Source organism: Chelonia mydas, chromosome 7 (genome assembly GCF_015237465.2).
Source record: "Chelonia mydas isolate rCheMyd1 chromosome 7, rCheMyd1.pri.v2, whole genome shotgun sequence".
In the NCBI taxonomy this organism is placed as follows: domain Eukaryota; kingdom Metazoa; phylum Chordata; order Testudines; family Cheloniidae; genus Chelonia; species Chelonia mydas.
Window position 1 is genome coordinate 26,529,789 of NC_057853.1, and position 973,668 is coordinate 27,503,456.

At 40.1% G+C, this 973,668-nt stretch overlaps 5 protein-coding genes, 2 long non-coding RNA genes and 1 pseudogene across 27 annotated transcripts; 6 read left to right on the forward strand and 2 right to left on the reverse strand.

The window, feature by feature from the left end:
* Nucleotides 1-22,113: 22,113 nt before the first annotated feature.
* On the reverse strand, nt 22,114-724,338 carry CACNA2D3 (calcium voltage-gated channel auxiliary subunit alpha2delta 3). 11 transcript variants are annotated; one of them, XM_043551412.1, is made up of 39 exons: nt 723,914-724,338; nt 723,056-723,268; nt 722,334-722,415; nt 567,782-567,898; nt 505,767-505,826; nt 452,898-453,060; nt 424,808-424,939; nt 420,152-420,212; nt 419,919-420,069; nt 402,760-402,834; nt 374,569-374,658; nt 361,335-361,448; nt 264,141-264,219; nt 254,732-254,865; nt 214,541-214,558; nt 199,660-199,731; nt 198,731-198,811; nt 193,794-193,868; nt 175,472-175,555; nt 168,231-168,302; nt 167,919-167,980; nt 166,488-166,555; nt 163,811-163,856; nt 163,557-163,654; nt 162,219-162,312; nt 159,507-159,602; nt 155,439-155,560; nt 154,989-155,069; nt 89,269-89,330; nt 87,816-87,860; nt 79,359-79,421; nt 76,372-76,442; nt 62,830-62,905; nt 58,431-58,483; nt 56,750-56,805; nt 51,330-51,441; nt 26,361-26,473; nt 25,103-25,185; nt 22,114-22,527 (listed from the first exon to the last, which is right to left on the reverse strand). In XM_043551412.1, exons 2-39 carry the CDS (start codon nt 723,166-723,168, stop codon nt 22,435-22,437), a joined length of 3,267 nt encoding a protein of 1,088 aa, XP_043407347.1. In that variant the 5' UTR covers nt 723,169-723,268; nt 723,914-724,338; the 3' UTR covers nt 22,114-22,434. The 11 variants fall into 11 exon arrangements, 10 of the variants coding, with proteins under 10 accessions (XP_043407347.1, XP_037760824.1, XP_037760822.1 ...); XM_037904896.2 differs by lacking the exon at nt 723,914-724,338 and having other exon boundaries at nt 199,660-199,716; nt 723,056-723,782; XM_037904894.2 differs by lacking the exon at nt 723,914-724,338 and having other exon boundaries at nt 723,056-723,782.
* On the forward strand, nt 500,723-506,863 carry LOC119566818. The gene is made up of 3 exons (XR_005226215.2): nt 500,723-500,754; nt 502,816-502,890; nt 506,810-506,863. It is a non-coding gene; the product is annotated as an uncharacterized LOC119566818 (long non-coding RNA).
* LOC122466591 lies at nt 544,102-550,722 on the forward strand. Its single transcript, XR_006292227.1, has 3 exons — nt 544,102-544,240; nt 547,968-548,110; nt 550,608-550,722. It is a non-coding gene; the product is annotated as an uncharacterized LOC122466591 (long non-coding RNA).
* A 123,009-nt stretch (nt 724,339-847,347) lies between the features above and the next one.
* LOC122466540 lies at nt 847,348-856,666 on the forward strand (annotated as a pseudogene).
* A 17,653-nt stretch (nt 856,667-874,319) lies between these two features.
* SELENOK (selenoprotein K) lies at nt 874,320-883,639 on the forward strand. 3 transcript variants are annotated; one of them, XM_043550458.1, is made up of 5 exons: nt 874,320-874,465; nt 877,862-877,952; nt 878,935-879,015; nt 879,862-879,954; nt 883,331-883,639. In XM_043550458.1, exons 1-5 carry the CDS (start codon nt 874,447-874,449, stop codon nt 883,332-883,334), a joined length of 288 nt encoding a protein of 95 aa, XP_043406393.1. In that variant the 5' UTR covers nt 874,320-874,446; the 3' UTR covers nt 883,335-883,639. The 3 variants fall into 3 exon arrangements, with proteins under 3 accessions (XP_043406393.1, XP_007068265.3, XP_037761040.1); XM_007068203.4 differs by lacking the exon at nt 883,331-883,639 and having other exon boundaries at nt 874,328-874,465; nt 879,862-879,958; XM_037905112.2 differs by lacking the exon at nt 883,331-883,639 and having other exon boundaries at nt 874,328-874,465; nt 879,862-879,949.
* A 4,646-nt stretch (nt 883,640-888,285) lies between these two features.
* Nucleotides 888,286-913,715, forward strand: ACTR8 (actin related protein 8). Of its 2 annotated transcripts, XM_037903914.2 has the most exons (14): nt 888,286-888,915; nt 890,022-890,192; nt 891,243-891,353; nt 891,589-891,693; nt 892,580-892,753; nt 893,527-893,620; nt 897,682-897,814; nt 898,200-898,353; nt 899,771-899,866; nt 901,316-901,456; nt 903,132-903,396; nt 903,786-903,949; nt 904,677-904,816; nt 911,843-913,715. In XM_037903914.2, exons 1-14 carry the CDS (start codon nt 888,793-888,795, stop codon nt 911,934-911,936), a joined length of 1,965 nt encoding a protein of 654 aa, XP_037759842.1. In that variant the 5' UTR covers nt 888,286-888,792; the 3' UTR covers nt 911,937-913,715. The 2 variants fall into 2 exon arrangements, with proteins under 2 accessions (XP_037759842.1, XP_037759843.1); XM_037903915.2 differs by lacking the exon at nt 911,843-913,715 and having other exon boundaries at nt 888,296-888,915; nt 904,677-906,724.
* Nucleotides 906,484-944,200, reverse strand: IL17RB (interleukin 17 receptor B). 6 transcript variants are annotated; one of them, XM_043550456.1, is made up of 12 exons: nt 944,104-944,200; nt 943,107-943,170; nt 927,058-927,082; nt 923,916-924,056; nt 920,028-920,155; nt 918,858-918,984; nt 917,009-917,056; nt 915,731-915,882; nt 913,648-913,713; nt 912,206-912,290; nt 911,058-911,162; nt 906,484-908,221 (listed from the first exon to the last, which is right to left on the reverse strand). In XM_043550456.1, exons 4-12 carry the CDS (start codon nt 923,920-923,922, stop codon nt 907,608-907,610), a joined length of 1,332 nt encoding a protein of 443 aa, XP_043406391.1. In that variant the 5' UTR covers nt 923,923-924,056; nt 927,058-927,082; nt 943,107-943,170; nt 944,104-944,200; the 3' UTR covers nt 906,484-907,607. The 6 variants fall into 6 exon arrangements, with proteins under 6 accessions (XP_043406391.1, XP_043406390.1, XP_027686184.2 ...); XM_043550455.1 differs by lacking the exon at nt 944,104-944,200 and adding an exon at nt 943,293-943,420; XM_027830383.3 differs by lacking the exons at nt 943,107-943,170; nt 944,104-944,200 and adding an exon at nt 929,101-929,296.
* CHDH (choline dehydrogenase) lies at nt 943,335-967,915 on the forward strand. Of its 3 annotated transcripts, XM_043550453.1 has the most exons (9): nt 943,335-943,459; nt 944,106-944,107; nt 947,340-948,169; nt 948,505-948,656; nt 955,927-956,056; nt 961,915-962,049; nt 963,437-963,579; nt 964,291-964,393; nt 965,083-967,915. In XM_043550453.1, the coding sequence occupies exons 3-9, from the start codon at nt 947,410-947,412 to the stop codon at nt 965,499-965,501; spliced, it is 1,842 nt and encodes a 613-aa protein (XP_043406388.1). In that variant the 5' UTR covers nt 943,335-943,459; nt 944,106-944,107; nt 947,340-947,409; the 3' UTR covers nt 965,502-967,915. The 3 variants fall into 3 exon arrangements, with proteins under 3 accessions (XP_043406388.1, XP_037761494.1, XP_043406387.1); XM_037905566.2 differs by lacking the exons at nt 943,335-943,459; nt 944,106-944,107 and adding an exon at nt 943,564-943,697; XM_043550452.1 differs by lacking the exon at nt 943,335-943,459 and having other exon boundaries at nt 943,863-944,164.
* Nucleotides 967,916-973,668: the final 5,753 nt, after the last annotated feature.

The following is a 973,668-nucleotide window of genomic DNA, read 5'->3' on the forward strand; positions in this document are numbered from 1 at the left end:
GTGACACAAAGGTGTATTCTTTCATTAGTTCTAGTCCTCTAGCACTGTGTTTCTCAATGACCAGTCCATGGACTGGCACCACACCCTGAGATCTCCCTGACACAGTTGAGGAAGGCAACAAGCCGGTCCCTGGTATCAAAAAGATTGAGAAACTCTACTGTAGCAAATAGCATTTACGCCGCCTCCTTTGTAGATTATTAATTTACTACACAGTGTTCTAACTATAGCCTCCAGGTCCTGCATAAAAATTAAAGATGAAAACTGAGCAACCATTCTCAGCCTCTATAGCGGACACCATAATTTAAGCACAGGAGGTTTTTACCCAAACTGCTAGGATGCTGCCATAGATTTTATTGCAGATTCACTTATAGGTGAAGTTCATAAGGTGTTGGCATTTTAGCTCCATAGTTTGGGTCCTGTGTGCGTAGAGGCTTTTGTTTAAACCTGTCATTTGAAATCAGCTGGGTATATGATCAGCTGGGGTATATGATAACACGTTTGTCTTGTGGGTGAAGGCAGCATGCTCCTTAAACAGAGTCCTCAACTCTGGAACTTGATCCCCTATTTGATCCAACAGAGGCCAAGTTTTTTTTGCATGGCTCATGCATTTCCTCAGGCATTTGGTGAGAGGATTATTTAAGGGGGAGAGGTCCTAGGGCTTCTTGGTTTGATGGGGGACTTCGTTTGTTTACACTGGCTAACATGGGGTGAGCAGATGTTTAAAGCTGATGTATTAATGTAATTTATTGTGGGTCTGCCTAGATAGTGTTCAGTTACACACATGAAAAAATAAATAAAACTACATCAGTAAATGCTTGTTACTGTCTCAGGCCAGTTATTATGTCATGTCATGCCTTTTTGGTTTATTTTTTTAATTGAGGATGATCAGGCTTTTAATAACTTTAATGTAGGAGGAGGGTTTCTCACTTGGCTCATACTCATGTTTATTTGCATTCAAATCCACATTTTGGAACAAAAAAATCCAAAATGAACACACATTTCATAACAAATAATATATTCATCACTGAGCACAGCTCTAGAGCACATTGTGTACATAATTCCTGTAAAACTTGGTTTGTAAAGCACTGTGCTTATAGGGAACAAACTCCCTTGGGAAGCTGGGTCCTGATCCAACAATGTGTTTATGTACATGCTTAACTTTTAGCATATTAGTGGTTTCACTGACATTAACCGGACTACTCATTCAGAGTTAACCATGTTCTTTAGCGTTTGTTGGATCAGGGCCTGAACCACATTGACTTTTGGAAATTGTGAGAATCCTGCAGTGCTAAGGACTGGATTTATGCGGGTGGTGGCTGATTATTTTGAATTAGTGAAATAACAGGCATCTGGATCAGTAAATTTGTTGGGACAACCTGTCATTCTTTTGTATTTTTCTGTTTTTAATTCTCTGGTATATGTGACTTACATCACTTTGCTCAAACACACCAATCTCTTATTACCAGTAGAGCTGGTCAAAAAACCATTCCCCCCTCCCCCCCCCCACCCCCGGTGAGGGTTGAGTTCTACAGCTTCTCAGTGGTTATGAAGAGAAAGAAGAAAGGAAAATCTGGAAGGTATGAAAAGGAGAATTCACCTTGGTGAGAAACAATTTCAGAATTCTTAGTACCACCGTATCATCACAGAACACGCAGTAAGGTTCCTGCATAGAGAAGGGTGCCAGCTTTAAAACTTGCATAGTAATCACGAGGGTGACCAGAAAACAGGTTTTGATGGAGAGATAAAATGCTGACATAGATGAGTGGTTAGAGTCTTCAACACCAGTAGTAGGTCCCATTTTAGGGAAGACTGGTCTGGCTGCCAGTCTGACTGCTCTAAAGTAATTGGCTATCTGGGGATTCTGTGCCAAAGATCCCAAGCATCCTGCAAACAGAACGCTACTAATGGCAGATACCTCATGTGTTATGTGCTGGGCTGAAGACCTTTATTCACACCTTCTCGAAGAAAGTCCAAGATAGCTAGACTTCCAGGATCTCTTGAATTAGAATTGTGCTCCTGGTACTAAAGGCTGAACTTGGTCCAGACAGAGGGATAGGCTTCTATTGAAAAAACTCTCCTGGTCACAAGCAAGACTCTCCTGATCACTTCATATGAGAGGCATAGTGCTCTTAATACTCCTCTTTCAATAACCCGACTGTCAAACAGATGGAGAAAAGGGCGTTGGGAAAGAATGTCTGATCTGTGTGGCAGTTGTAATGGTGATTCCAGTTTCAGCTCCTTGATCAGTATGGAGTAATCACAATCACCTTTGCTTGTTCCCATTTTATCATTTGGATTTCTTTCCCAATGAAAGGGAAAGGTGGGAACACATATAGCAGAACTTGCAGCCACCTGTACAATAGGACATCTGTTCTGATAGACTTGAAATCCACATCTCTGGCGAACTATTTCACCCATTTGGTATTTTTGCAACTTGCAAACAGATCGAGTGATGGGATACTTTACGTCTTTGGGATCAAATTGAAGACTTCCTGGTTCAGATACCATTCCAGGTTGTTAACTGTGCATCTTCTGAGCCAGTCTACTTTCGGAGTCAGCTCCTTTTTTATGTATATCACCTTTAGGAAAGGAAGGGTCATTTCTGCCCATTTCATTACCTCCATTGCTTCTGCATGTAGAGCTATGCTCCTTGTTTGTGTATGTATGCAACTGTGGTTGCATTGTTTGACTGGACCAGGACATGATTGCCCTGTAGATAGCTCTGTGATCCCCCGAGATCCAGCTTGACGGTACCAAGAAACTGATGATGTGTTTCCTCTCCTTGAGGCTCCAGGTGCCCCACACTGTACTGGATCCCAGGTGTGTTCCCCAACAGACTGTGAGAACCAGAGGGTCTGGAAGGTATGTGGGAAGGCCGCTGTGGACATTCCCAGGGACTCTCCACCATGCTAGAGAAGCAAGTACCTGACTCAGGATCATAACCTGATCTTTCATGTTTTCCAGGGAGTGATCCCCTACTTAGAAAAGGAAACCCTGGAGACCCCGATGTGGGATCTTGCCCATGGGGTGACTCCTACATACGATACCAGGAGGCCAAGTAGCTAAAGGCATGGAGCATTTGCACAAGATGGAGATCCTGGGTCTTCTTGAGCCTGTTGAGTGATGGGTAAATCCCAAGTGGGGATGTCCACTCCCAAGTGGGGTAGCCTTGTAGAGGAGATTAAGGAACTTTTCTTGATATTTATCACAAAGCCAGGGGCTTCCAGGAGGTGCAGAGTTTGCATTGTGTCATTGAGTGTCACAGGCTGGGTTGGAGCTCTGCTTAGAACCTCATCTAGAAAGAGGTATAGGTGAGTCCTCTGTAACGTGATCCTGGCTATGACCACCACCAGTTTCTTCACAAAGACACCTCAGGCCAAAGAGAGACTGAATGGGAGAGTTTGCTACTGGTAGTGCTCTGTGCCATAAGGAAATCTCAAACGGAATGGGCAGATGGTGATGTGGAGATATGCATCAGCCAAGTCCAATGAGGTTAGGAGACCCACTTGACACAGAGAGGGCACCATAGAAACTAGGATCTCTATCCAGATTTTTTTTCTTCATCCACATGTTGAGCCTTTTGAGAACTAGCATGGCTCTGACTCCCTGTGTATGCTTCTGTGAAAGAAGAAGATGGAGTTGAATCCTGAGAACTTTTCTTCTGAGGGAACTCTTTCTATAGCTCCTATGTCAGGAGATGGGAGATTTTGTTCTGGATCAGTTTGTGTTGGTGGGATTGGTGGAGAGCAGGGGTGGGATTGGATGAAGAAGGGATGGAGTGGAGCCAGTAGCTCAAGGAAGTATCCCTGATTTGGTATCTGGTGTGTGGTCTATATAAACCATTCTTCTGAGAAGTGGTAAATTCTGCCTCCTAGACTCATTTCTGGGCAGGGACCTATCTGTTTGTTGTCAGAATGGGCTCTTGAGGGCTGCAGAACCACCTCTTTTGAGTGTCATGACTGAGATGAAAACCTCAATGAACCCATTGAAGCATCTGCCACAAATGCTGTTGCCAGGGAAGTCTGTGTGATCCTATCCTTCAGGGCCCTGAGGTCTTCCGCTCAGGATATGAAAGCAGTCACAAAGCATGTAGCTGTGAGATACTCTGAGAATGGCTAAGGATGCCTCAAAGTTCATTGTAAGGGTGGCCTCCTCTATTCTGTCTGGGGAATCCTTAGGAAAGGATTCCCCTTTAGACAGAATGACAATATCCCTTGCTAAGGATGCTACTGCAGCATCCAAATTTGGAACCTCCATAACAGAACTTTTTGGCTCTTGCACTAGATAAAATCTAAGGTCATGTCTATTAATATGCTGGATTTTCCACGTGTTTCTAATCATGTCCTCAAAGGAGGGTTGAAGGGGAATTGCAGCCTGCAGACAGGAATTTGAGGGAAGGTATTTACACTGAGGCTTGTCCTCAGGAGCCTGCTCAGGTTAGATCTGAGTCATGAACACAACCCTTTTGCACATGACCTCAAACTTCTTAGGGGGAAATTGTTTTGGTACATTTTCCCAGAGTCCTGCTCAGCCTCAGAGCCCAAGAGCTGTTCTCAGCAGAGGAGGAGGATACTGAGTCAGAGCTCAAGTGCCTTCTGGATTTTTTTTTAATTTTTTTTTTGCACTTTTCCTTTTCCTTTTTGTTCTTTCTGGGCTTTTTTGACTTTTTGGCATACTTTGTGGTCGAGGCTACTGAGAATGCATCTCTTGTGGCTTGCTTTACGCAAAACCTAGAGAACTCTACAGAGTTCTTGCTCTGAGTCTTCCTCATTGGAGTCCCACTTACCCCAGGTGTGGGGATGGGTTCCCATTACTGGAGTTCACTGATCCAGATTGGTAGGGAAGGGGGCTCTTTATGATCCTGACATTTCTTCCCATGGAATCTAGGACCCAGTTCAAGACTTGTGGGAGGAATAGCATCTTCTCTTTGCAGTCCTGTTTTATCCGAGGACTTACCCCTTGTATAGGCTGGATGAAGTCCTCCTTGTCCTTACAGCCTCTGTCTGTTCTGTTCTCTCTCTCCTGGTTAGGTTTCTCTTTGGTGGAGTTGTAGCTCTTTGGGTGGGTAAAAGACCCAGTACGCCTGTCTGACTCAAAGCCCTGTGCCCTAGCAGAGTTAGGGTCATCTGTTTTGAAGCAGGCTGATCATAATTCATCTTCTGCCAAGCCTGAGACAGCTGCCTCACATATAGAGCACCTTCTGGATTTTGCCCTGTGCAGGTGCAGCTGCTCTGCCATGCCTGAGAAGGGGTAGAGGAGTCCAGAGCGGAGGTGCTGCAGTAGCGACTCTGGGTGGCTATTACCACTGTATGCTCACACCCTGGACCAGGAGGAGGCAAGGATGCTTGAAGCAAAACAAAATGCTCAAACTACCTGAAAAATGGCCAACACGATAAAGTTAAAAGAAAATGGATGGGAGCAAAGTAAGCCACCACTGTATGCTGCCCTGGAGGGAAGGAGGGAGAAGGGGCATGACCAACAGGAGCAGTGCTGTAAGCTCTGAACAATCTCTGGATGCTGCAGAGAGGAAAGCAGCCACAGGCATAGCAGAATTGTGGGAGACACTGGGCTGCATATGGGTTAAACTAAAGTTGTATTAAAACTTTCTGCACAACAATTTTGACTACCACCTAACTCTAACACGCTCTAACTACCACCTCTACCATGCTGTTAATTGTCATGCAACACCTGGCAATATTATTTGTGTTCTAAGCACTCCACTTCCATCAAACTTCATTTTGTAATTTTTTTAAATTTATAACATGCACAAATAACTAGTTTTTTAGAAGGCCCAAAGATAATTGCAAAAATGCAAACACATTGAATAAGCACTGACATTGAAAAAAGGTTACAATAGCTTCTCCGTAATGTACTGTAACTGTTTTTCAGAATTAAACAGGGAATAAAAAATTCAACTATCCAGTGTATTATAGTCCATTGGCAAGTCATCAGAATCACCAAATAAATTCAGGAATCAGTTAATGTACTAAACAGAACTAAGGAAGTGGGCATAAATTAACTAAGCTTCTGTATTTTGCTTTCACTTCAGACCATATTACTAGAGCTGCAAGAGCTTGGGGAAAAAACGCATGGCAATCCACATTTCCCCTAAAAGCTCTCCAAGCTCAAGAGCCTGGGGATAGCTTAATTAAAGTGACTTGCTATTGCTTTCACATATGCCTCAATTTTGGTTCAACAAGTTTTGTCTCAATGACGTGTCAAAAGCTTGAGCAGGCATATTTTAAACCGCTCTAAATATAATAATTGAAATTTATATAGCACCTCTCTTCCCAAAGGAACCTGGAACACTACAAACTATTGCACTGATTGTGCTATGGCCTTACTCAGGCAAAAATCCTGTTATCTTCAATGGGAGTTTTGCCCAATTGAATTGACTGTAGGGATTAGACCATAGATACCCATAAAGAAAGATAAAAGTGTGACAAAATTAGAAGTAACTGACAATGGTGCTTTAGAAAAAAATGTCTTCATTAGATGCATTGCTTCTGCCTTAATGAAAATAGTGTGGTTATGCCCAGTTGCAATAGTAGTGAAATAAATGAAATTATACTCAAAAGTGCTCATCAACTACAAGTCATAGAGGTTTTCAGGTTAGAAACAGAGAGAGAGAGAGAGAGAGAGAGAGAGAGAGAGAGAAGGGGGAGAAATTAAAACAGTAGCATCCATCTCTATATTCAGCAAGACTGATCTGTGTTTGTCACTTCTTTGAATTGAAGAAAAGCAGCTAAAAGATTAAGCCTAGATTTATCAACTCCATATAATGTCAGCCAGCTTTATTAATTACTGTTCTAATCTGATTCATCCAATTCATTAATTATTGAATCTGCCAGCTGAGATTTGATTACAAGACTCTCTTTTTTTAATGTGTTTAACGATTTGAAGGTTCATTAATTCCAGGTGTTTTTTCTGGGAGTTGCAAAGCTCCATTTATCATCTCTTTGTTCTGTTGGTGTTACTATTCTTTTCACTACTGCTTAGGTGCTGAAGACTAACATTAGAAAGGCAGAGGTGGAGATTTACAAATACACATGTCATCTAGCATCTTTTCCACATACAATACTTAGTCCTGAATATTGATTGGTTGTGATAATGAAACACTTTTTCAAAATTCAAAAGTATAACAACCTTTACTCATAACAGCCAGACCCACAAGTGCATTGCAGTCTCTGTATACACTTGATTAGACTATTTCACACACGACCGGGGAATACAATCGCTTCTGAGATACAATGATGCCAGTGCCACTAACAGTATACAATGGTTTATTTATCTATTTATATAAATGTCTATAATAATCATAGAATCAAAGGACTGGAAGGACCTCAAGAGGTCATCTAGTAATCTAAAATAGGCACATATCCAACAGCACCAGTTACAAAAAAAAAAAAAAAGCAAATTTAAACAGCAAGTTCCTGATAACAAAATAAACACTTTTCAAAACCTCAAGCACAAAACTCCCAACCCCCATGCAGCTCTAAACCCCATCAAACCCCATTATCTGCAGCAGGCCTGGAACCAGATATGCCTAGCAACATGTCCTGAAGATCAGCATACCAAGGCTATTTTGGACCATGGGTCGCGGAGCTTGAACCGCCTCTCTTTTAAATAAAGGGGGGATCCACCTTCAGCACCCTTTTGAGTGTAACTGTGACATTATGGCGCAGGAGAGACAGTCTCTAAATTTGGAAGGTCCGAAGTTGTTTTAGGGCTATACAGGTCAAAAACAACATCTCGAAACCAATAAGCACGGACCACGGAGCACTGGGGTTACTTACTAAACAGGCTGCAGCATCTTGCACCACTTTAAACTTCTGGATTGACTTAAGGTGTAACCCAATGATGAGTGCAATGCAGCAGTCTGGTCTCAAAGTAACAAAGGGTCATGATCTGGATCTGAAAGAAAGCGTCAATCTCCAGGCACAGATGATGTAAAAGGATTCCAGGACATCGCTGGTACAGAAACATCCACAAGCACCTGGGGATCCAATACAACACAAACCCCAGATTGTGCACACAAGTAACAAATGGGGAGCAAACACTCTCCGTCAAAGATAGAGAGATTAACCTTGCCATATCTTTTGGTGCTTCCCTCCACCTGCTACGACTGTTTTAGTCATAACTAGTCTGAGTGTCTCCCAGCAAGCTCTCATCCATGCCTCAAACGTCTCCAGACTCTGGGGTAGGCATGAAACAGCACTGGCTGATAAATGATAATTTAGAGGTGCATGGCACCAGCATACTGAAAACCTTGCAGTCCATACCTCCAAACTAAGGGCAGTCTATGTGGGGAAATTTACTAGAATAGCTTTATAAGTGCCAGTATAACTCTCCAGGTGGACACGCTTCTGAGTGCTTTTTTTCCTGGTTTAATTTATGTCACTTTGAAAGCAGTATAAACTAAGTCCTGGTTTACATTTAAAATTTAATTGACCTAGTCGATCAGGGAGTTGAAAAATTCACACTCCCAGGCACTGTATTTAAGCTGACTACTCCCCAGTGTAGACACAGCTAGGACCATGGAAGAATTCTTCTGTCAGCCTAGCTACCGCCACTGGTGGAGGTGGATTACCTACACTGGTGGAAAATCCCCTTCTGTCAATGTAGAAAGCGTCTACACCATGGTGCTGCAGCAGTACCACTGTATTGTAGCAATGGCCTAAAGCAAAAAAAGGCACTCTCATTCTGGGGTAAGAGTGTTCTCATGAGGAGTTATACCTGCATAGCTAAGATGATATACTTATACAATTATGGCTATTCTGGTGAATTCCCCCTGTAGACAAGCCTTCCTAGCAGCCCTGTACACATGTTGAACAGGGTAGGAGACCAAATGTAATCTCTGTGGCATTCTACACCACAGTGTCCTGAGGGAGAAGAGGGAGCAACTGTCCCACACAACTCTCTGGGAATACTCAGCAAAGGACAGGGAGTGAAGAAAAATGTATCTGCTTGAAATGACATGGGAAATCTAGGTATGGCAGCAGCAACTCACTTTCTGGGCTAGAATTTAGCCTTCAGACACCAAAGCTAACAATGGCCCTTATGCTTGTGACAAGCGCCATCACCCAATGACCACATGTGATCAAGACCTCACTGTTACTACTTATCCAAATTAGAACATCTCCAAGGATCATAGTGGGGACATTATTTCTCTACTTATAATAGGAGACTTAAAGATAAGTGTTCCATCTATCATTCAACTGCAATGTTTCTTGAAGCATCTATATTTTCATTTAGGTCTTCATCCCATAACTGACCAAACCAAGCTTGTTTAGGGACAAGAGCTATTTATATAAGCCAAGGAGATACAACAAGCTAGTTATTTTCGGAAGTTAAAAATTACCTGAGTAACTTCACCACTGATGTTGCTGTTTCTTTCATTTTTATTGAAGTTAATGAAATGTCATATTCTCTTTGTATGCATGCTGATACGGTCCTTTAAGTGCTGTGATCCTGGGATAGAGGAATCTCTTCCTTGTTTGTTCCAATTCACAGATGGCACATCTATTTTTAAAGCAAGGTTTTAAATGTTTTTGTCTTGTGGCTATCCTAGTTCAAATGATTTTTGGTTTTGGTTTTGCTTTAGGGGGATTTTTATGTTGATGACTGCATAAAGGGCACTATATAGAAAAGCAGATTATACTGGAAGACAGACTCAAACAGTTAACTTTTTTTTTTAATTGATGACAGAGCTACATACAAATTGGGCCTTTTTTAGAGCTGGTTGAATATTAAAAATGTTTAATTTAAAATTTCAGATGAATATTCACTAATTTATTAGACAGTCCCTTTTGTATTCCTCTCTACATCTTCCCTCCCCCGCCAGATATTATACTGGACAGATTTACTGTCGGGAATGTTTGTGGTAGCTGATTTTTAAGTGAATATTGAAGAATACTGAAGTAAATACAACTAAACTAAGAGTAAAAACTAATACCTATTGAACAACAAATACAAGCAAGAACATTGTAAGCTGTTCACAATTTGCAAAATGAAACACATGAAATTAATCTGTGATTTGCTGTGAATTATTTACTTAGCTGTAGTTATTGATGTTTCTCTTTATTCCTTCAGACCAAGTAGAACTCATTTGATAGGTGAGATCTATACAAAAAGATTTCCCAAACTTTGTTTAGTCAGCATTACAGTTGGTTGGTTTGAAAGACTTCAACAGTTGTGTTCAAAACCTTTTGCTGATATTTTCACCCTTTCTGTTGACTTTGATTGTTAAAATTTAAGAACTCAGAGTTAAAGCAAATGGTGTTCTACCAGGCACAAACCAGTTCCACATGGAATGAGGATAGAGAATCTATAGTATGGGTGAAGATAGAATGACATACTGCTAACAGTGGAAATCCAGGACCTCATCTCCTGAAAACTCAGAAAGATTTACGCCTTTCTAATCCAATCATAATTCACTCCTACAAAACACAGAATGAAGTCCACAGAGGAACATCCAAGGGAAATTTTTGGAGCAGATATATGTGGAAATTCCTTAGTTAAGGTAAAAGGTCAAATATTATCTTGGGACAACTGAATAAAAAAAACAGAAGACGAATCAGATTCTCAGACCTTTGTGATTATGGTAATTTTATTAGATTTGCAGAGTTGCAAGGAAGAAAAAAAAAATAAGCAGTATCCAGGGATGCATAAATAATATTTCTAGCACTATTGTTATAGCTAATGGGCTAAAATCACTGAAGTCCATGGAGTTAACACATGGAGGAGATTGGCCCAATGTATTCAAATTTTAAAAAGCAGCAGATTTTCAAGAGATGTTTCCAAGTAAAACATAGGTCTAAACTACACACAACCTTGAAAATACTAAGGGCCCATCCCTGCATTCTATGGCCACCAAATACTCCTGCTAATTTCAATTGAATGCAGGATCAGGCCCATACATTCCTTCTAAATGCTATAGTTTCTCAAATTACCAGACATTGATCCTTTCCAAGGCAGGTTACACCAAAGCCAGAGGAAACAGGAGAAAAAAAGAATGCTTATGTTTTGTTCAAATCTTTGCAAAACCAGGCCCTACTAGAGACTAAATACGGTTACTTCGTAGATGATCTCTTTTGGTACTGAACCCAAAGGATAAGATAAATCATGACGGTATCCCTCTCAGTGGATTTAAAACCATAATTCTAAACTGCACCATGAAAAGTAAATTGTTTATAGTGTTCATGCCAAGGTACTTCAGGTGAGACACAGTCAATTGCAATATTAAACAGTACAATAATTAGAATATATAATTAAAATACATGGGAACAAAGGATGGAGTTTCCAAAGGAATCTAAGGGGGTTAGGGGCCCAAATTATTTTGTAAATCAATGGTATTTTGTGTGCCCAACTCCTTTGAAAATCTCAGTCAAAAATAAACATAACTGAAAAAATGTCTCCCCTAAAGATGGATCTTTGCTAACTCCCTCCCCACCCCCGCCCCCCAAAAAATTCTTTAAACATTTTAGAAGAGGCCTAACTATTTATTTAGGAAGAACAGATGTAACAATGTGTGGGAAAACCTGTCCTAAAGGGTGTGGAAAACTGCCCTATATTTAAAATTCACATGGGATGGAAAGGAGATTAGGATTTACATTCTCAGTTGAAGACTGGACCAGGAGATTGTGAAAGAGTTATATTGCCACGGGAGAGGCCAGTTTGTAATATACATGGCCCCTAATATTCCATAAATTATTGCACCAAAGTGCATATGTATAGACTAGGGTCAAGAGGCTGTAATCAGAACCAGAAAGTAAGGACGTTCGAGGATGACATTCTGCTTATCATGAACAAAATGACTAAATGACGAACCCTAAAACATCAGTTCTTCTGAATTAAAAACTAACCCCCTAGACATGTGAAACTGATCTTTTTAGGTCTAATGGTAGCTAATGTTAAGACAATGTAAAGATTCACTGAGGCCATTATTATCTTAGACCTTGATGCTAGTTAGTTTTTGAAAATTTATGGAAAAAGAGCTAGAAAGCAAAATGGAGGAATTTAAAAGGATATGGAGTCCTATAAGCTTTATCAGAAAAGAGTCATCATGATAAAACTGTGGAGGAGAAACAGATGTGGGCCATGGAAGTCTCTGAGCAATAGAACAAAAGAATATGTCATCTTTTCATCCATTTTCTTGCTCTCTTTCTCCTCTTTAGTGTTGTGCTTGTATTTTCCTCAATGTCTGTATACAGTAAGAAACAGAAGGGGTTTATACCCATGAAGATATTTTAATCTTTCAAAAAATAATTTAAAAGACAAGATAAGAACGGGTCTATTGATATTTCAAAGGAATTGACTCATTATGGAGCACCTGTTTAGTCTTTTGTGTCAGATGCAAATTTCTAACAGAATAAAATATAGACAATAGAAATGATCATGTTTCTCCCAGTCTCAGAGATAAACATGCCAAGAAGACTGGACAATATATTGCAACTGAGGCTTTTAATGCAATTTAAAGTTCCCTTTATCTATGAAGCAAATTTTTCGGCTTCATACTTCAATACTTCAAGGCTTACAAGGCTTACAAGGCAACTTTCAAGATGTCACTTTTCAAGAGTCATGGCAAAAAACTGAAGGGTCTGGTAAGCATGTCCCACATTCAACATGTTAAAACCTCAGGACTCCAACCAGCCTTTTATCACAAAGTTGGTCTCAAAAATAACTGTTATCCTAGATAAAGGACACAGACTTCATCTTATACAGCCCAAGCTAAAGCACACTGAATTCATCCCCTTGACTTCGATGGGAAATGGATCCGGCCTGTATTTGTGACAGATAGGAGATCCTATTCCCATCTTTGTCTCATATACATCTTATGCAGTTTGTCATAGTCAGTTTGCCATGCAGCATGGCAGCATAGCTCAGCAGGCGGAGCAGAGGGACTGGGAGGTAACAATTCACAAGGCCAGATCATCACATCAGTTGTGCACACAACTTTCATTAACTTCATTGTGAGTTGCCTGTGCACGACTGATGGGGTGACGAGGTCATTGCGTTGTAATTTCTGCCATGGACCCATTTAGCACCTTTGGGCAATTTATTTAGAGATCAACTTTGCAAAGTTTTGAACACCCTCAACTACCCGCGATTTGAATGGCAGTTGAGGGGACTCAGTACTTCAGAGGACTGACATCTTAACTTCTCTGTACCTCTGTTTCCGCAGGGGATAATACCGAGGAATTCTATCAGTTGGGATCCTCTGGTGGACTAGTTCTGAATCCTAGTTCAGCAAGTTCACTCAGTTTTCTTAATCTCATGTCACTTTTTCCTCTCTTTCCTTCTTAATTTTTTAATGTACCTTTATATCAACTCCCCAGCTGGTTGCATCTATGTCTATACTAAAGAACCCATTCTTGGATAGTAATGGATTCCTCTCACAAGCTGTGTTCCTTGTTGTAAATTAAACTGTGTTCCCAGTTCTCTTTTCATCTAGGTGAGTCTATCATACTGCACATGTAATATTGATTTGTATCCCTGATCTTGAAAGTTGTTTTTAAACAGAAACCATGAAAATGATATTCAGGCACAAATATTTTTTCCTCTCGCTCTTTCTATCACCTAGAAAAATGGGATCTTACGCCTTTTCATTTCCTCTGCATGGGCATGGGAGAGTTTTTCCAGGGAGGTCTACATCAAAGAACTCTGGTGAGGGGATAAGTTCCAAGAATATGACACCCATATTTCTACGACTGTTGCCGCAGAAAGAAAAGAAAAATGTGATGTCATTCTTCCCTTTCGAGAGGCCATGTTCCTTCCTTTCCAACCCTGCTGTGTTACAAGGTAGTCCACTTCCTGCATATAACATTGAAAGTCAGTGGGAGAGAGGGTGGTTTTCCTTTTCCTCGTGCAGCACTTTAATCTTTCCGTAGGGGATCCTGTCTATACTAATCTTAAATCTGTCAGGTCCTAACAAAGAGAGGGTTGCGATATTTGGAGAGGAATAGGCAGGACAACTTTCCAACTTTTCTGCCATGAAGGATAAAACCTTCCTCTCTCAAGTGAAACACAGTGAAGAAATTCATGCTTTATCCTAATCTGAAACAGTATCGCCTAGAGGTCCCAAATGCAGAGCTGAAAATATGAGACAGTCTTTAGTGCATTAGGAATTGTAGCTCATTTACATGCTTGGTGAGGCTGTTTAAGATCGTTGTTTAAGTAGTCCTCAAATGATTATTGCTAGATATGTTAAATGTAAGGCTTCTAAATACTTTCCTTTTGTAAAAAAAATCTTTCAAGATAGATGCAAAGACATAATGATTGCCGTATGTCAGAAGGATTTCAGGGTTAAAAAATGGACTTGAACAATGGCTTTCTAAGTTCCTATAAAACAAACACTTTTATATGTTCCTGAGGTTTTTCTTGCCAGAGAAGGTTTTATCAGTGGAAACTGATGATTCTTGACCTTCCTGTATCTCACAGAATTTTTATCTTGGTAAAGAGATCTCTAGGTGTAGCACTACTAATGGACCTAGAGGATATTAACTGAACAGGCGTTAAGGTATCTATACTCAAATACAGTTAAATGTATTATATTAGCTTTAGGTTTTATATTTAACTCAGAATATTCTCTCTTAACACTTTGCCAGAGGGTAGATTTCCTGGGTGTTCTTGTAAAATTCTGGACTCAGACTTTTAAAGATTCCAGAACAAAAGGAAGAGGAATCCTTAACATAAAACATCTTTCTGAAAACCACAAAGATCCTACCACGGGAACTCACAAGTCTCCATTAGGGTCGTTATCAGTAGTCTTCGTGTACTGCTTTTTAAAGTCTGTTATAGATGATAAAATTACAAATTAATTGTGGCTCTGTCTAGGTTTTGTCCCAGTTGATACTTGGAAACAGTGTAAACAGAGTTTTTTGTTTTTTATTTCACTCACATCTGCAGATATGGAGACGGATGCATCTAAAACAGCTTCATTAACTACAACCGATAATAAAATATTGACAGGAACTTGGGGTCCTATCCTAACTGTAGTAGTGATCACATTCATGTCTCAGAGGTGGCGTTAGAAGATCCAGAGCTCCAGCTGTCTGCTTATAAATAGTAAAATCACTTTATTTTATCATTTTTTCTTGTGACATACTGTGCAAATGAAAAATAACATCTTTTTTAAAAAAAATTTCAGTCAAACCTAATCTGACCATTGCCAATATACCACTAAAGAGAAGAAATGAAACCAGCATTTCCTTGTATCTAGGAGTTATCTGCATATTTGCCAAAAGCATTCTTCATTACTTCAACTATTCCAACTAGTTATTTTCTATTAACCAGTTAACTCTCTCTGCAAGAGGTTTAAATAGCTGAATTCAGAACATTTCTTGCTGTTCATTGAAACCTGACCTTCCTTTTCTCATTTAGGTGATAGACCTATCATTTTAAAGCTGCAAACTAAATCCAAACATAGTCAAACAAATGCTGCATTAGCCACTTGATCTCCTGGTGTTAAGGTTCAGTCTGACTCAAAATCGTCAAGTGTAACTCTTCTTAAATGGCTGCTTTTAGCATACGTAAGTGCAGTTCAAGACCACATCTGGAAGGAAAGATTCAGCTTTTGAGTTTGATCTTAAGGAGGCCATGCTAGCTGTCAACTCCTCATATCCCTTTGATAAATAATTCAGTAACAGATAACTAAGGCTTATAAGCAAACTGGATTTAACCTCCATATCTAGGGCCCTGAATTCTGCGGCACTCTCCTGTGACAGACTGGAAATTCTGAGTCACCTTCATTTAAAGCAAAAAAAATGAGTCTTTAATTAAATATGTTAAGGAATAGCACAGTTAATACAGTCACCTTTGTGTTGTTTATCTTCCTAGTAAATTTAATATTTGTGACAGGAAGGGTTCTCTCATCACGGTAGTTAATCCCCTTCCCCGAGAGGCAGGAGCTAGGTTGACAGAAGAATTCTTCCGTTGACCTAGTACCGTCTACATTGGGGTTAGGTCAGCTTAACTACATCGCTCAGGGGTATGGCTTTTTCACACCCCTGAGAGATATAGCTGGACAGACCTAACTTTTTGGTGTCGACCTGGCCTGTGCCTATACTATGGAGATATACCAGTATAACTATGCCAGCATAACTCAGTAGTGTAGGCACCTCTTACACCAAAAGAAAGGGGTTTTTCTATCTGGAAGGAACATCACCTCTACCAATGGCATTAGCTATGTTGATGGAAGCACTCGTCAGTTGACATACAGGCACCTACACAGGGGGTTATGGCAGCATAGCTAGGGTGGTTGGGGTGTGGTTTTTTCACACCCCCACCGATATACCTATGCTGATATAACTTTCAAGTGTAGACCAAGTCTCAACATTTTCAAAATTCAACTACCAACCTCTTAAACAATTCTGTTAACCTGCTTACTGAACAACATCTTTCTTAAATTAAAAACAGTAAGCGAAACCTCAGTAGTTTAACATTTAGCATGCATCGTAAGGAAAGAACTTTAGGGTATCACTATAATATAATGCCATTTTCCCCCTCACTTTAGTTTCAAGCAGCACTAATATTGTAGAGAACACTTACAAATCTTTAAAGCTGATAATCTGATTAATCCTTTCGAATCTAACTACCACTGTTTAGGGTCTAATTTTTACTGTTAATGTTTCTGAGAAATACTGCCAACAATAACTGTTTCCTGACCTGTAATATAGCTATCAGTTATTTTCCTTAACATGGATCTCTAGAACTGAAACCATTACTGGGGAAATTTTCAAAAGTGGTTACAGACCTAAATCTACTTCTCCATTAAAGTCAGTGGGAGATTTACCATTACTTTAAATGGAAGCTAGGCCAGTGCTGAGTGCTTTCAAAAATCCCAGCCAAAAATTCCAGATAAAGTAATGCCACTTTTGATAAAAGGCAAACTGCTCAAATTTATTCTAAACTCAAAATCGCATGTATTTATCAATGAAGGCTGTCAGTTAGTTCCATCCTACATGCAACTGATGCTTTAAATGTGTTGTCCTCAGTAACAGTGCTGTGACGCTCTCCTCTGGGAACCCAACACTAAGCCATCCGATGAAGTGAGCTGTAGCTCACGAAAGCTTATGCTCAAATAAATTGGTTAGTCTCTAAGGTGCCACAAGTACTCCTTTTCTTTTTGCGAATACAGACTAACACGGCTGTTACTCTGAAACCTGTAAGCCACTATGTTACCTCTCTGCCCTAGTAAGACAGAGCTTTGCTGGAGCTTAGATTGTGAGCAAGCTCCATGCCACACCAGTCTATCTGCTTCACCAGCAAACGCCTCAAAACTCTGACAGTCTTAACCTCGCTTTGCAGGTAACAGTCAGTGAACCCCAGTTCCTGAGTACCTCAGAGATGTCTCTCTGCAGTGTCCAGAACTTTCACTAGTCACTCACAGAAATTATTAAGACCACTGTCCCCAGAGAGCCAGAATACACACCAGCCTGTTAGCTCACCGAGGACACACTTTTTACCTCAATACACAGCACTGAAATGGTTTATAGGAAAACAAAGAATAAGTGTACTAATAAAAGAACACAGATTTAAGGAATACCGTGCAAGAATAAAAGCAATCAAAGGATTACAAAAATAGCACACTCTCTATTGCCTAAAACTTAATTCTAGCAAGTTATGTCTTTGCCTAACATGGTTTCTCACTTACATCAAGCCACCAGCATCTCCACCCCTCCAGGCAAGAGGTCCAATGTTTACAGAATCAGAAGGTACTGTTCCATTTGTCACCCCTTCTTTTCGTAGTCCAGTAAACTGTTGAAAAGGGATTCTTCTGAAACGTATCCCCAGATAAAGTTTTCTCCCCTTCTGTATGGAGTTCAGATCCCCAGCATGATTGTCACAAATGCCCTTTTTAGATTCCTCTAAGTAGACTTGATTTGAGAAAAGACAGGATCCCAGTGTCTCATTCATAAAAAATACAGGGGAGTTGGGCTTGTTGGGGAGAGAGAGCCTTTGTGGACAATTTAGATATAGCTCAGATAGGTATATGAATTTTCGGGTATTTATCTGTACCACCTGAATTTTGAACCATTGAAGAGGGGTGCCTAGTTGTAACTTTGCTATTCAGCTGCATGGATATTTGACTTGTCAGCAATTTTCTGGGTATTAGAAAATCCCAGTATCTTCCACAGATGAAAGTTCAATTAATTTTCACCTAAGAAAAATATTCATTTCCACCAGAATAAGCTAATGTCACTGCCCCAAAATAACAAGTACAAGCATAGCAAAGAATGAGCAGCTAAAGGTCAAAGAATAATTCCCAATTTGTGACCTGAATTTTACCAGCACGGCCAGGAACAGTCAGACCCATTGGTAAAAACTAGGACAAAGGTGGTGCTCAATCAGGTGTCTTGGAAGGAAGGTTTAGGAAACAGTGTAATTAAGCAGGAAAACTTAAGGTCAACCACCTAATATTTTTACAGAGTTGGGGGCCGGGGGGAGTTCTTTGTAATTTTTTTTCTGGGGAAAGCTTTCAAATAGTTGTTTTGTATGTGTCTTTCTTAATGGAGAATGAGTGGACAATGGAGACAAGGCTCATACAATTCTCATGGTTCCCATTTCTAAGGGACAGAAAAGGGCAAAGTATAAATGGCCTAGGGAGACCCTAAAGGACTTAAGAGAGAAAGGGAAACAACTAGAACTGCTTCCACCGAAGCCCTCTAACACAAGCTTCCACCTTGTCTTCTGAAACCAAAGGGCTCAAAAGGCCAGTGCCTTGTTCTAGGGATTTCACTACCAGCCGAATACAGAAATGTCCCTTGTAGCCACTTACACAATGAAACAATCATTGCAGCCTTTAATATCTTCCTGCCCTAGGCAACCACCTGTTTTGCCTAACATATATATTGCAGAATTGGTCCTGGCAGTGGGTTGGGCTGTCTCAGTGTCACAGAAACAACAAGAGGAGATGGCACAGCTGCAGAATCCCCCTCGGGCTATGGCTTATACGGTTTAAAGGAGTGTTTGCAGGAGTGACAACTATAAGCAGACTATTTTCCCACACAAACTATTAGAAAATGGTGCATTCAAGTCTGGTCCTGAGCACCAAAGTAGTTTTCTCTGTATCAAGATTAAAGGGAAAATAGGCAGCTGGGGTTAATAAGTCTGAAATCAATGCCATTACCAAGAAAAATAGCAACAGAATCCTGCAGCGATGCCTGTTACTGTGTAGAAACATATAGTGATATTATCATGGTTGTATTTGGATCTAGCCTCAGGTTTCAGGATGATAAAAATGTAGATTTATATCTGTGTTTCCAGTTTATTAAATATATATACAGTTTCTCAGTTTGCATCTGTATATATTAATGGACATACACATATTTCTATTGACTTAGCTGGGGGTTGGATCAGGTCTTGTATGATTTTTCAGGTACTGCAAGTTGCATGAAGATCAGTGTTCTCCCACTGGATTTTATCCATCCAGTTGTTCATACAGCATCCATCATCATAATATCACAGTGTCTTTTAGAAGATGGCATACTATTTTCTAGTGTTTATCCCATTGACAGCAATAGGGCATGCTGAGACTGGTACTGCTAAAGGATTGACCATTTTATTCAGCATAGGTGAAATTTACTCCTTCACAAGGCCGACGTGGGGGGCAGTAACAATGGACTGGTGGGGAGATGGAATTACTTTATCCTTTGTCACCTGCAACATGTTATCGGTTTGCAGTCCAGCTCCTCTTCAGCATCTCTGAATGTCAACTCAGGGTCTTTGGGCTAGTGGCTTCATGCAGTTAAGGACCACACAATATATTACCAATCTGCCCCTCAGCTGTGCTATGTTCCCATGAATGATGCCTAGAATATAGAATAAGTTCCTATAGAGCATTTTATAAATCTAAATTTCAGTTGAATATAAGGAATATAATCAGTTAGGGAACCTTAAGTCTGAAGACAGAAATGAGAAACTGCACTGCCAAACCAGTAGACAGTAGAACTAGATAAACCCAACACCGGAAAACAACCAAGTTCTAAAGGAACTTACCCAACACTTTAAAAATGTCGTCACTGGCAGCCCTCTTGGATGAAACATCACATTACAGGCAGCAGTTCTTTTCTTTGGATTATGCTGTTCTGCATAGTATTTGGTTTGATACACATTAATGAACTAGATCTTTATAATTTTCACTAACTCAATAGAGAAATAAAATGAGCTGTCTCATTCTTCTGAGCAATATTCATTTAACATGCCCATATTTTAATCTTTCTTATTCCTTCAGTGCTTTCCTGAATATGAAACTAGTCTGCTACTTTCCATAATTAACAATGAATTATTATTAGGAGTGTTCACCTTGGTTCAGCAGGAAATCAATTCGCTCATTTAGTTCTTTTCTTAAGATCCTTTCTTTGTAAAAGCAATAGCCATTTCTAGCATCAGCTAGGATTACATTCAAAATAATTAATTAGAAAGATTCCAGCTTCCCTTTCCACTTACAGGAAAACTGTCTGAACTGGGGATGTTTTCATACCCATACTCTAAATTTCATTTTAGTTCTTAACACATTCATAGTAACTAACCACAACCACCAAGAAAAAGTTTTGTTTTACGAGCCTTTGTCTTGGTTGTATCATTTGAGAGACAACCCTTTTCTAGCACACACACAGCCTCTCTGTTCTTATCATGAGAGACAGACATTACATTCAGTATTTGTTCAAAGGGAAGATGATTTTCTTTTACTTCCTAGTGGGAAAATTCTCTCACCAAATTTAGAACCATAGTATTTAATCATAAAGCTAATATAGTGTATTTTTACTGGTAAAGTTTTAATGATGTCATTTCCTTGATAAGATTCCTTGCATTTATACAGAACGCTCCAAAGACCAATCATGCTTTGGATTCCTGTTCTTGTCTTTCCAAGATCAAGCTCCTCAGCCATCATATTTACAATCAAAACATTACTAGTAAATTGAAAGGGGCAAGGTGCCATTACTTCAGGGATTTATAAGCATCTCTTTTTGTCTAGAAAAAACTCTAAGCCTTTTTTTAAATTGTACTTACTGTCAGCCTCCCTGTGCTACCAAATGATACAATTTTTTAATATGTTAAATTGTGGTCTCATCATATTAGGCAGCATTTACTCTGGGATCCAGCTCCTGAATGAAATATTGTAACTATTCAGATTGATTCGTTTCCAGGGCTGGATTTACATCTTATGCGCCCCTAGGCACAGCATCTTCAGCACACAGCCACACACATCTGCCTACAGCTGACCTTCGTGCCGTACAGTTTTAGAGAGGTAAGGCCACCCTAAGTATGTGCCTACTGTGCCTCACTGGAAATCCGGCCCTGTACGTTTCTAAGTAAGGCATGCAAAGATATCTAAGTCTTGGGTAACTTTTTTTTTCTCAATCTGATTTCCAGTTATAGGTGTGAGGTAGTGTGATCCTGACTGAGGCATAAACAAGGCATTAGGACAAAGGAATCCTGACTCCTTGCTGCCCCTGACTCACCCTGTGACTTGGGCACGTCACAACTTCTCTGTCTCTCCATTTCACCACAGGGAACTTGACCTAAGTATCCCACAGTTAATATATGTAAAAAAGCATTTTGAAGCTGAGGAGCAGAATGTAAGTGCTAATGTATTACCATCATCACCTCCTCTTTTAAGTCAATTACATTTGTAAATGCGAGACATCTCCATATCTTTTAAAAAGTGTTAACTATTGAATTCTGCCACTTGTGATACATATTACTAAAGAACCAGATTCAAAACCTGTGGACGTTAATAGAAAGACTTCAATGGGCTTCGGCTCACACTCCTAATGTCGTAGGATTTTCTTTATATCTGTGTTAAAAAAGCTCCAGTTTCACTGCAAATCATCAGAGAATGTTATCTGTGTCCCAGGTGAGCAAAATAACTGAACCACATGCGCAATTTGAAGGACGTGCTTACGTTCCATTGACTTGGTTAATAATATAAGTCACTCAGCCTTTATTATAAAAAATTAGGTATGTGTTATCCTCTAGTTTCCCATTATCTCAGAAATAGTTTAACAAAGCCTACACACGTGAAATATCCCCTTACCTGTTTTATTATGTTCCAATTACTAGTTCAGGGAAAATGTTTAGTTGCTATATTTAAAAAAATACACAATGAAATTATGATTTTAATATACTTTATTTAAAAAGTACACAGTTTTAAATTGGTTTCAATGGGACAAAGCAGAAAGTAATGGGCACCTGTGTATATCTGTTAAAGTCCTTTTTTGATGAATTGTGACTATCGTATGGCAAATTCACATTTGCATGACTTGCAAAGTAAAAAGATAAACCTTTTTCAACATATCTTTATCTCATCAACAGTTTAAAATCATGAAATGCTGATGTTTTGACTATATTTCTTGTCTTCTATGTTGCACCATTTCTCAGTTCACAGTTTATCCATGTATTTAGCATGCCAAGTGAACACATCAGTCAACGTCACCTTGAGAAAATTGCCAAAAGCAGTGGAAGAAGAACAAGAGTAGGTTTAGCACTAAGGCCTAGAACACCCCCACATTCTCTTGCATTCTCCTAAAGAAAAGAACAAAGAAGAATTAAGACAAAAACATTAAGATTCATGACAGGTTTCAGAGTAGCAGCCGTGTTAGTCTGTATCTGCAAAAAGAACAGGAGTACTTGTGGCACCTTAGAGACTAACAAATTTATTTGAGCATAAGCTTTCATGGGCTAAAACTCACTTCATTGGATGCATGCAGTGGAAAATACAGTAGGAAGATTTTATATACACAGAGAACATGAAAGAATGGGTGTTACCATACACACTGTAACGAGAGTGATCAGTTAAGGTGAGCTATTACCAGCAAAAGAGAAAAAAAACCTTTTATAGCGATAATCAAGATGGGCCATTTCCAGCAGTTGAAAAGAACATGTGAGGAACGGGGGAATAAACATGGGGAAATAGTTTTACTTTGTGTAATGACACATTCACTCCCAGTCTTTATTCAAGCCTAATTTAATGGTGTCCAGTTTGCAAATTAATTCCAACTCACAAGTCTCTCACTGGAGTCTACTTGCGCTACATTGATGACATCTTCATCATCTGGACCCATGGAAAAGAAGCCCTTGAGGAATTCCACCATGATTTCAACAATTTCCATCCCACCATCAACCTCAGCCTGGACCAGTCCACACAAGAGATCCACTTCCTGGACACTACAGTGGTAATAAGTGATGGTCACATAAACACCACCCTATACCAGAAACCTACTGACCGCTATACTTACCTACATGCCTCCAGCTTTCATCCAGACCACACCACACGATCCATTGTCTGCAGCCAAGCTCTACGATACAACCGCATTTGCTCCAACCCCTCAGACAGAGACAAACACCTACAAGATCTCTATCAAGCATTCTTACAACTACAATACACACCTGCTGAAGTGAAGAAACAGAGTGACAGAGCCAGATGAGTACCCAGAAGTCACCTACTACAGGACAGGCCCAACAAAGAAAATAACAGAACGCCACTAGCCGTCATCTTCAGCCCCCAACTAAAACCTCTCCAACGCATCATCAAGGATCTACAACTTATCCTGAAGGACGACCCATCACTCTCACAGATCTTGGGAGACAGGCCAGTCCTTGCTTACAGGCAGCCCCCCAACCTGAAGCAAATACTCATCAGCAACCACACACCACACAACAAAAACACTAACCCAGGAACCTATCCTTGCAACAAAGCCCGTTGCCAACTGTGTCCACATACCTATTCAGGGGACACCATCATAGGGCCTAATCACATCAGCCACACTATCAGAGGCTTGTTCATCTGCACATCTACCAATGCGATAGATGCCATCATGTGCCAACAATGCCCCTCTGCCATGTACATTGGCCAAACTGGACAGTCTCTACGTAAAAGAATAAATGGACACGAATTAGACCACAAGAATTATAACATTCAAAAACCAGTTGGAGAACACTTCAATCTCTCTGGTCACTTGATTACAGACCTAAAAGTCACAATATTACAACAACAAAACTTCAAAAACAGACTCCAATGAGAGACTGCTGAATTGGAATTAATTTGTAAATTGGACACCATTTAATTAGGCTTGAATAAAGACTGGGAGTGGATGTTTCATTACACAAAGTAAAATTATTTCCCCATGTTTATTTTCCCCCCCTACTTTTACTCACACGTTCTTGTCAATTGCTGAAAATTGCCCATCTTGATTATCACTACAAAAGGTTTTTTTTTCTCTTTTGCTGGTAATAGCTCATCTTAACTGATCACTCTCGTTACAGTGTGTATGGTAACACCCATTCTTTCATGTTCTCTGTGTATATAAAATCTTCCTACTGTATTTTCCACTGCATGCATCCGATGAAGTGGGTTTTAGCCCACAAAAGCTTATGCTCAAATAAATTTGTTAGTCTCTAAGGTGCTACAAGTACTCCTGTTCTTATTAAGATTCATGGCGAAGAATGGATATTTATTAAAGCAGTAGATGGCAGATTTTGTGTAATCAAAATTTGTGTAATCAAAGCACAGAAAAATAAAGATGAGCAGAAAGCTACTCTTGGCTTTGGGTGACCTTGGGCAAGTCACTTCCTTTCTGTGCCTTTCCAGAGTGGATATTTGAGCTCATAAAGTATGTAGCACTTGTGTAGCACCTTAAAAGCATTGTGTCGGAGTCCCAGATAAACAAATCAACAAATCACAAAATTACCAGTATGACAATTGAAATGCTGACGTTATTTACTCATGTAGAGATCAAATCCTGTCCCATGGCCAAGTGGCTTGGTTTCAGAAAGGAACACATGGAAGGAATCTTGCGGTCAGTGTTAGACCCAGAATAAGATCTCAGAAGTTCCTGGATGCCAATTCTGCACTCAGATCATGCCTCTGCCTCTTACATGATGTGCCGTGATGTGCAAACACAGCACTTAATTGTGAAATGGAGTACAAGCTCACTAGACAATTTCCGCATTGCTTGCAATCATGTAGAAACTTCCCTTTACTACTACGTTCAGAATGTCCAGAATATTTAGTTGCTTTTCACACTAGAAGACAGTTGTCTAATACCTACTCTAGAAAAAATATTTACCATAGAGGGGAAAAAAAATTATAAAAACTTACTTCAGGATGAAATCCATGACAAGATTCTGGACGTCTTCTAATCTTCTGAGATTTTAAACGTTCACATTTAAGGGATTCATTATGTTCACAGTAGTTAAGGAAAGATCTTATGATCATTGCATTTAAATATTCAAAGTTTGTTTGAATGGATTTGAAATGAAGTCCTTCCATCCATCCCTTCCTCCTCCCACTCCTCCAAAATCCAACCAATCAACAAAAGAAGTAGGTCATAATTCTATTGTTGTTCTTCCCAGTGTTGTTCCCATTGGCACTTAACATGACCAAATGGTCCTTTGACAGTTCTATCACTCAGCAACAAAAATATACTGCAGATTCTTTTTGGTGAATTCCTATTTATGAGAAGAAACAAACCCCAAACTCTAGTGTGGCAATAAAACAAGATGGTGTTTAGACTACAAATTAAGTTGCCAATTTACTTTGTTACAGAATCTATTTTTTATATTTTCAGAACACAAAGTGATACCTTTCAGCGTAGCAATACAGCCCTAAAATACAAAGTTAAGGAAAATATTATATATTACATTATAATACAGGAGATATCCATGTTTAAACTGTTTTCTTTGGCAATATGGGTACAATTTTCAAAAGCACCAAAGATTTAGGAGGCTATGTCCTATTTTCAGAAGTGACTTAAGCACTTAAGGCCAATTTTACAGAGACGTTTATGTGCCTAAATATGCAGGTAGGCCTTACAAAGCACTTAAGTGAGTTAGATGCACAACTCTCATTGACTTTCAATGGGACTTAGGCTCTTAAATGCATAAGTCACTTTGGAAAATGAGAGTTAAAGTATGTCTATACTACCCGCCGGATCAGCAGGCAGCTATTGATCCAGTGGGGGTCGATTTATCAGTCTAGTCTAGACACGATAAATCGACCCCTGAGCACTCTCCCGTCAACTCCTGTACTCCACCACTGTGAGAGGCGCAGGCAGAGTTGATGGGGGAGCAGCAGCAGTCGACTCACCGCAGCGAAGACACCGCAGTGAGTAGGTCTAAGTACATCAACTTCAGCTACGTTATTCATGTAGCTGAAGTTGCGTAACTTAGATCGATCCCTCCTTTCCCCCCCGTGTAGACCAGGCCTAAGGAGTAGATCCTCAGCTGCCTTGCCTTCAATGGGCCATGACAGTTTACAACAGCTGAGGATCTCTCTGTTAGGCTCATAAATCACACAGGGTAAAATTCAATATTTGCACTTTGAGTCTCCCTCTTACAATCTTCAAAATAAAGGATATACCTTATTTCTATGGGTTCCATGGTAATTGGCAAGATAGACTCACAGTTGCATTCATTATCTACTACCACCATGAAGAGATTGCTGCTTGGGATTTGCTGGATGACAAAGGACCTGTAAATTTAAGAGTCAGTAATGAATGGTAACATTTTCTATTGTACATGATCACATTTCTTAGCAACAGGCTTTTGGTAAGGGCATTTTAATATGTCAATAAAACAAAAAAATATTTAACAATAATAATAATAATAATAATAATAATAATAACGATAATAATAAACTAGACACAACATGTGCAGATCAATAAATATAGCTTTTACTGAAAGTCATTCACAGACAGAGAAGCCTGTGCAAGGCTCTCCTCACCTTATAAACTCTGTGGTGCCCTTCTAAGGTATGAACATTGAGGGGAGCAGCTGCATAGAAGGTCCCCTACACAGAGCTTAATTTGTGCCAGGGCTGAGCCCTGGCACCTCTAGGCTTGGAGGTTCATAGCCCCAGCACCTCAGGGCTTCCTGCATGAGTTATGAATGTAAAAAAATTGTTTGAGTCCTGGCACCTAATTGCTTGAGCCCGAGCACGTCTTTCATTACAAATTGATCACTGCCCCTACGTAGGGGGCTCTGCCTCAGTTATGAATAGGCTGGTACAAAATGGATCAGTAGGGATGGCCTGAGATTACAGCAATTGGATTTCTGCTCATGCCCATCTCCTACCCGTAGGGTCTCAGGAGTCAAGTGTATTTCGATATAATTTGTGGATTTATTTTATGTTCTTGAATTTTTGCTCCACATTGAATCCCGGCTTATATATTTACTATTAGGATACTTCAAGTAGATACTAACTGCCCAGGATTCTGCATAATTACTGTGCTAAGCAAAGTCTGCCAATATACATTCAAAGTCAGGGACTGCACGGTCATCAAATTATGGGTGGTTTTATTCACCACTGATCTTGCATTAAACAGCATGAATTAAGGAATAGGATCCTAGCTAGCAGACATCTTGTCCTGCTGAGAGTCATTATATTGCCAAGCCAGTGGAACCAAGATTATGCCTCAAATATTTATGAGTCAGGAGGTGTATTTTGTAATCAACTAGAAAACTTACTGTATATGCAGCACCTCAGTTAAATTATGACAACAAGATGTACATGAAATTCAGACATGAGAACAAAGCAACACTGCTAATAAATATAAGAAACACTACACTCAAGTGCAGTGCATGTTCCTTCTCAGCATGAGTAAACTCCCACTGAAGCCAAAAATGAGTCTGATTTCAGTGGGAATTGGACTTGACCCTCCGTGCATCTCCACAGGGGGAGGGGAGACGGGGAGAAGCCAGAGCCTGTGGTTTACAGGATGGAACAAATTGCACACGGCAAGACAATCTGAGGCAACAGGGGTGGGGCTGCATCAGAATGACCCTACTCAAGACTGTGCCTAGTGCGCACAATTCACCCCCTATTCTGAAATTTAGGACACAAGACAAGACCTTTATAGTTTGGACCCGGATTTATTTATACATCAAGTCAATGTAACAACATCTTGTGACATGTAACATCTTTGAAAGTTGGCACATCTAGACATGAGGTTTTTCGGCATGGTGAACTGGTGAGCATGCATGAAGGTAATGAGGGCTTGGACATGAGTAGATGTGGACAGAAGCATATTTTCACTCAGACGTCTCTATTTAAAATACATATTGTCTTACTAAAAAAACCTCTCTGCTTTTCCAAAAATCACAGAAGATGAAATACAAGGGGGGAAAAAATCTTTGAACCTAGCTTGAGAAAAGAATAATTGGAAAACCTGCTATAAAAATATTGCCAACGGAAAGATTAAACACTTTTCAATATTTTTAAAACTCACTGAACCTCCATTAAAGTTACACTTAGAGAGATCTGCAATATGTTAGCTTTATGTTTATACACGAAATATACATTTATGGCATAATGTACAGGACTGAACTTTATAAATGCACCTAAACAGCTGGAGCATGTAGCAAGGCTGACATCATTGTAATGGAGCATCTGTGGCTTTGTGTGTGAAAGAAATGGGGCCAATAAAAGGAAAGGAGGAAAATTCTTTCACAGAAAATAACAGCAAAATTTTATATGCATGAATAGCTCAGAAAGTTATAAATAAATGCAATCCCAAAGGAGGGAAAATGCAATTTCCCAGTTTATCCATCCCAGGAACTGAAACAACCCAGTCCTATGTTTTCTGGAAACAATATTTATATTTACTATATCTGTAAAATTGCCTCAAAAAAATCTGAAAGCAGGTACTCAAAAGTGTTGATATCATTACTGTTCATTTGAATAACTCTATTTTGGCGGGAAGGGGGCGTCACTGCTTTGTCCAACTTGAGTTCTCCTTCTGAATCTCAAATTTCTTTTGTGGATTGCCCCCATTTTGAAGCCCTCCCAGGGACTCTTAGACCTGTAGGAAAACATGCATCTTATGTCCAGGGCAGTTGGGGCTTACAGTTGACATTTCATGAAAGGTGGACATATTTGCCATTTATTTCTTCCTCCTCTGGGGTGTTATAATGACTGTGCAATAGAGAATATTGCTTGTTTTAAAAAAATTCCTGAACTTTTCCTGTAACTTCACCTAGTAGAAATAAAGCAGGAAGAGCTTTAAGGCAAAAGTGAGCCTACAGCTGGTAGCCATGGTCCTGAGTAGATTTCTACATGAGTTGCTTCTCTAAAAAGTCAGACGCTGTAAAGACTGTTAGGAACGAAAGACACTTAAGAATGGAGCTGGTTGGGAATTTTTTTGACATTAATACTTTTTGTTGGAAAATGCCAAGTTGCTGAAACTGAAATGTTTCACAAGAACATGCCAGTTTTGTCTAAACTTTTGTTGAGAAAAGTTTCTTGGGTCTAGGATGGAATTTTCTGGTCAAAACCAGAGAGCCAGGCCAGATGGTTAATAGCCTGGTGGTTAGGGAACCCACCTGGGAGAACCAGATTCAAGTCCCTGCTCTGAATCAGGCAGAGTGGGGACTTGAACCTCACTCTCCCATCCCTAACCACCAGGCTATTGGCTATTCTGGTGTGCGTGTATATGTGTCTAGTCTGTCTGTCCTCCACTCCCTCCCCCCCACCCCCCAAAAAAAAACAACTTTGACAAGTCCTGATTTTGTCCCAGTGTAGAATGGGAAAATGTTTTGAAAACTCAAACATTTTTGTGGATGAGAAACACATTTCCCCCTTAGCTTTACTTAGGAATACTGTTGGACCTGGTAATTTGGGGTATTCATGTATATGTCTGAACTGAAAGAAACTCTATGCAATATATTTACAAGGTGCCCAGTATTAGGTTAATCTGAAACGTTATATATTAATATATATTATATCTTTACAAGGTATCGAGTATTAAGGTTAGTCTGTCACCAGTGGGGGATTAATGATTTTGCCGCCCCCTGGCCCTGAAATAATTGCCGCCCCCGGCCCCATATGAACTTGTTTTAGTTTTTGTACAAATTCGTTTGAATCCACTGGTAGCTGTTTCCTGAGGCAAGCCTAGGCGAAATGGGGAGAAGCCGAGCGGTGGCGCGCCAAGGGGAGGAGGCGGCAGTGGAGTGGAGGTGAGCTGGGGCGGGGAGCGGTTCCTCTGCCCCCGCCCCGGGTTACTTGCTGCGGCCCTCCCCGTGCCCCCAGCTCACCTCCGCTCTGCCTCCTCCCGACTGCACTGCTGCTCCGCTTCTCCTCCCTCCCAGCGCTTTCGTGCGGCAAGCCTGGGAGGAAGGGGGAAGGAGGAGAAATGCGGCGCGCCTGCGTGAGCAGGTGGGGCCAGGGATTTGGGGAAGGGTTTGGAATGGGGGGCGGGGAAGGTGTGGAGTTGGGGAAGGGGGGGCGCGAGCACCCACCAGCGCCGGGTAAAGTCAGCTGCTATGGCTATTATAAATTTGCCACCCCTGCACATTTGCCGCCCTAGGCCTAGGCCTTGTCGGCCTAGGGAATAATACGCCGCTGTCTGTCCCACTGACAACATATTGATCTGGTTCCCTTCTCAGTCCAGCACCAGCTCTCAACAGTGAATGATGTGATAATTCCATAGTATAAATAGGATGCACGTCTGTCTATCTTAGGTGTTTTTAAGTGTTTGGCACTGTGGCACCTAACTCCGAAGATGTATCTATCCTCCTCCAAAGGGGGTAAGCCCATGCGAAGGTTAAACCTCTTTGCCTATTGCTGCACCTCACAGCCCAACTAGTCTGTTCCACAGCAACTGGTGAGTGACAAACACCTTGCAAGATGGCACAGCTGGACTATTCGCATCACTCTACGGGTGCATTCAAATTAACCTTTGCTTCTTCAGCATGGCCCTGATTCAGGAAAGCCCTTGAACAGATCCTTAAATCCATTCCTGTTCAGAATAGTATTGAAGCACGTGTGAACTGAACTTTAAATATGTGCTTACGTCCTAATTACTTCAATGTTCTGAATCTGAATGCTTTTTTCAAATGGGGCATATTTGAATTCAAGCTTCCTATGATAAAAACAGCTAATGCAATGCTTATGCATGCACTCCTGAAGCTACTAAGATATTTTTTCCTTGAGGAAACTTAATACATGTTGTCTATCACAGGCAGTAAATTCATCCAATATAGACTTGTAGAAAATGAAGATAGAAGTTTTCGATTTAGTGGGATAACCTTTAATTTATCTTTCTTTACCCATTTGTTTTTGTGTGTGTGCTTCAAACAAAATTTTCTCCCCCACAATTCTCAAACCTAATCCTGAAATGAAGCTGCAATGCTGAATGTGTGTCTTTACCAGCCATAAACAAATTATTAGAATGTGATCATCAGATCCAGGTGAGGAACGTAGGTTGAGTAAAGCTGAGTGAGTAATTTGGGAATAATAATTTGTTTGATCAATTTAGCCTGCTTTTCTATGTGTGGAACATTCACCAACAGATGACTTTTTTTTTCAATTGATGCTATTCAAAACCATCTCATGGATTTTGGGGGTCTTTTAACCTTACGGGATTGACCTCAAACAAATTTTCTGCGGGTATTCACTATTCAAGCTGCACTGATTAGCAAGTCATGTGGTATCATTTCCACCCTCAAACCGGATAAGCATGCAAGCACTCCCAGAATTAATACTTGCATCTAAGTTTAAAATTCAGTTTCCATGGTTATATGCTCATGTGACTTTGAAATTCACTTTGAACGTTCATGCCAGTGACTCTCAATAGCTTGACCAGAGAATACAAAAAGGTGCATGAACACAATCAGAGTAAAGTCATTTAAAAACTGAAATAGTCAACCAAAATGTTTTGCAGTGTATGCCAGGCTCTAGGAAAGATATGTATAGGATATATATAAGATATATGTAGGAAAGATATCAGGAGGGCCAAATCGCACCTGGAGCTGCAGCTAGCAAGAGATGTCAAGAGTAACAAGAAGGGTTTCTTCAGGTATGTTGGCAACAAGAAGGAAGCCAAGGAAAGTGTGGGCCCCTTACTGAATGAGGGAGGCAACCTAGTGACAGAGGATGTGGAAAAAGCTAATGTACTCAATGCTTTTTTTGCCTCTGTTTTCACTAACAAGGTCAGCTCCCAGACTGCTGCGCTGGGCATCACAAAATGGGGAAGAGATGGCCAGCCCTCTGTAGAGATAGAGGTGGTTAGGGACTATTTAGAAAAGCTGGACGTGCACAAGTCCATGGGGCCGGACGAATTGCATCCGAGAGTGCTGAAGGAATTGGCGGCTGTGATTGCAGAGCCCTTGGCCATTATCTTTGAAAACTCGTGGCGAACGGGGGAAGTCCCGGATGACTGGAAAAAGGCTAATGTAGTGCCCATCTTTAAAAAAGGGAAGAAGGAGGATCCTGGGAACTACAGGCCAGTCAGCCTCACCTCAGTCCCTGGAAAAATCATGGAGCAGGTCCTCAAAGAATCAATCCTGAAGCACTTAGAGGAGAGGAAAGTGATCAGGAACAGTCAGCATGGATTCACCAAGGGAAGGTCATGCCTGACTAATCTAATCGCCTTTTATGATGAGATTACTGGTTCTGTGGATGAAGGGAAAGCAGTGGATGTATTGTTTCTTGACTTTAGCAAAGCTTTTGACACGGTCTCCCACAGCATTCTTGTCAGCAAGTTAAGGAAGTATGGGCTGGATGAATGCACTATAAGGTGGGTAGAAAGCTGGCTAGATTGTCGGGCTCAACGGGTAGTGATCAATGGCTCCATATCTAGTTGGCAGCCGGTGTCAAGTGGAGTGCCCCAGGGGTCGGTCCTGGGGCCGGTTTTGTTCAATATCTTCATAAATGATCTGGAGGATGGTGTGGATTGCACTCTCAGCAAATTTGCGGATGATACTAAACTGGGAGGAGTGGTAGATACGCTGGAGGGGAGGGATAGGATACAGAAGGACCTAGACAAATTGGAGGATTGGGCCAAAAGAAATCTGATGAGGTTCAATAAGGATAAGTGCAGGGTCCTGCACTTAGGACGGAAGAACCCAATGCACCGCTACAGACTAGGGACCGAATGGCTAGGCAGCAGTTCTGCGGAAAAGGACCTAGGGGTGACAGTGGACGAGAAGCTGGATATGAGTCAGCAGTGTGCCCTTGTTGCCAAGAAGGCCAATGGCATTTTGGGATGTATAAGTAGGGGCATAGCGAGCAGATCGAGGGACGTGATCGTTCCCCTCTATTCGACACTGGTGAGGCCTCATCTGGAGTACTGTGTCCAGTTTTGGGCCCCACACTACAAGAAGGATGTGGATAAATTGGAAAGAGTCCAGCGAAGGGCAACAAAAATGATTAGGGGTCTAGAGCACATGACTTATGAGGAGAGGCTGAGGGAGCTGGGATTGTTTAGTCTGCAGAAGAGAAGAATGAGGGGGGATTTGATAGCTGCTTTCAACTACCTGAAAGGGGGTTCCAAAGAGGATGGCTCTAGACTGTTCTCAATGGTAGCAGATGACAGAACGAGGAGTAATGGTCTCAAGTTGCAATGGGGGAGGTTTAGATTGGATATTAGGAAAAACTTTTTCACTAAGAGGGTGGTGAAACACTGGAATGCGTTACCTAGGGAGGTGGTAGAATCTCCTTCCTTACAGGTTTTTAAGGTCAGGCTTGACAAAGCCCTGGCTGGGATGATTTAACTGGGACTTGGTCCTGCTTTGAGCAGGGGGTTGGACTAGATGACCTTCTGGGGTCCCTTCCAACCCTGATATTCTATGATTCTATGATTCTATGATTCTAGTTGTGAGGGAGAAAAAACTCCAACAAAAATATCTCCAATGAGCTGTAGAGGAAAATACAGAAAGTTGCTGACAAAGTAACAAAAATGGTGCCAGCTGTCAAGTGGGCTCCTCAGAGAGTCTCCAAAGTCTAGATTTCAAAGAGTATTTCTGAGTCACCTGCTGGGTTAGGCTGTCATTTGTGTCACCAGCAATATGGGAGCCAAATATCAGTGATGGATTACAGGTTTTATTGAATTTTTTTTACTGGTTTAACAATCAAAAAGATTATCTCTGTTTAATATTTATGGTGAATGTTTCATGTTTAAAGAGGAAAGGCTCTTTTCAAGTTAAGTAATGTAAATCTTTTAGTTGGAGACTTTTGCTTTACAACAGTATCATCATCCTCAATTGCCATCCACGACAAGCGAATATTAGTTTTGATAGTGTTAGCACACAGAGAGCCTTACACGCTTCTTCATGCATAAAACATCATGAACTCCCTTGTTATACTGAAGCCACATTGAGTCAATAGAAACCTTAGTAATCATTCTACCCATCTTTCATCCACTGTGGAACTGGTTTGGTTTATTTACACTGTAGATCCAGAGGCTCAATACAGCCTTGTAGAGGAAGTGTATCTTCACTCTGCTTTTACAAGGAAAGGTGGGGAAAGAAGACGTTAAGCACTTGAAAAGGAAATGGGGGGAGAGCAAGAGAAAAGAAAATCTAAACTATTTTCTTGCTCTAGCCAAAGAGGAAATAGGGCTCAAAGGCAGAATGGCATGAAATTCACTATTTTGATTCACAGAATCATGCACCGATTTTTTTCACACTCTAAGTTTTTCTTTTTTAAGCGATTTTGGCAACAGAAAAAGAGGGTGTTTTTTACTAAAAAAAAAAATTGGACCCACATTTTGCTTGGAAATAGGTAATTTTTGCTCACAAAATGCACTTTGGTAAAAGTTTCCATGAAAATGAACCCATTTTCAAGAATGGAATGAGACTAAAAAAAAAAAAAATCTATTTTCAAGCAGTTTTGCATCTTTAATGATATTTTATGAATTGCTGCTTTGAGGGGCATCTTAATAAGACACAGTTTTAATAAGTTAGTAATTTTACTTCATTCTTTGAAGTTTCAATATGGTGTGTGTGTTGCTATGGAGCTGTGGCAGACATCTGAACTACTACATTGGGTCTGTTAATGGTTGAATTTCAAGACTTTCAAGTGATATGCTAGAATTTAAATCTGAATTTCTTACTTTCAGGCATACATAATTTTTTAATCATGTTGTTTACCACTACTAAATATCTATGTACAATCCTAATTTATGGACATAATTTCTAAATGGAAATGTACCCATTGCTGAAGAAAATTTGCACATTGTAGAGATGGTGGCTACTTGGAATCACCATAAATGTCACAGGGTGCTTTACAAAATATAAAATAAGGTTCATGTCCTGTCCCAAACAGCTTAATGTGCACAAAAATTTGCCTCTATTACATCCATGAACATTCCACTCAGGAAATGGGCACATGTGTAACAAGGCAGAATTTGGCCCTTTTTCTTTTGCAGCACCCTTAGATATGCGGCTGCTATGTCTTGCAAAGTGATGATTAAGGGCTAGGTCCTTGGGAATGGCAAACATGCAGTGTGCACCAGTCAAGGGCTCACCTGATTCTGCTGTTGGTCACTGCTTATCATTGCCTTATGATGATTTACTGAAGTCACAAGGGGCCGAAACGTAGCTCATGATCATTGTGGGCTGTTTTTTTTTAAAGTGATTCAATACTACTAGAAGGCTTCAGCTTTCCTTTCCCAAAATACGTGGACCACAAGAGATACTACTGAGCTCATTAGAAATCAAATATGAAAGAGAAGTGTGTTCAGTCCAGCTAAGCTAATTGAACCTTTAAGTTATTTACTTTCTAATGTTTAAGTAAAACATCTCCTGCTAAAGGGAAATCAATATTATTATTAAACAGTTTGTATTTACATGCCGGCAAGATAATCCATTTCAGTTTGTTCCTTTATAGCATCTTATGTATAATGCATATTAAGCTCATAGGCCCCAAGTTCTCCTACCATTTAAAAAGCCACTGGAGAGGAACACATACCTACAAACAAATCCAGGTGGTTAAGGAAACTACATGTTCAATGCAGCATACTTTGTATGGGAGTGAAAATGGGCCAGACATCAGTATGAACAGAGGACAGGGCCAGAATAGACCACACGGGCCCAGGATTCACAGGAATCCCTGGTCCCATACCCCATGGATTCCTGGTCAACTGCACATAAATAAAAACAACGAGGAGTACTTGTGGCACTTTAGAGACTAACAAATTTATTTGGGCATAAGCTTTCGTGGGCTAAAACCCACTTCATCAGATGCATGAAGTGGAAAATACAGTAGGCAGAATATATATACACAGTATATGAAAAGATGGCAGTTGCCTTACCAAGTGGGGGGTCAGTCCTAATGAGACAGACTGACCCCGCCACTCGGTAAGACAACTCTCATCTTTTCATGTACTGTGTATATATATTCTGCCTACTGTATTTTTCACTTCATGCATCTGATGAAGTGGGTTTTAACCCACGAAAGCTTATGCCCAAATAAATTTGTTAGTCTCTAAGGTGCCACAAGTACTCCTCGTTGTTTTTACAGACTAACACAGCTACCACTCTGAAACCTGCACATAAATACTTTCTCTCCTCATTCTTTTTAGGCATCTGATGGCTTTTTACAGCCATGCTGCCATTTGCTGGTGGACAGTACCAGTGCTATATGACCCTTCTCCACCAATGAGGTCCATAAATCATATAGGAGAGGTAATACAACACCAAACAGCTTTAAAAAAAATCCCTGTCTTTTACATAGTTCTCTTAGGAGAAGGAACATACAAATATAGAGCAGCTGTCCTGCTGCTCCCAGAGCCCCCTCTCCCTCCCACCTTTAGGGGGGTGTATGGAGGCTACAAAGTATTTAAGGAACCTAGCTGAATGATGAATATGGGTCTCTGAGGACACTTATGGAACAGGACAATATTTGCAGAACATGTGTGAATTTACAGATAGCTGTATCCCTCCTCTAGTCCACCTTCTGGAGTGGAAGATATTTTTCTGTGTCATTCTGGGGGCACCTGAGCATACAACTAGCTTTGGAATCAATTAGACTCATTTAAATAAAAATTCTGTATACCTACTGCCCATAAGTAAAGTGAATTCTCTTCTTGTGCAACACAGGAATATTGCTGTTTCATGCATTGCTTTTCAGATCACACTGGCTTTTTAGGGGCATTTTACAAGCAACTGTTACCTTCTAGAACTTTTTAAAAGTGGATATCATTATGTTATTCTGTGCTAATGATAACAGATGCTATACAGTAGAGTATGTGGTAACAATGAACACATGGGTTATATGGGGTTTGAATTCCATTAATATTTGAAATGTCTGCACAGATTTGTATTTAATCTCATGTTCCTGGACATTTAGTTTGATTTAAGAAAAAACTAATTTCCAGATACCTGTTTTTCATTTTGTCTCCATCTATAATCATTGTAGGAAATGTCTGACACTAGTGCTCAGTGCTACAATGATGATAGGGGTGTATACACCCAGGGGTCTTGGAACTAGGGGTGCTGCCACATCCCCTGGCTTGAAGTAGTTTTCACTACATACAGGGGTTATAGTGCAATGGCTTTCAGCATCCCCACTATAAAAATTGTTCCAATGCTACTGCATATACCTAGATCCAAGTTTTGACTGTGTGGATGTATACCTCCCAACACACATGCATTCACATAAGTCACCATTCTCCTAGCAATCAGTACTCATACCATTTTTGTTCTGGGTCATGTATACAAGCTCTGCTGGATGGATTAGCTATGCTATCACGGGGAATAATATAATGTGTAAAGAGTAAAGGGGTAAGTGGATCCACACTGAAAAAAATATTTAAACTTGTTTAACTGATATTAGCAACTGAAATGCATATTAGGGCACCTTAAAAAGTGGCCTGAATTTCAGAGGTGCTGAGCACCAGTAGCTCTCATTTGCTTCATTGAGAGTTTTGATTCTTCAGCACCTCTGAAAAGTCAGGCTATTTTTTCCAGGCACTTAAATGTGGATTTACATTGCTAACTTCAAGCACCCAGGGCATAAGATTTTTAGTTATTACTTTGGGATTTCATTTCATATCTGTCAGGTTTTGATCTTTCCTATTTTTGTTTTAAGTAAAATAAAATAAAATAATAAAAAAAACCCCACACACATACATCAGGGTACAGTAAATGGAAAATGTTGTACAATCTACACTCAAATAGCTGTTACTCACAACATAACTGACAGTTGCATATATCCAACTTTAATGGTCTGGAACAAACTATACCCATTCAACTGAACTGTAGATATCCGTTGTTCTGGTTTCCAAATCACATCATGTGTTTTCCAGGCTGCCGGCTATCTTTCCAACCCACATTTCTCTCACTTATCCATTTTTAAATGAATGAAATGTCTATACTGCAAGCATAAATTAGGTTGTTTAGGATTTTTAAATAAAATATGAAATAGAGAACGGAATATTTTTATAATACATGTGCCAACATCATCATTTTGGAGTGCTTGAACTTTTAAACTAGATGAAAAAAACCTGTGGTTCTTTGACACAAAAAGACAGTTCTGAGGCCTGATCCTGCAGCGTGAACCAGACAGGCGAACTCCTGCTACAGCAGGGCTCTGCATGGGTATAAGCATTCACCCATTCAGACCAGACTGCAGGATTAGGTCCTTAAATGAATGAGACAGATATCACTGAGAAATGTTACCCACCCATTTCAACAGGTGGCGGAATCGGATGGGGCCGGCAGTGAAAGAGGATAGCCCCAGCAATGAGGGAGGGAGACACTCACTGAGGGACAACAGGTGGCCCCTCCACACCTTGGAGTCTTTGGCACCCATTAGTCAGTTGGGGGAAAGGCCAGCATCCCCCAGCTCCAGCGATTTAACCTGGAGCAGGAGCCAGGTGGAGCCTCTTTTGTCTCTGTTCCAGCAGGCAATGTCTATACAGCAATGGATAAATATAGGAAGACTTGCCCATAGGAGAGATTTCTTCCGAACTATCGGGTGTCACTTTTGAAATGCAGGAGGCAGGATAATTCCCTCTAACCTCTTCCATGCTGCAGAAAGACATTTTCTTTGTAATGAGGAAAATAACCACCGAAGGCAGTTGAGGAATTTTATAGACAAATGATAAAAGTACAATTGAGTGACCTTGTGTCTACTGATGATGTTGTCCTGCTCAGTTCAACACAATGCTTAATGGAAGAAAAGACCCAGTTTTTGGCAGACACAGGAAAACAAGTTGGTTTGTTCATCAACCATGGGAAGACAAAATATATGGCTACCAATGTTTCAAAAGCAATCATCTGAGTTGACAGGGAAACATTAGAAGAAATAAATCCTACTTGTCTGGGGAGCAAGATGTGCTACGATGGTGGCACCATGCCAGATGTCAAACATTGAATATCAAAAAGGGCAAACAACTTTCAGAAATTGGAAAAGAATTGGAAAAGTAGCATGAATGGCACTGATACAAAAATATATTTTTTTAACAATGACATCATGTCTGACCTCTATGGAGCAGAGTCATGCAAATCCACAACAACAATTGATAAGAAGTTAAACTCATTCCAAAGCAATGCCTATTGAAGATTTTCAGAGTCCACTGGAAAGAGTTTATGACAATATCAGAAACTGTAAATGGAGCACACCAGCTTCAAGCTTCAAACGTGGCAAGAAGACATATTTAGGACACAATTTAAGGAAGCCACCAACATGACTCCCACATCAAGTGATAACACAGACACCAGCTGGAGAGAGAAAAAGAGGGCCACCTAGAGAAACATTACATAGAACAATAGAGAAAGAAGCTAAATCCATCAGCATGACATTCAGAAGCCTGACCAGACCAAAATTGCTGGATGACCTATGCCCCTGAGGGTGTTGAAGAAAGAATTAAAGAAAGATCACATGCCTGAGATTAACAAGAATATTGTATATCATATTGTATCCAGACAAACCTATAGTTTCTTTTAGTTTACAAAATAATTTGCCCTGCACAACTGTGAAGTTTAAGGATGAACTTGTTTTCCTTAGTTAAAGGCTACTAACTGTTTATAAAACTCACAGCCTTTATTATGCAGAAATGATGAAAACCCAGATGCATAGGTCACATTTGCATTAAATCAATCAGACTGCACTAATTCAGTGCAATGATTTATTATTAACTGAAATAAATCTCTTCATAACTCTAAGGATTGTTCATAACAATGGCTGACTTTAAAAGTTCACTGGAACATTTTCTAGTTTTAATCAATGTTCTTAATCCAAATATTTTATTTGTCAAAAGAATTCAATATAATCATACCAGTTTCAATTATTTTGGTAATTTATTTCATAATACCTATCAGCAAGTATGTCTCTAACAATATGGACAACAAAAAAGTTTTCCCCAGGAGTAGAGAGTTAAAGAAACCCCTACGACAATGCAGTTCCTGTTTCTCTGTTATGCTTTTGTTGGGTGCCTCAGTCTGGATGTGTCACACATGCCAGCTGGGCACATCTTGGGGGAAAACTCTGTCCCGCTGGTCTCCGACACATACCTCTGTCTCCCCCTGCTCTCCACCCCCAACCTCAAGCCCAGGGATTCAGAGGGAGAAACAGCTTGATGCTGGGTCCTGGGTCTGTACAGAGTTTCCTGCATGATGTCTCATTTCTTCAGGACGTACTGGGAACTGCAGCTGCCAGGAACCCTCCAGCTTCCTCTTCCTCTCCCGCACAGCAGTGTCCTGTATTTGTGAGCTGGAGAGTTCGACTCTGCTGGATCCAGCAGCCCCTAGTGGTGGCCAACAGCTCTGCAGCACCAATTCTGCCTGGGAAAATGAAATTCTGCGCAGAACATTAATTCTGTGCAAATTATGCAGGGGGAAGCTTGTCCCCCACGCAACAAAATGTGAAGCCTGTTCACAATTGCAGATCCTCTATGTCTCTAGTGTCCCAGCACCCACATCCCTCTTCCTTAGGAACATGGTTGTATACATCCAACCCATTTAAACTCCTAACCATGTACCTTTGACTTTTGTGGGATATGTGAGTACATATTATTCCTGCAAATAAGTGAACAGGCAATCAGTATTTCAGACACAACAGACACATTTACTTCATCATTAAAGAGAAACACATTAGGGCTTTGTTACTGAAAAGTTAATGAGCAATGTGCTTAGTTTTTAAGCATGTAAGGAACCTACACCTAGAGTCCGTGTTATACGTGGGGAGTCAGTCCACATGTTCTAAACTGCAGAATTAAAAGGTGTTTGTTCAATTAATATTATTGCTGAGGTATTTCCATTTAAATGTCTTTCACATCTCTGTACTGTAATATAAGACCAGATGTAGGACACCTTCTATGCTGCAAGTTGGTAACCTTGACAATGCACAAGAGGTGTTTAGACACATGCTAATAAGAAAAATTTCCCAGTCACAAAAAGAAATAGGGCATTAAGAAAGGAATTTCCTTCTTAAGTTCACAAAATGCCCTTTGAAATAGATTGTCATGGTCAGACATTTTATTTAGATATTAAGTATACAATGTTTCAAGCAGTTTCTATTTGACCCACAGTGCTCATTTAATTCACTGACTTTCGAAGCTAAGCAAATGGAAGGAGAATCACAGTTAACAAACATAGATTTGTATGGCTTTGACAGTTCAATAGGCAGCCTCAGATATATTATCTGAACAAGTGACAAAGAGATGTCTTGGCAGGACTCAGATGCCTCTTGGCAGGATGTGACCAAGGACACAAACGTGAACTGAGAAAAGAATACAAAAATATAATGAAAATCAAATACTATCTTTAAGGTAATAGGTTGTAAATAAGCAGCTACTATGATACTGAATCCCATGAACAAATAAAAAAGTTCCAAAATGTTTTATGTTGAAATCTTTCATCTGTTTTTAAAAATACAGGTTGGAAACTGTCCAAGGGATTGTGAGGCTAATAACTGACAAGTAGACACCTGTCTGCTAATTTATATATGTGCTGCCTTCTTATTTCATATTACTATTTTCTTTTCAAAACATAGCAACTTACTTCATTTCCTGCACTAGCCATTCAAAATATAATGTTATCAAAGGGTAAAGATAAAATTAGCTACACATTAACTTTAAGTTCCACCTGCATGACAAAGGTTATCATCTCTGTTGCATTTGGAAAGAAGAGGAAGTTATCTCACTTTACAATTGGAGGAAACTTGGCTAATACTCAGTAGAGGAATGTACAGTATGTACAGTAAATACAAAGCCTTGGCATAAACAGACTTTGCAGTTTAGATTGGATAATTTGATCCATTTTATAAGGAGAGAAGAAGAAAAAATTTCTGTATGGAATCAGCTACAAGTTTCATTTTTGGCTGCCTTAATAATGATCTTGGAAATATTATATTTTTATTGGTCAGTGTCGGTAAACATCGATTTCACCGCATACACACACACAAACCAACAAAAAAAATATTTCCATTGACATAATCAAAATTTACAGCGAGGCTAAGAAAGAAAAATGGTGCTTGAGAACTTACTAGTTTGATTTAGGGATATTTACTTTGTATATTTTCATATGAGATGTTGACAACTTGTGTTTTAACAATTATTAAGCTTTAACTTTTTGAATCTCAAAGTCTACAGTAATTTAATATTTACTGTCTGACTCCCCCATAGTCATTCCCACAACTCTAAAAATTTAAATGGATAAAAACGTTCAAAAACCTTAAAAATAAACTAACATTATCCATTAAAGTTTTTTAAAAATTAAATAAATTCAGTTAAGCCTACTTAAGAACCTTCTTATTATCCTGCAGTTGCTCTACCTACAATACATCCCCTGACATCTATGAGGGTTCTGCGTGAGCAATGACTGTAAAATCAGGCAGATTTGATTCTGGAAACCATTGTGCCAGAGGACAGCATTCCTATATCTTCTTTAGGGTCTGAAACACAGATCTTTCCTACTGGAGAGAGTTTTTGGTCAGTGAGCCTTTATTTATGGCTCCCTGGATAAAATCCTGTGATTCACTGATATACAGATAAGAAAATAGTCATTATATTTTCATCTTTAGCAATTTTTAAAGATATCACTGAGATACAGATATCATCCTGTACCTACAGTTTGTAAAAATAAACATTTAATGAAATTATAAAAAAAAAAAATCAACTAATCCAAAACCGTAACAACTACAAAGGATAAAGTAACCTTAAGAGTCATTAGTTCCATTTTACAAACAGAATTTTTCACCCCATAACTTGGTATTAGTATAGCTCTAATTTATATATTATTACTTCAGTTTGCAATAGGGTGACCAGACAGCAAGTGTGAAAAATCAGGACAGGGGGTGTGGGGTAATAAGAGCCTATATAAGAAAAAGACTCAAAAATCGGGACTGTCCCTATAAAATTGGGACATCTGGTCACCATAGTTTGCAAGTTAAAAAATAAACAAACAAAAGAACTATGCACAAACCCATTAGCAAGCCATTGAACCCCCTTTTTAAAGGACCTCAGGTCAGATTCTCATTTACACTAAGGCCACTTTACACTGTTCTGACGGCCAGGTCAGTGTCAAGGGGGTCTAATGTAAATGAAATCTTACCCCTTGATCTCCACAATGAATTCCTGTTGAAGTGTGCAAAATGCTGAGCTTATCCTGCAAAGCCAATGCTCATTCAAGTCAATGTAAGTTAAAGGTGATTAGCCCTTTTTTTTATCATTTCCACCACCAGTGAGAAATGTAGGTATGACACATCTGCTGCTCAGCTTGAACACAGGTCAAAACCATTCATTTGTCTGTCAGATATTACCCACACGCTAGAGTATACTTGGCATGGCTGCTGAAAAAGCAACTACATAAAACATACAATGTAACATCAACTATAAGGAATAGTTGCTTTTGCCCATGGGCCTTTAAGATGAATATGGTAAAATGAATAACAACCAAAACTACTTCTGAAGGAGTGATTGTATTTTACCGCCCAACCCACTCCTGGAATCCATGGGGAGATCCTGATATATGAACAGGGAAGAAATTGGGCCTTGGTGTTTTGCTTGTTTTATGTGGCAAGCTGATTTGTTTAGAAGTAAACTAACTCCATCTGAAAAGGCAAATTATTATTTATTCTATGGAAAATTGAATTGCATATTTATTTACACATTTGAAGCAAGATTAAGTACAGCAGTTTAGTAAGCCTCTGCCAAACAACAAACAACAAATGCAGAAGTGTTTTAGCAAATTATGTTAGATCTCAAAATTGAATGGTTTTAAAATACCATTATATTTTTAATACAATCTGAATCTAAGTTGTGTTATTTATCTGATCACTGCTGAATAAGCACATTCTATGGACAAATCTTAAATTTGCTATTAAAAAGCTGCACAAAGAGCTGTGTGATCTCCAAATTAACTAGAATTCCAATCTCATTTACCTGTTTCTATGTGTAAAAAGCAGCAAAAAACACTATCCCTTAAAAACAGCAACAACAACAACTTGCCTTGGTTGGCTCCCTGGTGATTTGCAAGTTGGATAGCTGTGTATTTCTTCCCTTATGACATGGAACATATTGGTGTACATCAGGGGCTTAGGCAGGGTTTAGTTTATTCACATTTTAGGTGGCCATGTATACAATATGGCTGTTATTCAATGCAGTAACTCCTATGAATGTAAACAGTAATTGTGCTTGCAGTATATGAACACTTGTGCTTAAGTCCTACTGAAGTCACACACATACTTAACTGCTTTCCTGAATTGAGATGGGTACAGGCACGTTTACATGGTTTCCTGGTGGAAAATAGCAAAAATAGCAGGGCTGTCGATTAATCGCTGTTAACTCATATGATTAACTCAAAAAAATTAATCTCGATTAATCACAATTTTAATCGCACTCTTAAACAATAGAATACCAATTGAAATTGAACAACTATTTTTGGATGTTTTTCTATATTTTCAAATATATTGATTTAAATTACCACACAGAATACAAAGTGTACAGAGCTCACTTTATGCTATTATTTTTATTACAAATATTTGCATTGTAAAAATGATAAAAAAATAGTATTTTTCAATTCACCTCATTCAAGTACCACAATGCAATCTCTTTATCGTGAAAGTGCAACTTACAAATGTAGATTTTTTTTGTTACATAAGTGCACTCAAAAACAAAACAATGTAAAACTTTAGCGCCTACAAGTCCACTCAGTCCTACTTCTTATTCAGCCAATTGCTAAGACAAACAAGTTTGTTTACATTTAGGGGAGATAATGCTGCTGGCTTCTTATTTACAATGTCACTTGAAAGTGAGAACAGGCGTTAACATGGCACTTTTGTAGCTGGCACTGCAAGGTATTTACATGTCAGATATGCTAAACGTCCATATGCCCCTTCATGCTTCAGCTACCATTCCAGAGGACATGCTTCCATGCTGATGATGCTCATTAAAAAAATGTTTAATTATATTTTGACTGAACTCCTTGGGGGGAGAATAGTATGTCCCCTGTTCTGTTTTACCTGCATTCTGCCATGTATTTAATATTATAGCAGTCTCGGATGATGACGCAGCACATGTTGTTCATTTTAAGAACATTTTAAGAACATTTTAAGAAATCCATGCAGATTTGACAAAATGCAAAGAAGGTACCAATGTGAGATTTCCAAAGATAGCTACAACACTCAACCCAAGGTTTAAGAATCTGAAGTGCCTTCCATAATCTGCGAGGGATGAGGTGTGGAACATGCTTTCAGAAGTCTTAAAAGAGCAACACTCTGATGCAGAAACTATAGAACTGGAACAATCGAAAAAGAAAATCAACCTTCTGCTGGTGGCATCTGACTCAGATGATGAAAGTGAACATGTATTGGTCTGCACTGCTTTGGATTATCAAGCAGAACCCGTCATCAGCATGGATGGATGTCCTCTGTAATGGTGGTTGAAGATGAAGGGACATATGAATCTTTAGCGCATCTGACCCGTATATATCTTACAACACCGGCTACAACAGTGCCATGCAAACATCTGTTCTCATTTTCAGGTGACATTGTAAACAAGAAGCAGGCAGCATTATCTCCTGCAAACTTGTTTGTCTGAGAGAGTGGCTGAACAAGAAGTAGGACTGAGTGGACTTCTAGGGTCTAAAGTTTTACACTGTTTTATTTTTGAATGCGGGGTTTTTTTGTACATAATTCTACATTTGTAAGTTCAACTTTCATGATAAAGATATTGCATTATTGTACTTGAATGAGGTGAACTGAAAAATACTATTTCTTTTATCATTTTTAGAGTGCAAATATTTGTAATCAAAAATATACCATATATAAAGTGAGCACTGTACACTTTGTATTCTGTGTTGTAATTGAAATCAATATATTTGAAAATGTAGAAAGCATCCAAAATATTTAAATAAATGGTATTCTATTATTGTTTAACATGATTAATCACAATTAATTTTTTTAATCGCGTGATTAATCACGATTAATTTTTTTAATTGCTTGACAGCCCTAAAAATAGCGTTTTTTCTATTTACATTTCTCTTTATTTTGTACCTTAACACTATGCACAAGAAATCCAAATGGAGATGAGAATATTTCCTCAGGATTTTGTCACCGTGCAGTTGGTCTCTTAAACCCAGTCTCTTAAACCCAAATGCTGCAATTGAAACTGATGGGAGTTCTGCCTTTCAAGTCAATAGGAGCAGGCCCAGGCCCTTGACTTGTAGCCAAGTCCAGTGTGTCATAACTGTACCTGAACAAAGTAGGAAAAGAGCCTATTTTTCAAATTAGCATGTATGTGATGTCTGCCTAATTTGCGCACACAATTTACCACAATTGCATGTGCAAATCTGGTAGCTATGCGTTCAGATGGTTCCATTTGTCTAGTCACTAACAGTAACTGTATGCATGCAATTTTGAAAATACAAGGCATAAATCTACTACCCACGTAATAATCAGAGAAGGTATTTGCTACACATACTAGAATAGGCGATCTCTCCCTGTTCATAAGTCCCTGAATTTATACCAAAATGAATGGTATATCTCTAAGTGAACCTAACAAAATTAGCAGAATTTTAATACAAAATGCCTACAACTGTGGAAAAAATAATTAGATTAGAAAGGAACATTTTATCAGCAGGGATATACTGCAAAGGTTTGATACTGGCATGTTTATCAAATTCTAGCACCGTAAATGTTATCTTCCTCTCTAAGTTATAATAATAAACACTTTGCACTTCTAAGAGACCTTTCATCCAAGTAGTTCAAAGCACTTTATAAACATTAATTAAGCCTCACAATCCCCATGTGAGGTAGGCAAAGAACATAGCAGAAGCTAGAAAATAATACTGTAGTCAACTGAAATTGAGGTAGAATTGAGGTGGACAGAATTACCTGCATTAGGATTTGGTTAAGTGATTGGGGTAACACCCTATATTTGTGAATAGGGCTGTGAATTACTTAGTAAGCCCTAAATTTAATGTCTAATCTAAAAGACATCACCTCCAAACAGCATAGTGTCCCTTAAAAACCACGTTGAGGGCTTTGGGCACTGTGCAGTATTGACTCAGAGGGAAGAGTGTTGCTTACCATTGATAAATCATTATCTCTTTTAAGCAACTATTTCCAATACTGCAGCTGCTTCTTATTCAGTGGAACATTTAACAGTCTGTCATTTGAGTTTAAAACACAACACTGTGTGCGTGTATGTGTGTGTGTACAAGAAAGAAACAGCTTACTGGAAAATATGAAAACGTTTTATGTAAAAAACCAACATATTCAGTTTTGTACTCTTGTTGACAATCTCAAATGCCCCAAAAATATGGGCTGACTTGTTTTTGATTTCTGTTACAATAACAGATTAATTTAATAATCAGTGGGATATTGAATGACAAAAAATTATTGGTTGAGGCAGCCAAACCCTGACCCTAATGACATTCTTATGTTAATTCTTGTTTTCTTTTAGGCTCCTACTTTCTTAATAAAACCTATATTTTAAAAACATTTTAAACACTGCAAATTGTCCTGAAGAACTATTTCTTTCTTTATAGCAAGTTTACACATACAAGATTATATTATATACATATGCACACATTTAGCGCCTGATCCAAAGCCCACTGAAGTCAGTAGGCATCTTTCTGTTGACTTAAATGGGCTTTCAAACAAGCCCATAGAGTTATTTATGAGTGAACAATGTATATATTTGATGTAGTCCCTTATAATATTTGTGATTTATTCACCAGTACTTTGATTTTAATTCACATACCTAATATTCAAATTTATTTTAAAGCTTTATGCAAAGAAATTACAGCCTTTAAATTGAATCCTATCACTCAAGGTCCTGAAGTCCCTTGTGAGTCAATAAGAGTTGACAGCAAGCTATATCATGCAGGATTAGTCATTTGATTCTTGCTTTGCGTATGCTCTATTCACAATCAATATTTGTGCTGAATGACTGTTTTTGTAAGTCAAATAATATTGCTTCATTTCACTAACTGGTTGACCAAAACTTTTACAAAACCGGAAAAAGGCTTGAATGAGTCACTTGTGGTACAAACTTTCTTGCAGTGGAAGAGTGCAATATTTCCAGATTGAATACTTGCGTAAATATCTACGACATTTTCACTTTCCCTAAATGTTCTTGAAAGCAAAAATTGTTCATATGAATGCATGTGAAAATTAAACAAAGGAGTTGGGAATACCACGGGAGTAAATTTGTGATATATATTCAGCTGAATATTTGCAAATACCTTTTTCCAGTAGCCACCCTGCTCTATTTGTATAAATGTGTAAAATAAATACACTCATTTATGGCCTGATCCATCTCACATTAGAATCAAAGGAAAGACTCCCACTGACTCTATGGGAGCTGGATTGAAACCCTTAGCATCCAATCACGTGAAGCACTGAGCACCCTCAAGTCCCACTGAAGGCAGTGGAAGTTGAGGGCACGCAGCACCCTGTGATACTGGACCCTTACTTGCAGCAAATGAGACACCACTCTTAAATTAAGAATATTGAGCAATATGCTTCCTTGTAAAAATATTTACTGTACTGAAGCCATGAAATTGAAAAATGGGTCATTAGATGTAGGTCCACAGAAGGCTCTGGGTCAAATTCCTTAGCTATTCTGTGGGAAAGCTGCTTGGGTTATAGCAAAACATTTGGTAACCAGTGCAGAGTACAATCTTAGATGCACTTTGTAGATTGTTAATGACAGTCAGTGGGTAAACTGCATAACGAAGAGTGTTCCCATGAGAATCTAACAGTTCTTCGGGATTATTTCTCTATGGTTTGCCATTGCTTGTGGAGAAAAATAATGGGTGGCTTGAGAACAGTTGGTAACTAACGTAGATTTGGTTGTGGTGGTTTTTTGTTTTGTTTTGTTTTTTGTTCCACTGTGGAACATAAAATGTTTTTCTATGAAAATCATCTTAGCACATTATTTTTAAAATACTATAATTTTCACTAAACTCAGTTTCCAACTCGTTGCTTTCCAAGTTTTGCAGAATTATGTTATTTTTTGAAAGTTATTTCCTTTGCCCTGAAATTACCTACACAGCCTGAAAATCTGGTCCCGTTAAATCAATCTCTTTTTAATGGAATCAAGCCTTTTTGCAACGTTAAACAAAATGTATGTGATAAAGTAATTTGCTGTGCATGCTCTCACTAATCCTCTGAGCAATGATGATAAAGCCACACTGTTTTATTTCTACATTGTTGACATCAAGCATAATATAGTAATATAACAATAAGTGGTGATTGCTATGTGGGAACATAATGGCTTGATTTTCTTGAGTTTGTACTTTTCATGCAGTAGGACCTATTGTTACAATGAAAGTGTTCTGCAGGATTAGTTTATAAAATAAGACTACTTCTGTCACCAAAAGCCTTATAAAAAGAGTTGCTCTGACATGACTGCAATAGTTTCTTCATAACTAAATGATAACCAGAAATGAACTAGAAGTGAATACTCATTTCCAGCACGTCTTAAGTCTTCAAAAAGCTATGGGGTAATCAAAATGCACCCCTCAGCCCCAAGTTCTACAATATGGTTTGTAGCAGTTCTCATCCTTAATACAAAGGTGTAGCCCACAGGCTACAGGTTCCAGCATGAGATGATATGTCTTGATCCAAGTGGTCTGTGCTCAGATCAATATAGAATATTAAATTCTGAGACTTGCAATTTCCAACTTTGTAGTAAAGTTGAGTGATGTTGCAATCTTTTGTACTTTATAAAAATTAAAAAGATCTCTTAGGCTTCTGACATGTTATTAATTTGTCCCTAAGTATGTTAAAGGGTGGATGCCTCTGGCATACCGTCTGGCTGACCCCCCCACAATAAGTGTGTGAACCAAACACTTGACATTTCACTTGCTAGCTCCAACATAACATTGGCCATATTGCTGTGCTTCACCCTTTACAGTAAGAAAAATACATTTTTCAGATTCAGAAGTTTGTTCACTGTAACTAAACTGCCTTCACAAATGATCACTTTATAAATTATACCTCAGGGATTCACTCACTTTTTTTTTTTAAGATGTTCAGGTTATTACAAAGCATGTGTGTTGAAATGGGTTGAAATGAAAGTTTAGAGTGAAATCCTGCAAAACACCCATTGACTTCAATTGGGCCAGGATTTCACCCTTAGGTACTAACTGCATATTGGTTTAGGATGGAGGAAGAAGGTAATAACAATTTCTGTCCGAACCAAATAAATCAAAGGTGGTAGGAATTTTGATTGTACTAGTTCTTCTTGGTATTTCTGTGATAGAAAGGATACTACTGCAAATATTAATGTGTTTTGTGACAATGATCTCTCAGCATACCGAAAGTTAAATTAAACAACAGAAACCATCACTAAGTATACAAAATTAATATAATCATTTGCATAAACTATACTTCTGTTCAGGAACTGAGCGACATTCTAATGATAATATACTGTTAAGTGACATTTCTTATTATCGATTTAGAGAGACACTAATGCAATGAGCAAGCATATTGCTTTTGGGGGGGAAAGTTGGGACGAATTAATTTTCTTTGAAGTTCTTCTTTTAACCCTGGGAAGGACTCGTCTACTATCGTAATAGTACAAGCAACCAAGGGATGTCTAATGTGTGCCAGACTTGTCCATTGTCAGCTCAGCTTCCCAGCGCGAAAGCTTGGGAAAAGATCTTTACTCCTCTCCCATGCTTTTCAGCTTAACAACTCCAATATGGGGAGAGTGTTGGAGAGTCAAACAGAACAAACAGATACCACTGCACCAAAAGCCAGTGGAATTCCTACGTTGTTTTGCTTATAGGACAACTAACTGCCTTGACCTTTCATTTGTATGTAAATCAGTAAATAATTCTCCCTTTTTTAGGATATTGCACAAGTCTGGTCTCCAGTCGTTGACCTAAAACTTGTACCACTGCAAAGAACTTCTTCATTCACTAGAAGCCTGGACCAACCCAGCATTTTCTGGTACAGTATAATATCCCTTGCTTTAATTGCAGAACATTAACCCTTTATATGACTCCTACACTACTGATAGAAATGGCATCCAGTCATTGATGGATAAGACACACTGTAAAAGCTAGAACTGCATATACTTCAACATAAACTTAAAAATCTCAGTTTATCTGGTTTGTCACAATCCGTTGTATAAAAAATTGAAAGGGCTTACTTGAAACAGTCATCACAAGCAATGTTTCCCGTGGTCTCCTTTATCGTGCGTTCAGAAACAAATGCTGGATATTCAGTATCACAAGGCTCTAGGGTTTGTTTCAATCTCTGTGCTATAGGCATATAAAAATATCTTAATGTTACTTGGGAAGAACAGGCACACAAAAACTCTCAACAATGTGAGCTACTGTACCAAACAGCTTACAGTGAATGGAAATGTTACTCAGCTTCTGCCACCCTGTGATATTTCCTAGGCAGTGCAAAATGCTTTTTTTTAATTAACAAAAAACGCTTTTAGCTGGGGGATGTAATTTTGTAAGACATACACCTTATCATAGTTATTTGCGATTTACCCTTAGCCAAGCTAGTTTTTATTTATGGACAAGATCTTGTTTTCACACTATGGATAGACTCAAGCGAAACTAGCTGCTGCTTTTATGTTTCAAGTGTACACATCTACTTTCTAATTCTTCTTAATAATTGTATTTAAATGTATTTGCTGGAGTACCCCTAATTAAGGTACTGTACATTCAATTGAAGTCAGCATATCATTTCTGTGGAGGGTGACCCTCGAGACTTTGCATTGTCTCAAAACTCACAAAGAAAGGACATAGGGGACAAAAAAAAAAAAGATCTCACCAAGAAGTGATGCTCAGGTTTTCGGTGTCTTTTATCTCTGGCTTTTTCCCTCCCTAACATAATAATACTTAATTTTCCATAGCACTTTTCATCCATAGATCCCTCAAAGTGCTTTACATGGGAGAGTAAGTATCACTATTCCCATTTTACAGTTGGGAAAACTGAGGCACACAGCAGTGACATGACTTGTTCCTAGTCAAACCACAGGACAATGACAGAGCTGAGAATGACATGCAGGTCTCCTTACCCCCACTCTAGTGACTTATTCACTGGATCATATTTTACTCCTTATATGTGCAAACACAACTTCTAGACGTATCTTCAACTAATTGCTTTCTGGGGAAACTGGCTATCAATTATGTAAGGATAGATTACACTGAACAGGCTCATGGACTCCACAGTTTCTCCACTCAAGATCGTTTTAGAGCCAATGGTAAGCCTACTGCAGATCAGTCAGGGAATTATTGTAAAGTTGGGTTTGTAAGTCAAAGAAGACAGTAGGATATATCTCTCTGAACTATATTATTTTTTACATGCCAAACAAAAACAAATTTTCTCATATGCATCAAACTTAGGCGGGGTATTGTTGGAGGGAGATGAGAAGACAGGAAGAGGGGGAGATTAATATGATATGTCTCATCTTTTTTTATACAGGCACTTAGGCTCCTAAGTCGTGTTAGTGGTTTTGAAAACTTTACCTCTGGCCTGGACTACACTACAGAGTTAGGTCGATTGAAAGGCAGCTTATGCAGGGGTGCTGGAGGAATTTTTATAGTAGGGGTGTAGAGAGCTATTGAACCAAACTGTAAACCCTGTGTATAATGGAAACCACTTCAAGCCTGGGGGTATCGCAGCACCCCCAGTTCCAGCACCTATGAGCTTACGTCGACCTAACTATGTAAGTGTCCATACTACAATGGTGCTCCCGCCCATGTAAATTGCCCACTACGTCAACCTAATAACCCCACCTCCATGAGAGGAATAGCACTTAAGTGGGTGTAGTTCGGGTGATGCAGTGTTTATGTTACTTACATCACCTGTTGATGAGGGATTTGGGGGGGGGGGAAGAGAGCCCAAGGCTGGCTACCTTGAGGGACTGAGGGCGGGGAGGAGAGCCCAAGCCTGTCTGACTCCTGGCAAGGCATTAAGTGTGGGAGGAAATCCCTCACTGGGAGGCAGCAAGGCTCAGGCTCTCCTCACCTCCCCCAGTCCCTTACCAGGAGGTGGCCACAGTCCAGGCTGCCAGCCCTGGCACTGAGGCTCCCACCACCAGGGTGGGGGCTAGGGTGTCTCCAGCTGTCAACTCTGGGGTGGGGAGGTTCTGGCTGTCAGTGCCCCACTTCAGTCGGTGGAAGCGCTCCAGGTGAGGACACGTTCCGCTGACAGAAGGAGCTAGTGTGGATATGAGAAACCACAATAATGATTGCGGGGCTGTACATCAACCTAACTTAGGTCAACTTAATTTTGGAATGTAGAAAAGGCCTCTGTGTCTTGCACCGATGGAATCTGACTCTGTTTTACAGAGTGGGAAATATTTATCCACAGAAACCTGTGCATCATGCTTCATGAGTAAGATTTACATTTAAATAATTAAGGAGATTTGAGAATTACATTCATTTTACACTAGTCAGGAATTTATGATGGAAAAAATCTTTATAATCAAATATATGAAAACTAGAGGAGTGGGGGAATCACCTGACACTGTAGGGTTCTGCCTCTGTTAGGGACCACTTTATTGGGTCTGGCCACCTAGCTGAGGTTAACTGGCAAGGATCTGCACCATCCCCCCTTTCCTTCCTGTTCTCTCCATTTGGGATGGTGAATACCTGCTGCACCAGAGTGGTTGGTGTGATCCCCACCTATGATTCTGGAGCCCTACTCCGTCATGTCTCAACAGACCTAGGTAACAAAGAGGCTGCCAGAGATTGGAAAGTTTCAGATTTCTCTGGTCCCTTGATTGTGAGGCCCAAGGTTGAGGAAGCCACCTCCCGTTCACAATTCACAAGTGTGAGAGAGGTTACGGGGCTCCGTGATGCAGGTAGAAATATTTCTCCTACCATGAAGTTGATGAGCTGGCAGGTGTTTGGAGCAGGTTTTGTGTCAATAATAATGCACAAAATATACTTGTCATATTTTGGGCAGCAAGGAATTTTACCCTTGGAGGGACTGAAAATCACTATGATCTATGAGGTATTGTTAAGAAAGGCAAAGGAATTTGTTGCTACTGCGTGAGTTCTTTGGTTTTAATTGAGTGAGGTATATACATGTTCACTGTAACTCTCAATAGTACTAATGGGAGCAATGCTGTGGCATCTAAATAAGATCATACCTCAACATTTGCTTTTCGGAATACTTTTCCTTTCATTTGTCTTGGGTAATGGAAGCCAATTTCCAAATGACTGCCAGATCACCAAATTCTAATTAGATAAGCTAGTTATATAAAAGTGATAGCTTTCCAGTGAGCAGGAGCCCTATTCATTAAGGAAATGGAGCAGGTGAAGTGTATAATAACATGCAACATTTTTAGCTAAAATAGTCCCTCATTCACACTGTTGTTATTCAGTAAAGTAATGGTAAATTTTTGGTTGTGGGGGGGAAAATAAAATGGCAAGTTAATAATATTGGTGGTGTTTGGTATCTAGAACATACCTACAAACCAAAGCAGGTGTTTACCTACATAGACATTTAACAAAGAGAGGTACTAATTATAAAGTCATCTCTTCAAATGTGATGCATGCACCATTTGGATGGGCTGCATCAGGACTAGAGGTGGTAGGGTGACCAGACAGCAATGTGAAAAATCAGGACAGGGGGTGAGGGGTAAAAGTAACCTATATAAAAAAAGCCCCAAAAATCGGGACTGTCCCTATAAAATCAGGACATCTGGTCATGCTAAGAGGTGGGCAAATAACTGATTTTTTGGTTTTCTGGAAGTTCCAGAAAAATGGAAAAAAATCAGTTCAAACCAAACCAAAAATGAAAATTCAGAGTTTTTGGTAAATCAAAAACCAGACAGACACAAATTTTGTTTTGGGACAAAAGAAATATTTGGTTTCTGAGCATTTTAAGCCTTTTTTTAAAATAAAAACAAAGAGCTAGATTCACAAAACCAAAGCAGGGGATGGTGGTCCCCTTAACACAAATGGTTAGGGTACTCGCTTGGGATGTTTGAGACCCAGGTTTGAATCCCTGCTCCAGAACTAGTATTTGAATTCTTCCCCCATTCCAGGATGGCACCCTTACCACCAAGCTAGGGTATTCTGGGTCTCCCAGTGTCACATGCTGAAGCTGTTCAATTTCGTATAAAATACGTGATTAGTCATTGGGCCAGAGAGAACAAAGCGCTACAATCTGATAATTAGGCCACCCAGCTAGGATGATGGAGATCCAAGATCAAGTCCCTGTGCTAATGACCATTTAATTATTTATACAATGGAACAGCTTCAATAGGTGAGACTGAGAGAGATCCACCACAGAATACCCTCTAGTCTGGTGGTAAGGGCACTCACCTGGAATGTGGGAGACTCAGGTCTGAATCCCTGCTCCAGAGAAGGGAACTGAACCCATGTCTTCCCCTGTCCTAGGAGAATGCCTGAGCTACTAGGAGGAGGAGGAGGCAACAGAATCAAACCAGGATCAAAGGAATGCAAAAGATAAATGAAAGGTTACGTGTGCACCCCTTGCTCCTAAACTATGCTATCAGCAACTCAGGATCTGGGCCTTGAAATGGAGAATGTTTTAATTGTTATAGTGGCAAATGACAACCTAGTGTAATGATACCTAGTGTAATAAACAGTTTAATAACGCTATTCTTACTAATTATCATACAGCAATTCTGAAGTATCCAAAAGGATTAAAAAAAAATATAAGAGATGATCAAAACTAGAAATTTTCAGTCTGCAGGAAATTCTGACATTCTGATATTTGTTTTCATTCCAAATCAGAAAAAAATAAATGGCAAGTTCCCATGAAACAAAAAAGTTGACTTTTATTTTTTTTTAAAAACTGATTCCATAAAATCTAAACATTCGTTCCAGTTTCAACTTTGTTAGCACTTTTATAATCTATCATAATTTATAATAGACTATAAAATAAAATAAATTTTAAAATAAAGTCATTTTTAAACAACAAAAAATCAAAGCACTCTGTTCTGACAAGGTCAAAATGGAATATTTAGACCTTATCAAAATGTGGTTTTTTTTCAAGTTTTTTTCCTAAATGAAATTGTTAAATTAACATATTCCCACAGAATGTTTTGATTTTGATAAAACAGCATTTTCCAATAGAAAATAAATTCCATCAGAAAAATTTTGACCAGCTCTATACAATATGTGCTATAAACAGAATGAGGCTAATGGTGATACATTAAGCAGGAAGATTTTTTTGTTTTTAATTTAGAAAAGAAAAAAATATTAGAACAGGAAAAGTGCATCTTCTTTTATTGTATTCTGTTTTTTGTTTAAAATCACCTTCACAAAATCATCCTTAATATTATTTATATGTCACATGCATTTTAAGTTCTGCTTTTATGCTAATACATTGTAATTTCACTGCAGTATTAAAAATACACATAAGCACACACACACAGAGATATGGAAAATAACTGAGTCCTAAGCCATCATAATGAGGGCTGAAAGAGAATATAATATTGATGACAGACAAAAATTTACCATTAACAATATTAATATAGTAAATACAACACTTAATGTATGTTTTAATATTAAAAGTGCAATTAAATCTAGAATATTTTTCATTAGGGCCATAAGAACAGTTTACACTTACCTTTTGCTGTTAAATCTGAGTGCCACCAACTGCACAAATTAAATTCCACCAAGAACCTAAAGCAATGATCAAAATGTTTCATATTATTACATAGAACGTTTTCAAAATATTAGCTCTTTGTTCCGTCTTTAAAATGTCGGTAGGGTGATACCATTCATCCCATTTTAAAAAACAAACAAACAAGAAACTGATGTTCAAGCTGCTAGCATAACTCCTGAGTTATCTTTTGCTATTGTTATATTTTCTCTAGGCTTTATCTTGCCAGTGAAAACTTATTCTGAAATTAACACTATCGAGATATTGTAGCTACATCATTTTACAATCAAGAGCTTTTACATGAGAAAGCTCATTAAAATTCCCAGTGCATGGCAGCCCACAGCAATTTTACAGTTGACCATTATTTATAGTTATTCTTCATCATACAGAATATTTTGATTCTCTAGTAAAAAGCCATATGGTTAGAACTTTCCTGGCCATGATACAGAAATACAAATAAAATACTTTCTTATGCTTATTCAAGGATCCTAAATAATAAAATATTATTTTACTTCTAGCGGTAGAACAGACTTGATTAACCAGTGGCTAACTAGTTTTGGGGGGTTTTTTGGTCTATCTATCTATCGAGAAAATACACTAGCCCATGAAAATACACTGAAGGTCAACTGAAATGTATCAGCTTTTATTATAATGTGAAACCAACATTCAAAGTTAACCTTAATGACAAGATACTACAAATTTTCAAATTCAGAAGGGGAGAAGTGTGTTTCTTGCAATTTTTGATGTTGTTACAACCAGCAAGAAAATCTCATTTGTAATGTGATTTTTTTCTGATATTTACTTTGAGAGATGCATTTCAATTCTGCAGAGTGTTAATGGCCAATTAATTACAGTTTCCAAGATCATACTTCAAACTGTCTTTTCAAAAGCTCATAATACTTTTCAATTAAAACAAAATAGTTACGAGAAAAGATTGCTTCCTATTTACGGAGAGATTACATTTAAGCCTGAAATTGAGCTGTCTGAAAAGTACAATAATAAAACACACAGCTTAGAATATTCTAAGTGATTTGTTTACATAATAACACAAAACAGATTTTTTTAAAGCTCTCCTTCCTTTTGTGTGATTCTTCCCTGTGCTTTTTTAGGCAATAGGTCCAATTTCTTTCAAAAGTCCATGCCCACTAATGCATCATCTATGTTCGTTTAAAACATTGTGGGGATTAGATAAAGTCAACAATTAAATAACATGTGATAAGCACACCTTTATCTGGCGTAAGTTTTAAAGGGTCCAACTTATAGAATACTTTATGAAATCACAAAATAACACAATGAATCACTAAGACAGCGTGTTCTATTGACTACAGCCCACCCAAGCAGCACTAAAAACAGCCAGACATTCATGTTAAATTTAACAGTAACCACAATAATAAATTTGGTTTGCGTATTGCAAGCTGCTAGACTGCTAAGCAAAGACATAAGGATATAAGTGACAACCATGAATAACTTATTAAAAGCTGCAATTATACATTCCTATATTATATATTTTCTAAGACTTTTACACCAGAGATTTAATAATAAAGAAAAATGTTACTGAATTAATAACAATTTTTTTTAAAAATAATTCAGTATGTAGGACAAAAAAGTTAAAATATTCTTTAAATTCTTGACAAAATTTACTTACACGGCAAGTTCAGTCATTATCCATTTTACTGCGGCAAAGAAGGCATTATAAGGCTGAAGAGAAGCAATTCATTTAATAAAAAGGTAAAACATACAGTATTTGTACTGTAACTGAAGGCTTTATATAAAGACAATGGTATTTGAAACATATGGGTATCATGTCAAAAAGTAGCAGAGCTTTATCTAGGAGATTAAAAAGTAGATACAGTATCTCAATGGCAACATTTTAAAACATTCAAACTACACAGTCATGAAATGTGCTTTACAAGTAAAACAAACGTGATCCAGTGCAGGAGTTATCATTGAGAAACATGGAATTTCTGCAAATGATACTTAAATATTTTACCTCTAGGGGCTACTATTTCCTAGGCTAATGTGGAGGGAGTAGTACTGATAGATCACTTAAGTGTTTTCAATTGTAATTCACAGAGTTGCCTCTCTGCAATGTAAATCTCTATTCCTCACCTCACTGCCCTTCATTGTAATTGGGAGAGGAAAACTGACACAGCTTGAATTTACTTTTTGTATGTGAAGTCATCTGTGCCTTTCTGAAAGCCCAGCACTCGGGAATATTCAGAGTGTTAAAATATTTATTAATTTTCCCTATATTTTGTGGGAAATTAATTAAACTAATAATTCAATTATTTTTAAATGGAAGTAAATTGATAATTTTGATTTTTATTGTGTTTTATACATTTTAAATATTTTTCAAATAAAGTGTCAATAGGAATATTCATTTTGGGGGTAACCCATGCAGAATAATTAGTTTCCTGAAATCTGAAATACAGAAGTCCATCCTCTCACATATTTGTGCATAGATCTTTCAGCTCTGTAAGATGTTTTGAGTTCTTCTTGTGGATGCAAGAGCATCAAGGCATAACTTTGAGCATATGCATAGTCCCACTGACTATAATGGAACTACTCAAACGCTTGAAGTCATGCATATGCTTAAGAACCTTGCTGAATCAGCACCTTAATAAGGTCCCCATTGCAGTAACATCTGGAATACCTAGGCACAATGGAAAAAAGAATGGAATGTCAGCTTAAACTGTTTTATTTCTGATTTCTGGCAGGTGAGGAGGATGTTTAACTAAACAATGCCTTTTTTAAGAGCTTGGGGTCATGTTCTCCCCTAGGTGTATGCTGTGCAGAGAGAAACAGAACAACCCTCATCACACAGAGGATGCTATATACAGCATTTCCTCTCTTAGGGAAGGGGAATTTAAGATACAATTTACATGAGTTATTGTAGCTTTGAGCAGCAGCAACTTCCCAACTGAAGCTTTCAGAGACCACAGAGGGGGTTTTGCTACATGGCTGGTCAACCCACAGCCAACTGCAGTATAGTGTATGTGCCATCATGGCTAGAATGGGATGCTGAAGTGGTGCATATAACCTGAGACCAACAAGATCTTGACCTATGAAGGGCTGATTTATAGGGAAAAAAAATGAACTAAAGAGCTAAGTGATGACTAAAGGGGATAAGATAACCCTCTACCAGAGCTGGTCAGAAAATGAAATTTCCATTCAGTGGGAAATTCAGACAGTGCAAAAATTGTTTTAATTGGAAAATTCCATAGTTTCACACACAAAAAATAATCTGAAAATCCTTTATTCTGAAAAAATTGATTTTCCCTCATAATGTCGAATCACTTCATGTTGATAATGTCAAAACAATATAAAAATAAATACAATATTTTAACATAATATCAAAGAAAAACATGAATTAAGATGTTCTAACATTATCAAAACAATGTTTCAAAAGTTCTGAATTGAAATATTTTGATGCTGTTGAAATTTTGCCATATCATCAAAATGAAACAAGAAAAGTAAAATGTTATTCATTTAGATGTTTTCCTGGTGAAAATGTCATGGCAATTGACACTTTCCCATGAAATGTTTGATTTTGACTAAGCTGCATTTTCTGATGGAAAACTTGTTCTGACATTTTTTTAAACCAGCTGTACTGACTGCTGATATATATATGAAAGATCCTAACACCAAAGAGGGAGAGAAATCATTTAATGTCATGATCTTGCAAAGGGATCCACCTGGGTGGCCTTTATCCTTGCACAGGTCCCTTGTTAACACTGGTTTATTGGTTTGGCTCATGGAGGTATAATTTGAAGTTAGTGGGTGAAATTAAGATAAGGAAAAATCAGGCTGAATATCAGGAAAAAAACTTCTTTATTATGAGACCTATTTGGCTGTGGAATAATCCCATAAAGGAAGGGCCAAAAATCCCGTCACACTTGGGACTTTTAAAACTAACCATACTGTACAGAACAATCCTACACTGACAATGAGATAGACTGGGATGATCTATAGGTCTCTTGTCCATTTCTAACCTCTATTATTTTAATCCCATGGTCTACAGGCATATTCTACAAATCCTGACTGTGCGCCATCTCCTGCTTTGCACAGTCACTCCTCCTGAGTGGATGATATGGTGGAACGCTGTCTCTTTAAGACTTGTGCACAGTTCTAAACTTTCAACAGGGCCTCAAGACCAGCCTTACTTGTGCCTGCAATTGTACATATGTAATTCTGAGGTGGGAATATAGCACATATGTGAACATGAACAGTATTTGTCTGTGCAAATTGTATGGTAAGGTGCCTAACAGGCGATTTACATGTGCAAAGCTGTGGGCCAAGACACAAATGAGCTGCTTTTTAAAATCTGGCCTTAACGTCTCAGCCTGCATTTTCTTTACACTGTCACTGCCGTCATGATACTCGGAGATGGGTGAACCAGCAGAGATAAAATAAACTCCAAGTGAAGCTTTGCCCAGCCTTCAAAGTGAAACTGAAGTAAATCTCTTTTGGGAGTCCAAAAAAAAAATGGTTATCTTTGATAGAAAATGTTCACCACATGTCTCAGTATATGCCACAATTTTCCAGGAAAGGCTTTTCTTCCAATATTCCCAGTGTGACCAGAAATAGGGAGTAATGACTATCTCTTGCAAAAATGTCTGCTTTTGAGATATAATTTTTGCATACCAAAGAGGTTAGGATAGTACAGCTCCACATTCTGGGATGCTGATCCAGACTGAACTGACACCCTGCCTCCCCCCCCCCCAAAAACCTTTTTGATGTTTTTCCATTGCTGTTACTTTAAAGACATTTTATATCTCTCCTGCAAATCTGATTCAGAATATTCCATATCATTTAGCTGACATCTTACAACTTGATCCTGAAAACACTTACTGCTTTGCATAGTGCTATATAGTCCCAATATGATAGTAAGCGTCTCTAAGCTCAGGCCTTTGCTTGGAAATGTTGTATTCCATATCTTCAGGTATTTAAAAATATGTGGGCTCATGCAAATACATACATGCAAATGTTGTAAAATGCATATGATTATTCAACAAGGCATAAAAGTTATACATAGATATTTGGAAATCACCATAATATTTAAATATTTACCTAGCAGTGTAAGTAATTATGCTGACAGAACTATTAGGTTTAGCTTGTATATCTGTACTCAGGTACATTTAAAAAAAATCTGTGTAATAACTTTTTCTAGAGTCTATTATATCAGTGAATAGGGTCCTTCAGTTTTGCAATTACTTTGTGGCAGCCTTTATAGACACATTTTTTATGCTAAATACTAATAAATTTGGTTAAAAACAATTCATTTTGTAATATAAAAGAGATAATTCAACTATATACATCCAATCTAATGGTCCATTCTGGCTTTTAAAAAAAACTATGAATATTTTGTATTATAAAACACCCTAAAATTATTAACTGCAGCTCTGATCCTTTAATGACCAGAGGTCTGCTCACGTGGAACACATTTGACTTCACTCGGGTTCTGAGAAGGCACAGGAGTCTATATGCAGATCTAGGTTTAAGTGGTCAGTGAAATTCCACTTTAGAAAAATCAGTCTGTTGTTCAGTTTACTGCAGAAGTGCAAAACAAGGTGCAGAAAATATTAACTTGAAGGCTTTAACAAATCCAACCACCCTGTAATTAAAACCTCCCAAACCTTTTTTTTTTAACAAATTATATATTTTAAAATTCCAGATCTTTGCCTAAAGCAAATGTTTATAGTTAATTTAGAAAGTTATGAGAGTAGGTGTTCAAAATGGGACAAATAACATGCTGACAGACCCTTAGCATTAGTAGTGCTAGTGGAAAAAGCTACCGTACAAGAGTTTGGTCCTGCAAATACTTAAACACAGTGGATTTATGGATATAGAACCATTGTTCATATGGGATGGGATGGTACGATAAATGTAAGAGCTTTAATAGTTCAAATAGCAATAATAGGCTTGTGATAACTACAATCAAAATATTACATCATATATATAATTTGCAACAATTTTATATATATATTTGCAACAATTTTCTGGTGATTTTGTGGAAGGGTGCTCATAATGTTAACTATACTTACGTCCAGTAAGCTATGGGCACTGTCGCTACTCTCTTTGTTTGTTCTACACATGGCCTGGTAGTCATAAAGTGTAATTCTACAGAGAAGAACAGAAAACTGCTTGACTAAGAAGAAAACACACCAGTATAAAATGGTGAAATACAACAGGGTCTGCCCACAAAGTAGGCAGCAAAATAAAATTTAAAAGGGGGAGGGAAGGGGAGGGAGGGTCATTAAAATACATTCCAGACAAAGGAGCATAAAGGCAAGAAACACTGTAAAACTTCGTAAGGATTTTATCAGGCTGTGGGACAAAACGACGGCATAGTTGGGAGAAGAGAAAATAGGGAAGGGTACACATACAGTATAACAGATGGTGGGGTAAACTATGCAAGGAAAAGGAGACTATACATTCAACAGGATGCTTAAACAATTAGATTTTGATTCTGGACTGAGATCTGCACATTTAGCCCCAGAAAGCGAAACAACCTATGCATTTGAGGGGCTACTTGTACCACAACACTCTCTGTACCCTCAAAGGTGAAGTAAGACATCTCCACACATCTAGAGAGTCCACATACCAGTTATCCCCTCCAAGGGTTGTGGCTTCCCAAGAAGTGGGAGGTTGAAGCTCAGCGTATTCGCTATTTCGATATTCCAACCAGCATGAGTGTAACTGTGCTACTTTTTATGAGCGCAAAATATTCAATATGTATAGTGCTTGCTGTAATAAACAATTTATAGGAACCTCCTCAGATGCATAGTCAAAAGGGAGCTCTCTGCCATCTTTGACATAACTGAGAGATTTTGTGTAAAATCCAGCACTTAGAGACACGTGGAATTGTGACAATCTCTAAGAATGTGTCCACAGAACAATGAGTCAATTACACCCATCCACATAGATCGCTTTTAACATCTGTGACAGATGAAATATTGATTTTAATCATCATTTAATAAGTCATTACAAGTATGAATTAACAAACGTTACTCATGTAAATTAAACATTCATTTAATGGTTTCATCATCATAAGTATGAGAGAACACAAGTGGATGTGAATGGCTTATAAAAATGTGAAAGGGGACTGCAGTGTTCTCTAACATTTGGCATGCCTCTAAGTGAAATGAAAAGCACATCACACTCTAGGGTTAGGCCATAGGATGCCACAGTGGCATGTCAAAGCCAAAGAGCCAGCTAATGACACATTTTAACGTCACTCAGAAGCATTCTATACCATATACGTGAAATGTTGGCAATCCAAAGTGCAAATTGTTGCAGTCCATATTGTTAGGTAACTATATATAATCTAAATTTGTGACTGAAACTGTCACTAAGAGGTTCTGAGAATCATTCAAATGTTAGGTTTCAGAGTAGCAGCTGTGTTAGTCTGTATTCGCAAAAAGAAAAGGAGTACTTGGGGCACCTTAGAGACTAACAAATTTATTTGAGCATAAGCTTTCGTGAGCTACAGCTCACTTCATCGGATGCATTCAGTGGAAAATACAGTGGGGAGATTTATATACATAGAGAACATGAAACAATGAGTGTTACCATACACACTGTAAGGAAAGTGATCACTTAAGATGAGCTATTACCAGCAGGAGAGCCAGGGGAGGGGGAGGGGGGAGGGCGGAGAGAAAACCTTTTGTAGTGATAATCAAGGTGGGCCACTTCCAGCAGTTGACAAGAACGTCTGAGGAACAGTGATGTCACGGCAAACCTGGTGGCTGAACTTTGTCCTCACCCATAACTATTTCACATTTGGGGACAATGTATACCTTCAAATCAGCGGCACTGCTATGGGTACCCGCATGGCCCCACAGTATGCCAACATTTTTATGGCTGACTTAGAACAATGCTTCCTCAGCTCTCGTCCCCTAATGCCCCTACTCTACTTGCGCTACATTGATAACATCTTCATCATCTGGACCCATAGAAAAGAAGCCCTTGAGGAATTCCACCATGATTTCAACAATTTCCACCCCACCATCAACCTCAGCCTGGACCAGTCCACACAAGAGATCCACTTCCTGGACACTATGGTGCTAATAAGCGATGGTCACATAAACCCCACCCTATACCGGAAACATACTGACCACTATTCCTACCTACATGCCTCCAGCTTTCACCCAGACCACACAACACAATCCATTGTCTACAGCCAAGCTGTACGATACAACCACATTTCCTCCAACCCCTCAGACAGAGACAAACACCTACAAGATCTCTGTCAAGCATTCTTACAACTACAATACCCACCTGCTGAAGTGAAGAAACAGATTGAGAGAGCCAGAAGAGTACTCAGAAGTCACCTTCTGCAGGACAGGCCCAACAAAGAAAATAACAGAACGTCACTAGCCATCACCTTCAGCCCTCAACTAAAACCTCTCCAATGCATCATCAAGGATCTACAACCTATCCTGAAGGACGACCCATCACTCTCACAGATCTTGGGAGACAGGCCAGTCCTTGCTTTCAGACAGCCCCCCAACCTGAAGCAAATACTCACCAGCAACCACATACCACACAACAGAACCACTAACCCAGGAACCTACCCTTGCAATAAAGCCCGTTGCCAACTGTGTCCACATATCTATTCAGGGGACACCATCATAGGGCCTAATCACATCAGCCACACTATCAGAGGCTCGTTCACCTGCACATCTACCAATGTGATATATGCCATCATGTGCCAGCAGTGCCCCTCTGCCATGTACATTGGCCAAACTGGACAGTCTCTACGTAAAAGAATAAATGGACACAAATCAGACGTCAAGAATTATAACATTCAAAAACCAGTTGGAGAACACTTCAATCTCTCTGGTCACTCGATTACAGACCTAAAAGTGGCAATTCTTCAACAAAAAAATTTCAAAAACAGACTCCAACGAGAGACCGCTGAATTGGAATTAATTTGCAAACTCGATACAATTAACTTAGGCTTGAATAGAGACTGGGAGTGGATGGGTCATTACACAAAGTAAAACTATTTCCCCATGTTTATTCCCCCCCCCCCCCCGTTTCTCAGATGTTCTTGTCACTAGTGGAAATGGCCCACCTTGATTATCACTGCAAAAGGTTTTCTCCCCACCCCCCGCTTTCCTGCTGGTAATAGCTCATCTTAAGTGATCACTCTCCTTACAGTGTGTATGGTAACATCCATTGTTTCATGTTCTCTGTGTATATAAATCTCCACACTGTATTTTCCACTGAATGCATCCGACGAAGTGAGCTGTAGCTCATGAAAGCTTATGCTCAAATAAATTTGTTAGTCTCTAAGGTGCCACAAGTACTCCTTTTATTCAAATGTTATATATTAGTTACACAGTATATTTCTTTCTGGCTCAGATACATTTTGACTAAGTGGTTTGGATCCTGCAGTTTCAGCTAAACATTTGGTATGTGTCACATAATGCTTTCTCACTTACTATATCTTATGTCCAGTAAAAAAAATGGCGAGGAAGCCAGAGCTGTATCGGCCTGGCAGAAAGAGGCAAATGGTAGACAAAACGGATAACTAGAGACCTATACATGGGTGTAGGTTAAACACTGACCATATTTGGCAGAATCACGCCCACAGCCAGATCCACGCACACAGATCTGCCAAGACAAACAGAGCAGTACATGGTGTAAGTTGTGCTGCCCTTATGGCATGCAGAAATACACCACTTCTTCTAGCTTTCCCCCTTCTCCCCGCTAACCAGGGTTACACTTTCCAAGCCTCTCCATCTCCAGTCGTGGCTCCTGTGTTTCACTCCTCTGTATCTAAGAACCATGCACTGCTCTTATCCGTGCATGGAACCACTGATGTCAGCATGTGTTAAGCACACAAAGAAGAGCAGTTTACAGGCTTTAATTGTTCTATGAAGAATTGCCAAAGAAGACTACTTCACTGAAATGCCCCCACTCTCCTATGCCTCGTTGTCTGTTCTTAGAGTAGTGTTCAGTTTTCACTCCTTTCATGGTATGTTTAATATAATGAATAAAAGTACTGCAAACGTGGTATTTGAAAAGTGCAATCATATCATCTAATGTCAGCTTCATCTGCTATAAGAGGTTTGTTAATCTGAAGATTGCTTTATCCTGCCTAGAAGTTTTAATGAAATTATATTACTGTGTACCACTTAGAACATCTGTTATAATTATCATTTAGACTCCAGTCTTAAATATTGGAAGATGTCTTTAAATATTTTTTTCAATATTAATGCTTGTAAATACTATGATTGTATAAGTGAAATGTTGCGTGTAATTTCTTTACTAAACATTCAATGATAAAGGTTAATAAAATATTGCAGTATGAATTCAAACAAGTAATTTTAAATACAAAATTTAACCGATAAACCTGGTTATATAGGCTGATGGTTAAGGATGGTATTGTTTTGGAAAAATCTAAGATTGCTCTTATTATTTATAACACCTAGGTTAAAACGTGGTGAAACAGAATTTCACTTTGCTGTAAGGCAAGAAGTAAGCCTTAGCTTTAAGGCACACGGAGAGAGTTATAACAGAGAGCCTTACAATCAAGGTGAGCATATAGCATAATAGCTATTGCTGGGCTGGAGTGCCACAAACCCATGTGTGTATGATACTGCAATGTGTTTATAGTCTTTTCTAAATATATTAAAGTGTTTCCAGAGAGAAGATTCCGGTTACAGGCGGAAAGTATAGGAAAGTCGCTTTCAAAACAGAGACAATGTATCCAGGTGGAAAAAAAAATTGAACAAATCTTAAGGAAAGCTGCAGGACAGATACAGTTTTCCCAATAAAGGCCTGGAATAAATTCTGCTTTTCTGAAGGAAGTACTGATGTTGTTACAACATGTGCTATTTAACAATGGCTATTAAATCCTACCATACTGAGTAAAATAAGTGTTATGCTGTTTTTCAAAGGGTCAGCTTCAATGCTACTGAAAACCTGCATCTTTCCAAAGACAATTCAAACAACAACATCAACAAAGGATGTGCAGATCACATTAGCAAAAGTATGACTGTAGGCATCTTCATAAGGTCTAATTCTTCACCAATGGAAGCCAGTGGGAAGATTGCAGTAACCAGGAATGGCCACAGGATGATGCCCATAATGAGGCTGAAATTTGAACACTACAACATGTTGAAACAATTCAGGACTTTCATTCAATGTCACTATTAATAGATATTAAAGATCAATACAAATGGGTTCTACAGCATTCACAAATTCAAATGCCAGCTTTCCTGTATTCTTGAAAATGTGTTACAGCTCTAAGATTTCCTGTACATCAAAATGGTAAAAGACTTCTAGTGCTAATACTTGCAAACACTACTGTAGCATGAATAGCAAAAGTAGTGATCCAAGATTCTGAAGTGCTTCTGTGTAAAGAGTTCATTTCTACAGTATTATATTAATGCTAATGTCATTCTAAGATGTTATAAAATAATTTTTTCCTCAATATTTAGACAGGTTTAACTAAATGTTGCAAAAAGAAAGATTTCTAGATTATTTAGCCTTTCTGAAGTGATTGTGATGCTGTTTGAAAAGTTTGTGGCTACCTGTGTCCTGTTCAGCTGTTTATAGTTAAAGAACATGATAATTGCCAGCTTTCCCTCTGATCTAAATTTAAACCCATCTAGTTATGCCCAACCCAAGCCTGATGTGTTCTTAGAATCAGTAGATTATTCTTGCCAGAGAGAACATGCCTGAGTCTTTATGACATCACTGTACTGTTAACTGCCCACATTTCCATACTTTATCATCGTCACTGAAGTCCACAGAACAGTTGCTTTCAAAATCTGATATATGATAGACACAGACTATATATAAAACTTTAAGTAATGGAAAACAAATTTTCAACAGCTAACTATGCACCTCTGTTTTAGATAAACTTGGGGGACATATCCATTTTGGTGAAACCCTTTTATAGTCAGTTTCCTGATACAGTAAATTCAGTGTTGCACTTTACAATGTACTTGCAGCTGAGTAAAAATCTGGTTCAAGAAAATTAAACATCTAACCCAAAATCACTGGGTAGGCCAGAGTGGGGACCATGCTTGACAGTATTTTTCCCATGCAGCTTCCTACTGTGAACTGTATCTCACTTGTGGGATATAGGCCTACATTGCTGTGCATGCATTAGAGGTAGAAGATTTCTCCCAGGTTATCTCTGGGTCCTGCTAGTTGTCCTCAGATCAGCATTTGGCTGCACCTCAACGCTATTAGGGCTGTCACCTCTACCCCGTTGATCCACACAGGGATTAGATTCTTGGCCAGGCCTCTTTTTCTAACCCAGGTGTCTGGCATCCATGCCTGCCCATCGGGGCAATTCATGAAGGAGCAGTCACAGCAGAAATGACCTGTTGCTAGCACAAAAAAGCAAGTGTGAGTTGAGGTTTTTTTTCCACCCCTGACTGCACAGGGGAGGTGGGACTTGTGTGGTGGGTCTTTCTTTGGGACTGGTCCGTCCTCTCACTCTTTCCTCCCCTTGGAACCAGTCTTCTAGGGCTTTGTTATAGCCATGGACTGGCTGGGGGCACCAGACCTGGCATGCAGTTCCCCAATGGGTTGCCCCCCTCAGCAGGCCAGAAGGTCTGCTGTCACTGGTCAGCTGGGGTGAGCATCTTTGGTCTTGAGTGGCGCCACCGTCAGGTCTGCAGCTGCTAAATTGTTCCAGCACCACTTGTTTGGCCACCTGTCCCCCTGTCCGTTTCTTGGGCTGCAGCCACTGCCAAGAGTATTCCTTACGCCTCTTGGTCACTGCTCATAACTGGGTCCCCAGGGGACATCTTTCCCAACATAAGCACTATTGGTGGGTTTCTGCCATGATACGGAAGGTGTCCAAGATGGCCCCTTGACCTTAGCATAATCTTGGGCTTCCATGGCATCAAAGTTCCAGTACACAGCTTGAGCAAGTCCAGTAAGATATGGTGCCAGCAAAACAGTCCTGTATTCGGATGGCCATCAAGCTGCTGTGATGACCCTCTTGAAAGTGACTCAGAAAGCTTTGGAGTCATCTTCTGGCCCTGTTTTTGTGAGTCTTACAGGAGGTTCGTAATTGTGGTGGGGCTCAAGGTACCAGTCACCATGTTTGCGTTTGCTCCGGGGGGTTGTAAAATGACCATCACCTGTTGAAGCAGGCTTTGTTGCTGTTCCTGCTGTTGTCGCCTGCTCCTGGATAAGCTGTTATTGCTGTTGTTGGGCAGTCATATGTTGGAACACCTGGTTCTGCTGCTGTTGGCTGACCATCAGCCACTTCAAAAATTTGTCAAAGTCCATTTTTCTTCTCATTCTCTCTCTCTCTCTCCCCTCTTTTTCTTCCCTTCCAGTTCTTCTTCTCAAAGTCTTACAGCAGACCCAGGGTGAATGCTCACATTCTCCACCAAGTTGGGATGTTGTCACTTGATGGAAGCATCACCCAGTGGTTAGGGGGTGAGTTCCTCCTTAGTGCAGAGGGTGGTTGGTAGGAGAGCCCGGGCTCTCCCCTCTACTGGGCTCTACCCAGGGCCCTGCGAGGGTTACCAAGGGCGCCTTACAGTTGCCCTATCTGGGCCACTTCCTATCCCCCATTCTATAGTCCATGCTTTTCCATCTATAACAACAGATGCTGAAGAAAACGTATAAACTGCACCTTTAGTCTGTCTAGGCCCACCAGATAGACCCCCCTTTTTCTAGAAGAGCTGCTGCAGCATCCCTTCTTAGGCGCTCCCAAGGCATATCTTTCTTCCTGCCTTGTCTTTCCCTTTCTGAGTGGTCTGGCTTCCTTATAAGTTCCATCTGGAGCATGCTCTGGGCAGGGTTGTCTGGGCCCAGATCTACCCTTTAACCCCTTCAGTCCTAGTGCTGGGTTTATACACCCCATCACAACCAGCAGCACAGGTTATACTAACTTATGTATTACTTTCAGCTAGATCTTCAGCATGTGTTTTACTTTCTACCTATCCACGTCAAACATTCTTATTTACAAATATACTAGCAAAGATATGCAACTGAATAAAAAAGAGTAATTTTCTCACCAATTCAAGATATTATGGCATATATGTAATTTATATGAATAACAAGCCTTATATGATTCTGTCTTGTAACTTATGCAAGCTGCAATTCTATAAGAAAGGAGGAAATGCACACAAAGGGAAGCAGGGAAATTGTCAATGGGAGTAGCCCTGTGCCAAAGTGAGTAATTAACACAATCTTCTTCCAAAATTTAGCAAACCAAAAAATTCTGACCCTGAGTCATCTTAGCTTAATATATGTGCCTGAGAGCAACTGTTAGATTCATCTCCAGTGCTCCTTTTAATACCACCTAATCATGATCCCATAACGAATGCATGTACTGCCTACTAAGATTCCCAAGTGTCAGCGGACAATACTATGGTATTTTACAACAAACTATTTTTCAGCTATGTGATGAAACATGCACAGTACATTGCAAGTAAATGTTGTGAAATTTTTACGGTTAGGGGACTGGGTGACTCAGGTGACCGGTAGGGGACATGAAATTTAACCTCTAGGCTGTGAGTTGAAATCCCACCCAGGTAGGCAGTGACTGAATAGCTACTATATGAAGCTACTACATAGCTATTTCACTCAGTGGCCTGTGTGAAATGAATTGGTGGGTTTCAGTCCAGTTCTAATGGACAGATGTCCACCTCCTCAAACACAGTTGGCATCCTTGCTTGAATTCTCAGCAGAAGGGCAAGATTTAATGAGCATGGAGAGTGAACTAGCCTCTCAGGCTTAGAGGTGGCCCTGTAGGTCACTGGCTGAACAGTGTAAGGATAGACAAACAGATTATTATAGTCTCCAGGGCTGTCAATCCAGCACCTTTCATCACTACTAAATTCAGTTAAAAAAAATAAAAATAAATTATGCCTTTGACAAAAATAACTTGTCAGCGCATGTCTTTGGCTGTGCTTAGGAGAAGAGCTGAACTAGTTTTTAACTGCTTCTAATTGCCAAGATACTGCAAAGCATAACATTTATAAAGCTACAACTCGACGTTTATTTCTAGCATGCAGAACAAGGACCCTTTTACACAGCACACATGGTTGGGGCCTTATAGTTGGGTAAAGATATTCCTGTATATCTTAATACACTGAAAGTGGTAGTAAAATTCACTCAGACCTAAAGTCTAAACCCAAATTCAGTTATGAGCCCGTGAATCTTAGATGTCGGATGGGCCAAGAGCATACCACAGAGCCATGAAAAAGTGACAAGAGCACAGGTCAAGAAATACAGCTGGCAAATTTGAACAGTCAGAACAGGGCTCCTCTTTCTGGCAACGTCATTAGGTAAGATGGGGAGACCGATCTATCTTTAATGCCTAGAGATTGTGTGCAGGTTACAAATGAGGCCTATTGTGCAGGGCATTTTTGTTAACCAAACCCCCCCCCCCCCCAAATCCAAATAACCCCCCCAAAACCCCAAACCAAAAACAGCAACAACCCTCCCCTCCCACAACCCTGCACCTGACTGTATTAATTTTGTCATATTTTATGACATACTTTTGGGGTATATGTTGGGTCTGATCCTGCTCAAAGTCAATGCAAGATTTTCATTGACTTCTTCAGTGGGAGCAGAAACAGGCCCTGGGGACTGCAGCAATTAAATACATCAGAAATAGAGACTGTTTTCCTCTGGACCAGCGAAATAATGTTCAAATTTGTACAGGTGAATACAGCTACATTAAGCCCCTCTTGACTGCCCCTTCATTCTCAGCACTAGTCTCCTCCAAAGTGCACATTTCATAAACAAATTGCAGATAAAAAGGTCATTGCATTTTTAAATGGTTTTGAATACCACCAAATAAATAAATCAGTCCAGTAGGAAGCTAAGCACTAAATTAAAGAAAACAAGACTTGCAAATATAACATTTATCTTTTAAAATGTTCCCAGCGCATTTAATTAAAAGTCATGTCACAGTCAAGGAGCTTACATGTTAAAATGTCCCATGGTGCACAGGTGAACATGCTTCTTTAGAAGGCTGTTATGTCTGAAAGGGAGTGGCGTGACCCACTAAGTTATTCTTTTTCCAGTATTTGGCTTCAAAAATGCTTTGCAGTTTTGCATGTAGTTAGGATTATAACCAAAAAGCAAAACATTTCTAAGATTTGGCAAACTTTCACTAAACTTAATTTATAAGCTAATCAAAAGATAGAATGTGTGTGCATGCATGTGTGTGTGTGTGTGTGTGTGTGTGTGTGTGTGTGAGAGAGAGAGAGAGAGAGAGAGAGAGAGAGAACGGTAAGAGGTTTGGAATGTACCGTACTTTGAAAGCACAGAGAGCATGCATTATTCACTAGGAAGCACATAAAGAAAGATAAATGAAAGAAGCAGGGGAAGGCGAGCAGCAAGAGGAGCCCTCAGAGCAACAAGAAATTGTTAGTGAGCCTTAGCATCTGGGAAAGCTGGAATCCAGGTGTCCACCAGTTTGGTCTTATGTTCTGACAACATGATTAAATACCGAAGTAGAGGTCCTTCTGCAGGGGCCAGGAGAATGCCTGATGGAAACAGAACTGTCAAGAGGAGAGGATATTGTGTCATATTTGCCTTTAAAATGTACTCATTTTTAGATCCTACTGAAGAATTTTGGGGGGACTTTTTGGTAGACTAGACCTTCGGCTTTCTCTTCCATTTTTACTCAGTTTATCCCTTTTATAAACACATTTATTCATAGATCTCTGATTTTGTAGGCTTTTCCACATTATACACTTTTCTTTCAGCAAACAAATAGCATTTCACACTATTCCCATGAACTGTGTGGTGTGATTCTTGCAAAAAGCTAAAGTATATTGGTTTTGTAGCAAATCTTTTTAATTGAGAAGAAGTTTTTCATGATAAGTTTCAGTACCTATAAAAGCTGCAGCTTTTTGGTTTATATCAATTCAGTTCCTTCCCTATGTACATCTTAATTTAATTGGTAATGCATTTAAATGACATTTTAATACCGGACTGTGTGCATTATACAGAATGGACAGTAGACAATGATTCGATAACTAAGGACTTAACAGTCAACAGGCCATGTGACTACAGAGGTAATTTGCTAAGAAAAAGACTATATATTTTCCTGAACATAAAGTTCAAATTAAGAAGATCAACAAAAGTGCACTACTCAGTCTAAGAAAAAGACTTTTTAGTTCTGCTTGCAGTTTCACATTAAAATACAAACAGCCAATGTATGGATGGATTTGTGAATACCCAGGTACATGATGAAAACAAATGTGGACTTAGGGAAACAACCCCCTTTTGCCCAATGCTTCCAGCCTGATTGTGAGAAGTACTGAGTGCTCTCTTACCCAATAGAAGTTGAGGGAACTCAGAATATCACAAGAGGTCATCTGATCCCTTTGCAGGATCGGGCCCTTAGTTTGTGTGATAATTAGCATGATTGTGATGTAATGGAATCTCTTTGTATTGCCACTCGGGATAGGTAGGTTCAAGAGGAACTTTAGGACTCCCATTTCGCAGGGTGTGTCAATAAATGCCTTTTGTGTTTTATGGTGTTGGTCCAGGTATCATGGAAGCCTACACTCTGCCAGCTAAGCCACTGAGGAGCACAAACAACTCAGATGACACTTTTTATAGCACACACATCTGCTGGAAAGTAGACAACATATAGGCAGCAAACTGGAATAAAGGATGGCTCTGGAAATCATCAGAGAAAAACTTCAAAGAATATAGAGACCGATTAGAGCCTGCTCTCTAATCTGATCTCCATAATAACCATAATAATAGGAAATATGATGTACATAATATTTATGGCAACTGCTCTGTTGTGCTCACACAGCATCAGTGCCCAGAATGCAGAGATCCCCTCCAAACCCTTACATGCTTTTTCCCCCTGATTTGAAATAAAAATAAAGAAATACATTAAGGTAAAGTAAAAAGAAAACAATAACCTTTAAACAAGGAACATGTCTGATTAATGTTCATTACAAACCCAGGAAAGGTTCCCATTCCATGTTGGTGGGAGGATTCTTTTTAAAAGCCTTGTATACCCCAGACGAAAGAGACTTTACTTTCTGTTGCACTGGGCTATCTGCTGTACCACAGAAAGAGCAGGTGGCTCATTTAGTGCAATTATACCAGTTTGATTCTAACCCATTTTTTAAATTCACTGGCAACGACCAGCTAATTCTGTTTAAATAATCCACTCACTGTGTTTAAATTTTGCTTTCAGCGTGTGGTTCAGTCACTCTCTGTTAGTGGATTCGATGTTGGCTTCATTCTTTCTAGCTACCTCATAGCTAAACATGAACCGATTAGCCATTCCAAGTTGGCTATTGCTGCACATGAGATGGATCCTTCACTTCATTTATGTTAGTCATGGAGCTCAGCCCCACTGAATTTCTGGTTGAACATCTATTTAAAATGCCAATATTCTGCTGGGTAGGAGAAAAGCAAAGGTATGGAGGCAAAGCATTATCCTTTGCATTTAATGCCGATTTTTAGCTTGGATTAAATAAAATGGCTTGCTTCTTGCCCTTCCGTCCTAGAACCCATTTAGTAAATAGGAATTAGTTCACTTCATTTCATAATAACTATTAAAAATGTAACAGTAAACAAATAACAGTTCCTTTGCCAGCAGAATGAAGGTTGCCACCATCAGAAAACTAGGATTTGGGACTATTCACTGAGTGCTAGATCTTCTCATTTTGGGAGAGCTCTTTATTGTGTGTGATGAACCACTGTACAGCCCAACAGGAGCATAGGAAGCATAAGGCTTCTAAGGATATGACTACACTAAAATCAGGAGGTGTGACTTAGCTTTAAAACCAAAGCTAGCTTGAGTACAACAGCAGTAACAGCACAGCAGCAGGGGTGGCTAAATGCAAGGACTACAGTTCTTCACAGCTCTTATATGGGGCATACAACGGTGAAGGGATGGAGGCTATTTAGAGCTGTGTAAAAACCAGGCAGAATCTAGTACTGAGTTGGGAGATAAGGTTAACATATCCTTGCAAAATTCTACTTGCCCACTTCCCTGAAGTGAGTAATTTATTTTGATGGGCACATAAAAAAATTCATTTGTTTTTCATTACAATGTTGGTAAGGCCCAGCAAGTAGATTTTTGCCTGGCCTGGTCAATTTTCATGACAATTTTGTGAGGCTGAGATAGTAAATGTGAGTGAAAATATATCAATGAGAAGTAATTCCTTCCTTTTTATCTCTGGGACACTTTTGTCTTTTCTGGTTTGTCTTTTCTAAAGAGGACAATCTCCAGGATTATATAGGTTACATTGTTTTCTATTTCCTCTGTGACTTGCTTTAAAAATCTGTTTAAGCTGCACTGCAGTATATAGGACCCAATTCTGCTGCCATTGAAGTCAATGGGAACAGGATTGGACTCAGATTCTTACTTCAGTATCATATTCCAATAAGCTATACTGTGTTAACAGGAAACTCATTGTAGGCCAAATCTCCAAGACTTGTAACAGTCCATGTATGTGGCATCAAATTACGAAGATCACCTGGAACATGAGCACAAGCAGAATCCAGCCACTCAGTCAACTTTGGGCTTGTTTTATTTGACCTTGGTTTTATTTTACTTTATTTATACAAACCTTTTTTTAAGGGAGAGAAGGTTGTAAAATTCTTACCTTTTAAAGGAGCCCATTGTTAGCAATTTGTTCATCACAGCCCCCTCGATCTCACCAAAAAAGTTCCCAGTCTGAGGGGGAAGAACATACATGACCAGAAGTGGAGATAAATACAAAAAAAGAGTGGATACAATTTAAACTGGCATATCCTAGGATCTGACAAGAGTGGAGCTGACAGTTACATAGATAGATTTTCAGGGCTACTGCTACATAAAAAATTGAAAAGGACTTAACAGTCATGACAAGTTATGGGGATTACAGAGTAAACCCTTGAGCAGATGGATGAGTTTATACAATAGATTGAGGTACATTGCATAACATCTAATGTCAGAAATAAAAACCACCCAAATCTCAAGCTTGTAAAGAAAATGCAACTAATCTGATCACAAACCCTTGTGATTAAAATGCTACTCCATAAAGATATAAACTGGTTTTGAAAGGATTTCCTAAATGGTCATAAAAAAGCATTGTTTATAATTCCTGCATGACCTGTTTATGGAGCTGGAACATTACATTTCACCAATCCTATAAATTTTCACCCCATTCAGAGTCATTTCCTGCTTAAAACCACTCATCTCGATGAATGATCCATTTTGCCTTTGTTCAGTAAATGAAAAGATATGGAATAATGAAGACAAATTTCTGATGAGAAAACAAACATTCCTGTTATGAATTTGATATACAATCTGGAAGAAACCCCATTACCCATTAGGCCTGGTCCTGACAGCTAGGCAAATGGAGCTGTAAAGAATCATGCATGTGCACAACAGTGTCTTTTTCCAGTGTAGGGATGGCATTTTTAATTCAGGACCTCAATTCACAGAACAATTGGACATGATCTTTGCACTGTTTTAAAGGGGAAAATCCCAGAATTTAGGGGAAGCGGGAGGAAAGGGCATGAATAACTAAACCCTAGTTTTCATTACAAGTAACTTACTTGACCTCAACTATACACCTGGGAGTTTGCAGACAGAAGTTACAGACCTAGCCAAGAGGCATTCCTCTGTCTAAAGAGCAAGTATTGCCTTTTTCACTGAGGGGAAACCTGGGACATTTTTCAAAACACATGAATGTGTAAAGCCTGCTAGGGGCAAGGAGAACATTTTTATTTTATGTGACTAAATGCACCAATTTCAATAGCACTAGCTGATTAATGATGAAGAAGAATTATCCTAATTGCAAGACAGGAAATCAGACAGCGTCAAATGAGCCCGGACCAGGAAAGGCTGGTATAATATTAGATAGCAAATCTGATTTATCAAGTCATGAGTCAGTTGTATTCAGGCATTTAAAGGACAGCTCTCACTCAGAACACTCTTTTTACAGTTTTAAACATTAGCTTCTCCTCAGAAATCAGTAACCTTTACACAGTTTGTGGGTTTTTGAGAACATTTGAACTGCTCAGTTTAGATCAAGTAAAGAAATGGATTGTCCAGGTGTAGGGCAGGGCTCTTAGAGCTGCTCTAGTTACTTCTGAAGCAGGAGTCCTCCAACTAACAGCAGAAAAGGAGAATCCCAGATATTAGGGTAACTGATAGTGCCCCTCCTCCTCACGCACAAAGGAGATAGCTTTGTGTGGTGCGTGGCAAAGGAGTATGGAAAGACAGAGTCTTATTGCCAGGGCCCTACTATATTCAGGGTCCATTTTGGTCAATTTCACAGTCATAGGATTTTAAAAATCGTAAATTTCATGATTTCAGCTATTTAAATCTGAAATTTCACAGTGTTGTAATTGTAGGGGTCCTGACCAAAAAGGAGTTTGAGGTGGGGTTTGCAAGGTTATTGTAGTGGGGGGTTGTGATATTGCTATTCTTACCTCTGCACTGCTGCTGGCGGCGGCACTGCCTTCAGAGCTGGGCAGTTGGAGATGGTATTGCCTCCTTTGTCGGGGAGGGTCAAAGTCAATTTCTGACTCTGTGCCCTTGATACTGCCATGAGACTGCCTGCTTGTGATGCAGTCAGAGTAGGCTTTGAAACTGAGCTGGTTGGAAGGTTTTCAACCAAACATTTTTCCACCGGAAAACACTGATCCGTCACAAGTGAAAAATTTCACAGAAACTTGTTGACTTTGATGAACCTAATATAACACAGGCAGGTTTCAAAATCTGCCTGCCAGGCAGGTTTCACAAGGAAACCTAGCTAATTTCCTGCCATCTCACCTGCCTGGCTCCTTGGCAGCCCTCCTGAATGATTGTCCCGGAGTTGGGACCCCAGGGCTTCCAGGGTCCCAGCTCTTTGGCAGCCCCACCATGTGGACTGCTTCAGACTTGGGGGCCCCAGGGCTTCCAGACTGGTAGGCCAGCTGGCTTCACACAGCTTGGAGAGCCTGCTGGCACAGGAGTGTGGAAGCCCTGGGGTCTCCGACTCTGAGACAGTCATCATAAAGAGGTTGATATGGCGCCAAGGGTGCTGGAAGCTGCTGACTGAATTAACATGATTCTTGTCAGTTTCACTGCTGCCCACTATTGAATTGCACTGGTGAAAGTGACCAGTCTGGTCAGACAAAATATGATTCTTTTTTGTTGGAGCAAGGGTCAGGGTGAGGGAAGATGTCTCTGAAAGAATGTAAGGTTCTACATCCCAATAAACCTATCTAATCATATCAAACTTAATTCAGCTGAGATCTAGCCAGAAATATGGGAATTTCAGATCACAACTGAATGAGGTAAAAACTCCACATGGAACCCTCTTCCTCAAGGTAAAAATTCTAAAAGGGGAACAGATACCTCTGTAGCAAAGAGTTCTATAATTTATGAGTTTAGAGCGGACCTACCCTACTGTGAGTAGAAATTCTTTGAGGCCCTCTGAGAGGCAAATTACATTCTTTGAGGGAGGGATCTTTTTAATCTCATGCTACTTATTCCTTAAATGTGGATCATTGTCTTAATGCTTCAACACTGAAGACCATGTTTAATAAACAAAATCAAACAAACTAAACATTTTCTAATATCTGATATGGGACTGGTTAAAAAAAGCCTGCCACTTACCTGTCTGTAGTCTTCAGATACTAAAATAAATCCATTATTATCTATGAGGTAGCAGTTAATTGCCTACAAAATAATAAAGCCACAATTTCAAGTCTTGTTTTTAAAGTATGTCACTGATTTCATTAAGTAATCTATTTCAATCCCACGTGTCCTCTAAACGGATAAACATTTGGCCCTTATATAATTGTAAATGCCCAAATAAATTGTAAGTGAACCATCTTCGCAATTGAGAGCAATGATTAAGGTATCTTAAGTGATTACTTCACACACAAATGCCCCAAACCAAGGGGTTATCAAACAGAACCAAAAATATTTTTAAAGAAATTCAACATTTTAATAATGCGTTTTTAAAAATATTTCCCTGTAACAAAGAATGCAAAGGCATACAGGCCTGGTGCTACTCATGGCTTATGCTCTATTTAGAGAACAACATCAGCACAATGTCATTACCCTAATGATGTATTAATGAAAACATAGTGTCAGCTTGGAGGACCAACAGGGGACCAGGTAATATTTTTTTAATTTGTTCATAGAATGAGAGGGGGTAAAGGCTTCTGTAAAAGAGGCCCCATAGGTCTCCTAAAGGTTTTCAAACTGTGTTTTTAATTGGGACCTGGAATCAGGGATAGGAATGTTAGCTTTAGGTAGGTCATACTTATAAATTGCATAAAGCAAGGTAAACTCAAATCAGTGCTTCCCCCACACTATTTTAACCTCAAGTGAATGATTTGCTACAGGCTAAGTTTTAATTACTGCTCTGCAGAATTTAAATTCAAGGTTTAGTTCAAACCTTGGTATAACTCAGTTCCTCTTTATTATTACTTCAGATACCTGCCCCAACACTATATTTGTAACATATCTTTACTCTAGGCCTAACTCAGCAAAATATTGTTCCTTACACATTGTGAAATTTACATTAAAAAGTTCAGGATCGCTCCCAACACAGTACATTTCATGGATTAGCTCTTATTCCAAAGTCTTCTCTTCTTACCATAAATAGGCAGGATGCAGCCATGAATAAAAGGTACCCTGTGTTGCACAACAGCAACCCAAGACAATGTTCCTACAATTTGGTAATTGAAAGTAGCTAAATACAGAGTCTGATCCTGGAGTCCTATCTTCAGTGGGAGTTTTGCCTGGGTAAGAACTACATGATCAGGCCCATAGCCTTCTTCACAACATGTATGCTGTGACCATTGATTCATATCTTGACTTTTGGTTGAGAGTTGTTAAATTACTACAGAAGAAGCAGCCCTTGCCCTTGACTACCAGGAAGATAAAGTTCACTGAGTAATAATACATGCTCACTCACTATGTTTGGAGGTTCAGTTCAGATACGCGAATGCTTAGACACATATTTAAAGATTATCTAAATTGCTTTAGCCTTCTGTATTGGACTGGAAATACAAAAAGATTTCTAATATTTACTCGTCTGGTCCAGGCTGGAAATATTGTGACAATGTTATGCAGTCTTTCAGGTTGAATTTTGATACTTCAGATTCTGGTCAAATACTGGCAGTGAACCCCTGCCCCCAAAACTCAACTTTGCAGAAATGTCTGTTTCCAGTTTGTTTTTAACAAATGGGCAAAAGTTTGGTGAGCTTATTGCTCCAACCAGTTTTGCTCATCCACAACACAGATACTGGACGTTTGCTTTGACACTGGAGCTGGAGCTCATGTAGAGCCTCTTGCAGCTCTGTTTCAGAAGCCCCACCCTATTCACCCACAATTAGGATGGGAATCCAGCCTGGCAGACGCTGCAGGTCTAGCTGATGGCTTGTTTGGCAGGTAGGGAGTTGTTAAGTTGCTGCAACTTGTGGATGGTTGCAAGTGCGAGTAAAAGGATGAGACTCCTATTAACTTTACTGGAAGCTAAGTTAAGCCAACATGGAATACTTTCAAAAATTCCACAGTAAAGCTACTCTCTGCTGGCGCAACCATCAAGGGAGGGTAGCAGCACAGAGGACGCACATTCAGCCCTGATGCATACAGGGGTGAATCAACAGGCCACCCACGCACCTCAACGGGTGGGGGAAGTTGATTAGGCTGGTGGTGAAGAGGGACAGCCCCAACAGCAAGAGAAGGAGACACTTGATGAAGGCCATTGGGTAGCTCTTCCCCTGCTTGGAATCTTTGCTACCCATTGGCCAGTTAGGGTGCAGAGTTGTTGATTGGCCTGCATCTCCCAGCTCGAGGGATTTAACCTGGAACACAAGCCATGTTGAGCCTCTTGTGGCTCCACTGCAGCAGTGTTACTCACTGATGCAGCAGTAGAAGCAGTCAGAATGCAGAGGAAGACAGTGGGTATCCCAAACATACTCAATATTTGGACTTGCAGACAATCTACAAAGCATTGGACCCACACAAAAGCAGCCAGGACAGCAGATAGATTCCAGCCGGGTTTCAGGGCTGACACCATTTGCATCCAGTGTTTCAGCAAAAGAGGCCTGCAGAGGCATCAGGTCATTGACAAACAACGTGGTCCTGCCTCATGTTCTGGTTATTCACCTCAAGGAAAATGATCTCAGGGGCTGCATGGGAGTTGATTTCAGGGATAGAATCCAGAGGGTTGTTGGCTCGATTAGGCAATCCTGGCTGGAGTTAGGGTTAATATGATCATTAGTGCTTGCAAGGTGGGTTGGTGAGGTGCTCCAAACCCACCCAAAGTGGACAAGGCTAGGTAGAAAGTGAATTGGGATGTCACCAGGATACCTGTGGAGACAAGGGAGTTGGTGGTACTGCATAGGGTCACCTGTTACAATAGGCCTTAATTTTTCAGGGATGATGATGTACCTTTGTCATATGGAGGTACTTACATATGGCTATGGAATGTGAGGGAATGGGATGGGACAGGAGCTGTGATACCAGGCACTGTCACTGCGGGGAGGAGTGACCTAGCTAGTCGCTAATGCCTCTGTGGCTGGTTTCCTATGTGGTTAAAAGGATAAAATGAACAGTTCTCAAAGGTAAAAGACCTGGGATTTTGCTGATGGGCCCTGGGCTCATGGGATAGGGTGAGGCCTTGTGCCCTTGTGGGCTGAGTCCCCACCCTTCTGCCTCCTCTTCCTCCTCACAGGAGGTGGAGTGGTAGGACTCACAGCAAACTGATTCTTGGGGTAGGTTGAGGAGAGTCTACCCTGAGTTATGGGTTATATGATAGGAGCCCTGTAACCCCCCACACTGGAACCACTTAAATGCCTGGTATAGAGGAGTATTGCTGATGGGTAGGTAGCTCCCCTCCCTTGTGTTTAACTTAATAAAAGTTGTGGCCTTCTACTTAAAATCCATCCACACGTGTCCTCATTTTGCCGCTATATCCGGATCAAATGCCACTCACCCATCTCAATGGGGTGGCCGGATCAACTGTAGTTTTTAGCAGCCACACAAACAGTTACATAGAGAGTGGTTGTCCAAAGCTCAGAAATAAATAAAAACAGTCACACGGAACAAGACAAAGTCTGGCTTCATTCGCTATTCTTTCTCAGTCAAGCAACCTGCAGAAGGGAACAAAATGCCTGGATTCCAAATGAGAAGCCATATCTTGTTTCTCTTAGCCATAGCCACTTGTTAGCGTTGTTCAGGTTTTAGAAGGTGATGAGTGGCCTAATTCATAGATTCATAGGTGAGAAAGGACCACTGTGATCTAGTCTGACTTCCTGTATAACACAGGCCATAGCACTTCCCCGAAATAATTCCTAGAACAAATCTATTAGAAAAATATCCAATCTGGATTTAAAAATGGTCAGTGATGGAGAATCTACCATAACCCTTGGTAAATTTTTCCAAAGATTAATTACTCTCCCCATTAAAGATGTACATCTTATTTCTAGTCTGAATTTGTCTAGCTTAAATTTCCAGCTAGTGGATTGTGTTATACCTTTCCCTGCTAGACTGAAGAGCCTATTATTAAATATTTGTTCCACATGTAATTTGTTCCTCATGTTCCACTAATAAAGTCATCCTTAATCTTCCCTTTGTTAAATAAATTGAGCTCTCTTCATCTATCATTGTAAGCAATGTTCTCTAATCCTCTAATCATTCTCATGGCTCTTCTATGAACCCTCGTTGACTTATCAGCATCCTTCTTGTATTACGGGTACCAGGACTGGGCACCGGATTCCAGCCCGAGTTGCACCAGTGCCCACAATATAGAGTTAAAATAACCTCTCTGCCAATACTCAAGGTTTCCCTGTGTATGCATCCCAGGATTGCACTAGTGGAATACTCCCTAGGATTAGGTGTTCAGCTACTTATCCACCAAGACCCCCACATCTTTTCAGTGTCTTTGGTTCCCAGGATAGAGTCCCCCAGCTGGTAAGTATGGCCTACATTCTTTGTTCCTAGATGTATGTATTTACATTTAGTTGTATTAAAACACATATTGTTTGCTTGCACCCAGTTTATCAAGAGTCAAATCACTCTGTCCTCTTCATTATTTACCAATCCCTCAAATGTGTGTGTCAAGTGGGATTTATGTGCCTAAGCACCTTTGTGTGTCTGGACCTAACTGACTTGTGCAAGGTCACACAGAAAGTCTGTGGAGAAACAGGAAATTAGACCCAGGTCTCCTGAGGCGCAGGCTAATGCCCTAACCACTAGCCCATTCTTCCTGTGTGCTAATAACACTACTGGAGATAGGGAAATGGATCTATGTGGTGAGAGGGTTTATGTTGTTCATTTCTTGGGCTCATCCAAATATTCCATGGGGGATAATGCACCACATGCAGGAGTGCATTCACTCATCTTTCACTTGCCATAAATAAAAATAGCCTTCTCCATATAGCAAGAAATCCAGGAAAGATTATTTAAATTAAAAAAAGCATTGGCAAAGGACAGTTGGAGGCATTTACTCATCCAGCGCATAAGCATGAAATTCTTAATTATGAGATTAGTTCAGGAGATAATATTATTCAGACACAGTAGGCTCATGTGAACCCTGTAGGATTTGATTCACAACAATAACCAAGTGTGAACCATACACTTCAGGTTTGCTTGAAGGCTCAAGTTCAATGAACTGCAGACTTCAGGGGAACATTCCATATGCAGACAGTCCTTAGGCTTGTAAAAAGGAGCAGGCATGACGTCCAGAATAAACTTGGCAAAAATGTGGGCTGAGTTCTGAGAATGCAACTGACCTTGCACCTAAAACTAGATTACTCTGGAGTGGGTTCAAGGTCTGAGTATTTTGCATAGCTCCAGTGTACAATTATATTAACAATCATGGAACGTAATATGAATTAAAACACATCCCACCTCAACACATTTGTGAAAATAACAAATTAACAAATTCATAGTCCCCCCCTCAAAGAAACTGAAATTTCTGTTTAACTGCATGAGTGGCATGTCATCACTATTCAGTGCCATTAAAAGCAAGGTTCAAAACTTACCAACTTGTTCAGCTTATGCCCACTGTGCAACTGGATGACAGACAAGGTCTCCCCTATTAGTTGGGTTTTAGCTGCTGTTCACCAGTAAGTAAAAACCGTTTACCAGATGTCTGCTTGCCGTTGAGAGCAGGACAGTAAGGGCCATTGAGAGAGATTGTGACTTTTGACATTTGATAGGATGTAAGAAGGGAAATGTTTGTTTGTTTGTTTTTTTACAAATCTGCTTCCCTTCTCCAGTATAGCAACTGATGGCATATTTTGTGATTTATTAAAAGTCTTGATTTGACAAAAAAAGTCACATATCATCACAGCTGTTTATATAAGAAAATATGTACCATTACTATTCAGTCACTAGGACAGCCACAAGGAAGGGAATCACCTCCACCCATCTGGATATTCCACTGGCTGACGGCTTGAGCTAAATGGTGAGGAGATTTCATATAGCACTCTAACCCTACCCAGATTGCCTGAGGTTATACTCAGCTCAGTAAGCTGGTTGGATATAACTGGGAACCCATTGATACAAGTATTTAAAGGCTGTTGGAGGGGATCCAAGGTAAAGTTTGTCCATTAAGTCCACAGCAGGCAGGCACAAAACTAACTTTAGGAGCAAGACTGGGAACGTGAAATTAACAATTCTACAGAGCTTATGTTTTGTATTGGGAGCCTGATCACATTTTAGGGGAAGAGGCTGTGAGCTCACCGAGCCCTAATTAAAATGGACTGAAATGTAAATGACGGCATGGAAATGGAGGTATAAAAGAGGATGGAAATGGCTGCCTTAGCATGAAATCAAGGATTCTGGGGAGAGGGTGTATTTTTAAATTGGCAGTTGAAAAGAAGAACCTTTTTTCAAAGGTTAAAAAATTAAAAAAAGAGGCTGCAAGCTTCAAAGGAAGGAGACGTAGGTCTCTAAAGAGAGAGACAGAAAAGGCACATTAGAGACCATCCACATTGACAGGGCACAGGATAATCACTGGCCTTTCCACAGTTGACTGCTAGAGTAATAGTGGAGACTGCTTGTATTAGCAGCTATTTAATGGATGGGGAACACAGATTAACTTCAGAGATTTGGCTGACTGCTAATACTTATTTTTCTTTAGTGCTGCCTCTTAAGCCTCTATCATCTAGTGAATTCACTATTTAATGGAGCTAGTTGGAACATTTTCAACAAAATGAAATTTCATCAAAATATGTTGTCTACTCAATGTTAAAAGGTTTTGCAGAGACATAGTGGCTCCAACGAAGTTGTCAAGTGTAAAGGTGGAGGATGGGAGAGAGACTTTCTTATACTCTACAACCTGGTGGTTAGAGTGCTGTCCTGGAATGTTGGAGACCCAGGTTCATCACTCCTCTGCCCGCTTCAGAGTGGGATAAAAAACTTTCTGAATCAGACACTTGATGCTGGGACTCCCACATCCCAGGTCAGTGCCCTACTCACCAAGACACACACCGTCCTGCATTGAAAAGCTCAGGTTTTAATCTGAAAATGGACTTTTCAACACAATTCCATTTTTGCAAAAACATTCCAAAGGTTTTGGTTTCAATCCAATGCAGAACAAAACTAAATGCAGAAACCATGACAGCTGCCATGAAATTGAATTGTCGTTTTCCAGTCGGCTCTACTATTTAGTTCTTGGAAATGCATTGTAGTTTGCTATAATGAGTTACTAATTTGATATGTTGAAGAAGTTGCCATGCTCCATTCTTACAATGTTGGAATTTTAAATTCTGTTTCCAGAATGTTTTGTGTGTTTTCAATCCCCTGTGGAACTGTCACACATTTAAAAAGTGGTATCACTCTACCTGGGTCTTGGCTGTGTTTTTTCAATAAAACGTCTGTTCAAAATGCTCTGAATGTCAAACTAGGTTGGGAATGCGGGGTAGAATCCCAGAAATTGGCTTGCCAGAGTTATTGTCAGACATCGTAAACTGTTTGGAAGTTAATTTAAAGAAAAGTCTAGTACAAAATGAAAATAATTTTTTTCCACAAGCCTGAATTGAATGTCCATCTTAATACTTGCATATGTTTCAAAACACTGTTAAAACACACCTGATGGCCCTTTTTGGATAACTTACACTCTTCTTGGGAAGGGGGTGAGGTTTGAATTGACTGTTCCCAGTGAAGCCCCAACTTAATTTTATACCACAGGAAATACTGTGGAATACTTACTTTAACTATTATTGTTAATTATTTATACAGTGCTGTAATAAACTGACGACCTCCCCAGCTCGCAGATGACCCACTGCCACATGCAGAGTCTCTTTCCAGAAGTTTTTTTTTTTTCAAACTTTGGCAAAAGGTAACAAAAACTCAGCCCTCCCTGGGCTACAGCTCCCAAGGATTTTCCCCCCGTTTCCTGCTGGAAGGATGGAGAGATATCTTCCATGTTCTGTTCACTGAGCACCACCACTCAAGGGCTTCTCTTTGGAGGCCCTCTTTCCCTAGCAGGTTTCCACTGCCTCCCCGTCCCAGGGAACTTCCTGTTGCTTCTTCCCACACTTTAGCACTCCCTCTCCCTGGTTTTCTCTCTCTAGTCCCAGGTATCCTATTTTAAACCTAATTGGGGTCAGCAGACCCGTCACAGGTTCACTTGCCCTGCTCCCTCTTAAAGGGGCCAGCCACCCTGTGACAAGCACGATGACTGAGATTGGTGATATACAAAACATAACATAATCCAAGAAATTTTATGTCTAACAGACAAACAGTTCTAACAGGGCAACAGTTCCAATGTAGCTTTGTGCTTAATGAATCTTTCCAATTATAATTTCCAGTTTTAATATGTAAAAATATTATCAAGTGGGTAATCTTCACATAATAAGGAATAGTTATTTATTATGTAAAAATGTTCCTTTAATGAAAGGTACATTAACTTCTTATTCTATGGTATGTATCAGGGACGTGTCTGTATTTTAAGATGAACAGTACATGGGTATAATAGTATCCCTGAACAGCTTTTTACCATTTCCAAACTGACTTCAGAAAGTGCACTGCCTTACCTCAGATGAAGTTGCCATACTAAAAACTAAATGGAGATATAAAATGAGAAAAAGTCTATAAAATACTTACTTCATCATCACAGCTTATAGAACATCTTCCATCAAGAGATGGACACTGCAGGGGACACCAATAGGATATATATTTTACACCAATTTTTAAAAAAAAAATTATTCTGGTGGTTGTCTGAACTGATATTTTAAAAACGGTAAGTAAAAATTTAATCAAGAACAGTAGTTAATCTAGAAAAGACCACAAAAGTAGGACTATATTACATTAATTCCGCATTCCTGTTGTGACAGCATCTGCTTCAAGGGGTTAATTCATGCTGTGCCAATTTCATTTGCTTATTCCAATCTTTGCTGCCTATCTATAATGATACAGGGCCTTACAAGGAATTAAAATGATAGGCAAGGCTCCATTGGGACTTCAGTACGGGTATTGTGTGAGCCAATATTTCACAGAATACTTTAGAGATGATTATTCTCAGAAATAGTACAATCTCAATGTATTCTCAAATCGGTCATGTAAACTCTTGATCCTTTTAAAACTGGAAGAGATTATTTTGTTAAATAAATACACATTTTATTATTTATTAAAAACAAACTAGCCAAAAATGATTCACTGAATACAGTTAGTCGCTAGATCATTATGTCAGGTCACTTAAAGCTAGATAGCAGATATACCGTAAACCCTGAAAAAGGGACATAACTGTGCCACGCAAGAGAGACCAGGAGCCAAATTGTGACTCAGTCACACAATCTGGTCCTTGGTTTCCCCTTTCCTCCAGGAGGGACTTTATCTATGCCAGCCCTTTACCTGACACAGTTTACTTCTCCCCCTGCACCAACTGTGCGAGCTGGTCCATTTTAGGGACAGTGGACTCAAAGCTCCATCCATTCCTTGCCTACCTGCAGTGGAATGGGAGTAGCAGCCCCATGGAGGCTGCTCCCCAGGTTGAACTGTAACCCATGGTTACATGCCCTACCCCTTCCTTAATTCCCTGCATAGGCATGATGGGACAGCACAGTCTTGTCCTTAGTAATAGCAATGCACTGGAAGAAACGAGGGGAAAAAAAGGTCATTTGAAACCATATACAAAAATTTTGAGTGAAATCAGGTTTGTACTAAGTATATTTATTCTTACTGTTATCAAAATGCACTGATCAACCCAAGAGATACTTGAATACTGACAAGGTCATTCATATTTTTCATGTCATTGTTGCATTTTTTAATGTAATGTACCCTTAGGATAACTGTTCATGGATCTGTAGGTTATACTTGGGAGACTGGATTTGGGGAGCCTCTCCATTCATGACAATGAGTGTTGGATCAGTCCCATGTGTTTAGCCTCATGATCACACTTTTGTGTTATAATGAATTGAAAAGTAAATTAGAATAGCTTACAAACATTCATAGGAAATCTAGAACTGCCTTGGCTAAACATATATAGAACATCATCACCTGTACAGGAAGAGAGTTGCTGTGGTCTCATTTGCATAAGTAGCATCTAATTGGAACATACCTGTCTACTGGCAGTCCAAAACTTCCTCTGGAAAAATTCAAGTTTCATCTGGATACCTACAGCTGGTAGAAATTATAAATAAAACCAAGGTATTAAAATATTTTACATGGTTATTTCAAAAGATTCATGGCGGGATATACTGGTGAAACCTACTTGGAAAAAAAATATCACAGTGGTTAAATTTAAGAGATCGTCATGGTCACACATTAAACAAGATTTATCTTTTGCTTAAGAAATCAAGATACTGAGGACACAATATAGTAGGAACTCATAAATCAGGACTTATTAAAATTGTATGCCCTTTACAGTTAAAATAAAGGAACTGAAAAGTGAGCACCAAAGCTATGGCAATTCTTTTTTTCTAGACTGGTCCCATATCTCAATAATCCAACTCTGTTGTATGCTGGAAAAAACATAACTATTCACTACTGACAGGCTAGGAGGATAAGTAAAATTTAGCTGCTGTGGAATTCTGCACTACAGCGGAACCCCACTGTGGGCTGAAGTCTTAAGTTGTCCAAAATGAGTGAAAGATGGCAGAAAGGCCATCTATAGATCTTTGACCTTCAGATATTTGTGTCAATTTTGTGAAAGTAAGCCCAAGGTGGAATAAAAGGAATGAGGTAAAATGAATGAGTGTGTCTAATTTAAAATATTGTTGGTTAAAGGGTTTCAAGACTCCTGATGAGGTTACCAATGGTAACACATTATGAACAATTTTAAAAATGGTTTACTAAAACATTATAATTAAAAGCTTATATGCTTTTGGAAACATATTATTAATATCTTCATTTTTTAAAAGTTACGATTTTGAAGAAAATGGCAGGAATTACAGGACAGAAAGATTTAGGGATGCCTTATGTTGCATGGCTACTTCAATTGCTCCTGTTGGCCATTGCAGGGAGGCAGATCTGCCCTGATATCTGGCCCCTTCTGCTCCATCCTAGAGCACTCCTTTCTACTAGTGGGGTCTTCCCTATGGCTCCTTTATGCTAATCTGGCCGAAGCACAAGGACCAATGCAAGAACGAACTGGCACCTCACTGGGCATGGTCTATCCTCAAATCCAATATAAAATTTCCCTGTACAGATCTTCCTGCAGGTCCTCCATAGGAGCTGCAGTTCTTGGAGCTTTGGTGACCAGACAAGGATTCCAGCAACTTCACTGTCATTCATTATCGAAAAAACTCCCACCAAAATCCAAATTGTTTTGGAAACTCTAAGGAAACTTCATTCATTCAATCTTTCGCTAAGACCTATGTTATGGACTGCTTTTAATATATTTCCATTCTTCCATAATATCTTATTCAGACTGGCAGTTGGTATTTGTTTTCACAAATACGCTGAAGATGAAATCATGAGCACATTTCATACTATATTACCAAATATAAAAATGTATGTGATATGGAACTCAAAATATACTGCTACAATGGGATGTAAAATTAACAACAGAGGAACATTTTCATATTGTATTGGTGTAGAAAAAGTTTTGTCCCTGCTGTGCATCACATGCAATACTCCATGGTGCTCTCAGGGAAATCAGCACCCCTACAATGTCCCATTAGGCATAAAAATGCATCTTTAGGTGCCTAAATACCTCTGAAAATCTGGCCCTGAGCCCTTTATATTTAGTAATAAATTTAATAGCCTATTTAACAGTTATTAAAGAGCACCTTTCATCAAAGGATCTCAAAGCACTTCACAAAAGTGGTTAAGAATATCCTCATTTTACTGATGGGAAAAATGAGACAAGTAAGATGAATGAAAGAATTCACACAGTCAGTGGCAGAATTCAGAATAGAACATAGGTCTCCTGACTCCAAGATGCTTGCTCTAACCATTAGATGACAATGCTGCCTTTCCTAAAAGAATGCAGATATAAATATAAAGTAGCTTGGGGCTCAAATATTTCATTATGAAGTTCTGAAAGGCTAAAGGTCTGTGGATAGCCCAGAAAAAATGTATTGGTTCGAAAATCTTTTTCAAGTATATTTGATTGGTCTTAGGGCATAAAATAATCTGACCAAAACAATATCCTGTGCTTGTCTCAGTGCTCTTGAAAAGCACAGGGAATATATATTTCCTCACATGAAGCCTGCAAAAATGCTTTAGTATTACCTCAGGGGTTGAAACTAAAATTATTACTCCATTCACAAGCATTGTTAATTCTTCTGAACATGAGTTCAGTCAAATAATTATAATCTGAAATGTAGGAAACATTCGTAATTGCCATTTATTATACTTTACATACAGATGACTGTTCAAAGCACTGCATGTCAGGAAAAATGAATTCTAAGGAGTTATTCACTCAAAAAAGCATATAAAACACTATGTAGACTTCCTAATGACATTGCACAAACCAGTATATAAACAATAAAAAAGGATAGGATTAAAATGTCATATTAGGATATACTCTCTTCAAAGAAAACTCCTGGTGCTGCTTTCACCATAAAGTGTTAATGGGAGCTGTGTTTTCTCTTCTTGTCTTTCACCATAGAAATATATCATGTAGCACTTTGTTATTTAAAAACAAGTATAAGAAGGATTACAAAGCTTTCCTTGGGGGAATACTTCACAAGGGAAGTATGTAACCTGTTAGGCGTGATATTTAAAACTTTGCCACTTTTGACATCCTATAACCTCGAACAGCGCAGACTAAAATATGTTACATTTCTGTTTTACTTTCTTAAATAATATTGTACCTTAGAGATTAATGTTGCAGCCCTACTAATAGCCAAATAGCTAAATGATCTGAACAGTGTTTAAAAAAGGATAGAAGAACACTGGCAGAGTTGGTAAAGCCCAACCCTGAAGACTTCACACAAGTGAAACTCCCACTGAAAATCATGGGAGTTTTACATGATTGAGAGCAGGCCCAGCATTTCTGTCTGCTTTTTCCCCCCTCCTGGTCTGTCCAAGAATACACTGAAATTCACAGAGCTGACACCAATAAAAACAAAACTGCAGCTGCCTGCCTTCTCTCATCTTCATAAAGAGAGCATGTTCTAAGTTTTGCAGAAATTAGTCCCAGGATTTCAATTGTCTTTATATTCCAACATTACTTTGTGCAGTTCATTAAAATGTGCACATGAAATGTTTTACAGATGAGCTATGTCATAATTATCTCATTACAGTTTCAAATTCTCTCTCATGTGGTAAGTAATTTATACTGGGCATTAGGATATGTTCAGTATAAATTCATCTTTGATTTAAACAAGGTTATAGGTTGCATATTTAACACTTGTCTACAAAGGTTTATTATGGAACTTGGGTGTTTGTAAAATGTTATCAAAGAGGAACAATATTATGGTATATTATGAATTGCTCTTATATGTTGATTACGCTTACATTAAAATGGTTTACGAGAATCAAAATGACTTTTAAACAAATGTTGTTTTTCTAGGTACTAGGTATGAATGCCCAAATATATTTTTATGATCATTTTCTGATGCTTTACAATTTGGATATCAGATAAGTTGAAGAAATATCTTTCTTGTACTTAGGCTCTAATTCAGGAAAGCACTTAAGCACATGCTTAAAGTTAAGCATGTGAGTTATCCTGCTGAATTCAATGGCTACTCTTTTGCTGGATTGGGACCTCAGCTCTGAAAGGGGCAAGGTAATGGTCATCCTTTTATCTTGTGAGAGTGAGTTCCACAGTTCCCATGAAAGCTCTCTCTTCCACACTCCCCCTAATAGTTGGCAGTTTCATTGCTTCTCTCTCCATGACTATGGAACAATCTCTTAAGCAGCCATGGCCTGTCCCATGGAGGGCTTTGAATGTCAGGGCAGAAACCTTGAACTTGTCTTTCCAGTATAGAGCTCTGGGGTGATGTGTTCACAGTGACCTGCATTGCTAAGCAGACAGGCTGCCCTACTTTTAAATCATAGAATATCAGGGTTGGAAGGGACCTTAGGGGGTCATCTAGTCCAACCCCCTGCTCAAAGCAGGACCAATCCCCAACTAAATCATCCCAGCCAGGGCTTTGTCAAGCCTGACCTTAACCTCAAAGGAAGGAGATTCCACCACCTCCCTAGGTAACGCATTCCAGTGCTTCACCACCCTCCTAGTGAAAAAGTTTTTTCCTAACATCCAATCTAAACCTCCCCCACTGCAACTTGAGACCATTACTCCTTGTTCTGTCATCTGCTACGACTGAGAACAGTCTAGATCCATCCTCTTTGGAATGCCCTTTCAGGTAGTTGACAGCAACTATCAAATCCCCCCCTCATTCTTCTCTTCTGCAGACTAAACAATCCCAGTTCCCTCAGCCTCTCCTCATAAGTCATGTGTTCCAGTCCCCTAATAATTTTTGTTGCCCTCCACTGGACGCTTTCCAATTTTTCCACATCCTTCTTGTAGTGTGGGGCCCAAAACTGGACCCAGAGGAGAATGATCACGTCCCTCGATCTGCTGGCAATGCCCCTACTTATACATTCCAAAATGCCATTGGCCTTCTTGGCAACAAGGGCACACTGTTGACTCATATCCACCTTCTTGTCCACTGTAACCCCTAGGTCCTTTTCTGCAGAACTGCTGCTGAGCCATTTGGTCCCTAGTAGCAGTGGATGGGATTCTTCCATCTGAAGTGCAGGACTCTGCACTTGTCTGTGTTGAACCTCATCAGATTTCTTTTGGCCCAATCCTCTAATTTGTCTAGGTCCCTCTGTATCCTATCCCTACCCTCCAGCGTACCTACCACTCTTCCCAGTTTAGTGTAATTTGCAAACTTGCTGAGGGTGCAGTCCACGCCATCCTCCAGATCATTAATGAAGATATTGAACCAAACCGGGCTCAGGACTGACCCCTGGGGCACTCTACTTTATACCGGCTGCCAACTAGACATGGAGCCATTGATCACTACCTGTTGAGCCCGATGACCTAGCCAGCTTTCTATCCACCTTATAGTCCATTCATCCAATCCATACTTCAACTTGCTGGCAAGAATACTGTGGGAGACTGTATCAAAAGCTTTGCTAAAGTCAAGGAATAACATGTCCACTGCTTTCCCCTCATCCACAGAGCCAGTTATCTCGTCATAGAAGGCAATTCGATTAGTCAGGCATGACTTGCCCTTGGTGAATCCATGCTGACTGCTCCTGATCACTTTCCTCTCCTCTAAGTGCTTCAGAATTGATTCCTTGAGGACCTGCTCCATGATTTTTCCAGGGACTGAGGTGAGGCTGACTGACCCGTAGCTCCCCAGATCCTCCTTCTTCCCTTTTTGAAAGATGGGCAAATTTTCATTGGGAGAATTTTCAGGGCACCTGGTTTCCTCTCTAGATATAATTAATTGCAATGATCAAGTCTGGAGATCAAGAATGTCTGAATCATCTTAGCTAGGTGTGTGTCCAATACGCGGAGAGACAATCTTCTGGCCAGACATAGATGAAGTTGGCACTTTTTGCTATCATGACTATTTGGGCACTGAGGAGTCCAAAAGGGCTTATTTAACAATCTACAGGCAGAGGTCTTCAATAGTGGGGCATATTATAAAGAAAAAGGGCTTATTATAAAGGAAATAACCTCTTCTGCTAATATCTCTAACATCTTGCCTGGGTTCAGCCTTAGCCAGCTGCTCTGCATCTAGATGCTGCCTAGGTCTTCAGAAAGCTAGGAGACTTGACACTTAGGAGATGTAGCACTGGGCACTGACTATGGTACTCCAGCCCATGTATCTCATGATGCAATCCCACCTCACACCCTACTACCATTGTCTGCTTATCGATAACAAAGTTGAGACTTGGCCTTCAAAATATGAGAAAAGGCTTAAAATCAAGACAAGTTAAAAACTAATTCAGTGCTGTGAGTTTCCCCCTCATAACAATCTCTTTAGACTAATCAAGAAAATCTATATTAGGGGAGTGCAGCTGTTCCTCAAGTCAGGTCAATGTTTTCAAATGAAATGCTACTGAGGGTACATTATTATGAAAGCTGTGGCTACAGCACTGAAACAGTTGACTAATAGGAGAGATGAGATTGAGTCCTGCTTTCCCTTTTGTACTATATGCACTATTAAAAGATAGCAGGAGCTAAAGAAGCTACATTGGTACAGGGTAGCACTCCCTGTGGGGTTCATTACACTCCTGTCCAAACTATGTGCACTATACGTTACTTGAGAAAAGTAATGAACAGAATCTGTTAGCCACTAAGCAAAGGTGGCTTTGGCTACGAGTTCTTAAGAGCCCAACTGAACATTGTTTTGTGGCCCCAATACACCACATAGGATGGAACAGAGAGGAATGCTGAGGTGTAAGTGCCACGTTGATGACATTATGTGATGCCATCCTGCTACAATAGTGTGTTAATGTGATGATGCTGGGTCCCTACACAACCGCTGGTATCACAGGCCATGCCAGGATGGCTCTGGTCAGTGATGAAGTGACTCTCCAGATGTTGAAGGTTGAATACTTCTCTATATGATTCATTTGGCAGAGTACAGCATTAAAAGAGATTCATGGCATCAGCAGTTACAATAACAAGTGAAGTTAAAACTGAAGGGGTAGTTTGAAATTTGAGGCATATCCATACTATGAATATTTGTACTGGACCAGGCAAATCCCTAGTGCAGTTGTGCTGCACTGAGGTAAAACAGGGCTTGCCGTGATGTAGTTTACTGTAATTTATGCCAGTCAAGCAAAACTACATTTCTAGTTTTCACAAATCTATATTGTGCATCACATTACAGGAGTACAGGGCGCCCAATTAATGAGTATACACAGGACTATAGGGGGCCCAATTAATCATTGCTCTGTGTCTTGTTTTGTTTTTTTTACTTATTTACTAGCACTCTAGTCTAGTAGCATTTTACATTTACGTTGCACAAGGTGGAGGACTCAGCAAAATCAGACCCAGTAAGTTACATGGAAAAATTTTCACCTGAAGTGAGTTACTCTCGTTACCACTTGTGAGTGATGAGGTCATTCTACAGTGTCCCACAAATACAAAGTCTGAGTTTCAGCACAGCAATACTGTGCTGAATTTTAATAATCCAAACATTTGATACCATATGAAATAATAATTACTACTACTAGCAAGGCAACAAATAGCCTTTGAAAGCAACTAAGGACAATAGGCAACATTAACTCCATGGAAATATTTTTTTTTCTTTTGACAAAGCTGCCCATATTCCTCAGCACACAGGCTATGAAATAACAGATGGCAGGGACCTAGAGCTTGAAACTCAGTTTCAAGAAGGCAGTTGCTATTCTGACTTTTCAACTGTGTATCATAATCTAGTCAGTCATTTTAAAGCACAAATATGAGAACATAAGGGCTAATGTGCTTGTTTAAAGGACCAAAATGCAAAATACTAGACATGATTAATCACTCAGGACTCATTTAGGCTGCTCAGTCCAAATACTTAGTTACTGGCCATTTGCAATGCAATTGCATGCAAAATTTTCCTTCACTTCATTTGCTAATGGTTTCACTTGTATGTGTATATTTGCCAGTTCAGGTACATTATATTTAAATAATAGATGGTTACAGGAATCACTGAGGGAATAATTCTACTGAAAGGTGAGGGTGGATGGTTTATAACAGGGGTCTCAAACACGTGTCCTGCAGGCCGCAAAGTTACTTGCTGCAGCCTGCCGCCCCGGAGTTATTTCCTGCGGCCACCAAGCTCCCTTCCCCCGCTGCCTCCCCTTGTTCCCCCAGTGCGCCGCATCCCCTCTCCTCTGCCTACCTCCAGGCACTTCCCACTGCCAAACAGCTGTTTGGCAGCACTTAGCGCTTTCCAGGAGGGATGGGGGAGGAGCGGGGAGCGGCACGCTCAGGGGAGGAGGCAGAGAAGAGGTGGGGCAGGGGCAGGGATTTGGGGAAGGGGTTGGAATAGGGGCAGGAAGGGGGCAGAGTTGGCGTGGGGACTTTGGGGAAGGGGTTGGAATGGGGGCGGGGAAGGGGTGGAAAGAGGCGAGGCCTCATGGAAGGGGTGGAGTGGGGGGTTCTTTTGTATCTTTATATGAAAACATGTCAGTGATTCAGCCCTTGGGCCAATGTACTAGTCCTCATGTGGCCCCTGTGGTGATTTGAGTTTGAGACCCCTGGTTTATAATATCACCAGAAAGCTCAAATCATCACTGTAGCCCTTTGGATCCTTTCCTTTTTCAATTATATTGGAACTCCACACGGCTTTTAAGTTTCAAAACATATATATAGGGTGACCAGATAACAAGTGTGAAAAATTGGGACAGCTAATAATCTTATAAATTAGGTATATTACAGAATGGTTTGGTTGATAAGACACTGAACTGACACTTCAAGACTTGGTTCAATTCCTGGTTCAGTCACAGACTTCCTGTGTAACCATGGACAAGTCAATTCATCTACCCCGTGCCTCAGTTTCCCATCTGGGGATACAACTTCCCTATCTCACAGGGGTGTTGTGAGGATAAAATACTACAGTGATGAGGCACATATGTATCTAGAAAGACAGAGAGAAAACAAATAACTCCTCAGAATGGACCAGCATTTCTCACACTATATGGGTAAAACCTATGGTTGAAAACATGATCAGCAAACACAGAAAGCAAATTTGTAGCCAGACAAGGAAAATGTTGTCGCTCTGTAACACTTTCATCAACAAATAACCTCTTCTCTATGCACTGGTGTATGCTGAAAGTACAGGAGTTCCCACACTGAAAATATAGGGCCTGCTTCCTCCTGTAAAACAAGTGATGGCGGCCAGACCGGGCAGTTCTATGAGGGGGAAAAGTGGTGGCATCGTAACACCTTCTACAAGCCAGCTGGGGTTCTGTAGGTTTTTTGAGGGCAAGCTTGGGGCAAAAGTGGCAAAGCCAAAAATCTTCTTCACTCTCTGGGCTATCCAAACGGGAGTGAATGGTACTTTGAAGTTAAAGATGCACTGACTGCCACAGTGCATCCTCTACAGTTCTACTGTGAGGGAAGGCATCCAACGGGAGGGCCAGAGTCTGTCCACAAAACATCATGGAAGAGCCAGCCACTCACATGGAGGCTCTGGGACCAGTAGAGATGGAAGCAGAGTTCCACACAGCAGCCAGGGTTCAACAAATGTGGAGACCCATGTCTCTTGCCCTACTCCCGACTCTTCCCCCTTAAAAATATCATTAGAAGATGAATGTTGTGGAATATCCAGGACCCTGTCTCTCCTCTTTCCACAGAGGATACAGTATGGCCCATGATTAGTGATCTTTTCATGCCTGATTCCTTTTATTTAGCAAATAACTTTTATGACAGACTGAGGAGTAGTTTAGTTGTCTAATCCACAGGTGCAGGAACTAGGGTGCTGGGGGTGCTGCTGCACCCCCGGCTTAAAGTGGTTTCCATTATATACAGTTTGGTTCAATGGCTCTCACACCCCCACTATAAAAATGGTTCCAGCACCCTTGGCCTAATCTGGAGTTTAGAAGATTCACAGCTTTTTAGGGTAGTTTTATATTGATGTTCAGGACCTCATATCTCTTCCTCTGCGAACAATTACTTTAAATTACTTTAAATTAAATTTACGCTACTCCAAAGTCAGAAATATTGGAGTCATATCTTAACCAGAACTTAGTTTTCCACCCTCCTTTCCCTTTCCTATAAGCCTGCCCATTATTCTTACTAAGACCTTGTTTCTGATGTAATCCTTATCCACGATTTTACCCTTTCTGTCTTGACTACTCCAATTCTCTCCATTACAATCTTCCCAAATCACTAGTGTGTAAATGTGAACTATTCCAGAATACTGTAATTATGCTACTGTCTCTGCAAACAAGGAAATAGCACATCACAGGCTACAACAAGAGCTATCTTGGATTAGGTTCAAAGCTGTTCTCTTAAGTACCCTGGGTTTTCAGATTAGCCAAGGACCAAATAGCCAGAGAAACTGAACAACCTCCTCACACCAGAGATCATTTCCGAGGTATATTGTGAAGCAGCATGCTCTGTAACTGCCTACAGTGTGTCTGCATTGTAGATTAAAAGAGTACTTCCATCTCCAGAGCTGAAAGTCTAACACTTTTCACAAGTGCTAAATTCACCTCAAAACATGTATTTGACATATCCTGTAATGAGGACTTAAAGAGGATCGTACACCCGAAAGTCTCTTAATTCCAATAACTTTTAACCAACAAATATATATTTCAGTCACATCATTATGTAACATAAGCATGTTCGAGTATCCTCTCATGTAGCTATCTCCTGAGATAAAGTAATTCTTTCATCACCAAAGGAAGAATTAAAAATTATGAGTTAGGACTGATATACTATTAATTGTTAAATTTATAACTACTGAATGATAAAAAAAGGAATACGGCCAATGACTGTACCAAACTATATACTCCTTTCGTGTCTGAAGTACTTGTATGCACCTTTCTTAGAGCACAATGCAATACCTTCCCCTGTAAGAATAAAAAACTATCATTTATTAATTTGGACAGGGTGTCAGAGGTATAGGTAAACCCTGTCTTCCAAAATGCGCTATTTTTTGTATTCAGTGCAGATTTTTAATATATTTTCTGATACCTTCTCCAACATGAAGATTTTTTTAAATGGAGCGTTTTAATTACAAATGTCAGCACTGACGTTATTCCACTGGAGAGGTCACAATTACACAGGACAAGTTAATACCAAAAGCAGCGGGCGAAGAAGGGGAAGTAGCTTTCTCTGCAAAAAGCACCTATGTACTAGCTGCATCTGCACATTATAATAAGAATCTCCTAGAGTTAAAATGATATCTACAATCAATTGGTCCTTTACCATGTTCAGAGTTTAAGGAATATTATAAAACATTGTTTCACCATGTTGAAGTATGCCATATCCAAACTAAGCAAGGAAGCTACCTAGACTATACAGGATCATGCCATTGTTTCCAAGTTTTGTCATGTTTATTCCTATTTGCTTCTCCGAGTTAAACAGTGTAATGTTTGCTTGTTTGTTTGTGGTTTCTTTCTTGGTAAAATGAAAGAATGTTAAACTACACTGATTCATAATTGAAGGGACACTATCAACCTGGTGTAGGTCCCCAAAAGTATTTCTTTTATAAGAGGAAAGTATACATCAGAGATATATACTCCCATATCTAAATTTATATCTATGTCTGAAACATAACTAAATATCAAATCAATATTGTATCTGTATGCATACACATACACACATCTCCTGCCTCAACCTGAACTATGGAATCGCTATCAGTGCTTATTTTGTCCATAAAATAACCTATTGTTAATCTATAAACAAACTTAAAATAAAAACATTTTTATAAATATTAAATTACATGCAGATGCATACACACATTGAAATGGTTTCTGGTTAAAATGTTTTTGGGTTCTCAATGGTATTAAAAATTGTTCCAGGTATTATTGATACCTTGATTTAACTGTTATAGGCACAAACATCTGGCAATGTTGCACACACATCTAAGGTTGCAAATATAATTAATGATGCCACCACAGCTCGGTAGGGTGCTCAAGCATAGTTTGCTAAAGACCAAGATGTCACAAGACAGCTCCCCTGTTGGAGCTATGGGGATGCCAGGTATAAATGAGTGAATGCTCATGAGTGGCGATAGTGGAGAGCTGAAGTATCTGTACAATGCTCTAAGTGAAACTTGAAGCTGCTGCCCCTCCTCCCAGAAGTTTTTTGGAATTAGTGGTGGGGTCAGTTGTTCTGGCTGGGGGACTCCAAAGATAGAAGGGAGGCTGTGCCAACTGGCATCTCCTGGAGGCCAAAGGAAAGCAGAAAGAAAGGCGAGCATGGGCGCTTGATGGGAGGCAGCACAGAAAGGGGAACAGAATGATGATCCTTGGAGACCTAAGTTAATTGAAACTCAAACCATCAGGGAAAGCTGAAAGGGCTTGGTTTGCAGCCAAGCCTTGACAAGCTGAATTGTGGAGCTCAGTCTGTGAACACCACCGCTAACCAGACCCTCTTTGACTCCCTGACACACGTCTTCCTTCTGGAGGACTAATGAAGCAGCCGCAGGAGGAAACATGAAAAGGAAATAAATTGAGTGAATACATGAAAATATATAGATGCTGCTGACTGAAAATACATTGTATTTCAAGCAGGTTTCAGTGAGATGCTTGGAAGAAAACAGGTATCTGTGAATTACCATTTTGACAGTTAGACTATATTTCAAACTTTACAAGGTAGCAGTTGATATGCTGCCAATATTTTAACAAAAGGCTCCCACAAAAAAATGTTCTCCTTTACCCTGTGATAAGCCTTGTGTACGAGGGGTGGGACTCAGGGGAGGCACTCGAAAATCCATGTGTTGTTTTCCCATTTCAGCATAAAAAAGCTCTCTCATAACCAAGGAGGAGGGTAACCAGATGTCCCGATTTTATAGGGACAGCCCCGATTTTTGGGTCTTCTTTTTTATATAGGCTCCTATGACCCCCCACACCCTGACCCAGTTTTTCACATTTGCTGTCTGGTCACCCCACCACTTGGCAAACTTACTTCACTGGAAAGATAAACAGCTTGTTCCCGAAAAATAAAATAGATTTTTAGAAAACACCTGCCACCTAATGCAATCTGGTCCATTTCATTGCCAAAAAGATGTCCTTTGGTAGTATTTTTATGAGTCTCAGGAATGATATACAGGTATCCAGAGAGGGGGCAAACTCCATCTGAGGCAAGAAAACTGTTCTGGCGGCAGAATTTTTACAAGGAATTCCTATAAGCCTTTGGGAGCCCTCCCTCCAGCACCTCCCTAGAAGGTAGCTATTCTGAAGGATATTTCTTAATTTTGATGATCGAGGAAATACGTAAAGACGGAAATCTGACTGTACTATGACTAAAATAAAGAAAATTTTATTTTAATAAATCTCTAACCATTTTATAGTGTTTGCTCATTCACTTTTTGGCAATATTCAAACACATCCCATGACTGGAACAAAAGAATAATACATTTATAAATCTTAAGGGAGGCGTCATGAAATGTCATGTATTTTAAAAAAAAAAACATTAACTCTACTTGTTACAATTAAGGTTTTAATCTTACTAGTTGTTAGTGTGGCTTAGTTGGTATTCCTTTCACCTCTGGGCCAAAGGCTTGTGGTTTCAAGTTTCTAATTAGTGAACCTCAAGAGGCTCAGAGTTCCAATAAACAGCCACAAGTTGTGATCCTTATCTGAACCCTTTGAGTCTGTGACTCCACTCTCCCATGAGACTCTTCCACAGTTAGTCTCGACTGAAATGCAGCAAGAACAATCCTTCTTTCAACAGTTCCCTTCCTCTAGTTCCAGTCCTGATCACCAACTGGGTTCAAAATCACTGATCTACACATTCCATAATCTCAAGGAAGACTGATTACAGAAACAGGTGCAGCTTCTCTGGTTCTTATTTCCAAATAGGTTGATCCATTCCCTAATTCAAGTTTTAATGCTAGAACGGTGGCTCATGCCCAATCCTGACACAACAGTGCAGTGCTGGGCAGGTCCTGTACTGTTAGGGATGGCATTTTTTAAAGTTTAGATGAGGAAAAGATCTCTCTCTTCCTGGTGACGAACAGTTATAGATTCCTTATAGATCTGTGCTAGGTTTTGTGGAGCCCTACATGAAATAACTTTTGGGTCTACATCCAGTTTCTCCCATATGTGACTAAGTCCCTCCCCTCTCCCTCGCTTCTCCTTACCCATGGAACACAACCTGACTGCCTCCTTCTTCTTGACCTGCAACTTCCCTGTGGTTCGATGACCTCATCCCTCTCATCTGTTTGTGTGATACATCCATAGATTGGGAAGCAAGGAGGTGGGGCAGAAGAGTGGGATTCTAAGCAGGGAAGGAGTGAGAACAGTTAGGGAATTCAATTTCTGCTGCACCCTGATGGTTTCAGAGTTATACTGTACCACAGACTGGTAACAATACTCCATCTAGCATGATGGGTGTATGCATCTAGTGCCAGGTCCTTGGAAGCATGAGACCCTATTGGTCCAACAGGCCTAAGACCAACACTAGAGAAAAGTGTGTCCAGGTCAAAATTCCTTTATTCATCATCACTTGAAACCAACACTCAAAAGCATATGTTTGATCTATTACTGAACAGATAATAGTTACCATGTTCCTCTACACATTCCCTGTGCTATCCCACTACACTATAAATTGCTTCAGGTTACCATGAATATAAGTGGTAGTATATAAAGTCAAGTACTATTCTATTGTATTTTCTACATGAGAAGTATCTGATTGCATGAGCATAACTTGCTAAATTTTCAGTAGTATGTATCTCTCTGCTAAATATTTTTGAAGTAAAATAGCTATTTGCTATAAGGACCAAGAATAGCTTCCGGTTTTTTTGTTTTTGTTTTTGTTTTTTTGACAACATGAATTAGTTTAAGCACATTGTGGTAATCTACAGATTTAGGAGCTCTTTTTAGAAGTGTGTATGCAGAAAAGAGCTGGTGCTTCCCTTGGGGATTTTGTGGGTACTCGTACCTTTGTGTGCGTGCAACTCTGATTTGCATGGTCACTTGAGGCACTCTGTGTATGCAACTCCGGAACAAGCAAAAGTGTGCATGCATTTAAAAAAAAAATCTGTGCCTTAATTTCTGTACCTCTTAACTATTTTTAGTAGGAGAGAATAAATGCAAAAAACATGGACAGTAATGGGTAGTCTCCATGAATGGCATTTGCTCTAAAAGCAGCTTTACCTGCCTGTTATCAACTCCTTTGTTTCCTGTTAGCACAGAAAATGCAGTTTTCTTTAGTCTGTACATGTAAAGAACAGAGTAACATGTTTGTTCAATGTAAGCATAAGGTACTTACTACCTTGGCTAAGAGCCAGCTATCCTGAAGTACCCCCTGAACTGTAGGTTTAAGCCATGTTGAAACAAGAAGTCATTAAACAAATACTGGATTTTACTGTACTGAAATGCAGGAATTTTCCTGTTCATTATCCTCCCTCTCATTTTATCTACTTAAAAGAAAAACAGGGATTCTTTCAAAAAAGATTAGTAGTTTTGTGTGTTTATTGTTTCTCAGTATATCAATTACAGGCATGCCTGGTGAGAATTTGAATGGGTGTCCAAAATGTATTTCAGAAGACTGATTAATATTAATTATACCTCCGTTTCCATATTTTAAGTTGTTTAGCCTCATTCCATGAGAACACTTTTCCATTAGCATTTTGAAATCTAATCATGAAGGGCAAAATTAAACTTGGGGCCAAATGCTGTATCTGGATGCTCACGCAATCCTTACTGATTTAACTGGGACTTACCTATATATTTGCGAAAAGAATTTAACCCTTGACCCCCCTCTCTTATACCAAAAAAGCCAAATGTGCGAATTAGTGGACTAATCTGGACAGGTACTGAGCACTTTACAGATAGGGTGCTTGGGACGGAGGGACAGCCTTCATTTTGATTTTGCTATCTTGCATTATTTCATCTTCCAGTTGGAATGCTATTCAAATGTAGAGCTGAGCAGAAACAAACTGTTTTTTTCAGTTCACTGGCAGAGCCGGAAAAAGGATTTTGATTTGGGGCAACCAAAAATTTCACCAAACCAAAAAAGTAAAAACTGTTTGGGGTCAAACAAAACTTTCAGTTTGAACCAAACTAAATTTCTCATTTAATTTTCAACTTTTAACCCTTTTAATTTTTTTAAAATGAAACTGAAGTAAATTTTGACTGGAAAAGCTGATTTGAATAAAAAAAATTCATTCTGAAAATGTCAGAATGAAACATTCTGATTTTTTTCCTGAATTTTGGAGGGGTTTTTGACTGATACAATTTGACATGAATTTACAAAATGTTTCAGTCAATTCCTGTCTACATTTTTCAATGAAAAAATTGCATGTAAAAATTTCAACCCGTTTTACTCAAATGTTGTTCTTTGTTTTTTGGTAGCCTTTCAGGTCCTTATGCACTAAGGCATAATTTTGTTTTATGACTTGCATATTAGTGTATCTAAATAATTAAAAAATTACAACTTTTAAAAAAAACAGACTACAGAATAAAAACAGTAAAAAATAATAGTACTGATATTTAACAAATGGTTTAACATGTTCAGTGTGCTGTATAAACATTAACTAATCCTCACTACCCCTTGTGAGGTTGGTAAGCACTATGGCTTAGATCTGAAAATGCACTTAAGCATATGCCTAATTTTGAGCATATTACTCGTCCCAGGAAAGTCAATGGAACTATTCACATGCTTCAAGAGAGGCATGTGCTTAAATGCTTTGCTAGATTGGTGTCTAAATTCTTTCTCCCAGAATATAGAGAACAAACTTTAACCCTGAGATAAGGGTGAACCTAAAGGGTCCACACAGGGAGATGCCAAGGAAAGAAGCAGCAACTAATTGAATTGGGAAACATGTGGCAGCTGGGGCTAGTGAGGGCAGACAGACTGTTGATTTATTGGACTCTTTAATACAATCCCGAAGACGTTCATTTGGACTTTGTGACATGGCTGGAGGGCCAAATCACTGAAGACCCAACAAAGTCAATTGGCAGCTGATCGGGGATACAGGGGGCAAGAAAGGGCACAACCCGCTGCTTGAAGGTGCTCCAGAGGTGAGTGTCCCATTACAGTAACATTTTCAAAAATGTCTTAGTGATTTAGGAGCTTAAGTCCCATTAAAAAAATTATGTAGGCACTTAGGGGACTAAATGCTATTGACTTTCAATGATATTTAGGTTTCTAAGGGCCAGATTTTTTAAAAGGTAGTTAGGTCCCTAAAGATGAAGACAGATTCTCAGTGAGATTTTCAAAAGCACATAGGTGCCTAACCCATCCTGAAACTGATGGGATTAAGGTGATTAAGACCCAGATATTTAAAGGTATTTAGGCATTGCTGCACTTAGTGTTTCAATGCCTAATTGAATTAGGAGCCTAAATCTCATTTTCAAAGGGATTCAGGCATTTAGGCACCTAATTCCCTTTGAAAATCTGGACCTAAGTGCTTTTCCACTAAGTGCTTATCCATATCTTTAGGCACCTAAATATTTTGAAATATTTGGCCCTAAGTGCCTAAATACTTGGAAAATGGTATTTAGGTTCCTAAATTACTTAGGTGCTTTTGAAAAATGTCCCCATTTTCCCCACACTTTTGCATTATTTTATAAAATGTTCAGTTTATTAACATTCCCATACAGTATCTTTAATTAATCATAATAATGAATAAGGAGAACACTTTTCATTTCTTGTTACCTTTCAAACATAGATGTCAGAGTGCTTTACCAATATTAACTAAACTCCACATCACATCTCTGAGGTAAGTATGTTTTTTTTCTCCCTAATAACTAGAACTTCTTAGCACCAGAAAAAATGAATAGAAACTAAGCTGTAAACCACTGAACACTAGTTTTCTTCTTTTTCATTAGAAACAAAGGAAATACAATAAAACAAGCACAATAAAGATACAATAAAGTATTAACTGACTTCAGTAAAACATTTTTAAGGGATTTAATTTTATTCTGGTCTTAAATCATTTTTATAATAAAAAATTGGTAAAATGAGAGTAGATGGAAAAATAGGAGGATTACATACAAAGCTCTTTGCTTGAGCCAGCAAAGGAGTTAGAAAATGGTGTCTATAAGGAGCTCTGCTTCGAAGACACGATTTCTGCCTATGTAAGGATATGCTTATAGGGTGTTGACTTCATAGCTGAGATTCTTTTTCATTTAATTCACTTATATTAGATTATGGTACTGATTATGATCATATCCACAAATCAGTATTTTAACAGAGTTTCCATGGGAACATTATATGCCCCTGTTTTTTAACTTTGTAGACAAGGCAATGCCTGTTTAACAAGTTGAACTAGTTTGATGAGGACAACATGTTTTGTTTAAGTTACATTAACTGAGGCCAATATTTCCTAATTGCATTACCAGGAGAAACATTTACAGAAGTTCTTTTTTGTGGAAAACCTTCCGTAGTCCAGAGTTTGAGTCATTTTAATCACTGAAGAACAGGAAACATCAGCACTGCCATTTCTTATCAAACTGAAAATGTGTTAACTGTTCTTAAATCCATAAAATTTAATCCTTTATCAAATGACAAAATTAGTCTTGTTTTCTACTCTTCATATGTAAGAATACTATCCCATAGCATCTGGATTTCTGAGAAATTCCTAGCAGAGAACACATGCTTATAAAGCCAGGGTGGTCCGAGGTTAAAATAGTGGACTGGGCATCAGGAGACATGGTTTTCATTCCTGGCTCTTCCCCTTATCTTATCTCTTCCCCCTTAACTTTGAGCAAGTCTCTTTGCCTCATCATTATCCTCATTTCACAAATGGGGAAACTATTTCACTTGCTTTGCAAAGGGCTTTGAGGTCTATGAATGAAAGTGCAAAAAAAGGCAAGCATTATTAACAATATGTTGTTACACAGTACATTAGCACCCAATCTTGGAACACTTATTCAACCTCCAGTCAATCGGATAACTTACCCATCTGAGAAAAATATGGCTGGAGCGAGCCTTTAAAATTCAAGACATAGCATGGATTGTCCCCGCAGACTTCAACAGAAGCAAGTCTTCCGAAAATATTGAGATAATTTTCTTTTAAAATACATAAATACTGTTTATAAAATAAGAATTTCAACAAAGCATACACCCATCAACTTTTGACTTACACAGTCTACAACTAAGAGAAGTAATCTATAGCAAGATTTTTTTAAAATACTGAACTTTATAAAATCACAGGGTGGGGATTTTACTGGCTGTAGTAGATGTTCCCCCTGCCAGCATAAAAAAAATATGGCCAAAAGAACGATGAGATATCTATAAATCTGAAATGCTAATAAAAGCTTAATAAAAAAAATCAGCAAGGAATAGTTTAACAACATTAGTATATGGCAGTAATTTGAGTGAAGCGAGCTGTGTTTTAATTCACTAAAGCAGTGGTTCCCAAACTTGTTCCACTGCTTGTGCAGGGAAAGGCCCTGGCGGGCTGGGCCAGTTTGTTTACCTGCTGCATCTGCAGGTTTGGCCAATCGCAGCTCCCAGTGGCTGCGGTTCGCTGCTCCAGGCCAACGGGAAGCGGCGCGGGCCGAGGGACGTACTGGCCGCCGCTTCCAGCAGCTCCCATTGGCCTGGAGCAGCGAACTGTGGCCAGTGGGAGCCGCACTCGGCCGAACCTGCAGACGCGGCAGGTAAACAAACTGGCCCGGCCCGCCAGGGGCTTTCCCTGCACGAACGGCGGAACAAGTTTGGGAACCACTGGACTAAAGTATACCGTACTTCAGGGAAGCAGGCTACATTTGTTTAAAGACAGTCTCTACCCACACTTCCTATTTTTCAGAAGTCCTCTATTGAGAATAGTGATAAAACACAGGATATATTTGAATGACCCCATCAGGATGCCTTAAAGATAGTTGTCATTTTGATGTGCTCAGTACATTTAATGTAATCTTATATTTCACAAAACAGTATTTTCTCGTTGATCCTCTTTGGAAAGAAAATATTTTTACATTTAAATTAGCAGGAAAAATGGCTTTCAGTCAATACTCAGAATAAAGAAAATGGAGTGTGATAATCAAATTACAGAACAGAGTCAAACAACAGAAACACAGAAAACCTGAGCGACCCCCCGCAAACTTTACAGAAACTACTGCCCCACCAAAGAACTTATATTTAGGGTCAGTTGCATGGTCTGATTGATCAGGACACATTGTAGAATGGAGAAAGATAAGTGAATGTTGCAGCATGCCGCAATTTTTATTAACTTGAATATTAAAGGGCTTTGAGGCTGATCATTCCCCCACAAACTCTAAGGCATTAACTAAGTCTAGGCTGGTGTTCAATGCTATACAACTAAGGAATGAGAGTTAGGTCTGTCAGCCAAACCCCAGTACTGAATTCATGATTCAAACTACTGCTGAATCCCACTGGTTTCTCCCCTCTCCCTACTGAGATTTTATCATGAGCACTGTGATAATTGGTGGGTTTTTTAAAGCCCCATTTCCTGGAATCGTTATTTCATGAGAATCTCAGTTTTCATTTAAATGAGGCCGGGGAAAAAAGGTAAGTTCCCAGCTCTCATGACTGCAGGCAAAAGCTTGAAAAAGTGAACCATAAAGGCTCAAAACATTTTAAGCCAATCATGATTTCTGGGGCCTGATTCATGATTTTTAATGCTTGGGCTTGGCAGTACTGGGTGTAGTTCAGTCTGAGAAGATTTTCCTTACTGCACAGGCTAACAGTGTCCACCCAGCCCCTCTGGGGCTTGTATCCAGCAATACCCAAGAATCTGGCCCTGAAATCTCTTTTAGCATTGGGTACTGGCCACAAATAATTTTAACATTTAAACGATTTATTTATTGACATTTATTACCCGCCTCACATCTTTTGTGTGTGTTTGCTACCCCTTATTCTTATGATCAGGCATTCAGGATGCTCCGAGGAAAGTGAAAAACCCACTGGGCACCTTGCCAATGTTAACACAGTGGGCAAAATTCCTTCCTGACCCCAAAAGGTGAACTGGTCACACCCAGAACAAGCCCAGACACTGAGGTCTGACAATTGTACTATCTGTAGGGCATGGCAGCTTTCAGAAGCAAGAATGATTGTTGCATGCCCAGGAATGCTTAAACACAGAGGATTTGAGGTGGGGGGGGGAAAGGGAGCCAGTCAACTTCCTCTACTCTTCAGTTGGACAGTGGGTACCTGGGGGAGGTTGGGACATTGCTACACCCTGCCCCTGCTTACACATGATTAATACATGTGCTTGCAGGAGGTGAAAAAGGAGGCCCTGGTGTCAGTAAGCAGACCCTCCCTCCAACCAGGGCCTCAGGGGTGGCCATCCCTCTGCTGGCCCAATTCATAGGGTTGCCAGATGTCCAGTTTTCGATCGGAATGCCCTGTCGAAAGGGACCATGGCGGCTCTGGTCACCAGGCCGTTAAAAGTCCGGTCAGCAGCACAGTGGGGCTAAGGCAGGCTCCCTGCCTGCCATGGCTCCCAGCAGCTCTCGGAAGCAGTGGCATGTCTCCCCTCCGGCTCCTACATGTAGGCGCATTCAGGGGGCTCTGCACACTACCCCTGCCCCAAGTGCCAGCCCTGAAGCTCCCATTGTCCAGGAACTGCGGCCAATGGGAGCTGCGGGGATGGTGCCTGCAGACGGGGTAGCATGCAGAGCCACCTGGCTGCAACTCCATTTAGGAACCAGAGGGGGAATATGCAGCTGCTTCCACGAGCTGCTTGTGGTAAGTACCGCTGAAGCCTGCACCCGACCCCTTTTCATGCCCCAACCCCTGGCCCAGTCCTGATCCCTCTCCCGCCTGCCGAACCCCTTGGTCCCAGCCCAGAGCACCTTCCTGCACCCCAAACACCTCATCCGCAGCCCCATCCCAGATCCCGCATGCCCAGCCGGAGCCCTCACACCACCCTGTGCCCCAACCCACTGCCCCAGCCCTGATCCCCCTCCAACACCCCAAACCTCTCATCCCCAGCCCCATTCCAGAGCCCGCACCCCCAGCTGGAGCCCTCAGACCTCCCCTCCCACGTGTCCCAACCCCCTGCCCCAGCCCTGATCCCCCTCCCACACTCCAAACCCCTCGATTCCAACCTGGAGCACCCTCCTACACCCCAAACCCCTCATCCCCAGCTCCACCCCAGAGTCTGTACCCCCAACCAGAGCCCTCACACACTTCCGCACCCCAATTCAGAGCCCCCTCCCGCACTCCAAACTCCTCAGCCCCAGCCTGGAGCCTCTCCTGCACCCCAAATCCCTCATCCCCGGCCCACACCAGAGCCCACACCCCCAGCTGGAGCCCTCACCCTGCCCCCTGCACCCCAACTCCCTACCCCCTACCCCTGGTGAAAATGAGCAACTGAGGGTGGAGAGAGTGAGCGACAGAGGGAGGTGGGGCTTCAGGGAAGGGGCGGGACTTTGGAGATGGGGCGGGGCTTTGGAGATGGGGCGGGGCAGGGGTGTTCGGTTTTGTGCGAGTAGAAAGTTGGCAGCAACCCTACCCATCCAGCATCTCTAAGATGGGCAGAAGCATTCTCACTAAGAGTCACAATTCTTACTCAAGGCCCAATTACTGAAATCTTTGCCTGCTCTGTTTTGCTCACCATTTCTTAGTATAGTTTTCAGCAAATCAGAGGGGCAACACATTTGCAATGAGAAATTATACAAATGTAATTAAAGAGTACAAACTGTACACTTTATCCTGTTTCTGCTGAATTCAATGGGAGCTTGCCTAATTATTTCACTGGGAGCAGAATCAGGCCCATTATCTTCACTGAGTGTATTTAAGGTTGTAAAGTACTTTTAAGTAACCACGCTCAGGCACTACAGTGATTAGGGCCATATACTGTAAGTACATGGATTTTGTTTTTACTTTCTAAACCTGGACTGCAGTGATGTGCCTGAAAAGTTGTGCAGAACAATTGTTTTCAGCTAAACTACATAATGTAACATTACACTGTAGAAATTAACTCTATTTACCTGGAACACTTTGGAGTCTACCTAGCAGCAATAACTGCCTTGGAGAAGAATTAATGAGGGCTTAATTAAAGAAAGACTGTCGGACTGCTCTCCCAAAGTGGATATCTGTTAGTTCCTAAATTGAGAGCAATGCTATGTGAAAGTCTGAATGTTTTAAGGCACATCATAGGGCAGTATAGAGGTTTCGTTTCCATTTCCTTTCCTGCCTGCGCTGCTCTTTTAAGTTGAACCAAATATTAATATAAATTAAACTGCCTACAGTCTATCACAGTGTCATCAGCTACAAGGATACCAACGAAAGGGACAGCTCTCTGCTCTTCCTTCTTACTCAGGGGTTTAAAGAAAGGAAACTTCTGAACTCAAGTAGTAACTAATGAAAACCTACTTAAGTTCTTATTGATGCTACAAATAGTGTCATAGAAATCATTAGTGCAATAAGTTTAGGCTTGGCAGAATTCAATTTAAAAAAAATTTTGACAAATAATATTGATGTTTGGTTTTAAGCAATTTTTTCTATTTTTATCCATTTAAATTTTCCCAGTTGCAGGAAATTATGGAGGGCAATAATGACATTATTTAATGACAGCAGTTGTGATTCAGAAAGTTGAAGCTTTATAGTTGTTAAACACAAATTGTCAACATCACGTCAAAACATACAAGGCCAATATCCTGAAATCAAACTCTGCTAAGCAGCATTTTTCTTACTTTCCCTATCTGTAAATTTCATTTATTATCAATGGAAATATTTTTTCGCTGGTTTGTGTGTGTATGGTGAAATCAACCTACCGACATTTACCAATAAATCCATCCAGGTAATAATTTGCAGATATTGCATAACTTCTCAAACTCTAAAAGCAGTAGCTTCCTTTCACCCCATATTTTCAGCATCATGGAAGCCTGTAATATGGTCCTTAGAAAATACCTTTTCTAATTCTGATGAAACTATAAGATGGGAAAAGATGAACACTGAGCCACGGACCGCCATTTTGGAAACTGAATGGGATGGAAAGGTCTTGGAGAAAATAGAAATCACACAGGTCAGCCCTTTCATTACATTTGAAAATTACATACTACAGGAGGGAGTAAAAGCAAATAAAGCAGATAAAATGTTGGCCAAGAGTGCTATAGATAGGTGGCTAGAAGAGGCCCTACTATGTCAGGAGCCTTTGAGGACATGCCCAAAATTAACGAGCATTAAAATAGAAGTGATAAAATACAAAGGGGCACTCAACTGCTACCTGATAGAATAAACTGATATATTTTACCTGTATGTGTTAGTATCAGGCACTGCTAATGAAGTAGAAGTCAGGTATAAATACTGAGAAAGGATGTGATCAATACTGATGTGTCTTTTCAATTTCAGGGGAAAAGCAAGAGGAAAATAATCTACTTTATGCAGATTTTTTCTTTATGCTTGCCTACAGGCACTCAAAGTGCTGTCATAAGTTTGCTATCCTCTCAACTAATGCATCTGCCTGAACCAGAAAGTTCATCCTTCAAATACACTAACAGCATCTGTGTGGACAGCATAATAGAACCTACAGTAAAAGCTTGCAGACAACTTATGACAGAACAAACAACTACTAAGGGCATCTCAGTATCATGACAGTTAGGAAGCATTATCCTCATTTAAATTGAACACTGAAATGTATTCCCAGAAGTTGTTATGCTCTTATTTCTCTTTTCTTTTTGCAATCACAGAAAACATTTCACCCACCACAGAAGGAAATCTTGACTCTTGATGAGACTTAGAAGTAAAATACAGCTAGCTGCTGACATGGTATGTAAATTGTGATTCTGGACACTGTACAAATACATAGAAAGAGATGATTCCTTATTCTGACAATCTTGCAGTCTAATTACACAAGACAAAGAGTAACAGCTACATCACATAGAAAAAATATACAAAATACTTTAAAAAAAAATTGATTTCCTCCACTTCCCATTTCACTGACCCAGCACCTCAGCCAATGTGTTCGTTCCTCCATTGCTGACCCAATCAGCCCACCCCACAGAAACACACTGTTATCTACCTTTTGCATAAATTTTCCTCCCAGGGTCACTCCAATTCTGACTCAACACTCAGTTCTTCCATCCCCACTCCTTCTACTTCTACAGTCTGGTTAAATTAAATTGCTATACCTGTTAAAGGACTGTAACTACCTATCTATTATTATAACTATCCACACTATTATTTGTAAGTCCTCTTAGTGGCCTATTTTGGAGATACTCAGCAGCAACATCAACTGTGTTTCCCAAGCATTTATCATTTCTGACAACAGCACAACTGAGGCACATGTGGTAAAGGGGGAGGAGATCACCTATATACCTTTGCTTTACTCTCCAGCTTCGTATAAAAGGTTTCTGTGGGAGAAAAAGAATTTTAAAGACATGGCGGGGGTTAGAAAATCTGCTTGCCATTAAGAAAAATACCAAGAGATCCCTAAGACGCTGTAGTAGTATAATTCTCTCAGTGCCTGCTGCTACATCATTTTTAAAAAGGCACTGCAGCTATCCTATTTTCAGCATGCTAGCTCGTTCAGAGCTAGGACAGGTATGGTTCAAAGGGCTAGCTACGTTCAAAGGGGGCAGGTGACAAAAGCCCACAGGTAAGCATAAACAAAGTAACCAGGGGGACAGTTATTTTAGACTTGATTCTGATCAACAGGGAGGACTTTGTAGTGAATCCAAAGGTGAAAGGCAGTTTGGATGAAAATGATCCTGAAATGAGTTTTCATGATTCTAAGGTAGAAAACAAAGAGTTTCAAAGGGAGAAGAACAGAGACACGGGGACAGCAACATGCCATGTACCTCCTTGTAAAACAAATCTGCTATTGAAATAGAGAGCAGCAGCAGCAAGCACAGGTATCAATCTCATTCTTGTTCATTGGAATCATATGGAAAGAAAGTATTTGCAATATCCCTATTCCATTTGTGAAATGGTACAATCACGAATCAACAGTGATGTTCCAGTTTCTATCCAGCTATTATACTGACATATGCTTGCTGGTGATGACTGCAGCATAATGCATATAAAACAACACTGAAGAGGATTACTGTCTCGCATTATCCAGTACATGTTACAATGTAGTTTATTGTGCTATTATACACCTTCAATACCTTTTAGAATTACTGATTCAAAATGACAGGTTTCAGAGTAGCAGCCGTGCTAGTCTGTATTCGCAAAAAGAAAAGGAGTGCCTGTGGCACCTTAGAGACAAATAAATTTATTTGAGCATAAGCTTTCATGAGCTACAGCTCACTTCATCAGATGCATTCCTTTGGAAAGGAAGATGATGTCTGTCTGTATCTGTACGAGTTTTTTCATGAAGTTGATAGATTTCCACTCCATACGGCTAAATTCAGTGCCTGGCATAATGACAGGTTTCAGAGTAGCAGCCGTGTTAATCTGTATTCACAAAAAGAAAAGGAGTACTTGTGGCACCTTAGAGACTAACAAATTTATTTGAGCATAAGCTTTCGTGAGCTACAGCTCACTTCATCGGATGCATCCGATGATAAGGCTTTGATTATCATACGCATTGTGAAGACAGTGGTCACTTTGGATGGGTTATTACCAGCAAGAGAGTGAGTTTGTTTGTGGGAGGGCGGAGGGTGAGAAAACCTGGATTTGTGCTGGAAATGGCCCAACTTGATGATCACTTTAGATAAGCTATTACCAGCAGGAGAGTGGGGTGGGAGGAGGTATTGTTTCATGGTGTCTGTGTATATAATGTCTTCTGCGATTTCCACAGTATGCATCCGATGAAGTGAGCTGTAGCTCACGAAAGCTCATGCTCAAATAAATTGGTTAGTCTCTAAGGTGCCACAAGTCCTCCTTTTCTTTTTGCGAATACAGACTAACACGGCTGTTACTCTGAAATCTGACTTTTGAATATCTCTACTACTGAGCAATCTGTTCCTGATGCAACCGAGTATTGAAGCATATGATCAAACAAGTGTTCAAGTGCTCTCCTGGATTAGGGCCAGAATGCTTAGAACCTTGCCTAAATCAATGGGAAGACTGCCACTGATTTTAATGGAAATTTCCTAAAACCAGAAATTCAGCAGTTAAAAAACTAACAATTTTATATCTGAATTAAATTGAGATTAATTCTAGCATTATGCCCCATGAAATCCCATTAACGTCCACACACTCTGTTGTTCATGTAACTATTTCATTTACACAGGTATTAAGTTAATGAGAGAAATCCCTATTATGAATCCACAGAACCTGTAGTTTCAAACATTCATTTATCAATTTAACTAAACTGTTCATACAAACACTTTGCCACAAAAATGGTTGTGATAAATGCTATTTTGTAGTAGAATTAGAGATCTGCAGCTAAAGAGACAAAGTATGTGTTTTATTTTACTATCTCATTATAGACCAAACGTGTTTTAAATACCACTAAAGAAACCATCTTTAGCAAAACCTCTTCCAATTTTGATAACAGATTATGTATTAAAATAGACATATAAAACTCACAGAAAATTAAATTTCTATGGTATTAGAAAATACAATGTCCCTAAATTTGTCTTAGAAGTAACATCATGGTCACCTGTGACTGAAAAATGAAATTTCTTATTAAATAGTGCTACATAAAACAACCAAAATGCACCAAGAAAAAGCTGACAAAAGAACTTGTTCTTTGGTGTAATAGGAGTAAATCAAGAATGATAATGAAATTGATCCCAATTTATACTTTTCAAGCTGGGACAAAAATGGTCTAAAATATCTAAATAAAACAACATGTAAATCCTATACTTTATCTCAGACATGCTTTTCCAATTCCCATTTTCTTTATCCTTTTGTTTCTATTACTTTTATGTCAAGTAACATCTGTTTCTATTTACTGTAGCAGCAACATGAACTCACTAATTAACTTTAATCATACTTATCTGACATACATTTTATCTATATCTGCAAAGATGTACAGCACACACAACAGCTTATTATTATAAGTTGGGAATTGATTGAAAATTGAAGCCTATTTTACCGCTGCTACTTGTGACGGCACCAATAAGTATGCAGACACATGAAATTTGATTTAAAGGCCTCTGGCTGCAACTTTATCTAACTTGTAATTAAGTGTAAGGTAACCCAGCATCGCTATTCCCTGCGGTCATTCTTGACTCCAAAGACCTTGCATCCCCTAAACCAAACCTTCGATCAAAAAGACTGGGCTCACTGTAGAGGGGGTGCTTGCAACTGAGCCAGACCAGAAAGCCTGTCCCGCGAGCCCGCTCCGCACCTACATGACTCAGACCCTGCTTATTCCAAACCCCTGCTGGAGTTTTGGGGAAAGGGGCTATCACAAACCAACCTCACAAAAGGCTCTCAGCCAAAGTTGTCACATACAAACAATACATAAACTGAGTCTCCTACTGGATTCATATCCTCACCTCATCTAGCTGAAAAAGAAAACTGAAAACTTCCAGGACAAATAACTGACCCAACAGGCAAATGACTGTTCCTATCTCAGACACTCGCTACTCCCAGATGCATCAGTGGAAGGTGAAAAAAACCCTGCAAAAACAGTAATTATGGAATACATTGCTCATAGTGGAAGTTTCTCCATAATTCATGTCATTAGTGGTTAGTTAATGGCCCAAAGTGGGAGGATTTAGATCCCTTCTAAACATTTTTTATTCTATCCAATGTATTGTACCTATGGATGCTCTCATTAGCCATATAAATTTCCAAATCTTATTTGAACAAGAACCAAAGGAAGGCAAAATAAGCCAAAAGGCAAGACCAAAATGCTGCTCCTGCCCCAAAAATCAGTTTTCCAAATGGAAAGACCATAACTTCCATCCCCAGATTTGCTCTCCAGCATCTGACTGAAAAGCTTTTGCTTTACTCCGTTGAAGGGTTAAAGCTGAACAAATTGTAACTGCCACCAAGAGGAGGTAAGAGTAGTCTCTTAAACAGCATTTTATATCATCTCCCTTAAGCTATGCAGTAACCAAGCAGGGGCACTGGCAAAGTTTGACATTCTCAATCCCTAGCTGGTATCACTCTAGTCATCCCCCAGCCCAGTCAATCAGGAGCTTCCACCTCTGTAGCCAGCCTGGGCAGAGACACATAAAGGAGCTTGGTAAATACACCTGGTTAGCAGTTTCTGAGTAAACTGTGCCTCATGCATAGTTGTGATGCTTCTCAGGGGAACCCATGGTCGTGGCGCATCTCACTACCAGCTGCTCTTAGCATGAGGAAGTCTCATCTGTGCCCCCCACAGGCAGGGGTGGCGAGTTGTGTGTGCGAGTTGTATGGGCTCCAGCAATATTCAGGGCCTGGGGACCCAGCTCCACCAATGTTTGGAGCCGGGTCTCTCCCCCGACCCCGCCTGCCACCCCCACGCACCTCCCCCGAGTGTCCCTCGACCCCCACTTGCTGCCCCTGCCCGCCTCCCCGGGGTCCAGAGCAGAGCATCCCTGACTCTCCCCTGCAGCTCCATGCTGCCTCCCTGCATCAACTGCTGCCGCAGGGTCCTAGTGCCCCCTATCCATTACTGCCCCTCATCCATCCTTCCCCCTCAGACCCTTTCATTTTCCAGTGGGACGCTCCACCAGCACAGGGCCCCCCACCCCCACCTGCAGTCACCGTGTCACACCTCAATGGCCCCCCCTCCCTCAGGGAATCTCCAGGGAAGGCAGATCAGCATTGTATGTGGCTAACGCTCTTGCAAGCATCACAAAGCATTTTAGGGAGGGTCAAAGATGTGTGAGTGGAGAGTGGAAGTTTCCTTTACAGGGTACGAGAGGCCGAGAAGGGGGAGAAGAAAAAGAGAGCAGAGAACGACTAATGGGAATTTCAGCTAGCTCAGTCGGAAGATAAGATACTGGCCCCAGCAGCCCAAGGACACTGCTCACAGCCGAAACTTGGCTGACAGCAGAGAAAGACAGGGGCTTCAGGCTTTTCTGGGCAAAAGTGAGAAAGAAAAATCCAACTGCCCAGACATGCAAGACAGCAAGGTCAGCCTGATCGAAAAAACAGTCCAGGGCTGCAGAAAGTAAAAACACCGACGAGATGACCTGTGTCCCTGGGAACGGTGAAGAGACCACAGAACGCAGGTTTGGACTGGCACAAAGAGCACTAGGAGCAGAGATACACCCCCAGAGGAGCCCAGGACTTAAAACCCTCCTGAGAGCCAGAGCAACTTGGAGAGCACAACAGATCCTTGGACTGCCTGGGCCCAGGACAGCACTCCCGTCTACCTCCCTCCTCCCCTTTCTTCTGACGTTACACCCAGACTTGGCCAGTCTGGGTCGTGCATGTGTGAGTATGAAAGTGGGTTAGGGCTTGGGTCATTAACGCTTTCTTTCTTCCCCTGAGTGACGTGGGGAGCGTTCCCAATACTCTCTGCTGTTATTTTATTATTTTATCAGTAAAGCTTTAAAATTTCGACAGGTGGTGTGTTACGTCATCTCCTCCCTTAACGATCCTGTGGCCTCAGACTGATCACCTGACGCTTCAGGCACACTGGTAACAGAAATCTGTCACAACCGCTCCTGCCCCGCGCTGGACAAGGGGAAGCCCCACCCCCAGTGAGGCTACAGTGAGGGGCAGCAGCAGGAGAGGAGGAGCACATGTGATGGCAGCCCCCCCCACGGCACCCATCACAGAGGAGGTGAGGCGGCTTCCTGTACTTGAGAGGGGCCCTAGGAGCACGTGCAGTGACAGTGGTGCAAGGTGAGTGTGGTGCAGGGGGGGCCCTCCCCAGAGCTCGCTGCTGCCTGCGGAGAGAGGGCTGGGGGGGGGATCCTCCTCTCTGGCCCTTGCCCCAGGGCCCAAACCCCTCATCCCCAGCCCTGTCCCACTCCAGAGCCCATACCCCCAGCCAGAGCCGTCACCCCCTGCACCACAACCTTCTGCCCCACCCCGAGCCCCTCCCAAACCCCTCATCCCCAGCTCCACCCCACCCCAGAGCCCTCACCCCCGCACCCCAACCCTCTGCCCCACCCTGAGCCCCTCCCACACCCCTGCACCCCTCATCCCCAGCCCTCACCCCTGCACCCCAGCCCTCTGCCTGAGCAGTAACTCCTCACTTAACATTGTTATGATATGTTCCTGGAAAATGCTACTTTAAGTGAAACGATGTTAAGCAAATCCAATTTCCCCATAAGAATTATTGTAAATAGGGGGGTTAGGTTCCAGGGAATTTTTTTTTTCCAGGCAAAAGACTATTTTACATATACACACAGTATAAGTTCTAAACAAACAATTTAATACCGGTACACAGTGATGATGATTGTGAAGCTTGGTTGAGGTGGTGGAGTCAGAGGATGGGATATTTCCCAGGGGATGCCCTACTGCTAAATGATGAACTAGCACTCGGCTGAGCCCTCAAGGGTTAACACATTGTTGGTAATGCTGCCTCACACTCTATAAGGCAGCAGGAATGGAAGGGCGGGGTGGGGGGGGTGGGGGGGGGAGACAGCATGGCAGAGAGAGACACACACCCTGTGTGAGAGAGAGACTTTGAGACAGCAGCTGCTGCCAGCAAGCTCCCTCCATTCTGAGCCCTGTTGTGTCCCCCGCTGCTCTGTGGAGATGGGTGGGGGCAGGAATGGGGGAGGGGGACACCCTGACATGAGCACCCCTCTTCCCCTTCCCACCCTGCACAGCAAGCAGGAGGCTCCCAGAGCAGCTCCAAGGCAGAGGGCAGGAGCAGCACAGGTAAGTGTGGGGGGAGGACACTTGAACTGCCCAGCAATTGATAGTCTGCTGGGCAGCAGTCGCACAGGGAACTTAGGGGAGCTGGTAGGGGGGCTGCCGGCCCACCCTGGTTCCAAGCCCCCACCACTAGCGCTCCAATGGGCTGCTCTTTCTGCAAGCTGTGGACAAAGCAGGCGGCTGCCAAACAACACTAAAAGGGAGCATTGTGCAACTTTAAACGAGCATGTTCCCTAATTTAGAGGTTCTCAAACTGTGGTCCATTCAGGTGGTCTGCGGAGAGTTCCCTCTAAGGTGCACTCCTGGGTGGCCGCACATGAGAGAATGAAGGGCCATCCACCTAATTATTGGAGCCGCGTAGGCTTGGGGAGAGAGGGAGAGAGCCCCTCATCCTTCCCAGCCCCAGCTTGGGGGCTGCTGCGCTGGGGGAGAGGGCACATCCATCACATTAGAAAGGTTACGACTACTGATTAAAATATGAGTTGTGTGCTTTTATGTGTAGAAGAAAAAAAGTTGTTTATTATTAAGGGGTTTTTTTATATAGCAATTTTATCCAAAACGTTTTACAATAGTTAGCTAATGTTACAAACAATATTTGGAAAGATCATTAAGCGGTCCACCAAGACCCTCAGCAATTTTCAAGTGGTCCGTGGAAAAAAGTTTGAGAGCCACTGCTCTAATTGATCAGCAACGGAACAATAAAACAACGTTAACTGGACGACTTTAAGTGAGAAGTTACTGTATATTGGCTTACAAGGCAGGTGTGTGTGTGTGTCGGGGGGGGGGGGAACTTGGACCTGTTCTGGGCACCACCAAAAATGATACAAACCTGCCGCCCCTGCCCACAGGTCGGCTCCCTGACACTACCAGCCACAAGCAGCACAAGCACTTCCTTCTCAGCCCGCTGGACTCTGCTGTCCTCTGCAGGTTAGCGATAGGGACACACAAACCCCCAAGTCCACCAATCATTTCCCTGGAGTGCCCAGCCCCTGATCCACTGGACACTCACAGAATTCCAGATTCTCTGTTCCCAAATGAACAGTACACCACAGTTTACCAGTTTCACTGTAGAATACACCTCCGCTTAACACACGGCACTTAGATTGGTTCACAGAGAAAGCAAGTATAATTTTATTTAAGAACAGAGATTCAAATGATAGCAAGCAGAAATACTAGGAACAAAGGGTTACATATAAAATAAAATCCTAACATGCACTCTAGAGCTTAAACTTAACTAACAGCACATTATTATGTCACGAGAGCAAAAGCTAACCCAAAATCCTTCCAGCGTCTTACAGCCAGGCTTGGCTGTCATCTTCCAATCATGAAGCAAACCCACTGCCAGCTTATTTCATAGGTGAATGACACAAAGGTATTCCTTTGCAACCCCAGATATATCAAAACAGTCCTTTGACCTTTATTCATAAACAGGACACCCTCCTACTTTGTATTTCTTTCTGAAGATTTTGCCATCTCTTGTTAATTACTTTATCTTGATGAGTTGGGGGCTTACTATGCAGAAGGGTATTCATTGTTAAGTATACAATGTTCAGTTTTGAGAAGGAATACTGAACAAGTTTGGTGGAGTCCTCGCACTCCTTGAGCACCAAGACTGTCATCAGACCCAGCAACTGAAAGAGCTTCTTGTGCCCTCTCACCCTCTTGTATCAGAATGTGGCCCATAGCCAGGAAAGACTGGGACAGTCTCCCATGATCCAATACTATGTTTTCTGAAGCAATATCATGCTTATTTTGCAAGAGGTGATGGGTGGGCTGTTTCAGTATTATTCATGGGTTTTGTCCACAAGCTCAATTTGAAGAAGAGACTGTATTGCTTTGAATTGCATCAGAGATTTCCAAGACAAGATTATTTGTTTAACTAGTTTAAAATCATTCATTAGCAGAATGGAAATCTAATGTTCACACAATTTCTAGGTTAAGCAACTGTTGCTATTTTAGCCAATTCCATGTCAAAAACAGAAGGAAAGTACAAGCATGAAATGACCAGAAAGTACTGTGTTTATGAGCAAATTTCATATATAATGATGCCTTTCTGTACTTGATATAAAATGTATTAGAAACAGAATGTTGTAGCTTTAAAGTATTTGAAACATTTGTTTGTTTATCTTCATATTATTTCCCTATTGCTAGATTCTCTTTAAATCCAGGGTGTTTTTCTGTAAATAGAACTTCTGTAAATAGAACCATACTCCTTCTTCTGAATATGAAGTAATCAACTGCTTTTGGCTAGAACTGTGACAAACTACCTTCTAATCATTGGTCAGTGGGGTGCCCCCACTAAGGGGCAGCAGGGATAGAGGGTGTTAGTTTAGTGGGTTGTCTTTACATTTGTGATGGGAAACATCATGTTATATTCTGATACAGCAAGACACAAGTTAGCTTAAGTGGTCACAACAATAGTTGCTGCACCACATCAAAAAAGAGAAAATCTTAACGTTCAAGTGCCGAGAAGTAGAGCAGATTTCATGGTTATTCTGTTTCTGGCAAATCTCTACTTGCATCAGTATTGTAATTTTCACCACATCAGACTTTTCTCTCATAACCAAAGCATTACTACTAAGAAACAGGAATAGAACATGTATTATAGGGTGGGAAAAACTCTGTTTACAAATACATATCTTCACTGATTTCTATATAAGGAAGAAAACACCTACACACACATGAAAGGTGAATTAACAGATTTAATCATAGGTTTCCAAAGTTGAATGGGGCATGAAGATTTAACTAAAAAAAGCAATAACTTCTTATATCATGATGCAGAGAACATAAAACAAGCCCTGTGTTATTGTTGGAAATGAACCTCACACAGTGCTTAACTTTCAATGACCTTGCCCTGTGAACATCTTTTCAATTTGTTGAGTGCTAAAAATAACACAATTGTAGCTGCAAAGGATTACTCAGACTAAGATAGGCAGTTGAAAGGCATTCTTTACAGCTTCTGTTAGTTCACACAAAGTTAGTTCACACAAGAGCACAGGAAATACACCTGGATAGCAAGCTCTCTTACACACACACACACACACAATATCAGATCATTGAATTAATCAGCCTTCGGAAAACTTTACTAGAATCCGTGGAGAACTTTTAAAGTGAGAAAAAACAGAGCCATAGCAGGAAACAACAACATGAAGAGTTACTGTATCCTGTAACAAGGTCAGGAGTTGCTAGAGGGGGCCCTAATGTCAGTCATCATTGATGCAAGGGATGGGATATGTCAAGAATGGAGGAATGGCCTCTGTTGCAGGAACTGCAGTGAGGCATCACTTAAGGCAAGGGCATTCCCAGCTGCTGTGGCTTCAAACAGCAAAACATAATTATCAAAGATGTGGAACACTTGTTGCTAGCAGGGCTGCTAAAAGTGTTATTTCTGAGTGTTACAGTAGCCCCATTTACATCTAGGTCAATCCTAATTAAAATTAGTCACTGTTAAACACAATATTTACTTCCATTTGTGCATGCATTTGCAGGGGGAGGGACAGGTAGCAATAACTTATAGCACTAAGGTTTGGAAGCCTTTGTTTTAACCTTTTATATAGTTTGGTATCAATATAAAGGCCACTACTCCTGACCTTTAAATTCAACACATTTGGAAAGTCAAAGCATTTAAGTGCTACTGTGGTGCCATGTGACTCACATTCAGAGGATTCTTTTTCACTGTGTTGTCTTTCATCTCGAAACAACATGATGTGTCATTCAACAAGGGTTTAAGAAACTAGACCGGGGTGGCCAATCTGTGGCTCTGGAGCCACATGCGGCTCTTCAGAAGTTAATATGCAGATCCTTGTACAGGCACCGACTCCAAGGCTGGAGCTACAGGTGCCAACTTTCCAATGTGCCAGGGAGTGCTCACTGCTCAACTCCTGGCTCTGCCACAGGCCCTTCCCACACTCCACCTCTTCCTGCCCCCTCCCCTGAGCCTGCAGTGCCCTTGCTCCTTCCCCCTTCCCCCCACCCCCCCAAGCCTCCTGCAGGCCACAAAACAGCTGATAGGGAGGTTCAGGGAGGGCGGGGGAGCTGCTGATTGGCAGGACTGCTGGTGGGTGGGAGGTGCTGGGATCCGGGTCGGGGAGCTGATGGTGGGCTGCTGACACATTATTGTGGCTCTTTGGCAACGTACACTGGTAAATTCTGTCTCCTTCTCAGGCTCAGGTTGGCCACCCCTGAACTATTCAGTCTGTCATCTACAGCAGTAACTGTACTATTCTCTTGACGAAAAATCATGATTACTTTACAGAGTGTCAGTTGCTCTACATTTGCAGTCACTGTTCAGCTTTCCTTCGATTCTTTTGACTGGTGTCAGATACAGTTCAACAAAGTACCTCCAGATAGTAAGAACTACACAGTTCTAATTTTTCCAATTTTTTCCTCACCTTCCTTGAATAATTTCTATTTAGTTACCACATTTGTAAGGTACCACAATTTGGGGCGGAGTGGGGGAAAGCATAAAAGCTCCACTTTGGAAATGAATCTGCAATATCAACTCTCCTCTCCAAACTCAGGGCCAAATTCTACCCTTGCATATGCCTAGGCAACTCCCACTGGAATCACTGGAAGGTTCATGTATGTGTGAACTGTTAGGACACCCAGGAGCAGAGACTTGTCCAATAGCAGTAGAGGCCAAACCAGCCTTTTCAGCATACATCTGACCAGGAAATGTTGTCATTTTCTGCTGGAAGAAGAGCCGGTCTTTTGAATTCCTGCTTTTGTCAGCTCCAGGTAAGACCGGTGTAATGCCCATGAAGGCTACCTAGAAATTACAGCTAATATAGCCTATAGTGGTCCACCTCCTAAAGAAGAAACACTGACAAGAATATACTGCACAAGTGCTTTGCAATCTACAGGATCCTATCCAATTCAAAGTCCTGCTCCTCTGCCACAAAGCCCTAAATTGGGCTGAAACCTGTCCATATCTGTGACCAATGGGTGCTCTCTCTCTCTCTGTCGCAGGGCAGCATTCATTCCGGGCACTTCAAGTGAAAGAATTCCATATGCACCTATATGGGGCCTTGGCCAAAGCTTTCCTGGTGAACAGTCTGGGTTGCAGATTCAGGCTCTGAAACAGTCAAGACTGAGTCCAAACTTTGCCACGTTCACAGCATATTGCGAGACCCACCTTTTTGATCAAGTGTTTTCCTACTGGGAGAGTGGAATACCCTAACTCCAACTGGAGTACAACCTTAGTATTAAAGGGTGTGTAGGAGAAGTACGGAGTGGATTGCTTTGCTTTCTTCAGGGTGGCAATCTTACTTATATTTGTACAAGATATTTATAATTCAGCTTGGAAAAAAGGAGACTAAGGGGGGATATGATAGAGGTATATAAAATCATGAGTGGTGTGGAGAAAGTGAATAAGGAAAAGTTATTTACTTGTGCCCGTAATACAAGAACTAGGGCCCACCAAATGAAATTAAAGGGCTGCAGGTTTAAAACAAATAAAAGGAAGTTCTTCACACAGCACACAGTCAACTTGTGGAACTCCTTGCCTGAGGAGGTTGTGAAGGCTAGGACTATAACAAGGTTTAAAAGAGAACTAGATAAATTCATGGAGGTTAAGTTCATTAATGGCTATTAGCCGGGATGGGTAAGGAATGGTGTCCCTAGCCTCTGTCTGTCAGAGGGTGGAGATGGATGGCAGGAGAGACACCACTTGATCATTACCTGTTAGGTTCACTCCCTCTGGGGCACCTGGCATTGGTCACTGAGGGCAGACAGGATACTGGGCTGGATGGACCTTTGGTCTGACCCAGTATGGCCATTCTTCTGTTTTTATGTTAAGATTAACTAGAGAAGACAGAACTTCAGAAATTAGTTTATAAATTATTGTATAAATAATGTAGAGGCAGAATTTGGCTCTCGGTCTCCTGAAAGCTCAAGCTAATTAATGTACAAACCAAAAATTAAGCTGAGACACTTTCTGCATCATCTCATAGTATTACAAATAAGACTAGTAGCTGAGTTCACTGCAAGCTGTTCTTGTGCATCCAAAGGCAGAATTTGGCCCTAACAATGTTACATTGTATGGTCAGCATTTGGAGAGGTTTGACATTTTGTGATGGTGCAGTTTCAAGGCCCCTCTTCATGACAAAGCTAACAGATGCATAAAAGTAAGCATGTGACCTTAAAGGAGCTCATTATACCAGATTTCACATTCCTTTGAACACCTTATCGCAGCTTTAATTCTATGGCAGTCATACGCCATTAGCCCTTTTACTATTGTGAATGCTATAATGTGAAGTGTTATTTTATTTCTAAAGAAGTTAACAGTGAGATAAAGTCAATATATTACCACGTGAAATATGAGTTTTCAATCAAATGTCACTTAAAGTGTCAACGCATTTGCGAAAAAAGCAGACCAATATTTTTAGTATCCCATACAAATATGTTTGCCATTCTTACCGAGGAAGGCACCAGCTCTGTGTTCCCATGCAACAAAATCCTGTCAGCACAGTTAATCCCTGTGGATGTCAGAAGAATAAGCCCCAGAAGAGCAAACAACTGCACTGTCAAAACCATGTCATCAACATGCAAGCCTATTCCTAGTATTATTACACACTCCATTGCCTCCAATCACAACCCAGGAAAACTAGAATCCATGTTCAGAGTCATCTGATCTTGAGGAATTGACACAGCATGGCTAATAATCCCACAGAATTCAGAAACTACATTGGATTTTAAAAAGGCAGCCTTATTTTTGTACCTTGGATTTGAAGCAGATTAAATAATAGAAAAGGGTAGGCTATCAGCTCATGATTTGTATACTACAGCTGTCCAGTTTGAGCTGACAGCCATTCTTTGCAGGGCCAGTTGACTGAATAAGAAAGGCAGAGAAAAACTCAGAGTAATAGGTGGACTGTAAAAAAAAAAAAAAAAAAAGTGTGATAGAGGGGGGGAAAATGAATGCAACAACAACCAAAGCTGACGGAGTTACTCACTAGAACAAATAGTTAAAGCTCCTTTGTAAACTACAGTTTCCTAAAATGAAGGTATAAAGGAAACTGGATTAGTTCATAGTCCTGACACACACTTCAAGTTGTAATATAGTGTAAATTACTGTTCTAAGTAAACTTGGACTAAGCTTTCTGCAAGCAGGACAACAATAGAACCACCATGAAAGGTGAGCTATAATTTACTTTTTAGACCTATAGTGAAGTGCTCTGTAAAGAAATATTGCCTTTGCCAACCAGTGTCTATTTTTAACTTTACAGTGGAAGTTATTGTTTAAGTTGTTTTTCTTGTTTCTGAAGCTAACAGTTGTAAAACGGCACAATGCTACAGAATATTTTTTTCTTGAACACAGAATTCAGGCACTGTAGCAAAATTTTCAAATACAATGTCATTTAGAGTGTTAATTAATAAGTAGTTTGCAAGGTAAATTGTTGTCACAAAAATCCAAACCTTTCATTTACAGATTTAATGTGTTCAATACTGAAATCTCATTCTGTTCTTTTAAGATAGTGTTCCTGTTACTAATTAATGTTTGAGCTCTACACGTCAATATGCACTGTATCCTTTATTTTCCAAGACTTTTAAATAATAATTGACTAGAAGCTTTTCTACTTTGAAATAACAGATACTATTAATGATTAGATGCATCACAAAGACAATGTTAAAAAGGATTTATCCACCTATTGCTCTGATTCTCCGGAGCCAAAATAATTCATATGGGATCAGCAGCCAAGACTTCCTAATATATCTTTATTATTCCATTGTATGCATATTAACATAACTTTAGGCAGCATGATGTTTTTAAAGGAATAGCGTTAACCACATATGACAGGTACAAGGTATTATTATTTCAGTCAAAGCCAACTGGATCACTGTCAGGACCCATGGGAGTAGATAATTTTAAATATTAAATATCATTGAGTACTCCTGTGACCTCATTTATCATTTTAACAACTGTACTTCACAAATGTTTGCTTAGTGGATAGATGTTCAAATCTTTGGAAAATACAGCTGGCATTCAGATAAAGGAATTTCAATTAATAAGCATAAACATGGGTGGATATTTTAAAGAACAGACTAAAAAAATCTGGCTCACTGGAAACTTTTGTTGAATCCTCTGTAGTGAAGTCTTTGAAGATTATTGTTTTCTCTAAAGGAACACAAGCTTAATTCTTTAAGGTGCAACATTCAATCAAAAAAGTAACTAAACAGGGACTGTGCTTGAAACTTTAACAAACAGTGGTTCAGAATCACGGGCTCGGAATCACTATCACCATAGAAAGATAAACATTACAATTTAATATCCTTGGGAACTCTATGAGAGTGTTTCATTCCTATGGGTATGCAGCAGCTAGAAATTCATCATATTTTTATGGCAAGGGGGTGATGGCTAAGCTTGCTAAAAGTTATTTGCATTTAAGATAAAGCCATGAAAAGTAGTTCAGTTTGAAACTAGAGAAAAATTGTCTTTAGTCTACATTATATGAGGTTTCCAAAATTTTATCTAGGGCTGATTTATACTATTCTGATTTACCGAACTGTGAAACAAATGTGCATTATTGTCCATTACCAAAATGTACATCTTTTGTCTATGCTACCAATGTTTGTATTACCAAAACACACTGATTATAAATTAGTTTCACCACATTATCACTTCTTTTACTTCTTGTACAGGTGAACTGCTTTTGGTTTCAAGTATCATTGTACTAATTCATATGGTATGTGGATGCCCCGAAAAGTGCCTATGTCATCAAACGTCAAAGACAGTGGACTGCAGGAATCAAGGACTTGTTGAAATTCCCTCCCACATACCTCCTGAAACTCTAATATTACAGTTGCAGAATAACCATATTTGGAAAATCAATCAAAATGCATTCAATGAGACCCCTTTGCTCAAAATTTTAGACTTGTCTAATAATTCTGTTTCAAATTTGTCATCGGGTGCTTTCCAAGGATTACGATACCTACAGGTTCTAAACCTAACCAAGAACTTGATTCATTACCTAGAAAACAAGACTTTCAATTCCCTCCCTCAATTAAAAGAACTGGATTTGTCATCCAACAGTATATTACATTTGCCTGAAACTCTAGGAAATAATACAGAGAATATAACTTTATTGTCTGTTAAGTATAACAAGGTTCAAAGACTGGACAGAATTCTGCTGGAATCCCTCCCAAACCTGAAAGTTGTTCTTTTCAAGAATAATCCATGGCAATGCACTTGTCATGTCATTGGCCTTAAACTGTGGCTAGAGAGCTTTTTATACAGAGGTAAGTAATTTTCTCTATTAGATAAAATGTAAAGAAAATGGTCTAACATATACTTGATCTATCCGAGCTACCATGGCCTTGATACCAGAAAGCACTTAAGCACATACTTAACTTTCTCTCTGCTCTGGACTAGAGTTTGGCAAATACCTGAGTTTTCAGACTGCTGGAAGTTCAAGAACATAAACTCAATTTGGGTTAAACTGAATCCAGAATTTTAAATAAATACTGGCAAAGGAAACATGTAGTTTGACCCAAAGCATTTTGTTTCCAGACTTTTAAAATAGGCTCAATTAAAAAAAAAGAGGAAGTAGAGGTAATGGTCGTGGTGCCAGTGCCCACCTTATAACTTTTAGCCCAGTAGTTAGGATATTCACCTGGGATATGGGAATCCCCACTTTGGAGCAGGGATTTGAACTCCCAGAGATTAGTGCCTACCAGGCTATTGACTACTCTGGGGGAGGTCTCTCTCAGTGTCTCCTGGTGAAGCTGCTTGTATAAATAATTATTCATTCTAGTAAGGACTTGAACTTGGGTCTGCCCCCTTCCAGCGGAGTGCCCTAACCACTGGATTAAAATGATAATACAGAAATACACAATGCCATGGTAAAGGGAAAATGAAGTTTGTATGTAGTTTAAAAGCAGCACAAAGTCGTTTGGCCATATCTCTACCTGCATTTAATCTCTTCCATTTATAAATCCCTTAGTTATTCTACATAAAAAGAGAATAAGACTTAACTCTGTTTTTTGTAAGTCAGAAGTTGTCTCGCTCTGCTTTTGAATGGCATTGCAATGCTTTGTTCTGAGCAGCTTTAGAATCCAAGATGATTAGATAAAAGGGAAAAAAATCATTTATAATCCTAAAATGTTTGGTTTTTTTTAAGCATATCTCTTTTATATGCAGTGTAGGAAGTGAAAGGTATTAAACATTAAAGGAAGACCTGGCTCTGATTACTGTGGGAGCTAGTCAGACTTTGAGAAATCAAAAGAACAAGACAATCCTATTTCCTCTAAAATAAACATTGATGCATGAATGTGATACAAATATTTCCTTGGTTTCCTATCTGTATGTAGATCAACAGATTGGCATGGTACAAGGCAACAGCTCATGTGAAGATGCTCTATGTCTTCTGTTTGCCCTCTGTAACACAATTGCTATTCGGTGTCCATTGATAGCCTTCACTCATAGTTATATGGGCAGGAATTTTGAAGATGAGATTCGGTTGTGCACAGAAGGAAGGCTGAAGAGATGAGATTGAAAGGAAATCTGAGATGTCGTAACCCATGACAGATTGTCCTTTGTTGTGCCTAAATAGAGTAGCTTTAATCATTCAACAAACAGAAGAGTTTCTGTGGAACTAACCAACTAATTTTCACTCCTTATTTCTCCTTCTAATTAATTACTTTTAAGTGACTTTGTGCAAGAATAACTTTAAACCTTGCAAAAATAACCTTAAAAACCTCACACTTTGGTTACTAGAAATGTTTAAAGTTCATATACACACTTCCTTGTTAAAATGAAATGTATATAATTGGACAATTTATATGTCCACTTAGTGAATTGGTAACAAACAATCAAGTCTCCAAATGTTTCACCAGGAAATTCTCACTACCATCCAGTCACACACTGAGTACACCACAGGTAATCACTAAACTACACATACACACCCCCCTCAAAATTTTATTTTTATTTCAGGAATTACCACCATGAGAAGAGACATATTTATTTTTACAGTAGCTCTCTTTTTATGCTGTGGCCAAATCATTGGGCCAGTTCCTTAGCATACCCAGCGCAGACGGATAGCAGCATTTATTGTGTACCTGAAGGAAATGGTTAGCATAAGGGGAATCTCCAGCACAAGTTAAGCCATTGCAGCTGGGCACAACTTAGAGCGGACTTGAGGCTGTTCTAAATTGTGCTGGAGGCACAACTCTCAGGCGTTCTAGGAGTGGGGAGCTGGAATGATGGTGTAATAGCACCTCCAGAGCCATCTGTTCTAGAAGCAGCACTGGCACAGACAAGGATCTGGTCCATTGGATCTATGCTAAAGCAGCTAACGTACATTTAATTAAGTTCCATCAGTACAAGATGCCTAATACTTGGCTAGGTAACAGGTGGGATTAGTTATAGAAAATAATAAATTAAATTAAACAAGCTTTTAAGCCAGTGATATGTGCAATTTATCAAAATATTCAACAGGCTGAGTTGATAGAGTGGGTCTGTAATTTAACCGATAAAAATTAGTCTCCTGAAGGCTCTCTCTCCCAGGGTTAAAGTCATACTACTTTCTGGACTGTTAAACTATTAAGTTATTTCTTTCAGCCTCCAGGCTTTTGTTACATTTTGCTGGACCTATTCCCTAGAACAAATTTTAGAAGGGGTTCTGAATTCTGTATGCAGCAGAAGGTAATGATCCAAGATAAGCATATCAGATTATCTTAATTACTATGCCAGCAGCACAGCTTCTTTAGTTTATCTCAGAAACACAGCCATTGTTTGGCAATTCAGTGATTTTTTTTCTTGTCTCACCTTTGCTTTACACAAATTTGCCAAAATTTTAAAAAATCAAGTGAAATGCAACACACAAACCCATTTTAACAACCAGTGTTGGAAGAAGTCTAGATATTCTGTACTCTAATATTTTTATTCTTCTGTGACTTATACTAACCAAAACGAGTTATGTTCCTGTAACAGGGTAGCTGGCCCCTTAAATGAAACTGGGCTCAGCTCTTGCATTCCAGTCAAGTGCACCCTAGTTTGATGTAATGAGTTGGGTGTGGCTGGCCCCCAGGGAGTTATAAATGAGAGTTCAGAACACTGGTAGAGTTTAGAAAGGAAGAAAGAGTCCTGAGAATAATACAGACTCCAAGGAGAGACTGCTGAATTGGAATTAATTTGCAAACTGGATACAATTAATTTAGGCTTGAATAAAGACTGGGAGTGGATGTGTCATTACACAAAGTAAAACTACTTCCCCATGTTTATTTCCTCCCCCCCGCCCACTGTTCCTCACATGTTCTTGTCAACTGCTGGAAATGGCCCACCTTGATTATCACTACAAAAGGTTCCCCCTCCCCTCCTGCTGGTAATAGCTCACCTTACCTGATCACTCTTGTTACAGTGTGTATGTATGTATGTATTGTTTCATGTTCTCTGTGTATATAAATCTCCCCACTGTATTTTCCACTGAATGCATCCGATGAAGTGAGCTCTAGCTCACGAAAGCTTATGCTCAAATAAATTCGTTAGAGTCCAAGGTGCCACAAGTACTCCTTTTCTTTTTGCGGATACAGACTAACATGGCTGCTACTCTGAAACCTGAGAATCAAGAGCACTCAGAAGAGGGGATGCCCCTGAAGGTGGAGCAGTGAGAGTTCCCTCATTGAGCAGTGAAGCCAGATCAATGCAGGTGAAAGCAGAAGGTACAAAGGTAGTCAGGAGGTCACCTACAAGCTTCCCCAGGCCCAACAGCCATGATTGGAGAGAGCTGAAGGCTGAAAGAAGCAGAGGGAAATGCCTGCTGGCTCTCTGAGGTGGATAGCTAATGCTGAAAGGCCAGAGATACCTGAAGAGTATAGGTACTTGGAGGGGGTGGAGGCGGTAAATGACTACAAACACAAAGAAGGGAACCAGAATAAGTTTGAGAACCACTGATCTAAGAGCATTGGGATGCCCAGGGCCTCAGGGGAAAGACCTGTCTGTGGGCCCAAGAAGTGAAACACACCCATTTTGCTTGGTAGGATTGTCTTGTGGAGTTCTTTCTGCTACTGGAGAGGACATCTCATACTGCCAACAGACACTCCTGTGCTAGCGGAGGCATCCACCCAAAAACCAAGCTGTCAAGTGAAGTGTCCATGGATTGGGGTGCCAGAGTCTGCTGCTATGTTCTGTGAGCAGTCCCGGAAACGTCGGGAGTGGGGAGGGTGGAGAAGAAGAGGAAATCAGAACTCGCAAGGCCAGAACGGAGCGATCAGGATGACCATCACCCTTTCCCACTGGAGTTTGTGACGGACACATGACAAGAGTGATAGGGAAGGGAAGATGTAGTTGCTTCAGTGACCACATAGAACTTTGGCTAGCAAATGGAACAGTTGAGGCATCTGAGATCCAAGATTGGTCTCATCCCCCTTCTTGTGTACCAGAAAACAGTTTGAATACTTGAAAGGCTGGGGGGACTGGCTCCATTGCACCTCTCTGCAGGGGGGAGTCCACCTCTAGGGTAAGAATACTGTCGTGAGAGTGATGCCTGGCATGGGATCAGCACAGGGGATGTGGAAGAGGCAGCGTCACAAACTCAATGGTATAGCCATGTCAAATGACACCCAGGACCCATTTTGTCTGTTGTTATTACTCTCCATGCTGGCAGAAAGAGTTTGAGATGGCCCCCAAAAGGGGTGGCTGGTAAAACCATTGGGGTGCAAAGTGGTTGATGGCTCTCTAGTTGCACTCAGAAATATCGCTTAGCAAAGACTGGGCATGTTGTGCAGATGACTTTATCGTCAAAACAGGTGGATGGGATCTGTGGGCCTTTGGGCATTTCTGTGGAGGCTCATAGATGGTAAAACTGGGGCCATGAGCTCCAATATGGCCTACCTGGTTGATCCTGCTGTTGAAGCAGTGGTGCCCAAGGAGTCAAGTACCAGTGGCTCCTGAGCTGAGCTAAGGTAGGGTATTGCCATGGGGCCACTGGGACCTTCTGATAGGTATGTCTTCAGAACGGGCAGCAGACCATGCGTATATCTGGATCCTCAAGCTCAGAGGAATCAGAGTCCTGTGCAAATGGTGGTGCCAACAAAATGGGGTGTGTTGGAGGAATTCAGCCAGAAGGTGGCAGATTCGAGACAGTGGATGGGGCTCTCTTAGTAGGCAAGAGTTCTGGAACTCATGGAAACCTCATCCTTTCCAGGGAAGGACAGCTGACGAGGTCCAGGAGGATTTTTGAGTCTCCCTGAGTCAACAGCTCCTGGTTTATGGACAGAACTGGGGCCAGTAAAGGGATCCGTCTCTGGACCAATGATGCCGATGCAGGAGGGGTATGTGGGTCTGGAACTGGAGGGTCTGTTGAGCAACTTTTTGTTGCTCTTGTGGGACTTGGAATGTGGTGCTGCTCCATGGCCGGAACTTGTGGACAGCACAGAATCTTTCTTAGACTGGAGAAAGACTTACTGTCATGCTATGTGCATGCTCCCATGACTCACGACTAGGCCTTGACGCAGGGTCCATAGCACTGGTACCAGTGGAGCCGGACTGAGGATCCATGGTAGGAGACACTCTCTTGGACTGTTCAGGCCAATGTACGAGGGGAAGGGGGGGAGGGTTCCCTGACCAGGATCTGACTGCAGCCCCATGGTAACTTGCATGAGGTGCTTTTTAGGACAAAAGACTCTGCCTTCCCATGAACAAGCAGGGAAGGAGAGGCAGATACTGCATCTGGACACGGTGTGGGCTTCCCCCAAATAGTACAGGCAGTGTTGGTACTCATCGCTGAGGGAAAACAAGCATGGGCAGAAAGTGCAGACTTTGAATCATGGACTTTTTGGCATAATCCAGTACCGGGGGGAACTGTTTGGCAGAGAACCGCAGAAGCACAGTCCCAAGTCCTTAATCGTACCAAACTTTTAGAAACAAGAAAATTGCTCCAGAAACAGCAAAAATCTTGACTATATACAGTACCAAGACCTGGGTGCTGTAGGGGGTAGAGGGAGTTGGGGATTGTTTGCCAGGTAACCGCCGAAGTGAGATCTCCAGCCCTTAAACCTACAAAACTTCTAAAAACAATAAAACCACTACAAAAACCTGAAGAATCCTGACTAAATATGAAAATAAAAAGAGTTTTTCTTAAAAGTTTGGAAAATGCATTACTAAGAACAAGAGGACAGCAGAAGCTCTGACACAGACCATGTGGCGGTGAGAAGGAACTGAAGATGTGGTCGGTCTACCCCACCCTTTATCACCTTGGGCGAAACCATAAGGCAGTGCAAGGGTGCATGCATGGACTGATGGACATAACTACTTTGAAAAGCTCTGGTTCCAGGCATTTGCGCATAACCCTCAGTGGAACACTGATAGGGACCATCACTTGATGAAGAATAAAATATTTCTTGAACTGAATGCAACTCAAGCAATTGACTCTTGTTGCATATACTTAAATAATTACAGAGAATGCTTGAGTGAAGGTAGAATTGTAGTTTTCCATTCCAACACCCTTTTCAGTCACTCATAACCATGGAAGAATCAGAGCTGCCAAATTTGGAACTTCAGCCATATCCACACTGAAAATGTCCATGTTTGGAAGTCTTTGGATCCAGGCTTTTGGTCTGACCTGTTACAGATCAAGGCTTCAGCTGCTAGGCTCTGATTCATCTTGGAACATCACCAATATTTGTCGGGAAGGTGGTCTTAGAAATTTGGTTTGGGCCAATCTTAACTCACCACCTTCTAAAACAAATTCTTTTTAAGATTAAAATTTCTATGCCTGGCCACAGAGGGAGAGGAATTTTGAAGTGACTCAATTCAGTTACTTCTGAATAATGCAAACTTGAAAATATACAATGGTTGTAACCCTACCCAGTAGCTATAGGGCCATGATATGTGGAATGGTAAGGGAGCTGACTTCTGATACATATGTGCTCTAATGCACTAAGGACTGATCCTGCCCCGCTGCTTGAGCAAGAGTGAAAAGGCTCCCTACTCCATTCCCCCCACACCAAGTTCACCCATTCAGCGGAGAGCAGGAACCAGCCCTAAAGGCTGTATGGGGCACGAGTCACTTTCAGGTTTACACTAGTGTAGATGGTGGATTCTCTGTAACTTGAAGTCTTTAAGTCATGATTTGAGGACTTCAGGAACTCAGCCAGAAGTTATGGGTCTATTACCGGAGTGGGTGGGTGAGGTTCTATGGCCTGCAATGTGCAGGTCAGACTAGATGATCATAATAGTCCCTTCTGGTCTTAAAATCTATGAGTCTAATAAAATACACAGAATATACCGTACGGACAACTTTGAAATTAGAAAATTCAACTGCTTTACTTTTCTAACTTTTGTATGGAGAATACTGGTTTTGGCATGTAATGTGAATGGTATCATGCTTTTATAAACTATGCAGAAAAAATCAGGGCATATAGGATATTTTATTTTAACAATTTGCAGCATGGCAAATGTTAGCACATAGTGTCAGAATCATCACTACTTCAAGGACTATTGCTGTGAATGCTAATAGGAAATGTTTACAAAAGACATATTGTTTCCATCTATGTTTATTAAAAAAAGTAGTGGTAAGAATGTGCTTGGTAATAATAGCTCTTTGGTTTCATTTATGGCTTTATACCTGCCTATTTTTATACTACTGGGTGTGTGTGTCTGGTGGTGGTGGTGCGGGGAGGGAGGGGTTGTTTTGTTTTTACTATAAACATTGATAAAGTACAGGTAAATGTACTCCTAATGAATTATTGGTTACAAGTAATTGCTTATTTGAGTATATAAAAGTGTTATAAGCCTAGTGTTTAACTAATTGGAAACATACACAAAATAATATATGGTTGTAAATTGTTTAAAAGTAGAAAAATGAAGCAGTTTATAAATTCCATTGGGCTTCGTTTTGTTTTTACATACAGAAAATTCAGAACGCCAAAGAGCTCAAGACTTTAATATGTTCTTTTCAGGAGGAATAAGTGATGGCATTATATGCTCAACACCAGAAAATCGGAAGGGAAAGGACCTCCTCAAAATTCCTTATGAGATGTACGGGGCATGCCCTCCCACAGCTGCTAATATTCATCTGGCTAGTATTCGTCACCATAACTTTGAGCACAGAAGTTCTCTGAAGCACACTCAGCACAATGAAAATGGAGAAAGTAGCCGTTCAGACTGTGAACCTAAACCAAAGCCAAGGCCAGTTAGTTTGCGTCATGCAATTGCCACTGTAGTAATAACTGGAGTTGTCTGTGGAATTGTGTGTCTAATGATGTTGGCAGCTGCTGTGTATGGTTGTGCCTATGCTGCAATTACTGCTAAATACCACAGAGAACACTTGGCCCCAGTAACAGAGCAGGGGAGTCCCGAGGAAAAAGAGCCATTTGGTAGTTCCTTGGCTTAAGTTACTTTTGGTCTTTGGTTTCACCCAAGTAAGACTCCTCGTTTCAATCAGAAGCTTAGTGTCAAGTATGACTGATTTACTTGTTACTCCTGTATTTTGCTTTTTCACATTAAAAAACTTTCTGTAAAATAGACATTCATTCCTGGGAAGCAATTTATGTTGAGAGGTGAAATAAATATATTATTTATGTTTTGTGCATGCATACATTCTGAAGTATTACATGAGGATGTGAGTTTGAGATTAATTAAATCTTCATGTAACCACTTTCAAATATTCTGTTCTACATTAACTAGTCCACTGTGTAACATTAGTATAATTCATGGCAATTACAAACAGACAGTCACTAGCCATCACAATGGAATGGAAAATGCAAAGCAATTTTAAGTGGCTTGGTAAAGCTTGCCTAATATGTACCTAAGGAATATATGGCAGAACAGTAACCTCTAAATACAGGTCATATTATCTAGTAGTAGAACTGTCCAGATTATTCACTGCAAGTAACTGACCCAACAATTTTTTAAAAATAAATAATTTGCAAACACATTTTCTACTATTCGACCGGCTCTACTAGATAAACCATTTTAATATTGCACCCATGATGTAGTTTATGAGATGGAAAATCCATAATTAGCTATAGCAGTTCAGTTCTAGGCCTTGTCCAAAGATAGAAACATCTTTCTCTTACTTGGGGAACAGTAAAGAGGAGCTGGCAAGATGGAAGTGAATGAGAAATGGTTAACATGGCATTCTGATACAAGGATTTGAGAAATGGCACGGACAGAAGCAAAAATAAAATATAGACATAGAAGCTACACTTTCTTCCTCAATAAAGGACTAATACACAACCACCACAGACACTTCTGATGGTCTTAATTCATAAATTAAATCCATTTGGCAACTCTCATAACAGGAATAAAATAATGGATTTGGTACTGAAACCAATACAATTATGTGTTTGTATACTGTTATTCTCTCTCTTATGTCTGGCTAGATTCCCCGTAGGATGTATCCTAGCAGAAGAATCCATAAGCAGAAAGTTTGCTATAAGAGGAAGTTGCAGTCACAAAATCCTCAACACCAGAGAACCAGAAGGGAAAGAATATTCTTAAACTGCAGAAACATTTTTCAAATAAAATATTTGGCTAGGGAGTTCACTGCACCATTTAAATCTAGTATTAGATTATTATAATATATATGTCTAAATTTTCTAGCCTGGATTTTAGTTTCAGAATTAGCATTTTGTAACAAAAAAAAAAAAAGGAATTTTATTTTAACTAGTGTAGTGATGCAAGGGTATTGGATGGAATTTTACCATCTGTGCACTAAATGAAGATCCTCAGTGCCAAACCAAAGTCAAAGGCCTTTTACTGGTGGGAATTACAAGGGAGCTGGGAGACACATACACACAACCTAAATTTAGGGTCCAGGGCACCCATGCAATTAGACTGCAGATGCAAATGTGAAAAATGCTAAAGCTCCAATTGACTTCAGTGGAGCCAGGATTTCACTGACACTGCTCCCAGTAACCTGGGACTCAGCTATGGCCCTTTAAGTACAAATACCCTCTGCTCACCCCTTAAAAAAAAACCAACCCAACCTACCAAAACCTTTTAGACCGTCTTCCTAAAGAAGCAAAAAAAGATATAAAAATGATTTTTAAATATTTTTTTAGGTCACCTTTAAGCTGCTTTTGGCATTTTCATGTGCACTTAAGGCCTTAAGTCCATGTGAAATTCTGCCATAAAGCAAGATACTTCTTACTTCCATTAGTGCATTCCTTTGTATGACTGGAGTAGGCCAATCCATACTAAATGTGTCATATACATTCTAACATGCTGTATGTTAAAAAAATGCAGAAACATCACATTATGCTTTCATAAAATTGTATACATTTATAAATTCAGCCCACGGTTGCCACAAACAGCCATTTAAGATGATAATGTTTACCAACAGTTTAAATGTCAACAGACTCTCAACAGAGGAAAATATAGAGCCAATCATTTAAATTAACAAATGCAAACTTATAATTTTGCAATATGAAAAATGTAATGTTTATCTGTAAAAATAAAATTCAGATGAAAGACACAATTTGCTGAGTATTCTGTGAGAACCACAAATTATCTTTCACAACCACTGCAGTTCAGAAGGGATGATTTTCAAACGCCTTACAGATTATTTTTAGCTGCTCATTGTATACTGCTGAATCCAGGGATTCCCTACAGAAATGGCCTTAATTTGTAAAACTACGGACATCTGCTGCTGCTGAAATAATAAGTTATTTGCACAGATTTATTTTGCCAGTAAAGGTAATTGACAAACAGTTTCAACAATGCAATGTAGAGTACTTCTATAAACACAGTGTTTCCCCCGCAAACTCTGAAGAGCCCCTTTATTCCTGAAAACATCAGGATAGCTTGTTCACTGCTTGCCATTTGGAAAGACAGCTGAAAGAAATGGATTGTACTATTTTTATCTTTCAAACAGGGGTCACCTTGTCACTGCTTTCAGAATCGATACCTGGAAAATGGAGACGAAGAAAGTGGTCCTACTTGCAAATTTGTTCCCCATTTAGAATAGGAGACAAAACCACACCGATTTCACTTTGTTCTCTACAGAAAAAGCCCATTAATGGTTATACAGATGGAGAGAAACACAAGTACTGAGTTTTCCATACTGAGTGCTGTATGCAAGTCTTTCCATCCAAAACTTGCAGAAGGATAATAAAAATGTAACTTCATTACCCCCAAGTGATCCCACTTCCAATCAGAGAGAGGACGCCCCTCCTTGTTTTTCAAAGTAGGCAGCTTAATTACATTATACATAGTGTATCTTTCATTTGCAACATTAACAAAATAAGACACCATTGTTTGCATAATAATGACCTCCTATTTGCTGCTGGCCAGGTGACAAAAGTACAGAGGCTCCCTTTAGTTCAGCATTGAAAAAGTATGCTTATTTGAACCTCTTTAGTCTGCAAAACAGGTCTGGAAAGGTCATATTAATAACATTCACACAAGATTCTTGGTATTTCCTGGTTTTGTGTTACCTGAAATATGACTGCATGCGCCCCTGGTAAGGCAGCCAGCAACATCAATCACCTGGATTTGGCATTGACCTAGGGTTGCCAACTGTCCAGGATTGACCTGGAGCCTCCAGGAATTGACATAATCTTTAATTAAAGATTAATCTTCATGTGATGAAATCTACAGGAATACATCCAACCAAAATTGGCAACCCTACATTGACCCATCATGGGGGAAGGGACAGATGATTCAGTGACAGCAAAGTACATGACTACAGCATGTTATGAACAGAGGTGGAGCCTGTGGTCAGCTCTGCGTGATTAGAGAGTGATCGACAGATTTAGGGCCAAAGTTTTCCATGGACTTCTTGCCTTTGTGGATATTGCAAGCTGAGTTTCTTCCACAGGATTGCCATTCTTGCTTCAAGGAGGGAATGAGAATCTGCAAATCCTGCGCGTTTTTGGAAGCAAAAGGTTTTCCATGCAAGGGGATAAACTAGCTAACCCACAGTATTTAATTTATAATGAATGTATTTATTATCCTCATAATTGTAGAGAAACAAACAATACATTGCTTAAAATTCAAACCAATGCAGCATTATCTTAATTTCATAAAATCAAACCAGATTCTTTGCCATGTAATCTAATCAAGGAATTATTTGGTTGGCAGCAATGTCCTTTGGCAAAAACCTCTAGAATCTGCTACTGGAGCACACTGCTAGACCCACACACCTGCTAAACTTTCCCACGTTAGCTACACTTTTCAAAAAGAACAGCCTAACACAACTGGCCAAGAGTGAGGAGCAGAATCCTCTTTGAAGTTCACTATACATATCAGCATACAGATCTACTCTACCTGTGCAGCACTTGGATTCTAGGTGATGAGTGCTATAGAATAAAATAGACGGATTAGGCAGCCGTGGCACTTATGCTCAGAAATTATGATTACATTAACAGAGAAATATCCCCCTCAAGAAATGTGCTATCAGATAAAATCATCATTTCTAAATGGTGAAGCCAACTGAGAGTGTGTGCATGCGAACGCCTTGAACACTGAATGTACATTCTGCTTTTTACTGAAGCCATTAGTATACATTTCATTATTAGATTTATGAATACGAAGAGAATATGAAAAATGTATTAGGCCCTTTGGAAAAATATAAACTAACTGTTTTCCACTAAAGCATACTGGGACATGCAAGGGATTTACTAAGCATTACTACTGATTATAACGTTCAGTGGTTTACAAACTGGAGTAAAGATTAAGTAAATCACCGTCTTGACTGATGAGAAAAGCATATATTTTAGAAACTTAGAATCTTTGGATGGCATTTCAGTGTAATGGCATGTTCATTTTCCCTTAAACACTACTACTAAGAGAGACTTTTTATAGATGAGGTTATTCCTTTAAAGCAACTTTTCATGGTTGTAGTCACATTCAAAGTAGTGGCAGGTAAAACAGTGGGTAAGCTGAACAGTACACAATATTTTATGAACAATTAATAGATGCGTTATCCTATCTAATACTTTAACTTAATATACCATAGTGCAATAGAATGGAGGAAATATTTGACTACGTGGGAGACATTTACAATATACTTCATTCCTAAAGGTAACTGGTACTTACAGAGTGTTAACCTGTTGAAGTTAATGGTTTAATTTACAAGGCTCATATTTGTAAAAGTTTGTGTTGGGACTTTTCATTTGCAAAACTCCCAAAGCATATGCTTACAGGCACATCCACATGACACACTGGGTACACATTTTTAAAAATCTGAATCCAAGGCTTTTAAATGCCATTGACTGAGTCTACTGTACTAATTCTTAAACCACTACCAGTATCCTGAGATAACTGACTGAAGAACAGAATTTTTCACAAAGCTAATAATGGGTAACTAAATACTAACAGGTAACCTGGAATATTCCCATATTGCAATATAGTCAAACCTCACTTACCTGAAGCCTGGTCAACCGAGAGTCTTAGATAGTCTTGGACAGTTGACATGTCCTCTGAGTTTGATTTCAATGTATAAGTCTTTCTGTGCTGATTTAGGCACAAGGACCTGAACATAGGAGTTTTAATACACATGTGACCAGCACCATAAACACTTTCAAAAGTGACTCATGATTTCGAGTGCCTCCATTTTTGAGTGTCCAACTTGTGACACCTGAAAGGGGCATGGTTTTCAGAGAGTGGGTGTTCACGAAAATCAGGCCCCTTTAAAGTGTCCCAAAAAACAGAGACACCCAAAATCATGGTGTGCTCCAGGCTTGAAACTTAAGCCTGAAACACAGCGGCTGCCACCTCCTTCTTAGCTGTTTATGACTGAGAGGATCTGGCTAACAGACCAACATCTACTAGGTGGGGTCATTCAACTTATCTAAGGGATTATATATTATTTAAATGACTTTCTTTAATTTTGAACCATTGTAATGACTTTGTATAAATGGTGAGCATGTGAAAATAGAAAGTTAGCAAAGAGGTGAGGTGAGGCTGGGAGGTCTATGAAAGAATCAAACAAAAACATGACCTGTCCATGAGTTCAAGTAGACTTGCCTACCTCTGGCTGATTACCAACACAAAGCATCAGGTTAGGATTAAAATATAGGAAGTAGTGATTTAGCACTGAAAGTAGAACTCTGAAGGTGACTGATTAGGAGACTGTAGAGAAAAAGTGGTGACTAACAAAGGTTTGGAGATAAAATGATGGAGCATGTTTATGAGCTGATCTATTGAGATTTTTAAACAGTAGCCTTTTGTACTTTATTTATTTATTGCATTTCCTCTATTCTAAGGTATTAAAAGATCCTCTTTGAAAAGTTAAATATTTGAAAGGGGAAATGCCCTTGTTCAGTTTTATATGGGATGATTTATTTAAAGCTGTGAAAACCATATTATATGTTTGCATAATATAGTGTTGTGGTGAGATAGGGAATATTCAATGAAATTGTCAGAGAAAAGAGCTGTTGCTAGGCTACCTTTACCAGAAAATGAGTTTCATTCTCCTACTTTTAATTTAAAAATGGCTTGATACTTTTAAACTTTATATTGTAAGCAAGCAAATGTATATTCAAAAAAGCCCTGAAAATACTTTAAAACAATCTATAGTTTTAAAATAAATAAATTGCACTAATGGATTCCCTTAATTCTAGTAAGCCATTACAACATGTTCATTTACAAGAAATCTTTCACCTGAGAATTTATTTCTATCACCACCACTATATATCAGTGAATAAGTATAAAAAGGATATATAAACAAATAGCTGTCACAGTCAATATGACTTTTCCTTGTGCACTGCAACATTGACACTATAGAATAAAGTTTCTAGTTTCTCAAAACTTTAGACTATTTTTATTCCCGTGGCAAAGAATAGTGAGCAACCCAATACACATTGTGTCCTTGTGCTCTGACATCAACTACTATGGAATTAAATGCACCAGCTAAATGTGGCTTGTTATTATGTGATACTTGAATGACAGATTCCTTAGAACTTTAAATACCACATGCCTATAGACAGATAATATACTGTGTAAAGAAATTAATCAGAGTTGCACCATGTACTCTTTTTAACTTCTGCCTCTTTGTAGTGGGAAAATAATTGCAGCATCCAAAGGTTTGGGCCAGATTCTGTCATCTTCACTGAAGCTGAGTAGTAACTTGCTGCATGAATACTGTTATTGTTTTGAAAAGTTGTATTTGCGAAGTAAACTATTAATTAACATGTCCATGAGTGGCAGAATCCGGCCCTTAGGACAAGTGTAACGGGGTCCCTGCAGGGCCCTCCTGGCTCCTGCCGGGCTGAGAAAGTCACACAGAGACCTTGTTGCAGTGCTCACCTGGTGCCTTTATTTACAGGTTGTGTTCCCACCACCTTTCCACCATACACATAGTCCCTTTCTTACAGTCCACCAGCAGGAGAAAGGGGGCAAACTATCTTTCTCTGCTTCCCCTCACTGCCTTTCCTCTACTGCAGCTTCCCTCTTTCCAGCTTCTCCCCGGCTTCCTTCCCCGGGGCTTTTCTCCAGCCCCAGCCTGATGAGGCAGCAGCTGTTCCAGCTTCCCCAATCAGGGCTCCTTTAATTGGAACTGGAGTGACAGAGGGTTGGCTAAGCAGTTTTCTGCTTAGCACCCTGTCACAAAAAGATACACAAGTCTTCTCTTTTACATATACAGTAAAACCTCAGGAGTTATGAACTGACCAGTCAACCACACACCTCATTTGGAAATGGAAGTACACAATCAGGCAGCAGCAGAGACACACACACAAAAAAGCAAATACAGTATAGTATTGTGTTAAACAAACTACTAAAAAAATAAAGGGAAAGCAGCATTTCTTCAGCATAGTAACGCTTCAAAGCTGTATTAAGTCAATGTTCAGTTGTAAACTTTTGAAAGAACCATAACGTTTTGTTCAGAGTTATGAACAACCTCCATTCCGGAGGTATTCATAACTCTGACGTTCTATTGTACCCCAAAAGGCTATAAAAACTGGCTGTCTCGGGGCCATGTTCTTAAGAAAACAATTTGGCTTGCTATGTAGAGGGAAAACAAAAACCTCAACCAAGAGTCTTGTAGTAGTGGAGCTGCAGTGTGGCTCCCCCACTTACTACTCCTTAATCTTGGTTTGTCCCCAACCTTGGTGCTGTGCTTGTGCAGCAATTGCTTCAGCACTCTCTATGTACCTCCAGCAGAAAGGGGGCATTACTGGACATACCTGGAGATACTTGGGTGTCTCTCCCCATTAATCACCATTTGCTGATAAGGAGTCGTAGTGGAGGTGCATACCTTGCTTGAACGGTAGATTTTGGAGAGTTTCCTTCTCGTCTCCTGATTACACTGGGCTAGGAGAAATCTTCAGACCAAAAGGCTCTTTTATTCACCTCTATTTTGGAACTGGGCCCACACAGGTTTGGGGGAACATAACCCACCTTTAGTTAACTTGGAGTTTCAGTTAATTGGACGTACCTTAATCAGGGCTTGCTTGTATTTAGAGACTAAAATTTTTACCTGATAAGTAAGAGTTCTGATGCTTTTAAAATGTGTTTGTGAACATGTTGCCCTGACCTAAAACAGTAATGTAGGGATCGCAGGAAGTTCTGTCTGCAAGCAGTGTCCATCTAGTGCTTTGCATGTAATACGGTGATTAATGTTGACATTCAAATATAAATATCCAATAGCAACAAAGTTTCTATTTAAAAATTATTTAAAAGTTTCCTCAACAGGAAATAATCAAATTAAACAACAAACAAAGCTACTAGCTATTTGCCCCATTAGACTCTCCTTCCTGACCTCACCACCCTTTAGTAGTATGCAAAACAAGACGTATACAATTCCACATTTTCACCAATAGGTGGCACTAGTGCTTTCTACTTTTATTAGAACAGACAAGGAGCCCTCAGTTACCTCAGGGGAAACAAATCCTGTTGTACTTAAAAGTGAGTTCATCTAATAACTATAAACTATTCTTCTACTACAATGACAGGTTTCAGAGTAGCAGCCATGTTAGTCTGTATTCACAAAAAGAAAAGGAGTACTTGTGGCACCTTACAGACCAACAAATTTATTTGAGCATAAGCTTTCGTGAGCTACAGCTCACTTTCATCGGATGCATTCAGTGGAAAATACAGTGGGGGAGATTAATATACATAGAGAACATGAAACAATGGGTGTTACCGTACACACTGTAAGGAGAGTGATCACTTAAGGTGAGCTATTACCAGCAGGAGAGTGGGGGGGGGGACCTTTTGTAGTGATAATCAAGGTGGGCCATTTCCAGCAGTTGACAAGAACGTCTGAGGAACAGTGGGGGAGGGGGAATAAACATGTCACTAGCTGGGTGTCTGGCTGTGTAGACTCCCTCCTCAGGCCCTACGCTACCAGCACTCCCAGATATCAAGACACCACTGACCTCCTGAGGAAACTAGAATCCATCAGTGATCTTCCTGAAAACACCATCCTGGCCACTATGGATGTAGAAGCCCTCTACACCAACATTCCACACAAAGATGGACTACAAGCCATCAGGAACAGTATCCCCGATAATGTCACGGCAAACCTGGTGGCTGAACTTTGTGACTTTGTCCTCACCCATAACTATTTCGCATTTGGGGACAAAGTATACCTTCAAATCAGTGGCACTGCTATGGGTACCCGCATGGCCCCCACAGTATGCCAACATTTTTATGGCTGACTTAGAACAACGCTTCCTCAGCTCTCGTTCCCTAATGCCCCTACTCTACTTGCACTACATTGATGACATCTTCATCATCTGGACCCATGGAAAAGTAGCCCTTGAGGAATTCCACCATGATTTCAACAATTTCCATCCCACCATCAACCTCAGCCTGGACCAGTCCACACAAGAGATCCACTTCCTGGACACTATGGTGCTAATAAGCGATGGTCACATAAACACCACCCTATACCGGAAACCTACTGACCGCTATGCTTACCTACATGCCTCCAGCTTTCGTCCAGATCACACCACACGATCCATTGTCTGCAGCCAAGCTCTACGATACAACCGCATTTGCTCCAACCCCTTAGACAGAGACAAACACCTACAAGATCTCTATCAAGCATTCTTACAACTACAATACCCACCTGCTGAAGTGAAGAAACAGATTGACAGAGCCAGAAGAGTACCCAAGAGTCACCTACTACAGGACAGGCCCAACAAAGAAAATAACAGAACGTCACTAGCCATCACCTTCAGCCCCCAACTAAAACCTCTCCAACGCATCATCAAGGATCTACAATCTATCCTGAGGATGACCCATCACTCTCACAGATCTTGGGAGACAGGCCAGTCCTTGCTTACAGACAGCCCCCCAACCTGAAGCAAATACTCACCAGCAACTACACACCACACAACAGAACCACTAACCCAGGAACTGATCCTTGCAACAAAGCCCGTTGCCAACTGTGTCCACATATCTATTCAGGGGACACCATCATAGGGCCTAATCACATCAGCCACACTATCAGAGGCTCGTTCACCTGCACATCTACCAATGTGATATATGCCATCATGTGCCAGCAATGCCCCTCTGCCATGTACATTGCCAAACTGGACAGTAACTACGTAAAAGAATAAATGGACACAAATCAGACGTCAAGAATTATAACATTCAAAAACCAGTCGGAGAACACTTCAATCTCTTTGGTCACTCGATTACAGACCTAAAATTGGCAATTCGTCAACAAAAAAACTTCAAAGCAGACTCCAACGAGAGACTGCTGAATTAGAATTAATTTGCAAACTGGATACAATTAACTTAGGCTTGAATAGAGAATGGGAGTCATTACACAAAATAAAACTATTTCCCTGTGTTTATTCCCCCACCCCCCACTGTTCCTCAGACGTTCTTGTCAACTGCTGGAAATGGCCCACCTTGATTCAAAAGGTGAACAAAAGGTTCCCCCGACGCCCACTCTCCTGCTGGTAATAGCTCCCCTTAAGTGATCACTCTCGTTACAGTGTGTATGGTAACACCCATTGTTTCATGTTCTCTATGTATATAAATCTCCCCACTGTATTTTCCACTGAATGCATCCGATGAAGTGAGCTGTAGCTCATGAAAGCTTATGCTCAAATAAATTTGTTAGTCTCTAAGGTGCCACAAGTCCTCCTTTTCTTCTACTGTAACCTTTGCTTTCTGAAATGAACATAGTAATGACATTCAGACTAGATTTTCAAAGCAGCAGCATCTTTTTATATAATTACTATTTAAACTCACTTAGAAAGGTCTTCTTCCAATGACAGCATCAGTATTTATTAAAATGCAATACAGAGATACTCAACAATCATACCTAGTATTTAAAATATCTCATATTAGCAAGGTATCATGTCGCTTTTGCATCCTGCGATATTAGACATGTAGACACATTTAACAGTCCATTTGTTAATGTTTATTCTCGTACTCCTCTCTACAAAGCAACTAGGAGTAGATAGGTTCGTAAATTACTTGAGAGATTTTAGATTGTACCTGATCTCACCCAGTAAAGGAAAAATAAGAGATTTTCTCTACTTGTATCCCAGAAGCCTAAGAGGATGGAGAATAGACTAAACCTTGGGTTTGACATGCCTCAAGATTCTGGCCAGCTCTGCTCAGTCCTTCATCTTTCTGAGAGAGATGCACTGAGCACTATGCAGTTTACTGCTTGCTTATGGGTCTTTTGGCTGATGCTTTAAAATCCAAGGCACTGTATCGTCTGTAGTGACACTAAAGAATCCCTTGACAATTTTTTTGTAAGTCAGAAATTTGCCTAATGTTCTTGATCAAAATTCTCCCCTGTATCATTGTTTTGCAATGTGATGTGTATCTGTTAACGGCTGTCCTCCATCTCAAATGTGGATAGATTGCAGTGGTGCAGTTTTGCATATTGGTTGTGAAGTGTTTGGGGACCATTCAGAATGAAAGGTGCTACATAATGTAAAGACTAATCTATACCGTAGCATTTGGACCACAACCTGTATACAGGGGTGGGGTGAATGAAGGGAGCAAATCAGAATTCCTTCAGCGTCCCTAGGGAGGTGGCCTGTGGAGTGGGAGCTGTGTCAAACACCCTTGAAAAGGAGCACGCTCTGTAATGTTTCAACTCTGATGGCCCTGTCTTCATTCCTCCCCACCATGCCCATTTTGACTCCCTTTGACGAGTTGGGCACCAATAATGATACTAGATCTTCTTTTCCCTTGTATTTAGGGAGACAAAGGACTGGGCCTTCTTACTCCTTATGAGGAACTGGTCTGGGCCAACCGTTACTGCATTATCACTGCTTTCCATTTCTAAATGTCAAAGAACACTAAAGGCACCCCTCTGTCAAAGGGCCAACATATAGAATCTAATGCCAATCACTTTGAAATTTAACCACACCAGAGTACAATGATCCAATTTGTGTTAGTTCACCATAAGATCACATTGTTGCTGCTTTTCACACAAGCTGCAGAAGAAAAGCTCAGTCCTAACCTGTGTCATTCCTAATCAGTTGCGTTGCCACCAAAAATAAAATTCCCATCCAAAGTACCCTGATCTTGCTAGAATAAAAACAACAACAAAACCCCACAGGTTGACCTTGCAGCACAAGCAATTTAAAAAATATGCTTTTTAAATGTAAATTCGATATAGAAATCACTGAGGGAACATAATGCGGAACACTAAGACATCTCTCTTCTGAATATAACTGCATTTTAACTATACGCCATATACACATTTTGCAGGCTTATTATCCATATCTCTGCAGCAAATAAATTAAGCTTTCAGATTGTACACAAACACAATAAATATACCTGTATATTTATAAATACACATACAGACATGCCTAACTCAAATCTGCATTCATTTAAGTTGATAAAGTCCTAGTTTGCTAGCTGGAGTGAGAGGAATTTAAAAAGCATCTCATGCTTTTCTCCAGTATTCTCACTTTGGACTGACAGAGGGGGTACAGATGGTAAAGCAGCAGCAGTACTCAAATTCTGTGTGGCAGTGTTGCCAACCATTCTAACTCTACAAACTCATTGATTTTGAAGATCTCCTGCCATTATTATTGGATTATGCTTCCTCCATTTGGAATAAGCATTTCTGTTAGCATAGAACTAGATAAGTTAGCATAGATAAGGGGCCTATTATCAGTGACGCTCTTCTACAAAAGATGAAAACAAAAAGAGAAAGAAATACAAAGAAAACAGAGGGGATTGGATAGAGAGTAGCAGGAATTTTGTTTCTCCCCCATGGTTAGATATAAATGAGGTTCCTCTTTAATATTCATATATTTTTTGTTTATAAAAAAGACTTACTATTTTAGGGTGTTCTGCAAAGAAAAATGTTCTGGTGTAGTTTTATTTTCAGTCAATACCTCTGTGGTGAAGACAGTGATTTTACGCCAAAAGAGTATCTCAGTTGCTAGTGTGCTGTAATCTATTGACTTAATAGGAATCAGGAATATTTATTTCATAAAATAGAAAGTGTGGTTTTGGCAGAATTTAGACTTTACATATAAATTCTTTTGAAAATATTACCATAAATGACTTAGGAGCCCAAGTCCCATTTTCAAAAGTGACTTAGAACCTGACTTAGGACCAGATTTTTAAAGGTATTTAGGCATTGCTCTGCTCAGTGCAGCAACACCAAGCTGATTTCGGAGTCAAAGTCTCATTGAAAGTCAATGGGACTTAGGAACCTAAGTCACTTTTGAAAATGAAATGAAATTAAAACAGTCAGATAGGGGTTGCAACACTGTCGTACCACTGTCTAAATGCCTTTACAAATCTGGATCATAGGCACTTAGGAGTTTAAGTCTCACAGGTGCTTTTGAACATATTACTCATAATCCTTTGCAAATCCCTGACTAAGTAAGTTGTACAGTGAAACCACAACTTCTAGTTGCCCACCACTTCTCCACTTCCCACCTTTTTATTTTTACAATAAGTAGAATACCTTAGTTCAGTGAGATCTAAAAAGTTGTACTGTAACTTGTTCCATGGGAAAAAATGGAATTGATAATGCCCATTTTTGCTCTGCAGCTGAAGTATAAATAGAATAATGCATATAATTGTTGTCTCTCTGAACATCTGTTATTGTCTGATGGCTACTTCTAAGCAAAGTAGTTGCTGAAGATGCAGGGAAAAACTGAGTGAGTGAGTGGGTGAGTGAGTGACTGAAGCAGGAAGAATTGATCTTATACAATCTAGTGGCCAGATTTTTTAAAGCATACAAAATTGGTGGCAGATTTTTCTAAAAGAGCTCAGCTCCTATACAGGCACCTAAATGCAGTGACCAGATTTTCAAAACATCTCAGGGCCCAGCAGCTCCCACTGAAAACAATCAGGTACTGAACACTTTTGAAGACTAGGTTTTTAATGTTGGTGCCTAGATGGAAACCTGTTGGGTGCAGAGTTATTTTGAAAATCTGGAACTAGAATTATTTCCCTGTTCAAATTGCCAGTTCAAATGCAGCACAGAGAAAAGGGAACCAAACTCAGATCTCTTGGCTGTTTCATGGCCTACATAAATCTATTGTTACATAAACAACACATTTGTTGAAAAGGGATTAAAGGTGGTTATGTGTGACATATCCCCAAAGCAAATCCTAAAGTGCAAGAAATGTCATGACATAGAACACCTGTTAATTATGCCCTTAAGCCCACCCAGCACATTTGCACTGATGGAGATAGACGTTGGACTTTGATAAGGAACTTCATTTTGTCTCCAACTAATAAAGGAACACATTATACATAACACATCAGTATCCCTCATAGTACAATGAAAATCCTTAATTACATCTGCAGCAACATTAACCATTATCCACGTTGACATTTTTGCACAAATTAATTGTTCTCGTATGTTTTTATAAGAGAATGATGAATTTATAATTAAGATTTTCTGTTATGCTGTGAGGGAGAACAATGGTTTGTGTATCTTCTCATCAACTGGGGGCAGAAGGGCACTTTTCCTGTGACCTTGTGGAATCTGTTTTATCAGTGGGGATATGCTGAGCTTTAGAGAATAGTTGATAGGTGTCCCATTATTTGGCATATCCTTACTTTTCAGGGATTTGCGTGCTGGGGATAAGACTCATTTAACCAGCTTGAATCCCACTTAAACTATTTTTTGTTTGTTTATGGAATTTCCTGACATACCTTAATATGATAAATATAGAGTGGTTTGGGGTAGTATGCCCCCCTAACTTTCCCTCCAGTGGGACAGGAAAAAGAGCCAAAGGCAGAGAGAGGGGCAGGGCGGGCTAATTGTGTGTGAGTGTGTGTGAGTGTGCGTGTGAGAGAGAGAGAGAGAAAGAGAGAGAAGTGGAAGGAAATTAGTTTTATTTCTACCCTCCCCAACTCCAGCTCAATGGTTCCTGCATTCCTGTGGTGAGGTCGGCTTGTGTATGGCCACATCTGCTCTGCTGGGCCAACCACAATTCCTCAGGGTGGAAGAGCCTCCATGAAAGCTGCAGAGTATGAAACAGAGGCCAGAAAGCACCCTAACACTGGATTTCAAAAGTTCTCTCACCTGGGAACCCCAGATGCTGCTCTTTGACTGAGATGAGGTTCACAGCATAGACAGCAGCCCTCTTCCCAAGAGCAATATATTTCTTCAGTTCCATTGGAAACAAGAACCAAGAGGTGACCATCTTGCCAAGGGGCAACCTCACTTTGACATAACAAGTATAGTTCTCAAACAGACTGCATATCAGTTGAATCAGACTCCCAGTTGGTGGGGAAAGAAAGAAGGAAGAGATCCCCATCAAAAATTAAAATCTCAGCTCTTAAAAACATTGATGTTTATATTTGTGTGCACTTAACAGCACTTAATGCCTTATACGCCTTCCTTAGAAGGCAGTCAAATACCAGCCACCCCATTTTACAAAGGAGGTAATCGAAAGTATGCATAAGTCACTTCTAGCAGAGCTGGGAACAGAGCCTAGATCTTTAATATGACAATCGCAACCTCTCAACTCAGCCACACCGCCTCTAAGAAAGAACCTGCCAAATCTACGTGCTTGGGTACACACTGGTTGTAACCACTAGACCACACTCCTCTTCCAAAGATGGGAATAAAACACTGTGTTTTGCTGTGTTGCCCACTGGCAAAATGAGTGTTGCTTTCCCCTTTAGAGGCTGCTCCACAGAAAAGCAGAAGTTACTTCAGACACTTAAGTGATAGAGACTTGGGCTTGGGATATGAAGGAGCTGGATTCAAATGCTGGTAATGACCCATGTAGTGGACTTAGAATTCCTGTTTTCCAAGTTTTTTTTTTTTTTAAAGAAACTGGTGTATTTAATTGATAGTGTGAAAATATTGTTAAAACAGGATTTATAGTGGAAAACCATTTAAGCTGGTATGTTGCACCATTATTGCAACAAAGTACAGGTGTTCCAATTTCCATCAATTTTCCACACACTTTGATGTCCCACACTGGCAGATTTGAAGCTTGAGAAATATACCAGCAGAAGTGGTCTAGTGAAATGGGGGTCAGGTTCTAGTAGGTAGCCTGTGCTTTCAGAAATGGTAGCCATCTTTACAAGAAACACCTCCTCAGTTAGTAAAGTAGTGGTCACCTTTATTGAGTGTATTAGTAGTATCCATCCCATCGGATAGTATCAGATCTTTTGTAAATAATGGGAAATAGTGGCCATTTGAGAAAAGGAATATTGTGACTAGAATGGTAAAGATAGGAAAAAACAATTGTTGATAACTTTGCTTACTTACAACCTAATTTCTGGAATTGTAGATTAGAAGGTGGCTGGCAATGAAGTTTAACGATATTGAATGTGTGAATGGTAACATACCAGGCATTTGTTAGTAAAAGACTTCTGAAAAATTTCAGATACTGGAGAGAAATTTCCAAAAGAACCAATTTTTAAATTAATTTGAACTCTAACCAAATAAGAGACAACTGAAAAGCACAAGTAAGGGCCTGTAGGGGTGGGAGAATGCTTGTGGGGAGGCAGAATTCCTCACCTATATTCACAGATTTTAAGGACCAAAGGAACCATTATGATGGTCACCTATTCTGACCTCCAGCATAACATCAGCCAAGGGACCTGAATTAATTCCTGCTTCACTTCCAATAACTGTGGCTGAACTAAAGCTTATCTTTCAAAAGAAAAACATCCAAACTTGATTTTAAAATTTCCAGTAATGGAGAATCCATGACAACCTTTGGAAAGTTTTTCCAATAGTTAATTGCCCTCACTGTTAAAATTTGTGCCTTATTTCTAGCCTGAATTTGTCTGACTTCAGCTTTCAGCCATTTGATCTTGTTAGACCATTGTCTGGTAGACTGAAGAGCCCTCTATTACCAAATTTCTGCTCCCCATTTAGGTACTTCTAGATAGTAATCAAGTCACTCCTTAACCTTCTCTTTGATAAACTGAATAGACTGAGTTCCTTAAGTTTCGCACTATTGGGAGTATTTTCCAAATTCTGAAGAATGTGTTGAATCCTATTATATTTGAGAGATTTTTGTTACATTTGTTTTTCCTTAAGTAAACTCATTCTGGTTTATAATTGTGAAGATTTGCTCCTACGAGTACTGAAACATCTTTGCTGATTACTGCTGTGTTATTACTGCTATGTCAACCTAGCAGTTTACAGGGGGGACTTGGGTGCCCAACGAACACAGACTTAAGCTCTTAGGGAGAGGAGGCCTGCAAAGACCTAGGTTTTAGGGCATTCAATTGCACTTGAGATGTTTTCTTTCAAATTGTTTTTTCTGCATGTAATTTCCACGAAGTCAGAACAGTCTGAAAAGCTAAGGAATTCACACACTGCTTTCATATAGACATACATATAAACAAACAATTTTACCTGCAACCACTGGAGATTTTCTGTCATCTAAAAGTTGAATGGCGGTACTAGCTGTCACCACATTGCTTTTGTTTGCTGTTTCTACAAGGTGTAAAAAAAAAAAAAAGCTATTAAAATCAAAACATATTGCAGTGTAAGCAAGTTCAGCTGTAGATTTTTAGTTTGAAAAAAAATACCAAATATTCGTATGAATTTAATGCTCAGGAAAAGTGCTGGTTTGACATTCAATTACAGCCTCTATTTATCCACAAACCTGGTACAGCACAGGCAGGGACACTGCAAGTTTCCCCACCGTGCCTGATTACAGGATTTGTGAACCTGGTGAAAATTTTAGTGCAGATTTCAGAAGATGAAACTCAGTTCAATACCCTTTCCTGAATATAACAACGTATGTTGGCTCTTCCCAATGTTATACATGCTTCAGTATTTAAATATGACAAAATTACAGACCTCTACTAAATGGGATTGAATAGACAAAGCTGCCTGGTAGCTGTTCGGCGGCTCTTCTGTACCAGAGTGGAAAATGATCAGCATTAAAAATATTCTCTTTATCTTCAGCTGTCAGGAAGTCTCTTGAAACAGAAGAAAGAAGAAAATATTTGCTGCTTTTTGTATATCACCAAAACTTTTCAAGCTTGACAATCAAAACAAAACATCTTTAGTCTTTGGGAAAGAAAATGTGGGTTCTTTTCTATATCATTTGTGCAGTAAAAGAGTTTAATATATCACTGAATAATTCTTGATATACTTGCAGTATCTTCTCAGAGAACAAATTTGGTAGCAACCCTGCTGTGTACAAGCTGAGAAGGGTGGGAAAAGGGGTAAAAAACTCAGCCAAAATCAAGTAGTACTTTGGAAAATTGTACTACTGTAGAAATTTAAAAAGATGCCTTTATTTCTAGCAACTTGTTCAAATAATGTTTTACTTTTTAAACTAGCTGTGTGTGGTGGAAGAGGTGTTGTAACGAGTGAGGGCAACTGTTTCAAGCAATCCAAGTTCAAGTCTTGAGTTAGGCCAACATGATTAATAACTGTTCTTCCCAAGAAGATATAGTGGGAGGGGTGAATAATGAACTTAGCTATATTCTTCCCCAAAACAGGATGTCAGGGAAAGGTGCCTGAGGTAGAAGGGAGGGGTCATATGAGGAAAAAATGCAACTATCTTCTCCATGCTCATTGCTTTCCGTGTGCTGGATGAGGACACTAGCAGCACAAGCTGCAAGGCCACTGATTCCGGCTAACATATCTTCCACCAAACAACAATATTGTGTATTCAGATTAATACCATGCAAAAATCCTTAGTTTTCATAAGTACCAGATTACCTTGCACAAAACACATACATGTTTACCTGACATTTGCAATACACAGAGCCTCTTGCAATAAGCTGCACTAACTAGAGAAAGTTTATTTTAAGAGAGCTCCATTTTAAGCAACACATGCTTCCAAAAATTGCTGCGTAACCTTTTCTGGCACTGAAATCAGTATGTTCCACACATATTTGCACTTGCATATTGCAATTCCTTAGAAATAGGTCCTTAAAGATAAATCCTGGGTAAAGATGTCGTAGGGAGATCAAAATGAATACCTTCTTTCTTAAAACCTTTTCACACAACAATGATCCAGCTTTTTAAGTGATTTCCACTGTTGTCTTTGCAGTTTAATGGTGAGGAATATTTAACTATAAGAGAAGACAAGTATCTCTTCCTACACAATGCTGAACATTGCTCTAATGTTGATTTTCCCAGAATTACATGAAATATTATTGGCTCTCATAAAAGGATTGACATTGATTGCAGATGCTGGATGAAGCATAAAAAACAGTTATACTGTCAACATGATTTCCTAATAATATGACACGTATTCTAATCGGTAAAAATTAAGGGCATTTTCCTGCTGCTGCTGAAGTCAACAGGAGTTTTGCCATGGACTTCAGAGGGAACAGGACTGGACTCTAAGTAAATACAAATGTATGTCAAAGTTATGGACTGAGGGGTTTTTTTTCTCGTCATTGTGGTTATTGTACAGGATTAGAATAGAACTATGTGAGTAGATAGCTAGAAAGTTGACTTTTACTAGATAATTCTGTGTGGTTTTACTTTATAAAATCTAAGCTCTAAAACACCAACTTCTGTCTCATGCTAACTGTGGGAATTAATCTATTGTGTACAGCTAACCTCTCAAGTTTCTGTCTGAATTTTTATCTCTCTCTTATATGTACATGGTGTAAATAGTACTATCATGTTGCTATAACATCTTTGCACTTATGCCCAGATCCCCAAAATAACTTAGGTGCCAACTCCTCCTTTAGATGCCCAAGTCCAAAATGTAGGTGATGCTGAGATGCTCAAAATACCTACTAAGCTGCTGCCTAACCCTGGAGATGCTTGAAATCCCTTAGGACCTAAATTTCCACTGTTTAAGTCCTTGAGGGGCCTACATTTCTGCCTCTGGGCATATGCACTGTTGCCTCAGTCCTGGCCAGTACCTATCTTATGCCCAAGGTCCAGCAAAGATCCTCAGACCAGGTGAAACTAGACATTGTCCCACTTTGCTTGCCTGGAGAGCCCAATCCAGTAGGTATGCTCAGAGCACGCCTAACTACACACAAAACAGCCAGGGAGGAAAAGAGAACTCCTTTATAAGCACTAGCCCAGTTGTTAGGGAACTCACCCAGGACATGGAAGACCCCTGATAATGAGCAGGAATTTGAACTTGGGTTTCCCACCTCTCAGGTGAGTGCCCTAACAACTGGACTATAGAGTCACTCACTCACTCTCTGGCCCACTCCAGAGAGGAGAGAATGAGAGAGAGCCGCACCAGAATATCCCAAAGTCCAGTGAGCTAAATATTATAAGAGAGACTGCTGCCTCTCCTCTTCACCTCTTCCTCCACCAGGCCATTTTGGTAACAGTTTGGATGTGCTAACACCATTCTGGCAAGAAACAGCTTAGGTGACTGACTCCGGGACAGGGTTTATGGCTATGGATCCCAAGCAGAGATAGGCACCTTCCCCCAGCCCAGACGTAGCACCTAACTCCTTGAGAGGGGCATGGCTTAGGACTTACCCCTCTTCTTGGCATGTGATACTTGGTATTTAAGGCAGCTCCCTGCCTAGTATGCCAGCTTTGGTAAATCCATTTCTTAGGTGCCTAACACTCCCCATTCATTATATAGGAAGCCTGGGTGCCTAACCTAGGGTCTGTGGATTCCACTCTGTGACTAGGCACCTAAAAGTTAGGTGCTGCAACCTCAGTATTGTAACACCCTAAGTCCCTTTATGGCTTTGGGCCTTGGGGCCTGATCCAATTTACACTAGTAAATGGAAGGACTCCCACTGACTTTCATATGTGTTGGACCCTTTTATGGCAGCTTTCTTCAGAGAATCTCATTGGGGGTATATTATATTTCCCCATTTTAAACAGATGGCAAACTGATGCACACAGCGTGTAAGTATCTTGCCTAAAGTCATGCAGCAAGCCAATGCAAAGATGGGCATAGAGCAAACATTTCCTGACAACCCTGCACTAATCTCTAAACAACACTGCCTCACCCCAAACATTCATATTACTCATACTTACTAAGTTTTCCACTTACTCAAAGTATAAAACAATCACACTGACACTAAGTTCTTTAGAAAAAAGTCCAATATATACAGATAAACTGTTTCCCATAATATTCAACATGATCCTATTGTCTATATTATCTAAGCTTAATATAATTGGTGAAGAATTATTTTCCTTTCTACACTGTGCAATATTCAGTATTAAGGAATTTTAAAATGAGCATTGTGATTACATTTTAAAAAATATTTGTGCGTGGCTTTTTTTCTCTTCCAAATTTAACTTTATAAAATACTTGAAGAGCATGGTTGAATGGCATAGATTATACTTTAAAGCCATAGCAATCCTCTGTGCAAGTATCTCACGGTAGACTGTGATAAGAGACCGTGCTCAACCTATATACAACCCTTCAAACTGAAGTATCCTTCCGTATGTTACAAATGACATAATGCATATCTACCACTTTGTGAGCCAAAGGCATTACAGAATAAGCAAAATTAAAGTTTTGATTTAGCAATATCAGCACACTAAGTGTTACAGACCTTCAGTTGAGGGAATTCCACAACTGGGATGAATAACTGCTGGAAACACCTAAAGACATTTGTTTTGGGGTGGGCTTAAGAAAAAATTGCATGATTTCCTCCATCTTCTGCAGCTCCAGTATCATCTTAGTTTTGCACTGAATAATCAGGATGTGATTTCTAACTCCAGGAGGGTGGAAAAAAGCAAACATATGGACTGAAAAAAGGCCCCTATTATAGCTGATACGCAGGTGAAAAATATTACACTAGTTTCAAAAGTTACAGAAAAATCTAAAGAAGACTACAAGAACTGTTCTTGTTTATTCTATGTATTCAGCTTTGCCAGTGTGAAACTTTGGAGAAGAAAAAAAGATCATATTTCCTAAACATTTTCTTGCCTACCCATCTGCTCCTTCAGCACAGCCATGTGACTTACTGATTAGTAAGTTGCTCTGGTCCCACAAACAGGTTGATACGAGATAGACCCGTCCGGGTTCCAAGAAAGGCAACTTCCACTCCCTTGTCAGAATTTCTGAAATAGAGCAGCACACAAGTAAAGATAAACATTTCCAAACAGTAAATAGATAGAGCTAGTGAAAGAGAATTTTTGATCTAATTCCTCTTATTTTTGAATTTATTGAAAGATATGTTCATTTTTGTTAAGATAAAACACACACACGGTTTGAAAAGTTATTTGGCCGCTGCATGAAATCTGTTTCTTCAAGATGGATTTGTGTGGTGGAATTACCTGAAGACTGGGGGAAGAACGGGAGTGGGTAACTAGCAGCATAGCTCCTCATGGTCACTCATCCTGATCCTTGGCTGAGATAGGGACTACAAACCCTGCTCACCCTCTGCCTCAAATATAGTGCCCAACTATAAAAAAGGGACATAAGGTCAACCCAGAGAATTACAGACCAGTCAGCTTAACTTCAGTACCCAGAAAGATGATAATCGAGCAAATAATTAAGCAATTAATTTGCAAACACCTAAAAGATAATAAAGTGATAAGTAATAGCATGGATTTGTCAAGAACAAATCATGTCAAACCAACCTAATAGCTTTCTTTGACAGAGTAATAAGCCTTATGGATAGTGGGGAAGTGGTAGTTGTGGTATATCTTGACTTTAGTAAGACTTTCGATACTTTCTCACATGACCTTTTCATAAAAAAACTAGAAATACAACCTAATGGAGCTACTATAAAGTGGGTGCATAACTGGTTGGAAAACTATTCCCAGAGAGTATTTATCAGTGGTTCAAGCTGGAAGGGCATATCCAGTGGATCCCAGTTTTCAAGTACATAAAACGTTGTTACAAGGAGGAGGGAGAAATAATATTCTCCTTAACCTCTGAGGACAGGACAAGAAGCAATGGGCTTACATTGCAGCAAGAGCAGTTTAGCTTGGACATTAGGAAAAACTTCCTAGGTGTCAGAGTGGTTAAGCACTGGAATAAATTACCTAGGGAGGCTGTGGAATCATCATGATTGGAGATTTTTATGAACAGGTTAATCGAACACCTGCCAGGGATGTTCTAGATAATACTTAGTCCTGCCATGAGCACAGGGGACTGGACTAGATGACCTACCAAGGTCCCTTCCAGTTCTACGATCATCTCTGAGGATTTGTAGGCACTGGGTTCACATTATCACAAAACCAACTACACCTTTGGCCCTCCTACCGCCAGCGTCCAATCCCCTATTCCTCCACAATGAACTGTGTCTGTAGTGGCAGAGCAGATATAAAAGGTGTATAGGAGTCTCCCTGTATACACCCTCTGAAGTTGCCTTCCATGCACGGAGTGAAATAGCTGTAGTTCCATTGTGTTGGAGGATTCAGAAGACCTTATTCTGCTGTGCGAATTCTACCCTCAAAGCTTAGGGTATATTAACACAAGTGGCAATCATAGAACATCATTTCTTATCTCTCAAGAGTAGACTGGCTAACCCCAGTTGGTTATCAGTTCAGTGCACAATATAAGCACAATTAATTTTATAGGTAGAATAATTAAAACACTTTTTCAGGCTGGATTTTTGTTGTGTATTTTTAAACTAAATTTTAAATCTTTTTTTAACATTTGACTTAAACAGAACAAAACTTATATTTCCATGGTATTTTCTCTTTTCACCCACAGTTTCCTAAAAACGGAGATGGAAAAATCACAATCCTAGTAATTACAAACCAACCTCAACTAATTACCTCACTGTATTATATGTGGCTTTACAATAACAGGCCTTTTCATACAACACAGAAAATTGTACAAACTTAACCAAATCTCATCTGGATAGTCTCCAGAATTCCCTTTCTACAATGATAGCTCACATAGGCTTTGCTAATCAAATTACCTATTTCCCCAATATATATCACATTTCTCTGCATAATACTATAGCTTAAGTGTATAGTATGTAGTGTAAAAGCTCAAATAAAGGAATAGCTAATGCACTGTACAGTAGAGCATTTAGTTCCAATCTGGTTTTGAAAATTTTAAAATCTATACGCTTTCATATCCAAGACTTATGTCTAGAAAATCAGAGTGAATAACGTGCAATGAATAATTTATGTTATTAATTTCACTGTTTTATGTACATAACCTGCTCTCGAACAAATTACAAATTTCAGAGATATATTCATTTTTAGAAAATTTTCATTAATTTCTTAGAGAATAATTCCAAATACCGTGTTGTATTTTCAATGCCTACATTGTTTGTTAGTTTCATGTGTTATTCTGTATTGTTAAAGATTGTGCAACCTCAAAAACTAACCAAGATGGCACAAATTGCAAATTTTAAAAGTGCCTATTTTGTTGCAAATTGGCCTTAAGTGAATATTTAAGCTTAAATGTTTTACATTTGCTTTCCATTCCCTTTAGTGAAGTTCAAGCTCTCAAATGCTTGAAGAAAATGAACTGACAAAGTTGATTCAAAATTTTCTTTGGAAGATGAACAAATAATCACCCACAATTTTTCATCATCTGATCAGCCCAACTACATAGGTATTTATAATGCACTCATCTTCACTGTATCTGGGTAAAAGGTTCTTAAATTGTTAAGGTGTTTTTCAATAATATTTCATAATCATATTTCACTGCATGTGCCAGTGTATACTTTATTATTATACTAAAATGTGCATATGTATTTATTTACTTACTCTGATTTATTTAGAGCTAGACTGGTCCAATAAGCTTCTATTGGTGCACTCACCACTGCATCAAACAGAACTTCTTGTATCAATTCTTTATCACCTATGAAAATATATTAAATAAATAGCAAAACATAGATTATATGTGTGGTGAAAAAAAGTCAAATCAAAATATTTTATTAGGTGAACCACACATAAATAGTATTAATTATTTATATTCAACCTATATTTCATCTACTTTAAGCAAATGGGCTCTTCACAGAATTACAAGCTAAATATGTAAAGGTGTAAACTACTTTACTTCAACCATCACCAAAATTCTCCTCATGCTTTGTGCTCGTGTGAAACTGGCAGCCTTTACAATGGCACCAGCAGCAATGTTAGATGAGGAAGTGACATGGGCGTTTAGGTAAAACAATGCAATTTCTCATGCTGGTACTTGTGCAGGACCCCAGATTAATGCACAATGTTTTGCAAAACAAGCTATCCGGTATATTAAAATGACCCACCCAAATCAACCGAAAGAGTCTGCTCCCAGAAGTAAAACTCCTGGGATTTCGTTGGTGGACCGTGGGCCTATGGAAAAAGGGGAGACCTGAAATCTTCGCAGATCAAGGTCCCTCAGTCGGTACCCTCTGTCTCCCTTGCCGGGGAGAGGGATTTATGAGTTTTATGGTAGGAGTTCTGTAACCTTACATTGGACCCACTTAAATGCCTGGAACAAAGGAAACAGGGCAGAGAGAGCCCTTCCCCAATATTAAATTAATAAAGTTGCAGCCTGCTAGTTAAACCCAGCTCTGTGTCATTTTACTGTGTGTGTTGATCAATGATCATGAGAGTTCCAGGTCTCAGGTTTACATTTCATCTAAAGGACAACCTGCCTCTTCTACTGGACTGGAGTACTGGCGCTCTTCTAACTCTTCGGGAAGAGTGTCACCTCCCTAAAAGCTCACCATCACCACTTCCTGAAGCATGCGGTGTTTTCTCTAGAAGTCTCGTCCAAGTACTCTCTCAGCCCCCTATCCTTAATTAATAAGATCTGAGGAGACCATGACACAAGATAGCATGGCTGCCTAGTGTGAACTGGAAATTCAGTGTTTGGATTTTCAATACTATATATGGTAAAATATCTGGGTATCAGTACATGTAAGTACTACACCAATAGATTGTCTTATACTCTCAAGTAAATATGGAATTTGCAAGATGATGTCAGTTAATCATACCTGTCCAACCATATTAGCAATTCAACTAATTAGCATTCTATTATGTAAAGTTTAAATACAATCATTGTTTAGATAAGGGAACATTTATGAAATTTATCAGTATAAAAATATTTAACATACTCACATTGAAGCAATGGCTCTTTTCCTGTGAGGTAGAGTTTAATAGCTCCTAGCTGAGTCATTTGATGGTGTTCAGGATGTAAGTCAGTGTTGCAATATGACCTGAGAACATAATGTTGCCAAAATACTACAATGTAAATATTTATAAGCATGATCTCTCTTTGTCTTTGAATGTGAAGAGTTGGGCACAGTAAGCACAAACAATATTAAACAAAGAAGGGTAACAAGCACCGATTTCATGCTTTGTTTAAGACTTACCATTCATCTGCCAAAGATACATCAGGGTGTTCTAAATCATGCAAACCTGAAACAGGAATAATAATATGTTATATCGGGAGCAGTCTAGGTAACAGATGGATATTTACATATACTTCATTGCATACCCTCTTCCTTCTTGGAAGAAGTATTATTACCACAGCATAATAAATCACAGTAAACTATGTTCACATACACTTCAGGGTCTGACAAACTGGCAAGAGCCAAGTAAATGAGCGTTAAGGATGAAATGCCAGGAATAAAATCATTTGTTTGTGCACAGATATTTAAGCTCATATGATATGTTTAGCGATCCGAAGAAGATCTGAGCAAAAAGAGCTGCATTAAGGTAAAGTACCAGATAACTTTGAATTCCCTTGCTCTTGTTATTTTAATAAAGCCCTTTATGTTACACCATAATCTAGAGTTGCAAGGAAGAACTTTTTTTTTCAGAAATGATAGTATTTTTTTAAACAAAAGGATGCTATGCTCTCATGAATATGAATAGGAATTTACAGAATAATCTGGAAGGAGTCTATTGTATTCACACTTCATGGAGATGCCTGTAAATCAGTACTGTATTATTAGTTATATAGAACCATAAATTTGAATTTTGGAAGTTTTAAAACTCTTAATCTCATATCAGTAAATGTAGGCATGTTGGTCCCATGGGATAAAGCAAAATGGGCTAAATTTTCATAATGTGGACTCTGGGTCTTACCTATGAAGATGTAAGTACATAAGTAACCATGGGCACAAATGTGGGGTTTATGAATGCAATTACACGTGAGCACATATGCTCTGCAGGTCCAACTTAAGGTCCAAGTTTTCAACATTCAGGCAATAATTTATTATTACTATGTATTATGCTGATGGTAGCATCAGACATTTTAGAAAGAAAGAAAGAAAGAAAGAAAGAAAGAAAGAAAGAAAGAAAGAAAGAAAGAAAGAAAGAAAGAATTTGATTAGAGGGAACCAGAAACTGACTTTTTTGTTCCTTTCTTTTTTTACTTAATACACATGTAAACAATATGAACTGTAGGTAGCATGGCAGAAGTGGATCTTTAAGAGGGGCTTAACTGTGCATATGGTAAGGGCCTTGCAATGAGCTCAGGAAGTTCATGACATTGATAAGGTGAAATACAAAAAAGGGGGCATGCAGTTTATGTGAGAAGCTGACAAAGACAGATGAGGGTAGGAACATTAGCTAAGCGAAGGGGGCAGAATTGTGATGCAAAGTGAGAAAAGCTTGAGTAAGTAGGGAGGGAAAGAGTTACACAGAGCTTTGAAAGTGGTGACAAACAGCTTGAATCTGATGTGACAGCAGATGTAGGATTCAAAATTATGGTCCTTAGTGATTGGGCAGATGGCAATATTGTCCAGAGGGATACAGTCAGAAAAGTGGAGAGGGTTTGGGAGAGTAGAGTTTGGTTATGGCTATGTTAAAGCTTAAGGTGATGATGAGAAATCAAAGAGCAAATGTCAGACACACAGGCCGAGATGTGGGACTGGATGAAGGAAGATAGGTCAGAAGCGTGTTGGGACCAGCTCAGAGCACAAAGACTTACAAGGCTCACACCATGCTACCTTTCTTTCTAGGTATTTATATGGTACCTGAGTCCCTCACAAACATTAATGTACTTACTTACTTTCACAACAACTCTGTGAGGTAGGGAACTAAGATCCACAAACATGAACTGACTTGTCTGGGGGTCTCAGAAAAAGTCTGCGGGCAGACCTGGGAATTGAACCCAGATCTTCTCAGTGTTTTTCCTCAATCCTTAACCACAAGCAGCAAGCATTCCTTTTTTAACCCCCTCTTCACACAATGCTGATTATTTGGAGCTACCACTACAACTTCTCTCCTCACTCTCTCAGCACAAGGCTCCTCCATTGTAAATGGCCAGCATACAGTTATAGCCATTATATGTTGGTAGCCACCTACCAGCTCCTGGGGATCCTTCTGCCTACCTAGCTCCCTCCATTATTGCTGTTCCTTCATTTTCCTGATTTCCCTTTCCTAAGACCCTCTCATACTGTATTCCATACAGGTCCACACACTTCCGTGCCTGACCTCATCCCCACACAGCTGCCCCTACTCACCCAACCTCTCCTTCTTGGAAAGCTCTTTGATCACCATTTTAATTCTTTCATCCATTTCACTAATGAATTTACCAAAAATTAAAACTCTAGAAAGAAGAAGTGTTTTTTTCTTTTAGTTTTGCTAATAAAAAGCAAACAAAACATCAAAACCAAAAGCGCTCAGCTCTAGACCTAGTTCTAAGTTGATTAACATAGACTTGCTCTAACTTGTGTGGTGATAAGTAGCAAAATACTACTTTAAATGTATCCAATATACTGATTCAGAAATTAGCATGACATTTCTTCTATAAGGATTATTAACAACAAACACGAGCCTTTGAGTGATTCTTCAGCATGGGAGGCTTCCAGAAAAGAAGATTCGTAAGCACATTCTGACTACATGTCATATTAAAATGTTTCAATGTCATAAATGATCTAATCCCACTAGGGAATCTGCAGAAAAGAATATCATAAATGATCTAATCCCGCTAGGGAATCTGCAGAAAAACCATGTGAGAGATGCACAAGCTTTAGGCCCACTAAAGATCAACAATAAAACTATTGTGCCGGCAACACGAGAAGGTAGATGGTATCTTACCTTCTTCTATAGTTACGTTCCCTCTGAAGAAATATTTGCCATGTCCTCTAGAGAGAGCCACACCTAAACTGTGCAGAGAAATAAAGCAGACCTTGAAATCTGTGGCACAAATAATAGCAGAGACTGAGAGCTATTTTGCCTTGCTAACAATTCTAGTTAATGTACTATGCATATTTTAAAAAACAAAACCCCACTGATTATATTTATTGTTCAACTAGCTACTTGAATGCCATTTGGGGTTTGATATGCCAGCAACAATTGGCTGTATTTATGTATGCTTAGAGGTGCAGCAAACCATTCACTCTTTGGCAAACTAAGAAACAAGTCACTCTAAGCACACAACTATTCACCCAGCATGCTCATTCTTCATCCAAATCCTGAACTTGCCCACACAGGCTTGCAATGGAGAAGACAACTCTTTACAAATCAGGCTCAGCTATTGAGAAATTTTACAAAGTTTGTAAGCCAATGGAGATGGTGAAAGGAAAGAAATATCAGAACATGATAACGGTGTCAGGAAGAAATCCTCAATGTAATTTTTCTGTTGCTCACATTTTTCACCTGTTTATATATTTTTTTCATTGACATTATTTAGCTCCACTTAAAGTTTTTCAAAAATTAAGTAATCTGTTGGGGTTTTTTTGTTTTTTAAAAAGGAAATCATCACCCTGCACTGGGTTGCTCATGTATGGGAGGGGACCCTAAAAGTCCCTCCCACTTTTTAGTGAACTCATGCAGCTGCAATGCAGGATACCTTCTGACAGTCATATGTGCTAGGAGGGTGGCCAGGTTCACAGGAATATTTCAGTAGAGTTCTGCAATTACCAGCTTCCCTCTTTGAACATAGGCTACCATAAATATACTTTTATTAATGCATTATTTCTAATTCAATGTTGGGCATTCGGTTAGTGATTTCTTGCCATTTTTGTTAAAACCCAGGCCAAAATAATATGGCTGACTTATTCAGTTTTAGTTGTACAAATACATTGAAGATAGTTCAGGGAAACAAAATATAAAAACCTCAAATTGGAAGTGAAATACTACCTCCATTTATATTGCATTTTTGTTGTGGAAAAAAAAATCAAAATAGGGCTCAATATGTAGTTAGTTAAATGGATTATAGTATTTATAGCTCTCTGAGTACTTGCAAAAATCTCTTGTTCAATGTAAACCTCAACTGAATATTTTTTTAGTGAAACGTAAGCCATGACAAACACAGTGAGTTTGCCTATGTGAGGTTGCACAAACTTTCCATCCACGGAAAAGCTGAAAGGAGTGCTGGAAAGCCTCTTTTCTTTGCTATTTTCAGCATTGTCCAGGAATATTTCATTGTGAGCTCCTGCTGATGCTCTTTTAATAAGCTCACAAGCTTTGTACAAATGCAAGTACAATGAGTCTGATGAAATGTCCATTTATTATGGTCAGCTATACCTGAAAGGAGTACCCCTGATGTCTGTATAATAGTAGTCATTTGTCATCACCAATACCCGTTTCTAGATTCAGAACAAGAAAGTCAGAGAAAAGAAAATAAGGTTAGTTTGCTATGAGAAATTTGTAAAAGAGTAAATGGTTAGTTTGTGATAAGGTTAATAATGACATAAAAGGTACATGCGTGGCTCAGGATTATTAAAGGCAAGAGAAAAATAATCTTAGTGAAACATATCTATTCCAAATAATCTTCAACGATCATTTCAACATCTGTTTGCTTTACATTTAGCAGGAAGAGCATTTTATACATTGTACCCCTTTGTCCACTGTCTTCTTCACCTCCATAGAAAATTTCCCTGTTTTCCGATTCACCATTGCATTTCGAAGCTGAAATGAGAAAAACATTTTTGTCACTTCCTTCATGTGTATATTTAGTAATTTTCACATCCAAAGTTCTCAGATATTTTTATTTGGTCACAGCAGTTCTTTGTTTTCATATGGTTAGGACACAATTTTTCAGCAATTACTGCTGCATTTCCAATAAGTGTGTCTGTTAGAGGTGTTATGATAAGGCAGTCCGGTAGGAGGGAAATAATCTGTGATTCAGCTATGCCAACAAGCCATACAATGGCAAAGTAATAAAGAATAACTACATCTATTTCATTTTTCTTTCAACTTCCATTGGGCTACACCTTAAATCAACCCAGAAACTGAAACTGATACAGAATTGGACAGTCCACTAGGTAAGCAATGTCTCACCAGGAACACACAACAGCAGCGATCTGTGATCTGCACTGGCTGCCTCACAGATTCTGTGTGGAGTTTAAAGTATTGATTTTTACCGGTAAAGTCCTAAGTTGCCAAAGAATGCCTTCCTGAAGTACCATACTGTCACAAGTCTACTGTTTTAAGGTGCTTGGGCTGGAGCCCCCCCAGTGTAAAAGAGGAACAAATGGCAGGGCATTCTTTTTGAGGAACCCTTAGCTTTGTAACTTACTACATGTGTCTGTTTATTTGAAATAGGCCATTAAGTTCAATATTTTAGAGCTATCTATCCAGGTTTTTGGGAAGGGAGAAATATGATAAGAGCTGCTATTTGGGAGTAATGTGAGTATTGTTTGGATGTCTTTTCTGTATTTGCATGCAGTGTTGTTCTAGCTGCATCAATCCCAGGATATTAGAGACAAGTTGAGTGAGGTAATATAATTTATTGGGCCAATATCTGTTGGTGAGAGAGACAAGCTTTCAAGCTACACAGAGCTCTTCTTCAGGTCTGGGAAAGATACTCAATACTCAACAGTGTTACAGCTAAATACAAGGTTGAACAGATAATTTAGCATAAATAGTCGGCACATATTCTAAGGGATGGTTCAAGGTGAAGTGGTATTTGGTTATTTACCGGTTTAGGGTTAGAAGCTCCTGACACTTTCTTATCCTGTTGTATTTTTAATTAATGGCACAGGCACAGAGAACTTAGGAAAGATAACTTTATGATATATTTTAAATTAAAATATTGTTCTGTTTGTGGATATTTGTCTAGTAAACAATAACAATATTTGTTATAAATACTTCATAAACATAATTCTCATTACAGATTCCCACTAATTACTTATTCATTCATGCTCACTCTGCAGATGAGCTACCATATTTTCAGATATAGTATTATATTTTATCTGGCAAGATATGTTCTGTAGAGGACAATGAAATAAATAAATAAATGCAGAAGAGTGTTATGAAATGAGTAATTTCAATCTCTCTTAAATCATTGCTATTTACAATATTGGAAACAATTTTGCACCTAGTGTTATAGCAACATCCATCCCTTTCCTTCTCCAATACCACATGCCACATGTGACAGATTGGTCAATGAGGGCAGATTTCAATGACAATTTGCAAATGTGACCCTATCAAGGTGCTATGCAGGCTTTTCTGGTTAGTTAGAATGAGCGGGGCCTGCCAAAGCTTTTTAGTGAAATATCTGTTTATATTTTCATGAAAAGAAATTGAGCATGGCTGAGCTATCAAAAACTCCAATGTTTGTGCTCTTTAAATGTAATTCTAGGCTGTCTAGATTTGAGTTAACTATCTTACTTTCCTGTTAGTGAGTGTAAAAGAATAATTTTTAGCTGGAGGCATGCATAAAATAAAGCACATATTTTCCTGTAGATTTTTTTAACAATACATAATAGGCAATTCTGGAAATATTTTCCCATTTTAACTTTTGTGGTTTTGGACTTGGAGAGCTGGTCTTAATTAACAATCTACTTTCTAACATTTAAAGAACTGTTCCATTTATCTTTAACATGTTTTTCATTTCCTCCCCTTTTTGGTGCCTCCAGTTATCTAGGACCCATTCCTCCCACAAACCTCAGGCAAGCCATAGATTTACTAATAGGGCCTCAAAAACTCTAGTCGCATTTATGATCAAGTCTGCTTATGGCATTTAGCATTTTACTTATCTTTACTTATTTGCTTTCTGCAAGTACATTTCTTGGATTTATAATCTGGTTTCTCAGCTCTTCTGCAGTGTCAGCTCTGCTCTGAGTACATAAAGCAAGTACTGCCTCAGATGGCTATAGACACTCAAAACATCATTCAGACTTTTTTAAAAAAAATACACACACACACACACACACTTTGTCCAACTACAAATTATAGTAAAAGAATTTTAAGAAGTAACTTCATGAAAAACAAATACTCCAAGGATTTCTATTCCTAATAGTGTGTCAATAAGAACAAGATAGCGGCTTCTATAACCTGGGGAAAGAATTAATGAAAAAAAATACCTCCACTGAATCTGTTTGCTTGTTGCTACCGAAATTCTAAATTCAGCTTTGCTACCTTCTCCTCACTAGGCCACAGGTTAGGGCCTAATTTATGTCTACTGTATACATTTTTGTATTACAAAGTATGCCCTCTATGTGTCTTCATGTCCTACTGAGAGATGAAGGAAGGTCCAGTGGTTAGAGTTCTAGCCTAGGACTTGGGAGACCAAGGTTCAAATACCTGCTCTGCCACTCACTTCCTGTGTGAAACTGTGCAAGTCATTTAGCTTCTCCATGTCTCAGTTTCCCATCTAAAAACCCTATGTCACAAGGGCTTGGGGAAGATAAATACATTAAATATTGTGAAACTCGGAGATCTACTGAAAAAAAAAAGCTATATAAGAGCTAGGTATTATTATTTCTGTCAGCCAACACACTCTCAACGCTAAAGTATGAGATCATTTAACGTGCTTGGAAAACTGTGAAATCATTAAGTCAATGTGGTAACTAGTGAAAAATTCTCTTACACAACTTCAACAGAAGTGTTTTGTGGGGGTAAAATATGTCAGTAATATGTTTCATGATTACAAGCAGCTGTATGAATAAGCTAATTCTTTACTTCTTCTTGAACTTGAGCAAACAATGCCTATTTGGTCTGGCACAGGGAGAAACAAGAGCATCAAACCCAGGCCTTCTGAGCAGCTGAGCAGCATTCTGCCTTCAAGTCAGCAAACTGTATCACAAAGCTCTAATTCCTCAATGAAATGTCCAGCAGCCTCACTGACCCTTCCTATTACCAAGAAGGGGCTACATTTTCTTCCAGGGAATGGTGACAAAAATAATCTCTGAAAGAAACAAAACTAAACACCACCACATTTCAAAACTTTCTGGATAGTCCTTAGACCTTAGAAGGGTTAAATGAAGAGTGGGATTAGTCTAGGGTCGCCAGGTGTCTGGTTTTTGACTGGAACGCCCAGTCGAAAAGGGACCCTGGCTGCTCCGGTTGGCACTGCCAACCGGGCTGTTAGAAGTCCGGTCTGCAGCGCAGTGGAAGCCCAAGGCTAAGGCAGGCTCCCTGCCCGCCATGGCTCCATGAGGCTCCCGGAAGCAGCTACCAGGTCCCTGCATCCCCTAGATGCTTGGGCAGCCAAGAAGGCCTGTGCGCTGACCCCGCGCCGAGGGCTGACTCTGCAGCTCCCATTGGCCAGAAACCACAACCAATGGAAGCTGCGGGGGTGGAGCCTGTGGGTGCAAGGGCAGCATCAGAGCCTCCCTGGCTGCCCATGCCCCTACGTAAGCGCCGCTGGGACCCCACACTCCCCCACATACCCACCCCCTGCCCGGAGTCCCCTCCTGCACCCAAACTGCCTCCTGGTACCCTCACCCCCCAGCACCCCAACCCCCTGCCCCAGCCTGGAGCCCCCTCGTCCACCCCAAACCCCTCATCTCTAGCCCCAGCCCAGGGCCTGCACCCCTAGCTGGAGTCATCATCCCACCCCCGCACCCCAACCCCCTGCCCCAACCCGGAGCCCTCTCCTGCACCCTGAACCCCTCGTTTCTGGCCCCACCCCAGGACCCGCACCCTCAGCCGGAGCCCTCACCCCCATGCTGCACCCCAACCCCCTGCCCCAGCCCCATGAAAGTGAGTGATGGTGCGGGAGAGCAAGCGACAGAGAGGGGGGATGGAGCGAGTGGGAGCGGGGCCTCGGAGAAGGGGCAGAGAAAGGGCAGGGTGTTCATTTTTGTGTGGTTAGAAAGTTGGCAACACTAGACTGGTCATTACTTTGATGAGGAAAGTCCACTCCAAACCTTAAAATTCTATTTATCTCTAGCCATGTTGCTAAGAACGGTTCTATCTGTAGCCTTCATCATGCATTTCCTTATTTTGAACTGCTCCTCCTCCATCCCTTTTCTTGATCTTTCTGTCTCTCTGTGTATCTGTAGCTCTTATATATGTGGTATGTATAGTTATATTAAACATGCGCGCACACACACACTCCTCTCCCATTACACAATAAAATTGTAGCAGTGCTGGGCTTGGTTTCAAAAATCTCTATAAAAGTATTCTTTTCACTTTGTGTTTTCTCATATTTAGACATCTGCAAGAATATTTCCAGTTGCAGGTGGCGCTGCCAAAGCATTAGGCCAGGATTTGGAGTTTTACTACCTTTTTCCACAACATTTAACATATTGTCTTTTCAGAAAATATTTGGTGACTAATGATCTACTAGTAGATTTGTAGGCCACTGTTGTACAAAAAAAGGTATCTATTGATGAGATTACTTTTGAAGGAGGATTTGTTTACTTAAGTATGTGATGATGAATTGTAAGGGTTCTGGAACCTGCTAGATTTGACCCCTGTAAGGGAGTTACTATGATGTGTATATATTATGCGCAAGTATCCAAGACTGTCGTTATTAAGTGGTCCAAAGCTACAATACTAGGCCCATATATTTCCTGTCATGTACTCTGTATTCCTCAAAACTAAATCATCTTGCTTTTTATCTAGTTTTCACTTTTATATGTTGGGAGCCGACCTGGACCCGGTCCACAAGCTTATTGCTCAATTTAGTCTATTAGTAGTACTAAGAAAACTATTAGGTTTTTTTCGAAACCTGAAACCATGGGAAACTCTGCTTGTTTCAGGGTTCGAACATTAAAAACTAAAACTAGCAGAGTTTAGTCCAAACCTTTTTTGGGCCCCATGAACCTTTCATCAAAAATTGAAATAAAACTCTTTGCTGTCTCTGGATAGACACAAAACAGACTTTGGTTTGGTTTTGTAAGGAAACTTTGGTGACTGTTGGTCACACGATAAGTCTTCTGGGTCTCACATTCACTGCCCAAAATTGAATCCACAGGCAGTGCATAGAGATGAATGTCTGCCAGTTCTATCAGGAGCTTTGCTGGCTTTGTTGTATATTCAGACAAAACCAGAATCCAAGCACAGCTCCATTGATTTAAATCTTTTTGAACCAAAATCAGTTTGTGTTCAACAAAAAAACCTGAAACCACTAGCTAGAGTTGTGTGGAATTTGTTGCAACTAAAGTGAGAACACAAATGAGGAAATAAAACTGTATAAATCAACTAGAAGAAATTATAGAATTATACAGGAAATGCTGGGTGGAATCAAAATGGGATAAAATACAGAAGGAAATAGGAAAAAAAAAGACAAATTCATGAATGCCTAAAAGGATGCATGTTCAGTCTACTAATAGTAGACTATTAATACTGTAATTTTTGTACATTGAGATTATATTTTTAAAAACATCAGTTAGTTGTAGATACATTAGGTAGAGTGATATGTAATCAAGGATAAGAAAAAGGCAATGTAGAAAACATGAAGGATTTCAGAGATTACAGAAGGACAGTTAGAGAATATGAAAACATGAAGAGGAAATTTTACACATTGAAGGCAAAGAAAAATGCACTAGGTGACATAAGAAATAAGAAGAAAGGTTTCATGTAACGTCAGCACAAAACCTCAAATATGGAGACAATTTGGCCTCTTGAGATACAATGAGGACAATCTATCAATAAGAAAGAAACATATTGCTAAAACATAAATGAATTGTTTCATTATTCACAAAAGGAGGGAATGGGCAGTGGCAGACACCGATATATATTTTGCAACAAAGAAAAAAAAATATAGACTTATGTCAGAAAAGGGATCAAGAAATTAGTACATCTGAAGTCTGACAAAACTCCTGGGGAAGTTGTACGTGATTCATCCCAGATTTCAGAAGGACATGACAAAGTAAATATGGGAACCTTCAGTGTGTGCATTCAAAACCTCTCTGGAAACAGTAGAAGTATGAGGGACTCAAGAGATGCTACTGATATTTGAGAAGGAATCTAGGAAAGATCTATGAAAACACAGACATGCAGGCATGACTTTGGCAGTGGTGAAGTTATGGGAAAAACTAAGTAACAGGGACAGAAAGGGGAGCACCTGGAAAGTTACGATTTAATTAAGGACAGTCAGCATGGATTCACACGAAATGAATCATGCCTAACAAATCAGATTTATTGAGGAAGTAACAGAAGGACCAGGCAAAGGTTAAGCCATGGACATACACATAAGGAAAACTTTTGATACAGTACCACAAAAAAGACTAAGCCTGCAAGGTAACTAAGAATGGGACAGAGGGTAAACTACAGAGTGGATAGAGAAATATGAGTAATATTTGGAGAGATCTTGTGCGTGGCAGCAGGTGAGGATAGAAGGAATTGATTTGTATGATGTTCTTCAAACCTGAAATTAGGTGTTAGGAGTAAAAAATTGATAGAGGCTCCATGCTAGCTACTGTGATCTAAACAGACTCCGCATCTGTTTTTGTTTGTTTTTTAATTTAGTTTAGTTTGTTCTTTTTATTTCTAAGGGCAGCATGAGCCAAGAGAGCTCCTCCAGAAAGGTGGAGCAGTCAAAATCTGGTCCAGATTTCTCTGTTTGATCTGATAGGTGGGCCAGACCCGAACAGATGTACTGATCCTTAGTGACCAGCACAGTGCCACTGGGGTTGGTAATGGGACGCATGGAATATGAAAGTTAGATGATGAATTTTACAGATGATACAAACAGAGAGGGAGAGAGAGAGAGAGAAACATGCATATGTGAAAGAAAGAATCAATACAAAATACGAGGGTAAATAAAATTCTTAATTAGGTAAAATGGGACTACTGTCTCTGGAGCAGTTAGGTGGCCTCTTTGCTGACTACTTGACAGTTACCAAGTACAGTAGTGGGATACAACAATCTCTTCTGACAGGCCCTTAAAACAAATCACTTACCACATCATCTCTGTCTTCCCACTCAACCTCAGAAAGATCAACACTGCTGTAGTTGGGTTTTCTTCGCTTTTTTCCTTCTTCATACTAGCATTCAAAATAAAATTTAAAAAATTAAAACATTAGGCATGTTATATTTCACTTGCACAAAGATCCAATGTCAGATGATTTTACGAGTTCCTGGATGGATACTGGTTAGATGCATTGTACATTTTCAGTGTGTGGTTTAATTAATATAAAGTGAAGCACAACGATGCTCAAACATTTTCTGTGAACTGAAAAACCTGCTTACTATATGTTTATACACAGGACTCCTATGCTGCAATGCAAATCTTTCCCTCAAGCAGAATTCTCCTTTCTGCATATGACTCTAATGTCAGACCCCTTTTAGAAATGTGGGGAAAGTAATACTCCTAATAAATTAGTTTGTTCTCTTTGCCACATTTTATAATCAACTCAGCAATTATACCTTCCACACATTACTAACCATATGGAAACTACATAAGGCCCTGATCTCAAAGTTTATACTAAGTGTCCCAAACTAGCTTTCAGTCAGGCAGGAAGTTATATTTCCTACAATCTTATCAACAAAATGTTTACACGTTTCTCTTTAAACAAGATAAGCTGTGAGTCTCGAGAAGCTTGGTGTTAATATTTACTGATATTACATTTTATCTATGATTTAATAGGGAAAAGAAAGTAATATACTAATAATGGCACGTTATAGTTTTTATCACTACAGCCATTGTTACTCTGTAAATTTCACATTTTAAGTAAACATCTTTAATGACAAATGGGGTGTTTATAATATAGGAAATTCTGCCCTCTGCTGAACATCAGAAATCAGCGACCCCACTAGCTTAAGAACAAACATCTTGAGGTATGGAGCAAGAGAGTGTGTTTTACATAGGATTTCCCAGCTCTCTAAGTGGATAAATTAATCCATATGGTTTTAAGTGAATTGATGGGAACATATTTGAAACATGCGTACATTTTGCTGACAATGTTTGTGTGCTTTAAAATGTTGAAGACTCATTTTCTAGGCCTTTTACTTTTTATAATGGCTAAAAGGAAAAAAAAAAACACACAAAACTTTCTACCAAGAGCGGTCAGAGAAACAGGGAGATCTTGGGCAGTTCTGGAATCAAGTTTGTAACTTTGCAGGCTTGGAACGATGGCCCCTCCACCACACAGACTGCAGAGGCAGGAACTTTCAGTCAACTTTTGTGGGGAATACACACTTGCACTTGCACTAAGCCTAATCTTCCGGGGAGATGCCTTCCTTCTTCAAGGTTAAAACAGACTTCTTTTCTCATGAATTTTATTCTGAATTGAAGGAACTGGATATTGAACTCATGGTCATATTTGTAGTCTCAGAATAATTTAAAAAATAGAGATGTCAGAGAAGGAATTCCTTCTGGAGAAGCTGCATATTTCTTTCAGGGGATCAGTTGCCAGATTGTATTTACAACACAGATGTTGGGGGAGGGGTGGAGTTGTAAACACTGGGCAGTAGTAGATCACAATGCTGCTCTGCCTTCTTGGTTTTGTTCACAGTGATTTCACTCCTCCAATCATTCCCATGGGCAGTACTTGTGAGAGGCCACATCTGATTACTTCCTGAATCAGTTCTCATTATTCTTTTTGAGTAAGACAAACACTTGCCAGGTCCTCTGTGGAAAGCCTTAGTCGAAGGTCACTTAACAAGTTGAGGGCTTAGTTTTTGCAGTTTTACACTCAGTTTGCAATCCCCTAGTGTGGATGCAGTTATACCAATATAAAGGTATTTCAAAACATGCTATAATGATATAAAAATATTTATACTGGTATAACTGTGTCCACATATGGGGTCACACCAATTTACCCAAATCATTATAATTTTTTTCAACTAATTTAGTTAAACTGGGACAAAAAATTGTGTGCAGTCAGACCTTTAGATACTGAGCGTTGACAAATACTACATAGTTAGACATGAGGTGGGATAATTTGGGCGTAGTAAACATGTAATAACTCCTGAACTACTGCCAATATATAATTATACCTTTATTTAGGACTTGTCTGTACCAGAGGGGTGTAAATTTTAGTCAGCACAAATGTGTCATGCACTAACTGGCCTGTGTGGACGCTGCTGGTGCACAATAAAAGTTCCCTAGTGTGTGTTAATATAGTCCCCTTTCCAACAGTACTACGTTAATGTGACCTACGGAACTTTTAGGGTGCACCAGCAGCGTCCACATGGGTCAGTTAGTGCATAACACTGTGAGGCAGACTACAATTTACACCCTCTGATGTGGACTAAAGCATACTGTAGAAAAGCCATTACAGACATTTAAGACTTTCTGGGGTATATTCTGTTCTCATACACATGTGAGAACTGTTACTGAAGACAAAGGGAGCTGTGCTCATGTATCTGAAGACAGAACTGTGCTGTCAAATATGAGGCAACCCAACTATATCATATTGTTTATGGACTTCTTTTTCATACTAACTCTATGGTTTTCATATGTTTCATTTAAGTAACTTGCATTCAAAGAGAGATGGAAACAGAGTCCAGAGAGCACACATATCCAAAATATGAGCTATACAGTGAACTGAACCACAGTGGAACTTGTTAACAACCAGAAGACAAATGTTCAAAAATTCAGAACTTACAGGTAGAAACAAAAGTGCATATCTCAAATGAAGTTTCCTATAGCCATGCAAGAAAGAAGAGCAGAAACCTCCCTCAGGTCCAGCAGGGAACTCACGATAAGAGCTGGGCAAAACATTTTTGACTAATTTTTTTTCAATGAAAAAAAGATTGATTTAGATTTAGGTCCACCAAAGCAATTTGCTAATTTTTGTAGAATCACTGAATCCTTTCAGTTGCAAAAAGAACCCCAGATTTCTGAGAGCGTCTAAATAGCTTGTTGTGACATTTTAAAAAAGGAACATTTTTACTTTTTGATTCAAAATGACTTTTGAATTTTACTTCATTCAATTGTATTAAAAATATTTAAAGGTAAAAACTTGAAAATGAAATGAAATATTTCATTGCATGCCTAATAAAACATTTAACCTGACCCAAAATGAAATTTTTTTACCATTTCCAATTGACCGAAAAATTCAAAAAGTTGTGTATTAGGGCAACCTGAAATTAATTGCTTTTATATACTCTTTGATTTGGCTACCAAAAAAACTAGTTACTCACACATGTCTCCTTGCCGTGCAGATATGGGAAACCCTTAGATACTACAATAACTGTGCTAGACAAAACACAAAAACTTTCATTGACTTCCATAGGGCCAGCATATGACCCGAAATACTCAATCCAGCAAACACTTGTGCAAGTGCGTAATTTTTGCATATCTGACTGGTTGCACTATCGTATGAGCAAGATTACACATCTGTGTAAGTATTTTCTGGATTGGGGCCTAATACAAAAAGATGGATAGACAGATTATAGAGCAGTTAATAATAATACTCTTTGGTATATTTAGAACTTCACAAGCTGTCTATCTACTCTGTTCTAGTTCCTTTCTAATTTTAGTATTTAACATCCTCCTAAGATTAACTTTTACATACTGAAAACAAAGCTTGGGGTCAATTTGCCTCTTTAAAAATCTCTTTACAAAATGTAATTCATCCATATATTCTCTTTTTCTACTGAATTTAACCTATCTTTACTTTTGTGTCTGACACTCTCTGTTGAAGTATAAAATACTGATTGAAGTCTGGAGCCAAACACATTTACAAGGTTATTCATACTGTAATACACTGAAACAAATTAGTAAAATACACACTAGGAAAGATGGAAACTAGGAATTCTACCAAATTAGCTTCCTTTCAGAGCATGCAAGAAAGAGCTAGATCTAAGGTGGGCACTGTTAATCCAGTTTTCGGCCACCACAAAATGTATGGTGATGTTATTTAGTGAATTAACACCTGCAAAATGAAGGATACATGCTGCATTTAAAAAAAAAACATTTTGAATAGCACACTGGACTTCTTCTTAATCACCTTTTAAATTAAAAACCTCTCTCACAAGAATGCATATTTTTGAATAAAATAGGTAACCACTTCCTTTGGTCATTATAATGACCTTTTTCTTAATCAGTGTCTTTTATTTGAGGTTTGGCCAAACTGTTTAAATACTTGGTGATTCATGAACAATGTGTGAGGTGTTCTGCTTGAAGATTTTTAAGTCACTTTTTTTGCTGCCCAGTATAAAACTATTTATGTGTGCCCTTATTAAGCTCTATGCTTTGATTTTTTTTTCCCCCTGAGAAATCCCCTATGGGTTAGGCAACATCTGCATTTAACATGACTTGGCATGCGATTATAAAGCCACAGTGTAGCAATCTGATTCAAGAGGGAGTGAGTGGTGTCTTAACAACTGAAAATCTCAGGTCTAAGATGATGAGAATAGGGTGATCAGACAGCAAGTATGAAAAATCGGGATGGGGTGGGGGGTAATAGGAGCCTATATAAGAAAAAAAACCCAAAAATCAGGGTTGTCCCTATAAAATCGGGACATCTGGTCACCCTAGATGGGAGCTTAGTAGACCAATGCTCCATTTTGATAATGGGTAGTAGTGGAGGAGAGTAAACAACTGAAACAGCATCCTCTGAAGTTCCAGTATATTGCAGGGAGCTGTAGCCTGAATCCCCAACGGAAAAGTACTGTAGCAAACAATATACTTTGTGACCAAATTCCAAGGACTAGAGTGGCAGAAATAATCTCTCCCTGACCAAAGTATTCTGGCATGAAAGGTAGCAATCAAGAAAAGAATGAAAATTTCTAATTTAAAAATTTATCAAAAGTCTGGTGTGTTCACACCCTTATGGACAAACACTACAGAATTTAATAAGAAATCAGTAAATTTTTATAGAAATTCCATAGGGATTTATGGGAACGACACTAAGAATCAAGGATCTGATTCAAAAGTCCATCTCTGTTCTCCAAAGCATTTTAGGCAGATGCTTAATGTTAGGCACATAGTTAAGTCCCATTGAACTCAATGGGACTTTAGCCTGAGTCTAATATTAAGCTTGTGCCTAAATGGTTTGATGAATAGATATGTGCTTAAGCATGTGTGTAAATGCTTTAATGAATTGTGATCATATAGAAGTGACCAAACAATGAGATTTATAGACCTATAAATATGCAGTTACATTGAGCCATCATATCTCATTCTAAACTATCCTATAAGGTTTTTTTTTTTTAATATAAAAATTATTTTCTATCTTATGTAAGACTTTTCCATACAGATTTTTAAGTTACTAGGAAACTCAGACACTACAGACATACTGTAGTAGTTCTCTGGAGAACTTGGTTATTGTTGTCAGTTCTCTAAGGTTCTGGACATTAACATTAAAAATCATTTATGGTCTGAAGTAATTCCTAGTACACTCAATGGAAAGACCCTCACTGTTGTATTGGGAACTCATATAACACTGAAATTTTCCATGATGCTTAACAAACAGAGGGCTAGTAGCTGAGGACTTTACTCAGCCACTGACCCAAGTAGTGAGTTATTGCTTGGTGTGCAGAGGGATTGCCCAGGCTGCACCAACCTTTAAAACAGCACAGACTATTCCTGCCACTACTCCCCCAAATGTGGCCCGCCTGCTCTGTGGGCTTGTGCACATGGTTGTGGTACATAGCCTCTCTCCTCCTTGACCCCTTTGAGTGATATGTTCCTGCAATGGGGGACTAGTCCCTTCTCTTCCCCAAATGGATGTACCGTGTCAGGCTCTTGCATGGGCCATATAAGTAAGTGGAGACCCCCTGAGTCCCCCTTCTTTCCATCTAATGGCAAACGTCAATGGTAGTTCTTCCAAGCACGGGCTGAGGAAAAAGCCACAATGTAAGGTTCTCAGCATTTGGTTCACAGATGAGACAATTGTCCTGCCCTGAAGTGCTTACAGTCTAGATAAGATAGGACAAACGCAAGACAAACCCAGAGAAAACAGTTCTGGAAAGCGTGAGTGTGAGGATTATTAACGATGAGAAGAAGGCAGGAGGGACTGTTTGAAGAGGGATTTCATACCCTTATGTCTGGAACAAATACCTTCCTGTTCCATCCATTTACATTAAATCATGCAAGAGGACTGAGCGTTCAGTTAATATGCACTGCACTGCCCTGAAACACACTGCCTCGGGATGTGAGTGTGAGGCTGCATCCTTTCTCCATTTAAATCTCTTCTGTCTGGCCTTTAAACCATTTATTTTATTTGCATTTTCTCCTAGCTATATGGTCCTGATTTGTCTCTTGTAGTACTTGTGCTTTGACCTGCATTTATTTTGTGACTTTGAAATATCTTTTATTGAGCTCTGCTGGACCCTGGATTTGTAGAGCACTTGGAGATGTTCAGTCATAAAAGGTGCTTGTAAAAGAAAACTCCTAGGATTAAGATTAAGAAAATGTGACTTCTTTACTTTCTGACAAGTGAAAAAGAACTTCCCTTTCAAAAGAAAGGCTCACACATAAAAGTCTATTATTTAAGACTTTAATCCAGAAGTTCTTAGGTTATGGTTGGCAATGAAGACCAGTTATTTTTGACTGATCATTCATGCCAGCTGGCAGTGAGAAACTGCCATACTGTAAAATTTCCAGCAATATTGCAAAAGCTGACAAGGGTAGCCATGTTGCTTAAAATGGTGTATGTGTGTGGAGAGAATGGGGGGAGGGGGTGGGAAGAGCAGGAAATATACAACCTTCATTTTTCAAGTAAGAAAGTAGTAGGGGCAAATAGATGTGTCCTATACAGTAAGATTCCCCTGTCTAAGTAATGCAAGAAAATCATTTTCATGCCATACCTGTATTTCAAGGATTCTGCCAACTCAAAGACATACATATGTGCGTGTTTTACAAATAGTACAGAAAATGTCTAAACTGATGACATGGAAAATATGGAAATAGTACAGGGGAAGGTGGAACCAAAGAAATAGAACACAGCTTTATGTCACATGACTACCAAGACTGGGTGAACAGAACATTGTTTTAGATCATATCATCAGCTAGATCACAGTTGAGTAGTAAAGTGACATGTATTTGATTCATTTCACTGAAAAAAGCCAAAACACCCAGGTTTACAATTTTATTTGCATTCTCAGAACCTTATTTGGGATTATGTAAAATTGACAGCTGCTTATAATTATTTTGGGTTTCAGCTGAAATAATTAAAAACATCTGCCTTTATCTTAACACTACCAGACTTAAACCCATGAGCTTGGTTTTACCTAACTTCAAAGCTGAAAGCAAAGAATAAAAGAAACCTTTGCATATTACTAACAAATTTCCAGTGATTCATTTATATGTACAACCAGTTATTCGAACAGCCTGCAAACCTTTAATTATCTTTTAAATATATGTAATTTAGAACTGCTAATTAGATAGCAATTTAATGCTCTCACAGGGATTCAGATGCTCTGTCTTTTTAAAAATGTAAACTCCAATAGGAATAATCATTGGCATTCAAGTGATTGATTTTTTCAGTTATTTAAATGAACATGAGGCATTTACACTGTTCAAATCATTTAAATATTCTGCTGTCAGCTGCAGCTGTAGAGTTTTACGGACTCTGAATAAAGCAAGGGTAAGTGTAGGTTATCTTACGTTCCAGGCGGGACTCCCCAGAGAGGAATGAGATTTGCTGCTTATGAAAGGCTAACACTGCTTAAGTGGGGCATTAATGTTTCCTCTGAGACTTGGATTTCTCTGTTTTCTATATTTGGAGAAACAAATTTTCCCAGAATTTACAGCTCTGAAAGACTTAATACTAGTTTAGCAATCTTTAAATACACAGGTCTTTTAGCTATATACAATATATCATGGCATTTAATGTTTTAATTTAAACTCATTGACTTACTCTGGTAGCCAAACTGCCAACATATTTAGGTGAGGGTTTTATAGTACATGTATAGCCTTTGTTTCCTGAATATACCTTCCCCTATTAGGACCAATCTTTAAAATAAATTACATAAAGATGTGCATCATTTTGAGGAAAGCAATTTATCAATTAGACTACATATCACAATGATAGAAAACATTATTTATGTATAACCATTCCAAATACCATCATTGCTAGCATTCCTAAGCTAAAGCTAAGAGTGAGTTTCAGTTTCCCCATGAGGCTACAACAGTTTGATTTAAACTTAGACATGTTATAAAATCCATAGTCAAAACCGAGTAAGAAACTGAAACTCTGGTGCAGCAGTATTTAAATTCTAACTCATCATGGATTATATAGCATTTATCTATGAGCCATGACACATTCATGATCTCAAATTTAGTAGAAATAAAAAGGTAGAATATGATGCTTCTCAATTCAATATTATACGTGGTCGATCTGTGAAAAACAGAGAAATTAAGAGGCTATCCTCCCCAAATGAAATTTTGTTAGTGTATTCCATCTCATAAAGCAAAATCTCTCATTCCTTTTGTGAACAACAGCCCAGATTCTGATGTCAATTACAAGGGAAAAGAACCAGAGATTCTATGCAGTCCACTAGGGACTTCACTATTAGTGATCAAATTTCTGTGGAAGGTGCTCAGATACTGTGGTGATGGCCGGCAGTACAAATCCCTAAAATAGACAGATAAGATAGTTACACAGGTATAAGCCCAGAGTAACTGTATTCACTACAAATTAAATGACCTTCCTGAATTTCACTGTAACCCCTCCATCTTCTCTTCAAGAACCACTTCTCCTGTGACACTACAAAACTGGCCAACCAGTAATGGCTAGGCTGAGGGGTAATCAGGTATTGTTGATGTTTATATTTTTAATTATTATAAAAATTGTATACAATTTGATTGTAATCCTCTCTCCAGCCCTTAGTATGTCGATTGTCTTCATAGACTGGAAGCTCTTCAGGATAAGTACTATGTCTTCCTGTGTGTGGACAGTGTCTAGGACAATGGAGGTGCTCATAGAATATCAATAAAAAACCAACAATATAAAGACATAAGTGTAAATGGGATAGAAATCTTTCCTCAGGTGTGCAAATTTCAAGAATCCATAAGGACTATGGTAAGCCAATTAACACTGATTTGAAAAACCTAAATAAAAGGAGCAAAATCAAATGTATTTATTGTTAAATCAATGATTCCTAGGTTCATACAAATATGAAATTGTGCATGATTAAACGGAAGTAAAACAACTTTGTTATGCAAAATAAAATTCTGCACTCATTACAAAAAATAAGGATTTGTAATAGAAATATGATAGATAGCAGCGATCTTATAGAGATGCCCAGATAAAAAACAAACTAACAAAACGGATAAGATCTACTTCTGATCTCATTTACACAAGTAAAACGCCAATAAAGTCAATGAAGTTACTCCTGATTTAAATTGGTCTATATCAGATTTGGAGAGTTATCCCCATCAATAACTAGTAATGTCTTACACATATGTGGCACTTTCATCCAGAAGACTCCCAAAAGAAGATAAGGGGTTGTTGCACCCACAAGTGAAATGAAGCTATATAATGTTTGTAAAACCATACAGCAGTTCTGGGAGGGGAAGAGATTATTTCACCCAGTAAATCTTCCAGTTGTCTATGACTAGCACCTTCTATATTAAATATGGATGTATATATCAAATATCATAGTGTGCATGAACTTTACAGACACATAGGGCAGGAGCCATCTTTTTGCTATGTGTTTGTACAGTGCCTGGCACTACTGAAATATAAACAACAAATAATAAAATAGTAATAGTAGACTCTCTCCCAGCCCTGAAAAGCTTGAAATTTATATCAAAGAATAATGACACTAGACCATGATGAGAACAAAAATAAACAATGGAAAGGGAACAAAGCCAAGAAAATAATATTATTTGCTAAGGAAAGCAGATGATACAATTTGTTTAGTTTCAAATGGTTGTTTTTTATGGTTTTTTTTTTTTTTTTTTAACATGTTGTCCTTTTTGGACCAGAACAGAGATTAGTGGCAGAAAGAGGTGTGAAAGAAGTAAATTTTAGCAGGAGAAAGAGGCTACTTTCAATACATTACTATACAGTATACTACTGTGTTTGCATCAAACCTAAATACAGTATACAACAAGATTGCATGCAGAGTGCAGTAATATCTTGATTTTCCTAAAACTGTGACTCAACTTCCAGTTTGCAAATTTGGTTTCCCCTTTAGTTTTGATTCAGAATGTTATTTGCTTTTCTTTGCAAAATTTATGAAGCCCTTATAAATATATACAGTATTCTACAATAATAATTTAAAACACTGCAGCCTCACTACTGTAAGCTCTAGTGTGTTGGAGCATTTCGGTAGTTTTCTTAATAGGGACATTTTTTCTCAGCATAGAAGCACTCACTATTTATTTTTCCATACTACAGTACAAAAACCACTCTCAAATATATCAGAAAAAGGAAATATATACTTTTTTCTTTTTCCCTTTTAAAGAAATTCCAGTAGATATTTGTTTCTGCATTCTAATACTGTATTTTGAAGTCAACAGAAACACACTAAATATCAGTTTTAGCTTTCTCTTTTTTACATAAATGCAACATACTAAAAACAGGTGTGATTCAAAGTTATATTCATATCTGTTTCGAATAAGGAAAGAATTGGCACTGCCTATTCCCAGTGCCCATGAGGCCCACACTGCAAAAGTACTGAACTTGGCAGTGCTAGGGTGCCACCTAATGGCAATTCTTCCTCAATTCATCACTGGTTTATAACCACAGGGGAACTGGAAATTGCATTTTTCTGACTCAGTGCTCAGAAAACAAATCATTATGAAATGGATAGAAAATGGAGCTGAAAAACTAGCAACAAGGTGTTGAATTTCAACACTTCACACAGGCACATTCTCAGTAAGCACTACATAGAGCAGAAGATTAGACAATCTATTACTAATTACATTGTTCCTATACTATATTGCCCTCTTCTAAGGCAATGTCTCCTGGTATTCCTAGTGTGGGTGCACTGGCTATGAAAGACCTGGTTTCGTGTGACAGAGCTAATGACAATGAATGTAACCGAAGAGAAAAAGTATTCATCACAGGAAGAGAATGAAAAATAAGAGATGGCCTGAAGAGAGGTGGGAAAGGAAGGAAAAACAAAGGGAAAAGCTGTTTCTCAGAGCTGCAACTGGACTATTCCACTCCGTTATTAAAACCTTTGGTGGAGAAATGTAACTAAATACAGGTACACTGCTCCTGGAATAGTTCATTCAGCTCCCCTGAATGACCACAATGGTCTGTGAAAACATCCTTGCAGCACTGCTTTGGAAGCTGCAAGTGAACATTTTCCTGATCATTTAAAACCCGATTTGACCTCCTAGAGGTCAGAACTCAGTTTCTTTCCCTGCAGGGTGCCCAGTAGATTGTTCCCACTAACAGTCTACACAAAAAACTCCAGTTATATTAAAATGAAAGCAAAGTTTATTCAACAAATGGGAGAAAATAAAGAGAAAATCACTACCACAACGAACAACAAAAAACAGTTAGTGAAATATAAACCCAACATGACTAATCAGTACGAGAATTGTACGTAGCAAGGCTCCACACTGAATGGCAAAAGATACTCATTAAATAAGATAAAATCCTTACACATTACAAAACTTTTTTCCCCCCAAACCAGCTGTTGCTAGCCTGCCTGTCTTTTCAGGCACCCACAAAGGGAGTTTCTCAAGAAATAATATGCCTCTCTTTCCCATGTTACTCCAGAACTTAACAGATATGGCTCATTGGAGTTAGCCACTCAGGAGTCTCTGAGTATAATAGCATTACATCATCTCAGACAAAACTAATGATAATCTAAACCAGTTTGAATCCAGCTGGTACAATGTATGATTGGAGGTAACCCCAAATTATGCAGAAGTTTTAGCTAATATCCTTTGTTAATTATTTAATTCCAGTCTTGCATGCATGTCACAATCTTGATTGCCAGGAAGTTAATGGGAATTTCCCCATTGGCTTTAATGGGACTTGGAATTGGCCCACAATAATTGTGATTTTCTTATAAAAAGAATTACATCCATAATGGCCCAGCCCAGCCATCACTGCATAAACAAAAGCCCCACTACAGTCAATGAAAGCTTGTCAATATGCAGTGATTACAAGATGCCAATTTTAAAAAAGATTCTTCCAAAAACTGAAAGGAAGATAGACTGAACATACTGTATTGAGCTCACTCCAGCTGACAGCTTTCAGGCACGCTTCCCAACATTTTGATTTTAAAAAGAAGGAAGATTGTATAGGTAATGAGATAAATACACCCAAGATGTCCAGTGGTGAGAGGGGTGTTGATGGTAATGGATTCATTTCTCCCATTAAAAAAAATACCACCACATCTTAACTCAGGAAGGTGGGTAACACCATTTGCCAGACTAATTTACATTAGGCTTTCTTGTTGGATTTCATTACAATTTGTTCCTTAAATTCTACTGTGTAAAGAATGGATAAGATCTAATTTATAGTATAGTGTTTGATGTCAGTAATTTGCAGGAGGAGGATTGGAAGGTGAGGTGTGTGTGTGATGTTTTAAAACTCTTGTAGGGGGGCTTTAAAATATACAAATATATTGTGTGAAAATACAGGCCATGAGGTGTATTCCATGGGACAAAAAAAAAAAAAAAAACACTCTTCAAAAGTTTATTTAAGAACCAAGGATGAAGTGATGGTTATCTAGAGAGGGTGGTGAACCCTATCAAACAGCAAAATCTCTCCTCACCTTTTTTAGAGCATCTTTTCAATTAAAGGAGCGGATGCCATATCCTTAGCATAAGGCTGGATATCAAGAAAATGAATCATACCCTCAACAAAATATTCACCTCAATACACAAAGAGAAGGGAAATACTGACATGTGATAAGTTCCAAAAGAAGGAACACCCCTGCCTCCAAACCAGGACCTCTAAAAAGTGGATAAGAACAGAATACCAATTATTCCAGCACTGTACCCACAGCAGACAATTAATAACACAAAGGTAACAGAAATGTTTAAATAACTAGTTAGTGCCTTCTTTTTTTCTTTCCACAAAATCTACAGATGTAGAAAATATAGGAATTTTAATTCATTTAATGAAAGTATTTAACCTAAGAGTTTTTTTCTCACTTTTACCATCTCTTTTATTTCCCCTTTTTCCAGTCTCTCTCTCTTCCACTCATTCCATCCATGTATCTCCACATAGGTTTTTTTTTTCTAATTTCTGCTGAGTGATTCCTCCTCCCTGGCATCTTTCGCCATAAGGATTTCCACTGACACCTTTACTTCCTCTGCAAGGCTCGAAAGGAGATGTGGACTAATATGCTGACACTTAGGGCTTGTCTATAGAGCAGGGTAATGCAGACTATGGAGGTGTGACCTCTAAAGCGCACTAACGTGCTGCACATTGATTGGTCCATACAGACCTGCTAGTATGCATTAAAGGTTCCCTGTTGCACTTTACTATGGTGCAGTACTACATTAAAGAACACTAAGGAACCTTTAGTGTGCACCAGCTCAGCCTACATGGAACAACTAATTCTTAGCACATTAGTGTGCTTTAAAAATCACACCCTCTAGTGCACATTATCCCATCATGTAGAGAAGCCCTAAGAAAGATGGGAACCCAGAACAGGTGGGAAGTAGGTCACTGTTCTCACTCTCTCCTCCCGTACCATCTTATCATCTTCAGTGAAGAGTTAAGCTGAGGGTGGGAGGATGCGGTGACACCAAGAGAGCTGAGTCTTATCCCAGATCAGTAGATTCATGGCTTCGACCCCATCCACTCCCTCTTTGCAGTGAGATGCATACACTGGAGAGGGGGTAGTGGAGGTGATGAGTGGGGAGAGGAGATAGTGCTAAAAAAGTTCATTAACAAAACCCCACAGCTTGTCTGTTGTGAAATTCTCAAGTCCAAAAATAAAAAATCTGCCAGGGTGCCATGGAATGTGCATAGCTATTTCACATTATAGAAGTAGCTGGATGAAATCCGGGGAGTTCTGCCCTTTACTTCAGTAGGGCCAAGATTTCACCCTCAATCTACATGTGTTAGACAAGAGATCATCATCATTAGTACTAACCTGTACTGCAGCATTGCCCAAAGATCCCAGTGAGCTTCATTGTCCTATGTACTAAGTGCTCTACATACACACAGAAAAATGCAATCACTGCCTCAAATAGCTTATGGGGTAATTTGAGACAAATATTCAACAAGAGTAATGAACAAAGGGAGGAAATGGGTGGAGGGAGGACACAATGATAATAAGATCATGCGGTTATATAGGTCAGCTATGTGCAGAACTTGATGGTTGCAAATTGTTTGAATTTAAAAAAAAATATCAACTACCCTGACTGTCATCCAACCTAACCGCTATTATCTGGCTGATTTCTAGAGAGAGAGGGTTGGACCACAGTAGTAAAGTATGCAAACCTCTTATTATAGGGTAGAACAGAATTCTTTGGTTCATCATTACATGTATATGTGAAATTCTATCAGTTCAACTCCAATAATGAGGAACAAGATCTGTGCTTTATCACCGTACTAGCATTCCTGGCTAAATTCAAGCATTTCCTTGCAACTTCCTCAGTTAATAAGGTTTGTTAACTAAAAACAGGTGGAAAAGGAAGACATACAGGAACACTACAGAGGAAACCCTGTTTATCCAAAATACGTTACAGAAAATGGTTAAAGATCAATTCACATATATCAAACTACGAGCCCTTTAATGCAGCCAAGGCCAATGAAACCAATTAAGTGTTAGTTGCACACGTTAAAGCTACCTCCCAGGCAGAGTTCACATTCATGCTCAAACCCTGCAAGACTTTTTAAAACAAGAATGAAACCAAAAAACAAACATTGAAGCGAAATTTTGTCACGGATCAAAAACTGGCTAAGAGTCAGGGAACAAAAAATAGGAATAAACAGTTTTCATCTTGGTGAACAGCAGGGAGCCTCATGGTTCCATAATATGTCTGATGCTGTTTAATGTATTTATTAGCAATCTGGAAATAGGGTGAGCACTGAGGTAGCAACATCTACAGATGAGACAAAGTTATCTGGGTTATTCAAGTGCATAAAAGACTAAAGTACTTCAGGATCTAACCAAGCTAGGAAAACGGGCAACATGATGGCAGATGACATTTAATGTTGGTAAGCGCAAGATAATGCACACTGGAGGAGAAAAATGAAATTATATATACGTCTTAGAAGCAGAGCCCTGTGTGGATACAAAAGGGTGCATCTGCACCCGATCCACGATTCGCAAAAATTGTCTGCGGGTAGACGCATCCGCGGATATCTGCGGATAGCTGCAGATTTGCAGGGCTCTAAATAGCTCTACAGGTAACTGTGCAGCAGTGATGCAGGGCTGTGTCAAGTCCCCAACCGCCCCCTGGCCCCGGTTCTCCCCAGAGACCTCCTGCCCTGCCGCCCGCTCCGCCCCTGCCATACCTCCTTTCTTGCTCCAGGCTGGGAGGCTACGATTCTGGGTCCTTCTATGCAGTGCTGCTCTTCCTGTGGTGAGCTCGGACACCCCTACGCAGTTACAGAGGCTCTAATGCACGCAGTTATTGTCGCCTGCTCATTTAAACAACAACCCCACCTTCAAAATGGTGCTTGGTTCATTCCCTTTTGGGAGTTATAGTTTACCTCCTTCCTCAGAGCAAGCTGGGGACTACAACTCCCAGAATGCCCAGCAGGCTGGGTGACCGCTGCTCCATTCCGGTGAGTGTGGGCTGCAGAGCCCTGAGCTGATACAAAAGTTGTATCTGCATCTGTGCTATGAGCTGCAAAAATGGTCTACAGAAATCCGCATCTGCGGATGTGGATATCCGCAGATACAAAGCGGATACCTGCAGATTTTCAGGGCTCTGCTTACAAGGTTCTCAATTAACTGTATCAGCTGAGAAAAGGGACCTGGTCAACCCTGTGAACAGCTCAATAAAGATTCTGCTCAGTGTGCAATTGCAGTCAAAAAAGCAAACAAGATGTAAAAATGGGTTAGGACAAGGATGAGGAATAATATTGTAAAAACGATAATGCCATTGTATAAATCAATGGGACAGCCTAATCTGAAATACTAGCCACTGCATCTCCAAAAGAAGATACTGAAGAATCCAAGGAGGTTCAGGGAAGGGCAACAAGAATGAGTAGGAGGACAGAACAACTCTCGTATGAAGAGAGAGTGAAAAGATTGGGATTGTTTCATTTAGCAAGGAGTCGAACATGAGAAGATATGATCAAAGTATATAAAATAATGAATGGTATAGAGAAGGCTGATCAGGAGCTCTGTTCTCTCTGTCTCATAACATGAGGAAAAAGGGTATTCAATTAAATTTAAAAGGTGACAAATTAAAAACTGATAAGAGGAAATACTTCTTCCCACACAAGGTGTAATTAAACTGTGGAATTCATTGCCACAGGATGCCATTTAGGCTAATAAGATTAAAAAAAGGATTAGACATTTATATGGATAGGAAGAATATTCAGAGTTATCATAGTTAATATTAACAAAATCTTGAAAAGATATAAAATCTTACGCTTCACAATTTAAGACAATCTCTAGATCTACTGAGGATTAAGATAAGACATTCCTGGCGAGGGAGGGCAGATTGCAAGACTTCTGCCCACTATGGGGTTTCTTGCACCTTCCTTTGGATCATCTACTGCTGCAAATTGTTGAAGACAAGATACTGGACTGGATGGACCATGGTACTGACCCACTATAGCAATTCCTGTGTTTACATATATGGTACACACACACTATCTTGCCACAGATACAGTGCAAATTTGAACAACAGATGGAATGGTGAGATGTTGATTCAGAACTCGCTATTTTGTTTATGAATAAACTGGCTGAATGGAGGCATAAGAGGGTGGAGGCTTCTCTTTTCCCAGTCTTGAAGTGTTTCAGAGGCAGAGACTCTAATTCCAATGACTAGCAAAGATATAAACTCACCATGATGGAGGTGTAGCCCCATGAAATGTGGTACAGTAACCAATCTCTTAGGGTAAGATATGAGGGTCATTGGAGTACTTGTATTTAACTTTGTGGCAGTCTGGGAGTTGGGATGTGGAACTGGAGGTAGGGATCTAGTGGTTCCATGTTTGTATGGTAACAAACAAGGTGGGTTAATTTGCAAGGACCATCTCAGAGGACCTTATTGTTTCTTGGTCTATAATTTGCCAAATTCTACCCAGCTGCTACAGTCCTCCTTCCTGCATGCCTGTGGCAAATTCCACAAGGCAGAAACACAAGGTACTTTTAACAGAAAGAGAAATCCCCCTTACTATATAAAAAAATGTAATGAGCAAATTTCTGTTAGGGTGCCTTTGGAGATACTATAATGTCCATCTTGCTCCATGCTTAGTTCTCCATTTCTACCCAAAAGCTGCTGGGAAAAAAGCTATTCCATTCACCCATGGAAGTTCCAGCGTTGATCTTTTCATTTCATTCATCTCCAGTCAAATAATAAATAAGGAAACAATCAACTCAAATACAAATGTTAATTGAGTGTGTAATTCCTAATCCAAATGTTAAACAGACAAAACGTTTGTGCTGACTGAAAATGCAGGATGTGCTAATGACTTCATAAATCATACTTTTAAATAATTCTAATTTATTTATATATGAAATTAGCCATCCAATTAATATTGCTGTTTTCTACTAAAATATTGTTAAAATCAGATATTACCCTAAGTGCCTACTTGAGAAATACATATGGCACCCACATGTGTACTAGAGTGAATTCATTAATACCAGTGCTTTACGAAGGGTTGATGGTGATGGAACACTTGCATACACTGTTCCTAAACAATGATGCAATCAAGAATGAAGCTATTCTTCAGGGTATTATGTCGATAAACATTTGCATAATGGGCACTTCTATTTTACTTATTTTGATTAATGCAAACAAGATGACAAAGGAAATAAAGGTGAACTTTGTTGCTATTATTTTACTAAAAATCCCTTGTGTCCCTCTTTTACCATAAAATGTGCGATTTTGGAAAATTCTGTACATATTTTAAATTGGAATCCACTTTAAAATGACAAATAGGGGTTATTACATAGTATTAGAGCATTCCATTTCAGTGTAAAATGCACATAATTATAGCAATGTTGGGGTTTGCCATTCTGTAGAATAGAGGTCTGTATCTTTTACAGACTGATTTGTATATTTATGTACCATGGAATTATTTGTGTTAACATTCGTTTCTATTATGCTGTAAAATATACTAAGCATTTATACTCAACCCTATGTTCAAAAGTGGCAATTCTCAAAGGCATGAGGTATTATATTTTGATCTTCATCACCAATATTATATTCTTCACATATTAAGTAAATATAATAACCAAAAATGCATAAAATAAGTCAACAAATAGCTTTCTTACCAATGGTCTGAGTTCTGGATGTGTCAAAATGTATCCATTGTTTGTAATTGCAAAAGCATATCCATGAATACCTAACTGTAAGAATGAATGAGAAAGGAGCATTAATTCGCTTGGTCTCCAGTGAATTCTGAAACAAAAAAGCAGCCAAACATTTAGTCATTTACGGCTTAAACCTGGCATTCATAACCCTTATCTCAACACAATATTTCATTAAAATGAATGCAAAGCACCAATTCTTGACATTTAGTGAACTTGGTAAATAGCACAATTTTAAAATGTCACAAATACATTTTGCTATTTCGGATACTTATTCCTACGTACTTGATGTGAACTTTTTAAAACGTTAATCATAAAAGAAAAACATAATAGGTGTGATGTGATACACTATGTGCTAAAATGAAGGGATATTGGAATTTAGTAAACTCACAAATGCACAGGAGGGGCCAGGTTCTGCTTCTCTACTTGTGCAAGTGGCTGCATTAGATCAATGGAACCACTGAAATCAATGGGACTGCTCCCATGAGTAGGCTGAACAAGAGGTGGCCTATTATCAGCGATATTTACATACAATAGTGTTGAGGCTATTTCATTTCCAAATTATTTCAAGTTTACTTTGATATACACAGAACAAGGATTAATTCTAATGCAGAAGTTCATGTAATTTATATTTCTGGATTGAATGGAACGGTGGGAACTCATTTGAGAGCAATGAAATGTTTCATTAGGCCCACAAGTACAAGTAATCAAAGATAGCACTGTTCTTATTTAAATAACAGTCCTATCTTTTGATAATATTCCTATTACACAGTTGGCTGCTCCCATTGACTACAATAAATGTACTTTCAAATCACTGATATGGTCATTAAAACACCTCTTAGCGTAAACTTGGCACTGATACCGTATCTTTCTGTAGGTGCTGTGCATAACTCAATTTTAACATCGTAAAGATTTGTATACAGATTTAGATATCAATCACTATCTTTTCCACTGAGTTATTTCAGTTTTGAGACACCATAACGTAACATTTATCTGTAAAATTATCCCTTGTGTTACATAATAAAGGAATGTGATTGTGTTCAAATACTTAAGTACACTGCAATTCTTTCCAAACTAGAAGTACCCTGGTTTGTCAGTTACCTTAAATTTCTTGTTATGAGACTACTTTTTATAAAAATCGCTATCCCCTATTAAAGCCCTGATTCAGCAAATGATCCGTCTTCAGCAATGCACTGAAGTATATGCTTAAATTCAGGTACATGATTAAAACTTTACTCAACAGGGATGAACTATAGCACTTACTTAAACACTCTGTTGAATTGGGTCCTAGTACAAAATGATCTGGATAGAAATGTTAACAGTCAAAAGTCAGAGCCATTTCTCACAGTGATAACTATAACGGCAAGTCTGAAGATTTCTATAATTTACTGGAAAGATAAAACTCGGGGTGGTATTATAGCTAGACCAGAGAGAGCTCCTATCTGATTGAGATTTATGTTGTATTTCGCTCAGAATTATCAGATATATATTCAACTCTATGTGCCATAGAGAAGGTTGCTTCATGAATTAGCAGTTGCAATAAGCTTTAGTAAAGGGTAATAGAAGGTGGTAGGCTCTTGGCATCTCTTCATAAAGCAAAAAGAAAACAATTTTGGACATATTTTACCTATTATACTATGACATGTGAACTTGCATCTGTCTAAATATCAGATCTCAAGTATAATTGTCTATATGGCGATAATTTCAGAAAAAAATCTTAACAATTAAAGTCAGGTAATGAAATAAATGTAGGTGGTATATATCCTAGAAACAATATTTATCTATTTGAAATGCTCTGTGCCTTCAAGTGTGGCACTTTGTCATAGTTTGTGCCGTGGCTGAAGATGTACAATGTTTGCACTTAAAATGTTTTTTCTGTTTTCAGAGACATTGCTCCTTCCAGCGGCATTCCCTGTTAGAAATATTGGGACTCTCTCTCAAAACTGATAGATTATTTCAAAAGGGAAGAAACTTTGTGTGACCACTGCAAAGTGACACGTAAGAATGAAATATTTATGAGTCACATCCCACTTTCTTCATTCAGGACAAACTCCCACTGAAATCAATGCAAGTTTTGCCTGAGTAAGGACTGCTGGTAACAGTTCATTGTTACTGTTCATCTTCCACCGCCCAAGGCCCATCTCATCCAAGCTAACAGAATTCCAAGGTAGCAGAGTTCCATCTCCAAGAAACAGTATCACGTGCCTATATGAATGTCACTGAATAAATAAAGCATTCCATATATTGCATCTACAAGACCAGATCCCATATGTTGCCCATGCTCTTCTATCAAAATAACGATATTTCATACTATACAATGGACAAATGCTTATAGTGTGTGAAAAATGGACGTTATAATTCAAATTTTTTTGCCACCATAACTAAACTGCATGATGATAAAGTGCCTGTTACAATTATCTTCTCTTGTGTTACACGGCGTAGTGTAAAATACCTCCTTGAAATCAAAATCTATTTCTCAGAAAGAGAGACATATATTATTTCATAGAATCAGACTGAGCCTTCAATATATAATATGGTCAACACAGATAAAACAGAGCTTTTAATCTCTCCCTCCTCAGCGCCCCAAAACAAACAACAACAAAAACAAATACCAAGAAACAGTCCCATGCCTCCTTTCTCGATCACTCTGGACAACACCACCATCCTGCCTGTCACTTAGGCCTGTAACCTCGGCATCATCATCAACTCAGACTTCTCTAGGTCCTCATATCCAGGCTATGTCAAACTCTTTCAGATTCTTTCTGTGTAACATCTTTAAGATATGGTCTTTCGCATTCAGCCATATAGCTAAAACTCTCATCCAGGCTGTCATCATCTTGTGTCTCAATTACTGCAACATCCTCCTCCTGAGCCTTGGCAAATATAATCTTGCCCCACTCATATCAATTCAGAATGCTGCTGCAAAGATAATTTTCCTAGCTCATTATTTTGACCCTGTGAGTGATCTCTCTCTTTGTATTCTTCAACTAGCTTCCCCTTCCCTATTGCATCAGACATAAGCTACTTGTCTTCTTTTTAAAGGTCCTTCAGGACCTATCCACACCCAACCCATCAGCTCTCATTCACTATTGAGATGTCATCTCCTGCTTCTGATCAGTTCTGATCATGATGTCAGCCTCCATTGCCCATTTTTGTTCCTTTTAAACAAGCACTTTTGTGCTTTCCCCCCCGCCCTGCTGCTCCTCATGCTTGGGACAAGCTCCCCACAAACTTCTGCAAAGCTACCCTGTTACCCTCCTTCAAAACTCTCCTTCAAACTCTTCTTTCTTGTGATGTCTACAAAAAACTTGACAACAGTTAGGTTGTTGTAATGAGGAGAGACCACCACCTATCATACTGACCAATATTGTCTCCAGGTATGTTTACACTTAAAACACTACAGTGGCACAGCTACACCACTGCAGCTGTGTTACTGTAGCACTTTAGTGTAGACACTACCTACGCTGGTAGGAGGGCTTCTCCCATCAGCGTAGGTAATCCACCTCCACGAGAGGCGGTAGCTAGAATTTCTTACACTGACCTAGCATTGTCTACACTGGGGGTTAGATCGGTAAAGTTACGTCTCTCAAGTGTAGACCAGGCCTCATTATTTCTTGAGCTCCCACATACTGTCTGTCGTATCATTAGCAAATCATTCATGATAATTCAGTTATTGCTATTGTATTCAGTTATAATGAAATTAACAGTAGAACTTGGAAGCTGAGGTTTGCTGGTTTTGTGACTTCCTAGAATGGTCTCCTAATCTCAATAATGCCGCTTCTCCACTAGAAAACTAAATGATTTAGGTGATCAAGTAACTAAGACCCAGATAGTATGATTGAGAATCAGATAAGAAAGTAGGTGCTGAATAAACTCAGTACAATTTAATTGTTACCTGCTATTCAAATAGTGGGCCTATCTCAAATAGAGACATATGGCATCACAGTATTTGCCTATTTGTGTTGCAAAGAAACTTCCATTAGTGATTATGTTGAAACCATCATATTAATGTTCACTTGTTACCGAAACAGGATTATAATCTAGCACTTCAGAGATGGAGGACTAGTGAAATAATAATACACTGGATCAAACATAAATGAAAAGTAGTACCATCTTTACATTCATCACTAACCTATTTTTACCAAGCTACAAATGATTCATGATTGCCAAGTTTATTTTGCTTGATCTATTTTATTTATAGCTCTTTTTAAGAGTTTTATAAGTGTCATCTATAAATTTGGAAAACTAAATATAAGGGAATATTTAATGTATCCTGAACAGCACAAAAGATGACAGTAAAGTGGGTTGGACAGAGTGAAACAAGTCTATGAAAGATGGCATTTGCTTTAATTCAAGGACATAGGAGCTTTCAGGTCAAGAAGTTCTAGGCAGGCAGGAATTCTGAAAGGAAAGTTAAGGATGGACTGAGTACATCTTTGTCTGGCTTGCACATAAGGATATTCAGGCCACCAAAATGATTTTCTGGTTAGTATATGTATGTGATATTCTGTAGCATGGAATTCTCAAAATTATTTTATTAAAGTTCACTTATTTATGAACATTAATTGACGGAGGGGACTATAAAAGTGTACAAAATTTAGAATGCTGTGCCCCCAACTGACTAATAGAAATTTGACTTGATCAGTGGGGCTCTGCAATCTAGTCATTAGTGCAAGAGAATGAGGACTTCTATGGAAACACCAGTCAGTGGCGTTACTAAGGTTTAACACAAGCAGAAGTGTGTACAGCATTTGTCCCCTGGGGTTCCATTTCTGATTCTGTCACTAATTTGGATATATAAATTGGGTGCTATATATCTTGCAATAAATAAATCTAAAATATTATTGTTAATTCAGCCCTATACTCTAAATATTTTGAATACATAATCATATGTAAATTACCTTATATTTTGGAATGGCCTTTAGAAGTTCTTTAACTGGAACATCTGTACCAACTACTCCCAGAAGAATCCCTTTGGATCTCTGTTTGAAAAGATGATGCAGACCATTCAGAAGAATAAACAATCATTGTTGAAACAACGCATGCCATCAATAATTATGTTCACATTGTAAAAATTGTACTGAGGAGTACAGATTGTAACCTAAGCTGCCAACTACTTAAAAAGATAAGGGGAGGTTGCAGCTAATGTGGCTGGCCACACACAACACACACTCCATCAGCAGTTGGCCTCCTTTCCTTGGCCTGAAAATGAAATCAAAGAAGTATGCAAACTTTCAGCAGATAAGGAAGGTCTCCCTCAATTAAACTCTTCTACTTGTGAAGCAGTTTTAAGATGAAATGTTACAGATAAAACATGTGACTTTTCTTCTTTTCCAATTTGCACTGCCATCTGATACCCAAGAGAGAAAAATTAAACATTATGGGAGAAGTATATGTAATTCTCTTTAATAATATAGCAGGATGTTAAAACAACAGGTCTGTAAAATACAGCTATCCAAACCACCTATATGAATATTGCTAATGTGCTGGACCTATCTGAGATAAGAAGTTAGTCTGGAGGAGAAAATATATATAGATTATTTGCTGTAACAAAACTAATGTAGAAGTAAGAAGACACATGGGTCTAATACCACTGCATCAAGTTCATCATCTAGGTGTTTTCTCTTATACATAACACCATTAACTATTTTGAGAACTATAGTTTCTACACTATAATTATTTGTGCATAAATATATTTATCACGTTTAATTTTATTCTAACAATAGATGCAAATGGCAAAACAAATAATAATAAAAAAGTTCTGCAAGTTATTAAATTTCATTGCAGACACCAAAGTATCACATTGTAGAAACACAGTTTGAGTACTTACAGTCTCATTTTGCTTACTAAATACTGGCATGGCAACAGTGGTCATCAAAACCAATCCCTGATCATCAGCAAGCTATATTTGAAAAGAAAAAGGTATTACCTCTAAGCTACTTCAGCCCATTATGAAATCATAATTATAGAGGCATCTAACTAAGTTTTCTTCTTTTTAAATGAGATCATGCATTTCATCTAAATGGCTTTTGCAACTTTAAAATTTCAATCCAGCCCAGCCCCACCCCATTTCCTCCCTCCCCCCCCCCAGCCCACACCACATCAACTTTGCTCATCACAGGGTTACCTGGCCAGAGTATCTTTGCTGGTGTCTCTGAAGAGAGATACCAGGGGGCTGAAATGAGGGCTGTGGGAGCAGTCTGTGCACGAGCTAAGCAGGTGGAGCTCTGTTCTACCTCTTTCCCATTGGCAGCTCTGCCATGATTGACTCAGGGCGAGATCACGGGTTCAGACAATTTGTCTCAGGTTCAGACTCAGAATTCTCATCAGCTAGGACAGAGGCAGTGGAATGACAGCCAGTCAGCATTCCAGGAGCACCTTTGGTGCCTTAGTACTCAACCGGTTTAAGTTTGTTGGACCAGTTGGTGGCATCAAGCACTGGCTGGTTCTGTATCTCAGGTTTTAACATGTTTCTTCAATTAGGGAGAGACCAGGCCTCCTGGACTTTGGCCCATTCAGAAGAAACATGTGGAACAATTTATCATCATTGACCAAAGGAGAGTGGGATTGCTTAGGAAATTGTGTCTTTGCACCTACTTGCTATTTTTTTCTTTTCACAGATGGCAGATTTCCCATATGCATCTTTGTTACAAGACAAATGATGGAGGGACGTATTTGGCTGGGATTCCACAGGGTGGACTGGCACCGCTCTGTCACCCTGCAGATCTTGAGGGACTTGATCATCATCATATGAAGGGAAGTGCAAGTTACTAATTAAAGCAGCATTTTCCCTGCAGGTTTTTTTTTGGTGGGGTGGGGAAAGGGGTGAGAGTGCATTTAAATTAGGTGAGGTTATCCCAGCTGTCAGGGGCACCAAGCATCCAGGTACAATAAGGACTGATGGTTTGACAGTGGGGCTCAGGTAGATTGAGTTGTGCATATATTTTTCCAAAAGGAGGGAGCAGGGGAGCTGATCATCCTGAGAAAACACCTGGGGAAGCTGCATGGCCAGTTGCAGTTGTGTGGACTATATACAAAACCTCCATCCAATCCCCATGTTGCTGTTACTGCATTGGGACACATCCTCTTGAACTAAATTTCAGTTCAGGGCCATATTTTGGAGAAACTTGGCACCTTTAGTTTCCACACCCAGCCTGTTTTGAGCACAATCCTTTTCCTATAGGAGCAGCCATGGCTATTGCCTGTTCAGATTTTCAGAATATAGACGTCACAGTCATTGGTGGCCAGGTCATTTTAAGAGACACATTAGGAACTAATAAATTTGACTGTTGAGATCTCTGCCATTTTATTTCTTTTAATTCCCAGTTTGCTGTACGGCTTTCATTCTCCCAAGCTGCCAGCCACTCAATGGGAATGCAAATGGGTTTCAGGATTGAGAAGGTTCACACCAGACAGGAGACACACAGGAACATGGAGATGGGATCACCTCATGCTTTGTTTTTTTAGAGACGCTAACTAGCACCTAATGTGATCCTTGTCCTGTAAGTCAGGAATGATTTAAGTAGAGAAGGAGGAACCCGGGGTCTGGGCTGGTAGCTAGAGTCAAGTGTGATTATACCAGTGTAAGAACTTATTCTCCTTAGCCAGAGTAGTATGGTCTAGCATGCTGAAATGAAGGGTATGGAGGAGAGCCTCCTTGGTGTCACATTAGACAAGGCCAGAACAAATGTAAATAGAGACATGAAAAAGCATTCCGCTAGTTATGGGATGACATCTTGGAGGTTTTAGATGATTGCCCAGGGTTACTCAGCTCTGACAGTGTGTATTTGTCAGGCATCCATTAGGATATGTTTACTGTGGACATCCAATTCAGGCTTAAGGGATAGCTGAGAACAATTTGTTTGCTGGGAAGCCAACTATGCAACTGATATCTATCTGGTGGTGTTTTGCCATCTTTAAAATGGGGTAGGAGAGAAATCAGGCCAGAGTTTGGCTGAAAGCTTTGGGGAAAGGGGTCCTTAACACCAAGCATATACTAAGGGTGCATAGGGACAATCAATGTCCTGTATTAGTGATATCCATTGGTAGAGACTGCTGCGGGTTGCCCAGTGGTTGTTGTAACCTTCTTTATGAGGTTAGAAGCGTGTGCTTATGGTCCAGGCTTACTGCTTTGCTCTGGGTGGGTGGATGGTTTCAAATGGACTGCTGGCCACTTCCATGATCTTTGGGTCAGGAAATGATTGGCTCAAAGATGGCTGACATTTTGGGAGATCGACTGCAATCACTCCTTCCTACAAAGGCTACATGTTTCACCCTTCATTATTTATTTTATACTAAATATTATTTCTGTATTAAAGTTGAATATTTGTGTCAGAAAATTAATTAGGTTGTGAGGAGTTTTTCTTGGGTGATTCCCTGGGCAATGATGTTTTTGGTGGAAATACTTTGAAATAGTAGAATGGTAGTCACTGGGTGTTTCCATCAGCACACATTGTGACACAATTAACACTGGAACAGGTAAGTAAATTACAAAGGAAGCCATGATCTAGGAATTTTGCATGGATGTTAAGTCTTTTAATCCCTTTTCATAATAAAATTAATAGTAGTGTATCATGGTTGATGAAAAACATTAATTGTCCGAACAAACTTGGTAAGAAGTAAAAATGATGTATTCTTTTATCAATAATTAAACTAAACTTCATCCTACATTTATCATAACTGGAACCAACATATATCACTGATACCTACAGAACAGGCTAGGGTTCTTTATCTTGTACTATAAGAAGTAGCAAATAGTTAATTAGAAATTCATATTTAAAATATCGTCCTTTGTCACAAATATAAGAATTTAGATATCAACAACTCTTAAACCAAAATGTAATTACATCCTCACTGAAATGATGCTGTTTATTTAAAAACTCAAAGATGACAGTATGATTACTAATAGCTACTCAGATGGTCAAATTTTCAAAATCCATTTTCCAATCATATAGAGCAAACTGAGAACTTCCAACTCCATCAACACGTCCCATGCTCAGAAACAAGCTACATATGTAGGTATGTTAATAAATACATAAATAAAGCATTTAGACTTCCATTACAAAACTACACATCTGTACTTTCTTTTAGATTTCTGAAGAAATTTCAATTCCTAAGATGTGTCACGTGCGAAACAAACTGAAATGGGCAAATGTCTTTTTTTTACCATAAAACATGACAAAATGTGTTTTTATGCAGACTTTTAATGGCAGCTTAGTCACAAATATAAAGGAGGAAAAATATTTCAGTTATTATAGACAATTATGTTGAATGGCATTCATCTATTATCTACTAATGTAATTTTCAGTTAGCTACAATGGAAATGATTCAAATACAAGTATGCAGTGTTACTGTAACCATGTCAGTCCTAGGATATAAGCGAAACAAGATGGGTTGGATGACCTGAAGAAGAGCTCTGTGTAGCTTGAAAGCTTGTCTCTCTCACCAACAGAAGTTGATCCAATGAAAGATATACCTCACCCACCTTGTCTCTCTGACATCCAAATGGCATGATTTTAACCAGCTGCTATATATATGGTCTGACCTCAGTTTAACTGTCAATTTTGCCTACCCATTTTCTATTGCCACCAAGGTGAATCAGATGGTGGAGGTGGCGCTCCCGTCCCACCCCCGAGAGGGATGGCCCGGGCCCTGACACGTGTAGCTGGCATGAGTCACCTAGCATTGCTGCTCACCCCCCTGAACATTCCTCCATGCCCCCTTAGGGGGATGCGCCCCACAGTTTGAAAACCTCTGTGCTATGCTTATTCTTGACCTGGGGCGCTATGTAAATTAACAGACATAGGCTCAGAATGAAATTAACGTTCTTTCTCTTATTATTTGATAGCATATGAATTACTACATTTTGATTTCCTTCAACTAAGTATACTACAAATAAAAAAATATATAAGAAAACAAAAATAGTTGACAATGAGTAAAACACAAATTCCACTGGCAAGCTCAGACACTTGAGGATACGAAGACATATGTGAGCTGAAAGAAAGGTATGTGCTTTGACGTGTTTTCAAAACCATTTTAGAGTACAGTATTTAAGCTATAAAATTAAGTGACAAAACAAGCATTACTCAAATGCTTTTGAACAGTTAGAAGGTTAGGCAAATCAGTGGGGTGTAAGATGCTGAGAGCCCCACAACTGGTTAGTAAAATGAGGAGAAATGGGGTCAAGAACTCAAATTTCAGAGTCATTCATGTAATCAGTAAAGCTGGTTGAATGCAAAAAAATTGTCAGATTTTGCAGCTGTTCCCAAAGGATTGCTGGAACTTTCAAAGGGGCCTCCGGACATTTGGTACTCAAATCCAATTGACCTTAACTGGGGATTGGACACCTAACTACCATAGGTCCTTTTGGAAATTCCACCATACTTTTTTGTTTTAATAAATAGTGGCAAAATTTAGTTGACACACTATCCATTGAATAATATTTGATCAGCTCTAGGAGACAGTGAGGGCAGCTATGCAGCAGTTAAAATAGAACTGTGTTCAAGGTAGAGTTGATAAGCTTTTCATAATTTTCTTCCATTTACAAAGAATGTATTCACTGGCTCCAGAAATGGATGTGAGCTCCACCTCTGTTTCTATCCTACTTGATTCTGGAGAGAAGAAAATAGACGGAAACTGATGTATACAAAAGCTGTAAATTCAAGAGTTATTTTTAAGGCACCGTCAGTGACTTTAGTTAATACTGGACTCAATTCATTATTAGCCAAGTGGACAATAATTACTGGATCATTTTGATTTAGGAGATCCCTAAGTGAACATTGCTTTCCTGAAGTGACAGGTCAAATGGAAGGATACTAATAACAATTTATAGAAAAATAATTAAAGGAACACATTCTCTGCTCTGGCCCTCCTTGAGGCATCATAGGGATCAAATGATTTCCTTGAAAGAGGGCAAGAAATATTTACATGAATCTAATCCCTGTATCCTGCCATGTGTAGCTTGTTGACAGACTCTTGCACCCATTTGGAGTATGACTTCAGCAGAGCTCCACACAGGTGCCATAGGCCATCTGCATCTTACATGGTCCAGAATCAGTCTCTGCTTATACAAAATATGGCTCTAAAAAGGAGTTCTGCACTTTAAAACTCCTCTTTCCCTGCAGGATATATCCTCACCTGCAGCCTGAAGTCCACAGAATAACAAGGAGTTCCTGAATAAAAAAAACCTCCTTTCCTGAAGGACATGAGGAATTTTAAAGGGAAAGAACAACAAAAGAATGCAGAGAGAAAGGTTTCTAGTAAAGTACCAAGAAGTAAGATAATATTTTTAAAAAGTCTATGAATATTTAGGATCCTATGCTTTATGCCAGTGGTTCCCAAACTTGTTCCGCCGCTTGTGCAGGGAAAGCCCCTGGCAGCCTGGGTTTGTTTAACTGCCACGTCCACAGGTTTGACCCATCGCGGCTCCCAGTGGCCGCGGTTCACTGCTCCAGGCCAATGGAAGCTGCTGGAAGCGGCGTGGGCCGCGGGAAGTGGCAGGTAAACAAACCGGCCTGGCCCACCAGGGGCTTTCCCTGCACAAGCAGCGGAACAAGTTTGGGAACCACTGCTTTATGCGAAAAAACACACAGTGTAACTAAACAACACCCTCACTGCTGAAATAACCAGTAGTTTCTCCACTAGTATTATAAAATACGTTTAAAAACCAGCAAACTTCAACATTTTATTTGTAAACACACAGAGCTGACTCCATAGGGCAGCCCAATACGTTGGCATCAGTCAAATACAAGTGTTTGAAAGAAAACACTGGTTTTTATTATGCTAAGAGTTGCATTAAGAAGTTTTATTTGAGAAGCTGCTTTATCTGCCAGAACATGGGACAATTTTGTTCAGCAACCATACAATGTAATAAGAAGAAAAATGTTGGACAGTATTTCCTGGAATGACCCAAAGTTTGAGGTCTCCTTTTGATCCACTACCATGACGGTCAGGCAGTACTTAAAGAAATCAAATAGCTCTGTGGCATATTTATTTTGATTATGTATCGCAACATCTGTACCCTAGTTGGTGTCTCCGGTAATAATTTAGAAAACTCCCTTCGATTTATGCATGCCCATTTACTTAAAAGAGAAATTAACGGACAGGAAGATGAAGACATTCCAAATATCCCATAGGATTTTATTTTAAAGGAAGAGAGATGAGTGTGAACAGACTCAGCCCCATCCCCTGTTCTCAGAGCACAGGTCCTGAGATAGTCTCCAAATCAAAACCTTTCCGGAGGGTTCAATTTTATAGGTAAATGAAAAATAAACATTCAGCCTATGCTTCCTCCCTGTGCCTAGCTATTCTGAAGACCTCAAGGACCTTCTCTGTCTTACTAGGCAGGGTAAAAAGCACATACCCTATCAGAGTTGGCCTGACTGCTGCATCACATGAAGACATGAGTCAAGGGATATGTCTGAGTCCCCACAGACAAACTGACCTGAAAGGGTTTGGCCCTCAGTAGCTGCGGTTTGGTTTTGACTAAGCTCTCCCATATTAATATGGAGCAATCCCCTAGGTTGGATACCATCTTCCCTTCTCGCAGCATGGTCACAGTACACCTGCTGGGTGTCCGGGAGCTCCTAACCTCTCGCACACTACATCTCTCTCACTAGTTGGAATGTACGCAGGAGCAAGGTTTTTTCCCTGCATCCCAGTTTTCTATGTGAACAGCATAATAAGAGGACTTGCCCTATATTGTGAGTGAGCATCTTTTTTGACCCCTGTGGTAGGGCTGGAGTCTGAGTTTGCTGTTGCTGCAGCTGCTGTTCTGCCAGCTATTCCGGGAGTTCTTCAGTTTTCCTGTTTTGGTATTATACGTGAATGGGCTGAGTTCCTACTTCAACCTCAACAGAGCACACAGGCCCAGGGTTAGTAACAAAATCCTTCCTGGGGTTTGGCTTTATTAGTAACTCAAAAGCAACAACAAACCTCAGTTTCAGTTTCTTCCTCAAACCTGGTTTCCATCCAGGATCACCCTTTACTCCATTATTTCTCTCCTGCCAGCAGGCCATTCCCATCTCACTTAAATCACAGGGAAAATGAACAAGTCACACCTGCCACAATGAGTCAGCCAAATTTCTGCATCTTTAAGGAGTGTTCTAACATTTTCGAAAAGAGCAGGTCAAGAGAAGAATCTCACCACTCTGTTACACTGGCCAATTAGCTTAGAAATTGTGAGGCATTCTGGTGTGTGGTCATTTGATAATACTTGAGAAGGTAAAAGGAACACCCTTCATTTAAATCCTGTGTAGGAAGAGTTGGTTCGGATTTTGATTCAGTAAGACATTAAATAAAGGGGAAATGTGCATATATCTACACAAAGATGGTTCACATATCATGGAAATAGTTGATTGGGAGAACAGATCTAGATTCTGCTTTAAGTCGTGATGGGCAAACCTAAAAGACTGGGAGGACCTCTTCTGGCCAAACATTTAGATGCTTATCTTAAACTCCCTCATGTCTGGCACTGGAAATTTCACAAGACATTCAATATTTCTTGGTTTTGGCTGGATCAGGTATATTGTACCATATTTCTAGCTTAACTCATAGTGTTTCAGTTTCTGACTGAAACTAAGAATTACAGGGGTAAAGTAAGAAAATATATACTTCAGGATTTGTGTTCAGTTCGTTTAAAGTTCTGGGTGAAGTTTAGTATTGGTTGTTATTTATTTTACACTGGTTTGCTATACCTAATCCTAAAGCACATAAACAAAGATGTGGTGGTTTTACAATAGACCAACTATCTCAGGCATATTTTAGTCCCATAATTGCTAGGCTAGTTTGGATGATGGTTGGAAAGCAGAATAATTTAAAAAGGCCACTGCAGAAAAAATGTATCTTTGTTTTTTATGTGGATCTTGGGGGGGGGGGTAAAGTTATTTTATCACTTCTACATAAAAATAATCTCCTTGAAGCTTATGGATAAAGCAGAACCAGTGATAGTTGGCTTCTCCTAGAAGGCTATTCTAATCCAGATATTTATGGTGGCATTGGGGCGGGTGGGGGGGGGAGCTATACAGGGGCCTTGAAGCTGTGGCCCTAATTAAGTAGTGTATCATAATATACTTAGCAAATAATAATGAACCATAGCTATGCAGAACAAAGGCCCCCCGAAGTTATAGCGCAGTTGATGATGGAACCCTTTACTGGTGTGGATGGACCCCAAAATGTCACAGCTTCCCTAGCCCCATTTCCATCAGGAGTCTCCAATACAGTAGCAGGAGTTTAGGAATGATCTCTGCACCTTAAGCAGTGCATTCTCCTTATGTATGTATAGCCAAGGAGGGATGCACTGTCTTGACCGAAATTCTGACCTAAAACTACCCGTTTGTAGTTGTTGCTGATACCATATTATTCTCATTAATGTGTTATGTGTAACAGTTATAATAAATCTGCATGCTAGAAATGGAGGGGTGGGTTCCTGTCTTTTGGGATGTGAGAACAATTAACTTAAGGACAATAACAAAGTCCAGATTTTTTTCATATGTTCCTTTGTTTTTCAAAAGGAATACACAGTACTGTTTCATTTTAACTGCTATTCTGAAGGGGTATTTTTATATTTCACAAGACATGTACATTTCCTAATTATTATTAATGATTAAAAGAATATGAAGTAAACAATATACAAATAATTTAAATGAAAAGAAACTCTGAAGGGGTAATCCTGTTTTTTTTTTTTAATAAAGTATAATTAGACCTCAGAAGCGGGGGAGGGAAAAATCAGATCTTAAAGCTGTATTGCTCTTTGTTTAGTATTTTTCAGAATTTATAGCTTGTTTTTTGAGGAAACCATAAGTTACAACAGTATTTTCAGAATATTTTCCACCCACTTTTCCAAAGAGTTTTGATTTCTGAGGGACTTTTTACTTGCACTCATGTACATGAGTTATTACACTTGTAACAACAAAATATCTGTTCTCTGTTAAAATGACTTACAGAATACATCCATAAAGCCCAAAGCAAAAGATAATATAAGCAGAAGTTAACTGATACTATGCTGCTCCTATCCAGCTTTCATTTCCCACTTTATAGAGCTTTTTATAACAGGGCAAAAAGGACTATTTCTTGCAACAATTACTATCATTAAAGAGATGCTTATGATCATTATCAGGTAACTTGCCTCTTGTTATTATACAAGACTACTCCTAGGAGCACAGGGTTTAATGGGTTTGAGAGGAATACCTGCTTACAACTGAAGTGCACTCTTATTGTACAAGAAGTCTATTGTAGTATTTTTGTACCAGTTGGCATAGCCTTCTAATGGAGAGCCTTACTTTGAAGATGAACAATATGCATGCATTGATATGTATCCCATACAAAGAAAAACTTGGTTAAATTAACAGTTGTGCGGATGGCTGCTCAAGTGTATTCCTTTTTCACACAACAACTAAAAATTCAGGAAATCAAGATTCATCTTCACACCAACATGGACCCACATGTATTACCACCGAAATATACTCATGTGCTCTACAATAACATTCTTTTCAATCCCAACATATAAGAAACCACATCTCCATTCAATTCCTCACCATCACAATGAAACACACAACTTGAACTCTCACTTCAACAAGGTTAAATGAAATTATCTACAAGCAGGTGTGTACCAAAAGTCTATAGTATCTTATTTCTAGAGGGGAAAGTATGAAATTGGAGTTAAGGGTGTGAAACTGGGTATGAATGCGATACATATCAAAAGTAAAACAGGAATGAAAGGCTGGGGATAGCATAGTGGGACAGGGACTATGGGGGAAGCAGGCTTCTGCAGGGGACGTGGGCTATATGGGGGCATGGGTGTGAGTGGGGAAGTGTGGGGAGCAGCATATGGGAATTTGACCTGTATATGTAGGAAGATGGGGAGCTTGACTTAGGGGATCCTAGAGAGGAAGAAAGAGAAGCTCTGCTCTGAGCAGCCATGTGAGGGAAGCATAGGAACATGACTGGGGTATCATGGAAGTGTGTTGGAAGACCTTGAGTGAGGTGGAACTGGGGTGGCATAGGAGCTCAGTAAACTCTCTTACCAGTATCCATGCTGGAAGGGTTCCCCAAAATGCTACTGTCTCAGTTCCCAGGCATACCTGGCTGCAACCCCATAGGAGACACTTAAAGTCTGAGGCCTTGGTGCAGAGGCGCTCACCTTCCCTCCACCCCTAGCCCCGGAACTGCCCTACTTTGACCTAAACCATCCCCCCAGTCTGCAGCCCCATATCTCCCCAACTTCCATATCCTCTTATGGCTCAGCCTTCCTCCTTGATTATCTTGCTTGTACATGCTGCACAGAGACAGTGATAGAGGCTGGGAGCATCAGAGAACAGAAGCAGCTAGTGAAACATGACAGTGCCATTGGCTTTTTCGTTGTATTATATAGACTATTATGGAAAACGGTAATAGCTCTTTTGTGTTTACATTTAAATTGTGACCTGGGATGTTAGGGAAATCTCTGTGTGTGAAGTCTGGAGAGATCATAGTTCTTTAGTGACAGGAGCTATGGAGAGAATGTCAAAAATAGCTAATTTTTAAATATTTACTCAGTCAAAGTTACTAAATCACTGACCACAAAAATATTATTGAAAATTAATCACCCCCTGAAGAATGTGTGGTAAAGCTGAAGACTAAATTCAACAATTTATTCTTGTTTTAAGTACAAATCTCAATGTAGACTTACTACAGACCCACTATAGTGCCTCCTATATATATATCTGAGATTATAAAGGTGAAAACAATTAGCTCCCATGCAGAATTAGAAAAAGGCAAAAATCAAGTTAACAATAAACCAGGGTCAAATGTAAATATTTACTGAATGATTCTTTTGTACCTAATTTGATTCAATTTAACTTTTATCATTTTAATAAAAATGCTAAAATTGCTAGTCATTCATTTCAGTGAAAATAGCAGCGTTGCAAATTTTCAATTTTCTTTTCCCAGTGACAGCTTCAACACTTCAAAGTATAAAAAGGTAAATGAGGCGAGGAATGATAAATGATGCTCCAAAATTGCTGAAACATGATAGCACCAAGATAAAAGAAGGCAAAACTCTACTTACACAAGTTAAAGGATAACACAAAAAGAAAAAAGAAAGCTGTCAGGAACTTTGGGAAACAAACATCACCAGACATTTAAAAAAAAACAAAACATTTGAAGGAGACACAATTCCTTTTATGTGACAATAGATTAAAAAACCCTAGATGATTTTTTAAAAACTTTTACGTGTTCTTATAACTATCTACCTCCATTTTTGTGTCTAATTTATACACTTCTGCCTCTTCATACAAGTTAAGTAGAACAAAATATCACAGCAGGAGTAGGACAATAGATCTTGAACCCTACTGTGTTTGTTCAAGAAAGAAAGCTATTTCGAACAGGAAACAAAACACCCTGTTGGGCTATTAAAGAGGAATAGCTTTTTGCTATTCTGTGAAGCCCGAGTGAATCAAGTGCTGTTCAAAACTGGTTGGAGGCTGTGGTTCACTGGTTCACTTTAACTATGGATTTGAGAAAAATGTCATTTCCCCTCCATACAAACATTTGGCCCAAGAATTTTTTCAAATCCATAACTGAAAACATTTGAAACTTGGCAAAATGATTAAGTTACAGATTTATTTTAAATTATTGTTATTTGCACAACTCTTTGTAGTGTTCTCTGATGGATCATTCTAGCCACACCTCTTTCTCCGTTTTTGTTGGCCAATATTAAAAACAGAACCTTTACTACCTACAGCAGTTAAGTTTCTTACTGTATTTGTGGTATTTTCCATTCTCATTTTAGGGAAAACCACAAAAATCTTTGTAAAGACAAATACCACGGTACAGTAAATAGCTGATTTAAACTGCATCCATTTCATGTCACCTCCAGTCCAGTTTTGAATTCACAATAATTAGTTCCACAGTGCATAGCACAGTAATTTACACACTAGGTTTTGATTTGTATTTCATTCCCACAGACAAAATAAAATATAACAAGCTTCAAAGTGGGTAGTTAACGGCTACAGAGCAATGACTAAACACTCACTGTCTCCAAATTTGTTACATGCAAAAAAAACCCAAAAAGCCCAAAAGATTTTATAAACTGACTTACAATGGGTATTAAATGCTAAAGGTAAACTTGGATGGTATATTTTTATTTTAGATCATCAAAAGATTAATGTGAGCATGTTTAGAGAGAGGCGACTGTTTGAAATGTTTATAGAGAAAACATTCACAGAGTATACACAGATTCCAACAAAAACAATGTACAAGTTCCGTCATCATATGGGAGAACATTTGCACTAGGGACTAAGTCATTCATAAAGAAGTGCATCAGTCCTGTACTGCTCCCCTTCACCCTGCAAACAGCAAAGGCTTCACTGATATGGAACGTGCTCACCATGACTTGATTTGCTAAAAAAATTTCTGGAGATTAAACATTTCTTGTGTTGCATGTCATGGGAAAAAAGCACCCAAATTAGTTACCCACATAGCCTTATTTACATCTGAAATCACGACTTACTTTAGCCAACAAGCAACTTTGCACTGCTTGATACAGAGCTGCAGCAAGCTGCTGGTCAGAATCATAAAAACTAATCTTGCAGCTTTAGGCTGCCCATAAATCCAGATGCACCCCTCCACTGACCCATTAGGCTTCCATTTGCATCATGGTAAATTAGAATGAGGGTACCAGAGGAATTCTGATATGATCCCAGGCACCTGCTGAGGTTCAGCCAGTGGAAGAACCGGCAGGAGATAGGCTTGGGAGGAGCAGCATGAACAATACGTTTTGAATCAAAAAGGTAACCTTTATGTACAGAGTGCTGCAAAGTGCAAGAGGGAGCAGCAAAAGGTGCCAGAGAGTAGCTGAGAGATTGGAATCAGGTGATTCTGGGAACTGGGGAAAGAAGCATGATAGTGGGAGCAAGACTGGTATGATATTACTACACAAATCAGTAATATAAAGCCTCATTGTGAGCATATTAAGGAACTGGCAAGGACTGTCACAAGTTATACAGCTAGTACAGAACGAGGAACAAGTATATCTCACAGTAAAGCCTATAATCTTTCTAAAGTAAACCAAGCTATATTTTAAAAATACCATATTTTTACCTGGTAGGTGAAATATCAAAAGCCCTCATGGATTATTTGTAACTGTCCTCTTCCCCCTCCCCCTTCCCCTGAAAGTAGGGCACAGTCTAGCAAAAAATGCAGATGGCTTCAATTCTGCAATAATCTGTTTTGGGGTAACACAGTGAAAAATGGCTTTTGAGGTCTTGTATGTAAGCTAGGTGTAGTTTTTGCTGACCTGGAACAATAGTAATTTGTGGTGGAACGTTATTTGATATTTCAACATTGTAGCACATAAGGACACATGACCTGAAATCACGACACAATCTGCCAAACATTTTTAAAAGTTCGAAGGGGATATGTACTTATGAACCAGGCTCTTGTAACCTCTCTTTCTTCTGTGTTCAGATTGTTAGAGAAACATTTCACAGACACTCTTAGACAAATGGGTAAAAACAAAAAAGGCTGTACTGTAGCTGAAGTTAGGCAGTCTGATTCCTACCACTTATCCAGGAAGCTAAAAACAAAGTATTCTTTAAACCATCAATTTTCAAAAATTACGTATTTCCTGTTTTTCACCATGTGTCACACTGGGTGCCCACTGTGTATTCTGCCATCACTGTCAGAGAATAAAAACAGACTGCGGATGTAACCCAGTGTCACATGACAGCATGTTACCTGGGGGGCTGGAAATGTGATTTTTTGATATCCCTGAACAAAGATATGTCAACTTTATATGGTATCATACAGACATAAATTCAAACACATTACGCAATCTTTTACAGATTTGCAGGCTTCTGGGTGTCCATTCGTTCTGAACAGACTTTTCATTAGAAAGAGCATTTGTTCTGTATCTCTCATTTAGAACTGGATTTGCATCTTCACCCAAGATTATTAGTAATAATAATACTTAGTACCTATGTATAACTTTTCATACTGAAAGTGCTTTATGAAATTCAATTCAAGGTAAGTCTGCAAAACTCTTTGACCTTATAATATTGCCCCCAAACCACAAAATAATATCCTAAATTTGGTGATTATTGTATTTTCTTGAAGTTTTGATTATATTTGTGAACTATACAAGAATGATGCAACAGGCATCAAGCGATATGTTTTTGTCACAATCATCGTGATATCTTGACATGCGATGGTGACTCTGGTATCATACCATATCAGTGCGGAAGCTGTACAAGAACAAGAGCACACTGTATGAAATCTACTTAGACAAATTATGTTAGATGTATCAAGAGGCTTTTTGATAGACAATACAATGGGGACCAGTGAAAGGCCATGGGTTTCATTGCCCTTCCAGCAGAGAACGCAAGGGCCCATGGATGGTTCACTTGGGCTAATCATGTCAATTTGATGTTTGCCTATTATTTTCCAATCACTGACAAAATGGCTCCCCTGTTGTGCTCAAGTAGCAGGTCACTGCTTGTCCATTTTGTTCAATTAGCTGTTACATTGTGTTTGAATTGCAGCTCTCAGCAGGTGGTTCAGCTGCTCACAATGCACGGCTTTGATGTCAGCTGTGTTACTTGCTGCTCCATTTCAGTGGAGCATTGACATGGTGAACCATTTCACTGATTGCCACTGTACCATATTCACAACACTGTGGAAACATGAAGAGTTGGTGATTTCTTTGAATGATTAAGATTTGATTGAAAGTAGTTTACCTTTTGAGCCTGAGGGAGCTGGAAAACAACAAAACAGAACAAGCAATCATTATATGTTGAATTAGTTTGAAAGGTGACAGCTAGTTTATTAATAAAATCAGAAAAGTAATAAAAAGAAAACAAAGAACAAAGGGAAGCAACTATAGAAACTAAATGTACAATGCCAATTAATTCCACTTTCTGTATAAACATGGGGCTACATTAACAGAAGGTTTATTATGATTTGACAGCTTCTCTGTTAGGTATCACAAGCACCATGCAACTTGTTAAAATACCACAGTGCTAGGACAAGGACCGTTTCCCCAGCAGATATGGTAACACACTTGAATTGTGAAGTTCCATCTTCCTGTACACAAATATAATTCATCGTGAGGAAAGTTGAAGTTTTAAATTCAATCTTTCTGGTTTTATAAAGGACTGAACCTGCTCTTTACTGTTCACTTAGTATGGTGAATACAAAATAAGATGGGCTTATTGCACTTAAACTGAGAATTTCAATATCCATGATATACGTAATGAGAAAAAACAGATAAGTAATACGAAGTTACTGTAAAATGATAGACATACCGTGTGCTTATAAAAATACGTGTGTATGGATATATACATGATTATATAGTATGTGTAGATATGCATGCATGTAGAGAGACACAAATATACTGTGTGCGTGCGTGTGTGTATCTATATCACAAAGCCATTTCCTTGTAAATTGAGGCCATGTTTAAAATGAAATGTAAAGGTAGAAATTAGTTCAGGTAGAAATTCTCTTTGTGGACATTTAATGATTTCACTGTGGAAGTTGTATATAAACTGAGTACCATTAGTAATACCTTCATCCCAACAGAAAAAAATATTGCCATATTACCTGAAGACAAGGTGTGTGTATTGATTATCATTTATCCCTAAATATGTCCATCGTATATGCGGTGAGCAATAATTCATATATATGGTATGAGGAGCAGTCTGTAAACTCCATTACATATCATGTACCTTGTTCATTAAAGATCAACTACTGGGTTTTGTTGTAGCTCCAGAAAATAACCCACCCTGCTGGTGGTGCACAGGAATCAGGAATGTAGATCATAGAGAGGTACAATACGCTACACTAAACTTCCTTTTCAATCCTTTTCCTTTTATCTTTTTCAAACTCTAAACAGAAATTCTCATTGATAGTAAATCCAGCCCTGTGCTGAATCCACCTTCTTAGAAACATTTCTACCTCCAGTAGGAATTGCTGCTTTTATAGATATCAGGTGAGCACAGAAACATGCAGGTGAATAAAGACCAAAGCTCAAAAGGACTTCAGAATCTACACTGAGTTAATAGACCCCAACCAGGGCTCCAGAATTATAACAGATGACAAAAGAACTCCCATCCAGAATTTTGGCTGCTGCTCATTCCTCACCTGTATCCTCTGCCTCCAGCGCAAATGCTGGCACTAAAGAGAGCTGTCACGTGACTCCTACTCTATGCCTTGTATTATAAAGACAACCACCAGAGCTCTATTTTTATGAATTAATTCAAAACACAAAACCCCACCAACCTAAGAAAAGAGTAACAGATACAGGTATGAAATCTTTAACACAATGCAAAAGATGACCAAATTAGAGGATGTATGTGTACTTCTTTAAGAAAGTGTTTGTATTTGAGTAACAGCTAAATAGTATGATACGCACAACTTGCTATGTGCATTATAGCTGTTTGACTAATTGTAAAATAAATATCATAATAAAATCCTGCTTAAACAGCCAGAGTGCAAGTTAGAACTGCCTTGGGCCTTTCTGAGCAGGTATCTACTTATTATTCTCTCATTTGATTAACCATTTGATTCATGGATGAAAATGCTGTTACTCTGAAACCTTCTTTTTTCACAAACTTTCTCTTTTTACAGACAAAAGGAGGATGCTGAAACATGAACATTTAAATTTCTGTTTATGGTGCTGCCTTTGCTTTGCAACTGCTCTCTCTATGCTATTCTTTCTTGGTAACTAACATACTAACAAAGAGCATCGTTTCTACCAGTGGCTCAAACTAATCAAACTACAATGACAGATGCACTAAACAGAGAGTTGTACCCCTAAACCAGAGACCTTCGGAGCAGGTTTGTCTGAATCACTGGACATTGCCATCTTGGATATTTTCATAATCTTCTACCTTGTACATACTTCCCTCCAAAACAGAATTTGAAGGAATGACATCATATCACTGGAGAATGTTGACTAGTCACCAACAGCATTATCATTTCAGAAATCCTGACTTCTGGATTAGATGAAAACTAAATAAGAAAAATCAGCATTATGCCCACTAACTAACTAACGTTCAGCAGAGATGGGCTTAATTAAAAATAACAACTTAGATCTGGATTCCAAGCACCTAGGAAGTTCAACTCTGTCAGATCCAGTTTGCTTCATTAAATAAAATAGATACAATTTAATCATTTTCTTTACAGTATTTAAAAAAGTTTTTTGATTAACTGATTTCAGAACTGGAATTAACTCGTAAATGATCCTATCCCTTCTACCATATATGGATTTTGCATGTTTGGTCAAGCCTTTTGCCATATGAGACATTTATTTAGAGAGTTACATTTACATGGAAAAGTGATGAGTAATTTTCTAGTGGCAATCACCATATAAAATTGTGGACTAGAGCTTGTAAACCATTACTCATACAAGCAGTCCTATTTACTTCACTGGGATTATTCTCATGAGTTGTTAAAGGTTTGCAGAGTCAGTTCCTAAAAATGTAATTCAGATTCCCAGGGTGGTTTATCAATTCCCTGTTACAGCCTTCCTGTAAACTGAGGAATATCTGTTTGCTTTGATTGTTTATCCTTTGAAGCATTAGCAGTCAAAACTTCGATTAAGAATATCTCAGAGTCATCAGATGAGGGTTATTTTCCATTAGACTTTGCTGGGCTGGTACTTTGTTATTTTTCAGCCAGAGTCTCTAAGTTCAGGACCAGGGCCTTTTCCTTGAAAAATCAGCCTTTGTGACATCCAGATAAATCTTCATTCTGGTGCGGGTTTGAAGCTTGGCTGTTACAAGATACTCTGTGTGAACAATTCACATTGTTCAGTTTAATTGTTACAAATTCCTTTGCAATAAACTACGGCTCTTTGCCTGACATTATCCTTTCTGGAAAGCCGTAGGAAAGAAATACTTTTCCTAACATTAACAGTACTGATCTGACCTATTATTGCAGACTCTAACAACTGCATGTCTCTGTGTAAAACCTATTGGGTATTTCTGATTCCTGTGGTTTGCTCTCACACTGCCAAAAAAGCAGCGTTTCAATAAACTACATGATCTTTTCCTGACTCTCAAAAGCATATTGTAGCAGTTTCTATTCTACTTGCATCTACCGTAAATTGTCTTCTCCCAGGCTCGATCTGAAAAGCCGCCTCTATTTCTATTTGTTTTCAGCGTCAGCATTTTTTCATGTAACACTCAAGAATAATTTTTGAAGGACTTGTTAATATTGTTCTCTCACTACATACCATACATTCAACATATAGAAATAATCACAATGCAGCTTCAAGATTTGCCATGCCTTATACCTTTCAGGCAAATTAATACATTAACAAAAGACACCTCTTAGAAGCCCCTCTGCCCCAGCCCCCTACCAACTCCATTGGGTTGGGATTCTGAAGGAGGAGGTGTAGGCAGCAGCTTCATTCTGCAGCATGCTTTCCTCCGGACCCTGCAGATGTTTTGTGCAAGAGTTAATGATGCTCTTTGGAGAAAGTACTTGAGTCCAAATCTGTGGAAGCCAGGGAATGCTACTCACAACCCCCTGTAACTTCTGTAAGGAAAACTAGCCTCTCTGTGTATGTTTACACTGCAATTAAACCCTTGCAGCTGATCCATGTCAGCTGACACAGGCGTACAGGGTTCAAGCTACGGGGCTTTCTAATTATGGTGTAGATGTTCAGGCTTGGGGTGGGGGCCAGGCTTTGGGACTCTCCCTTCTTGCAGGGTCTCAGAGCCCAGGATCCAGCCCGAGCCTGAAAGTCTAGACAGCAATTAGACAGCCCAGTGAGCCCGAGTCAGTTGACATGGCCCAGCTGCAGGTGTTTAATTGCAGCACAGATATACCCTCAGTGCTAAATGAAAAGCCTTCCTTTCTCTTGCTTGGCAGTGTAGCTGCCTCACAAGTCATGTTGCCATTAGCTTCCTGTGAAGAAGACTCAACAGAGGTAATAGTGATTGGAACAAACTCTGAAAGGTTCACCACGTGAAGTTTCCTGGGACCTGAGTGGATTTTTCCACAGGAGAGCACAATGTGGTACTCTGTTTTTAATATTTTCTTTCAAATTCCTGAAGTACTGAATTTAATAAATAAAGTTTACAATACAGACCAATTACTGAAGTACAGGAGAACAAAATGAATCTGGAGCCATAACATGTTTTGTCTACTTATTCTCAAACTAAATTTGTATTATTAGTAGTATTGAACATCTATACTGCAGTAATGCTGTCAGGGTTCCTTCCCCACTCTGAACTCTAGGGTACAGATGTGGGGACCCGCGTGAAAGACCCCCTAAGCTTATTTCTACCAACTTAGGTTAAAAACTTCCCCAAGGTACAAACTTTGCCTTGACCTTGAACAATATGCTGCCACCACCAAGCATTTTAAATAAAGAACAGGGAAAGAGACCACTTGGAGACATCTTCCCCCAAAATAGCCCCCCAAGCCCTACACCCCCTTTCCAGGGGAGGCTTGAGACTAATATCCTAACCAATTTGTTACAAAATCATCAAAGACCCAAACTTGGAACAATGGAAAAATCAGTCAGGTTCTTAAAAGAAGGATTTTATTAAAAAAGAGAAAGGTAAAAATCACCTCTGTAAAATCAGGATGGAAAATACTTTACAGGGTATTCAGATTCAAAGCACAGAGGATCCCCCTCTGGGCAAAACCTTAAAGTTACAGAAAACAGAAATAACCTTCCCTCTTAACACAGGGAAAATTCACATAAAACAAAAGATAAACCAATCCGCCTTGCCTGGCTTGCCTGTACTGGTTGCAATATTGGAGTCTTGGATTAGGATGGGTTGGAGAAGATGGATTTCTGTCTGGCCTCTCTCAGTCCCAAGAGAGAACAACCAGGTAAACAAAGAGCATAAACAAAAGCCTTCCACCCACCCCAAGATTTGAAAGTATCTTGTCCCCTTATTGGTCCTTTGGGTCTGGTGACAGCCAGGTTAGCTGAGTGTCTTAACCCTTTACAGGTAAGAGGATGTTGCCTTTGGCCAGGAGGGATTTTATAGCACTGTATACAGAAAGGTGGTTACCCTTCCCTTTATATTTATGACAAATTCCTACAAACTCAACCAAAACAGAGCCTATTGTGCTGGGTTCTGTATAAGCATATAGTAAATGAAAGTCCCTGATTCAAGGAGCTTACAGTCTAAAATACAAGACATAACAGGTATATGAGACAAACAATAAGACTGGGTTGAGCAGTGGAGTAAAAAAAAACTTCATACATAAAAGGATGTGCAAAATTTTAGCCAATCAGGAGCAGCAATCATAACTCATCACCTGCCTAGCCATTATCAGATGACAGTTTTCTGCTCAGTCCTCATTCTCAAAGGAAATTTGCATAACTCCTTCAAAAGACAAGGCTGGGAACTTAAATTCTTAACTCTACTGGACATAAAAAAAAAACTCATGGATTTAACAGACCCTGACTTCATGCTCATTACGGTAATTTGCGATACACCCTTCTGCCTGCTAACCCTGAATTGCCCACTTCATTGTAAGTGGTCTCCCACAGTATGTGTGAAACCCTTATGCTTAACAATCTGTCCCACCTTGTATTTAGCTCAGACACACTGTTTTTTTTCTCCAGCCCTAAGGAAAAGCTCTGTGAAACTCAAAAGCTTGTCTCCTACACTAACAAAAGTTAGTCCAATAAAAGATATTATCTCACCTACCTAGTCTTTGTTCATTACAACAGATAGTGGTGAATTTTAGTTTTACATTTCCCAGAATAACGGAAATGCTTTCACATAGACAGATAACCACGGTAAATAGGAAGCTTTGAATATTTAAAAGCAAAACATGAGTTTAGGCAAAACATGTAAGTGTTACAGATGAAAAGCATTAAAATCCCCTAATAATATTTTCATGTAATTTTTTAAAAAGTTTCAAACAGTTTTTTTAAATTTTGATTAGACTACTCCTTTACAATATTTGCAACTCAAACATTATAACATTATTGCATGAAAATTCATACATCTTATTGACTGTTAAGTTGAGATACTTGATTGACCAGAAACTATAAAGAGGTGAAATTGACTAATCTATTTTCATTGTCAGTGTTGAGTGAAGTGCAGAGGGAGTAGTTATGCTCCCATTGACTTTGATGATGCAAGATCAGCAGAGATTGAACTAAGAGCATGTGTGATGAAAAAATAATTAGATTTTTAAGATGATTTTAGAGTTAATTATCTCAAGGTCCTGCCATGCAATCACATGCACAAGTAATTTTCATCACAGGAATATTTCCATTGACCTACTCCTGTGGAAAAAACTACTCTTGTGATAAAGACCTTACTACTAATAGTTAACTTTTTAAAAAATAAACAGAAAACTTCTCAGTTTAATCGTGACAGCAACCCTATTATTTAAAACCTTACAAAATACTCTGATGCTGGCAATGCCAGCATACTCATTAGCCTACTATCTAACTGTGAAATAGTTTGGGAAATCATCTACTTTACTCTTGGCTTTCATATTAACAGTCTTTATAATGCACCAATGATTGGCTGCTTTTTTTTTAAATGTATTACCTTTATCTAGCTTGGGTATGAAAGATTAATATTATTATTCCTCCCCTTTACATACATCTGTTGATGTTTAGTTTACACCACTCCCTTGGCCAAGAATTTTCCACAAGGATTTGTTGCATGTTACCAGCTTAAACCATTTTTTCTACATTTAATTACAGCCAAAATGTTAACAGTAAAATAGTGTAGGCCAAAATTTTTATTTGCTTTAAAATCATTAAGAAATGCCCTGGAGATTGTAATATACATTTGTTTAAATAAACATTTTCCAATACTTTGTGACAAGAGAAAAATTGTAACAAAACCAATAGCCCGATTAGTTGAAACCAATACAAAGCATTGGTCTGTGTTCCCTTAGCTGGCTCCGCAGCTACAGATAACCAGTAATTAAGAAGGTTCAAAGCTGCCTAACTGCTGCCCAGACTTATGGGGGTTTGCCTTCCATTTCTTATATTCAGTGAGCATCACTAATTGTGCTAGTGCCCAAAACAGTCATGCTAAAGCCAAAATCCATCAGAAATACATGAAAGAAAAAAAAGAAAAAAAAAATCAAAGTATGATAAAAAGAAAAACTCTGAAGAAATGATTCATCTTCTAAATCATTTTACAAAGTATTGAAAACAATAGAGAATACAAAGAAAATAAATTGTAACACATTTTTCACCAAGTTCCTTTTTTGTAAGAGGTCAGACTTTCAGGATCCTACTGAATAGTATATATTCATTTATATGTCCACGAGGCAGTAAGACCACAATGTCACAGGACTGAATTTTATAAAAGATAAGATAAACAAATACCTGAGAGAAAAGAAAAAAAATTATGGAGAAAATTTAACTGTTCTTGCTTTGTCCAAGGTTGTTGTTTAATAGAAGAGTCCAGCTGAAGAGAAAAACTCACTTCACAACGTTCTTGGGGTACATAAGACATAATTTTTTATCAGTGGGAGTAATTAACTATTGGAACAATTTACCAAAGGTTGTGGTGCATTCTCCATCACTGGCCATTTTAAAATCAAGATTGGATGTTTTTCTAAATGATATTGTTTAGGAGTTATTTGGGGGGAAGTTCTCTGGCATGTGTTTCATAGGAGATCAGACTAGACGATTACAGCAATCCCTTCTGACCTTGGAATTAATGAATAATGACTATCACAGACATGTCCCTGTGCATTATAAGAGCCCAGTGGAGTTTTCCCTTCACGGAACAATATCCATCAGCATATTCTGTATGCCTTTTCTTTTCTAGTTACTCTCATTGCCTTTTAAATCATATTAGCATTATTTAACTTATAAACCACTAAAACAAAAAAACATTCCACGAGTCTTACATTTCTTCCAATATGAAACTAGGAACACTTATTCCCATCAGTAAATAAATAAAGTATATCCTATAACCTATTTATGGTCCAATTTCCATAAGTGGCAAAGTTGTAAACTTACATATTAAAAGTCACAAAGGAAATACTAAATTGGCCACAGCCCAAAATTTTAAATCTCATAACATAAACTAGGTTTGATTTTGGTGTAAATAACTGCCTTCTGCATCTTGAACAAAGAAGAGGGGTCAGGCCTCACAGTAACCAAAGAATGTGTATGGTGAGTGTAAAACTACAGCAAATCATAAACCTCCATTCACTGTACCACTCTTCAAAGTGCAAATATCTTCACAAAAGACAAGGCAATGGAGAATATGGCCTAGTATCTTTAGAACAGTTCTGTATGATCCAGTACCACCACATTCCTCAGTCATTGGACTCAATCAGAAACTGCAGGAGTTAGGGTTTATTTTTTTCTCCTCCCCCCCCCCCCACTTATGGGTACTTTTTTCACTTATGGACAATAGCATAATTAACACCTATAAGTAACTGGCAGGATCTAAAGGTAGGCTGAACTTTGTTAATTTAAGTATCAGATATATATAAAAAAAATCACCCCCCCCGCCCCGCAAAAGGAGATAATTTTAGGGAATAGCCATAATTGAAGAAGGTGAACACTCAGGAGAATAACTGCCTAACTGATATTTATTGCATTTTATCTGGAAATATATTCCAATTAGATGCCTGACCTGCATTTCTGTAAATGATTAGGCAATGTTTGTAAGTTGTCCTCAGATAATACAGGGTGCAAAAATGTATTTTTGTCATGTTTTCAACAAACAGTAGTTTGAAAAACATGAACCAACTTCCATAAGCCCAGACTGATGAGTCCAATAATCAAATGGGCTTCTAGTATTTATTTCCCTGAATATATCATCTATAGGAGTTGAAAGGTAAGATGGATTCCAAGATAGTGTCTTTTCCCCCTCTCATTCTTTTCCAGATTCTAAAGGCCAGACCTGCAAAAGGATGATCAACTAAACTGATCTGGGTTAAGTCTGATGATATTCAATGGTTCATGTTATAAATGCTGTGAATTTAGAAGACTGCTCTCCGTTTGGATCCAATGATCCTGGCTTGGTGGACTATGACAGTATTTTTTTTTTATATGTAGTAGGGAGGCCTAGTAACACACTTTAAAATTAGGGAGTGTTAATCCTTCCATCTCTTTAAGGCCAAACAGGATAGACCATTTTACTCTAGCATTCCCATCTTTCCAAATAAAAGTGGGTAACAAAAAGATCAAGCTTCTCAAGGAAACTGTGAAATTGTTTGATAGGCGAATATGGGGAATAGTTGCAAGACAGATAATATTGGGAAGAATAACAATCTTGGTCACATTCATGCTCTCCAGATAGCTAATAACAAGGTCTTTCTAGTACATGAGGCAGTTGTTCATTTTCTGAAGAAAAGGGAGATAATTTACATGAAACAGAAATACTAGTGGAAGAGAGCTGAATCTCTTGGTATCTAAAGAGGTCTGTAACTACAGACAAAGGGCATATGGCAACTGTTTTCTCTATTTTCTGAGGGTCTGCTCCAAAACCCGTTGTTAATTATTTTGGCATATTGATTTGTTATGTAGACATTTTTCCATGTGCCATAATTACCCACAGTACATATGGAACACAATGGGCTGGTTTGGAAAAGAATAGCAGGCTATATTCTGCATATAAAGCAACTTTGTGTTCTCCAATTTTAATGATCTGAGTAGAGAACTAACCTGATTCAACATGCCAGCAGTCCCAGAAGGAGGCTGAATTTAAAGGAGTTATAGGAGGCATCCATGTTTTGTTCCTCTTCTGAGTTGGAATGTCAAAGATATGAATCCATGACAAGTGGTCATAATCCACTGCATCCTAATTAAAGTCCCACTTTACTTCCTGAAAGATATTCTCAGGACTGAGAGAGATTATTAAATGTTGTTGAGGTTTCAACCAGACAGACTGACGTAAATTCAACAACTCTCTCATACTGTCCAAACCATGATGGCTATTCACAAATCTGGCCTGATTTCTGTGAATCAGTTTGTTCATGACCATATCCAGTTAGGTTGCAATTATCTGAGCCAGGATTTTTTACATCTGCATTAAAGATGGAGATTGGTCTGTAGTTTGTACAATCATCAACTGGCCTTTCCTCTTTTGGGATTACAATGATTCATCAAGTATGGAGAGTTAGCAGTCAAAATATGACTAAATACCTAAGGCAACACAGGGATCAGTTTTTCTGAAAAGTTTTCACAGGATTTGATTATTTTATGATTATATATGATTTTTTATTTTAAGTTTCTTGAAAGGACAAGATAGATAAGGACAAGATAGATAAAATCAAAGTAAGAGACTTTATTTGTGAGACATACTATTTTTGTTCACACTAGTGTGTTTTTGATAAAGGCTCAAAGAATTCAGACTGCATTTCTTTGGTAATATGGACATCGAACCCTGAAGAGGTTTTAGTGCTCTGTTGTTTTTTGTTTTTTTTTAATAGCCAGGCTAATGCTTTATCAGATGTGTTGACTTTCTCCTAATAAAAACTTAATGTGTTCTAAGTGCATACTCTGATTTGTTCGTTCTAATTAAATTTATTTCTCAATTCTCATAATTTTTCCCATAGTGTTATGACCTAAGACACAATTCTATATTTTTTTCCAGCTGAGCCTGAAGTTGTTGATTTGCAAATTGTTTATTCATCAGTGTTACTGAGATAGCTCTGCTCCTTATCACTGCTTTGGGAGCATCCCATGGCAAGTGAAGGAAAATCTCAGGATGCAGTTTCTATCTAAACAGTGGCATCATTCAGCACCTGCAGTATCTTCCAGGAGAAGTCATTTCATTAAAACCCTAGATTTCATATTTTTTAGTTGTAGTACCAATAGTCTTGGTATGAAATGTCAATTGAATGAACGAATCACACTTGTACACAAGAGAAATCAAGAAATAAAGTCATCTCAAATATATTGTGTGCTTGCTAGAGTTAAAGGTGTAACTTCTTTCAAAGTGGTGAAGCTGGCACCAGATATTGGCAACATTGCTTCCTTATATAAATGTTGCCGATCTTTTTACCTTATAGTGTAGAGAACAGCTGGATGTGGCTAATCTTGAGAAGTTAGGGTTATGCTGAAGTTGCACCCTATTACCACTGTTCCTTTGGCATGTGAATTCACAGGACTTGATCCTTGATTGCAGCATTAACATACAGCATTGACTCTTAAGTGCTTTTTCAGCACACACTGGATCTGCTCTTCTACAGCTCTAGGCCTGCAGGACTGTGATAAAGAATTATTTGACAGTGTCCTCACAAGCTTCCTTTACACCCCGTCCTTCATTCTTCTTTTCCTTAAAAAGCACTTAGGTTTCAAATACTTTTTATTTTATTGAAGCAATAATTATCCTAGAGGTTCATACATGGTCATTTTCAATGTTAACTTGATTTCCTTGTGAACAACATTCTATTTTTAAATGGAAACTTCTGTCAAAGGGATTTCTTTGAGTGATACCTTCCACAGCAAATTCCCATGGTGGTTTAACCAGTCAGGACAATTTTAATTCTGATATATTTTCCAGAGCTGGCACTCTTGCATTCAATTTCTACGTAATATAATGAATAAACTGGGCACCCATAGCCAATTCAAACATATAACTTGATTCTGGAAAAGATATATTGTTTGGATTTGCGCAACTTCCTCATGTTATGATGTTACAAATGACTTAATACTGGTTCCAAATCCTAGAAATAAAAATGCATATTTGATCAACTCACTAGTTATTAGAATACATTCCAGACTTCACAATTACATTCTACATACTATGTTTTGTTCTCTGTTTGCACAGCACCTAGCAGAATGGGGTTCTGGTCCATGACTTTGGTTACTAGGTGCTACAGTAATACAAATAACGTAATAGTATTATTCAATTTACCTTTGCAATAAACCAAGAAGTCAAGACATATGAAAAGAAAAGCTGCTAAAACACAGATCCTTTTGGGTATCAGACCTCTGGAACCCAAAATCAGGCTTCCATTTGTAGGAACCATACAGAAGGAAGAACACTAAATTTATCCAAATTATGCTCACAATTATCTGGAGACCCCCCCAAAAAATCTGATTTCTGTTGCTAGAGAGACAGAAAAATATCATTATTTTATAATCACTGTTAATGTTACACTATCAGCGTTGCAAGCACTTTCATACTTCAGTAGAACCTCAGAGTTATGAACATCAGTTATGAACTGACCAGTCAACCACACACTTCATTTGGAACCGGAATTACACAATCAGGCAGCAATGGAGGGAAAAAAAAAAGAACAGCAAATACAGCACAGTATTTATTAAATGTTAACTACTAAAAAAAAAGGGGAAAGCAGCATTTTTCTTCTGCATGGTAAAGTTTCAAAGCTGTTTTAAGTCAATGTTCAGTTTTAAACTTTTGAAAGAACAACCATAAAGTTTTGGTCAAAGTTATGAACATTTCAAAGTTCCGAACAACCTCCAGTCCTGAGGTGTTCATAACTCTAAGGTTCTACTGTACCTTTAAGCAAAATTATTCAATAATTAACATCTTGGTTTCTTTGTGGCACCTCCTCTAAGGTGCCACAGGACTCCTCGTTGTTTTTGCTGATACAGGCTAACACGGCTACCACTCTGAAACCTGTCACCTTGGTTTCTGCATTGTAAGACCCCACTTCAGAAGCCCATCCCTATGCAGCCAAGTATTTAAGCACATACATAACTTTAGAACTGTGCTTAAAGTCTTACTGACTTGAGGGACTTGTGTGTTCCGTGTGTTTAAATGATTTGCTGAATTGGAGCCTAGGTAAACCAATTGTTACCAACCCATCTGTTACCAAATGGTTAGCATATAAGAATGTGATTATCTCTGGAAAATTCATAAACAGCTGGGGTTGTGGATGCTGTTTGACTACATTATGACTAGCTTATGCTGTAAAAGTCACAATGTGGACTAGCAGCATTTGACACTGGATACCCGTGTCAGAAATTTTGCTTTGGGAAGCAGCACTTCTAGCAGTGATGTGAAATATGGTGGCATGCAGGGTAAGTAATTGATTTAGTGACACCAGCAGAAAAGCATAAATCATTCCCATTGGCTAAGCTGTTTTATCCCTTTTGAGGGTCCTGGTTCATGAAAGTATTTAAACAAAAACTAAGCATGTGCTTAAGTCCTATTTAAGTCAATAACATTAAGTGCGGTCCTGAATAAGGATGCTTTTCTGAATTGGGGCTGTGGAGAATAAGCCATACAACAGGCAACTGTTAGCTAATGTTTCAAAGGTCTTGTGTTAAGCATGATATACTGATTATTTTGTCATGTTTCACTATATTCTGTCCTTTTGGTCAAAGAAAATTCTAAATCCCTCCAAGTTTTCACATCTGTTTTAGGACTGACTCACAATAATTACTAACACAATCTAAACAATCCCTTGTTAACCTCTCACAATGATGGACTTGTCAAAAGTTCACCATGTGTCATTCCGATTGTAGCATTCATTTACGTAATACAGTCCAAAAAGTATATTCCTTATTGTATTACCTGAATTTAAAAAATGAAAGGCCTTTCTGAAAAAGAAAACAAGATGGTATGAAAGTCCGACCCTAGTATCTCTCAGAGGAGGTGAACTATGGATTCACTGGGGTACAGTATCCTGAACAATGTCAGTGTTTAAGCTAATGTGTTACTGCTGGAAACTGCAGGGACACTGTCCCGGACACATGGAAAGGCAAAATGCAAGGGATGTGGTTTAATTAGGCTGCAACTTTATTAACTCATCTGGGAACCATCTGGCAATAATTCATACAGTGCAGGTCAGGATTCCTTCCTTAATAGTTTCCACCTGGGGAAGGGCAGCCATCAGCCCCGCACCCTTTCACAGCTGGTCCCTAGCATGTTGCTGGGACCCCACTGCCCATCATTTTCTCCACACGATCAGATGTTAGGAGCCCCAACACCACTTCCCTGCTTCTTTAGAGGATACCTTCCCCATAATCAACTTCCAATTCCAGTTTTATCAGGGAAGAAGATGCCCCATGGAATTAGTACCTGCACAGGACACACGCCACTTGCTAAACTGTGATATCTTGAAACTTACTTATTGACCTATCCCACAGGGTCTCTGAGCTGCTATGGGGAAGGCGAGAAAACCTATCCCACCCTAGCCAATCTGGTGGTGAGGGTAAAATTCCTCTCAACTCCTGAAAAAGACAACTAGTTCAATGCCCACAGTAGACCAAAAATGGTAGTCCCAGGTGCTGGAAGGTGGGAGCTGCTAATCTGGTTGGGAGAGAGGGCTCAGGTTGGAGAAATAGGGTTATATACCCTCTCAGGTGCACAGGGGACAATGGCTTACCTGAGTCACACCAGCCTTCCCAACAGTTCAAGTGATGGCTTCCAATCCCCAACTGGCCACTCCCTCCCAGAGGAGGGGGGGCCTTAAAGCAGCCACAACCCTTTTTTCTGCCAGTAAAGTTAAAACCCATCTTTCCTGAGATTGTGGGGGTTCTATTTTGCAGAGATACTCCACTGTACAGTAGCTAATCAATATTTACCACGATATGTACAATGCTGTGTAAACTGATTATGGGGGCAGAAAATACAATAAAATCAAATGCTTGAAAAATGGGTTTCGTGCTCTATATGTACAAAATATGGGTTTACTTCTTCCTATGTACAAACTATGGGGATGTTTCTACATTGCTTGAATATGCATGCCACAGCTCCCACTGAAGTCCATGAAAGTTTGGGTACACAAATAAAGAAATGTCAAACTCACCGTCAGGGTTTAGCACAGATTTTTTTAAGACTCTCTTTAGTCTGCCTATTTAGGATTCCACTTATTCAGCTGCTTCAAGCTTCTCTTGACAACTTACTTTTACAACATAGAAGTTTATTCTCCTCTCCCTAGACCCATGTAACTCCTATTGACATTATGGAGAGTTATGTGCATAGAGGAGGAAATAAATCCAGTCACCTGATGTTAATATTTCAATGCAAGTATGAAGAGGGTGATGATATGCCTCACCTCAGAAGAAATTTGCACATGCTTTTTGCAGGGATAAATACTAAATCTCCTTTTGTTCATATAATTGTTTTACTGGGCTTCTACATATTTTGCAGTAACCAAAGTATCTCAGTCAAGAATCCATTAGACTGAGAACAGACTTTTAGAACTGCATGCGAAATGTTCCTGTCAGAAGGAAACATAAAGGTTGCTATGGTGAACAGAGTCATAACTTAAATGTGAAAGCCAACATTCAAGTTTCTAGCTTTAAAAATAATTCTCTCAAGATATGTGAGAATTAAAAGAAGAGAAGCTCTAGTAAAAAGAGACAAAAGAAAAACAAAAGGAACAAAGGTACCAAAGTAATATTTTGAAATAAAGAAAAGAAGACAACATGTTTTACCACAAATTTATCTGTAATAAGCATAGCTTGCCCATTTGAAAATCTTGCACTGCTCTGGACTACATAAATGTTTTATAACATAAATGCATTAAATAATGTCTGAATTTTACATATACTAATTAGGGACATAAAGGAATATCCAGGGTTTTATTTTTAAATAACAGAATCATTCCTAAAAAGGCAAAATAATGCTAAATTTTAAACTGGTTAATTAAGTCACATCTGTCTGTATCTGATCACTGTCCTCTGTCTTGAACTAGAACTAAAATAGCAGTAACATCATTTTAATTACATAGACTAATAGTTTTCTCTTTCTAATGAGTGCAAACTGTTTACATAAAAGATTTTATTTAAATTACCCAGAGTGATTACTTTAAATGCACAGTTTGGTGGAAAGCTATAGTCATAAATAATTAATTTTCCTTTTTAACAAGACTTATGTTAATTTTACAAAGAAGCCACAAGGCTAAATATGGAAAGAAAAGAGCAGATTCATTTGATGAGAACAATTCCACACAGTATGAGCAAAATTCTGTACTCCTTTACATCAGTGTAAAACAAGACTGAGTTCATTCGAGTAGCTTTGGATTTTCACCAGTTAAATGAAAACTGCCATAGTAGCTACTGGTCATTAATGCAATATTCCATTACATTATATGGCATCATAAAAATGTAGGCCTGGAAGGGACCACACAAGGTCATTTAAGTCCAGCCTCCTGAGATGAGGACGGACCAAGTATACCTAGACAAACACCTGTCAGGGATTGGTGTTTCTCAAATGCAGACACCGTGGCCGCATGTGGCCACCAGGGGCTTTTCGTGGCCACCATGGGCAGCCACAACCTCCTTGGCGGATATTGGGAGGGGAGGCAAAGCAGTGATAACAAACATACAAAAATCACTTTTCACAGAAACAGACTTACTAACTAGCAAGTCTAAAAAAAAAAAAAAGGCAAAAGAAACAACAACAAAAGACAAGAACGTGCAAAGCACCTTATTCGTTTCTATTCTGTTTAGGTCCAGTAAAGAATAGAGAGAACTGTACATTATTTTTATTATTGAGCCTGTAAAAAAATCCTACATAAGTAAATTACAATGTATATGTGCATATTTATTTGTTTTTACTAATTATTTTAGGAAAAGTTGTCAGAGCGGCCACCACCCAGAGTTGGTCGCTGCATTCTGAGGCCACCAAAAAATTCCTTGTGAGACCCAACCTGATCTTAGAAACCTCTAATGATGAGGATTCCAAAACTTCCCCTGGAAGCCTATTCCAATGCTTAACTACCCTTCTAGTTAGAAAGTTTTTTCCAATATCTAACCTAAATCTAGCTGCTGCAGATTAGTCCAATTACTTCTCGTCCTACCTTCAGTGGATGCGAGAACAATTAATCAACGTCCTCTTTATAAGAGCCCTTAATACATTTGAAGATTTATCAGGTTTCACGCCCCTCTCCCCCCAATCCCAGTCTTCTTTTCTCAAGACTTTATAATTATCACTATCACTACTCACCTATACTCCCTGTTCTATTACAGGCGCTTCCCTTTCTTACAAGCAGAAGCTACATTCATGTACAGAATTTTTATTTTTATATATTTTATTGTTATCTGTATGTAGAAAAAATTTAATTAGAAGAAAATTCATGCTGATATGTTACTACTAAATAAGATTTAAAAAAAAACCCTCATCTGTTCATGTTGGTATAATTACAGTGTGGTGTCATGTAAAGGTATTCCTGGAGGAGAAACATTGTCCGGCTATACCAGAAGGAGGACAGGAGACACCAGATATGGTTTAATCAGGCCGCAACTTTATTATTAGATGGCGGGACTAGCTGGCAGATAAAAATGTACAGTATAGGCAACTCCATGTTCATTCAATAACTATCCGAAGGCTGTCGCTGGCCCCCCTTCATTTACCATCAGGTCCTCAAGCCAACCCATTGCTGGATCCTTACCATCCACCCCTCCATCATAGGGGGGTTAAGATGGGCTATAAGAAAGGGGGATTGGCTCCCTGCTGTACTATTCATAGGAGCCCCAACCCCTCCACCCCATTCCATTCCTTTAACCAACACCTTCTTTTTAAGTTCTTTACCAAGCCATTTATCCAGTCACTGGATGCCTTTCCTATGGAGTACCACCACTGGACATCCACCCCACACTTACATAATGAGTTGTGATATATAGTCTAACCCCCCCTTCCTCCTAACCATAAAAAGTCCTCCCTGAACCCAATGTGGGGATGGTGAAAAAAACCCACTCCACCTAGGCTGATCTGGTGGTGAGGGAAAAAATCCTTCCTAGCCTCCCTTAAAAGGAGCAACTAGAACTAGAACAAACTTTTTTAAAAAATACAGCTGTAACAAACTCTAATAATAGTCAATATTTAGATGGTGAAATTTACTCTACATGCACACTGAAGGTATTTGGGTTCTGTGTGGGTGGAGCGTGAGGGTGAAATCCAGTCTCCCGTACCTCAGGGCCAATTCGTCGATTGGCTTTGTAGATTCCCCATGAGGCTACCCTAATGTCTTGGCTTGAATACCCATTGTAGCTCCTCTACACTTCTTGGGTAAACTACTGAGGATACTGGATCTGTGTAAACGTGGATCCGTAGCCACACTCTGGCCTATTCCACTCTGTCTCCATTGTGGCTTTTCCTGCCAGTATTGGTGGAACCAGCAAGAAGTCTCCTTCAGCAGTGTAGATGGTGAACAGACACTTCTGTATCACTGCCCAAACAGTGGACCCCTTATGATGGTTCTCTTTGGCGCGGGTGTTTCAGAGGGTTTTGCACTGGAACTCAGCACCACAGGTGAATTTGAAAAGAGGAAACTATATACGTTATAGCAATACTGTTCAAAACTACTTAAAAGGAGAGTCAACAGCACTGTGGCTAGCAATCTAGAGAGTGATAATCAAAGACAGAATAATTATGAAAAGCTTTTTCAAATTTTTAGGGATGTTACCAAGATGGGATGTTGAAAAAGAGGTTCTAAGTTTTGATGCTGATAGCTTTCATGTTATGGAGAGAATTAGTGTAATTGCATTTCAGTTGTAAACTATATTAAAAAAGCACTAACATGTATAATGTATATTACAGTACATTATCGTGTTACAGTCAGAGAATGGTAACAGCTTCATGCTGTTTTATGAGGTAATAAGGGGAAGTTACTCACCTTGCAGTCACTGAAGTTCTTCGAGATGTGTGTCCCTGTGGGTGTTCTAGTCTAGGTGTTGGTGTGTCCCGGCACCGTTGATCGGAGATTTTTGGTAGCAGTGCCTGGTCGGGACGCAGGCGCTCAGTTGGTATCTCCCATCTCATTGGAATCTTCCTCAGCGACTGCGTCCCGCACCCCCCTCAGTTCCTTCTCTACGGTGGAGAGATTATACTAGTACTCCAAAGTAGAGGGGAGGAGGGCGGGGAGTGGAGCACCCGCAGGGACACACATCTCGAAGAACTTCAGTTACTGCAAGGTGAGTAACTTCCCCTTCTTCTTCGAGTGCTTTCCCTGTGGGTGCTCCACTCTAGGTGAATGTGTAGCAGTTCCCACTATGGTCAGTGGGACTTTGGAGATGCAGCAGTGAGTACTGTAGAGAGTACTGTATGGCCTACTATGGTGTCTACCGTGGTATCTTGCATGATAGCACAGTGTTTGGCAAACGTGTGTTCAGATGACCATGTAGCCACTTTACAGATGACAGAAATGGGTACGTTATGTAGGAAGGCAACGGATGTCAACATAGCTCGAGTAGAATGAGTTCTAATGCCTTCGGGCAGTTGAATATTTTGAATATGGTAAGAGGATCTGATGCAGTCAGAGATCCACTTGGACAGACGTTAGCAGTGTCCCTTAGGTGTGTCTATTGGGTTTGAAATTGGAATTGAGCCAGCCCTGAAGACATCTCATGTGTAGCCTGGTGTACTGGACCACGAAGGTGGTCCACTCCTTGCCACATGACCAAGGAGCTGTAGACAGATTCTTGCCTGTGTCCTGGGACAAATAGAGAGTGTGTGTATGAGCTGCGTGATAGTGAGGAATCTGTGATATGGGAGTGAGGCTCTGCTCTGGATTGAGTTGAGATGAGCTCCGATGAACTTGATCTGTTGTGTAGGTGTCAGGGTGGATTTTTGGATGTTTATTTGGAGGCCTAGGCTGTGAAAGAGGGAGATGGCAAAACAGGTAGCTTGAAGTGTCTCAGAATAGGAGTTGCCCTTGATGAGGCAATCGTCCAGGTAGGGGAAAAGTGTGATCCCATGTTTGTGGAGGTGAGCCACGACCACGGCTAGAGTTTTGGAAAAGCCTCTTGGTGCTGTGGAGAGGCCAAAAGGAAGAACTCTGTATTGAAAATGGTCGTGACCGATTGTGAATCGTAGGACGCGTCTGTGAGCTGGATGAATTGATATATGAAAATAAGCATCCTGTAGGTCGAGGGCTGTGAACCAGCCCACTTGATCCACTGCAGGAATTATTGTGCCCAGTGTGACCATCTTGAATTTTTGTATCCTTACAAATTTGTTCAGTTGGCGTAGAGCTAGTATAGGCCTCCATCCCCCGGTCTTTTTCTGGGTCAGGAAGTAATGGGAGTAGAACCCTTCCCTTGATGTTGTGTCGGCACAGGTACCACACTGCCTAGCTGGAGAAGGTGAGCCACTTCTATGCGAAGTAGGTGCTCGTGAGACGGGTCCCTGAAGAGGGACAGGGAAGGGTAGGAGGATAGGATATGAATGGGATAGAGTAACTAGAGTGAACTATTTCGAGGACCCAGCGGTCCTGTGTAATACGCTGCCAGGCATGTTGGGAACTCTGGAGGTGGTGGCCAAATGGGCAAGTAGGCTGTGGAATCAAGGGATAGTCACGCAAAGCACCAACCAACGTTTCAAAATTGTTGTTTATTCCCGGATGGGTGGGAGGTGGTTGCTTGAGCTTGATTTTGTCTGCGCTTAGGGGGGGTCTAGCATGATTCCTATTTACGTGTATGGTTTGGGTTGAGGCCGATAATATTCTTGTGTGAGCGGTCTTTGGTAGGGTTGGTATCGTTGTCTCCTGGGAAGGGATGAGTGAATGTCCAGGGTGCACAGTGTCGCTCTAGAATCTTTCATGGTATGAAGTAGTTCATTGTTTTTTTTGGAAAACAGTTTGTCTTTATCAAAGGGGAGGTCCTCCACTTTGGTCTGCAGATCTTTAGGGATGCCAGATGCAGAAAGCCATGAAGATCTGTGCATAACCACAGCAGTTGCAGTAGTATGGACTGCTGCATCCGCCATGTCTAAAGAGGCTTGTAGGGCCGTTCTGGAAATCAATTGGCCCTCACTCAGAATTGATTTGAAGTCTACTCTCCTATCCTCTGGAATGTGGGAGGCAAATTCAAAAAATTTATTGTAGTTATCAAAGTCGTAGCTGGCAAGGAGTGCAGAGTAGTTTGCAATCCTGAATTGTAGAGTGGAGGACGTGTAAATCTTGTGACCCAAGACGTCAAGGCATTTAAGGTCCTTGTTTTGTGGGGTGGGCCAATATTGTGGCTGTTTCGTCCTTTGTGTGACTGCATCCATGACAAGAGAGTTTGGTTGTGGGTAAGAAAATAGGAAGTCAGCATACTTAGCAGGAACTTAGTATTTATGTTCAGCCTTTCTGCAGGTTGATAATAAAGAAGTTGGAGTTTGCCAGAGAGTGTCAGCTAATTCCAGGAGTGCTTCATTTATAGGGAGCGTGATCCTTGAGGGTGCAGAGGGTTGCAGGAATCTGAGGAGTTTGTGTTGTGTCTCCTGAACCTCTTCTAGGGGGATGTCTTGAAAAGCTCTTGAAATTGTCCACGTTCTGTGGAGGCGGGCAGTGGGGTCTCCGTCTGGAGCAGATGGAGAATTAGGGTTTGATGAGTCAGGATATGGTTCGTAGCTCACGTTCTCAGGAGGGGGTTCAGGTACTCTAGAAGTGGACGGAGCTGGAGATAGAGGCACAGAAGCAGGTAGTGGTTTCGTGGAAGAGGTCTGAGGATGAGTGGTAGGAGGATGTGGCCAAGGGTACCACTGAGGCCAAGGCATAAGGTAGGAGAACCCAGGTGCCATCCATGGGGGGGGGGGCAAAGTAGGGAAACTGAGGCTGGTGGCTGTGGACCATAGCCTGAGGTGGAAGAGGTTCCAGTGGAGGAGGAGAGGCAGGTGGGGAGAACTCCGCCTGCTGCTGTATATTGGGTTTGCTATCAGTGAAGGTAGCCAGTTCAGGTGGTGAGAGTGGCTGTTTGAAGACTGAGCCCTGTGTATCCAGGAGTGGAGAGTTAGGCTCAGGTGGCACTGAGGTCACAATGAGTGAGGAACTGTTGCTCCTGCTCCCTGGACTGCGCTCTAGCGCGTTAGCAAGTGAAAGTGAGAGTGTCAGTGGTGCCGCAGGTCTGTTGGAAGTGTCCTGCAGGGGGTCAACTGCTGATGCCGGGACAGGAGGCAGGCTCAGTGCCGACGTTCTTCCCGGCACCAGGGCAGAGCGTGCAGTCAGCACCGTGGCTATTTTTAGCACGGAGGGGGTCAGTGCCGATGTCCTTGTCGGCACCAGGGCAGAGCGCGCAGCTGGCACCGTGGCTATTTTTAGCACTGAGGCACTCGGTGCCACGGAAATCTTCCTGGTATGGGAGGTTGGGTTCCTGCCTCTGCAGTCTGCGGGAGCCGCGGCTGAGGCTTTAGAGAGAGCTGGACATCAAAGTGCTGGACATCAAAGATATCGGGAAAGAAAGAAAAAAAATTTAAATAATTTGGTTTAATTTAGGGTTGTTTTTTTCTTTTAACCTACGGGTCAGGAAATCATCGAGTGGCTTCTTTTGTCACAAATTCCTTCATATATTTGTGCTATATCTTATTTGGTTAAGTGGGGTTGCCACTTGTTTTTCTTTTCACAAAGATTTCATGGATTTATTGTGTTTTTTAATCATTTGTAAGAGATGCATAGAGTACTTGATAGGCACTTCTTCTTCATTTATCAGTCCAAACACATAAAGTACATGGCTATCAAGGACAATTTTATGCACAAAATAAACAGGACATTGCTTATAGTAGGTGTTACAGTGATGCACCATGGCTACAAAAAAACCCTATAAGCTTAGTAGGTTAAATTTTTCCCCTACTTTACAATTTACCCTGAATAATAATAATACCTAGCTCTTAAACAGCACTATTAAACAACAAATCTCAAAGTACTTAACTAAGATGGTCAATATCATTATTCCCATTTTACAGATGGGGAAACTGAGGCACAGAGCAGCAGAGTGGAGGGGAAATTTTGGCCAAGGATATCAGGGAAAAGTCATATTTTTACAAAAAGTGCCATGGAAAGTTTAATATCCAAAAAAAGGGGGGGGGGAGACAAAGCATGTATTGACTTCATGTGAACATTCTGTTTCTTTATTATAGAGAGAATGTATTGATAATATTTATATTAAAATCAAGCCATTCCTCATATGTACTCTATACCCCAAACTTCAAACTTTATTGGAGATTTTCCACCAGTTTTGTGACACTGCATCGCGTTTTGTTATTTTTTTTCCTTCTGTTTGTCATTACTGAGTGAGAGACTCTTTCCGGATATTATACTTTGCCACTTTGAAGTACCTTGAAGGTTAGACCAGCAAGCCACTAGCTCAGAACTGCTCTGAATGGCACAGTATATGAGAGAGAGAATGAAGCAGCTATCGTGTGCTCATAAGGCTATTTGAGCTGATAATAAATATTAAAATAATGGGGATGAAGCTTCAGAGAAAAAAGGTAACAAAATAACTATTGGTAGAATTTTATTATACAAAAACTAATTAACATATATTCTAATGAACTACTAAGAACGGCACTAAGAGCAGACAGTAAAGGCAGTTTGGGCACAGCTACTAATTAAAAGAAAACTATAAATAGTTCTAGGTAGCTTTCCTTGCTATTCTGACCTGACATTTCCTCCGATGTAGGCACCCTACCCTATCAAAACAAAACAAAAAGCACTGGGACAGCTGAACAACTGATAAGAATTTACCTTTTAAACCACAGTAATATATAAATTAGACTTTACTGAGTCTCAAGTTCTTCTTTTATCTCATCTAAGAAAGGCAGACATCTTGTCCTTCCTATCCCATTGTGACCATGAAAGGGCAAACACACAAAAGAACCACCTTGGTACTGTTATAAAGGACTGAGTGGAGGTCAGACGATGTCTGTAGGTAGGGAAGGAGCAAGCCATGTGCACACAAATTCAGTGGCTCCTCTAGTCAGAGAACCATGCATTGGGATGTAGATGTAAAGGTGCCAGGAAAGATCCACCCCTAGCAAAACCCCTCCACACAAATCTTGTTCATTTGTGCAGGCATTTGAGAATGTCATCAATAATACATCAAAAGCATATTTTGGAAATAACCTGGTGATATGACTGAGCTCTCTAACACAGCGGTGGCCATTAGGTGAGATGGGGAATCAGCAGCTGCAGAGGTGTGCTTCAGGCTTGTGTGCATAAGCACAACACCTGATTTTAACAGCTAACAGTGATGCACAGCAGCAGAAGGTAGGATTAAGTCAATACATGTTACAAGCATTATTTTTTAAAAAGTGTATTGTATTTGTAAGAAATGCATAGAGTACTTGATAGGCACTTAAATACAAGAATTCAAAATATGAATCTTAAAGAGGCTACAGCTTATACTGTCCTGAAATCTCTCTGGGTTCAACAAACCTCTGATTTAACATTAGATTTTCTCTCTTTTTCCCCCTTCCCCCCCCCCCACTTTTTTTAACTAATTTAGGAAAAGTGAGGTTATGACACAGCTTACTGGCAACATCGTCAGCTGACAACATGGTGCCATCAATGCTTCTTATTGTTCATTAGCTTTTGTTGTGAGGAATAGAGAGTGCCTATCAGCCATAATAAGTATGTAGCTAATGCATCTCACCAGTCTAGTTTTACACCCAAATTTTATAGGTATACGTTTATCAAAAGGCCATGAAGCATTTTATGGATGCGTCACATTGCAAGCTAAATCCAGCAGGCTGTATAAAAATCCATTCACTTTGTGGAAAGAGCTATATTTCTCATTACACTTTTTATTTTGGAAGAAACACTTTGTTTTTACTTTGCACAACTTGAGGCTACTCAATCAAAGCTGCCTAACAGTAAGAAACCTTCTGATTTGATTGACAGCATTTACGACCTTTAGCTATACTGAAAGAAAGTTAATTTTAATGTTTTTTAGAACGCATGACCTAAATTAATTTCAAATGCTCGGTTTATTACAGTTTAGTGAAATGCTTCTTCTCTCCAGTTCTCTAATACGTGATAGCAACCATCTTGGCTGAGGCCTGAACAGTTTCTTCATCTGCTGCTGCTTCCCTTATGGTGTTACCCAGATGTTTAAAAAATGTTATCTTAGAAACTTCCCTCTTTCACCTTGACATCTCACAAGAAAAAGGCTGTGAAATGCTGAGGCCGTCACAGAGTTGACACTAGCTGCTCATGTTAATGGCTATCCTGAGAAGTACCCAGACCATCATGGAGAAGTATAGTCATCACATGTATCAGTTACATTAGCTAATGACAAATAGGTTAAACAAGGCTCAACAACTTCACAATTTTTTTAAATGTCAGTGTACATCTGTTTTCACTTGAAGCCAGGGACTCAAACTGGACTATAACATAGAAAGAGGGGTCACATTAAGACAAGTTGCTGCTAACTCTAATACTTACTCTTTTGAGTTCAGGTGAAGGCCTTAACCCAGAAAACAGAACATTAAAATTGTGGTGTCAATCAACAGCAGTAGAATTCAAAGCTGAAAACTAAGATTTAAAATGTAAGGGACCTGATTCTAATTTCACTCTGATTCTACATCAGTGTAACTCCAATGACTTAAATAGAGATATTCTGTACTGGTGTAAATCAGGAGTAAGACCCAACATATGCAGTATTGTACATGAGGAAATGCAAGGAGATATTAGATCTAGCTAGTTCTATATTGTTAATTCTTGATTGAATAAATCTAGCACTGTAGAAAACTGAAGATTTTAGTAAAAACTGTGACCGCAACAGAGCAGCAAGACAAAGGACAGTTCACAGGGATAAGGATTAGGCGTGTTGCCTTGCTATTACTATTATTATAGTGTTTTTAATGTGTTTATCCCTGTAAAATCTTTGTGCCACTACATGAAGGCTATTTAATATTAAACAACCTATAATCATATCTCAAATTTAAAACAGACAATTAATTTACAACATCAATTAAATGGACTCCCTCCATCAAATAGCTCGATAAATTGCTTTCGGGTCTGCTTGACGAGGAGTTGATAACAGTTAATTTAAAAGTTGGTTGGCTAGAATTAGGGACGTAAGCCCATACTTAAGGTTCTTATAAATAGGCTTGGAAGGATTAATTTTTTACCAGTAAATGTGAGTAAACATCAACTTCGCCATACACCCGTCCCTCCCGAACAGAAAAAATATTTTGATCGATAGTAACAGAAATGTACAGATAGGCAAAGTAAGAAAAATGATGTTTGAGAACTTAATAGAATCCCATTTTAATGTGTATAAAATATGTTATAGAGCTGTGGTTACAAAACTGTCTGATTCCTCCCTCCCTCCACAATTTCACACAACTGCAACAATTTAAATTGTTAAAAATAGAAACAGTGCTTAAAAAGAAACATTGATTTTAGCTGTCAAAATTACAAAAAAACCCTAAAAATTGAATTCTACCAAGCCTACTTATAAATGGCCTGTTTTCCAGTGATGCTGAGCTCTTGCAGCTCCCATTAAAGTCAACTGCAGCTACTGTTGCTCAGAACCTCAAAAAAAAATCAAAATATTTAATTAAGTATATAAACATGGATTTAAGTACCTACATTTTGGTACCTAACTTTGAAATTTTTGATCTGAGTAAACCATGGCCTTCCTGTTGGACCAGCAAGTGGAAGTGAGTTTCACAGCCAAGGGTCCTCAGCTTGGAACTCCCTGCATCAAGCAACAGCAGTTTAAATCTATGGATTATTATGGGGATGCATTTAAACTGATCTTAACTGCCATGGTGGTTTAAAGAGGGAAAGGTAGTCTCTTAAACAGTCCAGTTCTAAACTATATAGTACATCAACACCTTGAATTGCACCTAGAACTAGACAGGAAGCTAGTACCGTGTGTGGGAACAGGCGCGATATAATCCATAATGTTGACACACCGTCTAGGTAGACAGCTGCATTCTGCACCAGCTTCCAAGTGATGTGCAATTACGGAAGTACCCATAGAGACCACTGCAATCCTCCAACCTGATTAACAATATGCCGGAAGTGTTCATGTGTCAACAGAATATTCAAACATGCACACTCACCTTTTCTACAACACCCCAGTTCCACTAGAATGGAATACCTCATCCATTCTCAAATCCTCTTTCAGCCATAGCTTAATATCACACATGAAAGAAAAGCAGTCCTGGACTTTCTCTTCTGAAATGTGTTACATACGTGCATATAAATCAGCTAATATTAATAATATTAATAATACGTGCATAATAAATCAGCTAATAAATCAGCTACATTTTCAAATACTTTAAAAATTTTTAAGCACCCCACACTTACTCAGAGACTAGTAGGGCACCTGCCTCACTGAATTTGCTCAACTGGATGGAACACTTCTGGCCAGACAATTAAAGGAAATGTTTCCTCTGGAAGACCTGACTTGACACCACACAATGGTGAGGAGGTAGGTCAACTCGCAGCAGCAGCATCACCAGCTGGAAGCTTTCCACAAACACCGCCCCGCAAACCAAACCAAAACCCCTCTCCATGTACAGACTATCTAACACACTTTATACGTATATACTAATACGTAGTTAACAGCTTGCAGAATAATGAAAAAAATCTATTTGTGAATAATTATTTCTTGATAAATTGCTAAACTTCACAATAAATATTATTTACAGTGTTATTTGAGCAACCCTAATTTTCATATGTACATAGTATTGCCTATGTATGTTGGTACTATACAAAATCTCTGACAAATTGGAGAGAAAAGAACTATTAACAACTAACTCACCCAACCTCAACACCTACCCAAAAAAATAGTCTTTCCTTCTGTTTTCTCTCCCCGTTTTCTGTATTTAATTCTGTCACTGCAGCATAACTTAAATGGCACCGATAATTTAATGAGTCTTTATTTTTTATTTCAGTCTTTTATTCAAGTAGTTCAGATAAAGTATATTTCATCTTCACTGCCCTTTCTTTTGAAATGTCATAAAATGAGACATATGCGATGAAAAGATGGAATTTGTATATTACATTAAATCCATTGCCTTCCTGCATTATCATTTTACTCTAAATAATCCTTCATGAGAAAATGAAACATGAAAAATGTCATATATCTGACCAAGTAACTGCAATTTCCTTATAATCAACTCAGCTTCATTCAGAACATTTGTCTGTGATCTTATTAGTCTCAAACAGATATTAATTGCAAAGGCATTTAAATAGTAGTTTTCTTTGGGTAAGGACAAGTTTTTCCAGAGTGTTTGATCGAACATAATGGGGGGAAAAATCTAGAAACAAGTTCTCCCTCTGCTTAGTGATCTCTCACCTTTTGATTTTCAATTCTGCGAAATGACAAGAACAGCAATTCTGTGTGAAACTCAAAATGGAATGTCCCCTCACCTAAAAGCACTACACACCAGTGGCAGGCTGCAGATGGAAAAGGTCCCAAATTGCTGTATCTCTAGCATGCAGGTGTCTGGGAGCAAGACTGGCACCCTTTTGGCATGGATATACTAGTAAATCAAAATCAACATGAGAACTACTCTCTATAATTTATATAGAATAATTGGTGGGAGAAAGTCCAGCAGGTGAACAGTTTCAGACATTTGTACTTCACTGAATTATTTTTAAGATACAACCTATTATAGCCTCATATAGGGAGTAACAATAATTCCCTATATAATGTTGTCATAACCATACAGCCAAGGGTAGCCTAGAATTCCTCCTTACCTGTAAGGGGTTAAGAAGCTCAAATAACCTGGTTGGCACCTGACCAAAAGGACCAATGCGGAAAGAAAATACTTTCAAATCTGGGGGGTGGGGGAGAGGCTTTGTTTGTGCTCTTTGTGTGTGTGTTCTCTGGGGAAGCAGAGAAGCATCAGGTCAGAAAACTCCTTCTCCTAAAATCATCCTAAAATGAGTCTCAATATTGCAAAAAGAGTAAGTAAATAAGGCAAGGTGCGCTAGATTATCTTTTGTTTTTAGCTTGTGAATTTTCCCTGTGTTTAGAGGGAGGTTTATCCCTGTTTTTTGTAACTTTAAAGTTTTGCCTAGAGGGGAATCCTCTGTGTTTTGAGTCTGATTACCCTGTAAAGTTACCTTCCATCCTGATTTTACAGAGGTGCTTCTTTTACTTTTTTTTCTTTATAATAAAAGTTCTGTTTTTTAAGAATCTGGTTTACCTATTTGGTTGGTATATTAATTCTCAAGCCTCCCCAGGAAAGGGGGAGAAGGGAGGATATTTTAGGGAACAGGAACTCCAAGTGGTCCTTTCCCTGAATCTTTGTCTAACTCACTTGGTGGTGGTGGCGGCAGCAGTACCCATCCAAGGACAAGGAAGGATTTGTGCCTTGGGGAAGTTTTTAACCTAAGCCGATAGAAATAAGATTAGGGGGTCTTTCATGTGGGTCCCCACATCTGTATCCTAGAGTTCAGAGAGGGGAGGGAACCCTGACAAAAGTAATGATATTACAGGCCAGAAAACTGCGTAAAATAAGAGAAAACCCTGGAAACTCATGACAAAGTCCTAACATAGTGGTTTTAAAGATCATTTTCTTTAGATCTACAGTGCTAGTAAAAGAGAATCTGTTCATCAAACATTTGTACCTGACTGAATTTCCTAGATACTAAATTTAATCACAGTATGTTTTGTGAATGAATCCACTTTGAAATTTCAGTAGTACCAGTGGGAAATGATAATGCAGCTAAGCAATGCTGGGACAGCCAAAACACTTTCATAATAGTATGCTAATCCCACAAGGATGGGCTCCATCAATCCCAAATCCTGGGCAAGCAATGTTACTGTGAGAACACAATACAAGTGAATGCCAGTATTTGCAAGATCTGAATAAGCACTTTTGTGCTTTTTCTCCCATGATGCCCCTCACACCTGGGAGGAACTCCCCATAAAAGTATGCAAAACTACCTCATTATCCTTCTCCACATCCCTCCTTAAACTCTTTTTTTGCCACGATGCCTACAAAAAAAGTGACATATTAGGCTGCTGGTATGCTGAGACAACTGCCTATCATGCTGTCAAATAGGATTTGTATTCTCCTTTTTTTAAGTAACTGTACACTAGCAAAAATAATTATAATAGTAATCCGTTCCAATGGAAATAAAGTACAGTGATATTTATAGTCTGTGCCAGAGTTATAATGACTGTGGGGTGAGAAGTGAAGTGTCACAGCATGTTCCACATGTTTTTAACACTGTTTCTAAGGCTCTGGAGGCTATTAAATTTAATGAACCCATCTGCTATGAAATAGAGGTCCAACCATAATCCGTTTTCTCAGTGCCATATCATACAGATGGCATTCCATGTTCCACATCCCCAGCAGGAAATTTCATGCTCCTCTTTAAGTGCAGAGTTTTGTTTTGTTTTGGTTTGATGTTTGGACCATCTTTTTGATCTGTGGCATTTTATTGTGCACATACTGTACATACAGTGATGCACATGAAAAGTGTTAACTCATTAAAATAAATATTGCCATCTCTTACAACTTTTTCCTAGCAGCTCTGACAACCAGCCATTAGATCTGTGCAGTAATACTCTGTGGCTAATGCAATCACTGAAAATTCCCCTAATGGCATAAGTTCCAACACTAGCACTGGAGCAAACACAAACATGTAATTTATCAGACATAAAAGGGTTTACTTCAAGAGCTGAAAGGGTATGTATGTGTGTGTACACTGAAAAGCACAATTTATCCATAATATATTTGTTTAAATGCCTTAGAAATTGTATATTTGGTGCACACCAGCAGGGAAATTGCAAAATTAATTCTTATTTTAAATGATCATATTCCCATTAGTTCATAGCAGATTTTATTTTCTCTCACATGCCCATTTTCTTTCCAGGGTTCTCAATTTGTCTGTTTATTGGGCCATGCCGCTCTTATACCTGTTCTGTGTGATCTGGGACCCTAAGCTCTCATTTAAGTGGCACAACATTCCTTGCACTGATTAGCACCCAACTGCCAAGCATAAGTTATTCAAGTTATGCATTAGCTTACAAAAAGGAACACATTCTATTAATGATATTTTGAGCTGCACCTAAAAGATAATGAGTGTGCATGAATTCCATTCATTTGAGAGGTTTATACATTTACAATCTTGAGCATTCATTATATTTTGTCAATTGATACACAGGATCTTATTGGATTTAACACAATTAATGTCGTTAGCAGTAATTTGTTTACTCTTGATACAGCAGTAAAGCTAATGGATTAGAACAGTTGAGTGGAAAACTGGAATGTTTAATTATAGTGATTGGAAATTTTGGGCCAGACAGTTCTCAAAACCTCTGGGGAAGGCTTTTTGCATAGAAATCTCCATGATGATTCCCTGAGAGGTGCCCCCACATCAATCTCATCGGGGGAGGGGGGCAGGTGCACACACACCTCTTTGTTTGTGTGTGTGTGTTGTCTTACCAGTGTAAAAGTCACAGGACCCTTCTCCAAACCTGTTAGAGCCCAAATTAACTGCAGGAGGCCTTGGTCATCTGAGAAGAAGGCCTGTAGCTCCAAATAGGCTGTGGCTCCTGGCAGTGTTACTTCAGTGGAACAGCACTACCAGGGACCCATCCTAGGTGTGCTGTATTTGTCAGAGATAAAATGAAAAGGTAATACATGCTAGGGCTGTATTATCTTTTCCAGGTAAATTAATTCAGGCTGGAGGGTAGACGATAGACATTCTCCAAACCCCATCCTATCTCCTCAGAGACACCTGAGTTGCAGAGAGAACTCTGCAGAGCTGTGGAGTGGAAGAGACAAGGATGCTGTGGAGGGGCCTGAGCCCCCATCCGCCTAATGGAAAGGCTGAGATCCATGCATGGGGAGTTTGCTCCGCATTGAGATCAAGTGGGTAAACCCAGGCTATTTATCAGAGAAGGGAGAAGAGTCTCCAAGGATTCAAATCCTGCCAAATAAATCCAAAAGCTCTCATTAAAATTAGGATCCACAACCAAATTCAATCTACAAAATTCAATCTATAAAACTTGGTCTGGTCTACACTGGGAGCGGGGGGGAGGATCGACCTAAGATACGCAACTTCAGCTACGAGAATAGCATAGATAAAGTCGACGTATCTTAGGTCGACTTACCTCGTGTCCACACAGCGCGGGGTTGACTGCTGCCACTCCCCCGTCAACTCCGCTTCTGCCTCTCGCTGCAGTGGAGTACAGGAGTCGACGGCAGAGCGATCGGGGATGATAAATCTATCACCGATGGATCGATCACTACCCGCCGATCCAGCGGGTAGTGTAGACATACATAGTGGCAGTGAGCAGGTGCAACTCTCATGGGAATTTCTGAGCCATAATCTGGGATAACAGCACTCTCCTGTGAAGGGCAATGAATTGCTTGATTCTAAGGGACACTGACCTGGAAGCAGGGAAGGGTGTGTTTCTCTTGCCCTTCCACCCTAATTAGGGGATGAAAACAGGAAGCATCTGCCACTCCCAAGATAATTTGTGTTGGAGCAGCAAGAACCATTGTTCAAGATGGGGAAGTGGCTATCCGGTGCACCCTAAACACTCAGAGAGTCAGAAGATAGAGAACAGGTAATAGAGACCCTCCCCTTATGATAACAAAGTTAGCAAGAGTTGTCCCAGGGGCCTGGGAGAAGGTGGGGTATGGGAGTACCAGAGGATTGTTATCTGGAAGATTGGATTATACAGGACATTAATCTCCAAGAAAACTTGCAGGGACTTTAGACCCATCCTCTAAAATCAGCCATGCACAGTTTCATTGACAATTAGTCTTAATCACAGGATCATGAGGGGGCAGGAAAAAGATAGGGCAGTGTAAGGAAGATAAAGCTGGAAAAGTAAGTACAACACAATGATAGCAGGGGCCATCGTAAAAAGTGTGGGACCAAAAAAAAATTGTCATGAAATCAAATGTAATCATTTATGGGTTGTGTGTAAATTCTCTTTTCATAGATGTTTATAAATGGTATTTAATAATATTCACTAATATAGTTATGTCTAATATTTACTTGCTGTGGTGACAGAAGATCTTTCCATACTCGCTATGAAACATTTTAGTGGGATGCAGTACTGAAATACATAATCTACTAAAAAATTCCGGCCCTGGGCACCTTTTACCATGATAAAAATGCTAATTACATCCACTTATGATAATAGCACAATTATCTCATGCCAGTAAAGGTATGTGATGATATCTCTGGGAATAGAGTCTAGTTGAAATCGGGTAAGACTTAATTTTTATTCCTTCATAAAAGCTCCTACATGCAATGTGTGCAAAGGAAATTGAATGGCATGTAGTTTATAAAACCTCAACTTAAATTCTTGGAAAGAAAAGAGATAATAAAAGCTTAAGACCTAATGTAACTTATGCTGCATCCATGTGTGTTATACAGAGGGCCTCATGTATTTTGCAATTCTGGGGCTGTGGAATTGCCACAGAATTAATTTTTTGCCTTACAATTGTACTCCAGAAACTCAGCTTCCATTTTATTTTTATTTTTTTACAAAAAATTATGTTTCTAGCCTGACGGTTGCAGAGATAATCTTGAAAATGTGACCTGATTATAATGCCTGCTGGATTCTGCAGAGAGCCAGAAACAATAGTTCTGAGGGTTTGACTAGATTTGAATTTTCAGTGAAGGTCTAGCACAAATCAACTGATTATGAATTAAAACATGTTAGTTAAACAACTGTAACTTTCAGAGTAGACACTTCAGAAATATCTGTTTCAAAACACAAGCTTTTGTTCAATCCTAGGCTAGAGCTAATTGAGTTCCCCCCCTTAATCCTGCCACTCATGGGGGGGAATGAGGTGCTGAACCAGGCTGCCCGAATGTCATCATATGAGCCCGCCAGCAGTGCAAACACAATGAAAAAGCATTTACTTGAAAATAATCATAAATGAATTTTATGCCAGTGATTATTTTGAACTATACGTTAGCAGGGGTTCTCAAACTTCATTGCACCACAACCCCCTTCTGACAATAAGAATTACTATACGACCCCAGGAGGGAGGACTGAAGCCTGAACATGCCCAAGGCCCACTGACCGGGTGGGGTTGGGAGCAAAGCTGAAGCCCAAGGGTTTCAGCCCCAGGTGGGGGGCCTGTAGCCTGAGTCCCAACACGCAGGGCTGAAACACTAAGACTTCGGCCCTGGGCCCCAGCAAATCTAAGCCAGCCTTGGCAAACCATTAAAATGGGGGTGTGACCCACTTTGGGGTCCCGACCCACAGTTTGAGAACCACTGCATTATAGCTCTGTGTGCCACTAGAAAGGAGTAGGAAGGATGTGAAAGAAGATAACATTGTAGAAGGATTTAGAGACTCATACAGGGGTCAAATTAAGCCTGCTGGTGATGACTCAAGTCAGTACTTTTTTTCTGAAGGCTGCCATCTTGTGCTTCAGACTCTACAATGTCATTAAAAAAAAGTCTTTGCCTTTATGGATACAAAAGCCACAAGAATGTGAACTGACTGCAATCAATGCGGTAATGTCTGCCTGAGCTTGCAAGAGTTAAACTGAAAGAGTTAAACTGCCGCATTCATCTTAGTGTGGTCTTAATCCTGTAGTTATTCTAAATGTTAATGCTGTTGACTTTTCTACTGATGAAAGAAGAGGGAGAAGCATATCATGAACAGCTGCTTAAGCTCCTGTGAGTGGCGTCTTATTTTGGCATCTAGAATTCATGAACATTAATCTGTAGATGGAGCCTACTTTGTGAGCAAAACTCAGGTGAATATTGCTACTCCACTTTCCCACCCTCCATTTCAAGATCTGATATGTATTGTTCAAAACAATGTTCCTTTGCTACACTGACCTGATGGCTAGAACTGTCAATAAACCTTGCTAGAACTCTAATAAAAGATGCTTCAAGTTACTAGTCATTTGCCCCTTATCACATGCCTGAAAAGGCCCATTAAGTGATTAACAGTGAGGCAAATTGTAAATGTGTATGAAAATGAAAAGCCCTCTTCAGTTACACAGAGGAAATATACTATGCTCTCTCTCTCTCTCTAGTATTACATCACTGCTGTTGTGTTAGGAATCTCTGCCTGACTAGTCCACCTCTCGCAAGTCACTCTCCAAACAGAAAGAAGGTGGGACATTTATTTACATATTTTCAAACATTTTCTCTATATGCCTCATTCTACATCCAGGTGGAATCTCTGGTACAGGGAGCCCTTTCCTTAGCAGAGAGATTCGTGGAACAACCATGGTTGCCAACAGTGTCAGTGGGACATCAGTAAGGATTTGTTTTTCTCACGGAGGTCATGGAAGTCATGGATTCTGTGACTTTCTGTGACTTCCGTGTCTTCTGCAGCTGACAGTGCATCTGAACCGGGGGTGCCTGAGCAGCTCAGCCCCCTCCCCTGCCCCGAGACCACAGCAGCAAGAGTTTGGGGGGGGCCTCAGGGATGGGGTTTGGGGTGCAGGGCGGTGGTTACCTGGGGGACTCAGCTCCTAGCTCCACGTGCTGCCTCCATCTGCAGGCACCGCCCTCGCAGCTCCCATTGGCCGTGGTTCCCAACCAATGGGAGCTGAAGAGTTGGGGCTTGGGGCCAGGGGAGGCAGCGTGTGGAGCTAGGAGCTGGAGGTCACTGTTTCCCAGGAGCCGGGTAGGGAGCCTGTCCCAGCCCTGCCAACCCCCCCAAGCACCCCTGCGCTGTTCCCCCCCCACACACACAGTGAGCACCCGTGGCACCCCTGGGCCATCCCCCCAAGCTGCCCCCCCCCCCCCTCACATGTTTCAGTCAGAGTTAAAATAGTGAATTTTTGTTTACGGCCCGTGACCTGTCCATGACTTTTACTAAAAATACCTGTGACTAAAACGTAGCCTTATTTAGAAGTTTACCATGGGGAAGCAGCTTCTATTATGATTTGAGCTGTACGAAACAATTATCTGAACCATAGCTTTTACAGTAGGGGAAACTGCAGGCAAAACATTGCACTCTCTCATATTTATATGAGAGAAAATTTTCATCATGAAAACTGACAGTGGCCTCAACTGGCCAAATTTCACCCTCTGATAAATCCACAAACTTTCACTTGCAAATATTCACAAAGTGAAAACTGAGGCACCAGTCCTGGGCTAGCTTTTTTGTACCACAGTTAGTGACGGAGGCCATATTTGTGCCTCTCTGTTTCTTGTGCTGCCCAGTTTGTGCCTAGTTTAATCCCCAATTTAAGGACTGTTCTTTACATCTAATTACATATGGCCCCAAGGAGCCATTCCTTCAGCCAGGGACCACTGGGGTGTCAGGATGCCACCACATCCCCCTTCCCAAGCCATGTTCACTCGCATTGACAAGTTGTAGCTGGACATAGAGTGATCAAAATGTACATTTGGAAGGGACCTCAAGAGCCATCTGGTCAATCCCCTGGCCCCACACTGAGTCAAGATTAAGTGTACTTAGACCATCCTTGAAAACTGTTTGTCTTTTCTGTTCTTAAAAACCTCCAGTGATAGGGATTCTACAAACCCCTTAGGAAGTCTATATCCTCCTTTGAAAACCACTCATTCACAATATCACATAAAATGAACCGCCACTCTCAAGTAGTTCCATACTTGTTATCAATCCCTACTCAGGCATAACATTACAGTTGATTGCCTAAAATTAGGCACATACATGCCAAGAGTCACCTGTAAGCGGCTCTATTTTCAGAAGTGCTGAGCACCCACATCTCCCATGAAAGTTGATGCACCAATAGCAAGGTTGAGGACCTGGCGCTGGGACTTTCACACAGATCTAGTTCTGAGAATGGGGATGTCCTTTACAAGGCTCCTTCTGCACTATTTTCCCAGGGCTTGAACTATGGTTCTTTCCATTTATCCTCTTCCTGTATAGTCTCACTGTTGATTTGGGAAAGAAAAGGGATTTACCCTAGAGCACCAGGTATAATGGGGCCCTCAGGCCTTACCAAAATATAAATAACTACTAATCAAATTAATCAGAGTCTAGGCGTGGGAGGAGAGCACAGAAAGCAGAGCTTTAAAGTGTTTTATTTTGATTGAAATAAATCAGCATTCATTTGGATTAAGATTCTTTATTCAAGAATGTAACAGCTCAACTGTTTTTATTTTTCCTGATTTCTCCTCCAAACTGCTTCTCTAAACTCACTCTGCTGTTCTCAAGTAGGTATTGCATTTACTCCCTCATGCTGTATTTAGTTAGGATTATAAACAATATAAGTGGACTTGGAAGGATTAGATTTTTATCTGTAAGTGTCAGTAAACATCTATTTCTCCATACACACACAAACCGATGAAAAAATATTTCCACCAATAATCTTAATTTACACATACGCAAAGAAAGAAAAATGCTGCTTGAGAACATATTAGCATTTGACTTAAGGCTATTTACTTTTGAATTTTGACATATGATGTTGACAATTTGTGCTTTAACTGTTCTAAATAGGAATCTACCAAATTCGCGGCCATGAAAATTGTGTCGCGGGCCATTAAATCTGGTCTCCCATGAAAACTGGTCTTTTGTGTACTTTTAACCCATACAATACAATAGGGTAAAAGTATACAAAAGTGTGCTAATAAAGTTTGCGGATGATACAAAGCTGGGAGGTATTTCCAGTAGAGATAAGGAGGTTTTAGTACCATTATACAAGGCACTGGTGAGACCTCACCTGGAATACTGTGTGCAGTTCTGGTCTCCCATGTTTAAGAAAGATGAATTCAAACTGGAACAGGTACAGAGAAGGGTTACTAGGATGATCCAAGGAATGGAAAACTTGTCTTATGAAAGGAGACTCAAGGAGCTTGGCTTGTTTAGCCTAACTAAAAGAAGGTTGAGGGGAGATATGATTGCTCTCTATAAATATATCAGAGGGATAAATACCGGAGAGGGAGAGGAATTATTTAAGCTCAGTACCAATGTGGACACAAGAACAAATGGATATAAACTGGTCATTGGGAAGTTTAGACTTGAAATTAGACGAAGGTTTCTAACCATCAGAGGAGTGAAGTTTTGGAATAGCGTTCCAAGGAAAGCAGTGGGGTCAAAAGATCTTTCTGGCTTTAAGATTAAACTCGATAAGTTTATGGAGGAGATGGTATGATGGGATAACATGATTTTGGTAATTAATTGATCTTTAAATATTCATGGTAAATAGTCCCAATGGCCTGTGATGGGATGTTAGATGGGGTGGGATCTGAGTTACCCAGGAAAGAATTTTCTGTAGTATCTGGCTGGTGAATCTTGCCCATTTGCTCAGGGTTTAGCTGATCGCCATATTTGGGGTTGGGAAGGAATTTTCCTCCAGGGCAGACTGGAAGAGGCCCTGGAGGTTTTTTGCCTTCCTCTGTAGCATGGGGCACGGGTCACTTGCTGGAGGATTCTCTGCTCCTTGAAGTCTTTAAACCACGATTTGAGGACTTCAATAGCTCAGACATAGGTGAGAGGTTTTGCGCAGGAGCGGGTGGGTAAGATTCTGTGGCCTGCGTTGTGCAGGAGGTCAGACTAGATGATCATAATGGTCCCTTCTGACCTTTGTATCTATGAATCTATACAGCATTTCTCATACTAGGGGTCCTGACCCAAAAGGAGGTTGGCAAGCCTATTGTAGGACGGGTCGTAGTATTGCCACCCTTACTTCAGCACTGCCTTCAGAGCTGGGCGGATAGAGAGCAGCAGCTGCTGGCTTGTTTGGGTTGCAACAAAACACACTCTTTATCCAGGTTAAAGAGAAAGAGGATAAGGAAGAGAATTGACCTCTAAGACATAACTTACAAGGAGTTTTCACCCAAAGGCATCAGAAATACAGAGACGAAAGAAGAGTGTTAGCAGAGATGCAAAATAAGATGTATTGACTACTTAAAGCATAGGAGATATGAGAGAGAGAGAGAGAGAGAGAGAGAGAGGGAGGGAGGGAGGGAGGGAGGGAGGGAAACATTATGAGAATGAAAACAAAACACTTTAGATTCTACCAGCCCTCTCCCCATTTCAGAAAATGTCTTGAAGCAGGGAACTTTGAGGCTCTATGTACTTTTTACCCTTCTCACGCTAACGTTTCAATGAAGAAAAGGAGGAGTGCAGATTAATCATGCTTTTAAGTGCTACTTATTGGTAAAACAGGAAATAGGAAATAAGTGGATTACATCCAAAACAACATTTCCAAATGGGACTATTTTTTTTTCCTCTTTGGTAACTATAGATGTTCATATTTGTTTTAAATTATTCTGTCCAAGACCACAATTCAGATAAAAGAGGAAGACTTAACTCAACCTAAAACTGAAATAAAACAGCATCTTCAATTATTTTTTCTGGGACATTTTTATGATGATTTTACTTTAAGCTTGCTGGCGGCTCAACAGCCTGGCAAAGTTTAAAACTTTCCCCCCTACTCCCTTAAAAAAAGAAAAAAAGAAAAAAAAAGGGGGGGGGGGGCAAGGGCTAGGGAGGGAAGGTTTGAGCTCACCTGATGGGGTTTTCTCAGTTTGCCCGGTTCTCATGAGGATTAAAAACAGTTAAAATAAATGAACAGCTTTGCAGCTGCTGATCTGTGATTTCTACTCCTCAGAACCAATATTTGTAACCATTTCACACTAAATTAAGAACATTTGCTGCAACTCTTGCTTTATGGAGTGCTTCCACAATATGTTACTCCCAATTAGGTAAATGAGAAAAAGAAAGAAAAAAAGCTTAACCAAGCTGCTGAAACAAAATAAAATGAATCTTTACCTGGGTCAGACACAACTTGCTAAAAATATGATCAGTAAATTAACTGTCATTTCAAAAAAGAAAATCTGCATTAAATCTAATGCTTCCCAGGTGCAGAACCTGAAAATTATACATCAGTAAGGTAACCAAGTCATCTACCAACCAGAACAAAAAGGATTTGTCCTATTTTAATATATAACATGTACAACATTTTCAATATTCTTCAATTGAAAACATCTTAGTAGTCACCTAGTCATTGGCCTACCTCTGTAGATTAAATATATTAACAACTATTGCAGAAGTCTCATTTAATGTAGTTTATAGTTAAATTTACATTCATTTAAAGGCATTTGGAAAATGATGATTACTACAAGTTACTAATCTTTATATTACTGGTCATGTCTAACAACCAAACTAAACGTTTGATGATCATAAAGGCAACAGTGACTGTTACTTTTTGGGTCTGACCTATGCATTCCTACATTATTTACAAATGTATAAATACCTACTAACTGCTGTAACTGGAATTAGTTCATTCAAACCTTGTAAAACTTAACCCCCACCTAGTGACAGTCAAAGGGTGGAAAGATGCACAACTAGTATTGTTAACCACAATAGCAGGTTTAAATCTAATTCCTCATCTTCTTCTGTAAGCATGTGTTTTAAATGCTTTCTCATGCAGACTTACAGTGCTGTCGATATATGCTTCAGTCCATACCACATCATGCTCTTGATCAATAACCTTTGGTCGGCTAAGAACATGGAGGTATTCCATGACGTTCTCCTGCACGTCAGCTAATGTAGAGATCTGAGTAAAAAACCCTGTGAAAACACAGAGATTCCAAGTTATGAGGCTGACAAAAAGAATTAAGGAAGATTCCAACAATAAATATGATGCATGTTATGTCTGCTGTGTTTTCTGTTTAACTATCTCCAAAGGAGACATGCAAAAGGACCATATTTGATGAGAAGCAGCCTTGTCCAGTATTAATTTGTGAAAGCAGAAGTCTGTGAGACAGTGTGTCAGCCTTTGAAGGACTCAGTTCCTGAGACTGTTCTACACCATTGCATAGCTTATCCTAAGTGTTTGGTTCCAAGACAGTTTTGCGGTTTCATGGTAAAGTAGAAATTATGGGATTTTTTTTCATGGTAAATACTTAATAAAAATTAGAACTGTATTCACTCTTTACAACATTATACCAAACCATGCAAAACTGATCTAGTTTCAGGTGTCAGTTGACAGAAGTGAATTGGGGTCAAAATGGGGAAAAAATAGTCGTGGTACTCCATTTCAGACCTGTCCACACTCTCAATCCTGGGTGGCATGGAATGTGAATAAACTCCTGATACCGTAATACATTCTTTGCAAATGGCAGGGGACAATGAGAAAAGAATCAGAATCACTTGGGTAAATAATCACAACTTTGAATCATAAACCTTGAAACATGACACCTCCTAAAGGCAGTAACCTGGCAGCAGTGAAATGGGGAAGGCCACAGCCACCTACAATGTCACCAGCTTTATTCCCTTTCAATGCTCAAATGCAAAGTATCCTTACATGTCCTTGCCCTGCCAATCCCATTTAATCCAAATATGACAAAGGCCTGGAGCAACTCCAAGGCCACAGCCCTGCCCAGACTACTGTATGCGTTTACCCAAATTTATCCTCATCTACACTACTGTGTCTGGATCTCCATTCAGCACCAACCCTCTTCTCTACTACCAGAGGACGGATGCCTAATGGACAGGAAAGAGGCATTACCACAATTCCTGATCTTTGAAGGGTTAGAGCACCAGCCTTCACGTGGTGATAGGCAGCTGGAAACAACAACTGTTGAGCTGTATTTAGTAGAGAGGGAAAAACCAGATTGGATAAAACAACAGACCAAAATCTTCCATCAAAGTTCCAAGTGGAACTTTTGACTTTTCAAAAAGCTTGACTAACTTTTCTTCCTTCCTCATTTTTGTGACCTTTAATATTTTCTAATTCCATCCAGCATCAGAAGTACAAAGTCTGAGATGTCTAGTTAATTACCAAACCTAAAGGTTTTTGGATATATGTAATGTCGTCACGGTTACAGTGGGACTCTGGGACTTAAGACATCTCAGCTTGCTCTGTGATTGTAGATAGGACATTTACAGTTTTCTTCATCTTTAATATGGTTTCATTTATGCTATCTACCACACAGGTTTGTTCTGAAGCTAAACTGAGTAACATTTATAAAGCAATTTCAGATCCTTGGAATTACAGTATTCTTCAACTAAGTGTACAAAAGTTTGGATTCTCATTTGACATAACCCAAACTTCCACACCTTTTAAGGTTTTTATACATTTCTATCATTAATTTATCACATTATTTATGACAAGTTTTTTGATCCACTTCTCTTTCATTGTTGGTTACATTTTATAACGCTCTGGCCATTATAAATATAATGCATTTGAGGCTCCCTCCTGCAGATATGAAATAGTCCACAGAAGTGAAAGACCGTGTCAGTTCCCAAAGGTGTAATGGGAGAATAGTACCTCATAGGTGTGTTGTGAGGATGACTACATTAAAGGTTGTTAAGCAGTCAGATACCATGGTAGAGAGTGCCATAGATATTTGTGCTGAGAAAAATCAGTGACTCAGACTACTTCAGCCATCCATAATAAGGCATTTCACCTTATTGGTGACTACAAAAATACCTCAATCTTCAACATAAAGTCCTAGACTGTGGCTCACCAGAATTGCAGAACCTGCACTAGGGAGAGGTGCAGAGGCTGCCCTCTGTGCCCCCACACAGAACCTGCTCATCAGAAAGGAATTTGGAAGCAGGCACAGCCAGAGCTTGATACTCCACCAATTGCTAAGCATGGGAAAAATACATTGCCCTTTTAAGTGGGGGAAGGTGGCAGATTGTGCTTTCCTGCCACCACCCCGAACAGGGAGCTCCAAGAGAGATCATGATTCTTTCAGGCAGATCTCACCCACTGCTCCTCTGTGAGGCACTGTATCTCTGCACCACAACTTACTTAGTGCTATTAGCATGATCTAGCCCAGTATTTCTCAACGACTGATCCGTGAACCGGTGCCGGTCCCGGAGACCTCCTTGACACAGTTTAGCAAGCTGGTCCCTGGTATGAAAAAGGATGAGAAACACTGATCTAGCCCACCCATCTTTATGGTCAGAGAGAGTCAGAAAAGATGATAAAACAGTACAAAACAACAAATTCTTGGCTAGACAAACATTGTAGCCAATCATAACTCACTCCTCTTTAAAGCTTGTCCTCATGTGCCAACCAATAATCCATGTGTCATTTGATACAAATATGGCATGTTTCCATATATATAGAATTCCTCTTGTCTCCAGACCATGAAATTATAGCACTTACATGAACAGAGCAAAGGTGTATGATGATATGGCTCACTCTACATATCAGAAATATGTGGATATGAAATAAGTTAAAAAAACTATTTTCTTTGGTGCATATCTTCAATGCTCAACCAGCAAAGACAGATGGGACACTTACATTTCTCTGAGGGCAAAGTTCAGATAAATTTGGTTGCCTTATCCATGAATTCTTATTCTTTCAAATATTTTAGCTTTTATAATTTTTTAACTCTGCATTTCCTGGCATTGTATGGTTTGGGGAGTTTGGTTTGTGTTAAATTTTATTTACTAATTAGAATGTTCTATAAGGATATTAACTTACTGAAACATATTCTCAGCCTTAAATTTCACTTTAAAGGAGATGATTTGTTTTTGGTCTGGTTTTTTTTGGAGCTTTTGAAGCCTAGCAGCTTAACGACTGACTCAATCTTAATTGGGAAATCTGTTCTTGGGAAAACTACATTCTGTATAAATGGTGGAAAGAAAGAAAAGTCTACCGTTATTTCATGAGTTATTGATTGAGAATACTTTTGGGAAAAGGTAATATGTATATTAGCCTTTCTGACATGCTGAGCTCTCCATTTTTGTGGCTGCAGGATTGCTGCAGCCAAAACGTGGGCTTTCCCTTCCTGTCAGCACTAACACACATTTCATTATCTAGCCCTTTTTATATTGTGTAAAGGTCACTACATACCTAAAATCTAATTACTTTTCTATATAAACTATTTATGTATGGAACTCAATAAATAAAACCCCCAAAACATTTTGGTTTTTAAGACCTTTCATCAAGGACTCCGAGCACTGCACAGTTGTGGGTACGTATTATTTTTATTTTATAAGAGATAGCATACATTTTCAAAGGTGATTTTGAAACACCTCAATTTTGGGGTGTTCACCTTGAGACATCTTAAAAAGGGAGACGCTCAGCATCTTTATGGGATCTCTGGTTGAGCACTCAAAATAACTAGCTATTCATGGAAATTTAGGCAGGTGAGACGGACACACAAATAAATTAACTAACTTTATCTCCATCTCCTTCTTTTAGGCCAGTGTGTCAGTTGCAGCTGAGGAAAAATCCACCAAAAGCAAAACTAAATTATGCTAAGGAGCACACAAACCCTTTTAAAAATGTGCTGCTATTTCTAAAGCCTCTGGATAGGGGACTTAAAATAGGGAGTATTTCCCCCACACATATACCCCTTTTTACATTTTGTAATTGTTTTTCTGAATAATCCTTAAAGAGCATGGTTTAGTCATGAGTTTGTTTTAGATATTTCCACATGACCTTGAGTTATTATTCCAAAATGTATTATGTATTATGTTTTGAGACTTCCTTGTATGTTTCTTAATGCTTTGTTTTATATAGTATACAGTTTATATGAGCTTATTACTATTATGTATTATTTCTAGATAGTTCCTAAGGACCCAATCAGGGATCGGGCCTCAGTTGTGCTAGGCACCACGCTACTGAGAAACACATGACCAGCCCTGCCTTCACAGAGTTCAAATTTTAAGAGGCCATTATACATTAGATCCTTGAACAATTAATAAAAATAGAAGCAGATTACTAACTAGAGTAGAACCTCAAAATTACAAACACCTCAGAGTTTCTATGCAGAAGAAAAATGCTGTTTACTCTTTATTTTTTTAGTAGTTTACGATTAAGACGGTGCTGTATTGTATTTGATTTTTTTTTTCCGTCTCTGTTGCTGCCTGATTCCATACTTCCGGTTCCAAATGAGGCGTGTGGTTGACCACTCAGTTTGTAACGCTGAGATTCTACTGTATGATAAAAAAAACTTTATGTGTATATGTGCCCAGGACCACGGAGAGATTCTTATCCAACAATTTTTTCTTTTCCACATATTTTCAAGTCAGAATTACAGGATACTTTTAATGTTAAATTTCTATTAAAATTACTACTTTGAATATTCATTTAACAAGTTTCTGAATTTCTAAGACTCGAGCATCTTTCATTCACAAGTCCTTATGCTACCTTTGAGATAAAGCTTGCCTCCATAGAAAGTCAGCATAAGCTAGGGTGCCCCATGCAAGGTTTTTATGTCACTATGTTTCAGATAAAATGGTCTTTTCCCCCTCTTTCTTTTTTATGCAGAAAGAGAAGACACTAACTCCTGGAGGTCGGTGAAGGATGGAACAACAGACATGACCCACACTAACCCAACAATAATTTAAACAACAATCAACAGGGAACCATGTGGTATTTTGTACCAGCTTTTTTCATTTTAAATTTGCGTATATGGCAAGATACAGGGTCAAAATACTGAGAATGACAAACATTTTCCTACTAACTTTATTTTGCAGATAACGAAGGGATATGTTTTGGTATTGCCAAAATCCCTTTTATGGCAATAGAGATATCCACTTAAGGAGGTTATTCTTGTCCATATCCTATACAAATACACAGTACTCTCTTTTCAAGATACACAAAGAGGCATACACACACACACACACTTGACATTTCTAGGCACCATGACACATCTGAAGTACTTCATTTCTTTTTGGAATAGTGCATCATACTCCAAAGGATCTGAACAAAACTGTATAACCAAAATAATTTTTCATGACATAAGCCAGTGATGTAGATGAATATGGGGTGGAAAGTTGAGACAAAAAAAGTGTGTTACGGGGCTTAACCAAATGCACTTAATCAGCTAGGCTCAGCCTATTAAAATTATTGACCTTTTTAAAAATGTCTTTCTGTAAGAGTTTTTGTTAAGAAATTTAATTTTTGATTGATAATAGGAAGTAGGTGAGGACTGGAGTCATAGCTGTAACCATATACATTCTCTTTATTTTCCTTTGTGGTGTTCTTCTCAAAGCCGGGTTTGAGTTTGCACTGTAGGCTTTTGAATGTTTAGTCTCCCTTTTAATGTGTTTATAGATTTCATGGCTCATGTTAAAAGCCTGCAATCAGTTTATAATTTCCATGAAATTATAATTAATACTAGAATTAGCTGCCTATTGTGAACTTTTGGCTCATGCTTTCCAGGTAGCATTGATTTATTTACTTTCTTCTGAGACATAGTAGTTTTCCCTGAACTTTAACTTCCACTATAATAAAGTGTAATGAGTTGCCACAGCCTGAGTGATGGAACTCCCCAAAATTTTTGCATACTTGTTTAAATATTTATTTTTGCATTTTCTCTCTTGTAAGTTATTATATTAGAGTTAAGGCCAAGGGGAGGCAATGTTGCTGTATTGCACTTCCACCAAGTATTTGGACTGTTTGATTATTTGTGTGTGTAATACTACCATATGTCACAAAAGCCAATCCTCAACTGAATCACACACTCACCCATTATATGAAACTGTTATCCAGGGGATTTCAGCTCCTCCTTCTTTAGACTTTGAGGTTTAATCAGGAAATAAAGAGTTATGCACTGAAATCCTTGAGCACAGCTGCGAAGCCTATGCGAGTTATACCAGATAAACCTTTGCTTTAACTTACACATTCTTACAACTTCCTCTGGCTGCTTGGTACAGAAGTTATATCATCTAAGATTCACTTTCACACACAACAACTACTATTTTTTTAGGTAATAAAAGTTCTTCCAGGAGCTATATGCCATTTCATAAGACTCAGCATGATGTTTCATAAAATTATTTGGTTAAACATTAAATATAATTTGGTTAAATGATTATCCTCTGAAATTAGACTTCCTTTCCATACAGCCATTATCATAAGATAATAGAGATTTTCAGCCAAATGTCCACCAGTAGCATTAGATCCCAAACAGCTCAAAACAACAAACTATTTTCAACAGTGCACTGTGTACTGGATAAGAAATGTGTCCCACTTTCAGGTCATGGAACAAAATGGGTGCAGTGTTCTTGTAAGGAATACAAGATTAGAACCTAGTCTCCTTGGACAGGGACTAAGGAGGGTATTCATCACCGCATTGAAGCTGTAATGCTCCCCAGCAGAATACCCGCAGCAAAAGGGGCTTTCCCAGCAAGGTGAACAACATGCGTAACTGTCTCTGTGCCACTTGCTGCAAGAGCCCACAGTGCTGGAGGTGCTGGGATGATGCTCTTTGTGCAAGGGGATGTAGCTGGTGCTTCCTAGACCTCAGCTATTTCCTAATAATATAACAGTCCATGGAGCTGTTGTCATTAAGGCACAAGTTGGGCAAACCCTCAGGACTGCACAGCTTTTTTGCTAGGCTCCCATCAACCCCAAGATAAGGAATGCACAAGCCTCTCTTCCTTTGTCTGTTCACCAGGCTCTGTGGTGTGGCGGAGATGAATCCCCTCTTTTGTCCTCCTCTGCGTTTTGTAAAGGGCCCACCACACTGAGGGTGCATAATTAATAACAAACATTCAAAAGAGGGACTGTCAAATGATTAAACTGACATACTTTTATCATATAAATATTTGTTTCATACCCTCTGTTTTGTAAGTAACCAAAAGTTTAAGGCCTATCTTTATTTTTACAGCTGGCCGACTTTCTGTTGAAAGTGACTGTTGAGAGAGATGCAGTGGCTGCATACTTTAAAACTTGGCAAGTTGAGCATCGGGAAACTTTACACCTTTGTTCACTTTAAGATCCTGGTAAATCTCCACTTTTTTTTTTTTTTTTTTAACTTCATGTGCACTTGCTTACAGAAAAATGGGGAAAATTATTGTAAATTTCATAAACCATTCTACTGGGGCTTTGAGGTCTTGATTCTTTTAATGTGTTTAAAATGGTTTGCTGCTTAGCCTCATTAAGCCCATGCTCCCTCAAGATATGCCCTACTTAGGCATAAAATATAGCAGAGAAATGTGGGGGAAGGGGGACGGGTGTCTCATGGTTTAACCATTAGATTCCAGAAGTTAAAGAACTTTTGCAAGGTGGTATGAATTTCCCTAGTGATCCTTTTCGAAAGAAAGGATTTTGCTGTCCACAATGCAGTCAGCTGGAAACCTTGCAAACAGCCTTCATCTATGCTGTGCTTCCAAGGGGAAAATCACTGCAAGGAAAATTGATTTTAGGGCCATTGACCTCAGTAACAACAACACGCTTTGGCCCACCCATGCAAGAAGTAAACTGCAGTGCAGTCATTCAGCCAATCTGCAGATCGGCTTTACTAGGTCTCTTCTCCCTGAGCTCTAATATGTCTTTTCACTAAAGAACTTGGCTGAACCAGAGCTAAAAAATCGAAGGGAAAGTTCTGAATCTCATGTAACTTGAGCTGAAGATGGTTGTGCTGCTTCCTACAGTGTCAGATCCTAGACTCTATAAATGAATTACAGATCAGAGATGGAAGACCCTTGTGTCAGGGAGCAAGTCATATAACCGATGCAATCTGAGGCAAAAGTCTAGGGAGACGATAATTAAAATAAACCATTCAGATGACACCTAATGGCCAGATACTGCTCTCATTTACACACTCATTTAAGTCTGGCGTAGTTTCATTAGCTTCAGTAGATTTTATCCAGATTTACCCGGGTAAAGAGAGAGAACCAGATTTGACCCCCTCTGGTTTAGAAAAAGGCAAACCTACAATATTCTTCCATCAGAGTATACAAAAGCAAAGTGACGAGAAGTCTACTGTGTTTGTTGCTAGTGATGGTGAAGAACAAAGATGTGCACTTTCCCTTCATCAGGAACGAGACTGACATGTACCAGATGAACTAGTCAGGCAGCTCCTATTGCCTGGCCATAATTTCTAAGTTGCTGTGCTTAGATCTTTATGAAGCTATAGTACTGTACTGTCTACAAAGCTAAAGCATTTGGTTGATTAAATTGTCTTCAAAAAGATGCTTCAAAGGATTCCTATACAATGACTAAAACTAAATTATGGTGTAACATTAGCTGATTAAGACAAGACTTCAAACTGAGTAATTCCCATCAGATGGACACAACAGTGGTTAAAGCAATAATGTCTATGTGCATAGTGCCTTATGTGAGTCATCATAATGTAATGAGGCTCAAAGAAAAAACAAAATGACAGATAAGATTTTTCAAGAATAAAGATAAAGAAAAATTGACTTAATCAGTGATTTCTAAATTATTACTATTTATAGTATGCAATGTTGTAGCCATGTCAATCCCAGGTTATTAGAGACACACAGTGGGTGAGGTAATATCTTTTATTTGGATCAACTTCTGTTGGTGAAAGCAACAAATTTTGAGCTTACACAGAGCTGTGTACACCTTGTCTCTCTATTATATATATATAGTGTCCATCTCTCACATGTTCTATTATGATCATCATTACCATAGTACCCGAACATCTCATACCCTCATGTATTTCTCCTCACAAGATACAAATCTTTTTTTCCTATTTAGATTGTGGGTTCTTCAGGGGAGGGATGTGGTTTACTATACGGTTTGTACAGTGCCTAGCACATTGCAGACCTAATCCCAGTCGGAGTCCTATGCACTACCCTAATACCAATAAAATAATAGTAACAGTGAAGGAGCTTTTAAATTGAGGCTAACCCTTTGAGAACAAAGAAGAAATTGAAAATCACATCTGTGAAATATTTTAGGTGCATTTTAATTAACTATAAGTGTATATCAAACTGGTTATATTTTTAAGTCTTCATACTCTAGATATGTTTTCACAAACAAATCTATCTTCCTGAAAAACCAACCGATCCCCTCCAAACGGTTCACTGCTTAAACTGCTGGCAATGAGATGACTCTTGTAGCAAGGCTGAAAGATTGTACAAAGCTTAACATTATACCTTCCAGTTAAAGAAGGTAAACCAACCTTTGTTAGCACAGGCCATCCATTTGAGGTTGTCAGCAAAAGCAGCTTCTCTTCCGATCAGATAGGTAAACATTCGAACCTGAAAGTACAATACAACAGATTAAGTCACTTAATACTTCAGTTCCATGCTTAAAGCATATGCAGTCTAGCTATTTTACATATGCGCAGTTCACATGTATAGAAACACATCACAAAGGTTTAAAGGATTGCTAGTTTAAAAATCTATGCCAGTAAAATATTTATGACATAGTGCGTTTCTTTGTTCTGTTTAACAAAGTGGTTATCACTCTGAATGTTTTCAATATCTGGCACTTAACCAAAGCCATGAGTAAAGATAAAAGAAAACAAATTAAAACTATTGGTACATAATATGAAGTCACATATTTGAGATGTCTGTTGTGCAGTTGTGAATTTAGAAGGCTGCTCTGGTCTTGGGGTTGTATTTTAATAATTAAATACATCATTGCTATAGATGTGGGAACTTGAAACAACCTGCTGGCAAATCCTCTCTGTCTTTCAAAAAACAATGTATACACAGTGGTATATATACACGCGACACTGATGATATCCAGGTGGTAAATTGCAGAGCCATGTGACAAATTACTTCGACTGCCCTCCTGAACTTTGCCCACTTATCCATCTCACTGACACTACTAAAGTTTCAATTTTTGTGCAGCTTCAACCAGCTGCCATTTAATATAAAACAAAATAAAACCAACCCAGTGAAATGATTCCCTCTCTTCAAACACCTTCACTCAAACTCTTCTCTCTAAATTACTATTTATTTAATATAGATACCTAAATTATTTCCATTTTCTTCCTAGCTGAGTATCTCACAAACATTAATGAATTTATCCTCACAATACTCCAGTAAAGCATGAAGCATTATTTTACAGACGGGGAATTGACATAGAGAAGGGTTATGTAATTTCAACACAGTCATGCAGGAAAACTGTGCCAAAGCTGGGAACTGAACTCAGATCTCTGGAGTCCAAAGACTTCCCCTTTGGAAACAATATTTTCCCCTCAATTTTACTCACTTCCACTTCTATCCTCTGAGGTATTTTATTTTGTAATTCTTTGTACTTCTCTAATGGCTTTCAAATTGCAAATATAATACACGTGTATTACATATGTTAATGACGTCTGACAATACCCCAGTAAGTTAGGTATATTATTATTAGTGAGGGATGAAACTTTTGTACTAAAACACCAAAACGGGTGAAACTTTCTAAAACTCATCTGTTTGGATTTTTGATGAAACCCCCCAAACTGACAAAGGCTGGCCAGGGACCCATAATCTCCACAAATCCATCCCTTAAAAGGAATCAGTTCTCTTTCCCACCCACTATCATTTTCTTTGTGTCTTCCAGAGACAGGGACTGCTACTTTCTCCCCACCATTAGCACAGGATGCTTATATCAATCTCTCGGTTTCTTCAGTAACCCATTCATCCTCATCTTGTGTCCTTGGGATGACAGCAAGACAGGCCTGGCTTCACACTAGACTTACAGAATATCTTCAGGGAAGCAGAAAATGTGCCCACTTCCAGACCATAGAGTTACAGATCTGAAAATGACTGATCAGAGCTCATTTAAAAATGCCTTCCTTCCTTAACTTAATGACTAGAGTATTTTTCCCTTAGGACCATGACAAAAGCCCAACTGGAAAGAGAACATTAGAACACCTGGTTCTTTTTCTTGACAGAGACTCTACACAAACTGCTTCAGTTAGTCTCTCACTTGCAAACAGCTTGCCATAGCTCTTATCAAGCCATCAAAATCAGGCTTAAACAGATTTTTAATAGATTATAAATGTAGAGTAAGAACACAATGTCATATAATACTTTTTATTCGTATTAAATAGACATTTAATTGGAAACATAAAACAATACTAAATGCTGGTTTCCATCACCTGAAAACACCACCACAGATTTTAAGTCATCATTGTCAGGTAAAACATATTGCAAGGGATGAGGAGTTGTTGTATTTTCTTTAAACACACTTTTTGACAAGCACACCAGCATTTTCAGATTGCAAATTGTTCTTTTGTAAAAAAAAAAGAAACAGAATCAACTAAGTGGATCTCAATCAATAAAACTGATAAGACAGTAGCGTGGAGATATTGAAAATCTTTGTCCCAAAAAGACCATCCCTTCTAGTGGATATATACTATAGAAAAACTCCAAATCAAATAAGTTCAACCACCTCTTTAGCAGAGCTACGTTGTGGGCATTCCCACAGAGGTGAATATACAGTGGACATTGAAGCCCTGGGTCCTGGTCCTACACCTTTGTAGTCAATAGGAGTTCTCCCATAGACATCAGGAAAACCATCTTAGAGCACACCAGTTAATTAGCTATCACAAATATTTAAATCTAAGAATACTTCTTTTGCTGATAAGCTTTTTTCTTTTTAGTTCCACTTCAGCTGCTGCTTATTATGCTCCCAAACATTTCAGATTTAATTTTCTGCTCATGGAAATAATATCACTGACAGGAGCTGGGCATGATCTCCAACAACTTTTGCTATAGTATTTCCATTCTGACCAGCAGTATCCCTGCTATTCCATTCCTTCCTTAAACAGAAACCACCAGTATCAAATTGCATGATTGTTTTGTGATGTGAACAAAAGGAAATTAAGGTGAGATCAAAAACTCTGGTGTTTTGAACCCAGTCTTCCAAAAGTAAAAAAAAATAAATAAATCATGCATCATCTCACAATGACTTCCAGTCTCCTCTTAGCTGTTTAGAGAATGCTGCTTTCGTTTCTTGTCAAAGCCTCAAACTTGTCAGGTTTGTCCGACACGCAACATTAAAGTACACAGCATGCCATTAAGAGGTAATATTGCTCTTTTTTTTGGCACTATTACTGCTTCTTCGCTTTTTGACTAAGATCAAATGCAGTGTCAGTTTCATACGTGATGTGACTTCTATTGAAGAACTATATTCTGCTCTTTCAGGCCAGTGAACTTGATTAATTAGTAGATATCTCTTTTATCTCTAACTTCTGTGATCCTACTGATGTACTGATGTAACCCAGCAAAGCCAGACGAACACACACACTTTGAAAATAAAAGTATTTCACCAAAATGTGTTTTTAAGGTATCTTTGAAACAAAAAAAGCTTCTAAGTAAAGTAAGATAATCAGATTTCATATTTGATACTTAAATCTCTGAAGGTACTTTCATAGACTTCGGTACATTTTTCTGGGTTTTTTTTTTCCTTTTTCTATAGAATGCAGTACTTTAGAACATCACATCTCAACTTTAAAAAATGTTTAAGGTTTGAAAAGTAACAGGTAAAGACAACGCTTAGCAGATCTTTTTCCTGGGGCTTTTTGTTGTGGATCATATTTTGAGAGGAAGTTAAATTTGAGTCAATAAAGCCATGAATTCCAAGAGGTTAGATGGATCAGACAGTGTACGCAGTGAGAGAGGAGAGGGAAGTACATGCTGAGTAGAGGACACAGTGACACATTTATGTGGGAAGATAAGAAATGAGTAAGTCTATTTGTTTTTTGCGAAAAGTTACTAAGTCCTGCTAGGCTCAAAGGACCTTCAGTACTAGAAGTAGTGAGAGGATGAAACAGACCTTTATAGTTTAAAAAAAATGGTAGGTGCTTCTTTGGAAGATTTTGCTGTTTCAAAACCAATTTAATACACAGGTTATATGTTTCCTGTAGAAATGCAGACGTTCTGTGTTTTCAGATTTTAACCATGAGGAAATGTGTAATAAAATTATTTCAAGTCTCTAGCAAAAAGAATTATTCTTGAACCCAAAGTGTGCATAGATTTTAGTCACACTTTTAGAATCCAAATAAATGCCAGTTTTTCGGTGCAGATATAGAATATGCTAATCCCATTTAAATGAGCATCATTGGAGACATATTTAAGAAACAGTTCATTTCTAAAAATCAGGTGCTTCTTCAAACACCTAGCAATAATATTCTGCCCTCTGAGTAGACCAGTCAATGGGAGTATGTAGTAGTGATGTTGTTTATAATATTACATTCTGCTGGGTGGATGGATAGACAGGCGGACATATACATACACACATGCCCTTAAATTAAAAGATTCAAGAGTAGAAGCCTTGAACACTAGCAAAATACTGCATCTCCAAAGTTATTCATTACAAGAGTGTTGCTCAAAGCATGACCAAACAAATACCTGAAACTAGAAAGAGAGACTCTTTGGATCTCTTTGGCCCTCTCTAGACCAGCAGAAAAACTGTTCAACAAGGATTGAGGAAAAGCCAAAGAGTAGCTGAGCTTGATGACAGATTCAAAACTTGTCTCATTTTCTAATGGCCTTAATTGTTTCTATGTCTTGCAGACTCTCCGCAAGGAAGATATTTTAATTAAACACAGGAATATAACATGTTTTGTAGTAACAACTATAGTTCCCATATTATTTGTGAAAATAGAGAAAATTCTGAGCTGCATATTATATAATTAAGAGTTTGAATTCAATACAAAACCAAATCCTGCTTTCATCAGTAGAAGGCAAGACAACTTTATTGAAGTATCACTGTCCAACAAACTTTCCCACAGATACCATTGTAGAATCATGGCTTAAAAAAAGCAAGAAAAAACAAAGGCTTCCTTTGCTTCAGCCTGTAATACTCATTAGTTAATTTTGGTTGCAAACTCGCAATGTGGATGATCTTAAATAATCTGGGAAACAAATCAATATCAAAGGAATAACCAGATATAAAGAACTTTCAAAATCCTCTGATTTAATGTATTTACAATTTAAACAAATACTCAACAATACAATTCCTTCCATTTTTCAATTAGCTATTCCTGCTCATTTGCAGTGAGTCAAAAATGATTTGTAGAATACCACCAATACCACCATTGTAGGTAAAAGTTCACAAACAGGGTGATTTTCACTTCAGTTTTGGAAGTTTCACTTGAAGTTTTTGGAAGTTCTTTCTCTTTTCTTTAAATCCAATCCTTCTGTCAGTTTAAATACTTTTTAAGGTCCACATTTTGCTTCCAGGTTCATTTAGGTAGCTCCCATTTAACTGAATGGGGGTCACCTATGCCCAATTGCAAAATTTGTCCCAAATATGTTCCCAGTTGTTCTAAAAATCAAACACAGAAAATGTAATCATTTACTTTTTTGTAATTTTGTTAAAAATATATATTTTTTTAAAAAAATTATATACTGATTTTAGTGCATTGAATTAATTTGATGCAATTAAATATGTTCTTAATCTGTAAAGAAAATACCATTACGTGTAATTTTTTATTTCCATGCTTTGTTGATGGCTAGCTAAAATATTAGTAAACACAACCTTTAATCTGTAATCACAAGAGAAACAATACAATCAGAAGTATACCCCCAAAAATGCGACATAAATCACTGTCTCTGTTTATCTTCCTGAAAACAGTGCTGCCTTATAGTCTATGTGGAGACTGAATCCATCTAGAGATTTATGTTTAATGGTCTCCTTTAATCTACAAATAATCAAACTGCAACTGTGTTCCTAATAAAAGAAGTCCAGTCTTATCTAAAGGAGAAAGAGGCAAATATGGGAAGATGCTAGAACAGCAACCAAACTGAATTAAAGCTACAAGTAATAAAATTTCAACAAATGGGTATCATAGATCATCATGAGAAATGGACTGCCATTATACTGGTGCTGCAAGGATGTTAATGATTTTTCCCTGAAAGTGTTTTATACACACATTTCCTGTGATGTAAGCAGTGTTTCTAGAAAATATTTTAAGCATCAGCATAGGCAGTGCTAATTGTTTGACATCTACCTTGAAACAAACAAAAAAGACCACAGTCTCACAGCCCTGAAAATTCATAGATTCATAGATATTTAGGTCAAAAGGGACCATTATGATCATCTAGTCTGACCTCCTGCACAACGCAGGCCACAGAATTTCACCCACCACTCCTACAAAAAAAACCTCACACCTTTATCTGTGCTATTGAAGTCCTCAAATCGTAGTTTAAGACTTCAAGGAGCAGAGAATCCTCCAGCAAGTGACCTGTGCCCCATGCTACAGAGGAAGGCGAAAAACCTCCAGGGCCTTCCAATCTGCCCTGGAGGAAAATTCCTTCCCGACCCCAAATATGGCGATCAGCTAAACCCTGAGCATATGGGCAAGATTCATCAGCCAGATACTACAGAAAATTCTTTCCCGGGTAACTTGGATCTTACCCCATCTAAAAACCCATCACAGGCCATTGGGCCTATTTACCATGAATATTTAATTACCAAAACCATGTTATCCCATTATACCATCTCCTCCATAAACTTATCGAGTTTAATCTTAAAGCAAGATAGATCTTTTGCCCCCACTACTTCCCTCGGAAGGCTATTCCAAAACTTCACTCCTCTGATGGTTAGAAACCTTCGTCTAATTTCTAATCTAAATTTCCTAGTGGCCAGTTTATATCCATTTGTTCTTGTGTCCACATTGGTACTGAGTTTAAATAATTCCTCTCCCTCTCTGGTATTTATCCCTCTGATATATTTATAGAGAGCAATCATATCTCCCCTCAACCTTCTTTTAGTTAGGCTAAACAAGCCAAGCTCCCTGAGTCTCCTTTCGTAGGACAAGTTTTCCATTCCTCGGATCATCCTAGTAGCCCTTCCAGTTTGAATTCATCTTTCTTAAACATGGGAGACCAGAACTGCACACAGTATTCCAGGTGAGGTCTCACCAGTGCCTTGTATAACGGTACTAAAACCTCCTTATCCCTACTGGAAATACCTCTCCTGATGCATCCCAAGACTACATTAGCTTTTTTCACAGCCATATCACATTGGCAGCTCATAGTCATCCTATGATCAACCAATACTCCAAGGTCCTTTTCCTCCTCCGTTACTTCTAGTTGATGCGTCCCTAGCTTATAACTAAAATTCTTGTTATTAATCCCTAAATGCATGACCTTACACTTCTCACTATTAAATTTCATCCTATTCCTATTACTCCAGGTAACAAGGTCATCCAGATCCTCCTGTAGGGTATCCCTGTCCTTCTCTAAATTAGCAATACCTCCCAGCTTTGTATCATCCGCAAACTTTATTAGCACACTCCCACTTTTTGTGCCCAGGTCAGTAATAAAAAGATTAAATAAGATTGGTCCCAAAACTGATCCTTGAGGAACTCCACTGGTAACCTCCCTCCAGCTTGACAGTTCACCTTTCAGTAGGACTCGTTGTAGTCTCCCCTTTAACCAATTCCCTACCCACCTTTCAATTTTCCTATTGATGCCCATCTTATCCAATTTAACTAATAATTCCCCATGTGGCACAGTATCAAACGCCTTACTAAAATCTAAGTAAATTAGATCCACTGCGTTTCCTTTATCTAAAAAATCTGTTACTTTCTCAAAGAAGGAGATCAGGTTGGTTTGGCACGATCTACCTTTTGTAAAACCATGTTGTATTTTGTCCCATTTACCATTGACTTCAATGTCCTTAACTACCTTCTCCTTCAAAAATTTTTCCAAGACCTTGCATACTACAGATGTCAAACTAACAGGCCTATAATTACTCGGATCATTTTTTTTCCCTTTCTTAAAAATAGGAACTATGTTAGCAATTCTCCAATCATACGGTACAACCCCTGAGTTTACAGATTCATTAAAACTTCTTGCTAATGGGCTTGCAATTTCTTGTGCCAATTCTTTTAATATTCTTGGATGAAGATTATCTGGGCCCCCCGATTTAGTCCCATTAAGCTGTTTGAGTTTTGCTTCTACCTCAGATATGGTGATGTCTACCTCCATATCCTCATTCCCATTTATCATGCTACCATTATCCCTAAGATCCTCTTTAGTCTTATTAAAGACTGAGGCAAAGTATTTGTTTAGATATTGGGCCATGCCTAGATTATCCTTGACCTCCACTCCATCCTCAGTTTTTAGCGGTCCCACTTCTTCTCTCTTTGTTTTCTTCCTATTTATATGACTATAGAACCTTTTACTATTGGTTTTAATTCCCTTTGCAAGGTCCAACTCTACTTGACTTTTAGCCTGTCTCACTTTATCCCTACATATTCTGACCTCAATAAGGTAGCTTTCCTTACTGATCCCTCCCTTCTTCCACTCCCTATATGCTTTCTGCTTTTTCTTAATTACCTCTCTAAGATGCTTGCTCATCCAGCTTGGTCTACAACTCCTGCCTATGAATTTTTTCCCCTTTCTTGGGATGCAGGCTTCCGATAGCTTCTGCAGCTTTAATTTAAAATAATCCCAGGCCTCCTCTACCTTTAGACCCATAAATTCTTCAGTCCAATCCACTTCCCTAACTAATTTTCTTAATTTTTGAAAGTCAGCCCTTTTGAAATCAAAAACCCTAGTTGCAGATTTATTTTTATTAATCCTTCCGTTCAGTTTGAACTGAATTAGCTCATGATCACTTGAGCCAAGATTATCCCCTACAACCATTTCCTCTATGAGGTCCTCATTACTCACCAAGACCAAATCTAAAATGGCATCCCCTCTAGTCGGTTCAGCAACTACTTGCTGAAGGAATCCATCAGCTATCGCATCTAGGAAAATCTGAGCCCTATTATTATTACTAGCACTCGTCCTCCAGTCTATATCTGGGAAGTTAAAGTCTCCCATGATCACACAGTTTCCATTATTATTTACTTTATTAAAAACATTAAAAAGGGCTCTATCCATATCCAAATTAGATCCCGGCGGTCTATAGCACACCCCAAGCACTATCCCAGGGGAGGCTCTAATAGTTTTCTTCCCCAATTTAATTTTTGCCCAGACAGACTCAGTCATATCCATTTCATCGCTTCTTATTTCTTTACATTCTATCTCATCATTGATATACAGTGCTACTCCACCACGTTTACCTTTATTTCGGTCTTTCCTAAACAGCACATACCCTTCAATACCTGTAGCCCAGTCATGACTACTATTCCACCAGGTCTCTGTTATACCTATAATATCTGGTTTCACTTCCTGCACCAGTAACTCTAGTTCCTCCATTTTGTTACCTAGGCTCCTTGCATTAGTGTACAAACATCTTAATTTTTGCTGTTTGGCCTCACTCACATTCTGTACCCTATTAGGCACGGTTATTTTACTACCAGTATAACCTATTAGACTTGTATCTACACTACCCTTCCTCCTACCTACGGCTGTATCCACTCTTACTTCATTTTCTTTCCACTCTATGCTAAATTCTGGCGTGGAGATTACCTGGACATCTCCCAACCGTCTCCCCCAAATTTCTAGTTTAAAGCTCTCTTAATCAGTTGTGCTAGCCTCCATCCTAGAAGTCTATTTCCTTCCCTACTCAGATGAAGTCCATCCCGAGAGAACTGTCCTCTATCCATGAATGCCTCCCAGTGGCCATACATCCCAAAGCCCTCCTTATAGCACCACTGCCTAAGCCATCTATTAATAGTCATAATCTTGTCACACCTTTGTTGCCCTTCTCTAGGAACAGGCAGAATCCCACTAAAGATCACCTGAGCCTCAATTTCCTTAAGCGTCCTCCCCAGCCTAGCATAGTCTCCCTTAATACTTTCCAGCGAGAATCTAGCCGTATCATTTGTTCCCACATGAAGGATAATTAGGGGATTCTTTCCCTCTCCCTTTAGAATCCTTTTCAACCTCAGGTCTACATCCCGTATCTTAGCACCTGGAAGACAGCATACCCTCCTATTTTCTGGATCAGCTCTGGTTACAGGCCTATCTATTCTTCTCAGTAAAGAGTCCCCAATCACATAGACCTGCCTTTTCCTAGTGACGGTGCTATTCTCCAGTCTATCCCCTGTTCCCTCTGGCTGCAAGTTCTTTCCATTCCCATTCTCCCTTGTAATCCTTTTTAACCCATCCTGTATCCTCCTGGGGCTCATATTTGGTGTAATCTCCATTAACTCTTCCCCTTTTCCTATAGGACTAACCGCTCTTCTCTTCTTCCTTGCCCTGTCACCTTCAGTAACTACCTGCTGAGCCCCTTCTTCATTTTCCAACTCTGCAAACCTATTCTTAAGCTCTATTTCTCCTTCACTAGCCCGTCTTTTCCTCTGCCTAGTTCTTTTAGTCACATGCTTCCACTGACCACTTTCCTCACCCAGTCTCCCCTCAGAATTCCCTAGTCCTGCTTCCATCTGCAAGTCTGAGCTTTTCCCTTCAGATACCTCATGTCTTTGCTCCATAATCTGCTCAAACCCCTTCCTAAACTCTACCAGACTTTCCACCTGCATCTCCAAACCTCGGATCTTTTCCTCCATCAGCTCTATCAGACGGCACTTCATGCAGACAAAACTCTTACCAGGTGCCCCCTCCAGGATCATGTACATACCACAGCTTCCACATCCAGTCATCTTCATTGTGTCACCTGCTACATGGGTCACTCCCACTGCCATCTTTGTATCTGTCACAGCCTTCCCACCTAAATCCTGTTAATCTGGGAAACACAAACCACACCAAAACACCACCACCCACAGCAAAACCAAGCCCCACACAAGCACCACAAGACAAACTCCCCTTACAAACTCCCACTCAAACTCCCCTGTTTACAGCTCTGTTTGCTGGCTCCTGTGCCGCTGCAGCTGTCTGTGACTGACCAGAGCGCATTTAAACAATGCCTACTTTCCTTAACTTAATGACTGGATTATTTTCCCCCTTAGGGCTATGGATTATAACAGTATATCAAATATGTTATTAACCTTAGCCATGAAATATAAAAGCAAAAGAAAAATATAATTTCTACCTACCTTTTATAAAAATCAAAAATAAGATAACCTATCATTTAAAATATCTGTTACTGTATTGCTGCATATTCAGTATCAATGGGTTACTGCTCAGCATAGTTAAGAGAAAACAAGAGTATAATGAGAAAAAAAGATGAACTGTACTACAAGTGAAACTATTTTATATTGGTTTTAAAGGTGCCAAACTAGATTTATACATACAGATATCTATATTCCTCCTTGATTTTGAGGACAAGCTTTAGAATTCAGCTAGGAGGATAAATAATTCTTATTATCTGCCATTTCTACAAGTTTGTCTGATCAGTCAATGAACCCAGTGGTTTACATTTTATTTCCTATGAACTTGCAGTGGGAAGTTATCATTGATGACTAACTATTCATTGCAATAACAGCTTTACAAAAGCCAGTGCCTTGCCACAGTTGTTTTCTGCTTTCAGATACTATGGTCATGAGTGAGGTATAAACAGATTAGGGCTAAAACTTTCCAAAATGCCTAAGTGGCTTAAGAGCCTAAGTCCCATTTTCAAAAATGACTTAAGGCCTGGTTTTCACACAGTTCTTATACTGGTATAAATACTCTGGTTGGGCTATGGATGATATTTTAATAATAGTTAATACTTCTACATGTACAATACAGCCCCGACTGTGAACATAGTTAAACCAGCATAAAGGTGCCTTAAACTGACATAGCATATTCTCATTCCCATACAGGAGTAGCTCTACCCATATAAAGCAACTTTATATCTATATGATGGCACACACAAGGGTGTGTATTGGGTATACTGTATAAATATAGTTAAAGCAGTATAACTTTTACATTTGGCCAAGCCCTGAGGCCCATAGAAACCTAAGTTCCATTGACTTTCAGTGAGACACACATTTCATTGTGCCTAAATCTGTTCTGAACATGGGATTTAGGCACTTTAGAAAATTTGACCCTATATGGATTAGATGTTAAGTATAGGAGTGAATTTTGATATCTCAGATACCACTGTAAAGTAAATGCTGGAAAATACAGACTTGTAATGGTGACCACCATATCTTCTCTAGGGTCTTTTGTGGAATAACTGAACAGTAGAACTACTCTGAAAAGTGACTGATTGAATAAGGTGTCTGTCTTACATAATCTGCTCCACATGTGTAGTATTATTACATTGTCTGGTACTAAATAGATATGGGACTCAGATGTTTGGGAGAGAAGCCAAAAATTAAACATTTTTAATTTTCAGACCTAGGCCTCACATAGATTGTCCTCTGTGGGGAAAGGAAATATTCACAGGCAGAAATATTAGTTTTCAATTATTATAACTGCTGTTTGCAACTTTGAACATTTTAGCCATGTCAGAATCACTGGCTGCAAAGCAAATATTGTCCAAAAAGCCAAATATTTCGCTTTTGGGACTACAATTGCTATTTCTGCACTGTCTGCAACTCCTATAGGCATGCCCTGAACTACGATTTCTGTTATGCGGTGCTACAGTGGTAACAGATGTTGGGAGAGAAAGCTCTAAATTAATGTTACAGACCCTGAAGGGTAGGATCTATAATAGAGCTTGTGGCTAACTTTCTTTTCTAAGTGTTTTTAGATGCTGGATGCCTGATAGCAGCATTGGAGACGAATGTCCTTTATCCTTCTACAGCAGCTGTAGAAACTTCCTAACACTGCCCCACTATTATGTGTCAGTTCATACGTAGATGAAGGGGGCAAACACTCGCCATTCAGCTACGATCCTATCTGATGAGATTGCTAACATGGGTTCTGATGAATCCAAAATGTGATGTGATCAAATGCCTACTAAGAATTGGACTAATTCCAACTATTCATTTTATACAGGCCAGATTCTCTTTTGATATTTTGCTTTTTTATGATTGAGATTGATAATTGTGTTTCAGAAGAGTAGCCTCTGGTAGTGGGCTTGTGAGATAAAACACAACATGTGGACTATTGCAATGACATGTTTGTGTTGGTAACCCTGATCGGTGTGCCTGGACAAAGAAACCGGTGTTTGTGTGTTAAATTACCAAGTTAAGTAGTCCACACAAAATTGAATATAAATCTTGCACCCAGGTGACTAAGGAATAGTTAATTAGATGACCAGTAGAGAATACAGATATTTAATTATTTTATTATTTAAAAACTTATTATTTTTAAAAACTCTTTCCTTTGCCCCCCATTCTTCTGTCCCCTTTCCTTTTGATTGCTACATGCACTTCTTTCAGTTTGCCTTAAAATAGATCATAACTTAGATTGCACAACCTATTGTCCGCATGTGGTGAATAAGTCTCACTATTGGTGAATAAGTAATCAGTATCGGTGAAATGTCCAGTTAATGGGTTTATATAATGCTGGTGAATATTACGGAAATCGAAAGATGGAAAGGACCCACTGGGCATGTGGTGTGCAACCTGCAGCCACTCAACTGTGTTCACCTTTAATACTTCACTCAGAATACTGGTGAGAGAGCCGTGGATGAAGAATGGGGACTTGCTCCTCTGTATCCTAAACAAGATGAGCTGACCTAGGGTAATTGCAACTGTTAGTCAGGGGAACTGATGAAAGGCTCGTCCCACAACTAAACTCTGCAAGGCTCATCATTCTGCAACCCTGAAGGCTCTTCTTGATGCTGAACAGCTGGTAAAATAATATTCTCAGATACTTAAAGCTGCCAGAGGGGAAAGGGAACTTCTGCTTGCAGCTAACAGTGAAGTGAAGACCTTTTCTTGCAGCTGCAAGCTATTTCATGGACATCTCCAGCAGAATAGAGTTTCCTCTCTGACTTGCCAAGAAAGGACGGTTACCTCTATGTTGAATTGATCAAGATGCTTCAATATTCATTGGATCAACAGCTGAGAGAATATTAGAGGGACAAACAATATTCAAGTTACTAGCAGGCTCCTTTTCAACTACACCCAGAGAACTTGGGACTAGAAGTCATCTAGAATTAACTTATATTGCTGAAATCTAAGTTTCATAAAGGATTTTCTATGAATGTCTGAATTTCATGAAATCGAGTCATGGATGGGGGCTGCTTTTTCGTCAAGCCTCTTTGGAAGTACTTATATTTCTGAACCAACATTTTGGATTGTGAATCTAAGCAAATAAAATCACTGGTACTACCCAGTAGATTTTAACCTGCATGACATAACGTGTACCCATCTTAAAAGGTAAAGACAGACATTGAGAAGCAATACCATTTTTCCCATTGATATGCCTTCTCCTCTTAAAGCATACTTGGTCATTGTGTTGTATAAAACACTCGTTACACTCACAGAATTCTGTATACAAAAAAATTCCTGTGTGCATTCATCTCCGATTAAAGTTAGAACTAAGTGATTAATCATCTGCCTACAGGAGCTGGTCCACTGCCAGCCCCTGCCAGCACAACCTGCAGAGATCCATTCACAAATACCTTGCAAGCCAAAAATTAGGGTCCGTTCACCCTTTCTGAACATGAGAGACAGAGGATATGGGAGGAATTGGAAGGGAAAAGGAATAATGACAAAGCATAAGGGGGAAAGGAAAGGAACAGGATATGCCAACAACAAAATTGCCATGTGCACCCTGAAAATCAGTATCATTTTCCATGCAGAATATAGCCTGACTATTCCCTGAGGGATATATCTCCCCTTCCCTAGAAAGCCTGACTAGATAGCCAAAAAGCCAGAGACAAACTATATGAAATCAACTGAAATAAAAGCAGAAGTAAGTTTATTAAGGGGTAGCTGTAGACTTGAAAAACTGTACCACACTCTGCTTCAGTGGTGGGCAACTTGTGGCCCATCAGGCTAATCTGATCGCAGGCCGCGAGACATTTTGCGGACGTTGACCGTCCGCAGGCACAGCCCCCCACACCTCCCGGTGGCTGAGGTTCACCCACCACTGCCCTTCCATTCTTATTAGTTATGCTTATCAGGATTAACCCCTTCTTATGCTACTGTTTTGGTAATATTTTTATGCTATAAAGTTATTTGCTTCCTTCTTAGAAACAATTTCTGTCTCTCCTGATTTATCCATCAATTTACTATATATGTTTATTCATGTTCCATTCCCTCTAGTTCCTATTTAAAGTGGAAATATTTTTAAAAAGTTAGTTATAAAGCAGCTTTTATCTTTGTCATTAACTCTTCTACCTTTAGGTATGAGGAAATGGCTTCTACTCTCTGGCCTCCTGCGGCTTTATCATTTTTTCTGCCCTCCGCTTTCAGGTGCTCCTCTTTTAAAGGTTTGCATTTACACATTGCCTCATATTTTCTGTTTCCTGCAATTACATCCTCTATCCAGAAACTATTTTTACAGCAGCATTCTTTTCTTTACATCCCGAGGACCCTAAACTGATGGGATAGCTCAACAGACATAAGCCAGCAGCAGTCAATAGTTTTGATTAATCAGAAAATAAGATACTATAAGCAATAACAGTAGGAAAACACAACACTGCCTCAGCCTGGGGATCATCCAGTTTCAGGGCCCAGGTGCTGAGCTCTGTTTTCCCACAAATATGCACCTCCCCCTTTTCTCCCCAGCAGGCCTTCGTATAGCACTTCCCCAGAAACCATGTGAAAGGAGAAGGAAAACTGATGCTGGACTCAAAACTTTGTGTACTGGAGACCATACACCCTGATGTGCTGTTCCATGAGGAAGGGTTTGGGTCTAATCATTAAGATAATTGAGGACAGTGTTCAGAAAACTCCAATGAACTAGGCACTTCACAGAGATGGGCAAAAGTTAATAAAAAAAATATAACTGAGTTCAGAGTTGTCAACATTTTTGAAAAACTACACAGCAACCTATATTTATGATGAATAATTTCCCACTGCCAAAGTACCCCACACTGCCATTATATCATTTTACAGTATGGAAAGATATATTAGACAACAAAAAATAACCCAAACCAACAAATGCCCCTTGTTGTTTCAGTGGTTTGGGGGCTTTGTCTGGCATGGCAGGGGGAAAGACATCTCTGGCACCCTAATCTGCCACTGTGCGCCCTGAATCCTTGTTGATCATGGGGGTGCAGGGAGGGGACAGTTCCTTATTGTAGTGACCACTTTGAAGACATACAGAGAGCTGATTGTTGTTTAACTACGTGCAATGATTAAAGAAAACTATCACCACCACATTCAGGTTGAACAGTTCAAGAAAAGAGTACAAAAGATTTCTACAGCAACATGCAGTATTTTCTATTCCTGTCTTTTTTGTTCACTGTGTAGTTTTATGCATTTTCATTTGTATCACTAAACCTATAGCACAGAACATAGCAAATGAAAAACATGGCTAAAAAACATGGCATAACATGGTATTACCACTAAAACTATAATTTTGCATTTCCTGACTATCTCTTATCTTAACAGTTCAACTGTTAGGTTTAGTATTGCCAAACTGAAAAAATTGGCTGAATGAAATTTCTAACAAATTTTCCGAATATGAAACCTTTGGGCTGAGACCAAGCCTGGAAAGCTTCATCCCAAAGAGACCACTTTTCACAAAGTTATGATTATCTGAAAACCAGAGATTATAACAGAAACCAATTTGGAACCTTCACAAAGCTTTCACTTCCAGCCAAAACTATAATGTTTCTGCCACCTTTATAAATTACTTTGAGACCACTGGATTAAATGTGCTATAAATATTTTAGCTAGATCTATAGCTCCAGTGCCAATAAAACCTTTATACCACACTATCACACACTATCACGCAATATACACACCATATATTTTTACAGAAGAACTATTTTGGAAATATTTTCCAGAGTTTTATATTTTTTATTGATTCTAGTTTTGATATCCTTCTACTTGTAAAGTCAGCTGTAGTACAGTGAATCCAACTTTATAGTGTTCAGATAGAGAAGAAAATTATACGTTTTTAAAACTGCCACAAATATGTAAAATAGGTTTTCTGTAGACAATGTCACAATTTTAAAGTCCAAAACCTTACAGTTTACTGGAGCCAGAAACAAGTGGTCTATCCCCCACTAGAAAACTAGGAAACTCCTCTCTTCAGTGATCTAAAGCTCCTGTTTCCAGTCCTGATGGGAAGTGAGATATTAGATCCTAAATCTGTTATCTGTCATCATGAACTGTGAATAGACAATTAAGAACTATGCTTGATTTATTTAGTAAATCAAGACCAGAACTTTGTCCTTCATCTCCAAAACGGTAGATCTCTACCACTTGAGCCAAGGGAGCCTCCTTTGGAAATGATTGTTCTTCAGAAGATTTGCACTAGGATAGAATTATTAATTATTTGCTCTGCTTTTGTCATTCATTTTTTGTCACTCAATTTAAACCATTTTCATTCACCTAACTAGGTAGTGGAAACAATACAATGTGACTTATCTGACCAGTCAACAGTACAAATAATGTATAGCAAACAGCAGGGAGTTGAAGTGAAAGTTTATGAACAATCCCCAGAGTGAATTTTTTTAGTAAAACACTATTTGGTGAACTCTTCTACCTAACAAATATCAGGACTACTTCACAAATGATCTGCAAACAAGAAAAGGAGCTATATTTCCAACTAATAGTATTAACCATGAATAATTCAACCAGCTCTAATTATTGTCATTCCTATCACTTGAAAAGAGTCAACAGATTTCCTGAAATGTAAACACAAGCTTACTTTACATTTTGTTCCTTATGTGTAAAGTATCAGTCTAAACAAATTAGTACGTCTGAATTATATTACAAATCACTTGGGGGGATAAAGGATTAGAGCAGAAACAATGATATAAAAACAGTCAATCTAGGAGAAGCTGCTGTAACAGCGGCAGACTCATACAAACCCTGCTACAACACAACTTAATTTTCTTGTATAATGACTAATGGTTTTGCATTAGTTCATGAGAACAGATCAGGATGAATTCCGACTAACCCAATGCTATCAACTTCCCCACTTACCCCCGATATTCCATAGTTACAGGATGTAATACAGAACAATGGTAACACATTCACAGTACATTTCACTGTGCGTGGTCCAGACACAGATTAAGGGGATGACATAATGGATAAAACACTGGCCTTTCCCCCCATGGGATTTTGTCCAGTCTACAGTCCTTTCAGATAATGAGTTTGGCAATCTCTGCTTAGTCTTTTTTTTAGACACTAATCCCCATCACAGAATTTCTATATAATTCATCATATAATTTAATACACCTGGCAGCCTTACCACCAGTTCATTCTTTTGTTATGTAATAGCCCAAAGTTAAGTCAAGGGTGGTTAATGCTCTGACAACCAGTTATTATCTCCCATAATAGCTGATTTTGAGGAGATTATTGCAGTCATAAACCATTTTGTAAAAATTGGCAATTGGGAAACCAATGTAACAAAATAAGGTGATATTTGGACATTTTATCACTGATTTTCTAGCAATCTGCAAGGGAGTTTCTAGCATCCAAATAATGCTTCAGAGGAAATTTGAGATTAAAGGCACAGTGTTATGGCTCAGGAGTCTGAGGACTGACTAAGCCCAGAGACTGTAAGAGTTTGAGCTATCTTGAGGTAAATGCTGCTTTTTTTTTATTATTTGACTATAGTTCTCCACTAATTCCATTTGCTCCTCTTTGTTTAGTTTAGTCCTTGTCTTTAACACCATTTATTTCTTTTCCATTTTGAAGTACTTACTGCTGCTAGTTTTGCTGCTTTAGGGCCTTGCTGCCACTGGAGCAAGAGGCTCTGGATCTGTTGGGACCATTTCAGCTCAGATGGGGACAGTAGGTGGGATGAAGGCAGGACAAGAGGTGCAATATTGAGTTTATTGGATAAAACTGAGGCCGCTCACTGAAAGTGGGGAAAACTTTGGCTAAGCAGATAACCAATGAGACTGCAGCATAAACTGGAATGGCATTGGCATATATGTAAATAAAGGTTGAGGTTTTCAAAGCGAAGGATCCCCATTTGAAATATTTGTGAATCAGGCCTCCAAATCCCCTCAGAGCTTAGAAAAATACCACCCCAGCATTCTGCAAACTTCATAGCATTCAGAAGCCCTCAAAACATTCACTTCATTAGTGGAGCGGTTGAGAGGTCACTGAACTGCAAAAGGGCAACTACAAAGGACACTACTTGTAAGGTCCTCCTGTGCTTCCACACTTGTCAAGAGAGTTATCCCCAAGTCTCTCTGCTTCTCTATTTGTGTAGCACATTTATAATGCCATAATGTAAGTTTAAAAGATATCATTTATATAATTAATGGAAGTTATTATTCCGTAGTGTATAGACCTCACTGGAGGCGGGGAGGAGGGAGGCATGTGCGGAAGGGGGAATAAATATCATTGGAGTGAAACCAGAAAGCTAGATTTAGTCACCTCCTCTCCAAGTCAAAAGTATTGCTAAAGAACCATACATTTACACCATATAAGCTGGTGAAAATGTGACTGGGGAATGAAGGCTCTGCATCTACAACACATTCTACATGTGGTGAAATTTAAGTAAGTGAACATCTGTGTCTAATGATTTATGGGCCATTGAAATCTACACCAGTATGTCTACACTGAAGCTGGGACCAAGCCTCCCAACCAGTGTAGACAGACTCACGCTAGCTGAGCTCAAGCTAGTCCATTAAAAATAGCAGTGTGGACATTGCAGCACCGGTGGCAGTTCAGGCTAGCCATCCAAGCTGACACCCACCCGATCCCCTGGGTCTGAGCTTGGGTGGCTAGCCCAAACTTTTGCTGATGCTATGACATCCACACTGCTATTTTTAGTGCACTAGTTTGAGCCCCACTAGTGCTCGTCTATGTGGGCTGGGGGGTTTGCTCCCAGCTGCAGAATAGACATACCCAATAAATTGTGCCAGATACTTAACTGGGGGCAGGAGCAGGCCCTACAAAGAGAAAAAAACAACCACAAAAAGACTCTGTGATGACATGACAAGTGTGGCGAGACAGGTGTGGTCATCAAGGGTAAAATATTATGAGAACTGTAAGAACAGAAGAAGATTGAAACCCTTTTTGTGGAAAAAGGAAAATTATATCTTCAAGAAACTCTAAAATGTCCCTACTCATTTTAATACAATTTTTAGAAAATGTTTGTACTGTATTATGAACAAAAATCCATTAACAGTTACAACAAAGAGAGAACAGAACATCATGTTTGTTGGTATTTGCTAGAGAATAATTCATACTTATTGAGCTACTAACGTTAGTGTTTGATGGATGTAAGAGTAATTTCCAGCTGGAAACCTAGCACATCTCTTACTGGTTTGGCCAGCAGTAGCCTTCTCTTTAGCATCCTTGGCAGAGTAGACTGCCAAGGTCCAGCACTGAGATTCAGCCAAAGTATAAGTTTGCAAACACAGATTCTTCACTGATTGGAATGGACATCGCTAATTGGAATGGAGCCACTATTTGACAAAGCCTGCTAGGAATGTCTACTTACTGTGAGACATGCCTAACTGTGGGTAATCAAAATCTTCTCAACCTAGAAGCCCCACTTCTGTTTAATAAAATCTCTAGGAAATTATTGCAGTGGTGGATGGAAGAATAAATGTGATTTTAAATATCACTAATGCTTTACAATATACAGAAATAACAACTATTATGCTGACGCTCATTCAGTTCTTTAAATGAAGTATATATACACATGAGGAATTGTTTGAACCCTGAAAGCATTACAGTGATGAAATTAAATAGGCATCATCTTTCTTTATCTTGACATTTCAGCCAACTAGAGGCAATTGCTGCTCAGACTGTCAGGCTACACCAGTCAGCACTAAAATTATTATACTGCCTTTAAGTTTATCTTTGATTAAAAATTAAATGTAAGTCTCCTTTATCATTTTCTGTAGCCCATCCATGTGTTCTCACAGTTAAATTAAGACAGACTAAATATTTAATACACTGATCTAATTAGCTACAAACTGTTACCTGATTTCTGTCTGTAAATGAATGTGAAAAGACTCTGGAGGCCTAATGTTAACTTTCACCCACTCTGGTTATATGAGAGAAATTACAGGCACTAATTAGACTCTTCAAACTGCAAAGAAATAGAATTTTCATAACTAGCTTATTAAAAATGTAAGCCCCCCTTGAGACAGGACAAATTGCTTCTATCCTGATCCGCTTACCCTTGTACAACACCATATAGAAGACTCATGTTGTCTGATTTACTCAGCCCATATTTCTCCCAAATTAATGAGTGCTCAAATTATTCCAGCTGCCCCGTTGGCACAGGGAAAAATTGAAAATCCATGGCTGCCAAGTGACGTGTATAACCCAGCTGCTACATAAAACATGCTTATGGGGACACAGCTGTTGAGGTGCCTATTTACATTAAAATAACTGAGTCCATGAATACAGAAAAATGCCTAAAGACAGCAAAACAGTATGTAACACTTTGTTTAACTCTTTCATTAGGTCAGGTCCCAGAAAGCTACAGTTTACAGTCTGGATGTGAAAGTTTGGCTAATTTATTAAAAGTGTCAAAAAAGTCACCTGTCTAATCCTATCCTCAAATTTTCTTTTACAGAAGTGGGAAATTTAGAGAAATCACAGTATTTCAATTCACATTTCAAAGGAGAAAGTTGATTGTCAAAATTCAGGTACTTGAAAATATAATATGGAAAAGCAGCTAGTAAGCTTTCTGCCCAGCTCTCTGAACATGTGTGAAGGTGCCATTGTTAAGTGCAATCTTCCAGGAAGCAGAAGTCCTCCTGGAGTTATACACACTTTTGAAGAGGCAGATGAACTAGACAGCATATTACATGTGTGATTCCTTAACCTGTACTAGCTGCTGCTTCACATTCACAAAATTGAAGGTACTAGTTAGTATCTGTAAAAGTCCATATTACCTCAGATACCAACTCTCTTCTCCAAAACCCTTCATGACACACTGCCTCATACATTCATTCATAAATTAAAGACCAGAAGGACTATTATAATTACCTAGTCTGGCCTCTTGCATAACATCAGGCCCATAACTTCTTGGTAGAGTTAGACATATCTTTTCATTTCACTGACCAGCTCTCTCTCTCTCTCTCTGTGGGTTTTAGAGCACTCTGAAATTCTGTATTCATCCAGGTTCAAGGCCCTGTTCTGCTTGAGTCAGTGATCTTGAATGAAAAACTCTAAATCACTCAGAGCAGTGACTTGAACCTAGGTCTTCCACACCCCAGGGCGGTGCCATAGCTACCAGTCCACATCCCCTGTTCCAATACAGAATGAAAACAAAACTTCAAAACCTCAAGTTGCTGTGGAACAGAATTGTTCTGCAGTCAACTCCATAACAGTCAGAATGCCTTGAAAATTTCATTTGCCAGCTCAGGAGCTGAGGAAGGATTTTGTGATATTAAGTTAGGGTCTTTGGGTCCAGGGGTTCCCCAGATATGCCCCTTTCTCAAGAGAAACTTAAAATTTTCAGACTCCTATATCTTATTTTTCATTGAGGGGGGAAAAATATGACTATCCTCAAAACTTGTGTGGCAGAGCAGAGGGTGAACCCCTTTGATGCCCTGCTAAAGTGGTGGCTCCTCCCCTGCTTCCCAGCAGAGCAGCCTGGTGCAGGGGTCCAGACACTCAGCAAGGAGCTCAGCCGCAGACCCTAACAAGGGCAGGTTCAGGGGAAACAGCTGAACCATGTGGAGCCAGCTGGGCTGGTCACTGGGAGGAGATATAAGCTCAGGGAAAGGCGAAGAGAGGCGGCTAGCCAGGGGAGAAGACGGGGGACTGCAGCTCTGTCTCTACCGACTGCAGGAAGCCTCAGGGGCCAGAAGACCCAGGGAAGGGTCAGTGTGGGGATCGGTGTTGGGGGGAATTGGGGCTGCACTAAGCACTGTAAATAAAGAGACAAGGGTGAAACAACTGAAAGAGGCTTGGGACCCCTTCTTTGACCAGCCTAAGCACAAGAGCACAGGGCCACGGGCAGGGAACCTGTGCGCACCCTGTGACAACTTGTATCACTGGATTGCCACTTAGCTCAGCTAATTCAACAGTACCAAGAACAAATATAGATAACTGTATTTCTAAAGTTATTGCTCTGCAAAGGCTTTATCACCACTCTTTGTAAACAGTTCTCAGTGCTCAGTTCTCCTTTTGAAAGTTTGAGTTGTATGGGCAATTTTGAGGAAGTTCAGCATTCCACAGTTGTACCCTCAATATCATCCACCCATCTATCAAAGTCCCACCTTGAGACGGTTTGGCAGGCAGCACTGTGCCCAGGATATGTGGCATAGGCTGATACGGGAGGGACTTGGTGCCACACTGTAACACCAGAGAGGATGGCACAAAAGTCTGCTCCAAGATATATTGGTTCTATTCTGAGAGAGGCTCACTGAACTCATTCCATGCAGCACTAACCATGACAGATAGGGCCAGTGTCAGAACCTGAGAATGGACATGCTCAGTGTATGCTAGAGACATGAAGGGTGGGATTCACAAAGGCATTTAGGTGCCTAACTCCCACTGGTGTCTAAATACCTTTGTGAATGCCGCCTAAAGTGAAGAGGTGGGGGAGAACTCCCACTGAGATGTATGGGACAGTTCACATCTCTTAGTGCTGTTGTTTCTGTCTGTTGAAAACATCCTCTGGAGATGAATAAAGCACTTCATATCTCCGCAAGTCTCATATGCTGCAGAGGATTATGCTGAGCCTCTTCTTTCTACACTAGGTCCAAACATAGGGTAGACACTAGGTTTACCCTTCCCTTTGCTGTCTCCAGCTGGGAGATGCACTGCTTATTCCTGCTCCTCAGCTACCACATACCTTCCTTTCACATCCCCTCCAGTCCTATTGGGGACTTGGAATGGCCAGGAGAAGGGCAGAGCAGGCAGCTGAGTGTGGCAAGATGCACTCAGGAATCTCCTTCATGTGGTGTGGGATACACTATTGTAACTCTGTATTTTCTGGTTTTTAGAAGTTATGTTTGTCTTTCCTTAATGCCATAGTCCCCGGGCTATCAAAGGTTTGAGTTCAGCCACACTCCACAACTCAAAAGGGCACAAGGCAGCATTAGGCAAACTTAATTCCACAGTAACAGTGACATAGAGGTAATAACACCTTCTACTTGATATCCCCCCATGTATATACCCTAGGATCATGTTGACCTCTTTAGCTCAAGATCACACTGTGAATCCATGTTCAGATGGTTAGCCACCATGACTCCTAAGTACTTTTCAGAGTCACTGCTTTCCAGAATACATTCCCCCATCCTGTGTGACTAACATTCCTTTCATTACCAAGCAATCCAAACTGTGCTGTATAACTGACCTGGCATCATTATTTACCCTAAGGCCTATCTTTGTATCATCTGAATCTGAATCAAATACCTTACAGAAGTCTACGTATATTATGTTAGAGACACCTTTGTCAACTAAGACTGTGATCTCAAAAAAACAATGCCAAGTTTGTTTGACAAGACTTGTTGTCCATTAAGCCATGTTGGTTGGCATTACTTATGCGCTCATCCTTTAACTCTTTACTGTCTGGATCCTGAACCAACCATTTGATGATCTTCATGTGGTCAATGCCAGGCTACCTGGCCTATCATTACCTGTTCTATCCCATTTATTCTGTTTAAATACTGGCACAATTTTATCAGTCCTCTTGAATCTTCCCAGTATTCTCAGAGTTATTAAACATCAACATCAGTGGTTCAGCTACATGGAAGGAACACTTTTGGCTATGTGTTCCAAGGCTGATACTTGCAGAAACTGTAAGCAAAATATCTCCAGCCACTAAACACGGGAGAGAAGTTTGGCAAGGTTCATTGTCTAAGATCAGGATTATAATAAACTTCATGGGAATTACAAGACATGACCCATGTTCTGTGGTTAATTATCAAAACATCTTCTGTTTGCTCGCCCCTTCATTTGCAATGTAGTTTTGGATTGTCCAAACTATATAGAAGTATGTAGTGATGTCACTGAATGTACCATGCATAGGGGGAACAGATGAGTATTCTATAAACACTCTTCAGTCTGAAAACATGTAGCCTAAACAAAGCACTTCCTCCTCCTTTTAGAAGCAAATAAGCTGGAAAACAAAATGAGGACATTTGAGCATCAACACACTTACATTTGACAATGACTAAAAAGTGTAAGGGAAAAGGAAAGTGGTGAAAATGCAGAACTCAAAAGTTAAAAGAAAAAGTAAGGTATTTTTGCAGAAGGAGCTTTGCCACAGAGCAACTCCGATTACTTTGAAATGTTTCTGACAGACAACATTGCCATACACATTCTTCCTTATGGCACAGTTTCTGAGAGAATAATTGAGTCTATTCAAAAGCATCTTTTCTAACTTTCTCCTGCCCACATGAATACACCAGTTACAAGGTTTAAAATAATGTCAATGAATCAGAGCTCTAGGACATTTTAATAGGTAGCATTGTTCTTAACATCTAAAAACTCCTGACTCTTCAGGAGTTTTATCACAGATGTCTGGTGCTCATTTCTACCTGCAGGGCCCAAGTACAAATAAAATGGAGATCTTTGTAGATTCACAACTAGAATGACAAAAACTATGCAGAGAAAATATTTTCAGAAAGCCACTGACCCCTTATTCCATAATGATACACATTGCATAGTACCAGTAGTAAGTCTGTCAATGATGAGATTTCTTGAGCCAACTAATAAAGCAAAAGTCAGACTGAATTCATATCTATGCTCCAGGAATGATAAGAAATGGTATATACCCAGTATAAAGATACAGTTACTGCTAGTCTAGCTGCCTGTAGTTTGGCAGAACACTGACCTCCTCTTTATCGACACTCAGAGAAGTAATATATTATTACCATTTCTTACAAAATATTTAATCCACATGCAAAATAGGACAAACATTTCTTTACAATACTGGATGACATGAAACTAATGATAAAGGAGATGCTATCTGAATGAAAAGGTTCAATATTTGAGGCTCAAAACTACAGGCATAGCATCTCTTGCATGATTTCCTTAATAAACTGAATTTGAACTGATCATTACAGATGAGCCATAACCAAAATACCCACACAATCTACTTGTCTCCAGAGGCTCTAAACTAGTACATTTTTAGTGAGATACTTGCCTTTGCCACCCAAATTAATCACCCCAAAACAATTATCTGGGGTTACATAAAATATTAACTCTACAACACTGCCATCCTGTCAAAGAAAGCAAAACAGAAATGTGGAAAAGAGAGTGGAACAAATTTAATAGAAAGTAAGGACGTTGAAGAAGACACAGAAAAGCAGGAAAAAAAAGCAATGGGTGGGGAAGGGAAGACAGCAGAAGTGTAAAAAACTAAAACCAACAAAGGAAGAAAAGATGAGAGGTAATGGGGTGAGAAAGGAGAGAAAAGCAGAAATAGAACAGTAGAAGAATGGAAAGGATAAGGGTAGGGTTACCATACGTCCAGATTTTCCTGGACATGATCTGTTTGTTGGTCCTCCAATCTCCGTCCAGGCAGATTTTTGAAATATGAACAAATGTCCATGATTTGGTATTGCCACCCTTACTTTTGAGCTTCTGGCTGGACACCCAACTCTGAAGACAGAGCTGGACACCTGGAAAGTGGCAGCTGCTGGCAGGACGCCCAGCTCTGAAGACAGTGCTGCTATACATGGTATGGTATTGCCACCCTTACGTCAGCACGGCTGCTGGCGGCAGCACTGCCTTCAGAGCTGGTTGGCTTGAGAATGGCGGCTGCAATAATGCCCCCTCCCTCTGCCTCTGGCAGTGTCCTCTATTTAGGAACTTGAAATATGGTAAAGCTAGGTAAGGGACCATTAAAGAGATGGGGGAAAGCCAGTTTAATACAAAAAGGGGAAGAAAATGACATTTCTGAGAGCTGAGATGAGTAAACTAGGGCAATGAAATGAAGAGAGGAGTTTTCAGTGAATCAGAGTACAAACAAAAGAAAACGAATTGCAGTGACAATTTTGTTTTGGAAGCTGAAATACAGATTGTGCTATAGGCAAGCATGCTATATCAATTAGCACAGGAAAAAACAACCAGCCCCATTTATAATAGGACAAATTAAAAAACTATGATATTAAGTATTAGACAAAATATAAGACCGATATCACTGAAGCTTTTGATCTAAGGAAACTTATGAATAATTACTGAAACGAGAGTGAGGGAAGGAGAGAGAGAGAGAGAACATGAACTTACACTATTTCTCTATACTGATGTGTTATAAACAGAGAAGAAAAGTGGATTTTTGTTTTAAAAGTGATGAGACCAGCGTAGATATAGGTCTCAGAAAGAAGTTAAAAGGGAGGTCCAATATGTAAGATATTAAGATAGAGAAATTACTGGGCCTTTAAATGAGATGGGGTAAGGTGGCCAGGTGCCTCCTTTTCGAACAGAAAGTCCAGTTGAAAAGGGGATCTGACAGGATCCAGTCAGATCGACTGACTAGACACCCAAAGTCTGGTTACTACAAGTGCGGGAGACAGGGAGGTGCCGAGTCATCACCCGCTCCAGCCCCTATTCAGCCAAGGCCACCTCCTACCTTTATTGGGTGGCTGCAGCTCCCAGTCCCGGTTCTCAGGCAAGTCCCTCCTGACCCTGGGAGCAGGGGCTGGGAGGGGAAAAGCAGTGAGTGAGGGGGGGCAGAGGGGAAGAGAAGTGGATGGCGGTGGGGCCTCAGAGGAAGAGAAGGGGCAGGAGTGGGGCCTCGGGGGAAGAGGTGGACCAGGGGAGGGTCTGGCACGCCTGCTGGAGTGTCCGGTTTTTAAATATTACCAAGTTGGCAACCCTAGATAGGAGAGACAGAGGAAGGGGCCATTCAATCGAAGCGGGTCTGGCTATCCTAGCAGCTACCATAGAGGTAAGGTACAGTCAGGTCCCAAGGACCAATCATCCCTCTCCCTACAGAGCAATAAATCAGGATAGAGGAAGAAGCAGAAGGGGGCATTAGGGGAAAGAGTAAATGACCAGCAGAGGGCAAGGAAAGCTGCCAAGTCTTTGTCTTCGTTGCAGCAGACTCTGGCTGATGCCAGGGAGTAGAAAAAAAACAGCCTGCAGTCTGTTGAAACTGACTACCTATCTGTTTATTTGATCTTTTGCCAGCAACTATTTTGAGGCACAACACATAGTTTGTATAATAATTAGGGTCAGGAGAACTAAGAAGTGGCCTGAACTTTGTTAATTCCCCCAAAACCCTATGCTGTACGTTTCAGGAAAAGTCTTATTCATTTACTATAAGTGAAATACCGTGCTAAAGTAGGTAGCTTGAAAATTATCACATCAAGACGACATTTTCTTTCATCTGTTTATATAGAATAAGGTGCAATATGCAGAAACATGATAAACGAAATACATATAGCTTTAATTTTAAGGAATTCCCTTCTGAATCATTTGCAAGAAAAAAATAAGATAGTCTTTTCTTTCTTTGACACTGTCTTCAACTTCACTTCGGATATTCCCATCATCAGATGGAAGAACCCAACATCTACATAGTTATAGTTTATAGCAGATAGGAACCTTAACTTCCTCATTCTACCAATGTCTACTCTAATCTAAAAACGAACTCGCAGCAAAACTCCTTTGCTTTTCTCTTGTCCTGTTCTTGGAACATGTCCTATTTATTAGCCTTTCCTTTCAATGCATTTTCCTATGGCATTTCTTCTCAGCTTTTTCATGTCTTTTTAAGGTATCTTTTAAAATATTTTTTAAGCTGTGATAGGTTTTTTGAATGGTATAATTCACCATAATGGCACATGTTCCTTCAATAAAGATTTCTCAGTGATAAGTTGTTTCAGAGGATGTTATTCTACAGAAGCACTAAAAGCAAACAAACAAATACTAAATTAAAATGCAATTCAAGGCATTCCTTTAACTGCGAGCTGCTCACGAAAGTGACTGTACTTTCCTGAGTGCCTGGAAAGATTTAGTACATTACACCTGGACACTATCACATGGAATTCTGCAGGGATCCATCTTGTCTTCCCTTATGTTTAATAGGCTGCTGGAAGGGTTTGTGAGAAGATATGGGCAGCAACATTTTCAGTATGCTGATAACACTTTGCTCTCTCTCCCTGACTCTCCTGATCCTGCCAGTATTATTGATCATCTAGCCTAGTGTTTGCAGGAGACTGGGACAGGGATGAGAGCTGGCTGGCTGAAGCTCAATCCAGCCCAGAACTGAGGTGTTGCTGGTAGACTCAGGGAAACAAGCAGATGATATGGTGAGGCAGATATCTCCCACTTTGTTTTAGTGCGTTCCTACCATTTGCTACATGTGTTCACAGTCTGGACGTTACACTGGATCCCCAGCTGTTGTTGGATGATCATATAGCATCAGTGCCCAGGAATTCTTTTTATCATCTATGCCTGCTTAGAAGATTGAGACCCTTCTTTCAGATGTAGGCCCGCTACCATAATCCATGCCTTTGTTACCTCACAATTGGATTACTGAAATCCAGGTGATAAGGGCTTACAGCCTAGGTCAATTCAGAAATTTAAATTGGTGCAGGATGCAGTGATGCTTCTTGGTGACAGCACCCAGCCCCGGTCTTCCATGAGATACATTGGCTATATATCAGTTTCCATTTTAAATATAAGAGGCTGATTTTGATCTATAAAATCCCAAATGGTTTAGAATGATGCTAATGGAAAGTCTCCTCTCTTTGTGCCACGCTGGCATATCTGCCACCCTTGGGGACACTCAAGCTGCCTTCTCCTCAATTTCAAAGAGAGGGGGCTGGCAGTGGAGCTCTCTCTCTGTGAGGGGGCCTCAGCTCTGGAACAGGACTTCACCACTTCTGCAAACTAGCCCAAGTCAGAGTATGTTACAAGATGCATTTACGCAGGCTCCTGGGAAGGTCGGCCTTTGAGAAAAATCAGGTGCGTGTAAGAGGGACAAGTTGTGGGTTCCAGGTTATTTAATTTCTAATTAGGTTTTAGTAACTATGGCTTCCAGCCTTGGATAGACAACTGTTATATTATTTGTATAAGAATAATAAATAACAAAGCTAATATTGAGTTAATAGGAGGTACAGTAAGTAGCATATACAGTGGATAAACTCATTAGTATGCCTTTGGAGATGTGTTCAAATCCTAATTTCAGTTACCAGTGAAACTGAGTATTTGTGGCCTCATTATAATTGCTAGAGGATACTCATCCACATCACTGGCAGTATGGTCCTGTGAATAAGGAATTGGACTGGGACTCAGGAGACCTGAAATCTATTCCTCGCTCTGCCACTGACCTGGGGTGTGATCTCTGGAAAGTGAATGCACCAGTGTGTGCTTTTTTTACCTTCCCATTGTTAGTCTGACTTGTATATTTAAATGAACCCTTTGGGGCAGATGACTTTTCTTACTATGTGTTTTTATAAGGCTTAGCACAATGGGGCCTCAATACGCAACTGTAAAATAAATAAGAGTCATGAAAGACCAACACAGTTTACACGTCTCTCCTCAAGAGAAGACCATGGCTATAAATAACAGGATGTTGCTATCAGAACAAAGGTGCATTAGCTGAGATCACAGTGTAAGGAACTTTGTATAGCACCTGCCAACATCATGCTTAGCTCAAACCTATTATCCCTGCACTTTCATGCACCGTAAATTCATCCAAAATAATAATTATTGTTATATTAAAATAAATGTCACTTTAAAATGAAGCTGCTCTGATTCTGCAGGCAACAATGTAAAGTTGTAATTATATTTGAAGCAATTTTTCTAAATGATAATAGAGGGGGGGAAAGCACTTGAGGGCCTGAATTATTATATAATAATTTATGCCTAGATTCTGTGACAGCACTCTGTCTTTTGCTTTGTACTAAGCAACTGACATAAGTGTGAATTATTACAGAATAACTCATTCCCTGCCATGTCCTTTTGCTTTATTAACCATTTAATGTAAAGATTTACTCATTCATATTTTTACCTCCATATGGCAACTTTCTGCCATTGCCAGCTCGTGGGTTACTGTGCAAAATTGAAGTCAGAGAAGTTACTCTAGATTTTCAGCTGTGGAACAAAGCAGAATTTAGGCCATTGTCTCCTATTTTAATATACTTGCCTTGTATCATGAAAAACATCCGTTGACCTAGCCTCCTTTCCACAGATCTCATCTTTTCAATCTCCAAAATCTAGGAGCAGGGTATCTATACCTATTCTCTTTCTTATCCCATTCAATCTTACCTCTGCACACTCAAAAAGACATATCATCCCCAGAGTCACTGATGACCACTGAAGTTGCACTTCTGTCTTTCTATTCTTCTTGATCTGTCCATTCTCTTCACCTATACTTGCTATGCACTCCTAGGCTTCTGTGATTTTGCGCTTTCCTGGTTCTCCTCTTACGTTGCTGCCCACTCTTTCAGCATCCCCTCTGGTGATTCTCCCCATCTATGTCAGCATTCATCATTCAGCAAACAGTCAGTAGGTCTATCCATATGCTTAACTGTTTGGCTGCATCAGATCAGAGTGCACTTGGCAACATTTGCACATTGCAAGATGAAGCCCTAAATGGGAAAAATTACTGCAATATAATATGCCTAATTCTCAATGGGAAACAGCATGGACAAATATTCAGGAACACATTGAATTCTCTACCACCAAGCTCTTTTAAGAATATAATTCAAAACAGATATTATAATTCTAAAAAAATATTCTGGACTCCAGAAAGATAACACAAATCAGAACTGTCAAGAGACAAACACTGCTGGCCATCTAAAGAAAAACAACCGACTATTTTTTACATGCATTTTTTCTATGTCCAATTTTATTTAAAATCTTCTAGATTGGAGTGGGTAAAAATCTGATTACTAGTCCAGACAATCAGCTCCCATCTAGAGCACTGCACCTCTCCTTATTAAAAATAGTCAGTTTACATGCTACAGTAAAGGTCCAAACCACAGTAAGCAGCAGTGCTTTGACTTTTAGTGTAGAAACATGTACAGATTTCACACATGAAATGGAAACTGAATTTTTACTTCAGGTTTGCATATGGGACTTGAGCTATGACTACTGAAATACCTTCAGACAGGGGAATACTTTTGTTTGTCAAGGCTAGGAAGGAGTGTGAAAAGAACAGAGGCTCTGGTAGGTCTTTTGTTCTATCACAGTAAATTGTCTTTTTCTTTTAATGGTTACAGCTTCTTTTTGATGTTTAAGTTTTCTTTAGGGGTCTGGGTTTAGAATGTTAAAGGTATATCTGTGTTTTCTACTTAAGATTAAGGTCCAACTGCGAAATTCTGCCACAATCTCTTATTTATTTTCATTGAAAAGATTCAAAATGGGTTCGAGTGAATAAGAATTCAACTGAGTTTGAACTGAAACTGAAAGAAAAGCCACCTTTTGCCTCTCCATGCACACCTACTTTGTAGTTAGCAGGAAAGACGACCAAATTTTCAAGGGCTAAATCAAAACCTCCACTGCAGAAAATAAACAAACTGCTGAGGCCTATGAAAGTTGTAAAATTTAGCTCCCCCACCAAGAACGCAGTGGGTGGATAAAACTCCAGAACCTCCTGCAAATAAGGGGATTGAATTGTGTCTTAACTTACATATGTGCATTTAAAAGCATCCTGCTCTAAAAGATTTAATTGATCTGTCCCCAGTCCAAATAGCACTCCCCACCTTTTTGCATATCTTGGCATAGGTTGGAGGTATAACAGTGTTAAAACTCTAACTTTCATGCTCCTCTCCTCAATCAACACATACCTATAATAAACATCCCAAAGTCCATGTTGGCAATCATCCCAAATGCTCCAATGAAAGGGTTTTTGTTCAGTTTCATCCATTCGATGTCAGGTTTATTTTTTGCTATTTTTCTGTCATTTTTGTCTTTAGTTGCTGTAGAAACCCCAGATCCAAGCAGCCACTAATCTAAACCTTATCTTTGAATTGAAATTTCCATATTTTATTAGCACATAGATTGAAAACATTGGTTACTCTGTATCAGAAAGAATATATCATTAAATTTATAACAGGACAGACCCTCCAGATATTTCTTATCCAAGCAGATTACAAATCAGTTAAATAGAATGGACTTATCGAGACATGACTCTGAAAAATGGAAATGTGGTGGGTTTATTTATTCCTCAGTTTAAAGGAGCCAAGATATGCAAAACTCCAGGGGACCTAAGCAGCCCCCTGACTCTTGGCCCTTAAACAAGGCAGGAATTAAATTCTAATCATTCCCTTTTTGAACCATGATCTTAGTCATTTTTTTAAAAATATGTACAGTATTTTAAGCCTAAAACAGATTTCAGGAGTAAAATGCACGTGATGGTCATCAATGGAGACATCTATACTCCACAGTTTGGACAGCAATAAGCAGTGTGAGATTTAAGCAGGGGAGCAGAGCAAATGCAAACACATTGCATATGAAAAGAGAATGGATTTAATCATAAAAACAAATGATCACTCAAAATCTTACTTCCATTTATATTTATGGTAACTTTTCTATCATAGTCTACAGATGCAGAGTACATATGTGCTGCAGGTAGTCTTTAGAAACTACTGTCCAGTAAGACATTTTGGATCCTTTCTACTATACATATATGACATTCCAGGGTGCAATCCAGACCAGTAAGGGGCTGTGTCACCCTGGCCCTGCAACCCTGAGTGCCTCACAATGCTTTGCTGCTGTAACTCCCAACCTGGGTTCCTCACAAACAGCCAAACAATGTGCAGGTCACACCCTGAGCGTCTGTGTATAGCCACAGCCCTGGGTCCAGCAACTCTGATTCCAGCAGCCTGTTAGCAAACACTAGCCATACCCTGGCTTCCAGCAGCCTTGGTTACTACTTGCAAGCAACACACTCCCAATCCCAGATTTTCTCCTAAAAACATGCGTTTTGCATTGCCTTCTCCTGGACAGTCCAGGTATATTAGGTTCATTGCCCCTCTAAGGGGATCAACATACACAACAATCTGCTACCTTAACTGAAGTTACCCAAACAATTCAGAACACTGGATTCATTTTAATTCAAGAATAAAATAAGTTTATTTAACTATAAAGAGATAGGTTGTTTTGAGTGAGTACAAGTATAAGCCATGGAAGTCAGAAATGGTTACAAGAGAAATAAAGATAAAATGCTTTCTAAACTTAAACTAGACTTGGTTCAAGGTGAAGTTCTTACCACATGCTTCCAGCAACAGGGCTGACCAAGTTTAAGGTCAGGATCTGCTCCAAAATCCATAGGCTGTTTCTTTTAACATCTTAGATGGAAAAGAGAGATGGACAGGGAGAGGTAACTTGGGGTGCTTTTGCCCCTCAATTTTTATAGTTCAGTTACCCTTTGAAATGCATTTTCCTGAGAGTTACTCCTAGTTAAAGTTTATTCAAACAGTAAAGAACGTGACATAGTGTCTGGTGGTGAAAGAGGATGCGTGCTGTTTTTTCTCACCTGTGTTTGGTGAAATGCAGATTTTTTTTGGTCTCCTGTCTTCCCCCTCTTGCTGTGTGATGACCCAGTTTACAACTTATATGTAAATTGAGGTAAACACATATTTCTTTGTGTAGGACCTACTTGACCACTCCTGCCTAATCAAGGCTATGTGGGTTTGAACATGTGTCACCAACATCATTCAAGGGGAACTCATAACTTTACACATAATGTTGCTACACAAATTTTACCACTATATTATTGGCCAGCAAGTTATTAGTTTTCAAGGCATATTTTGAACAAAGATTATTACAGTGGTGGTTAGGGTGTGAATACAAAAGTGCATTCGGTCACAACTGAGTTTACGGAAATCTGAAGTGTAGTGAGGGAGTTTTATTTCAAAAGAAAATGTACACAGTAGCTTTTGCAGAGGCCACAATACAAACTCCTATAATTTGCATGAACTTGTCACTCTTCTCAGAAGATGGCACTCACTCTAAGTGACAACTATATAGGTTTACTTATTATTATTACTTATATATATGTTCCCAAACAGTGCTTCTCATTTTACAGACAATAACTCATGGTCTTTATCAGTGAGTTTATAACCTAAGACCTTATTCCTGCAAAGACTTGAGCACATGCTCCGCTTTACTGGGCCCACTGTGTTCCAAAGTTTCTCATCAGACAGTACTCTCCAGAAAATCTATTCACAGTTCATAAAGTTAGGTGCATGCCTAAGTCTTCGCAGGATCAGCGGCTATGTTTAGGCATAGCACAATGAGTGATAGCAAACACGGGGGGAAGGGGGAGAAGCAAGGATGAAGATTATAACTATGTGATTATTTTAGTGTTTTATATATGAATCATGGTGGTTGTTGATTGACTTGAGAAATTAATGAATAGTAATTGCATATCCCTGAAAAGTAGTTGGTAATTAAATGAATTTAGAGTTGGCACCATAATATCTCAGCAACTGTCAATCTGCATTGATTCGAGTAACAGAATATCTTCTAAGATACCACCAGTACCACAGCTACTTGGGGTGATTAATGTTGAGTTTTTAATGTTGCCCACTGCAGAAGATTCTAAGTGTCCCTTATTCTTGTATAAAAGCCAAAAATATCTATGACAGGTTTCGGAGTAGCAGCCGTGTTAGTCTGTATTCGCAAAAAGAAAAGGAGTAATGAAGTGAGCTGTAGCTCACGAAAGCTCATGCTCAAATAAATTTGTTAGTCTCTAAGGTGCCACAAGTACTCCTTTTCTTTTTAAAAATATCTATGTTAAGTTCTGAATAATTAATGCAAGTTACTACTGGAAATGTAGATAAAATATTTGCTAAACAAGACCAATGTTTACTTATATAGATGCATAAGTTCATGTGGAAGATAAAAAAAAAGTAAAAGCAAGTTTCACATTTTGTCCGCTCAAGCCTAGAAAAGAAAGCAACTTCCTGCTAACTGGTGAGATTATTACTTAGATAGCACCCAATAGCATGAAGTATGAGTGTTATGTCCAACTATAAAAGGTGACTTGCCTTTAAACTATAGTTCCCCATCACTACCATGTACGTCCCCTGCATTTCATTGTCTTATATTATATAATGACGTGACTAATTGTTACCTGTTACACAGAAAGTATGTATACGATGTCTATGACCTAGGGATTAAAAATCAACAAATTCACTTTGTATCAAGTGTGACAAAGTTCCTCCTCTACCTTGGTGGGTCTTGTGCTTATTGGCGGATTTGCTCACCTTGCAGCTTCACAGCAGCCCGCAGTTTGGCCATTTTCATGAACCCACAGTCCAGGACAACTCCTCCTGCGTCTGACCAGGAGTTGGGAGGTTTGGGGGGAACCCGGGCCCGCCCTCTACTCCGGGTTCCAGCCCAGGGCCCTGTGGTATGCAGCTGTTTAGAGTGCCTCCTGGAACAGCTGTGCAACAGCTACAACTCCCTGGGCTACAACTCCATGGCCTCCTCCCAACACCTTCTTTATCCTCACCATAGGACCTCCCTTCTGGTGTCTGATGATGCTTGTATTCCTCAGTCTTCTAACAGTATGCGTTCTCACTCTCAGCTCCTAGAGCCTCTTGCTCCCAGCTCCTCACACACACACCACAAACTGAAGTGAGCTCCTTTTTAAAACCCAAGTGCCCTGATTAGCCTGCCTTAATTGATTCTAGCAGCTTCTTGATTGGCTGCAGGTGTTCTAATCAGCCTGTCAGTCTTAATTGTCTCCAGAAGGTTCCTGATTGTTCTGGAACCTTCCCTGTTACCTTACCCAGGGAAAAGGGACCTACTTAACCTGGGGCTAATATATCTGCCTTCTATCACTCTCCTGTAGCCATCTGGCCTGACCCTGTCACACAATGTACAAAGGCATTATTTTAAGAAAATTTACTGCTTATGGTGTTTTTCATTGTAACAAATCTGCAAGTGAAGCTCTTAGATAGCAAGGAAACAACTTCCTTTAGGGGTTGACTGGAAAAAGCAACTTTTAAAAAAAGACTATTTGTTTAACTAACAACTTAAAGCTTACAGGAGTTTCTAGATAAAGCTCTACTAGGACAAAACTGCCCATCAATGACTGCCAAGAACTACAGCAGGGAACTTACCCCTGTCTTCCTCCTCCTTCAAAGAGCCAAATATATGCAGAACTGAAGTGCAATAACTGAAAAGTAACTGATCTCTTACATTTGGTTTGGGAAATTTGCTTTGTCTGCTCTACTCAGCAGTCTTTGTTAGCCACATTCATTATCAGATGAGTGCACTGACCCCTATCTATTTTCACTTTTTACAATGGCTTCATTTTCATACAGGGTATTTGTATTTCTTAGATTACAGCCATTTGCAAAGGTTCTCTCAACTGGAAAAAAAATAAATTATACAACAGGACAGCAGACCATAAAATCCCAATCTGGGTCGTTTGCAGCTTTCTATAGCATGACCAAAAAAACAGAAGCAGAAAACAGATATGGAACAACATTATAGGGTTTACAATAGCTGGTGAAAACTATCCAATCAATATAATGACAGTTGGTGTGCTCAGGGCTGTTCATGAAATGCAGCATGTTCACTGGGGAGCTTGTGAGTAATAGCTAGACAGCATTAAAAGGTGTTCCGTCATTGAACATCAAATACATGACTGCCTCCTCTTGATACTTGCCTGCTAGAGTTTTCACAGTTCACTGATACCAACTCAAATTGAACTGAGGTGATATGTGGTGATGGACTGTAAATTAGTTAGAGGGGAGAACTGGAAAAGTGTCATCAGGTTGCGGAAGAGAAGACTGTGCTTGGGCCTCCTTAGTGTTTAGATGCAAATTTTAATAGTGGGAAGTACTTACTCTGATGTGATCTGTAATATTGACTGCAAAAATACCAAAATGTGCAGAATATAAAATAATTCTTGAAAACTCATAGCAATTACTGCTTAAAGTCCTAGGGCCCATTAGGACTTACACCTGTGTAACCGAGAGAGGCACTGAGCCTCTTACAGTATTAAATATAGAAAAACACCTCACTCTAATAATGATTTGCACCTCTACTGGCACCTTCCATCTGAAGTCAGGAGTCATCCCAACGTCAGGAGGGGAAGTAGAACTCTCCAAGTAGAAAGAAGAACAAGGAGATGTGGGGAAGAGTGTACCCCATTATCTCAGAACTTAAGAAAAGTGTTGTGTAGTACTCCCCGTTTCCTGGTTGGGAAAGTAATGTGCCTCTTCTACCTATTGGACAAGAGGAGAAATAGATAGAGCAGATAGAGGGCCTCACTGCCCATGATTCATATGCTTACAGGGTCTGTATTCTGGGAATGGTTCAGAAGCATGCTTTATGTAAAATATATATTTATTCATTTAGGGCTTGTGAAAGGCACTGGGTTTGCAAGTCTCAAGACAAAAGATAAATCGTGTCTAGCAGTGATGCAAATGTCCACCCCCTGCTTTCTCAGCGTGCCTCAACTGGGGAATCCCTTTTTAGTAGTGAGAGGCTGAAGTAGGGTTGCCAACTTTCTAATAGCACAAAACCAAAAACCCTAACCCCGCCCCTGTCCCAAGGCCCCACATACTTGGCTGCTTGTGTCAGCACTCTGTGTACTCACCAGGAGTACTCATGCCAACGCGAAGGGAAATGCACAGTGGGTTAGTATCCCAGTGTGCCATGGGATTTTCTGAATCTATGTGGTGCTTATCATATATTTACAAGTACAGTATGCTTGGAGTACCACTATGTATTCTGCAAGGTGTTGTGAACTAATAAAGATAATTGTATTCTCCATCAACAGAAATTTACTGAGTGGCAAAACTACAGAAAGTCAATGCACTACAAACTTTAAACAGGCAATGCACTGCAAACTTTAAACTTATATTAGACAAATGAAACTTTGAAATTGGAAAGGCAGCAAATATTTCTGTTCATGTCAGTGCATAAATGTAGTCCACTGTGGCTACATATACACCAACTGTAGTTCTCACAAGTCAGTGAATGTGAAACTGTTTTTCCTTGCTGTTCTGTGGCATAGAGTGGTAGGGTTTAGGACACAGCCCGTGATGCTCCCTGGAATGTTGGGAGGGAGAGTTTAGGGTTCTGCTAGCCTGGAGTTCTCCAAGAACTGCAAAGGGTGGAGAGTCTGAGATTTTTGAACCTGTAGGTCAACCAAGCTCTGAAGCATTTCTGTTTTCTGCCTGAGAAGACCCATTATGTCCTGATGCATTTCCCTCTCGTTTTTCTGCACCTTTCTCCCAACCGCTCTTTCCTTCTCCATGCCATCTGCCATGCTGACCCTCCACACACTTTTTTCACAGTCCAATGCAGCACTGGCTTGCAGGATCTCACTGAACGCGTCCTCCCTAGTCCTTGTCTTTCTCCTCTTCAGGGTCAGGCAGTCTGTGGGCATGGAGGGGCATCCCTCACAGCCACAACGACAGCAGCTGCTGATAAAAATAGACAGATGTATCATTGGATTTACAGTCGCAACAGAAAGGAAAAGATAAATTTCAAAACTCCCTTCCCCTTGCTCCCATAAAAACTTTTAATAAGACGTACTTATTGACACTTCAACTTTGGAGCGCCTCTAAACAGCACTGATCTCCAGCCCCAGCCATGGTGTGTATGGCCTGCTGGGGGCAGGGGAAGAAAGGAATTTTGGTTGCATGAAACTATATAATTTCTATCCCTATTCCATGGGTATGAGTCTAGGGCAATGGGATAGAATACTGGCTCTGTTTTCAACAGCCAGTGGTGGTTTCAGTGTATATCTCACTCCTGAGGGTAACAAAGGCACAGCGAGCATGGCTACTACTGGCATCCCAAAGTTGCCTGGGCTGTTTACTACAATGGTGCCAACCGAACTCATCGCAGAGTGATAGGAAGAAGTAAGGCAGCCATTCCTAGAAACCTTTGGGAGAGGATTGCAGAATATTTCCATGAAAGTTTCATTAAGATCTCTCAGGATGACACAAGGACATCCCTATGTACATAAACAAAACGGAAAAATGCATGCACATGCTTACCCGAGGTGCTTTTCCCCTCATTAGGCTCATCTGTACTCTGCTGGAGGAACTGGCTAGACCATGCTGGAGGCTCGATTAGGTCCTGGCTCGGAGCACGGAGAGAGCCATGTCTCCCAACTTCACACTGTTCACAGCAGGGATCTCTGTTTCAGGCTCCTCCGAGATATCCACAGCGGTCTGCGGGGTGCTAGTGGAGTCTCCAAGTATGATATGCTGTTTGTTGTAAAGCAGAATCTGTGGCTCACTTCCAGATCAACTGTAGCACCGCCTGGCCCTGTGGTATGTCTGGTGCAGTTCCTTTACTTTCACACGACAGTGCTGCTGATCCCCGTACTCCGAGCTCCATGCCATTTGGGCAGATGGTTTTACTGTGTTTCCCTAACATGGCACTTATTTCAGTTAGAGACTATTTTTTTCAGTGTAGATACATGCACAAACAGGTTGATATAAAGAGATGGATATTGACCTAATTTTGTAGTATAGGCCAGGCCTGAGAATGCTAACAAAGGTACTGATTATTGCTTATCATGAGGGAATTGTCTATGATGAAGGTACCTGTCCACTGGGAACTGATCTGATGATCAACTCATTTCACATAACACATCCAACACAGAGCCCAGCAATTGTGACCCAGACACAAGAACACAGTTTAAAAACTATAATTGGGTGAAAATAAAAGAATTAGATAAATTAATGGAGGATAGGCCCATTGATGGCTATTTGCCAAGATGGTCAGGGACACAGTTCCATGCTCCAGGTGTCCCTAAACCTTCAACTGCCAGAAGCTGAGACTGGACAGAAGAAGATGGATCACTCAGAATTGCCCTGTTCGGTTCATTCCCTCTGAAGCACTTGGCACAGGCCACTATCACAGACAGGATGGACCACTGGTCTGACCCAGCATGGCCATTCTTATGTTTTTAAGTTTCACAATGTAACTCTGAACACTAGATTAACATAGCAAGCAAAAAAGAAAAATCAATTACAAAACTAGAAAGTAAATTTGTACCAGGAATTGAAACAACCATCTATGAATTCTGTATAGAGCAAGGACATATGGCCAAGACTCAAAGCATCACCCTGCTATACTATTAAATTGTACTACTTACTATAAACATATTCCTCAGAGACCATCTACTGTTCAGCAGAGCCACCATGGTAGTTACAAATGCCATTTAGTAAGTCACTGATTTCTCTACTATTATCAGGCTACTGCAGCTGTTCACTTCAATCAAGTGGAATATCCTTTCAAGATATTGTTCTGAGCTTGGAAAGCCAATAACTGACTTGATCACTGAGAGAGCCAGACAGCATTTTATTCAAATTTGCATTAAAGGGAGAGCATGGAAACATAAGCAGGCAAATAACCTTTTAACTATTAACTTAACCAGAGTAGGACAAGTCCATTCTGTTTCCAGTAAATCTTTGCATGGACAGATTAACCCTATAACAGACCTGATTCAACATCCTAATATGTGTTAGAAACCCCGTGGCACCAGATTTTCAGAAGACCTCAGTTCCTATTTAGGCAACTAAGTAGGGGGCAAGATTTCAAAAGAGCTCAGCATCTAACATGTTGAGCTCTTTGGAAAATCTAACACATCAGTGGTGGGCAACCTGCAGCTCGTCAGGGTAATCTGCTGGCAGGCCACCAGACAGTTTGTTTACATTTGCACAGCCATCCATAGCTCCCAGTGGCCACGGCTCACCGTTCCCTGCCAATGGGAGCTGCGGGAAGTGGCGCGGGCTGTAGGGATGTGCTGGCCGCCACTTCCCACAGCTCCCATTGGCCACGAACGGTGAGCCGCGGCCACTGGGAGCTGCGGGCGGCAGTGCAAATGTAAACCAACTGACTGGCAGCCCATCAACGGATTACCCTGATGGGCCACAGGTTGCCCACCACTAGTCCAAATCTACCTTAAAACCTAGAGTGGCAGAAAACCACAAGATAAGGGTGTATAAAGGAAGGGTGTTAGGAAAGCTGCTTCTAAACATCCAAAAGATCGTATCAGTTTTGAGATAGGGTCCAAAGTGATTAGCACAATAAATGTATCAATTCTGTGATTTTACTCAGCTCCTAAATTTACCAGCTTACACCATCAATTTTTAAAGTGCTCTTATTGTAGAGATGAGTGATCCAGTTCACTTAAATTAAGTTCTCAACTGAACCTTCTTGCATCATGTCTGATAAACCAAACAAATGTTGAGGGTTCAGAATACCTGGAGGGTGAAGGGATAATCACTAGCAGCCAGCTTGCATTTACTAAGGACAAATCATGCCAACCAGCTTGATTTCCTTCTTTGACAAGTAACTAGTTTGATGGATAGGAAGAACGTGGTGGACATAATATACCTGGACTTTAGCAAGGCTACTGACACAGGCTAGTGTCATTCTGATAAGCAAGTTGGAGAAATGCGGGCTCAGTGGAACTACCATTAAGTGGATACATAATTGGTTAAACAACTGTAAACAACAAGTAACTATTAATGGAATGATGTCAGATTGGAGGGAGGTCTCGAGTGGGGTTCCACAGGGATCTGTTCTGGGTCTGATGTTATTTAACATCTTTATTAATGATCTGGATGTAGGAATGAAGAGCGCACTGATCAAATTTGCAGACAACACAAAGCTGGGGGGTTTGCAAACATACTGGAGGATAGAGCTAAAATTCAAAGGGCTCCTGATAAGTTGGAGAACTGGGCTATGGACAGCAAAATGAAATTCAACAAAGACAAATGCAAGGTGCTACACTTCGTGAAGAAAAACCAAATGTGGGGCTGCTGTTGTACAGAGCTGCAGGAGAAGCAGAAGTGTAGGGGGTGGGGCTGGGGGTTCTGCTCCTTTCCCTGCTGCCCCTCCCAGCTCTCCCCCTGCCCTTCCACGGAGTTGTGTCTGCTTCGTGCCTGGAAGGGCGGCGGGTGGGGCTGGCGTTCTGCTCCTTTCCCTACTGGGAGGGGCAGTGGGGAAAGGAGCAGAACACCGGCAGCTCCTCCAGCTGCTGTACTGCTCCCAGCTCTCCCCCCCCACTCGCCGCCCTGTTCTCCTGAGAGGCAGCTCTGTGGAGGGGCTGGGGGCGGTACGGTATCTTTCCGGTACACCATACCGGCTATAAAAAGCTTGCTGGTATGGCGTACTGGACCGGATCGACTTACTTGCACTGCTGGTTTAGACACAACAAATCCTGCAACATGGCAGGGGGTTAAACTAGAAAACCCTTGCGGTCCCTTCTAACCCTATAGTTCTATGATTCTGTGTCCAGTTTAGGATCCTCCCTGTGTTCCTGCGGTATGCTGGCACACAAGAGAATAATGCACTCATTTCTTTCAGTAATATAGGGATAATAATACTCACTCTTCTGTTTACCTCCAAAGGATGGGGTGAGAATAAATCGGTTAATGATTGGAAAGGGATCTGAAGGTGTATTATGCCAAGGAATAGTAGTATTTGAATGTTGATATAAATAATAAAAAAGAAACCATCGCAAGATGTGTCAGGTTTTGAACCTGATCTAACTCATAGGATTCTAGATTATAGGATTTATTTTTATGACATTTCTTGATGCTAGGAACTGTCAGCTGCTGCTGTGTTTGTCAGTATACATTTTAGCAATGATGATGATAGCTACAGATACCTGGGCCTCCCATGTGCTCACGTATGGCCAAAGGTAACTTGCAGTAATCTTCCTCTGTTTCCCCACCTTCAAGGTCCCTTAAGAACAGCATGGTCCACAATATTTCAAACAAGTTTATGCCTTCTGAGTGGAGCCTAGTTCATTTAATCTAGCACACAGTCTCCCCCTCTTTAACCCCATAACGCTTCCCTCTTGACTAAGGGAATCCCACAGCCTTCCGTCTGGAGCCTGGGCTATTCTTCTCCCTGGTCCCTTTGGTTTACCCTTCACTAGTTCCACTCAGGCTGGCAACTTAGTTTGCCCCAAACAGAACTAAATACTGTCTCTCCCCTGGTAGTCCAAAACAAAGAGGAAGTCTTTATATCAGTTCTAAACTGGCCCTAGATGATCAGCTCCTTCTTCCTGGGGAGTCTGTCTTCCCTCCTCTGATTCAACTGCCACTCCCAGACTTTACTCAGCCTTCTGGCTTGGGCTTCCAAACTCCTCTGCTGTCAGGGTCTATCCTGCAAGAGGCTCTCTCATTTTCTGCCATTTCTGGAGCTTCTCCCCTCTCTCTGAAACTCTTATTTGGGACACCTGTCCTCCATCAGGCCCCATCAAAGCTGCTAAAACAGCACATGTTGGCTAGAGCAATTCCCTCTCAAAGGACAGACCACACTCTGTGACATTCCCCAGCATTAAGAGGTGGCGATTCAACACATCTGATTATGCACCCACACAACCTCCCTCCATTGCAATTACCACAAAGACATACAAAGAAGAAGCCTAACCCAGTCCCGCAAACTCATTTTTTGTGAATAGTCCTTATGTGAACAAACCATTGATTTCAAGTCATTGGACTACTTCATGTGAGTGAAACATTCATGAGAAATTCCCGTGGGAGTAAAAGTTTGCAGAATTGATCCCAAAGAGTAAAGATTATAAAGGTTCATTGCTTTATTTTGAACAAATAATATATCAACTGCATGGCCCCAACAAGCAATGAAGCAAACAATGTTATCTCAGCCAGCATCTATCATTTTTCTTAGAGGAAGCTTTAGATGCTGCACAAGTTAATAAATGCTTAAGAAACATATTTATAGCTCAGCATTTTAAATGCAGCTGTCACACTACATTTAATGTGGAAAAGATACAGTTTTAAAAATTATCTAGTTCCTCTAAACACCTTTTGCTCAGAAAAGAATCTTTTTCTCTCTGCTCAATTCAAAACTGCAATCTGAATACCCACCCTTTGAATTTGCTCCACTAATCTTTTCTTCCTACATTTGCACTGGTGTTACTATTGTAGCCATTTCAAAGCCGCAATTACTGTAGTTGCCAAAAGTGATGTTTCTAGAAAATAGTTTGCACAAGTGAAAAATACCAGCCTTTTATAAAACAAGATTAAAAAAAGAAAAACTGTTGTTTTTGTCATCTCGAGAGACTCTAGTAAGGGGGCTCATCAGAAATACGGTGGCTTCCAGTTTCCTAATGAAGGAAACAAATTTATAATAAACACGTTAATTTCACACTCTTCTAATCTATTGCACTACAAACAACATGTCTGAGTTAGTAATGACTGCTTTGTTCAGCTCTCTGAATCCAAATTTTATAACTCCTAATTGAAGTTACACATTGAAGTCAATGGGAGTTGGGAGTACTGACTCAACATCTAGCAGGTGGTGTTCAGTAAGTCACAGGATCAGCGTGTGTGTATGTGCGTGTGTGCAAACCCACAAGAGCACAAGAAGAGTTAGACTCCAGTCCTAGAACTCTCAGATAGAAGAGTACATCAGAAGCACAGAGCCCCAAAGTCAACAAGGATCCTCCAGGGTGCAGGGATCCACCCTCAGCCAACAGCAGGACTGAGACCATATATTGTGCATGGAAATGCAAAGTTACATACAAGTAATACATTTATTCACATAATTGTACTGCATTCTGAACCGATCTTCCTTTGTGTTATATACTTTAAAATTGTATATTTTTACATTATCTCATAATGATGTCAAACAGACTATTAATATGATATATATATCCTGGGAAGCAATGTGGCCCAGTGGATAGCACACTGGACTGGAACTCAGGAGAGCTGGTTTCTATTCCTGGCTCTGCTATTGGCCTGCTGGGTGACCTTGGGCAAATCACTCCATTTGTATGTGCCTCAGTTTCCCCATCTGTAAAATAAGGATAATGCTACTTGCTTCTCTATTAAGCACTCTAAGATCTACTGATGAAAAGTACTACATAAGAACAAGGTATTAATTATTATCATCTTCAAGCCAACTGTAGAAAAGATATACAAACCCTCACTTGTGCTCAGCATGTAATTTTAATGAGTCCATTTTGATGTTCTTTCAAAAAGGACATACGTAATCCGGTTGGGAGGACACTGAGAACCAAACAATACCATTTTATTTTTAAGTTTTAACATTCCTACTAAAAGTTGAATTTTAAACTTTAAACTTTAATGTGGATGTGCATGTTAAAATCTGTCGCTTTTTTAAGTGAATGTGTGTATATCGAAGTAGGAAGCATGGCAAAGAATGATTGTGAGCCAATGAAACATATGTTGATACTGAATATGATTATAACATTATGAACTAACGAAGAAGAAAATGAATCAAAAAATTCTTTGATGGTAAGCAGCATCCCAACTGCTGTGTGAAAGAATCGTTAATATTACTGTAGGAAAAATGAGAAAACCTATCCCTCCATAAGCAACCACTACCACTGCTAGCTCAAATTAGTGTTGCGGGCATCCCACCCTAAACAAACACAGGGAGTACTCGGAGGTGGTACATCCCACTAAACAGCGGTCACATAAAATTGCTGGCCAAGACTACTTAGAAGCAGGTTTCCTTGGAGAACCGGTGAACACATCAGCAGCAATCGTGTGGAATCCTTTTATTGGGTATCACAATATAAGCAAATCTTTCAAGTGAAGACTAATTGCCACCTATGGTGATATTTCTCAAGAACCTCAAACATGACTCCAAATGAGGAACAACTGGGAAAAGCCAGAGCTCCAGATTAGTGTTTGCTTTCATTATGGAGAGGCTAACAAAGTTAGGAATGGGAGCATTGACCAAATATAAGCTACTTTCAAATGTATATATAAGTTACAGTGGTACAAGTTACAACCTTCTAAATTACAAGCTTAGGGTCTGATTAGCCACTACATTACTCCCGTTAAATGCTATTGCAACTCCATTGATTTGGGGTTCCTACCTATAAGTATGGACAAGCACTTATGCTTTGACGGTGACTACTATAGTTAAATCACCTCTCTCATGTACCCAGATATCTATGAAAGTTTGTTATTGTAAGACAGTGGTCCCCAAACTTTTCTGGTTACAGACCTCCCTCCCTCCCCCAGGAGCCACCACTGGGAGCCGGGACTGGGTGCAGGGTCGCGGTTGAGGCCAGCACCAGTACTGCAGCTTGGGCCAGTCAGGAGCAGGCCCACACTGAAGCCGGGGGCTGTGGCCAGGAGTAGACCCGCAGTTGAGGCCAGGAGCGGGGACCACGGCTAACACTGGAACTACCTACAGCTGGGGTTGCGGTTGCGGCTGCAGCCATGAGCGGAGTCGTGGCCAAGGGCAGGACCGGACCTGCGGCTGTGGGCAGGGTCAGAGTGGAGCTGGCGCTCCCTCCTTACCCCCTGTGGAGGTTGGCCAGGGCCCCGCCCTGCCTCCCGAACATTCCTTCATGCGCCCTAGGGGAGCGAGCCCCACAGTTTGGGGACCGCTGATGTAAGACAAGATTCTCTTCTCAGTTACTCAAATCTAGAATATCCCTATTGACTATTGGTGGTTTTCTGGATTTTCACTAGCGTTAACTGAGGGTAGCATCTGTCCTGTAAGGAAGAACTTTGGTATTTTTGTAAAGTTAAAATTTTGTGGAGGCTATTTAATCTTTTCCTCTGATTTCCCCCTCCTATCATGTTTTATGATGATTTTTTAGGAATTCTCTGCAAATGAAGTACTTTTTCTTCTCTTTATGAATACCGGCAAGTAAGAGGCAGGATGTTGTTTTTGTTTTTAATTCCTCACTTTTCTACTGCTTGTCATGCTTTTGTTTGTGTATTTTCAAAGTCTAAAGGAACTATACATATAAAAATGAACATTAGAACATTCTAATCAGAATCCTCAACATCTCTATATTTTTTTAAAATCAACTTTTTTTTTTTTTGCCAACAGACAAAGTGAATGAAAAATTTATGAAACCAGACATCTTGTGCTGCATTCTATTTCCTTTTGTCTTATAGCCAGTTCCCTTAAAAAACTTCAAAGGAAATGGAATTGTGACTCATCCTTACAACAAAAAATCCTGTATGTCAAAATGTAACCTCTCCCCTCAGAGACCTCAGCTTGAATGAGCTATCCCAAATAATTTAAGTATTCCCTGCACTGCTGCATCTGTTGAGTTTCAGATACCAAAGAAACATTTAGCTTATATTTATATTTACCCTTATCTCCTGTCACAATGGAATCAAGAAGTAGATCAGCTCCCATTTAGAGTTAAGAGGTCAAATATACCATGATATTTTGTATATTGTAATTGCTTCTAAACAAGGTAACCAAATGGAATATGATCATGCCAAAACAGATGATACAATACAGTACAAGTTGTAAAAGTATGGTATATTAGAATATACTATAATACTTAATATTAAGTAAATTGTTGTTTAATTAACAAATTCAACAACATGACCTGTAGAATTCAAATGAGTGAGAGAACAACAATTACCTCTTGTCTACTAGTTAACAAACATACTGAATGAGAATATAAAGTTATCTGGCTCTGCAACAGAATCAGCTGCTACAACTTAAAAAAACTTAAAATATCTTTCCTTCTTGCTTTTCCCCCTCCAGCAGTATTTTTGGTATCCATTAAAATGGGTGATTTGAATGCACTGAAGATAGTTCATATATGCTGAGAAGCAACTGGCCACAAATCTCTCCCCCACTTTGGAATGCATGAAAAATGAGTAACGTCTGTGCTGTTCCTACTCTTGGACTGAGAGGTGAACATGACAAAAAGAGTAAGGTCACCTACAAAAAAAGAGCAGAAAGAGTTCCTATTTTAATGCCAAACAATTTATATTAAAAGAGGTATTCAGGACAATGGCCCAGAGGCACTTCTTGTGCTGGCATACTGGGCCTTTAAGTGGTATGTTGCATGGCTATTATTCATCAGTTAAAGTGGCCTTTGGCAAACCTTCGCTATTTGCTTTGTAAAATTTTTGCAGTGGGACTGGAAAATTTTGTGAAATTTTATATGAACACCACAAAAATGGTGAAAATGTTTTTCAAATGTTGTTAAACCATCCAAATCTGCCAAATTGTCTATTTTTATTGGCTTTTAAAATCTCATTTTAAGTTAATATATGAAGATATATAAGGTCAGATCTTGAGGTGCAGCTGATCTTCACAGAATGCAGGTCAGAGTGTGTGTGCAAAGGTGGCTTTAATTGCTGCTCCATCTCTGGGCAGGACTGGTCCCTCAATGCCAAAGTAGAGTGGTCTAAGGGATGCCATAACTTACACCAATTGCAAATGATATAGGTGTCTAAAACTGCAGCCAATGATGGGTATGACACAGATTTGTCCTGTCCACAACCACTCTACCCTCACTAGACCCTCTTTTCTCTGTTACATCAGAAAGAAGGGAGAGCCACTATTCTAGCTCTATGACACCAGAGGACACTGAGATAATTTCCCTAGGCAAATTAAGCCAACTATAGGGACAGATTCTGCTAGCAGCGTGATGCAAAACAACTTCACTACAGCAGAGAACACATCCTTTAGGAGTTATGTAATGCTTGACATGTTCGAAGTGTTTCTCAAATAGTAACTAATTAATCCTCTAATGAGTCCCTTGAGATAAATAAGTAGTATCTCCATTTTACAGATCAGGAAACAGACATTAAGGGCTTGATTCTTCACCGTGCATGAACGAAGCTTGGGAGCAGTAGCGAGGGGCTGGGGAGCGGACAGTAGCTCCCTGATTCTCAGCTGTTGGTTTAGAATACTGGGGAGGCAGCTTTAGCTGATAACACTGACATGAAGTCCCACACTAGTTAAGAATGAGATACAGAGGAGCCATGCTATGCCATACACTCTTCACAACACACTGTCCTCTTCTGACATGCCCTTCCCTGTCCCCAACACATCCCCAGCGCCAGGAGCGGGGGTTCCATTAAGGAACTTTATGTTCGTGGAGTCCGCAGCACAAATCTCTGGTCACTTGGTGGACTGTAGAACCCAGACCAAAATGGATCAAATGCAGTTATGGTCAGAAAAACGGCTAAACAAAAATGATAGCTTCTTCCTCAGCAAACCTTCTCCCTTTGTTTTTTTCTCAGTTTTTATTAAGTTTTCTCCTGTTAGTACTACACAGCTATGGGAGCATGAGCTGTATGCTATTCTTGCTTATGCATCATCAACAGAACTTTTGACTGAGTCTAATCCAACCCCCATTGAAGTCAATGACATTCTTTCCATTGATTTCAATGGGAGTTAGTCAAGGCCCTAAATTCCAGTTGCAGATTATAGTACTGGTGGAGAAGCATATGTGAGAAAAAACCTTCCTGGACTGAAATTACAAGGTATGTTTGCAGACCTGTGTAAAGGGGTCAGCTCACCGCAGGAGCACCTCCTTGTGGGTACTCCACCCCTTTAGGCCTCCAGAAAAAATCCCTAATCCAGGACAGGACCACAGGGTTTACTCTCCTCCTGATGTCCTCCTTGTCTCTGGCCAACTCCCTTTCCCCCTAGGGAGTGGTTGCAGACCTCCACCTGTAGCCTCCTTCCTGCTGTCACTTCCTGGCTTCATCATCCTAGCCCAGGTCTTCCCCCTGCTGGGCTTCATCTTCCATTAGTTCTTATCAATCCCTGGCTTCCCTCAAGGTGCAACATATAAGGTTAATTGGCTCTTTCTGGCCCACATTCACCCACTCAGGACTTGTGTGGGATGGACACCCTATCATAGGTTGACAGAAAATTTTTTTAACTCATACAATTAACAAATTTAAGGTGGGTATTCTTGAAAGACAAACACAAAACCTGAGCATGCCATTTTTACAATGACTTCAAAGGGGAAAAGATCAGACCATTTACATCCGTTGTCCAAAGTCCCTGGAAGAACTGAGATTGGAACTCGGACTGTCCGGTTCACACAGACACAAATGCTTCTTTCCACAATTTCATTTCTGGAGTTATTGTTAAAGTATGTTCACCTTATGTGGAAAACGTTTTGCCTAGTTTTAGTATTCAGTAGATGAATTTACACAAGGTAAAAAATGTTAAACAGGTTCACATTACATTTTTCTACATAAAAAAAATGTTTAATACATCATTTTTAAGAGCGCCTTTCAAGCACACAGGCTTACTGTTTCAGAGCAATCCTCATTACAATCACAATGTGCTGTTATGATGATAAAGCTACCCCCACACGTTTTCTTGCCCTCTCATTTATTTTATTCTCTTCCTCATGCCCACACTTTTACCTACAGGGCCCTTGTAAAAATACAGTAATCCACAGTAATCACTCCAAACACTGCTGTATATCGATTTGAAGGATGTCAGGGTTGGGAGACTTACTTTATGCTACTTCGCTGGCCTACATTCCTTATTTAAAAAAAAGTCTGGGAAACACAGTGGTAGCAGAAAGTCTTGTAGGTCTTATTCTCAATTAATAGAAAAAAAAGCAACAGACATGTGGAGCTGTCTATTTATTTATTTATTTAAATTCTCAGAGGCTCCTGCATTCACATGTTTCATTTTATTCTTTGCTCCCAAGATTTCTTTTTCACCCACCTTCACTTCTCTTTTTGTCTTGTATCATCAGTTCTTTCCTTTCTCTTCTGTCTCCCTAGCTCCTATTTCTCTTCTCTTCTTCCCTAGCTCCTTCCCTTTTTTGAGTTTTCCGTTTTCCTCTTCCCATCTCTCATACCTCTCTTCCACTCAAATTCTGCCAGTACTGACATGTCAGGCATGCTTAATTTAGTGCACTTATTTCATAATAATATATCCAAATAATTTTCCAATACCTATCTTCCTATTCCAGTGTGGTAGACTGGGGTAAAGGCTATGTCAAATAAAGACAACTACCTGAAAGAGTGGTGAGCACTCAAACACATGAATGTTGTTTAATTTGCAAGTGAGGGGGGTATTATGTAAGACATCTTACCAAGGGAGTAATAATAAACTGTTGCCAATGAATACATTATTCCATTATTATAAGAGCAATTCTGCAATATGCTGTGGCAACTCTTGCACACTAATATATTTTACCTGAGACAAACAAGTATATTTACCAAACAGTCCCATAATCCTGTGACACAAATAGCAAAGGGTTTTGTTTTTTCCATTCAATTAAATGTGAAAGTTACAAGAACATTATGATTCCCAATTCTGTATGGCAGACTAAGGCCAGATTTTTAAAAGTATTAAGGTGCCTAAAGATGTTGAAAGGCACCAAGTGGGATTTTCAAAAGTGTCTAGGTGCCTAGCTCCCAATGATTTCAGACCACTACCTACAGTCTATCTGCATCTTTAGGAGCCTAAAGACCTTTCAAAATCCATCCCTAACTCCACAGACAGTTCTAGATTCTACTGTCAAATTTCACCTCATCCGATTAGTGGTTTAACCAAACAAAAACTGGAGAAAACAAAACATCAGTGATGTGAACTAAATAGAAAATAGCAGAAAGTGTTATAATTTGTGTTGCCTCAAGATTTTTGTACATTTTGGACGTCACTTATGGGCCTGATTCTGCACTCTTTACTCAGAAAAAGCTCTCACTGAAATGAATGGAAATGAATAAAAAGGCTATGTGACTTCAATGCTATCTCCAGGACACTTACTAGATACCAACTGTACTAGATAATGTTGATTGGCAGCCATCTTTAAAGTCTACACAGTACACAATCCTGCTACTCCTGATCAGTAAATTTGGTGCTACTTCAGCATGCTGAAGTCTACCAATTAATTCCCACTACTATGAGCATCTTGAATTCCAAAAGATAAGAAAGACATATACAATGGGAAAAGTCTGAGCCCTTCCAAAAGCTGGCAACTTTTAAGGACTCTTGCAGATAAGATTAATAAAATAATACTGATATTGGAAGAGATCTGATATGATTCCTCGTATTGTGGTCATGTGTTTTATAAAAGCTACCGTACTATACTTGAAGGCTCTGGTGATTAAGTTGTCTACATGATCCCTACTTCCTTTTGTTGTTTTGTTTTTAATCACTGCAGCTACCCTCAGCATCAGAGTAACGCCTGTATCTCAGAGATGATGCAATGGGCACGTACGAGGAGTCGAGTGACTAAAAGCAAAAATGGACTTTAGTTCATAAACTACTGAGAATTCCTCAAAACAGGCACACATATGGTACTTACTTGCACAAAGAATTCCTCAAAACAGGTACACATGGTACTTACATAAAGAAATACTAGGAGACTGAGTAAAGTGGTTTGTCTTCTGAAAATTCTGTTGGCCTCCCTGGAAGATCATGCAAGCCTACTGCGGTAAACATGGCAGGCAAACGCATATGCACGAGTTAAAATATCCTATATCTACCAAATACTTACCTGAGATACTAGGAAAAGGAATAGGAAACACCCCTTTAACATGAATTAATTCAACAGTGATTTCTATAGGGACAATCTTCTGATTCTAAAAGCGGGAGGAGAAAACTGACCTATCTTGTACATTTGCCTCGACAGATGTGGAGGAATTGCCTTGGCTCCAATAGTGCTTGAGTTTCTGTCTCTGGGGAACCATTATCCATTCAAAGGCCAAGAGAAAGGAGAACAGATTAATTTATAACTCACAATGTTCTTTTGATTTTTATAGCAGTTTGGTTTTTGTTTAATTTAATTTCTCACTTTAGCATACATCATTCAGTCATGATTGTCAGGATCTGTAAACCAAAGCCTAACAAAACCTATTTAAAATAAATTAATCGGGGCCTTGGAAAAATGCAAAGAACTCAAGAGAGCCTTGCTCTGGACAGCATGTAAGCAAGCAAACAGACACAAGTGCACTACGCATCTTACGCCAATTTTTAAAGCGTATATCTTCAAGTTCACATGTACGGAACACAAGAGGGATTTCTTTTTGTTTTAACTAGTGATAAGTCAATGATACAATATACAATTAAATAATGATGAGCTAAGGATATTTACAGGTTGCAATCCATTAAAAAAAACTTTGTGGGTGTTGTCCAATAGGAAATCTATTCAAATTTTGAACATGAACATCTTACTGTGACTGTGGAATGTGAAATAATCTATTTATATACTAAAGTAAAACTTTATGATGCGCGGCAAAGAGTCCTGTTGCACCTTATAGACTAACAGATGTGTTGGAGCATAAGCTTTTGTGGGTGAATACCCACTTCGTCGGATGCGCTTTTACAGATCCAGACTAACATGGCTACCCCTCTGATACTTGACTTTATATGAATCTCTCGCAAATACAAGCAGTACCTAGTCAGTCCATCTCTATGCAAGACATAAATCTGCTATAATTCAGTACTTTCCCATCTTAATGTTAACTGAAAATGTCTTCTGAGCTAGAGATTACTATAATTATTTTTCCTAAGATTTCTTATGGGAATATATTTCCAGCCTCCTCTTTGTCCCATGATAGCCTCCTTTGGCCAAGAAAGGTAGTCTACCTAAATGCTACAGTACACATCAGATATCTAATTTATTCTTTTTTCCAGATCTTTTACTAGGATTACTGTACTAGTTAGGGAATTTAATCAAGTGCAACCTCCTCCCATATATACGCGCATTAGATAAGTAGACAAATAAAGACTGTTTACATGTATCACATACATGTATCATTAAACTGGCAGTGATACACTCAATTGTTACTGAAAGCAAGTAAAGTCAGAAAGTAGAATATAGTAAAGGGTCTTGGATCAAGCTTTAGCTTGTAAATTAAAACAGCAGGCTATCCAGAGGGCTAAAACTATTGTACTTAACACAAGAGGACAAAAATTAGTGGGTGGACATGATTGTGTTCTAGATGGACTTCCACCATCTCAACAGTGCATATTGTGCTCCTAACCTTGGTGATACCTCAGCATATACCTGGAGTTTTCAATGTCTGAGAAGTATTCATAAGAATATAAGAACAGCCACACTGCGTCAGACCAATGATCCTTCTAGCCTAGTATGCTCTTCTTCTACAGTACCCAGTGCTAGATGATTGAGAAAGAATTAACAGAACAGAGTAATGTACTGAGTGATCCAGCCCTGGTCATCCAGTCCCAGCTTCTGGCAGTCAGAGGTTCACAACATCCTTTGGCAATGAGTTCCACAGGATGACTGTATGTTGTGTGAAGAAGTACTTCCTTATAGTTCTTTTAAACCTACTGCCTGTTAGCGTCCTTGGGTGACCCGGGTTCTTGAATTATATAAAGGCTATAAATAATTTCTTATTCACTTCCTCCACAGCATTCATATCCTTTTATAGACCTCTATCATTTTTGTTGCCCTTCTCTCTATTTCTTCCAATTCTGTCTTTTTTAAGAGATGGAGCAATCAGAGCTGCACGCAGTTTCAAGGAGTGGGTGTGCCATGGATTTATATAGTGGCATTATGACATTTCTGTCTTATTATCTATCCCTTTCCTAATGGCTCCTAACATTCGCTTAGCCTTTTTGACAGCCGCTGCAAATTGAGCAGATGTTTTCAGAGACATATCCACAATGACTCCAAGATCACTTTCTTGAAAGGTAACAGCTAATTTAGACCCCATCATTTTTGTATGTATAATGGGATTATGCTTTCCAATGTGCATTACTTTGCATTTATCAACACTGAATTTCATCTGCCATTTTCTTGCCCTGTCACCCAGTTTTATGAGACCCCTTCGTAACTCTTCACAGTCTGCTTTGGACTTACCTATCTTAAGTAATTTTGTGTCATCTGCAAACTTTGCCACCTCACTGTTTACTCCTTTTCCCAGACTATTTATGAATATGTTGAATAGGACTGGTCCCAGTACAGACCCCTGGCGGGACACCACGATTTACCTCTCTCCATTCTGAAAACTAACCACTTATTCCTTTGTTTCCTGTCTTTTAAGCAGTTACTGATCCATGAGAGGACCTTCCCTCTTATCTCACGACTCTTCAGTTTGCTTAAGAGCCTTTGGTGAGAGACCTTGTCAAAGGCTTTCTGAAAGTCCAAGTATATTATATCCTCTGGATCACTCTTGTCCATAGATTTGTTGATTCCCTCAAAGAATTCTAATACATTAATGAGGCATGATTTCTCTTTACAAAAGGTATGTTGACTCTTCTCCAACAAATCATATTTACCTATGTGTAATCTATTCTTTACCATAGTTTCAACCAATTTGCCTAATACTAAAGTTTGGCTTAGTGGCCTGTAATTGCCAGGATCACCTCTGGGGCCTCTTTAAAACTGGCATTCCATTAAATATCCAATCATCTGGTACAGAGGCCAATTTATGCAATAGGTTACATACCACAGAGTATTTCTTCAATTTCACGTCTGAGTTCCTTCAGAACTCTTGGGTGAATACCATCTGGCCTGGTGACTTCTTATTGCTTAATTTATCAGTTTGTTCCAAAACCTCCTCCAACACCTCAATCTGGGACACTTCCTCAGATTTTTCACCTAAAAAAAAAATGGCTTTTGTTTGGGAATCTCCCTCACACCCTCAGCCGTGAAGACCGATGCAAAGGATTCATTTAGCTTCTCTGCAACGCCTTTGTCTTCCTTGAGTGCTGTTTTACCACCTTGATCGTCTGTCTCTCGTTGTTCCTCCAATTCAGCCACTCCGATCTCAAGAGCCTGTACTCAATCTCTGATAGCCAGGAGCTGCTTGCACCGAATGCACACATATGCCATCTGCCCACAAGGAAGATAATCACACATGATGCATTCAGTGCAATAAACTGAGCTGTTCTGGGCCAGATCCTGCAGTGCTGCTTTTCTGAGCTTTAAGCTAAATGTAAACCTCCAAATTCTGGCCCATACGGGGGGCTCCTCAAACCACCGTGCAACTTAGAGCTGCCCTAGGATGCCCCTGCCTTGTCACAGCCCTTTTTTGCAATGCTAAACGGGAGCACACTACACTCCAGCTACCCCTCCACCCACGCCTTCCCCATCTCACCCCCAACACAATTTCTACACTGGAAGCTGAAAGGATGGGCTGGCATACAGCAAATACATAAACTTTGGCTTTGTGCTAAGCAGGGAAACCTCTCTGTGGCAGAGCGATTCTACAGAGAATTGTTTTCGCCTCCTTTGCAACTCATTTCTACCACCAGAGAAGCAAAAATGGGCTGCAGCGCAGCGCTCTGCTTGCAGTGCCTCCCTTCTTCATGCTGTAGAAATTAAATTACCAAAGGAACACGTGACCTTGCACACATTTAAAGACTCTTTCCATTATTGCCTTTTAACATTTCCCTTGCCTTAAAATGCTTCAAAGTCAAACAGAAACCACCCTCTCCCCAACCAACCATGACAAAATACATAAAGCAAAAACAGGAAGAAATTACGTAATAAAACAGGGAAAATTATAAAACAATATAAACCAAACCTAACCAACGCATTTATAATAGAAGCATCTTATCTATGCCTGATCCACTAGCACCTAATCAATCAAAATAAATATTTTATTTTTGGAGCCAAAGCCCCAAATTCAATTTATATTTCACAGTCCCAGCGAATATCTAAAGGCTGTCCAAATCTGCTTGCATAAATCCCCATGATTGCCTAGGTTCTCATCCTACAAGCATGCACTGAACAAGAGAGAGAAGAAAGATGGTGTTTTCATCTTGCTAGCAGGCATAGAAGCAAAAGATTAGTTTTTAACAGTTTTAGAGGAGCCACGTGACAGAGGGTCATTGGTGGTTCACTACTCCATGTCAGCAGCTCTTATCAGGCCTGACATACTCAATGCACCCAACACACAGTTGTCATAACCTGTATCTAAAAGGTGGCATGTAAGATATCACTGGAACACTAGTAACTCATTGATCAAAAATATTCCTGAATGATGTATACACAGCATGTGTACAAATTATGAATATGTACTCGAATTATATTCTTAAATAGGTTTGGCAAGTAACGCATAAGCACAGTTTGCTTTCGACAAAGGAATATGGCTTTACCTATTTACATTTAAGCAGTAAACAGGGCCATCAAGCTAACACATGGAGAAGGAGACAGCATGGCATCTATGCCCCAGCAGGAGAAAGAAGGTTGGTCTGGGTTTTACTTTTCAAAGAATGCACAGCAAAGGTTTATTGGTCTATAAAGACATGGGCTGAACTGCACATGATAAGCAATTGAATCAGCTGATTGTATATAATATTACTGTCTTATAAAAATATATAGAGTGAGGTCTTTTATGAAAGCCCGTCACACACAGGTGATTAGGATCATTGTGAGCTGTATGTATTAACACTACATAAAGAATTATGCATACTCATTAAAATTAGACTTTCCAGTTTGTGACCAAACAAAGGGAGAAAAAGACTTTTCCCCAGACAGGACCTGCCTCCCATGAAATTAAGCAAGGTGTGACCAGAAACAATGGAAGCTCCATTTACCCAGAAATCAGCTGGGGGATGGGAAGACCACAGGAATGGGGAAACAGCATGAGGTCATCCTGCCTCTTGAAACAAGTACATTGAACTTTGGAAGACATAAGCAAGGATTGAAGCCATCTCTGGCATCCGTCACTAGACAGGCTCAAGGGAACAGAGCTCTTGCAGGATAGAAAGTTACGTCCTTCAACCAAGGACTTCAATTTCAATTGTAGTTCAATTTAACAGCAATTTGGTCTCAGCATTATTAAAATTATCTTCTCATCTGCTACCAATTTCCTTGCCAGTTACTAAGTATGGTACATTTAAACTACTGGTTGTTTGAGAGCTGTTAGAGGAAGTTTACCATAGTACAAAGGAGATCACAAAGAAGAAGAAAGGTTTATTTTAAAATGCAAAGGGTGCTGGTCAGTGGGCAACTATGTACACACAAACTTCTCCATGATGTAACTGATGATAAATTACTGTATCCAGATTGTATTCACAGCCCACACACTCAATACTGCACATTTAAAAGGCACCTCTGAAATTTTTTTGTTAATTTGTGTGTCTTTGCTCCTAATTGCATACTGAAACCATGATCCTGTGAAGAGAAGTGGAGTGGTATTTTAATTACCAACCATTTTAAGTACATTCCTTAGAGGCCTGATGGCGGTATTGTTGATCAATATTTCCATCACATTTTTTAAATTAAAAAAACTTTTTTACACCCATTTGTTTAAATTTGAATTTGTTTAACATATGAACCAGCATCAGAATATTTCTGCACTCTTTTTCTCACGGTGTAAGCAACTAACTTCAATAGTTACTGTGTGCAAAATTTGGTTTGTAAAATCCATATAAATTGGTATATAGAGTGGTTCCATGTTATGTTCAGCATACCTTTTAGTACACATCTTCACTGCAGAGTTAGCCCTGGTCGTCGGCACATGGGTCTGCGCACCCTAAGTTAGCCTATCCCGGGTGTGAACATCTCCATGGCAAAGCCCTACCCACATTACTGTGTCCTCACTGTGTCTGCACTCACCCATGTGGGTCTAGGGATATATCACATGGTTCTTTGTGCTGAGAAGCTCTACAGTTATCTCCCAGTCAATTGTGGCAGAATTTGTCTGACCTTCAGAAGGAACTGTGGAAAGGCATCAGAGGACTATCAGCACTCAAGTCCTCACTGCAAAGAGAGTGGGTTCCAGCCTAAGTTAAATCAAAGCTGAAGCTCTAGCCCAGAGGTTCTCAAACTGTGGTCCGCAGGAGCTCCATTCATGTGGTCCGCGGACATTCCCTCTAAGGTGCACACCTGGGCAGCCGCACACAAGAGAATGAAGGGCCACCCACCTAATTAGTGGAACCACTAATTAGGTGCCTGGACCCTGGAAAAGACACACATGTAAGGTGAGGTGGTGTCCTTGGGGGGAATAAAGTATAGGTGGGAGGGGGCAGTGGAGTGAGAAGAGGGGGTGGGGGGAATTTGGGACATGAGGGCTGCGGCGGCCAGAGAAAGAGGCGACGTTTCCCAGTTCCAAGGCTGCAGGTGCCGCGGAGAGACAGTCCTCCATCCCAGCCCCAGCTCTGTGGCGGGGGAGAGAACCTCCTCCTTCCCAGCCCCAGCTTGTGGGCTGCCACAGTGGGAGAGAGAGGGCACATCCATCGCATTAGAAAGGTAAGACTACTGATATTCAAATGAGTTGTGTGCTTTTATTTGTAGAACAAAAAAACGTTAAGTTATTTTTATATAGCGCTTTTATCCAAAGCTCTTTACAACAGTTAGCTAACGGTACAAACAACATTTGGAAAGATCAAGTGGTCTACCGAGACCCTCTGCAATTTTCAAGTGGCCCGCGAAAAATTAAAGTTTGAGAACTACTGCTCTAGCCTATACCCTTGCCAAGCAAGCCAGGTAAAGCACCTCCAAACCTGGGTAAAAGATTTGTGTGTATGGATGATAGGAAGGGTTTGGGCTTAAACCAGGGTAAGAACCTGGGTTAAATCTACAGTGAAGACATATCCTTAGGGCTTGTCTACATTATGCTGCAGTGGAGACTAGAGAGGTATTAACTGCAGAGTGCACGGAAGTGTTGAACACTATCTGCCCTGTATCAACGCTGCTGGTGTGAACTAAATGGCATCTACTTTGTATTAACATAGACCTATTTGAAAGTCCTCTCTGCAGTTCACAGACATAGCAGACATAGGCTTAGATTCAAACCCTTCAGCATTCAGAGGGTTAACAGAGGTGGAATTGAACTGCTGAGTGATCTCAATTAGTCTAAAAAGGAGCAAGTTTTCAATCTTTTAATACATTTTTCTTCTGTTGTTCTGTGAGTGTTGTAATATATTTTTAATAAATTTATTAAATCAATTTAGTGTTCAGACCAGTTTTCATTTCAAATAGTGTTTTTACAGGGCAAGCAGAGGAAAAATAGCAATTAAGCAGGATTCGTCCCATGCAGGTGCATAATTTGTGGTAAAATGGTTCATGAATGGAGCACAAATGAAAGACAATTAAAGTTTTAATACTCTATGCCAAATAAGGAATGTATTTGCTCATATTCTGATACACGTGCTAATATTCATATGTTTAGAATTATGACCTCACATCTAACAGTAAGACTTTCATTCAGCACTTTTAACCACTTTAGTAATCCTTGGGGATAATCTTTTTGCTTTGTCCTTTCAGAGATGCTGATATTTGTGAAATGCTACACTTTGGCTGACTGTCAAAGGGCCACATCCTGGCCGTGCATAAAGTTATATCCTCTGAAATGACATTTAGTAAAAAACTGAGCACATTTAAGCCCTCTGCTTTTAGAGGTAAATGGATCTTTTTACAGTTCTAGGCACCCTAAATGGGCAAAAATTATATGATGAATGAACAGACGGGAAAGAACCATAATTATGTCATTCTTGCTCTTTGCTCAGGGTGACGGACTGAAGGCAATATTTATAAAAAAGGGTTTTTCGCATGTGACCAATTTTCTAAAAGCATATTTTTTATTTAAAAAACAAAAAACAAAATGAACCAAGTCCAGCATCCAAACCAAGTGGTTGAGCAGGGTGTTGGGGACATGTAAGGAAATAGGGGGAAGGAATCCTGCCACTAGGTCCTACAATGGCTGTAGAATTGCTCCTTGTCTGGTACTGCATCCTTAAGAAAGCAGTTTTAGCACTCATATGTCTCCTACTCAAGTGGGGTAGGGAGGATCTGTATAGCCCCCTGACCCATGTATGTTGAAATGCAGCCGGGGAACCACTGTGGAACTGTACTCCATGCACTGAAAGCAGCACACTCCATTGTCGTGTCCTTCCCCAAATTCCGGCCTCTCTGAACAGTGCAACTGCACTGGTTCCACTGCCATGGCAGTGGCGACAGGATTTAGCACCAAGGGCCCATCCTTTATCCATTATTTGACTGTCGACATTGTACTTTGTGCGGTACAGAACACAATCACTTAACTTTCATGAGAGCTTTAAACGCACAAGGATTGGACCTTAAATTACTGTGTTTTAGTATTTTACCCAGTCTCTGTGAAGGAGCTCTAGCACAGTGGTTCTCAAATTCTTCCACACTGGGACCCCATCATTTTTATCCTGAGACCAGTTGGGAGTCCTGCACCTTTAACCCTGACACCCCACACCCAAGTTAGCAATATGAGAGTGGCATATTGGTTGTGAGCCCCAAGCACCTGTTTGCAACCCCAGGGGAGTTGAGATCTCAGCAGAAAGCCATTCAGAGAAGCCAGTGCTGATCAGTGTATTCAACGTGTTCATTGCCACTGGCAGACATGCAATAATCAAGAGAAATATTAAGAACAGTACATTGCTATTGCTGATGCTCTCAATGTTGTGAGTCCATTAGGTTTTGCACATGCTTCCTATACAACACACTTTATTGAATAGAAAAGGTCCCTTTGTGCAGCATATTATTATTATAGTAACACAAAGTGCTTCACAGAAGACTTGGAAGAGAAAGTCTTAGCCAAATATGGCTACTTTAGATTTTAAGGTGTCTGAGACAATTTTCTTCTAATATTGATAAGACGGGGTTCAGGTCTTCCTAGTGCTGATTTTAAAAGGTTTTGGATTTTGATTAAAAATTGAACTGCACAGGTAAGAAAACTAGATAGCATACCAAAGAAGGTACTGAGTTTATGTCAGAGTTGTGTGTCAAAGAATGTGTAATCCTAGCATTCTGGGAATGACTCCCCCCGATCTGCGTTCATCATGCTAACTCTAGCTCTAGAGCTGACGTTAGGATGAAATCTAAATTAGCAAGATCAGAACTTTATAAATCTTACAAAAATAAAACTTATGGTGCTTAAGTCTCTGGACAACCTATTGGTTGTTACTATGCAAGAAGGCATATCTCACAAGAGCAAACCATATTTAGATGTATCAGCGTAACTTTTCAGCCGAACACAATTTCATTACTAACCTGAAGCCACACTAATTATAGATTCATAGATTCATAGATATTTAGGTCAGAAGGGACCATTATGATCATCTAGTCTGACCTCCTGCACAACGCAGGCCACAGAATTTCACCCACCACTCCTACAAAAAAACCTCACACCTATATCTGTGCTATTGAAGTCCTCAAATTGTAGTTTAAAGACCTCAAGGAGCAGAGAATCCTCCAGCAAGTGACCCGTGCCCCATGCTACAGAGGAAGGCGAAAAACCTCCAGGGCCTCTTCCAATCTGCCCTGGAGGAAAATTCCTTCCCGACCCCAAATATGGCGATCAGCTAAACCCTGAGCATATGGGCAAGATTCATCAGCCAGATACTACAGAAAATTCTTTCCCAGGTAACTTGGATCTTACCCCATCTAAAACCCATCACAGGCCATTGGGCCTATTTACCATGAATATTTAATTACCAAAACCATGTTATCCCATCATACCATCTCCTCCATAAACTTATCGAGTTTAATCTTAAAGCAAGATAGATCTTTTGCCCCCACTACTTCCCTCGGAAGGCTATTCCAAAACTTCACTCCTCTGATGGTTAGAAACCTTCGTCTAATTTCTAATCTAAATTTCCTAGTGGCCAGTTTATATCCATTTGTTCTTGTGTCCACATTGGTACTGAGTTTAAATAATTATGTATTATATAACAAAAAGACATACCCTAGATTCCAGCCATAGTTTCCAAAAAGTAGATATATACCCTAACTTTAAAATAATATATTCACTGCACTTAAGTGGAACAAGACTGTTATGTTACTAAACAGAATGGGAGACTGTTTTTTCCAGAGCTTTTAAAATAGCTATGCTTTCCTTTTTCCAGGTAAGTCTGCATATGTAGCCATTGCTGGAAGAGAAAGCTTTTGCACTCATAAGGTTAACTGAAAATATATTTCTAGACAGAATCCCTTGTGGATTCTATTTTGTTTTTCAGAAGTATAGTGTACAACAGCCCAATCCAACAGCTGAATGTGAAACTTTCTTAAGTAAACTTGGAGTGCATTAACCTTATCAGTTGATAAATACCACTTTCAAAACTATTGTCTGCCATACTTAATAATACAACGTGCTGCATCTAAGCTAAAAGGCATAAATTACACCTAAAAAGCACTCTGTACTAAATATTATACTCTAAAAGAAATCTAACATCTTCTACAACTGCTATTCCTTTTTCAAACCTGATACAGTTTGTTTCAGAAATTTGCTTTCCTTCTCTTTTTAAACTTCAGTCTCCTAACTGATCTGAATTTGTAAATGGAAAACGGAAGAAGACAGGCACAGGGCAGGTCACACTGGCAGGAAGGGGAGTCTGACTATTGACTCAAGTGGGAGCAGCATCAGGGCCACGGTCTATATCCCTTTGCTTGTAAGAACCTCTACCCTGTTAACAGCACCATATGGTGACATGGCTTCAATTTCCCTTTTTCTTTGTTGCCAAACCATATTTTTGTCATACATTTAATTCATTCAAGAATCTAAAAATAATAAAAAGATGTAATCAGCATAGACAGACAGTAAAAACAGGATTAAAATACTTGGGATTGAGCCAAGCATTTATACTGAAGCCAGTTTCTCTATCTATACCACCCTCATTTCTTTGTTTGCTATTTTCCCTTCTGAGTGTCAGCATTCTTCCTTCCTTAAACCTCACTTTAAAACTAAAAATATCAGAAAGCTTCCTCAACTGATATTTCTACAGAAATGGGCACAATATGCACACACACACACACACACCAGGCAGATACATAAAAAGCAATGTCTAAGCAGATGATTGAGTTAATATGTATAAACAATAATTTGCTAACCTGGATTATCATATTCATAGAATATCAGGGTTGGAAGGGACCTCAGGAGGACATCTAGTCTAACCTCCTGCTCAAAGCAGGACCAAACCCCAATTTTTGCCCCAGATCCCTAAATAGCCCCCTCAAGGATTGAACTCACAACCCTGGGTTTAGCAGACCACTGCTCAAACCACTGAGCTAACATCATTTTTCAGAGTAAATGAGCACAGATATCTGTTTCTGCAGAAACATGACTCTCAGGACTGCAGTCAATAAAGGGAGACATTTTGGTCAAAGCTGAAGAACAAATAGCTCACAGCAACTGGTAAGGTTGTTGTTTTTCCTTCCACTCTTTTACACTTTGCTTTGAATTGATAACCGAAACAACCAAAAGAAAGCTAACTGACTTCACAGAGATACTCTACAGCTCACAAACCATTCCATACTGATCATTCTTCTCTATGATGGAAATGAAATAATTTCATAAAGGACAACACTGCATTACTGTGTCAAAAAAGCGAACAGAATGCTGTGAATAATTAAGAAAGGGATAGATAATAGGACAGAAAACATCATGTTGCCTCTATATAAATCCATGGTACACCCACATCTTGAATACTGTGTGCAGATGTGGTCGCCCCACCTCAAAAAAGATATATTGGAATTGAAAAAGCTTCAGAAAAGGGCAACAAAAATGATTAGGAGTATGGAATGGCTTCCGTATGAGGGGAGATTAATAAGACTGGGACTTTTCAGCTTGGAAAAGAGATGGCTAAGGGGAGATATGATTGAGGTCTATAAAATCATGACTGGTATAGAAAAAATAGATAAGGAAGTGTTTACTCCTTCTCATAACACAAGAACTAGTGGTCATCAAATGAAATTAATAGGCAGCAGGTTTAAAACAAATAAAAGGAAGTATTTATTCACACAACACACAGTCAACCTGTGGAACTCCTTGCCAAAGGATGTTGTGAAGGCCAAGACCATAACGGGGTTCAAAAAAGAACTAGATAAATTCATGGAGGACAGGTCCATCAATGGCTCTTAGCCAGGATGGGCAGGAATGGTGTCCCTAGCCTCTGTTTGGTAGAAGCTGGGAATGAGCGACTGGGGATGGATCACTTGATGATTACCTGTTCTGTTCATTCCCTCTGCGGCACCTGGCACTTGTCAGAAGACAGGATACTGGGCTAGACAGATCTTTGGTCTGACCCAGTAGGGCCGTTCTTGTGTTCTTATGTACTGATCCCCTGACATAACATGATGGCCAGGCAAGTCAGTAATTTATGATGATGCTTGGTACGTGAAATCTAGATCCATACAGTAAACATCATCTTAAACTGCTTTCTTTCTTGGCCATTGTTATATCATGAAGCATTGCCAGGACACACAAAGTCTGACAGGTTTTTTTCTTTTAATTTTCTGTGGTCTGGTACCAAAGTTAGAGAACGTTTGTACTGAACCCAGCCATAAGAGAGACAGAATAAAAAACTAAAATAAAAATATGTTGTACAAGAGTTAAAAATTAAAATGTTTCATCTTTTCAGCTGTCGACATGTGAAAAAGGTTGTTCTTCTTCCTCTCCCCCTCTCTCTCTCTCTCTGTGTCAACCACATAAAAAGGGTCAGGATTTGTGAATTTCATTTAGGGCAAATCTAATAATCACTTCTTGGAAACTAATACAGCTTTCACACCATAGATAAATTAAGAATTTTCATGAGTTTGCCAGTTGTGGAAATTTGTTATTTTTCATTAAAAATGTGTAATAATTATTGAACATTTTTGGCCTGAAAATTTTTTTATTTTGCTCTGAAGATGGGAGGATCATTGAGGGATGCTGGGAAACAGTAGGTTTTGAGGAGGGATTTAAAGCAAAAAGAGGGTTTCTGTGGTGAACAAGATCAGACAGGACATTCCAGGTATAGCGAATCGCATGGGAGAAGGAAATAAAGGGCGCATGGACAGAGGTGAAATTGGCAGAGTGCAGGGTCCAAACAGGAGCACATTGAGCAACCACAGCTGAAATGAAAGCAAAGGCAAAACTGTTCTAACCCTTGAAAGTCAGCATAAGGAGCTTAAAACGGCACAGGTTTCTGACTGACATGCTCTCTCTCTCTCACACACACTCACTCACCCCCCCCCCCCCCAATACCTACCTACATTTGCATTCAGTCTACAGGGAAAACCTATCAGACTGCATGGCTCAACTCATACTCCAGCCTTGCCATACGAGTCTGCAATTTGGGCAGTGGCTTGTATTGTTTTAACTGTCACTAAATAAAGGGGAAGGTAACTGACCCCTCATTTAGCCTGAATGGAAGATGGCTATCACCCCCACCACAGAATCACAGAAATATTGGGCTGGACAGGACCTTGACAGGTCATCTATTCCAGCCTCCTGCACTGAGGCAGGACCAAGTGTACCTGCTCATCCCTGACAGGTGTGTGTATAATCTGTTCTTTAAAAAAAAAAAATCCTTCAGTGATGGGGATTTCACAACCCCCCTATGAAGCCTAGCCTCTTCAATGAGGTTTGTGACTGCTCAGAGATCAAAGCTGCACTTGCAGCATAGCACTATTTAATTGTGTGTGTAGTATCCTTACATATTGGACATACAGGATAAGGATTCGAAAAGCTGGTTTGTAATCCAAAATCTGACACTAACTTTTCTATGTTGCGTGACCTAACTCCTCTGAGCCTCAGTTGCCTCATCTGTTAAATGGAGACAGGCATATTCACTACTGGAGATAATTATACCTTTTAAAAATGTTTGTAGAGTTCTATATAAGCACAAAATATTATTGAGGTCTGTCAGGAGCAAAAGTGCTAGTACAAATGAGAACTGCCCTTAATCAAGGACACCACGTTGCTTTTGTGGGTACTGATACCAGTCAGGACTTTCTAGGATTAAAGATGGGTTAAATTTAAACCCATCATGACCACAACCTTTTTCCACCAAAATTCACAAGCATGGGTTGTGCGTGAAAACAGCTTTCAAACTTTTTACAAAAACCCAAATAGAGAGAAATAGTTCACAAGATATTTTGGAAACAAATTTAATTTCATAAAATTCTTTCATTTTTGTGCACACTTTGCTACCTCAAAGCCCTGGAAAATCTGACAAATAAATTGTATAATAACTATGCCACCCAGTTCTAGTAACAAGTAATTACTTTATATTTCCATTTCCCTAGTCACTATATTAAGTATCCGTTTATGAGGTGAATTATGGCACTTGTGCCAGAGTTGTATGGTGCCTACAGTTAAGTATTGTATTACAGTAGCGCCAGTTCTGTATGAATCAATGAGTTTCCAGATACTATTTTCTTCACTCTTGAAATTTTATTTTATAAAATTAAAACTTTACATGCTATTTTTGACTACTTTGCTCAGGAAAGTTAATTACTAGAGAGCATTTTATTTCCTCTTCACTAGCTCATGAATTCCTCCTGATTTTTGATGAGGCATAAAACTGGGACCCATTGACAAGACTATTACTATTCCTTGCCAGATGTGCAATAGCTCATGTTTTTGAAAAGGACAGATTCCCCACTATTAGTGGAGGGAAGAAATTAAGTATGGGAAATCCTTTCAATGGAAAAATTATACGAACAACCTTAAATCAGGATCCAATAGATTGTATAATGTATGGTTCCATTTGGAATTTGAACATAATAAATACACAGATGATGACAAGAGGGTGACCTAACAGCAATGAGTCTTCTGCAGGTAACAAAGTACCAGATATTTGTTCTACTTGCCCACAGAAAGTTCATGTATATTAACGTTAAAATAAAACAGCTAAAAATAAAAACAAAACTGAGACCCTGCCCATGTTGGGCATTAAAGATCCACTTTTCACAAGAATGTTAATGTGTCTTTGTTCTAGCCAGATTCTTACACTCTCCCTGTCTGAGAACTGCACTCTCCCTGTCTGAAACTCTCTTTGTAAAGTTGCAACTGGAGAAATTATTTTTACACTTCCCCTCCTAAAAACTGTTGTGTAGTGTTGTTGGCTCAGAATGAATACCTGCATTGCTCAGATTGAGGAGTGATCCCTGGATATACAGCCTGTAAAGCACACAGGAATTCTTCCGGATGAAAAGAACTATGTAAATACAAGGTAGTACAGTCGATAGAGGTAGATGTGATGTACAGCTCGTCACATTTGAGAAATGTAACACTAACTTGTTATCTTTCTCCCCTAAAACTTTTTTTTTTTACCTTGCTGTTGAGGTACGATTACAAAACCATTGGAACATTGCAGGATTAGTGATAGGACAAGACAGAAACAGTCAATATGGGCACACATGGGCATCTTTTAAATGTAAGCAGGCAAAAAAAGAAATAGGGACTGCTTTGATATTACTCCCAGCAGTGACATAAAGGGGCATAATTAGGAATGCTAGCTGGTCAGTGTTTTTGAATGTTACAAAGTAAATCCTTATAATTCCATTTCTCAGGGAAGGCAATACTTCTGAAAAGGAAAGAAAAGTGGATAATCTAGGTGAGATAGGCAAAATAAAAATAAATTAAAACAAGAAATAATAACAGCACTGAACCTATCCACAGCAGGTGAGAAAGTCCTTGCAAGGATACATGCTAGGATAAGGTGTGACACAGAGGCCCATCTGTGGTTCGCTACTCTGTGTCAGCACCTGTTGTTAGGCCTGACATACTCCCTAACATACTGTTTACATAATCTGTATCTAAAAGTTGGCATATAAACTATCATTGGAAAACTAATAACTCACTGATCATTAATATACTTGTATGATATATGTATGGGGTGTATATAGCAAGTTATACATATGTGCTAGAATTATGTTGTTAAAATGTGTTTGGCAAGCAAAGACAAGCACAGTGTGCCTTGGACAAAGAAATATGTATTTGTTTGTCTGACCAGCATGGTCATCAGGAAAAGACAATGAAGGCACATTTACATAAAAGGTAAACAAAGCCAGCCACATAGTGAGTGGGGGAAATAGCCTCTTAACTATAAAGACAGGTGGTCTGAAACTCTAATGATAAGTAATTGAATCAACTGATTACATACAGTACTACTGTATTATAAAAGTGTATCAAATGAAGCCTTTTTAAAAAAAGTTAATGACACACTGGTTATTAATTTCATTGTAAAATGTATGCATTGGCACTATATGAGGAATTATGGATACTTAATGATATTATGCTTTAAAATCTATGACTAAAAGGGGTTTAAACCAGGCAGGTCGGGGGAGTTGATAAACAGGTTCCCTACCAGACAGGAGGAATGGCAGTTATCTACCTCTCTCCAATGAAATTATGACAGGTGTGAACAAAAAACAACGGAAGCCACGTTTACATACAAATCAGCAGGAGGATGGGAAGACCACAGGAAGGTCAAAACAGCTTGAGGTCATACTGAATCGAGGAACAAAACAGTGAGTTTGGGAAGATATAAGGCTGTTACTCTGAAACCTCTCTCTTTCTGTTAATAAACATGTTTAACTTTAATTCTAAATCAGTGCAGTACTGTGTTTGTCTTGAAGTGATTATTAATGCTGCTGTGCCTTTGTCTCTTTAAAGGAGCAACAGATCTTATTACTCCTGGGAATGTTCCAGAAGGGGACTGGACATTTCAGGGCAGATGGTAGTGGGGAAATTCGAGACTGGGAGTATGATGGGGTCATTTGGCTAGTAGCAAACCAAGGCTAGTGGAGACCTGAGGGTGGCTGTGCTGTTGTAACCAGGGTGCTGGAGGCAAGAGTTGCTGAACCACGGCTGCACAACACACAGAAACCCAATACATGCTTGTATGCTGGCTGGGAGAATCCAGACAGGGAGTTATAGCAGTGAAGCATTTTCAGACACTCACATTTACACGGTGACACAACCTCTCATTGGTCTGAAATGCACCCCAAAACATGACATCATGCTGTTCAAGCATGATACTTTAGGGCATCAACTGAACACTGAAGGGTTCAGGAGGCAGCATCAGGTATAAGCCACTGAGGTGGACAAACCCCACACTACACCAGCAAAGCAACAGTGAATAGTCTTATTAGGGCTGAAGCCAGCCTCACCCTACACCACCAACCAGCAACATAAAATCTGGAATAAAAAGGGAAAGAAATAGGCTTTAGAGTGCGGCTGCTGTGGCAGAAGGATCTTGAGTGTGCAGCAAGGTGGGCTGAGGAGAGATAAGCTAGAGACCCCAGGAGCAGCTGATCGTAGGTAAAAGGCTTTGACTGACTTTATTAACAAATGAACAATATGACAACACAGTCAGACTCCAGGAAGTGTTCACATACTGCCAGAGGCCAGATACCAGGCTTGATGGACCATTGGCCCAATCTAGTCTGACATATCCTGTATTTTCACCGTATGTTCCTAAAGTGCTTCCACACCAGAATGAGCCTATTCAGCTCATTCATCTATAACTAGGATAAAGCTTCTTCTGCTAGCTTTTCATCTTTTAAAATAACCCAGACAAATTCACTCAAACCCCCTCCTTATGCCAAATAACCAAAAATAAAAATAGGTGGAAAAGGGGTTCTAATGATACTGTCTTAATATTTGATTGAGCCGATTAAATCAACTTATGCAAAGTAACTAACAAATAGGTCTCAAAATAATCTACAGAAATCAGATAAGGGAGCTTTGGATGCAAGAGCACAAAACCCTGAGGGGACTGAGGCCCTGGCAGCATGGCTAATAAATGTAATTGTAACGATAAAAGCTCATAAATGGCTTCATTCTACACTGTCACTCACAGCCCAACCTGCTATCGCTCACTCCTGCTATACACAATGACCTTTGTCACGCTTGAGAAAACAGCGTCCCACTGCGATTTTACTCTTACTGAGTGGCCAGATGGGGCAGTTTTGCTTCATTATTTGTTTCTGTGAAGTGGAAATGCCAACAGAACGATTCATTACTGTCAAGACCATCTCTGCAAACCCCCTCTGATTTATTAGGGCATAAACTGCTGCACTGGATGTAATGAGACATAAATGTTCTGTAAGGCCCATGAACTCAAGAAGGAAATACACTGCCATCAAGAGGCTATGGGCCTAATTTATTAACAGCTTGTGCCAGTGCTGTCGTAGAAAAATCATGCCATCAGCATGTACTGCAGTAGTAGTTCTCCTGGGGAAAAAAGTGTAAAATTTCTCAAGTATCAGGAGACAAAGCGGTCAATGGCCATTTATGTAAAATGTTGACTGTAATTTTCATCTGAACTGCACATTAGAGAGAGATAGAGAGGGATGCAACGAAACTGCAATATGTAAATTCTTTACCCTTAAAATAGTAACATTCTTTAAAATGGCATTTAATTAGTTTTAAGGTTGTAACTCAAAAGGACAAAGAGAAAAAAAATGGAAAATAAATTAGAGGCTTTGTCTAACACTTCTTGTTATGCTACACTGTTAAAAAATTTCAGATCACTCTGGTTTTTTGTACTTACATTCTTGTATCCAGCCCAAATCCTCCAGTGTGTCTTTGGTCTCTGTTACGTCTACACTGCAGCAAGAGGCGAGCCTCCCAGCCCAGGTAGACAGACTCGTACCAGCAGGGCTTATGCTAGCACACTCAAAATAGCTCTGTGGACATTGAGGCACTGGTGAAAGATCAGGCTAGTCACCCGAGCTTGGACCCAGGGGTAGGGTGGGCTTGAGCTGGGGTGGCTAGCCTGAGCCTCTGCTGGTGCAGAAATATCCACACATCTATTTTTAACAAATGTGTCCACCTGAGCTGGGAGGCTTGCTCCCAGCAGCCGCGCAGACATAGCCTCAGGGTTAGTCTATACACATAAAAATTATACCACTTTAATTGTACTGGTACAGATAAAGTGGTCTGATGCCCCAAGCATATTAGCAGTTATTCCAGTATAAGATTGCTTATAACAGTACAGCTTATTCTCGTACAGGAAGGTGAATAAGTTACACCGGTGTAAAGGCATCTTTACATCATTATAACTGTGTCCCCACTAGGGCGTGTACTACCATAATTGTTTCAGTAAAAAAACCCTCCCAAACCAAAATAGTTATTCCAGTACAAATTTAAAGTGCAGACAAGGCCTCAGTTTGGTTCCCACTGTTTCAACTGGTTTGGGTGCTCTGCACAAGAGCTACCCTGAGCCACTAAGGATACGTCTACACGGGAATGAAAGACTTGCGTCACAGCCCTGGCTACCCTGGGTCAGATGCCTCAGGCTCGTGGGACTGGGGCTGTAGGGCTAAGAATTGCAGTGTAGATGTTTACACTCTGGCTGGAGCCCAGGCTCTGGGTCCCTCCCCGGTTGTGGGGTCACAGAGCTTGGGATCCAGCCTGAGCCAGAACATCTACACTGCAATTTTACAGTCCCACAGCCCAAACCCCGTGAGCCTGAGTCGTCTGACCCAGGCCAGCCACAGGTGTTTAATGCTGTGTAGATGTACCCTACGGCTATGCACTCTGCCTTTGTCTCTTAATGACCCTTAAGTGTAAACTGCTAAGCAACTATTAGAAAGGACTTTTCTTTCTTTAGGTGAATAGGCGCTGCTACCTGGACAGACCCTTAGGGTGAAATATCCACCCCCATTTATGCTAAACCAGTGACAGATCAAGATACAACAGGAATAATCAAAGAGCACCCCAACATTTGTCACACTTATGTACTGGAATAAATACATAGCAAGACGAAAAACAGAGGGCCAAAAATTCTGCAGTGCCTTATACCATTGCACCAGGTAAAACGTGTGTTCAATTTACCCATTAAAACAAAATATAGAAAATGATGTACTGTGTTGGCACACAGTAGAACTAGTTAGAGGAAAGTTAGTTCCATAAACTTATCAAGCTTAGTCTTGAAGCCAGATATGTCTCTTGCCTCCACTGCTCCCTTTGGAAGGCTATTCCAGAACTTCATTCCTCTGATGGTTAGAAACCTTTGTCTAATTTCAAGTCTAAACTTCCTGATGGCCAGTTTATATCCATTTGTTCTTGTGGTCCACATTGGTACGGAGTTTAAATAATTCCTCTCCCTCCCTGGTATTTATTCCTCTGATATATTTAGAGAGAGCAATCGACTTACACATTCTGCATTTGAGTTGTTAAGAAGGGCCATCAATGTTAAATCTAGAGTAAATCCACTGGAGTAGTTACTCTGGATTTATACCAATCTAAATTAAATAAAATTTGGCCCTGTACAGCATTGCCACTTTTGTGAATTCTATCACGAGTAATGTCATTTTCACCCCCTGCTGCAGATGGTTTTGTAATGATGCAAAAAGCTCCAGCCATCGCCCAATTCTGGGGAAGCAAAATGGAAAGCAAACCTCTCACTTAACAATCCCCTGTAGCCTAATGAAATATGCACTACACTGCAAGCCGCATGAGGAGTTCCAGTCCCAGCTCTTCCACTGACTGCTGTTAATATTTCAGTGCCCTTCACAATCCTTATTATCATACAACATTTCGTACCTTGAGGGGTAGCTATCATTCGCTAATTTCGCAGATAAGATAAATGAGAGCTCGCACAAGGTCACCTTAGGCAGAGCTGAAAATAGAAACCACGTTCCTCACCAAGGAGAGCCAAATCTCACCCACTGTGACAGAGAGTCTTTCAAAAGGAACATGCCAAATTCAATGCTTGTGTACCTAACACTAACGCATCCTAGAGAGTGTAAACTTAATGCTCATCTTAATGCACTGGAAAAGGTAACTGGCACTTCTACAAAGAGACAGTGTACAAAAACTCCCGCCTGAAATCTGGTTTAAATAAATTACTGGTCAGGTGCTGTAGCAGCCTTACACTTTTTCTGAAATTGTTAGAGGCCCTTGTTCACATTACAGCCTTACACTTTTTCTGAAATTGTTAGAGGCCCTTGTTCACATTACAGACTAATACTCACCAAAGTTGTTTTTCTCTTACAGAAGGGCAGATTCTGAATTTTGTTTTTGGAAGACCTGAAAAGAAATACCTAGACTTTGAAAAAGTTGAGCTAATTTCTCTCATGCAATGATGTAAAAGGAAACAACGCATCTCAAGCTGAGCGCTCCCATCCCCAGGCAAAGCGAGCAACACCTTCTTTTACATCTGAAAAGAGCAGTAAGCTCAAGTAAGCAAATTAGAAGTGTGAGGATATCTGCTTATGATGGCATTGTAACCTGCCTGTACCTTTAATTTCATAATCCTCTGTCCCTCGGAGAGCAGGAACAATTTGTACCGGCAGAGCTCCTGTAGGCAGTTCTGGGTCTTGTAGATATTGTAGCACTGTTAGCACTTGATTAAATATTAATGTGGGAATGAAGGCCAGGTTCTTTTGCCACTCAACAACCCATTAATAAATCACTCTGGAGGAGGAGAAGATGTAGCTCAAAGATGTGTGTGTTTTGTTGAGCCTCTTTCTTTTTGGTAAATCTAGCCCCATATGCCAGCGGGAAAAAATAGTTCATTAGGAGTGTTTTTCATATACATACTTGGCTTGCTTTATGTTACTATTCACTTATGCCTATTAAACATTCGCTCATTTAAAATGTCATGAACTTAAATATAGCTAAGCCAAGTGTTATTTCATCTCTGGCTTCCTGAATTATGAAGAGTTATCTAGACTGTTTACCACGTTGCTTATTTTATGCATTTTACATAGTTTATTGCTAAAGATTCCATATTTTCTTGTAACAAGTGGCCTTAAATAGATATGAGAAGAAAGAAAATTGATAATAACTTAGAAAACTTAAGTAGTTACTACTTTTCCTTCTCTGTATGACTTTACATGCACTTTTAGTGGCTGTTAAAAGAAAACAAGAGAAATTTTGTTTTTAAAATGTCATGTACTGATACCAAAAAAATGAAAATATATGTTTCCTAGACATGCAATGCAGAGTCAACACAGGGTTTCGTGTAGCCATGGAGAAAATTACCAATTTGCCCTACAAATAAAAAGGAACAGTTCACTTTTCTAGAGCTGAAAATAAACTTGATAAATCATTTTTCCTTCATGAGGCAGAACTAAGTCTTAACAGCACCAGTTCTGGTTTTCACCTGATAGATTGTGCCCTGCACTGGGGGCCATTGGAATCACGGAGCCCCAGAGTCAACACTGGCGGGCATTCTGCTGTGCATTCTGCTGTAAGAAGACACATGGCTTTTCAAAGCCTTTGGGTGCACAGGGGCAGCATGCATACTGTTACACTCCTTCATAGGGTACAGCCTACTACCCCTTGCATGGAAAGCCAGCTCAGAACCCTTGATTCCACCCCTAACCACATACTTTGGGGAACTGTGTAACCCCCAAAAATTGAGAGGGAGCAGTTCCTGTACCAATCCTACCCAGCCTTTGCACAAGACAGGGTGGTGGGGGCAGAGCCGTATAAAGATATTTCAGAGTCCCAAGCACACCAGGACATGGTGCCACCTTTGCCTGCTCTCCTGCCCCTGAAGTGGCAGTGGCAGCAGGGCAGTATTGCCAACCCCAGGTTCCTCCACACCCCTATAATCAAGATTTTTGTTAAAACAGACAATAAATGTGGGTTATTTTTATTTGCCTTCTCATTTTTGTGTGTTTATACTTCATGTTTTCAAGCTCTTCTCCACAGCCACGAGGGCTAAACTAAAACTACACAAGTTAATTAAGCCATTAATTCTCTCACTAAGCCAAACAGAGCAAACTGCTGATCTGAGAATTCATTTTTAGTCCCACCTTTCAAGAGAACTGTGCATAAGCTTGGGACAGCCATATAAAAAAAAAACAACAACAAAAAAACCCACTGACCGTACTGATCTAGTGGGTTATTAGCTGTCACTCTTAACCCCCCCGCCCAAATATGAGCCAAGCACACTTTTCTGGCTGAAGTTATACTAGGACGTCATTTCACAAAGGCAATCTCAAATGTTTGGCTCATCTCCACTTTGTCTAGCTTTTAGGGAGTATTTAGGTCACTCTAATTAAAACAATTAGCTGCAAAATGGAGTACCTTGCGTTAAAATGCATTTAGCCAACCAGTGTCTTTTTAGCCAAAAACTCAGTATTCTCAAACATGATGCCAAGATCGCTGTAGCCACATTTTTCACATGCTCTTTATGTACACATCTGACTGTATCACACACATTTATTTTTGATTGTCTAAAAGAATCAAAACATGAATAAACAACAATAATAGCAATCATACCAGTAATTATAACTAATCATGCTAAACTTCTATTAGTACCATCTATTAGTCCCAGTTCTACCACCCTTATTCTTGCTGAGAAGTCTCATTGGGACTATTGGAGAAAAAAGGTACCACTCAGCATTAATAACTGTGGCAGAATCTGGCCTTTACAGCTCAGTATTAATGGATATTTCTCAAGTGCTTGAAAGTCTCAGATGGAAAGTGAGATATAAGGGCCCTATTGCCTGTTTCCGTAGAAAAACCCACAGGACAGTGGCAAAATGGGGAAAGAAACTGCCTTGTGGTTTTTGGTGTGGAGTCCCAGATTATTCTTTTCTGGGAAGAGGGGATTTTGTCCCAACATCACGGGGCAGGGCATGAGGTCAGCCCCATATTCTATGGGGGGAAGCAATGAGAAGCTTTCCACACATCAGCTGCGTGCTGTTGTGCGCTCTATTGAAATTCTCTAGTAGACTGCTGTCGAGCCATGCTGACAGGGCTTGAACAAACTGGTAGCTGTCCTGTTACCCCATTTAAACAGGCTCTCCAAGGTGGAAGAATAAAGGGAATAAATGGAAAGACTATTCAACCAAGGCTGTACTTGTATGTATAATGATGAAATTTGCTTTCCATGAATTTTTGTGCCAATAAATCTTGATTATATGAATATTTGACGGAAAGGAGTGTAAGCTTGACCAAAGCAGAATCATTTCAACATTTGCGCAACTGCTAATGGCAAATGTTGCTAGTATTCACCCATCTCTATCATGGATGTTCCAGCAGGCAGGATATAGACAACACTCCTATTTTAAGAAGAAATCAGCCACTGATTTTTCACAGCAAGAATGTAAGTAATAAGTGCGGTTAGTTGTTTTTATTCTGTATCCTGTTAATTTAGTCTCTGAGGATGAGGCTAATAGAGCAGATAGATTATCTGGGAATTTCTCTGGTTCTTTTTTTAAATGGCAACAGAGAGATGAACATAACTGCATTCTTGCAGCCTGTTGACTGCAATGTAGTCACTTTTAGGATGGTTATGTCCTTATTTGTTGTTAATGCTTGATCAGTGGAAGCTGGGCAGGCCAAAACTGGCAAACTGAAGCAATGTGCTGTGCCTAACATAGCATTGATTATTTGATCAGTGTTTCACATCTCTGTAAGCATAAAGCATACTGTAAGGGGAGGTCAGCTGCAGCCATTAATTTTATAATCAGTTTGTTGAAAACCACATTATAAATGGCAACATCAGTCAATGGCTTGGAAATGTTTTCTTCCAAGTCTGTGCAGATGGGTAATTCACTGTATACTTGCTTTTCATAGCCAGCATTCTAGGCAGTTTCATTTCAGCCTTACTTCTGTGCAGCAGAAAAATCTGCTGACCCCCCTTGCTTACTTCCTTCTCTCCCTGCACTCCCCCACAATGTTTTTGCTCAGATTTTCTTTTAAACTCTTGGAATTTCTATTAAGCAATCAAATGAAAAAGAATGACTGGGGTTAACCCTCAAATTATCCTCCAGAACAAAGAAAGATTAACAGCTGTGCCTATTCTTTTTTTGTCATTTTAAGTTTCTTCTCATTACTTCAGGGAAGAAGCAAAGTCTACAAGAATAAGCACAGGAGCTGCTAACTTCTAAAGTGCTTCTATCCCCTGAACTATAAATGTCCAATAATCATAATCATCATGGAAGAGCTGCTTGCAAATCCATCATTAAAGTTCTTTTGATTTTTGCCCTTAAGCCACTCTGTTAGGTGTGAAGAATTTAGCATATCTTCCCCTGAATTACAGTATATTCTCTTGGAGCAGAGAATGATTTTTTCTGTGAATTTACAAGTATATCTTATGTAGGTTATGAGTTAAAATTAATTTTAAATAATAAGTCCTTTTCAGAAATTTAGCATCCTGTGTTGGAACATAATTTGTCTTCAATAATCTTAAAAGTTTAGGCTCTTAAAACTTCCCATATGATTAAAGCTCACTAAACTCTTGTGGTATATCTTGATTTTAGTAAGTGTCTCGCATGACCTTCTCCTAAACAAACCTAGGGAAATACAACCTAGATTGAACTACTATAATTTGGATGCATAACTGGTTGGAAAACCATTCTGAGAGAGTAGTTATTAGCAGTCCACAGTTCCAAGTTGGAAGGGCATATTGAGTGGGATACCACAGGGATCAGTTCTGGGATCAATTCTGTTGAATATCTTCATCAGTGATCTAGATAATGACATAAAGAGTACAACTATAAAGTTTGGGGAGGATAACAAGCTGGGAGGAGTTGCAAGTGTTGTGGAGGATAGGATTAAAATTCAAAATGATCTGGACAAACTGGAGATATGGTCTAAAGTAAATAGGATGAAATTCAATAAGGACAAATGCAAAATACTCCACTTAGGAAGGAACAATTAATTACACACATACAAAATGGAAAATGACTGCCGAGGAAGGAGTATTGCAGAAAGGGATCTGGGGATCATAGCAGATTCACAAGCTAAATATGAGTCAACAATGTAACACTGTTGCAAAAAAAGCGAACATTATTCTGGGATGTATTAGCAAGAGTGTTGCACGCATGACGCCAGAAGTAATTCGTTTGCTCTACTCCGCGCTGATTAGGCCTCAACTGGAGTATTGTGTCCAGTTCGGGGTGCCACATTTCAGGAAAGATGTGGACAAATTGGAGAAACTCCAGAGAAGAGCAACAAAAATGATTAAAGGTCTAGAAAACATGACCTATGAGGGAAAACTGAAAAAACTGGGTTTGTCTAGTCTGGAAAAGAGAAGACTTAGCAGGGAACATGATAACAGTTTTCAAGTACATAAAAGGTTGTTACAAGGAGGAGGGAGAAAAATTGTTCTTGTTAATCTCTGAGGATAGGACAAGAAGCAATGGGCTTAAATCACAGCAAAAGCAGTGTAGGTTGGACATTAGGAAAAACTTCCTAACTAGAATAAATTTCCTAGGGAGGTTGTGGAATCTCCATCATTGGAGATTTTTAAGAGCAAGTTAGGCAGTCACCTATCAGGGATGGTCTGGATAATACTTAGTCTTGCCTTGAGTGCGGGGGAATGGACTAGAAGATGTCTCAAGGTCCCTTCCAGTCCTATGATCCTCTATAAGGACCATGGTTTTGCTCCCAGCACTTTCCTTAAAGCTGGCAGGCTGTGAAGAGCATGTCTATTGGGCCCTTTCTGGACTGAAATCCGTCTCTAGGAGGACGGTTTCCACAAGATAGGTGTTAAGTCTATTCCATGTGACCCATGCAAGAATTTTCCCAGCAACAGAGAGTAGGAAAATGCTGTGGAGATTATGACAGTTTGCCCTATTACCCTTACATTTACAGAGCTTGCAATGTTGGTATCCTTGACATCCTGTGGCACTGACTCTTGCTGCCAGATAAATCCAGAAGAGCCATGTTAGGTGCCTTGAAGTGTGAGTGTCTTATAGTTCTCTTCTGGAATGCAATTTGATCCAGGTGTTTTCCCTTGTGACACCTGCTTGATTGTTGTTATTGTCTAATATAAAGTAAGATTTCAGACAATACATATGAAATTCTTTTGACTCCAAAAAGCCATAGTTTTGAAAGCGCAAAATGAAAGAATTATCTAGTTTTTATAACTAACACAATAAAATAGAAAAATTAAAGGTCTGACACTTGGAATACATTTCTAAGCTTCCTATTGTTAGTTCTGTTGTGGACTTGACCTACTTTACTAAACCTCAGTATAAAATATTTTGAAGTTTGTATTATAATTTGTGCATTCATGGTTGCTTCTATTTTTATAATAGCATGTTGAACAGCAGCCCAAGGGGGACATACTGTACGAGTACGATGTACTCTTCAACGAGTCCCAGGTGATTCATGATCCTTATGTGTTTTTTCAGGATATGAATCCCCAAGGAAGTAAGACAATGGAAGAAAGTCTACTACATTGTGGAGCATCCAACAATAAAATTAACTCAACTTGTATGTCACAATCCAGGAAGAGGTTTCAAGAGCTCCTAAGGGGAAACCTCTGATGTTGAGTTTAGAATCTAACAGAAGTCTATGCACAAGTGTTATCCCACAGAAACAGAACATATTCACTCAGATGTATAAATCTCTTCATTTCAGTTTTCTTTTTATAGAAATGATTCAGGTAAGGGTAACAGAGAGGATTATATGATGATGGCAAAAATCACTTTTTCATTCGGAACACTTACGGAGAACTGCAGGTTTTATCAGTTTTTCAGCAGATTTTTCCCATCAAGAGTGGGACACAAAAGTTAAGTCTACAGAGATGATCAAATTTTCCAAAAGTGTGAGAGTAAAGGTAACTGGTTCTTATGTCAGTTTATAGGAAATAATGGTAATTTCTCTACTAATAAACTGAAATAAACAAAAGTGCAAATTATATAAAACACAGAATACAAAGGTAATTTATAAGCACCTATTTTATACACATTTAAGATGATCCTACTGCAGAATTTCAAAGAGAGGTCTCTTAAGATAATAAGCACTCAGTCCTCAATTCAGTAAAGCACTCCAGTGCATGCTTGAGTCCCACTGACTTTATATGTATGACTTCAGTGGGATTTATGCCTGTGCTTTAATACTTTATTTAGCAGGGCTGGGATTTCTCACATGTTTAAGTGCTTTCCAGAATTGACACCTTAAGGAGTGTACTGTACAGTGTGATCCCGTGTACACAAATGATGACTCCTCAATGTATGACAGTGGAGTTTACTACATAGTCAGGCTCTGCACAGGATAATAGTAAAAATCTGGGTAAAAATTAAACTTCATTTGACTCTTATACTTTCCAGCAGCAGTATTTGCCAGCTATGAACAAGATAAGCAAGAAATACTTTGCAATGCATACATAATGAGATGATGACAGAATCTCAGACATACTATACCAAACCCTGAATTTTCTCTTCTTGTAACTTTTTCCCACTGGTCTGATGTGACATAGCAATTCTTATGTCTCACATCATGCTTCTCTTGATTTAGTATTTAAGACATCAAACTGCCAACTTCTACATTCAATTTAACTATAGCTAAACAAAATATAACTTTACGCCTTTGAAAGCAATGTGCTTAGACTTTTCATATTAATTCTGCCAGGACTATATATAAACACGTGTGTCAAATACTGCAATCTTCACTCATGCAAAAGTTCCAACTGCCTGAGAAAGGACTGCAGAACTATCCAAATTAGGTGGCAATATACTACCAACATTTAGACTGAATTTACAGAAAACAGGAAAAGGACAATCCTCTCTTTTAGGTTGTCTACATTTTGACTAATTACTTCAGAGTCACTTGTGGGACATAAGAATTGCTATGCCACATCAGACCAGAAGTCAAACTAGTCCAGGATCCATCAGCAGAACATGCAAGAAACCAGTTAGTGCCACTGCAGTTTGCTTCCTCCCCATCCAGGGAACAATGAGGCTGCCCTTTGATCAGGGCAGACTGTAAAGTGACAGGCTAGCCCAATATAAATTCAGACAATTTCAGAAAGTTTTTAGCAGTCAATTTTTAAAATAGGTGATTTATGAAGATGCTTAATCTAACATCAAACTGTTCAACTGCTTTCACTTTGTACCTAATACACTGAAATACTGTTTTAAATACTTTATACAGCAAGACCTAGTTACTAAGCATGGGTAATATGAATTTATAGTTTCATTTTTTTTTTAGGCAGTGAACGATTAACAGTATGCATGGTGTGCTCTCTTCACTCATGATACTGCACAGAACTTTTAAGTTACTATTGTACAATATATCAGTTCTGACTGTGCCTCAGATCTCTCTCTCATGCTTGTCTTGTTTAAGTCAGAAGATACATACACTATAAGCAAAAGTAATTAAAAATAAACTGAGACTGTGAACTATGTTCTGGCTTTCAATAAATTGCAGCAGTGTTCAGCTTTAACCACAATGACTAAAAAACAATTTTATCAGGCTGTTGAAGGATTACAATAAATAAATGATCTCACTATTTCCATAAATGGATGACATAATTCATCACAAAACCACTATTTCTAAAACAGAGGTCTTAGTCTGGGCACATTTTCCAAAATGAAATGGGTACATTTGCTGAACCACTCATCCTTAAAGAGGAATTGCTGGTGTAAGGATCCAGTGAAGTAGAACCCTGGCCTGCAGGGCTCCGGATGAGTGACACTCCCACACTACCACCTGGCTGCCATGATCGATGTGCTATAAATGCTGGCAGACTAAACACCGGGGAAGTGCTATCCACAGAAGACCAGACTGGGAGCACCTCCATGACCTCCAACTGGTCCAGGCACACTATTTACGAGGGAAGGAATTCCAGGAAGCTGTTCTTCTTTTTCACCTCGATCTTCACTGTAGCAAAGCGACGCTCACTGGTGCGGTGCCTCCTGCTGGTTACCCTGGGAATTAGCTCGATTCCAGCTCGGAGCACCCTCTGCTGGCCGGTGACTCACCTGCCTCAGGCCCCCGTGTCCCTCCCGGACCCCAGTGCCACTTACCCTGGGGTTCTGCCCCAGCAGTCCCCTCATTCTCTGGGTCTCCCCTCCCAGGGGAACACCCAACCTCCTAAGTCCACCTCACCGCAGTGGCTACTGCCAGTCATCATCTAGCTCCTGTTCATTGGGGCAGACTGCAGTGTAATGGCCACTCACCATTGGCAAGGGGAGTTTGGACCCTGCTGCCTTTCCCTGCAGCCCAGTACCTCTCTAGGCCTTCCTGTCAGGCTGCAGCCTGGGAGGTTGCCAGGCCTGAGCTCCCCAGCTCTGCCTGCCCCTTCCCCAACACTGCTCTGTCCGCAGTACCCTTTGCTCCTTCAGGCAGCTAGGTCCATCTCTCTCCAAAGCTAGAGAGAGACTGACCCAGCACCTGGCTCACAGTCCTTTTATAGGGCACAGCCTGGCCCTGATTGGCTGCCTCCCAGCCTTTTCTTATTGGCTCTCAGTCCCAGCCCTCTCATTTTGCTAAAGCATGTCGCAGTAGCCAGTTCAATCAACAGGTGCATGCAGTTACAATACCAGATGTTACTGTGCTGAGCGTGGACAAAATCACTATTGCACATATTCCAGAACAGATAAAGTGCACTGTAAACGTTCCCACCACACCCTCAGGCAAACCACACTCTATTCACCTAATGTTGGATAAGGGCTCAGCAGTGTCTATACTACCTGATTCCATCTATCTGCATTACTTTAAAGATGTGCCTCTTACTGAACCCAAACTTCACTTGGTGTGCTATTTGAAAAACCATATTCCAGTACATTGCTGCCTGCCAGTAACAGTTACTTTTGGTGATTGCTGTATAACTGCAGAGTTCTACATTGTCCACAAAGGCACTCCTATCCTTGGCAGAGATTTATTGGCTGCTTTAAATGTCAGGGTAGTTAAGGGACGAATTGATCTTCCTCAGCAAAGCACTCCTGCAGTACACACACCAGTTTCAGCTGGGACTCAACGCCAAGATGAGGAGAAACTCGGCTGTGCTTATGGGTTTCTGCATAAAGTTAAAATGCGGAATAATGTGATGCCTGTATGACAGAAGTTACGGCGCTTACCATTTTCAGTCAGGGAAACTGCTTCAGAGGAACTTAGAAAAGTTGTTCAAAAGGACATTATTGAAGATATCAACTCCTTGGAATGGGTTTCTCCAATAGTAGTGACACAGAAGAAGGGTGGAGGCATTTGCCTTTGTGCGGACTTAAGGAAGCCAAATAAAGCTATTGTGATTGATAGCCATCCTCTTCCTCACATACAAGAAGTATCTGCAGAACTCCGTTGAGCAAAGATGTTTTCTACTCTTGATTTGCAGAGCGCATACCACCAGGTTATGTTGCATGAAGATAGCAGACACCCCACAGCATTTATTACACGAGGGACTATTTCGTTTTAAATGTGTTCCATACGGTCTCGCATCTGCCCCAAGTGCCTTTCAAAAAATGATGTCATTGATTCTGAAGAATCAACATGGAGTTCAGTACTATCTGGATGATATTATCGTGTTTGGAAATACTTCTGAGGAGCATGACAATAACCTGCAGTCTGTACTGAACTGCATCAGCACAGCAGGCCTCCAGCTCAATAGGTCCAAAGGCAAATTTAGACAAACTGAACTCTCCTTTCTGGGGCATACAATTTCACAGGTTGGACTAAAACCTGATCCAGATCATATTCTGGCAATTTCAAATGCTCCTCCTCCAACAGATTGGCAAACCTTACGTTCCTTCTTGGCTCTTACCTCCTGGTATGCAAAATTCATTCCCAATTATGGTTCTGTCATTGAACCATTATGGGAATTACTACGGAGAAGTTCAACCTTAGCGTGGACAACGGATGCACAAGCTAGTTTCGAAACAGTGAAAGACTTGATTGTACATAGTCCAGTACTTGCACTATTCAGTCATGCATTGCCCACAATTGTAACTACTGGTGCTTCTAATTATGGACTTGGGGCTGTGCTCACACAACTGCATGAGGACAACACAGAGAGGACTGTTGCATTTGCTTCAAGGACACTAAGTAATGCTGAGAGAAAATATTCTACAGTCAAAAAAGAAGCACTTGCTTCTGTCTGGGCTACTGAAAAATGGAGAACTTACCTGTGGGGCCGCACGTTCAAGTTGCGCACAGACCACAGCCTTTTGACGACACTGCTCACCACGAAAGGACGAGAAGAGCAGGATACCGTATTGCTCGATGGTCTGCAAGACTACTCTCTTTCAATTATGAACTGGTATATAAGCCTGAAAACCAAAATGTGGTCGCTGATTGCATTTCTCGCCTGCCTTTGCCTTCACCAGATGGTCCACCGGAGGATGAGGATGTAGTGGTTGCGCTTATTACAAGCACTCTCACTGCAGTTACAAGAGAACAATTTCAAGCTGCTTGTTCAGTGTGTCCAATTCAACAAAAACTACGGGAATTTCTGACGAAGAGATTGCCCAGTCACCCTAAAAACCGCAACCCAGTTTTGCTGCCTTATTTTAGAGTTCGGGATGAACTTTCTTTGTTTGATGGCTGTGTGCTACAAGGTACACACCGGCTCCTTGTGCCAGAAGAATTACAGTCAAAACTCATATCATCAAGGAATTGTCCAAACCAAACAATGACTACTGGATCTGTATTGGTGGCCAGGGATGGGCTCTCAAACTGAAGCACTCATAAAATCCTGTGTCACTTGCCAAATGCATGATAAGACAGCAGTGGCATGTACCACTCCATTACAGCCTGTTCCTCTTCCTGAATCTGCATGGGAAAAAGTGGTGATTGACATTGTAGGACCCTTTGATACTGCTCCACCTGACTGCCGTTATGCCATCACTTTAATAGACTATTTCAGTAAATGGCCTGAGGTAGTGTTTACATCACAGATCTCTTCTGCTACAGTAATTAAGTTCCTCTCTTCAGTTTTTAGCAGGGAAGGTAACCCCAAAGAACTGGTTTCAGATAATGGTAGTCAATTTACTTCCCTGGAGTCTGAAACTTTTCTAGCACAGAGGAACATTTTACACAGAAGGTCATCCCTATATTACCCTCAAGCCAATGGGAAAATCGAACGGTTTAACAGAAGTTTGAAAGAGAGTTTGCAAACTGCTAAACTGGAAGGGCAATTGTAGATACCCTTCACTACTGATTTCTTGCAAGCATACCAGGCTACATGACATGTCACAATGCAAAGATCACCCGCAGAGTTACTGCATGGGAAACAGATGAATACTAAATTGAACATTGCTGGATTGTTAAAGGCACGACCTGATGCCCCAAATTAGGATGATATGAGAAAAACAGTTGAACAGAACCAAGCAAAGTCTAAGGCTTTCACAGAGAAGCGGCGGGGTGCTAAGGAACCAAAGTTTGAGTGTGGTTCCTTTGTTAGAATATGAAAACCTGGAATTTTATGCAAAGGGGACCATAAATTCACAGCTCCTCTTAAAATCATAGAGAAGAAGGGACCTTACACCTATCAACTTTATGATTGGCAGGTATGTAATGCTTCTTATCTTGCACCTGCCTATGCACCAAGAGCAGATTATGTCAATACCCAGACTGCATTGGATGACTTCACCATAGTACCAACACAACAAGACATTGCACTGGAACCGGGGCTTGAGAGACGGCCTGTCAGACCCAGACGACCACTATGTTATGTAGTATCTACAGTGTTTTTAGTGAAATATTTCTGCCAACAGTATAGCGTCTTTGTCATAAATATAAAGGGAAGGGTAACCACCTTTCTGTATAAAGTGCTATAAAATCCCTCTTGCCCAGAGGCAACATCCTGTTACCTGTAAAGGGTTAAGAAGCTCAGCTAACCTGGCTGGCACCTGACCCAAAGGACCAATAAGGGGACAAGATACTTTCAAATCTTGGGGGGCTTTTGTTTGTGCTCTTTGTTTACGTGGTTGTTCTCTCTTGGGACTGAGAGAGGCCAGACAGAAATCCATCTTCTCCAACACATCCTAATCTAAGTCTCCAATATTGCAACCAGTATAGGTAAGCCAGGCAAGGCGGATTAGTTTATGTTTTGTTTTATGTGAATTTTCCCTATGTTAAGAGGGAGGTTTATTCCTGTTTTCTGTAACTTTAAGGTTTTGCCCAGCGGGGGATCCTCTGTGTTTTGAATCTGAATACCCTGTGAAGTATTTTCCATCCTGATGTTACAGAGGTAATTCTTTTACCTTTTCTTTAATTAAAATTCTTCTTTTAAGAACCTGATTGATTTTTCATTGTTCTTAAGATCCAAGGGTTTGGGTCTGTGTTCACCTGTACAAATTGGTGAGAATTATTATCAAGCCTTCCCCAGGAAAGGGGGTGTAGGGCTTGGGGGGATATTTTGGGGAAAGATGTCTCCAAGTGGTCTTTTTCCCTGTTCTTTGTTTAAAACACTTGGTGGTGGCAGCATACTGTTCAAGGCCAAGGCAAAGTTTGTACCTTGGGGAAGTTTTTAACCTAAGCTGGTAAAAATAAGCTTGGGGGTCTTTCATGCGGGTCCCCAGATCTGTACCCTAGAGTTCAGAGTGGGGAAGGAACCCTGAGAGTCTTGTTTCATATTTGTTCCTGTGGTTAGAACAATAATGTTTATTTTAATTGGGAGAGTTTCTTAAGAGAGGAGGGAATGTGGTGTTTAGATGTTGCTTGTAATTATTAGAATTGGGAGAACTGGCTGTTGGGAATCTGAAAGGACAGGAAACAGGAAGGAGGGGGAGGAGTTGAGAGGCTGGGAGAAAGCTACAGAGGGTGCAGCAGCAGCTTGGTAAAGAGGTTTCCACTTTGAAAATAAAGTACTGTTGAAGCTTGTTAGTACCTTGCCTGGTTGATACAACACAGCCCCGCTCTACTCACCTTCTTCCAGACTTGTCCAAGCTTTGCTCCCAGCTCTGCTCCTGCCTTCCCTGACTGCAGATACCCCGATTCTGACTCTCAGCTCTGATTACAGGCTCTGACTCTAGAGTCACCCTTGAGCTCTGACTTCAGTTCTGACCCTTTGCTCTGACTCCTGGCTCGGACTTAGATTTGACCATTGGTCTCTGATTCCTGCTCCAACTGCTAGGCCTGACTGTCCACAGCCCAGTGCTGGGTACTATACAATAAATGGAGCCATTTTTATTAGCAAATTTATCCTGATTTTCTTCATATGTGTGTGTTACTTATAAGTAGTGCCAAATAGTTCGGACAAATACATTTCAAACCACAAGTCTGTTGGCTTTGACTGTTCACTAATTATTAGCCAAGTTGGATTGGTCCCCTAAGAAACATAATATTGTTTCTGCTCCTTGATTGGTTGATAAACATTTAAACAGGATAAAGGCACGTTGGATCTAAATTTTAATTGGTATAAATGATTATTCACACTAAAATTTGTGAAGCATTCAGGAAGCATCAGCCAATACATGATTGCGGCCAAATGCATAATTCTTTCCATGAGGGAAAGTAGTCCTTCCTGTGCCAATCCATTTACATCATAAAAGGATGAGATTTGATTACCCTTATTTTAACAAAATCCCCCCTCTTTCTTTCTCTCTTTTTTTTTTTTTTTTTTTTGCTTTTAACTGATAAGAGGAGTTATTTGTAGCAAATTAAGATCAGGGTCTCCTACTAGAAACCTCTAGCAGCTAGGAATTCTGAATTAGGGAACACAGCTGTGAATGGCTGACTTTCAGACACCTCTGTGTTATTTCTAATTGAAACAAAAAACTGTCTATTGAGACTGCTGCCTACCCTGCTGCCCAGTACAGTCTCACCGCTTCCTTGTACTCCACTGTCTTTCTCCATCTATTGTCTTATACTTAGTCCCTGCCCCAAAGAGCTTACAATCTGTCTTTTTGTTCTGTGTCTGTTCAGGACCAAGTTCAGGGCGGTCCTGGTCTGTGACAAAAGCTTCCAGCTGCTATGGCAATAAAAATAATATTGGGGAAAGTAGCCACCTTCCACTTCTTTTTACTAGGTAGGGGACAAATAGGGTGAAAGCTTTCACCCATATAAACGTACTTCTTGAATGTGGCTTTTAAGCAATATTTCAAAACTTGTAGGGGGTGACGGAAAGAAACCCCAGAATCAAGGATTCTAATAGTTCTATGATCAGTAACTTTCCTTTATCCCAGAATCACAAAGAGCTTTTGTTTGGCACACAATCTTTTATCCCACCGCAGAGGGGCCTCCAAAGACAGATAATCAACCTAAGTTATGTTGTAGCTTACAAAGACCTACAATATGTATGGAGTCTTTCCTTTTGTTCTTGAGATAACTAACAATAAAATACACAGTGCGCACAATAGTAATAACAATTGCCTTTGAAGTACTTCAGCATTTTTAGAAAAAGAAAATCAATTTAATAACACCCAGACAATAGTGTAGTCAGGACATTCGATTTGCTGTACTAATGTTCCATGTTTGCAACATCAGCATGTTCCTAAATTAAGGAGACTTGGTTAAAATTCTAGAAAATGTTTCATATCCCCGTAGATGACAGAGCTGAAGAAATAGATAAATTGTCATCACTGTTATGCCACGATGCAGCTCTCCATTTCCCCTTGGCCTGTTGTCAGAGTGCCCACTTTATTTCACTTTTGTCCTTAAGGATGTTTACAGACAAAATAAATGAAAACAGGTTTAATAGTTTCGTTTACCCTTGTGAAAAGGAGGGTGAGCGAAGAGCATGCTCATCCATTATTTATGAAAGAGCCCCAAAGGTATTCTATGGGGCTAAAAGTTTAAAAGTACAAAGATATTCATCTCATGCACAGCATTTAACATGCAGTAGCTTTTTGGTCAGCTGTATTGCTTACTGCATTGGTTTTTTAGTAAAACAAAACATAGCATTATTAAAAGCAGGTATTTTTATATTTATTCATTTGATAGAGCTAACGTTTTAAACTGTTAATTTAAAGCCAGAAGCTGGGACTGGAGGACAGGGGATGGATCACTTGATAACTGCCATGTTCTGTTCATTCTCTCTGAAGCATCTGGCACCAGCCACTGTCAGCAGACAGGATACTGGGCTAAATGAACCATTGGTCTGACCCAGTATGGCCATTCTTATGCTCTTATGTTAAAGGAAAAAGCTTTATTTATAGCACTGACAATCATTTTATTTAACAAAGCATAACACCTCATATCAGTAACTGCACTATAACTATTGATCCCATAACATATACTTTTAAGTGCCACATAATTAAGGAGTAATTATCTGGTTACTTTTGTCTGCTAATGTGGGGTATTATCGTGAAAGCTAAAACCCAGAAAGTTTCAGGTAATTAATCTTTGAGTTGCTTGTTAATTTTAAGTACTGCATGAATATCTACAAAGCTGTAGAAATGTTGCTTGCCACATGAAGCTGCTGCAATAGTTGGTACATAAATGCTTGTAGTTTCAAAGTAAAAACTAAGCGATAATTAAATATTTGTTTGATTTGTTTTTTCAACAATTCTGTCCAGACAATACTTCAGGCAGTAATTGCTGATAAGGATTTCAGCATCATGGACAGTCCTTTGGAACTAGGAGTAAAGATTCCATTACAGTATTTCCTGACTTTTGTATTACTTAAGTGGTTGCTAACACAGACAAAGCCTGTCTTCTAAAGCCAGAGTTGCAATGGTTCACAAGGAAGGAAAGAGCATAGAGAAAATATTTCCCTTCCAAAAAAACCCAGCAAAGCAGGATTTCCACAGAACACTCAAGAACAATAGGAGCAAGATAGACAGCCAATGTGCCAACCCATGTACTACATCTCCAACAGATAGCAGTCTACAAAACAACAGGAGTGCCTAGGCCACAAGCTATCTACCACAAATGCTTCTCTTAGACACAAGTGTAGGCCAGCAGAAGATCAAAGAACTGCTTCCACGCTTCTTAAGAACAGCAGACATGCTCCAGAGGATTTCCATCTTTCTCTCCTTCCACCGTCCTCAAACCTGATAGGAAGAATCCTAACCTGTCCAGCAGGATTCCTGTAGGAGAGGACACTCTAGGCAGAGTTTTGGTTCCCCCGAGCTGCACGAGCCAGGGTGGGCTATGGTCCTTGAACTTTACTGGGTAAGTTTTAAGAAACTGAGAACACGTATACAAAAATAAAGAAACAATGGGATTAACACATCTACCATCGTGTGCAATGCTTTAAAACTGTACCTTCAATTATAAACATGAAGCCTTCCCTGGGTTAGAGATTAGATTACAGGCCTATGGGGAGTGCTGCAGTTCAGTGAATTTAATGCTTCCCTTTCCCTTTCCAGAGACTGAATGTGCCAAAACATCACCAAATGAAGGCTTTGAAACAGAGATGGTCCAGAAAATAAAAATTATTTGATCCTTCTGGCTTCTTGAGAGTGCTGCCCCAATACATGTGGAAAATAAGTAACCTGGCAAACACCGAGCCAAAAAGATGATATCCAAACCTAACACAGGCTCTGATTCAGGAAAGCATTTAAGCATACCATTGATTTCAGTGGGACTTTAAGTATGTGTTTAAATGCTTTCTTGGAGAGAGTGCCAGAGAACACAATTGAAATGCATACTGGTAAAAAAAAACCCAACACCACCTTTTTTGAGATGCTCAGATACAATGATGAGGAAGGCTATATAAGTACCTAGACAGAGATAGATACATGGACAGACAGGAGGGGGGATGTGTGGAGAAGTGAGATTAAACATTTAGATAACTTGGCCTTCTACAAAGTTTTCCACTCCTATGTAGGAACTCACTTGTTACCCTCTTGTTAACTTTTATCATTTCAAAATCTCTTAAGTATAACATTCATTAAGCTGGTAGTCCTCTTTGCTCTGAGTTATGAGTATACAATCAATACCCAGAATGACAGCAGAGGGCATGATGCTGCAAGAAGTTCTGACTTTCAGAGGAGGGATGAAGTGACCGTACATGGCCATTGGAAATGCTCTGGCACTTTAACAAGATTAACTAGGTGCTATGTTTCATCTCAGGGAAAGCTGCTTTGAATTCTTGCCAAAAGAAAGGCACTGGAATCATATTACTTATGGACGGAGAACTATTGTCATCAGTGGCTTATTGAGACAAACTTGAAGAATTTTGTTTTTGTTTTCTTGAAAAACAGTTTTCCATACAATGATTTTCTTTTTATACATTTTAAGTTTTCCTAATGTACACAGTTGATCAATAATTGACAAAATTTCCTACCGTACATTTTAATATAGTAGTGGGAGCAACTACAGATAACAAAAGCATGTGTCTAATTCACTTACTGCTTCAGCTGATATACAAAAGTTATCCTTGGGAATCAAACAGGATGTGTTTTGGAACAGGACCATTCAAGGTGCTGCTTCCAGCAAGAAAGCATAACAAACACTATCCTTGTTAAGAATAATTTTGGTTGCATGTTGGAAAGCTGTACTTTTGTATGAATATATTAAATACTCAGTGGAGCTGGATACACTTGGGTTTTTTTTTTTTGTTTTTTGGCCAGTGTGCTGTTAAGATCTGTTGTAATGAAGTGGTTGAACCTGAGAACAGTGGAGGTAGTTTGTATGAATATGAGAAAAGTACGAAACAATGTAAAACTCATTTATAGTGTGAAGGTCCAGATTTTTAAAGTGTTAAGATTCTATTTAGAACTATTAAAAAGGAAAATAAAGAAAGACATTAACAACTCCAGTACCAGAGTCATTCAAACAAAACATGTTGTGTTATTTAAATAACTCTACCAGATATACATATCAAGGATGAGAATGTATCTAAATATATTTGGGTGGGTTGGGTGTTGTTTTTTTTTTTTTGGGGGGGGGGGGGGGGCATTGTAGATTTTGCATAAAACAATAAAGGAAAAAATATTCTCACAAGTAGGAGCAGTCCAAAAGCTCATTTAGAATAGCCTTTCCAAGGTAATAATTCTTCTGATAATGCACAAAACTAGTCTGGCCTCCCCAAATGAACAATATTGCTTTCAGGCCAGATGCTCTCATGGATTAGTTGGAAACAGAGCATTCAACCATTCTGAATATTATCCAATACAATTTCTTTACTTTTACTTAAAAGTATTATCAGTAAGAAGCAGATTTTCAACCAATTACCAAATGGAATATTTCTGTGATGATTATTAATACAGTGCTCTTATCAATGATTATACAGATCTAAGAAAAATTACCTTTTGCCTAAGGCAAGAAGATGTATAGTTTGAAAATAAAGGAGTAAAAATGAAAATGTATATGACAAAAATGGGTTTTCATTCTCATCATTTTTTTAAAAAAAAAAATATTTTTATTGACACAAGAAAAAATTGGCAAAGGATCCTACGAATAAGTTTATCAGTTATGTTTATTGAATCTGTCCCTCTCTATGTGTGACAAGATGTAGCAGCTGCCACTAGATATGGCATATTATCATCATTTAACATTATTAGTGTATGGGAAAAAAAAATCCTTATTCAACAAGGCCATAAACATTTTCTTTGGGCCCATCCCTGTCTACCACAGTATCTAAGTGACAAATAAGACATAAGTGCTAGGAAAGATGAGAAGATGGGGTAGAAAGTAAACCAAAAGAAAGAGGCAGAAAAATTACAGCTCAGTTTAAACATACACCTTACAAATATCAGGATTGTTTAAGCGATCTTGTAAAGCAGCACAGACAAGGTTTTCGTATCAATGACTGAACATGCTGGGGCACAATTTTCAAGCAACATGTACTATGCTCCATACATGAAAAACCTAAGCAAACACTGCAAACTGGATTTTTTAGTTTGGAGGGAATTTGACAATTTCAAAATTTCTTCCATGCAGGAACACAGAAAATCAAAACATTTTTAAAACTTCCCAAAAAAACAAGTTTTACAAAATTGCAGTTTTGGTCAATCAAAATGTTTTGCTTTGATAAACTGAAATGTTCAGAGCCGATCTCAACTTTTTTTTATTTTATATTATATTTTATAATAAAAAGTCTGAAAAATTGAAATGAAAAGTCATACTGAAATGGAAAATCAGAATGTTCAGTTTCAAAATGGTTGAAATGGAATGCTTTGACATTGCTTTTTTTCAATTTTCCCTTTGAAATGAATTTTTGTCAAAGGAGACGTTTTTAAACGTTTCACTTTCAACAAACTGGAATATTTTTCCTTCAGAAATTTCATCGGAAGATTTCCACCCCACTCTAGTTAACATACAACGCTTTTGAAAATGTACCTCACTTAATATTAAGGAAAAAATACTGCCCTGGAGCAGTGTGTTCTCTGCTATAGGACTCCTACCCACGCTGGGCCTCATGGCGGATTAGGGAGAAGAAAGTTCCCTAAAGCACATTTGTAAAGTGCATCCTGACCTGCAGCATCTGTGCTAGTTATCAGTGGCCCAGATATACTCCTTCTTCTGCACACAATGGCTGTTTGGGAACTTAGCACAAGGGTTTGCAAGGTTAACCAGATTTCTTGACTGTTATGGAGAGATCCTCCCATATTGCTCATACAGGCGGGAAAGAGGCTCCTGATGCCCTCTCCCATTTAACAAGAAAAAGTTCAACGGAGAGCAAGCTTTAGCCCTTACCCTACGATTTAAGAAAACATAAGGCCTCAGCAGAGAACACATGCTTCTAACAGAGCCCTGAGATCTTCTATATAGACTAGCATTTGCTAGAGATATCTAAAAGCTATCAGAAAACACAAGAAGAAAGTCGAGATGCACTGAAGTTTATAGTTCTGGAAGGAAAAGCTTTTCATCACAAGATACGCTTGGTAAAATGGCACTATTATATTTCCTCATTATTTCTAAGCGTCTGACATGGCTTTTTTAAAAACTTAGAGCTATTTTCAGTTTGTATCGTCAATCTATTATATCCAAACTGGAGATAGAAGATTGGGGAAAAAATGCAACAAATGCTAATTCAGATTCAAAAGATAACTTAGCACCAACCATATGCCTCATCTTCTGTATTTGCTCAAGCAGCTAAGTTTTATTAGGCTTGTTACTTGCAAAAAGGCAAATTTAATTTTAAATGTGCAACTATTCACTGCAAGCAAATTTTAAACTACATATATAATTGTAATATTTGCAAGTAGGGCTGTGTTGATTAGTCTCATAAATCATCGAATCAGGGAAGAGAAACACCACTACATGATTTAATTAACTAAACAATACAGCACGAATGTTGAAATTCATAGATCAAGTATTCACAACTAACTCTTCACAGGCTATTAATACAGGTTGAAAACTGTCCACTGACAGCTTTGAATAAAACCGAATAAGAATAAAATGGAGGATTTTGTTTTCCCCATACATATACTTTGTAATTTGAAAAGATGACAACTGAAAAATAAATCATTTGTTTAAAATTATTAACTCACCGTAATCACATCCAAGTTATAGTCTGTTACTTTATCTCAAAACACTACTACAGCTGGGTGAATATTGGGGAAGCCACAAATATTTGTTTACATATTTTAAACACAAGCATTTTGGTACAAGTTTAAATACAGACATTTGTACAAGTTTGCTGGCTGGAATGTTTATGGAAACAGAGATTTTTAAGCAAATGTTAGAGAGAATACATGGAAAGTGAATTTAGAATTCACAAGCAAGATTATTTGCCACAGAAGCCCTATTCTAAGAGTAACACTGAGCCAGTTAGGGAACAAAACATATCCTACGATAAATCTAATAAAAAACAGCTAAAATTTTTAATACTCAAACTTCTGGCAAACAAGTTACTATATAAATATTGTATTATTCCCATAATTATTTGGTGAATCATTTCAATTGACAGATACATTCAAGAAAATCACAATTTGCTTGTAGTTAATTTGTGAACAGAAACATAGTTGAAAATCTTGCCATTGAATAAGTTATTCATTATTAATTCTTTTCCATGCTTTAACAATAAAAACAGAGGTCAAATGGGGGAAAAAAACCTTATTCTTATATAACTAGACATAATACATTAAAAAATTTGCCTGATCAACATGCACCTCAGAAAATTAGGGAAACAAAATCAAAGGTCAAGTATATCTATGTCTGAAGTGCAAATAATTTCTCCTGGATGAAGCATGAAGGTGTTTCTTGAAGCATGCTATTAGATATATAAAACATTTCTGTTACATTTCAGCTTAGTTGGCAATTGAGATGCGACCCATCCAATTATGAGAAGTACACATGCAAATGTTGACATCCAAAGAGATTTCTTTAACACAGTACATTCCTTTAGTCTAGACTAATCACAGGTAAGGACACTGCCATATGAAGCAACAAGGTGACTAGGGCAAAAAATTAGTCCCAAGCAAACAACAAATATTGTCTTTTTTATTATTTCCACTGAGCAAGGACTAGCTCCTCTTCTCAAGAAGAATATTATTGCTCTCCCTACAATATGCAAATAAAATCTCATGTCTGCATTCTTGAACAGATTCATGCCTCTTAATGGGTACTTGCAAAGGCACAAAAGTGATGAACTTTTTTCTCTAGGGAGGGGGAGTTACAAAAGGAGTGAGCAAGGTTTCTGAAGAGGGGAATAGGGCTTCAGATGCTTTTAGTCACTAATGGATATTCTCTGAATCAAAAGCTCTTAACCAGTGGGAAATGGCAAAAATGTGTGTCATTTTTCCCTACATGAAATGACAGTAATCAGCATAACATTTCTAAGACTATGCATAGAACAGAAACAGTAAGACAGTCTCAATCTTCCATTTTCTCTCACTCCCCAGTTATTAATAAATGAGGTTTAGTTCAGGTAAAAAGGAAAATTAGTATAGAAAATAAATGAAATTTAATAAGCGAAAGAAACTTTACTAAAAATCACATGTCAAAACATATTCAGATATGTTAGGTATTATTCCATGCATTGTTGAAACCCCAGGTTTCATTTTCATATTAATCAACAGTATACAGAGCTAATATGTGACTGTGTGTATATATGTGGTATATAACACAACAGCGAGATTGACATACAAAATCCTCCTTAAAACATGGTTGTTCTACAGAAAAGCAAGGCTCAAAAACAAACTGCAAGAGAAAAGAAAACTACTTAACATTGGAATGCAATGTATATAAGAGTCTTTTTCAGCTAGGAACTGCAAGAGGGCCCAGTACCAAAAGCATATTAATTGACAGGCTAGTTATGTTTGTTTGGGCAAATTTCCTCATCAAGGTATATAGAGCAAAATAGATATTTTAACTAGATCTACTGTCAATTGCTAACTCTGTCCCTGACTCTGCCATACACAAAAATACAAGTAAGTGCCATATTGTCTCCTGTTCTACCCATATAGTATGTCACTTGCCCAACGTGAGCCACAACACACAACACAATCTTCTCTGGCTCCTAAAAGCAGCATGCCATCACTGCATTCTTTATAAACGTTTCAGGAGAAAATGAAGGTAACATTTCCATTTTTAATGATTTCTCTTTGAGGAAACATCATATAATCCTAAAAACAGACCCCAGAGGTAATGATTTCCTTAGTACGTTGTTATCCTGAGAAGGTTATACACTGAAAGGCCACCTCCATCCCTAGACAAGATCATATAAGTATTGTTTTTGTCATTAGAGAAACATACATCCATCTAAGTAAATTATTACAAAGACGTTTAAGAAACTTTTCATTAGATATACATTTATCATGGATAAAGAACATTCAGGTTTTCCATCAAACAGTGTCTGTACTGTACTTACCTTCCTGTCCGGCCAGTTGTACTTTGCAAATATTGTATCATACGTATCCACAGCACCATCAGTGATCAGCATTATGGCTTGACTGCAAATGCTCCCTTGTCCTGTGTGATTGAACTGTGAGAGGAAACAGTCATTTGAGTAACAGACTTAAATGCAGGTTTCAGAGTAGCAGCCGTGTTAGTCTGTATTCGCAAAAAGAAAAGGAGTACTTGTGGCATCTTAGAGAAGTGCGTAGGTCCTATAGAGAAGCTCTACTGAGCCCAGTGTGTAGGTTAAAGAAACATTCACATAATTTTTGTAATCTTTTATTATATATGTATTCATCTATTACACTACACTTTGTATAATAAAAGAGGTACCATTTATTATTGTGTCTCCACAGAGTGGTATAAACAGTCTGATCAATTAGAAGATACACATTCATAAATACAGCATCCTTAGCATTTTCTCTATCCCCACAAAAAACAACCCATTAAATGAAAAGCCCATATGGAACCAAATCCTCCAGTTGAGTACTGTGGAATATCAGAGGGGTGGGGTTTTGTTTGTTTTGTTTTTGTTATCACAGTAGACATAAGCTACTCAAGGGAAGATTGCATTCCTTAAGGAATCTTTCCCATAAATTTTTTTGGGGGGGAAATTTTAGTATTTATATATGCATATCTTCAAATTTACCAGGCTGTCATACAACTCCTAGTGGATACCTCATAACAACTGTTTCCTCTTCTATTACACAAATACCAAAGTACAAGACCTTAGTATCTAAGTGACTTGCAAATATTATTCCATGTATCAATTGGGGTATGTTAAGAAGCAATATCATGCCAATTTTACAGATGAGGAAATGTGGCACAAACTCAGATAAATTAAGTCATTTTTCCAAGGTCACACAGGAAGTCATTTCCTGATCCAGGAACATATCTTGAGTCTGAATCCAAGAAAATGGGAGATCAGTGTTGACAAAAATGTGAAATGGACTTAGTGAAAATCAAGAAGTGATCTGATACTGAATTTTGCAAAACCAGAAGAGAGAGGCTGGAGGAAATGAGTGCTCCAACACTGGAAGGAGAGAAACAACAACAATATGGAGAAAGAAATTACCAAGCATGGACTTGCCGGACAACCAAAAGCTTTATTCCAAGGAGGAAATAGAATATTCCTTTCCTTTATTCCATTTATGCAAATGGCAACTGAAAGCCTCAAAAGGGAAATTAGTGGTGATGAATCACATGCAAAATGTATTGGTAGATGCAGAGATACAGGATAAAGATCAGCCACAAATGGAAGAAATATGGAGGACAATTATGAGTGAAACAACTCCTGAAGAAAGTACTGGAAATATTAAAGATTTGTTGATTGAACAAATAGAAGACATTGAGCACTGACCAATGCTACCAAGGATGAGGACGAGCAAAGACTGTAGGATATAGTACAAGCACTGGATGAAGCTCTCAAGGAAGCTGTAAGACTAAAACATGTTAGTTAGTTGAACAATATAACTTATGCTACAGCAACAGCTCAACAGTTTCACATCAAGCCAGTTGAGGATTTGAACCACTGGAAAACTCCCTATATTGAAGAACTCCCATGAAAACAAAGGTTAAACCAAAAGATTAAGCTTTTACATCAGGATATCAGCCTACTGAATGAATTTTAAAATATCATTTGAAGAGAAAAGAAAAGTTAATGGCCCTGAAGATGAAATATGAGATCAGTGAAAGAGACTTGAGAGTTGTGAAGGAACAATGCAAATAGAAACTGATCACTGAGTCATAGGTGTGGAAGATATTCAGCACAAAGCTATCAATATCAAGAGAACAGAATCTTCACAAGATAACCTAAGAGATTCTTTGATCAGATCAACATGGGGAAGAATATTAGTGCTAATGGAAGGAAATTTGGTCTGAGGACATACACTCTGCTGTCTCATTTGTTGTATTAAAAAAGTGAGAGAAAAATTTAAAAGCCACATAACAGAGGAATATACAGGAATGTCAAAGACAAAAATAGATGAGGTACTAAGAATGAAAAATCAGAACGCATCCAGACCACATAGGATGCACGGAGTCTGCCTGAACTGCCTAACAACTCTCCATGATTGTTTACTTGAACAACTTAATAAATGTTTCAGAATGGACGTCCAAGATGGTGACAGGGAGAATCATCCATATTATATATATAAAAAAAAAAAAAAAAAAAAAAGGAAGGAGGCCACCGTGATCCCAATCACAAGTTTACCAACTATGTGGAAAGTTCATATGGCAATTCTGGATAGTGTTAGCATGCAATGGATGCTGCTTCCTGAACAAAAAGCTGAACAGTACACACGAAAGGCACTAAGACCACCTCAGGCTGAAAAGGACAAGACATGGAGAGGAGGTACATCCAACTACATGACAGAGGAAAAGCGTCTGCTATTGGTGAATCAAGCAATTGACAATGAAGAATAACGTTGAAATCAATGAGTCAGAGTAACAGATCATCTGGTTGCAGTAACAAGCAATGGCCAAGTGTGCATCCCAGCCCAGAAAGCATAGAAGAAAAGAGAAAGCAAATCACCAAAGAAAGACTCAAAAGATTTATACAGAAATTAATGAAGGGATAGTGGTGGTGAAGGATCATACCCCTTAGTTATAGAGGATAACAAACTCATGGCTTGTAGAAGGATACCTCTAAAGAGAATCAGAAAGCCTCACTATGAGAGCACTAGAGCAGTCCTCAAGGCTTAGTTATGAATGAAACAAAATTGACCACCAGAACTCCTCCCCAAACTGCAGAATGTGTTCCCAAAAGGAAGAGATGGTTGAGCATGTGCTGAACCCCTGCAGGAGCCTGGCTGGGAGAGAAAAAAAAGGTTACTCACCTCTTTTGTAACTGTTGTTCTTTGAGATGTGTTGCTCATATCTATTCCACTTAGGTGTGTGCGCGCGCTGCGTGCACGGATGTCAGAAACTTTTCCCTAGCAGCTACCCATCGGGCCAGCTGTGGAGCCCCCTGGAGTGGCGCCGATATGGCGCTCTATATACGATCCTGCCGGCCCCTTCCGTTCCTTCTTGCTGGCAACTCCGACAGAGGGGAAGGTGGGGGGGAATGGAATAGATATGAGCAACACATCTCGAAGAACAGTTACAAAAAAGGTGAGAAACCGTTTTTTCTTCTTTGAGTGCTTGCTCATATCAATTCCAGTTAGGTGACTCCCAAGCCTTACCTCGGAGGTGGGGTCGGAGTCAAGGTATTGCAGACTGAAGAATCGCCCTGCCGAAGGCCGCATCATCGCAAGATTGATGGATGATGGCGTAGTGTGACGTGAAGGTGTGCACCAAAGCCCACATGGCAGCCTTGCAGATTTCCTGAAGAGATACATGCACCAGGAAGGCTGCAGAGGAAGCTTGAGCTCTCGTGGAATGAGCTATAATAACAGGCGGAGGGACATTTACCAAGTTATAACAGGTACGAATACACATGGTGATCCATGAAGATATCGGCTGGGAAGAAACTGGAGCACCTTTCATTCGTTCCGCTATAGCAACGAACAACTGGGTCATCTTGTGAAAGGGCTTTGTCCTATCTATGTAGGAGGAGAGCGCCCTTCTGACATCTAGTGAATGCAGCTGCTGCTCTCAAAGATTGGCATGCGGCTTTGGATAGAAAACTGGCAGGAAAATATCCTGGCTGATATGGAAACGGGATACAACTTTTGGCAAGAAAGCTGGATGAGGTCTAAACTGAACTTTGTCTTTATGGAAGATGCTATATGGTGGCTCACACGTGAGAGCCCGTAGCTCAGAAACACGTCGTGCTGAGGTGATGGCCACTAGGAAGGCAACCTTCCAGGAGAGGTAGAGGAGCAGACAGGAAGCTAGCAGCTTGAAAGGGGGACCCATGAGGCAGGAGAAGACTAAATTAAGGTCCAAGGCTGGCACAGGGGGCTTCATCGGGGGATGGATCTTTTCCAGCCCTTTTAGGAAAAGTCCCACGATGGGGTGTGCAAACACGGAATGCCCAGAAGCTCCTGGGTGGAATGCCAAGATAGCCATGAGGTGGACCTTAAGAGAGTCGAAGGCCAGATGTTGGTCTTTCAAGTGCACTAGGTAATCTAGGATGCATGGGATTGAAGCCTGAAGTGGAAGCACTTGCGTTGGGCACACCAAATGGAAAACTTTTTCCACTTTGCTTTGTATGTCATCCTGGTAGAAGGCTTGCGGCTTTCCAGGAGCACCTGTCTCACCAAGTCCGAACAGGCGAGCTCAGCCTGGTTCAACCATGGATCTTCCAGGCCATGAGGTGGACAGACTGTAGGTTCGGATGGAGGAGACGACCGTGATTCTGTGAGATGAGGTCGGGAGTGAGAGGTAGACGCAGCGGGGCCCAGATTGACAGATCCAAGAGAGATGGGTACCAGCACTGGCGAGGCGAAGCCGGGGCCACCAATGTGACGTCTGCCTTCTCTCTGCGGACCTTGAGAAGGACCTTGTGGACCAGGGGGAATGGCAGGAAGGTATATAGTAACTGACCGGACCATGAGATCAGGAAGGTATCTGCGATTGATCCCAGACCGTGACCCCAGAAGGAGCAGAAAGTTGGGCACTTCCTGTTGACCCCTGTGGCAAACAGATCGATTCGGGGAAACCCCCAGCTGTGAAAGACAGAGTGGATAACATCCGGGTGGATCAACCACTCATGAGTAAGGAAGCGTCTGCTCAAGCTGTCTGCCAGTATGTTCTGAATGCCCAGCAGGTATGAAGCCTGGAGAAAGATGGAATGGGCTAGACAGAATTCCCATAGTAGGAGGGCTTCCTGACAGAGGAGACAATCGGGCTCCACCTTGTTTGTTTAAATAAAACATCGCCGTGGTGTTGTCCGTCAGCACCACTACACAATGGCGCTGCAAGTGGGACGGAAATGCTTAGCATGCGAGACAGATAGCCCTGAGTTCTTTGATATTGATACGTAGGACCAGTTCCTCTACTTGCCATAGACCTTGAGTCGTCAGGCTTCCGAGATGCGATCCCCAGCCCAGCGCGGACGCATTGGTTACCAGGATCAGAATGGGCTGGGGAGGGTCAAATGGGACCCCAGCGCCCACCATGAGGGGGTCCAGCAACCAACGCAGGGAATCAAGGATGTACTCCGGGACGGTGAGCACCATGTCCAGACTGTCGCAACCCGGGCAACATACATACGCCAGCCACGCCTGTAGGGGCCTGAGCCACAATCTGGCGTGCTGCACCATGTAAGTGCAGGACATCATGTGGCCCAATAGCTTGAGGCACTACTTCACTGTGGTAGTGGGGAAGTCGCGAAGACTGGTGATTATATGTGCAATGGCTAGACGTCGAGCCTCTGGGAGAAAAGCTCTCACTTGATTTGCATCCAGAACCGCTCCGATAAATTCTATTGTTTGGGTCGGGGCAAGAACTGACTTGTTGACATTGAGAATGATACCCAAGCGGTCGAACGTGTCCTTGACCAATTGCACCTGTGATTTCACATGCTGGTGGCACCGGCCTCATATGAGCCAGTCCTCTAGGTACGGGTAGATGTGCATGCAGTGGCGGCGAAGGAAGGCTGCGATGATCGCCATGCATTTGGTGAAGATGCAGGGAGCCATGCACAGGCCAAAGGGGAGGGCTGTGAACTGATAATGCATCTTGTTCACCACGAAATAAAGAAAACATCTGTGAGATGGAGTGATTGAGATGTGAAAATAAGTGTCCTTCATATTGAGGGTGGCATACCAGTCTCCCGGATCCAGTGAGGGAATGATCATGCCCAAGGAGACCATGCGGAACTTCAAGTTGACGATGTACTTGTTGAGCTCCCTGAGGTCCAGAATGGGCTGTAGACCTCCTTTTGTCTTGGGAACGAGGAAGTAACGTGAGTAAAAACCCTTGCCCGTGAGCTCCTGAGGCACCTTCTCCACAGCACCTAGGGCGAGGAGGGATTGTAACTCCTGGATAAGGAGTTGCTCGTGAGAGAGGTCCCTGAAGAGGAACGGGCAAGTGGGGTGGGAGGGTGGGAAGGAGCAGAAGTGGATAGAATAGCCCGCCTCTACTGTGCGGAGGACCCACTGATCCGATGTAATAAGGGACCATACATGGTAGAAGCAGGATAAACGGTTCAGGAAGGCAGGATAACCGGCTGGGATATGGACTGGTAGTCCGTCCTCATGCGCATCTTCAAAATGGGGGCTTAGGGCCTTGGTGGCGAGGGAGGCTTGGACTGCCCTTGGCCCTGTCCAGACAGAGGGTGCGATGGTCTGCGCCTGGTGTATCTACTTCTCCTGTGGGTGAGGGGGGCCAGATGTGGATGTGCCCACCACTGCCTCATCAAGTGAAGACGAGGAGGAGGCGACCGGCAGGATTGGGTCCGAGACAGCCCCTTGGTTCACTGGTTCCGGTTCCTCCTGGGCACAGGGTGTAGCCTCCACCAGGGGTGGGGCTGGATCCAGGGTTTGTGCGGGGTGTGGAGGAGGATGACTGATGGTTGCCTCGGGAACACAGGACCAGAACATGATGGTGGATAGACACCTGGAGGGGCACCCTGGGCTTGGTGGTACGCCCAGGGAATCCAGAACTGCCACTTGGGTTGGCAGTGGGGCGCCGAAGCGTCCTGTCCGAGACTGCCTGGACCTGATCAGGGTGCCTCTGATGCTCCCCATGTCCTGCCCGACCTGGGAGAGGGTGACTGGGAGTAGGACGGCGAAGGAGAAGCAGTACGCTGCGCTGGGGGGGGCGGGGGGTTCCGCGTCCCCCGATGGGCGGGATGGGTACTGTGCGGAGTTGCAGGACCCAGACGGTGATCTATGGTGCTGTTGTGGGGTGTGGTACTGAGAGGTCGACTGGCGCCAAGATGTTGGATTTCATCTTGGTGGGTAGCGACCAGTGCTGTGCTGGGGAACGGTGCCGTGCCGGGGAACGGTGCCACAATGGAGAGCGGTGCCGTGCCGGGGACCGGTGCCACAATGGGGAGCGGTACTGCGATTAGGAGCGGTGGCGCTGCGTGGAACAGTGTCAGTATGAGCGGTGTCGTGAGGTCTGACCTTGACTTAAGCCTCATCAACCTTAAACATCGACCTGTCAGCCGATAACCACCTCGAGCTGGAGAGGCTCAGAGGATCGGGGCTGCGAGAACAGAGCTGCGAGTTGGACCGGTGCGGAGTATGGCAGTGCCAGGACTCAGAGCGGCGCGGTGGAGCTGGTCTGGGAGCAGGCAGCCCAAAGATTGCCAGTTTGCCCCTTGTGGGTGCCGGGACTCAAGATAGTGTGGGCCTCAAGCCTGGAGACTTAGGCACTGTAATATCAATGAGGCCTCTGGCGGTCTCAAGGGTGTCAGGTGTGGAAGGCAACGTGACCTCCTCAACCTGGAGATGCAAGGAGTCCGGCAGTACAGGGCTTCCCGGGGAGGTGGGGGCCCGTGGAGGACGAGGCCTACTGGGAGAACTGTCGGCCTTATTCCCCTGGTCTGCACCGTGTTCTGATGGGGGTGCGATTACCACCTTGGACCTTCGCAGGAACTTCTCCATGGCCTGCTTCTTGTGAGTAGCCGGAGAGTGAGAACGGTGCCAGGGGGAGCGCTTTTGGGCCCCGGGGGACCGCCAAGCCCTAGAAAGGCATGCAGAGTCCTTCTTCGGTGCTGAAGATGGCACCGCTGCAGGTGAGCTCCGCACCGCGGCACTCGGGATCAAGCATTGAGGCGGATGGAGAGCAGACTCCATGAGGAGTTGTTTAACTCTAATGTCCCTCTCCTTTCTAGTGCGAGGTTTAAAGGCTTTGCAAATCTTGCACTTATCCGCCTGATGGGATTCTCCCAGACACCAGAGGCAGGAGTCGTGAAGATCACCCATGGGCATGGACTTGCTGCAGGAGTCACAAGGTTTGAAGCCCTGGGATGGCATGCCCAGGGGCCCCGAAGGGCACTCGTTGAAGGGGAAACCCCTTCAAGTGTTAACGACAACACTTAATACTAAAGATAACAGATAAACTCTTGACTCACAATAAAGATAAGTAGAGAAGCTAGGGAGTAGTGGAGCACTTGCGAACAAGAGACCACTGTTCCAATAACCGTCACTGGCGTAAGAAGGAACTGAAGGGGGGTCGGGCTGACAGGGCCGTATATAGAGCGCCATATCAGCGCCACTCCAGGGGGCTCCACAGCCGGCCCCACAGGTAGCTGCTAGGGAAACATTTCCAACATCCGTGTACGCAATGCATGCACACTCCTAACTGGAATTGATATGAGCAAGCACTCGAAGAAGAATATATGAACAGACACAACGAGGTTGCCAAGTGTCTGCATTGGAGCCTCTGTGGCAAGATCTCATTTAAATGAACCATGTGGAATTACAACCACTTATTCGAAAGCGCTCTAGAGAATGAAGAGGCTAAGATTTTATGCGAACTGGCAAGTTTCACAGACTGAATGCTGCAGGCAAACAGGACATAGTTGTTACAGAAAAGAAGACAAACAAGACAACGTTAATTGATATTGAGATACCAGCAGCAAAAAAAACATAAAAGATTGTGAAGTATGAAGAACTCTGCCACAAAGTGGAATGATTATGGAAAACTAGAACATAGACAAGCCCAGTGATTATTGGAGCACTTAGAGCGGAGGTGGAGAAACTACGGCCCACAGGACCATCCTGCCCGGCCCCTGAGCTCCCAGCCGGGGAGGCTAGCCCCTGGCCTCTCCCCCACTGTCTCCCCTCTCCCGCAGCCATCGCCGCTTGCACCCCCTCCCAGGCTTTCAATAAGCCTGTACCGCTGCTCTGGGCGGCATGGTAAGGGGGCAGGGGGAGTTGGATAAGGGGCAGGAGGTCCCGGGGCGTAGTCAGGGGGCAGGAGCCCGTTGGATGAGGAAGAGGTTTGTGGGGGCAATCAAGAGACATGGAGCAGGGGGGTTGGATATGGGGTGGGGTCCTGGGGGGGGGGAGTTAGGGATGGGGGTCCCAGGAGGGGGCGGTCAGGGGACAAGGAATAGTGGGGGGGGTTGGATGGGTCTGGGGGCCTGTCAGGGGGTGGGGGTGTGGATAGGGGTCGGGACAGTCAGGGGACAGGAAGCAGGGGTGTTGGATGGGGGTGGGGTCCTGGGGGGGGTGGTTAGGGGCAGGGGGTCCTGGGGGGGGAATGTCAGGAGACAAGGAGCAGGGGGGGTTGGATGGGTCGGAGGTTCTGAGGGGCCGGGAAGTGGGAGGGGGCGGATAGGGGGCAGGGGTCAAGCTGTTTGCAGAGGCACAGCCGTCCCTACCCGGCCCTCCATATCATTTTGCAACCCCGATGCGGCCCTCGGGGCCAAAAAGTTTGCCCACCCCTGATTTAGAGTGATCCCTAAGAGTGTGAATGAGCAGCTCAAGAATATGGTAGGAGCACAAGACATCATGGATAGTGACTTCCAGAAGACAACGTTCATAGGCACTGAGAGAATTTTACGGAAAGTCAAAGGAGAACGAGTGTATCTGAACTTCTAAAATGCAGAAATTCTACTGAGGGTTCAAAAAAAAACTCCTGACTACCCAAACCTATGGAGTCGCTTCATGGTCAGGATTTACTGGTGACTTGGGGGGGTAAATTTTAGACAGTAGCTTTCTCCTTTTTATGCTTAAAGATCACGCATGTTGTGAAGGCTATTTGTTTAAAAACCCAAACATCCTGATGATCTAATATTAATAACAACAACAAATAAATTTGCTGATGTTCAAAAACATTCTTCACCTCAAGGGGACACATACATCATGGTAGCAATCCATGGGTGAGATCTGGGGACACAGTTACTGGAAGGCAGTCATGAGTGTCACCCGCTACTAAAGCTTCATGATATTATATATTTAGTATTGTACAGTTAGCCAGAAATACGTGGTATTCCCAGCACAGGATAAAGAAGCAGTCACTCTTGCCATCTCCTCTAACACAGCACAGAGTTAGTATCACATGCACTACACAATCTCTGAATGAACTGGTCTCACAGACACTTTAGTCAATCTTCCAAAGTGATTTTGAATATAAACACAGATATAATTCTCTATTTTCAACTGCATTTTCCCCCAATGAATCTCCATTATCCTTTTCCTTACACTCAAAGAAAGGATACTTTGGGTCTCCAGCATGAAGCCGCTGAAGGCTTTGTCTAATCTTGAGGTCAGCCCACTTGTGTTTTAGCTACTGAACAGATGGAATTTCTTTTTCCATCAGATGTTTACAGATGAGTTGTTTGTAAATAGATCTACTGATGAAGTAATAGAGCCAGAGGCACTGAGAAAATGGAATGATCCTGTTTGGAAATCTTTCTATTTACTTCAGCAGGTTTTGGATCAGGAACAAGATCCCCAAGGCACTGGCATTAAATCATAGTTGGCATAGCTCAGTGGTTTGAGCATTGGCCTGCTAAACCCAGGGTTGTGAGTTCAATCCTTGAGGGGCCATTTCGGGATCTGGGGCAAAAATTGGGGATTGGTCCTGCTTTGAGCACGGGGTTGGACTAGATGACCTCCTGAGGTCCCTTCCAACCCTGATATTCTATGATAGTTCTCCCAAAATTACTGTACATAGTTCTGGCATCTTGTGGTTCAGTCCTTCTGTCATTGCAATTTTAAGTTTCTGACTTGTGCTACTTTTCCAATCCCATCCAGTCTATGAGTGAGAAAGGTGGCATTCCTTTCATTATGATGTCCTTAGATCTAACATTTTCCCATATCTATAAAATTAGTTTGTCAAAAGGAGGATTCTTCACATGGACTACTCTTTTTAAATTATCCTAACTAAATTATGGAAAAAAGGGGCAAAGTATATTAGAATATCTAAAGAATGGTGAATGGTTGAGGTGGGATGTCTTCATATATTTATTTTAAAACATTACTATTCTGTCTACATCCACATTATTCTACGTGGTAATCCTGCTGTTTGAATATTTTGAAGAATGCGATTAAATTCAAATGCTTTGATGAGTAATATCTCCTCATATTTGTCTAGAACTTTATTTTTATTGAATAGCAAGAGTGATGAAAGTGTTTTCCATAATAATAACAATGACAAGGGCCTTATGATGAACTACAATTAACTCAGTGATTCATCAGTTAGCAGTGAAAATTTCAATGCATCCTGACATTTAGAGCATTTGGTTGTGATTAAGTCTTTGAAATGTCACAGAATTTTATTTAATTGGCTATGATTTTTTTTAAGAGGTAATCACTGCAAAGATTGCATTCATCACCAAAAGAGATAATTGCAGTTGTCACATGATATAGTAGGTGCTAACTACTGTACCAAGCACATCCGTATTCTTGCAGCAACTAATGAATACTGCATAAATCAATGGTTGGAAAGAACTTGGGAGTGGATTTAAATGTGCTTTTCAAAGACACTACTATCAACACCTTCAACTTCAAAGACATTAGTATTAACAAACTAGGCAAATACTGAAACTGAAATGCAAGTAATTGTGAGACAAAATTAACGAGTTTAATTACTCTAACCTCTGAACCATCCTAAAAACCCAGCCAGAATCTCAATAGCCTATTTGTGTGATAAATAGCTTTTGTGAGAGTGAGACACCCCTAACTAACCTGTAATGTACAAGAACAGATTTCTACCCCTTAAAGGTCACATACTGTAGATGAAGTAGAAAATAGTTTAAAGTCCCCTTCTAAGGGAGATTAAGTAGCATCCTTCTGAACAAAGCTGTTTAAAAGCACACTTGTAAGAGAGCATAAGTGTGTATATGTATATAGCAGACATATTTCTGTGTTCATAGAATCTTGGAAGATTAGGGTTGGAAGAGACCTTAGGAGATCATCTAGTCCAACCCCCTGCTCAAAGCAGGACTAACCCCAACTAAATCATATTATAAATATGTAAAGTAAAAATATATGAAGCTATTACCTCCATTTTTATATTATAAATGGAAGAAGACATTACTCTTCAGAGTCAGATCTGAAGGTACATGTAGCATGTTCCATCACTGCCTTCCCAATGATTCTCACTCACCATGGTTACAGCTCAGTGGGACATGATTTCACTTCATTCTCTCTGCTATCTATTTACGTAACTAGGTTTTTAAGTAGGCTTTATACTACACTCAGTTTCGTATTGTCTAAGTGTCTTACACATTTTAATACAAACACCTAGGAGCTCAGGTTTTCTTGATCACTGGAATCAATATTTTTTCCAATGTATGTGGATTTGGAGGGCTAATCTAGGATGTGTTTTGTGCATACAATAGCTGGTATTTACTGTGGCACATCAGGTTTCTGATATTATATTCTATGTCCACATTGGGGCTTTTAATAAACTCTACAAACAGGCTAGAGTTGCTCATTATTTCATGTAGCTTCTCCTATAACCATGTTTGGCATGTTCTGTATCAGAGAATTAGTCCCATACTGTTTGGGTGGACAATGCGGCAGTGGAATATATTTGCTTCAGCTTCCCACCATTGTATATACCTTTGTCCGCTAGACTGAAGGGCCCTCTACTGCTCGCTATGAAGTATTTATGAACCATGATCAACTCATCTCTTACAGGCTCTTTTGATAATCTACTGAATTAAACTTCTTAAAATTATTCACTGTAAGGCATATTTTCTGACAAATTTGAAAATATTCTCAAATGGAATTCTGAATTCATAATCATGAATATTCACATTTGTTTTCTTAGCGAACCAGCCAATGGGAGTGCGGTGCTGCTGCTCAGGGCGGGGGCAGCGCGTGGAGCCCCGTGATCCCCCTGCCTAGAAGCCAGACCCGCTGCTGGCTGCTTCCAGGATGTAGCGTGGTATCAGAACAGGTAGGCACTAGCCTGCCTTAGCTAGGCAGCACTGCCGACTGGACTTTTAACGTCCCGGTCGGTGGCGCTGACCAGAGTGACCAAGTACCTTACATGCTGCGACCCAGTATTGGGTTGCGACTCGACCTTTGAAAATCGCTGGTCTAATGTGAATAAACAGCCACTTAAATAATCTTGACAATGTGTGTATGTCTCTCTCTTTGTGTGTGTGTGTGGGTGTGTGTGAGATAGAGCTGCCTCGTTTATTGGATATGGGCAATTTTCAAGTATTACACTGTAGGCTAGCTCATGAAGCACCTCTCTTATCATCATAATCCTAAGGGGGGTGGGGACTTTGAGCAGCAGCTGGTCATGATTTATTAGCTAGGTATTAAAATGAAAGTTCATTTTCGGCAATTAACTTAATGGGGGGGAGGAGCATCAATGCCAATGCTTAAAGAAAGGTGCAAACTTACATCACTGAGAATGTTGAAAGCCTCATTTAAAGCTATATCCAGCATTCCAATTCCTTTTGCAAAAAGTTTGTTGAGGTGTTCCCTGAAGTGCTGAAACATGAAAAAAACAGGTTGTAAAAGCAATATTCTAAGAAATTCAATATACATGTTAATACATTTTATAGAGGTCATTGACTGACGATTTAGGGTATTTTAATATACCTATATAACATTAATGATAAAATACAGATTAAAGTAAATCTGTGATAAAAGGGAACAATTTTGTTACTTACCTGTTCAATTATTTTTCTCATACATATCCAAATCACAATCCTGAATCACTGGACAGCCAGCTGTCAACACTGAGACAGTTCTCAACAATTTATAACACACAATTCCTAGCCTGTTTAGGCAGAGGGAGCCTCAACATATTCCCAGTGGATGTTCCAACAAAAATAATGAAACCAAGAAAAAAATCCACATCTAATAGGATCCGTCTATCCTCAATAAAAACAAATATTAGCAATAACTTTAGGAGTAAAGGGTATTGTGGATTGGATATATGAGGAGGCGCATAGACATGTTTTGTTATTTGATATTCTTAGTTCTGTTAGTCAAATGCAAACGGGAGTGTTATGACACAAGAGAAATTAGAAGTCCAAGATTAATGCACAAATTAGAAATTTGTGTTATTAACCTGATTTGTGTAAGTCGGTGTCTGGATGGGATTTCAATAAAAAGCTACATTATAAAAGAAGCTGCAAAATTGTCCAGTTCTCAAGCTATATTCAGTCCACCAAACCTGGCACGGATTGAAATGAGCAAGTATCATAGACAATAATAGAGAGAAAGGAGAATTAGGAAAGGATGCTTACGAGTTGAAGGGGGCTTGTGCGAGCTCACAAAAGCCCCACGTTAACAGAGCCAGATTCTGGGCTCCAAGAAGAAGAATTTTAGCTTTCTTTCCATTTCATTTTGTTTTAAAAGAAAGTCTCCAGAATTTAAAACATAAAAGTATATAAACCAATCACTGTGGGAGAAAGGAATCAATAGATGGTCCTCACTTCTGCAGGAAGATGTTAGGGAGAATTTGAAGTATGACTTGATCCTGAACCATAGACTACCCATTTGTTTTCTCTTTGACCTCATACCCCAGAATCCTCTATGTGGTTTCAGCAAAAATGACTATTCACACTAATTCATAAGCAAAATTCATTCTTGGTGTAACTCCACTGAGTTACAGCAGGGATGTTGGGGCAGTAATTCTGTGGCCGGTACTACAGGCTTCAGAGGATATTTTTTTGGCAGGAATAAACTCTTATGCTCAGCCATTTAATCAGTTTTCACTTTGTTTTCTGTTTAGGTGTATCTATCACTTCTTGAGCCTTAACATAGCTGCTTTGAAGGTTCTTAAACGAACTTCAATGCAATATTATGGCTGATAAAACAATTCTTCTACACCAGGGATGAGACAGACTTACATCATCAAATTCACCCCTGTGCAGAGGGTTAGCTTCAAACCTATGGATTGCCTATGTCCCATTTAACCCTGTTTTGAGGCTTTAAGTGGGACTTGAATCGTTCAGAGAGCTTGGACGAGTCCTTTCCACGGGGGTAAAATTACTCCCACAGAGCGATTCAGGAAGCTTGCACTGCCACTACCCATGCTATAATATTTGTTTAGTAACTAAACACACTTCATTTTCTGGAACTGTCAAAATTCTGTCCCCTTTCATAAATATTACATTCAGCAATAGTATAACACCACAACAAGGGTATAATAATAAGGCCAGAATATGTTCCAGACATACTGGACATTAAAAAAAACTGTTGGCAATTTTTGAGAGAAACTGTAAATTGCCAGACATGGAATGGTCCCATTTTTATAACCAAACAACTAATTCACTGGATTTTTCTCTCTAAAAACAATGTTTTCATATCAGGCAATTAAGTCTTCTAGGTTTATAATGGAAAGATTGACATACAAACTGACACAAACAGTGTCATGAACCATAAAAAGAAGTTGTATTTAGTATCACCTAGTACGAGTCACTCTCTTAAACAATTCTCTATAATGCAACCTTTTTTGGTAAAATAAAAGTATATTGTAGTTTATTGGAAGCAGAATACTTTCTATTTTGTTAAACTCTAGTAAATTAGAGGTAAAAAATTTACATCTCCGCTCCAGGCAATTTTGAGGCATACGTTTTTGCCACAAGAATAGGCTATTTTTCCAAAACAATTAGTGTAGTTTAATGTTAATAGTGACCTTCTAAATGTGGTTTCAGAGTAACAGCCGTGTTAGTCTGTATTCGCAAAAAGAACAGGAGTACTTGTGGCACCTTAGAGACTAACCAATTTATTTGAGCATAAGCTTTCGTGAGCTACAGCTCACTTCATTGGATGCATAAAGTGGAAAAGTTTTACTAAATTACATTCTTCTAAATGTGGTTCACACAGTTCAATATTTTGAATAGCCAAAAGGCAAAGCCTTGTTTATCTAAATAAGCAGTGACAGCATAAAACCCAGTACAGCCTAGATAGTGAAATGGTGCTTTTGCCTCCAATACCAGATAGTTAATTTAAACTAACACCAATAAATATCTATATTGTAATAGTAATAATAATTTTAATGAAATTCTTTCCTACTCGCTACATAGATATAATTAATAATTTGAATAAAGAAAATCAAGAGTTCGGGCGAGTGGGGAAAGACTGGAGAAGGAAGCCATGTCTTGGGGGAAACCCTGACAGTACATTTGGCTTTATGGCATTTCTACAATTAGAAAAAGAAATAGATAAAGAACTAGATTAACTAGAGCAAGAACTAAATAAATGGATATCTGATCCAGTAGGGGAACACCTACATTTCTATATGGCCAAGCAACATTTGTAATTGGACATTTTCAAAAACACAAAGCCACATGAAACAAAGTAGTAATTATGTTTCTAAAATAAAGCAAAGTATCACTGACCTTTAATACATTTGTATTGCACTGAAATTTTTAAAGTAATAATAAAATGATGTGAATAAAATACTCAAACATTCAATAAATGCATTGAACTTTTTTATACTGTAACCAAATACAAATTTTAAAATCCTTGGAAATTTAAGCTTATATTGACAGCAAACTACATTGCCAGCTTTTCAACCACAATTCTGGGGCTGATTCTTTGTTCCTAGCATAATTCAGAACACCCTCCTGCGTACTCTAAACCGTCTATAGCCCTGATTCAAAGCCCAGTGAAGTCAAGGTTCCAATTAGGTTCAATGGATATCGCCCCCAGCCTAATGTCATGAAAAGGATTACTAAAAAAAATTGCTTTTCAGATTGTCTTGAAAAATGGAAAAATTAAAGCTAAATTAACATTTTCTGTGAAAATTTTTGATTTGGTCATAAATCCATCTTTTGTCAAAACAATTATTTTGACAAGAAAATTTTCAACTAGCTGTAGCAGCCACAGCCCCTCTCTCATAGACCTGGCAGAGGTGGTGATGGGGCAGCGCACAGCTGTCATAGCTGCCTCTTATGCCCCAGACTGGTGGAATCTCCTGGAAACTGGCAGTACCAACTTTGTACAGGAGGGTCAAGGTTCTGAGCTTTTATCTTTTAATAAATCAACTGGATTAAAATAAGCAATTAAGAATCCCAATTGAATTTTTGCCCTTGGAAGCAGATGACTGTTCCACAAACACTAATTAAATTAACAAAGAACTTTGCTATAAAATAATGCCTCACAATAGTTTACAAAAGCTCAGAACGTTTCACAGCCTATTGGATACTGTAAAAACTTTCTGACAATGTATGCACACTATCACATATGAACATACATCAAGAAACAGATTATTTACAATTACCAATAAATAGTATAATTTCTAATCTAGAAATCAATGTATATGATCTATCAGAGGAACAAATATTTTCTCTCCTCATAGTTAGATATATATGTGCTGAAAAATACACTGTTGCAGTATGTATAAATATAATGTTGACATTTGTTTGCTATACAAAAAACAGTAAAATGTTGACAATGGATTTCATGCACTATGAATTTTAATGAATCCATGTTTTCTGCCTCTGGCCTCATAGTGAGCAGATGCTAGTAGGTGATTCTGCAAAGGGACTGAATTAATTAAGGGTTGTTGGTTTTTTTAAACTATGCTTTGTATTCTCTCTCTTTCGTTGGTTTTCAATCTGCTCTTTGTTGTCTGAGAATGCCAATAGCACTTCAACACTATGTTTATCCATCCACTAGAAAATTTAGTCAACGACATTTAAATAATTGTTTCTTTGATGTGCAGTGCACATCTTTACCATACTGGGTTTCATGGCTACACTGCACTAACTGGAGTTACGCCAAAGGAAGTTAAAAGTCTTTTCAATGGTGGAACAAAGAATAGATTTTTCAAGCTGTTAGTCTATGTCTGGTTGAGGGTGGGTTTGTTTTAAAACAATCAAAATGTATCATTGCACTTTATAAAAAGCCAGATTCCAATACCCATAATGACAATGAGTGATACTATATTCCATGAGCAGTCCAAATTACTTCAGTGGGATTACTGATGGCATAAGGTATTGTTCAGTGAATCTGACCCATGATGATTATTGTTTCTAAGAGGAAAAAACAAAGCTCCAGACATTCAGTTTCTTCCTTTTCAGATTTCCAGTCATCTACAGCTATGCGCTAGACTAGAGCGTATTGTAAGTCACGCTTCTGCAACTCCTTTCATTAGTAAAGGAATACTACAGGCATTACATTTTCACAAAAACATCTAATTTTGGATGCGAGAATGCCAGCATTTCAACTTCGCATACCTCTGCTTGTGTGTTTGTACGTTATATTGGTGTCTACGAACACCAATCGGCATTCACATCAGGAAGTATATATATAACACCAGGAGTGCTGCACATGAAAACAATACTTTGTAACTATATCATATTTTGCAACCAATTTCAGTGCATTCCAAAAAAGCAAACCTGACAGCTCCCTGCAAGTCACATAAGTATTACACTGAACTGATTTTACAGTTGAGGGTCAGTGTGTTTAAAGACACCGACTTGAAAAAACAGTATGTGACCATGCAATTAGGCTTTATTATAATGCATATGCACAAGGGAGCAGAACTGAGGTTGCACTGGCAACCTAACTTTCAATTGCTTGACTTTGTAACCTAAATCATTTTCTTTTACCATACATTTTTGAATGTAATTTCCTAGCAGAATTTCCTAGTCTACAGTATAGATTTCTACCACTTGAGCTATAGGACTAAACTACATTAGGTGTCAGCAGAAATAGGCCACTATTGTAGGGGAAAGACTGGGCTGCTGGTGCCATGTTGTAGGTGCAGGAGAGAGAAATCAGGGAGAACCAATCCATGGACTGAGGTGAGGCACTTCTGGCTCATGCACTGCCCTCAAAGTGAAAAACTGGCTGCTGGTGGCATGTGCTGGGTCTAAGGAGGGGTGTGACTGGGGATGGGATGGGAGGAGACATCTGTAGACTGAAAACATGCTCTTTGCCAAATTTCAGAGAGTCGATGCAAATTACGAGATGTTAGAGCTTCTCAAAAAAGGTTGCAAAAATCTTTTATAATGAAAGTGTTAGGAGAACCTAAGTAAGTGTCTCCTGTGATAATATCAGCAAACACCACATTTTAAATTAGAAGCGTGATTGCAAGTTTAGAGTCTCCCTTTAAATTACTTATTCGAGGTCAGAGAGCCCAGAATAGAATCTTGGATTCCCTTGCTCTTAAGCATTAAAAAGGCCCTTGCACCTTCTTATTTTTACATATGATGTTCTTCTGATAGTAAGTAGCAAGAGACACCAGTGAAAATTTCTCTCTCACTTATCTGCCATCTTCCTCTGGACTTTTTTAGTACCTATCACCATAGAATTGGAGCTCGTGCACAGTAATATGAGAGTGTTTAGACGTTGAAAGGGATATCTGCAGATGTACAACTGTGTACACAGACATTCGTGTGTAATTATAAACCTAATTTCCATATGCAATTACCACTATGTGCAATGTCTACTAGCAGACTCAGATACCTAATTTGCATGCATAACCTTGGTAATTCTGAATACAAATTAGTCACACAATTATGACAATCAGGCCTTGATGTCTGATTACAAAATTATAGGTGAATAATATATACAAGGGAAGTTGTGACTTCATTACAATAAGTGGATGTGGATGCATTCAGCTGAGGATCTATCCATGTCTCAATTTAGAGCTGGTTGGAAAAATGTAGGGTGAAAAGAGGAATTTCAGGAAAATTTAATGGTGAAATTCAGCACTGCTCAGAGGGGCAGGACAAGGACCATGTATCACTCAAAGAGAGCTTCCGTGGAACAGAAGCCCTGCTGAACTCTGCACATATCTGACTCTGTTTAAAAAAAAATACTCTCGGATGTCAAAAATCTTATTTTGATGACAAATTTCCAACCAACAGACCCAACAATGATTTACGATTGGCAAACAAGGTTTTATACAGGTCAATCAAGCTGTGGACAGTGGATCTCTTGGCTTCATACTAGCCTTCAAGTCAGAAAGAAATCAAGAAAATAATTTGCTCATCTTAAATTCAGAGTAAATGTTCTTGTCTCATGTCTAAGTACAAAGCATATGTGTCTGAAGAATAATGGGCAGTATACGGCATACTGTGGCTATTGTTTCCAGAAGGATAACACAATAAGGAAAGGGGGCTCCCCTACACTGAAGCAGGAAAAGTCCCATTTCTGATTAAAATTATGGCACCCCAGCAACAGGTTTTGGATTACCCCAGTAGGTGGATGGGGGTTACTTACAGAAAGCTTTTCCAGTTGTCTCAGTATTCTACACTAGGGCCCCAGTACACGTGTTCCTGCAGAAGACTAACAATCACTATTGCTGCATGAGTCAGCAACAGATTAAACAGGAAGATCCAATTGGGCAGAACGTGGTAAACCTTTTCAGATTATTTCTCATGCCTGAATTCTGAATCTCTCCTTTGGGAAGTTACTGAAAAAGTTTGTGTGTGAATCCTGATTTATAAACCATCTTTCTCTAGCCCACTGGGAGCTCAGTCACTGATTGCACAGACCCCAGCCTGTATTTGGCTGAAAGAGTCTACTTAGCTTTCATTGTCTGGGGGTTGCAGGGTAAGGATCTCTTGGTAAAATGAGCTAGCAAGTCAGCTTTCTGCCACTTTTCTTCTCACCCTTTCATTTTTGATTTACTATGTTTTAATTGTTTAAAATAATTAAGTTAAATAAATATTTGTATCACCTTTCTGTAAGGGTCAGTGATCAAGCACTTTTTGTTCTGTTTTGTCCTTTAGTAGTGTTAGATGGAAGCCTATGGGTGACAGTGAATGGGTTGTAAAAGGAGGTGAAGAGCTTGTACATTTCAACAGCTGTAGGGAGGACAGAGTAAAGGTATGTCTGTTGAGGGGGCTTATTGGGGCACTGCTGAAACATGGCAGGGTTAAGTTTGCATAAGCAACCGTAACGATGCATTTCCTGGTTTTCTGACATGAGTTTTGCTAAGCTCAGTGCTCTGCAAGGAAGAAGACATGCCACCAAGCAACCTTAACTCTGCATTAATTTAGTCTTTTTGCCATTGAATTCCCTAGGTTCCCAGGAAAATGTATGTTGTTGGTAGGAGTTATTTAGGCAGTTGTATGTATGTCCTGCAATTAGCATAGTGAGCCAGAGTCCCCCCCAACACACACACACACACACACACACACACACCAGCTGCCTCCCACTAGCCCTGCTTTTGTACATCTCCCTAGCCATGCCCCAGACGCATTCAACATGCCCCCTCCAACCTGGGCCCTCCACACGACCATACCTTGGGCTCCCTATCACAAGCAGGGAATGCCCTTGAAGTCTTCACTCACTGGTATAGAAATGTTTCTATTTTCCTTATTTCCCCCACCCCCCCCAATAACTCAAATCACACCCAGTGCCTGGAGCAAAGATAACTATATTACGGGGAATAATGCTGGGGTGCAGGAAGGTTGAGGTATAGGGTGGTTGTGGTGCCCTAGCAGGGCTGGGAAGTACAATGGAGTTGGGGTGTACCGACACACCTGGGATCGCAGGGGGTTGGGGTGCAAGGGATTTAGGTTGCACTGGCAGAGCTGGGGTGCAGGAGACTGGGAGGCAGTGTTGGGGTGCAATAGCAGAGCTATGGGTGCAGAAAGGTCGGAGTGCAAGGTGGTTGAGGTACACTGGCAGAGTTGTGGAGTGCACAGAGATTGGGGTGCACTGGCAAAGCAGGGGGAGTAGGGGGTTGGGGTGCACTGGCAGGGCTAAGGCTGCAGGGTGGTTGGGGTGCTAGAAGGTTGGGGTTCACTGGCAAAGCTGGGGGCATAGTGAGGATGGAATATTCTGGCAGAGCTGTGGAGTGCACAGGAGTTGGGGTACATGGCAGAGCTGGGGCTGCAGGGTGGATGGAGTATAGGGGGCTGGAGTTTCCTGGCAGAGCTTCCAACCCTGTTGAGACCATTTTTACCCATAGCTCATTGATAGTGTCATCTCGAGCACTGGGCAAAATACCAAACACACAAACACATCTAGAAACTCTATTTTAAAACAGTTGTTTTTTCTGGACTTATAAAAAACGTTTTGTTAAAAAAAATCCAATCAGCTCTCACTCTCTGTCACACGTTTGATTACCTCTATCTGAGGTTACGTGCAACAGGGAAGAACAGGACCCTTTTTATTTTATCATTTACTGTGGGCTAGACTGCGATACCTTTATTTACAGTGATTTCAATGGGACTACACAAAAAGTAAGTTACTACTCAGCATGAGTAATGGTACCCAAACCTTGAAGGTTTTTTGTGCTGGTTCGCAAGACCATTGTTTCACTTCACAACATACGGATCGGTGGACACAGCCCTGCCCGCTGAGCCCCTAGGTGAAACTGAGTTGCACTAGCTGAGTTTTGCAATGGAGCTTGTGCAACTACACTAGCTGGCATTTTTGTGCCCCCTACGGGGCTCGGTTGTGTCACCTGAAGAACAATCTTGTTAGTGGGACCAACTTGGGTCTCCGGGTCAGGGTTAAGAGAGACTGCAGCTTGCTTTTGCAACTCTCCCCATGCTTTGATATGACCCCAAATGTTCCTAAGATATATTTGGCAGAGAGGTGCCAGATCAGCTGGGATGACTGCACCAGGAAAAAAGCCAACAGCAAAATAGCCAAGACCAGCCTATATGTAGTGGAATCATGAGGTTCATTAATTTGTCACAGGGAGGATTACCCATATATTTTTATGACACAATAGCATTCACTTCTCCAGTGCAGATTTGGACATTTTCTTACTGACACTTGGACCTGGTCAGAGCAGTTACTTGTTATATGGTAGAGTGGTGGACATCATCCTGTCTAATCACTTGTGTTCCCGGGGGGGGGGGGGCGGCGACATTTGCAGTAGTGCTGCTCTTGGAGGGAGGCTACAGTTTATCCATAACCCCAACACTGGACTATGAGTAACCTAGTATCAGGGGAATGAGGACTTGCAGCTGCACCTGCTCAGTCTCTGGGCAGCCTATGAGCACATCTGAGCCACAGCAGGGCTGCTTGATTGACCACTCTGCCGGACTGGCCGAGGAAGTCAGCAAGCCTGCTCTGAAGCCCACCAGCAACAACTGATCTCTGACTGTTCCATATTTATGCCTACAGCGGTGACTGCTCCTGTGCCAGCCTTGTTTCCAACCTCACTCCAGTCCTGTTCCCTTACTGGCTTCCTGACTCTGACCTCTTGGCTCTGCTTACTGGCTTCTGCTCCAACAATTAGGCTTGACCGCCCCTGGCCCAGTTTGTGGCACCAGAACCAAGATATACAAAAAAGGAGATGAGGTTTAAATATGTCCAGACATAAGGCATTGCTTGTTACTCCAAATTATTTGCATGGGGAAGGAGTAGGCTGAGAGAAACTGAACTGCATGTCAGTAGTTTGGGACGAGCTGGGGTCTAGTTGTGGTTATTGAATGAAATAAAGGTGACCACAGTGGGATATTTTTATTTATTTATTGTACTGCTGCTTTGTGCCCATTGCAATCTTCCTTAATTACATAACATTTTAAAAAGTTACAGCTATTTGCTGAAACAAAATTATATATGTAGAGTTTTTGTTTCCCAGCCTCTCAGTGGCAATGCCAAACAACTTAGTTGCTGCTTTATTTTCTGTTTGTTTGATTTCAGGTAATTAAACCAAGAAAATAAAAGCTCACTGAAAGCAGTCACACACTAAGCCCTGTCTATTTCTGTCATTTTAATTTACACAAGGGTAGCTCTCTAGTTAGTTCTACTGACTATCCCTATCTGTGCATCTATAAGATGCTCTATAAATTTCATATCATCTGGAAACATTTATAGGGAAATGTCCTCAATCCATATATAGTGTCTATAAAGGAAGAATGTATATTGTGATATTGTAACTTTAAATCTGGAGTTACATTAAATCAGATTGTCATCTCATTCCTATGGGGTAGGTAAATTGCAATATGGAATTTCTCAAAGATGAAAAAAGCTCTTGGCCCAAGAAAACTGGTATTAAAATATGCAATCCCACATGTTTGTAATTTTGTGGAGAAAGTGCAGACAGTGACAGAATAGCGTCTGAACTATTTCCCACTTCTTTTTCATTTGTATATAGCAAATTGATATATTTCAAGGTAGCAGCTGTTTAATGACAAAGCCAAATTATAAATTATCTTGATATTATGCAAATTTTATATATATTTGATATTACTACACCATATTTAGGTACTAAGACTCATTTCAACCTGTTTTTATGTCACCTGTAGCAATTACAGGTTTGACCCTGGTGATAAATTAGATGCAAATCCAATTTTGCACATTATGGAAAGTATACATTCTGAATCCAATGATTATACCTATCTCCTAATATCTATACTTAACTTCCGAAAATGAATACAGCTCAGCACAAGAGGTTTAAGGGAAACACCTTCAATATGACTAAAAGACAGAATTTAGAAAAATAGGTTAAGCTAGCTAGCTGTTACATTTCGTTACTTCATCTCAGTTTTTGCTGTATCATGTGTAAGTTGTGAACATTCCACAACTAAATCGTACACTGTGAACCCTCTAAGTACTTAAAAATCAAAGCAGGAATACTAGACAACACACTTCTCAAGATCCACGGCTCCTACTCATGCCTTTCACACAGTAAAAGTAAAACTGAAAACTTACTGGTACGGGGGCTGGCTCTCCCCTCCCAAGGGGCAGGGCCTTGGGTGGAAGGGGCGGGGCTGGGGGGTTCAGCGTCCCCCAGCCAGCCCTTCCACGCTGCCTGGTCTGCACCACCCGGCGCTCCAGCAGCAGCAACCAGAGCCTCAGGCCCTTTTAAATAGCCAGCCACGGGGGTCGGAGGGGGGTGGGGGGGGCAGCATTTTAATGTTGCTGCCCCTTTTGCGCTCCCTCATTGGCAGCGCTGCTGCTAGGGTCCCAGCAGGGCCACCGACAGGGGGCACAAAAGTGGCAGTGCTTTAAGGTAAGGCGGTACGGGCCAGTACCGGTGGCCACTTTTTACCGGTATGCCGTACTGGCGCGTACCATCTTACTTTCACCCCCGCTTTCACAACATGTGGTGTACCTCACACAGCACACTAAGTGCCCCAACAACAAACTATATGGGTGCAATGAAACAATCATTATGCTTTCGAATGAACTCACACAGAAAAATTAGAAAAAAAACAAACACATCTCATCACCCATGGACAAACACTTTTCACAAAGCGATCAACGATCAACTCCAAATCTGACCTCTCAGTCCACATCCTCAAATGAAACCTGCACAGCTTCACAAGACAAGCCTGGAGACATCAAAAATCAAGGATTTAATAAAGACACTGGATTTATGGCTCATTACAACAATCTGTAACCCACTGTACCCCTTTGTCTTACAACTGGTTGTACAGTGGTAACTGCCACTTCACTTTGAATAGTCTCTTGCAACATGAATTAACTCCTTACTGGTTTCACCCTTGCATTTAGCTGTGACACTCTGAATACCCGGGACCCACCCAGTTACAACACTACTGCAAACAGACTTTGGTAGATCATCTTGGATTGAGATGCCTGCTTTGTGCCTTAATACAGTACCTGGCATGTGCATAAACATTTCACATATTTCACATTTCACGGTCATATCCAAAATAGTAAGTAAGTTTATAAAATCTCTGATTTGATTCAAACATGTTTCTGAAAGCAACAGTGCTTTTCATCAGCTGTATAATACACAGACAGAAATCAAAGGTCCAATTAGGTCAACAGAGCCAGCCATACAGCTGTGTGCAAATTAATTTCTGCAAAAATGTTTCATTAAAACCAATATGCCATACCCAGGTTTCTTCCTTGAGATTTAATGTTGAGGTATTTCTTTTATTTTTATTTAGTCAGATTTTTACAGCCAGGTCTGGACTGTATTCCTTTGCTATCCCTGTAGTAGGCCAGGAACACTCTGTGATTTTCAGAATCACAACTGACTTCCTGGTTCCACAGTGGACAGAGGGAAAGTCCTGGTTAGAATACTGGGAACATGGAGGTCGAATCTCCGCTCATTGCCCACTCCTGTCAGCTCATTCCCTGACAATAAAAATTCGTTAACAACTTTCACTAATAGTTTAAAACTATTTAAAAATCCAGACTACAACACACTGGACATACAAGACACTGAATAAATGCATGCGTCCATCACTCTAGTATATATACAGAAAACATTTATGGAGGAATGTTGCTCAATAGGAAACTGCCTAGTTTAGTATGGGGTGTGCATGGGGCAATTTACCCTAGCTAACTCTTGACTCCAGCTAGGGTGGATATTCATAGCAGGGAAGGCACCACAGTGCAGGTACTACCAGCCCAGCCCAGACCTCAATTATGTACTCAGCTTCCTAGGCAGCTCTGAAACCCACACTTTGCCGTTTTTCTGCTCCTGCTACTCTCAGTAGCTGGATTCAAGCCCGTTCACAGATCTGCTGTGTGGACACACCCAAAGGCTAGGACTTATAAAGAAAATTTTAAAGGCATGATTTATGTCTCAGTCATAGTCTATGTCAGTTATCATGCTGAAAACATTACTAATAAACTAATTACTAATAAATCAAATACAACTTTGAATTTAAGAACAAAATAAATGAGGTGAGCTGTCAGTGGGGTTGAAGGATAACTCAGCCCATTTTCCCCCTTCGTTCTGACTGCTCTTCCTAATCATGAATGCACCTGGGAATCAGGAACCACAACAATAATAATAAGGGATGAGGCAGGACTGAACAGAACTCAGACTTTGGCTAGTGAAAAAATAGCAAAATGCTACAGAATTTACATAAAGATAAGATACGACCGGACTACCCACTGTAAGTTATGGAAACAATGGTTGCTGCTCCATTATTAAGTCTGAGTTGAGTTTTGCACTTAAAAGCAGGGATTTGTCATGTATGAGGAATACGATGTATCCTTCCCCCACAAAAAATTACAGCACTTAAACTGAGTACAGAATTATTTTTCTGAGAATTTAAACGAAAATCTTAATTAGTTTGAATTAAAGCTAATATTAAAATGGGCCCTTAAGAAATTTAGCAATCCGTGATCATCCTTTTATTGTCCCAATTGACAAGGAGGAAAAAAAAAGAAAAGAAAAGAATACATGAGTCTTTAAAAATCAATTTCCTCTCATTTGCAACCACAAACATTAAAGTACATATCTGAGTGCCTTAACTGCATTTCCATACCTTAACATGTTTGGATTTCTTCTAGATTTAACTCTAACTCTGAATTTCCTTGGCTTGTAATACTTGTTGTGGGGATAATTACAACCTCACTAAAAAATGTGTACCCTATATTACTGCTGTATAGACTCAATCTTAACAGCAGGTTAAGATTTTTTTTTAAATCTGGCAATTTATATTCGGTTTGTGGTCCTACTCCCCATTAAGTCCACAGAAGCTTGGCAGTGCCTTTAATAGGAGCAGGATCAAGTGCAAGTAGAACAGAGGAAATTCAGGGCCAAACCCCACAAATATATACTCACAAGCAGGTCCATAAGCTTTAATTCTGACTCTTATACATTTAATTAGTGTTTCATCTCTGAGCTGAAAAGTAGGCATTAACTCATGCTTATCTGTAACAATGTTATTAACACTCATATAAATCATCGATATTGAGCCTGAAGGGCCTTGGAATCTTGGAGGTCAAAAGGACCAGAATCTCTTGTGCTACTTGAGAAAGCATAATGTAAATCAAAAGGGACAAATTTGAGTGCGAGAGAAGGGTGAATCACTTAAGTACTTTGGGCTAACCCCTGCCACTGTCTGCAGGAGTGAAGGCTCCTGCACACTTTAGAACTGGGCCAGTTCTGCCATGAGGCGCAGGGCACTGAAAGTCTGTATAGGACATTAAAACCTCTTGGGCACCATGGCACACAGCGCGATGGAGATTCCTTGCAAACCACCACAGACAAAGAGGAAAATGGCCAGTGCATATGTGATTTTGTGATTCTACAGATCATTCACCCCCGCACCCCCATAGAGGGACAGCACACTAGCTGCATGGGTTACAGCAGCCCTAATATTAGTAATGGTGGCCTAGAAGTAAATCCTTGCACTCCAATCCCTGAACATTTTTTACCTCACATACTGAGGCTGTCCACGGAAACAGTATTTGCCCCTTTTTGCTTATCATGAACAAAGCATACTATAAATATGGTTGGCGTGTTCCTCTTGTAGGCATATTCATTCTAAAGTTCTGAGATTAAAAGCAAGCTTTCAGCAAGCGAATGAACAACATTTAGTAACTTACTTAAGCGACTTCTCTACAGTAGAAAGACTCCATTTGAGCATTCACTATAGGGAGCAAAATACAACAAATACCTTGAAGACAGATGTAGTTTGGGTTATTGATCCTGTGAAAACAACTCATGCTTAAATTATTGAAATAGCTATTTTCCTCCACTATTGTAAAAATCCAATGAAAACCCATTCAGACATGTGAAGTAATTATTTCTTTCCGCTTCTGCTAAGCTTGCTTATTTGTGCCATGTGTGATATAGGCAGATTAAGTTAGCAAGGCGCAGTTAGCAAAAATCAGAAAAAAATTACTTAATAAAAAGACAGTTTATGAGTTATTTTCAATATTGGCATTCAGATATCATGGTGATGTCTATGGTTACACATACACACACACACATATATAAAAAACTTCACCTACAATATACTATAATTTGTATGCACATATGAAATAACTATAATGACACACTAACTGAAAAATATTTTCATTAGTGTAATTATTATTCATACCATAACGCTGCTTTGTCTGTTTGTAAATGTACTCTATATATAGTTGCACTATATACTCTATGTTTTTTTCAATATTAATTCTTTACTCTCTCTAGTAATTGCTATTAAAACATTTTTCACACTGGTATCCAGCATACCACATTTTTCCTCAAAATCTAGACTTGGACATAACTAGTTATCTCAGATGCCAGGATGACCGGTGCAGTATAAGAATGTGAATACAAAAGAAAAGAACAGAACTATGGGTAATGATTGGTAAATATTGTCTTTATGATGGCAACCACTGTGCTGTATTTTCTATGCTAGCATAAAAACCATACAATAGTTTGCAAATGTAGACGCTAATGTAACTTAAAATTGTGTAATTAAAAAAACCCCTAGGTTTTAACATTAAATGTATTTAATGTACTGGAGAAGTCAAATGACTACTAGTATTTATTGACAAGAGCTTTATGAGATGGCTTTAAATCTTTTCCTTTGCTGACATCTTTTTTTCTAACATGTCCAAGACTGCTGTTTTGATACCACAGGAAAATAGTGGTCTATATTCGTATCTTTAAAAAGAAAAGGAGTACTTGTGGCACCGAAGAGACTAACCAATTTATTTGAACATAAGCTTTTGTGAGCTACAGCTCACTTCATCGGATGCAACTCACAAAAGCTTATGCTCAAATAAATTGGTTAGTCTCTAAGGTGCCACAAGTACTCCTTTTCTTTTTGCGAATACAGACTAACACGGCTGCTACTCTGAAACCATTCATATCTTTGTAGTTTGCTTGTTGATTTTAATTATTTTTTGAGAGATTAAACTTGTGGCTTTTGCCAAATGTAGTTAAAATAAGGAATGACAAATTACTAAACGGTTTAATGCTACATTATTTCATAACATACTTATTAATTAGCACTTGATGCTGTAGTAAGTAATCAGGCCACTGAATAGCCTGCAGATTAATTGTACAACCATCTCCATAAACAAAATGTGGCCTGCTATGGAGACTGTCACTTGTTTTAGTCTAATGATATACACTCTGATAAACAAAGTGTATTCGGCTCTGAATTCATACAAAACGACAGAACAGCTGCAGTTGTTAAAGATTACATAATTATTAGGGCAAAGTGAAAGAAAGGCTAAAGCTGGAAGAAACTTAATGAATGATAGTATTTGGCACGATATCTAGAAAAAAACCTAGAATTTTGAAAAATCTTTTGTAACTTTAAAAACAATTGCTTCATGAGAAATTGCTTGCAATTAAACCTAATTTCTAACTAAGCAATGATCTGAGTATAGAGAGACCCTGGAGAGATAGTTAATATCACAAAGATGTGTCTGCTGCTACTTTGTCTTGCAAGCTTATAAAATTCATTGCAGTGTCCACAGAGCTTTCATGGCAATGATGTGATCCATTCCAGAAAAAGTGCGGAGCTTGTGAAAAACTGAATGGGAAAACTGAACGTTTCTTCAGTTACCACAAACTTTCCTTCTAGTTCTCTCACTTTTAATGGACAGGACAGTATTCTATCTTAGTACAAATATATTGGAATAGCACACTTAATAAAAATGCATAGGCCCACCTGTGTCAGTATGAATCTGACATGCCAAACCCGCGAAAAAAACACAGAAATTGGGCTTGTGTTTGGCTTAATTGGCTTGTGAGTTGCTTGTTGGCTAACTTTTGGCTTGTAGCTTGTTTGGCTTGTTGCTTTTTTTTTTTTTTGACCGGCTCCCGGCAAGCAGGGGCAAGGGGGAGCAAGCACGGGCAATGGGGGAGAGAGTCAGGGGTGCACAGTGGGCCCACCACAGTCCCAGACAGCAAGCCGGGGGGATCTAGTCACATAGAGTGTTGGGGTTCCTAGGGATTGGCTTGTTTTGAAATGGGAATAGCTTCATTTTTGGCTTATTGTGAAAGTTGGGGTGCTTATTTACTGCATGAAAGCTGGCAACTTTGGTATGAACATATTCTGGTTCATAGGGTTTTTTGCTGCTTTGGCTATGTCTCTCAATATTATTTTTCTAACTGCATGTATTTAACAGTTTCAGCAGAAGGGGTTTGTATTTAGGTGAGGTGGAAAAGCAGGTACAGTACTTTGAAGGCAGAGATAGTAAGGACAACAGCTATTCTTCTGGTGTTGAAAGAAGGTTCCAATGTAATGGAGTTGTGTGATTCTTTTGATGAAGGGAAGTTGAAATATAGTGAAAGAGCTCACCAGGGAAAAGAGGTAGATTTAAAATCCATGAAGAAAAAATAAGAATCTGATATTGAAATTTCTAGATAAGGGGCCAAATTAATCTCTCACTCAACTGCAATGTGTTTGATTTCTTGTAGAATGAAAGACTGTTAAAATAGGCTGAATCTGTTTATCAGCATAGCCCACTGCCCTGATGTCATTTTCACCTCCCTCCCTCCCCTTGGAGTGACCATTCCCCATTACCATCCTAGTCCCAACTACCACTGGCTTTTGCTCATAGCAGGAGAGGAGAACAGTGTCCCATATTCCACTGTCTCCATAGTCCACTACTTCTAAAATTAATTTAAAAGCAACCGCAACAGTATGCCTCAGTGGGTTACAACACCCACTGGACTCTAGGACTCTGCTCAGTAATAAAACTCTGCCTGAGAAGCCTGTAAGTAGTCACCTGGACTGACGACATTTATTCTGAAAATATATTTTTAAGTGGCTAACATAGGTCTTTACATAGTATCCTAAGGCAAAATGAATAAGCTATGGCTATTTTGAGTGAGTTTATATTTCATTATTCAAATCAAATCTTTGCAGTATCTATAAGCAATTCATCCACATATCAGTGTGCTTTTTATTCCTCTGGGAAGCAATATGGATCTGATGAAGTGAGCTGTAGCTCACAAAAGCTTTTGCTCAAATAAATTGGTTAGTCTCTAAGGTGCCACAAGTCCTCCTTTTCTTTTTGTGAATACAGACTAACACAGCTGCTACTCTGAAACCTGTCAATATGGATAATATTTCTCTAAAAATACGATGTTTCCGATTGTGAATTGTAGAGTAGCAGAATGGCATTGCTTACTATGTGAAATGCAGAGAACAGATGTACAGTTGCTGCTGTTGATACTGAAGATCCTTACTTGTGAATTGTGACTGAGTTTCTTAAATGATCATTTTATTGCGGGTGTATCTAATGAGCCATGTGAAAGTTGTGGAAGTCCTAGACCAAGAACTGAAGATTCAGAAGTACTGCCCAGATGTAATGTCTGGAATTAATCCTACTATTGCACTTTCTGTCATTCTGCAACTGATCAAAATGCAGATTACCACATATCCCTATATTACTTAATGCCGGATTCAATTTAATTGATCAAAACGTTTTTATGCCACCCAGATGATGCTCAACTATTATGAGCAGTATTTCACTATTCAAAATAGCTAAGTATGATTTAATATTTTACTCTCTGGAATACACTGCGACATAATTTATATTTGGCTGAAACCCATTTTGAAATCACATCCAGAATCAATTTGGGCTGGTTTATCCTGTAAGTTAAAGAAGAAGTTAAAGGTTTGGGGAGAGTAACTACACAACCTTTTGCCAGCTAAAGCCACACTCTCCTTATTTATTATTTACCTTCCAGAAAACCCAGACTACAGAATAAGGCTCAGATATGTGGGACATAATACATGGCAGCACTTTCAATTAGCCCGCACATTGTCAATCACTTTTCATTCTTCATAGGAACTAAGAACTGAATGTCATTGCATTATTTTTAAGTTAAGTACCTCTGACACATTAAAAGTATGTCTGCCTAAACACTTTCAGGCACAGAAATGTCATTGTCAATAATGCTGCTTACACGCTTACACTAGATGAAGACAAAGAGCCAATGAGCTGTGACAGCTATTTAATTCAGCATGATATATTTAGTTCATGTGCCTATATCGTGATGCACCCCTACAAACACTTTGTGAATTGTCTGACATAGTAAGGCCTGATGCTGCACATTTTCAATATATCCACGCAAGAAACAGGGCCTGATCCAAAGCCCACTGAAATCAACGGAAAGACTCTTGTTGACTTCTCAATGGACCTGACCCAAAATACATTGAAGAAATATTTAAAAACATCATTACTTGCACATTTAAAAGCTAGGTCAGGAATTAACACAGTACCCTTAAAACATAGCTACCTTACCTACCACTTTAGCTATTTTTGAATAATTGCTGTAACTTCAGGACAAAACAGGCTGACTTTCAAAGGTTGCTTAGGAAGTCAGGCACCCACCTCACACTGACTTTCAATGGGAACTGGACCCCTAATTCTCTTAGGCCTCTGGGGAAAATCCCAGCCTCAAATATTTTGGAATATATTCCTAGTTGCAGTGAATGTGTTTGTATTTTCTCTGTAAAGGATTATGTAAACCTACATTATGATTTAACATTTTACATAGTAATCATGTAACTTCTTTTGTTTAGGCAGTCCTGTTTGAAGTTGAATCACTTTGCCAATGGCCCTACTTTTTGATATCAGGATCCACAAACACTTTGGAATACGTAGCAGTGAAAGCTGCAGAGATGATGGTGATGGTCGTTTCTTAAAATTCTTTCCTAAATGCACTATCAGTTAAACTTCCAGCAACGGTGGAACAATTTAATATTTCAAACATGAAGTGTACCATTACAGCTTTTAAATGCTAGCGTGCATGAGTTTAACATCCACACGCTCTCACACGAGAACTCAAAACGTGCTCATGCACAAACTCACACCTCTTCTCCACAAGACTTTTCTGCCAGTAAAAGGGGTGAGGTTGAGCCTAATGGATGTGAGCCAGGCAAGTAACATTTTGGGAGAAGGGAGAGGAATATGCCTGGTGCTGAACCTCAGATTGAAAAGTGTTGTCAGTGCTCTCCTCCAAGGTCTGTGAAAGGGACAGTTTGGGCTTTTCAGCTGCAAACAAGTACTTAAAAGGCAGTTCTATCTGGCAGAAAGACAAGCACAGTAGGCTTAGTAGCTACTTTTAGAGTCTTTCAAATGTAGCAGAGCTGCTACAAGGCAAAGTTTGATTTTAAAGGGGAAATAAGGCTTGTAAACTACTGGCTCTAGGCAAATATTAAAAAGGCAGTTTGCCAAACAAGGAAGGGCTAGTTGTATTTGCTAAGAAAGCTAGAGGAGGATTTATAGTAAAATAAGCTACAATTTGACTATTTGACTCCACTGAAAAATACAATTTTGTTTGAATTTAGGAGGGAATAGCTTTTCAAATGCAAGCAAATAACAAAGTTGTGAGCATGGTCAAACCAAACAGCCATTTGAAAATCAAAGGAATTTTGATTCAGACAAACACTGTTTATGCATTTTTCTAACCACATTTATTATCTGCTAATTTAGATATGTCAGATACTAGAAAATTTTGATGTACAGCTTTTTTCCTCAGTATTTGCTAATTATAGAGGGACATCTGGCTGATATGTTGCTTTTTTCTTCCTATCTTGAAAATTTCTCCTCTGCCCGCAAGATATCTCAGAGGATAGCAAAAAAAGACACCTCTGCACCTCCTCATTCCACACTGGAGCTGACTGAATGTTGAAAAAATAGTGTTTGTGAACATTTGACAACCAATCCCATACCAATCAAATAAGTAAATAGTTTCTGAATAACTCAAAAGAAAAACTGTTCATTCAAACTATTTGCAATAACTTTTGAATAGAAAATACATTAGTAGAAATCAGGATCACTTCATGAACAAATCACAAACTGAAATGGCCAAATGTTTTATGCAAATGAATTATCTGATGAATTTAGCCCATTAGTCTAACAGTAATTGAGTACATTAGAACTTTTTTTGTTGACTATATTATTGCTCTAAACAAATCTAATATCAAAATGAGCACAGTGAAATGACATGCATAGAACAAAGACTACAAAATACAAAACCAGATGGGATGAACCACATATTTAAATATTGGGTAAAATTTTCAAAAGCACCTAATTGCTTGGGATGTAGGAACTTGGGTTTCAAAGAGATTTTGATGCTTTTTGAATGAGATTTAGGCTTGTAAGTGATTTAAGTACTTTTGAACATTTTACCCATTATGTGTAATGTAATACACATTAACTCGTGTCACAAACCAGGCAATTTTTTTGCACTTTCATTGGTGATATGATCCACTGCATACTTAGGTTACATGACAAAGAAGGGACAGCAGAAATATTAGAACAAACCCACTGGGCAGTCATGCCCAATTTCCTGATATATTTTCCCAACCAGCCATTTCTGTGCAACAATTTGTGCTTTTAAACAACCATCATCAGTGACTGTAACAAGACAGCAGAATAGGTGATGCAGACCGAATGGCAATTTTTTTTTGCCATTCTCTGTTGGATAGATAATTTTGTTTCAGTTTGGTGCATATCCTGCATACACACACAGTACTTGATGTACTGTGTAAGCAGCATAGTTCTGACGAAACAATTGTATTCCTTCAAGGAAGTGTCTTCTTCCACTGAATTGCAAAAGCTACAGGTACCAAAATACACACAAAATAGCTTTAAAATACCTAAATCGTACTGTACAAATGAGAAACTCAATCTCTATTTCCCAGTAGACTATATGCAGTTGTTGCAATTAACTCAGTAGTCGATACACACATTTTATTGCTGACTTAGAAAAACGCTTCCTTAGCTCTCGTCCCCTAACGCCCCCACTCTATTTGTGCTACATTGATGACATCTTCATCATCTGGACCCATGGAAAAGAAGCCCTTGAGGAATTCCACCATGATTTCAACAATTTCCATCCCACCATCAACCTCAGCCTAGACCAATCCACACAAGCGATCCATTTGCTGGACACTACTGTGCTAATAAGTGATGGTCACATAAACACCACCCTATACCAGAAACCTACTGACTGCTATACTTACCTACATGCCTCCAGCTTCCATCCAGGACACTCCACACGATCCATTGTCTACAGCCAAGCTCTAAGATACAACCGCATTTGCTCCAACCCCTCAGACAGAGACAAACACCTACATGATCTCTATCAAGCATTCTTAAAACTAAAACACCTGCGGAAGTGAAAAAAACAGATTGACAGAGTCAGAAGAGTACCCAGAAGTCACCTACTACAGGACAGGCTCAACAAAGAAAATAACAGAACGCCACTAGCCGTCACCTTCAGCCCCAACTAAAACCTCTCCAGCGCATCAAAGATTTACAATCTAACCTGAAAAACGATCCCTCACTCTCACAGATCTTGGGAGACAGACCAGTCCTCGCTTACAGACAGCCCCCCACCCTGAAGCAAATACTCACCAGCAACCACACACCACACAACAAAAACACTAACCCAGGAACCTATCCTTGCAACAAAGCCCGATGCAAACTCTGTCCACATATTTATTCAAGTGACACCATCATAGGACCTAATCACATTAGCCACGCCATCAGGGGCTCGTTCACCTGCACATCTACCAGTGTGATATATGCCATCATGTGCCAGCAATGCCCCTCTGCCATGTACATTGGCCAAAGCGGACAATCTCTACGTAAAAGAATAAATGGACACAAATCTGACATCAGGAATCATAACATTCAAAAACCGGTAGGAGAACACTTCAACCTCTGTGGCCACTCAGTAAAAGATTTAAGGGTGGCAACTTTGCAAAAGAAAAGCTTCAAAAACAGACTCCAATGAGAAACTGCTGAGCTTGAATTAATACGCAAACTAGATACCATTAACTTGGGTTTGAATAGAAACTGGGAGCTGCTGGGTCATTACACATATTGAATCCTCACACCTTCTTGTCAACTGTCTAAATGGGCCATTTTGATTATCACTACAAAAGTTTTTTTTTCTCCTACTGATAATACCTGATTTTAACTAATTAGCCTCTCTCAGTTTATATGGTAACTTCCAACTTATCTGTATGTATATATCTTACTATATGTTCCATTCTATGCATCCGATGAAGTGAGCTGTAGCTCATGAAAGCTTATGCTCTAATAAATTTGTTAGTCTCTGTCATAAATATAAAGGGAAGGGTAAACACCTTTAAAATCCCTCCTGGCCAGAGGAAAAATGCTTTCACCTGTAAAGGGTTAAGAAGCTAGGATAACCTCGCTGGCACCTGACCAAAATGACCAATGAGGAGACAAGATACTTTCAAATGCTGGGAGGAGCGAGAAAAACAAAGGGTTTGTGTCTGTCTGTGTGATGCTTTTGCTGGGGACAGAACAGGAATGGAGTCTTAGAACTTAGTAAGTAATCTAGCTAGATATGCATTAGATTATGATTTCTTTAAATGGCTGAGAAATTAAGCTGTGCTGAATAGAATGGATATTCCTGTCTGTGCATCTTTTTGTAACTTAAGGTTTTGCCTAGAGGGATTCTCTATGTTTTGAATCTAATTACCCTGTAAGGTATTTACCATCCTGATTTTACAGAAGTGATTCTTTTTTTACTTTTTACTTCTATTAAAATCCTTCTTTTCAGAAACTGAATGCTTTTTCATTGTTCTTAAGATCCAAGGGTTTGGGTCTGTGGTCACCTATGCAAATTGGTGAGGTTTTTACAAAACCTTCCCCAGGAAGTGGGGTGCAAGGGTTGGGAGGATTTTGGGGGAAAGACGTTTCCAAACAACGCTTTCCTAATAAAAATAAACCCAGATAAACGTTTGGTGGTGGCAGTGGAAGTCCAAGGGCAAAGGGTAAAAATAGTTTGTACTTTGGGGAAGTTTTAACCTAAGCTGGTAAAAGTAACCTTAGGAGGTTTTCATGCAGGTCCCCACATCTGTACCCTAGAGTTCAGAGTGGGGAAGGAACCTTGACAGTCTCTAAGGTGCCACAAGTACTCTTGTTCTTTTTGCGGATACAGACTAACACGGCTGCTACTCTGAAACTGGTATCTGAGATTGCCACCATTCTTCCCTTATACAAGGACTCTTAGACTTTAAGGCCAGTAGGGACCATCATGGTCACCTAGTCTGACCTGCACATCACAGGCCACGAACCCAATCCTGTAATGGGCCCATAAACTCTGGCTGTTACTGAAGTCCTATCTTGATTAAAGACTTTAGGTAACAGAGAATCCACTGTTTACTTGAGCTCAAGCCAGCAAGTGACCCATGCCAAACGTTGTAGAGGAAGGCAAAAACCAACCAGGGTTTCTGTCAATCTGACTGGGGAAAAATTCCTTCCTGATGCCAAATATGGTGATCGGTTAGACTCAGAGCATGTGGGTGAGATACACCAGCCAGATACCTCCCTGTCTAGTGTCCCATTTCCGGTCACTGGAGATATTTGCTAACAGCAGTCATGGACGGGTCACATGCTATTGTAGGAAATCTCATCATACTGTCCCCTCCATAAACTTATCAAGCTGAGACTTAAAACAAGTTAGGGGTTTTGCCCCACTACTCCCCTTGGAAGGCTGTTCCAAAACTTCACTTCTCTGATGGTTAGAAACCTTTGTCTAATTTCAATACTAGACTTATCAATGGCCAGTTTATATCAATTTGTTCTTCTGCCAGCATCAGTCCCTAACTTAAAGAACTTAAAGACAAAGCCCTGGCTGGGATGATTTAGTTGAGGTTGGTCCTGCTTTGAGCACGGGGTTGGACTAGATGACCTCCCGAGGTCTCTTCCAACCCTAATCTTCTATGATTCTATGAACTCCTATCATTTCCTGGTGTTTATCCCTCTGATGTATTTACAGAGAGCAATCATATCTCTCCTCAACCTTCGTTTTGTTCAGCTAAACAAGCCAAGCTCTTTAAGTCTCCTCTTGTAAGGTAGTAGCCCCTTACTGCACCTGTTCCAGTTTGAATTTATCTTCCTTAAACTTGGGAGACCAGAACTGCACACACTATTCCTGATGAGGTCTCACCAGCACCTTGCATAATGGTAATAATACTTCCTGTCTCTACTGGAAATACCTCACCTGATGCACCGTAGGAATGCATTAGTCTTTTTCATGGCTGCACCACATTGGCAGTTTATAGTCATCCTGCGACTGACCAATACACTCAGATCTTTTTCCTCCTCTATTGATTCAAACTAGCATATCCCCAGCTTATAGAAAAAAAATCTTGTTGTTAGTTCTTAAGAGGATGACTTTGCATTATTAAACTTCATCCCATTTCTATTACTTCAGTTTTCAATGTCATCCAAATCCTCTTGTAGGATATCCTGGTCCTCCTCCATATTGGCAATACCTCCTAACTGTGTGCCATCCACAGATTTTAATAGTACAGTCTCACTTTTTGTGCCAAGATCATTAATGAAAGAGTTAAATAAGATTGGTCCCAAGATCAATCCTTGAGGAACTCCACCAGTAACCTAGCTCCAGCCTGACAGTTCACCTTTTAGCATGACCTGGTATAGTCTCCCCTTTAACCAGTTCTTTACCCATTTTTCATTTCTCATATTAATTCCCATCTTCTCCAATTTAACCAATAATTTCCCATGTGGAACTGTATCAAATGCTTTACTGAAATCCACATAGATTAGGTCTGCTGCATTTCCTTTGTCTAGAAAATCATTTATCTTCTCAGAGATCAATTTGGTCTGGTATGATCTACCTTTTGTAAAACCATGTTGTATTTTATTCCCAATTATCCTTTACCTCTATGTCCCTTAACCACTCACTCTTTCGAAGTTTGTTCTTAGACTTTGCATACAATTGAGGTCAAACTAACAGGCTTGTCATTTCCTGAATCACTTTTCTTCCTTTCTTGAATAAAGGTACTATTTTTGCAATTCTCCAGTCATAGGGTGTGACCCTCGAGTTTATGAATTCATTAAAAATCCTTACTATTGGGCTCGCAATTTCATGTGCAAGCTCCTTTAATATTATTGGATGGAGATTATCCAGACCCCCTGAGCTGGTTCCATTAAATTGTCTAAGTTTGGCTTCCACCTCAAATTTGGTAATTTCTACTTCCATAGCCTCATTCTCATTCACCACCCTGCCACTGTCCCCAAGCTTCTCATTACTCTTGTTAAAAACTGAGGCAACATATTCATTTAGGTGTTGGCCCATACCTAGATTATCTTTAACCTCCACCCCATCTTAACTACTTAGTGGTCCCCCTTCTTCTTTCCTTGTTTTCTTTTAACTTATATGATTAAAGAATATTTTACTATTGGTTTTAATTTCCTTTTGCACGGTTCAGCTCTGCTTGGCTTTTGGCAGTTCTCACTTTTTTTCCCATTTTCTGATCTCCAAGGGACAGGAAATATCTGGGTCAAATATGGGGGTAATGATTGGAAACATTTAATTTGAAATTGCTTACTCTACCATTTTTGCTCTTCTATATTATCATATAAATGATCTTACTAGGTTTGGATTTTCCTGGTGCAACACTTATAGTGAGAAGCATACACTAAACTAGTGATACCAAGTAGTTAAAACATACTGTATAAACTCATTTTAATCTGCACTAAAATGTATGTAAGCAATAAGGTTGTATTTACCAACTGACCTGAAAGACTACTGTGAATAAGTCACATTGTATCTTGTGAGCAACTTGGAACAAAAATCCAAGAGGTATAGGCCAAGATTTTTAGAAGTGATTAGTGGATGCCCAACATCAGATACCTTAAAGAGATCTGATTTTTCAGAGGCTGGCTGTTCAGTACTTTCTGAAAATCAAGTCTCAAACTCATTTATGCAATTTTTTTTGACGCTCATTTAAGGAGTCAATTGTACTCGTTGTATCTTCTCTGTTATAAATGGGTGTCTAAATATAGCAGTTAATGAGTCATTTCCTTTAGCAAAGCCTTAATTCCTTGATTTTAACAGGTTTAATATCACTTTTAAATCCATCACTTATTACTAAATCTAGAAGAAAGTTTGAAAATATTTGGCTAGAATGTTAAATCTTTTCTTTCGTTAAAAATTATGATCAATGAAGTCATAGCTGTTGTTTAGTGGATGTCAAAATGGCCTTAATGAGACACAAAAGTCATAGTCTAGCTCACAAAAAAAAAGTTTTGGGCAATAATTTTATTGCATGTGGATAGCACGTATTACACAAATTGATACAGACATGAACACTTCTGAGGTCGACTGTTCCATCGCCTGACTGATTTCACTGTTTGGAATCTGCCCCACCCGCCACTCTTTCCCTTATTTAGCTTGACTTTTCATTTTACTAGCTGCAGGCCATTTTCCATTGTTTTGCTCCTTTTGACCACCCTGGCTACAAAAAAACCCCACAATTTCAACTGGTGTAATTCTTTTTACCTTCACTTACCAAGAATTATTGTGTAGCTTTGCTGGTGTGGGATGAACACATTAACATGGGAGGCAAAATATCCTATACAGTGTTTGATCCCACAGTCTTTATTCAAATAAATCTCCTACTGAAGTCAAAATAAATGTTCCCTGAGAAATGACTGAAGGATTGCGTTTGAAATTTTCACAGTGTTTTGAGAACTTTCTAGAAGAACTCTGTTATTATAATTTTAGACAGTCTGGTACGAAAAGCTGAAACTTCAGTGTTACATAGAGAAACTACAGTTGCTTTCATTTGTTTAAAGATTTTTGTTTTAACATTCCTCTTTGTGCATAAATATGGAATCTGATTCCATGTAACTTTTGAGAACAGTGAGACAGTTATAATTTAAAGCAATCTAAACCAGTATGGTGTGAGTTGAAAAAAAAAGTGACTAAATCTGATTAATATCCTGCAATTTCTATTGAAATTATTTATATATTATTCCAGTAAGCTTATTTGCTCAAAGTAACTAAGCGAACATTTTTTTCTTACCTGCGGAGTCACATAACAGACTATTTTTAAATAGGACAAGAACAATTAATGTAATAAGTTCTAATAATGGGATCTGGTTTATTCAAAAATATCATTATAACACAGTGATATGCATTGCATCCTATATCCTTTTTGCTTTGTTACTCTCATTCCTTACCTCTTTGTTGGCTCTGTCTGCTTGTACTAATGTTCCATTCAGACACGGTTCTACATAGTGAAGTTCTTCATTATACTGTGGGGGGGAGTGGGAAGATGGAAAATTTAATTAAAGACTTTGAAAGATACAATTTATTTTAATGATTTAGAGCTACAGCAAAAAAATCCATATAAAACAAAAACAATAGAATTCAATTCATTTAAAAAAACTGGGCATGGGATTTTTTTTTCTTCATATCATTCTTAGCATTTCAAAGGCTAGAATTTTAAAAAGAGAGGACCTACATGATCGAATGCCAGAATACAGGTAGGTTTAGTGCATAGTACATAGTTAAATAAACCACACTACAGCAACAGATACAAATGTTCTGAGTCTTAGGAAGACTGACTGATCGAAAAACCTCCCAGGTTGGAATCTGGATAGTATTAAGAATTCAATACTGATACAGTTCCAGCCTTAATTCCCAATCCTCTGCTTCATTTTGAGCAAACACTGACAAATATTTGAGTCAAGGCATGACACATTTTGGGGGGATGGTATTGTAGGAACTGAGCCAAAGCTCTATGAATTTGAACCCATTCTGGAAATGTTTGAAAGTGATCAATCAGAGATTGGCAGTCTTTGTAAAACTAGCTTCAATCACTTGGGCCCAGAGTCTTAAAAGGTATTAGATGTTGCTCCACTCACTACTGCAAGGCCTATGTGACTTAGATGGCTACAGTCTTGTCTGTACTACAGCACTAGGTTGACATAAGGCAGTTATGTCACAGGTTAACGTAAGACAGCTTATGTCAACCTAACTATGCAAGTGTAGACACTTAAATTTCACTCCAACTGACATAACTGCCCTGCTATGCCGACTTAAGAACTCCACCTCCACGTGTGGCATAGAGTCAAGGTCGATGTAGTTAGGTCAGCACAGTGACAATCTGTACAAGTGCTCCTGGTGAGGACATGTACTGCTGATACAAGGAGCAAAGAGGAGACATGCACAAGTGATGTAATTACTGTGGTGGCTGTATGCCAATGTAAGTTAGCTACACTTAATTTTGTAGTGTAAACGTGGCCTAAGTCCCATTTTCAAAAGTGAATCAAGCATTGAGAATAGTAAGTCCCATGAACGTCCGGTGAGATGTATGTGCCTCAGCTTTTGAAAATGAGACTTAGTTGTCTAAGTCACTTGGGCTGAAAGCCTCAAAAGTATTTAGGGTCCTAATCACCACTGATCTGAGGCTTGCAACCCTGAGCAGAGAATGCCAAAATACCTTTTAAAAACTGGGTATTAGTCTTACAGCATGAATGTTACCCTTATTCTTCCTTTTCTGTCTATTCTTCTGCAGCAGTATCACAAGCCAAAATATGGAGGGGGAGGCCTTTCTGCTTGGTTTCACCTCTCAACAGATACCAAGTGAATCAGTAGAATAACCATGACAGCCAACGAAAGAGGACAGCAAGTTCAGCCAAAAGTATTCAGAGAAGACATTTCACATGATTAATGTAAGAACTCACTCCGCCTCTCTCCATCTCAATGGGAATAAAAAGAGTCTTACAATGATTAATTGCAAAAGTGCTGCTAACATAAGGTTCTTCCCACATTACAAGTCTGCATGGTCCATATCTGGCTGGGACTCTGGATTTATTCTACATTCTCTTCAACTTCACACTGCTCCTTTTCTCATATTCTGTCTAACCCTAGACCCCCTGCAGCCTTCTCTTTCTTGGACCATCAGTCATCATCATTCATGTGGACACTGACGGCAGTGCTCTCCAACACTCATTAATTAATTACATGCTCATCAGTGCATGGGGCAGGATATTTAATCTGATCAGTGCCAAACTATTCTGGAGGCATTGTGCCAAATTCTGTTAGTTATACACTGGTATAACTCTCAAATAACTACACTCACTGACTGCACTGGCTATAGTCTGTATTCAAACTGAGTAACAGAATAATGGGATTATTATATCAATGGCATGTGTTATCTGGTCAGTGATTCTCTGTTCTGCAGCTAGTGTGTATACATCTCTAATTATTTTAATGCAGTCAATATCAATCCTTTCTGAGGATTCCTATGCACACTATGACAAAGTTCCTCCTCTGCCTTGGTGGATCCTGCGCGTTCTGGCGGATTTGCTCTCCTCAGAAATTCACAGCAGTCCTCTTTTGTTAGTGGCACAAACCGGCCATTCACTCAGCTAACCTCATCACTGGCCAGCATGGGGGAAAGGGAAAAAAAATCTCCGTAGTCTCTGTTGTCCCACCTAGTGGGTCAGGGACAGGCCAGATCCCTTTCCAAATTAGACCTTTCCCTCTGGTGTGTCTCACACCAGATCACAGATCAACTCCTCCTGCGTCAGATCAGAAGTCTGGGGGGAAACGGGGAACCCAGCCCGCCCTCTACTCCGGGTTCCAGCCCAGGGCCCTGTGGATAACAGCTACAACATCTCCTGTAACAGCTGCATGACAGCTACAACCCCTGGGCTACTTCCCCATGGTCTCCCCCAAGCACCTTCTTTATCCCCACTGCAGGACCTTCCCTCCTGATGAGAGATAGCATTTGTACTCCTCAGTCCTCCAGCAGCACGCCCTCTCACTTCCAGCTCCTTGCGCGACCAGACCAACTGAAGGGAGGTCTTTTTTACACCAAATACCCTGATTAGCCGACCTGCCTCAACTGGTTCTAGTAGATTCCTAATTTGCTCCAGATGTCCTAATTAGTCTGCCTGTCTTAATTGGATCTAGAAAGTTCCTGATTATTCTGGCAAAGCCCCTGTTATCTTACCCACGGAAAAGAGACCCACTGAATCTGGGGGCTAATGTATCTACCTTCTATCACTCTCCTGTAGCCATCTGGCCTGGCCCTGTCACAACACCGATAGCTCCACGGGTCAAATGAAAAAGCCAAAATAGCAATGGGAGATCAGGGCCTCTTGAGAAAATGTTGTACATATCTCAGCATTATAGAAGCTCCTTGCTCTGATAAATACTATACTTTTTCCTACAATGCTCACCTCCATTTCTTCTATTCTGCCACCATGCATGGAATGTCCTTCCAAACCAAGGATGCCAAATCCACACCCAATCCCTGTTTAAATATATCCTCACGACTCTCTTCTTCCATGACTACCACCAACAAAACCCTAAATCTATGTCAAACACTACCACACTGAGAAAATAAATTTAAACTATTTCCACCTCTGGGTCTTGCAGCATGTCCTTTCCACACTATATGTTCCACTTAAGCATGATTCTACAGTTCGATCTGTGTGGGCAAACCCCGGTGGCATTGCAAGTTCAAGGCCTCAGAAAACGTGACGACCTCCTGCCTTTATATGTGTGTCTTACATAGCGCCAAGCACATGGTCTATACTTAGCCAATCAATAACAACAACAACAGTGTGACTCCATAATGTTTTATGGAAATATGCTTATGAGTGTGAATATGATGTAACTAGAATATGGTTTATGAAAAAGATCTCTTGTAAGGTATCATTACAAAGTTATGACCTACTGAATATATTCATCCTATTTGTATGCATGTATCATCCTTGTGTCTGAAGCTAGAAATATGAAGTATAACTCTGAGGTCCTATTGTAACTATGCAAAGTGTGAGCCATTAATGGTGGTTTAGAATCTTGATGGCTCCCATTGACTAGGACAATTGGTTGTAGATGGTTTATTTACCTGCAAGCCTTCCTGTGGACGTGTGGGCCAGCCCGTGGGTAATGAAGAATGAGGTTTTACAGTGACATGTGAGCATGTCACATGATACTGGAATCCACCTAAAATCTGGTACTTTTCCATTTAGAAGGAGGGGTGGGGACCCAGAGAGACAAAAGATTCCCATCTTGTGCCAAAGCTATAAAAGGGGGTGGAACTGAACAAGGGAGGCTGCCAGTCATGAGAACACCCCTAGTTTCACCTAAGATATCTGCTGGAACTAACAAGCACTGTACCAGGGAAGGAGTCTAGGAAGGAGTCTAGTCTGTGAAAGAAGCTTTTTGGAACATCTCTGAGGATGAGATTTTACCTGTAAACAGGTTTCAGAGCAGCACCCGGGTTAGTCTGTATTAGCAAAAGGAAAAGGAGTACTTGTGGCACCTTAGAGACTAACAAATTTATTTGAGCATAAGCTTTCGTGAGCTACAGCTCACTTCATCGGATGCATTTTTTACCTGTAAACAGTTTCTTAATGCTTAGACTTGCGTGTTTTTGCTTTATTTTGCTTGGTGACTTACTTTGCTCTGTCTTACCTGAAACCACTTAAATCCTACTTTTTATACTTAATAAAATCACTTTTGTTTATTATTTAACCGTAAGTGATTAATACCTGGGGGGGAGCAAACAGCTGTGCATATCTCTCTATCAGTGTTATTGGGGGCGGACAATTTATGAGATTACTCTGTATAAAGCTTATACAGGGTAAGACAGATTTATTTGAGGTTTGGATCCCATTGGGAACTGGGTATCGGGGTGCTGGAGATAGGGGACCTGCTGAACAGTTTTTGGTTAAAGTCTGCAGCTTTGCGGGTGTGGACCAGACCTGGGTCTGTATTGCAGCAGGCTAGCCTGCTGCCTCAATAAGGCAGGGTTCTGGAGTCCCAAGCTGGCAGGGAAAATGGACTCAGAGGTAAATTCAGCATGTCAGGTGACAGTCCCAAGGGGGTCCCTGTGACCAAACCCGTCACAAATAGAATCCACCCCATCATATTTTAATCATTACCTTGGTTTCCAGGATCTTATCCATGTGAGCAAAAGGAGAATATCCAACTGCTGCAGTAGTAACACTGATTTCTTTCCATGCCTCTCACCATTACAAGGCAAATGAATCAGTTTCCTACTTTATAACAGGTCACATCTAAGCAGCCTAATTTCAGATTATTAGAAATCTACGAGGTCCCCTTTCAGTACTATTTTGGATGAATCAGATCATCACAGATAACCAGAAATCCTGTGGACTAGTTAGATTGCTCTGTGTGTGCTTGCCAGGCTCCTCATAACCTCTCCATGGCTGCACTTTCCACAATTGTGCAGTACCAAGGAAGCCCACATCATCACAAAGATTACACTTTTAGTCCCTTAGCAGTATAATTTTACAGAAGGGACTTCCTTTCCAGAAGAGTATGAATATGATTAAGAATGTTCACTCTGGCATCAAGGTTGCACAGAGAGTCTCATTCTCATTGTCATTATATGCACAAGGCATAGAAATTTATTCTTCAGAATCCCAGCCAAATTGTTAGGGGTACTATTTGAGTTTGTGGCTTCTAATTTACCTTGACTACATTAGCATATGTATGCTATCACAATCATATGTATGGTATCACAAGAGAAATTGGATTTGTACGGAGATGCGCAGATCTCTTTCCTTCTGACAGGGCAGGAGGCCACACCTCCTCGCTGCTTCTCAAGCAGGGCGTAGCTCACAGCTAGTGAGTCCACCTGGTGATTAGCCAATTAGCAATTAGTCCTTCTGCCAAATCCCTCAGTCAGGGCAGTGAGCAGTTAGTAGGCCTGGCCGACATTCAGCCCAGGCCTTAGCTAGTCTTTCAACCCCAATCCCTCAGGCAGTGAAGTTCACCGTTTATATCTCAGGCTGAGTCCGTGTGATACAGCCCAGCAGTTCAGGATGGGGAATTAGCTCCCAACCGGAAGCGACAGCAAATGCGCCAGGTGCCCTAGCTCCGGCAGGTGCCAGACCAATTCAGGCCTCCTGGCCTATTAGTGGGGACGTGGTCACCCTTCACAGGTGGGGTGCCCAGGGTAGGGGGATGCATGACGTCCCTCTCCACTGCATCCCAGCCCAGGGCCCTATTAGTGGCAGGGTAGTTCGCCACTAGATTAGTGGGGATCTGCCTGCAACACGCTGGCCAGTTCACAATAGTTCCACAGCCGAACCCTATTCGGCGTCCCTGGGCTCCTTCCTACCCTCCCCATCTTGGGGTACCTCGGTTCTGGGGTCATTCTCGGTCTCCCCTGCGTAAACAGCCAATGAAAGCCCCGGCAGTTCATCGGCGTTGCTGGTCTCCAGAAATTCAGGTAACTCCTCTGGTCGGGCAGCCGTCTCCTTCAGCTCCAGGCTCCGGCAGCAAGGAAGAGATATCCTGCTCCTCTGGTAGCTCTCCCTCTACTGAGCTAGGAGGCTGGCCTTTTATAGTCCCGCCCCTCTGCTTCCGGGGGGGGGCAGCCGCGGGTGGCCTGGTTCTGCCCACCGGGTGTGATTTTGGGTCTCTCCCCTTCTGACGGGGCGGGGCCACGCCTCCTTGCTACACCCCTCCACCCCTTCAAATCCAGCCCCCAACCTTTGGGGCTGGCATGCTCTGCCTCCCCCAACCGGGAAAGCCCATCTGCACTTGCATTCTCCTTACCCGCCCTATGGTAAATGGGAACGGCTGCAGAGCAAGGTACCAACTCATCAGTCTCGCATTGGTGTCTCATGTTCTGGAGCCACTTAAGGGGGGCATGATCCATGACTACCACAGAGCTATTCTCCAGGAGGTAGTACCGCAGGGCCTCAACAGTCTACTGACTGCCAGGGTCTCCCTCTCAAAGGTGGAGTAGTTCTGTTCCCAGGGGAAAAGTTTCTGACTGATGTAGAGTATGGGGTGTTCCTCACCATCAAAGGTCTGGGAGAGGACAGCCCCAAGTCCCACGGCCGAAGCATCGGTCTGGACCACAAACTTTCGGTCGAAGTCCAGGCTATATAAAACTGGTTCACAGCAAAGGTGGTCTTTTAACATCTGAAAGGCTTGGGCGCACTCTGGGGACCCGCTGACGCGTTGTGGCTGGCTCTTTGTTAAGAGCTCAGTCAAGGGGGCAGCAATGGAGGCAAACTTGGGGATAAAGCGGCGATAATACCCTACCAGTCCCAAGAACTGCCTTACTTACTTCTTTGTAGTTGTGGCAGGCTGGTTCTGGATTGCCTGGACCTTCCCAACTAGAGGCCGTACCTTCCCCCGCCCCAGGACATACCCTAAGTAGGTGGTCTCCTGGAAGCCGATTTGACATTTCTTGGGGTTAGTCATCAAACCTGCAGCCCGAAGAGACCGCAAGACAGCTGCCACTCGGTTTAGGTGTCCCTCCCAGTGTCGACTGTAAATCACCACATCGTCCAAATAGGCAGCGGCATATTCGAGGTGTGGTTGAAGAAGGCGGTCCATTAACCATTGGAACGCCGCAGGGGCCCCATGAAGTCCGAAAGGTGTGCAGGTAAATTGGTAGAGGGAAGTGAAGATCATTCCGTGATCAATTAGTATTTCCCTTGGTAAGCCTACCTGAGCAAAGATTTTTCTGAAGTTCCAGCACGATACACTAGGCGGTGATGGACCTCATGGGGATGGCCTCGGGGAAGCAAGTGGCATAGTTCTTGACAACTAGGATGTACCGAAAGCCTGTGGTGCTCCTCTTAAGGGGTCCAATTAGATCCATAGTGACACATTCCACCTGGTTATAGGCCCGCCTTAAGGTGAGGTCCTCTTTTTGGTCTCGACAGAAGTCCCCCTCTATGCCCCAGAGAGGTCCCTCATCCTCGGGTGCTACTCGGGGTTCATCTGGAGGGTTCTTCGGCCTCCCTTGGGTGGGTCTAAAGGAACCCCAGGGGGTTGCTCTTCCTCGTCACCCTCGAGAGGGTCTTCTTCCAAACTCAGTCTCTTCGGCCCAGTCTGGAGGGATGCTGTCTGCAGTACCCAGCTGAACTCCAGCCAATCTCTCCCAAGGATGATGGGACAGGGGAGGTTCAGGGTGACTCCCACTGTCAGTTGTCGGGTTACTCCCTGAATTGTGAAGGTCAGTTGAGCACAGGGCTACACCTTCACATCCCCGTGAACACAGCGGAGTTGGATGGGCTTGTGGGTCACGCAATCAGCTGGGATGAGGTTTTCCCGCACCATCGTCAGGCTATGTCCCGAATCCACAAGGGCCTCCCCCTGCCTTCCCCCGAGGATAGCTGGGACGGTCACTTTGGGACTGGAATATTGGCAGGTCCAGACATCCGCGGCATAGATCTGGCCAAAGGGACAGTCCGTGGCGGGGCATTGCCTCTGGAGGTATCCTAACTGGCCACACCTAAAGCAGGGGCCGATGGTGGCAGGACCCGGTCAATCCTCTGAATGCAGAGGACTATCCAGGCTCTCGGAGGAGTCCTTTGCTCGCTGTCACGGCTCATCAGAGGGTGGGGTCTTCGGGATCAAACCCAGGGGTCCTCCACCGTGTCGGCTGTTTTCACGGCCTAGATGCGGGCGGGTTATCTCCGGAAACCCGGAGTATTTTCCCCCATCTGGCAGGGGGGTCCGCCCTGGTCCTGGCAGTCTGTGGGTCACCGGGATCTCGGCTGCTAAGTAGTCCTCCATGAGCCCAACTGCTGCCTTCAGGGTTGTAGGCCAATGCCGCAGGACCCACACCCTCCTTCACCACAAGAGGATGTGGACAAATTGTTCCACAATCACTTGTTCGGCCAGTTCAATGGCCGTGTGTCACTCCAGTTGGAGCCAGCTCCAGCAGGCATCCTTAGGCTCCTGGGTGACAACGCAGGGTCGTGCCCCAAGCGGATAAGTCTTCTCCCGAAACCTACGCCAGAAGGTTTCGGCTGTTGTGTCCAGAGCATCCAAGATAGCAGTCTTAACTGCTCGGTAGTCTCGGGCCTCCTCGTTAGGAAGGCCTCGGTAGGCGGCCTGAGAGGCCCCCATCAAGTACGGGGCTAGGAGCATGGCCCATTGTTCTGGGGCCCACGCAGCAGCTGAGGCAGCCTACTCAAATGTAACCAAAAATGCCTCTGGGTCATCTTCAGGACCCATTTTGTGAGCCGGATGGGTAGGGTGGGGGTCACGGGGGCTCCTGCCCCACCTTCCCCCCTCCCACCCCAGCTCAGGATTGATTTTCGATCCTCAACAGTGATCATATTACAGCAGTAACCAAGTCGTCTTTATACCATTGAGCTAGGAAGCTGTAACCATTTCTTTTGGATGTGGGACTTGTTAATGTTACCCAGGCCTTCATAACCTCAAGATTAGACTGTTGCAATTAGATTAGACATGGGGAACATCTTAAAACCATGTAGAGACTGAAAATGGGGCAGTGTACAGCCGCTTCCTTATTCAAGGCAGCTGCTCGTTGGAGTACATGACACCAGGGCTCATGGCTGCCTATTGGACTGCAGGTGGAGTTTCAGGTGTCGGTTAGGACACATAGAGCCCTAAATGGCAGCTTAGAACCTGCCTCTCCCTTTGTGCCCTATTTCCACTATTACAGTCAGCAGAGGTGCATGAGCTAAATTCTCCTCAATATCAGAGAGAGGGAGGGCCTGAGGACTCTGGAACTTGCTCTCCCTCTTGGTCCAAAATAGCCCAAAATTGAGGACCTGTAATACTACCCTGCCTGAATGAATAGTTAGATAAAAAGGGGTTGTTAAAGAAACCAGACAGAAAAGGTAAAACAATAGCCTAGATAAGGAGCATCCCTTCAAACACAATAGCCAGGTTTATAGCCCTGAAAAGGGACTCTTGAGACCCAACACTAGTGACAGGACTGCTTGCCAAAGCAGAGAATCTGGAGATCAAAAGACACCAATCTGTTAAAAGCTCTACCTTACTGAGACCTTGAGGCGATGAGGGTGGGGAGAGTTGTCAATAGCTGCACGCTAACAGAGACACAGATGCAACGTGGTGCCCAGGAAGAACATAGGGGCACCAGGGCCAATTCAGGTCGACTCAGGTCAATGCCAAGAGTGGGTAAGATAACATGCATGTAGGTTTCTGGCATTTTAAATCCCTTTCTTTAAGCACTGTGTACTTTTTTCTAAATAAATCACTTTGTTTTGAAAAACTTGCCTCTGTGCTACTGCATACTGTTACTACTTACACTCCCAAAGGGAAACTCTGACAGGTACCAAACTCCCTGGTCTTGCTAGGCATCACAGTTGGGTATCAGGGACATACAATCCAGAGACCCAGACAAAAAAAGTGCAGACACAGGCTTGCTACTTGAAAGGGGTTCACCTGGGGGACTGGAAAAGGGTCTCAGAAGGGGAAGCCTATCATGGGACTGTGTATTACTGATTGAGAATCAGCTTTTATAAATATATTTATAGTGCGTGTAAATAAAGACAAGATTGCATGTGACTGGGGCATAAGCCAAACCACATCTACAAAAATCCCATGTAAGAAAGAAGGGTAGTTACAAAAGGTGCTAGAAGCCACAAATTCCCATTGTTAGGAGCCATACAAACCCTTTAACCCCGTATCAAGAAAAAATTAGTTACCTACAGTTTGGTATTCATCAAAACCACTCAATAACACTAATGATCCTATATCAACTGACTTACTGTTGTCTGCTTTACCTGCCTTGCCTGATGAACTGCACAACTTCATGCTTAACTGAGCAAGGACATAGAAAATCCATTTCCCTCATTCAATGTAAGTTGTCACTTAACTTTCATACCCTATAACAACATTAATTGTCTAAAGTAAAAAGAGTAACTTCTGTGGTGAAAGCTTTGAATATTCTTGAGTTTCAATTATGTTTTAAATATATTCTTTTCCATCACATATTCCCACATCCATATACTCTAGCCACTCGTGTTCCTTGACTCTACCACACCTAAAATGGGCATCTGATATAATTAGGGCCCTACCAAATTCATGGTCAATTTCGGTCAACTTCACGGTCATGCAGTTTTAAAAATAATAAATTTCATGATTTCAGCTATTTAAATCTGAAATTTCAGGGTGTTGTAATTGTAGGGGTCCAGAAAGGTTATTGTAGTGGGGGGTTGTGATATTGCTACCCTTATTTCTGTGCTGCTGCTGGCAGCGGCGCTGCCTTCAGAGCTGGGCAGCTGGAGAACAGCTGTAAAGGCAGAGCTGCTGCCAGCAGCAGTGCAGAAGTAAGGATGGCCTGGTATGGTATTGCCACACTACTTCTGCACTGCTGCCGCTCTCCTGCCACCCAGCTCTGAAGGCAGCACAGAAGTAAGGATGGCAATATTGCAACCCCCCTAAAATAACCTTGTGACCCCCCCCTGCAACTCCCTTTTTGGTCAGGACTCCCAATTTGAGAAACGCTGGTCTCCCACCGTGAAATCTGCATAGTATTAGGTAAAAGCACACAAAAGACCAGATTTCACGGAGGGAGGCCAGATTTCATGGTCCGAGACGCATTTTGCATGGCCGTGAATTCGGTAGGGCCCTAGATATAATAGAGAAAGTTTCCCCTGCACCATCCTTTCCCAATTTCTCCTTTAAAATCTCAATCTGATCTTATCTCCCTGGCAATTTAAAATGAAAAAAAATTTCAAACCCAAATTAAATTTTTGACATTGCTGGAGTAAAGTAAAAAGGGTGAGCAGCTGATCAACAACTGACTCTAACCAGAAACATTTACTCCTAGAGAGAGACATGTAACTTGGTATATCCCCCTGCAACAGCTGCTCCTTTTTGTGGAAATTGAGGCTAGAAACATGTGTCTGTTGTAATCTGTATACATTGTTATACTGTATGATCACATAATATTAATGTTTGAAAATATGGCTTGAGATGAGTGTCCAGCAGAGGTAAGTAAGCAGCTTCCATTCATTCAGTTTCCAAATTCCTCCCTCAAGAGATCTTAAACAAAATCCATAGAGAGAGACAATGAAATTCACCTCTGCTGTACTGAGCCAAGATGAGGCCTTCCACTCTATACCCAGATTAGAGCTGCACAAAGATCCCTGGACAGCCTGATACGGAGCATAACAGGCTCAAACCAGGGGAGGTCACTGCAATTTTGTATTTATACGAGTCCTTTATCCCACCACTCTATACAAGTAGCACAGAATCTATAGCAACTGTACCAGCCCAAAGGCAGGAGAAAACATATTACAACCCTACTTGCTGGCTCCGGTTTGGTTGAGGAGGTGAAATCCAACCATCTACACTTCAATGGCACAAAGCCTGATTTACTCAATCAGGCTGAAGCGAATTACACCCTTCATCTATTCTGAATGAATAGAAGGGCTTCAAATGATGCAATTCTGAACAACCACAACAAATTCCGTTGATATGGTTATAATGGAAATTCTGCACATTAAAAACTGGGGGTCTTATTGCTGTGCCTTGAACTCACCAATAATGATCTCCTCTAATCAACTTGGCTAAAAATCATTTGGCTGAGGCATTTAAATTGATTTAACAATCTCATCCCAGTTAATATTTTGCTCATTTCATGTACGGCTTATGCTTCTGAAAAGCATTTTTCAAATTTTAGCATTGGACAGAATTAGCACTCTGGCTTTTATGATAATATTGTTAATTTAATGCATGACTTAGAGTTATACTTCAAAGCAAATTGAAAAAAATATGTCTGTTCTCTTGTTGTTGCAGACATCTCTGTTCATGCACTGATGATCTGACCTTAAATTTTAACTTAGACTGCACAAAATCACTCTCATATTTCAACAATACTTTTGTAATTCAATCATCTAGTCCATCAATTTTGGATAGGTTTTGCAATAACCTACCCGTGAAAGCAAAAACGATTTTTAACATTATCTTTTTATGTTTATTTTCTGGAAGGATCCACATTGGATTTTTTTATGTTCTATGTACACAGATATATTTAATAAATAATTTAGTAAAGGATGAAACAGGCCATATATATCATATATATATATCCCCTGTCTATTAAAATATTTTTCACTATCCTATTTTACGCATACTTCAATTAACTGAATTTTTAATGATGTTCACGTATAGTGACCGTAACTCGTTTTCAGTCAGGCTTTAGTCCTTCATCTGCTCCGAGCCCTTGCGTTCCTGACATATCTTACTTTCTTTCACTGATATGGTTGCTGACTCTCTACATGGTTTACTCTCGTCCACTTGATTTTTTTGGCCCTCTCCCATTGCAAGATCCATCCTGCCAACCCTGTTTCCTGGCTCACCCTCAATATCTGCTTCCTCCCTTCCTGCTCTTATGCTGCAATGTTATTGGTAGAAATCCTATGGCCAGGCTGACTTCCTCTACTACGAATTCATTCTCTCCCCCTCCAGTTCTGCCATCTTCCTAACTAAGCAATTCTACTTCCTCAATTTAATTGAATCCCATAAGCTTAATCCCAGACACATTTTTGTCATCTTTTGACTCAGTCCTCAAACCTTCCCCTCCTCCTGTCTCCACTTCTCTCTCAACACAGGTTCTTGCTGATTGCTTCCAAGAAAAGTTGATAAAATATAACATGACCTTCCCCCTCCCACTGCCTCTCCTTCCCTTCTTCCTTTCCCTCCTGCAACTCTCTCCTTCTCCAGTCACAGACACAGATGTTTCTCATCTGCTCCCCTCTCTAACCTCTCCATTTGCTCCCATTACTCCATCCCATCTCTTGATCATCCTTGTGCCTATTCTCATCCTCTCACTTTTCTCCTTAACCTCTCACTCACCTCTAGCTCATTCCATTCATATTACAAGTGCACATTAGTCCCTACCATCTTAAAAAAAAAATACCCAAACACCCTTGAGCCCACTTGCCGCTCCAGAAACTGCCCCAGCCTCCCTTCTGCCTTACATCTCTAAATCCCCCTTTCTCTTGTCCTGCTACACCTTACATCCGAGTAATCTTGTTCACAAATTCAACTACCAACTCTATGCTGGGGACTCACAGATCTACCACTCTGCTGCAGACCTATCTCCTTCTGCCCAAACTAAAATCTCAGCCTCTCACTCTGATTTGTCCTAGTGGGAGTCCAGCTATCAGGTCAAGTACAACATGGCTAAACAGTACTCTTAATCTTTCCCCCAAAAGCTCTGCCCACTACCTCCTTTTGGGATCACTACAGACACTTGTTGCTCAGGCACATTAACTGGGCATCATCTTCAACTTGGATCTCTCTCTAGGTGCCCACACCCAACTATCTATAAATCTTGCAGATTCCTTCTGAACAACATCTTTAAGATCCTGCCACTCCTAGCCATCCATACAGTTAAAAGTCTTGTCCAGGTTCGCATCATCTCCCGTCTCAATTACTGCAACATCCTTTTCTCTGGGCTTGACACTGTAATCTTACCCCGCTCGTATCCATTCAAACTACTGCTACAAAGATCATTTCCCTAGCCCATCACATTGACAATGTCATCCCTCTCTTTGCATCCTTCACTGGTTCCCCCTTTCTCAGTTGCACCAAATATAAGCTACTTCTCTTCACTTTCAAGGATCTTCACAGTCTATCCCCCCAACATCTCTCTCTTTCACTACTGAGATATTGACTCTCATGTCCAATTAGCCCTGGATGCCAGCCTCCATTTTCAAACAAGCACCTTTGTGTATTCTCCCATGCTGTCCCTCATGCTTGAGAGGAGCTCTCAATAGGAATCTGCAAAACTACCTTATTATCCTTCTTCACAACCCTCCTTAAAATTCTCCTTTTCTGTGATGCCTACAAAAAACGTGAAAACACAGTTAAGCTACTGGTGTGTGGAGATACCACTGCCAATCATGCTACTATTCTCTCATTGTTTCCTTGAACTCCCCCATGTGTCTGTCTGTACCACCTGCTGTTTCCTGTTCTATACAGCTTGTAAGCTCTTTTGGTTCTGTGTCTGCACAGTGCCTAATACAAGGGGTCACGGTGCATGGCTAGGGCTCTTGAGCATTAACACAAATCATCATCAAGAGTAGATTCAGTTTTGTGTCTACAAATAAATGTGGATCCAAAATCTGCAAGCACAAAAAGAAGCAGTTTGATATCTAACGCTCTGTTTGTGCCCATTTTGAAGTGTCTAAGAGACTATCGTATAGAATGTAGTATAAAAATATTATGCTTAAATCATATAAAATGCCTACAAATTAAAATAAAAACTGTTTAAAAAGTGATTTACACTCTCTTAAATGAATCATTTAGTAACTCTATAGTTACAACAATAATAAAATCTCTAAATATCTTTGGGGTTCCTATAATAAACCAAGCATGCAGTAATTCTAGAATTATAAAAGAATAAGTATGTAGTTACTATTATAAGTTAAGCAACTTGCAGCTGTATGGTTATTGTACTAAAGTAAGGTTTCTACCACAGCTTTATTGCAAAGTCACTAGCTTTTATACATTTTTCTAGATAGACAGGTCTATTGGGTTACTCCATTAAGAAAATTCTTTTCATGAAAAGCATTTAATTTTCTTCCTAAATCATTTACAATAATTGACACAACTACTGATAAGCATCATGATTACCGACTAAATATGGCTCTTTAAATATCTTAATTCTTTAGTTGATACATTTTTGCCACTTAGAACCTTATTTAGATTATTTAAATTGATCACAGTTTTGTGGAAGAATAAACCTTTCTTGGTACAGAATGTAATTATGCCTTCCTCATCTGTGAGTTTCTGTTAATTATGTAATGAGTAATTAAAGATTACTAAGAAAGATATTCTGAACTAACTGCCTGTTATCTGTTAAAACAGAGTAAGTACTTGGATATTTAGGGCCTATTTAGTAATTTTACTTACAAAAGATCTGCATTTTACTGGGGAGATTTTGTACTACATACAGTGCACTTGCTTGTACCTGAATAACCTCTTCAGCATATATAGAATTAAACAGTTTGGAGAAAATCCTAGGTTTGATATATTATGATACAAACATAAAGCATTTCTAAAGCTATCAGCAAAGGAACATGTGTAAGCTACCAGCCAAGAGCAGTCACAATATAGAAGTTGAAAAGGCAGCCAACTTTAGGGCCTGTTCCTGACACCCTTACTCATGTGAGTAGTCCCTTTATTTTTAAGGGTTGCAGAATTAGGCTCTTACCTTGTAATTAAAAAAATTACTGTGCCGTGGAAAACTAACTGCCAAATCACACAGAAATAATGACAGCTGTTAATGATTTAATGTATCATCTTTAGTAGCACCGATAATGCATATCAGCTCAGCTTTGCTGCACCCATTCTATTCCTTGCAAAACAATGTCATATCACAAGATCATATCGGAAACTGACCTAGAATTTGAATAGAGCATACAGCAAATATATGTCCTCTCGTATGTATACTATGGTAACTCGGGATAAGTATCACATCCAATTTTCACATATAATTCTACAGACCATTAAAGCAGTGGTTCTCAAACTATTGTACTGGTGACCCCTTTCTTATAGCAGGCCTCTGTGTGCGCCACCCCCCTTAAATTAAAAACACTTCTTTACATATTTAACACCATTATAAATGCTGGAGGCAAAGTGGGGTTTGGGGTGGAGGCTGACAGCTCGCGATCCCCCATGAAATAACCTAGTGACCCCCTGAGGGGTCCCGACCCACAGTTTGAGAACCCCTGCATTAAAGAATGTCGGTGGTGAGTGACATGTGAATTGCCATATTTGCCATTATTTTGTTGTTGCTTTAAAAGTACAGAAAAAGAATGGCTATTAGGAATAAAAGTGAAACGAGACCCACAAAGATGATACGCAGATCAAGATGACACAGTGCAGTGAGTTCTGCATGTTGCTTTACGTGCTTCATGACTTTTCTGCCTATGCATCCAGCAGTTCTGGAACTCAATTAGCTTAGGGGCTAAACGCCATCCCTCATATCTCAGACTGAAAACTTTGAGGGTATCTTTGCAAACTTGATGCGAGTATGTTGCAGTTTTAACTAAGGGGCTCAGACACTACCAGCCTATTTCAACTTATTTTTATGTGCAAAGCATTTCTTAGCTTGCACTCTACCATGGAAAACAGAGAAAAACGCATCAACAGGTTGGGGCGGGGGGAGGGAGCTGAACATACAGATTGCATTAAAAGGTTGCATAAAGTCACAAACCAGAGCTGTGCTGGCTGCAACTCAGGCAATCACATTAGGTTATTATTGCAGTGATTATTGCAACTCCCAGAATGACATACAGAAAACCCTGCCATCTGACACAGAAAGTAGTCATGTGTTGGGATCAAAGAGGGAATAGGTCCAGAGAATTTTCAATCTGTTACGTGAAAGCAAGGAATAAAGTTGCTTTGGAAGAAATCCAAAGAGTCTGTCCAATTATTGAGGTTCAGTGAAGTAGCACGCCATTACACAATCCTCGACACCTGTTGTCTAAATTCAGTTTGTTCATGTACATGGCAGGATGTAGAATATGACAAAGAACACAACACAAAACAATTAATTAGAAAAAGAGGGGAAGAAAAATACAGAGAAACTCACAGCAATTATGTTGAAAAAGTCATCATCTCCGAGGGTATCCAAAATAGATGATACAGTTTGCTTAGCAATTGTCAGACGGAGTCCTTTCATGCTGCCGCTGACATCAACTAAAATGACCACATCTTTTGGAGAAGTAGCTGCCTGTATGTACCTAGACCAAGAAGCAAAATGCAGACTGATCTTATATTTTTTTATATTTCTTAAAAACACATTGGTGGTTGACTGTTACCTACCATTTTCGATTTCTGCAGTCAAATGCAATAACTCCATTCTCATCTGGTTCCCATTTAATTCCTGTTTAAAAAAAAAAGATTAGATTACAATATATCAGAATGTTCATTATACGTGTCTTCGCTACTGGTGAAAGTAGCATTTAAAGGATTCTAATATTTTATTGATTGAGCAGACATGCTTAAATATCACATACAAAGAACTGTAGCAGTTGCTGGTCACTGCAGTAGCTAATGCTGGAAAAATACTTTAACAAAATAGGACCATGGGAAATACAATCATCTTTCTTTCAGCCCACTGCAGGGTGAAGACTGCTTCACCACTATTCTGTTCATCACAACAAAGAATGTGGCTCAAGACCTCGCTATGCTTAGCCATGGTAGTTGGCAAGAGCGTGATGATGCTAATCAAGTCAATTTCCCCACTACTCGTTCTACCATGACTCAACTTGCCAGGGACTGTCATGCTTGATGGCATCACTGACAGGTTGTGTTTCAGACATTTTGCCACAGACCACTTGACTATGATGAGGTAATGTCTCTGACCTGTGGGTCAGAGGAAATATAATACTAGCTTTCAAATAAAGAACATCAACAGGCCAGTCCCCCCTGTTTTTAAATCAAGATATTTCTGGATTTGCATTCAATCCCTAGAACAATAAAGGATCCTTTTAAAATAACAATGCTAGAATTTCCACTATTGAAATGTCAAGGATCTGAAGACCTGAACTATAATCTAAAACCTATAGAGAGAGATGTGTCAGTCATCAGCCAACCATAAATACATATATAAAAACACTGAAGACTTTAAGCTCCAGAAAACAGCCTCTAACTAATCAACTAAAAGAGCAGTTTCACTACTGGCCTGATCTTGAATTAGGGAAGTCAATGGGAGCGTTGTCATTGAAATTAATGGGAGCAGAGTCTGGTGCTATGTAAGAGCAGAGTGTTATGTAAGAGCCTGTATTCTGTTGGTGTTTAATGGGTGTTAATCAATGTATGCTTAAAATAATCCTTTGAGATAATCAGATGGCATCAGACCGAAGATGCCAAGAAAGTGCAAAATAAAAAAAGGAATGAATGAATGAAGAGGAAATATTATTGCATCTGTAGACAGAGCAGAATACCCAAGTGGAGTACTCTCTGAATGACCTGAAAGGTGAATTATCTTCTTTTATCTTCTCACACTACTTCAGTTTAAGAAATTACTTATCTTTTTGCGCCTCGTAATTTTTTCAAGTAGAGAGAGAGCCAGAGACACAGAAACATCCTAAGTGTGTCCCTAAACATTTTTTAATGCCTTGAAACTTATATGAACATTTTTCATGCCTTACAGCAAAGGCAATTTTCGTCTCTATTAACCTAGAGAGAAGATGTTTGAACCCACGTCATCCTATACGTGGAACTTGGCCTGATTTCTGGTTTTCTGTTTTATGTCCCATGGTTATCTAACCCCAGGGAGAGATGAGTCCCACAGCACCAGGGAGAGGCTCCCTTTAAGCCATATGAATGAGGAAATTATTAGCAAGGAAAATGCTCATTTAATTTGATTTAGCATAGAAATAAAGATGTGTAGTAATTACTTTTACTTACCACAATATGAAACAGCTCTACTACTCCAAAATTAGGCTTTTTACATTATTGTTAGCTGTCTGAGTTCTATTTCTACAGTTGCAATGTTGATATAACTTCTGCCTGAAGTCACATTTTCATAATTCCCAGGCAAAATTAAAACATCGTTTTTTATTAAAAATTCAAATCCAGCAGAATTACATGATATCTTATATGATACAGCACTATGCAGAAAAATGCCCCATGGGTCTTACCTGTTCTCACCAAGAAACATGAGTACACCTAAAAAGAAAAGGAGTACTTGTGGCATCTTAGAGACTTACAAATTTATTTGAGCATAAGCTTTTGTGAGCTACAGCTCACTTCATTGGATGCATGCAGTAGAAAATACAGTGTAGCAATAATCAAGGTGGGCCATTTCCAGCAGTTGACAAGAATGTGTGAGGAACAGTAGGGGGGTGGAGGGGGAAATAAACATGGAGAAATAGTTTTACTTTGTGTAATGACACATCCACTCCCAGTCTCTATTCAAGCCTAAGTTAATTGTATCCAATTTGCAAATGAATTCCAATTCAACAGTCTCTCGCTGGAGTCTGGTTTTGAAGTTTTTGTTGTTGGCGAATTGCCATTTTCAGGTCTGTAATTGCGTGACCAGAGAGATTGAAGTGTTCTCCGACTGGTTTATGAATGTTATAATTCTTGACATCTGATTTGTGTCCATTTATTCTTTTACGTAGAGATTGTCCAGTTTGGCCAATGTACATGGCAAAGGGGCATTGCTGGCACATGATGGCATATATCACATTGGTAGATGTGCAGGTGAATGAGCCTCTGATAGTATGGCTGATGTGATTAGGCCCTATGATGGTGTCCCCTGAATAGATATGTGGACACAGTTGGCAACGGGCTTTGTTGCAAGGATAGGTTCCTGGGTTAGTGTTTTTGTTGTGTGGTGTGTGGTTGCTCGTGAGTATTTGCTTCAGGTTGGGCGGCTGTCTGTAAGTAAGGACTGGCCTGTCTCCCAAGGTGTGTGAGAGTGATGGGTCGTCCTTCAGGATAGGTTGTAGATCCTTGATGATGCGTTGGAGAGGTTTTAGTTGGGGGAAGAAGGTGACGGCTAGTGGCGTTCTGTTATTTTCTTTGTTGGGCCTGTCCTGTAGTAGGTGACTTCTGGGTACTTTTCTGGCTCTGTCAATCTGTTTCTTCACTTCAGCAGGTGGGTATTGTAGTTACAACAAAAAACTTCAAAAACAGACTCCAACTAGAGACTGCTGAGTTGGAATTAATTTGCAAACTGGATACAATTAACTTAGGCTTGAATAAAGACTGGGAGTGGATGTGTCATTACACAAAGTAAAACTATTTCCCCATGTTTATTTCCCCCCCGTCCCTACTTTTCCGCACACGTTCTTGTCAACTGCTGGAAATGGCCCACCTTGATTATCACTACAAAAGGTCCCCACCCCCACCCCCGCTCTCCTGCTGGTAATAGCTTACCTTACCTGATCACTCTTGTTACAGTGTGTATGGTAACACCCATTGTTTCTTATTCTCTGTGTATATAAATCTCCCCACTGCATGCACCCGATGAAGTGAGCTGTAGCTCACGAAAGCTTATGCTCAAATAAATTTGTTAGTCTCTAAGGTGCCACAAGTACTCCTTTTCTTTTTGCGGATACAGACTAACACGGCTACTCTGAAAACCTATGAGTATACCTATAATTCTGCAAACTTTTTTCCCCACTTTGTTACATGTGTGTGCTAGCATGCATGCATCCACAGCATTTGCTGGAACCAGTGATGTCTCATCTTCAAATTATGCCAACTCGCTCTGAATTTCTACATTCACAAGATGCACAGTGAGAAAATGTAGGCCTTGCAAATAGGATTGGAGTTTTGAAATGGCAAAATTGCAAGTATGGGCTCAATTTCTTTTGTAATTTACATTCAGTTGTATCAATTTCCTAGTTGTCATAATACAAGGAATTTGTAAACAGTAAGCCAAATGCACTACATTGGGTAAATGTACAAAAACATGGTGTTCTAGTTTCAGGGTAATAACACCCGTATTCCCCCTCAGTGCTCCCTCGAGGGCACCCTCTTAAGGTTCCTGGCTCCCAAATGCCATCTCTCTTGGGCAGAGAACAGCTTCTCTCTCTCTCTCATTCCCGGGGTTTTAAGGCTGCACATCTCCCTGCCTTACACTATGATATCCCCAGCAAGCCAGTATGCCTAAAAGCCACCACCTGTGTTTTACTTTCTCTGCAAGGGTTATGAGCAGCATATTGCCAGCAGTTACAGCATACCACACCAACCCTTCTAAGCAAGCATCTTTATTCTTAAGGTAACAGTATTACAGAAAAACATGTAAGAAACCAATAAAAGTTCCTATACACATGCCAAAAGCGTACCAGAGGTCGGCCATTTGTTTTTGGGGCCCTAGTAAGCCAAAGTCTTTCCAACCCTTCTGCAGGGGTTGGACTGAAGATTCTGCCCATACGTTGGATTAGAAAGAAGGCCCCAAGTCAGTTTAACCGCAAGCTTTTTATATCAAAAGCCTTTTCTTTGTCTGTTGGTCTCTGGAAAATCCAGTTTGAACTAGTTTATGTGAGCCTCCCCAAGGATTGTACCTCTTTAGAGGTGTTTAAAACCTAATAATTCACCTTAATCACCCTTCCACACCCACCCTGTTTTTGGTTCTTGGTGGAGCTGTGATAATCATCCCCCGTAGAACAGAACACAATCATACTTTCAATCCCTGCCCCAGAGTGATACATACATTTAATACAATATGTTCCCACAAAGATACTGCATGCATTTGCAGTATCTGTCACACCCAAATTGGGTAAATGTGCAAAAGCAAGGAACAATATATTTGCTGTGGGACGATTCCCATTTTTTTCACAATTCCAAATATTAATGGGGGGAAGGGGATAAATATTAATAGCCCTTTTTTTTTTCAGAACTCTAAATTAAGTCAATGGAATCTGTGGGTGCTTGCAAAATTCAGGACCTGCAACACTAATTTTTTTCATGGAAACCTGTAGCAATATCACCTGTTCATTTTATTTTAATTAATATGCGTACCTGGATACTGTCTAAAAAATCCCTTTGCACTTCCAAAATACTGCCATATGAGAGAAGGGTCACGGTCAAAGTTATCGACAAACACCTTGTTTAAGGATTCTGACCAAAAGACTCCATTTACGATAGCTGGATCTGAAAAAATAAAGAAGAGTGACACTCAGTTGATAGAATCCCTTGCACCATATCATCTTTGGCTGATTCAGTATCTAAAGTCATTGATCTGTAATTTGTAGCTCATAAGTCAAGTGCACTCTCTATATGTGGCTCCTATGAAGTCCAGTGAGTTTCAGTGACTATTTCTCCAGGACTTTCTGGGTCTCACCACCAATTAACTTGGTGTGTATAGGTCCCTAGAAACTATTTTCCCCAGCCTTCATTCCCAGCATTCAGGAGATGACCCACAAAACACACCTACTCCAAAGACAGCGAAAACTTTCTTCAGTAGCCAAGAGAGAAGAGTGAGGGGAAAATGCACTTTCCAATCAAACTAGCCTCCCAACAGCTAGCAATGTGTGGAAAGATGGGTGTGATGATATTATGTTGTACTATAACATGATACTGCATAAATGGACAATGGTGTTGAGTCATGATGATGTAATGTTATCATGTATTAATGCAACATGACAACACAAATATTGGATAAAGTGGCAGGAAGTCATGATGGGATTATTTTGTGTCTCTCTAACACTCCATTTCTTAATGAAGTTGCTTTGAAGCAGTTACAGGCATACTTACAAACACTTTCAACACTATTTATGTATTTTACTAGTGGAAATATATACATAGGTGTAGAAGATACACAGATTAGTGATGTATATATTGAAAGAGTTCCAAGATATATTTTATAGGTGAGAGTTAAATTTGTTAATTAGAATATATAACAGGAAGGGTCACATCACTATTACTGAATAAATGTACTGTAAGGGTAACAGATTATTAATTACTTTAACTCATAATTTACACACTTTTTAAGACTCAGGATTTTTCATGATAATGTTATTTATGTATTCTGTATGAATGTTTTGTACTTAGTATGGTCTCTTTAACTGTATGTTAAAAGTTTATTTGTGGGGATAACATACATAATATCCCTGTCAAAAGACAGATTCTATTTCACCACGTTGTGACCTATGATGTGTACTCTTACACACCAACACTCCTATCTTCGCTGAAATCTTTAGAGTGAGACCCTCTGCATAGTGTATTGTTTTTTAGTACAATGGAGTCTAATGTATGTTTTACTTTATAAAACCAGATACTGGTCAGCATGCACATTAGAAAGTGAAGTGCCTTTCATTTCCTGTTGGAGTATGTATGCATATTGTGATTTACTCTGCATTCAAACAAATGCATAGCAAACACAGCATAGCACTAACTACGATGTGAAAAAACATGGAGCTTGGATTTCCCAGCACTGACTGACCTATTTTTTTATTCCCATAAACAGAATAGTACATGAAAGCAAACTAAAACTCTCCATGTGAGAAGATATTTTTTCTATTACATTTGTTTTTTCTTTTAATACAGCATGGTATATTCAACCGGTGACACTTAAAATCCTAAAACACCCTCGTATTTTTTGTATGATGTAAAGTGGTTATTTGGCATAAAAGTGACAAAGCAAAATTGAATTAATATGTTTGGAAGCCAAGGTTTTTGAGCTAGATAACAATGTGGTTGTGAAATGAGACATGATAAAGAAAGACGCTCTATATACCTAATACAACCTGCAACTAAAGGCAATGGTTTCAAAAAGAAAAAACAAAGCTAACTTAAAATCTGCATTGTTTTTAAAAGTATGAACATACACACAACTTGTTCAAGTATTTGAAATAACACTTCCACTAGAAAAACAAAGCTAACTTAAATCAGAGCTGTAATCTTTAATTAAAAAAAAAAAAGGCACATACAACTGCACACTTGTCCAAGTGTTTCACATAATGCTCTCACAGACTTGTAAAATAATGGCACTCTGCATTGATTTCAGAAGATTGCTTGGAATGTGATTTTAATGGAGTGGAAAAAAGGTGAATTGTTTTCTATCCTTACATTCATCAAAGAAAAACACCAGGAGAAAAAGGAAAATGTCTCAGCTACACATCTTTGAACTCTGCATTCATCTAAATATTTAGGTTTACATAGAAGGGCTGTTGAAAAAGCAAACTCAACAAAGCAGATTTTGTTTTAAAAACATGTCTAGTACAGTTAAATTTAGTCCTAGAACAAGAAATATATAAATATATATATATATAACCTGTCAAACTAGAGATATACCAAACACAATTTTGAGTTCTCTCCAACAAATCTACTATATGAAAGTAAACCCATGTCACTATACAATTTTGGTGTTGCCTAAAGGTCATTATTCTGTACAGCAGAAAACCTCAGGTATTCACTAGTTTACAGTTACTCCAATAAGTTTCCCTGAAACACCATGGCCTGAAATTCAGGATCATTCTTGCCTAAGCTACAAAAATAAATCATCAGTTTGGAGAAATAGGATCCTAATCTAACAAGAAAGCAAACCTTGCGTTCAGTCCTAATACTGCATTTAGTGATTAGATGACAAAGATGACATGTTAAAATCTCAGCCATGTTCTCACCGCACCATGTAGCCCAACACTATCTTGAATGTTGTGATTCTAGTCCCACTGAAACCATGCTAGCTCTATTGGAGGAGCCAGATTACTATTAAACAGCACAGCTGTTTCAATGATTCATTGCAGCAGTAGTATAGCTAAGGTGGTCAGGAGTTCAAATCTCACTTGAAACACAAAATTTAGTTTCAGGTTCTTTAGGGTTTATTTCCTTTTCTAGGAGCATTTTAAGGGAGATCTCCTCTTCAGAGGACATGCAAAGCACCTGCTCTCAACTCAGCATCTTCATGGTCCTTCCTTCAACAGCAAGAACTAATAACCAATGTGAGGTCGGACATCACTACTTTATGACTTTTAATTTTAAAGGCATTTGGGGGCTTCCTCATAATTTACATCCAAGATTTCATGCCAAAAACATGACATCATACAATCTCAATGGTTCACCAGATTTCTTCTATCCTGCATTCCTCAGAGACTCGAAAATCTTATTGCTTGTCTCTGCCCTATCCCAAAGGCTCCACATCACACCACCACTCATTCCAGCAGAATAACTCAACGCAGCTTTATCTGGAGTCTATATGAGCTCCAGTTCAACGAATGGGAGGCCATTTTCCTGCCACCAGACAACTTTACTTGCCCAGGCTGCAAAGTTTCAGTGTTATAATATGAAAATCCTGAGAGTAAGTATTTGAAAAAAATATTTTAAAATAAACAACACTGCGGATAGCAAGTATCAAGGAAAAATGATGTTTATAAATTAAGACATATTGAAATATCCATGCTTATAACTATAGATTGCTTAAGGATGAGCTAACAATAAGTAATCGCTTTAATGTGTGTGTGTATATCTTTGCCAAAAACCAGGAAATTCTGATACAACAGGGAAAATTTTACCCTGTTTTAACATATTTTCTGCATTACGTTAATATCAATGATCACAACACATCCAAAGGCTGATCACTTAAAAGCATTAATCCATTGACCCTGAAACTAATCAGAAATGGAGAGGTGCATTAAGCAGGGCATTTTAAGTAAGAGGCAACAATTAAAAATCTACCATGACCATTCAAAGACAATCAGATCCCTTAAAATGAATGCTAGAGTGTTGAAAGAGGATTTACTGCCTTCCTGAATGTTGCAGTTTCATTATGCAAAAAGAAAAGCAGTACTTGTGGCACCTTAGAGACTAACCAATTTATTTGAGCATAAGCTTTCGTGAGCTATAGCTCACTTCATCGGATGCATACTGTGGAAAGTATAGAAGATCTTTTTATACACACAAAGCATGAAAAAATGGGTGTTTACCACTACAAAAGGTTTTCTCTCCCCCCACCCCACTCTCCTGCTGGTAATAGCTTATCTAAAGTGATCACTCTCCTTACAATGTGTATGATAATCAAGTTGGCTCATTTCCAGCACAAATCCAGGGTTTAACAAGAATGTCTGGGGGGGGGGGTAGGAAAAAACAAGGGGAAATAGGTTACCTTGCATAATGACTTAGCCACTCCCAGTTTCTATTCAAGCCTAAGTTAATTGTATCCAATTTGCAAATGAATTCCAATTCAACAGTCTCTCGCTGGAGTCTGGTTTTGAAGTTTTTTTTGTTGGCGAATTGCCATTTTCAGGTCTGTAATTGCGTGACCAGAGAGATTGAAGTGTTCTCCGACTGGTTTTTGAATGTTATAATTCTTGACATCTGATTTGTGTCCATTTATTCTTTTACTTAGAGACTGTCCGGTTTGACCAATGTACATGGCAGAGGGGCATTGCTGGCACATGATGGCATATATCACATTGGTGGATGTGCAGGTGAACGAGCCTCTGATAGTGTGGCTGATGTTATTAGGCCCTGTGATGGTGTCCCCTGAATAGATATGTGGGCACAGTTGGCAACGGGCTTTGTTGCAAAGACAGGTTCCTGGGTTAGCGGTTCTGTTGTGTGGTATGTGGTTGCTGGTGAGTATTTGCTTCAGGTTGGGGGGCTGTCTGTAAGCGAGGACTGGTCTGTCTCCCAAGATTTGTGAGAGTGTTGGGTCATCCTTCAGGATAGGTTGTAGATGCTTAATAATGTGTTGGAGGTGTTTTAGTTGGGGGCTGAAGGTGATGGCTAGTGGCATGCTGCTATTTTCTTTGTTAGGCCTGTCCTGTAGCAGGTGACTTCTGGGAACTCTTCTGGCTCTGTCACTCTGTTTCTTCACTTCTGCAGGTGGGTATTGTAGTTGTAAGAATGCTTGACAGAGATCTTGTAGGTGTATGTCTCTGCCTGAGGGGTTGGAGCAAATGCATTTGTATCGCAGAGCTGGGCTGTAGACAATGGATCGTGTGGTGATTATCATACACATTGTAAGGAGAGTGATCACTTTAGATAAGCTATTACCAACAGGAGAGTGGGTTTGTGTGTGTGGGGGGGAGAAAACCTGGATTTGTGCTGGAAATGGGCCTACTTAAGGATCTACAACCTATCCTGAAGGATGACCCAACACTCTCACAAATCTTGGGAGACAGGCCAGTCCTTGCCTACAGACAGCCCCCCAGCCTGAAGCAAATACTCACCAGCAACCACATACCACACAACAGAACCACTAACCCAGGAACCTATCTTTGCAACAAAGCCCGTTGCCAACTGTGCCCACATATCTATTCGGGGGACACCATCACAGGGCCTAATAACATCAACCACACTATCAGAGGCTCGTTCACCTGCACATCCACCAATGTGATATATGCCATCATGTGCCAGCAATGCCCCTCTGCCATGTACATTGGTCAAACTGGACAGTCTCTAAGTAAAAGAATAAATGGACTCAAATCAGATGTCAAGAATTATAACATTCATAAACCAGTCGGAGAACACTTCAATCTCTCTGGTCACACAATTACAGACATGAAAGTTGCGATATTACAACAAAAAAACTTCAAAACCAGACTCCAGCGAGAGACTGTTGAATTGGAATTCATTTGCAAATTGGATACTATTAACTTAGGCTTGAATAGAGACTGGGAGTGGCTAAGTCATTATGCAAGGTAACCTATTTCCCCTTGTTTTTTCCTACACCTCCTCCCCCCAGACGTTCTTGTTAAACCCTGGATTTGTGCTGGAAATGGCCCACCTTGATTATCATACACATTGTAAGGAGAGTGATCACTTTAGATAAGCTATTACCAGCAGGAGAGTGGGGTGGGGGGAGAGAAAACCTTTTGTAATGGTAAACACCCATTTTTTCATGCTTTGTGTGTATAAAAAATCTTCTATACTTTCCTCAGTATGCATCCGATGAAGTGAGCTGTAGCTCACGAAAGCTTATGCTCAAATAAATTGGTTAGTTTCTAAGGTGCCACAAGTACTCCTTTTCTTCTTACTCATAAACTAGAAGCACCCAAGTCCCAACCTGGTTGTTGTGAATTGATTGGTATTTGGACCAGATTCTCTTTGTGTGAGTACCACCCAAACTACAACTGAGACCCATTCGAAATCTCAAGGCACATCTTCTAATGGTACATATGTTAGACCTGTTGTGCTAGCCAAATTCCAATTTTGGAAACTACATTCTGCCAAAACTGCCTCCACTGTTTCATTTGGAAGCAGTATTTTCCACTGCCTGCCCTGTTGTATATTGCTGCCGTGTGCTGAGGGCATCCCTCAAAATAGCTACATTTCAATATTGGTTAATGAGATTCTTTTGAATATTTGGGGGATGAAAAGCTGTATGTAAACAAAAATTCATTAGCATGATGCTATCAGGCAAACTCAAAAACAATAAATGTAAATCTTCTGCCACAATACTTTAAACATAGATCCTATTTTTGTTTTGCAAAGACACGTCCTGGCAATAACCTCTAAAATAACATTAAAATATTCTTTTATTCTCCCATCTCCTACTCTGCCTGGCTTGCAGATACTTATGATTTTGTTGTATAACCATTTGTGTAGATGCTATCTATTTTTTTTATTGATATTTAATATAAACACAGCCCCCAGGCAAACAGGTACATTGACAGGAATCTGAAATATTATTGCCAAGGAACAGTACAAATGCATGTAGCAATTAAGTAGGTGTCACAGATACTATTGACCCCAAGAAGAAGGGCTGAAGGCTCAGCAAAGACAAGCGAGATGTGCCAGCTGACAAAATGCACCAAAATGGAATGCACAGAATGAAGAGGAAGACTGGCACTGGAATAAGAAACATTTTATTCACATGGTTCACAAGAAATTCACATGCACAGGGAAATAGGTAAGATAATTCTATGATAAGAGGCTAATATATAGCATTTTGCATTCTAGTTATTTCAGCAAGCTTCAAAATAATATATTTGATATTGATGGTGAAGTGCAATGACTCTGAAGGAAATACAATATTGTGGTTCCCACAATGTTTTGGGCAATCTGTCTCATTATTGAGAGCAAGTATTAATCAAGATAATAGGTTTATCCCCTATTGTATTCAATAGGTGATGTGATCTTTAAATTCTGCCTGAACAGCTTCCAGAGACATACAAAAGGTCTTCTCCCTGTAATGTCTGCCCTGAAGGACAGCAACTCTAACACTGCAGAGCAACGTACAGTACCAGTACTGCATAGGGTGACCAGATGTCTCAATTTTACAGGGACAGTCCCGATTTTTGGGTCTTTTTCTTATATAGGCTCCTATTACCCCCCACCCCCTGTCCCGATTTTTTACACTTGCTTTCTGGTCATCCTAGTACTGTAGCTCAGTGTCAGTATTGTGTATAAGACCAAGTGCTAGTACGAGACTTAAAATCCAACACACTTGTAGCTCAAAAGGTGACAGAACTGCCAGCTAAGCCATGCTGACACTGACAACATATTTAGTCTGATGTTTTAAAAATAACAGAAATCAATCACATCACTGGCACACAGACCACAAGTATAATTATTATTCTAGCTGGCACTTAAAATAGTGCTTTGTATCTTCAGAGCACTGTCCAAAAAATAACTAATAAATCCTTCACAATGCCCCTGTGATGTAGTTAAGTAACACCCAGTGTCACAGGAGCCTGAGAGCCTGTAATGACATTAAAATAGAATTTGCTCCTGAACACAGAAAATCTTGAACTACTCTAAACATTCTGAAATATGATAAATTAATACATTCTTATGTAATTGTGTGCACATACAATGCACCTTTCATCTGAAGATCTCAAAGTGCTTTACAAATGTATATGAAGTCTCAACACCTGTGCAAGATAGGTAAAGGGAATTACCACACTCTAGACAGGGGTGCAGCCTATCTCTGGGGTGGCACACAGTGGATATTTAATAGTGTGTGGTAACAGACAACACTGTAAGACAGGAAGTAGTAAATACCATATCTAATTGAAAGTAGAGGAGATATTTAGACATTTACAAATGAATTACCCAAGTTGGAATACAGCCATAGTGTGCTCATTTTTTATGAAAAGTTCATGGAATTTTTAAATTACCAAGGTGGTCTGGATCTCAGTTTTATTTTTCATTCAAAAGACATCATTTCCAGCTGTAAAGTTCTTCCTAACACCATGCTGGGGCACTGACTCGGAGAAAAGCTTGCCATCTAATGAATTAAAAGAATACTTTCTGCAACACTTGGAGGTACCCTGCCAGTCTCTGATCCAACTGCTGACCTCTTTTAACCCTGTTTAGCTTGTGAGATGTAGTAGGATCACATCACAAGGTAAGACTACTTCAGGCAACAGGCCAGTTTCATATTTTCGGAGAAATATAGAACAGATGTTTATATTATTGCAGGAATACTAACAGAAGGATAGCAATACTGAAAGACAGGTACAGTACATGCTTCTAAGAAAATGCATCACCACAGAGCTCTAGAAGGCCAAGGTCTGATTGAGGAAAAGTGAAGAACAATGCAGAAGACGACAACTAATGCAGCTCTCCAGATAGGAAAGGAAAGGAAAAGTACAACTCTCAACTCACAATAACCAACAAACTGAAAGAAGAGGAGCCCAACATAAATGTAGCAAGTTCATCACAGAAGCAGATCCAGACTCAGAAACTAAAAGAATATGAAGAGTCAATTGTGACACACAGGAAATGCTTGAACATGTTTCCAAGCAAACTGGATGGAACTGCATCTATCATCGACCAGGAAATCTAAAACTATGCTGGTGGCATGGGAGGAAAAGGTGCTTGACAGACAATACAGGAAGCCAGTAGAACACACTGCAAATTATAGTAAAAGAAAGGAAATGTCAATGCTACTAAATGAAATCAACCATGCCATAAAATATTTAACATACAACATACCAAAAGAGAGAGTTATACCTCAGCTGCTGTCCAAATGATGTATGACAAGGATAAGGCGCAGCCTTGGAAACCAAAGCTAAGCTCACAGAATCTGCTCAAGGACAAACCTGTGTACAAATGTTTTCTGTAAGTGTTTTAAAAGCAAGCAGAAGTAACCACCATAAGAAAAAACCTGAGCCCACTGTAAAGTAAGTGCCTGATCATTATTGTTAAGTTATTCAATAGAAAAACATCATGTGTACTATGAATGGGAACTATCCATATACTCTAGGGTACGTTGAAGCCTTAAAAAAAAAGAAAAGAGAGAGAATTTTTGTTCCTTTTGCTAAAAAGTATTAGGATTATATAGGGCTATAGTCAAATACCAAGCCTCCACCAATACACATGAGAATATATCAACACAAGTGTGGTTGTCTGAATCTGGGTGAGACACAAACCAGGCAGACACAATGTTGTCTGACCTCAGACTGTTGACTGTGACAAATCACTATCTTATCGCTACAATTCACTTGTCCCATAACCTGCCAACAGCTATGGTGCTTCTTTAAAGGCTCTATTCAGCACTTCTTACCTAGGCAAAGCTCCCACTGCCTTCAGCGGAGGTTCTGCCTGAGTGAAATGTGGTTAGAACAAGTTTTTCAGATATGAAAGTGTTCAGCTGCTTAAAAACCTCTACAATGACTAATAAAACATCTGGAACCATAATACAGATGGACAAGTGCATCTTGGGATGAATACATTATAAATTCAGAACTATGGATTCTAAAACACTAATTGCTCCTTTTGAAATACGGCAAATAAAAACCATACGAAAGAAACACAGATAAACAAAGTGCAGACAGTGTAAAAATGCCTTTGTAGGTTTTCAGACAAATAGAATTCCTAAATGTTTTATGTTCTAGCCAAGTATACTAATACTAGACCACAAGAGCATGCTTTCTCCCTCTGTCTCACCCTCCTGTCTAGGTTGTTCTTTCACACCATACAGATCCAAAAAAAATCAAAGTGAGGTCTGTGTTATGTAGCAAGATGGAGAGGCAAATAATTACTGTATTCTAAAATAATAGAAAAAAAATGAAGAAAATGCATCTTAGAACAAGTATGTATGTATCTTTCTGTGACTGTTGATCTTTTCTGCTTCCCTGTAAACAAAAGCTACAATTGTTACATTTGTCATACAACTATTTGAACAAACGTCTGGGCATATCCAATCCTGATGGGTGTCAGACACAGAGATATTACAACACTTACCACCTAAGCGTGGATATTTAGACTACTTTCTAAATATACAGTTCAGGAGGGGAAATGGTACCTTGAAAAACCTTTTTTTTCAACCCAGTCAAAAACTTTTGTATAGCTATATAGTCATGAGTTTGTTTCTGATTAATCTATTGTATGTCTGCTTCTACTGTGGGTGGCATGGGGGTTTGATTTGTTTCTCCTCTTATTTAAATCAATAATAGGCCAAATCCAGTTTGCTTATTCAAACCGAAGCAAATGAAACTACTCAAATGAGTAGGGCCAACAGGATTTAAACTACAATCCATTTTCTGTATACACCATCATATTAATTTTTGTTGATCCTGCAATCAAGAAAGGTGCAGATGGCTTGCACAAGTGTTTTATTATTTAGAAGTGATAACTGTATGAGCTCACTAACCTCACTTCCCCCCAACTCCAAAAGAGATTAGATCATGACTTTTACCTTATTTTTACGTCTACTCTTAATCTTGTCTAGTGATCACTTACAACTGTTCACTTTATTCACTTTATTCTTCAGGTATTTGTCTTACTCATTTTTTGTTTCTTTGTTTTTCCTGTAGAATATACCTAACATTTAAAATGAGCAGTTTCAGAACTGAATGAAAGACCAAAGAGTGCCAAATTCTGCTATCAGTTATACTAGTGTAAGACGGTGGGGTTTCATGGGAGTAATAGAGGGCAACATTTGGCCTAGTATTACGTACCCAGAAACACCGTCCATGGAGAGATTAAAAAAAATACATTAAGAGCTAGAGTCTTACTCAGAATGTGTGTCTGGGCAGGAGACTTAGGATGTAACAGCCCCTTTTACACAGTTATATGGGCTACCCAGATAATAGGTTCAGGTACAAAGGAGTAAGCAGGGCAATGCGGCCATTTACTCCCTTCATAGAGCAGATGGAGCATTGGTTCCAGAATAGCTACTAAGTAAACAGAGTAGTTAAAGAAGCAAGGCAGGTTGGTGGTAATCCACTGATGGTATAGGCCAGTGGTGAGTAACTGCCACCGAACACCTGGGAGCAAGGAGGAAGTATGGGAAGAATTACAACTAAGATGTCTCCCTAGGTCACAATGACTCTAGGGCAGGGATCTCAAACACGCAGCCCACGGAGTTATTTGCTGCAGCCTGCCAACCTCCCCACACCCCGAGTTATTTCCTGCAGGCTGCCAAGCGCCCTTCACCCACTGCCCCCGCCCACCCCCCACCGCGCCGTGTCCCCGCTCCTCCGCCTACTCCAGGCACTTCCAGCTGCCAAACAGCTGTTTGGCAGTGCTTAGCGCTTTCCCGGGGAGGGGGGGGGGGCGGGGGAGGAGCAGGGAGCCACACGCTCAGGGGAGGAGGCAGAGAATAGGTGGGGCAGGGATTTGGGGAAGGGGTTGGAACGGGGCAGGGAGGAGGCGGAGTTGGGGTGGGGACTTTGGGGAAGGGGTTGGAATGGGGGCGGGGCATGGGCGGGGCCTCATGGAAGCAGTGGAGTGGGGCGGGCCAGGGACAGCACGGGGTGTCAGTGATGCAGCCCTCAGGCCAATGTACTAGTCGTCATGTGGCCCTCATGGTGATTTGAGTTTGAGATCCCTGCTCTAGGGGATATGCCTGAAGTAGTGAATGTAGCTATCACACCATCCTTTCCTCAAGGCTGTGCCAAAGGTCAGACTCTAGCCCTAAGTAACTAAACAAGAGCAGCTGAACCAAGAAGTGTTAAAGAGTAGGGGCTTTTACAGAAAAAAAACCATGTGACAACTCAGCTCATCTTTGACATCTAGTTGCTGTGGTGACATGGATATATTAAAAACATATAGATTAGATAGAGCCAGATAGGAAAGGTCAAGCACAATACACATCTTGAGTGAGGATGCCAACATTTCCGAAGTCCTGTAGACATTGCTTCAGTACAGAGAACAAACAACTGGGAAGCTAATGCCTTTTGCAAGCACAAAGCAGTGACCTTAAGAGAGACTGGGAATTATCTGACACATGGGATTTGAGCAAAGCGAGATGCAACCAGCAGAGAATTCTGTGCATCTTTGTACAACAGCCAGTCAGAGTTAAAAGAAAGAAATGTGGAATGATGGGAAACTCTCTGCAATATTGATTAAATCTGAAGGTATAAGGAAGGTCTTTTCAAGGGATGAACAATGGAAGTCCTTTAACACGGGAACTCCACCATCAGCAATCGCACACGTCTTTATCTGAGCAGAGACTGCAGTTGGTAAAGCCAGAATGGTGGGAAACTGTGGATACGGAGACCATTACATGACACAATGGACCAGAGTTGCAGGAAATTAGGATTGAAAGCAGGGTAAAAGTGATTGGAAATACCAGTGCTACAGAGAACACTGTTCTCTTGAATCAGACTGAAGAGCTATTAGCACTTCTGATAAAACCAAGTTACCTGCCTTTAAAAAGAAAGTGTTTATCTGAAAGTGTGAACATACCAACCAGTACTTCCTGTTCTGACCTGTGCTTGGATTTTGGAGAGACAGGCAAACTGGACAGAGGGACCTATTTGGCTGGCTGCAATAATCAAGAAAGACACTGGCAAAGATCCAAAGAAAAACAATGTAAGATAGGGTTAGCAGGGTGGATACCAGAACCTCTGAAGAACAAGATGCTTTGAATAGTCTGGACTTTGAAAACAATACTAATATCAGAACTAACTAGGGAGCTAAAAAACAAACAGAAAAGAAATCCAGAAGAGCAAGAATAACTACCCTGGCTTTCCCCATCCAAGCTGCATAAAACTTCTTGACCAATATTTACCTTAGTCTATCATGCCCTTCCCACTATTGTTTCTGTAGGCATATACCAAAGGAACATCAGGATACAGAGGTATCAGGGTGTGCCTTTGCTTTCGTGTTCACTTTGGTTAGTTGAGATGATTTCAGACACACGAGTGCGTAACTAGCTGAAGGCTGGAGTGCCCAACTGCCTCATGAATGTGCCAAGCAACAGTTTACTGCTGATTGGCCAATGGAGATTCCAATTTACCTACATCTACATGAGGGATGATGACTGAGACTTAATAATATTCAGAGAGACAAGGAGAAGAACAATATTGTTGTACCAGTCACTACCAGGAAAAGGGTTCTGACGCGGAATACATTTTAGTTAAATCATCAAATTGAGGTGCTATTCATGAGATAGTAATTATGTTTTGCAATTCCCATAAGGTTACATCAACGTATAACTATAAGTATCAGGTATTTTGCAAGAAAAGTGAAGGAAGTTGAAAGATTATTCCCTTTATACTTATAAAATCTGTAATTTGTATTTCTATCAGTGAACAAAGACCAACATTTCTATTTTTTGTACTTTGCTGCAGCTATCTGCATTATTTGTATAGTTCAGGTATTACTATTAATTTGTTCCTGGTAACACCCAAAGCATGTGAGGCATTGCCCCAACACAAAGAAGGCACAGACCCTGTCTAAAAGAGTTTATAATCTAAAAATAGAGTTTAGGAGGAGGGGTTTCAACATATAAACCCAGTGGTCATCAAGGTTGTACATGGCTATATCTATTTTTAATAATCCCCAGCATGTCAAGTTTTCAACAGCATGTCCAGGAAAGATTATCAAGCATGGAAGTTAACAAATTACATATGATAGTGACAGGTGAGATTTTATTTCTCAATTTCACACCTGGCAGGAAAGTGTTTTTACATATCTGCCAGTTGTAGATTATAATCTTTGTGCATCACTTGGAGTATGAATTTTTTTGGTTCTAATATTCTAGAAAATAGATAATTTTGGTTTGACAGCCACTTGGAAGGAGTTGATGGGGAAGTATGACTGAATGATATTCATAGCTTCTTTTAAGTGCCAAATTGAAAAAACCTACCTAATCAAAAAATGGCTGTGGTTCATCACATTTCAATATCTTTTTGAGAAGGCTCTATTACACTCAGAAGATTTTTTTTTTCTATGCAAGCAGAACTTTTGATTACGGCCTGCATTTATCAATTTGTAGTGAATAAACGCATCTTTTAGCATGCCATTGAACACCATGCTATGGAAATGCCATTTGACATAGGTGATATTCTCTTCCTTGGCTATAAAGTGTTCAAGGGAAAACTTAAATCTGATTCTGTAAAGTCCAAGTTTGCAATCCACAGTTGCCAACTTTCTGGTGCTGAAAGAAGCAAACAGGTAAGTCATGGGTCTAATAGAAATGTGCATGTCCTGTAACAAACAGAAGCCAAGTTAGTTAAGACTTTGAGGGGCTGAACTTCAAATAAGTGACTATTTGTCTATATATATATTTTGTAATTCCTCAGTATCCAACTTATTTTATGTTGTATGCTGGTCCATTAGTTAATCTCATGCATTGCACAGTAACATACCTTTTCCAAATTTGTGATGTGGATGCATAGGAACTGAATTGAACTATCAGTTCATTTCACATATGCCACCATTCAGTGTTCACAAGGTAACAACTTTCAGTATTCTATTTCAGTATCCTTATGTAGTACATATAAATAAGTCCCACTGATCCTAATGGAAAGACTGCATGCATATGGAGAAGAAAGTAGAGCTTGTTTGATATTTTTGTTACTAAAATAATCACGTTCAGAATTGCTCCTGGCCATATTGCATCCTCACCATTTTCACTTTTTTCATGGTATTAAATGATGTGGTTGATCATGAATGAAGATAGGAAACATCCACAAATGAAGAGATAAAGATAACACAGCCTGGAAAAGAATACTGAAGAAAGGGAATGTAAAATTGACTGTCAATTTCATTAAAATGTTCAGAAGATACAAACTGGTTTAAGTCACATGATAGTGTACTTTTAACATCCTGCAAGTAATACAGGATGGCAGAGACAAGGATGTGGCAAGGGAGACAGTATGGATGTTATATAGACAATCATGTCACGCCTAACGACCTGGAAGGTAGAGATAAAAGCACATTCCTGGACAAGAGCATCTTAAGCTTATATTGATGGCCAGACCAAATTGGCTGATGATATTGGAAGAATATCAGATATGGTATCTCCTCATGGAAAGCAGCAAACCTGGACAAAAACTAAATTAAATTACCACACCAGAAAATATAGAAGAACATTTTAAATTTACTTTTTCCTGTCACTTGTTTAGATTAGAGTCTGGCAAATGGATTTTTTAAAATCATTTTCACAAATGCTTTTCTCTAAATATATTGTTTATAGGAAGTGGTTACTGTAACTGAATCAAACTTACAACAGAAAGATTGTTGCTGTTTAAATAAGTGTCTAGTCAATGGTATGTAAGTAGTCTCAGCAGAATACTACCGTATTAGCTGGTACAGTTTGATTGGTTACAGTTTGATTGGCTGTAATTAATCAGGACTTCTGAATCTTTTTCTCCACACTATTGAACATTTTATATTACATCCACAAGCCACATAGTTGTTAAAAAACTGTAAGCACAGCTTCAGACTCTCAGCAACATATTGTTTGCCTTATGTTTGTCAGTTGAGTCGACATAAACCATATCTCCTGTTGACAGAAATGCTTAAAAGTATTCATGGACTGTACCATCCATCATAGAAAAATACTCTGTAGCTATGGAAAGCACAGATAAAAATCACTTCCTACACCCTGTAAAAGCTCAAACCAGCCTCTACATCAAAGAGGGATTTATTTAAAGAAAAATTAGGACCACACTAAATTGCTACAGTATGGCGTTATTGTGCATCCTCAAGGCAGTGGACCAATTCCCTGGATTCAGTAAATGCTGGATGGTTAATCAGACCAAACAGATTTTTCCCTCTTTTGATCAGTGTTATGAATTGTCCCGGATGCCACTAGAAGAAAGACAAGACACCAGAATGTGGTTTTAACTAGCCAGCAACTTTATTAACTTATCACATCTGGGTAACTATCTGGCTATAGCTAGATCAATGCAGGTCTTCCTTCCTTCTGTAATCCATACTACCTGAAGGAGGTCTACCCTCAGCTCCACCCCCTCTATACCTCTTATTTGGTGCCATCGCCTTTCCCTCATACAAGGGTTGAGCGTATGGGGGAAGGGGTGTCTCCTCACTGTTTGTGACATTAGGAGCCCCCACATCATTCCTTGTCTTCCTTAGGAGACACCTTCTCCCACTCTGCTTCCATTTTGGGTATTATCAGGGAGCCAGACTCCCTACTGAAGGATTATCTGCACTGGGTACTTGAGTCAAGTTGCAACAACTTGATTTTTACAATCTAAGCTACCCATTGGGTCCCTGAATTGCATAGAGGATGGCAGTGAGGAAAAAATTCCTTCTCAGCCCCAAAAAGGCAGCCAGCACAAGACCCCAGCAAGGCTCAATATCTGGTCCTATTCTAACCCCAAGGCTGTGAAGAGGGAAGGAGCTGTTGCTCTCAGGTGCAGACAGTACTCCAGGGAGGAGAAAGGCCCCTTCCTTTGGGTGTACAAGAGCCAATGGTCTTCCGCTGCACCCTTTTATCCAGTCAGCCAGCCAAGAAGTCCCTCTCCTCCCCTCCCTAAACCCATCAAGAAGCTGTGTGACCATGAAGACAGGAGAAAGATGGGGGGGACAATCCTTAAAGGGCCCAAGGGTTCTCTCTTTACTGCAGGCTCAGACAAAGCCTACTCACTACTGAGGCTGCAGTGGCGAGGGTTGTGGTGGTACTTGTGCACTCAAAGATTTCTTTTTCATTAAAAATGGTTACCCTGGCATTCAGAGAGTTGCTAGATTTTACCTGATAATTATTCAGGGTTTTAAATAACCTTTTATTTTACTTTTTTATCACTATAATCTGATCATTTTGGTGAGTTGCACTGTTCCACAATTCATATCTGATTGTTACTCGGATAGAGCACCTTCTCCAATGAGATTCATTAATATTCATTTTTGCAGTGAGAATAAGATTGTTGTCAGCTTGTCAATGGATTCCCCAGGATTATTTTTACTACCAGTAAATTTAGAAAACAGACTATTTTATCCTAACAAATACTAGGCTTGGGATTTTCAAAGGCTCCAAAAGGAGTTAGGTGCCCAACTCTCACTGACTTCCAAACATTTGAAAATCCTACCGTAAATGGATTTGTAATGAAATACCATTTTGTAACCCAATAGTACCACCATATTATTTTCTCTAAGATGATGAATCGTAACCCGTGATACTCCTAGGCAACTTTGCATAGGTGCCACATTCATAGTTCTTCTGAGATCAGAACTTAATTCCAAATTTACAGGAACATTTTGATGACCATTCATTCAATAAATGTTCCTATGAACTGTTTAGGCCCACTTTCAAAACATGCAAAATGTTTGTGCTTAAAAATAAAAATATTTTCTTTTTCTGCATTAATCAAGAATAGCACACCATTTATATTTTCCTTATTACATTAACTACCACAAATGAGTTTTGCAGCTTACCAGGTACCACCCCATCCCCCCCAAAAAAAGTGTAAGGGAGAAAATGAATGATTAAATTTATACGCATTTAACATTTTAGCACGTAGATACCACATATTTTAGAAACTACGAAGCAGCTGAAATTAGAGCTATGACAAAGTGCTAAATCTGAAGGGCAAATATTCAGAACTTACGTAGGCCACAAAGACCCAGGTAACTTTACAATTACATAGTAAGACAAGGCCCTGACCATCTTCAAAATACACATGTTGTACTTGATTAAAGAGCAAAATTATAAAACACTACTACTCAAATTAGGAAGCATTAGTGAACCACTTTTCCCGATTTCTTCTTCCAGTGGTGGATGCATTGAATGCACATCTAAATGTACAAGAGTTCTGAGAAACTGAAGTAAAGCAAAATTTGGCTTGTTTTTTGGGTGTGTGAGCATGGGTGCTGGTTTTGGGTTTTTTTTCCCTTGATGCTTGGCTGACACTGCTGATGCCTTTGCAAATAAGGCTATCTGAATCAAGCTACCAGTAGATGGCTTCGACTATATTATCTGCCTAAGTACAGAACTGTCACTTTAAAAAAAAAAAAAAAAGAAAAGATTTATGGCCCAAAAGGGGTTTTTTTTTCAAATCACACAGTATCCTCTGAAGCTTGTCTTATGTGATCTAAAAAAGGGATAGCAATATCACTCACATGTACTGGTAGTCTTTAAGTTAATGTCAGACAGAATTGTAGAGGAAACTAAGAGGAGAAATTTATTAAGTCTGAATAATTCTGATGTCTCAACATTTTAAAAAATCTCTGTAAATAGTGTGCTAAAAGCCTGCATAATTTTCATAATCTATAAAAGAGAAAATCAAAACACAGCTCTGTGTTATAAAGCCAAATTGGACAGCAACTTTCCAGCTTTACTGAGAGATTGTGAAGATATTCTGTGCTGTATTTTGACAATGTTCCATTAAAAACAGTAATTGTTTCTAACATGTTTACATTTCATTACTGTAGAGCAAACTTCACCAATGCATTGGAGTGCATCACATTTGGATGGGGCGGTCAGTAGCATCAGATTTCTAAAGAATGACAGACTCATGTAAATACATCTCAGCTCATACTGAAAGGCTGGTTATTTAATGTGTGTTGAGCAACAAGTAAAAATGCATGGGGATGCTTTAAAGTGGCCACTTAAATCAGAAAGTCATTTACTGGAGATGGTCATTAGAAAAATTTCACTGTACGTGAAGGCTTTTAAATGTTGCTGTTATGTATAATGTGATAAATTCTGCTCTCAACAACACTGATCAAAATTTCAATTCAGGTCACTTTTATTGATGGAAACTCAGAAGCAGTTTGGACACTTTTCTTTAAACTTTGTTGAAAAATTCACCTGGGCCAATAGTGAAAATTAACGTTAATAGCCAAAGTTATAGGGGAGCTGTGGAGAGAGCCCCAAAAGCGAGTCAATGTGCATGTGCAAATCCAATGTGTGTGTGTAACACTGGGTCTTTCCCTCATCGCTGCAAGTATGCCATTTTCAAATGTGCACATGTGAAATTGTTTGCAGTGTTGCTGTAGCCATGTTGATCCCAGGTTAGGAGAGAGACAAGGTAGGTGAGCTTATATCGTTTATTGGACCAATTTCTGTTAGAGAAAGAGACAGGATTGCAAGTTTACACTGAGTTTACCCAACCTCAAGAACCTCTCTGAGATTAAAAAAACCAGAGCTCCGAGTCTCAGAGCCCAGGTCAGCTGACTCAGACCTGTAGGGCTCGGACTGCAGGGCTAAAAATAGCCGTGTAGACGTTTGGGCTCAGCCTGGAGCCTGGGCTCTGAGACTCTCTTTCCCCTCGCCCCCCTCGTGGGATCTCAGAGCCAAGGCTCCAGCCTGAGCCCAAATGTCTACACTGCAATTTTATATCCCCCCAGCCCGAGCCCAATACAGCTGACCAAGGCCAGCTGCAGGTCTTTTATTGCAGTGTAGACATACCCTTTTAAAGCTCAAAAGCTTGTCTCTTTCGCCAGCAGAAGTTGGGCCAATAAAAGATATTACCTCCCCCTCCATGTCTGTCACATATGAAATGTCTATCATCTTGGTCATCATCAGTGATTCAACCCAGAACCTCCAGCATTAAAGCATGAACCTCTACAGTTTCAGTTTAAGATATATGGCCCTATTTTTACAAAACACTCAACCACGTGCTTAAGTCCATCCCTTAAGCAGCACTTGTGTAACTTTAATGTCAACTTTAATGTCAATTTGCTTAAAGTAAAACTGATGTGCTTTGCTGAATAGAGGCCTTAGACTTACATCCTCTGTGGATTGAGCACTGACACATAGCACACACTAAGTAATGGCCTGCATGTGCATTATTTGAAAAATTGTGTCAAGGGATATAATGGAATCCTGGCTGAAACTAATTGTGGAGTGATGACTATAGATCAGGGTGGGCAAACTCCGGCCCACGAGCCGTTTTAAGCTGGCCTGCGAGTTGCACCAGAGGCTCGGCCCTGCTCCGGCGCTCCAGGTGGGGTGCTGGGTCAGGGCTGCACCATGTGGCTTGGCCCCGCTCCAGCTGGGTCGGGGGCCACACTACATGGCTCCCGGAAGCCAGCATGGCCCAGCTCTGGCTCCTACGTGCTCCAATGGGAGCTGCAGGGGTGGTGCCTGCAGACGGGGCAGTGTGCAGAACCACTTGGACGCGCCTCCGCGTAGGAGCCAGAGAAGGGACATGCCACTGCTTCCAGGAGCCGCTTGAGGTAAGCGCCGCTCAGAGGCTGCACCCCCTGAGCCTCTCCCCACGCCCCAAAATCCCTGCCCCAGCCCTAATCCCCCTCCCACTCTTCAAAACTCTTGATCCCAGCCTGGAGCACCCTCCTGCACCCCAAACCTCTCATCCCGAGCCCCACCCCAGAGCCAACACCCCCAGCCAGAACCTGCACCCCTTCCCATAACCCTGGCCCAACCCTGATCCCCCTCCCACCCTCTGAACCCCTCGGTCCCAGCCCAGAGCACCCTCCTACACCCCAAACTCTTCATTCCCAGCCCCACCCCAGAGCCAGCACCCCCTCCCACACTCCAATCCCAATTTTGTGAGCATTCATGGCCAGCCATACAATTTCTATTCCCTGATGTGACCCTTGGGTCAAAAAGTTTGCCCATCCCTGCTATAGATTAAAAATACTGTACTTCAAAGTATTATTGCATAAAAGTGTTTTCACTCCTGACACTTGCTGTAGAAAGATGCATTCCAAAATGTGAACAGAAACACATTTAAAATAAATAGGCAAACAGCGAACAGAGCAGTCAGATTTTTGAAATCTGTATTTTATCTGATACTAAGTAGGTTTGGACTCTCCCCACCCCAATTTCTTACTGTAACTAAATTTAACACAGAACAAAACAGCTCAATCGATAACTAAGTTTTGCAGCGCTATAGAGAACATTTAATTCCATTGCCAACTGTGCTAACTGGATGAAAAGTTTATCCTTTAGGAAATATTTCTGCATTATAAAACTCAGTGAGTGAGACAAGATTGCATAAAGTCAACTGGAAATGAGTACAAAAGAAAATCTTCCATTAACGTAAATCAATTTAGCTAAGCCTACTTGGTTTCTGTTGCCAAGAAAAATTACACTTTTCACTTGTAGTGTCTATTTAGTTATTTCATCAAACTTCTTGCAACTAAGTATGTAACTTTAGTTCCGGCCAGTAAACCAGCTGCCCTCTCTTCTGGTGCCACATCAGCCCCTGGTGGGTGAAAGATGTAACTGCAGTGTGCCCTTCCTGTGGCTTCCCTTCGCCTCCCCCTCAGAATCAATTATTCTGGAGGGGGTAGGGGGTGGAATTTGTGGAGGACATTAATTCTGAACTTGCGCACTGACACAAAACTCCCCCAGGAGTAAACAGTGTGGTAGGAGTCTAGAGGCACATATATGTATCTATGACCCTACTTCACAGCTTTGGCTGGCAGCTGGGTCAGGTGACCAAGTGCCACATGATAGCAACCTGGAGACAGCACTTCTTTTAAGAGGGAGCCCGTTTAAATAAAGCAGGGAAAACCAGGGTTAGGACCTAGCAGAGGCACTCTACACCAATTAAGCAGAAAGCCTGGACGGAGACACTGCAGGGAGCAGGAATAGAAGCCTCACTTGGGAGAGGTTTTAGCAAAGGCCAGACATCAGTACTGGGGTTTGGGAAGGAACTGTAAAGTCTGTGGGAAAGATTTCTATTTGAGTTGACACTGAACTGTTGTTAATAAACTAGACCCAAAGAAGGGGGTATCCTGGAACCATGCAAGTCTTCGCGCATTCTTCAGGAAACTGGGTTGGGGAAACTGAGGTAGCAGACACATGACCAGATGGAAAAGCCAACCTCACTACACAGCGTATTAAATTTTTTATACGACAAACTGTTCGTGCTTTAAAAATGTCCTTGTGATGATTTGTTTCCCTGTTTGGATCACGGTTAAAATTACAGTGAATTCCTTAAAGTGAATTTTTATAGTGAAGTCAGTGTTTATATTGAACATATTTACTTAAAGCAGAGATTTAATAAAGCCAGATTGTATTCTGAATGTTGCAGTGACCCGAAACCATTTGGGTCTGTCATTTTATTTCACCATAAAAGCACTTTATCATCTCTGTTCACTATCAGTGTGTTCGACTGTAGCTATATGTCTGAGTTCACTCTCATTTGCCCTGCAGTAAAGCTAAACAATTCCATTTAATTCAACAAATCACACAGGTGTATCTGCAAAAAGAAAAGGAGTTCTAGTGGCACCTTAGAGACTAACCAATTTATTTGAGCATAAGCTTTTGTGAGTAGTTGTAAGAATGCTTGATAGAGATCTTGCAGGTGTTTGTCTCTGTCTGAGGGGTTGGAGCAAATGTGGTTGCATCGTAGAGCTTGGCTGTAGACAATGGATCATGTGGTGTGGTCTGGGTGAAAGCTGGAGGCATGTAGGTAGGAATAACGGTCAGTAGGTTTCCAGTACAGGGTGGTGTTTATGTGACCATCACTTATTAGCACCGTGGTGTCCAGGAAGTGGATCTCTTGTGTGGACTGGTCCAGGCTGAGGTTGATGTTGGGATGGAAATTGTTGAAATCATGCTGGAATTCCTCAAGGGCTTCTTTTCCATGGGTCCAGATGATGAAGATATCATGATGACACTACAGTGCTAATAAGCGATGGTCACATAAATGGGTGTTATCATACACACTGTAAGTAGAGTGATCACTTAAGATGAGCTATTACGAGCAGGAGAGTGGGGGGTGGAGAAAACCTTTTGTAGTGATAATCAAGGTGGGCATCAAGCATTCTTACAACTACAATACCCACCTGCTGAAGCAAAGAAACAAACTGACAGAGCCAGAAGAGTACCCAGAAGTCACCTACTACAGGACAGACCCAACAAAGACAATAACAGAACACCACTAGCCATCACCTTCAGCCCCCAACTAAAACCTCTCCAATGCATCATCAAGAATCTACAACCTATCCTGAAGGACGACCCATCACTCTCACAAATCTTGGGAGACAGGCCAATCCTTGCCCTCAGACAGCCCCCCAAACTGAAGCAAACACTCACCAGCAACCACATACCACACAACAGAACCACTAACCCAGGAACCTATCTTTGCAACAAAGCCCGTTGCCAACTGTGCCCACATATCTATTCAGGGGACACATCTTAGGGCCTAATCACATCAGCCATACTATCAGAGGCTCATTCACCTGCACATCTACCAATGAGATATATGCCATCATTTGCCAGCAATGCCCCTCTGCGATGTACATTGGTCAAACTGGACAGTAACTACGTAAAAGAATAAATGGACACAAATCAGATGTCAAGAATTATAACATTCATAAACCAGTCAGAGAACACTTCAATCTCTCTGGTCACTCGATCTCAGACCTAAAGGTCGCAATATTAAAACAAAAAGACTTCAAAAACAGACTCCAACGAGAGACTGCTGAATTGGAATTAATTTGCAAACTGGATACAATTAACTTAGGCTTGAATAGAGACTGGGAGTGGATGTGTCATTACACAAAGTAAAACTATTTCCCCATGTTTATTCCCCCCCCCCCCACTGCTCCTCGAACGTTCCTGTTAACTGCTGGAAATGGCCCACCTTGATTATCACTACAAAAGGTTTTCTCCCCCCCCCACCCGCTCTCCTGCTGGTAATAGGTCATCTTAAGTGATCACTCTCCTTACAGTGTGTATGATAACACCCATTTTTTCATGTTCTGTGTGTATATAAATCTCCTCACTGTATTTTCCACTGAATGCATCCGATGAAGTGAGCTGTAGCTCACGAAAGCTTATGCTCAAATAAATTGGTTAGTTTCTAAGGTGCCACTAGTACTCCTTTTCTTTTTGCTAATACAGACTAACACGGCTGCTACTCTGAAACAGGTGTATATGTGGTATGAGAACATGATCAGGCCCATAGTATCTTAAATGACAACCTTGGGACTCAAACTACTGTCTGCTGTCTCCCCCAACTGGACATCAGACTCCTGCTGCTGAAAGTGGTTTCTGAGAGATGTTGCAGAGGTTGGTCCATATATTTGGCCTCTGGTAAATGTGTTTTGTACCACAACAGTAGCACAAATGGGCCTTGAAGCAGTAATTAAATATCAACTGAGGATTCCCCAGTTAGCTACCTGATTCCCACCACCTGGCAAAGCAGGTGTACTGGGGAGGATGCAGGGCTAGAGCACAATGCACTCCAACAATCCTGGCCAGGAGAGCTGCTCCATGGGAGTCATTATCAGCTCATTCAAGTTAAAGTAACCCTGAAGCTGCTCTAACTGACAGTTTGGCTCCGGGAAGTCTTCATGGATGGGGGAAGGAGAGATGAAGGGTGGAAAGGTCAGTGTCAACAAGCCACCTATGCACTGTTTTCCAAGGTGTGCTTAGCACTGCTCTGACACACCTAAGTATCTGACTATTAGTGTTTCTAAAATACACAAGGGAGGATTCTGATCTCATGCTGGTTTTACATAATTTACTCATTGTTTAAAATGGCACCTTATCTTGAGTCTTACGAAAACTTCTTTAAATTCATGTCTAATGACTGTTGAAATTCTATGCTTTTTAAACTGCTTGAAAAACAAAACATTATTGTAAACAGATACTTTCCAGCACCATGTCCTCAAACTTTTGCATTTTAAATAACCTCAGAAACAGAACATGAGTCTCTTGGTGAAACAGCTGAGCGCTGGAAGAGTGTTGTGTGTTTTGACATATAAATAAGCACACTAACATCCCACTTAGCTTCAGAACTCCTTCAGTTATATTCATGATAGGAATTCAGAAACATCAGTCTGTTCACTACAACCCAATACTTGCACTAGCTTCACATTCTAAAAATCAATAGCTTTGCATTACAATGGTGAAGATTCATATCTTGTTAATTAATGTACTCAGTTTCGTATCGGCTAGTACACAGGAGACACAGGGAAAGAGAGACAGGTACCATCCAAGATCACACTTGGTAATGGCACACTAATAATCAGACTAACCCCCACGCCAATGCAAAATTTAGGATCAGAAAGTTATCCCAGAAAGAAAATATAGTTGTGCACAAATCCTCTTATTTAGTAAGTGATTCCCCTGTTGCATGTTTAAATGTACCTTTACAGTATGGATAAGTGCTCTTCACTCAGTCAAACAGCTTGTATATAAACTTACTTATATATATTTCCATGCTAGGCTGGGTTGTCTGGTTTTTTTTTAAGCTGGTTGGTTGTTTTTCCTTGAACAGTTTGCATATTAGATTGTGAGCTCCTCAGGAATGTAATATGTCTTACCTATGGTCTGTGAAGTGCTGTATAAATTTAGACTGCTACATTTGAGCAGTCTGTAATAGCTGAATAAGTGATAAGTTCTGCTGTGCTTATCAGCCTTCTGCCACTTGTGCCCACCCAACCAGACACTGATGGGAGCACTGCCCAAATATCTCTGATGGTATCTAGTAATTCACAATCTGTACTAATATCTGTGGCATTCAGTGTTGACAACTCTTCTGGTTTTATCACAAATCTCCCGATATTTGCTGTGTTGCTTTAAGTCCCAGCTCTGAGATTCATGGAATTACGTGAAACCTCATTGTTTTCCACCCCAAGTAAATTTCTAGCCCTCATGGTTGCAGACTAAAGCTTGAAAATGTGAATTCTAAGCGTATGTCTATACTGCAGTTAGACACCCGGGCTGGCCCAGACCAGCTGACTCAGGCTTCCGGGGCTCAGGCTAAGTGACTGTTTAACTGCGGTGTAGACATTCAGGCTCAGGCTGGAGCCCAGGCTCTAGGGCCCTGCAAGGTGGGAGGGTCCCAGAACTCAGAGTGCACATAAGCCCAAACATCTACACCACAATTAAACAGGCCCTTAGCCCGAGCTCCGCAAACCTGAGTCAGCTGGCATGGGCCAGCCACAGGTCTCTAACTGCAGCGTAGAAATACCAGTTAGGCACAAACAGAGGGCAAATATTTTAAAAAGTCCCCCAAAATTATTATTTTTAAAAGTCTTATGATTTTTAAGCCAATCTCATTATTATTGAGGCTTGACTCATGATTTCAAATACTCTGGTTGGCAATACTGTGTGGTTTTGCCAATTCCCTACGAATCCAACAAAATGAGACATAAGACACAGCTGACCAAAGGAGATTCTTTGTGATGCAGGGGCTTTGCTGGCAATCCATAACTATCCAGTGCCTATGCCTTAAGCCAACGGTTTGATTAAGCTATCGAGGATCATACACTGTAATGGATAAGTACCATACACGAGTATGGTGTGCCAAAAAGCCTAAGCATATGGATCACCTCGCTTTGCTGAGGGAATGTCAACGTGAACTTCCAAGCTGAGTCTGTGTGTCTGTTTTAGGAAAATATCAGCAATAATCCAGATTTCAGCAGTTGGAAAAAATTTGAAAGATAAAAATAATGTTTCTGCAGCTGCACAAAGTGATTATTTTGGCTGGTTTGAATTAGGCAAACTGGAGACAGGAATCATCATCATGGAGTTCCCTCATATCTCTCTATAGGCAGATCCTGTATGAGTGGCCAAAACATGATTTGACAGCCCAGTTGACTTAGGCCTGAATGTGTAGCTCATTAGGGTCTGAAAAGTAGTTCTGCACAGAAAAGTACTGTATAATATTAAATACGAAGAAGGTCCTCACATTTTAATAAAATCCCCATCACCGCAATTGCTCAGCGATTTAACTTCTCCCTACAAATATGACTAACTTAGCATTTCTAAATCCCTTTGCAACCATCACAATAATACTTCCTTTTTGTTTTTCTTTTAATGAGGATTCAATATGAATATAGAAAGTCTGGAATGAGCTCATTTAGAGAAAGGTACAATTAAAAAAATATTAGCACTTTTTAAACGTGAAACAGAAATCATTTGATAGTGTTCAAAGTTTTTTCTAAATCTCTTTAAAATATTCCACTTCAGTCATCTCACAAACCTTTAAATATTCTCTGTGAAGCTTTGTTATTTTGTAATCCCAAATTTAAACATTTCTCTACAATTTCTGAGTTGTCAGGCTTCTCCGTAGTGTGAATCACATCTTAGAAGAAAGGCTGCCTCATGAATCACTTCTCCTCTCAGTCTAAACTGTTTGGACTATCTCCCGTTTCATTTGCAATTACACAACATCCCTGCGTCAATTACCGCAATTGCTGACATGGAATTGTAGCATTTGGAAAGTACTGAATGCATTTTTAGCTGTCTTTTAACACAGTTTAAATGAGAAGCCAGCATCATGTGACAAGCCAGCTCTCCATGGATCACTGACAAGGGCTCCAAGGACCACAGTTTGTAAACTTGTGTGCTATAACTTAATACATTTCATCATTGGAATGGCCCAGAAAATTAAATTGATTGTTGCTCTATAATTGCAATAAGCAGACATAGAGACTGAATTCTGATGACTGGACAACAAGAAATTCCAATGGGAAAATGAAAACAAGCTGTTATGAGTTCAGTTTGTACTCCCTGTATTCCGGCTCAATCCACTGAGTTTGTTAGATCAGGCATTTAGTAGGCATATACATTATGCACTACATGTCAAGTATACCATTCAGCATCAAGTGTGATATCTTATTAAAATTAACTTGCTGTACATGTTACCTAAGAGTCAGCAGCAGCTGTAGTTATAAACAGTTGAGAGTTTTCCTACCTGCTTGATGGGTTTACTCTCGGTCATGTTTAAAAGGTGCATTTAGGCTCTCAAGTTGCCATGAGCCTAACTAATGAATGACAGTTTACGGCCTGTTCAACTGATCTGGAAACTATGGAAAGCAATTTGCCCTAAATAAGTTTTCCTCTGATACAATATGTGCTGCAAAATACATATGCAACGTGTTGATTATATTAGGTCACCATACATGTTGCCATAGAAGAAAAGAAATTATCTTCAGAGCTGTAGCTCTTATGGCATTACCTCAGCTGAAGACTGAGAGAAACTAACTCTAACAAAGTACAGAATTACTTTATAAAATATAGTCATTTATTAACAACATGTTGCTTCACACCTTTAACTCAAAAAATGCAGAGAGAAAGAAGATATTAGCTAACCTTTGTTGTACATATTGGTTGGTACTTGGACGTCACTCAGGCTGATGTTCACAGGCAAGTTATTGAAGTGGTCATTTGGCACTAGAATGAACTCCTTCCCAAGTTCCAAAAAGTTTCCTTCTTCATCTCGTTCATTTATGAGAACAGCGTTGAAGTATTCATACTGCAACAAAAATTCGCATTCAGTTATTACACCCTCTGAACAATTTTCTTAATTTTAATCCATTCATTCACCTATGTAATATTTATTAGCATATGTTTTTGTCTAAACCAGAAGAACATGATATAAAAAGCTACACATTTTTAGGAGCTTAAAGATTCATTTTAGGAAACTAGTACATGTGCACTTCTTTCTGAAAACAATTTAATAGCTGTGAATGCACATCCCTCTTAACGCTAAATGGTAAGGGCAGTCCAACCCCATTGTACACAAAAGAAGTACTATTTTAACACAAAGTTTTCTCAATCTAAACCATTTGTTGCACAATTATGTACTGGTAAAAGTCTCTCTTTTTAGCTTAATATTTTCCATCAATTCGAGAACTGCTATTAGTGATGTACTGAAAGCATTCTGACTTCACCAAGTATGTTAAAAGGAATTGGCTAAAACCTATGACAGCAGAATTTTATAGCATTTTTCTCCTAGGTTTTTATACTACTTCAACCATAATTTGGATTGACTGGCATCTCTTAAAGAAAAGGAGTTATCTATTTCATGCTGAACATCACAAATACATATTACAAAAGGTTTCATACAATCCAACTTCAACTTTGACAGTAATTTAAATCTAGATTTGACTTTTTTCTGGAGAAAGAAATCATCATCTGTATGTGTAAAGACTCCTAAATGGTATTTGGCTTCTTCTGGAAAAAGTATAACAAGATAAGCAAAAGTGATTTAGATAAAATTATTGATGGGGGGGTGCATGAGAGTGTGGGTGTGTACGTGAGAAAGAAAAAAAAAAGAGAGAGAGAGACCTAGCTCAAAAACAGGGATTCTAGCAAACTTTGGAGGCAACTAGCAGCAGTACATAACCCCTTTTTAATCTTTCAACCTTTGAAAACAAAAAAGTTTTTCAAATGTCTACTAACTGTAAAAGATCCAAATATAGTATCTTTGACAAAGCCCATGAAGTTGAATCCCAGTCATTGTTATAACTAAGTACACGATTATAAATAATAATAGGACACAGAGACTAGATACATAATCCTGTGGAAATTAACTTTATAGGATTTCTTCTTTATATTTATTAGGGTAAAAGGATAGCTACTGAGCATAGAAACAGATAAATGATACACGATTGGTACCTGAAAGCTTTAAATGCTTTGAAAAGTGTCATTTTTCAATTTTACATGCAACTAGTTTTACTGAGCTAATGCAAACAACTAATACCTTGTAGTTCATGTATTTCTACTGAAACATTCATCACCTTACAATCAACATGCCTGAGGCAGAGTCCTATACAGCACAGTCACTCTCTCAGCTGTTGTTGTCCTGGCTATGCAGGAAGAAAGACAGAGTACAAGAGATGTGGTTTAATTAGGCCACAACTTTATCTCATCTGGGAACTACCCAGCATTAAATCATATAGTGCTGATCATCAGTCTTTCCTTAATCTTTTCCACCTATCTGAGAGGGCTCCCATTGGCTCTCCCCGCTCACAACCTGTTGCTGGGTCCCCAGCACCCACCCCTTGTATGAGGATTAAGGGAGCTGGGGAAAGGGGTTTTTCTCCCCACTGTACCAGACGTTAGGAGTCCCAATCCATCTTTCCTCAGCTTCTTTAGGGGATGCCTCCCTATAAGTCCACCTCCGACTCCAGTTTATTAGGGAACCAGACCCCTGATGAACAATTGCTTGCCAAGTTCCAACCACATGAATTTTACAACCTATCTTACCTACTGTTTATTTGGGCTACCGAGAGGAAAGTGGAAACACACACCCTGCCCAGGCCAATCCAGTGGTGAGGAAAAATTCCTTCCCAGCCTGAAAAAGGTGACGAGCATGATGCAAAACAGCAAGGCCCAAAACCTGGTCCCTACTCAGAATGCCACCCTGGACAAGGGGGAGGGCTTATAAAACCTCCTTAGGGAGTGGGAGTCAACAGGCTTATGTTGTGCCAATGTGCCAAAGAGCCCTGTAGCGGGGGTGGTCACCCGCTCAGGCCTTAAAGGGCTTAAAACAGCCCAGGAGACGGCTGTGGCTGGGAGCAAGCATTGCCCCAAGCTGATTGGGGGAAGCAGGCTCAGCTGTGGCCACACCCCAATCAGGGCTCAGCTGGCTCTTATAAGAGGACAGTGGGCCAGGAGCAGGCAGAGTCTCCTCTAGCTGTTGAGAGAGATGGGCCTGGCTGCTGGGGAGTGTACTAGAATACCTGAGGTGAAGTAGGGCTGGGGAAGGCCAGAGGAGCTGGGAGGCTCCAGACTGGAAAAGCCCCAGGCAGCAGGTCTGGCAGATAGCCTAAGATAGGTACTGGGGTCGCAGGGGGCAGCCCCCGCGTAGGCAGAGGCAGCAGGTCCAAACCCCCCTTGCCTGTGATGATTGGCTTATACACTACAGTCTGCCCCAGTGTGGGGGCTCAATAGTGACTGGCAGTTGCCAAAGACTGAGGCAAGTTGGGGATAGTGGGTGGGGGTTCCCTGGGGAGGGGAGACCCAAAGACTTTGGGGGTACTGCCAGGGAACAGCACCCTGGGTAAAAGGGGCACCGGGGGCCAGTGGCAAGTGGGACACTGGCCTGCAGAGGGTGCTCTGGAGGCTGGAAGAGCTAATTCCCTGAGAGACCAGCAGGAGGTGCAGCAGAGCCGAGTCTTGCCCCGTAACAGCCTGCGTCTCAGGCCCACAAGGAGGCAGCGTATTCAAAAAGGAAGAGAACAAACAAGGGAGGAGCACTCCTTAAAGTCACCGACCGTCCTCTTTCCTTTGCTGGCCCACACACAGCACCTTCCCACCACTAAGGCTGCAGAAGATCAGGGAGCACATTAGTACTTTTTACATTACTAAATATTAATGCGTCTAATCATATGATGGCAAGTTGTGCGTGCCTTGCATTTCATTGCCATTGACAATGGAACTTTTCTGCTTTTTTTAAACACATTTTCATAAACATGTAAATCAAAATTCAACCACAGTATATTTAAATATTACAGCTTTTAAAAGAAAGGTGCAATGCCTTCATTCCCTGAATTTCTGCTCTTGCTAATTCTGGTACAATTCCATTGACTTCATTGATAAAACTAACAGCAGAATGTGGCTTATCCTGTTAATATACTAAGTTCTTGAAAAAGAAAGGCATAAATGGTATGGAAATAGTCAAGTACACACAATATGTGAAGAAATTGGTCAGATTGCAATTTGGCCATGAAAAGCATGCGAGTCACGAATAAAAGCACACTGCTGGCATACTTTGCTTTCCTTCATCAGTTTGGTTATTCCTTTCCCAAATGAATTAATCAGTAGACATCCTCCTTCACTATGTTCTGTTGAAAGGAAAAGTAATTTACAATTGTAAATGTTAAATTGCCAGGCTAGTTGGGTATTAAAATTTGTTAGGCTCGAAATAAAATACACTACTACTTTTGCAATTAAAGGGTTTTTCTTTGTTTGATTAACTTTTTAGGCCTGAGTCTATGGTTTGTGTTTTACAATTGTGGAGATGTTTGCGGAATAATCCGATTATGTAAACTATACAGTAAAACCAAATTGAAATGTATGTTCATCCATCAATTATTCTAAAGGCATTAAAGTCCATAACAAAAAACATTCGATTTTATTAACATCTCCCCTAAACCTTTTTTTGTCATGCTGAATGAACAAAAATAATTTATTTGTTTTTTTCTTTTCTTAAAAATCGTGCCATAGAGAACACATATCAGGTAAGCTCTGCAGCTGAAACGGTGAGCATTGAGGTTAGGAAGAGATTGGCATCTAGGCAGTAATGTTGTATAGTGGTTTCTTCTGTGCACATTTGCTACTGCTTCCCAGGAAAATATTGCCTATGACAGCTGAAAGGTGGTAGGAGGAAAATTAAAAATTGGATTAAAAATAGTGAAGTAAATCCATCGGGCACTCTGACACTACATTTGAGATAATGCCCTAGGGAAAGGGAAGAAACTCTTATTTGCTGACAACACAGATACTCCAGCTGCTAAGCGCGAAGAGAAAATGACTTCAGTTTAATCTTGTCAACCTCGGATGCAACCTTAACAAGGTGAGCTCCCACAGTGCGCAATATGACATGCCAAAAACATATTAGCCTGATAAACAGCAAAATGATTATTTGGGTTAGGAGTACTGTGAGACTGATTGTGATATGACCAAACAGTGAGATTATTCTAACATTGTACGTAAAGAGCCATGCACAGTTAGTGACAAACTAAAGCAAAATCATTACAAGGAAATCCATTAACATAATTTATTACAGAGATATTACTTAAAACCTGTACAAGAACATTAATATTCTAGAGTGCATTTGTGTCTGCTATTGTGAAACTGTATTTTACACATTCGCTATTATACATCACCACCACCTTTGTAATAGGCAGGTTTCTGAAAACTATCTAGCATTTTTGATGCCCACCCACTCTATAATGAGCAAACGCATAGCAACTTGGGAGAACTAAAAATTTAAAGAGAAATCTCTGCTTTCATTTCTTTTTTTTTAAAGCTTTTCCTTGTTAAGAAAACCTTCCAAGCCAAACTGATTCGTAGAGCTCAGAGGAACAAGCAGCTGAACTACTCTACTTCAGCAAGAGCAGAGACGAGCCAAAAGATCCTTCATGAGCTATGCACATTGATTATAAAATGACTCCACTGAGTTTGGGGTGCATTTCAAAGAATTATATCACTAACAGTCCCAAAATTTTTAGGCTGGGCCTGTACACAGTGGGTGCAACAGTGGTAAAAAGGAACCTGTTATGTTTGGGTGGGTGGGTGGGGTGGCGAGTTGCTAAAAATTGTTTGTAGGTTAATTCAATATGCAGAGACTGATTCTGACAGGAAAGCTTCAACTGTAATTTGCTTTATTTTAAAGCCTGTTTAAATACGAATGTTTGTGACAAATTCCTGCCACAGTAGCTGATGTGTGTTGAATGATGTCTCTGGACAGCTACCAGGACCAACCATAAACTGCCAGGAGACTGGATTCTTGCAAAGGGTATAGTAGAAAAACATCCTGGGAAAAATGCAAGGCTTGTGGGATGTTAAAGCCACGAGAGAAAGATTTCTCCTTCCCCCCCGCCACCAGAGAAATGGTGTGACCCAAGACCATGGGGAAACTTTTGGGCTACAAGCCTCAACTCAGCAAGGTACTTAGTCATGTGCCCTATTCAAGCACTTGAGTAGTTCCATCGACTTCAGTAGGAACCTTGCTGAATCCAGATGCTAGTGAGTGAGTTAAGCTATAAAAAAGTGCTCGAAGTATACTGCAGTACTGTTAGCTCTCTACAAGAACTTCTGCAAATGAATGCAATTATTCTGAGATGAACGCCATTCTTTTGACTGCTGACATTTTTTTTCCAGAGTAAACAAATCTTGTGATGCTTTAAGTGGTTTATCATAAAAATATCTGATAAATATTTTTAATACAATATTTACTTTTTGAAATACAAATATTTCCTTTTTATTTAAAAAGGAAAAACATTGTATTAAATCATTCTGACCCAGTTTTCACTTACATTCTAAGTACTCCCCTTTAAGTTGTAATAATAAACACAATTCAGTTGGCTGCTGTCTTACTTTAAAATTGTGAAATCACATTATTGCAGAACAATTTGAATGAAAGAGAATAACTTTGTTTCTTGTTAAATTAATGTGGCAGGTCTTCTGAAGATACATAAAGTGGTTTTCTGAGTAAGTACAAGAAAAATACACACATGGGTTATCAGGACTGTGAAAACCTAAATACAACACATGTAGGGGGAAAAATTACAGTAGTGATTCCAGTTAGTTACAGGAGACAGAGATGTACAGTAACTCCTCACTTAAAGTCGTCCCAGTTAACACTGTTTCATTATTAGGTTGCTAATCTATTAGAGAACATACTCGTTTAAAGTCACACAACGTTCTGTTATAAGGTTGTTTGGCTTGTCCCCCTCCACCTGGCGCTGCAGGGTTGGGGTACGGGGGCTTGCCCCATTCCGCCTGTCTGGTGCTCCTGCCAGGGAGCAGGGTTGGGGCGCAGGGGCTTGCCCCGTTCCGCCCACCTGGTGTTCCAGCTGGGGAGCACAGTCAGGGTGTGGGGGCTTATCCCACTCCGCCTGCACAGCATTTCAGCTGGGGAGCGGGCAAGCCCCCGACCGCACTCCCCAGCAGGAGCACTGGGCAGGCAGAGTGGGGCAAGCCTCCACACCCCGACCCCACTACGCCTCACCTCAACCAAGCTTCACAATCATCATTGGTGAGAACAGTATTAAATAGTTTGTTTAAAATTATACTGTATATGTATACAATGTCTTTTGTCTGGTGAAAAAAATTCCCTGGAACCTAACCCCCCCCCCAGCCATTTACATTAATTCTTATGGGGAAATTGGATTTGCTTAACATCATTTTGCTTAAAGTAGCATTTTTCAGGAACATAACTACAACACTAAGTGAGGAGTTACTGTATTAGTATTGCAAGTATGTAGTTGTTACCATCATTTTCATTTAGTTGTTGCATTACTTCAGAGACACTATAATATTGGGCATATAAGATTGTTTTACCAATATACTTGAAATGGAGAATGCATTATTCCTGAAGGACACCCTGTAAGCAGATTTCAGAGTGGTGGCCGTGTTAGTCTGTATCAGCAAAAACAACGAGGAGTCCTTGTGGCACCTTAGACTAACAAATTTATTTGGGCATAAGCTTTCATGGGCTAAAACCCACTACATCAGATGCATGGAGTGAAAAGTACAGTAAGCAGTAACCCAAGCTCAAGTCAGTAATTGCAGAGTAGACACAGTCAGTGGGACTTAGGGTATCAACTGAAAGCTCCTAAATCTCTTTTGAAAATGGAACTTAGGTGCTCTCAAATTTCACTCTTACTGTCTACTTTAAATGCAGTACAGAAACATTAACAGAAGAGGGTTTCGTTTTTCTTTTCTTTTCAATAAACATGAGAACTTTATTGGCCTTTATTTAAACCAAATGTTTTGGAGAATCTGCCACAAGCCTGTAACTTTTCACTTAAAAAGAACCCTTCTGCAAAAGCAAGAAAACAAATATTGACACGTAGTGCTTCTATAGCATCTTCCATTAGAGGATCTCAAAGCATCCTGCAAACGCTATTGATACAAGCTTCATATTACTCCCGTGAAATAAGAACCAGTGTTCTTCATTTTACGGACAAGAGAAACAAAGGCACAATATTGTAAAGCAAGTCTAAGGTAGAACCCAGATCCTCTGACTCCATATTGAACCCTATTTTTCCTCAAGAGACTATAGATATTATTTTCACAGCATAAGAAAAGAACCACTGTACCATATTTCACTGTCACGTTAAAATGAATATTCTATTAGTATGGAGTAGATCAGAAGACATGTGCACAATGTTTATTACACAAAATTCACAGGGTCTGAGAACTTGTGCCAAGTTTCAAAAATATCTAGACGCAGTTCGGAGCAAACTTAGGCCAATTATTATTTGATGGAAACCATGTGAAATGCAGAGTTTCATGGATTTGGCTTAAAAAATCAAGTGAAATTCAATGAGTCTTCATTTGAACCTGAATGTCAAAGCAAAAAGAGCCCAGTACAAAGAGATGCAAACACTCAAAGTGAACCGAAGAAAAAGGAATTCATAACCCCCTGAAAACTACCACATTCCACACAGCTTTATTCTGCACCCACATCACCGAAAAGACATTCGCCTGAGACTAATTCCAACTTCTCTTTTTTTTTTAAACTACATGCATAGAATATGAAATGTCCAGACAGACAAGAGTTCCACACATATGTACTGAACAGTTACTCTTCATTTTTAAAAATCTAAATTTTTGCAACTGATTTAATTAAAAAAAAGACTTTGCAGGGAATTGCTCATTCACAATAAACCGCACGAAAAAGGATCAAAAATGCAGGATTCAGGCCCTAGATGTTGACAAAGATTTTGTGTGCGCTTAACTCTATGCACTGTGAGTACTCCCACTGAAGTCAACAGGGCTACTCCCAGTGCATAAGGTGATGCATATGCTTCGGGTTTTGCAGGACTGGCACTCAAATCACTGCTTTTCATGTGTAAAAGCTGCATGAAGTACCATTTAAAGCATTCCCATTAATACACTCTTACCCTCATGCTCTGAGAAGTCTCAGCATTTTCCAGCTTTAGTTTCACATTCCAGTTTTAATAGTAATTATGGGTAAACTTTTCAAAAAGCATCTAAGTGACTTAGAAGCCTAAGTCTTAGTCTACAATACCAAAAATAATCACACCCCCCAGCAGACATGCTATGCTATGCTATGCTATGCTATGCTATGCGATGCTGGCAAAATCCCTGGCATAGACACAACTATGGTGACAGAAGAGGGCTTCATCAGCTTAGCTAATGTCATTCAGGGAATTGGTGTAGCTATGTTGGTGGAAGAATGCCTGTCAACTTACAACGAGCCTCCAACGAGGGGGCTCTGCTGGGATAGCTATGCTGGCAAAAGTTCTGTGGTGTAGCCTTTCAAGCCTTGAAAAATGAATGGGACTTAGGGCCCTAAGTCACTTATATGTTTTTGAAAATTTTATCCATTTAGCCTAACCTTCCACAAAAGGAGACCCATGGGATCTCCGGACTTTCATTGATTATTGGGTTGTGAATCACAGGATTTGGGACACCATCTTGCACAAATCCAAAATCAATGGGACCTGCACTGGGAATGACCTTTTACATTTTCTGTAACCCTCTTTGAAGATGCACAAAACTCATTATTTAGCACTACTCCATCTCAATTTACACTACCAGCCAGAGTTATAAGCCTGCTTCTCCCCCTTGAATCTGCTGTCAGTTTCATCTTAGAAACTGAGGATGCAGTCAGCATCAGCAGCTTCTACAGAAGTGGGGGGGAAAGCAGAGCTGCAGCAAAATCAATGTAGTATTATTTCTTAAATGTCTCTTCATCTTTTCCTTGGATAACAGATACTAACCTGCCAGATAGATTTCTAAACCATAGCTTTTTGGTAACCTGTTATACAACAATAAAAAATGTTAAAGAAGATTTTGAAGTGGGTAAATTGAAAAGTTTTTAAATTAAATCAATGTGGCACTGCACAGGTATTCGCCTGTACATAGCAAATTGCAGTACAGGGGCCTACGGTTATAAAAGGCAGATAATGTAGGTTTTAACATCAAGGAGCCCTGTGGCAGATTGTCACTATTTGTCCCTGCCTCATCCATCTCAACGTTTGAATGAGACAAGACTTTTTGAATAAAAGCCATACATATAAAGTTAGCAGACACTGTAAGATAATATTAGTTTGTCACTGTGTAACTCATATCTAGCCACAGCTAAAAATCTGTATGCTCACATTATATCCAAAATTTAGTTGTACAAAACTGAAGCAGCTATTGAAGTTCACGTGAATAAACACAAAGTAGATTAAGACAAGACCTTTAGAATGAGGCACTAAGACAGTAGATGGCAGTACAAAGCACAGCTGAACTGAATCCTGCCTAGTGGGACAGCCTTGCTGTGATCAGTGATTCATGAATAGAACTGGTCAAAACCTGAGTTTCTGGTTTGTGGGAAATTTTGACATTTTGAAATTTCATTTCATTCAAACACACAACAGATATTTCTGAAATCTCCCATGAAGCGGAATTTCCAAAACAAATCAGTTTCAGACAATTTTCTTTCAGAATTTTGAAATTCATTTAGAATTACATGTTTATATTATTTTTACACTATTTCATGACATGTCAGTTGTAATAGTGCATAATATATGTCATATTATGACATAATAGCTGAAACATGTTGTATTGAACCACCACCAAACAGGTGATACTAATCTAGAAAAAAAGGTAAAATGGTTCAATCAATACTAATTAGCAGCTGCCCTTAGTGGTTTTCAAAATAAAATACAATCAATAGAATATTTCAACTATTATGTGTGATAAAATGATGTCAATACTATTAGTGCATAGGTTGCACTGACACTACTCAAGTGTCATGAAACAGTGTAAAAATACAAACATTAAAATTAAAATCTGAAACAAATTTTCAAAATATTCTGCAATTAATTTTTTCAAAACTTTTTTTTTTGTCTCAAAAGCCTTTTTGTGGGAATTTTAATTGAAACAGGCTTTTTCAAAATGTTTCAATTTCAACAAAAACAGCATTTGTAAAAAAATGTTAAAAAAAATAGTAAAAAAATAATTCCCAACCAGCTCTATTCATGAACAGGAAGAGGTCCAAGAGTCCCCATTTCGTTTCATGAAACTTCCATGAAACTTGCCAAAAATAAAAAAAAAAGAGTTTTCAGTTTTACAAAAACTGAACATTTTCCACAGGAATGTGAAATGTTTCCTCAGGAAAGTAGCAATTTGCATGGAAGCTGGAGGAAGGAACATGGGTCTACAGAAGGGAAGATCTTGAAAGAGGCACCAGAAAGTCAGTTTGTGTATAGATGGCTACAAATGCTAAACTGCAGTTGGAGAACTCTGTACATAAGCTGCTCTAACAGAGACAGATTTATGTAATAAGAATAGAGTCCTCAGTGTTATCGCCCAGGACTTCACACCTGAAATGCAGTGGCAGTGGTCGGTCTAGTAAGACTCACAGCATGGAATGTGCACCGCAGAAGACGACTGCCAGCATGGGCAGCGCGTGAACCACTGGCTGGGGGAGGCTAGCCTCCTGCCCTGCCCCTTCCACCCAAGGGCCTGCCAGAGCCCAGAGCTCCCGCACTGCGGCCGCCAGCCCCAGGCTAGCCCTGGAGCACCGTGAGGGAAGGTGGGCAGCTACAGCCTTCCCAGGCCCTGGAGCCGGGCCTCAGCCAGGAACGTCTGGGGGCGGAGCATGGGCTGGGCCACGCCTGGCTGTTTGTGCAGGCATAGCCTCCCCCAGCCTATGGTACCTGCCGCCCATGCCTGCCAGCCATTCAACTGCCATATTTGCATCTATGCTATCAGAGCAATGACCAGTTCGATTCCAGCTGGATCACACAGGCAGCCCTAATGCAATCCCAGGAAAACTAATAAGCAGCAATACTAAACTGACTTCCTAGTGCATCCTCCAAACTCTTCCCTTGCGCAACTCATGCTCTTCCCTCCAGCTTCCATGCAGGTTGAAATGGGTGTGGAACGGTAATATTTTCCAACCAGCTCTACTATTTGGCTTTCCTCTCTCTCTCTCTGGTGGAAAGCAACTTGGACCCCGATTGTTCAAAGTACAAGGCAGAGATGGACTGATGCACCCATGCAGAGCCACAATGGGTATGTCTACACTGCAATGTAAGCCCAGGATAAGTAAAACTCAAGTTAACAGACCCCGGGTTTATTATCCTAGGGCTTGAGCATCTATACTCATTTGCAATCCCAGGTTAGGAATTGTTGAACTCTGGGTCCCACCCTGGAACTCCAGCATCTACATTGCATTATACAGGCCCAAGTCCGATCACCCATATCCTAGACTTCCTACTGCCCTCCCAAAATGTGGCCACTCTAGCCCTTTGTTCGTGGTGCAGTGTGGGAAAACAAGAGTCAGCTTGAGGGACCATGATTCCCAGAGCATGAGGGACTGCATGCATCTACACTGAAAAGCAACAACACTTGAACCCTAAGTCCCTGCTTGACTCAGGCTTGGACACTCCATCCCCATGGCACCAAGTCCTTGGTTAGCGGGATATGTGTGTAGACAAAAGGAGGGTCAGGCTTGAGCCTAAATTCAAATTCTGGCTTACACTGCAGTATAAACATACCCAATGACTTCAAATGGCTATGCATTGGCACAACAGACACCTATGTGGTGTGTATTGAAGTACTGGGGCGCTAATTAATATTCTCCAGAAAACAGGTGAGCCATATGCAACACTCTAGATATAAACTGCAACTCTGAACAAATAAACATTATACTAGTTTCTTCTTTCCAAACAAGTCATTAAATACTGATCAACGAGGAGAACAAGCCAGTATTTCTCATGGTACTCAAACAACAACATGAGTTGCAATGTTTTGTTTTTTGGAGATTGGGGTTGTTTCTTTGTTTTTAAACAGCATGTTAAATTAATATTATTAACCACACCCAAAATATAAATAAATAAAGAGAGAGAGCATGCAACATTATTGAGTTTATTTGGAAATAAAATGAGAGATGAGATGTTGACCAAATGAACATATACAAATCCCCTTCAAAAGATTTATGACTCTCTTGTGTAATATAGCAATCTGGTCAGCTAAGTCTGAAGTTGGAATAACAAGACCACGTTGATGAGTTAATTTAATAAAAGAAACACATATCTCTGGAGCCACAGAGTTCTGCAGAAAAGAAACAACTGCATCTACTTTATTCATAAAAACTCTATTCATTTAAAAATTGTTTCAAGATTGTATAACAAAATAAAGCAATAATAATTAAAAAAAGATGTGGATTCATATAATGGTTGCAAAACAAAAATATTAAACCTAACATTAGATTTTTCAACTTTTAGATACATGCAGACATACCAGGCAATTCGCAAATATTCCATCCTCAGATACAAAGCCAGAATCTTACCAAGACATTTTAATTATCAGGATGATTTACAGGTTTGAAGAGTTATTCAAAACACTGCATGCATTCTTCTTTTTTAATTATATCCCACTGGGGATTTTAGAATTTTGAGTACATCATCGTTGATTTTTTCTTGCACCATGCTTGTACTGAATTATGTTAATTTCATTGTTAAATACAGAAATATAGAAAACTAACTTTAATAAATGTCAGTTTTATAGAATAGAACCCTTGTGATCTTTTGTGTCTTGATCAGCAAATCTGAGCCCCACCAAATGGAAACGTGCACACAGCTGCACAAGACAATTGATCAGAGCTGTCTCAAAATCCCTGTGTATATTTGGCTGAGCTAGGCTAGTATAGATTTTATAGGTTTAAAGTGTAGTTGTAATATGCATAAATAATCACTGATTTAAACAAGTAAATGATAGTCTTACATTAAAATAAGTGAATACTAATGCCTAACATCATACCATATAAAAATGGCTATTACCTTTATGTCTCCAAGCCTGATCTATTTTATATAACAAATAGTCAGGTCAACAACAACAAAAACAACAGCAGCAACACAAGGGTAGCTTGTATAAAATTAATTTGTCAGAATGAAGTCATAAAAATAGTTCACACTCTGTCCTTTTATCCCTTCTATTATGTGGAATTTAAACAAGCCATTCCTGCTAGATAAGAATACTTACTGAACAATTTACTGGTTTGATTATTCAGTGGTAGCATTCATTATGACTTTAATCTTAGTTTCTGAATTATGGTCAGACCGAAGCAGGGTTTAAGACTTTATCAATACAACTGAAGCCATAATTTAGGTTTTCAGAACAGATCAGCATTATTCATATTCCAGAAGGCATGAAGTTCTAGTCTGAAAACAAATCTGACTGAATAATTTGTAGATGTATTAATGGTCAGCCCCACTATCCAGCATGTTTCTCATTTTGTTTATATGCTATTTAAGAGTGCACAGGTAGAAAGTTTGGTGTGTGCAGCTAAAAGGTGATGTTGTTTGAGGAGCATGAGTCTGAAGAACTAGAAGCAGAATTTCATAAGTATATCATGATCAGCAGAACTGGAATCAGAATGCCTGTGTTCCCTGGAGGGACTGTTACTGTTGGGTCACCGGTGGAACAGAGACCATGGAGAGTTAGGCTGGAAGCAACTCAGCCACATGGACAGAGCATGCCACAGAGTTTAATAAAGTTTCACTTGTTCAACTTAACCTGCATTCGGCTTCACTCTTTGCTAATGAAACATGGCGGCAATATCTGAGTTGTGAATTCTCTGAAGTGCAGCAGCTGGCAAACTGAGCCATACAACTTGGTCTGACACCCCTCGGAGTCCTGAATATTGCAGACTCAAAGCTAGCCCAGCAGTGGACCAGGTGGAAGGAGACGTACAAGCTGTATACAGTCCTAACTACGCAGGAGGACGATGACAACAGCAGGAAAGTAAAACTGTTTACCTTATTGGGGAACTAGGCAGAAAGATTCGCACTACTGCCTCATGCCTCACAGTAGTCCTAGGAGCCCTGGGGACAAGTCCTCCACAAAGCAAAACAAATCTGCGGCGCGAAACAGATTTTTCACTAACAGACAGTCTGAAAAGGAGAGGACAGACCCCTAGGTTACTGCCCTATGCATAGTGACTGTTACATGGAATTCTGAAAACTTGACAGTCTCCCTAATTCAGGACAGGACAGACTGCAGCACTTTGGGACCATCACCTGCCGAAGTGGCTCCTTCCAGAAGGCGATCTCACATTAGCCAGATGCTTTGACATAGGATGTGCAGAGGCAGCCTCAAGAGATGGAAGCCCTAGGAGGCACAACACCCGCAGAAATACATGCAGTGAGACAAAAGCAAAGGAGATCAGGTGGCCAGGGTTCCATACCCATGAGTCAGATGCATATACAGTGGGAGACAGCATGAACAGGTAATGGAGAAGCGACCCGCACCAGGACAGCATTGCAAGCAATGTGGGAAGAGGAACCATTTTAGTAGCATGTGCACAAGCAGAGGAAAAATCTCAGAAAGATTAAATCAGACTTCTACATGAGTGGGGGTGGCATATCAGAAAGTGGTGTTGACCTAATAAGTCTCTCCTTCAGTCTGAGAGCATATGAGGTTCAGGCTGTCAGGCAGGAAAGCAACAAGGGACATTACCAAACTCTATGCATGCAACAATGGTAATAGGGAAATACCCTGTGTGATTTCAGCTGAATAGCAGGATATTGCAATGTGATTCCTAGGGGTGAATTCGCCTCAAACACGCCATTACAAAGAGCAGGCTCACCTAATAATGTACAATGAGAGTAAAATGCAGCCTGTAAGAAAATGTGACCTCATAGTAACTAACCGGAAAAGAACGATGGTACTAACCAAAGTCTGGGATGGTCGATGATACAATGGAGACAACTGTACCAGTAAATCAGAATGTTTTCAAAGGCAGTGGGTGCCTCCGAGGAAAGCTGTGACTGGAAGTAAACCCCACAGTGGAGTGTGTGTGTGTGTGTGTGTGTGTGTGTGTGTGTGTGTGTGTGTGTGTGTGTGTGTGTGTGTGTGTGTGTGTGTGTGTGTGTGTCACAAGGAAAATTGCAGTGGCACTATGTAATCCAGTACACAAGGAGCTCAGAGGTCTGCAGAGCAGGGGTATAATAGCACCTGTAAAGGCCAGTCCAGCCTGGGTAAGCAGCATGGTGGTGGCAAAGAAGCCATCATTCAATTCTATATCTGCACATACCCAAAGCCTCTATACCAGGCATTGAAAGGATGCCACTATCCACTGCTGACTATCCACAATTGCTGACATCTTGCCAGAGCTCTCCAGAGCCAGAATCTTTATGGTCTGTGGTGTGAGGAATGGGTTTCGGCACATACATCTGGATAAAGAGCCCAGCATACTGACAACCTTTGCAGCACCATTTGGTTGCTACAGATGGCTGTGCATGCAAATGAGCATACGCCCAGCACCAGAGGTGTTCCAGAGAAAACTCACCCAAACACTGGAGGGATTATCTAGGGTGAAAATAATTACAGGTGATATCCTAATTGCACAATGATACAGAAGCTGAATGATCATGACAGAAAACCACAAGCTTTTCTACAGTGATACAGGGACAAGAACATAAACCCTCAACCTAGAAAAACTGACTCCAACAGTCTGAGGTGACATACACTGGACATCTGCTAACAGAAGAGGGACTGAACGCAGATCCCAATAAAATGAAGGCAGTCAGAGACACGCCTGTCCCCAGGGGATGTAAAAGGGGCACAACACTTCATAAAATGATACATTTTCTGTCCAAGTTCTCTTCACACCTGGCTGCGTTGCGGAATCCATATGTCAACTCACAAGGCAAGACGTGGAGTGGGACTGGGCAGGTCTCTAACAGCAAGTGTTCAATACTACTGAAATATAAATCTCCCCACTGTATTTTCCACTGAATGCATCCAATGAAGTGAGCTGTAGCTCACGAAAGCTTATGCTCAAATAAATTGGTTAGTCTCTAAGGTGCCACTAGTACTCCTTTTCTTTTTGTGAATACAGACTAACATGGCGGCTACTCTGAAACAAATGATAATGACGTCCCTGTCCTGAAGGATTACTAGCTAGGAAATCCACTGACTCATCAGTGTGATTCCCTGGGGATAGGATTGGGTGTAGCTCTTCTGAAGGAGCAGGCAGCCACTTAAGCCAGCAGTGCCCTGTCAGAGACTGAACACGGGTATGCCCAAACAGAAAAAATGCTTCTGGCTGTGGTATTTGGAGTGGAGCAATTCCAATAACACATCTATGGCCACCCGGTAATAGTGCTGTCATATCACAGAACCCTAGAGACAATCATGGCAAAGCCCCTTCTTAGTGCTCCAAAGAGATTGCAGAGCACATTGATGCACCTCCACACTACCAGACAGAAATCAGATATTGTCCAGAATGATTACTAGTGTTAGCTGACACCCTGAGCAGGGCATGTATGCCCAGCATCAGCAAGTTGGGGTAGGGGATCAGCACATAGTGCAGCATATTAATGGATTCAGTCTTCTAGTTTCAACAATGAAGCTGATGGAAATCAAAGAGACTAAAGGAAAAGACAGCCAGTCAAGAGAGGGATACTAGCAGGGTGGCAGAAGAGAAAAGCCAAGTACTGGTTGGAACAGAGCAATACTTTCAAATTAAAGATGAGCTGAGTGTGTAGGATGGAAACATATTTTGAGGACAGAGCTGTTGTTCCTGCCTCATTGCATAAGGATGTCATGCGATTACATACCACACACCTGGGCACTGAGAGCTGTCTTAGGCTACAGAGTGTATTTACTGGTCAGGAATGAATACACAATTCCGCTCCTTGATAGAAGGGTGCAATACCTGCCAGTCATGTGATAACTGCCAGCAGAAAGGGATGCTGTTACCATATCAGCTGCCCACCCAACCACAGGAAATGGTGGAAGTGGAATTATTTGCCTTAATGGAAAAGCCATATTCAATTACAGTGGACTACTATTCTGATTTTTGGGAGGTACAAAGAGGCAAGTCAGTGATTGGCAAACTGAAGGCCCACTTTGCAAGATATTGCATTGTGGACACTGTATTCACTGACAACAGACCCCAATTTGCCTTGGAAAAATTAAAGGAAATTTGCACAAAAAACAGGAGTTTAAACTATCACACCTCCTCCCCAGCATACCCCTAGAGTGACAGTGAAGTAATGGTACGGTGGAATCAGCTGTGAAAACAGCTAAGAGACTGGTATACAAAGCTATTTCTTCTGGTTCAGACTCCTTGTTAGCATTTGTGGTGCACAGGAATACCCCATAACCTGAGAGGTCCAAAGTAGTCCAGTGCAGTCACTGATGGGGTAAAGGACCAAAACCCTGATATCAATGAGAGGAGACCTGTTGCAGCCAGAAGGATGTAGATAATGCCGAGAGGACACGGCCAACCATCAGAGAGTGCAGACACTAGAGTATGACAGGTTACTCAAGAACCTCTGGGCCCTGGAGACAGCCACTTGTATGAGGATCCAGCCATTAGAGAGACACCAGAAGGAGTCATGAGGGGAACAGTGGTACCAAGGTCAATCAAGATGATTACACAAAAAGGACAAGTGGTCCAAAAGAACAGAAAACACTTATGAGCCAGTACACAACTACTCCCAGAGAGCAGAACACAGACACAGAGAACCATCTGGAAGCCAACCCTACAGGAGGGAGGAGACTTCACAGAGAGATAGTGCGTTAGACTCGGACAGGTGACAAGAAGACTCTGATAGGTCACTTCTGGTGTGATTGTTTGTTGAGGATACCAAACCATCTAATTCTGTGGTAAAGATGACACTTCACCTCAGCTATAAGCTATCAATCTCTGGTCACAGGAATATAGGCTGAAGGTCTGGACATCAATTATTTGCTTTTAATGTTTATATTAAATGTTAGTAATATAGGGAAAAGGTATCATGATCAGTGGAACTGGAGTCAGAAGGCCCATGTTTCCTGGCGGGGCTGTTATTCACAGGACAGCAGAGGAATGGTTGGAATTGGGCTGGAAGCAACTTAGCCACATGGACAGAGCAATCCACAGAGTTTAATATAATTCCACTTGTTCAAATTAATCTACAATCACCTTCACTATTTGCAAGGGAAACAATAAGGAAGCCTGTAAGGAATCTGGGAAGCTGAAAAAGTCAAATGGCAGCCCAAATTCATAGTGTAAATGATTTCCTTACTTTTTCTTCCCAGACATCTCAACAAGAAAGATCACACACACTGATGCTTTGGGGCTCTCCGACATTTAAACAGATTGAAAAAATATTTTGCAGTTGCTTAGTTAAACACTCCAAACAATTTTCCATTTCACGTTTCCCTCCCCATCTCTGGCAAAGAATGCACTGAAAACAACAAGACAAGAGAGGGAATGCAGTATCATCCAGTCACAAATCAGCTGGAAGTGTTCATCTAGTAAAACACAAAGAGCTCCTTATTTCTCCCAGATGTGTATCAGTGATCCTGCTCCGCAAGTTACTAGAGCAGGGATAGTGGCAATGACATTTTGAAGACTTATGCACAGTTCTTCTCTCACTGTTACTATATGCTCTGGTCATCATATTCTCTAAACATATTGGGACATACTATTCACTCCTCAGGATTTCATTACGAGAAAAGAACTAAATGAAAGGACATTATGTAAATGTGCTAATACATTTACAAGAAGATTCTGAATTATCTTTAAATACTAATTGCAGAAACACAGACCACTAGAGCGTTCTAATAAAACATATTCCCAGACCAAAAAAAAAACACCCAATAGAGTTTTGAATTTGTTGCTGTTGAATTTGTTACCATAGCTAGTACAGATACATTAAAAAAAAATCATCTTATTTGACTGTTTTTAAATGGCTCTTTTAATGGCTAATTAATACATTTAATGTATCTCTCTACTGTGATTACTTTAATGCAAACATGTGATGATAATGGCTTACAATACCATTGGCTCTATCATAATTTCATTGTACAAATACCCTATCCTAGAAAACACAAGGCATCTGCAAACCCCAGTAAGCCATTTAACCACTGAAACAACGTGCTCTTTGAATACAGGTCTTATCCGACAGGAGAGAGTATTTAAAATAATGAACAGTCTATGAGGCTGGCCCAGTGGTCATTAATTCAGACTTCCCAGACAAAAGTTTGCTACACAGACAACTTACTGTATATAGATTCCAAAGGCAAAATTGCACTAGGTATGGTTACGCTATCCTTAAGACTGCCAGAAAAAAAGATGGAAGCAAGTCCTCCCTCCTAAATAAGGTGCCATGAAAGGACTTTATAAAGCAACCTCTTGTCATTAGCAATTGCACCATAATAACATATGGCGTGATTAGCCCATAAGGGGATCTTAACAACATCGCATCCATCATATCATGAAGAAGCCCTGAAACATAATAAACATTGTTACAGTTTAATGATTTGTTGTTTAAACAAACACACAGACTTAAACCAGACTCTTTTCTTTTGAACTTTTGTAACAAAAAGTATATTCAAAGATAAAGAAGGGATTATGCCAGTGGATATCATTCAAATCCTAATATAACATACATCCACTTACAGTAGAAATATATGAGGAATCATGTTAATATCTCAACAAACATTCAGGCACATACTGTGGCTCAAGCATAATGTGGGCTCAAGCATAATTGTGTGTTACATCTTGATGCTGAAATTTCCTGGAATTTGTTTTCAGTAAAGCTTATTGGGAGCAATGAAGCGGCACCTCCATAATCTCTCTAATTCAGACTTTTATTTAGAAAGACTTTTACTACCTGAAGGTTTATTATTTATGCAAGATTATTTTCTGACCAGAAAAATGTCTCCATTTATGTATATTCTGCATTCTAATTACTTTGTAAATTGATATGCATATTTGTCAGCATCTTGGATTCAATTGGTGATGAGCACTGAATACACTGAGCACTAGTGCAAACCCACTGAACTGAATGAGATAGCACGGTTGAGGAGTTAACACCTGCTACAGAGAGGCCCTGAAACTTACAGGGTGGGAAGAGGAAATACGTTTAAGTGGATGTTCTGAATCCAATTTTTTAGCTCAAACACGATTGGCAGTGTGAATGCATGGCCAGGTAGTATGACTTTGTCAAGCCCAACAACCTCCTAGCTACCCTGCTGCAGTGGCATATAATAGTTCCTGGGCTTTCATAAAATATGCAGCAGACAAAGTGCAAAACATCTTCCTTTTCTTTATCGGTAGGACCCTACCAAATTCACTGTCCATTTTGGTCAATTTCATGGTCATAGGATTTTTAAAATAGTAAATTTCATTATTTCAGCAATTTAAACCTGAAATGTCACGGTGTTGCAATTGAAGGGGTCCTGACCCAAAAAGGAGTTGGGGGGGGCTTACAAGGTTATTGTAGGGGGGGGTTGCAGTACTGCTACCCTTACTTTTACGCTGCTGCCTGCAAAGCTGAGCCCTCAGTCAGCAGCCACCGCAGAGCTGGGTGCCCAGCCAACAACTGCCACTCTCTGTCCACCCAGCTCTGAAGGCAGCGCAGAAGTAAGGGTGCCAATACCACAACCTCCCCTTAAATAACTTTGTGACCCTCTTCAACTCTTTTTTGGGTCAGGACCCCCAATTTGAGAAACACTGGTCTCCCCCATGAAATCTGTATAGTATAGGGTAAAAGCACACAAAAGACCTGATTTCACAGGGAGAGATCAAATTTCACGGTCCGTGATGCGTTTTTCATGGCTCTGAATTTGGTAGGGCCCTATTTATTAGGGATGTTTTAAAAGGAGAAAACAGAGGTGCTGGCCCTTCCAGACTAACACAACCAATCCTGCATCTCCAGGTCAAAGCATCCACACAGAGCTGGATAGTGTGGCTGTTTCCTAGGCAAGTTTCATAATAATTCTATAAGGTGAAGCTTTCTTCATCAGCCAAATCCAAACAAAAGGTAAAGTTATAAAGAATAAAGCCACCTTGCTACTGCTCGACACAGGCATCAATGGGATTAGTTCACCAGCTCTTTTCCTGGATGAGTCCCGTGTTTCTGGACCCCTCCTTTCTACATCTAGTTCTTCCCTAGACAGGAGACAAATCCAGCAGCCCAAGATTGCCTTATCTTTATGACTCCCTCTTAGTAAACCCCAAGTGGAGGGTTCTGCCCCTCCTCAGTACCTACTCAGGCAAATTCTCAAAAGTCAATTCTCCACCCTCTTACCCTCTATGGTTAACTCTTTCTCAGCCTATTCAGCTGCAGTGTACATATACACCATCACAGCTTGAATTTGATATTCAAATCAAACCCTGCTGAACGATAAGAAGAAGAGACAATAGAAATACAATCTCTCTCCCTGATTATTTCTAATGGATCATCTTCGCAAGCCTAATGCAAGAAACTGACATGGATGGATCCTCAGTGTACTGAACAGATCTGGCACTAGGTAGCCAGCAGTTGAAATTGACAGAGCAGGATAAAATAAGATAAATTGTACTTTATACTAACCTCCCCATAGACTCAGAGCTTGAGGCACTGCTATTAACTACAACTACTAGGTTCACAAGGCTAAAATACAACTGCTATCACTCTCAACCTTCACCTCTGAATCCCAAGCAAGTTTTCTGCTCATCTTCAAAAAAGAGGTGGAAGTTTTCTTGGGGCTTGAATTAGGAAGGCACAAGTATAATATTGCCATGAGGTAAACTTGCTGAAAATATTTTGATTTCACAATAGTTTTGATCTTTCACTGTTTTGCTTAAAGGAATAGCAGAAGGAGACAATGGATGCTTTGTACTGTTCAAGGGTATCAACTTTTTTTTTATGCTGGCAAGGGTTATTTAATTTTTGCACAGAAGAGGGAGGACTAACAGAAGCAACAGCGCTATGGGCAACAGCAGCAGACTCTCTAATTCATCTTTGGTTACTTTTACTGTATCAGAAGAAGCTGGGGAACAGTACATATGGTGTACATTAACTTTCTCATTAGGTTTCAGACCTTTGTTACAGATTATTGCACTGAGCTGTAGATATAAGAATTTGGTGACGCACATCACACGCACATGACAAACAGTCGTGGCAAGTTTGTGAGCAGTTTGTAACAGAAGGAAAGGAAAATCCTAAACATATAATGTAGGCAGTGGCAGCTCCGCAGTACAGGCCAGCTCACTCTTGTTGAATTCATGATGCAGGCACCATGGACTGCCACACCTACTTTTCCCACCAAATTTTCTAATCATCCAACACCTATACCATATATTGCCAATCAACAGTGTGCTCTGTCCAACAAGTTCAGCCAAGATAAGAGACAGCGCTATTCCAGATGCTATAAATAGGCACTCCAGAGGCTTCCAAGACAAGCCCTTCTCAAAAATGCCACTTTTCAAAGCAAAATTTCCAATCAAACAATTTGTATTTTAAAAAATAAAACAGAAGAGTATAAGAATGTGACTTGTTGGCAATAAAAGCTGTGGAAATACCTATTTTACCTGACCAATTTTTTGCCGTCTGCTCTGCTGTGACACAAAAATCACATTCACTGAGCTGCAATCCCCAGAGGCTTTCCCCTGGCCTCTCTCTGCCCCTCGAGAGTACGTCTACACAGCAGATAAACACTCACGGCCAGCCCAAGTCAGCTGACTGGGGCTCGTGGGACTCAGGCTGTAAAACTGCTGCAGCCTGAGCCTGATCTTCTACACAGCACTTATTAGCTCTGCAACCTGAGCCCCGCAAGCCCGAGTCCCACTGACCAGGGCCAGCCACGAACATACAGTGGGTCTTTTATTCCAGTGTAGAGGTCTCCAAGAGGCCACACCCTTCCCTTAAATTGCCTACAGGGTGATGTGACAGGAAGGCAGCCTTTAACCCCTTCCTGGCTGCTTTTACTTTGCTACAGACCACAATACCCAAAAGTAATCAGGTATGGACCACGTACACACACAAAATGTTAAGTTTTCTTATGTCTGTTGTTCCGAGCAGTCCTAATAACATATTAACAGTATCTTTCATAAGAATATAACAACTGCCTTACAGGATAAAGCAAATGGTCCATCTAGGGTAGTCCAGGTTCCTATTTTCATCAATGGCATGTTTCAGATACTGCAATACATTAAAATCACTGCAAAATGGGAGTAGCTAAATTCAAAGTTTGGCTTTTAGCCAACTTTGATCCTCTCTGACCTCAACTTGACAGCACTTATATCACTGCATAATACCAATGTTACTCCAGAATGATTCTAGCCCAGGACAGCTCTCAGCGGGAAGAGAAAACAGACCTTTTCTGGAGAGGAGCTTCCATGGGAGTAGTGCTGCACTGAATTGAAAAGGTGACACAAATTCCATCATGCTGTAACACCTGACAATACTATAGTGTAGTACAGTAGCAGTGGACAGTAATATAGTGTAGGGCAAAGTAAAAATATATGCAGATATAAAACAATTATCTAATATTAGTATTATAGTAGCACCTGGAGCACTCAATCAGCATTAGTGTTCCACTGTGTGAGGAATTGTACAAATATATAGAAAGATAGTCCGTATCTCATGATTTTAATTAAAATGGCTTTCTAATGAACTGCACTGCAGAAGAAATCCTCATGCACTGCCTTGTAAGAGACTGCAAATAGCATGCTTCCTCTGAATCATCTGTCAAAATACTCATCTTACCCATAAGGTCAGCAGATAGCTCTTGTTTTAGCAGCAACAAAATGATTGCATGGCTGTCTCTCAACATCTGTACAAATCCATCCATTTGACCTCAAGGTGATAGGCAAGCTGATCAACACAGCAGCTCCTCCGATGATTAATTTGGCAGTCAATATACTAAAGACCAGGCAGATGTCCTGGCTGTTATGGTTATTTAATAACGACAGTTAAGATATCTTCAGAATTTTTTAAAAGAAAATTTAGAGAACTCTATTCATAAACTAGTTATAGAAGTGGTATGGATTCTTGAGTGCAATAAGGAAAAATCATCACTGTGTAAATTCTTACATTTTCCACTAAGCGGATAACTCACGCAGTATCGTGAGTCACAGAGGTTAACTGACCAGTGTCCACACCCTCTTGAAAACATGAACATGAAATGGCTGTGAATCACTTAAACAATGGGCCTGAATTTATTTTATTTATATTACGCATCAACATTTCTAAGACATAGTTTTTGCCCAGCTACTTTCCTGGAAGTGTAAGCCACCATCAAAGTACATGAGTAAATCTTCTGAGAACAATTGGATTTGAATATGACAAATGGCAAACAATTACAAATTCACATATACAGACTCATTGTTAAACTTGCTCCAGGCTTGGAAATGTCTTCACATTTTTCCACAATTTATACAGGAATTTGGTATGTAGCAAATATATAATTAGTATTAAATGTGATTAATGCATACCGTGGGAAAACACGGAAAGAACTGAAATAGAGCACCATGGATTTCCTTCCCTTCTCTCTACCCAGACTGCAATCAAGCATATGCATATCTGTCTCTCTGAAAATTTGAACATAAAGCCAGAACACAATTATGGGAGCTGGCTTTCTTCCCCTCTGGCTGAAGTAACGTATGTTCCATTTTTCACTGTCACACTATTTACCATCCATATTTTGATCATCCTTTATTTTAGTCATATCATTTAGCAACATGGTTATTGGGTTGTCTAGCTCAACCCTGATATCATTCTCCATGGTTCCTTGCATCTTTCCACCTTCACTCACTTTCTTATTTCTCTCTCACAAGGTTATTTTATCATTCTTATTTGCCTATGTTTGTCAATTAAGCAAGAAATGTTATAAAACAAGCACAATACTCATCACTGGAGATGTGGGGAACCCTGCAGTTTTGGTCCACATGGGTTTAGGAAAACCATGTTTTGATTTTGATCCACACTGGTTTACCACCCCAGTTTTGCTTTGAGTATTGTGTTAGAATAAATATAGAAGTTCCATGGTTCACCCGATTTCATGTTGAAAACATGTGAAATTACATGTTTTTCCAGAGTTTTATATGAACAAATACATTGATCCCTACATTAGTGCAACTGAGCTTAGATTTGCTTAAAAATTTCTAAATCTTAGCAAAGCTTACCATAGAACTGCACTGAGTTTTAAGCTTTTAATGATACCTAAACCAAGCAAAGTTTAGTGTAGTTTCAGAAATCTTTAAAAAAAAAGTTTTGCAAACTTTGGCAAGAACATGCTTTTAATAGTGCTTACTTAAATACAATAAGCTTGAATAATGCAAACACCCACTGTATGTATGGGTTATATTACGTACACATTTTATTGTGTTAAATCTTCGTAAAAGTAAGGAGGCAGGTGGATTAATGATATTTTGGTTAAAGCATGGGAATTGGAACTGGAAAAGCTAGGTCCTATTCCTGCCTATGCCAGAAATTACATGCACAACTGGGGGGTAAGATAACTGGTAAAATTTTCAAAAATGGATTAGGAGTCTCATTCCTGTTTTCAAAAAATGGCTTAGGACTTGTCTACACAGGGACAGTCACGAAACAACAAGTGCTGAGTCATTGACTTGACTCTTCCTACATGTATAATACATTACACGTTTGGTACATAAACTTAAATAAGACAGACAGCTCCATTAAAAAAATATGACAAGGGAACTTTTAAGGTTACACTATTATTAGTCAGAGGTAGGAGAATGATAAAGTTAAGGATCCATGTGCATCCTCAACTCTGCCTACATTATGTTACATTCTTTAATTACATAATCACTATTCCTTATGTAATAGAATAGAATTCACTTTTTTCTACAACCTTAGATAAACACATGTAGCATCTTAGAATAGTTTTCATTCTTTTCATAATAATCCACTATCATCTTTAGTGACAATTTTTTATCCTTCAGTCGCATTTCACTGTGTGGAGCCCTATTGACTTCAATGTGGCCCTGTAGGGATGCAGGGGACTGCCTCTGAGGACCCAATTACAGGATCAGGGGCTTTGTCAGCTGACACATACTGTACATTTTCTTTTCAACGAGCAGCACTTTGGGCAATTCAAGAAAGGAGGCAACTTAATATTAAGTAAACATATATGGGCCTCCTGTATTCAGCTATGTCTGTACTTTTTCATCATTACTCAAGGTTGTTATATTTGCCTGTAGTAGGTTGTGTAAGAATGGTTTACTGTGTCCTTTTTCATGTACATTATTTCATGGACTCTGACTGGCATATAAGCAATAGTTCATAATACTAGAAGATCATTCATGTACATTTAAGGTTGTATTAAAAATTTATATTATATGGGAAAGACTATATGGTCATGTACAACTGCATCAAAATTGCTAGACAAAAGGGGACTGACTTAGACTTATCACTGGCATGTCTGGATTTGTGAGTGCTTAAATTATTCAACATTAATGTTCTCTTAACAAGAACAGCTACCTCTCGGCCTCAGAGCAGCCCAGAACCTCTACATTTGTATGTGGAACAGACCACCCCTCCTGTATGCAGCACGTGCCCTACTTCAGGGATTGTGAGAGGGTCATAGAATATCAGGATTGGAAGGGACCTCAGGAGGTCATCTAGTCCAACCCCCTGCTCTAAGCAGGACCATTCCCCAATTAAATCATCCCAGCCAGGGCTTTGTCAAGCCTGACCTTAAAAACTTCTAAGGAAGGAGATTACACCACCGCCCTAGGTAACGCATTCCAGTGTTTCACCACCCTCCTAGTGAAAAAGTTTTTCCTAATATCCAACCTAAATCTCCCCTACTGCAACTTGAGACCATTACTCCTTGTCCTGTCATCCGCTACCACTGAGAATAGTCTAGATCCATCCTCTTTGGAACCACCTTTCAGGTAGCTAAAAGCAGCTATCAAATCTCCCCTCATTCTTCTCTTCTGTAGACTAAACAATCCCAGTTCCCTCAGCCTCTCCTCGTAAGTCATGTGTTCCAGTCCCCTAATCATTTTTGTTGCCCTCCGCTGGACTCTCTCCAATTTTTCCACATCCTTCTTGTAGTGTGGGGCCCAATACTGGACACAGAACTCTAGATGAGGCCTCACCAATGTCGAACAGAGGGGAACGATCACGTCCCTCAATCTGCTGGCAATGCCCCTACTTATACATCCCACAATGCCATTGGCCTTCTTGGCTACAAGGGCACACTGTTAACTCATATCCAGCTTCTCGTCCACTGTAAACCCTAGGTCCTTTTCTGCCGAGCCATTCGGTCCTAGTCTGTAGCGATGCATTGGATTCTTCCATCCTAAGTGCAGGACTCTGCACTTGTCCTTGTTGAACCTCATCAGATTTCTTTTGGCCCAATCCTCCAGTTTGTCTAGGTCCCTCTGTCTCCTTTCCCTACCCTCCAGCGTATCTACCACTCCTCCCAGTTTAGTGTCGTCTGCAAACTTGCTGAGGCTGCAATCCACACCATCCTCCAGATCATTAATGGAGATATTGAACAAAACCGGCCCCAGGACTGACCGTTGGGGCACTCCGCTTGATACTGGCTGCCAAGTAGACATTGATCACTACCCGTTGAGCCCGACAATCTAGCCAATTTTCTACCCACCTTATAGTGCATTCATCCAGCCCATACTTCTTTAACTTGCTGACAAGAATACTATGGGAGACAGTGTCAAAAGCTTTGCTAAAGTCAAGGAACACCACATCTACCAGTCAAGGTAGGATCACTTACAGTATCCCTACACTGCTGCTGTGCCAGAGGAATTCTCCTTTTGCCAGTTGTGGTGTCTTTACAGTCCCTGTTATGCCAGAACAGCGTACAGGAAGAACCAGGGCAGGTCGAAGAATCTCGGCCTTCATATAAGCCTGTATTCAAAGGCTTAGAATTTGGTCAAATCAAGGCAATTTTCACCAAAACACATAAAGATACTTCTTCACAAGGGCTATAATCTATTTTACCCATTCATATCCACACTAGAACTATTAACAAAATCTGAACATTCCAATTAATTTTTATAATGGAGAATTTTTTTAACTCTCTACTTTGTCTTAAATGGCTCAATTATTTTTGCATAAACTTTCAGAACAAACTGGCCCTTTATCAGAGACCGAGCCTTGAAAACATCAGCCTGAAAAATATGCATTTTCCGATGTTATAAAGTGTCTGAAAATAGGAGATTAGAATGGAAACACGATGCTTGCTACTGGTAAAACATGAGCATATAGGAAAACACTAATTTTAAAGGAAATAGAAAAGTTCGTAGAAATTTCCCATAGTACCTTCCCTATAAATACACAAAAGACAGCATACGTCATAGAACTAAGGAAAATGGAGTGCAACTACACTGAGAGATTATTGCAATATAAATGCATATGAAATTAATCAGAAAGCTAAAGTTGTACAAGTTCCATCCAAAGATAAAAATGAAACACATTGGGTTGTAGCTATGCTTAAATACTGCAACAAAATCTTATCTTGGACCAGTTTTAAAATATTTATAAACAAAGTGGAAAAAAATAATTCTTTGGGAGTGAGGAAATATCTTAAAGAACTGGGAGTGTTGTAACTTAAATGCAATAAATAAATAAATAAATAAACCCTTGATAACCATGTCTCTCAAAGTGAAATCTTTAAAGGTTTTAGTTTTAGTTTTTTGTATTTTTTTTTTTAAACAATCATAAATACTCCGACAGTTGTACTGGTGTGAAACAAGAGTGGCATCTAGTGGCTAGTAATGTTACAGTACTTTTTCCCATTCAACAGCTGGGATATGTTCCAGACCTGTTTTTCTGCAAAATTCATTACAATCATCTGGATTATAATTGGGTATCTGGCAGCTGCCTTGCTAGCAAAATCTGAAGAAAAAGTTAACTTTCTAAGGAGTAAATAGAGAGGTAATATTTTAGCCTTTGTTTATCTATGTTTTGTTAGTGTATTCACTTAGATGTGAATAGATGGAAAAACTGTTAACTTGCTTAGAAAAATTTGGCAAGAAAAGATTGCACATGCTGCCTGGGAAAATCTTTAACATGTATATTAGTTCAACATAAATCTACCTGTTGAGTTAAAGTAATAATTATCTGACTGCCCATTGCTATTTCATCCATCAGGTATATTATGTTTCATGACACTTTTCAAAATCACTGGACATGTTTTGTGAGTAGTACAGTATGTTTAGGTTTTTTACTGTGAAAACAACTGAAAAGGCATTTGGAAATGCCTCAAGACAGGAGATAATCTGTTGGAATGGAGATAGCCTGTATTTCCTGCAGAATGCCTCCGATACTGCGGGGCAACACTTCTCTGTATGTTGTAGGGAGGGTACAGAAGGGCTGTGCATTCACACGTATTTTGGAGAGAGAGGAAACTGATGAGTAATTGGTGCAAGTTGCATTTTAGATATACATCAATAACGTATCTCCAGAAAAACCCATGATTGTGTACATTTGACTAAGTACAGGAGGAAATTATTTTAACACTAATATTAGAATACAAACCACAGTTTACTTTGACTTCTTTTGTATATGCAAATTCAGAGGACCAGTTTCTAATCTCTGATGCAAAATATACATCACCAAGTGAAATGTTCTCTCTTCAATCTGGGGGGGAGGGGTGATCTTTATTTTTAAAAATCATAGAATATCAGGGTTGGAAGGGCCTTCAGGAGGTTATCTAGTCAAACCCCCTGCTCTAAGCAGGACCAATCCCCAACTAAATTATCCCAGCCAGGGCTTTGTCAAGCCAGGCCTTAAAAACCTCAAAGGAAGGAGATTCCACCACCGCCCTAGGTAACGCATTCCAGTGATTAACCACCCTCCTAGTGAAAAAGTTTTCCTAATATCCAACCTGAACCTCCCCGACTGCAACTTGAGACCATTACTCCTCATTCTGTCATCTGCTACCACTGAGAACAGTCTAGATCCATCCTCTTTGGAACCCCCTTTCAGGTAGTTGAAAGCAGCTATCAAATCCCCCCTCATTCTTCTCTTCCGCAGACTAAGCAATCCCAGTTCTCTCAGCCTCTCCTCATAAGTCATGTGTTCCAGTCCCCTAATCATTTTTGTTGCCCTCTGCTGGAAGCTTTCCAATTTTTTCACATCCTTCTTGTAATGTGAGGCCCAAAACTGGACACAGTACTCCAGATGAGGCCTCACCAATGTCGAATAGAGGGGAATGATCACATCTCTTGATCTGCTGGCAATGCCCCTACTTATACAGCCCAAAATGCCATTGGCCTTCTTGGCAACAAAGGCACACCGTTGACTCATATCCAGCTTCTCGTCCACTGTAACCCCTAGGTCTTTTTCTGGAGAACTGCTGCCGAGCCATTCGGTCCCTAGTCTGTAGCAGTGCATGAGATTCTGCCATCCTAAGTGCAGGACTCTGCACTTGTCTTTGTTGAACCTCATCAGATTTCTTTTGGCCCAATCCTCTAATTTGTCTCGGTCCCTCTGTATCCTATCCCTACCCTCCAGTGTATCTACCTCTCCTCCCAGTTTAGCATCATCTGCAAACTTGCTAAAGGTGCAATCCACGCCATCCTCCAGATCATTAATGAAGATATCGAAGAAAACCGGCCCCAGGACCGACCCTTGGGGCACTCCGCTTGATACCGGCTGCCAACTAGACATGGAGCCATTGATCACTACCCGCTGAGCCCGACAATCTAGACAGCTTTCTATCCACCTTATAGTCCATTCATCCAGCCCATACTTCTTTAACTTGCTGGCAAGAATACTGTGGGAGACCGTGTCAAAAGCTTTACTAAAGTCAAGGAATAACATGTCCACTGCTTTCCCCTCATCCACAGAGCCATGTATTTTCCAAGTGCAATTTGGATGATAATAGTGCATTCATACTGAAAAAGCCACTCAAGGTTATTAAATCACATAATTTGACTTTGTGTTTACAATTCACATTTTCATTTGAGGCTGCTCTTCCCCATGACAGTAACATCATTTCTATTACAGTCACTGCACATAAATATCTATAATCATAAGCTACATATTAATTGGTGCTAGTATTTATGACTGTATGATGACATTGATAGTGAATGTTGAAAGCACTGTTATTTATATCAGCAGTTAAGAACAGTGTGACAGGAAGCTGTGAATTGTAATCAATGTCTCAGGCAAAATCATCACACTAATATTCAAATATTGAAAAGCAAGGCTGAAATGTTTTATATTAATGTATATATAAACAAAGACATTGTTTAAAATATTTTAAAACTCCCATCAATTATAGGCAACACATATTTGCAAATTTTGGCAAGGCAGTAATATACAATTGTAAAGTTCTATTTACTGAAATGTTTGAACCTTTAGGAAGTAAGGATTTTTCATTATTCCAGACAAATTGAAATATAATTTATTACAAATTCTTGGACACCACTTCACTCCTGCAAACTTCAAATGCCAGTCCCCATTACCAGTTTGGATCCCTATCCTGCTCCCACTGAAGTTAAAGGCAAAATTCACAGTAGTTTCAATGGAAACAGGAGCTGGCCCTACAAGTTGGCATATGTCAGTCTCATAACATTAATCATTTTACAATGATTTCATTTCATTGTAATTTTGTATTTTACAGTATTTACTTCACATAAACTCAGTCTGTTTTGTGTGCCCCTTTGTGTGTTTTAAGAAGCTGCCTCAACTGGCACCAAAACAATCCATAATGTTACTATTTTTAGTGTAACATAACCAAATTTTAAATGGTTACTGAATGAATCCAGTGTAGATGTAAACAGATCTTCCATGTACCTCTGCACTCTGAGATTGCAGACTGACAATTTTAGGCCTATTCATCCTATGTAGCCACACATAGTCCCATATTACATGCTAAAAGCTGACCCATTTGCCTCTAGCAAGCCTGGTATAGTGTGAATTCCTGACCTCCACTCCCCAGCTTGGAAAGTTCTCCTTTAATTGCACCTTCTGACTTGATTAGCCACGTAGGAGCAAGGAGTTAGGAGAAGACAAAGATCCTCATGAACAGATGAGGTGCAGAAAGTTGTTGCAGGAAAGTAAAAGGCAACCAGAGGAAAGTTGTGTATCTACTAGTCTGTAAGTTACCCTTTTCTGAGTCACCAGAGGTCAGATAATTTTAGTAATACTACTAAATGACTACGCAATTTGTACAATTCATATATTTGCTATTACTTGTCATATTTGTATGATTTAAGGTTAATTTGATTCTTAATAAAGAAAAACCACAACCAAAATATTTTGAAGCCCAAGTCAAAATACAGGACTTCAAATATAGGTCATCACTTTTATGTCATTGTATTGTCCTTTTACATTTCATATATTTGTCCTAGGACTATTCAGGAAAAAAACAGCTGCATTGCCTTTCAGATTCATCTACAAAATTAAAAAAAAAAACAAAGATTGCAGTATTTTTCATTTGGGCCTACCAGACATAAGCCAGCAAACTTCAAATCCTTATATATTCAAATTAACTTGTGCTTAGTACATTTTCAAATATACTTGCTGAGCTGTGATAGATCACTTCCAAGATTTTTTTTGAACTGGGTAGTTTAGCTGAATAGTATTATTTATTTATTTATTTGCTCTATGGTAGTGCCTAGGATCCCCAGTCATTGACCAAGACATCATTTTTCTGGGTGCTACACAAACACAGGATTTGCTGGTTCAAACAGCAGAACATCAGAGCGCAGCAGGGAACTTTTGGTGCACAGCAGCAGTTAGCCTGCAACACACTGGAGTGCAGTAGATTTACACCCCAGCTTGCTGCACACTGACCTGATTCTTTTAATAAGTCCTAAGTATAAGATAAGAGACAACAAGTGAATACAAACAGATAGATGGGGAGCACAAAGAAACAATGAGACAATATTGGTCACCATGATAAGCAGCAGTCTCAGCACACCAGCTGCCTAACCACTGTTAAGTTTCTTGTAGGCAATTAGCTGAAAGACCATGGTTAGAAAGATGGTTAGAAGAACAATGAAATTAAAGTGGAATGTTTAAAATGCAACAACAACAACAAAAACAGACCGTTTATTCCCAACTGTAATTGTCTAAGATTCTCTGTAGGTAAAGATACAGTATGAATGATTAAAGTCATGGAGACATGTTTCTAGTTAACATAAGCCAGTTCTGTTGATAAAATGTTACTTAATCAATACACATCAGTACATCAATACACATTCTAGTATCAAGGCAGAGTTGCAGCTCAGCATCTAAGGTAACAGTAATGGAAAATAGAACTTGCCATTATGTATCATAAAATTATAATCATTTTCAGAAATCTGTTAATGCTTTCCTTCAGAGAGACAACCATCAGAAAATGCAATCTATTTAATCATGAAGATAACAAAAGGAAATGATCTTTTAACAGGGTGGTTGGGTTAAGAACATTTTTATGAGACAAACTTTAACAGATTTCCTGACCTCATTTTATTAACCTAGATGTCAAAATAGACAAAAACTTTGTTTTTATATTCCACATGTAGAATATGAAAGTTCGTACTAAATCTGGGCCTGGAATATGCATTTTCCAGACAGCATCCAAGATCGTATTTGCCATAATCATTACTTTGTGTGTGTACACAATGATGTCACTGTTTATGACATTATAAGCCCAGTTCACAAAGTACTGTATAATTTTATGTGGTCCCGCTGTAGTTCATTTACACACAAACTGTAGTGTAATGCCTGCCAAATTCACAAGGAAATGTCAAGGCTTATCTGGAAACGCAGTGATTTATAGATAGGGTTTAGACAAGCGTGTAGTTGCATATAAAAGCCAGTGAGACCCTAAGAAACATCTCCTTTGCCTACAAAAGAATTGATCACTGAAGGACTCCTTAATCAGTCAATAGAAGAAACCAGCTTTAGTCTTGCCACAAGAGAAGGTACAAAAATGACACAGAAGAAAATGATCTATCATCTAAACTCTCTGTGCCTGATTCTCACCTACACCAAAAAAAGGAGTACTTGTGGCACCTTAGAGACTAACAAATTTATTTGAGCATAAGCTTTTGTGAGCTACAGCTCACTTCATCGGATGCATACTGTGGAAAATACAGAGGGGAGATTTATATACACAGAGAACATGAAACAATGGGTGTTACCATACACACTGTAAAGAGAGGTTTCAGAGTAACAGCCGTGTTAGTCTGTATTCGCAAAAAGAAAAGGAAGACTTGTGGCACCTTAGAGACTAACCAATTTATTTGAGCATAAGCTTTCGTGAGCTACAGCTCACTTCATCGGATGCATACTGTGGAAACTGCAGAAGACATTATATACACAGAGACCATGAAACAATACCTCCTCCCACCCCATACCTCCTCCCACCCCACTCCTCCTCCCACCCCCAGTGGGGTGGGAGGAGGTATTGTTTCATGGTCTCTGTGTATATAATGTCTTCTGCAGTTTCCACAGTATGCATCCGATGAAGTGAGCTGTAGCTCACGAAAGCTTATGCTCAAATAAATTGGATAGTCTCTAAGGTGCCATAAGTACTCCTTTTCTTTCTCCTTACAATGTGTATGATAATCAAGGTGGGCCATTTCCAGCACAAATCCAGGTTTTCTCCACCACCACCCCCCCAAACAAAACCCACTGTCCTGTTGGTAATAGCTTATCTAAAGTGATCACTCTCCTTACAATGTGTATGATAATCAAGGTGCTGGAAATGCCACAAGTACGCCTTTTCTTTTTGAAGATCTGAACAGATTATTTAGCTTACTTAAGTAGTTAACACATATTTCAAGGGACCATTCAACATGAAGTGGCCCATTATCACATCTATAGATGACCTATCAGTCCTCATCATCAAAGGAAACCTGCACAACACTTTCAAAAGACAAACCTGGGAGCTTAAATTCATAACTTTGCTAGATACTAAAAATCATGAATTTAATAGAGACACTGGATTTATGGCTTATTATAAAAATCTGCAACCCGCTAACAACCACCTCAGCTGTTTTCCCCTTTCCTCCTTTCTTCTCTGTGACTGGAGGGGTATTAACAAGCCACTTTACCTTAAATGGTCCCTTAAAACATGTATGTTCTAACTACTTCTGCTAAACAATCTATTCAAATCTTGTATTTAGCAGTGACAGTTCTTTTGCTAAACAATATGTTCAAATCTTGCATTTAGCAGGTTTCCCAAACCTGAAAAAGAGCTCACCAACAGAAGTTGGTCCAATAAAAGATATTACCTCACCCACCTTGTTTCTCTACTATTCTGGGACCAAGAAAGCTACAACTACATACAAAATATACTTCATTACATTTACTACCAAACCATGAAGATTTATTATAAACAAGCTAAACTGTACTTATAAAATGGCCAAATTCTGACATCCATTGGTTTGTAACAGTGTGTAATGAGGAACATTTTGTGATACAGGACCCTTGGATCACTTTATTATTATGTGCACTACCTTACTTTCTAAATTTGGTAAACGTGCAATAATTCTCCTAGTCTTCAGTGTTAATTAGGTTCTGACCCTGAAAGGTAAAATTGGTGAGAGAGGTAGAAGTTCAACACCTCTCAGAATCGGGCCCTGAGTGAAGTTCTACTATTTTGCCTTTCCTCTCCCTCCCCCTCCCCATCTTTTCATATCTGCAACTTAATTAGAAGGGGTTAAAGATCTGGAAACTAGGATCTGTAGAGGAGAAAATTAATCATTGTACTACTAAGAACTTTTACAACAAGAGCACTTTCAACAAATTAAACAATACAATCTCAGGGGAGAGATTTTCAAAGCCACAAAGGGGAGTTATTGAAAGTCTAACTCTCCTTTGTGCTTTTGAAAATCTCTACCTCAATCATCAATCAATATCATTGCACACAATGGGATTATCCATGTGTTTACAGGATTTTGCAGGATTAGAGCCATAGACAGTACTTAATTTGTAATGAAAGAGGTGCCAGGGCTCAAGCAATTTTTTTAGATTTATAACTGATCACAGCAAGCCCAGAGGTGCCGGGGCTATGAACTGCCAAGGCTAGAGGTCTCACAAATTAAGCACTGACCACAGAGCAAAAGATGGATTATTGTGCTAGACACTGTACAAATACATAGAAAGACATGGCCCTTGGGTTAGGATACTGTTTGCCAGAACTGGAAGTGGAAAGTGGCCATGTTGGAAAATATCACATAAATTGCCAAGAATGATTAGCCAACAGCAGCCTCTCAGATTTGCTGATATGCACAGAAATGTTCACTAATACCTCTGATATGCACAATTTGGAGACATATGCAAACACAGTGGATTTGACACGCAGGCTGAGCTCAAAATAAAATAGATTTCCTCTATTTTTTTAAATGTCTGAGTTGAACATTTTGTAGAACTGTAGCCACAAATCATTTAGTCTTGTACATTTTATATTTCAGTTTTCAATTTAAACATGAAATCAAATTAATTTTATTGTAATTTTGTTTCTATTTTTTGTTATAAATATGTAACAAATACAATTTTGTGAGGCAAGTGACCATTATGAAATTTTCAATTTGTCTGGCAATAGATATGATTTAATTAGAGCACAACTTTATTTACTTAAAATATCAGGGAGTACCCAGCAATCAGTTATACAGTGCAGGTCATAATAATTTCCATAATAATTTCCACATTTTTGGGAAGGCTGCCATCAGGAAGGCTGCCATCCCAAACAGGTCCCAGCCATCCGGTTACTGAGACCCCCGACACTTTCCCTTCGTACGAGGGTTAAGGAGGCTAGAAAAGGAGGGGGCCTGGCTCCTTGCTGAACCAGATTTAGGAGCTCCAACCCCTGTTTCTTCAGGTCACTTAAGGGATGCTTTCCTTTAAGTCCTTTTCCAATACGTTTTACCTCCTGATCTGGTCCAGGTGCTTCTCGATCTTCCCCACTTCGACCAGGTAAATTTTCCCCTTCCTCCCCCTCTGCTACCAGTTGCAGATGAAGCCTTTATAGACCCCCGCCCTTTTTTTTTTTAAAACAGGCCAGCAATACAAGGACCCCGCACATACAATTGCAATGAGCACATTCTTTCGAATACACTGGAGAGCACATCATGTAAATCAATTATATGTGGCATTTTGCTGCAATTTTTATGGGCCTGATCCTAGAAATACTTTTTACCAGGGAATTACTCCTAATAGGGCCACTCACAACAGTAAATACTACGAGACTAGCAGTAAGGGTTTGCAGGATTAGGCTCTAAATACTTAAGAGTTCAAGTGCAAAGCAAAATTATTTCATTCTTGGAAGGACTGGCACATCCAAAATATCAGCCTGTTACTTTAAAAAAATGCATTATTATTATTAAAATACACCCTGCCTATAAATATGCATACATAATTTCTTTCATACTGTCACTCATTCCAAACCTTGCTAGATTGTAGATATTAGCCTAGAAGGTTGAATATTTCAAGTCTAATATTTCTGCAAGTTCACTGTAGAATTATTATACCTTGAACATTTCATTTTAAACACAGAAGGAACCTGACAGCCCTTAATTGTACACCTTAGGCATTATCATGGCCTTTTACAGTTTTATATTAGCATCTACTACTCAAGTTAAGATCACAGTTCATTTTTATGGGTTCTGAATAATTTTAGCAACATCTGAAAGTTTAAAAGTCTCCAATATATATTCCACAAGCAGAAGGTTTCAGCCATATGAAGTATGCAAATATGTTCACAGATTAAAAATAATAATAAAACCCCCCCAAGCCACTAAATTCAGTCAAATCCTTAATTTTATTATTAACTGTCCCAGTGTATCACTGATGAAATGATGTGTGAAAATACAGCGTGAGGCAAAATAACCTACTTGATCCCAGAAAATTTTCAAACAATGATCATTACCAGGTTTAATTAACTTCAGTACAAAAACCGGCTCATTCTGTCTCAAGGCAATGAAGCTCACCATGCAGACAATACAATTAGAAACAAAGCACAAGTCTAAAGCAGGTTGTATTTTAAATTTGAAATAATGACCACAGTGTTTTAATTGTGTGTTAAGCAATTATGTGAGATTCAAATACAACAAAAAACAATGCACAAAAATATGAAGCGATGGACATAGCTGGTTGCTCACTCATTATCTTCCTATAAATTCTGGTAAGAAAAATAATTAGTATGTGCAATACTTTAGAAGATCATAGATGAAAAATTTCTAAAAAGTACTCACTTTTACATCACACCATTCAGAGATGGGAATTAACAAAGCAACGAATTACTTGGTGACTTCTAACTTTCCTCCCTTACATACATTCATTAAATCTTTATGTACAATATTATTTTGCCTTGAAAATTATAGTTGTGTAGCAAAGAAATTGCTCTCCCACAAAAAGGAATAATGAAAGGTAACTTTCTCCCTACTGAGTGCACATCAACTTTTTAATCTTTTGTCTGTTTCTAAGGCTATTTATACACACTACAGGCTATGTCGGCATAACTTATATCGCACATCAGCGTGAATAAACCACCCCTCGAGTGACCTAAGTTACACGAACATAAGCGCTTGTGTGCACAGTCCTATGTTGGCGGGAGAGCTTCTCCGTCAGCATAGCTTTGCCATTCGCAGAGATGGTTTTATCATGCTGACGCGAGCGCTCTCTCCCGTCAGCATAGAGCACGGCAGCAGCTCAGCTGCATTGGTACAGCTGTGCCACGGCAGCACTGTACATGTAGACATGCCCTAATTATCAGAGTGGAAAACGGTCTTGTATTTAATTTAACCATGAAGCAACTCCAAAAAGGGCCCAAGAGGAGAAGCACAGATGGCCTGTCATTTATTTCTCCCATTTATAGTTTATTAAACTTAAAAATCATACAAGAAAGGTGTGGGGGTGGGGAGAAGGAAAAACCATGCCTCGACTGTAGTATCAGACATCATTGTTTGTTACGGGCTATCTGCTTGATAATCAGAAATCCCTAGGGTAACATTCTGAAATGTTCTGCTTTTCAGATAGGTGTGAGCCAATGAAGTTTAATTTTCTATGAAGACCAGGAAACAGCAAGCTCAGCCCAATCAGGTACCAGGCTGCACAAATATTCCTGCTTGTGAACTCTTTCACATAAAGCAAGCAGGAAGAGTCTGAAGGTAATAGTGTGTACATCATGCAAAAGGTATCACTCTCCCAAAAGACAGACACCACATAGGGTGAACTGCTCCACTAAATTATATTATTCCTCAGAGGAAAACAGAGAACATTATATTGAATTTTGCAGGGGCTAATTAAGTATTTTTATTTATTTTGCTGGAATGAAGCTGAGCACCAATAAGCCTTGTAGGTAACTTCTACACTGCCTACCCCCTAAGCATCTGGATGTATAGTCCTCTCAACATATTTCAGAATTCAAAAATATAAACTAAAGAGATGTTTTAAATAGATCAATTTTAAATATATCTGACAGGCAGCTGAGACAGTAAGTAGAGCAGGCAGGCACGTAGTAGAGGAGATCGGACTTTGATAATAGAACATGTTGTATATCTTCTTTACAGAAGCCTTAACAAATCAGAAAGCAACAGTCTCAGTACGCCACTACCACCTCACATTGTCGGATATGCCTATGAATAAGGAAAGCTAAGCTAGTGTGTTTTTTTTTCAAAAGTAAACGGATATGATCAAAATCCTCAGAATTATGATTTTCCTTTGACATCGCTGAAGCCAAGGAGAATAGTTTCATGGAAATATTCAGAGTGATCTTGACGGGGGTAAAAGGGCATGTCTGAAAGTGTCTGATCTGTACTTCTGGCTCCCAATGTGAAATCACACAACATTCTGTGTAGAGCTGCTGTGATTGGTCAGGCAAAGGACACATGACTCTCTGGGGTGGGATCAAATTACTGAAGGACAGGTGAGGGTTTACTGAAGACAGAAAGCCAAATATAGTTAGAAAGGGCTTTCCACAGCCAAGGTGTTCCGCTTTTCCTGAGCTGTTTTACTTGTGGATCTCTCTTTCCCTGAGTATTGTTTTCCATTTTCAACCTTCCCATGATCTGACACCAGTAGCTTTATAACATCTTGTGTGGCCATTTCACCAAGGATCATTCCCCCCTTCTTTCCCCCCCCCCCAGTTCTTTAATGTTGTCAATTACAGCATTGCTATGATCACAAATTGGTTGTCCTGTAACCACGTCTATTGTGCACATCTTCTCTAGTTCTTTTTCAGTGTGTTTCACCTCTACTTGCTTTGAAAATCAGCACAATTACTTTTTCTGACACATATGACATTTTCAAGCTTGGTACGTTTCCCAGGAATGCTGCAGTGCTTTATCACATCTTCCCCCCACAGTTTCTTCTTTGTTTCCTGAACCCATTTTTTTTCTGTCAGAGTTGCTAAGACTGTGTTTCCTTCTAGCTGTGGTGCTTTTTTGTTTTTCTTTTTTTAAATCTCATTTCTTTTTAACTTGCATTTGTAGGCTGCCCATTGTTAATCTCTCTGGGGTTTCCTAATTAAACGTATGTCAGGCAGTTTCGTTCACTGTTTTATATACAGTCTTCTGATTTGGAGTCAACCCTCATGTCATCTGCTTATCTCCAGTGAGGTGCAGGAGGGAATCTATTTGGTGCTCGCTCACCTCTTACTGACAAGTCCTAGCGCAACACAAAGCAGCTCAAAATGGCTTATCCATTTTAGCCACCCTGAATGATCAGCAAAAGTAAAGCTTTATTAAGGAACTTTTGGAGAAGTGTCAATGCCCTTGGAAAACAATGTCTGTGCCTTTACAAATTGTTTGGCTACTTTCTTTCTGCTGCTTCTTCAGCCTTTTTCCTGAACCCCCCACTCCTCTGAATCCTTACCTATTGTGGCCTATCCACAATAGCTCCTTTCACCCAACTGATATTCTTCTGCACCCCCATCTTTTTGTCTCCCTGCTGCTATTCTGCAGGCTGTGTCCTGCTTCTCACATTCCCCTCCCATTAACCACACAATCGAGGAGATGGCCATCTACCCAGAAGGCAGTCTGGCTTTAGTCTCATTGAAAAGCATGTGAGGTGCTGGCTCTTTTTACTAGGGACTAGGATTGCCAATTTTATACTCACACAAAACTGAACACCCTTGCTCCGCCCCCTGCCCCACCCCTTCTCCGAGGCCCCACCCCCACTCCCTCATCCTCACTCACTCTATCATTTTCACCGGGCTAGCTCAGGAGGTTGGGGTGCAGGCTCCAGGGTGGGACTGGGAATGAGGTGTTTGGGGTACAGGAGGGGGCTCCAGGCTGGGGGGCTCAGGGTGGAGGCAGGTGGAGGCTCTGAGGTGGGGCTGAGGGGTTTGGGGTGTAGGAGGGTGCTCCGGGCTGGGACTGGGGGTTCGGAGGGTGGGAGGAGGGATCAGGGCTGGGGCAGGGGTTTGGGGTGCATGTGGGGTGAAAGCTCCGGCTGGGGGTGTGGGCTCTGGGGTGGGGCTGAGGGTATGGGCTTTGGGATACAAGAGGATGCTCTGGGCTGGGACTGAGGGGTTCGGAGGGTAGGAGAGGGATCAGGACAGGGGCAGGGGGCTGGGGCGTGGGTGATGTGAGAGCTCTGGCTGCGGGTCCCGCAGCTCCTATTGGCCACGGTTCCCAGCCAATGGGAGCTGCAAAGTTGGTGCTTGGGGTGGGGGCAGCATGTGGAGCCCCCTGGCTGCCCCTATGCATAGGAGCCAGAGAAGGGCATGCCACTGCTTCTGGGAGCTGCAGGGAGCCTGCCTTAGCCCCGCTGTCCTGCTGACCAGACTGTGGACAGCTCAGTCAGTGGTGCTGACCAGAGGCATCAGGGCTCCTTTATGACCAGGTGTTCTGGTCGTAAACTGGACACCTGGCAACCCTACTGGGGACACACACATTTCCATATGCAGAGATTGTAAGGAATGGTGGCCATCTTGGCTGAGGGTATTCTGCACTGCTGGAAGTAACTGGCCATTTGAATAAAGGAAATTTCATGAGTTTTGACATCTGCAATCTAAGATTATGTGAGTCATTACTGTAACTCTCAATCCTGTAGGAGACATTTCAACCTCACTTTAGCATTGGTCATATCATTATATTGGGGATGCACTTTAAAAGAACTGTGATTACTTTGTTAAAGCAAACTTGATCTTGGTGCCTATTTTAGTATTGTTGATGAAAAATGGCCCTTTCAACTTGATTTGAGTAGTTCCTTCTTGTACAGTGAAACTGGGTCACTTGCCCCATGGGCTGGAGAGCCTGGGGTTAAACCAATCCCGATTATAGAATGAGGTCCACCTGAGGGGAATGAGACAATTCCCTGTGGAGAGCAGAAGGGGGAAAACCCAGGTAGGTCCAGCCAAGCTGGTGAATGCTGCATGGAGACAATACTATGACACCAGGGAACTTTCAGGTAAAGCCCAGTGAGTTGAAGGCTGCTGGGAGGGGCTGGAAACCCTGACTGTATTTGGGACTGGACATCACAGTCCCAGCAAGCGACAGCTCGGAGGACTGACTGGGAGATTAGACTGGAATAGAAGAAGAAAGAGTGAGAGAAAATGCCGGACCAAGTATGGACTTTTTCTTTGTGTTGTTGGAATGGACTTTAGTTTGGGAATCTGGGTTGTTTTAAACCGGTTCTGGTATTAGACTAGTCCCAGGTAGGGGGACTCTTAACCAGAGAAAGCCTCTGAGCTCTTAAGAGGCCTGCAAAACAGGACTAACAGGGACAGGATGCCTGCAAAGGGACCTGCAGTCAGGAGTGGGTGCTCACACTAAGCTGCAGTCCTGTTATGTACAGCTTTATCCTGGTATCTCAACAATGCCAGCTGGTTCATATATGTAAGTGTTCATCTGACCTGTAATAAATTATATAGTTTCTCAAGACATCTCTTTCAAGAGAGGATTCAGTGTTGCCAACTCTCACGATTTTATCAGGAGTCTAACAACAACAATTGGCGTTTTACTAATAGCACTATCTGCTGGAGTACTGTGAACACATGAGAATCTCAGCATGTGTGTGTTTAAAAAGTAAATTTCTCATCCTTATGGCTGTGGAGAAACAGCATGAAAATGTGACCTGAATGCACCCTAGAGGTTCAAATGCCAGAAGGCAAATATATAATATTTTATTTTAAATCTCATGATTTTTTGGGGACTGACTCATGACATTTTAATGTTTAGGGTTTGGCAATAATACAGAACTTCCCCAGGCAACCCTCCAAGACAAAAATACAAAAGACAGGCCCTTAAGAGGTGTGGCCAGCACTCACAATGAGGGACACAGCAAAAGGAGGAGGAAGCATTTTAGGATGACTGAATTAATTGCTGTATCGTACAATTCTATAAACAATCCCATGATTCAGCATTTCTGCAGAATAGTTTACAGCAAATACACCAGGCAATAGCACTATATTTGCATTAGATGTAGGTAAAACTGGATTTACAATGAAATGCATAAGCTCATTATAAGGTTCAGTTGACAGGAACAAAAATCGAAAGATAACTGAACACATCCTCTATTTGTATCAATGATAAGTTAGAGAAGTACTGAACACCAAACCATCATTTGTGATATCTATCTTAGTTATCGAGTTCAACCCCTACACACACACACGATTAGATACTGCACTATGTCTTAAAGGAAGGAGCACATGAAGTCCCTCTCCGGATGCTGTATCCTGGACCTGATTCTGTCCAGGCACCAGAAACTGTTCACTGGTGCTCATGGAAGCACTAGGAGGGGGATCCTGTAAGCATTCTATAGTTCCAAGAAGACAAGGTCTATTGTGTAGGGGGTATATCCAGCCTCAGAGCTGGCAGAGGATACAGAATATACTACACATGCTAGCAGTGAGTTCATTCTCCCCTTTTTCAAAAGAGAAGCAAACTATTTCTGTCAGTACATTGTAGTTGTAGCCCTGTCTTGATGGGACAGCACTTGAACCCAATGTGCAGAAAGTACTGCTCCCTGGATGTCTTCCCTCATAAAGAGCAAAACTGCATGGAAGTCAAGAACAAAGAACATAATGACAGAGAACCTACTGCTGTGTTTCTGAAAAATATTGCATTGCATCCCTGGCTGTCAGACAATGAATTGAAATATCTGCATTGCTGTATCCCTCTATAAAGTTCAACCCACATTTTCTGAAAGGGAAATAAATTATTAATATGAATCTTAATATAAATAAAATCACTCCGGTACGATGCTTTGGATTAAAGTTGGTTGTTTGTATTCCTGAAATTGAGTGTTGTTAGAAACTCAAAGGAACACAAATTTAAAAGAGGAGAGGAGAAGGAAGTCTGACTGATGATCAAGCTTGCTTTAAAAAAAAGATAGCAACTGAAAAGCAAATGGAGAACAAAGTAATTTCTCCTAGGAAATAACTAATTGTGCTTTATTTATGTTTGCCCCACACAAATCTCTTTTTGTAGTCAGCTACTGCAGACATAAAAATCAGATATAAAATCTTGGAAAAGCATCCAAAATTGTTCCATGGTCCCATCTCTCAGCATGCTCTCTCTGATACATAAGCCCTCTCAGGCATGCACTGTGAATGTGATGTAGGGATCTCACTCTGAAGGTTATTTATGTGTTGAGCAACTCTGGAGAATTATCAACTAGTAGCAGTTTGAAATTCACTGCTTCCTTGCTAGCTTAACGGCCATTTATTTTTTCTCATTCCGCCTTACAGCCCCAAGAAGCAAAGAGGAAACAGCGAATAAGCTACATGATTGAAAGGTTTGTTCTTTAGAGCTTAAGTCTGGATGTCAGTTTGCTGCAACTCTAATACAAAAGCAATTTTGAGTCAAACTAAGAAGCCTTGAGCTTGAAGTCAACAGGAGTTTTACTAAATTAAGGACTGCAAAATTTGATCTTTCGTTATGAGTAAGGCAGGTTTGTGAAACAGTTTAACAGAAAAAAATTAAAACAGAATAATATTTTGCTTAACATTGTGATCATTTAAGATAGCAGAGAAGGTGTGCCTTATGCACACGGAAATAGGAATGCAGCCATTATTGTCACTTCTCCTCTATCATCACCATCCTTAAAAGTGCAGGTGGCTTTTTTTAAAAAGTGACGTTGTGGGGTTCTACATTTAGTGTGTCTTACTGATTCCTTATCAATTTTGCTCAATATTTAGATAAGCCCTGCTAGCCCATCCTGGGTTTTTTCTACAATCATTCATTAATAATAAAAATTCTGCAGGCCATGGTAATACTTCTGCAGCCACAGTGTATAACTGAAGGTATAATCTGAACACAAGTGAACCCCACTGAAGGTTAACAGCGCAATATAGATGTAGCTGAGAGAAATCTGGCCTGCAGAATCTTTTCCCCAGTGCTGGATTTGGAGGGCTGGCATTTAGAAAAATATGGTTCTGATTTTTAGAATAAGCACATTTGATAAGGCATCAGTGAGATACAATAAACACTGGACCCCATTTTGTTGTTTTTAGAACCACTTTTTCACGAAGGCATTTAAATGGTTTATCCTGTGAAATGGTGAGCACTTGCAACTCCTGTGTGAATTGTGATGATCAGGACTTCTCAAGGTCAGACTTTAATGTTGTGGGTTTATTACTGACATCTAATAAAATATTAACACTAATGGATTATAAAATCTAGTCACTAAGTGCATCATTTCAAAATTACTGAGATAATGAATGTGTGAATAGAGTTTTCCAAGTACACTAATATTAAAATAATGCACATGGTTTGAATAAGTATTTAACAAGATGGTATACTGTAGGTATCCCCAATTATCTTTCATCCTATTATTTTCCAGTAACTTATCTAAGTTTCTACAGTCTAATACATTACATGTTAATTAAATACCTAAAAACTGCAACATAAATGCATCAATAAAAATATTATTAATTTGTATCAGGGGATATGTGGTACATCCCTTCCCTCAGCAATTCGTGCTCAGGAAAGAAAAACTCCAGGGTAGAGACAGCCAGAGAATCATGCCAGCAGAAGCAGATGCTGCAGGGACCTGCAAAATCTTTGGACACTGGTAATGTCATCAGTCTGAAAATCTGTTTACTCAAAACCCCTTCTGGCCACTCTCACACAATCACTTCACTCCCAGGGCTTGTCTACATTACAGACGTTACAACAGCACAGCTATGGTACTGCAGTGCCATAGTTTAGACACCTGCTACAGCGACGGAACGGGTTTTGCCATTACTGTAGTTAATCTACCCCCTCAAGACTCTGTAACTAGGTCGACAGAAGAATTCTTCCATTTACCAAGCGGTGTCTATATCAGGCTTAGGTCAACTTAACTACATATCTGAGGAGTGTGAACTTTTCACACCCCTGAATGACAGAGCGAGGCTGACCTAAATTTTAGGTGCAGACCAGGCCTCACTCGCATGTCCTCCCTACTCCATTCCTTCCTCTCCTCCCCACCCCCAGCCTCCCTACACCTTACCCTTCCTTTATCTTTCCATGTAGCTGATCCCCTCCTAACGGAACCTAATTTCTTTTTAAATTGTGGAATTAACACGATTCTTGGAAATCATCACTTTGTTCACTCTGTTTGAATGCTCTATCCCTTTTGTCTATTTAGATTGTAAGCTCTTTGGGGCAGGAATTGTCTCTTACTCTGTATTTGTACAGTACTATAAGGTAGGGCCCAACAAGGCCCCCATCTCAGCTGTGGTCACCGGACACTAGTGTAGCACGGACATTCTAATATTTATTTATTTAAACATACACAGATGTCAGTTAACCAAACATGAACATTAATTTTGTTCTCTAATGTGGGTTAAATAGTAGAAAATTCCATTTTGCCTATTTTTTTTAAAACCAATCCCTGGGAGCTATGGGATTGGTGGTATCGGTCCAGGTTCTCATGGGCAAGCATCCACATCACAAATTGATGACCTTGTTGGCAGCCTCAGCAGACAGACTGAGGGGGCCACTGAGACTTAGGTTTTGTCTACACTACCAAGTTTTGTCACCAAAAACTGCCTTTTGGTGACAAAACAGTCAGAGCGTACACACGGCAATGCGACTTTTGTCGGGAAAATGCCCGGTTTTGGCGACAAAAAGCTTCCACCCCTGCGAGAGACTTTTTTCTTTTCCCCTCCCTTTATTGTCAACAAAGAGCCAGTGTAGACACTGCTATTTGTTTTGTCGACAGAACTGGCTTCCGCCAGTATCCCACAATGCCTGCCTTGATCACTCTGCTCAGTGTTTTGATCTCTGCTGCCCAGCAGGCATGTGCCCCTCCCCTTTCAAAGCTCCGGGAAGTATCTGACTACTGAGTGTGCTGCTCCCTTTGGGGAACAAAGAGCAAATCATTGGAATGCTCCTGTTCTGCCCTGCACTAGGAACACAGCAGTCGGCAGACTGCTGTCTCAGGGAGGGTGGGAGGAGAGACCGCTGTGCAGCTTTGACATTCCTCAGCTCAGAGAGCTCACAGAGCTACTGATGATGCCGCACCCGGCAGCTGAGGAGGCTGTGGGAGAACTCGGAGGGAATCCTCCCAAGATGTGCAGCGATCAGCTCCGCCTTCCCACAACACTGCACTGTGGGATACATGCCCACAGTGCATTGCTCACACTGTTGATGATGGTGCCCACGATGTGGACACGATCTGTCGACAGCAGGAGCAAGTATGAACACGCTTTGGCGATTTTTGTTTTGTCGACTTTTGGGTGTCGACATTCATTTTGTTGACAAAACTTAGTAGTGTAGACAAAGCCTAAACTATGCTCTCACTTCTTATAGATGGTCCCTCCAGTCAGAGTGGAGGATCACTGGCGGGGCAGTTTGTGGAGAAGTTTCTATCGCCATTCCAGTGCTATGAAACAGGTACTTTCTGTAAGTACAGGAAACTCCCAAAGGGGATAGGGAATTGGAGGAGGAGGAGGATCAATTTCAGTTCCACTGAGAAACTTTACTTCAGTTGCTTTTATTGCTACAATTCCTACTCTTTCTTTGGGTCTAAAACCAATTATTTTTACCTCTGCCAGACATACATTTAGGTTAAGATTTTCAAAAGAGAGCCTCAAGTATAGCTCCTATATCCACATTTATGCCCCACATTTAGTGGCTCGATTTTCAAAGATATTGGGGCTATGTCTACACTACCGTGATAAGTCGACCTATGCTATGCAATTCCAGCTACGTCATTCACGTAATGTCATCAGCCTGAAAGTCTGTTTACGTTATTCACGTAGCTGGAGTCAATGTACCTTAGGTTGAGTTACCGCGGGGTATACACCATGGGGGGGGTCAACGGGAGAAAATCTCCCGTCGACTTACCTTACTCTTCTCGTTGGGGGTAGAGTACAGAGGTCGACTGGAGAGCAATCTGCTGTCAATTTGGCAGGTCTTCACTAGACCCGCTAAATCACCCACCAGTGGATCGATCTCAGAGTGTCGATCCTGGCTGTAGCGTGGACCTGCCTTAAGACCCAGCAGCTTCCACTGGAGTCAATAGCAAAATGCACATCAACTTCAGTGGCAGCAATACTAGGACTTCATATTGCAAAACAGGAGGAAATTGCACGCTAGGCCAAGTTCTTCCTATTCTCCAATCATCTCTTGCCATTTTTGATTTCCAACCACACCTTTGTACAGCATCTATGGAAGTTCCATCTTATATGGTATTTCACATGGTGGCAGAATGTAAAAAAGAGAAATAACTGAAGTAGCTCACTTGTGCCCATATGATGGATAGAGTTTTCCAAAGACACAAAGGGCAGTTAGGCACCCAATTCCCAGTGAAAGAAAACAGGAGTACCAACACCATTCCTCTTTCTCAAGGATGTAGCACATATTGCAAACTTTCAAGGGTTAAGAATTTGTCACAATGTAAAAAGTACCCTAACCATGTAACACTGACTTAGAAAAGCTTCAGCCTATCTCCCTATTTTTTTTTCTGAGCATAGAATGTATGGGGGATGGACAGCTCAGTTGTTTAGGGGCGAGGGATAGCTCAGTGGTTTGAGCATTGGCCTGCTAAACCCAGGGTTGTGAGTTCAATCCCTGAGGGGGCCATTTAGAGATCTGGGGCAAAAATTGGGATTGGTCCTGCTTTGAGCAGGGGGTTGGACTAGATGATCTCCTGAGGTTCCTTCCAACCCTGATATTCTATGAATGTAGGAGTTCACTACAAGTATTTAAGACTTTATTAAAAATACAGGATATTACATATCTGACAGCTACTGAAGAAGAGAGAAACAAGGTGGGTGAGGTAATATCTTTTATTGGACCAACTTCTGTTGGTGAAAGAGACAAGCTTTTGAGCTCACATTGTTAAGATACAAAGAAAATCAGAGTGTACTATAAATCTCACGAAAAAATGCTCACATACTAAAATGGTGGCTGCAATATAATACTGTGATGCAGAAAATTTTGTCAGCTGAGTGAGTGGTTTGGATAAGCACCCGCTAATCACATCACTAAATGTTTGAAGTGGACCATCATTTGTATGCAACTGCAGTAGTAATTACATAGAGCCATAAGTTAGATTTTAGAAGTCAATTTTGGGAAGTTTTAAATTATACAAATGACCATTTTCCAAAGGTTTGGAGAGATTACTATGGGGCAGGATGGTGGGAGGATCTGTGCTAAGTAGGCTGAGAGGAAAAGTTTGGACTCCTAGGGAAAATGAGTCCCAGCCAGGCCTTCCCCATTCTCCGTTGAGGGACCCCAGTTGGACAGACGTTCCCCAGCTCAGGGCCCTGTTGTAAGGCTTGAACCAGCAGAATCCAGAATGGTGCTTCAATTATTCTTTCCCAGGAGTTCTGCATTTTAAGAAATTTATACTCCAAGCACGAGTACTAAGCAATTTAGTCATTAGAATGTTGGATTTCAGTCAAGAGGAATGATTTTGTTATATGGTTATTTACAATTTCTTTGCAACAGATTATCTCCTTATGATGAGTGAACTACTATCCTCTCTTTTTCCCCTCTCTCCTTAGAAGCACAAGTCTCCTGCAGGTAAGTTAGAGAGCTGTTTCACAACTACAGTACTTAAAAACCCTCAGCATCCTGGGATAACCTCCCTGTGGCAATGCAGAAGAGCCTGTCTCTATATTGCTTTCTCTGCCATTTTAAATTGTAAGCTTGAGTTGTTTTATACAGAGGCAAGCACACTGTCAGTGTTCAATAAATAAAAATACTTACCCCTACTTTATAAGTCATCTAGAGATGATGAGCAAACTCATAAGTCTATAGAAATATTGTCAAAGCAACTACACTTAACGGTAAGAACGTGGATTGATTTTATTTACACAAATATTCCTGTTGTGTGAAATATGTGAAATATTTATTCAAATGTAAGCAAACTTGACAAACACTCCTTGATACCATATTATAAGCATAACTTTGAAATCCTATACACTGGTGGGAAAAGTACTGTTTTGGCTTAGAACTTGAAATCCAGATGTTTAGAAGTTCATCTACCCCCAACTTGCTACAACTGCAGCTCTTGGTTCACATTCCTGTAGAAACAAAGAACGTCTCAAGGCCAAATACAGCCAGTTAAAGCTTTAAATTCAGATATGCCTGAGGTAGAGCTCTGTTATTAATCAAACATGCAGTATTTGACGCTGGTGAGTTAGACAATCATATCACTCGGTTTGATTTATTTCTTTCAAATAATGGACATTTTTATTTATGTCTCTTACTGAAGATGTTTTTGTTGTTAACTTCGACAGATTCAGTGTCAGAGATAAACATCTGAATGCTTAGATCATTATAATGCACAATAGTATATTGATTAGAATTCTTATAAGATAACTAAGGATAATACCAATAAAGCTATTAAGAATAAAACCCATAAGGAACTGAATTTGACCCAACAGAAGGATAGAATTTCAGCATTACCAAAGAATTCCAGAGATATAAAAGATGAGCTCTTCCAGCTGTAGTTTCTTAACTTGGTATTTTTCCAGAGAAATAAAAATATTAATATACTTTTATTTTTCCTTTACATCATTTTTATGTAGTGATAGAAGATTGTTCATACTCTCATCAAACCACAGACAATGATTCTGGACCAATAAAAAGTACAAAAACATTTTATCTGCTTTTGCATTTTCAAGAGCAGTGGGGATCAGACAAAGAGCTTAGACTCGTGTTGTGTAGCATACAACTCATTTAAACTTCTTTCACACTGTCTCCCCCATTTAGGCAAGGCATAAGAAGCTTGGCAAATTCCTCTTCCACAGCAAAATTGCAGCAAGATTTCTATCCCCTTCAACTTGAATGAACACTGCCAAATCATTCTGGTCGTTATTTTTATATTGAGCAGATGGTGGTATGAGATTTTGATAAACAACAATAATCTCCCAGAGATTGCAGGGTTGCAGCGGGGTCACCGAAACCAAGATTAACAATTGATTAGCTTTAATGGACCATGGCAGTAATAAACAACAGAGCGCTACACAGAGATTTGATTGTCCTGTTAATGCTGCTGACACAAATGGCTTTTAACTGGCTTCCTAAAAGTGTTTATATCTTCAAAGCCTCAACAAATGAAGGACTTTGTCAAAGTGAGAACCATCCTCAGTGAAGAGGCATTTACTGTATACATTTAAAACAGTCTTCCATAAATGTGCTCCTGATTTATTTAGACAATAGATTCAATTTCTTCCAGGTGTGAAGTTCATAAAATGAAATGCAGTAGGCCTTCCAAAGGCTGGAGCGCAGTAGAGTTCTCAGCCATTTGAATCCAGATAGATATAACACAAAAAAATTATGAAGAATCGCTACTTCTAATGTCAACATTTTATCTTAATTTCAAAGCTTCCTTATCCTTAACTCTGAAGAGGTCACTCTTAGTATTCTCTTCCTATAACAGATTTATTTTCACAGGGAATCAATTATTTTATTATGAAAAAAAGCTGTTTTGACTATAAAGTAACCATGGCAAGTTCTGAAAACAGAACCTACTGAGACAGATTTTAAGCATGGAGAAATGTGTAATCTTCCTCCCTTTTCCTTAAACCTATTTTCCTTAATGTTTACTGCTCAGCATTAAGACAGACAGATTCTTGATGGACACCCATAGAAAATGTTAGAAGACAATCTACATAGCGAGAACCAAACTAAATAATACCTTTGCCTAACACGGCATTCAGTGGACCAAGGAACAGAAATTCATTACAGCCAGGAAGATATTTATTAATTTAAATATTGAAGTACAATACATATTTTATTATTAAGTTAGCTTCTATTATTTTATTGTCTGATGAATTTGTATTCTTATATGCTTTGCCTTATTTTCTTAAAGCTTTTTCAATCTTTTTTTATCTTGTTTCCCAATTTTTCTCATTTTCTCACTTCCCTTGCATTCGGCACCAGTACGCACAAAAAGGCACTATTTTGATACAATGATGGTGCAGCACTAAAACCTCTGTGTAAAAAAGCCTTGTCTGCACTAACCATGGGTCCAAACAAACCATTTGCACAGTCCAATGTCACTCTAATCCCATCACTGTGGGTTACCACCCCATTTGCAAATTCAACTCTCCAAAGAGCAATTCCTTCCCAGTACAGTGCAATTATGCAATATGCTGCTAATTACTGTGTTCAAAAATCTTGACATAAGTAGTCATAGAGGGAATTTAAATGAAATCTCTAAAAGAGTAAAATCCACCTGCTAGGACTCCCAAAATGCAAACACGAAGTGCATAACTTGCCAAAATACTGAGCCAATCTCCCTTAATTCCATTTTCTGTAGTAAGCATTCCTCTATTACTTACATGCCTGGCTTTCCACAGCAGTCCTTGGAGTAAAAATACAAAGCTATTCTATAAGCTTTTATATGTTCTGATAAATGTTTTTTTTTTAAAAAATCAATTTCTAATTACCTGTAAATCAGCATCAAATTCATGTTTCAAGTGAGCATCCTCTGCAGCTTCAACAAGATGCTGGAAAAAGGAGAAAACAGTAAGTACACTGTTGGCATGAACTGATATCTTTAAATCCCAGTGGTTCTTCCAGAATGATTAGAAAACAATTATTAGCAAGTTGGATAACTCATTGTCACCATATGCTATGGTGCTTCACTGACATAAAAAGACACTGAGTCAGATTCTTAAAAGAGTTTAAGACCAGATATTTCAAGTGCTCAGCACCAGCAATTCAAGCCTGATTTTCAAATGAGCTCATCTGTCATTAAAGTGCAAGCAAAAGCCAGATTTTCACAAGTATTTAGCATCCAGCAGCTCCCATTATGACACTTACAGCAAGATTTTTAAGAGGACTCAACATCCACTGTGCTAAACTGTTTTGAAAATATGGCTGCATATTTCGATGCAGAAGAGCTGAGCTCTTTTCAAATCTGGTCCTACACATAAAATTGAAAGGTTTCCACCCCCACCAGGGATGCAGTAGTAATCCTTGATTATAAACAACTGAAATTAAAATGGGATTCTGGAGAACAGTTAAAATATAAGGGATTAAAAAATTAGAGACGAATTTTATTTACCTAGCATGTATTCGGTGTTGTACTGTAATAGGGGCATAATCACAAGATTTCCTATTAAAACAATTAATTTCAATCCATACTCCCAGTACTTAGTATCTTCTCAAATGCCACCATAATTAAAAGGAGAAAAAATGTAAAATGTTTCTCTCTTAATGACAAAATTAAAAATTCCCTGTTTTGGGCTTCCTTGTGAGTAATGCCTCAATAATGGAGAAACTTTTACCAAATGTAACCACTGTTTCTTTATTCTTACTCAAAAAATGCAAGACATAATATGGGTTCAATCCAGACATTTTGCTCCACAAAAAGACATAATATTCCTTCCAAAACTATATTTTAGTTTTTTGTACTATTGTAAATTTGACTATTCTTGTTATCCAGACAAGTGCCTGCTTTTTTTATTATTATTTTAAATCCTTCCAGATAAAGGGCTGGATAAGTTCATGTTCAACAATAACATTTGTCATATAAGCAACAAGAACGGTAATTGAACATCATGCTACAGGGAATAAATTTATCACAATCAAGGCCTAGGAGGGATTCCATCACCCCCTTGATGGAGGGTATACAGGTGTGTATATTTTTGTTTGTTTGTTTTTGCTTTCTTTTAACACATCAAGTATCAGCACTTTCATGTTTTCATGGTAGATGCTATAGAAAAACTCAAAATAGATTAGTTAGCTGCATAGCTCCTACTAACTTTAATAGGAGTCATGAAGCTAAATTTCCATGCATGATTTTGAAAATAATGTACCCCCTAAGGTAGCTGTGTCATATGAAATAACAAGTATTCCTAAACCCTAGTGGATCTTTGAATGCAAAGCCATCTACCATCACAGACAGAAACACAGTATAAATACTTAGACTGAAATAACCAATTATATAGAATTACTCCAACTGTAACAAACTTGGCTACAGTAGAACCTCAGAGTTACAGATACCCCGGAATGGGGGTTGTTCATAACTCTGAAATGTTTGTAACTCTGAACAAAACATTTTGGTTGTTCTTTCAAAAGTTTACAGCTGAAAATTGACTTAATACAACTTTGAAACTTTACTATGCAGAAGAAAAATGCTGCTTTTAACCACCTTAATTTAAATGAAACAAGCACAAAAATGGTTTCTTTACCTTATCAAATGTTTTTTTAAAACGTTCTCATTTTTTAGTAGTTTACATTTAACAGTACTACACTATATTTGCTTTTTTAAAGTTTTATTTATTTATTTTCTCTGCTGCGACCTGACTGCATAATTCCAGTTCCAAATGAGGTGTGTGGTTGACTGGTCAGTTCATAACTCTGGTGTTTGTAACTCTGAGGTTCTACTGTACATTTAGTTAGCTGAGATACTTTTATACTATATGGAGAATGATACCTATTATAATGCTATTAAAAGCTGATCTTGAAATTCATGGGGGCTATTTCAGTCTACAAATAAATTTGATTACAAATCTTTTATAGGTTTCAGAGTAGCAGCCGTGTTAGTCTGTATTCGCAAAAAGAAAAGGAGTACTTGTGGCACCTTAGAGATTAACCAATTTATTTGAGCATAAGCTTTCGTGAGCTACAGCTCACTTCATCGGATGCATTTATATTTATACTAAAAATACCAAAGAATAAATATGCATTTCGAAGGGCAAACCTCATACCAACTGTAGCATGTTTTAAAAATTAATTATTGCTCCCAGTCTGCTCTGTCACATTAGCAATGTGCTAAAAATCAGTTTAAATTTTTTGGCCTTCTTTTACCAATTAAGAAAGAAAAATATTGTGAGCAAAATAAAAGGCTTAACTCAATAAATTCAAGTAAGTGTGCACCTCCACTCTCTCTTTTAAAAACCAGAATTGGACTACAAAAATGTTTGTTTAGAAGCTTCTTTTTGAGTGTACAATATAGAAGACCATGACTATGATGGGTATTTTTAATTAAAAACGCAGGCAGTGGAGCAGAAAAAGGGTCAAACAGATACCTTCATACAAGTGAATTTTGGGGCAAAGGGCAGACATCAAGCTTTTTTTTTCCTTCCACACTGACTCATTTACTAATTCAGAAATTATTCTAGTATATCATAAGGAATCCAATCCTTGAAAAACATTACCTAGTGGCTATAAAACTGTAATTCATAGTTTTTTATATATATAGTTTCTATTGACCCCCAATGTTCCTAAATTACATTTTTCTCTTCAGTGAAATAAACTGTAGATGAGAAATTACCTAGCTCATGCTTCTGTGGTAATGGTAGAGACAATCTTCTAAAGAGGGAGGCACCAAAATAAAGGGCACTAATTTGGGCAGGCTTCCTTTGAGGATGAGGACTGATAGGTCAGATACAGAGTCATCGCTTTGTGAAAAGTGTTCACCCACAGGTGATAGGAAAATGATGAGACAAAAGCACCCTGTGTGAGTTCATTCCAGGGAGTAGTGATTGTCTGGTTTCACCCACGTAGTTGTATTGGGGTATTTAGTGCACTGGATGAGGTAGACCACATGTTGTGAGAGGCATGTGTAGGATCCTGGCAAGCCCTGGCACAAATTAAGCACTGAAGATTTCTAACCACAGGTGAAGTTCTGGAACAGCCTTCCAAGGGGGGGAATGGGGGAAAAAAAACCTAACTGGTTTCAAGACTGAGCTTGGTAAGTTTATGGAGGGGATGGTATGAGGAGACTGCCTACAATGGCATGTAGCTGATCTGTGACTGCTGCAGGAAATATCTCCAATGGCTGGTGAGGGGACACTAGAAGCAGTTCAGATTTCAGGTAATCTGACCTCCTGCACATTGCAGACCACAGAACCTCACCCACCCACTCCTGTAATACACCCACAATCTCTGGCTGATTTAGGGGAGGGTCCAGAGTTACTACAGAGAATTCTTTCCCAGGTGTCTGGCTGGTGGGTCTTGCTCACATGCTCAGGCTCTAACGGATCACTGTATTTAGGGTTGGGAAGGAATTTCCCCCCAGATCAGATTGGTAGAGACCTGGGGGCGGGGGTGGGGGGAGAGGGGAGGGTTCGCCATCCTCTGCAGCATGGGGCACTGGTCACTTGCAGGTTTAAACTAGTGTAAATGACGGATTCTCTGTAACTTGAAGTCTAAATCATTATTTGAGGACATCAGTAACTCAGAGGTTCTATAGCCTGCAATGTGCAGGAGGTTAGAGTAGAGGATCATGATGGCCCCTTTTGACCTTAAAGTATGAGAGTCTAAGAGAGCCATCAGTAGTACTATTTATGACATACAATAGCACAACTGATTTCCTTATGACTGATACCAAACATTAGTACTATCCTGCTTCCGAAATGTGTTAGTTAGGCAGATGGTACCCAGTAATACTCATTGATGCAAAAGCAAGAGCATGATCCTCTAATGCTAAAATGCCTAAAAAATGGAGTTATTATGATGAACTTTTATCATCTTGTATTGATTCATGATTGACAGCTTTCCAGATTTAGCTTGGTTGCAGGACAGATGCTTATAAAAAAGGATAAAGAACTTGGACTTCTAAAGGCTGAACAAACAAGTGGGAAATATAAAAAGATTATATTGTAATGAGTTACATGTTGCATAACAGTAGTTGAGATAATCATGGTGTAATTAGATGTGTTCTTGACCTAACTCGGTCGATATCCACTGAGTGTATTGTGTCTGAGGACCAATTTGGGGTGAAAGGGAGAAGAGGAAGAAGGAAAGACAACAGATTTGTCTCTTATTGAGTACTTATGTGTTCAGAGCTGCACAAAACATCCATAACACAGTGGGCCAAATCATGTCCAGCCAAGCTACACTGAGCATAGGGCAAGACGGGGTACTGCATTACATGTGGTTTTATGCTACCTTTTGGCTCCCTGTTCCTGGGGCTAGCCAGGGACCAATTTAACTGCAGGCATAACTTACAGCACAGCTGCTTCATCAGAGTGCAGCAGTGCTCCAGCCATGATCCCTTCCATAGTAAAACCTCCTCTTTGGGGAGCTGGGAGGTAGGTGGCAGATAATTACTATACCAGCTCTGAACCACCCAGGGATTAGATTACCCCAAGGGTGGAGAAGGCTCAGGAGACCAGTGCAGATACTTTTACTTCCTTTTTGAGCCATCAATCAGCCTAAAGGGACATAACAGAGCTGAGGATCAAACCCTCATATTCCATTTGCAATTCACCACTTGAGTGTTGCTTCCGTACTCCACATGACCAGAACAATTTAATTCCATATTCACAATGACTTACAGTGCACCCTCTAATCATATTTAGATGTCCCCATGTAAACGAACCTCTAAGAAAATAGACCTGGCATGCTGTATATTATTAACCTACAGTTGCCATTGTGATCCCCCTGCATGCCGCCCAATAAAACCTAGCAATCAATAAATACACCTGCTCTATATACCCAATTTAAAAACATATTCTATTTAACTTCACTAAGTAACACTGGAATCAAAAATTGCTCTGTGAAAATTAACCTAATTAAACATGTGTCCCAGTAATTAAGTACCATTTAGCTGTAAAGACTGAGAAATCCACTTAATTAAATAGATTTACACAATGTTGTCTGGTTTAGGTTTGGATTCTTTGAAAGGGCATTTCAGTGTCTTGACAGTATAATGCAAATGCCTTTATGTGTGCTCCCTTTTATTACTAAGACCTTGAATTCAACCTGTAGAAAGGCTTAAATAATAGAATCCAAAGTGATTATGATGCATGAATAAGAAGTTTATTCACTCACTATCTGGCATATTTTCTTTCTTTGAAGTTGATTTTATACAAGGCTATCAGCAATGCGCCAGAAAGAAATGTAATAAATGGTATTGCAAATTTAGCATTAACACCACCAGGGGGCAATAATGCCTGTGCAAAACTATTCAGGTAACTTTTTATGAGACCCTTCCAAAGTCCAGTCTTGTTTTTATACTAGACCAAACCTTGTGACTTTGTGTTTTTGTGTCATGCCACTAGATTGTGAAATTCTCATCCATTGGCTACTAGAATGTGTAAATCTGCTGGGCAATTTAAATCTCTCTTAAAGACTTATTATTTGACTTGGCTTTTAATTAGAATCTTTTATGCTCCTTTAGCAGCTACAACCCATTTCAGATTAACTAGCTGAATTACGAAGTGATTTACAACAAATGTCATGAAAAACCTAAATAAATAATATTGAAATAAAAATAAGTTAAACAAACAATATTATTTCCCCACTGACTCTTATTTCTGCTGCAGGAATGTAGTGATTATTTTTATTGCATTTGGATTCTAAGACAACTAAAAACTTAAATACATTCAACACTAATTAAGCAGTCGTCATGCCTCCTGGGAAAATAATCACCAAATTAAGGGGAAAAGAATGGTTTTAGATAGCATTTTTTAAGAGTTCACAATAAGTTCTCACCAATTAGCTGTTATCTATAGATGGTACAACATATAATACACAGAAAACAACCTGCATTAATTATATCTTTCATGACAATAAAAGGCACAATAAAGCAATGGAAAGACTGATGACCACTAGTTTCAGAGATTTTTGAGGAGAACAATGTAGCATTTTTTCTAGTAAAAAACAACAAAAGACCCTGATCCTAAAATATTTGTACTGCAGAATCCACAGGGAACAATATTGTACCAAAAAGCATTATGAATAGTGTTCAGCACAGTAAAAACCTTTATCACCTATCACTTACCATTATAAAATAATACACCTTTAAACATTACCTAACTAATCCTCACTGCAGCCCTGTGAGGTAGGTAAACATAATTATCCCCATTTTACAAATGGAGAGAGTATGCCATAGTGGTAAAATGACTTGCCCAAGTCCATACAGCGAGTTAGTATCAAAATCTGTATTAGAACCTAGGAGTTCCCATTTCCCTTTGATTGGCAATAGATAAATATGATACAGTGTTTGTCAGTAAATGAGGGGCTTGATCCAAAGCCCACTGAAATCAATGGACAGATTCCATTGGATTAGGCCCTAGATGAGAATTTCTATGAAAAGTGATGTCTCCCTGTTCTAGTTGGAAAATTGTGAGGATGCAACCAGTATCTATGTAGGTTATAAAAAGATAAAGACCTATTCCAAAATTAGAGGATCCTAACTTAGGGAAAGTCTTTGTCAGAAATCTGATGGAGTTTTATTATGATAGCATCTTCAAATTCACATTAATTAAAAGGGGGTACTAGTATCTATTTCAGTTAAACCTTTGTGATAATCAGGATCCAGACACTCCACTATGAAGTAGCTTTCAAAGCTGCCAAGAAGAGAGCATACACTTGCCTTCCAATGTAAACAGTGGATATGTTCTTCCTGCATTTTGAAAGAGAATGAGAGGACAAATAGAAATGAGATGGAGCTGCAAAATTCAGAGCTGGATTTTGAGCACCTCAAGCCCCACCCACATTTTAGGGATGTTCGAACTAAAAATGCTGGCTCATGCCCATCTCTAAAATAAAAGCCCTTATTATTTCTGTCAAGGTTCCTTCCCCACTCTGAACTCTAGGGTACAGATGTGGGGACCTGCATGAAAGACCCTTACCTGAAAGACCTTACCTGATCACTCTGGTTACAGTGTGTATGGTAACACCCATTGTTTCATGTTCTCTATGTATATAAATCTCCCCACTGTATTTTCCACTGAATGCATCCGATGAAGTGAGCTGTAGCTCACAAAAGCTTATGCTCAAATAAATTTGTTCGTCTCTAAGGTGCCACAAATACTTCTTTTCTTTCTGCGAATACAGACTAACACGGCTGCTACTCTGAAATATGACAGAACAAAGGTCCATCAAGTTCAGCATCCTTCCCATACCTGGATGCTGTAAAGTAGTATGCATACCAACTCATAATGAATCTGGTCAACTGTGCTGCATTACCTTGTGTATTTGGGGCGGTAGATTCTTCTTGAACCTAACCAATTTATGCTCTAAACTTTGAGAAATTATAGCTCCCATAATTTTCACACTAACTAGTGTGACTGGTACACTACACATTTCTTATTCCCAGAAGCATCTAACACTCTTTCTTTTTAGCCTTTATTAGATCTTGAAGTACTAAGGAGAAGTGGTGACCAAAACTGAACACTACAGTTTTCAGGATATTGACTTATGGTACCGTTTGTCTGCATAGTATCATTATAATATTTTCCATGTTATTTTCTGTCCCTACCTTAATACAGTTTAATGTCTTATTTTTTTTATCCCTGCCATCACCCATCAAACAGATTTCTTTACTCAGCTGTTTACAAAAATGTCTAGATCATTTTTGTGAGCTGTTACTCTAAGTCAGTTTACACATAGTTTAAATTGTTCCTTCCAAGGTGCCCTATCTTGCATTTATTTCTGTTACATGGTACTCCATCTGCTTTATCATGTTTGCTCAATTATCTAGCTTTCCATTTTCAACTGAATGAATGCGGTCTCATTAGCAAATTTTGTCACATCACTATTTACCACAGCCTTCTAGACCATTCATATAGCAAACATACACCCTGATAGGAATCCTTGAGACATGCTGAGGTATTGGCACCTTCTTCCTGCTCTTAATTTATCATCTCTTACGACATTCGAGAATACAACCTAATCAGAACTGATTATATGTGTGTGTCAAAACAGAGCATCTAAATAGTGACCTGGATATGATGTTCCTTCACATTGGTGATCATGAAGAGACATATTGCATCGCATTAAATCTTTGGGAAACACATGTAGTTTACAAGCTTGTATTACATAACAGCCTGAAAGAATTCTGTATGTATACAAGTCCATGGCAGACAACTGCACCAAGATGCAAGTTCAGTGTTTTGCTGTGTGTAAACAGTACCTAGCGCAATGCGGACCTAGTTCCTCACTAAGGCTTCTAAGCACGACAGTAATATAAACAACAATAATCACAAAAGTCAAAATAACAGTCTTTAAATATAAATTGCACCCTCACATTAATAGGATGTCATTTCCCACACTGACTAGCATTTAATGCATGTACAACTAGAACAAAATTCATAGTCTATGATACATAGGTTTTGGGTGTGAACTTTACCTGTCTGTTTTCTTGTAACCAGATATCAAGCTATAGGATACTGCATGGAGTAAAGCTATTCTGCTGCTTCACAATGGCAGACAGATGAGGTAGGTCTCAGTTAATCCAGCTCAAGAGTATATAAAAATGAAAGCTTCTCTAAGGCAAAAGAGAGAAGTAGGAGGAGAAATCCTATGAACACCCAAGCACAGAGTGCTCAAAAATAGTTTAAATACATTGTTACTTGTTAAAAATATTGGAAAGGAAAATGAGTTTTGGACAATAACCAAATGTGGAAGTGCTGTGTTTAAAGAAGGGGATAGTGAACAGCTACTGTACCAGCTAACAGGCCAGACTAGGTGGTCAGGTAGAAATATAGGGGGGGAAAACAAAGTAGTTCATCTTTCTTCTTATATTTTGGCCACCTTTAGGAGTAAACAGACCCAGCTAGGGAAACTGGAAATGTGTTAGAGTCCTGTTGGGCCTTACAAGGAAATATGTATTTTTTAGGGTTGCCTCCTGTTTAGATTTCCCTGCGATCAACCCTTTTTTGAGGTAGCTGTCCCTGGAAATCTGTAAGTGTCCCTGGAAATCTGTAAGTTACAGCTGTCCAGTTTCATGGGTTTAAGTTCATCTCTGATGCCCTAGAGGTGGCAACTTTACTATTTGTCTTTTAGAGTAGTGAATGGCAGTTGTATTATCAATCAGCTCACGCAGCCCTCCTCCAGGTATCAAAGTCATCACTATTCTCATGCATGCTCAGTTCACAAGTTGACCACCTGTGGACACAAGCAGTAGCTGTGCCTTTTCCTATTTCAGAGCACAAATCATTAAAGGGCTTGGGATAAGAGATAAGAAGACTGTCACCTAAACAGGGGCAACACATTCAGAATAATACATCTAGATATATAATTCCCAAATGGCTCCAAAGGACCTATATCAGTATACTAGACGAAACAGTGTGGGTACCGAATACAGCTAATGGTAACAGGCATAACAAAATGTTTATTCAGTCAAGTAAATACTATGTATTTGTAAATACAAACATACACACCCCCCCCAAAATTGCAGGTGCCGATCACTTAAATGCATAGTTATATAATGTGTATGGAATTTAAGAGCAACGAAATAAAAAAATATTTAAAGGAAAGAACACAAAGATTCCAATTAACAATCCTGGAAATTTAAATATTAAGCCTGTTTAAATTAATTTTAGATTAATACCTTCTGTAACTTCAGTGACTGTTTTAAAATGACGTCAGTGGAGTTAGATGAGGCATTGGTTTGGTCACGTGTTCAGAACTTGCAGTACTGTACTACTCTTACCCCATCCCACATTTCCCCCCCCCTTACAAGGGCACGTGTGAGGCTTAATTTATATGGGTCATTTCATGTCAGTGTTTTATCTTTGTTTAAATATAGATATTTTCTAGTTTATTCTGTAATAAAAGTCAATGTTTGCAAAATCAGATTCTTCATAATTCCTTTCAATGGGAAATTTCAATGTGAATTTCTTTGTAGGAAATTCACAGAATCACAGAATATCAGGGTTGGAAGGGACCTCAGGAGATCATCTAGTCCAACCCCCTGCTCAAAGCAGGACCAATCCTCATTTTTTGCCCCAGATCAACTTAACAGCCCCTCAAGGATTGAACTCACAACCCTGGGTTTAGCAGGCCAATGCTCAAACCACTGAGAATAAAAAAAACATTTAGTATCTGAATCTGAGGGAGCTACCCCTCCCCCTACAGTGAACATTGTCCAAGAAATTAGATTTGTTTAAAGATGAAAAATATGTATAAGAACAAGGGATTGGAAAGTTTAGTCTTTATGCATGCCTTAGGTATGGTGGAAGAACAGGTTATTTAAGAGTAGCGTGCAAACATATCTTACTAAAATAATATTCTTCACAAAAAATGGGTTAAATGTGGCTTTATTGATTTTTAGAGTATTTATTTTTTTAACTGTATCATATTGGGGCTGGTAGCGCTGCTTAATACAAAAGTTGCCTGACACTTCATTATAAGACCTTGCTTTCAGCTTACAACTTTGCCAAACTTTACCAATGGGGGCTGCTTTTTTACATGCCAGGTGTCTGACTCAGGCTGAATTGTTTTGGAAAATTTCAGCCAAGATCCGTCAGCCTTTTCCAAGAACAAGGCTAGGGGAAAATATTTTGTTTTGCCCATGTCTGCTGAACTTTTATTTGAAGAGGTTTGGTGCCCCCCATGCTTTGGAGAGGGAACTTGAAATTGGGTAGGGGTGGTTTTGTTTCGGGGATGGCTAAAAGCAAATCTCTATGAACATCTGCCAAATATGGGCAAGTTACAAGCCTTTGAAAAATGAGTTCACATGTGTTCACTAGAGACTTTTTAAATTTCAGCAACTAAACTTCCTTAAGATTCTGTGTGCACTAACCATGCTACAGTCTGAGGCTAAGTAGGATTTTCTTTGCAATTGCAACTCTAGGCTGTTACAGGCCATGCCAGGTCCAGGCACCAGAACTGAGAACAGAGAGTCTGTCTCCCTCATGGAAAAAAAAATGGTGCGTGCTTACATACATAAAGACTGTGTCATAATGCCTATGCACAAGGGGGCCACATTAAGGTGGCACAAGCAATTTAATTTCCTATCTGTTTATATATATACACACACACACACACACACACACACACACCTCTTTTCATCTGTAGATCTCTATGCACTTTACATAGGTTGCCAAGTCTCAGCCTCCTCATTTCACAGATGGGAGAACTGAGGGTCAGGAAGGTTGAGAGGTTTGCCCAACATTATACTCAAGTCGGTGTCAGTCCTGGGAGTAGAACCCAAGTATCCGGATTCTCAGATCTATGCCTACCCTGTCCACTGGATGATGTTACCTAGAAACAAATCTAAGGTACTGTAGTCACTCCGACTGAAGTGGAACCATAAATTACTTTTGCACAGTAGTCATAGAACTTCTAAACATTCTAATCATAATTCTGATCTCAAAGTTCAAATAAAAATATCCATTTTAACATGCTAACCTATAAGAAACATGTTGGTTACTGTCCTGTTTTAAGAGAAAACAACCCACTTTGTTCACAAAAAAAAGTGAAATTGAATATATTTGATAAGTTTTTATTAAAATTACTTCTTTGAAATTAAAATCAATTATGCTACAGCAACGTAAGTAAATATTTGTATATGTTCTACACATTTTACATCCTTAATTTTTGTAAAAATAAACTCAAGGACCACAACTACCAAAGATATTAATGGAATTCCATCACTAATTATGAGCATCTATATAATCTTCAGATAAATAATTATCCCATTTAATTATTACCATATTTCATGTTAAAATCAAAGGACCAGTTTCATTCTATGTACAATTTTATTGGCTTTAATGAACTTCAGTGGCATTATCCTGCTTTTACCTGTGCAACTACGAAGGAAAATGAGGGGTGGTAGAGCATGGCACTGCCAGCTACCATCTGGCACAGAACTCATCCTGTGTGTGTAGGGCAGGATGGCTCAGGGCAGGCTGCCACATAGAGTGGATAAAAATCAATTATTTAATAAAAGTAAAACAATCAGATTTGTTTTAATTTAAATTAAATACAGGTTTATTTATTAAAAATAAACCTATTTAAAATTAAATGTGAAATTATGACAACCTATGTTAAGGCACAATCTTACTGTAATCGATTAAAATCACAAAATAATTTTAAAAATAATATTAAGCAATACATGTTTGTTGCCAGATTTTAAAGAAAGTCAATCCACTGTCCTGGTGGAAGTCACTGACTAAGTACCTGGAACCACGGTAAAGTATTAAAGTAAAGTATTAAACCAGCTTTTGACTGACAGCAATAGCCTCGCCTGCAAGTGCAGAGAGAACCTTTTCTTCATTTCAAATGTATTCAATTAATTCAGTCCAATGATTAGTTGATTCAATTTTTTTAAAAATCTACTGGGATTTGAAATAGCAGGAAAGCTTGTTTTCTTCTTCCCATCTATGAATAAAATCTAGATCTGAGAACAATATCTACCAATTCTAAAATCTTGAAGGACATGGTAACCAGAAAATCAGTCTAATTCACTAACTGCAGTTAATACTTCCTTAGTGTACTATGTCAGTTATGTATCTAGCACTTTTAAGGTTGTTTTGTTCAATAAAAATGTCATTTTAAAATATTATTTTTCTGCATTTTTAATTTAACTTAAATTTTTATCTCAACAGAGCTTGACGCAAATCACAAGAAATTAATTAGCCTCTGGAAAATAAGAAATGCATCATTCACCATTTTCTATCATAATAAAAATGCACAAATTAAGAAGCAATTTAAATTACATAATTGCTTAAATAAATGTGTATAAATATAGCGTATCGTCCTAGTTAGTAAAAAACAAACAACAAATTTAGTGTAAAGGCTACCCGCTTTAGTTGCAAATCAACATGTTTTAATGGTTACCAACTAATGAGAGTGAACCTTTGTTTAGGAAAACAACTAAAAAGTACAAATGCAAAGCATGACTAAAATTGATTATTTAATACAAAGTTTCCAGCTTGCTGATTTAAATCATAATTTAAATTGCTCTGATTTGAACCAATCCACCCTGCTGCCACATCATATTGCTTACTGCTCTGAGCAGAGGTATAGTACATACTACACTAGCATTTGCTGCCCATGAGCCATGTGCCTTCTAGGAATGATGGGTATGCCAGTGTGCTCCCCAGGTATACTTTCTTCAATGCTATGGTTGGCCAGTCAGGGTATATTACCTTTATATCCTGTCCTGTTTTTTTCTCCATAGAAAGAGGCTTCCCTTCTTTCTATTGTGAACCAGGTGAAGGAAATATTACTTGCAACTCTTAAGTATAGTGCTTAGACATATGGGGATGAAGCAAAGTTATTGTTGGGAGCCTGAACACTGAATTACCTCGTGTTTTTTGCAGCTTGTTCAGCTCCTCAATGTTATTGTAATTTTTTTTTCAACTGGTGTTTAGATTATTTTTGAAAGTAGTATTTCCATTAAAATATACACTGAAGATCTTCTCAATTAAATGTACTGAAAGAGTGCCTTTCAAAGATAGTAATGTTGGCTACGCTATTAAACCTATAATATTTTATTTCTCTGCACTCCCATCTGTAAAATTGAGATAATGATATTTAACTCATTTGTAGAGCACTTTGAGATCTACTGATGAAAAGCACTATATCAGAGCTGTGTATTATTATTCCATCTTTTACATTACTTCTGTGTCTCAACATTATTGGACCAGGAGCTGTAAAACTTCTTTCTCTCTTAAAAAGTATGAGATGTAAATGCAGAAAAATGTACTGTACTGATAAGACATTTGTGCTAGTTCAAATTCCATTAAAACAAATCAAACTTGTGTGCCATTCACTTCAAAGGAAATTCCGCCCACTGTAGAAATTGCTAAGAAACATGGATTAAAAAAAACCTTAGCAATGCACCCATTGATCAGATACAGTAACTGTTATTCAACGTGAAGTATACTGAGTGCTTTATATCTTTATTAATAAATCAAAAGAGTTTAATCAGCTTACAGCTGCCTACATTTTTTTTTTAAATTAAGCCAGTTTCTCTCTGCAACTTGGCAAAAATCCTGTGAAACCAAGCTAAACCTCCTTATTTTTGCCAGTTCAATAATTGCAGCCTAATGCACTTGAATTATTTTTGACAGAAAAATATCCCCTGCAAGATGAGAACCTGCAGGCCAAGTTTCAGCACAATCTGTTTTCAAACTATGGAGATACTAACTTCCTCGGCAACTTTTGGCACACGGCCTGTCAGGGAAATCCAGTGGCGGACCGGGACTGTTTGTTTACCTGCAGCATCCGCATGTTCGGCCGATTACAACTCCCACTGGCCACAGTTCGCCATTCCAGGCCAATGGGGGCTGCGGGAAGCAGTGTGGCCCAAGGGATGCGCTGGCTGCCACGTCCCGCAGCCCCTATTGGCCTGGAACGGCGAATCGTGGCCAGTGGGAGCTGCGATCGACTGAACCTGCGGACACGGCCTGTAAACAAACTGGCCCGGCCCACCAGCGGATTTCCCTGACGGGCCACGTGTCAAAGGTAGCCGATCCCTGTAACACTAAGGGTTTCCAGAGGAACACCCTGGAGCCCATGGACTACTAATGCCAATTTCAGCAACATTTTGTCTGCAGGTAGCACTGTCTCCATCATTGCCAGTTCAACAGTATTATTTCAGCGGCTCCAGCTAAAGAGCTAATCATCTCAATGACAGTCTCTCAAAAACAGCAGTGATGCAACAACATGGCGTAGCAACTCAAGTCTTTCTGCAGGTCTTAAGTTCATTATAACATTTTGATCTAAAAGTGGCACTGAACTCAATTATACTATACTGCCTAATGAGATATGGTGGATGGAGAGGCGTCCCTAGGCCCATAACTAACTCTTCATAGCCATGCTGTATGTACAGTATCAAATTACAACATTTTCTGTCAAAATCATAGCATATTAAAACAATCATATCTCCAGCTACATACCCTTTAGTATCTATTTAGGCATGTAATCATTTTAGTGGTTGAATAGCAAGTAGATCCTTAAGTCAAGAAGGTTATTTTCCACTCACTTGTCCCTTACTTCTGCTTTATCGGTCTTAAGAGAGAGATGATGCAACATCTTATGGCAGGGCTCATAAGAAAAACAACTAGAAGAACAGAGTCCAAACAGGAATGCCCCTGAATATGCTCAGATCCCAACTGACAGGTCTGGATCTATCTCCAAAGTTTTAGTTCAAGATCCAAATTCCAGAAAATGATCATTTTAAATTTCAGGATTCCCTCCACTTCATTGCCTAACTGAAAGAGGTTACTGTTCTTTCAAATCCAATGGGCATCTCCTGTAAAGTAGTAGCTGACCCAACCCCATCCCCACAGCAGGGATTAAATGACAGCAGGGACCAGCACAGTCCAATCCCTGCAGCTAACACTGCTGGAACTACAAATCCCAGAGGCCCTTGTATGGTTGTGATGGAACAAAAACACCTGACCCCCACATGCTAATATTGCAAGTATCTGGATCCAGATCCCACCAGGTCATCTCAAGGATAATCTTCAAAACTGCTTAAGCTAATTTTTCTGTTTGTAATAAATATACTTTGCTCTTCTTTTTAAAGTGCAGCTGCAGTAGTTAGCCATGAAACATAACTAAAGAAAGAGAATTTCCAATGGAGCACAAAACTATCTGTGGCCTCGGTTCTAATTATTAATCATCTCCATGTTTGCTTCATACATAACTTTCCTCCTGATTTCCTTGAGTCCCGTCCCCTACCAACAGCAAAAAAGGCCCAAATCCTGTATTTAGTTTCATGCAGGATCCTTGTGCTCACATGGAACCCAGTGATCGAGCCAGAGTTTGCCAGTTTAGACATAGGAAAAAAGACAGCAAAAAATAAAAAATAAATATTCCCACAGGAGTGAGCAAGCATATCTATTATACACTACAGGTCTGTTTAGCCTCCCTCTCTGCCTTGCCGTATGTTCACCATTTCATTATGATGCAATGGAAACCCATCAAAGTCTGTGCTAATGATAAACCGTCATGACAATGACTGATAACGTTTTAAAGAAGAAATGCAGTGTTCTTTAGTAACCTTGGTAGCACAGTCACTTTCACTGAATATAATACAGCCAAAAAGCAACCTTTTCTGCTTCACAAAATGATACTCAGCGGTGGAATGTAAGGAATTAAACTTCAATATCTTATTTTTATACATGTAGATGAGCTAAAGTACATGCAGAGATGCTGCTTTTCCACAATGAACAGTATTGTGTTTTATGTTCAAGAACATTAAAAAGAACAACTGAATGGATATAAAAAGTATTTTAGCTCCATAAGATAGTTAATTGCTTTCAGCAATTACATTGCTAATGATGTATACAAAAATGTGTTTGTTAACCTTAAACTGTAATATTAAATGCTTTTGATTTGAATGTTAACATTCAAATCTTGTTCATGTATCAAAATTAAACTTTGCAAATTAGTATCTAGGTTTTTCTGATGCTATGTCTAACCTTTATAACCCCAGCCTGGCTTGAAATCATTATAGGAATCTTTTCCACTCCTCAGTTCACTTAACAGATTTTACATATATTTTTTCTACCTATGACGGTTTATAAACTGTGACATTATTGCCCAACAGGGAGAGAACTAATATTAGTACCACTTCCAACTAACTTTCCTCTTTAAGTGGGGGCAAAAGACTTATCTGGCTTCAAGACTGAGCTTGATAAGTTTATGCAAGGGATGATATGATGGGATAGCCTCATTTTGGCAATTAATTGATCTTCAACTATTAGCAGTAGATATGCCCAATGGCCTGTGATGGGATGTTAGATGGGGTGGGATCTGAGTTACTACAGAGAATTCTTTCCTGGGTGTCTGGCTGGTGAGTCTTGCCCACATGCTCAGGGTTTAGCTGATCACCATATTTGGGGTCAGGAAGGAATTTTCCTTCAGGGCAGATTGGCAAAGGCCCTGGGGTTTTTTTGCCTTCCTCTGCAGCATGGGGCACGGGTCACTTGCTGGAGGATTCGCTGTACCTCAAAGTCTTTAAACCATGATTTAAGGACTTCAATACTCAGACATAGATTAGCGGTTTGTTACAGGAGTGGGTGGGTGAGATTCTGTGGTCTGCGTTGTGCAGGAGGTCAGACTAGACGATCAAAATGGTCCCTTCTGACCTTAAAGTCTATAATTCTATGATTCTATGAAATTGTAATGCCAAACACTACAATACATTGGCTTTCTGCCATATTTACAATTAGGAATTGTTTTATTTGATTATGTATACTTTGTATCTTCATATAACTGTATGTAAATATATTAGAGAGCTCTTGTTTAAGAATTAGAAATACAGAAGAGCCTTATAGTTGCAATGTATATTTCTTAACCTTACTGGACCACTGGACATATTAAAACAGAAAAATGCATTATTTGTGAATGACAGATGAGAAATTATATTCAAGAATTGGTGATCCTTGAATAGACTACCAGAATATTTTGATGAAGAACAGTTGAATCATTAATAATTGTAACTAATTTCAGAAACAGACCTGGATATTAAATACTCCAAATTTGGGTAGAATTCAGATTCATCTCTTTGTTGCAATTTGCAAATTACAGATCCATGGGTATGTATATGCTGCCAAGAAAACACCATGGCACTGAATCTGAGAGCCCAAGTACATTGACTCAGGCTTGGCTGCAGGGCTGAAAGTGGCAGTGAAGACATGTGGGCTTGAGCTGGAGCCTGAGCACTGAAACCCTCCCCCATGGCTGGGTTTCAGAGCCCAGACTCCAGCCTAAACCCATATGTCTATACTATTATTTTTAGGCCTGGAGCCCAAGCCCAGTAAGCCCAAGTCAATTGGGCCTGGGCTCTAAGACTCAGCACCGTGGGTCTACCCTGCAAAGAAAACCATACCCATAGTTTGGTTACTGATGTTCCCTGAAATTCAAAGATCTTCAGGATTTGGGGTATTTGACTAAAGTATCTCTCTAGTTACTAAGCTCTTAGGAACCACAACTTCACCATCTCAAGGATTTAATTATAGGAGGTGTGGTACATTGGCTAACACATCCCCGTACATAATTGTTTTCAGACATGTTCTGAAGGTTTTTAATTCATCATGTGTTTGCAGCATGAAATTTGGAAGGAAAGCAATAGCTCTGGGATCAAGGAGGTGCCTTTTGCCATCTCCCTGAAAATCCTTTCAGATTTAGCCAAGTTCTTCAGCTGTCAAAAAATTTCTATTTGTACTCTGTCACTCTCAGGAGAGCTTGCTAGAGGCTTGCTGCTAAAATCTTCAGTAGTCCATCCACCCTAAGCAAGCTCTCCAGAGTCTCACTTCAAATGCCATGCAGACCTGAAAATCCAGATGGACACAAGAAAGATGTCCTTCGCTTGCTCTTTTCTCCAGTTAAAATACACCCAAACACCCTAGTGCACTGGGCTGTGAAACATGAGTTATAGACTCACCTTTTCTAAAAGGTGGTATTAATAATTCTTAATTCTTAATAATTAATAATTCAGATTTAAGGGTGCCAATTTTGCAACAGAAAAGCTTCAAAAACAGACTCCAACGAGAAACTGCTGAGCTTGAATTAATATACAAACTAGATACCATTAACTTGGATTTGAATAGAGACTGGGAGTGGCTGGGTCATTACACATATTGAATCTATTTCCTTAAGCTAAGTATTCTCAACCTTCTTGTCAACTGTCTAAATGGGCCATCTTGATTATCACTACAAAAGTTTTTTTTCTCCTGCTGACAATAGCTCATTTTAACTAATTAGCCTCTCACAGTTTGTATGGTAACTTCCAACTTATCTGTATGTATATCTTACTATATGCTCCATTCTATGCATCCGTTGAAGTGAGCTGTAGCTCATGAAAGCTTATTCTCTAATAAATCTGTTAGTCTCTAAGGTGCCACAAATACTCCTGTTCTTTTTGCAGATACAGACTAACACGGCTGCTACACTGAAATCCATTAATAATTCTGTGCCTTTTCAACCCTTATCGATCCAGGCCTGCTTGAGTAATTGCTTCTACTTCCTAACTTTTGAGTGCTTGACTTTGCAACTCTACTACAATTCTTTTAAACACAGACTTTTGGTATGTAACTTATATAGAAACTAAAATTCTCAAAATCCCTTTCAACAGGCAAGCCACACCAAGGACAAGCACACCATTCGGTATTTGTGGAATTAAACAACATTTGTTCACGAAAAGCAGGTCGTTGCATCTGCAAGTAGGCAAGTCACTGATTTTAAAGCCAGATGGAACCATTAAGATAATTTAATCCGACCTCCTGTATAAAACAGGCCATAGAACCTCACCCAGTAATTTACACATCAAGCCCCTAACTTCTGTTTGAGAGAATTCTACAAGTTGTGCAAGAGAATCAGCAGTATTTGAACATATGACCATTTACACAACAAGCAGGAACCTTTCCACATCACCACCAAATCACTGTATTGTGATGTCCAAGGTCACGTAGCAAGGCAGCACCAGAGCTGGGTATAAACACAACTTTCCTGCTTCCGAGAGTGGTGCCTCATCAACCAGACCACACTGCCTCTGCAAGAGAAAGCATGCACACAAAACAGAAATGATTCCCTGATCACAGTTCACCTGAACAGCCAACAGAAAATGACTTCACCCAATCAGATGAATAGACTCAGATTCCAAGGCCTGAAGGCACCACTATGATCATCTAGTCTGACCTCCTGTGTAACAGAGACCATCGAACTTGCCCAAAATAATTCCTAGAGCATATATTTTAGAAAAACATCCAGTCTTGACTTGAAAGTGGTCAGTGATGCAGAATTAACCTCCTTTAATTCTTTATTAATCAAGTCCCACATCAACCACTCCATGATCTTGGCTGGGATTGATGTCAAACTAAAAGGCCTATAATTATCTGGGTATCCCGCTTACGCTTTTTAAGTATTGGCACAAGATTAGCTTTCTTCAGGTCGTCTCGAACTTCCCCAATGTTCCAAGACTTATTGAAAATCAACATTCACAGACCAGCCAGCTCTTTTAAAACTCTTGGATGAAAGATATTGAGATCTGCTGATTTAAAAATGCCTAATGCTAGTAGTTGTGTTTAACATCCTAAGACACTAGTGAAATGGAAAGTGTTACAACATATGATGAAATTACATTTGTTTTTTTCCCCAAATACAGAACAGAAATATTTACTGAACATTTTTGCCTTTTCTGCATTGTCTTGAATACAGAACAATCATATTAAAGTCTGATCCTCTACCAACTGACCTACCTGGATTCACTGTACAGCTGTGTGATTTCTTACTGCTAATGCCAGTTTATACATATAGGTGTAGGTTTTTAAGTACACAGCTGATGCATGTATTTGTTTTTGTTGCTTATAGCTTTGTACATTTATCCCATATTGTACACCCACATATGCTCTAAGAAATCTACACAGAAACTTAACTCTCCCTGCAAACCAGCCCTTAAAGTGTACAAGCTTGCCAGAATCAACAATTAGCAAAGAGGAAATTGTGTTCAGGAAAACAACAGAGTTCAGCCAGGCGCATACTTATGACAGACCCAGAGGTAACTCCAAAGTCATCAACAGAATTGCTTATGACACTTGCAATGCAAAGGAGCCACATATTGCAGGACAAAAAGTCTTTATTTATATCTTGTGATTTGTGTCCTGGCATGGAGGAAATATTTGGAACTGTGAATGCTGACCTTTCTAGCAGAGAAGAGTGTTGATGAATGACAAGAAAGTGACTGATCTGATATTAATGTCTGTGATTATGCTAAACTTAATCCATAAAATGATAACTGTCTCCTACAATTTATGTGTTGTGGATTACATATTCTGTTATATAAACCTATCTGCATTTCACAAGTGAAGGGAAAATCTCAACCCAACATGCAGGAGGTAAACTGAACCTCATCCAAAAAACAAATTCTCAGGTCTGCAAATCCAGGTTGAAAATTTTATGAAGAGTAAGTCTGATGAGATTTCTGATACCTTTTGGTTCCAGTTGGTTCATTATGTAATGAGAGAATATCTTATCACTCTTTTACAGGATTTTGCCACTTCTGCATTTCCTGATTCCAGCAGAGAGCAGAGGTGCTTGAAAATGAAAACAGTATTGTGCTAAAAAGTTGGGATTGTATAAGAGCCAGAACCTGTTTTTTCTTATCTCAGAGCAAACTGACTTATTTGCATTGATTGTGAAGCTTCAATAATAGGGAAGGAATGCACCTTGGTGCTAGTTCCTTTTCATTAGAAGACCACTATTGTATTATTTATTATTTGTATAACTGTAGCATCTAGGAGCCCTGGTCATGAGCCAGGACCCCACTGTGCCAGGCACAGTACCAACACAAAGACGGTCCCTGCGCCAAAGAGTTTACAATTCAAGTATAAGATGTGAGACAACAGATAGATACATAAAGATTGGGGGAGGGACTGGGAGGGAAAGGAGGGAGTACAAGGAAACAATGGAACAGTGTTGAACATCATACTGTCACAAGCAAAATGGCATGGTAATTTTGTAACAAAACTGCAAAATGGAGAACAGGTTTTGTTATGAACAAGAAACTCCCTGAGGTTCAAAGAACATCAAGAGAGACCCCAAAAAAAGACGTGCTATCGATATTTTAACAAACCTCACATTCCAGGGTACACGTGTTTCCCAGAATGAAGGGCAAGGAACCTATCAGTTTACCCAGTCAAACAAAATTAACGTATCATAGCCATAGCCAAGGAAGGAAGCACCACATGGTAGATAAACTTCAGTTAAGCTTCACTTACTGGAAATATTTAGTCTTGGTTTCTGAAATCTGTACAGAATTTGTTGATAACACAATGTTCATTTGTGTCGTGTGTGTGCGCGCGTTAGCAATCTTTACTAGTAATTTATGTAATACCCGATATTCAATGTAATTTTGTCCACTGAAAAGGCAAAAAATGAATTTCTCTTCAGAAATATTTTTACGAGCTATGAAGACAAAAGTCATCACCTCCATGTACAATTTAACAGTGTTTAATGGAATGAGCTCTGTCAGAAACAAGGAAATCATCCCAGTTTACCCTTAAATTTGAGGGCACAATTTTAACAAGGGGCTCCAGAGAACCATCCTGAACCCTCTCTAGGGCATCACTGGTTTCAGGTGTGTTTCAGGCATGGATTCCCCCACTCCTCCAAGGCTCTTCTTCCCAGTTGATCTTTATAGCAGTCTTTACTCAGGGTTGGGGAAGTCCAGTGGACTTTCTGATCCTTTCTGTTTGTCTTCAGAATTATAGAAACAGAAGATCACTTGGCTTGGCCTCTCCCATCTGGAAAGGTAGACATTGGGGGGAAAAAACCAGATAGCTTTCAGGTGGAGAAGAACGTATGCCATGCTCTGGGCAGGTTGAAGGAATGAAACTATATTCATTAAAATGTACAAAGATTATCACCTTAAGTATGTCTTCTATAGCTGTACTTATGGAACCAACCCCAAACTGGCAGGCAGCCAGTTTACTCCAAATTTGCCAGTGGCCAACTGGACTAGTTCTGCAAAACACACTAAAGACCCACTGCTTCCTGGGCATAGGAAAACTAATTTCAATAGGAGAAAGGAGAGAGAAAATGATGGAAGACGACTGCGTCCAACTGTATCGGTACAGAAAGTACTACATTCAGAAGCTGGGTGTACATGGGGAGTAAGTGCTGTATTGGCTGATTCATCATTTTTATTATTAAAATGATGAAACCAGGTGAGATGGAACCTTTTTCCTAGAGATTTTAGGTTTATTTCAAACCAAGACAAAAATTAAATTCAAAGGGTAGTGCAAATTTAAAACTGGAGATTTCACAGAGCTTTGGTAAAAAGTTATTTCATATTACAATGTTATATTTCTTAATTTTTTAAAGTTAGGTTACCTCTAGGTCAGAAGCTTGGAATACCAAAATTAAAAGCTACTCCAAACCATATTATCCGTTTATGGTTCTGCTGCTCCAGTGACGACAGATTTTTAACATGGTGGTGAAGAGGCTCAAAATTTGAGATGACTTAGCTTCCAAATATTTTCCAGAGTGGTTTACTGAATATGTTCCTGCTTAAGCTTTGACTTGTTCCAAGAATGATTAGGTGGCAGTTCCAGTTGTTGGGCGAAAGGTGCTTTGCAATAATTTTTTTAGCTGCAACTATTTCAAAATGTCTCTTCGAAGACAGAGTATTTACAGAGGACTCAATATCCTCACACAGTAAGTATCACTGCCTTTCTAGTTTGCCCTGTAATTTAAACGAGTCATTTAAATAGTCTCTTTTGCTTGCACATTTCACAAAAAAGACAGACAATATATAGCTGACAATGATTCCCTCTCCTAGAATACTCTACACAGCTGTAGAATTAACACTCATGTCAAGTAGGTCCCGAGATGTGGGCACTGTCTATACAGGAGGCATATTAGGTCTTCTCCCATGACAGTATATGGATTCACTCATAAAATGTGCAAACATTGGCCCGGCGGCCAATTTGCAGTCTCATAGCTTACAATTGCCAGCCGCAGGTTTCTGGGAAAAACTGTCACATGATGAGCCATGCAGACAATCACCACACAAGAGCCGCACATAGATGAAGAATAGAGAAAGATGCCTGACCCTTAGATCTAAAACAACAAATGCTGTCACCAAGTGATCTGAGGACACTGACTTATAATTAAACAGATGTAAATTCCCGCAGAATAACCCATTTAGGACAGAAGGGGAAGGGAGAATGGATACCTGGAACTCCATTAAGACACAAGAGAGCGGTGGAAGGACCTTCCTGGCTACAGGAGCCAAGCAAAAGGAATGGGGAGCTGCTGGGCTATGCATGGAAACATCAAAGGTGATATCTCAGGACCTGGCACTGCATGGTCATTGACAAGTCACTTCATCTCAGTTTATCCATCTATAAAATGAACATATTGCTTTTCACATTAAGGTTTAAATGACTTTGAGATCCTTAGATGAAAGGATATATAGAATTATATACTTATGTCAGGAAGACTTAGAATTGCATGAAAACTCACAATAGAGAGCGCCCAGTTTAACACAATTTGGGGCTAGTATTGTCTACCTTGATAGACTGTGGATATTTTTTCTTCACCAAAAACTCCCCAAACACCATTTTATATAATTGACCATACCCATCACCAGCGAACTTTATTTCCATTGGATTTTGCTAAAATAGCAGTGCACGCACTCAGAAACTGCCAAGTTATGATTCACTAAGCAGTGCCAAGGTTAGACCTTGATGGCCATAAAGATTCATTAAGCATGAAATACAGTATCAGCAGTGTCTTTCTACTGACCTAAGCAATAATTTTGGCTCAAAGTTCTTAAAGTTTTCAATAACATGAAAGGTAAAGAGCACTGGCTTAACTGCTTTTAACCAGATATTTGATACTATGTATGCTCAAAAAGAAACCCTAAGGCCTATAAAAGATGAATGAAGTGAATAAAAAATTTTAAACAATTTTACAAATACAAACCAAGGGTGTTTGATTCGTTATTTTTTATTTATTTTAGTCTAGCATAAAGAATGATTCAGTATCTCAGTTATTTTGTTGCTATTGTGCAACTACTGTGCCAAAACAACATATTACAATAATTTGAATCATTTAATTCATATACCATGCCACACAAAAAGAATGAAATATGTTTAGCTAATACAATGACACCTAGAGAATAGGGTGAAATTCTCGCATAAATCTTCTATTCCACGCTATGCTTAAATTAATAGCATCAGAAATAATTAACTAGTGCAAAGGGGAGGTTGGATATTTTCAACAGAAGCCACAGCTGCGTGGGAGGTTGCAGGGAAGTTGACAGGCCTCTTCTGAAGAAAGTTAAAATTAAACAAATATATAAAAGTTGGAGCAAAAACTCACAGACCATGGCTGATGATGCTGACAGAGTAATAGTTTTCTGTGTTTATGAGATTTTTAGCGCCTGTTTTTGCACAAGAGCTTTGCAAACAACTGACAGTGAATGGAAATACAGTGAACATTTCATTTAGTGAAGTTTCATATAGGTTCAGTACAAACTGGAGTTCAATTTTAATGACCTTTTGTTTACAGTGAAATTGTTCTATGGATTAAAGTTCACCATAATATTGTTTTACTTCCACTTTGTAATGAATGGGAAAGACTTTTAACATCTAAGATCTTTGTGGTTGCTTCTGTTTAAGTAATCCAAATACACCAGAGTAAAGGCTCAGGACTCTTACGCTACTTGAGAGCATGTGCATGTATGAGTAGAAGTTGTGTGACACTTCCAGTTATAAGACCCTGTTTTCAGTTGCTTATCACTTCAGTGAACTTTAACCATTTGGGCTGGCCTCAAGCTCAATTTTTGGAAAGTTTCAGCTAAAGTGGTTCAGCCATTTCTCAGAACGAGGTGAGATAAAAATATGTTGGTCCCATCTTAAATTCTTACAACAATTTTGTTGAAAAATATTTAGTGTCTCCATGCTTAGGAATTTGAAATTTTACTGGAGGAGGGGTTTGCTCATGTCAGGAAAGTGCCTTTTCCCAAACCCATTAAAAGCCACCCACATTTGATCAAATCATAAACCTAAAAAAAATAATAAAAAAACCACCCAACCTCAATTTACACATGCTCAGTAGAGACCTGTTGCAGTGAGGAGTGCCTCCTCTGAAGATTGCATCAATAATAAGCACACTACATCTCTTCACAGCTTCTACAAGTCAACCGCACTGCGCATGCATCATCTCCAGAGCCTGCAGTTGTAGAAGCTAAGCAGGATTTTCCCAGGAATTGCTCCTCCCAGCTGCCAGAGGGCATTGCAGCACTGAACATATAACAGAGAGCAGGAAGATTGTTTTTTCTGTGCTCTCAGTGCTCCTACTAATGCACATGCAGAGAAAGAATGGAGAAGGAGGAAGCAGTCACAATGGAATTAACAGAAATGAGAAATGGGGTCGAGGGAGCAGAGAAGGAATGGGACCAGTGGGAGGAGTGGAGAGGCTGGCTGGATTAAAGTACGGGGGAAGAGGGGCAGTTAGAGAAGAGCAGAAAGGAAAGGGGCCAGGGACTGGGGGTGTTGGTTAGGAGCAGAGGGAAAGCAGAAGCCAGAGTGGAGATGGAGGGTTGCATGGAAACAAAGAGGAAAGGATGTAGTATCAGGGATGAGGATTTAGGATTGGATGGGGACAGAGACAGCCTAGCAGCACGAGGTAAATGTTGATAACCACTAAAATACACTTCCCTACAGAACCTGGAACTGAATCAGGAGTCTTCAGTCTCTACATTCCTCTGCTGTCAGCAAGGTGCTATGAAACCCACTGGGGAAACTGTGTGGTGACTCATCTGCTACCATTTACTCCATTAGATCAAGTGGTAAATTGTCTGTGCTGTGCATCTAAAGATCCAAATCCTGTTGATGACCCACATGGGGAATCAATATGGTTCCTCATGAAAAAAATACATATCCACAGGGGGTGAATTAAAGGTGTAGGTTTCTTAAATTTTAAGTGCTTGACTTTGCAACCTTAATGTTCTTTCAACATGGTTTCTTTCCATTTAAATGGGGTATGGCTGGGTGGGTGGATGGATGGGAGACTTGCATGAGTGCAAATGTAGCTTTAGGCTGAATCATGGTACAGAAACTGTACGAGTGATTAATGATCTTCTGCTTTTCAAACTGTAACTCCTCAAGTGTCTTAATGTGGCTGAGGACATTGGAGCAATATACAGAATCATTTAAATGGTTCATATTACAACTGGAAGACAGAATAAAAAATAGTGAAAGATCAATCTAAGTCTACTCCCAGTCTCTTGTCCTGCTATCAGCATCAAGGTTCCATACTTTCCCTATTTTCCTATGTTGTTTATTATGCTTGTGAGACCTTTGAGAAAACATTTACTGTTTTTGGCTCCAGCTATTCAGCCTGCCACGTATCTGCTTTGAGAACATTGCTGAAGTAATGCATGAAACCTGACTGACACCTGGACCCAGCTAAAACAGACGTGATGGCAGTAGGCAGAGGTCACCATTGTGATAAGTTATGTGCCTATTATTATATATAATTGTTTGACCGGCCACTGTCCCATTCAATGAGTCGTCACATGTGGTCAGGATAAGCTTCAATCATGTTAATGTTTTGCCAACTTTCATCTTGTGGAAACCTTCCCACTACCATTCAGATCCTTATATTATTCTTTGACCACTTTAACTGCTATCAGAAAGTCAACTCAGAAAGATGTGATACTGAGATCAGCTATACCAGACTCTTGGTAAGCTATTAATGTTGCATGCATATTGCAAATATCATAAATAGATGGCCACCTAGGACCTTTACAGTTATCACTGCTGCAAGCATAACTACTCAACTTCACAGAAACAGATCCATCTTTCAAGCACAAGCCCTACTCAAACTAAAAAATAATTTCCTGTGTGTGTCAAAGAATGGAGCACAATTAAGCAACTACTGATTCTTTCCAGTAGAGGGCAGTGGTAAATGTACCCAATAACCATTTCATTACAGCCACCGTTTTCAAATTGATGCCTAAACCAGGCTCTTAGATCCATATTTAAGTGCCTAAGTAAATGGCTTGACTTAGAATAGTTCTTAGCACACAACTCCCAATGAAGTCAATAGAAATTGTTGGGTGTTCAACAGTTTGGGAAAACTGGCCACTGAAATAAATGACATAAAGACTTAAAAGCCTAACTTTAGGCATGCACATCTTTGAAAAATCTTGGCCTACATCATCATTAATTCTAAAATCAACAGACTCACATTGTGTTTGTAAACAACCAATCACATACAACCATCTGGCAGTCATCAGTGATCTTGCAAGCTATTTGGTGTAGAAAGTTCCCAAGAATTGCCTCATAAGTTACCTGGCAGATCATTCAGATCTCAGTCTACAATATTTTCAAAACAAGAAGTTACAGAATAAGGGAACTGAATGACAAGGACTGGTAATAGATTACCAAGTCTTTTCCTTCTGGACCACTGGTTTCAATTCTGTCCAGCTCAGAAGTGACAAGATGTTATGCAGGTTGCAGGTTATGCATATGCAGGTTGGTTGGTGTCTTATGTTAAATAAATTGCTGCTCTGAATTCATTTTCTAATGGACAGAAGACCACATCACAACCAGTATTACTTAGCCCAAATGCTCGCAGTCTCAGCTCAAATATCAAGGATTAACTGGGCACTGATATTAAATTACTCTCATCCCTAGACGTGGTCTTGCCTTTATACAGTCCGAGATATTTTTGCTTTAGTATGGTATTAATTTCCTTTTTCATGAAGAACACTAACATTTTATGAGATTATAAAAACGTTATAAAATTAGAAAAAATAAGATGATTTCTCTGAGGTGCTGATAGTTTGATTCAGATGGTGTTTTATAGACTGTATAAAATATTTCTACACTAGAGATATCAATTCTACAGTGATATAAGATTCATCAGAAGCCAACATTTTTGTAATATTCCTATTACATTATAAGGAAAAGAAAAGAGATTTAAGTGGCTGTGTGATTTTATTCTATACTGCAGTAAAGATTTGCTCATGATTTAAATCAGCAGTGTCACAATCAATGAATGCCTGTGAATTTACCCAATGTTGTAATGGCCTTGCAATAGTTTTACTAGAGCACTGTTAAAATTCATTCACTACTTAAACCCGATAATGTTTAAAATTAGTGCAAAGTTTATTTTTATCTCTGTGCACTAGAAGTTTCTGCACAGTATACAGAGAAATAAGGCATGAAAATATCCTCTGATCACAGATTACGCTGAGAGGGATCCGTGGACCCACTTGCAGGGTTGGGACCCAATGTCTCCAATCAGAAATGCACTGAAACTACAGGTATTCGTAAAGTACCAAGTCCTTTATGAGAACACTGCAATATTAAGGCTCAGATCCTGGGACGCTGCACAGTGTTTTTATTTGTAAACTACAGTATAAAAGGTTCTGTTATAGAAACAAAGAAAAAAATATTTTATAGCAAATATAATGATCTTAGCTTTTCGTTTTCTGAGGAGAAATCTAGTATGTTGTCATGAGACCCTAAACCTTTCCACTGTGGAATGAACCTTTAGGACCGCATTACACATCATAAAATCAGACACGTAGGGCTAGAAGAGACCTTCAGAGGTCATCTAGTCCAGGCCCCTGCACTGCTGATTTCTAGTTATTTTTAGAATGGAAATTACGGAGTGTTGTAACTTGACCCCGTCATCTTGAGGGTATGAGAATGCAGTCCTGATGTTCACATTTTAAGGCCTCAGGCCTGTATAATTCCACTTGCCCTGCAGGTAAGCAGGGTCTTTTTATACATGGACTCAATCTTACTCAATAGTTTTCACCATGCATGCAGAACAGGCAAGATTTTAAATTTCCGGCACTGTATATAACATTCCTCCTACGGATTTTTATAGTAACGGCACTGCACATGGAGAGACTACTACTAGTACGTACCCTCAGACTGGGAACTAACAGAATGCTCCAATTACAGTTTTACACACAAACCATTTTAATACGATGGAATATATTACACCCAGTATGCTGCATTACATTATTTAAAACAGAAATGATGTTCTGTCTCTTCGCTGCCTTTAAAATAGCCTCCTCCCCTACGTTTCATCCAGCGGTATCAAGAAGTGAGTGTGTGACAGCATCACACAGAAATTTTACCCCTTCTGTTCTTTAATACTTGTTTTTATTTATGACATTCAGAGGATTAGCAGTAAGACTAGGCTAGCACTTGTATTATAAACCCTGATTTTCAGAGCTTGCCATTAGTAAATGAAAACTGAACATTCTTTTCTTTAAAAATCTAGTCAAGAACTGGGAAATATCCATCAAAGCTTAGCATACTAAAATTATTCCTTCTTGCGCAGTCCAGTGAATTGATTTCAGCCTTCTGAGGCAGCACAAGGGTTAATTCTCATAGATACTGAATAGAGCTACTCTGTACTTCTCATTTCTGCTAAGATGATAACTACCTCACTACTGCATTTACTATTGAAGAGATGCCTCTGTGCTGATGCTGTCTCCTACATTACCCTGTTTCTTACAGAAACATTCTCTCATTCTGCCCTCATTTTCAGTTCTTCAAAGATATGTAGACATCTTGAAATGATAGCAGGAGGTCTTCTCTCAATCGATCTATACGGCTGAATAGGAACATGTCACAAATATAAAGGGAAGGGTAAACACCTTTAAAATCCCTCCTGGCCAGAGGAAAAACCCTTTCACCTGTAAAGGGTTAAGAAGCTAGGATAACCTCACTGGCACCTGACCAAAATGACCAATGAGGAGAACAAGATACTTTCAAAAGCTGGGAGGAGAGAGAAAAACAAAGGGTCTGTGTCTGTCTGTGTGATGCTTTTGCTGGGGACAGAACAGGAATGGAGTCTTAGAATTTAGTAAGTAATCTAGCTAGATATGCGTTAGATTATGATTTCTTTAAATGGCTGAGAAATTAAGCTGTGCTGAATAGAATGGATATTCCTGTCTGTGTGTCTTTTTGTAACTTAAGGTTTTGCCTAGAGGGATTCTCTATGTTTTGAATCTAATTACTCTGTAAGGTATATTACCATCCTGATTTTACAGAGGTGATTCTTTTTACTTTTTACTTCTATTAAAATCCTTCTTTTCAGAAACTGAATGCTTTTTCATTGTTCTTACGATCCAAGGGTTTGGGTTTGTGGTCACCTATGCAAATAGGTGAGGATTTTTACCAAACCTTCCCCAGGAAGTGGGGTGCCAGGGTTGGGAGGATTTTGGGGGGAAAGACATTTCCAAACAATGCTTTCCTAAAAAAAATAAGCCCAGATAAATGTTTGGTGGTGGCAGTGGAAGTCCAAGGGCAAAGGGTAAAAATAGTTTGTACCTTGGGGAAGTTTTAACCTAAGCTGGTAAAAGTAAGCTTAGGAGGTTTTCATGCAGGTCCCCACATCTGTACCCTAGAGTTCAGAGTGGGGAAGGAACCTTGACAGCACATAAACCCACAATAAAGAGATGTATTCTAATCTAAGAACAAAATAGAATTTAGAAATCAGAGAAGCAGTCTTCACAGTCTCAATAAGGTTTGGATGACAAAGAAAATGGTCTGACAGGGTGGAAATGCAAAAAATGTCTCAGTCTGGACAAGAGAAAACAAAATGTTTTGATTAAAATGTGTGACAAACTGAGGGAAATCATAAGGAGAGATATAGTGGAAGATGAAATGTCAGAGAAAAAAATACCCTTGTGGATGAAGTAGAGACTTAAACCTGATAAGAAAAAAAAGAATAGTTTATGGGAAGAGATTCAAGAGATCAGGGAAGAAGGATAAAGAAAAAGTTAGACAGTCCAAAATTAAAGGAGTGCAATAAAACAGAGATAAACAGCAAGAAGTTCTTTAAAAAGATAAGAAGCCAACAGTCTGGCAAGGAGTCAACTAGGCCATTAAGGGATGTGAGAAGAAAGAGTGACAGATGGCATCGCTACAACAGCGAGAATGAATTCTTTGCATCAGAATTCAGTAAAGAAGCTACCTCCCTCCCTGAGAACAGGACACATTTTCCTGATGAGAATGCAAATGCTCAAAGCACAGAGAGTTAAAAGCAAAAACAGCCCCCCCCCCCCCCGGATGAATTTCCTAACTTCCTAGGGATCCAATAAAAATCAGACCTACATCCAACACTCTGGTTTTGTAACAAACTAAAACCAGATTGTTCTGACATTCAGAAAACAAAAACAGCTTCAGAGTTCCAAGTCAACATTTCCATTACAGAACTACAATGCAATCCCTCCGGTAGAAGTACTATACGTATTAGCCCCCAATCCCTTGGTGTAGAGCTACTATCGCTGGCTAAACAAAATACAAGACCTGTTTATAAATTCCAAACACTATGCATTACATGCTTACCTGGGGGGGGGGGGGGGGGGAGAAGGGGGGAGAACAAACAGCAAGAGGTTTTGTAAACTGCAACATATTTATTGGAAGAGAAATGGAACAATGAGGTATATTTCTGACAATCAATCAAGTATCCCTTCAAAGCAGAACAGAGCATCAGAGAAGACTGCTAAAACAGATTACATATACACACGGAGGAACAGAAGGAATGAGATAGTTGATATGTTCTTGTACAGAAACATCTTAAATGAATCAAGTGAGAGTAATATTTTGATCTATATAAAAATAAGCTCCTGCTTATGGAATCAAACCATCTTCTATATTAAATGTATTATATGTACCATATCATCTGCATTTTGATGACCAGAAAAAATTATCTAGACTATTTTAAATTACACTATTTGCTGGCTTCAGTCAAACTCTGGTTCACAGACTATAAAACTGCTTTTCAGTAGTAATATTACGTTTATAAATGCTTGTGTGATGGAACTAGAAAGGCTTAGTGGTACCTAACGCATACTGGGTGCTGAGCTGATTAATGGGATGTTTACTGTATAAATAAACTGGTTTAATTTAAAAGGGTCTATAATGAAAAATAAGCAGGAAGGAAAGAGAATGGCTTAAGATAAACTTCTCCATAAACAATTGAGGGTTATTAAGAGACAATGCTAGGAAAGGAAAAGGCTTCCCACGCTGGAGATCAAAGGAACGGCGACACTTTGAAAAGAACACTCTCAGGAGAGAGAGGAGGCAGTTGTTCAAAGGAAGCAGGCTGAGACACAGGCACCCACTGGAGTATTCGAAGAAGTCAGGCCTGGCTCGCTTGCCATCGGGAACGGTAAACCTTGTCGGGGGTTACATTAGAAAACGGAGTCACAAGTCCACCCCATTTGGGCTTAATCAATTTTCACCTTTATTTATTCAATTTCAGATAGAATTATTGTCACTTAAAGTGTCTGAACAAATATTTATGCCAGACCATAACAACAGAGAATAGGTACAGCGGCAAGTTACCATGTTCCAGAGCACTGAGCTCGCTTTCTATACTTCAGATGGTGGCTGCCTCCTCTGAGCCTTTGCTCTGTCCTTCAGTCCCATTCTTCAGTTTCTGGTCAGCTGTTTCTCTGATTTGCGTTCACTTGTAATTTTTCTCCAATCAAATTTTCGCACCGCAACCCTTTGAAGCTTGCATTATGCATTACGTACGAGTTACATAAAACTCAATTTATCTCCCCCCATCCACCCACCCTCCCCTCTATTTTTTTTTTTTTTTGCTGTCCATGAAGTTTTTATGTCATGTATTTTATGTCACCCTGTTCCCTGGTCTTCGAAGTAAAAGGCTTCTTGTTGTATAGGTTTGCTTTACTGTAACAAAACTTCCCGTACATGTTACCTTTGTTCTGTCAGCACTTTATGCAAAAGAAGAATTGGCAAAACCACGCTTATGCCAGCAAAGTCTTGGCCCAAGTGTTACCTTATTTATATTTGTAAGCAGTGTCAGGATGAGCTCCACCCTGACATCTGGTGGTGAGGTGTGGCAAGTTGTGGAAAAAAACTTCAGGGGCCGATCTCATTTGCATAGGCACACCCACCCCGCCGAGACTGAGGCCATAGCTGCCCAAATGGTCACTTCGGCTGCTGTGGGATCCCCAGTGTCTCTGTTATTGGGGCAGGAAGAATAAATTGTTATTACCCTGATTATGGGAACTGTGCTTGGAACTGTACTTGGCCTTTTGTTATGATGGAGGGACTCACCATCAACTAAGTAGCACTCGCTAGGCAAGGGTCATGGGTTCCAAAACTGTGTGAACTGATAGAGGCTGGGGACAAGTATTAATACTTGGTGGCATGGGCCCCTTGGTGAGGGCCTTACATGCTAATTGCACTTTCTCCTCTCTCCACTGTGGAATATCAGAGCTAATTTTGATTTCATTAGAAGTCCAGTTACAGGCTGCTGAGCTCACTTTGGGCTAATAGTGCACCAGCACTGAGGCTCCCCTACTACAAGCTGAATTCACCAAAGAGCTGAACTGACATAGAGTTGAAATCACTGAGCATTGTGTTAAGTAGTGGGGGAGCCTGAAGATATATCGTGGAGCAGTTTGCGGGACGGCTGGAGTGCCTTGTGGACAGGCTGGCAGAGCAGTTCGTAGGACGCGGGAGCTGTTGGTGGGATGTGGAGCAGTTTGTGGACCGGCTGGTGGAGCAGTTCGTGGGACGGCGGGAGCTGCTTGTGGGCCGCGGAGTGGAGCTGAGCGAAGGAGTTCATGGGGCGGCTGGCGGAGCAGAGCGGAGCGAAGGCCTATGGAGCTGTGGGGCGGTCAGCTTCAGATCATGTAAGGTGCCTCTTACCCCCGTCCCATCTCCTCCCAGGGTGGGAGGTAAAGCTCCGCAGATAAACTTTCGAACTCTGGGGCTGCCCTGACCAGGGACAGAGACTTTTGGGTCATTGGACTTTGGGTGATTTGGGGTTGCTGGACTCAAGAATCAAAGGGAAAGGGGCATGCCCCAATTTGCTTGGGGTGGGTTTTTTTTTGCTCATGGGTTGTGTTATGAATCCTGTTGGTGGTGTTTCCCCAACATAATGCCACACTGTTTCTCTCTGTTATTAAAAGGCTTTTTGCTACACTCAGACTATGTGCTTGTGAGAGGGGAAGTATCGCCTCTTGGAGGCGCCCAGCGGGGGTGATATATATTTGTCCCAGGTCACTGGGTGGGGGCTCGAGCCGGTTTGCATTGTGTTATTGGAATGGATCCCCTAGATATTGAACCTGGCCCTTGTTGCTGCCAACTCTGACGGGCAGAAGGGTTACATATTCATTCAGTATCCAAATTATAAATCACTACAATACAGCAAAGCTCAATCTTACCATTTAGCAATTCATCGTTTATATTTGATTATATTTAGTATGTGTATATCACCATACCCCTTAATCTATTTGGGGCTGGGGAGGGCTGGAGAGCATGCTTTAATGTTAGCATTTCTTTATCTTCTTTAAATATTGGCTTTCAAAGGCCTTTTTCATTGAATGTCCAGTTTCATTTGTGAATCATTAAAAAAAAAAACTTGATTAGAAATTTTCCTGTGTTGCATTTTGAGGGGTGTCTCAATTTTAGGACCTTGATCTTTAGTACGTTTTGATGGTGCCCCAAACACCCTTTAGGTAAGATAGACATGAATGTAGAGTGTGTGTGTTTGGGAGGGGGGAGAGGGGGGTCTACTCAGACACCAGAGAAGGAACAGAGGTGCAGGCAGCCCTATAACTGACATCTTGTGCAGTCCCTTTTTTATGTGGGGGGTGTTAAAGGCATAAGGAAATTCACACAAAACTTGTTCTCCACTAGCTGCTCCAGTATAAATCCAGTTATCCTTAGTGGGAATTATGTGTATGCGTCAAGGAAAGAAGAGATCTCACCTCACTAAAACATTACAAGAGAGATAATCTAGTGAAGTAGACTCAGGCCTTTAAATTTTTCCTACCCTACAGTAAGTGAGTGGGATCTTTTTTCTTAAACAGAAGACAATATTTTAAAGAGCCACATCTGCAGGAAGACTACTTAATGTGTGCAGCCACGCCTATAATTCACCCTTAACAGTAGATTTTCTTGCTTTTATTGGCAATGCTGATTGCAGTAGTAACTTGTAGTGATGGCAAGTAATATCTGAAAGAACATGCAAGTTGCAATAAAAAGAGTGATTAAATATCAATCTTCAGGCCATAAACTGATCCCCAACTGGGTCCAGGTAAGAACTTCCCCACTTCTCAGCCCTCTCACATGCCATCCACAATTACAGAAGTGTTTTAGTTCATTTGTGATGGGAGGGATTTCATCTTTTTCTGATGTGTTATTTATTAGCCATTATTTAAGAGGAAGGTTCCCAAAGCGGATGGACCAGCAACATAAGTCCAGCATGATAACCATAGTGGTCACAGATTCCACGTTAAACAAAAACAACAGACTAGAGTATAAGGATTGAAAAGTATTTATAAATAGGTGATTTGCTTCTGAGATACTTCTCATTAACATGTGAAAAAAAAAATAAAGTAGCTTTTAAATAAAATCTTAAAAAATTCTTAGAGCAAAGGATAAATTAGGGGAAAATGGATCTTCTACACTCATCTGTTGTCATAGCAACGAGAGTTCCAAACACAATGGAAGGCTATATGGAAAATGAGATACTAAAATTGTAAACTATTATGAAAGATTTTAAACAGTTTTAAATACAGATTAGCCATTTCCTCATTTTCTTTGGCTATCCCTCAATACGAGGATGATGTCTGCCCAGGGGGTTCATTGGTGAGTTTTTAAGTGACTGTGGAGCCCAATTCTTGCCCTGCAGATTTCCCCACAGAAGTGACAGGTGTAATCTTGGAGGAGACAGTTGTTCGCTGGAGTGCTATGCCCTTTCTTTCCTCCTTTGTCGCTTCTCTGTCTCATGAGCACATCTGTTCTCCTCAAAGTGAGCTGTGGCTTGGTGTATGGTGTGGCGCCACTGTGTGCTGTTCCGCGCCAAGTCCTCCCAGTTTGTTGGGTTTATGCCTCCCTTAAGATGGGAGTACTTTCAGTATGTCTTTGAAATACTTCCGCTGCCCTCTGTGAGCCCTTCTTCCCTGACTTAACTGAGAGAGGAGTACTTGCTTCGGGAGGCAAGTGTCAGGCATGCATACACAGTGGCCAGCCCAACAGAGTTGGTATTTCATGACCTGCGCTTCTATACTGCTGATGTTGGCTGCAGAGAGAATGCTAATGTTAGTGCATTGATCTTCCCAGCTGATCCTGACAATCCTCCTGAGGCAGCGCTGCTGGAACCACTCCAGCCACTTGAGATGTCGTCTGTAGGTTACCCAGGTCTCACACCCATAGAGAAGGGTAGGGATGATAACTGCCTTGTAAACAAAGATCTTGGTACCTGTTTGTAGATCCCCATCATTGAAGACTCGTTTGAGTAGTCTTCCAAAAGATATGCTGGCACAGCAGATCCTGTATTCAATTTCTGTGTCAATGTTGGCTGTTTGGGAGAGGTGGCTGCCAAGGTATGGAAAATGGTCCACATTTTCCAGGGTGTCATAAATATAAAGGGAAGGGTAACCACCTTTCTGTATACAGTGCTATAAAATACCTCCTGGCCACAGGCAAAACCCTTTCACCTGTAAAAGGTTAAGAAGCTAAGGTAACCCCGCTGGCACCTGACCCAAAATGGCCAATGAGGGGACAAGATTCTTTCAAATCTGGAGGGGGGGGGAATAAGGGGTTTGGGCTGTCTGTGTGATGCTTTTGCCGGGAAGAGATCAGGAATGCAGCCTTACAACTCCTTTAAAGTTAGTAAATAATCTATAAGTAACCTAGCTAGAAAATGCATTAGATTTTCTTTTGTTTAACGGCTGGTAAAATAAACTGTGCTGGATGGAATGTATATTCCTGTTTTTGTGTCTTTTTGTAACTTAAGGTTTTGCCCAGAGGGATTCTCTATGGTTGGAATCTGATTACCCTGAAAGGTATTTACCATCATGATTTTACAGAGATGATTCTTTTACCTTTTCTTTAATTAAAATTCTTCTTCTAAGAACCTGATTGATTTTTCATTGTTCTTAAGATCCAAGGGTTTGGGTCTGTGTTCACCTGTACAAATTGGTGAGAATTCTTATCAAGCCTTCCCCAGGAAAGGGGGTGTAGGGCTTGGGGGGATATTTTGGGGGGGAAGACGTCTCCAAGTGGTCTCTTTCCCTGTTCTTTGTTTAAAACGCTTGGTGGTGGCGGCATAAGGTTCAAGGACAAGGCAAAGTTTGTACCTTGGGGAAGTTTTTAACCTAAGCTGGTAAGAATAAGCTGAGGGGGTCTTTCATGCAGGTCCCCACATCTGTGCCCTAGAGTTCAGAGTGGGGAAGTAACCTTGACACAGGGGTTCTCCACTGATTGTGATTTGTGGAGTACGAAGAATAGTTTGTACTCCACAACTGCTTGACACCAGTGCGAATGGTTCAGTCTCTGAGCCATTTCAGTATTTGAGAAAGGGGACAAATCTTTGTGCAGGAACTACAGAGGTATTGCTCTCCTCTCCATCGCAGGGAAGATTCTTGTCCGGATCCTACTCAACGGCCTCCTCCCCCTTGCCGAGGAACTCCTCCCCGAATCAGTGTGGCTTCAGGCCATCCTGAGGCACAACCAACATGATCTTCGGGGCATGACAGTTTCAGGAGAAGTGCAGAGAGCAACACCAGGAACTGTTCATGGCATTCATTGACCTAACCAAGGCCTTTGACTCTATCAATCATGATGCTCTATTGAGGGTCCTGTGTAGGTTTGGCTGTCCACAGAAATTCATTTCCATCATCAGACTACTCCATGATGGGATGACTGCTGCCATTTTGCGCATTTCTTCATCACTGCTATATGCTAGGGTAGGTTTCACAAGAAATAATATCTGAACAATTCTTGCTCGTAGAGCAAGTATCTCATCTAACAGGCCACCTAAATCTCCCTAGCCAGTGCCAGCAATGGAAATACAATTTGGGTAAGGATGGTCTTGTGATTAAAGCAAAGAACTATAAATCAGTTTACCTTAATTTTATACTAGGCATGACAGTCTTCTTATGTGATCTTGGCCTGGTCAAATTCTCTGTGTTAAATTTCCCCAACTGTAAAATGGGGATAATATCTACCTATCGCACAGTAGTATTATGAGACTTAATTCATCAATGTTTGTAAAATGTTTTGAATTCTTTGTACAGAAGGCTCCATACAAGTTCAACATAGTATTAGTACTATTTTTAGCCTGTTCCCTAGATTCTCCACCCCCCTCCAAAAAAACAAAAACAAAAAAGCTATGCAGGAAAGAAGACTGACTGCATTTCATTTTTCCACCTTTGTAAGTATCCCACCTCCTACTGATGGGCTAAAGATGCTTCTATGTAACTAGGGAAGACAATAAAACATATAAACATATGTTCTGTTCCTGGATGGGAATATTGTCCTGTAACAACCATTTGTACCCCATACGGGTCTTGTACCTTCTTCCCTTGCATGCCTAGACTGAGGGGGTAGGGTGCCTTTCATAATGTTCACAACTTTGGCACAAAACTCTTTCATTCTGAGGAGCTTTGCTTTCTTGTCTATCAGCCTCAGAGCTTCTTCTCCATAGAGCTTTGGGTTTGCTCAAATGAGCCGATGTGATGTTATCAGCACAGGACCCCTTCTGTTTCTGAGCATGGAAGGGAGAGCTGGAGATTCAATTCTAAATAGGAGAAAGTGAACAGAGGGGAAGGGGAGCAGACTCCAGGGTAGGTACACAAAAGGGAGAAGGAATTCCGAGTTCATGGGCTTGGCAATGCTGTGTGGCTGTGCGCTGCCACGCAACTTGCAAAGTGTGCTATTCCACATACACTCTGAAGCAGAGTAGCTCATTTACACAACACACTGCAGTGCATTCTTAGGTATCAAAAGACATGATCAAACTCTCAATGCAAGGGTACGTCTCCATTACAAGTGTTACAGCAGCACAGCTCCAGCTACTCCAATGTAGCGTAGACACTTGCTACAGCAACTGTAGTAAATCCACCCCCTCGAGAGGCAGTAGGTAGGTTGACAGAAGAATTCTTCCATCGATCTAGTGGTGTCTACACTGGGACTTAAGTCAGCTTAACTATGTCTCTCAGCAATGTGAATTTTTCACACCCGAGTGGCCTAGTTTGGTCAACCTAAATTTGAGGTGTAGACCAGGGCTAAAGTTGGTTGACAAAGGACCCAGTGGTGTCACCCTCAGTCACGGTGATCAATAACACGCTACACAAGTAGTTCCATTTAAACCAATGGGACTATGTTTGTAGTAAAGGATTAGTCAATGTAAGGGTGGCAAAATTGGGCCCCAAATCTCTACATTTTTTGGAAGTGTATTTTTGTTTTGCTAGAGCCAGTGTTAAGGTTAGGGGCTTATGAGATAATTTTTCTGTTTATTGGTACCTTATATGATGAGGGCGTTAAGTGTGACATACATGTAACTGTAGCATAAAAATACAATCATTTTTATTCATCTTAATCAATCTTAAAAAAGTGTAACAATGTAGTAATATTTCCCAAGTGTTAAAAAAAAAATCAAAGTAGTAAAGGCCACTAAACATCTATAAATGTAAAGCAAGCAAGATAAATTCAACATTAATGTCTCATAGACTTTACGGCCTGAAGGGACCATCATGATCATGTAGCCTCACCTCCTGCACAGACCCAAAACCTCACCCACCCCTTCCTGAAATAGACCCATAACCTCTGGCTGTGTTACTGAAGTCCTGAAATCATGATTTAAAGACTTCAAGTTACAGAGAATCCATCATTTACACTAGTTTAAACTTGCAAGCGATCCAGGCCCCATGCTGCAGAGGAAGGCAAAAGACCCCCAGGGTCTCTGCCAATATGACCCAACCCCAAATATGGTGATCAGTTAGAGCCTGAGCATGTGGGCAAGACCCACCAGCCGGGCACCTCGGAAAGAATTCTCTGTAGAACTCAGAGCCCTCCCCATCTAGTGTCCGATAAGAACAGTCATACTGGGTCAGGCCAAAGTCCATCTAGCCCACTATCCTGTCACCGACTGTTGGAGATATTTGCTATAAGAAGTCTACATGCCATTGTAGACAGTCTCATCATACTATTCCCTCCATGAACTTATCAATATCAGTCTTGAAGCCAATTAGGTTTTTTACCCCCTCTGCTTCTCTTGAAAAACTCTTCCAGAGCTTCACTCCTCTGATGGTAAGAAACCTTTGTCTAAATTCAAGCCTAAACTTGAAGGCCAGTTTATATCCATTTGTTCTTGTGTCCCCATTGGCGCTTAACTTAAATAACTCCTCTCCCTCCCTGATATTTATCCCTCCGATGTATTTATAGAAAGCAATCATATCTCCCCTCAGCTTTGTTTTGCTTAAACTAAACATGCCAAGCTCTTTGAGTCTCCTGTCATAAGTTAGGTTTTCCTATTCCTTGGATCATCCTAGCATGCTAGCACATTTACAAAGCGCTAAATTAGAACCTCTCCACAAAACACAGAAAATAAGAGTTATAAAAATGTGAATTCCCTGACAAAATTCAGTTTCCTTTCAAAATATTAATCATTACCAAACAAGTTACCACTCACAATTAAAGACTTAATTCTACTGTACTGAGTGTGCTATCTGAAAATCATTTAAAAGACACTATTGTCTACAAATTCCCGATTGTAAAACTGGGGAGAAAGTCACTCTGGGATACTACAGGGGGATAAAGTGATTAGATGGGTCTCTTAAGGCCACCTCTCTCCCGCAGCCAAATATCTGGCAGCTTTTGGGTCACAGAAAAAGCGGTTGAAGCCAGGAAGAAAAATAGCACAAAACATTGTGGCAGATCATTTTACATAATAAGCAGGAAATTAAACCTGCATCTCCTGTTAAGTAATCCCCACTCTTCTATGGAGCCACAGAAAACAACCAATAGTTATAAAGCCCTTCCTACTGACTCTGCAATGGCTGGGATGGGGAGCCTTTCTATACTGCTGGGTTGTGCTCATTGTGGTTTCAGTAGTGCTGTGGAGTTCTCCCCCTCTCCCCCAATTTGTTTCTTTCCACATGCTTTTGCAACCTTTGTTGTGAGGTTTTGGTTTTCCTCGACATCAGAATATTTCCCATTTAGAGAACAGAGACTCAACGGCATCTGAAAAGCCACATGTATTTTCATGCATTCAGAAGGGTAACTTTTTGATCTCAACGTGTGAATTCTCACTATTACAACAGTAGGCCAAACAAACATCAGTTAACTGCAAAGTATTAGATTAGCAGACAAAGTCTGACAAATTAAATGTTTTACAAGTTATTTTTCGAGGATATTAGAAAACTTTAGATGGAGGGACATTAGCAAGTTGATATTCTTGCCATTAATCAAAACTTGGCATTATCTTCTAACTGAGTGCCAGTTAGCCTGTTGTGAATACAAAGAAGATAAATGTTGGAAGAATGAAGTAAAAAAAAGTGTATGAAATTTCTTTTAAGTGTAATCTTTGTATGATTCCTTAGTGATAACTGTGTTTCAAAAGAAGAGTGGACTAAATTAGTAAATACATATGCACAGCTATACAGCAGTTCATTTTCTTTTTTGTTATTGTAGTATTTTATCCCTCTGAAACGACCACCCCAGCAACAGAAGGAACAATAATATAACCATACTGAAGCGCTGTACTCCAGTGATAAGTGTAATTCAACCTTCACAATAAAACAGAATTATCACTAAAACTACAATTTATAGTAAAGGTATGAAACTGTTTACTTCTTCCCACCAGCACCATTTTGATTTCGATTTACTGGTACTATTTGTCCTCAGGGAGTACTTACACAGCATTGCTAAAAGAGATCATACGAGATATGCTGTACCCACTTAAAGCACAGAAAATGTGTTTGATCCAGGAGAATATATCTTAATGCCTGTGGAAGAATATGTAGCTTTATCTATTCATATGGACAGTAAAATGACCTATAAAATGTTCTCTGTGATTTAGCTGTTTGCGCTCTTCAGTGTAATTTATTTTTAAAATATGCATTTCAGTTGACATTATATAATCATGTTTCGTGCTACTGACAGCAAGATGCTACTTTAAATAAGCCAATTCATTTCACTGGTTTGCTGTAGAAAACAGTGCTATAGACTAAAAGTAGCTAATGAAATAAATCTTAAAGTAAAAGAATCGCATCAGTTTAAAAGCGAGTTACACTCTCCTTGTGCGTATACAATCTACATGCTCCAAAACTATTTAAAATGCAAGCATCTAGATTTTTTTTTAACAGCTGGGAAAATCATATGTCTACTTATCATTTTACCAAAACTCTGCAATTTTTCTACATTTCTCTGCCATTTTTCTACATATGCAAAAAAATTCCAAACATACATTCCACATGCAATCCATTACTCAAACAAAATTCACCAAAAAGCTTCTCAGCCTTTTTCCATACTGTAATCCTCACGTTACAACAGGAAAGAATTGGGGATCCCCTCACCCATCATACTGCCACACAAAGAGACTCCCCTGGACCTATTCAGAACTCCCCCCCACACACACCAGTTAAGAACCCATGTTACAGCCATGATATATAATCTGTTCCCAATGTAGCATAGGCAAATAAATATTCAGGCTCTTGGTTGCACCACATACTTCCTAGAATGGCTACAAAAATGCAACCAAGTTAATAATTTTTAAAGTTTCCCCGCTATGGATGCAGCAGGGAGTAGGGCAGCCAAAGGAAAAGGGCTTTGTTTTAAATTTGTTAGCCCAGCAAACCATTTTTCTTCTACACCCAAAGTTACAATTTAATATGACATTGTTGACATGGTCATTTCTATTACTGAAATTTATGAGCTGTAAAACCTTTCAAAAATTCCTCTTTATGAACCTGCTACGTAGTGGAATAGTACAGTCTGGATCAGACAGTCTGACTCATTTCAGAAAGCATCTTCTAGGAGGCAGCACAGCTTCAGCAAAGGCTTCTGGGTTGCCCAGAATGTTGAAGTCCCAAGTTTCTTCTTCAGAGGATGTTATATAAAGATATTCATCTTTTTTCCCTTTTGTTTACTAAGCCTTAATAGAACCTAACTCATCTTGCACCAAGTAATCCACATGCTGGCCCAACCCAGCATCCACTAATGACTCATCATAAAAAAAATAAAATAAAGATAAACTTCATTGGGGATGGCAGACAGGATATTATATTAACTAAGAGATTAAGCCACCATGTGGACTGCATACAGAATATTTTAATAAGAATCCTTGATAGAACAACTGAGGAAACAATGCCTCACTGGAAGTTTCCTTTAGGGTAACCCATTGCTCAGTATGTGTCACATCCCACTCTGTGCCTGATCCACAGAGGATGAGGGTCTGCTACAGCCTCCAGCTATGAGGAGCTGGATTCTTTACCTCAAGCTGCAGAGACTCATGCTTTTATCCCTGGAGAACCCTGGTTCAGTCTCTGGTGTTGGCCAATATGGAGGTTCTCTCAAAAGCTGAAGCTTTTCTGGGATTCAGACTGCCATGGACTCATATGCTTGGGATGAGCCTTCCTCCGTCCAGCAGAAGTAAGTGTTATGTGTCCCAGTTTGTGCCGGATCCACAAAGAGTGAGAGTCTGTTACAGCCCCCAACTACTGAGGTTAGCTCTCTACTCATGTTTCTACCTCCAGAGCTCAAGCTATAGAGACTCCTGCTTTTAAATGCTCTCTGTAGCTGGGGGGGGTGTAAGTGACTCACCTCCTCTGTGGAGCAGCAAAAATGTGACTCACACTGATTAGTGGGTTACATTAGTAGCAAAGAGGTATCTTAATAGTCAGCATTAGGACTCAAACTAAATTGCGTATGTAACATACTTGGACACCTACATTAGGGCAGCCAGTTCTGTATGTGGGTGTTTAATTTAGCAATTGCCTTATACTGGTAGGCAGTCATCTAAAAAAATCCCAATAAACTCCCAAAGAGAAAATAGAACACCATAAATTAGGTACCCAAGCATAAACTGTGGACCTTCTATGTATTTGCCAGACAGGACACCATAAGACAAACAATCTCAATCTGTCAATGTCTCATTACGGCATACAACCTGGACTATTTTATTGCAGTAACATCTTTTAAAGAATTTTTTTGGAAGTGTTAAAAGAAGTTTTAAAATGGGAATTTTTCTGCTACAAGAAAGAGTTAATGCAAAAAGATAATATATAACAGGGACAAATATTTGAAAAGATTTCCCTTTTGCTATTTCTCTAGGATGAAGGAGCAGTTCACCTCCACTTCAATCTGCTTTCGTCGCCCAGAAGACTGTTTCATGTGGCACTAGGCCAGTCTTCATAATCCTGAACTTATGATTTACTCAAAATCATGCGTATCTCAAACACAATGTCACTGTGGAAAGCTGCATCAGCTCCTAAGTGAGGCTGCCTTGAAAGATTAGCTAGACAGAGCACATGAAGACACATTACTAGAGTCCATGTGGCCTCCCAATCTTAACAAATTTGCTCTATTTGCGGCGGGCGGAAGGGGAGAAAAACATTCAAAACCATGTTATAGTGGGTTTATTTCTAAAAATATATTAGGCAGATACCCCCAAATATAAACATTACATATTAGATAAACATAATCTACAGACTTCTGTCTGGAGAGAAAATGAAACTGTTTGGAATCAATAGGTGCATAAAAATGTAAGGATGGCTTGTTATATATCAGCATCTTATTACTGAAAATTGAAGAAACTGTAATGATTACCACTAGATATATTCGGAGTGCATATACAGTACTACTGGGGACATTATGACAGAAAAAAGAACTGTTGAAGAAAGCCATTGCTGAAATTATTCTGGATTATGCATATGTCTTCTCATCTAATAGTGAAATAGAGCAAAGAAGGATGGGAGTGAAGATAATAAATGGGTTGTTTTCCCTTCTATGAGTTGTCAAATCAACTTTTTATAGTTGTGCCCCACTGGCAATATAAGTCAGTACAACTGACCCAACATGTCACATGCTAGTAGCTTGAGTGCACTTAGGGAGTGAAAGTCCACAATAGAATTAATGATGAGTTACAATTGTAGTACGTTTCATGCAAAAAGTGCCCCGAAGTGCTTTATACTAATAATAAATAATTATATTTATATAATAATTGGTCCAGGTTTAAACAGACCTGGGCCTGATCTGAAATTCTGGCTTTAACCACACCCAAACTATTCTGCAGCTTGTGTCTATTTCTAGTTCATTGTAGTTATTAGTAATTGTTCTATAATCAAACATGTCATTTGACCCTTTGTTTCCAGTTTCCAGATGAGCCACGCTACATGATTATCTACAAATCTTCTAGATACAAAAGGTACACATGCAAAAGAGACCTTACCCTAGAACGTAATTATACTGATTTATACTACAGCAAACCAAGGAGCACCCATCCCAAACTTTGGGTACCCTTGATAAACTTATACTTGCACATTCTAGAATTAACAGTCTCCAGCTATAACCTACAGATAACCCTACCCCATAAGCAACACAGATCAACACTAACTCATTAAAAGGTAATTTAAAAAACCCACCACCAGAGTCTCCCTATGACCACTCCCTAGCTGGACCTAACTCCCCACAGCCAAGGAGAAGAGATGAGCCCTGAAACATGTCCTGAAGGACAAAGCTGGACTGTTAAGGACCAAAGGTGCAAGGGCGGGGGGAGGGGGGAGAAGAGAGATGGGAGTAAGTTCAAAAGGAATATTGCCCTAAAGGACAACACCTTTCAGCAACCTTTTCTCTTTCAGATGATCATTTCTAATTATATATGTAAAATATACTGTGTGTGTGTCAAATTTCAAAAGTTCTGTTATTCCAAAACCAGTGTTAGACAACACATGCAACTTCTTGTGGGTCTATACAAGTGGTGTATTTAAATATGCAAAGTAGTAATGACTACAACCAAGTAATTTAAAATTGAACAAAGCCAAATCTACAGCCATTTCTCTGTTGTCTTTCACCTCTTTGAACTCTGGGGGTTCAGACTAAAATTTAGTACTCCTGGATCCAAACTACTCCTGATTTTTGTCTAGCAAACAAAACCCCAGTTCTCAAGGCATTGTGAAATAAATTCATTTTCATGCATCTCTATATTAGCCTAAAAGTAACTTAAAACACTGAAACTATTAATTCAAACTGTACAAACTACTGCTGAGATAAAATGGGATCAGCATCCAAGTCAATCCTGTTTTTTTTCTCCTAAACCAAAACCCAACTGTTGAGATTTTGCAAAAACAATCCCCAGTTTCATCCATCTTTGATATACAGGAAATGCTGCTGCCATTTGATTTACGTGCCAACACTTTTAAAAATGAGGAATAACTGTAATTAATTCCAAATGTAGATTTAAACAATGTGTATTTAAAAGAGGATATAAAAGTCTAAACTGGAAAAACATTCAGGAGAAAACTGTGCAAAAGCTTTTTGTGGATAATAAATCTGGGATTAAATATTAGCTTTAAAAATGCTAACATTTCAAGTAGTTAGTATAAATCACACAAAGGAACACCAGCGAGGCAACATGGGCATTTTTGTTAAAATCATTAGTTATGCTAATGGCAAATATTAAAATATGCTAATACCCTAAACTGTGATTAAAAAGCAGGATACATGGGGCTAATTTCTTCTTGTTAATTCTTCTTAAAAGTGACTCCTTTACTGTTTTCCCTCCTGCTGTGCACAGAGCTTTTTTATGTTGTCGATGATGAAGGCTTAATGTTACAAATTTCTGCAGTGAAGTTTGCTAAATGACATATTTTGTGAGGTGGTTACTTTGATTTTTCCTCCGCCTGTTTGTGGAGATAAGTGTTATATATTTTAGTGCAGCAGCTTTAAGCATTTTTCACATCTTTTACAATATTGGAAATGAATCCTGAATAATCATTTCTAACTGCAAAAGCTTTTAGTTTTCCTCTTCCAAGTCTCTGCTCTCTTTTCCCTCCTACTTATGTGAATTTTTTTTTCTATATTTGAACATGCTAAGGAACTTTTTGAATTTCTCTAACAATGGTTAGACTTTTTTTTTTAATTTGGGAAAAATCAAAATACTGGCTGTTATTCAGGTGTTTATGTTTTAGGTAGATATTCACTCTGTGTTCAAGCAGCTCCCATTAGCATTAATGAGAATAACATACCTGCAGTAATGAACATGTGTAGTTTCAAATATATTGCTATCTTGATACTGAATATAAGGGATTATGTACATCACTCAAACTCCAGGTAAGTACATACCCCAAATTTCCTAACACTGTCAATAGGAAACAATATCCAGTTTCCAGCACTGAAAAATACAGAATTAGATTTTCACTATTATAGGTCAGTGCTCAGGAATTGCAAAGAGTAAGATCACTGTGAAGGGGAAAGGTTATTTTGCAAAGTTCTACTGATTCAAAGTGCTTAGGATGAATGAATTCTTAACTATTATGGATAAATGACGGACGCACGTGAACGACCTTCCTGCAGTTTGTATTATTTTTCTTTCTATCTTACAAAAAAAATCAAACAATTGAAATTCACTGAGTCTGAGAGTGAAAGGACAGATTGTCTATTTATATTACCTATCCAGAGAACAGACTTTTGTGATCCATGATAATTGGGCTCCCTGAGACACTTAAGAGTATTGACAGGTTTCAGAGTAGCAGCCGTGTTAGTCTGTATCTGCAAAAAGAAAAGGAGTACTTGTGGCACCTTAGAAAATAAATTTATTTGAGCATAAGCTTTCGTGAGCTACAGCTCACTTCATTGGATCTTTGTCTAACTCAAGGTTACCCAGCTGTCACTCAGGAAGGTGCGTCATACAAAATTCCTCAACTTAAATGGTGCTACTAGTACGAGTAAGGATCTCTCATGTGAGTAAGGGCTGACAGATGAGGCTCAGACTGTATATGCAAAGAGAGACAGACAGTCCTTGATGTACAGAAAGAATGAAGGGGAAAGGTGCAAGAAACCAATTCCCACACCCATGCTCCCTCAGCAAAGGCTAGGTAGCAGCACACCCTGTGCTCCAGGGAGTTCACACCCATCCCACTGGGTGCATGGAGGAGGCAGATCCTTGGCCCTACCTGCCCATCTCACTCTCAAAGCGCACACACACAGAGCAGGTGGCAGCACCACATTCCTGTGCAATGGTAATTGGCAGCAGCCTCACTGTGCGTCAGCGACTAAATGACAAATCTGGCCCAGAGTGAGGTTTCAAGGTGGCCAAGCAAAGGTTCAGACAAACCTACCTCCTCTAGAGAGCGAGTAACGTAAATGGGAGCAGATACAGAATGCTAGGGAACAGGGATTCTCTCTTTCAGACAGACACAGACAGGCTCCAACATGCCTATCAGCTTCTGAGACAGAGGACAGGCCATTAGTGTTGCTAACTCTCACGATTCTGTCATGACTCTTGCAATATTTGATATTTTTCTTAAAGCCTCAGATCCTAGAATTAGGTGATTATGTGAAAATCTTCTTTTAATTTCTTTTAAAAAGGTATGTTTCTGGCCCCGAAGTTTACAGAGAAAAGCTTGAAAACATGAACCACGTGCACTCTAAAGGCTCAGAACAAGGTCAAAGAAAGAGAAACCCAAATTTATTATTTTTTAAAATTCTCTTTATTTTGTGGTCCTGACTCATGATTTGCAAACGTTTTGGACTGGCAGACAAAACTTCTAAGGTATCACGATAAATTTGTTAATGTTTGTGCATCATTAAGAGGTGACTGCACTGACATGCCAACTATTATTTTCTTGGAACTGTAGTAACTTATAAAGCCCCTAATTTCTATTGTTGTGGATGTTATAATTACAACAGTAGCTCGAGAGGTGAAAGTATCCCTTTTCAACTGATTCCTTTCCATCTTTGAGTTCACTTCTTATGTATAACTCAAAAGTGTCTGTCCACACATGCATGTACTCAGTGGGAAACTAAATGAACTGCAAATCCAAACATTGAAGAAAAATGTGTCCCAAGTAATTTAAGAAACCATTGCAACTGTAGGTGCTGTCCGGCACTTTATATGAATAAGGCTTTTATTTTTCCATATTTGGCAAAAGCATTAAGCAGCCCAGTAGCAGTAAACAAGAAAAATATTTGCTGTGTTTTTAAATACTGTTTAAGATATGGTTATCAAGGGTTACGTAGTAAACTGCTGAATGCACCAGACATGGTCAGTAAATTACTAGCCACCTTTTCATTTTCCCAATATGTCCAAATTTGCCAAATGTAAATAAAGGTCTAAACTCTTTTCAGAACAGAGATTTGTCACTTCTGTATGGGAGATTGGGCAAGTTGCGAATAAAAATTCAATGATATCAAACCAACTAGGAACAATTAGAGTTAAAATACTAAATGTGCATACAAACATATTGCTGAAAACCTTTAATTTGTTGGCATTAATTAATACAATTATAGTCATCTCTCTTTTATTTATTATGTATTTATTCTGTCATTTGGAACTATTTATAGTGACATTAGGTTGATACACCATAATTTCCTTCCACCTCCAACCCATTTACGATTCTTTCCTCCAGCAGTTGTATTAATTTAATAGCATTATTTATTCATCTAATCTGATTATTAAAAATACTGTAATATATTTTAAAAATAAGATCAAAATAGCACATGTTGCACTGTACCATTTTATCTTTGCTAATGATCCAAATGCAACACTATCTTATATAATGCATGCTGATGTTCACATTCCCCTGTTCTAATTCTGGAAGTGCAAATTACCTGAATCAGGGCATATAATTAATGCACTGATCATGTGTTTATTATACACATGGATATAGTGAGTTTGGTAAGGGGTAATTAATTTTCAGGTTCAGGGCATTCTTTTTGTATTGTAATTTTAGACAGATACGATGCATGAATGATCATTTGCTTTTCTTCTCAAGGATACTGTTTCCAATCCAGCCTTGACCAAAGAGACAGGCAATCATTTTAAACAGAATAAAAAATAGGGTGTAATAAAATACACACTGGGCATGGAAAACGTGATTAGAAGTGACATTTCATTTTGGACATGAGCTTAATCTTCCTCACTTCCCTCACAATACAAATTTTAAAAGATCTCATTTGTACAAAATAATTTAGTTTCAAAGAGTCTTTTGGAAGATTTCCCACTTCGTAGATTATACACGGTAGTTTTAAGAAGTCCCAGCTGAAATGGACTCAAATGCTTATAATGTATGCACACACATCTGATAAAAAATTAAGTGGATGCAATATTCAATTGGTTATTTAATATAGAACTCTGTCTGCACTAGAGAAGGCTGTTGGGATAAACCAGACCTTTTCCCACACACTGCCTTGTTACCTAGGAGGAAAGACTGGTGTCCTTACCTCACACTCCCCTTCAGTATTTCAGGAGGCAGACAGCTGGCTAGCTGTCCCATCCTAGATATAAGAGTGGTGACTGGTAGATTCACTTCCATCTCCAAATGCTCCTACCCATATAAGTCAAATACATATTCAATATGATAATATGAAGTATGTATAAAATCAAGCTTTAACTGCTTCCCAAGATTATGAACGCGTAGTGTACCCAATGTTCAAAATGGATTTATGTGATACTGAACATTCCAAAAAACACAACCACCATCGTGCTAAAACCTTAAATTTGGTTTTGGTAAGAAAACTAACTATGTTAAAATAGCACCTTCTTACTCAACAGATCTACTCCTTACATATTCAGTCATATCTGCTTCAGCAACTAAAAATATTTATTACTTTTTAGTCTACTCGCCACATAAAGCCAAGACTTCTGTTGAGAAAGGAGTTGGTATCACATCAACAAAATTGTTAACAAGATTTACAGTGCAGTAAATTCTGCCCTTGGCTATCCTTGTGCAAGCCTACCAAAGACAATGGGGATTCACAGACATAAGTAAGGGGAGTAAATTCTGCCTTCATATACATCTGTGCAATTTACCCACAGATAAGGCTGGGATTTAGTCACAGAGGTCATGGAATCTGTGACTTCCAAAGACCTCCGTGACTTCAGCCAGCACTAGCAAGGAGCTGTGTGGTACCCCCGCTGGCCCCAGGTGACAGGAGCCCCCTGCAATTCCCCACCATCACTCACCACAGGCTGACCCCCTGCCGCTCTGGGCAACAGGGGAGATCCTCTGACATTGCCAGCCGCCCTGGGCAGCAGGGGAGACTCCAGAGCTCCTGGCAGGTGCTGGTGGCGGGGGAACCCCCGCAGCTCCAGGCCCCCACGGGAGGCAGGGGGGACCCCCACAGCTTAGAGCCGCCAGTGGAGGGGGACCCTGGAGCTCCGAGCCCCCCACAGGTGGTGGGGGCACCTGGAGCTCCCAGCCCAGGCGCAGCTGCCCAGGTTCCCCATTTTGTCATGGATAATTTTAGTAAAAGTCAGGGACAGGTCACAGGTGTCCGTGAATTTTTCATTATTGCCCTTGTCCTGTCCGTACGTTTTACTAAAAATATCCGTGACAAAATCTTAGCCTTACCCATAGATCCTTTTCTACTAATGGTCCGTGCAGCAGCAGGAAAGAACTCAGTTTGACTTTCAGAGCCCTGAGGGGCTCAAAGTTACATAAACCAACTTTTCCATTTACTTACTGAGCAAATTTGATCCTAACATCTTTAAGAAACAGCAGACATTTTTACACAGCCACTTTTCAGAGTAGCATCACAATAAAAAAAATGAGTACTTGTGGCACCTTAGAGACTAACAAATTTATTTGAGCATAAGCTTTCATGAGCTACAGCCGATGAAGTGAGCTGTAGCTCATGAAAGCTTATGCTCAAATAAATTTGTTAGTCTCTAAGGTGCCACAAGTACTCCTTTTCTTTTTGCAAATACAGACTAACACAGCTGCTACTCTGAAACCTGTCAATAAAAAATGGTGGTCCTGATTAGACCTGGAAAAATCCATCATACACAACAGCCAGAACTGTTATTTCAAAATGAAGAGCATCTATACCGACAGGGCAGAAAACAGAATGATTTGCAGAGAGGAGGTTAAAGCTCTTGTATATTATTTTTAAACATGTTCTTTTGGGCAACCTGGTGCATTTCAAAGACATTTGATTTGCTCATTTAAAAATTACCATTGAGAGCCATGGGACAAAAGTAATCCCAGGCAGAGATGATTTAGCAGCACTCAGGGAGTGTAGAATTCAAGGCAAATCACCAACTCTAACCAATTTGAATGTTGCTGTAGCACTTAAGAGGGTTGATACAGCACTCCTCAATGGGATATATGTGATCAGAAACGCACTGCTAGACTCAGGAAACTGAACTGGCACTCAATTAGGTGTCCATAACAAGTTCATCTAGCAGCAAGAGAAAGAAACTGATCCTACTTCAAAATTACAGTCATACAACATCCACTCTGAAGAGATGTCTAAATTGCCCAGAGAAAGAAAAAGGACAAAAACAAAACAAATGAAAACCGCCAAGTAGAATTACTAATAAAAATGTAGACAACACAAACAATTCCAGTCATGTATCTACAAAACCAAAAGTAAATTGACAGCTATTTTAAGACAAAACATCTTTCAATCAAACTTAAAGAAATATATAACATCTGTCATGGAAATAATAAAATACCATCTAAATGAATTAAGTTAGTTAAATTCACCACCAAAAGTTGTGAGGGTTTTATTTTTTAGCAGTTTTCCTTTTTTTCCCCGTTTACCACATGCTTTTCTCTCCTACTATTCTCACATATTCTGTCCCTCTATCGCCATGCTATTCTTCCCTTTCATTTTTCCATCTCCCCTACAAATTCAGTATCTCCAAAATATTCTCTCCCTCACAGCTTCCTCACCACACTCCCCAAATCTGTTTTTACCATAGGCTCCCATCTGCTCTCATCTCCAACCTTTAACTGGGTTCCACAGGCTCTCCATCTCCTCCCATGAGTGGAGGTAACCATCCACTTCCACCTCAGGGTAGGATCATGTCCTCTTATCTCTCTTCAACTCCAGTAGGTTCAGAGACAGATAGACGCGCTAGGACAACTGGAGAGGTGCAACCTCTCTCACCCACAACCCTACTGCCACACATCTTTCACAAGCCTCTATCTCTAACAATCAATGAGGGGTGGGTTCTGAAAACTATTGCTGCTGAGGGTGAAAGTGGTGAGAAAGACAACCTCTAAAGTGCAACCCAGTAAATTAATAGAGCCGAGTTAATCTTGCAAAAGACACAATGAATACATCAAAAATGAAATCTTCTTTGGATTTGTTGAGCTTTGTCTTAGTTTGCTTTCTGTGAATATTCTAGTGAACAAGTTCAGTGGCATTATTTAGAAACAGCAAACTTTAAGTGAATAATAGAAAATATTCATAGAACGCAAATTGACAGAGATAGCAGAAGGAAAATTGTAAATTCAAGCATGTACATAGGGGCCTGATCTAAAAGCTACCCTCATCCAATCAGGAAAAAGAAACCACACCTTATGTGTCCAATCAAAATTAAACACATTTATATTTAGAATGCTGAATATTCTCAAAATGCTTGCCAACAATTTACAGACCAAAAATTATTCAAATACTAAATACATTCAAGAAAATTGTAAGCTGCTTGGGGACAATATGTAAATAAAGGCTACACTCACTGAATAAATTATTCAGTGTGAATTATTTCCTGAGCTTTATCAAACAAATTGGCTCTGGGTGCACACTGTAAAATACAGCCTATGGGTAAAAACAGTTCCTTCAGTTATGAAATATTGCCCTAAGCTTTGGTCTATTTACCACAGTCTGTCTGTCCATCCGTCCGTCCATCTATTCATCCATCCATCCATGTTCATTCTACATTCATCATCAAGATATTCAAGTCCCTGTTTTTAATAACCAGTTATAACTTGGGCACTATTTTACTCTTATTTTCTTTGGAGCAAGTCAATATTTGTATATTATATTCATATGCACGCACACGCACACACACCCCTCATATGCTATGTGCATATAAAAACAAAATCATCCTAATAGTATCTCTTAGCAGTTTTGAAGATTGATGTAAAAATCATCTGTGGAAAAATCCACACTCTATTGTAAATGTTTATTAAATGCAAATGCTGATATTTTGCTCCTTGGAAAAATGTGTCTATGCATGTGAAATTTCGCGATAGAAAGCTTTAAAGTCCCAGGTTTCTCTAGATAAACCCCACTGGTTTACTGATGCGTGAATGCACAAAAATTGAATTACTGTACAACAGCAATTACTTTTCACAGTACAACTATAATGGGAATCAGTTCTGCAATGAACACCACATAGCTCTACGAGGAAAAAAAACTTGATAAAAATTGTTTTATTTAACACATTTTCTTCTAGTCAAGGATATTTATTTTAAAGCAAAACATTCCTCAATATGTGATTTCTCATCTTATCAATGTAAAGCAAGAATCATTTTGATAGGATTCTGTTTACTTACAGTGGAACTTTAATACTAAAAAGCTATTTAATGATGTATCCCAAGTTTTAGTAAAAGATGGTGGAATGTTCCCTAACAATAAAGTTGACTTCACAGCACTTTATATACTACCCTTCACAAACTCTCTGTATCCTCTTTGGTTTGTTTATTTTCTACTTCCCCTAACAGTGGTGGGCAACCTGCGGCCCATCAGGGTAATCTGCTAGCGGGCCATGAGACAGTTTGTTTACATTGACCGTCCGCAGGCATGGACGCCTGCAGTTCCCAGTGGCCGCAGTTCGCTGTTCCCAGCCAATGGGAGCTGTGGTCCCAGCTCCGGGAGGGGGCTAGGGCTGGGGCCACAGCTGGGGCGGGGCTGGGGACAGAGCTTCGGCCACGGGGCCAGCAGCTAGGTGGTGCTCCCTTCCTGCCCCGTGTGGGCTGGCACAGGCCCCAGACGCACCCCTCCAAAAATGTTCCTCTGTGCCCCACTAGGGGGACGGGCCCCACAGTTTGGGGGCTTCCGACAAACATTAAATTTGGCCAACTGGCTGCAATTTTACCATAACTTGATAAATCAATATAAGATAGCCTAACGGCAACCTAACATTGCAAGAGTGGGAGTTCTTGGAGGAAGTGGGCTGGTTGTACCTGGTCAGCTGCTTGGAGTTTAACCATCAAAGGGGCCTAGGATTGAGGCATTTGCTGTCTCCCTCTGCATTGCTGCCAGCTTATAGCTTGCTACCCATATTCCCTGTCTTACAATTGAATTAAATTGTGTCTTGCAGCTGCAGCAGCAGCTACTGCTAAATTTTACTCTGGGGGAATTCTGTGCCACTGGACAATGCAGAATTTGTGCAGAAATTCATGTTATGTGCAGAATTACCTCCCACCATTGCCCCACCACAAAAATGGACTATATAGCTGCTGGCTGCCACTAGGGGGTGCTGAACCCAGCAGATCCCAGTTTGCAAATAGAAGACTGCCCTGGGGAGGAGGAGGGAGCTGGAGGGTTCCCAACAGCTGCAGTTCCCGGCATGCCCAGAAGGAAAGAGGTGGCATGCAGGAACCTCCATACAAGCCTGGGACTCAACATCAGGCTCTTTTCTCCCTTTGGATCCCTGGGCTCTGAAGGGTACAGGGTGAGAGTGTCTGGGCTGTGGGGGCACCCTGCAGCTGGGCTCAGGACGGGTAGGGGATGTGGGTGTATGGTTATCCTGCTGGGCTCTTGGGAGGGGAGAGGGCACAGAAACAGGAACTGGGCTGTCATAAGGGTTTCTTTAAGTCTCTACTTCTGAGTATTTTTGTGTCTGTATTGTTACAGACAGTTGCTGATAGGTATTTTGAAATAAATTACCGAAATAATTGAAACTGGTGTGATTATATCGTGTTATTTTGGCAAATATAATATGCATAAAATATTTTAAAATATTGTGTGCATCATTTTTAATTTTTTGGCACAGAATTCCCCCAGGAGTAAAATTTGCAAGACTCTAGAAGTTACTACACAACCTACACTGGCTTGACTAGAAAATTAAACCTTTATTGAATTGCCCAATATATTTGTCCCATTTGTATCGGGAGCAAGATTTTTCCCAGCTTGACTGTAGATGACTTTATGAGATACACTAGAAGAGTGGTTCTCAGCCAGGGGTTCCTGTGCCCCTGGGGGTACGCACAGGTCTTCCCGGGGGTAGATCAACTTATCTAGATATTTGCCTAGTTTTACAACAGGCTATAGAAAAAGCACTACTGAAGTCAGTACAAACTAAAATTTCATACAGACAAGGACTTGTTTATACTGCTCTATATACTATACACTGAAATGCAAGTACAGTATTTATATTCCAATGGATTTATTTTATAATTATATGGTAAAAAGGAGAAAGTCAGCCATTTTTCATTAATAGTGTGCTGTGACACTTCTGTATTTTGAGGTCTGATTTTGTAAGCAAGTAGCTTTTACGTGAAGTGAAACTTGGGGGTACCCAACACAAATCAGACTCCTGAAAGGGATACAGCAGTCTGGAAAGGCTGAGAACCACTGCACTAGAATGTGTTCACCATTATAAAGACAATTAAAAATTAGCAGCATTGTATCAGTCCCACTTAGCGTCACTTGAACTTCAGCATTGCACAACAATTTTTACAACAAAATTACTAAATCTTAACCCAACTATCAACTATTGCATTGATCATCTGGGATATATTAGTTAATGAGAACATCCTTAACTACAGCAACCATACATTAATGTTAACTAGATCTAGAATTATTTGTAAATGTTCAGCATAGTAAAGAAAGTTACCTATAAAACCACACATCACCAAGTAGATGACAAAAGGTTTAGCGCTTTTGGTTTCCCATTTACTTTACACATCTGACAGCATGAAAATAGGACTTTCTGTGACAGGATAATTGCATACTGAAGAGTAATTCAAGTAGTGGATGAGTATGATAAAAATCACACTGAATCAACTAATGACTATGAAAAGTGATGAGAAAGAAAGATAAAATCAAGCCAGAATACAAAAGGAGGGAAAATGTTCAACACTGATTAGTAGCTGAGAACAAGTTGATGTGTTTAAAAAAAATCTGAAGGACTTTACATTACTCTATTTCTGTATTTTCAAGTTTTATCAGGACCTATTTCCCACAGATTAAACAGTCTACATTATTGGGGTTTTCTGAATGACGACTGCCTCCGATCACTATTTCTGTTAAATGCTGAAAATATGCTGTTTGAAATAATTATTATGTGCCAGTCACTTGAAATACTATTTCAATCAAAATGTAGATTTTTGGCAGAGACATCTACTTGCAGTTCATTCAATTAGTACTTAGGACTGTATCAAATTGTGGTACCATTAGAGCAGCAACATTTTATGAATATTTGGATTTTGAACCCCATTGATGGACACCCCAATTACGCTGTATGGGGGGAATTCTGCAGTATTTCCATTATTTTGGAGTTTACCAGATTACGAGTGTTTGAGCTCTAGAAGTTAATTAAAATAATATTTTGGTTGCAATTTTGAAATTTAGGCTTTTGGAATGAACATTGAGCTTTGGCATAGGTCTGCTTGTGCTGGTTTCTTATTAATCTCAATAAATACCAGAATCCTGCAATATATACACATTAAAAAAAATTATTCCAGGGCCAGTTAAATGCAGCATGCTTTTTGTCTCAAGTGGAAGCATAGAGAAGATGAGCTAACTGTAGATTTGCTGCACAAGATATAAGTTGTACAGAACGAGCGTTGTATCACAGGATTTCAGAGCTTTTCAAGTGCAACTGGCAAACTGCCGTCCTTCACATTATAAATGTATTATTATAACTTCAAACCATAGCACTCAGTCATTAAGCCTCAGCAGGAATAAGCATTTTATTCATCCCTCTAACAGTCACCTCAAAATATCCAAGGTGGCTACATGTTATGTAACTGTTTCCAGTAAAGCTATTATCTTGCAATCAGAACTAAAGATTTTCAATAATAAAACCACTTCCAAATTTGGTTTTGAAAACTTTTTTTTCTTAAAGATTAAGGAAAACAAGACACATATATCGGGAGCTCTGCGTTCTAGCCACCTTTTATTGCACCATAGCCTCTTCTCACCATACCGGGGTGGGCAAACTTTTTGGCCCGAGGGCCACATCTGAGTATGGAAATAGTATGGTGGGCCATGAATGCTCACGAAATTAGGGGTTGAGGTGCAGGGAGCGGGGTGAGGGGTCCGGCTGGGGGGTTGGCGTGCAGGAGGGTTGTCCAGGCTGGGACCGAGGGGTTTGGAGGGAGGGAGAGGGATCAGGGCTGGGGCAGCAGGTTGGGGTGCAGGAGGGGACCAGGGGTGCAGGCTCCAGATGGCGCTTATCTCAAGCGGCTCCCAGAAACAGAGGCATGTCGCCCCTCCGGCTTCTATGAGGAGGCACAGCCAGGCTGCTCTGTGCGCCACCCTCTCTGCAAGCGCCACCCCTGCAGCTCCCATGGGCCACAGTTCCCAGCCAATGCAAGCTGCGGGAGGAGCATGCAGAGCCCCTTGGCTGCCCCTATGCGTAGGTGCGGGGGCAGGGGGGAGAACATGCCACTGCTTCTGGGAGCCATGCGGAGCGGGGCAAGCCCCGGATCCCACTCCGCGGGCGCTCGAGGGCCGAATTAAAATGTCTGGAGGGCCGCAGCCCCCAGGCCATAGTTTGCCCACCCCTGCACCATACTGTATTCTGTTTGCCAGAAGCTGGGATTGGGTGATAGGGCATGAATCACTTGATGATAACCTTTCTGTTCATTCCCTCTGGGGCACCTGCCATTGGCCACTGTCAGAGAGGACAGGATACTGGGCTTGATGGACCTTTGGTCTGACCCAGTATGGCCGTTCTCATGTTCTTCTGCTTTAATGTCACAGAATTCTGGCAGACTGTTACTCAGAGCAAAGCATTATGGTCCATATAAAACATTATTTCTTAGATATCAAGACCATGTCTATAACAGGAGCCAAAACATTTCTAAACACCACACAAATTCAAATTAGAGAACATGCACTGCAGTGCTGAGACAGACACCAACTGCTCTTTCCTACTGATTCCCCATTCCTGTAAACAGACATAGTCTTTCATTACCCATAGTTTGCGACTCACTGTTAGCTACAAATGGCAGTGCTGCACTGAAGTGCTTTAGTGGAGCTCTCTTGATGCTTTTCTCCCCACATTTCCTGATCTCAAAGCAGTACTCCTTCTGCTAGGAAGTAAGGAAACTGATCCCTTCACAGTCAATATTGTGCAACTCCCTGCAGAAGATGTTTAAGTGCAGTTCTGCTCTAAAAAGGGGCAGTAAAAATAGCATTGTGTATATAATCTGTCAGAGCCTCCCTGTCAAGTGTGTTCAGTTTATAGGTTAAAAGACATTTTATTTTACAGTCAACCCAGAAAATTCAACCTTTAATCTGGAAGTCTAGCAGAATTCTTTACTTTTTCTGATCATGCACAAGAAAAACAGTTCTGCAAGTCAAATTTTGACTTCAGTCACACCAGTGAAACCCCAGTGTCTTCAACTGCTGCTTTCAGTGACACTTCTTGAACCTCACGACTTTCAGTGCATTGATGTGGACACAGCAGCAAAATGAGGACAGACATGCACAGAATTTAGTGGCAGGCCACAACTTTTATTAAACTTTATCACAAAGGAGGGGAGCTATCCACCACTAATACTCTCCTATCCTAGCCATTTAATTGATTCCAGTGCAGGGGACCTTACCCATAAAGGGGGGTAGTTTCTCCTTAGCTTACCCACATGACTCAGCTCTCTCTGAGTCCTTGTACCCTCTGCCCCTGAAGGGGACAAAGGGTGCAGCAGGGCGAGGACCTCAGCCTGAGATGGCCACAAGGTCTCACCCTATCACATAAGCCCAAGGCCCATTACCAGAATTCCAGGTCTTTTACCTCTCTTAACCACAGAGGAAACTAGCCAAAGGGGGCACCAGCAACTACCTTTGTCACCCCCCAACACACAGACCCAACCACGCCGCACACCTCCAGGTATCAATTCCTGCCCAATAGATGCCTCAGAACGGTTCTCAAACTTCATTGCTCCATGACGCCCTTCTGACAACAAAAATTACTACATGACCTCAGGCAGGAAGGCAGAAACTGAGCCCCACCACCCCAGGCTTCAGTCTCACGCTGGCCTTGGCAACCCCATTAAAATGGAGTCCTCACCCACTTTGGGGTCCCGACCCACAGTTTGAGAGCAACTGAGTGTTCTCCTAGGTCAGCACCTCCATTTAACAAATGTACACCATCAACTCTGAAAACTTCCGGCTGATCGTAACAGATGTTCCTGTGCTGTATCACTGAACTCCCTATGTCCAGGAATATCTTGGTAACCTGTCTATTCACTTTCACCCATCTTCTTTTATATCCTGAGGAGGAGGACGAGGATTGCTGCTGCAATCTGGTGAGTAACCCTGCTGGAACAGAGCCAAAAGAGGTTCCGCATGGCCCAGGCACTGGCCTAAATCCTGGGAGCTGGGAAATGCTGGCCAATCGGCACCCCTCTCCCCCAGCCAGCCAATGAGTGCTAGAGACTCCCAGAGGAGGAGCTACCTTTTGTCCCTTGGTGAGTGTCTCCATGCCTTGCCTCTGGGACTGTCCCCCTTTCACTGCTGGCCCCATCAATTTCCCCTACCCATTTATGCAGGTGGGTGGCATTTTGCTCATATATAAATGAATGGAAGTTAACAAACAATTGTTGATGATACCCAAGAAGAAACAGAATACAGCTCACCCTCTCAGCTGTGTGGGTTGTGCAAAGCTAAAAGGAATCAAAAGTGGTAAAAACATTTATTTTTGTCACTAAAATCAGCATATATGACTCTGAACACACAAAAAGTGCCACTCCGCCCTTTATAAACATTGCTGTGGAGAGGAGTTTCAGCAATGAGAGGCAAGCAGAAAATTATGTACAGTAGACACATTTGCCAGCCTTTGTTACACATTTACCACAGATTGGGGGTGGGGAGGGGGGCAATCAGAATGTTTCAGATTGTTCAATCAAGGGAGATTAGACTAGGCAGATCCCTTCAAATATTTTTATTGTTCTACAGGGTACTGCAATTAATTCTGGTTTCGTTGGTATAAATTTTAACACAGATGTGTAATATATATATATATATATATATATATATATATATATATATATATATATATACACACACACACACACACACACATACCATCATTTTATCAGCAAATATGACATTTCAAGAATATTTGTAATGAACCGGTACTTCCAAGCTTGTTACATATACAAAGCTTTTACCTGATCATAGGTAAATGCTCTGCCAAATTTATCTTACTGATGGTATAATCAACTCATCTACTTCTGAGAGCTGGACCTTAAAAGCACTTCTGAAGTCTTCCAGTACTTTCTACATCTTCACCTTCAATTACCATGGATGCAACATTCTAAGCTACTGACACATTTTGTACAACTGCACAAAATATAAAAGCAAAATGATTTACTACTTACCCGTACAGCTTCAGACTTTTTATGAAACATTTCTTCCATACTTTTTGCTAGCTTTTTCACAAGCTGAAGGCCATCAATTTCTTCTACTGAAACATCCTTCTCATATTCTTTGTATTTCTGCAAGAAAGTAGAATTGTAAAAGGAAATTACTTGAAACTCTGACAACTTGTAACTCAATGCATACTCCGTTTTCTCTGGCTTCTGTACATTTCCTTGGTATTCAGTTGGGTACTGGAGGGCTACTTAACGCAAAAACACTTTTACTGTTAGATCCAGAATGCCAATAGTGAAAAATAGAATAAAATGTATTAATCCCTTCCACTGTGGGGAAAGGAACCAAAACAAAGCCACATCTGCTCAAACATACATAACAGCAAACAGTATAAACAAAAAGACCTTATTTTAAACTAGTGATATGTCCCTAGTCCCCTCTAGTTTTAGGTCCCCAGAGCTAGCCTCCTTCAACAAAGACCAAACAGAACTTGAATAAAATAGCTCTTCTTAGGCCCTGATTCAGAAAACCATGTAAGCATGTGCTTAACTTTATATACATGCATATGGCTACCCCTAAACAGCAAAGTGCCCTTTCACAGGAACAAACGAGGATGAATCCTACTTTGTGGTCTCTTCTCTTTTCAATGCACATATATGCACAAGTAACTCTTGGTATCATGAATAAGAATTAGACAGGTATGGAGAGAAATACATCCCAAAAGCAGGTCAGCCATTCATTTCTAGCCTCCTTTTGTTCTTTTATGCATGTCAACATTTTGAATTTTATTTCTGTATTGGTGTTTACAATAAAACAACTGTATTTTCTTTGGGATCAGTCCTGAAGATGGTAGTGCATTCCCTCCCACCATGAATAATCCCATTACAGACAATACACTCAACCATAAAGGTTTTCATAATCAGGCTGTGGTTTTGTAATCTGACTCTCTCTCTTTTAGGGCTTACTCTTGCTGGCTATGAATGAAGTAATTGGCAAAACTCCCGTTATGGCAAGAGGAATACTGTAGTATGTAATTACGGATGAAACCATCCAATTTAATATCATGAATTATATCCTTTTCATATTATTAATTATATTGAATTATCCATAGCTTCATCAGGAACAGAAGCGTATTATTAATTATTTATTATTAAATGATTATTATTAGATGCCTCCACGAACAGATAAGTAATGTGAGGTTCCTGCTCTGAAGAGTTTACCATCAAAGTTCATTTAAGATACAAGGAGGATGCATAAGAGTTACAGTAATAAGATACACAACTACTTATCAAAGACATGCAAACATCATGGTGGGACACTTTAAAAAATAAATAGGTTTATATATGAGAAATATATATATAAATATATTACTGTTTTAAGGCTAGATTATACAATAGAGACAAATATGAAACAGTCTCTCCTCTGAGGAGCTCACATTCAAAGTGAAGAAAGGCAGTATTATTTGGTTTGTGGTTATGTTCCACTACAAATTAGTGGGGTTTTTTTAAATCTCTACACTATGCTATACTCCATCCACCATTCTTAAGCTCAGGCACTGACAATAAGACTTTTCAAAATTAGCAAATTAATGCCCTCATCCTGCAAACACTTAAGCATGTGCACAACTTTATTTATATGAATAGTCCCATTTGACAGGCACACGCCCACTCACAGGAAGCAAATTCTTCCAGGAAATCTCATTGTAAGAGTTATGCTCACTGGTTCAGGAAATCGAAGTACTATCATGTGACTAAAAGCTACGCATTGCAGCTCAAATTTGATATTTTCAATTTTGACCACCAACCCATAAAATGTACAATAGATATGGCACATGCTTCTTGAAAAGCTGATTCAGCAAAGCTCTTAAGTGAATGCTTAAGTCCCACTGACTTAAATAGATGCTTAAATGCTTTGCAGAATGAAGGCCTTAACCAGATGTTTAAATATTTTCAGTATTGCACTCCCCAGTTACTGCATCATAAGATGACACAATCCTCTAAGATAGAGTATCTTCTTAAAGACAATGCACTCACCACAGCTCAACATGGCATCCAACATCCTTGTCCAGCTGGCCAGAAGCAAAAGGTTATTGCCCTTTTAAGGATTTCACCCTACAGTCATAGTATAGGGGGAAAGATTACAGGGAGCAGGAAAGAGCTGGGAGGAGAGCAGGGAGCATTACCCTGCCTGTTGACCAAGAGAGACGGGGGTATTTATACCCTAGGAAGCACCAGAGAAGCCCTCTTTTATCTGGATCAGGCTGGCATACTGAGACATACTGAGCTACTGTATGCTACAGAATTCTAAATATTTCCATAGTAACCTCATGGAAAAAAGAGACAAGCTAAAACAAATAATGTACATATTGTAACTTGTCCCAGTTGCAAATAAGTTTGACTTTGTTTTATACTAAAGATGAGTAAACAGTTAATTTGTTACAAAAATATTTTACAAGTGTTTGCCTCTTTCTACTTATGGAATGCTACAAACAAAACAAGATTTTCTTGAATTTATTCAGCTTAATCCTATTTATTCAATTTTTTTATTTATTTTATTTTTGGTGATTTCCCTCTTATTCTATAACTAGATCAAAATTCAAAAACCCAAATTGAAGCTTTTTAATCAGTTTCACTAGTCACATAAAAGTGACATGAAAATTGTTTTCATTCCCTAATTCAGTCAATTAGCATAACACTTTAAAATCAAGTTTCTTGGAATTTGGTTTCTGAGACCATTTGAGTTTATGAGCCCAAAATATCATTTTCTGTGACCATTCATGCTAGGAAAGGTGAACTGCACAAGTGTTCATACTAAAGAAACACAAAAAGAAGTAAACGCAGCTGAAGTGAGTTAAACATTCAAACCAGTATCTGCAGATTTTTTTTGTAGCATTTATTTTTGTTTGCAATCATATAAAAATAATTTTCCATTTCCAATTTCAACCTTCTTGCAAAAAGAGTATTGGATGCCTGAAAGAAAACCAAGCTGGGGGACAATACAATATATAGTATCATTGTACGACTGTTTTGTGTCCCCAAGGCAACCTTTTTATCATTCTCTGAAGACCTTTCTACTCTAAGAAGAGGGGTTTGTTTGTTTTTTAAGTTTCCCACCATTGGTAACATCAGTTCAGCTCCACTGGTGTTAGCACAGTTAGTCTGAGGGAAGACCGAATGCCACAGCTATTTTTAATACCATATTGAGACCCCAGAGAAAGTGCAACCAAAAAAAAAAAGGTGATAATACTTGGAGTCAGGTAGTTCTTCAAGACAGGAGTAAATTCTAGTGATGGATAGTAAGCACAAGCTCAGGACACATATAGCAAGAAGGGTTCTCTTTTGCCATACTAAAATTTTCAGAAAGAATGGTCTATACTCACTTAAGCCTGACTACACGTCTGTAATGACCTATTTAGATGGGACCTTTTGTGAACTATATAATCTTTTTGATCAATACCCAAGGGAGAAAGCAGCTGTAGTACTCTCCTGGAATCAACTAAATATCAGAGCCAATGACATTAATTACTGTCTAACAAGTTTTGTAACTAAAACTTGCCCATGGAATTATTATCACAAAGAGCAATGGAAATATAAGATTTCTCAGTTAACTTCTAGGTGCACTATGAACTTCTGATTTTCTAGAACATCGCCATTTCAGCAGCACTTACATACTAAAGACTTACTGTTGTGCAATTTTGTTCTAATAGACTTTTCAAAAGGAGTCTATTAATTAAACTCTAACTACCTTTGAAAAGCTTCATTTAAACCAACCTGATTTTTGATGCTGCTCTTTTTTTTTTTAATCTATCTGCCATGTTAATAGAACAAGCAGAATTTAGGTCACTATCCCCCAAGGGTATTTATGCCATTTTACATAATTAACTAATCCCAATTTTGTGTTCTTCTACCCACTTTGATCAAATGAGCATAAAGTTGCTTGTTATCCATGCACAGCAACTACTTCATTTTCACTGATCAGAGCAAGTGGAAGAACAGAGTCCACAGTAGGCAGTGATGCAATATTGTAAAATATATCAATGGTGCTAAAAAGTAGTATGCTGAAAAAGCTTTGCTGTGAACTGATTCCATTAAAAACTGCCTGCTTTCCTCAGTGATCTTTTTTGATAAGTCCAGGGCTAAAGAGACTGCCTTAAAGAACTGCTGTGCTTATTATATCACTAGGTCAGCACGTAGGGAGGCAATTCCCTGAAATGCTTATTTCCAGGCTGCATGATCAGTGTTTAACATAGCCGATTCTGATAAAAGTGTTTTCTTAACAATTGACCTTTGAGTTCCTGGAAAGTCATCTTAAATGCATTGCTTGAAGAGATTGTTTTCGGGTCATAACAAGGTTAGATCAATGAGTTCTATCAAGTGAAGAAAACCAGAAAATTATTGTTTGTGGAAACTGACTGATGCAGCTCTAAGACATCAACAATTTTTTCTGGTCACTCCCGGTATTATGCGATATAGTCTACCAGTCTGCTGTGAGAAACTATTTCTAAAAATCTCTATTTCGAGTGATTAGTGCTTTTTAAAAAGACGGATTTACAGACTTAAAATAAAAGTGGATGATTTAGGCACTCTTCTACTTTACATGGAGAAAATGCAAACTAATATGTGTAACGTAAGTCTACAATTTTACAATGATGTCTGTTCATACATGTTACTTTCATTTGTCTTAATTAACATTTGTAACCCAGGTTAGTGGGTCTGATGAAAAAGGGAGCCAAGTTTGTTGTGGGTAGATGAGAGGTGGGAAAGACTGCAGCGTGCTCACCTCACCAACTGTGACTGGGCAAACCTTGGGGGATAGAAGGCTGACTAAGCCAATCAGACGGCAGGGATGAGAAGAAGACAGTTCTGCCTTAGTGCAGGTGCCCCCTGCCTGAGGAAACAGTGGCACTCCCCTAGCTGACGGCCCTTGCAATGATGTTGCCGATTTGCCCTGAAAGGGGGTTGGCAAACTACTCTTGGGGAGGAAAACCGATCTTGGAAACACTGAGGAGACCCCTACACCTTTTTCCCCACTGTGAGTAACACCTATTGCTGCTGCACAGAGGTTAGCATCCTGGGCAAATTGACACCTTCATCACCTCGCCACACACGAGCGTCTTCAGGCCTTTAATACCTCAAGGTATGTGGGTTCCTCCATATTATGGAGCCCACTGATGTGAAATTCCCTGAATTCATGAATCCAGGGAAATTCACCCGGGGAGTTGTTACTTGGGGGTTATATAATGTTACTGGTGTACCCACTCCAAAACCATCTTCTCCTTCCCCTTATATGAGTCCTCTATATTTCCCTTTGTAAATAAAGCGTACATTGATTGTTGGTTCAGAAAAGCGTATATACGACATATCAGGTTAGTCATAAAGTAAGTACTGGGACAGGTTGAAACTACAAAGGGAGGTACAGAAGGGTTCCTGACTACCTTAAACAGTCAGGTGGAGGCACCACCAGTTAATAACTAAGAACCCAGACCACTGAAATGCACTGAAACCAAAGCAGAGGGATACAAGGTAATGGCTCCTGTGGATGGTCAGCTGCTCTTAGGGGTATGGCAACCCATAAAATCCCCTTACACATGAATATATTTCAACATACAGAAAGAGTTGGAGCAAATCTAGGATATTATTTAAGCTCTCGTTGAAAAGACCACACATCTATGATGACACATGTCTAGCTGACTGTTGGAAGCCTCTATGAATATTTGCATGAAACTAGGAGTATTTACTTCATTTGCAGGATCTTGGCAGCTAAGGAGTTTATTTGATATGTATTTTGCATCAGCAGTTTCATTGCCTTAAAAGTACTTCTTATATTATTTTTGCTGCTGAAGGCAGAAGATTCCAAAAATGGAGACATTTTGTGGTTGGAAAGAACACCAGCTGTTTTTAGTATCCTTGCACCCTAGTGACTGTGTTTAATGGGAAGAAGTCTGGGTTTAATTTGTGCACGTATATGCAATTTTTCTACATGCTCACTATGCATGAGACTGGGAATGTAGATTGGATCTAGAAGCAAGTTGGCTTTATGGCAAATATTAATACAGAAAGTTTAAACTGTTAAAAATATGTGGAGAACAATAAAACTTAGTGACAGCCACAATTTTAAATAGATTTTCCTCCTTCCACTAGAGCAGTGGTGGCAACCTGCAGTCCATGGGCTGCAGGGACGTGCTGCCCGCCACTACCCGCAGCTCCCATTGGCCAGGAATGGCGAACCCCAGCCACTGGGAGCCACGGGCGGCCGTGCCTGCGGAGGGTCATTGTAAACAAACTCCCTCACAGCCCGCCAGCGGATTACCCTGACGGGCTATAGGTTGCCCACCACTGCACTAGAGACCGTCTGAACCACAGACTTCCATCATTTCTTAACAGGAACTTTGCAGCCATGAACTTCTGTACTGTTGCCTTGGCTGATTTATTTAATTTCAAATTAATTTCATATAAAATATGATTATTTCTTCCACTCTGATGCAATCTTGAGAAAAACAGCAGCTGTCCCATCAAAACTGCAAATAAGCAAATCACCACGATTACAAGGGTTAGGGACAGGACGCAGGGCTTATGTCCTTTCTATTTTAGCCTCCCCCCGCCCAATCTCTTAGTGCTACAACCCTGGATGGTTTCTCAAAGCAACACCTTGTTCAGCTGCTCTCTCTGCACTCTGAATATATTTGGTGGCACTGTACATATTTTAAATAAATAGGTTTTCCAATATTCTATACTTTACTTCAGTTCATAAGACATTGAAATGCTTGGACCAGTATTCTTTCCAAAGCCTGCAATGATACATTTACATTGTTAAAGAAGGAAAACAGTCTCAATAACTTAACAGTAAGTAAATGCCAGGGGGTAGCACATCATTTCATGAAAGCTTAGGGTCACAGCTGAACACTTCCTCTGATAAGTGGATTTCTAGTTCTAAATAAGATCGAGTACAAATAGTCCAAGCAACTTTTGATTTACTACATTACAAGAAATATTTAAAACTCTGATTCTGTTAGTGAAATCCTCCTTTAGTATGAAATCCTCCACACAGCCAAGAACTCCTCCACAGAGCCAAGAGCATTTATCATTTGAGAAAACAGACACAAAAAATGCATTATTTCTGCAGCTTCTATTTAACCAGATCATTTCACACAAGCACAAGGAAAAGAAAAACACTATTTCACTGTCAGAACTTTTAATGTTGTTCATATATTTGGGTCATTTTTTAAAACTTGCATAACTGAACATCTAGAAATAACGTACCAGAAATCAACCCACACAAAGCTGAGGTTGGAAGTGGTCTGTGCAATCCAAATAATTGGCAGTGGAGTATCAATAAACAGGAAGCATGGGTGGGCAGGGCAACAGAAAAATACTTTCTCGAAGCAGGACAGCTCTGGAAAGATGATGTATATTTGTCAAAGGTAGGTTATTTTTTCAATAGGGAAACAGGGGTTGTTGTGCATACACACATTCATAGAATCATAGAATCATAGAATCATAGAATATCAGGGTTGGAAGGGACCCCAGAAGGTCATCTAGTCCAACCCCCTGCTCAAAGCAGGACCAAGTCCCAGTTATATCATCCCAGCCAGGGCTTTGTCAAGCCTGACCTTAAAAACCTGTAAGGAAGGAGATTCTACCACCTCCCTAGGTAACGCATTCCAGTGTTTCACCACCCTCTTAGTGAAAAAGTTTTTCCTAATATCCAATCTAAACCTTCCCCATTGCAACTTGAGACCATTACTCCTCGTTCTGTCATCTGCTACCATTGAGAACAGTCTAGAGCCATCCTCTTTGGAACCCCCTTTCAGGTAGTTGAAAGCAGCTATCAAATCCCCCCTCATTCTTCTCTTCCGCAGACTAAACAATCCCAGCTCCCTCAGCCTCTCCTCATAAGTCATGTGCTCTAGACCCCTAATCATTTTTGTTGCCCTTCGCTGGACTCTTTCCAATTTATCCACATCCTTCTTGTAGTGTGGGGCCCAAAACTGGACACAGTACTCCAGATGAGGCCTCACCAGTGTCGAATAGAGGGGAACGATCACGTCCCTCGATCTACTCGCTATGCCCCTACTTATACATCCCAAAATGCCATTGGCCTTCTTGGCAACAAGGGCACACTGCTGACTCATATCCAGCTTCTCGTCCACTGTCACCCCTAGGTCCTTTTCCGCAGAACTGCTGCCTAGCCATTCGGTCCCTAGTCTGTAGCGGTGCATTGGGTTCTTCCGTCCTAAGTGCAGGACCCTGCACTTATCCTTATTGAACCTCATCAGATTTCTTTTGGCCCAATCCTCCAATTTGTCTAGGTCCTTCTGTATCCTATCCCTCCCCTCCAGCGTATCTACCACTCCTCCCAGTTTAGTATCATCCGCAAATTTGCTGAGAGTGCAATCCACACCATCCTCCAGATCATTTATGAAGATATTGAACAAAACCGGCCCCAGGACCGACCCTATCATCTCTATCTCTATTATCTCTCATTGAAAGAAAGATAATTGCTCTGTAGTAACTTTGCTTAAATAGGCAAATAAATAAATTAAAAATGTTTGGTGAATATTTTAAGACCTACACTGTCCTTAGCTTGGCTACATAGATATTATGGGCACTAAATGAATTTGATCTAAAGGCTCCATCTAATACTCTGCAAAAAGAAGAAGAGTTTTGCCACTTCCCTATTCGGGATTGGTGATTTTTATTAGCCTTCTTCGAAAACTCATGACCATATGCCAGGCTGTCACGCAGATTGGTCTACCTGGACTGGTCATATCCAGTCCAGGTACCAAGACTTTGGTATCTCCCATGGTCGTCTTTCATCCACAATCATTACAGTAACCATCCTACTGATATAGCTTTCAGATATCTGCTGGATATGTTCCATCATTCCAAGGTAGCCTAGCCTTCCTCAACATGTCTTCAATTCGAACAACCTGCATTGGACCCCTTACAACCTCATTTTGTTTCCTATCATGGAGTGTCCAACCATTTGACCATCTCATTTCCATGGTGGAAAGCATACAGATTTCCTTTCTTGTGGCTGGCCAAGTCTCTGTTCTGTACATTAAAATCAAATTACAGTTTTATACACTATCTTTTCATCACAGAGAACTGGGATCAGTTCCTCCATTTACTCAAATCAGCTTTAATATGACGACAGGCATCACTCGGGGGGGGGGGGGGGGGGGGGGGGCACCATCGTCAGCAACCACTGATCCTAGATATTTAAATTCTTTCACTCTTTTAAGCTCTCGGCCTATAATGCCCTTTATGGTGAGTCCTCTTCCATCAGTTACCACAGCCTTGTATAGTCTACAAAGCTGTTAAGTACAACTACCATCCACACTAAAAGGGAGAATACAGTGTCTAGGAACACAGTGATATCCCTTTAAATCATTTGTGTAAGCGCCAGAAACTGTAAGCGCCACAAGAGACAGACATTTTAAAAGCTGCCAGAAACCAGTCAGAGCAGAAGTATGCCTGTAGCTAGATCTTGCAGGTGTATACATATTTTGTAAAATGGTTATTTGTGACCCAATTTTCCCATGTGGTTTCTTCACTTTGTTTTTGTTGTGTGAAGAGTAAAAGACGATAGACTGCATCAGGCAAATAGAAGGGGTGTATACGTGCACATATGTATAAGGACAGCAGCATGCAGTTGGGTCACAAAAAATATTTTAGGAAATATGAACAAATACCTCAAGGGCTAGCTACATGCATACTTCTGCTCTGACTGATTTCTGTCAGTTTTTAAAACTTACCTCTCTTGTGGCACTTATGTTGTTCTCACAAGCCATCTAACAGGATACTATTCTGTTCCCTTACACAGCATATTCCCATTTAGTGTGGATGCTAGCTGTACTTAACAGTTTTGTAGAGCTCTGCAGTGATGGAGAGCAGAGCTGGGCGATATTTTTTGGGCAAAACATGTTCGACCAAAAAAAATGCAGATTAGGATCGACTGAAACATTTAGCAAATTCATGTTGAGTTCACCAAATTATTGCGGATGAAAAAAAAACAAAAAAAAACACCTTCCACACAAGTAAAATTATTTTGTTCTCATATTTCCAAAAATGAAATATTTTTACTTGATTCTAAACTATTTGTTTCAAATTTTTACTTCAATTTTATTTAAAAAATTAAAGGTAAAAAATCCTCAAAAATGAAACACTTTTTGTTCCAGGTTGCTTAAAATGTTTTGCTTGACCCAAAATATTTTTTCTTTATTTTGTTTTGGTGAAAAACTGACAAGTTTTCATTTTGAATCAATCCTAAACTATTTTTCTTCTTCAATTTTTTTGGTTTGGACATCAAACAAAAAATCTGTTATTCACACAGCCCTAGTCATGAGCAGCAAGCATGCATATTTTTATCCAATACACTTTATAAAAAAGTGACTTAAATCTTTGAAATATTCAAATCTGAACTGCTGCACTTTTGCAAGTTTAACATGAAATTACAGAAATGCAGGCATAAATTAATGAAAGCCAAAACCAAGTTAATACCAGCCTCAAATATTGTGAAAGAAGGGAAGAGGTTAGCATGACTTCACTGATCTCCAAATTCCATGCGTTCTCAAAAGAGGGAACCAGTCAGACTTTTTGATCTAGTACCAGATGCATTACAATGTCAATTCTGATTATGAAAACTCACCAGAGCAGGAACTCATTGTTAGCTGAAAGGTTGAATATACCTCAAATAAATGACATACCATGCAGAAAATCCTCCATCACTCCTGTACATTTAAAATTCACCTACTTCTAAGCTACAAGAAGAATATATTGGATAATAGGAAAAACTTTTTAATGTATATATTGCTCTGTATACGGTTTCTGACGTCTATGGACGATCAAAACAATATTGTGTCTTTTCAACAATATATTTAAGCTTCTTAGTGTTGCCATGTAGTTGATCCTGAAAATCCACAATTGGAATAGTGAAAATTTGAGGAAGCTTTTCATGATGTAGTTAAAGATTCAGATTGGGTAGGTCACCAGTCCTAGAGGGACTTCCATGGCTGAAGCCACATTGTATTTCCTCTAGTCCATGTGTTCAGGAGCATTAATATGCTACTCAGTTTCCCAGGGTAAGAGCATGCATTATTGTGTGCTTTGGGTTCCCTGTGAACTCTTAAAATACAATTAAAACCCTCAAACATTCCTCTTCCCTGTCCTCTGTCTATCAGACTGCAAGAGTTGGCCTCCTAATCTTTAATATTCTTAAAATACCTCCAATTAGTAGGAATAGCATTATTGTTTGATATTTTTCCTCACACTGCTGCTGATTTAAAATGAAGATCAAAGACCTTCTCTCTCGTCCTCAAACATGCATGTTTCTGCCAGAGGCCCACAGGGTAATTCTCTAATTATCTGTATTTTGTCAGTTGTTACTACCCAAGAACTGATTTATAGGCTGAGATTACTAAGCCTCATAATATTTAAATTTTAGTTTTACAAGGGAACACATCCCCACCCCTCAGAGATTTGAGTTCTGTTATACTGTACCACACACAAGCCTACAATCTGCTGTTTGTGCATTTTTGACCTACCAGAGACCTACACTCCCCTAGGATTTAGTTGTACTGTTTGGAATTCTCTCCGTTACTACTATAAGGGAACTGATTTAAATCAGAAGTTCAGAGGATCAGTATGAGCAAAAGAGGTCTGTCCCCTAGGAGGCAGCAGTTCAACAGCAAGCACGAAGCAAGGGGTAGGAGCTACACATATTAATCTGCAACAGTAATCTACTAAACTACTTTTATCTGCATGTCTCTGAAAGTTTCTGCTAAAAATCTTGGTTGAAATCCTGGCCCTATAGAGTTTTGCCATTGACTTCAACGGGGGCAGTATTTCACCCTACATCGTTAATTTATCAAACCTAACTGAGATTAGCAATGATTAGAGAAGAATGTGTCGGAGCCTCAGATTGGGCCACAAGTATTCAAAAACCATCAACAGCACATTTACTGTGAAGAGGAATTAGACAGTCATCACCTAAATGATTTGCTGACACAGTTTGTGACACATGGTGTTTCTAGAGACAAGGAACGAAAGGCAGATGCGGAGACTCCTGAAAAGGGCGTGACAAAATTTTAGCAGCCTTGAGGAGGGACAAGCCTCCACTTGCCCTGAACTAGGTGTGGATCTCAGATTAAAGTTCCATTTTCCATTTCATTGCACACATACAAATTCATATTGTATGCAATACCTGGAATTGCAGCAGAGAAGCCACAAGGAGTAACAAAAGTGATACTGATTACAACGCTGGTTCCTCTTACATCCTCTTATGCAACTGATATAATCAGAAACCCATGCTGGGACAGACGACATAGCCGGGCCAGCTTCATAGATCTAGTCAATACTTGTTACATACTATTGGACTGCAAAATTACTCAGCAAGAGGACAGCATGACCTGTCAGGAATTTCATGACCTCAGAATGTCAGAACTATACCTGAACATTTGAGAAGAGGGAACACCTTTCCTCACACTGTAGAAACACCTTTATAAGATTCCATTTTTTCCTATGGCAATTTAATACATCTAGAAATTGTCAGTAGCTAACATGAAAGGTAGACAGCTAAAATTAATCAATATAAACGGATAGGCTTCAGGGCATAAGCAACCAATAACTTTTAGGAACAATGATAACCATGGTACACCCACAAAATCTGAAGCTATGGGAAATACTGAAATACAAAACTCAATAGCTAACGTAACTTCATTGTCTTAAGTGAAGTTATACATGGAATGAAATTTGGCCAAATGTGTTTAGAACATCCTCATCCTAGTACAGATGCTCTCTGGCAAGATTCTGCTCTAAGTAAAGTCATGGTCATCATCCTGTGCCCATTACGCCTCTGGCATTTAGGGCAGTACTTGATGCTAATTTAAAATGGGCATACATCCTCTTTCCCCATTATATATTAGAGTATAGAATTGGATGCTCTAAATTTCATAAAACTTCACAATTCAGTGCAGTAAATGGCAAAATGCTACTTATAAATTACTCAGCCTTTGTAGCAGTACACCAATAAAAATAATCTGTAATACCCTTTGATGAGGTAGGATAAAGCACTAAATAATGTAATGTAAAGCAAAGTAAGACTCCAACCAGGCCTCACAGCTGAATCTGACCCAAATGTTCATATGTATAATTAAACAGGCTTTTGTCGCTAGAAGTCAAGATATTGGTGCCTTATAATCTTCAGCAGTGAATCACTCACTAAACAGGCTGATTTCAGAGTAGCAGCCGTGTTAGTCTGTATTCGCAAAAAGAAAAGGAGTACTTGTGGCACCTTAGAGACTAACCAATTTATTTGAGCATAAGCTTTCGTGAGCTACAGCTCACTTCATCGGATGCATAAAGTGGAAAGTACAGTGAGGAGATTTTATATATACACACAGACCATGAAAAAATATACATTGTAAGGAGAGTGATCACTTAAGAGGAGCTATTACCAGCAGGAGAGTGGGGTAGGGGGAGAGAAAACCTTTTGAAGTGATAATCAAGGTGGGCCATTTCCGGCACATTTCCAGGAGTTAACAAGAATGTCTGAGGAACAGTGGGGGGGGGGGGGAACAAACAAGGGGAAATAGTTTCACTTAGTATAATGACTCAACCACTCCCAGTCTCTATTCAAGCTTAAGCTAATTGTATCCAATTTGCAAATTAATTCCAATTCAGCAGTCTCTCGTTGGAGTCTGTTTTCGAAGTTATTTTGTTGAAGGACACTCACTTTGAGATCAGAAATCGAGTGACCAGAGAGATTGAAGTGTTCTCCGACTGGTTTATGAATGTTATAATTCTTGACATCTGATTTGTGTCCATTTATTCTTTTACATAGAGACTGTCTAGTTTGCCCAATGTACATGGCAGAGGGGCATTGCTGGCACATGATGGCATATATCTCATTGGTAGATGTGCAGGTGAACGAGCCTCTGATAGTGTGGCTGATGTGAATAGGCCCTATGATGGTGTCCCCTGAATAGATATGTGGGCACAGTTGGCAACGGGCTTTGTTGCAAGGATAGGTTCCTGGGTTAGTGGTTCTGTTGTGTGGTTGCTGGTGAGTATTTGCTTCAGGTTGGGGGGCTGTCTGTAGGCAAGGACTGGCCTGTCTCCCAAGATTTGTGAGAGTGATGGGTCTTCCTTCAGGATAGGTTGTAGATCCTTGATAATGCGTTGGAGAGGTTTTAGTTGGGGGCTGAAGGTGACGGCTAGTGGCGTTCTTTGTTGGGCCTGTCCTGTAGTAGGTGAGATACACAGTATATTTTTGTCTGAACTCTTTAAACTCAGTTCAGATAATCTGCCATGGAAGCACTATCAGTGACACCCCACCCTTTGGCGCAGAGATACAGGTTTGAAGTACCACACAAGTTAATTGGCTTATCTGAAGTCTTTTAAATTCTATATTTGGGATGTCCTGACAATCGAATGTAATCAATGAATGAGTCTGCTAAATTGTAACGAGCTTAAAGCTAATACAATTTGCAGCTGTTAATGTGGTTTCTTTAGTTACAGAGCCAAAAGCTATGTCAGTGTTAGAAAACGGAGAGCAGGCTCTCAATTAATATTTAACCTTTGGCCACAGGAATGATCAGAAAGAGCTACCTTTAGGTCCAAGTTACCTACTTGAGATCCTCCAGAATCCAGAAAACACTGTAGTGAGAACATACAATAAGTTTTATAGACTAGGAAACATTTGATCTCTTTTCCTGCTGACTCATTTCACCGGTGATCATGGGAATGATTCACTACCTATTCTACACAGAAAACTTTCATTGATTTTTGTATACTTCTCATATTTAAAAGATTTTTTCCATGCTATTACTTGGCTCCATCACACAAAAATTTAAAATAAATTTGATTTATGATGACTGTACAACAATTTTACTGTTCAATTTTACTATTCAGTGCTTTGAGGGTAGGGTGGGGTTAAAAATGAGAATAGCATGAGAAATGATCCTTTAATTACAATGGGCCAGACTGTGTTACCTTTACTCACACTGAATAGACTGCAGTAAAAGTAGTCCCACTGAAATCCAGGGTACTACACGCAAAATAAGATACTATTTTGAGTGAAATATTATCAGTAGCACTAAATCTCTTGGTATGGCAAAACTATCATAACATTTAGCAAACATGATATTGTTTTAAAACAAAAAAATTGTTCAAACTGATACAGTTTGTGTCCCTGGAAATTACACATAGTTCTATCACGCTAGAGGCCAACACAATTTTATTGCACTTGAGAGATGGCAGATCCATTCCCAGTAGAGGAACTGTAAAAATACAACCGGGCTTCTAGATGAACTACTGCTACTACAATTGTTTAAATACACATTCTTTGAGTAAAAGCAAATTTGAGGTGAAAGAAAAGTGGCTGTCCAGCATTAAGTGTGCATATAAGCTGGCTTCAGTACATTTTCATTGTGCTCAGTCCTTGTCAGAAGGCTCTACTGTGAAAGAGAACAAAAAATTGACAGTCTATTTCCATGACAAGCTTAATTTTTGAAACTGTTCTTAGCAAGACATTTAACATTTTCTCAGTATTATGATGATCCTGTTTTTCCAGCACATATCTTAAAGCAGTTTACAAAGGAAGTTAACTATCATTATCTCCATTTACAGATAGTGAAAATGAGGCATAGATAGGTGCAGTGACCTGCCCAATTTCATACAACAGGTCATGGCAGAAATGGAAAGAGAACCCAGGTCCCCTGGCTCCCAGTCCAGTGTCCAGTCTACTAGACCACATATAAAACATTACTAACTTTAATCAGATCCACAAAGAAAAAAGGAGTCAATTTTTTTTCTTCTGAACATGTATGTGCCTCATTCCTTGACATTAAAAACTCCTTCATAACTGAGAGTTCGTGTTACAGCACATTACACATTCCTATCAGCCTTTGCTGGGCTTCTTGGTGTTGGTGAAATCCATCAATACTGTCCTCTGATGATAGTACACTTGTTACCTATCCTCAAAGGAGTTATTTTATTTGTTTCATCAAATGACATCAGGACTCTCTATGCTAGCATTTCATGTTTAACTGTTACAAGACATGGGTATCTGAGATACCACAATTATTTCCTAGCCTACTCATTTAGTTGCCTCAGAAGAGTCATCTGCCTTTAGAATGCAGAACAGTGATGTATTTGTTGTTCATTAGATTATTAATTATGCATAGCTTTACCTGGCACTCTGCAGGCAAAGACCATTTTTCCCTGGAAGCTACCTCTGAGTGGACTGAGGCAAAATACTTATTATTCTTCTTTTAAAATATTTGCATATAATTTAAGTATCTTACAGTGTCTCTGTCATTTTGTGCATTGTGTCCCCAATGCATTTAATTTCTTCAAAGATATTTTTATCTGACCGAGTCTTCTCATTTTCTGTGTTTTAAGCGCTACGAAACCAAGTCAATAAAGCATCATCATCTTGACCACAATTTCAATCAAGGGACTGAAACAAAAAGCTAGTGATTTGGTACTCTATTCTGTATAGATAGTTATACGGCACTCATCACTGTAGTACGAAAGCACCTGGTACTTCTCTCAGCACACAACTGTGACCTGCAGTCCGTGTTTGCAGAAGGTGTCTCCCTTTAGCCCTCTGCACAGACTGCAGTATCAAGGGTTGCAGAATAGGGACAGTCTTGATTCAGACCTAGAGCCAGAGCAGCTGAGTTAGTGTGGAAAGGGGAGTAACCTGCCCCAGGTGGCACTGATTACTTCCCGTCTGCAGTACAGGGGAAGCCACGGTCCATATTGTGAATACCTGAGACACCACACAATCAAATAGGAATTATGCTAGCTGTTCATAGGTCTCAGAAACTTGTCCTCCTTTGTACCTTATTTCTATATTTCAACTATTAAATAAGGCTGGCCCCAAAAAAGGAAGGGCAGTCAATTTTGATTCTCTTTCCATGAAGGAGCCAGCAATCTGGGCTGCTACTCATGATTACATTTTGCTGGTAGCCTCCCTTGCTCCCTCCCACCCCCAGTTGGTTGCTAGGGTTTTAGCACTTAACAGAGTTTGGTTATACTACAACTCTCAACAAATCCACTTGCCTGCTCAGAGTTTATGATTTCAAACTCATAGGAGAAAAATGCTATGACAGAATATCACCTAACCTCTTCTCAGCCTGTGTCTGTGGTGCTTACAAGCATGCCATTCTGTCTCAAAAAGGGTGTGAATTCATGGGTTCTGCAGGAGGAGAAAAAGTCCTAAGCAAAATTTCAATAGCTTCCATTAGAATCCTTCATCTGGTCTCCATTTTTTTTTTAAACTGGTGACTTGATTTAATTGAGGCACCCTGGAACCAGTAGTTCAATAGTCCAATTGCTCTGTTCTAAAACTCAGGGCCACACTGTGGAAACCTTACTCACATTGAGTAGTACCTCTCTCCACAACTGATTCCCACTGATTTAATGTGAGGAACTACTCAGTAGGAGTAAGGCCCTTTGCGGACAACTGAAAATAGTAGGAAACTGATCATTTAACGATGGAAGTTTGACTAGCGAAGAGGGAAGGAAGGAAACCAACCCACTTCTAGCTATCAGCATTGCTAGATGATTTGGCAGGTGTTATACTGTAGTTTGACTAGATATGCAGAGAGTGACAATCAGATACTAAACAAGGCCTTCCAAGCTTATGATCTCACTGCAGTTTTTCATTCTTCAATCAATCAGCAAGAAACAGATTGAGATGGGCTTCTGCATATGGACAACTAAAGAGGAACTGTGTTTTAAAATAACTCAATTCATCTACAAGCTAAGATAAGGGTAATCATGCTTTTGGGTGTCTGATGATCACTCCATGTCTGAAAGGACCATCTAAAACTTTGTATGTAGTATTATGAGTACGTTCCCCTCTCAGAAGCATCAGTCATAGCCTACCGAGAGAGGCAGCATACAAGTCTAGATCTGTGCTAACGGATATGGCAAATGTTAGGCTCAGTTCCTTAAGTAGGGTATAGGGTTGTATGTACCCTGTTGCTAAGAGGGGGCAAGAAATGTGACGTGATCATTTTCTTAAACATGATACCTTCATAATAACAATATGTTTGTTGCCATTAGAATCTAAGATTCTTTCTGCAGAAAAAGAAAGAAAGCTAGTTCACCAAGCTGGGTTTTTCACATTCTCACAGATCTCACAAGTGAATAATGCACACTCTCTTAATGTATTGTCAGATTCAGGTATTTGGTAAATGGTTGCTCCTCAGGCTGTAAGCCAAACTGAATTAGTCATTTTAATGTAACCGTGGACTTCTGCTTTCCAGAGATGGCCCTAGATTTTGGGCTTGCACATAACTGTGCAGACAAACATCTTCAGATACATTTTATAGTACAGAGACCTAATCACCTGATCAGGTCTATTTAGATCTCAGTGTTACTCACAAAAATTTTCCTCTAATTACCTGCCAAAGCAAAAACATGGACCAAAATAAAAAGAAAAACCAAGAAGCACAGCTGAGATCCCTTTGAAAATCAGAGCCAGAGTTTAAATTTGATGGTAGAGTTACTCCACTTTTTCAGAGTAAAGTCAGCAGTGAAGACATCAGACAGTTTTCAACCATGCAGACAAAAAAGAAAAAGCAACAGCATTCTTTGAACTGAAGAAACACTTCATAATCAGAGTATAAAGAAAGAATTAAGTAAACCTTCTATCATAAACCTAAATCTAATAGGAGTAACTTTTTAAAGGAACATTGGCTATAAAACTTATATTTTCACTCCCAATTTCATATCAATCCTACTGTTTTAACAATTTAATTTATGAATGTAAAAACATGTACCCTCTTTTAACAATGAAGACAGAAAAAGGGAAGCATCTCAAAGAAACAGTGTTCAGAGACTGGAATATGAAGTACATTCTACTTTTTTCTTTTTCTTTTTTTTTAAATAAATTACCACAAAAGTTCTGTGCTGTACATAGCCAATAAGAGCATCATACTCCAACCCTGGTCTGCTTTAACAAAAAACAGATTTATAAATTTCAATTCCAGTATCTTCTAAATAAATCTTGTGTTTCTAAACCTTATGTACAGTGCAATGATTTGTTAATTTACTCTTCCCACATTCAATATAATCACTTTTAAATTAATCCTCTTTTCCCTTGGCATTCAGATTTTATATTTATCTGTTGCTGCAAATCTTCAACATAAGGAGACAGCTGCCTCTCTCTAAGGCTGTGAAGAGTTTTCCATTTCAATTCTGGTTTTGGACATACACTGCTTTAAATTCTTCATAAAGTCTTTTCCACCTCAAATTTAGCAAGTGTGGTTTAGGACCAGATTTTTTTTCCCCATTCAAATTTTGAGATGAATCAGAGCAGCTACTTCCGAGATACCAATATAAACAAATTTGGTGTTAATCATGTATGGAAAAGTCTTATGAAGGTTTTTGTCCATTCAGATCTCAAAATAGCTTGGCCCAGAAATTTCAAATTTGGATTATCCACCCTTCCTAGCTGCGATACAATGCATGGGATTATTCTTGGGAACGAATATTCTGGAAGGTATGCAGAATCTTTTTTCAGTTTTATAATAGATCATGGATACTTGCAAATGCATTGCAAAATACATAAAGGACTGTACCACTTCAAAGTATGGTTGACCCCACAGTTTTAAGAAAAAAGTGGGGGGGCTCATTTCACTCCCAGGAGATCACATCACAACACTACCATAAGCAGCTTGTTAGTCAAAGAAGGGAAGCAAAGGATCACTCCCAAAGGATACCCTTCCCACCACTTAACATGGTCATTCCAGGCCAGGGTTGAAACACAATGACAACAATATACAAGAAAACTTGCACTGCAACTGACAGTGATGTCCCTGCACTGCAGATAAACAGAGGACTTTGCTTTCTGAGGTTGTCAGCCTGGCACCTTCTACCCATAATAAATTCAGTTATATTAAAAAAAACAGAGGGGAAAGCAAGGAAACAATATAACAAATCCACAGCTGCTAGGAGTATCAGATGTTTCCAAGATGCTGGCAGTGGCTTCTCTGAGGGTTAATTACCCAAAACTGTTAGGAAAAGATTTTTTAAAACATATTTAAACATATGCCAATATCAATTTTGCTGCTCTGCTTACATTTAAAAAGCAATTTTAAATTGCTATTTAGCACTATCAAATATCAGGCTGGCACTACCTTAGAAACTGCTCCTTCTATGAAGAAATATCTATTATTCTTGCAAACTTACTACAGGATTTCACACAAAGTACTTATTGAACAAATGTATGAGTAGGACTGTAACAAATTGAGAAAACGTCTGTATTATTTCTTAGGAAAATTAGATACAACTTAATTTCCCTGCTCAATTTTATAGTGTTACCTGACCAAATGCACAGAGTTAAATCAAAGGTTTCTCTACGTAATCCAGGAAGGGTAAACAATGACACTTCAAAGGAGTAAAGATAACAATGGCTAGGCCACCAATTGGGAGAAGAAGCTATTCGGCTAGCACCACCAATTAGGATGTTTTTCTCTTCCCAAGGCAAGGGGCTTGTCTACACTACCAGCCGGATCGATGGGCAGTGATCAATCCAGCGGGGGGTCGATTTATCCTGTCTAGCACAGGTGCAATAAATCGACCGCCAATCACTTTAGCATCGACTCCAACTCAATGAAAAGCGCAAAGGGAATCGACGGGAGAGCATCTCCCATCAACACACCACAGTGAAGACACCACGGTAAGTAGATCTAAGTACGTTAGCTTCAACTACGTTATTCACGTAGCTGAAGTTGCAGAACTTAAATTGATCCCCCCCCCCACTTCCCCACATAGTGTAGACCAGCCCTAGGGCTGAGATCCAAGGATTCTGAGGGGTTAAAATGGTGCCCCTGACAGAAAAGTGGTCAGCTCAGCCAAAAGCTGACCGAGACCCAGGGCTTGTCTACATTTAAAACACTACAGATGGCCTTGCTAGGGAACACCATTGACAGCCAGGGAGGTCATAATGCAGAGATCCAGTGAGAGAGTGGTTGTACTGCAGGATCCCATCCCAGAGGGACATGAAGACATGTGCCCACTGCACTGCTGTACTGCTTTAGTGTAGACACTACCTGAGTCAACAGGAAGGGGTCTCCCGTTGGAGTAGGCAATCCACTTCCCTGCGAGGCAGAAACTAAGTTCATGTTTGTTGTTCTACTCTGGACTTTCGCCACGTTGTTCACATCTTTCCTGAAACGTGTCCAGTTCTGGGTACCACAATACTCCAGTTGAGGCCTAATCAGCACAGAGTAGAGTAGAAGAATTACTTCTTGTGTCTTGCTTACAACACTCCTGCTAATGCAGCCCAGGATGATGTTTGCTTTTTTGCAACAGTGTTGACCCTCTATGACCCCCAGATCCCTTTCTGCAGTACTCCTTCCTAGGCAGTCATTTCCCATTTTGCATGTGTGCAGCTGATTGTTCCTTCCTAAGTGGAGTACTTTACATTTGTCCTTAATGGATTTCATCCTATGTACTTCAGACCATTTCTCCAGTTTGTCCAAATCATTCTGAATTTTAATCCTATCCTCCAAAGCACTTGCAACCCCCTCCGCTCAGCTAGGTATCGTCCACAAACTTTATGAGTGCATTCTCTATGCCATTATCTAAATCACTGATGAAGATACAGAACAGAACTGGACCCAGAACCAATCCCTGTGGGACCCCACTTGATATGCACTTCCAGCTTGACTGTGAACCACTGAAACTACTCTCTGGGAACAGAGTAGCAGCCGTGTTAGTCTGTATCCGCAAAAAGAAAAGGAGGACTTGTGGCACCTTGGAGACTATGCTCAAATAAATTTGTTTGTCTCTAAGGTGCCACAAGTCCTCCTTTTCTTTTTTCTCGGGAACAGTTTTCCAACCAGTTATGCACCCACTCAATAGTAGCTCCATCTAGGTTGTATTTCCCTAGTGTGTTTAAGAAAAGGTCATAAACCTCTATCCATCTGGGCAAATAAATCATATCTGCTTTTGGAGATACTGCTTCTGTGTCACTGCATGTTACCACTGGTCACAACCCCCTGAAAGAGAATTCTGGCAGGGTCCAAGCCCAGCTGGACTTGCTAGGGAACAGCACTGACAGCCAGGGAGGATATACTGCAGAGCCCCAGGCAGAGTGATTGGATTGCAGGATCTTACTTGAAAGGGGGTGCTCTTGGAGAACTGGAGAAGGGTATGTAACAGTATTTTGTTCAACAACAACATTAGTAAATGGTATTTCCAAAGGATAGGATGTATGTTAGGTTACTTCCATCATTCTCACGGTGTAGCAGGTCCAACTTAATCCCCACAGAAGTCTGCCAGATGGCTCGCTCTTCCCCTCCCTGGAATGCTGCTTTTGCTTTGCATAGGAGAGTCATGAGTAGGAAACTGAACAGTTATTTCTTCATTAATTCCTCAGCTGGAGTGAGGTACTGCAGTGTTTTATTTTCCATGGCAAATCACATCTGCCTGCTCTAACTAGACACCGTTATGTCAGTAGGAAACAATGAAGACCAGAAGTGATAACTTGCTGTGGGCTGTGAGGTCCTGGGGTACATCCACAGACTAATTCTTTCAATCAGCTTTTCTTTGTTATGTCTATTGCATTATCCTCCCTCTTATCATTATGTCTGCCTCACTATTGTTCCAGCTCCCTGTCAAACTGTTCTGCTTTCTATCTGCCTCTTTGAGACTCAGTACTTCAGTCGAGTATTATCACATGATACCTATTTTCATTCCCACCTACGTGGAGCAGCCAGAACTCCATTCCTACATTTCAAAACTCTGTCAGAACCAGTGATAAAATAAACTGAGTAATATAAAGAAACTGGGGCATGGGTATGGGGGGCAGACTAAGGAAGGGCTCAGGAGTATTCTTGGTGGATAAATTTTGCCATTAATTATAACACTACATATATCTTTATAATCGGAAGCATTCCAAAGGCAAATATTCACTCATCAAAAACCTCTTTTTGAGGCGGGGTCAAAGTCACGAGTTTATAAATAGTTAACTGTAACTATCCATCAGAAGCGGTGACCTGTTCCATTAATTCATACCCATGTTCACAACTGTAACATTTACTATAACTTACATTTGTCTGCTTGAATAATATCCTTCTGAATTTTCACTCTCTACATAGTGCAGACCTTCACTCACTCACTCTTCGGTTAGTCTTATTTCTCTGCTTACTTCTTAAGGACATAGTATTGACCATCTACTGTTCCGCAACAGAGTTGCGCCTTTCTCCTTCCCCAACCCGGATACCAAGTTTCAGAGTAGTAGCCGTGTTAGTCTGTATTCGCAAAAAGAAAAGGAGTACTTGTGGCACCTTAGAGACTAACCAATTTATTTGAGCATAAGCTTTCGTGAGCTACAGCTCACTTCATGGTGAACTGTAGCTCACGAAAGCTTATGCTCAAATAAATTGGTTAGTCTCTAAGGTGCCACAAGTACGCCTTTTCTTTTTCCCAGATAAAAGTATTCACCACTGATTTATTTAAAAAAAAAAAAAAAAAAAGCTTCCAAAAGATAGTTACAGGGGCCATTAACAAAAGTACATGCCCAGAATACTTGAATTTGGGTACTTAGATTTAGCCTCCTAATTTAGACACCTGAATACAAAGTGACCTTATGTTCAGAAGACCTAAGCACCTATAAATCCCCCTGAAGAAAATTGCAGCTGTGGGTTCACAAAACTTTTGGGGGGGAAAAAAAAAATCAGGCCATTTTCAGAAACCTAAATCAGGATTTAGCAGGAGGAGTTGAGGTTTGAAGATTTTAACCCATACTGTTCTCAAAATTGTGAATCAGATGTCCAAACTCACAAACTGCTAGCCATGTCAAGAATAGAAACCAGGTCATCCAACTGGCAATGCTATATTCAATCCAATATTTAATAAATGCTCTTAAAGAGCGAGATACTAGTTAATACGTTAGATCACACATCTAATTAAATATTTGTTTGCACCACTTAGCTACATGGTGCTTTTTGTTAGTGTGGTATTTGCCCATTATTGATTCTCAACACATTTTTCCCCTTCAACACTATTTTTTCCTCTCTCCCTTTTAGTTAAAAATGAAGGAGATGACACTTGAAACCTCATTAAGGAAATGACCTATGCACAAAGAAAACAGCCAGAGCTTGTTATTCAAGCTGTAGCTCTTGTTAGTTTTCTGGGGAAATCTGATGAATAATCTACAGCATGATGGCCTTTGTACCACAACACATACACACTATATTATCAGCAGGTATTACAATCCATCAACATAAACAGTGAACACATTGTTTGGCAAAAACTTTGCAGTTGGGAAAAACCTTCTTCGCAACCTGTTTATGAGACTTACAACACATGCAACTAAATCTGTTAATGGGAAACACTCCAAGGAGATTTAATCTCCCCTTGCTAAGTGCATCTAACTCTCCAGTCATGCCACAAGGATTTGCACATGTGTCAACTGCAGACTAGGAGACAGATCCCCTGATTCTGGTCATTTTTGCAGCACCAGCTCTGGTCCTACATTGCAACATATATTTAAACAATCTTCCCCGCTTTTCTCTCAACAAAAGTGCCCAACAAACAAATTAATTGACTGCAGGGCTGGGACATAATTGTCTTTGTGTTTATTTGTAGGTATGTGGTTAGACTAGAAACATTTCAGCAGTTGGGTACTGTACGGCTCATGTTGGGAAAGCTTTTGTTAACTGAAACAACCTTTGACCAGGATTTTTTTAAAAATTAAATGTAAATCAAATTTGGCTTTATGTTCTACAGTGTAAACCACATTATTTCTCTCTAACACATTTGTAGAGACACTTTGGTATAGTTTATTTAAATAAATATGGAGGTTCTTAAGCAGCTTTTGTTTTGTTCCGCAGACCTAGGAAGTGTTTTTGAAACCCAAGAACTGATTTACACCAGGATCACCAGACTTCACCTCACCAAAAAATAAACTGCAAAACAGAGTAACATGCTAGACTGCCAGCATACGGTACAGAAACAAATTCTTTCATTTCAGTCCATAGCACTCACAGACAAGAGAAGTTATACACCTGTGTATTTCTCAGAAAAAAATTATGGAGCCTTTGCACTGTAAAGTACCTGGAAACAGCTTCATTTTGCTTAGTCAATAAACCACTACTAATGATAATGTAATTATGAATTAAAGATGTATCAATCTGCATGAAGAGAGAATAGAAACCATCAATAACAGCCAAATCAATACTATAAAGTCCTGAAGAGAGTAGTTTGCTCTCCTTCAGCAAACAGTAATTAATTTCCCTTTTTTCTCCTTATACCAGAAGAATCTAGAGAAAGAGTGGCTTAATCACCTAAAAGATCTTTCATTAGAAAGAGAATATATTTGGATAAGTAGTTCAGTACACTTGTTTATGGAACTTTTTAAAAAATATTATCAGGATTGCACACATGTATGCACAAACCACCACATGTACTCAGGGCAGAAGTGTTTGCCATGAGGTATTGAAACGGAAACAAAAGGTTCTCAATAATATTTGAATTATAACCTTTTGGAATTATTCGTGCTTTTAGAAAATACCCTGTTTCAGCTTCACCCAGTTAGCAAAGTTTCTGCAGCACATTTTTGCAACCCAACTATCCCTGTTTTAAAACTCAGTATAGGCAGGCAAGCAGGCAGGCACACACACAATCATATATTTCAATGTTGCATAATACAGAACATTAATTCTTAAAAATGATGTTCCTGTGTTGATTTTTTAAATCTACAGCAGTTAATGAAATATTTTATAGTACTGAATGGAAAGATTTAGGCTTATAACGGGTCTGATGAAGACACCCCCATCTCCTGCTGAAATTAATGAGCGTTGATGGCCCTAACATCTCCTAGAAGGTGCTCAGCAAGAGAGAAAGCCATTACTTTTTAAGAACAGAATCTGTTAATATTCACAGTTTTTGAACTCTCAAAGATTAATTTCTGCAGACAGTAAGCTTAAGAATTGAAGTTGCTACAACTAATAATATATCATTGCAATAATGATATTCAGTGAGTAGCTCTAAATTATATTTTTAAATATGAGCATTTTCCACATATCATGTACAGCAAACATCATAAGCCACTATTTTTCTTTGCCCAGAAACATTTATATGAAGACACTTTTGAGATATCCAACTCCATTTTGCTAATCATCTCTGAACGTAGAATATAAAACAAAAAACCCACACTAAATCACCAGTTACTGTCGATCAATCAATAACTCCTTTCTGCTGAACACAAAGCAGTTTTAGCTGAACTGAACTCCAACCTCAAATCAGCAAGACACTTAAGACTGTGAGTAGTACTGCTGTGGTAAACAAGACACATAACTAAGTGTGCAAATTAAGTGCTAGAGTTCCCTGTGAATCAGGGCCTCTGCAGTTACTTCTGACAAACGTGCTTTAATGTTGCCAACCAAAACGCCATCAAGCTCAACAAATTTAACGACTTGGAGACCGAGTTTAGGCTTTAGTGCTTCTCCAGAGCAATGAATTAAAGATTTGTAATCTGGAGTCAAATCTTAATTTTGTGGGGCTTTTGTCAATCAGTCACTGTGACTGTAAACACTGCACAAGATAATGGCGGGACACAATCTGTGCCAATACTAGATTGGTTATTTTAACCCGAAGGAAATTATCTGTAAATTCTTCTCAGATTCCCACTTGTAATGTAAACATCCTGGACTTCATATGGAAGCTTGCTTTCATTCCACAAAAATATAATTTGTTTCTTATTAAGGCAGATCTGCAGAGAACCGTGTACCTCAATAAAATGTACTTGTGGCAACCAGATATTCTGTTTGCATTTGGAGGCACTGCAGAGCACGTGCAGCATACACAAGACTGCCAGAGGCATACATCTGTTTGTGCGGTTCTAGTTCAGTAGTTTAAGGAATGAAGTATCACCTCATTACAGAACTGCCATGTATGAGTGAATTTGTGGAGCTTGCCCTCCTCACAGTAAGACAGTTCTAATCTCCTTGCAACCCACAGTGGCAGCACAGAGATGAAGTGTTAAGCTTATCAGGCCTCATCTGTACCATCACCTACTTAGTTAAACCCAGGCCATCTATTACTCTGTCATTTCTTTGTTCCTGAGGTGCCTGAATGCATAATAGCCAATGCTGAAAGATACAAGATATCTTTAAGGCTTCAAAAGAGGAGCATCCACTTTTTTTAAAAAAAAAAGAACTTGTACAGCAAAATGAAAACAATTCACAAGTCTTTTCTGTGTAGGTTGCTCTAAATACATTTCCCTCCCAACTGAAAATCTATTTTATGGTATCATTGTATTCTCTATTATAATTATAAAACTATTCAAGCATTTAAATGAGTTAGCCTTTTAATGTTTGTGTTGGAATTTCTGATTCTAAAACAGTGTATATTTATTATATATGAAGGGTACTATGGTGGGATTTTTTTGATTCAGTACTATTTTTAATTTTAGATTTTATGCCATATTGAAGATAATTTCCATTGGCACATTCAACTGTTTGTGAGAATAAACTAAATAGATTATCAACTGAAAACTCTGGTCCCAGTCCCAAAATAAAAGGGCCAACCTTCAGGTTAAAATAACCAGAGAGCCTGTTAGATAGTAATATGGTCAACATGCCCTTTATTCATCCAAAATAAGATGGGGTTTTACAGCTTTTTATTAACACCATAACCCACCTTGAAAGAATGTCTTATGTGAAATTCATCCTCAGGGGTGAGACTCAGAAAACCCTGTATTGAGTTCCAAACACATACCAGCAAAGAAGTTAATTGAGGACTTGTAAAAGTTTGAAATGGCTTTGCCCCGAGTGCCATCAATATGCTTTCCCAGCAGGGCCGGCTCTACCAATTTTGCCACCCCAAGCAGTCACTGCTGAATTGCCGCCATCACAACAGCGCCAGGGCTGCTGCCAAATTGCCACCGCGCCCAGAAGAGCGGCGGAGCTCCCGCCCAAAAGTGGCGCTGCCGCCGAATTGCCGCCTGCTTGGAAAGCTGGTGCCTGGAGCCGGCCCTGTTTCCCAGGAGCAGACTGGGAGGCCCTCTCTCACCCTCAGAGTCACATTCTGCCTTCCAGTTTCACCCCTTGCTCAGAGGAGGAAACGCTCTCTATAAGGTCTGTTCCTGGTGTAGCATACATCTTTGGAGGTGCTAGCACAGGTATACTAACTGACATGTTGGGGGAAATGAAGCCTGCCTACATATGCAAAGAGACAGGTATGCAGCAGTTGTTCAGAGTCTGTGTCTCTCCTTGCGCTGCTACCCAGGTAGTCCAGGCAGGGGGAAAATGGGATGCATCATACTCCCTTACTCCCCCTTGGCATGTGTAAGCGGGGGAATAGTCCCACTATTGTGGGGAACTTTCCTGGCTTCTGCACTACCCCGGTGAAGTGGACTAGCCAAAAGATCCGAGTCCTCGCTCCCACTTCCTTTACCCAGTGGCCTCTCTGCCCTTGAGGACTCCCCTTCCACTCTCCTGTCTGGCAGAGTCCTTGTAACACCAACAAGGCTGGGCCCAGGATTCCTGGGGGGCTTGACCCCCAACCCTGCTGTGGTCACCTAGGACAGGGGCTAGGGTGTCCCCACTCCAAGGTACTCTCTCTGCACTGGGCACTTCTCTGACCCACTGACCATTACATACAACTTGAAGCAAATGCAAGTTATTTAATCAACAATTAATTTTAAAAAGAATAAAGGAAAATGGGAAAGGTTAAAGGAAACACATCAATCCGCTCTGTGGCAGGGAACATCACAAGCAGCGTCTCTGGAATGTCAGGGCAGTTCACAGGCTGTTCCTTGTAGGTCCCAGGCCTTCTTCTCAGGCCCTGGCTGTGCTGCAGGGATGCTGTGGGTTGGACACTCGCTCTGGTGGTGGCCGCACGCTCTCGGGCTCTAAGTGGTAGGACCCTTCTTCCCAGCCTTGCCCCTGCCCTGTCAGGGTTACCAATCCCCCTCCGAGTCTAGCCTGCAGAGCCTCCTGGTTGAGGCGTCTCCCTGTGCTGGGCCCACTGCCCAGGGTCCCCCCTCGCTCTCCCCAGCTACTCATAACACCCGGCTCTGGACTACTCCAGCTCCAGCCCCAGCTCAACTCTGTCTTAGCTCCAGCTCCACTCTGCCTCAGCATGGCTGCTGCTCTGCCTCCAGCTCCCTGGGGTGCTTCTCTGGCCCCTCTGGCTCTGGTTGCTACAGCTCTGCTCCCAGGACAAGTCTGCTCTGCAGGCTGCTTCTGTGACTTGGCTCTAAGCACTGACCTGCTTTCTGGGCTGCTTTTCTGGCCCCTCTGACTCTGGTTGCTGCAGCTCTCCTCCCAGGGCAAGTCTGCTCTCTGGGCTGTGCCTCTGGCTTTGGGGCTGCAGCTCTGCTCCCAGGACAGGGGCTGCTCTCTCTGGGCTGCTTTTCTGGTCCCTCTGGAACTGGCACAGCTCTGCTCCCCAGCTCAGCTCAGGCCCCTGCTTTCTCCTTAGCTTGGCCCCACTCTGTCTGACCCAGGCAATTCCAGCTCACATGGAGAACGGGACCTCCCTGGCCTCCTGACTCCCTGATTAGCCTGCTCACCCTGTCCTTCAGGCTGACCTGGAGCATTGGCCTCTCGCCATTGCTCCTACGGACTGGCAGTCTCAGGGTCCTGATTCCCCATCAACCCTTCCCCCTTTTAGTACTGGGAGTTAGCAGTAAAACACCCCCACTGAATGTTAGTAAGGGGGCAACAGTCCCCTTACACATGCAATGGAAGTCTAGTCATTTTCTATGTATCCAGTACAGACACCCATCACACGTGATTTTTGACAATGGAAAGGTACAACAAGCAACAGTCAAAGCTTGCCAGTGTTTTGCTAATTACTCAGTATCTTGTATGGACTTAAGGCAGTGGTTTTCAACCTGTGGTCTGCAGAGGTCTAAGGGCTCCGTGAAAAGTCGCTGTTACCAGAGACCAGTGGTTTTCAACCCGTAGTCCACAGACCCCTGTGGGTCTGCAGACTGTCTAAGATTTCCAAAGGCATCCACGCCACCATTCAAATTCTTTTAGAGGTCTGTAAGTAAAAAAGGTTGAAAACCACCTACTTAAGGTACTAAAGTTGCCATGTTACATTTGTGGAATACTGTCGACAGGCCTGCACTGAGGAGCCTCAATTCAATCTGGAATATTTATAGGGATTTATTTGGGGTTTGGTTTTTTTAAGTGTTTTAAATTATTCTAAATCAGCAATTAGCACTTGGCTCATTCTTCATTATTTTGCTGTTACAACTGAAGATTTGAAGAGTCCAAGTTGGAATATGCTGCCAATCTCTTCATCATTAGTTCCTTGCAAGTCAGAAACATAAAATTATACATTTACAAGAGAGTTTATAACAGCGAATTAAATCACTTTGCAACAACAGTGTACATTAAAGAATGTTAATTTGATTCCTGTCAGCACTGCAGCTTGCTGTCAATACTGCATCTAAAAAAATAATCCTTATGAGATAAATGTGAACATATCCTAATTACACTGCATCATTTACATTCTTCTTGTAGAAAGGAGCTTTTAGTGATAGAGTTAGAAGAAAAGTGCTGTTCATTCCTGACGTTACCCATGTTCAGATAATTGAATAAACCCACTTTTACTGGATTAAGTTTCAAGTAATATAGTTGGTGCTTGCGTCCACCTTTTTGATACTGAAGAGTACATGCCACTATAACATGCCAAGATACTAACAGTTTGTTATTGAATTAGTACCAAAAACAATACAAGTGTAAAAAATTAAGGACAGTGCAGAAGGTCAGGGTGTACGGTTTTCAGCTTCTGGTCCTCAAAATTTAAAAACACGGTCGCCAGGTAACTTTTCTATAGCACACTAAAGTATTCCATTAAGTATGTATTCACTAGTTATCTATTTGGGGATTGTTCAATCTTTCTGATATCTGGGCTGATGATCTCTCCAGCTATAATCTTTTGCCAGAAAAGACTGAGCCTACCCAGGCTGTATATTTCTGAAAGGTGACTAATTTCAAATGTAAATTGAATTATTATTACATAATTAGTGACTAAAGAGGTCACTATGTTCTATCATTTTAGTGATCCATTAACATCCCACGAAGGAGACCAGAGATAGGCTACTTTCTCTTTCCCATCTGGCTCAGGTGATCCAATGGGTAAGATCACTCCCCGTAAAAGAAAAACCACAGGGACAGCCTGTGGCATGCTCAAGTGTTGCCCTCAGAAAAGCCTCTTATTACTGCGGGATGACAAGAAGAGATCTGCCATATCAAACAGTACAACTGACAGGAATCTAAGGTCCCTATTTGGCTTCTCCTGGATATTTTACTGTTATATCTTCTCTAATGCCCATCTTTTTGTTCCTTTAATTAGCACATTCCATCTATAATCCCGCCCTGAGAAAAACGTTTGTTCCCAAATAATAATTTCACGAACAACCAGTCAGTTTCTAAATTTTGGTCATCTTTGGCTTTCTTTAGAATCCTCTCCCCAGTCTAACTTTCTAAATAATATTAACATATTGCAGCATATCATATTTGGGCAGGGGGGACATGATGTTTTGAAGTTATCAGTGAATTCATTTAAGACAACTCTTTGGTTCAAGTATTCTTATAACATGTTTTCCATTCAAAGACCTTCCATATAATATACATACAGTGTTGGTATTTTTACTTACAGACCTCTAAAAGAATTTGAATGGTGGCGTGGATGCCTTTGGAAATCTTAGACAGTCTGCAGACCCACAGGGGTCTGTGGACTACGGGTTGAAAACCACTGGTCTCTGGTAACAGCGACTTTTCACGGAGCCCTTAGACCTCTGCAGACCACAGGTTGAAAACCACTGCCTTAAGTCCATACAAGATACTGAGTAATTAGCAAAACACTGGCAAGCTTTGACTGTTGCTTGTTGTACCTTTCCATTGTCAACTCCTTAAGAAGTTCAGATTCTCTATTTTAAGACGTTTTTTCTTCTGTGGTTCTTCTATCAGAAGTACAATGAGAAAGTGCCAAAAGAGGGAAACTTGGCTGGGAAGAGAACTTGCATCTTCTGGTCTTCCTAGTCACGACTTACTGTGCCTGCATTCATTTAACTTGTCTATAACCTTATTTCTGCACTTATAACAATGGATACAATAACTCTTCATCTCATAGGAGTGTTTTGAAGATTAAATCATATCATGCTTTGAGATCTTCGGACAAAAGAAATGCATGAAAAGTGTCATTACCATATTTCCACCTCAATTTGATCCCTTTGGGAAACTGCCTTCCTATTCTTCTGATGCTGCTCCTTCCAATCTAACCCCCTGAAATGTTTTAGTGAGTAAAGGCAGATTTTTTCTGGGGAGGGGGTTAAAATGTATACACATGAATACTTTGTACATAGCACATTTATTCTAATAACCTCAAAGCACTATCCACTAGAATCAGTGATCCATTTTACAGATAGGAAGTTATTTCTCACAGCCACATAGTGAATCAGCGGTACAGTAACAGCCCAGATCTTGACTCCAATCATCCTACATGAAACACAAGGATCACACTGCTTCCATTTCCCTATTAAATCACAGAACTTTTTCCAAATATAATTTGTATTAGTACATCTATTTCATCCCCCGAGGAACAAAGAGTTGTCTCCAACAGAATATTCTTTACTGCTTTTCAAAATTTTTGTGCACTTCAAGCAATGAGACTTCCCTCTCTCCCTTTAGGAGATTATTCCACAGTCTAGCAGCTCTCACTCTTAGGAAGTTTCCCTGATATTTTACCTAGATTTTTCCCATTGCATCTGGGTATATGCCACCTTGTCCAATCATTATTGTCCCTCCTTTGTGTTTGCAGCCTTCATATACTTGTAAATACTCATCAGGTATTCCCAGTTGTTGCTTATCGTGTGTGTATGTGTATTAGAAAATACTTTGTTTCTTCATCTTTTTTTTCCTATAAATTAATACTTCCAGACCCTTATTTTGTTCCTCTTCTCTCTACTGCCTCCAGTTTGCCTACACATACTAGTATTAAAGTGCCTAGAAATGAATGTATTATTTCAGGTATCATTTCACCAGTTGTATGGAAAGTGACAAATCACCATTCTGCTCCAGGATATGCCGTTACTGCATAGCCAACATGTATGTACTAGGCTTGGTTTTTAAGTCTCTACATGAGACTAAAGTCTCTACAATGAGATCTACAAAACAAACCAAGTTTAATGCAAATGATTTCTCCACCAACACCTTTAATTGGCAGCTGTGTGTTAATTGGCAAACTTTAAACTTTTAGGATACTTACAAGTTACATTGTGTGTTGAGTTCTACAGAGTTCACTCATAATATATTTGGCAATAAGTTTACAGAAGCTGAGAACAAACATGAAAAAATTCATACTTAAAGGATTTTTAGTTAGGAAAGTTAATGTAACCAAAATTGAGGTTTAAAATAAAAGCTGCATTTTGGAGAAGAAAAATGGTGTTGTTAAGACACTGGACTGGGACTCAGGATATTTCGGCTCTATTCCCAGCTTTGCCATATACTTCTAGTGTGTGATTTCAAACAAGTCAGGTAATCTCTCAGCACTTCACTTTCCCCATCTATAAATGGAGATCACTAATTCCTCCTAATCCTCAACTGTTTTGCCCTACAACTACACAGGCAGACTGCAATAACTGTGCAAAGCCCTATGATTTCAGAGCATCAGCAAAGCCAGGTTTCAGCAGTGGCAGAGCTGGAGAGCAATGGGGTCATTGGTGGTGGCACCTTCAAATACACCAGTTGACTCAAGAGGGCATCACACAAACACCTAAAGGCTGCTGGGGGGCAGTCAGCCTCAGGCCCTCTCCTCCCCCTTGTGCCTTCTTCCCTTTTAACTCTGCTTCAGTGGGGCTCTGTGCCACAGCGGTCTGTCCACATGCTATCAACTGCAGAACTAGGGCCTTAGACTACAAGATCTTTGGAAAGTGACTACCTTTTACTATGTTTATGTGTCTGTGCAGTAGGACCTCCAATCCCAATCTCACCCAATCTCAGTTAGGGACTATAGGTAATACAAGTAGTAAATCATAATAGCAAATCCAACCTAACTACTTCTCCCTCCGCAAATACGTACATCACATATATTCTACATGTAGAAAGAGCACTGGCTAATCATTTCAGGTGTTCAACAATTTACCTAGCCAATGGTGTAAGCCTCATTTAAAATTGTAAAAACATGAAGGAAATATTTATATTTCTTTATTAAAAAATTAAAGAATTCCAAGTAAAATATTCCAAGTAAAGAATTCCAAGTAAAATATAACACCTGTAGTCATAGTGTGCAAATGCAGCACACAACCAAGATTTGTAGCAGCAGAGAAAATACGATGACAGTGATTTCAGGATACCTTGATATATTTAGACAAATTAAACAATCCTTTTTGTGCTCATCTACCATGAAATGTGTGTACACAATCTATTATGCCGTTGTAAAAATAGTTATCCACTTCCCAAATAAAGAGTAACTAACTACCTGTCTCAAAACTCAGTCAAAGCTTCTGTCACTATCATAATATATCTTTGGGACTGATTCAGGAAAAAAATATCCTATCTTAATGCCATTTTGATCAATGAAACTTGAGAATCAAAAAATGGAATGTCTTCAAATGAAGCAGTATTAGTTTTAGATAACTAAATGAATGCCCCAATAAGACAGGCACAGAACTCCAAAAGACGGACAGGTGAGCAATATAGTATTTTCAAATTTTTAACTTAATTATACTGTAGTATAAAACCACAAAACCTTCAAATATTCAATACATACAAATGAGGGACACACAAGACTCCCTCGTCTCTCTACCTGGATTCCACTGAATCAAGCAAACCATGCCTTCAAAAGTGACATCAAGCTTATAAATTATGACAGTGCACTGACTGGTGAGACATCACACACTTGATTTTCAAACACACACCACTAAGAAGCCCTAGTTATAGCAGTTTCTCTGATCTTGAGTTTCTCCTGCAATAGTCTGAACACTGGAAACAAAAGGGATTACTAGTATATGGAAAGAGACAGCTGGAAAAGAAAAGGGGAATGAGATAGTGTAGTTTTAACAATGAAGATGGAGGAAAGGAATGGGCTAGTTTGATGTGAAAAAGGAGCTGAGATCCACGTGTTTAACAACATTTAGAAAAAAAAAATCACAATTTGGAATTATGGAACTGTAATTCCACTTCGGGATTCTGGTGACACCACATCACACACACCACTAAAGCGTCACTCTTGAGGTTTATGTCACCCGGACTCCGTGGTGAAATTATGGGTCTGTAATTCACAACTGCCTCTATTTAGTCTATGTATTATGATTGCCTGCATTTCATTTGTATATATCATGTACTCACATACCCATTAGCCATGGACCTTTATGTGCTGCATAAATCAGTTTTTCCTTCAAGAGCCAAGTGTGGAATCCATCAATGGGAAACAACAAAATCTAACTGCATAAGCAATTTTCTTGTGTGTCAGATTCTTCCGATCCAAAAATAATATGGAAAGAAGTCTAAACAAACTATGCACTCCTACAAGATTTCTCTTAGAAACACACGCCTGATTTTATCAAATTTCTTGGAAGTAAGAAAACTAAACAAAACACAAGATAGGTACATAAACAAGCTGCACATATGCTATAAATATTAGCAGATGGGTAAAGAATTTCCTGTATTAACCAAAGTGTCAAAGTGAAGTACAGCAGTGTGTATTGTACTATTAAAAGTATACATCAAGTGTTAATATGTTGCATTCAGTAGCCTTGAAAAGGTGTCATGAAAATTTACCAGCCCAGGCACAAAATCTCACCCTTTGTTATGATGCTAATAATAAAAAAAGATTATTTAATCATCCAGAAAAAAATTACTTATCGGAGGTACATGGTTGAGTAGATGTTTTGCAAGACTGGCATAATCTGGTGTATATGTGTGTACAATAAATCACTTACAACATTCCCCACACAAACAAAAACAGAGCATAGTAATAACACAGGGCCCAATTCTGTAACCCTTTCCCCACCTGAGTTGTCATACTGACATCACCGGGACTCCTGCATAGGTACAGATTTTTCACATGAGTAAAAACTCCAAGAATGGTCTTTTAAACTGCAGAGAATGTCTAAGTAGCATGAAATAAATATTTTAAAATATTGTAAATATAATTTGGATGATAAAAATCTAGAATTCACAAAACAGCACGTAACAGTTTTATATAAAATTAGGGAAAGTTTGTAACAGTGTTTTAGACCTCTTCTCAGCATTCCTTTGGCCAAAGTGAAGACTAAAGATATTCAGATGTGCACTGTCTTGCTGCAGTAACACTGTATTCTCATACTTTACTGAGAGATTGAACTGATTTCTTGTGCACTAACAATATTTAAAGTTTTCACTTACTGTAAATATTAAACAGAAGATGTTTTAAAATATGCAGTTTGCACCTAATTAATAGCCCTGAGTGGTTCTGAACTCAACTGAATGATGCAATGTTTCTGATACTGCTGCTATACATTGCTGAAGTCATAAGACAATACTAAGCCTACCTTTTTGGAAGTGTTATTTTTCCTGAGTAGCATACTGAACCCCCATCACAGAAATTACTGGTGACCAAGATGTTCCAGCTCAGGGCTTCATCCTGCAATCCTCATTCAGGCAAATCTCCCGTTGTTCCCACTGGGAGTTTCATCTGAGTGAGGACTCCAGAGGTAGACTTTTTCAGGGTCATTTTCCCACTAAATCTTTGAGGATATGGACACCCCCGGATGTAATTCTAGCCGCATGATTCACAGTTGCCAATTGTTTATTCTATATTTGATATGTGAATCACCAACAGACCGAGAGAAGCCATTACATTTTACCATGCCAATTTGGCTCTCATGCTCACTCCATAAATATACACTAGGAAATTTTTTGCTGGAATCAATGTTGCTGCATATGAATGGTGACCACTTTTCAAAACAAAATAACCAGGCTCATTTCTACATGCTCTTTGTTTATGTTTTTCTCATATTTCCAAAGTTAATGGATTAGGACTCAACATTTTCTACTACAAAAGGACAAAGGGGTGGGAGGTGAGGTTTTGTTCATTTAGCTAAAAATGACCCCAAATAGTTATTTTTAAATATTATAAAAACCAACCAGAAGCATCTGTTGCTATGCTGAGACCTCTTGTGCCATTATTTTCAGCTCAGAGGTCATTAATATGGCTAAATCAAAAACTCATTAAACCTTTTCAGTCCTCAAATAATGACTAATGGATCAAATTCTTCCTTCAGTTACACACATGCACCACCCTACCAAAGTCAACGGAATTTAGTGCCAAACTTTGTCAGAAAGAGCCTTGTGAGAGATAAGAGATTCCACAACCACATAACTTACACAGCCTTTTGTCACACTGAACCCCACTAGCAGCAGATGGTGGCTCTTCTTTTTAAAAACAAAAACAAAAACCAGTTTTTTGCACCTGTGGCTGCATCAGCAACTTTCCCAGCTCAGTGGGCTCATCTTCACACCCAGAGGAAAAGATGCTTGTTCCTAGGAGGAGCCTGCTATGAGCTACATCACTCATTCACTCACAGAGAGGTCTCTCTGTCCCCCCTCAAATGTCTTTAGGCCAGTGCACTGGCCACCAACCGGTAGATCGCAATAGACTGGTCAATTCTGAAGCTGCTGACAGTCGATTGCGATCTCTGGCCAATAAAAGTCCAGTGGTGCAGTGGGCTAAGGCAGGCTCCCTGCCTGCCCTCGCCCCACGCTGCTCCCGGAAGCAGCCAGCATGCCCCTGGCCTGTGGCCCCTGGGGAAGGGCAGAGCAGGGGTCTCCGTGCACTGCCCCTGCCTGCAAGCACTGCCCCCACAGATCCCATTGGCCGGGAATGGGGAACTGTAGCCAATGGGAGCTGTGGGGGCAGCGCATGGAGACCCCTGCCCCCCCAGGAGCCACAGGGGCATGCTGGCCGCTTTGGGGAGTGGCATGGGGCTGGGATAGGCAGGGAGCCTGCCTTAGCCCCGCTGCGCCACCAACTGGAAGCTGCCTGAGGTAAGTGCTGCCCAGTGGGAGCCTGCACCTCTCCCACACCCCAACCCCCAGCCCTGAGCCCCCTCCCAGAGCCAGCACCCCAAACCCCCTCCTGCACTCCAAACCCCCTGCCCCAGCTGTGAGCCCCCTCCCAGAGCCAATACCCCATACTCCCTCCTGCACCCCGAACCCCTGCCCCAGTGCTTAGCCCCCACCCAGAGCCAGCACCCTGTACCCCCTCCTGCACCGCAACACTCTTCCTCAACCCGGAGCCCCCTTCTGCACCCAATCTCCCTCCCAAAGCTTGCACCCCTCACCTCTTCCTGCACCCCAAATCCCTGCTCCAGGCTCAGCTCAGAGCCCCCTCCCACACTCCGAACCCTCGGCCCCAGCCCAGACCCCGCAGTCCCTCCCACACCCCAACACCTTGCCCCAGCCTGGTGAAAGTGAGTGAGGGTGGGGGAGAGCGAGCAATGGATTGAGGGGGGATGGAGTGAATGGGGTGGGGCCTCAGGGAGGGGAAGGGGTAGATTCTGGGTTGCTGTTAAATTCAAAAAGTGATCTTGTGCATAAAAAGGTTGGAGACCACTGGGCTAGTGGCTAACCACTTTTATAGTAGTGGCACATTAAATTGTCCTGTGTATTATGATGCACTCCAGATGCCTGCACTTCAAAGTTACGTGTCTAACAAACCTATTCTCACCTCCCATTCCTATTCCAAAACTCTGAGGAGAAAACACTAAAGAAAGAGAGGAAAAAGTCTAGAAAAAATCCTGTCTCTAGGCTAAATAAATGTAGAGATTGTCAACTGAAAATTGCCTGTGACCATTTTGTGGACATTCCAGGAGATTTCCTGGTGGCCCTGTGGGCCAGTTAGATGGTGAGGCTGCGATTGAAAATGCATTAATGAGGGTAGAATTTGGCCTCAGATCTTTAACTAGCGTTAACAATGATATAATTAGTCTACTTAATAGCTTCTATTTAATCACCACACCCCCATTAAAACATCTGCGTTTCCTCCTGCATTGTAGCATTCATATTTTCTATGTTCCCTGGCTTAAAGCATATTTAAGGAAACAAGCTACAGTACTAAAAAGCACAAAAAAGGAGCTAACTGAAGTATTACACTCTTTCTAGAACGTGCTATTTCTAGTCAAGAAGTGGCTAAGAACATTCAAATCTTCAAACTGTGACATCTGAAAAAAAGCAGTTATACAAGATATTCATGTAGCTTCAAATATGCCTCTTGAAGATGCAGGTGTGACCGATGTGGCAATTTCCTGCAACGTCTTGACAGGAGACAAATTAGTATCTTTAAAGGCAGCATTAGGTGTTCTATTTGGACCTAGCAGAGAAGGAGCTAGAAACACAACTGTCTGCTGTGAAGATTTTATTGTTCTTCTGACAGCAAAAACTGAAACCAAAAACAAAAGTGAGGCTTTTCATGGGGATGAGGGAGAGTGCTCAAACTTTAAAGGTACAGGCCATCACATTAGACACATTTTAGCTTTCATAACTGTACTACATTCATGTAAGATCTCCATGTTGGGAAAAATCAATTTTTAAGAGTGGGTATAGTCACAAAAATGACTGTAAAAATGGCACCTTCCTATTCAATAGTTGCGACAGCTCATGAGAGATGTACCCAGATATGTAATAAAAGGCAGAATTGTTTTATAGAAAGACACACTGTATGTGATATGAAATTTGCTATGCAAAAATTCTAGACTACAGAGTGTAGTTACTGTACTAGCTAGTACTCTCATGAGCTGCACCCATGTAACTGAGAGCAGAACTGGGTACATAATGTAGCTGCCAAAGACATACTGCCAACAATAAATAAATGCTTTGGGATAAATAAGGGCACAACCATACTTATTGTGAGCCTCTAACCAGTTAGGTATTACAGGGCAGATCCTCACCTGGTGTAAGTTGCCATAACTTCCACCCAAGTCAACAGAGCTATGATAAGTTACATCTACTCAAGAGCACCCTCATGAGCTCAGTGGTCTGAGTCAGTTACTTTAAAAATACTGGATGTAGTCCGGGATCCACTGAAGTTAATGGCAAAACTCCCAAGGTCCTCACGGGAGCCTAGGATTTCCTAGGTAAGGGATAGGAAATGCATGTGACACAAAATGCAGGTCTCTGTCAGTATGTGTGCTGTGCAAATATGAAAGAATGGAGAGATTTTTATTTTTGTTAATTAGCAGGCTTTTGCTTTTTGGTCGGCCCTGAAATAATCTTGGAACATAGGAGGATATATGGGACAGGGAGTTCATTGTGCAAAAAGGATGTTTAAATGATTTCGTATCTTTGAGAGGTGTGTTTGAGCTTAGGAGGCATGTGTGTATTCTTTATTTTTCCTTAGGGAGAATAAATAAATGTGATAATAAAATTATCATTATGTCATTCCCAGAGGACTGGTGTATAATATAATGATCCATTTATTGTTTAAGGTCCCATATCTTGTTTGTGAATTGTAGGTTTCTGCAATTGTAATGTCCAGTTAAATGGAAAGCTACTACTTGCATTTGGAGCTCCCTACATTGGGGACACCTTCAAAAGCTTGAGCATCCAGTACCCAGGAGGGTGCTGTGAATTTGGAACCTACGCACATGGCTTTTGGATTACATAGTACAATAGCTAGGTGGCCAAATTGTTGCAGAAGGCAGATGTGAGGTAATTAGGATTTTTTTAAAAAATGAACTGGAATATTTTAGGGTTGTTTGGAAGAATTATTGGTAATCTAAAAAAGGATGAGTTGGATAGGTGAGCTCTTTCAGTTTAGATTTTGTTAGAGGTAAGATAGGAGCACAGAGAAGCCCAGGTCTAAAAACAAGTCCTGGTCTATATATTTACCCTTTGTTTGTCTAGTAAATTAGCAGTAAATTCCTTAAACTGAATAACTGTCGTAAATATTGGTACCACTCCCCTAGATACTGTGAGAACACTAACACAGACCACCAACCTTTTAGGATACAAATACTCCTAAAGTGGCATATTAAAAAACAAGAACTGGAGCAATACATAGGTGTGCTCACCATTCCTGCACGTTTGAACCATAACCTGCAATTTGTAATGGAATTATACCCTCCAACTATGTACTCCAAATTAGAAGGCACCTACCTACCCTAGATACCAACTGTTATTGGCAAGGACTAGCTGCTGCCAAGAGATTATACTGCAACAGTGAAGAAATACAGTAGATAAGCAGCAGCAATGCAGCAGAAAGGCGGATAGCTGTAGGCATGAACCAGGGTAACAACAGATGTTTAAGCGGGGGGAACAGTCCCGCTATTGTGGGGAACTTTTCTGGCTTCTGCACTACCCCAGTGAAGTGGACTAGCGAAAGGACCTGAGCCCTCGCTCCCACTTCCTTTACCCAGTAGCCTCCCTGCCCTTGAGGACTCCCCTTCCACTCTCCCGTCTGGCAGATTCCTCGTAACCCTAACAAGGCTGAGCCCAGGATTCCTGCTGCTTTGCCTCCAGCTCCCTGGGCTGCTTCTCTGGCCCCTCTGGCTTTGGTTGCTACAGCTCTGCTCCCAGCACAGGTCTGCTCTGCAGGCTGCTTCTGTGACTCTGCTCCAAGCACTGACCTACTTCCTGGGCTGCTTTTCTGGCCCCTCTGGCTCTGGTTGCTGCAGCTTTCTTCCCAGGACAAGTCTGCTCCCTCTGGGCTGTGCCTCTGGCTTTGGGGCTGCAGCTCAGCTCCCAGAACAGGGTCTACTCTCTCTGGATCTGGCACAGCTCTGCTCCCCAGCTCAGCTTGGGCCCCTGCTTTCTCCTTAGCTTGGCCCCGTTCTGTCTGACCCAGGTAATTCCAGCTCACACGGAGGACTGGACCTCCCTGGCCTCCTGACTCCCTGATTATCCTGCACGCCCTGTCAGTCAGGCTGACCTGGAGCACTGGCCTCTCCCCATTGTTCCTGGGGACTATCAGTCTCAGGGTCCTGATTTCCCATAGACCCTTCCCCTTTTAGTACTGGGAGCTAGCCAACCAAAACACCCCCACTGAATGTTAGTAAGGGGACAATAGTCCCCTTACAGATGCAATCAGTGAATTCAACTGCCTATTATACACAGAGATCTGGATGATATTGTCATTAGCAGGAGAAGCTGTTACAAGGAGGTATAAAATACGTCTCTATATGCTTCCTAGTTATTGTTCTAGCTAGCAAGTGGGGAGATACGATACATAATTAATTGGATCCTTGACAGAGATTCAGAGAAACTTCATTTAGGATATCAATACAAGGTCTTTACATAGTCAGTGATCAAGCCCTCACTCTTCTCCTCAAGGTCCACCAGTAAAAAAGGGCTCCAGATAAATGCAGGGAAAACTGATTTTAAGTGTCACAATTAGAAGTGGTCAATAACTTTCCAAGAGAACACTTTTCAGTTGGAAAATGGTGTTTCAAAGTCTAAGTGTTTCATGGGAATGAGGCAAGCATGCTCCATTTGAAAAATAAACAGAGATAAGGCAACTGAAGGTACTGTCCAGTGCTCTCTAAGATTTAGGCAGCAGCATCTTCACCACCTAGAGGTGAAGAAGATTCTACAGCAGGAAGGGAGTATCACCATATGCACTGAGGGAGAGAGCAAGTGTTCCTTTTGGGGATAGCTTGAAGGACTTTGGACTGGTTCACATTTCTTCTTCACCCCTCAAGGAAGAGAGTGCTGCTGCAAGAGCAGCAGCAGCAACATAGAGAAGGTTTCATGGATATGTCCAGGATCCCATGCAAGCGCCCATTAACTCAGACCTTCATTACTAGCAGCTGACAAGGGATGTGTGGCCAAGCATTGCAACAACTGGCTGTCCCCCACCTCTCCTACCCATCAAGCAGCATCTACTCAGACCACTTTTTTAGTGTAAATAGCTTGTGATACAGTCTCCGACAGGCTCAGAGAATGTGGAGAAGCTATTATTTATCCATATAAATAGATCACTGCTTCTCCAGGTACACATCCTGTGGCAGGAGACCAGAAGAAGCCTGGTGGAAGATCATATGGTCATGGCTCGGGAAGAGCAGGAAGACATTGCTGAAGAAAGACACTACCTTAGGGCTCCTTATTGTTCTCCAGAATCAGCCCATACCAGGCTGCCCTGCCATCACTGCAAAATGTTCGAGAGCCTCCTGTTTCTAATGTGGAGAGGGGAGCACCTTCTATCTCCCCCTTCCCACACTCACTCCTACCTTCCTCACCTCCCATTCCTATTCCCAGGGATGGGGGGAATATTTATTCCTTTTCATTCTGTTTGTCTGCGCACCAGTCTTGTATTCTCCTGCCACCCTGACTGACACTGATGCATAGAAAACTGAATTGAAAATGGCCACTACTAGAGTCCCTGGGTTGAAAAAAAATAAAAACATTTTGTTTTGAAAATGTTTTTCAACATTTCCAGATCAATAGGAAGTCCATGAACCCCACCATCTCCAAGCAATTTCAAGTAATGACAATTTCCTTCCATAAGCTTACGTTTTATTTTAGCCATTTAGAAACAGAAAGGGTTTCACTGAAATTAAAGGAGTGAGTATTTGTTCTCCACTTAGAGAATTTTTGCCTGCAATAAAGCCGGCTACATAAGTGCCCATTATCTATATCTGTAGTGCAACGACAACATATGTAGCATAGGTCCAACATTCCTATTATTCTGCCCTGTAAACCAGGCTGCAATGATTCCTAAAGAAATAAAAATGCACTTTGAGATTTCCCCCCTTTATTTTCTTTATGTGGGTGATATTTCCTTACTGTGAGACGCTGGAGTTGTAAGATGTTTATCAAACAAGCAAACCTTTGAATGTCAACTCCTTCGAATTCCATGAAGCAAGCTTAAAAAAAAAAAAATCAATAAATGTAGAAACAATCTTAGAACCGTAAGTGACTGAGGGTGCACTATCTCTAATGTAGCAAATAAAAATAAAACCTGTGTGATCACAGATCATATACTGTAACAGCAACAATGCTGATAAGATTATGGTAATAAAGATGTAGACAGATCAATAGAAAATCTGCTATATTTTGGATAGTCAGCAAATAGTGGTACTGTATATTACCCGAGCAAGAGACAGTTTGATCATTTTCTGTTACCTTTGGCATGATCTATCGTTAAGAAAAAAAAAAAACTTGTTTGCATCTGTTGTCCACTGATGAATTCAAGATAAATGTCAGGTAATGAGTCATACTGAGTACCATGAAAAGGAACTGGTCACAGGTAGGCATGAAATAATGGATAAAAACAGGCGCTTCCCTTTCCCCCAGGAAAAGTAACAGCAAATTATTACATACTATAAGGGGGGGGGGTGAATACATGAATTTGTATGATAAACATCTCTATTTTTACACAAAAATATAAAGTTTTACTATTTCTTAGTACTATTTAATACCTTCCTCTGTGTCACCTCATTATGGCAGTCAAAATCCCTGGCTCTCAGGAACTGCATATAGTGTTGTAAAATATTGGAAAGTTTAATAGTAAGCTTCACTCCACTTCTATTAAAATTGATGTTAGAAATTACATGAAAACTCTTCAGTTTAATTAATACCATGTATTTAACACTGACAGACATCAGCAATATTCAGCAACTGCAAACATGCTGTAGATTTTGATTGAAAAATAACTGTAAGCACATTTAGTGTTGTGTCAAATGCCAGACTAAGGCTTGCACACTGAAGTCCTGTTATTTATAGAAACAAGTACAGAACCTGGAGAGTATCCATGCATGTTTTAATAACTGTAGGGGTGAGTAGCTAGTTGCATTTCCCTGCTCATTGAAACTTTGGCCCCTCTCTCCTGAGTATGCCAATAACAAAGATGCCAATTAGTGGCCATCATGATGGTGGGTTTTGTTATATGGGCTACTCATTCACTTTGCATGTGTTTAATGATGGGTGAAACTCAAAAGGTTTCATTCAAACAATTATCCACCAGGACCTGCCACAGCAAGACCCCTGGAGATGGAATAGAGGCCAAAACTGGATGTCCCTGGAATTTTACAAATGTTTGTAGAACTACTTTGCTTGATTTTGATTCACATATGGCCACATGCCTGTATTACATTTTGAGTTTCAGCTTCCAACATACCTCAAAACAAAGGTGTCAGTCAGTCTCATCATGTTATCATGTCAGAACAATGAACCGACCCAGCAAAAACTTTCAACCAACATAGGCTGAGTTTTGAGTAAGTGAGTTTCACATGGGTTTTGGGGGTTGTTTCAATTATTTCACACAACACTATGTCCCTCATATTTCTCGATGGGGCGCTCATTTAACAAAATTATTTCATCCAGCTCTAAATACTTCCAATTTTTGCATTTTTCCCCCACAGTCTGCTGACATGCTCAACAACTTAAAGCCTTTGCATAAAGAATTTTAATAGTGGTTGGAAGAATGTATTTGATCTGAATAGCTCCTGTTAACTTGAAAAATTCTTGTCTTAAAAAAAATCCTTCAGTGCAGTTCCAAAAATACAGTGAAATAATTTGTTTTAATTAAATGGACTTTTAATTATGTATGTTTCTTACACATCACTTTTATGATGTATGCTTATTATGCTCATCATAAAATCACTTTAAGAAACTCTTCTGCTGAGAGATTATTGTTGTGAACAGATTACTGTTAGTGCCATGGGACCCATGCAAATGAGATATTTCAATAGCATTGCTTACCACTGCAAAGGCTGAGAGCTGTGGCAGCAAAGAAGGTGGAATTTTCTCAAAACAAAAAGGCCCAAATTCTGCTCTCAATTGCAGCTGTAACAACCATCGTGAACTTGATATTTGGCCCAAAATGTCTTTCAGTAAATTCATCACAAAGCTAACCAATTTAGACTAGTCATTCCAGCTGCACACAGTGTAGGTCAGAGAAAAATCTGGCCTTACATTCAATACATTTTACAATGATACATACCCCATCAATGCACTTTCACTCTAGTTCATATTTTCCTCACATGATTTATTATAAACTACCAAGGGCATCGTCTAGGGTATTAGGCAAGTGTTCAGTCAATATTTTGCAAACACTTTCTCAGCTGGGCAGAAAGTCTTTTCAGTACTAATGGAGGCATTATCAGTTATAAGTATCAACCTTTCTAGTCACTTTGTTAGATCATTTTTCTTGCATCAGTCCTTTATACTACAGAAGTCTAACACTGGTCAGCAAAAAAAAAAAAAGAGGGGGGGGAGAATGTTGCCTAAGCACTGAACAACAACTGGAAAGGCAAACTTAATATGGATATGTTATGCAAATAGTAGGAAAGAAATATTAAATACTTCCCCCCCCCTCCGAATGCAAGGTTAAAAGGCACTTTCTAGCTGTTGTCTGCTTTAGTTATATAAAGCTGAGTCAGACAGCTGTAAAAAGAGAAAGAGCAGGACTGCCACTATCGCAAGGTTTTTAAGCTGTGGTCAGTTATTAAAACATAAGTGAATTTCAAAAATTTGAGAGGCAGATAAGCATGCAAAATTTAGCCATTTATCCAAAATCTTAGCCAAACATCCCATGAGATTTGCAGACTCAAGAACTGGTTTGGTTTTTCTTATCAGACAGAAAGAAAATCACAGGGAAAAACAAAACATTATTTCTACTGCAGTAGAGCCTAGAAGCCTCAGTAATGGATCAAGATCCCTTGTGCCAAAAGTTGTTCAAACACAGGACAAAAACAAAAAAACAAACGACAGCTCCCTGCCTCCAACAACCTCCCTTTTGCTATCTCGTACCTATTTTTCTAGTAAAGCCAGGATAAAGCAGTACAGAACCAAGTGAAATTGAAAAGTAAGTTCTAAGAAGTTACCTGTACCTGCAGATCACAATTATTTGTGTTAATCAGGACTAGTAAGGACAGAGAACTGCAGAGGGGCATAACATAGGTAATTGGGCAACACAATGGCAGATGCAATTCAGTCTTGACAAAGTATATTGTAATCGCAACTATTTGTATATGTTGTTGGACACTAAATTAAGGATCCAATGCCTCGGCTGACTGTGTGGACGGAGGTGTTGACTTGGTGGCATGGGTGGGGTCAGCCGATAGACTGGGACTTTAATGTACCCAACTCTGGAAAAAAGTCTGGGAAGTCACTGTGATCAGCTCACTGAAAGTTCTCTTCAATATTAAGTCAAAAAAGTAAACTGCTAGGCTGTAGAAGAAAGGAAAGACAAAAATATTTTTCTAACATTTCTATTTTTTAACGTTACAATATTTTCATTATTAAATTAATGGGATGCCTTCACCTGGAATATTCTGCTCAGTTATAGTCACCTTATTTCAAACAGGATAAGGTGGAAGTAGAGGGGGTTCAGAAATTGATTTAAAAAATTCCAAGACCTCTGAAGACTTCAGTACAAGGAAAGACTGAAAAAACTGGGACTGCTTAAGCTTGGAGAGGACACAAGAGATGTATACAATTAATTATTGTACTATATATTTGACAGAAAGCTAATCAGGAGCCCCTGTTCATACTTTGTCGATGCAATAAAAGGAGGATATTCTTAGAAACAGAAAAACATTTCAGTTTACAAATATAGTTTAAACACCACATCTCTAAACTATGGAACTCATTGAGGCCAAGAGCTCAGCAGTATTTGAAAATATGGATAATGAGAACAGAGTTACTTTAGATAGGATTTTTAAAAATTAGAAGGGAGATAAACCTTCATGCATCAAGGGCATAAGTCAACCAACTCAGTAGGAAGAAGCTCTCTTTATAGGCAGGTTTTTCCATAGTTTTTCACCATTATGGTGATTTTAGCACCTTTGTCTACAGCATCTGGTATTGGCCAGCATCAGAGCCAGGATACTGGACTAGTGAACTACTAGTCTAATCTGCTGTGGCAATTTGTTTGTTTGACTTAGTCTGACTATTCAAATTGGTTCTTGCAGCATTCAAACAAGGTCACTCATACCTGGTTATTATTGTGATACTATCTTCTTTACAAAAAAAACAACTGTACTGTAGCATTTATAAAAACTTTGTAGGTTACTGAAGTTTCTGCTTTAAGGTTTCCTGAAGGAACAGGAAAAAAAAATAGAAAGGCTCCATTTTTACAATGGTGCTTTAAGCATGCTACTAAAGACTCTATAAATAAATCTAAGTAGTCCGCCCACTTTATAACTAGAGGCTCTGATAAAGTAGACACTCGGCAGATGATTACATAAAAGAACTGGGTAAGTTTAAATCCTTTGAGTTCAAACAGACTGCTTAGTATTTGGAACAATCTCCATATTTGACCAGATCTGAAGTATGAAACAGAGTTTGACCTAAAAAACAAATGAAAGAAGTGAAGAATAATGTGATTTTGTGCAACTTACTATAGTTATCACTACAATATCAACTCACAACATGACTTAAGCTTCCAACAAACAGGCCAATGATGTAGTCTGAGGGCTTGTCTACATTACCCACTGGACCGATGGGCAGCGATCGATCCAGCGGGGGTTGATTTATCGTGTCTAGTATAGATGCGATAAATCAAGCACTGAGCACTCTCCCGTTGATTCCGGTACTCCAACAGAGTGAGAGGTACCGGCGGAGTCAACGGGGGAGTGTCAGTCGACTCACCACAGTGAAGACACCGTGGTGAGTAGATCTAAGTACGTCGACTTCAGCTACGTTATTCACATAGGTGAAGTTGCATAACTTAGATCGATTCCTATCCCCCCCAGTGTAGACTAGACCTGGAAAGCCAATTTCTAGGCTCCTGAAAAAATATTTTAACTGGATCTAGTCGTAAAGTTGCCGTCAGTACCAAGCAATTTGCAGATTACAAGTTTTAGTATAAACATCCATGAAACATGTATTTCTGTACTACAAATGATGCTTGGACTACACTTCTGCTTCCAGACAGCGGCTACCCTGCTGTTGCATATATTATATAGGGGTGTGTGTATATATTAGAATTTTGGATTTTCTCACCTCAATATCCTGAATTTTTAAACTTTTCATTTGCTTGGCATCATACATTTTTTTCTGTTATTGAGACAGACACTTCCCCCACCCCCAAGAAGGAAAGAGTATGAAATTTTGCTGGATCATCTTAAAAAATAAAAAAAAATTAAAAAACACTGATTCCTAGGAGAATGAAAGAATAGTTGGTGGTGAAGAATAAGTAAGACCAAAAGAAAAAAACAACCCAAAACAAAACCCCAAACCACACTCCTAACACAGCATTGAGGCTGTACTGTTCTCAGGCTACACACAGCAACAAATTACTCTCTCAAAAGAAGAATGCAGGTCTTACATGAACTGGAACAATTAATTTCACGCTTGTCATCCCAGCCTCAATAGTGTGTTGATTTGAATCAGATATTTGTGGTGCATTACTGCATGCAGTGGACATTCTTGATACCTCTTGAGCAGACATATTGCTATGATGACTACCATTGTAAAACAATCCATCAATAAGAGTAATTACAGTATTGATCAAAATGGCTGGCTGTTTTGTATCAGAATCAATTCTCAGGAGTTGCCAGAAACAGGAATGTCTAATGGACTATTCCATCACTGTAGGAACTGAAACAGCTAATATTCTGGAAAGCTCTTAATAATTACTCATTGACTCTAGATTTCTGCTTCAGTAGTTACCTATACCCTGCTTACTGTTGCTTGAAAGTCAGTCTTAGTGGTTGAAGTAAGATTCCAATGCAAATTTATGAAGTGCTAACATCTGCAAAAAATGTGAAAAACTCCTTAAATAATTTTATTATGCTCAGCTAAAAATCAGAGAAATCTAATTATATTTCTTATTACATTGTTTCTGGGTGAGAAAATGCATTCTCGGTGTAGACAGCTCATTTTACAGTGGCTGCTCTTACAGTATTCTGTGACAGGCAGGGTGGAATGCATTACGGTTGAGATTGTAAACAAGAGAAAGCATAATGTCACTAATGTGAAATTTTCATGTGAGTGTCACTCACCAGATTACAGATAATGATGAGACAGCTCCAGCTCTCAATGCTTCATTATAAACTCTCGAAGACATCTTCCTGGTGCCTTCCTGCCTTTCTTCTGACCTAAATTATAATACTGAACTACAACTATTTCAGGCCATGTTTTCATATCTTACTTGGAAAACACAAATCTGATATGTTTTTTATCAGCAATTTAAGTTCATATCTATATTAAAGAATAAATTAAACTATATAAGCTCAATGAGATGGTATTATATTGTTTTACATAAAGAAACTTTTGCATAATACATTAGCACTATCATCAATATTTCCTTTGGTATTTGCTGAAGTAGCATTAATTATGCTCACTTTCTTTTGGTATTCATGTACCATCGATGTAATTAATTTGGTGTTTACTAGAGCATTAAGTGTTCTCTTTTATAATAGATTTCCCAGAACCCCGTGTAGTGGCTGACCTTAAAAATGTGCCAATTTTGCCTTAGATAAACAGAGAAGTTTAACTCAACATTTGCAACATTCCCAAGAAACACCACAAAGACAAAATTATCTTTGATACTTTGTTGATGAGTGTGGCATGAATGCCTTGATAGCTAAATAGAGCAAAAATGTTAAATTTAAAAAGGTATCCACTGTAAATTGCCTAGGTGAATTCTGGCTTCTGTGTGGTCAGTTTTAATAGAGCTAGCAGTTCCTCTATTTATTTGCCCCCAGAAAGGTGCTTTTGGGATTGATGAAGTTTTTAAAACTTCATCAATTATCAAAGTTCAAGATTTTGCAGCTGTATTGGAAGATTAAGGTAAAATGAAAGAAATTTTGCTAAGCGAGCAAAGAAACTAGTAAGGCTTCTGTCTTAAATGACAGCTCCCTTCTGTTCTACCACTGGTGGAAATGATGAGTCTGAATCAGCTAATAGAGGATATGTTCTAAAGCTCATGGGAGACAATAGGAGTCTTTTCACTGGACTTCAATCAGCTTTGGATCAGACCCATAATTTATAAGCTTCCAGAAATTATGCTACCAGTATAAACTGTAATGTAAAATTTGTATTGGATATTTATACTACTCAACTACAGCCACACAGATAAAATTGTTATGTCCCATCCCTTTCAGTTCTACAATTCTATGTACCAATTAACCCTATGTTACTAACAACATCCTCACCCTCTCAGAGGTATTGTATTTCCCATACTATGATATAAAGAAGTTAATATCTACCAACACATACTAAATAGTAGCAGCTGAGATGCCACAGTTATTTGCTAGTTTTACCTATTAGAAAATTATGGGAACCACTCTATGTTAAAAAGCTAGAAATACCGTGTATATAAGCGATAAGAGATCACTGTCAACATCATTGTAAATAACAAGGATTTAAATTAGGCAACAAATGTGGCATTTCAGATACTGCCGAGTAGCAACTGTTGATAAATATTGACTTTTTAATGGTCACGATCGTATTTTATTTTAGTGGCAATGCTAAATGACAATGACTTATTTTAGTGAGAATACATATTCTTGTGAAGAAACAGACAAAAAATCCTATGACAAAATAGCATCAAAAATATGTCACTAAAGAATATTTATGAAACAGGCTGCTAGGAGTAGGCTGGAAAGATTAGATGTGTGTCAGTAAATGTCAATTTCACTCTATACACACAAAAGCTGATGAAAAGATTTTTTTTCATGGATCATAATCAAAATTTACAGATAGACAAAGTAAGAAAAATGCTCCTTGAAAACTTATCAGAGTTTCATTTAAGGATACTTACTTTTGTGCATTAACAGTTATAAAGCTTTAACTTTCTGAATCTCAACACCTACTGTAATTAAATAATTGTCTGATCCTCCCCCCATAACTTCCTGCAACTGTGAAAATTTAAATAGCTAAAAATAACAGTACTTAAAACCCCTAATTCTGTGCAAATGTGAAAAAAATTAAATGCTTTCAAAAAATGTTGATATTATCCATTTAAATTATTTTTTAAAAACTGAATTCTGCTAAGCCTGGTTATATGTGATATGCATTAGAACCTGTAGAAAACACTACAGAAGTGGGAAAAAACTTGCAAAAAGGACTTACAACCCAGCGGGACACTTTGGATGAAAATGTACTTATGACAAAACTACACCCTACAAAAGTTAAGCTTCACTGTTGGACACAACTTTAGTATCAGGTTCACCAAGAAAGATTAAAAGAGTATACGTTTGGGAGCCTCTGAAGCCAAAAGTCTTTGAAGAAGGGACCATTTTAATACTTACTGATTGCTCCCAAGAATGATTTATAATACATTTAGGTTTTTAAATCAGGTACTTTCTATTATTCTTGAAAGTCTACACATACAGTTAAAGTCATCCCACACGTACACTTACCATCCACCAATTCAAGTGATAGATGGTATAGACCAGGGGTGGGCAAACTACGGCCCATCGGCCGGATCCGGCCCCTCAGGGCTTTGAATCCGGCCCACGGGATTGCCAGCCCTGTGGCGTCACAGGCCCCTCTCCACTCCGGGAAGCGGCCGGCACCACATACCTGAGACCCCTGGAGGAGCGGGGGCAGAGGGATCCGTGAGCTAGTCTTGCCTGTGGGTACCTCCCCAAAGCTCCCATTGGCCAGGAACGGGGAACCATGGCCAATGGGAGCTTCAGGGGAGGTACCCATAGGCAAGGACAGCGTGTGGACCCCTCTGCCCCCACTCCCTCAGGGGCCGCAGGAACGTGGTGCCAGCCATTTCCCGGGAGTAGAGCTGCGAGGGGCCGGGGACAGGGCAGGCAGGGAGCCTGCCCTGGCCTGGGAACAGTGCACTCCGCTGCCACCCCGGAACCACTCCAGGTAAGCAGCACTGGGCCGGAGCCTGCACCTCGAACCCCTCCTGCACCCCACACCCATCCTGCACCCAAACCCCCTGCCCTGAGCCCCCTGCTGCACCTCTCACCCCAACCCCCTGCCCTGAGCCCCCTGCTGCACTCTGCCCCCCTCCCTGCACCACTGCCCTGAGCCCCCTCCCACACTGTGCACCCCCTCCTGCACCCCAACCCCCTTCCTTGAGCCCCCTTGTACAACCCGCACCTCTCCTCTGCCCCAACCCCTTACCTTGAGCCCCTTCCTGCACACCACACCCCCTCCCACACCCCACACTCCCTCCCACACCCCAACCCCCTGCCCCAGCCCTACATTCATGGCCCTGCATGCAATTTCCCCACCCAGATGTGGCCCTCAGGCCAAAAAGTTTGCCCAACCCTGGTATAGAGAGAAAGCACACTTCTCAGGAGCTGCCCTTGGCAGAATGCATGTGCCTGGTCTTTCAGCTTCTGTAGCCTTCCTTGGGCTCAGGTCCTTAATTAGTCCCGCAGTCTTTAAATGGTCTTGGCCATAGTATCGAGCCGTCCTCCAGGAGGCAATGTTCTCACCCTCTCAAGGCCTTTCTGTCCCCAGCTCTCCTGCTGGGCCACTTAAAAAAAGTTCAGTTCCCTTTCTGGGATATATCAAAGTCCCAGTCACTTCCCCAGTGGCCAATGGGGGGGACCTAGGCCCACCCAATACTCTGGGTCCCAGCCCAGGGACCCCATAGATGGCAGCTGTCCACCAGGTCCCTTTATCTACACTATGTTGCTTCTACAATTCCCTGGGTCGCTTCCCTGCGGCCCTAGCACATTATTCACCCTTACCTCATGGTCTTGTCCTGGTTGAGTCCCCTCAGCAAGCAAGGAGCTCCTTCTCGCTCCCCCAGTCTCTGCCAGCACGGCTCTGTCCAAGGTCCTGTAGCTCCCTCAGCAGCCAGGCAAACCACCCACACTCCTCCAGCTCCAGAAAGGCACTGAACTCACTTTGGCCCTGCAGGTCTTTTTATGCTAGCTCACTGGGCCCTGATTGGCTGTCTCCCCAGCAGCTTTCTCTAGGCCACTTGGAGGACCCCACTCTCCTGTCTTTTTCTGTAGCAGGGTGTAGGAAGACCACAGGTTCCTCTGGAGCGCATCAAAGAGTCTGGTAAACCCCTTCACAGATGGGCAAAGACATCCTGGGGAAGATTTTGGTTAGTATAGTACCTTACAATATCATTTAACCATAGCCCTCGGCAAATTGCTGAACTCCCACTTTACATCATTTTTACACTATACTCTTAGAAGAATTGCCTCCCCAAACTGCCTGGTGTGACCCTGGCCACACTCCGTCGCCAGTCCCCTTCCTGCCTGCTTCCAGTTCCCGTTCTTCCGTGGCCTAGGCTGGGGTGGGCCGGCCTGTCGCCAGGACTTCAGGCTGCTGGGGCTGGTAATATCCTGCGGTATATTGTTACTTTGGGAATAGTGAGCTGGCAATTCTGTGAACATTCACTGGTTAAGGGGCAGTACACTCCAGGGAACACTCAGAGGTTGGTGTGTGTCTGTCGCTAACCTGGACAGAGAAAGCGAAGCCTGCACAGGCCTGGAAGGTAGTGCTTGTGTTGCCAGGGGCTGGGGCTTCAGGGAGCTGATCCACAGCAGACAGAGACAAGACTTCCTCATACTAAGGGGCAGGTGGTGGTGAGATGCCTCACAACCTTGGGTACCTCTGGGAAACATCAGAACTTAAATATGTCACGCCCTATCCCTCACTTGTATGTTGCTTATTACATTTTTAAACTCTTTAGAAGGGGAAATTTTAATTCCTGTCTTTCAAGTACATAGCACAGTGTGGATCCTGAGTAACAAAAAGCAAGGATGGAGAGTAATTGGCAGGAATAGTGCATTTTGTGGGGAGGTATTTGAAGGAGGGGGTAAGGATGCTTGATGAATATTTACTTTATTTCAGTATAAGATATATTGAAAAAGTGTACTCAAACATAACAAATGCTGTTTGTCTGGCATGACTGAGAAATTTACCCTGTACCATTTGAAAAAAAAATGTAATAAACTGTAATTTTTAAAAAATTGTTTTTAAAAATTAATATCTAGGAAGCCACATTTATTTTCCACTGAAATCCCAGGGACATTTTAGGTGGATGAACTATATGTTTTTAATCAAGTTGAGGTCTTTTTTGATATTCTGAATTACCATAAGCTTTTATTGCGGCATCAGCTCATGCCTGTCAACATATAAAAGTGGCAGAGGGATTCACTCTTCAGAGACAAACATTTTAATCCACTGAATTAAACCAAATGAGCTCCTCCATCAACGACTTTTTTGTTAATTTCTGTCTATTCCAAGTATAAAGAATTCCTTGTACCTAATCAATGTTAAAAGATTATCTCAATGTCACTATGTTTCACTTTATTAAATTTTGCAACAAACACTTTGGGAGGGTCTGAGGTTTACAAACTACATGTAAGCCATATGCGTACTCTATCTATGCACAAAGAAATCATGATTTTGCAAACAAATAGCTGCTCACAGATATCTCTGCCCATTTGCCTATTCATACAACACAAACTCCAAACATGCATCTGCAGCTTCAATTAACTCTCTCAGGAGGTGATCTGACAAAAGTCAATAGGTACAGCATGTTCTCGATGTGGTAGGAATAGCACAAAAGCATCCACTTCATTTCTAATCTCTGACTCGCTGCTAAACAGAGATGCTGGGAGTAAGGGGTGGCCATAGCTCCATGGACTGTCTGCTCCAGGCCTTGATGCAATAATCAAATCCTGATCATCAAATTCCCCCACCCATCCCTCATTTCAGTAGCAAACATGTAGTTGCTTTGTGGTCACCAAACCCTGATCCCTTCACGGAAGGTGCAATCTGAGACTACACTTTCACTGCCATCTATGGGGTCTCTGTTGCATGTCCCCTAAGATCTCTACTCTGTATGCAGAGGTCTCTCTGCTTGACTGACAGATGAAAAGACAAGAGGAGGTCAAGTGGCATCCCCTTCCCAGAACTGGAGTTCGGTAACAGCTCTGAAATATGCCTATGACCAGTTAGGACAATTTAAAGGTCTAGAATACATGATCTATGAGGAAAGAATGAAAAAACTGGGTTTGTTTAGTCTGGAGAAGAGAAGACTGATGAGGGACTTGATAATTTTCAAGTACGTAAAAGACTGTTATAAAGAGGAGAGGGATAAATTGTTCTTCTTATCCACAGAGAATAGGACAAGTAGTAATAGGCTTAAGTTGCAGCAAAAGAGATTTTAGGTTAGAGATTAGGAAAAATTTCCTAACTGTAAGGATAGTTAAGCACTGGAATAAATTACATAGAGAAGTTGTGGAATCTCTGTCATTGGGGGTTTTTAAGAGCAGCATGACAATCACCTTCCAGGGATGGTCTAGATAATACTTAGTCCTGCCTCAGTGCAGGGGACTGGACTAGATAATCTATTGAGGTTCCTTCTAGTCCTACATTTCTGTGATTCTATGTCACCAAAAAGGAAATAAACATTGTTTAACATCAGAAGGTTCTTGTCTAACCCTGTACAGGAGAGACAAGGAAGGTGGGGTAATGTCTTTTATTGGACCAACTTCTGTTGATGGAAAGTAAAAGCTTCACAGAGCCTCATCTTCAGGTCTGGGGAAAGAAACCAGAGTGTCTGAGTTAAATACATTTTGGGACAGATTGTTAAACTTAATGGGTTAACGCATTGTGGGAGATCACTTAAACTCAAGTGGGCAATTAAGGGTTAGCAGATAGTAGGGCGTGTTACAAGTTGTTATACTGTGTCTGTTGACTCCATGATGAATTTAAGTCCCCAGGCTTGTCTTTTGAACGTGTTGTGCAGGTTTCCTATGAGGACAAGAACGGAGAAATCAGATATGGAGTGATCACTTCGCAAAAAAAGAGTTCACTCACAGAGAATATGGGGTTGTCATCTTATTTTTCTGTGTGAGTTCATTCAAGAGCGCACTGATTGGTTTCACCCACATAGTTGTTGGGGCATTTGTTGCACTGGATAAGATACACCACAATTGTGATAGGCACATGTGGGACCCAGGAATTTTGAAAGGTGTCTTATGGGGGTATTGATCATCATAGCAGAAGAGCTGTGTCTTGTATTTATCCCAGACATTCTTAGTTTCTTTCCCCAGATCTGAAGAAGAGCTTTGTGAAGTGCTTGTACCTTTCACCAATAGAAGTTGGTCCACCTGGTCTCTCTCATATCTTGGGATAAACATGGCTAGAACACTGCAAATAACCCTGTATTGTCACATTCAGATAATATTGTTCTGTTTTTTCTCCTCTGATGAAATACATAGTTGATCTAATTCAATGCTATTTAAATAGGGTACAATTACACTAAAGCCAACAGAATCATGTCCATTTATGCCACATGCCCATTTGGCTGTAATGATGACCAATGGACAACATATAACCTACAGAAGAAATCTATACAGCATCGTAAGACTACACATCACTAGAAGTATATGCTCCTCTGGTGTTCCACATGTACAACAAATTTCTGAGTGTAACAAAACTGTTACATCTTTACAGCGAGAAAGCAAGAGTTAAACTTCACACGTTCCTACTGAGGTCTACAATAAGTAATACTGAGGGGTGAGAAACCTGCTGGCACTACAACTGCCAACACTCAGGGAGACTTGATTGCACTCTTCTGCAAATAAGCAGAGCAAATTACTGTACTGTAAGCTGGGCACGGACTAGTAGCACTTATATAGGGGTGAGCAGCGATAAAAGGTTAAAGACTTTGCACAGCAGGCTATCAAACTGTCAAACATGTGTAAGAATATTTTTTCCTGCTCTTGTTTCAAATGTCTTACACCAAGGCAGACCAGAAACGAGAAAAACCCAGAATGGAAAAATGGATATTTTCAGGAGGCCAGCTTAAGGAAAAAAGATGAACTTATTAATATTAGAACTACTCACACGTTATCCAAATACCCACAAATTCTAACATGCAAGGCAACTGGGATCTTTCAGCGTAGCTATCACTAAAACCAAGATATACCATGGTAAGTACAAAATGACATAAAATGACAGCACAAATGACAATAAAATACAAATGACCGTGTTCTCCAATGGACGTCTCAATTATGATAGAAGGTTTTCTGCATTTAAAAATAGATGCTGGTGGTAAGGTCAGACACTCTCAAAGCCCCACCCTGCGTGCATGTGGATATATTTACATATATGAATATATCTGCATTCATGTAAGTCTACCATACTGGAGCTTGAAATTTAAAGCTAAGATTCAGCTCACTTGTTTATTCAAACAAGGGCTGCAGCTGAGCATCCGATATTGGAACTAACACTAGAGGGATCTACATTATATGTTTCTCTTTCCCTCCCCCTTAAGCCCCAAGTTAAACTAATTGTTTTTAGTCAGACCTATCAGTTGTTTCACTGTACTTAAAAATGAGTGCAATATAAGAAAAATATTCTAGGTCATCTGTACTGAAGCACAGAATGTATGCAGCGAGATTAACAGTGAATTTGTTCTTTTGACAATTCTAGTATCATAGGCAGGCTGTGTTATGATGCATGTTTCAACTACACAGATGCACGTGAAAGATATGCAGATATTTTGCCCCACAAAATACACTGGAAGAAATACACAAAGCAGTTTTTGCCAAGTTACAAAAGACCTTGAAAAGCCATTACCTAGAAAAGTTATCAAGACCTGTGATGTTTCATTATATATTGTCAGCTTGTCTAGGTGAACAGTTTGTGCATGACAAGCTGGGGTGCAAAGCTACAGCACAGTAGCATGTCATGAACTAACTGTCTGTATGGACCTTCATACTGCACCCTAAAAGATCCCTAGTGAACTTTAATCTACTCTTTGAAACCGGAGTAGGTTAAAGTGCAGTAGGGAACCTCTAGTGCACAGCAGCAGGATTCACAGACAGAGCATGGCACACTTGCGCACTGTAGATTTACACTCCAGTTTGTGGCATGCAAACTCTTCATCTAGACAAGCATGTGTTTGACTACAATGTACAGCGGACCTTGTTTCTGCAAGTTTTCCTGCTTTATTTCTCTAAAAGTGGCATGACCAAAGTTTATAAGAACACTTTGTATACAACGCGTATACACCAATCACAGATGGCATGATCTGTTTCTCATTTTTTAATCAGATGATAGCTGTAGAACACTTGCATATGGTTTTCACACATGTAGCATTTCCCTAGTTCCTTTGGGTGTTTTGTTTTTCTGAATCTGAATCCTTCCTGCATCATCAGATATTACTTGGGGCACTAATCAGATTTCACCATCTCTGTCTAATATGCTATTTGCCAGAATGGCTTTTCCTTTCCCCCCTAAGAAGACGGTGTTGATCTATTGCTGAACCGTCAATCTGGAGGACCAGTGGACTGCTTTTCACCTAGTTCCTTTTCTTTGGCTTGTCTGGCTTGGGTGGCTCCATCAGGAGTTAAAACTCCTACTAGCATAGCTCTTACATCGCTGGAACACCCGAGCCTATCGATGAATGCTGGTTTAGGTGCATGTGAGGCTACTGGGGGAGATGGTATGAATGACACCCAGCTCTAGGTCACCTTTTCCTAAGACCCAGGAAGGGTGGCATGTTGCCTTTCTGAGAACCTGGTTCAGACAGGGTCTGGGGCTTCTTAAGAAAAGCATCCACTTCCATGATGGTGTCAAGACCTAATTACAGGGAGGGATTTTTTGTTTTTATAGCCTCTGAAAGTTCATCCTGGTACATTTTGTTGCTACATTACTACCTCAATCAGTCAAACATCTAGAAAGGATTACATTTACCCAGGCACAAATTTATCACAATTCAGTACCAAGGTTTGCTACTTCATTTAAATAAACAGAAGCTATTCAGAGATCAAGAGGACCTGCCACTTTTATCCATTATTCTTCCAGCTACTAAGGCAGTCTTTGCTGTTTGCTGGGCAAGGAAGAGGTTCCTACATTCTGGATTTGAGCAAAATACCACCAAAAACTAATATTAAGTCTCTAGACTGAAACAGAGAATCATATTCATTCTATTAGCTTCCCCCAAATTTATCGACACTTCTAAGGCATGTAATGTAATGTGCATTTGTTAAATTCCAATTCTGCAATGTACCTTCCCCCTTAAAAATTCCCCAAACTTTTTTTCCAAGTTAAATAATCTTTTATTTACTGTGCAATACCAGTTTTGTAATGGACGACCTTTGAATGCATACATTAAATTTTTTCAGAAGTGGACATAAAGCTGTGAATCTAATCAAAAGTCCAGAATTAATATGTCACGCCAAAGGGCAATCTATTTTTCTCCTTAAATCATTTTAGTTTGTCTTATGGAGAATCCTTTGTATTCTGAAATCCTTTTAAAATGTGCAGTAGCAAAATGACTGAAGCTAAAACTGAAAATGTTTAAAACTCTACAAGGTGCAAGAGGTAGTATCTTTTATTGGACCAACTTCTCTTGGTGAGAGAGAAGTTGGCCCAATAAAAGATATTGGCACACACCCTCTCTTGACTCTCTAATATCCTGGGACTGAAATGGCTACAACGGCACTGCATACGTACATAAAACTTTATAAGGCAAAATCAACCTCTCTTTCTTTATTCTTCCACCCCATCAGTAGGCACCACATCTGAGATCTGAGAGTAGCAGTAGCAGCATTCTTACTCCACTAGCACATTGCCCTGGACTTCCTTACATCCAGTGGTAAAATCTCTCTTTATGAAAATATGACTTACAAAATTACGGAAAATACCATTTACGAAATTATGGAAAATTACCCAGAACCACATGATGGATGTCCATAGGAAGATCCACCTAAATTTTCACTGTGTCCCTAGTCTTCGCTTTTGGGGGAAGATAATTGTGGGGAAACTGGAGTCCTCAGATCTCCTTAGTCACTCTCAGCTTCATTCTAGCCCATGGCATGTGACAGAGGCTCCATTTGTTTCCGAAGCCCAAATTCAGGAACACATCCCTTATTCAGGACAACACTGCACATGCTTAAAATTAGAACATGCTCAAAGTGCAGTCCTGAATAGGGGTGGACTTAAGCACATTCTATTGATCAACACTGCTTTAGGTGCGTGCGAGGCTACTGGGGAAGATGGGTGTGAATGATAGCCAACTCTAGATCACCTTTTTAGCAGTATACCAGGCAGGTTGGTGTGTTGCCTTTCTGAGAACCTAGCTCATATAAGGACTTGGGCATCATTAAGAAGAGCACTCCTATTCAGTAAAGCACTTAAGCATGTGCTTAGAGTTAACCACATGCTTAAGTGTTTTCCTGAATTCAGGCCTTGTATGAGAATCAAGCTGATTGATGCTCAGTCCTAATATGATGATAAATACAAATAGTCAAAGACAGTCTAAGTGCATAGTTGGTGAACAACCCATAAGCTACAGTATGTTCATTTTGAGCAATTATAAACAAATAAAAAAAGTGTTCATATTTAATTTGTTAACACAAAAAGATGCTAATTCAGTGCATAAATTGCTTGCTGAAAACTTTTCACCCAGCTCCAGTACTTCCAATCCACAATAAGCTGTAAAATATGTATAATAACATTTAGATTGTTTAAAGTGAAATGTGAAATTATAAATACTACCTATGTTTTTAGCAGATTCTCTTTTTAAAAAAAAATTATAATATTGATATTACTTTTGACACTTCTTTCTATATAAAATTCCAGCACACAGAGACTACAGGTTAATTTGTCACACAATTTTTGATGCATCGACTTCATGTTAGGGAGCTGTCATTCACACACACATTCAAAGGACAACTTGAGGTTGCTGCAGCTTGAGTTAAGCTAGATTGAATCAGACGATAAAAAAAATTATTTAAATAATTTTTTCATCTGTGTACCATAGACAAAACAAAGGCAAGAATAATTATTAGGTATAAATTCTAAAAATTCATGTATTAGATGGATGGCTATTTATGGACATAGAAGATGACACAAACCCTGCCCCAACAAGTTTACATGCTATGGGCTGGCTGCTGCAAACACTCAATGCAAGCAGGCCCAATGAAGCCATGTAAAATATTTTAGCCTGTAGGTTGTTAGCAAACTATCAACTTCTATTGCATTTAAAATCATCTGGAGATACTCAATATACTCACTAACTACCACTGCTATTATTTTAGAGCAGTGGTCCTCCAAACTGTGGCCCCCGGCAGGGTGCAAGCAGATTTCATTACAGGTAAGGGGGGGCATGACAGAAAAAGTTTGGAGACCACTGTTTTAGAGTTTAGTTACCATGCTTCCTGTTCTACAAACAGTGGACATTAGAGTCCATAATGCAAGGAGTTTACGACCTAACAGTAGTCCACAGTGAGACAGAATTATATGCCTCCATATACCTATAATCAATATTTGAATGACACTTTTCATAAAGCTTTTGCAAGAGCTTGTATATGGATGTCTGCACATTGGGGGTTAAATCAGTCTCAGCATGAGCACTCCTGGGTCAGGCAAATGTGAGTTTCGCTTAAATGAGGGATGTGAGATTTGACCAACCATGTATTACTCAACAGACATTTGCAAGAATCACTCTAGTCACTGGAAGCTGCCACAAGAGACACTGCAAAAGCCAAGCTTGTTAACAATAAATTAATATTCTGCCCCCCCTTCAATATATAGAACCTATTTTTGAATAGGCTGTTTCATTACATTTAAGTCTACATTTCTATAATAAGTTACTGTCGTTGTATTCTACACCATTCTCCTTACCATCCAAAAACCCCTAAAACCACCCCCCAAAACACTAGCGGATTAAATCTGCTAGTGCACAGAATTCCACTATTTTAAAATGAATGGATGAAAAAGCAATTTGGTTTATTCTCACTAACCTAAACTCAGAGTCTTCTCTAGCGAGTTTCCAAGATACGTTCAATGTCACTTCAGCCAACAAATCCTTTCTAATTTATCCAGCTAAAAAAGTAATAAATTGACTTGTAAGCCGTAGGACAGCAAATCTGAGAAGATAAACTCATGAATACCTAATCCACTTCAAACTTTGCTTCAAATTAGCTCAGCAGCTGGTGTGCTGTGACCACTGCTTATTACACTAATCAGAATAGTCTCATTGCTATCTAGTACTCTCATGCCTCTTTGTGGTATCCAGACGTTCTCTCTCATCGTATACTTAGATTGCAAGCTTTTTGGGGCACTGGTTGTCTTTTTGTTGTATGTGTGTACAGTGCCTTGCACAAGGGGGCTATCTTAAATCACAGACATGAGGGTCGCTATCTTAAAGCAAAAAAACTTCAAATCCAGACTCCAGCGAGAAACTGCTGAATTGGAATTCATTTGCAAATTGGATACTATTAATTTGGGCTTGAATAGAGACTGGGAGTGGCTAAGTCATTATGCAAGGTAGCCTATCTCCCCTTGTTTTTTTCCTACAAACCCCCCCCAAGACGTTCTGGTTAAACTTGGATTATTGCTGTGCACATTGTAAGATGAGCTATTGCCAGCAGGAGAGTGAGTTTGTGTGTGTGGTTTTTGGAGGGGGGTGTGGGGGGGGGGTGAGAAAACCTGGATTAGTGCTGGAAATGACCCACCTTGATTATCATGCGCATTATAAAGAGAGGTTTCAAAGAGGGATGGGCTATTACCAGCAGGAGAGTGAGTTTGTATGTGTGTGTGGGGGGGGGGAAGGGTGAGAAAACCTGGATTTGTGCTGGAAATGGCCCTACTTGATGATCACTTTAGATAAGCTGTTACCAGCAGGAGAGTGGGGTGGGAAGAAGTTTTGTTTCATGGTCTCTGTGTGTATATAATGTCTTCTGCAGTTTCCACGATATGCTATGCATCCGATGAAGTGAGCTGTAGCTCACGAAAGCTCATGCTCAAATAAACTGGTTAGTCTCTAAGGTGCCACAAGTACTCCTTTTCTTTTTTCTTTTTACGAATACAGACTAACACGGCTGTTACTCTGAAATCTCACACCTCTGTTGTTTGCAACAGGCCTTTGATATTTGGCAGGTGGGTGCCCTCAGACTACAAAAGTGATTTTTCTTTGTCCCATGAAATTCTGTTCAGCTTTTGTTTAGATATATAGCGTGGATTTCTTCTTCTTTTTAAACAATTTCCCTTCTCTCACTTGCATTTGTCAGAAACATTTTGGCAGACCAACAAAACAGTAACATGAAAATCCTAAAGCTGAGCTGGCACTAACATCACCGCACCACACATTGGGCTGGGAACAGCTGGGAGCTTCCAGAGCAGCTGTAGCAGGGTCAGAAGCAGGAAGAGAGCCAGCCTGGATTCTTCTTGCTGGACTCAGTTCATGGTGTCAGTGGCCTACGTCCCCTTCCGGGGGCACCACATGAGACAGGAATCTTCAGAAAGGAGAGCACAGAACAAACCTGAGTGGGCTCCATTCACCCCATAAAGCACCCCCTCTCCAGTTCAACCACCTGGCCACAGCAACCGATTCCTCACCCATCCACTTTGGGCAGCACATGGGATAGAACTTTCTCAACTCTCAGCGCTGGGGGGAGGAAAGAGATGGTCCAGCCTCCCCCATCCAACATTCTCCAGACCCAGCAAACAACATCAGCAGCCCCCCCATCTTTAGGGGTACAACATGGGGCGGGAGCTCCCCCAGCTCCACAGTGGGGAGGGAAGAGAGCGGGCCAGGTCCTTTCTCCCCATTCTCCTTTCCCCTCTCCATCTACCCCTGTACGATGACCTGGACCCAGCAGGCCATCCTCCTCCAGGACAACACACTTCTCCTGCTAGCAGCAAATGTTAGCTCTGTAGCTCAAGTGCTAGCAGTCTGTGCCTTTTTCCTTTAACCAAAACTAAGAAATAAGAAATAAGTTACAAGTAACTACATTAAAGACCATTATTTAAGTTGCAAAGTCAAGCATTCAAATGCCAGGAAGAGCCAAATTTACAGTTGTACATTTATTTTGGCCTTTAAATGTATGCCATATGATGTGGTCTTTAACTATATCAGGGTGGCCAACCTTTGGCTCCGGAGCCACATGCGGCTCTTCAGAAGTTAATATGCGGGTCCTTGTACAGGCACCGACTCCAACTTTCCAATGTGCCGGGGGGTGCTCACTGCTCAACTCCGGCTCTGCCCCCACTCCACCCCTTTCTGCCCCCTCCGTTGAACCTGCCATGCCCTCGCTCTTTCCCCTCCCCCTCCCCGAGCCTCCTGCATGCCACGAAACAGCTGATCAGGAGGTGCGGAGAGAGAGGGGGAGGAGCTGATCAATGAGGCTGCCTGTGGGCAGGAGGCGGGGGCTGATGGGGGGCTGCCGACTTATTACTGTGGCTCTTTGGTAATGTACACTGGTAAATTCTGGGTCCTTCTCAGGCTCAGGTTGGCCACCCCTGAACTATATAAACACATGCTAGTTTTCCCACAGGATCCCTGCATCGTTCAGTACACAGGATGGGCATACAAGGAGACCCAATTAACATTGCACTGGCTTCTGTAAATCAAGCATTTCCTAACTTTTGAGTACCTGACTTTGTAACCTAAATAATGTGCTCTTAATGGGATTTTTTACATGTAATCTGTACTTATATTAATGTTCTCATGTTGCTATAGTGCCTCAGGGAATCTGTTATGAGGCCATACCAACATCATGGTATTGTTACAGCCCTACAGATAGCACCCTAGGGCATTAAAAATCCTCAGGAAGACAGACCCTAACCCCCAGCAAATGCAAATATGCAGTCCCTATTAAATTGCTCCAGGAAGCCTCATCCTTGTTTATTTGTTTTGCATAACAAATATTTCTTGTGGCCCTGCTCCTAACTATTCCACAACTCCTACGGGAATTGTGTGTCTCTGGAAGTAATGTATGCAAAGAATCAACCTGTATGTTGCTAACTGTTCCCATTACTAGACTTCAGCGGCTCAGTCCTTGGCTCCACACATGCAGTGCTTGGCAAAACTCAAGATCATGCAAAGGTGACTTAAAGGTGGCTTTGTTCCACTACAGTCATGTGGTCACTGTGCAGCTTGAGGGATGATCTCATTGTGCAGCTATCAGCGGCCTTTATCTTGGCCCTATGCCTTGTGAGAATTCACCTGTAAGCACCAAATCTGACTTTTTGATAGCTTTGCACTGGTGGAACCACAAAAAGCTGCCCTTATGCAGATGAGAATCAGGCCTTATCTTATTACGGGAATTAGCCCAATGCTGTACAGGGCTAGAAGAATGCAGCTGATCACCAGAATTACAAACTGAGTGGGGTGCTACTGCACAAAAAGTACGTCAAAGAAAATGTCTCATGATAGTGACCAAGGCAAAAGTCCCCTCTTAAAGGAGAGATACTTGGGTAGTCAGGGTCAAACTTCAAAACAATTAACATGGAGAAAGAATATGCAAATCACAAAGCACTTGAGGGGAGTTGCTCACAACATTAACTTTTAGTACTCATTATATGATCCCATGGCTAAAAACTAATGTACTGTGAATTATACACCACTTCATTATAATTCAAATGACTTTTTGTTCCTTCTTATGCTTTTACTGTTTGATATATTAAATACCTCTACTTTCACTATATAATATGGTGGCAATGTTCATCAAATAATACTTTAAATACAAAATATTCAACAAGCTATTGTGGTTGAATACTATTCAGATACATTATTCAGCAAACTTTGCCATTATACATATTGAATTACTTCTTGTACGGCAAGGGGAACAAGCACAAAACATAAAGACCTAAGATATTCTTTAAGGGACAAAAAACCCCACAACCTCTTCATGATCATCATCATCATCATCCTGTGTGTCGCTTTGAAAACTAGGGTTCGTTGGAAAGTACTTGAGAAGAAAAAACACCATTTTATAAACTTTTTTCTTTTTCTAATTCTTAGATGCAAATCAAATGCCCAGTAACATTAGGAAGCATATATAATATGTTAGATTACTGTCTTTAGTGTAGCCTGAGGTGTAGATTGACTTCCTGTTTCATTTATAGAAGATTCACAAAATAGCTTAGCCAAATACCAAATACTAATTTTGAATATCCTCTCTCCACTTGGCCTCTTCCTGATATTCTCCATCAAGATTCAGTTTTGTGATACTCAAAAATGAAAAGATCTTTCAAACTGTGGGTTGTTTCCCCCTTCATGCCGTATCACCCTCTTTAATACAGATTGCAATTTCTGTCCACCAAAATATTAGCACACCGACTGGAAAAATACCTTCTTGATCTAAACATACAATCAAATGAGTCCATCTCAGAGAGTCACTTGACATTTTATACTAACAGCCTAAATGCCAGAAGTTTTTTCAACGATATTGGGAAGTTCACGCTCTGGTATCACTTTGAAAAGAACTTTTGTATCAAAGCAGGGAATGGAGGTTCACCCTTTTATCTACTGCCTCACCCTTTATCTAACAAACTTATCTAACACCTCCTCGTGTTTCTCAGCAGTCAACTAATGCTCTTTACCCCTCTACTTTCTTTAATTATAAATAACACTTCTTATTTTGTTCTCAGAAAACATTTTTCATTCATAAATATCAAAGCACTTAAGTTTCATTATCCCCTTTTAACAGCCAGGAAAGGAGAGGCATAAATAGGTGAAATGAATTGCCCAAGACCACAGAGTCAAAAATAGATCCTGTGTCTGAGAATGGACCACAGTGAATTATGCCAAGACAAATTAAAAACAAAATTATCTTAAATAAATCTACAGTACAAAACCCAGACCTAGGTCTAAGTCTGCACCCAGACTTTCCGAATTCGATCAAAACCTGCGCATTTGGTACAGATAAACCAGACAAGTAACACTCTTCCACCTTTTCATTTAGTTGTGTTTTTTCCCCACAAAATAAGGGGAGAACAGGAAAAAAAAACAAAGCAACAAAAAAGGAAGGGAATGGGAAGGGAGGAAAGGAGAGGGGGAAGGGGCGGCAGGGTGAGGAAAGGAATGCAATGTCTTGGTTTCCATCCGCTAGTAATTAATGAAAGGTTTCTAAAATGCTAGACCACATCTTTTCAAAATTGTCCACTGTCCCTCTTCTCCCAAATGTTGCCTGCTCTTTAGTTGCCAGGTCAGCGAAGTCACTGAGGCAAGCTTCTATCCCTGGAGCCATCTGCTCTTCCAACTAAACAACATGAGTCATTTCACTACAAGCGCCGCTCTAGAGAATCAAAGCTCTCTGTGAGAGGGAGAGTTTCCAAGATGATGGGCTATATCCCAAAACAGTTTTGGAAAATAATTTTTAAGGCAGTATCCATCATCATATTAATCCTCCGACCTACCTCTAGCCAAAAGGATTGTATCCTAAGACAGTCCCAAAGCATGTGAGCCAGTGTGGCTCCAGGAAACCTATGTCTCCAGGAGCAGTCTGTTTTGGAAAGACCATGTACTGTATGCAGAGACCAACGTGAATTAAATTTTAGAGTCCCGTCTTTGTGTTCATCCATCAAAGTTTCTGCCTGTCCCTGAAGGCTTGTCTGTGTAGAAGAGGATCTGGCCGTATTACTTTATTTTGGGCAATAACACAAGGAATAATCTTAGTATTTCTTAAACTAACCTGGAATGTTTTCTAAACAATTCTGTAGAGAACTAGAAGTATCTGGTTCACTACTGCAGTTGCATAATTCTAAGTCTGTCTACACATTGTATACTCAGAAGTCGATCTCTCAATCAATAACCCACTTCTGGTCATTTCCCTTTCCCAGTAATATCAGTCATTGTACATTGGAATGCATCCGATGAAGTGAGCTGTAGCTCACGAAAGCTTATGCTCAAATAAATTTGTTACTCTCTAAGGTGCCACAAGTACTCCTTTTTTTTTTGCGAATACAGACTAACATGGCTGCTACTCTGAAACCAGTCATTGTACAGTATGGATTTTATATGAGTGCCTAAATGATTTAGGAATCTAATTCCCATTTTTAAAGCATGTAAATGATTTAGGTGCCAAAGTATAATTTACTTTCAATGGGATTTCAGAGTCTAAGTAATTTTGAGCTGATTTAAACTATTTTGGGTAGGGTTGTGATTTTACTGGTTCTTTTTACTGATCACGTTAAAATGGTGCAACTCCTAGGGCTAGTCAACACTGGCAGCGTTTCAACATGACTAGTGTGGTCGTGGCAGAGCACTGGGCAAGAGCTCTCCCAGCGCTCTAAAAAAACCACCTCCACCTACCAGTGCTGGTGCACTGTCTACACCGGCACTTTACAGCACTGAAACTTGCTGCAACTGGGAGTGGTTGGGTCATTACAAAACCTAAACCTAATTTCCCCCTACTGTTACTCACACCTTCTTGTCAACTGTTTGAAATGGGCCACTCTCATTACCACTTCAAAAGTTATTTTTCCTCCCTTGGCATCCTATTGTTAATTGAATTGTCTCGTTAGACTGACCTCACACTTGGTAAGGCAACTCCCATCTTTTCATATATTTATACCTGCTCCTGTATTTTCCACTCCATGCATCTGATGAAGTGGGTTCTAGCCCACAAAAGCTTATGCCCAAAGTCTCTAAAGTGCCACAAGGACTCCTCATTGTTTTTGCTGATACAGACTAAGGTGGCTGCCACTCTGAAACTTGCTGCGCTCAGGAGGGTGTTTTTTCACACCCCTGAGCGAGAAAGTTGCAGCGCTATAAATTGCCAGTGTAGACAAGCCCCTAGTGTAGCTGCAGTTGTACAGTTATAATGGTGCCTTATACCAGTATAGCTTAGTCCTGTAATATAAGTAATGTAACTACATCCACACTAGAGTGTTATAGTATTTCAACGCTACCATTTCAAAACAATGCAATTAAAGCAGTCAGGGGGGAGTAAGATCTTCTGAAAATGTTAACCTATATCTTCTTTAAAGAAATCCCTTATTTTCCCTGAAACTGTAAATATTCCCCCCTCCCTCCCAACAATATAAAAGTTCCTTTGATCCTATATAGGGGTCAGCCCTATAGAATATAGGAAATTAGCAGAGCCCTCTTTGCATATGCTGACCAATGTGTGAAGTTCATTTGCATGTTAGTGGGTCTTTCTCTCAGGGTTCTCTCTTCTAGCAGTTGAGGTGTGGAAACGAAGGGAGGAGAAACTGCTTTTGTAGTTGGCAAGCCATTCACAGTCTTTGTTTAATCCTGAGCTGCTGATGTTCATTTGCAAATTTAACACCGTCAGCTAGAAGAGGGCCTCATCCTCCCTGATTGAACTAACCTCGTTATCCCTAGCCTGATTCTTCCTTGCATATTTATACCTGCCTCTGGAAATTTCCACTACATGCATCCGACGAAGTGGGTATTCACCCATGAAAGCTTATGGTCAATACATCTGTTAGTATATAAGGTGCCACAGGACTCTTTGCAGCTTTTACAGATCCAGACTAACACGGCTACCCCTCTGATACTTATTACAAATGTTTAAAACTAAAATTATTTTAATACACATTCCTAACCCAGAACTCCTCCCTTTATTTCAGACGGGAATTATATTGAGGCAATATGATGCCAGGTTAATCTCTCACACATGTATCTAACACTTTTATTGTGTTTCCTGTACTCGAAGAAAAACAAGCTTAATGAGGCTAAACATTTGCAACTGCTTTCACACAGTCAGATTGGAAGAGGTTTTAAAGTACTCCTGGAATGCCATGGCTGCGAAATTATTTAAACATGCTATAAAAGTAATCTTTACCAGAATCAGACCACCAACCACAGAACTGACTGGCTTCAAAAATGATCCTTTCAAATGTACACAGTATTATGTTAAGGGAAGACTATTACTTCATGTGACATGGGCCAGGTTGGATTCTTAAATGACTGGGTTTTGATCTGTCATGTATGAATCCATGTGGCAGCTTTAAGATAATAAACAAACAGCAACCCATTTAGTCTTCTTTCCAAAGGAGATAAATTTAGGGGGGGGGAAATAGTATTTCAGATTAAATTGTAACACTTTTCAGTGTCTAAGTGTAGCAAAAAGTATGTAACTATTCCAGCACTCTTGGAAAGACAGACAAACTTCTCAGCATGCAATCTGCCTTAAAAGTATTTTTTCTCTAACTCTTCTGGTTCATTCTTTCTGTAAAATAAGGTAAGTGCCAATCTCATCAGTTCTTTAACATTTTAGAAATCCTCAACAAATTTTTTCTCAGGGCAGCTGGAATCCATTGCCTGTGTGAAATTTAGTAGGGTTCTTTGGTTCTTTTTGGAACCATGGACACAATATGTAGGCAAAAAGAGTAGTATATAATAGGGTTTTAGCAGATTTAAAACACTGAAATGTCCATATTCATATCTTTGCCTCTATGTCAGTCTGCTGCTTCAAATTCAATTTATAGCTACTTTCACTATTTGCGATTTTTTTCCCCCCAAGAAGTAGGTTGTACTAATTGGTTTGATTGAAAATAAGAGGCTTTTGTTGGAGTTGTTTCAGTGTTCCCATTAGTGTGCTACTCTGCTACACATCAGACTGTTCCTACAAAAAAACGGGGATTATAGTAACTGGGGATGAAGGTTTTGATTACAGTGCGGTTTTATCCTGACCTCAGTTACGGTAAATTAATGTAAAAAAGCAAATACATTGTAAATGCATACTATTCTATCATTCCAGTTACAGAGTAAGGACAAAGGGTCAGCATCTGAGGAAAAAGGATACAAAGCGCACTACGATCCAATGTAATTACAGTGATTGGAATCAGCTGAAGTGTTCCTCATGAAAGTCCCCAAGATGTGAACTCTTCAGAACTGGAAGCAGATCATTCTCATGAAGTTTCCTCAGCTGTGGAACTCCCTCCCTCTTGTTGTCTATTGGAATCTGTTAGCTGACTTTCAGCCTGTGGTGCTAGGCTACTCTTTTTTGGTCAACCATTTATGCTTGAACTTAACCTAAGATTTAAGAAGTTTTCCTCCCCCCTCTTCCTCCTGCCATCTAGTGGGTGGGCGTGGTTGACAAGTATCTCTGGCTGTTATTCCTGTCCAATGCACAGAACTAGTGCCAAACATCTCATTCAGCATTCTTTCATTCCCTACATATTTGCTCAGATACATCACAAAAGATAAAGGTATTTTAAAGTAGGCAACTACAGTGTTGCAGGTCTGTTGGATAAAGAAGAAATCTATTATGTTTCACCCTAAACCCCTTTTGCTCAATAAATTAAGTTAAATTGTTGACATTATTCCAAAGGGCAGCATTTAATTATGAAAGTCTAGCCCCATATCCTTTATTTTAAATGAAAATGGTTGAATCTCAACTGCATGTTGAATAAACTAAATCACATTCCAAACAATGTAAAATATTGGAATTACCCTAACACACATAATTATCAAAATTAATTATAGACTGTGCAGCTCGTTAGCCATTGTAATACTATTTTGATGAAAAACAAGAACTCATTGAATAGCATGTAAATGAGAAAAAGGAAAATTATATGATTTTTTTAAATTTTGCTGGACTATAACACTTCTTAGCCAAACCCCTGACTTCCTCACTTTCATTATAAAAAGAAACACATATTTGAACTATTGAAATCAAAGAGCGTTCCCTTATTGAATACAGTAGGAGCAACATCTGACCAATGTCAGCATTCAGCTAGCTTTGGAAATAAATGCTTGCCTTTCTAGTGCTTATTCTGTGGCTCTGAAAATTGATAATCTGCATGGGACAGAGGCAAGATTACTTTTACAATGCACAAAGCGGAGAATTAAGTAATGATTACATGTTGCTAGACGGTTGCATTAAAACAAACTGTTGCCTCAGTAACACTAAATTTACGTGAGTGGCTGTGCGTGACTGGGGTTAGTGTTTGTGCTGGGTGTGGCAGCTGGGTCAAATAATTCATCATCTGTGCAGTCTCCCTAATAAGCAATGAAACGGGTGCATGCAAATTAGCTGTAAAGTACGCTAGTGATTGGTTGAGTTATGGCTGATATCACAACCGTCTAGGGCCGTGGTTCTCAACCACGTGTATACGTACCCCTCAGGGCAGGCAGCAGTCTTCCAGGGGGGTACATCAATTCAGCTAGATACTTGCTTAGTTTTACAACAGGCTACATAAAAAACACTAGTGAAGTCAGTACAAATTAAAATTTCATACAGACAATGACTTGTTTATACTGTTCTATATACTATGCACTGAAATGTAAGTATAATATTTATATTCCAATTGATTTTATAATTATATGGTAAAAATGAGAGAGTAAGCAAATTTTCAGTAATAGTGTGCTGTGACACTTGTGTTCTTATGTCTGATTTTATAAGCAAATTGTTTTTAAGTAAGGCGAAGCTTGGGGTATGCAGGACAAATCAGACCCCTGAAAGAGGTACAGTAGTCTGGAAGGTTGAGAACCACTGGTCTAGGGCTTTTGGCATGGCACAAATTCAAAACTCAGCATCAGTGAAGTAAAAAGGGCTGAGAACTTAAAAAGTGGACAGAAATAGACCACAATACCCAGTGATAATTCAACTTGGTGATACACTAAGAACATAAGAATGGCCATACTGGATCAGACCAAGGGTCCATCTAGCCCAGTATCCTGTCTTCCGACAGTGGCCAATGCCAGGTGCCCAAGAGGGAATGAAGGAACAGGTAATCATCAAGTGATCCATCACCTATTGCCCATACCCAGCTTCTGGCAAACAGAGGCTAGGGACACAGTCCCTGCCCATCCTGGCTAATAGCCATTGATGGACCTATCCTCCATGAACTTATCTAGCTCTTTTTTGAACCCTGTTAGAGTCTTGGCCTTCACAACAGCCTCTGGCAAATAGTTCCACAGGTTGACTGCACTCTGTGAAGAAGTACTTCCTTTTGTTTTAAGCCTGCTGTCTATTAATTTAATTTGGTGACCCCTAGTTCGTGTGTTATGAGAAGGAGTAAAGAACACTTCCTTATTTACTTTCTCCACACAGTCATGATTTTATAGACACCTATCATATCTCCCCCCAGTCATCTATTTTCCAAGATGAAAAGTCCCAATCTTATTAATCTCTCCTCATACAGAAGCTGTTCCATACCCCTAACCTTTTTTGTTGCCCTTTTCTATATCTTTTCCAATTCCAGTATATCTTTTTTGAGATGTGGTGAGCACATCTGCATGCAGTATTCAGGATGTGGGCGTACCAGGGTTTATACAGAGGCAATATTCTGTCTTTTCATCTATCCCTTTCTTGAGGATTCCAAACATTCTGTTCGCCTTTTTGACTGCCGCTGCGCACTGAGTTGATGTTTTCAGAGAACTATCCACAATGTCTCCAAGATCTCTTTCTTGAGTGATAACAGCTAATTTAGACCCCGTAATTTTATATCTATCATTGGGATTATGTTTTTCCGTGTGCATTACTTTGCATTTATCAACATTGAATTTCATCTGCCATTTTGTAGCCCAGTCACCCAGTTTTGTGAGATCCCTTTGTAGCTCTTCACAGTCTGCTTTGGACTTAAGTACACTCCCATTTACCCGAATTCCCTTTCCCAGAAAATCCTAGTTATCCCCCATATAGACCAGTTAGTCAGTAACACACTAATAACTTCTCAATTAGTCTCTTAGCACCTTTTAGCACTTATCAATAGCTTTGTACTTTCATAACTTGTGCTTTGTGTTTTATTAAGGAGTAAAAACAAACTTTATTAAGTTTCTTAAAACTACCGTGGACATAATTTTAATACAATTTCAGTGTTTTAATAAATTCAATTAAGCTGTTTTTTACTCTAAGTACAAAGACGCTGATTAATGCTAACAAGAGCTAAGAGGCTAACTGAGAAGTCATTAGCAGGGGATTAACATAGGACTACATACAGTGAAACTGCAGCTCAATGCACTTCCATGTATTCCAACACCCAGCTATATGAAGTTTTGGATCTCCCCTGGCTATTCAATAAACAGGAGTGTACCGTATTCTGAACAAAAAGCTTCTCCAACCATACTTGTAGCTGCTTCCATTGCTTCACAGTGACTTTACAGACATTTTAGGTTTCAAAGTGACACAGAGTGGAATGCTATTGTAAAGACAGAGTGCCCATCACAATAACAGCTAGGAAGGTGGCTGAAAGGTGTCAGGTAATATGATGACCACTGTGAGAACTACACCTGCCTGCACCTGTCTCCTACAAAATGAATCAAATCAAGTTGCTCGGAAGGGTCTAAAATTATTCAATGGAGAAAAAATGCAATTTCCCCCATAACCTTAATGTTACACTGACTTCTAGTAAATGTAAACATGGATAACCATAAAGGGACCGTGCTAAAGTTTTCAAAAGTACATACAGTCTCATCATTATTTCTGTTCTTATGTTATTATGCCTTTCCTCTTCCCTCACTGGGAAATGGCCTACCTTGATCATCACTACAAAAGGGTCTGTCCCCCCTTCCCCCCACTCTCCTGCTGGTAATAGCTCACCTTAACTGATCACTCTTGTTACAGTGTGTATGGTAACACCCATTGTTTCATGTTCACTGTGTATATATATCTCCCCACTGCATGCATCCGATGAAGTGAGCTGTAGCTCACAAAAGCTTATGTTCAAATAAATTTGTTAGTCTCTAAGGTGCCACAAGTACTCCTTTTCTTTTTGCAGATACAGACTAACACGGCTGCTACTCTGAAACCTGACAATTTTGTGTCAATTTCTTCATTTGTCAAGTTATAAGGAATATGACTGTTAGTTAAATAGTCAATCCCTAAATTCAGCACACAGACAAAATATGCTTCTTAGTTGTAGAAGCATGTCACACTCATCTCCTTAATTCAGCAAAGATTCCTTAAGCAATGCAAGTAAACAAACACATCTGTGATTATGGCCATGGGAACAGAACAGGAAATAGGCTGTTATCTTCTCCAGACAGACTCTTATCAACACATCCATTAAAGCACAGTAAACTGCTACCAAGGATAAACTTACTGAATTTTAAGTGCATTATTGATGTAGTGCTGAAGAAAAGCTTTAACCCATGCTGGTAAATATCAATGTAAATGTTACGTGAATAGGCATGTCACTAATGTATGATATTTTTCATGAAGATATTAATATTCCTAGCTCAATCCATTAACACTGCATGCACTCTTTACTACGGGCCAATCCTATATTGCGTTGTGTGCCTTTAACTCCCAATTAAATAGGAGTTGAAAGAGCTCAGCATTGTGCAAGAGATGCTCAGAATCTTTTAGGATGCAGCTCCTATTCAAAAGTGGAAAAACAAGGAGACAAACCAACCAATGATTAACTTTGTTTTTATAAACAGCAGAAATATCACACCACACATAGACATTTCCTATCCCCCACCCCCCGCCCTTTCCCCTCTGCAGCAACCGTAATTTGTCCTGAGGATCTCAAACAAATGGCCTATTCAGTTTGCTTTTTGTCCTTTGTCACTATGCTGCTATTAAAGTGCAAATTAAGCATGCAGGATAAATTACAATTTGTCTAGGACCAGAGATATTGATGGCTGTTTAGTTCACAAAAGCTACTGTAATCGACTCACTACTAGGTGGTGGTTGTTTTTTAAATCACCATGCCTTTTGGGTCCATTACTTCATCAGTTAATTCGAACATACTTTTCCAGCTAAGGCACATTTTGAATATTGTAATGTTTTTTTCTGGATAAATTATTATCCTAATTATCTATCAGAGAGCTGCAGGCTGTCACATGATCTGCAGAAGACAAACATTTAATTTGATTCGATAGTTTACTAGAAAATCTAAAGAGACTTGTAGTCACCTATACCTTCTAGTAGATTTAGGGTTTTGACCCTCAAGGATCAAAACACAGCAATTTCTTGGGGTTTTTTTTTAAATGTTTTCCAGACAGCATGCCAATACTATAAAGAAGCGTGAGCAGTTGGACTATCCCCATAAAATGTGGTTATTGTCACGAAATTACCACATCTACATAACTCCTTCTAACCTAACCCTCTGTATATTCAGAGTCATATTTGACCATTCATTTACAAAAGGAAGTGATGACTGCTTTTTATTTTCAGTTAGTTATGAAAGAAACATTTGGATTCCACTCTGATTCATGTATCATCAACAGAACTGTTAATGAAATTCCAGTTAAAGAGTCTTCATTAGTGATAATGACGCATGAATCAAAAAGAGCCCAGCCTGACCTTCAGACTCCAGGAGGAGTTTGCAAGGCTATCGAGTGAGGGAAATAATCTTTTATTTTAAATTGAGCACATTTGATGTGGAAGTCGTGAAACACAGGAAGCATCAATGTCATTTTTGCACATTGGTCAGAATATAAAACATTTTACTAGGTCTATTTCAGAAGCAGTAGTGGAAATGCATATACAGGTAGTATCTTTTTAGAACCATGCAGGCAGGGCTGCTCAGTGCATCTGTGCTTTGCTTAGGCAACTAGGACAACAGCACTGCACATGATTATAAAAATTGGCCATGGGCAGAGGTCATTAGTAAACCAAAAAAACAACAACAAAAACCCCACCCACAGTCTAGCTTCTCAGTTGAGTGCTCAATAATCAGCCTACAATCAGTTGCATTAATACAAAGTAGAAACTAAAGTTTCACACAAACTCTTTATACTCAAACAACTGAACAAATGGCATAAATGAACGATGCTGCGCCATTCTATCTTTTGAGATTGAAATTTAAATATATCTACCACCACAGACTGCCGATTTCATGTGACTGCAAATAAAGTAGTGAAATGCAATGTTTTTCAGCAGAGTAGTGAAAACGTGACAATGGGAGAATTTGTTTTTAGCTCATTCAATGAAAAATGCTTTCTAGGAGTAGCTACTGTGAATCTCCATTTTAGATGTGTTCAGGTTTCATAACCATTCTCTTTAGTAACTGCTGAAGTTCAAGCACCTCCAATTTCTAGTTTATGGAAAGATGACAGTGTGAACAAATCTGACTAGCCAACTGATGTGAATACACATGGATGAGTCAATGTCCATTCTTTTCCGTTTCACCTAGTGGCAGAGTATAAAAGCAACATAATTCACTGCTCAGCAGTTTCTCAACCAGCTCTTCTTGCATCAGATTTGAAGTAACAGAAGAGTGTCATCTCAACAAGTGCACACGGAGAAACTAGGCCACTACCGTCTCACGGAGACTAAGGTATTCCATTCCCTTTATTGGAAGGATCACTACATTTTTCAGTTTCAATTTCAAGGATGGAAAGAGGTATATCTTTATCCTCCTTAGCTGTTTTGTTTGTAAGTACAGATGCAAACGATCAAAATGTAATTCTTCAACTACCTTACTAGAATGAATTTCAAACACTAAGATCATTTACAGAAGCTCTTCAGAAGTAATATAGTTAAGATTTGTCCCAAAATTAATAACTCCCCCCTTTGTGTATAAGCTACATTGTGAAGGGAAATTGTTCCCTGATAAAACAGCGAAGAGGAACTATTTCCTTAATCTTTCCAAACCTAACATATGCAAATACTCCACTGTAAATTCTGTCCATATCACAGGACTGTAAAAGCCTCAACCCCTGGGGAAAAAAATGTACATCAGCTCCTGTAAGTGTTCTGTAATATTTAGAAATTCGCGTGTGTGAAAAAACTTCAAAATTGCAAGTATATGCAAGAACATTTTTGAACTCTTACTTTACACCTTGCTGTTCTCTGAAGGGAGGGAAGGGGAGAGAGAGAGAGAGAGAACACCAAATAATTTGAAAGAAAAAGCAGGCATTCAGAAAAACCCAGTGCAAAAGAAAGCTGGCTTTGTGCTTAGTTTAATAAGATAAATTAATTTTAAGGATCGGTGGCAGTAGTATAATATTCTAGGAATTTACTAACTAAAACTTTTTTATTTTAAACAAAATGGACTCTTGATATAAAGAGCAAAAGCATGTAATGGGAGTGTTCATCCAAAAGTGCTAATTGTGTATTAAAACTGTACACACACTACAAGAAAGATTCCATAAATGTTTGTTCATAACTTTTTTGAATATATGTTTACTTTAACTGTGTTCACAACAACTCTTGTATGAGCTTTACATGAATATTCTAGCAACTGAGTTTGCAAACAGGCTTACTTAAATGGATTTTCCCCAAACAGCATATATTTTAAGCAAATATTGAAGTAGCCATTGCAAGGATTCACACCAGATTCTAAAAGTTATGTCCAACTGACTACAACTAGATCAGTCTAGTTTTACTTGCTAGCCTGACTCACATGGAAACAAAGAGAACATGAAAAGATGAATACAGAATCAGGTTTTTTAAATGCTTCTAGTTTTATTACGTAAGTGGCTGTGTTCTCAGTAAAAAAAGGAAATGAAAACACTAATATGATTTTTATCACAAATTAGCACATTAAGCACACTCTCAATTTTAAAATAATTGTGTTAAAATGATAAATAAAATGCAAAGCGTTTGTAAGTCCAAATGCTCAGCATGCTCATAATTGAAAAAGTCAGTCTAAGCTCAACCACACTCTGTTCATTTGATGTTTGGGAATGGAAGCACCTTAGAACTCATCAGTCTCAAAATACAAACAGGAACACACTAAAACGAAAGCCATTAAAACAGAAGGAAGGAAGGAGAAACATAGTAAAATGATTTTTTAATCCAGGAGAGTATTTTTATAGTCACTGTGACAGTGAACAGAGAAAAGGAGTACTTGTGGCACCTTAGAGACTAACCAATTTATTTGAGCATGAGCTTTCGTGAGCTACAGCTCACTTCATGGGATGCATACTGTTTAGTATGTTTAGTATGCATCCGATGAAGTGAGCTGTAGCTCACGAAAGCTCATGCTCAAATAAATTGGTTAGTCTCTAAGGTGCCACAAGTACTCCTTTTCTTTTTGCGAATACAGACTAACACGGCTGTTACTCTGAAACCAGTGAACAGAGAACTAGTGAAGTGACCGATGAATAGCAGTAGCATACTCCTGCAGTCCTGCACCATGCTGAGTTTCCCTTCATCTTCTAATTACTTGATGCAAGTTGAGAGGACTTCTCACTTCATAAAAAATGTTATGCACCATGTATCTTAGGCCACAGGTTAAGTACCTGGCCACAGTATCGTTCTCCACCTTTTGTAGCCTTGCCACATAGAGGAAAATATGAGAAAAAAAACACACACTGTAAAAAAAGTAAGTCTATTCCTGTCCCCTTTACACACACACAGCTCACCTGATGGCAAGACAACCACAGGGAATGCTACTTGATAAAATACTACTATAGTGACTTCAAACGACTGAAAGTAAAAATATGCAGAAGTGCTTTCTGAAGACCAGATTGTTTTAAGTGAATAACAGATCCACTTAACCAGACAATTTATTATATATATCTTGAATATTTTAAAAAGTGTTTACCAACAATTGTACAATAGCTTTTAGACTAATGCAAAGAAAGAAAAAAAAAACATTTAGCACCGGTTCTCATAAATAATTCAAAGATTTCATTTACCATAAGCATGTCTGCTATTTATTGTCAGTAAATAATGTATCAGGCATATACTGTATGCTATTTTCTACAGCAACTACTAAAGAGTATCAGGAAGCCATCTGTGTTCATGGTTTTGTCAATCAGGATACTCTTGTGTGCATGCATAAAATGATTGCCAATGAAGACATCTACCTAGGCAATGGATGGAAATGACATCTTTTAATGTGAAATTAAGTAAAAATTATATAAAATGCAACACAGATGAGGATTTTGAATAGCATAAATATTCATAACTTGCAAACCGACAAAGCATACCTCCGAAACCATAGGAACCACTCTATGAAAAGAGTTGGGTCTTCCACATTCAATGTGCCACTGACAGGTGAATTTGCATAAGTGCAAATTAACATTTCAAAAGCCTTGTCTTTGCTAGCATTTTCAAGAAATCACTCACCATGGCAGTGCAACCAGTGCAGCTTCACTGATTGTAGCAACGGTGGAAGTGTGAACATAGCCCAGGCTCAGATGGTTTTACTACTACTGTTTCATCTAAGCCCATCTACACTAGTGCTCCCACTGTTATCGCCAAAAAATGCTACTGTAACAGTCAAAAAGAAGTTGTTTTTATTTTTTTAAGCGTGGAGCTTGCTTAGTGTAGTTATAATTTACAGGTTTTCCAACAATACACTGTTCAAACTTACTGCAAATAAGTCTTCTGATGCAGAGGAATCCTCTGGTCTGGCTCATCAGTAAGATCCCAGAACAGAAAATTCCTTCTATGTGTGAGAAAAAGGATTACTGTACTAACAAAAGCTAACCTTACAGTTATCAAAAATGCTTTTGATACCGTATCTAATCTGTCGGATTGATAATCAAAATAGCTTAAGCAGAGCCCTCTAGAAGTCCATTTAGTTTATCTTTATATATGAATTTTAGTGGTGAAAATACATTTTAATGCTATAAATGAGTGTGTACTTGCATAGCACCTGGTTAATATTATCATTTTCTGAAACAAATAAAATACGTAAAATTTTACATAAGAACGGCCATACTGGGTCAGACCAAAGGTCCATCTAGTCCAGTATCTTGTCTACCGAAAATGACAGGTGCCCCAGAGGGAATGAACAGAACAGGTAATCATCAAATGATCCATCACTTGTTGCCCATTCCCAGGTTCTGGCAAACAAAGGCTAGGGACACAATCCCTGCCCATCCTGGCTAACAGCCATTGATGGACCTATCTAGTTCTTTTTTGAACCCTGTTATAGTCGGTCTTCACAGCATCCTCTGGTAAGGAGTTCCAGAGGTTGACCACGTGTTGTGTGAAAAAATACTTCCGTTTGTTTGTTTTAAACCTGCTGCCTATTGATTTCATTTGGTGACCCCTAGTTCGTGTGTTATGAGAAGGAGTAAAGAACACTTCCTTATTTACTTTCTCCACATCAGTCATGATTTTATAGACACCTATCATATCCCCCCCCCACCATCATCTATTTTCCAAGCTAAAAAGTCCCAGTCTTATTAATCTTTCCTCATATGGAAGCCGTTCTATACCCCTAACCATTTTTGTTGCCCTTTTCTGAACCTTTTGCAATTCCAACGTATCTTTCTTGAGATGGGGTGACCACATTTGCACGTAGTATTCGGGATGTGGGCGTACCGTGGGTTTATACAGAGGCACTGTTATTACCTATCCCTTTCTTAAGGATTCCCAACATTCTTTTTTGACGGCTGCTGCATATGTTTTCAGAGAACAATCCACAAGGACTCCAAAATCTCTTTTTTGAGTGGTAAGAGTTAATTTAGACCATTTTATATCCATCATTGGGATTATGTTTTCCAGTATGCCTTACTTTGCATTTATCAACATTGAATTTCATCTGCCATTTTGTTGCCCAGTCACCCAGTTTTGTGAGATCCTTTTGTAGCTCTTCGCAGTCTGCTTGGGATTTAATTAACTATGTCAAACCAAGAGCATGGTTTCTTGTATAATCTCACTTTACATTACTTGATTTAAATGGTCTAATAGAAATTCACACAAATTATCAAAAAGCTGTCCTTGAGCACTCCAGAGAGAATTATGTTGACTATACCATGGAGTAGACTTAAGGATGCAATTGTACCAGATTCAATAGAATTTTTTTACATTATTTTTTACAATATACTTATTTTAGTTTGTTTAGATTCCTTCTCTATTCTTTATGGCTATGTAACACTAGACATGCCTGCATGTATTAGGCATAGATCTGTACACTTGCCTCCCAGTATTACACTACATTCTTGATTCAGAACAGGTTTAATTCCAACTACTTGTTAAACTAATTCAATTCTCAATCAAGCTACATTCTATGCTCACACGTTGCTTTTGTCGAGCCCTGTCACCTAAATGGCAACATCTGTATCATTTTCTCCAAGATCTCCTAGAAAATTATCTGTAGCCAGCTTGTGATTAACAGTTCATGAATAATGTGCAAGGTATTTTGGGAGCTGTAGTTCAATAAACACAATTTCACCTCAGGAGAGTTTAATATGAACACCTGTTTCCCTCCCAATATTTCCCTTTAGTAAATAATTGAGGATAGTTTAAAATTCCAATGGAAATTGACAGAAGCTTAATTTTTAAAAGCATATTTTCTTATACTTTTGGAGATCTGTTTCGATATTTCTAGCATCTGATTTAGGAGCTGTAAGAAAATGCCTAAACAAAACTAAAACAAAAAATTATGAAAAATGCATGGTTTTATACCACCTGTGAGATTCTTGAAGGCTCATGTGAGAACAATGTTTCCAGAGTATTTTAAGGCAACTCAGCCCTAGAACAGTAAAGGGCTGGTAAAACCAGGGCCAGAGGAGTGTAGCATGACCCCGCTACTCATTAAAAGATAGGAGCAACAATGACCCAGATGGCAGCTCAGTAAGACCTTCCTAGCTTCTACCCCGGGAGCCCCCCCACAAAAGAATGGATAGGAGAAGGCATCCCACTGGCCATCCCTGAGTTTTGGATTCCACATATATCCAAAAAATATAAGTTGTGCTTCATATTGACCAAACCGGAGTTAAATTCACTCAGACCTGTGTGAAATGTTTCTTGGCCAGCACATTAATTCAGTATTAGTTAAAGTCAGCATTACTTAAAAGTTAACCATCACACAGTATGCTGTACATACTATTCATAGGTAAGTCACATCACCCAGAGCTTGTATTTGTGGAGGTTCTACACGTAGAATGGCTGCAGCATCAGGCTCAGTGTGTATGAAAAAATTTAACCTACCTATGAAGGTATCATTTAGAGTATATTTATGCTACACTGATATACTTATAGAAAACCACTGTTCTACGCCCGGGCAAACCCATTTTACAGTAGAAGACAGCTACAGCAGAATATACTTGCTACAGATCATCCAAGTGTTTAATCCAAGGTATTACAATGCTGTACATTTGTAAGAGACTACAAACAAAATAAGATGCTCCTTAAGGACTTCTGTGGTGCTTACTGTCTCCAGGAAACACTGGGATATAGAGGTGGGCTTTGCACTGTGCCCTTTTAGTCAATAAACTAAGGCACTGATCCTGCAATCACATATGCATGTGCTTCACTTTGGTGCCATGAAGAGTATCACACTAACTTCACTTCAACATGTGCAAATGTTTGCACAAAAGCTCTACCACATTAAAAGAGGAAGCAAATTCCCAAGTCATTGGCCCCCTCCTCTACTGAGAGCACCCTACACCAGATCAATGACATTTAAATCCAAAACAGATGCAGATACAATTGTTAAATGAAGCAATAACAATGACAGAGTGAAGAAAGTCCAGGAATTGTTACTTAGAAGTCATGAGTCAAATGAAATCTCATATCAGAGGATATTTAATAGTAAGACCCATTCTGTCACCAGGAAGAAAGCTCTAATTCAACTAAAGCTAGCACAATCTTTAGATCTCCATGAAGATATTTAAAAATTTGCAAATAATATCTTTTAGCAATGGAGTAAACTCAGGACAAAATTAAACATTTTGCTATAGACCATCTTGTTGGGAATCTTATCCGCATTAAAATGTATGCGAAGAGAGATGCACTCTCCCATCATGAAAAGAGTATTCTTGAGCACAAGCAAAACAGCATAATTATAAGTGCTCTAAAAACAGAATCCACATTACAGAGCCAAAGCATAGAGGTAATTTTATAGGGAAATTAGGGAAAGAGTCTGGCTGTCATTTTCAGTGCATGTAATCATAGAAGAATCTGCGATACAGCTAAGAACAAAACATCCTCTTGAGGTTTTTGGTCCCGTATCTCAGCCAACACAAAAATCCCTATTAGTTGCAGGCTGCTTCTAAAACCTCACTTGCTTAGTTTGTCTTTGGCTATCAACACTGGCTGGGAATTTACCATGTGAAGCTCAGACGCTAAAGAGTGATGATATAGAAAATATATTTCATCTAGCTGTGTTATCAGTGAAGCCCACATAACAACACAACAAATAACCTGCAAATTGCTTCAATTAAAATATATTACTGATTAACTTTTAAAATGCTTTGATAAACAAAAATAAACTGGAATCCATATCTAAAGCTCCAGACCCTCATTCTAAACCAAAATGGATCATATTTGCACAGGAAAAAACCCTATCAGCTCGTCAAAACCAGGAAAAAAACCTAATTCCATTACTTTGTGGAGAAAAGGAACTATATATGGATTTCTAACACCAACATACATTAACAGACTAAGACTATGTTTACACTGGCAAGTTTTTGCACCAAAAGTTATACCACTTTTATTAAAGTGCTTTCATTAAAACTGCTGTTGCATGTCCATGCTCGCTCCTTGTGTCACTGGAGCACACACACTAGCAGGTCTTGCAATGACAGAGCAGTGCACTGTGGTAGCTATCCCACTATGCAACTGGCCACAGGGTGCTTTGGGAAGGGTTTGCAATGCCTCATGGGGCAGGTACAGCATCACATTATGCAGGTTTCTCAATCCCATAGTTCCATGGGCATCCTAGATTGCCAGCAGCTTTTCAACTCAAGTGTGTGGGGGAGTGTGTGTGACAGGGACCGTGTGTATGGTGGGTGTGGAGGGAGGGAAGACAGATAGTGTGTGTTGGGGGAGAGTGGGTCAGCATGCTGTCTAGTCCTGCGGCAGGGGGAGGGGGAGACCCCAACCTCAGCCCCCGCCTCCCTCCCTGGCTCTGAACAGCACAGTCTCTCTTGCGGTCACACACACATATCCACCCCTGCCTGCCTGCTCTGTTTGTACTGGGAGAGACAGCAGTAGCATTCCACTTTAATCATTTTCTTTGTGTCCCCAGAGCAGAGCAGCACAGCAAGTGTTAAATAAACTTCTCCACAGAAACTTCATACTGTAGAGACAGATAATATGGAAGTAATCCCGAGTTATCAACAAATATCAAAATAGTGACCATTTACTGTTGCGTCTGAGCAAGCCATGAAGGTTAGAGGGGACTCCACTAACAGACATTCCATCCCTGCGGTCTTCTGCCAGTAAAACCCAAGGCAGCAAACACCCTATTATTAACTATCATCTCTCAGATGGCCTGGTGTCTGATGACTACTCAACAGCTTTCGGCTATCTTTGTGACACTCCCTCCAGCCCCCAGAATCCTCAGATGGCTCAGCAACTGGTCAGTTTCCCAATGCAGATCAAAGCACCCTGTGTCCAGTCTTTGTTATGCAAGGATTTGGGGTACAGCTGCAAAGAAAGCCATACAACTCTGCAGAGGAGTAGAACAGGCAAAGTGGCAAATGCAAGCTTTTAAAGAGGGAGTCAAGAAACTGTACATGTGGTTTATCATACAACAGAATATGAAGGATGGGCCTGGCAGAAAAACCTAAGTCAGACAGTAAGAAAAGGTGCCAAAAACTTTCAAGAAACAGACAGCCCAGATGGCAGTATACCTGGCCATATAAGGTTCATGCAACACTGACATCCATCCCATACAAATAGTCACTTCTGTTACATATTTCAGAGCTGGTCAAAACAATGGAGAAATATACAGGAATGGAGGAAAGTTCCTGCACATATTCAAACAAGGACTAAATAAATTTTCAAAACAGAGCAGGTGAGTTGAAATCCTCTTTCCTTCAAACACCTGAGTGCATAAAGAACTATACAGGACTTAGATGGTATTACAATCTTCAGAGCAATTTAAAAAAGCTTCAGAAGATTTGGAACCATCAGGTTACGTGGTAGCTAACTTATGCACAGTAACAGAATCTGCATTAACCCACCTGTTGCCTGTTTGTCTCATTCACTTGTGGCATTCTGCCTCAATCTGGGCCCGGATCCTGAAATGATCTCTGCATGGGTAGACTCCTGCACTTGGTTGGAGATCATTGCAAGAATAGGGCCTTGGACTGCAAAGCTCCTACAACAATAACAACTTCCTCATATTATATGGGGACCATGTATCCCTACATTACATTTTATTCATTTATGAAGTGCTTTTTTTCTTTTAAATTTTAAATTGAATTCTCTCTCTTATAATTTCAAGAGGAAACTCTGATCCTGCGGGAAAAAGCAACTCTGAAGCAGAAACACCACTGAATCCAGTTTTTAATCATACAATAGAAAGAAAAGCAGAGAACCAGTTTATAAATTTTTTTCCTACTCTGCACACCTTAATTTTGGTGTTTAATAATTGTATATTTTCACGATGACAAGGAGTTAACAGTAACTATAGATCCAAATACAGCCAAATGTACATTCAAAAAGAGAAAGGGACCCATTATTTTAAAAACCAGGGATACAACTATAGTAATAAGGCAATATGAAGAGAAATTACTTGAAAAGTTATCTTAAAATTCTGTGAAATGATAAATTTCTGTGTGTCCTATAACATACAATATATATGGACACAAACACACAGCTTCAGTTATTAAATTTATCATCATTATTCTTCAACTAATTCATTTGGTTGCCTTTGAGCCTCGATACATACACCACACATTCCCTTCAGTATGGTTCACAGCTGTCTAGCTTCCCTCAGCAAGCAGCACACATCTCAAATGAACACAAAGCCATAAACAAAATCTTTAACATATCTATGGGCTTCCTTCTCCCGAGCCAGCTCCTCCAGCAGCAGCATGGCTAACTCCCTTATTTCCTCCCTGCACAGAACTCCCAGCTAATTCCCCTGGCTGTCTTCACCTGCTTTAAAACAATTTTTCAACATCTGTTCAAAAATTCTCTCCAAATCTTCCAGAAGTAATTTGAATACTTTACTTTAAATAGTTGCTGCTAAAAAGTGGGTGAATATATTCCAGCTTAATGGTCCAAATTTACAGAGGGATATAAAAGCAATGCTTTGTAAATATGAACTCAGGTCTTCCCTTCAAAGAAACCATGTTACACAAAAATATACACACACACACACACACGCCCCTCTTTGGAACAGTTTTGAGACTTGCATTTCCAACCTGTCTTAAAAGCTGTCACCTTTCTTCCCCTAGCCCTAATGCCTCTTATCGTTACATGCCAAGTTACGTTTTAGAACCCGATCTGCAGAGTATTGATAATAGTCACTAAGGCTATGTCTACACTGCTATTAGACACCCAGGGCTGGCCCATGCCAGCTGACTCAGGCTCACAGGCTCTGGCTAAGGGGCCATTTAATTGAGGTAGGAAAAAGAACCAAGTTGAAATCATGTGGTTGCTTTGTCTGGTAATGCAAACATGAAGGTTACAAAAATTAAGTATTAAATTCACAAAGCATTTGCAAGTTTGGACTGCTAGTTTCAAAGCTCTTCTGCACAAGAACAGCGTCTTATCTGTCTCTTAGCCGCCATGCATTTTTATGAGGCTTTATGCATAGAAATGCATGTTCCCACAAATTTTGCAGCAAGAATTAGAGTGACCCACTAAAAACCTGAGCCAGTATCTTGAGACATCAGATTAGAGCAACCTAGTTCATTTCTTGCTCCTGAATATCTGTGCAAAGAGAGGGGCAGACGAGATAACCCCTTGTTCAACTTGGGACCAGGGAGTGCTTTTTTTTTTTAACCAAAAAAGTACTAAATTAAAATTATTTAGTATTTTTCTGGCTTTTTTAATTGTAAAAAGGATAATATCTAAATTAGGAGGCTGGTCTTAGCTGTATTAATGTGACATGTTACAACTTACTGTAGAGACAGAAGTTAAAAACAGTTGAGTATGCACAGTCCTCTTGAAAGATACCATAAGCAAGAAAAATTGTTAAGGCTTAGCTTCATTTTATAAAAAAAAATGAGTGCATAAAATCATCAGAAGTAATATCTGCAATATATTTTCACTCATTTGCAAAAACTGCTGAAAAAAGTCCATTTATGATGAAGTCAGTAAAATACCTTATTCATGTGGTATGACATTGGCAGTCAACAACTCTGAAGACTGACACTGAAGAAGTCTAACTGTATTAAATGAGATTGTTTGATTGAGCTTATTCTAAAATCTAATTTTATCTTTGTTCCACACAATGTGGAGGGAGAGAAGGGTTATAAATATTGTCAACATTATAAGTTTAAAAGAAAATATAACAAAGGCACAGAGCACAGAGCAGTAAATGAAATTATACATCCCATGCTGAGACCTAGTTGATATTTTGCACTAAATGAGAACCTCCTGCATTCTTTCTGGCTGTTTTAGGGGAAGGCAGTACTTAATTCAGGCTTTGGGAATTATTGCATGTCTTTATTAAGTTTGTGAATTCAAGAGCTACAAAGATTCAAGATTTTAATTCATATGCAGTGGTAGTGTTACAGTAACAAGTTGGATAACTAGAGCTTTAGACCGATAATTACAAGACATGCTAGAAAAAGAACAACTGTAGAAAATGAAACTTAGGAAAGAAAAACTTGTGAAATATATAGATCAGATACCTTATAGTTTGGAACATTTAACTTTTCCCAGTCAGGTTGTTTATGAGTTTGATGTATCTGAGTTTTATGAAGTGTTGTTGGACAGTAAATTAGGTTTAGTACGTGCAACGCCCTGAAATCACTGGAGTCACCAGAGGAGAGCAGTGCTGCCAGCTCTTATAGTTTTACTGCAAGTCTTGCAATATTTGAAGTTTTTCCTTAAAGGCCCAGTCCTGGGAGTCATCTTGTTACATGAGAATTTCAGCTTTCATTTCAAAATACATACATATCTAAATTTCTAGCCTTCATCGTTACAGAGTAAACTTTGAAAAACGTTAACCCTACTGACTGCAACCAGATAGCAAAACAGAGAATCCCAAAATTAATTAGGTTTTAAATTTCAGGATTTTTCATCCAACATCATGATATTGGAGGGCCTGACTCATTTTTAAATGCTTGGGGCTGGTAATACTGGGAAACGGATGAGTAGCCATTCTCCCTAATTGTTTGTGGGCTTGGTGACCCGACATATACCTGAATAAGAATCACTGCACTTAGGTACCAGTGCTGAAGTTGGGTTATTTTAAATTTATTTTATTTTTAAAGCAGTAATAGAGACAACTGAGGCTGGAACAGATGCTGTGGTCTAGTCTCAGTCAGAGCACCTGCAATTATATAATTTTAGCAATTAATTTTGACTGGGGTTTGCTCAGCAGTAGCTGAATGTTCTGTGGATGATTGGTTGGAAAGTGGCTTATTGTGATTGGTTTCTTCTCTGCAGACTAACATTCAGATGGTAACATTTGATTACTGCAGCAAAAGAAAGGAAAATAACTCCTGAAGACTTAAGTGATAATTTGTAAAGCACCAGCAAAAGCACTGAGCAGGGGATAAATAAAAGATATCTGACTATAGTTCACTGTTCATCGGGGTAAAATTAAACCTTGGAGTTTCAGACCCAGAACAGAGTCCTCTCTCTGCAACAATAGAGAAAAGCTAATCGGCAAAGCTCAAGGGAGTTGGGATCCAGACTTCTGATTTAGGCTTCTCCTGAATCAAATGAATACTTACACTATTATAATAAAAAGAAATCTGAGATGGATAAGATTAACAGAAGAGAACTTAATTTCCCCATATTTTTAACTGTTTAGATTTGGTTTGTGTGGGTCACGGGTGGCACTGGAAAAACATAAGTTAATGAATTATTTTGGAGGTTGAATTTATGGTCACATGAGAGCCTCAAGTAAATCTTATTTCAAGTGGGTACAAGATCTAACATGTTTTGTACAGACCTACTTCCGAACTGATAGCCTGCTTCCTTTTCACGAACAATAAGGATCCCATGTTGTATGCCATGCTGTTGCAGCCATGGCACTTTCTGTGAGAGATGAAGTTGCTCTGGTGTCCTCTCTCATTAGAGTTCTCTTTCTCATTGTGACGGGCTGGATCACAGAACCCCTCTAGGGCTGCCAACTGATGTGCCAAGACTACTTCTGCCCCTGCCTTCCTTGCCAATTTGGGACTCCAGAACCCTGCCTGGCTGTGCCAGACATGCTCGCCAGCCACAAACACTAACCCAGGTCTGAACCACATCCCACAAACTGCAAGCTTAATTAAAAGCAGCTTAAGAAGTGTTCCTATCTTTAACACTCAGATGCCCAACTCCCAATGGGGTTTAAACCCCAAATAAATCCGTTTTACCCTGTATAAAGCATATACAGGGTAAACTCATAAATTGTTCGCCCTCTATAACACTGATAGAGAGATATGCACAGCTGTTTGCCCCCCCCCCCGGTATTAATACATACTCTGGGTTAATTAAAAAGTAAAAAGTGATTTTATTAAATACAGAAAGTAGGATTTAAGTGGTTCCAAGTAGTAATAGACAGAACAAAGTGAATTAGCAAGTAAAATAAAACAAAACACGCAAGTCTAAGCCTAATACAGTAATAAAACTGAATACAGATAAAATCTCACCCTCAGAGGTGTTTCAATAAGTTTTTCACAGACTGGAAGCCTTCCTCGTCTGGGCACAGTCCTTTCTCCTAGTACAGCCCTTGTTCCAGCTTAGGTGGTAGCTAAGAGATTTCTTATGACTGCAGCCTCCTTTGTTCTGTTCCACCCCCTTATATGGCTTTGACACAAAGCCAGGATCTCTCATCTCTCTGGGTCCCCACCCCACCCCCTCTAAACGGAAAAGCACCAGGTTTAAGATAGATTTCAGTACTAGGTGACATGGTCACATTTCCTGTGAGACTCCCAGCCTGACTCACAGGAAGGCCTGCCTGCAAACAGAGCCATCCACAGTCAATTGTCCTGGCTGATGAGAGCCATCAAGATTCCAAACCACCATTAATGACCTATGCTTTGCATAATTACAATAGGCTCTCAGAGCTATATTTCATATTTCTAGTTTCAGACACAAGAGTGATACATTCATACAAACAGTATGATCACACTCAGTAGATTATAAACTTTGTAATGATACCTTACAGGAGACCCTTTGCATGAAGCATATTCCAGTTCCATTATATTCATACTCATTAGCATATTTTCACAAAATCATATAGAGTGCAATGTCACACTCATTCCAAATGTACTGCATATTGTGCAGCTAACTAGAAAAGACTACAGCAGCACCAGAGGTGGGAGGAGAACTGGCTATTATGTAAGGAGGAGACTTGCTGCTGACCGCCTCAAAACAGCAGGCAGTTCTCCACCTCCCCCATCCAAGTCCCCTGTGCTTCGAGGCCAAGAACGGGTATGTAGTACTGGCAACAAGAGAAGAAGAGTAAAACCCATTGTTGGGGAAGAGGAGCTATCTGCTTTTTGTAACCTAAGGTTTTGCCTAGAGGGATTCTCTATGTTTTGAATCTGATTACCCTGTAAAGTATTTACCATCCTGATTTTACAGAGGTGATTCTTTTACCTTTTCTTTAATTAAAATTCTTCTTTTAAGAACCTGATTGATTTTTCATTGTTCTTAAGATCCAAGGGTTTGGGTCTGTCTGTGTTCACATGTACCAATCGGTGAGGATAGTCTTATCAAGCCTTCCCCAGGAAAGGGGGTGTAGGGCTTGAGGGGATATTTTGGGGGAAGACGTCTCCAAATGGGCTCTTTCCCTGTTCTTTGTTTAAAAACACTTGGTGGTGGCAGCATACTGTTCAAGGACAAGGCAAAGTTTGTACCTTGGGGAGGTTTTTAACCTAAGCTGGTAAGAATACGCTTAGGGGGTCTTTCATGCAGGTCCCCACATCTGTACCCTAGAGTTCAGAGTGGGGAAGGAACCGTGACAGCAACCAATACAGCAAAACACAAAATGTCCAGCAGATTTTTGGCATGTGTGGAGGACTACTTCTGGTTTCAAAAAGTGAAGGATGTTCCCAGGGTGCCTCCATTTTAGATTTGATTCTGAGTAACAGAATTAGTTGCAAATTTGAAGGTGGAAAATAACATGTTTGAAAGTAATCATGAACTGAAGGCATCACGATTTTAAGGAAAGGAGTGAGAGCAGCAGAATAAGGACAATGGACTCTAAAAAAACAGACTTTAGTAAACTCAGAACTAGTACATACTGTCCCATCGGAAGAAAAACTAAAGGAAAAAAGTTCAGGAGAACTGGCAGTTTCTGAAAGAGACAAGAGCAAACTATCCCAATACAATGGAAAGAAAGGCAGAATAGTAAGACACCAAAATGGCTGCATCAGAAGCCCTTTAATTACCTGAAAAGCAAGAAAAGAGTCTTACAAAAAGTGGAAACAGACAAATTGCTAAGGATGAATACAACATAATAACAAACACGTAGGGATAAAATCAGAAAGGCTAAGGTACAAAGTGAGTTACACCTAACAAAGGATATAAAAGGCTATAAGAGGTTTTATAAATACATCAGGAGCATGAAAACAATGAAGGCAAGCATTGGTCCATTACTTAGCAGGGAAAGAGAACTAACAACACAGGACACCAAAAAGGCTGAGGTATTTTAGTGCCGATTTTGCTTCTGTCTTCTCTAAAAAAGTTAACTGTGATTGGGTGCTTAAGACAATTAATATTAACAAGGGGAAAGGAACACAAGCTGAAATAAGGAAAGAGCAGGTTAAAATATTCAGGTAAGTTAGATGTATTCAAGTCAGCAAGCTCTGACAAAATTCACCCAAGGGTACTTAAGGAAGGTACTTAACTGAAGCAATTTCGGAACCATTAGCAATTATCTCTGAGAACTCATGGAACGTGGGTGAAGTCCCAGAGGACCGGAGAAGGGCAAATAGTGTACATATATTTTAAAAGGGGAACAAAAAGGGCCTGGGGAAATATACACTACTCAGCCTAACTTTGATACCTGGAAAGATACTGGAACAAATTATTAAATAATCAGTTTGTAAGTACCTAGAGGATAATAGGCAAGGTGATAAGTAATAGCCAACATTTGTCAAGATCATGTTATGCCCAGCCAACTTAAATTTCCTTCTTTGGCAAGGTTAGTTGCCTACTGAATATTGGGAAGCATTAATCTTGATTTTAGTAAAGCTTTTGACACTGTCCTACATGACATTCTCATAAGCAAACTTGTGAAATGTGATCTCGATGAAATTATTGTGAAATGGGTGCACAACTGGTTGAAGAACTGTACTCAAAGACAACTTATCAATAGTTTGCTGTCAGACTGGGAGGATGTATCTAATGGTGTCCCACAGAGGTCTGTCCCGGATCCAGTACTATTCAATATTTTCATTAACAACTTGGAGTGGAGAATATGCTTATAAAAATCTGTGGATAACACTAAGATAGGAGGGGTTGCAAGGACTTTTCAGGACAAGATCAGAATTCAAAAGGACATTGACAAATTGGAGAATTGGTCTGAAATCAACAAGATGAAATTCAATAAAGACAAGTGCAAAGTATTATACTTTATATTATATTAGGAAGGAAAAATTAAATGCACAAATACAAAATGAGGAATAACTGGCTAGGCAGTACTACTGTAGGTTGAGATCTGGGGATTATAGTGGATCACAAATTGAATACGAGTCAACAATGTGATCCAGTTGCAAAAAAAGCTAATATTCTGGGGTGTATGTACCACAAGGGAGGTAATTGTTCCACTCTTTGGCACTGGTGAGGTCTCAGCTGGAGTACTGCCTCCAGTTTTGGGTACAATACTTTAAAAAAAGATTTGGACAAATTGGAGGAGTCCAGAGAAGATCCATAAAAATGATAAAAGATTTAGAAAACCTGATCGATGAGGAAAAGTTTAAAATATTGGATATATCTAGTCGTTGGAGAAGATGAATGAGGGAGGACATGCTAGTCTTCAATTATGTAATTGGCTGTTATAAATGTGATGCTGCTCAATTTTTCTCCATGTCCACCAAGGGTAGGATAAGAAGAAATCGACTTAGTTTGCAGCAAGAAAGTTTCAGGTTAGATGGTAGGAAAAACATTCAAAGTATAAGAAGAGTTAAGTACTAGAATAGGTAAAAGGGAAGTTGCCCGTCACTAGAGGTTTTTAAGAACAGGTTAGACAAATACCTATCTGGGATCTAGGTATACTTGGTACTGCCTCAGCATGAGGGGGTGGGCTAAAATAACATCTTGAGGTCCCTTCCAGCCCTACAGTTCTGTGATTCTATTATTATTATGTTTAGGTTAGCTGCCATCTTTTATAAGAGTGACTGCATTGCAGTGGTGCTATCTGTAAAGTATTCTGGGATCATCTGAGAAGAAGATGCTAATGTAACGTATTTTTAAACCGTTCAGACTTGTCTAATTTCAAACTGAAATTAGACATTTTAAAAAGCATGAACACAAGAATAAAAATTGTACCATCACAGATCTACTGTATACAAGTTTTCAATAAATATCTAATTAAGGTAGGCAATTGCAATCAACACCACTAACTTCCAAACCAGAAAAATAGAATGGTTTGCAAATCTCTATTAAATGTATCCTAAATATCCCACACTAAAACAGGAGACAATTTTACAAAGGAGAAATATGCTTGGTATATGCCAAGACTAAAAACTTTTCAAAAATAGAGTATTTATTGAATTTGAACAATAAAAGGATATTAAAGACAAAATCATCACTATGTATATGCTCAAGGTTTGTGTAGATAGATCATTTCTCAACTAACACATATCCCAGCTCTCACCTACACTCTTCTCCTTCATCTAACACAAACCAGAAAAGAAAGGAAAGTATGAAAGAATGTAGGAAGAGGAATGTGTGTCTTATAGTCCTTTATTCTCTGCTATAAATATATTTGGGAATTCAGTGCTAGGACTGAATCAGAATCAGTACTAGCAGGCAGATTACAATAATCTGTTACAAACATTTCTGCTTAAATTAACTTTGCAGTGCTCATTGATTGTAGTCTTTTTAATGTTTTTTTATTAAAACCTATGGGATTTGTAAACAACTTTGTGAGCTGCATGTGAAAGTGAATAAAGTGTGTACATTTCTTTCCACAGAAGTTTATTTAACTTTATGGTCCCACGGTCCCTGTTAAATATGGATATAATGATTAATAGCATCAGACTAATTGGTGTCCGGTGTCTATTCATCACAGGGGTTCCATTTCTTTACAAAGTTCCTCCTTATGTAAAAAATATAGGACGTTCATGTTGTACCGGACAGCTTGATTAATGATACTACAGTTAGAGTCCCTCACATAATAAGCATGGTGTAAGTATTGTAAATGTCAGTTGTTCTGCCCAGTTTCAAGTAGATTTAGTTCTGTTCACAATTAATAAAGAAAAAAGGTGAAAAACTATGTCTATTATTAGAGTTCTTAAAATTATTAATTACAACAGTGCCCAGCTTTGCCATTCTAGCTACAGGCCAGGTGAAAAATCTGAGGAAACAACTCAAGTCTAATTAGGTAAATAACCTTTTAAACGTTGTATAGAAACATATTTACAAAACATACTGTAAATTATACTAACAGTCCAAACACATCAAGGATATGAAAGGCATCCACAGCATTTACGAAACTCAACAGCATATGAAAATAAAAGATATACAGCACTGAGAATAATTCAAACTTAAATTCAGTGCTAACATACAGCTGCGAGAGCTGGAGATCGACAGAAAACTAGATCCTTCAGAAATAAGTCCCTATGAAAGATTCTGGGAATTGGTTTGAAAGACTTCATCACCATTGAAGAGATCAGAAAAAGTCAACTAGCACGTACGCCGGATGCCACCACATAGACTCCAACATGAAGCAAGTGGAAACCAAGTGATGTTAGGAAACAAGGGTGCCCAAGAGAAACCATAAGAACCACCCTTCTCAAGTAGGGCACAACAGTCAATCTCAACACCTTAGAGCAGAAGGAAATAGCGGCAAATGACAGAGGGGAATGAAAGAGGCTAGTTTCAACCCAAGTACTAACACTCGTATATGAAGGATGCAATGTAACGAATGAGTAAGCACTTCAAAGCCTCATCATGTCAACTCACACATTTATATTAAAGTTTTTTGTTTATAACCAAAACAAAAAAATCCTCAAATGATAAATAGTGACCAAGGACCTGATGGAAACTAACACAACCCAAGACATTCAAATTGTAAATTATACTTCATTCAGAATTCAACATATTGTGCCCACATACAATACTTCAGTACACATAGAACATAGCAGATGACAGCACCCATTCTTCAGACACCAAGAGTTTCAGTCCTAACCTGCATTTACAGTTTTGTAAGTTTGAGTCAAGCACAATGTTATTTTCACACAGTTCATGTGTGAATTGATTTCTCTGTTAATAAATTATTTTTCCTGCACCTTTCCAAATAGGTAGATTCTAGCAAATTGTTTTATTGTGAAATGCAAACCTAATTCAAATAATGTAAACGTAATCCACAAATCTGTGGAAAATTACTTGAGAACATAACTATTAGAAATAAATAATCCAGTGTAATTTGCAGTGAAAGTTCAAAGCCTGATTTATTTCCTTTTCCATACACGCTGTATAAATGCCAACAAGAAAGAAGGAGCATAAAAGTAAATCATCCCTCAAAACCAGGTGTGCACTAGTCCTATACAATGCACACCAGAATGTTTGTTAGAATAACTTACTATGCAATGCGGGAGACATGGAACTCAAATAACTTTTGCATTAAAGAACACCCTACGAAAATGAAAATCAAACCATCATGTTTTAAATAGAAGATGTGATGATGCACGTTGCATTTTTTTCATTAGATTAATCCAGGGACTCTCTCCATGCGGTTTGACACAGACAGTAAGTTACACAAGCATGATGGGGGGTGGAAATGGACAAGGAGACAGAGACATCAAGTTTTCCTTCTTGTATCAGTTATGATGTAACAGAATGAACTTGCCAGAAATCCCCTAAAGAGGACAGAAATAAAGTCAGGCAACTTCTTTAAGCTAACATTTGAAAAATCTTATATTCACTAATTTGTGGAACTGAAGTAAAGCAAATCCCAGCACCAGATTCCAACTCAGCTATATTCTATTTCCATGGGGAAATATCTAGGATATGTGAAAAGGCAATAAGGGTTTGAAAACTTTAACCTAGAAAAAGATTTTTGGTGGCATTGGGTTTTTTTGTTTTGTTTTAAATGCTGGTAGCCAGCAATTGAATTAATTCCCACTTGTGGTGTAGACAAGGGTAAAAAAATATATAAAGCATAAAAGAGACAATCATAACCCATGATCAGAACAGGAGGAAGGAGGACAGTGAGATAACAGTGGGGTAAAGAATACCTATATGTGTAAACAGCCTAGTGTGCATACGGTATTCGGACTCTAAATTTTACTACAATCCAGGTTCCAGGGTTCAGACATGTTGAGCAAAAGCTGAAGCGTTTACTTCAACTAAAGGTTACAGACATCATGAAATAAGTGGGAAGTTTTGTAAGAACAGACTGGTATGTCCTTCTTTAGACTATATTGGAAATATTCTACCATATGTATATTCCCTTAGCTTTCTTGAAACTTAAATCAGGAAGTGAAGATGTAATAGAAAAAAAACCTAAAGTCAGAACGGAAAAATTAACCAACCTTCTTGACCAGAAAGTTCAGTTTTGTTGGAGTTTTGAGGAGAAAATGGAGGCTGGTTCACCAGTGCTAGACAGTACTATTTTCATTGTTTACTTGAAGTCAGTTTTTTAAATCAGCTTAATATGTATTTTTATTTTATTTTGGAACTATATAAAGAAATTGTCCCGAAGTCCCAAAGATGAACTCACAGCACCTCTAAGAAATAGTTAGGGTCTGCTGCCCTCACCTGAAAGCAATTTCAATCCTTTAAAAAAAAGGTGCAAATTTGGGATTTCTAAGGGTGTCTTTTATAAAAATCTCTTCATAGATGTTTGCTTTGGTGAAGCTCTATTATTTTTAGCCAAACACTGAAAGCTCTGTCAGTATATGAAAAACTATATCCTGAGCAGGGATAGGAGAAATTAGTGTAAATATATTTTAAAAACAGACTAATATTTGGAGGGGAAAAAAACTTAAGTATAAGGTAACAGTTAGGAAGGAACAAGCCCTACATAAGACGAACCCCTGGGGCTTCTTCCATCTTCAAACATCCTTGGCATGTGGAAATAAGATTTCTAAAACTATGCCACATCTGACTAAATTACCTGTACTTTACAAAAGATTAATTGTTTTCACTGAAATTTACTCAACTGTGATCTCTAATTATTACAAGCACACTATCCCTCAGATGTCTGAGCCTATTTCAGTTGCCATAACAACTTGGCATTGAATCATACCTCACTTATGGAAATGTGTATGCATATGCATTGTATCTACCCGTCTGGAAAGCATCCTCCCATTCCCAACCTACCATTTCATTGGCATATCATAGAACACTGACAAATGACAATACATTCTTTCTAATATAGTGTATTTTGACTTATGATTTCAAATTTCGTATCATAATATTTTTTAAATATTCATCATTATTACCAATAGCTTCAGTTTAATTTCCTTGGTTCTGCACTGAATGTAATGGTAAGAATGATTTTCTGCATTCTGTAATGTAATTCTATTATGAGAATGCAGGGTTCAAATCAGAGAGTAAATGCATATACCATAGATTGGAAAAATTGTTAAAGCATTAGGAGTCTCTGTTCTGCAAAGGGATCCCCCTTACATTGATCTAAACAGCCATTCTAATGGGTGGATTCCTTTGCAAGATCAGAACTTTAAACTGCACATTCAGTCTTTCCAATTACATAGTATATTCTATAAATTTAATCTTACTATGTTGACACACAGTTCCTTGGAGAATTTAAGAATTACCATGGCCTATAATGAGATATAACACATTGTGTGGAGTAGGGGTAGGAATATAGGTACAAATTAGAAATAGTCCCAAGATTTAAAGCTTACATCCAAATCTGAACTTCCACGAAGTACAGACCACAGTAAATTATTATTCAATACGTACAATTATTAAATTCCCCAAGAAATTGTGTCAGGATCCAGGGCTTGATTATGACTCCATCTGTAATTCAGATAAAATAAGAAATGGTCCAAATCTTCACCTCAAATCAAACTGGACCTTTTTGAAGATGTAAAATAGTTCAGAAGAAAGATCTCTTCCTCCCTCACTCTAACCTCCTGGGATAAACAGAAGGGGCCTCTTAATGCCATTTCTGAAGGACAACCACGAGTGCCCAAGATCCAAGGCTTACATAAGACGACATGTCAAAATTTTGACTTAAAGCAAACATAAATCTCCCATATAAACAATTTACACTTTGCCAATTCAAATGCATGTCTTTCAACCCTGGTTTATGTTGGCAACCAAACTGTAGTAAACTGTGTTACCAGATTTTGGAAAGAAGAGTGAACACACAGAGATACTTTAAGTAAACCACCAAATGAAAATTGCAAAATGCAAGGTAAACACTGTTAAGTGTATTGCTAAGCAATACAAATTCATGATGGCCATGGGAATGCTGTCACTAGTAATTTATCACTCTGAAAAAGAGACAGCCAATGGATCTGAGTGGGCAGACTTTCGTTTAGGGCATTTGTGAAGATAGCAAAAGGGTGACAGAGAGATCTTTTGCATCCAGCTGTGACACAGGACCCCACTGGGGTAAGGGGAAGCATGCAAAGTAATCCTTACTTTCCCTCATAAGTCTGGGGCATGAGCTGGAGAGTTCAGCACAAAGTGATGTGTGATGATAATTTGCTTTCTCCCCCGCAAACTGTTGACCATATTCTTTGAATAGGATGGCTATTTATTGTAAGGTATTAATCATCATCTTAGCTAAAGAAAATATGACATAATTTTTTTTTTCCTGCTTGACTCCTGCCTACTGAAAAGAGTTGAATAAACAAATGCTTGCATGCTTCTGGGCATTAACTACCGTTTATTTACATTTCCAGATGCCTGTGTACTATTGTGTCAAAGGCAGAAGCACTTAGAAACTGTAATTCGGTATACTCAAGACCCAACAGACCTTCCCTACCTCTAAATAATGTATTCAAAACAGCAACAAAATGTAAGACTCCTATAAGCTACCGAACCTTTTCACTCATGATAAACACGAAGACCTATTTATCTAGAAGGATATTATCAAATTCTAAATTCATCAGAACTGCATTAAATAATAATTTCTCTCCCCCCAGAAGCAGTATATTTTATGCACATAAAACAGTACTTTGAGCTTTAAAGTGTATGCAGATAAACAATTTTATCATATTTCCAAAGTGACATTCACATTTACACTAATCTCAGAATAAATCTGTTAGTTTGAAAACATCAGATCATTGGATTTCACCCACTGTACCAACAAGCTAGTGAAATCACATGACAAAAGGTCAAATGGACATTTGTGAGTGTACTTTCCACTCATACACCAAAGAGGGGAGAAAGTATTCAAACTAAAAAGGCCACCACCCGCCTTCAATAGAAGAGCACTATATTTATACATCTATTTGAAGTTATTCATTGGCTATGTTGACATCTATGGTGTCGTGTAGAGTAGACACTCCAAGCCCAGCTACCACCTGTATAAACAGGAGCACAGACAGTGAGGCACTGCTTAGGCAAGTAGAATACAGACATGCCAGACCCTTAGGGCATATACCTTACACCGCTCTCTACAGTGCCTCCCTCACTACACTGCAGTGTAGTGTCCTGCTGCCAGAGCCTTTTGCAGAGAAAAGCCCTGGCACTTCCCAGCTGCAAGACCCTCTCTCTACTGCCTCCCCCGCCAAGCCTTTCACTGCCAGTTGCAGCTACACGCCACAGCGTGGACGTGGCCTGCTTCTCACTGCAGCGTGCAGTTACGCATGCCCTACACTCTGCTATAAGTGTAGACAAGGCCATTGTAGCTATGACAATATACTCCAGATGAGGACCTGGCCCTAAGGTAGAACGCTCCTGCCTCCACTTATACCAGTTTTCACTTTTTCTGTGTATGCAGAGCCCATTCCTGAACATTAATAAGCATCTCAGCTTTTAGTTGCTTGCACAATGGGATCGATACTAATATGCCTCACTTTTCTGTTTGTTTTAAACATAAAACAGAGAGAGAAATTACATACCCAAATGCTCCTTATTGCTGTTATTTTCAAAAACAGAAAATCAGAAATCAATACAGGTAATATATGAATTTATACCTTGTTGAGATTTATAGAAAGCATCATCACCACACATCTCAGTGCACACAACTTAAAAGTTTTTATTTTTCAAGGAGGTAAAATAAGTGCAGACATTCCCAAATATACACAATCCCCCATAAGCACACACTCCACACACAAAAAATGGATGGAAACCTAAAATAGGAATTCTAGGGCCCTGAAAGATATATTTTAATGTATAATATCCAAGACCTCCATTCTGACAATATTTAGGCACACACTTAACTTTAATCACGTGAGTAAAAGTTAAACACATGCTTTGCCTAATACTTTACAAATCATATAAGCAGCCTTATGGGAAAATATTTACAGAAGTTTGGGATTGCCACATTGCTAAGAAGAGTATGCCTGAGTCAGTTATGCAGGTCATTCCAAACTCATACTGATAAAAGCTTTATACCAGGCTACCCTATTCTGTACATTAAAAACATTACTATTTTGGGGATGTTTTAAAGAGTTTTTAAAATTTCATTGGGACTATTTTTGTGTATCTGCCTGTAAAGCCAGGCTCCTTAGTTACTATGAGTCTCAAAAGAGCAGGGCTCAGAAGGAGAGAAAAAATGAAACTAATACATTTTAAACCCTCTGAAAACGAACTGAAATACCTCTTTTAAATATAAGAGTGTGTCCACTTGAAATCAGATATTTTGGACCTTTCAGGGACTAAGAGTTCTGGGACGCACTGGGAAACGGAGAATCTCCCTTCACCCAATAGCATAAACCTCCCTAAGTCAATAGAAACTTATACTGGTGCAGAATTAAAAATTGTTCAGCATGTGCCTTAGCCCAGCGTTCTTTTCAGAGAAAGGAAATTCCACATTTATGGGACAAAAGGGGGGAAACATTTCATTGGCAGGTTGATTTAAAAAACACAGGTGCCACACCCACTGTCTTGAAGTGGTTTCTATCATATACAGGGTTTACAGTTTGGTTCAAATTGCTCTCAGCACCCCATTACACAAATTGTTCCAGCACCCCTGTTTAAAAAGTAAAGGAATGGCAGCTATTTATAGCTGCTTGTTTTCTTAAAATAGAAGATAACCATGGAAAATGTTGGCAAACCGTGACCCTCTAATGGCTTTTATATCTCATATTGTCTCAACATTTTAATCTAGGTTTTCCAAAAGACCAAGTGCCCTTTTCATTTCTAACTTTCGTAATAAACACCTTGGACAACACATTGCAGGTGTTCTGGATTTTATAGATAGAGTCCCAAGACTGTCCCTTCCTAACATTCTGCTTATTCTCATAAGCAGCAGCACCCATACAGAGTCTTGACTGGAATTTATACATGAGGCAGAAAATAAATGTTTCCCTCAGATTTTATTTAGATTCTAAGTTAAAATGTGCAAAGATCAGAAGAGTTTCTAAGACAGGGCACAGCTACACAGACAAAGCATAACTATTGGGCAAAAGTCCACAACTGGTGACCGACAAAGAGGATCCAAGCACTCATCTAAACAAATAGATGTCTTTCTTTTAATATATGGCCCATAAATTGCCAGCCATCTTGATCAATGGAAATTGCTGCACAAAATATTTTTTCTTATCCAGGAAATGTATGTTCTCAGACGTTCAGACCAGAAAAGACCATCGTGATCTAAAATGACTCCCGGCACATCACAGGCCACAGAACCTCAACTACCCATTCCTGTAGCAGACCCCATAACCTTTGGCTGAGTTACTGAAGTCCTCAGATCTTGATTTAAAGATGTCAAGTTACAGAGAACCCACCATTTACTCTAATTCCAACCAGCAAGTGACCTGTGTCCCACACTGCAGAGGAAGATGAAAAAACTCCAAGGTCTGCCAACCTGACGTGGGGGAAAATTCCATCCTGACCCCAAACATGGCAATCAGTTAGACCCTGAGCTTGTGGGCAAGACTGACCAGCCATACACCTGAGAAAGAATTCTTTTTCTATGTATGCCATTCCTAATTCCTTAAGGTGACAGATGATCATCCCTTGATATTTATGAATCAAACTCTAACCCTCTCACAGAAATGCCAGAACAGAAGAAACAATACACCAAGAATTCTGAGTTTTAACTCAAAGTTACCACTGTATTCTCCCAAAAGGGGGAAGTTTGTGGGTGTGTGGAGAGATGCAGGGGCCTGGGGCTCTGTCTGCAAACCCTATATAGGCAAAGGAGCTCAGAGAAACCTGGATTCCTGCCGAAAACCAATCCAGCAGATCTAGGGGCATCTGCATAGGGAGTCCATCCTCATTCCAAGGTTAATTCCTGAGCACCTCCCCTTCCTTCCGTATCTATCTCTGGACTCACGGCTTGCTCAGGAGCCATTCTGTTGTTCCTACCATGCCTGCATCCTATGTCACCCTCTGTGGACAGTGGAGTGCAAAGCAGCAGTTAATGAGATGGGAAACAAACATTCATTTCTGCTGGATTTAGCATCAGTATTTTCAATGAGATACCATGGGAACACATCATATGCACTAGCTGCTCCTTGGTTGGGTCCTGCTATGGGCAACCTCACCTCTGACTCCCAGCCAGGCTTTATTACTGTGCTAGGGGCCGATATGCTGTACAGCAGATACTTTCCTTGATTTTTATGCTCTCTGGGAGAGTGCATTGAAAATTCAGACCCATAAAATTCCAACAAAGACAGCAAAGGTGAACGCTGTAATGCAGACAGGACACAGGTGCTTTCCTGACATTTAAAACACTTCTGCCTTTTCTATACTTCAACTTCCACTACAAAATAATTGCAGGTTCAGATTTTCCCAGTGTAGAATCACCCTCTGTGTACAGTTTTTTTTATCACTTTGTTGCTGTTCAAATTGCACAGAGACAGAAAGAAGTACTGGCTCTGAAAAAGTCATTTCCAAATGGTAAGAGCTACTGGACCTCTCAGAGAAATATTAATTTCTCATAGACATACATATTATATGTTACTTTTATATAATACTTTCAATAACTGAAGAAACATGATTACATCATGAGCCAGGGATCATTTTTCTGAACAGTACAACCCATCTGGGGCATCCTTATTGGAAGCACCAGTGAAGCAAAAATCAGATAAAAGTTTTAATAAACCCAGATACTAAAAAGAACTTGGTTTTAAAAGAGCATTTTCTCAATTGTAAAAGAGCCAGAAAATCAGGACAAATATAACCAAGTATCACTAAAGCTACCATTTTTTTAACAGAAAGATAGAGACAAGTCACTTTTGAGGTGAATTTCAAATGCAGCTGCTGTGATGTTCAGCTTGCAGTAGAAAAAATATATCATAAAAACTGATATTTGGTTCATTTGAGAGAATAGTTAAGCACTGATTTTTATGACAGCTATCTTGGTTTTTAACACTGAATCCCCAAAATCCTAAGTATATTCCAACTGTTACTTGTTTTAAAAAAAACTTTATATTTACAATATTTCTCTCTCAACTGCTCAAATTTGGTCTTTCACATCATTTACAAAGCTCAGAAATGGTACTTTCAAATAAACCAATAATGGAGACACAAAGATTTAAAATAAAATATTCAATTTATCCTGCATTATGGAAGTAAATGATCTGGACAGGTCCTGAAAGAAAGGTCTTAAAATGCTGTGATATGGTTAAACCACAAGTTAAAATAAATGACAGCACTGATGAAATATAAATCTGCCCATACAAGCAGGTGACTGGATATTGGACTCATCTTTAGAAATATTTTCTCAATCTCTAAAACTGGGCTGAATTTTAAAGAAAATGCTTTAATTCAATTAGTCCAGAACTGTTCTAGCCACAGATTAGAAAATGAAATGTTCATACTGCGCATGTACCAACCTATTACATACTCAGCAGAAGCATGCAGCAATTCTTCTCTATACCTGTGTTCTGTAGAAATTCTGCAAGATGTCTGTGTGGTTTTTCTTTAGAATGCCCTGGATACTGGAACACAAAAACACACAATAGCATATATTGCCCTACAGAGGAGAGAACGAGAAGATATTCCTTAAAGCAACATTCATCGGCGGGTAGTGATCGATCCCCGATCGCTCTGCTGTCGACTCCGGAACTCCACCAGGGCGAGAGGCGGCCGTCGATCCCGTGCCACGAGGACGCGAAGTAAGTGATTCTAACTCGATCTAAGATACGCAACTTCAGCTACGAGAATAGCGTAGCTGAAGTCAATGTATCTTAGATCGATCCCGCCCCCTAGTGTAGACCAGGCCGTAGTCCTACCGACCTTCTAGTGACCAGGTAGCAAAGTAAAAGTGATATCTGAAATATAGATTGTAGGCAAGTGTGGTTCTAAAAAAATTAAGAATTAGCAATAGCAGTAATCTCATGCCAGAACATGAGTGAGGTAAATTTCTGAATTACCTTCTTCATTGATTTAGAGCAGTGGTTCTTAAGGTTTTCCATATCAGGACTACACCATGACACCCATCCCATCTCACCAGAATCTAACCAAGACTTGCCTCCTATTTAACAATGTTGAAAGGGCAGGATAGTTGCGACTTCCAGGATGAGAACTTTTGCTTTAGAGAAATGAGGGAGGGTCCCTATTGCATAGGTTGGGGTTAGGTGTGGTGTTAGTGATCAGATTCTTAGGAGTGCTCCTAAATACAAAATGAGCATATAGATTTTATAATATGAAAGAAAGTTGTGTGTTCTTTATTCCACCAGATTCTCTAAAAAAAACCAAGCTAATAAGCCTGCCTCCGGCTCTAGCAACTAAAAGCAAGTCAAAAACCTATTTTCAAATTGTGAAAACCACACTGGATTAGCAGAAGCTTTATGTTGCTGTCTCAGTAGCAGCAACTGGCTCTGACAGACTATTTTTAAACTGAATCCCTTTCTGATTCTAAGATACAGTGTGTATAAGGATAATAATACTTGGCACTTCTAGAACATCTTCCATGGAAGACTTAAAGTGTTTTCCACAACATCCCATGGATAAATATCCCAATTTTACAGATGCAGAAATCAAAGTACACAGAGATGAAAGGCCAGATTTTCAAGAGTTCAGCTCCCATTTACACACTTACAGAGGCCAACTTTTCAAAAGAACTCACTACCTTGGGTGCACAATGGCTGCTGAGCACTACTGAAAAATCTAGTATTTTGTTACGTTCCTAAACAGGAGCATAACTTTGAAAATCTAGCCCCAGCCATGGACTTGAAACTCCAGCCCTGAGCGCTTTTGAAAATTCAGTCTCACATGGCTTGCCCAAAGTGACCCAGACGGTTGCAGAGCAGGGAATGTGAAAGAGATATCCTAACCTCCAGCTGAAGATTTAACAACAAAGACAATCCTCTGCCTTTATACGTCCAACCAGGGGAGCCTCTTATACAATTGTTCAATAACGTGAACATTTAACAACTGTTTAGTAATATTTTAAGTATCTTTATTTCCTGACCCCCATGACATAATTTAGGTCATTGTTACAAAAAGTTATATACCTGTCATATGGCAGGAGTCAGCATACACAAACTCCAGTGGCTGCTGTTACACCTGAGCCAAGTAGACTTATTTTTCAGTTCCTCCGCCTCACAGATGATTACTCTGCCAGAGCAAGGAATCAAGGAAGGGGGACCGCAGTAGCGCAAAGGCTGTAGGGGGAAGCCAGTTACCCCTTCAGTGACCCCCAGGCTTAGAAGCAAATCCTGCCTCCCCTCACCCAATGGAAGAATCAGAATCAAACTGCAAATTCACAGTTGTCACTCCCTTATGCAGTTATTCCAGTGGAAGGATGCATTAGGCCCTGTTTGAAAGATAGTTCCCCTGCGGTGAGCTCCATGTACTAATAAATGTCCATGTTTATCAAGAAAGCCCTCCTGATGCCTTGGATTAACAGAAGCATGTTGATGTACATCATCAACCCAATTTATTTATCCAATTGCAGACGATTGTATTTAATACTTTTGCAGATCAAAAATAATGTTGAATTTTTCTTGTAGACATGCTAAAGCAATGCACAAATGACTATTTTTTCCATAAAATAGTCTGAAAATTCAGTAAGCTTCTCAGACTCCAGATTCCAATACATAAGAGTGCAATGAAGCTGACAGGTTCCCCCCCGCCCCCACCACCATGCAATAAATAGTGTGATTTGGAGCACTGGAGGATAACAGAATAAAGAGAAAGCAAGAACATCTTTCCTCAAATCACTTCTACAAAATACCAGTGTACTATTGAACTGGGTTAGCACACAAGTAACATCTAAAACAGAAAAAATAGGACACTTTCTGAACTTAGCAACTGCTTTTTTTCGATTAATATACAGCGCTGGACATTAGGATAATTTTCATTTCCATTCACAGGTTTCAAGGTGAACAGCTAATAACCTGTAATAAGTTACTTGCTTAAGATTAATGGTTTTCAGTGTGAGGTACTATAATTTAGTGCTGTTGTCCTTAGCAGGATGCATGGATGAATGAACATAATAAAAAAATCCTGGCAATGGTCTTCAAGACCACCAGGCACACACCGAACAAAGAAGAAGTGACATTTTCAACCTTGCACTTGCCCTTTGAAATATAGTGACAGTATGAAATAAAAGATGGTCAGCACTGCATGTATTTATTCATAGAATTTGCATTTCCTTCTGCATAGCAACCCATCAATCCAGCAGTTGGCAAATGTGGTACCTGTCAGTCCACAGACGGCTTAATACCAGCAATCGTTTCAGGGCTGGGGCCCTATATAGTGTGGGAGGGTACCCTATCTAAATACCTCTTAAAAAAAAAAAAAAGATTTGAAACTTCATGTTTCATTATTTCAACTTAGAGTAGATTTTCAGTATTCCGCATCAGCTTACATTACAATCAAACAAATCTGTTGCAACCCACTAAAGGCTTAAGGGCTTGATCCAAAGTCTACTGTTGTCAACAGAAGTCTTTACATTGACTTCAATGGAGTTTGGATCGGGCCCATATAGGGCTTACTCTGTCAAGTATTGATTGCCTCCTGCACTGCAATAGGAGCTGAGGGCACTCAGCCCCTTTCAGGAGCAAGCCCTAAGTAATTTCATTGGCCTCTTTAAAACAAAAAACAAAATAAAAAAACATTTTGGGTGAATTTAGTGTTCACAAAAGGCACCAGCCTATGTGGATCCTGGGTTGGATGGTGGAGCCCACCAAAACGAAAGGCCCACCCTCCTCAGGTGACAAAGAGGCCACAGATCCCAGAACTCTCATGATTAAGGCCGCAAGTCTGTCACGGAGGTCAAGAAAGTCACAGATTCCATGACTTTCTGGGACCTCCGTGACTTCTGCAGTGGCCCAGGTGGTTGACTCCAGGGCCACCTGAGCTGCTGGGGTGGCACAAGGCAGTGGTACTGGAGCCACCGTGGTGCCCTGGAGCCACCCTTTCCCCCCAGTCCCTGAGCAGCAGCAGCGGCGCCCTGGAGCCCTTCCCCCAGAGCAGCACCCCGGTGCCCCCCAGAGCACCTAAGATTTAGTCATGGGGTATTTATAGTAAAAGTCATGGACTGGTCACGGGCCATGAATTTTTGTTTATTGCCCGTGACCAGTCCATGACTTTTACGAAGAATACCCATGACTAAATCTTAGTTCCACATAATCATGAGTAAGGCTAAGAATGAACAAACAGGGACAGGGTGCAGGTCACAGGGTCAACACAAGGGATACGGGGGGGGGGGGTTGCTGAGCAGAGAACCCTGAACAATGCCCACTGCTCTGAGGAGTCCAAGAAGCCAGTGGACGCTGCCCAGAGGAACTTAGTCCAGAGGCATACACAGAGAGCCACAGAAAACCTCCCCCGTTCAGCCTCCTCCACCTGGACTGATGTGTGGCTATCTTGGCAAGTGCCAAGAGGTTGATGAAGGGTCTCCTGACTTTATGGGTCTACAGTTGGAGCAGACATACAGGGAGAGGTCCAGAATCTCAGAGGAAGGTCTACAACCTGGCACCCTGCAGGCAGGTGTGCCCAGGGTCTCCCTCTCACCACTAAAATGACAGGCTTTGGGACTGACAACTCTGTATACAGAAGTCCTCTATTTAGGCCAGCTCTGGTAGTACAGCAGAGTCAATCACAACCATCCCCAACAATGCCCTACATGTGTATCTCAAATTGCACCCGGAGAGAAACAATCTCTAGGAGCAAAAGGTTTCCCTGTTCATGCAGGTTGTGCTACAAATTATGTCCCCAAATTATGTCTTAAGGGACAGCCCAGAGTATGGATTTTCTGGTGAAGGCACTTTGCATCTGTGGGCATTAGCAAGCAGCACTGTACCTCTAAGGCTCAATGCCTTCAGTGCACCCCTACTGTGCTTTGTGGGTGGAGAGAGGGAAAATAAATTGGTACAGCCCTTAAAGGGTGCAGCATACTACCCCTTTCACATCCAACCTACTCCGATGGCTGGTGCCTAGTGAGGTCTAGAAAGGAATTTACCTTCTTAGTAAGAAAGAAAATAATTTGCTAGCTACCAATCTTTTCTGGACATCCCAAACCAATATCAGCACCCTAGTCACATGAAACAAAGATTGCACAGGTATGCAGTTATTTGATTTTGGGAAGTTAGCTGTACATGCAGACTAGATGTAGAAAAATACAGAAAAAGAATTTGCATTGATGAAAACATTGTAGAATGATCATCTTTCTTTTTGATGTTGCTAAGCGATAATTTTCAATTCATTTAAACAAACATATATACAAAAATGATATTTCAGTTTCAGCTGGATCAACTGAATTCTGATTCTCCATTTCTAAATTTATTAAAGCAGTTTTTCATATCATGGAGGAGATTAACAGAATTTGTTAGCCATTTCTGTGATTACAAGAAGATAATCTCAGGCAGGAACTCTCTCTTATATTAGGATTTTATTTTTTAAAATTCTAAGTGAACATTAATGTTCAAATACACCAACTCATTTTAGAAACAAAAGTCCAAAATGTCTGTCATGAGTGTTAGGCCTAGTGTCTGCATTCATCTGATTTGTGTTGGACACTATCTTCTACTACATTTAAATCCCTATCTTCTTCCAGTACTGTTTTTGTTATGGTAATTTAAGTTTAATACATTGATCCAAAATCCAGTATTCTACAGAAGACCAAAACAAAAAAGTCAGATAGTAACGACTATCTTAAAACAGATATTACAAAAAAAACCCACAAAAACAACAACTACAGAACTATTTTCTTCCATCAACCCCTATTTGAGAATACAGGCATACAACTGAACATTAGTAATACCTTGTGGTAACAATTTTCACATTTATTTACAATTAGAATAGTAAAATTCAACAACTCATTCTCAGTGGCATTTCATATGAAAATTTTACTTTTGACTGATTTTGCACCTCTAATATTTTTCTGTATGCATACTTTTTGGCACAACAGCACAAAGTGTCACACACACACACACACACACACACACACACACAGAGTTCATGTTGTTTTCAGTGAAAAATGTCTGATCAAAAAGGGCCCTTTTTTTGCAGCAATGGTCCCATATTCAAGTTTGTAACAAAATGTGAATAAACTTAGTTTTGAGTAGTTTTGTATTTCATTGAAAATATTTTGGATATTTCTAATTGCAACATGTAACTTATTTAAGTATACAGAAAAGGAATTTCTCTCTCTTCCTTGGTTCAAGTATAACTGGAAAAATAGACGGCATGGCATCATTGCAATGGTTTTGATTTACTTTCTCTTTTAAGTCAGTCTGTACATAAATTCCACTAAAAAAATTATGAGCATCAGTATTCTTTGTTCTTCAGGTAATTCATTTTCTGTTTTCCCATTTGAAACATAAATAAAATTGTACAGCACAGACAAGTTAAAACACGAGAAAGTATCCTGCTCACTTCAGATACAGTCTTCTAAAGTCACAACGTGTGTTGGGGGGGAAGGGGGGCAGAAGAAGAAGAGTCAGAATGTCTCTGCGCACGGAGAGCACACAACAGCCTGGATACTGCTACAGCCTTTCAGAAGGTGAAGCACACTCCCCTCCCCATCCTCAGCCTTGAGGTGTATAACACCTCTCTGCCTTCTCTGACAGCCAGTGGTGCTGTATTGCTTATAGGTGTGAAAAAACATTGAGACCATACACACTGCTTCAGGAGATGAGTAGGTAGGGGAGGCATCTTTGGCTCAAAGTCAGGAGGTTCCACAGATAAGCTCTACTGCTCCTCTCCTCCCAAAAGCCACTCCCCGCTATTGTGCCTGACATATCTCAGAGTATTGTGTTTGCAAGTGTGCACCTGTCTCTGTGTGCACGTGCATGACCATACGTGGGCATTCATATCGGTACAGTCCATAGCCCTGTTTCTCCATGGAACTCAACTCTGTCTCCCCTGACCCCAGGACTCTGTACTCTTCCCTTTTCTCTGTTACCTCTACTTATGGTGTGCGTTCCTCAGTATACCCCTCTGTGCTCTGTTTCCCACACCACCTCTTGAGTCCAATAAGAGATGTCTGTCCTCCACTCAGCAATACATTCCTTCCTTGAATGTTGGGGAGAAACATCTCCCATTCTCCCCTGTGGTTGCAACCATCTGAATAAAATACAAGCAGAGACATACTTTTACTCAGGTTCACCAAGAACCCTCTTACTGTCAGTGCATTTTCCATTACGCTTGTGAGAAGAATCAATAGAATAGGATTTCAAATAAGCCAGGAGCAAGTTTCTCACAAAAAAAGGTGAAAATAAAGTAGCCTCTGGCATCTGTTACCTGAGGGCTGACTTTGCAAGGACACAAAAAGCACATGGCAGTAAAAGACCAAAGCAACAGCAAGCCAAGTCACACCAGATAATTCAGATCGGTGTGCTCCAGCCAGAGAATTACATTGCTAACCTAGAATCCAAGCACTGCAGTCTGTACACACTAAGGTTACAACAACACTTTCCTCAGATGCCACAAAATTATAGAGAAGACAAGAAAAGGGACAGTATTCACCACATCCATCAACATGGAAATGCTGCACTCCCAGTTTTAAGCTGGTAATTTTCTTTGGAATTGTGTTGTTACTTTTAAAATTACATGTTCTATCCAACAAACGTTACAATGTCTCTGTGTGTATGTACAGAAATTGCCAGTAGCAGGTGGCTGAAAGACAAAGGTTGTTTGTTTGTTTTCAAGTAGAACACTACTGTTTTCATTGCCTTCATCAAAGCCTGTAAGATGACTGAACACCCACTGTAACTGAAAGACTAACCAACTTGAGCAACAAGCCATCAGCTAGCTGAATGGTGAAATGCAATATATTTAAGAGTTAGACAAGAGCAGTTTGACTTTTCACCTGTATCAAAAGCTGTATAACAAGCTGTATGCAATACTTATCCACTTGTTTCATCATTTCATATAAAGTCCACCTCTTCTATTTTGTATTTATATGCCAATTCCTTTTGGCTCCATTTTATAAAGTAGAAAAGATTTCTGTAAGACTCAAATGGATCTTATTGGTCCTAAATTCTTATTGACAATCATTTCAAGAACTCTGCATTACAGAATTTCCCATGTACTTATTTCCTTTAAATACTGACGGATTAAACATGCCAGCAAATGATACTGTACTATGAACACTGCATTTCAGCTAATTTTGTCCCCTTTTAAGAATTTTTAAAGCATTTTTGCTATTTCTATCAACAACATAAGCCAATGTTGACTTCTCTTCACTTCTGATTTCCACTATATTAAAAAAAAAAAAAGGAACTTGGTGACATCTTTGAAAAGCAGACCTACTCTCAACACATCAGCTTAACAACTCTAAGCAACTACATAAATGCAACAGAAGTAATATGTGAAAAGAGAACCAGGCCAAAAGGGAGCTCCATTCTTGCAGTAGAACGCAAGTGAAGAGTGATAAAAACACCATCAAGGCATTTAAGCTCAGCTACCACGCCGCTCTGACCTAGCGGAGGATGAGTACAGGTTAGGCAGAGATGGTGGGACTCCCTCCCCCACTACTAAATCACTTCCTTATTTCTGAACAATTTCATTGGTATAAAAGGACACATTCTTAAATACAGAAACTAACTGTGATTTCAAGTATATTGGAGTCTTTAAACAAATGTTATTAATTGGTATATAACACTAACCCATCCATTACCACTAGCTCCTTGTTTCCCCTGTAGCGCCTTTCCAATAGTCCTGCCACCTGCTGCTGGAGGAGAGAGATACGGTAACCTAACCCCAGTCCATGAAATAAGTGCTTAATGACATTTTTATGCCACTCTCAGAATCACCTGGTATGTCTCTCTCTGCTTTCCCCCTCTCCCCCTGCACTCTCACTGGAGATGGAATGAGTTTCCCCAATACCATCTGGTGAACTGGAGTTTCCAATCTTTTAATCCAGAATTAATGCTACTGAAAACTGGGCACACATTTTTATTATCTGCTACTCTTGCAATGTAGAGGCTTCCTGGGTGAGGCGCCGTCTTCCTAAATTGCCTCTTCCCGCCCCATCCCCTCCCCCGAACCTAGCTTCCCTCACTCCTCCTCCTCCCCACCCAGCACCTCCTGCACACACTCAGCGATTCACAGTGGGTGGGAGGCGCTGGGAGGGAGGGGGACGAGCTGATCGATGGGGCCTGCCAGTGGGCAGGAGGCACTGGGGAGGGGGAGGAGAGAAGCTGATTGGAGGGGCTGCTGAGCACCCACTGTGTTTTTTTTTTCCCTATGGTTGCTCCAGTTCCAGAGCACCCAGGAGTCAGAGTCTATGCTTCCTGGAATAAATTGTTCAAAGCCGTAATAACTATTTTTGATTCTGGTTGCTGCTAGTGCAAAGAACAAGTCTCTGAAGTTCCTAGATTCATTTTCATGCTGTCTAAAGCCTCACAGAATAAGATGGCCACATTATCATTTGAAGAGGCCTAACAATGGTTGGCAGATATATTCAAATGCTACTTGCACATCCAATAAGCATATTGTACAGCATCAATAGATGAAATTGTTCCCATGTTTTTTGTGAATACAAATATACTACCAACCAGAACATCAAACTAATTAGAGCTGAAATAACATTCAATACACAGAAAATGAACAGGAAGGACATGAACCACTCAAAGAATAAAATGGGCAAAGTAATAGAGTTTGTAAATGTAAATCTGTAGTTAAATCCTCTAAAAATTACTGGCAGCTGGAAGCACAACAGAGGAAGTATGCTCAGATCCTTAATGGTGACAAGAACAGTGTCATATTGCTCTTTAGTGACTTCTCTAGCTGACTCAAGAATAGCACTGATAGGACCTGGAGGAAGCAACATGCATCCCTCTTCAGCACGAGGTTGGGTTTGCTGCAGGGTTGGAGAGAAAAATAGAAGAACACTGGTGCTTCGAGAAGGGCTCAGAAAATCCCCAAAAGATAAATAGCTGATCAGAGGCATGAAACTGATCAAAGACATCAGTGGCTGTGTGGTTTATTTTTTATGGCAGAGTATATTATCCAGACCTTCTCTTTAATGGTCTTCTTTATAGCAGCACTTGCTTGTAAAGAGGTAATAGGGAATAGCCATTCTCTCAAAGATGTCTATGACCCCACAGAGAAAACATAAGCCTGTTTTCTCCCTGTCCCCCCCCCCGCCCCCACCCCGCACTTGAAGGACCTAATGGTGGGGTTACTGCTAGGAATAGATAGGGAACTTTTTTCATTCATTGGATTCCTGGACTTTTATTTTGAAGAGCTTTGGGGGGCAGAGGGGAAGGAGAAGTTAAATTCCCTGCAGGCTGTACTGATTATAGTATTTCCTTCACACCTTCCTTAACACTGGAATGGTGATCTTGAAAGAATACCTGTTCCAGGAGAAGTGTGGAGTTTGTTGCTAACAGAAGATTCATAAATGCACCAATTTCCCCAGCAGTTTTTTGCACAAAAATGCTTCCCTGCTGCAGAAGATTCCATCAGTAGTTCCTAAAAGTAACAGGCAGGTAGAATGTTATTACAGAAGAGAATACAGTTCAGATGGAAGGATGGCTGTTAAGCTTAACAGGGAATAGTATCTCTAGGTAATAATTGCCTTAACATTACTGAGAGTAATAGCTGATGAGATGGAAAAGGCTTCTGAGTCATCTACTTCCTGAGCTTATTCTCTAGCCTTTTTGTATTCTATGTTTTCAAAGGTGAGAGTAAAAGATGGTTCTTTTATTCCAGCAAAATAAATCTACTATCTTTGCACCAACAAAAACATATATTTACATCTGCAAAAGAGCAATTTATGACAGCAAACAGTGCTTTTTAAGTCAGGTGCCATTTATTGGCAACAAATGGTTGTTGTGTTTTCCCCAACAGGTGCATTTCGCAGATGCAGTCACTGCATCTGCCCTTGGTATGCTACAGGTTCCTTACAGAGCCCCCAATCCTACAGTTCTTACCCTGACCTTTCTGGGAATTCTCCCTTAGTAGAGTTTGCAATATATGACCCAGACAACAAGCACACATTATAATCTGAGAGAGAGATTCCAATCTGGATCTAAGCTTTCTGAATATTCTGGGATGTTGAGATCTAGGCTTTTCTATAAATTTTGTAAAAGACGCAACCTTTTTTGCAAATGTAGATTTCAAAAGAGGATATTCAGTTCCTACCTGAGTATGCTCAAAATGAACATCTGTGTGACTGACTATTCAAATCTGGCAATTAAAAGATCAACATATGGAAACTGGACTTACACTGCCTACAAATCCCGAACAAACAAGAACTCTTATCTTTCAGTTGAAAGGAGGAGGTTTTTCCGCACTTGTTCCCATCACAACTTTCACCATTCCATAAGCAATGTAAGTGTCTTGGAAACATAAAATCACAGCCTTCAGGATATAAAATTATGTCTAATCCCTCATCGGAAAGCGCAACAAGTTATCACTGCAAAAATCTTTAGAACTTGTCAACAAAGATGCCAGGTTCTTTCTTAGTGTCTTACTCATGCTGCCATCCTGTGACAAAAAATGGTAAATGCAAGAATAAAATCCCATTGCAAAGCCAGACCATAAACTACAAAATATTATAGAAATCCCTTTCTGTTGTGAAGCACAGGGAAAAAAACTAGAATTAATCTTATTCAAAATAAAATTCACAAAAATTAATACCTTAAAAAGCAATGTAGTTTTACACGGATTACAGTGTATTAATTAGTGTTAAGCTTGGACTTCTCATAACTTCTATGAAGGATCTTGGCATAAAATGAAGAAAGAGTAGGAAATGTGTCAAGCTAATAGAGGTCTACTATGGATCCAATGAGGGTTTGGGTTTTTTTCTGAGACATTATTATAATGAGCTGGTAGTATTTTCCTGAAACACCCACCCTGTTAACAAGTGTGGACCCTGCTGGATTGGCAGTGACAACAAGAGTAAGACAAAGATGTAGGATGTCCCCACTATTGCATACACTGGTCATTGACTACGTCATGAAGAAAGGAACCACAGAAGGCAATCAAGGAATTTTATGGATAAATGACAAAGTACAACTGATGACCTCATTTTTGCTGATGACATTGTCCTGCTTAATTCAACGCATCACATAATAGGAAGAAACGGCCCAGCTTTTGGCAGATACAGCAAAACAAACTGGTTTGTTCATCAACAAGGGGGAAGCCAAAATATATGGATATCAGTGTCCAAAAAGTAATCATCAGAGTGAATGAATAAACACTAGATGAAGTAAGTCATTTCATCTAAGGAATGATATGTGTAATAATGATGACACCATGCAAAATGTCAAGCAACAAATATCAAAAGCAGCAAACAACTGTCAAACTTGAAAAGATTTGGAAAAGTAATATGATTAGCACTGACATGAAAATATGAATTTTTACCACCCACCTCATGTCTGTCCTCATTTATGGAGCAGAGTCATGGAAATCTACAGCATAAATTGGTAAGAAGATCAGTTCATTCCAAGGTAAATGCCTGTAGAAGATCTTCAGAGTCCATTGCAAAGAGCTGCTTGCAACATCAGAAATTCTAAATAGATCAAACCAATCTAAAGCATCAAATATGGTAGAATGAGGACAATGAACATATTTAGGACATGTTTTAAGGACTACCAACACACTTCCATGACAAGAAATAATATGGACACCACACAGAATGAGAAAAAAAAAGAATAAATATTACACAAAATAGAGAAAGAAGCCAAATCCATCAACATGACACTCAGAACAGACCAGTATTAAGACTGAAATAAATGGCAGAAACTGGTGGACACCCAATTCACTTAAGGGCGTGGGAAGAAAAAAAAAGAAAGGCCTTGCTGGAAAAAAAGTCAAGAGGCTTCCGCAGATCACTGAGGCAGGTTACTCCATACCCTATGTTGACATAAGGCGGGTGGAAGTGGTGCTGTAGAGAGAATATAGGCTGTGGATTGAGCAGTCCCAAGAGACAAACCTATGAGCAGCCAAGCTCAAGTCAAGGTTTGTACTGAATTTTATCTTATTTTTCTATTCCTTTGTTAAAAAAGCCAAAGCACGGGAAGGGGAAGAGTTTTCGTCTCTGCACAGTGCTTCTCAGTCTAGAACAGGACTGGATGATGATCGAGAGGTTACCTTCAACCAGTAAACTACTGTTCTTCAGTTGGAAGACTTCTCCCGGGCTGTCCATTTAACTCTTTTTATGATGAGACACAAAAGCTTCACATCATACCCTTCTACTTACTATAAAGCCGTCAAACCTGACTTCCTTGGCTAGATGGAGAGAACACAGAAAAAAGTACATTCGGCAGTTTTTTTTGCGGCGGGGGAAGTGTCACTACCGCTAGATGATGACAATCTTTGCATACATAAAGAAGGAAGACTGATGTCATGGTGAGCCCAGACACTGATGCACCTCCAGGGACAGCCCATTTATTGCCCTGCTCATTACAATAAAAACCTGGGTACATTTCTGGTCACTCGATAAACCTGGAGATTATTGAGAGTCACAGTCAAGGCCATAGAACAGGATAAAAGTCACAGATGGCATGTGTTCAGCCAACTACAGGGCTCATTGAGATTTGAATCCTTGGACTTCTAAAGGGACTGTACCTGAGAAAGGAAACTAGGCGGAATGATAGGTGCAAGGCTCTGGAAAGGAAGGCATCATATAGCAGGCTGGCAGTGTTTGTTTTAAAATTCCCACCCATTTAGCAGGTTTTCCTCCTGCTCAGGAAAGGTTAAGTGGATTCTGCTGATTCACCAAGAGAGGTTGCTTGTTGTTAGAGAACTGGCTGAAATATTGATCAGTTTGTAAAAAAATGGTTTTGGATCTTTTTTAAGTTTCTATGACTTCTAAAAACACCCACCATTTTTAAAACATCTCTACCACTTATTCCCATTCAGGTGGGCATGAGAAAGAATATGGCATATGGGTTGTGCAATCCAGAAATAGGAGCCTTAGCAGCAGCCAATCCCAGGGAGAAAACCTGAGCTGAACTTTAAGTTGCATTATTGGTAATTTCTTCCTTATTAAATTAAACCCCTTGAAGAAGGCAAATTTTGACTCCACATTGCATGGGCTTTGTTATAAAAACATTGGCAAAAGGACATCTTCAGAGTTACAAATTCACTATGGGCCTGATTGAGAACCCTTTACTCAGACTGATGAGCAGTTGCCCAGACAATTAGCCTTGTTGATGTCAATGCAAGTAAGGGGTTCCCAATCTAGCCCTATGCTCTCAGACTCTGGCACTTCAACAATCTACCTTATAGTATTAGCTGAGTAGGATACATGCAGCAATCAGCAGTATAAACACGTCTTCCTGTGGAAGAAGCAAAGCACATAACACAGCCAGACGCATACATAAACCGACATTTATAGACAGATATGTACAGGGGGAGAGAGAGATAACGTTCCAAATATAGAAATGTGTTCTAGAGACCATAAATTTCAAACATACAATGAAAGCTGGTCAGGAGATAGACATTTTTTCTTTGGGGTATGTGTATATATGTTGAATAGACAAGCATTTGACTGAGTGGGGAAGATATCAAAGGAAAGTTCAAGCTACTAACATTCTCTTTTTCCTTTGCACAACTGATCACTAGAATATTTTACACCATTTTTGCATGAACTATTGAAACTTCTTTAATTCCTTTGAAACTTACACATGTCCTGGTTTGCACTCCTCTGAAAGATGTTGAGTTGCTGAAAGGTCTAAAGCGGTTTGGTTTGGTTTATTTTTTTCTCCAGACTTTATTTTGTGGTCATTTTTGTTTACAATATTCTGGCACTAGAAGCAGATCTTAGGGCATAGGCCTGCTGAGACTGGAAGATCTCATATCTACTACTGGAAAGGTGGCTATTACATATAGACTTGCCAGTACTGGAGAACTGAACCAGTATACTTCAGAGGTGTATCTTTTTACTCATTTTCAGAGCACTGTAGCAAGTCAGCTTCCAGTGTGCCATAGAACATCAGCTAGTGATGGATGAATCTCAAAAGTTGTGGACTTGGGGTTAATTTTAGATGTGGCCAAAGATTTGTATTGATCTGATTCGAGTCAAACAACCCAAACCATGAATTAGGTGGGAAATTTCATGAGAAAAAGCTTTCCCCATAAGACTTTCATCACACTGCACTCCCAATCCATGGCATAAATATTACAAGATCGTCCTATCCCACAGTGTGCTGTCATTTCCAGTTCCAGACAGAAACTAGAAGGAAAAGAATACCCAAACATTTCAAAAGCTTTACCAAAATGTTCACCTGGAGTTTGGATATAACAATGGGGAAACTACAGCAAATTGTCCAATGAGATCATCAGAATTAAGTCAGTAATTGGTGTACAAAGTCTAACTGAAAAACAAAACCCCCAAGCCTCTTTTTTACCTTATATCATTTACCTAAACTTAGATTTGGTAACCACAGGATGTTAAGAGGTACAATAAACTCTTCTGAAACTGTCCAAGTAGGATTGTGAAGACTGAGATGTTGATATCCATGATGCCATCTGTCCTGATGTCTAGCTATAATGCAATCACTGAAATTTAACAACTCTTCACTTTATATTCATAGTTTTTCCCTCTTTCAGAAATTGCTTCCCTCGAGGTCTGCCACAGCCCAAGACTCACTAGTTCCGTGGCCCAATGAAAGATATTTACTTGGGTCAACTTTTGTTTTCACTTTTGAATTTTAGTATTTTTTTTCTAAATCATTTACCAATACTAATATGGTACTATGTAATACTAATATGAGTATTACATTCTGATACACAGCAGCTAAGTGCTCCTAGATGCTACTTGATGTCATAATAATGGCTTTGTGGTGTTCTATTTTAAGCACCTAGCTCCTATTGCAAGCAACGCTCTAGTAACTGATAAAAATAAAAACAACGAAGCAACCACTCCAAGGCATGCTCAGGAGAAATGCTCCCCCAGGAAGCATTTGCAATTTTCTGTGATTTAATATGGTTCACTTAGCCATGTTTTAACTTTAAGTTTACATAAAAATTTATATATGACTGGACAGGCCTTGTGCAAATGCAAACCAGCATACCTTTCCTGTGTTGAAGGAAGATGAAGCCACAAAGCCTTAGCTGGGCATTATAATGTGCTTCTACCATCTTCTACATATTCAATTATAGGCATGCTAAAACACTGTAAACTTCAAAATACCTTAGTCTTTTCTAATCAATCATAGAATATCTGGGTTGGAAGGGACCTCCGGAAGTCATCTAGTCCAACCCCCTGCTCAAAGCAGGACCAATCCCCAACTAAATCATCACAGCCAGGGCTTTGTCAAGCCTGACCTTAAAAACCTCAAAGGAAGGAGATTCCACCACCTCCCTAGGTAACGCATTCCAGTGCTTCACCACCCTCCTAGTGAAAAAGTTTTTCCCTAATATCCAACCTAAACCTCCCCCACTGCAACTTGAGACCATTACTCCTCGTTCTGTCATCTGCTACCACTGAGAACAGTCTAGAGCCATCCTTTTTGGAACCTCCTTTCAGGTAGTTGAAAGCAGCTATCAAATCCCCCCTCATTCTTCTCTTCCGCAGACTAAACAATCCCAGTTCCCTCAGCCTCTCCTCATAAGTCATGTGTTCCAGTCCCCTAATCATTTTTGTTGCCCTCCGCTGGACTCTTTCCAATTTTTCCACATCCCTCTTGTAGTGTGGGGCCCAAAACTGGCCACAGTACTCCAGATGAGGCCTCAGTGTCGAATAGAGGGGAATGATCATGTCCCTCGATCTGCTGGCAATGCCCCTACTTATACAGCCCAAAATGCCATTGGCCTTCTTGGCAACAAGGGCACACTGTTGACTCATATCCAGCTTCTTGTCCACTGTAAACCCTAGGTCCTTTTCTGCAGAACTCCTGCCTAGCCATTCAGTCTCTAGTCTATAGTGGTGCATGGGATTCTTCCATCCTAAGTGCAGGACTCTGCACTTGTCCTTGTAGGATTGTGAAATGGGAAAGTCCATGTGTCATTGTGCTCACAGAAGTCACATATTCTACTATTTTTCATCTTTCTCCTTCAACTCCAAGTTTCTCTTTTTAGTTTTTAAGCCCACATTACGATAGAAATCCTGATAGGAGATGGAAGAAGCAGCTCAGACCTAGGTCCTAGTCCTTGGTTCACCCACTCTATGCTGTCCCTAATGGGACTCTTTAGAGAAAAGAAAGCTAAATAACCCATGATTAGGAAAAATCACCAAGACAAATTCACAAATCTGAACCTCAATCCTGCAATAAGATCCATCTATGCAGATCGAATTGTAGGATCAGGGCCTTAGCAGTTAGTTTACATTTCAAAAGACAGCTTTGCAACAATATTTGGAATTTTATTTATTTATGTAGTCTAAATGTTTTCACAATTGATAAAAAATATGACATCTAATGAAAAATATGTGCAGTTTATTCTGTGCCATTTCATGACCCAGAATTTTCGCTTTTTGTGAAATTTCCATATGTTGGCTGATTTGCATCAAAACTTAATAAATTTAAATTTTTATTTAGGTAACTAAAACTGAAGGCAACTAAAAATGTTTACACACCAATTTAGTAAAAATGTTACTGTGCTCAAGTTCTGACTGAGGTTTAGTATGCAAGACAAACCAGAAGTTATTATGTTGTGACTGAAAAATGGCCTAAGTTGACAAGAACAATTTTCAAAATGTGGGATAATCATCACTTTTCTGAGTTTGGAAAGGGAGTTACACCTGCAAAATTTTATGTATAAAGGCGCTTTTCTTCAGGAAGTTTAAAGAGAGATCAAAAAATTGTGACACTAGACTTAAGGACCATACCACAGACTGGACTAAAGAAGATCCATTAAATCCACTTGTTCTAATCTCTATTATTTTATTTGCAGTTTAAATGTGAAATGTTCTTATTTAAAAGGCATTTTTAAGTACTGTGTTGTTTTTCAAGGCTGTTCTATATAGGTTCTTATACCGCATTCATCACTGTAGTATGTGAGTGCATTAAGCAATGTGACTACCCATCTGTCACACATTTGCCTTCTCATCCTCTCCCCCGAGGGAGAAGTGTGTGCAGTAGTGTGTTTTGTTTTCAATTTTTTAAAATACTAATATATCTGGCACAGAGAGAGAGAGAGCATGCACGTGCATTAGAGAAAGCAAGATCAAAGAAATGCCTCTTGCAATTAGAGCAGAAGGTGGTGAGCTTTGTGATGGTCGGTAGTTCCTGTGTAAGCTGATTCCACAATCTTGGGCTGGTCCCTGAGAAAGCTCTGTCTCCTGCCAGACAAACTTTATCCTTACTACAGAAATTTAAATCACCTTTAAGAAACAAATATATTACAGGTAACTGTTATAGTGACCCGACATCCAACTTCAGCCATTGCTTGAATTATTTAGTTTGCTGTTAAGTTCCGTAACAGCAAACTAAATAAGAATATCAAATACTTGTTTAGCACAGCAGGGCAGCTCTTTCTTTCCCAAGTTCTAGAAAGATGAGAATAGCAGCAGAGACACTCTTCATGCCCAGATGGGCAATGACTGCATTACAACATCTTAAGTAATGTTTTCACTGGAGCGCTGCAGCATTTGTTTAATTTATACAAGGAATATGCAGGGAAAAAAATAGTGTGAACATCTCCCTCAGTTTCTGCTATCTAATCTTTAATAAATATGGCTATGCAATTTACAAAAATAAATAAGCCACAAAGAAATGTGTACTATTGACATCTTTTAAAATTAAAGTACTAGAAAAATCCAACTGCTGTGAGACTGTTGGCTATCATGGTAAAGTAAAAATACAGCCATAGTAATCACTTATCAGGAACCCTTATTAGTGATTGTCACTGCCCGGGTCAACCTCACCCAACTGGACTCTAACCAAACCGATGTGCTTGGACCCAAATGCTGAGCCCGTGTGCTCTTAAGCTCCACTTAGTCACAAGGTTGGCTCCAGCCACCATCTCTGTCTCCTGCCTCTCTGGCATACTTTCTAGGCACAGACACTATCTGGTACCCCTTCTGAAAGTGGGACCCTGTGGCCCGACCACTCTGCACACCAACACCCAGTAGCTTAAACACACCCTTCCCAGAGCTCCATCCTTGGGGGCACTCTGGTTTATACTTTAAGCTTTCAGGGTCAGGTGGCAGTTGAAGCAAATAAACACAGTTGGGGATCTTTCCTCCCCAGCCCCCTTCTTCTCCTGTTCAGGTCTTGCCTTCTGTTTCTGGTCTCTTCTCTAAAATGGCCATTGAGAGAACCTTACTTTTACAGACTTCCAGTCCCCTTTGTTAGGTGACTCCCTGGTCTGCCTCAACCCCCATCCCTCTGGTTGGTGCTCAGTTGCTCCGTCACCACCCAGCAGAAGTCCAGACCTGAAAAACTGTTTTGCCCTGGACTGAAGCCAGTTCTTAGTCCAAGGGTGCTTCCATTTGAATGAATGATGATCAAGATGTAACAACACTCCACTGTTAACCTTCTCCCAGGAGCAAGAATTTCTCTTGACACTTTCTGGGTATTCCAGATCAATATGGAGTCTGCAGAGCCAAGATGAAGGCACAGAACATTCCTATAATCAAAATGGTGCTTAGAAAACAAAATGGAGTTTGATATAGGTATATATAAAGAATTCACAACATCAAACCGAATCCATAAGTTTGTACACAGCCAGGTCCCTTAACTCACCACAATGATAAAGTGAAAAGAAAAAGAAGGAGTACTTGTGGCACCTTAGAGACTAACACATTTATTTGAGCATAAGCTTTCGTGAGCTACAGCTCACTTCATTGGCTGCATGCAGTGGAAAATACAGTGGGGAGATTTATATGCACAGAGAACATGAAACAGTGGGTGTTACCATACACACTGTAACGAGAGTAATCATGACAAAAGGTTCTCCCCCCCCCCCCCACTCTTCTGCTGGTAATAGCTCACCTTAAAGTGATCACTCTGGTTACAGTGTGTAAGGTAACACCCATTGTTTCATGTTCTCTGTGTATATAAATCTCCCCACTGTATTTTCCACTGCATGCATCTGATGAAGTGAGCTGTAGCTCACGAAAGCTTATGCTCAAATAAATTTGTTAGTCTCTAAGGTGCCACAAGTACTCCTTTTCTTTTTGTGGACACAGACTAACACGGCTGCTACTCTGAAACCAATGATAAAGTGCACATTCTCAGAGATACAATAAGGTGAGTTCATTCACCATTTTGGTTAATTCATCCTATTAAGATTATATTATAACTTGTATAGCTTCTTTCATCAAAGTATATTACAAAACGCTTTATACCATTGCCTAATACAGGGCAATGAATAATATGTAGCATAACTTGCCAAAAATGTGGAGTAACGATATTGCACAATTACTGTATTAAAGCATTCAGTCAAAAGGCCAGTAACAGAGTGAGAGACTTTAAGAATACGTCCACACGGCAGAAAAACCAACAACATGGCAGTGAGTCTCAGAGCCTGGGTCAACTGACTCAGGCTTGAGCTACAGGGCTAAAAATAGCATTATAGACCTTACTGCTCAGGCTGGTGCCTGGGATCTGAGACCCTCTCCTCACAATGGGCTTCAGAGCAGGGGTTGCAGCCCAAGTGGGAACATCCCACTTGGAGTCCCGCAGTAAAAACCTTAGTCAGCTGACCCCGCAGACTTGCTGCCACCCGTTGTTTTTATTTATTTTTTTTCTAGAGTAGACATTCTCTAACAGACATAGGCAAGGGTTTGTATGCTAATGGGCTCACTCAGCAACCCAGGAAAAATTCAGGCCATACCCTCAGGGCACACTGTATTAATTCAAATTTTAAAAAAAAAATCTATTTCCAAGAGCAAAACGGGCTGTAGGTGCCCAGAGGCTTCTTCCTTTGCCTTTTCTCTGTCCTCAGAAAAAGGGACACTGGTCTTCCTTTAAAGCCCTGCTGAATCGTGACACAGGCAGGCAGTCCTTAACCCTTTCCTGGCTTTCCTACCTTGTCCCAGGGTTAAAGAAGTTTTAAAATGTGATGTTAAAGATGGAGTGGAAGCAGAGACACGGAGGTATATGATGGGTGTTGATACCCTTTTTGACCCAAGCATTAGCCAAAATTCAGGGTCTTGCAAGTTGCTTCCTTTCGGAGGAGAAATTCTTAATGGAGTCAGGTATTTCTTTGATACAGAAAGTCCTGATTCCCTGAACACAGCAGGAATCAACACAAGGAGACAGTTTCTTTGCTCAGAATGCTAGGGCTTTTTCCAGCCAGTACTCTGCTCAAAAGCTCTCAGCTTTTTGCTCAAGATCACACAAGTGCTTCCCTAGCTTCTCTGGTGTTCCCGGTGGGGCCTTTTCTGTCTGCTTCACTGTTGCACTCACACCCCACTCCATCAAATAATACACAGCGCCCTAGCTTTTGCTTTTTGCCCCCATAAAAACTCTCCATGCTCATAGCTCAGATTCCTGACTGGCCTTGCATATAGCCTGTGTTTTGGACAGTAACTCCTATTATTTCAGCTATTTCGTAAAGGAACTTAGTTACCTTTTTTATTTATCATGAATGAAAGGCAGCCGTTGCACTCACCAGCTTCAACAATGTTTCACTCAACCCCAAATGTCACAGTACTCCAGATGGAGCTGAAAAGGAGAAAGCTTTCTTTAAAAAAAAAAAAAAAAGTGTGATTATGGGAAGGAACAGAAAAAAGGCAATCAGTCTCAATCCTGCAAACACTTGTGTTTAATTTTATTTCTACGAGTAGTTCCATTTCTGTAAATGTGCTTAAAGTCAAGCATGGGCTTGTTAGCAGGACTGACACCTAAATAAGCAGAGAGAGAGATCAGGGAGAGAAGTAAAGCAAGATAAGACCCATGAAGGCTGGTGGGCAAGGCCATCGAGAGTTTTAAATATACATCAGGAACATTTTGAGCTGGCGCCTGAAACAACTGGAGTAATCTGAGGGTGGAATGATGGGATTGCACGTCTTGCTACATGGGCCTGTATATAGCAGCACATTCTGGACATACTTGAGTCTGAAGAAGTAGGATATATGGCCGCTGAGGAGAGAGTTGTAATAGTCATGATTAGTGAAGATCAAAGCATGAGAATGAGTTGATTCAGTGATGTACAGTGATAGTGCATGGACAATTGCTAAAAAGAGTAAGAAGTTTCATAAAAACTGAATGGACTAGACTTAGCAAGTAAGTGTAAAACAGAGGGAAGGGTGCATGCGGGCAGCAGGGCTGCGAGCTCCTGCTGCTCTGAGCGGCATGGTAAGGGGGCAGTGGGGGTAAGGGGGGCAGGGGGCAGTTGGATAGGGCAGAGGTTCGGGGGAGGGGCGGTCAGGGGAGAGGGAGCAGGGGTCGGTTGGATAGGCGTGGCGTGGGAGTCCCGGGGGGGCCTGTCAGGGGGCGGGGGTGTGGACAGGGGTTGGGGGGCAGTCAGGGGACAGGAAGCATTGGATAGGGGGTGGGGTCCCGGGCTGGGTGGTTAAGGGTGGAGGGTTCTGAGGGGGTGGATAGGGGGCAGGGGCCAGGCTGTTTGGGGAGGCACAGCCTTCCCTACCCGGCCCTCCATATAGTTTCGCAACCCCGATCTGGCCCTCGGGCCAAAAAGTTTGCCCGCCTCTGGTTTAGGATGAGCATTCCATTCAGCAAGAATGCTTGATGGAGAAGTAGGCAAGTGAGCAATCAAAGCTGGCATCATTGACCAAAATGTGATAAGACAAAAGAACAGATAGTTGGTTAAGCACCTCAATGGTGAAAATAAAGTTTGAATTTGATTTTGATTTTTTTTTTTTTGTCTCTGAAACAACAGAACAAATTACGTCTGCAAGGGTAGAGTTAGGATTTTTGTGTGGTTCTGTCCCATCCCCCACCTCCGCCACCACCTCTCTCACATACACTTCTCCTTTTCCCCATATTTGTCAAAATGTCTCCAACTTTGGAAAAATTACAAGAGTGGCAAACTGGTAACTTTGCCTCTCAGTAGCTTTTCAAGATTTAGGCTGTCTACACTTTGAGCGCTACAGTGACACAGTTGCAGCACCATAGCTACGCTGTTGTAGTGCCATAGTGTAGGCCAGGGATCAGCAACCTTTAGCACACGGCCCATCAGGTTCGGCCCGCGCCACTTCCTGCAACCCCCATTGACCTGGAACGGTGAACCGCGGCCAGTGGGAGCTGCAATCGGCCGAACCTGCAGACGCTGCAGGTAAACAAACCGTCCCAGCCTGCCAGCGCATTTCCCTGACGGGCCGCATGCCAAAGGTTGCCAATTCCTGGTGTAGACTCTTCCTAAATCAATGGAAGGGGTTTTTCTCGTTAATGTAGGTAATCCACCTCTCTGATGAGCAGTAGCTACGTCGACTGAAAAATTCTTCCATTGACCTAGCCATGTCTACGCCGAGGTTTAGGTCCGCTTAACTGTGACACTCTGGGGTGTGAATTTTTTACGTCCAAGAGAGGTAGCTAGGTTGATCTAAAAATATAAGTGTAGGTCAGGCCTTAGCTCATCATATCACAAAAGGAATAAGGACTGCCAGTTCCTTTGGAAGTGAGGGAGCAGAAGAAAGTAGGTAGACTTATGTCAAAATCACTAAGTGAGGGAAAGGAGTCTGGTTTTCTTTTTCAGTTCATCTCATTTGACTAGAAATACAGCTCACTCTTCCATTTAAGTGATTAAATAGAATAAAATCTGTCTTCCGATTCTGATGATTTCTCACTGATCCAAGAAGAAAGGGTCAAATCATCCACAGTGCAAGCATTTGTACCGTTAAAATAAGTTACATTTTGATTTAATGTGCAGCACTCAACAAAATTTATAATTACTTTTGGTATATAAGCAATAGCATTTGATCATTCTTCCATCTGAAGGAATGTTGCGTCCTCTAACACAACACCTATTTTTTCTAAAGGAGTGACCCTCACTAAAGGTAATAAACATACATAGTAATGAGGCTTGTGTACTGTGACAAATTTCCTCCTCTACCTTGGTGGGTCTTGCGCTTATTGGCAGATTTGCTCACCTTGGAGAATTCATGGCAGCCCTCAGTTTGGCCGTTTTTGTGAACCAACGATCCAGGTCAACTCCTCCTGTGTCTGATCAGGAGTTGGGAGGTTTGGGGGGAACCCGGGCCCACCCTCTACTCCGGATTCCAGCCCAGGGCCCTGTGGAATGCAGCTGTCTAGAGTGCCTCCTGGAACAGCTGTGCGACAGCTACAACTCCCGGGGCTACTTCCCCATGGCCTCCTCCCAACACTTTTATCCTCACCATAGGACCTTCCTCCTGGTATCTGATAATGCTTGTATTCCTCAGTCCTCCAATGGTATGCGTTCTCACTTTCAGCTCCTAGTGCCTCTTGCTCCCAGCTCCTCACATGCAAACCACAAACTGAAGTGAGCTCCTTTTTAAGCCTAGGTACCCTGATTAGCCTGCCTTAATTGATTCTGGCAGCTTCTTGATAGGCTGCAGGTGTTCTAATCAGCCTGTCTGCCTTAATAGTTTCCAGAAAGTTCCTGATTATTCTGGAACCTTCCCTGTTACCTTACCCAGGGAAAAGGGACCTACTTAACCTGGGGCTAATATATCTGCCTTCTATCACTCTCCTGGAGCCATCTGGCCCGACCCTGTCACAATACATAAAAGAAAATATATAGACTGCAGATCCATTCCTTTTGTAATTTATATAATTACCAGGGTGTTGAATGCATACTGGTTTAACATCTATAAACAGGTATGGAAGTCATACTGCATACAGCAACAGATCTGCTCACATGTCTTTAATGTATCTGCAAGCAATTTTTATTTGAACATAAAATACCTGTTGTATTTTACATTCTCTTACTTTTCTGTGGAATAATATTTCCACTTCCTTTTACATCCTATTGTTAATGTTAACAGTCATGGCCTTACCCTTCGGCTGGTGATGTAGAACTAATCTGGACTCCTACAATCAGCTATTTTTATAATATTCAGATTGGTAAACAAAAAACTTATAAACTGTTAAATGCAGATTTTTAATCAGTAAATACTTTTTTTCAGTCACAACTTAGATATTTGATCCAAAAGGTCTCAGTACTTCAGATTTAATAATTTATCGGAAGTGTTGCAGATTTACTCCAGTTTAACTGAGAGCAGCATCTGGCCCAATTTCTTCTGTAATAATGAGACTCCAAATGTTGAGTTAATGAATTTATCCTTAATAAGGATAAAGTGGTGGTGTTAATTCTGAATTGTCCCACTTTTGTCAAACTTTAATTCAAATCCCTAACCTTTTGGAGACTGAAGACATTGTTCAGATTTGAGACCTATTCAATTCTTGGGATCTGGCTAATTGAGGGAGAGCCTCTGTCGTGTACCATACCGTCACAGTTGTGATCAGTAGAGGTGTTTGAGTTCAACTCTTCCCCCAATTTTAAATGTCTTGCACTTATATAGGGCCACACTGTGGAACAGCACCCTGGGACGGGCCATCAGCTATGAAACCAGTTCTTAGTCCAATCCAAAATAGCCCTGTTTTGCCAGCCTTCTAGGCACACTACAAGGCTTATCTTATTACCTATGTTTTTGAGGAAGGAAGTATCAGGTAAGAGCTGAGGGTTTGCATGTGGAGTGGTAATTTTTAACAGTTCTAAAGGGTATTATTGGGATGTGTGTTTTATTGGAGGTTATTGGAGGGTGCTGCATTAGCTTATTAATCTATACAAGGAGTTCCTAGGGTTTTAATTTTGTTTATAAACTGAAACAAACATCTATCTATCTATATATAAATATATAGGCCAATCAAATTTTTAAACATAAAAGTAACTTTACACAGAGAAGCAGTCACATGGAACTAACTCAGGCTACTCACATGTGTATGTATTTGCAGGCCGGGTCTTAGAGCCTACTCCTGCATTTTTTGCACAGGCTAAACTTCCATGACGCCCACTAGCACTGTGGGAGTTTTGCCTGGATGACATTGCATTGCTGGCTCCTACAAAGAGATACATCTGCACCTTCTACGGAAACACATTCAAATTTTGGAGAATAATGCAGTATCTGTTTCTCAGCACACAACAAAACAATGAAGAGTGCGGGAATTCAAGACTAACACGGCATCCTGTATAAACTGCGGGGGAAATTCAGATAGAATGAATGTAGCTAAGTGACCTGGAAATGTTTCAGGACACTGTGCTTAACACACCTATTCTTATGAAAAGGACTATAAATAAATCTTTGCTAAGTGGTCAGAAACCTCAGTTTTACCCCTTATCCAAAGGATGGCCCCCTCTCCCTACGTAAAAGAATAAATGGACACAAATTGAATATCAGGAATGGTAACATACAAAAGCCAGTAGGAGAACACTTTAATCTTCCTTGACATTCTATAACAGATTTGAAAGTAGCTATACATGAACAAAAAAACTTCAGAAACAGACTTCAAAGAAAAACAGCAGAACTAAAATTCATTTGCAAATGTAACACCATTAATTTGGGCTTGAATAGGGACTGGGAGTGGCTGTCTCATTACAAAAGCAGCTTTGCCTCTTCTGGAATTGACACCTCCTCATCTATTGTTGGGAGTGGACTACATCCACCCTGATCGAATTGGCCCGGTCAACACTGGTTCTCCACTTGTGAGGTAACTCCCTTCTCTTCATGTGTCAGTATATTTATGTCTGCATCTGTAATTTTCACTCCATGCATCTGAAGAAGTGGGGTTTTTACCCATGAAAGCTTATGCTCAAATACATCTGTTAGTCTTTAAGGTGCCACGGGACTCCTTGTTGTTTTTGTGGATACAGACTAACACAGCTACTCCCTGATACCCCTCTCCACTGACACAGTGACCCCATCACCATTCCGAATCATCTGAATGAATGCCAACTTTGAGAGAAGAGGATCTCTTAGTGAATACACATTACTACTTCAACTAGTAAACTACATATTCCTTGGAAGTCTCCTATCCAACTACTGACACAGCATAACCCCGAGTTCATTTTGTAGACTGGACAGGAACAGAGCATAAATTATGGCTGCAGTTAATCCCCATGCCTGTTCACTGGAGTTTAAAGAATAAAGACTTCCTGACAAACCCATCTTGGCCTTTAAATTTTAGATGTCTGGAGAGACTACAGTTTCACTTACATGCTGCATATAAATTTGAAGACTATCTCCCTACTTTACCTCTTTAAAACGTTTTTTTTCTTTTTAAAAAACACACCAAAATATATAACAACTTTCAAACCCAATACCATGTGTAATAAACTCGTGATTCAGGAAGCATACGGGTGAATGAAAGGAGACAGCGCTGATTTTTAGGTGACAGTTAATTACTCAAGTTAGGGGGATGCTGCAAAATGACATTTGAAATGCTTTGCTCAGGTTCCAAAGAAGCCATACACTCTGTGCCCTTTTCATTCTCTATTCATGAGCATTCGTACAATTTTTTTTTTTTGCATGAACGTTTGGGAAATAGCTGTAGTCACCTCAAAAACAAGTGTTTTGGGGTAATTATTTGGTATTCTCCTGCTTTAGACATTCCAGTCAAGGAACAGAAACAATATAATGCATCTCAGGTGACCATCATACCACTATACATAATGAACAAATAAAGGATTAGCTGAATTTAACATTTTGTGAAGATTCCCTAGGCTAAAGTTCTTTCACCAATTATTTTTATACGGACAAATAAATAAATATATTAAAAATCTAAATTTGTTCAGAAATCATTTTCAGATGCAAAAAGACTATATTCATCAGATACTCTTTCACTCTGAGGCCCTATCACTCACCATGTTTACCTCCCAAATATTTCAGTACCTTGTGCAAAACTATAAGAAACCATTGCAAATAAACAAAAAAACATCTCCTTGCTATTTAGTCTTTTTAGCTGTATGCATGCTTTTGCAAAACACAAGGCTTGATCTCCCTGGGAATTACATCTAGATAAAAGTAAACGTAGACCGCCATTTGAAGTCAGCAGGGCTTTTCTGGTGTCTTTTACAGGCTGTGGTGTTACAAGTTGCAACAGTGTTTTAATCTCCAACTTGGGTTGGACGTTTACTGTGCTGTCAGTAGACAGCCTCTGCTTTAGGATTTGCCAGTCTCTGGGTTTCCATATCCACTGCCAACACAACTGCTCTTTTTTTTTGGTTGTCTAGATTTCATTAGTTCAGCACCACTCTCTCTTCATTACTACTAATACTTTCTCAGGGATCAGGCCATATCTCACATGTACTAGTCTACATTATGCCATCATTCTAGTTGCCATATTAGTTTTCACTATTTCCTGCTCCGATACAGACTTGCTTCCCCAAAATAGTAATTCCTCGTTTACAGTACAGGCTTTCAGTCAAACAAAGCCTCTCGTACTTACTGCTTCAGTATAGATTTTCCCCTAGAGAAATGGTTTTCTCAGCAGGAGTTACCGGGTCTCAAGAGCAGCATGTTGGTTTCCTGGACTACAAAACTCCTTTCAGTTTGGGTCATGGGAATGTAGGGGTCCTTTCTTTGCCTTGCAGTTCATCTGTCTTTTCTATGCCCCTGTTGCTTCCCATTCATTTCACCCTAAGTATATATTTTATTTTCTTTGTTAACTGAAGTGTTTAAGTAACTTCAGTCTGTACAGTTATGATTTGTGGGTTGGCTTTCTCGCTCTGCTGTTCCATGCTCTCTTCAGTTTAAATTGTCTATACAAACTGGTAATGAGCTTCTACCTAAGTTTATATATACTGCTACAAGGAAGAGAAAACATCCAGTCTGCTCTCCTAAAGCAGAGGAATACAACTATATGCTAATTATTTCTCCAGTCTGCTACCTGAAAGTACTTTTTACAGTGGCATCCAAAGATATTTTCAAACTTTAGTCAGGATCTTACAGTGTGAATTTCCTCCCCTACTGACTCTAGCCAGTATTTTCATATTGGATCATTGACTACACTGCTAGATTGCATGTCAAGCCACTTAATATGGTTTAATTAGTGGTTAGTTTTCTTAAAGAGAAAGTCTACATTCTATATGAATGAAAGCCTGGCTTGTAGTGGATCACTCTGCTCAGGTTTGCGACAGATTAGATTTTATAGCTACCAGACACCAAAGATGAAAAGCAAGAATATTCAAACTTCAGCTGTACCATCCCTGAAGCCAAATGACTATCATTTTATGACAGCTGTTCAAAGATCTATGACCACTGTTTGTACATGATGCTATATTACTACATTAATAGACATTTTCACTGATAATGGAAACTAGGAGGAGGCTAGGAGTAAAGCTTTATGTTAGGACTTGCAGCCATGGACTGTCGGCATCCAACAGATTTATTAGCTCTTACCCATATTGTGCCTTTTACAGTATTTCCAGCCTCTGCCTCAACAAAGCACAATACAAGAGATGTTATATACATGGCACTGTAACAAAGAGCCTGAGTACTCACTTCATATTTCAAACTTCCATCAAGCTTTATGAATTACAGTACAAATTTAAAGTAAAAGCATAGGTGAGTTATGGCATCTCCCTGAATTCTCTGTGCAAAAATAGGATAGAAGAATATACACATTAATCCTAAGAGGATTTCACTTTCCAAGCATATTTTATAAAAAAACTGGTAAAATAATAAAGTATATCAGTGATTGCAACAATCCAGAAGTTGTCTAGGAATCCACACCCCACCCCTGTCCATTCCACATTTCACCACAGAATTGTGCTAAACTTTCATTTAAAAGAAAAATCATAGTCTAAAATGTTCAAAGGTGCTTAAATTTGTATAAGTGTGATTGTTGGAGGAGCTCAACTATTCTGAAATTCAGACCACTTATTCAGGTACCTAAATATGGACTGTAGGTACCCAACTTTAAAAATTTTGAACTGTTAGCATTCATAGTTGTAAAATAACATTGAAAATGTCAATCAGGTGTAAACTGATGCATTGTTTTCATCCGGAGTCTACAGACTGACTGAAATAGCAGCTCTGAGGAGCATTAACTTCCCCATTCACCTCAATTGATTGTTTACTCTGAAACCTAAAAATAAAACAAAATGTTGACATTTATGTTACTTCTTAACATCTTAGTAGACATATCCAGCTTATGTTTATCCCACCACCACTCACTCCTCGATAGGTGCCAAATGCTCCCAACCTCCAGCTTTGCTACAACTTTTATAGTAGAGTTATATATTGTTGATGCAGAAAGCCTTTGCATATTGAAAACTGGCAACAGCATAAAATAAGTTTAAATTAATATCAAAATAAGTAATAATGGTGAACAGAGTATAATATTCATTTTCACATTTAATTAAATTAAAATCACCATTTCTTTTATTTAATTGAGGCTGCTGCAGAATTTCCAGTCTGTTACACCAGAAAGCTGCAGAAGCCAGGTGCATCAATACTGTATACTACTGTTTACCTTCTGTTGAGAGGAAGGTACTTGACTTGGACTCAGTAGAGCTGGGTTCTATTTATGGCTCTGCAATAGAATTTGTGTGGCCTTGCTCAAGTCACAACCTCTGTAGCCCAGATTCAGCAAAGCACTTAAGCATATGACTAACTTTAAACACATTCTAAAGTCCACAAGTGAAATCCTGTCCCTATATAAGTCAATGGAATCAGGATCTCCCAACTTACTGAAGGCCCATTAAGTAAATTAATAGTGTTGATGTGATATACAAGATTTCTGTGAGGCATGTTTAACTTGGTACCACATGACATTTGATTAAAAAAACAGAATATAAAATTAATATGGCACAAGTTAAATGGATTAAAAACTGGGTAACTGATAGGTCTCAAAATATAGGTGGGGAATCTTCATTAAGATGGCATATTTCTAATGGGCTCCTGCAGGGACTGGTTCTTGGCCCTACGCTATTTAATATTTTTATCAATGACCTGAAAGAAAAGAAAATCACCACTGACAAAGTTTGCAGATGACAAGAATTGGGGGAGTGGTAAACAATGAAGGGGACAGGTCATTGATGCAGAGCTATCTGGATCACTTGGTAAACTAGGCTCAAGCAAACAAGATGTGGCTTAATATGGCCAATTGTGAATGTATACATCTAGGAACACAGAATATTACAGGATCGGGAACAATATCTTGGGACACAGTGACTCTGAAAAAGACTGAGTTCCTAGTGCAATGTTTTGGCCATAAAGGCTGCTACAATCCTTGGATGCAAAAACAGGAATCTTAGGTAGGAGTAGCGAAGTTATTTTACGCTCTGTACTTAACACTGGTACAACTACTACTGGAACACTGTCCAGTTCTGGTGTCCGTAATTCAGGAAGGATATTGATAAACTGGAGATGATTCAGAGAAGAGCCATGAAAAATTATTAAATTATTAGAAAACATGCCCTATTGTGATAAACTCAAGGAACTCAATCTATGTATCTAAAGAAAAAGGTTAAGAGGTGACTTGATTACAGTCTATAAGTATCTACATGGAGAAACAGGCTTCAATCTAGCAGACAAATGGCTGAAAGTTGCAGCAAGGCAAATTCAGACTGGCAGTAAAGCGTACATTTTTAACGGTGAGGTTAATGAACCATGGTTCAATTTAACAAGAGTTGTGGTGGATTCTCCATCACTGACTATTTTAAAATCTAGATTGGATGTTTTTCTAAAAAAATATGCTGCAGGAATTATTTTGGGGAAGTCCTATGGTCTGTGTTATACGGGATGTCAGACTAGATCAGGGGTTGGCAACCTTTCAGAAGTGGTGTGCCGAGTTTTCATTTATTCACTTTAATTTAAGGTTTTGCATGCCAGTAATTCATTTTAACATTTTTAGAAAGTCTCTCTCTATAAGTCTATATATTATATAATTAAACTATTGTTGTATGTAAAGTAAACAAGGTTTTCAAAGTGTTTAAGAAGTTTCATTTAAAATTAAATTAAAATGCTGATCTTATGCCGCTGGCCCGCTCAGCCCGCTGCCAGCCTGGGGTTCTGTTCACCTAGGCCGGCAGCAGGCTGAGCTCTCTCTCTGCACTGAGCTGAGGGTGGGAGTGCACTGAGCACAGGGCGGGGGGTAAAAGAGCAGGCTGCGGGTTGGGGTGCAGGGTCTGGCCAGGAGCTAGAATGAGGGAGGGGGCTCAGGGTTGGGGCAGGAGGTTTGGGTGTGGAGTGCTTACGTGGGCAGCTCCCATTTGGTGCGAGGGGTGCAGGAGCTCCCGTTTGCTGCTCAGGGTGGGGGTGGGAATGTGGGGGGTGCAAGAGTCAGGGCATGGGGTGTGTGGGGGGGCTGGGTATATGGGGGGGGCTGGAGTCAGGGCTGGGGTCGTGGGGGTGCAGGGGTCAGGGCAGAGGGCTGGGGAAGGCGCGGAGAAGAGCAGGCCGGGGCAGGCAGGATTTTTAATGGCATGCTGCTGCCTGCCAGGGTCCTGGCCCCGGCTCCGCTCAGCCCGCTGCCGGCCTGGGTTTGGCAGTGGGCTGAGCGGGGCCGGCAGCTGGGACCCGGCAGGCAGCAGCGTGCCAAAACAAAAAAAAAAAAAAAAAAAAACGGCTCGCGTGCCATCTTTGGCACGCATGCCATAGGTTGCCAACCCCTGGACTAGATGATCACAATGATCCCTTATGGACTTGGACTCTAAATCAATGAAATCTAAAGGTTAAGCACATGCTTAAGTACTTCGCTGAATCAAAGTCTTCGTGCCTTATTAATCCCATTTTACAGATGGAGAAGCAATACTTACTTTCTCCTGCCCTTTGTTTGTGCTATCTATGTAGATATCCAGCTCTCCAGGTCAGGAACTCTCTCATTACACGCTTAAACAGTGCCTAACACAATGGAGCTCCCATTAAAAAAGAAAACATACTACCAGAAATATGCAAGTATAAGGAGAGAGAGAGAGAGAGAGAAAACTTATCAGCTACAAGAATCACAAAAGCATGAATTTAGCATTTTACATAAAGCTTCCCACTGCCTTGGAGAAAAATAAATATATATAACAATTAACCATAAGTGAAAAGTAAAGTAAAAACTCTATAAAGAGATTTTAATTATAGTATTATAAAATAATTCTAACTAGTATTAAATGTGTTTACAGCAATTTGTTTGCAAGGAGTGTTTCACCCCTTTCTTCCTAGGGATTTAATTCCTACTATACCCTGTTTGTAAAACAACTGACTGCAGGGATGGATGAACCCAGTTCTAGGTTTGCAAAATTATCTCAAGTTTGCAAATCTCTCACACACACACACCCCTTTCTAGCTAAAGTGAAGCCTTATTTATTGGGAAAAGAAACAATTTCACAAAAGCTGTCCGGAACAAGAGGTTACTTTCTAGACCAGTGGTTCCCAAACTAGGGGCACCACTTGTTCAGGGAAAGCCCCTGGTGGGCCAGGCCGGTTTGTTTACTTGCAGCATCCGCAGGTTCAGCCGATCACAGCTCCCAGTGGCCACGGTTCGCTGCTCCAGGCCGATGGGGGCTGCAGGAAGTGGCAGCCAGCACGTCCCTCGGCCCGTGCCACTTCCTGCAGCTCCCATTGGCCGAGAATGGTGAACCGCGGCAACTGGGAGCTGCGATCGACTGAACCTGCGGACGGGGCAGGTAAACAAACCGGCCCGGCCCACCAGGGTCTTTCCCTGAACAAGCTGCATCCCTAGTTTGGGAACCACTGTTCTAGACTATATTTTCTCCATAGATGGGTTTTCCACCTCTTTCCCCTCACCATGTACAGATCCTTTTCTAGAAATCTGTGTGTCAATTGCTGTGTGAGTATAGTGCTAAGCACAATGGGCTCGTCATTCTGATCAGGACCTCTAAGCACAATTGAATACTTTGTTTTTAATAATTGTTTTTCTTGTCCCTGCTCTATTTTACACCATCTCTCTATTTCTTTTTCATTTCCCATTCTTTGCTCTGCTTTACTTCCCAACTATTTTTCCACTTGATTCTTCCTCTGCTCCTTTCCGCTTCCTCCTTTCCCCCTCAGAAAGACCCAAACCCAATAACATTCAACTTTCACTTAAGTTTACAAACTCACACTTTCAATTTGTTTTGCCTAGTTTCAACCCCACTTGACTCATTCCTAATTATAGATAAATTATCTCTTGACTGTGCGACCACTGTACACAGAATATTTTCTGTATACAGCTTCAGTCTCTCCCACTCACATGCACCTGTCAAACTTTGAGATCATGTTTTTCTGAACGCTACTGTCAAGGCTAATTCTCCTCTCTGGCACTTTGAGTGCAGAAGGTGGGGGCCCACAAGGACTCTAAAAATTAATACTGGCCACTCCAGGCTTGTATTAAACTCCCAAGGTTACAGCTTTTCTCTGACATTGGATTGGTAAATGCTGCCACCACCCAAGTGCAAAACCTCTTTGAGAACCCAGGAAGGCGCACTTGGGAATTCCTTCCTGTGGGGTACCCTCAAGCCCTTTCACCCCCCACTTCTGGGGAAGAGCTGAGAAAGAAAAACAAAGGAAATCAGCTGTTGCCACTAGCTAATTAAACGTGCACAAACACAAAAATCCAATTCTGTTCTTTAAAAAAGGTAAACTTTATTAAAAAAACAAAAGGAAGAAAATACATCTGGGAAACCTAGGCTATTGCTAGATTTAAAAAGGGCAACTATAATGATTAAGCATCAAGAATAGCATCTTGAGGTCCAGCTTAAAAGGTTATAAGCAAACAAAAGCATCTGGGGTTAGCACAGAGGAGTCCACAAGCCATAAAGAAATAAAAAGAGAAACCAGATCGTGTCTTCCTAGGCCAGGGATCGGCACGCGGCCCATCAGGGAAATCCGCTGGTGAGCCAGGACGGTTTGTTTACCTGCAGAGTCCGCAGGTTTGGTTGATCAAAGCTCCCACTGGCTGCAGCTCACCGATCCAGGCCAATGGGGCTGCGGGAAGTGGCGTGGGCCAAGCGATGTGCTGGACGTCGCTTCCCACAGCCCCCATTGGCCTGGAACAGCAAACCGCAGCCAGTGGGAGCTGCAATCGGCCAAACCTGCAGACACTACAGGTAAACGAACTGGCCCGGCCCACCAGTGGATTTCCCTGACAAGCCGGGTGCCAAAGGTTGCCAATCTCTGTCCTAGACATTTCCTGATCTACTTACATATCTGGGATTTCAAATGAGTAGTTTCTAGGTATGATACTGATGATTTTTCATACCTAGCCCCAAGCTTCTTACAGCATAGTTGCAGCCCTGTCTGCCTCTCCCCAAGAACAACAACAAGACAGACAAAAGGAGAGTCTTGTTTCAGTTTTAAAAAGTTCTAGCCTTCCCATTGGCTCTTTTGGCCATGTGCCCACTCACTTCCTTTTACGTATGTATCACAGTGAGACTTTTAACGCTTTTCTGGTAAAGCAAGTAGAGAACAGCTACTAAGAGAGATTTTATAGCTAACTGGCTGGCTGGCTCCATAAAAGGAAGCTACCCCCCTACCTTCATTTATCACAGCTACCTTGTGGACCTCACTTTCACTGAACCAAATATTTAAAGACAAACATAATTCTAACACTCTAAATAGGATCCCCATAGGGTGAAAAGACTAAATTATGCAGAGCTGGGAAGAACAATAATCTCTCCAATATTTAAAATATACAAGGGGGAAAAACTAAGTAAATATGAAGCCATCTTTAAAATACTTTTTCATTTAATTACGTTACAGTTTTAGGGGTAAATATATTAGAATGTGCCAGGGTAATCCAGAAGGGTTTAATAGTTTTGGAATAAGTTATTAAAATATGGAATTCAAACCAGCTTTATGAACTTTTTGGATAATCTGGGCCCAGGTTCAATTGAAACTTTGCTGATTTATGATTTTGGAGCAAATCTGCTTGTACCTCGGTGGGCTTCAGGTAGTTGTGATGGATACTTTGCTACTATGAACAACAATGGTAGATGTGGTAAGAGAAATGCCACTCACCTGCCTCAGTGGGTGGGGGGAACTTGATAGTGCTGGTGGTGAAAAGGGACAGTCCCCACATCAAGGAAGGCACTTGCTGAGGGACACCAGGTAGCTCCTTCCCAGCCATGGAGTCTCTGGCACCCCTTGGCCAGTTGGGTAGGAGAGGGGCTGAAGGCCAGTATTCCCTGGCTCCCTGGATTTCACCCAGAACAGGGGCCACATGGAGCTTCTTTCCACTCTGTTCCAGCAGCCCCACCCTAACCACTCTGAACTTGGAACAGGAATCCAGCCTGATAGATGCTGTGTGTCTAGCTGATCAGCCATTTGATGGACAGGAAGGAACTTCTCTCTCCCATGGGCCAATTAGCAGAGGACAAGGCAATTCTTCCCCTTCCTCACAGCACCTTCAAGCCGCAGTGGGTTAAGTACAAATGCACTTAGTACTGCTAACAGAGGTAACTTGGTGGATTTGTTAATTACCATAGTTGCAACTTGTGGCCAGTTTCCAGTGTGATTAAAAGGATAAAATGAACAGTTAATACAGGTAGAATACCTGGGATTTTGCTTTAGGCTCATGGGAGGTCCCCACCCTTCTGTAACTGCTGTCCCCCTTACAGGGTGGTAGGAGGGCAGTAGGACTGAGAGTGAGCTGCAGTCCAGAGGGGTAGGCTGAAGATAAGCCTACCCCAAGTTACAGGAAATACAGTAGGAGCCCTGTAACACCCACCCGGGAACCAATTAAATGCCTGGTATAGTACAGTACGGGTGATGGAAAGGTAGGGCATGCTCTGTATTCCAGAAATTGTACAATCATTCTGAAACTGTAAAAACATGAGGTTTTCACCACCATCTTTACAACCCCATAATGATTTCTAAAGTAATCTACTGAAACCATCTAGGTTACTATTAAAAAAGCATTGCCCCAATGGGAAAATGGGTTTACAACACCGCTCTAACAAAACAAGACAACATGCATGGGGCAGTCGGTAACAGAAAGCTAACGCAAACTGTTAAAAAAAATGAGTAAAGACAGCAGGCACACACAAAGGTAGCAAGGTAAACAAGGACAGAATGTATCAAGGGAAAAGAAGCAGAATAGCAGAAGAAAGAATTCTCATTTTCCTTTGTGTCCTGATACAACTGCAGAATATATTAATGTGCAATTGAATCAGCATCTGTATTCTTTTTTTAATTTATTTAAAATCTGGCTAATACTTTGACAAATTTAAATTTAAAAAATTAAATGTCTGTTCACAGAGCTTAATACAAGTTAAAGGACAAAGCAAAATTAGTAAAGACCATCAAGTTTTCTATATTTAGAGCTACAAATGCCACTAAATAACTAGGACTTCAAAAATTTTGCCAAAAGGCTAAGATGTTGAGTAGAAAAATGCTGAGAAACTGGAATTTCAGATTTTGGTTGCTTTTCCTAAGTATAATCAAATTGAATCTGTCTAAAATATAATGAGAAAATTCTGTATTGTCATCCTTGCAACACAACGGAAATATCCGCAGAAAAGCTTTCTTGTAACTTCAGAAGTTCCAGTTCTAATTCCAGCTATAAAACAAGTGAAAAAAATAACTCTCTCAAGGTTTGTAAATCTTAAGAAAGGTTCAGTCAGTTTTGTTATGAAAGTGAATCAGTGGAGTTAAGCATGAGATGCAACTTTTTCATAACTAGGCTGCCTAGTTATTAGTAACGAAAGCAGGATGGATAAAAGTCAATGTTTTGTTTTTAATTTAAAATGGTTTATTTAAACAGTTTTTTTTCCTCCAAAAGCATTTTATCAAAAAAAATCCCATCTAAAGAGAGTTTTAATTAAGATACATTATAGCTCAAAGATCTCATGGAATACAGGTTTCCGAGTAGCAGCCGTGTTAGTCTGTATTCGCAAAAAGAAAAGGAGTACTTGTGGCACCTTAGAGACTAACAAATTTATTTGAGCATAAGCTTTCGTGAGCTACAGCTTTCCACTGAATGCACCTGATGAAGTGAGCTGTAGCTCACGAAAGCTTATGCTCAGATAAATTCGTTAGTCTCTAAGGTGCCACAAGTACTCCTTTTCATCATGGAATAGGGATTATAAATTATGACACAATATATTCATGTTTAAGAAAAGTTTTGTAAATGAGTTCCAATAGTTCATGGATTAGGGACCCAATCTTATGGGGTTGGAAGGGCTTCTGTATAGATTTAGGTTAATCTTTCTATCTACCCAATGGGACTCAGTGCTCAGTCTGGAAGATAACATCAGAGATGCTTCGTTTTGCAGTTCTCAGACTGTGGATTTGTGTCTCCAGAGATAACATGCTTGTTAACAGAAAAAATGGTTTTAAATAAAAATAAAAATAAATAAATAAATGAAATAAATAAAATAAATAAGAGGTGAGAAACAACAGACCTCAACCCTACTGTCCCTCGCAAATTTGTGTACACCGAGTCAATCCCTTACCTCTCTCTAAAAGTGCAAAGTTTCAAAAAGTTCAATGAATAGCAGATTGTTGGGGGCGGAATAGATCTGGACAAGGAGAAGAAGTCAGGAGATAAATGTGAGAAGGGAGGAACAGGCAGTAGAAACAAAAGTGAAACTGTTTGAGCAGCATATTCCAGAAGTCTTGAGGTCTTTCTGAGTTTAGCCTTCATTGATTTGAGATCTACCATACCATTCTCTCTAGAACAGAAAACCTATAATGGCAGCAGGCCGTAAAAGAGACCCAGTCTGGGAATATGAAACATTCAAGAAATATGTGTTTGCTGATGATGTTTTAAAGAAAGTCACACCAGTGAACTGGTGGAAGTCACTTAAGCACTTGGATTCGGAGATTTCTGAAGTGATGATCTCACTTTTAAGTAGCTTCTTCTGCCGGTGTAGAAAGAATATTTTCTTCCTTTGGACTAATTCATTCCAAATTGAGAAATCGTTTGGGACCTGAAAAAGCAGGAAAGCTTGTTTTTCTTTTCCAGATTATGAACAAACAGGAAAATGAAAGTGAAGACAACTGAGTTAGCGGCAGAAGCTAATATTTTAAGTTTCTCATGTTGACCTGGCTGACATAGTCTATTTAATTTTGGGTTGTTTTTTTTTTAAAAAAATATTTCATTAACTATTTTAGTTAACAATTTTAACTAAAACAAACCTGATTTTAAAAAACTTGAATGTTTAACTAAATTCAAAAATTTATGCTTGTTTTGTTAAATTATAATATGTTTGCTGTTGAAGAAAAAAAATCCAGAATACATAACGTTGTTGTTTTAGTTAAATAAAACAATTTAAATGTCTGTCTGGTGAGGTTCTCCTCCTAATACAGCATGGCAAGAAAATCCTCCAAATATTAATGATTAACCTGTTGAACTGGAGATAGTTCACCTTTATTTATGACTTCATAAATATTTGCTTCAATTACCTTTGGTAATTGAAATAAACAATCATTCATTTTCTGACATAGCTGTAAAACTAATCTGAAAAGTTTTCAGAATAAATCACTTTAAAAATGTATAGTGTGTGCCTTCTAAAAATGAAACCTACATCTATTTCTGAGTTGTGAAGAATATGTTTTAAGATTATAACAACCCACACTTTTATGTAGAAATTCAGGATTAAATTGAGACTTCCACCCTGACTGAAAGCACACACAAATCCTGATTATGACTTAGATTCTAATCAAGTTTCATATTCATCGGGATAATCTGAAGAACAATAAGAGTAGAAGCTACTTAGACATTACAGAAGAATAGTGCTAATATGGCGTGTACTCCACTATATACATACGCTTCAGGGGAGTCTGTCAAACTCACCTTTCCAGAGCTCCATCAAGGGAAACCCTTTTTACGAGGGGTTTTAAGAAAACTTCTGCCAAAAAGGAAACTACTAAAAATTTATTCAAAAAGGAAAAACATCTTTTACAACCATATGTATATGGTTCAGAGTGCTTTAGGGCCATCACATGTAGGAAGATGGAATTATCCACATGGACTTTTTCAAAATCATATGCCCAGGCTAGTTCAGATTAGTAACAGTGTTGTGTGCTCTGCTGTGGAACACAGGAATAGCCTATCCTTATGACTTTTACTGAAGTAAGATGCATCACAAAGGGGTCATTAATCTCGTCCAAGGAATAAGGTGATGACTACTCACTCTAAGTGCCTCCAGGACATCTCAATGTTCAACAATATTATGTGTTGGTCTGGTTATTGGGATAGCTTTCACTGCATGAATATATTGGTTCAACTTAATATGGGTCTGTCTAGAACACAGGCAGGAAGGAAAAGAATGGTTCAAGATAGTCACCTATCAGCAATCACTTATGAGATGGTAAGGGACAATGCAGGCTATTCGGTTTGATGATTCTTGCCAGCCTACAAAGCTGGCAAGAATCATCATCTGTTTGACCAGAAACAGCCCGGAGCCACCAAATACCACGGAATAAAGAACTCCAATAGGGTTTTAAAAGAGCACTCTTTCAGCTGGAGGGAGTACTAAGGGGGAAACAGACTTCAACACTGGAACCTGTTGGAGATGCCCGGAGAAGCTAGATCTGCCTAGGTTACTAACATGAGATAGTGGGACTTCAGGGTAGGTCTACACTTGCAGGGGTCGGCAATAATTTTTGCAGGGGGACCACTCCATGAATTTTGGTAAGTCATCATGGGCCACACATTTCTACTATATTAAAGGCGGGGGTGTGGGATCTGGGAGGGAGTTTGGGTGCAGGAGGGTGCTCCGGGCTGGTACAGAGTGTTGGGATGCAGGAGAGGGTGAGGGCTCTAGGAGGGAGTCTGGTGCAGGAGGGGGCTCCAAGCTGGGGCAGGGGATTGGGGTTCAGGAGGGGGTGCAGGGTTTGGTAGGGAGATTGAGTGCAGAAGGGGGTTCTGACCTGGGGCAGAGGGTTGGAGTGTGGGACGGGGTGCGAGGTGCAGGCTCTGGCCAGGAGGCACTTACCACACAGGTGGCTCCCGGCCGGTGGCGCAGCAGGGCTCAGGCAGGCTGCCCGCATGCTGTGGCCCCATGCTGCTCCTAGAAGCAGCTGTGGCCGGCTGCTGCTGGCACGTCTCTGCACGCCCTTATGGGGAGGGTGTAGTGGGTGTCCGTGCCCGCATGCACCACCCCTGCAGCTCCCATTGGCTGGTGCTGTGGGAGGGGGCAGTGCACGGACCCGCCTCCCCCACCACCACCAAGGGTGCGCAGAGACATGCCAGCAGCACCTGGCCGGTTCCAGGAGCAGCGAGGGGCCACGGCACGCAGGTAGCCTGCCTGAGTACCCCGCTCTGGGACTTTTACCGGCCTGCCAATCACAAGGGGACAGCCAAAGAGCCTGGTGGGCTGACAAACGTTAGATGGGCCAGGTCCGGCCCATGGGCCATATTTTACCCACCCCTGGTGTAGAGTATAGACACTGCATGCCGAGCTAGCACAGATATAAAACAGAAGTGTAGGTGATGAGGCACGACTAAAGCGAGTAGAGACACGCCAGAACCCTACAAATAGGGTTGCCAACTTTCTAATTGCACAAAATTGAACGTCATTGCTCTGCCCCTTGCCCCCAGACCCGCGCACCCCTTCTGAGCCGCCGCCCTCTCCCCCCCCCATCACTCACTCTTCCCCACCCTCACTCACTTTCAGTGGGCTCGGGTAGGGGGTTGGGGTGCAGGAGGGGCGAGGGCTCCAGCTGGGGGTGCGGGCTCTGGGCTGGGGCCAGAAATGAGGGGTTTGGCATACAGGAGGAAGCTCCAGGCTGGGGCCAAGGGGTTTGAAGTGCAGGAAGGGGCTCAGGGCTGTGGTAGGGATTGGGGCGCAGGAGGAGGTTCTGACCTGGGGCAGGAGGTTCAGGGTGCACTCAGAGACCAAAGAGGTGACAGCAGTACAAGCATCCCTGTAACTATGACAACTACCTTCTTGACTAAAGGCCTCTGCTAATATACAAACAAAGGGTGGTTGTGACACTCCCCAGGAGTACCAGGATTGTGAGGCACTTCACCACCACCTGCCCTTAGCGCGTAAACAGTCTTGTCTGTGCCGGCTGTGGATCAGCTCCCTGAAGCCATGAGCTTCTGGCAGCACAATCTTCCAAGCCGTTGTAGACATTTTATTCTCTGTACAGGTAACAATAGGCACACACCAACCCTTGAATACTCCGAGCATTCCCTTGCACTCACTGAACACTCACAGAATTACCATGCCTGCTGTTCCCAAAGGAACAATATGCCCCAACTTGTAAGATTCAATTCAGGACCATCACTTTGCTTACCACAGCAGCGCTTAGATATATTTATGGTGAAAACAAGAATAAGTTTACTATCAAGTGATAGTATTGGAAACGAATGGTTACATATAAAAAAAATCGTAACCCTCTAGTTCCTAGTCTAAAGAAGCTTCTCTCTCCCAGCATTTTCAAGCCTGGTTGAGATCCCACTTTCATGAAATCCACTGTCCATTTACTTCCTTGGTCAGGGATGCCCAGGTGTCTTCTTTGCCCCCCAAAAATAGCAAAGCAAACCCTTTGAAGTCCACCTCAAGTTAAGTTTCTCTCCCCCAGCTGCTGTTCTCTTCCTATAAACTCCTTCCTGAAATTTTTACAATCCTTCAGTTGCTTTCCATCCAGACTGGTGACAGGAGTCCCACTGTGAACAAGACAATACTCAATTTACATATAAACAGATAGATGGGTAAAGACCTGTTCTCTGACTAACTGGTTTTTCATCTTTGCTGATGACCAACCCCTAGACACAGATTTTAAAAACATTTTCAGTGTACACAGCTCCTTACACAACATCTGTACATGCATTTCATGGTGCTACTGAGGACCACTGGGAAACACTCTTTGGTGAACTAGAATGTATATACCAGACTCGGAAGCTTCCTGTAACCCCTCTGTACTCCCTTGCCAGAAAGCATTCAGAGATTCTTGGGACACAGTCATGTGACCTTACTGTAGGCTCATCTGTGCTCCTGCATTCCCAAATAGCAACAGTATGATTAAAAAGGGGGAGGGGGAATCTCTTATGAACAAATTTATAGTAGTTTCCTTTTGGCCGGCTAAGAGATTACATATTTTCCTCTCAAATGTGGACCTTGCCATGATTACCAATTCCTTTGGTCACCTCAAGCTTAGACTTCCCACACTGTGCTCTGTCTGGGGCTTCCACTGAAGGCCAGGCAGGAGCTCCACCTAACACAGCATGCAGTTACCTGCCTCTTAAACACGACAGATTTAGGAGATCATATCACACCTGTGTTCTATAGAGCCTGCACTGGCTGTCAATTCACTGAACTGGCTGCAAATTTGAGATGCTAGTTGCTACCAATACGTCTAGATGTAGGCTTAAAAAGTATCTTTCCTCATGCAGTGTCATGACACCTGCACTCAGAAGCAATGCACTGTCTGTCCATCCAAAGATGGGTCACTGAGATCTGGGGGTTGGCTGTTTGCAGAGGGGCTCGTCCGAGTCCATTCCTTCTGGAAATCGATCTGGGTCCCTGATGCTCTTAGAACAAAGTAAGACGCATCTTTTTGCTCAGGCTTTCTACCAACTGCAGACTTGGCATTTAGACTGAAATTCACCGTGCTTGGTATTTTCAGAGTAGGTGGCTACATGCCAAAGTGGGTCACAGAAAATAGCCACTATATTTTGGAAAAATTATATATAATCTAAACTATGTAAAGTGCTCACAGCTACTATGGTGATGGGGCCTTGTAAGTGCATGTAGTAGCAATCATAACATTTTATGCAGGCCTTTTGGTGAAATTTCTATAGCAACCTAGAGTATAATTCTTCCCATCAGTACATAATGTCTGTGTTCTACAATATGTTAATCATTTATTATTATTTTAAAGTATCATACCCTATAGAATGGTAATGACATTTGCAAGTGTAGAGTATTGATTAGCAGTTGCTTAAAAGTGAATCACTATTACAATGCGGCATCTGTTCATGGCTCTACCTGCCGTCACTGTCAAAGTAATTTGCATGGAGACTGGCTCTTTTAACCTTGAAATGTTAGCATTTTCCAATACAGGATGTGAAAACAAAACAACCATAAATGCATTAAGTGAGGAAATTAGCATTCATTTCCTTTCAAGAGCTAATGTTTTCCAGTTGGACTGTCCACTCAAAAATTTCCATATTAAAAGACACTGTTCAAAGTACAATGCATGTACTGTAAACTTACTGAAACCATCTCATATTTCCATGGTATATCAACAGCAGAACACTTTCACCTTTAATAATAAAAAGCAATGGAATCATTCTGTGCTTGCAAAACCTATACAGATGCAGACGGCACTGATGTGAATAAGCAGGGAATGCAGTATGGCTTGAAATGACATTTTCTTTTAAGTTAAAAAAAGATGTTAAAAATCACTATGAGACTCAGGCAAAAATAGACTATATGGTAGATCATTACAAACCTTAAGCTATGGTTCACATTCCAGAGCTGTCGGTTAGGGAGGCTAAACACTCAGGGTGTAATTGTAGCTCTGCTGAAGGTAATGAGAGTTTTGTATTTACTTCAGTGGAACCAGGTTTTCACCCCAAAAAAGGGAAGAGAATCCTCTGTCTGACTGAGGAGAATACATCGAGCTATGGAAAGTGAGAGTGTATCCATATATTACAACTAGATCCATAACTGATATTAAATAAGGACCTTTTCTGAAAATTTTTACGGTGTGCTACAGCTTCAGTGCAGTAGACTGCATAAGCATCTCTGGGTTTTTTCTTGAGGAAAGGGAAACAAAAAGCATCCTTCCAAGGGAATTCACTTTTATGTCTCTTTGTAATATCCAAGCTCATTAAATGCTTGGTAATCAGTTTGGTGTGGAGAGTAGCTTTCTGGGGTATGTGGCTCAAATAAATGCACAGATTAAAAGGAGATGGAACAACAAGTGATGCATACAAAAAAAAAAAAGGCAATTTCTTAAAATGACTCAAGCAAAAATCTAGGATTAAAGTGTTTTTATATCCTTGCATGTATCTCTCTATCATTTTGTAATGACAATTTTTATTTAATTGTATGAGACACCCAGAAGTTTTGCTGAGCACAAACTTGAAGCTATATAATTATAATTTACTTAATGTGATGTTGGTACGATATGATTAATAAAACTTACCTTTTTTTAAATCACAAGCATATTTACTCCTAACATTATTTTTTATATTATTCATTTCTTACTAAGAAGACTCAATAGAGTATTGCTTCTTTGCAAGGTCAAAATTAATAATCAAAACTGGCATAAAATGTAAAGCCAGTGTCCAACAAGACAATCATTTATGCCTTTGCTTTAATTTGCGCTATCAGCAATATTACCGACCCATACCCCAATACAGACAACAGTATTCATATTACCTTGAATTAAAATAATAAAATCAAGGTTTTTAAAAAGTGAGCTGCATGGGGAGGGGGGGGTAAGAAATGCAATTAAATGTCAAGATGATTGGACTAAATTTCTCTGAATCAATATAAAGTGAACTTTGTCACCATTATGTGTTTTAAAACTAAAGATAGATGTACTGCATGAGTCAGATGCACCAGCTGAATACTAATTGATCTAAATCACCCTGTTATAATAATGTTGCACTGACATTTCCATAGTTGTAAGAAGCTAAGAAGATAGAGCACCAAATCTATTCAGGAAAATAAAATGCAATTAAAACTTTAAAAAAGGGAATGTTACGTTGACTGGAAAAAATGCTTTGAGAAAATGCAGTGATTTGGGAGGCTCCACTATACGGAAGCACTTGAAGTAAGCGGTTGACATATTCATACAATACACACGGTTAGAATTTAAGATAATAGGTGGTTAAGTAAATAGTGAAGGTTCAGTTTAACACCTTCTATAAGAAAAAGAAAGCTTTGGATAAACTTGTGTTTAGCAAGAAACCTAAATAGCAAGTGCTGATAAATAAATGGATGTTTTTATATTGCCCCTATATCAACTGATTAAATGGAATATTGCCAATTCTGGCCTCAAGAAAGGAATGTCAGTGCGCTGTGTATGAAAAAAATGACTCCCCAATAGAAACCTGAGAAAGCACAAACCAGGCTAAAGAACCAGCAGCTCTATAGGAGCTTGAAGAGCTTTACTGCGTAAAGCCCAATTATTTTTAACATTAAAGGAAGGTGCATCACCTGTGTTTCATTACCACCATTCTGCTGCAACAGTATTAAATTGGAAACCTTTATTACTGTGAACTTTAAAATGGGAACAGCCGTGTTTCCAAACAAAGCTCTTCCAGAATTCTTATTACAGCAGGTTAAATAAGCATCTCCACTGCATTTAAATCCTGATTTGAATCCTGTAGGTAAAAATTCTGGCTATTCTAGCAGACTATGCTAGCATATCTGTTGCAGTTCTAACTAGCCATAATCACAATATTATAGAGATATGGCCTTTTAAAAGCATGTCAAGATGAAAAGTGAAGCTAAGGCTTTCTGAAAGTATAAGGGAAACAATAGTGTTTCTCCCTTGCCCCCACAACCCAACCAGCACATATCACACAGGACAGTTAATTAATTTGAACCGAATCCTAGGACCCAGCAGTATCTGCTAACTAGTTGAAGAGTATGTGTGTCTCTGCAGCAGCATGCAGACAGTTTCTTTTATGATGCCAAATCAACATGACAAACTGTCCCTAAATTAGAAACATCTAAGCAACAATATTCTGTTTTCTCAGTTGGGTGTTCTGAATACACAGTAGTGTTAATTTGCTTTAAAGATAAAATAATGCAGTATAAAAATCAATTGTATTCATAAAAAAGGTAATTTGTTTAAAAAGCGGCTAGTCTTGAATTCTGCAAGTTAAACATATATGAACAGTCTGAATTTCATCTAGAGCAGAATCTGGAAGAAATCATCATCATCTGCCCCATATTTTTATAAGGGCATAACAATATAACCAGACTATAGAAATAGCAACAACAGAATGCTGAAATGCCCCATCTAGAGATATTTCAACTTGGTTATATAGTTGTAAGCACAAATGTATATTTACGTAGAGATTGCTTCAGAATGATGAATAACCATCACTTCTATGCAAGTTGCTACCAAAAATTCAAAACGGTAACGCTTAAAGTAACAATACTTCAGAATAATTACTAACTATTAATTGTAAATATCTTTGTGAAGTTTGGCCTTAGAGATTAACCTATTTAACTTCCATATTCAAATTTAATTTAGCAAGTTGTCATTTGAGCCTCAATACATAAAATAGTCGAGAAGCACCATGTCTAAATATAGTCTCAATTTCAAATTTATTCCTGTGAAATAACTTTGCTTATTCCACATTAAGACAAAATTAACTGAATAACCTTTAAGTGAAAAATTAATATGAAAAAGACTTCAGAATACTTTGCAACTTAGAAATCGATACCAATCAGCTATAGTGCCTTTATAGGTGCTTTATAACTCCATCTGCTAATATTTTATATTCCTAATCGGAAGGTATTGTTTCATCCACAGATATGATCAACAATTCATGTAAACTCACAACCTTATTTTAAAATGTACTAACTCTAGAAACCCAATTCTGTCAGAATAAATTCTAAACAGATCCTTAAGTTGTTGGACACTTGAAAAAATGTTCATGTTTGGGACACTGATGTATTAGCACTTCATCAAATGTTGTGATTTATTCCACCACTGACTTACGTGCACTGAAAATTATTTGCATTTATACTTTTAAAATCTTCAAGGTTGGTATGTGTTGATTTGCACAAATTGAAGAAAGCGGAAGTATAAAACGTTACAGAAGAATACCTGTAAAAGCATTCTACCATCCTGGCTCATCCACTACCATCAATGTAGAGAAATGCAAAGTTTCAGAGAACAGGTCCCAAACGGAATTAGAAATAAAATTAAAATGCAATTATGGCGACCAAGATGCTGGTGGGAAATGAAATCCTACTGTCTGCAATACAGCCCTAAATACCTATTATATTATAAGGCAAAAAGGCAAGAAATTAAAAACAAATATCAAGGAATAAACCCACAATGGTCAGGCTGTGAAACAACAGAAACAGATTTGCTGGTAAATTAGAAAGGATGCTGATGCAAAGGTAAAATGAGCATTGAGGTAGCTTCCAGTCACCTATAGCATAACCACCAACAGAAAGAATTCTTACTACTTTGCGAGGGGGGAGGGAGAGGAACAAAGGAAAATACATTATTACAGAAGTGGTCATATCAGTATCTAAGTGAAGAAGAGAAGAATGATTAAGGATCTATACTGACTATGGTCTTAACAGCTTTGAGAATCAAAATGTGTTCTGAATTTTGCAATCAAACATTGGACAGTTTATCTTCAGTAGATAAACTTTGAAAATCATGTGTGTGCGCACAGAGGTTTACACTTGTGGACAAAGTTAAATAAGACCATATTAACTAAAAGGACATATCTGGTAATGCTCAATTAAAAATTAACATATTTGAACAACATTAGATCATTTCCAAAACATGGAATATGTTTTGATTAGATACTGGTCAGCAGTTCAAAAAGGTAATGTTATTGTGTTTCCTGATTACAAAACAGTTTATGCAGAAAGCATGATGGCACAAACTAGACAAAGAAGTGTTTAAAGTATGTATAAAATATGAAGTAGGACTACAATGAATGTAGAGGGTCTGAAAGGTTAGATTAAAATAACTGTATACCGAAAATGCTACATTCAGACAATGTAATGACCTTGAGAAGCACTAAGACACCAAATACTTTTGTTCTTAAGATCTATATAAACTTAAACTCAATTTTTGCAATACTGGAAACAACAATATTGAAAACATCAATTCCTTATACAGTAAGTACTCTTACATATCTTTAATAAATCAGATATTGCTGCAATTTTAATTTTAGCATAAACTTTTTGAATCACCAATGTAAGACATACTGTCTGTTGCATAAATTTCCAAAGGATATAAATACTTTCAAAATATGCACCATAAACAATTACCACACAGCATACATAACAAGTTACTTTGGACTAAAGTCCTGTTTGAAAAAAGTTACCTGATTAATTGGCATTCATATACGGGAAATTATTGGATTTCAATATCATGCTTTGAGGATCATATATTAAATGTTGCACAACTGCAATACCGAAGTCTTTTAACCTCTCTCTCATAATTTTTAATTAATCGACCACTATAAAAACAAGTTCTCAATATGGAACTTTTATCAGAAGATGCATCTATTCTAACTGAACTGTGCAACTTTATATTAAAGTCTTATAATCGATTCTGTGTTCTCATTACTCTTCAGAATTATGTAGACTTAAACCAATTTCTCAAGTTTTTGCTTTACTTCACTAGGTTATTACCCAGCTGTGCAAGAAGATAACCACATTCATTCCCCTTATCTGTAATGATGTAATACATCCCAGCACTGGGTAGAGATGATTGGGAAATAATGGGATTGCAAAAACAGCAGAGATGATAAACAATGGTGCAGTCGTCTTTCCCTAATACAGTGGACTGCATGCTTACAAAACAGGATGCAAATGATAAAATATGCACTAATTCTGCTCCTTGAATGAAGTTAACATTTTTCCACAGAGAAGCAGCTATTTTTCCATGCTGAAACATCATCCTAGAGTAACGAGACAAAACAGCTATGTTCTAGGCTTCACTGTGCACTTCACAAGTAAGTAATTTTGTTTGGAACTGAAATCCATTGAAAATCACCAGATAATCAGGAAGTCTCCAGCCAGTGCAGTGCAAGGAGACAGCAGGGCCTAGGAACTGTATACAGAGCAAAAAAAAGCCCTCTGACCAAAGGATGTGCTGCTCTCCCGTTTGTTTAGAAAACTAAATCTGCCTCCATTTTCTGTGCTAAAACCATTGCTTACTACTACTACTGGAGAGATCCTTACCTTCTGCAGAAGCTGGGAACCTGAGTATTTAGCTGCGATGGATTTGATCTCCCCACCAAAAGCAGAGGCCCAGAGCTTTACACTGTGGGGAGCAGGGGGAAAAAGACAGGAAGAAATGTAATACATATGTTACAGTAGGCAACACACACACAGCTACAGCCTCAACTGCACTCTAAAGAATCTAAGCAATACTGCCTCAAAAAGCACGGTTAGGAAATAACACCACACCAAAAGAACAGAGGAGCTATTCACAAGTGCAAGCGCCAAGGTACAGGTAATTCACATCATACACCAAGGTAAGGCTTGGGATTTCAAGCTGCTTAAGCTGCACTTAAAAACAAACAAGCTGATTTGTAAAGAGACAGGTTTTTGCATAATCTCTAACATACTAATTGGCTGCAAGAAAGAAGATGAAATAGCAGGCAGGACAGCGTTGGAAGCTGAGAAATCAGCATATTAGAGTGAGTAAATGCATCACCTCTAAACATAAAGGCTTTTAACTTTAGTTTCTATATCTGTTTACCCCCACTCCCCCAAAATAAAATTCAAGCAGTGAGTTAATCATTGGCCCTGGACTTCAAACAGAACTGGCAAGGGAATAAAATGCTCTGAGCAGTCAAACATCTGCAACAAACAACAAAAACAACAAAAACTTGGGCACCGGGATTCCAAGTTTTCACCCCTGGAGCGCGGTCGGAGAGCAAAAACATGAAAACACTTACACCGACAAGGGGATCTGCTGCTCCGATCCGACCACATCCACTAGGGCTGTGTTAAAAGCGGTCCAGAAAAGAAAGAAGACCCCCCAAAACGCCCGGAGTAGGTTCAAAATCATGGTTTCTCTCAGAGGCTGAGAAGACTTAGGGAAATTCGAGCAGAGCTGATCTCAGCAGCAGAGCTGCTTGCTAAAGCCTCTTTCCCCCACCAAAGCAGCGCTGGGGAGGAAAATAATAATATATATCTATCACAGCTCCATCCTCATCCCTCCCCAGAATGGCCCTCTCTGGGTAATGGAAGGAGAGGACCAGAGAAAAAGCTCTAATGACTTGAAAAAACTATTGTGTCCTTGGTAACAGCGAAGCGTTTTCCAGCCCTGCTGCAGCCACTTTGCACGTAGTTCTTTACAACTCCGCAGTCAGCGGTGTGCTGGAGTTACTCCAGTGCCCTGCCGCCGCTCCGAAGTGCCCTTAGCAGCGAGGAAGCAGCCCCTATTGATTCCAAGCGGGGAGGCTGCCTCCTTGCAATTACGGCTCACTTTACAAACGGAAAGCTGCCTAGAGGTCTCCGGTAAACTCCAGCCTTCATCCCAGATCAAGTCAGGCACTGCACTGGTTCCGTGGGAGCAGCCTTCTAGTGGGATAGCGCGGAGAGCCAGAGCGCGCAAAGCAGGCACAGGAGGAGAGGGACCAAGGGCCAAGTGCCAGGGTCTGGCAAAGTCTGGAGGAGCTCGGAGTGCGACTCAGCCCTTCCCGGGTTGGGGGGGGGGGAGCTGACGGGAGCAGTGCACATTGCCCTAGGGGCTGAGCTGGGAAGGGCTCAGCAGGGCTGGCAGGAGCAGGAGGGGGGCCGCGTACACCCACCGGAGCCCTGGCCAATTCAGAGCATGCACTGCTGCATGACAAGCATCTGTCACCCAGCCCTCCAGCGGAGATGGATGGCTGGAGCTCAGCCCCTCGCGCCGGAAACAGCTGAGCATCCCGGCCGCAGAGTCGCCGCGAGGGGGAAGAGGACGGGAGGCAAAGCCGGCAGAGCGGACCCTGGGCGAAGGGGCATGTTGAGACGCAGAAGCGGCGGATTCCCAGGCCCCGGGCTTAGGTCAGGTTCGCACATTGAACGGAGTCCGATGTAGCATGTCCTTGGGCACGAAGGCACGTTTGCAGCGTCCTCCCTGGCTGAGCGCTGCAGCGAGTCGCTCTCCGAGAGATCAGGACGGGGAAAGGCTTATGAATGAAAGGAAATGCAGCATGAGTGAATCAATGCAGGCTAAGGGACTGGAGCCTATGAATGAATTATTAATCTGTGCTTCTGGAGGAATTCCCCTTAGTGAAGTGAGCAGAGGCTCACAAGCTATTCCACAGAGAGACCAGCTGGGGAGCAGGAATGATTGATCCAGGTATTTTTGGTGTGTTTTAACCTCCCCTGCCCTGGTTTCTCGCCTCTCTTCCCTGCCCCGGAATTGCTTGTTCTAACCCTCTACCTCCAAAAGCTAAAGACTTAAAATAGCATTTGAACTTCAACATAAATAATCATACCGGGAATTAAAGATGATCTGAGCATGGGCTGAGTCATCCTTACACTGTGCTGGAGAGATCAGCTACTGAAACGCTAATGCACAGTATCTAGAATTCTGGTTTACCTAGCTCGGTAGTTGGAATTCATGTCTAATTAGACCATACTGCTTTGTGCGCAGTACACTTTCCTTGTTTAGCCTTGCCTCCCTTGAGGTTTGGTACACAGTACCGGTACTTTGCTTTCACATTAACTTTTACCGGTGTGCTGAACAGCGTGCTGTAAATATCACCATCCCCTTCCACTATCTGATTGCCATAGAACATGTGTCCTGGCCAAAATGTAACTGCTGTTTAGTAAGATGACCAAATCTCTGGAAAAACTGAAGATTTAAGAAAAAAGGTAAAAGGTTCTAAAGCAATTTGTACAGTTATTGGAAAAGCTTGGAGTTTAGCTTTCATTACACACTATTCATTCCCCCATATGAAGTAGATTGCCCTCATCTTCAGTCTTACCTTGGTTTGGAGGGGAAATGCACGTTTTTATCTTGTGTTTTTGGGCTACCCATATGACTTTGTGCACTGACAATCCCCTTGGTCTGCAAATGTTGAAATCTGTGTGATCCAATGAGCATTTGGTAAGAAATGGTTTAAATATACTGCCATATCACCAGGTGCTCAGCCTACCTACAGGCAAAATGTAAAAACTATGTATGGATGACTAATCATATATAATGAATTATACACCCTTTTGAACATGTCCTATAAACAGTAAGACCTTTTTAGTACAATATCAGACTGTAGACATGCACAGATGCTTCTCCTATACATGTTTGTAATGCAATTTTTAAATGTTATGTCAGGAAAGTAATTGGTATGGCTTTAACTCCTAGAACACAAGCATATTTTTATATGAAAACATATTTTTTGTTGCTCAGTCCAACAAAGTACACTGTTTACAAATGTGGTTTAAATATGAACTGGCTTGGTTCTTCAAAACAGTTAGCTGAAGCCTTGAAAACATTTTTAAGGTATATAATGTATTTGCAGATGTTTGATAGATATTTCTAAAATTGCAACCTAAAACGTGAAAAATCACCAACCGGTTAATATGATAGAGGCTTACAATATCACTGAATTACTTAAGTCTTGACTCTGGATTTTTTTATTTAACATTTCTTATATATTTTATACGAGGTCTTATTCACAATTGAGTGTGTGCGCACACACGCATGTGCGTGTGCACATAATTGAATATTTGTACTGTCATAATACAGGAAAAACCTACTCTGCCCCTTGCCCACGCACAATAAAGACTTAAATATAGCAATGGCCAGTTTGTTTTTGTCACCAAATGTCCATGTTCCATTACTACATTGAAAAATATTTTCAATATCTTATTCATTTATGTACTCTAGAATGTTCATGCACCTTTTTGGAACTTTTTTGTCCACTAAATCAACTGTAAACCTGTATTATTCTGTGTTGTAATTGTGGTTTAACACATACATATTCATAAATCACTGTAAATACATATTACACAAATGGACACCTTGGGAGGGATAGCTCAGTGGTTTGTGAGTTCAAACCCTTGAGGGGGCCATTTAGGGATCTGGGGCAAAAATTGGAGATTGGTCCTGCTTTGAGCAGGGGTTGGACTAGATGACCTCCTGAAGTCCCTTCCAACCCTGATATTCTGTGTAGTATCCTAGCCTGACTACTCAAGGCATGGAGGTCCACTACATTCAACACATCCAGCTTCAACATTATAATACCATGGTGGGGAAGCTATAGTGGCAATGGAAGTGTCACAAAGCAGAAATACTTTTTTCTGCATTGAGGGCTCATAATGATCATGCGAGGGGGCAGGGGGAGAAGAGGGAAAGTAAGTGGTCTAGTGGAAGGTATTGTGGGTTGTTGATTTGTTTTTAAATTATTTACATTGATTGTTGTAGGTAAAATGAAAGCTGTAGGTGGTAAATGGAAAAAAAGAATCTTATTCCAGTTTTATGCTAACCAAGTCATTTAAAAAAATCCTGAGGTGGAAATAGCCAGAAATGGATGACATTATGTTGTGGTTCACAATTTATCATAACCTAGTGATGGTCTGGAGTGAGACAGGCGATGAAGTCACCTGCAATTTAAAAAGATGCATGGCTATCAACATTTAACCTCAAAATGATTTTGTAGCTATATTGGTTTACTCACTGTGACTCCCTATATTCATACACTACTGCAACAGTATTTGTACAAAATCTGTGTTGTGAGTACCATATGAAAGCTAACATGCTGCTTGTTAATATTATTGTAAAATGCATGTGTTAACTTATGTGAAGTTATGAATTCCCTCTGTATGATGTTAGTAGGACATGTTTAAGACTAGACAGCCTAGTCTAGGTGAAGGTGATAAAGAGGTCCGCTCGAGACAAAGGAATGTGGGTTTACCTCACTTGACATATTAGTGGTCAACAACGCCATCGAGCTAAATCAGCAGGGGTTATCCTGAATGAGAGAGAGAAAAAATGATGTAACAGGACCCCTGCTCCCCATAGACACACAGGAGATTGAATCCCTAGGAGACCTTCTTGATTTGAAAGACAGGCATCCCTTGGGGGATAAGGAACAGAAAGACTCCATCTTTATCCTTCACCTTAGGAGACAAAGGAACCAAGTGAGTTGATCTCTGTGATGGGGCCTGACCACGCTGCTCAGATGAAAGCTGGAAAGGAGACTGTAGGTGAGAGAAACCATCTTGAACAAAAGACAGATTAAGTTTTGCAGATTAAGTTTTAGTCTTTGAGATATGTTTTCACTTTTATTTGCTTTAGCCATCTCTACCTTTATCCCTTCTACTTGCTATCATTGAATCCATGTTCTTTTGTTAATAAAAACTTGTTTTACTTTCATTATAAATCTTCACTGCTGTGTAAGTTCAATAAAGTGCGTGCTTCTAGAAAGCCAAACAGGTTACGGTGTTTTACTGTCTCTGCAAAGGCAGCAAACCTAACGCTTCCTCTGTGAGGGTCTTGTGAGAGGGACTGATCTCTGCAAGTAGCATGATTTTGAGGTGAATTTGGGGCAAGAAGTGTTAACGTCATCCTGCAAGGTGTAATCAGGTTGGGCAAACCCAGGGGGACGCTTGTGACATGCTGGCAGGCTGTTGGGGTCAGAGCTGTACAGTCATGAGACACCCTGGCAGATGGTGACTGAACCTCTTACTGGCCTGAGTGAACCCCAAAATGTCTCACTCATGCCTTTATCACTGCTGAATCTCAGAGAGGCCTCTAGAAAATATGCATACAAACCAATATGTTAAGCCGTGATGCTAGGTGACAAAACTTGTCTCAGTATTCTGTAACTAACCCCCTTGGAGTCTCAGAAGCAAATTCTAGTACATTATTGCCTAAAGAATGAAGGCCCTACCTAAATGGAACCTTGAAGCCAGTCTGCTTTCACTAAATGGTAGTCTCAGGGAGTATAATTTCCCACACTGAGCTAAACGTTGTCTAATAACTTGAGTTCCCCCCTGCCTCCTTTTCCAAGGTTGTAAAGTCATCTCATCTTTTTCTCATTCACAGATGATCAAGCAAAAGAGTACACAGTGCTTTACACACACACGAAAGAGTTCCTACTCCACCTCCCAGAGGTTGAAATCTAACTAGAATATACGATATGCCAGATAGCTGTTCAAAGGGTCAGAGAGGAGATGAATGCTGGAAGCCTTCACAAAGGAACAGCATGTTAAGGAAGGAACTGAGGGAGTTTACATGATGAGCAAGAAATGGAAGATAGTTCAAGGGATAAGGGTGGCATGAGAGATGATACGTAGGCCAGAATAGAAAATGGAGACTTAAGGTCCATTTTGGTAAACGGGTGGAGTAAGGAACCATCAGAGCAATTCCAAAGCCCTTCCTTCTCCTTTCAAATATATTGTAAAAGGGTGAGGTGTGGAGAAAAGAAAAAAGGGTCATTCTCAGCTTTGCAACATTCTTTGAGATCTTTGATGAAAGACATGGTTTTGAGCTTAGAGAAAGCAATTAAGAGAGGCACTAAGGAAACATATGGAACAAGGGTGGGGAGTAGGAGGAAATGAAGTAATTAATACAAATGTTTATTGTATTTCTTTTTCCTGACACATCCTCTCAGTAAACCCTACCCAGATAAGAAAATAAATGCAGAAAGCTAAAGTGGCCAAAGAAACCTGTGCAGAAAAATGCAAGCTACAGCTACCTGAAATTTAAAAAAAATACAAACCCCACAAGAGTTCATTTTATGTGCCTGTATGCCATAAGAGTTAGAAGATGCATATACTGCAAAGCAATGGAAAGATATGTCCTAGTTGGAGTGCACATCTGCTAACATTCACACTTTGAGGCATACTTCTGGGAAGCTGAAGGCACAGAGATTGTAAATCTGAAATAGGTGTGTTTTGTGTAATGATCCTTTCATTTTATAAAATAAAAGATACCATGATTTTTTTCTTCTCTGAAATATATCTAGCCCCAAATCAACCCCTCAAATAAGAAATGGGAGGAAAGAAGGGAGAAGCAGAAGAACATGAAGGGATATGGTCTCTGTATACAATAAAACATAATATGGTGCACTGTACTGATCTTTCTTGCCTTTAACTTTCATGTGACTTTCATTTCTCCATTCTTTCTTTCACATATGTTTACACGTGTAAAATGGAAAGAAGTGAACAAGAGGAATATGATATGATCATATCTAAGCCTCACAAAGCACTTTAAGACCCTCACATGAAAGGCACAATATAAATGCTAAGTAATATTATTTGGAAACACACCAATGGGAGAAGGATTGATAAAATAATGCTTTAAAAAAATCTTTGGCTTGGTTTTATCTGGCATAAGAACACAGCTTTTATTTGTTTCAAATGAACTGGATGTCTGAGTGTATGTGTGTATATGTCTACATATTAGACTATTCTGTGGCAGACCTAACATATTGTTGGAATTTTATGAAGGTCCCTAGTGTATGAGACTAAGTGTTTTATTGGTACGGGAACGCTAATTATTGACTGATCCCAACCCACTTAGGACAAAGATTGAGGTCAAGTAACACTACTCATAGGATTTAGTGAATACAATACTACATAATGTGTGTGAGTTAGTGCCTTTCAGACTTTAAGTAAAACAAAAAAAAAAAACAAAGATGTATAGCATATTATAGAGAATTCAGTTATAAAAATGAATCATGTTATGTCTAAAGCTATGTTACGTTTCCATATATAATTTATTGTTTGTGATTCATTATAGATAAAATATTAAAATTTTACTGCACAAGAATAGTCACAGGATAGAATACAAGCTATGTTTATAACTATTGCTGGAGAACAATGGCATTAAAATAAAAAGCTGTATAGAAAAGCAAAAACCCCTCAAAATATACTATCAGGTCAATATTTTGACTACACATTATCTTCGGCATATTTCAACCCAAAATAAACCTCACACAGTGTGCCCTAAAACCACAAGGAATGCATAGTTAATTTAGCTTGCACAAAGACTGTGTTCAGCTGGCTTTAGCATCTCCGCATGGAGTTAAAAATGTAAAAGAGCAGAGCATTATCACATCCCAGCCTATGAGAGCTCATGCTGCATGGGCAAGCTAGAATGCTTTAAGATAATGATGTTTATAGCTAACCAAATCCAATTTAAGCAGTCCACTGTAGCTCCAGTCTGTTAGTTCCATTTCACATAGGCTTAATTTATTTTAAATTTTCAACTATTGAAGACTGCTTTTTGTTTCTTTTGAGTGTCAGGCTGGAAAATGAACTCTTCCAGCAGCAAATGAATTATCTTTTACACCTAAGGCTAGTGTTACGTCGTATATGTTAATGTTTTCATTGCATTCAAAAATATTTGAACACAGAAGCTAGTGACTAAAATGAGAAATCATAACTGAGAAATATAACACAACGGACAAAATATTGTGACAAAAAAAGAAAAAAGCTACAATGGGACACCAATGATAAAAAAAATAAAGAGCAAAAGTGATAAAGCGTTTAAGTGATGAATCTAGGATTGTCTGTAGATTACAAAAATTAAATCGCTCACCTTGCATAATTTGTTTCAGATGATGAATCTGAACCATGGAAATTCCTTTAACTGAGCTCCCTTGAATGACTATCCTCCTAGATATGAGCTTGAAAGATTATTTGAATCATTTCAGATTTGGGATGCACTACAACAAAATATTTGTGATACCACGCACATGGTAATTCAGCGATGGGGGTTGTGATGAGTCACAGGCAAAAAATGGCACTAAACAACCTCAGCGGGGGGGAAGCCTCACTGACAAGAATCAAAAAAGCCCATTGACTTGAAGTGAGGGGCACAAACCATCTGCCACAGAACTGCAACCCTAATCCTGGCCCAGCATGGAAGGCTGTGGGAAGGGAGAGGCAGACAGCAAGCCTGGCCCCACACTCACCCTGGGCATGGGCAGCGGTAGCTCCTGTGTCCTGCAGGGCTAAACTTGGGTTCCCGTTCCAGACATTGTGAACTAGAGCATGGGGTTGCAGCAGTGCTCAGGTTTGGACCCTCTCATTATGGGAGGGCCCCCAGACCAGATTTGAGTGAGTGGCACTGCAACCCTGTGTACCAGGTCACAATGCCCAGAGCGAGGAGCCAGGCTGAGCTCACAGGTCACAGAAGCCAAGCTGCGGAGCGTGGGGCAGGCTTGCTCTCCAACCACCACTCCAGGCCTTCCCTCTGCACTAGTTTGGCAGGGCATCCCACTTACAGCCTTCCTGCAGCATGTCACAGCAAACAGAACTTGTGGATAAAACCAAGAAATCACAATTCTGGGACTTCACTGTGACAAACCAGCAGCCCTACTCATGAACACTGACTGATCCTAAAAGTCACAGAGAAATTATCTCAGAATTACACAGGAAAAAGATGCATATAAAGAAACAAGCAAAGAAGAGTAATGTTTTCCACTAAATTATAGACTAGCATCAGCTTGAGAAAAAAAAAAAGCCAGTGTTTTAAATTCAGGATATTAGATTGTCTCAAGTATTCGGTCATAGTGGTGTCCAATGTCAACCTAATGAAAAACTACAGTATCACACAGTAATAGCCCAAAACCATTACAGTATCACTACTGGAAGTAATAGTGTGATGCCCAACAAACAGAATCCTGTAGTACTTTATTTGCAGATGAACTATTGCAAGCGCTATCACATATCCAGTCATAAGTCATCATCTGCCTGTGAAACTAAGTTAGTCAAAGGGTGGCAAACATGTCCATACAAGACTTCTAATAAGGTTAGGAAATACTAGATACATTATGGAATCTTTCAAATCCAGCCGATAGAAGCCAAGTAAATCCTATCTTGAATATAGGTGGGTTGACAAATCGATTACATGTCTTGAAAGGCTAATAAAATAACTATTTAAATATCTTTGTCAAGCAAAAATATTAAAGATTATTTTGACTCATGCAAACCAGCAAATTTCCCCTCCTACCAGCCCATCGTCAGGGGTTGTTTGTACAAATATTTTGCAGTCTTAGATCACCACTTGTTCTGGTGTTCAATAAAGAGAGCTATTGCCTGGAAGGCAGGAACTGATCTATTACCCAGGACCCCCTCAGACAGAACATTCTTTGGGTCAGAGGTAGTGATGGATTCAGCATCTCACATGGCGAGGCCCTAGAGTAGTAATCTTGGCTGAAGATGCTATTTGCTCAAAATGATTGGGCAACCTTTGGCATCACACAGAATACCTGACACTGCAACACGTAGAAAACAGCCACAACATGGAGTTTAGTATTCTGACTGTTGCATACAATACCGTGATTCCATATGTCCAGTTCCCTACAACCTGCACAATAAATGGCAGCTTGCATGACATGGAATTGTAAAACATTCATGGTTTGCTTATTGGGGATTGGTATATGTCAGGGTTCTTTCCCCACTCTGAACTCTAGGGTACAGATGTGGGGACCCGCATGAAAGACCCCCTAAGCTTATTCTTACCAGCTTAGGTTAAAAACTTCCCCAAGGTACAAACTTTGCCTTGTCCTTGAACCGTATGCTGCCACCACCAAGCGTTTTAAACAAAGAACAAGGAAAGAGACCACTTGGAGACGTCTTCCCCCACAATATCCCCCCAAACCCTACACACACCCTTTCCTGGGGAGGCTTGAGAATAATATCCTAACCAATTGGTTACAAAATCATCAAAGACCCAAACCCCTGGATCTTGGAACAATGGAAAAATCAGTCAGGTTCTTAAAAGAAGGATTTTATTTAAAAAAAAGAAAGGTAAAAGAATCACCTCTGTAAAATCAGGATGGAAAATACTTTACAGGGTATTCAGATTCAAAGCACAGAGGATCCCCCTCTGGGCAAAACCTTAAAGTTACAGAAAAAAGGAATAAACCTCCCTCTTAACACAGGGAAAATTCACATAAAACAAAGGATAAACCAATCCGCCTTGCCTGGCTTACCTATACTGGTTGCAATATTGGAGACTTGGATTAGGATGGGTTGGAGAAGATGGATTTCTGTCTGGCCTCTCTCAGTCTCAAGAGAGAACACACACGTAAACAAAGAGCACAAACGAAAGCCTTCCCCCCCACCCCAAGATTTGAAAGAATCTTGTCCCCTTATTGATCCTTTGGGTCAGGTGCCAGCCAGGTTAGCTGAGCGTCTTAACCCTTTACAGGTAACAGGATGTTGCCTCTGGCCAGGACGGATTTTATAGCACTGTATACAGAAAGGTAGTTACCCTTCCCTTTATATTTATGACAGCCCACTAGATTTTGAGTGTGAAAATAAAGCTTGTTTAAAGATACATTTCAAATAAAAAAAATACCATTTGAGACTATTTATGCTTATGTAAAATATTTGTCAAAGCACTCATTTCTAGGTTATACACTATTAACCACCCCAGTGACACTAAAGTTGCAGGAAACATTTGTCAGACCACTATGCCCATTGCTTAAAATGGAGAGATCCATTAAAAAGTAAGCAGGCTAACAAATTCAGGCCTTAATAGTCGTCTCACTAGGGCTATGAAACCACAAGGGTATTATGAATGTCATCTTCTGTTAAGTCTAGTTACAGGCAACCTACAGTGTGTGATAGACCGTAAATATAAAAAAGAACCAGGGATGAAGCATTTTCAGGTTACTACGCCCTGCCACCATCTGAATGATACACGAAACACCCATCATAATGTCGGTTTCATCATGAATCCCAGGAAACACTTTCATTCCATCTCCAATCAGTCAAAAAACAGGGTGCTGATACGTTATGTTTGGAAGGTGGGTACAATATGGTATGTGATCCAAATGGTCATATTTTAGATTAAGACATGAAATGCTGGTGTTATGACCCACGTAAGGTGGTATGATCTCATAAGTCAATATGAAGCTCTGTTAACTAAAAATACCACATGCATTACAAGTCTTACATCCACATTAAAAACTAGAATTCTCAGGCCTCAGACCAGTAGGATACATTGAGATCACCCTCCACAGACATGGAGAAAATCAAGTTCTAAAGGTACCCCCAGTTAGCAGTTTGGAACTTATTCATGTGACAGTACAAAGAGATCAAAAGCGCATCCTGTCAATGTTGCACAATAAAGTTTAAAAGAAAATGTGTCAAAGACAGAAGTGGGTCTTCTTGGGCAAGAGTGTTCTTGCTGAAACACAGTTCAAACCTTCTTGAATCAGATTTGCCATTTTCCTCTGTCGTCCATAATCATAACCCTGACTTATTCTTCCACCGGCTTCTTCCATGTCTATAAATCTGTGACCATCCGTCCCTAAATATTTTGTTTTATTTGTCACTGCCTCAACTTTTTACTACAAGGCATTAAAAGTTAACATTTGCTAAATTACTACAACAGATACCACACATCTCCTAATTCTAAGAATAAAGAAACACACTGATAATCTCCAGAATTATGTTTTAAGTGTTAGAAAATCCATCCTTTCAATGGTAATACCGTACCTCTACTGAAACCTTTATCTGTGCCTCTGACTCCCTCCCTATCTGAGCCCCAGGTCATCGGAGTCCAGTATGAACAGAATGCTGCTCCCCATCTTCTCACTCAAAACACATTGCATCAAGACTCCACAAACAATCCTATTGCCTTCCTTTCATTTCAGGATCCATTTCAAAATTGCCCTCCTTGTTTATAGACACACTCCAGCCTATTTCAGACTTAGATTCTCTAAATCTCCTCACATCTCCCTTCTCCTCATCTAGCACTGGCCTAATTCTTTATCACTGCCCACAATCTCACCACCATTGACCTGAAAGCCTTCTGTTTTACAGTCCATTACAGGGAACACCTGTCCTTTGCTTCACAAGCTCTCCATTTACTTTCAGATCGCAGCAGAAAACATCTCTTCTCCCTTATCAGTAACTCAGTTTTTGCTCTGCTCTTATTTAAATAGCTGTTCTTCTCTGGAAAAAGACTTTGTAAAAACAGTATTGAAGGGTTCCATGTATATATTGTATCTCTACTCTCAGTGTTGCCCACTCTTGTGATTTTATAATGAGTTTCACAAAATTTGGTATGTTTCTTGAAGCCCCAGCTGCTGGAATCAAGAGACTGAATGAGGATCTCAGCTTTCATTTTTAAGTGAAAGTTTCTAGCCCTCATGATTGCCGGCAAGGGCTCAAAAATGTGAAGAGAGTATGCCACAGGCTCAAAAACCAGATGTGAAATAAAAACAACCCTCCCCTACCCAAAGTGTACTTTTAAGCTTATGATTAAAGCCCTGCACTGATATAAAGTTTATATCCACATCCAATCTGCAAAAATGATACACAGATGTAAATCGGATATCTGCAGATTTTCAGGGCTTTACATATAAAATTTGGATCCACATCCATACATAAGCAGCAAAAATGTCCACGGATATCCACGTATGTGGATGTCTGAGGTTATAAAGTGGATATCTGCAGATTTGCAGGGCTTTACTTACGATTTTTAAGCCAAGTTCATAATTTTTTTTGAGGCCTGACTCATGATTTTGGAATGTTTGGGGTTGGAAAAATACAATATTGCCACATCAAGCTTTTATGCTTTACAAATTATCTTCTCCAGACCCGAGGCAGAGCTCTGTGAAGCTTGAAAGTTTGTCCCTGCCACCAACAGCAACTGGTCCAATAAAAGATATTACCTCACCCAGATTCTCTCTTACTTTACAAATAAGATTTTTTTCCTAAGGGCTTGATTACATACAAAAGTTGCATCAATTTAACTAAATTAGAAACCAATTTAGTTAAATCAGTGAAACCCCTTGAGTCAAATACTGACAAGCTGAATCAAGATAGAGCACACTTAATTAGAAAGAATCTTCACAAAAGGAGTGCACTGATTTAACTAAAACTGGTTTCTAAACTGATTTAGTTAAATCAGTGTTCAGGTTGCATGTAGACCAGGCCTAGTCCCAATCCTGCAAACTCAGCCTGGAATCTGAGAGTTAAGATGAGTTTGTTTTGGCTTGTGTGTATACATCACTAATATTTTAATATACTGCAGGCCAGATTCTACCCTCAGTCACATGCAGAGAGTTCCCAAATTACACCACCAAGTTTGGAAGACTTAAAAAAAAAAAAAAAAAAAAAAAAAAGGATACCCCTATGAAGTGGATAATTTCTGTTAATTACAAACACTTGGTAAACTCTATTTGCACCTCCCTGTTTTATTGCACATGCACTCACCTAAAAAACACATTTTATTCTGGTTTCTTTATTCTGGAAACCAGCCAGATTCCAAAATGGGAAATACCACAGGTTTACAATGGCCTCTTATAGCGACTGCACAGATGCTCATGTGTGATACTCACTAGTAGTTCTCCAGTGGCAAAGCTGCAAGGTCACCAAGCAGAGTACGCATTAACATCAGCCATTGATCAAACAGCACTGACCTGCTCATCAGTGCAGCACTAATCCCTCTGGGTTTATTTCTATCCAGGGAGCTGCCATTCTAAGGACTCTCATTCTAGTTACACTGTTTTAAAATTCTCTTCCTAACCAGAAGCTCTAGGAAGCTACCTGCTTTCTTTCAAGAAATTTAAAGTCTAAAAACAGATTCTGTAAATTGCCAGCTCAACACTGTGTTACTGCTAGTTTAAATAAGAAAAATGGTTAAGAATGAAGTATCACTTTGGAATAGGATGATTTCAAAAAGCTAGTACCCTCAAAACTTCGTTAACAAATTTGTAGTAGTAATCTGATACAGAAGGTAGATGGTATCGTCACGCGGTCTGGAATGGTTCACAACCATGGGTGCCAGCCTCAGGGCAGACTGTCAAAAAGAAGGGCAGACACCCCAACCTGGTTAGATTTCACCAACCCAGTAACAAATGAGAACTCCTGAAGCACTGTAACAGTCATACAATGGAGTCACAGACAGAGCCCATGGGCACTGTAGTCTTTCTTGCCACCCAGGCAAGTTGGTTGTAATACACCAAAAATCAGGATTTAAAAGGTCTACAGTAAAATGGATGAGAATATGGTTATCAAGGATTACTTCATCACCACCACCACCACACTTACAGGACATTTCAGCAGAAAAGAAATCCAACATTAAACATAAAACATGATGCACAGTGTGACCCCTCAGCAAGCAGTCCCTCCACAAACAAACTGCAGAACATTAGTGAAGTACTAGACTGGTATTTACTGACAAACATAGCTTCAGCCACCAGTATTCTTGGGCCAAGACAACCAAAGAAGTCACAGTAATAATTAAAGTACACTGAATTCCAGGTTAACATACTTTAATAGTTATTGTTAGCTCTTTGGGGGAGGGACTGTCTTTTTGGTTTGTGTTTATACAGCACCTAGCACAATAGGGTCCTGGTCCATGACTGGGGGTTTTGGTGTTACCAGGTAAAATGTAAGCCAATTTTAAAAACATATTTATTGAGGTGTGCAACAATGCAATCAACAATTATTTATTTATGCAAGTATCAACAATTATTATTTGTATTACAGGAGTGCCTAGAGGCCCCAACTGAGATTTGGATCCCATTGGGATTGTCCCTTACAGACATGATGAGAAGCAGTCCCTTCCCCCAATAATTTATAATCTAAACAGGCAGGACAGACTAGAGGTAGGAGAGTAAAGAGGAACAGAGGTGAACTGATATGCCCAAGACTGCACAGCGGAACAAGACTAGCGCCCAGGTCTCCAGACTCCCATTCGTTGCCAGCCAACACCACAGAAATGTAACACTCCATCTTAGGACATGCATCAGCCATGCCATCCACCTCGGGAAAGTGCAAGGAGGGAGCTGGGACTGGAAAAGTTTGAGTGTTCAGAAGTGGTGGATTGGTTTATTTTTAAATGTTGGTTACTTCTTAGATAACCTCAACCCCTTCCTTCCTCAGATCCTATTTTCCTGTTCCCAATAAAGATCCCTCTTCTGTTATGCTATTTTTTTGGTGTATCATTACTTGGCTGGGGTTTATTTACTTTATTGCCCCTGCATACTGGGCTCTACAGTCCTTTCCAGCTTGCAGTAGTATCATTGATTTCTCAAAGGATAGCATCTCTGTGCATGGGGCACAGAGAAGAGTCACTTTAAGTGCAAATACTAAGCACCAAGAATCCAGGACCCAACTCATACGAGGAGAAAGGAGAAGCTGCTCCAAATACTGGTGTGTGAGCAAGCTGCACTCACTACTGTAGTGCCCTCTACTGTCAGAGCATGGGGATCATTTTTGGCAGCCCCTGTAGACTATTTCTTTGGCTCTGTTATGACCCATCTCAGTTGGTTATCAGTAGCCTAGCTCCCCAGCCAGGTCACCTTTCAGTTCAGTCCCCTTCCAGGGTAACGAAAATCCAAATAACCAAACAAATCTAAACAAATGGTGCTTCTGCCCCTATTGGGCAACAGTGAAGTTCTCCGCTCTTCATGCGTGCTCCTGGAGACTGCAGAGTTCCTTTTTTGCTCCATCAGCTGAGCACTGCCTCTCAAGGCCTTCTCCTGGGACACTCTTCTTCCTAGCATGGTTCCCCATTGCCTCTCCATCCCAGGGACTCTAGCAGCATTTCCCCATGGACCATCATGCTTCTTACATATCCTATCTCAATGTTCCCCACAGAAGCCTGACCTTCTCATAAAAACAGAAGAATGGCCATACTGGGTCAGACCAAAGGTCCATCCAGCCCAGTTTCCTGTCTGCCAACAGTGACCAATGCCAGGTGCCCCAGAGGGAGTGAACCTAACAGGTAATGATCAAGTGACCTCTCTCCTGCCATCCATCTCCACCCTCTGACAAACAGCAGCTAGGGACACCATTCCTTACCCATTCTGGCTAATAGCCATTAATGGACTTAACCAGATAAATTCATGGATGTTCTCTTTTAAACCCTGTTATAGTCCTAGCCTTCACAACCTCCTCAGGCAAGGAGTTCCACAGGTTGACTGTGCGCTGAGTGAAGAACAACATCCTTTTATTTATTTTAAACCTGCTGCCCATTAATTTCATTTGGTGGCCCTTAGTTCTTATATTATGGGAACAAGTAAATAACTTCCTTATTCACTTTCTCCACATCACTCATGATTTTATACACCTCTATCATATCCCCCCTTAGTCTCCTCTTTTCCAAGCTGAAAAGTCCTAGCCTCTTTAATCTCTCCTCATATGGGACCCGTTCCAAACCCCTAATCATTTTAGTTGCTCTTTTCTAATGCCAGTAGGTCTTTGAGTTGAGGGGACCACATCTGTAAACAGTGTTCAAGATGTGGGCATACCATGGATTTATATAAGGGCAATAAGATATTCTCCATCTTATTCTCTATCCCTTTTCTAAGGATTCCTAACATCCCATTTGCTTTTTTGACTGCCGCTGCACACTGCGTGGACGTCTTCAGAGAACTACCCACGATGACTCCAAGATCTTTTTCTTGATTAGTTGTAGCTAAATTAGCCCTCATCATATTGTATGTATAGTTGGGGTTATTTTTCCCCCCCATTTGCATTACTTTACATTTATCCACATTAAATTTCATTTGCCATTTTGTTGCCTAATCACTTAGTTTTGTGAGATCTTTTTGAAATTCTTCAGTCTGCTTTGGTCTTAACTATCTTGAGCAGTTTAGCATCATCTGCAAACTTTGCCACCTCACTGTTTACCCCTTTCTCCAGATCATTTATGAATAGGTTGAATAGGATTGGTCCTAGGACTGACCCTTGGGGAACACCACTAGTTACCCCTCTCCATTTATTCCTACCCTTTGTTCCCTGTCTTTTAACCAGTTCTCAATCCATGAAAGGATCTTCCCTCTTATCCCTCTGGTTCTCTTCAGCCTGCCTTCATCAGGCTCTCCCCAGAGACTGGGGACTGCCCATGCTCCCCACATCATTAAGTTCTCCTCCCTCTCTATGTAGGTTTCCCATACCTTTCCACAGCTGGGGTCATTAATTGTAATTGAGTCCAGCTCATGATCAGTGGGGGATTAACTGCTAGGTCACAGGCAAGACTGAGCCTGACTCCCTTTAAGAGCCAGCTGGCCTGTGACATGGTGACACCAAGCATCTCAGAGTAAAGGGAGGAGACAGCATAAGCCACACCTCAGCGGGGAGGAGCTACATTTGCTAGAGGAGAAGACTGGGTACCAGTCCACTTTGTTTCTGTTCCCATCTCTGCCCGACTTGTTATATGGTCTTGGGAAGTCATCTCATATCTCTGCCTCATTTTATCCAGAACTATCACACCTAGTCAACATGCAGGGCGTTGTTACAGTTACTGATTCCTAACTACAGTTAATGCTCAGCTATACAGATACCGCCAGTCAGATTGGTTTAGGAGATCTTATTTGCATAATCAAATGTACTACTATTTCTCAACACAGGGTTTAAACAAATCCTTGCATTATAACTCGCTACTCCCCTCATAATGCCGCAGTCACATACCTACCCACAAATATGTGATACCTCAACTTCTGACCCTCTCTCCTAACAATACCTACTCCAGACACTAAATTCAACTTCATTTTTTTCCCCAAAGAACTATACTTACTGGGAAGAGGGGGAAAATAAGGGTTCCTCCAGGGGTGAAGGGTGAAGAGTAAACATTGAATGGAACTGTGGTTAAATGGGGTAAGGATGTGGGGAAGAATTCAAAAGTTGAGAGGGCCATGTGTATTGTGAGCATATAGGTCAGGACTTCTGAGAGCAACAGCCCATCAGAGCACAGGGATTTATAGTTGCCAATCAAAGCATAGGATGAAAACCACATTTCAATACAAATAATTATAATTGAGATGCTCCCTGTTAAACACCACCACCACCACCACGGGCTAATAAATTAATTTAATGTTTAACTCATTAGGGCTAGGTTATGTCATCTAGCCACAGTCCTGACTAGGGATCAGTACAAAGCTCAGGGAAGGATTGTACCTCATGGACTGTAAATGTCCTTGGCCCTTTTACTGCTTCTTTTGGATACCTGTACAGGTCAGAGACAATCTAGCACTTGATAGCTAAAATACAATGTAGGTCTTATGAAATGTGTATTTGGGTATCTTGGCACAGGCCATCACTGAACTATCCTAGCTCTTAAAGAAAGAAAAAAGTTACTTTGGTGTTCCAGTACCATGGGGAACAAAAAGCCATTAACAATTTAATAAGTGAGACAGCATTTAAACCAGTAGTGGATGAAGTCAAGTATATCCGGCATATAAACTACTAATGGATATAGTCAATACAGTCCATTTGTGTCTGTAAACTGCACAGACTCTTTCATATTATGCTGGACTCTGTTCGCTAACAGAACACTATGTCGAGGAATAGCAGCATTCCACACCAGCAAACCCTTCTCAGCAGCAATTCTTAGAGCAGCAGTTGCTGCATCAAGAAATTTGTAAGATCAGGAAACTACAGCAGTTGAAGACTACACTTACCTTTCTGGCTATCTCACCTCACTTGTATTACCAAGGTAACTGGTATTTTACATTTTTTAAAAATGGTTGATGAAGTGCACAGGGATTTAAAAAAAAAAATGCCATAGTGACCTAAACCTATATTTAAAGAAACATTTAGCACACACTATCATAGCCCACAATCACCCACAATACCCCCCCCCCCCCCCGAGTCTGAGATACAGTAGTAAACTCACACTCTTCTAGAATACGAATTGCCATCAGGGAAGGGTAATAATCTCAAGGCTTGCATTATTTCACAGCCGAGTTGTTTGAAGACAGGCCGGCCGTTACATAAAGCAGCTGTGTTTGGCTTTTCCTCTCCTTCATTAATAGACTTGAATCGTTTTTTTAAACTTAGTTCTCAATATTGTTCTCATTACAGCTTTCCTTTTCTCCAAATGCTGTTACATGAACTTAGCTTTAGCAGTAAACACAAAAGCTTCCTTTCTTTACACGACAGTATTTTACATTCAGTTTAAAAAAAGAAAGAAAAAAAAAGATAGAAAAAGAAACCTCTTTGTGTTCTCTAGACATGTTTGCATTAAGTAGAATTCAGGATGACCCCACAGAAAATCTGACTTTGCAGATGTCAAGTAACCTTCCTTTTCACTGGACTCACAAAGATGACTTCAGCATTTTTTTGCTCAGCTTGGCATTATCAAACATAAGGGACAAAGACACTACCCTATATTTGTACAGCAGAAAAAAGCCAGGAGTAATGAAAATCCATTTTCATGCATTATTTTTATTTTTTTTTTTTTTTTAGTGCCCAGTGAGAGTGTGCTTCACTGTTATCCAGGCTGAAAGACTTTATGAAAAGACTGCAGTCTGAAGAGAATTCTAGCATATGCCATTTCTTTTTTTTAAATAATTTTTGGCATGTAGAATTTAAACAGCAATAATTACATATAAGAAGTTTAGATTTTAAAAACACAGTAACAGTAAAAAAAACAAAAACAAAAAACCAAAACAACACTAGGCTTTAGCAGTAATCTCTTTTCTAGTTCTCCAGTGCTTCCATGTTAAGAATTTTCTATCCACATAGGACCATCTTGAAATATTTGAAATCTCAGTGCACTTCTATTGTTATAGTTACATCATTAGATCTCTGGAAGGGTGCTAAAAATATATAAAATACACAGAGGTAGCAGAGTAAAACAAAAACTGAATTAGACTTGAAGATATAATAGGAGGCCTCCTAGGTTTCAGACAGACATTCTCTGGTATTACCATAGATAGTTGGTGTGCCTAAGGTCTTTTGTTATTTCCCCCTCTTCCATCTCATCTCCTCAACTCTCCTCTTTCCTTTTAGCTGGTTTCCTTCTGCCTAGATTATATTTTTGCCTTATGTTGACCCTCTTCTCTTTCTGGTATTTTTTTTTTAAACACCATATCTGTCATATCAAATACTTCTGCATTTCATCCTTTGGTTTATCACCACTGTTGAATCAGCATTTCTGTATGCACCAATTCCTTTCAATGACTCGCAAGTTTTTTTTACTGCAGTGCTGAGCTGCTTGAGTAAAATAGGAGGAGCTATTGAAGAGGGGATTCCCTCCTCCTGCCCCCCAGATATTAAGTGGCAAAGCTCTTGAAAATTTGGGAATGTTCTCCCTAGTCCAGGGAAAAGCAGAATAAATAATCTTAGCTACACCAAAAAGTTCTACATTCCAGATTCCAAAGGCCACTTCCAGAAATATCCTGTTTTCCATAGATTAAAAATAATGTGCTACTTAGGAGAAAACTATATTCTGCAAAGTGTATTAACATTAGGTAAAATCCTCATAATGAGGTATTAACCTACAGCAGCATATAATAAATTGCAATTACTCATATGATATTTACCTTGTGAAGAATGAGTCTATTGTTGTATAGTGAAACCTGTCTGGTCTGCCCTAATACACACACACACACAGTAAGTCACCTAGTGAAATAACCCATCAATCACATGTTAGCACTAAACCTGCCCCCATATAATGAAATTTCCAGTTCATTAAAGAAAAGCAGCTGCAGAACCTACAATTCTGCCAGAACTGCCAATAGTGCAGCGAGATGTTAGGGAGAGATTTGTTGTGGGCAGGGAGACCTTTGATTATTTAAAATGCAATGACAATGATCACCATATGTTGGACAGATTATGTGTGCTGTCATGGACTCACAGGGTCCGGTCTATGCCCCAGCCTGTCACCAGTATCCTGGGAGTGACCCCTTTAGTGTGCTGGGCCCCAAAGACCCACACAGTTCCACAGAGGCAGCCCATGGCATCAACATTTCCCGTCTATGTCCGTGGCTGCCTTCAGTGAACCCAGCCAAGCCAAATTCCTATGGGAGGTTTATACTGTGCCCCTTCAGGGTGCAGTGCTCTCAGTGAATAGTCACAGCGACATAGGCACATTTTGTAAAAGAAAATAACCATTTATTAGTCACCAGGCTACAGAATCTTCAAGTCCTTAAGTTAACACAAGTTACACTATAGGCTATCCTGGCCAAACCAGGCCCTGATGGGCCAACCAAACTGATGGACTCCATCTCTTACTCTCTCTCTGTTTCCCCTTTCTCCACTGCCACTCCGGGCTCCTGAGTCCTTCTAAAAAGGACCCCTTTTTCAGTCACCTGACACCTTGCTCTTCAGCTCAGTTCACAAGTCCTGCCTGCTGGGAATTCCTCCTGTTAGGTCTTAATAGTTAGGTAACTGGGGCATCTCTTGGTCTTGCTGGATCCCCTGTAGATTTGGGCCAGTGTCAGCCAGTTCTTTAAAGATCCTATTCATTCCCCTGCAGAAGGTGTGTGTCACCTTGCTGTCTGTCTCCTGCACTGTTCCAGGAGCAGTGTTAACCCTTTGGCACCCACTTGTAAGCAATACCATGTGCAGAGGGAAACTGAGACATGCTTAGGAGTCATAAAAGTATTATAGAAAATTCCCACTTCATCACACATGCACCATAAATGTCCTTCCATTTCAGCAACACTTTTAACTATCATAGGCACTGTGTTATGTAACAAGGATCCCAATGCCAGTTGGTAGTGGCCTGCCATTTCAGATCACCAGGTCCTGAGTTTGAATCCCACTTGGGGAAACATTTCTTTCCTTGCTGACAGCACAAACCTGCATATGTATTTTAAATTTTAATGACAGCTTGACAGCTGAAAAAAAATCTGCTCATCTTATTCAGGTCAAAATGTACAGTCTTAGTAAAGCTGTGTGAACCTTTTATTAGGATACCTCCAATGTTCAACTCAAACTTCAGAGAATACCCAAAAATCAGCCTGCAATTTTTACCTCTGTTTGTGAGCCAGCAGTGGTTTGCTCAGATTTATGTTAGTGTCTGCAAAGCTGGATATGCACATTTTGCTCTATTTGGGATCACTGCTGGTGCATTCAGAGTTCAAGCAGAGTTTATTGGGAAGGCTACATGGGGCAGATCAGATGAGATTTCTCCAGTGTCCCTGAGTTGGGGGAGGGGTAAACTCAGCAACACAGACAGGGAGGCTCAGCAGAAGCCATTTCACTTGGTGTCTCACAATATGGCCGTATTTGGCAGAGCATTTTGATCCAACTAGAGGAACCCCCCCCCAGGAAAAATGAAATAGCCAGTGCAGGCTAGAGATAGGACTGAGCTGCAATGCTCAAGAATGCTTAGATCAGGGGGTCAGATTTGGACCCACTCCTAACACTTTCTTAATTCCATCATTTACTGGAAACTAAGTGTGCTATTTAGCATCATTAGATCTATTATTTTTCATACTTTTAAAATGGCAACATTACTCTGACTGTATGTGTGTGGTGTAGCAACTCTCCAGGCACATGAACTCTCTCTCTCCTCCACCTGCCACGCTCAGTCAATTTTTCTAAGTCTTAAAGTACCCAGGCACAATCTACCTCTAGAGCCAGATGCTGCTGTGGTTGCATGCACACATCTTCATAGTAGTTCTATTGTCTTCATACTGCAATGCCATTGCTGCAGTCACCCTCCCCTTTTTAAGTCAACCACTTTTTCACCCTGTAATATACTTCAGCATAGTCCCAACTGTTTTTGCTGGATTAGTGCTCTTAAGATTTGTCATCACTGCCACAAAGTAGGTTCCTGGCTATGACTGCAATCCACCCTGGCACCTAGCAAGGGCAGGAACTGCATTTTAAAGTGTTACTCCACCTACCCTACTCTGCAGTTATGTAGCGTTTTGCACCTCTTCAGTTCCCTTCATTTGAGAATCTCAACATATTTTAAAACCTTTTATTACATTAGCATCATAACATCCGTATGTGATAGTCAAGTGTAATGCCCAAATTACAGATGAATCTACACGGGTGCTGAATGAATACGTGACTTACTGAAAGTTACACAAGAAGTCAAGGACAGATGTCCTTATCCCAGTCCTGTGTTTTCACAATATGACCATTTTTTTCCCTGGGAAAATTTTTCACTTTAAAACATTTTTTGTCTTCTTGCTATGATCACGTCTTCTCTGTTGACTAACTAAAGCCCCCCACCCCCCCACACACACATTGTCCAGTATGGCCACTAGTCCCACTTCTAATTCTGGCAAACCAGCATCAATCTAGACTTTGCCTAAAGGTTTGTGAGATTTGAACATGGGGAAACTGATTTAAACACCTAATGCAGTAGCTTTCAACCTTTCCAGACTACTGTACCACTTTTCAGGAGTCTGATTTGTCTTGCATACCCCTGGGTTTCACCTCACTTAAAAACTACTTTCTTACAAAATCAGACATAAAAATACAAGTGTCACAGCACACTATTACTGAAAAATAGCTTACTTTCTCATTTTTATCATAATATAAATATCGTACTTATATATAGAGCAGTATAAACTACACACTGAAATATAAGTCCCGTCTGTATGAAATTTTAGTTTGTATTGACTTCGCTAGTGCATTTTATGTAGCCTGTTGTAAAATGAGGCAAATATCTAGGTGAATTGATGTACCCCCTGGAAGACCTCTCCATACCTCCAGGGGTACACATACCCCTGGTTGAGAACCACTGGCCTGATGCACTTGAACCTTCTGGAAAAGAAAACTCAACCTCCTCCAAACCCAACTTTCAAACTAGCTTACAGATAAATAATTACTTGCCCCTAAATAAGTGTTAGTTTACTGCATTTTAATACACATAACATCTCAGCATTGAATGAAATAATTCCTGTTGTTTTTCCCTCTGAAATTTGAAGTCATAAAGTTTCTGATTTCATCATAGTAGTAACAAGCATGGCCCATATAGCCCATGGGTTATATTTCCACTGTTAAGGACTGATACTTTGTGCTTTCTTTGTCAGATCTCAAAGCACTTCATGCACAATAGAACAAGCCTCACAACATCCCTGTGAAATGTGCATCATCCTCCCCATTTTACACATAACAAAATTGAGGCACTGAGAGGGTGATTTGACACAGGATTGTGTGCCAAGCCAGGAAGTGAACCCAGAGCCCAACTTCTAGTTCTGGGCTTTAACCATAAAAATTGGTAAACTATGCATTCAGGACAGGAAAGAGACTGAAAAAGCTGATGTAATACCATATTGCAAAACAGAAAGAAATCACCACAACTGGAAATAGAGTAGGAATCATACACTGAAAAAATAAAGTGTGCTTTAGGGCCAGGCTGATCCACAGCACCCAAGGGCAGACAGATTAGGTTTGACCAGACATCCACTAGGAAGAGCTAGACACACCAATGTTTTCTTTCTTAATGGTGCAAATGGAAATGAGTGTTATTTTTGTCCATCTGCAGATTTGTTGTTATGACAGCGCCAGTGAAAGGTGAGAAAAAACAGACTGGAATAAAGAAATGCAACATGGGGCTTTTTAGTGTTTTAATGCAGGCTGTTGGGGCTAACTGATGGGCAGGAGACGTGGGTTCAGTGAGTTGAAGAGCTGAGTGTGGAGCTCAGCATTTAAGGGAGATCAATGAAAATGCTAATAAAGTTTTGTAATAAATGTTGAGAAGTGAGACAGAAGCCCGGGTTGGGTTACTTTACCTTTAATTTTAATAGCGAAGAGTATGTTGCTGGTTACTTGAGACCAGTAGGTGTGACAGACTGGGGGAAGTGGAAGACAGAAAGTTTTATTTTCAGATACCAAAATCAGAGGCTGCTTTTTTGGGCAGGTCTGTCAGGTATGCAGAGATGCAGCTGGGTTGGTGCTAGTACCAGAAACAGAGCCTGATTCTCTGCTGCTTCCTACCTTATGTCATCATTTGCATCCACTCTGCATAGGTGAAAGACCCCATCAAATTAGACTCTCCCCCCACACCCATACAAGCGTTTTGACACCCACTTTGCTCAGAAGAAAATCATCACAGAAAAGAGCAAAGTAGTGGAGTATTAGGCCCAAGGGGTTTGATGGGGTACACAGAGTAGGCCAAATTCTTCCATAATCTACACTGCATGCAATCCCCACTGTGTCACTGGCATTGCACAGGATGGAAGTCAGCAGACTTTGGCTCACTTTCTCTTCTAAAATGGGCAGAATGACAGGTCCTTCCTTAACCTCTTGTACCAGTGCAGATGGTGTTTACCAGGAGGGTAAGTAAAGGACATTTCTTCATTTCACAGTCCTCCCCACTCAGTTAGTGAATGGAAAATAAAAATGGAAGCTGCTAAGCCATAGCACTCCAAGTCACCACACAATGCTTGTGAGCTCACAGTGGCTTCATGCAGAGCTATGCAGTTTAGTGTAAAGCTCTCTGGACTTACTGTCCTGTTTATGGACATGCTTTAGGTTAAAAATTCCCTTTACAGTTATGGGTTGGTCATTGTGGTAGCTATTTACACTATTGCCCTCTGGGATGTTTTATCACAAGCACTTAGGACAGCACATTTCTGTCTATTCCCAAACCAGAAAAAGAATAAGGCCTGACTTTCAATCTTCAGATGTTTCCGAAGCAGACAAGGCCTTTTTCAACTTAGATATGATAGTCCCCGACTCAAAAGGCAAGGACTTTCTTGGACAAAGTAGCTTTGGATCTTGCTCCCCGTGCTGCCCCACCAGAGCTTGAGTTACCCAGGCCTTTACCCGAGTAGAAACTTAGATAGGACCTGCCTTCTTTTTTGTAGGACTGATCAGCAAATAGCTCACTGCCACCTAACCTATTCCAACCTTTGTTACCCAGTCTTAGAATGGATTGGGGAGGGTTCCCAGGAGCCAGGAGAAATGGGTGCACAGACAGAGGAATGGAGAAGAGATACAGGGGGCGAGGGAGGCTCACACCTCCCTCCCTTTGTTAACGTCTATATAAGAATGGCCATACTGAGTCAGACAAATGGTCAATATAGCCCGGTATCCTCTCTTCCAACAGTGGACAGTGCCAGATGCTTCAGAAGAAATTAGCAGAAATGGGCAATTTACGGAGTGATCCATCCCTGTCACCCAGTCCCAGCTTCTACCTCTTGCTCTTTTTCTCTGCTAGTTTAAACTCACCCTACCATTGGTGAGCCAGATGCTTGCTGCCAATTACAATTAAGCTCGTTATCATTCCCATCACACACATTTTATTTAGGCTGGCTGCTGGATCACAGCAGCCCAAGCTTCAGGTGGCTTTCCTTCCCTTTACAACTCTACCAACTGATGCAAGGGCATCCAGCTATATAAGGCAAGAATTTAACTACTGTCTGCTAAGGTTTATGCTGGATCCATCTTTTATGAAGAGAATAGAGTGTGGTGACCTGAGACCCTTCCAACATCACCATTTGCTGAATGCATGCCACCCTTTTGAAGTTGATTTTTTTTTTAAGATAAAAGAAACTAGCACCTTCCTGCTCACAAGTGGTAATTAGAGGGAATTGCCCTGATTGGGTGGTGGGGGTGTGCATGCAAACATGCACGTAAGTATAAACTTTATATACAGTTCTACAGAAGAATGGTTCTTCAAGATTTACCACCTATAACAGCTCTCTTCATATCAGCATTTGAGTAAAAAAACCTAAACTTCTGTATGCATATTTTCTGTTCATTTACCGTGAAGTTCAAAGAACATTTCTGTGCAACACAACTGTACCTTGCAGCTGCAAAAACACTTCACCTGTGTGCACACAAGGCTTAGAATGAACATTTTCAAAGCCTGCTAGGACAAGCCACATTCATCCTTTACAATGCACACATATGCACAGCAGTTTGGTACTTTGTGTGGGTGGTTTGTATTGTTTTATAAGACATTTCAGGTGTATTTTATATTTTTGAAGTTAACACTTAAAATAGCTGGCAGAAACAGAGGCATCTCCAAAAAAAAACTAAAAATATAGCTAATTTCAGTACTCAAAATTAGAGGAAAGTAAGACTGACTGTGGAAAAGGAATAACCATCAGATTCCTTACCCCAAACACACACATTGGAGCACAATCTTGTTTAGACAATTAGCACTCTTTAGGGGTTAGCTGTGAGTTTGTCATATAAAACTGATGATGTGTTTTAACACCCAGCTGCAGAATCCGATTTTATTCTCTTCATGATCTTGTGTCACACTTATCCCTGTAGTATCTGTGCACTTTCCTGTTGGCCATGTTACTTAATACATTAGCTCTTATGGTTCATTCTCTCCCTCATCCTCTTCTCAGAGAGAAAACTGGGTATGCAATATAGTGTGTGGTTTGGTCTTTTATTAAATGTGCCTGTTGCTATGTGTCTATGTTAGGGATGGCAAAGCTGAAGAAGTGCAGCGTGTATTTGGAGTGCAAGATAGTTAGATTTGTGATGGTCCTTAGTTCCTGAGGGCATTTATTCCATAGCCTCAGTCTGTCCCCCAGAAAGCTCTGTCTCCTGCACACATGCACTTTACCTTTATGATAGAAAGTTCTATTGACCCTGAGGAGCAGAATTAGTCTTCATTCTGCAGCTTTATCCACTCTTTTAGATATGCTGGGCCCAGGCAATTGAGTGCTTTGACGATATGGACCCAGACTTTGAACTTGCCTCAGTATTCTATGGGAAGCCAGTATAGCAAGCGGAGGACAAGTCTGACATACCCACGGTAGCCCTTGTTGGTGAGAAGACATGCTGAAGCACTCTGCATTAGTATCAGAAATATTGCATTGCTACAGTCCAGCTGGGAAGTGACAAAGATATTGTATAACTGAAGCCAGGCCACTGTCCATCAGGATGGGATGAAGTCTCCTAGTCACCTGGAAATAGTAGCACCCATGACTAATGCTATGTGAGAACACTGGGGAATTCAGGAGCAGTCAAATTAAGTTTTTTGACTAGTTTAATTGTGCAAATACTGAACAATCAGTTAAAACTCTTCCAAGTGTTTTCCTCTTCACACCAGCATGACCTGCATCAGGTTGAGCTTCAACCAGCTATTTTCATCTGAGCCAAGCACCACGCTATCTTGGCAGCAGTGGTGTGGTCCTATGGGGCGAAGGCTAAGTAGAGACAAGCTCTAAACTCTCAGTCAACATGTGAAACAAAGATAGTGACACCATCCATTGTATCCAAACAAAATATCTTGCTTCTATTTAGTAAAAAACCATGTACAATATTAATGGATCTTAAAGCAAAATGAAAGTCTCACATAATCCATGTAATAGCTTCCACATTCACAGGAGAATATATAAAGCCATCCCCATAAAAATGAAGGATTATGGATCTTTATTGCCATTATTGTCTTCAACACCATGAACAACATCTTTCAGTTACTGGTTACTGCAAAACTGTACAATACAGCACATAGACATTAATGTCATGTCACATCAGAAAGGAAAAGAGTACAAGTTGTCATTGTAATATCTTTTGTAAAACTTCCTATTCTCTTTTTGTACTACTTCCACATACTCCACACAGTGAAAAATTTTTACCCAGTATTTTAGACTATATCAATAATCCTTGGATGTAAGCACTATTGAAAAGTAAAGGTATTACCTTCAAACAATGGGATAGTCACCCAGTAAAATAAAAATAGTACTTTGCCCTTGCACAGCAGGTTACATTTTCAATAAAATCGTGTAAATAATGAAAACTCCCAGAACATCCTTTGATGTGAGTATTGTCCCCATTTTACAGATGTGGACACAGACACAGAGATTAGGTAACTTGACCTAAAAACACACAGCACATAGAGCCAGGAGCAGAACACTGACATTCTTGGCAACCGACCCATGCTCAAATCCACTAGACATCCCTGTGTCTGTCTTTTATTACCATGTGGAGAACAAAGCCAGCAAGGTGGGATATATTTAGCAACTTCTGCTCTCAACTAGTATGGTCAGTTACTGCATGGGCCTCATCCCACCTCTCCCTATGAGCCTCACTGCAAGAGCACTGCTCCCCATCCCATTACTCAGTGACTTTGCTGTATTTAATCATTGACAGACAGACTTTGAGGAGGAAGAGCTTCCAGAAATGCCAGTTCAGTCACATTATTTTGAGGAGATTAACAAACTGTAAAGACAGCCCTGGAAGAATGCCAACAATCACTGTGCTGATGCCTTCATTCACCTATTTGCCCCTATTACTACACATTTGCATAAAGGCAATTTAAATTGATCAGTAAATAACAATACTAAGACCTTTGCAGGCTGTCTAGATAATGTTAGTGTCCCGTACCTCTATGAAGACGATAACTGATGTAGAAATGTCCCTTATAGAAAATTCCCATGTAATTTAATGAAGAATTTTATATCCCAGTTTTTGACTTCTACAGGATGATTCAAGAAATGTTTACAAACAATATAATTCTCTATTAAATTCTGTTAAAGAGTAAATTCTATAGAACCTAGTTGGTTTCGTCCCTATTAAATTCCATAAATCTTTTCCATAAGGATCACATTGTATACTTTAACACTTCTGCCACATAGTCACTGCTGCCCACCCCATGAAGAGGAGCAGGCACATGTAAAGTTGTTCTTTCTGGGTGGACACATGATTGCATGTAAACATCACATAAAATGAAATTACAGGTGGATATGTAGTCTCAGCATCAGCAGGTGGCATTGGGAGAGCATATTTAGCATGTTTCTTCCAAGCTGAAGCCTTAGGCTAGTTAAAAAAAAGCTTGGTGACTCTGTGTTAATTAAATTGTAAAGTGGCAAACAGTAATACTAGTAATGACCGTACGCTGAGGGTGGTGAATCAGATGTGCCTGTCTCTGAGGTGCAGGCTGGAAAACCTTCACTTTGACAAAAACCTATTACTTAAATTGGTGGCAAGTATGTAGTATGCTTCTAGCCCGACAATCAAGGGAATTCTAGAATGAAATTAACCTGAAAAACAACCTACTACATTCAACTAGGGAACAGCCAAACCAGAGGAGGGTGGTGGGCGGGTGGAAAGGAAGGGCACCAGATTTACACAAAGGTAGTCTGTACACTTACTGTTTCATTGAATAACAGCAACAATGGGACAGATTAAGAGAAAATATTAAATTAAAGTTTTCCTGTCTCTAAAAACTTTAAATTGAAGAAACATTCACTCCTGGGGAAACCTGCAAGATCATAGTACCAGTGCATACAACAAAGCAGACTAAACAAAGTTATCAGGTTCTTCCTCCTCTGATTTACAGTGACCTTTCAACCTCATTACCCTTCCCCCCTTAACCTCCTATCAGCCTACTTCTTGCATAACTCCATGCAAGAAGTGCCTTCCTCCATGCTTGGCATCCCCTACCTGTAATCAGTAAAACCACCACTCTCTCCTCTTTCAGCCCCTTCATCAAGGCCTGTTTCTGCTGTCATGCTTACAAGAAAGAAGTCCACTAAGTCAACCAATATAAATAGAGGGTCAACTGGCCATGGGAATATTTTCCTACCTGCCATTCTAAACATAGATATTTTACTTTTAAATAAATACTTAGTTATGTTTTCTTAGTTATGTCTCTGTTTTATCTGCCCCACCCCATTTGCTGCTTGTCTTCTCAGACAGACATTTTCACTAGTTTACAGTGAAAAAAGAGTTTTCTAATTTTGCTTCTAGCGAACCCTGCCCAATATTTATTATTACTGTTAAACTCAGTTTTGTCCATTCATGCTTTTAAAATATTCATCTGTTTGGATTTCTGCCCTCCCACCCCAGTGGTAAACTGCCACCCTTCCCTTGCCTCCGTATTATGATTTATACAGCACCAAAAGCATGAACGAAACTTTACAGAAAAACAGCACCGATAGCTCCTCACCTCAAGTAAGATACAAGCTAAATTAGACCTTGTAGTCCAGTCTCTCTCAGTTCCATGCTGAATATCAATGGAAAAAATTGTGTTAGGCTGGTCTTACAGTGTGGCATTAATTCCCTTAGTAAATTGGCAGGATGCTCTCAACACGTTGCAGGATTAGGTCCTTTGGTAATTTTTTCATGAGAAATTTTAAAAATTTTTACAATCGGTGACCATTTCAAAGTGACTACAAATAGCGAAAAGCTCACATTGGGTATATCGGAATATGGTGGCAAGATGAAGGTAGCAAGGTGCATTTACTGCAAATAAAAATGGTGAGCCTTTTAGGCATGGATGAACAATGCCTAAAACTGGAGCTCCATCTGCATCAGATTTCTAGGACGCTTACAAGAACCAGAATAGCAATGGTAAACAAGGACAAATTTGCTGTTCTAAGCCCCTAGTTTTCTGCATTCTTTTTTGTTTATCTCTGTCCTTTCACTCAGTCCTTCTGCCCCCCCCCACCCCATTCGTTTCTTTACATACTCCACTTAATACAGTGCATACTATTCTTACCTCTTTGTTCTGATGATCCTTTCTGACTGTCTCTATAGTCACCACTTTTGCTGAATTAGGTTATTTTACCCTTTGATCCCCTAATTGTTCTTTTAGCCTGAAATTCCTTTGTGCCTTTCCTGCACGCTGCTTAAATTCTTCATTGTCTAATCTGCAATTTAGCTGCTTCACTTTTACCCCAGTTCATTATTCCTGATGTATTGATTCTACAGATTTGTCTTTCTTCGGCTAAGCTGATCTACTCTTTTCAGAGCTGAGTCTCACATTTTTGAAAACACTTCTGAGCTTTTCTCTAAATTCTCTGTTATGGTTTGTGAGCTGTCCCCCACCCTACCCTGGTTTAATTTATTGGCCTACTGTAGGTACTGATACAAAAAACTTTCCCTCTGGATTTTCAAACTAATGGGGTGTTATGATTTCATGTGAAGTATGCAGAAAATACCCAAAGAATGCACTATTTCCCCCCAAACAGAGGGGATTTTTTAAAAAATGAAATAAAATTAGGAGCTAGTCACTGTAGTTCTCCATACACACTTTGCCTGTTCCAGAAGTGGAACCTTTTTGATTAAAAAAAAAAACCATGAAGAAAAGGTTTAACCTCTTTTCTAAGCCATAGAGAGGGGGAAACAAGTCCTGTGGCTTCTGTTAAAAACTACAGAGTGGAAAACTGTCTCCTCCAAAACATTGGCAGGCACCAGGTACTGTGCTCAAAAAAGGACCTGTGTCTATGACACACACAATATCCCATAATCCCCCCACACAAAGATTGACTAATCATTCTCATCACCTTCCTAACACTTATATTTATAGGAAAGCTTCATTACTGTTTCAAATGCAGTGTTGGTGCAAGAAAGCAAAATTCATTGACTTCATGCGTACACCAGGGCTAAATTACCTCCACTGTATTAAGTTCACACAATCCAGGTACAGCTTAACTGTTAAACAGCACCCAGTGCATACCACTCAAGTCTACATATAACAGAGCACAGAAACCCAGAGGAAATTAAAACAAAAAAAAGTGAAAAACAATCAGAAACTACATGACTTTTAATAGAGGATTTTTTCAAAATATTGAAGCAAAGAGCTTTCTAAGCAGTTCAAATGGGGCTTTTTTAGACCTGGCACCACAGAACTTTGTGTAATGTAATTTTCAGTTCACCTCTAGATGCCTTTTTATGAATCAAAAGGGCAGCAGGTTAGCAATTGTCAACATCTCAACTTTGAAATTAGTATCATCTAAGGAATTAGTCTTATTTTTCTCTACAATTGTGAATGCAAAGTGATCTACCTTTGGTGCGCAAACCGCTGCACAGAGATAATTAACAAGAAATAATTACAATGTACTTGGCAAATTATAGCTTTGCCCTGTGTGAAAAGGACATGTTTTATTTATACTTACTCCTCAGGGCTCTCTGAATGATCGAGTTCTAAGTCTAATGTTTAAAGGTGAGCCAACAACATGGACCTTCATCGTGTGACCAAGAGTGATTTTCTTTGCATGCAAAGAAATCATTCTCAAAATGACCATATCTGTGTTTAATATTGTACATAGCAAACCTATTAAAAAAAATATCATTGCAAAGGCGTTCTTGTCCTAACTCAAAATTCTCGCTTTATTAGAGTATGAAAACTCGGATACCTTATCAACATTAATCCTTGCCCAGTCAAATACAGTCACCACACAATTTCTTCTATTGTCAATGTGCTATTAGAATATTTGCTAGTAAAAAACAAAGCACCTACTCCACTTCTCTTACCTCACCCCCCACCCCCACCCCGCAGCCCCCTGACAAAAAACAGACACTGCTTTTGTTGAAAATTTTACAGACATGGGAAAAATCTAGCAAGTAAGGCCATTATAAGCTGGTGATAGACAATATAATGGAGATGTGCAAAAATCCATAGTGTGTATACTTCATCAGATCATATAATCACATACTGCTGCTTTTGTGCTAGCACAAAATATTATGCTGATTAAGACCAATTTCCCTTTCTAAAGCCCCAATATATAAAATTGTTACACTTTCCAGCTTACAGATTCCTGCGAGACGTAAGCATTCACTTCTTTAGTCCACTAGCCTCTTTTGGGAGCCCAGTGTTTCATTATCATGGCATGAGGTATTACTAATGGTATATCATAGCACTGTAATTGAGAACTACTGTCTGAGACACAAATTAAGGAATATTTCCATTCTCATATTCTACTTTGAAACAAAACCTATACACATAATTATTTCAGATCACTGCTGTCATATATAAATAAAATAAATATGAAAAATAAAAATTTGTCTTGATAACAATTCCACTTACAAAGTAGATTAAATATTTTTCAAAGATTAATAGCAGATTTTAAAACTCTGGGAAGTGGCTAATTTTTACTACTGGCATAGCAATTTTTAAGGCATTTTTACTGCTTTCACTATAGCTTTGTTCCACTAGTAAGTGGCTATTGTTTCACTTTCATTAATTAAAATATAACTCTTACATCAGGTCAACTTTATTTCTAACTTTTAAAAAAAAAGGCAAAATAAAAAGGGTGACAGTATAATAGCTGGATGGCTACCAAAAATAAGTGGAAAACAATTGAACAGCTGATAATAACTGTTGTAGGACTTAGAAGATGGTAGCAGATGGTTAATGGCAGCCCCCCGGAGGCATTATTCCCCAACAGCTACTTGATTTATAAGTCTAGCTTGATTGGGGATTTTTCCTCTTCCTGTCTCAGCCAAATAATTTAAAAGAAACAAAAAAAAGACACCCCACTATTGGCCATTTAGAGGCCTAAGCTGAAGGCCCACAATGGCGACAGTGTAAATATAAATTATGTTGTCATGTTTTTATCTGCATGTGTTAATTTAGTCTATTTTTGTTTTAGATATTGGTAGTTATAGCTATTGCTATTCAGTTTTCCAACATGCTCTCTCTGATTCAACACAGGTGTGCAATTTACCATGTGCCTTTTATGCTCAGGTGATTATATCCTGAGTGTGTGGGTTTCACACTCCCATCCATTCCTTGTTTTAACAAATTAACAAATTGGGGACAGTTTAACAAATTTAACAAATTGGGGACAGTGGTCCTGGGAGAACTAGTGCAAAAAGGCCTCACTATCAGCTAAGGGGCACAAGTCCTCTCCAGTAGAAGAGAAATCAACCTCACTACTGGGTAGAGATTATCCTGCTGGATTTTACCAAAAGGTGCATGAGCGGCAGGAAAATAACTTGAATGCTCTCCTTTTTAGAACTGCCTGGGCTTTCTGCTGAAGTGTTTAGTTTCACTGTCTTGGTATTGAAGTTGTGACACCTATTTCAAACCACCAATAAGTCTGTCTCATTATTTAAGTGTACTCCTTCAAAAAAGTCAGAGAACAGTTCTAGGGCCATTGTATGGGGCTATAGCTCTATTGCATTTTACTCTTCCCTTGACTGAAGTCTTAAACAGTCCAATGTGGGTAAAAGGCAGAAGGAAAGATTAGCATGGATTCAAAGAAATTGCATGAACTAATTTTGTTTTGGGGTAAAGAAATTGCATATTAGGGATTTTTGAGCCTTCGGTGATCTATAGAATTGTTATACATACACAGACCATATTAATTTTAAGATGAGAGGGAGCATCCATATATGGACTATTGGCAGTTGCTCTGATTGGACGAGATTGCTATCCCTTAAGGCATTTCTTTTTTGGGAGTGCACTTGGCAAATTACTCAGCTTAGTAGAGAGCTGTGGGCAGCTGCGTCCCCACATCACATTGTGGTCACACTCACCATATTTACCATCACACATTTGGGCTTTTCCAGTCCTGAAAGATATTCTGACCAGGGCTGATGTGGAGAAGGAACCAGGCAAAAATCACCATGAGTGTGCGCTAAGCAAAACCTGAGATGGTAATATAAGGTCCCTTCTATTCTTGCCACCTACTGCGTCAATTTCAAGCAGCCACTTTATTGTGCCTACCTCTGACATAGGTCTCTTTTTGCCTTCTCTCTAGGCTTAGTCTGGTTTAGCTGATCTGAACAAAATCTAACCTTCCTCAACTGTTGTAAATAGTTTGGCAAGCTGAAAGTGATGATGGGCTACCCAGGCTGTGGTAAAAGATTTGCTTCCCACGAACTGTCCAGAGGAAAATCAGAGCAACTTAGCTAAACATTTTTGAGAGTCAGCTGATTTGCAAGGGTAGCTAAAATGGGCTTTGTGCTGTGCCTGTAGCCTTCTGGAAATTGAACGGCACCAGCCAAACTAAATTTCACTATCTCTTTACATTAAGAAGAAACAGGATCAGACTAACAGAATCTGAGCTACAACCTAAAACTGACCCTCTTTCCAAGAATATCTGATGCAATTCAAGAGAATTTCAAGTGAGAATTTTGTCCTTATAGATTCTTTCAATAGATACAAGGGTAATAAATTAGCTAAAATGACTTAAAGGACATGGTTGCCTTTTGTGACAAACCCCAAACATGTAACCATTTCTTCAGATCAAATTTTGGATGTATGACTCAGACATCTTTCTAACCCTCATTCCAGAGCCTATTTTCCTGCTGCCTACAAACCAAAGTAAAGGAGTATAATGGGGTGACACCCACCTCTCACGAGCACCCCTTGGTCGAGTGCATGTACCTACACTCTTGCTTTTGTTGGTGGTTTGTCAGGTGGGTTTTCAGTGACTCAGCTCTCTGGCCGAGTCTCTCACACAGTCTGTATGTGAAACAGAACAGACCCTTTCTGGGGTATACAGTCCACCAAGGGCCTATCCCAGTACCCCTCCATTAGTATCTCTGTAGCCCTCCCCAGCCTCAGTCTCTAAATAGTCTCAGCCATGGTATGAGGCTGCACACATAGAGCTTCCTCCCTGGAGAGACAGTCTTCCTGTAGGTTTCAGAGTAACTCAAGTCTTCCTGTAGCCCTCCTTGGGCTCCGCCCTTACTCAGCCCCAGCAGCCAGCCAGGAGCTCTCGCTTGCTCCCCCGGTCCCTGCCAGCAACTGTTCTGTCTGTGGTCCTGCTACTCCTTCGGTCAAGCAGCCAGGAACATAGTTCTCACTCCTCCAGCTCCAGGCAGCGACTGACTGACTCTGGCCCTGCAGCTCCTTTTATGTGAGTCTGCTGGACCCTGATTGGCTGCTTCCCCAAAGCAACTCTAGACCACTTGGAGGACATCTCTTTTGCTCCTGTCTGGGACAGGGTGTGGTAGGACCTGAGATCTCCAGCACGGGGCCTCTGAGCCTAGTCTACCCCATCACAAGGGGATAGGCATATTAACTAACAAACAATCTATCGAGACTGTATGATGGACTCAGCAAGATAGGTGTGTGTAGCCATTAAGACAGAACATGTTAAGAGGGTCACTGTGTGGGGTAGATAGTCTTTCCAGGAAAGAACTACATAACATTCACAAAGGCTTTTGTGGGCAAATAGATTGCTCCTTCCAGATAGGATCAGGTAAGATTCTCTTTAAAGAGAAACAGAGGCAGAGACAAAGAGTATGTCTATGCTACAAGCACTACAGCAGCACAGCTGTGGAGCTGTACTATGCCTTTGTGGCACATTAGTGAAGGCTCTTGCTACAGCAACAGAAAGGGTTTTTCCGTCACAACAGTAAATCCACCTCCTTGAGAGGTGGTAGCTAGGTCGACAGTAGGGTCTTCTGTTGTCCTAGAGGTGTGTACGCCTGGGCTTAGGGCAACTTAACTACATCTCTCAGGGGTGTGACTTTTTCACACCTCTGAACAACATAACTAGGTTCAACTAAGTTTTAGATGTAGACCAGGCCAAAGATGATGCTCTATAGTATGTGACAGAGGGGCACACTCGACACAGGAATGCCTTCACTGCAGTAGTAACTCAAGTTTTCTATAGTTTAATTATTCCTCTTGAGTTAGTGCAGCCACACAGTGAAATAACTGTTGAGCTGCTCTAGCCACACTGGGCTGGTACTGCACTCACTCATGTGTGGCAATAAGTGTTCTGTGGACATATCCCATGGTTCTTTGATCTGCAGTAAGCTGAGCTGCTCAATGAATTATTTCCCTGTTAATTGTAGGAGAACTTGTCTGTTCTTTCCAGGCTCACAGGGGAATTGTGAGAAGGCACTGGAGGACTACTGACACTTAAACACAGCTTGCTTGAATCCACACTTCTACATGGTCACGTTAGCAGCTGACAAGTTAGGCTAAAACTCAAGTTTGCACATCTCCTCTGATGGGCCAGCCAACTTGAGTTAAAAACACCACCACACTCAAGTTAAGGGTTTGTATATGTGGATAAGATTTGAGTTAGGGGCACCATTCAACCTACAAAACTTAAATTAATATTGAAGTGAAGACAATCCACAGGAGGGAAAGTGCTGCCAGGTGGTTGTGAATCAGACAATCAACCATGCGCTCTCTGGGACAACTACACACATGGTTAGAAAGGTAATCTGTCTAAAATAGCCTGTCTATAGTTAACTTGCAGCAAATGTAAAATTTAGATCTAAGGAAATTTTTTATTTTTGTTTAAACTTTCTCTCTATCTCGTTTCAAATAAAACCTGTAGTATTAAGATCTGCTGTATATTTGGAAAGATTCACCCCAATCTTCCATTTCTGAAGAGAAATGCACACAGGTAACCTCACAAAGGAGTACTGAAGGCTAAAGAAACCTGTGAATCTAAGGACTTGTCTTACTATGGGGAGATTGATGCTGCTGCAATCAATGCAGCAGGGGTTGATTTAGCGGGTCTAGCAAAGACCAATCAATGGCAGAGCACTCGCTGGTCGACCCCAGTACTCTACCTTTCCGAGATAGGGTGACCAGATGGCAAGTGTGAAAAATCGGGATGCAGGTGCAGTGTAATAGGCACCTATTTAAGACAAAGCCCTGAATATCAGGACTGTCCCTACAAAATCTGGACATCTGGTCACCCTACTCCAAGAAGAGTAAGGTAAGTCAACCGGAGAGCGTCTCCTGTTGATGCAGCGCAGTGAAAACACCAGGGTAAGTCGACCTTAGCTATGTTGACTCCAGCTATGTTATTCACTTACCTGGAGGAGCGTAACTTAGGTTGACTTACCCCAGTAGTGAAGACAAGCCCTAAGGCACCAACTCTTGTCATAGTCCAAAGCACAAAGATTGGGTCTTCAATCAGGGAAATGTATTGCAGATGGCTCAGGTCGGTAACACACAGTGAAATGCTAAAAGGCCACAGAGGAGCAAGAGTTTTAGGTGGCCCCAAAGGTCACAAGTTTTGAATGACATAAGTAATAGGGAAATGGGAGAGTTACTTTAGGTAGGTGATTAATAAATGTGAAAAAGAATGGCTGCTCATGCTGAAACCAAATTTTTGATAATTGTGATAGAAAAAAAGAGGCCACTTAAAATTGTAACATGTTGTAAACCCTGTGAAGTCCTTGCAACAGCCCCAGAAAATGAACTGCATGATCAAGCAGTGTTATGCAATATGAACTGCATTCACATTAGTCCGGGCAAATGGGATGGTGCCTTTAGTTTATCTAGCTTTCTTGGGAACATTTTCAAATGTACTTAGGTGCCTAAAGATTGGCACCGAGTGGGAAGATTAGGCACCTAACTCATCAACGAGTTAGTCCATGAGAAATCAACATGAGCTTATTTATGTGAAAGACACCAGTCAGTATCTTCCACTGAATAGATATAGCACTATCCAATCCACCACAGCAACATGTTACGTAAGAACAGTAACATGCACTAAAGTCAGTTTTGCTTCCAAAATCATACAAATTGCCTTCACTAATACCACTGAGCACCTGAAGCAGAGTTGTAAATGGCAGCACTACACATTCAAACAAATTATGTTACGTATTACACTCTAAGTGACATCTATGTCCCAATACTCAGTGGCTTTTCGGTACATAAATATACAATTGAGTTCAATAAAATGAGTTAGCTGTTGACTTGTGTACAAAGATCCTTATATTAATCAGGTGCACGATGTGTGGACTGAATTCCAATGAAAAGTAAAACAACATCAATTACAGTGAATCACAGCTAAATGGTAATATGACCTTCCTCTAAGGGCCTGTTAATGATCTGGCTCTCGATCTCATATGTTATTTTTCATTTGAATTTTACTGATTTTTGAATGGCATGCATTTAAAAATGGCCTGCACCACGACAAAAGGAAGTATTTATTGTAACTGGAGAAGTGCATACCTTATGAATTCCATTATTTCATATTAGAACCTAAACCCCACTCTTTCTTCAATGGTGAATGCAATAAGCAGGGAAAAGCACAGGTCTGGTGAGACAGATTTCACTCCAAACTCTCAAGGAAAGTATCCTAGGAAAAGGGAAGCAGTCATTTCTTACCCCACCATCATATGCCCTAGGAAGAAACTTTCTGGATGTGCAGGTTAGTCCACAAGAGTCTACTATGGGATTTTTTTAAGCACTGTCCTCTGAAGCAGTTGGTACTGGCCACTGTCAGAGACAGAAAAGTGGACCAGATGGACCACTGGTCTGCGCCCAACAGGACAGTTCCCATGACCATGGTTTTATTTGGTCACAAAATGGAACCAATTAAATTCAGAAATCCAAATTTGCTAGTCAGCAGCTGTTTTTGGATTAGACATACTTGCAGAGAAGTAGTGCAGCTAACTAAATTATTTACTTACTACAGGTTTACTAAAAAGAAAATACAGTTAAAATGTGACTACAGCTGCATGAACACTGCAAATAATTTTCCATAATTACTAATTTGGATTTTTAAATGCATTTGCTCCCACTGGTGTTCCACCCCCTTTTCTGTTAGCTTGCAGGAATATTCTAGGGGAAAATCTTTAGTAATATGAATGCTCAGAGACACAATTGAAGCTCTCATGCTCAAGTATTATCTGAAAGGAAATTCTGAATTGTCATAAACCAACTATTTGAATTCTGAAAGTCAATTGCAAATTGTACATTCAAATAAACAATTCAATAATCATCTATTTAACCCACAATGACCCAAGTCATCCAGCTAGAGAACAGAAACAATAGCATGACAGTTATGTAAATAACGAACAACAGCAAGAATTTTAAATTTTCATCATGAAAACTTTTCGCTGAAAAAATTCAAATTTTCAGTAAGACATACATCTGAGAATTTCTTTGTTTGTAGACATGTAAGTTTAAAAAATCTTCACCGAACTCTAAATTGTGGTATAGTAGACATAGCCTTTGTTCTTTGCAAAATAAAGTTAAATAGGGAAGCAGTTATTTACCTGGTATAAGTATTAAATAAATAACATTATTAATTTATTAACATAGTCTCCACTGAAGTTTTTGTGGAATATGTGTAAATCTTGTTCAATGGTTGTATATTGTGATATAACTTACTGCAAGTATGTTACTCTACAAACCCACATGTATTTCCCCCCTTTTCATGTTGATCCTTTTAGCAAATAAAACAAAGTATTAAGTCATTCCCCCCCCCCCCCAGCTCAATCAGGTAAGGAGCCCTTTGAAGTGATTTTTCCTCCTCTTCTTAATGAAGAGTCTTTCTAAATACAGATTGACATTCAAAGGTTCCATAATTCTAATCCCACACCAGGTCTCAGAAAACAATACTCTTGAGGCTTGTTTATGGACTTCACTTTCCCCGCCCCCCACTTGAAAAACACCACTGAATAGGTTTTAATGTGCCCGGGATACATTTAGAAACTCTGAAGGTAACATCTACTCATCAAAAATGTAGGAAAACTAAGACAAGAGTTCAAGTAGAAAAATCAGGTAACTCTGAAAAGGCATTTGTGGTTACTGCTTAAGGCTGTCATGAAAAGAAACAGATCAAAATAACTCCATTAACGATAACTTCAGAAGCACTGTGAAGCTAAATGCTTGTTACTATGGTTCTGGTCTCTAGTGGGAATTCAAAATAGTGTGTAAAAACGGTGAATAAATGTATAAAATGGTTTGAATTAAGAAAACACATGGGGCGTTATTGGGCAATAAAACATCTCCACTCCACCCACCTCAAATTCTTCTTTTTTTCCCCCCAACCTCTGATAATGCAAAGAAAGCAGGCACTAGCTAAAGCAGTAGGGACAGGGAAACTCAATAATCACTGATAATCTGTACTATTCGGAAAAGCTAAGTGAGTCATGATTGTACTGTTACTATGCCTTTTTCAGTGCAGATTTCTTTTGTGTAATATTTCAGTATTGGACAAAGGATAACATGAAAATGATACAATGAAAGTAGTGATTTTTATAAACACTTTAAGCCACATATGAAACTTTTGCTTTATTTGCAGCAAAAAAATATTTTAAATTCCTAATCTATTTAAGAATGAAAAACTGAGAAAATTCAAACAAATGTTTCCATATGGTCCTAGCTGCCAGATCTATAAGGCTGTGCATCATGGTTTATTATGTATTGTTTATATTACAGTAGCACCTAACAGTATGGACCAGGATACCATTGTGCAGTCAATTCGGTGTTCAAATTAAGAAGAGGGCACTAACCAAAATCCCCAATCAGTATAATCCTCTTGTTGTACAGGAAAGAAAACCAAATTCAGAGTTCGGTCGCACTGCATCCTGGAAAAGTCTTTTCTAGTTTGCAGAGTTTATTTTCAGACAGATAAAGGAAGGGGAGTAGGAAAATTGGAAACAGTTAGTGCAAAAAAACCAGGCAGGCATCCAATTCCTCATTCTTCACTTTCTGTATACACAATGAGCCAAATTTATCTGATCTATCTCCATAGCCCTGCATCTTCAGATAAAAGCTGGGAGTGAAATCTGGCCCCAGTGAAGTCAATGGCAGTTTTGCAGGATTTCACCCTGGTCACCTCCATCACAATGGGTGGATTAAGTTTAATTTTTCAAAATCATGGTCATCTGTCATTGGGTAAAGACAAGCACTGTAATCTCATACTAGCAGTCCTAATGGAGAAGAGACAGTGATTAGTGGTACAGTCTCATCTTTGAAGTGAAGCAGTGAATTCAGATGCCTTAAAGGTAAGGTAAGAAAGTCTTGGACATTGTAGAGAACATCCAGAGTTACAATAATAAGGATTACAACTGAAAACAAAGAACTAGTATCTTTATGCTTCACTGCATAAAACAACTGCTAACTAATGGGGAGTCTGGAATAACTTCCACTAAAAATTGTTTGATTCCCATAACCAAATACTGTAGCTTTTCTTGCACTTTCCTCTAAAGCAGCGTTTCCCCAACTTTTTTGGCCACAGAACACTTTTTAGCCTATTACGGAACACTTATAATATTATTTTGTAGTCATCTGGTTTTCAAATAAAAATTGTGTTATTTATGCTCAAATATATATTTTATTTTATAAAACAAAGCAAAAGTACAAATTTAAAATAACTTGAACTAACAATTTCTAACTGGAAAGCGTATATAAAGTAGTACAAAAATCAAGTGCAAGAGTCAAAATTAAATTCTAGATTCTTTCGCGGAACACCTATTCACATCGTGTGGAACACCAGTGTTCCGTGGAACACAGTTTGGGAAACGCTGCTCTAAAGCATATGGCATGCTTCACCATCAGAGACAGTCTGCAATACTGCACTGACCACTGGTCTGACCCAATATGGTAGTTCCTATGTTCATATTATCACACCAGGTTGATGGCTTTCATGGTTACTGTCTAATTTGAAAGGGCAAGTACCTAACTTAACAAGTGACAGGATATTTACAGAGGCTGGTTTGAAGAGTAAGAAGGTACCATTTTTGTATAAGCACTTTTCAGAATAAAACCATATTCTAAAATTGCATGGGACAGTGAATTGGAAGGTATTGCATACACCAGTGAAGACATGGAAATATAAAGGAACCTAGAAAAGTCAGAAATAAATATGGGCAAGACAAAGTGATAACTTGGGAAAACACAAGCTACTTCAGGAGGAACTGAATGCACTCGATGAAGTGAGCTGTAGCTCACGAAAGCTTATGCTCAAATAAATGTGTTAGTCTCTAAGGTGCCAAAAGTACTCCTTTTCTTTTTGCGAATACAGACTAACGGCTGCTACTCTGAAACCGTTCAGGAGGAACATCATCTAAAAAGTGCAATTATTTAATAGAAGTGAGGAATTTTAAAAACAGTAATTTTGAGAGAGATCTAGGAGGTGATGGTAGAAAAACAAATTAGGTAAGAGTTTGCAGTGCAATATGGTGATTTTAAACTGCACAGGCAGAACAATCACACAATGGAGCAGGGAGGAGATAATCCCTTGCAATACAGCACCAGTGCGTCCGCACATAGACTACAGGATTCAGTTCAGGGTACCTCAATATCAGAAATAAATGAGCAAACTGGAAGAAATTTAGAGGCCGATGAAAGTGATTAAAGGAATTGGAGGGACTGATTTATGAGGCAAGTTCAACAGTAGTTAACATACTTAGAATTGCCAAATGATGACTAAGGGGAAATATGAGCCACCTACAGATATCTGAAGGGTGTAAATATTAAACTGAGCAAAAGGAAACATTTAGGTGTTCCAGTGGGTATTACTAGGAACAATGGGAAGAAATTAAACAAAGGAAAATTTAGGCTGATTATCAGGATAATTGCTGTAAAGGGTGGACAAGGGACTGTGGAACAGTTTCCTAAAGGAAGTGGTAAAATTTCCATAATCTGAATAACTCAAATGGACTTACACAATGTGCTTTGGGAACATTTTTCCATTGACAGGGGAAAGATTAGATAAACAAATATGTCCGTTTAATCTTAAATTTTAGAATGCTAAGGATACACCATATTTGTAGGAGACTGAACGCCTTATTTCAGTGAAAACAGAGGCTATCCAAATCTTCCAAGTGGAGACGCCCTTGGGCTAAATGGATATATTGGCTATTGCTTTAAAACTTTGTGGAAGCATTATTGTACATTAAACTATTTTTAAAAGGTTTAAATATTTCCTCTTCCGGGTGCACTTAAGGAACCTGAATTATGCTCTTTAACTGGTCAAGGAAATTTACATATGTTTAATGTCACTGTAATTAGACATCTAAATAAATAACAGGAACCTGGACAATTACATGAGGCATGAGGATTTTATCCTCTTATCCTAAGTCATAAGCCAGCTGCTAATTGCCTGTGGTAGGAAGAAACATTTCCTCGGGAGACGCTATTACGTAACTGTCCATGAAGTTCCTCACCTGTTCCTCTGAAAGATCTGGTGTTCAGCCACTATCGCAGGTAAGGTACTGAATTAGTTAGAACTCTGTTCTGATTCAGTACAGTAATTTCTATGCAATCTTGTCAAGAAATTGAATCATAAAAGAGCTGCCCTAACATTCAGCTCAAAGGGTGACATTTTGTTCTGTACCTTAGTCCAACCACTATAACTGAAAGGAGAATTTGACCCAAAATATTTTGTCATCTCAGCATTGCAACTACATTGCATTGCAGCTATAGTGGCACCAAAATTTGCAATGACATAACTGGGAAATAAATTGTGGCAATGTTTAAATCCATTTATCCTATAAGTTACTGGGGAAAAAAATTAATGGTCTTAAATGCTCCAACTTTATTGTGAGCAGCAGAAGTTTCTCATAAGCTCAATTGAAGGGTGTTTCAGCAACATTCTGCTTTTAATTGGCCATTGTGTGATTTTTAAGGAGTGGGAGACTCAGAATGCTGAATGGTACTTCAAGGAGCTGAAAAGGGTAGAGATGCAAATTAGAAAATGTAACACATGACATTTCTTCTACAATTCTTTGCCTATGTATTTGCTGTTCACAAAAATATGAAGCATTTCCCCCTCCCCCACATTAAAACCCTGCAATTCAGCCTGAGCAGAATAGTGTCCCTTCCAACACCACACTAAGAGTTTCACTGGTCTACTGTAAGAGTTCAAGCAGTACTACTGCAGGGTAATATCAGCAAAAGTAAAATAATTTATGGGTATTGCATTAATTTGGGGATCGTGTATTGTAATACCGAGTAATTATGTAAATTATGGTTATAATTTGTTAATGCAAATCACAGTTTCATATGTTAAGTAGAAAAACTATGGGTAAATTGTGATGATGCCATAATACCACAGACATTTTCAACAGCTGCTATTGTGTTTGTGCCAAATGAGCAGTCCACTTCACACATGGTACTTATGAACTAAAAATTCCCCTGTGTCTATCTGTATTGCTCAGTATTTGTTGTTCCTTCCAATTCAGGAACATCTGCAAAGTTGGATAGCTTATTTCCATGGCCATCATTTCAATACTTGGTTCTTATACTGGTCCTTTAGCATCTTTATCTTCTAGTTCCAGTCTCCTTACTTAATCATATATGGTAAAAAAAATTTGAAGAGCTTTTTTCCTTCAGCTGTGCACTCATGGAGCATGTGGAGATTTGGCATATTTTCTAACATTAACCAATGACAAGAAACTTTACAAAACTCCAGGCAGGTCAATTAATTGCATCTCCTTTTGCTCTTGTCTGTGGGAGCATGGGTAAAGTAACACCACCATATAAGGGGAAATATCCACACTGCATTGCTAGGAATAACTGAGCCTTGCAGAGTTTATGGAAGCCATCTTTTTTATTTTAAAATTATTCTTACCCTCCACTGTTTGTCTTCTAAGAATTCCAACATGTATTTGGAGACACCTTGATTTTTAATTCAAACCATATTGGTTTGCCTTAATGATTAAGACTGTCTGAACTCTTATCAAATACATGAGACTTGTTTTCTCTGAAGTAGTTCTAAGAAAGTAGGTCTTCTACTGATGCCTCTGGGTGAAGGAGTCAATTCAGGGGTTTATACCACATCCTTTTTTGTGACCAAAATGCTTGTGCTAGCTTCTGCTGACTGAAACACTTAGTATTCATTCTCTGGCCCAGTAACTCCAATCATAGTAGATCAAGCTGCTTCTCCACTTGACTCTCTGCAGCACAGCCACTGTTGCTGGCTCTCAGCTGTACCAATATCAGCTTGCATCCTACATCTTCACTCTTTATTGGTCCAGCAACTCAACAGTCTCAATTCAACAGCATTTGGGTAGCCAGTTGGCACGTCTACTTTTCAAATGTTTGTCCCCGTTCCTACCTTCAGTCAGTCTTAGAGAGAACACATTTGCTAGAACTTGAGCACATCAGGTTTGTTCAGAATGGTTTGAATTCACACTTTATGTAACCTCAGATTTGTTTTAAACCACCCCTGTTAAAAATGTTTCCCTGTGCATATATTTAAGAAAACAAAACTGGTATATTGTGGCTCAAAATACTTTTAGAAGTCTTTTCAAGCTTCTGAAGCCAGCAATAATTTAGGAAAGGAACAACTTCTTTTAGAGAGACATATGGATGCAGTGTAAATAAATGGAAAACTAATGATGTCTAAATTCTCCAGGATATTAATTACTGTGTGGAAAAACAAAACCAAATGACTATGATTGTGATAACCAGATGATTTTATAATGCAGTTTGCCAGACTAAAACATGGCATTCCATATAATTCACAGTCACCGCTTAATCTGCAGGCACTTCAATTTAAAAAAAAAAGAAAAAAGTCATTTTGTAACCTATTTTCATCTGCCGTCTTTTTCCAGAAACATTGTGGTCTAACACCCTCCTTTTTGCCCCCTTTTATTTTCCTGGCTCATTTGAAAAAAAAATCTTTTTTAGCTGTGCTTAATTAACAGCCAGAAAAAAAATCACTTACAAGATTCTGGGATGCTTTATAGGCAGCAGAAAATGGGAAGTGATGGAATAAAGCAAGCAGGTAGTTTTTGCACCTGGAAAAGCATTATCCTTCTCCATTACATTAAGTGCTGGAGGGAAAAGCCAAGAAAATGGCACCATTACTGTGGTATTTGAAAAAGTATTGGGTACTGTCTGAAAAGTTAGAACACACTATTCAGAGTGCCTTAATTTATCATTATTTTTTTTAAATACGAAATTCTTTCCGTAAGAACATGGTTCACTATACTTCAAACAGGCAACTATTCAAGCCCCACAGTGTCTCACTGTTTCATAATTGCCAGGTCAATAACACCTGGGGTTTACTAGCATTTGCAGAATCATGAGCACTGGTGTTTGTCCTTAGAAAAGAGAACCTGATAAACGTTTCAGGGAGTTTGTCAAAAAAAAACCCCAACATCCGGGAGTCTGAAACATACAGTGAAGTCTAACTGTAGAAATAAATGGTTATTCTCTGCAAAAGATGTGGCCATGTCAGACATTTTTAGACATCTGCAATCAACCAAGTGTTTTTGAATAAACATTAATGGAATCATAGAAGTAGGGCTGGAAGGGACGTCAAAAGGTTGTCTAGACCATCCGCCCACACTGAGACAGGATTAAGAATACCTAGAATACCCTGTTCATCCGACCTGTTCTTAAAAACCTTCAATGACGGGGATTCCATAACCTCCTCAAAGATAGCTAAGCACTGGTACAGTCTACATCATTAGGAAAAAAACTTTCTAATACTTAATCTGAGTCTCACTTGTGGCAAACTAAGCCAATTATTTCTTGTCTTACCTTTTGTGGATATGGAGAACAATTGACCACCATACGCTTTTGTGATGGAACGCCCCCCTGTAGTCACACGCTACACACTATTGTAATAATCTTTGTATAAGGCACGCCTTGTGAGATATCATTTGAAAAGTCAACTTGCCGGTAGGTTCTTGGCTGACCTTCTGTACTTGAATAACTGCTTTCACTGATTGTTGGCGATCTCCTCTCAGTGGTATCTCCATCCTTTTGGCTGAAACAGATCTCCTTCCTCTCAATGGTATGAGGGTTTTGGTCCTTCCACCCATCAGTGCCTGTACTGGACTGTTTTGGCACTCCTGTGATGGAGTACTCCTTTGTGCCAAAAATGCTAACAAGGGGTGCGAACAACAAGAAACAGCCTTGTGCAACACTTCTTAGTGGTTTTTGTGGCTGATTCCACCTTACCATTACTCTGAGGGTCTGGGGGGTCAAGATCCCATTTGTGTACAAATTCCTTTAATTCTTCCAAGGCAAACTGGGGTGCATTGGTCTGTAAACAGAGTGTTTGGAATGCCACATCTGGCAAAGTGGGCCTTTGGTTTTCCAATCACTGACTGGCTTCTTGCATCAGGCAGGGCACTGGCCTCCCAGAAATTTGAAAAGTAGTCCACTGTAATCAAGTACTGCTTTGCCATTAAGGTAAATAAGTCTGTTTCCATCTTTTCTCACGGTCAGGTAGGCAGCTTATGTGGTAACAGTCTCATTCTGCTGGTGATCACATGACTAGCAGATGTCACATCCTTTTATCAAGGGGCGGAGTTGTGTATTCATTCCCAGCCAGTAAACACACACTCTAGCTGTCTTAGATGGGCTGTCAATGCCCAGGTGTGAGGCATGCATTTTTTGCATGACATCATTACATAAGGAAGCAGGGCCAACACACTCTGTCCTCAGAATAGGATTCCATCCTGCACACTCAGCTCATCTGTAGTTTGAAAATATGGTTCTGCTCCTGCCAGTACTTAGGTTTTGTCTTTTTGTTAGTATCTCTCTATTATCCCTTTGACTGCCTGTAGCTGGATGTCCTTTTCCTTAACTTCTTTCATCTCCATCAGCTTTACTGTTGAAACTGGAAAACAGAATTAACTAACAAGCTGCACTATGTCCTGAGTGCCTCTCTCCCAACTTGCTGATGCTGGGGATATGCTCTCCCCCCACCAATCCCCCCACCATGCTCAGGGTGTCAGCTAACACCAGTAATCGTTCCGGACAGTATCTGGTCTCTACTTAGTAGACCTAGAGTCACATCAACACGGGCTGAAAATCTCTTTGGAGGACTAAGAAGGGGATTTGCCATGATTAAGGTTGCAATTTAGTCATAGAGGTCACAGAAGTCACGGAATCTGTGACTTCCAAAGACCTCCATGACTTTAGCCAGTGCCGGCTGGGAGCTGCAGGGTCCGCTGCCACCTACAGTGGCTGGGAGCTGCGGAGGAACCCCACAGCTCCCTGTGCCGCTGGCAGCAGGGGTAGCCCAGCAGCAGGAGGAATCCCTGCTGCTCCTGGCCACCACGGGCAGCAGGGAGGACCTGGTGGCGGGGGGAATCCCTGTCGCTCCCGGCCGCCACGGGTGGTGGTGGGGATCCTCACTGCTCCCATTCACAGCAGGCGGTAGAGGGAACCCTGGCAGCTCCCAACCCCTGCAGGCAGCAGGGGGGACCCCCACAGCTTGAAGCCACCAGCGGAGGGGGACCCTGGAGCCCCAAGCCCCCTGCAGCTGCCCAGGCTACCCATTTTGTCATGGGTATTTCTTCATCCTTTCTCCAGTGCCTCACATTGGAGTATCAGGGGCTTTCCTAGCTGCTAGTACTTCAGGACAGGGGCATCCATTATGATTCGTTTCAGCACGTCAAATGCTCACTGTTGGGGACCTGCCCAGTCACACTCCACATCCTGCCTTGGGAGCTGATGTAGGGGTTCTGCGATTACAGTCAGGCGTGGACAGAAAATTTATTATTGGACTGAAAATTTATTATTGCCATGAAGTGTTGTGCCCCTTTTACATCTCCTGGAGTTAGCATAGCTCTGACTGCCTTGATCTTATTGAGGTCTGCTTTCAGGCCCTCTGCTGCAAACAGATGTCCAACACATATCACCTCACTCTGTGGAGTCACATTTTTCCTGGGTTGAGTTATATGTTCTTCTTCCTGCAATGCTGTAGAAAAGCTTGGGGTTTTCTGTCATAGTTTAATTCAGCTTATGTTTCATTACTTCCTTCACCTACAGTGAGGATACCTGGCATTATTTTTACCCCAGGCAGTCCTTCCAGTATGTGCGGGAGTCTTCTCTGGAACACCTCTTGTGCTGGGCTTATGCTCATCTGCATACACAGCCATCTGTGGCAACCAAATAGTGTTACAAAGTTGTAATCTGGGCTCTTTATCCAGGCTAATGTGCCAAAACCCATTCCTCACATCACAGACTGTAAATATTCTGGCTTTGAAGAGTTCTGGCAGGATGTCAACAATTGTGAGCACTGGATAGTGGCATCCTTTCAATGCCTGGTTCAGTGGTTGAGTCTATGCAGATATGTAATTTGTCTGATGGCTTCTTTGCCACTGCCATGCTTCTCACCCAGGTTGTATGGGCCTTTTCACTTGCTATTTATATCCTTATTCTGCAGACTTTTGAGCTCCTTGTATATTGGATTACATAATGCCCCTGGAATTTTCCTTTGTGATAAGCACACAGGTTCCACTCTGAGGTTTACTTCCAGTCACAGCTTTCCTTTGAGGAAACATTGCCTTTGAAAACATCCCCATATGCTATTAAAATAGTCTCTGTTGTCCCCGGGACTCCTTCTGTAGCTTCTTGCACTACAGCTATAAAATTCTGATGTGGCACCCTGATCAGCTCCTTGGCTTGTATGACTGCAGGCTTATCATCCACCACCCCAAACTTCAATTAGTGCATCTGTTCTTTTCTAGATTAGTTACTAGGAGGTCACATTTTCTTAGACTGCATTATGGTCTCATTGTACATTATTAGATTGCAGCTGCTTTTTGTAATAGGTGTGTTCAAGTCCAATTCACCCTGAGGAATCTCACTGTAGGAGGCCCTGCTATCCAGCTCAAAACACATGGTATTTCCCTAATACTACTGTTGCATGCACAGAGGTTGGTATTGTCCCTGACTGCTTTCCTGTCCCAACTGGGCCTGAACCTGACATGCTCTCAGACTCAAGGAGAGTGTCAGGATGTCATCACTGCTGACGTGTCATCCCCCTCTTGTAAAAGTTTGACTGAATTTTCCTGAGAGCAGCTTCTACTCTTGCACACACTACTAAAATGGTTCAACTTGGCTCATTCCTCGCAATGAGATCCCAGTGTGGGGCACTTCCCCATTACCTGCTCATGCTGTCTTCCAAAATAAATGCATCTCACAGTGGGTATGGAACCCTGGCCACCTGCTCTCCTTTGCTGTTGTCTCCCTGCATGTACTTCTGAGGGTGATATGCCTCCTAGGGCTTCCATCCTTTCTCGTGAGGTTTCCACTGCAGGTCCCATGTGTAAGCATCTGGCTAATGTAAGATTCCCTTCTTCCTGGATCAGCTGCTCCTGCAAGTGGTGATCTCAAGTGCCACAAACTGTCCTGAATTGCTGAGTGTTTCCAATCCCCAAAATGGAACATAGCTGCCAACGTGCATAAGGCAGTAACATAGGAGTCTATCCCTCCACTTCAGACTGGTCTCTAGTGAAAGATTTGTCACTGTACAATTCTGTTCTGCTTTGGCAAGCAATAGTTCCCCAGGGCTCCCAGAGCTGTTGGAAGACTAAAGGCAATGGCAAGCTTCAGAGTGGTGCAGAGCTCTCTGCCCTGTTCCCCAATCAGGTAAAACAACAGTTTTACTTTCCTCTTATTGAAATTCTACTGCATGGCCAGGTCTGTGCACAGCTCAAACTCCTCCTTCCACCAGTCCTTCACTGGTCTAGTTTTGTGTCTGAAAAATCCAGAGCTCCAAAGGATTCAGGCCAAATTCCATAGTATAGTCTGCCCGCTAATGCACTTCAGAGAATTCACAGCTCAGATACTGCCACCATGTTTCCTAAGCAAAGAGTGAAGCTGAATGCAAGTTAAGCTGAACAAGTAGAATATTAATAAACCTTATGGGCCACTCTGTCCATGTGGCTGAGTTGCTTCCAGCCCAATTCTTCACATTCCCAGTTTTCCTGGTGTCCCCTCAGTAACAGTTCCTGCAGGGAACATGGACCCTCTGACTCCAGTTCCATTGATCATGACAGGCATAAATAGCATTAATGAGATGAAATTAATCAAAAGAAAATTTAGGGTAACCATCAGTAAATATTTCCTCAATGTGAGATGTAATAAATGGAAGACTAAAACACCTAGAAAAGGAAGCACACCCCTATGCTTTGAATCCATTTGCAAGTGGACTGAAAAACTTTGGTGAATATATGATAAAAGGAACCAGTCTGGATTACCAGAGACAAAGTAAATATTGGAACAGGTCTTTTCCATCTGTAATATCTATGAGGCTATGAAATGGTAAGACAGATCCATTTTTCTCTTTATGGTTGAAAATATTGCAACGCTGAAGAAGGGGGAAACAAAGCAGATGAATAAGTCTGGACTTTCACTCTCTAAGTACAGTTTATGTTCACTAATACAAGGCTGAAAAGCTTCTTCAAACCAATCCTTAATTAAAAGGGAATTTCTATTTCTTGGAAATATTTTGCACAGGCTTACTCATTTGTGTGGGCTTTTCCACAGACTCATGAACCCGATTTTTAATCTTAGGTCACTTTATCCCCTTTCTTAGCAAATGAAATAAATTAACATTAAAAGTTAAAATGAAAACTAAACAGTTTTGACAGCTGCAGAAGAAAAGCATGAAAACTGAAGGATAGGAATTAAAAGGAGATGAGAGGCAGCAAGGCACTTACCAGCCAAACCACCTGAACAGGAATGTGTGTTTTAATCATTCATTTGGGATCACTGTATTTTGGGGAATGGGTCCTGATCCCCATAGTACATGTCCTCCCTTCCCCTAGAAACCTGACTGAAGCAAAAGTCTTCCACATATATGTCCAAGGTATTGGTATGACCCCAGTGGATAATCTTGATGCTGATGAAATAAAATGACTTCTGAAGCTGGGGAATGTTAATGTTTCAGAGCACAGAATCATAGAAGTTTAGGGTTGGAAGAGACCTCAGGAGGTCATCTAGTCCAATCCCCTGCTCAAAGCATGTTCCTTTTCTCAAAGCCTCCTGCTGTTCCTACTGTAGTTTGCTTAATAGTTATACCCAGTTAGCCACTGTCTACGCCCTGGCAGTTGATGTAAGTTTATTACCCATTTTTTCCTTTAACAAGAGAGCAAATCCACATTCATAAATGCTCCAGACAGGTACGGTAAGCTAACTTGAACTTCCAGCTAAACCAAAGCAAAACTGGAACACTTCTGTGGTTGAAAAAGTATTTAATTCACTTTTGTTTCCTTCTGTAAATTCACTAGCTTCTTTGCTCCTTAGTCTGAGCCAAAACTAGAAGCAAAATAATTAAATACAAAAATATAAGAGTCTGTTGTATTAATAATTTCAGCCAGATGAAACAAGGAGCTATATGAAATTTAAAAAGTTGCCCAGCTCGTGTAAGATTTTCAAATTGATTTGTGTCCAAACTTCTGTGCTTTTCTAGATTTCTGAATCTTTTGACGTTTTTATATTGCCAGCAAGTTAATTCTGAACCATTGTACGCATCTTGAATGGCAGAATAATTTTAGAAGAACATTAATAACTATACCTATGTCCTGGTAGATAGTTGATGAATATTCATCAGTATTTTGGAGGCAGAATACTCATCAATATTTATCATTTTGGATCAGATGTGCAAGCACCATTAATGCCCAACACGGAAGAGTTAATTCAAGACAAAGCTCTAAATAAACCGTTACCCGACTACCAATTAGTTCTACTTCTTAAACCAAGTACTTGTAATTGTGATAATGCAACATAATTATACTAAAAAAAAACCTTAAAGAGACTAAAATATATTCAAAAATTGTTAATGTGATACTAAGATTAGAATCTTACTGAGCTTCATGGAGTTTTAATGATAACCATAATCCAAGGCCCCATTAGTCACATACAGCACCCTGATTATCCCATGCAGCATTCATGCAAGTTGTAAGGTTAATTATGTAATGTTATAGAAAAATGGTTTAAAAACTTGAATTATGTAAAAACCAAGACTAATTAACGAGTCAATTTAAAGTTATGAGTGTTTATCGATTATAGCAAATAAAAACAAATGCAGTAACAGAGGAGCCACAAAATAGCATTGATAATAATACTAGATCTCAGACAGCACTTTTCCTCAGTAAATCTCAAAGTGCTTTACAAAGGAGGTCAGTATCAGTAAGGGATTAGTATGTTCAACAATGTATGGTGCAACAAAAGAAAACAGGAAGAAGTGTGATTCAAACCCATTGTGAAAGTAAATAGTGTATGCCAAAGGATATAGTACCATTTTATCAGTACAGAGGGGTACTTATAGGAAGATTGAGTTATGCATCAGATTGCAGAAGAGAAACAAAAATGAAAGGGTATAAAACAATCATACAAAAAGGGAAAACTCATTCTTCCCTTTGCTAAAAGAAAAAGAAATGCAAGGCTGTCAACCAGAACTAGACAAGCTACAGAGAACTTCTTTTCGAACATAAGAGGAATGAAGTGTCACTTGATTGGTAGAAAACTGGCTCCTGAAAGCAACTTTACATTCATGCAAGAGTCATTTGAGAGACCAAAAGCTGATATATTTAGACTTAGGTAGCAATCAGTGTCACAAATAATGAACATAAGGCATACTGAAAAGAGCTGGTCTGCATATTAATTTTCTCAGACTGCATAAGAAACGGAGAATGCAAACATGGCTGTAGGCTTGCTACACACTATTGATACCAGAGGCAGCTACCATATGAAGTTGTGAAGGCTCCTTTTTGTGATAATCAAATAAAAATTAGTCATCAATGATCCTCTGAAAGTTCAGAAGCGTTATTTTAATTCCAACCTCAAGCTGATCTTAATTTTTTCTTTAAAGATTTTAGGGTATTAAAACAATAAAAAGTTAATATTCCCAATTAAGATGCCAGGTGTGTAGAAAGAAAAATGGGACTGGGTCATAAATTAATTCTGATCTACCTCTACTGAAATGCAGAGCCTGTCTGTGGTCCGGACTTGTCCAGACTGAACAAGAACACACTTTAAATTATGCTCTCTCTTCACAGACTTCTTGATGACAGTCAAAAGATTTCAAAATATCTTAGTGGTGATCAAGTATGGTCCATTTGGCAGAATCAAAAAAAATGTCCTTCCAGGTATTACAGCACATGATATAGTCAATAATTGCTACATCTCAAGGGACATCTCTGAGGATAGTTCATGCTATGGGTAAAGACAGGTGATGGTTGGCCCTTGTAGAGTATTCAGAGATTATAGACCAGAGTGAATTAGAGAAATATTTATTTCTATATTGTAAGAGATGCCAAGTAGCACCCCCATAGTGAAGGTTGCATATTTTATTTATAACCTTCCGTTTTCACGTGCAAAGTATTATCATTGTAAGCAGCTCTTCTGGAAACTACACAGCTCCTAGTGAACAATATCCCCTTTGCTTGACTTTTGATAGGGTGAGATACTGCTGCACAAACAAAGGGGAAAAAAATTCAGATTTGCAATTTCAGGAGAAAGCAAAGACTTCTGACCTAAACCCAGAGGTAAGTGGGGAAGTGGGATACCGGGAGGAAACACAAGGAGGATGGTACAACAGGGAAGGCCTCCTTATTCATACTGAGAAAGTAGGGCAATCAGCTTGTTATCTTAGGTGCCTGTACACAAATGCAAGAAATCTGGGAAACAAGCAGAAAGAATTGGAAGTCCTGGCACAGTCAAAGAACTATGATGTGATTGGAATAACAGAAACTTGGTGAGGTAACTCACATGACTGGAGCACTGTCATGGATGGGTATAAACTGTTCAAGAAGGACAGGCTGGAGAGAAAAGGTGGAGGAGTTGCACTGTATGTAAAAAAGCACTACGATTGCTCAGAGCTCCAGTATGAAACTGGAGAAAAGCCTGTTGAGAGTCTTTGGGTTAAGTTTAGAGGTGAGATCAACAAGGGTGATGTCATGGTGGGTGTCTGCTACAGATCACAAGACCAGGAGGATGAGGTAGACAAAGCTTTCATTGGACAACTAACAGAAGTTTTCAGATCACAGGCCCTGGTTCTCATGGGGGACTTCAATCATCCTGACATCTGCTTGGAGAGCAATACAGCAGTGCACAGCCAATCCAGAAAGTTTTTGGAGAGCGTTGGGGACAACTTCCTGGTGCAACTGCTGGAGGAACCAACTAGGGGCTGTGATCCTCTTGACCTGCTGTTCAAACAGGGAAGAATTGGCAGGGGAAGTAGAAGTGGGTGGCAACCTGGGCAGTAGTGACCATGAGATGGTCCAGTTCAGGATCCTGACAAAAGGAAGAAAGGAGAGCAGCAGAATATGGACCCTGGACTTCAGAAAAGCAGACTTTGACTCCTTCAAGGAACTGATGGGCAGGATCCCCTGGGAGGCTAATATGAGGGGGAAAGGAGTCCAAGAGAGCTGTCTGTATTTTAAAGAAGCCTTATTGAGGGCGCAGGAACAAACCATCGCAATGTGCAGAAAGAAAAGCAAATATGGCAGGCAACCAGCTTGGCTTAACAGAGAAATCTTCGGTAATCTTAAACACAAAAAGGAAGCTTAAAAAGAAGTGGAAACTTGGACAGAGGACTAGGGAAGAGTATAAATATATTGCTCGAGCATGCAGGGGTATAATCAGGAAAGCCAAAGCACAACTGGAGTTGCAGCTAGGAAGGGATGTGAAGGGTAACAAGAAGGGTTTCTACAGATATGTTAGCAACAAGAAGGTGGTCAGGGAAAGTGTGGGACCCTTACTGAATGTGACAGGCAACCTAGTGATAGATGATGTGGAAAAAGCTGAAGTAGTCAATGCTTTTTTTTGCCTCAATCTTCACAGACAAGGTCAGCTCCCAGACTGCTGCACTGGGAGGAGGTGAGCAGCCCTCAGTGGTGAAAGAACAGGTTAAGGACTATTTAGAAAAGCTGGACATGCACAAGTCCATGGGTTCAGATGTAATGTATCCGAGGGTACTGAGGGAGTTGGCTGATGTGATTGCAGAGCCATTGGCCATTATCTTTGAAAACTCCTGGCAATCGGGGGAGGTCCTGGACGATTGGAAAAAGGCAAATCTAGTGCCCATCCTTAAAAAAGGGAAGAAGAAGAATCCGGGGAACTACAGACTAGTCAGCCTCACCTCAGTCCTTAGAAAATTCATGAAGCAGGTCCTCAAGGAATCCATTTTGTAGCACTTGAAGGAGAGGAGGGTGATCAGGAACAGTCAACATGGATTCACCAAGGGCAAGTCATGCCTGACCAATCTGATTGCCTTCTACGTGGAGATAACTGGCTCTGTGGATATGGGGAAAGCGGTGGACATGATATATCTTAACTTTAGCAAAGCTTTTGATATGGTCTCCCACAGCATTCTTGCCAGCAAATTAAAGTATGGATTAGCTGAATGGACTATAAGGTGGATAGAAAGCTGGCTAGACCATCGGGCTAGTGTAGTGATCAATGGATCGATGTCTAGTTGGCAGCCAGTATCAAGTAGTGTGCCCCAGGCGTTGGTCCTGGGGACGGTTTTGTTCAACATCTTCATGAACGATCTGGAGGATGGTGTGGATTGCACCCTCAGCAAGTTCGCGGATGACACTAAGCTGCAGGGAAGAGGTAGATATGCTGAAGGGTAGGGATAGGGTCCAGAGTGACCTAGACAAATTGGAGGATTGGGCCAAAAGAAATCTGATAAGGTTCACAAAGGACAAGTGCAGAGTCCTGTACTTAGGGTGGAAGAATCCCATGCACTGCTACAGGCTGGGGACCGACTGGCCAAGTGGCAGTTCTGCAGAAAAGGACCTGGGGATTACAGTGGATGAGAAAGTGGATAGGAGTCAACAGTTGTTTCCAAGAAGGCTAATGGCATATTGGGCTGCTTTAGTAGGAACATTGCCAGCAGATCGAGGGAAGTGATTAATCCCCTCTATTCGGCACTGGTGAGGCTACATCTGGAGTATTGCATCCAGTTTTGGGCTCCCCACTACAGAAAGGATGTGGACAAATTAGAGAGAGTCCAGCAGAGGGCAACAGAAATTATTAGGGGGATGGGGCATGTGATTTACGAGGAGAGGCTGAGGGAACTGGGATTATTTAGTCTGCAGAAGAGAAGAGTGAGGGGGCATTTGATAGCTGCTTTCAACTACCCGACGGGGGGTTCCAAAGAGGATGGAGCTAGGTTGTTCTCAGTGGTGGCAGATGACAGAACAAGAAGCAAAGGTCTCAAGTTGAGTGGGGAGATCTAGATTAGATATTAGGAAAAACTATTTCACTAGGAGGGTGGTGAAGCACTGGAATGGGTTACCTAGGGAAGTGGTGGAATCTCCATCCTTAGAGGTTTTTAAGGCCTGGCTTAACAAAGCCTTGGCTGGGATGATTTAGTTGGGATTGGTCCTGCTTTGAGCAGGGGGTTGGACTAGATGACCTCCTGAGGTCTCTTCCAACTCTAATCTTCTATGATTCTTGCAACCATTCTAGTCCTCCAGTTTCTCTCTAAGTTAGCGATACAAAGAAAACACCTTCCTGGCTGGATTTGGCTGAAACCGTGACATGCAGAGGCATCACGCAAAATTTTAAACTTACTAAAACATAAAAAAATTCAAGTTTGGTCCAATTTCGACAGAAGTATCAAAATACTTGACACGTACCTTTTATTGGTTTTAAAAAACTATAACAAAATGTTCCAAGGGAGTACGTCATGGGATAGCTATATTGCAGGGTTTGGAACCTTTACAGCAAAACACTGTTGTATTTTTTAAAAATAAGGAATAATACAAATCGCATGTTATACTCATGTGCATCGCCATTGTGTGCACTGACTGCACGCATTGTGTGATGAGTAGTCTTAAATCTAATGAATAGACTACAGGGACCTGAGGGATTTCTGCTGTGTGAGATAATGGCAAAGCCAGAATGCTTCTCATTTTGCACATAGTTTCATGAAAAACCATTTCTACAGTGCATATTTTTCGGGTACTAGATAGTAAACAGAGAAGGCTGTTTCTGTTAGACAAGGTGTTTGATACAACAGTAGCCCATTCCAAATAGCATTGATTAACATAATCCTTTTTATTGAAAACCACCACCAAGAGTGAAAAGATATTCCAAGAGTTTTAACACCTGAAAATACAGGCATAAAATATGAGGTTTGCAACACAAGAGTTATATTTCTGCTAGTATCTCCAAAACCAGAATACTGAAATCCAAACAAAAACAAAAACACACTATCTCCTGATACCATTTGGCACAGAAGAAGAAAATGCAATATTCCTCTTGGGACCCAAAGGAATTACAGAAGAGACATCTGAAAAGAGGTTATGTGCTGTCCTTTACACTAAAGACAACCAGGACTCTACCCAAAAAGTGTCATAATTGTAGCTTATGTCACATGTCAGATTATTGTTTGTTATTGGAGACTCTATCCCGGACAGAATTTGAAACAAAACAAGCAAAAAACCCCCACACGGTGGATGGATGGGTATCCATAAGAAATTACAACATGGATATTTGTTGTTTTACAAGAGGTTGGGTTTATGTTTTTTATGGTTTACGAAGCAAAACCAAGTTATCTCAGGAATGTGCCGGCCCTTGTTCTATGGACAATGATAAACCCAAAGAATATTAAACTACTTTTTAAAAAAACACTACTAAAAACAGGATGAAAACTGATTATAACTATGAAATTCATTTTTAAAAGTTTTTCAAACGAGAAAAAAAGAAAGGAAAGGAAAAGAAAGGAAAGAACAAAAGGTGGAGTAAATTGAATGGAAACAGACCAAAGAAGTGAGAGGAATTTTTATATAAGTTCTTTTGAGAGGTTCCTCTGGTTCCTTTTTCTTACAAATCTTTCCCTGATTGCCTCCTCTATCCGAGAATCCCAGCAATGTCATTAAAATAGATATTTTAGTTTGGCAAATATAAAACTAGTGTTTAATATCTACTGTACCAAAGTTTTGAAGTTTCTTCAAGGTACAAAATTTGAAACCATTCACTCTGGTTTTAGGAAAACAGTAACTGTGCAAATGAATTATGTTTTGGGCAACTGTTGCTTTCTCATTGACAAAAACCTGATTAAAGTTGGGTAACATATTCATTCAGAAGGTTTTTCCATTAACAGTTCCCCATTTGAGTTTGGAAACAAGCATTTTAGCAGTGTTTTTCACATTTGCAAAAGCTTTTGATTAATTTTTGCACAAAATATTTTTCACTATCTCGATATCTACTTTAGAGGGATCAGGAGGAAAGCATGTACCTGTCAACATAAGCCTACAAACCAGGAGCAAAACTGTTCCGTTAGGACTCCTATCACTGATTCACCTCGTAATACTTTTCACTTACAGTATGCATCACTTCACAAATACTTGGTAGGTTTTTGATCACTCCTATAAAGTGAGAGGTTAAAATGACTTGCCTGAGGCAATCCATCAAAAATTAGCATTAGAAACAGGATTAGAAGCCAGGCCTCCTGATTCACCTGTCTTTACCAATGTACTAGGTAATAGTAGTACCGTACTTTGTATGCAAGTCACAACTTCCTCTTTCCCATTTATAAAATGGAGATAATTCTTGCCTTCATACTGCATTGCATACTCTACAGACATACCCATTTCATGGCCCCTTTAAATTTATAAAGATGGTACTCAGTCTATTCACTTTAAAACCATCCAGAAACTGTAGCTAGTGTAGACTATGATAGTCCATTTAGAGCAGGGGTTCTCAAACTGGCGATTGGGACCCCCTCAGTGGGTCACAAAGTTCTTACATGGGGGGTCACGAGCTGACAGCCTCCACCCCGAACCCCGCTTTGCCGCCAGCATTTATAATGGTGTTAAATATATTTTAAAAAATGTTTTTAATTTTAAGGGGTGGGGAGGGAACATGCACTCAGAGTGTTTCTATGTGAAAGGACAACAAGGAGTCTGGTTGCCCCTTAAAGACTAACAGATTTATCTGTGCATAAGCTTTTGTGGGTAAAAAACCACTTCTTCAGATGCATGGAGTGAAAATTACAGATACAGGCATTAGATAATGACACATAAAGAGAAGGGAGTTACCTCACAAGTGGAGAACCAGTGTTGACAGGGCCAATTCGATCAGGGTGGATGTAGTCCACTCCCAATAATTGATGAGGCAGTGTCAATTCCAGGAGAGGCAAAGCTACTTTTGTAATGAGACAGCCACTCCCAGTCCCTATTCAAGCCCAAATTAATGGTGTTAAATTTGCAAATGAATTTTAGTTCTGCTGTTTCTCTTTGAAGTGTGTTTCTGAAGTTTTTTTGTTCAAGTGTAGCTACTTTAAAATCTGTTATAGAATGTCCAGGGAGATTGAAGTGTTCTCCTACTGACTTTTGTATGTTACTATTCCTGATGTCCGATTTTTCCATTTATTCTTTTACATAGGGACTCTCCGGTTTGGCCAATGTACATGGCAGAGGGGCATTGCTGGCATATATAACATTAGTCGATGTGCAAGTGAGTGGGCCTCTGATGGTGTGGCTGATGTGGTTGGTTCCTCTGATGGTGTCGCTAGAGTCGATATGGGGACAGAGTAGGCAATGAGGTTTGCTACAGGGATTGGTTCCTGGGTTAGTGTTTCTGTGGTGTGGTGTGTAGTTGCTGGTGAGTATTTGCTTCAGGTTGGGGGGCTGTCTGTAAGCGAGGACTGGCCTGCCTCTCACGGTCACCAGTACAAAAGTTTGAGAACAACTGCTTTAGAGTATCTTGCCACTGGCACACTAAATCAGTACTTCATGATCTGCACTAGCTGCCTGGGGATTTCTGGGTAAAGTTAAAATTTTTGTTTTGACCTTTAAAGACCTAAATGGCTTACAATCCACATACCTGAGACACTGCCTCTTTCATAGCACCATACTACCAGAGTTAAGATCAGTGGAGGCATGCAAGCTCTGTTGACATAAGGAAGACAATGCTGCTTATCTGTGAAAGTGTCCCAGTTTTGGAATTTGCTCCTCTCTCCCCTGCCCCTGTCCCCTCCACAACCCCTTGGTCTGATGTGCTTCAGGGCACATTGCAATGCTATTTTTTTCCATGACATGCATTTTAAAATGGGTGGAAATTGTTTGAGTGGGAGAGGGATTTGATGATTTAGGCAGGGCCTGCTCCTCTGGGGAAGAAGGGGGTAAAACAGGTCTCAGCCAAGGTCACACCCCATCCTCCCCACCTACAAGTTCTCTCCAGACCCAGAACTTTACAGATGAGACCCCGACCTTTAGCCGCACTAGGACCCATAGAGTCCCTCCCTGCTGTCATGTGGCCTTGAGGAAAAACTGCATGAAGTAGCCAGCCAGAACTCAAGCTGGTAGTTAGAGCTGCAGACGTGGCCTACGCAGAGTCCTTGGCATACTGATGTCAGAGCATTTTCTGTGGTTTTGCCTGGACATTCTCCCCCCTCTGTTGACAGGCTCTTTGCTCTGACCCACTCCTATCTCCTAACTTTTGGCCTAAAGTGATTTGTGATTCTTTGTGATTCTATTCTTATTACTACTGCATTAAAATAAGCTTTCCTTATTGAATGAGAAAATGTTGTTTTCATTTTAGCCAAAACTTTTGATCATATTCTGAGGTTTTGATATGAAAGAAATGTAAAGGTTGACTCCAATTTTGTTTTAGATCTAGCAAGACGTAAGCCTTGCAGGAAAGACACACAAAGCAAGCCTCTAGTCCCAGCTACTGCCTTGACCCTCATTGAAAACAAGATTCAAATCTCCCATGCACAGCTTCTAAAATCATTAAAACAAGACTTGAAACATCAGAAGTTATTAGTAGCTCATTATTATACAGTTGAATGTTTCAACCCCCCCTCAGAGTTACTTTATCCTAAGATTTCCCCCACCCCCAAATAAAAATTAAATGACATTTTTGCCAGCATTTGCTATGGCTAATTTAAATATGCTAATATCTGTAACACTAGAACCCACTTTAAAACATATTGTATTCTTTTACAGTTTATATGTTGGTAAGAGACAGAGAAAAAAAATGTCTAAAACAGCCAGTTTTAAGAGTTAATGACATGGTTAGGCAGCTGGAATGAAAGGCTACTTCGGTTATTTCTATCTTCATATACCACATGAAATATACCCCAAAAAATTTCATGAGGGTGGTCCAAACAGTTAAGGGGATTAGTAACAGGACTGTGGTTCAAACCAAGCCCAGATTAGCAGTGACTCAATGTTGTCCCCATCTGGTGGTTTTTCAGTAGCCTATGCAACAACTCAGTCCAAGTCCTCGAGGTAATTGTCCACACCATAAAGAGTTCTACTACATTTGGTACTCATTAGCAACCTTGTAGGCATCCTCAGCAAAGAGCCCACACAGCAAAGTGGTCCCTTTAAGTGGATGCATAAATCATGACGCAGTTTGTGAGGAAACTTGCACTGCTATTGATTGTGCTCTACGGGCAGTACAGCATTTTCACCAGCACTACACTAAACCCGGTTTTTTAATAAAAAGAACTCATTATGTAAGCAAGCAAAGCATATATCCAAAACATGGAAGTAACTACAGAGAAACCTCGGTTAACCAAAAGTCTCTTGGCCAAAGTGGGATATTTTCTGAAGTTCTGATTTCAGTGCAATAAAGGCTTGATTCAAAGTTTACTGAAATCAACTTCAATAGGCTTGAATCAGACCCAAAGCTTCTTCTGTAGAAAGCTTTATGTACTCAAATGCTTACAATGTAGTTCTACTCTGAAAACTGACCATAATAAAGAGACATCCTCTTGACTCAACAGATCTGAAATGGAAGATTTGTTTTGAAGAGTGCTTTTGACTGAGCAACGGGGCAGTGATTGTGAGGAGATGAGACGGAATCCAATGTCCATTTGAATGCTGTGTCGCTTCTCCCAGTTGCCATCTTGCTGTGTGCCTGTTGCCAATTTTATTATGTTCCTTTTTGTATTATATAGAAATACCACATTTCTTGTATGCTTCACAAATATATATATATATATATATATATATATATATATATATATATATATATATATATGTGTGATGTTTCACTCCATATTATTTATGAAAATATGCTTATGATATGGATGACATAACTAAGATATACTTTATGCAAGATGGCTCATGTAAGATATCATTGGAAAGGTTATGATTTTACTGAATGTGATTATCCAGTTTGTATGCCTGTATCATTTCTGTATATGAAGTTAGGAATATTAACTATGTATCTGTATTTCAAATGTGTTACTTTGGGTGTCACACCAACCAGCCCTTCAGGTACAACAATGGAAAAGCCAGACAGGGCTAATAGGCCATTAGCAGAGACAATGGACTCTGAAAGAGATTAGTCTTCCTGTGGATGCTCCAGACAGCCTATGAGCAATGGCTGCCACAGTCCTGCAGAGACATGGGTATGAGTCACCTGGTACTGGATCCACCCCTTGGAATGCCAGTGTTCTTCCACTGGGAGACAAAGGGTTCCCACCATACACAAGAGCTATATAAGGCGGGGGAGTGACATCATTGTGGTTCTCCTCTGCCTCCCCACCCAGAGGGACATTGAAAAACACCTGGGAGCAAGAACTGAACTGAGGGGAGAAGGGTTGAACCCAGGCTGGAAGGGCATCCAGTCTGAATGGAAATACTTGAAATCTCCAGCTGGAGGCCAGTGCAGCTGCCTTTCAAGACTTTCTGTAATCTACCTATGACAATATTTAGGGTGAGAATTTACATTTTGTAGTATGTTTCTCAAGTATATTGAGCTTAGCTTGTGTATTTCATTTTATTTGCTCAGTAATCTGCTTGTTCTGTCTGTTATCTCTTATATTAACTACAAAAGGTGAATTTTAAGTGAATAATAAACTTATTTGTTTATAATATAACCCGGTTGTACAATTCACAATTGTGGGGGTAAGAGGTTGTGCATTCCTTCCTCCGCATTGAGGGAGGAGGTGGATTTCATAATATATCTTTGGGTCTGCACCCCAAGGGAGGTGGACACCCAAGTGCTGGGGGCAAGTCCCTTAAGCTGAGCCTTCACAGAACTGATCTCAGTGTCTGTTTCATTCTGCAGTTTGGAGAGGCCCTGCCTGTGTGTGTGCTGGAGGAGGCTTAATAGAATTGCTTGGCTCATCAAGACAGGTAAAAAGGGTACTCAGGCTGGCATAATAGATAGGCTCAGTGGTATCTCAGCACATCAGGTGGCATCCTAAGAGGGGCAACCCATCACAATATGCATACAAGAAATGTGGTGTACTTTAAAGACATTTTTATAATTGAAAATTCAAGACCCTTGAGGGTGAGGGGTTGGGGGCTTTTTTATTTGTTTTTTCAGGTTGTTCTTTTTCCTGAAACAGTAAGTTATTCTTAAGAGACCTGATCCAAAGCTGACTGATATCAGTAGAAATCCAGTCATTTCCAGTGGACTTGGGGCTCAAGTCTTAGATTCCACTCTTAAATAGATACTAGCAAATGCTCAAATAAATTTGTTAGTCTCTAAGATGCCACAAGTACTCCTGTTCTTCTTGTTGATTTGGCTACTCAAAGGACTACTGCCCTGTGCCTAAGTGAGAATGGTCACAGGGCAGTTCAGACTAGTCGCAGCAGATGGTCCCGTGGACAAAGGAACTGGGTACTCCACGTGGAGGAGTGTGTGACAGCCGGTTTCTTTTTGAGTACACAAGCGCTATCATTTCTTTTAGGACGTTCAGACACAAGAAAGCGATCACAATACCTGAAGTCGTTATTCAACCCATTAATCTCCCTTTGATTAACAAACACGCACACAGAAGATGAACCTATTCTCCGAAGTGGCCAACTCCACACAAGTCACCGGGTCTACATTGGAGCTAAAAGTGGCCCAATACCTGTAAACTAAAGTGCAAACTAAATGTTTTTGTGTATGGTCCTTCTTTCTCGAGTTTTTGAAGGGGAATAGTTTTATATTCCATTACTGACCTCTCTGACAGATCATGTGATCCAAGGTCCTAAGAAAACTAGGATCTGGAGTCCACAAAGCTAAAGCAAAAAGGCTTCATGCAGATATCATTCCTGTAAAGAAAAAAATCGAAGGGGGCACTCTCACCCAAAGTTCAAATAAAGACAGTCACATATCCTGGATTTTCTCACAACTAAGATTGCCATTTACCCTCAGGTCTAAGTCCTACAGTAGATCAATCTTAAGAATCTCTGTATTTACTCCTCTTATAGGACCTATAATTCCCATTGGCTTCAATTGCTCCTAAGGACAAAATAATTCCCTCCAACTAATGTCAGCTGTAATTCCCTCCAACTAATGTCAGTTCATGGAAGAAGACCCTAGCAGTCCATTCAGAGAGGAAAGATAATTAGGGTTTGATCTTACTCCCATTCAGGTTAATAGGAGTTTTACCACTGACTTGAATGGAAGTAGGTTGGACCTTAGTCCGCATGACCCTTCTTCCCTACAAAGCTGAGCACACCTTTGTTTTTCTTTGTGTGTGACATATGTAATAATTGCTAATATATTTACAAAAAAGTGAGTATTACTTTATTTGCAGTGTTGTGATAGCCATGCTGGTCCCTGGATATGAGAGAGATAAGGTCGGTGAGGGAATATATCTTCTATGGGACCAACTTCTGTTGCTGGAAGATACGAGCTTTACCTTTGAAAGCTCAATATCTTATACCTTCCACCAGCAGAAGTTGGTCCCATGTCTCTCTCATATCAATCTTAAACAAATTAGTGTGTGTGAGGAGGAGACCAGAAATCTATTAGTGATGCCTTTTCCATTTTAGAGGCTTTCAGAGGTTGTTCAATTTGTGTTATTTTTGCTCTGTTTCAGCCTTTTTCTGAATGGGGTGTTTGTATTTTACAAATTTGTAAAAGCTTTTCATTTTGGGTTAGCGTTTTCCATCTTTGGCTTCTGTGTGTGTCTTCATCACAGAATTCCATGAGGCTAAATTAATTAATGTTTGTGAAATATTTTGATATCCTTAAAAGGAAGCTGCTACAGAAGTGCAAAGCATTATTATTGTTTATTATGTGTCAACTGGGCTCAGAAAACTATCCATATGGTTGTAGCTAATGGCAAGTTTGTAAGAGCAAGAATGAATGTTATATAGTGTGTGCGCGCGCTGGTTTAACGCTAGTGAACCCATATCTACTTTACTCACAACTCAATCATTTGCATATTTTCTCCAAAACACCTTTAGTATATATTGGAAAAGGCAGTCGATACCATGTATGTAAGTATATATTATTTCTGCTAAATTCCTGAAGGCAAGAAGAAGAGACTACACAGCATCTTTCTGCAATCTAATATGCTAGGAAGGAAAAAAATCTGATTGAACAGCAGTTAGTCTGGTCTGCTTCTTAAACACAGGCAACCTGCAATATCAGGAATTGTAATTTAAATCCAATCCTTTAAAAGAATTCTGATCTTAAGAAGAAGTATTGGGAGAAAGTGATGATTAGTGGTTTGACCCGGGTCTTGAGGGTCTTGGGAATCCTAGGTTCTGTTTCCAGCTGTGTCACTGACTGAGTCAAATCCTGTCTGCCTTATATTTGATTAAAATGGGATTACTTGAATAAAGTGACTGGGGTTTGGATCCTGTTGTTCAACCTGAGGCAAGTCACTTAGGGTACGAGCCATGCACCTAAATTCATTCAGTGACTAAGTTTTTGCCTCTCAGGTATGCATACTGCAGCCTCACTCTGGGCATCCGGTGCCTATCTCCCACCTGAGCCCCAGAGCAATTCGCAAATAAGGGAAGGTAGGCGTTCAGCACATGCAGGGGAGAACCCATTTTTGAGTTATTTACACGTGCAGTCTGATTTAGCTGAGCACTTATAACCTCAAATGAAATCAATGGGCAGTGTAGGTGATTCCTTCTGAAAACTCAGGCTCCTGAGATCTTCATGCCTACGGTTACATATCTGTAAAGTGGATGTAACAGCCTACCTCCTAGAATGGTTCTAAGCATTATTTAGTTTAATTATTACATACTTTCAGGTCTTTGGGCGAAAAATACTATGAAAGAATAAATTATCATTTTTACTATTTAATTTTTATATTACAGTAGAACCCAGAGGCCCAATCAAGATCCAGTCCCCAATTTACTAGATGTTTGTACAAACACAAAGGAAGACATGGCCCCTGATCTAAAGACCGAATGTGGATGCCAGCCTTTTGGCTAAGTTCTGTATTTAAATTCATATACAACTACCACTGAAGTCAATGAGTGCTGCATCAGCACATCTCAGGGCATAAGGCCTTTTGAAGTTATCAGAAAACTGGAAGCAAGTGGGGCTATTAAAAAACCCAGCTTGTCAATAAATGTTTGCAGTTTTCAAGTTCCTGTCTTATCTAGTCCTGATAATTATTAGCTGAACCAGACTGAAAAAGCCATTATAAGGATCTATAGATATTCTTTGTGAGGTTTTTGCCCACTGATTTATCTTTCTCAATTTCACTGCAAGATGGTCCCTGTAGAACTGAAGTGATTTCACTCTTCACACAGCTTCCGTGAACAGGATTTTAGAAATATTTCAAGTTAGGCAGCAATAAAAGGAGACATTTGACCTTGAGAAAGTACTGTACTATAGTTTTGTTAGAGCACTCAGCAAGACTGCCTAGTTTCCTTGCTGCTAATTTCTCAAAGTAGTACATATTTCTAAATTTAGGCTTATGGAGTTATTGAACCTTCCCTGAAAAAGGTATCTGAAGTCCTGCCAACACCCAGAGCCTCTCTTTCAGCCTTTTGACTGTTAAAAGACTGATTTCCAGATTTAAAAATTGACCTTGTTCTATTTCACTGCAAATAGCTGATTTTTTTCAGTCCGAAAAGGAAACAATCAAAAAAACAAAGAAAGGCTGAAGTCAACAAGCCCTTTGCAAAACTGTTAGAGGACGGGGGAAATAGCAAATGAGTTCCAAATACCATGCTCACGCCCACATTCCTCAGTCAAGTAATAATCCCATTTAAAAAACAAACATTTTTTGCCTGACTGGTTAGACAAACAGGCTTATCTTCAAAAACTTTTCTTTTGTAGGATCTGAAAAAAAAACACAGTTTAAAAGTGTTCCTAAATGTAATTATATAACCTGTTATGATCTCATGTACAAAAAAATGTTTAGTAACTAAAGCTATATACATTTCATCAAACCTGATGGCCTTATACATTGTGAGATGGTAGTAGCCTCTCTATAGTTAAAGCTGGAACCAAGTTTTGGTTACCAAATTGATACTAACCACTCTCCCTGAAGAAAGAAAAACATACCGACCTTAACAGATAGGTTAGCGCTGTGTCCAAAGTAAAGTCTCAACAATTTGAAGTCATCAGACAAACAGTTCCAGACACCCTACAACTGTTCATGTTTACCAGGACTTCAAAAGAGTAAGTTCTTTTGTAACAAAGAAATAGAATGGAGATCTAACAATTTACTTTACTGGACTCTCAAAAGTGATAACTAAAGCCCAGAATTATGTTGTATTTGAGTACAGTCACATTCATGAAGTAACTGACATTTACATTAATGTGTCACTATGGGTCTTCAACATCAAATGACAGCCAGATATCTAAACTACTGCAGATAATTGCACTCATGTGAGTCCCACTGACTTCAACTTCAGATACAATGCAGGCCTGAGAATGCATTTTGTATCAGCATTGCAAAATGTTTAGATTAAATGTTTATAGTGTGTTAGTTCATCTTTAAAAAAAGTCAGAACTTTGACTGTGATATGAACTTACACTTCAAGTCAAATCTTGCTTTCCTTGACTATAATGGAGCATTTCTTGTGGAGATGATAATAATACTTACCTCTTAGATAGCAAAGCATAATGTTTTTAATCTGATAAGGCAAGCAGGATTTGGCCCACTGTCCTGTAAATCAATATGATGAGAGCAAATCTACTAGAAAGATCTAATGTATTTGTTGAGTTTATGTCTATTTTTAGCAGTTTTATCAGGAGCTCTGTTCTTATGATGAGTTTTGAGAAACTGACTTACTACTCCCATGAAGAAAACAGATGCTAAGACTTTGGTTGATCATTTTCTACCTTTGAATCCTCAGTAACTATGCAACCTTAATATTCTCTTAACTTAGTTTTAAGTTAAGACTGGTATCTATATAATATCATGATATTTCTGAGTTGCTCCTTTGAGACAATGAGGTGGAATGCTCAAGAAAAATCATGTCTGCAATTTCAAGCAATTCTGTGCCCTTGCAAAGCTCCATAAGGGCTATTACAGAAGTGGCATAATTTAGGAAATCCTCAAGGCTGCTTTGCCTTGCTAAGGGGGCCCCAACTGATCCTAGCAGCACCTTAATAGAGGAGGTACAAGATACCTGTGTTGCTGCCTAAATCTGGCCTAGCATAAGCAAAAAGTGTGCAAACTTCTGCCAGGTAGCCTTGCCAATGCACATCAAGCTTGACTTGTAAGATTTCCAGCAATTCCAGTCCTGGTCCCCATCTCTCATCTAAAGTGTCTTCATTCTGGGCAGTGACTCCTGCTGTCCTAATTATGGACCTCCTTACTATACAGGATGCTGCTCATTCTGAATTGTGTCAAACTGCAGGCTTGGAAGTGACCATCAAACTCATGTTTACCTTTGATCCATATTTCTATGGACATACGCATTTATTCATTCTATAATTCGGTAAAAAATATTTGGTTACTATAGCAACTTCTTGTACTATTGCACAGATACCTAATTAAAAGTTCATTTATCCATATAACAAGTGAAGTTAATTAACTGTTTACATCAAATATTCTAATCAGATATGTTGCGATGGCAATATTGTTTTAAAAGGACAACTCGTTCCTGTTTCAGACATTTTTGGATCACACAGCATTTATATCACACTTTCAGATTAGAATGCAGAGTTTCATGCTGAGCTCTTTGGTTAACTCAATCGGATTTGTTCAATGTGTACCATTTGGACATTGAAACACTACCAATACGTAGATAACAGATGCCTTCACATCCAGCATAGCACTGATTAAACAAGAAAAAGGAATGACTATCCCAGTAGAAAGAAAAGAAGGACTTGTGGCACCTTAGAGACTAACAAATGTATTTGAGCATAAGCTTTTGTAAGCTACAGCTCGCTTCATCGGATGCCTTGAGCTTATGCTCAGATAAATTTGTTAGTCTCTAAGGTGCCACAAGTACTCCTTTTCTTTTTGCGGGTACAGACTAACACGGCTGCTACTCTGAAACCTATCCCAGTAGAGTGCTTTGAAAAACACTAGCAGCACAAAGGGCATATTATTCAGAGATTGTAACGGTAAACGCTGGTCAAAACCAGTGTAATTAGAAAAAAATATCAGCCAATAGTATTGCTTTTAAGAATCTCCATAATTTTTCCTATGTGGTTTGTTGTCATAGAAATCTTTCTATTCCCAGTGCAGTCAATCAACTCAAGACCCAGACCCTTCCAAAACAGAGAGGGAAAAGTGCATCTAGTCTTCATTATCAGAACACAAGTATATTTAAACAGAATCAGTTTCCAGCCAAAAGATCATTTAATTGTAATGTTTAGTCAGATGTGGTGCCCCCATAACTAATTTTGCATAAACACTTCTATTACAGTCTTTACAAGATTTAGCTTAACAATGAAGGTCTACAGCACAAGCTCAGCAGAGTGATTACAAATCTTTATAAAAATATAGAATATGAAACTATGGGTTCACCTGCTTAATTTCTGATTCTATATTCAACAGACTTCATTGCTCATGTTTGAGACACATTTTGGAGAAATTATTTTTTAACCCCTTGCAGACAGTGTATACAACCAGTGGCTACCCTGACGTCTGTTTTTCCTCTTTTCTCTGATCACATTCAAAATGTCATTTGTTTCAAATGATTCTGTCATTAAAGTTAAGTCAGTCTGATTTTTCTCAAATCTCTGAGTTATAGTATATAAATCCCACCAGTGTCCGATAGGCTTAAAACATCCATTAATGTCTTTCCACATTGTCAATCAATATATTTTTAATCACACATTTTGCTTCAGACTGATATCCAGTACTTACATTTTTATTAATATTCTCTTTTTTTTAATTTCATCTTCTCTGGTCTCCACAGATATTACCTGCAAGGGGAAGAAGAAAGTGCATTACTGCTAATATCAGCTTCTACCTTTCCCATGTTATTATTCACCATAGCTATAATGCTTTTCTTTAATGGATGGGGGAGCAGAAGGCTGCTACTGGAAAAAAAAATTGTCAGTACATCAAATTTTTCCTAACTTTTAGTCTTTTCATTATGGCCTCTTCACTGGGATAAAGTAAAAGCATTTGTGCTTGATAGGAAGTGGTCTCAAAACAGCCTGTACTCCCTAAAAGGTATTACTGTATATGGGGGTGTGAACAGAAGAGTTTGAAATGCTCTCTTCTCCCCTTCGCTTTCTTTCCCAACCTGAGCAAGCACAGTTCTGACAGAAAGCACAGCAAACCCTATTCCAGCATTTGCCTTCTCTCACCTTCTGATCTTTCCTTTCCTATTCTGGAAGATGGGTTTGAAAGAGAAAGACCCCCAAATGGGGCCAATCAATTTTTAAAATACATCTTCCCACAGGAGAGATGTCAGTCAGGGAGCAGAACTGGAATATACAAGCATTGGGGTGGAAAGGAAGTGCATGAGTACCCTTGCTGTGATGTCAGACAGTCCGGGTTAGCTCTGCAGACAAGAGGAATGATTGGAGCAATGCAAGCTGTTTCCCTGGATTGGAAAAATATATTGAAGCCTGTACTTAAGGATGCCTGACATTCCCTATCATCAGACCCTGTTTTCAGTTGCTTATAACTTTGCCAAAATTTTGTAGCACAGGCTGAAGTTTCACATGCCAGGTGCCTGGCTCAAGCTCATTCTTCCCCCCCCCCCCCTTCCCTCCGCCACACACTGTTTCAGAAAAATAAATGGTCCAGCTGCTTCTGAGAGTGAGAGTAGGGGGGAAAAGTGCCATGTGAAAAAACGGTGCTCTAGAATTCTAAAGAAAAATCATATAACTGTGATTTGTAGCAGTTCTGCACACTTGCAAAGCATGACGGGGGTTGTTAGATCAGTGGCACAACTTAGGGAGCCCACAGTGCTGTGTTACCACCCTATTCCCCCCAAACCCAGCACCACTTCCATCCCCCTCCAGCCTGTCCCTGTCCTAGCCCTGTCTTGCCTTCCCACCCAACCCTATTTTCCTCCCTGCAGCTCGTAGTCCCTTTGCCCAGCCAGTCTCTCTCCCACCACTCAGCTTCCAATCTTTCCCCTTTATCTCTCCTGTCAGCTCTCATTCCAAGTCATCCCTTCACCTCCGGGCATTTTGTACCAATCTACTCCCTCTGCTGCCACCCCCTAAGGTCCAGTTCTTGTTCCCTCTGCATTCAAGTCAGGAGCCTTCCTCGCACCCGCTGACTAGATGCCAGCAGCAGCACTTAGACCATAAGACAGTCTCCCTGTTCTCAGTTCCCATACCTGCTGCCTCAGCAGCCAATTGCAGGAAAGCCTCCACAGTTCCCACACCTCGAGGCTGGAGCACGCTCAGGGCAGAGGGATTCTTCTGAGAATTTAGTTGCCAGACAATATCTAGTCTCTACCGAGCATATGTGAACTGCGATTTTTCAGAGGCTTATAACATGGCCAGATTTAGACCTTTTAAAAATAAATAAATAAATAACCCCACAGAACCTGCCAAAGCCAAATCCCCGATACAAAAGCTATATTCCTTGCTAATTGCAAGCCCCTGCTCCAAAGCATGACAGCACTAGTTTTTCAACACAAAAGTTGTAAAATTTCTTAACATGGATAACACATTTTTTCTTACCTTATTCTCAGAAATAATTAAACCATTTCAACGAAAAACTCCGCCACCCAACAAAACATTAGCCAGAAGCAAACAATCAGCATGGAAAATTTCATGCCTGAACTTTTCAAGTTTGGTAAAGTTACAAGCTACTGAGAAAGTATCAGGCAACCCTATCTATTGGTATCACTATCTGCATCATCTCTCACAGACACTCAGTTAAATTTGATCCTCTGCATTCAGTATTCACATTTTATAACCCAGACACTTTATACTGCACCAAAGTCTATGCACAGAATTGTTATTTACCCATTCTTCACCCCCCATAGTCTAAGGCAGAGAGACAGCATATAACCGGATTGCCTAGACACCCCTTTGTGGTGCATCAGGGCACAACTCACCCAGCTGCAGGTCTGCGATGGTCAGGTGCCACCCCTCACAAGTGCAGTGCCATGATGCCTTAGCCCTTCAGCTATGGCACTCTTGAGTCCCACGCCTCCAGGGCATTAGAGTCCATAATAAAATGGAACCAGTAACCAAAATCAGGAAGGTTCATCAGCAGAACCCCACCCTTCTGCTCAGGGTGTCTTTCTGTGCAGCCAGTGCCTTTTGTTAGTCTTCCTGGTTCCAGTCATTCCACCCACCAGGAAGCTTGTCCAGGTAGCAAGCGGTCTCAGGCTCTTGGCTGGAATCAGACTTCCCTCCTCAAGGAAGACAAAGAGCTCTGTCCTCCTTTCTGGTCAAGCCCTACCTGAGCTGGGTCTCTTCCTTTTAAGGCCTCTTCCTCTCTCCACTCCTAACAACAACTGCAGGTGTAGCAAGGTGGGGCCAATTATGTCCACAGGCCCTTGTTAACTCCCTCCCTGCCAGCGTGGGGCCTGCGTGCCCCATCACATAGGAGTACCATTATGTGAAATGGCAGTTCGGTCTTACTATGAAATGTCAATTGTCTATTTTATCTGGGCTGTGAAGAATGGTATAGTACACTTAGACTAAATATAAAGAAAACATTTATAGTTAATGAAATGTAAACCTCAAAGGGCTTTGGCAGTTCAGGTCTGCATGGATAAATGTCTAAAAGCTCAGACACCCAAACATCTTCCTGGGTACAAAGTGGAGCACAATCCCCAATATTTCAGTCAAGGAGCCACATGGTGGAGCTGTTTAAAGACAGAGTTCTATCATCCCCACTAACGCACCCTGAGATGCATACGTGAAGTAAGCGGAAGGAATGGTTGAGGTGTGGGCAACTGCACTATATAAGGACAGAGGGGGAGCGGATGAATCTTTGCAAAAAGATAAAGCAAAAAAAAAAAAAAAAAAGTTGAGGATGGTAATCCATACGATCAAAGACGTTGCTAGGCAGCAAGACAAATCTATGCCAAGAGACCCAGGCAAAACAGCTTGGGATATGTAGAAGGAATTCAGCCATTTCTAACAGCACACTCTGTTGCTACTGCAGTACATACACACCAAGAGTATGTTTACACTGCACATTCCTTATGGCGGCATGTCAGGTACGTACTCTGCAAGCTCTCCTAGCATGGGTATAGATGTGAGGCACTACATAGGCAAGTAAGACATACCTGAAGCCTGTGGGTACATACCCTGCACAGTGCTCTATGGGCCCAAGCAGTGCCTCCTCTGTCTACACTGCTACTTTTAGCCGTGTAGCATCTGGCTGTCTCCCTGCTGCCGGACCCTTTCCCCACTTCAGTGAAAGACTCTGGCAACAGGGAAAGGCTCCAGCAGCTCCCTGCTGCTCTTTGTTCTTGTACTGAAGAACAAACAGCAGCTACTACGGACCTCTATTGATAAAGTGAATTTGAAGCAATGAGAGAGACATGAAAGGCTTCATAAATCTATTTTGAGCTGTCCAGTCCCTCAGATGTCATGTAATTTTCTCTATATGCCAGTTTCCTCCCATTAAATATCTTCTCTAACGTATGTCTAATGTTAAATATTCATATTTAAGATTTACCAAAGCAAGCATTGCTAAAATATTAGCAGTGATATTTCTAGAGAATTAAACCTATAAAACTTAAATATTGTAATTTCCCATGGAGGGGAACCAAAGAACATTGAACTATAAATGTATTACTCTGCAGTTTTCACTGGGGAGGAGGGATTTTGAAAAGGATTAATTTTGATACAACTGCACATCATGAAGGAATTTTCACAATTGCTTAAATGCTTATTTTGCAGTAGTACCTCAATGCCTCAACAAGCTTGGGCCCCATTGTGCTGGGCACTGTGCAGACATGGAAATTGACAGTCCCTGTCACAAAAAACTTGCAGTCTAGAAGACAAGACAAAACAGGTGCAGTAATCATAGCTCTCCACCTGCCTACCCATTATCAGGCTGTAATTCACTAACAACAGTATAGGAGATATGAGTTTTGAAGAGGGACTGGAATGAGGACAGGTTGGTGGCTTTATGGATTTTGACTAGGAATTATTCTCACTCAAAAGGGAGCATGAGAGAATGCTTGTCTGTGAAGCAGAGAATCAGACAATCAGCCTGGCATCATTGACAAAGTAGAGGTGAGAGCCAATCATGTGATAACATTAGGGTGAATATGTAGGATGGACTAGCTTTTGGAAGAACTTTGAAAGTAAGGACAAAGGACAAAAAGCTGGTGCAAGTCAGTAAAGTCAATGGAGCTGCACTAATTTACACCCACTGAGGATATGGTCCAAAAAGTTTGTGCATAACAGAGTGTCAAGCCAGAAAGATTATTCTAGCAGCAGCATTTGAATGGCCTTGAGCAGAGTGTGCACTCAGCCATCAAGGCCAGAGAGGAGGAGATCACAGTTGTCAAAGCATAAACTGATCATGGATTGGACAAGAGTTTTGGCAGCGTGGGCAGACAGTAAGCATTGGATACTGGACGTGGTGTTGAGGAAGAAGCAGAATTTAGATATGGCCTGGAAGTGAGTCAAAAGAGGGTCAACTCAAAAGACGAAGCCAAGATTATGGGCCTCAGCAACAGGAAGAATGGTAGTATTGTCTGCTGTGACAGAGGAAGGATGAAAAGCATTGGGCCTGTGAGGAAGGATTAGGAACTATGTTTTGGCCATTTTAAGCTTCAGTGGCTGACTGGACCTGCATGAGGAGAAGTCATAAAAAGGCTGAACTTTCTTCCTTCTGCCCAAGCCAAAAAGGTATATTTGTGAATTCACCACAAAGATAAGAGGTTAAGACTTGATAGAAATATACTTTAACCTGTGCCTTCATATCCTAGGCCAGGCTTTAAGCACCAGACTACTTACCAATCTACTCACCTTCCCAAATCAAAAATTTCCGATTTCAATTTGAAAACACAGATATCGCAACACAATTCCAGTTTTGCAAAAATGTTGAGAAGTTTGCGTTTTCATGCCAATGCACAATGAAAACAAGCTTTGAAAGTTGTCGCGAAATAGAATTGTTGTTCTCCAGTCAGTTCTAGTTGAGAATGAAAGTTAGGGAGGTCATGAGATGAGAAAGGATGGGGTTACTGGGACAGATGGAGGTGTTTGACATCCTCCCTATTTTCCTTGTCTATGTATGGAGTGACAGGGGAGGAGGAGCAGAATGTGGTGGAGGATGTTGGGATTAACACTTCAGAATGAACATTTCTAAGAGTGATTTGCGGATTCCAGGAGTCGATACTACAAAATATCACAGAATCATAGAAATGTAGGGCTGAAAGGGACCTTGAGAGGTCATCATCAAGTCCAGCCCTCTGTGCTGAGGTAGAACCAATAAACCTAGACCATCTCTGACAAGTGTTTGTCTAACCTGCTTTTAAAAACCTCCAATTATAAGGATTCCACAACCTCTTTTGGAAGCCTATTTCAGGCCTTAACTACCTTTATTGTTAGGTTAGATATAAGGAAAAAATGTCTAAAATTTCCCTTGCTGCAGATTAAGCCCATTACTTCTTGTCCTACCTCCAGGGGAACCCAGGAGGACAATTGAGCTGTGTCCTCTTTGTAACAGCCCGTAACATGAAGACCTTTTCTCAAGACTAGACATGCCCAATTTTTTTTTAAATCTTTCCTCATAGATCATGTTTTCCAATCCCTTTATCTCCTCTGGACTCTCTCCAATTAGTCCACATCTTTCCTAAAGTGTGGTACCTAGAACTGGACACAGTACTCCAGCTGAGACCTCACCACTGCTAATTAGAGCAGGACAATTACCTCCCATGTCTTATACATGACACTCCTGTTACACATCCCAGAATGATATTAGCCATTTTCACAACTAAATCACACTGTTAACTCATTCAATTTGTGAACCACTGTAATCCCCAGATCCTTTTCACAGTGCTACCAGCTCGCTAGTTATTTCCCCATTTTGTAGTTGAGCATGTGATTTTTTTCTTCCTAAGTGAAGTACTTTACTCTTGTCTTTATTTAATTTTATCTTGCTTATATCAGACCAATTCTCTAATTTGTCAAGGTTGTTATGAATTCTAATTCTCTCCGCCCAAGTGATTGCAGCCCCACCCAGCTTGGTGTCATCCACAAATTTTATAAGCATACTGGCCGCTCCATTATCCAAGTCATTAATGAAAATATTGACTAGTACCAGACCCAAAACTGACCACTGCGAGACCCCATTAGATATGCCCTCCCAGTTTGACAGCAAGCAATTGATAACTACTCTTTGATTATGATGTTTCAGCCAGTTGTGCACCCATTTTATAGTAATTTCATCTAGACCACATTTGCCTAGTTTACCTATCCTATGAAAATGTCATGTCAGACACCGTCAAAAGCTTTACTAAAATCAAGATATATCACATCTACTGTTTCCCTTCCCCCTCACCCCCAGTCTACTAGGTCAGCAACTGTGTCAAAAGAGGAAATGAAGTTGGTCTTGCATGACTGATTTTTGACAAGTCCATCAGTGTTAATATTGTATTAGAGTAATTTTGATATTGTAAATATACCAGGAGTTTGAGACCTTATATACTTGGTTTTCCAATTATTTTTCAAACAAACAATCTTTTGACATTTTTTTCCTGATTTGTATTCTGGGCTTATCCAGAAAGGATAATTATTTGCCATAACTGTAAAATTAGCCTCAACAACAGTAAAGCAAAATTGCCACTGACTCGTTCTCCCTTCCGTTCCCCAGACACTTTTCTCCATGCAGTTGGCCATTTTTTCTTTAAATCTGCTGCATCTACAGTTTTTCATCAAATCAGATCAGGTGGCATCACTACAATTGAACTCACCTTACAAAGCCTGAATATTTTAAGGCAGTGCAACGTTTTAAGAAAAAATATCCCCAATTAAAAAAAAAACACCACAAAGATTATTACAATAATAAAATAGCTAATGAAAAGGCAAAAGAAACTTGTCCATATACTGTAGGTTTACAGAAGGAAATAAGTACCGACCAAGAGGAAACTGCCTCTCATACAATTAATTTTCATTATACATTCATCTGCATATGTTACTTATGTGAAGGACCTCGGTTTTCTAACAAGTTCTCTCTGCCACTTGGCAAGATTTCAGTGCCTGTGCTGTATTTTATAATTACAGACAGAAATGTGCAGCCATCTATTGAAGTGTGGATGGATTAATAGAACATTAAAGCATTTCAGAGATGAACACAGGAAAATATTCCTTTGTTGGGTACACCTTTCAAAATACTAATTAATTTATACCTCCATCTTCACAGGTCCTCCAAAAATAGTTTGACATATGAAAGTGACAGAAGAGATGTTTCCTTCCAGAAAGAATCCATTCTGTTTCAATTTCTAATGGAGTGTCCTGTATATGCCCAGGAGATGAGTATCATTCTAGAATCATGTACTTTGATTAAGAAATGCCTGCTGAGGACCAGATTATGAATCCCTTTCTTGCACTGGTATGCAAATACTCACATGAATAGCGAAGACAGTGACGATAATAGGACTACTTATGCAAGTAACTGTTCACCAGTGGAAGTAGGGAGTTCATAATCTGGCCCTCAACGTCGTGTGCCCCGTTAAAAGAACCTCCTTAAATAGTGGCACTGAAACTCATTAGTTAAGGAAATAATTATGGCCAATAAGCAGTCATGGGATAAGAGGGAAGGTCCTCCTCAACAGCTGGTTAAAAGATAGAAAACAAAGGGTAGAAATAAATGGTCAGTTTTCACAAAAGAAAAAGGTAAATAGTAGGGGCACCCCAAGGATTTGTACTGGGACCTGTGCTGCTCAATTAATTCATAAATGATCTGGTTAAAAAGGGCAAACAGTGAGGAGGCAAAATTGCAGATGATACAAAATTCCTCACAACCACTAAGTCCAAAGACGACTGTGAAGAGTTGCAAAGAGATCTCACTAAACTGGGTGACTGAGCAATAAAAATGATAGATGAAAATTCAGTGTTCATAAGTGCAAAGTAAGGCACAGTGGAAAACATAACCCAAGCTATACATACAAAACGATGTGGTTTAAATTAGCTCTTATCACTCAAGAGACTTCTTGGAGTCATCGTGGATAGCTCTCTGAAAACATCTGCTCAGTGTGAAGCAGCAGTCAAAAAAGTTAATAATGTTGGGAACCATTAGGAAAGGGATAGACACTAAAACAGAAAATATCATATCATCATCATATAAATCCATAGTACATAAACCTCTTGAATACCATGTGCAGTTCTGGTATCTCCACCTCAAAAAAAGATATATTAGAATTGGAAAAGGTACAAAGAAGGGCAAAAAAGTGATTAGAGATATGGAACAGCTTCTACACCAAAAAAGATTAAAAAAAGATTAGATCTAATTAGCTTGGAAAAGAGCCAACTAAGGGGGGATATGACAGAGGTCTATAAAATCATGACTGGTGTGGAGAAAGTGAATAAGGAAGTGTTAATTTACCCCTTCCCATAACACAAGAACTAGTGGTCATCCAATGAAATTAATAGGCAGCAGATGTAAAAATATACATAAGGAAGTACTACTTCACATAATGCACAGCCAACCTGTGGAACTTGTTGCCTGGGATGTTGTGAAGGCCAAAAGTGTAACTGGTTTCAAAAATAAGAATTAGATAAATTCATGGATAACAAATCCATTAATGTTCAGGGCCAAAATTACCACTGCAATTGTCATTTTTTAAATTTCATATTCATAGAACACTCACTAAACTCCCAGAGTTCTATTCCAGCATTCACTTCCAAATCCATCAAGATCTAGAGGGTATATCCTCAAGCCAGTACATAATGTTAGTTTATTTCTGTAACTAAACCACTGAACCACCACAATGACAAACACTTTAGACATTTGTAATAACAATAGTTGAAGTTAATGGGACTTAGGCTTCTAAGTCACTTAAGCACTTCTGAAAAATTTACCCTATGTTTTTCCACAGTTAAAGCCTCCATCACATAAATGTTTGCTGTAGAAAATGATCTACAATGTTCAGTGGTACTTCAAGTTGACATATCCTTTATGTAACTTAGCTCAGTTTAACTCTGTGTGCCCCCTAAATATTCAGCAAAGAGACACATAGAATTAAGCAGCTGTTCCTTCTGAATGTCTTTTTAAGAAAAAAAAAATCAGTCTGGGTCTGCAGTTCTATAAAAGATATGGCTGCGGGTATGCCCATATTGAGGGGAAGGGATGCTGCTATATGCTATTGGATTTAAGGACAAGGACCAAGATTTTGCAAGCCTGGGTGTCTAAAGTCAAACTTCTACATCCATATTAGGCACCTAAATATAAGTAACCTGGTTTTCAAATGTGCTGAACACCTGCAGGACCCATTGTTTCAGTATGATTTATGGGTGTTCAGAACTTCTGAAAGTCAGGCCACTTATATTTAGATACTTAAACATGGGATTTGGAAGTTTGACTTTATGTATCCAGCTTTGAAAGTCTTGGCCCAGATATGTACTGAAACCCAACAGATATTTTTAGCACTTAATAAAAACTAGCCTAAGTTTAAACCTCAATGCTGCACGTATTTTAAATATTTTACAAATACATAAAATTCTCACATAGAGCCATGATGAATGTGTTCTATAGATAGCAGAACAATGACTTCCCTTTTGATATTAACCATGTACATGTTCTAAGCACTTCCTTATCTGATTTAGAGTATGCAACTTTTGGTACTTATGAGAACACCTATAAATCCACAGAGGAAAAAAATCTCCTATCCTTGTATACTACGGCAGCAGATGGAAGCAAAGCAAGCAATAAAGACTATATGCTGAGTCTCTCTGAAGACAAAAAGAAAAGGAGTACTTGTGGCACCTTAGAGACTAATCAATTTATTTGAGCATAAGCTTTCGTGAGCTACAGCTCACTTCATCGGATGCATACTGTGGAAAATACAGAAGATGTTCTTATACATACAAACCATGAAAAAATGGGTGTTTACCACTACAAAAGGTTTTCTCTCCCCCCACCCCACTCTCCTGCTGGTAATAGCTTATCTAAAGTGATCACTCTCCTTACAATGTGTATGATAATCAAGGTGGGCCATTTCCAGCACAAATCCAGGTCCCCCCCCCCTTCCCCCCCCCACACAAACCCACTCTCCTGTTGGTAATAGTTTATCTAAAGTGATCACTCTCCTTACATACATGTGTATGATAATCAAGGTGGGCCATCTCCAGCACAAATCCAGGGTTTAACAAGAACGTCTGAGGAAGGGGGAGGGGGGTTGTAGGTGGAAAAAACAAGGGGAAATAGGTTATCTTGCATAATGACTTAACCACTCCCAGTCTCTATTCAAGCCTAAGTTAATTGTATCCAATTTGCAAATTAATTCCAATTCAACAGTCTCTCGCTGGAGTCTGGTTTTGAAGTTTTTCTGTTGTAATATCGCAACTTTCATGTCTGTAATCGCGTGACCAGAGAGATTGAAGTGTTCTCCGACTGGTTTATGAATGTTATAATTCTTGACATCTGATTTGTGTCCATTTATTCTTTTACGTAGAAACTGTCCAGTTTGGCCAATGTACATGGCAGAGGGGCATTGCTGGCACATGATGGCATATATCACATTGGTAGATGTGCAGGTGAATGAGCCTCTGATAGTGTGGCTGATGTGATTAGGCCCTGTGATGGTGTCCCCGAATAGATATGTGGGCACAGTTGGCAACGGGCTTTGTTGCAAGGGTAGGTTCCTGGGTTAGTGGTTCTGTTGTGTGGTATGTGGTTGCTGGTGAGTATTTGCTTCAGGTTGGGGGGCTGTCTGTAGGCAAGGACTGGCCTGTCTCCCAAGATTTGTGAGAGTGTTGGGACAGGCAATTCTGCTTCCCTCATCAGTCAAATAACTTGCAAATAAGACACCATATTTCAAATATAAATGTTTCAGCACAGTGGAATACTGGCATGATCAAAATATATTAGCATAGCATAGGTTCCTCAGTGGACTCTATTAGACTAATACAATCCTAAAAGAAAAATCATAGAGCAAACAATATGTACATTCATGTGTATAAACATTTTACTACAAACATCAGGACTTGATCAAACTCAAAACTAGTACCATAGTATGAGTAATACTCTGCTGTTTTTGCCAGCTATTTATGCATTTTGTTGTCATTGTAAAAACAAAAAACAAAAACAAAAAACCTATATTTTGAAGAGCTGATGCTGTACAATACTCATTCTCTAAATAGTGGGTTACCCAAATTGTAACTACCTCAGTATATGAATACCTATAGAGAGAAAGTGCATGCTGCTGGTACATACTTTGGGGGGTCGGGGGGGGGGAGAGAGAACTAATACAATAACTACAGTCATGAAGAAGAGCCACTGGAATGAACCATTTATGTGGCAGGGATGCAGGCTGCACAGCAAGACACCCAAAAAACCACCCCAAATAAGAAAGCACATATGACTAACTGTGGTTTTAGTAAACATGAATGAAATCAGAAATGAAGTATGGATTAGGATTTGAAATATGCAAATTTTATATTCCCACTCCAATGCCTGGCTGTACTGGACTTTCCAAGCTTCCCAGTTATAGAGAAAATGATTACTAACATCACATCAAGATGGGATAACTTGATCATACCAAATAAAACCTGGTACTTTCCCCCCCCCCCCCCCATTGTTTGTGAAAACAGAATCTGAACTTCTTAAAAGAAAAGAAAAGAAAAGAAAAGAAAAGAAAAGAAAGAAAGAAAACAGGGAACACACTGAGTGGTACTAGCAAATGAGGGGATGCATCACACCTGAGCAGTGCTTCTGAACTTTTGGGAGCAGAGGCCTCCTCTCAGGAAAATGAGACAACTGAATCCCTCCTCAACTCTGCAGCATGTTGTTAAAGGCCTGCACAAAATAAGTCATCATTCAGAATACACTGCAAAGGTCTTCATCAAAGAAGGAGAGGAAGGAACACATTACAATCAGTTAAATAGATAATATTGATATTAAGTATTGTATTAAAAATCACTGGCATCTTAGTTAGCACCCTTTGAAATAAATGGAAGAGTTCATCTCTCAGAGCTATTGTTTCATGCTCTTGACAGACTCAAGCAGACATCACTGCACTGGTTACACTAGTCATGGTCACGTGTTCAAGGTTCTCTCCTCAACTGTAACAGCTAGAGACTTAACTTTGGTATTTTAAAAATACAATGTAACTGGAGAACAACGGAGGCTTTTCCATGCTCCCATCCTCACAGTTAGTCGTTCATGCCACCTCCAGGGGGTGCACTCTCACTTTGCTGCCTAAGGTCTTGAATGGATTATGAGAGTGACTCAGAAGTTTTGGAGATTCATTTAATCTTTTGATAAAGATCTGTATAATCTAGACATTTAATTTGATAATGATTTATATTAAGTGTACTATATAGTACCTGAGTTGTCAGCTTAATTTACTCATGGTACTCCATTCTCAAGAGCTCCTGTTATATGAAGAAGCAGATTAATGAAAGGAAAAAAACACACATTAAAAGTTGTCTCTCTTTACAGACTCACCTAATGGGTGCATCTACACTACAAGTGCTACAGCAGCACAGCTGCAGCTACACTGCTGTAGCATAGACACTTCCTACAGTGACAAAAGGGGGTTTCTGTCACAGTAGTAAATCCACCCCTGAAAGGCAGTAGGTAAGGTAGGTTGATGGAAGACATTTTTCACAGCCCTGAGTAAAGTAGCTAGGTTGACCTAAATTCTAAGTGTAGACCAGGGATTAGATTTTATTTATTTATTTATTTATTTTTAAAACCCACAAGTCTGACAAAAATAATTCACCAACATGTCAGGAAATGGCTCTCTTCTTCCTATGGGAATATAGAAATCTGTACAATTTAAGTAAATAGTTTGAGAATACTGTAATTATTCCATCATCTCAGCAATGCAATAATTAAGGTTCATGTCAGTGCTTCCACTATAAATCTCCCTATTTTCAGAGGTTGTGACTTTCCATTAAAAATGTTCTTTGATGTGAAATACATAAGGCAAGTCAAGAAATGAAAAAAAAGTTTAATTTTTTTCTAAATGCCTCTGAAATTTTTTTAGATCAACACGGACAAGTTATTTGTGTGATTTCTGTCAATTTTCTACTGGCATCTAAAGGAAAAAAGTCTGATTTTTAAATTTCTTACATCTAGGCAAGAGAAGAATGAGGACCAGTAGTTATATGTCTTAGGCAAGGATTAGTAACATGGATGACAAGCTTTAACTCCAGAGGAGAGGCCTTCTCCAAAATTAGATCATGTTAACAGAGTGGTTTCCAATATCAGGGTGGTGGTGGGGTGGTGGATGGGGTGGGGCCTGTAAAATATTCCTCCTTCCCACTTTCTAGAAAGTTACCCAAGTGATCCAGCATGCACAAAATTCTGCATAGGCCACTCTCCTTGAAGAGATAAAGGAAAGTCATCATAGCAGGAAGAAGAAGAAAAAAGAGGATATCAGAAGCAAGCTCACCAGGAGGGGGAGGGGCACGAGTAAAAGCTGGCCCTTCCTTTGTGAGAATTTCACTGAAATGGAAAACTGCCTTAGAGGCATTAACCACAGCTCTTCTGATGGAGCTGACCTGCTGCATTAAACTTGTTTGTTTTTGGGTTTTTTTTGGAAAGGGGCGGAAGGGAAAAACATATTTAAGCAAAGCCCTTACAAATTATATTGTTTTATTACACACATTTTACATTTCAGAAGTCTTCATTTTCATCCAGCTGACTTTGCTCACTTTTCATTATTTAAGACTTGTGTATTTGGTGAAGAAATATATATGTACTTGTGCTATTATGCTTATGAATTTCAAACATGTTTTAAAGGTGACTTGTAACTCCAGCTAGTTCCACCATGCAATCCACATGAGATTTTATTTTATTTTCAAGTCTGGGTTAATCCTGAATTATTTGCAATTACATAGAATTCAGTGCTGTGCAATGCTCATCCCTTCATGTGTGTCCAATTAGAAAGGACTTTAGAAGATATTCAGGGAAGCTGCAGTTGCCTGATACTTTGCATGATATAATGATGCTCAGAGTTTCATCGTGATTTTGTCTTATTCCTCTTTTCAAATTCTACTGAAAACACAAACTGACATAGGAAAATGAATACAAATAAAGCTTCCATATGTAGCAAAAATATTTCATTACGTAAAATATGTGTAAGTAGTGCAGCTTGAAAATAAAGCAGGGTATATTATTCAGCTCCAAAAATTTCTAAAATTATAATGAGATGGCTCATGAACATTCTCATTATGTAAATCCAGATTCCTTCATGAATATCCAAGATAAAAGCTGAAACTGACAGAACCTATTTGTGGCTAAGCAGCAGTCTCTGCACTCACATATCTGAAGTTCATGTTAGTTCTACAAAAATGCTTTGTTCCTAATCTTTGGAGCTGTTCTTCATTAGCCATGTGAAGCTTGCTCTTATATAATTTGAGAGGGTTGAAAAGGCAAACAGGAAAAGTTTATATATGGATAGCAGGGAATATAACTGAAGGACTATTCAGATGGTCAGAGGCGGCTGAGCAGCTATGCACCCCTTTTAAGAAAATTCTAATAGTTTATAAATTTAATACACAGAATACATTATATGATTGCACCATATGCTAGAGCATGAACACCTTATTATATAATGTCAGCAATTAGTTCATGAACAAAATGCAAGATGAATCTAGTAAATAGGATATGCTTTTTCTAGTTTTATGCAATAATTTGAAGATATCGTTTTTTCAGTTATACTTTATAGAATCATGTTTTCTATATTCAAAGGAATAATGAGTAGATATTTCATTTGTAATGAATATTTTCCAGTTTGTTGTTTACCAACAGCACATATTGAGTAGAGAGTTTTAATGAGTAATTCTAGTATTACATGTTTTCACCTTTATTGGAAACCAGTACTTCCTAGTCTCCTAGAGTGATTTGCAGACCTTAAATTAAAGGGAGATTTTATTAAGAATGCCTACTGTAAGCAGGAATAATCTCTCCCTGCATTGCTAGCTATACTCCAATCATTTCATTTTCTCTTATGCCTCAGTGGAGCCCTTCATAAAGTTACATGAGCCTGTGCATCAAGTTTCAGGATAGATGTATTTACATTTTAAACCACATGGTCAAAAATATAGTATTTTTATGCCTGGAAAGTCAAAACATTCTCAGAAAAACAAAGTGCAAATTCCAATTATGAGTCCGTATTCTGCTCTCAGTTACATACATAGCACCACACTGAAATCAACAAGATTATTGGAGAACAGAATGCTGGCCAAGGTTCTAAGTAGCACAAACATCAATACTACCATGATCAGTGCTTTAGAAATGCTTTAACTAGTCACTGTGAATGTGTATATTAGTGCCTAATCTACTAATATTTCAAACACAACTAGAGTGATTTATATTAAAGTATATGTAAACCTGCAAGTATCCACAAGACTAGTATTGCTTTCAAATTACCATATTTGTATAATGAATTAGTTATCTTGATTCCTTAGTATTTGGAATATTTATGGAGTATTCCATGCATGTCAGTCTTTCAAATGTGGTTATTATTGGCTCTTTAAACTAATCAGATTGTGGGCTTGTAGTTACAAGAAACAGCCAATTAGTTTCATAAAATAAAAACAAGCTACCACAAACAATTATATGTGCATATGATACTCACTATACACCATCACTGTCAACAGAAAAGACTTTAATATCAGATTCAGTAGCTGATAAAGCGACAGTGATAAAAGATATAGTTCTGACGGTCATCATCTGAGATTTGTACAAAATATAGAGTGATTTTACAAATAAGATAACCTGGACCACATGCTTTGTTTTCAAGTTCAGTATCTGGTATAGTCCTCTCAGTGGCCAAGGTTACCACCATGGGCAAAAATCCTAGTTCAAATGACCTGGGTCAGTCCTTGACCTGGACAGAGGTGGCTTAAATTAAAATCAACAAAAAGCAGAGTCAATAAACATCTTCCTTCCCTGTACTCCAGCAGGCACCAAGTAGCTTTGAGACATGGCAGAAAGTTTTTCTTTGAAGTCCCAAGCTCTACGGCTGTCTTTCTTCCTGTTTGTCCCGCTTTCTACTTGGGCTCACCCTCATTAGCTACAGCAGCTGGGGTATGTCTCCCCTACCTGAGATTTCTCACAGTTGAGCCAAGGTGGGACTGATTTTGCTGTCTGCAGGCAGGGAGGATTCTCAATAATGCTTTAGGTTCTTTTCTATCAGCCCCTTGTCCAGAGTTTCATGACTGATTGCCCCTCTCTGCAAGTGGGTTTTGGAGTTTGTTTTTTGCCACTATCTAGAACTGCAAACATTAGTTTTCCTGTCCATTATCACCTAAGTATTTATTTTGGTCTGTTTACCAAATGCTATAACAATTATGAATTTAGCTTGACAACACTTTTGAAGTAGGTAAATAGTATAACATCCCCATTTATAGAGGAGAGAGTGAGAAAAAGATTAAAGGTAAAAATTTTTAAAGCAGCTAATTGATTTAAAAGCCTAAGTCCCATTGACTTTTAAGCACATAAGTGGTTTTTGAAAATAGGACTTAGGCACTTCTGAAAATTCAGGATTAGTATATATGGAGTTTTAGGTTTTCAGCTGAGTGAATTTAGTGCTCATGAAATATGCCAGATCAATAACATTTATTAATCTAGTCCTCTGTTTAGTTCCAGAACTGAAATCCAGGCAAGGACAAAGAACGTAAAGTCTTTGGTGGGGATTCTGGAGGAGAGCATTTTGAAGTACTGTGAAAAATCATAGCTTATCAGTTGAAGGAATTTGTCCTCTAATCATCAAGGTATGCAGTCTGGAGTGGGGGGTCCTTCTGTATCCCCTCCTGGACACCCAGATGCCATAGACAGCCAGAAAAATCTTCTGCCCTGTTTGGTTAGCCAAGCGGCGACACACCTTTACTATTATAAAATATTTATCATATGATAGTGTCAAGAGGTTGCATTCAGCATCAACATCCCTTTATGCTGGGGACTGTACGAACTCAGAAGCAGGTACAGTCTAGCAGATGCATATCTGACTAATACAAGGTCAGACAATGTTCACCACCTTCATGCTCAACTTAGTGTAATGTGCTCTACCTACGACTGAAAGTGATTGCCTTGAAGAAATTCCAGATGGCACAACATGCAGCCGCTCATCATCTAGACAACGTGAGGCATAGAAAATACCTCATTTTTCAATTCTATACTTTACACTGGCTACTGGTGCAATGCTGGACCAGTGTAAAGTCTTATTCTTAATCTTCAAGTCCCTAAACAGGATGAGTTTCAATTATCTAAGAGCCTGCCTCTCTGTGGCTGTGACCTGACAAGAGTGCACTGCTTGGGCACTCCAGATTTGACAGTGCCAAAAGGTGAAACATGTATGAGCAGGGGATTTTCAGCAGCAGGCTCAACTATGGAACTCATCTGCAAGCAGTTACTTTGACAATGGATTTCCAACCTCCAGATCACAATTTAAGATCCATCCTTAGCCTCATTAGCCTTAACACTAAAAAGTTCACAAAGATAGCTGAAAAATTCCTAAACATCAAAAACCCACATCCACTTTCTCAACCTACCATCAGGCAAAGAAAAGAACATAGTCTACAAACTAATTGTATGTTTTTAAAATTCTGGTAACATTCAAATATAGTGAAATACATACCCAGATAGGTTACACTGGCACAATGTTTAATCCTTGTTCAGGAAAGAGCATGCTAGAAGCAAGAGGGAAGTCAAGTCTCTTTCATCCCTTTTTAATCCTTGCTCTATCTACTGAGATCACCAGTAAGGGGCTACTCACATGTGGAAGTCAGTATTGTGATTTCACATCTGTCACTGGGAACTGATCTTATGTGACACGGGCCACACAATCTGAAAAATATGAGAATAATTTTTAGTAACTACCAAAATGAACTAGATTTGAACCAGTAAATTACAGAAGAAAAGCTATATGGTCACTAAATATATTACATAAAAATAAAGAGGCTCACCTATTCAGCAACACTCCAATGGATACACTCCCTCGATTCTGAGATATTGTTGTTCATCACAACTCCACTTTATGTTCCTTCAGGCAGTTCTGATCTGGGTACCAAGGTTTTCATACAGATCAATTCAATCTAATATTTTTGGTAAGATTTGGAGTTTAAGCTTAAACTTGGCTCTGTGGTGTTTGCAATATCTACAGTGGTCTACTATTCAGAGTTTTAAAGACCGACAATGAAATTATTCCAATTCCTTTAGTGCAGCCTTGCAAAATTCAACTTGCCAATTCATCCAGGGCAAGTAATTTTTTTTTTGGCAGTCGAATAAAATATACTTTTTTCATTATATTTGTTATTGTATTAATAGGAAGATGAAAAAATTAATGCCTGGGCCAGTAAATTTATGAGAACTGAAAAAATCTACATTGGCATATACCTCAGACATGTATGATTTTATTGTAAGTAGTTTTAGAGCCAAATTATATCCTTAATTATAATCCTTAAATACCTACTACATAACTCCTCAATGTGCAGGAGAGTAAGACTGTCATGATAACTAGTAGTCATTTTCAAATTAATCTAATATTATACTATCTTTCAAGTAGCATGAATCTTCATATCCACAGCATTTTAATGGAGGTTCTTCAAAAGTGGACATGGTTTTGCAGTAAATTAAGATTAAGAAAATGCTTAGTCACTAAACATGGTGACATCTGAGAGCATATCTGGAGAATATAATTTGAACTGACCTTGGAAGGAATCATTTACATTCCTCATGTGCATAACCAGTGAGGAGCTATCTATATGCAGTTTCACACCTCATGAACTTTTGCCCATTATCCATCTAAATCAGAGATCCAAATACAAAATCTGGCACTCGGGACACCATGTGGATTTCTGACATTCCTTGGAAAATGTATGGTCCTGAAAGCAATGGTTAGCTTATAATGATTCACAAATGTAGAGATTTTTTGGTTTTTAGCCAGGAAGCATAAATATAATAGGGATAATCATCATTTTGCCTAACTGTTTCAAAATATCTCTTTTAACAGAGCACAACAGCATGGAAACTGCTTATACAAAATATGAGAAGGGACTGCAGTATTTCCTGGCATCTGGCATGCCCTCAGTGAAGTACAGGGCTGGCCTTTCAGTTGTGGCATGCCACCTAGGCTCTGCTATGCTATGGTCTAGGTGAGGGGTTCTCAAACTGTGGGTCGGGACCCCAAAGTGGGTCGCGACCAGATTTTAATGGAGTCACCAGGGACAGCATAAGACTTGCTGGGACCCAGGGCTGAAGCTGAAGCCCAAGCTCCACCCCCACCCGGGGCAATGGGACTTGGGCTCTGGCCTCCTATCCCCTGACCCCGGGACAGCAGGGTTCGGGCCCTCTCCCTGGGGTCATGTAGTAACTCTGTTGTCCGAAGGAAGTCACAGTGCAATGAAGTCTGAGAACCCCTGGTCTAGGTGACATGACAATTCACTGATAGTGATGAAAATTTACTGATATGCCAGTGTGTGCCATGCCTTTCATTTCATGTGCCATGCATACATGCAACCCCTCCTGTGAAATGTTGCAATGTATATTTTTCAAGTCACATTAGATTATGCTGCTGGGCTATAGTCCTTTTGCAATTTAAAAAGTCATAATTAGCATTTGACATTAGAAGACAAGTGTTGGCCAAACTGTTCAGATGCTGTGTTTTAACTGGGGATTGTTTGTTGATGTATTTTTCCCCCTTGCATACTAGTTTAGCATTGCTACAGTGGTCTATTTATGTCCAGTAGATAAATCGGTATGATATTTTTGCTGGCTTGGACCACCAGAACAGGGCACATGGCAGACTCAAACACATACATAGTGACCCGGATATAGTCGGAGTTACATCTACAACACTGATCATGTTTGGCAGTGTGAGGAAACAGAAGTAAAGTGGCAGAATACACTATATTTTCCACAGACAGAAACAAAGTATTTTGAGTTAAGCATGTTTTTCAACACCCTAGCCACAAACATTATGTATTCAGACACAAACAGCAACATTTACAAGGCCAGAGAGCATGTCCCTTACACACATGTGTGGGATGAGGGGTGGGAGAATGAGCAAGGACCCTCTCCTCCTCTCTTGTGCAAGGGTCTGTCAGACACTGCTTCCTTGCTGCACTCCCAGTGGCATCTAAAGGAAATGGTGAGGATCGTCACTTTACAGAGCAGGCTGACTGCACTGGGGGAGCAAACTTTACCTTATTAAAGGCATCGCAGTTTCACAGCTACCTGTGCCACAAAATGTAAATATATTAGTTTTAAACACACATAAGCAAAATCTTGTCCATGTAAACTTGCAGCAAAATAAAGAACTATGTAAATATACTATGAACACTGTTAAAGAGTCTATCTAGCCAAACTTCTTAGTCAAATCATTAATGCTATTTTTCTAATGCTCGCAAGTATGTACAAATAGATAAATAAACTTAGGGTATGTCTACACTGTAGTTAGACACCCGCAGCTGGTCTGTGGCAGCTAAATCAGGCTCATGGGGCTCAGGCTAAGGGCCATTTAATTGCAGCGTAGATGTTCAGGATTAGGCTGGAGGCTGTGCTCTGGGACCCTGGAAGGTGGGAGGGTCCCTGAGCTCAGGCTGCAGCTCAAGCCCGAATATCTACACCACAATTAAACAGCCCCTTAGCCCGAGTCAGCTGGCACAGGCCAGCTGCGGGTGTCTAACTGCAATGTAGACATACCTGGTATGAGAGGGACTCCAATTAGGGGTTCAGATTTCCCAGGAGTCCTTATATGCCCATAACGACAAATGTCTTGAAACTCTTCAGTGTTGCCATTTCTCATGATTTTATCATGAGCCTTGAGATACTTAGGGGTTTTTTTTTGGGGGGGGGGGGGGGGTGTTAGCCCCACCTTCCTGGAGACATGAGTTACATGAGATCTCAGCTTTCATTTTAAAAGAAAAGAGTAAAGCTATAGGTTAACCATAGCCTAAGTCAACGTACGTTATGTCATACGGCGGTGTGAATTAGCCACCCCAGAGTGAGGTAACTTATGCCGACTTAAGCACCTGTGTGGACAGCAGTATGTCAGTGGGAGAGCTTCTCCTGCCAACACAGCTACCGCCACTCACGGGGTCTGGGGTAGTTAAGCCAATGGGAGAGCTCTCTACCCTCGGCTTAGAGCGGCTATGCTAGAGAGCTTACAGTTGTCATAGCCTCCATTTCTATCCCTCGTTGTGGAGAAAATTTTGAAACTGGGCCCCTTGGTCTCTTTAAATGGAGGGATAGTTTAATTATTCAGGCTATGTATAGAAATCTGATCTTTGCTGGTTTTAACTAATGTCAAAGTTTTCAAGTAATAAAGTCAAACATATTGGGCAAAATTCACTGCTGGTACAGTAGGGTACAACTCCGCTGCCATCACTGGAAATGCTCACCCATCAGAAGTGAATATAGCCAACTATATTTAGCCATGAAATTAGGGTCCTTTCAGTTTTACTGGAGGAAGAAAAAAATCAGACGGTGAAGTCCTCCACAAGGCTACATGTGGCAGGCCCAAAGCCACTCAAGAACATATTCTAAGGGCTTGGCTGCACTTGCGAGTTACAGCGCAATAAAGGAGCCCCGGGCGCACTAGCTCACTACCCGTCCACGCTGGCAAGGCACATAGAGTGCTCTGACTCCGCGACTACAGCGCTGCAGGTACTCCACCTCGGCGAGTGGAATAGCGTTTGCTGCACCCCCGCTGGAGCGCCGCAGCGCCAGTGTGGGCGAGGTGTTTTATTACTGCGCTCTGATCAGCCTCCGGAAACATCCCATAATCCCCTTAAGTCAAGTGTCCACTCTTGTCCTTGTTTTTGAATCGCTGCAGGAATGCGGATATGCCCTTTGAAAGCTCCGTTTCTAACAGCCGGCTGCTTATCTGCTCCGAGACAAAGCAACCATTAGTGTGGAATGCTGTGTGAGAGAGAGCGCCTGCTGCTTTCTGAACTTACAAGACAGCATGCTGACATACTCTCAGCCCCTCAAAAACCCACTCTCTCTCCCCCCACATACACACAACACACTCCCTGTCACACTCCACCCCACCCACCCCCATTTGAAAAGCACGTTGCAGCCACTTGCATGCTGGGATAGCTGCCCATAATGCACTGCTCCCAATGCCACTGCAAGTGCTGCATATGTGCTTGAAGCTGTCAGTGTGGACAGACTGCAGCTCCTTCCCTACTGAGCTCTACGAAGGCTGGTTTAACTCAAAGCGCTCTACATCTGCAAGTGTAGCCATGCCCTAATAGGAGCGCGACGAGAACTACAAACTGCTAGACCAGTGGTTCCCAAACTTGTTCCACCGCTTGTGCGGGGAAAGCCCCTGGCGGGCCGGGCCGGTTTGTTTACCCACCGCATCCGCGGGTTCAGCCGATCGCGGCTCCCAGTGGCTGTGGTTCGCTGCTCCAGGCCAATGGGAGCTGCTGGAAGCAGCGCGGGCCGAGGGACATACTGGCTGCCACTTCCAGCAGCACCCATTGGCCTGGAGCAGCGAACCGGGCCACTAGGAGCCGCGATCGGCCGAACTGGCGGATGCAGCAGGTAAATAAACCAGCCCGGCCCGCCAGGGGCTTTCCCTGCACAAGTGGCGGAACAGGTTTGGGAGCCACTGGACTAGACTCATTTAAATAAAATGCAATGATGCTGCAATCCACACTATACTGTCACTTGAGAAATTTTTTTTCAAGAAAATAACTTAAAAATTAGTTGCCAGGTAAGGCCATTGATCATTATGTACTAAAGCTAACTCGTGTGAATTTGAACAGTTAACAGATGGACTAATTAGAGACCAAATGATTTGCAATCTAACAGAGTGAGAAGTAGGTCTTTTGCAAAAGAGGGGCAGTTGATATGTGCAGGATAAACCCATCTCTCACTGTTAACAAGCAACAAAAGAACTGAAATGCATCTACTTAAAAATACATATGAAGGCATAAATGCAAGAGTAAATAGAAACCTGGCTTGCAATAAAACATGGTGGCAAACAGAAAGTAATGTAAAGGCAATTCTGCATAACGGTGTTCAGAATAAAAGCTTCTTCTTTTCCCCAAAAGTGCATAACTTAGAACAAAATTGTAACCACCACACAGCTAGGATATAAAGCTGTGATGACGATCCAGAAACAAAGTTCTTGATTGATCTCTTAAAGTGACAAAGCAAATTACTACATCATATTGATTTATGACCCTGGAAATAAATGTTTCATTAGCAAAATCTTACCTTCCTCCCTCAAACCATTTAGCACTGGCCTCTCTATCCTTCCATCTGGTCTAGCCACTATTGTTGAAATAATCATCTCCTACATTGTTCTTTATAAATAAATGTTGATTTCTCTGTAGGTCAGGTGGACTGACTTTGTACCCGTTTCCATGCACTTCCATTTGGGCTACTACCTTTGCATATATGCAGACCACGCTACTTTGTCTATGAGATTTACAACTACTTTGCAGTCTGGCTTATTATACTAATTTGCATTACAATACAGATACTGACAACTGAATTTTTAAAAATGTTTTTTAAAAGGAAAACTCAAAAAATAAAATATGCAAATCAAAGCAACACAGTTGTTGTTCATGGTAAGGATAAAGTTCTTTTCCGTCACAAAACTGGTACAAGACAGGGATATGCTGCAGTGCAAGCTTCCACATTACTTTGCCAGCATGCCTTAGTCCTCATCTGGATATGCCTATTGTAGGGTAATTCAATCTCCACACCTAATTAGTTCTTAGTATCTCTACTAAGGTGACCCAGTAACTGTGCCCATTCTGAAGGGGACTTAGCAATGTAGACAGTTTGGACACCTGCCTCCTAAGAGGTGGGCTGAAACCGCCAACTCACTTCTTATATGGTAGTCCAGTAAACAAGTATCTACCCTGGGCTAGAGTCAGACTAACTGAAGTAGTGACAAGCTCTATCTCCATCCCAATTATTCAATTTTCTATTATTTTGACACACAGTAGTGGAGCTGGCAATCCATTCTTTTCTGCTATTTCATGTATTGTTCCAACCCTATAACACACCCAACTTCTTTTTTTTCCAATGTAGCCTTCTTTCTTTTGTAAAATCGGATCTCCTTAAAGGCTTTATAAAGTTTTGACAATAAACCTGTAGATCTTTTGATACTATTTGAAATTCTATTACAATAAGTTGTGTCTATTTTTGTTATCCTTTTTGCTGTACAACCTATCTACTGACACAAAATGATAAAGTGGAATATTTAGAGAACAACATGTATCTTTATACTTTTCCCAAGAGATATTCTTCCTCATATCCCCCCACACCGCCCGCCACATTCTCCGAAGGTATAGTTTGAAAAAGCTGGTTTGTTTCCTGTCCATTGGTATAACCTACTTCTTATGGACACATTTGATCCCAGATTTTCAACATATCTTACAACCGGATGACAGCAAACGTCCTGCTCTTCATATTATAAATTGTGGTATCACTAAGATTAACATCCAAGTAGAAACTAATAAATACTCCAGTCCAAATCAATATATGTTTGGTTTTCAGATAGATAAAATAATTCTTACACATCCATATAGCATTATGTCTGTACTAACATTGTACACTATTAACACGCAATATTGCAAAATAATTAACTCAAGCAAAGTATAGCGTACAATGTGCATTTAACAAATTGTGAAAGAATTAGTTATTGGTAGGATTGGCAGCAAAGTAAATAATTAGAAAAGCAAACATTTTCTTCTCAAAGAGGGGCAAAATGGTATTGAATTATCAATAAAAAGCAATGTTAGCAGTCTAATATATATTATATATACATATACACTCCACCCCCCCCCCCAAAACCAGTGATCCGGGGCCCCACGGGGGGCCATGAGCAGGTTTCAGGGGGTCTTCCAAAATAAACCAGAGAGGAGAGCTGGCGTTAGACTTGCTGGGGCCCAGAGCAGAAAGCTGAAGCCTGAGCCCTGCCACCCGTGGCTGAAGCCGAAGCCCGAGCCGCACTACCCAGGGCTGAAGCTGTAGTCCGAGCCTCCAAACCCCTCCACCAGCTGAAGCTGAACTCCAAGCAACTTAGCTTCGCTGAGGCCTCGTCGCGTGGGACCCTGGGCAGTTGCCCTGCTTGCTACCCCTTAATGCTGGCCCTGGCTTTTAATCTGCTGGTTATGCAGAAAACCAGTTGTTGTGGCACAAGTGGGCTGTGGAGTTTTTATAGCATGTTGGAGGGCCTCAAAGAAAAAAGTTGAGAACTCCTGCCCTAAACCATCAGTGAAAATAATTTTGAAAAATAAGATATTTTAAGTTTAAAAGGCTGTAAACAAAACCTTCTCTTCCTATTCCTACACAATATTTATCGCACTGACTTTCATTCTTTTTTTTGCTTTAGTTGAATCTGTCTTTCCCTCACTGGAGCAGTGAATGAATACAGCTTAAGAGTTTGAAAGAATATTTATTTATTCCTCAGTAAGTGTAAAAGCCATGCTATGCTGTAAAGCCCAGTAACTCTCAGCTGTGTTCAAGTTTATGATGTTATTTAAAAATGAATAATTTATAAAACATTTCCCATAACTTTTAAATTTTATAACTCCCCTACCAATTTCATGCCAAAATCTTTACTTTATATCCATTATTCTCCATTCCCTTTCAATCCTTTCTAGTGGAATGATGAGCACTCCATATTGGGGTGTATTTTACTCCAAAAAAGAAAAAAGACATATGACTGAAGTTAATATTGGGGAATTTTTATGTCAGTGAAAACTGTTCAACTGTGATTGGTGAAGAACTATACAAAATTAAGTAAAGGAACAAGAACATGCCAATAAATATATTTTTTTCCTAACATGTTGACTGAAAACAATGTACAAGGCATAAATTTATAGCAGTGAGGGTAATTAACTATTGGAAAAAATTTACCAAAGGTTGCACTGGATTCTTTATTACTAGTAATTTTTAAATCAATATTGGATTCTTTTTTTAAAAAAAGATATGCTTTAATTTAAAAGGGATTTAGGGAAGTCCTATGGCCTATGTTATACAGCCCAGACTAGATGGTCACAATGGTCCCTTCTGGCCTTGGAATCTCTGAAGATACTGTGCATAATATAAGTGCCAGGGACAGTGGAACTGGAGTGGCAGTGGGGGGTCTAGTGCCACTGCAATGGAAATATTGGGGGTGGGGGGATGTCTGCCTCTATGGGAACTTTTACACACATGCAGAGATAGAGCAGTCACCACAGGTCCCAGGATCAAGCAGGAACTGCCAGGACTTCCCTTCTCAGCCTGGAGCCGGCTGTCCCACCCACCTCACCAAGTCTCAGTAGCTCCTCTTCCTCCCCCCACCTCCCACAACATAAGTGCACATACAAAAGTCTTCATAGATCCTGAATCAATTAGTGTATCGTATGTGCATACACTGAATATTCCTACCTACCATGTGAAACTTGGCAGGTCTATGGGCAGGCTGTGCACTTGGCTGGTCTCCCAGCATAAATCAGCTCACCATGAGGACCGCCAGAAGTCCTACCTGTAGCCAGGGATAGCCCATGTGTAAAACCTCTATACTAGCTATGGACCTCCAGAGGACCTCCCAATGCTGGACTGATTCTCCTGTGGCCAATTAGACTGGCTTTAGAGTCACTTTTCATTGATGGCATGGTGCAGAGAGACTACAGTTTAGCTGAGGGTCAGGGCCAAGGTATTTTCAGTGATGGTCCCTATGCCTGGGAACACCCTACTGGAGAAAATCAGAATGTGCTTCAGTCTGATCAATTTCAGACTCCTGTGCAAAAAACCAACCAACCAACCAAAAGCCAACTACAAAATAATGTTCCCACAATGAGAGAAGTTAATAGAGCACTCTTATCTACACCTACTAGCAACTACCCTCAGAAAGGCAGGAGTAGAACCCATTCTGGCTATTGAGTTGACTATAAAATTTCCTAAGATAAAATGAGCACATAGGCTTTTTCCAAGTATTAAGCAAGATATGAAGAGGTAACAGAAAGCCTTCACTTTAGAAGATGTTACAGTGTACACCTTCCAGGTAAATTTTGTGCAATTATTCAATATGTAGGACATTATGAATAGTGCAGCACTTTTACTGCTATGCAATGACAACCATGAATAAAAATGCTGACTAACCTGCAGCGATTGTACAGGAACTTGCTGCTGTTGCAATCCAACCTTCCTCAACAGTTTATGCTGCAAGCTGATGAAGCTGAAACATTGAGGAAGAAACAAATGGACATAAGTGAAAACTAGCAGCCAAATTTACTCTGCTTTCAGCAATCAATGCATTTAAAAAAACCAACCCCTCAAACCCCCCCCCCCCTCCACTATCTGCTGCCACAATTTCTTACAACAAGACCACTATTGGAACATTAAGAATTTGGAAGTACTGTACATTAGACACATCTAGGGGAGAAGCCACTCAAATAGTAATGCAATAATTTTACACAGATTAGAACTACAACTTCTAATAGGACCTCAGTATCACTTAGAACTTCTTCATCTGAAAAGTCTTTTAATACATCTAAAGCCCTTTTTGCAAGGTAATATTTTGAACAAGCCTAGTGACTTGCAGTACATGTATAAAAAAAAATCATAAAGTATTACAAAATACATGTGGCCTCATTAGGAATAAATTTAGGCTCTATATCAGCTGCAGTTATTTCAGAAAGTTGTGTCAATGTCAATCATGCATTCAGTGAAATCAAGTTGCAGAAGTTTGCTTTACAACATACTTTTAACACATTCTAGATTTCTGAAACTTATTCAAATTTTGGAACACAATCTGAATGACTAACGCCTTCTCATGGCCCACCTGCTCTCTCGACCACCACAGTCTGGGCCAGATCCAGTCAATGGAATTAAGCCAGTTTGCACCACTTAAGGATCACCCCAACCCCTGTTTTTACACTTTTTTTGTGGAAAGTGCTTGGTTACATTTTAAAAAAAATCATTTGTCTCAGTTTTAAAGGAGAGAAGAATAAAGTCAATTTGACTTAATGTGTTCGGTAACATCTGCTTATGTTCTATCTATGCTATATACATATTTTTGCTAGACACAGGATCCTAGGTATAAGCAAAGACCAAGGAAGACAATATAAACAAGTGACTTCATGAAGCTCAGAGTCATGGTGGTGGAATTCAAACCAAGATTATATATTTGCCTTGAGATGAATGCAAAATGTGGGGCTTGTCTTCACCTACAGAGCCGCTATAGCACCTGAGTGAAGGTGCTACTATGCCGACAGAAGAGCTTCTTCTTTTGGTGCAGTTAATCCATCTCTGTAAGAGGTGGTATCTATGTCGACGGGAGACGCTCTCCCGTTGAAATAGCGCTGTCTACCCCAGGGGTTCCGTATAACTATGTTGCTCAGTGGGGTAGATTTTTCACACTTCTGAATGATGTAGTTATACTGATACGAGTCTGTAGTGTAGACCTGGCCTTAGATAAAGCCATGTGTATCTCTGAGAGCTTGTCTTCTGATGTGAATATCATTGATCTCTCCAAGCATATTCATTTCAATCTTGTAATCATTTTTGTTAGCCACCTTTTAGATGTTTGGCATTAGAGATGCCGGACATTAAAGTGAAAAATCTCTTGTTCTGCAGTACTCAGAGGGACATGAAGCTACAGGCAAGTAAGCAAGTTACTGAGTGAGTTACTGCAAGTTACTGAGTGAGGATTGGTTTCTATGACAGCTGAGCTACAATGTTCTATGAACATTATCTTCCAAAAGTCAAGAGAATACTTTCTGAATACAACGTTGGTACACCATCAGAAACTTTATTCAATAGTATATGGAGAAAAAAATAAAATAAAACCCTCTCTTACAACATGGTACATTTTCTGATCACAAAGTTCCTTGTGCATTGCCCAAATCAGTCTCTTAGACTGCAAGCCCCTCAAGGCCAGGGACTCCGTATTCTGTGTTTTACACTGACCCAAAAACGCGATCAGTGCTGCACAAAAAAATCATGCCCTCGCAAAACTGGTTGTCCATTTTTTTAAATGGAATGTTTACTTATGTTTGTTAGAAGATGTATAATTTAATAGCACATCTAAGAACCTGCAGAGTTTGCTAAAAGAACTCCATCTTTATACAGATATTTATATTCAGTAAATTAGTCTAATATTTGAATTGAAACAAAAGGACAGGTTATGAGGATTCTCTAACTACAAGAAAGGGTCATATATTATTGATGTTTTCTAACCTATCAGAATAAGTTCTGGAAATTAATAAATCCAAACTTCTCTCTCCAATTTCAGTATATTAAATGTCAAAAAACTTCAACTGGGAGCTAGTGTGGATCAGCATTTAGCACTTAGTCTGGATTCCTGTTTTTTATTCCTGGTTCTCCCCTGATTCACTGTGAGCAAATCATTTCATTGCTTTGGGACTCATTTTACCCATCTTTAAAATGGGAATGAAATTTGTAATAATTCTGTGAGGTATAAGTCTTACAAAATCATGTCACCAGAAGTTCTTGAGCAAGAGGTGTTATATAAATAACTAACCTTTTTAAAAATAGTGCCGCTAATATGGGGAAATACTTCAAAACTGCTAAATTTTGTGCTGCCCATGTATTCACGGCTATGTTTCTTCAAACTATGGCTGGCTTTCAAAAACTCTGCCTCAAAAGAAACCCAAATGAATGTGGGGGATGGGAGAAGAGGGTGTGAATGCCTAGGACAGTATTTGTATTGCTGAATGCAAATGTATACATATATTTCCGGAAATGCTAAATGTATGAATGGCAGGATTTTGTTTTCTTGTTAATTCACTCAGCTGTCCATTTGTTTCTGCTCATGCCCTGCACAAAAGTGTGTGAGACAGATTAATAATAATAAAAAAAAAGATATACATCTGAAGCAATGATAAAGAGAAGCGATAGAGTTTTCCGGGAGACTATACACTGAGTGAAGCCCATCTGCTTTAAACATTTTTAAATACTGTGCCATTTCAGCTGTTCCAAATGTTAGGCGTAATTTAAAATATGAAGAATTAAATAGGGAGGTTTGTCATTTGCAGGTAGATATGCACAGTGTGATGTCCATCACCTTTAAAAATTGAACTGGAAAGGCACAGCAGCGGAACAGCAAGAAAGCAGACTTGATGCTTGTACTAAAATGTTATGCCCAGTAGGTCATAGCTCAATATGGATATATCTATACAGCAATTAGACACTACAGCCTCTCTCATACAAAGGGCCCAGGTGCAGATTTTACTAAGAACTAACAATTATGCTCTCACATACCAATTCATGGCATGTAGAGAAAATAATGTTTTGTGATCCAGTCATTGAAGGTTTCCCACGCAGCCCTAATGGCACGACCAATTGTGCGTTGACTGCTGTCTCTTGTGTCTGTCAGTATATGTTTAAAGCACGTACTGGGTGCTCTATGGGAAGAAGTGTGCTAAGATGAAAGCTACATTTTCTTCTAGGAATATTGATGGAGCAAAGTTATAGGATCCCTGGATCAGGGCTCTGTAGTTGAGGTACTGAGGGTGAAAAAAAGACAGTGGGACTTTTCAAGTTTGTTACTTCATAGTGTGTCTACTTCTACTTTGACACAACACTGGAGTAGGAATCCCTCAAAAATAAATATATCATCCTGGACTTGATGTAAATAATTCTAAGCTCACCACGACCCAACCAGAAAATGAATGGAGATAATTCAGTCAGGTTTCCTAAAATCTCAGATCTTTAAGCCAGGTTTTATTAGATGAGTATATTATGTATAATTAGTACTAAATAGCATTTAGAAGTGTATAATATTCACACATTCCCTCCTCACTCAATATGCTTCCACATGCATTTTCTGAAAAAATGGTCCTCTTTTCTGTGCTATGTAGTGTGGAGACACCTACTGGAAAAAAATTAAGTAGAACAAAAGCTGGGAACTAATTTACACAAGGTAATATAAGATAGCTCAAACTGCTAGTAAGAGGAGTTGTATAAATCTTCATTAGTGTTGCCACTGCTACTTATCTCAGTCAGCATAGAGCACCGCTGAATTTAATTTCCCCCTATTTACTGGTTGTGGGATTGAGAAAGTCTTGTTTGAGAATCTTTACAACTAATGCTTTAAAAAAAGCTAGAGTCCCTGGTTAAAGACTTACTATTTAAACCTCTCCAAAGCAATCTCTTTGCCACACTACATTTCTCATGTTTTATTACTCTAAAAATAGACAGAAGACCATATTCAACTGAACAACATTTAAACTTGACATATGATTCTACTTTAATTTTTTAAAATCTTCACAGCTCTTAACAGTTCTACATTTTGAGATAAAGGCAGCATTTTGAATTAGATTGTCTCTTCTGCTTTTATCCTGCTTTCTTTAATATCTACAGTATGGTAGAGAAAAAATGATTTAACTAGAAAAATGTGCATAGTATAACCTGAGGGACTGGAGGGAGGGGCATTTTAAGAGAAAAAGCATCGAACAGGTACAAAAGTCATAGGCTTGGTTTAAAGGTGGGTGAGGAGAGAAGGGGCATTTTTATTTTAAAATTTCAAACTTTTTTTAAATATGTCCTGCAAATGATGGCCTCCAGAGTGCAAAGATTTGTACAGATACACAAATAAAAAACACCCCCCCCTCCAAAAAACCAAAAATACCAATAGTAAGAAACATGTTTAAACTTGCATGTCTCCAAAAGAGACTTTTGACAATTAAAAGTGTTTCTAAATGAACAACTGCTATTCACAAAAAATGAGGTGAGAATTACAACCCAAGTTTTCCTGTGCTATATGCTCTCCTGCTTCTGAGGTCTGGTCAGCAACCCCAGCCTTGGCATGGCAACACAGAGACATGAAGGAACATATACCATTGAGAAACAGTGGAGCAGAGCTCTGCCTTACCCCTCATGTGAGGGCAGTGGAAGTGTCCAGGGTTGGAACCAGTTCTGCCTTCTTTAGGCCACTGAGAGCTCCCCACCATGAGGGAAATTCTCAGATGGCCTGTTTCAGCCAGAATCTGGCTCCTTTGCACCACTTGAACCATGCAAAAGAGCCAGGTCAGAGGTGATAATCGGTTACTTAGTAAATATTAAGAGAAAACAGAAGGTGGTAGATAATGGCTACTTGTAAACATATCTAATTATTATAATAAATTAATGATCTTAATCACAAAATTAAGTTGGCCCAATAAAAGATTTATCTTACTTACCTTGTCTCTCTAAAATTAAAGTGAGTGTCTTTGGAAATGATTGATGGGCATGTACAAGTTAAACAGCTGGCTGAAAAAGTATTTCTCTCAAAAAATTACTAAATTCATTTGAGGTTTTCCAGGAAAAATGTCATTTTGTTTCACTGGGAAAAAACTGGCTGCTTAACTTTTTACCAAACCACTAGAAAAAGGACAGAGGGGAATAGCGTTCTTCCCCTCAGCAAAGTGAAATTTTTGAAGTTTTGGTGAAAAGTGACACATTTCAACTAAAATGAACGTTTCCTCCCAGGAAGTTAGTTTTGGTCAAAGACATTTTGACAGCAACATTTTTTCCCATTGTAAACGCCTTGCTCGTCATAGTGTGTTTCTAAACCTCATCATTCCCATTTGCATTTCCTCTGCCCCCCTTCTTAAATATATAGGGCTTCTTCCTTATTCTTACAGACACTTGTGCATAAACTGAAAATATTAGCAAATCCCAATACCCAGCAATAGCAATGGAAATTCTTGCAGATTCTACTCTTTATAGTGGGCCAGGCTGAAAAAGCAGTTATTGGTTCTGTGCTTCCATCACATATGGTAAGTGTTACCTAATCAACACATAGGCTCATATTAGTTTACTTTTTCTTTGTCATGAGCCTAGCTTGCGCTGCTAGGGACCTAATTAACCTCGTAACTTTTTAGGGAACATCAGGAAGATTGAACTTGAAACTACATTTTACTTAACTATTTTCCTGATTATTGCAATACTTGCTATTTAAGGAAGACCCTCTCTATACACTTCAGTAAAATGTCATCCTACAGCTCAAAAAAATAAAAATAAAAATAAATTGAGTGCTTAAGGACAAAAGGGACGTTCCGAACAAACATAGTTCATTGTCGCCATCAGACCTTGCGGAGATATTTGAAGAGCAGGTTGAAAAGGTTGGAATCGTTATCTGGACAACTCCATTCACACAAACTACTACTTTGAACAACAGAACGGTCGACTGTCAAATTGTTCCCATTTTGGGAGGTCCACTCAGTCAGAAGTTAAAATGGTTGTCCTAAAAATAAAACATGCTGTCTTTGGTAAGGGAGGGACAAGTGGACTAACCAGCTACACTTGCTTTATTTCCCTGACCTGATCATTTCAATTCAGTCTCCAAGAGAGAATCAGAAATAGGACTGCTCCTAAACTTGACTTATTTCCATAGTTCTCTTTTGCTTCCTCAACCCAAACAAAGGTGAAACATCAGAGGACTCACAAAGGTAGGTCTTAAATACTGTAAATAGTATTACCTCTTTATCTGGCCTTTACCACTATTTAATAAAGTGAGAGTCATCATTCAACAGTTAGGTTTCTTAGACAGCCTTGAAAATTTTCAAAATTGAAAGTACCTCATGATCGATTTTTTAAAATAGTAAATTGCTAACAGAAATACCTCCAAATTGTTGTTTTCAGCAAACTTCTTAAGATCCTGGGACTAAGATCTGACAACAGGTCACTTCCTTGCAGAAGGAGGGAGATCATAGTTGTATGTTTGGAATCCGGAAGCAAGTTAAAAGCTTAATAGTTAATAAGAGCTTAACTGAACTGCATTACCTGTAGGAGAGGAACCAAACTCCACCTCAAATGATCTCCAGCAAACTGTCAAGAGAACTCAAGAATGTGATCCCAGCCTCTGGCAAAGGCATGGCACCATACAAAATCTTTTAACAATGGGTGCCATTAAACTAAATAAAATACACATAATGCCCTGTGGTTGCTAAAGTTTAACACGTTATTTCCCATTCTAAATATAGGTAATACCTCAAATGGAGTAAAATTCATCTTTGTGCAGAGGTACTGAAGAGGTGCACAGGTCTTGTGATGGCACTCAGCACAAATTGTACACTGTTGTACCATTTCCCAAGTAACCTTTCATGGATGGGTCATGCACACGACAATGTGAAGGAGTAGGGCTAGAACCTGAGTTGGTGTAACTCAGCGCTGCTCCACTAAAGTCACTTAGTACAGCCTCAAGTTTTTGCAAATGCAAAATACCGTACAATAGAACACACGAAGATTAAAACATAAAATAAAAAAAACCCTCACGCCACAGGAACGGCCACTCCTGTCCTGCAGGACTGAGCCTGGCTTCCTACTTCAGGGTTTGTGACCTGGCACATGGGGACGCAGAGCCACTCACTCAAATTTGGCCCTGGCAGCCCCTCCCCCGCTATCATGACACAGAGGGGTGGCCTCGCCAAACCTGAACAGCATTGTGACCCCATGCGCCGGATCACAATCCCGGGAGCAGGGAACTGGACAGGAGTTGCTGACATGGGGCAAGTGCAGGGGAGGCTCTCTCTCTCTGCAACTCCACCCACCCATCAGGGGCGGGAACCAACCCCGGGGGAGGAAATGCATAAAAACAAAACAAGAAATTCCTGAAAAACGAAACAAAGTTATAAATAGGAATTTCGCAGGTCCCTATGAATTGGCATAGATGCATTGATTTCAAATATTGATTTATATCAGCTGAGGGACCTAATCCAATATATTCAAGTTACTTTCTATATGGGAGCAATCTTTTAAAAATCTTTCCTGAATTTTCTGAGCTCTACTCAAAAGCACCAAAAGGTTTCAGGTGTATAAATTTTCATTTATGCAAGTCTGTAAAAGCCAGACAGATTTAAATCCTAATGTATCCATTTTTCTCATTGTTGGCCTGACGGAACAAAGGATTTAAGGGGAGTATTTTACCACAATCCCATGAAATACAGGTCCTCTCTCCTTCAGTCAGTGCAGGTAATCACACATCCAGTAAAATGTTGAAATAGGCATTCAGAATAAAATCATTTTACAGGAAATATGCAAAGTCTTATTGTGCATGACTAAAATTCAGCAGATTACACTAGCACTGCAGCTTTACAGCTGGTTCTCTAGACACCCATTATATTTTGTGAGCTGTTTGTACTGTAGCTTTTGATATTCTTAAAGGATTGACGGCATCCATTTCCTTTCAAATAAGGCCGTTTTCAATTTAGCAGCATTCACCAACCTGCAAATCAGTGTCTGCGAGACACTCTTAAGAATATCATTTTCAGACGACGGATGTTTTGCAGGTGGTTTTGCAGAGAACCATGAAATGCAGCTGCCACAAAACCTTTGATGAGACATAAGTAGAACAACATCAAAAGTATGCTGCCTTTTGAGCAAATACATGAAAGTGCAAAACTAGCTGACAGTGTCACATCATAAAATTCATTTTAGCTAGCAGACAGAAACAGAGAAAAAAAGATGTGTTCGTAGCTTGGAATTTAGGCTGCAGAGGATAAAGAGAAATATGTTTTAAAACCGCTATTATTTCACATTCTTGTAGGCTGAAAACAGAAACTAACCCTTTCAAGGGGGGTTTATGGAAATCCTGATGTCATGAGCCACAAAACTGACTTCTATAACATTTCTCAATGGTTTTATATTTTTCAAGACAGACGTCTGGCCAAGATTAATTTTTTTCATGTGGACTTTTTTATTACAACTTTAAGGACTTGCTCAAAATCTGAACACTCACATTTAATACAATAGGTGAATGGCAGCACACTATAGTTAAAGTTACAAAACACTTCTCATTATTACATGCTGTTTTCACTCAGCTTTTCACCTTTAATCTGAAATATGGTATGCTGGGTCTCTGTACGAAGAGCCGGGGAGGGATGGGGGGGCGCGCATGTGTGGGTTTGGTTTAAATTTCAGCAAAAATTTCTTCTGCTATTTTTGGTCTTATCTACACTATAAAAAGAATTGTGTAAGGAGTTTAAATGTGATTACTGCTGAATCATAAGAGGGTTTAGTCTAATGTCTGTGCATGCAGCCACACCATGTTAAAACCAGCACTAAAATAGTAAAATTTAAAAAAAAATCAAAAAACCCAAACCCACCCTCTCTACCCTATCTAAATATAGCTCATTTTTGTTTAACTTTTAACTCTAGCTCAGTCCTGTCCATGCACAGGCTCAACCAAACCTTTCTGACAACATGACAGATAACTAAGCTTAACCACTACTGTTCAGCTCAATCAATGGACTTAGAATCATAGAATATCAGGGTTGGAAGGGACCTCAGGAGGTCATCTAGTCCAACCCCCTGCTCAAAGCATGACCAATCCCCAATTAAATCATCCCAGCCAGACCTTAAAAACTTCTAAGGAAGGATATTCCACCACCTCCCTAGGTAACGCATTCCAGTTTTCACAACCCTCCTAGTGAAAAAGTTTTTCATAATATCCAACCTAAACCTCCCCCAATGCAACTTGAGACCATTATTCCTTGTTCTGTCATCTGCTACCACTGAGAACAGTCTAGATCCATCCTCTTTGGAACCCCCTTTCAGGTAGTTGAAAGCAGCTATCAAATCCCCCCTCATTCTTCTCTTCCGCAGACTAAACAATCCCAGTTCCCTCAGCCTCTCCTCATAAGTCATGTGTTCCAGTCCCCTAATCATTTTTGTTGCCCTAAGCTGAACTCTTTCCAATTTTTCCACATCCTTCTTGTAGTGTGGGGCCCAAAACTGGACACAGTACTCCAGATGAGGCCTCACCAATGTCGAATAGAGGGGGACGATCACGTCCCTCGATCTGCTGGCAATGCCCCTACTTATACGTCCCAAAATACCATTGGCCTTCTTGGCAACAAGGGCACACTGTTGACTCATATCCAGCTTCTCATCCACTGTAACCCCTAGGTCCTTCTCTGCAGAACTGCTGCCGAGCCATTCGGTCCCTAGTCTGTAGCGGTGCATGGGATTCTGCCATCCTAAGTGCATCACTCTGCACTTGTCCCTGTTGAACCTCATCAGATTTCTTTTGGCCCAATCCTCTAATTTGTCTAGGGCCCTCTGTATCCTATCCCTACCCTCCAGCGTATCTACCTCTCCTCCCAGTTTAGTGTCATCTGCAAACTTGCTGAGGGTGCAATCCGAACCATCCTCCAGATCATTTATGAAGATATTGAACAAAACCGGCCCGAGGACCGACCCTTGGGGCACTCCACTTGATACCGGCTGCCAACTAGACATGGAGCCATTGATCACTACCCGTTGAGCCCGACAATCTACCCAACTTTCTATCTACCTTATAGTCCATTCATCCAGCCCATACTTCTTTAACTTGCTGGCAAGAACACTGTGGGAGACCGTGTCAAAAGCTTTGCTAAAGTCAAGGAACAACACGTCCACTGCTTTCCCCTCATCCACAGAGCCAGTTATCTCATCATAGAAGGCAATTAGATTAGTCAGGCATGACTTTCCCTTGGTGAATCCATGCTGACTGTTCCTGATCACTTTCCTCTCCTCTAAGTGCTTCAGAATTGATTCCTTGAGGACCTGCTCCATGATTTTTCCAGGGACTGAGGTGAGGCTGACTGGCCTGTAGTTCCCATGATCCTCCTTCTTCCCTTTTTAAAAGATGGCCACTACATTAGCCTTTTTCCAGTCGTCCAGGACTTCCCCCGATCGCCATGAGTTTTCAAATATAATGGCCAATGGCTCTGCAATCACATCCGCCAACTCCTTTAGCACTCTTGGATGCAGTGCATCTGGCCCCATGGACTTGTGCTCGTCCAGCTTTTCTAAATAGTCCCAAACCACTTCTTTCTCCACAGAGAGCTGGTCACCTCCTCCCCATGCTGTGCTGCCCAGTGCAGTAGTCTGGGAGCTGACCTTGTTCGTGAAGACAGAGGCAAAAAAAGCATTGAGTACATTAGCTTTTTCCACATCCTCTGTCTCTAGGTTGCCTCCCGCATTCAGTAAGGGGCCACACTTTCCTTGACTTTCTTCTTGTTGCTAACATACCTGAAGAAACCCTTCTTGTTACTCTTAACATCTCTTGCTAGCTGCAACTCCAGGTGTGATTTGGCCTTCCTGATTTCACTCCTGCATGCCCAAGTAATATTTTTATACTCTTCACTGGTCATTTGTCCAATCTTCCACTTCTTGTAAGCTTCCTTTTTGTGTTTAAGATCAGCAAGGATTTCACTGTGAAGCCAAGCTGGTCGCCTGCCATATTTACTATTCTTTCTACACATCGGGATGGTTTGTCCCTGTAACCTCAATAAGGATTCTTTAAAATACAGCCAACTGTCCTGGACTCCTTTCCCCCTCATGTTATTCTCCCAGGGGATCCTGCCCATCAGTTCCCTGAGGGAGTCAAAGTCTGCTTTTCTGAAATCCAGGGTCCGTATTCTGCTGCTCTCCTTTCTTCCCTGTGTCAGGATCCTGAACTGGACCATCTCATGGTCACTGCTTTCCAGGTTCCCATCCACTTTTGCTTCCCCTACTAATTCTTCCCGGTTTGTGAGCAGCAGGTCAAGAAGAGCTCTGCCTCTAGTTGGTTCCTCCAGCACTTGCACCAGGAAATTGTCCCCTACACTTTCCAAAAACTTCCTGGATTGTCTGTGCACCGCTGTATTGCTCTCCCAGCAGATATCAGGGTGATTGAAGTCTCCCATGAGAACCAGGGCCTGCGATCTAGTAACTTCCGTGAGTTGCCGGAAGAAAGCCTCATCCACTTCATCCCCCTGGTCTGGTGGTCTATAGCAGACTTCCACCACCCTTGTTGCTCACACTTCTAAACTTAATCCAGAGACTCTCAGGTTTTTCTGCAGTTTCATACTTGAGCTCTGAGCAGTCACACTGCTCCCTTACATACAATGCAACTCCCCTGCCTTTTCTGCCCTGCCTGTCCTTCCTGAACAGTTTATATCCATCCATGACAGTACTCCAGTCATGTGAGTTATCCCACCAAGTCTGTGTTATTCCAATCACATCATAATTCCTTGACTGTGCCAGGACTTCCAGTTCTCCCTGCTTGTTTCCCAGGCTTCTTGCATTTGTGTATAGGCACTTGAGATAACTTGCTGATCGTCCCTCTTTCTCAGTATGAGGCAGGAGCCCTGCCCTTTCGTGCGTTCCTGCTCGTGCTTCCACCCGGTATCCCACTTGCCCACTTAACTCAGGGCTTTGGTCTCCTTCCCCCGGTGAACCTAGTTTAAAGCCCTCCTCACTATGTTAGCCAGCCTGCTTGTGAAGATGCTCTTCCCTCTCTTTATTAGGTGGAGCCCGTCTGTGCCTAGCACTCCTCCTTCTTGGAACACCATCCCATGGTCAAAGAATCCAAAGCCTTCTCTCCGACACCACCTGCGTAGCCATTCGTTGACTTCCACGATTCGACAATTTCTAACCAGGTCTTTTCCTTCCACGGGAAGGATGGACAAGAAGACCACTTGCACCTCAAACTCCTTTATCCTTCTTCCCAGAGCCACGTAGCCTGCAGTGATCCGCTCAAGGTCATTCTTGGCAGTATCATTGGTGCCCACGTGGAGAAGCAGGAAGGGGTAGCGATCCGAGGGCTTGATGCGTCTCGGCAGTCACATTGTGAATCCTAGCTCCTGGCAAGCAGCAGACTTCTCGGTTTTCCTGGTCAGGACGGCAGATAGATGACTCAGTCCCCCTAAGGAGAGAGACCCCAACCACCACCACCTGCCTCCTTCTCTGGGGAGCGGTGGTCGTGGAACCCCCAACCCTAGGACAGTGCATCTCATGCCTTCCAATGGGCGGAGTCTCCTTCTGTTCCCTTCCCTCAGATGTATCATCTAGTCCACTCTCCGCATTAGTACGTGTGGAGAAAACATGAAAACGGTTATTTACCTGTATCTACGTTGCTGGTACATTGACGCTCCCCTTTCTTCTTCTGGAGGTCACATGCTGCCAAATTTCTTCACTGTCCTCCTGTCCTCGCAGTGCAGCCTGCTCTGAATCTGCAGAACGTTGTGTCTGTAGAAGTATATCCTGACGTCCGTCCAGGAAATCTTCAGTTTCTCTTATGCAACACAGGGTCGATACCTGTTGCTACAGACCTTGAACCTTCTCTTCCAATATGGAGACCAGCTTGCACTTTGTGCAGACAAAGTCGCTTCTGTCCTGTAGAAGAAAGACAAACATGGCGTATCCAGTGCAGGTCACAACAGCTGAACACTCCCCATCCATATTACCTTCCTTCTACGCACCTGATTCAGGTTAGGCATGTGTTTAAGTGTCCTTCCTAAATAGGGATACTTTCCTGAATCAACACATAAATGCTTTGAATAGGGATAGGATTATTTACATGCATAAAGTTAGGTATTTGTTTAAGTGCTTCACTCAACTGGGACCATAGCCTTTTGTCCATACCAAGTGTCCGCTATATTTCAGCCATTATTTTTGGGAGTCCCTTTGGGGGAAAAAATGGCTGTAACTTTTTAATTTTATTTTCTTTACGTTGGGAGAAGTATATTTTCCCCCAGATCAAAACCAGGAATTTTGTTTTTTTGGAAAATGAATATTCACTTTTGGGCAGAGATCAAGGACCAATTTATAGCAACTCTACTCCACAGTAGATTGGGCAGGTATGACAAGAGGGGTATGGCCAAATAACCTATTGGGTCTGATGGCGGGTAAATCAGAATACAGCTTGGCCAGAACTGAGAATCTGAGTCATCTTTCCTCAAAAGCTTTCAAAGGTAAGGCATTAGTTTTAATACTCCCTTTATTACTAAAAGCACTTCCCTGAATACATCTGCTCCACAGTATTTAGGAGTTCATAGGACTTTTCTACCTATGTGACCCAAACCATTACTTTGATGCAATATAGGTGCACTCCTCAAAGCCTTTGACAGATATAGTCACTGAAGGCCAAGCAAAAAGGTGGAACTATAGTCATTCATCCAGTTATCAGAAAGCAGTTCAGACCATGCATTCCACAAATTCATTTTTAAAAGAACATTCTAAATTTCAGTTTGGATTCTCTAGGTGGTATTTCCAGCAATGCTTCTGTAAGTGGAAATCACCCATTCTGATTTTTTCGTTTTAAGATTAAGTTATCAGCACATCTCTTTTTGCACCCTTTAAATTCTAAGAAGAAATTTAGACTTCAATAAGCCTTTTTGAATTCTGCTGTGGACAGCAGAATTTTCCTCAGCAATATGCAGAATTGTGGTTAGACAATGCTACTTTGTAAGTAAAAATACAAACTATCTGCTATCAAAAAAGATAAAAGGGTTGAAATATTAGTTGAGGTATATTATAGCTTCCTTTAGAACACATTTACTGGAGGAGTAGGATAGGATTGCTTTGATAGAACACATGTTTAAAATGAATGCCTTCATTCAGTGTCCTTGCCAGTGAGTCATTCACAAAATTTGAATGCATCTGGCTTTATTTTGATCAGCATTTGGGACTATTTTGATTTCCTTGGCAAGGGATCTGAACCTATCTTTACTTGAATTCTTACAGAAGTTTATTCTTACCTAGAGATAAAAAAAACAAAAAACCCAAAGCATTCACTTATATGTGTATTCAGATTTGGTTCAATATGGGGAGCAAATTTTAAATTGCTGGTAGTGTATTTGTGGCCACAGCAAACTGATTTCTAGTGTCATATGTATGTTCCATGCTAAAGGATACTTTGTAAGTAATTCTCTCTTTAATCAAGGTTTATTAAATGGTATATTTGTGTTTCCGCAGTTAAAAGGTCTGTCAGCATTTCCATTAAAACCCCTCTTACAGGAATGTATAACCCAAACCATAAAAAAATTTGCCCTAGGCTGAAATGTAGCTGGTATCCACTTCAAATACTTTTTTTCCCCAAGAAATGGTTTTGCAATGTATTTCATTTGTTAAAACCACGAATAAGAGGCCTGATCCTGCATCCACTGAAATCTGTTTCACCTATACCTGAAGTTCTGTGATGTAACTAATTTGGGTTCTCCCTTCGACATCATTGTTCCTTGGTTCCTTTGGTCTTAAGAAACCACCTTTACAGCAGTACAGCTGTCCTTGTACTACCATCATGTACAATCTTGGCACTACATGGCATATATGTTCTTGCTGTCTTGTCTGTCATCAGGTGCTGTTTGTACATTTACTGGCTGTTCTATCTGAGTTCAGGCACTTCTTTAATACCTCTATTCTAGTGCTATTTGGCTTGCGGTCACTGCTGTTTGATTTGTTCTGACATCTTTGCCACTACTTCTGACTTTAAAAGTTTATTTGCTGACGAGAGTAGAGTCCATGTGTGACAGGACATGAAGCACTGTACAGGGCTACTGCCCAAGCCTTCTGTTGGTGTAGTTCTCTAGTCCAACATTACTGTACATTGGTCTAATTATCCTGGTATGCCTTGTTAGCAATTTCTTGACTCTACTCTCGGAAGACAGGATACTGGGCTAGATGGAGCTTTGGTCTGACTCAGTATGGCAGTTCTTATGTTGACGATCTTGATAACTGTTTCTGCCCATAGGCTAGCTGTGAATTTGAGAGGATGTGACATTCAAATTCTGCTGATGCAAACTTCAAAATTCCCAACAGGCAAAACTGAGGTCTATTATATGTAATCACAGTTGCTGGATTTCCACGCAGGTCAAACCAAATTTTGCAACATTCAATGACAGAGGCTGCTGCTGTTGCATGAGAGGGATTTATTTCTCAATAATCAGAATACTTATCAGCCATCAGAAGGTACACTTCATTTCCTAATATACTTGGGTCCATACCTAGTTTACTCCATTGGTGCACAGATGTTTCATGTGTTGTATTAGCTAGGGATTTATTGAAGATACAGCACTGGCTTTATCATCTTTGGTGCCTAAAATGACACAATTCTCTACCAAGTTTGTTTGCAAGTGTGCAAAATTTGCATAAAGAGGCTATCTGGCTGATACTAGTTGCCTATTGGTATACAGCTTCAGTTTGATCAGATATATTGAAAAATATACTTCACTTATTTTAGACACAAAATAGTCCTCTTCCTCCCCGGCCCTCACTAACTCTAACTGATTGCAAGTTAGGAAGCAATCCTTACCCATTGTGGGATTCAGTATGGCCACTATGATCATCCTGCTTTCATTACCCACTCTTGAAGCTACTTATAGTTTGTCCGTGAAGCCCTGGAGCAGCTCTATTTTTCAAAGGTTTACACGAAATTTGTAACACAGCAAGGAGTGCAGTGTTGCTCACAGCCATTGCTAAAGTATTTAGGTACCTACAGTCCGCCTCAAAGAATTAAAGATGGCAAAAATTATTTTACTTCACACGCCCTGTTAAGAGCTGACATAAAGCATGGCACAAAGAAAGTCATTGGCAATGCACACCACCTTGTACTGGTCCTAGAAAAATTGATGTACAACGCTGCATGTGTGAGCATCCTGTCCTGGCAAATGATCTACTGTGTAGAGCACTCACACAGCATCAGCCACTGAATTTTGATTTGGGGTGATAGGACACAAACTAGAAAATCCGTGAAACTATGCATCTTGACTCTCAGACTGTAGGTATAAATCTGCAATGCTGGCAAGAAGAAGAGCTTTACATTCGCTATGGAGAGAACCCACTGAGAGGAATTAATTGATATGCAAACATGGAATCCCACGTAATGAGGATGTTTTGGTATATTTTAAATCACTTTTCAGAGTATGCCTTACTTTGGTTTTCATTCATCTCAAACATTATGACTGCCCTATTCTGGATATAAGTTTCTTTCACCTTAATCAGAATATAGCTGGCAGCAATTCCTTGTGTTTAAGGAGATGACAAAAAGCAATGCATAGAAACAAGAACTGAAGCACTACAAGTCACTTCAATCTGTAAAGTTCAGATTTTGGCTTATTAGTGTCACACTTAATTGGATGCAATGGTAATGTTTACACCAAGAAAAATTAAGTATTACAGTGGCGGAGTATTAATGATTATTTTTAAAAACTCTCCGAGGCAAAGAACACTTTCTTTAATGTAAGGTGGTGTTGATGAGGTTGTTAGTGTTTGTGCAATGAGTGAAACAAATGCATCAGTATTGAGTTAGCATTAGAACATCAGCCAGGAGACTCCCACAAATCCTTTGTCGTACTGCAGTGACCTTAGTAATATTATAGTGGATGTCTTCAACCAAGCTGACTGCTGTCCCAAAGTGTTAGTTTTTAATAAACAAAACATTCCCCAAGAGTCTGTGTTACAAGTATCACTCTGATGAATAGAGAATGAGCATCAAGTCAAAAAGACAAGGTCAAGGAATTAGTCAGAATTTACAGAAGTCTTTTTCTTATTGATCTCTTCATAGTACTCTCTTGGAAACTAGAGCCTAAAGATATTCCATTACCAACATGTTTTCAGTCCATTGCAAGTCACCAAGATGTCAATTTTTTCCTAGACGCAGTTTTCCACAAGAGCTGGGGTCTGGGTCCTAGTGTTTTCTCTCCACAGAAGGGCTCTGTTTTTGCTCTGGTGAGCTTTACTTTTTTTCAGTTTGATTATTGAAGTCTTATAAGGTTTGGGATTTGGATAGCTATGCAGCAGAAAAATGCTTAGGCAAACCTATGGAGACCACCATGCCCTGAAGCTCACGATCTTCTCCTCCACGCAATGCCACCAACCCCAAAAGATTCCCACTATATCTGCAACAGCTTCTTTGGGATGAAGACAAAAGTGACCGGATACCCTCATAAAGCAGACGGTATCCAGTATGCCTGTTTCCCCAACTTTGGCACCTTTAGGGGAAGACAGCAGGCCCAGTCTCCCTTGATTCGAGTCTGAGTTTTCTCCCTCTTCCTGTCCCCATGGAGTAGAGAATAGGGATTCTCTCTCTATATATATTCTGAAGGACCTGGGATCAGTGGGTCACCCTCATTCCCCCTGATCAGCCTCAGGGCAGCATTAAGATAGACAGGTTGGGTGTCTGTTTCTTGTGTAACATTCATGTATTTGCAAAAAGAAAAGGAGTACTTGTGGCACCTTAGAGACTAACAAATTTATTTGAGCATAAGCTTTCATGAGCTGCAGCTCACTTCCACTGCATGCATCCGATGAAGTGAGCTGTAGCTCACGAAAGCTTATGCTCAAATAAATGTGTTAGTCTCTAAGGTGCCACAAGTACTCCTTTTCTTTTTTGCGGATACAGACTAACACAGCTGCTACTCTGAAACCTGATTCATGTATTTGGTATAGAAAATATTACATCTTGAGAGAGATTGTGCCCATAAAATAGCTTGTAGTGTGGGGAAGTGTGCACCAAATTGCATAAGATTTGGCTGCTATGTGGGTGATAATATTGATGCTAACTCATGATATTGCCAGGAAGAAGATGTGAACAAAGTGCAGGATGTACTGCCTGTAGGGTAAGGGGTCTGATGTGTTTCCCCTGGTTCTGCTCCACTCTGGATTCTAACTCACCAGGAGAGCCCAGAGTAACAGCTGAGCCAGCAAGAGTAAGAAAAATTGTTGGCCAGCTAGCTATTTGCCCCTATTGGCAGGATATCATGGACCTTAAAAAAAAAAAAAAAGCTGGGCCAACTACCAAGTACATGGACCGGGACTGTCAGCATTCAGAGCTAACTTTAAAAATCTCATGACAGTCCCAGGCAAAATGACGTTTAGGTATGGATATGCAGGCAATGCATCTGTTAAAATTGTAGGTGCATTATGCTAACTGTTCAAGTTTATGTGACTGTCCTCTAAGTTCTACTTGCTGAACAGAGATTCACTGAGCACACAAGGTGTAGGCCAGTGGAACAGGAAGGAGAGTAGCAAGGGAAGTGATCTGCCTGCACAGTTGTGGACACAGACAGAATCTCTCTCTCTGCTGTCTCTTCATAACAACAACTTTGAGGGTTCAAGGAGCGAGCAGCACAGCAGGATCATTTTCGTCACACATAAAAATTCAGCAAGGCTTGCACAGAATTAGAGGATCTGTGGGGTACTTCCAGGTCCTCACTGAACATGAAAGCAGATTTCCTTACCCCGTTTAGAAATGCCTCTGAGAAAAGCCAGTTGCTGTATGATTACCAGAATCTACTAACAGATTGCTCATGGAGACTTACACACTTTGACCAGAGTTTTCAAAAGTGGTAACTGATTTTCAGTGCCTCTTGGTTTGGGGCCTGATAGTCAGAGATGCTAAGCACATGCAGTTCTCATTAACTTCAGCAGGAGCCATGGATGTTCAGCATTTCTAAGTCACGCCCACGGTGTCTGAAGTTGAGCACCTACCAATTGGGACACAGACAAAAAAAAAAACATTTTTTTAAAGTTTGGAGATTAGGAAACTGTCGAGGTATTTGTTGGAGAGTGGTATGCCATTTCTGCCAGGAAATACTGTGTACACCAGGGATCTGATAAACTTATTAAAAAGGAACTTTAACCCCTGCATATTGCCACTTACATTGATTTGTTTTTAGCTAAATTGAAAGGCTTAGCCATTACATTCATGGTCTCAAATCTTAGATAACATTTTCAAGTTTGGTATCCTGCTGACTCAAAATGCCCAGGAGTTTATTTTTAAACTAGCAAAGCAATGCCATTCAAACAGGAACCACTTCTACACAGAGATTTCACCTCAGTACAGACAACAGTTTCTTGAAGTTTATGGATATTGGGTCAAAGAAAGAGCTGAAGGACTGAACTTTACAATTTGTCGTATAGTAAACTGAAGGGCATGACAAGCTGAAATTTCCAACACATACAATAGGAAATAAATGTCTCAAATATAGCTCAGACTGCAATGCAAAAAAATCTATGAAATCCATCTGGAAGGCACACACAAGAAACTGCATTTGAGGGCTTGTCTACATTAGGGTTGCCAATTTTCTACTTGCGCAAAACCCAACATCCTTGCCCTGCCCCTCCTCTGAGGCCCTGTCCCCTGCTCACTCCATTGCCCCCCTCTGTTGCTTGCTCTCCCCACCCTCACTCACTCATTTTCACCAGGCTGGCTCAGGGGACTGGGGTGTAGGAGGGGGATGAGGGCTCCAGCTGGAGGTGCAGACTCTGGGGTGGGGCTGGGGATGAGGGATTTGGGGTATAGGAGGGTGCTCTGGGCTGGGACCAAAGGGTTCAGGACTGTGGTAGTGGTTGGGGCGTGGGAAGGAGGTGAGGACTCTGGCTGGGGGTGTGAGCTCTGGGGTGGGACTGGGGATGAGGGGTTTGGGGTGCAGGAGAGTGCTTTGGGCTGGGACCAAGGGGTTTGGAGGGCAGGAGGTGGATCAAGGCTGGGGCAAGGGGTTGGGGAGGGGGTCAGGGGTGCTTACGTCAGGCAGCTCCCAGAAGCAGCTGCATATCCCCCCTCCAGCTGCTACATGGAGGCATGGCCAGGTGGCTCTGTGTGCTACCCTGTCCACAGGCGCCGCACCTGCAGTTCCCACTGGCTGTGGTTCCCGGCCAATGGGAGCTGCAGAGCCAGTGCTTGGGGCAGAGGCAGCATGCAGAGGGGGGACATGCTGCTGGTTCTGGGAGCTGAGCGGAGCCAAGGCAGGCAGGGGGCCTGCCTTAGCCCCGCTGTACCACTGACTCGACTTTTAATGGCCCTGTCAGCAGTGCTGACTGGAGCCACCAGGGTCCTTTTCAACTGGGCATTCCAGTCAAAAACTGGACACTTGGCAACCGTAGTCTACATGACAGGGTAACACACTATGGGGCGGGGGGGGTGATTTCTAGGGTGCACTAATGTGTTGTGGGTTAATTGGTCTGTGTAGACCTTGCTGGTGTGCACTAAAAGTTCCCTAGGGTGCTTTAACGTTATGCAGCACAACATTAAAGCTCAAATATGCAGAGACAGTTGAAATATAGTTTCAGTTATAACTATCATTATAAACACAGTTTTAATTCTTGCACTCACTAATTCTCAAAGCAAAATCTAGTTGATATTCCCCATACGTGGTCTTCTGTTGGGGTCTCTGCAGAGCTCATGAGTTTCACAGTCAGTGCCTACTTTAGAGGTATCACAGGGTTTCCCGATCTCTAGGCATGCCCTGACCTTGTGGAGCTCATGCTGCTTGCAGATAATCATTTTGCAGGGCCTCTCATACTCATACATGCACACACACACACACACACACACACAAAATCTAGGAGATTACATAAAGTATTCTATTATAAATGTTTGCTGTAATTCATTTCTACATTTTGAATTGTCTTTATAAACTGGTGGAATGACTCAGCAGAAAACAGTTTCTGACAGCAAGCTCGCTTCCTCAAGAGATAACATACGCAGAAAAAGAAAACCAAGTCCCTGCCTTAGGATCAAGCTCAGTCCTCTGACCTTGGATGTGAAGCCCAGCCTGAAAAGGCTTCTTTCTGTGTCTCGGGGTATGGCTACGCTGCAGAGGTCTGATTGTAGCAGGGGCTGGCATAGCTGCTCTAGCCTTAATCTAGATAGCATGGCTAAAAATAGCAGTGAAGGTAGGGTGGCATGGGTTTCAGCATGGGCTAATAACACACGTATGTCCTTAGGACCCCCAGGGGCTTCTACAGCTTGCACTGATGCCTGTGTAACCACATTTGTCCTGCTATTTATATCCATGCTAGCTAGATTAAAGCTAGTGCAAATATACCATGCTGCAATTATTCCTCCTCCTGCAGCGTAGACACCCCTGTTGGAGGGGGAGTACCTTTACCTGGGCAGAGGAAAATATAAATACAGGTTAAATAATTTTATAATATAAATTGTGTAGTATGAGAACAAATTTTGCTCACATGCAGACATGCTACCTTTTCATATTAGTATATGCTGCTGCATCTAGTGCTAAACTGGTAAATGAAAGTAAAAGATTCACACGTCTGTCTTCCTGGGAGACCTAAATTGATTAGGAAGGTTTGAATATCATCTTTATTCTCAGAAGGATCTTGTAGTGTTAATTACATTATCTGTTTCATTAGTGAGCGTGTGATTTTTAATTTAGACAGGCCATGGGGATAAATGTCTGTGGGCATATGGGCCCTCAGTCAGTTTGGACTAAGAATATTACTGAAGAACAATACTCAGCTATAGTCTTAGTCCAAACAGGTGCATTATCTCACTAGATTTTCCTCCCTGCCAGAGAAAATAGCATACACTGACCACTGCTTAGAATCATAGCGTTAGAAGGAACCACAAGGATCATCTTGTCTAACCCCTTGCCAAGATGCAGAATTTGTTGTGTCTAAACCACCCAAGACAGATGGCTATCCAGCGCCCTTTTGTAAACGCCCTTTTGTAAGCTTCCACAACCTCCCTAGGCATCTGTTCCATTGTCCTAACGTTCTTACAGTTTCAAATTTCAGGGAAAACTTCCTATCTAAATCTGCTGTGCTGTAGTTTGAACCCATTCCCTCTTGTCCTGCCCTCTGTGGCAAGAGAACAATTTTTCCTCCATCTTTTTTATAGCAGCCTTTAAAGTATTTGAAGACCACTATTATGTTCTCCCTTAATTTCCTCTTTTCCAAACTTAACATAACCAGTTCCTTCAGCCTTTGCTCATATGGCTTGCATTCCATCCCTTTGATCATCTTCGTTGCTTGCCACTGGACCCTTTCCAGTTTCTCGACATCGGTGACCAAAATTGGAGACAATACTCCATCTGAGGCCTAACCAGTGCGGAGTAGAGTGGTACTATCACCTCCTGTGACTTGCATGCGATGACGTGGTTAATGCAACCTAAAACTGCATTTGCTTTTTTTGCAACAGCATCTCATTGCTGACTGATGTTGAGGTTGTGATCCACCACTTCTCCCAGATCCTTCTCAGCAGTGCGGCTGCCAAGCCAGTTATCCGCCATTTTGTATTTGTGCATGTGTTTTTTCTTCCCTAAGCATAGCACCTTACATTTGTCTTTGTTCAATTTAATTTTGTTGTCTATATCCCTGGTCTCCAATGTATCAAGATCTCTCTGAATTTTAGCTCTATCCTCCAAAGTGTTGGAAACCCCCCTTGCTCTGTCATCTGCAAATTTGATCCAGGTCATTAATAAAGATGTTAAACACCACCAGACCCAGAACAGATCCCTGTGAAACCCCACTTGAGACCTCCCTCCAGTCTGACATTATTCCATTTATAGTTACTCTTTGTTTGCAGTTGCTTACTCTTACAGCTACAGTTCCACCAACTGAAGGCCCATGTGTCCAGACATTTATCTCAAAAGTTTGTTGATCTCTGGTGACCCAGAATAAAATGATTTAGCATAAATAGGAGACCTTCAAGCCAACCACAGCATTAGCAGGACAGAGGTAGCCTAAACCTATTATACGTAAATAACCATTTGCAAAGAAAAAACCCATTGCATATCTCCCCCTTTTCTTCTTCTTCTTGTTTCTCTTTTTCCCCTACCATTTCTCCCTTATTTTATTTCTGACAATGTGTATACACAGTTTAAGTAAAAAGAAAAGGAGTACTTGTGGCACCTTAGAGACTAACCAATTTATTTGAGCATAAGCTTTCGTGAGCTACAGCTCACTTCATCGGATGCATACTGTGGAAAATACAGAAGATGTTTTTATACACACAGACCATGAAAAAATGGGTGTTTATCACTACAAAAGGTTTTCTCTCCCCCCACCCCACTCTCCTGCTGGTAATAGCTTATCTAAAGTGATCACTTTAGATAAGCTATTACCAACAGGAGAGTGGGTGGGGGGGGAGGGGCAGAAAACCTGGATTTGTGCTGGAAATGGCCCACCTTGATTATCATACACATTGTAAGGAGAGTGATCACTTTAGATAAGCTATTACCAGCAGGAGAGTGGGGTGGGGGGGAGAAAACCTTTTGTAGTGATAAACACCCATTTTTTCCATGGTCTGTGTGTATAAAAACATCTTCTGTGTTTTCCACAGTATGCATCCGATGAAGTAAGCTGTAGCTCACGAAAGCTTATGCTCAAATAAATTGGTTAGTCTCTAAGGTGCCACAAGTCTTCCTTTTCTTTTTGCGAATACAGACTAACACGGCTGTTACTCTGAAACAGTTTAAGTAGTTTTACACAGATGTCACTGACAAGCCTGAAGGCAATGGGCTTGCAGAGGTGTAGCTAAGGGCATAAATTTGCAGAACCTCTATGTCCTAGTGATGATTAGAGTTGTGCAGATAAACTGATTTGTTGTCTTGCTGTTCCAAGAATTAAAAAAAGAAAAAAATTTGTTCCAGTCAAACAAAATTTTCAGCTAACCAAATAGTTTAAAAAATAGTTTTGAACAAAAAAAACCAAAACATTTTGTTTGACCCCCAAAACAAAGTATTTTGGTTAGATTTCAAGCATTTTTAAATGTTTGATTGTTTTCAACGTAACAGAAGAAATCTGGAACCTTCTCCCCTCAAAAAATCAAAACATTGTTTGAAGAGCGTTGAAACAAAATGTTTCAATTTTATTTGTTTAGGTTTAAAAAAATTAATTTGGCAAAACTGACAAACATTTTGCAAAATGTTTTGGTATCACTGAATCTGCATGTTTCACTAAAACAAGTTTTCTATGGAAAAGTTTGCCCTGCTCTAGTGATGGTAAGTTATCAGGAGAAGAACCCAGTTTGGCTGTAGAGCACAGGGAGTGTTAGTAGGGCCAGCAAGATTTTTTATATAACATTTACAAATGGAAGCACATTTGATATGGAATCAGTTAGACGGTAACTCTGGAGGCCGATAATCTCATTATTACCAAGTCACTGTCGAAGACAAAACTACATTGTAATGTTACGTTTCTGTTCTGACAGTAGATAATGATTGAGCCTATTTAGAGAGTTACATTGTCACGGGTACCATCTGCAGAGACAGGAAGAGTTTATGGGAGGAAGCAGAGGTTTGTAATCCCATCCTGTCCCTTTTTATTCTGGCTTTTCAGATGACATGAGGAATCCAGGTGGAAAGATATGCTCTCATCTCTGACTATGTGGCAGAGAGGAAAACGTAATTGATTAGTCTTATTAAGGAAACTGCTTTTGCCAAAAGCATTTAGTTTACCCAGGTTACTCAGTTTATCCATAAAATGAATTATATGCTGTGCAGCTGTAGGAAAAGTACAACTTTCTGTGCAAGGTAGATCTTTTATTTTAATTTTAAAAGAAGTAGCTTCAGTTGCATGAAAATATCCAACTGATAGCAATTCTGAGGAGTGCAATATTAGCTTAATTAGAAAATTAATGAGAAAGGGGCATTATGAGCAAAGAAATGCAGATCTAAAGGATTTCCTTTAAATGTTGTATAATCTCTGTAATATCACTTCTTGTGCCTGTGAAAATTTAAGTGAGAAGAGGTGATTCAAAGACATCAAGAGAAAAAAAAAATTAGAGAAAGATAGGCAGAGATATAGCATTAAGTGAAAGGTTCAAGTGAAACAGATCTTCCTGGTCTCTCTTTAGTTCACTCTTCTAACAAATAAATCATTGGCACGTAAGCACTTCTACAATGAGAATTACTTGGGAGGACACACATGCTGGCGTAGTCTTGATGCCCAGCACTGGCTACACCATGTTGGCAGGTATAGCAATATGTTGCACCATATCAATGATCCTGTATACAACAGTTATTGTTAGGCTAACAAAGCTGTCTATAGTTGACAGTCACTAACTATTCCCTAGTAAATTCAGCCATAGTTGATCTTGGAGTAGATTTGACTGTAGAAACAAATGAAGTGAAGTATTTTAACCTGGGTAGAGCTGCTTTTTCATTGAAAGCTTTGCAGTGGCATTGGGGGGGGGGAGGAAGAGGTAAGTATTACATATCCGAGTGAATGTGTTACATATAATGAAAAGCAGAGCTATTGCTTATATCTAGCATTTGGTCTAAAATTCAGTTTCGCATTTATATGGGTTAACTTTTCCATATCACAGTAACTTGATGTATGTTCACACTTTAGAATACAAGCAATTTCTAAATCTTATATTTTTATCAAAATGAAATAAATCTACATTAGCATGTTTAATAGTTAGAGTAGTGAAATTGGAAGCTGGGTCTGTTTCTGACTCTGCCATTGATACTGAGTGTAACTCCAGTAGCCAAGTTTTAGTCTCTTAGCCTATCAAATGGGTATGGTCCAGGAATGCTTCAGGCCATGCGCTCCTGCACAAATTTAGCAATACACAGGTCAAGCCATCCCTCCTCCACCCCACTTAAATAACTAGCACCAAACAGGGTAACTGTTTGCCAGTTTTCCTCTTCCCTTTTAAAAATGGGATGAAACTCTCCACTAGATTCACTCTTTTCTTCACTGACTGCAGAAGAGAACTGACCTAGGTTCTATCATCTTTCGCAGTTCGGAAACTGTAAGTAGTACGGCTGACCCTGAATACAACACCTACCTATTAGGTCATAAATCACATTAGAACATTCCAGTGCAAGATGCTATAAACTGCCATTGTGAAGTGTATTTTGGAGGTCTGTGTCACCATATAGTGGGCACAATAACCTTTCCTTTACTAGCATAGCTGACAGCATTGCTCTTCAAATAGAAGAGTGTCTTTGCCATATTTCATGTTTTACATTTAAGAAGAGGGAGGCATAAGCCCAGCTGTTTTAAACCAAATGAGGATAACACTGGCCATATACCCAGTAAGGCAATCTTTTAAAGATTTTAAAAGCCTATGGATTGTAGCAGCAAGCTTTAGACACTTGTATCTGGTTTTTATTATTGCAACATATGGTCTGAATCAAAGATGGATTTCTCTAAGATACTCATGTTCTGTAGCTTAATTTCTCTCTTTGGGCCTGACCCAACACCTATTGAAGTCAATGGAAAGACACACATGGATTTCAATGGGAGTTGGATCTGGCCCTCCACACTGTGCTCTGTCTCAAAGTGAAAGCAGCAAACCAGCATGTAGCTGTTCAGTGCTGAGGCTATATAGTTTTGAATAATGTTACCTGTCTTATGCCTGATGCAAGAATAAGCCTGTTAAGAGAAGAGGTTCTATAATATTGTATTTGTGAGAAACATAGCAACTTCTGTTGCTTTTTTCTTCTTCAAATTCACATTTCATCTGCCTTCTCCTGATAATTTTCCAAAGTGATAAGGAAATTTATCCAAGAATATATTTAACCTTAGAACCTGGGCAAATTTACAGTCTATATTTATATTTAGAGTAACAAGAAATATTCACACACACACTAAACTAACTACTCTACTTTTCTAAACACAGCCATTAATAATTAGGCCTACAAATTTGACTTAATTATAAGCTCAGTTGTAAGAAGGGAGTGTAAATTCATAAGATGTCACAGTAACCTATAACAATAAACATTGATGGGGGAAAGGTATAAAAAGGGAGACAAAGATTGAATTATTCCGAACTAAAAGGCCTATATTTTTATTTATATATATAAATAAATGAATTCAAGGACTGTGTTAAGATCATCTGTGGTAAACAGCGAGACACAAAATAAATAAATAAATCAATAAACCAAAACTTATCTGTCATATTAGGCCTGAGGGTTTGACAAAACAACAAGGAGAGGGACTATTCTGCCATTACTCCCCTTTTGGGGTCCCAATGGGAAGAGCTTATGAGAAAAAAAAATGGAAACTGCAGCAAATTTTGCCATCATGGCTGCCACCCCCACCATCTCCTTCCTTCCGAGACCTCTTTTATCTGATCCTGGAGAAGTGTCCTGACCAGGCCAGAAAGAGAGAGGCCGATGACATCACCACTTCCACCGAGTCAGCCAAATCCAAAACACCACCCCTCTGGGTCCTCTTCACCCTGCCTCCCATGTGATAAGGGAGACAGCTAAAAACAATGTCCGAAATAGCCCAATGCTGGTATGAGTTTGCCAAGTCTCAGGGTGGCTAATGAGACTGTGTGCTGGGCCTGTGGTTTTTTTTAGCAGTGAGGTTGCAAGTGAGAATCAACACCAGAGACAGAAGCTGCATTTTCTGACTTTGCTGTCCTTTTTTCTCCCACTTTTGTGGGAGTTAGTGTTGTTTTGTCTTAAAGGAAGCAGGATTGGACTTCAACAGCAGCAGCAACAGCACAGATCAAGTAAGCTTTTCTCTTTTCCCCAAAAAGGACAGTTATTGCCATCTAAGACTGTCAAGGGTTTTTTCCTCCTGAAGACACTCTACAGGTGAACAGAACAAGGGATGTGTTAAAATGCAAGCCCTAATACTTCACATTTCAAAGGCTTTAACTTTCTTTTCTCCATCTTTAATAAAACATTTGAATAATGCGTTTGCCATGGTACTAAATAGGCTGAGGTCTCTATTCCAAATGCCAAACCTAGTTTAACACTGTTTAATGTTGTACAGTGACTGGATTATGTTTACACCTTTGACTCTTTGGGCCCCTATATCCCATATAAATTAAATACAAACATAGAAAATAAAGAAATAACTTCTGATATTATGAGTATAAAGTACTGTATTTCCTCCCACACCTAACAGGCACACTTTAGCAACATAATCATTTACTCACCCTAAAAGTTCCATTGAAGTCAGTAGGCTTGCAAGGGTGTAAGTGAGTGAAGAATTGACTTCAGGGATTATTGGTCTGAAAACTTGAATTAAACCCCCTCGAAACTACGGCAGTTAGTGGGGCCTCAAAAGACTTAAAAACTTACCAGGTGCTGAAATCTGACTTGCTGGCTGTGTTAACTTTGCTGGACATAGTTTTTAAATCAGAGCTATGGATATATTTTTGCTCTTATTTATACAGGTGTAAATCTAGAATAGCTCCACTGAAGTGATATCCAGTTTACAGTAGTATAGAAAACCCAATTTCAGTCCCAAGGAAGTGACCCAGGGCCAGACTGTTTAAGGCAGGGGTAGTCAATAGGCAGACTGCGGACTAAATCCAGACCACCACATGCTTTTGAATGGACCCCAAAATCTTTTTATTTACTTATCTTTTATTATTTATTTTCTCTGGCATCTGGACCTTGATTATACCTTGACCAAGAAATTAATTGACTACCCCTGGATTAAGTTATTTAGTTGCCCAAAGATGCAGACAGGCACTGCGTGAAATTTTCAGAAGTATCAAGACACCAAACTCCCTTTGATTTCAATGACATTAGTGCAATCTTCAAAAATGCCAAGGTGCCTATCTGCATGTTAATTCCCTTTAAAAGTCTGATCTTGGAATCTACATGGTGTAACTTGATCTGACTAAGATAAGTGACTTAAGCAAAACACAAGCCACCCCTCCACCCCCCTCAAAAATCTAGTGCACCAGCAGACATTCTGGTATCATCTTGACCTTTGCAATCTATCTCAACTTTTACTACATCTTCAAGACAAGAGGACTTGAGGCCCTTGAGAAGTATTATGTTCATAGAATCCAGTGATCTACAACAATGCTGGTTGTACTGACGTCTGTATCCTCACTGGAGGATAAAATGGAACTAATCACCTTACAGAACGCAGAACTGAATGTGTGTCTCTCAAAGATAAGTCAAAATCTATTGAAACAAAGCAGTTTACTCAATGCATTCAGCATTAGCTGTTATTTGAGAGAAGGGAATTAAAGTACTTAAGAATTCTACCCGGGGAAAAAAATACCTTCAGTTTTTGTGGATAATCAGTAGTAAGAAGTGGGTCTGACCTTAAGACAAATTTTCAGAAAGGCCCACTAGATTGGTATCCCTTAACTGTGTGTGCTTTCGTTAATACATGGAGAGCCTACATTTACACAGCCTAATCTAATGATTGTATTTAAATGTACAAACTTGGATTGTACCTAACCTCTGAAATTGGGCACGGTTATAAATGAAGTGTGGGGGGGTGGCTCTCTTTGATGGACACCCAGCCAGCCAGTTAGCTGTAAAATCCCTCTTGGTAGCTATTCTCTGCTTTACCTGTAAAGGCTTAAAAGTCCCCCAGGTAAAGAAAAGGAAGTAGGCACCTGACCAAAAGAGCCAATGGGAATGTAGGTTTCAGAGTAGCAGCCGTGTTAGTCTATATTCGCAAAAAGAAAAGGAGTACTTGTGGCGCCTTAGAGACTAACAAATTTATTTGAGCATTTGTTGCACCCAATGAAGTGAGCTGTAGCTCACGAAAGCTTATGCTCAAATAAATTTGTTAGTCTCTAAGGTGCCACAAGTACTCCTTTTCTTAATGGGAAGGTAGAACTTTTTAAATTGCGAAAGAAACTTTCCCTTTGTCTGTTGTTCTCTCTGGGCTGCAGGGACACGGAGCAGCAAAGCTGTAAGCAGTTTAAGCCAGGTATGATTATAGATTATCAATTCATACCTCGAGCCTACTTATCTGAAGCCTCAGATAAGTAAGTAAAATTAGGGAATGTCTAAAAAGATACGATTAGGTTTATTTCTGTTTATTTTTTTAAGGCTTGTGGACTCCTCTGTGCTAACCCCAGATGCTTTTGTTTGTAACCTTTAAGTTAACCCCCAAGAAAGCTATTTTGGGTGCTTAATTTTTGGAATGCTCTTTTAAAGTCTAGCAAAAGCCTAAGTTCCAGATGTATTTTCTTCCTCTTTGTTTTTAATAAAATTTACCTTTAAGAACAGGATTGGATTTTTGGTGTCCTAAGAGGCTTGTGCATGTTTTTTGATTAGCTGGTAGCAACAGTTAATTTCCTTTGTTTTCTTTCTCAGCTCTTCCATGGAGGGGGTGAAAGGACTTGAGGGTACCCCAGAGGGAGGAATTCCTAAGTGCTCCTTCCTGGGTCCAAGGGGATTTTTTGCATTTGGGTTGTGGCAGTGTTTACCAAGCCCGGGACAGAGAAAAGCTGTAAGCTTGGGAGTTTAATACAAGCCTGGAGTGGCAAGTGTTAATTTTTAAAATCCTTGTGGGCCCCCACCATCTGTACTCAAAGTGACAAAATGGGGATTCAGCCTTGACAGGCACTTTTGAAAATCTGACATTTGTTATTTCCTAGAGCTCAGCAAAAAGGAAGATATTTTCATTTTAAGTGTTATAGGAATAAAGCTTTAGACAAGGAAACCCAAAATTGCACCTTCTTAGGGTGACCATACATCTTGTTTTGGCTAGGACAGTCCCCTTTTTAAGTGCTGTCCTGGACGTCCCAACTTTTTTGACAAAACTGGGCGTTTGTCCCGTTTGCTCTTGCCAACTTATGATCAACATATTCTGTGCTATGGAAAACTCATTTTAAAATACCTCAGTGTCCCTGCTGTGCGGTTCCACACCACCCCCAAATGAAGATAGATCATGATGTAAGCCAACGGCCATACAACATAGAGATCTATGCTACCAGTGCAAAGCCTTGGACCCTTGATGCTACAGACTGATACCAGAGATCTGTGGGATTTGGAATTTGCTTTCCCATAGTTGTCTAATTTATAGAAGAACTAGAAACCTCCAGAAGAGGAGTATATTAATATTTATAAAAAGCTAATTAATGTTTTCTCCCAGAACTTCTGGGAAGCAAATAGGTAAGCATTATTCAATTACTATGCCCATTTTACAGATAGGGAAATGAAGACAGAATTAAGTGACTTGCCCCAAGGGACTCGGTGGTAGAGCTGGGATTGAAAGCCAGTCCCTATGTAGTATTTTAGGATTAAATTCAGCCCTATGTAGAGAGCCAGAACAAGGCCTGTGCACCACTTAATTTTGACAGCTCAGACAGGATTAATGTGATGTCTAGGTCTTGTTCTGAGTCTTTGCACAAAGTTGAATTTCACTTCTAGTATGTTAGATGAGATGTAGTAGATGAGATGTGAGATGAGATGAGATGTAGTAGTTAGCAAAAAAGTCTATCCCTTTCTGTGTGCAGAAGAGAATTAATGCTCTCAGGGCAATAAGAAATTAAAACATTCCTTCTACTGAGTAGAAAAAAAGTATTCTTTATTGGAGCCTGCATCACTATATACATATCTTTGTGAAAGTTTCTTCTCAGAAACAGTTTGGCAGATACCCAAACCCTGCATGAGGGTAGGATGTTTGCAGAAAGCTAGAATCTAGAAAGGTAACTATTTGCAGGTTACTTACTGTATTTAAGAAAATACTGTACAAAACAATATAGTAGGTGGTTAAGTGTTCTGGTTTAGAAGTTGAGATTTTTATTTTATTATTAACTTGTTTGAGGATTTTTATTATTTGGGGTTTTTTAAACTATGAAAATGTGATTCTGTGACAGAAATACTGTTGCAGGTATTACAGCTTTGTGCACTGCAGTGATAGCTGTGGGTCACGTAACAGCAGTGTCCAAGCCCAGAGGAACCCTTACTTTCACCACAAAGGTGGCTCTGATAGGACTGGTGGTGTCCCAGCTGTTTGGACTACACCTCCACTTTAATGCTAGAAGGCATTAAGTCCTCCTGCGCCGCAGACTGGTACAACAGTGACCCAGTTAATGTTTCCTACATGATCTTTAACTGGAATTCCAAAGCAGAAGGAAAAGTATCTAGATAGCCACGGGAAATCAAGTGTGGACTCTATGCTGCGTAACAACATTCCATTTCTCTTAACATACTGGATTCATAAGAGTTCGCTTTAAAATAGTTGAGTATCTCAAAGAGGAAAAAAAAAAGCTAGATTCTCAGCAGCTCTGAACTAGTATTGCTTCATTAAGTTCAGAGGAGTTATGCGGATTTATGCCAGCTGAGAATTTGGTCCTGTATTTTTAATTCACAAGTTTTGATGTAGTATAATGGGTCTATCTTTATGCAAGTATTGCTCTAGCATGCTCACCACCTTGGCATCTGAGCACCCAGAGACCTAATTACAGCTGGGAAAAACTAGTGAATATTTTTTCCTGAAATTACACCATTCACCTTCTGGCAAGATTTTACATCCCCCAGACTTTTGGGGCCTGACCTGTTTGCACTGAAGTGTACAAACCTGCAGTTAGAGCATTAGATAATAATCTACCCTGAGAAAGAAGCAGGCAGAGTGTTTTTGGGCTGCACCTGTAACAGACCAAGACAGTCACAATCACCCTCCCAGTAACCCCAGTGCTCCAGGGATAGTGTTAATGGTGCCAGGTCTATACCTGGCACAGCAGCGCACACAGCATGTAGCAAACCTACCCTACGGGCTAGAGACAAGGCTTCCCTCATCCCCGTTGCATTCTGCCCCTTCCGACCTACCTGAATTCGAGGAGGAAATTAACAGTGGTGCTATTTGCTTTTACTCTTATGCTGCTGCTCACAGTTAGAGCAGGTTGGATAACTGGTTGTTTTTTTTTTCGTTCTCTTGCCTTTCACAAAAATGCCTCTGAACAACTAATCATTTTGAATCAAGCAACTCAAATATTCCTCCCCCCCCCCCAAAAAAAAATTCATCAAATTGAAAGTGTTTCATTTGGCCCCAAGTGGATTTTTTATTCTTTTTACAGGCCTAGATTCACAAAATGGCAGGGGGTGGAGGAGATGTAGCCTTCCCTCTAACTTTTATCTCAGTGGTTAGAGTACTCATATAAGATGTGAGAGGCCCAGGTTTAATTCCCCATTCTTCCTGAATTAGAGAATGAATTTAAATACAGGTCTCCCATTTCTCAGAAGCACGCTAAAACTACTGGGCTATAAGAGAGTCTGGTAAAGATCTCTCTCAATTTCTGCTGTTGAAGCTATTCCATCTTTTGTAAATTAAATAGTCATTCACGCAGGGACATGACGTGGAAGATGCAAGTTCATAAGTGAGTACCCTAACCACTAGGGTAGAGTGTCATTCATAGTGGCACCTCAGTCACTCATAATGACTTAGTGCTTCTTCAATGAATATCCATTAGGCCAGAGTGAGATTTGCTCAATAGCCTGGTGGTGAGGTTATTCATCCAGGATCTCAGCTGCTCTTAAGTGTTGGACTTACACACTTAAAGTGGCAGTTAGGCACCTAAATCCTTTTGTGGCTCTAGCCCTTCGTTCTCATTCCTACTTCTGCCATTGATTGATTTCAATACTTTGTAGTTACATAGCAAACTAAAAAAAGCGAGTCTCTATGCAAAAATCTTGGGATAACAGAGAGCGGGATTACCAAAAGCAAATGATGTTGAAATAATCCTTTTCCCACTGAAATCAATGATAAAGCACCCGTTAATTTCAACGAGAACAAAGCTCAGCAAAAGTTTTTGCAAATCCCACCAGAAAAGTTGCGTTTACTTGCTTGTGAAGTGCCTATAACTGGTAGTTATATCCAGGCATCTAAAACCAGATTTCCCCCCCCCTCCACCCGCCCAACTGAATGCATGCATGCAATTTCCTGTGGAAAAGTGTGCATGTACAGTTTGCATGGACAGATACGCCATCTGTGCATATACAAGTTACATTCTTCCCCTGCACAATTATGAATGTTATAGATTATCATGCAAAGATCATGATTTCAAATTCTTACATAAAGTTGATTATAATCAGAATTATACCTCCTCAGAAAAATCTAAGTCACATGCAACAGTTGTGTCTCAGCTACATTAACTAATTTGATCAAAATAATGACTTTTCAGGAGACTGTACCAACTTATTCATAAGCTTTTAAATAAACTCATCAGAATGAACCAGTTGTCTCATCGTTATTTTGCTCACCAAAAGTGAAATGCAATTGACTTGATGCATTGGTTTTTAACAGGTATCCTGTATGCTATTTTTGAACTAGGCTGCAAAGCTAGGAGTAGCTAAAGGATCTTCAACAACTAAAGCTGAAGCCCAGATGTCACAGATGGTTCTAGTAATGATTATGGCTTTTTTGCACTGCTGGCTTCCTCTTGCAGCCTTTGCTATGGCAGCAGTGGCTAATCCTCAAGTTCACATTAATTCTGTTATAGCTATCCCTAGAGTACATGAGGGAACCCATCACTGTCTACAACAGAGTTAGCTACATTTTAATGAAGAAACAGCTGAGTTTCAAATAATGTAGTATTGGGGATAGAGATTTAAGAAGAATTTGCTATTGTTCCTTAGTGGAGTGTTTGCTATATTGAAAGACTAAACTTAAAATTATAAATATTTCTATTTGACAGAGGAATGACATCTCACCCAACCCGCAGAGGCTCCATGAGCCTCCAGGGCACCACGACTGAAGAGACAGTTCCAGATTGGGCAGGGTGAGGCTCACAAACATCTGCACTAAACCATTTATGGAAGCATACAGGACAGCAATCGAACTGCAGCCAGATTTAACGACAAAAATAAGAATAAGCTTAGTCAAAATGAGAAAATAGAAGATAGTGTTGCAATTTAAAGCAACCCTTAAATTTTATTCTTCCATACATGCCTCAGAACTGGCATTCCCATATCTGTCTCCTATTGAAACCAAACCTCCCACCTTACTATGGCCTTATATACCTGTTCCAGCTGTCCCAGAATGCACTGCTCACACTGAGCCTGATCTAAAGCCCACTGAAGTCAACAAAAGTCCTTTAATTGACTATCTTCTGCATTGCACTCAGTTCAGGCAGCAAAACAAAGGTAAATGACAAAATGTAGCACACTGTTGCAATACCCCTGCTTCCAGCTGCTCCTCTCATGCACCAGATTCAGATTTACTCGACCATCAAGACCTGGCCCCTTCCCAGGATTTATAGAAGCTACTCTGTTTCCCCCACCAAGCAGTTTTACAGCTCCTCAGTATGGAGTAGGTGGTTTTTGTCCCTCCTCCCTCCAATTACACACAACCAGCTTATCACCTATAGAGGAAAGCCTGGCCCACACAAAACACGTTGTGGTGCTTTAATAGATAGCTGCATACACAATCTTCCTAGTAAGGCCCTTAGTGAACACATTCATTCCAAGAGGGAGAGACTTTGCCAACCTTTTAAAGGTTAGATCAATTTAGATACCTTCATTTTGCCACCTATTCTCCTTCAGTATGCTTACCTTTTCACAGTCTTTAGGTACTGATACCTGCTTAATTATCACTATATTTAATAGCCAGAACCTAAGCAGATGCACATGTGAAGATTAGACTAAATCCATAGTTGAAGTGTCATTAAATCCTTTCCAATCACATTGTCATCTGCAGCTGGTGCACAGTTCTGATTTGTTGGCAGCGCATTAGGGCACAAGAGAAACATCCACATCACATCCTTCAACTTTTCTTTACGATCATGGTTCTTCTGATGTCTGACTATTCCTTTTAATTTCTATAAATGTTGGCTTTTCTTTAAAAGTTAAGTAATTTTTAGCATCAAATACAATATTTTTGAGCACAGGTATTCACATGCATAAGTTAATATTGGAGACCACTTTTTTCAACTGTTGCCTCTTGTTTTTCTTCAATATAGGTTGTGACAACCTATATTCTGGTTGGACTCTCCCCCTCCATTTCTTTCCTGTATTGCAGGATCACCAGCTGCACCAATGACAAAGTTAAACCACAAGTCTTTCCACAGACTGGCAGATAACTATTCGGGGAGCAGTTGGGATGTCTGCAACTCAAAAATTCCAGAGTGTACAAGATGTCAACTGAGAAGGCATTTCTAGAGCCAGCTGTAGTAAGAGGCCCTGAAACATAAACCCTTGTATCAGAGGCCTAGTCTGAGGCCTAAAGCCTGAACCAAAGTACTTCCAGGCATTGCTTAGCAAAGCTGGGCTGTGAGCCAGAGGCAGGCCCGAATTGCAGTACTTGGCAAGAAAAGGGCTCCTAGAAAGCATGCACTAATGATATAAGTAGTAATAAAAGGAACCTGGACATCCCGATACGAGGACACTTCACAGAAACAACAAGGAACAGCCAGGTGCATCCCAAAGACGGGGTCAAAAGGACAGCATGATGGACAGATCTGTTTGTTTGAACCAACACGATCAAAGGGGGAGACAGCAGCCTAATGAGTCAAGGGGCTGTACCTCAATACGTCAGTAGGGATGAGTAATCTGTCCTCCAGCTATATAAAAGTAGGTCCCAGAGCGCATATCTTTGTCCAGCCTAGGGGGCAGTGGAATGTCCCGCCACTGACTGAGCTGTGTCCATTGCCAGGGGACACATATTTGTAGTATGTCCTGTAGAGTCTAGAGGAAACTATTACTGTGCTTCATTTGACAATAAACCTAGCCAGCTGCCTTCGTACCTTACTAGAGTCTGTGGTCTTTGGGGGTTCTCTCGGGGTCTGCTGTGTCAGCTATCTGTGCAGAGCTGGAGCAGCACACAGAGGGAACACGCCCACAGCCAACTGTTCTCATCATCAAATCAGAGCAGAGCACCTCACCGGTAACTACCAGCAACACCAGCAGCTATTCCCCTCTGTCTATACCCTCAGCTCATATGCAAAATACGCCAGTTATTCCACAGTTTCTTCTCCAACACACCACAGTCAGCCAAGTACACTATGGTCTATGCAGCCTTCTGAAACTAAAAACAGTATTAGGTTCACCAAGCCTTGTCAGTTTAAGATTTTTCTTTAATTGCACAACAAGACAAAGATACCAGGAAGTACAAACAATGACACAGTAAAGTCAAAGTATTTTCATAAACAATCGATCAAAAAAAAACAACAAAAAAACAAAAAAAACAAACAAAACCCCACTATGGTTGTCTTGTTGGTAGTAAGCTTGCAGGGTAAGTAGATAGCATACTGTATTGTTTCCATACTTATGCTGCCACCTGGTGGCTGTTCAAAGTACCATAAGTACAATTTTTAAACTACCTGAAGCATGGACATCTCGCTACTTTCTTCAGATATTGTCTCACTAGAGACCATGCTATTTCTAATTGTTTCTTTGGATAAAGAGAAAATTCAGTTCAAACACCAGAAACTATTTTATACTGCACATAGGAGTTACAAAAAATGTATTACACTGGAATTATTTGGAAGGTATAATTTACTAGGAACTTCCGCTGCTAAAGGTAGAAGTCCATTATCCTTATAAAAATATACAATAAGCCCCCCAAAAATCATTTAGGGTGGATTCACAAAGATACTTAGGTACCTAAGTTTGGGTTGAGGCACCTAAGCCCTAACTGTAGACTCCACTGATTCACAAAGCTCCCACCCAACCCTGTAGGGTCCTAAACTCACTCGGCACCTAATTTTTCAGAGTTAAAGAGTTCCATAGGCAAAGTTTCTTCTGTTGGGCATACGCATTGCAGCCTCACTCTAGGCATCAGGATGCTTACTCCTATCTACATCCCTGAGTGAGTCACAAGCTGGGGGAAAATAGGCAGGCAAATGCTTATCTAGTAGGTATGCTCAGAGGATGTCTACCAGATTGGGTCCCATTCAAAAATCTGGATGGATGAGGAGGTCACCTACTGGAGGGGGTCCCATCCAAAGATCTGGCCAGAAGTGGTGCCACTTAACATATAACTTTTAGCTTAGTGGTTAGAGCATTCACCTGGAATGTGGGAGATTCAGCTTCAATTCCCCTTGTGCCTGCAGGGGAGAAAGGCTGTGAACAGGGGTCTCACTCTTCTCAAGAATGCTCTAACCACTGAGCTATGGAATATTCACATGTGGGACTCCCTCAATCTGTCCTCTTGAAGCTTCTCCACTATGTATAAATAAATAGAGAAAGAGAATGACTGTGTAGCCTGGGTGTTCGGGCACCCACCTGGGAGGTGGGAGATCCAAGGTACAGTTCACCCAGAGGTGAAAGTAAGTTGGTACGCCCCGGTACGGCGTACCAGCAAGAGCCGGTGCACCGTACTGCGGCAGCCAGGCTTCCCCAGGGGGCAATTTAAAGGGTCTGGGGCTCCCAACAGTGGCTGGAACCCCAGGCCCTTTAAATTGCCTACAGAGCCCTGCTGCTGGAGCCCTGGGGTAGCAGCTGTGGGGCTCCGGCGGCTATTTAAAGGTCCTGGGGCTCCCCTGCTTCTACCACCCTGGCCCTTTAAATAGCCGCCGGAGCCCCGCCTCCACTACTCCAGGGCTCCGGGGGCTATTTAAAGGGCCGGGGCGGTAGAAGCAGGGGAGCCGCAGGCCCTTTAAATAGCCCCCAGAATCCTGGGGTAGCGGGGGCTCCAGCTGCCTCTGTCGCCCTGGTCCTTTAAATAGCCACTGGAGCCCAGCCGCTTCCCCAGGGCTCTGGTGGCTAATTAAAGGACCAGGGACGTAGAAGCAGTGGAGCCCCGGGCCCTTTAAATAGCCCCAGGAGCCCTGGGCTGCTGCTGCTACCCCGGTGGGGGGGGGGAGGAGAAGGGGAGACACTTACCTTACAGGGTGGGCTGAGGCTGGCTCTGACCCCCTCAGCCCCACCCCTTCCAGGGGCCAGAGCTAGCCCCAGCATACCGGTAAGTCACTCGACTTACTTTCACCCCTGAGTTCACCTGGTCCTGTAACGAAAGTACTTATACACAGTGGAACAGTTTCCAAGCTGGAGACACTGACGAAGCCCCACATCAGAGTCTGTTATTGCTCAGGGTTAAAGCACACTCCTGAGACATAAGAGACCTCCCTGTTCAACTCTTTTCTCCCACTCTGGAGGAAAAAAAGATAGTGGGGCGGGAGGGGAGAACTGAACACAGATCTCCCATATGAATACTCCAACCATTGAGTTAAAAGCTGTAAGTCAGGTGGCACCTCCTCCCCCAGCCATTTTGTGTAGAGTGAGGCAGGACCCCTAACTCATTCTCATAAGAAACACCTTAGGCACTTAAGTTGCCTGACTTCAAGAGAAGGGTTCCCAAGCTGTGAATTGCTACCAGAGGTCCCTGGAGCCTGGACTTAGGGACCTATTTCCAGGAGAGGGTTGGCATCTCCCATTGGCTAGTTTGGTAGCTCCCCACCTTGCATGCTGGCTTTTGTGAATTGCAGTTCCCTATGTTCACTACTTTTACAAGACCACGATAAATTTCATACAAAGTGTACCTTATGAAGTATCATTTAAAACTCAATTTGCTGATGATTGCCCTGGTAAAATGTGTGGCAACATTTTATGTAAAATTATAAGATTCTACTGTATAAGGCATGTTCCAAGTCTGGGGAAACAGCTTCAAACTAGCTCCCCAGAGAGAAAAGGCTAGCCAACATCTCAACCAGGACTATCATCTGGTTAAGCGGCCATTCTTTGGCAGGAAAAAGGGTGTGAGCAAGAAATTTACATCTTGGCAATGGAACAGCTAGAGATTCCTGTGCAAATAGACTGTCTCCTGAACCTCAGCTGGAGATGATTGTCAAAGAGGAAAATAACTACAAGAAGTGAGAACGGAGGACACAAATCATCCCTCCTCCCTTTCTCTCTGCCCACAATATCCACAATGCCTGCAGGACAAGGAAGAAGCATTGGACTGGGGGAGAGGTCCTGGCTGAAAGGCATCCAACCACTAAGACTGTCTCTCACCACATGATTTGCATTTTGTTTTAAGTTCACTTGGCTTGTTAAGTTAGATATTAGTTTACATTTACCTTTTATTTCTTTGTAACCAATTTATGACTTGTGCCTCATTACTTGTAATCACTTAATCTTTCTTTCAGAGTAGCAGCCGTGTTAGTCTGTATTCGCAAAAAGAAAAGGAGTAAATGTGGCACCTTAGAGACTAACAGATTTATTTGAGCATAAGCTTTCGTGAGCTACAGCCACAAGTACTCCTTTTCTTTTTAATCTTTCTGTAGTTAATAAACTTGTTCTATTGTTTTATTTAATCTAATGTGTTTGGGAAGTTCATTTGGGGTAACAAGATTTGTGCACATCATTTCCTATTAATGAAATGGCGGACTTCCTCTGAACTTGTATTGTCCAGAAGGGTACAGGGAAGTACAAGACTCTCATTTCTCTGGGACTGGGAATTTGCTGGTGTTACTCTGTAATATAAATTCATGGGTGGGTGGGTGGCTAGCTGTATCACTCATACAGTATAGCTGGGGGTGATTTACATGCTGGAAGCTGTATGGGAGCAGACTAGAAGTGGTTGCTCTCACAGTGAAGCAGTGTAAAAGACACCCCAAGTTGGAGAATTGAGGGGGGACAGCTGTTCAACAGTTCAGATTGTACCTTGGGGGAGAGAGGTGCCTGTGACATTACCCAATTCATTGTACAGAGAGCCCAGGCACCTATCTCAGGCTTTGTGAATTACAGTGCTGTTTCTGTGATCTAAGCACCTAGGTTAGGCATTGAGATGCTCAGCGTCACAAAACCCAAGTCTTTTTGTGAATCTAGCCCTTTCTTCCCAGAGAGATATTTCATTTCATACACGAAATTCTTCATACCAACAGAAATAAAAAAAGAAACCTAAAGCTACTCTGTCAATATAAGATCATAGTGGTTAGAAATTGAAAAAAGACTTCTTAGATATAGGAGTCTATCCCCTGTAAGCAGAAGATATCATCCCTTTGCACCTCCCGCCCCAGGTTATATTGCATATTAAATTGGTATTGATACTGCTAATAATTTAGTAGTGTAGAGTCCCTATTCTGTGTGCCATCCTGCATTTAGGCTGCAGTCTAGACATTAATAAACGGTCTTAAAAGACATAAGAATCAGTGACAGATTTTGACACAGGGCCTCTCTGCCACTCAGAAAACATGGAGAAAATAAATCAATCAGAGCAAAAAGCACTTTCATCCTAATTCTAGACAATGACCAGAGCTGTTGTCTTAACAGAATAGGTTTTTTTTTGGTCGAAAGACTGAAATCTTCTCCAATATCCTAGACTATACAGTGCATGTGAGAATATTCCAGTACTGGGCTCTGGAGAAACAGCCATGGGACTTCACTGAACTGCCTAAAACTGAGGCTTACTTAATTTAAAAAAAAAAAAAAAAAAAAAAAGTTAACAAGATCAGCTAGCAAAAATTCCAACCTCTATTATTTTGATTATTTTCACAGGGATAGAAGGCCTTCTCCAAATGCTACATACAAAAGTACAATGTGTGTACATAAGAGGCATATATTGACACTTATTCTAACAATTTTTCCTTTGAGTGTGTTCAAGACCCAGACTGAACTGGGTATGATGTCATTTCAGTCCTGTGACTCTCATGCTATCTCTTCTATATGGGAGAAATCCACAGCTCTATGAAAAGGAGATGTGTCTGATGATTAAATATCCACAGTGGCTTCCAGTTCCCCTTCAAGACATGGCAGAGTTGCTCCAATGTAGACCACATTGAAGAATACTTGATTGAAAAGTTGTGTAGTTTCAACTTGTTACGTATGATATCCTATAGTGAGGCCCTGATAGCAATGCAGCATTACCATGTGTAATTTTCTGTCCTTATTAAACCTTGGTAGAAGGTCCATTTTATGATGCATGTAAAATCCCAGAAATAGATGTGCTTAGTTACTTAGTAACTTTTAAAGAAGCTAAAGTTAGAGTAAATCAATTCACCACCTAGACACGGGTGCCATGTGCTGGTGTCCAAGTTACCATCTGATAGGGAACTAAACAATACATTCTGTACAAGGATTTGTAAGGCAGAGAAAGAAGGAAAAGTCTCACTATGGCTTGGGACTTTACGTTATTTTTATATAGATATAAAAATCACAAAGCCACCAGGAAAAAGCCTCAGTCTCTAGGGTCTTCTGTAAGTTAACACAGAACTGATCTATTGCCTGCACAGCTCTCACTGGCATCACAAATCTCCCATTAGCCTGCAGCCAAGATGACCACATCACATCTGATGAATTTCAAAATGCCAGTTGAGCCACTTCAGGCCTTATCTACCCCCAGCCAAAATGGCTACCCGGCCAAATCTTTCCTCATGTGCCTACTTTCAAAGGAACTTCCCACTGTCTCATGTCACTACCCCAGGTGTCCTCCAACTTTGGATCTCTGCATATTCCTCATCAAGGAAAAGGAAACCGACTAAAAAAAAAAATCCATAGGGTTGGGGGTCACAGGAATTACATCAGCTTGGTGACACAACACATACTGGGGGTGCTCTGCCAATGGCATCTCCCCAGTGTCTGCTTTCCTTTGTGAGGGAGGATGGGTGCAGCTACACAAGGCAGAGAGATAGGGTGTCAGGGGAAACAGAAACGAGGGGTGCTGTAAGTATCAGAAACCACTTCCCATCCAAATTTCCTACCCCACCAAACTTTGTCAATAGCTGGGCCAGGTGATAATTCTGACTACTAATTATATATACGCTTAATCAAAATTTGACATTGAATACTTTTTAAAATGAGTTGCCTACAGTTGTGAGCATCCAGTTGTCTCTTGTGTTGCAAATATTTTGTTGTCCTACTGTGGGTTTTCTGGTTTGTTGGAAGAAGACCTGATATTTACAAGAACCATAAAATATTTCACTTCATAAATATGCTTATAGCTTCCTTCACCATTGCTCTCAGTGATTACTAATGGTTTATTTCTTTTTTGGAATACGTGTTACAATGGGCTCATGTTCATATATAAAACTATGTCTGCAATGTTGTAGCCATGTTAGGCCCAGATTATGAGAGAGACAAGGCGGGTGAGATTATACCTTTTATTGGACTAACCTCTGTTGGTAGAAGAGACAAGCTTTGAGCTTACACAGACATCTTCTTCTGGTCTGGGACTAGGAAAGGTACTCAGGCCATTTCTACACTACAAACTTCTGTTGACTGCAGATAGTCGGCATACAGCCACCGCAGTTAGTATTTCACTTGTGGGAGTACATACTTGGTTCCTTGCATCAGCAGTGTGTGTACTCACCAGGAGTGCTTCTATCAATGCAGAGTGCAGTGCGCCATAGATAGGTTTCCCATTGTGCAACTCCTCACCAGCCAGCACTGCACAATGGAGCTGAAAAGAGTCACACAGGGTGACTGGGAGCATGGGAGGCAATTTCCCAGTTTGTAACTGTCTCTGTCCCATAATATGGGTCTTTCCCCTTCCCCCCAAAATCCCACAAACCTGCATAGCCCTCCTTGCTGTCCACCACTCTCTGACAAATCTGCACTATTTTCATGAACATTGCAAGCACAGAGAACACAATCCTGGAGTATTTGCAGAGCTACAAGAACCACTGAATGAGAAGGGAACATCCCGATTCCTTGGAGGACAGACTGCTGTGGGACATAAGAACCCACTCAAGGCTATTGCTGTCATTCTCAAAGCAGCTGCAGATGGAGTGTCACTTCTGGCCCTGAGAAACAAGCACTGACTGGTGGGATCACATCTTAATGCAGGTTTGGGATGATGGGCAAGTGGCTACAGAACTTTCTGATGCACAAGGACACGTCCCTGGATTGTGCATTGAGATCACCTAGCCCTCCAGTGCGGGGACAGCGAAATGAGAGACGCACTGACAGTGGAGACGCAAATGGCAATCTCACTCTGAGAACTTGCAGTGCCAGATTCCTACCAATCAGTTGGGAATCAATTTGGAGTCGGGAGATTCACCAGAAGGGCCACTGATCGCTTCCTGCTACACTGCCAGGGCTGGCTCCAGGCACCAGCTTTCCAAGCAGGTGCTTGGGGCGGCATTGAGACTGGGGCGGCAGTCTGTGTCCCGCGGCGGCAATTCGGTGGCAGATCCGCCGCTCTTCCCGCCGCAGCGGCTTTTGGGCAGCAGCTCCACCGCTCTTCCGGGCGTGGTGGCAAATCAGAGGCAGCTCTGCCGCTCATGTGACGGCGGCAATTCGGCGGTGACTGCTTGGGGCGGCAAAAGTGGTAGAGCCGCCCCTGTACACTGCACTTTGATTCCGGGCACTGTGCAGGACATAGTGGACAGATTTGTAGCAATGGGGTTCCCGAATTGCGGTGGAGCAATAGATCCACCACACACATCCCTATTTTGGCCCCAGACCACGTTGTCACTGAGTGCCTCAACAGAAAGGGCTACTTTTCTATGGTTATGCAAGCATTGTGGAGCACCAGGGGACACTTCACAGACATCAGTATGGGCTGTTAAGGGAAGTGCATGATGTTCACATCTTTAGGAACACAGGACTGATCAGAACGCTACAAGCTGGGACTTTCCTTCCCGACAAGCAGATTACCATTGGGAATGTTGAAGTGTCCATTGTGACCCTTGAGGGCCCAGCCTACCCCTTGCTCAGGAAGCCATACACCTACCAACTTGATGACACCAAGGAATGATTCAGCTGTCTGCTCACTAGCTGCAGAATGGTAGTTGAATGTGCTTTTGGTCATGTGAGTAAACACTGCCAGTGGCCCTTCAAAAGATTGGATCTCAAGGAGAAAAATATCCCCACAGTTGCAGCTGCCTGCTGTGTCCTGCATAATGTAAGTGAAGTAAAGGGAGAAGAGTTTCCACTGGGGTGGATGGCAGAGATGGAGCAGCTGTCTGCTGAATTTGAACAGCCAGATACAAGGGCTATTAGAAGAACTCAGTGGGGAGCTATTCAGATGATGGAGGCTTTGAAAGCCCATTTTAACAGTGAGCCAGAGTCTCATGTGTTGTTGGAGTGTGCTTTACCTGACCCAGCTCTCTTGTGGCTGGGTGGGAACTAGGAAGCGATGACTATCCATGTAGGAATTAGGACTGTCTAGAGATTAACAAAATTAATCACGATTAATCATAATTTTAATCGCACTGTTAAACAGTATTAAAATACCATTTATTTAAATGGTTTTGGGGTTTTCTATATTGTCAAATATAGGGTCAGGGATGGGGGCTCTGGGCTCTCATGGGGCTCTAGCCCACCCCTTCTTTCCCCCTCCCACCAATCACCCGGGATGATACGGGCTGGGGCTGCTTCAGACCCCTGCTGCCAATGCCTCCCGCCTGGCCCACAGGTATGATATTAACCCGTTGAACAAATTAATGCGTTATTTTGCTTTCAATTAATCACAGGCTTTAGCTGCGATTAACTGACAGCCCTACTAGGAATATAATATTTCTAATGCACCTATTAACGTTTTGAACCTCTGAGCTGTGTGACACTGTGCAGTAACAAGTGATTGGTTGCTTTCAGAAGGGAGCATTCAGCCGCATGTGTTATGAACTAATAGGTTAATTCTGTAACAGAATAAAATTATATTATCTAGAACAAAGTCAGAAAAGCAAGTGCAGTTTTAAAACAAATAATTTATTGTGTGTTTAATGAAAGAGAACCAAACTCAAGGGGAAAGAACATTCCTATCCATTTCAGCTTAACATACTCCAACTGGGGCTTTCACAGGTCTGTATGTGAAGCTATGATTTTCTTTAATATCCCCCAGCGTGGAGCGGTTGGGGCAGTGCTGCAACCCAGAGGCCATGCGGAACATTGAGAGGGGCATAGGAAGGTCCAGATATTGAGTTCTCAGTGGGCTGCAGAGGTAGATTCGATAGTCCTGGGCTAACCTACAGGTCCACCAAAGTCCCCAGCATCTGTGTTTACTGCCTGAGAAGCCCCATTACATCCTGGAGAATCTCCCTCTTTTCCTGTTGGGACTCTCTCCTCTACTTATTCATCCTCCAGGCTGGGTGCTCATTGTCCAATGCAGCACTGGCTTGCAGGATCATATCATCCCAAGCCCTATTCTTTCTCCTCTTCATCTGGCTCAGGCGTTCTGTGTGTGGGGGAGGTTGGGGGGGGAGGGAAGGGGAGAAGAAGAGACCCTTAAGGCCACAGAGGCAGCAGCTGACAATAAGACAGAGGTACCATTGTCAGCATATGCACCACAGAAAGCGAAACCTAAGATGCTGACCTCACTCCTTACTTCCCTGAAGTTTTAAGCTCTATATTCTTACTTTAACTTGGGATAGCTTGTGCATGGTACCAGTCACTGCACCAGCTATGGTGAGTATGGCCTGCGAGGGGCTGGGGAAAATGAAGGAGGAATTGCTTGATTGCATGTGTAAGCAAGATCTGAATGAGCTCTTCCCTGACATCTAGTGATGAGCTGCGAGAATAAGACTTCAGAAATTGACTGTTTGCACAGACACCCATACACTGTCTAGGTGGACAGCAGATGGAGCTGCTTTCCCAAAGTGATCATGCATGTCTGGTGTTGGTTACAAATCACCAATATTGAATGCAGGGGTAATGAAATGTAATCTTTATTGTATGAGTGAAGGGCAGCAGAACTGTACTTAGCCTGCCCTGAGAGGGTATAATGCTGAGCCAGCAAAGATTAAACAATCAGCAAGCTAGGCAACCTGCAAGCAACCCTTTAAGGACATATCAAAAGGGTATTGAAACAGTAAACAGGGTCTTCCTTGTAGATTGTTATCAAAGCTGTGTTAAGTAGACTACAATCTTTAACCTGTTTGCCTGTATTGTTAGAGAATACAGCTTCTAAATATGTCTATGCTTACCTGCATCCTATTGGAAATCTAACAATGTGATCTAATTAGCTTGTAGATCACAAATCCTGTTCCTGTCTTATAATGCTTCATTACTGTATTCTATTGACTTGGAGATCAAAGGGGGATACAGTAGAACCTCAGTTATGAACACCTTGGGGAAGAAGGTTGGTTGTAACTCTGCACAAAACATTATGGATATTCTTTCAAAAGTTCACAACTGAACATTGACTTCATACAGCTTTGAAACTTTACTAGGCAGAAGAGAAATGCTGCTTTAACCATCCTAATTTAAAAGAAACATGCACAAACCGTTTCCTTATCTTGCCAAATCTTTTTTTAAACTTTTCCTTTTTTTTTTTTTTTTTTTTTAAAATGTGGTTTACATTGAATACAGTACTGTACTTGCTTTTTTTTTGGTCTCTGCAGCTACCCAATTGTGTACTTCTGGTTTCAAATGAGGTGTGCGGTTGACTGGTCAGTTTATAACTCTGGTGTTCATACTGAGTTTCTACTGTATTATCATTTAGATGGGATTTGTGGTGCAATAATGTTGTCCTAATCTCTTCTCAAAACTTGTAATTCCATATAGTAAACCACCTGTGAACTGTCTTGATAATTTGAATGGCTAATTGCCTTATGTGAGTGAATACAACTAGTTTACCTGTGTATGCATAGGAAATAGAAGATTAGCTTTAAAGCAACAATCTGCACTGAATATTCTTCCATGGGCAAGGCCCTGCTGTGTCAAGAGACTTATCAGCTTGCTAGAGAATATAAAGGAAAGCCCCAGGCCTGATCCTGACATCTCAGGTCTGCTTAAACTTTAACAGGGAAGGTCTAAGCCATAAGACTGAGTTCTCCAGGTTCACTCTGGATTACCCTGGAATTCTCATGGAAGAACTAAAACAGACTCTCCACCTGAACTACCTATTGGACTATAACCTTTTAAATTGATTCCAGAAAGACTTTCACAAATCAGCAACCTCATCTCACGTAAGAAACTGACCGAAGGGGGTTGGCATCCTTTCATCTGCGAGAGACAGTGGGAATTGCAGCCTATGATGTAGATGGTTTGCAATGTCTCATGTGACTGACTAGTCCAATCCGAGATTTTCATGATCTTTGGCAGTTATTGCAAATGTATGTATCTTGGTTTGGGAGCTGCATGCTTCCTATTGGCTCTTTTCTTTTCAAGTGGCAGGAGCCAGCTTCTGTCATGGATTTTAATACCCTGACAGAGACGATGTTGCCACTTCTTACGATCACTTGCCAAGATCTAAGTTCTGTACACACTGTATGTATATTGATCTCTCAACCTTTTGCAATACATTTCCTTTTATTATTAAAACCTTCACTTTTATTTACTAAAGGATTGGCAGCAACATGATTATTGGGTAAGATCTGAAACTCCTGTTGACCCAGGGATCATGTCCAGTCACACACGGTAAATCAGGTTTTCAGTAACCCCTCACTATATTAGATTTGGCTGTCTGGAAGGAAGTCAAGGGCTGGAATACTTAAAGGGGACTATATTTGGCTTCTTGGTGACCACTGTGGAACAGAACGGGTTTTGTTACTGGCTTGGTGAATTTAATTATAGATTCAACCAGTTTTGGGGATTGGCTGCCCTATTCCATGCAGTCTGCTCTGAGACTAGCATTCCTCAGTATGGCCCATCCAGGCACCCAGTCACAGGGTGTCACCCGAAAATGAACCTTGCTAAGCAAAGAGTAGAGATGCCAAATTCCAGTGGAGATGAGAGAGGATGAGGACAGGTGTTTCGTTGTGCTAATGTGGACTCTGCCTAAAGAGTCCTAGATGCCCTTTAACCTTCCCCTCTCCAGTATTTAAAGACAGAGCTTATTAGAGTCAATTGAGAGTCATTGTTTCTGTTCAGTGATTACTAGAGCTGACATCACTGAGAAGCAGGTCTAAGGTTATGCCTTAGTTCTGGTCTAGGAACAGTGGTAAAGTGAAAGAATGCAGAAGCTGTACTGGCAGTGAGGTTCTCTGGTACCCCGTGAAGTCACTAAGAGCTGAAATCTAGAGATTTCTGAATTTCTAAGTGGTGGAACCTCAGAACATGGGATCACAGATGCAGCAGTGAGCATCCAAAAGTGGCAGCAACTGACCACCAGCAGCAGAGAAAAGCAGTCAGTTGTAGAGGTACTGATTGACACACACCCCACCCTGGTATAGAAGGTGAATGTGACACTGCAACCTATATTCTTCATAGTGTTATGGTTATGTCTTATGAGGTGTCTAAGGAAAAGTTATGATTTGCTGAATATGATTATCCTATTTGTATGAATGTATCATTTTTGTACCTGAAGTTATGACTATTGACTATGTATCTGTATTCCAAATGTGCTACTCTAGAAAACACCCACAGCAAGCCTTTCAGGTATAACAATGAAGAAGCTAGACAGTGCTGATGGTCTATCAGCAAAGACAATGGACAAGCTTAGCTTTCCTGTAAACGTTTCAGCCAGCTTGTAAGTAACGGCTGCTATGACTCAACAAGAGCATGATATTGAACTCCATTTTGGCACCTGTACTTTTCCATAAACTGGCTGGGAATGGAGTTTGGAGCAAAGGGTTCCTGCCATATCGTACAGCTATATCATAGATACACTTGCATATTATGGCACACGTGTACTACATGTCAGAGACATATGTGATGTTATGGGATTTGTAATGCCCTGTATTACATACAACTTCATACCCTATTACATACCTCTGTCTTGGGCATGTGATTAAGCATTTTGCTAAACATGGGCCTAAGTCTTAGAAAATGAGGAGTCCTTGTGAGGTCAGTATTGACTATTAACATACTCATGCACAGTTACTTGCTGATTTTATTCCTGTTATTTAACAGTTCTGTTATATCAAATGTATCCAAAATGCCTTCATGCTGAAACTATATGCAAAGTATAAAAGACATCCAAATCCTCAAGAAGCTTGTTTTATGTTTCCTTAGCACACAAGGGGTCCATTCACACTTACTCTATGCATTAATATGGGATATTAAAAGTGTAAAAATATAGCTATGTCACTGTAATATATAAATATTTTCATTTTTAATTATGATTAATTATCCAGTTCTATTGTGAGTTCCTTGAAACATTGCAGACTATTATCTTTAAATATACATTACTATAACATTTTTTCAAGCTTGCAAGTGAAGCAGCATATGCTTAAGAGTTTGCAGGATCAGGTAATTCATTTTTAAGAAGGATTTTTTTCAGTAAAGGGAAAACAAAGTTACATGTTAACTGGAAAACCAAATGCACATTGCTTGCAGTAGGTATGTAGTAACATTTAAGGTACAGGAATTCTTTGGTAGAAGTAACACTGGTTTCAGAATCAGCTTGTAAAGTAAGGTCTTTATCCAGGAAAAAAAGAACAAATAAAAACCAAAACTCAAGTGCTTAACTTTACACAGTTACACACCAACCAAAGTTCACCATTGGGGAAAAATTCAAGTAAGATAATATAGGTTTCAGAGTAGCAGCCATGTTAGTCTGTGTTCGCAAAAAGAAAAGGAGTACTTGTGGCACCTTAGAGACTAATAAATAAATTTGTTAGTCTAAGGTGCCACAAGTACTCCTTTTCTTTTTAAGATAATATAGTGTCTGTAATGAAGTCCACTCACCATTAGGTGCCCACTCATGTCCAGGCTGGCTTAGCACTTATTTCACTGCCCATGGTAACTCTTCCTCTTCCAGTAACTTAGCCCACCAACAGAGTCACTCTCTTAAATCCACCCTTTCTGGGATCACAACTCTCCAAACTGAAAGTCCCCAAAAGTGTTCTTAAAGACAAACAAAAATCCTTTGCACCTCTCTGGGACTCTTCCTCAGCCAGTTGTCAGCTCAGCCAACAACCCCCTTGTTAGCGGCAATAACCCTTGGTGTGAGCTTGTATACCCCCTTTCTTAGGGCTAGGAGCAGTTCCACTATATACTCTGCACTCCAGCCCAGGTGCCTGTACCAAACAGCTAGGTCTGTTCCTTTACCCAGGCTGCAATTGTCCCTGCCACTTCCTACCTAGCCTCTTAAGTTTTCATGTGGATCTTGGCTTAACCAGTGTCTCTCCCAGGCTTTCCTACCTCCAGAGTTTTTCCTAGTCTCTTCCTTGTTTGGGTAGGGTCTTTCCCTGACCTCCTAGCCTAAAGAACTTCTTACTGTCTGAGCTTTCTGCTTGCTTCTCTCACTCTCCATCTCATTTCCTCAGATGAGCTTTATCCTTACTTAGGTCTAGCTCTCATTCACACTACCACATCCACCTTCTGCCCTTTGTGGGAAATGTGCCTGACTCTGCTCAGGTGGAATCATTGTGTAATCAAGTTGGCTTAGCCTCATGTTCTCCAGCCCACAGGGCAAGCCACTCTCTTACAGTGCCCTTAGTGAATATTTGGGGAGTAAGTTGTACACACAAGTGGTGACATGTGAAAAAGTACTAACCTGCTGGAGAGAGAGGAAAAATAAAGGTGAGGAAAAGCAGTCATCACTGCTGGATCAATGGGAATGAAAAAGGTCATGACAACAGCCCAAGGAATTAGATAACATTGAAGTCATGTGCTGACAAAAAATAAACTTATGCTATAGAAGAAAGAAAATATAAATTTTAAATTAAAAGTGTAAATTGCAAAATCATATAAAGATAGAAAGTGTTATAATAAAAACACTGTGATGTGATTGTTTAGTTGGCAGCATCAATTTTTACTATCCTATTCAAACCATAAATTACATAACACAATGACATCCATATGCATTGTTAGCCAAAGTAAATGATCATGCACCAAGGACAGTAAGAGTAATGAAAATACAGTTGTTAAAATAAATACATTAGGAGTGAAAATAATGTAGTCTGGTGTACAGGTAATGGAGCATCATTCAACAGCAGATAAGAGCTGCTATGAGGCTATACGCAGACAAGTTACACCAACACACCCGGGCAAGGGATTCTTTTAAACACCAGAAACACCTATGATAATTATGAAAATGTTTAGGACAGTGTGTTTGTAAATGATTTCACTGAATCAAGGCTCCTTTGGCCGCTCTGTACATCCTTTCAGATGAAGAGGAGATACGTGGGCTAGGTAGTGGACCACCCTGTTCCTTTCACAGCCCTGGGGAGGGGATGCTGAGGTGGACCGTCCACAGAGAAACACCCGTCTCTGCCCCCCCCAATCTGGGCAACCACTACGGAGCGCTCACCCCTTTTGCAAAAACTCTCATCCCTTCTGCCCTTCCCTACCCTGGGGTTTCCCCTTCTCCTCCTCTAGCCTCTCCCCTTCCCTTCCTCTGCCCGAGCCAACTCTACCCACCTCCCACCTTGACCGGCCTCCTCCTCTGCCCCCTTTAATCGCCCCGCCCCCTTATTATTATTATTATTATTATTTTTGGAGGGGTCAGGGCAAGAAAGGGCAGCGCCTTCGGCGAGAGTTACTGCGCATGCTCCATAGCCGCCCCGGAAGACGTCCTGCCCGGAAGAAGCGACTTGCGACACGACAGCAGCGCGCGGAGGGGCGGCCATGGTTTACATTTCGAACGGTGAGGCGCGGGGGCTGGGGGTTGAAGCGCCGGGAAGCCGGCGAGGGGGGAGGGGCTTTGTCCCTGGCGCAGGGCGGGTCGCTCGGGGGGGGGAGCGGGACCCGCCCGAGCCCTGCGCCTTCTCCTCACCTCGGGGTCTGGACAGCCCGGGCGCCGCTGCTGTGCCAAGTGCGGCGCTGTCAGAGGGGCCTGGGCTGCTGCCGCCTGGCGTGGCTCGCACTCGCGGGGGCCGGCAGGCGAACACCAGGCTCCGGGTGTCCGGGAATCGAAGTGGGGCTTAGCTGCCAGGGGAGCAGGAAGCGCAGCCAGCAGCAGCAGCACAGGTCACCTCAGGTTTGGTGCCCGGCTGTGCCCCCTGTCTGAAAAATCTCCCTTCCATTGAATGTAAAGCGATGGGCTGTGAAACCTCAGCCTTTCCTCTCTGTTCAGACAGAAAGTGCCTGCAGACGGCCAGGGCTTTGGAGCGGAGCCCGGGGCTGGAGCGCGGAGCAAGTGGCGCTGCAGGTTTTTGCCTGGAGCGGAGCCGGAGCACAGCTCCAAAGCCCTGGATGGGACACTGTCTCTTCCTCACTGTGTCATTACTAAAGTAGACACACGTAACTATGAAGCAGAGGCCATAGGCAAGAACCTGCTTTATCTGATTCTCACAAACTTATCTGGACCTACTATTCTGTATTTCCTATCCTGAGCCATGTTAATTTGAAAGGCATCCGAATCTCCCAAAATCTAGAGACAATAATAAACGTTTTTCTTGCTAATGTCACATGGCAAAGACACTAACAAGTATTAGGAATTTTACAACTTAGCTCTCAACCCTTCATTTCTAGCTTGCTGTAAGCCTTTGTTCTATAATGGTTAATGTTTAGTAAACTGCTTTGTTAGACTTTATGAGCCTGGAATAGACTTGTTATTAGCCCGGGGTGGGCAAACTTTTTGGCCAGGGCCATGTTTTGGTATGAAAACTGTATGGTGTGCCATGAATGCTCACAAAACTGGGGCTGGGGTGCAGGAGGGGGTGTGGGCTCTGGCTGGGGGTGTGGGCTCTGGCTGGGGGTGTGGCCAGAAATGAGGACTTCATGGTGCGGGAGGAGGCTCTGGGCTGGAGCAGGGCGTTGCCGTGCAGGCGGGGAGGCTCTGGTTGGAGGTGTGGGCTCTGGGGTGAGGGATTTCAGGTGTAGAAGGGTGCTCCAAGCTGAGACCAAGGGGTTCAGAGAGCGGGAGGAGGATCAGGGCTCGGGTTAGGGCTCTGGGGTGGGACCAGAAATGAGGAGCTCAGGGTGTGGGAGGGGGCTCCGGGTTGGGGCGTGGGAGGCAGTCAGGGGTGCAGGTTCTGGCCGGTGCTTACCTTAAGCAGCTCCTGGAAGCAGGGGGGTGTCCTGGCTCCTATGCAAAGGTGCAGCCAGGCGGCTCTGTGTGCTGCCCTGTCTGCAGGCACCACCCCTGCAGCTCCCATTAGCTGCAGTTCCTGACCAATGGGAGCTGTGGGGGTGGCGGTTGGGGTGGGGGCAGTATGTGCAGCCCCCTGGCTGCCCCTAAGCATAGGAGCCAGAGTGGAGCGTGCAGCTGCTTCCGGGAGCCTCAACATGCACATGCAGAGTGGCCTCAGACCCCACTCCCTGGTTGGAGTGTGGGAGTAGGGCAAGCCCCAGACCCCGCTCCCCAGCAGGAGCTTGAGGGCCAGTTTAAATCAGCCGGAGGGCTGGATGTGGGCCCCGGGCCGTACTTTGTGTTAGGGGGCTTATTCCTTCACCCACTTACTTCCCTGGTCCTTCTCGCATGAACAGAGAGCAACAATACCCAAAGTCCAAAGGTGCAAACAATTCGATGTTTATTGGGGTGAACTTCCAGCAAGCATGATTCCAGTTTCCTTCCTTAGTATCTTCCTTCCCAGCTCTGATACCACAGAGCCTTACACCTGTGTCCCTGTTCCCATTCCTGCCCTTAGCCAGACATTATTCCAATTTCCTTACCCCCATTCCCTGGTCCCATTTCCCCCTTTAGCAAAACATGATTCCAATTTCCGCACCCCCATTCCCTGTTCCCATCTCCCCCACCCACACTCCCACCCACGCCCACTCACTTCCTCATTGACTACAGATTATATAGTAAAACTTGAGTTCTGCTTAGCTATACCTTAACCAATCATTTTCCTGAAATTTAACTAACCAATCCTAACATATTGTAACATGATTATGTAACCAATTATATCCCACCACCTTAATTAGTTTACACCCAGCAAAATTAATTACACAGCAGACAGGAACAATCACAGAACCAGACAGAGATTATACAGACAAATAATAGCAAAGTGGGAACTATAATGACAAGACAATACAGAAGTGAGGATTTCACATCCCAGCTATTGATAAGTGAGTTCTTGCCAGACAGGATGCTATCAAACTAAGTTTCCTTTTACATTTTCTAGGCACTTCCCTTTCTCTGGAGGTGATAGGAATACAATCCTGTCCTGATAGTGCCTAACAGCCCAATAGCACCTTATTTCAATGTGACTAGTTTGGAATGTGAGGATGTGACTGTTCGCTTCCTAGCTTATGGCTACCTCTGCTGCTTAGCCAAAGGCCTTAGCCTAAGAACAGGGCCTCAAACTGTCACAGTAAGAGAAGGCCCTTACACCAGCAGACAGTGATTTTGATTCTTTCTTTTATACCTCTAGAACTAGCCAAGTGATAAGAATACACCTAAATTCTTAAAGTACAGGCCTTTGCAGACAGGCCTGAATATCTATATCCTAACACTTTGCCCACCCCGTATTAGCCCCTGTGTAGTACATTTGTAGCCAGTTAATCATTAGTCTAGACTAAAGACTGGCCTGGACCAAAACTCCAGGGGTGAAATGCTGGCCCGATTGAAGTCAGTAAGAGTTTTGCTATTTACTTTGATGGGGCCAGATTTGCACATGATATCTAAACCCCACCAATCTTGAGGAAGCTAAGAACTGGAACTAAATTGTGTAGCTCAGGCTTATCTCTAACTAAATGTATTTTGATAGCAGATAGTGGTTTTCTAAGTAAAAATATTGCCACATATGAAACATAAACACAGAATTGTTTTTCATGGTTAATTTACCTTATATGCAGTGCAAATTTTGATGGTGGTGTTTCACTTTATATAAGTGAATCAGCTTGTGCAGTTTTATTTTTACAAAGGTGTAATATAACTACAAGAAAAGAAACTTGCCAGTGGCAATATTTGTAAAATGTATTTTCTCTCTGACATCTGCTGATTCACTGTTTATGATATTTGCTGGTAATATTTTTAAATATCATTGATAGCTGATGAATAATATATTTTTTTCATTTAACGTACCATACATTAAAATGCCATTCAGTGATACAAATCAATTCCATTGTATTTACTGTATCCTTTATGTTATAGGACAAGTGTTGGATACCCAGAGTCGGGCTCCTTGGAGTTTGTCATTTATAACAGACTTCTTCTGGGGAATAGCAGATTTTGTGGTTTTATTGTAAGTATTCATGTAATGTTTAAGTATTGTCAAGTTACTAAATGAAGCAAGTATTAATTTGCCTTGGAGAAACAAACGCACAAATATACATATTTTGCAAAGCAATATTGTAGAGCTACTACTTTGTTGCAAATGTCCACAGTAGTTCCCTGAGCATGTTAGGTCTTTCTTCTGTTCCATTTCATGCATCAGATTGGATGGCTTTAAAAAAATACTCTGTATGAATCTAAAAAGCTGGGAGAAAACTGATACTAACTCGTTACAGCTGGATTTTAATGTATCGTAGCTGCTGTCAGCTAAATATTGATCATTTTAGTCATCATTACTTCTAATTCTCTAAATAGTTATTGAAGGGTATATGTTTTGGTGGAATTGTTTCTAGTACTCAGTCAAATAAGTGTATCAACAAACCTTGGGGCAGCAATGCCTAGGTCAGTAGTTTGTAGCTGGCATAAAAATAACCGCAGAGTGGTAATCACAATTTACTGCATGCATGAGCAAATCTAATTTACCTGGAGTTGAGACAGAATCTAAACTTGAAGACTGAATGACACTTCTGCAGACTTCACTTATGCTTTTCACTGTTTAAATTCAAGGTTTGACTTTTATGCACACCTTGCAGTTAGAGAAGCTAGAATGTACGCAAGTACATATGGAACATGTTGTATAATGCTTAGTATTCAACTTAGGTTTATTTCAATCTTAAATCAATTTGGAATTATTTAAACTCTTTACTCAATTTTTGACCCATTAACTAGTAGTTAGAAATAGAATTTCTGATCTCCTCTTATTCAGAAATAACAAGTAACTTGAAAAATAGTATAATCCAAGTATCCTTTCTGGTGCTAATGTACAATACTTCCATTATTGAACACCAGTTACTGCTTTTGCATCCAGTGTTTTGCCATATATTCCAGCATTGCTGGAAAACTGTTAATTTCTAGCATTCAACTCCTATCACTCTTGTTTCCTTTATTTTTAGCTTCCAGAGCATTGTTCAGCCAGATTTGAGAAGGAGAGGCTATACATCTTCCTCAAACTCAAGATATGATGATGGAAGAGGGTATTGCTTTTCTTCAACTTCCTATGTTTAGATGATTATTTTATTTTTTTTTATGTTAGGAGAATGTTTTAGCATAAACTGTTTAGAGTCATGGTGCTTTACTTTAACTAAGAACAAATTGAGAAGTCATACCAAGAAATTTAAGACATATGTAACTTTATATAATACAAATTCATCATTCTCTTTTACTTTATCTGTTGCATAGCCTAAAATTCAAGAATACAACTCCTAACTCATATTTAACAGCATTTTCCAATTGTATGTAGTGGAAGATATTACATTTTTCTTGGTTTTATTTGGCTGAAATCTTTCTCTTATTATATATTCACGGGTTAGACCTTTAGCCTACACATAGATAACTTCTCACTTCCACGTGGAATGGAGGGCTTAGGCGACCATAAATACTAGGATACATACCTTCCTATATCTGTTTTTTTTGTTTGTTTGTTTTTTGCAAACTGTGAAGAGTCTGGACCAATAAGCAGTCTCTGTCACAGGATAGGAGTCAGGATCTCTTCATGAATGGTCCTAGCCTCTTATGCATCCCCTGATATCTGCCAATTTGAGGGAGACTTTACTTCTGAGGGGAAGGGGTAGTTTGGAGCAGTCTTCACAAGGGAATCCTTGTGGAGATTTTCTTGTCGAAAGCTTCCTCCTGCAGCTTTTCACATGGAAGGGGTCAATTCAGCTCTTTGTTTTTAGCAGTCAGACACTTGCAGTACACAAAAGGGGAAAGATGTTGTAATGGGAACTTAGGAACAGTGTATTTGCACCTGATGGAGACCATTGTCACGGTTGCATAGTGATGGACAATATTTACTGATGTTTTCCCCACTCTCTAATTAGGCCTCCAGGAAATCCTCGTCGTAGGATGGGTCGGATAAATCACGGCGGTGGAGGTCCCAGTCCACCACCCATGGCTGGAGGAGGATGAGGAAGGTAACTTACAGTTTGTTATATCATGCTTAGAACTTACTTCAAAAGCAGTGGAAGTCTTAATAAGAATTAAACTTGCAGGTAGAATTCATAATAATAGAAGAATAATGGGTAATTTTACCCTGCTCTTGCAAAAGTTATTAAAAATAAATGAAAGAAAAGTCAAGGGAATCAGAAAACTACATGATAGAACAAAAAGGAGTATATTTATAGACTTCTTATTATACTTTTGGTTCAGAAATGGTGAACTTCCACAAGAATTCCTTACAGATTTTTGATATATCTTTCCCTAGGCAACGAGAGAGAGAGAGATACATAATATAATTAGATTTGCTGGGGTGCGATTGGGAATGTAAAATAGAGCTTTACACCTTTTTGATTCATGATTTCAGTCCCATGCAGATCAACAAGGGAGTGAAGCTTCCCACTATCTAATGGATATCTAGTGGTCTATGAGAGATCAAATGCATTTCATCTGTATCGCCTTAGCCAAGCATCCACTTCACATCACCACCCCAACAGTTAGCACTGATTACCAACTTTATAGGCTGTCTCAGCAAAGGGATGGAGGATTGATTGGGCAATAGAGACTAAACTCTCCTCTGACCACTAAAAGTTGTCTGCCCATAGCAGGGCTGAAGCACAGTGGTGGGGCACTGAGGGACGCTTCCACTCCTGCTGCCTGTGCAGTACCTATTCTGTCAAACCTCAGGCTTTTACTGGTTTTAGGAAGGCATGCATAAACTTAATTAAATCAGTTTCCAGCTAAAATGTTTTTAACAGTTTGCATGGTCCACAGTGGCCGCCCGATGTGACAGTCTTGTTTAAAAGATATATTCTGGCTGGGTAGTTAAAACACTGTTCCCTAATATGAATAAAAACCTTGCATGGTCTCTGTACCCTGTAATATTTTTTTATTATAATTACATTACCATGTAAGTTTGTACACATAATTATAATATAGCATAACAAAAATAGTTAGAAAAAGTACTTTAAAGGCTTAATATAATTTTATCCCAAACCCCCTACAGTTGTATGATCCTATAGCTAAAAATGGTACCTTAATTCAATATGACTGTTACAAACACTTGCAAATCAAATTTAATCTTGCTGTTGTATGTCTGATCTAATCCTGTATTTACACAGTTATATTATGGTATTTTAAAACAATTGGACAATGAAACTTTTCTCAAGAAATAAAATATTTAAAAAAAAAACAAAAAAACCCAACTACAACTGTAAAAAGCCATGGTAGAATGTTACGTAAAAGTAAAGACCTGTGGGTAGTGCTGCTTTTATTTGGTAATTAGCAAATCTGTACATGGTTAATAGAAGACTTTCAAAAGTAATTGGTTTTAAAGAGTGAGAAGTTTCTTTTCCATTTAACACATACAACACAATGTTTTTTCTAGTTAAGCTGTAATATTTTGAATGGCTTTATTTTGCCAATTTATGTTGGATTTATTAATGGCCAATTTTTTAATATGAATGAACATCATCATCTTAAATTTTTTTCTTCGTGAGAAGATAGATACACATGAACCAAATGTCCAGTAATTCCTGGTTTAAAAACTAAATATGGCAAACAGTTCTGGTTCTAGAAACAGTAAATGTTAGTCTTTCTTACAACTGCATTTCCATTTTTTAGACCCTTTGATACATTAAGTTTATTCAGTTTTGTCTTGTTTCATTTGGTAAATATAATTTTTGGATTTCTTTTTGTTTCAACTAGAGAAGAAGTGAAAAACAGTTCTCTTGTACCACAGCATCATGAACTGTATTAATAATGTGTGGTATGCTCAGACGTAGACAACTTGAACATTTTTGGCATACCTCAAAAATGGTGGCTATATTTTAAAAAAAATTTCTACAGCACTGTGTGATGGGATTCCCAAGGTGCAACCTGGAACTCTAGGACCGCTGTGCCACTTTCATTTCCCAGCCTGCGCTGTCTCTCATAATGCTTTGCTAGTGACAAGCAGCAAACCCCTACAGGCGCTATCATCACTCACCACAACGGCATATGGAGCTCCACACCCAGCTAGATTGCATGAATGCTCCCAGAGCCAGTCATGATCACACAGAGAAAGGCACCAGCCAAATCCCCCCAGCTCCCAGCACTGTGTAAATTTATTTATTGGTTCATCACTTCATCAATAGAAAGTGGATATACACCAGCCTTTGCAAACCTGAGCAGTTTTGCCACACACTTTGTACAAACTCACTGGTAAAGATAAACAGTTAAACAAATATATTGACTATAAAAGATAGGCAAAAAATCAGAGTTAGTTACCAAAAGAAAAGAAAATATAAGCATGCAGTCTAAACTCTCAACCCTATTAGACTGGACAACATCTAGGTTAAGCAGTTTTTCTCACTCCACTGGATATTGCAGTTCATAGTACACAGGATTCACCCTTGAAATCTGGGCTGCTCTCTCCTCTCTTGGACTCTTAAGTCTTCTCAGTGTCCTTGTTGCTTGCAGCATAGGTAGAGGCAGAAGAAAGGCCAAGCGTGTGGCCACTGTGTTCTGTTTTATACCCTTAGTCGATGTGCTTGGAGAACACAAGTCCAGGCATTTCTGGTGGGCATTGCTAAGGGCATGTCTTCACTAGCAATGTTAAAGCACTGGCCGCAGCAGCGCTTTAACGTGGCTGTGTAGTCGCGGCATAGCGCTCAGAGAGAGCTCTCCCAGTGCTATTAAAAAAACAAAACAAAACACTTCCACGAGGAGAATAGCTACCAGTGCTGGTGCACTGTCTACACTGGCACTTTACAGCACTGAAACTTGCGGTGCTCACGGGGGTGTTTTTTCACACCCCTGAGCGAGAAAGTCGCAGCGCTGTAAAGTGCCAGTGTAGACAAGCCCTGAGTCCCCAAGCAAGGTTGAGCAATTCCCCTGGTGTGTCCTTATGCAGGGGAGTCATTGAATTGTAACTCCCTTGCTGGACAATGGCTGTGGATGGGTTGTTTGACACCCCGCCCGGACATTGATTACTTTCCTTGCTGTTGTCTCTGGGGAGCTAATATCTGGCTGATTCCCCAACTCACATCATGTTTTAGTGACAACTGTACAACGCAATTCTCATAACTACATATGCATTAATGATATACACATATGATTAGAAAAATGACTTTCAGCAGATCATAATCTTTCCCCTGATACCTCACATGGCCCGCTTTATATGTAAGATCACAGTTCTATAGAAACGAGGAATATGGGGATTACAGGGCACTCCTGCAAGGTACAGAATGTCACATGCTGTACTTAGCCTTTAGATCTATGAATTGCTATTTCCTTTGTTTAAAATGGGTGCTTTATGTAATATAAATGTAAAATAGTAGGGCAAACAAAACTTATTTTACTATTTATTTGTAGGTAAATGCCTGCTTCTTAGGACAGGCAACTGGACTTACACATTTGCAAGACTAAAGGGAAGAAGCATTAGATGATGGACCAAACGAGTGGGAATGTTGTGAATGTGTATGCCTAATGGAAACTGCTCTGCAATTAAGCAGATAATGAAGTTGTGCTGGGAATTCCTTCTTCCAGGATCCAGTGTAACTGAAGTGCAGTGTTATTAAATGCACATGTTATTTACTGTCTGTCTCAAAGCCTTTTTGTATAGTTTGTGAATATTTTATTGTAGTGGCAAAGTAATAAGCAAATATATTTGGCTTTGCAAAACATTGACTCTCTTCATCCTTGGTTAGTAAGAACCATTAATATAATTCTATTGATAATACAGTAAGTATGTTCATGACCAAAGAAAATTCATTCACATGCCACTTTTTAGCATTTGGTATAGAAGATCACACAAGGGACAAACTTTAAGAAGGGGTATTTCTTGGCATATTTCATATCTAATATTGTATCTTAACAGAAACTGACAGCATTTTCCTTTCCATTTCTTATATTTCTGTTAGACTATATATTATGTAGTCTAACAATGTTACCTTTTCAACCTTATACTATTTTTGAGACCTTTTGTCATGCAACGTTTTATACTGTTTCCTTTTCACACATCAAAAAGATCACCTGTTCATGCCTAGTAACTGGATATGCAGCATATTTATCTTTTAAGATTTGTGTCTGTGATGGGCTAAACAACTTCTAGACTTCAACTGAGGGCTTGTCTATAGGGCTAGTTAGCGGCTAGGATGTGAATGTACAGGGAACTAACTGGCTGTGTGGACCCTGCTACTTGCACCAAAAGTTCTCTAGTGCATTTTGGCATACTCCCATTTTAAAATACTACTCGGGCAGGAGCTCCATTTGTTATGCTTATACAAAGCACACAAGGTGTTTGTTTTTTTTTTTTTAGAGGGCAACATGCCGCATTTATTGAAGATACAACAATTAGCATATGCTTTTTCGTTACACATACGCACACCATGCACACTGTCCCGCCAGTTGATGTTATAGTTGCCAGCTAGGTTGATCACCAGTAGGGAGGAGTCAGGTTCCGTCGGTCATGACACGATGCTCCGGGGAAGTCTTGGCAGGACGAACCCAAAGTTTTATGGCAAGGCAACCCGTTTATATAGTGATTTTTCCTCATTGGGACCAATGAGTTTTGCTCCATTATGCTGTAATTAACTGTTGTTTGACGAATGCTTGCTTTTGTTTTTTTTAATTGTTTTTGTTTTTTATCATAGCTATTTTGTCCCCATTGATAAGTGCCTGTCTGATCTTTAGAGTAGTCAATTTGCCGTCCTCTGACATTTTAATAGGGGCGTGTTGCAGCCTCCTGGCACCCTTGCGTCTGTTTCTGGTTTCTTCCTTGTACATCTGGTTTAGCTATGGCCTTTATGCTTATTTTTTAACACATACATTTTTTATTTACACACAAAACCGTTCTTTAGAGAGACCTTCAAAAGGTAACAAATAGTGTTTTATGTTGAACAAAAAAGGCACTGTAAATTAGGCCTTACTAAATCTTGCAACTATCTTTTTCTACATTGGGGCCTAGGCCTTCAAAATTTCTCTAATCTAAGTAACATAGACACAGACAAGATTCTGTCTGTTACTTGCAAGGCATGAATAAAAAGAAAATGACTAATACTAGTATCATAGAATATCAGGATTGGAAGAGACCTCAGGAGGTCATCTAGTCCAACCCCCTGCTCAAAGCAGGACCCAATCCCCAACTAAATCATCTCAGCCAGGGCTGTGTCAAGCCTGACCTTAAAAACCTCAAAGGAAGCTCTCCCTAGGTAATGCATTCGAGAGCTTCACCACCCTCCTAGTGAAATAATGTTTCCTAATATCCAACCTAATCCTCCTCCACTGCAACTTGAGACCATTACTCCTTGTTCTATCAGCTGGTACCCCTGAGAACAGTCTAGATCCATCCTCTTTGGAACCCCCTTTTAGGTAGCTGAAAGCAGCTATCAAATCCCCCCTCATTCTTCTCTTCTGCAGACTAAACAATCCCAGTTCCCTCAGCCTCTCCTCATAAATCAAGTGTTCCAGTCCTCTAATCATTTTTGTTGCCCTTACTATAAAACATACACTGTATATAGCCAAAACATAACCAATTATATAGCACAGTACCTATGGTACAACATAATCCCACTTTTGACCCCTCAAGAACAATTCTTGAGTGGGTCATATTTTATATAATTGTTTCATAGCAACGTATTGGGCTTTGAGCTGTATTATATAATTGTTTCATAGCAATGTATTGGGCTTTAAAATTTGAGCTTGTGGTTGCAACTTAATGAACTTTTTTTTTTTAATCCAGCAACACCTACAAAACATTCCAATTAGGTAAGAACAGGATAGTACCAATACAATTAACAATGGATGAAGCATAATTGACAATATGCCTTTGGAAGTGGGTGACCAGCCTGTAAAAACATCATACCAATAATATGCAGTGAGTTCTTTTTTTAGAATTAATGATTTTAATTACTGGTATATCTTCATTTGCATGTGTTGTTTTGATAATTTGTTTTTCCACATCCTTTTGGGTTTCTTGCAAAAATGGAGTTACTTTTGCTTCTAGAAGCAAATGATCAGCTAATTCCTGCCAATCCAAACCAAGGGAGATGTGGAAAAATTAACTAAGAGGGCGATCATGGTACTTTGAGCTTTCTTTAGTTTAGGGAGGTAATAAGTGTGGTTATTGGTGTATAAAATGCATTTTTTGAAAATATTGTTCTCCAGGATGCAATACATACACGTTGTTCCGTATATAAAATATGGGTTAAACTAAAAAAATGTATCCCAAACTCATGTGCCTAACAACATATCCTTACTGCATGGTTTTGTGGTGGCAGACAGGGAGAGGCATACCCATTTGCGAGAGACCCACTCTGTACACTGTTGTGTGTTTAATACAATTCCCCACCCCCCACCCCCGGCCCACTGACCCATAATGTGAGGTAATCAGAAAGATCCCACGGGCAGTTTTGGTAGTGGACTGACTTTTCATAGCTCTGCCTCCACAGATTGCTGATGTGCAATTTTGACAATAATTTCTCCTAGTAGCAGTTCAGGCTTAACCATGTTGGAGACAACTGGGGGTGTATATACCTAGACAGTTTGTGGGTGTGTGTATCTATCTATCTATCTAATCTGTATAGTTTTCCCCAACAGATGGGTCAGAGAGAGGACTTTAATCCTCCCCCTGTTGCCCAATCCTGCTACGATTGGGGGTATACCCACCTTTAATTATTTTCCCCCAGCAGTCCGGGGTGGATAGAGGAATGCTAAACCTTTCTTCTGTTTCTCAGCCCTGCTACGACCGACGGTGTGTATACCTTTTTAATCATAAAATATTTTAATTCATAAAATACCAACAGTGAATACACTATTAACCACAAATGGTTCCCTCTTTACTGCCTGGTATCTTTATGAACGGGGGTGTGCACACCTGAATGATCTATCACCTTTAAATGTATGGTATACCTTCTTAGCAGTATTGTTAACAATTACAGTGCATATTCTTCCCCCTTTCGCAATTCTCCACCAAAAATGTTATGCTTATACAAAGCACACGAGATTTTTTTTTTATAGTGGGGAAGGCAACACGCCACATTTATTGAAGATATAACAATTAGCATATGCTTTTTAGTCACACATATGCACACTGTTCCGCCAGTTGATGTTATAGTTACCAGTCCGGATCAACCTAGTGGCCAGCTAGATTGATCACCGGTAGGGAGGAGCTGGGTTCTGTTGGTTGTGACACGATGCTCAGGGGAAGTCTTGGCAAGACAAACCCAAAGTCTTGCCTGTCTCATCTTTAGAGTTGTCAGTTGTATTTGGTGCTGTTCAAACATGTGAAAAGTTTTTTCTTCACAGTGAAAACAGGCTAAAGAATAAATACAGATTTATTGCCATGCGTTTTCATCATAGAGGAGGAGGAAAAAGAACTTCTCCCAAGTTATGTGTAAATTTTGTTTACCACTTTCACCTATATTCTCAGACTGAAGATACTGATCATCTTGTTGTTTAGTCCCTGATTCAACATGTGAGTGTTCCTGTTGACTTCAAAGGAACTGCTCATGGGCTCAAAGTTAGGAACACATTTAAGTACCTGGCCAAATCAGGATCAGATGCTTTATGTATTATTGTGTGATTGTTGATTTGAACTTTTTTCTAAGCAGCTGAGGCAGTTAATTATTGTAACAACCGAAGCTATACCTTAGAGTAGTATAAATTCCTTGTTTATTTGATTATGCCATAGTCACCAGATGGCAAAACCAGCCCTTCCTGTAGTTCAGAACTATGACTTATAGGCATTTAAACAAAGTTGCTGTCTGTAGTGGACTTTCTTTCTAGATTTCTTTTTAAACCCAATCTCTTGTAACAAGAAAAACCTACTTCCCAGCATATCTGGTGGTTAGATGGAGATTATCCTTTAAAAAAAAAAAAATCCTGTTAGTGGTCCGTAAAAAGAGCTTCCTTCCCACCATGCAAAACAGGTGGAGAGATACACAGCATGTAGGTAGTTAATGTTTTAATATTACATAATGTGCACAGAATAACTATGGGGGGAAATAAGCATAATATTAAAAAAAAAAAAACCTGTCTGAATTCTGGATGCAGTTTCTAAGAAAGGTAGCTTTCTACATTAGCTTGATGAGTTTTCTCATCAAATCTGACTTGCATGTTTTCCTAAATAAATAGTGTAGAGTATTCTTGACTTCTGAAGGGATTAGACCTTGAACAGTTAAGAGCTGAGGGTTTGCCTGTGCAGTTTCAAATTTTGAGCAAATGTTCCCAAGGGGAGGGAATGATACCATTTTCCAACTTCTGTGACACATGCAGCTTTACCAGATAAACACCACCTCCCCTTTCCCCCCCTTGCCCATAGAGTGCTGTTCTGGCCTTCAAGCTGCAGTAAAGCATTGCACAGGCTGCTTACAGAGATGCCAAACGATGACAGGCTGGTCAGTGGGAATGTGACAGTATCCGCCCTTGCAAAATATTCGACCCTTGCAAAATTGTAAACTGGGGGAAGGGGGAATGAAGGTGGGAATAATCATTGCTGTTATTGTGACAACTCAGTAAAGGGGGAACGGTGACCGCTGGCCCCTGGGGCTGCAGGAGGAACCCGAGCCTTTGTCGGAGGGCGTGGGTGCCTTGGGACTGTACCGCCCCTCAGCGGTGTATGTGCTCTGGGAAGGGGAGGCCTAAGCCGCGGCTGGAGCAAGGGGCCAGGCCTGACTTTCCCCGGGGAAGGCGGGGAGGGGCCGTACGCGGGGCGCCGCGCTGCGCCGGCCCCGGAGCGGGCGCAGGGACACGCCGGGCGCGCTGCCGGTCGGCCTGTCTCCGCGTCCGGTGTCGCGCGGCCGGCGGGGAGGGGACGGGGACCCGCGCGGGCGGCCATGACCCAGGCCGAGAAAGGCGAAGCGGAGAACGGGAAAGACAAAGAGCGGGACAAGGAGCGGGAGCAGCGCGGGGCCAAGCGGCCCATCGTCCCCGCCGCCGTGCCCGAGTCCCTGCAGGAGGTGAGCCCCGGCGGGCAGGTTAGACCGCCCGGCCCAGCGCCCTGCGGCAACTTCCCCAGCGCGGGTCACCCCCGCCCCCTGCCCTCGGGGCGCGGGTCCTCCCCCCCCAACCCTCTCTCCCCTCGGGGCGCGGGTCCCCTCGTCTGCCAGCCCCCTCTTCTTTCGGGGTGCAGGTCCCCTCCTCCCCCAGCCCCATCTCCCCTCGGGGTTCCCTCCAGCCCCTTCTTCTCTCAGGCCGCCCCCCAACACTGCACGTCACTCAGCTGTCTGGCCGCCTCCGTCTCTCCCCGGCAGGCTGTTCCTTTCTCCTCTCGGCTTCTCGCTGCTATGCCTTTGCTGCCCCCAGCGCGCGCCCCGCTTGCTGCACGAGCAGCTCTCTCCTTTCTCCTCGCATTGCCCCTTCCCCGCTGCACGGGTGCTCCGCCTTGCGCTGGCTCTTTGTGCCTCCTTCCCCGTGGCAGCTGCACTCGCATTCTCCGCAGGGAAGACCCCTGAGACGGAAGGGAAAGGGCTGCCGTATGAATCCAAAGAGATTCCCTGTTGCCCTCTCTGGTGAACCTTGTGCTAGTTGATTGTTTTCCCCTTCACAAAGACTTTCCTCCCCTGTGGGATCGTGGCAGGCCTCTCTCTTTCTATGGTACATGGGGTACTTCAAAATATGTGCTGGGGACATCCTCAGAACTGTGCAATTGGCATTGCCGAACTTATCTAGGACTAAATCTGGAGCAAACATCAGTTATAAGCATCAGTTGTGGAGTGGTTTTGAGATATTAAAAGTTTAGCATCTGCCTGCATTACACACACTTTGGCATCTGGAGACAAAATTTTCCTAGTGTGAAGCATTTTGTGAGTATCCCTGCTGGCTGTCTTTTTCCACCCCAGACTTGCATTTCAGTGGTTTTGTATGTATATATAGCACTTTGAAATCCTTTGGGATAAAAGGCACTACTTTATAATGTACATTTAGTAGCAGTTCATTTGTAGAGGGTGGCGTCTCAGGGAGAAGTGACTGTAAACTCAACAAGATATTAGGCAATTATAGGCAGAAGTGGACTACACTTATGGACGTGCATGTAATATACTACTGTGTATTTCAACGTTTCCAGCAAATACAAAGCAACTTCATTGTTGTGATACATCCTGGATCAACAACTCTGAGAATTGGGAGAGCCACTGACACACTTCCTGTTGGTACTCCCCATATCATTGCAAGAAGACAGAAACATCAAGGACAACCTGTGTACAAAGATAGTTGGCTCCTAAGAGATGGACTCAATGTAAGTGCCATGTTAAATTTTAGAAATTGAAACAATTCAAGGCCAGCTAAAACTATTTCCATTTTTTTCATTTTACTTTTGGTTGTGAATTGTGGGTTTCGTATTTTCCATGTTGTTAAATTCAAACATACTTTTCCGAAGAAACACCAAAGTATGGTTGTTTAAAACTAATATCAAAAGAATGAAAGAAAAGACAATTCAGTAAAAATTGTGACTAAACAACAAAGAAAATATATTAATAGGCATTTAGGTGAACTTGTTATTACTGGTGGTCAAGGTTACTGTTGGTATAAGCAGGTGCCATTCCACTGAAGTTAACAGAATTGCACAGTTTATGCTGTTTGAGCACCTCTACTTGTTCTGAGCACATTAAATGAAAGAATCATATGCACACATTACAAGCTCTTTAACAGATCTTCCTATTTGCTCCCATCACACTTTACATTCATATTTTGGGAATGGTGATTGGAGTGGAATAAAGTTAAAATCTGATGACTTCATTTGCAGCATATTCATTCAAAATGAAGTTTGTAATTTATTTAATACATTACACTGTATAATCTTTTTTAAGAATATGATTGAACAAGCAAATTTAGTTTAAATAATTTAAATGTACACAGTAATGTTTATAATTTGAGTCTTTAATGTAAATTAATTCACCAAATTAGCATCTTAAATATTTTTAAATTTTATTTTCTGAACAGAGTGTTACTTAAACATGTTACACCTATCATTTTATATTTGTGGAATTTAATAGACAATGTCACTGAGCTCCCTGGAATTGGACCCAGTCCAGTATCCATTAAAGTTAATGGAAAGACTCTAATTGACTCAAGTTGTGTGTTAGGGCTCGTGAAACAAATGTGTGTTTTCCAAAAGTCAGTGTACATTCACCATACTTGCATTCTCATCATCTCTTGTCATTTAATCACTGTAGGGATCTCACGTATTTTACTGGCTGTCAGCTTTAGTATTCATTATACAGAGTTGTATACTTTACCTGTATTTTGAAAGAGCTTTTTATGCTGTATGTGTTTGTTTTTTGTTTAGAAACCTGAAAGTACTGAGCAAAGACAAAATGGCCTTAAAATGGTGGACCAAGCAATATGGTCCAAAAAGATGTCAAATGGTGCAAGGCGTATACCAGTGTCACCTGATCAGGTAATTCATTCAGAATAGTTTGTTAAATTGTTCTGTTATACAGTAGTTCAATTTGATATCTTCTAAAGGGTAAAAGGAGAGCAGTTCATGCAACAATAAGCAGCAGATGTTCCTTGGCCATACAGAAGAGGAAAGTGCATTCTCAAAATGGGCCTTCAGTATATTTTTCCACTTACGCATAAAAGATGATTGGCAAAATATTTCCTAATAATGCATGACTTAATTTACATTACAGTCTCGATCATACAATAGACAGATGCGGCCGGCTATTCTAGATCACAGCTCTGGGAACAAATGGACAAATACATCCCATCATCCTGAGTATCTGGTAGGAGAAGAGGTAGGAGTTCACTATCCCCTTGAAACAAGGTGCTGGTATTGTCCTTTAATGCAAATATTTAAATTCACAATTTGATATAATATGTATCAAACGGCAAGTTATCCTAAATATTCAAACAGTAGATAATGATGAAATCTCTAGCTGGGGGGGGGATCCTCCCAAAGAGGATGACCATTTAGTGTCATTTAGCATGACATGAAAATTCCCTAACCTGGAAAAAGTGCTTATTTGTTAATTAGAGTAAACTGTAGTTCTTTTAAGAATCCTTTTCCTCCATTGTTTTTCCCTCATACAAATAAAACATCAATGATTAACACAAGAAACTTTTTAGTTAGACGTTAATAAAAGCAATAGGTCAAATCCTCAGCTAGTGTGTAAATTAGCATTTCTTCATTGACTAAATTAAACTGTCCCATTGTGTATAGTGTGCAGAAAAGGCAAGAAATCGGTGACTGGATCAGCACAAGGCACCATATGCCACATAATTTGTTCATTGATTACTTCAGTGCTTCAGAGTGTTTGTTTTTTTTAAGCACTCTTTTTCTCTCTGGTCTGGTTTAATACTTGAAAAATGTTACCAACCACTCCATGGGGTTATTTCTATTATTATGCGTATTCAGATTTCTAGCTTCAGATCTTTAACTACTTACCCATTTTTTTCCTATTCTGTATTGGATTGTCCAATCATGCTCCCATTGCTGTAGTTGGAAAGGCCTTTCCATTTGAGAAGAAGTTACTTTTAAAAGTATTGCAGTAGTGTACAGGGGCCCCAATCCTGGATCAGGGCCACATTGTGCACTCTGTTTGTGCAATCTGTTGTATCTGCTAATGAACAGAACAAATTGTTAGCGTTAATTATTAACCTTTCTTTCTCTTTTCTCTTCAGGCGCTATATGTTAATCCTTTAGATTGTTATAATATTCATTGGCCTATCCGAAGAGGACAGTTAAACCTTCACCCGGGGCCTGGCGGCTCCCTTACTGCAGTACTAGCAGATCTTGAAGTTATCTGGTCGCACGTAATACAAAAATATTTGGAAATACCACTGAAAGACTTAAAGGTGAGCTCGTGGTGACTTTCAGTTCAGCTGAGTAAGTTTGTACTACACCCACATCTGAAGCCTCTTATTTTAGCTCCATCTCTTGCATTGTCTGGAGGGTTCCAGGGGGTGTCAACTGAAGAGCCACCTATCTTACTCTTGTCGCTGACAGTGTTGCCTCTCAATCTTTCAGTAAATTTTGTCCCCCAGCATGCATTGCTCCAATGGATTTTACTTGGAGTTGTGTGCACTTATCTGAGGGCAGCATTTGGTACTGAAACTTTAAAAGTAAGTTGGATCGTCTTTGAACGTTCAAATTCATAAAATATTTCACTTCATTGTTCTGTCTTCATAGGCTGATTAGAGTTTTTAAGGGACTGAGGTCTAGAATCAGAGTCTAAGGCCAGAAGGAAACACCAGATCATCTACTCTGACCTGCATATCACAGGCCACCAACAGCACACCCAGTCTAAACCTGCTTAATTTTTCTTATTGAGCAGGTAGCTTTTCTTGTGTCTGCCATGTCTATTGCATGAAATGTTTTTAAACATTTCTTAAGCTCCTGTAAATACAGACATTTGATACCACATTGAACTGAATTTTTAAATGATGAAAATAAATGTTTTCTTACATTACCACTGTCTCTCCAGTCGTTCTGCTTCTTCTCAGTGCCTTTACATCTGTATTTTTTCAGTAGCGTACCATGGGGCATCTAGCATTCTAGCATATATAAAGGAATTGTTTTGAACTCTACATTGATTTGAAAGCTGCCCGTAATTTGCTTTTGTCTTCAGTATTACAGATGCATTTTACTGATACCAGACATCTATAATAAACAGCATGTGAAAGAACTGGTACATATGATCCTAATGAAGATGGGCTTTTCAGGTAAAAGTGAATAAGTGAGCATTTAATATTCATTTGTATAGCTTAAAAGATTTTTTTTTAAAGGCATCTGATTTCTGAGCCAGACCCACTTTCTATTCTGAGACTGGCACCCCTTGCCTCTTGCCAGTCACTATTGCAACTCTTGTCTCTTTTGGCAGGGCTAACTAGTAAGCCAGCATTATGGCAAGTTACTCATGCTCTTTGTTTACTTGTTAAAAGACCAAACTTATCACTTCAGGTGAGGCTTGCTCCTGACCAACTTACACAAAGTAAATCATAAAGCAGCTCTTGAAATGGGATACAGACGCCCCCCAACTTACACAATCGTTCCATTCCGGAAAGCCTTGCATAACTTGAATTTTGCATAAGTCGGAAATGTATACCCGTACGTTACGCAAAAATTTCCGCAACTCGAAAATCCTATTTCTCACTTATGGAACTTTTTCTGTAAGTGCGAATTTGCATGAATCGGGTCTTGCGTAACCCAGGCAGCATCTGTATCTTGCATGGTAACAGACTGATGTCTGAAGCCTCATTGCCTTCTTATTACTGTTGCATTTTAGTGATGGGTTTAAGTGTCCGTGCAAAGAATGCTGAGATCCTTCAAGGTTTGAAAAAAAGGGCCTATATAAATGCAAGGTGTTATTCTCCTTTTCATTGATGGATCATACAAAAGGAGTATCTGGATGACCTAAATATTTACACTCGAAGCAGGAGAAGATTTTTTTTTTAAAATACTTATAAAGTACATTGATTTTTGAACTGTTGAATTGTTTTCTGTTCAATGTTTTTTCCCCTAGTTTGAAAGTCCCTTCTTTTTATAGGAAATAAGGAAATGTAATTCCTTCCAGTTCATAAAGCTAACAAACTTTCCGTGTAATGTAATGATTTTTTTTTTTTGAAAGTCCAAGACTCACTTTGTGTCATATTGTGTTTTGTTTAGAGAGTCACCATAGCACTGGCAGTGTAACTTGATGTATGAACAGAATGCTTAAGTTTAAACTTATCAAACAGTCCTTGCAGGAGCCAGAAAGTCCACTTCTGTGTTAGGCACTTAAAGCTCTTAAATAGATTTGAAAGCTCAAAAGAGAGGCTTAGAAAGTGGAAACAAATAAGTTTTACAATAATTTACATACTAAATGATAACATGAGGTTAATTGCAAGCAATTAGAGCATATCTACCCTTGTGAGCCTTTTATGTTTAATATCCTTTATTGTTGAGCATTCTCACAGCAACAAATAGTTTCCTCTTCCTTGCTAGACACCAGTAGTATGAACTTGCTTAGCCTTTTCTGTAGCCGATAAAGAAAATTCATAAGATAAAAGGAAGGGATTTAAATAGGTGGAAGGAAAACAACCTGCAAAAGACAGAGCGTCTTAATACATGTATATGAATGAAATTGATTTGCTGCTTTTTTTTAAGATGAAATAGCCAATTAGGTCCCTTCCTCACTTTACAGGTGTTTCATAACTCATACCTGTAGTTTTTGGTTGGAAGGTCTTACTCTTAGGGGTGCACACCCTAATGAGGAGAATACTACATGTTTAATGGTATGTGGAAAGAAAAAATGTTCGTTCTTTGACAGTAAAGGCTTATGTCTACATTGCTGTGCATACAGGAAAAAGTAACAACATACAAGAGGCTGGGAAAGACATTTATTCAATTCTTCTAAACTTTCCTCCTGTTCCTCTAAGTCTGTTTGATGACAAAGTTTAAAAAAAATAAAGCCTCCATTTTTAGTTTTTGTTTGGCTAAGTCTGACGGATTACACAGTGTACATGAGGGTGCATGAGTATGAAATACTGGAAATTTATAGAAGTTAAAATATTATCAGCTCCACTTGAGGGCGCCATTTCCTAAACATTAATTCAGTGTTAAGATGAACTAATTACTGAATGTAACTACTAAACTCCGTGTCTTCTATTTAGAAGACCTACATTTAAAATTAGTCAAAAGAAAAGGAGTACTTTTGCGAATACAGACTAACACGGCTGTTACTCTGAAACCTTAAAATTAGTCCTTACCTATTGTTCTACAAACTACTTGCCTAAAATGAGCAATTCTCTTCCTTCAGAGTTCAGAAGAAGGGGATTTGAATGGAGTCTTTGTTTAGTACTCTTCAAGTGAAAGTGTATGGCTGGGATGTAAACATGAAGAATGCGTTTGTGAGGGTTGAAAGTGGATTGAAGGGGATGCACAGAAGCATGGTATCAAACCTTGTCTATCCATTTAAAGAACTTACTCAAAACTTAAAAAGGAAATGATCAGATTAAAATCAAAAATGCAAGAAAAATGTCTTCCCTGTGTGACAAAGAGGCCCATTAGTGGCTCACTACTTTGTGTCAGGTTTCAGAGTAGCAGCCATGTTAGTCTGTATTCGTCACGAAAGCTTATGCTCAAATAAATTGGTTAGTCTCTAAAGTGCCACAAGTACTCCTTTTCTTTTTACTTTGTGTCAGTAACTCTTGTAAGGCCTGACATACTCAGTATATACCAACTCACTGCTGTCATAATCTGTGTCTAAAAGGTGTCATAGAATATCAGAGTTGGAAGGGACCTCAGGAGGTCATCTAGTCCAAGCCCCTGCTCAAAGCAGGACCAATCCCCAATTTTTGCCCCAGATCCCTACATGGCCCCCTCAAGGATTGAACTCACAACCCTGGGTTTAGCTGGCCAGTGCTCAAACCGCTGAGCTATCTCGCCCCCCTCATGTGAGGTGTATGCAGGCTGGTAACATGCTGGTTGTAAGAGTTGTTAAATACACTCTAGAATTATGTTCTTAAAATGTGTTTGGCAAGCAATGCATAAATCTTGTCAGTCTTAAACAAAGGAATGCATATTTGATATGTCTTAAACAAAGGTATGTCTGACCTGCCTGATCCTCAGGAAGGGACAAGGAAGGTACGTTTACATACAAGATAAACATAGCCATCAAATTAGCAAGTGGGTTAGGTAGCCTTTTAACTCTCACAATGAGAGGAAAAGACTGCAAAAATTAACAGCTCCCTGGTGGACACAGCAAGCTGAGTCCCCAGCATGGCTTCTTGCCTCCTGAAGCAAGGTCATTGAATTTTGGAAAATATAAGCAAGGACAGAAAGCCATTTTAGCATCCATCACTTGAGGGAGTGAAGGGGCCAGAGTTCATGAAATCACAGAACTTTGGTCTTTCAGGTAAGAGGGCTGAAGTCTCTGGAATCTGAGTGTAGGTGAGAAAACTGCTTAGGCAAAGATTGTAACTTACTGAAATTAAGTTTGTTTTAGAAGCATATTTCTACTTTTGTTCATTTGTAACCATTTCTATCCTTATTCCTTCTATTTGATGTCACTTAAACCTATGAATTTGTTAGCAAATGTTTTATAAACCAGTGCAGTGCTTTGATTGAAATAAGTTTCTCAAACCCCAGTTAAAGTAATGAGCTGCTGTTTACTTTCTTTTTAAAGGAGCAGAAAACTTAACTTCTGTGACTGTTCCAGGAGAGGTGGACACCACAGGGCAGACAGTTTTGAGGAAATTCGGGGCTGGGGGAATGTTGGGCTCACCTTGCAAAAAGTAACTGGGCAGTGGAAGCCAGGGTGTGACCTGCATGCTTGTAGGCTGGCTGTTGGTGTCAGGGCTGTGAACCCCAGCAGCATAGCATTTAAGGCACTCAGAGTTGCAGGGCAGTTGGTGACATGACCCCTTAATGGTCTGGGTTGAACCTCAAAGTGTCACAGCCTGCTACTGGTAATTGAAGCCCTTTAATACCCACTACAAAATTAAGGTTAATGTTAGGTCCAGATTTTTTCCTAAACCCATAAAAGCAAGGAAACTTTCAATGTAGACTTCCACTTCACCCTTAATTTATCTTTCCTAAAGGCTTAAAATATCTCTTCACCAATGGGAAGATAAAAACTTTTCCTGGCAAATGTGGCTATTTTTGCACAATGTAAACTTTCAATACAGGATCAGGATCTCAGTGTTATATATTTTAAAAATCTACTACACAAAAACTAAGTATTTACTTTAAATGTCTGGAGCTTGGTTTAAAACCAGACTTAATCTTCCTCTCATATTTTTAGGTATAGTGGTCCATCAGGAGTCTGTCTGTGCTACTTTTGGAAGTGGCTTAGGTAGTGCGTGTATAGTAGATGTAGGGGATCAGAAGACAAGTGTTTGCTGTGTAGAGGATGGCGTTTCACACCGTAACACCCGGTAACTTTTTCTTTATGAGCAAAATTACTACAAAACCACTAATGAGGGTGGGGTGCAGATGTTTTATCTTACATTACTTGTTTTTAAAGTAAGAAGGATTTATTAGTAGATATACATAAGGGCAACACTGTATTAATGTAGTTAATTGTTTTTTGGTTTAATACTTACGACTTTCACAACAGGAGCATCCCATTCTACTATATGATCCATATTGGAGAGTTTTTGCTCCTGTAAAGAGAGCAGGAGCTGGCCCTACGTGCCATGTAAACTATGTGGAAGTCATGAGCACAGTATTGTACATGTTCATTTTTAGGCTGATACATAATGTTAGCTTTGGGCTCGATGAATAAATTAATGTTCATCTGTTACTTTCTCTTTGTTTTAGGTTGTGCCTTGCATATGGTGGGTCTGATGTATCAAGGTGTTTTTACTGGCTTATGCAGCGAGCTGGGTTTCCTTACAGGGATTGCCAGTTAGCTAATAAAATGGACTGCCTTCTCCTTCAGCACTTAAAAGAGACATTTTGTCATTTAGACCAGGTGGGGAAAAAGTCTTAAGCTTAAGTTGTTGATTCTACATGACAGTTTTTGGAACAATGATTATCTTGTCTTCCTGAGTTGCGTGAGGATTTGCTTGTGCATTATTAGTAATTAATTAATTAATTCCCCGTTAGTATAAAGCAGTGGTCCCCAACCTTTCTGTGGGAATAGCACATTCCTATTCCCAACAGACTGTGGTGGGCGCCAAACACCCCGCCGCCAAGAAGCGGCAACGGAAAGAAGCCTTGCCGCTGAAATGCTGCCGAGAAATGGCAATGCTTCTCGGCGGCATTTTGGCAGGCGGTTCTCAGGTGGCCGCGCTCAGCGGCGGCATTTCGGTGGCATGGTGTCCTGCAGGCGCACACAACTTCCCTGGCGGGTGCCATTGCACCCACGGGCACCACGATGGGGACCTCTGGTATAAAGTATACTTAAAAGGCTTCTAATGTTAGTATCCAGTTGTAGCATCAAATGACCTTGCTATATTTGTGCATAAAACATTTCATTGTCCTATAACCATGATACCAGGCAGTTAGTACATGAACTCTTGCATTTAGATACAAAATATTTGCGCACATACATCTCTAAAGGTGTTTGCCATTTCAACATTTAAGAAATCAACAAAAGTTTAAAACACTTCCAACTCCACATGTTTTTCCTGGAGTTCAAAAACACAAGCAGAGATTTTCCTTTGAAAAGAAGGTGTTGGTATAGCCACTTTACAGTTTAGATTTATGGCTCTGATAACACACACTACATTCTTTTTTCACACTTTGGCCTGTACTTAAAACATGCATGTCTGACATGGTTTGTCGTTTTGATATTTGCTTGTCCTTGAGAGATGGAAGCAGAAACCTTTTGGAATTTCTTTGATTAGCTTTAATATTTTGTAACATAACTAACTAAACATATTCATTGTTATGTTTCCAAACATCCTGGCTATCACGTACTTGAAGCTATGTCTTAATTTTCAGTAAAGGTGCAACAAGTTTGTAATGTCCTAATTAAAAATAAGTTAAAATTTTATTAATATAATTTTTGCATCAGTATTGAGGTCTTCCCCCCAGCAAGCTTCTTGCTGAGCTCCTTCCATGTGGTTCAGTTAATTCTCTGGGTTGTTGAGTCACGTAGTTCCCATTTTAGGCCTCAGTCCTACAACAGGATCTGCTAACATGGATTCCACTACCCAAGCACAGCCATGTTGACTTCAGTGGGAATCTGCATGCAGAAAAGGCTGCATTAGCAGATCCTGTTGCAGGACAAAGGCTTTGGAAAACAGGAAATACAAACAAAATTCAGATTCATAAGTGAGTTTCATTATTTGTTTGTCTTGATGAATACAAGTAAAAAGCTTTGAGATAGGAATCTTAGACTGTACAGAATTGATTACCTTTTTGCCATATTCCATTAAAAATAGGATATTTCTGGATTGCAAGACCATGAGTTTCAGATTCGTCATCCAGACTCTCCAGCCTTATTATACCAGTTCCGTTTAGGGGATGAAAAACTACAGGTAAATTCAAAATGTGTGTGCACAACAATAGAACCTTGTGATGAAGTCAGTCTGGATGGCTGCAAGAGGGTACTTAAAGGTCGCTATATTAGCCCTAGAATGTTAAAGGCCCTTTTTCCTATAAACTGAGAAGGGGTTACCTCAGGTCAAAATAGGGACACCTGAATCCACTTAAACACGGTCTGAGGCCTTTAAAAACCCCTCCTCTGGGGAGAGCAAAGGAGGACACACACACACACACCCAGTGGCAGCAGGGGAATAGGCTATTCCAGGGTGAGAGGCTGTGTTCCTTCCCATAGGGGAAACAGCCAAACCTGAATTCCTGCTAGGGGAAGGACTGACACCCCAGGGCAACCAACCAGATGATCCCTTGCCCCAGCGAGGGGGGCAGCGAAAGGTACCCCTCTGGGGTTTTTGTTCAGGAGACTGTTTCCTTTTGTTTGGTGGAGGATCACCCCTTAGGCTGACTCTCAGACCTATCCTGAAAATATGATCAAGGGAGCATAGAAGGGGGATGACAAACCCTGGCTGAGTGGGGCTGATTACCCCAGGCCCACCATCACGAGAGGGGGAAACACTAAGTCTGGCAAGAGAAAAGAGGTGCCTTGCCACAACTTTAAGAATGGCCATTCTGGGTCAGACCAATGGTCCATCTAACCTAGCATGCTGTCTTCTGACAGTGGCTAATGCCAAGTGCCCCAGAGGGAATGAACAGAACAGGTAATCACCAAGTGATCCATCCCCTGACGCCCATACCCAGCTTCTGGCAAAAATATACGGAGGATGCATATCTGTCACTACCCTCCCACAGCATATGCCCCATTGCCCAGTATTCCATGGAATGCCTTACTAAGCTGCCTCACATTTTAGTGGATGTACCCTACAGAGGTTGTATGCTTTACCCATACTTAAGGGCACTTTGTTAAAAGCTGTTAAAATCAATTTGCTGTAGATAGGAGCATCTCTAATACATCACTGGTGACCACCTCATTACCTCTCTGTCTTGTGGCTAATACCAATTAAGTATCTGACATGCCTCCTATCTGTGGTCCTACATCCTATACTTGATGAATGCTGATATATACGTTTTTTTTCATCTGTCACTACTATGACTTTTTGTAATACACTCGTAATGCTGATGAACACTAGTTGACAGTCTGATACCATTTAACATATATATAATGTGCGTGTGTACTTGGTTTTTTTTTAATGGTTTACAACTTCATTTTTTAAAGAAAACTCAGTTACTTCTCCCTGTTAAAAGGCTATTTGAAACAAAGTAGTAATCTGTTGATTCTGAGGCATGAGACACTTTACAATTGTAAATTCAGTAAAAAATTATTAGGCTTTATTTTAAAAAGAATATTTGTTAATGGACAAACATTGAACTTCAAAAATATTTGTTTAAACAGAAGATTGTATTAAACTTTTTCATCTTTTACTACCCAGGCTCCGATGGCTCTGTTTTATCCAGCAACTTTTGGAATTGTTGGGCAGAAAATGACATCTTTGCAACACAGGTCACAGGGTGACCCAGAGGATCCTCATGATGAACATTATCTATTAGCTACCCAAAGTAAACAAGAGCAGGTGTGTTAATGTTTAGTTTTCACAGAAAACTACCATTTACCTAGGAAAAAGAAAAGGAGGACTTGTGGCACCTTAGAGACTAACAAATTTATTTGAGCATAAGCTTTCGTGAGCTACAGCTCACTTCATCGGATGCATTCAGTGGAAAATACAGTGGGGAGATTTATATACACAGAGAACATGAAACAATGGGTGTTACCGTACACACTGTAACGAGAGTGATCAAGTAAGGTGAGCTATTACCAGCAGGAGAGCTGGGGGGAAAAAACCTTTTGTAGTGATAATCAAGGTGGGCCATTTCCAGCAGTTGACAAGAACATCTGAGGAACAGTGCATGGGGGGCGGGGGGAAGAGGGGGGAATAAACATAATTACTACCTTGTGTGTTTCACTCACCATTGAAAAGCAGCCATCTCTTAAGTTGAGAGATGGCAGCTGTTCTGTGTCCAAAGCATTAAAGAACAGGTTTTAGGCAGGGAAGTGAAGAATAACTTGTCCACTAGAAACAACAGAGGCAGCTTACATAGGCCAAAATGTAATTGCCCATCTTAGAATTTACCCAGAACACTGAAGCTAACACAGTTTTGCAGAAATTGCCATGGAGTTTTCAACAACTACACCTAGTCAGGATCTCTGCCTCATCTCATCTGAAAGGCAGCACCTTTAGCATGCTTTGTAATAATTGTAGAAGGTTAATTTTGTAATTATGTGCTAAATGTCACTCTTGGCCTGAGTAGTGGAGACATTCAGTACGTTTTTGTAGTAAATGAAATCTCTCATAATTAGCTTTTTTTTTTCACAAAGACGGTTTACAGTGAATTATAAATAATTTTAAATAATTATACAGCACTTGGAGCACTTCATAAATATTAAGTAATGGGAATAATTAAAAATGTACACAAATCCTTTACTATAAAACTTATGGGCTAAAAAAAATTAACTGATTTGTAACAGGCAAATGTATAGGATTTTGTATCAATTTAAGGCGAATCTACAGAGTTTTTGTACTGTTAAAACTATATGGGTTTAGAAAATGTAGTGAGAATAATGGCTTGTCTACACTTGAAACGCTACAGCGGCATAGCAGCAGCACTGCAGTATAGACACTATCTATGCTAACGGGAGGGGTTCTCCTGTCAGTGTAGGTAATCCACCTTCCTGAGAGGCGTTAGCAAGGTCAACAGGAGAATTCATCCATCAACCAGGCACTGTCTACATGGGGCCTTAGGTCTGTTTAACTATGTCACATAGTGACCTAGTTTTCTAGTGTAGACCAGGTCTAAATTAAACTGATATAAGCACCTCTTATACAGGTATAACTGTATCCACACTAAGGGGTTATACTGTTTTAACTATGTGTAGACAAGCCCATAGATAAAACTTCTGTATTTGTGGAAACTACGTTATGACTTTATGCTATGATACCCATTTGAAATGTTTGATGGACTTCGAAAATGATTTTTTTTAAAAGTCGTGGTTTAGAATAATATTTGTATGGGGTGGAAATGCAACATTCAACAGTTCTTTTCAGCAAGCTAAAGAGAAGCACAAGAACAATTAGTGCTATATTATTTGTCATTAGAACGCTGTTCCATGCCAAAGCAACCTGCGAGGATTTGAAATGAATTTTTTTAATTAATAAAATTAACTTACCAATTTATTATTTTGTTTTTAAGTCTGCAAAAGCTACAGCTGATAGGAAGTCCATGTCCAAGCCTGGTGGATTTGAGGGAGACTTGCGTGGCCAGTCCTCAGACATTTCAGAGAGGATGTATCCACAAGAAGTGGAACTGGGATCCTCTCAGAGTGATTGTATAATAGCTGGAAATGAATCTGAGGAACCCCTAGCAGCACACATGTCCAGGAAAACCGCTATATCCCAGTTTGAAGGCAAAGCACTAGGCCTTGACAAAGCCATTCTTCATAGTATTGACTGCTGTGGTAAGAACTATATTTGCATAATACTGTCATTAGAGCCCAATCACTTGGTCCAGATTCATACCAAATTCCAACATCTTTCATTACCTTACAGAAACTAGAATTCTCTCCTTTAGCTCTGTCGTCTAGAAAATAAAGAATTCATCCATCTAGTTTAGTCATGTCTTCTAGAAAATAAAGTGCTGTACGGTCTCTCATTTCCAATGCTTTATGAAAGCCCATTTTTGTTAAATATCTTCATGCTTTTAGTAACTGAGAAATGTCTGCTTCTGCAATAACTTTCACTCATCCTAACTACTTTGACTTTTATGCAGTTCTTCATAATCCAAGTTTAGGTAGTATTAGCGATTCATTTATTTATATATATATAATGATCTATCATATCATTCCAGCATCTGATGATACCAAAAAGAAGATGTATAGTTCTATCCTAGTAGTGGGAGGAGGTCTGATGTTTCATAAAGCTCAGGAATTTCTTCAGCACCGAATTCTCAACAAAATGCCTCCTTCTTTCAGAAGAGTTGTTGAAAATGTAGAAGTCATTACAAGACCTAAGGTATGATGTTAATGAAGCAGAATTAATGAACTATTCATAGACTATTTGGAATCTAAAGGTTTAAAAATCTGTTATTTCAGAACTATCACAGTTTAGTTACATTCCTTATGGGAGACCTGAGATCAGATTGTTTTTCAGATCACTATACTATGAGCTACCACTACAGATATATGTATCTGGAGGTAGAATGGTTAGTTATAGTAGCCTTACAATTGATAGATTAGTGCTAATTGCTTCTTTCAGAATAAGAAACATAACCAACAGCTAGTAAAGTTAGTTTTAGGAAAAGGGACTTGGAATGGCCATGAGAAATATGGTAAAAGATAACTAATCCTGTCTGCTTGTCAGTAACATGAGTTAACATTAGCAAAGAAGGAAGAGTAAGAAATATAAGAGGATGCATAGTATTGTGTGTAAATAATATTTGGCATTAATCAGCTAAATTTCTAAAACAAACTCTAAGTATTCCCTTTTTCATTAGTTTTACTAGCGAGGGTTGATTTTCCTCATTGACACACTGTAAAATCAGTGACTTCCAAGTTCCTTAATAAATTAAACATGGTGAAAATATTTAGGTTTATCACACAAAAACATTTGGGGAAATTGTTGGTCTGATTTTTCAAAGGTGCTGAGTGAACTTCCATTACATTAAATGGGAGCTGCCTGTATTTAGTATCTCTGAAAATCAGATCCGTAATTTTTATGCAATCCTTGTTCTTAATTTTAGGATATGGATCCACGCTTGATTGCATGGAAAGGAGGTGCAGTTTTGGCCTGCCTGGATACAACCCAGGAGCTATGGATCTATCAGCGAGAATGGCAACGCTTTGGTGTCCGGATGTTACGTGAGAGAGCTGCATTTGTGTGGTAATCTAACGAGATTATAGTGGAACCTCAATTAACTGAATATTACTTTTCAAAATTGTCCTGTTGTCCGAAGAAAGCTCATTTCCCCTGCTTGTGGTTTGAGACTTTTTTTTTAAAAAATATGCTAGTTTTTGGCTGAGGTTTTTCAGAAGAGCCTGAATTAGGTGCCAGAATCCTATTGAGTCAAAAGGGAAGTAAGTGCCTAAAATGCATGGGCACCTTTAAAAATCCCAAGTTTTTGGCTTTTTACATACAGATTTCTGTGCATATGAGTGCTCCTGCTTTATCCAAATAAATTATAAACAGTTAGGTCACAAGTCAAACTTAGTGTATAAAATACTAAAGTGGCATACAGACAGACATGCATTTGTAAATAAGTAACATTATACTGAATGATTTGGTCTTAACGTTAGAAGCAGTAAGTCTAGACCTGGAAGCTTTTAAAGGAAAATTGCAGTGCCTCTTAATAGGACTGATTTAAAATGTAATGGATATGACTCCTCTTAAACATTTTAAACCATTAAGACCAGAACCCTGTGAAAAAGTGAAATTAAGTACCGTTGAGGAACAAAGTAAGTATCTTAACACAGCTTTTTCCTTCTGTATGATCTTCATGAATTTTATTTAATGCAATGTTACTTCTCACACTTCTTTTATTCTTTAGAAAACTCTATGTAGAGTTTTTGTCCATATAAATATACAAACTTCTGGTGGTTACAAATACTTTAATTGGACAAGTTTAATGAAAAAAATGGAACAAAATAAATACAAGATATACATATCATCATCCCTGTTAAATGTTTAATAACTACTAAAATGAGTAGCAGCTTACAGCTACTCTTCCTAGTGGTGTGTTTTCTTCCAGAATCAGTGCTAACTTCAGAGAGAGAGACCATTTCTCTATAACAATTGAACTGTGTTTCACCTATTTTCTTGCATGTTTTCACTGTCAGGAAGACTTGTCAACATCCAAAATCACTGACACAGTTTTTGGCTCCTACCCCCTTAAAATATCCCCAAAACACTGCATCTGAGCCAACACACCAATGTTCAGTGCTATCACAGTACAAGCAGCAGGAGCTCACCTTTGATAGGTAGCCCTTATTCACACAGAAGGATGAAGACGATCATGAAACTGAAATCCTTCTCATTACTGTCCATTGCATAGATAGGCAAAAAAGCCGTACACTAACTGTAAAAAGTTATCAAATGTTATCTGAAGTGACAATTTTGAAATCTCCAGCTCACCCACAGTGGTACCACCCTGCTACTGTTAATCCCACCCCACAACTAGTTGATGGCAACATTCAGCATTATGGGGGAGTATGCCCAGAGCATTCCTGCACTGCTAGCGCTTTGTCTGTTGTCGCTTATCCCACCCTGCCTGTTGTAGCAATCTACTCTAGACTATAAATACAAACCTCACAGGGATACTTCCAGCATTTTAGTGACTACCAAAGAGGCATCTACTTTTTTAAAAACAAAAGAAAATTTGTTCTTTTTAAGAGCTAATTTTCCTGTCACTGAAAGTTCTCTTGGAAAATGCATTTATGTTAAAACATTGGTGTAATCTTAAACTAAAAGCAGCGAGGTATATCAGTGTGCCATTCCTGTACATTTGTTGCAGGCAGCTGAAGACAGTCTGTCTCTGACTTTTTTTCGTCCCAAGGTACTGGAAGCATAACCAACGAATACCCAATCTGGTATCTTTGTCTGTCCAAGTTAAATATTGTTGCTAGTTTTGCTGTAACAAAAAGGGTCCACAAATCTAACTGTATAAAACAATTATTTAATTTTTTAAAATGTGGTAGCTGAACCGTATTACAGAAAATGTACATATTTACAGAGATCATATTTGATTTGATAGACTTCAAATGGGTTCTGTACAATAAACGTTTCATAATTCCACATGGTTATCAGTATCATCAATGGGGCTTGACTTGTACATGTGACAGATGATTTCATGAACCAAACATGGGTATTAATGGCCTATCCAGTTGTTTCCTTCTTGCAGTCAGGGTGGGAAACAAGTGTTGCTTCTTAAATACACTTAAGTTCCTTAGCATTTGAGTGTCAGGAACTCCAGGAAGAGAACTGCTATAACCATTACATAGATGTATTAAGTCCTTTATTTACACTACAAAACTTATTCAGACACAAATTTATCGTATAGGAGTATAATAATCTTTCATAGCATTAACAGTCCAGAGGAGGACATTAAATTTTAGTCCAATTAAATCCAGTAAGTAGATAAAGGGAAAACCCGCTACCATATGCACAAGATAAATTTAAACAATCTTATGAAACATAGAAAATTGTAATTTTTCTCCTCTCATCAGAAAGTAATTCAAGATATTTTCCCCTCATGTTTTAATTTACCTATTTTTCTCCTTTTTTAGAATGTGTTTTCAACATAAGACCAAATCATGCCCCAAAGTCTATAGGACCATTAATTTTTAAAAAGTTTGTTTTGTTTTCCAAATACAATATAGTAACAATGATAATTCCATGTCAAACTGACCATACCTAGCTTTTCATTCTATACTCTTTTCCTTAATTTTACAATTAAATGACTAGCTTTAAATATTTCTTCCTAATTTACATAAAGGAGTTTACAATACACTGGTGAATGGGTAGCTACCTCTCCTATGTAGACTTTTATAGCTTCGGTTTCTCTTTACTTTCAGCCTCTTAATTGCATGATCAGGGCAAAAATCAGTTAAGCATGTTTTATCCAGAATTAATTTCACCCAAGCAAACTCATTTTAAATCCATCAAGTGCCTTACAAAATCATATTCTGCTGCTGCTGAGACCTTGTCTATTGTATTCCTCAGTTTGTATACATTTGGTGCTAGGTCTCCAGCCACACACTAATTTTGTATTTGTGCCATGGGCCTGCCTATGTGAACTAGAAAGATCTCTACGAAAGATGTCAATGTCCTTCATAAGACAGTATTTTGGACAGGTGTTCAGAGCACTTGGGAGAGTGTCTTCTGAATTTATTTCATTGAAAGAAACCACCATGTATTTGTGCAGAGAAGACATATTTTTCATATCGCTGCAGAAGAGGTTAAATGCAAGAGTGAACATACACTCAGAGTTATCTTTGTGGCTGTCTATGCTTTTGTAGCAAACAGTATCACACTCAGTAATGATATAGCTTGAACTGAGGAAAATTATCTTATCTGCAGTTTCTTTCTGAACAGCAAGCCATTGTACTGGGCCTTGTTCAGCAATTCTCCTTCTCTGCCACATATCGATAATAACATCACTTTGACAGTGCTTGTGCAGAAATTCAGCAAAAGCCAGGACAGTATGCTGAAAACACACTTCTTTTGGATATATAACCAGTACTTTAACAGGTTGTTGTAGCTCTGCATGATGGAAGAACATTTTCTTTGTATCTGTTAATAAAAAAAAATATACTGTATTGAATTTAAACATTTTTAGCAGCAAATAAAATCAACATTTGAATGACTTCCTAAACTAGGTATGGAGGAGTTACGTACTTGTAAAAAAAAGATTTATTCCAGAAGGTTCATTTTTAAAAGATTAGATTATGCAAGTCAATCACTAAATCAACCCTCATTTTGACTCCAAACCCTGTCTACTAGGAAACTGCTGACACTGGTTGGCAAATAAGTCAATGTGTCCCCATGAACCAATGCGAAAGTAGATTGACAAAACAGTTTTTACTAGTACAAGACAGTACACGTTCCATTGTGTCTCAGTCACCTTTCTGTAACAGTGCTATAAACAGTTTTGTGCCATTTAATGTAAAACTGTGTCCTCACTCTGAAAACTGCAACGTTATTTTCAGAATTCAGTGGTACAGAACTATTTTTATGGCTAATGGAGTTTCTCATTTTGAGGATGTGGTTTAAACTTCTCCCTGACAATGGGTGGAGTCTTTATTTCCAATTCATTGCCATGACTTTTAAAGCGAAGGTGAGAGGAAGTGTAATAAAACATAGTGTGCTGAAATAAAGTGCATGCTACCTATACAGTGAGTATCCAAGAGCTAGTCTAGGTATTTGTGAAGTGGTATAATCTCCAGCTAAGACCAAAGATGTTCAGTTTAGTAAGGACTATACCCCCAATTTTGTTTCTCTGTATTTTAGAAGCATAATTCTAGTAGGTGAAGTGTGGGATGGAAACTAGGAGATCTAAGAGGGAAATTAGCTAAAGAAACTCTCAGTTTAGCTGAAGCAGGAAGATTACATGAAAATGGGTGGGTTTGCTGAACTACCAGAGAGCTAAGAGGGAGCATTTGAGGAGAACAAGGCCATTGCAGAGACATTAAATGGTTTCTTTGCTTCATTCTTCACTACAGAGGATGTTGGGGAGATACCTACTCTTTTCAGATAATAAAGATGAGATGCTGTCTAAAACTAAGGGGTTAGAAGGTGCTCAGCAAACTGAGATGAGCAGCAAAAAATTACCAGGACCTGATAAGCAGATAGTTCTGAGTGAGGAATTATGGGGCTAACAAAAAATAGGCACTAGGTACTATATCAGAAGACTGGAGGGTAGTAAAATGTGCCTATTTAAAAAAAAAGGTTTCAAGACTTATCCTTGGAATTCCAGACTAGTGACCTTTACTTAAATGTGAGGTAAACTGGTTGAAATATTTAGGGTTATAAAATACCTAGATTAATGTGATAGTATAGGGATAAGACAGTCCTGGCTTCTGTACAGAAAAATTACAGCACGTTGGTAGAATTCTTCATTTAAAAAAACCAGTGGATTAAGGAAAGCATCCAGTTGATATAATTTATTTGGACTTCCTAAGAGCTTCTAATAAAGTCCCTCACCAGAGGCAATTAAGGAAAGTAGGTAAGAAGTAAAGAAACTGGTTAAAAATCAAAGCAAAGAGCAGGAATAAATTATCAGTTTTAAACATGGCAAAAAGTTGGGGAATATCAATGTTCCCTATAGGACTGGTGTTTACTGTATTTATTATTCAAGTGGAAAATGGTCAGGAGGGTAGGGGACAAAACTTGCTGATGACATTTATTTAGGTTAGTCAAAACTGGCAAAAGCTGTCATGAGTATCAAAGTGAGCTAAAAAAGCTAGGAGAATGGGCAGCACAGTAGCTACTGAAAGGCCATGCTGACAATTACAAGGTCATGCCCACTGAAATGAAAAAAATTTAATAGGCATTGTGGGGTACAATTAACTACCACCAAGAGATGGAAGGAAAAAGACTTGGGCGTCCTTGGGACAACTCCACAAAAACCTCAAAAAGAACAGGAGTACTTGTGGCACCTAGTTAGTCTCTAAGGTGCCACAAGTACTCCTGTTCTTTTTGCGGATACAGACTAACACGGCTGCTACTCTGAAACAAAAACCTCAGGCTTCTGTTGTGATATATGACAGTCAATGAAACTGAAAGATGACCTGTAAAACTGGCAAAAGGAAATACTTTTTTAACCCACTGAATTATTAACCTGTTTAATTCATTGACACACACCACCACTGAGGCAAGAGAGAGCCTAGTAGCATTAAAAAAAAGATTATACTTTTATGTTGATGATGAGAACATCTACAGAAAATCAGAGGTATAAAACCCTTGTGTTTCAGGGCATAAACCAAGCCAGCCACTAATCTTGGGGGTTTAGGAAGAAAGTTCCTTTATGTGCAGGTTATTCTATAAGTGAAGTCTCTTGTACTTTCCTCTCAAGCATCTGGTACTAGGCGCTGTCATAGATGAGATACCGAACTGGAGAAATCACTGGTGTGATCCAGTATGGTGGCTTCTCTAAGTTTATCTTAGTTCTGTATGGGCTTTGCTTGAGGCAGTGCTTCTTATAAATGATGTCATCTGAGACTTTTCTACTTCTGGTTTGCACCTAAAACATAAGTCTTCTCTTCCCACCTTGCCATTCTTTTATCTCCTCTAGAGACATGCATACAAAACAAGTAATGAATCTAGTGAGCCCTAGAATTGGGCACAATTTGTGTTTTAGGTAATTTTCAAACTACTGTTGTTGTTGGTTTTAATATAGATAATTCTGGGATCGAACATTTACCCTGAAATTGACATATAAGTGAAGGGCCGGCTAAGAGTTTCATAAATTAGGGTATAGTAATGCTTGCTTGTTGTGATATTTAAAAGATATGATATATAAATGCACTGCAACACCTTTAATATGAACTGCCTCACTAAAAGGAAACTGAGGCAAAGATCAAAGAACCTTAAAGTACAGCTTTTTCAAAAGAGTGAGTAAAGGTCTTACCACAGTTCCTGAAAAATACTACAGCAGCAATCACACACACAATTACAAATAAAGCAGCAAGGATGAGACACACATATCTTCCAGATGAATCAATTGTGATGGTCCCTAAAAGAGAGAGAACCATAAGTCTTCAATGAGGTGCCTTTTGAATAATTGACTTTAAAGAAAAAAAATGCTTTTGGTTACTTAACAATTGAACTAAGCATTTCCAGGCTGTATACATGAAAGAGAAATTGCACTAAAATATGACTTCCCCACAAAGGTTATGCAGAAATGTTAACACTTGCTGAGGAACCTGAGAAACCTTGTTCTCTACACTGCAGCAGGTGCTACCTTCTTCCCATCCTACTCCCTTAAGTTTCCTTCCATGTCCCTGCCAGAGACTGGCAAATACTTCCTCCTCCCAGCAGACTGACATCCCATGTGTCATTCTGACCTCCCTCTACTGTTTTGTCAGCACTGATAGTTGTTAACTGGCTTTAATTTATATAGTTTAAATATGCAATGTATTTAGCATGAAAACAAACATTTTGGAAGGAGTGCTGTAAGAGGAAGGATAATGAAAGACAAAGTAGACCAAGGACTTCAAAGGGACTGCCAGAGGTACAGTATATGATCCTAGAGTGCTCATCATCTACTTAGCCTTAACGTTAATCCTTCCCTTGCTGCCAGATGTTGCCTAGGGTACAAACAAGACTTTCCCATCCTGGGCTATCATGCTGTTTGGCAAAATGGCGATCTTGTGTTTTAATAACTTAACTTTTCTTTTTTTTTTTTAAATCAAGGATAGGTTGTTGGCCTATTGCTCAACCCCCCAACCTTGTGGACCAGTGGATTGCTGTCCATCTGATCTACTACCCTTTGACCTGTCCAGTTTAGGTGGCCCTACCAGGAGTTAAAACTGCTGCCACCACAGCTCTGAGGGGCATTGGAACACAGAAGCCTTTCTACCACGTCAAGCTGCAGTCCCTAGGGAAGGATCGTTAAAGAAGTCTCTGAAATTCAAATTTTTCTTTACCAAAGAGTAACTGCTCTAGACTTGAAAGCGTAAGAGACACACAATGGTAGGTCAGTGGACATAGTAAGAGACAGAACAAGCTATAATTCCTACTTCATCTGTTTTGAATACTGATAAATACTCAACTAACCATTACTGTGGTTTTGAACACACATTGTTAGGGTTCCTTTGTGCCTTCGACAATCATATTCACATTTAGCAAAATAAGGAATTATCTAAAGAAAAAAGAAAAGTAGAAGAAAAATTCTAATATGCAGACAAATAAATACTTAGTGACACTTTATTCCTTCCTGTTTCTTTTATCCTGTTTGGCCCTTTGGTGCCCTATTCTGACTACTGAGTTTCTTAAAGAGACTTTATCGCGTGACAATACAGAAACTTAAAAAGTACTTTCCTTACTAATAACTTATATGACTAAAACGAAAGAGTAATTCCTTTTCACTGTTTATTCTGCTGGTTTATCTTGTGCATGACCATACTACTGCAATGCCTAGTTTGCAAACACTAATTGGGAATATTTAAACAATACATTTGTTAAAATTAAATAGTTTTAGAAAGAGTTCCATTGAACCACCTCTTTTCATTTTAGTAATTTCAATAAAACCTAGATTTGTGGCTCAAACTGCCTGTGTCCATTTAAATGATGCACATTGATAACAGGAATAAAGAGCCCAGTACGTGTGTCTTCTCAGGCTAAAAGGCAAAATATAGTACTAGTATATGCTCTTTATGAAGCTGTACTTAGTAAGAGTCAAGGCTTTTCTATATTCTCTGGTGGTTTATAACTGGGAAATGCATCTGAGACTTACTGGAGTTGAGGTCAGAGTAAGGTATATAATTGAAAATAGGCTGCTATACCGTCCTATATAAACCTCAATTTGGGTACCAATCGTTTATATGCGATGACATTTTGGGCCCACATTGAAATTAATGGGAAAATGCCTATTGATTTCTATGGTACAGCTTATTATCCTACAACTTATTATGAACCAGACCGTTGTGTATAGAGAACAAGAATACGTGATCCCAACCTTAAATGGACCAATTTAGAATACAGTCATTTGTAGATGTTTTTAAGAATAAATATAAACTCCAGATAATACATTTCCCAGCTTATCTGCTTAACTGCTCTGTGCAGTGAAGCAATTTTAAGGAAATAGAAACCACAGGATGATAGATTCATCTGTTTGTCTTAGTTGTTCGTACATATATCCCCAAAAGGCAAGAATCTGAAAACAGTTCTGTGAGTGTGGATCTGAAAAACACCCCAGTAATACCAAGACCTCAGTGTAAATATATTAAACATGTTTGTCTTAAGCGTTGTAGCACAGGAAATTTATACTGTGCAGTTTATTTAATCACTATTAGTAGAAGCAAAACTTATGTCCAGTAATCCATGTCCATGAAGTTCATTTAATGCAGTACAAAGGTGAACTCGATATCAAGAACTACATGGTATTGCACACAGGTTTACTAGACATTAGTCAGAAACAACGTAGTATTTGCATACAATTCATTCATTTTAAAGAAGCTACTTTTCCCATTGCAAATTCAATCAAAATTGAACTTTACCTGTACAGAAATATTGTTGCTTTGATCACTCACTGGTATTCTAACAGAAGTTCTGGTTTCATTGATCTAATGCAGATAGAAACCAACAAGAAAAAAAAAGTTGAAGCAAATGTGTTACACAAAGGAATAATTTAAAAATAATACATAATAAGGGGAAATATATTTAAAATATTGATCAGATTTGTTGACACTATTAAATATAATATACATTTGTTGTTTTAAGTGATGATTATATCATTTTTAAATCTGACCTCTTTGCTAGGTAAGAAAAAATTTCAGAATATCTCAGCATGTAACCTTCATTAAGAATAAGTTTGAGTTTAGGTAAAGCTTATTTAAACTAGTACTGTATTACCATTTTACAGTGTATTATTCCACCTTCCCTGTAGAACACTCCCAATTTGAAAATGTTACAAATCGAAGCATTTTTAAAATCTGAAAGTTAAATGGGTAAACCACGAGGTAGCACCATGGAGAGCAAAATGTTTGAATCGTAGAACCATAGAAGATTAGGGTTGGAAGAGACCTCAGGACATCATCTAGTCCAAACCCCTGCTCAAAGCAGGACCAACCCCAACTAAATCATCCCAGCCAGGGCTTTGTCAAGCCAGGCCTTAAAAACCTCTAAGGATGGAGGTTCCACCACCTCCCTAGGTAACCCATTCCAGTGCTTCACCACCCTCCTAGTGAAATAGTTTTTTCCTAATATCCAACTTAGACCTCCAGCACTGCAGTTTGAAACCACTGCTGCTGCTGCTGTCATCTGCCACCACTGAGAACAGCCTAGCTCCATCCTCTTTGGAACCCCCCTTCAGGTGGTTGAAGGCTGCTACCAAATCCCCCCTCACTCTTCTCTTCTGTAGACTAAATAATTCCAATTCCCTCAGCCTCGCCTCATAAATCATGTGCCCCAGCCCCCTAATCATTTTCGTTGCCCTCTGCTGGACTCTCTCCAATTTGTCCACATCCTTTCTGTAGTGGGGGGCCCAAAACTGGATGCAGTACTCCAGATGTGGCTTCACCAGTGCCAAATAGAGGGAAATAATCACTTCCCTCGATCTGCTGGCAATGCTCCTACTAATGCAGTCCAATATGCCGTTAGCCTTCTTGGCAACAAGGGCACACTGCTGACTCCTATCCAGCTTCTCATCCACTGTAATCCTCAGGTCCTTTTCTGCAGAACTGCCACTTAGCCAGTCGGTCCCCAGCCTGTAGCGGTGCATGGGATTCTTCGTTCCTAAGTGCAGGACTCTGCACTTGTCCTTGTTGAACCTCATCAGATTTCTTTTGGCCCAAGCCTCCAATTTGTCTAAGTCACTCTGGACCCTATACCTACCCTCCAGCGTATCTACATCTCCCCACAGCTTAGTGTCATCTGAAAATTGGCTGAGGGTGCAATCCATCCCATCATCCAGATCATTAATAAAGATGTTGAACAAAACTGGCCCCAGGACCGATCCCTGGGGCACTCCACTTGATACCGGCTGCCAACTAGACATCAATCTGTTGATCACTACCCGTTGAGCCTGACAATCTAGCAAGCTTTCTATCCACCTTGTCATCCATTCATCCAATCCATACTTCTTTAACTTACTGGCAAGAATACTGTGGGAGACCATATCAAAAGCTTTGCTAAAGTCAAGATATATCACATCCACTGCTTTCCCCATATCCACAGAGCCAGTGGACAGTGTGTGCTGCAGATTATTGACTAGACCTTCCAAATTAGCAGAACTCAAATACTCATGCTCTGGGATTTTACACAGTTCTCTTACCACCTGAAGCACAAAGAAAAACTTGCTGCCTTCTTGGAGAAAAGGAGCATAATTATTGGAGCACAGCTCTTCCTAAATTTGGCTGTCATTCTCCTAGAACCCAGCACACAGACTTCTCATGGACTGCTGGCCAGTTCCTCTAATTTGTCTGAAAAAAGCATGCCCCCCGCTAATTTGGTAAAATGTGTTGTAATGTAGATTGTGATAAAGGAGAGGAAAAATAAAAGAAATTGGATTTACCATTTTTAGGTATCTAAAAAAGTATGTGTATGTTTTAATGTTAGCTGTTATATGTACAAGAAAAATACCTTTGTCATCAAATCCCTTTCAATAGGTACATCACATTTCTCACACTCATAGAGAAGTATGGTATATTTGGTCCCAAGGCTACTTGTTGTAAAATTCACTTCCACTTCTGCCTCTGTTTTACATGCAGTTATATTTGGATTCCACAGACTTCCTGTGGGTTGTAAAGAATACAGTTTAAAATTCTTAATAACTGCCTACGTGCTGAAAGTTGTTCCCATTTGAATGTAGTGCTCGTAAAAGGTGCCAGACTGACAGCCCAAGAGACTGGCTGCCTGTTTGGACAGCATGGGCAGTGGGAAAACAATTGCCCCACAGTGCCCTAATTCTGACCAGCGGAGACAACCTTTAGAAGTGAGAAAACAGGCTAAATTCCACACTTGTTGGCCTCTCTGCTGAAATGCCCTACTGGGGGGAGAGGGGTGTGTGTCTCAGAGTGGCAAGTCAGAAGAGTGGTTGGTCAAAGTAGCTATGTTGCTGCTGAGTTCAGGCACTGATATTTTAAAATGAAAGTGGCAAACATGTCCCGCATATTTAAGACTCAAACAAATTCACAAAGGCTTTTTAGCCTCCTCCCTACCAGATCCTGTATGGAATTCCTTTGCCTCATCACAGGTGCCTTTTGCAATCTAGGACCTGTCCAGTGGTAACTGGACTAACTCTACCATCTTATAAACACATGCCAAATTAATCTCTCGATCCCACAATATATTAGATTAGGAAGTATGGAAATATCCTCTAATTTAGACTGTGCCTACTGCTACTTTAGGAATGTGCAGGATTCTCAAACTTCTGATTTCAGGGGAATTCAAATTTGGTACCAGAAGCAAGATTCAGATTTAGGTCTCTGATTTAGGTTCCTATTTAACAGCAGCAGCATTCACTCCATCCCTTCATAGCTGGGATTGCGGATTCTTTATTACAAAGAATGTCCAAAAGGATACAAGGAGGGCTGTTTGTCAAAACTACAGGGGACAAGATAGTTTGATTTCAATATTTGCACATTTACATGGGATTTTTTTATTTAATTAGTCTCAAAGGGCAGATAGTCCCTTATGGGCCTATTCAAGGTTGGATAAATATAAGCTTGTGAAGAGTTATGAGCAGTTTTCTTTCTTCTCATTGACTGCATGTATATCCTGGCACTGAAATTGGCCCCAACGTGTTCATCCCCCCTTTTCAGTATTTTAAAGGTTTTATAAGGTAGAAAATAAATACCAAGATTGTCCATATTGCTACATTTGTGAAAATAAATCCAAAGATACATCTATTGCACTTACCCACTTCTATGCAACTTTTGCTGTATTTCATTACATTATCTTTACAACCTGTGGATTTAAATGGATTTTATATATTTTAGCAAATATATTATCTCTTTGCAGCTATATATTTTCATTGAAGCCTATCACGTGCGCATATGAAGTTATTTCTCACCAACAAACTGTAGATATCACAATTAGAGTTATTTGCATTCCTGGGCAGCTCCTATGAAATGAGCTCCACAAGCAGCATTCTCATCTCCTCATTTAGTTCTCCCATTTTGGAAGTGTAACATCCTTCTCCCTTGTCTCACGCACAAAAATGTGGGCAGCTCTGCTTATGTATGCAGGTAACCACGCTACAGACACATGATTCTCTTCAGATAAAATCTTCTGGTGGCAATTTATGAACCCAAACAAAAAAAACTTGGCCTTTCTGATAGCATTAGAAGCCTCTTCACACGTAATACATGCATCTACCTCCACTAAGAAGGTTGGTCCCCCCACTACAGAAGGGATGTGGACAAGTTGGAGAGAGTCCAGCAGAGGACAATGAAAATGGTTAGGGGGCTGGGACACATGACTTATGAGGAGAGGCTGAGGGAACTGGGATTATTTAGTCTGCAGAAGAGAAGAGTGAGGGGGAATTTGATAGCAGCCTTCAACTACCTGAAAAGCGGTGCCAAAGAGGATGGTGCTAAGCTGTTCTCAGTGGTGGCAGATGACAGAACAAGAAGCAATGGTCTCAAGTTGCAGTGGGGGAGGTCTAGGTTGGATATTAGGAAAAACCATTTCACTGGGAGGGTGGGAAGCACTGGAATGGGTTATCTAGGGAGGTGGTGGAATCTCTATCCTTAGAGGTTTTTAAGGCCTGGCTTGACAAAGCCCTGGCTGGGATGATTTAGCTGGGCATTGGTCCTGCTTTGAGCAGGGGGTTGGACTAGATGACCTCCTGAGGTCTCTTCCAACCCTTATATTCTATTATATTACCACAGTTAAAAAAAAAAAAAGGCCCCTGAATTGCTTCCTCTGCTTTTTAATTATCTAATTCCCAGCAGTTAAAAATCTAAACAAGAAAAGAAAAGACAAGGCCATGCTTGCTTACAGTGATTTAAAAACAAAGTGAACATAGTGCTTTTTAAAGATGCTAAATTGACAGCCCTGGAAGAGGACAATCCTCTATCTGTCTACAGAACAAGTACAGCACAGGCAGCACCTTAACCCTGGTGGGGGGAAGTACAAATCTAGATGTGAAGGTAGTGTGGATACCCATATAGCTTCCTGAGTGCCAAGATGGATGCCAGTTGTAGTATCACTTGTGATGGTGCTTGTTGTGGTATGGAAACCTTGTTCACTTGGAACAAATACTCATTTCACAGAGTCACCAAACAAGGATTGGTCACTCAGAATCACCTGAGCCATCTGGCCCCACTTTTTGAACACTTAGCCTATTACCAAGCTGCCTTATAATTTTAGAGAAAGCTTAATATTCTTGATTAGTTTATTAAGAACTAAAAGTGAGAATAAAGTTAGCCACAGGTGTGACATCATAAAAAAAAAAATCTACAAAGCCGACAGTTTTCTGCTTTAAAAAACTGACTTTACCTGTTACTAGAAGTTAGAGAGAAAGAAAGTAGGAAGAGAAAGGAGAGCTTGGATGGAAAAAGTAACTAAGGATGTGTTATTAAAGCTGAATTAATTATCTCTGCATCTGCATGTTTATTATGCAGTCTGTTTAAATATAAAAATACATTTGTTTTTGTTGATTCCTAGCTTTTCAAAACATCCTATACAATAAAGTCTGGAAATAATTTAGTATCATAAATGAGATTTTCATATGAACCAGGTTAAATAGAGACTGGTAAATTACCTGGTGAAGTTAACATGATGGATTTTGATGGAGAATCCTCATATATATTTGCTGGGGGAAGGTTGTAAGCACTGACAGAATAAGATATTTCTGGTTCTACAGGGAATCCAATGTAGTGGAACTGCCACTAAAACAAAACAATTAAAACAGCAGTTTTGAGGGCCAAATTCTTCTTTCAGTTATGCTTGGCAACTTCAGTGAACTCTGTGAGCTGTGCTGGTATAACTGAGAAGAGAATTTTCCTCTCAAATCATTAAATACTGAGAGAGATGTACATTGAAACAGTGAAAAATATAATTTTAAGGTACATAGAATGTCTGAGATACACACTGCTGTGAAACTTGTTTGGTTCTTAAGATCCTGATACCAAAAATCATTCAGTAACTTTTCCAATATCAGTTTATGCCTGGTAGAATAACAAATTTCATTTCCAATCCTATATACTTGGAAAGCACTGTATTCAGAATAAGACATCCAAATCCAGCTTTGAAAACCCAGGGTTTCTCTTCATCTTAGTAATAATTAAAAAACAACAACTAACATTTGAAAGATACCACAAAGCTAATCATCCCTGTCATTTTCATGCATTCACGGGAGCCAGATCAGGCATATTTGGGGAGGTAGAAGTGCAGAAAGAAGGAGCAATGGCTTCACATCAAGCTGTCCTAGTTCCTCAGTCTTTTAGAAATTCACCACTGGTGTATCATGGGCTTGGGGTTCCACAAGATTGGAGAGGGCAGTTTGGGAGGAGGGCTGCCATCCAGGATACCATCCCCTACCCTCTGATCGTGAAATGAAAGATAATACTGAACGAGTCTGTATTATCTCATATTGGCTGCCCCTTTGTACTGTGAGCTCCAAAACACAGAGACAGCATGGGAGCAGAACTTATTGGGGAGACATGCTGCCACGGGAAAAGGCGCAGCTAGGTCCTCCACACAGCTTTTCCCTCTGCCAGTGTCTGAAAAAATGCAGGTTTGTACAGCTAAACCCGTTTTACTAAATTTTCTGAAGGAGTCCAATTCACAGCTCATTCTTTATCAGCCCTCTGTGCATTAACTGTGGCACAGAGGAATGATCTGGCCTTAATTTTTAAATGACACCTCCCTACTCTCTCCTCCCGAACAACAACAAATGACAAAATAATCACTTTTTTTAAAATGTTCTTACTCTTCTATTCCCAAGCATGGTTTGACTTTGAAACTTCTCTGTGTAATTGCACCGAACACACTCAAAATGTTCTCTAGTTCCTTTACTCATCACACAGATCTTTGTAGCTGTGAGTTCTTTGATGCTGGCTGGAAGTAAAGAAGAAAAAATGGTATTCATAGATATAAATATTTGCATAGATCTTTGCTGCTCATACATAAAGAAATAAAATAAACCGTGTGCAGTATTAAACAGAGAAAACTATAGTGATACAATAGATCCTTGCATAAACTAATGAGAGCAATGATATTTTAAGGTTGTCATGATACTCTTAACCCTCTGGCTCTATTTACAGTATAAACCATGGTCTTAGCTATCACCATGTTTTTGTAATAACCAGTTGTTGCCAGACTCATCTGACCAAGTTAAAACAAACTTGACTAAGTTAAGTCCATAACGCATCTCTTTTCACAGCTCAATCATATGTATACAGTACATCTATAACTACAACACTAACTTTTATGTGTAGCAGTGCACTCTGGGAAAATCTAGGCAGCTATCCCAGAGTGCCGTAGCAAGGTTAGAGCATCAGTAGCAATACGTGAGGTAATATGCTCTGGGATGTCCTTCTACCAAAAAGCTGTGAGGAAGAAAAAGAGGCCATACACATGTATTATTAGGTGGGTTCTCCATATACAGCAAAGAAACAATGTTATGAACTGGTTAAAGAAAAACAACTATAAACCAGCATAAGCCATTATGGCTAGGCTGGCATATGATTAGCTGCTGTGCTTACTAACTGTTTATTAACTATATTGTGTGTGTATGATTAGAGCCAACTATGTCACTAACAAGTTACAAACTTAGTTAAAAGTTTGCTGCTGGAATATACCAGCTACATTCACCTCAGTGATGCATACAGCACTGTGAAATCAGTGAATACTTCACCCACAGCCCCGAAGCTTATTCATGAGATTTTCCCTCTACAAGGTTACAAAAAAGAGAGGGGGCTTAAAATGAAGCCTGGAGCCAGTTGAGTTTAAAAAAACAATCTTTGATAGTGGCACATCAACTCCTACATTGACACTTATCACAACATATGTAGAGTTCTAGTGGTTTGTACTAAAAATGAAAAATGCTTAAAATATTGAGATTTTTTTGAGTACAAAGCAATGTCTGATTTCTAAAACTGTATTTCCATTACATTTGTACTAACATGACTATCCTTTGATTTGCATGCACATGTATGTGCTAGGAATTGCCATGACAAAGATCACAGTAACTATGATTAAATGTTAGAGCAGTGGTTTTCAAACTTCATTGTACCAAGGCCCTCTTCTGACAACAAAAATTACTACATGACTCCAGACCAGGGGCAGAGTCGGGGTGGAGCATGAGCCCTGCCACCCTGGCTGAAGCCCTTGGGCTTTGGCTTCAGCCCTGGGACCCCAGCAAGTCTAACGCTGGCCCTGGCAACCCCATTAAAATGGGGTTGCGACCCACTTTGGGGTCCCGACCCACAGTTTGAGAACCGCTCTGTTAGAGCAAACTGCACAATCCTCTGAACCCCCTGACCACATGATTCAGTTACTACTGTTAACAAAAGAAAAAATCATATGTGGGGGATGGGGAGAGTGGGAGGTAGAGAGGAATTGAAAAATGAACAAACAATGACTTTTAAGGTTGTGGTTTGTTGGCTAGAAAGCATGCCTGCAAGAGATTAACTGTAACTCAGGCCCTATGCTACCAGCACTCCCAGCTATCTTTGAGACACCACTGACTTCCTGAGGAAACTACAATCCATCGGTGATCTTCCTGAAAACTGCATCCTGGCCACTATGGACGTAGAAGTCCTCTACACCAACATTCCACACAAAGATGGACTACAAGCCGTCAGGAACAGTATCCCCGATAATGTCACGGCAAACCTGGTGGCTGAACATTGTGACTTTGTCCTCACCCATAACTATTTCACATTTGGGGACAATGTATACCTTCAAATCAGCGGCACTGCTATGGGTACCTGCATGGCCCCAAAGTATGCCAACATTTTTATAGCTGACTTAGAACAACGCTTCCTCAGCTCTCGTCCCCTAATGTCCCTACTCTACTTGTACTACTTTGATGACATCTTCATCATCTGGACCCATGGAAAAGAAGCCCTTGAGGAATTCCACCATGATTTCAACAATTTCCATCCCACCATCAACCTCAGCCTGGACCAGTCCACACAAGAGATCCACTTCCTGGACACTACGGTGCTAATAAGCGATGGTCACATAAACACCACCCTATACCGGAAACCTACTGACCGCTATGCCTACCTACATGCCTCCAGCTTTTATGCAGACCACACCACACGATCCATTGTCTACAGCCAAGCTCTATGATACAACCGCATTTGCTCCAACCCCTCAGACAGAGACAAACACCTACAAGATCTCTATCAAGCGTTCTTACAACTACAATACCCACCTGCTGAAGTGAAGAAACAGATTGACAGAGCCAGAAGAGTACCCAGAAGTTACCTACTACAGGACAGGCCTAACAAAGAAAATAACAGAACGCCACTAGCCATCACCATCAGCCCCCAACTAAAACCTCTCCAACGTTTCATCAAGGATCTACAACCTATCCTGAAGGAGGACCCATCACTCTCACAGATCTTGGGAGACAGGCCAGTCCTTGCTTACAGACAGCCCCCCAACCTGAAGCAAATACTCACCAGCAACCACACACCACACAACAGAACCACTAACCCAGGAACCTATCCTTGCAACAAAGCCCGTTGCCAACTGTGTCCACATATCTATTCAGGGGACACCATCATAGGGCCTAATCGCATCAGCCACACTATCAGAGGCTCGTTCACCTGCACATCTACCAATGTGATATATGCCATCATGTGCCAGCAATGCCCCTCTGCCATGTACATTGGCCAAAGCAGGCAGTCTCTACGTAAAAGAATAAATGGACACAAATCAGACGTCAAGAATTATAACATTCAAAAACCAGTCAGAGAACACCTCAGTCTCTTTGGTCACTTGATTACAGACCTAAAAGTGGCAATTCTTCAACAAAAAAACTTCAAAAACAGACTCCAACAAGATAGTGCTGAATTGGAATTAATTTGCAAACTGGATACAATTTACTTAGGCTTGAATAAAGACTGGTAGTGGATGGGTCATTACACAAAGTAAAACTATTTCCCCATGTTTATTCCGCCCGCCCCCGCTGTTCCTCAGACGTTCTTGTCACCTGTTGGAAATGGCCCACCTTGATTATCACTACAAAAGGTTCCCCCCCCCACCCCGTTCTCCTGCTGGTAATAGTTCACCTTACCTGATCACTCTCATTACAGTGTGGATGGTAACACCCATTGTTTCATGTTCTCTGTGTATATAAATCTCCCCACTGTATTTTCCACTGCATGCATCCGATGAAGTGAGCTGTAGCTCACAAAAGCTTATGCTCAAATAAATTTGTTAGTGTCTAAGGTGCCACAAGTCCTCCTTTTCTTTTTGCGGACACAGACTAACATGGCTGCTACTCTGAAACCTATAATTGATGGTTGATGGTCTCAATCCACTTCCCATTTGACAAGTGTCCCACATGAGAAAACTCACCAGCACAGTCGTCAACAACTGACACCATGGTTAGTAGTTTCTATGGAGAAGCCAAGTGTCAAATGGGCCATGCAGACAGACTTGCTCTTAAAAGTGTTTCCTTCCATTCAAGACAGAGAAAAGATGGCAGGGCAGCATAAAGAAGCTTTCACTGCCACTATTCCTGTTGTGTGCTTGGAGGATATCGGTGTTCAGGGCTGTTAATGCAACATGCTTCACAAGCACTAAATTCAAAAGGAAATATTATATTGTATAGTCTTATGTACTTGGATGTCACACCTACCATCCATGCTGAGGGTCCAGCTGATATTTATAAGATATGACCTGAAGTGTGTCTCCACTTCTGTTTCAATTAACTGGGCAGTGAGATTATGAAGATCTGCCGGTGTTAGATTGTACCACTTTCTCAACTCATGAGCAGGACCTTGCAAAGATGAGTAGACATGAGTTAAAAGTAGAGCAGCTACCTAGTATTTAAACACATTCCATATTGTCAATCAGTCTGTGAATTCTACTGGTATTTTTCACCTACTTATGAAAATAATCACTTTTTGTGTCTCAGAAACAAGAATTTACCATTAGGAAAACCACTCCTCTCCCATGCACCCAGCAGATTCTGTTTCTGACACTAACAGTTCATTTCAAAAACTCTGATTGTTTGTTCTTATGTAACTAAATGATACATTCTTTTCATGTGCTGAGAAACTTCAAATCAGATATATCTTATAAAGTCAGTCTGAGCATAAGTTTGGAAATCATGTACATTGACGACATTTGCAGTGTCTTTCCTGTATTAATAAGCACATTTAACTGCATTTAATGTAAACCAGGGTTTTTTGGTTTTTTTTACCAAGAAATAGAGCAATATCTAAAATATGGAGGTGGGAGGGGGGGAATGTCCTCCCAATGCCATCAACACAAATGAGATATCTCCAGGCTCTAAACTAGTACTGCTCCTGAGACAGTATTGTGAGCTGGGACAATGTAGCTGTACTCAGGGTCTCCTGTAAGAGATCAGAAATTCTGCAATGAATGAATAAAGATACAGAACTACCTTCTCTGCTGTGGTAGTGGCTGAAACCACCCATACTATGTCAGTGTACCTGGCCAACAGTCAAGTGGGAGACAGTTTGGAAGGGAGTCAAGTACTTGATAGAGACTGAGAAAAGAGATGGAGAAAATCTATCCAACTGGAAACTGTCTCTTATCAGAGAGAGAAAGCTTTAAAAAAAAGAAAAGTCAACGCTAATAGCAAAGTGGCAGGAGCAAGGCTCACCTTATCAGGCAGCGTGCCGTAGGGGTGTCACATTTGTATAATTTTTGGTGGTGCCCAAGCAGAGCCATCCCGTCCATAGGACGGACTGGGGCAACTGCCCTGGGCCCCACGCTTTGGGTGGCCCCGTGCTTCAGGGGGACACCAGGCCCCCTGCTAGCCCCCCAGGCCGCCCTGGACCCCGCACCTCCATGAAGCACGGGGCAGGGGTAGTGTTGCATGACGGACACTTGACAAAATTACCGGACTTAGTGATTTTTTTGGGGGGTGGGGGTTATTATGTCATTCAGTCATTCAACCCCTAAAAAAGCACAGAATTTTCCACACTGAAAAAAAACCCAGTAACCTAGCTAATAATAAAATAATAATAATAATAATAATAAATTAAACTCACATAATTAATTTAAAATGTGTGTATATTGAATATGAGATTATTACATGAGAAATGAAAATGAGCTTGCTTTGGGATTTTACAAGGCACTTATATCATTTAAACACATTTGGTACCCTGAGTAATGATAACACTTCTTGCAAATCACATAAATAAGGAACCCATGGTCCCCTTCCCTCACCCCATTGCAAAGGCACAGGGGTTATTGCTGGCTGCCCTAGGGTTGCAGAAAACCCTATGGGCAAAACATATGGAAAGAAGGGGATCAATTTATACAGAGGGCTGAAGGGGGACTCCCATCGTGCATTAATTAACACTTAATAAATACATCAAAATTAAATACATTACAGAGATAAGAACCTGTAATGATAGACTTTACTTCATGAGAAGCTCCAGAGAAAGCAATGGTAGGGTGAATCCTAGGGAGACCAAAGGGGCTGGTAGAGGGAGCAGACAGAAAACAAGGGTAGAAGCAGAGTCGCTGCAGGATTGACCCAATCTTGTGCCTCTCCCCTGTGGGTGAAAACACTGATCACGATCACTATAGGAGGGAACAATAGAATAGAATACCCAGAAGAATGAATGACTTGAGGACAATTTCCTGAAGGGACCTTACCCTTCCAGGGGTTTTCTAGCTCCAACAACATTTACGTTTCTATATAACGTAGTTTGGCACACAGAAATAAAAATCTGCACATCTTCAATGTGTTTTTGGGCCAATGGAAAAACCAGGTACAATAAATGACTTTGAAAATTGCCTATGAAACTGAGTTAACAAAATAAATGAGCTTATGAACAACCAGAAAATATACTTCTCAAGTGAAAAACTATAAATGGACTTCTTTGTAAAGAAATTGTAAGTTTCCTTACACGAAAAGCCACAAACTGCCTGGAAAGGACAATTAGATTGAATTACTTAGATTCATAGATATTTAGGTCAGAAGGGACCACTTGCTTCTGTGAAATTAAATACCCAGAGAATTGCTGTGCCTGTGATGATGACTGGGGCTTGCTCATCTGTGGCTCCCCCTCCCCCTGCTGTGGAGACACGGTCAGGCAGGCTGCCTCAGGTGCAGCTCCCATAAGCCGTGATGGCCAACGGGTTGGGAGCCTCCCGGCCAATGAGCTTGGGAGGGGAAGACTGTAGTGAGCAGGGGAGGCAGGGGGGAGGGGAGCTGTCTCTGGAGGCACAAAGGGGGGGCTCTCTGGAGAGGGGGTGATGGGGGCACAGGGGCAGGTGGGGGAGTCTTTTGGGGGGGCAAAGGGTTGTGTGGGTCTCTGTGGGGTGGGGGGGAGTGATGGACGGAGCCAGCTGCAGCCTGGGTCTGGTCTGCGGCGGGGGGAGGGTTGCTATAACCCCCCCAGGAAGCCACCTCAGTACTTAATGCCAGCCCCTGGGTGCCCATCACTGCTCCTCCCCCGCCCCATCTGTCTGTCCCCACAGCTGTGTGTGCCTGTCCCTTTCTGGGCTGGGAGCTGGCTCAGCGACTCTCTGCAGCACGCAGGGACGTGGGGGGAGGAGGGTGGCTGTCCCTGGGGTGAGAGTGCCCCCCGTTGCCAAGCCAGGGCGCGGGGCCCCCCAAAGCACGGGGCCTGGGGCCCAAACATTGGTGGAGCCGGGCCCACCTTCATGAATATTGATGGTGCAGGGGCACCACGCCCATATTACTCGCTGCCTAAACCTGAATAATCACAGATTAGCTATTTTTAATTAGGTACCTCTTTTAACAGTGTAAAGAGATCCATTTTATTTATACATACCAGTTTCAAAGCCACAGTTAATAGACTGTAAGAAAGAAAACAGCATTAAAATAAAACAAACTAAAAGAAGACAGATCTACTCTAAAGATAGAAATTCCCTATACTTTTAACATATTAAAATCCCAACTTTAAAGAGACAGCATTAACTTGAAACAAAATCATACTTCTCCCTGAAAATTATGTACATACTATAGTTACAAGCACTGTCTAAAATTTCTAACACTGAAATAAATTAGAGAATAAAATTATTGCTCTTTTTAAAACACAGGTTGCTTTACTTTAAATAAAAATATCCTGCCAGAAGTATAATCAGTTTAACAGTTTCCCTTGAAGGCTGGTCAACTTCTCCTTGCTGCAAAGACTCAAATATCAACAGAGGAGAAGAAAAATCCATATATGATATTTAAAGATTAATTTTTAAAATTCATGACATACTATGTAATGTATGGTTTCAGAGTAGCAGCCGTGTTTGTCTGTATTCGCAAGAAGAAAAGGAGTACTTGTGGCACCTTAGAGACTAACAAATTTATTTGAGCATAAGCTTTCATGAGCTACAGCTCACTTCATCGGATGCATTCAGTGGAAAATACAGTGGGGAGATTTATATACATAGAGAACATGAAGCAATGGGTGTTACCATACACACTGTATGTATTTCCTTCAGAAAATGACAGAAGTGCACCTTTAGGTCGTTGTTTCAATCATTTCTACAAGATTCTAACTCTATAAATATGCTGCTCTGTGTTTGCTAGTTTGCAGAATGAGGATGGACTGATGTAAAAAGCAACGTAGCCTTCTTACTTTTTTTCTTTTTCATTCTGCATTTTACATGTCCTTTTCATAGCAAAGTTGTAGTGCACAATGACATTTTGTGACTAATGACACTTGGACATGACAGACTATATTCCAGTTTAACGGCACGGACCCAGAAGAGAAGATCCTAAGACTGTGAAATGTTGCCTGCTAGCAAAATGTTTTCACCTCACACTGACATCTTTTAACATGGGGTTGAATGGCATCTAAGCACTGTGCAATAGAGCATCAGAGTCCGAATGAAAACACAACCAACCCACATAAAGCCAGCCAGAACCAAAGAATCTGCCACCTATTTATCTAGCAGAATTTAGGGGATGGTGAGGCCTAAAATTATCTGGAGCCACGTTTTTGAGGTACTGTTGTGCCTGGATGTCTAGGGATTTTGGTGCAATAGGAGCAGCTATTGTAAAAAAAGATATTGAAAGGGATATAAATCCTCACGCTTTGGAGTTTAAACCAATCTCTATGAGGCTGTGGGTTAGGACGAGACCTTCATAGTAGGTTATTATCCAACATCTGCCTACTGCTAGGTTTCTTTCACCTGACTGAAACGTCTGATGCTGGCCATTTTTGGAGATAGGATACTGGTTTTTTGTTTGTTTTTTTGGGGGGGGCGGGGGGAACGACTTGACAGTCAGAAGTTACTGAGCAGGAGCACAGCCTGCTCTCATGCCTGTCATACACATATTATACCCTCTCTTTGATAATTCTGCCTCCTCTACCTTCCTTATGACTATCAACAAAAAAACAAAAACAAAAACGAGGAGTACTTGTGTCACCTTACAGACTAACAAATTTATTTGGACATAAGCTGTCATGGGCTTATGCCCAAATAAATTTGTTAGTCTCTAAGGTGCCACAAATACTCCTCGGGGTTTTTTTTTTGCTGATACGGACTAACACCGCTACCACTCTGAAACCTATCAACAGGCATTCTTGGAAAAGCAAATGACAACTCCCCCACTAACCCCCATTAATTTAGGGAAACAAATATACTGACTAATAGGGGCTGGAAGCAGACTCTGCAGATTTAAAGCAGTGTCCCACTCAAACAGGGAGGACGGTTACACAGCTGTTACCACCCACTCTGTGACATCCATCCCTTTCTAGTGCACAAAGAATCAGCCACCTTTTGCACAGATTGGAGTGAAAAGCTCTTCAACTCCATTTGATGGGAATGGGTAGAAGCGGAAGAGGGGTGGGTTATCCTCCCTCCTTGTATCTTACCGGCCAACCTTGTCCCCAGGAACCACAGCTACTCAGCACCAAGCTCAGCAGGACACTGGCTGCTAGAGTCATCTCCACTTGCAGGAGCAATGCACCTTGGCTGAGATTCCCCTCTGCTCTTCCTGGGACTCTACTCACTACAAATCACTGAAAGCCTAAGCTCGGTATCAAGGGCGTAGAGGCCCCTCCACCTCCCTCACAGCCAATGTATTACTCAAAGCCTTTCCCCTCCCACTCCCCCAGATTTGGCCTGTCAGCGAGTCTGAAAACACCGCAGTACAAATCAACCCCTAAAGAGCTTTGGCTCAAAGCCAATACATAAACAGAAGAAGGAATACACTCATTGTAACTTAGAAAAGTCACTTTTACAACACACAAGGAGTAGCAAAAACAAGGCTCAGAGTAAAACCTGACATCCCCCTCCTGGAATCTTTCTGCTGTGCCTAGCTAAGCTGCAAGATCCCTCCCATTCTGGGGAAGCCTATACAATAGCTGAGGTCATGTAATTAATAAAACAAAATATCTTGCTATATTTTCAGCTTTAACTCTTTGCATGCCTCGTTTTCTGGATTTTAGAGCTGCTCACCATGGACAGCAGTGAAGTGGAGTGCTCAGCAACAAAGAGTGATCAAGTCCTCGGACTGAATCCATCCCTGGTGTTACAGGGAAAGAATGGGCTGGTACTCGGTGTTGCTTTTTTGTGAGGCATAAAGAATATGTTTTTTCCGCTCCTTGTTCTTTATGTTAGAAAGTCAGGTCCTGTCTGTGTGATGGGCACTAACATCTGGAGAACTAACACAATAGTGACATCACAGGAACCAAGAGACTGAAACTGACCAATTGAGTGGGGAAGGATTTTTAAGTCTGGCTGCTTGAAAGCTATAGTTTTTGTTTGTTTTTGTTAACCCATATTTAACTATAATAACCAACAAACATTTTGGAGCAAGGATGCCTCTGCCCACCTCTTCAGTTTGGTTTTAGAGCCCACAGTAAAGTTTCTAAAACATTTAGAAGGTCCTCCATCAAATCAGGGAAGATCAGACTTGACATTCTTAAGGTAAAAGAACATGCTGAGAAAAAAATAATCCCAAAAGAAAAAAGTGCCAGACTTGGTTTAATTGCAAGTATAGACAAGGACAAACTGTTCAGCATAATTTCAGAAACATACAGGTCTGGGCATGTGGTATACAAACATACAATTCTGATTTATAGACAAATATACTGTGGCAACTTTATCATCTCAGGTCTGTAGATTTTGGTAATCACATGAGGACTGAGTACCACTCTACACACACTTTAGGAGTAGCTATATTGCTGTAAGTGGCCTCAATGATCTATGTATAGGTGGAACGAAAACATTAGCTAGTTGGCTCTTTGGTCTGTTCTTTCTAAATTACGTAGCAACAGTAATTTAAAAACAAATATCTTTAGAACATTTTTCAACAATTTGAAAGCCAACAAATTTAACACTGATCAAAGATTTACTTTTAACACAAGATACCATTGTGGCCAGTAACTTAGCAGGATTCAAAAAAGGATTAAATATTTTATATGGAAAATATCCACATTTACATTGGATAGAATAAAATAATGAAATGGGTAGAAAATTTATTGTTTCTGTGCATACACTAGCTGACAGAGCTTCTGAAGAAACAGAACAGGTTATTCCAATACACCTTCCTTCACCTTCTTTTGAATCAAACAGCAACCATTGTCAGAGCCAGGATACTGGCCTAGTTGATTACGAGTTGATCTGATTTGGTAAAGCAATTCCTATGTCCTATGTTCCTAACTTACAGGAATGTTAAGGTAGGTTATACATTTGAGGGTAGACTGCTTAACAATATGTTTAAATACATGAAAGAAAAAAAATCAGTACAAAACATGCTTTTTAATAACTTTGAGTAGTCATCTTTTGAATAGGCCATAATGGTCTCAAGTCAATAGCATTGTTGCCCCTGGGGTTTGAGCAGTTAGCCAATATTCAGGGCCATGCTGGGCTGTTTCTGTTAGCAGGATAAATTGATTACATCAATCAAGTATTTCTTTGGTGCAGTCCTGTTTTACAAAGAATTTACACAACGTTCTGTTTCTCTGAACAGTCATTTGTGTATGCACAATGTGCCCAGCCATTTAATGGCATCATCATCAGCCAGGTGGAGAGCCAGTAGCCCGCTGTCGAAATAAATAAGTCGGCCCTGGACACTGTCTGAAGTTGACCACAGCTGCATTGCGAGTCATTAGAAAGCCCCCATTTAAAGAGACTAGCTGCACAGTTGCTCTGTCCTGTTCAAACTGATTCAGAGATGAACACAGGTGGCTTGGCAGATCAAAACCAGGTAGACAGATGATGGGTCGGTGATGAGAGAGTGATTAATGACTGTCATCACTGACCACTTGTTGCACCAAGCAGATTCCACCATCATGTCCTTTTTTGATGGCTGCTGCACATTGAGTGGATGTTTTCAGAGAACTATCCACAATGACTCCAAGATCTCTTTCTTGAGTGGGAACAGCTAATTAAACCCCACCATTTTATATGTATAGTTGGGATTATGTTTTCCAATGTGCATTACTTTGCATTTATCAACACTGAATTTCATCTGCTATTTTGTTGCCCAGTCACCCAGTTTTGTGAAAGCCTTTTGTAACTCTTCGCAGTCTGCTTGGGACTTAGCTATCTTGAATAGTTTTGTATCATCAGCAAATTTTGCCACCTCACTGTTTACCCTTTTTTTCAGATCATTTATGAATATGCTGAATAGGACTGGTCCCAGTACAAACCCCTGAGGGACACCACAATTTACCGCTCTCCATTCTGAAAACTGACCATTTATTCCTACCCTTTGTTTCCTATCTTTTAAGCAGTTACCAATCCATGAGAGGACCTTCCCTCTTATCCCATGACAGCTTACTTTGCTTAAGAGCCTTTGGTGAGGGACCCTGTCAAAGGCTTTCTGAAAATCTAAGTACACTATATCCACTGGATCCCCCATGTCCACATGTTTTTTGACCCCTTCAAAGAATTCTAGTAGATTGGTGAGGCATGATTTCCCTTCACAAAAACCGTGTTGACTTTTCCCCAACAAATCAGGTTCATCTATGTGTCTGACAATTTTATTCTTTACTATAGTTTCAACCAGTTTGCCTTGTACTGAAGTCAGTTGCACCGACCTGTAATTGCCGGTATCATCTCTGGAGCCCTTTTTAAAAATTGGTGTCACATTAGCTATTCTCCAGTCATTTGGTACAGAAGCTGATTTAAATGATAGGTTACAAACTACAGTTAGCAGTTCTTCAATTTCACATTTGAGTTCCTTTAGAACTCTTGGGTGAGTACCATCTAGTCCTGGTGACTTATTACTGTTTAGTTTATCAATTTGTTCTAAAACTTCCTCTAAAAACACCTCAATCTGCGACAGTTCCTCAGATTTGTCACCTAAAAGGAATGGCTCAGGTTTGGGAATTTCTCTCATCCTCAGCCATGAAGACTGATGCAACGAATTCATTTAGTTTCTCCGCAATGGCCTTATTGTCACTGAGTGCTCCTTTAGCATCTCGATCGGCCAGTGGCCCCACTGATTGTTTAGCAGGCTTCCTGCCTCTGAGGTACTTAAAAAAAAAAAGCTATTACTTTTTTACACTTCATTTGCCAGAGTTTATGCTCCTGTCTATTTTCCTCACCAGGATTTAACTTCCACTTTTTAAAGGATGCCTTTGTGTCTTCACTGCTTCTTTTATTTTGTTGTTTAGCCACGGAGGCATTTGTTTGGTTCTCTTACTATGTTTTTTAATTTGGGGTATACATTACCCCACTGCTGGGCAGTGGCTTGCATTGTTTAAGGTATCACTTTGGGCCATTTAATAACTCCCTCATTTAGTGTGAATGAAACGTGGCTACCATGCCCCTCAACTTCAAAGAGGCCTATGATTACCCATAGCTCAAAGACACACTTGCTGGCAGCCAGCAACACGCTCCAGCAAAAGAGTACAATGTGAATTACATAATAACTCAGCAGATTTTATGCTCAAATTTCTTCCCTTCAGTTGAGGTAAGTAAGTATCCAAGAGAAACTGGACTAGAAGAAATAGGCACTTATTTAATACTGGATATTATGTTCAGTGTTAGAATGTTTTATCTGTATCTTTGGCTTATTTATAGTTACTCCTATGTTTGTGAAAGTTTAGCAAGAAGTCTCTCTGCAATGTGACCCCATATTAGCTTGGGAAGGCACTGTGGTCCAATAAGAGTTAGCATTCTTTTCTTCCTCTTTTGCATGGGAAGTTTATAAAAGACTCTTTTGTGTGAATGTGGGAGCGTGGGGGAAGGGAGAGTGTGACTTAGAGTATGCTACAGCCAGATGCTGGAAAGTAAGTTTTCTACTAGTAAGTGAAAAAGGCTGTGTGAATGAAATGGAAACCCTGCCAAGAAGAGAGTTTGTTCCCCCTGGTTTCAGGAGAAGTTCCACTACAAAAACTAAAAGGAGGCAGTCCTGGTTCAGTGAGTTTGTTACATTCTGCAAGCATTTTAAGAGTTGTAGAAGTAGTCCTAAATATGACTGCCTTTTCAATGCAAAACAAGAGAAGCTTTTTTGAGGGATAAACTATATGATAACATTGCGAGTAAGTATTAATCCTTTGTAAGAATGTATGCTACTTCTATAAATCCATGAGGGACCCTCACTTGTGGAGAGTCTACTAGACTTGACTGTGCTATGCAGATTAAATAAATTATTGTTAAAGGTGACCTGCAAAATTTGAAATTTTATTTGCTCCTTTACGACGTATAATAAAAGTTTTTGTAAAGTTTCTTTTCCTGCTCGTTTTTTTACGTTAGCAATATCAGAAAGATCAAGTCTTATCTAACTTTCTTCCCCCTAGTTGACTCATTAGGTAACTAAAAAACCTATTTGCTGACCTCAACTGAAGGGACAAAGGTGTGAGAATCTTTATCAGAGCTTTTCTTTCAAGTCTTTTTCAGGACTTTAAGTTAAATAGTATAACAGTCAGCCTGACATTTCCTTCCCCTAACAATTGTTCAAATTTTAATCTTGTCTTTTGCATGTCATCCTCTTGCTAATCTTCAGGTATCTGTCCATGCCTCCAGCAAAAATAGGGCACACAAAGTGAAAAAATTCTAATGTAAAAAGACAAACAAAAAAAAGCTTTAAAAAACCTTTGGGAAAAGCCCTGGCATTTGTATTTTATTTTTATTTATTTTACCTGTATAATACCTCTGTAATGTCTTTTCTTGTTGTACTTGATCTTTTTAATAAAAAAAGAATGAACCAAACTCAAACTTGTAGTAAATTTTTAGAATATGCCTTTCAGACCTGATTGTGTACCATACATATAGTATCTGTGGAATTTCATAACTGCTCAATATCAGTCTAACATCAGTCAGCCTATTGTGACATTACAGTCCATTATGCTTTTGCTCCATAATCATGGCAATCAACTATTAATAATTCAGTCTCCTTATCCTTGTGTTGCCAGAATATGTCAGTGCTTATGAGATAAGTTACTTATTGTTCAACTCACCAACTCATGATGTCCTGCAGAATCAGGATAATAGGGTCTGTTCTGCAGGGGCTATACATAAACAACTCTCACTACCATCAACAGCTATTATTCATTTGTTGTAATGGAAAATTAGAACCAAGTGTACTCTGAGAGAGGTACAGAGGTGGCATAAATTGATATAGCTATATTGAAGTCAATGGAGTCACAAGTTCTGGCCCTGAACTTTCTTACCAAATGTTAATGGAAAACATTAATGCACATACACAGCAGGAGTCTGTATTTCTAAAGGAAATACTTGGTAGGTTTTTTTTTTCCCCAAAACCATAAAAGTAGTTCATCAACAAAAAGAAACTAATCACCTATAACATTCCATTAAAAATAAAAATATCACTGAACAGAAAGCATATTCTTCTTGGTCTATGTCAAACAAGGAATGTTCCATCCATTTCTCATTAGTTTCAACAGAACAGAAACATCTGACTGAATCATCAGTGGCTTATTCTCTGCTCTTACTATAAATGGTCAGCTTTACATTCTCACCATCACCAGTCATAGCTGTTATTTTCAGTTACTGTAGAACTGAAGACTATCAACCTCACAGTGATCAGGAATGTATTTCTTTTACAATACACTTGACATTTTTAGAGCACATTTTAAAAATTATTTTTCTGGCATTGCTTAAAACTAAGCCTCCCCTTAGATTTTTCCCTCATCTTCATCAGTGGCCAAAGTGAGGAATTAGTTTATATAATACATTCAGGTCCTGATTTTCTTTTCATATGGGAGTAAAATCAGGGGTAACTCCACTTAAGTCAACTCAGTTATACCATTATAAAACCCATGTATGAGAAAAACCAGCCCCTCCATCTCCACTGCTGAGAAATAAACAGTGTTCATATCTTTTATGTGACAGCAGATCACCCAACCACCATGATACAAAATCTGCTAACATTTATGACTACTAGGTCATGCCGTCTGGGCTGCAGGGGAGTGGAGAGGGAAAACCGAGAAGTCTGCTGCTTGCCAGGAGCTAGGATTCACGATGTGATGGAGAGACTGCCGAGAATCATCAAGCCCTCGGATTGCTACCCCTTCCTGCTTCTCCACGTGGGCACCAATGATACTGCCAAGAATGACCTTGAGCAGATCACTGCAGACTACGTGGCTCTGGAAAGAAGGATAAAGGAGTTTGAAGTGCAAGTGGTGTTCTTGTCCATCCTCCCTGTGGAAGGAAAAGGCCTGGGTAGAGACCATCGAATTGTGGAAGTCAACGAATGGCTACGCAGGTGGTGTCGGAGAGAAGGCTTTGGATTCTTTGACCACAGGATGGTGTTCCAAGAAGGAGGAGTGCTAGGCAGAGACGGGCTCCACCTAATGAAGAGAGGGAAGAGCATCTTCGCAAGCAGGCTGGCTAACCTAGTGAGGAGGGCTTTAAACTAGGTTCACCGGGGGAAGGAGACCAAAGCCCTGAGTTAAGTGGGGAAGTGGGATACCGGGAGGAAGCACGAGCAGGAGCGTGCGAGAGGGGAGGGCTCCTGCCTCATACTGAGAAAGAGGGACGATCAGCAAGTTATCTCAAGTGCCTATACACAAATGCAAGAAGCCTGAGAAACAAGCAGGGAGAACTGGAAGTCCTGGCACAGTCAAGGAATTACGATGTGATTGGAATAACACAGACTTGGTGGGATAACTCACATGACTGGAGTACTGTCATGGATGGATATAAACTGTTCAGGAAGGACAGGCAGGGCAGAAAAGGTGGGGGAGTTGCACTGTATGTAAGGGAGCAGTATGACTGCTCAGAGCTCAAGTATGAAACTGCAGAAAAACCTGAGAGTCTCTGGATTAAGTTTAGAAGTGTGAACAACAAGGGTGATGTCGTGGTGGGAGTCTGCTATAGACCACCGGACCAGGGGGAGGAGGTGGATGAGGCTTTCTTCCGGCAACTCACGGAAGTTACTAGATCGCAGGCCCTGGTTCTCATGGGAGACTTCAATCACTCTGATATCTGCTGGGAGAGCAAAACAGCGGTGCACAGACAATCCAGGAAGTTTTTGGAAAGTGTAGGGGATAATTTCCTGGTGCAAGTGCTGGAGGAACCAACTAGAGGCAGAGCTCTTCCTGACCTGCTGCTCACAAACCGGGAAGAATTAGTAGGGGAAGCAAAAGTGGATGGGAACCTGGAAGGCAGTAACCATGAGATGGTCCAGTTCAGGATCCTGACACAGGGAAGAAAGGAGAGCAGCAGAATACAGACCCTGGACTTCAGAAAAGCAGACTTTGACTCCCTCAGGGAACTGATGGGCAGGATCCCCTGGGAGAATAACATGAGGGGGAAAGGAGTCCAGGAGAGTTGGCTGTATTTTAAAGAATCCTTATTGAGGTTACAGGGACAAAACATCCTGATGTGTAGAAAAAATAGTAAATATGGCAGGCAACCAGCTTGGCTTCACAGTGAAATCCTTGCTGATCTTAAACACAAAAAGGAAGCTTACAAGAAGTGGAAGATTGGACAAATGACCAGGGAAGAGTATAAAAATTTTGCTCGGGCATGCAGGAGTAAAATCAGGAAGGCCAAATCACACCTGGAGTTGCAGCTAGCAAGAGATGTTAAGAGTAACAAGAAGGGTTTCTTCAGGTATGTTAGCAACAAGAAGAAAGTCAAGGGAACTGTGGGCCCCTTACTGAATGAGGGAGGCAACCTAGTGACAGAGGATGTGGAAAAAGCTAATGTACTCAATGCTTTTTTTTTGCCTCTGTCTTCACGAACAAGGTCAGCTCCCAGACTACTGCACTGGGCAGCACAGCATGGGGAGGAGGTGACCACTTCTTTCTCCACAGAGGGCTGGTTCGGGACTATTTAGAAAAGCTGGACGAGCACAAGTCCATGGGGCCGGATGTGCTGCATCCGAGAGTGCTAAAGGAGTTGGTGGATGTGATTGCAGAGTCATTGGCCATTATCTTTGAAAACTCATGGTGATCGGGGGAAGTCCTGGACGACTAGAAAAAGTCTAATGTAGTGCCCATCTTTAAAAAAGGGAAGGAGGAGGATCCTGGGAACTACAGGCCAGTCAGCCTCCCCTCAGTCCCTGGAAAAATCATGGAGCAGGTCCTCAAGGAATCAATTCTGAAGCACTTAGAGGAGAGGAAAGTGATCAGGAACAGTCAGCATGGATTCACCAAGGGCAAGTCATGCCTGACTCATCTAATTGCCTTCTATGACGAGATAACTGGCTCTGGGGATGAGGGAAAAGCAGTGGACGTGTTGTTCCTTGACTTTAGCAAAGCTTTTGACACGGTCTCCCACAGTATTCTTGCCAGCAAGTTAAAGAAGTATGGGCTGGATGAATGGACTATAAGGTGGATAGAAAGTTGGCTAGATTGTCAGGCTCAACGGGTAGTGATCAATGGCTCCATGTCTAGTTGGCAGCTGGTATCAAGTGGAGTGCCCCAAAGGTTGGTCCTCAGGCCGGTTTTGTTCAATATCTTCATAAATGATCTGGAGGACGGTGTGGATTGCACCCTCAGCAAGTTTGCAGATGACATAAAACTGGGAGGAGAGGTTGATTTGCTGGAGGGTAGGGATAGGATACAGAGGGACCTAGACAAATTAGAGGATTGGGCCAAAAGAAATCTGATGAGATTCAACAAGGACAAGAGCAGAGTCCTGCACTTAGGACGGAAGAATCCCATTCACCGCTACAGACTAGGGACCGAATGGCTCGGCAGCAGTTTTGCAGAAAAGGACCTAGGGGTTACAGTGGACAAGAAGCTGGATATGAGTCAACAGTGTGCCCTTGTTGCCAAGAAGGCCAATGGCATTTTGGGATGTATAAGTAGGGCCATTGCCAGCAGATCGAGGGATGTGATCATTCCCCTCTATTCTACATTGGTGAGGCCTCATCTGGAGTACTGGGTCCAGTTTTGGGCCCCACATTACAAGAAGGATGTGGAAAAATTGGAAAGAGTCCAGCGGAGGGCAACAAAAATGATTAGGGGACTGGAACACATGACTTCTGAGGAGAGGCTGAGAGAATTGGAATTATTTAGTCTACAGAAGAGAAGAGTGAGGGGGGATTTGATAGCAGCCTTCAGCTACCTGAAGGGGGGTTCCAAAGAGGATGGAGCTAGGCTGTTCTCAGTGGTAGCAGATGACAGAACAAGGAGTCATGGTCTCAAATTGCAGTGGGGGAGGTTTAGGTTGGATATTAGGAAAAAACTTTTTCACTAGGAGAGTGGTGAAACACTGGAATGTGTTACCTAGGGAGGTGGTGGAATCTCCTTCCTTAGAAGTTTTTAAGGTCAGGCTTGACAAAGCCCTGGCTGGGATGTTAGTTGGGGATTGGTCCTGCTTTGAGCAGGGGGTTGGACTAGATGACCTCCTGAGGTCTCTTCCAACCCTGATATTCTATTCTAAAGACAAATTATAAGGTTTCTCTTCCTCAAACTCCATGTTCAGGTGGATTTTGCCACCTAATACTGTGGTAGCTCCAGGAACTCTGTCTTCTGGTGTATCATTACCATAAAGAACAACCAAAACTTCAGACATATAACCATCTGAGCTGAAAACCAATACTTTGCCAGGGAAGTAATAGCAGCACTCATCCAACCCAGCCGCTAAGAAATATCAACACCCAAACTATTATGCTGGCCCCTCCTCAGCACTCAGGCCTTACCTCCTCCCTCATTCCACTCTCTCCCAGAGCTGTGTCTAAAGATAGCAGGGCAGAAGCTGTACTATTGCAAATGTCACCATTCCGCTGTTTGCTTTAATATATACTTCAAAATGAACAAAGATTGGCAGGCACACCTGTTTTTACATGCAGATGTGATCACAAGTATTTAAGAAAAACTTTAAGGCCCAAAATCTGCTCTCAGTTATTCACAGAAATCTATAAGGTTGGACATGGATGTTGGAAAGCAGAATTTATCCTTAACTTATACATTTAATATACTAAAATATAACTTTAGATCTTATTTAAGAGTCTGTTTCTAAATGTCTATAGTCTTATAATATTTTACACTTAGGTGCACCTTTCATCATAAAGGAACCTAAAATCCTTCATCAATTATGTACTTGACATACAACAGCAGAGAAATGCAGCCACCTTTGAGGTTTGGCATGTGACAAACAACAACATCCAGTACACTACACAACAGTAAGTGATGTCCATTTTTACCAAGGGCAAACCAGTATTTTTATGGAAAATGCCAAGGTGTTTTTACTTTATCTTGGTATTTATATGCCCATCACAGTGGTATCTGAGCACCTCACAAAGATTATAGGTAATGGATTTATTCTACAACAACCCTATAGGGAATTTTTTATTATCCCCAATGTACCGACTCAGTGTGACCGGGGTCCCAGTGGGGAGCCAGCTGAGGTCACTCAATTAGGGTGAACTGCCAAGAATGGGGTAGACAATCCCCATAAAGATGGTGAATATTCCAATACTTAGATTCACCAAGCCAGCATAAAACAGCTTCTTTATTACCTTACTGGTTACTCAGAAGTCCAAACAACACAGTTCACCTTAGAGTGATCCAGCCTCAGGCTTCCATCCAGGTACCCACATCAAACGTGTTGAAAATTTCTGCAAATCTTTATTTCATCACATAAAAGAACAGGTTCTACCAACCCCAAAGGATATGACACATTACCTCCCAGGCTAATAATGAATGTTTCAGATCTTACCCAAATACACGCTACAGCCAATTCTTACTAACTAAACTAAAATTTATTAAAAAACAAAAGAGAGTATGGTTAAAAGATCATTATACATACAGACATGAGTTCAATTCACTGGGGTTCAGATTGATTGAAGAGATGGTGAGCTTTGTAGTTGCAAAGAGTTCCTTTAGTATTCAGTTCATAGATCATAGTCCAATGTCCAAAGCTCATATTCAGGACATACCAGCATAACTGGGTCCTCAGTCTTGTGACTCAAACTTCCCCTGATGAAGTCTAAGCAGATCTGAGATGACAGAATCAGGACCCAAGGATCTTTTATACAATTTCATGTTTGAAAAGTTGGGATTTCCTCCAGGAACAAAAGTTAATTAGGATGACTTTGAAGGAGGTCCATCACCGGTACTTAGCTATACGGATTAGCATAAGGCCATTTGCTTGTTCCTCCACCATTGACAGTACATTTCAAAGAGAGATGAATTCCGAGATATCCCAGTTTACAATTCATTTAAACGATAGGATCTTCTTTTGACCTCTGAATTATCAGAATACAGCGTAGACAGGGACTGTTGATTACATTGTCAACCCTACTCATACATATATAAATACACAAAAACACAAACATTATCTCCCTACATGTCTTTTGAGCATTATTTATTTTGCAGCAATAAGGCTGATATGTTCTATATTTATGGTAATAAGCATGAACCATTATACACAAATATGACTTTATATTACAGAATAAATTAAGCTACTGAAGAAGCCGTAAATCAACTAAGTCTTAATCACATCCTTTTTTCAATATTTACTCATATAAAAATATGATGGATTTATGACTCTTCCTTTTTAATATACAGTACCAAAGATAATGACACTTTACAGATAAACTGTGGAATACTAACTTTAGTATTGTCACTGAACTGATCTTTTCAGATGTCTATAAACATATCTCAGAGTATTGTTACATTTCAAGAACAGAAAAGAACATAATGCAGCTGTGGACACAATGCCTATCCTGCAATGAGAGGTACTGGTTTAAATATTATATACTATAGCCAATTTAGAATAGATGTTAAAGCTAAAGGAAAAATAAATTAGATATAGTTATAACATTTTTATTGTCAAGTGTAATAGATTCTTATGTCTGTACAAACAGGTTCTGTCCTTTGAAGTTTGTGATATCTAAAGATTTGAGATGTAAATCCTAGCTGAATTTGCAAATACGTATTGGCCCAGTAACCATAAACTTGAAGCAGAACATGTAAAACATTTAAATAAACAATAACACATAGTATGTGAGGTACCCCACAGTGAACAGCAAAATAATGGTACAATTACAGAATGATCCTATTCTCTCCCCTGCCCAGCAGTGAACTCAATGGGAAATTTCCAAGTACATTTTCCTATTGTCCTTTCCAGACCATTTCTGAATGCTCCATTCAATGAAGCTTCTAACATTCCCTATCCCAGCTTAGTTGATATTACTGTCAAATATTTTTTCTGAAAAATTTCTTTAATTAATTTCATCCATCACTCACAGGGTGGAAACTGCTGAAAACTTTCCATTAAAAGAAAATAGCAGACATCCACCATTTTAATAATTATTTCTCTACAAATTTCCAACATCCCTACTTTTGAGTAAAAACAAGTTAGGATGCCTTAAAGTAGGTTTACACTATGGGTCTTTCTTGTTTTATTTAGCTGAATAGAAAAACTGAAACTGAATAAACAACGAGGAGTCCTTGTGGCACCTTAGAGACTAACAAATTTATCTGGGCATAAGCTTTCGTGGGATATAACCCACTCCACTTATATCCCACGAAAGCTTATGCCCAAATAAATTTGTTAGTGCCACAAGGACTCCTTGTTGTTTTTACTGATACAGATTAACATGGCTACTCCTCTGAAAACCGAAACTGAATAGAAAACACCAGCGTATAGATGCCTTAGAGCTCCGAATGTTGCTAATAGGAACGGCGATAAACCAGTGTTAGTAATGGAACGACATTTTTTAAACATTTCCCTAGAGTAATTCGTACTAGGGTGAAGTATGCACCAAAAATAATAGAGGTGAGGGATTTACTTAAATGATTTATCTGTATTACAGTAGCATCTAAAGGCCCCATTGTGCTATATGCTGTATTGTACTATGTCTTTGTTGTGGAGAAGATGGATGATTCAACGATTAGAGCACTAACCTAGGACTTGTGAGCATCAAGTCCCTGCTCTGCCACACACTAGCTGGATGACCAGGGACAAGTCACTTAGGGCAGTGGTTCTCAACCTTTCTAGACTACTGTACCTCTTTCAGGAGTCTGATTTGTCATGCGTATCTTAAGTTTCACCTCATTTAACTTGCTACTTGCTTACAAAATCAGACATAAAATACAAAAGTGTCACACCACACTATTACTGAAATATTGCTTTCTCATTTTTACCATATAATTATGAAATGAATCAATCGGAATAGAGTATTCAGTGTATAGATCAGTATAAACAACTCATTGTATGAAACTTTAGTTTGTACTGATTTCACTAGTGCTTTTTATGGAGCCTGTCGTAAAACTAGGCAAATATCTAGATGAGCTGATGTACCAGATGGAAGCCTCTGTGTACCCCCAAACCACTGATTTAGGGAACAGAGGCACAGAGAGGTTATCTGTAAAAAGGAGATAATGGCATTTCCCTACCTCACAGGAATGTTGAGGCTAAACATATTAAAGAGCTGAGGCACTTAGACACCACAATGATCCTTGTGAGTACCACAGACTGACGTGTATAAAGTTTTGCCTACCTTAAACTTTACGATTCAGCATTTCTATGCCGTTTTGCAGCCAGAAAAGTGAAATAGCAACAGGCTGGCAAGGGCAAAAGACAAAACTGGGGTTAAACTACGGGACACTCTTCCGTGTGTAAACAGGGAGATGTGAGGAGGGACAGTAATCAGAAAAGCGGTGGCTTTTACCGGCTGTAAAGTTACCAAGAAGTAAAGCTACGTGCTGACAAGACTGGTTTTCCAGGCAAGTCAATGTTTGAACAGCTCCCCACGCTCCGTGCAGGTGCAGGCCGGCCTTGCAGACTCGCTGCTCAGGAGGGAGACAGTCCCCGGGCTCAGCTGTAACTGGAGCCCGAACTGCGCCGCAGCTCGTGGAAGCCCCTCCAGCCCCGACGCTAGCCCTGCCCCAGCCTGCAACCGGGCCAGGGACGGGGGGAAGGGGAGGGGGCTCGGGGCAGGAGCCCGCCCCCCTCGGCTCTGGCTGCCCTTTGGATGGTCCAAGGGCCAGTCAGCGGACTCCCGCTGTCCAAAGTTCGGCGCGGAGCTAGAAGGCTTCGGAGTCGAGCGGGGCCGTGGTTGATGGCGCTGAGGAGCCGGGCTCGCTGCCCCGTGAGTGCGGCTGGGGCCTGAGAAGGGAGAGTCGTGGGCCGGGTGGGGGCGAGACTGGGGCAGGGAAGGCGGACGGTGGCGGGGGGGAGCCCCGGAGTGCGCTCGCCTCAGCCCCCACCCGGGCTGAGCCGCAGCCGTGAGCTCGGTTCGCGCCAGGTGCTGGAAAGGCTCCGGGCGGGGGCGGGGAACTTCCCTCAGCTTCATTCCCCGCCCCCGCCTTTGGCCGAGCAGCGCCGGCAGAGGCGCTTCATGGGGTTCAACCTGCCTCGTGGCAGCGGCGTGGCCATGCTCTGCCTGCTCCTTCCCTGGCCTACATGGGGGGCTTCCCGCTCCCCCCTGCGTTAGGCCTCTCCTGCCCCCCTGCAAAGGGGCCGTGATGTCTCTGCTGCAGCTCCATGAAACTTACAGGCGTTCATGTGATAGCGACGCGTTTTACCGGACCGTCTTGTCGTTTGTGCTGGCTGAAGGTAAAGGCTCCCCAAAAGCAAATGGAACTAGGCCGATTGTCGCCAGCTTGTTGGGAGTCTGGCCCCCATGTTTACTTTATATTGAAAGGTTTCTCTACTGCATGAGTCACTTGCTTATGGGCCCTCGCCTGGGTGGATAGGTTTGAACACAGACTTTTAAATACTGCAGAAACACTTTAAATGAAAGGATCCTGCCATATGTCCTTAAACAAATTAACTTCATGTACTAGCAAAATTGCTGAGAAAATTATCTAAAATGTTTCCATAGACATTCACTTAGCTGTGTTTAATATCTCACCCTTAGGTTGGAATGGAAAAAGAAAGGCAAGTCATACTTCTTGCAGAGGGTTAACCACTAGGTAATACTATTAATGGAAGCATTGCAAGAGTGAAGATAAACATCCAGGAAAACTAAACCATGATACTTTTGAGATGAGTCAGAGTAAAACAGTATCTATGTTCTAACAAATCCTTGGTGAAAGTGGGTGAACTTTACATAATTACCACTGAGAACCTTCTTCTGACCCTAACAAAATCTGAAAGGAATTTATTTTCAACAATAATAAAGATCTCAATACGCCTCTCCTATATAGTCCAATACAGGTATAAGGAGATTTGGGTCATTCCCCACAAACCGAAATAGGAATTTGTATGGCATTCTGTTTGAGGGATTAACAAGATAAAAGCAATGAGAACTGTGTACATTGGATTTAGATTAAGAATCATGGGACTTTTCCATGCCCACACTAGCACTCAGATTTATTTGAATGCCTTGGTCTCCGTCTGTAAGCTGCTATCTCACTTCCATCTTGACCTTTCTGGTGTCATAGTTCATTTTCTCTGGTCAGGGATTTCCAACAGTGATTAACCCTTATTTAAGAAACTTGAAGTTGCAATATCTAAAATAAAACAGGTCTAGTTTCAATACAGAAAGCAAAACAAACAAACAAAAAACCCATGAAATGTAAATTAGAATTTAAACTCTGTTAAACTAACAGTGAAACCTGTACCAGAGATCGCTCTCTGTATTCAGACGGTTTCCCTAAAGGTCTCTGACCAAATGCATCCCCTGAGAAAAGAAGTACACCTCTGTTCCCCCTCTTAGTAACAAATATGTATTGGTTCCTTGAGCAATTATTTAAAACAGGTTTAATCATACTACAAAAAACCCCCACAGCTAATAGGGCATATAGCTTATATTAGAGTTTTGAATAACAGTGAAACTTCATTGTATGGAAATGATTTGACCCCTTACTATTCTTGTATAACCTGCTCTTGGATGAGTGTGTTATCAGCTGCAGTTAGTTTCTCAGGAAGTATTTGTTTAGCCCTTTTAGGTGGGCACTATATTCTCTGAAACCAGACTCTCTATTCTCTGAAACCAGACTCTCTATTCTCTGAAACCAGACTCTCCACAGGTTTTGAGGTGTTGAACTGGATTCTCCCTGGTTAGGGTTAGACTTCAAGCTCCACCTTTTGTACTGTTGCTGAGAAATCATGAGTGATCATCTACAACTAAATGGTTCTGGAAGATTGCATCTGGTTCTAGCCTCCCCAGGAAGTAGCATTCTCTGTTTTGAAATAGAGGTTTAATTATTCCCTGGCTTCTCTTTGGTCACCCATTACTGGAGACTCCTTACAAACCTGTGTTAGAGACTACCCTAATTACATATATAAGCTGGGGATGGAGAGGAGATTCACCAGCCAGGGTAGTCAAAATAAAGCCCAAACTTTTAATTTCAGTTTCATGCCTCTTTCCTCAAGGCCAGTTTTATTAATAAACAGAAGATGCAAAAGAGGTCAGAATAATAGAAAACACTGGATAGCAGAGGCCTGTTCCACTTTCTACAAGCTAGGCTGGGACAAAACATACCCTTTTCCCCCTTCATAGCCCCTTGCAGCTACTCCAGGCCACCTGCTTCAACAAGCTTACCCCCAATCCTCCTCTTTCTCAAAGTGACTCACATGCATTCTTTTAAAAGTCTCCAGCAGGCAGTCACATGCTTGATCAGCTGACCTATCTCCCTCATGTATCCTGCCTGGAGACTACAACTCTCAGAATCTTCCATTCTCCAGGGATTTACTCCTGTAATATGTACTGGCCATATCTGTAATTACATGTAAGCATTCTGTTACAAACCTCCTGTCATAAGAGACTGACACAAAGTCTCCTCAAATATGCTACACGCGGTTCCAATCCAACTCTATTAGAAAATCTATCTTGAAAAGCTATGGATTGTCAGTATCTTTGGTAGCTGAAAACAGGTTTCACGGTTATACCTGTAAATTATACACAGCACAAGACCCATGGCTGACCTAACAGCAGCTATAATAGGCATGATTCTCCTCCTTTACATTGGTGTAAATCTGATGTACAGGTTTGCTGACTCACACTCTTTATCGTGAGTCTCACAATATTTAGTGTTTTTCTTAAATTCCCAGATGATGGAGGAAAGAACACCTACAATTTTATTATTCTCATGACTTTTGAACAATTGGGATTAGTAATACCGGGAGTAATGGAATTACATTGATCTAAAACTAGTGTGAATGAAGGAGATTGTGGCCTGCTGTTTCTTGCCAAACCCCCTGTTCTCTGTAGCTATTCCACCTTGTCTTGTAACATCTGCAAGAGCAGGCCTGTCTTCCTATGGTTTTCAGACCCCTATTAAATACAAGGGCTATATTATATCCTTATATATCTACGTGGACTGGGCACTAGGATGGGGATCAAGACACATGGATTCCATTCTTAGGGTCAGCTATTGCCTAGCTGTGTGACCTTTAGCAAATCACTTCTCTGTGCCTCAGTTCCCCCTTAGGCAAACTGGGAGTAGTTATGCTTAGCTACCTCTTAAAAATGTTAATAAAAACAGATAAGCATTTTGAATAAACTAATACATTTAGGTGGACTGCATATAATGCAAAAAACAATGCTAATCAACTGGCATTAAACTGCTTGCATATAAAGAATAACAAAGCATCATGTTGCAATAAAATAAATGTTTATTGTCATGCTGGCACTGCAGTTATCTATTTGGATAGCCATATAATTAATGTGGATGCCAGCTTTGCTTTAAAATGATGCATCAAAATTTTAGGCCACATGTTGCAGTCCTTTATGATTGAACTAGATGCATCATAATACATTTTTAAGATCTTTTTTGTGTTCTAGGACAAGATATTTGATGCTGCATTGTATGGGACAAGAAGTTCTTAAAAAGAGAAGACACATATAAGAAAGGATGTCTCATTTAATCAAAGGAGTTAAAAAATGTTATGGTCCTTCTATCAGTCAAATGCACAAAGTAACAGGATTTCCATTTAAACCACCCCTACTCAAAAGCTTACTAGCCTACAGTGGGCAAAAATTAAAAACTTCACGTACATGTTCTAAACTTAGTTCTGAAAATGCAGATTCTTACAGTTACATCATAGTTGGAGCTGGATCGGCAGGGTGTGTATTAGGCAGCCGATTGACTGAAGATCCCCTTAGTACTGTTTTACTTTTGGAAGCAGGCCCTAAAGACACCCTTCTAGGTAGTAAAAGATTAATGTGGAAGATTCATATGCCTGCTGCATTAACCTATAATCTTTGTGATGAAAAATATAATTGGTATTACCACACAACACCACAAAAGCACATGGATAATCGAATTATGTACTGGCCCAGAGGTAGAGTGTGGGGTGGCTCCTCATCTCTCAATGCTATGGTGTACATTCGGGGGCATGCAGAAGACTACAATCGATGGCATAGAGAAGGTGCTGTGGGATGGGACTATGAATTTTGCTTGCCTTATTTTAAGAAGGCACAGACCCATGAGCTGGGTCCTAACCTGTACAGAGGTGGGAATGGACCGTTGCATGTGTCAAGAGGAAAGACGAACCATCCTCTTCATCATGCATTCCTGGATGCAGCCCAGCAGGCTGGCTATTCTTTCACAGATGACATGAATGGTTACCAACAAGAAGGATTTGGCTGGATGGATATGACTATACACAGAGGTAAACCTTAAAGAGTTACTTTAGGAGTGTATGTATCTAACCTTTAAATGGTATTTAAGGGTCAGTCTATTTTCCATTGAATTCAATGGGAGTATTTTCATTGACTTCAAAACATTTCTTCCCTTGGAAAGGAGAGAGGATTTCATAATGCTGCTATCAGCTGTTTGCATGCGTTCCTTTAGTCCTTAAATTTAAAGCTCTTTCTTCTGAATGATAAATGTGGCACCCCACTCTAATTTCTGTATAGGAAGAAAGACAAGAAAATACCTTGAAAATGAAGGCACATGAACTATTTAGATGCTTGCAGATGTTAAATGAAAACATGTATTTTGTAGGTCAAAGATGGAGCACAGCTAGTGCTTACCTTCACCCTGCCATAACACGACCAAACTTGTCCACAGAAGATAGAACGCTTGTAACGAAAATTTTGTTTCAAGGAACAAAAGCCATAGGGGTTGAGTATGTCAAGAATGGGCAAAGGAAAAAGGTAAGAATTTTTATTTCCCTTCCTGAAAGAATGGGGTCAAAGAAAAATAAGCCTTATTTAACAACAAATAGAAACTAAGACTGACACATCCTTTCTGTACAAAAATTCCACTTTTCAGATGTAATACTGTAGCTCAAAAACACTAGTCAGTTTCAAGAATATGATTCTTTGTTAGATAGTTATGTTAGAAAATATATTTCCTTTTTGTCATTTCAGACATCAGGATATTTTCTGTGCTGAAAGAGGGAATGATGAGAGTGTAGAAAGGAAAAGGCTATGCTTGAGGTTTGAAATTGGAACCTACTCTGTAGTCATGCACAGTTACAGTGTGTTGGCTATTGTACTGAATTACTAATGTGCTGGAAAAACAATTTAGGAAAATCTGTTAAAACTGAGTATCTCCTATGGAGTCTGAATAGCTTAGGGGATAGATAATGGAACATAGAGTCATTCATTGTTGCCATTTTGAATCCAGTTAAGTCTAGTAATGACTAACTACTATAAGGCACATTCCCAGCTGCAGAATAGACATACCCTAACTGTTTTATGGCTATTTGGTAGCCTATATGAAATGGGTTTGTGATTTCACTCCAACTTCCACTGAACAGGCATCCACATCACAGAGATCGTCACAACCAGGGGGACATGTGCTGGTAGTCTCAGCACATAAGCCAAGAATGGAATGGGAGTCAGGACTAAAATGGCCTTTGATATTAGGTCAGGATCGAGGAATATTAGCAAAACAATGAGTAACTGCCATTACTTCTTAGCTTTTCTATGGATAAATGGAGGACTTCAGTTTCTGGGGCTTTCAATTCAGTACTTTTCATAAGAAAAGAAGTATTCAGTGAGGGCTTATCTACATTGTGAGGTAATGTGCTCTAGGAGGTATGATTTCTAAAGTGGACTAAAGTACTGTGCATTATTTGGTCTGGATAGACCCTGCTGGTGCATACTAAAGGTTCCTTAGTGCACTTTAATGTAGTACTGTTTCAGATAGCACTATGTTAAAGCACACCAGCAAGGTCTACATAGACCAATTAATACACAACACATTAGTGCACTTTAGAAATCACTCCCCTGTAGCTCGCATTACCCCACCATGTAAACAAGCCCTTACTCTTCCTTTTTGAATATTACTCCTGATTATTACATATGTAACTAGGTAACTGCCTAAGGTGGATTCAGATATTATTTTAAAGTTCTAATAACAAGGGTGAAATGTTGGAATAATAATACACCAAAGGAGAGGAGAGCATAAATCTTGACAGTTTGAGTTCACTGAACATAAAAACAGCCATGCTGGATCAGGCCAAAGGTCCATCTAGCCCAGGGTCCTGTCTTCCGACAGTGGCCAATGCCAGGTTCACCACAGGGAATGAACAGAACAGGTAATCATCAAGTTGCCCATTCCCAGCTTCTGGCAAACAGAGGCTAGGGACACCATCGCTGCCTATCCTGGCTAATAGCCATTGATGGATCTATCCTCCATGAATTTATCTAGTTCTTTTTTGAACCCTGTTATGGTCTTGGCCTTCGCAACATCCTGTAGCAAGGAGTTGCGCAGGTTGGCCGTGCATTGTGTGAAAAAATACTTCCTTTTGTTTGTTTTAAATCTATTGCCTATTAATTTCATTTGGTGGCCCCTAGTTCTTGTGTTATAAGAAGGAGTAAATAACACTTCCTTATTTACTTTCTCCACACCAGTCATGATTTTATAGACCTCTATCATATCCTCCCTTAATCGTCTCTCTTCCAAGCTGAAAAGTCCCAGTCTTCTTAATCTCTTGTCATACGGAAGCCGTTCCATACGCTTAATCATTTTTGTTGCCCTTTTCTGAACCTTTTCCAATTCCAATATATCTTCTTTGAGACTGGGCGACCACATCTGCATGCAGTATTCAAGATATGGGCATACCATGGATTTATATAGAGGCAATATGATATTTTCTGTCTTATTATCTATCCCTTTCTTAATGATTCCCAACATTCTGTTTGCTTTTTTGACTGCCGCTGTGCATTGAGTGGGTGTTTTCAGAGAACTATCCACAATGACTCCAAGATCTCTTTCTTGAGTGGTAACAGCCATCCCAGATCCCATCATTCTATATGGACAGCTGGGACCACGTTCTCCAATGTACATCACCCCGCACCTATCAACACCAAACTTCATCTGCCACTTTGTTGCCCAGTCACCCAGTTTTGAGAGATCCCCCGTAGCCCTTCGCAATCAACCCCAGACTCAACCATCTTGAGTAGTTCTGCATCATCTGCAAACTCCGCCACCCCACCGCCCACTCCTCCTTCCAGATCATTTATGAACATGTTAAACAGGACTGGGCCCAGTACAGACCCCTGGAGGACACCACTATTTACCTCTCTCCATCCTGAAAATGACCATCCATTCCTACCCCTCGCTTCCCATCCTCCAACCAGTCACCAATCCATGAGAGAACTCTTCCCTTCCATCCCATGACTGCCCACTTTGCCCAAGGGACCTTTCCAAAGGTTCTCTGAAAATCCAAATACACAATATCCACTGGATTCCCCTTGTCTTCATTCCTGTTGACCCCCCTCAAAGAATTCTAGTAGATTGGTGAGGCATGATTTCCCCCCACAAAAACCATGTTGACTATTCCCCAACAAGCCACGGTCATCCATGTGTCCGACAATCCCGCTCTCCACCATAGCTTCAACCAGCTTGCCCGGCACTGAAGTCAGGCCCACCGGCCTGCAACTGCCAGGGTCACCTCTTTCAAAAATTGGCATCACACTAGCTATCCTCCAGCCACCTGGCACAGAAGCCAATCCAAATGATAGGCGACAGACCACAGTGAGTAGTCCTGCAATGTCACACCCGAGTTCCGCCAGAACTCCCAGGTGAATACCATCTGGCACCAGTAACCCACCACTGTTCAGTCTATCAACCTGTTCTAAAGCCCCCTCCAATGACACCTTAATCTGGGACAGCTCCCCAGACCCGCACCCAAATAGAATGGCTCAGGCCCGGGAATCTCCCCCACATTCTCAACTGTGAAGACCAATGCAACAAATTCATCCAGCTTCCCCACACCAGCCTTATTGTCCCTGAGTGCTCCCCCAGCATCCTGATCGTCTGAAGTACATTATACCCACAGGAATCAATATGTAGAGGGCGTTGAGTGACTGAACACCTGCTAAATGTTAAAAGATAATATAAATAAACTATTCTTTGATCTGCTAAAGCACAGAACATGTCTCTTCTTTTCTAAGCCAATTAGAATGATGCTTTCCATTAATAATGTAGGGCAAAAGTTGCAGAATTCTCATTGACTTTAATGGGAGCCCCATATTTGTCTGAGAGGAGAAGTTGGCCAGAAACAGCACCTGTCACTTTACTGAGCAATTTACTTACATGAACATGAATAATCTTTCATTATTATAGAGAAGGTGTTGGCTGAGAACGATGGCACAGGACAAGTGTACTTTTATTAGTTTTGGCCCTAAAAATAAAGTACTAGATACAGGAACATCATGTGTACTGTGTATAAATATTGATATGATTTGGTGAGCTAGTTGACCACATGATGGGTAACAGGAGACCCAGAAGCTAGTCTCATCTCTGCCACTGATTTCCTGTGTGACCTTGGATAAATCACTTAATCTCGCTGCCTCAGTTCACCATCTAAGTAAGTGCAAGACATTGTTTTTTCTCTCTCTCTGCCGAGTTATTATATATTTTAATGTATTAGGGCCAAATGTGCTTTTTAAAACTTCAGCTACACAAGTCTTATTCAATATATTTTCTTACATGTTCCTGGAAAAAGAGCGCTCTGATTCCTCTGTCATTCTACCACAGTGACTGGTTTTTATTTTCTGCCATTTCTAATTCAAGTGCAAGGGGTCTAGAAAAATGCATGTATTTGGGAAAACTAAATTGGGATCTGCATGACAGTTTCAAAATTTAACTTTCAGCTTAATCTCATTAAAAGTAAAAGCTTGCAAGAGTAAAAAGGTGACTCTTTCTTGCTTTATGATACATAAAAATGATACCACAGTTTCTTCTCTCCCCCCCCCCCTTTTTTTTAATATTAGAAATTCAAGCCTCGTCTCCCTTGTTTTTTTCTGGGAAGATTCTAAGGATGACGGGAGAACTAATAGTTTTATGACATCAGAGAAACTATGCAAGGAAGCCTGATTGAGAAGAGAAATGATTTTTATAGACTATTTATTTAAAATTCTGTGTTATATTTGTTTAGTTAACAACTATTGAAATCAAACAGTTAGGAAAAACTACTTGATTGTTGAAGTTTCCTCAGTCTTCCCTTTTAAGTGAAGATTTAGGGCCTGATCCAAAGCACATTAAAATCCGAAAGATCCCCACAGATTTTAATGGACATTGGATACGGCCTTAAGAAAGCTCCCAGTCATTTCAGAAGTCCTTCAGAAAAAACAAATAAAATGGCCTTGGTAGTCCTGGTATTTTTTAGGTAAAAAAAATCAAGCAAAAAAGAATATTTATGGGGGTTGGGGAATGCTTTCAGGCTTTTTTTATGTATCATAAACTGTATATGTGTGTGTACATATATAAGGGACCAACTTGATTGTTTTTCCTCTGAGGTCACCTTTAAATGCACTACATGACTATATACAACATGAATTACAAGCTATGAATGTCTATGCAGCAGGGTTGCACTGGGTATAAACCCATAACCTAGAGCAGAGATAAGAGTACACATTTGGAAATAGTATGATTTGAAACAAGCCACATTTTCATTAGGAAACAAAAATGTGAACACATACTTCATTTACACAGTGACTCTCTGATGATTCGCTGAAACTATTTTTATATACATTATGCAACGTACTGTAGAGATTTTGCATAGCTGTTGTTTTATGAACCAATTCAATAAACCTGAAGGTTTTGTGTATTAGTTCTACCATACTAGACAATTGTCCAGGGCAGAAAAATACAAGGCGGAGCAAAATGTCACCACTGGATGTGCCAGCAGTAACATCAGATGAGTAGTGTGAAAACAATTAATAAAAATCAAACTTTTTGTAAGTTTTGTTCTGTTCTATCAGTCAGAAAGAAAATAGGAATAGTAAAAGTAAATGGTACTTCGCATACTGGTATTGCCTGTATACATGAAGGAAAAATCAAGTTGGTCATTTTTAGAAGACTGCAGAACCATGCCTAAAATACCACAGCTAAAATTAAAGTGGAGACATACTGTAGAGTCTTAAATTCTACAAAAGTAAACACTGGGCTTAAATTCTAGTGTCTGCAGATGAGCAATACAAGAGCTGCCTTCTTGAGCTCTTTTTTTTGTCATTTCTAGTGATTTTATTAAATTGAGGCAAATCTCTATATACACATTTAGCAGAAGTCTATTTACATGTATTAGATGGATAATATCTATGTTTACTTTTAAGTATTTTTATTTTTGTTGATTTAAATTTCACAGTTGTGGAAAATTATGGGGTGAGGGGTGTGTGTGGTGGGGCGGGACTCACCCCTGCGGCACCTCCTGCTGGTCATCCAAGGAATTAGCGTTTCCAGCCTCTGGAGAGCCCTTTGCAGGCTGGTGTCCCGCTTGCTGCTGGGCCCCGAGTCCCTCCCGGACCCCGGTGCCCCTTTCACGAATGGGTGCTGCCCCCTGGGAGTACCCCCACTCCATGGCATTTGCTTTGCAAGTTATGAAAGTATGTTCAAAGATGCAACACGTGCCGATTGCTCAATGTATGCTCAGTGATGCTAGATGAGATGTATTACAGGACATTGAGCACCAGTGCAGTGTTAATTTTACAACATTCTGTAGCTCAAACAGGCAGTAGTAGTAGCTTTAGGATTTCTAGCAGATTTAAATGGCCTTTGTTTCTACTTCCCTATGTGAATACACTCCTATTTGTCCCTTTACATGTATTTCATGTAATCTAGTCACTTTTAAGTTTCTTGAATATTTCTTTCCTAACCTCCCCACTATGCAAAAGTTTGAATTTATTTCCCCAGTGCTGATAGCACTTTCTCTGACCCTAAGATCTCAAATATCTAAGGGCAAAATTCTGCTCTTGCTATTCTGAACCTTATAATGGAAAGTGCTGGACATGTGGAGAGTTCCTGAGCCATTTTGTTAATATAAGGCAGGTTGATTTCAGGGGTGCAGGGGAGAAATGTGCTCTGTAGCAAACTGTAATGGTCCTTTAAACAGACTGAGCTCCCCCAAAGCACCTGTTGCCAAAGACAGAATTTCGAACCTTGCCTGGAGATCAGTCCCCTTGGAGACATGGTTTCCTGTTGGACACATTCATTGCTCCCCTGTCTAACAATGAAGAGAGTGATAGAGTTCTGTCTAGCTGCTGACTGGATGTGTTGGGGATGAGGAGAGGAAGAGCAGCCTGCACACTTTTCTCCAACCCCTCATGAGACAGGGCAGGATTTTGCCCTAGATCTGCAGTGCTGATCTGACAACTGAGAGCAAGAGAAAACAAATGAATATCAACCATGAAGCTTATGGGTGGAAAGAGTCAGAGAGGAGATGATGAAGATGTTAGATAATGAATGTCTACTCACTAGGTACCGATGAGATAAATAGGTCAACCTCTGAGGTCCTCAGCTAATGGTTAGCAGCATAAGTAGTAACCAGCTGAGAGATGCACATTCTTTAGGCTGTTTAATGAAAAAACTGTCATACAAAACAATGTATGTATACATACTTATAAGGGCTCCCTGCTATAGCACATAGCTATGTGTGCCAATGGAAGTGTGGAATCCATGAGACCACAAGGGCTGTGAAACCAAAAATTCGCCTCAGTTGGACTGAGGATGTGACAATGCTTGAAGACTTTGTTGAGCTAACATATTACAGAATACCTCAGAGTGTAAAGTCTTTTTCAGGATTTTTAATGTATTAATCACTAGTGAAAATGGAACAGGCTCTGGCTGTTTCCTTGCTTGAAGTTACTGTAGATCTCTGTTCTGGAAAGAAGTGTGCAAGTGTACTGCCAGTCATGCTACTTGATCAATTGAATGCTTGTGTACCCTACAGTCTTAATAAATTACAAAACTTTGTTCAGTTCACATTGTGTTCCAATGTGACATCTTAGTTATTTCTGTCCATAGAAACTTATACCAAGGTGAGCAAAACATTTGGAATAATAAAGATGGATGCTGGTATGATTCTAAAGAAATAGAGTATCTTTTTTTTTTAAAAAAGCTCTTGGAAATATTGGTTGTGATCTAAAATCAAACCTGTAATAATCTTCTTTAAAATTTATTTTTAATTTTCAGGCTCTTGCCAGTAAGGAAGTGATTTTAAGTGGAGGTGCCATAAATTCCCCACAGCTGCTTATGTTGTCTGGGGTTGGAAATGCAGATGACCTCAAAAAATTAGGGATCCCTGTTGTTTGTCACCTTCCTGGTAATCTTTTTATTGGTTTTATCTTTCACCTCCCTAATGGTCTGATCCAGAGCCCACTGAAGTCATTGGAATGACTGCCATTAACTTCAGTGGCCTTTAGATCAGGCTCTGTGGACCCAAACCAACTACCATTACAGTCAATGGAAAGACTCCCGTTGACTTTAATGGAAGTTAGAAAAAACTCTTTTATACATTGCACCTCTCCATGTAATGGTGTCCAATATTCATTCCTTTCTGAACTATGGCAGTTGATAACTTACTTTAAAGCAAAGAAGCTGTATGTATCACTGATATTTTTAAATTAGAGCTATACATTCTCTTTGATCCACAGCGGATTGCCTACCGATAGTAATCAGAGTTTAATATAAGGATGGAGGGTAGAACATGGGCCTTATGTAGTAACTGAATTTTTCTAGCTAAAAGTTATCATTGCATTTAGAAATTATGCCTTCCACTGTTAGAACCAGAACTATTTCTGCTATTTGTTTATATGGCTTCTTGCATGCTCCATTTTCCTATGTGTGCTCAAGAAAATTAAACAAACAATTGCATATCTAAATTATTTGAAAATCTTACTCAAATGATCATTGTTAGGTCTAAGAGTCAACACACCATGAGGAATAACATGGAGTTTTTCCTTGCATTCTGCAATACGGGCATATGGCCTGAATAAATACCTTAAATTAAGCATGTGGCAATTCTCCAAAAAGGGCCATATTTTTGGAATGTAATGTGCCCACGCTACACATACCCACGTCATATGTACTTGGAAAGCTTATTTTATGTACGTTTAGATGAAGTATGATGTGGTGCTGCCAACTGGTGCCATAAGCTTGTAGGTGAGGTGAAACGATACCCACAATGAGAAAGTGTCATTTTTTGCACAGTTCCAGAAACACTGTAACATGACTATGACAACATTTTGGATAAATTAACTTCAGTACCTTAATAGTGTTTATTGATCAAAGCTACCAAATGACAACCTCTGAATAGGGGCCCTCCCAATCGGGGGTCTAAATCCACTGCTCTTGGCTACTTCCTACCACTATCCCTTCAGTTTGGAGCATGGCCCTTGTAGTCCAATTCACTGGGATGGCTTGCCTCCGATAGCACCCTTTTGTGGACCTTGGGTGGTGCCCTGCCATAATCCCAGGCTCCTACCTCTTTGCTAGTCAGCACTGAACTGAGCCAGGCTCTCACCTTTTTCCTTTCTCCAGGCCTGGCATTGGCTGCCAGGGGGCGGGGCTAGCTGGGCCCAACGGCTCTCTTTAACCCCTGCCGTGCTGGTGGGTAGTTTCTCTGCTTCATCACAGTCCAGAACTGATTTACTATGAAAAAGTACCTGGGAAAATAAACGCCTGTCACCTACAATGAACACTGTCTGAATTCTCTCCTGGTGTCTTTTAAAACTTTATCTTGTGATGTCCTACCAATACTAAATAACGCTTATCATAGAATCATAGAATATCAGGGTTGGAAGGGACCTCAGGAGGTTATCTAGTCCAACCCCCTGCTCAAAGCAGGACCTAATCCCAACTAAATCATCCCAGCCAGGGCTTTGTCAAGCCTGACCTTAAAAACCTCTAAGGAAGGGGATTCTACCACCTCCCTAGGTAACCCATTCCAGTGATTCACCACCCTCCTGGTGAAAAAGTTTTTCCTAATATCCAACCTAAACCTCCCCCACTGCAACTTGAGACCATTACTCCTCGTTCTATCATCTGGTACCACTGAGAACAGTCTAGATCCATCCTGTTTGGAACCCCCTTTCAGGTAGTTGAAAGCAGCTATCAAATCCCCCCTCATTCTTCTCTTCTGCAGACTAAATAATCCCAGTTCCCTCAGCCTCTCCTCATAAGTCATGTGCTCCAGCCTCCTAATCATTTTTGTTGCCCTCCTCTGGGCTCTTTCCAATTTGTCTACATCCTTCTTGTCGTGTCGGGCCCAAAACTGAACACAGTACTCCAGATGAGGCCTCACCAATGTAGAATAGAGGGGAATGATCACATCTCTTGATCTGCTAGCAATGCTCCTACTTATACAGCTCAAAATGTCATTAGCCTTCTTGGCAACAAGGGCACACTGTTGACTCATAATATTGTTCTCATTCGGGTGATTCCATTTTGGGCTGGTTGCAACTACAAGCTTGCAACAAAGAAGAGAACCTACCCAGCAGTTGCATATTCACCTATTATGGATGCCAGACCAGATGACATGGCCACAGTCTATACTACTGTGCTGAAATGTCAGCAACTGTAGGACAGGTGCCTTTCGTTCAGATCATGGATCAGCAGCTGTGTGCTGTCACTCAACAAGTGAAATGGACTCTCCAAATGAACTTGGTACCAATGTGATTCACCTGGATGTTTTTCACACCCTGTGCTGTTTTATTGCATGTGTTACGAAATTTTGATGAGACGCAGGATTGCTAGACCTTCTTGTTGATACTGATGTGTATGCTGCTTGTAATGCAGATCAAATGCTTGCTGCTAAGCAATTCAGCTGTGCTCTATAGGTATGTCTACACTGCAATAAAAAACCTGCTGCTGGCCTGCATCAGCGGACTCAGTCTAAAGGGCTGTTTAATTGTAGTGTAGACATTCAGGATCAGGCTGGAGCTGAGTTCAGACACCCTCCCCCTTGTCAGGACCCAGAGCTCGGGCTCCAGCCCGAGCCAGAATGTCTACACCACAATTAAACAGCCCCTTAGCCTGAGCCCAGTCAGGTGACATGGGCCAGCAGTGGGTGTTTAATTGCATAGGGTATAGACATACCCCTATGGCTTGGCTCTAGCATTAGAGGCCCGGAGTGCTCCAAAACTTTATTCTTTTGTTAAATTGTGTGAGCAGGAAGGAGGTACTCATGTAGTTCCAGCATTTGTCTGGCAAATGTTGGCTCACACTCAAAAGGTGTCTGAGTCTGAAGACTCAACAGTCCTTACAACGTCATTAAAGAGCTTGTTTGTGCTGTAATTCAGTATGTGCGATCACTACTGAAGCACTTTCAGATATGTGGGTATGCCCAGTCTCCTACATTCAAGGTCTGGGATCATTTTCTCCAGGTTATGTAGACACTGCATCTAAATGTCCATGCAGAGTGAGTGTGTGATTGGAAACTTCACATGACATAGCAGGTCATGCTTCAATGCTTCTTTACTGCAAACAGAGCCAACTGTGCCAGAAGGATATCAATCTACATTTTTGATATGTTAAAATTTCCCTGAAGTAGTATACACTGCCTTTGAATCTGGGGGGAATTTGCTGTATGTCATACTTCTGTTTTTTTCAGTGGAATTTGGAGTGACATGGGAACAGGGAAAACTGTCCTCAAAGACTCAAAGGGCAGTAGTGGGATTGTAGTACTGACAAGAAAGAAGCCAGCCCTTGTCAGATAGACAATCACATGACATGTCCTGAGTGAATATGCAAAAACTCTGAGAGAAAGAAGTGGCCTAACAAGAAGTAGTGAAGACTAAGTTCACAAACAAGTCCTTGCCTTTGCACTGAAGAGGAATGAAAAGCATTTTACAGCTCTTACCAACCATGTCATCAGCAATATGACAAACCCATTTGACCCTGAGTCACATCTAGAGGTGCTTATCACCATATATAATGGACACCATGTAACATCAGATGTACAAGACTCTCTACTGAAAATAGCAGATGTTGGTGAAGAACAAATGGAGAGATTTGTGAGAGGTGCACTTGATTCTGATTGGACAGGTAACCTCTTCAGCCCAGTCAAGAAATCTGGCACCAAACATTTGCTGACATGATCAAGAAAACTAAATTTAAGCCTGCCCAGGGAGGATCATCATAGAAGCTATCAGACCAGAAATTGTTTTCTGAAGAGCCCTGTCCTTAGCAAGATGCAATGATGCTGTTTCAATGGCAACTGTTCTTAGTCACCAAGTAGGACCTGTGCCTATGTTCCTCTTCCATGCTGTGGAACAATGAGAAGAACAGACAAAGCTGAATTAGGACATCATCTGGAAGCTCAAGCTGAAAGGATCCATGAGCTAAGAGCATGTGACAAAGAAACCACAGGGTATATCAGAGATGCCGTGGGTGGTCATACAAAATGATGGCTGGAGACAAATTCCACACTTTCAGTGAATTGGCTGCTGAGTACTTGAGGCATGTCCTAAAAGGATTTGACAAAGCTAATTCTGTAATCAAAGTCTTTGAGAGATAATGACAACAGTAACTCTGTGAAAACTGCAGAAAAATAGCGCCAGACAGGATCTAACAAGGATGCAAGAAATATCAGGTGATTGGTGGATGTCTGTGCCTCCATGGAAGAAGTTTCTAAACGTGGCATCCCACAAGCATTCATTTGTAAAATTCCTCTGTAAATATATGGTTCAAAGTGAACCTGAGGGTGTAGGAGCACACCCAACACAAATACTCCTTCTTGCTGAGGCCTAAGTAGGAAAGTCCATCATCACCAGCAGAAGTGAAGGTGCTGAAGAAGCCCAAGACTTGTACAGTATTCAAGAGGAAGCTGTATGTGCCAATATAGCTTTTGAGTCTCTTGGTGTCAAAGGAACTATAGGAATAGGTCACCTGATATAGATGTTTTGGAACTTGCTGTTCACTACTTTCCAAAAGTGGAACATATAGATAATGTGGATTGAAATAGGCAACATTACCAAGACAACTGACAAGTGTTGCTTCATACCTGTGTGTGCAGTTTATGATGCACTCACTCCTGACTTCTGCAACATACTTCCTGCTGTATACGCATTAAGAGGATGTGACCTAGTGTCATTCCTGTTTGATATTGAGGGAAAAAAAATCTGTGTTTAATGTCAAAACAAAGGTTCAGAGATCTTGCCAAATTAAGATAGAGTAATGGACAAGTTGTAATTTCTGCAGCAAGGAAGTTGGTAGCACTGCTGTATGACCAGAGCAAGAAAGAAAAGGATACCTTCAAGGACTTGAATTTCTTGTACCTCAATCTAGCCATCAAAAAGGACAAATGGCCAAACTACCATCATGTCAGGGCAGTTTTGAAGATCATGTCAAAAGAGCAACTTGACAAACAAAGATTTGCATGTCTTTGCAGATAGGTAAACCAGATACTGGATCACCATTGCAACATGGATGGAAAAATGTGGAGGATGAACTACTTCCTGGATTCTTCAAGGGCCAGTGGAGACCTTATTTGAGCCTGTATCAGTAGGGATCACAGAAGAATCAACTGTGTCTGTAGTTAGAACAATCTTCCCTGCACAGAACTGTGTAGCTGCCAAGGCAATGAAGACCATGGTAACCCCCACACACTCAACAGAGAACATAATGATGAACAAGATGATGATGATGATGTTGACTAGAAATGTCACCAGTGTTCTACATTTAATGATACCTCTACAAATTATTAGACTTTGTTTTACCCTTTAGATGGTTCTTGTGATGCATGGAGGTCACAAAGAAATTAAATTTTATGTCTTGAAATAGCACATAGCTATTAAACGAACAGAAACAAATGCACATATTTCAAAGTGGTCATTTTAACATGTTGATGCTATAATTATTTATGCCCCTTTCTGTGGTAATGGCACCACTTGACAGCTCCACATTATATCTCATCTTAAAGTAGACATAATAAAATGATGTGAGTGTGTGTAGATAGGGTACATTAACTTGATGAAATCGGTGGTGTCTGCTGCTTGCCTAAATGGGCTGGACTAGGCCCAGGGTCCATGGCGTTTGACACCACTGCCTTTGTAAGAGGTTATTTCAGTTTCCATTCAGGGTAGTTTATAGAGGAAAATGTACCTGCTTGTATATAAACATTTACATTTTGCCTGTATATAATTTCTTGCTGTTTTTGTTTTGTTTGTTTGTTTGTACCAGGGGTAGGCCAGAATCTTCAAGATCATTTAGAAGTGTACATACAGCAGAAGTGCACCGAACCTATTACTCTCTACAAAGCACAAAAGCTTATTAACATGGCAAAGATTGGTTTAGAATGGCTTTGGAAATTTACAGGTATGAAAAAAATGTGAAACTGTCCCACTGTTCAGTTCTATAGGATTACCAAATTTGGCTTTTAGCTGAACTATATATGTCAGAATCCCAGAGTGTCTTTCCCAATGAAGCTTTATTATTACCAATTCTCCAGAAACTGGAGATTTTAAAAAATGAGTTCAAATGAGGGGAGACTGTGCAGTTTCTTTAGCTTTAATTTGCTTTGTTTTTTCCAAATTAGAATTTATTTTAACAAACGTAATGTTTATTGTAACAAATGAGGTTGAGATGCACTTTTTTTGTAGCATTTCGTTCCCTACCCTTACATTCAGGCAGGGAATCTTTGCATGTTGCTAAATGTTTGCATTTGTGCCTAACTCCCATTTTGGGATATGTTCCATACTTAAATCTATAGGCCACTGAGAAAAGCTACTGTAAAAAGTGAAGTCAGAAAATGATGTATTAAGACACTGTCTAGAAAACAAATACACTGAACTAAATTCATCCTTGGTGTAACTCTATAAAAGGTAGTTATCTCATTGCATTGTCCAGAACTCTTAAAACTTACTTGTATTGTCCAGAAATAATGCATTCTCCTGTCTTATAGTAGCCCAGTCCCTAAATTACATTTTCAAGGATAAATTGTAAAGATTTTTCTTAGCAAGTAAAACAAATAAGCCAATTTCAGTGCTAAACTACCCCCCATGCAGTTTCACTGTCTTAGCGTAGTGTCACAGCAAAGCATTTGGCCCAATATATCATGTGCTATTGCATACATATGACTTTTTATTACTGCAAGTAACTATTTTTAAAAGGATGGATTGTGACTCATCTAGTTGGGTGGCACAGAAGTTTAAAGGCGTGCTGTACAGCAGTGTGGAGGGGAAGTAGGGTCTGCAGGTGGGGGCAGGGAGTGGGCAGAGCTCCCTGGTGCATCTGGGAGCATTAACTGCACTGGATATCTAGCTGCCACAGCTTATTCCCTCCCTCAACCAGGGGACACTCCCAGTGACAATCTTCCATCTAAGCTGCTTCAGAAGCATTGCAACAGTGCACTGCCCTTCATATTAAGCAAACTGTAATACCCCATTCTAGCCCAAAGTAAATGGAAAGATTTAGGAAGCTGGAGACACCTTGGGATTTTTTTAAAGTCAAACACATTTTACATTTATTTAGTGATAAAAATGATGAAAATAATGTACATTGCACAAGTTATAAGTTAATTGCATATGGATTTGCACCCCTCGCAGTTTCACTGTCTTTGATTGACATAATTGTGTGCATTGCACAAGTGGAAAGGTGTATAGGGCATGGAGAAATGGTGCTGAAACAAGGATTTAAAAAATACACATTTTTCTTGCCTTTTGAATATTTTAGAATTTTTCTTTCTTTCTTTCTCAATCTCTAGGAGATGGAGCTACTGCTCATTTAGAATCTGGTGGATTTATTAGAAGTCGGCCAGATGTTCCTCATCCAGACATTCAGTTCCATTTTCTTCCTTCTCAGGTGATTGATCATGGACGTGTTGCTTCCAAGCTGGAAGCTTACCAGGTCAGTGGTTTAAGGACACAAATTAGCAATGTCCTGAATTAGCAAGGAGATTTACAGTTTATTGGAAACATTAATACTAGTACAGTGATCAAGTTACAGATTGTTCAGTATTGTGTAAAATATGTGACTTAATTGCCTACATTGCAAAAATATTTACAAATTGTATTTGTTGCTGGTGCCAGAATAATTTTACTCTTTATCTTTGGAAAAATACGCAATAAGTTTATTAGGGGCTATGAACCTGATTCTGTGTCATTGTCATCAGTAGTACATAATCAAGTTCTATATTATAATATTTTGTTTTCCCTTTAACTCCTTTGTAGTGTGTCTTTTTGTTGTCTCAATATATAATGTAGATTCAAAAGTCTGTAGTTCATACTGTGAAACTGTCACTATATACAGTACATCTGTTTTCTTTGGCTGGTTTTTACTTCACGATCATAGTAATTTGGTCATCCGAACTGTCAGCTACTGCTAAACTGAAATAACATTTGCTTGTTGTTGTATTAGAAATAGTTTATTTCCTGTGCTGTGCATATAACCAAAAAACATAAGAAAAAATGTTCATATTGTGGCCTCCCTTTTCATTCTCCCTTTTTTATATTTTGTTTGGGTAATCTGTAAGAAGACTCCATGTTTTTAAAAATTGCATTGGACTCTGAAGTCTGTCTAGATGGAATTTTGTCATGTAGTGTGTTGGGGCTATTGCAGGTTCATGTTGGACCCATGAGGAGCACAAGTGTGGGCTGGCTAAAGCTGAAAAGTACAGATCCAAGGGACCATCCTGTGATTGAACCAAACTACTTGTCAACAGGTAAATGCCTGGTATCTATATTGAGTTGGTCTCATTCAGTTCCTTCCCCCTTGCTCCCAGGAGAAGTGATCTAACTACCTGCCCATATCAGTAGGAAATTACTCCCCACTTGACACCGGCTCAACTGTGCTGGTTGGCACATTGGTATTATTATTACTATTTATGTTGTGATAGCTCAGAGGAACCCCAGTTAATGACCAGAATGCTATTTTGCTAGGTGCTGTACAAACTCTGAGCAAAAAGACAGTTTCTGCCTGTTCCCTGCCCCTTCCTGTTCACCCCACACCCACCTGTGCAAGAGGGGGAGTAAAGGCCACCACACACCTTGCTTGCCTCCCCCCACTCAGCTGGTGATCACATAGCCCATACCCTCCTTATTCCTGTGTATCATTTTTATTCATCCTGCTCTCCTGTACAAGTGTGTAGGACAAGTGACAATTTTGCCCCTGGTGAATGTATCTTGGAAAAAAGTTCCCATTGTTTTTTCTTTCAGTAACAAGTTGAGAGCCTTTAAATTGTATATAAGCCTCCTTCCACTTTAATTTTGCTGCCTTTTCTTGGTATAGCACACTGTCCTGTACTAGCACTATGATGCTGCTGTTTGTTTGTTTGTTTGTTTGAATTATGCACAGGGAAGTATTTCTAACCAGTGTGTGTATTTACAGTCTCTTTGTTTCCTCTCTGTACAGAAGCAGATGTGTGGGAATTTCGTCAGTGTGTCAAGTTATCCAGAGAAATTTTTGCTCAGAAAGCTTTTGAAAAATTCTGTGGTCCTGAAATTCAGCCAGGAAGTCATATCCAGTCTGACAAAGAAATAGATGCTTTCATAAGACAGAAGGCTGATAGTGCTTATCATCCTTCTTGTACCTGTAAAATGGGGCAGCCGTCTGATACCACTGCTGTGGTTGATCCTCAGACCAAAGTAATTGGGGTTGAAAACCTGAGAGTTGTAGATGCCTCAATAATGCCCAGTGTAGTCAGTGGGAATTTGAATGCCCCAACCATTATGATAGCAGAAAAAGCTGCTGATATGATCAAGGGGTTTCCATCACTCAGTGAGAAAAATGTTCCTGTATATAAATCTCAAACCTTGGAAACTCAGCGATGAACAAAATGCCCACGCTTATTTTCCAGGTGAGTTTTTACCCACATAGAAATCTTACATTGGACTTTGCCAAGAGAACAAATGTATTGCTACAAAAAATTACAGGTAGGTATTAATTCACTACCTCTCTGATATTGAGAAGGTTGTAACAGTAATTTAAAAAAAAATCAAGTTATTTGCAGTAACTGGTCATTTTAGTCAAGCATTTGGGTGATGACCAGTTTTTGTAATGTAGTTTGAAGTTTATGCTGAAGAGGGTCAGTTCTGCCTTACAAAAAGAAGAGGCAATCATGTGAGCTATCAAGGAGTTCAGGACCTGTATGGCTGAGTGTGGGATGGTAGAAGTGGATATTTGGTGCTTTGCATAGAACGGTAAGACACTTAAAACTAGTGATGAGCTGCCAAAATCTGAAGAACCGGTTCCTTCAGTCACTCCGGGTCTTCGGCAGCACTGAGGGACCAATAAATGTCAACTTCATTTATTGGTGGTTGTGTAATAATTTATAGTAAAATGGATAATGTATTATGGAGGTACTGATCACAGCTCCATTGTTAAGGTTGAGTTGAGTTTTAAACTTAAAGGCATACGTATAGTATTAGGTATAGTCAAGTTAAAAAGATATCCATATTTGATATACAGATTGCCTTAATAGCTTCTATAAAAACAAACAGCTGATTATTTAAAATTTCTATAATGATAAATTCTCCACGTTCTTTGTATTTAACTTAATAAAATTCAGTTAATAACTTAATTTGTTTTGGTTGCGTAATGCAATATGGAAACTTACCTTGTTTCACTACTGTATGTTTAAGGGGGCCATGAAAGGTGATTACACAGCTGTAAATGATGAAACAGACTCTAAGGTCTGGATTGTTACTAAAGTGTAAACACTGGTTTATTTTTTAAAAAAAAATTACCTGCTGTCTAGAGAGATCTTTTACCACATCAGATAGATGCTTGTCTGCCCCTGTTCAGTTAACTTGAAACATCTTGGCTCATTTACTTTTAGAAAGAATAAATACATCTTGGCTCTACTACTTTGATAATGCTTGCCTAATGCCCAGACTTTTTTCTGGATGTTTGCTGAGAAAAATCCTTTACAGATATCCATCAATGGCCCTTTCTTGAGTGTGTTCTAATATCTTTCCAGATATCATTAAAGACCACAGGAGGTACAGGCCCCTGCATTGTGATGTGTTCTTGCAAGGTAGTATGGAAATCCCCATAGAATGGAATAGTGAATGGAGTTGAAACAGGATGGAAATCACAATCCTTCTTTTCCCCACCACTAATAGCAGAGGAGGGAGGGAAAAGATCTTTATTCTAGCCTGCACCTGCACTCCTTACTCCTACAAATTTGAATGGGAATTTTTGCTTGGGTAAAGGGTGCAGCCTCAGCCCTATAGCTTGTACATTTTTTAAAAAAAAAGGGCATTTAAATCCTGTTTTATACTTCGATTCTTTTTAAATCTGCATGATGTTTAATGTAAACGAGGAAATGTGCTTAATCCTTGCATAATCTGTCATTATGACAATTAAACTCCTGTGAAAGTTTTTGCTATTATGCTGTTTTAGCTTGCATAACCATCTTAATCAGCGTCATGGTTTAACAGACAAATTTCTGTAGCAGATTTCTCCATTATCTGTTTTCATAAAATAAGCTATTTAGAAATGGGAACATGTCAAAACTAAAAAAAACATCAGATGTTAGAATGTCTGCAGAGCACAATTAATATTAGTTCGCAGAATAAGACTAAAATGTTTAGCATTCATAATTAAGTTCCCATAATTAAGTTTCCCATGTAGAAACTGACTGTCTGTATGAATATGCCGGAAGGAGGAGTGGAGACACTGGAGGTGGTTTAGTTAGGTTGCAGTGTCATTCCCAAACATCAGGGAGTACCGGTAGATAAAAGTGCAGGTAAATCTACAGGTTTCAGAGTAGCAGTCGTGTTAGTCTGTGTCTGCAAAAAGAAAAGGAGTACTTGTGGCACCTTAGAGACTAACAAATTTATTTGAGCATAAGCTTTTGTGAGCTACAGCTCACTTCATCGGGTAATTCCATAATCATTTACATATGCTGGGGGTGAGGGGGAGTTGCTCTCAGCTCTTCCCCTTTACTCCTCCTGGTCCACAGCCAATTTGCACCTGGGACCTCATGACCCCCCCCCCCCCTTCCTCTTGAATGAGGGCTGGGGGGAGAGTTGGCTCCCTGCCATACCTGTCATAAGAATCTTGAAACCCCCTATTCCACCCATTTCCGCTCCTTTATACAATACCTCTTTTAAATCCTTTACCAAGGAGCACCATGGACTTTATCTATGGAGTACCTGCACTGGACATCTGCCCCATACTGAGCTGCATCATCATAGGCTAACCCCCATTTTCACTTGGTACAACTGAGCCCCCAACACACTGTGCGGAAGGCAAAACAAAAACAAAAAAAACCCCCTCACCCTGAGCAATCTGGAGATGAAGGAAAAAATTCTTTCCCAACCCCCGCGAGAAAGGAGCAATTAATGCCCACAGTGTATCATGACAAAACCTGGTGTTTAGCTGCTATCATGCAAGGGTGGGGGCGGGGATGTTGTTCCACCTGTCCCAAGTAAAAGAGGGCTTTTATAGCACCAGCATGGATCTAAATAGTCTCCCCTTTCTTCCAGTCACCTAAGGGAGAGGGAGAAATGGGTTCATGTCCTCAAACTGATCTGGTCTGAAGCTGCTGCAGCTCTCTAGCTACCTAGCCCTTAAAGGGACCACGCATCTTTTCCTAAAGGCCAGACAACGACCTCTACTGCTTAATATACGGTGAGGTCATTTCTAGGATTCCTGTGCCGGTTTTTAAAAAGACCTGAAAAATTAATACAAGAAGAATGTGGATTTATTAAATAGTCTGTGAACTAAAAGAAATCCTACAAATATAACTCAATTATTGAGCAAGTAGATGTCAAATAATAAAGCTAGTACTCCTATGACTGAGACATTATGAAAGATAGTATTATCTTAAGCCAGGGACTGTTACCAACATGTAAAGGACAAAAATTATTATTAAATGCAGAAAGAGAAAATGCTCACAATAGCTTAGCATACATTGGCAATTGCTGAAAGTACAGTAAATACAGGTCTTGCAGCTGTAAATACGTAACTTTAAAGCTTGCTTGAGCCTTCCAATGAACAGTGGAATAATTTACTCCAGAAAAATGGAATTTTACACAGTTCAAGCAGGTTATAAAAAAAACCCTGCTGACTCAAAAGTTGGCTAAAGGAACAACTGCAGATGTTCAAGGCAGATATTCCTACCTGGTGCTGCTGCAAAGCACTGGTGGAGCCCTATAATTAACTGAGGAAAAGACATGCTGTGTTAGAATAATTGCATAAAACAAACAAAGAAACTGAAGAGAGAAGATGACAGCACTGAACACGCTTCCATAATGAGACAGGTAAACCATTTCTGTCTGATGCATATCGTTGGTAGGAGGCGAGCAATAACAATGTGTTAGGTATTAGACTATCTACTGTGTTTATAAGTCAGCCTATCTGATACAACCCTGTGGGGCGGGCAGCTGTGTGTCGGATGAGACTTATATATGTTGTGCCTTTTATTGTGTAATATTTTACTTGGTAATATTGCATTCGAGATTTTCAAATAAAAAATGCACAGTATTGAGGCTCTTTCTGGCATTTAGAGTAAGTGGTACCACACCATTAAAAATAATAATATGTATCGGCCACACTTGCCACAGCAGTGTGCAACTGACGTGGGGAGCAGTTTTGAAAGGCTGCGTAGTGGTGGAAGTCCTTGTATATGATGAATAATAGTATAGTATACCAGGGTCACATTTTTGGCATATGAATTGTTGTTTATACTATTCGCAAAAAGAAAAGGAGTTGTTGTGGCACCTTAGAGACTAACCAATTTATTTGAGCATAAGCTTTCGTGAGCTACAGCTCACTTCATTGGATGCATGCTGTGGAAAATACAGAAGATGTTTTTATACACACAGACCATGAAAAAATGGGTGTTTATCACTACAAAAGGTTCTCTCTCCCCCCCACCCCACGCTCCTGCTGGTAATAGCTTATCTAAAGTGATCACTCTCCTTACAATGTGTATGATAATCAAGGTGGGCCATTTCCAGCACAAATCCAGGGTTTAACAAGAACGTCTGAGGAACATTGGGGGAGGGAAGGAATAAACAAGGGGAAATAGGTTACTTTTTATAATGAATCAACCATTCCCAGTCTCTCTTCAAGCCTAAGTTAATTGTATCCAATTTGCAAATTAATTCCAATTCAGTTGTGTCTCGTTGGAGTCTGTTTTCGAAGTTTTTTTTGTTGAAGGATAGTCACTTTGAGATCAGAAATCGAGTGATCAGAGAGACTGAAGTGTTCTCCAACTGGTTTATGAATGTTATAATTCTTGACATCTGATTTGTGTCCATTTATTCTTTTACGTAGAAACTGTCCAGTTTGCCCAAAGTACATGGCAGAGGGGCATTGCTGGCACATGATGGCATATATCACATTGGTAGATGTGCAGGTGAACAAGCCTCTGATAGTGTGGCTGATGTTATTAGGCCCTGTGGTGGTGTCCCCTGAATAGATATGTGGGCACAGTTGGTAACGGGCTTTGTTGCAAGGATAGGTTCCTGGGTTAGTGGTTCTGTTGTGTGGTATGTGGTTGCTGGTGAGTATTCGCTTCAGGTTGGGGGGCTGTCTGTAGGCAAGGACTGGCCTGTCTCCCAAGATTTGTGAGAGTGTTGGGTCATCCTTCAGGATAGGTTGTAGATCCTTGATAATGCGTTGGAGGGGTTTTAGTTGGGGGCTGAAGGTGACGGCTAGTGGCTTGCTGTTATTTTCTTTGTTAGGCCTGTCCTGTAGTAGGTGACTTCTGGGAACTCTTCTGGCTCTATCAATCTGTTTCTTCACTTCCGCAGGTGGGTATTGTAGTTCTTAGAATGCTTGATAGAGATCTTGTAGGTGTTTGTCTCTGTCTGAGGGGTTGGAGCAAATGCGGTTGTATCGCAGAGCTTGGCTGTAGACAATGGATCGTGTGGTGTGGTCAGGATGAAAGCTGGAGGCATGTAGGTAGGAATAGCGGTCAGTAGGTGGGGAGAAAACCTGGATTTGTGCTGGAAATGGCCCACCTTGATTATCATACACATTGTAAGGAGAGTGATCACTTTAGATAAGCTATTACCAGCAGGAGAGTGGGGTCGGGGGAGAGAAAACCTTTTGTAGTGATAAACACCCATTTTTTTCATGGTCTGTGTGTATAAAAACATCTTCTGTATTTTCCACAGCATGCATCCGATGAAGTGAGCTGTAGCTCACAAAAGCTTATGCTCAAATAAATTGGTTAGTCTCTAAGGTGCCACAAACACTCCTTTTCTTTTTGCGAATACAGACTAACACGGCTGTTACCCTGAAACCTGTTTATACTATTGCAGCGCATTCCCTAGCTACAGTGTGGTGTAACTTATAATCATACACACATCCCATAATGCATTAAGTGAATGCTGTGGTATCATAATAGAGCATTTAAAGGGTCAGGAAATGGCAAAGTTAATTTTGCATGCACCACTGCATTTGTACTTTTTATACATACACATTACTATAATATTCAATCACATAGTTAAAAACAAGTCCTCAAATACATTTTTCCTGCACCCAAAAATACATGTACATATTGCAATATTTGTTCACTCCTTTATCCTTACAGTATTTTCATGGTCATGCTACTCTAGCTGCTTTATTGATTTAGGCCTCAGTGCTCCAGAATGCAGGACTGCTTTGTGGCGTTCCTTTGGTGCAAAGCAGCCTTAAAGGCAGTGAATCGGCCATTGAGAATTTTGCCTACCTATGGGAATCCTTAGGGTGGTGCAGAGTCACAATAAGCGGTTCCTGTGTTACCCCCTGGCTGCTGCTGCTGTATTCCTGGTTAGGTGGGCCTCAGCTCCAACTGATCCCAGGCTGCTGTAATGACTTCTGGGGCTATTGGTGTAATATGCTTGAACATGCCCTGGGGACTGGGCTGGTGCCTAGCAGTGCCAGCACTGGGATGTATTAAAGCCACTTTACTCCTCCATGTCTTGTTTTATCTGAGAGCACAGCTTGGCTGATCCAGAAAATCTGGCTCTGACTTTTTATATGGTAAATGCTTTCTTTGCTATGGTGTGTATTTGAGTAACGTTGTCAGCCCCATCTACTTACAGGGCCTTTCCATAAATTATGTAGCAGATTAGGGGTTGCCTGGGTGGGGCCTTAATTTTGTATGACAGTATTTGTTTCAGTGTTACAAGGAGAGGTAGGTGGGTCTTGAAAAATCACCAAAAAATGTGTTACATAATTTATGGACACTCCCAAATAAACAGATGAATCCTGCTTTAAGAGCCTTCCATGTGCTAAGGCAGTTAGTTACAACCCAGAAACTAGCTGAGCTGGGAACTTTGATGTCATTAAACATACCAGCATTTTCACTGTTACTCTGTGCTGTGGTAGGTGCTCTTCGTTCTTTTTGTTGTCCCACCTAAGCCGTCTGTTGAATCTTGCTAGAGACATTACCATCATTTCCATGGCAATAAGTGTCTCAGACACAGGTCGAGGGCCCTGGCAGATCATATTATTCACGCATAAATATTCTGAATAACAAAAAGGGCTAAACAAATGAAAATTGGTCAAAAACAGCATTTTGTATCAATATTCCTATTTCATGTTTCCTTCGGTGTGGAAATTGCTTTCAAAAACAGAAGAAAATTAGCAATATTTGTAAAGCTGTATTTTGTTAGTCTCGGGAGAAAAAAAATCAATTAGTTGTTTCTATAACCTGAGTTTTCATGTAAAGGCTGTTTAGTCTAAAGCCTGTTTGCAAAGGTTTGGTTTCAGCTGAGCTGCTAACAAGTGATGTAACTATAATTGAAGCATGCAGCTGTCAAACACAGCAAACCTAATGGGTCGGATTGTAATACACATTTATAAAAGACTTAATTTAATTGTTCCTACCTTCATTTCAGAAACAGCAATGCATTTACTCATCTTATTTCAAAAATAAATTTAAAATGAAAAATTTTCTCAGATTATGATGATGCAAACCACTTTCTTGGATGATAGGCCTCTGTCCTCCAGGCTCCCAGAAGATATTATTGAAATACTAGATGACATTGTTCATACTTGCCTGTGTTTGGGCTATGTGTTGATGACTGGAAACTATATGTTTTATTAATCTCTAGAGCCCTATATATACAGACTCAGTGATCTCTGCCCAAAATCTGCCAAGTTGCTTAAATGAATAGTTAAGGTTACCTGAGTATTTGTAGTATTTCCTATATTTATGAGAGAAATTAGTGAGTTATCTAATCGAATTAGCAAGATTTTAATATATAGAGACATATAGAGGGAGACTATTTCACTCTTACAGTGCCATAACTGAGCAGAAAGGATGTTTTATGTATCCTTATAATATATTCTCATGATTTTTTTTAAAAGATTGAATACGTGGTACATTGTAGCCAGATTTTCAAAACCCTCTATTTTCATGCAAAATAGTAACTCTGCCCTAAGAAGAATATTCAGGGTAGACACTAATCATATAAAAGATATATGTGTGTAGCATCCCAGTGAAGACAGCGTAACTTTGTGCAGTCATGAGGTTCCACCTGGGGAGATTTATGTCAGAAGGCTGCGACCTTATAGTTATAAAAATGCCATGTACAGTATCTACAGAATTTGGAATATGTTAGTAGGAATCACTGTAGTGAAGAAATTTAGTTTGAGTTTCTAAGGTGACTAGTGATTTTCAGCATCCAACTTCAGACACCTTAACGGGGCTGATTTTTCAGAGGGTGGGTGCAATGAAATCTGTGAAGCTTCACTATTATTACCCTCGGCCCACCCCACTCCCCTCCCCAAGAATCTGACCCACAGTAATCTCATCTGATACAGAAATTTTATTCTCTTGACTTCCAAAGTGTTCTGTTTTTGTAAGCTAGGGAAGTATAACTAAAAAATGTGAAGTTACTAATGCTAAACAACCTAACCAAGCATGTTAAGAGGTGACGTGTGCATGAGTCAGTCTGACACAGTTTGTAGGGGCTTTTAGGAAAATTTTCCTATTTGTTACGTGTTACTTTTTACAAAATTCTTTGCTTGGAGTCTGATACTGCTGGCCTT

Coding starts and splice junctions, on each gene's coding strand:
- CACNA2D3 (XM_043551412.1), bottom strand. CDS start 723,168: ATGATTTTGAACCTACTCCGGGCGTTTTGGGGGGTCTTCTTTCTTTTC. Junction 155,561..159,506: donor CCAGAGCAACTTACTAATCA/GTAAGTCACATG, acceptor TTCTGTTTCAAG/AGACTTCCTGACAGCTGAAG. Junction 26,474..51,329: donor GCTTGTGATGACTGTTTCAA/GTAAGCCCTTTC, acceptor TTAAATTTACAG/GTCCTTTGTCATCCAGCAAA.
- SELENOK (XM_037905112.2), top strand. Junction 877,953..878,934: donor GCAGATTTTGTGGTTTTATT/GTAAGTATTCAT, acceptor CTTTATTTTTAG/CTTCCAGAGCATTGTTCAGC. Junction 879,016..879,861: donor AGATATGATGATGGAAGAGG/GTATTGCTTTTC, acceptor CTCTCTAATTAG/GCCTCCAGGAAATCCTCGTC.
- ACTR8 (XM_037903914.2), top strand. CDS start 888,793: ATGACCCAGGCCGAGAAAGGCGAAGCGGAGAACGGGAAAGACAAAGAG. Junction 898,354..899,770: donor CATTTTGTCATTTAGACCAG/GTGGGGAAAAAG, acceptor CATTAAAAATAG/GATATTTCTGGATTGCAAGA. Junction 903,950..904,676: donor AAGTCATTACAAGACCTAAG/GTATGATGTTAA, acceptor TCTTAATTTTAG/GATATGGATCCACGCTTGAT.
- IL17RB (XM_027830383.3), bottom strand. CDS start 929,172: ATGACTCTAGCAGCCAGTGTCCTGCTGAGCTTGGTGCTGAGTAGCTGT. Junction 913,714..915,730: donor AAAGGGATTTGATGACAAAG/GTATTTTTCTTG, acceptor TATCTGCATTAG/ATCAATGAAACCAGAACTTC. Junction 912,291..913,647: donor GCAACAATATTTCTGTACAG/GTAAAGTTCAAT, acceptor TTTTTTCTTTAG/ATAATTCCTTATTTTGCTAA.
- CHDH (XM_043550453.1), top strand. CDS start 947,410: ATGTCTCATTTAATCAAAGGAGTTAAAAAATGTTATGGTCCTTCTATC. Junction 948,657..955,926: donor AGAATGGGCAAAGGAAAAAG/GTAAGAATTTTT, acceptor TTTAATTTTCAG/GCTCTTGCCAGTAAGGAAGT. Junction 962,050..963,436: donor ATGGCTTTGGAAATTTACAG/GTATGAAAAAAA, acceptor CTCAATCTCTAG/GAGATGGAGCTACTGCTCAT.